The sequence below is a fragment of the Schistocerca nitens genome, chromosome 5 (assembly GCF_023898315.1).
Source record: "Schistocerca nitens isolate TAMUIC-IGC-003100 chromosome 5, iqSchNite1.1, whole genome shotgun sequence".
Classification (NCBI taxonomy): domain Eukaryota; kingdom Metazoa; phylum Arthropoda; class Insecta; order Orthoptera; family Acrididae; genus Schistocerca; species Schistocerca nitens.
The window spans coordinates 322,561,123-323,632,215 of record NC_064618.1 but is presented as its reverse complement, the minus strand read 5'-3'; the positions used below and the strand labels follow the sequence as shown (position 1 = coordinate 323,632,215).

Below are 1,071,093 nucleotides of genomic sequence, written 5' to 3'. Positions count from 1 at the left end.
TGTTTTGTCTCATGTCCCATGTTTTGAGAGAATTAGACCACATCTAAGTTTTCTAATAGTAGTAGTAAACACATTCAGATTCTTTATTGGTCATTCAGCATTATTACATGCAATAGACTTTGTCAGTCCACTTAACCTATTAATTTTACAAAATAAATTTTTACATATTTAAGTTGATATTGGGCATTTCTAAAAATTCTTCTAATTAATAGAATGGATTAGTTAACAAGAAGTTATGTACATTTTCTTTAAATAATTTGTCAGTATGACTATTGTTAGTTTTAGCTAATCTATTTTATGGAACAGCAGAGAAGTACAGGTTCTTGTATAGTAGTCATGCCTTCAGCAAGTATGTAGTTAACACTGTCAAGAATATATAAATTAATAACTGTTAAAATTCTACATTCAATGAACAATGGTTTATAATGTTTCCTGTTATCTACTTTAGCCATTACTCTGATTGCTTTCTTCTGGATCACCATAATTTCATTTATTTTTCTGCTGTTTCCCCCAGAGTATTAACCCATACCTTAAAACAGATTGAAAAAAGGCAAAGTACGCTGTCCTTATGTACTCAAATGTCACACAACACATCAGTCTCTTCAACAAATATATAACTATTGACAACCTAACCACTATGTGATCAACATGAGAGTTCCATGTTAGACTGTTGTCAAGTATGATACCTGAAAACTTTGCCTTTTGTTTTTCTATTTTTGTAGTCTTTGATAGACTGAACCACATATTCTGAGTCTTTTCCTTATTGATTGACCATTTGCATTAAACCATGATGTTGCATTTTCTTTTGCCAATTTCATACCACTTACAAGGTTATCAAATACATGGATTACCGATAGAAGAGTTGTATCATCTGCATACATATATGTCTTTACATCTATATTTCCTGGTAAGTCATTTATGTGTACAAGCAAGAGAAGTGGTCCCAATTTAGACCTCGAGTGTGTTTGACAGATTACTTCCTGAACTCACCACCTGTTTCCTTTTATTGAGGTATGATTTGATGAGTTTTAAACTTTTATCACATATTCCAAACTACTTGAGTTTAGAGAGCAAAAGTGAGTGGTCAACACAGTCAAAGGCTTTGCTCAGATCACATAAGGTTACCTGTGTGTGTGCATGGTCCTCAAATGCTGCTAAAATGTCTCTGACTAAGAGCTCTATGGCATGTATATCTGACCTTTATTTTCTGTAGCCAAACTGTGATGCACTTAACATATCATTTAGTTCTAGGTACTCATACATCTGCTGACATATTATGCCTTGAAAGACTTTTCCTAGTACTGGAAATAGTGAAATTGATCTGTAGTTTGCTGGATCTGATTTGATACCCTTCTTAAAGACTGGAGCCACCTTGGATAGTTTGAGAGGATCAGGAAAAACCCCTTCTATGAGACACAGGTTTATAGAATATACTAATGGTGCTGCAATATAATGTACGAATTCTTTCAATAGATTGTTTGACATATTAAAAATATCTGTACTGTATGATTTTTTTTTTTTTTTTTTTTTTTTAAAAACTTCATGTTGGCGTACCTCTTTAAAGTGTTTCAATGATGGTCTGATCCTATTATGATTTAGGTTTGTGCTCTTAAGATAATCTATATATGTTACACTGGGTTTACTGATCAACTTTTTGATATCATCAGCACAGCTTACAAAATATTTGATGAATGTATCTGCTGGTATTGGGACTGTCTTGTCAAAGTTTCTGACTTCAGCTTTAACAGTATTAATTACTGACCAGGCTGTTTTGCATTGGGTTTTACTATTTTTTATGAGATGTGTGTTGTATCTTTGTTTCGCCAATTGTAACTCTTTCTTATACAGTTTCTTAGTGTTTTTTTTGTGAGATCCTTAATTTCATTCGAATTATTTACTTTGCCAAGGCGCTTCAACAGCGGTAGCTTATTTGTTAGATTCTCCAGTTCTATGGTGTACCACAATTTACCCTTTCTTGTTTTATGATATTTCTTTTGAACAACATGGGCTTTTAAAGTACTTAACTGTGGAATGTTTCATAAACTGTTTGGGCACTGGAATCACAGTTTTGAAATAGTTTGTCCCAGTTAGTTATGTTCAGATGGTGTGTTAGTTTTCTGAGATTGTGTTTTGTTAATATTAAAGTATTATATTTTGTTAACTTTCGTGCAGCCTTGCCCTCATACTCTTTTATAAAATGTCTTAACTCTACTGTTAACATGGAGTTGTCTGAGAAAACAAATTCCTTTACCTTGGTGGAGTACATATCATGAGCACAGTTGACAAAAGCATTACTCAAGCACACTTTTAGTCTTGTTGGTTCTGAATTTACATGATGGAAGTTGTGCTGCCTTAGCATATTCAGTAACTTATTTACACTGGGTTTGTTACATGTTACATCAAAGCTTGAATTAAAGTCTCCCCCAATTGCAGTTACATATTGTTTCCTCTTTGTTATGTAGCAGAGTACACTGTCTAAATTATCTAAAAAAGTTTTATCATCTGAGTCAGGGGAATGGTAGATATATACTATGATAAGTTTCATTATATCACATATGATCCTGGTAATTTCAAAGTGTTTCTCTACACATGCCCAACTAAGATCTAGTGCTCTACACTCTATTTCATTTGAAACATAGATAACAGTACCACCATTACAGTACTGAGATCTGCAAAAACTGTTTCCATGTTTATAACCTTCTGGTACATAGTATTGTATTTGTTCTGGTTTAAGCCAATGTTCAGATAGACATAAGAAAGAATATTTATTCTGTGGCAATGACTCCGCCGGAATTTCAACTTTACTTTCAAGATTTCAATGTTTAAAAATAAGATGTTGTTGTGACTTATCTATGAGTTAGCAGGCTTGTTTTTCACATTTTTATTTTCTTCTTGGCTTGAAACCATAAAAAATTATCACTGAATGACACAAATGTATTTTTCCTTTGGCTCCTCCTTAAGCATTGCTGTGGTGCTGCTCCAGTTGTTGTTGGTTCTGCTACTGCTGCTGCTGTTCTTGTTGCTGTTGTTGCTGCTGCTGTTTCTGCTTCTGATGATAATGATGGTGGTACTGCTGTGTCACTTATTTCTGGTGTTTGTTGTTCCACAACTGCTGTGCCTTTATGTGAATTGTTAACATTTGGGGTGTTCACTTGCATTAATAAAATTTCACATTTGTCTTGGAGAGGTGTAGCTTCACTGACAGCAGATTTCACATTTGGGTCTCCAGGTAACACACACTTCCTATCCATTAGAGATATGACTTTTCTATCATCACACTGCACATTTGAGATTTTATTTACTAGTTCTAAAATTTTTGTTACTATTACGTTTTTTCCAAGTACATTTAGATGAGAACTGTATGTTGTGTGAAATCTTTTTCCTAAATTGCTGATCTAAACAAATATTACATTTTCAAACTGCTTGCAAATATTTTGCATCTCTTTGTTTGCAATTTCAATTTCTTTATTTACACAGGACCATTCTATCAAGTCGTAACAGTGTGGCACTGAAAAAACAATAACATTTGTTCCTATCAGCTCATACAGTTTTTTTTAGCGAGATTAAGACATCGTTTTTTCGTTCCTAGTGACATCATTTGATCCCACCAGGAAGATGGAAAAGTCCTTTTTGCTCAATGAGGAATTTTTTTCTTAACTCATAGATGTAGCACAACTGAATTTTGCTGCTGGTTTTGTTGTACAACTAAAATTAAAATTCAGACTGCTTGTACGCCGAAATTCAGTGGCTATATTTCATCCTTGGCCGTCGGCATACAGTTCAATTTTACCGGTACTTGCTGTTCTGAGATTATCTGTTTTCTGCCTACCTTTGCAGTAAGTGAAGTCTTGTTTGGCACTATTTATTATGTCTTTTTTTTGTTAACAAACGTCAATATTGTCTCCGTAGAACAGATTAACGGTGAAAGATTTTTTGTGAGCACTTTCGCATATGCTCGTTTGCTTAACTGCTGCTGAAATATTCCATGTTTTACCTCATTCACAAAGTCGTTTGATTTTCCCCATGGTACACTCGAACTGTTAACAACACTGTCACAATCCATAGTTGAAAGAGCTTGGAAGTAATTTTCGTTCACTACATTTATATTTCTTTCACCGTTTTCTGTATCTTGTATTATCTGTTTGCATCTTTTGTACTTCACTTCTGTCCAAATCTCCTGTCCAAATCTCCGACATATTCGTACTTTCATGGCGCGATTTTGTCATGTTCCATTCACTTTTTTCTTCTTTAAGTTTCTTGATACCCATCTTCAAGGAACTGATAATAAATTGTAAACTAGACACACGTTCACTGAGCTTTGTAATTTCATCCTTACAACTGTCACAACTTTTCTGTTTCACAGCATGTCATACGTACATGCCAACCCAAAAATGTTTAAGAGTAGTTAGAGGTCGACACGGGGACTGGTTTTTTCCAAAGGGGGGAATAATGTAGCAGTGCCACCGTTTAAGATAGGAAAAAGTTAGGTTTGGTGCAATATTTCTGAACGCACAAGTTACAGCCAGGCACGGGCCTGTTGACAGTAAGTTACGCATACCAGTGGTTTCGAAGTAGAATGGGGGCCACAGGACCATCGAACTGCTCAAAAGAGTAAATGCAGCGGTTTGCATGGTGCAAGTTACAGGCAGAAGAGGGCCCACTGGCGCAACCTAGGTGTTATGAGTACGTGACTCGGAGTGGCGCATTATCAAACCAGAGGTGCACAGCTGCATATAAATATGTACCGGTTTTCTAACAAGGTGTATTCAAGTGTGGCAGCTCTCCTGGATGGCAGGGTGTGTCACATCACTGGCTACACACAGCAGCAGATGGGGCGCCAGTGTTCTAGTCCATGGCAGGTCGTTGGTTCGACCCTCCGAGGCCAACACGGTGTCTGCAGCCAGCCAGCCAGCGGCGGGCCACTTGACGGCTCACTACCGCGGTCAGTCTTGTTGGCTCTCAACACATGCCAGAGACATCCCGAGGTGAGGGCCACAGATTTGGCTATCAGATCGCAGGCACTTGTTGTCACCCGTGAGCTTAACCACGACGGCAAAGAAGCACACAGCAGGCCGCCCTGCGGCCCCTAGCGAGCGGCGCTGAGGCAACGGGAACAAAGGCCACTGAGTCGGCTGCTGGAGCATCCTGACATCATCAAAAACTGTGGCTGTACATGGCTGGCACGCCACAGTATATTGCACAGTTCACTGGGTTAGCCCTTCCACGCAAAGCTATTTCACAGACAGTGAAGTGGCATCCTCGGCATCGTGGGGCCCTTTGACACAGACAGAGAGGAACATGGCACTGTATCTGGGAATAATAAAACTCTTGAAGATCATGGCTGAGTTTTAATACAGCGCAGCCTGACAGTTTCCATCCATGTTCAACATTCCTCTACTGCACACCAACATCTACATTTGGCAGTGACAGCTACAAAGCTAAAAATTTTAAGCTTATGCATCTTATTCAAGAATTCTAATAGTTTCAAAGTAATGTATTCAGAGTTTGACATATGAGTTGTTTCCAAATATTTAATTTTTTCTTATAAACCTGTTGTGACATCATAATATCACTCATTGATAAATAAGTTGCATGCCTTAGTGATGTGATTGTCAGTCATCTTTAAGTACGTCTAAACTCTTCACTGTTTCAAATTGGGTTTTCAAGTTAGACACTAGATTGTCAATAATGATATAAAATCCATTTAACTTGAATAAATTTTCTGAATTTACATCTGTAACTTCATACTTGGCTTCAACATAAAATTATTCTCTCTTCTTAGTGTCCACCTCAGGAAATGCAGGATCGATTTTAATTGCACTGGCAACTACTTTAAATCAGGGAGAATGGTGTCTCAATTTTTGCAGAGATATTTGAAGTCATTTAATAAGCTTTCAATGTGTCTTACCTCAACATCAATGGTAGTATTTCGAGCTTGTAGTCAATTGGTACCAACAACATTATAAATTGATGCCATGATTAAACACTTAAATTATATCACATAATCCAAAACATCCTGTACAACAGAATATATTTCAGTTAACAAATTAAACATACTGAGAGTTTAAACAGCAATGGCAATCTTATCCAAGTGAAAGGCAATTGGTATCGCATTGTTAATCTGAGCAGTCCAACAGGTATCAGACATGGAATATAAGGAACATCCAGCACTGTTTCAGAATTTCCTGTCATTGTGGGCTGTTACTGAACAGGTCATAAAGAGGTTGAATACTCTGAAAAAAGTATTTGCTTCATAACAACTCTCGGCTGCATATCTAATATTACTTCTGTTATCATAAACTTGATGGGGCATTCAGTGATAGGAATTTAGTGTTGATTGAACTAAATGTGCACTAACAACTCATGTTTTCTTATTACACTCTGTGGATTCCAAAAACTGTTAATTTATTTCATATTTATCAATTTCTTTCTTGGAATAAATATAATGCAGGATGATGTTATTTGTTCAGTATGATTTGAATCAGGAGTTGCATCAATAATAATTGAATAATACTTCTCATTCTCCCTTGCTTTCAAGATGGCACCCCTGACATGATGGGCACAACCAGATATAAATAAATTCTGAGTATCATGTGACAGATAAAGCACTTGTATTCAGACTCTTGTTAGTCTCTAACCTTGCATAGTGTCTCAAGAGGTTTAATATTCCAAGGAAATTTTCATTATTTGGATCTCAAGTTTTCTGAGATGAATGTCTGAAGGCAAAGCCACTTTGAGCAAGAAATAATGCTACATCAGTCACTTGAAATTACCAATGTAAGTTGGCTACTCTACAGACAAACAAAAATAGAAGATTATCTCTTTACTTCTGAGCATTAGCATGGCCAATGTAGATCTTTCATATCATTTCATTTCTTCACTTTTATGACTTTTCCAGGACCACTACATACAAATACAAATTTTTATGTTGTGATTACACCTGCATGCAAAATAATTTTTGCATGCTCGTTTTTCATGTAAAATCATCTTGTGATGGAATCAGAATTGCCTTATCTTTGAATGTTATTGCTAGATCTACCAAATTATAATGATGTTTACCAGCTCTTGCTGTGTAAATTTGTTGGAGATATGTATTGGTAGGATTTCCAACAACATTTAAAGAAAGCACAAGGTGGTTTTAGTGCATTCAAGGTTAAACACAAAATGGATTTTTATGTAGTTGTCCTGTAAGTCTCCTAACCCTGAAGATGGAAGGAAGAAATAGGACTGATTATGTTGGTGCTAGGTAATGATCTTTTATTTATAATATGATACAAAAATTATTTTATAATAGCAGTCTGATTTTTGACTTAGCACCCTGGGGGATCCAATCCCTTGAGAGGCTTGGATCCTCCATGAGGCTTGGATCCCAGGGATTCTGCCCTCCCCTTCACCCTGTGCTCCCCCCCCCCCCCCCATCAGGCCTGCCAGTAAATGATCATCAAACCTGTCAGTTTCAGCATCAGAATCAGTTATATTATTCTTAATATTTTGGTTATGTATACCAAACTCATCAAAATTATTGTTATTTGACACTTCTTTTGAAACTTCATTTCCTGACTGACTATATACATTACATATATTATTAGGCTTTCTGTTATCAGATAAATTAACATTCATAGCTTTTCAAAATTACCTCTCAAAATATAATCCATGTATCTGAAGTGCTGACCTGTCGTTTTGCTATCAAGATCTTGAATTTCATCTCTGCTGAGACCTATTCCAGCAATTATTAGCCTGATTTTTGTCCATACTTCTCATCCCAAACTGACAGATTCCCAATGGGACAAACATCAGTTTCCCTAAACATTTACCGCATTGTGTGGTCTTCTGATATCTTGTTGTGAGTTATTTCTCTATTGTGGCCTATCTCTGTTTTCAAATTCTGTATTTCTCTCATTTCAATTAAAATCTCTTATTTCCAGCTTCTCGATATTCTTTCCTGCAATTTTATACCTCTCATCTTCCATGATTTCTCCCATCAAAATTTTGATTCCAGTCCACATGATGACAAACATTAATTTCTCCTTGACTGAAACTATGTCTCTCCTTTTTTTATAAAATTCTGTCCAACATGTCAACATATTTTAAACATTGCTCCATAGGGTCATCTGGTCATAAACTAAGCCACACTGCATTCTCCCTGCTAATCTCTGCTTCAGGGCATCAATTGAAGGACTGTTCAAATGGATTAATCTCCTAAGTTTTTTTTTTCTCACCAGACTCCTCCATACTCCAGTTTCAAAAATTCCATTTTTATTCTACCCTTGTGTTGAAATGTATATAGAAAAAAATTCAAATTTACTGCAAGGCATATCTGAACTGTTTAGAAAAGAGTCATAGGTTGCACAATGTTCTTTATTAACTTAAGAACAACTCATTTCTCCTGGATAGGGCATCACCAGGTATTGTTAAAAACCAAACTTTTGACAAAAATCCTTGGTCAAACAAGATATGATATTGGATAAAATGTACTAAGAGGAAACCTCTTGGAGGCAACAGTAGATATGGCAGTGCAGAACAGGAGGACCTCATGCACAAATTGTAAACACAGTCATACAGTAGAATGGGTCACAGAGTGCATATGTATGCACTACATGAAAACGGACAGGCCTCTGAGGGCCGTTCTAATATATAGCTCTGTTTGCAGTTTGCGTGCGACGCCCTATTCTGCACTGCTATGCTTATTGTCATCTTCATGAGATTGCCTTTTAGTACATTTTATGTGGCATCATACCATCTTTGACGGATACTTTTTGGCGAAAAATTTGGTTTTTTTACATGACTGGATGATGCGACATCTGGGCAAAACGCGTCGTCCTTAAGTTAATAAAGAACATTGTGCAACCTGTGACATTTTTTTTAATATTAGCAATGGGAGGTTGCTGTACCACCATGCCAAGATGGAATGGAATCATTTTTATATCTGAACTAGTACTCTTGTTTGTCCATGAAAGTGCTTCAACATCCAAAAGCTTCTTTACCAGTTTAATGTTAAACATATCAGTCTTTTAAGAAACAAAATTGTCATGACAGTGTTGTACAAAATCAACTCAGCCCAGTGAGCCCTCTCCAGGAAAGCTTTTTATTGCTGCATTAACCAAAATGCCACCACAGTTGGTGACAAAACTTCTTGCAGGAATATTTTCTTGCAGTTCAATCATCATATTGTCTGTCATATTACCTTTGCATGCATCTACATTACCAGCAACTACCCTCTCTGTTCCTACAATATTAATTTTGATGACATAAGTCTGTTTAATTGTTGTGCACTCTCAAATTTTTCCTTCCAGATCTTGTTCAGTTTGATTTACTTGTGATTTCCCTGCTTCACATCAGTATGATGTATTTCAAAATTCTTTGCAATTTTTGCAATTACATTTGCAAATTCTGTTTCTACATTTACAATTTTAGATTCAATTACATCCACTCAAACATTAAACCGTTTTTTCAATGATTCTACAATGAACTTTGATCTGTTAAGTTTCTCTTTTAGTTCTGTGACCTGCACACAGTTATTGAGCTTCTCAGATTTTAACTCATTCATCACTTGTTAAAGGCTGCCCCCCCCCCCCCCTTCCCCCGAATCTTTGATTTTATTAGTTAACTTACATTTCAGTTCACTGTTTGAGTTTTCAGTTTTTTTATCTGTCTTTTTTAAGTCACCCAGATTTCTATCTCTTACTTTGAGACTTCAGTTTTATTACTCAGTTCTTATCTGAATTGTCTATTTTATAGCTCAGTTCACTATCTGTTCGTAAAGTGTTCAATTATCGCATTTCCCCCTGAGAATTAATTTTCGTAAATTTGTTCAGACCCTGAATCATTCCCTTCCTCACTGTCTGAAACTGACTCTTCTTTCATCATCTTGGTTTGATTTTTTTCCATTGAATAATAACAAAAAAATTTCATACATGAAGCCCTACTGCAGTCACTGCACAGAATCATAATAAAAGAATAAAACAGTACTTATCTCATGTCCCAACCATTGTTGTAGTCGCAGTCCAGTCCAGTCCAGTAATTATATTCTTATGTCAGCAGCTGACAGTCAGGTGCAGATAAACATCTGTTGCTGGGATCATTGTTTTGATTTTCATAAACAGCTTACTTTCAAATAGTTTTTCTCATACACCTACTGGCTCAAATTAAAATAACTTAGCACCTCCTCTCGTCCAGCAGATGGAGCTGGACCCGACCACACCACAGCACCTGACACCTTCTATATCTGGTTATGGGCTCAGAATGTCGACGTGTGTCGTTCTGGTCATTTTCCAAGGGAAAGATGGCCGGGTATGACTCGAGGTTGCCTTCCCCTGCAGGCACAGCTTCCAGTCCATCGCAGCATCCATGCTTCTGCCTCCCCCACTATTGTCATGCTCCCACGATGGTCCTTCACTTTGGGGGTGGGGGGAGGAATGTTACAGTGTAAAGTCAAGTGCCGGCATGCCAGTTGGGAACCAGAGAGCAGAGAGGGCTGTGAAGAAGACGTCAACCAATTGAACACTGCCCGACCCCTCTCCAGGATGACAACGCTACAGCAGCGGCCTCTATTCTAAGAGAACATAAGAGCCACACCCGAATGGCTGTGGCTCAGTTCAAGAATAGCTTCAAGACTAGCCATATCACTTGTACCATGTAGCATTTTTTATACTGAAGAAACTTGCTTATTTTGGATGTCACCCTTCCCTTTCAATACATCTATGTAATTCTCAAAGATAAGCATTGTCAATTATTTTTCGTAATAATACTCATTAATATGATTTGTTCGAATTGTTGTCTAGCGATCCTAGAAAGTGAGTTTTCTAGACACCCCATATTCAACGACTAGACAGGATTCAACACAAAGATTCCAAATAAAAAATGAATGGTTGGTGGATAATGAGAGCAAATGAAGCAGTCAATACAATGATGCATATGATGCTGTAAAGGATTAGAAATGATAAAATTACATTTAGACCAATTAACTGAAAGAAAATAATGATCAAAATTATTTCTCTAAAGATTTAAAAATTAGAAAAAAAAAAAAAAAAAATTCGAAGCTCCTAATGAGTTTCGAACCCACAAGCTTTTGTATTTCAGGCAAACATCTGAAACACTAAGCTATGTAGCCAATTGGAACAATGCTGCGTACATCAGGCAAACATCTTAAACACTATGCCACACAGCCAACTGGATCAATACTGCAGATATCATAGCTCTGGAAAAGCAAACGAAATTCTGAAATCTTTTTTCGTCAATTACTCAGAAATGAAGGTCCACTAGGATGAATGGCTGCAGAGTGTGATGTCTGGAATCCTATCCAACACAATGGGATGGATAGTTTGAAAACGTCTATCCCAACTCTGTGTACCTCTCCTTGTGAGTGGAGATGCAAGTTTAATAAAGAACTGCAAGAAAACTATGCCTATTTTAGATTTAATAATGATGAATTTGATGTGATTGTGGGGCCTAGAATATTGAAACTGAAGACTGAACTAAGTGAACTAATGGAATGGTTCCGATTTTCCAATCCAATACAGTTCTTAGTTCATAGTTCTCTGTTCACTGCCTAGGGGTTTGGATGCATGGGTTCCGGGTCAAGGAATGGGAGGATAGTTCATTTTTTATCTGAAAGTACCAATAAATAAGAGCACTTTTATTGCCGACAAAATTGATTTTTATTTATTCATTTATTTATTTATTTGTTACTGAACAACTGCATTAAAATTATCCCTGTTTTAGCCATCAAGGGATGAATTGGAATGCGAGAGTGAGACCTAGAGTAATTGGAATGGGAGACTGAACTGAACTACATAAACTAACGGAATGGTTCTGCTCTTCCAATCTGACACAGTTTGCAGTTCAGAAGCTTAGTTCGTGGGAGTGGACTAGTCAAGTGCGCTGAATACCAAAGGAGGCGAGATTCACACATGCGCATTCTAATTACCAGTAGGTATGGGTATGGAGGGGTAAAGAACTAAAGAACAATAGTTCATTAAAACAAAGACCGATCTGAATGGTTCCTTTCCTGGATCAGTTCATTTGAACTAGTTCATTCATGAACTACACATCCCTAGTTAGTAGACCAGCCTTTAGTTTACCTCAGTGCCTTTTTCAAAGGAGCTTCTGTCAAGGAGTGAACATTAGCTGGGTTTTGTCTGAATGACTAGTGTTTATTTACATTTAGAGCTTGCATATTTATTTCTTGCAGTGCGTTTTTTGAATGCCTAGTTTGTAGTGACAAGTTCTGTTTTAAGAGCTTGATGATCTTGCGATATCAGGCTATGGGGAGAACTATACAAAACAGATTTTAATGGTTGTTTATTAATCCCATTTATATCTTGCATGCATCCCAACTTCAGCATCACCACAGTTGGGTAATTTTCTCTTCTGAGGGGATCAGAGATGAATTTGCGGGGATTAGAGATGAATTTCAGAGATAAATCACCACAATGATAATACCATTAGGAACTCCGCTAACAAATCTATGACAGGATGCGGTATAATAAACAACCAAACTGGAAGAAAGAGAACCACAGAGGATAAATTTAAATTGACATAGAAGGACAAAACACAGAAAATATACATAATATTGCCAATGGTTTTAGCAAATATTTTTCAGAGATTTAAAAAATGTATTGCCTGATTGTTGAAACACTATACACTCTCAGCTTAACAACAATATTCCCTTGAACTAAATTTTCCTCTCTCATGCAACACCTTGTGAAATAGGGGATATTATAAGGAAAAGAATCAAAAATATATTCTCTGCTAGCTATGATAAGGCACCTTGCTTTTTACTTAAAAAGTGTTCCGGTTTCATCTGTAGGCCTCTCTGTCTAATATCATTACCACCTCTTTTGAGAATAGAACATTTCCTGGCCAGTTAAAAATTTCTAGAATTATACCACTGTAGAAGAAAGGAGAGAACACTGCCATGGAGCATTATAGACTCATTGCAGTATTATCTGCATTTTCAAAAAATTTTTAATACTGTGTTTCCGCAAGATTAGAATGGTTTTTAAACTCCAACAATGTTGAAACATCTTCTCAATATGGTTTTCGCAAAACTAGATTAACATAAATGCACTGTATGAGTTTTTAAAGAAGTTTTCAAGTCTAATTGATCATAAATAGCCTGTTGTTGGCATATACCTTGACCAATACAAAGCCTTTGATGTGGTCAACCGTAAGTTGCTCCTTGCAAAACTTGAGAAATTTGGAATAAAGGGTATTGTCCACAACTGGTTTAGTAGCTATCCAAGTGAAAGGAGACAATATGTAGAACTCAGAAACCCCAAGGATTCTACCTATTGCAGGTCAGATACCCTAAATATAACTTGTGATTTCCCACAGAGGTCTGTTCTTGGCCTCAGTGACCTCCCAGAAAACAACCCTAATGCTAGTTCTTTTTTGTATGCTGATGATACCAATATTTTAATTTCCAACAGAGATGTGCTTCAATAAACAGTCAATGAAACTACCTGTCACATAAAATCTTGGTTTGATGCAAACAGACTGCTAATAAACACTCAGAAAACTGTAAACATGAACTTTCACAAAAGGCAGAATATTACCCCCTTCAATGCAGATATACATATAGGCAAAGATGAAATTGTCAGTGTGCAGGACACCAAACTGCTTGGACTAACCGTCAGTAGTAAACTGTACTGGAAACTGCATCTAGAGACAGTTGCAAAAACGTTCAGCAAAATATGCTGCATACTCAGATCAATAAAAGATTCAGCCAATGTCGACACCTTGAAGCTCACATAGCCATGCTCTGCTTCAATCCATCATGAGCTATAGCCTAATTTTCTGGGGAAATAGTTCTGAATCGTGTGCAATTTTCAAATTACAAAAACAAATGGCCAGAATAATGACATAAAAAACAGAACTGAACACTGTAAACCTCTGTTTAAAGCATTAAAAATCCTGCCAGTGTCATACCTTTACATAATGGAACTGGTTTCTTTGTAGCTCAGTATTTAGGAACCCTACACAGAAATCTAGGTTGCCACACACACGACACTAGAAACAAACTGCAGTTAAAAACTATGGCACAGAGCACCAAATTATATGCTGATGGTGTTAAATATATGGGCATAAAAGTTTACAACTATCTCCCATCAGAGATCAAGACAATTAATAATCTGAAGGAAATGAGAACAAAACTAAAATAAATTTTATTAAATTATTGTTTTTGCTGTATTACTGCATTTCCTGACACAAAACTCTAATTACTCCTTAGAGCTCATCTTCTTTATACAATGTAAATCTGTTTAAACTGTTATTTTTACTGTCCATGTGCTATGCATTCTTCTTATATACAGTGTGAGTCTGTTCAAATTGTTACTTTTTCTGTCCACGCATTTGTACGAAAACCTAAACTTTGTAATACAGAAATGAGTTTTCCTATTAGTAAAGTATTTTTAATGTATACTTTTGAATTTCCTTGTTATTTGTTCTGTGCATGTTCTGTATTTTGTATGTAAATTGAACACCTCAATACAGAAGTGTGTCACATTTAATGTTTTTCTTTACTAATGGATTTTTAAATGTATATGGCACTTTTGAATTTCTGTGTTATTTGATTATATGTTTCTTTCCCTTAATAATGTGAACTTAGTAAGAAATATTGTGCAATTCTGATTTTTTTCACAAGATATCCACCTACGCACTTTTCTGTTTCTTTGCATTACATATGTATTATATGAACATTTGTATCATTATAAGATTATATGATCATCATCATTTTAACCATTTTTTACTTGTCCAGTATCATCATGCGCTTCTCTGCACACAATGTATGGTCTACAGGATAAATGAAATGACAGTTACATTTACAATTACATTACTCTCAGAGAATGCTTGTCCTGCATATCAAAGATAGAAAAGGTTTATATGATATTAAAACCGCAGGAGCATCCATGGTAAGGTCCCAGAATAAGTAGTTGTAATGCCCAAATACTATTGGGAACAGAAAGTTTGTTAAAACTGGAAGTGAACAGCAACGAAATCATAAATTCAAACTAGAATATTTATCGTAAGGACAGGTTGGTCATCAATGGTGCCGTCATATTTATTGAAGCAAAGATTGCAATAATATCTAGTGAAGTTACCATAGATTTCGAATAGAATTAATCTGGTTGAAGTTAAGCATCAGAGATGGGTCAAAAATGGTAATCGAGTGCTTTTGTAGACTGCCTAGGTCAGGATTTGTAGTAGTAGAGCACTACAGAGAGAAAAGGCAGAATATCCTTAGAAACTTTTCTGGCCATGCCATTGTAATTGGGTGTGACTTCAACCTGCCATCTATAGATCAAGAGAGTCATGCTAGCAAAACTGGTGCCACAGACAGGGATTCGTCTGACATTATTCTGAACACTTGTCTGAAAATTACTTCGAACACATAGATAGAGTACCAACTCATGAAGGTATTGTCCTAGACCTCTTAGCAAAAAACAGACCTGAACTTATCGAATCTGTTACCATAAGTGAGAGTATCAGTGATCATAAGGCTGTGATAGCATCTATGATTAAGGTTACAAGGAATGTTCAGAAAAGTAGGAAAATATTTTAGCTTAGCAAGAGTCTCAGGATATAAATTGCAGAGTATCTGTCTTAGCCAACATCAAACAATCAATGCTGGGACGAAGCTGTGGAACACTAATGGAAAAAATTCAAAAGCATCGTTCCATACACCTTAAACAAGTATGTATCAAGCAAAATCTTAAGGTAAGCTGGAAAACTCACTGTGGATTAAGAGTTATGTTAGGAAACTGCTACGTAAACAATAAGAGCTCTTCATCACAGATTCAAGAGAAGTCAAGACCTAGCTGCCAAACAAAAGTGAACGTAGCCGAAATGAGTGTAAGGAGTACAATCAGAGAAGCTTTCAATTACTTTGGAGGTAAAATTTTGTCAACTGATCAGGCTAATAGCCGTAGGAGATTTGGGCCATACGTAAAATCAGTAAGCGGTCTGAAATCAACTGTCCAGTCACTCATTGACATTAATGCCACCAAAATGAAAAATGACAGAGAGTAGGCCGAAATACTGAATTCGGTCTTCCGAAATTGTTTTACGGCGGAGGATCATAATGTAGTCCTTTCTTTCAATCATCCTATGAACTTCGAAATGACAGATATTGAAATAACTAATGGCGGAACAGAAATACAACCGCAATTGCCCTGTAGTGGAAAGACATGAGGACGATCAGATGCCTGCAAGATTATGTAGAGACTATGCGAAAGAACTTGCTCCCTTTCTAGCATCAGTTTATTGTAGTCGCTGGAGCAGCATAGGGTACCTAGCAACTGGAGAAAGCACTCTAGACCTTGTAGGGAAGCAGCATACGCACGCCTTATAAAATTCACATCAGTCTTTCCATTGTGTGCCAGCCTAGTTCTGACGTCATAAATATTGCGCAATACTTTAAAATGAAGTAAATAACCTGAAACGTTTCTAGCATGTCAGGAGTAATACAAAATCAATATGTGTTGGATATCAGTTCAATAACTTTAACCATTTTCGAAATTTGGATGTTTTTCTGTAAAAATCATGGCGCAACAGAAAAGAGCTAGAAACTTAAAAAATTTATATTTAGATTCCTTTTGCATAATAATTTAGTAGAAACAGTATTCTGGATCTCACAAATTAAAATTTTAGTTGAAATGCATGATTTTCTGGTTTTTGTCTTAGAAATTAAGGAAGCAAGATAGATTAAGTAGGCGAATAAATAAAGCTGGGATGTTTAAATTTAAGTAGAAGGGAGATCCGCTATAATCATAAAGATGTGAGAAGTTTCAACTGAATAACTATAAAACAATAGCGATAGCGTATCTCCAAAGGGCAAGTTCAGAGCTCATCTACTGCGTGTAGTGTAATTAAATTAATTCTCTCGCCCAAAATATTTGACTTAGCCACGTCAGACTTTTATTATGATTACTTGCTTGTGTGCTGATTGCACAATTAAATTGAAAGCTTCATCGGCCATCAGCGAAGGAAGCAATGATTTATTGGATAACTTAAAGTGGTGCATTACTAGCCCAGCGGCTAGTCGGGAGAGCAGATTTGATCAGGCGTTCCCTTAGCCGTCCGCACCGCGGCTTTATATGTAAGAACGCTGCGCGAGAAAAGAGGAAGGCCCCAGTTCTCTCCAGACGCTGATTAGCGCACCACCTGTGCCTGGAGTCGCGTCGCGTCGGTATCGTTGATATAAACAGCCTCGGATGCCGTAATAAGTTACTCGGGATACGCGTAACCATGAAATCGTTTTCGAGTGAAGTGTTAATTCTGGGATGACTTTAATGATCTATCTTCAGTTTGCGTATGTCGTATTTTCACGTGCCGCCGCAGGTCAGACATTCTACCATTATTTAGCGTGGCATTTGATGAACATTATCATCAAATTATGGCGAGCATTCACTTAAACATTTAATTTGAACAGTTATAGTGGCATCAGCGCATTAGACTCTGAACTGCTCTGGTAGTTGTATTGTGTGGATTCTTTTTGGTCTGTGACTTTCAGAATATAGTGAACATTTTAGAGAGAATGGTTTTTGATTATGAATCCCAGACAATCTCCTAATTCCTCAGAGCTATAAGCTGTAGCTATAAATGTATTTCTCAGATGAAGTGGGCACTAGGAATTCTAATTACAGGCTTCACGTTTTGCTAATCACTGGTTGCCAATATTGTAGTTAGAGAGCCAGTGTTGAGAACGGCAAACAGCACAAATACAAAACATTTATTCTATTATTCCACGCCGGCGACGGTGGCCGTGCGGTTCTAGGCGCTTCAGTCCGGAACCGCGAGACTGCTACGGTCGCAGGATCGAATCCTGCCTCGGGCATGGATGTGTGTGATGTCCTTAGGTTAGTTAGGTTTAAGTAGTTCTAAGTTCTAGGGGACTGATGACCTCAGCAGTTAAGTCCCATAGTGCTCAGAGCCATTTTTTTATTATTCCACCCGCCGCCCCACAACCTCCCCGTTTTCAAGAACGGTCAATGGACAAATGGACATAATGCCTATACCGTTGATGTCAATCAGTTGTTGAATTACGGAACATGTTTTATGTGCAAGAATTACGACGTTTTTGGAGAAAGAAAATCTTCCCTATAAAAAATCAACATGGATTCCGCAAGCGAATACCTAGTGAAACTCAGCTTGCTCTATTCCTCCATAAGATGTACAGCGCTGTAGACATCGGCACTCAGGTTGATGCTGTGTTCCTCGAGTTCAGAAAGGCATTTGGCACTGTTCTGCACTGCCGGTAAGTGAAAAGAAATATGCAAGCTTACCGAGTATCGGACCACATTTGCGATTGAATTTAAGACTTCCTTGCATACAGAACTCGCTCTTAACGGAACAAAAACGACAGATGTAAGGGTAATTTCTGGGATGCTCCAAAGAAGTATGATAGGGCAGATACTGTTTACAGTGCTTGCAGTGTATATAATGACCTAACAGAATGTGACGGGAAGCTCTTAACGGCTGTTCACAGTTGATGCAGTTGTCTATAAGAAGGACCTACAGAGGGCTCACAAACGGTGCACGAACTGGCAACTGACACTGAATGTAAATAAATGTAACTTATTGCGTATACATTGGAAAAGAAATCCACTACACGATCGAGGTTAAATTGCTGGAAACGGTACCTACCATAAGATATCTAGGTGTATCACCTCAGACTGACCTTAAGTGGAATGACACACATGAAACAAATAGTTGGACAGATTCATAGGAAAAATCTAAGGGAAATGTAATTCCACCATTAAAAAAGTGACTCACAAGGCCCTTGTTTGACAGATTATTGACTGTTATCATTAGTCTGGGACCCTTACCAAGTGGGACTGATAGAAGATCCAATGAAGAGCGGCGCGTTTCGTCACGGGACTGTTTAGTCTATGTGCGATCGTTATTGAGATGTGGAACAAACTCCAGGCAGATGCAACAAGAGAGGCGTTGCGTATCGCGGAATGTTTACTATTGAAATTTCGAGAGAGTACTTTCCGGGAAGAGTAGGACAACATATTACTGCCTGTCACATACGTCTCGCGAAATGACCACGAGAAAACTCGAAAAATTAGAGCTAATACAATCACCGCCCAATTTGCCAATGGAACAGAGAAGGGGGCAAGGACCCCCATACTACAATTTGTATGGGGGAGGGGGCAAATTGGGGGGTGGGTATGAAATACTTTTAACATTTTGAAGGACGAATGGCGACTTGTAAGTAGCCATAAAAAGTTCCAGTACCAGCCCTACTAAAATCCTGCGTAATACCGACTTTTAAATCATTTTTCAAAGAAAAACATCCAACTATACTATACTTGTTCCTTTCTGTGAGAGCTAGAAGTGGGGGGGGGGGGGGGAGGAGGAGGCTATGGCCCTCCCTTCTTGAAGGAATGGAGCTCCTTGGATCCTTGGAGGGGGTGGATCAGTTCGTGGCACCAGAAGTACCACCTGTGGATTACAGATGTAGATATACACTGAGGGGACAGAAGTCATGGGATACCTCCTAATATCGTGTCTGATCTCCTTTTGCCCTGTGTAGCGCAGTAACCCGATGTGGCATGAACTGAACAAATCGTTGGAGGTCACCTGCACAAATATTAAGCTATGCTGCCTCCATAGCCGACCATAATTGCGAAAATGTTGCTGATGCAGGATTTTGTGCACCAACTGACCTCTCGATTATGTTCCATAAGTATTCGACGGAATTCATGTTGGGTGATCTGGTAGGCCAAATCATTCGCTCGAATTGTCCAGAACATTCTTCAAACCAGTCGTGAACAACTGTGGTCCGGTGGCAAGGCGAATTCTCATCCGAAGAATTCCATTGTTGTTTGGGAATATGAAGTCCATGAATGGCTGCAAATTGTATCCAAGTAGCGGAACATAACTATTTCAAGTTCAGTTCGACCAGACGATCCAGTCCATTCCATGTAAACACAGCCTACAACATTACGGAGCCGCCACCAGTTTGCACAGTATCTTGTTGACAACTTTGGCACATGGTTTCGTGGGGTATGCGGCACGCTCAAAACCTATCGTAAGCTCTTACCAGCTGAAATCGGGACTCATGTGACCAGGCCACGGTTTTGTAGTCGTGTGGGTTTCAAACGATATGATCACAAGCCCAGGAGAGACGCTGCTGCCATAACCCACTAACACCAAATTTCGCCACACTGTCCTAACGTTCGTCGTACGTCCTACGTTGATTTCTGCGATTATTTCACTCAGTGCTGCTTGTCTGGTAACACTGACAATTCTATGCAAACGCTGGTGATCTCGGGCGTTAAGTGAGGGCCTTCTTAGACTTGTTGTCTGTGGTGACAGGTGGTATTCTCCGTACACTCTTTACACTGTGGATCTCGGAATATTAAATTCCCTAACAATTTCCGAAATGGGGTGTCCGATACCTCTAGCTCCAGTTACCATTCCGCGTTCAAAGACTGCTAATTCCCGTCGAGTGACCACAATCACGATTGACACCTTTTCACATGAATCAGCTGAATACAAATAACAGCTCCTCCAATGCACTGCCCTTGTATGCCTTGTGTACGCGATACTATTGCCATTTATAAATTTGCGTATTGTTATCCCATGAATTTTGTCACCTCATTGCAGAACAGACAAGCAAAGTCTTGACACAAAGTCTGACGTAGTGCCGTAAGTCAGAAAATAAAGAATGCCTGACAAAACCAATTAGTATTAGACAACAAACTAATATGAGATAAAATACGGTGAAATCTGTGAATCTCAAAACCAACGACATTTATATGTTTCACTCTAATATACGGTACAACATGCTGTCGTACCCACCAACAGCTGATTAGCCAAACGACCAATTTACTTGTAAACACAGTGGTAAATGTGCTATGGATTACATAATAAGTGGAAACGCAGCCATATATTACAGCTTCATGGGAACATTTCGAACGATTTAATTCTGTTAATCTAATGGCGAAAGAGATACTACCGAATCAAGCCGGAAAAGTACTTCCCCACTCAGCTAATGCCAGCAGAATATGAGAAAAATGAATCCAAAGTAGTTTCGTTGTCATCGGAAGCTGACTAGATAAGTATCACAACATATACATGTCCAAACTCTTACAAAATCTTGCTCTCAACCGAGTTTTACAGCCTGAACTGAAGAGCGTCTGAAAGTAGTAAATGAAGCAGCTATTATGGATGATGATCTTACTGGTGCTTATACCTCAGAAAAATTGGAAGAAGTTGCTGAAAAGTACGATACTGGATCAGAAATATGTCTTTCTGCACTAAACAAATGTGCAAATGTGGTTCGTGCAATTCGAGTGACTGATTCCATGCAGTTCATAAGAGGTTAGAACTTATGTTTACAATCCTCTCGTTACCGGACACTAGATAATATATCATAGGCTATTTGCGCTCCATTTTAAGCGAAAGCTAGTTTTCATTCATCTCAGTGTTCATGACGTCAAATCTCCTGAACACTGGGCAGTCCAGTGATACAATTTTGTAAGTTCATTCACTGGTAAACGTAGATACTGTCTGAAAAGCGTGCTGCTACAGAGCTAGTAGTAAAGAAGTAACAAATTAAAACGTTGTGCCTGATACTGGACGAACAGCGAAAATGTAGTACGCGATAAACTTGTTTCCTTTCTTTTGTGTGTGTGTGTGTGTGTGTGTGTGTGTGTGTGTGTGTGTGTGTGAGGCGGGGGGGGGGGGGGGGGCATGTCAGCGAGAAGAAGTTTAGAAAAGACTTCAAATTATGTGTAAAACTGGTTGGAAGTCAATAAGTACTCTCATTCTCAAATAATGGATGAACGAAGTCCGGGGCATTTGCGTGCCTTCAGTTACCAGTACGCTGCATCAAGACAAACACGCCGTTCCTAACTGTAATAATTATTATAATTATTAACGTAAGATTATACCTGTTAATTAGTATATTACGTCAGCACTTTAAATTTTGAAATTAAGCAAAAAATCACATTTTTGTCGAACAGGCAACCTGCAATTGGTATTGTACTCGTATTCCGGGATATACAATGCAAGGTGAAGAACTGATATAAAAAGTCGTCTAGTAATAGGGCATTTTCACAAAATCGAACAAAAATATCTTATCACATTTAAAAAAAAAACATTAAATTTACCAGAGCACAAGCTTTTTAAAGATATCGCAAAACGTTGGAATGGCACGTACTTAATACTATGACGTTTATAGGTGTGTGTAAACACTCGTTTGAACTCTATACCGTATTGAAAAAGTAACAATACAGGGTATCATCAACGGAGAATGAATTTCCGTCACAGATATAGACATTTTACAGTGTTTTTGCCAAGCCACACTGGACATCTCTTTGGACAAACCCTGCGTGTCAATGGTGATACCGTTGGTGGCAATGTGAAATTAATAATTAAACGCAACCCAAAATTTTCGGAGATCTACAATAATTAATGACGATAAAAATGGCGATCATCAAAATCATGCTGCCGAGGCAATGAAAAGCAAACTACTTGCCGCACTAAATCAGTGCTTCTCTTTCGTAAAACAGAGCTTGCCTTTGACTACAGGAATACTCATTCACCTAAGGTTTAAAACCAAATATCCGGTTAAAAATTAAATTAAGAGTGGACAAAAATATTGAATCACCTCGATAAATGCATGCCTGAACATAAATGCAGATGAAGAACCGGCGGCTTGCGCCGTTGGGTTTGGCCACGAAGAGCACCTGTGCAGTGTCCTAATACGTCTCAAATGTCAGTCGTGGTCAGAACAGCGTTGTGTGTAGTTGTGTATGCATGATGTCGGAGCTAACTAAATTCGAAAGTTAGCAAACTGTTGGTGCTCGTATTGTGAGTGCTTCCGTAACCGAGTGAACCGGAGTATTTGGTGTTTCAAGAGAGAAAGTATTGAAATTGATGTTGCATACTGGGAAGCGGAAAAACATTACCTGCTAAGTCAACGCGGACGAAGGCGTGCGTTGAGTGATCGTGATGGATGGTCATTGAAGATGACTGTGATGAAACATAAGAGGTCGACAGCAGCAAGAGTCACAGCACAACTGAATGTCGCATTCGGGAGCCTGTCAGTACCAAAGCAACACGAAGGGGGCCCCATAAGGAAGGAAGTGATGGGCGAGCTTGAATTCCAAAACCACACATCATTGATGCAATTGTCGTAAAAGGAAAATGTGGTGCCGTAGTCATAAAACATGACTGTGAAGAAATGTCCGCCCCCGGTAGCTGAGTGGTCGGCCGGCACGGTAGCTCAGCGTGTTCGGTCAGAGGGTTACGTGCCCTCTGTAATAAAAAAAAACTGAGTTAATCGATCAACAACGAACTTCAATGGATGTCTTACGACGTCCACCCTGAGCAGATGCAACGAACAAAAGCGAACAAAATGAGATTTAAAAAAAAAAGAAAAAAAAAAGTGGTCAGCGGGACAGGCTGTCAATCCTATGGGCCCGGGTTCGATTTCTGGTTGGGTCGGATATTTTCTCCGCTCAGGGACTGGTTGTTGTGTTGTCCTAATCATCATCATTTCATCCCCATCGACGCGCAAGTCGCCGAAGTGGCGTCAACTTGAAAGACTTGCACCAGGCGAGCGGTCTACCTGACGGGAGGCGACATTATTATTATTATTACTGTGGAGAAATGGAAGACTGTTATTTGGCGAGATGAGTCTTGCTTCATACTGTTTCCAACTTCTGGCAGAGTTTACGTCCCAAGAGTGAAATATGGCAAGGGCTCAGTGATAATTTGGCACCACATGATACATGTCCTGCGAACCATAGATAAAGGGCAACAAGCAGATTCCATTTTCCTAGATTTCCGGAAAGCATTTGACATGTTGCCCCACTGGAAACTGTTAACAAATGTACGAGCATATAGAATAGGTTCCCAAATAAGTGAGTGGCTGGAAGACTTCTTTAGTAATAGAGCCCACTACGTTCTCCTCGACACGAATGTTCATCAGAGACAAGGATATCGTCAGGTATGCAGCAGGGAAGTGTGATAGGACAGCTCGTATTCTCTGTATACGTAAATGATGTGACGGACCGGATGTGCAGCGACTGCTTGCTCATGTTCTTGTAGTGTACGGGAAGTTGTCGAAGTTGAGTGACTGTAGGAGAAGGCGAGATGACAGACAAAATTTCTAGCTAGTGTGATGAATAGCAGCTTGTTCTATATGGAGACAAATGTAAGTTAATGCAGATGCGTAGGAAAAACAGTCGTGTAACGTTCGAAAATAGCATTAGAAGTTTAAGGCCTAGGGTCTGTTACAGTCACTTCGATATTACCTATCTGGGCATAATATTGCAGAGGGATATGAAATGGGAGTAGTACGTAACGGCGGTAGTAGGGAAGGTGAATAGTCGACTTAGGTTTATTGGGACACTCTTAGGAAAGAGTGGTTATTCTGTAAAGGAGACCGAATATAGAACACTAATGCATCTCATTTTTGAGTACTGCTCTAGTGTTTGGGATCTCCGCCAGGTCGGATTTAAGGGAAACATTGAAGCAATTCAGAGGCGGGCTGCTAGATTTGTTACCGGTAGTTTCGATCAACACACGAGTATTAGAGAGATGCTTCATGACCTCAAGTGGGGATTCCTGGAGGGAAGACGACGTTCTTTTCGTGGAACACTGCTGACAATACAGTAGAGCGTCGATTATCCGAACGTCGGTCAACAGAACGACCGCTTAACTTAACCGAACTGTGTACTCGCTCGCACCTGTTACTCTCCCACCCTACCGTCCATCATCCCCCTCACTCCCAAACCAAGTTTCCCACAGTAGTCGCCGCACTGGGCCACCGCTGGCGGAACATTGCTTCTAATGGGGCCTTCACAAGGCGCTGCTGACCGGCCAAGCCGCCAGTCGCCTTGTTTCAACAATCAGCATACTTCTGTCGGCTTGGCACTGCAGAAGTAGCGGCAGTATCAAAGCTGTTCACAGCAACAGCTGCGCCAGCTTAGAGCTGAGACGTGCAGCTCCGCGCAGTTTCAAGGATTGCGCGCCCCCAAGAAGAGCTTCTCACAGTGCAGTCACCTTCTGTTCTCTGTTACGACCACTTGTGTGCTGCTGCGTGAAGAAGTGAACTTGACGATACAAAATGCTTAAACGTAAACGTGTTGTCCTTTCTATGAGGGACAAGTACGACATTATTAAAAGGTTAGAAGAAGGTGAATCTGCAACCACTTTATCCAATGAGTACAAGGTGGGGATGTCGACAATTACGGATATAACAAAACAAAAGACGAGCATAGCAAATTTTATAGCTATGCTTGATTCTACTGATGGATCAACAAGCCGTAAAACTATGAAGCTCGCCACTAACACAGACCTAGATGATGCTGTTAACAAGTGGTTTACACAAAAGAGATCGGAAGGAGAACCTATCTCAGGTCCCATTCTGTGTGAGAAGGCAATGCAGTTCAACGAAAAACTTGGAGGGCCTTCGAACTTTAAAGCGAGCACGGGCTGGTTAAAACGCTTCAAGTCAAGACACGGTTCCAAAATAAAGGATTTTTTTAAACGTTAATTTTGTTTACTGTGTGTATTGTTATACTGATGTTGCCTTTGTATGTTACTTTGTAATACTAAAAGAGATGCCTGTTCTTATGAATAAATTTACTGTACAGTACTTCTTTTTGGCAAATAAACATGTACTGTTCGATTATCCGAACAAACCAATTTTCCGAACACCCATGTCCTCAAATTACTTCCGATAATCGACGCTCTACTGTACAGGGTTATTACAAATGATTGAAGCGATTTCACAGCTCTACAATAACTTTATTATTTGAGATATTTTCACAATGCTTTGCACACACATACAAAAACTCAAAAAGTTTTTTTAGGTATTCAAAAATGTTCGATATGTGCCCCTTTAGTGATTCGGCAGACATCAAGCCGATAATCGAGTTCCTCCCACACTCGGCGCAGCATGTCCCCATCAATGAGTTCGAAACGGTAAGGCTTCTGCTTTAGCCTTTTCCGTAAGATTTTCCAAACCGTCGGCTGTGGTACGTTTAGCTCCCTGCTTGCTTTATTCGTCGAATTCCGCGGGCTACGCGTGAAACTTGCCCGCACGCGTTCAACCGTTTCTTCGCTCACTGAAGGCCGACCCGTTGATTTCCCCTTACAGAGGCATCCAGAAGCTTTAAACTGCGCATACCATCACCGAATGGAGTTAGCAGTTGGTGGATCTTTGTTGAACTTCGTCCTGAAGTGTCGTTGCACTGTTACGACTGATTATGTGAGTGCATTTCAAGCACGACATACGCTTTCTCGTCTCCTGTCGCCATTTTGTCTCACTGCGCTCTCGAGTGCTCTGGCGGCAGAAACCTGAAGTGCGGCTTCAGCCGAACAAAACTTTATGAGTTTTTCTACGTATCTGTAGTGTGTCGTGACCATATGTCAATGAATGGAGCTACAGTGAATTTATGAAATCGCTTCAATCATTTGTAATAGCCCTGTATTTAGAGAACCGGCATTTGAAGCTGATTGCAGAACAATTCTGCTGCCGCCAACATACATTTCGCGTAAGGACCACGAAGATAAGAGATGAGGTTCATACGGAGACATGTAGGCGTTGTTTTACCCGCGCACTATTTACAAGTGGAACAGAAAAGGAAGTGACTAGTAGTGGTACAAGATACCCTCCGCCACACACAATACGATGGCTTGTGGAGTATGTATGTAGCTATAGATATAGTGGTATTCCATGGATCCCATGGTTACTCCCATCGTCGCATTACTGCTAAGGATTGTGTGACTATTTTGGCTGATCAGGTACAATATTTGTTCCCCAATGGTGATGCTGTGGTCCAAGACGACAGGACCGTTGCTCACACAGCTCCCACAGCCCAAGCCTGGTTTTTGAGCAAAGGGGTGAACTGTCGCATCTCTTCTGGCCATCAGCGTCACCAAATCTCAATATTATTGATCCTTTATAAACTACTTTGCGGAGAAGGGTGTGTGGTCGCTAGCCGCCTCTATCATAATTACCTGAACTTGCCACTACTTTGCAGGAAGAATGGTATAAGATTCCCTTGAAACCTTACAGGATCTGTATTTATCCAGTTAGAGAGCTGTCTTGAATGCCCGTATTAGGCATGGTAATATGAAGGCTTGTGGTGTTTCAATATATTATTGTCTACCACCTGAGATGAATCAGGCCCGAGGGTAGTTCACGAGTCGACTGACAGTGAGGATGACCCAGTGAACAAGGAATTAATTGCAAACGAGATGGTGAATTAATACTTAAAAGCTTTCTTAGAGAGCCAAGGTTTCAAAGACATGGTAGTATTTTGAATAGTGGCATTCATCTCCGTACAGATGTGCTAAAACAGAAGATAATTTTTTGTCACCATCTGCAACAAGCATCTTCAATAAACAATTGAAAGGGACATAACGCTAAAAAATCACTGTTCTTATAGCACACACGTCAAAAAAAAGTTTTGCATCACCCCGGTTCCCAGAACTCCTGAAGATAGACGTTGACTGTGGATATTGTATCACAGACACAGTCCCTTTGACTGTTCAGAGATGTCACTAAACCCGCCCAATGATGTAAACAACCATTCACGAACAGCGCCTATTAGATGGAGGGGTCCCACAGCCGATAAGTGCAGTCATTCCACCAGGAAGGAGGTACACAGCTCGTCTTGTCTGTAGTTCAACCATGCCTAGACGGTCTACACCGCTGTTCGACCGCGTCCGCATTGTTACTTTGTGCCGGGAAGGGCTCTCAACAAGGAAAGTGTCCAGGCGTCTCGGAGTGAAACAAAGCGATGTTGTTCGGACGTGGAGGAAATACAGAGAGACAGGAACTGTTAGATTAGATTAGATTAGGTTAGTACTTGTTCCATAGATCATGAATACGACACTTCGTAATGATGTGGAACGTGTCAGGTTAATAAAAGGTGTCTATACAAGATATTACATTACAGAAAATGTTACATGACACTCAATATTTTTAATTTTTTTTGTGCGGTTTGGGAAATTACCCACTTTCTATATCCAAAAATTCATCTAATGAGTAGAAAGAGTTGCCATTAAGAAATTCTTTTAATTTCCTTTTAAATGCTATATGGCTATCTGTCAGACTTTTGATGCTATTAGGTAAGTGACCAAAAACTTTTGTGGCGGAATAACTTACCCCCTTCTGAACTTAAGTTAGATTTAACCTTGAGTAGTGAAGATCATTCTTTCTCCTAGTGTTGTAGCCATGTACACTGCTATTACTTTTGAATTCGTTCGCATTGTTTACCACAAATTTCATAAGTGAATATATATATTGTGAGGCTACAGTGAAGATTTCTAGCTCTTTAAATAAGTGTCTGCAGGATGATCTTGGATGAGCTCCAGCAATTATTCTGATTACACACTTTTGTGCAATGAACACTCTTTTACTCAGTGATGAATTACCCCAGAATATGATGCCATACGAAAGCAGAGAATGAAAATAGGCGTGGTAAGCTAATTTACTCAGATGTATATCGCCAAAATTTGCGATGACCCTAATAGCATAAGTAGCTGAACTCAAACGTTTCAGCAGATCCTCAGCGTGTTTTTTCCAGCTCAACCCCTCATCAATGCATACATCTAGAAATTTTGACTATTCTACCTTAACTACCTTTTTCTGATCGAAGTCCATATTTATTAATGGTGTCATTCCATTTACTGTCTCAATCATGCCGCCCAAAGGCTACTACTGCAGTGGATGATCGCTATATTCGGATTATGGCTCGGAGAAACCCTGACAGCAACGCCACCATGTTGAATAATGCTTTTCGTGCACCCACAGGACATCGTGTTACGACTCAAACTGTGCGCAATAGGCTGCATGATGCGCAACTTCACTCCCGACGACCATGAAGAGGTCCATCTTTGCAACCACGACACCATGCAGCGCAGTACAGATGAGCCCAACGACATGCCTAATGGACCGCTCAGGATTGGCATCATGTTCTTTTAACCGATGAGTGTCGAATATGCCTTCAACCAGACAATCGTCGGAGACGTGTTTGGAGGCAACTCAGTCAGGCTGAAAGCCTTAGACATATTGTCCAGCGAGTGCAGCAAGGTGGAGGTTCCCTGCTGTTTTAGGGTGGCGTTATGTGGGCCGACGTACGCCGCTGGTGGTCATGGAAGGCGCCGTTATGGCTGTACGATATGTGAATGCCATCCTCCGACCGATAGTGCAACCATATCGGCAGCATATTGTCAAGGCATTCGTCTTTATGGACGACAATTCGCGCCCCATCGTGCACATCTTGTGAATGATTTCCTTCAGGATAACGACATCGCTGGACTAGAGAGTTCTCCAGACGTGAACCGTATCGAACATGCCTGGGATGGATTGAAAATGGCTGTTAATGGACGACGTGACCCACCAGCCACTCTGAGGGATCTACGCCGAATCGCCGTTGAGGAGTGGGACAATCTGGACCAACAGTGTCTTGATGAACATGTGGAATGTATGCCACGACGAATACAGGCTTGCATCAATGCAAGGGGATGTGCTACTGGGTATTAGAGGTACCGGTGTGTACAGCAATCTGGATCGCCACTTCCGAAGATCTGGTTGTGTGGTAGTACAAAATGCAATGTGTGGTTTTCAAGAGCAATGAAAAGGCGGAAATGATATTACAATTTTCTGTACAGGTTCCGGAACTCTCGGACCGAGGTGATGCAAAACTTTTTTTGATGTGTGTATAATACCACGTACTTTTTTGCCTTAAATATATGCTAAATGAGTATCATGGAGACAACTGCAGCGTATGAAGCACGTCAACAGCAAATTTGCGCAACCTATCTGAGATGTGGATGACGAATAAAGTTACGTGTAAAACTAATTAAAAAAAATATCTAAATATCTATCAGAAATATCTGACAATAAATCAGAAGAGAGAAAATCTTGTGGAAGGAAAGAATAATTTTTTAATATCATGGTTTCGCTGGAATAATTATGTGACGTGCAGTTTCCATGGACTTACCATGGCACGTAAAACAATGATATGAATTCTTTGGCGATGTAGCGGTTGTTTCAATAGTTACATCAGTGCAGCCGGCGTCGCCAGCAACAACATTTTGGCCGTTCATCTAAATTAAAAGTTTTAATCTAACATCTTTTTGGCTTTAAGGAAATCTGTAAGAGTATCGTACACCATCATGCCTGGGTAAGTAGTTTCATAATATATTTTATAATGAAGCGAAAATCCTATGAAGATGACATACGATTTTTCTACGCTCAAAGTACCACCAATGCACGGCAGGAAGAATATGTCGAAAGGAAAATTTACGTAGTAAAATCTTCTATGGAGTCTTACACTTTCATTCTCTCACGACTATTGCACTGAAGAACAAGAAATTGAAACTCAGTCTACGTAAAAGTTTATACATAAGGATAACGTTTTCTTTTGTCCAGTTAAAATAAATCCAGCAGTCTTCTTCCGTCCCTTACATGTCAGAGTGTAGCCAGAATCTGAAAACTGTCTTTCTTTATCTTTTGAGTCGTTGGGACGCTTCATCTGTGCTATCGTGTTTTGCAACCATTTTTCGTTAGCAGACGTAACCTGTTCGTGTTCCTGTGGTGGAAGAGACGTTCACGCCCGGAATTCGACCAACAAAATTGCCGGATAGGAACCACAATATTATCAGCCCCATAAGAGACGCACTCGTCTAATCATCTTCACGAACAGACTGACGTAAAGATGCCTCTTTTCTCGGGCGCAAGCGCAGACGCGTGAGAGCAAAACTCAGTGCACAAAATCAGTGGAAAGTAAGATATTGTAAGCCTATGCGCTCTCGTGTCCACGCGTTGCCTCATTTTTCAAACAGTCTGATATGCATATCTTTCTCCATCGGCAATTTGCGCTGCGTTTATTGTGACGAAATGCGACAGAAAACACGAAGGCGACTATGGCTAAAAACAGCACCTAAATAACAGAGGCAGGGGAGTGTTTCACTTTTTTGGTAATCTCCAAGGAGTCTTGCTGTCGAAGTCGCATCCGCACTGCGAGCGATATATATATATCGAACAGTTAACTATCGAGGCGGGAAGTCTGGGTATTGTTTCGTGCCTTGGGAAGAGAATGTGGTATAACATTGTGAATTGTCATGTTCTTGAATTGAACCATGGGAGAAAGTAGGTGAAGCAATGTTTTTTAATTAAATCACGGAAGAAGATGGGTGGATTAATGTATTAAACGAGCGACTCTTATTTATGTTGATCCACCTTCCAACTCTCATGTTATAATTAAGAAATGCTGATCCGTTATCTTAGTGTGGCTCGAAGGTTGGGCGTTCGATATGTACCAACCGCAGTGAGAGCGCGATTTTGATACCCAAGGCTTCTTGGAAATTAGCGTATCATTAATACACTTGATTACCTTTCTTGTGAGTTATCGTAATATTTTGAAACCCGTAATAGGCCTATGACACAGCAGCTGAAAAACCCATAGCAAGGATGTAGGTCTATATCTATTTTGTGAATTGGAAAGGAAAATGTAGGTGCTTTATACATAAAAATTCTTTTCTTCAGAAATTAAAAACTCTGATATATTTTTTATTGTAATAGGTTGGATATATTTTCTACAATGTTTAGTCACTTACTGTTTTAAGTAGTTACAATTTGTTAAGCCTAAAAATGATGTAATATTACTTATTAGTAATCGGATACAAATTGTACATTTCATCCAGCTATTTACCTTTGCTAAATTTATCAGATGAATGAACTGATCCTAGCAGTTCCTTGTCAGAAAGAAGTTACTCGTAAAAGTGTGTGCAAAACAGGCTGAAACGACTTTTCTCAGTAATAATGGCTGTCATTGTATCAAAACTAGCACAGCCCTTTTCATCAGGCCACTACAACTAAAAATCCTTTGTACTGCAGCATTTGTACCTGGCAGATGTAGCGCAAAGTTAACAATTTTCTCTACCTTTTTCAAAGGAACGTTACAAATTTCATATCTTTTTAAAATATTGAGGGGCGTTTTCCTCTTCACCCAATCTTTGATATGCAGTTCCATTGTGTTCAAACTCATCGAATAATGAATTCTCTTTGAAAGCAGACAGAGATAATAACGTAAGTGAATCCTGAACATGAGGCCAATGAGGAAGTGTGTCACAATGAATCCAAGATAGATCCTCAATGTCGAACTGAGTGCAGACCAAAAAGATATCCACTTCTGTAAGTAGTCATCAAAAATGTTTCGAATGAGTTGTATAAAACTGCTTCTTTAATGAGTTCTTCTTTCACAAGAGTTTTCAACATTTCGTTAACTGCTGTTATGACGAGTGAGATATTTCGAGTCTCAATTCGTTTAATGGTAGCAACAAAAACTTCTAACTGATCTGCTAAAAATCTCAAATATAATGGGGAAGAGCTATTAGAGTAGAAATTTAGCAGAATCTGAGGGCAGTTGTCAAGGGACAAAAAGTACAACTTAAGTCCTCAGAAAATATCCAGTACTCTCTGCAAGGCAACAAGAAGACAACCAACGTGTTTTTCTGTGACTTAACAGACTTGTGCTTCTGCAGGAAATGTATTCGCAGCTGCGAATATGAACCACCTTGGGCTGTGTATTGGAATGGCGACAATGAAAAATTGTGCCGGAATGGAACTCGAATCCGTATTTCCCGCTTATCACGAGCAGTCGCCTTAATGCTAGAACATCCGGAACATATTGTATTCCTAGAAACGCCGATGCTGTCATCTTGACCACTGTATTGCATTTATTACACTACTGGCCATTAAAATTGCTACACCAAGAAAAAATGCAGATGATAAGCGGGTATTCATTGGACAAATATATTATACTAGAACTGACATATGATTACATTTTCACGCAATTTGGGTGCATAGATCCTGAGAAATCAGTACCCAGAACAACCACCTCTGGCCGTAATAACGGCCTTGATATGACTGGGCATTGAGTCAAACACAGCTTGAATGGCGTGTACAGGTACAGCTGCCCATGCAGCTTCAACACGATACCACAGTTCATCAAGAGTAGTGACTGGCGTCTTGTGACGAGCCAGTTGCTCGGCCACTATTGACCAGACGTTTTCAGTTGGTGAGAGATATGGAATGTGCTGTCCAGGGCAGCAGTCGAACATTTTCTACATCCAGAAAGGCCCGTACAGGACTTGCAACATGCGGTCGTGCATTATCCTGCTGAAATGTAGGGTTTCGCAGGGATCAGAATGAAGGGCAGAGCCCCGGGTCGTAACACATCTGAAATGTAACGTCCACTGTTCAAAGTGCGGTCAATGCGAACAAGAGGTGACCGAGACGTGTAACCAATAGCACCCCATACCATCACGCCGGGTGATACGCCAGTATGGCGATGACGAATACACGCTTCCAATGTGCGTTCACCGCGATGTCGCCAAACACGGATGCGACCATCATGATGCTGTAAACAGAACCTGGATTCATCCGAAAAAATGACGGTTTGCCATTCGTGCACCCAGGTTCGTCGTTGAGCACACCATCGCAGGCGCTCCTGTCTGTGATGCAGCGTCGAGGGTAACCGCAGCCAGGAACTCCGAGCGGATAGTCCATGCTGTTGGAAACGTCGTCGAACTGTTCGTGCAGATGGTTATTGTCTTGCAAACGTCCCCATCTGTTGATTCAGGGATCGAGACGTGGCTCCACGATCCGTTACAGCCATGCGAATAAGATGCCTGTCATCTCGACTGCTAGTGATACGAGGCCGTTGGGATCCAGCACGGCGTTCCGTATTACCCTCCTGAACCCACGATTCCATATTCTGCTAACAGTCATTGGATCTCGACCAACGCGAGCAGCAATGTTGCGATACGATAAACCGCAATCGCGATAGGCTACAATCCGACCTTTATCAAAGTCGGAAACGTGATGGTACGCATTTCTCCTCCTTACACGAGGCATCACAACAACGTTTCACCAGGCAGCGCCGGTCAACTGCTGTTTGTGTATGAGAAATCGGTTGGAAACTTTCCTTATGTCAGCACGTTGTAGGTGTAGCCACCAGCGTCAACCTTGTGTGAATGCTCTGAAAAGTTATTCATTTACATATCACAGCATCTTCTTCCTGTCGGTTACATTTCGCGACTGTAGCGCGTGATTTTCGTGGTGTAGCAATTTTAATGGCCAGTAGTGTATTTTCGTCTTATTATCATCGTTTCATATATGTATTACTAATTTTAGAAAACATTAACTATGGAATCTAATACTAAAATGAGGCAAATTACTTAATTTTATCGCAAATTTAATATTTTCCCATTTGTTACAAAAACGAATTTGTTTTTTAGAAACGATTTTATGCGAAAAACACGGTTGTTATTTCAAATTCTTTTAGTACGTAGCCTATAGAAGGTGACAGAAATTTTTGGTACTTATTATCATATTTTAGATTGTTGTAATATTTTATTTCGTGCAATTAAAGTCAAGAACCATGTTTGCCAAATGCGCCAAGTTGACACTTGGTACGCTGGCTGCAGGGAATGTCTGTAAATGGGAAATGCCTTTGTACTCGCTCCCATCAGCCACTGCGTCGAGTGTCAACTTCGTTTGCGCGTGCAAATACTGTAACATATCTGTAAAATACATTGTTCTTGATCTTACTTTTTCTTCAGTGTATTTGCACACGGTGTTGTGAATCATTTATCTTTAATAACAGGAACTACCTGTACCACCTCCTTAGTTATGTTCTTTTAGCAAGAACCACACACTCACACCGTTTGCACTTTTTGCAGATATAGCTTGCCTTATTCCTGCACTGCTTCATCTGACATTGCCCCCTCATTTTATTTCCTCCCACAGGCTTTCCAAGTTCTGGTTCGGTTTCCACCAACATAGGTTTCGAGCCCAAGTACCCCAAACGAAGCTCCTCAGAAATTTCAGCGAGCGATAAATCAAGAATATTAAGAAATACATGAACAGGCCTTTCACATATACCGGCTCGAGCAGTATATTTTATTCACATTTGATCTACCATGTCAAAACCATATGTTGTATTGTTGTAGAAGTCAATTGTTTCCAGAATTCTTTTGGGACTAGCTCTAGCCTGGAGCTCAACTTCTAAGTGCAAAATGCTATACACAAGGACATTCTTGTTTCGTTTACCTTGTCACTCCTTGATCGTGTAATTGTTCCAATAACGCTGGTACCATTACTTTTCAACTTCTTGCCCACTGTCACTACAGTAAAAATGTTGTCTGTATTCACTTTTCACCCCTTCTTTTGAAACGACTCCATCAGCTTCATTACTGCGCTTTCGGGAAGAGTCTCGTCATGTAGTTGGAGGTCTTCTTTTCGTAGAACAGGAAAGGGAATCCATTGTAGAGAAACTGAGTCAACATCCACAAGAAGCCAAAGGTTCATACCAAAATTATTTGGTTTGTTGGGCATGTACTGTACTCAGGTCTTTTTTTTTTTTGTTTTTAAAGCTGCTTATGAGCAGTCAAATTTTCCCCTGGAATATATGTCAACTGACAGTTTTCAATGAATTTGTTCAAAACTTTTGACGGTACGCAAATTTACCTGCCTTCAAGCTATCTGATCGTTGCTTTTCTAACGTTAATGTTAAAGCGCAAAAATCTTAGAGTTTCCTGAGAGCAATTCCACTCCATTGTATCACTGAAGAATGGTAGCCTCCACTTTTCAGACCGCAGGTCGCCAAGTTCAGTGCTTCAGTTCAAAGAACAACACGAGTGTACAATAAGGCAATGAAGGCCTTCAGTTCTTTCAAACGTACAAGCCACAGTCCGTTTCTTAGAACACGTTTTGCTTCCGTTTCCGTACAGTGTTTTAGTATTGATGTATCAAGAAAAAGACGCCATGCCCTTATTACACTGTCGTCAGAAAAATGCCCCTCTGAATATGGAGTAGTTCCGGAATTTTCTTTCAAGATGCTATGACACGCCAATCTCCCAGATGTGGTCTTCCAAACTCTGCTATAGTCCACTGCGCGCCTTTTAAGGCATGGTTTCTAACAGCATATGTTCCAAAATATTTCTAAATTTTGAACAGAATCACCTCAACATCATTAGGCAGATCACCTACTGCTGACAGAACACTTTTGTGCAAAACATGAGCACCATAGCCAACACCAACAAATTATTTATTTAATTCTGCCTGGAGTTTCTCGTAATCATCTGTGTTCCCTTACAGTTGGATACCCGAAAACTGGTCTTTGCATTGTCTGTAGAAAAATCCAATTACGTTGTCAAAATTTTCTCAATAAACTGAATTCGTGTATCAGCTGTATCGTTTGAAACATCGCTAAAATCCAAAACTTTGACTTCATGCCAGAATCACTAAAGGAACCATTTTCATTGCTTTGTGATTTGATGCATCAGTTATTATAGACACATATTTTGCTTATGTATAGTTCATTCGCTACTGCTGTAAGAGCATGTAAGGCAAACACATTAACAACAATAACTCCAATTTTAGTTTTAGCACAACAATATTTAGGTCTGTCGAAAATCCAGAATCAAAGAAGTAGTACAGTCATTTGATCGAAATATATAATTGTCATAGACGGTATGATACGTAAACGTACCATTTTCAGCAGTCACTTTTAATTCGGGAATTCCCGGAGCGTTTGTCTTAAACAAATTCATCTTCTTGCTACTTGAAAATCCCGATGACGCTTCCTGTGCCGCTTCTTTTGGGGGTGATCGCTTATGTCACTTCTCACACTGTGATGAAATGAAAAAACCGATCTGCACACGGTGCTCTCATCATTATCAGTCATTTCCCATTCTTCAAGAAAAGGAATTTCTTTAAAGTTTCATTAACTGAACGTTTCCACAAGGACATTTTGACCAGATACCACACTTTCTGACTTTAATATTCACATTCACTGACTACTAACTATAGTAGGTGACTAATAACTTTGTCCATACAGTTGATCATCCGCCGACTTTAATTTCTGAGGCAGAAGTGTTGTTAAGTTGTTGCAGTAATCGGTGGACTTGAAATTTTGTCAGTCAGTGAGTGAAATCTGCCAACAATGCGCCCCCTCTCATTCTATTAGACTGTTAGGACAAGCGTGCCAAGCAATATTCAATAAGCTAACACACGCTACACTGCTCACGTTCTTCACAAAATTAATTGCCATATGGTTGCAGTCCCGTTAGGAAAAATAGTTTAAGTAATGGTCCTTTACACCTCCTTTGACACTGGTTTTACTTGTCTTGAGGGCCATAAAGAGTTGGTAAGATAGGGGTGGGGAAAGGTAATATTTGCTTTTCTTTTCAACGTAATCTCTACTTTCTTCAGGCATAAGACGAGTTAAGCCAAATGCGGTATATATTGTGAAAATACATATTTCTATTACTTTCTACTTCTATAAATGTTTTTTTCACAAATATTTAACTCAATGAGAAATATTATTGCACGCATTTTGTTTCTCGATTGAAATCAGGGACAAATATGTGTCCCTAATGATTTTCTCGGGACACCAGGCAGTTTATGCGAAAACCGGGACTGTCCCGGCAAAACCGGGACGTTTGGTCAGGCTAGCAAATATCACGTGTTCTTTGGTATAACACCTTCTTCCGTTTCAAGGTACAAGACGGTCCACGACTGAAGATGTATGGCTTAACCAACCCCATGTTATTTAACTAGTTTTAAAAATATACAGAATTTTACTCAACATAAAAAACTGCTTATGCAGGACTCTAACCGGCGTTCCTTCATGTGCTTCTTAAATTGATCACTAGATTGAAACACCGACCACATCATGTGCTCATTGGTACTCCCCAAGCCAACGTATGGTGCGTGGTGGTGGGTACCTTGTACCACACTGGTCATTTCCTTTCCTGTTCCACAGCAAATAGATCGAGGGAACGGCGACTATCTGTAGTGTGTGCCCCCATCCGAGTCCTAATTTCTCTTCATCTTAGTAGCACGCCGAATGTACACTGGGGCCAGTAGAATCGTTCTGCAGTCAGCTTCAAAATGGTTACCTACATTTTGTCAATAGTGTCTCGTGGAAAAACGTCGCCTTCCATCCAGGTATTCCCATTTACGTTTGCGAAGTATCTCCATAATACTTCCGTGTTCTTCGAACTCACCGGTAACAAATCTAGCAGCCCAGCTATCCTCCAGACTGTATAAAATTCTCCCCTACTAGGCTTATATGCGACAAATAGGTATTAAATGACGGCGACGATCTGTTTGCAGATTTCAGGAGATTGTTACAGCGTCTAGATTTTGTTATCTTCACGCAAGACACTGTCATGCTTAACGCAATTCCTGCACCAATTTTTGCAGTACTTAAGAGATACTTCTTCGAACAATGGAAACTCCAGGTAGAAATATCAACAACGTAGGGAAAGATAGACCATAAAGATAACACGCTAAGCTGCGGACAGGCACAGTCCCTTAACGTGTGGTTTTTTACTCCGGCGGGAGGACCCCCCAATCTGCAGTGCTTGTAGCGTCCAGATTACTGTCCACCACATTTTACTTGACTGTCCTTTATTCTCTGACCAGAGGGCGGTGGTTTCCATGCCACCGGATTTGCCCTCTATTTTGCAAGATGACGCAACGACTGTGGTTAAGGTTTTACGGTTTTGAGTCCTGTCCAATTTGTTGCCTCGGATTTTAGAGAGAGGATTTTAATGTGCTGCTGGGTGACTGGCTCACCCAGGTTTTAGGTAAGAGGTCCGCCAGTCACGATTACCTACTTGTTTCACTTCGATTTCTCTTTTCTTTTCCTTGTGTTTCCTTTCCTTTTTTAGTGCGTTTCTTTTCCTCTTGTTTTGCCTCTGTATGTGAGGATTTGGAACTACATCAGGTCTGTGTCTTTTAGCCGTTCTCCTTGTTCGCTGTCCGTCTTCGTCCCTTCACCGCATGTGTTCCTGTTTCTATGCGTTTGGGCGCTGATGACCACACTGTTTAGCGCCCGAAAACCTCAAACCACACACACACACACACACACACACAAACAAACAAAAGAGACTTAACACTCAAGCTTTCGGGCAAGAGAAACACACACCATTCATTTACACAGTAAGCACACCTCATGCACACTTGTTCGCCAGCTCTGGCAGCTCATACCAGAAGGTAACTATCCCGTGGGATGGTAGCAGCAATGTGGAGGACACAGGGAAGGGAAAGAGGAAGGGATAGCAATGTTCGGGCGGGTGAAGAGAGGGGTGCTGTCTGGCGAAGTGTACAGGGACTAGAATGCCAACAGGCTCAGTGTCAGGAGGTTGTGGTGCAGGGAGGTGGGGAAAACAGAGTAGGAGAAGATGGGCAGGTACGTTGGCAGGGGGTGGCAAACAAAGAGTGTGGGAGACGGTAATGGGGAGGAGGTGATAGAACATTGGAGGTGGAAACTTTTGGGTGGAAGATATGGGCGCAATATGTTACCGCATGTTGAGAATATGATAATTATGGAAGTGGAAAATGTGTTGAAAGGCTAACTCCCATCTGAGCAGTTCAGAAAAGCTGGTTGTGGAGGGGAGGATCCAGATGGGTCGCGTAGTGAAGCAGCTATTGAAATCAAGGATGTTAAGTACACCTGCATGTTGTGCCATTGGATGGCCTATTTTGCTCTTGACCACAGTTTGGTGGCGGCTGTTCATCCTGGTGGACAGCTGGTTGGTAGTCATACCAATTTAAAAAGCTGTGCAATGATTGCAACAGAGCTGGTAAATGACACTGCTGCTTCTGCAGGTGGCACGGCCGCTTATGGGGTAGGATAAACCTGTGACAAGAGTGGAATAGGTAGTGCTGAGTAGGTGGATTGGGCAGGTCCTGCACCTGGGTCTTCCATAAGGATATGATCCTTGTGGCAAAGAGTTGGGATTTTGAGTGGCATAGGAATGGACTAGGGTGTTGTGGAGGTTGGGTGGGCGACGGAGCCTTTTGTGCCTGCCTGCAACTTAGCGTATTATCTTTCTACCTCTACGTCTATGCTCTTCATACCATCCTGAGATGCATGGTAAGGGGTACATCCCATGGTAACAGTTATCGGGGTTTCTTCCTGTTCCATTCAAATGTGGAACACAGGAAGAATGCTTGTTTGAATGCCTCTGTGCATTTAGTAATCATTCTAATCTTATCATCATGATATCTATGTGAGGGATTTGCAGGAGGTTGTAGTATACTCCTAGAGTTGTCATTCACAGTTGGTTCTTGAAACTCTGTTAACAGAATTTCACAGAATAGTTTACATCTATCTTCAAGAGTCTTCTAGTTTAGTTCTTTCAGTATTTCTGTAACACTCTCCCTTGAATTAAACAAACCTGTGACCTTTTGTGCTGCCCTTCTCTGTACACATTTAATATCCCCTGTTAGTCCTATTTGGTAGGGGTCTCATACACTTGAACAATATGCTAGAATGGGTCACACAATTGATTTGTACACCATCTCCTATGGAGATTGATTGCACTTCCCCAGTATTCCATTGAATAAACTGAAATCTGTCGCCTGCTTTACCCACGACTGAGCCTGTGTGATCATTCCATTTCTTATCCCTTCAAAGTGCAGGGTGTATCAAAAAGAATAATCCGAGTTAAAAAAATCATAACTATTATGTTGTTTGAGTTAGTGCACGAGGAGTGTACTGTTGGAAAGAGCAAACTCTAGAGCTTTACATGGTTCCCACTTGGCAGTGTGCTCAGTTCTTGTAAAAGTGGTGTCTGGACAACAGAAAGATTTTTGTGCACAGTGTGGGTCAGTAATAACTGTTCAGCATGACTTTTGTACTAGGTATGGTGTGGATCCTCCTACAGGACAGAGCATTAGATGATGGCATAAACAGTTGTGAGAAACAGATTGTTTGTGTAAAGGGAAAACGCCAGGCCATTCTTGAGAGTCTGACACAGATGTCGAACACATCTGCCATAGTTTCACAAGGAGTCCACAGAAATCTGTTCACCGTGCAGCTTGACAGCACAACATGCCCTCGATTTCCATTTTCATCCATTTATTGATCCATTTCATCTACAGCTGCACTATGTGCAAGAGATATTTGGATTTTTTGTTAATATTAACAGTTTTACATATAACTTTGTACATAATAACACACATTAATATATCAATGAATGTTGAATACTTAAATAAATGTTGTTACGCTATATACAGAGAGATAAAATACAAATGTTCTTCTGAATAAGACTACATTGGGTAAACACACAAAAATTTAGTTTTTTTGGTATTCATTTACTGTGTAAAAGCAGTGATCAACCAAGTACGACTCCAGTTTAGATTTGAAGTGACCAATGTTTTGTATGTGTTTAATAGTATCTGGTGAGGCATTGTATAGTTTGATACTAGGATGGATAAGGCTGTTTTGAAATAACTTTGTGTTGGTGCTTTGAACATGTACATCCAATTTTTGTTTCATATCATAGCTGTGTATTGTGTGATTTTGAGTGATGAGTGGTCTTTTTGTATGTAAGTTTTGCTTTAAATACATTATATTTTCAAGTATATATATGCAAGGAAGTGGCAGGATCATCCTTTTTTGAAACAATGGTCTACATGATTTGTGATTATCTACCCCTTCCATTATTCTTATAATTTTTTTTTTTGAATTTTGAATGTTTTGATGGCATCTCCAGAATTTCCCCAGAACATAATCCCGTACCGGAGGTGAGAGTGTACAACTGCATAATATACACACTGAAGGGTGTTGTAGCTGGTACAATTTTTTAATGTACGCAGCACAAAACAAGAAGTACTTAATTTTTTGTTCATTTGCTCAATATGTGCTTTCCATTTCAAGTTGTCCTGTAGATGAAGTCCAAGAAATAGCTCTAGATTGGGTGATATCAGATTTTTTGTTTGTGCTGTGTGTATATCCATAGCTACAGTTTTTCAGTGTTTATTATTAAGTCATTGTCATCAAAGTAACATGTTAGCCTGTCAGTGGTTTCTTTTATGTTTTTTACAAGAGTTTCTTCTGAGTTTCCTGTAATTAGAACACTCGTATCATCAGCAAATTGAAATATTTTACTGCTGTCATTGCTTATCTTTAGGTCATTTACATAGAGTAAGAACAGAACAGGACCCATTACTGATCCTTGTGGCACTCCATATTTAACAGTCAGTAGCTTGGAATTATATTTCCTAATGACATTATCCCTTTCTTGATCTATTTCCACATATTGTTCCCTGTTTTTAAGATAAGAGCTGAGCCAGTTGTTAGCTGTTCCCCTAATGCCAAGATTTTCTAGCTTGTGTAGCAAATTTGTCATGATTTATGGTGTCAAATGCCTTTGACAAATCTAAAAATATACCCATGGTAAGTTTTTTGTTGTCTAAAGCTATCAGTGCCTCTAATAGAAAGGAGTGAACTGCAGATTCGGTTGAGTGGTTTGCTCTAAATCCATGTTGAGATTCTGACAGAATGCTATTTACCTCTAAGAAGTCTGTTAGCCTCTTATTGAAAAGTCTAATATTTTTGAGAAAACAGAAAGAAGTGCCAGGGGTCTGTAGTTGGAAACATCATCTTTGTTTCCTTTCTTGTATAATGGCTTTACTTTTGCTACTTTCAAACATGAAGGAAAAGTTCCTGTAGCAAAAGATAGGTTACATAGGTGGGTTAAGGGCTCAGTAATCAAGTCCCCACACTTCTTTATAATGAAATCAGGTATATCATCTATACCTGCAGAGTGTTTCATTTTGAGACTTTTTATTGTAACCTGAACTACTTCTACATTTGTTGGGTACAGAAACATTGATCTGCTTGAGACTTTTTTCCCTGTTTCTGTATGCTGTTTTCTATTAGAAGTCTGTTGTAATAGTTTATCTGTTACATTTATAAAATAGTTATTAAACATATTAGCTGCTTCCTGTGGGTTATTAATGTTTTCCAAGCCAGCCTTTAATACTATACTTTAATACTCTACTTTTGCAAGATTTGGTTTCTTTTTTTACAACTTCCCAGATTGCTTTGGTTCTGTTTGAAGCATCTTCTATGTATTTGTCATTGTCTCGTTTCTTTGCCTCCTTTATTATTTTATTTAAGATAGATTTATATTTTTTAAAGTAACTGTCAAACTCCTGAGTTGTGTTGTAGTTTCTTGCAATATTGTGAAGGTACCGTTTTCTAGCACAAGGTTTCCTTATACCACTAGTAATCCACTTGTTGCTTTTAGTGGTTTGCATTGTTTTGGCTTTCAATGGAAAAGCAAGATCAAAATAATATTTAAAAATATTCACGAATTTCTGAAACTTATCAGAAATATTTTCTGTACTATACACTCACTAGCTCCCATGATTCTTGTTGGAGATAATTCTGGAATGTTTGTACTACAGTATTACTGAAAGTTCTTCCCATGTGTGTAGTCTTCCTCATATAATTATAGGATGGATTAGTGTTTACACAAAACCTTATAGCCTGTGCATGATGGTCTGCCAGTCCAGCTTTTATTACAACTGATTTATATTTTGTTTTGGAGCTTATTATTATTTGGTCTATGGTAGTGCTATAGTGATTTGTTTCACGTGTAGGGGAGTGGATTGTAATCTCCAAATTTTTGGCTGTTAAAATGTTCATCAGCTCAGATTTTGAATTGCTTCGCTTATTAAAGTCTACATTTAGGTCTCCACATATAAGAACTGTTTTTCTATTTTTTACTACTTTATTTAGTAAAGTATCAAGCTGAGTGTTGAATTTTGGAGATCTATATAAACATATTACAATTAACTTGAATGCCGGAATTTCTATGCCTGATATTTCAAAATCTTTCTCAGTGTTTAAGGATTCGACATTGTCTAAGTTATTGAATTCAATATCTTTCTTTATGTATATGCAGTTCCCTCCACGTGTAAACTTATTTCTACAAGTTTGTGCTGCTAACACATAATCCATTATTTTCACTGTCTTTAACTCATTTTCTTTCAGCCAGTGTTCAGCTAAGCACAGTATATTAACGTATCGGAGTTCACTTGATAGCAAGATTTCAAGCTCTCTTACTTTATTCCTAAGTGACTGTATGTTCTGATGAAGGAGAGTGACCTGGTGAGATTTTAGGTTTGTTCTGATTGTACTTGGTTGACCACTTACCCTTATTCCTGAATTTAAATTGTGTGAGAAATCTTCGTTCTCATCTAGAAGCGTGAGTTAGTTTTTTCCATTGGTCATAAGAAAATGTCCTGATGGTGAATAGGGGCAGTTCTCCATCTCTTTGGTCATTTTACTTGTGTGGTCGAAGTTGAGGTGGTTTCTGTTTTTGCTGCAAGGACTACTACTGGAGGTGGTGCTGATAGGTGCACTAGTTATCCTAATTTTTTCTTGAGGCTTTTTGGGAATAAAACATCTTGTAGATGACATGGTCGCCTTACACTTCTTCTCAGTGGAATTGCTGAACTTCCTTCTGTTGCCGGGGTGGTAGTAGTAGATTGTTGGTGTTCACTGATACATGTAAAATTAGATGCCCTTGGTGATACTTTTGAGACTGGATCTGTTGATGTTCTTAGTGGGTCTCCTATAGGTACTGCTTCTGGTTTCCAGTGCCCAGTTCTTCTTGTTGTATCTTGAATATCTTCGGGTGTGGAACTTGGTTCTGCTGCTTTTTTTGCTTTTGCCGGTATCACAACCTGGTTTAGTCAATGGTAGTTTTGTTCCGCTGTGTCTTATTTGAGTGATGAAGGTGTAGTACAGTTCTTTTTTGCACCTGATTGTTTATCTTTCATAACTATCGAGTTGGATAAGTCCGTTTCTGCTGCTGATTTTTCTTGTGTTTTCACTGTCATATTTGCAGAAAGGTCTTCACATTGTATTTGGGTTAGAGCTGGTATTTGCAGATTGGCACCTACTGCTAGCTGTAAATGTCTACATAGTTTGTCTTTGCCTTCCATCCACAAGTAAAGTCCGTGCTTTGTATAATCGCTTCTACTGAGGAATGTATTGACGTACACTACCATTACATGCTCATAATTTTTTGCTGTCCTCATTGAGAATTCGTTTGCAGCATAGATTCTGTTGTTCGGTTTTGGTACATCGTATCTGTACGGAATTGTGCACAAGATAACTTTTGTGTGGATTGTCTTATGAAGAGAGAGTGTTAAGGCACATTTGAAATCCTGAAATTTCTTTAAGATGTCGTTTGTCCCAACTAGAATGATGACACTGTCATTTTTCTATTCTTTCGTCTTCCCGTCTATGTTACAAACCACCTGGTGTGGTTGCATCAATGTTTACACATGAAACAATTCAAAATTCAGCTACTGCAAGCACTTTTGAAGGTGACAACGTGTGGGGTTCTGTAATTTTCAACTTGGCAAGATGGATGATGACAGTTTTCTTCTATACTTAGTGTTTAGTGACAAAGCATAATTCCATTTAAATGGAAAGGTGAACCATCATAACGTGAGAATATGGGTGCAGAACAAGCTAATGAAGTTGTACAACATGAGGAGGACTCTCCAAAATTTAATTTGTTTTATGCCGTTTCACAGGAAAAGGTGTAAGGTCAATTTTTCTTTGCCAAGAGCACTGTTACAGGAAGCACATACCTCAATATGCTTGAGAACTTTCTTTTCCCACAGTTGGAGGCTGATTCGAACAACTTCATTTACCAACAGGATGGGGCACCGCCACACTGGCATCTGGAATTTCAGGAATTTTAAAATCAAAGGGTTACTGAATGATGGCTCAGTCGCACTGGACCAAATGATTCATTCTTACATTACTGGCCTCCAAGGTCACCGGATCTGACTGTATGTGATTATTTCATGTGGGGGATTGTAAAAGACTCTGTTTATGTGCCTCCATTACCAACAACAATGAATGAACTGAGACATTGCATAACAGCAGCTGTGGAGGCTGTAACTCAAGATATGCTCACTGCAGTGTGGGAACAATTTGAATACCGCATTGACATATGCCATGCATATCTAGGGGGTCATATTGAACACCTATGAAAAGGTGTGGAAAAAAAACTTATAGACATTCCCATTCAACAAAACTCAAAATTCATTGTATATGTTTATTAGTTTCAGAGATATAGATGCGCTAAATCAGATGATTCTTTTTGATACACCCTGTATTACGCTCGAGTATTTGTATGAGTTGACCGATTCCAACAGTGACTCATTGATATTATAGGCATAGGATACTAGTTTTTTGTTTCATGAAATGGAAATTTTACATTTTGACCATTTAAAACAAATTGCCAATCTCTGCAGCACTTTGAAATCTTATCAAGATCTGACTGAATATTTATGCAGCTTCTTTCAGATAGTACTTCTTTATAGATAATGGCGTCATCTACAAAAAGCCTGATGTTAATATTAATATTGTCTGCAAGGCCATTAATATACAACATGAACAGCAAGGTTCCAATGCACTTCCTCTGGTACACCTGTAGTTACTTCTGTATCTGACAATGACTCTTCATCCAAAATAACATGCTGCATCCTCTCCCCCAGAAAGTTCTCAGTCCAGTCACAAATTTCACTTGATACCCCATATGATCGTCTTTTTTACAATACACACAGGCGCAGTGCTGAGTCAACCATTTTTCAGAAACCAAGAAATACTGCATCTACCCCACTGCCTTGAACCAAAGCTTTCAGTATGCCATGTGAGAAAAGTGTGAGTTGAGTTTCACATGATGAGGTTATTCTGTTCAAGATACGTCATTATGTTTGAGTTCAGAATACATTCTAAGATTATACAACAAATTGATGTCAAGGATATTAGACACTAGTTTTATATATCACTTCTACTACCCTTCTTGTAGACAGGTATGATCTGTGCTTTTTTCCAAGAACTAGGCATGTTTTTTGTTGAAGGGATCTATGATAGATTATAGTTAGAAGAGGGGCTAACTCAGCCACAAATTCACTATAGAATCTGACAGGGATTCCAATTGGGGCCTGGAGCTTTCTTCAATTTTAATGATTTTAGCTGCTTCTCAACACCATTGACACTAATACTTAGGTCATTCATCTTTTCAGTGGTACAAGGATTAAATTTGGACAATTCTCCTGGGTTTTCCTTTGTAAAGGAACATTTGAAAATTTTGTTAAGCATTTCATCTTTTGCTTTGCTACCCTCAGTTTCAGTTCCTTTCTCATTCACTAGGGACTGGACACTTAACTTTGGTGCTACTAACAGTCTTTGGGTTCTGTGAAAGATCATTTAACAATATTCTGCTACGATAGTCATTGGAGGGATAATGCATTGCCCTCTTGACAGCCAAACATGTTTCATTCAGTATCTCTCCATTTATAGCCCTATGCTTTGTTTTATGTCTATTATACAGTACTGCCTGTTTCTTTCAAAATTTCTTTACAGTGACTGTACACCATGGAGGTTCCTCCCATTATGGACTGTTATACTGTGTACATATCTACCCAGAAATGTAGTCAACTATTCTTTTAACCTTGAGCCATAGTTTCTCCATACACTCCTGCCCTGTGCTGAAAGTTTCAAGTTCTTCATTAATATATGACATTATTGATTTTTTTTATTAAGTTTACTCAACATATATATCTTTCTGCTTGTTTTGGTTACCCTTTATAATTTGGTAATCATTGTAGACACAACCATGTCATGGTCACTGATACCAGTTTTGATGTGGATGGTAAGTAGCAATCTACCTTTCCCTACAATGTTAAGAGATATTTTTAGTAGTTTTCTGAAGGTTTGTTGGTTTTCATTCCATAATTTGTATATTATTTAAAAATGTAAACAAAAGTTCACTCAGATTCTAGTAGTTTTTGAGGAGTTGCAACTGAGCTGTCTTTTTCAATTGTTCAGATTTATTTATTTTTATTTATTTATTTTCGAGTTCCGTGGATCCTTGACGCGAATGTATCACTAGGATGTAGAATGTGTCAGGTTATTACAGTAATAGCCACAAGTAGATGATCATGAGGCAACCAGTTTAACATATATATGCAGATACATGAAAAAGGACATCCACATGTCAAATAATTACTCACAAAAGTTCAGATAACAACACAGATAATAGTACAGTAATGACATAGATGATTGCATAAATAATAGTGCAGTAATGACATAGATGATTACATAAACAAATTTAAAGTAATTCATCTAAAAAATATTCTGCCAACAAGTGATTTGCTAATCTACATAATCAGTTCCATTAGAAAAGCATGAAATTAAACACAAATTCAAGAAGTATTACACATTATCAAAGAATTCCTGTAAAGAATAGAAAGAATTATCCAAAAGATTAAGTTTTAGCTCTGTTTTGAATTTAGTAAGATCCCCAATGACTGATTTGATATGGACAGGAAGTTTACTGAACACTTTTATACTTGAATAATGAGCTCCTTTCTGTACCATGCTGTGATTTTTTAAATCTTTGTGAAGATCATGTTTCTTCTTGTATTGTTATCATGGTATGCACTATTCATTTTGTAAATTGCATAATTTTTGTTCACGAAGGACATTAGTGACAAGATGTATTGACAAGGCAAGGTGATGATCCCCAGCTGTTTGAATAAATTTCTGCAAGAAGATCTAGTATGCATTCTACTCGTAATCCTGATAACTCTCTTCTGTGCAACAAAGACTTTATTTACTTGTGGTTGATTTCCCCAGAATATGATGCTATATGTCATAACTGAATGGAAATAACCAACATATGCAGTTTTGATTGTTTCCATGTCACAAACAGATGCAACTGAGCAAATGGCAAATGCTGCTGAATTCAGTCTTTTACATAGGTCAGTGATGCGGACAGACCAGTTTAGTTTGTTATCAATATGTAAACCCAGAAATTTGGAAGATACAACTTTCACCATTTCTTTGTCTCCACATTTTATTTCAAAATTTTCCAACTTTTTTGTTTACTGTTTGGAACTGAATGAAATGAGTCTTATTAACATTGAGGGACAGACCATTTGCAGTGAACCAATCTAGAACTTCTTGGAATATAGTGGTTGCAGTGTTCTCTAGACTGCAGTTGGGTACCTTGTCAATCATAATGGTTGCGTCATCTGCAAGTAGGGTGAAGTGTGCTTCTTGGGTCACACATCATGGGAGGTCATTCACAAAGATTAAGAAAAGTAAGGGACCAAACACCGAGCCCTGTGGCACTCCACATTTTAATGTACCCCAATCAGAGCTGGCAGGTGCCTTTGCACAATTGTTTAATACTACCTTCTGTTTTCTGTCATCTAGATACGATTCAAGCCACTTCCTACTTTATCTTTTAAGCCATACAGCCTTTCTTAGTAGAATCTTGTGATCTATGCAATCAAATGCTTTTGACAGATCACAAAAGATTCCAACTGGTGACGTTTCCTTGTTTATTGATTCAAGGAGTTGGTTGACAAATGAGAAAATGGGTTGTTCAGTTGAAACACCCTTTTGGAATCCAAACTGATTTTTATTAAGGATGTTATATTTATTAAGGTGAGCCATGATTCTATTGTACATAAGTTTCTCAAGGATTTTTGAAAGACTTGTTAACAAAGAAATTGGGCGGTAGTTAGAAAATTTGGCAGTCCTCAACTGTAGTGCTCTTAAGTCACCAAAGCATGAGTATTTGTCCATAGTTTTCAAATGCACTTCTCATAAATCTGTTGGTTGCTAACTCTCTCGTTTTTTACTTTTGAGACTATTCTTTCAGTGAATGAATTAAGCCTGCTCAGTATAATTCTTAATCTTATTTCCTAGCATATGTATAGTAGAGGTATCCCTCTATAATTCTGTGTTAACATTTTGTCTATCTTCTTGTATATGGGACATACAGCATGTTTTCCATTCCTCTTGCATTACTTTTTTGCTCCACACCTTTTTAACCAATTCGGCTAACCATTCATACGTATTGTCTACCCCTTCTTTGACGAGCTCTGCTAATGTCATGTCTATGCCTGGGACCTTCCCATATTTCAGTCTTTTTATTGCCTGCTTCACCTCTCTCAGATTTGGTTCTTCGACTAATGGTTTTATATTCTGGTTGTTTTCTGCCCTGTTTTTGTTGTTGTAGGTGTCTGCTAGGTTGTTCAGCAGCTCTTTGAAGAATATCTGCCATTTCTCTACATGCCCTTCATTTGTAGTGATCAGTTTTCCATTCTCATCCTTCATTATTACAGGCTTAGCTCTGTACTCCTTTCTATAGCTTCTCATTGCCTATAAAGATGTTCAGTATTGTTCTGGCTATAGTCCTCCTCTGCCTTCTCTATTTTTTTTTTTATGAATGACCTTTTCTCTTGCCTGATTGTTTTCTTCATTTCTCTCATGGCTGTCCTGTATTTTATTTGGTTTTCATATTTGTTATCGCTCATTGTTGCCTGTCTGGCTGTCTTCCTGGCCTGAACTGCTTTTCTACCTGTTTCATTGAACCTTGGTTTGCACTTGATACTGCTATTATTGTTATCTCCTAATAGTTTCTGTGCTGTCTTCTTTATAACTGTTGTTATCTTGTTCCATTTTGTACTGATATCTTTATTTTCTTTCCTATTGTTTCATTCTCTAATTCTGTGGATCTATTTCTAAGCTTAATCTTTAACCATTAATCCACCTTTTCTTTTAGCCTACTCACATCCGATCATTGGGTTCTTATGCCACTGTTGCTCTTACTTGGTTGTTTTGGTAATGATTGCCTCATCTTTATTAGCACTGAAAAATGGTCTGATCCTATCTCAGCCCCTCTAATTGTCCCAGCATCCGTTACTGCCTTCTTACGTTTTTTGTCTATCAACACAGCGTCTATTTGGTTCCTAGTTAGCCCATCCATTGAGGTCCATGTTGCTTTATGTAGGTCTCAACGGGGAAATGATGTACTGACTATTTTCATGTGTCTAGCTGAGGCAAGCTTGATGAATCTTATACTATTTTCATTTGATTCAGTGTGCAAGATGAACATGTATATATATTGTTGCCATTGGTGTTCTTCTCCTACTTTGGCATTTAAGTCTTGCAGCACAATTTTGATGTCATACTATGGTAATCTGGAGCACATCTGGTCTAAGGTGTCATAGAATTAATCTTTTATGTCTTTCTCCTTGTCCTCAGTTGGGGCATGAACACTTACTAATGAGATGTTTCTATATTTACCTTTGATTCTGATTTAGCATATCCTTTCATTGACATGTTCTAGTGTCTTCACATTGATCATTATTTTATTATGCACCACAAATACTGTCTCAAATATATGGTGACCACGTTCGTTTCAGTTGTATATGATAGTATAGTTTTCCTCCCTGTGCATGCCTTGTCCAGGCCATCTTATCTTCTTCAGGGCTGTAATATCTGTCTTGTACTCTGTTAGTTCTTCATCAAGTATCTTTGCCTGTCCTGCAGCATACAGTGTTCTTACATTCCATGTTCTTATTTGCAATCCTTCATTCATGAGCTTGGGTCATTTTCTGTAATGTCTGTTCCAATCTGAGGCTGGGTGTGAGTGCATAGGAAGCCTCCAGTCTTTTACAATATTGAATGGTTAGTCCAACGATTAACCCTCCCACTTTATTTGGGCTTGGGATCGCCATCTTCCTCCCAGGTGTGGTTTATAGACTTTAACAAAGCATGTGACAGTATAGTAACAGAGGAGGTGTGGAGGCTAATGGCAGAGTGTGGGATACTGGACAATCTGATAAAACTAACTAAAATGTGTGTGATGGAATCAAGTACAGGGGGAGTTCTCAGAAACATTTGAGGTAAAAACAGAAGTGAGACAGGAAGATATATCAACAACCCTGTCAAATTTGGCACTCAACGACACCCTGAGGAGAGTAACCCAAGAATCTGCAGGAGTCACCATAGTGAAAAAGATAGATGTTCTGGCTTTTGCGGAAGATATAGTGCTGAGAGGAAAGAGGATGGAAGACTAGGAGAAAATGGAAACTATGAAAGTAGGTCCAAGTATAAATGAAAACAAAACAAAGTTCATGATAATAGGAAGAAGACCTCAGTTAGGACCAAACCACCTAACAATCAGGAACCCAACAATATAGAAGACAGACACATTTACTTACCTCAGTGTCAGCATCAAACAACAAAACCTTACTGAAAAGGAGATTATAATGAGAATCCAAGCTCGGGGAAGATTTTTAGGAGCTATACATAACATCATAAGATCTAAGTTAATATTCCTTGGCCTCACTCTTTCCAGGTTGCCATCCGTTCCTGCCAACTGTATATTCATCTCCCACACCCAGTATCTGCATGTCTCCCATGGTATTATCCTTCCATCTCGTTCTCGGCCATCCTAGTCTTCTCCATCCATCACTGCCTTTATTACCGTGTTCTCCCCTCGCCTCCTGATATGTCCCTACCACCTGAGTCTTTTAGTTTTCACACTCATTATGATATCAGGTAGCATATATAATTGTTGAGTTCTCTATTTTTCCTTATTCTGCACTGTTCATTTTCTTTCACTGATCCATATATTTTTCTTAGTACTTTATTTTCAAAAGTGATGAGTTCTCTCTCTCTCTCTCTCTCCCTCTCCCTCTCTCTCTCTCTCAAGATTACAAAAGAGACCTGTACAATGCATTACATTACAAAAGTATCACCTAGAGAATCCTGCAGAAATAAATTCAGGGAGTGGAGAATCTTAACAGTAGCACCATTATATATCTATAAAACAATTATCATGTTACAAACTAACTGCAATGCAATGGAGAATATCATGAACATAATACAAGAAGAAAAATGTTTATTGTATAGAAGGAAGTAGGCTAAAATTAACAAAAAACCTGTAAATGCTGTACAACAGTTTACTGCAGTGTATAAAAATGATAGACTGTATGTGTCATTTTAAAAGAAAATTAAAAAGATATCTGATCAATAATTGCCGTTACTGTGTTAAAGAATATCTTAAAATAAAAAATTAAATAGTGTATCATTACACATTGCAAAAGGAAACTGCAAAAAATGTAAAACTGTGTACAGAATCACTTCTAATATGTAAGATGTATGAAATAACATTTTGTGTCAAAACAACGATGCTGCTGCTCTCTTACTTTTTCTCTGTTTTTCTTAGCAGTGCTGAGTGAAGACCAAGGAATATATATAACTGGCAAATATATGTAACAGTCAGATTATAAATGCAATCATACATTAATTGATATATATCACTGTATTTTTGGTATGCCTATGTAAGCTTTATGTAAACATGATGTGTCCATTGTCATTGTAAGAAATGATCCACAAACAAAGAACAAGAAGAAAAACAAAAACACCTAAATGAGCATAGATATAATGCTTGCTCAGAACATTTCTGGAGACGTTATAGAACAAGGGACAAACAAAATACAGTGTCAGTACATAACAGATAAATCAGAAAACATGCATTTGGAAGAAGATGTTTATACCAAGGTGCTTATAATTATACAATTAAGGTGTGATTAAAACTCTTGAATGTTAAAGAGTTGTCAACAAGATAATCATGGACAAACATCACATATAATTCTTAAAGCATAATAAACTTTTGCATATATTTGTAATTATAATGTTTACATCTAAGTTAAGCTTCTGCCTACATTAAAGTTAGTGGAGATCATAGTTATGTTTGAAACTACTTTCTTCTCTTAAGATGCTCTTTTGGAAACACTACTATTTCCTATACATACAAGCAAGGCAGAGGCAATATTTTCACATTTTTAAATTTTTATCTGCAGGACTCTCTCCATTTAGCTTCCTTTATCACTTTGATAATCTTTATTTGTATTTAAAAATTTTTTTCTTTTATTCAAATTGTGATATTCTTCCCAAAAATAATTCATACATCATGATGACTGTATGTGTGCTGCCATGGCACATTGCCTCCACAGCTTGTATTTTGTGTCAGAATTCTAACAGCGTATGTAAGTGTATCCAGCTTTTTATTTATATCGCTAAGGTGCATCTTCAATCCTGAATGTGTAAGCCTAAAATCTATGTATCACGCACGTTTGCAACTTTTCCCCCCCTCAATAATAAAAACTGATTTTGCAGGAAGCAGGTTTTGTGTGGTAGGGTAGTTAATTGCCACAGTTTTTTTTCAGAATTTATGAAGCCTGTTAGTTCTGAACCATTATGCTAAATCTTTCATTACCACTGTTGCAGCTTTCGGCAGAATTTCCTCTTTGTTTGATCTAATTAGAATATTTGTGTCATCTGCAGATGGTACTGTGGTTCCAACAGTTATTTTTTTCTGCCAAGTCATTTACACTGAGCAGATCAATAAGACTGTTTCCAGAATTGACTCATACCTGATTCTTTGCACAATGCTGTAAAACTTAAAATTCTGAGTGTTTCTCTGTTTTTGTGCTTTATTTCTGTAATCTGTTGATTATTGAGGTGTGATTAGATCTTTTTTTAGATTTGCCTCTAATTCTTAACTACTTAAATCGTGCAAGAAAACTTCATGATCAATAATCTTCCAAGCAACTAAATTTTGCTTAAGCTTATCAGCAGTGATAGTAGACTACAATTACCAATTCCACATTTGATTCTGCCTACCTCCTAAGTTCTGGCTATGCATCGTATTTATTAGTGGTGTTGCCAATATTTTTTTTTAAAAAAGGGCTTCAGGTGTAGATGATTTACAGAAAAATATTTCTTTTAAAACCTTTAATTACATTTTTACTATGACCATACATACAACTCACTAAAATAGTTGTTTCATCAGTGTGAAGGACTAGCTCTAAATTATGTGATAATTAAAGCTGATTCACACACATCAGAAACTGTGGTGGAAGTAAGATCAGAGGATTTGTTACTTCCTTCCATTAATTATCCTTCCCTCACCCCACCCCCCTCTGCACCATAACTATTTCACTGAGATAACACTTCCCAGTCCATCCATTAGTTGATTTATACAAAGCAATGTAAGTGCCCACATAATTTTTGTTACTCTAGAGAAACTAGTTACTTGCTGTACCACTCATTCATGAAGGCATTTGTTTTCCAGCAAAATTTGATTTACACAAACTACAACTGGTTTATTGTTTAGTCAGTCCTTGCAGTATTTGATGAGTGAATGTACAACTGAAACTCAGTACATCCAGGCTAAAAGCACCCACACTCTGTTAGCAATAAACTGTTTACTGGTTCCTTCTCACCTGATCTTCTGATCATATGATAGGTTTGGCAAATTGTCACAGCTTCAGTAGTTGCAATTTTTATAATTTTAAATAATTTAATGTTTTTCAGTGATGAATGTGCCTTTTTCTGATGTGGGCTGTTGTTACGTTGGACATACTGTACTTGATTTATTGCAGAATAATATTACACCATATACTATTATATCTGAAGTTATTAAGATTGTTTAATTTTACATAAATGCTGTAATTCTTATATGGTTACATCCTTCACAAATTTATTGTGAAGTACATTTCCAGCAGCCTCTGGTTCCCATGGACCTTCAAAGCTTGTTCTGTTTTTGTACATTGGTCATACTTTTTGTGAAACAAAAGCAATTCTGGTTTGATTTTTAAAATATCTATAATGGATTAGAAATCAAGCCTGTAGCTGATCAGAATTAAACTATAAATCAAACACACAATTTAAAAACATTGGTGCTGTTTGTTTTATTCTCTGTGCATTTTGACAATTGTAATTGTAATTTTCATTGTTTATTTCTTGCAGATACTGTGTACCTCGTTGCAATCCTGCCCGTTGCACGGTAAGAGATCGCTTGTCATAAATTATTAACACACACACATGGCAGTTGTTCAAGAATGACTGAGATAGGCTTTTTTCTCATAAATGTTTATCATTCTCTTTTATATTTACGTGTTCATTCTTAATTAGTCTTCTTCTCAAATACACTTCCTGAAGTATTTCAGCTTCTTGTTGATCACACATTCAGGCCATTCTTTGTTAAGTCCTTCAGAGACGCTTCAAATTTCTTGGACACTGCATCAGATTTGTCAAACTGAATAGCCCAAAACAGAAAAAAAATTCACAGGGACAGTGACTGGAGCTATAATGTGATGTGGTATACAGATTATTATGAATTTTGTTAAACATTCCAAAACATAACTATTATTATTATTTTTATTATTATATCTTAAGCATGCTACAGTTTAAGAGAGAGCTCCACTAGAAATGTTTTATTTTTAATGACAGTACATCATCTGTGGTGACTGGCATTTATCACTCCTTTTTACATATTGTGAAAAAACATGTTTTTTCCTCGTTGCTAACACAGATTGTAAGGGAGTGGGGGATTTGATTTCACTTTCACTGTTCACTTCTTTTTTATCTTAGGAGCTCGCCTTCCCTTTATATGCATTTAGTTTTTTGCCCTTACTTTTGCAAGGCTTTTTACACAAGTAGTCTTCATATAAACTCTACCACAGCTTCATTAGTTTTGTACTTCTTATCACTTGCTGGTGGATAAGTGTCGCAGTTCATCAAGAAGCAGGAAACTGTAAAGCCAAGGAATACTCAGCTTGTTGTTGATCACACATTCAGGTCATTTAGTTAAGTTTACCAGAATGCTTAAAGGCTAAGCAGGTGCATCAATGCTCCAGAACTGGCAGCACTCAACAATGCAGCTTCACAATAACTACAAGGAACAGTGATGCTTATAAAGACCAAAGACTTCTTATGAGATATTTCTGGTTCCCTGTCCACTGAAAGTTTGTGTTCATTTCATCAGCATCTCAATCAAAAAATCCGAAACTCTAAGACTTTAGTATGAAACTGTCACCACAGTGCACCAAACCATTTTAGACCAGCTGTCTCATCACACAGTCAATATGAAAGAAGTTCAGCTGGCTACAGAGGTTATCAGTTAATTGTCACACTCACTGTTTATTGGTTAAACCACTTTTGACACTTCAAGGCATTTTCAAGAGCCCAGCTGATGGCTACACCAGAACAGAATAGGAGTGAGCACTTCCTCAAGGCTCCTGCAAGAGTCCTCTTGCACTGGAGTAAATGCTCACTACTACTACTACTACTACTACTACTACTACTACTACTACTTCACTATTAGTGTGATGTGATAACCTCTGTTGTCACATTTAGTGTGCTCACTGACACTACACCATCAACATGGCAAATGTTGAGCAGCTGAAATACACTCTCCCTTGAATTACTGGTATCATTGCAAGTTCCGTTGAAACAATTGTGTTTGAGAAAATGAAAAGATGAGACTGGTTTGTAAAAAGCAACAAGTAAACTTTTAGATCTCATCAGTGATAAAAGGGAAGCTTGCTTATGCCTTGTTCAGGGACCAACTGCCATTGCAAAGGACTATGTTCAAGAACTGAAATGAAAGTATGGGGAACTTAGTAAAATGTTATGCGAAAGTAAAGAAACTCTATAGAGACTAGAGAGCACTTTATCTCACAGCCAAAGAGTAACTATTCCAATATAGAAAGCTTTCTTAGATATATACCATCCACCCAGAAAGATCTGAGACTGTTATTATATCTGGAACATAAGCAATGTCAGTGCAGTAACTATGATGGCATTTCGACCTAACAACTGTAATCAGAAAATGTGCATTCAAACTAGTCAGTTGTGAACAGGTGGTGTTAAGTAGTAGACGTGTGGCCATAGTGTGTCAGCATAGTTGTGTCACAAATCACAACTCAAATCAAGTGATCAAGACATTCTCCAGAATGTTTTGAAGAAGAGATGAGTGTGTCCAAAGTTTGTCCCACACACATTGACTGCCGAATGACACATGGGCACCTGCTGTGACTTCACTGTGCGACTTGACTGAAACGCAAAAAATGGGCAATTTTCTTTTGGAAAAAAATCATCATGGATGATGACACTTGGTGTTATCAATAGCAACATACCACAAAATAACAAAGTGCAGAAATTCACGTGAAGAGTCAACGCTTCGACAATATAACCAATGTGATTTGCAAATGGAACAAAATTTAGTCAACAAAATATAGATAAAAATTTCAGGTAATATACTGAGCTTATGAAAAATGTTACTAAAGACAACTAAAAGAAAGATGCATTTTTAATTATTTTAATAATCATTTTTACGTAACAAAGATTTCCTATGTCACACAGCCAAGAAAAGAATGCCACATGTGTGACTAAGCACACAAATGAACAATAACTCAATACATTATCCATAGCAAATACTACTTAATCAGATAATTAACTTTTCCATGGAAGTCTCCCAATACCTGAATAAACATTGTGACTGTCTTGTAACTGGTGCCATTCCTCAGAAATTGTGGTCTCAGTTGTTATAATAAATGAACAAACATCACCGGGATCACAATTTCTTTTGTTAGTGAATACCAATTTCAATCTCCTCTACAAATCATCTTCAGACCTTGAACTGCAAGGTTCAGTTTGTCACAGGTGGTTTGAATAACAATAATAATAATTTTGTGACTGAACTTTTAACAAGTCTGATAGAGTTGAGTAGTAGGAGCCACCCAATATCCAGACATATTTCTCTCTCAAGCACCATGTGCTTGGCGTGTAGCCAGTTTTGTAGGTGCAGTTTTGGGGATAAAAGAAAGTAACTCAGTGCCAGATAAGGCGAACATGGAGGGTGGTTGAGAACTGGCACTTGTTTTTCACTAAAAATTGCACTACAACTGACTCTGCAGGAGCAGTCACATTGTCATGCAGCAAGAAGCAATCCTTGCACTTCCATTGTTGCAGATGTTACCTCTGCATCATCTTGCACAACTGATCCATGACACCCAAATAATATGGGGAATTTGCAGTGCTGCTAGTGGTAACAAAGTCCCTGTGGATAACACAATGAACATAAAAAAGGTGATGAGCATTGTCTTCACTTGCAGTTTTGTGAAGTGGATGACCTCTCATTGTTCTCACCTAACACCTGTCCTCCTTTAAAACATTTAAACAACTTGAACACTCATGCATGACCTAAAAAATTGTCATTATTAGCCTTTTTCATGGACTCAATGTTTCCATAGCTGAGTCACTGAGTAAAATGTGAAATATTATCAATGCTTGTAACTCCATTGAGATTTGTGACACAACATTGTTGACATATTATAGCTGCATGTCCTCTACTTAACGCATTGTTGTCACAGCTGACTGGTTGACTGTGTATCAATTCATTACAGTTGTCAGTTCATGCTGCTGCTGTAGTTACTGCACTGATGCCGCTTTTATACCAGGGGTAGAATCGGTCTCAAATTTTTTGTTGGATGATGTATATGTCATTTATAGTGATATATCTCTAATTTCTATGACAAAAACCCTTCAATAATATTCTGCAGAACATGTTTCAGACTTGTCTAGAAAAAATTATTTCCTGTGTCTCATTGAGGGTTTTGCTTCTCCAGAGACGCCATTGACATATTTTATTCTGTAAATCTACAATACAAATGGAGAAAACAACAGATATTGCTTTTCCTAGTGTTCTGTGACCTAGTAAAAGCCTTTTTCATTGTGTATGAATTACAATGAATTCAGAACACTTTTGTTGCTCTGCGTATCAGTAGTACTGATCAAAGAATTATGGTATGGTAAATCAACTTCTTCATGAAGTTATACCTCAGAGCAGTTTTCAGTCAAAATTAGGCTTAAACAAGTCTATGTACTCAACTCTAAACTTTTTGCATCCTACGTGGTCATTATGCTTCATGACATATTGCCTATCAAAATAAAGTTGTTTCGAAATAGTACGCCAGAATGATGGAGGAGTTTTCAATAAAGCCACACTTACATCAAAAAGACTTACTTAGTGCACCAAGGTAAGAGTTGCAATATTCTCTAGGTCTGGCACAAGGAAAAATGCATCAATTAAATAATTCATTCATTCATCATTGTTTATAAATCCCATGACAACCATCATTGAGGTAGAATAAGTGAAGGTATACATTAACAAAAGACAAAGAACCATCTGTCAGTTGCTTCAAGAGAGCTAATAAGTTATTTGGCTTGACTGGGAACTTATCAAGGCCATGAGGGTTCAAATCCCCACCTTGGTACAATTTTACATTTTTTTCTTCAGTATGCATATATACATCATACTATGTAACAAATTTTAGAGTTCCTATGAGGGCAGTGATGAACAATGTAAAACTCATCATCATTAGTCACAGACGCAGATGGCTTGCTGTGCCCATTGTCAAGATGCCAAAATTTTTCCTGCACAGAACCTCTATGGTGATCTCAGTATAAGCAGAAGAGCTTTTGGCACTCATCTAAAGTGGTGCAGTGATCAGCTCATAAAAACCTTCAAGATGTCAAAATATCAGGAGTGGTATGCCTTTCAACCCTCAATTTGATTAATAGTCCTGACCCAGAAAATTAAAAAAAATTAAAAAAAACTTTTTTGTAAAAAGTGCTCCACATGATTTTCCAGAGTGGAGTATATTTATAAAATATATGCAGTGTGCTTCACAAGTATGTAGGACAGTTACGAGAGACAAAATGTGTAATTTTCTTGTGTTGATATAATTACATACTTTATTATTAATTTATGTATAAACTAGGAGATAAATTTAAATAATTAATTTACCATATTAACAATCATTAGCAATAATGTAAGAAACTAAGAGAATATTACTTCTGTGCGTGAAACTGCCTGAAACAGTTTTTGTGCTGCAAAACACATAAAATACATTGTGCTCTTCACAGTGAATTTTAGCTCTGCTGTTAAAGGATATTAATCTACACAGTCCTGGAGAAATTAGTTCATCAACAAACATGAAATGCTCACAGGGAAGGAAGCACTACAGTGTTTGGATATTTTACATGTATCAGGCTCAGTTCAGTCCTCAGGTTCAACCATTTTATGTCCTTTATTTGTGGGAGTTACAGTGAAGGTTCATTAATTTCCAATATAAATTTAATTAAGTCCTTTATATCTTTCAGTAACATTTTATTTTGTTCTGCAACTCTTCTGTATTCTATCCAGCAGTTCACTAGTAGGTAAGCTGAAGTGTGAAATGTGCTTCAAAGTCCATCCCTTTGTCTAAAACCAAATACTACAACACTAATTATTGTTCACAGATGTCCAATCCATCCACTGACTGTTTATATCTGTATGCAACAAAGAGATATGGTACCTCAGTAAGAAGGTACATACCATCACTCCACCCTTTGTCATGTATTAATTCCTATCTTACCACTTCAAACAGTCTGTACTGATTCTCCTCTTTTTAATTTAGAAGTATGATGGAATTTTGCTCCCTCTGTCGTGTTCACCATTGTTCCTGTTCCATGGTAACCTATGTCAGCTAATTTACTTCTAAGAGTGGAAGTGTAATGAAATTGCTGTCAAAACACTATCAAGTTTCCAGAAAGAATGGTCTGTGGCAACAGATGAACAATAGAAGGACCAAGTCCCAGTTCTCCACCACCCAGATTTGTTGAGGATCCTTTGTACACTTCATAGTACATTACAAGACCAGAAGTTGATGTAGTCACAACACTGTTAAAACCAACATGTGTAGGATTATTTTAAAGTGACACTCTCCTGAAAATTGACTCATCTGCTCATTGATGGAATAGGATTTATAATTTCTAGGAATGTTTATACAAAAGTTTATAACAGGACTGATTATTAGCTGAACTTTCTTTTCACTTCTTTATTCACTTTGTTACTATCTACAAAATGAAAATGATTTCTGAAGGAAAGAATTCTGCCATGAGACATAATGCTGGATATTATTAGGACACAATCTTTTGTGCGAATACATTAAAATTCTAGTATATTAAATCACACCCACTATTTCATTTATGCCAAAGAAATGGTAATGCTAAAAATAATTTTTAATTAATGGTTTACTACTATTGCTGATGAACATAAATTTGTGAATTTTGATACATAAGGAAATCTACAGAGAAGGGCTGAAACCACTACTGCAAAGGGCTTTTCAGTATCCCTTGATCCTGACAGAAAAATATAATATTTCCATTATGTGATGTACACTAAAATATTAAAAAATACATAGAACAAACTAACATGTACTTTACATTCACATTGGAAGCATTGTCATAAAGAAAACTGTTCACAGTAAAATCAGTCTGTCTCCACAAGCGTTTCCACTGTGTTATCCTCAATTTAGGTAACTGACGATTAACTTCCTGAGACTCGTCTCATATCACGCATTGTCATGAGTATGCACAGAATGGTTCACTCATGGTGATGACTGTGGCACAGCAAAAAATGTTTCAGATTCATTACTGCTTTTGAGATAATCTTCTTACCACTCATTTACAAATAATGACAATATTATGCAAATGATAGATGACTACTCACCATATAGTGAAAATGCTGAGTCACAGTCAGACACAATAAAAAGACTGCCAAACAAACAAGCTTTTGGGCAAACAACGTTCTTCTGACACACACACACACACACACACACACACACACACACACACACACACACACACACACACACACACACACACACACACGTACGTTTGTGTATGTTGTCTAATTCAGAAGAAGGCCTTCTGTCTGAAAGCTTGTTTGTCTGGCAGTCTTTTTGTTGTGCCTGTTGCCGACTTAACATCTCCACTATGTGGTGAATAGCAGTCTACCCTTTTCATAATACTGTCATTCACAGTTGAAATGTACAATCCACATTAGCACTGATGTCTTCAGACAAATTATTGATGTTTGTATTTTGTTCAACATACCAAGTATTTCAGCTTCATACAAAATAATTTAACAGTTGGCATATCAGAAGCAAAAGCAATAATATCCCACATGGAATAAATTCTTTGTAATGTGAAGAGAATTTTAATTATAGGGAGTTAGAACAGAACTTTTGTTTCTCACGTTTTCAGATTTTTATCTCATTAAAAAATTTAGAAATAAAATGATATATAAACTCCAGTGAGAAGTATATATTTTTAAATATAATCTACATCGGTTGAAGATGTTAAAATTTTTATGTGCATTACTTCAAGATCTAAAAAAATCTTGAATTTTTTATATAGAAGGCTGTAGATTGTTGTGTTATAAAGGTTAAATTACGTGTTTTATTTGGTAGCACTGTCAAATACTGTATCGTTTCATAGTATAAACACGTGTTGTATGTCAAAGTGCTAACATTTTTCCGAGGAAAAGTGATGAATAGATTGGTAAATCTCTCAAAAAGTAAAGTACGATGCCAAAACAAAGTTTTTTTGTTTTTTTAAAGAAACATGGGTTTCATGGTAACAGATTTTTGAATAAAGGGAAACATTGTGTTAAACATGTGGCATGTGAAGTTACAGAAAATTAAATACAGGCAAAATCGTCAGTATCTAGAGAAACACCCATTAGTGCTTCGAAGATTAAAATAAAATGTTGTATACACAATTTTCTCAAAATGAATGTGATGTAACTGGTAGGTAAGGTTATACTCTGATAGATTTACACATCCTAACAAGTGTGTTAGGTGAATGTGTGTGTTGTAAAATATATGGAGGGCTAATTACTTTACATGAAGACAGTGAGGTATCAAATGGACTAGTAAGGAAATTTATTATTAATTGTGCCAGCTGTAAATATACTCTTTAATTTTGGAATACTAATAAGTCTAAAGATAATTATTTTGAAGTAAATGTTAGGTGGTTTTATGGATTGAGAGCTATTGGCAAAGGACACACTGTAGCAGAAACAATGTGTGCTGTGATGAATATGCCATGCCCACCTTGTAAAATCGACAAGTATTAAGGATTTTTTTGGAGCTGCTGTGGAATCTGTTGCATGTGAGTCAATTAAGTGTGCTGCAATCAAAGCTGTCCAAATAAATAATGGTATGACTGACATACCAGTAGCTTTTGATGACACTTGGCAGAAGTGCAGCTACAGTTCTAAGAATTCTGTTGCTACATTGTCAAGTGTGGATACTGGAAAGGTAATAAACTTCCAGATTTTAACCAAACATTGTTATAAGTGTAAATTAGGGAATGAAGAAGGGCACATCTGAAACAAAAATTATGAAGGAACAAGTGGTGGTATGGAGGCCACTGAAATTTTTATTTGATCTGTGAACAAAAGGGGAATGTGTTACACTAAGTTCTTAGGTGATGGAGACTCAAAAGCATATAACAGTGTAGTAGCCACTTAGCCTTATGGTGTTGGTCATGTCCAGAAGAGGATGGGCACAAGGTTGAGGAAGTTGAAACAAAGTTTGAGAGACAAGAAACTTTCTTATGGAAAAACCATAAGAGACAGGCTGACAGACAAAATGATTGATGAACTACAGCAGTATTATAGGATGGCCATTAGAAATAATACTGAGGATTTGTTGAAAATGAAGCAGGCAGTATAAGTTACCTTCTTCCACAGACTGTTAACTGATGAAAAACCAGTACAACACCTTTGTCCTCCTGGATCTGATTCACAGTGCAATTACCGCAATGCCCACTACTCACAGTTCATACAGCCATAAAAATTCCATCCTAGTAGCAGTCATGGATATCATAAAACCCATTTACAGAGATCTGGCAAATACTGAATTACTGAAGAAGTGTCTGCATGCTCCAACTCAATCCCAATGAGTCATTCAATAATTTTATACGGACTCGCTCACCAAAAAATGTTTTTGTTGGAATGAAGACACTAAAGTGGAGGAAGAGGGGGGGGGGGAGGGGAGGGAGGGAGCGGGAGAGGCAGTGATGCTGTTATGCTTTTAATGATGGCAAAATTGGTAGGTGAAAGTGATATCGTGAAAGGGAATTAATCCTGGAGAAAACTGCATCAGAGAACTTGAACGGATGGACAAGGTTTGCATTGATAAAGTAGAGTATGCAGCACAGTTGGCCATATATATATATATATATATATATATATATATATATATATATATATATATATAATAGAGGGAAACATTCCACGTAGGAAAAATATATCTAAAAACAAAGATGATGTGACTTACCAAATGAAAGTGCTGGCAGGTATTTTATCCCGCCTATATATACTCAATAATACGTAACCCACTTCCAAACCATAACCAAAAAAATTATTATTTTCCGCTTTAAACACTACCGCTGCTATAAAATCCACCGTTTCTAGTGCAATAACAGCTGCTTTCACGTATTAAACAACCATTTCGACTAGTTCAGATAACTTTCACTTTATTTCCACTTCCGTTTTTCGCACATCACTGATCATTTTTTGCCGCTCCCCACAGATTTTAACGTCATTATTACAAATGTTAGCCCCATTTTCGTAATCTTTCACCACAACACCACTCCTTTAATACATTTACACGTTTTTTCGAAATTTTCCCGAATTTCTCCGTCCTTTAACGTGTTTTAGCGGCAACACAACCACCTAACCTTCATGCACATCGCTGTCTACCAACCCAAGTTTACCACAGGATCAACTTAACCAACACTTTTTCGCCTTTTTTCATACCAGATCTCCAGTTACTTTCTAGTTCACCCTTATCTCTCCCCATATACTTTTATCTTTCATTTTCATTTCAACCTCATGTTATACTTTCCACCTTCTAATACCATGTCACCCTCACAACACCCCCACAACGACCCCATTAAGTTTTATTTACATTCCCTCCGCAAACATGCCTTCACCCTAGCCAGATTATGCTCGCATATTTTATTTTCTCAGGCTTGTCTGACATTTGGCATAGCCCCCAAAGGCCTCACACTTAAAGTTCCCATCTCTTCTTTCCATCAGTCCCTATACCAGTTCCAAACTGAACAATCCATTGCCCTCACCCACCTAATCCTTCACCTACACATCAACTCAGCCAATGAACAAACCCGTCAACTCCTATCCTTAATAAAAGTCCTCAATCTTTCCTCTCCCACATCCACACCACCTATTCAGAGCATCCTCCTACAGGCCAACCGCAAATTAGAACAGCATGCCACCCTTCACCTCAAAAAACTATCCAATCTCCTGGTTTCCCACCTCCGGAAAGGCAACTCACTCACCCTTCACAACCTTTCCAGCAAACCTCAACCACCTCTCATTGCACACAAACCCAGTCTCTCCCATCTACTCAGTCTCCCACTTCCAGCTCCACTCCCTCCAAAACCTCAAAATTCCAATCAACACAATCTGGCACCACAACACCCTAATTCAGTAGTTAACCTTTCCTCCAAACCTCTCTCCCAATCTGAAACCTCTGTCCTATCCAAAGGCCTCACCTTCAGCCCCACTCCCAGATTCAACCAAACAGCCCTCGTCAAAGATTTACTGTCCTACACTCTTACTCTCTGCTGGAAGTATCACTTTGCCACGAAGAAAAATGATCCTAATCCCACCCCTAATGATCCAACTCCCCAAGACACTATCCAAATTGAACCTTGCCTGGAACAGTTCCGTCCTCCGTCACAGCGGGACCCACCTCCTCTTCCTCAAAATCACCCTCTCCAAACCTTCCAGGAATTTCTGACTTCCAGCCTTGCCTCTCAATCCTTCTTAAAAAACCTTAATCCTACTCCCAACATCACCACTCCTGAAGCCCAGGCTATCCGTGACCTGAAGGCTGACCGGTCCATCGTCATTCTTCCGGCGGACAAGGATTCCACGACCGTGGTACTTGATCGTCGGGAGTATGTGGCTGAGGGACTGCATCAGCTTTCAGACATCACCACATACAAAGTTTGCCAAGGTAATCCCATTCCTGATGTCCAGGCGGAGCTTCAAGGAATCCTCAGAACCTTAGGCCCCCTACAAAAACTTTCACCTGACTCCATCAACCTCCTGACCCCACCAACACCCCGCACCCCTACCTTCTACCTTCTTCCTAAAATTCACAAACCCCATCATCCCAGCCGCCCCATTGTAGCTGGTTACCAAGCCCCCACAGAACGTATCTCTGCCTACGTAGATCAACACCTTCAACCCATTACGTGCAGTCTCCCATCCTTCATCAAAGACACCAACCACTTTCTCGAACGCCTGGAATCCTTACCCAATCCGTTACCCCCAGAAACCATCCTTGTAACCATTGATGCCACTTCCTTATACACAAATATCCCGCACGTCCAGGGCCTCGCTGCGATGGAGCACTTCCTTTCATGCTGATCACCTGCCACCCTACCTAAAACCTCTTTCCTCATTACCTTAGCCAGCTTCATCCTGACCCACAACTTCTTCACTTTTGAAGGCCAGACATACCAACAATTAAAGGGAACAGCCATGGGTACCAGGATGGCCCCTTCGTACGCCAACCTATTCATGGGTCGCTTAGAGGAAGCCTTCTTGGTTACCCAGGCCTGCCAACCCAAAGTTTGGTACAGATTTATTGATGACATCTTCATGATCTGGACTCACAGTGAAGAAGAACTCCAGAATTTCCTCTCCAACCTCAACTCCTTTGGTTCCATCAGATTCACCTGGTCCTACTCCAAATCCCATGCCACTTTCCTTGATGTTGACCTCCACCTGTCCAATGGCCAGCTTCACACGTCCGTCCACATCAAACCCACCAACAAGCAACAGTACCTCCATTACGACAGCTGCCACCCATTCCACATCAAACGGTCCCTTCCCTACAGCCTAGGTCTTCGTGGCAAACGAATCTGCTCCAGTCCGGAATCCCTGAAGCATTACACCAACAACCTGACAACAGCTTTCGCATCCTGCAACTACCCTCCCAACCTGGTAGAGAAACAAATAACCAGAGCCACTTCCTCATCCTCTCAAACCCAGAACCTCCCACAGAAGAACCACAAAAGTGCCCCACTTGTGACAGGATACTTTCCGGGACTGGATCAGATTCTGAATGTGGCTCTCCAGCAGGGATACGACTTCCTCAAATCCTGCCCTGAAATGAGATCCATCCGTCATGAAATCCTCCCCACTCCACCAAGAGTGTCTTTCCACCGTCCACCTAACCTTCGTAACCTCTTAGTTCATCCCTATGAAATCCCCAAACCACCTTCCCTACCCTCTGGCTCCTACCCTTGTAACCGCCCCCAGTGTAAAACCTGTCCCATGCACCCTCCCACCACCACCTACTCCAGTCCTGTAACCCGGAGGGTGTACACAATCAAAGGCAGCGCCACGTGTGAAAGCACCCACGTGATCTACCAACTGACCTGCCTACACTGTGACGCATTCTATGTGGGAATGACCAGCAACAAACTGTCCATTCACATGAATGGACACAGGCAGACAGTGTTTGTTGGTAATGAGGATCACCCTGTGGCTAAACATGCCTTGGTGCACGGCCAGCACATCTTGGCACAGTGTTACACCGTCCGGGTTATCTGGATACTTCCCACTAACACCAACCTATCCGAACTCCGGAGATGGGAACTTACTCTTCAATATATCCTCTCTTCCCGTTATCCACCAGGCCTCAATCTCCGCTAATTTCAAGTTGCCGCCACTCACACCTCACCTGTCATTCAACAACATCTTTGCCTCTGCACTTCTGCCTCGACTGACATCTCTGCCCAAACTCTTTGTCTTTAAATATGTCTGCTTGTGTCTGTATATGTGTGGATGGATATGTGTGTGTGTGCGCAAGTGTGTGCCCGTCCTTTTTTCCCCCTAGGGTGGGTCTTTCCGCTCCTGGGATTGGGGTGGCTCCTTGCCCTCTCCCTTGAAACCCACATCCTTTCGTCTTTCCCTCTCCTTCCCTCTTTCCTGGTGGGGCGGCAGTTTGTTGCGAGGGCTTGAATTTTGTGTGTGTGTTTGTGTGTCTGTCGGCCTGCCAGCGCTTTCGTTTGGTGGGTCACATCAACTTTGTTTATATATATATATATATATATATATATATATATATATATATATATATATGTGTGTGTACAGGGATGATGTGACTTACCAGGTGGGAGTGCTGGCGGGTCGACGGACACACAGGCAGGCACAGACATGCACACGGGGTTCAAGCTTTCGCGGCGGACTGTTGCTTCGTCTGGGGGGGGTGGGAGGGGGGGGGTGTGGGTGTTGGGGGAGAGGGTGGGGAGTCGTTCCAGTCCCGGGAGCGGAGGGACTTGCCTTGGGGGGGTGGGGGGTGGGGAAGGACGGGTGTGCACGCGCGCACGCACGCACACACACACACACACACACACACACACACACACACACACACACACACACACACACACACACACACACACACACACATGTGTGTGTGTGTGTGCGCGCGCGAGTGTATACCCGTCCTTTTTTTCCCCCTAAGGTAAGTCTTTCCGCTCCCGGGATTGGAATGACTCCTTACCCTCTCCCTTAAAACCCACATCCTTTCGTCTTTCCCTCTCCTTCCCTCTTTCCTGATGAGGCAACTGTTTGTTGCGAAAGCTTGAATTTTGTGTGTATGTTTGTGTTTGTTTGTGTGTCTGTCGACCTGCCAGCACTTTCATTTGGTACGTCACATCATCTGGAAACATTCCAGGAAAAATATATCTAAAAACAAAGATGATGTGACTTACCAAACGAAAGCGCTGGCAGGTCGATAGACACACAAACAAACACAAACATACACACAAAATTCTAGCTTTCGCAACCAATGGTTGCTTCATCAGGAAAGAGGGAAGGAGAGGGAAAGATGAAAGGATGTTGGTTTTAAGGGAGAGGGTAAGGAGTCATTCCAATCCCGGGAGCGGAAAGACTTACCTTAGGGGGAAAAAAGGACGGGTACACACTCGCACACACGCGCATATCCATCCACACATATACAGACAGAATGATTGGTAGAGGCCAACCTGTGGGAAGATCAATCTGGGTGCTGGAGGAATGAAGGAACATATGTGGCAGTTTTGATCCTATGACTTATCTTAGAAGACAGATTGAATACAAACTTAGACTTAAAGCATTTTTAGATCTAAAAAAAGATGCTTCTAATGATGCTGACTGGAGTACATTCTTTGAAATTCTGAAGATAGTAAGGATCAAATGAAGGAAGTAAAAGATTACCTACAACTTCAGCAAAGACCAGAATCAATCTAAAAAGGAGGAAGGCAATAATTGAGAAGGCAGTCAAACAGGGTTGTAACCCATCATTCATGTTATTAAGACAGTATAGAGCAAACCACAAAGAAAAAGGTAGAGAAATATGGAAAAGGGCACTCATGTTGTTAAGTGTGTAAGAGCAAACAGCAAAGAAAAAGGGAGAGAAATATGGAACAGGAAGTTCAATGACGAGAAACAAAAACTTTGAGGTTCACTGATGACATTGCAATCTTGTCAGAGGTGGCAAAGATCTTTCAAGATCAGTTTAACAGAATGTATAGTGTCTTGAAAAGTGATTGTAAAATGGACACAAACAAGATTAAAACAAGGGTAATGAGGAATAAATGAATTAAGTCAGGCAGTTCAGAGCAAGATTAAGAAATAGGACACAAAGCAGTGGAAAAGTTTGTAAAAAAAAACAAAAAACAACTTAAAATGGCAGAAGTAAAGAGGATACAAAATGCAGACAGACAGTAACAAGGAAATCTGCTGAAAAAGAGAAGTGTTGATATCTAATATAAACCGAAGAGTTAAGAAAGCTTCTTTAAAAATATTTGTCTGCAGTGTAGCCTTAAATGGATATGAAACATAGAAAATAAACAATAGCCCACAGGCAATAAGAGAATAAACACTTTTAAAATGTGCTAGAGATGAATGCTGAAGATTGGATGAGTAGACTGAGTAAGTAAGAAAGAGATACTGAATCAAATTAGGGAGAGAAGAACTTTGTGGCACAACTTGACAAAAATAACTGGTAGATTGATAGAACACATCCTGTAGCATCAAGGTATCAATAATTTTATAATGGAGGGAAGCATTGGGGTAAAAATTGTACAGATAGATCAAGGCTTGACTACAGAAAGCAGGTTAAAATTGATGTAGATTGCAACACGTCAGCAGGGATGGAAGAGAATTGCACAGTATATACTACAGTGAAGAGCTGTATCAGACCAGTCTTTAGGCTAAACAACAAATCTACTATTATTAATCACAAGGAATTGTAGGAGAGAAAAAGCGTGATGGTCACTACACTGATGATATGCTTTAAAAAAAGACATGTTTCTTTCTCTCTATTTTGGCCCTTTCTGGTTGTTTCCCTGTGTAAGAGTGTGCAAAATATAAGAATATTGCACATTATAGAACTGTTATAACCTTTAATCACCAATAATTGCGTGGATATTCAAACACACTCACTTAGAAACAATAGCTGGTTAAATGATAACCCAGTATCTCTTATTCGACTGCCGTGCCGTGACGTGCGGCCAGCGTCGTTCATAGCTAGGTGGCGCTCCCGCGCTCAGCCGAGTTGCGGAGCGCCTATATCGCCATTTGCGCGTGCTGTCATGGCGGCACTGTAAATGTCGTGGCACTGTCACAACACTTTTCCCCCCTTGAAAAAAAAAAAAACTCACTTCCTTGGAGACATTGACAGTGCGGAGACATCCATGGCCTCTTGTGAGGCCCCTAGAAGATCCCGCGGAGAGACACGGGAGTATGGTCGAAAATGTCCAGGACGGAAGCTCGTGCGTGGAATGTGCCTCCTGGACGAGATGATTGGTGAAAACTCCGGAGCAGCATCCATAGGTGTCGTGGACCTAGGGGTGTGCTCCAGCGAGATGGGTCCCGGAGAAGGCGGCGTCGCGACTGGGGCCGGTTCCGGCGTACGCGGAAGCGGTAGCGACGTCGGCTGCAGCAACGCGGACGGTACATCGGCATCAGCGACAGGACTGGCGTCTCGGGCTGGTGGAGGCGAATGAAGGGGCGGTGGCACCGGCGTGGCCACCACTCGTGGGCGCATCTGGTCGAAATGGCGAACAACCGTGCCGTCGTCCGTACGTATTTCACAAAGCCGGCGGCCGCGAAGAGCCGTGACCACCCCTGGAATCCATTTAGGGCGAGATCCATACCCTCGTGCCCACACGTCGGCGCCCACCGAGTATTTTCCCGCACTAGGGGACACAGCACAAGGCCTGACAGGGTGAAGCAGGTGCAGTAGAGTGCGCGGTTGGCGGCCATGCAAGAGTTCAGCAGGGCTGCGATCACCCAGAGGCGTGAAGCGATAAGAACTCAGAAATTGCAGCAGAGCGTCATCTGTGGAAAAATCACTAAGGAATTTTTTTTATCTGGCTTTTGAAAGTGCGGACAAGTCGCTCGACCTCCCCATTTGATTGCGGATGGAAGGGCGGTGCTGTAACACGATGAATCCCTTGTCCAGTACAAAAATCACGGAAGGCCTGCGAAGAGAACTGAGGGCAATTGTCCGTGACGATCGTGGATGGAAGACCTTCTAGCGCAAAGATTTTGGACAAAGGCAGCGTCGTCGCCGCAGTGGTGGGCGACGGACATCGAACAACAAACGGAAACTTCGAGAAGGCGTCAATCAACAGTAGCCAATAAGTACCGAGGAAGGGGCCGGCAAAGTCAGCGTGCACCCGTTCCCATGGTTGCGCCGGATCAGGCCACAGAGAGGGCATTGTACGAGGTGCAGCCAGTTGTGAAGCACACTGACCACACGCAGCAACCATGTGGGCGATGTCCGAATCAATACCGGGCCAATAAACGTGCCTGCGGGCCAGGGACTTACTCCGAGAAATCCCCCAATGGCCTTCATGCAACAGTTTGAGAAAATCTTTGCGAAGAGAGGCTGGCACCACGACCCGTGGAAATGCGCCATCCGTGGCCAGAAGAACAACACCATCACGAACAGACAGACGAAGGCGCAAGGCATGGTAGTTGCGAAGGGGATCCGATGCCCGGCCCTTGGTCCTGTCCGGCCAACCCCATTGAACAAAACCGATCACCTGACGCAGGACCGGGTCCCGCGCAGTAGCCGACGCGACCTGCGAACCTGTAAGTGGAAAACCCTCGACCGCACGACGTTCTTCCTCATCAATGTGGAAACAGTAGTTCATCACGATTGAAAACCGGGTCGGGGCCCATCGGCAATCGCGACAATGCGTCAGCGTTGGCGTGCTGGGCCGTGGGGCGATAGTGAATCTCATAGTGAAAACGAGAAGTATAAGGCCCAACGTTGCAGGCGGTGAGCTGCCTTATCCGGAAGCGACGCCGATGGGCTGAACAGAGAGACCAGCAGCTTGTGGTCGGTGATGAGGTGAAACTTAGAACCATACAAAAAACGCTGAACTTTTTTAGAGCATAAATGATAGCGAGCACCTCCTTTTCGATTCGAGAGTAACGCCGTTGCGCATCGTTGAGGGTCTTGGAAGCATAGGCGATGGGTCGTACCGACCCATCCTCATACCGATGGGCGAGAACAGCCCCTAGGCCATACTGTGACGCGTCAGTCGCCAGAACCAAGTGCTGACCCGGACGGAATGTGGCAAGACAAGGCGCCGACTGCAAATGAGCCTTCAGGCGGACAAAAGCCTGCTCACACTTGTCGGACCAACAGAAAGGGACGTTTTTGCGTAACAGCTGATGCAGAGGATGAGCTACCGCCGCCGCGGATGGAATGAATTTGTGATAATAAGCAATCTTGCCTAGAAATGCCTGAAGTTCTTTGACCGTAGACGGCCGGAGTAGAGCGTTAATGGCCGCAACGTGCTGACGTAGAGGACGTATACCCTCACGGGACAAGTGGAAACCAAGATACACAATGGCGGGTTGGAAGAACTGTGACTTGTCCAGATTGCACCTCAACCCAGCCGAATGCAAAACTCGAAACAGGGAACGCAAATTGCAAAAACCGCTGAAAAATGGCCGGCGCGCTAGCGACGCCAAATGGTAACCGCTGGTACTGATACAACCCACAAGGAGTGTTGATGACGAGAAATTCCTTGGAAGAAGCATCCAACGGCAACTGATGGTACGCCTCCGATAAGTCAAGTTTGGAAAAGAACTGGCCCCCAACGAGCTTGGTAAATAACTCCTCAGGACGGGGAAGAGGATAAGTGTCAATGAGGCTCTGAGCGTTGACAGTGGCTTTAAAATCACCACACAATCGCAGACTCCCGTTTGGTTTAGAAACCACCACGATGGGCGATGCCCATTCGCTGGAGGTAACAGGAAGGAGAATCCCTGAAGCTGTTAACCTGTCTATCTCAGCCTTGACAGGCGCACGCAACGCCACCGGAATAGAGCGTGCCCGGAAAAACTTGGGGCGAGCTGTAGGTTTAAGAGTAATGTGGGCTTCAAAATCCTTGGCACGACCCAGACCAGCAGAGAACACGGACGAAAATTCAGAACACAATCCATCCAGCTGTTGATACGGAATATCCTCAGACATGAGGTGCACATCATCATCAATGGTAACCCGAACAACTGGAAAGCATCATAACCGAACAGGTTTTCAGTGCCCGCATGATGGTTTTCAGTGCCCGCATGATCCACCACATAAAACGTGAGGGGCCTAACAACAGACTTGTAGGCAGTGGAAGCATCAAACTGGCCAATGATAGGAATTTTTTGTTTATTATAAGTTCTCAGATTTCGCGTAACTGGAGTCAAGGAAGGGGAGCCCAACTCCAAATACGTGCGAGAATTAATGAGAGTTACTGCAGAGCCAGTGTCCACTTGCATGCGAATGTCTTTATCCAGAGCACGAACAGTAACAAACAACTTATTTGTTTGAGAAAGCACACAGTTAACATCCATGTCCGATGCCTCGTCCTCGTCGACAGGAACTTTAGGGGACTGACACACAGAAGCAATGTGGCCTTTTTTCCTACAGGAATTACAGGTGGCCCAACGTTTTGGACACGCGGCCCTGTCATGCTGTACGAAACAACGTGGGCAAGAAGCAAGTGCGGAACGAACCTGCTTCTGTGGTCGCTGTTTTCGCTGCGAGCGTTGCGGCCCAACGCGACGTTGTTTACGCGAGTGAACCGCCGCCACATCTTCGTTCTCCTGTGAAACAGGCAAATTGTCCGAAAGTTGACTGTACAGCGCCTACATCACACCACGCGTCTATTTGCGCGCCAGCAGCGTGAGACACCAAAGGATTGAGCGATGCTTAGAACTTCCGACAACGACGGGTTTGGCAGCTGTAGGGCACGTTGCCGAACTTCTTTATCAGGAGCAAGCCGTAGAATAGCATCCCTAACCATTGAATCAGCATAAGACTCATGATGAGTGTCCGTGACAAACTCACATTACCTACTCAGACCGTGTAGTTCCTCCGCCCAAGCCCGGTAAGATTGATGGGGCTGTTTACGACACCGGTAGAACGCCACGCGGGCGGCAACGACGTGGATGTTTTTTCGGTAATAGTTAGACAATAAGTCACACATTTCTTGGAAGGACAGAGAGGCAGGTTCCCGCAGAGGTGCTAACTGAGATAGCAGCTGATAGATCCGTGGGGAAATCCAAGATAGAAATAACGACTTACACATAGGAGCGTCGACAACGCCGAAAGCCAAGAAGTGTTGCCGCAAACGCTTCTCATAAACCTCCCAGTCTTCAGCGGCCTCGTCGTAAGGAGGGAATGGAGGCGGAGAAGAGGAAGACAGACGATGAGTAAGCGACGTCGACAACGCCTGAATTGCAGCCGTCAGCTGTGTTTGTTGTTCAATGAGCGCTTGCATAAGCTGTTCCATGTCTGCCCCGTCACGAACACACAAATCCATAACGCAGTGAAAATATCCGACCTCGTCGCCAAAAAGTGTTATAACCTTTAATCACCAATAATTGCGTGGATATTCAAACACACTCACTTAGAAACAATAGCTGGTTACATGATAACTCAGTATCTCTTATTCGACTGCCGTGCCGTGACGTGCGGCCAGCGTCGTTCATAGCTAGGTGGCGCTCCCGCGCTCAGCCGAGTTGCGGAGCGCCTCTATTGCCGTTTGCGCGTGCTGTCGTGGCGGCACTGTAAATGTGGCACTGTCACAACAAGAGCAGTGCTGCCAAATGAATCATAAGAGAATGTTGCCACTAGTATTCTCAGATCCTGTCAGCATAAAATGCGGATTAAGGACTGGAAGTTAGAAAATCAATGAGATATTGACATAAAGGTTGGGTCATTAAAAAAACAGGCCATAAACCTTTTGTCATTAGATGATTATTTCCATATGATGTATAATGAACAGAGTAGGTGCACTGGTACAACTGCAGTCAAAAGTACTGTTATGTCATCAAAAGTCCAACTTTAGGCTGGTAATAAAAAATTTCTGACATGCTTCAGCACAAGTAAAAAAAGTGCTAACTGGTGTGACAAGGGAAGATGCAGCTAGACAATGGGCAAGTGGGAGGATAAGATGAAACACTGTTCAGAAACTAGTGGCATGGTGATAATAATTTAGCAGTGGAAGCCATGCTATTGAGTGTTTGTGAAATGTACATTTTGAGCATGTACTGAGGAGCCTGTTTAGTTTGTCAGCTGATGACGACCTGGCACACCACATTCTAACTTACTGACATGAATGCCTTCAGAAAGTCGGTTTGGAAACACTTCTCAAAAGTTGTTATATGTGGTGTTTCACATAAAGTTTACACAGCATGAGTCATGACACCCATAAAAATTGGGACATCCCACAAAAATCAGGACATCTGGATACAGAAGCTGCCACATAAATGTGAAACCCCAGTTATTTTCAAACATGTAGGCTGGAGACTTGCACACTGGTTTTCTTAAACCAAGGTAAAAATATTTGTAATGCATTCCAAAATGCCTTTATTCCTGAACTGTGACAGATGACCCTTTGCAAAAGCAGCATCAGATAACTGTGTTATATTTCATGTTTAAAACTGCAAAAGATTTGCCAACAAGAAATTAGTTACCACTTATTCTTTGTTTTAAGAAGGCATTTCAGTAAGTACCAGTAGTTAATATTAAGTAATGCTCAATTACCTGGAACATTTAGGAAATTTTAATATTGTTACTTATGCAACAGATTTGTTGCATTCTGGCTGAAACAGTCAATTGACTGGCTGTTATAGTGCAGATCATGTGCAACCCACAACACAGCCATTGCAAGAAATATTCATAATGCTACATAGTGACACCCTAAATCAGTTGTTATAATGTGTGGTGTAAGAAACATAAAACATGTAATATTTCAAATGGACATGCCTGTTGTTGGGACTCCAAGGTCATAATTGGATATTCCAGTGGCTGGCAGAGAAGCTTGAGACCAGCCTTGCTCGCAGAGTTTTAATAAAGATCACAATCTGCCATAATGATCCCTGGAATGATAGTGACTCCATGATTCTGAGTTTAGTGGAAAGCTTGAACTAGAACTTTTAAAGCTATTCTGTGACTTCCTAGATTTGCCCCATAGGGCTGAGAATGGTAGAATCTTCCTAGATGGTTCAGGTATGCACTAAACATCAGAGGTTGCAACCCAAGCAACTAACTGTGTGCAGGGTGCACACAACAGTTATTTAGATTAGGCAACTCTCGGTCCAGTCCAGCTAATAACAGCAGTAGGGGAGCTGTATCAAGAGTCAGGTCCAAAGCAGTGCCTACTTCAGGTGAAAGTATTGATATCCTAGTGATTTAACTGCCAAAGCATTTGCCACAATGAGCCAGAATTTGCAGTGGAATTCATTGTAAAACTAGGGAAGAAAGCTGGTTAAAACCCAGAATTGATAGAAGTGTACTAAAGAATAGGCTGACAGGAAGTGAAGATTGTGTTTTTGTCACAGTAGACAGTTTTGTAAGTCGTGGGCATGGGAAAACATCCTCTGGAACATTACTAAATGTTTGCTCTAGAAAATACCTAGAACAGGTAGGTCTGAAGTTCACTCACAATGGAAATAAATCAGTTCTAATGGCAACATACAAACCTGATCACTTTGAGCATGTCCAGATTGAAATTGCTATCAGCAACCAAGATACAGTTTCAGATTATTACCACAGTACAACAGATAACTAAAACATGTGGAAAGATTGATATGTTTAGCAGATCAGATAAGAGGAATATGAAACATTTACCACTGAACAGGATCATGTAGAAGTGCAGTTCAAGTTTAAAAGAACAGTTGATGATGCACTTGATAGAATGGTTGATGATGGAAGAGCCCTCCAGGGTAGACCATCACTGTAAAGAAATTTCTAAAGTAACAGATTACTGCATAATAGGTGTAAAACAAAGCCTTGGTCTACAGATAGAAAGATGTTCAATTAAATGTGTTTGGCTGTCAAGAGGGCAATGCATGAAGACTTTACAGCTACTGTCACAGAATATTGTTGAAAAATCTCTCACAACACCCAAAGAAAATCTGGTCAAATGTAGAAGCTGTTAGTGGTACGTACCAAAGTTAGTGTGCACATACTAATGGACAAGATAGGAACAGGAATTGAGGGTAGCAAAACAAAAGCAAAAATGTCAAACTCTGTTTTAAAATGTTCCCTTACAAAGAAAAATCCAGTAGTATTACCTCAGTTTAATTCTTGAGGCATACAAAGAGGAGTGAAATAGATATTGTGTCAGCCATGTTGAGAGACAACAGGAAGAATGTAAAATTAGAGTTTAACATACCATCGACAGTGCAGTCATTAGAGACTGAGCACAAGCTCAGATCATGAAAGAATGGGCAGGGAAATCAGCTGTGCCTTTTTCAAAGAAACCATCCTGCGATTTGCCTGGAGCAGTTTAGAGAAATCACAGAAAACGTAACTGTGGATGGCCATTTGGGGATTTGAACTGTTGTCCTCACAAATGTGAACCCAATATGCTAACCATATCTCATCCAGTCATTGAGAAACAACTGAAATTATTAAAAATGAACAAAGGTCCAGGGCCCGATAGAATCCTTGTCAGATTCTTTACCAAATGTGAAGCTGTGTTAGCACCTTGCCCAGTGGTTGAAAGAAAGCAATGCCATACCTCTCTCCAAGAAGGGTATCAGAAGTGATCCACAAAGTTATCACCCAATACACTACTGTCCAATATCCTTGATATCCATTCACTGTAGAGTTTTAGAATGTGTTCTGAGCTAAAAATGTAGTCAGGTGTCTTGAACAGAAGGACCTCCTCCATTGCCACAAGCTTGGGTTCCTAATGCATCAATCTTGCATGTGAGACCCAACACTTGTTTTTCTCACAAGATATACTGAAAGCTATGGGTCAAAACAACTAAGTATATGCAGTATTTCCTGCCTTCCAACAAGCATTTGGCTCAGTACCAAACTTATGCTTATTATTGAAAGCACCATTGTAAGTGGTATCCAGCAAAATTTGTGACTGGACTGAGGATTTCTTCATAGGGAGGATGCCACCTTCAGGTGCTGCACCAGGGAAGTGTGTTGAGATTCTTGCTGTTCAGACTGTAAATTAATAACAATGCTGACAATGATAATAGTATCCTCGGACTTTTCGCAAATAATGTGGTTATCTACGAGGGTAAGTCCATTATTATCCACAAAGAAGTTATAAAATTTTATTGTAATCAAATAGGAAACTTACAAGAACATAATTTTTTGACATAGTCTCCTTGCGTTTCAAAGCACTTGGTCCATCATTGTACAAGCTTCCTGATGCCACTTAAAAGAAGGTTCTCTTTTCAGCTGCGAACCAGGAATGCACCGCTTCTTTCACTTCTTCGTCCGAGGCAAATCGATGGCCCCTTAATGACTGAGTGGACCAAACAAGTGATAGAAGGGGCAAGCTCGGGACTATATGGAGGATGATACAAAACTACAAATTTCAGTTTCTGGAGCGTTTCAGCAGTGTGGGCAGCAGTATACAGATTGACATTGTCATGCAACAACACACCACCTTTTGACAGCAATCCAAGGTGTTTGCTTCGAATTACAGGCTTTAGCCTGGCAGTAAGCATCTCACTGTAACGTACCCTATTTGTCGTTGTGCCCCTTTCCCCATAATGTTCCAGTACTGGACCTTGTGCATCCCAAAAAACCATAAGCGTCAGTTTTTCTGTGGACGGTTGGGTCTTGAACCTTTTCTTGCATGGTGAATTTGGATGTTTCCATTCCATACTCTGCCATTTACTCTCTGGCTTGTTATGATGGATCCATGTCTCATCACCAGTAATGATCCTGTCCAAGAAGTTGTCCCCTTCGTTACTATAGTGATCCAAATGTTTTTTGCAGATGTCCAAGTGCATTTGTTTATGCAACTGTGTGAGTTGTTTTGGGACCCATCTTGCACAAAATTTATGAAACCCAAGTCTGTTGCTGATGATTTCATAGGCAGAACTGTGACCACTTTGTCAGTAGTTACTCATATGTTTAAGAGAATCATTTCACGTGGACATTCAGTGGTTTCTTCACTTGTGGCGGTAAACGGTCGTCCACCTCCTCCATCATGCGTAACACTTGTGAGACCATTTCGGAATTTGCAAGCCGTTCGTAGACACTCCATTGTAGGAAAACACTGTTTCCGTATTGTACCGAAAGTTTTCGATGAATTTCAGTCCCTGATACGTCTTCTGACCACAAAAAATAGATCACTGAACGTTGCTCATCTTTGTTGCAAGTAGACAGCCAAGCAGCCATGATCAACATCACAGCAGTGATAAGTCCGCATCTCGTGGTCGTGCGGTAGCGTTCTCGCTTCCCACGCCCGGGTTCCCGGGTTCGATTCCCGGCGGGGTCAGGGATTTTCTCTGCCTCGTGATGACTGGGTGTTGTGTGTTGTCCTTAGGTTAGTTAGGTTTAAGTAGTTCTAAGTTCTAGGGGACTGATGACCATAGATGTTAAGTCCCATAGTGCTCAGAGCCATTTGAACAGCAGTGATAATGAAACTAAGATAGCAGCTTGATAATTGCAAAGATATAACAACATATAAACACAACATGCATCATCAACGTAAGACTACAGTACTACCAAAATAAACATAATATAACTAAATTGCAGATAATAATTGACTTACCCTCGTATAATGAAATACTTTCAGAAAAAAGCAGCCAGAATGTTCAGTCAGATGTTGATAAGGTTTGTGAGTGGTGAAAAGTATGAAAGCTTGTTTTAAATGTTCAGAAATCTAAATTTGTGCACTTCAGAAAAAGAAAAAAAACGTAGTATCCTTAGACTAAAATATCAATGAGCCACAAATGGAATTAATCAACTCATACAAATATCTGGTTGTAACAATTTTTAGACATATGAAATTGAATGATTACATTCGCTCAGTCATAGGTAAAGCATGTGGCAAACTTCGGTTCAGTGGTAGTAGGGAAATGTAATCACTCTACTTGCTTACAAAACACTCATTTTCTAGTAGCCAGAATCAGACATGACTTGGAGACACTGGCCGACTGGCCAAGGGCATTGATGGTGAGCCGCCAAAACAACAGAAAGACAACTATGGACAATAACAAAGCTGACAACAACACCAGCTATGGATGGATATGACAGTAAGGCAAGTCCGAAGAGTGAACCAAATTGAGAGCCTAGACATAGGAAGATTAGGAACTTAACAACGATAAGTATGACACATGATAACAGGGTGCAGTCACAACATGACTGACTTCTGAGCCCCTGTGCTGCTCACTTGATAGGCCACTGTTAGTGCCAATAGGTTGGCGTAGCAGGCGTGGCCCTTGCACAACACTACAGCGGTGACAGCAGTGGTTGCCGGTTATAGGGGGCTGTCTAGCAGCAGTCATCTACGTCCATGCCTTCTGGTGGGCTGTCCAAACTGTTGGAGTGGGACACCAGATCCCTCCTGTCTGAAATGGGCACATAGAGCCTGAAGCATTCTGGCCGATATTTTGAGAGGTGAACAGGTGGTGCCCCATCAATGGAGGCTGCCATCTGGGAGAAGGAATATGGACATTGGGCATTGTGCTGGGGGACTGCAGGGTGCGGAATGACCGTGGAGCTGGTGGAGGCTGTGGTAATGTTTTGACCTCCATACCTGTGCCTACAGGAGCTGCTTACAGGGTCCTGGAGTCCAAATGGTACGTGTGAAGTGGAGGGATGTGTGAGGGCAGCGACTCCAACTGAGAGCAGTCCTCCGCTGGAGAGGTAGGCTGAAGGTGGGGACAGAGTTGGTTCAAATGCTGATGCTCCAAACCTTTTGGGGTGTCAACCGTCATAAGACACAACTCATGAGTGGCTACCACCGTAGCTGGCAGCCATGAGGGTTCTGCCCTGTAGGAACATGTCCAAACAGAGGAACCAGGAGGGTACCATCTGGTATGTTGGGTCTGGGGTTCCTTGGGTTGGGGTGCCAGGAGACGGAAAAGGGTACATGGCTGTCGACCATAGAGGAGTTCTGCTGGTCTAAGGTCATGTACTGGTGTTCAGGACCATGATGAGTGCCAGTGCCATGTTAAACACACCCATGGCCTACAACATTTGTTGCTTAAATGTGCACACCATCCACTCTAGTTCACCATTGGAGGAAGGTAGAAACAGAGGGCTACGTAGGTGTTCGATGCCATTAGCAACACAGAACTGTTTGAAGGCCATAGTTGTGAACTGGGGTGCATTGTCAGTTACGATAGTGTGAGGAAGCCTTTCAATGGCAAAAATCTGCATAAGGGCATTGAGCATGGCAGCTGTGGTGGTGGACGCCATGTCGACAACAGAGGGGCTGTTTGAATAAGCGTCCACGACAATAAGCTACATTGAGCTGAGGAAGGGGCCCACAAAATCTACGTGAATGCAATTCCAAAGGTGACGGGGTGTAGTCCAGGGGGCAAAAGATTTGAGGCGGAGCAGCCCAATGGCGAGCACAGGTGGAACAGGGTCAAATAATAGCCTCCATGTCTTTTTTCAGGCCTGGCCAGTAGACATGTCGCCAGGCAAGGGCTTTCATTTGTGACATACCCCAGTGCCCACGATGGAGGAGTCCCAAAATGTGAGCGTGTAAGGTAGTTGGGATTACAACACAGTGGGTACTCACCTCCACATCGAGACAATGGACAAATGATGAGAGAGGTGGGCCCAGGCCCAGAGCTCGGGAGCAGCTGACTTCAAAAAACAAGTGGGTCATCCAAGGAGCACATAATGTTCGACACACTGCAAGATAGGATCAAGGTGTGTGTCTGCCACAACTTAGGTTGCAGTAACGGGACACACATCCATGGCAATGTGAAAACACGAGAGCTCCAGATCGTCGAATGCTGGGTCTGGGCCTGAGGGCAAACGTGATGGGGCATCCACGTTTGCATGCTGTGCGGTAGGCTCTTATTTGATGGTGTAATTGTGGGAGCAAAGGAAAAGATCCCAACATTGGATCCTTTGGGTGGACCACTCTGGAAGCTGAGAGTGTGGCCCAAGAGTGCTACTGGCAGTTTACGGTCTGTAATGAGAGTAAACTGGGATCCAAAAGGTACACCTGCAATTTCTTCACAGAAAATATGATCCCTTTCTCGATCTGGGAGTAACTGAGTTGGGTAGATGTCAGAGTTTTTGAGACATACACGATGGGTTGCTCTGTACCATCATCATTACAGTGTGCCAGCACTGCACCAATGCCATAGGGAGAAACATCTGCCGCCAAAACAAGGGGTGTGATGGGGAAAAGGGTGTAAGGCAGTATACAGACCGTAGCATGCGCTTCAGCTGTGTGAAGGCTTGTTCACAGGTCTCTGACCACTGAAACGGAACACCTTTCTTCCGCAAGTGGTTGAGGGGATGCATAATGTGTGCTGCCTGTGTAAGGAACTTAGAATAATAATTCACTTTTTTCCAAAAAAAGCCTGCACCTCCTGTAGGTTTTGGGGACCTGGGAGAGAGTCAATAGCAGTAACATTATGGTCAATGGCTAAATTATGTATTTGGTGAACAAGTGGCTGAAGAAGACCACTTGTTCCTGGAAAAACTGGCATTTGTGCAATTGGTACTTAAGCTCTGCATCACACAACGTAGAAAAAAGCGAACATTGCTTAAGCAGGCGGTTTAGCCACATAGTACCTATAACAATTAAGTCATTAAGGTAATTGCTACACGCAGGGATGGACTTGGTTAACTGTTCCAGGTATCTCTGGAAGATCACTGGAGCAGAAGAGATCCCAAAAGCAAACACTTGTATTTGTATAAGCCAAATGGCTTACTGATGACGACAATGCACTGTGATTCCTCATCTAGTGGAATCTGTAAGCAAGCATCAGCAAGGTATATTTTAGAAAAACATTCGCCTACAACAAGCTTGGAGAGGACCTTCCACCAGAGCTTGGGCATTGATTGTCGACTTAAAATCGCCACAAGGCCAGAGGGAGCCATTTGGTTTCTTGACCACGACCAGGGGTGTGGCCCAAGCACTAGTTTTGACCGATTCCATTACCCCAGGATCATGAAGAAGATCGGGTTCGAGCTTAACTTCCGTCCATAAGGAGACAGGAAGAGGACGTGCTCGACAGAAACAGGGCACTGCATCCGGACGTAAAGAAATATGTGCCTCAAAATTCGTGGCACACCCCAGGCTAGGCTCAAACAAGGATGCGAAAGAGGCACAAAGGTCACCAACTTCCTGGAAGGGACTGTGTCTAAGACGACCTGAACTTCATCTGTGATGGAGAACCCAATCAGTGAGGAAGTATCCAGGCCGAAAATGTTGCCAGTGGAATGACTGATGACAACATACAGTGTTAGTCACCATATAACCATCTTGTATGTTGCCATAGTGGTGAATTGACCTCTGAGGGGAACAGAGCTGCCACCATTATACAACCAAATTGCGAGAGGGCAGGGCCAACGCTGGGTAACCCAGATGAGTGCATGTTGGGATATTGACCTGGGAAACCATTGCTCCCATCTCGACTTGGAAACGAACATTCTGATGAACGATTGTGAAATCAATAAACAACTTGGGGGCGCCAGGATTGCCCTGGGGAATGGCCTGAAGTTCATGCACCGCCCCATGATTCAAGTCAGAAGTGGGGTTAACCTGACTTGACGGCAGATGGCAGAGAGTTCGGAGATGTCCATCCTTGCCACAAAGAGTGCAGTGACCCAACAACCAGGACAGTCTGCCCATTGGTGTATCACAAAACAGTCATGAAAAGATGACAGACCCCACTTTTTGTGCCGACACAGCTGGATTGGCTGCTCAGACGTCATTGATACGCCCAAAAGTACATTGATACGCCCAAAAGTGACGAATCACTAAGCTACTGTCGGGAAGAAGGCTTGTGAGAATTCCATCCCCATGGCGGTGGTTGAACCACAGCGATCTGGGGGCAGACCATAAGACGTTCATTCGCTGCTTGCGCAGTCTTGAAAGAGTGTGTTATTTTCAGTTTGTTGTCCAAGGAAGGATTGTCAAGCTTCAGGGCTGCAGTGCGAACTTCTGAAATGGGAGCCAATTTGGACAATGATGTTACGGATCAGGGAATTGGCATTTGAGGTTTTGCATGATGGGTTGGCAGAGATAAAATCACAACAATGATTCAGACCTTGCAAATCTGTCACCCACATGTGGTAAGACTGGCCCACTTGCTTGTGGTACTGGTGGAAATCGAGGCGTGATGCAGCCATATGGAACCGTTGTTAGTGATAGGTCGACAGCAACAAACACATTTCCTCAAAAGTAAGTGCCATGGTGTTTGAGAGGGGAGTGCTCTTCCTAAGTAAGAAAACTGTCTCCAGTGAAGCCCAAGAGAGGGAGAGCGACCATTATAGAGCGTCATCAGAAACCTGAAAAGCTGCAAAGTGCTGTTTCAGACACTGCAAATCCTCCTTTTGCTCTGCAGGGGCAGCTGTTATTGTTGCTTTTCCACGAGCTGTACAAGTCCCGTGTCCATAATGCACCAGGAATCTTTTATCTCCTCACCAATTCCAGTAACCAGAATCTGACATGCCTCGGAGACGCCTGCTGACCAGTCGAGGGTGTCGACAGAAAGACAACAGCTATGGACAACAATGAAGACTACAACGGCAACAACAGCTATGGACCAACACAACAATATGGCAAGCCAAAGAGTGGACCAAATCGAGAGCCTAGATGTAGCAAGATAAGGAACCAAACAATTATGAGTACAACATATGATACCAGGGCGCAATCAGAACATGACTGAGCCCCTGCGCTGCCAGCTTTATAGGGCCGCCTTTCGTGCCAGTAGGCTTGCACGGCCCACTCACAGCACTATGGCAGAGACAGGAGGGCTCGCCTGTTATAGTGGTGTCAGCTAGCAGCTGTTGTCTATGCCCATGCCTTCTGGCAGGCTGTTCGAACTCTCGGACTCTCGGATCAGGATATCAGAGTAGTGACCCAGCCTAGAATACTGCTCAAGTATGTGAACATTTACCAAATATGACTAACTGGAGGTGCTGAATGGTAGTGAAGAAGGGCAGAACAAATTATCACAGATTTGTTGACCCTTGGGTGAGGGTCACAGAGATGCTGATGACACTGCACTGGTAGATATTTGAAAATAAAGTGAACTATCCCATGAAAGCTCCATGGAAGTTGAGCAAGGGCATCATTTTGCAGCAAGACAATGCCCGTCCGCATGTGGCGAATCAGACCAAAGGTCTCATCACATCTTTTCGATGGGAAACTCTAGATCATCCTCTGTACAGCCCCGATCTTTCGCCCAGTGACTACCATCTGTTCCTGCACTTGAAGAAACACCTGGGTGGTCAGCGTCTTCAAGGCGATGATGAAGTCAAAACAGTGGTGATGCAGTGGTTAACAAGTCAGGTGGCAGACGTCTATGAGGAGGGTATTCAAAAACTGGTACAACGTTGTGACAAGTGCCTCAATATTGACGTAAATTATGCAAAAAAGTAGATTAAGGTACAGGCTTTCATGTAAAAATAAAATTATTGAGATGTCTTAGCACGTCTATTTTTAATTTCAAAGCAGTACTTACTTAAAAAAAACACGCCTCACACAATATGGTATAGTATGCATTTGATCAAGGTTCAGTGAAATGTACTGCAGAAGAGCTGATGATGGTAATGTACACACATCAAAACAAGTCTTGCATCACCACAGTTCCCAGAAATCCTGAAGACAGATGTTGACTGTGGATATTGTATCACAAGCACAGTCCCTTTCACTGTTCAGAGACGTCACTAAACCTGCCCAAAGATGTAAACAACCATGCATTAGGAGTGCCTATTAGATGGAGGGGGTCAACAGCCGATAAGTACCAGTCATTCCACCAGGACTCCGGCCCCGGTAGCTGAGTGGTCAGCGTGACGGAATGTCAATCCTAAGGTCCCGGGTTCGATTCCCGGCTGGGTCGGAGATTTTCTCCGCTCAGGGACTGGGTGTTGTGTTGTCCTAATCATCATCATTTCATCCCCATCGACGCACAGGTCGCCGAAGTGGCGTCAACTTGAAAGACCTGCACCAGGCGAACGGTCTACCCGACGGGAGGCCCTAGCCACACGACATTTCATTCCACCAGGAAGGAGGAACATGGCTCATGTTGTGTGTAATTCAGCCATGCCTAGATGGTCAATACCACAGTTTGATCACGTCCGCATTGTTACTTTGTGCCAGGAAGGGCTCTCAACAAGGGAAGTGCTCAGGCGTCTCGGAATGAACCAAAGCGATGTTGTTCAGACACGGAGAAGATACAGAGAGACAAAACCTGTCGATGACATGCCTCGCTCAGATAGCCCTAGGGCTACTACTGCAGTGGATGACTGCTACCTATGGATTATGGCTTGGAGGAACCCTGACAGCAACAGCACCATGTTGAATAATGCTTTTCGTGCATCCAAAGGACGTCGTGTTACGACTCAAACTGTGTGCAATAGGCTGCATGATGCACAACTTCACTCTCAACGTTCATGGCGAGGTCCATCTTTGCAAACATGACACCATGCAGCGCGGTACAGATGGACCCAACAACATGCTGAATGGACCGCTCAGGATTGGCATCACATTCTCTTCACCGATGAGTGTCATATATGCCTTCAACCAGACAATTGTCGGATACGTGTTTGGACACAACCTGGTCAGGCTAAACGCCTTAGACACACTGTCCAGTGGATGCAGCAGGGTGGAGGTTCCATGCTGTTTTGTGATGGCCTTATGTTGGGCCAATGTAAGCCGCTTGTGGTCATGGAAGGCATCGTAATGGCTCTACGATACATGAATGCCATCCTCTGACCGATAGTGTGACCATATCAGCAGCATATTGGTGAGACTCAGTTTCATGGATGACAATTCGCGCCCCCATCATGTACATCTTGTGAATGATTTCCTTCAGGATAACGACATCGCTCGACTAGAGTGGCCAGAAAAGGGCTGTTTATGGATGATGTGACCCACCAACCACTCTGAGAGATCTACGCCGAATTGTTGTTGAGGAGTGGGACATCTGGACCAACAGTGCCGTGATGAACTCATGGATAGTATGCCTCAACAAATACAGCCATGCATCTATGCAAGGGGTACCGCTGTGTACATCAATCTGGACCACCACCTTTGAAGCTCTTGCAGTATGGAGATACAACATGCAATGTGTGGTTTTCATGAGTAATAAAAATGGCGGAAGTGATGTTTATGTTGATCTCTATTCCAATTTTCTATACAGGTTCCGGAACTCTCAGAACTTAGGTGATGCAATTTTTATTTTTTTACGTGTGTGTTGTGCTAAAACTGGTCGCCAAAATAAATGCTGTACAGTAACGATCTTGGCTTTCTGAAGTTGTACTTTAGTTTTACTGAGTGAAAGAGTAATGTTTTGCAAACTATAGTCACAGAATATCTGCACTATGAATCCTTTTCATTATCTGTGTCATGTTTATCACTTAGTGAGAAAATTTAAGTGTCTATTTCCTTTTATTTGTAACTTCTCTTCGTGACAGTTCCCTTATTATTACAAAGAGACAGTAACACATCTGGCACATAAATCTCTCTTGTGGAATGGAGATAAGCAAATGTTCATGATGTAGCAAGAAATTGTAGTTTCCCCAAAGAAGAGTAGATCTCTCAGAAAATGTCAGAAATATCACTCTCAGGGCATGAACTTCGACTGTCATGTAACTATTGCCAAATACTATCTATTTCTGAAGAATGATTTGAGATAACTACAAAGGTACTACAGATACACTTCACATGGTATTAATTATAAACTGCCATCACATATTCACTAAGTTCATAAGTACTCCTACATGTGTGTGTAAAAGATACAAGAACAACAAATAGTAAATTGGAGCTGATAGGAGATTTTAAATTGTGAGACAATGGAAAGAATAAAATCAATTGTGAGATAAATACACACAAATTTCAGTATTAAGTAATGTATTAACACTGCTGCTTGAAAAAAGAAGCCGTTAAGATATTGTACTTATGAGATCACATAGTGATTCAAAAGATCATGACCGCTCAAGGAAAAAAGACATATTGCAATTACTGAGGAGAAAAGAGAAAGCTGATAGAACACCAGAGAAGTATAATACAAAACTGCAAAAACTCTGTATCATATCAAGATGGAAAAAAAGCCATACCAACCAGACAGACAAAATGAGACAACGAATCCACAGCTTTTGGAAATGTTTGTGAACTCTTAAGCATGCAAGTTTCACTTCCTTGGCATATGTCTTAATAGGTTCGGAGTCAACTTAACTTCTTTTGTCACTACATTTGCTTCTACAAATCTCTACTGCTCATTTGACTATTTCTTAAATTGTGTGTCGGGGTGTGACAGTTAACTTAAGAGAGACATTTCCCAAGGCAGGTGATAATGTAGTATTATGTTTACAGATGTGAAGTTATGCTCTCTGAGAAATAGATGTAATTTTATTACAAACAAAATGAAAAATTTCATCCCCTATAGGAATCATTCTGTGCAAAATCAGTGATCAGTCATTTTGATTAAAAGAGAGAAATACTCTGCAAAAAATTTGTGATATTGTTTGTTGTACAGTAAGATTCACTGAGAAACTGTATGACTTTACAACACTAGTGAATCTTTCCTCTAAATAATGGACAGAGCTAGTAAATAACCCCTTATTACAGCGATTCTGCCGTTGTGTGGGTCCCCCCGACCTAATAGGTGTACCACTCATCACCAATACTATGGTACATGAAATTCGACCTACTAGTGAACTTCGTTTCATCAGGGATACCAATCGTCCCGATGTAGAATACTGTCAGCGGCGATATTAGGTAAATTATTTTTGATATAATACTGACTAGTCATCTCTCTTAAAGCTTATACACACATAATTTTACTAGCTCGTTGCAAAGATTCAATACAGGGTTATTCTGTAATATTAAGCAGGAACTGGTTATTCTCTGCTGAATATTGTGAATGTTAGTGTTGTAATGTATGAATGAAATTAAAGCAATTGAAATAATATGAACAGCCCACAAGGTCAGCAGGAATTTTATTTCTGTATATCCACCTGGCTTCGTAGGCCCTGTGTTTCTTATGAAAATATATACTGCAAGACATTTACAGTTTTTTCATTGTTTTTAACAAACTTTTACAGAATCACCATGTATATGGCAATATTAAAATGATATTCAAAAATTGGTGACTGCAATATGAGAGGCATAATTTCTCTTAATTGGTGTTTAATTTTGTAGTTTTGAAGTGTTTATTAAGTGCACTTAGTAAATCATATGTAAATTATACTGCAATCACATTTTTTCATGTCAGAATACTTCGTAAGCTGCTGCTTGATTTTTCAGGCATGTTATAACAAAACACCTTGGCGACGTTACAATCCAAATGCTGGGAAAGAAGCATATGAGAGAGTATTAAAAACCTACTTGCCACGCTGTCCAACAGTCTGTCCAGAACATAGAGCTGAGGTAGACTGCAAGATATGTCATCCTCCAATAGTGCATTGCAAGCCGTGCTACCCACCACGATGTTAATATTTTATGTACCCAGGATTCCTGCCCCCTAACTGTGGCTAGACTCACCATGAGTACGGCAATATTAAAATAATACTCAAACTGACGACTGCAAAATAAGGTGCATATTTTCACTTAACTGGTGCCTAATTTTGTAAGTTCATAAGTGTTTATTGAGTGCACTTAGTAAATCATATGTAAACTATATTGCAGTCATATTTTTTCACATACTAATACTTCATAAGTTGCTGCTTGATTTTCCAGCAATGTTATAACATGACATGTTGCCGGCGATACAATCCGAATGCCGGCAAAGAAGCATATGAAAGAGTCTTGAAGAACTACTTACCACGCTGTCCAACAGTCTGTCCAGAACATAGAGCTGAGGTAGACTGCAAGGTGTGTCATCCTCCAATAGGATATTGCAAGCCAGGCTATCCACCACGATGTTACGATCTTATGTACCCAGGAGTTCTACCACCTAGCAGCGGCCGGAGGAACACAAAACGGTTCGGTGCAAGGCCAACAATAGAACACAGGTGTTGTCCACATGTTCCACTCAGGCTTAACTCTTTGGATTATATTCAACAGTGGTAAAGAAGCACCAAGCTGACAACACCTGTGATGTTTGGATTCTAATTTTCTGTCAGTTGTATGTTCAAAATGAACGTTAACCGTTATCATTTATGTCATCTTTTTATGTATCTTTACTGAGTTATTAAATACAAATTAATCCCTTAATTTCTTTCATTTTACTATAATTTTCCGATGACTGTGTATTAAGAACATAATACCACTACCTATACTACAAATAATCAAGTGTGAAAAAGTAATGTTCTTCAGTAACTTTCAAAATTCTTAACATTCAACAATTATCCTATATAAAGAACATTTGTTATGTTATTTGTAGAATGGAAAAACAGTTGTTAACACAATTTGTTTTTATCCTACAGCTGAAGGCAATGTATGTTACTGGAGGGTTACAAGGGCTTACGTTACCTGTGTTGATACATTAGAACATTCTCATAATAATAAAACTGTCAGTCAGGTCTTGGTATATGACTTAAGGTAGGGAATGTTCCAATTATCATTTTTTGATGAATATTTTATATGTTTCCACTTTCCCCATTTGGTGAAGGAAACACTCATTATTTTCTTCTTCACACAAATGGATTTAAGAGTGTAACAGATTCACTAGTACTTCCCAAATCTGACACATTTTGCAACTTGGTTGGAATATTGCTCAAGCAAATCCAGATTTCATCAACGTTAATGGTGTTATTGACAGAGCATTTTTTTAAACATTCTGTGCACCATGAGTCACAATGTGATGTCTGCTTCCTTGTCAAGCTACTTGATAGCCACTAATTACAAAATTTAATGTAATCCTGCTCTTATGAACCTCACAGTGCAGACGTAGGCAATGTAAATAATGAAGTTTTTAAATATGTTCAATATAACTTAATAAATTATATGGAGCATAGTCCCACAGTACATAAGAGCAATGGGAGTTGGTGGCTCCCTCCACTGATACTTTCTAATGTGTTTGATAACGGATTTGATAGAAGCAGAAAGCATAATTAAAACTCTGGCTACATTCTGAAACACAATGAGTCATCTGAATACGGTAGATTTATGTGGACATTTTTCTCCAAGCACTGTACGAATTTCCTTGAAGCAATCATCCGTTCTTATTCCTCAAGAAAAATCATACCATATAAATGTTTTTAACTTTACCTTTACGTTTTGATGTATTTGATACTAAACTAATCAACACCCATAATAAGCCTGATAGGAAGAAATCAAATGTTTGACTATTTTGATAAATGGATGGGTCTAAACATGGATTAAATTAGATTGTGACTTGTCCATCTAGAACAGTGGTCATCATACTATTTCGCTCAAGAGCCAATTCTGACACAGTGTAGTGGCTCTGTGGTTGCAATGAACCGACCGTATTCTTAAAAGGTAGTACACATGAATTAATATGTTATGAAATGCCAATTGACAGACTATAATACGGGCCTGATAAGTTGGCCTCCGACCCACGCCCTTAATATTGATCGTTAAAAGTCGCCACCATTCGGGACACTTCGTACTGGCTGTTCTCTTAGATTCGATTTGTTTGTTTGTCAGTTTCAGCAAATAGCCTAGTTTTATAGGCTATTGGGTTTCAGACTGTTTCCACCCACAGTGATCCGAAAGATGTGACACTATAATTGCCTGATGAACTGTTGTGTTACGATTAATTCATTAATAACAGTATTGGTACTGATATTTAAATACATTATGCAATTTGAGAAGCGGTCAAAAATGTTTACTATATGTTTTGAATGTCATTTTTCTTCTATTCACTGCGTTGTATTACAACGGGCTTAATTTAATTTCACATTCCTTGCTGCAGATATGTACAACATATGAAGGTGATCGTCTTTATTATGCACATTCACGAATCCGTGTTGCTTCCATGTTAAAATTTATATATACCACAGCAGCTGATCGATATGTCACGCACGCTCGTGGGTTATCAGTTCTGGAGGACAGACAATAAAACATTTCCCGCCGCATACCGTCTAACCCCGTAGATGCCACGGTATCTACTCTTCTGCCCCTGAGGTAAGGGCTAATTTTACTCCTCACGGCCGAATTAAAATTTAGTACATCGTAAAATATTGCTGTCTCTGTACGGCAAGAATTTTTGTTTTTTCCTGGGCAGAAAAACTATACTGTTAAGGCGGTCTTAAGTTAGTTGACCTTTTAGGGTCCGGCTGCTAGTTGCTAGTGCATATTACCTGCAAAATACGACTGATAACCACAGGCCGCATGAATACTTGATTCGGGCCGCATGCCGCAGTTTGACGAGCATTGCAGAAAATTTTCTAGCATCTTTTGTAGAGCTTGATAATGCTGTGTGATATTGTTTACGTTTATTTTTTTGGCTAGTCTGCTAAGAACATTGCAATAATCTATGCTAACAGTAAATCTGTAAAACCGTCGTGTCTGTATTTGAACGTGCTGATCTCCAAAACTACTAGACGATTTTTATCGCTATTCACTTGAGCAGCTTGGGGCACCGTAAAGGCTTCGATTCATCGAAATCAGATTACGGGAAAAAAATATCGTTATTTAAAGTTTCATTAAAACTTTCTTGTCTCTGTCTCTCCGTCTGAACACACTTATCTCCAAACTACTAGAAGGATTGTTATGGGATTTTTCCTGGTAACTTCAGCGTAGCTATGGGGCACGGTATGGACTGTATTTCATCAAAATCGGCTCATGGAAAAAAGATATTGATACATGTTATAAAAATGAGTGTATGTTCCACATCTCCTCCGAAACAACTGGACGGATTTGAACCAGACTTGGTACATATATCACTTTACTGATTGGGAAGAATCGCTGTGCGGGTTTAGGATATATGATATCATTACCACTGAGATGCGCATCATGCATGACGTTTAAATTTTGTTACTAATACACTCAACTGATTTCAGTGAAATTTGGTAAGAAGATAGCTTGAACCCTGACGAAGAACATGAACTACTTTAGAAAGTGTGATGGCCAAGATATTGATTCGCAGAATGTTACGCGAATTAAGGGAAAATATTTGTTACGTATTTGGCTTTTGAACGTTATCATATTTGTAAAAATGGTTTTCTTGATTGATGTGAGAGGCGTGGCACGATTCAAAGTAATGAATACAATGGTTATACAATCTTCAATGTGCTCAATCCATAGTTCCACACTATTTGTTGCATAATGTACAAGTTGTATAATGTGTTGCTGCTATGTACAATATCCGATATTTGACAACGAGAGCACTTAGTGATTTGCAATGGTGACCACTGTAGGGATTCGCAACGGACTTCACACAAAATTTCAAACCCTTATGAAAATTTCTCACGCTCACAACCCCACAAAACGATGAAGTGAAATAGTTTATCGCTTACTAAATTTTCGCTGTTCATGCAGTAAAACTGCCGCATCAGGCACGACGTTTCAATTTATTACTTCTGACTGTATGACACATCCTGCAGACAGTGTCCACACATAGCGCTGAATATAGCGCAAAATTATATCACTGTAAGGCACACAGTTCAGGAGATACGATGTCATAAAGACTGAGATGCGTGCAAAACTGCCACAGTGTGAGTGACGTTTGGATTATTCCTTCTTTCACACCAGTTCAATTTGGAACACGTTCAGCTGACAGTATGCGCATATGCTGCTGAATGTAGCTACAAATTTATATGATGATTAATTGAAAACCTCAGTCGCGGACAGGTGTTGCTGATACGCCTCGGTGGGGACAGCTGAAAATTTGTGCCCAGATCGGGACTCGAACCCGTGATCTCCTGCTTACAGGGCAGACGCTCTATCGATCTTATTTATTTATTATTTATTTATTTATTTGCATTTTATTCGTTGTTGAGCGTTGTGTTTGGTCGTTGCGGACGTCACATGACATCCGTTCACGTTCGTTGTTGATCCTTTCACTCAGCTGTTTTTATTACAGATGCCAACCAGCTCTCTGACCGAACACGCTGAGCTATCGTGCCGGCTTTTTCATTTTGTTCGTTTTCGTTCGTTGCAACTGCTCGGGGCGGACGTCGCAAGACACTCGTTTCAGTTCGTCGTTGATCTATTAACTCAGTTTCTTTATTACAGAAGGCAGCTAACCCTCTGAGCGAACACGCTGAGCTACTGTGCCGGCATCTGAGCCACCGAGGACACAGGGGAATAGCGCGACTGCAGGGAATTATCCCTTGCACGCTTCCCATGAGACACACATTCCCAACTGTCCACAGTTTACATACGTAATGTACCTAATAGATATTTGCCCATCCACTCATTACTCGCACACACTAAGGTGACAATTCCCGTAAGAGTTCGGGCAACCTGTGCGCCTTTGCACAGACGCCGGTCAATGGCTGGGGAGCCTTTAACTCGAAAGAACAGATACCATTGATGACCGTGCAGGTTCTCTAAACTAAATGATAATTAATTGAAACCCTCAGCTACGGACAGGTGTTGCTGATGTACCTCGGTGGGGACAGCTGAAAATGTGTGCGAATGCGCACGGTCATCAATGGTATCTGTTCTTTCGAGAACAGTTACTACCTTCATATACAAAATTATATCGTTATACAGCACAGAGAGAGAGTGAGAGGAAGTGATGGACAGAGAAAGGGAAGAGGAGGAAATGGACGGGAAGAGGATGGAAGAAGAGATGGACATAGAAAGGGAGATAGACAGAGAGAGAGGGGAGTAGCAGATGGAGAGAGAAAGGGAAAGGAGGAGAAGGCCAGAGAATTGGGGAGAGGGGTGGAGGGGGGGGGTTAGACAGAGAGAGGGGGGAGTAGCAGATGGACAGAGAAAGGGAAAGGAAGAGATGGGCAGAGAATTGGGGGGAGGGGAGTGACTAGAGGAGATGGACAGGGAGAGAGGGGGCAAAGGAGGAGATTGACTTATTGAACTGAAATAAATACATAACTAGGCAACACTGGGTACTTAGCCAGTATTAAAATAAACCCAAAATCAACTTCCTGGATGAGGGATATACAGGGTAACAATTATTGAACTATATGAAAAATAACGTAAGTTAGTTACAAACTACGGCGTGCGCACACTTTATTCAACATGAAAAGCGTCACTACAGATATTCGATTTAGGTTATGACATCTTCGATGTACCTGCCATAATTGACGATGATGTGGCACAGACGAATAGTGAAATTCTGCATGACCCGCTGAAGTGTCGGAACATCGACGCTGTCGATGACCTTCTGAATGGCTGTTTTCAGCTCGGCAATGGTTTTGGGGTTATTGCTGTACACCTTCTCTTTAATATAGCACCACAAAAAGGAGTCGCCTGTGTTCAGGTCTGGGGAATATGGATACTAATCGAGGCCCATGCCAGTGGTCTGTGGGTACCCCAGAGCCATGGTCTATGGATAACCCAGAGCCAGAATTGGGTCCCCAAAGTGCCCCTCCAGGACATCAAACACTCTCCTGCTTCGATGGGGCCGAGCCCCGTCTTGCTTGAACCACATCTTGTCGAAATCAGGGTCACTTTGAATAATGGGGATGAAATCGTTTTCCAATATCTTCTCGATCGCGAAATGCGAATTCTCAGTCTCACGAATGCGCCAATTTTGTTTAGTGACAATCTACCAAAATGAAAGTGGGCTTCGTCGCTAAAGCAAACCATACATGGGCATACTAATTCCCAATATGCCCCGTGGCCAGTCGTGCAGTTTGAACGTCCTAACACAAACCGTTCAAAAGCTATGACGATTTTATTTCGTATAGTTCAATAACTGTTACCCTGTACCTTGAGCTGCCATAGTAGACACATATCACAAGTTTCTATGTGTGTTTTTTTAAACTTTTTAGTGATAATAGCAACGTCAAGGGTCCCCATCACAACCATAATTATTGAAAGAGGATATTCATAGGTATTTATTTATTTATTTGTCCATATAAATCTCTTTTTCAGTACACATATCGTACACAAGACATTGGACAGGAAACCTTTCTAGCTGTTGGTTTTACGTCTGCAATCATTTGCCATTTAAATTCTTGTAACAAAGTGGATCCACACAGTGAATAATTACAAATTTGACTAAAATACTTTACATTTTTAACTTATTTTTACGATTAAAATCATGAATTACGTTTTTTCATGAATAAGATACTCTGAAACTCAATAATAGTAGCGTTGCAGTGGGTAGGCTATCACAAACATTTTAATGTTTTGTATTTCAGAAAGAGATTTTATGTCTTGGTAATATGTTGTACAGGTTTGTTCATGCATGATATACATCGTTTTAGTGTTGCAAACGCTAATATATATACCACTGTCTGTCCTGATAATGTAACCATGGACAATTTTGTTTTGAGGAAAAAGGTTTTCTTTTCTCAGTATATTTTTTTTGACATGCAGAACTATTTCGAATATATAAATGCAGGGAAAGGGTAATATTTTTACATTTTTAAAGAAAGATTTGAATGGTTTTCTGCTGCTCGCTTGTTTCATTATTTTTATGCTTTCCTTTTGTTTCCTGAAAACTGTTTTGGTTTGATGTGCATTTCCCCAGAAAGTGATACCATATTTCAGTACTGAATGTACATGAGCAAAGTACGCAGCCCTAACCATTTCTGCCCTAGTAATCTTACAAAGAATTGTTACTACATACCTCATTTTTGGTAGTTTTGAATTTAGGAATGTGATATGAGAGCTCCACTTAAGATTTTCCTCGATAAGAGTCCCATGAAATTTAGTTTCAGTAACAGCATTAATGTTTTGGTCATGTATACATATTTTTATTTTGATCTGAGTGAAAATTCATGAGTACAGAGTTCTGGGTATTAACTATTAGCCTGTTTCTGTCAAACCAGTCAGATACTTCTTTCATAATGTCTTTTGCAAAAGCAGTAAGATCTTCTTTATTTCCTTCAATCAATAGATTGGTGACATTTACAAACAATACTGATTCTGAATATCTAACATGTAATGGGAAATCATTAAAGTACACCAAAGAAAGAAATTGTTCTAGAATTGTGAGTTGTGGAACACCAAGACTTATCCTGTGTAAAGTGAACGTGGAATCCATTCCCTTCCATGTATTTTATTTTTGTTAGATGAGAGCGATGTTCCAAATATGATTGAATCCACTTGTCTCTTACACAATGTTGTTCAAGCTTTCTCAGGAGCACAGATTGATCAGTAGCATCAAAAGCTTTTGTTAGTTCTCAGACCAAATGTGATGTTTTTTCTGTGATTGTCCCGCGCATTTACGAAATGATTTATTAGGTTGAAAGTAGCTGTTTCGGTTGACCACTGTGACCTTAAGCCATGTTGACATCCAGAAATGATAATATTCTTGTTGAAGCAAGTAGTTAACTGTAAAAGGAACACTTTTTTAGTAATTTTTGGAAACCACGACAGTAGTGACATAGGCCTGTTGATTCCTCCAATACTGATCACTTTTTTATATAAGGGTATTACTTCTGTTGTTTTTAGTTGCTTTGGGAAGACACCACTTGACAAAGATGAAGTGCACAAATCTAATAAAGGAGTATGTGTCTTCCTGATATTTTTATTGTGTAACTCAGAATATCATCAATACCATTTGTGATGGTGTTTAGGAGTTCAGTTGGGAGTACTGGACTGAAAAATATGAGTATAGCTCTTTCATCGTTGTGTTGTGTGGATTTCCAAATTTTTCCTTCACTAATTTATCGGCAATAGTTGGATAATATGAACTGAAATGTTTGCAAGTGCCCAAGGATCAGTAACATTTTTTCCATCCTGTGATTAACACAATATTTTTGTGTGTTTTCTCCCCCATAAGATTCGGCACAGCTTCCCACAGGGGTTTAGTTTTATTGGATGACCTCATAATATATCTGGCATATTCCTTTTTCATTGCCTCTTTAATGACAGGTTTCGAAACTAATTTTATTTTTTGAAATAACTAAGAAATTCCGGACTGCTGTTGGTGTTTGAGACAGAGAAAGTTCCTGCTTCCTTTTACATTGTACTCTAAAACCTGATGTAATCCAGCATTTGGTTCTGTCTGTGCTTCTCGAAATCAATTTTCTTTTTGTAAAAGCTATATCAAAGTTATGCTTGAAAATGTTCAAAAAATTTTCCATCTTTTCAGTGGTAAGAGATATCATATACTTTTCTCCAAGATTATTCAGTGATTAGATACTGGAAGTGTTTAATATTTTTTCGAGTAATCTCCTTTTATGGGTAGTATTTTCCACACTGGTCGAAATGTGATTTACAAGTATGGCTAGTAATTGCGAATGGTGGTCACTATAACCAGTATAAAAGTTTTGATATACACTTGTTCATTTTTACACGTATCTCATCGGGGAGTTTGACACTAGTTTCTGTTACATGTGTTGGAGAGTTAACGGTCATACACAGATTGTAGGTTTTTATAATGTTTAAGTACTTTTCTCTGTGAGGTCTGTGACTCAGAAAGTCAATATTAAAATCTCCAGACAGTATCTCCGCTTTCCCAGTTATTTTGAGTTAGGTTGAAACAAGTTCCGGTTGTTTAAAAAGAAACATATTGCTAACAGGAGATGATAGACACATAAAATAATGGTTTTCCAGGACACCAACTCAACAGCTGAGATTTCAAAGTCTCTTTCACAATCTACACGTGGTCTCACACACAGGAAAATTTCGAAGTTGGCTTTTACATATAAATAAACGTGCGAATTGCATGGAATTGTTACTTCGCTGCTTCTGTGACAGCTTCTATAGTGAGTGGCATTTGGATGACGGTCACCGCAGTATCCGTAATTTCAGTTAAAATTGCGAAAATGCGCAACATCAACAAAGCACACCTCCGGCCTGGTGGAGTTAACAATGCACTATCTTGCACTAGGCACACGTTTCTCATTTGATTTTGATCTTTTGATTATTTCGTTTGGGTTTTTTACTTTCATTTCGCAGAAATAACATTTGCCATGTCGAACCACAAAACTTCTTTTTTTGCACTGAGTGCATAAAGAATCATTATTTTTACGTTTGTCACGGAACTCCATTGTTGCGTAACTTTTTTCATCACCATTTTCTACAGTTATGCAGGCTGTCACTGTTTCTTTTGAACAGGTACCATTAAATACGAGATGCATTGAGGCAACACTTTGGTGCAAAGCTCAGCACACAATCCTCCCCACTTATTCATTTCAAGCACCTATGGTTCTTTTCTGTACGTATGTGCTGATTAGACAACACTTCTGTGAAGATGACTGACTGTGAAGATGACTGACTGTTCTCTTAAAAATTAAATAAAAATCTCAGTCAGTTCTCGAAAACAATTCACAGTGGTGCAAAGACTAGCAACTTGCATTAAAGCGCGCTGAGCGGCCACCCTTTGGGTCAGGAGCTTAGTGGGCTTGGAGGCTGATGTGGTGGCGCTACAGGTGCAGGAGGTCGTGCTCAGGAGCTGGTGTGGGTGGCTGTCACATGCCCAAGGCAAGAGTGAAACAACGTTGTCTATAAACATATTTATTACTTGTGGTTTTACAGTGTTGATTGTCTTCTCCAGTGCGGCGGAATGCGTGCTAATTCGCACGCTCGAGTGCAACAAGGAGTGCGGATACAGCGCTTAATCGGCTGCGGTCAGGGCACAGCGGTGATGTCATGCAGGTAGCTGAAACAGGAGTCTGTAGGCGTAAGCCTACCGTGGCTCGCCAGTAACGTGTGTGGGGCGCTCTCCAAGACGGGGAAGCGCTGAAGCGGGTACCGATAGCATATCACGAGGAGGGTGTCAATGTGGAATCCTAAGACCCAAATCAGCAACATGGCATAAAGGCCGGGAGACGAATTACGAACAGCCACGTTAGCGGTACTCAAGTGCCTCGCCCAACAAGTTGTAGGCAATAAGGTTCGCCCTTCACTAGGGGAAGATCCAGGTTCGTCCAAATATTCTAAAAGTCATAGAGATACCAAACCACAATGGCAGCTTTCAGCGGCTAGGTTCCACAGTTGGCTGGCTGTAGGCTCGGAGGCAAAATCTTCTCTCGGCAGCAGGCTGCATATCGCGGTTCACCAACGAAGTTATCCTGTAACTAGGGAGACTGTCATTCCGTCAGTCAGAGAAGCAAACAGGATGGACAGACACTGAGGCTGAGGCTTCTGAAACGATTGTATTTAAGCTGGACAAACGTCATCGTTGCTGGCGATGCGGTCTTTTGCCCTCATTACAGTCAGGGTGTAATTTTTTACCAGTCTGGGTATCTTTGTACCACCTACAAGTTTTGTTTCAAATGGTAGGTGTCTCTAATACATGCATTATTTTGTTCTGTAATGCCAGTAAGTGGAACACCAGCCATTTGGCCGGCCGGTGTGGCCGTGCGGTTAAAGGCGCTTCAGTCTGGAACCGCGTGACTGCTACGGTCGCAGGTTCGAATCCTGCCTCGGGCATGGATGTGTGTGATGTCCTTAGGTTAGTTAGGTTTAAGTAGTTCTAAGTTCTAGGGGACTTATGACCACAGATGTTGAGTCCCATAGTGCTCAGAGCCATTTGAACCAGCCATTTGAAACAGAAATTGTAAGTGGTACAAATATACCTTGACTGATAAAACGTTACCCTGATGACTGCATCTGGAGGTGTAAGCAGATTTGTCCCCACCGTGGTGTCTTGAGTTATTGTTCGTTCCCTTTGCCTTCACACTTCCCGTCAGTGCTGGGATGGCGTGGAGCGGCTGAACGCGGGGGTTACATTTTATGGTACCGTATTGCATCACTCACAGAACGACGCATTGGGAGCTGTCACCCTGCGCCGTTTGTGCTCTTTGATTACGGTTCGGCTCGGTGTGGGAACGTATTACAAGCGGCTCCCTGCCTCGTGCAACATTGACAATCTTTGTGTGACCCAGATGGTGACACACAGTACGAGTCGGACATGACGCTCTGTCGTCTGCACAAAGTAATAACTAGAAAATTATATACACACCTGGAGAGTTGAATATGTGGTGCAACAGTACTACCCTATGACAAATTATTCACAGCTAGAATTAGTTGACTTATACAAATAGCTTAGTGTAACAATTTGTAGGGATAGGTAAGGCAAGTGGCAGACTATGGTTCATTGGCAAGACGGTAATTACCAAGAATTATTACCTATCGAAGTCAGCGATACATATCGAACGTTCGATCCTAAATCGATCGTACGACTCTGGTGGCGGGCTATATGAGTATGTTTACGGTGGTCACTACAGTAATGACAAAAGAAGAGCATTTCACAAATACTTGTAATTACAAGGAGACGACTTACCTTACTCGTCTTCGGTGCTGCCGTCATGTGAAAGTCCACATATTGTGTACGCTAAGGGAACAATTAACTTTTTGCCATAATCTGGGTGAACTCTACCAATATCACGCAATAATATGGGTACATGCACTAAGTGACCTTGTCTCTGGACAGTACTGTGACAACGAAACACTTCCGGGACTCTCGTTCTATTCCACTGAATACCCAAATATGGTCGATTTCACTCTTTGAAGGTCATCCTCTCTTTTTCTTCCTTCTTGCAATGTGAGATTCGTCCACTTACTCAGTCCACCAATCGGTACACTGTCGTTCGTCACTACCACATAACACACTTCTTGGCAAAACCCGAAATTGTCGCACACAGTATTAGCAGATAAGTCAGTTTTCGATGCTTGCAAAGTGTAGTCTCGAATCCATCAAGATAGAAGAATTACGCTGGTCTGGATAGATAATTTGGAAGAGTCGAACAATTTATTCTTCCTGATACTCGTTCGTTTTCCGCACTGTCCGCAATGAAATTGCAACGGTATTTCAGCATCGAAACTCTTAAAAAAAATGGTTCAAATGGCTCTGAGCACTATGGGACTCAACTGCTGTGGTTATAAGTCCCCTAGAACTTAGAACTACTTAAACCTAACTAACCTAAGGACAACACACACATCCATGCCCGAGGCAGGATTCGAACCTGCGACCGTAGCGGTCGCGCGGTTCCAGACTGTAGCGCCAGAACCGCTCGGCCACCAGCGGCCGGCTCGAAACTCTTCTTACGAAGTTTTACCCACTTCGCATTACCACAGTCTACATAGTCCCTCCTTTCCTCGTCCGGTAGTACTCCATACTTGGTGACAAAAAGTCAAACAATTTCCTACGCTGGATAAGCATAGAATTAGATTTTTCCGTGTGAGAGAATCCGCCAAAGAAACGTCATGAACACCAGACATTCCACTCACTACCGACATAATTCGTCTGCGTTTGCCTACCAACTCACAAATAATTCGCGGAGGTACGTAGTTTAGAGCAATTAAGGGAACGACGGAAAACAGATAAAAATGACGATCACAAATAATTGACCATAACGCCCGCCACCAGAGTCGAGTGATCGATTTAGGATCGCACGATCGGTATGTATCGCTTGGACCCCGCGACTTCGATAGGCAATCATTCTTGGAAATTACCGGCAGGACTTTGGGAAAATGCAGTTAGTCTACAAAGGAGACTGCTTTCAATATGCTCGTGGAACCCATTAGACAAGATTAGAACAGTTACAGCACACACACACACACACACACACACACACACACAGTCATTTGAGCATTCTTCTCCTGCTCGACACACAGGTAGAAACGTAACTTGTGGTACTGTGCTAAGAGTCCTCTGCCACGCGCTTTACGGTTGTTTGCACAGTATGTATGTAGATGTTCCGATGTAGAAACAGCTTATCACTTTGTAGCATATACAGTTCCCCTGTGGTTACATTTAAGCAAGCTGTTCCACTTTTTCTCAGTCTTATATGATGCTGGTAATTTACTGTTGCTATACAAAGTAATTATTTCATTGGATATTTTTCTGGCCAATTTCCAATGGAAGTGTAACAATAAATGCTTGAGAAGAGCTTTACATTTCTGAAGAAAGCAGCAGCCTTCTTTACTGGATATTTGCTTGAACAATTTCCTATGGAAATACAACAATAAAACGATGAGAAGAACTTTACATTATTGAACAAAACCGATCTTTTTTGCTTGTGGTACAGGCGCCCATATCCTGTTAAACCAGGAACCTTATATTTGATCACTTGGGATCTTGTTTTATTTCCATTGAGATGGAACATATCAACATAGAGAGAGAGAGAGAGATTTGCAAAGTAACATACCTCATCTGGTGCAATTATTAGCTGATTCATAATAAGTTCTTACCGTTTTTGTTTTGCATATTGATATTCCTGTTGCTGTGGGTTTATTTACCGATTGTCATTTTTTACTTGTAGTTCATAGCAGGTTTACGTATTCTTATTTTGTTATTTGGAGGCAGTGAGTGGAGTGTGGACGCTAGAAAATCAGCATTTCCGACATTTTTCTATTTGAGTTCAATAGAGGGGTGACAGCGTGACGTCAGCAGTATTGTGTGTGTAAATGTGAACGAATGATCTGTGTGTAGCATAACTGTAAAATATGAAATTGTCTTCTACGTAGATAATGATTAATTATTTTTATCACAGATCTTAAAATCTTTTAAACTGTAAGAATGTTAACACAGACTTATTATAGCAAACACTTCGGTATGCTAAATAGCTGATTATAATTATTTCCTTTTACTGAAGTTACGTTATCGTGCAGATACGTTATTGCACACCAAAGCAACAAGAACATATGAACATGATCTCTTTTTGGTCTCAGAGTTTGAAGCCTAGGATTCGTACGTATTTTTTAGTAGCGCACTGGTTTGTTACAAAAGTGCATGAAGAGTATTTAGTTATAGCTTTCTCTATAATGGCGCCTACGTGAAAAATAACGTACTCGGTATTTGTGGCCTAGTACAACAAAGCTTGCACCATAAAATGAAAATAATGATGGAGACACTTTAATATTTTCATAAATGCCTAGTCTCAATTAGTTATTTTAATAACATCTGGGATAGAAGAGCCGTAATTACCAAAAATAGTTGTGCCGACCGTAATGGCGAGGAACAATAGGGTAAGGCAGAAACTAATTAAATTTTTAGCTACTGCAGGAAAGGACACAATTCTCCATAAATAAAAGATGGTTTCAATAGTAGCAAATAACATTTTGTATTATGAAAACGATTTAGATAAATTAACAATTATTGTACTTATTACAGACATCTTAATATGGAACGTACGAAGAGTACATCTTGCTAGGTGAGCGGTACTACTCCAAAAAGTACAATGTCTTCCTTTTTATCAGACAAATGAAAACTAACAAAGTATACATTGTCTTCTTCAACCATTGTTTACACAGATGCTTATTGTGTTTGTCCTTTTCACTTGAGGCACTTCGCCCCTCCCGCCGGAGGTTCGAGTCCTCCCTCGGGTATGGGTGTATGTGTTGTTCTTAGCATAGTTTAAGTACTGTGTAAGTCTAGGGACCGATGACCTGAGCAGTCTGGTCCCTTAGGAATTCACATACATTGAACATTTTTGATGCGATGCACTTCACAAATAAAACGTCAATGTTTTTTACACATTACAGAAAAAATATCAAGTAATTTTTTCAAGTATATGCACAGGAAAGTGTTCGGGGATAGTGCCACTGGACAGAACACGCCAAGAAAATGGTTTTCCTCGTTTCAAGTGTGGTGTCACTGCCAGACACCACACTTGCTAGGTGGTAGCTTAAATCGGCCGCGGTCCATTAGTACATGTCGGACCCGCGTGTCGCCGCTGTGAGATCGCAGACCGAGCGCCACCACACGGCAGGTTTAGAGAGACGTACGAGAACTCGTCCCAGTTGTACGACGACGTTGCTAGCGACTATACGGACGAAGCCTTTGCTCTCATTTGCCGAGAGACAGAATAGCCTTCAGCTAAGTTCATGTCTACGACCTAGCAAGGCGCCATTAGCCTTAGATAGCTTGTATTTAAAGAGCCTCACTTGTATCGCCACAATCTCCAGATGTCTCATCAAGAACGATGTATGCAAAGGAAGGATTAAAAGTTAAGTAGTCCAGAAGTTACGTATTTTCTTTATAGCATTCATTAAGTCTCCTGTTTCAGACCTCACTCCATCATTCGTGAGTTAGCGCGTGCATCTTGGCCGCCTTTTTCAATTAGTGTACGTAGTGTTGGCGAGTCTGCCGACACAACATCAAGGAAGACCATTTTGACATTAGAGACTTTCCACGTTCAGGAAAATCTTCATGGCTTGATGACGATCTTTTAAATACTACATTCTCATTAACTGGTAACCCTACACGTAAGTGCATGATAAGATGCCCGCCAGCCGTAAGATCGTTAAAATTCAGCGCTGTACGGAACACTTCGTGTCGACAGTTCTGTTTCACGTTGCTACCAACCTCAGCACTCTCAAAGTTGTGACAATGTAATCGCTTGACGGAGTATCTGTATGACCGGATGATAAACTGACTAAGAATAGTAATTCCACTTATATTTAAATGCATTACACAATACGTGACACGATCACAAAGGCTTACTAAATGTTTCCAACGTCATTTCTCTTCTACTTATTGGGTTGGACTACAACAGCCTTAATTTATTTTTATGTTCCGTGCTAGGTATAAACATGCGCCGCATTTGAAGATGACTCTGTAACGTACATTTACAAATCCTTGTTACTTCCGTTTAAAATTTAGGACGTAGCAGCTGATCGATACAAGTGGCGCACTCCCTTGGATTTTCAATACTGGAAGACAGACAATAAAACATTCCCCTCTCACAGTCTCTGACCCCACGATCGAACTCACCAACGTTAATTAAAATTAAGCACATCTTAAAATATTAGTGTCTCTGTAACTATTTTTGTTTGTTACCGAGCAGGAAAACTACACGCTTAAGAAGGTTTTAACATGGACACTGACGTTGCTAGATGCATATTACAATAAAATACGCCGGGAATCGTGGGCCGCACGAATACTTGATAACGGACCACATGCAGCGCACGGGCCATAGTTCGACGACCACAGATTTAAGCCAAAATCACAAAAATCAGTGCATTACTGTTTGCTCCTCATCCATTGGCTCGTGAACAACACCGACAATTCCTATTCTGTATCGTTATTGGTGACGAGAAATGGCGTCTTTATGTTAAGATCAGGAAAGGAGACGAACAAAGCAGCATCTTCAGAAAATGGTTCATATGGCTCTGAGCACTACGGGACTTAACATCTGAGGTCATCAGTCCCCTAGAACTTAAAACTATTGAAAGCTAACTAACCGAAGGACATCACACACATCCATGTCCGTGGCAGGATTCGAACCTGCGACCGTAGCGGTCGCGCGGTTCCAGACTGAAGCACCTAGAACCGCTAGGCCACAGCGGCCGGCAAAGCAGCAACTCCTCGTAGAGAGAGCCGCAAGTATCAACGAAAGATAATGTTATGCATCTAGTGGAACAGTAACGGTTGTAGTGTACTACGAATCGCTTCCCCGAGGTGACCATCCTGCAACGTCATTTAGGGTAGTGATCAGACATGGAGAAAATAAGAATTCGCAGACACGGCGGGCGCCGGCTCCATGGGGCGCTGTGGCGCGCTGTCGGAGGCCTGGCGAGGCTGCTGGTGACTCTATCACTGCAACATTTATTGCTTACAACTGAGACGTATTGTAAACGCAGTCCAAGAACAGCGATGAGGAAGACTGAGTGCAGTCGTGCTACTCCGATAACACCCGCCCACATTCTACCAGACTGACAAAAAACCTACCAGACTGACAAAAAACACAGTACAGGAGTTGGATTGGGAAGTCACTCTGCGCCCACCTTAATCACGTGATCTTCCGCTCTCAGATTTTCACTTTTTCAGCTCTCTGTCAAACAACCTTCAAAGAGCTTCCTATCCAGATGAAAATGCGCTCCGAAGACGGCTCAACGAGTTCTTCGTCTCAAAATAACGTGATTTCTACAGTTGCGGAATCGAAATGTAATTCCCAGCGTTTGCAGACTGTTGGAAACAGTGAAGGAGAATATATTATCGATGCCTGAAGTCTCTGTTATGTGTATCTGTTGTGTTTATTAAACTTATAGAAAAATTCTACGATCTTAAATGCACCAACCTAATAATTCAGGTCACTTGGCAGCTAGTCTTCAGCGGCATCCAAAGCGTAGAAATACTATTTATCTTACACTGTATATACTTAACCTCTGGCTGTAGCTGTTTGTCTACTGAAACGTTCTGTGATCTGAAATGTGTGTGTGTGTGTTTGAACAAAATTTATATCGCTGTTACTTTTAAATAATGCATTGCATGTTCGTGATTAGCAGTGCACGTTATCCTTGTCTTTCCTTCGTACGTGGATTTTGCCTCATCTGCACTTTTTTTTTTTGCGCTGACATTTCTAAAGCTTTCTTATCAAACGTCAGCTTTCTACCTGCTAGAAAGTACTTTCTTAGAAATCAGATTATATCTACCTTCCCTTCGAAAGACTGTAATATTTCACAAATACATTAAACATGAACTACGACATTACATGCGTCCTGCTTGACATGAATGACAGTTCTCTTAGCTTGTACTCACAGGTATCTTGTTTCTCTTTGACGTCATCCGCATTGTTATGATACTTCTGTTCCACGGTGCTTCGTGCATCTTAAGGACTCCGTAGCACACAGCAAATCGCCACGTAACGGGAAGCTCAGTCAAGCTGCCTTGCAGACATGCTTCGTCCTTGCAAACGCTCGTACATGTAAAATACAAAAACTTTTTAACAATAGTCAATTTAAAATTACTTAACTAATTAAATAAATACTTTAAAGCTTCGCAACCACTATTCATTGGTCAGACAGACGCGCAGCACATCGCTTTCCCCATAGTGGTAGGTCACATGAATGACATATTTCTCGTAAGTAATTAATTTATTAAAGGTTAACACTAAATCATTTCTCGGAGAGGTCCTCGGCGGTGGGATCAACCTGTTTGAAACCAAGTATGCAGTTATGAAGGTTAAGGTCCCAGCTATCACACACACTGCAGACATACACCCTGGTGGGCCCTTATTTCCGAGTAATTGATGAACAAAAATAATTTCGGAATTTTGCGTGACGCTCTGTAACGTTAAAAAAGTCTCCTTACATAGTCTGCTTGCATGGTGTAATGGATAGGGTAGGGGTTTCACTTGCAGAAGGGTTGGGTTCGAATCGTTAGGTGCATTAAATTTTCAAATACTTATCGAAATGATTGATCATTTTCATTCAGTTAACTAATTTCAATGTAGTTTTTTATTTCCATAGCTAGTTTTAATCATAATATTAACTTCATTTGCTCTCATTTTTCTGCCTATCATTCTTCTCCCACTTGAAATCTTTGTTCATGTGTTTTAATTAATTTTATGTATCAATTTCGATTTAATTTCTTTTGTTTTATCATCCTGTTTTTTCATCCAAGTTATTGCATTCGTTATATCTATTCATCATTTTGCTTGAAATTTGTTTTATTTGTAAACCCTACTGTGTTACTTCGTCCATAGTCCTACAGGAATTTAGGGTGTGTGTTAAATATTTGATGTTTTCCTTGCAAAGTAACTTAAGCATCTTGTAACGTAAAACGCATTTCAAGTATTTGCACAGTCAATATAAAGAAGTTATTACGTCTTTTGTTTTTAAGTGATAGATAGAAATTTTTCAAAATAACTGAATATTGTAAAAGATAATTATAATTAAATTCACATTCAAGAAATTCCGAGTGAAAAAGGATGATATAAAGAAAAAATGAAACAAATGAAAAAGTTCATATGGTGATTGCAATTCTGTGACAAAGAAATGAAAATAAAAAGTACATTTAAGTCAATTTAATAAGAGTAATGACCAAAGTCATTTCGATAAAGAAATGCAAAAATCTAATGCGGCTGACAAGATTCGAACCCACAACCTCACAGAACCATTACGTCAAAGAATTTTAACGTTACTGAGCGTCACGCAAAAATCCGGAACGCTTGTCAGTTACTCGCAAACGAGGGCCCACCAGTATGAATGGCTGTAGGGTGTGATACCTGGGATCTTAACCCGCATCACAGTTTATCTGATTTCAAAAAGTTGATCCCACCACTGGAGACCTGTCCTTGTTAGTCTTATATACGCTGATCAGCGATAACATTAGGACCACCTACCTAATAGCCGGTATGTCCACCTTTGGCACGGATAACAGCGGCGCCGCGTCGTGACACGTACGCAATGAGGAGAGAGTTGGCACCACATCTGTACACGCAAATCACCAAATCCCTGTAAATTCCGGGAAGGAGGGCGATGAGCTCTGACGCCACGTTCAGTCACATCCCAGATGTGTTCATTTAGGTAAAGATCTTGTGAGTTGGGGGGTGGGTCGGGGGGGGGGGGAGGGAGGGGCACCACATCAATTGGAACGCCCCACTGTGTTCCTCGAACCAATCCATTTCACTCCTGGCCTTGTGACATGGCGCACTATCTTGTTAAAAAATGACACTGCCATCGGGAAACATGATCGTCATGAAGGGTTTACGTGGTCTGCAGCCAGTGTACGATTCTCCTTGGCCATCATGGTGCCTTTCACGAGCTCCACTGGACCCTTGAACGCCCGCGTGAATGTTCCCCAGTGCATAATGGGTCCGCCGCCAGCTTTTCTCCGTCCCATATTACGGGTGCCAAGGAGCTGTTACCGTGGAAGACGACTGATTCGCGCCCTCCTATCGGCATGTTGGAGAAGGTATCGGGATTCATCAGACCATGCAACGCCCTGCCACTGCGCTAACGTTCAGTGCCGATGGTCACGTGCCCAATTCAGTCATAGTTGTCGATGTCGTGGTGTTAACATTGGCACATGCATGTGTCGTCGGCTGCGGACGCACATCGTTACGAGTGTTCGGTACACTGTGTTTTCAGACACACTTGTATTCTGCCCAGAATTAATGTCTGATGTTAGTTCCGCCACAGTTCGCCGTGTGTCCGAAATCTGTAATGAGGGGTGGCCACCTAACCTCACAACGTTTGTACGAGATTTCACTTGATTTCCGTCAGGTCTTGAAGACACCACTCCACTCCTCAAACACACGACAAGTCGTCCAGTTTCCGATATGCTCGTGCTGAGCCTCTGAGCCCTCGGTCAAACTCAGATATATCGTGCCACTGCCACTTCCCCATTGTAATCACGGACAGCACGCTCACTCAGAGTGCGTGTACCGATCGTGTCTGACTAGCAGTCGTGCCTCGCAAGGTGGCGCTGCTATCGCCTGGATGTGTTTATATCGATAGTTCGGTGGTCATAATGTTCTGGCTGAACAGTGTATAATCGTAGTAAACAGAAAAAAATATCATAAACCATAAGACAAAAATCCAAATAATGACGTCGAAATTTTCGCCAAAAAATTGTAAATGTTATCTCAAAATAACTGTAATCATGCATAAAAAAATCAGATAATCTTCCCAAAACAGATTAATTGACTATAATTTCTTGCTAAGGAGGTGAGTGTTCGGGTAAATCGGCGCTACACGCCTGAAAAGTTGATTAAGTGGAACACGAAACGTGTACCTGACGAAAACCGGTATCTTGGTTTGGAACATCCAGACTGACACTCCCCTCTGAGGTTTGTTTTCATTCAACTCATCAAATCCCGTAATTAACGAATTTACCATAAAATTTAATCGTAGAGATACGCCAAAATGTAACTCTCTTGTTATTGTTACTATAGTAGATTTTGATTCCGATATTTTGTTAATTTTTAAGTGTTCTCTTCGAGACTCGGTAATTTGTTTCCCGAATCCTGGACCAACCTACCTATTTTATCTTTGTAATCAGAGCTTTCGATTTCGAATCTATTGTATAATTCATTAACTATTCGTTCCTTTGTCTCAACCAACGTATTTTCGGTATTCATACTTTGAGCTTTGATACTTGCGTTTATAGCGTCTAATTTAGCGTTCAGTTCTGCCTTATTTAAGTTCATTTTAGCGCTCTGTTCACTCGAACTCTGGAACAAATTTAGAAAGTCCGCCTCCATACCTCTAGTCACTACTGGCATGCAATGAAAACAAATTTGTAACTACTGTTCTCCTACAGCAGTACGAAAGATTATGACACACACACACTCGGACATTAATGCTTTTTGTATACGTACACTTTTAAAATACTCCACAACAGATACAGCCAGTGTGGATTAAACACAGATCACCAGATTTTCTTGCATAGCTTGCCACGTTCCTAAGTCGACGGGAAGCTGAATCATTGTGCCTGCAACGTAACCAAATGCAACAGTCTTTAAATAAGGGGACTGGAACCCGAAAACGCAAGAGATTGCAGTAGATATCGGATAGCCTATTCTCCATGCTATTAATCCACTATTATACATTAATAAATATAGTATATATGAAAAATCGATCTAAATCAGGAAATTACTACTACAGTTGTTTCACAATGTACCTACGTACCCTTTCAAATTCTGAAGGTGGCGAGCGAGGTGGCGCAGTGGCTAGCACACTGGACTCGCATTCGGGAGGACGACGGTTCAATCCCGTCTCCGGCCATCCTGATTTAGGTTTTCCGTGATTTCCCTAAATCGTTTCAGGCAAATGCCGGGATGGTTCCTTAGAAAGGGCACGGCCCATTTCCTTCCCAATCCTTCCCTAACCCGAGCTTGCGCTCCGTCTCTAATGACCTCGTTGTCGACGGGACGTTAAACACTAACCACCACCACCATCTGAAGGTGGCAGGGGTCAAATATAGGGAGTGAAAGGCCATTTACAATTTGAAGATAAATCAGATGGCAGTTATAAGAGTCGAGGGGCATGAAAGAGAAGCAGTGGTTGGGAAGGGAGTGAGACAGGGTTGTAGCCTATCCCCGATGGTATTCAATCGGTATATTGAGCAAGCATTAAAGGAAATAAAAGAAAAATTTGGAGTAGGAATTAAAATTAATGTAGAAGAAATAAAAATTTTGAGGTTCGCCGATGACACTGTAATTCTATCGGAGACAGCAAAGGACCTGGAAGAGCAGTTGAACGGAATGGACAGTGTCTTGAAAGGAGGATATAAGATGAACAGCAACAAAAGCAAAACAAGGATAATGGAATGTAGTCAAATTAAATCAGGTGATGCTGAGGGAATTAGATTAGGAACTGAGACACTGAAAGGAGCAAATGAGTTGCTATTTGGGAATAAAATAGCTGATAATGTTCGAAGTACAGAAGATATAGAATATAGACTGGCAATGACAAAGAATACGATTCTGAAGAAGATAAGTTTGTTAACATTAAGTATAGATTTAAGCGTCAGGAAGTCCTTTCTGAAAGTATTTGTATGGTGTGTAGCTATGTACGGATGTGAAACAAGGACGATAAATAGTTTGGACAAGGAGAGAATAGAAACTTCCGAAACGTAGTGTTACAGAAGAATGCTGAAGATTAGATGGGTAGATCACATAACTAAGGAGGAGGTACTGAACAGAATTGGGGAGAAGAGGAATTTGTAGCACAATGTGACTAGAAGTAGGGTCCGTTCGTGGGCCATGTTCTGAGGTATCAAGGGATCACCAATTCAGTATTGGAGGGCAGCATGGAGGGTAAAAATCGTAGAGGAAGACCAAGGGATGAGTACACTAAGCAGATTCAGAAGGATGTAGGTTGCAGTAGTTACTTGGAGATGAAGAAGCTTGTGCAGGATAGAGTAGCATGGAAAGCTGCATCGAACCAGCCTCTGGACTGAAGACCACAACTATATATATATATATATATATATATATATATATATATATATATATATATATATATATATATATATATATATATATAATATTCACAGAAGTCGTAAAACGAAACTGCGCGCAAAAGCTATGGATGATTTTCATTACTGTGCTTTATGAGACATTTCAGTTATAATCTACCGGAATTATTTTGACACCCACAATTCACTTAGTCATGTAATTAAGCAGAAGTATTAACTGCTAAGTCAGTAACAATGCTTATTACACAGTATATGAAAACAGATAAAAATTTCCCGCCATTTATATTCACCGTGAATTTTTTCCACGAAATATTGAAAAGTGTGTTTATTGTTCCTCACTGTAGGCGTACCTAGCACTGTTATGTCTCTTTATCATTGAATTTTTAGTTTCAAAGGAAAAACACACTGAATCTTCTTACGAATCTGTGTGTGTGCGCGCAATAACCCGCATAATGTTTTGGAAGATACCTTATTTCTGCTTTTTGTCTTCATTAGCTTAACAGCAGAAAATACTTTTTCTGGTGCAGCACGAGAGCGGGGAACACTGCAAGCACAAAACAAAATTGCTGAGTACAGGATACACGGGCTTTGAGTCAGCGTCCACTTTAGTCTTCACATATTTCCAAAATTCCTGTACCCCGATATTAGAGTTGTGTGCAGCTTCGGAGTTCCCGAGCAGACTGCATTCAGTATCCAATTGCTGAAGTTCGTCACTAGCCACAATACTTGGGAAATATGCCGCAACTGGGTGTAATGATTGGAAGCTATGAATTTATCAGATCCAGTACTTCCAATGAATTAATTTCTGGATCTGGAAAAGAGCAATGGGATAAAATTTGCTGGACTGCCTCAATATAAAAATTGAAGCAATGTAGCTCGACTGCCTTAATATACTGACTCGAAATTTTTCCCAAGGTTATCTGCATCTTTGCAACGAAATACATGTCTTCAAGAGAAATAAACGTATGAGGCTCTTTGTGCTCCGGCGTAACCACAAGCGCCGGCACGAAGATGAAGAAGGCAAGAGCAGAGAAGGCTGTGAGAAGGCGTCGGTCAATGGTACGCTGATTAGGACCTCACCACGACAGTAAAGGGGCAGTAGAAGACCGACACTAGTGGAGCAGCTATTAGTGATCCATATCCATTGCTTACATGGACTTCGTATATAGTGAAGGGCACTGACTTATTTGCCTGTCGCCCATCGCTTGCGACAACTCGTTGTAAATCCAAGTTAAGTATTGTCAATCTTCTTTATTGTAATAAAAACTATTAACGTGATTTGCTTGATTTGTTGTATAGCTATCGGAGAAGGCAGCATCCCTTAGGCACCCTGTAAGAGACGAGTGGCCAGAACTCCACACTTTGTATTGTATTTTCTCCAAATTGAGGACTGCAGGTGTTAAGGTTTGACATTGCAGCCAAGTAAGGTGAGCAGTGAAGAAGAAGTACTGTATCTTAATGTAGGTATTCGTGGCTCTTCGCTTTGTATTTGCTTATTCAGTTGATTGAAAATATGTGGAACGAATTGTAAGAAACCTAAATATAGCTTATAATAAGGGCATTTCTGTTTCTGAAAAATGGTGCAAGCTGTATCTTCTGAGCCAGCTTGGGCGAAGAAAAGAACAAGAGCATAATTTTGCTCTAACATTCGAGAAACTTTCGCTTGAAGGGATAACGACCTCGCTTGGTTTGGATGTAGCAATGTCTTCGGTTTGACCTCAAAATCTTGAGGCTGCTGTAATACAGCTATGCGCTTAGTGTTAGTACGAAAGTAATTGAATATATCGCCAACCAGATCTTCATGAGCCATTTGGCAGCTTTTTACAAGCATAAGAGGAGAACAGATTAGAAGAACGGCGTACTCATTTCATTGTAAACATATGAGGGTTATCTCTTTTCAGAAGGGTAAATAACGAGTTGTGCTTGCCCATCATGAAATTAGTTCCATAGTCAGTAAAACGTAATAGGTTTCCCTCGTACGGTATATTGTTGAAGCTAAAGCATTCAATCAGGCTGTTGTAAACATTAACGCTGTAAGCCTCAATTATTGGAATGAGATCTAAAAATGCATCCCCTACCTTTCCATGTCCCATGTCCACTCTCGTAATAACGCATAAATTTTGGTACTGCCGTAAAACATTGCACCAGCCACTGCGAATGTGTTATCCAGCACGGGATGAATTAGTTGACTACTGTCAAACGATTGGCAACTGCTGCGTATCGGTGAATTTGGAAGTGATCCCTTGAGTCATGTACCAGTACCTGTGGTACCAAATGTACCGCCGGCCGTTGTGGCCGAGCGGTTCTAGGCGCTACAGTCTGGTACCGCGCGACCGCTACGGTCGCAGGTTCGAATCCTGCCTCGGTCATGGATGTGTGTGATGTCCTTAGTTAGGTTTAAGTAGTTCTAAGTTCTAGGGAACTGATGACCACAGAAGTTAAGTCCCATAGTTGGCTCAAATGGCTCTGAGCACTATGGGACTCAACTGCTGTGGTCATCAGTCCCCTAGAACTTAGAACTACTTAAACCTAACTAACCTAAGGACATCACACACATCCATGCCCGAGGCAGGATTCGAACCTGCGACCGTAGCAGTCGCACGGTTCCGGACTGCGCGCCTAGAACCGCGAGACCACCGCGGCCGGCTAAGTCCCATAGTGCTCAGAGCCATTTGAACCAAATTTAACTAAAGTACTATCCTCTCCTGCGTATCCTGCCTCCTCTACAAGAAGTACGGGATTTGTCATTACTCGTCCACTTGACTGCAAGTGACGTGGCAGCCGTAGATCTAGGCGTCGTGTGCAGGGCAGACAAGGACGAGGGAGGACTCAGGAGGTTATATCGTTCCCCCTAACTAACACGTTCGAGGCGCTATCTTTCACTGAAACTGAGCCAGTGGGACTCACTTCACCTGTTTTGTGGAAACCTGTTTTGTCCTGTGCCAAGAGGAGGCAAACGCAAAGGAATAGGGTTCTATTAATCGTCAGCTATTCCTGCTTTATTGCTCTTAGATCATCTTCAAGACCTTGAACTCTACAAAGAGAACAGTAGACCAGTTTAGAGGTAACAACGTCATCATAATAGTAAACCGAAATTGTTATAAAATATAACTACTGCGAATAATACACCCATGATGGTGACAGGAGCTCGGCTGGCTAACCAACCTGCTCTAGATAGAGCTGACTGGTTCAGCCGCTTGTGGTTAAGTAGCCCCCCCCCTCCCCCCACCCCTGCCACCAGCATGGTGTCGTTACTGGCCAATGGCTACGAATCGTCAGTGTAAGTAATAAATGCTACTCCTAAAATACATTGATTTTGTCTATTAAAGTACAAAGAACGAGAATATATCCATTTTAAACTAAAACTGCATATGTAACAGTTAAAACGTGGATAAAACTTCGTTAACAATGACACTGGTTGTGTAAGCGTCGGTTTCCCTGTGCAGGTGACAGGCAGATGGCAGGACTCAAGCTTGGTAAATATGGAAACGACATTTTACATCGATTCCTCTAGAGACCAGAGATGTTGTGAAGGCTGGCTGGTGCAAAGGACGCCACCTGTAACCATGGAGACGATGTAAGAATCGATCGTTATCGATCATTTGTGAAACTGAAAGATACCGTTGTAATATGCAGCCAAAATGGGTTTACACATATGAAATTTTGTACTGGCTCTGTCATATTATGCGTAATTACATCGTTAAAATTAAAATACAGAGTACATTGCCGGTAAAAAGAGTAGGAGGGTCTTCTTAAGGAACAACTGAATTTTAGAGAAAAATTTTTCTTCGCTTTATTCGATGATCTACTCTGAAATATCCTTAACTCTTCCCGTTCTCAGTGGTCATCTTCCAATTTCCCTTATGCAGAGGGATTATTATTTTACTTAACCCTATACATGTTTACATTAAAATGCAATTAATACTGCTTCCGTCTGTACTTATTAATATCTTAGAAGTTATAGGTTATTTTGCAACTTCTTTTGTCCAAGTGCAGCAGGCTTTTAGTTATGTACCTGTGTGCAGTGGTAATGCTTGTGTTTTTTACTCACGCCTGTACTGGCAAGGTAGTCATTGCAATTCTAGACATTTTACATCAGTTTTTCTTAACGACATCTACAGCAACTATGGAAGCTAAGCAGGTAGCATCATTTAAATAAGTCTTGGGATTATGTATTTTCTCATGCTGCACAAGTTTATTTAAAATGCACTTGGCAAATTGTTTCTCATTGTTTTTACAGTCTACACTAGAATACATTGTAGGCAGCTATTTTGATATTTTTCGTCGTCATCAAGCAACCCTTTATATAATAACTGACGATAGTGTATGTTGTTTGTACATGACGCTCTTTTACTGGTAATGTATTTCGTATTTTAATTTTATTTTATTTCAACGATATAATTGCGCTGATTTTATCCACATTTTAACTGTTACATACGCGGCTGTTTTGCTATCTTATTCGTCGTCACGTAGCGACCTTTTATGTAATAACTGATGTTAGTGTTTGTACACATATCTCATTTACTGGCAGTGTACCCTGTATTTTAATTTAATTTCAGCGATGTAATTACGCACATTTTATGACGGAACCAGCACATTTTATGACGGAACCAGCATATAATTTAAAGCGTATAAACGCATTTTGACTGCATATTACAGCGGTATCTTTCAGTTTCACGAATGATCGATGTACAATCGATTCTTAAATCGTCTCCATGGTTACTGGTGGCGACCTTTGCACCAGCCAGCCTTCACAACATCTTTGGTCTACAGAAGAATCGATGTAAAATGTCATTTCCATAGTAACCAAGCTGGCGTCCTACCATCTGTCTGTCACCTGCAGAGGGCATCCAACGCTTACACGACCAGTGTGGTTAACGAAGTTTTTAATCCACATTTTGACTGTTATATACGCAGTTTTAGTTTAAAATGAGTAACTGTTCTCGTTTTTGTACTGTAATCGACAAAATCAGTATATTTTAGGACCAGATTTTATTATTTATACTGGCGATTCATAGCCATTGGCCAGTAATGACGTCACGATGGAGGTAGGGGGAGGGCCTATCACTATTTAACCACCCGACACAATCGCCGAAGCCGTTGGTACAGCACGTGCCGTACGCTGAACGGGAAGCTGTGGAATAGCGAGTTACTCCGATTGAGTAAACTGTCCTGATGAAGCGCGTTATGCCAGACAATAAGAGGTCTGGGAAACGTCGACGCAAGCGGCAGGCCGACACGTCTACAGACCAGGCGGAGGTGTCTTACACGGCCACAACTCGCATGATCGTCTCCAGAGATGAGGTTGCCACTACCCGCGAAACCGCCTCGAAAGGCTCTACCGACTCCAGTAACGCCACACCTCCTGTCCTATATGTGAAATACACAGGGGATAGGACGTGGACTGACTTGGAAGCCTCCATCGCCGAGGTGACATGCGGAGATTACAGCGCTAGGACGTGGGGCGACGGCGGAGTACTGTCGTTGTCCTTTGCCTCCCAAGAAGCATATGACGCGGCCAAGGAGCTTCTGGCTGAATACCTGGTCACCGAAAATGTACTCAGGGGCCTCAGATGGCGCGAGACTGTGAGGGCGACCGTACGTGGACTTCCCTGGCTCGTGTCAACACGGGAGGTTACTCGGGCGCTGAGCGAACTCGGATTCTGCGGTGAGGCTGACCTCTGCCAGGCAACAAGCATGAATCGGCCGCCGGTATACCTGTTCGTAGGCCCCGCCTCGCACAAAAAGAACGAAGACATCTTCCGTGTCCGGAGGCTGATGCGGTTCGAAGTCGAAATCACGCCAACACCCCCGGACGTGGAAAAGACTGAGCATTGCTTCCGCTGCCACCAACTGGGCCACGTAGCGGAATACTGCCGTAACGCCGAGACATGCTCGAAGTGTGCACGTGCGCATGATAAGCGCGCTTGCTCACAGCCTCGCGCCGCCCCGCCGACATGCATCAACTGCGGCGGCGGACACGTGGCCAGCTTTCGCTGCTGCCCGTACGTAACAGGTTTGCGCCCCGAAAAGAAGCCCCGACGCAAGCGTAGAAAGAAGGCCCACACGACCACTCTTCCCGCTCCTGCTCTACCTTCTACACCACGAGCTCCCGCCCCACAAGATGGCGACGGCAACACGACAACGGAGCATTCGGCGATCCGCGATAGGGTGGCGGGAACAATTGGACGGCTGTCGGAGCAGTTCGTGGCTGCCTCGATGACAGCCGTAGATGAAATCCTCCAGCTGGTGAATGCCGCCACCGCCGGGACCGGACCGCACGCTGCTCCTACGGCGAGGGACCAAAGAACAACGCAGCCAGCGTCGCCGGCTGTCGCATATCTGCAGTGTGCCGGCATAGATGCCGCAGAGTTACCGACGAACGCGTCAGCATCTGTCTGCCACAATAGGCCAACAGAGCAGCCGCTACCCGATGCCGAGCAACAGCTCGCCCCACCCGCAGCGAGATCCGAGAGGGCGGTCTTCCCTCAGGAGAGGTCGGAGACCGCCACACAAGAGACGCCTGCCACGCCAATCACACCACATTTGGCGATTGGGGTAAACGGCAGTGTCGAGAAGAGAATTCGGGGCGAGATGGACATCATCTGCAGGCGGATTCTGCAGTTGCTCCAAGATGCTGCCCGTTCACATAACGAGACACCAAAAGAAAAACACGACTAAGCCTTATCAGGCACAGAATCCCAATAAAACTAAGCCTTCACAGACACAGTGGCTGCTGCTTGACGAACTTATGTTCGAATAAATTACGGCCATGTCCCACAAAGTGAAAAGTGAAATAAATTGTATCCTAACAGCACGACCTAAACCCAACTCATACCCTAATGCACGGAAAACCGACGAAGCCGATGGGCCTGTTCACCAGCACATAAACAAAAAAACAAAACGCAGTCAGTGGTAGATTACATTTCTTTAGAGCAGCTTGCTCAGGCAGCCCAACTCCTGTCACAATCAGGGTTATATTCATCTACATTCATACTCCGCAAGCCACCCAACGGTGTGTGGCGGAGGCACTTTACGTGCCACTGTCATTACCTCTGTTGTGTACATAGTTCCGCGTAGTCAGCGCGTACACAACTTTCCCACTAGAGCGCGCCCCGCTAAACACAACAGCGCAGGCGCAGCGCTCGTCTGTCTCCACACTACGAGATGGCGCTGCCATAGAGACGGACCAAATTCTGCTTCCGCCGATCCGCGTATTAATATGTAACGCAGCCAATGAGATTGCTGCTAACGTAGAACCTTTTCTCCTCGCGGATCGCACTCGCGCAGTGATACATGAACGCGCGAGGTATTATAACGAGTGTACAGACCTCCGATTAATCAGTCTGCATTTGTCTGTACCAGTCTGTACCGGTCTGCATTAGTCTGTACCAGTCTGTACGAGTTCTACATTTGTCTGTACCAGTCTATAGTCAAGTTTCAGTCTCCGCCTAATAAGATTACCATATTCCTGTACACAGCCATGAAGATAAATGTATAGACACTTTTGTCAAGTATCAGAGGTATATGTGAGAATAAGATTAAAGTACCAATACCAAAGGAACTTCAGATTGTCAATTGTAAATAGCACCCAGAACCAAGTTAAGTAATTACTATGCTTGTTATTATTTTAATAAATGTGTGTGAAAATTAATCAAGTTCTGTTTAAAGTTGGTCACCGTCAATCTGATACTCTAAGCGAGCAAGTGGCATTTCTATCGTCTGACCTAACGGCGGAAGATAAACACGCCACGATAAGACCACGAGACATATTGCTGACACTCGCCTACTTCGTTGGAGCGACAAGTCAAATAATCTGATGGTGTGTGTACTGAAGGTCTTACAGTACGCACACCACAACCTCCCTTTCCTGTTCCAGTCGCGTATGGTTCGCGGGAAGAACGATTGCCGGAAAGCCTCCGCGCGCGCTCGAATATCTCTAATTTTACACTCGTGATCTCCTCGGGAGGTATAAGTAGGGGGAAGCAATATATTCGATACCTCATCCAGCACCGCACCCTCTCGAAACCTGGACAGCAAGCTACACCGCGATGCACAGCGCCTATCTTGCAGAGTCTGCCACTTGAGTTTGCTAAACATCTCCGTAACGCTATCACGGTTACCAAATAACCCTGTGACGAAACGCGCCGCTCTTCTTTGGATCTATTCTATCTCCTCTGTCAACCCGACCTGGTACGGATCCCACACTGATGAGCAATAATCAAGTATAGGTCGAACGAGTGTTTTATAAGCCACCTCCTTTGGTGATGGACTACATTTTATAAGGACTGTCCCAATGAAAACCTGGCACCCGCCTTACCAACAATTAATTTTATAAGATCATTTCACTTCAAATGGTTCCGTACGCATACTCCCAGATATTTTACAGAAGAAAATGCTACTAGTGTTTTTTCCACTATCATATAATCATACAATAAAGGATCCTTCTTTCTATGTATTCGCAATACATTACATTTGTCTATGTTAAGGGTCAGTTGCCACTCCCTGCACCAAGTGCCTATCCGCTGCAGATCTTCCTGTATTTCGCTGCAATTTTCTAATGCTGCAACTTCTCTGTATACTACAGCATCATCCGCGAAAAGCCGCATGGAACTTCTGACACTATCTACTAGGTCATTTATATATATTGTGAAAGGCAATGGTCCCATAACACTGCCCTGTGGCACGCCAGAGGTTACTTTAACGTCTGTAGACGTCTCTCCATTGAGAACAACATGCTGTGTTCTGTTTGCTAAAAACTCTTCAATCCAGCGCCGGCCGCGGTGGCCGTGCGGTTCTGGCGCTGCAGTCCGGAACCGCGGGACTGCTACGGTCGCAGGTTCGAATCCTGCCTCGGGCATGGGTGTGTGTGATGTCCTTAGGTTAGTTAGATTTAAGTAGTTCTAAGTTCTAGGGGACTTATGACCTAAGATGTTGAGTCCCATAGTGCTCAGAGCCATTTGAACCATTTTTTTTCTTCAATCCAGCCACACAGCTGGTCTGATATTCCGTAGGCTCTTACTTTGTTTATCAGGCGACAGTGCAGAATTGTATAGAACGCCTTCCGGAAGTCAAAGAAAGTGGCATTACTCATAGCAGTTACATTGTATAACTGTTTCGCTTTATTATCATGTTTACCTCTAAGCTGGTTTACTATTTTCTTTGCAGAGTACAAGATCTTAAAATGATCTAAGTGCAACAAATCGAATCCGGTCACCACTTTACACAAAATATTGATGCGATCAGCACTCTTTTTTAGCGAGATTTTATTGGTAATTGCATCCTTCTATTGCCCACCAGGTTCACCTCCTGATGTAACCGAAAACTTTAGAGAAAAATCTCAGTTCGCTTGTTCCTCTAAGGTCGGTGGAGACTTTAATCATTTAGCAGTTATTTGGGAAAATTAGTTTTTTTTAATGATGGGAGAGATAAGACATCCTGTGAAAGATTACTAAGTGTCTTCTTTGAAAATGACCTAGAACATATAGGTCGTAACCCCACTCATAATGGAAATATATTAAATCTAATGGCAACAAACAGATCTGACCTCTTTGAGCATGTACACATCGACGTTGGCATCAGTCACCACTATGCGGTTGTAAGGACAGGGATTAACATAATACAAAGGACAACTGAAACTAGTAGAAAGACATATGTTCAGCCAATTAAATAAAAAAACAATACTCATATCTCAATGAGGAACTTGAAACTTTCTGCACAGGACAGAGCATGAAGAGTGGTGGCTTCCAACCTTTCTGAGGTCCTTACGCCAGAGTGCAATCAGATACTAACTAGTACCCCCCCCCCTTCCCCAACACCCCCCACCTCCTCGCCATGTAATAAACATTAACACTTTAGCTAAGCTTAAGAATGAAAAAGAATTTTCTTTGAACACTTATGTTTTTAGTTTGACTAAAGGTAGCTGATATTTAGTTAGTGAAAATTTTATTAAATCTCGAACTAATGAGTCAATGAGACAACTGATACGACTTAGTTACGAAAACTTTTTTTACATAATGATGAAACAGTTCTCAGTGCATCACGAGTGCTGCTTACAACTCCTTTTCAGAAAAGAGCAAGCAGCCCACATAGCCTGATATGGCAGATATTGAAAGAACTCAGGCTGCCAATGTTCACTGTGTAGGCCCTATAGCATTGTAGTAATCACTGCAAATTTACTGTTGTGTTGTACTGTCAATTAGTTCGTATAATTGTTGTGATGTGAATAATGAAGCAATTCATAGTCCTTTGCTGAGACTGCTTACAACTTGGGGAATACGTTTTCATGAGATATTTAGACATGTGACGTATGTCTGTTTTGCTATCATATATGCACGGTACAAAGTGCAAAGTTTACTTGTAGTGGGTGGACTGTGTGAAGAACACGCTGCTCATACATCCTTTTCACAAGCTGTAACTTCCACCACATGGTCACGTCTTAATGCTAGTATTTGGAAAATACTATTATTGATAACTCACGAAAGCAGTATTAGAGTCTTCAGAAAAGTTATCTTTTAAAAATACTGCAATTTTCTTTCGTGGTAGACAGGTAATGCGGCCTTTTGTTTTTACACTTCAGAAAGTATTACCCCTCAGGGGATATTTACCGTAGCTTGGTAATGATGATGATGATGTTTGGTTTGCAGGGCGCTCAACTGCGCGGTCATCAGTGCCCGTACAAATTCCCACTCTTTACACAGTCCAATGAAGCCACTTCCACGAATGATGATGAAAACAACACAAACACCCAGTCCCCGGGCGGAGAAAATCCCCAATGCAGCCGGGAATCGAACTTGGGACCCCGTGATCCAAAGGCAGCAACGCTAGCCACTAGACCACGAGCTGCGGGGCCCGTAAGTTTGAAACCACTGATGCACAGCAACTATATCCCAAAATTAAGAGAATAGTTCAGCTTGCACTGGATAGGCATGCACCCAGTAGAACAGTTCATAATCGGAGGGACGCTTCGTGGTAGAAAGAAACTTCTAAAGAAACAAAGACTACAGCATCAATGTGAAAATATATGTAACTAACGTCCGGAAAATGTAGTTTCGAGAAAATGAGAAAAGGTTGTTCTCAGCGTTTTTGACCCACCGTATGCCTCTTTCAGAACATTCCAGTAGTATTATTCTTGCTGGCCAGCTGCTTCTTCATCTTCTGTAGACTCTTTCAGGAATCTTTTCATTACTCTGGAACGTTAGTGCTGACTTTCGCAATCCTGTCAGCTTCAACTATTTGCTGACAATCTTTGGCATACAACATAGCTATCATATTATTTCCCGGTTTGATGCCTAACTTGTCCATTAGTTTTGTCTTGCTATTTACACCATCCCTGAAACAGATGGCAGCATCCATTATATCTGGATACTGTCAATCGAACAAACACTGTTTTTGGTGCTCTTTGCCACACGCAGCTGTTGAAACTCTCATTAGGATTTGGTGTATGGTGTAGAATCTGCTAAGTAATTTTGTATCTGCAAGGTCCCTGTATATTGGCTTAATTGTTTCCGTGACTGTGGCAGGCAAGAAATGTTTATGGTGATATTCCTTTGCCTGTCGCATGATCATGGCTGGTTCGCGGAGATTTGTTCAAATAGCGTTTTAAACCACATCAACAATTGAAAAGTAGATAAAAAGTACATTTTTTGAAACGGGAGAAATTTGTCTTTCAGATGGTGACAAAAATATGTTTTCGAAAATTTCAGTGATTTTACGTGCAGGTCTCCTTAAACGTCTGTCTGCCCAACTTAGGCTTTATTACATTCGTAGCATTCGTTTTTTTAATTGCCAGAATAGTTACATCGTCATGTTTTGACTACTTTATAAATGATCTTGGTGCTGAGTGCGTTTCTGTCAAAACTGCGAAAATGCCTGCAATAAATAAGCCAGCGTAATCCATTGAGAACAAATTCTCCACTGTATATAAAATATCGTTGTCACTTGGATCGCATCATGTAGGGTAATGAAGGTTTCACAATTAAATATATATATTGCACATACCTTAACATAACACGGTACAGTAAGGTATACAATTGTGACATCTTCGAACGCAGATCTGAGATACATTCAACTGTGGTGACATAAATAGAACTGTCCACACCAAACACATCCTAAATACAAAATACGTAAGTAGTTACCTTATAACTATATTATTTATGATATCTTTAAGATCTGTAATCGACGCATCCACTCGTAACAGATTTTCTGTGTAAGAAGTGGCTTGTGAAAATGGTTGAAGTCCGAAACTAGTCAACTAACACTAAATAATTCATTAGCAACTTTGTTGTAAATGTTTGATAATGTCTTCTCTTCTACATTTTTGAGCTACCAGACGCAACGCACTGAAAAATTTTATATCTTTAAAGTTCATTTCTCATCCATGTGCTTCTTGGTACAAGGCATTTGCAGTGCTTTGGTGAAAGCGGTCAAAGAATTTATTTAAGTAATAGACCAGAGTTATAGGGCGTGCAAAATAATGTATACAACCATCGCAGTAAAATAATAACAGTTGGCAAACTGATGCTCATTTAAGACGCGTGATGAAGCTTAAAAAACGTTCAGGCACCTTAATAACCGAAGTAGAATACAATTTCTGTTCAGTACTGCAGATCTAAAATGATAGCAGTAAAAACGTCCTTTTTCAGAATTCGCTCTTTGTATACATTACTCTTTATTTCTGTCGCTCTAGTTGTAGAAGTATATATCACGTTCATGGATTTCTCGTTGGTTATCTCGTTTGCCCAATTTTACATACCTGTTTTTATTCTTAGAGGAGTGGTTCGTGTAATTCATTAGACGTACCTAATCTCCAAGAACGAAATAATGCTGTTTCACGTGACTTTACACTGCAACGCTGTCGGCTGAGGAAGAAGAATCGAGGCTGAGAGTGAAAGGCAAACACATACGGACAAGAACTGAGACGGATATGGCCTGGGTATTGACGCGTTGCAGCAGTGTTGCTGGCAACACTATTGCAGCCACACATTTCCGTAAAATGAGGCCTTCGGCTCTCCTACCTGCCGAGTGGCGATACTACCTGCGCGAGCGAAGATCGGACAGAGAGATTAGAGGACCTTTCATCGACCTTTTCTGGGTGCGAATTTCAGGAAAAGGAAATGCCTAGCTGTGTAATTGGGCACCCTCCGCCACGCACTGTATGGTGGCTTGCGGTGTATGTATGTAGATGTAAATGAACAATCGAAATGGAGTTAAGTATTTCATCTTTTACGTTGGTACCCCCAACTTCAGCTCCCGTCTCATTCGCGAGTGAGTGGACTTGGTGCCACGAACAACCTTTACATACAACCACAATTTTTTTGGGTTTTGTGAAAGATTATTTGACAGTATTCTGTTACGGCAGTCAGTGAAGGCTTCACGCATTGCTCTCTTGACAGGTAAACGCGTTTCATTCAAGATCTCTAGCTATAGCCCTTTGCTTTACGTGTAGTGGGTGGACTGTGTGAAGAACACGCTGCTCATTCCTTCAAAGTGAACCGTCTATTATACAGAATGTCGTATTTCTTAAACTATAACACATAATTAAATAGCTTTCTTTGCGCAGCTTTAGTTAATGTCAATCAGTGTTGGTACAAAACTGCTACTTCCTTCGCATTGTAGATCAAGATTAACACGCAGTGAAAGCGAGGCGTAGATATACAGCCCGGTTAACTCCAGGTCCCCTTAAAACGAGATATACAGGATACTTAAACAGAAGCGAAAATAACCTTTCAATTTTCAGCACGCACCTCAGAGAATAATACACACTCCAATGAAAACATCGAGAGATATGTCATGGGTAGGAAAAGTAGGTCTTTTTTAGGATAAATCCTGACAACAGGTTACCCTGCCTAAAGAGTATCTCCAGCAGTTTAAAAAATACTGAAACAATCACTCACAAGACAGATTTTAACACTTCAAATGTCACACATACCAGATTTCACAAAGAAGAACAAACCACTGGAAAGAGTAACATGGCGCATTTCGTAGACTTAACAATCCTCCATCAAAACATGCAATCAATAAAAAATAAAATACAACTATTAGAAGTTGAGCTCCAATATTTGAACTGCACAGTAGTTTGTGTTACTGAGCACGGGCGTAGATACACAGAAATCCAACATGTAGTATTATCATTGTTTGAAAGGGCAAACTCTTACAGCAGAACTGCTTCAAGGGGTGGAGGATCACGCATTTATATCAGAAAAGGAACACAGTTCAAATCAAGACGTGACTTCAGTACCATAAGTGAAGACAATCACTTTGAAATATCAGCTATTGAATTAACAGAGCTTGGTATCACAAAGAAATAAATCATTTAGTGTGTGTGTAGGTCTCCCAGTGGGAGTGTGGACACTTTTTTCAATAAATTAACAGAAGTTCTACGTAAAGTCTCAACTAAAAAGGTCAACATAATTCTGTGTGGACACATTAGCATCAACACAAATATCGTAAATGAATCCAGCAGCACATTCATAAATATCTTTCAAAGTTTTTGCATGTCCCTATTAGTCAACAGTGCAATAAGGGTTACTACAATGACTGCATCTGTAATTGACCATGCAGCCACAAATATGGACAGGGAAAAATGTGATGTAGCTGTAAAAGATCTCGGACTATCAGATCATCTCTGTCAAATAACAACAGTAAAATCAGGCATCGAATCCTTCCCTAAACTACAGACCTACAAACGACATCTGTTAGAAATCAGAATAAAATATTTTTCAAAAGAACTAGCAAAACAAAGCTGGGATGAAGTGTATAAGGAAACCAATGTGAATATGAAATTCTCCAAATTCTCCACATTGTTCAAATTGAACTTTGAAAAGGCATTTCCAAAAGTATGCATGTATGTATTAACATCTCACAAAAACAGATAGATAACAGCAGGTATTAAGAAGTCCTCCCAAACACCTCAATTCCATGAAAAAGATTCACAATGGTCTAGAATTCTTCAATTTCTATCATAGACACAAAAAGATATACAGGAAGGTGCTGATCGCTGCAAAAAAGTCATTTAATGACAAAATAATATATAATGCAGAGAATAAAAGCAGTCTGGGATGTTGTAAAAAAGGAAACAGGGAGAGGCAAACAGACGCAGAATAACGTACTGCCAAGGAAGGGGGATAAGGTAATAAATGATCCACAGCACATAGCAAACTATGTAAACGAGCATTTTTCAAGTATTGCAGAGAAGTTACAGCAATAATTTCCCAAAACAAATACAACACCTGTAAATAATGCTGTACTAAATACAATGATGTTACTTCCAACCACGGAGAATTAAGTCAATAAAACTGTTCAAAAATTAAAGAATAAAAAGTCAGTAAGCTTAGATGAAGTACCAATGTGTGTACTGAAACAATGCATAGGGATTGTACAAGGCCCCTCAACAAATATAATAAATGAATTAAATGAATCCTTCACATCAGGGACATTTCCAGAGCAGTTTAAACAGGCAAGAGTTGTTCCTTTGCTTAAGAAAGGTAATGCAGAAGACATAGAAATTTACCAGCCCATTTTCCTGCTGTCACCATTCTCAAAAATAATAGAAGCAATTATGAAAGACAGATTAATGAATTATGTGAATAGATACAATCTTTTGAGCGAATCACAGTTTGGTTTCCAAAGTGGCAAAAATAGGGAGTCAGCCATAGTAGAATTCACTTAAGTTGTACCTGATGCTCTTGATAAAGATGAGTGCGTCACAGGCATAGTTTTGGATGTTTCTAAGGCGTCTGATACAGTCGACCACAAGATTTTATTAAGCAAATTAGAAGCATTAGGAATAAGAGGGGTTGCTAATGACTGGTTTCGATCATACCTAGCAGATAGGGTACAAAGAGTAGAGATAACCCATACTTCAAATAGATCTAAACATGTAGTAAAATGGTTATCAGAACCAAAAAACATTGATATAGGGGTTCCGCAAGGTAGCATATTAGCACCAATACTATTCCTGATAAACATCAATGACTTTCCCAGTAGTGTTACTCATGGTGTAAAAATTCACTTCGCTGATTACAGCAATATTATAGTCACTGAGAAAACAAGAGAAATCCTTGCAGAGAAAGGAAATGAAACTCTCAAGGAAGTTTATGATTGGCCAATAAGTATTAAAATGACTCTGAACATAAAGAAAATTAATGCCATGAATTTCAGTTTGAAAACAATAAAAATGATAATGTTAAATTAAATGTAGATGGCACCTTTATACACTGTGTAACAAATGCAAAATTTCTGGGAATGAATATTGATTCTCAGTTGAAGTGGCGTGAACACACAAAGGTGCTTGCAAACAGAATGTCATCAGCTCGTTATGCCCTTAGAATCGTATTATCAGTGTGTAACATGCAGTGTCTTTTAGTTACATATTATTCGTACGTAGACTCAATTCTTATAAAAGATAAATAACAATAATGATTATAAAACATCCAACTTCCCACATAACACCTTCACATTACGTTTTCTTCTTTCTTTTTTGCTTTCTAGGTATACTTACCCCCAAGCTATTCATACCACAATATTAACACCTCTTCCTCTTTCTGAGATCAACATCTTACCCTTTATAGAGGGATGCTGACTCAGTTTTTCAGGATAGCAAATGGGAAGTTGCGCTATAGAAAATGGCCGAGAGGTCAGCAGTTTGTGTGTGTGTTTGTGTGTGTGTGTAGTGAGTGAAGTGTTATGAAACAATGTGTGTATAGTATGTGCAGTGACTGACAGTGAGATATGAGTCAACAGCGTGGCATTACATTATTTAATTAGTTACCTGTAAGAATAGTATTGTATACCAGGAGTAAATCTAATGATTGTCTCTAACTAGAAGTCTGTAAATTTATGTGTGTACGAATTAGCTTATTTTAAATTGGTCTAAACTTGTAAATACTTTGACATGTCCTATACCCTTCTAAAAAGAGATCTACAGATGAATAAAGCTACAACAACTACTACTATTACTACTTTACAGATGTCTTTAAAGGGCAATTGATGGACATGCTAGAAGAAATACCTGTACAAATCTACATTCACACGACTAAGCTTCCAGAAGAAATGTTAAATCAACAAACAGAATCTTACAGCAGAAAAATCACAGAAAATTTCCATAGCACCTTAATCAGCTCATGAAAGACATTCCATCACGCATTAATCAGCAAATACGGGACTACGAACGATTCATAGAAACCTTCAAGAGGTCCTTAATCAGCATACGAATCGCAATCTATACAGTGACGATTATAACAGCAGAATACTATTGTACCGTACGTAGTTTTCATTGAAATACAAATTAAACGAAATGTTTGCTTTCAAATGGTGCTGAAAGGAAACGAAATATTTATTGTACAACTGTGATGTGATGGAACACTGTCTTACAATTGGACGTAGTCATTGATCTTAATACAATCGCGAAGTAAACTGAATACATCAAAGTTTATATAAGACATAATAAAATTCGTTGCATCAACATCTGTCAAAATTGTGACAATATTTACGATAAATAAGCCAGCATGACGCACAGTGTAGTTCATTGAGGAACTTCTCCCTTATAGGGTAAAAGGAGATATTTTCGTGGTATAAGTAATCTCGTGATAATTTTTTGCTTGTGTGCAGCGGACATCCTTATGCAAGGAGAAAGTTGGCCCGTTTTGTGGTACTTCCGTGCTTCCTGCCAGATGGCACCATATGGCTGTTTCTGTTCCACCATTCTTAAACTCAACAATACGAAACTTTTTCTCATTCTTCGTGCCGTTTCGTGAAATGCAGTGGTGGTTATGGTAATGTCTGTGATTTTTGATACTGCGTGGAAACTATTGAAGGAAAGCGATTTATTTTATGATATGTTATAGTCGATGATACAGTGAACGTAAAAATCCATTTCAATTACTCGTCCGGCGTAAGTTACGAGTGATAATGCTTGAAGGGAACAGTGAATTTCTCAGCAAATTCCACTCAACAGAATGGTGTCTTTGCATGCTCTCTTATTTTGCGCAATTGTATGAATTGTAAGTGGGGTGTCAGCTGAGTGTACTACAGCAGAGGTACTGCTAATAGTGTGTTCTACACGTCTGTACTTCTAAATCTATGTTTTGACATATCACGAAATTACCTACCTACATTTAGTGCACGTCACATACAAGATGCCAACGCAGCGTTAAAAATACCGCAGGTATACTATTCAGCAACTTGCTAGCCGCTGCTGAACTAGATAAAGTTAATATTGTGTCTATATACCAAACCTCAAAGAAATGGATGTTCCGTGAAGCACATTAAAAGACTATCTCAACAGAAATGTGAAAGACAGTCCTAAATTAGAAAGCCCATTTGCTCTAACGCCAGATCTCGAGACAGAACTATACAACTACATTATAAAGATGCAAGAAATGGGTTTGGGGCTGACAGTTATGATGGTGAGAAAAGTGGCATCGAATTGGCAAAACGAGCTGGCCGTGGAAATTTAACTCCGAGAAAGGAAGTGCCAGCAAATGGTGGTATTCATAAAAGGTTAATTTCATAAACATCAAATGTAATTAACAAAATAACAAATTTATCATGAATATATCTCCATTTACCCTACATAAAATATCGTTGTCAAGTGAGGCACGTCATGCTTGGTAATGAAGGCACAACAATTAAGGAAAATCTGTATTATGCAGATATGTTAACATAATACAGTAAGGTGTAACTACAATTGTGACATGTTTTAACGCAGATCTGAGTACATGTGTTATGACACAAATAGAACCGTCCACACCAGACACATCGTAAATACAAAATACTAAGTAGTTACCATATGAACCATACTATTACTGGTAGGCTACATTTATTATTCACATTCGACTCATTACAAATTTTATTCTCTGTAACAGGTGGCATCTGGAAATAGGCAAAGCCCGAAACTTATCAGCCAACACTAAATCCCTAGCAGCTCTGGAGTAAACTTTCAAAGATGTATTTTTTCAGCTCTTGTAAGAAGAATATCGGACCACTGTACCAACCCCCACTAGCCGAAAACAGCGGTTGCAACTCGTATATAGTAGATAATAATGGTATTGGTTTTACCAATTCTGGGACGAATTACATTTAAACGAAGTATTCGAAATCGGATTTCAGCATTCTGAAAAAGGTATGTTCCCAGTATCAGTCAACAAGCTAAAGTTTCGGAAGCAGTTCACCTGCATCCATGATGCCCTATTTCTTTTTTTCTGTTAAGTTTTTTCCTTGTAGAATGCAAATGTAGGAGAGCTCCACTCACATCCACTATCTTGCTTTTGTTGATTATGCGGCCATAGCGTGGCTCATGTAAACACATTTGACCGGGAAATGTTTTGCCACAAACATTGCCGGGCAACAGTGGCCGACAGTATTGCCGTACATTTGGCTGTAATTCGTGTGGCCGTGATATTGCCAGACAACACTGCCGGTCTATATTCTGAGCAACAGCCTATTTTTACAGTCCGCGTAAACGTACTTTTACGTGGTTTACAGGTGAAGGGGACTAGTGATGATCGAATAAGATCCGTTATGCCACATTATTCATTATGAGAAGTGATCATTTTTTCAGTTACATGATTTTTACTTAGTACTGTATCTTCATAGACTACAATCGAAAAGAGAAAAACCAATTTACAAACACACTTCTACTTCACAAAGAACACTTTAAAATAAACATAAAGTAAAATATGGTTCACAGCCGTAGATCAGCATGTGGTACGCGTGATGTCTCTAAGACGCGTTGCCATACTAACTAAAACTCCAGGGTTAGGCACGAACATAGATGAAGTTAGCTGTACACGGCTTCTCATTACATATACGTGATATACCATCCGTAGTAGTTATGAGCCATACTTCGTGTTTGTTTTAAAGTATATTTTTGACAAGTAGAACATATACGATTTTTAAATTATGTGTTTGTAATTTTATATATAAGTTATACATTGTTTCTGGAAATTGACGACGTTGGCCGATACATATGTGAAAATTTTGTGATTGCGTCAGGGAGAAAATGAAAGAAAACATCAAACAGTCAGTCATGGTACTCCATGCATGAAACGTCGTTTCTTATAGATAGTGATAATGTTGTGTCTATGGATTTTTCGTAATAAACAGACTCCTATCACACTTTATCCAGGCTTTGGACTAGCTAAATGGCAAGAGCAAACTGTCATTTTGCGTGTTTAAAATCAGTTATGTTTGTATTTTTTATATTTAATTTTTAAAATTTTATCTTTTATTTTTAAATTTGTAAGTTACTATGAGTATTTACATTTTGTATATTCTTTTCATATATATCGTCCAACACTAACATATAGCTTCATTCAAATTTTTGGACATAGGAGATTGCTTTCAGGCAAGCCCAGATGTCACCATCCTCTTCATAGTTTTCTACTGTTTTTTTCCAGCCTTTCATCAAGTTTCGTATAAGCTGCTTTCCTTCGTTTGCCTTCCACACTTAATTCTGACCTCATCAGTGCACACGTCCGGAGCTCGTGGTCTAGTGACTACCGTTGCTTACTCTGGATCACGCGGTCCCGGGCCCCATTCCCGGCTGGGTTAGGAATTTTCTGTGTTGTCATCATCATTTCATCATCATCATCATTCGTGATGGTGGCTAGATTGGATTGTGCAAAACGTGAACTGTGTAGAAATTGGGACTTCATACGGGCGCTGATGACTGCGTAGTTGAGCGCCCCACAAACCAAACATCATCATTAATGCACATGCCGAGTTCTCTACTTCTGTCTTCATACACTCAACCGAGTCTTTAATTTTAGAATTCGGTTTTCCGAGAAGATTATTAATTTTGCTGTGCCAACCTCCTACAGCGTTGGTTGAACGATGGCGCCGTGTGTAGCAGTTCCAAAGACTGATCGGGTTTTTGTCATTTTCCAACCATCTAGCTACAAAATAGTCAAAAAACTGAGAAAGCTTGGCGATACCCGGTGCTTGTGAATGTATCACGAGCCAGCCATCGCAGACATCTTCAGGTCGAAGAAATCCGAGAGCAGCACAGATGTGAGTTTGCAGCCTTACTTCTTCGTTTTCTCTGAATTCGCAGGTAAATCCCAAGTCTTGAACTTTCCCCCAGGGAGATTTCTTCATATGGAAATGGCAGCCATGCACTTGAACCGACGGGATCACAACTTTTAGCGCAGAAATCGCAGCTGATTTGAAATCAACTGTGACATTATTAGGTTTCCGTTCTGGTACATTATCCACAACATTGCGGAAAAGACGGATACATGTTTCTTTTCTTTTGTTTGGTAAGAATGAAAAAGCCACCGGATAGTTGTTTGTTTCGTACTTTGAACTTCCGTAGTCTGCATGGATAGTATAAATTTGTGAAAACTGCTTGATGCAGGATTTGAAGGTGTCATCCATAAAAAGTCTTCTTTAGTCTTTAGAGCCTCTCTTTCTGCTTTTCCGCTAAAAACTATGATCCTATCTCCAAAGCTGTCATCATTTAAGGAAAAAACTGTTGCCGTCATTCATGGTTAGTAATTATCCTTGGAAATCAACTTCTTGTCGTGTTTCTGGCTCTTTCTGATTGCCGTGTGATTTCGCCCGGTGCATGTATTCTTCATTGCTTCATTGCTTGCTGTTCTGGCATTTCGGTAACAATATCATACATTCGATTGTGCAGTTCGCCTAATTCTTCGATATATATTTTAGAAATCGAAGTCTCTTTCTCTAGTGATATTTTCTTCTCCTGATTCAACGTATTTTTTACTTATAAGCGAGCAACATCCGGTGCCCCACATTGATGCTCGTTTGAACTAAGCACGATACATTCTTTGTTCTTATGTATTCCTCAGCAATGTGTTGTTCTCTGTTTCGAACAGCGCCATATCACAATCCCATCTGCTTTGGTTCTCTTTACGATGCATGAGTAACCATCATAGTCGGTGTGGTGTCACCGCTAGACACCACACTTGCTAGGTGGTAACTTAAATCGGCCGCGGTCCTGTAGTACATGTCGGACCCGCGTGTCGCCACTGTGTAATCGCAAACCTAGCGCCACCACATGGCAGGTCACAAGACACGGACATGACCTCGCCCCAGTTGTACGGACGACATAGCTTGCGACTAGACCTACCAAGTATTCCTCTCATTTGCCGAGAGACAGATTAAATAGCCTTCAGCTAGTCCATCGCTACTACCTAGCAAGGCGCCATGTGTATCATTGCTAATTGCTTACTACTATGCAAGAGATGTATTTCAACAAGAACAAGACTACATTAAAGTTAAGTATATTAAAATCTCTCTTCTTTTCTTTATAGTTTTCATCCAGTCTCCTGTTTCAGAATTTACGCCCGTCTGCGTTAGTTTCGCGTGCACCTAGCCACTCATTGTGTCGAGACCTTAGGGAATCGACACAACAGTCGGCACATGGTTTACCGTGGAAAGTTGTTGATAGTTCCATATCGAACGTGACCGGGCCAAATATCTCACGAAATAAGCGTCAAACGAAAAAACTACAAAGAATGAAACTTGTCTAGCTTGAAGGAGGAAACCAGATGTCGCTATGGTTGGCCCGCTAGATGGCGCTGCCATAGGTCAAACGGATATCAACTGCGTTTTTTAAAATAGAAACCCTCATTTTTTTGTTACATATTCGTGTAGTACGTAAAGAAATACGAATGTTTTAGTTGGACTACATTTTTCGCTTTGTGATAGATGGCGCTGTAATAGTCACAAACATATGGCTCACAATTTTAGACGAACAGTTGGTAACAGGTAGGTTTTTTAAATTTAAATACAGAACGTAGGTACGTTTGAACATTTTTTTTCGGTTGTTCCAGTGTGATACAGGTACCTTTGTGAACTTATCGTTTCTGAGAACGCATGTTGTTACAACGTGATTACCTGTAAATACCACATTATGCAATAAATCCTCAAAATGATGTCCGTCAACCTCAATGCATTTGGCAATACGTGTAACGACATTCCTCTCAACAGCGAGTAGTTCGCTTTCCGTAATGTTCGCACATGCATTGACAAGGCGATGGCGCATGTTGTCAGGCGTTGTCGGTGGATCACGATAGCAAATATCCTTCAACTTTCCCCACAGAAAGAAATCCGGGGACGTCAGATCCGGTGAACGTGCGGGCCATGGTATGGTGCTTCGACGACCAATTCACCTGTCATGAAATATACTATTCAATACCGTTTCAACCGCACGCGAGCTATGTGCCGGACATCATCATGTTGGAAGTACATCGCCATTCTGTCATGCAGTGAAACATCTTGTAGTAACATCGGTAGAACATTACGTAGGAAATCAGTATACGTTGCACCATTTAGATTACCATCGATAAAATGGGGGCCAATTATTATCCTTCCTCCCATAATAGCGCACTATACATTAACCCGCCAAGGTCGCTGATGTTCCACTTGTCGCAGGCATCGTGGATTTTCCATTACCCAATAGTGCATATTATGCCGGTTTACGTTACCGCTGTTGGTGAATGACGCTTCGTCGCTAAATAGAACGCGTGCAAAAAATCTGTCATCGTCCCGTAATTTCTCTTGTGCTGAGTGGCAGAACTGTACACGATGTTCAAAGTCGTCGGCATGCAATTCCTGGTGCATAGAAATATGGTACGGGTGCAATCGATGTTGATGTAGCAATCTCAACACCGACTTTTTTGAGATTCCCGACTCTCGCGCAATTTGTCAGCTACTGATGTGCGGATTAGCCGCGACAGCAGCTAAAACACCTACTTGGGCATCATCATTTGTTGCAGGTCGTGGTTGACGTTTCACATGTGGCTGAACACTTCCTGTTTCCTTAAATAACGTAACTATCCGGCGAACGGTCAGCACACTTGGATGATGTCGTCCAGGATACCGACCAGCATACATAGCACACGCCCATTGGGCATTTTGATCACAATAGCCATACATGAACACGATATCGACCGTTTCCGCAATTGGTAAACGGTCCATTTTAACACGGGAACACGGGTAATGTGTCACGAAGCAAATACCGTCCGCACTGGCGGAATGTTACCTGATACCACGTACTTATACGTTTGTGACTATTACAGCACCATCTATCACAAAGCGAAAAAAGTGGTCCAACTAAGGCATTCATATTTCTTTACGTATTACACGAATATATAATAAAAAATGAGGGTTCCTATCCGTTTGACCTATGGCAGCGCCATCTAGCGGGCCAACCATAGCGCCATCTGGTTTCCCCCTTCAAGCTAGACGAGTTTCGTTCTTTGCAGTTTTTTCGTTTGATGTTTATTTCGTGAGATATTTGGCCACTCTGTATATTGTGAGGCTACAGTGAAGATCTCTAGCTCCTTAAATAATTGGCTGCAGGATGATATTGGATGAGCTCCAGCAATAATTCTGATTACACACTTTTGTGCAATGAACACTCTTTCACTCAATGATGAGTTACCCCAGAATGTGATGCCATGCGAAAGCAGAGATTGAAAACAGGCGTGGTAAGCTAATTTACTGAGATGTATATCGCTAAAATTTGCAATGACCCTAATAGCATAAGTAGCTGAACTCAAAAGTTTCAGCAGATCTTCAGTGTGTTTTTCCAGTTTAACCCCTCATCAATGCATACATCTAGAAATTTTGAATATTCTACCTTAGCTACCGATTTCTGATCGAAGTCTATATTTATTAATGGTGTCATTCCATTTACCATGTGGAACTGTATATACTGTGTTTTATCAATGTTTAATGAGAGCCCATTTGCAGAGAACCACTTAACGATAATCTGAAAAACATCGTTTACAATTTCATCAGTTAATTCTTGTCTGTTGGTTGTGATAGCTATACTTGTATCATCGGCAAAAAGTACCAACTTTGTATCTTCGTGAATATAGAATGGCAAGTCATTAATATATATTAAGAACATCAGAGGACCCAAGATCGAACCTTGCGGCACCCCATTCTTGATTGTTCCCCAGTTTGAGAAATCACCAGTTTTTTGCATATTATGTGAACTGCTTATTTCAACTTTCTGCACTCTTCCAACTAGGTATGATTTAAACCATTTGAGCGCTGTCCCATTCCCACCACAGTAAATTCGTGGATGTAGCAGGTGGATAGACTTCGGTTTATTGGTACTAGTAGAATACTGAGGAAGTGCAGTCGTCTACAAAAGACATTGCTCACAAGTCACTCGTGGGATCCGTACCAAATAAGTCCAGCAGGGGATACGGAACGTATACAGAGAAGGGCAGCATGAATAGTCACATGTTTATTTGACCCGTGGGAGAGTGTCACAGAGAGGCTGTCCAAACTGTACTGCTAGACTCATGAAGATAGACGTAAACTATCCCAAGACGGCCTACTTATAAAGTTTCAAAAAGCAGCTTTAAATTTCTGAATCGAAACGTACTGACTTCAGAAATGCAAAAATATTCCATAATGTTGAAAGATCTGTTTTATTCAGCTATAAATGCACGAAGCCTTATTTCCGCCTGAACTTTGTTGTTCAGATCTGAGTCTTGGAATGAAAGTGAAGTTAGTTTTCTGTTACCAGTCTTGCAGCACATCGCATATACTTTTGAGTTGCTCTGTCAAGAGTAATTTCCCTCTTCAAGAAATATTTATTTCACTTTCACACACCTTACAATGCGCAAAATTATCGCCCTTTTTACTACGTTGTAGATAACTCTTAAATTTAGCTTCACTTTCCCACTCACTTTTGTAATTTTGAGTGTATTTTACTTTTTCACGAGCTCCGGTTGCGCTCATTTCCGCTACTAACTTTCACGAAAACAGTTTCAAACGTTTGTGGACTAACTGTACGGCTACAAATACACCATTCACAACAAACAGCGAACTGAGGCATCTTAACTTCAACAATGGAATGCAGTACGCCAGTAATTGTTAGCAGTATGCACCGCGATAACCGAATGCATTTTTACATTTTCAGACCGTTCACTCCTACCGTTCCACTAACACAAGACAGTTGACAGCAAGTGACACATCTTAACCATCACCGTTACTCTGTATTGCTTCGACACCATAGCATTGCAAGCACGACTGTCGTTGTTACTAACGTCTTTAGCATAATTTTAGCTACGAAAATATCGATATCAACGAACAACTTTACTTTCTTGCAACGAATAACGAAGGGGCTAATGCCGACTTATTTTGACAGCCTTATAAGGAGATAAATGACACGTGTATTTTCAGCTTACAAGGGGACCGCACCTACGAGACCTCACTGATTTCGTCCAAATTTATCGTATAAGCCAGGCATGAAAGTGATAGAAAAGTAGGAGCTCCAGAGATCAGGCGTTTAGGAAAAAGAAGTTGGTTGGGTGTAAGGACGTAGTCAAAGAGGGGGTCCAGGTTCTGGAACCGCCCTCCCCCCCCCCCCCCCTCTCAACCAAATGAAATTACGCGCGACCTAGTTGGGGTGTAGTAAAATTGAAAATATTTTGATTTTCAGTCACACGACGAAAAAGGGATGCGCATTACCGACAGTAAACAACGCCACCGATAGATTTAAACTCTATATATCGATAGCACTATTGTCTGTCGCCCATCCCTACTGTAGCCAAGACCATTTGTTCATTCTTGGCCTTCATTGAGCTCAGCTGTTTTATTAATCAGTTCAGTTCGTACACGCAGAATGTAAGTGCTGCTGTTTACTGTTTTTGTGCTGAGTGCTGTTGTAGTAATTTCTAGGTACGGATAAATTTGTAACAATAAAGAAGAAGAAAACCGATTCTGATTCGTCCTCTAGCGTTATGTTAAGTTACAAATATGCACACATTCCTATAATAGCCTCATAGTTTAATTTTAGCACTGGTGTCGTTATTTGAAGGCTGCTAGAGCTTTCGCGTTGGAATATTTTAGTATTTCAGAAGGCAGCAGAGCGGTAAACATGATAAGAGGTGACATTAAGTTAAATTCAGGGCATAAAAATACATGGATTTGCCTGCGCCGCCCAAAAACCGCGCTGATCAACAAACACATCGCCCAAATGGGCGATGGTTCAGTTCTTTGAAACAGTTGCTCAAGATTATATCGCTAGTAGCCCAAATGGCAAAATATCTCCCAGTCAGATCAGCAGGATGGTACACAGTTATGAAAACCAGTTCGGATACAGAACGATGGGGAGCGGTTTATGGAGAGCGGAATGGGTATGTGACAACAGCACATTCTATAGTTCGTTAGTTTCTAAAAGATTTTTGCAGCGGCCTGATTCAGTTCGTCCAAGCCTTCTGCTCGCCCCCCCCCCCCCCCCTCTTGCCCTTGGCCGGCACAGAATCTATTTGCGCTCTTGTAATATTATAATAACTAAATTCAGGAATTCCATCCACATTTAAATCTTAAAATATGCATGTGTTCATGGACTACCAAATGACAATCGAGCACAATTAAAGGAAAATCGTACTATATCAGAATTCTATCTTTTATTGTGAAGCATTTTATTTTATTTTGAATCGAAGTACAACACTCAGTTTTCTCCAAATTCTCCATCGACAGTTATTGCTGCGTGTTAGCTTTCCCTGGATTTGTAGGAGAATCAATCCGCCGGCAGTCTTGAAAATGATTTTCTATGGTTTCTCATTTTCAGTTTAGGCAAATGCCGGGGTTGGTCTCGTACTAGAGGTCACAGCCAAATCCTTCCGAATTCCTTTCTTCCATTTTAAAGATTCCAATTCGCTTAAAGATGCTTAAATGAAATGAGCTGCATCGAAAACGAGCCGAACATCTCTTTCAAGAACGTACTGATGTATCATGTCTCCGAGTTTTACTACAACACCTATGTTCTGCTGTGAGATGTCTTATTTGTGATACTTTTCGAACAGTAAGTCCAACCGCCACAACCCTAATGTATTCGTAAATAAACATTATATAAACGCCGTACGTTGATTATCGTAGAGGTCTTGATTAGCATCAATGCCGTATAACCATGGATAAATACAACCTGATTTATGAAGTCGCATACATTGTAAGACCAATTGAAATCAATGCGTGAATAATCAACGTTAAGATCCCGAAACTGTAGCTCATAGTAAGTGTGTATTCATCATTGCTTAATACATAAATTTGATTGCTGCAGTTTCAGATTGACTGTTGAAATAATATTTTTTAAAGGTAGTGCTTGACAACATAAGGAAATCGAAGAATTATTGGAATGGAAGTCACTTTAATAAAATTTCAAATTGAACCGAGGAACCTGGGATGCTTCGATGGCTGAAGAAATTCAGAATTGGTTTCAGGTAAGACATAACTGTGAATACAAGATTGTTGCAGGAGAAATATAGCTATTGTCAAAAGAGATTTGAACTTGGTTAACCTTATAAGTTATTCAAGCCAACGTTAAAATACCTCTGCTGTGCGATAGTGAATCTTTTATTAGAGGACCGAGTTGCGTTTCTTTAGCAAAGAGGCAATACTTTATATTAGAATTTTAATGCATTTGGCAGCAGATCAAAGTTACCATCAAGGGATATTTAATTGTGCATTTGGGTATTCCCCAACTATATCTACTGTTATACTTTTTTAAGCAAAAGTTTTCTTACTTAAATTTATAGACCAAATAATGTTTGCATAAAGGCCACCCGAAAGCAAATTATGTACATAAAACTAAAGAAGATAAGTAAACGTGTTTTCAGAATAAATGAAAAACATGAGCCTTTTTAAGATCCTCTTTAATAAATTGGACCCCCCCTCCCGCCCCCATCTGCCAAAATCCTGGGTTCGTTCTTGTCATGTGTGAGTAGGGTTCGCGCACTGAGTGTTCCGTACAAACTTAATTAAGACTTTATAGAATGTTTTAATTTCAAGTTTGAAGTCGGATAACAAATGACAAAAGAAATTTTTTCGTGTGGTATTATTACAAATTAACAGGTTCAGTTTTTTGCCTTTACTTGTACTGTGAAACCTTGCTTCTTGTCAAATTTCATGATCCCAGGTCAACGGGACTTACCCTAAAGGTTTTGATACGTGAGTTTTAGAGTACCAAAATATGACATAAATAGCCGTATCTTTTGTTTAAACAGACTTAGAAGCTTAAAATATTTACATCACGTAGGGACCATGGACTTCAACATGTGGCATAACTTTGAACTTGATACGTCTACTCGTTCCTGAGAAGGATTCTTACCAGTCGGTCCAGGCACGAGCCATTTACTGCACGTTAGAACAGTTCCCAAGCAGCGAATGGGATAGCAGAAGGAGTACCTACAGTACGTAAATCCAGGGTCGTGGAATCAAAGTTGTAACATCGCAGTTGCTATGTGCTCGTCCTACAGAAATAATGTTAACTCACCTTGCTGTGATTTCTTCTGCTGCAGTCCAATCAAAACGCCTTCCCTGTTAAAAACGAATGTTGTTCCTTTACTGTAGTAGAGGCACCAGCATCATACGGATACAACGGTTGCAACAGATGTTTTTCAATAGGAGTTTAACTGAACAATTCATTAACACGTGGTTTGTAAGTGAAAACGTCGATGTATTAGCACTTGTTTGGTACAAAAACACCGCCAAGGCCGTGCTAATATTAAGTTCAACATTCACACAAAATCATTCGCTCGTAATAGCTTGTAGTAATTAACCAACTCGTAACTAAAAGGATTACCAAACGGATTATCTGTGACAGAATGCTCGCTTTCATATTACACAGTTTGACTACTATGAATGTTCAGTTAGTGGTCACTGTTTGTATAACATGCCACGCCGATTTTTGGTTATTCAGAAGTCACAGATTACATATTAAAATCGGAATTTTACGTGTTCATTTTTCTCACATGTTCGCTTCCACTTTGCAGCACTCCATGGGCAAGTTTAATTATTATTCTGCAAAATTATCGCACGTATTCAGAGCGATCCGCATCGGAACATGATGACGGTTGAGCTCAGAACTGACTGTTTAGCCCTCTCAAAGCAGTTCTTCAACCCACAAAATACGCGCGAACCCACTGTACTGTGACTGTCCGATACACGTCATAGCCAATTCGATATTAATATTAAACCGCGCAATCCCGCGTTTTTAGCATTTGACCAATCACAACTTACTACGATTTATGAACAATTTACTAAATGAACAAATTTAGAAACTCCTCGAATATCAAAAAACTCCATCTTTAAATAACAGAATTATCGTAAAATATTTATTGTTTTCCCAGTTCCACAAACTGACTAGTTGTACATTACAAAATTCCCGTGTGAGTATACTTCAGTTTCTCTGTACAATCACAGTTCTCGCACCAACGTGTACTCAGTTAATAGACATTAATTTAATATCTTATTTTCCATTCACACCATCATTCACGTTAATGAACCAATTAGCAGTAATTATTGACAGTCGTAATAATGACAATAGCTACAGTTTTGTTTCCAAAATACACTCCTGGAAATGGAAAAAAGAACACATTGACACCGGTGTGTCAGACCCACCATACTTGCTCCTGACACTGCGAGAGGGCTGTACAAGCAATGATCACACGCACGGCACAGCGGACACACCAGGAACCGCGGTGTTGGCCGTCGAATGGCGCTAGCTGCGCAGCATTTGTGCACCGCCGCCGTCAGTGTCAGCCAGTTTGCCGTGGCATACGGAGCTCCATCGCAGTCTTTAACACTGGTAGCATGCCGCGACAGCGTGGACGTGAACCGTATGTGCAGTTGACGGACTTTGAGCGAGGGCGTATAGTGGGCATGCGGGAGGCCGGGTGGACGTACCGCCGAATTGCTCAACACGTGGGGCGTGAGGTCTCCACAGTACATCGATGTTGTCGCCAGTGGTCGGCGGAAGGTGCACGTGCCCGTCGACCTGGGACCGGACCGCAGCGACGCACGGATGCACGCCAAGACCGTAGGATCCTACGCAGTGCCGTAGGGGACCGCACCGCCACTTCCCAGCAAATTAGGGACACTGTTGCTCCTGGGGTATCGGCGAGGACCATTCGCAACCGTCTCCATGAAGCTGGGCTACGGTCCCGCACACCGTTAGGCCGTCTTCCGCTCACGCCCCAACATCGTGCAGCCCGCCTCCAGTGGTGTCGCGACAGGCGTGAATGGAGGGACGAATGGAGACGTGTCGTCTTCAGCGATGAGAGTCGCTTCTGCCTTGGTGCCAATGATGGTCGTATGCGTGTTTGGCGCCGTGCAGGTGAGCGCCACAATCAGGACTGCATACGACCGAGGCACACAGGGCCAACACCCGGCATCATGGTGTGGGGAGCGATCTCCTACACTGGCCGTACACCACTGGTGATCGTCGAGGGGACACTGAATAGTGCACGGTACATCCAAACCGTCATCGAACCCATCGTTCTACCATTCCTAGACCGGCAAGGGAACTTGCTGTTCCAACAGGACAATGCACGTCCGCATGTATCCCGTGCCACCCAACGTGCTCTAGAAGGTGTAAGTCAACTACCCTGGCCAGCAAGATCTCCGGATCTGTCCCCCATTGAGCATGTTTGGGACTGGATGAAGCGTCGTCTCATGCGGTCTGCACGTCCCGCACGAACGCTGGTCCAACTGAGGCGCCAGGTGGAAATGGCATGGCAAGCCGTTCCACAGGACTACATCCAGCATCTCTACGATCGTCTCCATGGGAGAATAGCAGCCTGCATTGCTGCGAAAGGTGGATATACACTGTACTAGTGCCGACATTGTGCATGCTCTGTTGCCTGTGTCTATGTGCCTGTGGTTCTGTCAGTGTGATCATGTGATGTATCTGACCCCAGGAATGTGTCAATAAAGTTTCCCCTTCCTGGGACAATGAATTCACGGTGTTCTTATTTCAATTTCCAGGAGTGTATTTTTTAACTACTTGATAATTCCATAGTCCATAAGAAGCTGATACCTTTCGGCCATAGTCATAACTATGTGCAGCTAGCTACTGGATAAGAGTGCATCTGTCATCTGATAACCATGATTCAATGTCCGAAGCTGTCTGCCCGCTACCGTCACTTAACCAAGGCGTGACATGAAGCGCAACGCCACAGAGTTCGCACGGGGAAACTTTATTATTTTCAATTCTTACGTTATGCACACAGAAAATAATCCGAGGTAATGCTTAGTATAGCCGGCCGCTGGTGGCCGAGCGTTTCTAGGCGCTACAGTCTGGAACCGCGCGACCGCTACGGTCGCAGGTTCGAATCCTGCCTCGGGCATGGATGTGTGTGTTGTCCTTAGGTTAGTTAGGTTTAAGTAGTTCTAAGTTCTAGGGGACTGATGACCTCAGAAGTTAAGTCCCATAGTGCTCAGAGCCATTTGAACCATTTTTGCTTAGTATATGGTACTTGATTGGACAAAACCTTATGTGCAGCAGAACAAATTTCTTCTGTTAACTGATTAGTAGGGAGGACAAACAAATCCACACTTACACGACAAGATTTTTCAAGATGAAGAACGATTCCCGTTGTGCAAATATTAAAATGATTCCCCCATAATTCACACATCTAGGGCAACCCTGCCATGTCTATTTTTATTGTCAGCTAAAGAATTTTATGAAAATGCTTCGCAAATCAAATCACATCCTGAGAAGACTGTGTCAAATACATTCCACTGTGCGTACATCACGAGGTATCCTTACCAACATTAGACGAAATGATGCGTTAGGCGTCGTTTACTGCCAAACAGTGCGATGAAAGGCAGCCATTTATGAATGTAAACTAAGCTCGTTTTTTGTATAGAAACTTTAAAACAACAATATAATTGTAAAAATGCTTCGTTTACAACGTGCGAAGATGCCGAGAAAATTACTCCTTCCCCTGTTTTTACGATGAATATTACCCCAGCAGGTGTAAATCATAAAATACAGAATAATAAAAGTATCTAATTTTTTATAGGAATTTCTCGTGTACCCCTTGCAAATCCTTCCTCGAAAGTTATGTGCAATCCCGATTTTTCCTTTTCCTTTTCTTTTCATGCCTTTTATGAAAATATTAATAAATACAATATATTGAGCATTATTATAGTTTATTTGCAGCGCCAATAACGTAAAAATTGAAATTAAAACATTTCCACATATGGAACACAGTAGCCTCGATTACCGTTCTGTGCTCTTTCCACTGCGCCATCTTTCCAGTCACCCAAATGCTATTTTCTTCTAAACTTTTGGTCACGTCGAGCTCCCTCTTCTGTCGCTTTCATTTCTGGCCAAACCCTGTATGCCACTCATTTGGATGAAATCGATGTTGACGGCTAGGCGCGGTTCCCTTGGTAGTCTGTCATGAGTCGTTACACTATACCATAAGAATCTGTTTAGCTTCTCGAAGTCAGACGTAGGTTGGATTTTCGTTCCCCAGGCACATATTACACTGCGGTGACTAGCCATGGTAGACGATATGCACATAAACAGATGGCGGCAGTAACGCGTACACAAGGTATAAAAAGGCTCCGCATTTGCGGAGCTTTTATGTCTTCTCAGGTGTTGTTGTTGTGGTCTTCAGTCCTGAGACTGGTTTGATGCAGCTCTCCATGCTACTCTATCCTGTGCAAGCTTCTTCATCTCCCAGTACCTACTGCAACCTACATCCTTCTGAATATGCTTAGTGTATTCATCTCTTGGTCTCCCTCTACGATTTTTACCCTCCACGCTGCCCTCCAATACTAAATTGCTGATCCCTTGATGCCTCAGAACATGTCCTACCAACCGATCCCTTCTTGTAGTCAAATTGTGCCACAAACTTCTCTTCTCCCCAATTCTATTCAATACTTCCTCATTAGTTATGTGATCTACCCATATAATCTTCAGCATTCTTCTTTAGCACCACATTTCGAAAGCTTCTATTCTCTTCTTGTCCAAACTATTTATCGTCCATCTTTCACTTCCATACATGGCTACACTCCATACAAATACTTTCAGAAACGACTTCCTGACACTTAAATCTATACTCGATGTTAACAAATTTCTTTTCTTCAGAAACGCTTTCCTTGCCATTGACAGTCTACATTTTATATCCTCTCTACTTTGACCATCGTCAGTTATTTTGCTTTCTAAATAGCAAAACTCCTTTACTACTTTAAGTGTCTCATTTCCTAATCTAATTCCCTCAGCATCACCCGACTTAATTCGACTACATTCCATTATCCTCGTTTTGCTTTTGTTGATGTTCATCTTATATCCTTCTTTCAAGACACTATCCATTCCTTTCAACTGCTCTTTCAAGTTCATTTGCTGTCTCTGACAGAATTGCAATGTCATCGGCAAACTTCAAAGTTTTTATTTCTTCTCCATGGATTTTAATACCTACTCCGAATTTTTCTTTTGTTTCCTTCACTGCTTGCTCAATATACAGATTGAATAACATTTGGGAGAGGCTACAACCCTGTCTCACTCCTTTCCCAACCACTGCTTCCCTTTCGTGTTCCTTGACTCTTATAACTGCCCTCTGGTTTCTGTACAAATTGTAAATAGCCTTTCGCTCCCTGTATTTTACCCCTGCCACCTTCAGAATTTGAAAGAGAGTATTCCAGTCAACATTGTCAAAAGCTTTCTCTAAGTCTACAAATGCTAGAAACGTAGGTTTGCCTTTCCTAAATCTAGCTTCTAAGATAAGTCTCAGGTGATTAACATTAAAAGATGTCCGACGGGATTACAGCCGCACGATGCCTTTGAACGCGGAATATAGAAGCTTGACGCAAGACACATTCGATTTCGGAAATCATTAGGGAATTTAGTTCCGAGATCCACAGTGCCAAGAGTGTGCCGAGAATACCAAATTTCAGGCATTACCTCTCACAATGGGCAACACTGAACGACCGAGAGCAGCGGCGTTTGCTTAGAGTTGTCATTGCTAACAGACAAGCAACATTGCATGAAATGACCACAGAAATCAATGTGGGACGTACGAGGAACGTATTCGTTAGGACAATGCGATGAAATTTGGCGTTAATGGGCTATGACAGTAGACGAGCGACGCGAGTGCCTTTGCTAATAGCACGACGTCGCCTGCAACTCCTCGCCTGGACTTGTGATCATATCGGTTGGACTCTAGACGACTGGAAAACCGTGGCCTGGTCAGATGAGTCCTGATTCCTGTTGGTAAGAACTGATGGTAGGGTTCGAGTGTGGCGCAGACCCCCACGAAGCCATGGACCCAAGTTGTCAACAAAGCACTGTGCAAGCTGGTGGTTGCTCCTAATGGTGTGGGCTGTGTTTACATGGAATGGACTGGGTCCTCTGGTCAGACTGAACCAAACATTGACCAGAAGTGGTTATTTTCGGCTACCTGGAGACCATTTGCAGCCATTCATGACTTCATGTTCCCAAATAACGATTGCATGTCATCGGGCCACAATTGTTCGCGATTGGTTTGAAGAACATTCTGGACACTTCGTGCGAATGATTGGCCACCCAGATCGCCCGACATGAAAGCCATCGAACAATTATGGGGACATAATCGAGAGGGCAGTTCGCCACAAAATCCTGCATCAGCAACACTTCCGCATTAGTGGACGGCTATAGAGGCAGCGTGGTGCAGTATTTCTGCAGAGGACTTCCATTGACTTGTTGAAGCCATGCCATGCCGAGTCGCTGCACTATGCCAGGCAAAAGGAGGTCCGACTCGATATTAGGAGGTACCCCATGATTTTTGTAACCTCAGTGTAGATCAGTGAGGTGGTAGTCGTCTGCCAAATATTCACCCTAGTGGGGTTTTGGGTGCCTGTGTGTAATATGACACGATGTTTATATGCTGTTATACTGTCACTCTTGCCTTAGGCGGATGAGTAGCAGACGTGACACTTCCGTCGGTTGCTGGGCAATCTCTGTGGAATTGATGATAGTATTGCAGCCCTGAAGTTGTAGTCGCCGATCTTCCGACCCGTGGACTTAATAAATTTTTTTTCGACGTAATTGTAGTTGATAGATTTAATGACAGCTCATCGATTAGGTAATTTTTCTTCATTTTTCCACAACAGAACTGGTAATGACTTTTTCACCAGGGCGTAATCTCGGCTGTTGCTAAGGAAAACAGCTCCATACGTCAATCAGATCTCTGCGTCGACAATTATTAATTTCTTCTTGCTTTGCATTTAATATATTGCTCACGCTCTTAATCAAATTTCGTGAACTTCCCAACACAAAAGTGTTCTTGGACCTGTGACTGAAGTGTTCCGTGGTGTAAAATGCATGTGTGTGTGTGTGTATTTGAATAAAATTTACGATCGCCGTTAGTTGTAACTAATGCACTGCATCTTCTTGATTAGCCATGCAGGTAATTCATATCTTTCCTTCATAGGTGGTCTTAGACTCGTTTGCAACTATTTCTATGCTGGTAGCTGTAAAGCTTTATTAATTAACTTCCACTTCCTACCAGCAATAGAAAATACTTCCTCAGAAACCAGGTTATATTGATCTTCCGCTTACAAAGTGGGTTTTTGCGAACAGTCCAATAACAAATACCCAAAAAACGGTTACTATTATTCTACGTACAGTACAGAATAAGTAACCGTTAGCCCCGCCTGCAGAGTTGTTCATCAGAAACTTGGCAAATATATTAGGTCTACAACTTTGCTTCCGCCGTTTTGCAATGGACTGCAGTAGCGGCAAGTGGGGTTCGGGTGATTGGTCATAGGTGTAATACAATGAGTTTATGCATCTGTAAACATAATGCCATAAAAATATTAGTCGATTTGTCATTGCATCATAAGGTTATTCTCGATTAAGTACGTCAACATACGTACCCAATTCTCGCCATTTGCGGGAAGTTTTAATTTTCTGTTTTAACATGAAGAAATCTACGGCTGTGGCGCTTCAAATGATGGGTAAGACCAATGGTGAGGGAACTATTAGTGGAAGGACGTGCGGAGAATGTTTTCAACGCCTTAAGAACGGTGATTTTGATGTCGAAGACCGGCATGGCGGTGGAAGACAGAACGTTTCCGTAGCTACTGAAACAGATGAAGATAGTCACAGGGTTGTCATTATCGAAAGCTATTGATGCGTTCGAGCCCAGCACTGAAACACAAACGGCCACAATACAGCGATAGACGCGTAAAGTTAATTTTGCGGCAGGTCAGTGCTCCGCCCCATGTCGCAAAACCCGTCAAAATATACATGGAAACGTTGAAATGAGAAGTCCTGACCCTCCCGCTGTATTCCCCACAAGTTCCTCTCTCTGAATACCACGTTTTTCGATCTGTGGCATACAGTCTGGCTGGCCAGCACTTCCGATCGGATGAACAAGTGCAGAATTGAATCAATTCATGGATCCCCACAAAAGACGCCCAGTTCTTCCGCCACGGGATTCGTATGCTATCCGTAAGATGGGAGAATGTAGTGGCTAGCGATGGGCAATACTATGAATCATAATTTCTTTTGTAAGTTTTTCACAATGAAGCCCCGAACTTCGAGAAAAAACGGTGGAAGCAAAGTTGCAGACCTAGTAAATACTATAAAGTTTCTTGCAGTATGAATCAAGGAGGATCTGAGCTGGGTTCAGTATACACGAAACGTAATCAATACACTGAACACCATCTGTTACTGCATAAGAATTCTTTCAAGTTGCATATCAAAGGAAACAATAAAAGTTGTGTGCTTTGTCAAAGCAGACTCTCTGCTGAAGAATAGGGTAATCTTCTGGGGAAATATGAGCGCTAGCGAAAATTGTTCCACAGACCAAAAGAGAGTTCTACAAACTATGGAAAGGGCATCTCACAGAAGCTCGGGGAAGTCTTTATTCAAAAAACTTCAAGTCTTTCAGTTGCCTTGTTTACATACTTTGCAAGTGATACTTTTAATTAGGAGAATCTTATATGATAATAACCAGCTTGTAGTTAGAAACCAGCGTATTCCTTCTCATAGCACAAGAAGAAATCGGAATATACTCGTACATGTTAATTATTCGAATACAACAGTGAGACAAAATGAACCACTCCAAGCAGGAAACAAGCTGTACAACGAACTACCTTGTTACAGCATATTGATCAAAGATATTTCAGCATTTAAAACAGCTGTTATTAAGATGCAGCTGAGAGTCTATCAGGTTAAAACCAAAATGTGCACTTTATAGTTGTAATAAATGTTGATAGAAGTGTGTGTAGATTTTGTTAAGTATGGAACACAAAAAACAGACTGCAAAATTCAAGGATCTGTGCACAACTACATCCTCAGTAAATGTACTTACAGTATAAATACAATATAAATAAATATTTGTTTGTATAAAGAAGTAGAATATCATAGAACACATTTTCATCATGTCATAGAAATTGTAAATATTTTTTTTATTTTCAAATTTGTGTGTTTCATACAAAAAGCTGCAATTGTAAACTATGATGACAATTATACTGGAAAAGCTGTGAAATTTTTTTAAATAGATTAATTGTAAATTCATCGTCAGAGTATGATGACTATGTGTACGGTTGTCTCTCGTGCAAAAAAGATGTTGTAAACTATGATCACACTGTTCACAGCTTTTTTGTATGTAAACTCATATGTCTGTAATAGATATATAGTTTAGAACTATAACATTAATTCATGTTGTCTCATCTCATCTTCTCACGAAGGTGTCTTGTCTCATATTAGTTTGGACCTATGTACAAAAATGGTGAAGACATTACGGCGCATAATGAACCGCAAACCAGCAGGTACCGTGGTGCGCAGTCGAACTGCCTCGCAGAAAACTGCGAACACCGAATAAGGTTCAGGGTGGGTTTTATAGCAACTGTAATCACGGTAACAGAAGGTGACAAAACCAGTGAAGCACACTGATGTTAAATGTTACGGTCGGCTCTGTCAGCGGAGACAGCACTATCGCTACGTTCGTTTGGTTGGTAAGTGGGTACTTAATCACCGCTCACTTCCATTTGATACCTGACATGCAAATGTTTACATTTCAGTAAACGGAGCCAAAGATGATGTTTAGCGGTATGCTGAAATAATATATTATGACTGTACTTTAGAGAAATTAGATCAGATAACAGTTGTATGCACGCAGTGGTACAGTTAATAACCAAAATAAATCCGCACATCTAATATGGGTAAAGGGGCACTCAGGTATTCGGCATGATGGAATATTAGATAGTGTTGCAAAAGAAACCATCAAAGAAGGGGACCCATGTTTACACAGCTTCAAAATGGTTCAAATGGCTCTGAGCACTATGGGACTCAACTGCTGAGGTCATTAGTCCCCTAGAACTTAGAACTAGTTAAACCGAACTAACCTAAGGACATCACAAACATCCATGCCCGAGGCAGGATTCGAACCTGCGACCGTAGTGGTCTCGCGGTTCCAGACTGCAGCGCCTTTAACCGCACGGCCACTTCGGCCAGCACACAGCTTCCACATTCTGATTTTCTTCATGTATTTAAAAAGGAGGAACAGCAGTAGCAAACATCACAGCAGAAAAAAGGGCTTTTCGTACAACAGTCCTGTGCAATATACAAAAAAATCCGTTGCACAGTCAGAAAAATCTCTCAGTGAGTTATGTAACATCAATTACTAGAATAAGATTGAGACATGCATGTTTCCCAGCACTCCTCTAAAGGATTGTAGTGACAGACTCCCTTATGTAGTACAATATCCAGAAGACAACGGAGATCTTGACCATAGCATTTTTGGATATTCCAAATATGCTTCACATCGAAATAAACTGTGGACAAACCTTGAAAAAAGATTCCTTTAACAACAAACCTTAAAACACTGAGTGCGAACGATCTCAAAATCAATAGTTTAATATTATGTTACTTACAAGACTGAGGTAGACCTATTATACATGATGTACCGAATTTGTAATTGTAATTTATATATGAATAAAATGGATTTGTGCTTCAAATTTAACTGAAGTTACTAACCTAAGCAATTGTAATGGCTGTAGTTACTACAGAACGCCAATAAAATTAATTTAAAAATATTATGATCATGTACATTATATAAGTTGTAAAGACGGAATGGTTATCTTTTCTCCCTTTTAAATTCTCACTTTATCATCCCAAACTAATAAAAAGAATTACATGTTATCAACAAGAAAAGCTGCTACGTCAAGAAACTGTACACTCGAAACTGAAAATTATAATTGAAGATATTAAATTACTTTCAATGAAATTCAGTCAGTTATACACTATTGGCTACGTTAAGATGTCATAGGATAGAAATGTAAAGGTAGAGGCAGATGTTGGGCTGGGGAAAATGTAATTCAGTCTCCATGTGAATATCTGAACACCCTCAGATATTAGATTTCTTCTTATATTTGTTTCATGATTACGACTGGTTCTTTGCAGCTTGCATGTTGTCATCTCTGTTTTTTTTATTTGTTTGTTATTTTATTTGTATTGTCTTGTTCTGGTTTTGTATGGGACAGTTGAATCGGTCGATTTTACAATAATATTTTTGATATTTTGTGTTTTCTTGTTGTTCTTCTGTGGTGGCAGTTCATGGGAAGGTGGTAGTTCCGGTGTTGCCCATTCAATCAGGTGGTCTGAAGTTTGTTCTCGCTCTGTTAATGGCAGCATTGTGAGGAGTTATTCTGGGAGTATTTTGCTTGTATTTTGTGTAGGTGTTCTGGCTGCTTGATGTATTTTTGTTTTGGTTTCGTGGTTGTTGGTGGTTTTATTGTTGGTGTTATGGTTTCCATGTTTGGACGGTCTTGTACTATATACATCTTCTGTATCTTGCTCTAAAGTTTGCAAGTCAGGTTTTGAGAAGTATTGTTTTTGTTGTCATATGTGTTTCTTCGTTGCTGGTCCAAGTTTTGCGAAACTTCACATTACTGGTATTTCTGTAGTATATAGTTTCTTTGCGCCATTTCTGTTTATAACTGCCGGTGCTGGTGCTCCATATTCTAACATAGGTCTTACGTATGTTTTGTACTTGTGGACAGCAGCATTTATGCTACAGCTGTGAAACTTTCCTTGCATTTGCCTCGCAAGCCCTCGTCTTCTCCAAGTATTGTAGGTGGGATTTTCAATTTAGATTTTGGCCCAGGAGTAGTCCTACGTATGGGGTAGTGTTGTTTAGCCTTAGGGGAATATCTCATGGCGTTAATGTATAGCCATTTCGTTGTATTCTTTGTTCCTCCGAAGGTGTCTGTGGCGGAACAATATTGTTTGAGTCTTTGTTGGAGTCGGCTTAATTTGCCAATTTTCCTTCCATTTTTCTACCTTTTTTAAGTATGCTTTTGATTTGTTTGTGGCGGATGTTATTCGGTTTACGGTTATCCAATAGCCGGTGTCATCTACATATAGAGGCACGCTTTCTTCTGTTGTTGGCAAAGGCTATGTCTCACGTGTAAAGTGCTTATGCATTGAAGAGCCTAAGAAACTGGTACACCAACCTAATATAGTGTAGCGCACCCGCGAGCACAAGTGCCGCAACACGACGTATCATGGACTCGACTAATGTCTGAAGTAGTACTGGAGGAAATTGACACCATGAATCCTGCAGGGCTATTCATAAATCCGTAAGAGTAAGAGGGAGTGGAGATCTCATCTGAGCAGCACGTTGCAAGGCATCCCAGGTATTGTCAATAATGTTCGTGTCTGTGGAGTTTGGTTGCCAGTGGTAGTGTTCAAAATCGGAAGAGTGTTCCTCGAGCCACTCTGTAGCAGTTCTGGATATGTGGGACTCCGTCAGCTTGAACAGTACCGTGCTGATATGCAGGCTCCGGCCGCACGGTTTGGGGCGTCTTGTCATGGTCCGAGCGGCTGCCCCCGTCGGAGGTTCGAGTCCTCCCTCAGGCATGGGTGTGTGTGTGTCGTCCTTAGCGTAAGTTAGTTTAAGCTAGATTAAATAATGTGTAAGCTTAGGAAGCGATGACCTTGGCAGTTTGTTTCCATAACACCTTACCACAAATTTCCCAAAATATTCAGAGTCCATGGAATCGTGAGGTTGTCTCCATATCCGTAGATGTCCATCCGCTCAATATAATTTGAAACGAGACTCGTCCGTCCAGGCAACATTTTACCAGTCATCAATAATCCAATGTCGGTGTTGACGGGCCCATGCGAGACGTAAAGCTTTGTGTCGTGCAGTCATCAAGGGTACACCAGTGGGCTTCGGCTCCGAAAGCCCATATCGATGATGTTTCGTTGAATGGTTCGCACGCTGACATTTGTTGATGGCCCAGCACTGAAGTCTGCAGCAATTTGCGGAAGGGTTTCACTTCTGTCACATTGAACGATTCTCTTCTGTCGTCGTTTGTGCCGTTCTTGCAAGATCCTTTTTTCCGGCCGCAGGGATGTCGGAGATTTGGTGTTTTAGTGGATTCCTGATATTCACGGTACACTCGTGAAATGGTCGTACAGGAAATCCCCACTTCATCGCTACCTCGGAGATGCTGTGTCCCATCGCTGGTACACTGACTATAACACCACTTTCAACCTCACTTAAATATTGATAACGTGTAGTTGTAGCAGTGGTAAGCGACTTAACAACTGCGCCAGACACTAGTTGTCTTATTAGGCGTTGCCGACCGCAGCGCCGTATTCTGCCTTTTTACGTATCTCTGTATTTGAATACGCATGCCTATACCAGTTTCTCTGGCGCTTCAGTGTAGAGGTAGTGATACCACTACCTGTAGTGTGAATGCGTTTGACTTTTGGTCTCCAAATATGATTTTTCACTCTCTGCCTTTGATCTGGTTTATTGCTAATGTTATCATTTTGGTGAGGATGTGAAGATCTGCCAGTTTGTATAGTTGCCCTTTGTGCCATCCTGCTGTTACTCTGGCTGTGGCACAACATAGTCGAATGTCGACACCAGGTCTGCAGACGTCTTGTAGACAGTGACTGCTGCTGCTGTGGTTCAAGCAGAAAATGTCGCCGTCCTCATCTGTAACAATAACCGAAGTATAAACGTTATTAATTTATGCCTGAGCTCCTGTAAAACGCAGATGCAAGGAAGCAGTATAAAGTTGGAGAGTTGTTACGCGGACATGCAAAATAACAATATTAGTACACCAAAAAACGGACACTGGCAGATACTTACTGATAGGCTTCTTCTTCCTCGCGGACCATACTGCTGCCGACGGCGGATGTACAGACGGTAAATGACTGCACCCGCGCAACTGCACCATAAAAATTAAAATGGCCCAGTGAAGGGGGACAAGCTTGCACGCCATTGGCCACTCCTCGTTTTTGAAACGTTGATACACAGAGGAAAACTTATTTCTAACGACGACCAACTACAGTCTGAATTGCGGCACTTGTGACACGCGTTCAGAGAGAATGGTCGTAGCAAGAGAGACATTGGAAGCTCTTTCAAGTAACACGGAATAAGGACGCCCTGTGAATAGGCGGAAGAGGCCAAGCCGGCAGCTTTCCTGAAGCAACGAGCAGCAAGTTAGGACGTGGGCTGCAGAGACATGGACGAGACCAGTTCTCTGGCCACCCCCCCCCCCCCCCCAAAGATTCGAGATATGCTGAGCCTTGTTCAAGACGGAATAGGTCATCAGTGCCCGGTGTGTATGGTGTACCTAGAGAATGCGGCAGCATCTCTATAGGTCAGACAATTCGCACAGTTGAAGAGCGTTATACAGGGTGTTACAAAAAGGTACGCCCAAACTTTCAGGAAACATTCCTCACAGACAAAGAAAGAAAATATGTTATGTGGACATGTGTTCGGAAACGCTTACTTTCCATGTTAGAGCTCATTTTATTACTTCTCTTCAAATCACATTAATCATGGAATGGAAACACACAGCAACAGAACGTACCAGCGTGACTTCAAACACTTTGTTACAGGAAATGTTCAAAATGTCCTTCGTTAGCGAGGATACATGCATCCACCCTCCGTCGCATGGAATCCCTGATGCGCTGATGCAGCCCTGGAGAATGGCGTATTGTTTCACAGCCGTCCACAATACGAGCACGAAGAGCCTCTACATTTGGTACCGGGGTTACGTATACAAGAGCTTTCAAATGCCCCCATAAATGAAAGTCAAGAGGGTTGGGGTCAGGAGAGCGTGGAGGCCATGGAATTGGTCCGCCTCTACCAATCCATCGGTCACCGAATCTGTTGTTGAGAAGCGTACGAACACTTCGACTGAAATGTGCAGGAGCTCCATCGTGCATGAACCACATGTTGTGTCGTACTTGTAAAGGCACATGTGCTAGCAGCACAGGTAGAGTATCCCGTATGAAATCTTGATAACGTGCTCCACTGAGCGTAGGTGGACGAAACTAAAATGAGCTCTAACATGCAAATTAAGCTTTTCGGGACACATGTTCACATAACATCTTTTCTTTATTTGTGTGTGAGGAATGTTTCCTGAAAGTTTGGCCGTACCTTTTTGTAACACCCTGTATAGAGCACAATTGACATACTAAACAAAGGGAGGGAGGACCATAGCTGAGCATTTCTTGGGAAACGGACACAAAATACAATTTGAAAACACGAGAGTCTTGCTTCATGCGTCGACCTACTGGGATTCTGTTACAAAAGAGGCGACGGAGATAAGAATGAAGCAAGTTTTAACAGAGACCAGGGGTACACACTAAGTAGGGCGTTGTTGTTGTGTTGTGTGTGTTGTGGTCTTCAGTCCTGAGACTGGTTTGATGCAGCTCTCCATGCTACTCTATCCTGTGCAAGGTTCTTCATCTCCCAGTACCTACTGCAACCTACATCCTTCTGAATCTGCTTAGTGTATGCATCTCTTGATCTCCCCCTACGATATTTACCCTCCACGCTGCCCCCCAATACTAAATTGGTGATCCCTTGATGCCTCAGAACATGTCCTACCAACCGATCCCTTCTTCTGGTCAAGTTGTGCCACAAACTCCTCTTCTCCCCAATCCTGTTCAGTACCTCCTCATTAGTTATGTGATCTACCCATCTAATCTTCAGCATTCTTCTGTAGCACCACATTTCGAAAGCTTCTATTCTCTTCTTGTCCAAACTATTTATCGTCCATGTTTCACTTCCATACATGGCTACACTCCATACAAATACTTTCAGAAAAGACTTCCTGACACTTAAGTCTATACTCGATGTTAACAAATTTCTCTTCTTCAGAAACGCTTTCCTTGCCATTGCCAGTCTACATTTTATATCCTCTCTACTTCGACCATCATCAGTTATTTTGCTCCCCAAATAGCAAAACTCCTTTACTACTTTAAGTGTCTCATTTCCTAATCTAATACCCTCAACATCACCCGACTTAATTCGACTACATTCCATTATCCTCGTTTTGCTTTTGTTGATGTTCATCTGATATCCTCCCTTCAAGACACCATCCATTCCATTCAACTGCTCTTCCAAGTCCTTTGCTGTCTCTGACAGAATTACAATGTCATCGGCGAACCTCAAAGTTTTAATTTCTTCTCCATGGATTTTAATACCTACTCCGAATTTTTCTTTTGTTTCCTTTACTGCTTGCTCAATATACAGATTGAATAACATCGGGGAGAGGCTACAACCCTGTCTTACTCCCTTCCCAACCACTGCTTCCCTTTCATGTCCCTCGACTCTTATAACTGCCATCTGGTTTCTGTACAAATTGTAAATAGCCTTTCGCTCCCTGTATTTTACCCCCGCCACCTTTAGAATTTGAAAGAGAGTATTCCAGTCAACATTGTCAAAAGCTTTCTCTAAGTCTACAAATGCTAGAAACGTAGGTTTGCCTTTCCTTAATCTTTCTTCTAAGATAAGTCGTAAGGTCAGTATTGCCTCACGTGTCCCAGTATTTCTACGGAATCCAAACTGATCTTCCCCGAGGTCGGCTTCTACTAGTTTTTCCATTCGTCTGTAAAGAATTCTTGTTAGTATTTTGCAGCTGTGGCTTATTAAACTGATTGTTCGGTAATTCTCACATCTGTCAACACCTGCTTTCTTTGGGATTGGAATTATTATATTCTTCTTGAAGTCTGAGGGTATTTCGCCTGTTTCATACATCTTGCTCACCAGATGGTAGAGTTTTGTCAGGACCGGCTCTCCCAAGGCCGTCAGTAGTTCCGATGGAATGTTGTCTACTCCGGGGGCCTTGTTTCGACTCAGGTCTTTCAGTGCTCTGTCAAACTCTTCACGCAGTATCGTATCTCCCATTTCATCTTCATCTACATCCTCTTCCATTTCCATAATATTGTCCTCAAGTACATCGCCCTTGTATAGACCCTCTATATACTCCTTCCACCTTTCTGCTTTCTCTTCTTTGCTTAGAACTGGGTTTCCATCTGAGCTCTTGATGTTCATACAAGTGGTTCTCTTATCTCCAAAGGTCTCTTTAATTTTCCTGTAGGCAGTATCTATCTTACCCCTAGTAAGATAAGCCTCTACATCCTTACATTTGTCCTCTAGCCATCCCTGCTTAGCCATTTTGCACTTCCTGTCGATCTCATTTTTGAGACGTTTGTATTCCTTTTTGCCTGCTTCATTTACTGCATTTTTATATTTTCTCCTTTCATCAATTAAATTCAATATTTCTTCTGTTACCCAAGGATTTCTACTAGCCCTCGTCTTTTTACCTACTTGATCCTCTGCTGCCTTCACTACTTCATCCCTCAAAGCTACCCATTCTTCTTCTACTGTATTTCTTTCCCCCATTCCTGTCAATTGTTCCCTTATGCTCTCCCTGAAACTCTGTACAACCTCTGGTTCTTTCAGTTTATCCAGGTCCCATCTCCTTAAATTCCCACCTTTTTGCAGTTTCTTCAGTTTTAATCTACAGGTCATAACCAATAGAATGTGGTCAGAGTCCACATCTGCCCCTGGAAATGTCTTACAATTTAAAACCTGGTTCCTAAATCTCTGTCTTACCATTATATAATCAATCTGATACCTTTTAGTATCTCCAGGGTTCTTCCATGTATACAACCTTCTATCATGATTCTTAACCCAAGTGTTAGCTATGATTAAATTGTGCTCTGTGCAAAATTCTACCAGGCGGCTTCCTCTTTCATTTCTTAGCCCCAATCCATATTCACCTACTACGTTTCCTTCTCTCCCTTTTCCTACACTCGAATTCCAGTCACCCATAACTATTAAATTTTCGTCTCCCTTCACAATCTGAATAATTTCTTTTATTTCATCATACATTTCTTCAATTTCTTCGTCATCTGCAGAGCTAGTTGGCATATAAACTTGTACTACTGTAGTAGGTGTGGGCTTCGTATCTATCTTGGCCACAATAATGCGTTCACTAAGCTGTTTGTAGTAGCTTACCCGCGTTCCTATTTTCCTATTCATTATTAAACCTACTCCTGCATTACCCCTATTTGACTTTGTGTTTATAACCCTGTAGTCACCTGACCAGAAGTCTTGTTCCTCCTGCCACCGAACTTCACTAATTCCCACTATATCTAACTTTAACCTATCCATTTCCCTTTTCAAATTTTCTAACCTACCTGCCCGATTAAGGGACCTGACATTCCACGCTCCGATCCGTAGAACGCCAGTTTTCTTTCTCCTGATAACGACATCCTCTTGAGTAGTCCCCGCCCGGAGATCCGAATGGGGGACTATTTTACCTCCGGAATATTTTACCCAAGAGGACGCCATCATCATTTAATCATACAGTAAAGCTGCATGCCCTCGGGAAAAATTACGGCCGTAGTTTCCCCTTGCTTTCAGCCGTTCGCAGTACCAGCACAGCAAGGCCGTTTTGGTTATTGTTACAAGGCCAGATCAGTCAATCATCCAGACTGTTGCCCTTGCAACTACTGAAAAGGCTGCTGCCCCTCTTCAGGAACCACACGTTTGTCTGGCCTCTCAACAGATACCCCTCCGTTGTGGTTGTACCTACGGTACGGCTATCTGTATCGATGAGGCACGCAAGCCTCCCCACCAACGGCAAGGTCCATGGTTCATGGGGGGAAGAAGTAGGGCGTGGGATGTCGAAAAAAGTAACGACGAATGCTTGAAGCTTGTTGGCGGGGAGGGTGGGGGAGCGACAGTTTCAAACGCGATGCCGGCCTCTCGCGCCACCTGACGTCACTCGGCTCAGCGGCGGGTCGGAGCTGCTATGAGCTGCCCAATCAGCTTCCGTGTATCCGTCATTTCCGCCTTCTCTGATTGGTGCCAGAGGCCGCAGTCGTGCCTATATAACAGGGAAAATGTGGTAACTCTATCAGTCAGTGTTATTACTCCCGAAGACGATAACGGAGATGGCCCTCGAAAGCACGAGAATTTTATTCGAATTGACGCGGCTTGAAAACTGAGAAGATTATACCCATGTTTTCAGTCTCTTTATTAGTGTTAAACTAATTGAAATAACATAAAAACAGCCAAATTAATCAGTGACACCACTCTTTAAGTAACTGAGACACTACAACATGTTCTTTTTGCGTGAACTGTCAGAGAATTTATTTATCTCACAGTCACAGTTTCTGCATGTGTGTCATTTTCACGTGATAACTCAGTATATCAGTAAATGGAATCACTTCAGAATGGTAACGCGGTGAAATTGCGATTCTGAAATAAATAAATTCAGTGACAAACCAGATGGAACATCTTATCCTTTCTGAAATACAATAAGGCTTTGGACTCCAATAACCTGGACACAATGTTTAAGCAACATGTAACGCAAAAGAATCAACTCGAAGACTTCAAGAGCAGGTGAAAATCGTCAATCAACCCTTATTTCATATAATTTTCTGGTTTTATGATTTTGTGGTTTCCACCTTTCATACAGTTTTGTGGCTTTAAAATTATATGCTTTGATCAAGTAGGTAGAAGGTCTTATCTCTGCCTGCATTTTCCAATATTTTTACATGCCTAGGACGAAGATTATGCTGACAATGACTGAGTGTGTTTTGTTCTCATGTTTACTACATCTTTACTACGTACCTCTAACCACCTGTTCTAAACACGGATGATCGCTGGACTCCATGAATGTACACGTAATTACAATGCACGCGACTGGGTGAATCCAGCAGAAATACTTGAGTCCTGATTTAAGCTTACAGTAGCAGTGTGGGAAAGGCGGTTGAAAGCAATCTACGAAGCCGGGGCGTGGCGCCAGGCAGTCGCAACAGCTGTCTGACAAGCGTTTTAAATGTGCAGCTACAGGACTGGTTCCTCTTGACCCACGTGCTTACGACGCCATGTTCGAATTTTGGACGTTAAACCGAGTGGAAAATTCTGAGGCGAAAGAACCAGGCTTTGTCTTTCCTGTCTTCTGAGTGTAGGCAACGCCTACTACTACTACTGGCAACTTCAGCTTGGTGATTGGTCAGTGCGCCCACACCCAGTTTGTTTGCTTAGGTTACGCATAGCCGACCAGTGATTCGAATAGCCGAATGAAAACAATGAATTCAATCGGTTGGTGGATAACAATCGACTCATTCGGTTGTACTTTGCTGTATGGTTGAATTATTCATTCATTCTTTTGAGTGGAGCCAGGCTGTAGGAGCATCCGAATGAAAACAGTCGACGCTGTCTGAGGCATTCAGTTCTGAGCGGAAACATTCGATCTTATTGCTATTGTTAAATCATTATTGTTGACGTCTCTCTGTTCTTGACTGTCGACGCTGTTAATGACGTTCCGATATCTGTCTTTTATTGAATGCCAGTAAGTAGCTTTTAGTTCAATTTTTCGTCTGTTTTTATGAACAGGCGTTTGTTCAATAGTCAACTTCGTGTCTGCATCAATATGCCGAATCGCTCAGTGGCGAGGGAATCGAAAAAAATCATATGACTGGGAAAAGACTAATCCTCAAGATAAGTTCAGTACGGTATACCTTTTATGCAAAGATGATTCATATTCTGTAACTGTATTAAAGAAATTCAGAGAAAATAAACGAATGATGAGAAACATTTCTCGCAAAAAAATCTTCTGACAAGTGAAGGTATATGCTTAAAAAGCAAGTGATTAAGTCTCCAAAGAATTAAAAAGAAATGTATCTTATATGGAGTCTGTTCACATCAGTTTAGCATTTATGGAAATGGAACTATCGGTGTTGGGTGCAAACTAGCGGGAAGAGAGAGACAGGGATTCAATAAATTTAAACAAGTGACTAACTGGTCATTTATTTCAGTATAAATCTTTTAACCTAGCACCAGTAATTAACCTTTTAACACCAACACCGATAAGTACGAAAAAAGCTCGTAGTTAACTAAATAAATACATAAATTTTGAAACTGCTTCATTTTTAGAGATGTACTTTCTTTCACTTCGCCTTAAAATGTGATTTGTCTCTGAAAGAGTTGGCAACCCTAGTCACGATTCATGAAACCTAGGGAGTGACGAAAAATTCTTATAGCAGAGACTAATTTCATTCGATTGTTTCATTCGACCGAAAAAACCGAGTGAACAAAAAAAATATCGACTGGCTATTAGTTTGTTAAAACCCATTTCAGGAAGAAGTAATCAGGGCGCGGAGGAGACGAGTCGCAGCAGTGATTCGCTCTTCTGTAAGTATGACACACCGCTTCTGTGTGCGCCTGAACTGCGATTTGGATGGGAGTTACTTCAGTTTTGAGTTAGGAATCTCCACAACAATTAACCCCTATCGTTAGTAGCAGTGAGGGATTCTCGCTACCGTTTTACTTAAGATTCAGATGGAACCGAACTCATTCTTCAGTCATCCATGAGTCACTTCATGCAGCGTGCGCCCAATTTACTTTAGTGGTTCTTTTTTAGGTGTGTCACAAGGCGGATCTGATAATGAAAAACACTGAATTTTTCTTTCAACTTCTCTGTGAATTTGAATATTTCTATGCGAGCAATTGCATATACAGGTTGCGTTCCTTAGTCTTGCTGAATTATGATGATCCCTGAGTTAACGACACTATTAGGATGTGTTCTATGTTAAACGCAGTTGAGGAGTACGCTCCACCGCTGCGGATAAACGTTTTCCATGCAGCGATTTAGTTCGTTAAATGTCGCCAAAACGTGTACATCAGCAGGCCTTCCATATTCTTGCGATCTGTAGTATCACGTACCCAGTAAGAGAGAATTACCAGGAAATATTTACTGAGGTGCAATCACTGATAGACGTGAAATTCAGTAGTTAAGAGTTTCGTTGCGTATTTTTCCTTGGCTTAGCAACTAGAGCAAAAATTTCACTTAATATTTATGGGAATTCAGATTTTTTGGCACTCAGGGACAGGCATACAATGTTAAACACTGTAAATGTTCAACAGGAAGCTTTCGGCTGTGAAAAGTCCATGTTATAAAGCGAAAGTGCGACCCACGAAAGATTTACAAAAATTGGGCCCGCTTTTTACAGGGTTATGATTGACTAGCTGCTATTATGGTTAAATACTTACGAAAGATCACGACTGCTTAAGAAAATCGAAGACATGGATTTAGTGATTTTTTTTCCAGTATCACACTAACTGATGGAAGCAATGCAGGCAAGAAAGCAGGGACTTTTCTCTAGTCTACCACAAGGTAGGGTTATAAATAGGGTTATAAATACACCCATGAACCATGGACCTTGCCGTTGGTGGGGAGGCTTGCGTGCCTCAGCGATACAGATGGCCGTACCGTAGGTGCAACCACAACGGAGGGGTATCTGTTGTGAGGCCAGACAAACATGTGGTTCCTGAAGAGGGGCAGCAGCCTTTTCAGTAGTTGCAGGGGCAACAGTCTGGATGATTGACTGATCTGGCCTTGTAACATTAACCAAAACGACCTTGCTGTGCTGGTACTGCGAACGGCTGAAAGCAAGGGGAAACTACAGCCGTAAATTTTCCCGAGGACATGCAGCTTTACTGTATGATTAAATGATGATGGCGTCCTCTTGAGTAAAATATTCCGGAGGTAAAATAGTCCCCCATTCGGATCTCCGGGCGGGGACTACTCAGGAGGACGTCGTTATCAGGAGAAAGAAAACTGGCGTTTTACGGATCGGAGCGTGGAATGTCAGATCCCTTAATCGGGCAGGTAGGTTAGAAAATTTAAAAAGGGAAATGGATAGGTTAAAGTTAAATATAGTGGGAATTAGTGAAGTTCGGTGGCAGGAGGAACAAGACTTTTGGTCAGGTGATTACAGGGTTATAAATACAAAATCAAATAGGGGTAATGAAGGAGTAGGTTTAATAATGAATAAAAAATAGGAGTGCGGGTTAGCTACTACAAACAGCATAGTGAACGCATTATTGTGGCCAAGATAGACACTACTACAGTAGTACAAGTTAATATGCCAACTAGCTCTGCAGATGATGAAGAAATTTATGAAATGTATGACGAGATAAAAGAAATTATTCAGGTAGTGAAGGGAGATGAAAATTTAATAGTCATGGGTGACTGGAATTCGTCAGTAGGAAAAGGGAGAGAAGGGAACATAGTAGGTGAATACGGATTGGGGGGAAGAAATGAAAGAGGAAGCCGCCTTGTAGAATTTTGCACAGAGCATAACTTAATCATAGCTAACACTTGGTTCAAGAATCATAAAAGAAGGTTGTATACCTGGAAGAATCCTGGAGATACTAAAAGGTATCAGATAGATTATATAATGGTAAGACAGAGATTTAGGAACCAGGTTTTAAATTGTAAGACACTTCCAGGGGCAGATGTGGATTCTGACCACAATCTATTGGTTATGAACTGCAGATTGAAACTGAAGAAACTGCAAAAAGGTGGGAATTTAAGGAGATGGGACCTGGATAAACTGAAAAAACCAGAGGTTGTAGAGAGTTTCAGGAAGAGCATAAGGGAACAATTGACAGGAATGGGGGAAAGAAATACAGCAGAAGAAGAATGGGTAGCTCTGAGGGATGAAGTAGTGAAGGCAGCAGAGGATCAAGTAGGTAAAAAGACAAGGGCTAATAGAAATCCTTGGGTAACAGAAGAAATATTGAATTTAATTGATGAAAGGAGAAAATATAAAAATGCAGTAAATGAAGCAGGCAAAAAGGAATACAAACGTCTCAAAAATGAGATCGACAGGAAGTGCAAAATGGCTAAGCAGGGATGGCTAGAGGACAAATGTAAGGATGTAGAGGCTTATCTTACTAGGGGTAAGATAGATACTGCCTACAGGAAAATTAAAGAGACCTTTGGAGATAAGAGAACCACTTGTATGAACATCAAGAGCTCAGATGGAAACCCAGTTCTAAGCAAAGAAGAGAAAGCAGAAAGGTGGAAGGAGTATATAGAGGGTCTATACAAGGGCGATGTACTTGAGGACAATATTATGGAAATGGAAGAGGATGTAGATGAAGATGAAATGGGAGATACGATACTGCGTGAAGAGTTTGACAGAGCACTGAAAGACCTGAGTCGAAACAAGGCCCCCGGAGTAGACAACATTCCATCGGAACTACTGACGGCCTTGGGAGAGCCGGTCCTGACAAAACTCTACCATCTGGTGAGCAAGATGTATGAAACAGGCGAAATACCCTCAGACTTCAAGAAGAATATAATAATTCCAATCCCAAAGAAAGCAGGTGTTGACAGATGTGAGAATTACCGAACAATCAGTTTAATAAGCCACAGCTGCAAAATACTAACAAGAATTCTTTACAGACGAATGGAAAAACTAGTAGAAGCCGACCTCGGGGAAGATCAGTTTGGATTCCGTAGAAATACTGGGACACGTGAGGCAATACTGACCTTACGACTTATCTTAGAAGAAAGATTAAGGAAAGGCAAACCTACGTTTCTAGCATTTGTAGACTTAGAGAAAGCTTTTGACAATGTTGACTGGAATACTCTCTTTCAAATTCTAAAGGTGGCGGGGGTAAAATACAGGGAGCGAAAGGCTATTTACAATTTGTACAGAAACCAGATGGCAGTTATAAGAGTCGAGGGACATGAAAGGGAAGCAGTGGTTGGGAAGGGAGTAAGACAGGGTTGTAGCCTCTCCCCGATGTTATTCAATCTGTATATTGAGCAAGCAGTAAAGGAAACAAAAGAAAAATTCGGAGTAGGTATTAAAATCCATGGAGAAGAAATTAAAACTTTGAGGTTCGCCGATGACATTGTAATTCTGTCAGAGACAGCAAAGGACTTGGAAGAGCAGTTGAATGGAATGGATGGTGTCTTGAAGGGAGGATATCAGATGAACATCAACAAAAGCAAAACGAGGATAATGGAATGTAGTCGAATTAAGTCGGGTGATGTTGAGGGTATTAGATTAGGAAATGAGACACTTAAAGTAGTAAAGGAGTTTTGCTATTTGGGGAGCAAAATAACTGATGATGGTCGAAGTAGAGAGGATATAAAATGTAGACTGGCAATGGCAAGGAAATCGTTTCTGAAGAAGATAAATTTGTTAACATCGAGGATAGATTTAAGTGTCAGGAAGTCGTTTCTGAAAGTATTTGTATGGAGTGTAGCCATGTATGGAAGTGAAAGATGGACGATAAATAGTTTGGACAAGAAGAGAATAGAAGCTTTCGAAATGTGGTGCTACAGAAGAATGCTGAAGATAAGGTGGGTAGATCACGTAACTAATGAGGAGGTATTGAATAGGATTGGGGAGAAGTTTGTGGCACAACTTGACTAGAAGAAGGGATCGGTTGGTAGGACATGTTTTGAGGCATCAAGGGAGCACAGATTTAGCATTGGAGGGCAGCGTGGAGGGTAAAAATCGTAGAGGGAGACCAAGAGATGAATACACTAAGCAGATTGAGAAGGATGTAGGTTGCAGTAGGTACTGGGAGATGAAGAAGCTTGCACAGGATAGAGTAGCATGGAGAGCTGCATCAAACCAGTCTCAGGACTGAAGACCACAACAACAACAACCACAAGGTGTGCAGCAGGAATGACTGCCATCCAATCCACCCCTCCTGCAAAGAGAGAGTATCATAACAAAATACATTTTGACTTTCTGACTATATGCTAATTTACGAATCATTTGATATATCGCGAATGTCGATCCGATTAATATTTTAGAAATACGATGAATTAATCGACAAACCATATCAAGCTAATTTTTGCCTGGCAGTCAGATATCACTGTAGGTTTGCCTAACCAGAGGACTGTTGTCTAGTGTGGGCGTAGTAATGTTTCCAGCCTTGATTTAAATACTGCTAATAATTTTCAATTTAGCGAACAGTCACATAGGCTGTTCGAGACGTTATTTTGAATTCCAGACCACAGCTTCTTCGTGGCGGAGGGACACCAGTCTGTCCTTCCCCTTTCGACGAGTTTCCACAACTTTTAGGAACCGATCTTCGGAAACGTGAGACCAGGCCTTCCTGACCGGAACAAAACTGAACCGTCACTGTGGTTAGCGCTTGCAAAGAGAGCTTCACTCCAAGTTTAAACGCAGCCAAAACCTCTCAGACAAACAGAACCTAAACGATGTCAAAGTTAGCGTAAGGAGGGCTATGCGTGAAGCTTTCAGTGAATTCGAAAGTAAAATTCTATGTACCGACTTAACAGAAAATCCTAGGAAGTTCTTGTCTTACGTTAAATCAGTAAGTGGCTCGAAACAGCATATCCAGACACTCCGGGATGATGATGGCATTGAAACAGTGGATGACACGCGTAAAGCTGAAATACTAAACACCTTTTTCCAAAGCTGTTTCACAGAGGAAGACCGCACTGCAGTTCCTTCTCTAAATCCTCGCACAAACGAAAAAATGGCTGACATCGAAATAAGTGTCCAAGGAATAGAAAAGCAACTGGAATCACTCAACAGAGGAAAGTCCACTGGACCTGACGGGATACCAATTCGATTCTACACAGAGTACGCGAAAGAACTTGCCCCCCTTCTGACAGCCGTGTACCGCAAGTCTCTAGAGGAACGGAAGGTTCCAAATGATTGGAAAAGAGCACAGGTAGTTCCAGTCTTCAAGAAGGGTCGTCGAGCAGATGCGCAAAACTATAGACCTATATCTCTGACGTCGATCTGTTGTAGAATTTTAGAACATGTTTTTTGCTCGAGTATCGTGTCATTTTTGGAAACCCAGAATCTACTTTGTAGGAATCAGCATGGATTCCGGAAACAGCGATCGTGTGAGACCCAACTCGCTTTATTTGTTCATGAGACCCAGAAAATATTAGATACAGGCTCCCAGGTAGATGCTATTTTCCTTGACTTCCGGAAGGCGTTTGATACAGTTCCGCACTGTCGCCTGATAAACAAAGTAAGAGCCTACGGAATATCAGACCAGCTGTGTGGCTGGATTGAAGAGTTTTTAGCAAACGGAACACAGCATGTTGTTATCAATGGAGAGACGTCTACAGACGTTAAAGTAACCTCTGGCGTGCCGCAGGGTAGTGTTATGGGACCATTACTTTTCACAATATATATAAATGACCTAGTAGATAGTGTCGGAAGTTCCATGCGGCTTTTCGCGGATGATGCTGTAGTATACAGAGAAGTTGCAGCATTAGAAAATTGTAGTGAAATGCAGGAAGATCTGCAGCGGATAGGCACTTGGTGCAGGGAGTGGCAACTGACCCTTAACATAGACAAATGTAATGTATTGCGAATACATAGAAAGAAGGATCCTTTATTGTATGATTATATGATAGCGGAACAAACACTGGTAGCAGTTACTTCTGTAAAATATCTTGGAGTATGCGTGCGGAACGATTTGAAGTGGGATGATCATATAAAATTAATTGTTGGTACGGCGGGTACCAGGTTGAGATTCATTGGGAGAGTCCTTAGAAAATGTAGTCCATCAACAAAGGAGGTTGCTTACAAAACACTCGTTCGACCTATACTTGAGTATTGCTCAACAGTGTGGGATCCGTACCAGATCGGATTGACGGAGGAGATAGAGAAGATCCAAAGAAGAGCGCCGCGTTTCGTCACAGGGTTATTTGGTAACCGTGATAGCGTTACGGAGATGTTTAGCAAACTCAAGTGGCAGACTCTGCAAGAGAGGCGCTCTGCATCACGGTGTAGCTTGCTCGCCAGGTTTCGAGAGGGTGCGTTTCTGGATGAGGTATCGAATTATTTCTTCCCCCTACTTATACCTCCCGAGGAGGTCACGAATGTAAAATTAGAGAGATTCGAGCGCGCACGGAGGCTTTCAGACAGTCGTTCTTCCCGCGAACCATACGCGACTGAAACAGAAAAGGGAGGTAATGACAGTGGCACGTAAAGTGCCCTCCGCCACACACCGTTGGGTAGCTTGCAGAGTATAAATGTAGATGTAGATGTAGATGTAGGTTGGCTCCTCTTTCTGCCGGTACACGCTTACAAGGCTGCGATACTCTCAGTAAAAAAACTGACGGGAGAGGCTGTCTCGTCCTCAGTTGCTTGCAGTGGTAATTGGAGCAGGTCCGTGGATTTCAGTAGCACAGATGTAGCTGCCATTTGTATGTCTTTGTGCTTGCTCGATAGTAGTACTTAGACTATTTACTGCCCCTGCCTGGGCTTCAGTTTATTCTTTCTCGTGAACAATAATAATTATCACTATCTCCCAGTGTACATCCACTCTCTCTGATCAAGGGCCGGACGAGTTAACAGGACAATCGTTTGTGTGTAAATTGTTCCCTTTGTTTTGTCCTGCAGCAAGACATTTACCTGTCAGCTTTGCGCTATTCCTGTGAGTGTAGTATCCGATATTTTAATTGTAACAGACTACCTCGCATTTCCATCTGTGTTTATGGAAACACACTGAAGAGCCAAATAAACTGGCACACCTGCCTTATATCGTGTAGAACCCCCGCGAGCACGCAGAGGTGCCGCATCAAGACATGGCATGGACTCAAACAGCGCTGGAGAGAACTGACACCATGAATCGTGCATGGCTGTCCATAAATCCGTAAGAGTACGAGGGGCTGGAGACAAGAGATCCCAAATATGCTCAATAATGTTCATGTCTGGAGAATTTGGTGGTCAGAGGAAGAGTTTAAACTCAGAAGAGTGTTCACGGAACCACTCTGTAGCAATTCTGGATTTGTGGGGTGTCGCATAGCTCTGCGGGAATTGCTCAGGTCCGTCGGAATTCACAATGGACATGAATGGATGCGGGTGATCAGACAGGACACTTACGTACGTGTCACCAATCACATTGGTATCTAGACGTATCGGGGGTCCCATATCACTCCAACTGCACACAGCCCACACCGTTACATAGCCTCCACTAGCTTGGACAGTCCCCTGCTGACATGCCGGGTCCATGGATTTATGAGGTTGTCTCCATACCCGTACACGTCCATCCGATCGTTACAATTTGAAACGAGACTCGTCCGACCAGGCAACATGTTTCCAGTCATCAAGAGTCCAATGTCGGTGTTGACGGACCCATGCGAGGCGTAAAGCTTTGTGTCGTGCAGTCATCAAGGGTAAACGAGTGGGCTTCGGCTCCGAAAGCCCATATCGACGAAGTTTTGTTGAATGGTTCGCACGCTGACATTTATTGATGGCCCAGCATTGAAATCTGCAGCAATTTGCTGAAGGGTTGCACTTCTGTCACACTGAACGATTGTCTTGTGCCCTCGTTGGTCCCATTCCTGCAAAATCTTTTTTTCCGGCCGCAGCGATGTCGGAGATTTGGTGTTTTAGTGGATTCCTGATATTCACGGTACACTCGTGAAATGGTCGTACAGGAAAATCCCCACTGCATCGCAACCTCGGAGATACTGTGTCCCATCGCTCGTGCGCCGTCTCTAACGCCACGTTCAAACTCACTGAAATCTTTATAACCTGCCATTGTAGCAGCAGTAACCGATCTAATATCTGCGTCAGGCACTTGTAGTCTTAGACAGGCGTTGCCGAACGCAGCGCATTGCGTTTCAGTGTATACAGTATTAACAGTTCTGTCCTATTTCTGGTCTGCAGAATTCCCCTGTTGCCTTCTACAACCCTTTAATAAATAATCAGAAACCCCTTCTAGAAGAGATGAGGGCCGATGCTGGCTACAGTCAAGATATGAGAAGATTAGCAGGTAAGCCGAAATGTACCTGTTAATTGGGGATCGGATGTCAGACAGACATTTAAATTTCTACCACCCGTATCGCCACGTTTGTTCGGTTAAAAGAGTATAAAAGCAGCAACATCTACATGATTTTGCTCAGATTTAACACAACAGGTGGAGGAGTAATAATGTTTCTTCCTGTTTTTCGAATGTATTTTACTCACTGCGTCACATCGTTTCCACTGAGCAACCGCTTATGTTCTAACATGACTGCAACAGTGTAGTCATATAGACTTTGAAATCTGTTGTTTGGTGTATCATATGCTAATACTGATGAGGCTCCCTGCATACTTGAAGTGTAAACTAGTTCATGTTGCAAAGTAAACAGTTATTAGAGTTTCAAGACGCAGAGATTGTTTTCGGTCTTGCGAAGTATTCATGCCCTAGGTTGCCAATAATTTCCAATATAGCGAACAGCCACAAGGCTGTTCGAGATGTTATTTTCAATTCCAGACCACTGTTCCTTCATGGCTTCATTCGAGATTTGATATACAATGAAAAAGAAAAAGCTTCTCTCATAGTAAGGTGGAAGAAATTGTTGAGGTATTTGAACGTCTTAAGCGCTATGGCACACACACACACACACACACACACACACACACACACACACACACACACGGAGTCGGAAGCGTTGTCCACTTATTGCTTGCTACAATAAACAATGAGAAAGAAGGTGTTAGTGGACGCACTTCAAAATTTACTTTATTCTCCACAAGAAACATACGCTTCTACTTACGTTAATACACAAATACAATTGCCAAATATTATTCACACGATATCTTCTCGTTCGCAAATGACGACAGTCTTCTGGAACAGACTCACTGCACCCAGTCGTGAATCCTAGGGGCTCGACAGCAGCAATAGCTGAGTTTAAGCGGCTGCAACAGAAAGGCATTTGTTTGGCAACGAATCTCAAACACGTCGTATTGCACAAGCTACATTTGACATCGGTATCTAATCTATACCAACAATAAATCTGAAAAACTCTCATGTCTGTCTGTTTGAACATTCTTATCCAAAACTGCTAGACGAATTTTCATGGGGTTTTCACAGGTAATTTGAGTAAAGTTTGGGGGACCGTATAGGCTTTATTTATTTGAAATCGGATATCGTGATTTCCAGTTTTATCTAAAACCAACGTATTTGTCTGTTTGCCTCTTTTTAACACGCTATTTTCTTTCATGTTGTTTTCACAGGTGACTTGGCTGTAGCCTGGGACACCTTGTAGGCTTTATTTCATTAAAATCGGATCACAGAAAAAATGTCGTTATTCGAAGTTATATCAATGCTAATATTATTAACGGAAATGTAACTCTGTCTGTTATATCTTCGCCGGGCGGATTGGCCGAGCGGTTCTAGGCGCTTCAGTCTGGAACCGCGCGACCGCTACGGTCGCAGGTTCGAATCCTGCCCCGGGCATGGATGCGTGTGATGTCTTTAGGTTTAAGTAGTTCTAAGTTCTAGGGGACTGATGACCTCAGATGTTAAGTCCCATAGTGCTCAGAGCCATTTTTGCTTCATCCATGAGGAAGAACTCAGGCTAGTTTGAAAAAAAAAAAAAAAAGGTTGACTCCTAAGAAGATGAAGTAGGGGATGGAAAATCTTTTTTACATCACTCAACACAAACCATGTTAAAAATTATTAAATTTGTTGTATATTGTATACAAAATGGAAATGATCGTATGGAGCCACTGGCCGGAAGTTCCCGGCGGGAATCGAATCCGGCTCCCTGTGCGTGGCATTCCAACGCGCTGACCGTTCAGCTATTGGGGCGTACTACTGTACACAATGTATAATGTATAGCTGCTTCAATAGCACAATGCAGAGATGCTCACTTCTGCCTATGCTCTTCCGTATGCGCTGCTTGGCAGCGAAACTGCCGAAGTCGCGTGTGCAGACGCATCGTGCGTTGGAGCAGCGTGGGAGGGGATAGGGTGGGGCGCACATCACAACCTTTGCTTACACTAACAGACAAACTCGTGATGGCAGCTGACGCTATTGCATGTACAGTAGCTTACTTACTCATCAATCATTCATCACAGCAAAACTAATGATATGCCAACACAGCCGCAGATTAAGTAGTGCTCCAAAAGCAATGACGGAAAGAAAGGAGAGGTTTAAGAAAGACATTAAAACTCAGGGTGAAAGGACATCGACAATAAGATTCACTGATGACATGGCCTCATTCAATGAAAGCGAAGAAGAATTACAGGACCTTTTGAATGGTATAACAGTCCAGTGAGTACAGAATATGGATTGAGGGTAAACCGAAGAAAGTAAATAGGAGTAGGAGATATAAGGTTAGTGATAAACTTAACATCAAAATAGGAGACCAAGAAGTAGACGAAGTTGAAGTAGACAGAGAAAGAAGGCATTCCTGGCCAAAAGGAATCTGCTGGTGTCAAACGACAGCTTAATTTGAAGAAACATTTTCTGTCGAAATTTGTTTGGAGCACAGTATTTCATTGAAGTGAATCATGGACTGTGGAAAAACCTGAAAGACAGAGAACTGAAGTATTTGAGATGTTGTGCTACAGAAATATGTTGAAAATTAGGTGGACAGAAAAGAAATGGGGAGGTTCCCCGCAGAGTCAGCGACGAGGGGAGCATATAGAAAACGTTGACAAGGTGAAACGACAGGTTAATAGGATAACAGGACATGTAGGTGTACATTCACGGATTCTTCTTGTATAAGTGCTGTTTATAAGTATATTACTGCATTTTTCCACAAATTCGCATTGGTTTAGAAAGCATCTGCGAACTATGGGTGAAGGACAGCAGGCAAATTCCATATCCGTAGATTTCCGGAAAGCTCTTGACTGCTCCATGCAGACTGCTATCGATGGTCCGAGTGTACGAAATATGTTGTCAGATAGATGAACAGCTCGAAGGCTTCTTAAGTTCCATTACGTTGTCCTGGACAGCGAGTGTCCATAAAAGACAAAGGTACCGTCCGGAAGGCCTTAGTGAACTGTGATAGGACGGCTCTTTTTCACATAAATAAGTGATCTGACGCTGGAGTGAGCAGCAATCTGCGGTTATTAGCTGATGACACAATAGTGTATGGGAAGATGTCGTCATTGAGAGACTGCAGGTGGATACAGACTTAGACAGCATTTCTAATTTCTGTGATGAATGTCAGCCTTCTCTAAATGTAGTAAAATGTTAAGTTACTGCAGATAAGTAGGAAAAATATCCCGTAATGTTCGAGTACAGCGATAGTAATGTGCTGCTTGACACAGTCATGTCGATTGAATATCTATGTTGCAGAACGATGAAATGGAATAAGCACGTCAGTTTGGCAGTGTGGAAGATGAGTGCTCGACTTCGTTCTATTGTGAGAATTTTAGGAAAGTGTAGCTGATCTATGAAGGAGAGGTCATCAGTCCCATGACCCATTCTAGAGTAATGCTGTTTGGGTGCCCCAACTAGTCACATTAAAGGTAGATATCGAAATAGTTCAGGGGCGAACCGCTAGATTTGCTACCGGTAAGTTGGATCAACATGAGACTATTACGGAGGTGCTTTCTGAAGTCAAACGGGAATCCCTGGAGGGATGACGACGTTCTTTTCGCGAAACGCTATTGAGAAAATTTAGAGAGCGGGTATCTGAAGCTCACTGGAGAACGATTCTACTGCCGCTAATGCACGTTTCCCGTAAGGATCACGAAAATAAATAAGGTAAGAGAAATTAGGCGTCGTACGGAAGGCTATAGAGAGCTGTTTTTTTCCCCCTCGCTCTGCTTGCTATTGGAACAGGAAAGAAAATGACTAATAGTCTCACAAGGTACCTTCCACCATGCGTCATACAGCAGTTTGCGGAGACTATATGTGGATTTAGATTTAGATATATAGAAGATCTACACAAGGGAAACAGAAAAAGTATATAGGAAGGGAAAAGGAAGTTGATGAAAATGAGATGGGGGGTATGATACCAAGAAAAGAATTTGACAGAGGACTGAAAGACCTGTGTCGAATTGGAATTATTGAGATCCTTGGGAGAAACAGCTGTGGTGGAACTATTCCACCTGATATGAAATATATATGAGACTGGCAGCCTTCAGAAGACTACTATAATTCAGATTTTAAGAAAGAGCAGGTGTGTACAAGTCTGAATATCAGCGAGCCATCAGTTTGATACGTTATGGTTACAAAATATTGACAGAATTATTAACGGAAGAAGGGAAAAATTGGTGGAAGCCGACCTCGGTGAAAATTTGTTTGGGTTCCGAAGTAATTTGGAAACACGTGAAGCAATATTGACCCTAACACTTATATTAGAAGATTTACAGACAGTTGTTGATAATGTTGACTGGAATACACTCTTTGAAATTCTGAGGGTGGCTGGGATAAAACACAGAATGCGTAAGATTGTACAGGAACCAAACGGCACGTGTGAGTCGAGGGGCATGGAAGGGAAGCACAGGTTGAAACGCGAGTGAGACAGACTTGTAGTCTCTCCCCAATGTTATTCAAATGGCTCTAACCACTATGGGACTTAACATCTGAGGTCATCAGTCCCCTAGACTTAGAACTACTTAAACCTAACTAACCTAAGGATATCACACACATCCATGCCCGAGGCAGGATTCGAACCTGCGATCGTAGCAGCCGCGTGGTTCCGGACTGAAGCGCCTAGAACCGCTCGGCCACCGCGGCCGGCAATGTTATTCAATCTGTACGTTGAGCAAGTGGTGAAGGGCTCCAAAGAGAAATTTGGAGTAGTAATTACAGCTCAGGGAAAAGAAATAAAATCTTTGAGGTTTGCTGAAGACATCGTAACTCAGTTCAGAGGCAAAAAAGGACTTGGAAGAGCACTTGAATGGAATGTACAGTGTCTTGAAAGGAGGATATGAGATGAACATCAACAAAAGCAAAACAAGCATAAAGGCTTGTAGTCGAATTCAAGAAGGTGATGAGTAGATCGGATAACTTTTGAGGAGTACTGCATCGAACTGAGGAAAAAGTAAACTTACGCCACAAAACTGACCAAATGAAGGGGTCAGTTGATAGGAGACATCCTGAAACATAAAGGATTCGTCAGCTTGGGAGTGATGGGATATGTAGAGGGAGAACAAAGCCTGACTACAGCACTGAGAATCGAGGAAGGGGACTGCAGTAGTTATGCTGAGATGGGGAGGCTTAAACAGGGTAGACTAGCAGGGAGAGCTCCATCAAACCAGTCTCCAGACTGAATATTACAACAACAAATACCATTCCTCGGACATAAAAACCCAGTGAAAACAGGTGCTTCAGAGACAAGAATCTTTGGATTTCATTAATTCATTCTGGTTACAATGTGTATGACAGTATGTAATAGATTTTAAATTATGAAATATTTGCTTGTGGGTGACGATTCATTTTTAATACTTTTCCACTGTAACGACTGAGACTTCACTTCTAGCTCAAAATCTCGTATCCAGGTTTCATCAAGTTCTCCCTTTGTTCAGCAACGTTGAAGCAATTCTTCTGCGATTCTTTTGCGACCTGCTTTCTGTTCTTCACTCACATGATGCGAAAACAGTACGAGCAACTTTTCTCATCTTAAACTTATCAGTTACGATTCTGCAGACTGATGTGACAGCCATTCCGGCCTCAAATGCAATTTCTTCATACGTTTTTCGGCGACCGGCTCTCAAAATCTCATTAACAATGACCTGAGAGATGTAGTCTGTTGCAGTTGACGGCCTTCCACTTCTTGGGTTGTCCACAGTTCTTACCCCACCTTCACGGAAACGAGCAGACACCATGATACTCTGTTTCGAATCAGTACACTATTCCCACACACCTCTCTCAAAGCGTTGTAAATTTTCGTTGGATTCTTTCCACGTAGGGATTCGATTTTGAAGTAGGAACGTTGGTCACTAAGTGTTATCCCACCTGACTCAGTTTGATCTTCCATTTTAAAACTGAATTACTCACGATGTAGCCACACAAATCGTCAAACACATGTAGAACTGTCATGCCTAAAGTCCCGCTCACAACTGACATGAATTTCAACGTGATCACTCCACGGTAACAGTCGTACATGCACAGTGTGCAGGACTTTTGAATTGACCATCGTATAATACACGAAACACAAGTGTTCGTCGTCGTACGGTTAATTACAATGTTTCCAAAACGATTATACATTGCTGTGTAATACTTGGTTTCTGGGTATCGACAGATTGGCTCAGGGTTGGTTCAAATGGCTCTGAGCACTATGGGACTTAACTTCTGAGGTCATCAGTCCCCTAGAACTTAGAACTACTTAAACCTATCTAACCTAAGGACATCACACACATCCCTGCCCGAGGCAGGATTCGAACCTGCGACCGTAGCGGTCGCACGTGGCTCAGGGAAGTTGGTAGTTCAGAATTCTAGCTAACGAGTTTATTTATGAAATACAGACTTTCGTGGGCAAGATTTTTACATACAGACAAGGCGTGATTTAATCCGTTTCTTCGCCGCAGCAGAAATTTGGCGTAATCGGGAGAAGTGCTTCGTACAGCACTTGTGATTAAATGGTGGAAGTAGGAAAACCATATGACAAGTGTAAATAATACTGTTTTGCTGGGTTTAGACGAACTATTAGCAAAAATGTATGCTTATGCGTTTTACAGTTATTTTTATCTCTCTGCGTAAAATAAACTTTGTTCGAATTGCTTAACAACTCTTTCAGCTTCATACTTGAACACATCACTCCCATTATGGCAAGGCCCAATCGTCTGCTGTGTTGTGTTACATAACTAGTTTTAATATTACAGCTCACTTCAGTCTTCGCGAAGGAAGCGATCACAACTTCTCACAAAAAATATTGAACATTGTTTTTATTAACCACGAAACGTACTCTTTATAATACACTGCTAGAAAAAAAGCAACAAAATGTAACTTCGTACACGTACAAACCATCGGCTGTTATGTAAATGATTTAGAGTTGTAATTCTCTGTGGCAGGTAGGACGGTCGCCAGAGTGCATTAGTGTTGTTCGTGTTTAGTGTTGTTATCTGGCCCGAAAGGGTCTATAAGTTTGATCGATCGTGGTGAAGCACAACAGAGATCCGCGTGTTCGTGTGAGACAGCTGATCAGCACCTGACAAAGATGGAAAGAGGCCCCATTGTGGGTCACCATTTGGCCGGCTGGTCGAATCGTGCAATATCCAGCTTTGTGGGGCATTGGGATGTGACAGTGGCTCGATGTTAGCCTGGACGAGAACGTGAGGGCTGGCACACTCATCGTCAAGGTTCTGGTCGACCAAGTCCGACCACCGCAGAGGAGAATCGCAGTACTGTGCACCAGACACATCGTAACCACATCTGCTTCTGCCATCCAAGCCGCGCGGGGTTAGCCGCGCGTTCTGAGTCGCCTTGCCACGTTAGCGCGGCTCCCCGCGTCGGAGGTTCGAGTTCTCCCGCGGGCATGGGTGTGTGTGTTGTCCTAAGCGTAAGTTAGTTTAAATTAGGTTAAGTAGTGTGTAAGCCTAGGGACCGATGATGGTTCAAATGGCTCTGAACACTATGTGACGTAACATCAGAGGTCATCAGTCCCATGACTTAGAACTACTTAAACCTAACTAACACACAACCATGCCCGAGGCAGGATTCGAACCTGCGACCGTAGCAGCAGTGCGGTTCCGGACTGAAGCGCCTAGAACCGCTCGGCCACCGCGGCCGGCCTAGGGACCGATGACCTCAGGAGTTTGGTCCCATAGGAACTTACCACAAAATTCCAAATTTTCTGCCATTCAAGAACAAGTAATGAACCCCCAGCAACATTCTGTGTCACCTCGCACCGGTCGGAAAACTAGCAGCAGCCGGACTAAGGGTATATCCTCCCCTGGATGGGCTGCCGTTAACATCACAACACAAATGGCTGCCTTTTGAGTGGTTCCGTGACCGGAAGGTATGACTGCTCATGAATGACGTCGTATGTGTTCAGCGATGACCGTGGTTCTGCACTACCCCAGATCACCATTATTGGCGGGTAAGGCGGTGATCTGGGGGAGAGGGGTATCCCATTCTTCCAGTGTTTTGGATGGGCACACTGGTATTACTCGTGACGTCATGGTATGGGAAGCCATGGGGAATGACTTCAGATCACGGCTGGTGGTTATTGATGGAACTGTGATACCACAATGGTACGTCACAGGCATCCTGCATGTCATATAAAATTATCGTGGTGCCATTTTTCAACAGGACAATGCACGTCCACACACGGCACGTGTCTCTATGAACTGTCTGCCTGATCTTGAAATACTTCTCTGGCCAGCGCGTTCCCCACGTCTGTCCCCGATAGAACATATAGGACCAGTTCGGACGTAGCTCCGTCCCAGTACCAGTAAGTACCAATTACAACAGCTGTGGTCCATCTTGCCTCAGGAGAGCGTACAACTGAATCAGTGCGTGCATCATGGCCAAAGCATGTGCATCGTCATACTGGTAAGTTCACTCATACTGCCAAGTTCTTTGCAAATTTGACTCGACTTTGCAATCACGGACATAACGTCACATCATATATCCCGTCAAGCAGTGAAGTTTCATTCCGTTTCCTTTTTTATCGAGCGGTGTTGTACCTGCTACGTACAATGTCATTAACGGAGAGAATAGTTTGTGTAAGATTTGTGCATTTTATTTTGTTGTCAGACAGATAACATTCATTTAAAAGGGAATACTTCTTATATGCGCATTTCAGTAGCTTTTTAGTTTGGTTGCCATCGTGAGCGAAAAAATTGCGAATTAAAGCTACAATACTACTGGAAGCTTTTAGATCTTCGAATCATCTAGCATTTTCATTTGCAAAGAGAATAGCGGCGAACGGCGATATACTTTCGAGACTGTGCGGTAAAATTGCGCATCGTATATTTGCTGCAGGTCGATACTCATTACAAGTTCTGACTTTCTTCAACCTAATACTGAATTACTACGTCTGTTTGTATGACAGTGCAGGATGTCAGTTCGGTTTGCTAAGTTAATCATTTTACCCTAGTAGGGAAAACCTCCACTGACGCTTGTTTGGTATGCCTTAGGACTTCCCTGTATTTTTGCTGCAGCATTCAGTAGGAATTTGAATTCTTTTTCAGATGAATACCTCTTTTGCCATTCTTTTTGTGGAATAATCGCGCTTAATTGCAACGATGTTCGTGAACTGTTAAAGTAAATCTGTCGATATTAGAAAAACATGCTTTCTTCTTGTCTGACGAGTTGCGGGTAAGCTGTGCTTTGTAGCAGAGAAAATTCATCAGGATAGTAACAGAGATCCTACTCCGTCATCGTCGACTGCTTTTCATCCGAGAACCGCGGCAGAGACGCAGAGCGCTTATTCTTGAGATGGCACTTCACGGTCGCTACGCTACTAATCTCCTGAGTCAACCGCAGTCTGTTTGTTCCTTCCGGCTCAGTTGCTTTCTCTCGATGCCAGTGACTCTCTTTCTGTTGCAGCCCTAGCAAGGGAAGCGTCTTGTTACATTCTGCCATCCTCTTTCGTGGTACAAACACATCCTGAGCGATGTACCATGGCCACTTTATAAATTCCATTAATTTATTGAAGACTCTTTACGGTTAATCTTCTTTTCTGGTCGACAGGGAACCGTCATCTGGAAAACTAGTTTTTTTGAAGAATTTCCCACTAACGGTTATCCTAGTGCTGTTGGTTTCTGAGGATTGCTTCTTTGCATATTATATGTACAAACTGAATAGCGTTGAAGATTAACCATCTCTTGGCTGCTTGCTTTTGACACCTGCAAATGCTGTCCGTCCTCGCCATGGCGGCGTTTTGGTTCTTGTAGAGTTGTAGAGTTAGTCTTACGTCCCAATTGTCTATCAGTGTATTCTTCATCAGTTTGAACAGTTTATTCCAATTAAGTAACGAACGAATTATCATGGTCTGTGGAAACGCTCAAGAATAGTTTTATTTTATTTTATTTATTAATTTTTTGAGCCTCTAACACTCCTCGGCCGGCCAGGGTGGCCGAGCGGTTCTAGGCGCTACAGTCTGGAACCGCGCGACCGCTACGGTCGCAGGTTCGAATCCTGCCTCGGGCATGGATGTATGTGACGTCCTTAGGTTAGTTAGGTTTAAGTAGTTCTAAGTTCTAGGGGACTGATGACCTCAGAAGTTAAGTCCCATAGTGCTCAGAGCCATTTGAACCATTCGAACAACCCTCTATTGTAATCAGAACGGATTTCCTTTCAAAATCCAGATCGATCTGTCTGTAGACTTTCTCTAGTTTTCTTTTCCACTTGATGGTAGATAATCTTGGTCAGTGTTTTTGAGGCATAAGACACATAGTTCAATACCGTATAATTTTCGAACTTTTTTGCGTTACTTATATTGGGAATGTGAAACATAGCTCGGCTTCAAATAACAAAGCGTACTCGAAGACGGAATTGCGGGACCTATGAGTAGAGATCATACCTCCGAAAATGTACCAATGACTTGTGGGATCGATGCGACGCCGAATCGCTGCTCGTATACTCATTTTTGATCCCAGTAGTCGTGTTTTACGTAATCTTCAGATAACCATTCTAGCATTTAAAATAAATTTACTTCAAAATATATTAATATAAAATTATCGTGTCGGATCTCCTTTTGCTCGACGTAGTGCAGCAGCTCTATGTGGTATAGAATCAATAAGCCGTTGCAAGTCTTCTGCAGAAATACTGACCGATGCTGCCTGTATAACCATCCATAAATGGTGATGCAGGATTTTGTGCACGAGCTGACTTCTCAATTATGTCCCATAAATGTTCGATGGGATTCATGTCGGGCGATCTGGGTGGCCAAACATTTGATCGAAATGTCCAGAATATACTTCTAACCAATCGCGAACAATTGTGGCTCGGTGACGTGGTGCATGGTCATCTTCAAATTTCCACCGTTGTTTGGGAACATGAAGTCCATGAATAACGTAAATGGTCTCCAAGTAGCCCAATATTCAGAGGACCCAGTCCATTCCGTGTTAACAAAGCCCACACCAGCTGGCACAGTGTCTTTTAAACGACTTGGTCCCTGGTTTCGCGGGGTCTCAAACCGCAGACATCCAGTCCATATGGTCACGAGTCTAGCAGAGGCGCTGCAGGCTATGTTGTGTTGTTAGCAAAGGCACTCAGGTCTGACATCTGCTGCCATCGCCCATTAACGCTAGATTTCGCCGCACTGTCCTGAAGGCTACGTTCGTCGTACTCCCACATTGATTTCTGCGGTTATTTCACGCAGTGTTGCTTGTCTGGTAGTACTGACAATTCTAGGGAAAAGCTGCTGCTCTCGGTCGTGAAGTGAAGGCCGTCGCCACTGCCTTGTCCGTGGTGAGAGGTAGTACCTGAAACTTGGTGTTCTCGGCACACTCTTGACACCGTGGATCTTAGAATACTGAATTCTGCATCAATTTCCGAAATGGAATGCGCCATGCTTGTAGCTCCAATTATCATTCCGCGTTCAAAGTCTGTTAATTCCCGTCGTATAGCCATAACCACGTCGGAAACCTTTTCACAAGAATCACCAGAATACGAATGACAGGTCCGCCAATGCACGGCCCATTTATACCTTCTGTACGCGACGCTACCGTCATTTATATTTATATATGTGCATGTCGCTATCCACGGCTTTTGTCACCTCAGTGTATTTTGCTATCTGAACTTTTTGCGCTGATAGGGATGAACAAATTTCACATAAGTTATTGTGTTCTTTTACTTGTGAGTGATTTTAAAAATTTATTTGTGAAATCCAAGTATCTTTGTGTTGCTCTTCATGAAATACGCGCGAGCTGTTGCAACGCTGCGTCCGCTCTCGGTAACACTGATTGGTCACCGTAGATGGCTGCCATGTGGAGGATGCGAGTCTATGTCCTGTATTCCAGGGATTTTCCGTTGGTGGGAGGACTAGCCTTGTGATACCAACTGAGGAGCTACTTGAATGGGAGGTAACGGCTCTGGGAAGTAGGGAGAGCGGTGTGCGATCACACGCCACTCCATATCGCATTCGCATGCCGCCGAATGACAGAAGATGAGACAGTGGCCGGGTCGAAGTGGCAGCTAATCGTTGACGATAGCTTGTGTTTACGTCCGAAAAGGTGTCATACTGAAGCTTCTCAAAACCGTGCAAGAAATTACTTGCTCTTTCAGTTATTTCTGGATATTTTAACGGTTCACATGGATTTAAGTCGCGAAAGTATTTATGTTGTTTACGTAATTTTTTTTCTTTGCCGGCCGGTGTGGCCGAGCGGTTCTAGGCGCTTCACTCTGCAACCGCGCGACCGCTACGGTCGCAGGTTCGAATCCTACCTCGGGTATGGATGTCCTTAGGTCAGTTAGGTTTAAGTAGTTCTAAGTTCTAGGGAACTGATGACCTCAGATGTTAAGTCCCATAGTGCTCAGAGCCATTTGAACCATTTTTCTTTCTTTCTTTTCGCGTTACTTAATAATGAACGTGGCGCTGTATGATAACTGTGCTCTCGAATGATTCATGTTCCTTTTTTTACGAATCGGGCCTACAAAATGAACAATAATTTGACGCTCGTTGTTACAAACACGATCGAAATTTAATGAATTCATTTTATACAGCCGTTCAGCACCTGGATTTTATAGAGAGCACAGAAAACTACGATTCCCCACTTCAGTACATACTCCTTAGTGGTATTCTACAGGTTCGTAAGACTTTGTACCTCGATTTCTCGGAAACGCTTTAGAAGCGCATCATAGCAGAGCAGCTTTCGTTACATCTACCTACGTAATACATTTGTGTGAAAGATGAACGAAGTTGGTGATCTGATGGATGTGTGCTTCATTTGTGAGGAGATTAGTGGACGGATAAGGGGGACAGGCCGTATCCACACTTAACGCACATCCACAGGAGGGACCACAAAATCATGCTTCAATGTGACCAAATACTAAAGATTCAATCCTTTATGACCCTTCCAAATAAATTATTTTTAAAAATGTGGTTACAGACATTTCACAGTGAAGCTCTGTTACTTAACGGCAATCTCTCTAAAATTCGGAGCATTTTTATGTACGTTTCATACGTAATCGCTGAGTTGCATTGGGTAGACATAAAATCTTAAATCACCACGAAAAAATAAAGTTACATAATTAATTTTCCGTCGTTTGCACGTACACGCCTTCAGTGTTGGCAAACACTGTAGTCCCCACGGCGCTAGATGAGCTAAATCAAAACGGTGCAGCCCACTGATAAAGTGAAGCACCGAGATGGGTAGTTCGTTTTCTGAATTTGAAGGAGAACAATGCTGCAAAAATCTGTGCTGATTTGGTGGAAGTGTATGGCAACAATGCAGACGTTTCCAACCTGAACGACGAGTAACGAAGATGCAGACCATCTCTCTATGAACAAACTGGGAATCGCATGAGGGAACCCCGGTGTTCGAAGACTGGTGTATCACAATCGAGACGATGGTGGAAAAAGTGAAATTCACTCACAGATCCGTTTTCAGTATCTTGCACGACATTTTGAACATGGCAAAGGCTCGTCGCCCGCTGGTTCCGCGATTGCTCACACCCATTCGAAACGGTCGTCGAGCCTGGAAGAAGCGCAAATGTTGCAGCTGTCAGGCCAGTTCACATTAACTCTTCAGCCTCCAAATCACTGTGGACAAGCGCTGAGTGTATCACTTACGGCTCCGAAATAAAGGACAAAGCAAGCAGCGGGAGGATGTATATTTACTACCGTCCAAAAAGGACGAAGACATAACCATGACTAGGCAAGTGACGCTGTGTTTCTTGGGACTTTTATGGTGTGATAATTCTCGTAAGGTGTAAACCGAAACAGAAGCGTCGCTGACCAGTTTATTACGACGAAGGGGCACCGAAAGCTGTCTGAGGGACTCTACGGCAATGCCCCAAATAATTCAGCACAGGACACACGTACATATGCTGTTTCTTCGAGCACTCAGTTCTTAGCTCGCCCCCGTATCACACTGACAAGGTTCCCAGTGTATTCTTTCTCTTTCCTCGAATGAAGAAACATTTATGTGATATGCGTTTTCAGGATTACGAAGCAGTGATTTAAATGTGTCCGTTCCTTGGACATCCGAAATGACGATTTCTACACCCAAGGTCTCCACTTACAGCCAAGGTCTGCACCAAGTCATTCATCGTTGGCAGGAATGTGTCATACTGTAAAGAAGGACTAACACCAGCAAAATGTTTCATGGTCGTAGCTTGATTTTCTCGAGACGATAATTAAAACTTTTATAAATCCAACTCCAAAGAAGTCAGGTGCTGACAGCTGTGAATATACCCGAACTGTCAGTTTAATAAACCATGTTTGCAAAATACTGACACCAGTTATTTACAGAAAATGGAAAAAGTGGTAGGAGCCTACATCGGGGAAGGCCAGATTGGGTTCCAGAGAAATGAAGGAACATGCGAGGCATTACTGACCATACGACTTAGAAGAGGGATTAACGAAAGACGAATACGTTTACAATATATTTAGGTTTAGGGAAAATATTTGACAGTGTTGACTGAAAGACACTCTTTGAAGTCCTTAAAGTAGCGGGAATAAAACACAGGGAGCGAAAGGCTGTTTACAACTTGTACAGGAACCAGACTGCGATTACAGGATTCGAAGGACGTGAAACGCCTTGTGACTGAGAAGAGAGGAGACAGGGTTGTAGCGTATCGCCGATAGTACTCAATTTGTGCTTTAGCACGCAATAAGGGAAAACCCAGGAAAAATTTGGAGAAGAAATTAAAGTTCAGGATCAAGAAATAAAAACTACGAGATTTACCGATGACATTGTAATTTTGTTAGAGCAGTTGAATGGAATCAGTACTGTCTTGAAAAGAAGTTATAAGATGAACATTAACAACAGTAAAAGGAGAATGACGGTCTGTCGTAGAATGACACCAGGTGATTTTTTTTCTTTTTCTTTTTTTTAGGAATTAGACTTTAGAAGTGAGATACTAAAAGTAATAGATGAGTTTTGCTATTTGGGCAGCAAAATAAGTGATGATTGCCGAAGTAGTCAGGACATAAAATTCAGACTGATTATAGCACAAAAAGCATTTCTGAAAAAGAGAAACTTGTTAACGTCTATTGAAACGTGGTTGGTAAGCCGTTCGGTCAAGAAGAGAATATTTAAAAAAAATTTATAGCCAAGATCACGTTCAAAACTGTTTTTTATTGACCAGTTTCGGCAGGTAAGACTGTCATTTTCAGATCTTTAAAAGTTTTTTTGGTAGTACGTCAGGTTCCATTGTGCCTTCATTTCACTTGCCATGTTAACATTTTTGCGGAAAGTATACTGCACATTTCACACAGGTTTCTCGAAAAGAAAGTTACAAAGGGGTTTTTTCACAAGTAATAATATATACAGCTGAAATGCACCGCGTGGAACTTGGCAAGGATACAGCATGCAATAAACCTCTGTTAGTGTTGTTGCTGTAAACTGTATTCGCAGTTCTGGGTGAGTGCAGCGCATACGTATTACTCCTAAAGGGACCAGTTTGTGTTGTGATAAGTTGTTTTCATAGCGTAGTTTTATCTTTGCGTTTTCACAAACTTACCAAAACACGAACTACTTCCATCTGAACTAATGCATGAGCTGCAGTTACCCAGAACTGTGAATGCAGTTTACAGTAACAACACTAACAGATGTGTACTGCAGTCTTTATCCATAGACAATAACAGAGGAATGCGTTCTCCATTGTTTGCTGGATTCTGTAGGTCTTTTAATAGCAAGGAACCTGCAGTAGAAGAGATGTTTTACAGTAGCGAAGATGAAAAAGACTGTAATTTTTAAGGTATACATTTTGGAGTCCATGTTTAGTTAGCATTTCTGTCTTGTTTTGTCTACACTATGATCTCTCAAAATAGGAAATACGTTTTTTAACACCGGGTATATGACCCCCTCTTCCGATTTATTCTCCACCATGGCCATACTTCGGCACAGCCTGTTCCATTAGCAATACTGCTCATTTGTACCACAATATAGTAGTTTATTGCAGCGACATTGCAGCAATATTGACAGTAACATAACTGCGACAACTCATTACCGTAAAATATGGCCCGTGTAACCGCTACTTTTGGCACTTGATGATGGGAGCACGCTGCCGAAACGCATCGAGCCATTAAGTACTTGGGAAAAACCACTGAACAGAAAAACGTGTAATTTTATGTTTTGAAGCTTACCTGCTGGCAAAAGTCCAGCCCGGGAGCTGTGTTGAAGTAGACGAACTTGAGGGCGGAGCTGGGCCGGACTTCGTGCACGGCGACGTTGACGATGCGGGGCCGCTGGTCGACGCACGGCACCCTGGGAGCGCGCGGCGCGTAGACGGGCATGCAGAGCGGCGTGCACGAGGGCCGCGGGCAGGGGGGCGGCTTGACGCACACCTGGTTGCTGGGGCAGGTGGGCGCCGTGCACGGCAGGCAGCCCTTGGGCGGGCAGCAGCGCGGCTTGGGCCGGCACGGCGGGCACAGCACGGGCGGGCACGGGTACGGCGGGCAGCACGGCGGCGGGCAGCAGCGCGGCTTGCACGTCAGCACCGCGCTCGGCTGGCACGGCGGGCAGTTGGGCGGGTTCGGGAACGGGAAGCACGGCAGTGCTCGCACGCAGCACCCTCTGCAACACAACGATGCCCCGGTTACATCCAGACCTTTTTTTGTCTCCTGACTTCTTTGCTACCTCACCGGTACAGCGCCGTACGGGTGTGCACACCAAAAGCGGTTACCACGTAGCGGAGGCCAGCGCGAAGCGGCTTGACCCAGCGCGGGAAACATCCCCTGTTATCTAAGAGGCAGCAGCGTGGGGCCGCCGACTGGTTCGGCACCGCGCCTGATGGCGAGGCAAAATGTACATGACATTCTTTGCTCACTTTCGGCGCCGCCAGTTAGCGATGTACTGCGCTGAGAGAATCGAGGTGCGTGACCTTAATTCAGATAACACATCGAATTTTTCTTTAGACTTGGAAGGAAGTCTCTCTTTATCTCCAATCTCGAGAAAATGGATTTTATGTGGCACACTTAGTTCTGACAGCGAACACCAGTGATAAAGGTAGAATGAAGTATTCACAACACATCTCCCATCTCATAAACCATATGAGATATCGACATAAGATTTTGGCAAATGATAACACTCAAAGAGTAGCGTATTTTGCTATATGGTTAATATGTGAAATTTCATTATCTACTGCATTATTCAAGTAATTATAGATCTTTTTAGAGAACAATGTGATTTCTGAGGGCCTTCGATAGCTGGTGAAACGAGAATTGTTATGATTTTACAACAACATAAGTGAAGAAATTACACGAAATTATTCGAAATATCACGAATAACTGTGACTATTAACAAAATGGTGGGCACTTGACCATGAAACTGACATACACTATGTTATCAAAAGTATCCGGACACCTGGCTGAAAATGACTAACAAGTTCGTGGCGCCCTCCATCGGTAATTCTGGAATTCAATGTGTGTTGGCCCACCCTTAGCCTTGATGACAGCTCCCACTCTCGCAGGCACACGTTCAGTCAGGGACTGGAAGGTTTCTTGGGGAATGGCAGCCCATTGTTCACGGATTGCTGCACTGAGGAGAGGTATCGATGTCGGTCGGTGAGTCCTGGCACGAAGTCGGCGTTCCAAAACATCCCAAAGGTGTTCTATAGGATTCAGGTCAGCACTCTGTGCAGGCCAGTCCATTACAGAGATGTTATTGTCGTGTAAGCACTCCGCCACAGGCACTACACACGTTGGCAGATGACGTTCACCGGGCATTCGCCATACCCACACCCTGTTATCATATCGCCAAGTGCTGCACCGTGATTCGTCACTCCACCCAACGTTTTTCCATTGTTCAATCGTCCAATTTTTACGCTCCTTACAACAAGCGAGGCGTCGTTTGGCATTTACCAGCGTGATGTGTGGCTTATGAGCACCCGCTCGACCATGAAATCCAAGTTTTCTCAGTTCCCGCCTAACCACAGGCACCGACTCCATGGGCTTGAGGGGGTCCGAGCCCCTTCAAAAATTCGTTTGGGGGCCGGGGGTCGAGACCCCCAATAATTTAAAAAATTATTAGTTATATTATGCTTTGTAAGATCACAAAATTATGTTGAAATTTTTTATTTTCCTTGTTTGACGATTATTACCTTTGAAAATAAATTCATTAATGAGTTAAAACAAATAATTATTGCAGGAATAAGCAGGTTAACTGTGAGTGGTGTGAATCATGATAGTGTTACGATGCTGCGGGCACACTTAGAATTTGTGACGGTAAAGTATGGCGCCGGCGGGCCAGCGCTGTGACCGCGGCGACATCAAAAGGACTGTAGCAGAAGCGCCTGGAGTCCACTGCCTCGCGTCGCCTTGACGCTTCGAGACATTACGACGCCCACCCTGCTGTCCCAGTTATTCGGTGTGGGTAGTTTGGTTCAGTACATGCTGCAGACGCGTTTAGTGTTCCGTCTTTAGTGTCTCGTGTACTATTTTGTATGACTATATTTTATTCGTTTACTTTAGTTACTTGGTGTATTGTGAATTAAGTTCGCAATGGATAAATTTGTTGCCAAAAAGGCGCGCTTGTAAGTTGGTGATACTGCAAGTCAACCTCCAACAATTATTGTGACGTCAATTGCTTCATCGTCTTCAGGCGAGAACCCTCCACAGTCGACACCTGGACAATCCGGTAAGGGAAGATCATTTCAGAAGTCTTGGTTGATCAAATATACATAGCTAGAATATGAAGCATCTACCGAAAATTTTTTTTGCAAAACCTACAAAGAGGCAGACGCTAAAAATCGATTACAATTTCCTTCGAAAAAAGAAAATGCATTTACTTCCGTAGGGTTTTCTAACTGGAAAAAGGCTTTGAAAAAATTCCGTCTTCATAAAACTAAATTTACGCTTAAAGAAGGTGTTCTGAAACGAAATTCTATCACTAACCGAAGTGTGGTATCCCATCTGAATGACGTTAGATAGTGATATTAAGAAAGGTCGTTTAGCTCTTGAGACAATTTTTACTACCGTGCAATTTCTATGCCGACAAGGACTAGCAATTAGAGGGAAAGAAGGTGTAAACTCAAATTTTTTTCAATTGTTGGAGCTCCAAAAGAATGGCATACCTGAGTTTAAAGATTGGTTAGGGCACTCGGGGTATAAGTGGACGTCCCACGATATTAAAAACGAGATAATTGATCTACTAGGAAATTCTGTGTTGAGAAAAGTATTGGCTTCAGTCAATAAGACTGAAAAAAAAATGGTTCAAATGGCTCTGAGCACTATGAGGCTTAACTTCTAAGGTCATCAGTCCCATAGAACTTAGAACTACTTAAACCTAACTAACCTAAGGACGTCACACACATATATGCCCGAGGCAGGATCGAACCTGCGACCGTATCGGTCGCGCGGTTCCAGACTGTAGCGCCTAGAACCTTTCGGCCACCCCGGCCGGCTAAGAAGACTGAACATTTTTCTATTATGGTTGATGAAACAAGTGATCCTGCAATTCAAGAACATGTGTCATTTCGTATTTGCATTGTCGATGATTTCTTAATCATTAACAAAGACTTAATTGCCTTATACGAGACCCCCAACACTGAATCACAAACTATGTTTCGTATTTTAAAAGACGTTTTTGCTCGTCTGGATTTGTCAATAGATAACTTAAGACTACAGTGCTATGATAGTGCCACAAATATGAGAGATAAGTTTAGAGGACTAAAAAAGTTAGTTTTGGATATATAACCAAAAGCACGTTATGTGCACTGCACTTTTCACAGTTTAGACATGGCAGTTGTAGATAGTCTCCGCCATCTTACGTCTGTGAGAGATGATATGGCTTTAGCCAAGGACTTAATAAACACTTAAGGGTATCCCACATAAGGATGGGACTTTTCAGAAGCATACGCTGTGAGACCGCCAACGACCAAGCTGGTCTACGACCCCTTTGCCAGACTCTGTGAACTATGCGAGCTTCTAGTATCTTGAGAATATTGGAAAACTTTCAAGATCTTCTAGAGTTTTTTGAAACATTTTCTGCAGATTACAAAGCAGAGCAGGTTACCAATGTGCAGGTTACCTACAGTCAAAGTTACAATTCAAGACTTATCACTTTTTCCTTTTTTGCATGGTAAATGCAATGAACCCAGTAGAGGATGTCAATGAAAAAATTAAATGCCCTCATCTAAGTGTTGCTGATCTGGAAAATATATATGAGGGTTTGATTTGTACACTACTGGCCATTAAAACTCATACACCAAGAAGAAATGCAGGTGACAAACGGGTATTCATTGGACAAATATATTATACTAGAACTGACATGTGATTACATTTTCACGAAGTTTGGGTGCATAGATCCTGAGAAATCAGTACCAAGAACAACCACCTCTGGCCATAATAAAGGCCTTGATACGCGTGGGCATTGAGTCAAACAGAGCTTGGTTGGCGTGTACAGGTACAGCTGCCCATGCAGCTTCAACACGATACCACAGTTCATCAAGAGTAGTGACTGGCGTATTGTGACGAACCAGTTGCTCGGCCACCATTGACCATACGTTTTCAATTGGTGAGAGATATGGAATGTGCTGTCCAGGGCAGCAGTCGAACATTTTCTGTATCCAGAAAGGCCCGTACAGGACCTACAACATGCGGTCGTGCATTATCCTGCTGAAATGTAGGGTTTCGCAGGGATCAGAATGAAGGGTAGAGCCCCGGGTCGTAACACATCTGAAATGTGACGTCCACTGTTCAAAGTGCCGTCAATGCGAACAAGAGGTGACCGAGACGTGTAACCAATGCCACCCCATACCATCACGCCGGGTGATACGCCAGTATGGCGATGACGAATACACGTTTCCAATGTGCGTTCACCGCGATGTCGCCAAACACGGATGCGACCATCATGATGCTGTAAACAGAACCTGGATGCATCCGAAAAAATGACGTTTTGCCATTCGTGCACCCAGGTTCGTCGTTGAGTACACCATCGCAGGCGCTCCTGTCTGTGATGCAGCGTCAAGGGTAACCGCAGGCATGGTCTCGAGCTGATAGTCCATGTTGCTGCAAACGTCGTCGAACTGTTCGTGCAGATGGTTGTTGTCTTTCAAACGCCCCCATCTGTTGACTCAGGGATCGAGACGTGGCTGCACGATCCGTTACAGCCATGCGGATAAGATGCCTGTCATCTCGACTGCTAGTGATACGGGGCCGTTGGGATCCAGCACGGTGTTCCGTATTACCGTCCTGAACCCTCTGATTCCATATTCTGCTAACAATCATTGGATCTCGACCAACGCGAGCAGCAATGTCGCGATACGATAAACCGCAATCGCGATAGGCTACAATCCGACCTTTATCAATGTCGGAAACGTGATGGTACGCATTTCTCCTCCTTACACGAGGCATCACAACAACGTTTCACCAGGCAACGCCGGTCAACTGCTGTTTGAATGTGAGAAATCGGTGGAAACTCTCCTCATGTCAGCACGTTGTAGGTGTCGCCACCGGCGTCAACCTTGTATGAATGCTCTGAAAAGCTAATCATTTGCATATCACAGCGTCTTCTTCCTGTCGGTTAAATTTCGCGTCTGTAGCACGTCGTCTTCGTGGTGTAGCAATTTTAATGGCCAGTAGTGTATATTGAATGGAAGGAGTGATAGTTTTGAACATTTTTGGTAATTGTGTTTAAAAGAAAAACCTTCACAAGCTGATGATCCTTCGCTTCCTCGGAATTGAAGTATACCAAAGAAGTATGAAAACAATGTCAGCAACATTAGGGCACCTGCTGGCCAAATACCTGGCCGAATTACTAAGTCCTTATGTGCGTCAAAGCCGTCATCACGTTCGTAATTCTGTGGATTTCGTAAAACGTCTTAACTTCAAGCTGAAAGACTCAAACATCCTCTTGAGTTTTGACGTTGTTTTATTATTCACCAGGGTGCCTCTTCCAGAATCAGTTGAGCTTATTGCACAGAAATTTGACGAGAAGACGACCGACCTTTTCTAGCACTTTCTGACCTCCGCGTTTTTTGTCTTTAATGGAGGATATTATGAACAAACAGAAGGAGTCGCAATGGGGAGCCCACTCTCGCCTGTGGTTGCGAATTTCTATATGGAGTACCTCGAGGAGGAAGCATTGGCGTCATCCAAAACGAAACCTACTTGTTTTCTACGTCATGTTCAAAAATGGTTCAAATGGCTCCAAGCACTATGGAACTTAACATCTGAGGTCATCAGTCCCATAGACTTAGAACTACTTAAACATAACTAACCCAAGGACACACGTCCAAGCCCGAGACAGGATTCGAACCTACTACCATAGCAGCAGCGCGGTTCCTGACTGAAGTGCCTAGAATCGCTCGTCCACAGCGGCCGGCCCTACGTTATGTGGATGATACGTTCGTGATCTGGCCCCATGCAAGGGGCAAGCTCCTAGACTTCCTTAAACAACTGAACTCCATACATCCGAACATCAAACTCACTGTGGAGACCGAAGCAGAAAGAAGATTACCATTCCTGGTCGTCATGGTCAAAAGAAGAGCGGATGGCACCCTGGGCCGCGGGGTGTACAGGAAGAAAATGCACACCGACCTGTATTTGCATGCGGATAGCTGCCATCACCGTGCGCAGAGGAATGGGGTGCTAAACACACTGGTGCACGTGGCGCGCACCATCTCTGATGCAGAGTGTCTGCTCCAAGAGCTGGAATACCTCAAAACTGTATTCCGGAAAAACGGGTACTCGGAATGGGAGATCAGACGCGCTCTCCGCCCCACCTCTACAGTACAGCGTGTGGAGACGGAAGAAGTCACGGAGAACGAGATAGCCACTACCTATATATCGTATACTGGCGCACTATCGGGTAACATAGGACGAATAATGAGAAAACACCAAGTATGAACTGTCTTTTGCCCACCAAATAAAACACGAGCATTATTGGGGAGTGTCTAAGACGATCTCGGTTTGCGGAAGGCCGGCATATACCAGATTCTGTGTCATTGTGGGAAGACTTAAATTGGACAGACAGTTCGCACCATCGAAGATAGTTGCCGAGAACATCAGAGGCACACTCGATTTGGGTACCCCAACAAGTTGGCGGTCGCAGAGCACTGTTTGTCTGAAATGGACTACCAACATACCCGGGTTATGGCACAGACATTTAAATACTGGGACTGCGTCGTTAGGCTATCGAAATTCGTACCAGGGACGGACTCATCATCCGAGATTGCGGCTACAACCTCAGCAGGGCATGGGAACCAGCACTGAGTCTAATCAAAAAGACGCTCAGCAAAGGATACGAACGGGCGACTAGGGCGGACGAGGCAATTACACCGACGCCACCACAGACGCCGACGCCAGCGTCTCAGCCACCGTCGGCGCGCGGGCGCGGACCGCGGGGAGAACGCCTCGCGAGGGAAGGGGATTTAATACGGCCGCCCACCCTCATAAGCTCAGTTCGTCAGCGCACCTGACGATGGCGACATGTCTGATCGCCGAAATATTGTGCCCGTTGGACACTATGGACCGGCAGTACACTTGTGGACTGTTCGAGCATATTCTGAACTTGGTTATTAATTATTAAATTTCAATATCGCCCTATGTCCATCGTAAAGCTGAACAATAATTTACGTTTTGTTATTAACAGTAAGATCAGTATTATCGCAAAATACGAAATGTTTTAGCTTAAATGGATACAGATAACTACTGGGACGTCATGAAACTGTAAATGTAATAACGACTGGATCGGTTAATGAAGAATGACTGAGAAAACTGAATTCCGATTTGGATGATCCAGATTTATCGTTTGTAAGTGGTGGGGTTTACACATCAAGAAAAATACGAAAATAACTGGAAACGAAACACAAATAAAGAGTTCCGGAGAAGAAATTGTAAAACCTTTACTTTCCGTGACAACTTAGTACGATTTGTTGCAACACTTTGAAACGCAGCGAGGATTACCGGCCATTACAACTGAGCGATAAGGAAGGATCACAAACAACGAAATTTCACTTATTGGTGTATGCAGTATAATGGGAAGGATGCATGATTAAATATTTATGTGATGTGGGGTTATACACGGTGCGAAATGTAGTACATTGGGCTGCAGTCTCTAGAAGCAACAGTGGTTCTAACACGGTTAGGCACCGAATCGAACTGGGGTTGGATAACAGATACAGGAAGGAAAGAGCGGGGCAAAATGACCAGACTAAGGAATTTATGTTTTTAAGCTGAATAGCAATGGACGGAAATGCGCAGAAAAGAGCGATTGTAATCTACAACAACTGAAGGATAATATGGAGTAGTTTAATTACCTTAGGGTCATAATAAGTACTTTAAACTATTCAACTTTCACAAAGTGGCGAAATGGTAACTTTGTCCTACCCGAGCGGAAATCGGCCTCTTAGTTTTAAATTCAAAAATAAGGGATAAAATGTGTTTTGACAAAGAACTAAATACACACATCAAAAAAAGTTTTGTATCACCCTGGTTCCCATAACTCCTGAAGACAGACGTTGGCTGTGGATATTGTATCACAGACACAGTCCCTTTAACTCTTGAGAGATGTCACTAAACCCGCCCAAAGCTGTAAACAACCATGCACGAGCAGCGCCTATTAGACGGAGAGGGGCTGACAGCCGATCAGTTCCAGTCATTCCACCAGGAAGGAGGTACACGGCTCATGTTGTCTGTAGTTCAACCATGCCCAGACGGTCAATACCGCGGTTCGATCGCGTCGGCATTGTTACTTTGTGCCAGGAAGGGCTCTCAACAAGGTAAGTGTCCAGGCGTGAACCAAAGCGATGTTGTTCGAACATGGAGGAGATACAGAGAGACAGGAACTGTCGATGACATGCCTCGTTCAGGCCGCCCAAGGGCTACTACTGCAGTGCATGACCGCTACCTACGGATTATGACTCGGAGGAACCCTGACAGCAACGCCACCATGTTGAGTGACACTTTTCGTGCAGCCACAGGACGTCGTGTTACGACTCAAACTGTACGCAGTATGCTGCATGATGCGCAGCTTCACTCCCGAACTTCCATGGCGAGATCCATCTTTGCAACCACGACTCCATGCAGCGCGGTACAGATGGGCCCAACGACATGCCGAATGGACTGCTCAGGATTGGCATCACCTTGTCTTCACCGATGAGTGTAGTATATGCCTTCAACCAGACAATCATCGGGACGTGTTTGGAGGCAACCCGATGAGGCTCAACGCCTTAGACACACTGTCCGGCGAATGCAGCAAGGTGGAGGTTCCCTGCTGTTTTGGGGTGGCATTATGTGGGGCCGACGTACGCCGGTGGTGGTCATGGAAGGCGCCGAAACGGGTGTACGATATGTGAATGCCATCCTCCGACCGATAGTGCAACCATATCGGCAGCATATTGGCGAAGCATTCGTCTTCATGGACGACAATTCGCGCCCCCATCGTGCACATATTATGAATAAATTCCTTCAGGATAACGACATCGCTCGACTAGAGTGGCCAGCATGCTCTCCAGACATTAACCCTATCGAACATTCCTGGGATAGATTAAAAAGGGCTGTTTATGACCCACCAACCACACTGAGGGATCTACGCCGAATCGCCGTTGAGGAGTGGGACAATCTGGACCAACAGTGCCTTGATAAACTTGTGGATAGTATGCCACGACGAATACAGGCATGCATCAATGCAAGAGGACATGCTACTGGGTATTAGAGGTAACGGTGTGTATATTAATCTGGACCACCACCTCTGAAGGCCTCGCTGTCTGGTGATACAACATGCAATGTGTGGTTTTCATGTGCAATAAAAAGGGCGGAAATGATGTTTATGTTGATCTCTATTGCAATTTTCTGTACATCTTCCGGAGCTCTCGGAACAGAGATGATGCAAAACATTTATTGATGTAATAAAATTATAAACAGCCGACCAGTTGCAATGGATAAAGAAATTCTTTACCTACGTTTCGACAAATATAAATTTGTCTTATTCAGAAGGTAACAATTTTACATTAGTAAGGACTAATGTACCATCGCCGTTTTTACAATTGTCGGCATAGATCCATGTGTCAAAAATAAAATATAGCCCTAGAATTAGGGTTTGTCACGTTAATATAAAATAGCTCGTGGATCTTGCAGAGCTAATGAATCTTGCAGTGTTCACAGCCGACAAGGTCGGTTGTGAGCTCTGCAAGATCCATGAGCTATTTTATATTAACGTGACAAATCCTAATTCTAGGGCTATATTTTATTTTTGACACATGGATCTATGCCGACAATTGTAAAAACGGCGATGGTACTTTAGTCCTTACTAATGTAAAATTATTACCTCTGAAGAAGACAAATTTATATTTGTCGAAACCTAGGAAAAGAATTTCTTTATCCATTGCAATTGCTCGGTTGTTTATAGTTTTATTACGTGAAACCGTTGCTGTTGTGCAGCTATGTTTAAAAGATTTATTGATGTGTGTAGATTTTATTCTGAAACATGATTCGAATTAAATTATTTGCACTTTTCACAAATAAAAGTCAACCTTTGTTCATCACCTTCTATGCAGAGTTCGTGTGCTCAGATGGAGCACAATTATTAGTAATTCCAATGCTCTTCTGGGCTAGAATTAAAACATTTTCTTCTCAATACATGCGTTCTCTGCCTTCATCGTTGTCGCCAACAAGAGCTTTTCTAGGGCTGGGTTTCCTGTTCTTCGCGCTCTTCTTTGTACTGCGTTCTCTTCTTTTCCATTTTTACTTATTTTATTTTCTTTATCTGCTCTTTCTTTATTTACCTCTTTTAGGCCACTGTTATAAGGCCTTACTATAAGTACCGCCGTGTAGCCCTTCTTTCGGCCACTGCTTTTTGTTTTCCGTCTACACAAAGTGGGCAGAACCCCCTCCGAGGGGGCCTCTTGAGCCGCATTGACGTCATTGCATAAAAGCTGTATTCATTCTAATAGCATGACCGAAGTGCCAATAACTAAAGAAGGATTATGGAGTTCAGGTGTGACACTTAATATATATTTTCCTTCAAAAGACGAAAGTCTCATCCCCTCTTCACGATAAATACAGAAGCTGACCACTTACCTTGCATCAAGATAACAAAAAGCAAAAAAAAATATTATAACTGTGAGGAGAGCCACAGCAAACAGATTAGACTTCGTTCGGTAACTGGGCCCTCCATGGAGAATACACTGAAGCATTTCCCGCGCCATGCTGGCACCTTATATTTCCCAGGACGCCAATGGCCACTTTGCCCGCCATGGCCACTTTGCCCGGCTCTCCCCTGCATCATTTCATGCTGCTTCAACTCTATAATAGAGTTCATCAGTCGAAGTGCCTGGTGAGCAGTGGTGTGCCCGATTCTTGGTAACACATGACCAGATGTTTTCAGTGGATAAAAGATCTGGAGAACGCGCTGGCCAAGGTAGCCGCAGAACAATTTTTATATCAAGCTGGGTAAAGAGAGCATGGTAAACATGTGATCTAGTGTCCCATCTTGTTGGGAAATAACATCATGGAGATATCGAAGACAGATCAGCCACCAGGCTAACGACATAAGAAATATATCGCCTACTGTTTAAATTACCTGCTATCAAACCCGAGGTGACCTTATTGTGTGCCGTTGGGAACCCAAAGCACCACACAAGACATGTATGATGATGTCAAATGGAATCTGTCAAGGTTCGTTCATCTTGGAGCTTAGACCCACTTATACGCACATCGTGAAGCTCTACACAGAACTGGAACTCGTCCGAAAAAGCGACGTGGTGCCACTTCTGTGCCCAGGGTTGTCGTTGGGTGCACCACTGTTGGCGTCCCTCTCTTTACTGCCGCAATAAGGGGAGCTGCTACAGCAAACAAAGTCATTTCCCAACTCAGGCTAATTGACTTGGCTGTTGTAACGGGACATCCTCCTCTAGCATTAGTTTTCCTCAGCAGTAGTTGTCAATACCAGTGTTACTTTTCGAATTCTGGACAGGTCAGTATTATCTCAACTGATTTTCTGAAAACTTTCGTATAATTTTTAACACAGTATGTTATATTTCAAGCTAAAATTTATGAAAAGGAATTACATTATTTTGGATGTTGTAATAGATAAGTACTAGCACTGAATGTACAGTTAAAATTATTTTCTTAGAAACATTTGAAATTACGAATTATTTGGCATACTTAAAATTTCTGTTATTAATTACGCAGTCTAGTTCTGTTTACTATGTTTATTTCTGGATTTATTTATGAAATAATAATCGAAACTAACAAAAATTCATTTGTCAAGAAAAATTGTAAACCCATTGGAATATTGTTATTCCTGCTGAGTGAGACAGTGGTAAGCATGCCTCAGATGTGATCGGACGTATTGTATTTTGTGCGAAAAATGTAATTTCGGCTTTTAATGTGAAAAATCAAAAGACTGTATGATATAGTAAAATGTGACAAAATATATTAACGTTACAACAAAATTCTGCAAGAACAATCTTCAAATGTATTTAGATTAACTCAGCCATAAGGACCTAAAATGTGAGTATTAGAGCTTCAAGAATCAGACCCCTAGACAAAAAGAACTGGAGCCAACTCTACATGAGAAGATAAGTAAACTAGAAAGTTTATTGTAATTTTCTCTCCTCTCAAATCTAATATGGACAATAGCTGCAACTAGGAAGGTGGGGGTAGATTACACTGTACGAACCGGAGCAGTCGACATGTAATAATATATTTGGCGCCTAGGTCTCCAGTCGCGTGGGGTGACTGAATTCCTGCATGGCGTTGGGTATGGCCCTTCTGAAACCATAGATTCCATGTTTACATGACGGTCCTGAGACCCCGTCCAATGGGGTCAGCAATATTGCGGGACGATAAACTGCAGTCTCCGTAGCCGTGATTGCACCACTGTCGAATTCCAGAATGCGTTGGTGGACGTCTCTCCTTTTTAGAGGAGGCATAACACGATCTTCTCGCAAACATACAACAGTCAAATCTGACTTTCGAATGAAAAACTCACTGTGTAATCGTTCCTTACATGCAGAATGGAGACCATGTTACGTTGTTTGTAAGGTTTGCAGTGAGATGTTTATCATTTGCATATCCAAGCATATGGTTCAAATGGCTCTGAACACTATGGGACTTCACATCTGAGGTCATCAGTCCCCTAGAACTTGGAACTACTTAAACCTAAGTAACCTAAGGACATCACACACATCCATACCCAAGACAGGATTCGAACCTGCGACCGTAGCGGTCGCGCGGTTCCATACTGAAGCGCCTAGAACCGCTCGGCCACACCGGCCGGCATATCCAAGCATAAAGTACCCTTTATTCCAGTTTGACGTTTGTTGAATAGTGTTGCAATTGTAATGGCAATTTTATAGAAAATTCCGGAAGACGCACCAGGAGTGTTACCTAATAGTTTCTCAAACTGTGAAATACGAGTATCCTACCCATTGAGTCCGTCGCGCTGCTACTTATGCTTGTACATTAACTGCTACAGTGTTTTCAGCCATTTTTTATTAAAGAAGCGCGCTCAACGGCCTCACACAATCCTAAGATAGTCCACAAGCTTCATAATGAAAGTGTATGATTTTTAGCAAAAAATTATATAAGCATAATGTGACGATAAAATATAATTTCTTACTAAGTCAGACTTAAGTACTAGCCATACTAGCATTTATTAACAGCAACAGAGGTTTAGTAGCTAGTTTTACGAGTGAATAGAGAGATTGTCTTTTTTCACTGCTGACAAAAACTTTTACAGGTTGGGGTCTGTGCCAATATTACTACAAATACGCCTATGTATATACTCATCGTGATGTTTTTCTTGTATTACGTACATACAAAGGAATGTGTTCCAGTATTAATAGTGTACTTTATACTTAACTTTAGAAAGCAGTAATTTTTTTGTTTACAACGATGACAGTGTCATATTATGAGCCCGTTTCGTGCTGCCATTGCGAACCACCAGTATAAAAGGGCACAAACTATGATCACTACAGAACTTCTGTTTAATTAAGTGCTGCAGACACCTCGAAAAGACTTAAAGCCCAGGAGAAAACAAAAAAGAAAGTCTCCGGATAAATAAGCCACGATAAGAGCTTTAGAGGTGCTATCAAAGAAGATAATGGGCTTAAAAAAAGGCAAAAATATCGTTATCTGTTCCTAAAGCAGCACTGCAGGACTATTCTGTCTTGGCTTGCCTTTTGAAAAAGCAGTTAGTATAAAACTCAGGAGGCAGCCGATTTTGTCTACTGACTGGGAAGAGGAACTTGTAATATTTTATTATAATGGAATCTTAATTTTGTATCCTCACGAGAGACGATGTGCGGCCTTTGTCTTACTTGTTATATGAGAAAAATGGAATCCCGACCCATTCACTTGTGAAGTTGTAGAAACGGTCTGGTTCGGCCATTTCATGAACTGCCACAAAGCAGTTTTGTCTGTCCTAAAAACGTGGGCAATTTCAATTTCTCGTGCTAATGTGTTCAATAAGGAGGCTATAAACGAATTTTTTTGATATTCGGGAGGCTGAGCTTGATAAACATGCCTATCCACCGAATCGCATGTTTAGTGTGGTTGAAACCGGCATATCCATCGTGCAAAGCAGGTCCGTCGGGGTGATTGGTCTTAGAGGGAAACGCCATGATGGAGCGCTGCTGAGAGGGGGAATCTCATTACAGGTCTGTGTTGCGCGAGTGCCGGAGGAACTCGTGTAAGGCGAAATTCTAAATGTCATCTTTATGGGTGGATTCAAGGAAATCTGGTCCAGTCACTTTATTAAGAAGACCAAGCCCACAGGAGAAGAGCCTGTCCTTCCATTCTTGATGAGTATAGCACGCACACAAAATATATTGAGGTTGTTGGTATAGCCCGAAATATTACTCTCATAATCCTTCCTACTCATACAAATTGCAAGATGCAACCCTTTGACAACACATTTATGGGCCTGTTAAAACAATAATACAGTGAGAATATACCACAATGGTTGCGTCTAATGACAGGCCACCTGGACAATATGATTTTGTAAACTACACTATGCGATCAAAAGTATCCGGACACCCTCAAAAACATACGTTTTTCATATTAGGTGCATTGTGCTGCCACCTGCTGTCAGGTACTCCATATTAGCAACCTCAGTAGTCATTACACATCGTGAGAGAGCAGAATGGGGCGCTCCGCGGAACTCACGGACTTCGAACCCGGTCAGGAGATTGGGTGTCATTTGTGTCATACGTCTATACGAGATTTCCACACTCCTAAACAACCCTAGGTCCACTATTTCCGATATGATAGTGAAGTGGAAACGTGAAGCGACACGTACAGCACAATAGTGTAAGGCCGACCTCGTCTGTTGACTGACAAAGACCGTCGACAGTTGAAGAGGGTCGTAATGTGTAATAGGCAGACATCTGTCCAGACCATCACACAGGAATTCCAAACTGCATCAGGATCCACTGCAAGTACTATGACAGTTAGGCGGGAGGTGAGAAAACTTGGATTTCATGGTCGAGCGGCTGCTCACAAGCCACACATCACGCCTGTAAATGCCAAACGATGCCTCGCTTGGTGTAAGGAGCATAAACATTGGACGATAAAACATTGTGTGGAGTGACGAATCACGGTACACAATGTGACGATCCGATGGCAGGGTGTGGGTATGGCGAATGCCCGGTGAGCGTCATCTGCCAGCGTGCATAGTGCCGTCAGTAAAATTCGGAGGCGGTGGTGTTATGGTGTGGTCGTGTTTTTTCATGGAGAGGGCTTGCACCCCTTGTTGTTTTGCGCGGCACTATCACAGCACAGGCCTACACTGATGTTTTAATCATCTTCTTGCTTCGTACTGTTGAAGAACAGTTCGGGGATGGCGATTTCATCCTTCAACACGATCGAGCACCTATTCATATTGCACGGCCTCTGATGGAGTGGTGGCACGACAACTTCTTAATGGACTGGCCTGCACAATGTCCTGACCTGTATCCTACAGAACACCTTTGGGATGTTTTGAAACGCCGACTTCGTGCCAGGCCTCATCGACCGACATCGATATCTCACCTCAGTGCACCAATCCGTGAACAATGGGCTGCCATTCCCCAAGAAACCTTCCAGCCCCTGGTTGAACGTATGCCTGCGAGAGTGGAAGTTGTCATCAAGGCTAATGGTGGGCCAACACCATATTGAATTCCAGCATTACCGATCGAGGGCGGAACGAACTTGTAAGTCATTTTCAGCCAGGTGTCCGGATATTTTTGATGACATAATGTACTTGGCAATACTTAGCTAATGTGTCAAACTGAAATTATCGCCGCCGGTGGTTTCAGTGAAGCATCTACCCCTGCAAGTGACAAGTTTTTACTGGGACTGATTTTTATCCTCTTGGGACAACATGGCAGGGTTATATATGCAAAGTCTCCAACAAAACGACGTTAACGCGTCCTCAGATGAGAGGTGAACTCCCCATGTTTTTCTGTCGAGACACTGAATAATTCGAAATAGAATATTTTCCCGCGTGCTAAGGATTTAGAAGAAACTGGTCCCTCCTTCTGACATCAAAGAAACCTGAATTAGCTGTTCTACCAACAATCAATAGGCCCATTCTAAAACCCAAGCCAAGAGGACAAACGAAGGCCCTAAGTATGCAAAAACTGCCTTAATAATATCCTCTCTTTATAAACTGAAGTTAGCAGATGCAGAACAGAAGGGAGCAGGGAAAGAATGTAGAAATAAATTCCAAGAGGAAAGACAGAAAAGGAGACAACATGATGTGAAAGACTCTCGGAAGAAAGCGCGTAAGAGATGGGATGCAACCCGTAATAAGTGAAGAAAAACGAAGAAAGAAATAAAAAGACTCCCAAGAAGGCTTGCAAGAGAAAATTGCTTCTCTCTCCCAAAGATTGTGATGATCATTCAAATTCAAACATAGACTGGGATGAGTCCATTCCTGACACTGCATTTGGTGTTAGCATGCCAGTCAATGATGGGCACTGCTTGCCTTTCTTTTGTGAAGAGATGTATGCAGAGGTCTGTAGTGACAAACGAGGGTGAAGTGTCTGCTGGGTGACGTATGTGGTGGCTGCGAGACTGACATGTGTTTGACTTTTACAAATAGATAAACTGTTTTTCTTAATGCAAAGACTACATAAATGTTGATTTTTAAATGAATTTAAATATTTCTACATTTTTTAAATTTATTCCATGGGGCTCATATTACAAACACAACATTTTTTTCGCAGATTGTGTGAAGCTCTCTAAAACAAATAGGATTTTTTGCATCATACATAATACCTCAAAAACTGTTTGCTAAATATGTGAAAGACATGGCATATTATGTGCTCAGCAAGTTTCAGGCAGACAGTAAATAAATTGTGGCAGTAAGGATAAAAAAAGAAAGCGGAGATCTCATTATATCACCTCTTTCTAAATAACTCATTTGTGTTTCTAACCATCGTTAAGAGATAACTAACTTGCAGCAGCTGGCATCCTCAAGACACATTAATATTCGCGTCTCTGGGCGCCATCATGGAAATTTGTTTCCATATGTTGGGCTATTAGGGAGATGTATTACACAAAGACAGAAAAAAATAAAATAGTTTTATGTGATTTCCAATAATCATTGTATGTAGCATGGAACTGTAGTTTTCGCACACCATAGATGGATGGAAAGTTATTTATAATCAGGTATGTGTGATTATATGCAGTGCTGTTGCATTTGTGTCACAAGAGACTACTGAGGAAACAAGAATATAATTAAAAGTTGTTTTTGAGAGAGCTGAAGGAATCACTAGCTATACCAGTCAATCAAGAAAGAAAATAAAGGAGGGGGAAAACATAGCTATAAGCACTTCCCAAGGATTCACTACTTCAGAAAGATAAGAAGGAGAAGAAATTTTCATTGTTAGGCAGTATTGCCTAACAGTGTGCAAGGGGACTGATCCTTGTTCTTTATTTTATTCTTTATTTTACACAGTCAATATCGCAGTAAGGGACGTTGTCTTCTATGCTGCATTTTACCCCTTTTTTGTTTTATAAGATTTAACTCTGGCAGTGCGTGGTCAGACTTGTTTTGATTGATACTTTGTTTATGTGACTATCTGTTTCGTGGTACTCTAGTGAGAAACTATGAACGTTTGTATTTGCCGAAATATTGGCTGTATTGACATAGCCTGCTAATACAACCTTTTGCAGACCCAATAGCATTGTCGACTAATAAGCGAGAAACGTTCATGCGGAGTATCTTCAGGAATATGTGCCTGGCTCGAGAAACATTTGACTAACAGAACACAGTACAGTACACTGGATGCCGATTGTTCCACAGAAACGAAAATAACATGGAGTGTTTCCTATGGAAGCATAATAGGACCTCTAATAATTCCTATATACCTAAATGACATACCACACAAAATCAGAAGCGCTATAAGACTGTTTCTATCTATGTTGTTGTGTACGGGAAGGTGCCGTTGCTGGACAAACATAAGGAACTGCAGAATGATTCTGATAATATTTCCACTTTGTGTAATGAATAGCAGCTCTCTTGAACTGTGGATAAATGTAAGATACAGCCTGTAACAAAGACAAAGAATCCGATAATGTCTGATAAAAAGATTAGCGGTGAGCACTTTGAACACATCACATCGTATGTAGTATTTAGGGATGACAGTAAGCATTGATATGAAATGGGACAATCACGTTAAATCAGTATTGGGGAAGGTGGATGGAAGCCTTAGAGTTATTGGAAGGGTTCTGAGAAAATGCAGTGCATCTCCAAAGGGCATCTCAAAGAAGACGCAAGTGCAACGAATTCTAGAGTATTGTTCCAGTGTTTGGAGTCCTTATCAAATAGACATGACAGACATCTAACGAATTCAGAGATACTATATTATGATCTTAACACATCGGTAAAGATCATACGAAAGTGTGACAGAAATTCTCGGGCAACTAATATGGGAACACTAGCTCTCATGAAACCATATTGCGTAAATTTAAGCAATCTGTATTGAAAGGAGGCTGTTTGACTATTATGCTACCACCATTGTATATCTCACGTAGTGATCATGAGAATAAGGGAGACTCGTACATGTACAGGGGCAAATACGGCAGTCAGTCATTTTTCCCAGACTCAGTACGATGCTGGATTAGTAAACAAGATCGATGACTTTGGCACGACGCGACTTCTGCCATTCACTGTACTGTTGCTTACAGAATATAAATACAGGTGGAGATGGTTATGGAGAAGCTGGCTACGCAGCTTGGACGTGAGAGGGTGGCTAGCAATCTCCCCCCCCCCCCACCCCCACCACCCCGCCCGGCACCTCCTCACGGCCCCGCTGGTATGGAAGTCTGTCAGTCAAGATATACGAGTTTATACAGGGTTATTCGTAAATGCCTACTGGGTTTCAGAAGACTACTGTGTGAATACTACAACACATACGGAAAATAGATACGTATCAGTAAATAAAACATTTCTTCAAGTTTTTTATTCACTTTATAGGTGCTCAATGTGAGCACCAGATTAATGGAAAATTTTTATGGAACTTGGAAACTACGCCACAGAATCCCATTCTTTGTTGAAACAAGTGTACGGTTATGAATGGCTTTCGCGTATTCGAGTTTTTGAATGGTTTGAGCGGTTCGAAGAGGGACGAGAAGAGATTGAAGATGAATCACGTTCAGGCCGACCCTCAACGTGGACAAATACATAGAAAAAATCCGAAAAGCCCGTCCACTATATTCTCGTGCGGTTGATATTGTAAAAGTAGACAAAGAAACAGTTTGGTAGATTTTACATGATTGTTTTCACACGAGGATTGTTTTTTTTCAAAAATGGTGCCCAAGATCCTGATGCCTGAACAAGAAGATTCTTCAATGATTGTTGGTGCTGACACTGAAAACCATCAAAAAGTACCCGAAATGTCTTGCAGAAATAATAATACATGATGAATAGCGGTTTTTCACTTACGATCTGGAAACTAAGCGGGAATTAATGCTCTGAAGAAAACTCTAATGACAATTCAAAGCAATGATAACTGTGTTGTCCAACATCTCTGGGACTGTGTACGTGAACTGGCTGCCGGAAGGTCAAACTGTACATGAGGAACGTTAGATCGGAGTCCTGTCGATGCTCATGGAACGAGTAAGAAGAAAATGACCAGAGTTGTTGAAAAATATATCATGGTTTTTACACCAGAACAATTCCCCGTCCCATACTAAGTTGTCAAGTAGTTTTTAGTTAAGGATGTGATCTCTGTATCGGAACATCCACACTACTTGTCACTGTGGAAGAAAAAGCGACGGAGGGCATGACCATCATTTCAAAAGATAATTAAAACACTGTTTTTAGCAGTGGGAAACTAACATAGAGTAGAAGTGGGTAACTTCCAAGAATGTTTGCCTATCGAAGCCGCGGGCTCTAGACGATAGATATCGAACGAGCGATTCTAAATCGATCACGCGACTGTGGTGGCGTGCGTTATGATAAATTATTTGTGAGTTGCTAGGGAAATCGACATGATTTATGTCGGTAGTGAGCTGGGATGTAGTAGACGTTTCTTCGGTCCATTGCCTCACGTGGAAGAATCTAATTCCATGCACATGTAATTTAGAAAATCGTTTGTAATTTTTTCGGAAATATGGACTAATATCGGATGACGAGTGAAGGTAATGTGTAGACTGAGGTGGGGCGAAGTCTATAAAAGTTCGTTAGAAGAGTGCTGATAGTGAAATACTTTTACAGTTTCATTATGGAATCTGTGGTAAACGAACAACTATCAGGAAGAATACGTGGTTTGACTATTCAAAATCATCGATCCAGAGCGACATAATTCTTGTATTTTGCTGGAAACTGACTTACCTACCTGTAAACTGAGTTACCTATCAATACCGTGTGCGACTATTTTGGATTTTGCAGAGAAGTGTGTTATGTAACAGTGACGAACGACAGTGTGCCGATCGGTGGACCACATAAAGTTGTTGAAAGAGACCAACTCTAATTGTTTCAGTGTCTGTATTTCTACAATTTGCGTTTCCAAGGGAAAGCTGACGCATGTGACACCCTACACAAATTTTTGCGTTACATACGCATAGTCTAACCAAGGTCAAGGCAAAAAGGAAATGAATGCTTCCCGTAGCATACACATCAAATCGACTTTCTCATGAAGACAGCATCGACGGCAAGTGAGGTAAGTCATTTCCTTCGTAATTACAGGTATTTTAGTCAACACTCTTCTTATGTCGTTGCTATAGTGACCACTGTAAACACTGCTCTTAACGCCCACCACCACTGTCACGGCATCGATCTAGAATCGCAAGTTAGATACCTATCGTTTGGAGCTGGCATCTTCAATAGGCAAGCAATCTTGGAAATTACCGAAGTGATCCAGCAGACAACCGTCCGATATTATTGACATTCATCATTTGTAGAATATTACAACATAGTAAGGCATGTTGATGTAATGTCGTACTCCTTGCCAACCAGCAGGGAATCCGAAAATATCGATCATGTGAAACTCGCGATTTTCCCACACGACTTTCTGAAAGCCAAGGAAAAGGCAGTCGGATAGATGCAGCTTTTCATGACTACCTTAAATCACACCAACACCTATAACGAAAATACCGTCATATGGTGCATTAAACGAAATTTGTGAGTGGACTGAGGAAATAATCGAAGACAGAGCGCAGCGTATTATAGTGGATAGAGTGTCACTGAACGATGTGAAATGACTTCAACGAAGTGTCTTGGAATCCATGAAGTTGGTTGTTGTATTTTAATGAATAATGCAGGGATTGGCTGCGGACCCTGAACGTAAATAAATGTAATATATTGCGCTTACATAAGAGAGAAATCCACCACTGTACAACTACCTATCGATGACAAATTACTGGAAACAGTATCTACCGTAAAATATCTAGGAGTAACCATAAGGAGCGATCTTAAAGTGGAGTGTCCGCACAAAACAAGCAGTAGGAGAAGGAGATGCTAGACTGAGATTCATAGCAAGAATGAATCCACGAAAGAAGTGATTTACAAAACACTTTTTCGGTCGATTCTTGAGTGTTGCTCATAACTATGCGAGCCAGATCAGTTAGGGTTAATGGAAGAGATAGAGAAGAACCAGAACCTACAAAGAGCAGTGCGTTTCGTTACAAGGTCGTTTAGCCTGTGCGTGAGAGTTGCGCAGACGCTCAACAAACTCCAGTGGCAGGCACTACAAGAGAGGCGTTGTGCAGCATGAAGTGGTTTACTATTGAAATTTCAAGATAGTACGTTCCGAGAAGAACCGGACAATATATTACTTCCTCCCACACAGGTCTCGCGAAATGAACACAACGAGGAAATTCGAGAAATTAGACCTAATACAGTGGTTCAAATGGCTCTGAGCACTATGGGACTTAACATCTGAGGTCATCAGCCCCCTAGAACTTAGTACTACTTAAACCTAACTAACCTAAGGACATCACACACATCATTGCCCGAGGCAGGATTCGAACCTGCGACCGTAGCAGCAGCGTGGTTCCAGAGTGAAGCGCCTAGAACCGCTCGGCCACACCGGCCGGCCCCTAATACAGTGGTTTACTGGCAATCATTCTTCTCCAGCACAATTTGCGAGTGGAATAGAGAAGGGGGGAGGGGGGAGAGGGGCCGGCCGAAGTGGCCGTGCGGTTAAAGGCGCTGCAGTCTGGAACCGCAAGACCGCTACGGTCGCAGGTTCGAATCCTGCCTCGGGCATGGATGTTTGTGATGTCCTTAGGTTAGTTAGGTTTAACTAGTTCTAAGTTCTAGGGGACTAATGACCTCAGCAGTTGAGTCCCATAGTGCTCAGAGCCATTTGAACCATTTTTTGGGGGAGAGGGGTTCAGATAACGACAGTACCCCCGCCACGTACCATCAGATGGCTTTCGGAGTATTTATACGGATGTAGACGATCTGGTATACTAGAGAGTGTCCGAAAAGTCTTTTCCTGATTACATAAATTGATAACTCAGGCTAGAAGTAAGATACAAATATGAAACTTGTGTCGAATTGTTTACAACTATCAAAGTTTTTTTTCTGTTTTAGGTTCGCAGTACGTAAGTAGTGGATGAGGTGCAGTGCCCAAGAAGCCATGTTAACCAATCAGGAGAAGGCACAGTGTGTCCTGTGGTACCATGAGACACGATCACCAACCACGTGCAGAGACACTTCCAGACAACATTTGGAAGGAATCCACCTGATGTCAAGAGCATTAAAGCCTGGTATGACAAGTTTAAGAACACAGGATCGGTTGCTGACCTTCCGAGGTCTGGTCGACCAAGAACCTCAGCAGACAAGGTGGAAACTGTAAGGCAGTCTTTTCTGCGAAGTTTGAAGAAATCGGTACGCAGGGCCTCACGTGAATTACAGATGCCAAAAAGCACACTCCACGACATTTTACACAAACGTTTATTGTTTCGTGCATACAAAGTGCAAATCGTTCAGGCCTTGTTGCCCAATGACAGTACACGTCGATATGACTTTGCGGTCGAAGTGCTGTCACGTTCTGAGGACGATGATGGTTATCTCAGACGAATTGCCTTTTCCGACGAAGCGACCTTTTTTGTCAGTGGAGTAGTGAATCGCCTTAATGTGCGCATTTGGGGTTCACAACCCCCTGACGAGGTCATGGAGTGCACCAGAGGCAGTCCAAAGGTGAATGTTTGGTGCGCGCTATTGCACGATCGAATTATCGGGCCATTCTTCTTCGCTGAAGCTACCATCATATCTGCAGTGTATCTGGACATGTTGCAACTGTATGCTGTTCCTCAGCTGCTTCAGGATCACCCCGATGTCTTGCTTCAGCAAGACGGTGCACCGCCGCATTCGGGTTTGGACGTCCGTGCCTATCTCGATATGACCTTTCCTGAGCGATAGATTGGTCGTGATGTGCCAACGGTCTGGCCTCCACGCTCTCCCGACGTCACCCCATTAGACTTTTTATGGGGTTATGTCAAGGACGAGGTTTACCGAACACGTGTACCAGATCTTGAAACCCTGCGGCAACGGATAACCACAGTCGTTGAATCGATCCCTCCAGTGATGTTGGCTAATGTGTGGACGGAAATTGAATATCGCCTAGATGTGCTACGTGCTACCAAGGGTGCTCATGTGGAAGTTTACTGATGTGTGAAAAAAACTTTGATAGTTTGTAAACAATTAGACACCAGTTTAATATCTGTATCTTACTTCTAGCCTGAGTTATCAATTTATGTAATTAGGGAAAGACTTTTCGGACACCCTGTATGTTAATAGCAACCTTTGAATTTTATTAATTGATGAACGTCTCTATAAAGAAGAAACGTCTGAAAAAAAGGTAAAGTTCGAAGTTGTACAAAGATTGGTAAGTCGCTTAAGATGTTCAGAAATGTTGAACTTTGCATTTAACAAAATACAGAAATGTACTAGGCCTACCCCACGACTAAAATATCAGAGTCACAATTGGAATCAGTCAACAAATACAAACACCCGGGTATAACAGTTTGTTCAGGAGTGAAGTGGAATCTTCACCTAACATAAACTGTAGGGAGAGTCGGTGGTACTGTTTGGTTCTGTCCATTGGAGACAATTAGTCTGCAAACGTGTCCGCCATCACGTCTGGCACTTCATTTATAAATGCTAGTCTTGATCACATGGGTTAAACAATTCACATTACCAGTTTCAGCATACCCATCATCAGATATGCTCCAATATAAAACAGAAAAAACATCAATGTGACAATAAGGCTAAATATACAGAACACGTAGGAATACTTGAAAGGTAACATCGTTAGAAGCCATATAGTCCAAGTTTCACAGAGTGTTATGTTATTTTCACTGTCATGCCAGTAGGTTTCTATTAATATTCTTTTACCTTCTGCATGTTTTATTTAACTTCAAACTATAAATTTTATTTCTGTGTTTTGTATTTCATTGTAAGACACGCAGTTTGTCGTATTTAATCATTTCCATTAATTACCTTGCATATACTATTTTAAATGTCTGAATATATGATAATGAACACCCACGTGGCGCAGCACTAGTGCCATCTACTGGCTTAGTTATATATTTATGACGCCCCCAAACCATTACCAGCATTTTTTGTGCACCCATGTGTACAGATTGTTCAACGGCGAAATTTATATAGCCGCGCGGTCTGAGGCGCCTAACCACGCTTCGCGCGGCTTCTCCCGTCGGAGGTTCGAGTCCTCACTCGGGCATGGGTGTGTGTGTATGTTGTCCTTAGCGTAAGTTAGATTAAGTAGTGTGTAAGCCTCGGGACCGATGACTTCAGCAGTTTGGTCCCATGGGAACTTACCACGAATTTCCAAAAAAATTGTATCCGAATACTTTTAATGGTACGTATGACTGGTTTGTCAGACTGCTAACCATGCTATCTTTCATGTATTCCTAGTTTTCACTATGTTTAGCCTTTCTGGCACGTTAGTGATTTCCTGTTTTCATATTTACTATTTGGGACAAATCTTATGATGGCAGTAACTCGAAATCGATAATGTGAGTTGTATAACACATGTGATCAGGGTGGACATTTATAAATAAACTGTTCGGTTCATTGGTGGGATACTGGGAAAATGCAATAAGTCTTATAAGACACTCCTGCAACCCATCCTAAAGTACTGATGAAATGTGTGGAACCGATACTACATAGGACTAATAGCGGATATTTAATGTATACAAAGAAGGGCAGTACTAACGGTCACAGACTTTTTTGCCCCTCGGGAGAACGTCATGGAAGTGCTGAAAACTCTAAATGGGCAGACTTTTGAAGGTAGACGCCAATTTTCCCAAGGAAACCTGCAGTGTTTCAAGTAAGGCAGGAATACACTGCAACCGCCTACGTATAACTCCCGTACGGACCGGGAGACAATGTTAGATGAAGTACAGAGGGCACAGAGACGTTTAAACAATCCGGATTGTATAGGTTAATTACCGCCTTTAGTAACTGCAATAAACATTTCCTACACATACAAGAAAACTTTCAAATTCAAAAAGGCAATAATAGAGAAGAAACATATTAAATGACCAGACAACCTTCAGCAACCAGACCCTATTCAAATTAATAAAACATATTGTTGAAAAAGAAAGCAACCCCATAGACACCACAAAATAACATCACAAACTAGGCAATATCCTCACCCTAGATCACCCACCACTGTACCGTAGAAAACCAATAACTTACACATACCGTAGCTAGGATATGTTAGCTCCCTTCACACACACACACACACACATACACATACAAACAAAGATAAACCCCCAAACTTCAATAAAAAATAGTAAACGAAAAAAGTATTTAATAAATAAAATAATTTAAAACATTTAAAAGATGTAATCTCTCTCTCTCTCCCTCTTTCTCTCCCCTCCCTATTCATTGTCGGAAAATATAAATACTAACAGTTTGATAGCAGCGCCTGGAGCACTATCAAAACAAACAAAACACGAACGCATTTCAAAGTTACAAAACAAAACACACAAAATAACAAGAGGATAGTGCACAGGAGCGTGAATATGTTAAGTGCAGTGAAAGTGCTATGTGCTATGTGCAAATGCAAATACTGAACACACACACGTGGAAGACGAAGAAGAATGGAATGTACAGCAAAAAACCGGGTGTAACGAAAAGAATAAAAACTGTTTACGGTAATAAGTAAAGCTGGCGAATTGTTAATGATCAGAACAAACGAAGTTGTAACAGAAAAAATGATATTGTTGCAGTGACCACTGAAGGTGGTTTATTATAAAGTGAAACGCGTCTGTCTCGTCTGAATAAGACTTTTCAAATGGCTCTGAGCACTATGGGACTCAACTGCTGTGGTTATCAGTCCCCCAGAACTTAGAACTACTTAAACCTAACTAACCTAAGGACATCACACACATCCATGCCCGAGGCAGGATTCGAACCTGCGACCGTAGCAGTCGCACGGCTCCGGACTGCGCGCCTAGAACCGCGAGACCACCGCGGCCGGCCCAATAAGACTTTTACTAAAGTTACTAAAGACAGCAATTACTCTATACAACTTGCAATTGTGCAGATGCGGAAAAAGAGGCATTAAAAAGAAAAAAATAAAGAAGAGAACACGTTTAAACAATCGTTCTTCCTCCGGTCCACACACGAGTGGAAGCACAAGAATCCTTAATCCATAGTACAATGGGAAATACCTCTGCCGTGGGCTTCACAGTAGTTTGCACAGTGTACATGCAGATGTAGATTCGTACTGTGTATCTCGAAGTAACCTACTGCACTATTTACAGATCTCTGCAAGATAAATGTTACAAAAGATGGCCAGTAACAGTCTGAAAAGTTTTTATGGATGTTGAAGGGTATATTCTGTTGATAAATAACTGTTAAGAAAAAAAATTCTATACGCTGCACCGTTTCCGAGTCAATGAACACTAAAAGCCCGCATCTCGTGGTCGTGCGGTAGCGTTCTCGCTTCCCACGCCCGGGTTCCCGGGTTCGATTCCCGGCGGGGTCAGGGATTTTCTCTGCCTCGTGATGGCTGGGTGTTGTGTGCTGTCCTTTGGTTAGTTAGGTTTAAGTAGTTCTAAGTTGTAGGGGACTGATGACCATAGATGTTAAGTCCCATAGTGCTCAGAGCCATTTGAACCATCAATGAACACTAAAGTTAGCCAACCAGGCCGTTGCGCACGATATTTCAAGCGGCCCGCCACAGATGGTGTCGCCAAATGTGTTCTTTATTTGGGTTACTATAACCGAACAAGAGAGAGGTATAAAAATTTAACATGGGATGTTAATAAGGGCCGGCTGGGGTGGCCGAGCGGTTCTAGGCGCTACAGTCTGGAACCGTGCGACCGCTACGGTGAAGTCCCATAGCGCTCAGAACCATTTGAACCATTTTTTGTTAGTAAGGATCAAACGAGAGCCAAAGGCTCAGCGGTCTCATGCTCTATCATCTACGCTATGAGAATAACAAACATTAATTGTATGTAACAAACCGCGTGAATTTGCGAACGCAATGGCCTCATGGGCTAACATCAATGCTAATTAACTCAGAAACGGCGCAACTGTATCGAAATTCTTCCGTCACAATCATTTCTAGCACATCCTACCCTCCAATCACAAAAGCAGATGTTGGTTTGAACATTACAATGCTTTATTAGACGTGATGCTATACGCCTTTAGGAGATTTTTTTCCTGAGAAGCAGGACATCCTGATATGAAAAACACACAAAAATAAACATACTCGGAGTACTCCCGGAAGTACAGCCCATCTTAAGTGACAGACGAAAATGTCGTGGAGCCAATGGAGTAAACCTAATAGCCTTCAGATTACTTACTTAACCTACAACGATCATATTATACGACAGAGACCGGACTTCGAGATTTTATTTCTTAGTAACTACGGATATAAAACGTAGTAAGATAATTGGGTAATATCCAAGAATGATTGCCTATCGAAGTCGCCGCGTCCAAACGGTACATATCGAACGGGCGATTGTAAATCGATCATGCGACTCTGGTGGCGGGCGTTATGATCAATTGTTTGTGATCGTCATTTTTATCTGTTTTCCGTCGTTCCCTTTGTTGCTCTAAGTTACATACCTCCGCGAATTAATGGCAAAAAGGGACTTATTCCCGTAGCGTATACATCACATGGCCTTTCACATGAGGACAACACCGACGACGAATAAGGTAAGTAATCTCCTTTGTAATTACAAGTATTTTTGTAACGGTCTTCTTTTGTCATTGCTGCAGTGACCACTGTAAACATACTCATAACGCCCGCCGCCAGTCACGTGATCGATTTAGTATCGCACGTTCAATATGTATCACTTGGACCGAGCGATTTCGATAGGCAATCATTCTTGGAAAATACCGATAATTGGTGATACAGACCCCGAGAAACTAAGCCGCCAGTAACATGTGAACTACGCAGCACAAAATTATAAAAGGCAGTGCTACTTAGTTCACTTAAGCACTTAGACTCTCAAGAAAATGAACTTGGATTTCTTGTAACTAAGAATAAGAAGGATACAGCAAATAAGAGTATATGTTATACTCTGTTGATGTTATACTCTGTTGATGGGGCAACAGTTTTGTTGACTGATGGTGTATTTTCGGATTCTGGGCCAAGGGAATGATTCCATCTTTATGAACGATGTTGTAACGATTGACTTGCCGTTTTTTTCAGGCGCTGAGAGTTATGATCTGATGATCGCTCGCTTCATGGACTGCAACCACTGGTCGTGCTGTGCGAAAAACTGTCAACAACAACTCGGTTGGAAGTCTTAAAGCATGTAATAACCAAAAGTAGAGACCTGGCTCACTATAAACATTTCTTTAAACAGAAGGGGACTCTTAACTGCACCATGTGTATGTGTGTGTGTCTACTAACATGTTATAAACATTATGTGTAACATCAGAAACTGTCATATAATTACGAAATCAGTGCCATTCTTAAATTACATTTACAGAGAAAAGCACTTTCAAGGAGATTATAGAGAAAATAAAATCTACGAACTTAAAACGTCCGTTGTATCATGCTTCCTAAATAAGTCGCATAACACAGTCAAGGAATATTTACAAAATACAGAGGAGGGGTTCGTAAGAAAATGGCATAAGTTAGTAATAAACACATCTGTCATACTACTGTATGCAGTCAAAATATACTGAGTAAAACTATAAAGTCTTATTCACAAGATCTGTGAGGAAGACTATACAAACCTCGTCTCATTTTTCTGGGATCAACCTATCCTTCGAAAGACAGGTCGAAAAACAAGAAATATTTTGTGCAAAGGCAGAGAGATCGTCATGCTACTGATATCAGTTAAAGTGGACATGCAGTGTGTACATTTTAATTGATCAATGCAAGTAATGTCTGCTCTGTGTGTGTATGTGTGTGTGTGTGTGTGTGTGTGTGTGTGTGTGCAGAAGGATGTACCCAATGTATAAATGCTTTGACAGCTAAAACTGTCAATAATAATACGGATGTAGTTATTTCCTTCTGTTAAGATAACATGACAAATGTATATAAAGTAAACGCACTTAACATGTTTCTCAGAATATGTACAGGGTTGGTTGTAATTAATCTTTCGCTACTTGACAAGGCCCCCATGAAAAACAAATGATCGTAGGTCGATGAAACTTTGTGGAAACATCTGTAAGGACACGCGGAACAGAAATCACGAATAAACGATTGAAAGACACACACATTTGAATTTTCACATGAGAGGGCAAGGAAATACAGAAGCGTCCGATCTTACCCGTCGGCTTTGACCCATGACGTCACAAATACCGCGGAAACGACCATAAACAACAATTCCAATATGGCGGATATAAAAACATCGAATACGTATTGTAAAGACTGAAATACACAAGTTTCACAAAAAGCCTAATGACTGTAACGGGACAAGCGTGGGAAATTGGGGGTTTTTGGGTGGGGAGAAACTAAATATGTCGTTATGCGGTGGGGGGAGTCTGCAGTGCCCCCCCATCCCCCCACAGGCTTCATTAATGTCAAATCAATATTTTCGAATCATAGGCGGCCGCTGCCGCGGCCGCATTCCAAAAAAAAAACTCCCAACCTAACCTCAAGTGGGCTACGCTACAGATCAATATGTTCATCAAATTGCTTCATATTACGTATACATGTTCTTTAAACAAGAGTACATCAAACCATGTATTAGGTTTTCCGCGCCGTAATGACGTCACACACCACAACACGCTTACGTCACGGGTCAAAGCCGACGAGTAAGATCGGACCTTTCTGTTGACCCGAGGGCAACATCTGTTAACTGCGTACCAAGTTTACGTTCAAGGTTACAAACGCTGCTCAATGTGAGGTAAAATTTTACTTACGCCAGCGGCGGTGTAGTTTGCAGATGTTGACAACGACCGGCCACGAAGTAAATAATTAATCCTTTTCCTGCTCTATAGGTGACAGGTTCTTGTATGCAATCTTGTCCGCTCAGTAAATTAATTATCCTCGTAATGCTCACATTTCACAACAAAACTTTGCGTTAATATGAACGTCACATAATTCCGAGCATTCAACGGTCGTTGTCAACATCAGCACACTACGCCGCCACTGCTGTAGGTAAAATTTAATCCAATGTGACGAACTTCTTCATGCATAACAGCCTGAACCACACTAGAGATTTCTCTATTGTTGCTCGTAGGATCTCAGGTCGTATGTTGGCTACCTCCCTCGCTATGTACCTTTTCAACCTACAACGTGTGTTAGTATCTTGCCACTAATACTACTAATAGTATCACTACTAATAACGCAAATCCTGCAGCATACAGTCTGAACGTCATTCCTATAACGTTGGGTACCCATACGGTAAATGATTTTCCGTCTACAATGATTCACGCACCGGAAGTTTAATTATAACCACCCAGTTTTACATTGAAGAAAGTAAACTGGCAGTCGACCCTGATCAAGCAACTGATGATCACAGATACGGTGCTACCATCTAACCTGTTTAATAAGTCAAATGACATTCTGTAACAAGTTAGACATTAATGGAGACGTACGCAAATGAACAGTTGCTTTGTTTTGATAGCAATATGAAGAACAAGTTTCTTACTCTTCGCTAAATTATTACGCAGCTCTACACATGCGAGCTCCAAACAGCAACCAAACCATTTTCACAGTCAGACTGTGTTCGTACATAGTGAAAATGTGCTAAACGCTTAACGAAATTAATTCTTGTGTAAGTCGAAGATACACCTTGACGAATCTTATGAACTAAAGCAGAACGTACTTGATAGTGAATAAGACATTACATCGTATCGTACCTGTCTATTTGCTTGATCATATTCGCGAACGCATCAATCAGTTGCCGTCGTCTGACGTACACCTCCAAGGAGGGATCGGCAAAAAACCCAAATCGTGTCATTTTGAATTTTTGTGTGGAGAATTACAAATAAAAAAAACTAAAATTTGGAAATACAGGTGGCCGAAAAGCTGTTGAAGTGGTCCGGTGGTAAGGTGGTAACTAAAACATTGATGTTTATTCTTAGGACTTTTGTTTCTTTTTCCCCACGAGGCGACCTGATGCAAAAAAGCAAAGAGTTTACATAAATCTTCCTATCTGCTACATCTGAACAATTTATTTCCGCGTTCTTTATTCATCTTCTTCAATAGAAAAGACCACGTGGCCGTGGAACCTAAAAGACATAGTTCAGTACCGTTTCATACTCCGATGACCAATAATTGTCCGCAGTATGTTTCGCAAATTGTCCGATATTTCTTTACAGAACAGATTTAGTCAGTCTCGCAACAGACATTTTTATTACTTCTTTGTACGTTCATTATGCTCTGTCAAGAGTGAGGTGAGAATTTAATTCCGGTGTTGGTTGAATACCCAATAAAATTTGTTCTACTGCTTTCGTCAAACATATAATAATCAGTATTGACATACCGCGAGCTAAGTTTCGAGATATGAATCCAGAGATTGTAGCTAACGGTTGTAGAAAACCAAAGAGGCTACGTCCAATCGACTTCTAGCTACCCTGCAAGCCTAGTCCTGGACTCTGGTGCATGGAGAGTAGAAATGTCAGTGGGATGAGCATAACATACTGCACATGTCACCAACATCAAACCGAAATAGTCTCGTGACATTGGTATAACGCTGTTTTTTAAATTTTGCCCTGACACATACATTTCAATATTACCCTTATTTGCCCTATTTTCACGCTTTTGATTATAAATAACATCAACGGCGCAGAATTGTGGCTGCTAAGGATGCAAATCGACATTCATCAAAGAAAGAAAAGTTATGTTTCGTAAATAAGTACCCCATAGGTTTAATCATAATTATCATTTTAGTAAGAGGCGAGTTATTCATTGAAAAATATCGAGAGACAGTGTAATGAAGGCAGCCGAGCGGTCTAAGGCGCTGCTGTCCTGGACTGTGCGGCTGGTCCCGGCGGAGGTTCGAGTCCTCCCTCGGGCATGAGTGTGTGTGTTTGTCCTTAGGATAATTTCGGTTAAGTAGTGTGTAAGCTTAGGGACTGATGACCGTGGCAGTTAAGTCCCATAAGATTTCACACACATTTGAACACTTTTTTTTGTAATGAAGGCATAACATAGCAGAGTTATTTTACATGACTGTGTGGCTTCATATTTACGAGACTATTGCTGGATAAATTCTGTAGTGTAGCAGTCTGCTTCCAGTCATTCTGTTGAAATTCGAGCAGTTAAAATTTATATATGACAGTCATTACCTACGGATTATTCAGATCCCAACAATTGGGCTTATTCTAAAGTAGTCGCAACAGGAATATATATATATAGAGTGTCACGGAGATGATATAGGATTTAGGGTAGGATACCATTAAAACAAAGGCGTTTTCGTTGCTGCGGTATCTTCTCACGAAGCTTCAGTCACCAACTTTCTCCTCCAAATGCGAAAATATTTTGTTGATGCCGCCCTATACAGAGGAAGAATCGATCATCATAATAAAATAATGGAAATCAGAGCTCACACGGAAAGATACAGGTGTTCGTTTTTTCCGCGCGTTGTTAGAGAGTGGAATAATAGAGAATTATTGCGAAGATGGTTCAATGAACCCTCTGCCAGGCACTTCAGTGTGATTTGCAGAAAATGTATGTAGATGTAGATGTATGTTTGCTCCTGTCTGGAATCACTTCTGATTGCCACTCGACAAAATACTATCTTGGCAATTTTCCCGAAGCGGACAACACAACAATCAGTGCAGTTCGGGACTCATTATCAATGTTGTCAGCAGACGGCACAAAATTAAAATTAGTTTCGCCGACTGTGTCATATTCGGCCAGAAGTAATTACCGAGTGGTTACAATTAAAGTGCAGTTTCTCAGGGAGGTCCAGGATGGGTTGTAATTATCGTATGGCAGCGAAATTTGGTAGATCAGCTAATGCGTTAACGTGGAACCGATTAACGCTGGAAAAAATTAGTTCCAGCTGTGGCCACCAGGTGCAAATCTGGCGCTGCACACTGTCCGTGTATGACGGTATGACAACCAAGATGTAATTTGACAAGCCATAACCTGAGTGAACAGTATGGCAATCGAGAAGAGAGACAGTGCGCTGTTAGTGACACTGTTTTGTGTGAACAGAAGTAATTGCTGTACTGTATTGAGAGAGAATCGCTGACTGAAAGTTCTGGGGAGACGCCCGATGTCATTAAATGGTTTTAAAAAAATGATAAGAAAATTCCAAAACACGAGTGAGCTTGGTGTGGCACCTGGAAGAAGAAAGTGTCCTATCCGGGTGGAAGTTATTGACGAGATTGCTGTTACTGTCACTAACCACGCAGCACGTGTCCGGGGTAGTGCTGCTGTTCGTGTAGTATCACGAGAATTTTCCGTCCCATAGTCTACAGTACCGGAAGTTTTGCGCTCTGTTTCACACTAGTAGCTATACAACATCCTGACGGGGCAGCAATGTCCTGAATTTGCTCTACATTTTCTGGCACGGATCGAAGTTAATGACATGTGGCATATTTTATGTAGTGACGAGGCACCTTTTACACAACAGGGTGCAGTGAATACACAAAACTGTCGAATTTGGAGTACTGTTAACCCACGTATTGTGTACGAAGAGTCATTGAACTCGCCTTATGTGACTGTGTGGAGTGGATTCACAAGCGCCTTTATTTTCGTTCCGTTCTTCTTCGAAGAGAATGCACCCAGAGGTTCTGTCAGGTGTACCGTGACGTCTGTACGTTGTTGAGATTTTGTCGAGCTTCTTGTACAGCATATGATTCCTGCTTTAGAAGACGCAGCTGTATGGAAATCACGGTTTTCATACAAGACATGGCAACAACTCATGTCACTTTCCCATTGAAATATCTGCTTAATCAACGTGTTATATCCAGAAGTTTCCCAGATGCATGGCGTACAAGATCACCTGACCTGAATCCAGGCGACTTTTGGCTCTGGGGATATCAAAAAGAACGGGTTTACCAGGGATACCTGAGAATGTCGTTGTTGTGGTCTTCAGTCCAGAGACTGGTTTGATGCAGCTTTCCTTGCTACTCTATCCTGTGCAAGGTTCTCCCAGTACCTACTGCAACCTACATCCTTCTGAATCTGTTTAGTGTATTCATCTCTTGGTCTCCCTCTACAATTTTTACCCTCCACACTGCCCTCCAATACTAAATTGGTGATCCCTTGGTGCCTCAGAATATGCCCTACCAAGCGATCCCTTCTTCTGGTCAAGTTGTACCACAAATTTCTCTTCTCTCGAATTCTATTCAATATCTCCTCATTAGTTACGTCATCTACCCATCTAATCTTCGTATTCTTCTGAAGCACCACATCTCGAAAGCTTCTATTCTCTTCTTGTCCAAACTATTTATCGTCCACGTTTCACTTCCATACATGGCTACATTCCATACAAATACTTTCAGAAACGACTTCCTGACACTTAAATCTACACTCGATGTTAACAAATTCCTCTTCTTCAGAAACGCTTTCCTTGCCATTGCCAGTCTACATTTTATATCCTCTCTACCTCGACCATCATCAGTTATTTTGCTCCCCAAATAACATAACTCCTTTACTACTTTAAGTGTCTCATTTCCTAATCTAATTCCCTCAGCATCACCAGAGTTAATTCGACTACATTCCATTATCCTCGTTTTGCTTTTGTTGATGTTCATCTTATATCCTCCTTTCAAGACACTGTCCATTCCATTCAGCTGCTCTTCCAGGTCCTTTGCTGTCTCTGACAGAATTACACTGTCATCGGCGAACCTCAAAGTTTTTATTTCTTCTCCATGGATTTTAATTCCTACTCCGAATTTTTCTTTTGTTTCCTTTACTGCTTGCTCAATATACAGATTGAATAACATTCGGGGAGAGGCTGCAGCCCTGTCTCACTCCATTCCCCACCACTGCTTCCCTTTCATGCCCCTCGACTCTTATAACTGTCATCTGGTTTCTGTACAAATTGTAAATAGCCTTTCGCTCCCTGTATTTTATCCCTGCCACCGTTAGAATTTGAAAGAGAGTATTCCAGTGAACATTTTCCAAAGCTTTCTCTAAGTCTACAAATGCTAGAAACGTAGGTTTGCGTGTCGTTAACCTATTTTCTAAGATAATTCGTATGGTCAGCCGACCTGGCTGGTGCGGCTACCGGAGTCGGTGTCCCGGTGTCGGCTGGCTGCGGCCGTTCCCCGGTGGGCCAGGTCACGCCTCGGTGTTTTGTGAGTCACAGCCGCAGTAAAAGTCAGCGGGTGCCTTGTCCGGGCTGGCCGGCGGTCCGTGAAGCTGGAGACACAGCCACCGGTCGCCCGCCCCTTTAACAGGTCCATAAATGTCGGCTGCTGTGCCCAGGCATCCGGGACACTGCCGTTACACTACTATCGCTTTTCCCGAGCGTGTCCGCTGCTGCACCAATATCTGCCGCTACACCTGTTTCTCAGCCCTCCTTTTTTGAGTCACCGTCTTCTGTCTGGTTCGATGCGGCCCGACACGAATTCGTCTGCTCTACAGACCTCTTGATCTCAGAGTATAACTTGCAACCTACGTTCAAAATTATTTGCTGGATTTATTCCAATATCTGTCTTTCTCTACAGTTTTTTCCCTCTACAGTTCCCTCTAGTACCACGGAAGTCATCCCATCAGGTCTTAACAGATGTCCTATCATCCTGTCCCTTCTCCTTATCAGTATTTTCCACATATTCCTTTCCTCTCCGATTCTGTGCCGAACCTCCTCATTTCTTATCAGTCTATCTAATTTTCAAAATTCATCTCTGGCACCACATCTCAAATGCTTCGATTCTCTTCTGTACCACTTTTCCCACAGTCCAAGATTCACTGTCATACAATGCTATTCTCTAGGCGTACGTTCTCAGAAATTTCTTCCTCAAATTAAGGCCTATGATGCTGGCAGACTTCTCTTGGCCAGGAAAGCCCTCTTTGCCAGTGACATTCTGCTTTTTACGAGGGTCACTCCAAAAGAAATGCGCACTATTTTTTTTTAAATACCTCTTTTATTCTACATGTTTGAAAGTTTTTCAGTGTGTAGATACATCCTTTGGGAACAATATTTTCATTTCTACACATACTTTCCATCCCTCTCAACTGCCTTACGCCATCTTGGAACCAGCGCCTGTATACCCGCACTGTAAAATTCTGGACCAACCTGTTGGAGCCACTGTTTGGCAGCATGCACATCATCTTCAAACCTTGTTCCACGAAGAGAGTCTTTCAGTTTCCCAAAAAAACGATACTCACATGGAGCCAGGTCAGGACTGTAATGCGGGTGTTTCAGTGTTCTCCATCCGAGTTTTGTGATCGCTTCCATGGTTTTCTGACTGACATGTGGCTGTGCATTGTCGTGGAACAGCAAAACATCCTGCTTATGCCGATGTGGTCGAACACTATTCAGTCGAGCTTGAAGTTTCTTCAGTGTCATCACGTATGCATCAGAATTTATGGTGGTTCCACTTGGCATGATGTCCACAAGCAAGAGTCCTTCGGAATCGAAAAACACCATAGCCATAACTTTTCCAGCAGAATGTGTGATTTTGATTTTTTTTTCTTGGGTGAATTTGCATGGTGCCACTCCATTGATTGCCTCTTGCGATCAACGGCAGCATCTCCATACACCTTTTTCAACCTCTTGTGGATGTTTCCCACTGTCTCTTTTTCACAGCACAGTAATTCTATGACAGCACGTTGCCCGTGACGAACGTCAAGTGTACCAGCTATCTTGAAGACATGCTGTGACGGCGCCATTCACGGGAACAGGTTGAACTAAGTTTGAAAACAAGCGGGAACGATGCATCTACACACTGTAAAACTTTCACACATGCTGAATGAAAACTGTAGTTTTACAAAAATAGTGTGAATTTCATTTGTAGTGACCCTCGTATGTACTCCTTGCTCCATCCGTCATGGGTTGTTTTGCTGCCTAGGTAGGAGAATTCCTTATCTTCATCTACTTCGTGACCATCAATCCCGATATTAAGTTTCTCGCTATTCTCATTTCTGCATCTTGTCATTGTTTCGAGCTTTCTTCGATTTACTCGCAATCCATATTCTATATTCACTAGACTGTTTATTCCATTCAGCAGATCCTGTAATTCTTCTTCACTTTCAGAGAACACAGCAATGTCATCAGCGAATCTTATCGTTGATATCCTTTCACCTTGAATTTTAATTCCGCTCTGGAACGTCTCTTTGAGTTTCGTCATCGCTTCTTCGATGTATATATTGAACAATAGCGGCGGAAGACTATACAACTGTCTTACACCATTTTTAACCCGAGTATTTAGTTCTTGATCTTCCATTCATTGCTGCCTTTTGGCATTTGTACATATTGTATATTACTCGTCTTTCCCTTTAGCTTACCCGTATTTTTCTCAGGATTTTGTACATCTGGCACCATCTGACATTGTGGAACGCTTTTTTTCAGATCTCATACTGGCATTCAAATCTCCGACTGTCCAGATTTCACCTGTTTTTGTTAAACTACTTAGGCCGGCATGACTACTTAAATGGGTCAAGATCACTCCCCTCCTGAACACACTCCAACAGTGCAACGTTCTGGCCGGCCGGGGTGCCCGAGCGGTTCTAGGCGCTACAGTCTGGAACCGCGTGACCGCTACGGTCGCAGGTTCGAATCCTGCCTCGGGCATGGATGTGTGTGATGTCCTTAGGTTAGTTAGGTTTAAGTAGTTCTAAGTTCTAGGGGACTGATGACCTCAGAAGTAAAGTCCCGTAGTGCTCAGGGCCATTTCAGCCATTTTGCAACGTTCTGTCTCTTAAGTGCCTCGACAAATATGAGAAATTAAACTTGTAATTGGCCTGATCTGCTACACATTTCCTATATCTGAACAGTTAATTTTTTTTGTCTAGTGGTAGTGTCTTTGACTAGCCATCGAAACGTCTTCAGTCTCAAAATCAAACATAACCATTGCTTAAATTTTGGATCATCAGCAATGACGGTCGAAGACATCTGGTATAAGGAGTAGCCCTTATTCTGCCAATGGCCCTGTCGGAGAGGGCGGAGAAGCAGACAGAGGATGGTGGTGCCCTCTTGCCCTTGAGGTGGGAAATTGCCGCTAGAAGGCGGAAGAATCAGCAATGATCAACGGCTCGAGGATGCGGAAGGAAATGATAACTATTACATTAAAGAAACATACTGCTTACCCGTAACTGAAAAAGTATCATGATGATCTCTCCTTTCGCAAAAGATTGTGGATCAGTCCCCCATTCGGATCTCTAGGAGGGAACTGCCAGAGGGGAGGTAACCGTAGGAAAAAAACTGAATAACCAAGAAAAGAGTAATATTCTATAAATCGGAGTGTGGAAAGTCGGTAGTTTGAATGTGGTAGGGAAACTAGAAAAGCTGAAAAGGGCAATGCAGAGAGTCAATCTAGATATAGTCGGGGTGAGAGTCAGTGAAGTGAAATGAAAAGAAGATAAGGATTCCTTGTCGCACAAATGTAGGGTAACATCGACAGCTGCAGAATATGGTATAACGGGAGTAGGATTCGTTATGAACAGGAAGGAAGAGCAGGGAGTGACTTACTGTGATCATTACAGTGATAAGATTGATCTCATCAGAATTAACAGTTAACTAACGTGGACAACAATAGTTCAGATAGCTGCTGGTAAATTTTCCGGGTTGCATGGTCGCAGTCCACGAAACTTTTCCATTCCCAACTTTTCGTCCAGAGCTGCACTGGACGTCTTCAGAGGTGCTCCTGTTTCTGTTGAGTCTCGACAGCTGACGGGTCAGACATTGGGACGTCGGAGAGGTACATAATTACTATAAAAAGGGGCGTCGTAGTTTACATTTGAGTGGCAGAAATAATCCTTGTCAAAGATAAAACGTAACTATCGATGGTCGTCTCTCAGAAATAAAACGACTATCAATGGTCTTATCTCAAATATGAAACAACTATCAATGGGCGTCTCTCAGATATAAAATTATTTATCGATTCTTTAGAGCTTCTTTCCATACGTCGTTAAGTTTCATGGCTTCTTATTTTCCGTTATAATTATGTCCACGTTTACATATTTCCGGTGACTTCTTTGAACAGCTATGAATAATAGTTCGTCATTGTCGATAAAATTTTGGTTTCAGAAAATTTCATGATTTCCTGACTGAAGAGCATGCTCTGCTACAACTGATTTTTCGCCCGCATCTCGTGGTCGTGCGGTAGCGTTCTCGCTTCCCACGCCCGGGTTCCCGGGTTCGATTCCCGGCGGGGTCAGGGATTTTCTCTGCCTCGTGATGGCTGGGTGTTGTGTGCTGTCCGTAGGTTAGTTAGGTTTAAGTAGTTCTAAGTTCTAGGGGACTTATGACCACAGCAGTTGAGTCCCATAGTGCTCAGAGCCATTTTGAACTGATTTTTCTAGTTCCGCTAATCGTCACAGACAAGTTTTCCGAAAGCAGTTACGAAATATTAAAAGTTACGAAATATTAACTACTGCAATATAGAGAAACCGTAGAAATACATAAACATGAGGATAATTCTAACGAAAAAGAAGCCATGAAACTTGATGATTGACGGACAGTAGTTCTATAAAATCGATAGATGGTTTTATCTTTGACAGATGACCATGGACAGTTAAGCTTGATCTCTGGAAAGGATTACATCTGCTGATCACGTCTTAACTACCACACCTCTTCTTCACAGCATTTATGTTGCTCTCTGATGTTCGACCCGACATTCTATAAGACTCAGCGGAAGCAGGAATACCTCCGCAAATGTTCACCGCACTTCTGGACGAAACATTAGGAACGGAGAAGTTTCGTGGACCACTACCATACAACAGTGAAGGTTTACCAGCAGCTAACACATACGCCGGTAAATGCCTTCATTGTACGAATAGTTGAGGTGTACATGCTGACTTCATAGGCAAAATACGACGAGATGGAGAAATATATAAGGATATTGAGTGGGTAATTCACTATGTAGAGGAAGATGATGATTTGATAATCACGAGAGACAGGAACCCGGTAATATGGGAAGTAACAGGAGTATGAGCTGCTGTAAAATATGAGCTTGGTAGTAGGTATGGGAAAGAATAAAGACTAATTTAGTTGTGCAATAAATTTCAGCTGGTTTTAGCGAATACACTGTTCAAAAATCACAAGCTAAAGAGGAATACTTGGAGACGGACCAGAGATACAGGAAGATTCCAACTGGATTACATCATAGGCAGACAGAGCTTCCGAAATCAGACATTGAACTGTAAGGTGTACGCAGCAGCATTTATAGATTCGGATCATAATTTCATAATGATAAGAGTAGACTGAAGTTCAAGAGAGTCGTCCGGAAGAATCAGTGTGGAAAGAAGTGGGATACTGAAGTATGGGGTGGTTATAAGTAAACTTTCGCTACTTGAACCAGTGTGGACGCAAAACTATTTCCCGTAGGGTTACCCAACTTCTTACGTATAATGTTCAGACTGCTCGCTGAAGAATTTGTGTTATGAGTAGCGTTAGTGTCGTGACTTGCCGTTAGGTGCTGGTAATGGTGGGGCGACTTAGGACTGAAAGACAGGCATCGATGTGCATTACGGTTGCCGAGGCATTAAATAAATACGGAGAGGTCCTCTTTCCGCACCGGGATTGTAGAAGATTCGGAAGTTCGAATTAACTGGCGATATGGGAATTGCTCCTGGGAGAGGCCAACGACCTATTGCCCCACAGATTGTTGAAGAAATAATGACGCCATGCCAGAGAACGCTGGGCGCAGTGTGTGATCTTCAAGCAGTACACGAGCTGTGTTGCGACAGCTGAACATCCCATGGTCCACCGTTCTTCTTTCATGGATGCAGATTGTCATCACACTGAGCAACGCTTCTAACCTTGAATGTAAACATGGTACACTATTAACAAATGTTACCCTCTCGTGTGGACATTAAAATGTGTTCCGTTCAAGGGGATGTTCGTTATTTCTCTTCCGCATGTCCTTTCAAATATTTCTGTAAGGTTTCATCGTTCTACGATCACTCGTTTGTCATGGGGCCCCCTAAAGTGGCAACAGTTTAATTATAACCGCCTCGTGGTGAGGAAATATTAGATGTGTTTCAAGTTCTCGAACGTTGTAGATAGGGCGACAGTGAATGCCAAAGAAGCCAGTTTAGTTGAAGAGGAGTGGGCATTTCTAAAAGAGGTAATCACAGGCAAATATAGGTACATGGAGTGTAACTGTGAAGAAACCCTGGGTAACGCAAGAAACACATCAAACGAGCCGCGCGGGATTAGCCGAGCGGTCAGGGGCGCTGCAGTCATGGACTGTGCGGCTGGTCCCAGCGGAGGTTCGAGTCCTCCATCGGGCATGGGTGTGTGTATTTGCCCTTACAGTAATTTCGGTTAAGTAGTTTGTAAGCTTAGGGACTGATGACCTTAGCAGTTAAGTCCCATAAGATTTCAAACACAACATCAAACGATCTTTGAAGGAATGAGGTACAAAAATGTTCAGGAAAACATAGGAATAAAATAAAACAAGTGACGTAGGAATGAAATAAATAGGAAGTTAAATCAAGCGAAGGCTAAATGGCTCCAGAAAAAAATGTGAAGATATGGAACAAGAAATTGTCGGAACGACTTACGAGGTGCTATCCAAAATTTTCCGGACTGGTGCTGCCATCTGTTGAAAACTTTACCTTTGGACTAATGGTCACCATCACACTCGAAGTAGTTCCCACCCGCACGTACACACCGGTCCCAGCGCTTCTGCCACTGTTCAAACGTTTTCTGGAAGTCCTGTCCTTTGAGTGTGTTTATCACCACCAGCGATGCTTCTTGAATCCTCTCTAGAGTGTCGAACCGACGGCCTTTAAACTTGAGTTTCAGTTTTGGGAATAGCGCGAAGTCGCAAGGTGCTAAATCTGGCGAGTACGGTGGGTGGGGTACAACCGTCATGTTGTTTTTTGCCAAAAAGGTCCTGGTAAGCAAGGACGTGTGACAGGGCGCGTTGCCGCCATGCAGCAGCCAGTTCCCTTGACGCCAAATTTCTGGCCCTCGTTGCCGCACGTTTTGACGGAGCTGTCGCAAAACGTCACAGTAGTACGCGTAATTCACTGTTTGGTTGGGTGGGGCGAATTCTTTGTACACAATTCCCTTAGTATCAAAGAAAAGGATGATCACGCTCTTCACTTTGCTCTTAATCTGTCTCGTTTTATTGGGTCTTGGAGAGCCCGGGCTCTTCCACTGGGACGATTGTTGCTTTGTCTCTGGGTCATAGCCGTAAATCCAGCTCTCGTCGACGGTGATAAACCGTGACAGTTTTCCCGAGATTCGCACAGAATTTGATACACAAACGCTGTTCTGCTCGCGGATCCATCGTAAAATCGCCACACACCAAACGCAGAGTATTACGGAAATCACTGTGGACACGCAAGACGTCCTCCCAGCTGAATTCCACTCCGCACACCGACTCATCAGATATGCAGCTCTCGCCACCTAGCGGTGCAAACATTTACTACTCCTACTTTCCAGATGGCAGCGCCAGTCGCGAAAATTTTGGATTTCACCTCGTATTTAGCATATAGAAAAATGAAAATAACCATCGCTGAAATTGAAAGCAAGTGCGTCAACATTAAACGGAGAGCAGAGAGCGAATAGGTGACACGAGTGCACCTTAGGGCTCAACGACGTTGAGGACTTGTAAATCACGATACGTTCACAGAATCTGTCAACCTAGAACAACGTTCGACAATGTAAAATGACGCAAGATCTTCGAAATTTTGAGAAAAATAGGAATAAGCTATAGGGAAAGACGAGTAATGTGCAATTTGTACAGGAAGCGATGGGGAATTATAAGAACGGAAGGATAAGAATGAAGTGCTAGGATTAAAAGGAATTTAAGACAGCGATGCAGTCTTTCACCCTGCCGGTCCATCTATACACCGAAGAAGCAATGGCAGGTGTAAAAGAAAGGTTAAAAAGTGGGAGTTTCTATATCCAAAAGAACACTCCCATTTTATGTGCATGCACATATATCGTCGGACAATTTTTGCAAATATAGTTGTGACATAAGATTTTATTTAGCTTTTTCAGGTATTCATCGTGCTCTTCACGAGACCCACGACAAACGTACACGATAATCAAAGTGGTTCCATACTTTTGCCGGTATGTATGTAGTTCCTGCACTCCATGCTGTAGCTAGGAGCGCAGTTCACCCATAGTTGGAAAAGGAGCAAAGTAGACAGACTCTTTCACAAACCACCGCAAAAAATCATATAACGTGAGATGAGGCGGCTTTGTATATCAAAAATCCGTACGTCCACCATAGAGGCAGATCATTGTTGAGAAATATTACATTCTTACATTTTCCAATCATTTGAGATTTCGCCTAAGAAACGACCCCTCAATGAAACAAAATCCAGTATCTGAAACATACTTCGTGTATAGTAACGAAAGTAATCCTTTGGAGTATATTTGTTGCGCTTGTTGAGTTAGGAACTCTGCGGTACGTGGGTAGTGATCACACATCTTTGGCACACTGTTTCACTGCCCACGCGATGGCAGAGCGATTGCCGCAGGCAACGCATCCTTTGACTGCCCTTCCCACGTTCCCTCAGCAGTTGACTGGTGGAAACTCTGACAACCACGAATTCATATATCTCCTCAGCGTACGAGGGTCGGGTCACGTTTTAAGTTTCTCTCAGAATTTCCAAGAAATTCTGGCACCTGCGGGCTTTCAAACAATATGAAAATGATGAAATGATATGGCCCTCAACCACGTACCCTCTGATTCAGAGTTGAAATATTAAAAGTTTTGGCTGATTTCGTTGTGTAGGGGCTGGGATAAGTAGTTGCCGCATTACAAGCCAAATACTGCTGATTCTACAGTATACGATAAGAATACACACATTAATCGAATGGTCGTAGGTTCCTATCACTCGGCAACTGCGAATTACGAATGTAACATATAAATTTATAAATGAAAAATTGCAATTAAATAAAATCTGCAGGTACTACTTAACGACTTTAAACGATGAGTACGATAGCAGAAGCACTTTTGAGAATGCATTGTATTTCTGCAGAACACTTTGTAAGTAGGCTGTTTAGGTTTTTATGTTGGTAACGCCACGTAGCGCTGTGTATGAAAATCACTGACTGTGCTGTGTGCAGTCTGTGGCTGGTTTGCATTGTTGGAATTTGGTATTGTACGAGTAGTGTTGGGCAGCCGGCTGTGAACAGCGCGTAGCGTTGCGCAGTTGGAGGTGAGCCGCCAGCAGTGGTGGATGTGGGGAGAGGGATGGCGCAGTTTTGAGAGCGCATGATCTGGACGTGTGTCCATCAGAGACAGTAAATTTGTTCGACTGGATGTCATGAACTGATATATATATTATGACTTTTGAACACTATTAAGGTAAATACATTGTTTGTTCTTTATTAAAATCTTTCATTTGCTAACTATGCTTATCTGTAGTTAGTGACTTCAGTAGTTAGAATCTTTTCTTTAGCTGGTAGTATTGGCGCTCGCTGTATTGCAGTAGCTTGAGTAACGAAGATTTTTGTGAGGTAAGTGATTAATGAAAGGTATAGGTTATTGTTAGTCAGGGCCATTCTTTTGTAGGGATTATTAGAAGTCAGATTGCGTTGCGCTAAAAATATTGTGTGTCAGTTTAGTGTTGACCAGAATAAGTAAAGAGAGTAATGTCTGAATACGTTCAGTTTTGCTCAGCTGTTTGAAAAGCAAATAATGTAAGAGGTTTATCAGCACAGTAATTCACTAATTGTTCTAAGGGGACGTTTCAACTTATTGGTGTCGATAGTGCAGCAATTAAATAAAATATAAGTTTAATAACAGGGAAACAATAGATTCCTACTTCACATAATTAGTTATGAACAACAACATAGCTCGCGAGATATTCACTTGTAAACGCAGACTACGACTTCACTGCAGAAGCCACGTAAATCACACACGAGCACAAGTCGGCACTCCGAAATATTTGTATCTCTCGCGACCACGCGCGAACTGCTACACTCACCAAGTAGTTCCTGCGACCATCCCTCATGCCGCACTGTTCAGAACTGCCTCGTGTCCTCTCCGGAAACGATGCTCCTCCCCAACCTCCATACGTCTCTCCACAGGTCCTTTCTGGAAACGATCGCTGTGATTGGCTAGAGCGCTCCCGCGCTGTCTCCAAGCCAACGCACACTCACCAACACAATGAAACACATTCGAAATACTGGATTTACATTTAAATAACTTGAAATTAAATAAATATTCCTATGGCTGGACCATAAACACGCTCTAACACACATTATTAAATACGTTAACACATCAAATAAACATATATCAAAGGAATAGAACAAAAGGTAGGCCAGTAGTCTAATGTCTCTGTGCTTTCTAAAACACACTAAATATTTAACCAATTTCTTCATGAATAGTATATATCTGATATAAACAAAGACATAGACGAATAAATATATTTATAAACATGCTGCTACAGTTTTTTCGCGTCACTGTGGAGTACTTATGGCCTGACGCGATTAGTAGTAATCGGCCACTTTGACCTCCAATAACTCTTGTACTATTCAAGTTACATGCCAGTAATTCATACCAATTTAGGTTTACACTAATAGATTTCTAAAGACACGTAGATCGACGAAATCGGATGATCCCTTTAGATTTTGGAAATTTGTTGCTGGGTGTTACTTGTATAATTTACAGTCAGATACTAAACTTTACACTAATAAAGATATTGAAAATCTGATTACACCATCAGAATCGTCGTGCAAATAATAGTAATGTACGTGTTTCTTTTTGAGGTATCGTGATTCATCTGGCTACTATAAATTTCTATACGAACTGTGAAGTGTCTGCCATTAAGGTTACACAAAATCCGCTATCTTTGGCCCTCCCGGCGCACAGCGACACCAAGGAATTCCCAGCCATGTGCACAATGGAACACACCCTGGGGCTACCCCTCTCGTCCGGCTAAAGTTCGGCACCACGTGTTTGCTGCCGGACCCCGGCTGGCCGAGGGGCCCGTGCGACCACTGTTTCCTCCGAACTTAGAATATTTTCAGGGCGCGACGACTCGCGTTACCTCACACACCAAAACGCCTTCAAGAAAGACAATGATAATTAATATTCATTTCCATGCATAAATTATTATGATCTTCTTTATGTAACAACTATAGCACTCTGTTTGTTTACTCGTAACTGTTGTGCTTTGCATTATATATGTTGCAATGGCCCCACGAAGAAAAGCCCTGTCACGTATCACAGTAATTGTTTCACTCTTTAATTATGCAGTAAATATTTCACTCTATTGACTCATCATTTGTGTAACTTTTTGAACCTGAACACAGGTGCTACTTGTAGTGTTGATTTACATCCGTTATTTATGCTTGTAAATATTTACTCTGTAATTTCCAGTCAAAGTTATCGATGTAGTAAAGTGTGATATCTAGTGTACTTACATTCTTTGTACTTACGCTCAATGTTTACTTACTGTGAATGAGTGTGGGTACCAAGTACAGCTGAATAGTGTGTATGTGTTTGTATAGTCTGCAAATTATTAGAGTGAATTTATCATAGATACCACGATTCAAAGCAATGTAAGTACCCTAAAACATAACAAGCTTTTCGGTTCATAAAGTTTTCGTTACTGGTAGCTAAATTTTCATTATTTCTGCCAGCATGACGACTACAGCGTCTAGTTGCATATGCTTCATATAATGTTGCTGTAACACCTCAGTCTGGCGATGCGCCCGAGTGGATTGAAAACAAGTCAATGGTACAGAAAATAAATCATACAATTTTTTTTTTAAAAAAGCGACAGGTTACATACACTCCTGGAAATTGAAATAAGAACACCGTGAATTCATTGTCCCAGGAAGGGGAAACTTTATTGACACATTCCTGGGGTCAGATACATCACATGATCACACTGACAGAACCACAGGCACATAGACACAGGCAACAGAGCATGCACAATGTCGGCACTAGTACAGTGTATATCCACCTTTCGCAGCAATGCAGGCTGCTATTCTCCCATGGAGACGCTCGTAGAGATGCTGGATGTAGTCCTGTGGAACGGCTTGCCATGCCATTTCCACCTGGCGCCTCAGTAGGACCAGCGTTCGTGCTGGACGTGCAGACCGCGTGAGACGACGCTTCATCCAGTCCCAAACATGCTCAATGGGGGACAGATCCGGAGATCTTGCTGGCCAGGGTAGTTGACTTACACCTTCTAGAGCACGTTGGGTGGCACGGGATACATGCGGACGTGCATTGTCCTGTTGGAACAGCAAGTTCCCTTGCCGGTCTAGGAATGGTAGAACGATGGGTTCGATGACGGTGTGGATGTACCGTGCACTATTCAGTGTCCCCTCGACGATCACCAGTGGTGTACGGCCAGTGTAGGAGATCGCTCCCCACACCATGATGCCGGGTGTTGGCCCTGTGTGCCTCGGTCGTATGCAGTCCTGATTGTGGCGCTCACCTGCACGGCGCCAAACACGCATACGACCATCATTGGCACCAAGGCAGAAGCGACTCTCATCGCTGAAGACGACACGTCTCCATTCGTCCCTCCATTCACGCCTGTCGCGACACCACTGGAGGCGGGCTGCACGATGTTGGGGCGTGAGCGGAAGACGGCCTAACGGTGTGCGGGACCGTAGCCCAGCTTCATGGAGACGGTTGCGAATGGTCCTCGCCGATACCCCAGGAGCAACAGTGCCCCTAATTTGCTGGGACGTGGCGGTGCGGTCCCCTACGGCACTGCGTAGGATCCTACGGTCTTGGCGTGCATCCGTGCGTCGCTGCGGTCCGGTCCCAGGTCGAAGGGCACGTGCACCTTCCGCCGACCACTGGCGACAACATCGATGTACTGTGGAGACCTCACGCCCCACGTGTTGAGCAATTCGGCGGTACGTCCACCCGGCCTCCCGCATGCCCACTATACGCCCTCGCTCAAAGTCCGTCAACTGCACATACGGTTCACGTCCACGCTGTCGCGGCATGCTACCAGTGTTAAAGACTGCGATGGAGCTCCGTATGCCACGGCAAACTGGCTGACACTGACGGCGGCGGTGCACAAATGCTGCGCAGCTAGCGCCATTCGACGGCCAACACCGCGGTTCCTGGTGTGTCCGCTGTGCCGTGCGTGTGATCATTGCTTGTACAGCCCTCTCGCAGTGTCCGGAGCAAGTATGGCGGGTTTGACACACCGGTGTCAATGTGTTCTTTTTTCCATTTCCAGGAGTGTATTATACCTAAGTGAAGTGAGAAGTCGGCCAATTTATTTTTCTTGGTTACACACTGTCACCTTTCGAAGAACATGATGCAGGAAAAAGACTGAAAAATTTAACAGTATGTGTAATAAGAATGATAAGACACAAAGTATAGGAAGGAAACAATCTGAAATTCTCCAAAATTATGGCAGTACCGGCAGGATTACACGGGACTGAAGTGTCGGTGCTCACTAGCAAAGCAAAAGCAGAAGCAGAGCTTTCGAAATCGATTTCTTTGATCACTTGTAGGGGTGACGAAGAGGGAAGAAAAGAGAAATAAAGACAAACAACGACACTAAATATTTATAGTTTATTGCCTTATTGGCTGAACACATACAAGATGGGACAAATTCATTTAAGAGACTTCCTATGCGTCATCGTCCGTCCTCTACGAGGATATTGCTGTGCCGCATGGGATCCTTAGCAGATGGGATTGACGGACGACATCGAAAAAGCCCATAGACGGGTAGCTCGTTTCGTATTACTGCGAAACAGAGGACAGTATGTCGTGGATAAGAGTTAGTGTGGCAATCATTGAAACAAAGGAATTTTTAGTTGAGGCGTGATCTTTTCCACGAAATTTCAACCACCAACTTCTCTTCCGAGTGCGAGAATACTCTGTTGGCGCCCACCTACATAGGTAGAAATGACGACCGTAATAAAATACGAGAAATCAGAGCTCGCACGTAAAGAATAAAGTGTTCGTTTTTCCGCCCACTGTTCGCTAGAGAAACAGTCTGAAGCGTGTTCGGTGAGTCCACTGCCATTCACTTAAGCGTGAATTGCAGAGTGGATATGTAGATGTCGATGTACAGGCTCGGAAGGTTCCTATCAGCACTGTGGGCAGACCAAAGAGAAGACGGAAAAATCATGCTCGAAATTTACAACACTACGAAGGGCCTACTGCATGACGGTAATGGTGAGAAATTTCCTCTGATTGGATCCGACTGTTCGCTCACTTACTCACTACCCACCATTCGTAGTCATAGACAAATGTTGGTTTATTGGTAGATGAAGACTATATACAGCTAACTTTATTCCTTTCGATATTACCTCTATAATCTTAAATAATTCCCTCACTTACTAATAGTTTACATGACAGTAAAAGAATCGTCTATAGCTTTAACGACAGCAGAATTGTGCACTGAGATCTACACGTTCTCGTGCTAGTTGCAAGAATCTTCTAGTACATAAAGTGAACCAAAATACGCCACACCCCGATTCCTTATACGTACATCAACAGTACAAAAATGTCTGTAACAGAATGTCGTCCTCTGTATATTTTCGGTAGAAAATTGACTTCAAGGAAAGGCAATGTGTCAACACTGTAGTTAAGTGTACAATTACCTGCTCCCCACTTAGTGCAGTGGTTAGAATTATGCGTTAGAATACTCGAGGTTTCGATTCCAGTTATAATCGTAATTTTTCTCTAATTTTAGACTGCGTGATTTCTGGCTTTTTTGTTCTTATGCAGCAATTACTAAAGGTTTTATACGAAACACCTGCAATTATTAAATACTAACACATAAATGAGAGTAGAATAGTTTTCATTATCCCAGTTTTAAAGGCATATTTTGCCTTTAAGCGTTTACTATGTTCTCTTCCATGTACTACGCCCCTTCACGCTTTCCGGTCCAATGCTAGCATTACTTCCTTTTTCTTTAGTTATACTTCTTCTCCCAAAGCAAAAAGGACAATCGATTCCATACATCCCATGTTGGTGTATAGTATTCTAACGCAAGACTAACAACTGCAGTAAGCGGACAGCACACCTTCACACTCTTGACCGAAGATAGCTGTCGTACATGTGAAAACAGTGTCGCCAGACTGTCTTTGTTTGACGTCCATTTGCAACCACAATACGCACGGGACGAAATTCTGTTATAGAGGTTTTTATACTGTTCTTGTAGAAGGTATCGTGCGTTGGTGTCCGAATGCGCGAATTTTGCTTCACCCTGTACTTGACTGCGTCGGTATTTCGTCGACTATTCGCACGGGCTGATATCCTTACTGGTGAACAGTTGCTCAGTGGGGAAAAAATCGTTGTCATAATCTTTCGTATAAGAGTTACAGAATGACATACGACATTTCGAAGAAAGGACATTAATAGCTCCTGACACAGAGGGTAGTTGCTTCTCTTGACATAAATAGTGGCTGTTCCCCGCGACATCACTTAATCAGCACACCTATGCATTTGACTGTTAAACTGTAAATACTGTATCTTAAAGAAAAAACTCTGAGTTTCCTCCGGGAGTTAATTTTCGCATACTTGGCACATCTTTTTCTCCCGTACGTTCTGTGGAACCCATTTTACTAGTAATGATTTGAATGATTTTCTGCATGATCATTAATCTGGGTCGACAATATGGGCTTTTTTAATCTTCATTAAGCCACGTACTGTGTTTCTAAAACACTTTGCCATAGGAACTAGTTTCCACAACACGATATGGGATCAATGTGACGGAAAATAGGATCAGTGGATACGTGCTTCGAAGAGGCCGAAGGCTCCTACAGTCCATATTTTTGGGTAGTTAAGCCTCGATGTCACTGTGCTAAAGAGTTCCCGTGTTGGCCCTCGTTATTCGGTCGAAGAAGGGACTAAAGCCGGCCTTTGTAGATTCAAGCCACTGGGTCTGTGTCGGAACACGGTTCGTGCTAGAACGTGGGTTATAAAAGTTCGGTTACTCTGTCTCTCATACAGAGCGACCTGCTTACCGTGATCACTCTGAAATATACTCCATTGTGCCGGTTCTGATATGCTGTATTCGCTAAATTATAGCATATAAGGGAGCGAATACTTCTCCACTCAGTACCTATTCGTAACAAGTGTACGTACGAGGAAATTAAAACCAACACATTGTAATGTATATTTTCCAGTGCAGTAACGGAGCTCAAAATATTTCTGTGAACATTTAGATAGCTACACCGCTTTAATTATTGACTCTGGATTAGTGCGAAACTCAACCACAGTTCGCCCGCCCGGCTAGCCGCGCAGTCTAACGCGCTGCTTCTCGAGCGGGAAGGCCTGCCAGTCCCTGGCACGAATCCACCCGGCGGATTTCTGTCGAGGTCCAGTGTGCCGGTCAGCCTGTGGATGGTTTTTAAAGCGGTTTTCCGTCTATCTCGGCGAATGCGGACTGGTTCCCCTTATTCCGCCTCAGTTACACTGAGGCTGCGCAAACACCATTTCCACATACGCACACACCAAAATTACTGTACCACACAAACATTTAAGGTTACACTCGTCTGGTAGTCTTGTATGAGACATTCAGGGGTGGGGGGGGGGGGGGGGACCACTCGGGGCTGAACCGCACAATAACCCTGGGCTCGGTGTGGGGCGGTGGTGGGGTGGGTAAGAGGAATGTTCTGTTGCTAGGTAGCAGTAATGGAAGAGGTGTGGGCCAGATTTTACAGGAAAAATTAGGTGACAGGTACCAGGTCACAACAGGTGGTAGAGGATATAGGTTCCTTGTGCAAGGGTTTCTCAAAGCAGGATCAGGTGATGGTAGTGGGTGGAGTGGGAAATAGTATTGATAGGGATCAGGGCTACAGTATTGAGTGTGACTTGGTGAAAATAGCCTCTGCAACGAACCATACCAACGTTGGGCTGGTGCCTGCTTTCGTGCGGCATGATCAGACCCAGTTGAACCGCTCTGTCAGGAGTGTAAATATGGAGTTGGATCAGTTGTGTAGGGCTGCCACTGTCAGACATTAGATTGGTTCCTGTCGAGGCTATTGATAGGGGGGATTTCACAAGGCATGGCCTACACCTCAATAGGAAAGGGAAGGGGAAACTGGCAGGGTTGTTAGCGAAATCCATAAGGGGTAAGTACTCATAGATGTACCTCTTTTTTAGACTAATATCAGTTTCCAATGAGAAGTTCAGGCAGGCAGGTGCTAAAGAGGTCCAAAACTCACAAGATTCTCACAACTGTAAAGTAAATAATAATGTTACTATATTTAACCAAAATATTGGTGGATTAAAGAAAAAAGTAGATTCTCACAAAAGTAAAGTAAAAAATAATGTTACAATTTTTCACCAAAGTATTTCGGGATTGAAGAATAAAGTAGATGAGTTCCTGGTTTGTTTGGATGACACTGAATCTGATAATGTAATAGGTATAGTATGCCTGTCTGAGCATCACATTATGTCTGATATGGAAAAGGTAAATATCAGTGGTTATAAACTAGCTGTACATATGAGAAGAGAGAATAAGGTGAGAGGAGGAGTTGGCATATATCTCAAAAGTTATCACTGTGTAAAAATCTTAGATACAAAAAAGTTTTGCTAGAGCAACATATACGAGCATGTACCTGTCAAATTAAACTGAAGGAGGGCTCTTTTATGATTGTAACAATATATAGGTCCCCTTCAGGAAACTTTCATTTATTCCTGGAAAACTTGGATACCTTGTTGTGCTCTCTGTCAGATAGGGGAAAGCAAATTATTATTTGTGGGGACTTCATTGTTGATTCACTGAAAGAGTGTAATAGGAAGAATGACCTGGAAGTCTTGCTCGGTTCTGTCAATGATTTTCCTACTCGGGTAGTAATGGACAGCAGCACATTCATAGATAACACTTTTATAGACCAAGATAAGTTTAAAAACATAAATTCTTGTCCTGTTGAGAATGGCCTTTCTGATCATGGTGCTCAGCTAGTTACAATATATGACATGGCTCCATTCAATAATTCAAAACTACCCTCCAAAGTTGTGAGTTCAATTAATGACTCAACAATTAGAAATTTCAGGGAAAATCTTCAGCAGGTAGACTGGGATGAAGTGTACAAGGAACCCAATGCTAATTTAAAATGTAACTTACTTCATGTTACACTTGTAAGAGAATTTGAAAACTGTTTCCACAAGAAAGTAGTTAAATCTAATTATAAGAAACCATGCAAAAAACCTTGGTTTACTAAAGGAATAAAAATATCTTGTAACCACAAAAGGGAACTGTATCTAACAACAAGAAAGAGTAATGACCCAGAAACAGCCAAATATTATAAAAACTACTGTACTACATTAAGAAAGGTTATTAAAAAGTCCAGAAGCTTGTGCATCATGTCTGAGATTAACCTCTGATAACAAAATCAAAACAATTTGGAATATTATTAAAATGGAGACAGGGCAGCCAAGAGTACAGGATGACGGCATTACCATCAAAGCTAATGGAAACTTGACAAACAACAAGCCGGAAGTCGAAAACATTTTGAATAATCATTTTTTAAATGTTGTAGAGAAAATAGGATCTAAATGTTCGTTAGAAGAAGAAAGGCAGTTAATGGAAGAGGCATTACCCACACAATTTGATACAACTGAAATTCCACCCACCTCTCCTTCTGAAATTAGGAAGATAATAAACTCTATCAAGAATAAAAGCTCACACGGAATTGATGCCATTTGCGGCAGGATAATAAAAGCTTGTTCCCAAGAGATAAGTGGGATTCTTAGCCACATATGTAATAGCTCTCTGAAGCAGTGTATTTTCCCTGATAGACTGAAGTATGCCATTGTTAAACCACTGCATAAAAAAAGGGGATACGTCTGATGTCAACAAGTACTACCCAATCTCTCTTCTGACTGCCTTATCCAAAATTCTTGAAAAAGTAATATATTGTAAAGTAGCTTCACACCTTTGTAAAAATAATGTCTTAACAAAATGTCAGTTTGGTATCCAGAATTTTTCAACGGAAAATGCTACACTCCTGGAAATTGAAATAAGAACACCGTGAATTCATTGTCCCAGGAAGGGGAAACTTTATTGACACATTCCTGGGGTCAGATACATCACATGATCACACTGACAGAACCACAGGCACATAGACACAGGCAACAGAGCATGCACAATGTCGGCACTAGTACAGTGTATATCCACCTTTCGCAGCAATGCAGGCTGCTATTCTCCCATGGAGACGATCGTAGAGATGCTGGATGTAGTCCTGTGGAACGGCTTGCCATGCCATTTCCACCTGGCGCCTCAGTTGGACCAGCGTTCGTGCTGGACGTGCAGACCGCGTGAGACGACGCTTCATCCAGTCCCAAACATGCTCAAAGGGGGACAGATCCGGAGATCTTGCTGGCCAGGGTAGTTGACTTACACCTTCTAGAGCACGTTGGGTGGCACGGGATACATGCGGACGTGCATTGTCCTGTTGGAACAGCAAGTTCCCTTGCCGGTCTAGGAATGGTAGAACGATGGGTTCGATGACGGTTTGGATGTACCGTGCACTATTCAGTGTCCGCTCGACGATCACCAGTGGTGTATGGCCAGTGTAGGAGATCGCTCCCCACACCATGATGCCGGGTGTTGGCCCTGTGTGCCTCGGTCGTATGCAGTCCTGATTGTGGCGCTCACCTGCACGGCGCCAAACACGCATACGACCATCATTGGCACCAAGGCAGAAGCGACTCTCATCGCTGAAGACGACACGTCTCCATTCGTCCCTCCATTCACGCCTGTCGCGACACCACTGGAGGCGGGCTGCACGATGTTGGGGCGTGAGCGGAAGACGGCCTAACGGTGTGCGGGACCGTAGCCCAGCTTCATGGAGACGGTTGCGAATGGTCCTCGCCGATACCCCAGGAGCAACAGTGTCCCTAATTTGCTGGGAAGTGGCGGTGCGGTCCCCTACGGCACTGCGTAGGATCCTACGGTCTTGGCGTGCATCCGTGCGTCGCTGCGGTCCGGTCCCAGGTCGACGGGCACGTGCACCTTCCGCCGACCACTGGCGACAACATCGATGTACTGTGGAGACCTCACGCCCCACGTGTTGAGCAATTCGGCGGTACGTCCACCCGGCCTCCCGCATGCCCACTATACGCCCTCGCTCAAAGTCCGTCAACTGCACATACGGTTCACGTCCACGCTGTCGCGGCATGCTACCAGTGTTAAAGACTGCGATGGAGCTCCGTATGCCACGGCAAACTGGCTGACACTGACGGCGGCGGTGCACAAATGCTGCGCAGCTAGCGCCATTCGACGGCCAACACCGCGGTTCCTGGTGTGTCCGCTGTGCCGTGCGTGTGATCATTGCTTGTACAGCCCTCTCGCAGTGTCCGGAGCAAGTATGGTGGGTCTGACACACCGGTGTCAATGTGTTCTTTTTTCCATTTCCAGGAGTGTATATATACTTTCACTAATGAAATATTAAATGCTCTGAGTAACCAGAAGGCACCCGTTGGGATTCTTTGTGATCTCTCAAAGGCTTTTGATTGTGTAAATCATGAAATACTTCTAGATAAGTTCAAGTACTGTGGTATGAATGAGACAGCGCTCAAATGGTTTAAATCATACCTAACTCGAAGAGTGCAAAAAGTTGAAATAAGCAGTTCACATAATATGGGAAAAAACTGGTGATCTCTCAAACTGGGGAACAATCAAGAATGTGGTGCCGCAAGGTTCAGTCTTGGGTCCGCTGCTGTTCTTAATACATATTAATGACTTGCTATTCTATATTCACGAATATGCAAAGCTGGTGCTTTTTGCTGATGATACAAGTATAGCTATCACACCCAACAGACAAGAATTGACTGATGAAATTGTAAACGATGTTTTTCAGAAAATCATTAAGTGGTTCCGTGCAAATGGGCTCTCATTAACCATTGAAAAAAAAAACACAGTATATATGGTTCGACACAGTAAATGGAATGACACCATTAATAAATATAGACTTCGATCGGAAATCGGTAGCTAAGGTAGAATATTCAAAATTTCTAGGTGCATGCACTGATGAGGGGTTGAACTGGAAAAAACACACTGAAGATCTGCTGAAACGTTTGAGTTCAGCTACTTATGCTATTAGGGTCATTGCAAATTTTGGCGATATACATCTCAGTAAATTAGCTTACCACGCCTATTTTCATTCTCTGCTTTCGTATGGCATCATATTCTGGGGTAACTCATCATTGAGTAAAAGAGTGTTCATTGCACAAAAGTGTGTAATCAGAATAATTGCTGGATTTCATCCAAGATCATCCTGCAGACACTTATTTAAAGAGCTAGGGATCTTCACTGTAACCTCACAATATACAGAGTGGTCCATTGATAGTGACTGGGCCAAATATCTCACGAAATAAGCATCAAACGAAAAAACCACAAAGAACGAAACTCGTCTAGCTTGAAGGGGGAAACCAGATTGCGCTATGGTTGGCCCGCGAGATGGCGCTGCCATCAACTGCGTTTTTTCAAATAGGAACCTCCATTTTTTTAATTACATATTCGTGTAGTTGTATATTCGTGTAGTTGGACCACTTTTTTCGCTTTGTGATACATGGCGTTGTAATAGTCACAAACGTATAAGTACGTGCTATCATGTAACATTCCGCCAGTTCGGACGGTATTTGCTTCTTGATACATTATCTGTGTTAAAATGGACCGTTTACCAATTGCGAAAAAGGTCGATATCGTGTTGATGTATGGCTATTGTGATCAAAATGCCCAACGGGCGTGTGCTACGTATGCTGCTCGGTATCCTGGACGACATCATCCAAGTGTCCGGACCGTTCGCCGGATAGTTACGTTATTTAAGGAAACAGGAAGTGTTCAGCCACACGTGAAACGACAACCACGACCTGCAACAAATGATGATGCCCAAGTAGGTGTTTTAGCTGCTGTCGTGGATAATCTGCACATCAGTAGCAGACAAATTGCGCGAGAATCAGAAATCTCAAAAACGTCGGTGTTGAGAATGCTACATCAACATCGATTGCACCCGTACCATATTTCTATGCACCAGGAATTGCATGGCGACGAGTTTGAACGTCGTGTACAGTTCTGCCAAGGGCACAAGAGAAATTACGGTTTTCTCTGCCTCGTGATGACTGGGTGTTGTGTGATGTCCTTAGGTTAGTTAGGTTTAAGTAGTTCTAAGTTCTAGGGGACTGATGACTATAGATGTTAAGTCCCATAGTGCTCAGAGCCATTTGAACCATTTGAACCAGAAATTACGGGGCGATGATAGATTTTTTTGCACGCGTTCTATTTAGCGACGAAGCGTCATTCACCAACAGCGGTAACGTAAACCGCCATAATATGCACTATTGGGCAACGGAAAAGCCACTATGGCTGCGACAAGTGGAACATCAGCGACCTTGGCGGGTTAATGTATGGTGCGGCATTATGGGAGGATGGATAATTGGCCCCCATTTTATCGATGGCAATCTAAATGGTGCAATGTATGCTGCTTTCCTACGTAATGTTCTACCGACGTTACTACAAGATGTTTCACTGCATGACAGAATGGCTATGTACTTCCAACATGATGGATGTCCGGCACATAGTTCGCGTGCGGTTGAAGCTATATTGAATAGCATATTTCATGACAGGTGGATTGGTCGTCGAAGCACATTCACCGGACCTGATGTCCCCGGATTTCTTTCTGTGGGGAAAGTTGAAGGATGTTTGCTGTCGTGATCCACCGACAACGCCTGACAACATGCGTCAGCGCATTGTCAATGCATGTGCGAGCATTACAGAAGGCGAACTACTTGCTGTTGAGAGGAATGTCACACGTATTGCCAAGTGCATTGAGGTTGACGGATATAATTTTGAGTATTTATTGCATTAATATGGTATTTACAGGTAATCTCGCTGTAACAGCATGCGTTCTCAGAAATGATAAATTCACAAAGGTACATGTATCACATTGGAACAACCGAAATAAAATGTTCAAGCGTACGTACGTCCTGTATTTTAATTTAAAAAACTTACCTTTTACCAACTGTTCTTCTAAATTTGTGATCCATATGTTTGTGACTATTACAGTGCCATCTATCACAAAGCGAAAAAAGTGGTCCAACTAAAACATCCATATTTCTTTACGTACTACACGAATATGTAATAAAAAATGGGGGTTCCTATTTAAAAAAACGCAGTTGATATCCGTTTGACCTATGGCACCGTTTGACCTATGGCAGCGCCATCTAGCGGGCCAACCATAGCTCCATCTGGTTTCCCCTTTCAAGCTAGACAAGTTTATTTCTTTGCAGATTTTTCGTTTGACGCTTATTTCGTGAGATATTTGGCCCGGTCACGATCAATGGACCACCCTGTATATATTCACTTATGAAATTTGTTAACAATGCGAACGAATTCAAAAGTAATAGCATTGTACATGGCTACAACACTAGGAGAAAGGATGATCTTCACTACTCAAGGTTAAATCTAACTTTGGTTCAGAAGGGGGTAAATTATGCTGCCACAAAAGTCTTTGGTCAGTTACCTAATAGAATCAAAAGTCTGACAGATAGCCTTATAGCATTTAAAAGGAAATTATAAGAATTTCTGAATGGCAACTCCTTTTACTTATTAGATGAATTTTTGGATATGTTGTTGTTGTTGTGGTCTTCAGTCCTGAGACTGGTTTGATGCAGCTCTCCATGCTACTCTATCCTGTGCAAGCTTCTTCATCTCCCAGTACCTACTGCAACCTACATCCTTCTGAATCTGCTTAGTGTATTCATCTCTTGGTCTCCCTCTACGATTTTTACCCTCCACGCTGCCCTCCAATGCTAAATTTGTGATCCCTTGATGCCTCAAAACATGTCCTACCAACCGATCCCTTCTTCTAGTCAAGTTGTGCCACAAACTTCTCTTCTCCCCAATCCTACTCAATACCTCCTCATCAGTTACGTGATCTACCCACCTTATCTTCAGCATTCTTCTGTAGCACCACATTTCGAAAGCTTCTATTCTCTTCTTGTCCAAACTAGTTATCGTCCATGTTTCACTTCCATACATGGCTACACTCCATACAAATACTTTCAGAAACGACTTCCTGACACTTAAATCTATACTCGATGTTAACAAATTTCTCTTCTTCAGAAACGCTTTCCTTGCCATTGCCAGTCTACATTTTATATCCTCTCTACTACGACCATCATCAGTTATTTTACTCCCTAAATAGCAAAACTCCTTTACTACTTTAAGTGTCTCATTTCCTAATCTAATTCCCTCAGCATCACCCGACTTAATTTGACTACATTCTATTATCCTCGTTTTGCTTTTGTTGATGTTCATCTTATATCCTCCTTTCAAGACACTGTCCATTCCGTTCAACTGCTTTTCCAAGTCCTTTGCTGTCTCTGACAGAATTACAATATCATCGGCAAACCTCAAAGTTTTTACTTCTTCTCCATGAATTTTAATACCTACTCCGAATTTTTCTTTTGCTTCCTTTACTGGTTGCTCAATACACAGATTGAATAATATCGGGGAGAGGCTACAACCCTGTCTCACTCCTTTCCCAACCACTGCTTCCCTTTCATGCCCCTCGATTCTTATAATTGCCACCTGGTTTCTGTACAAATTGTAAATAGCCTTTCGCTCCCTGTATTTTACTCCTGCCACCTTCAGAATTTGAAAGAGAGTATTCCAGTCAACATTGTCAAAAGCTTTCTCTAAGCCTACAAATGCTAGAAACGTAGGTTTGCCTTTTCTTATTCTTTGTTCCAAGATAAGTCGTAAAGTCAGTATTGCCTCACGTGTTCCAACATTTCTAAGGAATCCAAACTGATCTTCCCCGAGGTCGGCTTCTACCAATTTTTCCATTCGTCTGTAAAGAATTTGCGTTAGTATTTTGCAGCTGTGACTTATTAAACTGATAGTTCGGTAATTTTCACATCTGTCAACACCTGCTTTCTTTGGGATTGGAATTATTATATTCGTCTTGAAGTCTGAGGGTATTTCGCCTGTCTCATACATCGTGCTCACCAGATGGTAGAGTTTTGTCATGACTGGGTCTCCCGAGGCCATCAGTAGTTCTAATGGAATGTTGTCTACTCCCGGGGCCTTGTTTCGACTCAGGTCTTTCAGTACTCTGTCAAACTCTTCACGCAGTATCTTATCTCCCATTTCTTCTTCATCTACATCCTCTTCCATTTCCATAATATTGTCCTCAAGTACATCGCCCTTGTATAAACCCTCTATATACTCCTTCCACCTTTCTGCCTTCCCTTCTTTGCTTAGAACTGGGTTGCCATCTGAGCTCTTGATATTCATACAAGTGGTTCTCTTCTCTCCAAAGGTCTCTTTAATTTTCCTCTAGGCAGTATCTATCTTACCCCTAGTGAGACAAGCCTCTACATCCTTACATTTGTCCTCTAACCATACCTGCTTAGCCATTTTGCACTTCCTGTCGATCTCATTTTTGTGACGTTTGTATTCCTTTTTGCCTGCTTCATTTACTGCATTTTTATATTTTCTCCTTTCATCAATTAAATTCAATATTTCTTCTGTTACCCAAGGATTTCTATTAGCCCTCGTCTTTTTACCTACTTGATCGTCTGCTGCCTTCACCACTTCATCCCTCAGAGCTACCCATTCTTCTTCTACTGTATTTCTTTCCCCCATTCCTGTCAATTGTTCCCTTATGCTCTCCCTGAAACTCTGTACAACCTCTGGTTCTTTCAGTTTATCCAGGTCCCATCTCCTTAAATTCCCACCTTTTTGCAGTTTCTTCAGTTTCAATCTGCAGTTCATAACCAATAGATTGTGGTCAGAATCCACATCTGCCCCAGGAAATGTCTTACAATTTAAAACCTGGTTCCTAAATCTCTGTCTTATCATTATATAATCTATCTGATACCTTTTAGTATCTCTAGGATTCTTCCATGTATACAACCTTCTTTCATGATTCTTGAACCAAGTGTTAGCTATGATTAAGTCATGCTCTGTGCAAAATTCTACAAGGCGGCTTCCTCTTTCATTCCTTCCCCCCAATCCATATTCACCTACTATGTTTCCTTCTCTCCCTTTTCCTACTGACGAATTCCAGTCACCCATGACTATTAAATTTTCGTCTCCCTTCACTACCTGAATAATTTCTTTTATCTCGTCATACATTTCATCTATTTCTTCGTTATCTGCAGAGCTAGTTGGCATATAAACTTGTACTACTGTAGTAGGCATGGGCTTTGTGTCTATCTTGGCCACAATAATGCGTTCACTATGCTGTTTGTAGTAGCTAACCCGCATCCTATTTTTTTTATTCATTATTAAACCTACTCCTGCATTACCCCTATTTGATTTTGTATTTATAACCCTGTAATCACCTGACCAAAAGTCTTGTTCCTCCTGCCACCGAACTTCACTAATTCCCACTATATCTAACTTTAACCTATCCATTTCCCTTTTTAAATTTTCTAACCTACCTGCCCGATTAAGGGATCTGACATTCCACGCTCCGATCCGTAAAACGCCAGTTTTCTTTCTCCTGATAACGACGTCCTCCTGAGTAGTCCCCGCCCGGAGATCCGAATGGGGGACTATTTTACCTCCGGAATATTTTACCCAAGAGGACGCCATCATCATTTAATCATACAGTAAAGCTGCATGTCCTCGGGAAAAATTACGGCTGTAGTTTCCCCTTGCTTTCAGCCGTTCGCAGTACCAGCACAGCAAGATCGTTTTGGTTAACGTTACAAGGCCAGATCAGTCAATCATCCAGACTGTTGCCCCTGCAACTACTGAAAAGGCTGCTGCCCCTCTTCAGGAACCACATGTTTGTCTGGCCTCTCAACAGATACCCCTCCGTTGTGGTTGCACCTACGGTACGGCCATCTGTATCGCTGAGGCACGCAAGCCTCCCTACCAACGGCAAGGTCCATGGTTCATGGGGGGGATTTTTGGATATAGTAGGTGGGTAATTTCCCCACCCAAAAAAATATTAAGTGTCTTGTAATATTTTTTTACCTTTTATTAGCCTGAAACGTTCCACATCATTACGAAGTGGCGTATTCATGAACTATGGAACAAGTACTAATCTAATCTAATCTAATCCAACCTGCTGTGACCTGTTGTGGGGTTGTGAAACACTGAGTGCTACGGCGGGACGAAGCCTCTCCGTCGTTTCTAGGTCCCCGGTTTAATACGATACAATACAATACAACCACTTCAGGGTTACATTTAGGCTGACGGTCTTTATTTAGACTGGTTTTAATAGCGAAGCATCGTATAGAATTAACCCGGCTCTGCCACTAAACGTTTTAGAATAAATCTAAGGAGTGGTATTTCATGCAATTCGTCTTGCGCGTCGCACGGCCCTGACCGTAGCAGCCAGCCAGGATTCGCACGACGCCACGGAAATTACGATGGGGAACGAAAGGTCCAATTCAGTGTCTGTAAAGCTGAAAACTTACATGTATTTTAATGGGACTTGAAACAAGGTGCGAGACATAATCATTCACCGGATATGTTTAATTCTGGTGGGAAACAACACGGGACAGCGGTCGCCTTATCCCCTTCCTATCAGCACTGTGCTCGGCTAGCTGCTGCTGAGTTAGCTCCTGTCAGCCACAAAGTTACCGCCCATTATTCTTCACACCCATTTGTTCTAGAATGTTAGAACATACTCTCAGCTAACACACATTGGGGTACCTAGAACAGAAGGACCTCCTCCATGCCATCCATCATGGACTCCGAAAACATGGATCATGTGAAATACAACTCTAGATTTTCTCACATGACGTCTTGGATTAAAACAATCAGGCAGATGGAGTATTTCTTGACTTCCGAAAACGTTTGGCCCAATATTATAGAGGTAGAAAGGAAATTTATGATCGGAATGAAAATTTCTTTGCAGGAAGGACGTAGCACGTTGTCTTGGATTGAGAGTCATTGACAGATGTAGAAGTAACGTCAGCTGCACTTCTCATGGAGTGCTTTTGGGACCCTTATTGTTAATGTTGTATATTATACAATTCGCATATAATATTAACAGTAACCTCAGACTTTTAGTTGATGACACAGTTATGTATGATGAAGTGCTGTTTACAAATACTGCACAAATATTCAGTCAGATCTTCATAATATTTAAAAGTCGTGCAAATATAGCCAACTTGTTTTAAACCTACAGAAATCTAAAACTGTGCAGTTTATAAAACGCGGAACAATAGTATACTGTCTACGAGTACACCATCAGAGAGTTACAACTGGAGTTGTTAAACTGGGTGCAACTATTTGTAGGAATATGGACCTGAACGATCACAATCATAGCTGAAGCATTCAAAGGCCTTCAATGACATTAGCCACTTTTGGGCATCAAAATGAATCGATGTAACAGATGAAAATTTGTGCCAAACCGGGTCTCGGACACGGATCTCCCGCTTAACGCCAGCGGTCTCCTTAAACGCCTCGGCCATCCGTGCACGCTTACCATCCGACACGAATTCTCAGCCCGTTGCACACGCTCACAGTCGCTCTCATAGGGATCGTGCAGACAAGATTAAACTAACTGCAGCACACATAGCGATGTATAAGCAATCATTCTTTCCGCTCTCCGTGCGGAAATGGAATGGGCAGATATTGTAATAAGCGTATCACATTACTGTCACGTATCTTGCCACGCTCTCTGCCACGAAAACAACACAAAATAAAAAAAAGAAACACGAGCGAGCGCGGCGAAAGTAGGTTAATTTATGATATCAGCAAACGACGATATCGTCAAACTTTCTTCCCGAGAAATCTTGACGTCCCGTGACGTGACATGACGTGACATGACGATCAGTTGACGACCTGTCTGAATGCCGCCGTTTAAGATGCATTGTGGAATGTTTTGGCATGACGTGTTGTCGTCAACATTTAGCTGGAATTGTCATGTGATGTCAGGACGACGCTCTTTGATAAAGGACAATTCACATTGGCCATCGCGTCCGTCAAAACATTCCACAATGCATCTCAAAAAGCGGCATTCACACCGGTCGTCAACGGACCGACACGTCACGTCACGGGAAGTCAAGATTTCTCTGGAAGAAAGTCTTTATGGTATTGTCGTCTGGCTCATATCGTAAGTTAACCTATTTTCGCCTCTCTCGCTCGTTGTTTTGCTGTTTTCATAGTAAATTGCAAATGTTCCAGGGTGACTTGGATATTTTTTCCATCGAATGTTCTTACACAAGCGAGGTCAGACTTTTGAAAGCGAAATATTATTTAGGTTTTAGAATAAGAGAACAGAGTTAATACCCACAGTGTACCCACATACCAACGTAAGTGGACTAAGCAGTTTTCATTACGTAACACTGTAAGTGAAAAGGTGAGCTTTAATAAAGGAGAGAAACACAGTTGTTTATGATATTATTAGTTACGTAAAACAAACAAGCTGTTGACTGATGTGTTTATATGTATATATTTTCCCTAGCAAATGAATATCGATGTTTTGGTATATCATTTCACTTCTCAGCACTTCGCCAAACAAAAATGATCAAGAGCAGACGTTATGAAGGTTGCTTTGGTCATTAATAAACTTTGTTGTTGTTAGTTCCTCAATTCCGATACTATACTCTGACTTTTTTGTGACTCATAACCTCACTTTTGCCGTTTGACACTGGTCTAGGTGAAATGACTTCACGTAACGGTGTTGTAACTTGACGGCCGTTTATTATGCTCTTCAAAGCTTTAGAGCCCAGTTTATTCCAGATATCAAATGCAAATTGTTATGGCGCCTACAAAATGCCTATACCAAATCCACCGCACCTACGAAGGGAATCTGTCTGTACTAGAAATGAAATGACATTCAAAATTTATTAGACGCATTACGGCAAACCTACATCGTCCCGTGATCACGTGAGCGCGTCGGCAATGTATATTGTCAACTCAAAATCAGTTCCGCGTATCTAAATGCTCACTCCAGAGATATTTCTACTCTATAATGACGCCATACGTTTCTATTGCTTCATTTGATCGTTTGACTCTGGGTCACACTGATACACGAATCACACGTCCACTCTGATTAGAGACGAGCGAGGTGGCGCAGTGGATAGCACACTGGACTCGCTTTCTGAAGGACGACGGTCCAAACTCTTGTCCGGCCATTCAGATTTAGGTTTTCCTTGATTTCCCTAAATCGCTCCATGCAAATATCGGGAGGTCACCCTTTGAAAGGGCACGGCCGATTTCCTTCCCCATCCTTGACACAATCCGAGTCATTAGGACCTCTATGTCGACGGGTCGAAAACCCCATCTTCTTTCCCTCCTTTCTGGTTACTAGTCTAAAAAAGCATATGAATTGAAATGTCAGAACTGAAAAATGTTGCTGGTGTCTCGCTTCAGCAGCTGTTTGAATGGGTGTGATATGTCACGAATCCCAGCGGAAACTAGTCTTCGGACTGAAGAGTGCGACAAGGAGCAGTCGTAGAATTAAGCGGGCGGCGACCTTTACCATGTTCAAAATACTGCACAGGAAATTGAATACTGATCCATCACTTTTTCCACTTTCACTTAGACTGTGATAGGCCGTCCTTTGAGTACTAAGGCCTCCAATTACACTCCGATTCCCGTTCAATCATACTTTACAGAGACTGCGGTCTAATACGCGCTGTACCATGCAGCCACAGTTGTGCATGTTTTCCTCCTAGAGGGTGGTACTGTTCCCCAAAAGTCATGTTCTAGCGCCCTATCCTGCCATAGTAATTGGTAATGTTGTGTCCGATTCACTTCTCTTACTGACTCACACCTTGTAGTGCATGTGATACGGCGTTATACACAATGGTTCCGTGTTTGAATCGAGAGCTTGCCAACATGATGTTTATTACGGGAAGGCAGATGGCAACGGGCGGCGGGCAGGAAGTTGTATCAGGAGACCCATCCCCACCGACAACAACCACAACATTCAACGTTAGCAACAGTGTTTCACTTGTTTTCTGATACAGGGTAGTTTCAGGAAGCAGGAAATCATGAAGGAGGTGCCCGAAACGTTCGGACACCAGACTTGGAGGAAAATGTGATTAATACAGTGGAAGGCGATCGCCTTGGCAGTACCAGGCAGTTGGCCCGCCAATACAGGGTAAGTCGGATGACCGTGTGGAACATTCTTCATGACACTTGCAGCATGTGCAGGGCTTACTGGCGACAGACTTTCCACATCGGGAGCTGTTTTGTCGCTGGTTTCTTTACCAGGCAACCACGACCTCAGGTTTGTGTCGTAAATCCTATTCACAGATGGAGTCATCAAGGTATCTTCAACTTTCATAACAGTCATTTGTGGGATAGTATGCAGAACCCCCATGTATGATGATAGCGAGTCGTCAGCATCGGCCGGCCGGGGTGGTCGAGCGGTTCTAGGCTCTTCAGGTTCGAATCCTGCCTCAGGCATGGATATGTGTGATGTCCTTAGGTTAGTTAGGTTTAAGTAGTTCTAAGTTCTAGAACACTGATGACCTCAGAAGTTAAGTCCCATAATGCTCAGAGCCATTTGGACCATTTGAACCATCAGCATCTGTGCTGCCGAAATGTGTGGGTCGGGATAGCTGGCTTCTGTATTTGGGACCAGTCTTCCTTCCACGTCACCTAACAGACCGGAACTATCGGTGTTTTTTATGGATGACTGCTGGAAGAAATGCTATTGATGATTCGAAGGGCTATGTGGCTGTTACATGATGATGCTCCGGTCCACTTCGTCGTTAACTTCCAGACGCAGATAATCGTGTCTTCCCTGGTCGATGGATCTGACGACGGATCCAGATGAATGGTCCGCTCGTTCATTGGATCTCAACCCGTGCAATTTCTAGTTACGGAGTCATCTCAAAAGTATCGTGTATGCAGAGCTCATTCCTTATGCGGAGACACTGGAGCGGCGTATTCACACTGCCTTTGACACTGTTGAGGTTCAACCTCGCCGATGTGAACGTGTGATGCAGAAATTGCTACAGCGCGTACACGCATGCGTTGAGGCACATGGAAACCATTTACGGCACAGACTGTAACTGCGGCTGCATGGTAAAGCGCGTATTGTGGTTGGGTTGTTTGGAGGAAGAGACCAAACAGCGAGGTCATCGATCTCATCGGATTAGGGAAGGACGGGAAAGGAAATCGGCCGTACCCTTTTAAGGAAACCATCCAGGCATTTGCCTGGAGCGATTTAGGGAAATAAGGGAACACCTAAATCAGGATGGCCGGACACGGGATGGAACTGCCGTCCTCCCGAATGCGAGTCCAGTGTGCTAGCCACTGCGTCACCTCGCTCGGTAGCGCGTATTGGACTGCAGTCTCTGTAACAATGTATGACTGAATAAATGGTGTCTAGCATGGAAACCACACTTTTTTGGACATAAATTCATTAGAACTTTTTTGTTCTTTATCCTCTCATCGATCAGTCCTAAGAGTTTGTACACGGTGGAAAAAATCACCCTGTTTGTGGGAGTATGTAATATGTTGTTTGACTCTTCCCAGAAAGTGATCTCTCGAAACTTCAATAGTAAATCTCTCCGTGACGCACGACGCCTCTCTTGCAGCATCTGTCACTAGACGTCGTTAAGCATCTCGTTAACGCTCTCGTGCCTACTAAACGCTCCCGTTAATTAACGCGCCACTCGTCGTTAACAATACCCGAGAATCGGTCGCACAACCACCTTATAATCCACTTCTTTCGCGAATGAGTTAAATTTCCTTAAGATTCTTCCTATGAATCTCGGTCTGGCATCTGCTGTTCCTACTATCTGTTTCCTGCGGTCATTCCACTTTAGGTGGCTCTGGATAGTTACTCCTAGATATTTTACGGTAGGTACTGTTTCCAGTAGTTTCTCATCAATAGCGTTGTTGTACAACAGCGGATTTCTTTTTCTTTGTATGTGCAACATGTTACATTTATTTGCGTTCCAGGTCAATTGCCAGAGCCTGCACCATTCATCAATACTCTGAGCGACATTTTCATTTGGCAAACATATGCTATCCTCTTGTATAGCTACTTTCTTTTAGACAACAGCGTCATCTGCAAAAAGTCTGAAAGAGCTTCCGACACTTTTTACTGGATCATTTACATATATTGCAAACAGTAACAGTCCTGCCACACTTCCTTGGGTCACTCAAGAAATTACCTTTACGTCTGTCGATATTGTTCCGTCGAGAGCGACTTGTTCGGTTTCTATCTGCAAGGAAGTCTTGAATCCAGTCACCTGATACTCGGATAGCTCGTTAGCTCGTGCTTTTTTTTTTTTTTTTGCTAACAGCAGTGCGGGATGGTGTCAAGTGCCTTCCTGAAATCAAGGAATACGGCAATAACCTGAGCGCCTTTATCTACAGCGCTGTGAATCCCATGGAGCAACAGAGCGAGCTGTTTCGCAAAATCTCTGCTTGTGGAATCCATGTTGATTTTTATGGAAGAGATTTTCATTCTCCAGAAACGTCATAAATGTTGAGCATAAAACATATTCCATAACTCCCCAAACAAGAACTACGCAAAAGAGGTGTGTGTGTGTGTGTGTGTGTGTGTGTGTGTGTGTGTGTGGGAGGCGGGGGTCTGGACCCGTCCCCTCCTCCCCTCCCCCCCCTCCTCCCCTTCCACCCTATCGCCTAAATGAAATCACACAGGACCTAGATGCCGTGAAATGAAATTGAAAGGTATGTGGGGCGATCTAAAAAGTCTCCGTTTGAGGGCGTTGCTGCACCGTGTATACAACGTAGCACGACTTCGATGCGGGTATATAAGCACAGGCACATATGCAAGGAACAGGTCTGACATACGTGTCTTCCCGACGTGCGTACGGTCAATACGGAAATGTGAGCTATGGCGACATTAAGGAGAAGAACATCCAAACATGACCAACGTGCTTTTATTCTTTTCTCGGCTGCTGAAGGACAAATACTGGTAGACAACCATCGTAGAATAAAGAAAGTGTGTAGGGCACCAAGTCTGAAGCCGGTGGAAAAGCAACTTTGTGGAATCGTGCGATAATGGGTGCTGCTGCTTCACGACAACGCACGCCCCCATATCGCAGACGAAGACGGTCGGTCAATATGATTTAAGCAACGTGCAGTTACTGAATTCTTGACAGCAGAAGGTGTCACCACAAAGGAGATTAATCAGAGAATGAAAGCAGTTTATGGTGATTGCGTTGATGTGACTACTGTGCGTTGTTGGGCGAGTAAGTTTAAAGATGTTGAGGCGGGAACATCTGACCTGCGTGACAAACAAAGAGTTGGACGGCCTGTGACAGCAACCACCGAGTTTCACAAGCAAATGTTGACAGATTGATTCAGGACGATCGTCGTATCACTCACAGAGAAATCGCAAACACAATCGGCATTTCACACGAACGTCTGAGTCACATTTTTGCTTTGCTTGGCTATCGGAATATCTGTGCACAATGGGTACCCCGGATGCTGACTCCTGAAATGAAAGCACAGCAGACTTGAAATTTGCCAGGACCTCCTCTTGCGTTACGAGAAACGTGGGTACACCATTACGACCTGGAGATGAAACGTCAGTCTATCGAATATCGACGCAAAGACTCGCCCCAGAAAAAGAAATTCAAGGCGCTTCCTTCAGCTGGAAAAATCACGGCCGCAGTGTTCTGGGACGTAGATGGTGCTATCCATGTTGATTTGCTTGATCGTGGATCAACAATAAATTCAGAGTGTTGCATCACAACACTGCGAACTCAGAAACGACGCCTAACAAAGGTCCGAAAGGAAAAGGGAAATGTTTTGCTGCAGCATGATAATGCCAAACCACACACTTCACGTGCCACCACAGCAGAACTTCAGAGACTGAATCTCACTACCGAATGGCATCCTCCATACAATCCAGATCTAGCACCGTCTGTCTTCCATCTGTTCCCGATAATGAAAGACGACCTGCGGGGACATCATTATGTTTCTGGTGAAGACGTTGAGAGAACTGTGAGACTGTGGTTGCGGAAACAAGAGTGTCGACGGCTTCAGAAAACTGGTTCATCGTTGGCAGAAATGTATCCAATTGGCTGGTGATTATGTGGAAAAGTGAATATTGGTAATTAAAGATCACATTCTAAGGATTATTTCTGCGTTTGATTTATCAAAATATTCCCATCCAAACCCAATTAACGAAGGTGGAGGTATTACTTTTCATTCAACCCTGGAATAACGAAGAAGTTACGCCAACTCAAATGGGAGATACTTGAGCACCCACCCTGTAGTCCTGATCTCTCCGTAAGCGATATCACGCCTTCGATCCCTTACACAAAGGCCTTGAAAAATAATAAACGGCACAGCAATTCTTGTCGGGAGAGGGTGTGCAGGAAGCAGTTACGGACTTCTTCAGGCAGCGGGACACGGTGTTCCACCAAACAGATATCAACCTGGTGCGTCAGTGGGATGATTGCCTCAATGCCCATGGCGATTTTGCCTGAGGTGCATAACGATTTTGTACTGTGCAGCCACCGTACGAAAACTTTTTGTTCGCCCCTTATATTGTGATTTTCAATCATACGTTGAAGAAAGGATACGTACTATCGACAGGCAACAAGGCCATCGATAGATTTAAACTAACAATATATCGTACTTTAGCCAAAAACAACTATTTTACATTGTTGGCCTTACTCGAATTCAGATTTTGTTTTGTTAATCAGTTTAGTTCTTACTTGCAGTTTAATGTAATGTAAGTGCCGCCGTTTATTATTTTTGTGCTGTGTGCTGTTCTCGTGGTTTCTAATTACGGATAAGTTTTTAACAAGAAAGAAGAAAACATATTTTGATTCGACCGCTAGCGTCATGATAAGTTAAAAACACAGGGTGTTCCAAAATTCCCTTTACAGACTTCTACGGCTTGTAGAGGGGAATGAGTATATAATATTCTGAATAGTACCCATGTCCGTAAACGTACCGCTTCCGTCCTAAGATGGTTTCAATTCAGGTGTGTAACGTGTCCAAGTCTGCAACACTAGACACTGAAGTGACACCAGGTGGAATGGAGAGTGAGTATCAGAATATCCTTCGTTGAAACAATGTCTGTAACAGCATTGGTGGTCGCCACATTGTCCGCAGCTCGTGGTCGTGCGGTAGCGTTCTCGCTTCCCACGCCCGGGTTCCCGGGTTCGATTCCCGGCGGGGTCAGGGATTTTCTCTGCCTCGTGATGACTGGGTGTTGTGTGATGTCCTTAGGTTAGTTAGGTTTAAGTAGTTCTAAGTTCTAGGGCACTGATGACCATAGATGTTGAGTCCCATAGTGCTCAGAGCCATTTGGTCGCCACATCGAGCCGCTGTGGTAATGAGTCAGTACTGTTCTGTACATACAATATGCGCGTTTTTTTTGTTTTGAATAAGTAAATACGTAATGTTCAAGTGTTCATAGAAGCAGACGTGTTTAAGTGACAAATGAATGTCTCGTTACGTTTCCTTTCGAATTGTCACCTAACAGTTGCACTGTGTCACATCTAATTCAATTCCTCAAGCAGAAGTGGATGAGTTAAACATCTGGACTGAAACCTCCGTAGAACGGAAACGGTACGTTTTCTGACATGGGTTCCTGTTCAAAATAGTATATACTCACTCCCCTCCACGATTCCTAGAAGTTTGTAACGGAAATTCCCGAACACACTGTATGCACGCTCTACTATAATAGCTTAATTACCCGTCTTTAGCAGTTTAATGTTAACACTAGAATCATTATTTGGAGACTGGTAGAACTTCGTTTTTGAAAAATTTCAGCATTTCGCAAGAAAGTAGAGCGGCACACATCATGCAAATAACATTAAATTAAAATCAGTGCATAAAAGTACTCTTGGATTTGACTGCGTCGTCCACAAATCTCGCTGGTCAACAAAAATATCATCCAAACGGCGATGGTTGCATTTCTTTAAAAAATTGCACAAAACTCTACCATTATTAGCCCAAATCTGGTCATACTGGCGGTACTAAATTATGAAAACCGGTTCCTATATGGAACGTTGGGGAGAGGTTTTTGGAGAGAAGAAGGAATACATGATGACAACACATTCTATAGTCCGTTTCTAAAATATTTTTTCAGCGGGCTGCTTGAATTCGTCCATTCGTTCGAGGCGAGTGCGTTTGCATCCCCCCCCCCCTCCTCCAGCCTTTTGTCCAAAATCTATTTTCTCTCTTGTAATACTACAATAACTAAAGACACAAATTTCATGCACATTTAAATTAAAATGAATGCATTCATGTACTATCAAATGACAAAACATGCACATTTAAAGGAAGAACATGCAATATCAGAATTCCATCTTATTTGCGATGCTTTTTTTATTTGAAAACAATGAATAACAACCAGGTTTTTCACGTGCTCCACTGGCCGTGGGTAGTTCTGCACCGAGGTGAAGAGGTAGCAATCCTTGGATTCAGGAGGCGGGGTCGTTTGAATCCATCCGTCGGCAACTGTGGATACGGTTTTCTGTGGTTTCGCATTTTCATCCTAAGCAAATGCCGAGATAGTTCCCTTACTATAGGCCACAGCCAATACCCTCCGAACCGCTTTCTTTGCTGGCACATCCCAATTTTCATAAAGATGCAGCCTCTCTGCTTAAATGAGAAAGAGCTGCATCGAAGACGAGCTGACACCTCTTCGGAGATTCCCAGCACTAAAAGCTATACTTACGTTAGAAGGCAGCTAGCGATTTCATTTTGTACTATGTTTCTTTGCATAAATATGGCTCACTTGTGAAATGGCGATATATCATGGCTTAAAGTTTTTCTCCAAGAAAATATTCTATTGTGAAACGTCACATTCGTAATATCCTTGGGACAGTGAGTCCAACTGTCACAACTAAATAAAAATCATATGAAAGACAATGTATGTTGTACATCGTAAAGGAGTTTATTAGCATCAAAGACTATGTAACCACATTATCGTGGATGAATACAAACACATTCGTGAGCTCGCATGCATTAAAAGTCGAACTGAAATTAATGCGTGAATCAATGTTAAGATTCCAAAACTGTAGCTTATAGTATCTGTGTATTCCCTTTTGTTTTATAAATAAATTTGGTTGTTATAGTTTCAAGTTGACTGTAGAAATAAAAATTTAAAAAAAATTCTTGATCACTTAAGAAAACTGAAGAACTTTTTTAATAAAATGAAAGATACTTTAATAAAATTTGAGACTATTTGATGAATGTGGGATGCTTTGATACGCCGAACAAATTCTGTCTTGATTCAGGTAAGTCTTAAATTTAAATACAAGACTGCAGGAGAAAGGAAGCTATTGTCAAAAAAGATATGAACCCTTTTAATTTTATAAGTTATTCAACCAACATTAAGATTATTCTGCTCTGCGATAGTGAGCCTTACATTAGTTGACTCAGCTGTGTTTATTAGCAATGAAGCAATACATTATATTTGAATTTTAATTCGTTTGGCAATAGAGTGAAGTTATTATATTGCCAAATAAATATTTTACTTTATTTTATCCATAGTTATCAGAGTGTGTTCCGTGACCGTGTTACTTTCGTAAAATTAAGAACAACCATATTCAGTCAGAATCGTGATTTTATTTTCATGCACGATGCATTTCGAACCCTGGGGGCCCATCTTCAGGTGATTTAACAGTCAGCATCAGCTTTGTTTTTTTTTTCTCAGATTTAGGTTAATTTTGGTCCTGGTAAGATTACAATGGTATATTAAAAAGTGGCACAATGTGAATATAAGTTTACAAAACTAAGACAAATCGAAAAACATCTTACTCTTTCCTGTAGTGGACACGTGGTTTTGAAATACAGTCTGAGTAAAACACGTTTATGTGTACGTACGCAAGTATATAAGTGTATAAGTATATAAATGCACATAAACATGTGTGCTCTCACTGTGCTACAAAGCCATGTATCCAATACTGGAAACAGTAAATTATCTCTCGATTTATCTTAGTTTTGTAAACTTATATTCACAATGTGTCACTTTGTAATACGCTATTTCAGTGCTACCAGGACGTGAATTAAGCTAATATGAGAACAGAAAAAAACTGATGCAGACTGTTAGAGCACCTGAAGATAGGTTCGCAGTGTTCGAAATGCATGGAGCTTTGAAATATAATCACGACTGTGACTGAAGCTGGTTGTACTTTATTTTACGAAAGGAACGTAATTGCGCAGTTCGGTATTTCTTATTATATTTCATACTTATTTAAGTAAAATATTTCCTGCTTAAATTTGCAGACCAAATAATATTTGTACGAAGGTTTTCCAAAAGCAAATAATGTATATTAAATAAATAAATGTGTTTTCAAAATAGAACAAAAAACATGAGCCTTTTTAAGGTAATCTTTAACAAATCGGACGCCCCACCTCCTTTTGACAAAATCCTGGACACGTTGTCGCCACGACTGATTGACGTTAACGATGTAGGTCTATAATTGTGTGCATCCGTCCTACGGCCCTTCTTAAAAACGGGAATGACCTGCGCTTTCTTCCAGTCTCTGCTCCAGCGATCTACCATAAAATGCTGCTAAAAGGGGAGCAAGTTCTTTCGCATAATATTTGTAGAATCTTTTAGGTATCTCATCTGATCCTGATGCTTTTCCATTACTAACCGATTGTAGTTGACTTTCTATTGCGCGATCGGTTGACTCAATATCATTTCATTCGACGTTCGTGCGGCCATTGAAAAAAGGGAGTGTGTTACGATATTTCACAATGAAACAGATTTTCGGGAGACGCATTTCAGTATTTCGACCTTCTCTCTGTTATCTTCTGCACGATACTCAATTAATGTATATACGACACTTCGCCACGGAAATTTCAATGTGTAGCAGTAATGGAGTTACGTTCCCGCAAACAAATAAAATTTGCATTATATGTTTGAGCGTCAGATCAGCTTGACGAGTATTTGTTAATGTACTTTGTCATCAATGGCACGAACATGACGCTAAAACTCAATCACCATACTCAGCTAGACTGATCCGACATACACTGAGGTGACAGGTCATGGGATACCTCCTAATATCGTGGCTGACCTCCTTTCTCGACGTAGTGCAGCAATTTGACGAGGCATGGACTCGATAAATCGTTGGAAGTCCGCTACAGAAATAATGAGCCGCGGTGTCTCTATAGCCGTCCCTAATTGCGAAATTGTTGCCGGTGCACAATTTTGCGCATGAAATGACCTCCCGATTATGTCTCATAAATGTTCGGTGGAATTCATGTTGGGAACTCTGGGTCGCCAAATAATTCGCTCGAACTGTCCAGAATTTTCTTCAATTGTGGGCCTGACACTTGGCGCATTGTTATGCATAAGAATTCCATCGTTGGTTGGTGTAACGTAAAATCCACGAATGGCTGCAAATAATCTCTGTCGCTTCAGTTGGACCAAATGACCCAGTCTACTCCATGCAAACACAGTCCACAGCATTGTGGAGCCATCACCAGCTTGCACAGTGTTTTGTTGAGAGCATGGATGCATTGCTTCGTAGGGTTTGCGCCAACCTCGAACGCACCATCAGCTCTTACCAACTGAAATCGAAACTCATCTGACCAGTTCACCGTTTTCCAGTCGTCTAGGGGCCAACCGATAGGGTCACAAACCCAGTATAGGTGCTGCAGGCAATGTCGCGCTGCTAGCAAAGGCGCTGCTGTCATAGCTCATTAACGCCATATTTCGTCGCAGTGTCCTAACGGAGACGTTCATTGTACGTCCCACTTTGATTTTTGCGGTTATTTCACGTAGTGTTGCTTGTCTGAAAGTACTAGCAAATCTAAGCACTACGTTCAAAGTCTGTTAATTCCCGTCCAGCGGCCATAATCACATGGGACACCTTCTCACATGAATCGCCCGAGTACAATGACAGCTCCGTCAATAAATTGCCCTTTTATACTTCGTGTACGCGATACTACCACCGTCTATACGTGTGCGTATCGCTACCCCATGACTTTTTTCACCTGTTGTTTACGGTTACGACACAGAACTCAGATCTCGAGAAGGATATTTGCCATTGTTTGTGAAAATCTTTCAAATTAGGCGGCTGAGCGTATCCATTGGGGTCTCCCAATGTCGTTCGACCTTTTTTTTTCCACACTGATGGCACAACCGCTACCACATCAAACACTAGCACGCCAACCCACAATCACTCACACAAGTTAGGCAAAAGCCTATGATATCAGTATGCACGTTATTATTCTGCTGTTTTAGAAAATCGTGTTCTAAGTAAACAAATGAAATACGTAGAATAATTGTTGAACGTCGTCGGTTGCGTCACCTCTCGTGATGCTGACTGCTCGCTTTGCAGCCTTATATCTCCCACGGAAGACCGCGAAGTTTACACTGACTTAGGAGCTGGTCCAAAAGCGTCTTCCTCCTAATGCCTGCTTCTTAATCTTACCAGTTAGCGTGTCGCTCATCCGTCTTGCCTTGAGAAATTACCGGCAGCTACGCGTGTCAGTACTGTTTCGCTGCAGCTTAGACCCCGCGCCGAGTAACGGAACAGTCATCTTTCAAACTTTCTCTTAAAACAAAAGTGGAAAGTGAGTCCAGCAGATGACGGTAAAGACGAAAGATGACATCAGACTAGGCACACAAAAAGTAACGGCTGCACGGGAGAAAGTGACTACTGGGAAAAAAGAAGAAAGCAAACAAGCAACAAAACAGTTCGTCAACGCTGTAAATGACGGACGTATGAGGCAGGTGCCGGAACGCCTGCCGGAGACACATCAGAAGAGGCACTTCCAACAAACAAAACTCCTCTAATCGATGCAATAATACGCACAGCACTATAAATGCTAAATGTGTCCGAGAGTTAACCACGATACACGTTTTTATCTTCAGAATGAGATTTCCACTCTGCAGCGGAGTGTGCGCTGATATCAAACTTCCTGGCACATTAAAACTGTGTGCCAGGACCGCGCCTCGAACTCAGGACCCTTGCCTTTCGCGGTGCGTGAGTCGTGCTTGGGTAGCTCAGTTGGTAGAGCACTTGCCCGCGAGCCGCGCGGGATTAGCCGAGCGGTCTCAGGCGCTGCAGTCATGGACTGTGCGGCTGCTCCCGGCGGAGGTTCGAGCACTCCCTCGGGCATGGGTGTGTGTGTTTGCCCTTAGGATAATTTAGGTTAAGTAGTGTGTAAACGTAGGGACTGATGACCTTAGCTGTTAAGTCCCATAAGATTTCACACACACTTGCCTGCGAAAGGCAAAGGTACCGAGTTCGAGTCTCGGTCCTGCACACAGTTTTAATCTTGTTGGTTCCACAATGATGCACATCAAAATCCCACAGGTCAACTAGGATGGTAAGTCGGTGCTGTGACAACTAGTTGGAAGAAGACACACGTCACACCTACCTAGAAAAAGGGTAGCAGACGTCATCTACAAAATACTGTCCGGTATCCTTGACAGCCATTTGTTCGATAGTCTTACAACTTATTCAAAAAAATGGTTCAAATGGCTCTGAGCACTATGGGACTCAACTGCTGTGGTCATAAGTCCCCTAGAACTTAGAACTACTTAAACGTAACTAACCTAAGGACATCACACACATTCATGCCCGAGGCAGGATTCGAACCTGCGACCGTAGCAGTCGTGCGGTTCCAGACTGTAGCGCCTTTAACCGCTCGGCCACTCTGGCCGGCTACAACTTATTCTGAGTAATGAAGTATCTCGAACAGAGTGAGCTCCTCCATGGCAGCCATCATGGCTTCCGAAAACCCACGGGGCTATAAACACCAACCAGCTTTCTGCTGCTTTCAACTCACCTCAGCCTGCTGCTTCCGCCTATTTAGGCCTGCCTCAACCTTCTGGTGTCTCCAGCCCACATCAGCCTGCTGCTAAATCGGGTATGTCAACTCCAGCTGTTCCCTCCGACATTCTCCAGGCTGATGCTGCATATGAAATACTTGAAGTTGCTGCTCCAATTGAAAATATTCAGCCTGTTTCAAGTCAAATTAATGTTACTACAACTGGTGGAGAGGCTGTAACCATTCCAAAATGTCCAACACCAGAAGACATTGTACCGGTCCCCTCTTTCAGTGGCCTCCATTCAAAAAAGAAGAACCGAAAGCATGATAAACCAGCAGTTTTGGCTGAATCACCCCACAAAAATGATTTACAAGCAGAAATACATTTAAAAAGAGAAAAAGAAATTAAGCAAATGGGACAAGCTAGGAAAAACTTAACAAAGAGATTTGCTCAAACTAAGAAAAATACAACCATCACTAACCAAGTACTGCTAAAGAAGTCGTGTAGTAAGAAGAAAATACAAAAGCAAGGCAAAGAAATTAACAAAAGCGACTTAAAACGTAAGCAGATAAGTTCCTCTTCATCAGAATCTGCTGACGCTGAGTGTCTTTAGTGTGGATACTTGTACTCACAGTCTACTGAAGGGTGGATTCAGTGTTTTATATGCAAAAGATGGACTCCTTGTTCCTGTGCAGGAGAAGAAGATGTAGACGATGAAGCAGTTCATGTTTGTGCACTGTGCTAAGACTGACCCCATCATGCCCCACTAGTAACCCCATCTTGCCCCACTAGATGGGGCAAGATGGAAACTTGTCATTGTATTACAAAGACAGTTTTATATTGTAATTGAAAAGTCAAAACAAATTTGTTCATACTTCATTCTCAGCTATAATAATGTACAATTACACCATAATTTTTTCAAAAACTTCTGACTGCGATTGATGATTTTATGGCCCCAAATATATTAACTATCCCGTCTTACCCCACTCTCCCCTATATAAACAAATAGCTGGGTGCGACAATTTGTAGGAATACGAAATGGAAGAATCACATAGTCTCGATCGTAAGTAAAGCAGGCATCAGACCTTGGTTCAATAGTGGGATGCTGGGGAAGTGCAGTCAGTTCGCAAAGAAGGGTGTATACAAAACATTTATGCGCCCTTCCCAGAACATTGCTCAGTTGTGCAGGGCCCATACCAAATAAGGGCTGTTGGATATCTACAAAGAAGAGCATTGCGAATAGTCATATGTTAGACTGACTCACTGAAGGGCGTCATGGAAATGACCGAAAGACTGGAATGCCAGACACTTGAAGATAGACGCCAGTTAATCCGTGAAAGCCTACAAAGTTTTCTGGACCACTATTAAAAGAAAAATCTAGAGATCTTCATCTGCCCCCGCGTGTCGCTCCCTGGGTCATGCAATTCATTCAGCATCTAGTTAGTACTTCTTTTAAGCTACAGTCGAGTACAATACTTATATGCAACATACAGTAATTAAGCTCAACATCTCATCGTTTATTTCGGATGGGGAAGGTAGCTGGAAATACAAGTAGGAGCTAATCATTCAGATACCACTGTTTTTCTTTTATACAGCATATTAAATACGTAATGGGTGATCGACACATCCTAGCAACAGTTAAAATTTTATTTAGGATTTACGTACTAAACCTGACCACTCATTATTTAGTTATTCGTCTTCTGAATACAACATGCAGTTAGTTTTGTTAAAAACATTTAATTCAAAGAAAAAATTATAACATTATAATGCATCTAATGTTGTACTGCACACGGCCGGGTGCAGTGGCCGTGCGGTTCTAGGCGCTTCAGTCCGGAGCCACACTGCTGCTACGGTCGCAGGTTCGAATCCTGCCTCGGGCATGGATCTGTGTGATGTCCTTAGGTTAGTTAGGTTTAAGTAGTTCTAAGTCCAGGGAACTGATGACGTCAGATGTTAAGTCCAATAGTGGTTGGAGCCATCTCAACGCTTCTTTTTTTTAAAAAAAAAAATCGCCTGTCTGTTTGAGCACGCTAATCTCCAAAACTACTAGAGGAATTTTCATGGAGTTTTCATAGGTAACTTGAGTGTAGCTTGGGACAATGTTTAGGCTTTATTTCATCGGGTCACGAAAAAAAAAGATATATTCAGTTAAAGTTTTAGGAGCCAGCTAGGCTTAGTAGTTAAGATATTCCCCTCTCTGACACGATAATCACGGCGTAATTCACCAAAGAACAAACAGACAGCGCCGCTAGTTTGTAGTATACCAAAGTTAGACGGTGCTGTTTTTCTTTTTACCTCAGTGACAGAAGCGTTTTTGGAGGTTTACATCAGTAAGAGAATTAAATGCTACAATCTTATCTTTATGAATACAATCTAACGTTGAATTTACGTGGCTAGAGTATATTGATTTAATGATTTCGCTTCGTATATTAAAATCTTAATGAAATTGCTTTGCTCCTTTCGATAAGTTTAATTTATATTTGACTTCTTGGCTAGGAAAAACGAATTTATTGAGTCTACTTTGTGATTTGGTTACCTACTTATTACGTTTTGATTTCGTTTTGTTTACGAATAAAAATGCCTAGATAACGCTCGAGTATTCCTCAGTACACAAGAACAGCTAATAGACTGAGCACTATGCACTCTCAAGAATCCAACGAAGATCGTGAGGGAGACTTGTTGCGGCTTGTGGACATCAGGCTTTTACTCAGTCTTTGGAAACTCTTTCCGACAGTGAGGTGCGAAATAACTCTAATCGAGTTAATTATCTTACATCTCACTGCTTATTATAAACAAATCGTCCGGTCGTTGATGCTTAGTGCTAGCCAGTGAGTCCAAAGCAGGTCGCTCGTGAAAGTATAATTTGTTTTGTACAAAAATATTTTGTTTAAATAGTACATTAATTTGAAAAATTGAAGTAGATTTAAATAACCAATGTTATGTTGTAGTGACTCTAATTTCTCAGTTTCTAGGAATACATAATTTCGTCAAAATTAATGTTCTAACTAGAAAATTATTGTAATTAAAAAGTTTATAAATACAGGTGACGCGTGCCAACTGCAGGATCCGTGTGTGTTTTGTTTTTGGCCTGTAAACATGTTGTGTCTCATCTCAGTTTATACTTTATTTTTATTCTATAAAAATGCTGTGACAGTTCTTATAAAAAGCTTTTTAGACGTAAATAAATTAAGAAAAAGCGAGAGAAAGTGTTTCGATCATAACATAACAAACCTGATCTCGGACAACGAGCTGGAAATGTAAATCGAAACGAATAAAAAAATTAAGTTTGTAATTATTCCCTCCATATCCTAATCAAGAGGTGCAAGAATGGTGAATCCAGAAACCAAAACTGCACGTTACATTGTTTGGTGTTTAATTTCGTGGCGTACTAGTTGGGAAGGAATTTTATTACAGTTGTATTGCTCTTCTGGAATGGAATATTACAAGTGCAGCAAAATATAGAAACCAAAACCGCATGAGACAGCTGTGCGCGTTTGACATATCATTTCAATTTATTTATCGATGTAATTAATTACTGGATCACTGTGTGGTGACGGTGTAATCGCATTCTCCAGGCCCACTCGCTTCCGTAGTGTTAAATACACAGGGTGGTAAAGCCATTTCCTGAAACGTTTACAACATCGTACTGTTTTCAGCCATCTCAGCTATGACGACGTTTAGTCTTTTTCATAGTTGTATTAATTACAGATATATTGGTAGCAAATTATCTTTTTCAATAAAACGAATTCTACTGCGTTTATCTCTTCAGAGTTCGGTTAGTAGTTTCGGAGGAATGGCAATACTTAGAACTTAGGATTTATCTGTCTCGAACATGAAACCGGTTACTGTATTTTGCGGAAGGTAATCGGTTGATAGCCATATAAGGAAATATGTCACTTCTGATAAAGGGGTTCAAAAATGGTTCAAATGGCTCTAAGCGCTATGGGACTTAACATCTGAGGTCATCAGTCTCCTAGACTTAGAAATAAGTAAACCTAACTAACCTAAGGACATCACACACATCCATGTCCGAGGCACGATTCGAGCCTGCGACCGTAGCAGCCCCGCGGTTCCGGACTGAAGCACCTAGAACCGCTTGGCCACAGCGGCCGCCTAATAAAGGGGAAACAGTATTTTGCACCGCCGTGATACCGATTTAAAAGGGGCACAGATGAAATGTAGCTTACGTTCTGTCTGCGTCGTTCAATCGTGTCCAGCGCTGGTTAGTTTGAAAAAAAAATTGTAATTCAAAACAAGACAAACTACACGTGCTTTTTCTTTACAGAGAATGAGGTAGGAAGACGGAGAGAGCAGTTGAGTTGTACGCACAAAGGTACCTGACAGACGGTGTCCAAAGAGAATGACAACTCAGCGACTGTGCAAAAGATTGTTATTAGAACAGCATTGGAATATTACGCAGGGGGTATGGAAGAAGCCTGCGACGAGTGGAGCCATTGAAATGTTCTGGCAATGGTTGCTCGTAATACATGCGTTACCTCCAGAAAAACTGCGGTTGCCTCTGGAATAAATTAGTTCGGCGTTGTTCGTATTTTGCTCACAAACATCGTCTGTCCGTATCATGTGTCACTCCGCCAGCAGATTAACCAGCTGGATTGCACGAGACGCATAGAATTCTGTGGCTTGGTTATGACGCGACGTCAGAACAATAAGTTCTCTCTTTAAATAAACCTCTTTATCGATGTAGTTACTCTTGCATTATTCAGTGACTGAGAATCCGCACTGGCTTTTAGAAGCAATGGAGTGCGAACGTCTGGTGCGGAATTATTGGTAACTACGCCAATGATTGTTACTTCATTCGAGAAACCTTAACGAGTGAAAGATATGCACAGTACCGAAGTGCTACCGGTTGTACCAGAAGAAGTATCTATTGAAGTAAGTAAGTATATATGGTACCATCTCGATGGGTGTCCGACTCGCTACTCGCTTGGGGCTAGGAAAGTGCTCACCCAGCTGTTTCCTGATCACCGGATAAGACGTGAAAGTGTTATCAGCTGGCCTGCGCGTTCGCCAGATTTGAAGACACTGGGCTTTTTTTTTTCTGGGAGAAACTCGAAGATGCAATCTGTGCACAAGTAACGACGACCCAAGAGGATTTAACACATCGCATTGTCGCAGCGTATGTAATAATATCGAAGGAATCTCTTCAATGTGCCCAGCAGTCATTGCACCAGCGGCTATAAACTTTTACTGAAGTAGACGTTGGGCATTTCGCAATTTAATGTCGTAAATGTAATTTTAAGGAAGTGTTTACGACCACATTCTTTTGAATTAGATTGGTGCATAAGTTAGTAGCATTTTTCTGTTAGTTTAATAAACACAAGAGACACATATAACATTGACTTTAGTCATCAATAACATACCTTCCTTCACTGTTTACAACAGTCTGCCAGTGCTGGGGCAACTTTTCGATTCCGCGAGTAGAAATCACATGGTTTTGAGGCGAAGAACTCATCGAGCCATGTTCGAAGCTCATCCCGAAAGGAAATTCCTTGAAGGCTGTTCGGTACAGAGCGGAAAAGGTGAATATCTGAGGGCACAAGATCAGATGAATAAGGTGTGTGTGGAATGACTTCCCAACCCAGTTCCCGTGTTGTGTTTGTTGTCAGTCTAGCAGCGGGCGTTATCGTGGACTAGCATCACTGCCTTCCTAGTCGTTGTTCTGGGACTGCCCCTGCAAGACTTCTCAGTTGTTGACAATAAATGGTTACACTTCGGCGAATCAGCTCTTAATACACCACACCGTCGCTGTTCAACCTGATACGTCTGCTTTGTGTGGGCTCAACCATTCCATTCTTTTCCTTGTTTAGCATAAAGACGCCATTTCTTATCACGAGTAACGTTACGCGACAGGAGTGCTCGATGTTGTTGACAAATGATCACGAGCAAGCAGAGATGCACATATGGCCACCCGATGATTTGTGTGATTTTGGCTTATTTCACGCGCTATCCATGCACCCGATTTTTGAACCTTCCCCATTGCATGCAAATGTTGCACGATGGTGGAATGATCACAGTTCATCAGATCCGCCCGTTCTCGATGAAACCTTCCCGTCTCCTCTATATCTCTTTTGTTACGCAACCTTTCCTTTGTGGTGTATTTCTTTTTTAAGAAAGATATTTACATTTTGATCAAATTATTATTCACTTGTGAAGATTCAGAAATCTATTGCGAGTTTTGCACCACTCCTTGGCAGGAAGAGCAAAGACTTTTCAAAAAACGTAAGTACTGCATGTCATATTTTATATGTCACCTGAAATCGTTTGCAGAAAGCGTAGCGTTCTCAAGATCAACAACAGAGTTCGCATTGCCACTTAATTTATTTGTGTCGTGATCATGTTCAATCACGACTAGATATGATACGAGGGCTATCCACAAAGTACATTACGTTTTGGAATTAAAAATAAATAAAGTATTGGAAATTTTTTTATTATATACAGATGAAAGCAACACTTAAATACTACTTTTCTACATAGTTGACATTTAAATTAAGGCACTTATCGTAGCGATGGACGAGCTTGGAAATTCCTTCGTCGTAAAATTCGGCCGCCTACGCCTTCAACCACGTGGTTACCTCTTTTGGGACTGAAAAGGTGTGATTTTTGTGGATTTCCTGGAAAGAGGCACTACAATAAACTCTCAAAGGTATTGCCAAACTCTGCACAACCTCAGAAGAGCAATACAAAACAAGCGCAGGGGAAAGTTGGGCTCAAAGATCTTGCTGATTCACGACAACGCCCGGGCCCACACGACAAATGCCACTCGTGAAGTTCTCGAATCTTTTAAGTGGGAGTTGTTTCCTCATGCGCCGTACAGTCCCGACCTGGCACCGAGCGATTCCCACTTATTCCCAGTAATGAAGAAGTGGTTGGCTATGCAGCGTTTTGATGACGACGCACAGCTTCAAGAAGAGGTAACCACGTAGTTGAAGGTGCAGGCGGCCTAATTTTACGACGAAGGAATTTCCAAGCTCGTCCATCGCTACGATAAGTGCCTTAATTTAAATGGCAACTATGTAGAAAAGTAGTATTTAAGTGTGGCTATCATCTGTATATAATTTAAAAAATCCAATACTTTATTTATTTTCAATTCCAAAACGTAATGTACTTTGTGGATAGCCCTCGTACATAGTAACTACGAACAGAGAAACCTAAGGGACCAGACAGAGCTGGAAATTTTCTTTGCTATACTACACCACACATTAAAAGAAGTTGGATTTCAATCACAAACAAGGTAAATAACAATGCGCCTTCTGCCTTAACTACGTTTGCCGACATGCAGTCGGTCCCTGGTAGCTGTATGAAAACTATAAAAACACCGTTATTTCTGTTGCTATTAGCAGGAGATGGATAGCATAGAAATACTTTAAGTAATAAGCAGGCACCTCTGCATTTGAGAGCATAAGAACTTATTTAATTACCTTAGTATTGCTAACAATAGGCTCTGTACAATTTCAATTTTCTATCTTTCTGGCTGTTTCTTTAAATAAAGTTCTTTAATACTTCGATATTTCATCTAATATGCACACATAAATCCTTACATAGCACTGAACAATAGTAATATTTTATAATAACTAATTATTGATTGCGGACCACGCCATATACGCGTCCGCCACCTTTAAAAAATATCACGCCTGTGGTAACAGAAGAGGATTACAATTCTTCAGCTGTCAAAAAATAAGATACACAAACTATTGCTATCGATACAATTTATGAACAATTCCTATTCTGCGCCGTGGCGCGTAAGATATTCTTTGAAATATCAGGTGGTCGCTGCTCAGCGACGATTTAAGAAATTTTTATACAAACTGTATGTCTTTTATGAGCCTGCATGGTTAGATTATCTAATGTAAGTTTATTTAAGCTGTCGAAACAGATACTAATATTACACCTTCTACCATAACCTATGAAACGTTCCCTTAGGATTTCTATCTCTTGCTTAATAATAAAAAATGAAATCTTCCCTTTGAAATTAATTCTCAATAATAATAATAAGATCAATCTTCGCGTACAAATTTAAATGCTGCTTATTAAAAGTGATTTGCTGATTATTTCGACGAAACATAGAATGTGTCGTCGTCGTGGCCCTAAGTCGTTACCTGCAATAACTCAAAATTGTTCCTTACCTTTTTCATTGTTACTGGATCGCCATCTGACTGCTACATCGAACTGCGACATGAATATAATTACTCTGTTTTGCTATACTCTATGAGCTGCTGGTGGGCTGTCATAATAAGTGGCTGTATTTATTACCAAAGCTGACGTTATTCTTTAATAGCAAAGCTGACGTTATTCTTTAATTATTTTGAATGAAGTTACGTAATTCATAGTTAAACTTTTTCTTGACAACAATAAAATTTTGGAAAGTTTTATGTTGATGGTTTTTGGGATGGATTATAATCAGTAATGCAATACTGCTGGCAAAAATTAATTATATTCTGATAACGATTCATCAAATATTTACTGTTGGTAATGAAATGATTTTACAAACGTTCAAATGGGATTTATTTTTTACAATAATCTTACAACTAGCATTGCGCAGACATACCTTCAGTAGAGTTGAGTTTCTCAACGACAACAAAAAAAAAAAAAAAAAAAATTGAATAATATTAGTTCCTCCTATGATAATAGTTAGCTGATGTCTCTGTACATCCGTTTATAATCTCTCGTAAATCACAGCTGGTGGCTGGCAGGCACACCGCTCCTCTCAATCTCTCGCTTCAGACCTGCTACCGACTCGCTTCACATCTCGCTTACCACTGACCTACGAACGCTAAAGTGCTGTCTCTCCCGCCAACAATGCTTTCTAGTGCAAACAATCCCTGCTACCATTACAAAATGTATCAATGCACGGTCTTTTCCGCTCTTTTCTTAAAATGTATCCATACGCGGTCTCTCCCGCCCTTTTTAAAATTATATCAATGTGTGGTCTCTCCCGCCGACAATAGTTTGGTGCAGACATTCCCTGCTACCGCAATTATTTCCAAAATGACAGATATTAATTATTCCTACTTAATCCTATTAATAAAATACAAACATCTTTCATAAATTGTGGTTTGACAATAGCGAATAGAAATATACACTTCTTACATCGAGTACACTGACGTGGATCATTGTGGACTAAGCGTTTAAACGATCTTCATCAAACCCCGGAGATGTTCCTTAACGTCGAAATTTATTAGTGTCAAAATGATCTTCCTTAAACCGAGGAAACCATTTTTTTGCTGCGCTCTGTTCAGTGGCATAAACGACGCACATGTTTCTGGCTGCCTCCGCTGCTGTCAACCCTCTTTTGAACTCAAACAGAAGAATACGTTCCGATTTCTCCACTTGGCTCTCTATTTTCTACCTTTGACAGCTCCACTACTATCTCCGACAAAACGACAATATGTAAACTCAATATCAGTGAACTACAAATAAGATATGACAATCGATAAATAAGCTCTTAGCAACAGGAATACCAACATGCAAAACAAAAACGCTACGAACTTATGCACCAACCTAATAAATTCCTATTTGTTGCTGCTGGTGGTGTAATTTTGTAATGTAAGTGTGCATGTTGACATTAAACTCATGACACGAACTTGTTATTTAGTAAACTTTGTACCTCAATTCCTTGTTTTAGATATCCAGTCAATTTTTAATGTGCTCCTACCCTTCAAGGCTCTGGCAGAATCAAAAGCAGAAATGTTACCGTAGTCGGCTGAATGAATCATCCATAAATGGCAGGTGTTTAGCCTTCCAGTTGGTGCGGAAGTGAAACTATATGTAACCAAGAGCGATCAGTATCAATTTTTAATTAAAGTTTTCTCCACTGTTACGCTTTTGTAAGCAGGTTCTCTTATCTGCGTTTCATTACCCTGACGCAACAGTTCCCTATAACAACACGAAATGCCGCGTAAGCCAATAATCTGTTTCATGTTCAAAACACATAAATCTTAAATTATAAAAGTCTTTTTTCCACAAAAACTACTAATCGGATTTTGAAGCGTGAAACGCCGTTGAATTCTGCTCTTTTAGGAATACGATACTGGTAACAGAAATTACCACAGCTCCACTAGAAAAAGCGAAGTTTATACAGATATCTCTATAATTAACATAGCTGTGAACAGAGAATACATGTCGTTTCTGAGGACTATGCCACAATTCATTTGTGTGAAAGCAGAATTACGCTACCTTAAACGATTCATAAAAAAACTGAAGTGAACAGCTTAGCTAAATCCCCCTTTATATTTGAGGTACATTGTAGTCACCAACATAGACTGAGGTGACAAAAGTCATGCGACAGCGATAGGCACGTATATAGATGGCGGTAGTGTCGCATGCACGAGGTATAAAAGGGAAGTGCATTGTCATTTGTACTCACTGTCAGATGATTCATGTAAAGAGGATTCCGACATGTTATGGCCTCATGACGGGAATTACCAACTTTGAATGTGGAATGGTAGTTGGAGCTAGACGCATGGCACATTCCATTATGAGAATCGTTAGGGAATTCAATATTCCGAGATCTTCAGGTCAAGAGTGCGCCGAGAGTACCACATTTCAGGGTGTTACATCATACCACCGACAACCGCAACGAGCGAAAGTAGCGTCGTTTCCGCACAGTTGTCAGTGCTAGCAGACAAACACCACTGCGTGAAATAATCGCAGAAATCAGTGTGGGACGTACAATGAAAGTATCCTTTAGGACAGTGCAACTCGTGGTCTTGCGGTAGCGTTCTCGCTTACCGCGCACGGGGTCCCGGGTTCGATTCCCGCCCGGGTCAGGGATTTTTCCTGCCTCGAGATGAATGGGTGTTGTTAGTCTTCATCATCATCATTCATCCCCATTACGGTTGGAGAAAGGCAATGGCAAACCACCTCCACTAGGACCTTGCCTAGGTCTCCCGCATCGTTCCCTACGTTCCTCGGAGTATGGGACACCATCATCATCAGTAAAGTTTGGCATTAACGGGCTACGACAGCAGACTATCGATGCGAGTGCCTTTTTTCAACAGCACGACATCGTTGGACTCTAGAGCATTGGAAAACTATGACCTGAGTCCCGATTTCAACTGGTAAGGTTTGGGTGTGGAGGACACCCCACGAAGCCATGTACTCAAGTTCGAAACAAGGCATTGTACTAACTAGTGGTAGCCCCAAATAGTGTGGGCTGTGTTTACATGAAAATGGATTTGGTCAGTTCGTGCGCAGGATCCTTCACCGGCAACACTGTCTCAATTAACGACGGCTTTATAGACAGCATGCTCATTATTTCTGCAGGAGTCTTCCAACGACTTGTTGATCGGCAATACTTTCGCAAGCCAAAGGCTGCGCAGTCCTGTGCCCTATCATGTATGCCATAAGGACAACTGACACTAATTGTATCTGGCCGGCGGCTGGAATTTCCACCCGCAACGGCCTGACTGACTAACTTCAATCCTAATTAACTCGGAATAGGCGCAATGTATCGCTCTTTTTTTCTTTACTGTTATTTATCATGACAACCTCCCTGTAACACCCTTAGAACGTTTTCGGGCTGTTTCTGACCATTCTGTACAATAGCAGCTTTTCATAGTGTAAAAATGTCGTTGAACATATTGAAACATTGGTGGAACTCGAAGAGCTACTTAGTTACATGTTTCATGAGTAAGTTGAACTGTGTAAGACAGTAATGTGAAACCATTCAATTTAGGCGAGGGTTACCTATAATTTATCGGCTCTTAATTTGCACCACAAGATTCGTACCTCTTATACTATCCGACATCTGGTGAGATCAATGTGAGCTACATGCTTCTTTGAACCGTGTTGTTAGCTATGTGTCCTGTCTGTAGAGAACAATTCGCGCGAAGACAGCGTCGATATTGTAATTTTCATTTAGCTTATTGTGTGCGTGACGAAGAGAATTACTATTATCAAGAAGATGGCAACGTAATGTTTTATTTATGGGTGAATATACATGAAATTACCTTAATTTTCAGACAGTCGTGAATCTGTATTCGTCGTGATTCGTTTGCGGGAAACTGACAAAGAGAAAATGGCGACGTTGCCTATAGACCCCACCGCCTTATCCTCAGCGCCTTCTTCCTCTCCCTCATCGTCACCTGCGCCACCATCTATGTCCACTCCATTGCTCCTATTCCCTATGGCTTCTTCTCCCATGTTGACTGCACCTTCTCCACCTATATGACTGCCGCTGACATCAACATCCATAGCCGCTCCCCTGACATCAACATCCATAGCCGCTCCCCTCCTCACGATCCAAGGTCACCTTGTTCCCCTTCCCAAGCACACCCATCCCGAAAGCAACACCACTCCCTATGTTGTCATTGCCTCTGTCAACCTCCTTGCGTGTATCGCCGTCGACATCCTTGACTCCACAGGTAGCGTCCATCTCCCCGTCCTTCTCACCATAACGTCTACACTCCCCCCTCCGGCTCCTCGCTCTGCACCCTCTCCCAAGGTGGTCCATGACTACCGTCGCGCCAACTGGGATACCTACTGGGAATCCATCGCCACCCAAATCGAAAGCACCCTCTTACCTATCACCAAACTGACGACATCGTCCATGCTCGTCCTTCCTTCAGGCCATTACTGACGCCGTGGAGCCCATGTTCCTACTAAAACCAGCCACCCCCACCATCCCACTCTCCCTCCGATAGTGGTTTACATGTTCCGCTTTTAACCCGCCCATGCTTGCCGGGTGGCCAGGCGGGCAGGCCGCCACGCGTTGTCAACAGAACGGGCAGGCTGCCTCACTCCCAGCCAAGCCAAGCAGAACCCAACCCGGGCAGGCTGCGGGAAACTTGCCTGCCTGCCCATATTACTGCTGAGCTGCGCTACGCAGCCGTTTAGTCTGTGCGGGTCATTGTCGTATTATGAACGTCAATTAAAAGTTTTTATTTTACCTGAGCACCCAAAGACAAGCCCCAATATTATATACACATATTAATTTCAGGTCAAAAAATATTGGGTTTTATTTGTACATTCGGATTTACGCGTATATTTCGGGCCTATTATCTATATAAATAAAAATGATTTGCCAAATGTGTTGATAAGCATAAAACTCGAGAACCGCTGGACCAATTCGGCAATTTTTTTTGTTGTGTTTGTAATTCTCTGGACAAGGTTTTTATGAAATAAAATTTTTGGAAAATCGACCGAAAAATTCGAAAATTTGAGAGAAACTGAAAGTGCGTTTTCACTGTGTCCGTGTGTTTGTATTGCATTCAATCTTGATAAAATTTTGCACACTATACCTTGAAACCAAAAGGAAGGTCACAGTCTACATAAAATTTCGTAGGGTGCATGGTAGAGGTTACTTTACCTAACGGAATTCGACAAGTTGTACGTTTTTATTCCGATCTTGATGAAATTTGGCACACTTGATATTCAAAGCAGGATGAAGGGCGCTGTCTGCTTAAAATTCTGAATGGTGCATGACGGAGGGTACTTTACTTACACACTTATACGCCAACCTACAGTTTTATTCCGATCTTGAAGAAATTTTGCACACTTGACCATCAAGAGGAACATCACTGTCTACATCATATGTCGGACAGTGCATGGAGAAGGTTTTTGAATATTTCCATGTGCTGTGTGTGTGTGTGTGTGTGTGTGGTGTGTGTGTGTGTATATGTGTGTGTGTGGGAGTGTGTGTGCGTGTGTATATATATATGTATATATACATACATTTTTTTTCGTTTTTTTAAACTAATGTCTATGTTCTTTTTGAAATTTGAGAGATGTCTGACACATTCACAGTCATCGTGTTTGACAATTCGCGCACAGCAAATGTCGTTTAACAGTTGCAAACCAGTTTTGGTTGAGCGAACACGTTATATTGGCTTCAAAAAACCTTGATGTTAACGAAATGAATTTTCAGATTCAAAATATGATACCTGGTGAATTGATGACATACAAGTCGGTTTATTCCGTTACTAACCAAGATGATGTAGTCAACTATCCTACGGAATTTTTAAATTCGCTGGATTTGCCCGAATTACTGCCTCCCAATCTGCAATTAAGTCGGATCGGCAATCATTGTGTTGCGAAAGGTAAACTAGCCACGTCTTTGTAATGGCACCCGGTTTGCGGTGAAGAAATTAAAGAACAACGTAATCGAAGCCACAATTTTAAAAGGAAAGTACAAAGGTGAAGACAGTTTGATTCCACGTATCACTATGATTCCGACCGACATGCCACTCGACTTTGAACGGTTATAATTTCCAGTGCAGCATGCATTTGCCATGTCGATAGATAAATCGCAAGGGCAGTCGTTATATGTTTGTGGCATCAATCATGAGAATCATGTTTTTCACATGGCCAGTTGTATATCGCATATTCCCCTGGCGGGACACCTTCAGCATCATTTGTTTAAGCACCAGAAAACAGAACTATCAATGCTGCGTGTCAAAAAGTATTACAATAAATACTACCTAGCAATAAACTTTGACACTGCTTCACTGATCACCACAAAAGTTGACAGATATATATGAGTTTTCATAGATAGGTGAAGAGGAGAAGGGGGCTGATGACCATAGATATTAAGTCCGATAGTGCTCAGAGCCATTTTGAAGAGGAGATGAACTGAGGTGGCGGAGTCCAACAGAGAGAGGACGAGGAGAACGATAGAGGGTGGGGGGAGATGGGCCAAGGGATGGGGAGGGGGGGGAGGTGAACAGAGAGATAGTGGGAGAGGAATAAATGGACAGAGAGAAAATAGGGCAGGGAAGATGGACTACGAGAGTATGGAATAGATAAATGCCCAGGCAACGCCGGGTTTTCAGCTAGTTGTCAAATATAAAAGGATTTCTTCAAGACTTCACAATCTCACAATACTGGATGTTCTCAATTCGAACCACCATCAGATCACACCTCAAACAGGTTTGTGTAGCAAGCAGAACAATCACTGAAAATGAAGCTCCTTTGTACACTAAAAGCTACAGATAACCACCAGGGGCGTAGATAACGGGGAGGGGGGGGGGAGCAGGGTCCCCCCCCCCTCCGAGCCCATGAAGGTTCTGAGCACTATGGAATTTAACATCTGTGGTCATCAGTCCCCTAGAACTTAGAACTACTTAAGCCTAACTAACCTAAGGACATCACACACATCCATGCCCGAGGCAGGATTCGAACCTGAGACCGTAGCAGGCGCGCGGTTCCGGACTGCGCGCCTAGAACCGCTAGACCACCGCGGCCGGCGAGCCCATGAACATAGTGTTTTTTGCTTTAGTGGAACGCAATGCAGACTGTGTTGCAGGTTTCAACACTGAATCGGATGTATATTGTACTAAAGAAGTGAACCTCCACCCCCCAAAAAGAAGATTGGTCCCCTCCCCAGAAGAACAAATTATCCACGGCCTTGATAACCACTGTCCTGCAATGAGAACCAAACTAAGATTTTGTAAGTCTAGATTCTTTAACTCTAGTATGTTTCAGCCAAGTATGACACCATTTATACAAATATTTAACTACTTTTCCAGGATGTATTTTACTGGTTCTGTGAATTCATTCAAATTAGTCAAAATCATTCTAAATTGCCAAAATGCATTTTAACAAAATCGAAGCACTTGTTTTGTACCCAGTTCGTCTAAAAGCTATAGTACTGGGAATAAAATGGCGACTCTGAGCCATTTTTCGCGGCGTCTACATTTGCGTCATGAGAGTCCACACTTGTAGTCTAGGTCTGTGTCATAGGGACCATAGTTCGGACCTCATGATGCAGACTTAGAAGACGAGTGTTTACTTGCATGATGCAAACCTTAACGACGACTGTAGACCCTCATAACACAGATCTTAACGACGAGTCTGAACCCTCATGACGCAGACGTAAACGCTGTGGAGAGTGGCTCAGAGTTTCCATTATATTCCTACTACAATACATTCGTGGAAAAAGACGCTCTTCATTTTAAAAGCATTTGTAGTGTCTAGGTCTTCAGCATCTTGACCCTGCTTGTGGGATTCCCCTTAATATAGAAATACAGGAATAAAATTACATTTCGCAATGTGTGTGGAACTCAACAAAATAAATTGTAATTTAAACTCATAATGTGTATTGCCTTAATCCACAAATGAATATTTTATTTTGCAGAACACTTTTCAACATAAAATATTTACAAATTTTCCTTCAGTTCCCCTGTAAGTATTATTTAGGCCAAACCAGGTACTCCTAAAAATATTTGGCTACTTTTTCAAACACAAGTAACAGAAAATGGTTTACAAACAATAATAAATGTCACTTGGGAAGATTGAAATCAAGAAGTTTAGTCTAAAATAAAAATGAACTGTATACATTACAAAATTTCTGTCTCAGAAATTGACGCCCAGAAAGCACAAGAAAGAAAACTGCACTCTTAATTAGTAAATTTGCACTCAAACTCATAGTTTCCTGTTTAATGTTCTACTGTATTCTTAATGTGTCTGCTGATTAGTGTTTGAATTAATTACGACGAGATCGTTAAGTCTGTCTGCATTAAGACGTGATCGTTTTTCGCTAATTAGGTTTCCAGCGCAACTAAAAATTCTCTCACTAGAGGCACTAGTGGCTGGTATATTTAATATTTTTCTTGCAACACACGCAAGTCGAGGAAGTCATTGGGAGTTATTTTTCCACCACTGTAGAATATCTCCCTCGTTCACACAGTGTTCTTGCAAGTATCTGCTGACTTCATCATGTAGGAGAGGAGGCTCTTCTGCCCAGTCCTCAAATTTCGCCATTTTGTACGGTCCTGGATTTGTTTCTTTGGTGCTGTGATTGGGCACTTGTACTGAAACTATACAGGTACCAATTAATATTTGCAGAATAATGTGAAGATCGTACTACACATAGTTGAAATTATAATAGTTTTTAGATGATGTTATCATTTATCGTCCAGTAAAGTCACCAGAAGATCAAAATTAACTGCAGGACGATTTAAATAATATATATATATATATATATATATATATATATATATATATATATATATATATATATATATATATTTGGTGTGAAAATTAGCAGTTGGCAATAAATAATGAAAAGAGCGAGGTTATCCGTGTGTGTACTAAATTAAGTCCGTTAAACTTCCTTTACAAGATCAACCAGTCAAATCTAAAGGCTGTTGATTCTACTTAATACCTCTGATTACAATTACGACCTACTTAAATAGGAATGGACACACAGAAAATGCTGTAGGCGTTTTAATGACAAAACACTCTTTTGGAGCATTGCTACGCAGTTTGAGAGCCTTTTGTGGTACGATTGATGGAGGAGGTTGAAAGAGTCTAAAGAAGGGCAGCTCGTTTGGTGTTACCGTGAAACAGGGGAAAGAGTGCCGCGGAAATTATACAGGAGTTGGGGTGGGAATCATTACAACAATGGAGTTTTTTGACGTGGCGCGATCTATATATGAAATTTCGATCACCAACTTACACCTCCGAATTCGAAGATATATTGTTGAGTCCCATCTACATTGGAAGGAATGATCATCAGAATAAAACAAAAAAAAAAAAACAGCGCTCAGACGGAGAAATTCGAGAATAGGAGACAAATAAGTTGAAAGTGGTTCGATGAACCCTCAACCAAGCACTTGCGTGTGACTTGCAGAGTACCCATGTACATGTAGATGAAGAATATACGCATTATCTTAGGAGCTTACCTTCAGCACACATCTGTCGTGCTGCTTGGTAAACATCAATTTTTTCATCCTCGGTTAACTTTCTTAATGTGCGGTAGTTAGGCACCATAAACGTTGTAATTTTATGCACCATACTAACGCACATTTTCTGTTCTAGGAAGGCACCGATGGCTTTTTTCAAAGGTTTCATGTCCTGAAAATACATTTTATCAACATACATATTTCAAAAGTGGTTCTATAATATTCAGATGGAATAAAATTACAAACCTCTTCATCGTTATCCCGTACAGTACAGTGAGCTTATAAGGCATAAAACCACGGTAGAACTAAATGTAGGGTTGGCTCCTTGTCACCCTCTAGATCAACTGTGGCTTCTTTAAACGGCTTAAGAAATGCTATAACCTGGCCAGTTATATGGTGGTCATAACCCAGCATCTTATCAGAGGCACCTTCGTTATGTAAGACAGCCTTCACTGAATCAATCTGAGAATTGACTGATACAAGCATGTCAAAATAACTATTCCAACGAGTTGAAACCCACTGTTTTAAAGATGAGTTCAGTCTCTCACAGAGACCTCTTCTCTTGAAGTGGGAAACCGTAGCCCGTACTGTATTAAAAATGGCTAATATATTTGGAACATTTTCTTTCAAAAACTGTTCGCTCAGAACATGTTTCAAGACTGTGTTTATACTATGAGCCATGCATGGAAGACGCTGATATATTTCGAGAGCTTTGACAATGTTACTGCCCTGGTCTGTGACAAACGTAATTTTGGCAATGTCTTCACGGGAAACACCCATAGTTTCTAAGCGATCTTCCAACTCGTTTCGAATATTCGAGCCAGTTTTTGGGCAGTCAGGAAACGCAGAGCACATCAGAACATATTTATTCAAACGCCAGTCTGAATATATGTAATGCATTGTCAAGGACATGTAATGCACCCCTTTGTAATTGTCTGTCCATAGATCAATTGTACTGGCACATATACCAGAACGAATCACATGCACTATATCTGGGAGCATTTTGCTGCGCACTTTATCAGCTAAGGTTTGAACTTTCCTAACTACTGTCACTCGGGATGGCATAATATTTTTAATATCAACTGAGCCATATTTTTTACCTATGTCGATCAGTGTCTGCCCTAAATTAAGAAATCCTTCTCCCTCTATACTGCTAAATGGTCTCAGGTCCTTCGCACACATTTCGACGCACTTTTCGGCCACTAAATCTTTGTCCTCTTTCAAGATATTTATGGAGTGAGAGAACTGCTCGTCAAATTTGCACACATGTCTTAACATACTCGAGGTTCCCGAATAAGTACTTAAGAGATTTTTACATAGTTTGCATTGAGACACACCTACCGATTTATTTGAAGCGGCCTCATAAACACACGAAAACGTTTTCCATGCGGCACTTGTGCTCTGTTTCGTTACCAGCATGTATTCGCCAGTTGTCAATTTTTTTTTCAATCTCACTAAAGTTGTGCTACCCCCCACCGTTGCGATAAATGAACTGCGGGCTAACTACCTGGCTACTCTAGTCACGGTAGCTTGACAGCGCAACCTGTTATCAGGCGCAGCAAGCTGAGCGGGTCCCGTGAAGTTTGGCAGGCCTGCGGGAACCCAGGTAGCCCGGGCTTGCGGGAGCCCAAGTCGGCCGCATTACCCACTATGCCTCAGTACACGCGCACTCTTGTGTTTACGTCGCGGCAGGCTGACCTGCATGAATGGTTGCAGAATAGCTAGGGGCAAGCAGGCTGCAAGGGGAATTTGTACACCTCTACCCTCCGAGGGGGGGTCCTCCTCCTCCGCGAATCCCACTGTCTCTATCTCTCCTTCCTGTGCACTCGACACAGGGATACACTCCAATGCCACTGGCAAATGAATCGACATGTTCAGAACTCCATTACAGCAAAGAAACGCGGGGACTGGCGCCAGACCTGTCCATGACTCAACGCCACCCTCCCTATAAACTGCTCAAAGTACTGGTCAGCCTTCTATCACCTTACTGGTTCCCATTCCTCATCCCATTACCCCCTTCTCCACAACGACTGCCCCCTTCCCGACAACCTCAGTAAGGCCAACCACTTCGCTTCGCACCTTTCCAAGGTCTTCTCTGTACCTGATGATCACCGCTTTGATTATTCCCTTTTCCCCACCATCATGGAACGCACCAATACCTCAGTCGCTCCGCTTGCTCCCAGTCTCCAGTACTTGGGTCAGTTGTCTCCTGCAACATAAACACTCCAATCACAGCACAAGACATTAAACTTATCCTCTGGTCAAAAAGCAACATGGCCTGTGGTCACCACTGTGTCACCTACCGCTACCACAGAGAATGCCTCTTCTCCTTCGTGACTGTCCTTGCCAATTTATACAATGTCATTCTCTCTACCGGCTTTTACCCCGACTGGTGGAAGACTGCCCACATCCTCTTATTCCTCAAACTCAACAACCCCCTTCCGTCGCCTCTTCCTATCATCCCATCTGCTTCACCTCTGTCTTCAGTAAGGTCTTTGAATCCATCCTCTCCTGTCGTATCCATCACCACCTTACTCAGCACCACCTCCTCCCCCTTACCTAGCGTGGCTTCCGACCCTCCTCCGCCATGGAAGACCAACTCCGTAACCTTGTCCACCTTCTCTCCCTCCAACTTAACTCCTGTCACTCCGCCATTTTTATTTCTCTCAACCTCCAAAATGCCTATGACCACATATGGCATCCTGGTCTCTTCTTTAAACTCCAAACCTACGCCCTGCCTACGGCTTCCTCTCATGCCTTCCTTCCTATGTCACCCTGATACCAACTCCTATATTTTTTATCCCACAGCTGGTGCCCCCCAGGGCTCCATCCTCTCCCCTCTCCTCTATCTCTTGTACACTGCAGATATGCCCAAGCCACCCCCACCTGTCCACCTCCTCCAATACATTGATGACACTACCTTCTTAGCTCCCTATCCTACCCTTCGACGGTCCCAATGCACCATCCAAACCCACCTTCACCAGTTCACTACTTGTTGCAACCAGTGGTTTCTTTGTATCAATCCCTCCAAAACCCAGGCAATCATCATAGACTGCACCACCCACTCCCTCCATGATTTCTACCTAACCATTTATAGTTGTCCCATCCAGCTCACCCCCACCCTGGGATACCTTGGCCTCACCCTTGACCATCACCTCACCTGGACTCCTCATCTCCTGACCATCCAGCAGAAAGCCCACTCCTGCCTCTGCCTCCTGAAACTCCTGTTTGGCCGTACATAGGGATTGCATCCTTCCACCATTCTCCACACCGACAATTCCCTCATCTGTTCTAACCTCTGTATGCCAGCATTGCCTGAATCTCCACTCCCCCCCCCCTCCCCCACTTTTATATGGCCCTCCAAATCCTTGAAAGCCACACACTCCACCTTGCCTTCCGTATCTGCCTTCCATCCCCCACATGACTCCTGTATAACCCCATCCCCTTCCCCCACCTCCTCCTTTTCCTCCTACATAACTGCATCCTTCACACTGTCTGCAGGAGGTAGGGCAGGACCTCCTGGTGTCCTCCTTCCCCTCCAGCCCCCATACATTGCGGCACCTCTATCGCTGTACCCCTCCTTCTGTCCACCTCCACACCCTCGATCTCCTTCATCAGGGCAATTTCCAGCACCTCCCCCTCCCAGATGTTGAAGTTCACCATGACATCTACCCTTCCTACCAACTGTAGCCTGGGCTTGTTCCCTCCCCCCTCCCCAGAGCCCCCCTTCTCCTCTCTCCTGCTTCTCCCACAGCAGGTTTCCTCCTCCCCCCCCCCCGAGTCTCTACACCCCTCCTAGGCTGTTTCACTCCCCCATCCTTCCCTCCCCGGCCCCCTTCGGCGCGCCCCCCGCCTGTCTCCCCCTCTCTCTTCCCCACTTTCACACCGCCCTTTCCCCCTTTCTTCCCTTCTCCCTTGTCTCCCCTGGCAGATCCTCTCAGTTTGTTCATCATGGGCAGTGTGTTACATCAGTGTTGTATTTGGTGCTGTACTCCTGTGACGTCAAGAGCTGCAATTTTAAATGTGTGCTGGACTTGTACATAGTATTGCTGTCAGTGATTGTTATGTGCTACGCTGAGCATCGCAACTTTTATGCTCCTGCTGTACTTCGCCTAGTGTTTGTTTTAAATGCAACAGAGTGTGGTTTTTTGTGTACAGATTTTAGATTTTTATCATCATTTTTACAGTCACCACCTTTTTACGCCATCTTCCATTATGTTCCCCCTTTTATAAGTCTGTTTCGCCATATTTTCCTCCTTTATGTTGTTTTAAATGTTTCCCTGTTATGTACTGTCTCTTGGCTGAAAAGGGGCGCCTATGCTGCTGCCAGCCCGCCCGATGTGGGGCGTTGAAATACAATAAAGAAAAGTTTCCTATAATGTACATCTAAAAGTTTCCAATAATATGCAGGTACAATTTAAGAAACTTGCTCGTTTAGTGATCTATAAAAATTCATCAAGCATTATTAATGCAACACTATATTTATAAATTTATTGTGAATTTTTTAAATGTGTTCTTTATCATAAATTATAATTAAATAATTGTTTTGTACTACAGTACTACTCCGGTCGAAGTGGCCCTGCGGTTCTAGGCGCTGCAGACTGGAACCGCAAGACCGCTACGGTCACAGGTTCGAATCCTGCCTCGGGCATGGATGTATGTGATGTCCTTAGGTTAGTTAGGTTTAACTAGTTCTAGGTTCTAGGGGACTAATGACCTCAGAAGTTGAGTCCCATAGTGCTCAGAGCCATTTTTTTACAGTACTACAACAGAAACTCGTCATGGAAAGTAGAGCACAGATGAATTGTATGCAGGTGTAAAAGAACATTTAAATGGGGATCATGGATTAAATTAATGTATAAACATATAAGAAGTGCCTAAGTAAACAAGTAAGAGGCACACTAACGATAAAAACAAAAATGGCCACTGGGATACAGTAAGTTTAGGCCTCAGTAAAGGATTTTTCCAACGAAATTAAAAATGAACTGAAAGAGCTTGTTCTTACGGTTGAATAATAATACATTTATTGCAGCCAAATAGCCATTTATGATCGAGGTACAATTGTAATAGTGCACGAAATTAGAAATTTTTACATATTGTGGTTTGCATACTCATTTATTGACTGTGTCCTTTTGGCACAGAGTTCTATATGGTAATGTTCGCATATTCGATGACACAGTTTAAACTCACACATTGCGCTTGTTTCGTGATATTGTGTGTTGTTGCAAATGGATTATCGTTCTGGTGATTAGGTGTCTGACCTCGAAGTTTACTTTTTCCATGTTCATTCGGTAATAGCACCTGTACAGACAATTCTTGAGGTATGTCTTCCCTTTGTTGTTCAATGTTTTTAGTAGACTTTCCGAAGCGCTGGTGGTGTATAGCATCAGGTCTGCCCGTGGGCTTTATGAGAAACGATTCCCTCGTCAGCAGGTATACGAGTCTGGATCGTGTTGTTTTGGACACCCCGATCGCTTTCTTTATGTAAGTTGCCTGTCTACTTCTAATGTCGTTAGGTTTTTTACTGTGATCCAATGATTTCCTTGAAGTATGTCATAATTGGGAAGATTTGCTGACTCTTGGCTGAGGGTTCTAATTTGTTCTATTTGATGATAGCCATTACTGCTTGTATTGCTTTCTCTGTTACGTCTTTCGTAAAAGATTTTGAGCTTATTTGGCATTTAAAGTCTGGTACGATTCTCAGTTTCCTCTCCCATATGAAGATCTCAGTCGATACAGGTGCTCTTCCTCCATTTCTGAACACCATCATTGTTGTTACTGGAGACTGAAGAGATGATGTTCAGTTTGAGTAGGTCGGACGTAATAAATCTTGTCTTTACAGAATGAAAGAGGTTGCACCCTAAATTTCTGTCGAGAAGAAGCCATGGCAGGCAAAACATGAGCTCCAGGTATCAATTCAAGAAATATTGCCGAATTCGAGGGAAAGAAGCCTGTGAGTTGACGAGCAATCTATGCAGAAAAATAACCGAAACAAAGGAGAAGAAATCTAGAACTATGACTCCATCTGTAAACAGGAAGTGTTTTGGGAACTCTGTGGAGAAGCTGCCACTGAAACTTATTCGTGGAACAGAGCAATATTATGGCGAATTATTCGAGGAGTATCGAATAGAGCAAATGATCAGAGGCATGAAATACAAAATGTGAATTCATGCAAAGTGTGCAGAGTTGGGGAAACGAGTGCAAAAGTTACATTGCAGAGCCTGCAAACTTTGATATAAGTACTAAAATGTGGAACGTTTCCTTAAACTTAAATAGTACATATTTTTAATTTCAGGGACATAGTTTATAAGGGTAGTGAAATTTGTGAAATCACTGGTACACATTAGGAAACCGGATTCCTGATTTGTACCACTTGCGGACCGTTTAGAAAATTAAGCTTATTTTGTTTATTTTTCTGAGAATTTCCATATTTTAAAATCAGATACCGATAACAGTATCCTACAGTTCAGGACGGCATTGTTTAACTGTTTTACAACCCAGTGTTGAGACTACGTTGAATAAAATCTCGAAAATGGAACAATTCAGGCTGCATGTTTTAATTTGTATTTGAATATGGCTAAATGTTACCGTTTTCAGATGAATTTACACAAGAGAAAATAACATGTAGTTTAATAACAGAAGTGTACAATTCTGTAAGGTTATCCCTGTATTTTAATTTTCGTTTTATCTGTTCATGCATTACCGAATCTTTACACATTGACAGGTTTGCTCTTACTATTTAGGCGCGTTGTGTCCTATGGTTATCAACTCGTCTTTCAACAGTTCAGTTAATAATCCTGATAATTTATTTACAACCTTGGTCAATGTGAACCCTCAGTAAACATTTAGAATTTGACTAATATGGCAAAACATAGCAACAGCACTAGGTTTTTCACAGACTGAAACATTCCGAAACAACCTTGTAATACGAATATAACAGTGTATTGATGTTTCACATTACACATGGCTTCTTGTTTCGATCCACAACGTTTGCAGTCAAATTCACAAAAATAATATTAATTTAAACTTCACTGAAAGCTTTCACATCCACATTGATTCTAACACAACCGCTGTGAGCATTTTTTACAACAAAATGTCACATTCTTCGTTTTTTACTAATCCACGAGCTGCTCACCTCGACTCCGTCCGTTCCGCATTCACATGAGCGTCCGTGTGTCTAACATGGCCGCCCTTCCTGCTCAACCGCCCTCCTATTCAAACCGATTGGTACAATGGTTTGAAGAGCGTAATAGTGATTTGTTGGAAATCAAATTCGCCTGAACTGAACCCGATGTGACATATGTAGGATGCTATCGGCCGCCAGTTTCGTGTTCACAGATAACCGGCCTGTAATTTACGAGAGTTTCGTGATCTGTGCGTAAAAATCTGGTGCCTCGTATCTACAGAAACTAACCAAGGACTCTTCTGACCCATGCCAACACAAGCAGGTGATCATAACGTTTTGCTAAACAGAAGACCTGTGTAATTCACATAAATTACGGTGAAGATAACTGTAACTCCATCATAGAGTAGCTTCATGATAGATGTATTACTATTATTTTAGAAACCTTTGACGTAATACTGAAGAAACAAAATCTGCTTCCCGTGTTTTGTGCTGTCTCTTCTCAGACACACTATAAAGATGATTTTATCAATTTTCCTATGTATATTTTAAGTTACGTTTGTCGTACTTCACTGAAATTATCTTCTTTACTCCAATAAGATCCTTGAGTGCTTTGCATATGTCACAGTATGCATCAGAAACTATCTGAGAAATAGCCACTATAAAAATGTGATACTGTTTCTAATATAACTATAACAGCTACGATCAGAGTGTGAACGTTAGCCTTCTCTTAGCTTGTCGTTAATTAAAGCTCTGCTTTTGAATTTGCCCCTCAGCTGCAATGAGAAGCCAGCGTAAAGGGTCAACCGATAAGCTTGCAGTGTTTTGATATGACGTAAGAAAGACCAGAGCTGCAGTTTAATCATAATTATTTCATTACGTTAAAAACATCCACTAATATATTTTTCTTTTCCTACACAAGTTTGCTTGGTTCGTCAAAAATAGCGTACTCAGCATGCAAAACAATCCTATCTGAATATCACAGTTTTGGTTATAACTAGAACCGTATCTAGTGAAAACTAAGTGCCGATTATTAGGGACAAAAGAACAGTAGCGTAGAGAATGGTACTGAAATGGCAGAGGAGCTAGTCGCAATCCTGAAATCTCTTATTTCTTGTATTCAATATACTATCGAAACAAATAACATCGTTGTATAATACTTTATAACAGTACTTGCCTTGGTAAAGACAACAAAGCCAGAAAAATGAGCACTCCATAGCAGACAGACTAGCAGCTGCGTTTAAAGAAATTCAAACCAATGAACGGTAATTCAGAATAAGTTGGATCATAGGTCACCGTGTATTGAAAGGAAATTAACTGCAGAGAGTCTGGCCAAACAGATTATGACGGAGAAGAAAAACACCGTAAAATAAAGGCAAACGAGTTTCTACAAAAATATAGGCGACTAACAAGAAATTAATGGAAAAATGGGCAGAATCTTCGGAAACAAAAGACGGACCAACCGGAACTCAGCACGCGAAAAGCTGTTATGGCAGGAAGTTTGTATCCCCTGTAGCCCTGTTGAATTTGAATCACGCGTGCCTCAGTCGGCATCTACATCGCATTCATGCTCTTTGGGCATCGCTTTATGAATGTGGAACCACGAAGAATGTGAACCAATTGTTTTCTATATGTGGGAACCGAAGTCAGCAATTCTCAACTCTGATTCACTTCCAGCATCACTGCTGACTCTCCTGGCGACAAGAGATTACATATTATACAAGGAACTGTTTCTCTTCCTGTGTGTGTGCAGGAAAGTTAAAAATATGATACAGAAATAAAGAATCAGAGAGAACCTATGAAGAGTGTCTGTTAAAATGTGGTAGAAAATGTGGCGTCGTGCATAGAACCACGTGTTATGCAACGAATCGGACATGTCGGCCTAGACATGCCCCGCGGGTGTTTCCTTACGCCGCCCCTGCCGTAAAGTTATTTATGTCCGACGCAGTGCCGCCCAGCCTAGCCTCTACGTAACCAGCGACCACTCGTAATCATCGCCAACGACGCCAATGTCGTCACAGCACAGATCTCACAGATCTGGCTGCGTGAAAATAAAAAAAACAGAATTAACTTTGTATATCACGTTAATGACTATCGTACTCTGACGTGAAACACTGTACATTATGAAGTGTTAAATTTTATGCGTAAGCGACGGCATCAAATACAAGACATCTGTGTGGGAAATATTTGTTTCCAAAGTTAAGTATTTACCTAGAAACGAAGGAGAGGCTCCGTCCCCGCCGCAGCCGCAGTGGTCCGCAACCCCACGACGACTGCTGCAGTCCATTTCACCCATTTCACCCTTCCGCCGAACCCAGGGTTATTGTGCGGGTCTGCCCCCCGGTGGACCCCCCCCTCCAGGGAACGTCTCACACCAGACGAGTGTAACCCCTATGTTTGCGTGGTAGAGCAATGGTGGTGTACGCGTACGTGGAGAACTTCTTTGCGCAGCAATCGCCTACATAGTGTAGCTGAGGCGGAGTAAGGGGAACCAGCCCGCATTCTCCGAGGCAGATGGAAAACCGCCTAAAAACCATCCACAGACTGGCCGGCTCACCGGACCTCGACATAAGTCCGCCGGGTGGATTCGTGCCGGGGACCAGGCGCTCGTTCCCGCTCCGGAAAGCCGTGAGTTAGACCGCGCAGCTAACCGGGCGGGCAAGTATTTACCATACTCAAGATTTAATAAATTACTAATAATTTGTGGGTGTTTTGTAGTATCTGCTCAATCTCTTCCTAAAGTACTCTTTAGTTTCTACAATAACCCCAGAAGATAAACAAGGAGCATGAATGAATTTGCCTCAGTTTGCAATTAAATAGTCACTTAATGACAGGGTGAGACAAATTCATTCCTACTCTCAATTTTTCATACGACAGCATCAACAATGAAAGTTTAAATATTAGGTTGATACATAAGTTCGTAGCGATTAATAATAACAAGAGAAACACATGTCAGAGACATTAGTCATCGATAATATATTCTCCTTCACTGTTTACAGCGGTCTTGTAACGCTGGGGTAACTTTTCCATTCTACCACTGTAGAAATCACGTGGTTTTGAGGCGAAGAGCTCGTCGAGCCATGTTCGGAGCGCATTTTCATCAGAGAGGGAAGTTCCTTGAAGGGACAGAGAGCGGAAAAGGTGAAAATCCCAAGGCGCAACATCAGATGAATATGGTGGGTGCGGAATGACTCCCGTATACTGTTTCTTGCCAGTCTATCAGAATGCGTGCGGGCATTATTGTGGAGTAGCATCACTTCACGCAATCTTCCTGGTCGTTCAGTTTGGACTGGGTCTGCAAGTCGTCTCAGTTACTGACACTAAATGGCAGAAGTTATTGTTACACCTCAGGGAAGCAATCTGTAGTACGACACATCATTGCAGTTCCAGAAAATGGATAACATTATATTTTGTGGATGCGCGCAAGTCGTTGTACGGGGAGTTGCTGCTTTGTTTGGGTTTATCTATTCCTTTCTTTTCCTTATGCCAGCATGAAGATAACGTTTCTCGTTACCAGTACCAATACAGGATAGGAATGCTGGCTGTTGTTCACAAACCAGTTGATGAATAGCAAGCACAGATGCATATATATAATGACTTTTCTGGAGACTAGAAATCTACTCTAAAGGAATCAGCATGGATTTCGAAAAAGACGTTCGTGTGAAACCCAGCTCGTCCACGAGACTCAGAGGGCCATAGACACAGGTTCCCAAGTAGATGCTGTGTTTCTTGACTTCCGCAATTCGTTTGATTCAGTTCCCCACAGTCGTTTAGCGAACAAAGTAAGAGCATGTGGACTATCAGACTAATTGAAGAGTTCCTAGATAACAGAACGCAGCATGTCATTCTCAGGTGTGCGGCATGGGAGTGTCGTAGGACCGTTGCTATTCACAATATATATAAATGATCTTGTGGATGACATCGGAAGTTCACTGAGGCTTTTTGCGGATGATGCTGTGGTATATCGAGAGGTTGTAACAATGGAAAATTTTACTAGAATGCTGGAGGATCTGCAACGAATTGACGCATGGTGCATGGAATGGAAATTGAATCTCAATGTAGACAAGTGTAATGTGCTGCGAATACATAGAAAAAAAGATCCTTTATCATTTAGCTACAGTATAGCAGGTCAGGAACTGGAAGCAGTTAATTCCATAAATTATCTGGGAGTAGGCATTAGGAGTGATTTAAAATGGAATGATCATATAACGTTGATCGTCGATAAAGCAGATGCCAGACTGAGATTCATTGGAAGAATCCTAAGGAAACGCAATCCGAAAACAAAGGAAGTAGATTACAGTACGCTTGTTCGCCCACTGCTTGAATACTGCTCAGCAGTGTGGGATCCGTACCAGATAGGGTTGATAGAAGAGATAGAGAAGATCCAACGGAGAGCAGCGCACTTCGTTACAGGATCATTTAGCAATCGCGAAAGCGTTACGGAGATGATAGATAAACTCCAGTGGAAGACTCTGCAAGAGAGACGCTCAGTAGCTCGGTACGGGCTTTTGTTGAAGTTTCGAGAACATACGTGCCCCCTCCTACGTGTATCTCGCGAAGAGACCTTGAGGATAAAATCAGAGAGATTGGAGCCCACACAGAGGCATACCGACAATCTTTCTTTCCACAAACAATACGAGACTGGAATAGAAGGGAGGACCGATAGAGGTACTCAAGGTACCCTCCGCCACACACCGTCAAGTGGCTTGCGGAGTATGGATGTAGATGTAGATGTAAATATATCGTCATCCACTATTTTAGCTTAGAGCATGCAGTACCCACACACCGGATTTATGAACCTTCCCTACTGCATTCAAACGTCGCACGATGGCGGAAAGATCATAGTTCATCTTATTTACCAGTTCTCGAGAACATGACGTGGATCATTGTGGATAAACGCGTTCAAACGATCTTCATCAAACCCCGAAGGTCTTCCTGAACGTGGAGAGTCACCAATGACGAAATGTTCATCCTTTAAAAGAGAAAACCATTTTCTTGCCGTGCTCTGTTCAGTAGAATTATCCCCATACACGGCGCAAATGTTTCTGGCTGCCTCCACCGCTCTCACGCTTCTACTGAACTCAAACGGAAGAACACGTCGTAAATGTTCCGATTTCAGCACCTGGCACTCCATTTTCTAGCGTGCACAACTCTACTCACTATCTCCAAATGACAATATGTAAATTCAAATAGCAACAATGAACTGATTGCAAAAAAAGTCAGTCGATAAATAAACCGATACCAACCGGAGTACCGACATGCTACGAACTTATTCAACAACCTAGTAGACAAAGATTCTTACAAATTTGAATCTGTTAATTTACACGAGTTTATACCATAACTATAACTACCTTCTCGTGTAGCGTAACTAGCGGAGTTGTACCTTGCGAGACACGAAGGTGAGCCAAACCCGGATCGAATTCGTGTGGCGAATTGACGGCCGCGACTGGTGCACCCGCCATCCTACGAGTACTTTTTAGGCGGTTTCCCAAGCTCGTTCATGCAAATACTGCGCTGGTCCCCAATTTCCGCCTCAGAATATATCCATATTCTGACTGGTTTGATGAGACGTTCCATTAATTCCTCTCCTGTGTCAATCTCTTCATCTCGGAGTAGCACTTGCAACCCACGTCCTCAGTTACTTGCTGGATGTATTCCAATCTATATTTTGCTCTACAATTTTCAGCCTCTACAGCTCCCTCTAGTACCATGTAAGTCATTCCCTGATGTCCTATCATTCTGTTCCTTCTCCTTGTCAGTGTTTTCCAAATATTCCTTTCCTCGCCAATTCTGCGGAGAACCTCCTCTTTCCTTACCTTATCAGTCCACCTAATTTTCAACATTCTTCTGTAGCACCACATCTCAGATTCTTCGAGTCTCTTCTTTTCCTGTTTTCCGATAGTCCATGTTTCACTACCTTACAACTCTGTGCTCCAAATGCTCTCAGAAATTTCTTCCTCAAATCAAGGCCTATATTTGATAGTAGCACACTTCTCTTGACCAGAAATGCCTTTTTTGCTAGTTGTAGTTTTCCTTTTATGTTCTCCTTGCTCTGTGCGTCAAGGATTATTTTGCTACCTATGTAGCAGAATTCCTCAACTTCATCTACTTCGTGAGCACCAATCCTGATGTTAAGTTTCTCACTGTTCTCATTTCTGCTACTTCTCATTACTTTCTTCTTTCTTCGATTCATTCTCAATCCATAATTTGAACTCATTAAACTGTTCATTCTATGTAACAGATTTTGTAATTGTTCTTCACTTTTACTGAGGATAGCAATGTTATCAGCGAATCTTATCTTGGACATCCTTTCACCCTGAATCTTAATCCCACTCTTCAACCATTCTTTTATTTCCGCCATTTCTTCTTTTGTGTGTGGATTGAACATCAAGGGCGAAGGACTACATCCCTGTCTTACACCATTTTTAATCCGAGCATTTCGTACTTGGTCCTACACTCTTCTTGTTCCCTCTTGGTTCTTGTATATATTGTAAGTTACCCGTCTTTCCCTATAACTTACCCCTGTTTTTCTCAGAATTTCGAACATCTTGTACCTTTTGACACTGTCGAACGCTTTTTCCAGATCAACAAATCCTGTCAACGTCTCTTATTTTTCCTGTAGTCTTGCTTCCATTATCAACCGCAACCTCATAATGGCATCCCTGGTGCCTTTACCTTTCCCAAAGTCAAACTGATCCTTCCCTAACACATCATCAGTTTTACTTCCCTTCTTCTGCATATTATTCTTGTCAGCAATTTGGAAGCATAAGTTGTTAAGCTGATTGTGCTATAACTCTTGCACTTGTTGGGTCTTACAATCTTCAGAATTGTATGGAAGATAGTTTTCCGAAAGTCAGATGGTATATCGCCAGACTCATACAGTCTACACATCAAAGTGAATAATCGCTTTGTTGCCGCTTGCCCCAATGATTTTAGAAATTCTGATGGAATATTATATATTCCTTCTGCCTTATTTGATCTTAAGTCCTTCGAAGCTCTTTTAAATTCTGATTCGAATTCAAGATCCCCTATATCATCTACATCGACTCCTGTTTCTTCTTCTATCACGTCATCAAACAAATCTTCCCCCTCACAGAGTCTTAACATGTACTCTTTCCAACTACCCGCTCTCTCCTCTGCATTTAAGAGTCGTTTTCCCATTGCACCCTTAATGCTACCACCGTTGCTTTTTATTTCACGGAAGGTTGTTTCGACTTTTCTATCTGCTGTGTCAGTCCATCTGACAATAATTTCTTTTTCGATTTATTCACATTTTTCATGCGGCCATTTCTCCTTATCTTCCGTGCGCTTCATACTTATTTCATTCCCAAGTGACTTATATTTCTATTTATCTAAATTTTCTTGAACATTCTTGCACTTCCTTCTTTCATCGATCAACTGAAGTACTTCAGTTACCCACGGTTTTTTCGCAGTTACCTTCTTTGAACCGACGGTTTTTCTTTCGATTTCTGTGATTGCCCTTTTTTTCAGATGCCCATCCTTCTTCAACTGAACTGCCTACTGAGCAATTCCTTATCGCAGTGTCTATAGCCTCAGAGAACTTCAAGCGTACCCTTCATTTCTTAGTACTTCCGTATCCCATTTGTTTTCGAATTGACTCTTCCTGACTAGCCTCTTAAACTTCAGACTACTCTTCATCACTACTAAATTGTGATCTGAAGTGTGGCCGAACGGTTCTAGGCGCTTCAGTCTAGAACCGCGCGACCGCTACGGTCGCAGGTTCGAATCCTGCCTCGGGCATGGATGTGTGTGATGTCTTTATGTTAGTTAGGTTTAAGTAGTTCTAGGGGACTGAACCATCTCCCGGCATTTTCCAACTAAAGGGTGTGGTGCGGGAACTTCCTTATTTAAAAAATCATAAATCAGAAAGCCTTAGAGACATCAATTTAATTATTTTTTCTTTACGAAGAGTAACACCTAAAGTTTTGTTCCATTAAGTTTTGAAAATGATATCTTGAAGGTGGCCTCTGTTCTGCTCAGTGCATTTGGAGAGTCGAAATCGGAAGTTTCGGCCCACTTATTGTCGCTGTTGGCAATAGCGACACGAATATTGAGATAGCCCCATAAGAAAAAGTCGCATTGCGCTAAATCTGTCGAGCGTACTGGCCATTGGAGATCGCTCCTAAAGAGATGAGACGGTCGGAGAAGTGTTGGTGCAACATGGTCGTCGATGTTCGTGCCGTGTGAGCTGTGGCGCCATCTCGTTGGAACCAGACATCACCCACATCCATTTTTTGAAGTTCTGGAAGAAAAAAACTGTTTAATCATCTGAACATGACGCTCATAAGTGAGCGTCACTGCCTTATCGTTCTCATCAAAAAACCATGGGCCAATAATGCCAACTTTAGATAGTGCACACCAAACAGTCACACGATCTATATACAGGGGCGCTAATGACGTTCTCGGGGGTTCGTGCCACTACAATACCGCATATTTTGTTTATTCACGCAGCCAGATAAATGAAAATGTGCCTCGTCATAGACAGCTTATCGATCAAGGCTTCACACGCATTTTTTCGTGAAACAAAATGACGTGGATGAAGTGTGCACCACTGACTGTTTATAAGGATGAAATTTCAACTTCAAAAAATGGTTCAAATGGCTCTGAGCACTATGGGACTTAACATCTGAGGTCATCAGTCCCCTAGAACTTAGAACTACTTAAACCTAACTAACCTAAGGTCATCACACACATCCATACCCGAGGCAGGATTCGAACCTGCGACCGTAGCGGTCGCACTGTTACAGACTGAAGCGCCTAGAACCGCTCGGCCACAACGGCCGGCAAATTTCAACTCTCCATGAAAAATTCGTCTCACTGTGCGTTCAGAAATTGCAAGGGCAGCTGCATGTTTGCGTGCAGATCGCGTGGGGGAATTGAATATCGACATCCTAACCCTCTAGATGTTTTCAGGCGTTCTGGTGGTTCTTGAAGGTCTTTGTTTCTTTTTCTGCATACTTCCAGTATCCATAAAGGTGTCTACCCACATAACAATTGATTTCCCATCAGGAACACAACCTGCAGGCCTGATGTTGAACTGTTTCCTGAATGCACGCTGAATTCTGATGACCGAACGTCCACTCGAAAAGTAGGCCGCAACGACGAACGCGTACTCCTCTCTTGCCCACTGTATGATCGCTACTGAACTAACCTTAAAAAAAGAACGGTAAGTCTCGCACTTTTGATTGCGCCGAAACCCACGCAACACTGAGTAACAGCCGCTGTTCAAAAATGGTTCAAATGGCTCTGAGCACTATGGGACTTAACATCTGAGGTCATCAGTCCCCTAGAACTTAGAACTACTTAAACCTAACTAACCTAAGGACACCACACACATCCATACCCGAGGCAGGATTCGAACCTGCAACAGTAGCGGTCGCGCGGTTCCAGACTGAAGAGCCTAGAACCGCTCGGTCACACTGACCGGCTAACAGCCGCTGTGTGCCGCGCGTTTCAAAATATAAGTTCCCGCGTTGCACCCTCCTCCTCTTGTGATTCTTGAACGCAATATTCGCTATTACTAGCTGAAATTTATTGGTGCCCTCAATTAGTCTCTCTCCTCTTTCTTTCCTAGTACCAACCCCATATTCTCCCGTAACCTTTCTTCTACTCCTGTTCGTACAAGCGCATTCCAGTCTCCCATGACTGCTAGTGTTCATCTCTCTTTACGTACTGAATTACCCGTTCAACATTCTCCTATGCTTTCTCTGTCTCTTCATCTTCGGCTTGCGACGTCGGCTTGTATACCTGAACTATCGTTGTAGGTGTTGGTTTGCTGGCGGTTCTGATGAGACCCACCCTATCACTGAACTGTTCACAGTAGTTCACTCTCTGCCCTACCTACCTATTCATAACGAATCCTACTCTCGTTATACTATTTTCTTCCGCAGTTGATTTTACCTGAACAAAAATCTTTTCTTTCCATTTCACTTCTATGACTCCCACTTCTATGAAACCTCAGCATTTCCCTTTTCAGATTTTCTAGCTTCCCTACCACGTTCAAATTTCTGACTTCATCTGCATCACCTACAACATACTCCGCAAGCCACCTAATGGTGTGTAGCGGGGGGTACTTTCGATGGGAAGAATGATTGTCGGTAGGCCTCTGTATTGGCTTTAATTTCTCGAATTTTCTCCTCGTGGCTAATACGCGAGAGGTATGTGTGGGGAAGTAATATGTTGACCGACTCGTCCTGAAATGTGCTGTCCCGCAAATTCAATATTAAATCTCTCCGTGATGCACAATGCCTCTCTTGTAACGTCTGGCAGTGGAGTTTGTTTAGCATCTCCGTAACGCTCTCTCGTCAGCTGAACGACCTCGAGACGAAACGCGCCGCTCTTCGTTGGATCTTCTCTCTCTCTCTTCTATCAGTCCTACCGATAGGGATCCCAGATAGATGAACAATACTCAAGAATCGGGCGAACAAGCTTCTTATAAGCCACTTCTTTCGTGGATGAGTTACATTTCCTTAAGATTCTTCCTATGAATCTGAGTCTGGTGTCTGCTTTTTCCACTATCTGTTCTATGTGGTCATTCCACTTAAGGTCGCTGTGGATAGTTACGCCTAGATATTTTACGGCAGACGCTGTCTCCAGCTGTTTGTCATCAATAGTGTAGCTGTACAGTAGCGGATTTCTTTTCCTATGTATGCGCAATATGTTACATTTATTTACGTTCAGGGTCAACTTCCAGACCCTGCAACAATCATCAATTCTCTGCAGGTCGTTCTGCAAATTCTTACTATCTTCTGGCGTTGCTACTTTGGCATAGACAACTGCATCATTTGCGAATAGCCTTAAAGAGCATCTGACGCTTTCTACTAGATCATTTATATATATTGTAAACAGCAACGGTGCTGAAACTTCCTGGCAGATTAAAACTGTGTGCTGGACCGAGACTCGAACTCGGGACCTCTACCACATGGTAGACCACTTGCCCGCGAAAGGCAAAGGTTCGAGCCTCGGACCGGCACACAGTTTTAATCTTCCAGGAAGTTTCATATCAGCGCACACTCCGCTGCAGAGCGAAAATCTCATTCTAGCAACGGTCCCGTCACACTTCCCTGTGGTACTCTCGATAGTACTTTTACATCTGTCGACTTAGTTCCGTTAAGAGCAACTCGTAGAACGTTATACTTTCGTTAGTTATTCAGTCTTTTTCTGATGGTCACTCCCTCTTTGACAGTTCACTCCCGGAGATCCGAATGGCGGACTAGTCCGGGATCTTTTGCCACTGGAGAGATCATCACGACACTTTTCAATTACAGGTGAGATGTCCTGTGGAAACACAGTATGTGTCTTTAATCCAGTAGTTTCCATTGCCTTCTGCATCCCCAAGCCGTTGATCGTTGCTGATTCTTCTGACTTTAGGGTCAGTTTCCCACCCGAAGGGCAAGAGAGTGCCCTGAACCTCTGTCCGCTCCTCCGCCCTCTTTGACAAGGTTGTTGGCTGAGTGAAGAGTGACACGCCAGAAGTCTTCGGCCGCCGTTGCTGATGACTCATGGGATATGGCCGTGACAGAGCGTGATGGCTTCGGACGACGTCGGAGTTTTATTATACTGCTCTGAGAGAATTCATGACCCAGCCGCCATCGCGTGAACGGCAGACAGCGGTTAACCGTCTCAAAGCTCGCTTACTCCCTCTCACCGCAGAACAGGTTGATGGAGCCCGAGTCTGGGCAAGGGTGCAGGATACCATCCCCACAGAAATGACATCTGTATATCACGTTATCAGAGAGAGACGCCACCGCAAGTGCCCCCTTCTAACATCAGTAGAGGCAGTAGAGTGTGGACGCGTCGACTCGCAGTGTGCCATCGCTGCGGCATTCGTCCAGCATTAAGGTCATCTTACGCCGAGGACCCATAGACTGTTCGCGAGTACGAAGACATCCTGTGCGGTCTGCCTGACCCCGGAGTAGTGGTCCAGGACGACGCCCTGCTGGCTCACATAACTGCTGAAGACTTAACAGCGGCCTTGGCACGCAACGCCCCCAACAAGTCACCGGGCCCAGACAGCTTACCGAACGAATTCTACCACGTCTTCTATACCCTGATGGGCGCTCAGTGGATTCAGATGTTTCAAGACCTGATGGTTTTACCGCCCCCACAGATTTCCTCGAAGGCATAATGATAACAGTTCCCAAACCGAGCGGTTCTCAGCGATGTCACGACTATCGTCCTCTTACGCTACTGAATGCGGATTATAAACTTTTCTCTCGTATCCTCCGCAATCGTCTTCAGACCACCATCGGACACATGATCCATCCTGACCAGACATGTTTAGGCGGAGACAACAACATCCACAGGGCACTTGGCGCCTACCGCGACGTCACGGAGACGGCATCGGCCTGCCGCCTCCGAGGCGCTCTTGTCGCCGACGATTTTGATAACGCCTTTGATCGTTTCGACCACAGTTTCGTTCGCGCCGTGCTCGAACGCATGGGCTCTCGCAGGCGTCAGCAAGGGTGATCTTAAGCTTAATGCACGGGGCGCGCTCCCGGATTATGATCAACGGACACCAGACTGAACACATCACTCTCGGATGGTCGGTGCGACAGGGATGTCCTTATTCGCGGCGGCGCTCCAACCTGCACTGCACGGCCTTCGCCAACGACTGGAAGGCATCAGCATTCGAGACGTGACCTTCCGATGTGCTGACTTCGCAGATGGCGTGGTGATCTTGGTGCGGTCGAGCGACGAAATCCAAGCGACGCTTCAGTGATTGTGCCGCTACGGTGCGCAATCGGGCAGCCTCGTCAACACGCGCAGGACGACGTACATGGATGTCGGGAGAGGCCTTCTACGCCCTACAGCGATCCCCTTCCGAAAGGTTCCCTCACTGAAAGCACTGGGGGTGCAGTTCTCCAGTACAGTTCGCCGAACTGCGACAGCCACATATCGCCGGCTACTACAAAGGACAAGGGCGCTGCTCTGTGATAGCAGATTCCGCAATATGGATATGATTCTCCGAACGCGTTACGTCAACACTTACCTAGCGTCCAAACTTAATTATTTTACCGCTAACAGCCACCATGGCTCACACTTCCCAGGCGGCGTACGGACAACTTGTGAGTGCAGGTCACATATTCAGAGTTCACTACACTACTTTAACGAGGCCTCCACTGGCAGGGGGCCTCGGGGTGACTCACGTCCACAACCGCGCGCGGGCATGGTACCTACGGACCGCGACCAACTACAGTTTGGCGAGGGACGCTGCTACAGATCGTCGCGCCGCGAGATCTTCGTCCACCGGTCGCCGTGGACCACATAGCTCCGTCTCTTACCCACATCCACGATTTTCTGGTCGAACTGAGTTACATGACCGAGGATCTACCGGCGACGAGGACTACGAGCACGAGAGATTACTACCGCATCTATCAGGCACGACAACCCTGTAACAGCGTCGAAGAACAACACTCAACCGTCCGCTGCACCAGGGTGTGGCGAGCCGTCCACACCCCATAACTGCCCACGTACGCTCGTTCCCTATGGTATGTGATGGTGAACGGCGAATTAGCCACACGCCAGCGCCTCCATTCCATCAATCTCACTGACGACCGTTTGTGTCCACACTGTGCCGTCGTCGATTCGGATGCGCACCGCCTGACATGTGCTGTGACAGGCAGATGCCGGGATCTTCTGCAACGTATGCTGGCGCTCCTGCTGCGACGACAACCAGAGTCTGTCACGCCGGACGAACTCCTACAGCCAGTTACCACTTACTTTCCCACTACAACAACGAACGCCGTCAACTGGCTGAAGGGCATGGTGCTGTATTACGTTTTGCAAGCCGCTCCCGAGAACGCTCTGAACTTGCGGGTCCACCTGACAACGACTCTTGAGGCATTCCGCCACCATGCATTGTACAGCACACGACTATCGAATTATTTAGGCGCATTATTCGAGGATCCTCCTGCCCATTGGGGCGTTCAGAGTACTAGAAGCCACACTTGAAAATGATTCACGGCATACGATTGATCCTCTGAGAAAACGGTTTAGAAGGTGTCACCCCTACGTTTATTACGCGAAAACGACTCGGAAGCTTCTGGCGGCGGTTGTAGGATCCAGTTAAAAATAACAAAAACAAGGAAAAAACAAAAAATATAAAAATAAATAAATACACGGAATGTATTCAGGGTGGTCCGTTGATAGTGACCGGGCCAAATATCTCACGAAATAAGCGTCAAACGAAAAAACTACAAAGAACGAAACTTGTCTAGCTTGAAGGGGGAAACCAGATGGCGCTATGGTTGGCCCGCTAGATGGCGCTGCCATAGTCAAACGGATATCAACTGCGTTTTTTTGAAAATAGGAACCCCCATTTTTATTACATATTAGTGTAGTACGTAAAGAAATATGATTGTTTTAGTTGGACCACTTTTTTCGCTTTGTGATAGAGGGCGCTGTAATAGTCACAAACGTGTAAATACGTGGTATCACGTAACATTCAACCAGTGCGGAGCGTATTTGCTTCGTGATACATTACCCGTGTTAAAATGGACCGTTTACCAATTGCGGAAAAGGTAGATATCGTGTTGGTGTATGGCTATTGTGATCAAAATGCCCAACGGGCGTGTGCTATGTATGTTGCTCGGTATCCTGGACGACATCATCCAAGTGTCCGGACCGTTCGCCGGATATTTAAGTTATTTAAGGAAACAGGAAGTGTTCAGCCACATGTGTAACGTCAACCACGACCTGCAACAAATGATGATGCCCAAGTAGGTGTTTTAGCTGCTGTCGCGGCTAATCCGCACATCAGTAGCAGACAAATTTCGCGAGAATCGGGAATCTCAAAACCTACGGTGTTGAGAATGCTACATCAACATCGATTGCACCCTTACCATATTTCTATGCACCAGGAATTGCATGCCGACTACTTTGAACGTCGTGTACAGTTCTGCCGCTGGGCACAAGAGAGATTACGGGACGATGATAGATTTTTTGCACGCGTTCTATTTAGCGACGAAGCGTCATTCACCAACAGCGGTAACGTAAACCGGCATAATATGCACTATTGAGCAACGGAAAATCCACGATGGCTGCGACAAGTGGAACATCAGCGACCTTGGCGGGTTAATGTATGGTGCGGCATTATGGGAGGAAGGATAATTGGCCCCCGTTATATCGATAGCAATCTAAATGGTGCAGTGTTTGCTGATTTCCTACGTAATGTTCTACCGATGTTACTACAAGATGTTTCACTGCATGACAGAATGGCGATGCACTTCCAACATGATGAATGTCCGGCACATAGCTCGCGTGCGGTTGAAGCGGTACTGAATAGCATATTTGATGACAGGTGGTTTGGTCGTCGAAGCACCATACCATGGCCCGAACGTTCAACGGATCTGACGTCACCGTATTTCTTTCTGTGGGGAAAGTTGAAGGATATTTGGTATCGTGATCCACCGACAACGCTTGACAACATGCGTCAGCACATTGTTGTTGTTGTTTTTTTTGGGGAAGGAGACCAGACAGCGAGGTCATCGGTCTCATCGGATTAGGGGAGGACGGGGAAGGAAGTCGGCCGTGCCCTTTGAAAGGAACCATCCTGGCATTTGCCTGGAGAGATTTAGGGAAATCACGGAAAACCTAAATCAGGATGGCCGGACGCGGGATTGAACCGTCGTCCTCCCGAATGCGAGTCCAGTGTCTAACCATTGCGCCACCTCGCTCGGTCAGCGCATTGTCAATGCATGTGTGAACATTACGGAAAGCGAACTACTCGCTGTTGAGAGGAATGTCGTTACACGTATTGCCAAATGCATTGAGTTGACGGACATCATTTTGAGAATTTATTGCATTAATGAGGTATTTACAGGTAATCATGCTGTAACAACATGGGTTCTCAGAAATGATAAGTTCACAAAGGTAGATGTATCACATTGGAACAACCGAAATAAAATGTTCAAACGCACCTACGTTCTGTATTTTAATTTAAAAAAACCTACCTGTTACCAACTGTTCGTCTAAAATTGTGAGTCATATGTTTGTGACTATTACAGCGCCATCTATCACAAAGCGAAAAAAGTGGTCCAACTAAAACATTCATATTTCTTTACGTACTACACGAATATGTAATAAAAAATGGGGGTTCCTATTTAAAGAAACGCAGTTGATATCCGTTTGACCTACGGCAGCGCCATCTAGCGGGCCAACCATAGCGCCATCTGGTTTCCCCCTTCAAGCTAGACAAACTTCGTTCTTTGTAGTTTTTTCGTTTGACGCTTATTTCGTGAGATATTTGGCTCGGTCGCGATCAATGGACCACCCTGTATATACTCATAAAGAAATGAATTTTATCCAATAAAGTTCTCTTGATCCTCTCGAAACCCTTTCCTTCCTTGGCTCTGGGAGGGTGCGAATGGGACATTGAGGCCAGGCTTAGGAAGACGGCGCCCTCTTTACCCCCCGACCCTTCTGTCCGGTCATTCTTAAATAAAAAATAAAAAAAAGCTACTCATTTCTGCAAAACGTACTACTATACATGTCCTGTGAATATGAACCTATCCCTAGTCGTTGAACGAGTTCTGTTTTTTGGGAGCATGAGTATAATTAGGCCATTGGCACCAACTGCGCGTGCCGCTTGTCCATGATCGCGACAGTGTTTGCTAACGCTCCACGTGGTTTTGAGAAGGGAAGAGTCTTCAGGGCATTCGACGGAGGTCCGCCATAGAGTACAGTCTTGGGTTTTCGGCGCGCACCATCCTTTATTCTTCACTCGGCTTGGTGCAAGGCTGCGGTCTTCGCACCTGCGCACCTTCTAGCACCCTTCACATCACTCGTTGAGCAATACATTGGTAAACCTATCTGCAGCCTGTGTATGTTAGGGACCTCTCTTTGAGTTACTTAGTCTTTACTGAAGCAAGGCCATCTGAACTGCAGCACCTGTATTTCGGCATGTGTATGTCGTTTTGAATGTTGAGATAGAGAGGTTCATAATCTCTGTCAGTTCAACGTAATGTTTCTTGCGATTATTTTGTGAGAGGTGACTACCCCATACTGTTTTGATAACTTTGCCAACCAATAATAGCATCCAAGACCATGAATTTTGTTTTGTGTTTGTTTTCCATTTTTGACCAGTGACCTGTTTCTGCGTATTCACGTATGCAGGGCTATTCAAAATGAAAGAACAGATTTCAAACATTCATTGCTTCCAAACTACAAAAGATAGAAACACAATTCCGACGTTCCTGGAAACAGAAAAGTTCAAATTTTTAAGCAAAGTTAGCACCATGTGTTACACGATAAATATCAAAACGGTGGTTCATTTCCTGCGACACACGAAGCAGCTGGTCTCTCGTGATCGGATTCACAGCTTCAACAATGCGATGTCGCAAAGTTTCAATAGTGTCAGATATAGGGGGGATAGAAACGCGGTCCTCACGAACCCCACGGATAAAAGTCACAAGGTGTGATGTCTGGGACGTTGGATTGTAAGAGGAGGAGCAGAAGATGAACTTCATCGTTGGTGGCCTCCCAGGTCTCCACACCTCACACATTGCGACTTTTATCTGTGGGTTACGTAAAAGATCGCGTTTTTATTTTTTGAAAGTCTGCGACATCGGATTGTTGAAGCCGTGAATTCGATAACGAGCGACCAGTTGCTTCATGTATGGTAGGAAATGAGCCACCGTTTTGATATTTGTCGCGTAACACAAGATGCTAACATTGAATGCCTAAAAATTTGAACTTTTCTGTTTCCAAAAACGTTGGAATATTGTTTCTATCTTTTGTAGTTCGGAAGCAATAAGTGTTTGAAATCTGTTCCCTGTTTTTAAATAGCTCTGTATTATTATATACAAAGTCTCAGGAAAACAATATTTTATTTCAGTAGCTTTCTCGTGTTTGAGGATATGTTAGGAGGGCAGTATTCTTATACTGAAATATTTAAGGGCACTACTTGGGGGGGGGGGGGGAGGGCAGTTTGAAATTTTGCATTGTTTAGTACATTGCGCGAACATTATCAGCGGTGAGCCTCAAGGGTGATTCTGATGTGGGCAGGAGATTCCGGGTCCGGTATCCAAGTAATGTAAATTTTATCTTACTTCTTACGAAATGCAAACCACCGCAGGTATTTTGTAACTATAATGGGGAGAGATTGGGACTGTGTGGATGATATGTAAAGGTTTCCTAGTGAAACTTCTGCAGTATAGTCGAAACAGCCTTGGCAACGGGCATTATCTTGCAACGGAATGATGCCGTCCGACAACCCGCTGCTCATTGCCTTCCTTCAACGCGGCGCCACAGTTGACACACAGCGGTACGTGGACACTTTGCAAAAATTGAAGGGCACCATCATGTCCAATTGCCTAGGTACGTTGACGGACAGCATCATTCTGTTGCAGGATAATGCCCGCCCACATGTTGTCATAACTGTTTCGCCTACGCTGCAGAAGTCGCTGAGAAGCCTCGACACAATTCCAAACTCTCCCCGTGTGATTTCCATATTTTTGGAACCCTGAAGAAAGATGTTCGTTGCCGTCGATTTTCTCCAAAGAGGTGTACGGCTTGATACAATCATGGTTCCGTAGGTAATCGCAAACATTTTTTTATAAAGATGTTGACCGTCTTGCCTCACAGTGGGGCAAATACATTAACAGTTATGGTTATTTCTTTTGAATTAAACAGTTTACTTACTTTTTCACATTTGTTTCGTTTTCATTTCACTGTCCTTTCTTGTCACGTCTCCCCATGTAGTTAGGCAGAAAAATTGGATGGGACCAGTGAAAAACATGTTAAGAATTTTAAGAACTGAGTACTAAGAATACGAAATTTTATATATAGATGGCTGTGTGCGTAGAGACCTACATAATAAATACATACATATTCTAAAAGCTAACGTCTTGTCTAAATGACCACACTCTTTTGTCTTTGCCTGTTTGTTTCAGTTGTAATTGCCACATCCTATACTCTTCTCGATGTTTTCTCAAAAATGTGGGCGCTGGTGACCTCGCTGTTTATCGGCTTAAAACAGTAATCATCATCACCACCACCGCCACCACTATCATCATCACCACCATCCTCTTCTATATCATTCTTCTCAGGTTATCCTTGTCTCTCCCAACACTTCCCCTTCAAGGCTGTTAATGAAGAAAATGCTGTGTCTGATGGCATGTCCAACAAATTTAATTTATTTTCCTTTTCCATTTCTTTTAATAATCTATTCTCTTCGTTGACTTCCCTTAAGACTTCGAGGTTTGCACTTCTTTCCGTCCAGTTCCTTCTTGCCATTTTTCACCATATCCACATTTAAGTAGCTTCAAGTTGAGTCCTTTTCGCTTTACCCAGAGTCCAACTTTCATTTTCTTAGAGCAGTGTAATCCACACAAATGACGATGCAAAGGATTTTCTCACATCCATGTCCATATGTTTGCTGGTTGACAAGTTTTTCTTAATCACAACTGCCTGGTTTGGTATGCAATCCTTCTCTTCATTGCCGTTAATCATCTGTTGTCCCCTGTGATTGTACTACCGCTATAACAAAATTGTTTCACCTGATCAATGCTGGTGACATCAGTTGTTATGTTGGTACTAATTCCTTCCATATACAGGGTGTTACAAAAAGGTACGGCCAAACTTTCAGGAAACATTCCTCACACACAAAGAAATAAAATATGTTATGTGGAAATGTGTCCGGAAAACGCTTACTTTCCATGTTAGAGCTCATTTTATTACTTCTCTTCAAATCACATTAATCATGGAATGGAAACACACAGCAACAGAACGTACCAGCGTGACTTCAAACACTTTGTTACAGGAAATGTTCAAAATGTCCTCCGTTAGCGAGGATACATGCATCCACCCTCCGTCGCATGGAATCCCTGATGCGCTGATGCAGCCCTGGAGAATGGCGTATTGTATCACAGCCGTCCACAATACGAGCACGAAGAGTCTCTACATTTGGTACCGGGGTTGCGTAGACAAGAGCTTTCAAATGCCCCCATAAATGAAAGTCAAGAGGGTTGAGGTCAGGAGAGCGTGGAGGCCACGGAATTGGTCCGCCTCTACCAATCCATCGGTCACCGAATCTGTTGTTGAGAAGCGTACGGACACTTCGACTGAAATGTGCAGGAGCTCCATGGTGCATGAACCACATGTTGTGTCGTACTTGTAAAGGCACATGTTCTAGCAGCACAGGTAGAAGGTAGAGTATCCCGTATGAAATCATGATAACGTGCTCCATTGAGCGTAGGTGGAAGAACATGGGGCCCAATCAAGACACCAACAATGCCTGCGCAAACGTTCACAGAAAATATGTGTTGATGACGTGTTTGCACAATTGCGTGCGGATTCTCGTCAGCCCACACATGTTGACTGTGAAAATTTACAATTTGATCACGTTGGAATGAAGCCTCATCCGTAAAAAGAACATTTGCACTGAAATGAGGATTGACACATTGTTGGATGAACCATTCGCAGAAGTGTACCCGTGGAGGCCAATCAGCTGCTGATAGTGCCTGCACACGCTGTACATGGTACGGAAACAACTGTTTCTCCCGTAGCATTCTCCATATAGTGACGTGGTCAACGTTACCTTGTAAAGCAGCAACTTCTCTGACGCTGACATTAGGGTTATCGTCAACTGCAGGAAGAATTGCCTCGTCCATTGCAGGTGTCCTCGTCGTTCTAGGTCTTCCCCAGTCGCGAGTCATAGGCTGGAATGTTCCGTGCTCCCTAAGACGCCGATCAATTGCTTCGAACGTCTTCCTGTCGGGACACCTTCGTTCTGGAAATCTATCTCGATACAAACGTACCGCGCCACGGCTATTGCCCCGTGCTAAACCATAGCCGGCCGAAGTGGCCGTGCGGTTAAAGGCGCTGCAGTCTGGAACCGCAAGACCGCTACGGTCGCAGGTTCGAATCCTGCCTCGGGCATGGATGTTTGTGATGTCCTTAGGTTAGTTAGGTTTAACTAGTTCTAAGTTCTAGGGGACTAATGACCTCAGCAGTTGAGTCCCATAGTGCTCAGAGCCATTTTTTGCTAAACCATACATCAAGTGGGCATCTGCCAACTCCGCATTTGTAAACATTGCACTGACTGCAAAACCACGTTCGTGATGAACACTAACCTGTTGATGCTACGTACTGATGTGCTTGATGCTAGTACTGTAGAGCAATGAGTCGCATGTCAACACAAGCACCGAAGTCAACATAACCTTCCTTCAATTGGGCCAACTGGCGGTGAATCGAGGAACTACAGTACATACTGACGAAACTAAAATGAGTTCTAACATGGAAATTAAGCGTTTCCGGACATATGTCCACATAATATCTTTTCTTTATTTGTGTGTGAGGAATGTTTCCTGAAAGTTTGGCGGTACCTTTTTGTAACACCCTGTATTTCCATGCTATCATGATTCTTGTTGCGCTTTGTTCACTTTTAATTTCCGTAGTTTAAGAGTCTCTGATAGTGTAACTGTAACATTCTATTCATTTGTTTTTCTAAGTCTCCAGCCGTACGATGTCGTTAGTAAATCTGGTACAATATATCATTTCACCTTGACATTTATTCCCTATGTTCTCTTCTTCGTGATCAGAAGAGCTTCCTCAACAAAGAAATTAAAAAGAAATGGTAATGAACATTGCCGAACTGTATGAGAATTCGCTCTGGTACAAACGAGGCCTGACAGGTAAATACTACAGCTTATATCGCTTTATGAAATTCGATTTTCGTCTTCCGCGAGATGTGTCGCACGGAAACTCGTTGCCTGAAGCGCTTACGTTGAAGGTCGGGGTGCGTCTGTGAGCTCTGACTACTAGAGATGTAAAACTACCGTAGGCTCCTGAAGACTACTATAAGTAAGCGGAGACCCGGTAGTTTTCCTAGTAGCTTTGGACAAGTGGGGTCGTACCCGCGTTACCCGTACGTTGGGTGTGTAGCATACCTATCAGGAGCTACATCATAGCGATCGCTTACTCTACGTACCTGATCAGTGTCTTACATTTTTTTTAGTCATTCAGTCTTTTGATTTGTTTGATACGGCCTGCCGCGAGTTCCACTCCTGTACCAACCTCTTCATCTCAGAGTAACACTAGCACGATGTCCTCAGTTATTTTCTGGATGCATTCCATTCTGTTTTCCTCTACAGTTTCGACCCTCTACAGCTCCCTGTGGTACCATGGAAGTTATTCCGCGATGTCTTAAAAGAGGACCTACCATCCTGTCTCTTCTTCTTATCAGCGTTTTGCTTGTATTTCTTTCCTTTTCGATTCTGAGGAGAACCTCCTCACTCCTTATCTTATTAGTCCACCTAATTTTCAACATTAATCTGTACACCACATCTCAAATGCTTCGACTCTCTTGTTTTCCGATTTTCCCACGGTCCATGTTTCATTAACATACAGTGCTGTGCTCCAGATGTACCTTCTCAGAAATTTATTCCTCAAATTAAGGCCTATGTTTGATACTAGTAGACTTCTCTTCTCCAGGAAGGCCTTTTTGCTATTGCTAGTCTGCTTTTGATGTCCCTCTTGGTCCGCCCTTCATGAGTTATTTCACTGCCTAGGAAGCAGAATTCCTTCATCTATGTCGTGATCACCAATCTTGATGCTAAGTTGTCGCTGTTCTCACTTCTGCCACTATTTATTACTTTCGTCTTTCTTCGATTTACTCTCAGTCCATATTATGCACTCATTAGAATGTTCATTCCGTTCAGTAAATCCTGTAATTCTTCTTCACTTTCGCGCAGGATAGCAATGCCATCAGCGAATTTTATCACTGATATCCTTTCTCCTCGAATTTTAATTCCACTCTTGAAATTTCTTTTTATTTCCGTCATTACTTCTTCGATGTATAGCGTAGATTGAGCAGTAGGGGGGAAAGACTGCATCCTTGTTTTACAATCTTTTTAATTTAGGCACTTAGTTCTTGGTCTTTCACTGTTTATTCATGGCTCTTGCACAAGTTTGTGTTACTAGAGTCCCCTAAAAACGGGAAGCGGTGAACCGACTACAAACTGAGTGAGGATATATAAATCGCCGGATAACCCACGGAACATATTTGTTGTGCGTAGTTATCCTGAAATTGTGAATATTTAATTGAGGTTTTATTCCGAAATCGTTGATTTGTGACTTGAAACAGAGGGATGTTGTAGGGAAAAAAAAGAAAACAAGAGGGGTTTATCATGTAGCACTAGAAAACGCTGTTTCCTTAACAAAAATGAACAATACAAAAATACGCAAAACAAAAATATAACAAACATCGTTTGGATATGAAACTTCCTGGCAGATTAAAACTGTGTGCCCGACCGAGACTCGAACTCGGGACCTTTGCCAGTGCTAGTTCTGCAAGGTTCGCAGGAGAGCTTCTGTAAAGTTTGGAAGGTAGGAGACGAGATACTGGCAGAAGTAAAGCTGTGAGTACCGGGCGTGAGTCGTGCTTCGGTAGCTCAGATGGTAGAGCACTTGCCCGCGAAAGGCAAAGGTCCCGAGTTCGAGTCTCGGTCGGGCACACAGTTTTAATCTGCCAGGAAGTTTCATATGAGCGCACACTCCGCTGCAGAGTGAAAATCTCATTCTGATTCGTTTAGATACTTCGTCGAACTTACATAAAACATGCTTCAGTTATTCATAAACAACAATCGCATTTATCAATAATATCAGGAAACTCTTGACTTTGATCACGACGAAGGACGTTCTGTAGAGTACAAAATAACACTAATAATTAAGCATATTTTTTACGTTTGTGCATGTAGTCTGTAGTTGCATCAAAAGCAGTTGCCTTGGTTCTGTAAAATCGTGAGAGGTACGCTCTCAACTAATTTTTATTGCTTATAAAATGCGGTAAGCAATATAATAAAAAAACCATGAGAAGTCGTCGGCTCCCAGTTTCTCTCTTAACATTCTTTTATGTTTCTTTCCCTATCAGTTCTGCCAGTACTACCAGTCATCGTACCATTTACTACGTCATTTATGTAGTGCACCAAAACTGCCGAACCGCAGTTTTGGTAGAGAGCAACTCCAGCAGTGACGGCAGAAGTAATGCGACGCTACAGCCTCCGGCGCTCAGCTGTTATTGAAATCAGCTGAGAAACGTCAACAGAACGGCGGCGCACCAGACGCGAGTGTCACGTGACCCGCGGAGGCGGGGCCGGGCGGCTGCGGGCGCTCTGGCGGCCAGTTGCTCCGTGGCTGCCAGGCGAGACGGTAGCACGCGCAAGCCAGCGGCGCTCGTAACGGGACCGCGGCACGCGGCCAGCAACCAGCGCACACCTGTGACACCGGCGGCTGCACCGCATCGTAAGTCCGGCCGGCGCCGCGCTGCCCTCGCGTACTCAATGCGATCCCTGCTAACCTAGTGACACTGCGTTCCTGCACGCGTCCACCCACTGGAAGGCTACCTGCGAAGAAAATGTTGTGGAATGTGTTGTTTTAAAAGAATCGTGTTCCCTATGCTGTTAACGCCAGCACGAGAGACTTCAGCGTTGTTTGACTAGCTGCACCTGACAACTGTCTGGCGCCTCGATAACGCGTATCTTAATCGGAACATAAATTTTATCTAATCTTTCCAACGTTAAAGTGCTGTTACTGTTACTATCGACTTCAGGTTGTATGCACTGCACAGGTCCGCAGTAGAGGACTGATGTGTTTTTATCCTTCCAAATATTCGCGTCTCTTTTTTTATTGGGTTTGAGGTTTAAAACTTCCACAGTTTTATTTGGTGTTCGGAGAACAGAGTTGGAAAATGATAAATGTCATTCTTATCTACGAGAATTCCAATTTCTCTTTTTAACGTTCTGTTGAATTTGCTGCTATAAAGTTATTTTCTGTTGTCACTCTGACGTTCGGTGTGTTCGTGGTTAGTTCCAGTGTCTGTTGGTGAGACAGAACAGCGTTCAAGAAAAACAATACCCTGGGACGGGCTGCTATTTGAATGTGGGATGACTTGTACAATAAGATTCCTCCCGAGCAGTAACAGGGTAACTGACAACTTTTTTTTTCCTTCACTATCAGCAATGTTTGTTCTTTAACTATTTTCTGCAAAATAAGAGGTTTCGTATTTGCTGGTCTTAACGATAGTTTAGTCGTTCAGCCACTTAATTCAATCTTATTTCTTGCGTCTTTTCTTCTTAACTGCACCGTATGTTCTGTTCTTTTCCTCTCGAATTGTATTTCTCGTTTGTGTGCTGTAACTCAATAAAATATTTGTATTCGTTGTATACCAAGCCTTTAAGTTTAAAAGGAAGCTTAGATTATAATCTAACTTCAGTTAGTGTCTTTAGAGGCGAAAATCTGGTTCAGATGTGTCCAGTCATAATTTCATTCTAGCGACGTTCTCCCTATGTCGAGATGCTTTCGTGATACAGCACATTGTTAATATTTTGTTTACAAAACTCAAGTGATTTTCCTTCACAAAATATCCGTTCTCTCGGAAAATGAAAGAAAGAGAACTTTGTGTCAACACTAGGGATCGGTATATTCCTTAAAGTGTGAAGTCATATCTTACGTAGGTGGTGATTCACATATTTCGTTTGTAGATGTTGGTGTGTTTTTTGTGTGTAATACGCCGTGTACTTCTTGTGGAGATCTATTGAGGGGAAATTTGATTGCTGTGAACTAGTCCTGTAAAAGTTATTTTTATGAGTTTGATGTCTGAACAGCAGCGTAGCGTGAGATTTAGGTTACGTCTGAAGGCGATAATTCGGTTGACTGTTGGCGAAGCCCGCGAATCTATCATGACTATCTTTTATGTACACAATATGCCCAAAGTTATATGTATGGCCCTGATAGAAGCCACTACCCCACTGTGGTCTGATATTTTCAGTTTTTCAATACATATTGAAGCATAAATAACAGCATCCCGGCTCAGGACCCTCCATTTCCCTTTAGTTCGCGGTAGTTTCCTATCATTTTCGTGTTTTATTAAAGTCATCCTCTGGTCTTACCTGCACCGTGCTAATGACTTTATCTGTCAGTGTCACGGTTTACGGTGTTAACTAATCCCAGTAAGGAATGAAATTAAATCCAAAGTCGTATACAAAGGCTAATTCTATTCGCAATTTCCGGGCTATACACACAACAGAAGCTGTCAGTTCCTGGTTTATATTCGTTCTTTTCAAATATGTCTCCAGTCAGACAGCAACAAATGAATAAGGGTCTAAACAGTCTTAAGGCGTGCAGAAGCTCGGAAGTGATTCCTGTAATTCAGCTAGAGGTAAAAAGCGGCGCCTACAGAAAGAGGGCCGTGTTTGCGTCTGTGTGTGGAGGAGGTCGACCACTACTGTGTGTTGACTCGTTTTTCTTGCTCCGTTTCATACACACCAGTCGTACACAGCTGTTGCTGGGACGTGGCTAGTACGAGTGATTACTCAGAAAGTATAGGTGAGAGTACTTTTCCGATTCTTTTGGCCTTAAGCTACCCTGACAGATTTCGTAGACCCGTCGTTGTATACTTTTCTGTGACCGGGAGCTAGAGATTATTACGGTTATGCCTCCAGCAGCACAATTCCGTATATTCCTCACAACATTCACTCTCCTTATAGAAGAATGGCATCTAACGTTGATTTGGATAGATATGACAATTAGGAAGAGAAGGCACACTATAGTATGTGATGCCGATGTTTGGGGTGAGCACTTTGTGCACGTCGAAAGTTCACTGCAGTGCAAAACTTACGGATGAAAATAACTTCCTCGTGAAACGTCGCTGTCAAGGATCACAGTCCGATGAAACTTGGACCTTAACGTAGGAAGAACCGCCACAGTACAATACAGTACAGTACAGAAGGTAACTGAAAGAGATACGCCGTATGACGAACAGAAATAACACTTTTATTCAGAGACAATTATAATGTAGTCAACGCTGTTCCTGGTGATCCAATGGTCCTTAATAGTGTGTGTGATCATCACGGCCAGAAATGGATGCTCTGCGACGTGCTCTAACGCTGGCCACAAGGTTAATAAGGAGTTCTTGTGGTAGGGCTTTCCATTCCTCCACAAGAGCGATTGACAACCTTGTGGGTGGTCGTTGGCGCAAGTAGACGTGCGGCAATACGTGTCCCCACCATATTCCACACGTCTTCAGTGGAATTTAACTCGAAGCAGTAGGCAGGTCTGTCCATTCGTCCAACAGTCTCTTGTTCACCTTCACCTGCACTGTGCGATGCTGTCGTGCATTGCCGTCCATAAAAACGAAGTCAGGGTCGAAAACAGCCCTGAGCAGATGCACGTGGGGAAGTAGTACAGCGTCTCAATAACACTGACCAGTGGGTGTTGTAATCCACCCCCTCCTTCCTACTTCGAATTGTTGTCCATAATGCAGTCTTTCGTGAAGATCTGAGAGGAGCGAAGGTTACAATAAACTTTCTAGTTTTTTAATTTCTTTATTCTTAAATACATGATACATAAGCAACCCACCACCTAATAATTAATGGGTCGTACTTGATACTAACACAATTATTACTACTGCAGCTGTTTATTGTAAGAATGTTAGTTATATTACTCTTCCACTATGGGCACTATTGCTATGTCCTAAGGTTACCCGTATTTAACTAGGTCTACTACTTATGCTAGTCTACTCTACCTGCAGCAAACTTTCTAGTTTACTTAGCTTGTCATGTTGAATTGCCTCCAGTTCTTATCTATGGGTCAGAGTCTTTCAGCTGAAATTGTCACATCAGGTCCTCACGGTTGGTTTGAACTAAATAAATCTGAAGACTATTTACACAAAAAAATGGTGCAACAACATATTTTCTGTCATTTATTGTATCATACAGTATTTTGGTTTTTCTCGTTAACAAAGCCGAAATCACATTTTTCGCACAAAAATACAGAACTACGTCCGATCATATCAGAGGCATGCTTACGACTCTCTCACTCTGCGGAAATAACAATATTACAAAGGGTTTACAATTTTTCTTAGGAAATGAATTTCTGTTAATTTCGATTATTATTTCATAAATGAATCCAGGAATAAGTATCGTGAACAATACAAGACTGCATAATTAAGAATAGAAATTTTAAGTTTAAAAGGTTCAAATGGCTCTATGCACTATGGGACTTAACATCTGAGGTTATCAGTCCCCTAGACTTAGAACTACTTAAACCTAACTAATCTAAGGAGATCACACACAGCTACGTCCGAGGCATGATTCGAACCTGGGACCGTAGCAGTCCAGACTGAAGCGCCTAGAACCGCCGGACCACAGCGGCCGGCAAATTTTAAGTGTGCCCATAATTCGTAATTCCAAGTGTTTCCGTACTTTAAGACCTAGTATTTATCGGTTATAACATTCAGACTAAAATATTTTATAAAGTAATTCCGTTTCATAAATTTTAGTTTGAAATATAACATACTGTGTATAAAATTATATGAAAGTTTCCAGAAAAGCAACTGCGATGAATATTGACCCGTCCAAAATTCGAAAAATAATACTGGTATCGACAACTTCTGTTGGGGAAAAGTGCTAGAGGAGGATGCCCCGTTACAGAGCGCCGTGTCCAAAGGTTTGGCGATGAGTACGCCTATGCAACAGTATGCCTCTCCATACCGTAACAGCTGGGCCACCAAAACTATGATGTTCGCCAGTGCTCGACATTCCTTCATAGGCGAGGGGCGGAAACACTCAGTACAGCTAGGAACATTCTCCAACATGATCGTTTCGATGGTCCAGATGTTATGGTGTGGCATAATGTTACGTGGGCATGCTGACATCCAAATCTTTGACCACGGTACTCTCACTGGTTAACGTTATTGAGGCGCTGTACTCTTCCCCATGCTCGTCGTCTCACGGGTGCTTTCGTCTCTGACTTCATTTTTATTGATGACAGTGCGTGACCGCATGGAACAGCGAATGTGTGGAGGACGCCCTGGAACTTGATGATATTCGGCGAATGGGCTGTCCTGGCCGTTCCTCCAACTTAAATCATCGAGCACGCGTAGGATGCGTTAGGGAAACGTACTGCAGAACGTCCACACGCACCAGTGACTATCCAGCAGATGGAGGAATGGAACGCCCTACAAAAAGAATTCCTTACCAACATTGCGGCCAGCATGGGAGTGAATAGTACAGCATGTTTTGTCGTCTGTGGTGATCACACATCCTAGTAAGAACCGTGTCCCGTACATGTACAGGGGACCATTATTAATTGCGGTGACTTTAGTGTAATTTTTTTCAGTTAACTTGTATACGATACTCACAGTCCTTTGTATGTATGGTCCATGTTTCACAGAGCTACGTTGCTTGGCAGTGACAATTCATGTGGAAGCTACTTTCGTCCTTAGGTTTTGCACAGCAGTGTATTTCGGGGTAATGGTAAGAAACTACATACACACAACAAAAAAAGTTGTGCATCACGTCGGTTCCCAGAACTCCTAAAGATAGACGTTGACTGCGAATATTGTATCACAGACACAGTCCCTTTGACTGTTCAGAGAGGTCACTAAACCCGCACAAAGATGTAAACAACCACGCATGAACAGCACCTATTAGACGGAGGGGTCCGACAGCTGATCAGTTCGTCATTCCACCAGGAAGGAGGTACTTGGCTAGTGTTGTCTGTAGTTCAACCATGCCTAGACGGTCAATATCGCGGTTCGAGCGCGTCCGCATTGTTCCTTCGTGCCAGGAAGGGCTCTCAACAAGGTAAGTGTCCAGGCGTCTCGGAGTGAACCAGAGCGATGTTGTTCGGACATGGAGGAGATACAGAGAGACAGGAACTGTCGATGACATGCCTCGCTCAGGCTGACCAACAGTGGATGACCGCTGCCTACGGATTATGTCACGGAGGAATGCTGACAGCAACGCCAACATGTTGAATAATGCTTTTCGTTCAGCCACAGGACGTCGTGTTAAGACTCAAACTGTGCGCAATACGCTGCATGATGCGCAACTTCACCCTCGACGTACACGGCGAGCTTCACCTTTGCTACCACGACACCATGCAGCGCGGTACAGATGGGCCCAACAACATGCCGAATGGACCGCTCAGGATTGGCATCACGTTCTCTTCACCGATGTGTGTTGCATATGCCTTCAACCAGACAATCATCGGAGACGTGCTTGGAGGTAACCCGGTCAGGCTGAACGCCTTAGACACACTATCTAGCGTGGAGGTTCCTTGCTGTTTTGGGGTGGCATTATGTGGGGCCGACGTACGCCGCTGGTTGTCATGGAAGGCGCCGTAACGGCTGTACGATACGTGAATGCCTTCCTCCCACAGATAGTGCAACCATATCGGCAGCATATTGGCGAGGCATTCTTCTTTATGGACAATTCGCGCACGTGTCGTGCACATGTTGTGAATTACTTCCTTCAGGATGACATCGGTCTACTAGAGTGGCCAGCTTGTTCTCCAGACATGAACCGTATCGAACATGCCTGGGATAGGCTGAAAAGGGCTGTTTAGGGACGACGTGACCCACCAACCACTCTGAGGGGACTACGCCGAATCGCCGTTGAGGAGTAGGACAATCGGTACCAACAGTGCCTTGATCTTGGGAATGGTGTACCATGACGAATACAGGCACGCATCAATGCAAGAGAACATGCTACTGGGTATTAGAGGTACCGATGTGTACAGTAATGTGGACCACCACCTCTAAACCTCTCGCTGTATGGTGGTACAACATGCAATGTGTGGTTTTCATGAGCAATAAAAAGGCCGGAAATGATGTTCATGTTGATCTCTATCCAATTTTCTGTACAGGTTCCGGAACCGAGGTGAAGCAAAACGTTTTTGATGTGTGTATAAGGAGCGATCAAGAAATTTTCGTTTGGAGGCGTTGCTCCCACGTATATGCAAGTGTAGTGCTACTACGATGCGGATGTATAAGCACCGCCATGTAGGCAGGGGATTAATGTAGCACTCGTTGCTCTCAGACTGCGTGCGGTAAATACGGAAACGTGAAATAAGGCGACGTTATTACCTAAAGCGTCCAAACAGGAGCAAAGTTCTGTCATTCTGTACTTGGCTGCTGAAGGACAAACACTGGTAGACATCCATCGGAGAATAAAGGATGTGTACGGCACAGCATGTTTGTCGAAAACCACCGTTGTGGAACGGTGCACGACAAGGGGTGCTGCTGCTCTTTGTTAATGCACGTCCCCGTATCGCAAAAATGTCGTAACGCAGAAATTACGCCAACTCAAGCGGGAGACACTCTAGCACCCGTCCTACAGTCCTGATTTTTCCCCATGCTACTGCCACGCCTTCACTTCCTTAAAAAAGGGTCAAAGATTCATGTCGGGCGAGGATGTGCAGCAAGCATTCACGGACTTCTTCACGCAGCAGGACACCGTGTTTTAGCAGTCGTTTATCTTCAACCTGGTGCTGCGTCTAAAGGATGATTTCCTCACTGCTGATGGCCGTTTTGTCTGATTGGCATACCGATTCTGGACTGTACGTCCTCCGGACGCGAACTTTTTGATCGCCTCTTATAAAACGGAATAATCACGTAACTTCAGCATTAGGGAAGGTGAATGGAGGACTTAAATATGTTGGAAGAGTTGGGTGACAGGGAATCGCTTGCAAAACATTGGTGAGACAAATTCCAGAACATTTTTCTAGTGTTTTAAGGTCTTATGAAGTAGTCATGTCGAGACATCGAACCACGCCAGAAGGCACTGTTAGGAACGTAACAGGTCGGTATAGCGCATACGAAATTGTAACGGACATACTAAGTGAACTTAAATGGGTATCTTTCGAAGGAAGCGCGAACACCTGTTGGGTAAATTTAGAGATGCTGTTTACGGAGTACTGTGGTCCTTTTCCTGCAACAAAAAATGACTCTGAGCACTGTGGGACTTAACTTCTGAGGTCATCAGTCCAGTAGAACTAACCTAAGTACATCAAACACATCCATGCCCGAGGCAGGATTCGAACCTCCGACCGTAGCGGTCCCGCGATTACAGACTGTAGCGCCTAGAACCGCTCGGGCACTCCGGCGGGCTTTCTGCTACAGTCTTAAATCCCTCGTAGGGATTATGAGAAAAATGTGATAGATTAGAGAGCGTACAGAGGCTTATAGAGTCATCTTTCTGTCGTTCAGTACGTAAATGGAATAGGAAAAATTCTGACACTGGTGTGGTGTGCTCTGCCATGCAGTGTACAGTGATTTAAACAGTATATATTTAAATTCAGAACACAAAGCGAGACGGCGCAGTGGTTGAAGGACTGAACTCGCATTTCGGAGCGACGTTCATATACCAATTCGGCCATATACTCTGGTGATTACAGGGTTATAAATACAAAATCAAATAGGGGTAATGCAGGAGTAGGTTTAATAATGAATAAAAAAATAGGAGTGCGGATTAGCTACAACAAACAGCATAGTGAACGCATTATTGTGGCCAAGATAGACACGAAGCCCATGCCTACTACAGTAGTAAAAGTTTATATGCCAACTAGCTCTGCAGATGATGAAGAAATAGATGAAATGTATGACGAGATAAAAGAAATTATTCAGGTAGTGAAGGGAGACGAAAATTTAATAGTCATGGGTGACTGGAATTCGTCAGTAGGAAAAGGGAGAGAAGGAAACATAGTAGGTGAATATGGATTGGGGGGAAGAAATGAAAGAGGAAGCCGCCTTGTAGAATTTTGCACAGAGCATAACTTAATCATAGCTAACACTTCGTTCAAGAATCATAAAAGAAGGTTGTATACCTGGAAGAATCCTGGAGATACTAAAAGGTATCAGATTATATAATGGTAAGACAGATTTAGGAACCAGGTTTTAAATTGTAAGACATTTCCAGGGGCAGATGTGGATTCTGACCACACACTATTGGTTATGAACTGCAGATTGAAACTGAACAAACTGCAAAAAGGTGGGAATTTAAGGAGATGGGACCTGGATAAACTGAAAGAACCAGAGGTTGTAGAGTTTCAGGGAGAGCATAAGGGAACAATTGACAGGAATGGGGGAAAGAAATACAGTAGAAGAAGAATGGGTAGCTCTGAGGGATGAAGTAGTGAAGGCAGCAGACGATCAAGTAGGTAAAAAGACGAGGGCTAATAGAAAACCGTGGGTAACAGAAGAAATATTGAATTTAATTGATGAAAGGAGAAAATATAAAAATGAAGCAGGCAAAAAGGAATACAAACGTCTCAAAAATGAGATCGACAGGAAGTGCAAAATGGCTAAGCAGGGATGGATAGAGGACAAATGTAAGGATGTAGAGGCTTGTCTCACTAGGGGTAAGATAGATACTGCCCACAGGAAAATTAAAGAGACCTTTGGAGATAAGAGAACCACTTGTATGAATATCAAGAGCTCAGATGGAAACCCAGTTCTACGCAAAGAAGGGAAAGCAGAAAGGTGGAAGGAGTATATAGAGGGTCTATACAAGGGCAATGTACTTGAGGACAATATTATGGAAATGGAAGAGAATGTAGATGAAGATGAAATGGGAGATAAGATACTGTGTGAAGAGTTTGACAGAGCACTGAAAAACCTGAGTCGAAACAAGGCCCCGGGAGTAGACAACATTCCATTAGAACTACTGATGGGCTTGGGAGAGCCAGTCATGACAAAACTCTACCATCTGGTGAGCAAGATGTATGAGACAGGCGAAATACCCTCAGACTTCAAGAAGAATATAATAATTCCAATCCCAAAGGAAGCAGGTGTTCACAGATGTGAAAATTACCGAACTATCAGTTTAATAAGTCACAGCTGCAAAATACTAACGCGAATTCTTTACAGACGAATGGAAAAACTGGTAGAAGCGGACCTCGGGGAAGATCAGTTTGGATTCCGTAGAAATGTTGGAAATGTGAGGCAATACTAACCTTACGACTTATCTTAGAAGAAAGATTAAGAAAAGGCAAATCTACGTTTCTAGCATTTGTAGACTTATAGAAAGCTTTTGACAATGTTGACTGGAATACTCCCTTTCAAATTCTGAAGGTGGCAGGGGTAAAATACAGGGAGCGAAATGCTATTTACAATTTGTACAGAAACCAGATGGCAGTTATAAGAGTCGAGGGGCATGAAAGGGAAGCAGTGGTTGGGAAAGGAGACAGGGTTGCAGCCTCTCCCCGATGTTATTCAATCAGTATATTGAGCAAGCAGTAAAGGAAACAAAAGAAAAATTCGGAGTAGGTATTAAAATTCATGGAGAAGAAGTAAAAACTTAGAGGTTCGCCGATGGCATTGTAATTCTGTCAAAGACAGCAAAGGACTTGGAAGAGCAGTGGAACGGAATGGACAGTGTCTTGAAAGGAGGATATAAGATGAACATCAACAAAAGCAAAACGAGGATAATGGAATGTAGTCAAATTAAATCGGGTGATGCTGAGGGAATTAGGTTAGGAAATGAGACACTTAAAGTAGTAAAGGAGTTTTGCTATTTAGGGAGTAAAATAACTGATGATGGTCGAAGTAGAGAGGATATAAAATGTAGACTGGTAATGGCAAGGAAATCGTTTCTGAAGAAGAGAAATTTGTTAACATCGAGTATAGATTTAAGTGTCAGGAAGTCGTTTCTGAAAGTATTTGTATGGAGTGTAGCCATATATGGAAGTGAAACATGGACAATAACTAGTTTGGACAAGAATAGAATAGAAGCTTTCGAAATGTGGTGCTACAGAAGAATGCTGAAGATTAAATGGGTAGATCACGTAACTAATGAGGAGGTATTGAATAGAACTGGGGAGAAGAGGAGTTTGTGGCACAACTTGTCTAGAAGAAGGGACCGGTTGGTAGGACATGTTCTGAGGCATCAAGGGATCACCAATTTAGTACCGGAGGGCAGCGTGGAGGGTAAAAATCGTAGAGGGAGACCAAGAGATGAATACACTAAGCAGATTCAGAAGGATGTAGGTTGCAGTAAGTACTGGGAGATGAAGAAGCTTGCACAGGATAGAGTAGCATGGAGAGCTGCATCAAACCAGTCTCAGGACTGAAGACCACAACAACAACAACTCGTAGATGTTTCCCGCGGCTTCCTAAATCGCTTAACAAACAGTCTGGGATGGTTCTCTGCAGAGAAGAACCTCAACCTTGTCTTATCCGAGCTTCTAATGCCTCTGTGATGACTTTATCAAGGTATGTTAAATCGCAATCTTTGTTCTATGTAGAGTCACTGAGAGCATTTCATCGATGTTGTCCTCATATTCCCATCAAACCCTCCCCCCTCTAACAAAAGGATCATTAACTAACATTGACAAAGTAGAATATAAACGTGGAGCTGGAAACCCTGTTTTTGCTTAAATAAAAAACTATAATGCAGTTGTAACTCTATGAGGCTGTATGCAGATGACTGGACCTCGTTCAGGGAGGTGACATCTCTAGAAACGTGTTACCGAAATTCGCAAGACCACATGCAGATGAGGGCGTCGTGCAAAGATTGGTAACTAACACGAAACATAAATTAATGTAATTCACACTATAGGATCCGTTCTCATTTTACTGTGCGATCGGCGAACTGTTATTAAAACCAGTCACCAACTGAGAGTTTGTCCGCAGTTATTGAAGGCTGTATGACAGCATAAATCCAACCATGGGGAAGCAAGATTCCGGTTCCGACTTATCTGAAGAAACCGAAGGAAGTAATGTTCACACAAGAAAGATTTTGCAAAACTTTTCTTTTTGACGAATTATTAAGTGTTGTTCGTCAGTCTGGAGTCCCTGCCAATTTGAATCGACGGAAGAGAAAGTGAAGACGCACAGAAGAGCTTTTGGATTTGTCTACGGAGAGGTTTGGAATTTAATGTAGGACACTGAATTTTCGGCCACCAGTATTCGAAACGGCTTAGCTCCGAGTCGAGCGCCACGACACAGGCGCGTTACCTACCTCGACTACGGAGGTGGGTATATCCTGCATACATTCCGCGTACTCATCGACAGTTTGTTGTTTACTGGTGCAGAAACACATTGAAAATCATGGTATGGGAGTATCCGGAAGTGCAGTTGCCACATATTTGCGTAAAGGATGTTCTTCGTTGATAATTGCCACGCAAGCCCGAGTCTGTTTCGTTAGCTTTATGACTGAGCAACACACGTGTGGTACAGTCAGCGAAACACGCAAACAAATTTCACAAATGGAGGGAAATTCAAAGAAAGAAGAAGTAACATTCTGAGACCTGTTAACTGCTACCGAAAAAACCAATATGTTTCAACAGTGAGTAACAGCGTGCGCGGGCGGAGAGTGAGTCACGGCTGAGGCATGGAACGCTGCGCGATACCGAACCTTCCAAGGTAAAGGAAAGTTTACGGGCGCGCGAAAAGCACTCTGTCCCCACGGAGCTAGCGGTTCCTAATACGCTGGGAAATAGTTCAAAGCCTGGCTATTGCAGTAACCAGACACGAGTGCTGTTAATTTGTTTTAAATTAATGTAATTTTAAAAAGAAGAAGAAAGCGTTGTAATGAAAATTTTCTCATTGGCTGTAGGTGAATCCTATCCTGTCAGAGTTAATCGGTCCCAGCGTAGATTCTATTACTTGTTAATAGATAAATTTCAGTGTGACAGTGTTATTCCAATAATTAATTCGAACTGATTTCCCTAACGACTTATAGGGAGACTTAAAATATGCAACTTCGGGATTGTTCAACACCAGAATCGGTTTTTAATTTTCGCAGTTTTTAAGGAAGCATGCTGGTGACGGTTAATTCTGAATGTCCTTAACATTTTGCTATGACCGTGTTACAAATTTCACAAAGCAAACGCATTTTTAGCTTTTAACACGTAGCTCTGTGCAGTCTCAAGAGCACGGGTGTAACATATTATTGCTGAACCCCACCCTCCGGCTAGTGCTGGTTACTACTGCAAACACCACTACCGGGTTTCTGATTTGCGGGGGGCTAGGACTGTTCTTCTGTCTGGTGATAATGGGATGGTCTTTCCTTAATCCGGCTAAATGGGTGGTGGTCTGAGCTGACCATGTTGTTCTCAGAGGCACAGGAGGAGGAAGTATTTTAAACCTGTCCGACGTGTTAAATCGAGGATGGCGACCAACATTCACGTTGATGGTATATGTGTAGCGGTGCACAGAAATAATTCGGATCTCCCAGCACGCGTTTCCGAGGAAGTCCAAGGAGAAATACGTCGCGTGATTCGGCTCGACCATCGCACGGTGCTAACAGAGCGTGGATTCTGGCCACGGCCGGACCCTGGCCACTGCAGACGAAAGGAGCGTTGCGCGGGGTCAGGCGGTGATCCTTCAGGAGAGGGGCTACACTGGGCAGCCAGAACGTTATGAATGTTTATCTGTCGCGGAAATGGACACGCTGCAGTACCGGCAAGGACCTAGATACGGAAAGGAAGATGTGAAACATGTGCCAGGGATATGCAGGATTCATTCAGTTTGAAAGTTGACTTACTGTGTGTAGAACAAGGAAGTAGCTGCTTTTAGCGACCTTGGTAAAGAAAAGATAGTGATAGCTAGGAAATGTTATCAGTGACAACGAGGTTCGTCAGTTGTTCACTTGCTGCTGCCATTAGTAGCTGCTTGTCAGTTTTACAAAGCGTAATAGACAACACACATCGCGGGTGATACCGGAGTAGAATCTGGCTAGGTAAAAGTGTTCCGGAGCCAAACGTTCCTCGCACATTATCGGCAAAAGGCTTTTGCAGGTAATGAATCATACGTGTGTTGTTGTAGAGGCAGTAGTGTTGCGAATCACAGCAGGCAGGGAAATATTATCAGTGGACTATTGAATACGGAAACAAACGTTGCTACATAATAAGTTGATCTGCCAATGAAGTAACCTGGTGTGTCGAAACTCGTAGCTACTCCAGTCATATTTTCTACTAACACCGCCAACCTGTGTACGCATTTGGTAAAAATTTGGAAGCAAAATAGGTTTAAATTTTACCGAGAGTTTACTGAAGATACTAAAAGATTTTAGAGGCTTTATTGTTGTATTGTCGACTTTTGACTCAAAAGGAGGAAAGAAAAGAAAAACGCCGCTGGTTTCAACTGGGTATGAATTCGTGAAATCGGTTATGACAGGCCGACGAACTAATCACTTACCCGCCAGTACCGACAGTAAAAACAGTGATTGTACAATTACTGCGTAAAGACACTGTCGACTAACTGCAGATGCTGAGCAAACTTTTGAGACCTACGTTGAAATAAATATTTAGGAATGAGAAATAATAAAAAATAATTTATATATATATATATATATATATCAATTTTGTTCTTTTTGCAAACATTTTTTTACATTTACAAGTTAGATTTCTCACGACTGGTGCTTTCATGCTCGCAAGAGTAACGCTTTTGTAGTATTCTGATCGAGAGACATTACAAATAATAATTTAAACTAACAGAAAATGATTGTAGTTTATCTCTACCCGAAGTCTGGCGTCTCTCCCTTCCCTACAACAAATATCAACTTTGTCAGCTGCTGGGTTCACCTAACAAGGGCAATCAAATGAAAACCGAACACCTGCCGCAACCAGACCATAGAATGGTTTCACGCAGAAGTAATCATCACACGCATTAAGACATCTATCCCCCTGGAAGACGAGGCGATCAATTCCTGTTTCGCAGAACGCGGTCTGCGGCTGATGGGTCCACAACCGTACGCACTCTTGCACTTCCTCGTCCGACTGAAAGCGACGTTCACACATCTCTCCTGCAGGTCGCCGTAGATGTGAAAACCACAGGGTGAGAGATTTGAGCTGTACGGAGGAGTTGCAGCGTTTCCCAATCAAATCCCTGAATCGTAGCCTTCGTCCAGTTGGCAGTCTGGGTGCAGGCGTTATCGTGCGATAGGATGATTCCGTCCGATAGCAAAATGGTTCAAATGGCTCTGAGCACTATGCGACTTAACTTCTGAGGTCATCAGTCGCCTAAAACTTAGAACTAATTAAACCTAACTAACCTAAGGACGTCACACACATCCATGCCCGAGGCAGGATTCGAACCTGCGACCGTAGCAGCAGCGCGGTTCCGGACTGCAGCGCCTAGAACCGCACGGCCACTCCGACCGGCCGTCCGATAGCATTCCGGGGTGTTTTGACTTTATGGCGCGTCGCAATTTCTGAAATTGTCTTCAGAGCGCTGCGCATTGACAGGGAGTCCAAGATGGAGGAACTTGAGCAGAGCGCCCCTGCAGTCGGAGGAGGATGTCGTCATTAACTTACCGGAACTTGTGTGAACAGCTATGGATACCTTTGGCGCGGGAAATGTAGCATGTTCCTACCGTTGGCTTTGCCGTTTGCCCTCGGGCTGTCGGAATGCGGTGCGGGGAAATCATCCTGTTGCACCATATCGCTCGTCGCCACACTGCCAATCGGTCGAAGTCTACGCTTCAGCGATTTGGTTGGGAAACATGCAACATCCTCTATACAACCCGGATCACCGAGCGAGGTGGGGCAGCGATTAGCACACTGGACTCGCTTTCGGGAGGACAACGATTCAAACCCGCTTCCAGCCATCCTGATTTAGGTTTTCCGTGATTTCACTAAATTGCTTCAGGCAAATGCTGGGATGGTTCCTTTGAAAGTGCACGGACGACTTCCTTCCCCATACTTCCTTAACCCGATGGGACCGATGACCTCTGTTTGGTCCCGTCCCCCAAATCAACCAAACCAAACAGCCCAGATCTTTGAGTCTGATTTTCACTTCTTTGGTGATCTGAAGAAACATACGTGTTGACGTCGGTTTCAGTCGAACGGGGAAGTGCGAAAGTGGGTGCTCTTGTGGCTCTGTCAACAGACGACTGCGTTTTACAGAACAGGAACTGATGTCTTAACGCGTGTAGTGATTACTTTTGAATGAATGGAACCATTACATGGTCCCATTGTGGCGGATGTTCGGTTTTCATTTGATTGCCCCCTCATAGACCATGCAGTCTACCATATCGACCTGTCACCCTTAGCGGTCTAACAATACTGTTTTTTGAGCTGCAGTAACAGTTACATTGAGAAAGCTATATCGTGCTGTCAGTTAGCATCGGATTATGTACTGAGGCAATTCTTATCATGCAAGTGCTACCTAAAACTCATTGGAGAAAGGAATATGGAGCACTTATTGAAGCATTTCACATCCACTTTAGCAAGGCGCTTTTTACGAACACAAGACATGTGCGTAGTGTCAGCTTCCGTAGCGTCCCACGAACCTACTACCGATAAGAGGGCAGACAGCATACGCCGCGTTACGACGAGCTGCGGGTGGAAGTAGCTTGAGGATTAGTATCGCTTAGTTTCAACGGTGATGGCAGAGTACAATGACGACGACGACAATGAAGCCAGGTGACAAAGAGGATGGTTGTATTCAGACGTACGAAACATCATCCAGCGAAGTGAGGACTTTCAGAAGTTTATCGCCATGTACTTCCCTCAGAGTTTAATGAAAGTGTCATCTTTGTGTACAGTCAGGACAATTCAGAATTGTAGCTGAGAGACAGTCAGAGAGACACCTACAGTATGCTAAAATTTCTTCTCTAGGTGGTAAAAATGATGCAGGGCGTATGTTGTGTTGGTACTTTACCTGTTTTATAATGAACATTCCAGGAGCGAAATGTACCATGAATGTCGAGAACAAATATTTCTTATGTTGAAAGACGTGTTGGAAGGATAAATATTATTTCCATCCGGAGTGTAATTTTATGTGCTTTCTTTGCTTTTCTTGCTTTGAGAAGGCAGTTCTGGTGTTGTGCTAGTTAATGGACGGAACACTTAGATTGTCATCTTCGTAGAACCTGTCAACGTCGAAAACCATTCGACACTGTAAAACAGTAAAACTTGCTCAGAATTCTCGGAAGAATAAGTGTAAGCTATAGGGAAGGAGAGGTAACATACAATATGTACAACGACCAAGAGGAAAATAAAGGACTACGGCCTAAACAGAGTGCTGCGACTAAAAAGCGAGTAAGACAGGTGTTCAGTCTATACATAGAAGTAATGGTGGAAATAACAAAAAGGTTCAGGAGCGGGATTGAAATTAAAGGCGGAGGCTTATCAGTGATAAGATTCGCTGATGACTTTATCCTCAGTGAAAGTGAAGTTTTACAGGATCCATTGAATGAAATGCACAGTCTCATGAGCATAGAACAGCGATTGAGAGTAAACCGAAGAAAGGCAGAGGTAATGAAGAGCAGCAGAAATGAGAATAGCGAGAACTGATGTTCACGAAGTAGATGAAATTAAGGACTTCCGCTACGGAAGCAAAAAACCAATGACAGACGAAACGAGGACGACATAAATAGCAGAGTAGCACAGGGAAAAGTGCATTTCTTGCTTAAAAATGTCTATTAGTATCAAATGTAAACCTTAATTACGTTTGAGGTGCAGAATTGAATGATAGTGAAACATGGACCGTGGGAAAACCGGAAAAGAAGAGAATCTAAGCATTTGAGGTGTGATGCTACAGATGAATGTTGAAAATTAGGCGGACAGATAGGTAGGGAATGAGGCGGCTCTCCGCTGAATTGGCGAGGAGAGAGACACGTGAAGTACATTGACAAGACGGATAGGATGATAGCTGCGTTAAGACATCAAGGAATAACTTCCATGGTACAGTATGGTAAAAACTGTTAAGGCAATATCCTATAAACAACTGAACACGTTGTGCGCAAATGCTACTCTGGACAAAGAGGTTGTACAACAGGAATTCTTGGCGAACCTCAAATAAATAAAAATGTGTGGCAGGCGGCTGTAGACACTGAGACGCCTGTGATCATCAGAATTTTCTGGAGTATTTCTGACCTGTTCAGCAACTTAGTAACTTCCTTTATCGACAATATGAGGGGGATAAGGAACGGTTTCCAAATCCGGACATTGTGTGGCACTTTGGAAAGCTTTCAGCTCAGGGAGTATTCAGTGTGTTACCAGCAGCTTCACAGAAACTTTGCTAATCGTTATTAAAAGGTACGAAAGCGGAGAACTGGGTGAAATGGATAGACCAAGGAAAATTTATGCCAAAGAAACCAATTACTTCTTTTTACATTAAGGTGACAAATGTCATGGCATAGCGATATGCACATATACAAATGGCGATAGCATCGCTTACTCCAGGTATGAAAGTCAACTGCTTTGACGGTGCTGTCATTTCAGTCAGATGATTCATGGGAAAAGGTTTCAGACGTCAATATGGCCGCACGACAAGAATTAAGACTTCGAACGCGGAATGGTAGTCGGAAATCTTACGGGAATTCAATGTTCCGAGATCCACGGTGTTGAAGTCTGTGCCGACGATACCAAATTTCGGGTATTACCTCTCACCAAGTGGCCGACGACCTTTACCTGACGACCGAAGATAGCGGCGTTTGCGTAGAGTTGTCAGTTCTAACAGAAAAGCAGCACTGCGTGAAATAAGTGCAGAAATGAATGTGGGACGTACCACGAACCATCCATTAAAACATAGCGTCGAAATCTGGCGTTAATGGGCTATGGTAGCAGATGACGGATGCGAGTGCTTTTGTAACAGCACCACATCGCCTGCAGCGCCTTTCCTGGGCTCGTGAACATATTGGTTGGACTCCTAGACGACTGGAAAACCGTGTCCGGGTCAGATGAATCCAAATTTCAGAGCTGACGGCAGGATTAGAGAGTGGCGCAGACCCCGCGAAGCCATGGAACCAAACTGTCAACAGGGCACTGTGGAAGCTACTGGTGGCTCCATAATGGTGTGTGTTTACATGGAATGGATTGGGTCCTTCGGTCCAGATGAACGGACTATTTACTGGGAATGGTCATGTTCGGCTACTTGGAGTCCATTTGCAGCCATTCATCGACTCAGTGTTCCCATATAACAATGTCTTGTCACTTCGCAACAGATGGTCGCGATTGGTTTGGAGAACGATCTGAACAGTTCGAGGGAGTTATTTGGCCATCGAAATTGCCCGACATGAATCCCATCAAACATTTATGGGACAGAGTCGAGAGGTTAGTCCGTGTACAAAATTCTGCACCAGAAACACTTCCGCAATTATGGATGACCATAGAGGCAGCTTGCCTGAACGTTTCTACAGGGGGCTTCGAAAGACTAGAGTCCATGCCACGTCGAGTTGGTATACTTCGTCGGGCAAAAGGAGGTTCGACGCCATACCTCATTACTTCTGGCTCCTCAGTGTATGTCACAGCAACCAATTTCAGAATTTTAAGGCCATGAGGCTTAAAAATCAATCAATGAGTCGCATGTCAAACTAACATCAGAATTAATACAATGTGAGATGAAGCAGGCGACTTAGTCAGGCGTCAGCCTCCGTCAGTAAGACTGGACGCAAGTTCTGCTTCGCTTGCTTGAGAATACGGCGCAGCAGACTGACTGTACCACATCATTCAAAAATAGTTTCATTAAAACATAGCTACAAACAAGGTTACACGATAAAAAGGCCTTAAACTTCATAGACATTATTGCCTGTAATATTTCAGAGCTGTGAATACAGGAGTTAAAAGGGGATAATATTAAATACAAGAGCTATTAAACTTAAAAAACGTCAGCACATGCCACAGCAAAAGCCCAGATCTTTAGCACAATACAAAACAAGTCCAGCGGAAGTTGTTTAAAATTTTATGAAGAATTTTGGACACGCTGCCTTAATGCTTCAGAAGCTGACGAAGTCGCAACAAAATTAGTTTTATACTAAACACAAAGTACTGGCCGTGGAATACCAAACGCTGTCGGCGAATGTTGTGAGATCCTTATCGCCAAACTGCCCTAGGTGATCCGCTGGCGGAACGTGGGATCAAGGCACCGACAGTCACTTCCGTAGAGCCCCTTGGACTCTGGCTCTTCCCAGAGCCTTCAGACTGCGACACGTCTCTTCAAAGTGCCGTCCCGCGACTTTGTCGCCTCCCGGGCTGGTGTAAACAGAGGACGAACCTCCGTGGTTCTCCAGCCGCGCGCTTCACTCGGCAGCCGCAACTCCAAACAGGCTGAGAGCGAGTCTCTCAAAGTCGGCAGGAAGAACAGATGGCGCACTCTGGAGTAACGCCGTAGCACTGGTTGCAAGCCGAAGCAGTCAGAAATACGAAAAAGGAAAACATTTATCGATAAGAGTGGACATTAGGGTCAGTTAATTGTTAAATATAGGTTAACCGTTCCTCTTAGGAGGTAGCACCTAATAGAGGGTTGTATTTAGCTGTGGAAGGGGCTGAACCAATGGAAGACCCAGTGAGCGACCAAGTCAAGCTTTGTGCAGCCTGTATTGGCTAGAAAGCCTAAATGATTACACAATTTCGGATGCTGTTCTGAACTCACGAAATAGAAGAAAGAAGAGGGCAGATTTTGGTGGAGGGAAGGAGGGAGGGCGGAGGTTGCGGAATAAGCGGCAGTTGAGAATCTTTTTGTCTTTTTAGCGCTAATATTGCATCAACACCCCTGCTATAGTAATAAGTGATCGGCAGTGGTGTCTTTCGACGCAGATCTCGGGGATTTGACCCAAACTGGAGTCCGACAGCAGATTCGTAAGGCATTACTGAGCTCCCAGATAAAGGGGAATCAGTAGTTGAAACAAAAGAACTGGGTAGATAAATGGAAGTGAGAAGAGTATATTCCTATGGTAGCTGCAATATTTGGTAATTGGTGTTCTGACCTCCACTTCATTTAACTGTCCTGAGACTTATCTTTTCTGAGATTAGATAATTGGCGTTGGATGTTTCCAGTCCAGTCGCCGGATCTTGAAATTTATCTGAGGGTAGTTGGATCACCACAGCGATCAGTTGTCAGAGCTGTTACTCTAAAATTTTGTTGATGCATATTGTATATGACAACGCAAAGTAGTACCTTCCACTTTAAGATGTGATGGTCTGAACGTCACACCAAAATAACACACTGCAGTTTCCTCGAGAACAATAAGATTCATTCCTGTTTCAATAGACTGGCCAAGACCGTTTCGTCGACTATCACATCACGCTGCAAAATGTTAGGATCTCGACGTAGCACAAAACTGCCACTGAGTAAAATCTCCAGCTTACATAAAAAATGCGTACATTCCACTTTGAGACTCGCAACTCTCGGTCAACTATTTTAACACTAAATCTGCCGCAGTTAAATCAGGCTCGCTTCACTAAAATGACTGTCAACGAAACCGGCTGTAAGCCGTCCGTATCGCTTAGAACGTGCGTTCTTTCCAGGGTGTTTCATCGAAACATTTGTCAGAAATTTCCAAGCAGAAATTCCAAATTCCCGAGATCTAATTTTTGTTCTATGTGAAAATCAGTTATAATCTTCTAGTTTGTTTTATGGTTGCCAGTAATTTTTTTTTCAGTTGGCACGCGAAAGGCGATTCTGAGCATACAAGCCGAAATTTAATGTGTTTGCTTTTCAATAAGTCTCTTCTTTCTCGATATTCAAAACACAACCAGCGTATTTTAATTTTTCTCTTATTTGACTTCTCAGATTACTGCAACTTAGCTTTTCAACATCCAAATCCACATGAACATAGATTAAGTGGAATTTAATTCTGTTATTTATTTATTAATTAAAATAATTCTTCAGTCTCTGAATATTAATGAACTTTTATTACATGTGAGGTCAAACATGTGTTTCGAGCAGTAGTAAGCGTGTACTAAACTAAAAGTTTTTACAAGAGACCTATTCATTCATCTGTCCATTTACTTATTCACTCATTCATTTTTTCTTCAACAGTATTATTTTGCCTGTTCGTTGAAATACATCGTGATGCAGTACTCGGACGTCCCGCATGGCACAGCGTACGGCGTTGGTACCTCCATGGAGTACCTATTACGACGTAGGGATATCTGCTGACAAACTCCATCAGTAACACGCCGCCCAAGGAGACCCTGAAAAAAATAATAAAATACAAAACAAATACTGTATTTACATCATCCAGACAAGCCTTTTTCTCATTTAATCTGTATTGAAATTATAATAAAATTAGTTTTACACACGCTTGATCATTTATAGACGACGAGGGTACAGAAAATTTCGCACCTCTAAATGTTTGTGAGAAAACTCCTGAATTTAATTCAGAGGAATCCTGTACCCCACAAACATCACTTATTAGAGATTATTCCTAGTTCAGCTACGATTTTATCATCGTTTCTGTAAGCTGTAAGTTCTTTCCGCCTCTGGAAATTCCTTCGTTATCGCCGTCCGTCACCATTCCGCGCTTTGCTTCGTCATCGTGCGATAACTTCAAGCATGTGTGAAAAGGTCTCACGTACATGCTTCGAACCGTTGGGAATGGAGTATAATGTGAATAGACTTTGATAATGACACATGCTTCAAACAGTGCCCTTTCACACTATGATCATTTTTACTTTAAGCTTGACGCTGCCTGAGAATTCGACAAGCACTGCTGTGCTATGAAGTAGTAAAAAAACCTGGATAGTCGCGCCTGGCCTGCGACACATGTGCGTTTAAATACGAGTCTGTATTTTTTATAACATTAAAAAACGTAATTACATTTTTAATGAATTAAAAAGCACACAAAATATATTATGCGCAGATTACTGTCTCTCAGTCCTGCAATGGAAGGTCGGCGGGAAAGCCACAGGAAGCCACGGTCGAGCAAGCAAACATTGCAGTTCGGTAGTGTTGCTTAAATCGTCGACGAGTACGGAACGTTTTACTTGTTAGTCTAATACATCAGTTATAGATGGTGTTGAAAGTATTCCATATTATGAGAGGTAGTAGCGTGGACCAAAATAAGAAAAAAAAGTCCTATAAATATGTGCTCTAAACGGTCTAAGGCGCTGCAGTCATGGACTGTGAGGCTGGTCCCGGCGAAGGTTAGAGTCCTCCCTCGGGCATGGGTATGTGTGTTTGTCCTTAGGATAATTTAGGTTAAGTAGTGTGTAAGCTTAGGGACTGATAACCTTAGCAGTTAAGTCCCATAAGATCTCACATACATTTGAACATTTTTTTGTGCTATAAAGTGCACATCTTATGAGCTATGAGCACTTGTTCATTTTCGCAACTATGACATGCATCCCTTCAACTACAAGCTCTGTTATTACGAATGACCTATACAATGCCAGTAAACAAATAACACATTTATCTGTTGTTGTCCAAGCATACAGCATGCGATAAGGATCTGGAAGTGTTGTTACTGTGAACCGAATTCACAGTTCTGGACAAGTGCGACTAATATATTTGGTTATGGAACCAATTCGTGTTGATAAGTTTTTTCTTGTTTTGATCCATACTATCACCTCTCAAAATATACTTTCCTTTACAGCCTGTGTATTTAAATGACTGGTGTTCGGTCTATACACCTACACAGGTGGTCTGTGTAAAATGTAACGTTACGAGTAAGTGCTCCAAAATGGCTCATGGCCAAAACCAGCTGATCGTGTGCAGTAAATGTATGATAGTAGTACGTCCAAGGTAGAAAATGAAATGTCTTTCATTAAATTTGTGGCTGTGGCGTCTGATATAGGAAAGTAATGAAAGATTTTCATCTTTTTGTACGTGATTCCAAAACAGATTCTTTCTGAATCAGAATCTCTGGGGTTTGGAAGCAATGACCCACAACATTTGTTTCCGTCAAGTATACCTCATTTATTTCCGTTAAGTCTCCTTAGATTCTATCACAATACAGTATTCCAGAATACCCTGAGGTTTAGCTGACACTTCCAGTAAATTAAGTTTGCCTTAGAGTTCTCGGTTTCCCAGCTTTCCAGACAAGTGGGATTTGGCTTGATTTCCCTCCACAAGAGTCAGAGACCTACCCCCAAATTTAGCAAGTTCAGTGTATTTCCTGAAATTAGTCAGACATTTACGCTTCTTAACCAGTCAACGCTGTAGCCAATACCTGGGCTTTCTTCTCGCCCACGGGTATTTTCTTTGGGGCTTCTACAGCTCCTCACCCTCTTCAGCTAACACTATGTGACATCACAACTAATATGCATAAAACTGATTTCTGAATCAAAGTAAGTCAGATGTCTACGGCAACCCACCATCGGAAGATACGCTACCTTGTAAAGGGCTTTTTTTTCTTTTTAACTAATGAAACTGAAATACTTAATCCGAAATTAGTTCACGATGCATCAAATAGCAGTTAAGTTGGTATTTGTTTTCGGAAAATGATGTTGTATGCCATCGACGCACAGACGAGGAAACTGCAGTTGTTGTTGACCTGTCATCACACACATCCATGCCCGAGGCAGGATTCGAACCTGCGACCGTAGCAGCAGCGCGGTTCCGGAGTGAAGCGCCTAGAACCGCTCGGCCACAACGGCCGGCGGATCTTAGTCCCTTCTTTAATACGTAACACAGTTACAGATACGGACCAGGCGTGAGATTGTTATGGAAAGAGCGCCTCCTGCCGCTTGCTCAGTTGCGCCCACCCACCTGCCGACCTGATTACTTCTGTCAAGTCATTTTACAATCCGCCATTCCCCCGACTCTTTAAAGAATGTAACTCCAATCTGTGAAACAGCTTCATACGTCAGATTACTTTACAAATGAGTTAATTTGTTAAATATCTTACGCTAAGCATCTAAGCGACAAGAAGTTTAGAAAGGGTTTGAAATAATGCTTAAAGTTTGTTGGAAGTCAGTAAGTACTCTCATAAAAGGTTGAATAAATTTAGTCTGTTATGCAAAAGCAATGTTTTCACGCTTCTCAATGTTTGACGTAATATCTGCTGAACTACGCGTAGTGAAATGATATAATTATGCAGGGACATTCAGTGGTGTGCGAAGTGCGACTACAAAGTAATGAAACTGGCTAGAAAAAACACCGTTGCTTACAATGTTAACTAACTATACTGGTATTAGCTTCCAGTAATTCCGTTGTTCCTTCACACATTTATTCCATTGGTGTTTTCCATTACTGATAACATCTCTAGAACTAGTCTTCTAGTATACGAGCAAAGATCCTTCTTACAGCTATTTGAATGTCCTGCACTGTTGCAAAACGGTGTTCTTTTACAACTGACTCCACTTTTGGGAATTAAAAAAAAGTCGCATGGGGTCACGTCAGGTGAATAAGGAGGTTGTGATAGCATTGCAGTGGCCTCTGACGTCAAAAATTGCCCTTCAGGCAATGCAAATGCAATGGTGCGTTATAGTGATGCAGAATCCAGTTGTTAGCAATCTCTGGACGAACACGGCGGACTCGTTTTCGAAGACTTTCGAGAATTTCTTGGTAGAAGTATTGGTTTCTATGGCCTGAAGGTAACGACTGATTGTACACAATACCCGTGGAGTCCAAGAAACACCCAAGCATGAATTTCACGTTTCACTTAGACCCGCACGTTTTTGTTGGTGACTCCTTCGAAAACCACTGCGAACTTCCCCGTTTCGTCTCGGAATAATATTGGAAAAACCAATTTTCATCACCAGTTCGGTTCAGTAATTCTGGATTGGATTGGTTGGGGGAAGAGACCAAACAGCGAGGTCATCGGTCTCATCGGATTAGGGAAGGAAGTCTGCCGTGCCCTTTTCAAAGGAACCATCCCGGCATTTGCTTGTAGCGATTTAGGGAAATCGCGGAAAACCTAAATCAGGATGGCCGGACGCGGGATTGAACCGTCGTCCTTCCGAATGCGAGTCCAGTGTGCTAACCACTGCGCCACCTCGCTCGGTAGTAATTGTGGTTTAATTCAACTTTTTCCAACAGATCATCAGCCACATTCCTCAGTTGATTTTTTCTTTTTTTTTCTTTTGCTGTGAGGTTTTTGGAACCATTTTGATACACTTTCCTCATTCCCCGATTTTTAGTCCGTATCAGGCGAACAGTTACCCTATCAAAGTTGTGTTCGTTTGCAATAATTTTCACGGCTAATGATCTCTCGGCTCCTCCAAGTTCACTCATTATACATATTTTGTCATCTACACATACAGTTGAGGTCGTCCACTACGGTGTTCGTCTTCAATATCGATTCCACCTCCGAAAACATTCTGTGCCAACGAAACACTTGTGCCCTTGACAAAACTTCCTTTCCAAAAGCCCGCTGAAGGTTCCCGTTTGTTAGTGCAGTATTCTCACAGAGTTTCACACACAGAGAGGGCATACCTCTGTACAACATTTCGAGATTCCATTGACGCGTAGAGAAGCAACAGCAGGAAATCACTCTTCAAGTTGGTATTCCTGATTGAAACAGTGAAGGTGCACGTCATTTGCGTTTGTGGGGAAAGACCAAAGTCACAAATTGCTACGGTAGCAAACTGCAGTCCATGCAAGAAAGGTAAAAAGTAAGTCTCATTAGACTAATGACCACAGCAATTGAGTCCCATAGTGCTCAGAGCCATTTGAACCATTTGAACCATAAGTCTCATTACTTGATTGTCGCGCCTCGTATGTGGATACTGTGTGCAAACTGTGTTGCGAATAGTAGGTAGTAAAGAGTTATCAAGTTCAAGCGTCATGTTTAGTGCTGAAGTTCTACTGCGTGAACAGCCAAAATGCAGTAAGCGATAAACTCCTTTTCATCATTTTGTCGGGAGCGTCAGCGAGAAAATTTCGTTATAAGATTTGAAATTGTGTTAAGTTTGCTGGTGGTCGTTAAGCCGGCCAATATGACCGAGCGACTCTAGGTGCTTCAGTCTGGAACTGCGCTGCTGCTACGGTCGCTGGTTCGAATCCTGCCACGGGCATGGATGTGTGTGGTGTCCTTAGGTTAGTTAGGTTCAAGTAGTTCTAAGTTACAGGGGACTGATGACCCCAGATGTTAAGTCCCATAGTGCTCAGAACCATTTCAACCATTCTCGGTCGTTAAGTGCTCTCATTGTAAAATACTGGATGAATAAAGTCCGGGTATTTGCGCGCATTCAGTTACGCTGCGTCAAAACACAGGCAATTTCTAACTGTAATATTTGTGTTATTGTGTTAAACCGTTAATGTAAGACTTGTTTACGGCTCGCTGCTTCACACGCGCAGACTGTATGGTCTGCACACATTTGTTCTTTTTCTTTAATTGAATTATTATGTTGTTTACAAACTAACTTCTAAACTTTTGACGCTACGGGCCATAGAAGCTGGGTCTTTCCCGAATGTACTTCTGACCAAAAAGCTATTTTGGTAGCCGGAGTCAGAGATCTTCGTTATGCCTGCTTTTTGAGCTCTTGTGGTGATATTTCCTAGAAAATTTCACCCTGTAACACATACTTCATTAGATGTAACTATTTATTATTTACTTACAGAATGTTTTAAGATAACATTTTCAAAAAAAATTCATCCGCTTACAGGTTGTGTAAAAAAAAGAGAAACACTGCAACATTTTTTTATTTTTGACAGAGGAGTCAAATACCAAATTCCACAGATGTAGCTTTAAAAATGCTTTAGTAGTTCATTAATAATTTATTTTCGAAGAAACTTCCACCCCCGTAGGGGTGAAATGTATTTCTTTATTTCTGACCAAGAAACCACATACCAGTTTTCGTTGTTATAGCTTAAAAATTACTTTAATAGACATATTTTCAAAAAAGAATTTCATGTCCTATTTCACACGTTAGGAGTGGAATGTCGAAAAATCCGTTCCTAGACGATTCCTACAGTATGAGATCAACACACTGTCCAAATTTGATCCCGAACGAGGTGTGGCAGAGGTCACCACACTGAACTCGCGTTTGGGAGGACGACGGTTCAAACCAAAGTCCGGTCATCCTGATTTAGGTTTTCCGCGATTCCCTAAATCGCTTCAGGCAAATGCCAGGATGGTTCCTTTGAAAGAGCACGGACGATTTCCTTCCCCACCCTTCCCTAATCCGACTTGTGCTCAGTCTCTGATGACCTCGATATCGACGAGACGTTAAACACTACTCTCCTTCTCATCAAAATCTCATGTTCCTGTCAGCGGATTGGGCTGGGCGATGAGGAGTCAGTCAGTACATTTCTTTTTATCTAGAGAGATTATATTTCTTAGTGTAGATTATGGCATTTTAAATTTTTAAATCCAGTCAGTAACTACGTGAAACATTGAAAATCAAATTTTTGTTGCCCCTGGAAGCAATAATACAATCTAAAACTGCTACTGGATTCCGGCTTCTGGGATTGTCACTTAGTAGTACAGGTTGGCGGTCCTACTGATGTTCTTTACTTTTTCAGTCTTTCAATATTCACTGTTATTGATTGCTTCTCCACCTACCTCGAAGCATTCAGTTATTCTGATAATTTCCTACTGCATCGTGTCTGTAGCGGGTCAGTCGTGAGGCAGGCGTCTCTCGCCGTAGATGAGCCATTGGGGAGGGCGGAAGATTCGCGTGTTCTGTGGCCTGCAGACATACTCGACCAATGTCCTTTGTCTCTCATGCAATTATTTGTCATCTCTGGCTTTAATATCGCTTTCAGTGCCTCAGTTTCACCTCTCCATCACAACTAATTTCTGGTTGATGTCACTAACTGAAGATGGACTGTTTTGGACGAGGCATTGATGACTTCTGTGTTCAGTCTTTGAAACCCCTCTCCAACCATCCAAACGTAAAAAGGCGTATGTGCGCATGTGCGTTTCTGTGAAAGTGATTTGTGCAAATTTAGTAAAATGGGCGCCTGTGTAAAGGTCGTAATGATTCTTCACAAAACCTCCTTTCCCTTACTGTGACAAAGGTTGAGAGGGCGGTCTGCTGACAACACGTCCCTCCACACCGCATCCAAATGACGGTGTAAGGCAGAGAACTTCGTGTGATTCCGTGCTGTAAGGCGTTATGAAGAGTTATAGACTATAGGTAGACATCGTAGGAGGCTATATTTTAGCTTAGTTCTTGAGATTTTCTTTTACTTACAATGAAACTGACATTTCCTTTACTTAAAAACAGTCTGTTTACACCAGTAGTGCTTAGCGCATGGCCCCTGGAGAATGACACTGTATCTGTAAGCAGAAACAGAACAGACGCCATTGTGCATCCTGCAAGGCCTTGGTCACGTGTTTCGTGCTGGAAGCGGGCCGTCTCCCAGACGTGCGTGGGACCGCTGGAATTGCAGCCTTCTCCTGCCGCCTCCTGCAAGAGAGAGATGACTCTGCAGACCTGCGCCACACTGCAGCAGCCTGGATGGGCTGCTTCCAGCTAATAACTATGAGATTCCTCAGTACTCGGAGCCCCTCAGCTGCGAATATGATTGTCTACTCTTAGTTGGCGCTGTAAGTGCAAATTCTCAATGCCTGCGTTTGCGCAGTAAAGCTGGCAAAGAGGATGCTGTGAATTTCTTTCCTCGGCTGTAAAACTTCTAGCATGTTACTCTCCGTATCAGATACGTGTTAAAGCTAACCGTGGAATGTACCTCCAAGAAAATTTCTCACTTTCTTGCATCAACTCATTCAGAAATTAGTTTCTGGTTAATTCTAAAAACGGTGGACGGTTGCAATATTACCATGTAACTTTCCTTAGCCATAATGTTACAGCAAAGAGAAATGAGATGCTATCATTTTTATTCCCGAAGTTTACTTGTAACACCTGTGTTTAAATCAAAATTTTTTCCCGTCATCCGTGTGTATTCTTTATCAAGAAGACGCAGTCGCATTGTGGAGGAGCGACGTTCTATTCCTGTTCGGGCAATCAAGATGCAAATTTTTTGTGTCTTCCTAAAAGGTTTCAAGCAAATGGGGGGATCGTTCTTTTTTCAAAGAACACCACCGTTTTCCTGTTTGCTTCTCCAACCCTCCCACACCTGTATTTGTGCTCAGTTTTTAATAACCTCATCATAGACGGAACATCATACTGTGGTCTCCTTCCTTTTCGAGTGCGCGTTCGGTATCTGCTGTGCTCGATATTACCCTTAATATCTACAGGAAGAAAATTAAGCTGAGCAATATGACACCGTGAATGCATGGGAGCCCAGACAGCTGCTACAGGTTTTTAAGTCCCTAAAAGTGCGAAGGAAACTGCCCTGAGACCGGTTTGTGGCATAAAACAATAGACTAGCATTGACCAGGATACATTCAGGATCTTGGTTTATCTTGAAAATATTAAATCTTTATCCATCTGCTGCTCCATTTCAGCCATACGACGGTAGAACAAACTACCCTGGAACTTGCATCTTACCCAAAACCGCTCTGCTTCCAACAGGAGATTAACGGTTGATCGCTAATAATGTAGCTTCCCTCATGGCATATCCCAGTACTTTTCTTTCTGGCAAACAGGGAACCAATATGTCACACTGTAAACTGTCCGTATTATTACTATCATTATTATACATTGCTCATGTACTATACAACATGTAGTGTCGACTCAGTAACGATGTGTGGTTAGGTGTAAGAGGGTCCCTGAAAACCTTCATCGTTCCAAGTGAAATAAATGCAAATTAATAAATACCGGTAGTTCTTATTTTATCTAGTGCAGAAACAGACGTAATTCTGCATATGTATCATACATAAAGAATAAACCGAAGACCTAAAAACTCATGTGAGATTGTAAACGAAAATTGGACCATATGGTACGAGAATGCAATGCATAGTCAGTAGTGACAGATGACTGCAATTTCTTCCACAATAAGTCTCTGCAATAATGAAAGGGGGCTCTATATGGAACAAACCTGAGGAAATAAGTGTTTCCTCAAAGGAATTAGAAATATACGAGAAGAAAGGAGAGTCGGACGAACTACAGCCGAAATTCAGCCAGTATAGGAGCTGGTCACAGCCACACACAAGAATATGGGAAGATGAAGCAGAAGATGAAACAGCAACGGAGCTGACTTAATAATAGGGGAATACGAACTCGAAGAGGACGCTGCCTGAAGACTTCAGAGGACGTGGCCCACCTGACTGGCTGCAGCGAGGGCCTCTCGTGGAACGTCGTGGAGCCGTGGCTCCAGAAACCCTGACCTGTCTCGCCAGGTGCGGTCGAGTGGCGTGTCCTGCAGCGCTACGTACAGAACCCGAAGAAAACAAAGGAGGGACATTAATCCAGCTGCGCATGGCTGTCTCCTGGATTCCTCATTCCGTGAGCCAGACTACACACACTACAGGAGTACCGGAACTTCAAGCGCTGATAGAAAGCACCGAAGCTGAAATCGTTATAGGTACAGAGAGCTGGCTTAAGCCAGAGATAAATTCTGCCGAAATTTTTACAGAGGTACAGACGGTGTTTAGGAAGGATAGATTGCATGCAACCGGTGGTGGAGTGTTTGTCGCTGTTAGTAGTAGTTTATCCTGTAGTGTAGTAGAAGTGGATAGTTCCTGTGAATTATTATGGGTGGAGGTTACACTCAACAACCGAGCTGGGTTAATAATTGGCTCCTTTTACCGACCTCCCGACTCAGCAGCGTTAGTGGCAGAACAACTGAGAGAAAATTTGGAATACATTTCGCATAAATTTCCTCAGCATGTTATAGTCTTAGGTGGAGATTTCAATTTACCAGATATAGACTGGGACACTCAGATGTTTAGGACGGGTGGTAGGGACAGAGCATCGAGTGACATTATACTGAGTGCACTATCCGAAAATTACCTCGAGCAATTAAACAGAGAACCGACTCGTGGAGATAACATCTTGGACCTACTGATAACAAACAGACCCGAACTTTTCGACTCTGTAAGTGCAGAACAGGGAATCAGTGATCATAAGGCCGTTGTAGCATCCCTGAATATGGAAGTTAATAGGAATATAAAAAAAGGGAGGAAGGTTTATCTGTTTAGCAAGAGTAATAGAAGGCAGATTTCAGACCACCTAACAGATCAAAACGAAAATTTCTGTTCCGACAATGTTGAGTGTTTATGGAAAAAGTTCAAGGCAATCGTAAAATGCGTTTTAGACAGGTACGTGCCGAGTAAAACTGTGAGGGACGGGAAAAACCCACCGTGGTACAATAACAAAGTTAGGAAACTACTGCGAAAGCAAAGAGAGCTTCACTCCAAGTTTAAACGCAGCCAAAACCTCTCAGACAAACAGAAGCTAAGCGATGTCAAAGTTAGCGTAAGGAGGGCTATGCGAGAAGCGTTCAGTGAATTCGAAAGTAAAATTCTATGTACAGACTTGACAGAAAATCCTAGGAAGTTCTGGTCTTACGTTAAATCAGTAAGTGGCTCGAAACAGCATATCCAGACACTCCGGGATGATGATGGCATTGAAACAGAGGATGACACGCGTAAAGCTGAAATACTAAACACCTTTTTCCAAAGCTGTTTCACAGAGGAAGACCGCACTGCAGTTCCTTCTCTAAATCCTCGCACAAACGAAAAAATGGCTGACATCGAACTAAGTGTCCAAGGAATAGAAAAACAACTGGAATCACTCAACAGAGGAAAGTCCACTGGACCTGACGGGATACCAATTCGATTCTACACAGAGTACGCGAAAGAACTTGCCCCCCTTCTAACAGCCGTGTACCGCAAGTCTCTAGAGGAACGGAGGGTTCCAAATGATTGGAAAAGAGCACAGGTAGTCCCAGTCTTCAAGAAGGGTCGTCGAGCAGATGCGCAAAACTATAGACCTATATCTCTGACGTCGATCTGTTGTAGAATTGTAGAACATGTTTTTTGCTCGAGTATCATGTCGTTTTTGGAAACCCAGAATCTACTATGTAGGAATCAACATGGATTCCGGAAACAGCGATCGTGTGAGACCCAACTCGCGTTATTTGTTCATGAGACCCAGAAAATATTAGATACAGGCTCCCGGGTAGATGCTATTTTTCTTGACTTCCGGAAGGCGTTCGATACAGTTCCGCACTGTCGCCTGATAAACAAAGTAAGAGCCTACGGAATATCAGACCAGCTGTGTGGCTGGATTGAAGATTTTTTAGCAAACAGAACACAGCATGTTGTTATCAATGGAGAGACATCTACAGACGTTAAGGTAACCTCTGGCGTGCCACAGGGGAGTGTTATGGGACCATTGCTTTTCACAATATATATAAATGACCTAGTAGATAGTGTCGGAAGTTCCATGCGGCTTTTCGCGGATGATGCTGTAGTATACAGAGAAGTTGCAGCATTAGAAAATTGTAGCGAAATGCAGGAAGATCTGCAGCGGATAGGCACTTGGTGCAGGGAGTGGCAACTGTCCCTTAACATAGACAAATGTAATGTATTGCGAATACATAGAAAGAAGGATCCTTTATTGTATGATTATATGATAGCGGAACAAACACTGGTAGCAGTTACTTCTGTAAAATATCTGGGAGTATGCGTGCGGAACGATTTGAAGTGGTATGATCATATAAAATTAATTGTTGGTAAGGCGGGTACCAGGTTGAGATTCATTGGGAGAGTGCTTAGAAAATGTAGTCCAGCAACAAAGGAGGTGGCTTACAAAACACTCGTTCGACCTATACTTGAGTATTGCTCATCAGTGTGGGCTCCGTACCAGATCGGGTTGACGGAGGAGATAGATCCAAAGAAGAGCGGCTCGTTTCGTCACAGGGTTATTTGGTAAGCGTGATAGCGTTACGGAGATGTTTAATGAACTCAAGTGGCAGACTCTGCAAGAGAGGCGCTCTGCATCGCGGTGTAGCTTGCTCGTCAGGTTTCGAGAGAGTGCGTTTCTGGATGAGGTATCGAGTATATTGCTTCCCCCTACTTATACCTCCCGAGGAGATCACGAATGTAAAATTACAGAGATTAGAGCGCGCACGGAGGCTTTCAGACAGTCGTTCTTCCCGCGAACCATACGCGACTGGAACAGGAAAGGGAGGTAATGACAGTGGCACGTAAAGTGCCCTCCGCCACACACCGTTGGGTGGCTTGCGGAGTATGAATGTAGATGTAGGTTGCATTATGGAAAAAATCCCTGTTTTTTTAATAATGAAACATAGGAGTAGAGGTGGTCGTTTTATAGTGAAAGCGTTATTACTTTTTCTTTTTATTTTGTGCCATTTACTTACATAATTTTTAAAAAAATAGTCTTAGGTGTGTTGCTGCTGCTGCTGCTGCTTTTTCAGTGCGAAGATGTTTGATGCAAATCCTCACACTACTTCATCCTGTGGTGGACTCTTAATAACAACTGCAACTCGCATCCATTTGAAACCGCTTTCGCACTCATCCCTTGGTCTCCTACTACAATTTTTTTTTACCTCTTCCACTTCTCCCCACATCATATTGACGATTCCGTCAAATCTCAGAATGTGCCTCATCAACTGATACCTTCTTTAACCGCGTTTTTTTTTTCGCATGTTCGATTCAGTAACTCCTCAGTTACTCGATCCACCCAGCTAACCGTCAGCGTTCTTCTGTTGCGCCACATACTAAATGCTTCTATTCTCTTCTCGTCTGAAATGCTTATCGTTCACATTTCATTTCACTAGAAGTGTGATCTCGTGACAGGTACCTTCGAAAAAGAATAAAAACACAACTAATTCCCAAACTTTATCAGCTCTAAATTTTATATCCTGTCTACTTCGACCATCTTAAGTTTTCTTGCTGCAAAAATACCAAAAGTCATCTAATACGAAAGCGTGCTGAGAAGTAATGCCTCAGAACTTTTTGTATGAAAAATCTTTGCCTTTAAATAAATCAAACTTTAACAATCTCTCTCTCTATTCTTCATGTCTACACACTGGCAGCCCTCTGTCGCTGAAATTTTAGCATGTAACTGGGCGGTGTTATAACACTAACTTGCCGTGAAACAAGCTAATGTTATCCTCCGGGAGGATTTTAAAGACTGACCGCGCGTGTGTGTGATGGACAGAGGTGGCTGTTGTTGTTGTTGTTGTTGTTGTTGTTGTTGTTGTCGTCTTCAGTCCTGAGACTGGTTTGATGCAGCTCTCCATGCTACTCTATCCTGTGCAAGCTTCTTCATCTCCCAGTACTTACTGCAACCTACATCCTTCTGAATCTGCTTAGTGTATTCATCTCTTGGTCTCCCTCTACGATTTTTACCCTCCACGCTGCCCTCCGGTACTAAATTGGTGATCCCTTGATGCCTCAGAACATGTCCTACCAACCAGTCCCTTCTTCTTGTCAAGTTGTGCCACAAACTCTTCTTCTCCACAATTCTATTCAATACCTCCTCATTAGTTATGTGATCTACCCATTTAATCTTCAGCATTCTTCTGTAGCACCACGTTTCGAAAACTTCTATTCTCTTCTTGCCCAAACTATTTATCGTCCACGTTTCACTTCCATACATGGCTACACTCCATACAAATACTTTCAGAAATGACTTCCTGACACTTTAATCTATACTCGATGTTAACAAATTTCTCTTCTTCAGAAACGCTTTCCTTGCCATTGTCAGTCTACATTTTATACCCTCTCTACTTCGATCATCAGCTATTTTGCTTCCCAAATAGCAAAACTCCTTTACTACTTTAAGTGTCTCATTTCCTAATCTAATTCCCTCAGCATCACCCGACGTAATTCGACTACATTCCATTATCCTCGTTTTGCTTTTGTTGATGTTCATCTTATATCCTCCTCTCAAGACACTGTCCATTCCCTTCAACTGCTCTTCCAAGTCCTTTGCTGTCTGTGACAGAATTACAATGTCATCGGCGAACCTCAAAGTTTTTATTTCTTCTCCATGGATTTTAATACCTACTCAGAATTTTTATTTTGTTTCCTTTACTGCTTGCTCAATATACAGATTGAATAACATCGGGGACAGGCTACAACCCTGTCTCACTCCCTTCCCAACCACTGCTTCCCTTTCATGCCCCTGGATTCTTATAACTGCCATCTGGTTTCTGTACAAATTGTAAATAGCCTTTCGCTTCCTGTATTTTACCCCAGCCACATTTAGAATTTGAAAGAGAGTATTTCAGTCAACACTGTCAAAAGCTTTATTTAAGTCTACAAATGCTAGGAATGTAGGTTTGCCTTTCCTTAATCTAGCTTCTAAGATAAGTCGTACGGTCAGTATTGCCTCACGTGTTCCAACATGTCTGCGGAATCCAAACTGATCTTCGCCGAGGTCGGCTTCTACCAGTTTTTCCATTCGCCTGTAAAGAATTCGCGTTAGTATTTTGCAGCTGTGACTTATTAAACTGATAGTTCGGTAATTTTCACATCTGTCAACACCTGCTTTCTTTGGGATTGGAATTATTATATTATTCTTGAAGTTTGAGGGTATTTCGCCTGTCTCATACATCTTGCTCACCAGATGGTAGAGTTTTGTCAGGACTGGCTCTCCCAAGGCCGTCAGTAGTTCCAATGGAATGTTGTCTACTCCCGGGGCCTTGTTCCGACTCAGGCCTTTCAGTGCTCTGTCAAACTCTTCACGCAGTATCTTATCTCCCATTTCATCTTCATCTACATCCTCTTCCATTTCCGTAATATTGTCCTCAAGTACATCGCCCTTGTATAGACCCTCTATATACTCCTTCCACCTTTCTGCCTTCCCTTCTTTGCTTAGAACTGGGTTGCCATCTGAGCTCTTGATATTCATACAAGTGGTTCTCTTCTCTCCAAAGGTCTCTTTAATTTTCCTGTGGGCAGTATCTATCTTACCCCTAGTGAGACAAGCCTCTACATCCTTAAATTTGTCCTCTAGCCATCCCTGCTTAGCCATTTTGCACTTTCTGTCGATCTCATTTTTGAGACGTTTGTATTCCCTTTTACCTGCTTCATTTACTGCATTTTTATATTTTTTCCTTTCATCAATTAAATTCAATATTTCATCTGATACCCAAGGATTTCTATTAGCCCTCGTCTTTTTACCTACTTGATCCTCTGCTGCCTTTACTACTTCATCCCTCAGAGCTACCCATTCTTCTTCTACTGTATTTCTTTCCCCCATTCCTGTCAATTGTTCCCTTATGCTCTCCCTGAAACACTCTACAACCTCTGGTTTAGTCAATTTATCCAGGTCCCATCTCCTAAAATTCCCACCTTTTTGCAGTTTCTTCAGTTTTAATCTACAATTCATAACGAATAGATTGTGGTCAGAGTCCACATCTGCACCTGGAAGTGTCTTACAATTTAAAACCTGGTTCCTAAATCTCTGTCTTACCATTATATAATCTATCTGATACCTTCTAGTATCTCCAGGATTCTTCCATGTATACAACCTTCTTTTATGATTCTTGAACCAAGTCTTAGCTATGATTAAGTTATGCTCTGTGCAAAATTCTACCAGGCCGCTTCCTCTTTCATTTCTCTCCCCCAATCCATATTCACCCACTATGTTTCCTTCTCTCCCTTTTGCTACTCTCGAATTCGTCACCCATGACTATTAAATTTTCGTCTCCCTTCACTACCTGAATAATTTCTTTTATCTCATCATACATTTCATCAATTTCTTCATCTGCATAGCTAGTTGGCATATAAACTTGTACTACTGTAGTAGGCATGGGCTTCGTGTCTATCTTGGCCACAATAATGCGTTCACTATGCTGTTTGCAGTAGCTTACCCGCACTCCTATTTTTTTATTCATTATTAAACCTACTCCTGCATTACCCCTATTTGATTTTGTATGTATAACCCTGTATTCACCTGACCAAAAGTCTTGTTCCTCCTGCCACCGAACTTCACTAATTCCCGCTATATCTAACTTCAACCTATCCATTTCCCTTTTTAAATTTTCTAACCTACCCGCTCGATTAAGGAAATCTGACATTCCACGCTCCGATCCGTAGAACGCCAGTTTTCTTTCTCCTGATAACAACGTCCTCTTGAGTAGTCCCCGCCTAGAGATCCGAATGGGGGACTATTTTACCTCCGGAATATTTTACCCAAGAGGACGCCATCATCATTTAACCATACAGTAAAGCTGCATGCTCTCGGGAAAAATTACGGCCGTAGTTTTTCCTTGCTTTCGCCCGTTCGCAGTACCACAACAGCAAGGCCGTTTTGGTTAGTGTCACAAGGCCAGATCAGTCAATCATCCAGACAACTACCGAAAAGGCTGCTGCTCCTCTTCAGGAACCACACGTTTGTCTGGCCTCTCAACAGATACCCCTCCGTTGTGGTTGCACCTACGGTACGGCTATGTGTATCGCTGAGGCACGCAAGCCTCCCCACCAACGGCAAGGTCCATGGTTCATAGGGGTAGGTGGACAAAGGTATCGGACTATAATTTTGAATTTTGTGAAAATAACAGAAAAACACCAAACGGACTTTAACCTTGGGAGTTAATGAAAGTGATAAAATCATAAGTGAATGAAAAATAAATGAACGTTCGCCAGCCCAATTAGGCATATTAATTTGGAAATAGACGATTAAGAAAAATGAATATTGGTTACTGAAGGTACTTTCGTTGAGATTTCACTTTGAATAGCGAACAGGATGCAATCTGACACAGTGCACTCTGAACTGTGTCTAGCAGCAGTTGCCAATAACGCGCACATCAGTAAATTATAAGAAGTCTTTTCGCACCAAACTCATACCAAAGACTGCTACAGTCAAGAGGATTACTTAATCAAATACTGAAATGTTACTGCATGAAGTGCAAAACCAAATTTGGACATGAGGGGGCTTTTATCTTAACTGACATTAAAAAAATCAATAAAGATGAATACTCACGTACATACACCGTTTAAGCTCTTCTACATACATAAATTTTCGTTACCAACAGTAATAGTTCAATTTTTTTCTAATACGTGGAGAATATGATGGGGACTCATAAACTAGTATAGTTTCTCTAGTGAACTCTCTCTGATTACTACAGTAAAAAAGATTAAGTCAAAAAGATCATCATTCACTTCACTTGGAGTACTTCATAATTTGATTTGTAAGACAATAAAACACAACACTGCGCTTAATTAACTTAAAAAAAGGGACCATTCATGATAGAAATCAGAAACACACTATTTTTGAAAACCGGCTTAATTTACTTGCTTTTTTATCACCTGTGAAGCAGGTATTTTAGACAATAATATTTACACAAGCTTGCACTGTAGTTCTACAAAATTATACTTTGTAATAAACTAAGGATACTTCCGAAAATCCTATCCAATTTCACTTCTGTGGATTTAACTTTTACTACTCCTTCCAAATTAGGCAAAAATCACTTTGACACTTTAATGCAAGAATCGTTCATTTAAATCAGGATACTCGGTTTTAGCAGCACTTAGGTGAGGACCCTGCATAGGTTCGTGATCAGAAGAGGAAATATGATTCTGGACACACATTTGTTTTTGTGATTATCATTCAAACCACACACAAACTAACATAAGCAGTGGCGAAAATTGGTGGCAAGCGACATGGCGGCTAAGTGTACTCACGGCTCTTGATGTTCGAATGCAAATAATAGCCAGATCCAAATCCGAGGCAAATCCATTGTAGCTTCCAAAATCATCTCTTAGCACCGTCGAAGTGTACAGAGCCAAGGCTAGCCACATACTGCGTACCGTTCACACCAAGGAGCCTCTCAGTTCGACTGCCAAAACCACCTTTTACATCGCGCCATGCCACTTCCGTTGCGGAGGGACTTCCCTACATCTTTTACATATTAAAAATACGAGTACCCTAAGAATAAACCAGCTTTCAATAAAAATTTTCTTTTTATGCGCATAAACACATTATAATAATTTGTCATTTTAACAAATCATTTTGCTTTCTTCGTGTGTATTAAAAACTAATTTTCCTGTCACAAATCAAGGACTTTAAATAACAAAGAATACACAGTCCATAATTGCAGATATACAGTTACATAATATAAAGCTACTTCTAATCGCTGTAAGTGTTACAGTGTGTAACGTAACTATATCGGCATGTTAGAAACTGTGTTGTAATAGAATTTCGAATTCTAAGAGATCGTCCACACATGGAACACCCCCCTCCTTCAACCTGACAGTGCAAGAGCGCACACGAGCGCTGCGACATTTGCAACAATCGGATGCCTGCATACAGTCTCGACTTTGCCCCTTCCATTTCCAACACTTAAAGAACACCTTCGAGGACTTCCACTTTGATAGGTTCAGGGAGAGGTGAGGTTGTGGCCCCGCCAACAAACATTCTACAGTGACTGTATCGACAAACTGCTGCATTAGGATCTACAAGCCATTCTCCGCTATAAACAGTAATATTGTTTTGTAAAGTATGTTCCAATAATAAAATAAATGTAGATAAACTTATGTTCATCTTTAACAAAATGACCATAATGTCTGCATCAAAAAGTGCACATAGCATCACTAACTGTAAGTTAAACCGAATGATTTTTAGTCCAGCAAGACCGGAAACATCCCAGCTAACAGGCTAAAGCAAAGGGAGAAAATTGTCTGTACTTGAAGACTTAAACAACGGATAATGTTGTTGACATGAAAGGCGACAAGGTATCCCTGTAGATCGATTTAAAGTAGTTTGCATTTGACAGCTAACGGGTTGGGATGCTTCCGCCACCCGTACACGATTGCCTGGCGTTGTCGGCTATCGCTGCGTCACCGCTTTAACTACGAAAAGCGTTGCGCCTTGGGATCTCAGGTGGAAAATTTTTCGAAACAGACCGTTTTGCCTCCTTCAGGAAAAAGCATAACTCCGGCCCTAATTGAAGTTAATAGATTTCTGCCTTGCTTAGACACACTGCAGAAATGTATACCGTATGTGATTTTACGACTTTTTTCATGAGTTCTCTAGCAGACTGACTTTAAAGCGATCTTCTATCCCCGGGAAGAACGAAACACTGTGAAGGCTCCCTGCAGGCAGCACTTGTCGCGATATCGGAACTTTGAAACCGAAACGGTAGATGCTACCTAATTTAAATCGGACTACAATTCTAGATCGTATGCGGTGGAGGGCTCACACACATTTCGATGTCGGGAAAATGGCAGGAAACAGTTACAGTAGCTGGACCCAGAAAAAAGATGACAATGGACTCGTCAGTCAGGACTGCATTGAATAAAATGTTTTTTTGATATTTAGTAGCTCAAATCGCCAACATAGTCGAACAGCTACACATCCTCACGTATGCGGTAATTACACAACAAAATTTCATTGTCGCATTAAGTGATGTGTACCATGACGATCCGACCTTTCGAAAGATAACTGTTTGAGACCATGGAATCATGCAATGATAAAGCTATTGAAATTACGTCGGAGTGATGGATTGCAGCAAAGGTAAAGCATATGATTAACGCTATAGATAACCGGCCTCAAGTTTTCCAGTAAAAAAGAATCTAAATTGAAATTAAGTTACAAATTGAAAGAAATCATTTGGTAATTTATGCATAACAATGAGGGGATTGACAGGATAATGGAATGTAAATCACTAATTCTAGTTTGTGAAGCCTACATCGTTAATTTATCACAACATACGCGTGTAACTCGCTGGCTCAGTAGATTAGTGCCTAGTGCCAGGCTACAAATTCAAAATTTCGGGATATATCCCTCGCTAGGTCCTAAATTTTTCCTTCACTTCCACCAATGATATGAATATGTGATTAACGCCAAGTTACACTGTGGTCCGGAGTGCTCGTGAATCTGTAACTGTTTCTGTAAGTTCAGAATTTTGAATGGTTAAGACAAAGCATCTGAAAACTTCGGGTTAAGAACAGCTTTACCGTACGCGATACTTCTAGGTATTATTGCAGCGCATGGAACAGCTTTCATGACACATTTCCTCGTGCTGCGTCTTCTACTTGGCATAGCCCACGTGCTTAATTTATAGCTGATCACCTGAGTGGAATATTCATACTTGACTATGCGTACCAGCTTGTCCGGATGCAGCGGCTTAACATGCAGCGGCCTCCCTACTGTCACCATTGTCCACTGCGCTTCCACTGACGACGGACATGGACAGACGCCAACCGAAGGCCCTGCAGCAGGCGCCCCTGAAAGTGACTTGCCATTGGTCTTGACTTGCAGATGGAATGAATATGACGTATACCCCTCCTCTTGCTTTCACAACATTTTTTATTTTAATGTAGAATGTTCGAATTTTTCCACAAAAGAAAATACAGGTAACTCATTAAGATGCTGCAGTTGTGAAAAATACATGAATTATGAAGTGAGACAGATAATTAATAATGCTGATTATCTGTTTTCCTTTTTGTATTATTTATGTCTCAAAAAATATAATACAAACATGAAAACAGCAAGTTATTATGTGACGCTATGTTCAGAATTGTCAGGGCCGCCTGTCTTCTCCAGTTTTGTCCATCTGCGCTAATTACTCTGTCCCCAAGGATCTGTATGTTTTCGGGCCTTTACTTCCAACTTTTCAGTCAGTGGTCATCCGTACGAATGCATGGTTTCGTGGCGATATGTACTGACAAAATTCTCTCGAGCTTCCATTCGGGTCAAATGGATTTCAAACCTCTTGGTGTCGGCCGCTGTGGCCGAGCGGTTCTAGGCGCTTCTGTCCGGAACCGCGCTGCTGCTACGGTCGCAGGTTCGAATCCTGCCTCGGGCATGGATGTGTGTAATGTCCTTAGGTTAGTTAGGTTTAAGTAGTTCTAAGTCTAGGCGACTGATGACCTCAGATGTTAAGTTCCATAGTGCTTAGAGCCGTTTGAACCATTTTGAAACCTCTTGGTGGAGCTGGAAACAAGCGAGAATTTTATCAGTATGAATATGCCTATATTGTGATGTGCTTTACTCCTAATTTACGTTTTGATCTCGAGTAAATGCCTCATAAACGGCTACGAAAACATCTTTTTTGAAAGATATAAACGTCGGTTGACAGCGAAAAAATGACACTGAGGATAGTTGTCCTTCAATCAGCGAGAACCAATAACTTTCTTTCGAATATTCTACAAATATAATCGCATCCTTCAGCACTTTCGAATCGACTGTATAACCGCGCGGGATTAGCCGAGCGGTCTAGGGCGCTGCAGTCATGGACTGTGCGGTTGGTCCCGGCGGAGGTTCGAGTCCTCCCTCGGGCATGGGTGTGTGTGTGTGTGTTTGTCCTTAGGAGTTTGCCGCAATACTTTCTTGCATATTTCAAGAATTTCAAATGTAGACTCTTGTTTCTATAAGCTCTTCCACAGTTATTATTATACTTCCAGGTTTTGCAAATCATACTTAGAAAATGTTTTACGTAGAATCATATGCTCGGCAACAAAAGAAAAAAGCTAATCTTTTTAATGTTGCTCTAATTTTAATGTTCCTTTCTCCTGCTTCAAACACTACCCATGTTGAGTCTTATAGGTCATACGATCACATGAAGTCCCATGATATTCTTTGTTCACTAGCTATCTCTCACCATTCGGTCTCCAACGTAGCATTCTTGAATCCATCCAATTGTAGATAGTTTGTGAGATTACTACATAGACCACAGAAGGTGATTAAATGCTGTGGTTAGCCTGAATACCACAGACGTGTTGTTAATTAGCGGTGAAACAGAACATAATGGTTATTATTGGCGTATATTTGAAAAAAAAAAACCTTGAGAATGGGAAGGAAAATTATTGTGAAAGTTTCTGGCGCCTTCTGTTGAAATGGTTCTACACTGTATATAGGCTAGTAAAAAAATGGTAGGTTTATGTGCTTCTGTGATAACCTAATAGTTTTTGAGGAGGCCGGCCGGTGTGGCCGAGCGGTTCTAGGCGCTTCAGTCTGGAACCGCGCGACCGCTACGGTCGCAGGTTCGATTCCTGCCTCGAGCATGGATGTGTGGGATGTCCTTAGGTTGGTTAGGTTTAAGTAGTTCTAAGTATAGGGGACTGATGACCTCAGCTGTTATGTCTCATAGTGCTCACAGCCATTTGAACCATTTTTTGAGGAAGTCACATGTTAAAAATAGGATTTTTAGCGAAATACTACTTCCGCTTCAGGATTCCGTACTGAAACTTTATATTAATACTTCTTCCATGAATACGATATTTCGTGATGTGGAACGTGTCAGTTTAAAATCAGTTTCCTTTGCACAATATAATAATTATTTTTTTATGGTTACTACTTCATACCTAAAAATTCATCTATTAAGTACAGTTATTCCAAGACTACATGATCAAACAATTCAGTGACGTAGTATCAAAATATCATCGTTGGGGATTTTATGTATCTTACCAAGGCGTTATAATGTCAGATAAAACATCTTGTTACAGTAATGCGTTCGTGTAGAATTAGTGGTTCGGCATATGACGGAGTTAGGTCTTACTGAAGGAAAATGACGCACAGAGTTAAACTATGTAGATTCCGCAGTTGATACAGATTGACATATCGTGCGTATTGGGACAAGTAACAAAGGGAATTCAGCAAGGTAGCGCTTCTTTATACGTAAATGATACACAATTTTAATCAAAACAAAATTTATTCTCTTGATACGATGATAGAATTTTTAAAGTCGCGGAAGGTAATCAGAGCATGTAGTACAGTACTTAAATTTCAGTTAAAGTTAATAATTGGTTTGACACAGATTTACTTCAAAATTATTGAAAAGACACAGCTCATTCATATTCACATTGTAAACAGCTAACGTCAGTGATAAATCTACATAGAATAGAATATTGAGAGTGTCAAGAAGTACGTATTGACAAAAACTTCGTGGGAAAATCTTATGATAGATCTACTTAAATGGTTGCGTTGAACAACTTTTGTATGAAAAACATTGGCACCTGAAGGATATAAACACAGAAAGTACCATAATACGTAATGTTTCTTTACTATGTTACTCGATAACGGTTCATCGTAGTTCCTTGCACAGACAAGTATTCAGCGTACAAAAAGAAACGTATGAGTTTCTCATATGTACCTTGTGTATTCGTGTATTCAAACACTTCGGAATTTTTTTTGTCTCAGTGTACTTTTTCTGATAAAATTTATGAACAGGTTATTCATGTGAGTGATATTCAGAAGTCTGTAGCAGACTGGAAACTGAGCCACACTGCTTCACAGAACCGAAACAGAGCTCAGAAATAATTAAAGTTCTGATCTAATTTTACGTCGTAATTTTGAGTGTGCCATATAAACTATAGTACTGTATAATCGTTTCAACGCTCTCTGATACCTACGACGATATGAAAGATTTTACAACACATTTTGTTCTCACGCGGATGCAGCTAGAGAACTACTACCCAACTGTCAGAAAGAATAACTAAGTCTGTGACATCATCTCTGAGTCACAGGTAACGCGTGTCGTATCATGCTGGTTAGCGGATTCATTCAAATGTGGTGAGACACCTCTGGTGACGAGACACGTGCGAAGACATTACATTTGCGATAGAAGTACTTGTCTGGTTTAGCATTATTGGAATTGGGGTATTCATGACTCTAAAAGGTGTGAAATTGAGTAAATTATTTTGATGGACAAACTGCTCTACTGCAGTTGTTGTATACAAACGCAGGTTTTCGCAGCTAGCATTTACATCGTAGACGATCTCAGCTATATGGGCACCCGGACGAGTCTCTTCATGCTTGCGTGCGTAAAATTTCGTCCATAATGGTGGAGACAACTTCAGAGGCTGCAAAACTTAGTTACCTGATTTTCGAATGCAAACGAGCTCAGCAAAAGGAACGGTTTGTACGCAACACCGTAACAGCCAGGGCTCAAAAATTGTTCAAATGGCTCTGAGAACTATGGGCCTTTACATCTGAGGTCATCAGTCCCCTAGAACTAAGAACTACTTAAAACTAACTAACCTAAGGACATCACACACATCCATGCCCGAGGCAGGTTTCGAACCTGCGACCGGTAGCGGTCGCGCGGTTCCAGACTGAAGCCCCTAGAACGCTCGGCCACATCGGCCGGCAACAGCCAGGGTGAGTCGTAAATTCTGACCGCCATTATACATCGCGGGTCACGGAGGTGTATTAAAACTTGTCTAATTTCAATCTTTCTTCTTTTCTGTTGAAGTTGTAGTGTGTTTGAATTTCTATGGCCACTCCATATATCGTAGTATAATGACAGGACCTAGATAAAAACTACGTTAGCCTGGTCCGAGTGAAAGATTTGCTACTGTTGATTTATCCGTAGTGTAAAGACAATAAATTATTATGTTTTCTTCAATCCGGATTTTGAGGATTCTTCCAGTGGTTCCTTTACATTCTTGATCATATGTATGCCGCGCTGAGTGGCCGTGCTGTTTGAGGCGCCATGTCACGAATTCCGCGGCCCCTCCCGCCGGAGGTTCGAGTCCTCCCTCGGGCATGGGTGTGTGTGTCGTTCTTAGGATAAGTTAGTTTAAGTAGTGTGTAAGTCTAGGGACCGATGACGTCAGCAGTTTGGTCCCTTAGGAATTCACACACATTTGATCATATGTACAACGAATTTTGTTTACTTCTGTCATGACAAGCGGCTAGACGTAGATTTTTCACAGTACTGAAACATTCATGAAGTTTTATAGCCTCTGAGAATGTCTCCAACATCGGAAGGCCAATAATGTTTGGCACAGAAACTTGCCTTAGAACACAGTCTGCTGCCCATTTAACTAAAATTACCAATTAGCGCTGTCTTTGTGATGTAGATAACCTGGAAACGTGCTGAGCATTGGATCGATATACTTGGTAACATTACTTAAAGATGAAAGTAACTTTCAATAACTAAAACGCATAATGTGTTCATGAAACGAAAGCGACCTGTATAGCATGTCGTCATTAATGGGAAAAATTTACATGGATGAATGTCAAATTATAAGGGTAGCTAAAACGCTTCAGTAAACACTGGCTCTCCATAAATCGGTGAGAGTATGAGAGGGTGGAGATCTCTTCTGAACAGCACTTTGCAAGGCATCGGCATCCCAGCGGAACTGTTTAAACTCACAAGAATGTTGCTGGCGCCACTCCGCAGCAATTTTGAACCTATGGGGTGTCGCATTGTCCTGCTGGAATTGGCCAAATCCGTCGGAATGCACAATGGATGTGAATGGATGCAGGTGATCAGACATGATGCTTACGTACGTGTCACCTTTCAGAGTCGTATCTAGACGTACCAGGGATCCCACAAGACTCCAACTGCAGACGCCTACACCATTACAGAGCCTCCACCAACTTGAACAGTCCCCTGCTGACATGCAGGGTCCATGGATTCATGAGGTTGTCTCCATATCCGTAAAAGTCCATCCGCTCGATACAATTTGAAACGACTCTCGTCCGACCAGCAAATTGTTTCCAGTCATAAACAGTCCAGTGTCGGTGTTGACGGCCCCAGGTGAGGCGTAAAGCTTTGTGTTGTGCAGTCAGCAAGGGCACACGAGTGGGCCTTCGGCTCCGAAAGCCCATAACGATGTTGTTTCGTTGAATGGTTCGCATGCTGACACTTCTTGATGACCCAGCATTGATATCTGCAGCAATTTGCGGAAGCGCTGCACTTCTGTCACGTTGAACGATTCTCTTCAGTTGTCGTTGGTCCCTTTCTTGCAGTACCTTTGTCCGGCCACAGCAATGTCGGAGATTTGATGTTTTACCGGATTCCTGATATTCACGGTACACTCGTGAAATGGTCGTAGGGGAAAATCCCCACCTCATAGCTCCCTCGGAGGTGCTGTGTGACATCGCTCGCGCTGTTCATTCTCACTTAAATCTTGATAAGTTGCCACGATGGCGGCAGTAACCGATCTAACAAGTGCGCCAGACACTTGTTGACTTGTATAGGCGTTGCAGACCGCAACGCCCTATCTGCCTGTTTACATATCTCTGTATTTTGGATATGCATGCCTATACCAGTTTCTTTCGCGCTTCAGTGTATAATGATCTTCAAGACCAAGGCCCTTTGACCCTTTCCGCCTCAGAATTGTTCACGGCATCTTTTTAAGGGAAGTCAAACATTCCTCTTTCCCATTCCTTTTTATAATATTGCAACTTTAGTTATCCTCCTACATTCGTTCGACATCGTTTTTCCAGTTCAGGCTGTATTTTGAGTTATGACGTTAGTTCTCGTTTAATGTGGTGTTTCTTTTAAGGTCTGGTAACAAATATGCCTCTACAAAGCGGAGGAAGTTAGTCTGATGACGCAGTTTGTCGAAATTGGTCTGATTTTAGGGTTTAATATTTGCTATTACACACAGCAAAGGCAACGCTCTAACGTTTAATTAAAGTTTCTTACCATACATACATTGTATGATCCTCAGAAATGTTTGAATTTAGTCAGTTTTAGCTACACATCATATGACTTGCGCAATTTAAAATTGCACCCTAGATATCTAAACTCTTGCTTGTTCAATTATTTGTCCATCTGTAACAGTTTTGGCTCTTATCGGTTCCAATCCCTGAATTGCCTTTATGCGTGCCTATAGCCGAATGGTTGAAATAGCTACATAATTGTGGACGTGATACTAATTCCGTCTTGTGCTTTGTATTGTACTAAGTGTAAAATTTAACAAAGTTTACCGAAGAATAATCGAAAATGTTACTTAGTGCTTCCATAACAACGTTTTTATATAGAAATAGAAACCATCCAGTTATACCTTCAATAGGACCAAACTGTTTTCACAGTTGTATTTGTTTCCGAGGTTTCCACGAAAAATTTCATTGTGCAATGAGTTTCTTTTCCAGCTGAGCAATTTTGAGTCATCCAAGTGTTTCGCAAAGTAATGTCGCCTTTCAGTGGTTGGCCAGAAATGCTCAAGATCAGCATTTTTCTTCGAAACCATTCGTGCCGTACAGTAACAACTTGTACCCAACATTGAGTGTGTTGTAGTTCATTGGATTAGAGGAGCACAACCGATTTACAATCTGTGTACTATACTCTGGGACGAAGTGGCGTTAAGAGAATTCTCGAGAAGACTGAGGTAACAACTGACCAGAAAAAGGAAGGGAATCGTTTCTGAGTGGTGTTGGAGTTTGCTCATTTAACTGGGAGGAAGACAAGATTATCTGTCAGATACAAGAAAGAAGTGTTCAGTATGTTCATGCCCTGACAAAAAATTGCTGCTGATGTTCTTGTTGATGTTCCAATGAAGAAGCACCGTCTGACTGGCTACCATTCATTGATTATGGTGGAAACAGGAGGACAAAATGAAGGGGCTGTACACTTACAAAGTATATTGTAAATACAATGATGTTACTGTACAGGTCTTACTGCAAGGCCAGTTTGTACAAACCATCGTGAAGTGTGGAACAATAAGGCCTTGAAGGTAATTGATTCCGATCCTACATCTAATAGTGATACGGTGTATTGGGAAATGCAATGGCTTAGAATGTTTTCTAAGGCATTACTTCTTTAATCAGAGATATGAGTATGATCTGCACAGAGAAAAATATTGTTATAGTGAATAAGGGTTCAGAACATCCCGGCATTCCAGAATAGCACAAAATCATCGCATGAAAGACTATTGTTCTCGTATGGTCATAAAGCCATTCAGTGTTTCTAAGGACGTAGAATCGAATATGTGTTGACTTAATTTTGACAACCCAGGTGCATCTACTCCATCTGCCACGACTGGTTTACCAGATTTCCTGTCCACATTACAGGCTGCTGCCAGGAATTAGCTTGAAGGCCCATAGTTTTAAAGACTGTTGTCCTAGTTGAAACTAATAATTTGCAAGGAACGGAAGAAACTGTGGGCAGAAAATTTATTTTTTCGGAAAGTGAATACTGCCCAGTTGTTTCTTTAAATTTTCATTAAGGAGCTTGTGTACAGTTCACTACGTTAATGAAGAGAGAACGTGTTGTATTGTTGAAAGTAGATTGTTACACACAACATGAAGTCAACAACGCCACATGGCCACCTGGTGCGATCCGTCGATTCCCGAAGATGACTCTCAGATGACTGCTTACGGCAATGCTGAAATGGGCTAGCGCCCAATCTTGCTGGAATTACGTCCTTCGTCTAACATTCAGAGGTACATCCTACAGCAGTTCTGACAACACATGTTCTACGGACGTGCTACATTTCCATCCGTTGAGGCGGAGTGGAAGAGTGTACGCCCAAGTCAACCATTCGTCGGGAACGCAGGCCTCGAATCGCTGTTAATGAGCACGAGGACCAGTACCTTTTGGATTCAGAAGTGCGCAAACATGCGGATTGTGGATACTGCAACTGCAGCTGCTTCGGTGTACAGGACCTCGACCGGAAATGAGGGGTGCAGGACAACTTGCTGTAAAAACATTGCGTGAACTGCACGCGTTGGGGAAAATGTTCAGCAGAAGGACGTGTACAATAAGTCGTTTACTTGCGAATGAAGTATCGTCAACATTTCACACAATCTCGTCTTTTATTTCGGGATTCTGCAGTATTCGATTCGGAAGTGTGTCAAGCCTATGATGCTTGTGAATGAATGAATCGCTGTGTTTTCGAGCAGACCTCAGAGCCAAACATAATGGATGTCAGTACACGCTTCGAGTCGGCGACAGCAATACATCTTACGTCAGCTAACAAAACGTTTCTCCACATTACAAGTTGACTTTCAGAGACGATACTCTCATCAGCCAGAACATCATGACCACCAATCTATTGTCGATATAAACCCGTCCAGACGATAGCAGCGTCACTTGGCCAGGAATGACTGCTGGTCAGACACACGCACAGTGGATGTAGTATCAGTGAGCGTGCTGTCCGTGTCTAGAATGGGGAAACGCGTGATCTATCTGAGTTCGACGGAGGGCAGATTGCGATAGCCCGGAGGCTCAGCAGGAGCATTTCGGAAACTGCACGACTTGTCGGGTGTTGGAGGAATGCTGTGGTGAGTGTCTTCGAAACGTGTCGAAACCAAGGTGAAACGACATCAAGACATCGAGGTGTTGCGCGGCCACGTCTCTCATTCAGCAAGGTACGAGCAGGCACACGGGGGGAGGGGTTTATTAGTTATTGGGAGCTCCAACGTTAGGCGGGTGATGGAGCCCCTTAGGGAAATAGCGGAAAGGTCGGGGAAGAAGGCCAGTGTTCACTCTGTCTGCTTGCCGGGGGGGGGGGGGGTCTCATCCGAGATGAGGAGGCGGCCCTGCCGGCGGCGATAGAGAGCACTGGGTGCACACGACTGCAAATTGTTGCTCATGTCGGCACCAATAACTCCTGCCGTCTGGGTTCAGAAGTCATCCTCAGTTCGTACAGGCGGTTGGCGGAATTGGTGAAGGTGGAAAGCCTCGCTCGCGGGGTGGAATCTGAGCTAACTATTTGTAGCATCGTTCCCAGAACCGATTGCGGTCCTCTGGTTTGGAGCCGAGTAGATGGCTTAAACCAGAGGCTCAGACGATTCTGCGGAGATCTGGGGGTGCAAATTTCTCGACCTCCGCTATAGGGTGGAGAAATGTAGGGTCCTCCTGAATAGGTCAGGCGTGCACTACACGCCGGAAGCGGCTACAAGGGTAGCGGAGTACGTGTGGAGTGCACATATGGGTTTCTTAGGTTAGAGAATTCCCTCCCTAGGCCCGACAAGACGCCTCCTGAGACGCGGAAAGGTAGGAGTAGGCAAAATGCAACAGGTAATAACAATATTAATGTGCTAATAGTAAACTGCAGGAGCGCCTATAGAAAGGTCCCAGAACTGCTCTCATTAATAAACGGTCACAGTGCCCATATAGTACTAGGGGCAGAAAGTTGGCTGAAACCAGACGTAAACAGTAATGAAATCCTAAACTCAGATTGGAATGTATACCGCAGAGACAGGCTGGACAGTGAAGGGGGAGGCGTGTTTATAGCGTAAGAAGTGGAATAGTATCGAAGGAAATTGACGGAGATCCGAAATGTGAAATAATTTGGGTGAAGGTCACGGTTAAAGCAGGCTCAGACATGGTAATTGGATGTCTCTATAGGTCCCCTGGCTCAGCAGCTGTTGTGGCTGAGCACCTGAAGGATAATTTGGAAAATATTTCGAGTAGATTTCCCCACCATGCTATAGTTCTGGGTGGAGATTTTAATTTGCCGGATATAGACTGGGAGACTCAAACGTTCATAACGGGTGGCAGGGACAAAGAATCCAGAGAAATTTTTTTAAAGTGCTTTATCTGAAAACTACCTTGAGCAGTTAAACAGAGAACCGACTCGTGGCGATAACACATTAGACCTTCTGGTGACAAACAGACCCGAACTATTTGAAACAGTTAACGGAGAACAGGGAATCTGCGATCATAAAGCGGTTACTGCATCGATGATTTCAGCCGTAAATAGAAATATTAAAAAAGGTAGGAAGATTTTTGTGTTTAGCAAAAGTGACAAAAAGCATATTTCAGAGAACTTGACGGCTCAACACAAGTTTTGTCTCATGTACAGATAGTGTTGAGGATCAGTGGACAAAGTTCAAAACCACCGTACAATGTGCGTTAGATGAGTATGTGCCAAGCAAGATAGTAAGAGATGGAAAAGAGCCACCGTGATACAACAACCGAGTTAGAAAACTGCTGCGGAAGCAAAGGGAACTTCACAGCAAACATAAACATAGCCAAAGCCTTGCAGACAAACAAAAATCGCGCGAAGCGAAATGTAGTGTGAGGAGGGCTATGCGAGAGGCGTTCAATGAATTCGAAAGTAAAGTTCCACGTACTGACTTCGCAGAAAATCCTAAGAAATTTTGGTCTTATGTCAAAGCGGTAGGTGGATCAAAACAAAATGTCCAGACACTCTGTGACCAACATGGTACTGAAACAGAGGATGACAGACTAAAGGCCGAAATACTAAATGTCTTTTTCCAAAGCTTCTTCACAGAGGAAGACTGCACTGTAGTTCCTTCTCTAGATTGTCTGACAGATGACAAAATGGGTACATATCGAAATAGACGACAGAGGGATAGAGAAACAATTAAAATCGCTCAAAAGAGGAAAGGCTGCTGGACCTGATGGGATACCAGTTAGATTTTACACAGAGTACGCGAAGGAACTTGCCCCTCTTCTTGCAGCGGTGTACCGTAGGTCTCTAGAAGAGCGTAGCGTTCCAAAGGATTGGAAAAGGGCACAGGTCATCCCCGTTTTCAAGAAGGGACGTCGAACAGATGTGCAGAACTACAGACCTATATCTCTGACGTCGGTCAGTTGTAGAATTTTGGAACACGTATTATGTTAGAGTATAATGACTTTTCTGGAGACTAGAAATCTACTCTGTAGGAACCAGCATGAGTTTCGAAAAAGACGGTCGCGTGAAACCCAGCTCGCGCTATTCGTCCACGAGACTCAGAGGGCCATAGACACGTGTTTCTTGACTTCCGCAAGGTGTTTGATACAGTTCCCCACAGTCGTTTAATGAACAAAGTAAGAGCATATGGACTGTCAGACCAATTGTGTGATTGGATAAGAGTTCATAGATAACAGAACGCAGCAGGTCATTCTCATTGGAGAGAAGTCTTCCGAAGTAAGAGTGATTTCAGGTGTGCCGCAGGGGAGTGACATAGGACCGTTGCTGTTCACAATATACACTCCTGGAAATTGAAATAAGAACACCGTGAATTCATTGTCCCAGGAAGGGGAAACTTTGACACATTCCTGGGGTCAGATACATCACATGATCACACTGACAGAACCACAGGCATATAGACACAGGCAACAGAGCATGCACAATGTCGGCACTAGTACAGTGTATATCCACCTTTCGCAGCAATGCAGGCTGCTATTCTCCCATGGAGACGATCGTAGAGATGCTGGATGTAGTCCTGTGGAACGGCTTGCCATGCCATTTCCACCTGGCGCCTCAGTTGGACCAGCGTTCGTGCCGGACGTGCAGACCGCGTGAGACGACGCTTCATCCAGTCCCAAACATGCTCAATGGGGGACAGATCCGGAGATCTTGCTGGCCAGGGTAGTTGACTTACACCTTCTAGAGCACGTTGGGTGGCACGGGATACATGCGGACGTGCAGTGTCCTGTTGGAACAGCAAGTTCCCTTGCCGGTCTAGGAATGGTAGAACGATGGGTTCGATGACGGTTTGGATGTACCGTGCACTATTCAGTGTCCCCTCGACGATCACCAGTGATGTACGGCCAGTGTAGGAGATCGCTCCCGACACCATGATGCCGGGTGTTGGCCCTGTGTGCCTCGGTCGTATGCAGTCCTGATTGTGGCGCTCACCTGCACGGCGCCAAACACGCATACGACCATCATTGGCACCAAGGCAGAAGCGACTCTCATCGCTGAAGACGACACGTCTCCATTCGTCCCTCCATTCCCGCCTGTCGCGACACCACTGGAGGCGGGCTGCACGATGTTGGGGCGTGAGCGGAAGACGGCCTAACGGTGTGCGGGACCGTAGCCCAGCTTCATGGAGACGGTTGCGAATGGTCCTCGCCGATACCCCAGGAGCAACAGTGTCCCTAATTTGCTGGGAAGTGGCGGTGCGGTCCCCTACGGCACTGCGTAGGATCCTACGGTCTTGGCGTGCATCCGTGCGTCGCTGCGGTCCGGTCCCAGGTCGACGGGCACGTGCACCTTCCGCCGACCACTGGCGACAACATCGATGTACTGTGGAGACCTCACGCCCCACGTGTTGAGCAATTCGGCGGTACGTCCACCCGGCCTCCCGCATGCCCACTATACGCCCTCGCTCAAAGTCCGTCAACTGCACATACGGTTCACGTCCACGCTGTCGCGGCATGCTACCAGTGTTAAAGACAGCGATGGAGCTCCGTATGCCACGGCAAACTGGCTGACACTGACGGCGGCGGTGCACAAATGCTGCGCAGCTAGCGCCATTCGACGGCCAACACCGCGGTTACTGGTGTGTCCGCTGTGCCGTGCGTGTGATCATTGCTTGTACAGCCCTCTCGCAGTGTCCGGAGCAAGTATGGTGGGTCTGACACACCGGTGTCAATGTGTTCTTTTTTCCATTTCCAGGAGTGTACATAAATGACCTTGTGGATGACATCGGAAGTTCACTGAGGCTTTTTGCAGATGATGCTGTGGTGTATAGAGAGGTTGTAAGAATGGAAAATTGTACTGAAATGCAGGAGGATCTGCAGCGAATTGACGCATGGTACAGGGAATGGCAATTGAATCTCAAGGTAGACAAGTGTAATGTGCTGCGAATACATAGAAAGATGGATCCCTTATCATTTAGCTACAAAATAGGTCAGCAACTGGAAGCATTCCATAAACTATCTGGGAGTACGCATTAGGAGTGATTTAAAATGGAATGATCATATAAAGTTGATCGTCGGTAAAGCAGATGCCAGACTGAGATTCACTGGAAGAGTCCTAAGGAAATGCAATCCGAAAACAAAGGAAGTAGGTTACAGTAAGCTTGTTCGCCTACTGCTTGAATACTGCTCAGCAGTGTGGGATCCGTACCAGGTAGGGTTGATAGAAGAGATAGAGAAGATCCAACGGAGAGCAGCGCGTTTCGTTACAGGATCATTTAGTAATCGCGAAAGCGTTACGGAGATGGTAGGTCAGGTGGCTTGCGGAGTATGGATGTAGATGTAGATTACAAATGTCGGAAGTGGCGGGCTGCAGAGACTGGTAAAACAAGATAGGCGGCGAACTGTGATGAAACGAACATCAGAGTTCAATGATGGGCAGAGTAAAAGTGTGTCTGAACACCGAAAACTCGTAACGATGGGCCTCCGCAGTCGATGACCCATGCATGTGCCAATGTTAACACCACGACATGAGCAACTGAGACTGAAATGGGCACGTGACCATCGGCACTCGACGTTGACGCAGTGGCAGAGCGTTGAATGGTCTGACGAATCGCTATATCTTCATCTTGCCGATTGGAGGGCGCGAATCCTTCGTTTTCCGGGGGTACAGCTCCTTGACACCTGTACTGTGCGTCAGAGACAGACTGTCGGCGGCTCCATTATGCTCTGGGGAACATTCACGTGGGCATCCCTGGGTCCAGTGGAGATCGTGCAAGGTACCATGACGGCCATGGAGTATCGTACAGTGGTTGCAGCCACGTACACCCCTTAAAGGCGATCTTGTTTCCCGACGGCAATCGGTTTTTTTTTCATAAAGAAGATAATGCGCCATGTCACAAGGGCAAGAGTGTGATGGAGTGGTCGAGGAACCAGCGTCGAGTTCCAATTGATGTGCTGGCTACAGACAGATCTGATCAAATTGTTCAAATGTGTGCGAAATCTTATGGGACTTAACTGGTAAGGTCATCAGTCCCTAAGCTTACACACTACTTAACCTAAATTATCCTAAGGACAAACACACCCATGCCCGAGGGAGGACTCGAACCTCCGCCGGGACCAGCCGCACAGTCCATGACTGCCGCGCCTTAGACCGCGGCAGATCTGAACCCAAACGAAGACATCGGGGATGTGATTGGACTTTGTGTCAGAGCTTATCGCCCCCCCCCCCACCCCCTCCCCGGAACTTACAGAAATTGGTGACGTGTGTGTGTGTGTGTGTGTGTGTGTGTGTGTGTGTGTGTGTGTGTGTGTGTGTGTGTGTGTAGGTGTGTAGATGTGATGCCAGCTCCGTCCAGTGACATACTAAGGCCTCATTTATTCCATACCACTACGCATCGCCGCTGTTCTCCGTGCCAAAGGCGGATACACCGGCTATAAAGTAGGTTCAAAATGTCTCTGAGCACTATGGGACTTAACTTCTAAGGTCATCAATTCCCTAGAACTTAGAACTACTCAAACCTAACTAGCCTAAGGACATCACATAATCCATGCCCGAGACAGGATTCCAACCTGCGACCATAGCGGTTGCGGGGTTCCAGACTCTAGCGCCTAGAACCGCTCGGCCACCCCGTCCGGCTATAAAGTAGGTTTTCATAATGTTCTGGCTGATCAGTGCATGTTCCTTATCTAAATATTTTGATGTTCTCTACTTCCTGTGTCAATTCGAATGACTTGTTTCGGAACACCCTGTATAATCACTCAAGGCGTACCTTAACAAGAAATTCACTTCAGCACTATACTCGTTTGTAAGTAGGCTGTTTATGTTTTCTTATTGGCAACGTTAACGTAGCGCTCTGTATGAAAATAACTGGCTGTGCTGTGTGCAGTCTGTGGCTAGTTTGCATTGTTGTCTGCCATTGTAGTGTTGGGCGGCTGGATGCGAACAGCGCGTAGCGTTGCGCAGTTGGAGGTGAGCCGCCAGCAGTGGTGGATGTGGGGAGAGAAATGGCGGAGTTTTGATATTTGTAAGAATGGATGTTATGAACTCTTACATATATTATGACTTATGATGACTGTTAAGGTAAACACATTGTTTGTTCTCTATCAAAATCTTTCATTTGCTAACTATGCCTATCAGTAGTTAGTGCCTTCAGTAGTTTGAATCTTTTATTTAGCTGGCAGTAGTGGCGCTCGCTGTATTGCAGTAGTTCGAGTAACGAAGATTTTTGGTGAGGTAAGTGATTTGTGAAAGGTATAGGTTAATGTTAGTCAGGGCCATTCTTTTGTAGGAATTTTTGAAAGTTAGATTTCGTTGCGCTAAAAATATTGTGTGTCAGTTTAAGCACAGTCATGTATAATTGTTCAAAGGGGACGTTTCACGTTATAATTTACTGTGCACTTGTGAATGTTAAACGAGAAAAATGTAGCCCTATTTGACAGGGTAATTAGAGACGGAGGACAAGAATTGTAGAAGACTGTAATTCAACTAGGCCTTGGTATTTTCAGAGCATTCATCCTAGCTTTCGACAAAAGTGAGTTACGGGAAGCGTGAAAAACGTAAATGTTAGTGGAATGACGGAATTCGATCACCGCTCTGTTGGCTGCGTAACTTCCGCCTGTTGTGTCCTAGAGCAGGGACGAAAATCACTGTGGTAATATAACCTTGTGGCAGCTTTACCGCTACGGCGCGGCATTAGCGGGCGTTAAGATGCGGCTGGGACTTGTCGCGCCGCCATTGGGGCGAGACGGCGAGCAGCAGGAAGCAGCGGGGAAGCGTGGCCGGCGCGGCGCGCCAGCCGAGGCGTCGAGTCGCTCCACGCTTTCGCGCCGATATCGGCTGTGCACGCTTCACCTCGCGCAGCCCCTGTGCGTTCCGCTCCACTCCCCTCCTCACCACAACGCTTTGCTTTGCATCGCTCTGCAAGCTGACTGCTAGTGCGCGCTGCTTGGCTTCGCGCGGCGACTTGGTCCCCCACTGGCGGCTCGGTTTACGCACCGACAACCCAGAGATGGTGCGAGATGGGATTGCAGCTTACACCGAACTGACAAGTCACGGGACAATTTCCGGCACCGTGTCTGATCTCTTTGGCCCGGCTTACTGCAGCAACTCGACGTGACATGGACTAAACAAGTCGCACGGAATATTGAGCCATGATGCCTCTATAGCGTTCCATAATTGCGGAAGTTTTATAGCTGCAGGGACTTGTACACGAACTAAAACTCTCGATTATGTTCCATAAACGTTCAATGAGATTCATGTCGGGCGATCTGGGTGGCCAAATAATTTTCTCGAATTGTCAAGAATGTTTAAGTCAATCACGAAAAGTTGTGGCCCAGTTACATGGCGCATTGTCATTCATAAAAACACCATCGTTCTTTGGGAACATCAAATTATGATTGGCTGCAAATGCTCTCAAAGTAGCCGAACATCCAGAGGACCCCGTCCATTCCACGTTAAACACAGCCTGTACCATAGTGGAGCCACCACCAGCTTGCACAGTGCCTCGTTGAAAATCCTGGGCCCATGACTTCGTGGTATCCGTGCCACACTCGAAGCCTACCATCAGCTCTTACCAACTGAAAGTGGAACTATCTGATCAGGCCGTGATTTTCCAGTCGTCTGTGGTCCAACCGATATGGTAATGCTCCTCGCAAAGGCACTCGCGTCGGTCGTCTGCTGCCACAGCCCATTAACGCCGAATTTCGTCGCACTGTCCTAGCGGATACGTTCGTCGTACGTCCCACATTGATTTTTGCAGTTATTTCAAGCTGTGTTGCTTGTGTCTTGGCCCTGATAACTGAATGCAAACGCCGCTTTTATCGGTCGTTATGTGAAGACCCGTTGGCCACTGCGTTGTCTGTGATGGGAGGTTGTTGTTGTTGTTGTTGTTGTTGGTGGTGGTGGTGGTGGTGGTGGTGGTGGTGGTGGTCTTCAGGCCAAAGACTGATTTGATGCAGCTCTCCAAGCTACTGTCCTGTGCAAGCCTCTTCATCTCTAACTACTACATCCTTTTGAATCTCTTGGTCTCCCTCTACGATATTTGCCCTTCACCCTTCCCTCTAGTGCTAAATTGGTGATCCGTTGATGCCCCATAACGTGTCCTACCTACCTGCTGCCCCTCTTCAGTAACCACACGTTTGTCTTCTGGCCTCTCAACGGATATCCTCCGCTGTCGTTGCACCTACGGTACGGCTATCTGTATCGCTGAGGCACGCAAGCCTCCCACCAACGGCGAGGTCCATGATTCATGGCGGGAAGTGGTGAGACGTAATGCCTGAAATTTGGTATTCTCGGCACACTCTTGACACTGTGGGTATCGGAATACTGAATTCCCCAACGATTTCCGAAACAGAATGACCCATGCACATAGCTCTAAGTACCATTCCGCGTTAAGCCTTAATTCCCGTAGTGTGGCCACGACCGTGTTGGAAACCGTTTCACGTGAACCACCTGAGTGCAAATGACAGTTCGGCCAGTGCATTGCCAGTTAAACCTTGAGCACGCGATACTACCGCCATCTGTATATGTGTATATCGTTGTCCCCCTGCTTTGTCATCTCCGTGTGTAGTTTAATTATTGGAACAGAGCTGGTTTGGTCTTCAGGCTGAAGACTGGTTTGTTGCGGCTCTGCACGCTAGTCTATCCTGGTGCAAGCTGTTCTAGGCTGCGTCTTTTAATCAAGTTACTTCATAAACGTCTTTCCTCCCCAGTTCGACTCCGTACCTCGTCATTAGTTACTCTCTCTTCCCATCTAATTTTCAGCGTTCTTCTATAGCAACACATTTCAAAAGCTTATATTCCCGTTTTGTATGAACTGTTCCTCGTCCATTTTTCACCTGCTGCCAACGCTACACTCAGCAGCAACATTTTCAGAAAAAAACTTGCTAACGTTTAAATTCCTATTCAGTGTTGACAAATTTCTCTTTTTAACAAATGTTTTTCTTCGTACTGTCAGTCTGCATTTTATATCGTCTCTCCTTTGGTCATCATTAGTTATTTTACTGCCTCAACAGCAACATTTTTCTAATATTGTCCATCTAAAGGACCAGAGGTAGCCATTGTTAGGCAATCGTTATTAATATTTTAGCGTACAACCGCTAATATGAGGAACATAACCAACAGCAACGTGTTTCGGGAGTCGGGCTCCCATCATCTGGCTGTCTGTCATCCTACACAAAATGCACTTCAGAATCACTCAAGGCTAAAGTATAAAAACAAATAAAATTACTTGAACACGAAGTCTTTGTCTTAATTAAAAAATGGCAGCACCAGATTCTCTACTCTGCTTATCCATGTTATCGCACACCCAACAAAGCGTTAAGGCGGTAAACACACGTGTCACATCTGCTGCCTATCCTTGCAACGCTCATTAAATTTGGTAACACACTTAACATACAGTACAAACTGGCGAAAAAGGTAAGACTTTCTTCAACGGTTTTTAAATCTTTTTTAAGGTCGGCGTTAGTGCAATAAATGTGAACGATTTTGCACAGATACTTGGTCAGTATTACGTCTCCACATGCCATTTCTAACATCTTTGGAACGATATGGAACGGCGGCTCAGTGTAGTCTGTCATAGCCGTACACTTCTTTACGGACTAGTGGTGCACGGGGAGGCAGCTGATGCGACCGGTATTTGCAGCACTACGGAAGGAACGCTTCGGTGGATGGGCGGTAACGTGGATGAATGGAGCAGGGAATCTGTTGTTGCTATTTTCTAAGCAAGATGAAGACTTAGAGTCCAAATAATTTTGATTTTATATTTTGACCTTGACTGCTTCTGAAATGCGTTTTATGTAGGATTCACTTATGCAGGTGATAGGAGGTTGACTCCAGAAACCCGCTGCTGTGGATTACGTTCCTAATATTAGTGGTTGTATGCTAAAATATTTATAACAAAGTTGATCTTCCAGTTTTCGGTATTCCGTTTCCTAATCAAAGTCTCATAGGATCACATTACGGAAGTCGACTACATTCCATTAGTCTTTTTCTACTCTTTTTCTACTCTTTTTCTACTCTTTTTCTACTCTTTTTCTACTCTTTTTCTACTCTTTTTCTACTCTTTTTCTACTCTTTTTCTACTCTTTTTCTACTCTTTTTCTACTCTTTTTCTACTCTTTTTCTACTCTTTTTCTACTCTTTTTCTACTCTTTTTCTACTCTTTTTCTACTCTTTTTCTACTCTTTTTCTACTCTTTTTCTACTCTTTTTCTACTCTTTTTCTACTCTTGTTTGTGTTCACATTAAAACCTGTTTCTCAAGGCGCTATTCATTTCGCTCAACTGCTCTTCCAAATCTTTTCATGTTTTACTAACATAATTGTTGGAGTCAGAAGACCTTACATTTGTAACTTTTTCATGACCGTTACTTTCCTTCCCAAACATCTCCTTGGTTTCCTTCACAGCTGAAGAAGATCGGGGATACGCTACATTCATGTCTCACTCCCTACACGTTCCCTTTCATGTCTTTCGGCTCGCTTAACTGTAATCTTTTATTTCGTCGCTGCTACTTCCACGAATTCCTGTGCCAACTTTTCGTCTCAGAGTAGCACTTACAACCTACTTCCTTAATTTGCTAGACATCGCAATCTCTGTCTCTAAAGTTCCTTCTCATGTCATGTAAGTCATTCCCCGATATCTTAACAGATGTCCTATCATCCTGTCCCTTCTTCTTTTCAGTGTTTTCCATATATTCCTTTCCTCGCAGATTCTGCGGAGAACCTCTTCATTCCTTACCTCATCAGTCCACCTAATTTTGAACATTCTTCCGTAGCAGCATCTCAAATGCTTCGATTTTGCTCTTTTCCCATTTTCGTACACTACATATTCCAACACCATACAGTTCTCTTCTCCCATCGCACATTCTCAGAAATTTCTTCCTTAAATTATGACCTGTGTTTGATTCAAGTAGACTTCTCTTGGCCTGTGTTAGTACGCTTTTTATTTCCTCCTTGCTCCATCCGTCATATTTTATTTTGCTGCCCAGGTAGCACAATCCCTTAACTTCATCCATTTCGTGATCACCAGTCCTGACGTTAAGTCCATAGCTGTTCTCATTTCTGCTACTTCTCATTACTTCAGTCTTTCTTCGATTTACTATCAGTCCACGTTCTGTACTCATTACACGATACAGCAGATCCTGTAATTCCTCTTCAGTTTCACTGAGGAGTCATCAGCGAATCTTATCATTCAAGTCCTTTCACTTGAATTCTAATTCCATTCTTCAACTTTTCTTTTATTTCCGTCATTGCTTCTTCGATGAATAGATTGAACAGTAGGAGCGAAAGACTACATTCCTGTCTTACACCCTTTTAAATCCGAGCACATCGTTCTTGGTATTCCATTCTTATTGTCCCCTCTTGGTTCTTGTACGTATTGAATATTCCCCGTCTTTTCCTATAGCTTTCTCGAAATTTCGAGCATCTTGCTGCATTTGATATTGTCGAACGCTTTTCCAGGTCTACAAATACTATGAGGGTATTTTGATTCTTCTTTAGTCTTGCTTCCATTATCAGCCGCAAGTCAGAATTTCCTCTCTGGTGCCTTTACGTCTTAATTTACAAATGCTATAAATGCGGGCTTCTCTCTTCCATCTTCTAAAATAATCCTCGTAAACGCTGCTAGATCCATTGACACATTGAATTCCTTAGTATCATCAAAGGTTCCAAATGTAACGTCTTTGTAAAATAGGATCGGCTCTTATTTATATTTCGTGTGGCAAAAGAAGAGACCTGAGATCTAGTAGCGCTATTGCCGCCTCCCAGCTGCGAAACACGAAAGACTGGTGGCTGTGGTGCTAACACAGCAGCGTTGCTTAAAACAATAGTCGTCTATAAAGCTGCGGCAAGACAGGCGTTGCCACAGTGACGTATGACTAAGAGAAAGCTAGAAGCCGCCGCCGATAGGAAAATTAGGGTCCTTTGGAAAACAGACAAGACGCTGTATGCAAATAAAGAGCTCAGATGGCAAGCCAGCACTAAGCAAAGAAAGGAAAACTGAAAGGAGTAAGAAATACATGGAATGAAACAAACCTGAAGACAGTATTACGGAAAAGCTAGGCATTACTGTTCTGGGTAGGTTCACACTTTGCGTGTTAGCGTGAAGTATCGACCTTGCTTTACTTGGTGGTAATAATCTTGGCGCACTTTCGCAATTCGTTCCGGACATTCGGTCGTGTAAAACAAATACGTAGTACAGATAAACAACGAAAACAAATCAACTTGTTACGTTACCTGTCGTAAGCGTCGTCTGCAGTTAACTGGGACCTGGCAGCTGAGGCAGCAAGGCGATGTCACAACGGGGAACAGAAGGCGTGACCGAACTCATTCTCTGGTTGTCTGTTGCAATGGTAGTGTCCTATAAACAACTGATCAGTATCACTTTGTCATTCTAATCCAGACATAATGACAGAAGCCCAGATCAGTCATCTAGACTATTGCCCCTGCAAGCACTGAAAATGTTGCTGTTCACTTCATGAAAACAGGTCAGTGTGGAACTCGACAGGTACCCCGAAATTGCTGTTGCACTTACGATACGGATATCTACCTCGCTGATGCACGCAAGCCATCTCACGTCAGCGAGATTCATGATTCATGGTGTGAATGTGTTGTAACAATCTGAAAAATGCAGGTAATGGATCGAAAGAAGAGATCTGACAAGGAGTTTGGTGTGGTTGCCTTCAGCGTCTATACTACGCCATGTAGCGCGATTTACGCGAAAGCATGTATAACCCAACTTCGGAGATCATGAGTTTGTTTACCGGAGAAATGAAGCAACACGCGAGGCAAAACTGACCATTAACTTCACCTGTAAGACACCTTGAAGAAAGGGAAACATAAGTTTTATACCATATGTAAATTTAGAGAAAGCTTTCGACGCTGTTGATTGGAATACGATCCTTAAAGTTCTAAGTGTAGTGTAGGTAAAATCATTAGAGCGGAAGATTATTCACAGCTTGTACAGAAACCACTCTACAGTTGCAAAAGTCGAAGAGCATGTAAGGAAATCAGTGGTCGAGAAGGGAGTGAGACAGGTATGCAGCCTGTTGCTAATGTTTTTCAGTCTGTACATAGAGCTAGCAGTAAAGGAAACCAAGGAGAAATTGGGAGAAATAATAAAAGGTCAGGAGGAGAAATAAAAACTTAGAGGTTGGCCGATGACATCGTAATTCTGACAACCTGCTGAGGACTTGAAAGAGTAGGTGATAGGAATAGACGGTATCTTGAAAAAAAGTTAATGGATAAACATCAACAAGAGCGAAACAATGGTAACGGAATGTAGTCGAATTAAATCAAGTGGTGCTGAGTGAATAAGATTAGAATATGAGACACTAATAGTCGAAGAATTTGCTTTTTGGCCAGTAAATTAACTGATGATCAAGGCAGAGAAGATATAAAGTGCGGACTGGCAACAGCAAGAAAATAATTTCTGAAAAAGAGGAATGTGTCAAAATCTAATGTAAATTTGTGTTGGAAAGTCTTTCCTGACGGTATTTGTCCACAGTGTAACCTTGTACGGAACTTAAATGTGGATGGTAAACAGTTCAGACATCAGGAGACAGGAAGCTTTTGAAATGTGGCGCTACAGAAAAATGCCGAACAGTAGGTAGACAGATCTAATAACTAACGGGGAAAAATGAAATTTGATACAAATTTTCCCAAAAAAGCGATCGGTTGATAGTACATATGCTGTGATACCTTAGTAGCGTTGTAATGAAGGGAAGTGTGTGTGTGTGTGTGTGTGTGTGTGTGTGTGTGTAAAGCGGGTACAAATTGTGGAGGCCTGAATACAGTAAACAGGTTCAGATGTATGTAGCTCGCAGTATAATTAGAGATAAAGTAGGTTGCACATGATTTACTTTGGTGGAGAGCTGCATCAGGCCAGTCTTCTAATAATAAAATAATAATAATAATAATAATAATAATAATAATAATAATAATAATTCATCAACAACAAAAGTAGCAGCAGCTCCTGCTGCTGATGATTGGTTCAGATCTTTATCATAAACATAGTACCTTCGGTAGTGTATACGAAACTGAGTGCTTTGAGATGAGAGACTGATAGCAAGACATGAATATCTTGTTTTCTTGATACCTTATGACATTCACATAAGCTCGTGGCAGCTGTTAAATGACAACTAGCTTACTGCTTGCCTTTCGAAGCTACATACAAAATTGCATCACTCTCGCAAACAACCCTGGCTGTTCAAGGAGTACAGGCAGCTAGGAACCCACGTATCCGTTCCTATTCGTTTTCAAGCGAGGCTGCGTATATTAGAAACTTAATACAGGGTGCTCGACATGAAAACAGTACGCCTCACATACCAGTTGATGATATCCTGTCGAAATGCTTATGGACTGGACTGGCTGGCCGTGGCCACCACTTCCAACATCTCTTGTAAACAGGTAACTACGTATTTTTTTAGTGTCACTGTTACCTATTATTTCTTAGTTCATTCTTTCCTGAATCTTTGGTGTGAGGCGTACCGATTTTATGTGTACGTCCTATAAAATCCATATATGAAACTCACCCTAGACACCCCACAAACGATTATGGATTATGTTTCATCGTAGCGCCACCGAAGTTGGTGCAGAAACATTAGCTGTTAACAAACACGTATATCAAGGGAAATACTCATTCAGGACTATGCACTCTCTGAAATATTGGTTTCCGACCATTAGTTCCGTGTCCTCTCCCGTCAGTATGGTTCTTGGCTCTGAAGGATTTTGAGTATCCTACCGCAATGCCATGAACGTTCGAGCTAACAGTGACCGTGTAAAGGGAATTATGCTTTGAACGATCGGATAGCAGTGTGCGTTGACACAGCGTAGAATACCAAGAGTCTTTGAGTGAAACAAATATCACCTACACTAAAGGCTCGTGAAATAACCTCATTTAACGGTATGCTCAGTTCATTAAGCAGAGAACGCCAAGATGAAGAGGGAAGGAAAATCGTATCTGCGAAGTATTTAAGAATCTTATATCACGAAAGTGGCTTAGGAGGGAGAGCTGTTCTGTCTACATAACGCATGGGCTTGTCACATCCATCGGTTTTTTAATACTTATATTTATTGATGCCCACTAAAATAAAATTTACATAAACAACTATGAAAGGAAATGAAATGAACTAGCTACTTGCTTAACACTCTCCTGATTATTCTTTGTTACACGGCGAACGTAGCTGCTCATGCTTTTTGTATCATCTGTGAAGATGACTAAAGATTTCTTTTTGTTTTTCCAGGACAGTTCTAATCGAGCCTTTACTGACGAAGTGACAGAACGCCTCTTCGTAGACTTGCTTGCACCGTGTTTACATCTCATTTTCGGTAAGTTTCGACCAGAATTCCGTAGATTCAATGCAGTAAATGTTTACATCCGATAGTGATTTTTTGACCTCACTGTATGCGACGAATTTTACATCTCTCCCTGCCATAAAGAGCAATAAACAGAATGCGGAATATTTCCCTTTGCTTTTTTACCTCCACGACCAATCTTCGTGATCGGCTTTCCTTGTTGATAACATAAGGTACCTCGTAATGTAGATAGTGACGGCGTACTGGAATCTGTGTTCTGTTTTCCAATGTTATGTTTCTTCCTCTTAATTTTTTAGAAGCACCGTTACCCACATGCCAACAAAGCGGAACAGATCTGGTCCTCTCATTGACAGTTCCTTTGCATTGAGAACGATGGAGTATTCTAGAAAGATACTAGAATCGCTCATACGCAAGGAGAGTCCATATACGTTTCTATGGTACTTCTGGAGAAACTGGCCACCTTGTTCCCTCGACACCAGTCCCATCAAAGAGGGAGGGGGGGGGGGGGTGTTTCAACGTCCACCACGTACAAATATAAGAAAAAACTGAGCCGGTAACTGAAATGAGATGCGTCAACTCTTCTCCAGAAATCGTTTCCTGGGTATTTCGTTATGTTCAGTCACTGAATTTCGTTGAATTAAAATGGGTTGTGCAGGGAATAAATTGCGTAAGGTAAAAGGATGCCGTGAGTATCAATGTTGGTTTGAACATTGCAAAACGCCGTAATAGAAGATAATGTGAGAATCGATCACGGAATAGAAAAGCTAAAATCGCTCACTAGCGGAAAGGCGCCAGGACCAGATTATGCGAAAGAACTCGCTCTTATTCGAGCAGCAGTCTCCCGTAGTTCACTGGAGCAATGAAGGCTACCTAACGATGGGAAAAAAAGCGCAAGTCAGTCCCGTTTCAAGAAGGGTTGTAGGACAGATGTACCTAATTATAGGCCTATGTCATTGACGTCAATCTGTTGTACAATTATGGAGCGTGTTTTATTCTAAAGACTGTTATTTTTGGAGAACAAAATCTGTAAAAATAAACATGGATTCCGAAAACGGATCTTGCGAAACTTAGCTCGCTGTGTACCTGCGTAAAATCCAGAGCGTAGACAACGGCGCTCAGGCTGATGCCGTGTTGCTTCACTTTAGGAAGACATTTGACACCGTCCGGTACTGTCGTTTAGTGAAAAAAAAAATCACGAGCTTACAGAGTATCGTACCAGATTTGCTACTGGATTCAAGACTTCCTTGCAGACAAAACTTAAGACGTCGCTCTTAACGGAATTATCAACAGATATAATGTCCGGAGTACCTCAAAGAAGTGTGATAGCAGTGTTATTGTTTATAATCTACATAAAGTATTTAGTGGAAAGCGTCGGAATCTCTTCACGACTGATTGCAGATGATGCACTTGTCTACAAGAAAGCAGAAACGCCAGAAGATGGTGTCGACTGGCAAAATGAAAACGACATACACAGGATTGACGAATGGTGCAGACTTTGACAGCTGATGCTGAAAGTAAATAAGTTAACACGTTGCGCATTCGTTGGAAAAGAATTCCGCTGCTGTAGAACTACACTACTGATGACAAATTGATGAAAACCGTGTCTGTCATAAAATATCTGGGAGTAACAATCAAGAGCGACCTTAAGCGAAACGACCACATACGAGTAAAAAAGTAATAGAAAAAGTAGATACCAGACTGAGATTCATAGTGAGAAACTTAAGGAAATATAAACCATCCACAAAGGAAGTGGCTTACAAGGTACGTGTTCGACTGATTCTTGCGTACTGTTCATCAGTCTGGCACCATTACCAGGTAGGACTGATAGAAGAGACAGAATAGATGGAACGAAGAGCGGCGCGTTTCGTCGGGGATCGTTTAGCCGCGCCCGAGCGTTAGTGATGCTCAACAAACTACAGTGGTGGGCGCTAAAAGAGAGCTATTGTGCATCACGGAGAGGTTTACTATTGAAACTTGAGACAGTACTAAATGGTTCAAACGGCTCTGACCACTATGGTATTCAACATCTGAGGTCATCAGTCCCCTACACGTAGAACTACTTAAACCTAACTAACCTAAGGACGTCACACACAGGATTCGAACCTGCGACCGTAGCGGCAGCGCGGTTCCGAACTGAAGTAGAACCGCTCGGCCACAGCGGCCGGCGAGAGAGTACTATCCGGGAAGATTTGCACAACATAATACTTCCTCCACATGTTGTTGTTGTTATCTTCAGTGTAGCTCTCCATGCTACTCTATCCTGTGCAAGCTTCTTCATCTCCCAGTACCTATTACAAACCTACATCTTCTGAATCTGCTTAGTGTATTCATCTCTTGGTCTTCCTCCACATACACCTCGCGAAAAGACAACGGTGATAAAATTCTAGAAATTACAGCTAATACAGAGGCTTAACGACAATCATTCTTCCAACGAGCCAGTGGAACAGCTAAGGGGATTCAGGTAGTGGTACCGGAAGTACGTTTCGCCGCACACCGTCAGGTGGTTTGCGGAGTAGTGATTCAGATGTAGCTTTCCTCCGACATTTGAACAGGCTTACCCAGCTATTTGTAGGTGGGCTATTATATAGAGTACACTCAGAATCAAGGAGTAATTCGGCACATTCATATACAAAAATTTCTTGTTACTGTCAAACCGACTAAAAAATCGATAGGCAGCCATTCCTCCCTAATTCACACTTGGCGGTGAAAAACTGCAGCTGGATTTTTCACCGGCTCCACGCCGCACCTCCACTCTCTCTGCTCCATTTCTCTTTCTTCCGTAAAATGTTACTGAACATCCGACATCATGCCAGTCTTTATTTCAAGATATTTCACTCCTAAAGATTTTCTGCTCGGAATTTACTAATGCTGAGGGGAAGTTCGTCATTAGTCAACAATACGAAACACATGTTATCAAGCTGGAAGGAGAGAAAATTACTTAATTTGAATTAAGTTTCAACTCGTGGATCAAAAACCCTTGATGAGTACAATCGTAGAGACTCAGGTCAGGAATATAAATTTTCAGGCTGAACACATGAGACAAAAGTCACATAGACGAGAACACCGAAGAATGAAACGACTCATACCAAAGATATGGACATTGTGATCACTGTTGCTTCTCATAAAGTAACGGTACGCCGATAATGAAGATTAGTGGGTCCATATGTTGTCCTTTGGAAGTGTGGATACTGTTCCTTTCCACTGTGTTAATCATTCAAATTCACACTCCTATATTGAATTATGGAAGAACATACAACATACAACAACATTGCAACATATTTGTTTACTGTTTTGCTAAATAACACCTCATATATGACTCGTTAATCAGCTGATCACACTGCATGCCAAGCTATGTTTCTTCATCGACTATTGCTTTTTTAGTCTTTACGTCCATTATATGCGGAGCTGACAAGTCATGGGATACCTCTTAATATCGTGTCGGAGCTCCTTTTGCCCGGCGTAGTGGAGCAACTCGACGTGGCATGGCCTCAACATGTCTTTGGAAGTCCCTTAGTAAAATATTGAGCCGTACTGACCCTATTGCCGTCCATAATTGCGAAAGTGTTGGTGGTGCAGGATTTTGTGTACGAACTGACCTCTCGACTATGCCCCGTAAATGTTCGATGGCATTTGTCAGGTGATGTCGATGGCCAAATCATTCGCTTCAGTTGTCCAGAACGATCTGCAAAACAACCGCGAACAAATGTGGTGCGGTGATATGGTGCATTGTCATTGATAAAAAATCCATCGTTGATTGGGAACATGAAGTCCATGAATGACTGCAAATGGTCTTCTTGAATCAGAATACATCCATTTCCGGTCAGTGATAGGTTGAGCAGAACCAGAGGACCCAGGCCTTTCCGTGTAAACACAGCCCACAACGTTGTGGAGCCCTCACTAGCCTGGACAGTGCCTTGTTGACAACTTGGGTCGATGGCTGGGTGGGGTCAGTACCACACTCCAACCTTACCATCAGCTCTTAGCAACTGAAATCGGGACTCGTCTGATGAAGCCACGGTTTTCCAGTCGTCCAGAGTCCGACCGATATGATCACGAGATCAGGAGAAGCGCTGCAGGCGATTTCGTGGTGTTAGCAAAGGCACTCACGTCGGTCGTCTGTGGAATAGCGCACTAACGCCAGATTTCAGCGCATTGTCCGAACGGATACCTTCGTCGTGCGTCCCACATTGATTTCTGCGTTTATTTCACGCAATATTGCTTGTCTGTTAGCACTGCCAACTCTATGCGAACACCGCTGCTCTCGGTCGTTAAGTGAAAGCCATCGTCCACTGCGTTGTCCGCGGTGAGAGGTAATGCCCGATTGACATTCTGATATTCTCTGCCAGCTGTAGACACTGTGTATCACTGAATATTGAATTCCCTGGCGATTTCCGAAATGGAATGTACCATGTATCTAACTCCACTTACCATTCCGCATTCAGAGTCTGTTAATTCTTGTCGTACTGACATAATGACACCGCAAAACCTTTTCACATGGATCACCTGAGTACAAATGACACCTACGCCAAAGCACTGCCCTTTTATGCCTTGTGCACGCGATTCTTCTGCCATCTGTAAATGTTCGTATCTCTATCCTATGAGTTGTCGCCTCATTGTATTTCAAACATAGATGGCGCATAAATGCAAAATTTTGCAGAACTGACATCTCATTTTAAAATCATTTTTGTTCGATGTACGCTCTTCGATCTGCTGGTTTTAAATCATCTTGTGAATGTTGCAGTTCTTCTTACTTCTGCGCTCTCCTCTCCAAGGTGTTTTATCATTAAATTCGAGACAGATATGATTCTGATTCGGTTTTTTGTAGTTACGATTCGGTCCACTTTAAGTTATGGTAGATTGGTTTTGCAAATAATGGAGAAATAAATGAGAGACGTTACGGATAAAGCAATAGTGTCGGCTGGACGCAGCGTGCGGCGGATGTTCTTCACGGTGTGCTGGCCGTGTGTGACTGACTACAGGCGCGGATCTCTACCGAGGCAGTCGCTCATGTGAGAATTTGGCGCGCGTTTGCGTAACTGCAAGAATGGAGCAACTGTGAGCTCTGACCGTTGACCACAGGTGAGTTGAAAGCAGTCTACAACTTTTGTTGCAACAGGTGGATTGCATTATTCGCGTCTGCGCATTCGCAGCGATGTAGACCCTGCACTTAAGACTTGAAAATTGTTTATGTAACCTGCAAAGATTCTTTACATACAGCCGACACACAAATAACAAAATTTCTCAGTTTCTTACGTCTAAAACTTCGCTTCCGCCGTTTTGCAGTAGATAGCGGTAGTGGCAAGTGATGGTGCAAGTGGTAGGTCGTGGTATTCAACAAAATTAGGCATTAGTGAACATAAAAACATCAAAATATTAGTAGATCTGTGAGTGCATCGATTAAAGATGTCGATAGAAGACACCAATTCTCGTCATTTGCGGAGAAGGTTTTATTTTCTGCTTTAACGTGAGGAAACCTGCAGTTGAGGCTCATAAGCAGCTGAGTAAGACCTATGATGAGGCACGCATTAGTGAAAGAACGTCCAGAGAACGTTTTAAACACTTCATGAACGATGATTTTGAAGTCGAAGGCCCGCAGGGCGATGGAAGAGAGATGATTTTCGAAGCTACTGAAACCGACGCAAACAATTTCAGGAGATAATTATCGATATCAGTTGATGCATTTCAACCGAGCACTCACACAAGCGACCACTATACATGAAAAGGTTATTTTGCTGCATGATAAAGTTCTACACCATTTCGCAAAACCCGTCAGAACATTAAAATGGAAAGTTCTACCCCATCCGCCGTATTCTTAACATTTCTCCCTCTGACGACCGCCTTTTCCGATCAGTGTCATACGGCCCAGCTGACCAGCACTTACGATCATCTGAAAATGTGTTACAATGGATCGATTCATGTGTCACGAGCTTTGGGCTAAGTACCTCTCGGCCATTGTCAAGTGGTGACTGTATTTGGTAGCTAATGCCGCCCTCGTATAGCCGTGTTGCCTTCTGTGACGTCACTGGTGCTAGCTCCATCGTCATGTAGGAAGTCTACGCTGCGCGCGCTCCGCACCCGTTTCAGCCTTCCGATGACCAGGTCCCAGGTCGTGCTTAGATGCAGGCCACCGTCTTTACTCAGGATACTGTCACATTTTTTATCTCAATCGCTTCTTTTATTATATCCCAGAAACTATCAGTCCGTATAATAAAAGATGTGCCGTCGAATGCAATAGGATGTCCATTTTCTAGAGCATGCTCTGCTACCGTTGATTTTTGGGAGTATAGAAGGTGTAAGCATCTAGTCTTCTATAGAGCGCTTTTCAATTGTAAGCACGGTCTGTCAGACATAAATCTGTCCCCACCCACAAAGTACTTCTCGCGTACTGAGGCCTGCATCGTCTTTCACAGGCCTGACGCTTGCCAAATTTTTGCTGGAGCCCTGTAACCACGTCTTTATGGTTCTTTGGGAGCCGGCTAATCTTCGTGTCACAGAGCCACAGAATAGCTAAAACGCAAGCTTCTTAGAATCCTTCCCGTGGTCCTTCTGGTTCCGTGTTTCTGGAAAGATGGCTTGCGAAATCTAGCGGTGGTAGTAGCCGTTTTCTTTGAATGCTTTCCATACTTGGCTCAGTTCCTTCGGCAATTTTTCAGCGTGTGAGATGGTTTCTGCTCGATGCACCAAGGTTCTCAGAATAGAACGTTCCCGTGACTGATGGTAATAGTTGTTAGAGTGCAGGTATCGACCCGTGTCGGTCGATTTCCCACAAATGCTGCTGACGAGACACCCATTTTTATTTACAGGGAACGAGGACACCAAGGCACCATGTCTAAATTTTTACGTCCAGGGGGAAACAAAGCCATCACATTTGAAGTTGTTCGATACTGTTTGTCTAAAGTGTAGCCTTGGACAGAAGTGAAACGTTGGCGATAAACTGTTCAAACAGAAGCTTTTGAAAGGTAGTACTACAGAAAAAAGCCGAATATTAGACACACGGATCGAAAGACTAATAAGGAGTTACCGAACCTATTTGGGTAGAAAAGAAATCTGTGGTACAAGTTGACTAAAAGAAAGAATCAGTGGAAGGGACACACCTTGAGGCATCATGGTACAATTAATTTGGCAATGGACGAAGTGTGTTAGTGTGTGTGTGTGGGGGGGGGGGGGCGGCCTGGATGTAGGCTGTAGTTACGCAGAGGTGAAGAGGCTTGCACACGATAAACTAGCGTGGATATCATAATCGGGTCAGAACACCATTCAGATTCCCAGCTTATGTCACTTCATGGGCTTGCGAAGAAATTATGTAGTTCTTGAACTGTTTACTGAAGATAGACCAAGTATTAACAATATAATTATTCAATACTGCTTAAGGAGCGCTAAAATTAAGTCCTCCCCCCTCTTATATCTCTTACATATATGACATGTCCGAATCCATATGAAATACTTCCCGGCTGATACTTGCTCTCTAGCACGATCAATCTTTCACTACGCATCTGGTTGCTGTAAGTCGGTCATCGTCTTTGCGGTCTTCTAAAGGAGAGCATTTGCATTCCTGTATCTAAACGGCAACGCCTTAGTGATGTAGTGATTGCATCCGATGTGGAGGTTGACTGAGGCGGCAGTTGACATGTGACTGGAAGGTTGCATTCGTTAGTGCCGTATGCGCTGATGCGATCTAAATAAACGGCCTCCGGCGTGTGGCCCCACCACACGCTTGGCGTGTTGCGTATCGAAGAGTGAAGGAGTGGCGTAGAGCGTAGAGAGGCGGGGGGGGGGGGGGGGGAGGAGGAGGAGGAGGAGGAGGAGAGTGGAGTAGGGAGTGGCAGGGTAGTGCGTGGGCGTTTTTGGCACGTGCTGGTGCGATAAGCGGGCCTGATGGCCACATCACAGCACAGCCGACACAGCACAACACGTCGGCGATCTGACTGCTTCTTTTGATGGCCCAGTTCCCTTTTCTTTGTTATCTCCGTTTATGAGAGTTCGGCATTTTAATGACACGATTTTGTGTTATTTCACTATAAGTAGCGTAACCTGTGAACCATCAGCGAGTAAACAGTAAATACTGTGCCGACACGAGTGTTAGACGCATCCTTAATTTTGATTATGGAAGGAGAAGAGGAACTCAGTCGGTGAAAAAATTACTTAACTTTACCCATTAAAAGAACTCTTAATGCAGTCACTCTTACTCACACTTTTATGTTGTAATATAGATATATTTCACAGAAGTACCAGCCTTTTAATTAGTCGTCACTGCCGGTGTTTGTTTCATTATTGTCAGTCTTTTTGTCACACTCCTGCCAAAGTACGTTATTCCTTGCTTCTGTTCAGCGCGTTGGACACGTAGCACTTTTTGAATCATACTTTTTAAAAGGTTCTAAGGTCGTCGTCGGGTTAATCAGAAGAAAATGCGTTTGGCAACAAACTAAAACATATACATACATCATATGTGAAACAAACAAAAATGAAATTACAATTAATAATATGTCGCCCGAAGCGCCGATTATTGGCTGGCATCTCAGAGGCACGCCTGAAACCAAGTTACCCGCATAATTAGGTCGAAGAGACCTCCAATTGCGTAGAATTTGCGTTTAAAGCTGTTTCAAAGCGAATTTTACTTGTTCCTGACACAATGTTATGAACGGGTTTTCCGAAAAAAGGTAAGTAATCATTTTTTCCACTTTTGGAGTAACTTTACCGATTGAGCCACGTTCTTCAAAGTCATTCACGTTTTCAACCAATTTACGGCGTGTTACCTACTTTTGTACAGACGACTCTGATCTCCCCATATATTTAGACGCCGATGCATGACTCATTTTCGGACCTTTCGTGTAGCTGCATAGAAACACAGCCTCCAAAAGCAATACATAAGCTGCCCTTGCGTCTCTTCTGGTGTTTCTCACTCATGAATTCAAAATAAACTAATGTTTTATGAACATTGCATGAAGAGAAAGGTTCTCTCTATTGGGCTGTGAAAGAACTAAGGCGATATCTCTTATCATCTGTGTGTAATGCCGACCACGGTGTTAACAGACTGCACTCTTCGCATAACCAGTAACTTTGAAAACTGGATCATCACTCCGCCGAATTCCGAAGTTTGCTTGAAGATTTTTTTTCCGACGTGTCAACTCGTAGGTGAATACTAAATTTTACTCTTTAGAGAAAAACAGTGTCTGTACAGTTGTGTAAAATAGCGAAACTGTACGATAAGATAAATGAGGTATCAACAGTCGAAGACTGCTGCAGTTCTACCTTATCTATATTGCTAAACGGCTACTCCGCTTCATGGTGCACGGTCCAAGTTGCTGGTTGCCTGACTACCGCTTCCAGGGGCAACAAATTTTTCAGTATTTCACATAAGTACTGACTAAATTTAAACGCTGTCATAATCTACTCGTTAAGAGATACAGTATTATGTTAAGGGTTTAACGGAGTAGTTCGAGGGAAGATCGGAAAGTAACGCACAATAATTTTATTACTAAAAAGTTTAATAAACAACAAAACAGTCAGAAATGAATTTACATCATTTACCTACTTTTCTACCTCGTCACCAACGTCCTCAGCACATTTTTCCCACCATAGTAAAAGCTTCAACATTTTCTTAGAAGTCTGTGCGCGAGTATTGCCATCTGCGGACTGCTGATTTCGCTTCCACATCTGTCGCAAAGCGATGGCCGGCCAGCAGTTTCTTCAGGGGACCAAACAGATGCAAGTTCTATGATGCAAGGTCTTGACCGTGTGGTGGATGCTGGAGCGCCTCCAACCAAAATTTGGCGGCATTCTAACGTACGGCTGGGCGTAAGTTGTCACGAAGAAGTTTGACACCGTCAGCATTAATGCTGTGACGTTTATCACGAAGAGCATGACATAAATTGACCCAAATTTTAATGCAAGTTGCAGCATTCAGTGGTTCCGTGTTCAGCAAAGTCCACCAGTACCACACAACATACATCGGCGGACACTGTCAGAAGCACTTTCGTGGCAGACTGAGTCACTTTGAATGTCATTCGTGTTGGGGAACCAGCATGTTTCACCTCCATAGGGACCTGCTTGACTTCGGACGTATTGTGGTACGCCCATGACTCCTTACCAGCGACGATTTTTTTCAGAAGTCGTGCCTTTCTGCGGCGTAACGCGTGATCCAACCTTATCATTCATCGGCCCTTGTGGTTGTCTGTCAGCTTCTCAGTTAGCCAGCAGGCACTAATTTTACGAAATTTCATCGTACCATGCCCAATATCGTACACCGCACCATACGAAATGTTGACCTTCTGTAATAACATTCGCAGCTGCACACGCCGGTCGTTCAAAATCGCTGTCTGGCTCCAAAATTCTGCGGAGTTGAAACTGTTACTGGCAGCCCAGAGCCTGGCGACTCACTGAGGTTCACACGGCTCACCAGGAAGAATGCACACCACCTGGAGACATTGCTACGGTCCATGCAGTTCTCCCCATACATGCCACGTATGTCCCTGGAAATGTCATCCGGTTTATGCCCTCTGAACCTCAAATATCGAACTATACTTAGCTCCTCTTCACAAGTTCTCTCACTGGAGCTGCATATGAAAACATAATTCCCTCTGTAGCGCCAACTTCGAACTACACTGAAGAGCCAATTAAACTGGTACACCTGCCTAATATCGTGTAGGGTCCCCGCGAGCACGCAGAAATACCGCAACACGACGTGGTATGGACTCGATAAATTTCTGTAGTGCTGGAGGGAACTGAAAACATGAATCCTGCAGGATGTCCATAAATCTGTAAGAGTACGAGATGGTGGAAATGTCTCCTGAACAGCACGTTGCAAGGCGTACCAGATATGTTCAATAATGTTCATGTCTGGGGAGTTTGGTGTCCAGTGGAAGTGTTAACTCAGAAGAGTGTTCTTGGAGTCACTCTGTAGCTATTCTGGACGTGTGGGGTGTCGCATTGTCCCGCTGGAATTGCCGAAGTCCGTCGGAATGCACAAATAATATGAATGGAAGCGGGTGATCAGACAGGATGCTTAGGTACGTGTCGCCTGTCAGAGCCGTATCTAAACGTATTAGGGATCCCATACTCCAACTGCAGGCGCCCCACATCATTACAGAGCCTCCACCGGCTTGAACAGTCCCCTGCTGACATGCAGGGTCCACGGATTCATGAGCATGTCTCTATACTCGTACACGTTCATCCGCTCAATACAATGTGAAACGAGACTCGTCCGAGTAGGCAACATGTTTCCAGTCAACAACAGTCGCATGTCGGTGTTGACGTGCCCAGGCGAGGCGTAAATCTTCGTTTCGTGCAGTCATCAAGGGTACACGAGTGGGCCTCCGGCTTCGAAAGCCAATATCGATGTTGTTTCGTTGAATGGTTCGCACGCTGACACTTGTTGGTGGTCCAGCATTGAGATGTGCAGCAATTTGAGGAAGATTTGAGCTTCTGTCACGTAGAACGATTCTCTTCAGTTGTCGTCGGTCCACTTCCTGCAGGATCTCTTCCCAGCCGTAGCGGTGTCCGAGATTAGATGTTTTACCGGAGTCCTGGTATTCACGGTGCACTCGTGAAATGGTCTTACGGGAAGCCCCCACTTCATCGCTACCTCGTAGATTGTGTCCCCCATCGCTCGTGCACGGACTATAACACCATGTCCAAATCCACTTCAGTCTTGATAACCTACCATTGTAGTTGCAGTAACCGATCTAACAATAGCGCTAGACACTTGCCTTAACTGACGTTGCCGCCCGGAGCGCCTTATTCTGCCTGTTTACATATCTCTGTATTTGAATACGCATGCCTATGCCATTATCTTTGGCGCTTCAGTGTATATCATCGTGAAATTTCAACATTCCAACTGCAACACCACGGGAGAAAAAGAAATTGTGTAAGTAGGCTGTTTTATGTTTTCTTATTGGCAACGTTACGTAGCGCTCTGTATGAAAATCACTGGCTGTGCTGTGTGCAGTCTGTGGCTAGTTTGCATTGTTGTCTGCCATTGTAGTGTTGGGCAGCGGCAGCTGGATGTTAACAGCGCGTAGCGTTGCGCAGTTGGAGGTGAGCCGCCTGCAGTGGTGGATGTGGGGAGAGAGATGGCGGAGTTTTGAAATTTGTAATACTGGATATCATGAACTGCTATGTATATATATTATGATTTTTCAACACTATTAAGGTAAATACATTGTTTGATCTCTCTCAAAATCTTTCTTTTGCTAACTATGCCTATCAGTAGTTAGTGCCTTCAGTAGTTTGAATCTTTCATTTAGCTGGCAGTAGTGGCGCTCGCTGTATTGCAGTAGTTCGAGTAACCAAGATTTTTGTGAGGTAAGTGATTTCTGAAAGGTATAGGTTAATGTTAGTCAGGGCCATTTTTTTGTAGGGATTTTTGAAAGTCAGATTGCGTTGCGCTAAAAATATTGTGTGTCAGTTTAAGATAATTTTTCAAAAGGGGACGTTTCAATTACGTGTTACTGTGCGATTCTCCTCCGTATTACAGTTGGATCTGCGTGTATGTCACGATTTGGCATAACTAACCCTGCGCATATTACCCAGACTATTCAGTCAATATTTGAGTATGAGAGCACTTAGGCTCTTCCAACAAACTTTACGCATAATTTCAAACCTTCACGAAACTTTTCCTCTCTGAGACCACCCATATAAAATGATGAAAGGAAAGAAGTTTATCGACTGCCACATTCTCGATGTTCGTGCAATAAAATTCCAGCATCAAGTATAGTGGTTTAATTTATTACTTCTGTATTGCCTAAGCTGTTCGCAACACAAATAACTGTCGCACACAAAGCGGATATTCTTTACTCTAGTAATCGCTCTCGTCCTGACTAAATGACAATATGTCGGACATTCATCACAAAATAACATTCTTGAGAGAGACACGACGTTTGGAAGCTGTATCATCAAAGCACAATAGGGTTCAACTTGTTGTTCCATGTTTTCCGGCAATTCTCATACAAACCTCGGTCTAAATCCTTTCATTTTTTAATGTTTTTAGTGTCGTCATACGTCATTGACCACAGTACATGATCAGCTACTCTTTTGCAAATATTTCCGGTTGTACATAATCAATGGGAGGGGGGTGGGGGGAGGGGGTTCGGTGACTCCTCAGTCACTCCGTAGAGCTACTAGGAATACAAAGACCGAACGAATTTAAAATAAAAGTAGAAAGCGAGAAATTAGTTTTTACAGTTGTGAGAACAGAACTTACCACGTGAGTCATCAATTCCAGTCAGCGAAACTTTTTTTTTTGAAAAATAAGATTCAGTAACTTAGGAACAGCTGCAGCACAAAGAATAGGCGAAGAATCTAATGATAACAATCAGTTGTTTCACTGTTATGAAAATCTCCTGTCTTTCGGTACAGCCATATCAGAGCCATATCGCGATACTGGCAGTGCTTTCCGAATTGTTAATGTATTTTACGTTACTCCTGGATCTTTCTTTGTTAAGATCTCGAGATATTGTAGTGTGTCGGTGGAGTCGTTCTGACAAGTCACCAGTCGTACATCGGCACCATAACCAAACGTATATCAGTTCTTGTTCCTAGCATCATGACTAATAGTCAATAACGTCGTAAACATGGTTTACGCGGACAAGCAGCTCACAGTATCGACAGATATTCAGCACTGTCTCAAATGATATATGGAGTGGCTACGAAGGGCCGTTGAAAAGATGTCTGGTATAATGATTAATTACGGTGCAGTGTGCGGCTTTCCGATGTGTGCTGAATAATTTTAAACACGTGTTGTGTGGCTAGGTACCCACATCCCTGTGGGACTATGGATTCTTTCCGATCTCGCATAGCTCTGTGTACCTGAAAACTGCCATGTCGCATAGTAACTCGGATCTCACATTAAATAACAATGGACAAGGCAAGTCATTATACAGTGGAGGGGTTGGGGTCAACTCATACTACCTCCAACATCCCAGTTGCGCTTTGTAAAGCACAAGTACCTATGCCTTCGGACTGATGAGTAGAATTCAGCGTAGCATTTCGTACCTAACTTGGAACTATCAGGCGAAAAAAATGACACTTTTTCGTAGAGAAGGGTTGAGGCTTCGCTTCTGCCTAGGAGTATAACAGTGCGTTGAAAGGGAAGCTCAGCCTTTTATTTACTGTACATCTTCGAAGGACCGCTCGGAAAAGATAATTTGTGTGAGCTCGTTGGGAAAGGCTTCAAGAACAAACTCGTAGTGTCCAAAGTAATGATGGAACATGCAACTCTCCCCTTCACTTCTACCCTTCCTCCTCCGCCGCCGCCGCCGCCACCACCACCACCACCACCACCACCACCACCACCACCACCACCACCACCACCACCAGCTCCACCTCAGGCACATGAACATATCCATTCGCTCCTCATCTGTCTCTTATTACACCTTAGTATGTCCTTCCTTGGTCCGTTTAGCATCCATTCTTCTGGCTATATGTCCCTGCCACTTCAATTTATTTTTCATTCCAGTGACCAACGCCTCAGTCTGTTGCCTGATCAGTTCTTGACATTCCTCCCCCCCCCCTCCCCCCCCCCCCACGTAATTGCCGAAATTTTCGTCTCCATTGCTCTCTGAACGCTATGACTCGCCGTCTCTGTGCCATAAATCAAAAATGGTTGTAAATCTTGCGTTTCATACCTGTTGGAAATCTGATTTTGAAAACTGTTGCGCTCCAGGTCGTTTTTTTCTTGTCCATCCATTACTTATCTTTGCCTTCCCTCAATACATCAACTCATTAACTGGTTCTATTGCCTTGGATATTTCTAAAAGTTCCTTTTTGGTGTACCGATTATACATTACATAGAATTCCCCTTACGTTATATAGAGTTCCCCTTACAAGCTTCTAAGAACTGTAGAGGGGACTGAGTAGGTAATATTTTGAACTGGAGCGCACGTCTGGAAAAGCACCGTCTCCGTGTTACAGCCATTTGAAAAAAATGTTGGTAACGCGACCACTTTGACAAGTAATTTATTAGGCCTGACCCAATGTATCTCTTGTTCTACAATTCCACTCATTAATAACAAAAACAAAAAAGCAAAAAGGCAACTAATCAGTTTTCACACTGTTGTTTATGCTTAAACCGTATCCTTTGGAATTGATATGGATGTAGTTGTTGGTCATGCAGAACATACCAGACGGTGCTGTTTTTTTGACAAAGGGGAGAGCAGGTTTCCAAAGAGTTTAAACAAAAAGCCGGCCGAGGAGGCCGAGCGGTCCTAGGCGCTACAGTCTGGAACCGCGCGACCGCCACGGTCGCAGGTTCGAATCCTGCCTCGGGCATGGATGTGTGTGATGTCCTTAAGTTAGGTTTAAGTAGTTCTAAGTTCTAGGGGACTGATGACCTCAGATGTTAAGTCCCATAGTGCTCAGCCATTTTTTTTTAAACAAAAACCTCCATCCCTGTTTACAAGGTTGCTCGCTAATTTAATCTCAACCGCCTCCTTAATGACACTGTCCCAATAGCTGGACGTGCATGCCAATATCTCGGAGTTGTTATATAGCATGGGGTGACCAGTATCCAAGCAATGTTCGGCAATAGCAGATCTACTTGGCTGTTGTAATCGTGTGTGCCGTTTATGCTTTAAAGGGACCTGCAGTTTACCGTGGCTCAATACCACAGTTCACCTCGGCATTTTCGCTTCAGCAAATCATTGCCACAAAGAAGCGATAATTGACAGAAAACTTTATAGGATCGACCGGGAATTGAACCCTGGATTTAGTATGTTGTTAACACACTAAACTATCGTATCGATATACAGTGAACATCCCGTTGTTGGGTTACTCGTCCATTGCTGTCTTGTATTTATTACGCAATGATATTATTCCCAAGATAGGAGTACTTCCGCGCTTGTGTGTTCGGCGTAAAGGAAGAAATATGGATTAAACTGAAAATTTGTGTCGATCGTGGAGGTGCGTATGGAAAGCCTGATGGTAAAGTGACAGCTCGCGAAAAACAACAAATCTCGGTTCCGTACTGGTCGTGGCCGTTATGTATACACACACACACACACACACACACACACACACACACACACACACACACACACACACACACACACACTTAATAACGTGCGTCCCACGCTGAATTATTAGATTGGAATCGAACATTTCTTGTATCACGATAACAGTGCTTCTTTCCACAAAGCAAAAACTATTACTTAGTGTAGTTTACACACAAATTAAGTGGTTTTGTTGAGTTGAACTGTTCAAAGATTCTACATGATCCTAGTCGTATGACTTGCGGCATCAGCGAGGACGTCGGGAACGCCTGCGAATATTTACCTCCAAAATTCTTGTAAGAGTTGTTAAAGTGTGCTTTCAGTGTATAACTTACTGCGAAGGTAAACGGTGTGCCAGTAGCAAATTGAGGTCGTCTATATTATTACACGATTCACGTCTGTGAATGAACAATAGCGATAACTGGAGATTTTTGCTACATTTGTCTAAGTTCGTTTCTTCTTACTTTTTCCATTGGATTTTAGCAGTTGAACTTATTTCACTTCACATCGTTTAACGACCTTCATTTCTCTTCATTTCTTGTCTCGTTGAACTGCGTAATTGAGTCTATTGAAGGCGGTGGTTCATTCTCCCTAAGCAGCAGGCTTCTAAGACATTAAATATATGCTAGCCCCGCTCAAATTTTATCTAAATTCGATAGAAACGTACAGGATAACAGACTTTCCTGGAGGTAATTCTTATGGAACGTGTACAGTGTTCGTGAATATGTCTGAAATTGTGAAACCCACCTAATTATGTCAGTCTCATCGAACCTGATGATGGTCCATTCCAAAAGTGAAATTGGTATTTAAGAATTTCTCGACAGGGAGCTGAATTCTTAACAGCTGGTGATTATCGCCTATCAAAGTATGTAATCTCCCCACAAAATATTTTTAAATAATGAGTACGATTCTAATTTAGTGTAACCTCAAAACAAAATTCATTTACATTTATAACCTCCCTACAAAATTCTTTTCACATTAACCTCCACACAAAATTCTTTCTGATTTAATCGAAGCTCAAAATTCATTCACATTTAGCGTAACCTCAAAACAGAAATTCCTAAACCTCTCAACAGTAAAATATTATAATTATGTCGTTCACATTCAGTGTAACGTCCCAATAAAAATAAATTCAGCAATCTGGTAATAATACAATGTAACTAACTTCTCAATTAAATTGTCGCTTACTTATGACTGGTAAATTTTGGACGACAGCAGTGCTGCGTCATGGCCCTGAAAGATCATTCTGAATAAAAAAAAAGGAAAAATTCTTACCTCAATGAAGTCGCCGGATATATCTGTTCTTACAGTAAATATTTCCGGCACAGCTCTGTGCAATGCTGGCCGACCTATGTCATTTATGAAAGGAAGCAACTGATTTTTCTATTGCAATAATCGGGATGATCATGGATGGGAGAAATTAGTAAATTCTTTAGATTGAAATGAATGGTTGTTGAAAGTTACTTTTTATGAGGAAGATTATTATTACGAGAGTTTTAAAACATTTACATGGGACTTGAGATAACATTACTACATATGCGCGAGGCTGCTTTTTACCTTATACAATAATACTCAGGCTCCGACATCGCTGCACCGCGACCGGGCCAGCCAACACGATACACCATACCAGACCAGAGCAGACTCCAGACTAGCAACAACTGCTACAGCTACACAGTTCCTACTGCGGTCAACACTGCTCTCTGGTCAGAGACCTTGCATATCGCAGGCAGCGGATGAGCAATACATCGAAATTACATCTGCTCGGACCTCTTACAAGTATTACAGTTTATTTTCGTGTGATAGTTTTGGTTTGCTTGTTAATTTAGTTTTTTAAGTGCCTTCTCATCATTTCATATACATTCGCTAAATGCTACTGCTAAAGTGTAAATACTTTAGTTGCTAATGAATGTATGATTGCGCCAATGAAACTTTTTTGTTGCTAATGTTTCGTCCACAGCTTCGTGTGACTCCTACAGAGTTGCTTCTGGTTCCATTGACTCTGACCGGTTAACTATTTTCAATTGTTACCTTACTCTGTATTAACATTCACAGTAATATGTTCCTTAGGAATCGTGCGTTGTACAAGGTAAGGTTTACGTATTCATCTTGGACAAATTAAAATCATATTGTCCACGTACATAGTATAAATACCCTCTTATGCACAATCTGCATTGTCTGTGCGAAAAGACAACGTCGCACACATTATGCATGTAGGCCGCATTCTTACGGGGAGATCTGAGAGGAAACAGAAATTGCGCCCAATAGAGAACTAAACTTTCGCATAGATGGTTGGGGGTAGTAAGAGAATTCCTTAAAGGGCGAAATTCGTTTGAATAGTATTTCACCCTGCAGAGAAGTGTGACGCTATTTTGAACCTCACTGACGGATAAAATCTATGTTATGGGAACTATCCAGGTTATCCGTGTCTTGGTATCGCAGTATATAGACAAAAGCAATACCCTCAAAATGAATGCTTAAAGTACACCGTTTATATGTCAAGAGTTCCGAAATTTTTTAACTTAAAAAAAAGTTTCCTGCTCTCTGCGGAAGGCAATTTGTTATGACTGAAAACAGCAAGACCATACAACAGACGCGTTTAATCTCCACGGACTTGCTGCAAAGCGTCATAAGTGAGGAGAGGAAGGAAATGGCGTGTGTTATCGGGCGGTTGCGCATGATTCACGGCTGTTCTGTAGATACGCACAGGAAACAGATAACAAGCGGCGCCGGATAACACTCTGGAATTCCGTGGGGGTGGGCTACGTCGTATACCTGAGGCTTGCCTTCACTCACGTCGGAATGCTTCGACAACTCGAACGACTTTGAGACTATTCTTAGCCCTAAACTTTCCGTCAACAGTCTCATTAGAGATGGCGTCCTTAAGATAAGACTTGAAGATGGCATCTGCCGCGCCCTTGACGAGAAACGCTGTGAAGTATTTACTTGAAGTTGCAAGTTCCAGGCCAGCTGCGGGTAGTGTTATCGGATTATAAACTGCCAGCGCAGCTGTAAAGCAGTGCCGTCGCACTGGAAAGGAACGGAGTTCGTATCCCACACCCAGCACTGGATGATACATGGCCTCCTCTACCAATTGTGTGGTTTGCGACATCCTGAGGAAATCACCACAACGAATAGAAAGTGATTTGACGTGTAAATCAGTGTACCAGCACTAAATGATTTATGTCTGTGAAGACACACGGACACACAGAATTGAGTTTTTTTTAATTGCATAACAAAGGGCAAAATCTGTAACAGGGAGGACGAATAGATGACTGAGAATCTTTTATGGGAGTTGTAGGAAATTGCAGTTGTTCTGCAAAGTAAACCTCGTAAAAGACAATAGTGCAGCCAGTTCTAAAATACAGTTTCTGCCTTTACAGTGCTTATGAAGTAGGCATGAAAGAAATCAGAGACTCGCTGTTGGGATCCTGCCAGGTTGGTGTGGGCCATACGACTGTGTGTGTTTGTGACGTAGCTGCTATTGACATACTGTTACAACTGTTTTGATATCCTGGTTTCCTCTGCGACTTCTTGTAGCCATTTTACAAAATCGTACCAGATGTTTCTGTACTAATCTCACAAGTCCTCTTGCTTTCAATCGCATTATTGTTTCATTTTGTTGCTTATCTGCTTGCAGCAATACTTTCGTTCAATGTTAAATTACCGTTCGTTCCAGAGTGGTATCCAATCTTTCAGAACTCGTATGTACAGTAAAATGCTGGGGGGAAGGCTATAAGTATGTTCCGTAAGACTAACCACGAGAATATCAAATTTGCAAGCAACATAACTAACGGAACTGAACACTTTGTGCACATGTTTAGTAACATTTTTCTCCGGATCTGCAACAGAACACAAGCTGGTTTCTTGACTCCGCACCCTGGCGTACCCGGCGCTAATCCTAGAGGTGGGAGACATTTGCAGCACTAGTGTTTGTTCGGCAAGGGAACGAGAAAGTGATGTGACCACCAGACAGTGCATCAAGTTTCTGCGTTTAAATTCGAAACCTAAAACAGTTTCTCGTGGGTGAATGATATCTCACCCAAGCAAAGATTGGTATTATTAAAATAAAAACGTAAAACACCATTCGCCGATTATGCCTCAAGCCTCGTGCCACTGGCCGACGGCTTCGTTGGGATGGGAAAAACCTACCCGTTAAAATCGATACTGGTATTTTAGTTCTGATTAACCCTTATTTTTTCGTATTTGTTTCATCTCAGCCATAACAAGTGTTTTTATTTTTTACTAATAACCCGATAAGAAAACCGAAGTATCTATTAGTCATAGCACAGTGCTAAAATTTTTCGTTTCTGGAAAAGCTTTTTTAAAGAACGAGTAAGTTTTATTTGTAAAACTTGCATTGCTTTGAAATATTGCGTTATTACAGAAAACGGGGAAAAGCGATTAGCGTTATTTTGCTAACAATGCCGACAGAAACGAGCAACAAACACGTGGCATGAGAACTGGTATAGCACTGCTGAGACAGTACTGTTCCTGTTACGATGTGGCGTGGCCTATTATGTGGTACTCGGGCACATGCTGAGTAAAAGATTTGTCCCATCTGATGTACAGTATATGGTAGTTTCTCACTGTCGTTGCGGGACATCAGTTGTATTACAGAATAGCGTCATTCATACTCAGAATGTATTTTGGAAAATACTGTATCAATAAAGAACAATGCTCCATTTGCTTTAAAAGATGAAAATGTGAGGAGCGTCAACAAACTTACAATGAAAACAGAAAGCAGCTCTTATGCTGCCTGTTTCTGCGCAACATGCCGTTATCTGCTTGTAGCCTTTGAAAACAGACAATGTAAGACGAAAAATGGTTCAACCTCAGTTTTCACCCTTTAGAACTGACTTCGTAATGTCCAAATGGTGGTATGATCAGATTACAATAAGATTTTTGAGCAGAATTTCAAAAAATTAGAATCAATAGAATAATACTGGTGATTTTTTTTTTCTAGTCCACTACTTACCGCTTAGTGAGAAAGCAGTGAATGGCGGAACGACTGTTCTCTTTTATTTGCCTGTTCAATATTTTGTTTCAGCGTATCTTGTAACTGAAGGAGTCAAAACCTTTAGATTTCTGTGTTTATTGCAAGAAATAATAGGAATAAAAAACCTAAATCGATTATTCCTGGAACTGGTTATTTTTGAGCGGTTTTGACAGTCCGACTAAACTGGCGCTGAAAAGATATAACCGAAAAAAAGTTGTTTCAGCGATAACCTCCATTTTCACTGGTGCTTGCAAAGAAGTACGAGGAACGATCGTGGGACATGTGATGAGCATGTCGCTAGTCACTCCACCCATTACTGCCAGAAGATCAAACCTGATAATGCCACTGCTCCTTTATTCAAGTAGCTCCTCATAAGGCCCTACCTAAAAACCTTGTGGTACCGGGAATCGAAACCGGTTCCTTCCGCGCCGAAGACAGCATCGCTGTACATTTCTTTCCTTTCTTTTTTAATCTTGTTTTTGTTCGGTATTGTTCGTTGCGTTTGTTAGGGGTGGATGTCCCGTGACACCGGTTCAAGTTCATCGTTGATCCATTTACTCAGGTTTTTTTATTACAGAGTGCAGCTAATCCTTTGACCGAACACGCTGAGCTACCGTGCCGGAAGTCATTCGGCTACGGAGGCGTCACTTAAAACAAAAATAAGTGAGATTATATGCGTACGGTGCTACACAACTGCTGAGTCATTTATTAATATACCCATTCTTGTCCGCCTCTAAATGGTAATTGTTCCACTACCACCTACGATCACTAGATCATATCTAGTGGCTGGCTTCAGTTGTAGCGTTGCATGACGTTGAAGGCACATACTACATGGCATGTTCCATTAAGAAAAAGCTCTGCCATGACATCATCAGTGCTATGTAACAATTTGACGTGTACTTGTAGAATTACGACGTATTCTTGTCACCTGAGCAACATTAATTATGTGATCATAGCAACTATTGGAATGAAACAATCAGCAGCTATGATGAACAAGAATGAAATTTTTTATGAAATGGAGAACTATAGAAACTGGAAAATAGTCACTTCACTCATGTGTTTTCCGAAGCTTTTTCTCTGACAACGGCGTCAGATCGATAGCTGACAGGTATTTACGCCGACACGATTGAAATTGTTGAAACTTCCTAGGAGGTAAAATATGTGTACCGGTGAGAGACTGCAAGGTCCTTGTTTCATGAAAGTATACGTCCCAGTGCAGAGTGAAGATTTCACACTGGAATAAATTTGTGGGTGCTACAGGCCATTAAATTCCCAACACCACATATCTATTTAAGCTACGAAAGGAATGTGTTCAATTTTTCAAAAGCCATCTGCAGAAAATTACCATATTCGATAACTGTTACTAATGGCTTAAAGTCCTCCTTCGGCGCAACTCAGACAACGATTGACGCCTTCGACAATAACTTGTCAAAGTGCGTCATCTGCTCCCTAAGTGATGTGGCAATATATGCAGTAATATTTCGAATGCGCTTACTCCGGAAGTTAGTCATCTCGTTAGCCCAGGCCAGGAAAGCTGTGGTTAACTGGAATGTAAAATACCGAACTCTGGTTGTGGTGGAGAAACTCCGGTAGACTTTCATACTGAGAACTTTCCCAGTAAAGGTTACGTTCTAGCGTGCATCACACGCGCATTCGTCTCATTTCGAACAGTGCTAAAACATTTTGCTGGGAAGTAGCTCTCCCGCTACCTTTCGCAATCTCCTTAGTAATGTGTGCGTCGGCGGAGCATTAAACGGATGTGCTGCTGATTGCAGATTCCGTACGTCGCAGCCATTGTGACACTGTCGTGCTGAGGTAAACATCTGCGGTAATAGCACTTATTGTCTCCGTTCTGAACGGAACACTTTCATTACTCTCGTCGAAAGTTCATTAACACGACGTACTAGAATCTGTAAAATAGAAAAGACGCATCAGAGTGAAATCTAAGGTAGGTTTAAACATCGCAGTGCTTCCACATCTACATTATTACTCTGCAATTCACACTGAAGTGTTGGCAAAGGGTTCGTCGAATCACCTTCGGACTATGCCTCTGCTGTTCCACTCTCGAACAGTGCCGAACACTTTAATCTCTCCGTCCGACCTCTTATTTCATTACGGTGATCATTTCTGCCCATCTGGTATACCATCATCAGGATACTTTCGCATTCGGAGGAGAATGTTGGTGGTTGAAATTTAGTGAAAAGGTCTCGCCGCAACGAAAAACGCCTTCGTTTTAATGCTTGTCACCCCAAATCGCGTGTCAAGTTCGTGGCACACAGTCCCCTGTTTTGCAGTAATGTAGAATGACCTGTTCTTCTTTGAACTTTTCTGATGTCCCCAGTCAATCCTATCTGGTAAGAATCCCATGCCGCACAGCAGTGGTCCAGCAGAGAACGGACAAGCGTAACGTAGGCAGTATCTTTAGTGCATTTGTTGCATATTCTAAGTGCTCTGCCCGTAAAATCCTTTCCGCACAACGTTGTCTACGTGGTCGTTCCAGTTTTCGTTAAACTGTTCGTAATTCCTGGTTGGTATTCAGTTGAACTGACAGCCTTTTAGATTTGTGTGATTTACCGTGTAACCCACATTTCTGTTGGCGTAACACTTCAATTCGTGGAATGTGACATTTCTTCTAAACATCGTTGTAACTGATCGCTTAAGAACAACAGATCCCTTTGTTCAAAAATTATATAAACTTTTCGAGCGTAGCCCATCCTCAGATCATCGAACAAAACTGGCTTCATGTATAGTGTTGCATCATAGGAGTACGTTCCAACATCGGTGACGCTATGCTACTTATAAAGGCATTTTGTTTGATGACCTAATGATGTGATACGCTCGAAACGCGTCAAATATAATTGTTTAACAAGGAATCTATAGTTTTTAGCGACCCGATACAGCAGTGTATAACAAATGCTTGCAATTCACATCATTATCGCAGAGCCGTTGCGCGAATTTACTCTAAGGTGACATAAGTCATCGGCTACCTTCTAATATCCGTCCAATCTCATTTGCCCGGAGTAGCACAGCAACTCGACATGGCATGGACACAACAAATTGCTGGAAGTCCCCTGCAGAAATACAGAGCCATGCTGCCTCTATAGCCGTCCTTAACTGCGGAAGTTCGCCGGTGCAGGATTTTGTACACGAACTGAAGCTCTCGATTATGTCCCATAAATGTTCGGTGGGATGTATGTCGGGCGATCTGGGTGGCCAAATCAATCACTCGAGCTGGCCAGAATGTTCTTTAAACCAGTCACGGACAATTGGCACATTGTCACCCATAAAAATTCTATCGTTGAATGGCTGCAAATGGTCTCCAGGTAGCCGAACATAACCATTCCAGTAAGTGTTCGCCTCAGTTAGACCAGAAGACCCAGGCCATTCGAAGTAAACACAGCCCACACCATTATGGAGCTACCACCAGCTTTCACAGTGTCTTGTTGACATACTGGATCCATAGCTTTGTGAAGTCTGCGCCACACCCGAACCCTACCATCAGCTCTTACCAACTCAAATCGGGACTCATCCGAGCAGGTTACGGTTTTCCAGTCGCGTAGGGTCTAATTGATACGGTCACGAGTTCAGGAGAGGCGCTGTAGGCGAAGCCATGCTGTAAGTAAATGTACTCCCGTCGATCTTCAGCTGCCATAACCTATTAACGCCAAATATAGCCGCTGTGTCCTGACATACTTCGGTCGTACGTCCCACATTGATTTCTACGGCTGTCTTATGCAGAGCTGCTTGTCTCTCGGTACTGATAAATGTAGACAAACGCCGCTGTTCTCGGTCAAATGAAGGCCGTCGGCCACTACGTTGTTAGTGGTGAAAGGTAATGTCTGAAATTTGGTGTTCTCGGCGCACCCGTGACATTGTGTACCTTGGAATATTGAGTTACCTAACAATTTCCGAAATAGTGTCCCATGCGTGTAGCTCAAACTACAGTTCAAAGTCGGTTAATTCCGGTCGTGCGGCTATGATTACATCGGCAACGTTTCCACGTGAATCACCGGAGTACAAACGGTAGCTCCGCTCTTATATCTCGTGCATGCGATCATACCGCCATCTGTATACGCCCATTTTACTGTCCCATGACTTTGTCACCCCACTGTATGTCGCAACGCAACTACCTGTAGGCTGCGGTATTCGTTTGCCTTTCTTGGACATTAGAACCAAGCAAGTCTATCCGTTCTAGGCCAAATCATTATGTAACTGGACCTATTTCACATGTACCAAACTGAGCCACATTAGCACCACAACGCATCTTGAGAGAATTCGAGAAGAGCTTCGGACTTGGAAGCTAAGTCTTTTCCCTGGGTCTCCCAAGTCGCACATTCGCTGTCAGCAAATTTCAGCGTCTTTTAGAATCGAGTTTAGGATCACGTGTCTTGACAATGATCACTTCTGTGTTTCTTACATTAGAATAGCAGCTGGACAGGATGTATTACTGCTCGTACAGATGAAGGAATAAACGAAGAAAATTACGGTTTAACATGCTGCCGACGATGTAATTACGAGGTGCTATCCATCTGTTGAGAACCTTACCTTTGGACTAATGGTCACGATCACCCTCGAAGTAGTTCCCATCCGCACGTACACACCGGTCCCAGAGCTTCTGCCACTGGTCAAACGTTTTCTGGAAGTCGTGTTCTTTGAAGGAACTTATCACAGCCAGCGATGCTTCTTGAATTCTCTCTAGAGTGTCGAACCGACGGCCTTTGAACTTGTTTTAGTTTTGGGAATAGCGCGAAGTCCCGAGGTGCCAAATCTGGCGAGTACCGTGGGTGGGGTACAACCACCATGTTGTTTTTTGCCAAAGAGGACCTAGTGAGCAAGGACGTGTGACAGGGCTCGTTGTCGTGATGCAGCAGCCAGTTCCCTTGACGCCAAAGTTCGGGCCGTCGTCGCCGCCGCATGTTTTTACGGAGCCGTCGCAAAACGTCACAGTAGTACGCGGAATTCACTGTTTGGTTGGGTGGGACTAATTCGTTGTACACAATCCCCTTGGTATCAAAGAAAATGATCATCATGCTCTTTCACTGGTACGATTGTTGCTTTATCTCTGGGTCATAACCGTAAATCCAGCTCTCGTCACCAGTGATAACCCGTGACCAGAAGGTTGGATCATCGGATGCGGTTTGACGAAGGTCCGTGCACACTTCTGTTCGCGGATACAGAGTGAAATCGCCACAGACTAAACACAGAGTATTACGGAAATCACTGTGGACACGCAACACGTCCTCCCAGCTGAATGCCACTCCGCACACTGACTCATCAGATATGCAGCTCTCGCCACGTAGCGGTGCAAAGATCTACTACTGTTACTTTCCAGATGGCAGCACCAGACCCGAAAGTTTTGGAATCCACGTCGTAGAATACGAACACAAGCTCAGATTAGGGAAGGAAATCAGCAGCATCCTTTCCAAAGAAATCATCCTTTCACAAGGGAAGCACGAGAAACCCAATTCTGTATTTGTGGACGTCCATTTGACCGGCTGTCTTCCAGAAGAAGAATAAAGTATCTTATCACTATACCAGGTCGCCATGCAGGCCGAAAACAGCTGTACTCACTTGTTTCACTGTGCGGTGGTCTGTTGCTACCTTAGGTTTGAGAAGCTCAACTAAATCCAGAGCGCAATCGTTGCACATTGAATGGTCCTTCGTGAAAGTGATTCAGACACTTTTCAAACTCGTCTTGGTCAGCTATTTGGCTGGTTCCGCCGCTCCCACTTTATTCACGACTGAAAATTTCACAACTGTAGCTTGCGTGCTTAACTGACAGTTTAACGTCTGGAGCCTAAAGATAAGATCTTAGATTTGAGATAAATTAACTCGCCGTTAGTAATCTATCTGTTACAGAAAGTTGAAGCGAAGCGAAACGGACCGTCGGTAATGAACTTGTCATGTTTTCACCTTTCGTCTCTCTTTTAGAAATTAAAGAAATAAGTTTAATGGTTTTGCTGAGCAGCCTAAATAGAAAGGTTTTCTTTTCTCGCAGGTTTTCTTTCTTCGCTACGAATAAATGCAGTCTCCTAAATTGGCACGTTGAGTAGTTGATTATGACGAGTGTGTTGTTGATGACAATGGGAGAAAGAAGGGAGTGGGTGAAACCTGGCGTCTTCACATAGTGTACCACTCCGTAACAGTAATGATAGCCCCAATAATACAAGGGAGGCGATAGGAAAAATATGACGATGGACAAGAGAGAAATTCTGGGCGTGTCAGTGAACAATTTGGGCCTCGAATAACCACGTATCACTGCCTACTTTTTTCTGTAAAAGACTTGACCAAGGCGTTGTTACAAATTACCCCATCTGTGGCTGCCACGAATTCTTCACTGAACTACATTTATTGTTGGATGTAGGAATGGAAGTCACTGGGTGTCAAGTATGGTATTCGTCAAAAATCCCTCAGCTTTGTTGTTGTCAAGAATACATCTTTCGTTCTTGGGAAAGATTTATTTTTCTTGTGCAGTACAGGCAACTTCCATCGAGATTCTCTTGTTTTTCTCTTTCTGTTGGTCAAACACAAGCAGTATCTGCCAGTTCAAGCACTTTATTTCATGGTTTACCTAAATCATGAAATAAAATCGTTATTTTAAAAGACAACCGCCTACGCATGAAAATTGCTTCCCTCCAAAAATTCCAGATACTTCAAATAGCAATCATCCAATAACATATTGTACCTTTTTACAATATTTTTGTCTCTCGTAGTTTTGAGTCGTCCTTCAGACCAATCATCTTCGAGGGAATTACGGCCGTATTAGAATTCAGCTATTTACTTTTTAATCGTTGTAAAGTAAGAGACTTCTTATAAAAGTTCAAGAACTCCGCATTAATTTCCACTGGCAACGAACCATTCATCCCAAAAATTTTAGGTTGGTAAAAGTATTCCAATTCATCCACTTGAACGAAACAGAAGCTACAAAACTGAAAATTTGAGTTACTGGTCCAGAAGAATTTATCAGTAAACATCATTTTGCTGGCCACGTGTTGACCGTGATGCAAGTTATTCGTGCTGCATTTTGCCTTGGGTGCTGCGACATGTTGTCTTCAGTGGTGTGGGTAGCAAACCTGCGCGCAGTACGACAGGACGCTCCGAGGATTGGTTGTTGAGCAGTGTGTGTGTGTGTGTGTGTGTGTGTGTGTGTGTGTGTAGGGTTTAACCTCCATTTTTCAAAATTTTCCCGAAGAGCGAGCCAAGGGCACCTTACATGGTGCATACTGTCCATCATGCATTGAGACCTCTCTCATCCTTCGTCGACGTTGATCTGCACTTCCGCTCATTCTCCAGCTGTTGGGTGAAGTCACCCTCCTGGCTGCGTTTTCCTCCATCCTCTGTGCGGTATCACTTTCTCCACTGTCGACGATAATGGACTACTTAGCTCGATTGCACCTGATATCCAGCGCGGTAGCCAGTTCATTGTGGTGGGGCTGCCATGTACCTTGTTGGTTGTAGCCCGCTGACAACACAAGGATCGCTGTGATGATGATGCCTGTGCCGTTAACTCCTCACGTATGCAAAGGAGTAGATGCCCGTCACCCTGGGGCATCAGGACTCTCGGCAATTGCTGTGTCTGGGTGGCGCCTGTGGGGAGGGCTCCTGGTCGGAGTGGGTGGCATCAGGGCAGATGACATGCCAGGAAGTGTGGTACGTTATCTGTTCCTGGAGGTCAAACACTAGCAGTCTCTAAGCGATCAAGGTCTAACTTCAGTGCTAAGAAATACGCCCCCAAATTGTTCCCTCTCCCCCCCCCCCCCCCGGGCTATGGGGGAAACGCCAGGCTAAGGATGGCAGTGAATCTTATTCACCCCGGCACCTTGTATGTAAGAGTGTTCGTGGGAAATCTTTCTTGTTAATGAAACCTTAGTTTTTTGTGGAGCATTTTTGAGGACAAGTTTGTGGAGGGGGACGGATTGTCCAAAATGCAATCAGGGTCGGTCTTGATCAAAACAGCATCCTCTGCCCAGTCACGGACGTTACTCGCTTGTGACAAGCTGGGGGATGTTTCTGTAACCATCACGCCCAATAAGAGCTTAAATATGGTCCAGGGTATCATATTTCACAGGGACCTTCTTTGGCAGTCTGACAATGATCTGCACGCCAGTTTAGAGCAGCGAGGTGTCCATTTCGTCCGGCGTATCCAGTGGGGTCCGAGGGATAATCGGGATCCCACTGGTGCCTTTATCATGGCCTTCGAGGGTGACACATTACCTGAGAAGGTCAAGGTGATGGTCTACTGCTGTGACGTAAAGCCATATATCCCTCCCCCGATGTGGTGCCTTAAGTGCTGGAAGTTCAGCCATATCTCTTCCCACTGTACTTCCAGTGTCACCTGTCGGGATTGTGGACGTCCTTAACATCACAATACTCCCTGTACCCTGCCTCCCATCTTTGTCAACTGCAGAGAGCACTGGACCGACTGAGCTTCACTGAGGGTAAGAGAAAATGAGAGACTACATCCTGTGCATACGACATCAACCTATGCCGGCACTACAACGGTTCTACCATCTTCCGTTCTGCTGCATACAGTTGGCTCCCAGAGCCATCAGACTCCACCAGCCCCTTCGATGGTGGGGGGCACTTCCCTCCCTGTTTCTCCTGCACAACCTACTTCAGGAGCAAAACCCCCCCAACCATCAGGGACGTCAGTTTCCACTTCTCAGCTGGTGAAGAATAAGTCGTCTTTGGCTCCTCTCGCCAGGAAGGGATCCCCTGGGTCACTCCCTTCCCAGGTTCCTACCAGTGGCAAAGCTGACATCCGCCAGTGGCTGAAGCAGCCACAGGTAGCTGGTCATAGGGCTTCACGATCCTCCTCAGTCACTAAGACTGAATCAGTGATCCCCCTGCAGGTACGGGGGTTAGAATAGGCCCGAGATATCCCTGCCTGTCGTAAGAGGCAACTAAAAGGAGTCTCTCACTTTTCGACCCTGTAGGTTAAGGTTCTATTTTATGGTTTGACCTGACACTTTCCAAATTCTACAGAAATGCGGGCCATTTGGGGAAGGACGCCTTACATGGTGCAAGAGTTATCCATAGTGCCCTTAGATTTGATCTCCTGAACCTCTTGTCATGGCTTTGAATCCCCACCAGCAATTCAACTATTTGGAGGGAGACTTTTTCGGGGTGTGTCATCTTCTTCAGTTGTCTCCTGTCCTCTTGTGCGTGAAATCTTATGGGACTTAACTGCGAAGGTCATCAGTCCCTAAGCTTACACACTGCTTTACCTAAATTATCCTAAGGACACACACACACACACACACACACACACACACACACACACACACACACACACACGTCCGAGGGAGGACTCGAACCTCCACTGGGACCAGCCGCACAGTCCATGACTGCAGCGCCTTAGACAGCTCGGCTAATCCCGCGCGGCTCCTGTCCTCTTTCGCCCCATGACAGTATTGCATTTCTCTGCGCCCATTATCCAGTATGGTAGCCAGTCCATTGTGGTGGGGCCATCATGTATCCATTTGGTGGTAGCCCCCCGACAACACAGGGATCGCACTGCTGATGCCTAAGCTGTAAACTCCCCAAGTATGCCAAGGAGTAGATGCCTGTTTCCCTGGGGCATCAGGACTTCAGGCAATGGCTGTCATGCCAGGTGGCCTTTGCTGTGGCTGGGTGGCACCCATGAGGAAGCCCGTAATCAGAGTGGGTGGTTTCAGGGCAGATGACATGTAATGAAATGGACTAAGTCATCTTTTGCTGGTGACAATATGGTGCCAGCAATCTCTAAGAAGGGCAAGCTAGAGTACAATGCTGACAGATGTGACACTAACTCGTTTCTCACTCTCGCTACACCAAGGGAGGAACGTATGTCTTCAGAAAGGAGACAGTCATATTCGCTTTGGTATTTAGTCCGTAGCAGAATGGACGGCGGTCCTTTCTACCTATGAAGCCTCAATTTTTTGTTGAACATCTTGAGGATAAGTTTGGGGAAGTGACAGCACTGTCCAAGTGCAGAAGCAGTGCAGTCTTGATTCAGACAACATACCCAGCCAAATCCTGGGCGTTATTTGCTTGTGACCAGCTGGTGATATTCCTGTTTCCGTCACTCCCCATAAAAGGCTGAGCATGGTCCAGGAGCCCCCCAGGGGGTCCACAACTCTTTTGTGGATATGTGCGTAGCGAGCACGGGACCCCGAGCTAATGTGGGCCTCCTTCCTTTCTGGGCTGCATACCTTCCTTTTCCGCATCCTTCCCCATCCCCCATCTTCGCCCCCCCCCTAACCTCCGCCTCTTCTCATCCCTTTCTCCTCCTCTGGGAGTATGTTTTGTGTCTACGTCCGGAGACGGACGCTCGAAAATGTAACACATTCTTTGCTTTCTCTGCTTGCAAGTCTTCGTCCGCCCTTCCTCCTTCGTCCTTCGTCCTTCCTCCTTCGTCCTTCGTCCTTCCTTCCTTCGTCCTTCCTTCCTTCGTCCTTCCTTCGTCCTTCCTTCCTTCGTCCTTCCTTCCTTCGTCCTTCCTTCCTTCGTCCTTCCTTCCTTCGTCCTTCCTTCCTTCCTTCGTCCTTCCTTCCTTCCTTCGTCCTTCCTTCCTTCCTTCGTCCTTCCTTCCTTCCTTCGTCCTTCCTTCCTTCCTTCGTCCTTCCTTCCTTCCTTCGTCCTTCCTTCCTTCCTTCCTTCCTTCCTTCCTTCCTTCGTCCTTCCTTCCTTCCTTCCTTTGTCCTTCCTTCCTTCCTTCCTTTGTCCTTCCTTCCTTCCTTCCTTTGTCCTTCCTTCCTTCCTTCCTTTGTCCTTCCTTCCTTCCTTCCTTTGTCCTTCCTTCCTTCCTTCCTTTGTCCTTCCTTCCTTCCTTCCTTTGTCCTTCCTTCCTTCCTTCCTTTGTCCTTCCTTCCTTCCTTCCTTTGTCCTTCCTTCCTTCCTTCCTTTGTCCTTCCTTCCTTCCTTCCTTTGTCCTTCCTTCCTTCCTTCCTTTGTCCTTCCTTCCTTCCTTTGTCCTTCCTTTGTCCTTCCTTCCTTTGTCCTTCCTTCCTTCCTTCCTTCCTTTGTCCTTCCTTCCTTCCTTCCTTCCTTTGTCCTTCCTTCCTTCCTTCCTTCCTTTGTCCTTCCTTCCTTCCTTCCTTCCTTTGTCCTTCCTTCCTTCCTTCCTTCCTTTGTCCTTCCTTCCTTCCTTCCTTCCTTTGTCCTTCCTTCCTTCCTTCCTTCCTTTGTCCTTCCTTCCTTCCTTCCTTCCTTTGTCCTTCCTTCCTTCCTTCCTTCCTTTGTCCTTCCTTCCTTCCTTCCTTCGTTTGTCCTTCCTTCCTTCCTTTGTCCTTCCTTCCTTCCTTTGTCCTTCCTTCCTTCCTTCCTTTGTCCTTCCTTCCTTCCTTCCTTTGTCCTTCCTTCCTTCCTTCCTTTGTCCTTCCTTCCTTCCTTCCTTTGTCCTTCCTTCCTTCCTTCCTTTGTCCTTCCTTCCTTTGTCCTTCCTTCCTTTGTCCTTCCTTCCTTCCTTCCTTTGTCCTTTTCTCCGCTGCGGCGTTTGAGACCTCTCTTCTTTCATTCCCCTTTCTTTGTTTTTCCCTTTCTCTTTTTTCCTCCCTGTGCGTGTCTGAAGGCAGACCCACACATTTCCATGCATAGCCGGTGACGGGGTAACGCGTAATTCCCCGCCCCGGGTAGACAGGTAGGACACGTACGTACTCCCTGGTAAAACTGCCAGGCCCAGGGAGGGGTGATTAGCCGAGCTGATACCTTCCGAAAGTGCCGATTGGTCCCTCCGTCCGTTTCTCGGGAGGTGTGACCTGCGGTGTGAACAATCACCTAAGAGAGGGCCCCCACAAGGGAGGAGCGCGCCATCGGAGACGCGGGAAATCATGGGGGATACTTCCGCAATCGTTTCTTCATCTTCTACTATGTCTGCTCACAAGCGTAAGTTCTATGAGTCTCAGCCACAGACGGTTCTTCCATCGTTGCCACAGTTCCTTGTTGTTTCTCGGTCATGACTTCCCCACGGTCAACCCTTTCATTATTCAGAAAGGTGTCGACGCAATTGCAGGTCCTGTAAATTCTTGTTCCAGATTACGAAATGGTACCTTGTTGTTAGAAACAGTCATTGCCCTCCAGGCACAAAAATTGCTGCATACTTCACTGCTACACACCTTCCCTGTCTGGGTGGAAGCGCACCGCAGTTTAAATTCCTCACGTGGGGTCGTTTGTACACGCTCCCTCGACGGATTGTCTGACGAGAAAATTCAGCACTACCTTTCTGACCAGGGCGTAATGGCTGTTCATTTTTTTTTTTTTTTTGGGGTCATCATTCTACTGACTGGTTTGATGCAGCCCGCCACGAATTCCTTTCCTGTGCTAACCTCTTCATCTCAGAGTAGCAATTGCAACCTACGTCCTCAATTATTTGCTTGACGTATTCCAATCTCTGTCTTCCTCTACAGTTTTTGCCCTCTACAGCTCCCTCTAGTACCATGGAAGTCATTCCCTCATGTCTTAGCAGATGTCCTATCATCCTGTCCCTTCTCCTTATCAGTGTTTTCAACATATTCCTTTCCTCTCCGATTCTGCGTAGAACCTCCTCATTCCTTACCTTATCAGTCCACCTAATTTTCAACATTCGTCTATAGCACCACATCTCAAATGCTTCGATACTCTTCTGTTCCGGTTTTCCCACAGTCCATGTTTCAATACCATAAAATGCTGTACTCCAGACGTACATCCTCAGAAATTTCTTCCTCAAATTAAGGCTGGTATTTGATATTAGTAGACTTCTCTTGGCCAGAACTGCCTTTTTTGCCATAGCGAGGCTGCTTTTGATGTCCTCCTTGCTCCGTCCGTCATTGGTTATTTTACTGCCTAGGTAGCAGAATTCCTTAACTTCATTGACTTCGTGACCATCAATCCTGATAAGTTTCTCGCTGTTCTCATTTCTACTACTTCTCATTACCTTCGTCTTTCTCCGATTTACTCCCAAACCATACTGTGTACTCATTAGACTGTTCATTCCGTTCAGAAGATCATTTAATTCTTCTTCACTTTCACTCAGGATAGCAATTTCATCAGCGATTCGTATCATTGATATCCTTTCACCTTGTATATTAATTCCACTCCTGAACCTTTTTTTATTTCCATCATTGCTTCCTCGATGTACAGATTGAAGAGTAGGGGCGAAAGGCTACAGCCTTGGCTTACACCCTTCTTAATACGAGCACTTCGTTCTTGATCGTCCACTCTTATTATTCCCTCTTGGTTGTTGTACATATTGTATATGACCCGTCTCTCCCTATAGCTTACCCTTACTTTTTTCAGAATCTTGCACCATTTTATATTGTCGAACGCTTTTTCCAGGTCGACAAATCCTATGAAAGTGTCTTGATTTTTCTTTAGCCTTGCTTCCATTATTAGCCGTAACGTCAGAATTGCCTCTCTCGTCCCTTTACTTTTCCTAAAGCCAAACTGATCGTCACCTAGCGCATTCTCAATTTTCTGTTCCATTCTTCTGTATATTATTCTTGTAAGCAGCTTCGATGCATGAGCTGTTAAGCTGATTGTGCGATAATTCGCGCACTTGTCATCTCTTGCCGTCTTCGGAATTGTGTGGATGATGTTTTTCCGAAAGTCAGATGGTATGTCGCCAGACTCATATATTCTACACACCAACGTGAATAGTCGTTTCGTTGCCACTTCCTCCAATGATTTTAGAAATTCTGATGGAATGTTATCTATCCCTTCTGCCTTATTTGACCGTAAGTCCTCCAAAGCTCTTTCAAATTCCGATTCTAATACTGGATCCCCTATTTCTTCTAAATCGACTCTTGTTTCTTCTTCTATCACATCAGACAAATCTTCACCCTCATAGAGGCTTTCAGTGTATTCTTTCCACCTATCTGCTCTCTCCTCTGCATTTAACAGTGGAATTCCCGTTGCACTCTTAATGTTACCACCGTTGCTTTTAATGTCACCAAAGGTTGTTTTGACTCTCCTGTATGCTGAGTCTGTCCTTCAGACAATCATATCTTTTTCGATGTCTTCACATTTTGCCTGCAGCCATTTCGTCTTAGCTTCCCTGCACTTCCTATTTATTTCATTCCTCAGCGATTTGTATTTCTGTATTCCTGATTTTCCTGGAACATGTTTGTACTTCCTCCTTCCATCAATCAACTGAAGTATTTCTTCTGTTACCCATGATTTCTTCGCAGCTACCTTCTTTGTGCCGATGTTTTCCTTCCCAACTTCTGTGATGGCCCTTTTTAGAGATGTCCATTCCTCTTCAACTGTACTGCCTACTACGCTATTCCTTATTGCTGTATCTACAGCGTTAGAGAACTTCAAACGTATCTCGTTATTCCTTAGTACTTCCGTATCCCACTTCTTTGCATGTTGATTCTTCCTGACTAATGTCTTGAACTTCAGCCTACTCTTCATTACTACTATATTTTGATCTGAGTCTATATCTGCTCCTGGGTACGCCTTACAATCCAGTATCTGATTTCGGAATCTCTGTCTGACCATGATGTAATCTAATTGAAATCTTCCCGTATCTCCCGGCCTTTTCCAAGTATACCTCCTCCTCTTGTGATTCTTGAACAAGGTATTCGCTATTACTAGCTGAAACTTGATACAGAACTCAATTAGTGTTTCTCCTCTTTCATTCCTCGTCCCAAGCCCATATTGTCCTGTAACCTTTTCTTCTACTCCTTCCCCTACAACTGCATTCCAGTCGCCCATGACTATTAGATTTTCGTCCCCCTTTACATACTGAATTACCCTTTCAATATCCTCATACACTTTCTCTATCTGTTAATCTTCAGCTTGCGACGTCGGCATGTATACCTGAACAATCGTTGTCGGTGTTGGTCTGCTGTCGATTCTGATTAGAACAACCCGGTCACTGAACTGTTCACAGTAACACACCCTCTGCCCTACCTTCCTATTCATAACGAATCCTACACCTGTTACACCATTTTCTGCTGCTGTTGATATTACCCGATACTCATCTGACCAGAAATTCTTGTCTTCCTTCCACTTCACTTCACTGACACCTACTATATGTAGATTGAGCCTCTGCATTTCCATTTTCAGATTTTCTAGTTTCCCTACCACGTTCAAGCTTCTGACATTCCACGCCCCGACTCGTAGAACGTTATCCTTTCGTTGATTATTCAATCTTTTTCTCATGGTAACCTCCCCCTTGGCAGTCCCCTCCCGGACATCTGAATGGGGGACTATTCCGGAATCTTTCGCCAATGGAGAGATCATGACACTTCTTCAATTACAGGCCACATGTCCTGTGGATACACGTTACGTGTCTTTAATGCAGTGGTTTCCATAGCCTTCTGCATCCTCATGTCGTTGATCATTGCTGATTCTTCCGCATTTAGGGGCAATTTCCCACCCCTAGGACGAGAGTGCCCTGAACCTCTATCCGCTCCTCCACCCTCTTTGACAAGGCCGTTGGCAGAATGAGGCCGACTTCTTATGCCGGAAGTCTTCGGCCGCCAATGCTGATTATTTATCAAACTTTAGGCAGTGGCGGTGATCGAACCCGGGACCAACTACGTTTTGATTATGAATCAAAGACGCTACCTCTAGACCACGGGCTACACTACGTTCATAGTCATGGAAAGGGTTGACACGAACATCGTTCCAACCCTTACTGTTTTCTTGACATTCGACAGAGTTCATCTCCCATCGAACATAAAAGCGGGCTATGAGATAATTCAAAATTAAGGCTTTCGTGGCCACTTGTTGACAAACTGCCTATTGGCTTCTGTCTCGGGTTCTTCGGCTGACGTTCATCTAATGATTTTTCTGACGTTTCGCCAGCACGAGTGGCTGGCATTGTCAAAGCTTCACCCTCCATTGCCGGTGGTGAACTGGAGGCGAGCTCGCGGCCGCAGACTATATGTACCTGGCGCGCCAACGTCCGAGGGTTTCTCCGCGGTCATTTCCGGTGCGGTTCTCCTCTTGCTACCTGCGACGGTCGTTCGCTGCAGTACGGGCAGCCAGGATCCGTTTACCTTAAGGCTTTCCTCTTTCTTGTTGAAACTGTTCGCGTGTTTTTGTATTTCTACAGCTTCTCTGAACAAGCGCGTGTGATAGTGCTTCTCTACAGCTAGAACTTCCGCGTCGGCGAATTTTATTACGTGGTCGGTCCCATGCAGTGCGTGCTCTGCCACGGCCGATTTCTCCACCTGCCCCAACCTGCAATGTCGCTTGTGCTCTTTGGTCCTGGTGTTAATTGATCGTCCAGTCATTCCGACATAAACTTTTCCGCATGTGCATGGTATACGGTATATTCCCGACATTGAAAGTGGGTCTTTTCTCCTTCGCCGATCTAAGACACTCTTTTGATCTTCCTTGTCGGTTTGAAAATCGTCTTTACGCCATGTTTGCGCAATGTGCGGCCGGTTCTGTCCGTCACTCTGGGAATGTATGGCAGAAAGGCCGTACCCAACATTTCTTTTTCTGGTTCCTTACTTCGCCGAGTGTTGGGCTCTGTTACACTTCTGATGTAATTTGTGGAGTACCCATTGCTCCTCAGAACAGTTTCTAGGTGTTGCATTTCTCGTTTGAGGTGTTGCGGCTCACATATTCGTCCTGCTCTCGTTACGAGCGTACTAATCATGCCTCTTTCCTGGCTCGGGTGGTGGTTTGACAGTTTGTGCAGGTATCGGTCCGTGTGTGTCGGTTTTCGATACACGCTGTGTCCCAGGTTTTCGCCTTCCCTTGTGACCAGCACATCTAGAAATGGCAGTTTCTTGTCCTTTTCTACTTCCATGGTAAATGTTATGTTGGCATGGAGGCTGTTCAAGTGTCTTAGGAAGTCACCATGGTGAAGAACAGCTCGGTGACTTCCTAAGACACTTGAACAGCCTCCATGCCAACATAACATTTACCATGGAAGTAGAAAAGGACAAGAAACTGCCATTTCTAGATGTGCTGGTCACAAGGGAAGGCAAAAACCTGGGACACAGCGTGTATCGAAAACCGACACACACGGACCGATACCTGCACAAACTGTCAAACCACCACCCGAGCCAGAAAAGAGGCATGATTAGTACGCTCGTAACGAGAGCAGGACGAATATGTGAGCCGCAACACCTCAAACGAGAAATGCAACACCTTGAAACTGTTCTGAGGAGCAATGGGTACTCCACAAATTACAGTAGAAGTGCAACAGAGCTAAACACTCGGCGAAGTAAGGAACCAGAAAAAGAAATGTCGGGTACGGCCTTTCTGCCATACATTCCCAGAGTGACGGACAGAACCGGCCGCACATTGCGCAAACATGGCGTAAAGACGATTTTCAAACCGACAAGGAAGATCAAAAGAGTGTCTTAGATCGGCGAAGGAGAAAAGACCCACTTTCAATGTCGGGAATATACCGTATACCATGCACATGCGGAAAAGTTTATGTCGGAATGACTGGACGATCAATTAACACCAGGACCAAAGAGCACAAGCGACATTGCAGGTTGGGGCAGGTGGAGAAATCGGCCGTGGCAGAGCACGCACTGCATGGGACCGACCACGAAATAAAATTCGCCGACGCGGAAGTTCTAGCTGTAGAGAAGCACTATCACACGCGCTTGTTCAGAGAAGCTGTAGAAATACAAAAACACGCGAACAGTTTCAACAAGAAAGAGGAAAGCCTTAAGGTAAACGGATCCTGGCTGCCCGTACTGCAGCGAACGACCGTCGCAGGTAGCAAGAGGAGAACCGCACCGGAAATGACCGCGGAGAAGCCCTCGGACGTTGGCGCGCCAGGTACATATAGTCTGCGGCCGCGAGCTCGCCTCCAGTTCACCACCGGCAATGGAGGGTGAAGCTTTAACAATGCCAGCCACTCGTGCTGGCGAAACGTCAGAAAAATCATTAGATGAACGTCGGCCGAAGAACCAGAGACAGAAGCCAATAGGCAGTTTATGAGAACTGCTATCCGTGTCAGCGGTTCAGTCATACCAGCCAGTTGTGTTCCAATCCGACCAAATGTGTTACGTGTGGCAAGGATGCCCATGAGGGTGCTTGTCCACCTCCATCCCCTCGTTGCATCAACTGTATGGGTGACCACGCTGCTTCCTCTCGAGATTGTCTCATTTTTAAAGACGAAAAGCTCATTCAGGAAATCAGAGTGAAGGAAAAGGTGTCGACCTTTCCTGCTCGAAAATTATTCGCCAGTCGAAAGCCCATTGTGCCTCAGAAAGGTAAATACAGCACTGTCCTTGTCTCTCCTCAGCCAACAAAGGAGGCAGCCACGCAGACTTGTGATCTCACCTTTAGTGCCATGGTCGTCAGATCGGCCAGCGCAGAGATCGCCCGTTCAACCTCCCACCTCTCGCCTGCTTACTCCGTGTCACCCTTCATCGGTTTCTGCTAAATCTCGAGCCCAAAAGTCAGACACCCGGACTTCCAAAAAAGAGCCTACTCGTGAAGGTTTTTTACGTACCCCAAGTTCACAACCATCGGTTCCTCCTTCATCTAAACATCCTGTTTCCAAGAAGGCTAATAAGAAACCCAGTTCCTCTCCTTCTCCGCCACGGCGTGTCCCATCAGCAGCACCACCTGGCGGTAGCCGCCCTCGGCCGTCTTCTGTGTCGCCGAGGCGCACTGCTGGCGGCCGATCAACCAGCCGATCGCTGGTGGCAGGAGCTGCTCCTGAACAACCTATGGATCAGGATCTCCTGCCTTCGGCTGAATGCCGTTCCACGCTGTCGGTCGCAAGCTCTGAGCAATCGTTGAGTTGAGGGCAACCTTGGTCACATTCTTCCATTTTCTGTCCACCCTATGTCCATTATCCATTGGAATATCCGCGGCATTCGAGCCAATCGGGATGTACAATCCTACTCGCCGGTCATCTTTTGTCTTCAGGAAACAAAGCTGCGTCCCCACGACCGCTTTGTTTTCCCCCATTTTCAGTCAGTCCGATTTGATCTCCCCTGTGTTGAAGGCACTCCAACACATGGAGGACTCGTGATTCTTCTCCTTGATACTCCCCATTATCACCCAATTCCCTTAACCCTTTGTTGCCTGATGGTACTTAAAAGTACCAGTAAGTTTTGACTCTCATTATTTTCTCGTGGTGCAGTTTCGTTATCGGAGAGCCTGTCGGTACGTAACAGTAACTCTGCTCTACTGTTTCATAGATGTTGTTATGCAATACATAGACCTCTCTGGCTGTCAGGGCTTGAAATCTGTTTTCACAGCAGCGCGCGAAAAACGAAGATTATATGTGCTTGTTTCCATGGGGTTGCCTGAATTTGTGCGCAATTTATTGAAACTTCCGCTGAGTTTTCCGTTGTAAGTACTTACCTTCTTTGTTTTTTTATAATAGTTTGAAGCATTACGTTACAAGTGAATGAGATAAAGTGGAAAATATAAAGCTGACTTATTAGTACCGTCAGGTTGTGCGAACACTTTATTGTAGCAACAGTGCGTTACCTCTCACTAGTTGTTCTGTCCACTTTTTCACACACAGATGGACGAAAATCGTAAAACTGGTGGCTACTTTCGACCTTTGAGTGATGCAGAGATTGAAGCAATTTTGTATGAGGACATTCCATCTGATATTACAGAGGATGCTGACATCGAAGATGATGACGAAAATGTTAATAATTTTGACAAAGCTTTTTCGTCAGATTTGCAAGAGGCATATTGTGAAACAAACTCCACTTGTTCGGATAATGATGTTTCAGAGTGTTCTTTGCCGTTTACACCATCACCTCAATGTGAGTACCGGACACACAGAATGTGGAGAGACAAACACATAGTAAGGCAAATTTATGCGTATTTAAAAAAAAATTCAGAAATATCATATTTTTGTTAATTAATTTTCTAATGTAAAAATATTTAATATTTATGTGGAATAAAGTACCAGTTATAAAAACTGGAGCATTTTTCTGGGCATGTTGTGATTCTGTCCATGGAGTCTGACGGTACTTCTGAGTACCAGGAGTGAAAAAAGTTGTAAAAAATAAAATAAAATTTTACAAAAAATCCTACCGTCATTTGAGGCCACAATAGCATAAATTCTGCAAAGAAAATGTTAAAAAGATAAATTTTTTCTTATATCAAGAAACAAAGGGTTAAACAGTTCCTTCCAAGCTGTCGCTGTCCGTCTTTCGCTTTCTGGATACACCTTCTGTCTTTGTACTGTATACATTCCTTCGTCCACACCAATGGCACGAGCTGATCTCCTTCATCTTCTTGGTCAGCTTCCGCCCCCCCCCCCCCCCCCCCTATTTGCCGGTTGGGGACTTCAATGCCCACCACCCGCTTTGGGGATCTCCACATCCTTGTCCGCGTGGCTCACTATTGACAGACGTTTTCATCAAGCGGATCTTGTTTGCCTCAACACTGGGGACCCTACAATTTTGTCTGCCTTCACGACAAAGTTCTCTCATTTGGACTTTTCGGTCGGTACGGTTACGCTAGCTCGGCGCTTCCAATGGTTCGCCTTGCTGATACATACTCGAGTGACGACTTTCCATGTGTCCTTCGATTGCAGCAACAACTGCCATATATGTGCCCGCGACACTGGAAGTTTGCCCAAGCCGATTGGACACTTTTTTCGTCTCTAGCGACATTCGTTGACAGTCACTTTCCTAGCGTCGACGATGAGGTCACTCATATTACAGACGTTATTCTTACAGCTGCGGAACGTTCAATACCTCGCACCTCCGAATTGCCCCGGCGCCCCCCCCCCCCACCCCCCAGTTCCTTGGTGGAACGAGGCATGCCGTGACGCGATGTGCTCTTCGCGTTTTCCGCCACCATCCTACTTTGGCCAACTGTATCCGCTATAAGCAGTTCCGTGCGCGATGCCGTCGCTTCATCCGCGATAGCAAGAAGGCAAGCTGGGACTCCTTTACTAGCTCATTTAACACCTTCACTCCCTCCTCGGAAGTTTGGAGTCGGATTCGACGGTTATCTGGCGTGCCTAGTTTCTCCCCGGTCTCTGGGGTCACTGTTGCGCATGATACATTAGTGGACCCCGTCGCAATTTCTAACTCATTGGGTCAACACTTTGCTGAGATTTCGAGCTCTTTAAATTACCCGCCAGCGTTTCTCCCGAAGAAACGTGCAGCGGAAGTGCAACCTCTTGCCTTCTCCTCTCAAAATCGCGAAAGCTCCAATACTGTTTTCTCCATGCGGGAACTCCAACATGCACTCTCTTCTTCTCGCTCCTCCGCCCCAGGACCGGATGGTATCCACATCCAAATGTTGCCGCCTTAATCATACCATAGTCTGCGTTACCTCCTTCGCCTTTATAATCGAATTTGGACCGACAGTACTTTTCCCAGACGATGGCGGGAAGCTATCGTCGTTCCTGTTCCGAAACCAGGAAAGGACAAACATCTCCCCTCTAGCTATCGCCCCATTTCTCTCACGAGTAGTGTATGTAAGGTTTTGGAGCGTATGGTGAATTGCCGTTTTTTTCGACGCCTCCTTGGATGTAGGGTATGCAGGCCGCCCTTCCTCCTTACTACCACCGGGAGTCCGCTTCCGTCAACTGCTCCATTCTCTTTCCTTACGCTTTCCTTAAACCTTCTTGACAACTTGGGCTACAGCACCGCCTTGGCTCCGTCCCCGGATCTGCCTGCTCCGTGACCTTTGTAAATTTCCCAAGGATGGTACCCCTTCACTTGTTTATCGTCGGGCATTTGCTGCTCTATGTGCGCAAATGAAGGATGCCACATTTATGTACACTGATGGCTCGAAAACATCGTTAGGTTTAGGGAGTGCCTATATTGTTAGCGACACCCCAAATCGATTTCGGCTTCCCGACCAGTGTTCGGTGTATACTGCGGAGCTTTACGCTGTTCTCCAGGCTGTCCAATACATCCGCCGCCATCAGCGGATACAGTATGTTATCTGTTCAGATTCTCTCAGCTCTCTCCTCAGTCTCCAAGCTCTCTCCTCAGTCTCCAAGCTCTCTACCCTGCCCACCCTCTGGTCCACCGGATTCAGGACTGTCTGCGCTTGCTCCACCTGAGGGGCGTCTCGGTGGCGTTCCTCTGGCTCCCGGAACACGTTGGTATCTGAGGAAATGAGGCGGCCGATATAGCGGCCAAGGCTGCAGTCTTTCTTCTTCGGCCAGCTATTCGATCGATTCCCTTCGCCGATCTACGGAGGGTTTTATGTCGTGTTGTTCTTTTATGGTACGCAAATTGGTCGACACTTCCCCATAATAAATTGCGGGACGTGAAAGATCTTCCCTGTGCTTGGACCTCTTCCTCCCGAACGCGTCGTCGGGAGGAGGTAATTTTAACTAGACTCCGGATAGGGCACTGTCTTTTTAGCCATCGACATCTTTTAAGCGGCGATCCTCCCCCATTCTGTCCCCATTGCTCTCAGCTGTGGACGGTAAGACACCTTTTAATTGAGTGCCCCTACTTTACGCGCCCGTCTACAGCTGTAGCCTGATATATCGTCAATTTTAGCAGATGACACGCGCTCGGCCGATCGCGTTCTCGAGTTTATTAGTGCCAGTGAGATGACGTCAGTCATTTGAAGCTTTTTTTGGGGACAACCAACCCCTTTCTGTAGTGGATTTTTAAGCTTTCCTTCTGCTTTTAGTTTCTCCAATTTTTTGAGTTTCGTTCCCATTGCTGCTGGTTTCCATTTTCGTTTTTTACTGTTTCCTAAGTCACGGACCGGGCGCTAATGACCATAGCAGTTTTGCGCCCTAAAACAAAAACAAAAAAAAAAACAACCGCTCGACTGCGTGCTACTCCTACTACTGCTGCCAACACTGCTCCCTGGTCTGCGATTCTATTGTAGCTTACATATCGCAGGCAGCGCGTGAGCAGTCCATCGAAGTTACATCTGCTCGGGTGCGCTAGCAGTAAATTTCTTTGTCATGGACCTCTTACAACGTGTGTGTCTGAACACACAATGAACTCCTAACGATGGGCCTCCGCAGCCGACAACCCATGCATGTTTCAATGTTAACACCACGACATCGGCAGCTACGACTGAAATGGACATGTGAGCATCGCCACTGGACGTTAGCACAGTGGCAGAGCGTTGCATAGTCTGATGAATCGAGATACCTTCATCATACCGATGGAAGGGCGCGAATCCGTCTTCTAGGGGAACAGCTTATTGATATCTGGTCGGGCTGCGGCTGCTCCATTATGCTCTAGGGAACATTCACTTGGGGTTCCATGGGTACAGTGGAGCACGTGGCCCGTGCAAGGCGGCATGACGGCCAAGGAATACTGTAAGTTTGCTTCTTTGATTTTGCTATGATGAAATCGGTGCTAATGGACAATGAAAGCGGGTTAAAAGCTGTGAGCTGTCTGGGGAAGTTAATCTTGCATTACTAAGCAACTGTTTCATCAGGTATCTAGTCCAGGTTTACCAAATTCCCAAACAGACTAACATTAATGATAATCTTTTAATAGTCATACAACAACCGGAAATATATATATATATATATATATATATATATATATATATATATATATATAAGGGAGAATTTAAATAAAAAGAAAGAAATCAGTTTGTATTTGGAAATTTATTTTTAAGATTGGTCATGAAATTTCAGCATATTAAATTTTATTCGTAACAAGCTGGTGCCTTATTTAGGATGGTGAAAATCTTACGGAACACATCAAATATGGAGCCAAGATTGGGAGTCTGCATACAACACTGCATTCATAAAACAACACACAAAGAACGTTGAAATGCCTGCAAGAGAAAGTTAACCACTACAAACAGATTCATATTTTTACCCAAAGAAATTACGTTCGTAGCACAATCCTGTCCGTCATGTAATTACCACACACTGGTATACTAAATTCATATTAACTCTTTGTGAAATCTTCGCGAAAAGAATAGCTGAGGGCTACTTAGATGATTACACCACATGCTTCACGTGGTCAACTTGGTTTACACAAAGAGTGTAACTCCACAATAATTCTGATAATTAAAATAAATTAGATCGAAAAGCAATTTACAAAAGAAAAACCTCGAACTGGTTACTAACGTCTTACTGTTAACCTGACGGGTCAAACAGTTATATAAGCACGTGGTACTGGTCTCGCAAAGTACACCACACTTGGGTTGAACATAAAGAAAAGTTGCTATATTGCAAAATATTGTCAAGACGAGACGTTATAATCACACAAGCATTTGCATTTAAGATTGATCTTAGTTAGTTACTGATCAACACGTGGTTCCACTTTACTCACAAAGTAGTAACAAAGCAACTCCCGGAAAATAAGATGAACTTCACACGAGAATTACACTACGCTGCAATTTAAGATAACCTTAGATATCTTAAGGCTAACCCGAAATAAAGGTGAATAAATTCTCAGTTAGGCTGAACTTAACAAATCCATTGTCCTACGGACTTAGCAGACACACGCTTAGCCGGAGATCTTACCATTTCAGACGCTCGCCACCGCCAGACTGCAACTCCCTACTGCCGAGCGTGCTTCCTGAGGGTGGCTCACAAAGACAAACGGAAGGGGCCAGAGGGGCAGCTTCCTATACCAACATGACAACGGACGGCCAGGACCATACTAAGAATAGAAACCTCTCTGCTTTAAGAAAGCGTAGCTACCTGTTCCGACGTTGGTCCTACTGTTCTCTAGCAGACAGCCTTGTCTGCTACCCTCAAGCATGCAACTACAAACACATTTGATCATTCATACTCTCACACAGAAGGGAAGGGGGATGACAGTATCTTATCATATACAGTATATAAAAGAAAGCGGATGTATGTTCCGTATGAGACTGTGTGACATGAATTACATATAAACTGTGTTTTAAAGTGTAGTAGTGTGACAGATCGTTCTTGTTTACGTGTAAAAGTAACACGTTCCACTACTCAGTCTCCTCCCAGATAGTCAGAAACGGCACAGTAAATTTAGAAGAGGAATTTATTCCATAAATGACAACAGATTTAAGAAATCAAACATCAAAGGAATCCAACAGAGACCTTTCAATACTGTACACTGCAGAACACGTACACGCCTTCATGACATCATGTTTCCTGACGGTAGTGGTATTTTTCAACAAGATAATGCGCCATGTCAAAAGGCCGGGACTGTGATGGGGTGGTTCGAGGAACACAAAAATGGCTCTGACAAGGGAACCTCCCCATCGCACCCCCCTCAGAATTAGTTATAAGTTGGTACAGTGGATAGGCCTTGAAAAACTGAACACAGATCAATCGAGAAAACAGGAAGAAGTTGTGTGGAACTATGAAAAAATAAGCAAAATATACAAACTGAGTAGTCCATGTGTAATATAGGCAACATCCAGGTGGCTGTAAACGCATGACCGCCGTGGTCCCGTGGTTAGCGCGTGCAGCTGCGGAACGATAGGTCCTTGGATCAAGTCTTCCCTCGAGAGAAAATTTTAATTTTTTATTTTCAGACTATTATCAAAGTTCAGGCACTCACATATAATCAAGTTCGCTCTCCAAAATTCCAGGACATCTTCAGATTTGCTTGGACATATGCAGGATTTGACGGTCTACACACGGAAAAATTTGAAAACGTTAAAAACATATGTTTTGACAGAGCACAGACAAAACTGTGCGACTGTGAAACTGTTGCATTCATTTGTTGCAGTTTATGTGACAAACTCTTATGTTTTCACACGTTTTTGGGACTGATTATCACATTCACAAGAAAACCTAAATTGGGCAAGGTAGAACAATCTTTTTACCCATTCACCAAGTGTACAAGTTAGGTGGGTCGACAACATATTCCTGTCATGTGACGCACATGCAGTCACCAGTGTCGTATAGAATATATCAGACGTGTTTTCCTGTGGAGGACTCGGATGATCTATGACCTTGCAATCAAATGTTTTCGGTTTCCATTGGACAGGCACGTCCTTTCGGCTACTAATCGCATGGTTTTGCGGTGCGGTCGCAAAACACAGACACTAAACTTATTACAGTGAACAGAGACGTCAATGAACGAACGGACATATCATAACTTTGCAAAAATAAAGAAATTAAACTTTTCACTCTCGGGAAGATTTGAACCAAGAACCTCTCGTTCCGCAGTTGCTCACGCTAACCACGGGACCACGGCGCTCCTGAACTCGAACTCTCCTAGATGTTGCCTATCTTGCACATGGACTGCTGTTTGTATATTTTGCTTAGTTTTTTCATAGTTCCACACAACTTCTTCCTGTTTTCTCGATTGATCTGTGTTCAATTTTTCAAGGCCTATCCACTGTGCCAACTTATAACTAAATCTGAGGGGGGTGCGATGGGGAGGTTCCCTTGTGAGCACTATGGGACTTAACATGTGAGGTCATCAGTCCCCTAGACTTAGAACTACTTAAACCCGACTAACCTAAGGACATCACACACATCCATGCCCGAGGCAGGATTCGAACCTGCGACCGGATCGGTCGCGCGGTTCCAGACTGAAGCGCCTAGAACCGCTCGGCCACAGAGGCCAGCTCGAGGAACACAGTGCCGAGTTCCAATTGATATGCTGGCCTCCCAGCTCGCCAGATATGTACCCGATCAAACGCACCTGGAATGTGCGTGTAAGTTGTATCGGGCTTCGTCGCCTCCCTCCAGCAATCTACCGAGGCCTCATTTCTTCCATGTCACAACACTTCGCTGCTGTTATCCGTGCCAAATGTGGGTATACCGGCAGTTAGGTAGGTGGTGATAATGTTCTGGCTGATCAGTGTAAAGTATCTAAGTGAACGGAACGGATTTTCCCTTTACAGATACTAATAGCGAGGAGTTGTGCTCAAATTTATCTCGGGCACAACATTCTCTCCAGGAGGCATTTTGATATCTTCAGCGATATCCTAATTCTTGTGCCAGTGTGCATATCGCGCAATTAACGCAATTCAAAAAATTAAAGAAATGAGATCACATTCGCGGCTGCTTGGTCTGCAAGCTCTTGAATCAAATGAGAAAGAGAGCGAAACGGTAGTGGTAACAAGTAATTTAAGCAAACATGTGCTGACTTTCGGAGTCTAAAAACAGATGTAAATGGCAAGTTATTCCATGCGTTTCTGACTTCCGAGTAACTGATGCAACTCTCGTCTCGACATGAGCTGAGCATGCTGAAGATAAAATCTGGATAAGGGAATTACCATACGTGGCGATGCAAGTACCTGAATAGAGATAATTAAATTAAATTAAGGGAGATTCATTTCCTTAGCGGAACCGTTACGGTTTCGGGGATCTAAATGGCGACCTGAGAGCCACTTCCAAGTGCAAACCAGACCTAACATTTACTGCGTCTCCATTAACACCGCCAAGTCATGTTTCTGCACCTGCTTCATAAAATCTGCAGCAGTTTCATTACCACCCAGGTGAAATTGTAGCCGAAAGGGGACACGTAACCAGACGAGATTATAGACAAAGATATCCATCGAAGCAGAGTTGCATAAATTTCTTTAATAGTCGAGCAAGATAATCGTTGTGGTACAGATAACTTGCTTCACTTTGGATTGACTTGAGTCTTCAGTTGGTACAATAAATTCTGCGTTGATTATTTAGTTGTGGCTCCAAAGTCAAGGTGAAATTCCCAGGGACTATCATCTCGGAGACCGCGGCTGCGGTTACCGTTGACGCTGCATCACAGACAGGAGCGCCTGCGATGGTGTACTCAACGACGAACCTGGGTGCACGAATGGCAAAACGTCATTTTTTCGGATGAATCCACGTTCTGTTTACAGCATCATGATGGTCTCATTCGTGTTTGGCGTATCACCTGGCGTGATGGTATGGGGTGCCATTCGTTACACGTCTCAGTTACATCTTGTTTGCATTGACGGCACTTTGAACAGTGGACGTTACATTTCAGATGTGTTACGACCCGTGGCTCTACCCTTCATTCGATCCCTGCGAAATCCTACAATTCAGCAGGATAATGCACGACCGCATGTTGCAGGTCCTGTATGGGCCTATCTGGATGCAGAAAACGTTCGACTGCTGCCCTGGCCAGCACATTCTCCAGATCCCTCACCAATTGAAAACGTCTGGTCGACGGTGGCCGAGCAACTGGCACGTCTCAATACGCCAGTCACTACTCTTGATGAACTGCGGTATCGTGTTGAAGCTGCGTGGGCAGCTGTACCTGTACACTCCATCGAAGCTCTGTTTGACTCAATGCCCAGGCGTATAAAGGCCGTTATTATGGCCAGAGGTGGTTGTTCTGGGTACTGATTTCTCAGGATCAATGCACCCAAATTGCGTGAAAATGTAATCACATGTCTGTTCTAGTATAATATATTTGACCAATGAATACCCGTTTATCATCTGCATTGCTTGGTGTAGCAATTTTAATGGCCAGTAATGCATTTGTTGAGCTCACTACATTAGGCTAATTTGTCAGCAACGACTCAGTAGATTCCATTAAACGTAATACAACATAATTACAAAACCAGCTAGGTCTGTACACTGAATCTTACAGTAACTAGTATAGTATACGAGAAATAACGAAAAAATTCCTCCAACAGAAAAAAGAGGCGAAACAAAACAGAAGTAAGCTAATCGCCCTTTGCAGAGCTGCAACTGAATACCAGTTAGACTGATTATGCTTGAAATTATCCTACCAATAATGGTGGTGGTGGTGGTGGTGGTGGTGGTGGTGGTGGTATAAAACCATATAATATTGGCACTTATTGTCAGTACAGAAGTGAGCGGAATGACGGAAAATGGGCGTACAGCAGTCACCATTTAACGAGCAAAGTCTATAAAAGTTAATAAGACACAAGCAGAACCAAGAAACCGGTCACCATTACAGCCCGTTACCACACAGTGAAGTCGTTCCAGTATCGGTTTTCTTGAGAAGCTCTGCCCGGCAACATATTACAGGACAGAGACGACTGGGCAGGTCGTGCGGCTGACAATGCACGCAGCCCTTCCGTCACGGCCGCAGCCCCACTGCCGACATCAACAAGCGGCGGACAGCCAAGGTCCCCACACCGCACTCGAACTTCCTCGTCTAGGCAACTCTCCACTGTGCTGCTAATGTTACTCCCTATATACTCGTCCCTCAACGGGCACCGCCGCCTAGCAACCCGGAAATACACTCCTGGAAATGGAAAAAAGAACACATTGACACCGGTGTGTCAGACCCACCATACTTGCTCCGGACACTGCGAGAGGGCTGTACAAGCAATGATCACACGCACGGCACGGCGGACACACCAGGAACCGCGGTGTTGGCCGTCGAATGGCGCTAGCTGCGCAGCATTTGTGCACCGCCGCCGTCAGTGTCAGCCAGTTTGCCGTGGCATACGGAGCTCCATCGCAGTCTTTAACACTGGTAGCATGCCGCGACAGCGTGGACGTGAACCGTATGTGCAGTTGACGGACTTTGAGCGAGGGCGTATAGTGGGCATGCGGGAGGCCGGGTGGACGTACCGCCGAATTGCTCAACACGTGGGGCGTGAGGTCTCCACAGTACATCGATGTTGTCGCCAGTGGTCGGCGGAAGGTGCACGTGCCCGTCGACCTGGGACCGGACCGCAGCGACGCACGGATGCACGCCAAGACCGTAGGATCCTACGCAGTGCCGTAGGGGACCGCACCGCCACTTCCCAGCAAATTAGGGACACTGTTGCTCCTGGGGTATCGGCGAGGACCATTCGCAACCGTCTCCATGAAGCTGGGCTACGGTCCCGCACACCGTTAGGCCGTCTTCCGCTCACGCCCCAACATCGTGCAGCCCGCCTCCAGTGGTGTCGCGACAGGCGTGAGTGGAGGGACGAATGGAGACGTGTCGTCTTCAGCGATGAGAGTCGCTTCTGCCTTGGTGCCAATGATGGTCGTATGCGTGTTTGGCGCCGTGCAGGTGAGCGCCACAATCAGGACTGCATACGAAAGAGGCACACAGGGCCAACACCCGGCATCATGGTGTGGGGAGCGATCTCCAACACTGGCCGTACACCACTGGTGATCGTCGAGGGGACACTGAATAGTGCACGGTACATCCAAACCGTCATCGAACCCATCGTTCTACCATTCCTAGACCGGCAAGGGAACTTGCTGTTCCAACAGGACAATGCACGTCCGCATGTATCCCGTGCCACCCAACGTGCTCTAGAAGGTGTAAGTCAACTACCCTGGCCAGCAAGATCTCCGGATCTGTCCCCCATTGAGCATGTTTGGGACTGGATGAAGCGTCGTCTCACGCGGTCTGCACGTCCAGCACGAACGCTGGTCCAACTGAGGCGCCAGGTGGAAATGGCATGGCAAGCCGTTCCACAGGACTACATCCAGCATCTCTACGATCGTCTCCATGGGAGAATAGCAGCCTGCATTGCTGCGAAAGGTGGATATACACTGTACTAGTGCCGACATTGTGCATGCTCTGTTGCCTGTGTCTATGTGCCTGTGGCTCTGTCAGTGTGATCATGTGATGTATCTGACCCCAGGAATGTGTCAATAAAGTTTCCCCTTCCTGGGACAATGAATTCACGGTGTTCTTATTTCAATTTCCAGGAGTGTACGATAAACTCGTTCCTACGGAAGTGCCCAAAGAACACAAGGTAAGGACGATCGATACTAAGAGGCAAGTCGCTAGGCTTGCTGGCCCAGGGCACAGCTGGTTGTCTGTGATGTACTTGATTAACTTAGTCCGACGGAAGGGTACTAAAGGGGTGCCAGTTACCACAGCTGTGTAGTGTGGCGCTGTCCTGCAGCGTAGTGACTCTTGCAGCAATGTGCACAATGCAGGAAAAGGCGGAAATGGTTCTCATCCATGCGGACAGTCAACGAGAAGCAGCAGTGGAATACCACAGGCGGCATCCAAACCAACGTAAACCTAATCACAGAATGAGCGGCAGCTTAATTCAACGATTCAAGTCTACATGCAGCGCGCAAGACAAAAGACGTTCCCGATGACAAGACACAGCAACGATGGATACAGTGAATAGCCGCACTAGCTAAGGTAGTAGTGAGTCCAACTCGGTTAACATGGAAGATGGCACAGGAATGCGACACCAGCCAAGCCTATCCGGGATGCTGTCCTTTAATTCATTTCTATCGCTATCCTGTCAAATCCACTTTGTGGAAGAGCACCACGGTGATGATATTGCCAGGCTGGTGCAGTTCTATGTATGGTATGAAGAAATCGCACACACCAGCGGAACTTCGAAGCTGACATTTTCTTCAACGATGAAGTTAGTTTCCATGTGAACGGGAGGTTGAATAAACATCAAGCTATTGGGCCAACAATAATCCTCATCTCGCTTTCGAGACGTATTCAAATACTGGTTTAAATGTGTGGTCTGGCATACATGGGGATGTCCTCGTTGGACCCGGCACGCTCAATGCTGCACGCTACAGGCAATATCCAGGAAACATTATTACCCTATTTGGATGATCTGCCTCTCGAACTGAGATGTAAGTTTTCCTTCCAGCAGCATGGACGAAACGTTCACCGACTCCTGGACGAAGTTCGTGCCAGGTGTTGAATTGGTAGACAGCATCCGATGGAATGACCACCTAGGTTGATTAGTTCTCACCTCCTGAAATCTGCAGTAAAAATATTACGTCTGAACAATATAGAGTTACTTGACTGGAAACTTTTGCGCGAGGGAATTCGCTTCCCCAGTATTGTTTACACAACTATCTTCCACACTTCCAGATAGAAATTTTGTTACTATGCTGAATCCTCAAGTCTATAAACCAAAATAATTAGAAGTTAAGAGTTCGTAATTATACTCTGACTCTTACAAGGGGAGGCCGCCAATTGTGAAGTTCAGATTCGATTCATACTGCGCATAATAAAAGCTTATGGCCACAGGTGTAACGTGGCAAAGCACCAAGATGCACTTCTCAGCCGTTGTCGAGAAAATCGACAATTAAAAGAAACCGTTGTGGTGAAATACTCTCTACGATTTACATTTTCCAACAGCGTCGTGGCGCAGCGGTAAGCGCTCGGGTTCGTAATCCGAAGGTCGCCGGATCGAATTTCGCACCATACAAATTTTTTTTAGTATTTGTTTTTGTAATTCAAATATATATATATATAATGTGTGTGTGTGTGTGTGTCTATAAAATTCCCGGCAATCAGTTGCAACAATTATGCTTATAATAAGTTGTTAAAAGTCGTTTGTCGTGGAAAAACTGGCGACTTCGAACATGATTGTTTTCCGCAAACAAAGTTGTATTTCACAAATGTTATTAATTGTCTTCATAATGTTTACACGTGTAGTTAACGGAAGACGTAGAAACGATATTCCGAAACGAATACGTATAGTGTAAGTCAAACGTTCGAATTAGAGTAGACCCCACTATATATATATATATTACAAAAACAAATATAAAAAAAAGGTTGCATGGCGCGAGATTCGATCCGGCGACCTTCGGATTACGAACCCGAGCGCTTATCGCTGCGCCACGACGATGTAGGAAACTATAAACCGTAGAGAGTATTTCACCCCAACGGTTTCTTTTAACTGTCGATTTTCTCGACAACGGCTGAGAAGTGCACCTTGGTGCTTTGCCACATTACACCTGTGGCCATGAGCTTTTATTATGCGCAGTATGAATCGAATCTGAATTTCACAATTGGCGGCTTCCCCTTGTTAGTCAAAGTTATCACCTGGAATTAAATCTCTGTGGCCCTGCAGAATTCTTATAATAATCAGAGGCACAATCGTACGCCTTGGGGAAGACGTTTTGGGTGCTATGACGTAATCACTCTACAACATGGGAATCAGTGCCCAAGTTGTGTATCAATTTAGATAAAGTCGAGAATTTAATCTCTTAAAATACAGCATAAACGACCGTGGTGCAAGCTCTACTGATAAAGTTTTCTAAGAGTTATGGCACACCAAATAATGTTCCGAGCCACGAACAAGGGAGAAGTTGAAGTAACCGAAGAATTGAACGTACCCTTTCCACTCATGAAATTATATTTTTCCCTAAATGATTTTCCTAGCTACATTCCAGTATGCATCATCCTCATGTGTGAGGTGAAATGTTATCGCAGATAATCAAACTTCATTCCATAGTCAAGATGGCAGCTTACAACAGTGCCGCTAAACACAGTTCCACTACAATCCTACTCTCCGCAATTCTAAATCAGAAGTCCATTGTACACGTAATACTCCAGAGTCTACCCACGGAATTTTTATACCACGAGTCACAGATAATGTCTCTCGCAATCGTAAGTTGTCTTTGAGCCGTAGAAATTACATACTCAATTACGCCAAAAGATTTGTTACATGATATGAAGTTAGCATAGCGCGGTTTATACCAATACGCAAAGAACGAGTCGCTTGCAAGATGGTAGTGAGTTTGGACACCCGCTGCAATAGAGGTATACAAACAGCCGAGTGAGGGTGGTGGCTGATTGTACGTAAAGTTTCAGGTAGTCATTGACCAGTAATGTAACAGTTTGTTTGTACGATTAAAGCAGATCTGTAGCATGTGTTCGTCTCTTCGTGTTTTCGCTATCTCCGCTAAGTAAGACTTTGTTCTTTGGGCCAGGACTACTGAATCACCATTGTAAACTTTGCCCAATAGCACAGGACTTTTCAATCACCGTGCATTGCATCTAACGAGGGAAACTCATCATCGCCCGCTCCCCCCTTTCAGATTTAGTGGTAAGATAGCCCAATGGGTAGTCTCTCAAGAGCTAAACACAGATCAAGCACGAAAACAAGGTGTACTGAATTGTGAAAAAAGAAGCAAAATAGAGTGAATGAAGCAAGATCATGTTAAACTTCGAGCGAATCTGAATAGGCACAGCGTCGTGGTTGTGTGGTCATGGTGTTAGACTGTGAAGAGGAAGATCTGTGTTCAAATCTCTCTCGTGCTCCATGTTTTTTTTTTTCTTAAAATTATGAACTGTGTGTCCGCTGTATTCAAATTTGTTTCTGTGTCTTTGGTGTGACGTCCGTTTGCAACTGCGAGGTGTAAGAAACGCACCTCCAGATGTACGTGCCTCCTATTTGTTCTATTTAAGTGTGTTACGACTTTTGCGTTCCGTTTTCGAAGTTTTGACTCTTTAGTTCCTCTGTTGTAACATAGTTCACACTCGTTTCATTTGTTTTCAATTTCTGTGAGAGGTCTATGCGGTATCTCGCCTGCTCTGACTATTCATCACATTTACTTGCGAAGGTAATATATTCTGACCACGTGATTCATATTCTGTAACCAATGTATAGTACAATTGCCAAGACGACGTAATGAAAACAAACACGCCAGTGAAGAAAAATGGGGCACAAAGGAGATTTAAACACGGGTGTCTTGCTTTGCAGTCCAACACTGTGACCACACAACCAAGACGCCGTGGTTCTGGTAGTCGTTCGATGTTGCACGTCTAGAGCTCGGACCGTTCATTGTTTCGATTTTACTTTTTTCACAGTTCAGTACACCTTCTTCCTACTATCATGCTTGATCTGTGTTCAGTTTTCGACAGCTGTCCACTGGGCCAACTTACCACTAAATCTGAGGGAGGTTCCCCTTGTAAGAAGGCATCTGTACATTTAACATTGCAATGTGTATTTTGTTGTTGTCTTCAGTATGAAGGATATTCTGCTACAGTTCTCCACGCTAGTCTATACTATAAACGCCACTTCAACTCTGCATAGCTACTGCAGCCTGTATGCACTTGAACCTGCTTACCACAGTCAACCCATGTGTCTCACACCCCCCCCCCCCCCCCCTCAGAACTTGCCCCCATTGACTACTCCTTGACCAGGATGTCCCGTTAATCTATCCGTTCTTTTAGTCAAGTTGTGCCATATGTTTATTTTCCATTCAGTTCGATTCAGTAGGCCTACCCATCCGTTAGTTATTAGGTCGTCCTATCTAATCTTCAGAAGTGTAGCACCACATCTTTAACATTTTTATGCTTTCTTGCTTAAGCAGTTTATCGTCCATATTTCACTTCCGTATAAAAACTACACTCCAGCATCAAATGTAACTTTAAATGTTAGGAAGGTTCCTAACATTTAAAGTTACATTTGATGTTGACAAACGTTTCTTTCTCAGAAACGCTTTCGATGCTATTGCCAGTCTCCATATGACATTGTGAATAACTTTTCTTTTCCTGTTAATAACCTTTCACTTTCTGTTTTTATCCCTGTTATGGTCAGACTTTCAAAGAGTATTCCAGTCAATATTTTTAAAGGCTTCCTCTAAATCTACAATTACTATAAAACTCTTGCTCCTTTTAATTACATTTTAGCTTATCCTATCGTATTTCATGTAGAATATTGAAGATCGTATCTCTGGCTTTGTAACGTGCCATTGTAAATACTGCTTATGGTCAGCGACACGTAGCGGGGAAACACCCTCAGTTGTTTGCACTGCAGCTGTGAACACATTGTGCTAAAGACGGCCCCACGTTACGGGCCATGAGTGTTTACTAAGTTTCTGTTATGTTTTTGTACCGTGTGACGACGTCAATCATGGCTGTAAATTTTATTTGCCTCTTTTGTTAACCTTCAAGAGACAGGTATGATCTTTGTTAGTTACTGAACCACCGCTAGTACTTACATATAATATTGCCGTGGCTTAATGGTCTTGTTCATACACACGTACGTTCTTTTTTAGATCACTCCGGAGATGATCGCTACGATCGAAACCAAATACTTGCGATCAAAGATTGTTTTGGTTTTTACATATTTAGTTAAAGCCAGGTTATGAGATGAATATCAACAAAAATAAAACCAGAATTATGAACTTAAGTGAAATTAAATCGGGTGATGCTGACAGATTAGGAAAAGTCACTAAAAGGAGTAGCTGAAATTTATTTGAGCGTTGAAGTAACTGACGTTGGCCGAAGTAGAGAGAATATAAAATGCAGACTGTCAATAGCAAGAAAAGTATTTCTGCAAAAGCGTGATTTGTTATTATCAAACACGAACTTAAACGTTAGGAAGTATTTCCTAAAGATATTTCTATGGAGTCTAGTCTTGTATAGGTGTGAAACGTGGAAGATACAGTTCAGAGAAGAAGAAAATAGAAATTTTTGAAATTTCGATTCTATAGAAACATGTTGATGGGTAAATGAGAAGACTGGATAACTAATGAAGAGGTGCCGAATAGAAATGGTGGAAAAAGAAAATTATGGCACAATCTAACTAAAAGGAGAGAGTGTTTGGTATGACAACCTAAGGCATCAAGGAATCGTCAAATTGGTAATGGAAGTGGGGGGGGGGGAGGGGAGGGGAGGGGAGGTAAAAATTTTTGAGCGATTCCAAAGCTCGACTACGTTCAACGTTAAGTAGATTGTACTGGCTATAGGTTGCAGTATTTATTCAGGGATGTTATGAATGACACAGAAAAGCCTAGCGTGAAGGGCTGCATCAAACCAGTCATCTGACAGGAGACCACAAGAACAACAGTCTGCTGCTAAATTGATAATGCGCGCAATCTGTAATGTATTATCGAATCCAAAAGTGACCAAGCGAGTCACACACACCCATGTGGATGAAACTAAGCTTAAAGCTGAAATCGTCAGGACATGTCGGTGATATGCTGTTGCAGTTGACAGCTACGAATTAAATACCGCGTAAGTGTATTGTGTGTGATTCTATTTGCTTTAGTAATGTTGGTGCTGATGATTCAAAAGTTAATTTAACATACCACAGAAAACAGTACGGTGTGTAGCATTGTGCATGGAAACGCGGATGAAGACTATTCCATAGGGCGTGGTGCGCAGGGGACATCTAGAAGGACAATCTACGTACTGTTTATAAGAGCACCGTCTCAAAATCTTGAATATACGTAGCATATTAAGGGAACGAACCACACACGCCTAGATTAATTCTATAACGGACCTACACTTTCGGATATTTGAATAACTGATGACACGTGTTCACGTGTTCCCGGTGTCCCTCTTGTCCGGGAAAAAGAATCTGTCCCGAAGAACAAATAAAATAAAAAAAAATCAGTTACAACCGAATCGTTATTGCGCGACTGCTTCTACGCAATAACGATCAATATAATTTCGACAACTCGGATGGAAACCCAATTCTAAGAAAAGAAGGGAAAGCAGAAAGGTGGAAGGAGTACATAGAGGGTCTATACGAGGGCGATGTACTTGAGGACAATAGTGTGGAAATGGAAGAGCATGCAGATGAAGGTGAAATGGGAGATGTGATACTGCGTGAAGAGTTTGACAGAGCGCTGAAGGACCTGAGTCGAAACAAGGCCCCGGGAGTAAACATCATTCCATTAGAGCTACTGATAGCCTTGGAAGAGCCAGCACTGACAAAACTCTACCATCTGGTGAGCAAGATGTATGAGACAGGCGAAATACCCTCAGACTTCAAGAAGAATATAATAATTCCAATCCCAAAGGAAGCAGGTGTTGACAGATGTGAAAATTACCGAACTGTCAGTTTAACAAGCCACGGCTGCAAAATACTAACACGAATTGTTTACAGTCGAATGGAAAAACTGGTAGAAGCCGACCTCGGGGAAGATCAGTTCGGATTCCGTGAAATATTGGAACACGTCATGCAATACTGATCCCACGACTTATCTTAGAAGATACATTTAGGAAAGGCAAACCTACGTTTCTAGCGTTTGTAGACTTACAGAAAGCTTTTGACAATGTTGACTGGAATACTCTCTTTCAAATTCTGAAGGTGGCAGGGATAAAGTACAGAGAGCGAAAGGCTATTTACAATTTGTACAGAAACCAGACGGCGGTTATTAGACTCCAGGGGGCATGAAAGGGAAGCAGCGGTTGGGAAGGGAGTCAGACAGGGTTGTAGCCTGTCCCCGATGTTATTCAATCTGTATATTGAGCAAGCAGTAAAGGAAACAAAAGAGCAATTCAGAGTAGGAATTAAAATCCATGCAGAAGAAATGAAAACTTCGAGGTTCGCCGACGACATTGTAATTCTGTCAGAGCAGCAAAGGACCTGGAACAGCAGTTAACGGAATGGACAGTGCCTTGACAGGAGGATGTAAGATGGTCATCAACAAAAGCAAAACAAGGATAATGGAATGTAGTCGAATTAAATAGGGTGATGCTGAGGGGAATTAGATTAGGAAATGAGACACTTAAAACTAGTAATAAGTTATGCTATTTGGGGAGCAAAATAACTGACGATGGCGGAAGTAGAGAAGATGTAAAATGTAGACTGGCAATGGCAAGGAAAGTGTTTCTGAAGAAGAGAAATTTGTTAACATCGAGTAGAGATTTAAATATCAGGAAGTAGTTTCTGAAAGTATTTGCGTGGAGCAGAGCCTTGTATGGAAGTGAAACATGGACGATAAATAGTTTAGACAAGAAGAGAGTAGAAGCTTTCGAAATGTGGTGCTACAGAAGAATGCTGAAGATTAGATGGGTAGACCACAAAACTAATGAAGAGGTATTGAATAAATTTGGGGAGAAGAGAAATTTGTGGCACAACTTGACTAGAAGAAGGGATCGGTTGGTAGGACATGTTCTGAGGCATCAAGGGATCACAAATTTAGCATTGGAGGGCAGCGTGGAAGGTAAAAATTGTAGAGGTAGACCAAGAGATGAATACACTAAGCAGATTCAGAAGGATGTAGGTTGCAGTAGGGCCTGGGAGACGAAGCAGCTTGCACAGGGTAGAGTAGCATGGAGAGCTGCATCAAACAAGTCTCTGGAGTGAAGACCACAACAACAACAACAACAACAACAACAACAACAACAACAATTTCGACAATTGACAAAACTACAAAGGATCAGATAATGAAGTTCATTTAGATTGCAATGGTTATAGAAAACGGCCCCCGCTCACGGTGTAGTTGTTAATCAATTTTGGAAGCTATTTACGTAATAATTAATGCAAGACAATCAGGCAGGAACGGGCACAATAACAGTGATTCGAGCTCAGATTCAAAATCACAGTTAGCAACATGAAATAAATCTGATCGTGAAATCAGTAAAACAAATCGCGCTAAGCATATGCACTTGGCTGCTAATTGTTTGACGCCGGCCGCGGTGGCCGAGCGGTTCTAGGCGCTTCAGTCCGGAGCCGCGCGACTGCTACAGTCGCAGGTTCGAATCCTGCCTGGGGCATGGATGTGTGTGATGTCCTTAGGTTAGTTAGGTTTAAGTAGTTCTAAGTTATAGGGGACTGATGACATCAGAAGCTAAGTCCCATATTGCTCAGAGCCAAATGGCTCTGAGCACTATGGGACTTAACATCTATGGTCATCAGTCCCCTAGAACTTAGAACTACTTAAACCTAACTAACCTAAGGACAGCACACAACACCCAGTCATCACGAGGCAGAGAAAATCCCTGACCCCGCCGGGAATCGAACCCGGGAACCCGGGCGTGGGAAGCGAGAACGCTACCGCACGACCACGAGATGCGGACTTGCTCAGAGCCATTTGAACCAATTGTTTGGCACTCAGTTCACGTAATAAATGGCTTCGCGCAGTCCACCATAATGCCTACTGTTAGTGTTTCTACTTTTGTAATTGTTCCTAAATAAATATTTCGTGTTAAGCAAAATGTCTTACAAGCACGTAACTTTGATGAAATAACTACTGATCAACTTTTGCAGAACACTTCACGCATTTTAGAAATGAGATCAGAAATGACATAATCTGGTGTACAACAATCTTTAAAAACTCTGTGAAATTATTTTTTCATAAGCACTGAATATTAATACCAGTTTTATAAGATTTCGCTGAGCAACAAGTACATTATCTGTAACTAAATTATTTCTTACGTTCTGATAACTTTCACTTTTTTAAACATTATCAAATTTAAATTAGCTCACCTATTTTGATCTTTTTATCAACTGTGACACTCGGGTTTCATTAGTAATCACGGGATAGGCTCCTACAGCGTTAATGTCAAGTTGATAATGTCTATATATACAAGACTATGTTCTGATTGACTGGCCTATCATCGCCCAGCCACAACTGCAGAGGATAGAAACTTGAAATTTGGAGGTGGTGGTGATCTTGTGATGTAGGCGTCTTTTAAGAAGGGATTTTTCAAAATGCCAACACTACGGGGTTGAAATAGGGGACGCAGGGTTTTTTGAAAAATGTAGCTATTAAGGCAGTTTCGAAACGAGACTTCGAAAATTGGTTTCTGATTTCTCGGTCAAAAAAAAAAGAAATACGTATTTCAGCATTTTTGGAAATTTAACCTTATGGGGGTGAAAGAATTATCAAAGTATTTGAACACGGTATTAGACTTCTCGGTTACAAACAAAAAAAGTGTTTCAGCGTTTTTGGAAATGCAACCCCTAAGGGAGTGAAAGAGGCGTAAAACGTTTTATAAAAATATTCCTCTGCGGAAGCATTTTTAAATCTAAATCTTTGGAAATTTGGGTTTGGCTTCTTGTTTGGAGAATAAAAAAAAACATGTTTCACTGTTTTTGGAAATTCAACCCCTAAGGGGGTGAAATAGGGTCAAACTGATTCGCTGACTCATCACCATCCAGCCCAAACCGCTTAGGATAGAAACTTGAAGTTTGGATTGGGTGTAGATCTTATTCTGTAGGCGTTGTTTAAGAAGGGACTGTCCGAAATTCCACTTTTAAGTGGGTGAAATAAGGGATGAAAGGCGTTTTGAAAATATGTCGATATTAAGAGAATTTTGAAGATAGAACTACGAAATCCGGTATTTGGATTCTCTGTCAGAAAATAAGAAATAAATGATTCAGAATGTTTTGGAAATTTAAGTACTAAGGGGATAAAGTAGTGGGTGTAAGCTCTTTTGAAAGAAAGATGAGTAAATAACTACTAAAGGATTTTTAAGACTAAATGTATGACAATTGGTATCTGACTTCTCGGTCAGAAATAAAAAAAAGTACGTGTTTCAGTGTCTCTGGAAGTTAAACCGCTAGTGTGTGTAAGGAGTGCAATAGGGGATGAAAATTAAGATAATATTTTGTCACATTAAAAAAAAATTAAGTTAAATTTATGAAAATTAGTATTTTACTTCTCGGTTACATATAAAGAAATATTTGTTTGGGGATGAAAGTTGCTATGGAAATGTCTCCACAAGAACACAAAAGACATGATTAACAAAAACTTTGGACTCCAGTTACCAGAATCGCTTTTTCATCAGAAGTGAATTCAAAAAACCATGCTTGAATAGCCTTAATTAGCGTGAAAGGCTTAAAAGCTATTGCAATTCGTGAACATAAAAATTCGATTAAATAAAACAAAAACGTCTGTGCTGGCCATCCAGTCTTCGCGAGCGAAGCAGCGGGCACTAAGCTGCTTACTCACAAAATGAAACTACTACGCTGGCTTCTAAATACTAAAGTTGGTCTGGTCGTACTTCCCTAAGAGACCGTTGCTACTGCGTAGTGTGGTAATTGCTGACAATGCATGGCAACAGGCTCTTGAAGCATCGCTTTGCAACAATTACTTTTGGACCCACAGTCCTCCTCTTTGACATTAATGCCTGTTGCTTTCCACACTGCGATCCCGCGCCAGACTCAACTGTGATGTGCGTGTTCGCGCCCAGCGATAATGTTCTCTACTTCCAATACTTTAAAATATCAAATCGCCCTGACAAGACCAGAGTGTTTACTGCATTTTATTACATAATTCGTGTTTTAGATATTACAGTTAAATTACGTAATCATATTCATTCATAAGAAAATATGAACAAAACTACTCCATTACTCAGAATCGCAACATTAATACTGCGGCAATTTCTTATGTTAAGACACTATTGTTGAGTTGCAATGCCTCCCCTCATTGTAGCTGTGTAAGGTTACTTATTCCGCTTAAAACCATGATTCGTGTGACGAAAAGCTAACTCGTGAACGTAAAGACCGAAGAGGCCTGTATTACATGAAAAATGAATCGGACTTACTGCCGAAAGTCGACAATAATGGTACCAGTCATTTAAAGGATTTCAGCATTGCAATTATATCCCAGATCTCGTATAACTACTCCAGGACTGAAATGAAGGAGATATTGAACCCATGTTTCATATCGTTGACAGATTATGAAACTAGAATTTACTAAGAACCCTGGCCTTACCTAATAGGCATCTACACAAACACCGCACAAGTTACTGTAAGTTCTATGTCAGAGGACGCTTCTTCACAAAATTAGAATTTTCTTATTGTACGCCATTGGCGCACTAAACGAAGAAAAATGGTTATCGACATACATTTGTATGCGCCTGTTAGTGGGGGAGCAGCACGTGGAGACTGTCTCCTCATTCTTGTACCTGGGAAATGTGGTGGCGGAAAACGGTGAAGCTGCGGCAAATGTAAACCGCATAAAAATGGTAAATTCTGTCTTTATGCAACTGCATGCACGTACACAGTAAACAATCGTATTTTAACACAGATTTGAAGGCTGTCTTTCTAAATGCCGGTGAAACTTTGGAAGTACGCAGGAACGTAACATAACTGTTGCAGAGCTTCATTAAAAGTTGTGTCCGGCGCATGACGAATATATGGTGGCCAGAAAAAAAACGTAATGAACAGCTCTAGAGGAAAACAAGCCAGGTATGTACAGAACACCAGATACGTGAGAGAAAGTGGAGATGTATGGGACACACACTTTGAAAGCCAGATGCAGCAGTCGTAAAGAAGGCATTGGAATGCTGTTCCCAGGGAAAAAGGAGAGGCATGTCCAGAGGCAATATCTGGTCAGAACTGAGTCAAATGGCCAAAGATGGATATGAATGCAGAGGTTTCTTGAATGCCCTATGCCCGCAAAGGTGTCTGAGGAATTTGTCATTTATATGCAGCCTAATATTTCATCTTTCCTTCATTATCCATGTGCGACATACACGACGACAAGCAGTGTTGTTGCACATTTTTAAATACCGGCTCCCTAAACTTACACACGGTTTCACGAAGACCAACTTCGCCTTCCTTCAACAGATTCTAGTTTAAGTTCCTGTAACATCTATTGTCTTCCAGTGGGCTATACAGACATGTTACGGTGACTAGCAGCACATGAAGGATTCTAGAAGTTCAGGAACCGGGTACCATCGGTTTCTCTCTCCTTTCTATGGTCATTAACTTCAGTTGCCCACATCGAAAGAACTGCCATTCATTGTGCAAGGTAAAGTCGTTCTGCATTTTCTTGCGGCCGTCCAGCGATACTTCCATGTGGGCGGTAGCATCGTCAGAGAACAGTCTGATTCTACTGATATTAGATATCAGTACTTCACTGAAGCATACTGGGTGCTATTTTCGATTACGCTGAACGTTCTTCGTCCAGTATAACGTACTGGTCCTATTAGTAAAGATATTATTGGATACAAACTCAAATCTGTAAAGATACACCGTTTGATCGAATCTTAGTTATTAACAAATAGCGTGAGTATCGAAAGCTTATTGGAAATTGAGGAAGGTGGAATCTGCGAGAGCTGCCCAGAAAGTAATGCACCGCATTTTTTCTTCAATTATTTATTGAACGTAATGAGAATTACACACACCTAAGAACGGTGTTTCATCTACACACCTATTTTTCTACGTAATCTCCATCCCGTTCTATGGCTTTTCCCCCAGAGCGAAAACAAGGGCTTGTATTGCCCCATTGGTACCAACCCATGCACTGGAGAAGGAACCAGTGCTTCACTGTGTGAATCACCAACTCATCGTCCTCAAAATGTCTTCCATGAATGGCATTCTTTAACGCCCCAAACACGTAGAAGTCCGAGGGGGCTAAGTCAGGGCTGTCAGGTGTGAAAGCCCTGGATCTCCCCGACCGCTGCAAATCGTGGAGCTCCGCCGAGCCACCTTCTGATGACCTCACCCTCCGTGCCCAGCGACTAACTTCCTCTGTTGACAGCAGATGCTCCATAGAATTTGCACAAGCGATTGTGAATATTTCCCACAGTTTATTTCTCTGCAGTGAGAAATGCAGTGACGGCACGTTACTGTAAAGAACATCACCTACAGAAGCCATTTTGAAGCTGTCCTGCAGCTACACTATCTGTCGGAAATGACGGAAACTTGGGGCGCTCGTTCAAGAGACATCAAATAATACATCCGTAACGTTTCGCATTCGTAGAATTGTTTTAGGTTGAGAAAAAGAAATCGGTGCGTTACTTGCTGGGCAATCCTCGTAATCACTTACATCGCCAATTCGCTAGACGTATAGAATAAAGCGAGCTGTTTTTGAAAAGAATGGATTTTATTGGACCAGTGCTGACACACTGAGAGAAATTTCTTTTTCTCTGGGAACCTCATAATGTTGGAGCTTAAAATGTGCACCAGAATCCTGCAACAAAACGATGTCAGATGTTGGACAGTATTTCTGTGCGTGCTTTATCTTACCCGTCTCTTAAACAGAAGTGACCTGCACTGGTCTTAGTCACGTGGCACTATTTATTGTTCGAAGACCATGAACTAAGAAGCGGGACTAATTCCTCAGCGTGTTTAACGTAAAATCTAATAGAATGTCCACGAGAATCCTGGTACCTTGTCTGGTTTGAATCATCTTAATATTTAGGGTTCCGTGCCTCAGTTGGTAGAAACGGAACGCTTACAGTATCGCTTGTTTGTTTGTCTGTTTGCCTGTCTGTTAAAAACCGTTTTTCTCAGGAAAGGAAAGACGTATCAAGTTGGAATTTCACACCAAAATCTACGGTCCTTTGGTGGCATAATAAACGTTATTTTCTATGTCAATGCAGTCAAGAGGTATGGCCATTCATGTCATATTTTGATACACGCAAACTCACTCATCAAAACCTATAGGGTACTTTTCTTTGAGCTACAATGATGAAACTTGGCAAGAAGTAAGGTTTCACAGTAGATGTAAAGGAACAAATCCGAAAATTAATTTGTAGTTACGTCACACGAAAAAATATTTTTGCCATTTGTTATCCGATGTCAAACTTGAAGTCAGTCAGTAATTATGCATTCTGGCTGACTGGGTCGCAATGGTAAAAGTCAAACTGCGAGGGTTGTTCAATAAGTAATGCTCCACATTAAAAAAAAGCCGTTAATATACATAGACAAACGTCCTTGTTGGTGCTTCACATTTGGTGTTTGTTCTGTGCGCTGGTGAAGTTTCGAACCGTTCTGGCTGATGGCAGAGTCGTAGTTCAGCGTCATACGACTCACGTTACGAACAGCGTGCTGTTATTGAATTCTTGTGTGCAGAAAAAGAAACTGCGGTGAACGTCCATAAACGTTTGTGTGCAGTCTATGGCGATGCTGCAGTTGATAGTACAGTTGGGCGATGGGTAAAGAAAGTTACAGAGCTCCATGATCAGCCACGCTCTGGACGTCCTGTCACAACCACTGCTCCTGGCAATCTGAATTATGCGGAGGCCGACCGGCACAGCACAACTCGACAATTGCCTCTACAGTTGTCGGTCAGCATTGGAAGTGCGCCTGCGATGATCGAGACTCTCGGATATTCAAAAAGGTGCCCACGATGGGTTCCACGAATGCTCACAGCAGACCAAAAAATTCAAAGAAGGGCCATCTCATCTGAATTGAAGCGCGTTTTGAGACAGACGGAGAGGCCTTTATCTCACGGATCGTTACAGGGGACGAAAACTGGGCGCAACACTTTGCGCCGGAAACAGCAAGGCAGTCCATGGAGTGGCATCATCCTCATTCACCACAAAATGAGAAATTCAAGACAACTCCCTCTGCCAGAAAAGTCTTCTGGGATTTTGGTGGCGTCATTCTCGTGATTGTGATGCCAGAAGGGCCAACCGTCAACTCAGTGGCATACGTGAAGACTGAATAAATTCAAGAACCGTTTCCGACGTGTTCGATTGGACAAGACTCCAGCAGAAATCTTGCTCTAATGCGATAATGCACGCCCACACGCAAGTGTGAGAACTCGGGAACACATCGCCAAATTTGGTTGGACATCATTGCCTCATCCACCCTTCAGTCCAGACCTGGCACCCTCGGACTTCCATCTCTCTGGGCCGCTTAAAGATTCTATAACGGAAACGGACTTTGAAGATGACGAGAGTGTCAGTCATGCAGTGAAAAAATGGCTATGCCTACAGGACTAGAGCTTTTACCAGCAGGGAGTACCTGCTCTTAGACAACGTTGGTGTACAGCGACAGAACGTGATGGAGAATAGGACATGAAAAGACATGTTGATGTATATTGTCACCAAATCCTGAACGTTAACAATAAATATGTTCTGAGAAAAAAGAATGTGGGGCATTATTTACTGAACGACCCTCAGATACCCAAGAGCACTACACGTAGATAACTTCAAACGCCTTATCTAAGTGCAGAAATCGCTCCTGGATATCTGACTGATAAATTCAGAAACGCCTCATATGAGCAATAAAGTCGTTCCATGCCTGATGTTTCACTTATACCATTGCGACCCAGTAAGCCTGAATGAATGCAGAAGTACTGACTACTATAATAATGGTCGCCTGACTCCTGTATGACTTTCATATTTATGTTATTGAAATGAAACATTCTCGAAAATCTTGGAATCCCTGGTGCGCCGTGCTCTCTCCCGACTATGCGTTTTCGTGAACTTCCCAGTCTATCTGTGTTTGGTTTCCCGCCCTTGTCGCGGTTACGTCGTAGTTCTTCTTCCTTCTACGTGTGGCAGCAGTGATGTGTATCTATATTTGCGCCGTGTAACATCTTTGGTTTGGTGCATATAGTTTCCGGCAAGGGGGTCTGGAGTGGGTCGGTCGGAAGTTACCTCCGCGCGGTACAGCCCCTGCGCAGTGTCTGAGCGTTTGTGGAACTGTCCGATCGCTACGAGCTTCGTAGTTCGCCGACCCAGGACGTCAAGGTTGAGTAGTGGTTTCAACTACCCAAGCCATGTCTATTCATATTGTGGTGGTTCGCTTCGGTGGTTTGCTGTTGGGGAGGCTTTCCGGTGAGCAACACAGAGTGGTTCTACTGCTGAGATTTAGCCGCCATGCGGTGGAATTAACTATTTTGGTCGAGTGCGATCTGAGTGCACCAGTGGAACTTTGTCTTGTGGCAGTTAGTGTTCTGGTTACCTGCCCTGGGCACTGACGTAAATTCAGGCAGTCTTCTTTTGAGCGAAGTTAACTATTACCGTGCTACAAATTCAAGTGTACCAGCGGAATTTTCTGCCCAGTGGCCGTTAGTGTTCCGGTTACCTGCCCTGGCCACTAACGTAATTTCAGGCAGCGTCCTTTCCTCACCTATTGTCGCTGTCCAACATGGTGTATAATTTTGACAGCTAATACATATTCCATTGTGGATTTTCACATTTGTAACATAGCCGGTTTGAGTTCTCGTGTACTGATTGACGGGAAGCAGGTCGTTGGTCGGTCGGTCCGTGGCTGTCCCCTGGTTGGGTTCCGACGGATAAAGTGTAGTTGGGCTCACCACCTGTCTCACCTAAGTGAACGAGGGCAGACCGACCTCCCTGGAGGCTTTCTCGGTGCCACCGGTGTTTAATTATCTGTTGTCAGCTATTTTAAATTTTAGACTTATGGTTATTTGTTTTGTTTTATAAAAATTTTGCAAAATTAATTTTTAAATTTATCATTCAAGATTAAACAATGCGGCCTTCTGCCTTTAAAGATTATGGTAATATATTTTAAAAATTTTGAAGTTTAATTGTGGCCTTCAGCCATTCGGATTGCACCTTGCATATGTTGCTTTTTAAATTATTTTGTTACTATCTTAATTGAATTTTGATTTTTAAGATTTCTTGTTGGCCTTCTGCCTTTAAAGGCCTATGGTAATATATTCTAAAATTTTGGAATTTCATTGTAGCCCTCAGCCATTTGTATTGCACCTTGCGTGTGCTGTTTCTTGAATTATTTTATTGTTATCTTAATTGGATTTTTGTCTTAAGATTTCTTGTTGGAGGCGTTCAGATGTGAAAGAGTTGCATTCGACAAAGATTCGGCTATGTGCCGCTTTGGTTGTAAAGGTTATTAAATTACAATAAATGACAATTAGAAGCACAGACTGACCTTAGCCCTTGGCCCTTTCCACAATCCCATTACCTCTTCTCCCCAGCGGGTTTAGGGGACGTCTCACCTGGGACCGATATCTTGCCAGTGTCAATGTCGACAACAGGCAGAAATGGTCGAGATTCTAGATTTCCGGAATGGATGAAATGTCTGTATACATAAGGTTTGTACGGAACCCCCCTCAGTGCGCGAGTTCTACTCACACCTGGCCAACTTTTCCGCTAGCGGAGCTGTTTATTTCAATACGATTTGTGAGAATATCGTAGAAACAGCACAGTCATTTGTTAGTAGGTATTAGACTATTGTTCTTTTCTTTATACAAAGGAGAAATTGGGTGAGCCATGACTAAATGAGAACACCATTCGCATCTAGAGGAATGGAGGCCGACAATAAGCTATACTGAAGATTTCTCCATGACGGTGCTCTATTACATACGAGTACTCCTTATGGATATGAGCCGGTGCAGGTTGCACCTGCCCCTCGCTTCAGAGAGCCGAATACGCTCTGCTAAACATGCCTGATGCGTGGAGAGCACACACATCTCGGGCGGAAAGCATTTCTCTGGCCCCTGGATCGGTGTACGGTCGAAAGAATGTCTGCCACGTGGGAGTCGTAACTGGCCGCCGGTAGCCCGCAGCGACCGGTCGCTGGCGTCGTTTGTAGGCCGGGACACTCGCTGCCTGGCCGCTGCACTTCCCACCTCGTCACCAGAGAGAGAGAGCGGGCGTCAACGGTACAGCCGAGTACTGCCCCGGACGGCACAGTTGCTCAACCAGGGCCAGTCATCATTACAGCAGTCGTAATTCCAATGGCTTTTATTACTACTTTTGTAACATAACTCACCTCGTTAACAAATTCATACAAGGAAACTTCCTGGTAGATTAAAACTGTGTGCTGGACCGAGACTCCAACTCGGGACCTTTGCCTTTCGTGGGTAAGTGCTCTACCATCTGAGCTACCCAAGCACGACTCGCGCCCCGTCCTCACAGCTTTGGAAGATAGGAGACGAGGTACTGGCAGAAGTAAAGCTGTGAGGGCGGGGCATGAGTCGTGCTTGGGTGGTTCAGATGGTAGAGCACTTGCCCGGGGTAGGCAAAGGTCCCAAGTTCGAGTCTCGGTCCGGCACACAATTTTTATCTGCCAGGAAGTTTCAAATTCATACAACATTGACTACTCATATTCGGAGACGCTAATATATATAATGTAGTAGCATTTGTACACTTAGAGAAAGCTGTTGACAATGTTGACTGGAATACTCTTTCAAATTCTGAAGGTGGCAGGGGTAAAATACAGGGAGCGAAAGGCTATTTACAATTTGTACAGAAAGCAGATGACAGTTATAAGGGTGGAGGGGCATGAAAGGGAAGCAGTGGTTGGGAAGGGAGTGAGACAGGGTTGTAGCCTATCCCCGATGTTATTTAATCTGTATATTGAGCAAGCAGTGAAGGAAACAAAAGAAAAGTTCGGAGTAGGTATTAAAATTCATGGAGAAGAAGTAAAAACTTTGAGGTTCGCCGATGACATTGTAATTCTGTCAGAGACAGCAAAGGACTTGAAAGAGCAGTTGAACGGAATGGACAGTGTCTTGAAAGGAGGATATAAGATGAACATCAACAAAAGCAAAACGAGGATAATGGAATGTAGTCAAATTAAATCGGGTGATGCTGAGGGGATTAGATTAGGAAATGAGACACTTAAAGTAGTAAAGGAGTTTTGCTATTTAGGGAGTAAAATAACTGATGATGGTCGAAGTAGAGAGGATATAAAATGTAGACTGGCAATGGCAAGGAAATCGTTTCTGAAGAAGAGAAATTTGTTAACATCGAGTATAGATTTAAGTGTCAGGAAGTCGTTTCTGAAAGTATTTATATGGAGTGTAGCCATGTATGGAAGTGAAACATGGACGATAACCAGTTTGGACAAGAAGAGAATAGAAGCTTTCGAAATGTGGTGCTACAGAAGAATGCTAAAGATAAGGTGGGTAGATCACGTAACTAATGAGGAGGTATTGAATAGGATTGGGGAGAAGAGAAGTTTGTGGCACAACTTGAGTAGAAGAAGGGATCGGTTGGTAGGACATGTTTTGAGGCATCAAGGGATCACAAATTTAGCATTGGAGGGCAGCGTGGAGGGGAAAAATCGTAGAGGGAGACCAAGAGATCAATACACTAAGCAGATTCAGAAGGATGTAGGTTGCAGCAGGTACTGGGAGATGAAGAAGCTTGCATAGCTAGGAGAACTGCATCAAACCAGTCTCAGGACTGAAGACCACAACAACTAATATATATATATATATATATATATATATATATATATATCGTCGGTTACGTTTTCGGGTCACCTCTGGTAGTGATTGAAAGAACTCTGACGGCTCAGCAATACATCACAGACATACTGCGACAAGGAAACGTATTGACTTCTGATGAGACAGTATATCATCTTTCAACAGGACATCGCTCGCCCTCAAGCGGTACCTTTCTAAGATCTGGTGGCATGATGTTGAGGTACCCCCCTTGGACAGCAAGATCCCCTGTTTTTTTTTTCCCAGAACTTCGCGTGGGGCCAGCTCGGATGTCAATTCCGACCATTACCAATATCCGAGAGATTGAGGTACAGTTTACACATCTGTTGCCAATTACCTCTTAAGAGATTACAACGGGTGTACGACACTGTTCCAAAACGAATACACTTCAGTATGGAACCGCGATGCTGCTGCGGTCGCAGGTTCGAATCCTACCTCGGGCATGGCTGTGTGTGATGTCCTTAGATTAGTTAGGTTTACGTAGTTCTAAGTCTAGGGGACTGATAACCTCAGATATTAAGTCCCATATTGCTCAGAGCCATTTGAACCGACCAGCCTACTGAAAAGGGACTGCTAATGTACTCGTACTGCCTGTTTCGTTGTTCGTTACTTGATTTTGTAATCACTGAAATAAAGCTACACAAGTCTACAACGCATAAAGTTAAGTTTTTCTCCATCTAGTGTATTTTACCCACTACCGCACGTGACCGACTATCTAAGAGCAAATCTTGGCTACAGATAGGTGTTAATTAGCCGGACAGGTATTTGTAAATGGCCTGTAGATAGCCATATCTGAATCGGAATTTGTGTACCAGTTGAGCACTCCACACGACTGATCTTATCACGATGTGTTCGTGGGTTATGCAGAAGCGCTTCCCGAGTGCTTTTGACTGTGTTTCCCCATTGTTCGCATAGCTGCACGAAAACTCTTCCTCCAATGAAATGTTGCGACAGCTCAAGGGCGCTCTGTTAAATCTTTGAGTACTGAGGGCTTCCCGAGGATAATCCCACGCAGCCTCTGCTTTCTCGCTTAGAAAATCAAAGAAAAGAGGAAGGAACGGGTGGCAGGAATAGCAGCGGTTACTTCAGCATTGGAGTTTCCCTTCAAAGCTTGAAACATGGCTAAACGTGTGTGTTTTGGTTTCTATTGTCTCTGGTCACAGCAGTTTGGTCGCCGTATGTTATCAGGGTGAAAGTTTCTTTAATTTCCCGCTGAAAATCATTATTTAGCTACTGATACTGTTTATTTAGCGTACAGCATTGCGACACTTCTTCTTAAATAAAATTACAAAAAATTTAAAAAACCTTCTATAAAACGTTTTAAAACTTTGATATTTTTATATATATTGCCTCAATCGCATTTAAGATTAAAAAAATATTTACGGTGTGAGGACCAGTTTCTGTAGGTTAACTACCATCTTCTGATCACATGTAGTATTATAAAAGCACTCGCAGTGTACGATGCCGTTTTATCGTGCATAACATTCTTATTTTAAATCTCCAGGTAAAATGCGCTATGTACAGCCAAGTTATCTATCACGTTACCTATCTTGGTTTCAACTGCTGTCATAGATAACTACACTCCTGGAAATTGAAATAAGAACACCGTGAATTCATTGTCCCAGGAAAGGGAAACTTTATTGACACATTCCTGGGGTCAGATACATCACATGATCACACTGACAGAACCACAGGCACATAGACACAGGCAACAGAGCATGCACAATGTCGGCACTAGTACAGTGTATATCCACCTTTCGCAGCAATGCAGGCTGCTATTCTCCCATGGAGACGATCGTAGAGATGCTGGATGTAGTCCTGTGGAACGGCTTGCCATGCCATTTCCACCTGGCGCCTCAGTTGGACCAGCGTTCGTGCTGGACGTGCAGACCGCGTGAGACGACGCTTCATCCAGTCCCAAACATGCTCAATGGGGGACAGATCCGGAGATCTTGCTGGCCAGGGTAGTTGACTTACACCTTCTAGAGCACGTTGGGTGGCACGGGATACATGCGGACGTGCATTGTCCTGTTGGAACAGCAAGTTCCCTTGCCGGTCTAGGAATGGTAGAACGATGGGTTCGATGACGGTTTGGATGTACCGTGCACTATTCAGTGTCCCCTCGACGATCACCAGTGGTGTACGGCCAGTGTAGGAGATCGCTCCCCACACCATGATGCCGGGTGTTGGCCCTGTGTGCCTCGGTCGTATGCAGTCCTGATTGTGGCGCTCACCTGCACGGCGCCAAACACGCATACGACCATCATTGGCACCAAGGCAGAAGCGACTCTCATCGCTGAAGACGACACATCTCCATTCGTCCCTCCATTCACGCCTGTCGCGACGCCACTGGAGGCGGGCTGCACGATGTTGGGGCGTGAGCGGAAGACGGCCTAACGGTGTCCGGGACCGTAGCCCAGCTTCATGGAGACGGTTGCGAATGGTCCTCGCCGATACCCCAGGAGCAACAGTGTCCCTAATTTGCTGGGAAGTGGCGGTGCGGTCCCCTACGGCACTGCGTAGGATCCTACGGTCTTGGCGTGCATCCGTGCGTCGCTGCGGTCCGGTCCCAGGTCGACGGGCACGTGCACCTTCCGCCGACCACTGGCGACAACATCGATGCACTGTGGAGACCTCACGCTCCACGTGTTGAGCAATTCGGCGGTACGTCCACCCGGCCTCCCGCATGCCCACTATACGCCCTCGCTCAAAGTCCGTCAACTGCACATACGGTTCACGTCCACGCTGTCGCGGCATGCTACCAGTGTTAAAGACTGCGATGGAGCTCCGTATGCCACGGCAAACTGGCTGACACTGACGGCGGCGGTGCACAAATGCTGCGCAGCTAGCGCCATTCGACGGCCAACACCGCCGTTCCTGGTGTGTCCGCTGTGCCGTGCGTGTGATCATTGCTTGTACAGCCCTCTCGCAGTGTCCGGAGCAAGTATGGTGGGTCTGACACACCGGTGTCAATGTGTTCTTTTTTTCATTTCCAGGAGTGTATTATAGAGTAAGGTTTACAATGTTTAAAAGAATTTAGTAAAATCAAACCGTTATCGGTTTCATATTATTATAAACCCATCTTCACATGGTTCTTACACATTTCCTTACTTTTCTGCTGACGCCTCGTTTTGTACTCCTTATTGGTTTGCTGCACTAAGATAAAAAGTTTTTCGTTAACAATTCGATAAACATAACAGAGGCTTAGAAACAGTAATTTCAAAGACGTTAGAGTGGTAAGGACGTTGAGACCCAAATACTATATAGATTACATGGGCACATTAATATGTGTTGGCTAGAATGATGAATTTAATTTAAAAATGGAAAAGAGAAGTGTAATTCTTATGACAGTCCACTGGGGATGGCGAATATTACATAAACAAATATCATGTTGAAAGAACGAAAGATTTATAGGAGTGAACTGCCTAATAATCGACAGGTAAAGTATTCATATATTGAATAGAACCAATAATGAACATGGGCATTGGATGACAAACATTGTGTAAGGTAAAAGAGCTTGTTGTTACAGTGATAAAACTGAATTTAAACATTGAATATTTCGTTCCATAGTATAAATACTATTTAGATTTTTTTACTGACTGTTCAGATGCTATTACCACTCTTTTTCTTTGAAACATTTTTCTTACTCAGGTGAAGCTTGGCCACGTTTTGTAAACGTTGAGCTTGTGTGCTGCCATGAAATGAAATGTAGAATGGTTCGTGCCGAAGCAGTTTCCACAGAATTCAACGGCATTCATATAATGCCCGAGCAAAAATGTGTTAACCTTATAAAATTCAAACACAAATTCAGGATGAATTCGTCGCTCATAAATACGTCATGTAAGTTTTCGCCACATTTCGTGTTTTATTAACATTAAAACCTTCTCATGAATTGTACTGTTAAGGTCAAACAGGATAAATTTCTCTTATGTTAACTGGATTGTCAACGAAAAACATTTTACCTCAGCGCAGCAAACCAGTAAAGAGTACAAAACTGGGTACCGTCAGGAAAGCAAGGAAACGTGCAGGAGCCATCTAAAACTGGATTTTCAATCGATACAAAACCGGTGACGGTTTGATTTAAATTAATTTTTTAAAAGAAATACTTGTGGTTGGATGGTGTTTATACTACAGACCTTACAACAAAATGATCAGTTTTACCTCTAGGCATTCATTACGAAAAACAGTACAACCCCCCCCTCCCCCCGCCCCGCCTACCCAACACCACAGTGGTGCCAAGATCGTAAAAGGAACACCTGGAATGAAACCTGGAGTAAAGGCGTTGGGTCCGTTTCGCCGACTAACGCAGGTTTGCAGCTTTTGTATGTTAAATGATAATCGTCGCAGAAGAGTGTACAGACGCCCAGATACCAATATATATACTCGGACACTAAGGTCTACATACACCCCCATTTATTTTGAAGCTTGTTGCTTGCAGCCTGGATGCACAGAGGTAGACGTACATCTCTGTGCCTGCGTCCACATCAACATCAACCAAGGCCTTCAGACCGGTACCGTGTACTTCAGTACAGAAGTTTGTTTATTGTGGTACAGAAGTCGACATACCCTTACAGTCTGACGTTAGCTGCAAGAGAGACGATGCAGTGAACACAGTAAAAGTGGTGTCGTTTGTTGACATAATAGATGTGTGTTGCAATACATAATTCCGAAGACTGCTGCACGATCATGGATGTAAAAGAACAACAAGGAAGAAACCGTTCATAAACAGGGTAAATGAACAGAAGCGCCTAGAATTTACACGTATGCACCGAAATAAAGATTCCACATTTTGGGATACAATACTTTTCACGTATGAGAGTAAATTTAACATCTTCCAGTGTGATGGACAGAAAAGGTGTGGCGAAAAAGGAATGAAAGTTGGAAGAAGAGAAATCTTATCCCATCAGTGAAGTATGGTGGTGGAAATATTCTTGTGTGGGGTTGCATGTCTGGAGCTGGAGTTGGGAATTTAGTATTTATTGAAGTTATTGTGAATAAATGGAAGTATCTGACCATCGTAAAGGAGAATCTGAAGCAATCTGCGGAGGAACTGGGACTAAGGACAGATTGGTTGTTTCAGCAAGGCAATGACCCCCTAAAAGAATGGCTACTTTGCAATGTACCAAAATAGTTTCATTCGCCTCCCCAATCGCCAGACATTAACCCAATTGAACATGTTTGGGGAGAACTAAAGCGTAGGATAAAGAAATAGAACATAAGAAGTAAAGATTATTTAAAAGCAGCCTTAGTGAATGCGTGGAATAACTTCACAGCTCCGTACACAACAAAATTGGTGTAGCCTATGCCTCAACGTTTGGAAGTTGCGATCGAAGCAGAAGGTGGCAATAAAAAATATTAAATTGTGCCTCAAGGTGGAGAACATCACAGTGTATGTTTACTTTTGTACCTGACCGCTAATTCATTTGTATTATCGAGATCTCAGTATACGGATTTATCATCAATTATGCAGTGTATGTGTTTCCAGAATGAGATTTTCACTCTGCAGCGGAGTGTGCGCTGATATGAAACTTCCTGGCAGATTAAAACTGTGCGCCCGACCGAGACTCTAACTCGGGACCTTTGCCTTTCTCATTCTGGAAACATCCCCCAGGCTGTGGCTGAGCCATGTCTCCGCAATATCCTTTCTTTCAGGAGTGCTAGTCCTGCAAGGTTCGCAGGATAGCTTCTGTAAAGTTTGGAAGGTAGGAGACGAGGTACTGGCAGAAGTAAAGCTGTGAGTACCGGGCGTGAGTCGTGCTTGGGTAGCTCAGTTGGTAGAGCACTTGCCCGCGAAAGGCAAAGGTCCCGAGTTTGAGTCTCGGTCGGGCACACAGTTTTAATCTGCCAGGAAGTTTCAGTGTATATGTTGTTTTTCAGTTCCTAACATGTCTGTCACAGAAAGTGAATACATAATATTTTCTTGATTGATTTTGACTTCTAGTGTTATTTTTAGAGTGTATGTGGACTTCAGTGTCAGACTGCACGTCTCAGGCATCCGGTCCTCGGGGAGGTGGGACAGTCATATTTTGGGCCGGTATCATGCCCCGATGTCGGTCTCTCACCGCTTTCGAAGATAACTTAAGACCTGTACACTATAGGGAAATGAACACGCCAACCTTTTGTTCAGCCCTGCAGTAAATTTTGGTGAAGCGTTAATTTTTCATGATGATAATGCACGAACAACCAGCGCCCAACTCGTAAACACCTTTTTACAGGAGACAAAGCAGCAGAATGTAATGGCGTCCGACGTGTGTTGACGTGATCCCAATTGAGTGTGTTTGCGACCAGACGATACTTGCACTGCGTTATCACAGAAGCCCTCTTTCACACTGAATGATCTCAGGAGAGCGTTCATCAAAGAGTGGGACGTACTCGAGCAGTGACGTCGCGAGCTCTTCGGGGCAGGATAATGAATGTCTAGCCATGGGGTGGAGCAACGCGGTACTCAGTGTTAACCAGCAACCGATTACGATTCCACAGACGTGGACTTTAACACTAGCTTTATTTCTATTGCTGTTTTTTCATTTCACATTAGTCTTTTTTTTAGGACCATACCTCAGTCCGTAGAAACGAACCCTTACATTCTGAAGCACAGAAAAAAGAAAAAAACAAACAAACTGGTATGGCATGCGTGTTCAAATACAGAGATACGTAAACAGGCAGAAAACGCCGCTGCGGTCGGTAACGACTATATAATACAAGTGTCTGGCGCAGTTGTTAAATCGTACTGCTGCTACAATGGCATGTTATCAAGATGTGTGACCGAACGTGCCGTTATAGCCGCCGCACGAGCGATGGGATACAGCGTCTCTGAGGTAGAGTATCTTCCCGTGTCACCATTACGTGAATATACCGTGAATATCAGGAATGCGGTAAAACATCAAATCTTCGACATCACTGCGGCTGGAAAAAGATCCTGCAAGAACGGGACCAACGACTACTGAAGAGAATCATTCACTGTGATAGAAGTGCAACCCTATCGCAAGTTGCTGCAGGTTTCAGCGCTGGGCCATCAAGTGTCTGCATACGAACCATTCAACGAAACATCATCGATATGGACTTTCGGAGCCGAAGGCCCACTCGTGTACTCATAAAAATTGCACAACAAAAAGCTTTACGCCTTGCCTGGGCTCAACAACACCGACCTTGGACTGTTGATGAGTGGAAAACTGTTGCCTGGTCGTACAATTCTCGTTTCAAATGGTATCAAGCGGATGGAGTATGGGTATGGAGACAACCTCATAAATCCATGGAACTTGCATGTCAGCGGGGGACTGTTCAAGCTGGTGGAGGCTGTGCAGTGGTGTGGGGTGTGTACAGTTAGTTATAGGGGACCCCCGATACGTCTAGATATGACTCTAACAGGTGACAAGTACGGAAGCATCGTGTCTGATCACTAGCATCCATTCAGGGCCATTGTGTTTTCCGACGGACTTTGGCGATTCCAGCAGGACAATGCGACACTCCACACGTCCACAGAGTGGCTACAGGAACTCTCTTGTAAGTTTGAACACTTCCGCTGGCCACCAAACTCCCCAGACGTGAACATTATTCAGCATATGTGGGATATGCCTTGCAACGTGCTGTTGAGAATGTATCTCCACCCCCTCATACTCTTACGGTTTTATGGACAGCCCTGCAGGATTCATGGTGTCAGTTCCCTCCAGCACTACTTCAGACATTAGTCGAGTCCGTGCTACGTCGTGTTGCGGCACTCTGCGTGCTCACGGGGACCTTCACGATATTAAGCAGGTGTTCAGTTTCTTTGGCTTTTCAGTGTAGGATCATTCTGTTGTCCGTGTGTTTGCGTCTGTGTGTCCGACCAACTGTTAAAAACGCTTTTTCTCAGCGACAGGTGGACGTATCGAGTTGCAATTTGTCCCACACTAATATACAAGGTCCGTTGTCGATGTCAAAAATGAAAAGCTACTAAGTTAATGCAGAAAATGATACGGCCATTTTATGTCACATATGCTGATTTTCGGAAACGAATAACGTACTTCCTGTTGATACAGAATCACGAAATTTGATAAGAAGCAAGGTTCCACAGTGCAAGTAAAGGAAAGAATCTGAAAATTGTTAATTCGTTAATTATATCATTCGAAAAACTATTTCTTTAGTCATTTTTTAACCGACATCAAACTTGAAATTGATGCAGTTAGGATTCTGAATTCAAGCTGACAGGGTCGCAGCAATGGTAAAAAGTCGGACATCAGGCATTTCTTTAATAAGTTGTTTTTGTTTTTTTTTTTTTTTTCTCTCAGGGCGAGTAGTCCTCCGACGGAACACGCTGAGCTAGCGTGCCGGCAGTCATCTGAGCTACCCAAGCAGTCTGCCAGGAAGTTTCATATCAGCGCACACTCCGCTGCAGAGTGAAAATCTCATTCTGGGAACATCCGCCAGGATGTGGCTGAGCCATGTCTCCGAAATATCCTTTCTTTCAGGAGTGCCAGTTCTGCAAGGTTCACAGGAGAGCGTCTGTGAAGTTTGGAAGGTAGGAGACGAGATATTGGCTGAACTGAAGCTGTGAGGACGGGTTGTGAGTCGTACTTGGGTAGATCAGATGGTAGAGTACTTGCCCGCGAAAGGCAAAGGTCGCGAGTTCGAGTCTCGGTCGGGCACACAGTTTTAATCTGCCAGGAAGTTTAATGACTTCACTGCTCACGTGAAGCGTTTCGGAATTAACCCATCATCAGATATCCAGCAGCAATTCGAAACAAACAGACTACTCTTATAATGTTTGTTTCACATACAACTTGAAATGCTATATTTACGTGCAGAAATCGCTCCTAGATATCTGATAATAGATAAATTCCTTGTCACATGTTCTAACTTTCGACATTGAGACCCAGACAGCCTGAATGCAGGCCTATACACACAATTCTGTACGGAAGTCTCTGTGCGCGAGTGTCATCGCACCTGCTAGTTTTTTAGTTTCGGAAGACTTACTCTTACAATTTTTCTGATCCTCGTGGATCTATGCGTATACACGCTCACAAATGCGCACGTGGTGCAAAACCTTTATAAGCAGTTTATACGCTGGTAATCCGTTGTCATACAACAGTTCTCAATATATCAGCTATCGACAAGACAGAGTTAGTTGGGTACGGTATGGCTGGACACAGTCCTCCCAGTTGCAATCAGAAAGGCTGCATGCAGTTCTGTTAAATTAACCTCAGGGAGCAGGGTACCTACGAGCCATAATTTGTAAAATAGTGGTCATCAGTTGGCGACCGGTAAGTGATTCATGACCCACGATACAGTCTCGATGTTGCATTGACGTCGCTGTGATGTACGCCAGTTCGGCGGGGAAATTCTCTTCTGGCTACACGCCTTGCCGTCAAGTGACAATGGGCAGCGCTCTGACATTGAAACGTCCATTAGACGCATGTTAACAGAATGAATAGTGCACAAGCCGTATTGTCTCCTTCACGGTAGATGTAGCGCGCCCTACTGAGCTGCAGTGAGAATGCAGGTTTCATACCCATTACGGAGGTGGCTGAACGTAGTTACTTCCCGAGGTCAAAAGAATGTTGAGAAAAAGTTTCCGATAAAAAATACTAAAACTATGTAAAACGTGAGGTTAGTGCAAAAATTGTTAGTTTTTCTGAGTAAAGATTAAATAACAAAAACTTTCGAATTTGTGACGATTCTGCCAATGACTTGGAAGGGAGGATCTTGGTGGAATCAAAAGAACTGTGATTTTGGAAAGTGGTATGTCGTCATAATGTTCGCTAATTCTTGGCAGCAGGCGAATTAAAAATACGAGATATCCCTCTTAAAGCACCGTCAGGGCAACGAGACAGCAGTCACGAAGTCGAAGTGAACGTTTTTCAATATTTGTAGAGTACGTTAAAGGTCAACAGAATTTTGTAAAATGAAAGTTCCTGTAAATTTGATCTTGGGGGGCGAAAATAAAAATAATTTTTTTTTAATGTCGAAAAAGTGAATATTTTGGTGGGCCACTTGGAAACAGAATCAGGGATTGGTTACACTATTATAACAACATACGTTGAGCATTAAATACCTGAACAAGAGCAGCATATTGATATATTTGAGATCGTTCGGAAGAAACATTATCATTTCTGTGCATTTTTATAGTCGCGATGTAGTCATACCCGGATCAACACTAAGGGACCAGAAGATTTATAGACTTTAAAAGAAATTCAACACTACACAATTAAAAGAGAGTTGGTTCAGAAATAATAGGAAAACGATAATGTTCCTTGTGCCTCATGCTGCGTTCGGCCCATCAGCGTGATCGTAATTTCTGGTGATGAAGTAACATAAAACAATTATCATTCAGGTAAATGAGATGGAAATCATCAAGGTTAATTTACTAAAATAAGCACACTTATCTTTAACACAGGCTTTTTTTTAATGCTACGTACCTTTTCATATTAAATTACAATAGATAACCATTGTGGTTAAATACTTTATACATAACAGTCAACATTTCCTCTTGATGCTGTCTGTTCGTAATCAGTTACAAGAAACTAAATGTTTTCTGATTGGAAAAAATAACAATTAGCATATTCACTCAATATTTTCACATAAAATATAAAATACAGTTGCGGAACGCAGCAAGTCAGAGTCCGCCTTTCATAGACTACAAACAGTAAAAAGTGAGGCGCCAAATGCCTCATTTGTTTTGAAACAACAGAATTCTTTTTTATACCATTAATCGATACATGTACATAGAGATTTACAGACACCGCGCAAGAACGGCAAAGATAAAGGATTATACTCTCTGTCGCTGCTATGCGATGGTTCATTTCTTTTACTTTACAATTGTTCGATAACTTCGGGCCATCAGGCGTTTACTATTGAGCGTATATAAATGTTTGTGAGGCGAAAATTACAAATATTACATTCCGCAGTGCGACCATTGTGAAGAGAGCGTGAGCCGAGTGAATATTTCTTGGTGGTCGCTGTCGCGTCCACAGTAGAACGTGAGGCAGTCATTCAGCACTTGCTTTGCGGACTGCAGAAAGGCTGAAGGCGTTGCTGAGAAACTAATATACTCCGCGCTATTGCCTTACCTGTACTGTTTGACGGGACGTTAAAAGCAACGAAGTACCTTTACGCTCGAGTGTAGATGAAGTCGCTCTTGATGGCAGCTCATTACGAGCGGTTAACTGGAAACTGCCCAGCCGGCAGAAACTGTGACTGAAACATTACTGCCTCGGAAGTAATTTCCAGTACTGGTGAGATATTTATGCAGCTAGTAAACTAAGTCGGTCAGTCACCTCGTCGTGGAAGGCTTCATGCTGTTGATGGTAGCACACCTGTACCTGTCGCAATCATTTCTGTTATTTGAAGAGTCATATATGTTATAACTGCTTTTCGTCCACGAAAACTAGAAAGATATTGGTCGTCTAACGCGTGTTGAAGCGCCTAAGAATGTTCTATAGTGTTACCAGTTCACAAATTTCCTACCATATGACGAAATGTACACGTGGAGAAAACTCTGCAATTGGGCTGATGCATTAGACACGGATTCGAGGCGTATTGGGAGGGATTATGCCCCTCCCAAAGACCATTACACCAAAACGTCCACACGTATCAGCTTTTCAGATCTCTCAACTGACTTTAAGTAGCATCAATCAACAATAAAAGGAAACATTCTAGTACGATACACACAGTGATCTCGTCAACCCATTGGTGTATGAAGCATACAGTGTCAAGAGGTTTTTATACAACCACTGCAAGAGTGAAAATCAATCTCCGTCATTTGTAAAAACATTTGTATTGCTTGGAACTGATAAACTTCTCTTAGTACTTCAGGGGGATTAGGAGGGGAAGAAGAAGAGAACCACTCACATCAGGATGTGACGAAAAGACAGACAGGACAGCTGGGCATTAAATCATCTGATTGCTATGGGGTACAAAAGCCCTTACTGTAGTTACCACTCTCTTGGGAACAATAGACGTCAGACTCTATACGCTCACATACACAGCTCTCAAGGGATTAGGAGTGTCCATATGGTCAGACACGTCAAAATGCAGATACTGCGAGTACGGCAAAGAGGGGCCCGCCCGGTTGGCCGTGCGGGAAGGAGCGCCTGGTCCCCGGCACGAATCCGCCCGGCGGATTTGTGTCGAGGTCCGGTGAACCGGCCAGTCTGTGGATGGTTTTTAGGTGGTTTTCCATCTGCCTCGGCGAATGCGGGCTGGTTCCCCTTATTCCGCCTCAGTTACACTACGTCGGCGATTGCTGCGCAAACAAGTTCTCCACGTACGCGTACACCACCATTACTCTACCACGCAAACATAGGGGTTACACTCGTCTGGTGTGAGACGTTACCTCGGGGGTCCACGTCAGAACACAAATAGGACACACAAAGAAGTGTATTTGTACACATTTACTTAGTTAAAAATAATTCACCTTTTGTTGTAAAGGATTTAAATTTCGAACAGAGATAAGCGTGGTGTATACTTGCCAGTTTTACACAAATTACTCATCTTTTGCTACAAATCGATATATATTTGTACATAGAAAATAGTAAAAACTGACAATTGTCACTGATATGTACAAACTGTTCGGCAGTATGTTCATCAAATCAAAAGCCAGCATCAAAGAAGTAGCATGAAAACTCTCGAGAAATTACGAGCTGTATCAAACACAGAATAGTTCGCATTTCCTTGCCCGAAGGATTACCCGTGCGGATGTGTTTACAGCCTGGCATGGGCTCTGCAGAAAAATGCTCAGCATGGTAGACTGACCCTGCCTGCTGCCGACAGCAAATCGGACAGTATTAGAGACTCTGCAGGTAGAACCGGGCGAACCAGAGCAGCTAACATCGCATTCTACCATGAAGCGGCAAGGTGTGCCATGTGTCTGTCTTGTTCGTGTCACTCGTACTCGAAGACATATCTGGCATGTCACTGTAATGCCTCGACTTTTTACGGATGTTGTATAGTTCTCATGTGACAGTGGTGTGGCATTGTATGACGTAACTATCCTTGCCCAGTTTGATGGATCTGACGATGGCTATGCATATTGCCGAAACTAGTAATCCTGTACTTGCGTCAACATAGCGGTCTTGGCAAATAAATTGCTTTTCGAAGGAAGACTACAGTAAAACACCACAGAAACCTGAACAAAGTGGGGATGAAAGTAAAACCCTCCTCGAAGAAAAGAACAACAGGAAGACGGAATTTCCCGAAGGTAACGGGGAACGACTGAAATAACACACACACACACACACACACACACACACACACTTTTCCTCTCGCTTTCCCATTGTCTGCAGACCTGTGTTCAGAGACGCAGTGCTCAGTAAAATACCGATATTTAATGCATACTTCGACTTTGTACATCGTGTATATTATGATGGCATCAAAATTGAAAGACTTTGTGGCTATCGCAACACCGCCACCTATGACCCCTCCAAATTTTCAGACGTATGCCTTCAAAACTGATGTATTTTTCTGAATTGCAATGCTAAAACTATGCACTAGGCACTAATGTAAAACAGTTATTATTATGTGAGACCTGAGTTTCTCACGGCCTATACATTGATCAATAACTTACGGGAATGCACGCAGGTGACGTCATCGACAACCGTCGACATTTTGACAGGACAACACCTTCCCCTCCCCTCCATTTTCAAGGCAAAACTGCAGAAAGTAAGAGCGGCGCAAGGGAATTCAAAATGTCAGTTGTCAGATATCTCCTGAAAGATCTCTCTGTCTGTCTGTCTGTCTGTGTGTGTGTGTGTGTGTGTGTGTGTGTGTGTGTGTGTGTAAACGCTACGCTATCACAAACCAAAGATGACCGACGTCAGAAGTTACCGATAGTGAAATTAGGAATCCACGGGCAAGTAGTGAAAATTGTCACTGTTGCCGGTATGGCCGTGCGGTTCTAAGCGCTTTAGTTTGGAACCGCGTGACCGCTACGGTCGCAGGTTTGAATCCTGCCTCGGGCATGGATGTGTGTGATGTCCTTAGGTTAGTTAGATTTAAGTAGTTTTAAGTTCTAGGGGACTGATGACCTCAGTAGTTAAGTCCCATAGTGCTCAGAGCCATTTGAACTATTTTTTTGTCTCTCTGTTTGTGACGAGCGAGAGAGCTGTATTCCATGCGGAACTTAAGCAAAAACCACCATCTATTTATAAGGTTACTTGCTAGTTTCATTTAAACAGATTCATTAATAACACCATCCCAACAGATGGAAGTGCTTGTCAGAATCTCCCTGTAGTTATTTTCCCTATGATGACCGATGCCAAAATAGGGTTTGCAATGACTGATTTGCTCGGCTGTTGTAAGCGTATGTATCATTTATGCTTAGTTCACCGGTCCTCCACTGTCCTGATAGTCTGACCAATTTATGACATACCACAACTGCGAGGAATGCGGTAGACACACACCTCACGGAAACCGAGACCATCTTTTACAGAACCTAAAGGGACCATGATGTTACATGGTGGCCGAAAAACATATTTCACATCATTTCCACAACATACGACCAATCCCATTCGTATTGCTACATGGTAAGACGAAAAGGTCGTAGACTCTGGTGCTACCTTTATCACCACCACTCACCCACCCAGCGCACAGTTGGTCTGACCTTTCACTGTAACCATGTTTAACTCAGTCACTAAGAACGCTGTCCAGATATGGCAAGATACTGCCTTCGAGACCCAGTCCGTCACACAGATTTAATCTGCCAGGAGGTTTGAGTAGCGCATATTTCGCTGCAGAGTGAGAGATTCGTTCTAGTTTTCTATTATTGTATAAGTACATAACCATCGGTGACCTCTAGACGACTTTCTATTTTTATCGTTAAATGTGAGCTTTTTAAGCGCGAGAGAAAACAACGTATGATTACACCTGCACTAGGGTTTTGCTGATTGTAACGCTGATGGGTTGCACAGGTTGTGAAAGTGAGAAAGAGTTCTTCACACACATTGTTAATGGGTGATGGTGCTGGTGCGCTGGTCATTATTTCTCCATTGTTTATGGAACCAGTGTATTGAAGAAATCACACTTGTAGTGCGTGAATAAGTTGAGAGTTTAGGTCTGACAGGAAGCGTTCTAGAGTGGTCCGTGCAGCTGCAATGACGACTGTGTCCGGATGGCTCAGTGGTATAGCTGGCACGGGAGCTCTGCGTATTCGGTCAGAGGGTTAGCTGCCCTCTGTAATAAAAAGCTGAGTGAACGGGTCAACGATGAACTTGCTCGGGTGTCGTGGGACGTCCACCCCGAGCAAATCCAGCGGACAATAACGAACCAACTGAGATAAAAAAAAGTGGTCAGAGGATCTGCCTAGTAGGCAAGAGACCCGGGTTCGAATCCCGGTCCAGACAAATTTTCAACTTTCCCATTGATTTCAATGTGCCCACTCGCACCCAAGGTTTGTAATTATTTTGTGTACTGAAGAAATAATCGCTCACTTGCTGCTTCGTCGTATCCTTTATTATTCTTTTCGTCGAGTTAGAGCGGGTACTCTGCGAATCATCTACGCAGCCCGCTATTTTTGTCATTTTCATGGGAAAGCAGTTACGCAGCAGCAGCAGCAGCAGAAGAAAAGAAGGCAACCTTTTCCGGATACGGTTCCCTGGCGTTTTAGCGCCACCGCAAGACAGCCGTCAGCGCGTGGTCCAAACTGTGGTCACGGTGGCGACGAGATGTGGGGCAGCCTGTGCGCCTGAGTGGCCATGCAAAGTACGCGCCGTGCGGCCGACCTGTGTGAAAGCCGCGCGTGCCGTGGGAAGCGCCAGCACGCTGCCGGTGCTGCTTCTGCGCATGCGCGCGCGGCTGCGTGTTGCGGACGTCGCGCTCCAGTTGCGCGCTCCGTCACCGCTTCGGGGAATCCGTGCGGAGCAGCGCGGAGACAACGGGGGTGGACGTGACAGCCCGCGGGACACGCGAATGGAGGCCGTCTGGGGAATCCGTGCCCACTGCCCCGACGATCTGTCCGTTTACCGTGGCACTCCGTCTTAAAACTACAGTGCGTTCATGTCAACAAGCACCCTAGCCCTTTCTAAATGTATTACAAACAGAAAATAAACCAGAAAGAGTGTATAATTGACTTAATACGAGGGTCACTTCAAAAGAAATGCACACTATTTTTTTAAAAATCCATCTTTTATTCTACATGTTTGAAAGTTTTACAGTGTGTAGATACATCCTTCAGGAACAATATTTTCATTTCTCCACATAATTTACGCTATTTTGGAACCAGCGCCTCTATACCCGCACGGTAAAATTCTGGGCAAACATGTTGGAGCCACTGTTTGGCAGGGTGCACAAGGGAGTCGTCATCTTCAAACCTTGTTCCACGAAGGAAGTCTTTCAGTTCCCCAAAGAGATGATAGTCCCATGGAGCCAGGTCAGGACTGTAAGGCGGGTGTTTCAGTGTTGTCCATGCGAGTTTTCTGATCGCTTCCATGGTTTTTTGACTGACATGTGGCCGTGCATTGTCGTGCAACAGCAAAAGTCCTGCTTTTGCCGATGTGGTCGAACACGACTCAGTCGAGCTCGAAATTTCTACAGTGTCGTCACATATGCATCAGAATTTATGGTGGTTCCACTTGGCATGATGTCCACAAGCAAGAGTCCTTCGGAATCGAAAAACACCGTAGCTATAACTTTTCCAGCAGAAGGTGTGGTTTTGAATTTTTTTTTTTGTTGGGTGAATTTGCACGATGCCACTGCATTGATTGCCTCTTCGTCTCTGGTGAAAAATGATGGAGCCATGTTTCATCATCTGTCACAATTCTTCCAAGAAATTCATCTCCACCATTCTCGTACTGCTCCAAAAGTTCGCTGCATACCGTTTTTGTTGTTTCTTTGTGAGCCACTGTCAACATCCTGGGAACCCACCTGGCACAAACCTTTTTTAACGCCAACACTTTCAGTATTCTGCAAACACTTTCTTCCCCTACCCCAATGTAGCGTGACAATTCGTTCACTGTGATGCGGCTGTCAGTAGTCACCAATTCATTAACACTCTGCACATTGTCTGGAGTGTGTGCAGTACGAGGCCTACCGCTGCGAGGACAATCCTCAATATTGCCGTGCCCGCTTCCATCACGTAACCTGCTTGCCCACCGACTAACTGTACTGCGATCGACAGCAGCATCTCCATACACCTTTTTCAACCTCTTGTGGATGTTTCCCACTGTCTCGTTTTCACAGCACAGGAATTCTATGACAGCACGTTGCTACTGACGAACGTCAAGTGTAGCAGCCATCTTGAAGAGATGTGACGGCGCCACCCACGGGAACAGGTTGAACTAAGTTTGAAAACAAGCGGGAATGATGTATCTACACACTGTAAAACTTTCACAGATGCAGAATGAAAACTGTATTTTTACAAAAATAGTATGCATTTCCTTTGGAGTGACCCCTCTTAGCTTACGATATTAGAGAGAGACAGTATCCTGATCAGAAAAGTGTAAGGTTATCCACTGATGTGATGGTCCCCTATCTGCAGAATAGAAAACACACAGATGACTCATACAAGGAGGGGAGTAGCATCTCCTGATGAACAAAATCTAAAATGTTGTCCCATAAGACTCTATTTTAGGCACTACACTTCCTGCTTTTTATAAATGATTTACACCCTCCAGTTACTTCCGCAAAAGTACTAATCTGATGACGGCAGTGTGTTAAAACCAAGGTGCTCTGCTGAAGATTTCCGGAGGGAAATTATGATGTGTACTTCACACAGTGAAAAGGGATATTCTACAATAATCTTAAAATAGCCGCGCGGGGTAGTCGTGTGCAGTCCAAGGCGCCTTGCCACGGTTCGCGCGGCTACCACCGTTGGAGATTCGAGTCCTCCCTCTGGCATGGGTGTTTGTGTTGTCCTTAGCCTAAGTTAGTTTCGGTAGTGTGTAACCCTAGAGACCGATAACCTAGGCAGTTTGGTCGCATAGGAACTTACCACCACAAATCTTACAATAAATATACCAGACACATTCGTAATGAAATAAAACGCAATTATTCTGAACATCCCTCTAGCACCAATTGTAGAGCTGTTACGCAAAATCCGTGGACGTGCAAGTCAATGTACTCCTTGGATTATGGATCCAGGATAGGCTAAGATGGAAAAAGGATGCGCAACTCTTGAGTTGCAAATTAAATTCCACCAAAATTCTTTGCAGATGCGTGTCAGAGCAGGCGGTTAAAATCTGTACTTTGCGCAAGCAGAGTCATTGCTGCATGTGATGTTATCTTCTGGAGAGTTTCATTTACCAGCAAAATTACAGCACGAAAGAGAACCATAGACTTTGTAACGTAAAAAAATTGGCAAATCAAAATGCTTCTGTAGCGTAAAAAAACTCCCTGAAGCATAAAGATAACAGCTTGACTAGAAACAGAACACTGTTAAACAAAATAAAAACAAAATTAGTTTAAATGTATGTCATCATACTGTAAAAATCTAACCACAAACACATCACCACATTACTCCATACCACTTATGTTATCTATCATCTCTCACAATCTGTACTGTCACTGCTGACCTATTATTAATTTATAAATCAATAAAATGCAATTCCAATGAACGGTGACCTTGAAAATATTTTAATACTTTCGCGATTTCGTATGTCTGGTCCTTCATTGCTTGTTAATTACCCGTAATTTTTGAATAGTCAGTTGTGCAACTGTGCGATTCAAATCTGTTAATTTATAGTTGGTGACGAGTTTCAGTTAAATAACACCTTCATACCAAAACACCTATAAGCGGAAATTTACGCGTCCATTCTATATAGTGGTCAGAGCGGTCCCAAATTAGTACAAAATTGTTTTTATAGATACTTATTAACAATGGCAGTAAGACACGCTATCCATTCGTTCCTGCCCCTCTTAATACAAGTGGTCAATGGGCAGCGTCTTTGATCGGCAATCAAAACATACTCGGACCCGGGTTCGAACCCACCACAGCTTAAATTTGAATAAAAATTATCAGCATTGGTGGCTGAAGACTTCCGGCAAAAGTCACCCAACGCAGCCAAAGGTCTTGTCGAAGAGGACGGAGGAGCAGACAGAGGTTCAGGGCACTCTCTTGCCCTAGGGGTGGGAAACAGCCCCTAAAGGTGGAAGAATAACCAATTATCAAACGCACGAGGTTGCAGAAAATAGAATCCACTGCTTTAAAGACACACACTGTATATCCACATGCCATGTAGCCTGTAACTGAAGTAAATGTCATGATCTCTTCGTTGGCAAAAGATTCCGGACTAGCCCCCCATTCTGATCTCCGGGGGTAACGGCTTAGGGGGAGGTGACTATGAGAAAAAGACTGAATAACCAACGAAAGGATAATGCTCTACGAGACGGGGCGTGGAATCTCAGAGGTTTGAACTTGGTGGGCCACCTAGAAAATGCGAAAAGAAAAGTTAAGGTTCAATCTAGATACAGTGGGAGTCTGTGAAGAGAAATGGAACAAAGCTAAGGATTTCTGGTCAGATGATTATAGGGTAATATCAACTGCAGCAGAAAATGGATCACAGGAGTAGGATTCGTTATGAATAGGAAGGTAGAGCAGAGAGAGAGTTGTTGTGAACAATTCAGTGACACCGTTATTAGACAGCAAACCGACCACCTCAACGATAGTTCAGGTATACTTGCCATCGTCGCAAGCCGAAGATGATGAGATAGAGAAATTATATGATGATATTGAAGGGGAATTAAGTACGTAAAGGGACACGAAAATTCAGTTGTCATGGGGCTTTGGAATGCGGTTTTAGGGGAGAGAGTAGAACAAATGGTTGCTGGAGAATGAGGTTCTTACTAGGAATGAGAGAACAAAGACTGAGTTCTGCAATGTATATGTACACGTCGTGTGAATAGGGCCTCCCGTCGGGTAGAAAGTTCGCCGGCTGCAAGTCTTTCGATTTGACGCCACTTCAGCGACTTGGGTGTCGATGGGGACGAAATAGTGATAATTAGGACAACACAACACCCAGTCCCTGACCGGAGAAAATCTCCGACCCAACCGGGAATCGAACCTGGGCCCTTACGATTGACATTCTGTCGCACTGATCACTCAGCTACCGGGGGCGGACAGTTTTGCGATGGATTACAGTTACTAACAGTGAATACTCTGTTAAAGAATCACAAAAGGAAGAGGTACACTAAGTGATCAAAGGTATCCGGACACCTGGCTGAAAATGACTTAAAAGTTCATGGCTACCCTCCATCGGTAATGCTGGAATTCAGTATGGTGTTGACCCGCCCTTAGCCTTGATTACAGCTTCCACACTCGCAGGCATACGTTCAGTCAGGTTCTGGAAGGTTTCTTGGGGAAAGGCAGCCCATTCTTCACGGAGTGCTGCACTGAGGAGAGGTATCGATGTCGGTCGATGAGGCCTGGCACGAAGTCGGCGTTCCGAAGTATCGCAAAGGTGTTCTATAGGAGTCAGGTCGGGACTCTGTGCTGGCCAGTCCATTACAGGGATGTTTTTGTCTTGTAACCACTCCGCCACAGGCCGCGCATTATGAACAGGTGCTCGATCGTGCTGAAAGATGCAATCGCCATTCCCGAATTGCTCTTCAACAGTGGGAAGCAAGAAGGTGCTTAAAACATCAATGTAGGCCTGTGCTGTGATAGTGCCACGCAAACAACAAGGGGTGCAAGCCACCTCGATGAAAAACACTACCACACCATAACACAACCGCCTCCGAATTTAGTGTTGGCACTACACACGCTGGCAGATGACGTTCAACGGGCATTCGCCATACCCACACCCTGCCATCGGATCGCCACATTGTGTACTGGGATTCTCCACCCAACGTTTCTCCACTGATCAATCTCCAATGTTTACGCTCCTCACAACAAGGGAGGCGTCGTTTAGCATTTACCTGCGTAATGTGTGGTTTATGAGCAGCCACTCGACCATGAAATCTAAGTTTTCTCACCTCCCGCCTAACTGTCATAGTACTTGCAGTGGATCCTGATGATGCAGTTTGGAATTTGTGTGATGGTCTGGATAGATGTCTGCCTTATTACGCATTACGATCTTCAACTGTCGGCGGTCTCTGTCAGTCAACAGACGAGGTCGGCCTGAACGCTTTTGTGCTGTATGTGTCCCTTCACGTTTTCACTTCACTATCGCATTGGAAACAGTGGAGCTAGGGATGTTCAGGATAGTGTATACTTGAAAAAGCCGACAGACACGGGAAGATTTCAATTAGATTATATCATGGTCAGGCACACGTTCCGAAATCAGATAATTGATTATAATGCGTACTCTGGGGCAGATATGAGCACAGTTAAGTAGTGATAAAGAGTAGGTTGAATTTTAAGAAACTAATTCGGAAGAATCAATGCGCAAACAAATGGGATACGGAAGTACTAAGATGTGACTAGATACGCTCGAAGTTCTGAGGCTGAAGATACTGCAATAAGGATAGCTCAGTAGGCAGTTCGGTTTAAGAGGAATAGACATCTCTAAAAAAGGGCAATCACAGAAGTCGGAAAGAAAAACGTAGATACAAACGAGGTAACTGCGAAGAAATCATGGGTAACAGAAGAAATACTGCAATAGTTCGATGTAGGAAGTAAGTACAAAAATGTTCAGGGAGCTTCAGGAATACGTAACTAAAGGTCGAGAGGAATGAAATAAATAAGAAATGTAGGGAAGCTAAAGAGAAATGGCCGAATAAAAAATGTGAAGGAATCGAAAAATAAATTATTGTCGTTAGGACTAACTCAGCATACATGTCAATACAAACTTCGGCGGCACTCTGTGTAAAAGTGTTTACCGGAAGCCGTACTCACTGTTCATTACTATACGGCACTGTCACTTCGTCGACCGGCCTGTCTTTATTGACTTGTAGATGTTTTAAGGGCTAGTGCTGTCCCGCGAGCTCTCCGTTGCTTGCGAGGCAGCGCGCAGTCAAAACCGTAGCACTCACGGGGCGACTGAATGTCGCGGCATGGCAAGATGTCTGCGGCGGAGAAATGCTAGTATAGCTGAATATCTGGCTGGAAAATAAACAATTCGGCTGATTCCACGGTAGTCACTAGGCAGAAAAAATAGAACACCTTGAACGAGTAGAGATAGGACGTTCCTATTCACAGGACATGTACATTAATATGTTCTGCAGAAATGAATAGCATTTGAACCATATCGCCAAGGGGTCAAAGTCAACATCGATATCGCGGCGGCGCAAAACCGGTAAAACGTGCCTGCGGCTCTCGTTGTCGCTATAAACAGAAGGTAATCGTTCAGTGTGACTTGAACAGACGTGCAGGATGCCTCGCAGACGTGTGCGCGAACCGTACCATCAAACCAGTGAGTTTGGAAGGCGTGCAATTGGAATGAGAGAATGCGTTGCATCCAGCCGGGAAATTGTTGCTCGTTAGGTTCAAATGTTTCGGCAATGCAACGGGTGGAATGGTTCACGAAAGGCCATAGAACTGGAGGAGATCAATCACGTCGCACCACATAGACCAGCCCCCGAGAAGATCGACCGCTACGGTCTATGTGCTCGTCTTCCACTTCTCCGCCTACCTTTGACGAATGTGCACAACCATGCTAGACAGCAATGGTGTATGGAACGACGTCACTGTGAACACAAATGGTAGCAGATAGTGTTTCGGACGAATCCAGGTTCTGTTTGTTTGAAGATGATGGTCACATTTAAGTTCGCCGCAGAGAGGGGGAAGCGGCATCACAGTGACTGCATTCGCAGAAGACTTATAGCGCCAACTCAGGGCTTGTGGGGTGCTATTGAGTAAAACCACAAATCACAGTTGGTGCGTATCCAGGACACTCTGACTATTGTGAACTACGGGAATGACATCCTGCGACCTGTAGCCAGCCGGCCGCGGTGGCCGTGCGGTTCTAGGCGCTTGCCGGCCGCGGTGGTCTAGCGGTTCTAGGTGCTCAGTCCGGAACCGCGCGACTGCTACGGTCGCAGGTTCGAATCCTGCCTTGGGCATGGATGTGTGTGATGTCCTTAGGTTAGTTAGGTTCAAGTAGTTCTAAGTTCTAGCGGACTGATGACCTCAGATGTTAAGTCCCATAGTGCTTAGAGCCGTTTGAACCCGTAGCCATACCCTTTGTGCACGACACCCCAGACGCCATTTTTCAGCAAGACAATGCACCACCACACGTTGCTGTACCGACACGAACCTACATGAGTGGCATATGGTGAAACAACGTGTGCAGCGCTATGACTCAATGCCGACCACCACAGATGATGTTGGGAACCAGCTACATGCAGCATGAATGGATGGATATACCACAGGACGCCATTCGCGGCTTATACGCATCGATCCCATCCCGCATGGAACAAGTTACCAGGGCCCATAGCGGATCCTTTGCGTACTAGGCAACAGGACACATGCTGAACCGAAGTGTCTGAAATGCTTATCATTCCTTCAGAAGATACTGATGTACATGTCCTGTGAATATGAATGTCCTATCTCGAGTCGTTCAAGGTGTTCTTTATTTTGAACGTGAGTGTACATCTGCGCAATCCTAGACGCACATTCCAAGCGTCCACTGCTCCGAAATTGTCACTCGGTGAACGTTTTGGCACACTGACATTCTAACATAAGTGGCGGGCTGCCTTGAAAGCAACAAACTGTAATCGGAACGGTAGCCTTTGAGACATGTCCAGTGAATACAGATTGTACGATGACACAGCCAGTGAGTATGGCTTCCGTTTAACAAGTTTCAATACTAGTTGGCCGCAGTCACAATTACCAGTTTTGTGTGTTTATGCTGCGCGTCATTCTTAATGAGTTCCAAAAGTGGAAGATATACATAGATGTGTCGAAACATTCGATGTACAGTGACGGTACATTGAATTGAAGTATTGTTAACTCTCAGATAAATTCGATTTATCGATGGGCGACCGTATTTTTTTGTTTGTTGTCTTTTCTGTTTTAAGTAATTTTCGTTACTTGGGAGGCAGCAACTGCGTTACGTGGACTTTCGCTTCAAAAGAATGCTATTTAAAGATTTAACAAGTCGAGCGAACGCCTTAGCAAATCTTAAGGGCTTCATGAAGACCGATTTGTGTTAGAATTACGATACTGAATCAGACTCTTACTAGTCTGATAAAAATGAAGAGGTATTTTCCTTTCGGAGTGGCACGTAACTGGAATAGTAAGAAATCTGAAGATAGTTTTTTTTATGACCTTCCAATTTTTCTCATGTAGAAGACTAGGCGGAAATCCGTTGAAAAATTGAAAAATAAAATTCCAGAGGTGTATAAAATCGTGTTTAAATATGTGGCGATTGTGGGAACACGTTTCATCTGACATACCATTGTTGGTTTTGAACCAACAATGAAACTGACTGAAGAACAAAATATTGAGTATAATTTTGTTCTTGCAAAGCAGTGAGGAGATATATTGGAAATTTTGAAACCGTGTATTTTTATTATAACTGACATCTTAATTTCTAATGAAAGGTTTTGGACTTTATGAAAGTATGTTATCTTCCAGTTTGTTATATGTTAAATATACCCGTTTTCTGTCGTAAAAGAACAGTCGACGTATTGGAAACATCGATGTATTTTTTCAAATTATCGCCGTAACATTCAGGCTATGATACGATATATTGCATCGAAATAACATTATTCTACGGCCATCCTTACGACTACCAAGGCGACTTTATTATTTCCAATGTTTTTTCCCCATTTCATTGGAGTACCTTTCAGTAAGTGAAATGATTGTAAGCTTAATGAAGGCTTCGTAAACGATAGTTTCGAGTGTGCTGTTGTCTACGTCCCCACTTAAAGTATTTGGCTATCTACAGGTAGTGGTCGATGCCAAGCAACATCGTACCTTTCAACCAATTCAATTAATTGTGTAGATCGTTTATTAAGGTTTCCTTGGTACATGTCTGTTAAAGTATCTTGTATTCTTCTTTCTTAAACTGAGATCCACAGACAGACCATAAAGGGCACGTTCTCCTGTCGGTGGAGCTTAGTTTTGGTTGATATGCTCCATTGTCAATTTTGCTCTCGTAAGTGACGTAAAAAATGTTCTCGCATAACTTTATTGATTTTACCTGAGTTTTAAAGTGGTATGCCAGGGAATCTTCTATTTGTGGCAGGATATCCACGCATGGACGTATTTCATTTAATCGATATATGTGATGGATTTCCCACACACATTTAATGATTGAATGCACATTTCTAAATCGATCATGTACGTTATATGAATAATGAACAACGTCCAAGTGCGGATGGAAGAAGTCCGTCATCTTGCACGTAACAATATCTCTGTTTTCTCGTTTCCTTTCTTTTTCTGTAGAGATCGTCATATTACTTCAAGTACGTAGATGTCGGATGTTGTTATGAAAAACATTTGTGACCTTGTCTATGTTACCAAAACGGGTTATGTTATCTCACATATGTGTATAGACTCTTTCTATATTCCTGTACTTTTCACACAGATGGTCCAAAGCACTTTTTTTAAAGTTTAAAAAACGAAACGTACGTAAGAGGATAATTTGTCCAACTTGGAGTGGTACCTCAACGTCAAAATATAAGGACGTCTGGTCAATATTTAGCTGTTGATGTTTTGCAGAGATACGCTCATGTTGGATGAGCGCAACAGAGTGGTACATTCTAGTCTGATACAGTATTCGCAGCGCCATGAAGTTATGGATAAGTTTTATGTAGGACATCATGTTTTTATGTAGTGTTGTTAGTTGATGCCGCGCGGGATTAGCCGAGCGGTCTCAGGCGCTGCAGTCATAGACTGTGCGGCTGGTCCCGGCGGAGGTTCGAGTCCTCCCTCGGGCATGGGTGTGTGTGTTTGTCCTTAGCATAATTTAGGCTAAGTAGTGTGTAAGCTTAGGGACTGATGACCTTAGCAGTTAAGTCCCATAAGATTTCGCACACATTTGAACATTTCTTGTTTTGTTAGTTGATGTCCCTACACTTGTACAGTACATATGTGGGCGCGCATTGAATTTGATGTCAATAATAAGAAACTGTTCGGGACGTGCTGTATCATTTATTAATTTCCACTCGTTTGCATCTTCTTTTCAGCAGACTAAATCTTCGGCTCTTACGACACAGTGTGTACTAAAGCAATTTATAGTGATAATTGTCATGGAAAATCTGTACTTTTTCTAAAAGTTGCTATTGATAAAATCTGAGATGAAATGTACAAAACACAAGTGTTTTTATTTTCGCAGAACATGTCTACTAGTAAATAAACTGTGAAGCATTAACATTATACTGATAACATTTACTCCTTGAATGTTTCAGATACGCCAATTGGCGACTCATCCTGGGCGATAGAGTTGCTGCTTGAACCATCCCACTCGACGGTAAGTACACACAAAAAAAGTGAAGTCTGCAACGCTCGCCAATCAGTAACAACGATTTCTTATATTCAAATAGCTCTTGCATCTACTTGCAAATCAGTTGCTGTAGAGTAAATAGTCTCTTCTACCCCAGTACGGACAGGATTTCTGGTACAACAATTACGACCTTAAGGATAAAATTAACTTTAAAAACATTCGCTTGGCTCCCTGTCTTGTGCAGTCGTATTCCACAACTCGTCCCCCCGGTCAGCAGCAAGTTGTTTATCAGGAGTCTACATGTTAAGTGTAACTGTTGGTGCAGGCGTCTGTGACGGAAGCTTATAAGGTGCAACGTTTTGTTCGGTTGTTGCTAACGACGAGAGAGAAGTGAGATCATGAAGTCTCTGTGCCAGCACAGTGCTACTTCCGTCAAATAGCACCAAAGGACTACATAGCTTAACGTACCTACGTGACTGACGGATGACCATCGACAGTGACACGTCCATGAGATATTGTGGGAAGGTTTGGGATTTAACCGAGGGTGTAAGCGCACAGTCTGACGACCAGAAAATGTATACCACCGTCACGCCTCCGCCGTCTTTGCAGGTCAAATATTACTGTACACCGTTCTGTGAGACACGATCTCAGACAGCTGTCAGCAAAGCACAACAGGCTGCGTCAACGTTGACTAAAAGCTCCTCTTGCTTAGAACTGCAGCAACGCAACGGTGTTGACATAGAAACGGTTTCGTGGGTTGGTAGTGGCAGGCGTTTGAAACCCGTCAACGGACTCAAGGGAATCAAGTTGTCTGTCGAGTGCCACTGCGTTGACGGACTTAACGACCTCTGTTGCGGAGCCAGATATAGTACACAAATGTGGATATTCTACGATCTTACGAAGGCACCCTCAGCAAAGAAGTTTGTACGGTAAATATTGCAATATGATTCCCCAAATTCAAAACCTATCTTACCACCGCCAGTTGAAAGCCTGTCGCTACTTTTATACTTCAATCTGTGAACTCAGAAAAGACTATCACCAGTTTTCAGTGCCATGAGACATTTCCCTGACCCATAAGTAAACAAATGTAATCAGACTACCCTAGCTTTAAATTTCGTTCTGACAAAGAATTTTTTCATAGTTTAAAGGAATACTTAAAGAGGGATTTAATCTAAACCAAGCCAAGACAAATTTGAGATCATAATCCCTCTATCAGATCTGATGTAGCTACTCGCTCTCTGTGAATTACGCCTCATAGGTGTGGTTAGTGTAAAGCAGTATCCCACAAAACTCAATAAATCAAAAAGATTTGAGCTAATGTGACAGCAATAAACCGAAATCATCGCTGCAACCATGTGCCTTGAAATTTCACTGCAACGCCACTCAGCTGCATAGATGAAAAATTCATTTAAAAATAATAGCGTCATCAATGCCGAAGCCAGTGCATTCTCTCTCCACTCGAAATATAATGTAAGCGAAACGTAGCTTATTTGAGAATGTAATTCTTAAATGAATGCGTGTAAAGATTTGAATAAGGCTTAGAGCAGTGAAAAAAAGAGTTCATAAGTATCTCACATTACATGAGTACTGAATATATAGTACTCAAAAATGAATAAAAACATCCTCACGTTTCACATACATGTCTGTCGCTCCCTTGAATCTGAGTATTTGGAGAGTTCAAATCTCAATAGAGCGAGCTGCACAGAGTGAGGCAGTACAGTGTCAAGGCTCTGGGCTTGCATTGCGGAAGACAGTGGTTTGTATTCCAATCTACTAAATCGATTAATGCGAATTCCGCGACGGCTCCTTTTGAAAGAACGTGGGCCATTTACTATCCCATCCTCTCCCAGTCATAACTTGTCTTCAGTCTCTCATGACCTAGTCGTCTATGGGGGGTTAAACCGTAATCTTCCACCGCCTCTTTTTTATCCCTACATGTCAATAGAGCCTCAATACATCCAGTGAAGTGAGATGAATGACAGTGTTGTTGTAGCAACGTAAACCTACTCTGTTGAATATAACGCCTATTATATCAGGAGTCTTAAACGGGTTGCGTGATAACTAAGTATACGGTAAGAGCAACTTGCAGTTATTTTTCAGTTACATTTAAAGATGTGTAGCGCAACCAGCAAAAATCATTCAAAAATGTGCGCCAATCTAATTTCTCTTGTGATATAATAAATAACTAGTGCAAAACATGAAAGCACAGAGGTGGTCAGCGGTCATTCGGTTCAGCACAACAATAATTACGGCAAGGTACTGATAAAACTATAAGAGTTTCAGTGTGTTCGACATGCTTCTTCAGTTTCTGAGTTCAGTTGTTGCTGCTGGCGAGTTTTGTATGGTAGCGCCATCTGGACGTAGCACCACAGTAATCCAATTAATACTTCTGTTCCACACACGCTGGACCTTCTGATTATACGCTATTACAATGCCTGTGTTGTTCATTAGTACAATACAATATTCTTTGGGACAGGCACTGCGCCAATTACAACCGTTGTGAAATACATGAAATGTATTTGCAGTTGCGAATGTGGACAACCATCATCTGTATTCAGAAGTGACCGCAGTGAAAACCTGTGCCGGGCCGGGACTCTGATCTGGATTTCCCGCTTACCGTGAGCGATCGCCTTACCTTTAGACTATCCGAACACTAATCACGGCCAGACACAAACTTTCATATGTCGTCAACCATGTGTCTACAACCTGCACTTGTATATCCATTATGTATATTCCTGTAATTGTAATTGAAAGTCGCTTCCCCGCCGTCAGCGGGTAAATACGATATTGCAGTGGCTGTGTTGTTCGGATGTGCGATGCACATTCTTTTGGACATTCATGCATGTACGGCCGGAGGTTGTACGCACATGAGTGAGGACATGGAAGTTTGGGTCTGGCCGTCAGTCGCGCTCGGATAGTCTAAGGGTAAGGCCACCAATCGCGATAAGCGGGAAATCCGGGTTCGTGTCCCGGTCCGCCACAAATTTTCGTAGCGGTCACTTCTGAATACACATGATAGTTGTCCACATTCGCAACTGCGAACACATTTCATGTATTACAATTATATGTGGTATTCTTTGAGGGACTGTCTCACACAAGATGGATTTCTTAATGCCTTACTTTCATAAAGTCGATATCAAAATCGTTGTTTATTTGTTTAAGCTCTTAGGAGTCTTCCGTTCTCCCTTGTGTTATTTCAATGTCTGGCAAATTCCGATGGCGAGTCCATTAAAATCGATATGATGTCAAACTGATTGTGGAATCAAAACTTTTTCGAAGTGCTAGTGTGAATATCTTGCGGTATATTTTGATCCTTATAAATCATGACATGGGGAACCATTTATGTAAGTCACTCATTGTATTTTGCACCTCAAACAAAAAGAGAAACCTGGACGGGGGACTGACACCTACGCCACCAAAAAGTTTAATTAAATAAAAACTCGACAAAGAGAACTGTTACGCCAATTTCGGGTTAGACAAATTATACATGAAACTAACAACTCTTCCGCATATTTCACCTCTCTGATTACAGTGTAGTCACAAGCAAAGCAAATCATATCAAACTGGATAACTGTTGTGGGACTTGTGAACTCGAGAATAACAGTTACAGTCATCAGCATTCATTTTTTGGATGGTGCGGAGTGAGTTCTGTGACAAATAACATTTGACTTGTAATGACATTTATTGTACGGGGACCTACCATCCCATAACTCTCTAATGGATACAAGAGCCAGAAGAGATAAATTCCAACCATAAAATACTAACGTAAAGAGTCGCACCTTTACATTTCTTAGCTAATAAAGACACTCATACCACTAGTAATAAGAAAAACACGCTTCAGATGAACAATTTCAGTTCGACAAATAGCTTGTTGCAGTATTGCAGGGGTAAGAAAGCGCAGAAAAGAAGGTATTGACAAAAGAAGATACTGCACACGCAATAGCTGCACTGATGCAATATAAGCAGAGACACCTCACGGCGAATTGCAATACAACGTGTAAGTAAGCTGCTCAGGTTCTTATGTTGGTAACACCACATAGCACTCTATATGAAAATCACAGACTGTGTTGTGTGCAGTCTGTGGCTGGTTTGCATTGTTGGAATATTTGCTATTGTAGTGTTGGTCAGTTGGATGTGAACAGCGCGTAGCTTTGCGCAGTTGGAGGTGAGCCGCCAGCAGTGGTGGATGTGGGGAGATAGATGGCGTAGTTTCCAGAGTGGATGATCTGGACATGTGTCCATCAGAAAAAGGAAATTTGTAAGACTGAATGTCTTGAACTAATATATAAAGTTCAAGACATTCAGTCTTACAAATTTCCTTTTTCTGATGGACACATGTCCAGATCATCCACATGTCCATATATATATAATGACTTTTGAACACTATTAAGGTAAATGCATTGATTGTTCTCCATAAAATCGTTCATTTGCTAACTATGTCCATCGGTAGTCAGTGCCTTCAGTAGTTTGAATTTTTTATTTAGCTGGCAGTAGTGGCGCTCGCTGTATTGCAGTAGTTCGAGTAACGAAGATTTTTGTGAGGTAAGTGATTCATGAAACGTATAGGTTATTGTTAGTCAGGGCCATTCTTCTGTAGGGATCATTGAAAGCCAGATTGCGTTGCGCTAAAAATATTGTGTGTCAGAAAACATTGTGATAATCAGAAAAAGGAAAGAGAGAAATGTCTGGGTACGTTCAGTTTTGCTCAGCTGTTTGAAAATCAAATAACGTAGAGCTTTTCCAGCACTGTCATTTATAAATTTTTCTAAGGGGATGTTATAAACGTAGTAGACTATGGTATCATCACTACATTTTCACGTGGTACGATCCACATGAATTTTCAGACAAAACAAGCACTCCAAAATTGGTCAATTAATCCCCCCAATTTATATTAAATTCTATGCGAAATCCATCTGCGTCGTTCACAAGGGAGATAGACACTATGAAAGCACGTATTCGACCTATAGCACGTCTGGTTCACAACCCATACTGTTCACCTCACAAAAAAGTATCCTGAAATTGAACCATTAATCAACAATCTGTGTAAGAATAGGAAGCAACACATTTTGTGTCGTATGAAGGGAAAATAAAATGTCATTAAAGCATTCAGACAATGCCCGGATATACTCACAGAAGACGTTGTCAGCTTCTACTGGGTTCAACTGCATCCCAGATGATGTGGTCTGGCTTTCATTTATACCGTGCCCGCGTGAGTGCGTGCTCCTTTTGCCATCCAGTACCTGACTAACCACGTAGGTTAGTCCTCTACCTGTCCCGTAGGGGCTAGAGATGTCCCAGCGTTGGATAAATATTCTCACGGATCTTCTCTGCCTTGTTATTGTGTATGCAGACACAGAACCACACACACACACACACACACACACACACACACACACACACACACACACACACACACACACACACACACACACACACACATATTGCTCAGTTACTTTGAGAACACAGGCGGAACGGTTAAGAATAAACATTTTCTCATCTACGATTACTATGATAATACAGGAAAAAGAAGGGATTCCTCCAGTTGTATTGACCTCTTCCGTCTTTATCGAACGTGAGAGCTTATTTCTGTATTGAGTTATGAACCATGTCAGCACATTAATAGGCGATGTGTTTCACTAACAGTAACTGTTTATTAACATGTATTAATGTCTACAACTTTAAGTACCAATTCTCCTGTACAACCTCATGTATACATTGTGATACTCTCTGTTGTAAAGAGCCCGTCACTATGAAAAGAAGTAACTGACACAGCTTCAGAACAATAACCACATGAGATTATTTTTTTAAATATCGTTAGTTCGTTATTTACTTTTTTTCTACTGTAAGATGTTAATCGCTCGCAGTTTTCATCCTCCCCATTAGATAAGCTGCTTTTAAACATATTCATTCCTAAACCAAATGGTCACGCAAAGGTCAATACGTTCTGGGATTATCTGGTAATTATATAAAAAATTATGTAAAACATTTGTTTTTGATACAGCCTACACCGTCCGTCGAAGAAGTTCCGAAACTAATTTTGTTCCTGGCGTACAAGCGACGTCAGTGCAGTGTCTATGTTGGCAGCTTGAACCAGCAACTGTGAACAATAGATCTGTAATCAATCAGTGAGATGTGAGCAGACAGTTGTAAGTAGTGGACGTGTGTCTACTTTGTTGTCACAGACTGCAATGGAGCAACATCTCTACATAAAATATTTGGGGCATTCCCCAGAATACTTTGAAGAGGAGGGAAAAAAATGTTGAAAGTTTGTCCAACGCACCTTCACTTCCTAACAAACACAACGGCGGCTTAATTGAAATGAAAAACACGGATAATTCTGTTATGGAAACAAGTCAACACTGGCGACGAGACTGGGTGTCACCAGTGGGACCCTACTATTAAATGGTAAGGTACATATCGAGGTTGCCTGGTGAACAGGAAAGGTATCGCCAAAACTGCAGCTGCACCGGGAAGATCTTCTTTTTAATGACTTTCATTGAAGCAGGATTCGAAAACAAACAAGACTTCATCTGTGTTTGTAGATCTAGCAACGGCTTATGTGACTGTGTGGAAGCAAGGGGGTTCATTCAAACTTTGAAAAGTAATACCATGTTTTAAAACTGGGAGCCTCATCAAAGCTATGTTAAGCAACAGAAGCTTCCAAGTTCTAATGGGCAATAACATGAGCCCTCTAATGAAGCTTAATAATGGCCTTCCACAAGGATCAGTGCTAGCTCGTCTTCTGTTTTCCTGTATAAAGCAGACATGCATGAGACAACACCGAGGGACAACACCGAGGAAGTTTGGAGATACTGACCGTTGGGCTCTGGCTACGACACTCAAAGACCTGTGCGTTACATCGAGTCTGTCTTGACCAGACCTACACATTTTTGGCAAATACCTCCGTAACTGGAGGTTACAGCCAAGTGCTGCCAAAACAGAAGTCACCAGCTTCCACTTTCACAAGTTCGCAAACAAGGGAATAAAGGTATATTTTGAAGAGAAACAGATGTGCCTTAAGGAAGTCTACGTTATTTAGTGGCAATTGTTCACAGCACGGTCACTTCCAAAGAGCAGTTGCTGAAAACCGTCACTGAGTAAAGAAACAACTTGTTGCAGAAACTTTGTGACAGTACATGCAGATCATCAGCTCCAACACTAAGGACATCTGCTCTTGAACTGGTGTATCCTCTGGCAGAATATTGCGCTGCAATCTGGATCGAAAGCCAATATACAGACCCGTCGACACGCAGCTCAACCAGACTACAGGCATCGTCACAGCGACAATCAGAAACACTCCAGATTCATGGCTGCCTATTCTCAGTCATGTAGTTTGTAGCACAATTCAGTCACCTAATTTATAAAAAAATATTTGCCTTAAAGTTTGTCGTAATGTAACCATGATTTGCAAAAACTATATGGAAAGTATTATATATGTGATAGTGCTTTGCTAATGTATGTTTGTAACGTATGGAAAGAAGTATGTGAAATGTATGATTTACTAAATAATATTTTGTCATGGATTAATGAAATGAAAATGTTCTTCCGTGTAATTTTAAATATTTCTGCAAGTTGTCATTTGTATAAAGTGGTACACATTTAGGGACAATGTGTAGGATATGTGTTGTGTAAAAGATGGCGTGCTTTTGTACTACAGGAAGTTACTGTCTGGAGTGAAAAGGTAGCTTGGGGTTTTGGCGCACTAGCTATAGAGCGAGCAGGAAAGAGAGGACGCAGCAGTGAAAGAGGCGGCACTCGGACGGAGCAGGCGATGCCTTGCCTGGAAATTGTTGCACACTAGCCTCGGATGACGCCTGCTGAATTGTTACGATTTTGGAACAAGTTGTTGGTCTATGTTATGGACGTTAAAACAACGCCAAGAATTATTAAGTAGTCCATACTTCAGGCATCGCCTGTTCCATGCTTCAAGAAACTTGAACGCCATACCATGGGTAGCGTACCCGCCATTACTATCCGCCGCACCCAACGACTACAGCCAACAGGTCACAAAATGAGTAATTACAATTATACAAGCGTCGACCATTAAAGAATTAATTTTTTTTGAATAATTATTGTGTTAAACATAAAATTTGGTTCACCGTGTTATTTTATTCATAATCATTCACCTATGTAGAGTCCTTTCCTGTTGTTTGATTATTCCGAATAAACTTGTCATAAAAACATCTGAAGTTTTTTATTCAGTATCCACAAGCACTAATTTTCATCTTTGAATAAATTTCAGAAAATAAGTGTTGTGGACTAACTTCAAAAGTGCAAGTAAAAGTACTCTACGGTTTACATAGTAGAAGCCGCACGGAGTGGCCGCGCGGTTTGAGGCGCCATGTCACTGATTGCGCGGCCCTTCCTGCCGGAGGTTCGAGTCTTCCCTCGGATGTGGGTGTGTGTTGTTCTTAGCATAAGTTAAAGTAGTGTGTTAGTCTAGGGGCCTATGACTCCAGCAGTTTGGTCTCTTACGAATTCACACACACTTGAACATTTATGTAGTAGAAGTGCTGATGTGACATTTTTGCTTAAGTATTGAAGTAAATGTTTCCAGACGAATTTAAATATTCTAATATTCTTACTCCCTTTGTGGTGATAAATAAGGTGAAAGTGAGCAAATAAGTTTTGATAAAAAGACAAACTTGTCATGCATAAATACTGAGGTTTTGCAACGTTACGTTTTGAGTAAAGTAAAGATAAAATTCTTTCAGTTATAAATGAATTTCAGTGAAGTACAAAGAGTTATAAAAAATTGCTTACGTGGCTCATTAACCCTGAAGTAGAGTCGCTAAAAATTCTGAGTGACGTTATTGAGTGACCACGCCCTGCCTTTGATAGATCACTTGTTACGAGAAAGGTATAAACAAAGTATCTTAATAAATTTAAATGTGTGTATTATGCTATTTGAATATTTAAGTATTTAATTTGTTGGTTATACAAAACGCAAACAGTGTCCCCCCCCGCGGCTAAATTTTTTTAGCACATGATTAAAAATTCGTGGCTTTTCTAGGTCAAAACTATGTCTGCGGGTGTAATAGGTAAAGAAATCCTGTATCTTGCTCAGAACCATATCCTCAAAAGTTACATTTATTTGTGAAGTTGTTTAGGGCCAGCAGGAAAGTAGGCAGAATACAGTTATTCCGCTTCTCTGAAACTTAACCATTTCTTTGCCTAGATAGACTGGAGACCGTAAATCCATCAGACAAACCAGTTAATGAACTTGGTACGGAAAGGTCCTAGATTCAGTATTATTCCATTTTACTGCGATTCTTAGGAAAAGAACTGCTAGTCTGACTTCCATATTCATTAGTCATACATAACGGCCAAATCCTGTAAAAAGGGGTAACATTTTACGACAGTTGCGGAAAGTAGGCATGTTTATGACGTGATACTACATGCACAATTTCTTGTATAATACCGTTACACGTGGATTTTCCAGTGACAGGCCTATTTGTTCAGTCGCGATATAGTATTATAAATTGCCCCGTGAAGCGGCTCTCAAGCGGGAACTTAGAAAAACAGCAGGTGATCCTTACCTCTATACACGAGGGCATTTCAGTACTCAGTAAAGATAGACTTCACTCCGGTGCCCACCTCTACATGATACATTAATCTCTGGTGGACAACAGAGCAACAGCAGCAACATGGACAGAAACATAGTACAACAATGTTATCCCGTAACAGCTGAAGTGCCGTGCATCTCGGTCGGGCCACCAGGGTTTGAAGAGCACCACAACATCTGGTCTGCATTCAATACAATGACATTTGGTGGAAGACGTGTTGACTCAATGTACAAATGGGGATTAACAACATCGCCCAGTTGTGGCTGTGGTGCAGAACGACAAACTGTCCAGCATATCATACGTACGTGTCTAAATCGATGCTTTCCTGGCGATTCAGAGGAGTTCCTCTCAGCAACTAGGAGATCGGTTGTGTAGTTTCGGCAGTTGGACATAAACCTGTCACCTTCTGAGCTTGGTAGACATCGTAAATTTAATCAACTTACAACCATGACTTACTTTTATTTGTATAAATATCTGTATGTGTACTATTAAAGAAAAATATTTCCTTTTATGAAGTGATTCCAGCCATACGCCAAATAAGTCACATGAAGGGTCAAAGCTTTGATGATATAACCATCTTCCAAAACGTTGTTACGCACGAGTTGAATAGCAGCTGAAAGATCCTTTCTGACAGTTGCACAGGATTGTATGAACATGGTTTGCATTGAAATCTAGTGGGGGGAGCCAACGCAGAACATCTGAAGCACTAAAATCACCATGCTTACATTTCTGTTTTTTATTAATCCAGTCTGTAAACATTTTGCACTGGCCACACGCACGCAACACCTATCGTTGAGGCTGTGGAACACCATGGCAAAAGCTTCGAGTGGCATGGCGTTCCAAATCGCCGTCAAATTCCGTTTAATCTATTCAGCATCCTTAAAGTGGGGACCGATCAGGGTATACGGTGGGAGGGTGGGTCTGAGGACTATTCTCCATCTTTTCACCAAAAGCTGACACTACACTGGGCCGGGAAACTAAGAATAAACACTCACCATCGCGTATCCTGTGTTTTGTTCCCACCCACTACAAGAAAGCACTTCCAGGAGAGGAAACTTCACTCTGTAAGTTACATATTGCACTACTGGCCGTTAAAATTGCTACACCACGAAGATGACGTGCCACAGACGCGAAATTTAACCAACGGGAAGAAGATGCTGTGATATGCAAATGATTAGCTTCTCAGAGCATTCACACAAGGTTGGCGCCGGTGGCGACACCTACAACGTGCTGACATGAGGAAAGTTTCCAGCCAATTTCTCATACACAAACAACAGTTGACCGGCGTTGCCTGGTGAAACGTTGTTGTGATGCCTCGTGTAAGGAGGAGAAATGCGTACCATCACGTTTCCGACTTTGATAAAGGTCGGATTGTAGCCTATCGCGATGGCGGTTTATCGTATCGCGACATTGCTGCTCGCTTTGGTCGAGATCCAATGACTGTTAGCAGAATATGGAATCGGTGGGTTCAGGAGGGTAATACGGAACGCCGTGCTGGATCCCAACGGCCTCTTATCACTAGCAGTCGAGATGACAGGCATCTTATCCGCATGACTGTAACGGATCTTGCAGCCACGTCTCGATCCCTGAGTCAACAGATGGGGACGTTTGCAAGACAACAACCATCTTGACACACATTTGCAGCAGCATGGACTATCAGCTCAGAGACCATGGCTGCGGTTACCCTTGACATTGCATCACAGACAGGAGCGCCTGCGATAGTGTACTCAACGACGAACCTGGGTGCATGAATGGCAAAATGTAATTTCTTCGGATGAATCCAGGTTCTGTTTACACCATCATTATGGTCGCATCCGTTTTTGGCGACATCGCGGTGAACGCACATTGGAAACGTGTATTCGTCATCGCCATAGTGGCGTATCACCCGGCGTGATGGTATGGGGTGCCATTGGTTACACGTCTGTCACCTCTTGTTCGCATTGACGAAACTTCGAACAGTGCATGTTACATTTCAGATGTGTTACGACCCGTGGCTCTACCTTTCATTCGATCCCTGCGAAATCCTACAATTCAGCAGGATAATGCACGACCGCATGTTGCAGGTCCTGTATGGGCCTTTCTGGATACAGATAATGTTCGACTGCTGTCCTGGCCACCACATTCTCCAGATCTCTCACCAATTGAAAACGTATGATCAATGGTGGCCGAGCAACTGGCTTTCACAAGACGCCAGTCACTACTCTTGATGAACTGTGGTATCGTGTTGAAGCTGCATGGGCAGCTGTACCTGTACACGCCATCCAAGCTCTGACTCAATGCCCAGGCGTATCAAGGCCGTTGTTACGGCCAGAGGTGTTTATCCTGGGTACTGATTTCTCAGGATCCATGCACCCAAATTGTGTGAATATGTAATCAGTTCTAGTATAATATATTTGTCCAATGAATACCCGTTTATCATCTGCATTTGTTCTTGGTGTAGCAATTTTAGTGGCCAGTAGTGTATTTGATTAATAGTGCTTCATGTTTCTCTCGCATAAGTTCAGTCTCTGAACCAAATGAAATGATTTCGTATATATTGAACGGAAATACAGCCATGACAACATAAAATAGCACGACTGAACCGGTGGATGATTAGCTTCCTTCAGCTGCCTGTATTACGGAACAGACACGTGTTTCCCAAGAGCCCCGCTGACAGCCGTGGAGTGAGCAAACCGTGAACCGTTACGGCTCTACACGGTCCTCGTAGCAATTACAGCTCTTCTCGACAGTCGCGGGCGCGCGTGATGGGCATGGAGAAGCGGCAGGTGCAGTGGCGAGCGTCTTGTCAGCACAGTCGGGGCCTCGACGCGTACACACACACACACACACACACACACACACACACACACACACACACACACACACACACACACACAGAGAGAGTGAGAGAGAGAGAGAGAGAGAGAGAGAGACAATTTACTACGTTTCTTTATTTGCAAAACAGGCTCCGTTAATTCAGTCAGGACACAGCAAAAATGGCTCTGAGCACTATGGGACTTTACATCTGTTTTCATCAGTCCCCTAGACTTAGAACGACTTAAACCTAACTAACTTAAGCACATCACACACATCCATGCCCGAGGCAGGATTCGAACCTGGTGCAGGAATTCTTCCTTAGAGCCGGAACTAGAGAAGGTAGTGATGGTTTGTCGATGGGTTCGGGAGCGATGGCTGCATTCTATCCCATCCCAAGTGGGACGTGAAATTTACAATCCTCAAACCAGTCACACAGGCTTGTAGTTCACAAAGATTTATTACCCAAATCCCCAAAAACAGTTTTACAAAATCTTTTACCAAACCGGCCTTCCAATAGCCGCCAATACTAAATATACCTAATAAGTTTATACAGTCTTTACAAAAGTATATGGAATGAAACAAGTAAAGATCCTTCCTTTTAACTACATAACAAATAGCCCCAGATAAATATAGATGACAACCATAATTGACCACAAATTTAACAGAAATTTAGCGAGACTAATGCCCATTGGTAAAATAAGCAACAGTACAGAATATAAAATAACGAATTTTAAGTAAAAGAGCAAATTCCCCAACGCGAACATTAGACCAATAAACAGATCATAGAACAACTGAATTCCACCAGTTATTCTATCACTTACGACTTATCCCGCGGTTGCGCAGGGTCGACCATGGTTAATCGGATTTGGCATATTAATTTTAAGGGATGGCCAGATGCCCTTCCTGCCTCCACCCCATACCCCCAGGACGGAATTAGTGTACCCCTACTGTCTGTGTCTTATGTAATCCATGGAACAGTGCGAATGTGTTCAGATGCCTGCGAGCCGTGTAACTGAGGCGGAACGTGGGGACCAGCCCAGTATTCACTTAGCAGGAAGTGGAAAACCGCCTAAAAACCACATCCAGGCTGGCCGGCACACAGGCCTTTGTCATTAATCAACCGGGCGGATTCGATCGGGGGCCGGTGCGCCTACTCGAATCCAGGAAGCAGCGCGTTAGCGCTCTCGGCTACCCTGGCGGGTTGAATTCCACCAGTTATATAGTTACTTATTCCACTGAACTCGTGAAATCCCTTTCAAGTATAACAACATCATTTAGGCAGAAAAGACAGTTATTTTAATAGTCAGTTTCAGTTCCACGCAGCAGTGGGCATACGCCAACGGATGACCCGCCCTGATACAAGAGTGACCAAACAAAAAGGACAGGGGACGCACCTTGGCGCAGCCCAAACACATTAACGAGAGGGATCTCCAAATAATTACAAGAGAGAATACTCAACTTCCGTCAACTACTGGGGCGAGCAGCGTCTCTGACTGGATACAGCCAAGTAGGGCCGAGCGTCGCCAAACCGAAGCTGGCCGAGCTAACGACGTTCGAATATATTTCAATCAAGGCGCCGCCTCCCCTGTATTGGTCAGTCCGGAACTGACTGTGCCCACCGCTCGTAGTACACGGTTACATAAAAAAAGACAACCAAACCAAAGGACACAACACAAATCCTCTTATTTCAGAGTTACGCTCCCCCTCCCCCTTTAAATTTAATACGCTCAACACATGGACGACGTCAAACAAATAGCACAGAAAATTATTTACTTCTTACAACTCATAATTATTTGCTCTTACAGGCAGACCCCAATAACAAGCATAGTGTCTGGAGAAGTTAACGGCCTGCCGAACCAAGAGCAAAGAAACCCATAACACAAGACACTAAAATCACGGCCTCTTCAAACGGAGGCCACACAAATCATAAGATGCTCAAGTAATATTACAAGCACACTTTCTTAACACTAAATATGGCCTGCGCACTACCCCCAGAATGATTCATGCAACCTTCACAGTATTCACATAGACACTGAGAAATGTTTTACGCTCTTAACACCACTACTCAACATACACCGGAATCAAGAGTGAATTCCTTATTCCCGCCATAGCGGGAATAATCACATACAAATCACTGCTTCCGACTGTGAACACACACGATCAGATTGATCACAAAAGCAACTTCAAAGAAATAGCAGATTCCCACCGTTAGTAGTAGGAAACGACGAGAATCCACATAGCATACACAGGTATCCAGCATCAAGTAGTACTATATGCACACCTGCTGGTGCATTGGAGGCCATCACCACCTGTCTGCCGCCTACACAATCCTCAAATCACATCACAACACAGCGCCGCGAGTAACCAACGCTCCTCCGTAACGGTCACTCCAAGACTCTCCAACACAACATATGCCCAAGCAAGGGGCAGGCACGACCACTAGGGCCCTGGAGCGGAAAACCAAGAGAGCCATAGGCGGAAGCGCCACGCTTAAATAGCGGCCAGAAGAGGAAAACCAAAGAGAAAACGCGCATGCCAGAACGAGAGAGATTACTGCTGCTGCTAGATAAGAGAATCACTGGCGTCAGCAACTCCCTCACCAAAGATGTTCCATTGGGTTCAGGCCGGGACTGTGGGCAGGCTAGTCCATTTCAGGAATGTTACTGTCCACAAAACATTATCTCACAGAAGCTGCTGGATGGCAGCACGCATCTTTCCCTAAAGGTTCCTCTACTGTACACAGTACAGAATACTGTAAAATGCCTTCAGACCCTTCCGCGGAATTTTTTTAAGGAAAAAAAGGAACCACACCCTAGTCAGCTTTCAGTAATATCGCAGCTTCTCGCAGCCCTTTTACACGGCCTCGTCAAACTCGCGCGGTCGGGTTATTCGGTTCATCGTGGGCAACCAGACTGACAGAGATCGTGGTACGCTAAGACATCACGAAACTACGACGGCTAAAGTGACTGCAGAGCTCAATAACCATCTTAGAGACCTCGTATCTATCGACATTGCCCGCCGAGAACTCCATAAAGCGAATATTCCTGGACGAGCTGCTATACCGAAACCATTAGTGACGACAACCAATGCAAAGAAGTGTAAAACATGGTGTCAGAAGCATAAATCCTGTATGGCTGATCAGTGGAAACGCGTCAAAATGGTCCTACATCGGGCCGGGTTTACGCCTGGAGAACGCCAAACGAAGCCTACAATCCTGACTGCTTGATTCGAATGGTTAAGCTTGGTGGTGGTCAGTCATTACTCTCAAAGGCCTGTTACAGCCAACGATTATCTGAACGTTTTAGGTGATCAGGTGCACCCCATGATTCAAATGTTGTTCTCCAAGAAGGATCCCATATTTCAGGACGAGGATGCACCCATTCACACAGCCAGGACAGTACAATCGTCATATCAGGAGCGTGCTACTGAACTGCAGTATCTTTCCACAATCGCTTGTGGGTGGTATTGGAACGCAGACTCCGGAGCAGATTTCTGCCTCTCTCGTCACTATAGGAGTTAGAGAAGTTTCCGATCGTAGAGTGGCATAATACTCCACTGGAGACTATAAATCATAGTATGCAGCATTCCAAGAAGAAGCACAGCTGTATTATGGGCAAATGGGGATCCAGCCCTTTATTAATAAACCATTCCCAAGTGAGTACAGGTGTTCACATTATTTTGGTTATCCCCTGAATATTCTTACACTCCGCCACAACGGACGGAGACCTACACTTACATAACCATTAGCTGTAATAAGTATTAGGTTACTATTTATGTTGTCTGAATGGTCTTTAACAGAACGTCAACTGCAATGTTACCAATGCACTTCCATGGGGCACGCCTGAAGTTGATCGCTTTGCATACAACAAAACACTATGCGTCCCCCTTAGCAAGAATTACGCAATACTGTCACAGATTTCGTTTGGTACCCCAAATCATAGTGCTATTCTTCGACATCGATGACAATAAAACGAAGTTTTTACTATTTGTATAGTGAGTGCTAAGTTGGTGCGTGCTGCACGATAAATTCCCTATTTCTAAAATACTACTGCTTGTTTATCTTTTTAGACTGTTGTATGTGTAAATCGTTCAAATGGATCAATTGGAAAACAATGCCGCTGTGAAAGTAATATATGGACGACCTATCGCCGACATAAACCCACCAAAAATTGTTACATGTTTGCAAGGAATGTGCTCTAAACAGATAGTAAGTGGCAAGACTAAAAGGTGGTCGTACATCTTTTGAACAGTAGTATGACGCCATGTAAAGAACATTCCACTACCTTGGCCACAAATAAAAACATCGAGAAGGCTGATAATACAGGTATGATACTGGACAATCAGGAATTCGAGGCGAATTTCGTGGCTGACGCGATAAGCCTCTGAGAAGGTAAGTACGGCACAACGTATATGATGAATTTATGAGAGAGCTTATGTGTTACATGTGCCACATACGTCAGTGTTGTCGAAAAGCAAGTATTTAACCGTGGCGCAGGGAACGGTGCGTGTGGTGAGTGGCTGAGGGTTGTGGAGACATCAATACGAGGGCGTGCGCAAAAGTAAGGCCTCCGAATTTTATATGCCAAAAATCTTAAAACTTGTTAAACAAAACAAATGTTATTAACATTGTACATCTTTATTCTTCATGCTTACAAAGTTATTTCTCGACATAGTCATTTCTCCAAAACGAGGGACAGGCTGTTTGATACCGTCAATATTTAACTTCATTGACGGAGCCATAACCTCACCTCTGCTTGCACCGCTTCATCACTATCGAAGTCCTCGAAAGTGGTCTTTAAGTTTTGGAAACGGATGAAAATCGGATGGGATCAAGTCGGAGGGTATCGATGACAGTCGTACTGTTGCAGCGCTCGCGTGTCGTCTGGCATTGTGGTGCTGAAGGACAAGGTGTCCCATGTGTGGACGAACACTTCGAATTCAAAATTCGATTACAGCATTCTGTTTCTCATACTCCGCCGTAATTACTTACACATCGCCAAATTTACACCCTACATATAAGAGCCCTTTAGTGGCAGAGGGCTGCAAATTTGTAGAATTTTGACAGCGTTTGTTTTATTTAAAAAGCTTTAAGAGTTTTTACATAAAAAATCAGCAGGCATTACATTTCAGCACGGCCTCGTAATTACTAGGCTTAAACATATTGCCGGCCGGAGTGGACGAGCGGTTCTAGGTGCTACAGTCTGGAACCGCGCGACCGCTGCGGTCGCAGGTTCGAATCCTGCCTCGGGCATGGATGTGTGTGATGTCATTAGGTTAGTTAGGTTTAAGTAGTTCTAAGTTCTAGGGGACTGATGACCTCAGCAGTTAAGTCCCATAGTACTCGGAGCCATTTGAATCATTTTTTAAAAATATTTTATTAATAACACAATCCTCCAAATCAGAGGGCATGATCATAATAGATGCATAAGGAAATACTAATTGCACACAAATCCAAGAAATACAAAGGTAACTTCACAAGAACAGTAGACCACTACGTAAATCAATATAGCTACAACTAATTAATTATAGAAGCTGCAAGGTAGATATAAATTCTGGATACAATTCACAAATAAACTGCAAACGATAATCCATTAAACACACAAATCTAATATTAATTTTGTCAATTAACTGTCCGTGGCTCGTGGTCTTGCGGTAGCGTCCTCGCTTCCCGCGCACGGGGTCCCGGGTTCGATTCCCGGTGGGGTCAGGGATTTTCTCTGCCTCGTGATGACTGGGCGTTGTGAGTCTTTCATCATCATTTCATCCTCATTCACTTGCAAGTCGCCGTAGTGGCGTTAAAAAACTTGTGGAGCGGCAGCCGAACCGCCCCGCGAGGGGTCTCCCAGCCACCAATGCCATACGCTCATTCATTCATTCATTCATTCATTCATTCATTCATTCATTGTGTAACGTTGTTGTTTTAATTTGTTCTGAAAGCGGTGCTAATTGACAATAAAAGCGGGTTAAAAGTTGTGAGCTGTCTGGGGAAGTTAACCTTGTATTACTGAGCAACTGTTTCACCAGGTATCCAGTCTAGCTTACCAAATTCCCAACCAGACTAACATTAATTATAATCTTTTAATAGTCATACGACAACCGGTGATATATATATATAAAAGAGAATTTAAATAAAAAGAAATAAGTCGGTTTATATTTGGAAATTTATTTTAACATTGATCATTGAAATTTCAGCATATTAAACTTAATTCATAACTAAACTGATGCCTTATTTAGGATTGTGAAAATGTCAGATTGTAATCTTACGGAACACATCAAATGTGGAGCGAAGATTGGGAGACTGCATACAACACTGCATTCATAAAATAACACACGAAGAACGTTGAAACATATGCAAGAGGAAATTAACCACAACCAACCGATTCAATTTTCACCCAAAGAAGTTACGTTCGTAGCACAAGCCTGTCCGTCATGTAATTACCACACACTGGTATACTAAATTCATACTAACTCTCTGTGAAATCTTCCCTAAAAGAATAGCTGAGGGCTACTTTCATGATTACACCACATGCTTCACGTGGTCAACTTGGTTTACACAAAGAGTGTAACTCCACAATAATTTTGATAATTAAAATAAATTAGATCGAAAAGCAATTTACAAAAGAAAAACCTCGAACTGGTTACTATCGTCTTACTATTAACCTGATGGGTCAAACAATTGTATAAGCACGTGGTACTGGTCTCACAAAGTACACCCCACGTTCGTTGAACATAAAGAAAAGTTGCTATATTGAAAAATATTGTCAACACGAGACGTTATCTCACGCACATTCGCATTTAAGATTGATGATCTTAGTTAGTTACTGATCAACACGTGATTCCACTTTACTCACAAAGTAGTGACAAAGCAACTACTGGAATATTCTGAACTGTACACTCGAATCACACTGCGTTGCAATTTAAGATAACATTAGATATTTTATAGCTAAACCTGAAATAAAGGTGATTAAATTTTCAGTTAGGCTGAACTTAAGAAATCCATTGTCCTACAGACTTAGCAGACACGCGTTTAGCCGGAGATCTTACCACTTCAGACGCTCGCCGCGGACAGACTGACGTGGTCCCTTCCTGAGGGTGGCTCACAAATACAAACGGAAGTGGCCAGAGAGGCAGCTTCCTATACCAACATGACAAGGGACGGACAGGACCATACTAAGGATAGAAACCTCTCTGCTTTTAGAAAGTGTAGCTACCTGTTCCGACGTTGGTCCTACTGTTCTCCAGCAGACAGGCTTGTCTGCTACCATCCAGCATGCAACTAGAAATACATTTGCTCATTCATTCTTTCACACAGAAGGGAAGGGGATGACAGTATCTTATCATATACAGTATATAAGAGAAAGCGGATGTAGGTTCCGTATGAGACTGTGTGACATGAATTACATATAAACTGTGTTTTAAAGTGTAGTAGTGTGACAGATCGTTCTTGTTTATGTGTAAAAGCAACACGTTTCACTGCTCAGTCTCCTCCCAGATAGTCAGAAACGCCACAGTAAATTTTAGACGAGGAATTTATGCCGTAAATGACAACAGATTTAAGAAATTAACATGAAAGGAATCCATCAGAGACCTTTCAATTGTCAATCAACTAAATGATGAACAGAGTATACAACTTAAACAACATGGAAGAAGGCTTACAATATGCTAGAAATATAGGCAAGTCCAGCAAAATCAAACAGTAGACTGGATACAAGAACATCACCCATCTAAATCCATATACATTCTAAAAATATATGTATGTATATATGTAATGTATGTATGTATGTATGTACGTATGTACGTACGTACGTATCCTCATAAACAACTCGACCAATTTCAAGTAAATTTGCTACAGATATATCTTACTGTCAGACAACAGTCGTTGTGGCGTAAGAACCAACTACCTATGAAAGGGGTGTGGTGGGGATGAACAAGAAGCGTAGCCAGCGACGCGTTAATTTGCAGACTTCACTCACCCAGTATTTGAGAATGGCAGCACTTAGCGACTCGCAACAAGCTTTACACATAATTTCAAACTTTTACGAAATTTTTTCTCGCTGACAACCACTGCACGAGGATGAAAGCAGAATGTTTATCGCTTATTACTTTTCTGCTGTTCGTGCAGTAAAAGTACCGCATGAGGCATGGCGTTAAAATTTATTACTTCTTTATTACCAGCTTTATTTGTGATATATTTTACAGACAGTATGCATATATATCGCCGAATGTGAGTGCAATATGACAGCATTGTACGACACACAGTTCAGGGGATATGACGTCGTAAATAGTCAGATGCATGAAATACTGCCGCATCGTGTATGACGCCTAAATTTATTACTTCGTTGTTGCCAATTCTGTTCGCAACACACTTTTCAGACTCGATGTATGCCACTAATTGTACCTGCAAAATCACCATCATCATCATCATCGTACTCAGCATCATCATCGTACTCAGCATCATCATCGTACTCAGCATCATCATCGTACTCAGCATCATCATCGTACTCAGCATCATCATCGTACTCAGCATCATCATCGTACTCAGCATCATCATCGTACTCAGCATCATCATCGTACTCAGCATCATCATCGTACTCAGCATCATCATCGTACTCAGCATCATCATCGTACTCAGCATCATCATCGTACTCAGCATCATCATCGTACTCAGCATCATCATCGTACTCAGCATCATCATCGTACTCAGCATCATCATCGTACTCAGCATCATCATCGTACTCAGCATCATCATCGTACTCAGCATCATCATCGTACTCAGCATCATCATCGTACTCAGCATCATCATCGTACTCAGCATCATCATCGTACTCAGCATCATCATCGTACTCAGCATCATCATCGTACTCAGCATCATCATCGTACTCAGCATCATCATCGTACTCAGCATCATCATCGTACTCAGCATCATCATCGTACTCAGCATCATCATCGTACTCAGCATCATCATCGTACTCAGCATCATCATCGTACTCAGCATCATCATCGTACTCAGCATCATCATCGTACTCAGCATCATCATCGTACTCAGCATCATCATCGTACTCAGCATCATCATCGTACTCAGCATCATCATCGTACTCAGCATCATCATCGTACTCAGCATCATCATCGTACTCAGCATCATCATCGTACTCAGCATCATCATCGTACTCAGCATCATCATCGTACTCAGCATCATCATCGTACTCAGCATCATCATCGTACTCAGCATCATCATCGTACTCAGCATCATCATCGTACTCAGCATCATCATCGTACTCAGCATCATCAGCATCATCATCGTACTCAGCATCATCAGCATCATCATCGTACTCAGCATCATCATCGTACTCAGCATCATCAGCATCATCATCGTACTCAGCATCATCATCGTACTCAGCATCATCATCGTACTCAGCATCATCATCGTACTCAGCATCATCATCGTACTCAGCATCATCATCGTACTCAGCATCATCATCGTACTCAGCATCATCATCGTACTCAGCATCATCATCGTACTCAGCATCATCATCGTACTCAGCATCATCAGCATCATCATCGTACTCAGCATCATCAGCATCATCATCGTACTCAGCATCATCAGCATCATCATCGTACTCAGCATCATCAGCATCATCATCGTACTCAGCATCATCATCGTACTCAGCATCATCAGCATCATCATCGTACTCAGCATCATCATCGTACTCAGCATCATCATCGTACTCAGCATCATCATCGTACTCAGCATCATCATCGTACTCAGCATCATCATCATCATCATCGTACTCAGCATCATCATCATCATCATCGTACTCAGCATCATCATCATCATCATCGTACTCAGCATCATCATCATCATCATCGTACTCAGCATCATCATCATCATCATCGTACTCAGCATCATCATCATCATCATCGTACTCAGCATCATCATCATCATCATCGTACTCAGCATCATCATCATCATCATCGTACTCAGCATCATCATCATCATCATCGTACTCAGCATCATCATCATCATCATCGTACTCAGCATCATCATCATCATCATCGTACTCAGTGTGGTGTCACCACCAGACACCACACTTGCTAGGTGGTAACTTAAATCGGCCGCGGTCCTGTAGTACATGTCGGACCCGCGTGTCGCCACTGTGTAATCGCAAACCTAGCGCCACCACATGGCAGGTCACAAGACACGGACATGACCTCGCCCCAGTTGTACGGACGACATAGCTTGCGACCAGACGTACGAAGCTTTCCTCTCATTTGCCGAGAGACAGATAGAATAGCCTTCAGCTTAGTCCATAGCTACGACCTAGCAAGGCGCCATTTGTATCAGTGCTTATAGCTTACTAAAATTCAAGAGAGATGTATTCCAACAAGAGAATAAAAGTTAAGTAACATCTACGTACTTTTCTTCTTATTCATTGATAAGTCTCATGTTCCAGAACTTCAAGCCCGTCTGCGTTAGTTTAGCGTGCACCTAGCTACCTCATTGTGTCTATGCTGTAGGAACTAGACACAACACTCAGCATCATCATCATCATCATCATCATCATCATACTCAGCATCATCATCATCATCATCATCATCATCATCATCATCATCATCATCATCATCATCATACTCAGCATCATCATCATCATCATCATCATACTCAGCATCATCATCATCATCATCATCATACTCAGCATCATCATCATCATACTCAGCATCATCATCATCATCATCATACTCAGCATCATCATCATCATCATCATCATACTCAGCATCATGATCATCATCATCATCATCATACTCAGCATCATGATCATCATCATCATCATCATAGCATCATCATCAGTAGCAGCAATGTTGGCCGGAGATTTCCGGCTTAAGAAGTCACCTTCATTCAACCAACGGCCTTGTAAAAGAGGGCGGAGGAGCGGACAGAGGTTCAGGCCACACACTTGCCCTTGAGTTGGGAAACTGTATGCTGTAACGGTACCTCGTGCAAAGATATGGAGAGGTGTTCGGACATTGTCCATAATGTCTGTCCACACCATAACGCCTGGGCCATCCCGATATCGTTCACAAACATTCTGTGGTGTGTGCCGTGTTGTCCTTTTTCTCTCCACAATAACTAGCGTCCAGAATCTTTTGCCACAGTGAAGCAGGATTCGTCGGAGAACATCACTCTGGACCACTGAGCATTGCTGACCCCCAACCAACATGTTCCCTACACCAATAAGGAGCAGCTTACGGGCGCTCAACGGAAACGTTATCACCGCCTACACCAACTACTCTCTCTCGACGACGGCGTGATTGGAGTGGGATACATTCAACAGACTTTTGAGCATACAAACCAGTCTGATTTAATGGCCTCAAAATGGTTCTGGCAAAGAGACTTGTAGCGGTAGCGGTTTCAATGTCTGCAGGGACCTAGCGAGGTGAGACTTGTCTGTGCCTTTTCGCCACTAGCGATGCGTCTCTATCCTCTTGCGATATAGTGGCCCGTCTAAGACCACTGACATGTTTTTTCACAGCGTTCCTCTTTAATCACGAGATGACACATTCGGTCACACCCATTACTGTGACCACAGAAGTGACACTTTGACCGGCTTCGAACTGTCCAACCGCTCGTCCACGGTCATAAGCTCCCAAAAGATGTCTTGCATTAATAAATTTTCCCTTGATCGGTTACGCAACAACCTTAGTGAAATATGTAATGCATGAACTGTCTAATGCATACATATTGTTCGTGCAAAGGATTCGCCGCAGTAACACATTCCGTCCTCAACATTTCCTTTTACCTTCATTGGTCGGACGTTCCTTAGCAAGTGTCAGTTGTTCCTTAGCAAGTGTCAGTTGTTCCTTAGCAAGTGTCAGTTGTTCCTTAGCAAGTGTCAGTTGTTCCTTAGCAAGTGTCAAGGAGTGTACACAAATCTTCAATAACTGAAACGTATTCAGCCAAACATACTTAGGCTTTGCAGCGACCCTGTCGTTATGACAATAGTAAACAGGAAAGCACTGAACCCACGAACTGCTACCCCAGCTTGAGGCCGAATCACAACCAGAATGCAAGTGAGTACACAACATATGTTTTCGTGAAGTACCACTGGCACTGCACCTTTTGTGCACCGCCGCTGAAGAGTATATACAGGCTAGTATCGTGAGCACAGCTTCCCCTGGAGCCAAGGCGCCAGTTACGTTCGCCAACCCAGAGCACCCCTACGTTGATAAGTTCCGTTGGTGCTGACTTAGGCGCGGACTGCTGGCCACGCGAACTTGCAGCTCTGTCCACACTGTTCGCACCAGCCCTTTTTCTACTCCCTGTTTGTCCTTCCTCGCAGCTCTCCACAGTCTGACTCACGTCTTCGGTGCAGGATCTCGCAGTTCGAGCGTGTCGGCGCTGTCGTCATACCGCCGCGCTTCGGGAGACGTCTTGGCGACAAGCGACATGCAGCTGGATGTGGCGATTGTAACGGGCGGGAATCCAAGGCACAAGACAAACTTCTCGTCAATGATTGGACCAATTTGAAAAGCAATCCAACTGCGTCTATACACCTATTTGCTTCTGTGGATGGGAACTGGATCTACCACTTCACACCAAAAACGGTCTGTCATACCTGCCAATGATTTGAGTGTGTAAAAATGCCAAATTGCACCGTCGTTCGGAGTCCACAAGGATACAACAATCGATAGTACATCTTTCACTAGGCAGGGGAGCGTGAGCTAATTTGAAACTTCTAGGAGAGTTAAAATTGTGTGCCAGACCGAGACACTGGTCCAGAGCATTATCTTTCGCTGGTATCTCTTTCCGGCTGAGCTATTCAGGCACTACTCACTATCCCACTCACAGCTTTAATTCTGTCTGTGCTTTCTGGATAAGGGGCAACCAAAACGTTTCTGTTTGAGGGCTTCGGTGCAGCGTACATAAAACGTAGCTCTTCGCCGATGCGGGTGTATAAGTGCCGACATGTAGACATGCGATTAGTATGGCATAGGTATATTTCTGACGTGCGTGCGGTAAATGCAGGACCGATGTGCTGTGTTATTCTTTTCTTGGCTGCCGAAGGACAAACAACGGTAGACATCCATCTGATGCAGCATGTATGTCGAAACCCACCGTTGTGGGATGGTCCGCCAGTGATAACGTTACATAAGTTACGCTAACTTAAGTAGCACACACTTCTCGAGTACCCATCCTATAGTCCTGATATCTCCCCATGTGATTATTACACATTCATTCCCGTAAAAAAGACCTTGAACGGTGGACGGGGATGTGCAGCAGGCAGTTACGGATTACTTCACGCAGTAGGACACAGTGTTTTAGTAAACGGGTGTCTTCAACCTGATGCCTCGGTGGGATAATTGCCTCAATGCTCACCCTGATTTTGCCCGATAGTCATGCCGATTGTGGACTGTACGGCCTTCGAATGGAAGCTTTTTGATGGCCTCTTATGTTTTCCAAATTTCGCAAAAGTTCCGTTGTATATCTTTCTGGAGAGGCACTGCTACAGTGAAGGATATTCACTGGCTGAAAGAAAATGTTAAACAACCTTCGCGAAAGCGGGGCATTTCACGGCACTGCGAGCAAGAGGAAGAGGAATGTGGGAACGGGTGTCCCCAATCTACATGTACAAAAACAAACGGCCGAGGTACGGGGCAGTGGTAGAGGAGGAAGGTGGGGAGGAAAGAAATCTAATCTGGTGCAGAATTGTGAGCGGAATAGAGTTTCAACGAACGGCTTTCTGTTACCTTACAGAATTGCTAGCTACATTCCCCGGAAACCTCTATTTCATTTTTAATAAGACTTTCATTCCAGTCTGCTTCCTGGTTAAGTTGTTTGTTTTCCTGCTTCTCCTAGGAATTACCAACATGCATTGCTCTCTGGGTTGTTCTTTCCAAATACATTGGAAACTTAGTTTTTAATGCCCTATTTAGTTTACCAAAACCACTTCAAATAATTTTTACTCTTTGGTGATAACGTAGGTTCTGTACTTTTCCACAACTTTCTCCAATTGCTAGAGATCGTAGCATCGTTTCTGAATTCCTGGGCAATATGCCTCCGTCGTATAGGATATATAGACGGGAAGACTCGTTTGTATACATATATAACTTTTTGGAATAATTTTTGAAAGGATTTAACTCTTTTAAACCACTACATAAACGGAATACTATAACGCAAATGATTACTTTAGATGCGAAATTTAAAGTAAGTCTTTTCTATACTGCCATTAGATTATAAGGCAGCAGCGCAACAATTCGTTGTAGTAAGGCACCACTGTGAATTTATGCGCGTACGCGCAGAGCTTTAACACTACAGCTGATTATTAATATACAGGGAGTTCCGAAACTATTCGTTCAAATTAACGCAGGAGGTAGAGAACATCAAAGCATGCAAGCTGTATCTTGTTATGGTACATGTAGTCCCTAGGGACGATTTACACAGAAGGTAGTTCAGCGTGCCAATGACTGCAGTGGCATTTACAGGAACTGCTCCAGTACAGGAGCATTGGCCTGAATGCACGAAGTACATCGTCGGACCATTGACTGTCGTGTCCGCTCGAACATTCCTGGCATGTTCGCAATGGTACCAGCAGCGACAGTAATTCTAGCGACGAGGTCGTCTTCTGTTTCCGCAACGGTTTCATGGAACAGCTGCTTCATATGCCCCAAAGGAAGAAATAGACACACGTGAGGCCACTGGGCCACATCGGCTGTCCATCGATTCCCGAAGTCGCTCCTCCACAAAGATGCCATGTCTCCGTCCTTTCTGGTGGAATGGAAGGATATTCAGGGGATAGGCAAAATAACTTACTTTGAAATGGTTTATTAATAAGGGGTTGGATCCCCATTTGCCCGTAATACAGCTGTGATTCTTCTAGGAATACTGCATACAATGATTTATAGTCTCCAGTCGAGTATTATGCCACTCTTCGATCGGAAACTTGATTTAAACTTATCAACTTGATTTAAATGTCCGGAAATGTGAATCTGTGCACTTCACAAGAAGCCAAATACACTGACCAAAAAAAGTGACACAAAGGAGTTGTGCGACGTAAACGAATGGTGGTAGACGTTTTTCTACGTCTGAAAGAGTGTCTATTCAAATTTCGCGCAAGAGCAGCACTATTAGCGCCACTATGAGGATGCATATCAGCTTTGCTTTAAATGCACGATGTAACGGTATTGAGCGTTACTTACCTTTGAGATTAGTGAAGAATGCCTTTAAGGTGACAAAGGCCCCATTATCAGTACCTCACTGGGTCTGAACCACGTCGTGTAGTAGGATACTGGAGAAAGACTTCGCAGGATTGTAGCCCCTGTATATGATTGCTGGCAGCAGTAGTCACGGGCTGCGGTTGGTCACGTGGCACTACCCAGAGTGGAGACCTTAGTGTTCAGCGTATGGCTCTGACGCATCCTACTGCATCTGCAGCAGCAGTTGGCGCCACAGTCACACAACGAACTGTTACAAATCGGTTACTCCGAGGACAGCTCTGAACCAGACGCTCTGTGGCGAGCTTTCCACGCACCCCGAACGACCAGCATTTGCTACTTCAATGATGTCAAGCAGGAGGCCATTGGAGGGAACGATGGAGGTCTTTTGTGTTTTCTGATGAAAGCTGGTTGTGCATCGGTGCCAGTGATAGGTGTGTGTTGGTTAGGAGGCCAGTTGACATGCAACCAATCTGTCTGTGTGCTAGACACACTGGACCTACACATATAGTTATGGTCTGGGGTTCAATTTGGTATGACAGCAGGAACACTCTCGTTGCTATCCCACGCACCCAGACTGCGAAATTTGTACTGGTGATCCGATCTGTTGTGCTGCCATTCATGAACGGCATTCCAGGGGGTCTTCTCCAGCAGGATAACACTCGCCCACATACCGCTGTTTGAATTGCTGTAATAATAATTATAAAAGGTGACAATTTTATTTACGCACTGTCTTTTAAATAGATATGATGGTATCTGATACCCAAGTACTAATGCAAAGAAACGTAATGATGCTAAAATGCTTTAAATTCTTGCTATGATTTAATCTTTAAAATTTAATAATTCTCTTCCTGTCAATATTTAATTACGTCGTTCAGATTTCGTAACGCTGACGGCGTTAAAATTTAAAGTTGGTCAGTCCATATTTTATTTCCTTTCAATTGTTGCGAGCCAGCGATGGTGCAATGCTGTTCGCTTTCAAGTCTACACATTTATAAAAATCGGGTCCAGGAAACACTTTTGTGATCACGGTTGCGATTTAGACGGTATTCGCGTAATTTTACTGATTAAGAGTTATCGTTTCCGAAAGATGCAGGTTCGATTAAAGCTGTGTGCATTTTTGCTCATATAATGAAAATATTACTAACACGTCGCGTAACAAAAAGTAACATGCGAATCACAAACGTGGTCTAACGAAGAAAATATATGATGACATAAATGTTCTTTGCTGTTATTCATGCCAGGTTTAGGTTAAACACCGCAATTTTCAGTCTTTAGAAATCACAAGACGATACACTTTAGAGATATTTGTTTTGAATAACTTGTATTTACCTTTTCTTATACATTATAGTGATTGTCCGCAAGGATTCTCTCTCTCTCCCCTTTTTGTAGCCTTTATACATACATCGATTAAGAAACTTTTCTTTCTATACCGACCAGTACGAGAACAAAATCCGCCCAGACAAAATGTCTTACCTAGAATCAGTTAACAATTATATATAGTTTCGTAGTGCAAACAATGCTAGTTTATTCCATTGCACTAGAAAGTCTTTGATTCACTGAGCACAAAAATTAAAATTATAATTACATTTTTAATATCGTCAATTCTTCTTTATATCATGAAAATAAGGTTTGACATCGTCGTAATATTATTTTTCATCGTTGTAGCACTAAATGTTGTAACTCAATATGCTCTACAGAGTGTCGCCATATTGCCTTGGCCTTCTCGGTAAAAATTTTTGGAAATTTGTGGTGAGGTACTATGGGACCAAACTGCTGAGGTCATCGGTCCCTAGGCTTACACACTACTTAATTAACTTACGCTAAGGACAACTCACACACATCCATGCCCGAGGCAGGACTCGAACCTCCAGCGGGAGGAGCCATGCGCACCGTGACAGGACGCTCGAGAGCGCGCGGCTACCCTGCGCGGCACCTGCTCGGTCACCAGGCCTGTATTCAGTAGATCATATAAGGGACATCATCGGACAACTCCAGCGTCATCCAGAACCAGCCTCCCTGTACTGACCGATCAAGTGCAACAGACATGGAACTCTATCCCACCAGCTATGGCTCACCTGTACAACAGGATGTATGTACGTTTGCTTGCTTGCATTTAACAGTCTCGCGGTTACTAAGTTTATTAATGTACCACCATTTCACATTTACAATGGCTTACCTCGCGCTTACATTAACTTATTGTTTTGCAGTGTCAATAACTTTCATATCGTCGATGAAGAAACTATACCGCGTAACTGACAAATTGCCGATTTTTCGTTTTTCTGTCAGATGATGTCGTTGACCGCACGCGCATCTGCTCTTAACGCCATAATACCGAATTTTTAATTGTTTACCATGAAAAAATTATCTAAAACAATACCGCGTATGTGACACAGCAAGTAAATAGATGGCAATACCGCGGAACTGCAGAGAATTAAATACCGCGTAAATACAATCTATGGATAATGTAAACAATACCGTGTAAATACACTCCTGGAAATGGAAAAAAGAACACATTGACACCGGTGTGTCAGACCCACCATACTTGCTCCGGACACTGCGAGAGGGCTGTACAAGCAATGATCACACGCACGGCACAGCGGACACACCAGGAACCGCGGTGTTGGCCGTCGAATAGCGCTAGCTGCGCAGCATTTGTGCACCGCCGCCGTCAGTGTCAGCCAGTTTGCCGTGGCATACGGAGCTCCATCGCAGTCTTTAACACTGGTAGCATGCCGCGACAGCGTGGACGTGAACCGTATGTGCAGTTGACGGACTTTGAGCGAGGGCGTATAGTGGGCATGCGGGAGGCCGGGTGGACGTAACGCCGAATTTCTCAACACGTGGGGCGTGAGGTCTCCACAGTACATCGATGTTGTCGCCAGTGGTCGGCGGAAGGTGCACGTGCCCGTCGACCTGGGACCGGACCGCAGCGACGCACGGATGCACGCCAAGACCGTAGGATCCTACGCAGTGCCGTAGGGGACCGCACCGCCACTTCCCAGCAAATTAGGGACACTGTTGCTCCTGGGGTATCGGCGAGGACCATTCGCAACCGTCTCCATGAAGCTGGGCTACGGTCCCGCACACCGTTAGGCCGTCTTCCGCTCACGCCCCAACATCGTGCAGCCCGCCTCCAGTGGTGTCGCGACAGGCGTGAATGGAGGGACGAATGGAGACGTGTCGTCTTCAGCGATGAGAGTCGCTTCTGCCTTGGTGCCAATGATGGTCGTATGCGTGTTTGGCGCCGTGCAGGTGAGCGCCACAATCAGGACTGCATACGACCGAGGCACACAGGGCCAACACCCGGCATCATGGTGTGGGGAGCGATCTCCTACACTGGCCGTACACCACTGGTGATCGTCGAGGGGACACTGAATAGTGCACGGTACATCCAAAACGTCATCGAACCCATCGTTCTACCATTCCTAGACCGGCAAGGGAACTTGCTGTTCCAACAGGACAATGCACGTCCGCATGTATCCCGTGCCACCCAACGTGCTCTAGAAGGTGTAAGTCAACTACCCTGGCCAGCAAGATCTCCGGATCTGTCCCCCATTGAGCATGTTTGGGACTGGATGAAGCGTCGTCTCACGCGGTCTGCACGTCCAGCACGAACGCTGGTCCAACTGAGGCGCCAGGTGGAGATGGCATGGAAAGCCGTTCCACAGGACTACATCCAGCATCTCTACGATCGTCTCCATGGGAGAATAGCAGCCTGCATTGCTGCGAAAGGTGGATACACACTGTACTAGTGCCGACATTGTGCATGCTCTGTTGCCTGTGTCTATGTGCCTGTGGTTCTGTCAGTGTGATCATGTGATGTATCTGACCCCAGGAATGTGTCAATAAAGTTTCCCCTTCCTGGGACAATGAATTCACGGTGTTCTTATTTCAATTTCCAGGAGTGTACAAAAGCGCGCGCAGCTACAGCACATTGTTACTGTCTTATGTATGTAACAGTGCTCGAAAGTGGTTTCATACTTGTCGCTTTATTCATGATAATGGACAGTGATATAGATGACTATCTTTTCACTGAAGAAGAAATGTTTTTCAGCTGAAATCAGCTAATGAAAGCGGAGAATCGTTCCTGAGAGTGACTTGACAGCGGTAAGAAAAGTTTATTCACCTTTGAATGTTAAATAGTAGCACCGCAAGTGTATTATTGTGATATAAATCAGAACGCCCCCACTGCACTCGTTCTGTGCTTTATTCATTTCTGCCAAAGATTTCTAGACTGTCCTCTTTCTTGTAGGATCTCCCGTAAATGCAAAGCAAACAACTGGCGAGAAAAGTCGTAACACTTAAGTTACGTTTACCGAAGAAGAATGAATTTCGTGTATCGGTTACTCGGTTACTTTTCCTGCAACACATCGTTACTTAGACAAACGTATTGCCGAAATTTCATTACTCAACAGTAATTATTTTATGGTGCTGCGAATTTTCCGTCAGTATAAATGCGCTTACTCAATCTACCGAATCGATTGCATCTCTCCTGACCGCAGCCATTGTGCCCACCACAACATCAGTGGATGTATTTGCGAGGGCATTTCTAAGATGAATGGACGAAACCGGATTGCTCATACGAGTTCAGTGGCGTGCTACAACAGTCGGTGTGGACAGGTGCCGGAAAGTAATTCCTTCTGCTAGCACGCCAGACGCTCTGCTGGCTTAATCGACATCCGATGTCGAACTGGTGAATATGCTTTGTCATGCGAGTTGATTAACATGTCGCCCTGGACACAGCCACGCGTCCAGAGAAAGGCTCCGCTGCGCACTGATTGGCCCTCCCGGCAAGCAGCTCTTTCTTTTCGTGAGTTTCTTTCGTGTTCGTTGGCACGGGTGCACGGGTATCGCCAGCTATGGTTTGAAGTATGAATGTAGATCGTGAGTTGGTTCCGAATTTATAGAAAGAAATACGGTCAGTGCTATAAGTAGATTCGGAGGAAGAAACGTGACCACCCACAAAATCAACAGGTGAAGGAGCGGTTCAAGTCCAGCGCGTTCCTCCCGTATGCTAGGAGTATTTCGTCTAAATTTGACAGAATCTGAGAGAAATATCACGTCAAAGTAATCTTGGTCCAACGTACAAATACTTGTGCTCTTCTCGGTTCCGCAAACGACGATCTATGATTGCGGAGGGCTGCAATCTACAGAATACTTTGCCAGTGTGACGAAGCTACATTGGTCTGACAACGCGCACGTTGCATGAAAGGTGCGTTGAACATGACCGCCACTCTCGCCATCCCCAGGCCAGTAAGTCAGCCATAGCCGAGCACTGGATATCCTCAGGACATTCCGTGGATTATTCTGCCACGGAAATCTTGGCCTCGACGAGATCCTTCTAGACTTCAGTGATTAAGGAGTTGGTGGAAATATCTTCGGTGGAAGATCTTATTAATCATGATAGCGGCTTTCATCTAGATAAGGTGTGGGACCCAGTAATTTCTTTAATATCTTCAGAAAGAAAACATCTTATGACTGATGACACGACAGTTGATTTTATTAATTCGACATCTGAATTTTAGCCCCGTGAGCCCGCATTCCGACAGAGAGGATTATGGTCACGACCGTCCAACCAGCTCGCGATTTTGACGATCTAACAAGTCAATTGTTTAGAATTGGCCACAGTATCCCTCAGGACAGCCTCAGTCAATGCTGCTTGCATAAGGGCCAAAGGTGGAACAACGAGCTATTGACTTGCCCTATTTGTGAAGCTCATTCTCTTCAATAAATTATCCAATTTTTCTGAAGCTGTATTCATTTGTTTGTCTGTGCATGAACATCACCTTGTAATGTCTCTTTCTGCTATAAGTTATATGAAGATTCTATTAAGTTCGTGAAGTTAAATTTTGTAAAGCTATCTCTCACCGAGCGAGGTGGCGCAGTGGTTAGACACTGGACTCGCATTCGGGAGGACGACAGTTCAATCCCGCGTCCGGCCATCCTGATTTAGGTTTTCCATGATTTCCCTAAATCACTCCAGGCAAATGCCGGGATGGTTCCTCTGAAAGGGCACGGCCGACTTCCTTCCCCATCCTTCCCTAATCCGATGAGACCGATGACCTCGCTGTCTGGTCTCCTTCCCCAAAAACAACAGCTATCTCTCATAAGCCCTCGTAAGAAAAAATTACAAATAAGCAATACTATATTTGCAGGTTGCCAAATTAAACTTTAAATTCTGATTGAAAACAAGCGACAGGCTTCCTACAAATAATATCAGATGCCTTAGCATAATGTAATTTATGCAAAGAGGCACCTGACCTATAATAATTTGTATCACTGAAAATAGTCACTTTCTGATAAAATAAATCTTGATTTGATGCTAATTAAGTTTGATAGTATTTTTAAATAAGTAGTTCTGCTCCGGCTTCGCCGTATTTCCTGTGGAAATAAAACGTTTAAATGTGCCGCGTAATGGCAGCCAACTTTCTCAGTCAACGATGATCGCAGCTAGCTCCGCAGCAGCTGCAAAAAAATGCTAAACAAACTCTTGGGTTATAACAAATGTGGCGTGGGTTCCTGAAATGATTACTCTGCACTCCAGATTAGCTTATTATATTTTCGTAACTCTTTTACGGATCAATTATGTTCTAGTAATTAAACGAAAGCAAGACAAAAGCTATCGCAATACAATCGTACCTTCTGCACTCAAACAATAGTTAAGACACAAGAAAACATCAGAAGACGACTAAGTTCATTGTCTTCCAGTCCTTTTATAACAAAGATTATAGTGTTCAGTTCTTTAGTTTACACATCTCTTATATCACGGAGAATAATGTCTTTTTTTCTATTATCAGAATCGATAAATTGTCTTTACAGTTATTTCGTCACGTTGTCCGTATCACAATTAGGCATTGAAATTCACACATTATTACGCATGTGTAGTTCTTTCGTCGTTATTTACACTCCTGGAAATTGAAATAAGAACACCGTGAATTCATTGTCCCAGGAAGGGGAAACTTTATTGACACATTCCTGGGGTCAGATACATCACATGATCACACTGACAGAACCACAGGCACATAGACACAGGCAACAGAGCATGCACAATGTCGGCACTAGTACAGTGTATATCCACCTTTCGCAGCAATGCAGGCTGCTATTCTCCCATGGAGACGATCGTAGAGATGCTGGATGTAGTCCTGTGGAACGGCTTGCCATGCCATTTCCACCTGGCGCCTCAGTTGGACCAGCGTTCGTGCTGGACGTGCAGACCGCGTGAGACGACGCTTCATCCAGTCCCAAACATGCTCAATGGGGGACAGATCCGGAGATCTTGCTGGCCAGGGTAGTTGACTTACACCTTCTAGAGCACGTTGGGTGGCACGGGATACATGCGGACGTGCATTGTCCTGTTGGAACAGCAAGTTCCCTTGCCGGTCTAGGAATGGTAGAACGATGGGTTCGATGACGGTTTGGATGTACCGTGCACTATTCAGTGTCCCCTCGACGATCACCAGTGGTGTACGGCCAGTGTAGGAGATCGCTCCCCACACCATGATGCCGGGTGTTGGCCCTGTGTGCCTCGGTCGTATGCAGTCCTGATTGTGGCGCTCACCTGCACGGCACCAAACACGCATACGACCATCATTGGCACCAAGGCAGAAGCGACTCTCATCGCTGAAGACGACACGTCTCCATTCGTCCCTCCATTCACGCCTGTCGCGACACCACTGGAGGCGGGCTGCACGATGTTGGGGCGTGAGCGGAAGACGGCCTAACGGTGTGCGGGACCGTAACCCAGCTTCATGGAGACGGTTGCGAATGGTCCTCGCCGATACCCCAGGAGCAAAAGTGTCCCTAATTTGCTGGGAAGTGGCGGTGCGGTCCCCTACGGCACTGCTTAGGATCCTACGGTCTTGGCGTGCATCCGTGCGTCGCTGCGGTCCGGTCCCAGGTCGACGGGCACGTGCACCTTCCGCCGACCACTGGCGACAACATCGATGTACTGTGGAGACCTCACGCCCCACGTGTTGAGCAATTCGGCGGTACGTCCACCCGGCCTCCCGCATGCCCACTATACGCCCTCGCTCAAAGTCCGTCAACTGCACATACGGTTCACGTCCACGCTGTCGCGGCATGCTACCAGTGTTAAAGACTGCGATGGAGCTCCGTATGCCACGACAAACTGGCTGACACTGACGGCGGCGATGCACAAATGCTGCGCAGCTAGCGCCATTCGACGGCCAACACCGCGGTTCCTGGTGTGTCCGCTGTGCCGTGCGTGTGATCATTGCTTGTACAGCCCTCTCGCAGTGTCCGGAGCAAGTATGGTGGGTCTGACACACCGGTGTCAATGTGTTCTTTTTTCCATTTCCAGGAGTGTATATTGTTCATGTCAAATATATGGAAAGGGACACTATAACCTCTGCATGTTTCCGTCCCATTCGGATAATTCCTTCGTGGTGCGTCATTTCCTTTCTTTATTTCTTTCAATTTTTTTCTGTTTTCTTTTTTCTTCTGAGAGTGTATATTGGCGACGCGCTTTTTTATAGCAGATACGTATTACCACATTATAGGAATGGGCGAGGAACACACTTCATAATACTCAGAAAAACAATTCATCAGTATTTCTGCAGCTTCCGGACTCTCAATGGTTTTTCGTAATTTCTTCAAGATTGTTCTCGCTCACGAGAATGAAACTGACGCTGACGGCGGCAGGTAGTAAACTGTGCCGGCTTCTTACAAGGGAACCTCCCCACCGCACCCCCCTCAGATTTAGTTATAAGTTGGCACAGTGGATAGGCCTTGATAAACTGAACACAGATCAACTGAGAAAACAGGAAGAAGTTGTGTGGAACTGTGAAGAAATAAGCAAACTATACAAACTGAGTAGTTCAAGGGAAGATAGGGAACATTAATGACAATGGGAACGCAGGAGCGCCGTGGTCTAGTGGTAATGTGAGCAGCTGCGGAACGAAAGGTCCTTGGTTCAAATCTTCCATCCAGTGAAAACTTTAATTTTTTATTTTCAGTTTATGTGACAAACTCTTATGTTTTCATCACTTTTTTGAGAGTGATTATCACATCCACAAGAAAACCTAAATCGGGCAAGGTAGAAGAATCTTTTTACCCATTCGCCAAGTGTACAAGTTAGGTGGGTCGACAACATATTCCTGGCATGTGACGCACATGCCGTCACCAGTGTCGTATAGAATATATCAGACGTGTTTTCCTCTGGAGGAATCGGTTGACCTATGACCTTGCCATCAAATGTTTTCGGTTCCCATTGGAGAGGCACGTCCTTACGTCTACTAATCGCACGGTTTTGTGATGCGGTCGCAAAACACAGACACACAACTTATTACAGTGAACAGAGATGTCAATGAACGAACGGACAGGTAATAACTATGCAAAAATTTTCAGTCAAGGGAAGACTTGAACCAAGGACCTCTCATTCAGCAGCTGCTCACGCTACCACGGGACCACGGCGCTCCTACGCTCACTTTGTCCAGTATGTTGCTTATGTGACCCATGGACTACTCAGATTGTATATTTTGCTTATTTTTTCACAGTTCCACACAACTTCTTCCTGTTTTCTCAGTTGATCTGTGTTCAGTTTATCAAGGCCTATCCACTGTGCCAACTTATAACTAAATCTGAGGGGGGTGCGATGGGGAGGTTCCCTTGTTAGCTGCGCGCTTCATTTCCAACACTAGGTCTGAGTACACGAAAACGCAGAGCAATGCGTAGGTAGGAGTTAGGTTGGGTGCGAGGAAGCGTAGAGTTACGGAATAGCTTAAGTGCTCGGAATAGCCCCGTTTATCCTCTTTCCGCAGTAAATTGGGCAACGACTGTGCGGTCTGACACAAGAGGCGTTGTTATCTGGGCGCGGTGTAAAGCTCGGTAATTGCCCACTCGGTTACATCAGGGCGGCTATTAGCTGCTCTTCGCACTGCCGGCTCAACTGCTAACGGCGCCCCAGCTACGCCCGGGTGGTCCAGCAGAGATGTCTCAAATGGAGGCTTACCTTCCTATGACGTCAGAGTGTGAAAGATAAACAAATACTGATGTCAACACGTTTGACATACAATGAATGTCTTCCTTTCGCTGTTCAGGAGACTCATGAAGACTGACGGATAATGGTATTCGGTCACCTACATCTGATAATGGGGTGTAGTCACAGTTCGGGCCACTCTTCTTATCTTGGGCAACACTTTATTTGCTAATATCAACATTACATTGGGACGTTGCAGCTAATAAGAATAATTCACTTTCTAGAGCAGCAACGTAGACTGCCATAGCACGATGTGAGGAGGTGGTCTCACGTTCGGAACACAGACAGTGAGGTTGTCCGCATCATACGGCAGGGAAGTACGCCAGATGTGTGGGAAACTTTGAGAATGGAGCCTGCTCGGCGATTCCATTCGTATCAGGAGACAAAAAAGATTATTAATCTACCAGCAGCATAAACATAGCTTTGAAGTTGTAAAAAGTATGCTCAATATTTCTGTTCCGCACCAAGACAGTCAGTCGGCGTTACGATGCAATCCAGATCTGAGCCAGGGTCTCTGTTACATAGTTTTGAAGTTACTTGTGTTGAACTGCGAAATTGTTAGCTGTGTTACAGTGTTCGTCGATAAATGCACCGTAATGGTGTCCCGAAATTAATTTAGAGTTGCTGTCATCTTCGGGTCTTCAAAAATATATGTTATAAAACGTGTTGATTTTGAGTTGGACCTCACGCCAATTTATCATGTAGATAAAATGTATCACATAATATAAAGGTTCGTCATAAATAAAACATTTAAAATCAAGAAGCATCTTGCGGATATGACCACGTCCATACATGTAGCGCTCACAGATGATTTTTAGTGACCGCTACGTATTTGGACACGGGCACGTCCACAAAGTGTTCCTTGATTTTAAACCAAAAAGAACGCATTTTATAACGTAAGTTATTGAAGACCTGAAGATGACGGCAATGTCTGTCGAAAGCTGTTGTTTGTCAATAAAGAAATATTTATGCGCTCTTGGTTTTGGAAAGTTTTTGCCGGGTAAAAAGATCGCTCCTCATAATTTCTCAGCATGAGAAAATACAATCAATTTAAGGTAGATTAGTTACCCGCATTTCCACTTATACCGAAGCACGTAGATCGTTTGCGTCTCGAAACTAATACAGTAGCACTACAAGAACTGCTTCAACGGACTACTTCACCGAGCGAGGTGGCGCAGTGGTTAGCACACTGGACTCGCATTCGGGAGGACGACGGTTCAATACCGTCTCCGGCCATCCTGATTTAGGTTTTCCGTGATTTCCCTAAATCCTTTCAGGCAAATGCCGGGATGGTTCCTTTCAAAGGGCACGGCCGATTTCCTTCCCCATCCTTCTCTAACCCGAGCTTGCGCTCCGTCTCTAATGACCTCGTTGTCGACGGGACGTTAAACACTAATCTCCTCCTCCTCCTCAACGGACTACTTCAAGGAGAGAACGGCACAGGACAGGTAAGGAGAGGTAAGTGTCAATCCACTAACTTTTGCATTCTCGTGTGGGAAGAATCGACCAGTTATACTTGGTCACCTATACCACGTTTTACAGCCTCGTCGACAGAGTGAGGAACATTCCTAGAGATTTAGTACGATCGATTTATCTTGAAAGTTCTTGACCACCGTTTTATATTTCGTACATTCCAGTTTCAACCCTGGTGGTGAAAATAACTTAAACTATAGATCTACAAGATGCGGGGGGGGGGGGGGGGGGGCTGGTATAACAGTGAAGACGCAATCCGTGATTGCCAGACTATGCCCCAAAATCCTTTCACATTCGACATATCTATGCTTTCGCTCCAGAGAATAGGGCATACATCACTGCCACAGGATGAAAACTTAAGCTCGATAGCACCCCTCATGCATCTTGCGAGAAGCTGTGTGTCTATTTGAATCATGGTTTCACTATCTATCTTCTTGGACAACATCATAAACTAGTACGTTTTTACAACAACATAGCAAAAGTACGTTCTGTGCTATCTAATCTGTCTTTTACAGTGAACTCGTCCACTGAATACTGAACACCCACATTTCCTGAAGGATAAGTTTGAAGAATCTATGAGACTTGAGACGTACCATCGGATTTCGGAAGAATATTATCCACTCAACCCCGAAGATAGCAAGGGCAGATAAATGCGAGATCGCACAGCTAATGCTATCAAGTTTCTGACCGGAATAATACACAGTAGGTGGGAAAGAATATTGAGGATTTGTTAGATGACAAACAGTTCGGCTTTACGAAAGGTATAGCTACTAGAGGGCCAATTCTAACGCTGCACTTGATAATGGGAATAAGGCTTGGGAAAACTTACGGCATTTTCGTAGGATTTGTGAATCTACTAGATACATTTCAACAATGTAAAGCGCTGCAAAACGTATTAAATCTTAAAACATAAGTTGTAGGGAAAGTAGGGTAATGTCCAAAGCGTAAATTAACCAAGGGAGTGCAATAAACATTGAAGGCCGAGAGAGAAGTGTTCGGGTTGCAAAAAAGGTAAGGCAGGCATACAGTCATCTTCCATGGTGTCCTAACTGCATATTGAAGGAATAGCAAAGGAAATAAGGAAAGATGCAGAAGGCTTACCAACAATCTTTCTTCCCACCCACCATTTGGAATGGAACGGGGAAGTGGGAATCAGTTAGTGGTACCAAAAGTACCCTCCGCCACATGCCGTAAGGTGGCTAGTGGAGTACAGATGTAGATATAGACGTAGAAGTAGAAGTGGAATTGGAGATGAAAGGATATCAACGATAAGATTCACTGCTGACTTGGTGTCTCCATAATGTGGGGAGGAGTTACTTGACCTGTTGAATGGGATTAACAGTACATTAAGGACAAAATGTTGACTGAGAGTAAGACAGAGTATTAAAGAACAGCAGAAAAGAGATGAGGAACAACCTCAGCATGAAAATTGAGGACTCCGTAGAAGACGAAGTGAAGGAATTACGCAATGTTGAAAGATAGTAATGCGTGACGGACGAAGCAAGACATGATACAGTGATGTGACGAAAGTGATGGGATACCTCACAATATCGTGTAGGACCTCCATTTTCCCCGGCGTCGTGCAGCAACTCGACGTGGCATGGACTCAACAAGTCGGCTGAAATCCCCTTCAGAAGTACTGAGCCTTGTTGCCACTGTAGCCGACCATAATGGCGAAAGTGTTGCCATTGCAGCATGTTCTGCGTGAACTGACCTCTCAATTAAGTCCCATAAATGTTCGATGGGATTTATGTCGTGAGATCTGGGTGGCCAAATCAATCGTTCGAACTGCCCAAATATTTTTCAAACCAATCGCGAACAACTGCGGCCCACTGACATGACATAGTTGTTTGTGAACATGTTCATGAATAGCTGAAAATGGTCTCCACGTAGCCGAATACGACCATTTCCTGTCAATTGTCGTTTAAGTTGGGCCAGACGACCCAGTCTATTCCATGTAAACACAGGCCACACCATTATGGAGCCGCCACCAGCTTGCAGAGAGCCTGGTTGACAACTTGGGTCCGTGGGTGCGTGGGGACTGCACCACACTCCAACCCTACCATCGGCTCTTACCAACTGAAATCGGGACTCGTCTGACCAGGCCACGGTTTTCCAGTTGTCTACGGTCTAACCGATACAGTCACGAGCCCAGCAGAGGTCTAGGCGCTTCAGTCCGAAACTGCACGACTGCTACGGCCGCAGGTTCGATTCCTGCCTCGAGCATCGATGTGCGTCATGTCCTTAGGTTAGTTAGGTTTAAGTAGTTCTAAGGGGACTGATGACCTCAGATGTTAAGGGGCTCCGGAAAGGCTCAAAATCATGAAAAGTTCAATTTTTACTTTTTTGCGTTTTCTGAATCTGCAGACTATTACCTTTTAATAGATATATAATTTATTCAATTCCGAAGACTACAACTATTTTTAAATTTTTTTTTGAAATGTGTTCTACATGGGCGTGACCCACTGTGGCGCTGTTAAACTGCTGTCAAATGGTGTTATTATTAACGTCCGCGTTCATCAGGTACATTTTAGTGATGTGAGATAAAGTATAAAACCTATTTTCAGAGACTTAGCAGCACCTGAACTGTTGAAAAAGTGTATTCACGGAAAAACTCAAAACCCCAATGAAAGTGTAAATAGTGTTATAGGGTCGAGAATCCCCAAGACTGTATTTGTTGGAATAGAAACACTTCATTTTGGTGTGTATGATGCTGTTGCGACTTTCAATGATGGCAACATTGTAAGGTGCAAGGTATTTAGAAATATGGGAATGAAGGTAGGTTCTAACATGGTACGAGCGATGCTTGCTTTAGACAAGGAACGCCTTCGGGCTGCAGACAGGGCTGTAAAAAGTCTAGAAATACAAGCAAGAGTAAACAGGAGGAGGAACAAGAGGAAGCTGGAGGAGGAGTTTGCAGAGGATGAAGATAATCCATCCTATGGACCTGGAATGCACTAAAAAGTTAATCCAATCTTTGTCGCTCGATTCCCAAAACTTTTATTTTCTCATACTAATTACATGTTTTCTAAGGATCTTCCAAACATATTTGTTTCAAACTTTCAGTAAATGTTACACAGTACCTTCTGCATAATTTAACACAGCCTTTTTCCAAAAAAATTGTATTTTTGAATATATAAATAAAAAATTGCAAAAAAATGTTGTGAATTTTCATCACAATTGGAAAAAAAATCATCTTTAATAACTGAACTAAAATTTTGTAAAATCCCTGTGTTAAGTTGTAGCCCATATTCCAATAAATAATCTGTAAAAAGTTCAACTTCCTACCTCAAATACTTTGTGAGGAAAGATGTAATTTATAAGCGTTATTTTAACATTGCGAGTATAGGGCGTTCCGGAGCCCCTTAAGTCCCATAGTGCTCAGAGCCTTTTTTGAACCCAGCAGAGGCGCTGCAGGCAATGTCGTGCGGTTAGCAAAGTCACTCGCGTTGATCGTCGGCTGCCGCAGCCCATTAACGCCAAATCTCGCCTCGCTGTCCTAATGGCTACGTTCGTCGTACGCACCACATTGATTTCTCCGGTTATTTCACGCACTGTTGCTTGTCTGTTAGCACTGACAACTCTACGCAAACGCCACTGATGTCGGCCGTTCAGTGAAGGCCGTCGGCCATTGCGTTGTACTTTGTGAGAGCTAATGCCTTAAAATTCGGTATTCTCGGCACAGTCTTGACACTGTGGATAACGGAATACTGAATTCCCTAACGATTTCCGAAATGGACTGACCCACATGTCTACCTTCAACTGCCACTCCGCGTTCAAAGTGTCAATTCCCATCGTGCAGCCGTAATCACATGAATCACGTAAGTGTAAACGACAGTTCCGCCAATGCTCTGCCCTTTTTTACCTTATGTACACGATAGTATCACAATCTCTACATTTGCAAATGGTTATCCCATGACTTTTGTTACCTAATTGTATGCAAACTAGCACAGGCAGACATAGTCTATGTCCTTGTATCGACCACAGACCGTGAACTGAGAGGAAGGAAATTCCGGAAATGTATGTCTGAGACAGAGATGGAAATGAAACATATGGTTGTTTCATATAAAATGGATTTTCTCCATCAGATGTTTATTTATCCCATTAATCATCTACCGGTTTCGCTTTTTCATCATCATCCAGGACGTAGGACACAACACATTAGTTAAAAGCACCCCATATTCCTTTGAAGCTGAACAATATCCAAATTATCCAGTGAAATTTTACAAAGACCTACATCCTGGATGATAGTTAATAACCGAAATCGCTAGATGCCTAATCGGACAAACATACAGCTGATGGTTAAAATGCATTTTGTAAAATACTTTACGGGTGTTGAACCTCGCTTTAGGGAAACATTAAGAATCATATCTAGGGGGCAAAGACGGAAAGGAGGACAATAGAAACGTTGAAATGTTTTGCTGCAGAAGGATGATGAAAGTTAAGTGGACTGGTAACATAAGAATTGCGGTGCTTCTCCTCAAGTCGACGAGGAAAGAGCATGTTGAAAGCACTGACTAGATGATTGGACTTCATTGATACTTCAGGGGGATGTAGAGGAAAAAACAGCAGGGCAGCACAGAGATTCGAATATATTCAATAAGTCATTCACGACGTAGAATTCAAGTGCTATTCTGAGATGAAGAGACTGACACAGTAGAGGAATTTACGACGAGCCGCATCAAACCAGCAAGAAGATTGACGACAAAAAAATCTACCAATTTGAAAGAGAATTTATTTCCGAGGAAAATAAGGTCGAAAAAAACAATTGCTCTGAGTATGCTAGTCAAGTCGCACGCACAGTTTTACAGCTCTCGAACTTTCTGCTATGGCAACCCTTGACTTTCCACTCTGAACAGATTTGCGCTGTAGTCGTGTGACTTTTGTCCAGTGTCAACTTTCTCGATAAACATACCACAAGGTATTTATCAGATCATAAGAAAACTTTTTTCACCAACTCTTGTCAATAGAAAATACGAGGTCCCGCTTACGTGCGCAGATGATGGTAAGGTATTTGAAGTCAGTAATTAACAATTTATTTAATGTTTTATTAACATTTGGTGAACGTGCTCTGCAACCAGCACCTTATGTGAAAGTGATACATTTGTTCACTGAGATAATTGTATAAGATTATACAGAGATCGTGGTAGAAAAGTTCTTCGTGGAAGTACACTAAATTTTACGCTAATGACACACAACACTGGTTAACAGCGTGTTGGTCCACCTACGGAGCGCAATACAGCAGCGATTCTGCGTGACCTGGGTTCAAATTCTTGGTAGATTTCCAGAGGTATGAGTCGCCAGATGTTACGTACAGGTCACACAATTCCTGTTACCCCCGACAGCGTCCGCAATGCTTTCCATCGGTTTCAGATCAGCCAAGATATCAAACATGGTTCACAACATGGTTAAACAGCTGTAACACGTTTCTCATCTTGTGACACGGTCAGCTGTTCTGCTGGAAGACAACAACGCCGTCGGAAAAGACATGAATAGATTCAGGTGGTCCGCAATAATGTTCACGTAGTTCATATATGTCTTGGTGCATGGTGAATGCAGGTGAGTGTCCCCCATATCATAATCTGCCCTACCAGTTTGGATCGGTGGCGTGATGTCCGGTTCGGGCAGCCATTCACCTGGATGATGGCGTATCCCAGTACGAACATCGACCTGGAATGAGAAGAAACGTGAGTCATCTGATATAGCGACACATTTACATTGATCACAGATCTTGCAGAGCAGAGGTTCGTCCGTTATTTGAAGCAAGATAGTTGGCGATATGTTGCTTACCTGTCGACAGAGTACAACGCTGACACACGCACAACTGTTCTTGAACACATTGCTAAACGCACGATGCGAATGGGGCTCTGCAGAACCCCCCCCCCCCCCCCTACAAGATTCCAAGTTGACCGAATTTCATTAATTACGGTTGCACTGAGACAGAATTAGCGAGAATGGATCGTGCATCAATGGAAACGTGTCACTCGGCCGGATGAGTGGCATTTCTCGTTACAGCAGGTCCGGCTGCTCGAAACGTTTTCCGCGCCACGGACGCAGGCCAGCAGTATTATGCTATGGGGGACGGTCTGCTGACTACTGTGGACTACCTGAATGTTGTTTCCGACCACCTGCGTTATGTATCTGTTGGTCGACCATATACAGCGTACTCGTTAAATAATTGACAGTATCAGTGAAATTCTCCAGCAGCAGTGTAACTTTATTTTGACTGCAACCAATGTCGGCATTCCGCTATGCCATATTCAGGCCCGATATGCATCTCCCAAAATAAAAGATAAAAAAATAATATCCTTGGATTCGTGAATTCAAACTTCAAATGAAGTCCTTGAAAAACGGTTTGAATTCACGCAATCCATTGATATACGCCACTGTATGGCATTATCGTTTACTTTTGAGAGATACGTATGGGACCTAGAGATGGCACAGTGGAATGCCGAAATTGGTAGTCGTCAACATAAAATAACATCTTAGTTAGACGGATGTTGAAGAATTTCATTGATTTTTGACAATTATATGCGTTATTCCTGATGTCGTCCCTGATGTCGATGGCATCTTCCAGCTGGATTGCTGTCAGTTTTGCACACATGTGTATTTCCGAAATACACTCTTTCCCCTCCCATCCCATCCAAACCATTAGGGATGAAATGTAGCTGTAAGTATTATTAGGCAATTGCCTAAAGTACCGAAAATTATCGATTCGACAGGGTGCTTCAAAATGAATATAATGGTTGTAAGGTTTTGTAGCACATATTATATTCACCTTACAATTATATATAATACACCAAGTGAAAGAGAACCACAAACAGTTTTTCTTATAATTATTCAGTGTGAACACCGATCACATATAGTCCATAGGTGAGTTGTTCCGCTACCTTGATCAAGATGTCAGGAGTAACTTTCAATAGCTCTGTTGCAATAGCTCTGTTGCAATAGCTCTGTTGCAATAGCTCTGTTGCAATAGCTCTGTTGCAATAGCTCTGTTGCAATAGCTCTGTTGCAATAGCTCTGTTGCAATAGCTCTGTTTCTAATGTCGGATAGATCAGCTGGCATTGGAGACACATGGACATGATGGCGTCAGATCGTGTGTGAACGTGGAGGTCACGCATAAAATGCTGTGTCAACCGGCCCCTTGAGCCCAATACACTGGTCGGATACAACGTCGTTTAACCAGTCACGTACTGAGTTATGCCAGTTAGGCGGCGCACCATCTTGCGCCCAAAGAAAGATGCGTTGTTCAGCTTCTTTCTATTGAGGCAAGTGCCATAGCTGTAGCGCATCAAGATAAGAAGCGTCAATTACAGTTGATTCACAGACAAAGAAAGGCCCATAAACTTTCCGCGGGGATATTTCTTGGGGCTAAGCATGAAAGACTCGCGCTCGTTCAACATGTTTTTCAGCTCTACATCTACATTTATACTCCGCAAGCCACCCAACGGTGTGTGGCGGAGGGCACTTTACGTGCCACTGTCATTACCTCCCTTTTCTGTTCCAGTCGCGTATGGTTCGCAGGAAGAAAGACTGTCTGAAAGCCTCCGTGCGCGCTCGAATCTCTCTAATTTTACATTCGTGATCTCCTCGGGAGGTATAAGTAGGGGGAAGCAATATATCAGATACCTCATCCAGAAACGCACCCTCTCGAAACATGGCGAGCAAGCTCCACCGCGATGCAGAGCGCCTCTCTTGCAGAGTCTGCCACTTGAGTTTGCTAAACATCTCCGTAACGCTATCACGGTTACCAAATAACCCTGTGACAAAACGCGCCGCTCTTCTTTGGATCTTCCCTATCTCCTCCGTCAACCCGATCTGGTACGCATCCCACACTGTTGAGCAATACTCAAGTATAGGTCGAACGAGTGTTTTGTAAGCCACCTCCTTTGTTGATGGACTACATTTTCTAAGCACTCTCCCAATGAATCTCAGCCTGGTACCCGCCTTACCAACAATTAATTTTATATGATCATTCCACTTCAAATCGTTCCGCACGCATACTTCCAGATATTTTACAGAAGTAACTGCTACCAGTGTTTGTTCCGCTATCATATAATCATACAATAAAGGATCCTTCTTTCTATGTATTCGCAACACATTACATTTGTCTATGTTAAGGGCCAGTTGCCACTCCCTGCACCAAGTGCCTATCCGCTGCAGATCTTCCTGCATTTCGCTGCAATTTTCTAATGCTGTAACTTCTCTGTATACTACAGCATCATCCGCGAAAAGCCGCATGGAACTTCCGACGCTATCTATTAGGCCATTTATATATATTGTGAAAAGCAATGGTCCCATAACACTCCCCTGTGGCACGCCAGAGGTTACTTTAACGTCTGTAGACGTCTCTACATTGATAACAACATGCTGTGTTCTGTTTGCTAAAAACTCTCCAATCCAGCCACACAGCTGGTCTGATATTCCGTAGGCTCTTACTTTATCAGGCGACAGTGCGGAACTGTATCGAACGCCTTCCGCAAGCCAAGAAAAATAGCATCTACCTGGGAGCCTGTATCTAATATTTTCTGGGTCTCATGAACAAATAAAGCGAGTTGGGTCTCACACGATCGCTGTTTCCGGAATCCATGTTGATTCCTACATAGTAGATTCTGGGTTTCCAAAAACGACATGATACTCGAGCAAAAAACATGTTCTAAAATTGTACAACAGATCGATGTCAGAGATATAGGTCTATAGTTTTGCGCATCTGCTCGACGACCCTTCTTGAAGACTGGGACTACCTGTGCTCTTTTCCAATCATTTGGAACCTTCCGTTTAGAGACTTGCGGTACACGGCTGTTAGAAGGGGGGCAAGTTCTTTCGCGTACTCTGTGTAGAATCGAATTGGTATCCCGTCAGGTCCAGTGGACTTTCCTCTGTTGAGTGATTCCAATTGCTTTTCTATTCCTTGGACACTTATTTCGATGTCAGCCATTTTTTCGTTTGTGCGAGGATTTAGAGAAGGAACTGCAGTGCGGTCTTCCTCTGTGAAAGTTTTGGAAAAAGGTGTTTAGTATTTCAGCTTTACGCGTGTCATCCTCTGTTTCAATGCCATCATCATCCCGGAGTGTCTGGATATGCTGATTCGAGCCACTTACTGATTTAACGTAAGACCAGAACTTCCTAGGATTTTCTGTCAAGTCGGTACATAGAATTTTACTTTCGAATTCGCTGAACGCTTCACGCATAGCCCTCCTTACGCTAACTTTGACATCGTTTAGGTTCTGTTTGTCTGAGAGGTTTTGGCTGCGTTTAAACTTGGAGTGAAGCTCTCTTTGCTTTCACAGTAGCTTCCTAACTTTGTTGTTGTACCACGGTGGGTTTTTCCCCGTCCCTCACAGTTTTACTCGGCACGTACCTGTCTAAAACGCATTTTACGATTGCCTTGAACTTTTTCCATAAACACTCAACATTGTCAGTGTCGGAACAGAAATTTTCATTTTGATCTGTTAGGTAGTCTGAAATCTGCCTTCTATTACTCTTGCTAAACAGATAAACCTTCCTCCCTTTTTTTATATTCCTATTAACTTCCATATTCAGGGATGCTGCAACGGCCTTATGATCACTGATTCCCTGTTCTGCACTTACAGAGTCGAAAAGTTCGGATCTGTTTGTTATCAGTAGGTCCAAGATGTTATCTCCACGAGTCGGTTCTCTGTTTAATTGCTCGAGGTAATTTTCGGATAGTGCACTCAGTATAAAGTCACTCGATGCTCTGTTCCTATCACCCGTCCTAAACATCTGAGTGTCCCAGTCTATATCTGGTAAATTGAAATCTCCACCTAAGACTATAACATGCTGAGAAAATTTATGTGAAATGTATTCCAAATTTTCTCTCAGTTGTTCTGCCACTAATGCTGCTGAGTCGGGAGGTCGGTAAAAGGAGCCAATTATTAACCTAGCTCGGTTGTTGAGTGTAACCTCCACCCATAATATTTCACAAGAACTATCCACTTCTACTACACTACAGGATAAAGTACTACTAACAGCGACAAACACGCCACCACCGATTGCATGCAATCTATCCTTTCTAAACTCCGTCTGTGCCTTTGTAAAAATTTCGGCTGAATTTATCTCTGGCTTCAGCCAGCTTTCCGTACCTATAACAATTTCAGCTTCGGTGCTTTCTATCAGCGCTCGAAGTTCCGGTACTTTACCAATGCAGCTTCGACAGTTTACAATTACAATACCGATTGCTGCTTGGTCCCCGCATATCCTGACTTTGCCCCGCACCCTTTGAGGCTGTTACCCTTTCTGTACTTGCCCGAGGCCATCTAACCTAAAAAACCGCCCAGTCCACGCCACACAACCCCTGCTACCCGTGTAGCCGCTTGCTGCGTGTAGTGGACTCCTGACCTATCCAGCGGAACCCGAAACCCGACCACCCTATGGCGCAAGTCGAGGAATCTGCAGCCCACACGGTCACAGAACCATCTCAGCCTCTGATTCAGGCCCTCCACTCGGCTCTGTACCAAAGGTCCGCAGTCAGTCCTGTCGACAATGCTGCAGATGGTGAGCTCTGCTTTCATCCTGCTAGCGAGACTGGCAGTGTTCACCAAATCAGATAGCCGCCGGAAGCCAGAGAGGATTTCCTCCGATCCATAGCGACACACATCATTGGTGCCGACATGAGCGACCACCTGCAGATGGGTGCACCCTGTACCCTTCATGGCATCCGGAAGGACCCTTTCCACATCTGGAATGACTCCCCCCGGTATGCACACGGAGTGCCCGTTGGTTTTCTTCCCCTCTCTTGCTGCCATATCCCTAGTTATTCTTTGTCATTCCATAATCTTCCTTTGTGCATAGGTATACAAACAAAACCATTTGAGTTGGTCTTTCATTTGGTGTATTATTTACAATTGTAAGTTGAACGTAATAAATGCTACCACAGCTTAAAACTGGTATGTTCATTTTGAAACACCCAGTATAAATGGTTTTCTAACATACCATTTTCCTACCCCTAACACCAGTCCTATCCACAAGAGTGCTAGTGGTATCAGTGTCTCACAGTAATTTTTTTCCAAATAGTAAATCCTATTCATACCGAACTGGGCTGGAATCGCACCAAACACTCAAAGTTCTGCATTACCACCGCCACACGCAGGGTCTAAATACTGGATCACTTGGTAGATGGAACGGTGCACTGTGGTCTTCGGCGATGAAAGCAGATTCTGCTTTCACGCAAGTGATGGTCGTGTGAAAGGACGACGTAGTTTTGATGAACACTGTCTCCTAGAGTGCTTTTATCCAAGACATACCAGCCCCAACCCAGACCTTAAGGTCTGGGGGTGCGATAAGCTTCAATTCTCGTACACCATTGTTGTTTCTAGAGGGAACGGCAACTAGCTCTCGGTACGTGCGGAAAGTTGTTAGTCCCGTTCTTTTGCCGTTATTGCAACAGGTATTCAAATGTGTGTGAAATCTTATGGGACTTAACTGCCAAGGTCATCAGTCCCTAAGCTTACACACTACTTAACCCAAATTATCTTAAGGACACACACACACACACACACACACACACACACACACACACACACACACACACACACACACACACACACACACACACACACACACACACGCGCGCGCGCGCGCGCGCGCGCGCGCGCGCGCGCGCGCGCGCGCGCGCGCGATTTGTTTCCAATCGAGCACGTGTGGGATGTGATAGGACGAGAAGCGACGCGTGCAACTCGTCAGTCAGTAATGCCGTCAGAACCACGTCAGCAGGTCGAGCAGGCGTGGGACAATGACAGAATTCACCAACTGAACGATCGGCTGATACCAGAGTCAGCGCTAGCATTGTCGCCCGTGGAAGCTTCACAAAGTGTTTTAGCATGGATCGATATCTCATACCTCAGAATCGATTGTGTTATTTATCTGTAGATGTAATCGTTTCGTGTACCCATGCACTGTTGCAACAATAAATTACGAGTGAATTCGAAATCCCTAAAAGAGTATACTTTTTTGCAGTGTACAATGCCTCAAGGATTTTTCATGCGCTTCAGAAATGAACATCGCTTTGTTCCAGGAAGAGTATACTGATAAAATAGACGCTAACGATGGACGGAATGCAGTTCTCAATGTTACAAACTAGAAAGGGACAGCATTTCTTTCGAAAGATGGAACGAAGGCTCGTCTTACACGAGCTCTCGGGAGGGGAGAGGTAGCAGGTGTGATGTACACGTAGATGGTATACTAATAATAAACGTATAGCCGCCGTCAGGCTCAAACGCTGAAAGCGCTAAATGCAGCTTTTTTAGCGACGAAATCGTGCGATGCTAATTTCGACGATTTTGTGTATTAAATGCTAGTGATCAAAAACCTGACAATAATTATAACTGAGCACACAAGTAAGTAGACCAAACACCCAGGGCGCCTCGAATGTACATACGTCAGTAAGCAGGTTAATTAGAATATCCGTTAAAAGGCGTTTACAGAAGTAAATAGCTTCGAAATTCGACGAGATATTTCTTTCTGACTGTGCAGCGTCTGTGACAGTAGTTAACTTACTGAAACAGAAACTGCCGAATTTGTCTCCGTCCAGTGGTACCATCAATCTTCATTTAATCAAACAGCGTCGAAACGAGGTAAAGTCCCGACAACCGAAAAAAGAAAACACCAAAGCCTCTCTGGTCGTTTCTTGTTCCGTTTTCTGCAGCCTCATCGCTGCCTGATTATCTAGCGTGAATGTAACTGGATTTCGTTCTGCTATTTCTTTCGCGTTTACCTAAGTGATATCTACTTAAAAAAGGAACGCAGAAATAGTTTCACGGTTGACGAAGTTAGGATCCATGTCGGATTAAATTCTCTGCCATATCTGCTATTATCGTGGCTAGATTCACTTCTCTGCCTTTCAGTTTTTGCTGTTTTTCGTGACATTCCAGGACGCGTCAGAGCATTCACCCTTCTTTGCAGCTAGAGTGGACCATAATTAATTTTTCTCTTATTACCATACTACTACAGAATCGTCCAACATCGCAAAATTTTAGGGCGGAGAGAGAAAGGAGGGTAAAAACGAGAAGGCTGCGTCAGAGAGAACTTGTTTCCGTGAGGCCCTGATTCAGAGTAATTAAATTAACAGCCTAATGAGATTTATGCAAACTGCATGCAAATCTAATTAGCGAAGTTAAGGTCAGTCCGCAGTCGGTGGCTCCAGCGTATTTTAAGGTAACCAAACCGGTCATGCAAAATAAGGTAAATGCTGCCCATAATTCGAGCTGATAATTAACGAAGCTTTTGTAGAGATTCACTGTTAATAAAGAAGAGCACAGGTAACACTCCATGTAACTGCCGCTTCTAAACTCTAGAAATATCTTACGGCGTATACTCTTGGCAATCTGAATTAATTAAAAGAAGTTGAAAAGTTAATAATCTTTGGAGATTATAATTTTATATTAAGAGAGAAAGGGAAAGAAGAATCATGGCATCTGCCTAAGAAATACAAAAATTACTTGTCGAATACTGTAAAAGGTTTGTCAGCTACAGATTTTTCTCTTTAAAAAATTGCACGAGAAAGCAAGTATACGTTTGCTAAAAATCAAGCGTTTAAAAGAGATTCCCTCAGAATCACTGAGATCATTCCGGAACATGTTATGACAACTGTTCCACCTAATGTGCAAGATAAAAGGTCAGTTACGCTCAAAATGTAATTCATCCAATTCCAAAATAGGCAGGCGCTGACAGATGCCAACCACTAAGTTTAATAAGTCGTGGTTGCAAATTACTGACGCTGATTATTTGCAGAATGATGAAAGACTGGAAGGAGAACAATGTGGGTTCATCGGAATCGTAGGAACACGCGAGGGAATACCGACCTTACATATATGAAGATGGTATCTGTTCTTTCGGACATGTCCGGAAGAACAGATAACATCTTCATATAGTTAAGGCTAACCGGCCAATGACCTCCTACTTCTGTGCTGGATGCACACGCATTGCCCGAACTCTTACGGGACTCGGTAACATTGTTTGCCGCGAGTAATGAGTGTAATGGGCAGGGGCACTACGAATGTAGTGTGTGGACATTAACTTGGGCATGTGGGTCTGACGGGGAGCGTGCGAGGGATAAAACCCTGCAGTCGTATCATCCTCTGTGCCCTCGGTGGCTCAGATGGATAGTGTGTTTGCCATGTAAGCAGGAGATCCCGGGTTCGAGTCCCGGTGGGGGCACACATTTTCAACTGTCACCGTTGATGTATATCAACGCCTATCGACAACTTAGGGTCTTGCATCTAAATAACTACTCCAACCTTTATCCATATGGACGTGCTTACTGTAGTGAAGCATTGGTATCATCCTTTAATTTTTACTACTCACGCTTCCCTCCATTACCAAACTAACGTTTCCTTGATGCCTTGACACATGTTTTGTGAGTCTATCCCTTATTTAAGTCAACTTGTGCCATAAATCCTTTTCTCGCCAATCCGATTTAGTACCTCTTCATTATTTACCCGATCTCCCGATCTGATCTTCAGTATTCTTCTACTTCAAAACCTTTCAAAAGCTTCTGTTCTCTTCTTGTCTGAATTGCTTATTTCCCACGTTTCACTTTCGTACAAGACTATACTCGAGACAAATACTTCAGGGAAGACCCCCCCCCCCCCCCACACACACACATTGAAATTTATATTCAATGTTAATAAGTCTATTTTTCAGAAATTATTTCTTACTGTTGTCAGCCTGCGTTCCTCTATAATTCGGTTAATGTCAGTTATTTTGCTGCCCAAGTCTCCAAAACTCATCTTCAATTTTCGGTGCCTAATTTTCTAATTTCATTATAATTTCCTGATTTAATTCGGCTACATTCCATTACTCTTGTTTTAAGCTTGTTAATATTCTCCTCCAGATATACAAAAATGAATGTATGAATGTTTCCGGATGTCTCTCAAACAGTTGGACCAATATCCATATTTGGAGTGTGTTTGGGTGTTTGTGTTTTGTTTACTGCTTGTTCGCTATACAGATTGAATAAATTGTGGGTTGGCTGCGGCCCTGTTTCACTCCATTCTCAACTTCTGTTGCTCATTCACGTCCTTCGACTCTTCAAACTACAGCCTAGTTTCTGTACATGTTGTAAATAACGTGCCATTCCTTTCATCTTATCCTTGCTTCAGAATTTCAAAGAATGCACTTCGTTCGAACTGTCAAACTTTTTCCAAATACACAAATGCTATTAATATAGACTAGCCTTTCCTCAACTTACCTTCTAAGCTGAGGCGTAAGGTCGGTGTGTAGTGTTGTATGCAGTCTGTGGCTGGTTTTCATTCTTGGAATATTCTCTATTGTAGTGTTGGGCAGTTGGATGTGAAGAGCGCGTAGCGTTGCGCAGTTGGAGGAGAGCCGCCAGTAGTGGTGGATGTGGGGAGAGAGATAGTTTTGAGAGAGGACGATCTGGACGTGTGTCCGTCAGAAAAAGGAAATTTGTAAGACTGGATGTCATGAACTGATGTATATATTATGACTTTTGAACACTATTAAGGTAAATACATTGTTTGTTCTCTATTAAAATCTTTCATTTGCTAACTATGCCTGTCAGTAGTTAGTGTCTTCAGTAGTTAGAATCTTTTATTTAGTTGGCAGTATTGGCGCTCGCTGTATTGCAGTAGTTACAGTAACGAAGATTTTTGTGAGGTAAGTGATTCGTGAAACGTATAGGTTATTGTTAGTCAGGGCCATTCTTTTGTAAGGATTATTGAAAGTCAGATTGCGTTGCGCTAAAGAAAGTGTCTCAGTTTAGTGTTGATCAGAATAAGTAAAGAGAGAAATGTCTGAGTACGTTCAGTTTTGCTCAGCTGTTTGAAAATCAAATAACGTAGAGGTTTTACAGCACTGTCATTTATAAAATGGCTCTGAGCACTATGGGACTTAACATCGTAGGTCATCAGTCCCCTAGAACTTAGAACTACTTAAACCTAACTAACCTAAGGACATCACACACATCCATGCCCGAGGCAGGATTCGAACCTGCGACCGTAGCAGTCCCGCGGTTCCGGACTGCAGCGCCTAGAACCGCAAGGCCACCGCGGCCGGCTCACTGTCATTTATACATTTTTCTAAGGGGATGTTTCAGCAGGACATGCGCCCTTGAAAAATACGAAGGAAGTCTGATAGGAGCGTAACTGTTTACAATATACATAAATGGTCTAGTAGAAAGCGTCGGATGCTCTCTAAAGCTGTTCGCAGATGATGCAGTTTTTTATAACAAAGGAGCAACGCCAGAAGATAGTAACGATTTGCAGAATTACCTCCAGAGAATTTATGAATGGTGCAAGGTCTGGCAGTTGACACTGAACGCAAATAAAGTAACATATTGCGCATACATAGGTAAAGAAATCCACTGCCGTATAGCTACACAATTGATGAAAAACCTCTGGAAACAATATCTGACGTAAAATATCTAGGAGTAACTATCTGGAGCGACCTTGATTGGAATGACCATATAAAACAAATAGTGGGAAAAGTAGATGCCAGAGTCAGATTCATAGGAAGAATCTTAGGGAAATGTAACTCATCCACGAAGGAAGTGGCTTATAAGGAGCGCGTTCGAACTATTCTTGAGTATTGTTCATCTATCTGGGATCCCTACTAAATAGGAATGATAAAAGAGACAGAGGAGATCCAACGAAAACGGCACGTTTCGTCACGGGATCGTTTAGTTGGCACAAGAGCGTTACGGAGATGCTCAACAAGCTCCATTGACAGACACTACAAGAGAGGCGTTGTGCATCATTGAGAGATTCACTATTGAGAGCACTTTCCGGGAAGAGTCGGACAACATATGACTTCCCCCTACATACTTCTCGCGTAATGATCATGATTAGAAAATCCGAGAAATTAGAACCGATTCAGAGGCTTACCGACAATCATTCTTCCCACGCGCTATTCGTGAGTGGAACAGGGTTGGAGGGCTCAGTTAGTGGTACCAAAATACCCGCCGCCACATACCATTACGTGACTTGCGGAGTAGATGTACATGAATTTGAAGAGGAGTTTACAGAACATGTAGCTGCCAATACAAGAAAAAGCACACAATTTTTCCATACAATGCACGCAGGTCACTTGAGTGTCTTGAGAATTTTGCACGGTGCAGACCTGCATCCATTCCATGATTAACCAGTTCAGACTGAGACAGCCTCATTTTGAACCACGGCAACAATTCCCACTTTTTTTTTTCAGGCGACTGTCAAAAGCATCGATATACTTGTGCAGAAATGCACGGTAAACACTGTGCTGTCTTACAATACATTTATTCACAACCGGTTTCTATCATTGATCATCTTCAAAGTGGAAAAATATTGTGCCAACTTCACGTGTCATGCATGCTATTTAACCAGAAAAGATACCATCGCTGACTTGAGAACATTAGAAAAAGGTATTTCACGATTAAGCCAGTATTAAGGCTTGAATATCTCTTTCTGACGTTGACAAGTCAGCTATGGCATCTTTCCTGGTTGAATAACATGTATGACATATGGAGTTGGCACAATATTTTTTCCACTGTGGAGATGATCAGTGATCGAAACTGGTTGTGAATAAATATACTGCAGGTCAGCACAGTGTTTACCATGCATTTCTCGAAATTCCTACTTTGGCTCTTTCGTTAATTTTCCGCTGTCGCCAGGATTCCAGATCTCATGCTATTCACTGGTGAGTCAGCTTTTACATCGAAGACTATTTTCAACTCCCAGAATAGCCACTAGAGCTGATTAAAATCCACGCACTACCCCTACGGTAAGTTATCAGGTGAGATTCTCAGTAAAATTTTGGGCTGAGATTCTTGAAGGTATCCTTATTAGACCACTCATGTTACCAGACGGTATTCGAACTTCCTAGAGAATGCATTGCACGAACTTCTGAAGTATGGTCCCTAGCAATTGCGAGTTGGTTCGTGATTTCGGTACGGCGGTGGTCCGGCGCACTTCGATCGACGGGCAAAGGCGTATGTCGCGGAGAACTTCAGTCAGAGAGTGACTGCAAGCCGATGCAAAGCGCCTTGGCCTGCGCGCTTTCATGACATCACCCCTTGTGTACTCAACGCCAGCAGGAACAGTACCTGCGTTTACTGACTGCATCTTTACGGCGTTCGATGATACCAATAGAGGGAAGCGAGGAATCTTACAGAGCATCAGGCAAAACTTGGTTCGTCGTTGCACACTCTGTAACGAAACTGGTGGACGTCACATTGAACATTGAACATTTAGTGTAAAGTGTGAAGCCACAGATTCGGTTACAGTGCTTCACGGTACTCTCCTGATTTGTCAATGAAACTTTACCACTCTACAGTAGTCTGATCTCTCTTCATTTATTACAGCCGGCCGCGGTGGCCGAGCGGTTCTAGGCGCTTCAGGCCGGAACCGCGCGACTGCTACGTTCGCGGGTTCGAATCCTGCCTCTGGCATGGATGTATGCGATGTCCTTAGTTAGGTTTAAGTAGTTCTAAATCTAAGGGACTGATGACCTCAGATGTTAAGTCCCATAATGCTCAGAGCCATTTTCTCTTCATTTATACTGAATGCGTAGCAACTTAGTGGTGTACAAACTGTATCACATTTCCGACTACACGTTTATTATTGCAGAATGTTACGAATTTCATCCCTTGCAATCTCCCAGATTTTAAATATTTCAGGCAGTAGAAAGTGTTGTACTTAGTGGATAGTGTACCTAGAAATACACAATTTTTCCTGGTCGGTGTTTGTCTAGTGACTCATTCTAGAACCGCATGAAAGAATGCGCATTAGAAATCGCCATATGAGGTTTCCGCCATTTTCTACCATTTTCGTTGCTATGAGGCATGAGGTTGTGTTTCATGCAGAAAATGTAAATATTAAAAGTTCTGCGTATTTAACTGCTGTATGATGTATTAAAGCAATTTGTAGGATAGTGTTAATTCTTATGTTACAGAATTTTATGGTTAGTAAAATTTCGCGTGTTATAAAAACTAGTGTGGACGGTTAAGCCATGCTTTGTCAAGGGTCCACCATCTTGTCCCCTGAAACAGAAGGTGGTCTTTCCCTGAAAAACGTGATATCTGCAAATTAACGGGGTTTCTTCAATGTCTTAACGATTTTTCCTGCCTTTAAAACAAAAATTTGTTTTATTTGCTAATAAGTTCTGTTTCAAAATGTTAACTTGTAATTGGTTCTTGATAGTAGTACTACTACTTCTAAATTTCTTGATTTCACTTACTGATTACTGGTGTGTAGTAAAGTAATAATGTAACACACATCGTTAAATGCGATAGTGATAAGATTTTATTGATAGCAACACTTCTAAATTTGAATGAAATACATCTCAAAGTTTTATCTAGGCACAGTTTTTTTACATTTGTTAAAACCATACTTTTTTGGAGTATTTTTGTGAATTCAGAAAAAGACTGCAGCAGACATTAAGTGAATCCTGTCATTTCAAAGTGGCGTAATAAGATATGTTATAATTCTATTACAGGGCTGGCTAGAGACGAAAATCTGAAAATTTTTCCAAAATACAACACTCTTCCGTTCGTTTATTACACGTCAATCTGTTTAGTTTTAAAAGAAAGTCTTCAGGTGACGGACAGTCCACAAACAGCTTTTGTATCTGATTCTCAAAAAGTGGCACAAATGAGCCGCTGTCATTACTCAGAACTGCCTGATCACCATTCATAGCGCTAAAAGGCACATTCCGGATCACTATGCACACACTGTATCATTTCGCCTACCGTCTGACACAAACACAGCCTTCAGCACATACGACTACAGAGAACGTAACATACGGCCAATATTATTTCAGTAGAACGCAGCATGACGTTGCGTAACCTGTATTTACTGATGGCTGTGCTTGTCCGGCTGTCGGCGAATAGTTTGTGTGCTCGTCGTGTTCCAGAATGTGCCTGTTAGTGTTACGTATACTTACAATAGTACAATAAAATACTCGACTGTAAAGTTCGGTAAATGGTCTGAGAAAATAAAAGAATCAAAGACTACAAACAAAACACCTTTACTGGCCTTCAAAGTAACCGCCATCAGATATAACACACTTCTAACATCGTTGTAATGCTCTTGGAAACTGCACGCAAACGCTTCTTTTGGAATCGCTCGAAGCATCACGGTGAACTGTTGATGGATATACGTGACGTCTGCGAAACGTAAGCCTTTCAGAGCTTATTTAAGGCGGGGAAACGCAAAAAAAGTCTGTTGGCACCAAATCTGGAGAATAAGGAGGGTGATGAGGAACAGTTACCTCGCGCTGAATGAGAACGTTAATCCTAGATTACTGAACCACCGTAAAATTTACAATTGCAGTTGGGTGTAAAACAGGGCATTCTAACTTAATTTGATATGTAACTTACCACTGTAGTTTTAATGATAGTAATTACTAATGCATAACCTATGACTGTGACTTACTTTGATTGAAATATGGAATGGTAAACTTCACCATGGTTTAGTAGCAATGTAACTCTTCCCCCCTTTAAGTGGCAGTGTGCGGATGCGCGTTGTCGTGAAGGAAATTCCATTGTTCACAGAGATACAATTCTGGCTGAATCCGCCGGATGCGGTGCAGCAGCCGTTTCAAAATTCGCTTGTAAATTTCTGCGATGGCAGCTTAACCTTTAGGTAGAAATTCATGTGGGAGAAAGTCCTTGCTATCGAAAAACACAATCAACATTTAATTTTTTAATTTTGTCAGCCGACTTTTCCTTGGAAAGTGGGTAGGACGATGAACATCATACCATTGACTGTCGCTTGGACTGTACATCGTATTGGAAGCACGAGATCCCATCTCCTGCAGTGACGGTCTCCAAAAACTTCGGACTCCGGTATGACGTGTCTATGAAATCTCCAGACGTTTCCGTCCGAGTTTGCTCCTGCTCGTCTGTCAACGTCTGCGGTACAAACCGGATGCAAATCGTCGACCTTTTCAGAAGTTCGTGAGCAGTAGTTGTTACACTGTCTCTACTTATCTCCAACTCTTATGCTATCATTCTGAGAGACAGCCGCCGATCACCAGCAAGCATCTATAGCATTCATTCGACGTTGTCTGGGATTGTGCGGGTTGACGGTCGACCCGAGAGCGGCTCATCCTCGACATCTTCCATTCCGTCCCTAAAAGCGTTTAAACCACTCAAACATAAACACCTTTTACTCGCTGCTTCAACGCTGTGCACTTGCACTAATATCCATGAGTCTCTGTCGTCGTTTTCCCTAATTTGAAGCAAAACCTCATTGTAACGCGTTCTTGCATTTTGCAATGACACGAGTTCTCGCAGTGACTCTGTTACCTTGTTCGCTGTGTGCACCACCTCCCTGATTTGGAAGGTGCTTGTTCACATTTGTCTCAATGCGTATGCGCGTTTGCGTCATCGTAACCAGCGCGTTTTTTGGTATACGAGATCATTCACCAAACTTGTCAGACGCACTTTGTACAGTGTGGAGCAAATACGTTGCCCGGACGAGTGGATACGATACGAAGTGAATGTATGCATACAACCACACCCAGTGCCCTACAGTTACTTCCAACAGGATAGAGCAACTGCCCATATAGCCGGCCATACCTTGGAGCACATTTGCACACTCTTAAATCCTGACAGAGTTGTTCGCAGAAGTCGCGGCCCTAGCTGGCAACCCAGGTCACCTGACCTGTCATTGTGCGGTTACTTTGTGTGGGAAGCACTTAAGTCTAAGGTGTATCGGAACAACATCATAGTCTTCAAGAACTGCAGCAGAAAACTTCGGATGAGACTGCAGCAATTCCAGGAGTCCAGCTTCGATGTGACTTCAGCAACTTGCTGACCAGGGCCCAAAAGTGCAAAAGACGAATTGTGGTCACTTTCAACATCTGCTATAGCCAGGTTAGTACTGTATTTCCTTTCTTTCCACCCTGGAACTCTGTTCTCCGGGCCACTATTATGTACCGCACCCTGTGTACAGTAAATATGTAAATCGCGAACTGTAGTAGGTAAACAAATTGTTATTTTGCGCAGGGCAGTTGCACCATCGAAATTGCTGTCTGTTTTTAACGATATCTAACTCAAGATCATATATATTATTTCTCAAGTCAACATCTCTATTTCGCCTGAGATACCAATCGTACAGGGATTAATGAGATATCATTTCAAAGGTGTTTGGACGAGCTCCTGACACTGGATATCGATTTTGCTCTAAAGTTTACTATTTGTGTAAAATTTGAACATAAGAGACTTTTAACCATCGTAGGCAAAAGGGCGTCGTGGATTCCAAGCTTTGCACCTACATATTTCACGATGATAACTTATCAAACCCGAATAAGAGGCTCTCCCGTCGTATTATTAAAAATGTTTTATTTGTTTTAAAGTAGTTATTAAGTGATTCATCTGTATACAGCATAATCATAGATAATAACCCTGACCACTGCGGCAGTCGATTATCTTTGCCCTGCGTTCAATTTTACTTTCCTAAGCGAATAATTATATTTTCCGAAACGACAAATATATTTGTCATTGTCGCCTCGAAATGTGATTTACCTATTGCTACTACCGTCTAATGTACTTAGTGTAACCGAAAACGTTTGTCGAGTTAGTGATTTTTGGATAAAGTCTTTGACACAAGTGTATAGATTTGTAATTGATGCGTCTATAATGCACTTACGTATTGCTACTAAAATAAAGTACGAAGTGCAATTAAAATCTCAAAATACAGTTAGGGGTTATTGTGGTCTCAGCAATGTACCAGGTAAGACGCGAGCACTACGTTTTAGCCTATACATTTCGCAAGACCAAGACTGTATTTACGAAATCCCGTCTTCACTCACTGACACTTGCATCTAGGCTTTTCAAGAGTAAGTAAATCAACTAACATTTTTATATCTCTTAAATAAAATGGAAACAAAGGGTACGTGAAGATTAGATTCTTTCGTCAGATATTGTTTATGCTGAGGTATTGTAATACTCTATTAAGAATTTTGTTCAAAGCTAAGGACGTAGAAAGCTATGTACACGGATGTATAGTAAATATATTATTACCGTTTCACATCGTTCGGTTCATTTTTAAATAGATTTCCACCTAATTCAAATGGTTCAAATGGCTCTGAGCACTATGGGACTCAACATCTGAGGTCATCAGTCCCCTAGAACTTAGAACTTCTTAAACCTAACTAACTTAACTAACATAGAACCGCTCGGCCACACAGGCCGGCTCCTCCTAATTCCCACAGCTTCCGGCCGCGGTGGCCGAGCGGTTCTCGGCGCTTCATACAGGAACCGCGCGACTGCACGGTCGCAGGCTCGAATCCTGCCTCGGGCATGGATGTGTGTGATGTCCATAGGTTAGTTAAGTTTAAGTAGTTCTAAGTTCTAGGGGACTCATGACCTCAGATGTTAAGTCCCATAGTGCTCAGAGCCATTTGAACCAATTCCCACAACTACCCTTATCCCAACGACTGTACTTATTTCAAATAGTGTCATTATTTAAAACTATGAAAGTGCGAAAGTTTCGCACAGGTTCCCTGGTTTAAGTATGTGTTATGCCGACTGAAGATAAGCGAAAATCCGAAACTCGTGTTGGTATAAATAAAAACACACATCTAACAATAATAGAATCCACAGCCACTAAGCTCAGCTACCAGTAAAATGAATATATTAGTGTTTACTTATTAGGGTTTCAAGTCCTGCGATATAAACAGTAACTGGGAAGCAAGTCTCGCGTTAAGATAACCGACGTAATGGATTTTGCTTGTGAAACTGGAGCAGTTGCTGGAGGCAAGGTGGGACGGATGTCCCCAGAGCGGCGTTCTGCCTTTCAGCCTAGGCCCCGGCAGGCTGCGCGCCCGAGGACTTAAGAGCTGCCGACAGCCGCGGGAGAAAGCCGTGAGAAGAGCACGACGTGGAAGCCGCCGCGCTCAGACGCCTCCGTCTCGCCGTAACAGACTTCCGGCTGCGCGAGCCCACCCTGCCCGACAACTTACTTCCTCGTCCGGATACATTGAGAACGCTGGGCGTAACTTTTATTGTAGCCACAATACCACTGCGCTGGCTATGAAACCTGGTGTCAGTCATTCAGGCGGTATATTCCATTACTGTAATGAATACGAGGAGATGTCAAAGTTATTTGATTCGCATATACATGTCCGCAGTTATGGTACACACTGAAATCCAGGAGCCGCAGCACCCTAGCAAGCAGCTGAAGTATCCAAAATATAATGGCACAGTCCAATGAGAATGTGGAGTATCGTGTAATGATTAGTTTACTGCTTTTTTTGGTAGGGGGGGGGGGGCACTGTAAGAATCCATGCTGAGCTGGTGGAAGAGAACGGCAACAATGTACCATCAAGGGAAATAGAGGCTAGCTGGTGCTGGCGCTTCGTCAGCGACTCCAGATGGGTGGCTCTCTCGCAGTCTTGGGAAAAATGTTTTTTAGGGGGAGACTTTTGCGGAAACGGAAAATTTGGGAAAGTTTTTGGAAACATTTCAGTATTGGGGAAACTGGGAAAGTATTTTTATTTGACTAGCCTAACTACTAATAACATAAATCTGATATGTTAGTTTAAACAACATATACTTAGTTTTCTATATATTTACTAGAGTTTCTCTCTCTCTCTCTCTCTCTCTCTCTCTCTCTCTCTCCCCCCCCCCCAAAAAAAATCAATAGATACACCTTTCCTTTTGTGGAAGACGTTAGGCTCACCACAACACCACAGTGATTTGTGTGACGTCACTGGGACGTATACATGCCCGGTTTCGACCGTTTGGAACGTATGTCGAGTGTTGTGGTCGTATCGAGTTCTGAAGAGACGCCTTATTAGATGTCGTTGTTTCAGTTGAGGTTTGTACTTGCGGGGTTTTACATTATAACATACGTCCTATGAATATATGATGTTTCAAATGTTAAGGATCTCTCGAAAACGCGTTGGTATTTGTATGATATGTTATAATTAAATATAAGATGATGACAGCTCGGTGCTTAAGAGCCTTCAGGAGTTGTAAGTAAAAAACACAGGCAACGGTTCTGTGTGTTCATAATAGCGTAGAGTAGTTAGGGGCGTCAAGCTACAAAGTGAGATATAGTTGGTGCGCTAATGCTAAACAATGAAACAATGAAAAAACCCACGAAGAAAACAGATGTGTCGCCCCCAGAGCAGGGTTTTTGCTTTTCTGGTCAGGCCATTGTTTTTATTTACAAATTTAAAATTTTAATTGTGTGCTATACAATTTTGTGACGTGTACGATAATTTCACGGCTCTGAACACAGTTCCATCTCTTCAAGCTTCTAACACGGGTATCACTTAGCAGTCTAGAGGTGTAGGTACATCTAAAATATTTGGGGAAAATTTTCCGAAATTGGCGTTTTTATCAGCTGTGGGGAAATTTCAAAAACTAAGTCTGGCAACGCTGCCTTCAGTGCGGCTAGATAGGTCTGAATTATGAAGAAGGAAGAGGTAGACCATATCTCTTTGAAGAACCAGAAATCGCAAGAGAAGCGGAGAGCCTGGTCCTGGAAGACGGACGCATCACATTCGAAACGCTAGTGTAAAAGTGAAACTCACTTTCAATCAACGGACCAGTATTCAACTGCCGCACGACATTCTGAATATGTCAATGTTTGGCGCCTGCAGGGTTGCGCAACATTAACACACATTGAAAGAGTTCGCCGAACCGAAGTGGCAGCGTAACGTTGCAGTTGCGACAATGCAGTCCAAGTGACTACTTTATCCGCCTATTCATCATGGAAGAGCTCCTCGTTGCATCGCTGTAACCCCGAAGACAAAAACGCAAAGGAAGCAGTGGAAACACGTGGATTCACCACTACCAAAAAAGGTGAACCCATCATTCGGGGTAGGTAATGTTGCGTGTCTTGTGAGATTATCACGGTGTGGTTCTAACATATCGCAGTCGTCAGAGCAAAACGACTACAGCATAGTAACGGAACACCCGACGATGTATGAGAGGCTGGAAGGATGAAGCGTCGCGGCCCGTGGCAAGATGACCTCCACGGCAACGCTCCACGCAGTACACAGTCACACTCGCTGCTTCTCCAGACTATCAAATTTCAGCTCACCTCCATATTCTCCTTACAAGACATCCAGTGTCTTCCACTTTCCTCTGTTGAAGAAACCATTACGTGGCAGGCACTTCCATAATGAGGATGACTTGATTTTCGCGGCGCAAAGTTTGCTGATAAGCAAAATGCAGACTTCTGTAACCAAGGAATTCGTCACGCCTTCCATCGCTGGGAAGGATGTGTCGCATTGAAAGGTGGATATGTAGAGGACCTCGTTTCATGATCGCAGCTCGATTTATTTCTATGCAGTAATTATAACTGTATGAGTAGCCTTCGGTCATCATACCACTTTAAAATTTGTACGACACTGAGACTCGAACTTGGATTTTCTGGTTATCGCGAGTGGTCAGTTTATCCATCTGGCTATCTAACACTACGTCACAATCCATGAATGGCACTTCCATTATCACTGATGTGTCCAACTATGATTTCCGAAAGCTGTTACCATAGGCTACGTTGAAATAGTAACTCTGGGGGAACGCATTCAGTGGAGCATCGTGCCTTACCTTGTCACAAGAGAGATGCGTGAAATGGATTAAAGGGCATGAAATGAAATGAATGAATGAATCTATCTATGATAATGAAATCAGCCAATATCAAATGAAAACCATTCAAAATTGTTGAATCTGCGGTGAAATGTATAAGGGACAGTCCAATGAAATTACACAGCTGGAGAAAAAGTAAGTAAAATGTTTATTATTTCGAAAGTAATCAGAATAATTGGTAATACATTTGCCACACTGTGGGTGGACCGACGAATTGCGGAGGTTGCTTCGACTACGCTGCAGAAGTTTCGGCGTGGAAGTCCTTACACATCCACCACATAGTCTCGATCTCTCCCCCCCCATGCGATTTCATTATTTTTGGAGCCCTGAAGGAAGACGTTCGTGGGCGTCGATTTGCTTCGGACGAAAAGGTTCACTCCTGGGTTCAATCGTGGTACCTTACGCAACGGTAAACCCTTTTTCCTGAAGGCACTCACCGTATTGTCTCACAGTAGGATAAACGTATCAACAGTTAGGTCGCTAACTTTTGAAATAATAAACAGTTTACTTACTTTCTTCCATCTATTCCATTTCCCTCTGACTGCGCATTATACGTGTAGTGGCTCATGAAAACTTTCTACACGACTGGAACCTGAATGGCTTTCAGGTATATCATTTCATGTAACTGCACCGTCACTAATTTTCGTGCTCATCAGTCCATTCATTTCAGTCCATTCATTTCAGTCAGTGAATGAAATTCACCCTTCAGTTGGTCTGCACTTTAGTATGTTTTCGATTAGACACTGCGTGTGTTCCTTTCCGGTGACGAACAGTTACCACTACACCCATCGTTGCTCGTCTCGAGTTACTGAGTAGCGTATTAAAATACGTGTTTGTTGCATATGGAACTAGATTTGAGTTTATTATTTAGTTACTTACTATTTCATTATCCCCTTTCTTCATTTCTCTTTTGTTTTTATTTTTAAAGAGCTCATATGTTGACAAATTTCTTACAAACTTCTTGGAAGATGAACACTGTCTACAGAACTCGAACCCTAAGAAGGAACAGTGCAGTCTCACAGTAATGTGCATCGGAGACTGTACCGTGTTCAAAGATTTGGAGGTGAGTTCGCCCATGCAACATTATGCATGACCATAATACTTGGAACACCAAAACGATCATGTTAGACAATATTCCTGCCTGAACTACGTGTTCCCGCCATTCGCCATATGAAAGTGCGTCCAACATCGTGGAACGTGAATATCTGGTGACCCTGGTGCTATGGTGTGGGGAGGCATAATGATGCTTGCGCGTACTGATATCCAAATCTTTGCCACTCGCAGGTAAACATAATTGTGGCACTGTACTTCTTCCCCTTGTACGTGTTCTCAGGCGTGCATTCTGCTCTGACTTAATGTTTACGGATGACAATGTGCGACCCCACCGAACAGCGCAGGTGGAGGTGTTCTTGGCACAGCATGATATTCGGCGAATGCATGGCAAGCCCATTCTCCTGATCTAAAACGTCTTACTGACCTTGTAGCCAGCATGGGAGCACGTTGCAGAACATGTATGACCGACCATCAGTGGCGATCACATACCCTATAAAGAACCATGCCCCGCAATTCGTAGTGTCCATGTGACCATTATACACTGAAGCACCAAAGAAAGTGGTATAGGCATGCGTATTCAAATACAGAGAGATGTAAACAGGCACAATACAGCGCTGCGGTCGGCAACGCTTATGTAAGGCAACAAGTGTCTGGCGCAGTTGTAAGATCGGTCACGGCCCCAACAGTGGCAGGTTATCGAGATTTAAGTGAGTTTGAAGGTGGTGTTACAGTTGGCGCACGAGCGATGGGACACAGCATCTCCGAGGTAGCGATGAAGTGACGATCTTCACGTTGACCAGTTCACGAGTGTACCGTGAATATCAGGAATCCGGTAAAATATCAAATCTCTGACATCGCTGCGACCGGAAGAAGATCCTGCAAGAAAGTGACCTACGACAACTGAAGAGAATCGTTCAATTTGACAGAACTGCAAAATATCCGCAAATTGCTGCAGATTTCAATGCTAGGCCATCAACAAGTGTCAGCGTACGAACCATTCAACGAAACATCGTCGATATGGGCTTCCGGAGTCGAAGGCCCACTCGTGTACGCTTGATGACTGCAGGACACAAAGCTTTATGCCTCGCCTGGGCCCGTCAACACCGACATTGGACTGTTGACTGGAAACATGTTGCCTGGTCGGACGAGTCTCGTTTCAAATTTTATCGAGCGGATGGATGTGTAAGAGTATGGAGACAGCCTCATAAATCCATGGACCCTGCATGTCAGCAGGGGACCGTTCAAGTCGGTGGAGGCTATGTAATGGTGTGGCGCGTGTGCAGTTGGAGCGATATGGAACCCATGATACGTCTAGATACGACTCTTGACAGGTGACACGCTAGTATCCTGTCTGATCGCTTGCATCCATTCATGTCTATTGTGCATTCCGACGGACTTGCGACACCCCATACGTCCAGAATTGCTACAGAGTGGCTCCAGAAAAACTCTTCTGAGTTTAAACACTTTTTTGGCCACCAAACTCCCCAGTCATAAACATTATTGAACATATATGGGATGCCTTGCAGCGTGCTGTTCAGAAGAGATCTCCACCCCCTCGTATTCTCACGGATTTATGGAGAGCTCTGCAGGATTCATGGTGTCAGTTCCGTCAAGCACTCGACATTAGTCGAGTCCATGTCACGTCAGCCGCCCGGTGTGGCCGTGCGGTTCTAGGCGCTTCAGTCTGGAACCGCGTGACCGCTACGGTCGCAGGTTCGAATCCTGCCACGGGCATGGATGTGTGTGATGTCCTTAGGTTAGTTAGGTTTAAGTAGTTCTAAGTTCTAGGGGACTGATGACCACAGATGTTAAGTCCCATTGTGCTCAGCCATTTGAACCATGCCACGTCGTGTTGCGACACTTCCGCGTGCTCGCGGGGGCCCTACACGATATTAGGCAGGTGTACCAGTTTCTTTGGCTCTTCAGTGTAAATCGCAGTGATTTCACTGTAGCTACTGAGTTGGAATAAAAGTGTCAATTTTGTTCGTCTCATTGCGTATTTCTTTCAGTTCCCTTCTCTACTATACTGTAGCAGATCTTTCTATGTTTGGTCCAAGTTTCATCGAGCTATGTTACTCGGCATCATCATGCGAAAGTTACTTTCGTGCCTAGATTCTGCACACAAGGGTGTTACTGCTAATGGCCGTGTTTCACTTTTGTATTTTACGTATATTCCTACTGATGTTTAGCTACTTAACCTTATAGTCAAAATTAGGTGAAAAAAAAGCAATGGCACCCGTGGTGCGGATATTATAAAAAACCTGACTTGGGAAGGCCTACTAGAAGTAGTTAAACACCTCATTATCTTGAAAGTGAAATTACACTAAATTGTCGAAGCACGGCAGACAAAAGCAGATCAGTGCTAGCATAAAAAGTTCTCTTCAGGAGAATGGCCCTACTGACTTCTCATACTTACAGGGGATCGCGATAAATGTTTTTGAAGCTCCGCACATCACAGCATGCAAAGTGCTCCGTGGGACACAGGAAAGGAGGAAGAGAAGCTGCGTCTGAAATGTGGCTCTACAGGACTTTGTGTATATACGGTTCAAATGGCTCTGAGCACTATGGGACTTAACATCTGTGGTCATCAGTCCCCTAGAACTTAGAACTACTTAAACCTAACTAACCTAAGGACATCACACACATCCATGCCCGAGGCAGGATTCGAACCTGCGACCGTAGCGGTCGCGCGGTTCCAGACTGTAGCGCCTTTAACCGCGTGGCCACACCGGCCGGCGTGTATATACGGTGTGTCCCGAAACTCCCGTTACTCCTAAGACTTGTTGAATACGAAACCACGTCCGAAAACGTACCGTTCCCTTTCTACGACGGTTTAAATTCAGATGTGAACTAGGCGGACGCACTACAATTACTAAGTAACAATTCGAAAGAAAACATAATGAAGCATTCATTTATCAATTAATCACATTTGTTTGTATAGACAAACATTACGTTCTGTACGTACAGTGTGTTGGGTTGCCTTTTGTTTTGGAATAATGTTAATACGCAATGTTTGAGTGTTAATACAAAAAATGTGCTTAAGTGATAAATGGATGTTTCGTTGTCTTCCCTTTCGAATTGTTTCATAATAATTGTACTGCGTCGCGCCTAATTCAATAACTTAAGCAGAAGTGGATTAGTTAAACATCCGATTTGAACCCGTCGCAGAACGCATGGGTTCTATTCAAAATATCATGTACTCACTCCCCTTTACAAGTCCTAGAAGTTTGTAACGGGAATTTCTGAACAGTCTATAGATAAAGATTTTGTAGGTATAATATCAACCAGTCACAACTGGAATTACTCACGTCATGCAAATACCAGGGTGTAACAATTTGTGCAGATACGAAATAATCACTAAGACTCAATTGTAGGTTGCAAACTACTCGTATGACCCATCTTAGAATACTGCTGAATTGTGTGGAAACCATAGAAATAGGACTAACAAGGGACTATCCTTATACAATGAAGGGTAGACGAATGGTCAGAGGCTTGTTGAAATGATCTTATGGTGTTACTTGCTGGAACAGCCAACGGGCTTGCCACATTGGTGACAGTCCTCCCTGCCCGATCACTGAAGTTAAGCAACGTCGGGCCCGGCTAGTACTTTAATGGGTGACCCTCTGGCGGAAACTGAGTGCCGTGGACCGCAAGACATCCGTATTACGTGCAGTTGAAAGACTTGCATAAGGCAGTCGTGCCACACGACATTATTAATTTTTTTGTTTTTATTTATTTATTTGCTGAAAGACGCCATACGGATCGCTCCCATAGGGGCCGTAAAGACAAGATTACTGTAATTACAGCGTGCACAGACTCATTTCAGCTATCATTCCCGCGCTCCATTTTCGAATGTAACGAGATGGAACAATAATACATGGTACAGAGGACTGTACCCTCTGCCCGGCACTTCAGTGGTTTTGCAGAGCATGGATGTAAATGTAGAATGACCAATGGCAGCAATATTAAAAAGAAGAATCGAAAAATTAGTCAAAGATAATAAACGTTGACCATGAGAAGGTTCTAGTTCAAACAACAAAGCGGTCATGCAGGAACAGTTCAGTTGGCCATAGAAGAAACGGCCAGTGGAAAATTGTGATGGTAGTCAGAGCTGAGTAAATGTGGAACTGATAGTCAATGTCTCTGTTATGGTATGTACTGTAGGAACAGATGTGAAATGACATTAACCAATTGAATTATTGGTGACAGAAGTGCCTTGCTGGCCATTTCAGTAAATGCTGTTTGGTCAGGCTCTAATGACTGAAGCTGTAAAACAGTGTTAATGGAATTTTGCTGGAGGGCGCCTGTCTTGTGTAAATGCAAGCGATTACTGCTGCTGTGGTAATTCAGTCGGCTGACGTTCGTTTAAGAGCGCCGAGGTATCAGAGAGCTTTAGTATCTACTGGAAGTCCTAAACGTTAAGAGATGATTTCTAATAGCTATTTCTGGTACCGCTGTCCCTTCGTGTAGTGGACAACCTATACGATAAAGCGCTGTTAGATAGGTAACGATTTGTCCTACATAAAGAAAGACGCAGTACAGCAAACTAGTGACTATTTTGGAATTTGTTTTCTTCTGCTGTTCTTATTTTATGGTGCATCATTTAGGTAAGCTTATTTAGAATTACATTTTGTAAACTAAATGTGCTTTTTTCCACATCTGTGCTCTGCAAGGCACAATATGGGATGTGAAAGAGCGTATTTCGTCTACCACGATAATTTTCTAGCACGTCCTTGACACTGCTTTTCGGCCATTGAGAACAACAGTCCACTTGTAGTCGAAACACTCTTACGTATGCGTTTCGGATGGAGGCCAACGGAATAAATGACAATTGTATTAAGTGATGCCGAGCATAACATCGGTGTTCAGTTGCGCCAATACTACGGTTGACATCACTTGAGTGCCATTTTTAGATTGTTCCATTCCACTTCAACTGAACTACCTGTTACGGCATCCATTACAACCTCAAACAACTTTAATCTCACATATTCATTGCTCAGTACTTCAGTATCCCACTTTTTTGTCCGTCGATTCTTTCTAATGATTGTCTTAAACCTCAATCTTGCAAAACTCCGTGAGTGTAAAAGATGTTTATCTCACCCAGAAAATAGGGCTGGGCACCCCTTTAAGACCCATAATTAGTGTGCGTAGCAGAATGGATAATGCGCGTAATTTGCGGCCCTAGCTATGGATCCTAAAGTGGAGAATTAGGAAGAACTAAATTTTATATGGATGGAAGGTGTTAACAGAAACAAGCTTGGCATTAACACAGTAATTTATTCAATTAATGACATACTGTATGGATCAGATCATGAAAAAATATCAGTTGTTTTCACAGTCTCCACATGTAAATTTTAACCCGTAGACTTACCGGTTTTCAGCATTGCTTCAATCAACAAGAACCATGTCCTCTTGACGCAACTGACGTTCTGAATTCTAACCAATTGTATACAGTGACTGTTGTCCTGATAGTTACTTTGGTCTCGAGAAAGATAAGTGACTTGCGCAAGTGTGGACTAAAAGTCCTGCTATGATGGTGGTCTAATTATACTCACTGTAACTATTCACCAACAGGCATGCAGAACGATGCCATTGTATGTGTGGCTCTCCGATATGAGAGCCCTCACTTCTGTTGGCACGAACCCTGGAGCCTACTCGGCTCCTAAGACGCAAGTCGAGATGCGCACAGCTCTCGGTCTCCAAACAAACACTACTGATGTGCACAACATTCGCACATCTCTGAACAAACTCTGATTTTTCTATCTGAATCTTACAGTCCGCTGTATCTTCCCGCCAAACTGGACACGCCTGCCAATCTCTGAATATGAAGACTGAGCCGGCCAATGGCAGGGTTTCTTTAAGCACAAAAATCTCGCCAAGAAAAGTCATCGCGATAAAACCCCAATGACATTCCCATTTGCCCTTCCATTTTCAATAAGACTTCTGCTTATCACTGTGATGTGTCAACCATTTTTAACATTGACACGTTTACGCACCCAGCAACTAGCCTCGCACCGAGGGAACAAAGTAAAACGCTGCGCCCAAGGGTAGGGCATTATTTTTCTGCAGGCAGTGTTTCTTGCAGAAAGAAGATAATCTCCTGAAAGCATTTCTCGCAACACGAGAATGCGCCGGCCCCCCGCTGACAAGAGTCCCTTCAGCATTATTTGAATCAACAAGAACCATGCCCCTTTTACGCAATTGCAAGCCAGGGCACGACTGTAAAACGCACAATGCCTGGCACCCTCCATGGCTGGCGTGCCATGCCGACTTTGGTAGAGACAACACGAGAGGTCGCTTGCCTGGGCCGATGTCAAGAGGGCTGCGTTTTTCGTTGCATTCACTGCCCTGTCGGTCCCAGATCCAGCATACTCCTCATTGCCATGCACTCACAGAAAGCGTAGAGAAAACGAGGACGACCTGCACCTTGTTGAATGTAACGATCTGGCACTAGTAAGAGCTCAGGATGTACACATACTGTAATCCAATTTATTGTAGTAAGACATAACTCCTTGTAGTGAAACATACGTCCTTCCTCATCCTTTCGTAATCCGATGGGACCGATGACCTCGATGTTTGGTCCTCTCCGCCAAATCAATAAACCAACCATGAATAGCGAAAATGAAGTAAGCGATAAACTTTTTTCATTTAACCTTTTTTTTTGTGGGGAGGGACTTCATTAAGCTTTGAAAATATGTTTAAAATTTGTTGGAAATGTCTCAGTGCTCCCATTGTCAAATACTGGATGAATACTGTGTGAGTAATTTGCACGCCTTCAGTTAAGCTGACTCAGCTGGAATACATAGTTCCTAAATGTCTTGTGACTCACTCTGAGGATGGCCGGACGATACGCGGCCGAAATATCACTGGAGGAAATTTTATTTGCGCGGCTGCATGCCCGAAATTTAATGGATTATTCATTACCCCGCGAGAAGTTGAAAATGCACATCTGTCAACATATGTATGAAATACTGAAAATCAAATGTATGTTGCCTCTGGGAGCCGTTAGACAGCCAACCTGTAACACACACAGTGTCCTCGGTTAGTGGTTCAGTAATGGAGATCCACTTCTATCCTTTCGTTCCCCTCATATGCTCTGTCCCAATAAAAATCAGAATCGTGGGCAATGCAACTTCCTGTGTCCGATACGACAGCGCTTCGTCGCTTGGCCGGACGTGCTGGGTAATCTCCATTAGCGGCAGTCAGTTTATGGACGCGTAACGTGAAAGTCTGCACGCCGTACTGACCCCGCGGCGACGTAACTCTGGTGAAGAGAAATGAGGACCTCCCAGCTATCTCTGACACGTGTTGAGAGGCGAACATTACTCACGCCTCCCGGTAAACGGGGCTACAACAGCCCAGAAGCAGAGGGACAGCTTGGTACAAGCTTGGCGTATTTCACGGCCCGACAGACAGAGAGAGAGAGAGAGAGAGAGAGAGAGAGAGAGAGAGAGAGAGAGAGAGAGGGGGGGGCGGCGGAAATTGCATGTTGAAGAGAAGACGGTCGTCGTTGGCTGGCTGGCTGGGACCGCGGGCGAGGAAAACAAGAGAGTGGCGGCGGCAGCAGACAGCGGAGAGAGCCAGCTGGACAGGTGGCCGGCCATATCGCCGCTCCTATCCGTCCTGCGGCTCGCAGCCGAGTGCCCCATATCCTGCGCTCAGGTGCGCCACTGGTGGAAGACCGAGTAGTAGCTGCTTTTCTATTCATCAGCTGTACGGGAAATTACACTGAAGAGCTAAAGAAATCGGTGCACCTGTCTAATATTGTGTAGGGTCCCCGCGAGCACGCTGATGTGCCACAACACGACCTGGCATGGACTCGACTAATGTCTGAACTAGTGCTGAAGGGACTGACACCATGAATCCTGCAGGGCTGTCAATAAAACCGTAGGAGTACGAGGGGTGGAGATCTCTTCTAAACAGCACGGTGCAAGGCATCCCAGATATGCTGAATAATGTCCATGCATAGGGAGTTTGATGGTCAGCGGAAGTGTTTAAACTCAGAAGAGTGTTCCTGGAACCACTCTGTAGCAATTCTGGGTGTGTGGGGTGTCGCATTGTCCTGCTGGAACTGCGCAAATCCGTCGGAATGTACAGGGTGATCAAAAAGTCAGTATAAATTTGAAAACTTAATAAACCACGGAATAATGTAGATACAGAGGTACAAATTGACACGCATGCTTGGAATGACATGGGGTTTTATTAGAACCATACAAAAACAAAGTTCACAAAATGTCGGACAGATGGCGCGTGAAAGATCTCTTGCGCGTGTCGTTTGGTGGTGATCGTGTGCTCAGCCGCCACTTTCCTCATGCTTGGCCTCCCAGGTCCCCAGACCTCTGTCCGTGCGAATTTTGGGTTTGGGGCTACCTGAAGTCGCAAGTGTATCGTGATCGACCGACATCTCTAGGAATGCTGAAAGACAACATCCGACGCCAATGCCTCACCATAACTCCGGACATGCTTTACAGTGCTGTTCACAGCATTATTCTTCGACTACAGCTATTGTTGAGGAATGATGGTGGACATATTGAGCATTTCCTGTAAAGATCATTATCTTTGCTTTGTCTTACTTTGTTATGCTAATTATTGCTATTCTGATCAGATTAAGCGCCATCTGTCGGACATTTTTTGAACTTTTATATATTTTTTGGTTCTAATAAAACCCCATGTCATTCCAAGCATGTGTGTCAATTTGTACCTCTCTATCTACATTATTCCGTGATTTATTCAGTTTTCAAATTTATACTGACTTTTTGATCACCCGATACAATGGACATGATGGGATGCAGGTGATTAGACAGGATGCTTAGGCATCACTCCAACTGCACACCCCTCCCCCCCCCCCCCCACCACCACCACACTATTATAGAGATTCCCCCAGCTGCAACAGTCCCATGCTGACATGCGGGGTCCATGGATTTATGAGGCTGTCTCAATACCCGTACACATCCATGCGCTCGATACAATTTTAAACGAGACTCATCCAACCATGAAACATGTTTCCAGTCATCAACAGTCCATTGTCGGTGTTGACGCGGCCAGGCTAGGCGTAAAGCTTTGTGTAGTGCAGCCAGCAAGGGTTACACGAGTGCACATTCGCCTCCGAAAGCCATGTTGCGTTGAATGGTTCGCACGCTGACACTTGTTGATGGCTCAGCACTGAAATCTGTAGCAGTTTGCGGAAGGGTTGCACTTCTGTCACGTTGAACGGTTCTATTCAGTCGTCGTTGGTTCTGTTCTTGCACGAAGTTTTTCCGGTCGCAGCGATGTCGGAGATTTGATGTTTTACCGGATTCCTGATATTCACGGTACACAATGGTCGTATGGGAAAACCCCACTTCATCACTACCTCGGAGGTGCTGTGCCCAATCGCTCGTGCGCCGACTATAATACCTCGTTCAAACTCCCTTAAATCTTCGTAACCTGCCATTGTAGCAGCAGTGGCCGATCTATCAACTGCGCCAGGCACTTGTTGCCTTACATAGGTGTTGTCGACAGCACCGCCATATTCTGCCTGTTTACATCTATCTGTATTTGAATACGGATGCCTATACCAGTTTCTTTGGCGTTTCAGCGTGGGTTGAGCACGATATTGCGGTGCCTGCGTTGTTCAGGACATTAAATACATACACGCTTTCCCGGAGGAATACTGCATCGTTCTTAACAACTCGGTCACTGCAGTACCGTACCATATTTATCCGCCGATACCAGGCTGCGACTTTCAATTAGTATGTCTCCCCTGTACAGGAATTACATAATGTGTCTGTCTGATTTCAGGTTGTGACGCAAGAAAGACGCCATACTTCAGTTTGGGTCTGTCCGTGAGTTGTGCAGGGATAGCCGAAGTCGTGAGTCTGGCCGTGTGTCGTGCACGGATATCCGAACGGTTAAGGCGATCATGCGTTTAAAGCAGGAAATCCTGGTTCGAGTCGTGGCGTGGCACTAATTTTCATCGTCGTGATTACCTCACACAGCAGACGGTTGAGATTTAGGAACTACAAAGGCTCTTCACTGCAGAACAAACAGTGTTCATCCAAACTGCTCCATATAGTTCCGCAGGTTCTGTCTTAATTGTTTTGAATACTGTCCAGGTATCTTTTACATGGGCGTTGAAGAGGGTCTTTTTCCAGTGGAAAGTTCTGTAGCCACGATTGTGCTGTTTTTTGGCGATCTGATATCGTTCCCTAGATTAGATTAGAACTTACTCCATCGATCATGAATACGACACTCCGTAATGATGTGGAACGTGTCAGGTTAATAAAAGGTGTCTATACAAGATATTACATTACACAAAATATTACATGACAATATTTTATTTTTTATTTATTTTTTTGGTGGGGGGTTGGGGAAATTATCCACTTACTATATCCAAAAATTCATCTAATGAGTAGGAGGAGTTGCCATTAAGAAATTCTTTTAATTTCCTTTTAAATGCTATATGGCTGTCTGTCAGACTTTTGATGCTATTAGGTAAGTGACAAAAGACTTTTGTGAAAGCATAATTTACCCACTTCTGAGCCAAAGTTAGATTTAACCTTGAGTAGTGAAGATCATCCTTTCTCCTAGTGTTGTAGCCATGTACACTGCTATTACTTTTGAATTCGTTCGTATTGTTAATAACAAATTTCATAAGTGAATATACGTATTGTGAGGCTACAGTGCAGATCCCTAGCTCTTTAAATAAGTGTCTACAGGTGATCTTGGATGTGCTCCATGCTCCTGGTTACATGCAATGAACACTCATTTACTCAATGATGAATTACCCCAGAATATGATGCCATACGAAAGCAGAGAATGAAAATAAGCGTGGTAGGCTAATTGACTGAGATGTATATCGTCAAAATTTGCAATGACCCTAATATCATAAGTAGCTGAACTCAAACGTTCCAGCAGATCTTCAGTGTGTTTTGCAGGCATTGCAGTCTACTGTATCCTGTCATGGTATAAGCTACAGATTTCATTGTTATGTCTCTATCTATGATAACTATTATTGTGGACGCTTACAGATCCAAATTTCTTTTTCCAAAAGAAATCCCCTTACTTTGGTTTTCCTTATGGGAGCCTGAACGTTCAGACTGGTGCAATCAGTGAACTCTATACATCCATTTGCGATTTCCTAGGAAGCAATTAGAGGAAACATGTAAACAAAGTATGCCTCGCCAGTCCAGAAAGTTTCGAGACTGAATTAATAAAAAATTGAGAACATTGAATTTTGTGATTTTAATGCTTCAGATGTTCTCCATGGTCTCGTACCACTCGTTTACAGTGCACAGAATGTTCATACAACCATGTGAAACTGTCAGAAAAGACTTCTTTGGGATTTTGTTCAACTCGCGCATCACATGGGCTTCAGAGTTGGTTATGTCGTCGAAGCGTTGACTTTTTATGGGAATTTCCGCACATTGTCGTTCTGCGGAGGATTCGCATAAATAAGAATCTCATCAACTGTGATGTTTTTTTAGTGAAAATAAATGCTTGCGTTTTGCATTTCAATCAAGTCGTGGCAAGTCGCTGATTTTGTTCGGGAGTCAAGATGTGCGATTTCTAACGTAGCATCAGCATCAACTCAATAGGTTTGCACATCCACTGCTTAATACTAACTGCTCACAACTGACTCGTCGAATGATATCTGTTGTTTCCAGCTCAAGCTTGTACAGTAGCTACTGCGCTGAGTTCGGTGATACGCCAGGTATAAATTCAGTGTGGGAACTTTCTGAACTTGCAGCCGCCTCTGACTAGACAGAGTGCGCTTCTGACCTGTTGTCGAGCGTGTTGAATTTTCACAGCCTTTAAGTAGAGCGCTCCACAGGAATTTCTTGTCCGCTTTTCCTCGTAGAATCAAACGTTCCATCATACTACTAACGAGAGGGCGAGTACCAGGAATGAGGAAGAGCAAAATTATCTCATTGTGGTAATACAGTCATTTCTTTGTTACTTCCCCTCCCCCCGCAATGTTGGAAATGCATTTCCATACCTGCAGGAATTTTAACATATACTCTATTGACTTCAAATGTGTATTGCTTTAAGAAATACTCCGTAACACGTACCTCTCACAGAGGCCTCCGACTAGTCACCATCTATAGATTTTCCGGCTCAGTTACAGAACAGTATGCTTATTGCTTTACTATTAGCCCGTTCAAAAGTGCTTTATCTAGAGCCATGTTATTTTGTATGTTCCATCTACCACCAGTTTCCTAACTGAATCTATAACAAAATTTATGCTGAGTAATGTATAGTGTAATTAAACGGTTTACAGACTCTTTAACATTTGTAGATATTGCCAGACAATCAGCAGACGACTGAGGGGACACATGGACTACCCATCTGGATTAGCATGCATCATGGCAGCATTTCAGTTCCCGATATAAAAAATGCCATCTGAATTAGTCAACCTAGGTAACAGTTCTGCTACAATATACCCTTATCAATTGTATCAGGGTCAGCGTGCTGGGAAGAGAAGCTTTTTCTTTGAAGCTGAAAACAATAGAAAGTACTATTATACACGTTACTTATCGGCTGCGTGCAGACTTCCTTATTTAGGCCATGATCCCAGGAGCAACTTCAGTAATACAAGCGATGAAACCATTTAGGCTTAGGTTGACAGGCTGTGACAGACTGAATTAAAATTGTATTACTGAAAAGTAGTTTCCATTTATCAATCAGTCTTTGGAATGGTTTGATGCTGCCTTCATTTTCTTCTGTGCTGTTCTAACATTTCCTTTCCATCGTAACTAGTATATTAAACATGTATAATATGTTTCGCAGAATGACTGCCCGTACTGTTTTTTCCCTCTACACTCCTTACAGAGCCAGTTCATGCCTGGATGCCCCAAGTGATCTTCCACTAACCTGTCCCATCTAGTGATAAGGCTTCTGTTTTGTTTAGTACTTCTACATTTTTTGATTTACCTGTCCACTCTATTTTCAACACTCTCGATGGCTCAAATCCTTCCAGTTTCTTCGTCTCCAGATTTCCAGTAGCCCACGTTCCTCTTTCACCCAACGCTGTGCTCCAGAAGTGCACTATCAGTAACTCCTTCCTCAGTTTCTTAGCACTATGTGACACAAGTAAAGCGCTATTATTGAAGGAGGAGACTGCCTGTGCTTTTCTACTACTGACACTTCCTTTGCTTCGTCAGCCCTGTGTGATCATTTTTCTTTATTATTCTTATTTTGGCATCTGAGTGGGACTCATAGAGCCATCATCATAGACGTAAGGTATCAGACATTGTAGAGTATCGTGTAACTGGATTTAATACATTGCATACCGTCATAAACGTAAAAATACCGTAGACTCATGTTATCAGCTGACTCGCTGTTCCAACAGAGCGGCATTGAGAAGGCGATATATTCTCAAGTCTTTCAGGCAGGGCCATATGAAGACAAATCTCGGCAAAAAGAAATCAGTGGTGACGAGGCGTTGTAGGAGGAGGCTTGCAGCTTCGTATCTGTTTGTTTAGCCAGAAAAAGATGTGATTGACATACTTTTCTTCACCACAGTCGCACAATGGGGATTTGATCAGACCAATGCGATGTATTTCCTCCGTGAGTCTTCTGGAGCATCCACTTTTCTCCTGTCGGAAGTAATGAATCAGCGCCGAGTACACTTTGGCATAATCTTTACCTTTGTTTTTGTAGGTATCTTACCACTGTGTGTTCCACTTCTCTCTGATTGTTGATATAATCAGACCTGTAATCGGATCCGCAGCTGTTAACCCCGTTTGTCCTCTCGCTCAGTCATAAGCAGCTGTTTTGGCTAGCGTATCTATTGTTTCATTTCCAGGCACACTATAGTGTGTTTTTACCCAAAACATGAGACTTTCCTGATTCCCATTTGTGATCTTTAACGCCAGATTCATGATGTCATGTGCTGCTGGATGGGTGCGTCATCTGCGGTGCAGCAGATGTCTTAATAGTTCCATCGTGATTTAGAAACAGGAAGGATAACTAACTGAGATCCCAAGCGGTTTTCAGTGTGTTAAAGGGTTCTAAGAATAGCCAAAAGCTCGGCTGTAGTAATCCTGGGTTCCTTAGGTAGCTGGAATTCCATTCCACTGTGACAACTGCTATCCCAGTAAGCACAACCACAGCCATGTTCATTTTTCAAATCGTCGATGTGATCTTGCTGTCTACATGGAATTCTTTCACTCTTTCCCTCACCTGTCGTTCCTAATGTGGTTAGTAAACAAAAAGTTTACTGTTTATAAATGAGATTTTATTAGCGATGCGAATTTCAGAAGTATTTCATCGGTTTGTTTCGCTATCATTTTCGTGTCCAATTTATACAACTTTCTTGAAGTGTAGACGTGTAGGAGAGTGAAGTAACAGATCCAGTTGCACAGACCGGTTTGGATGATTAGTTGCGAACGCAAGGTATTACCGAAACCGGTTTACTAAACGGACTGTGCAACTGGCTCTGTTGCTTCTCTCCTAATAGTTTCAATTAATGGGAATCCGATAGTGCCTGTGGACAATGTTAGTGCATAACTGCTTTGTGGCATAAATAAATTAATACCAAAGTTAAAGCTCGATAACAACGTAAGTACAAATAATGCTGGATTACTGCCACTCTTATCTTCCATTGCCTTGCAGATTTCGTTGACATCACACAGTAAAACAGGGAGTGCGCTTTGTTTTTGTTTCGCTTTGTTTTTATTTTCACTAGATCATAGCCTCTGTGTTACAGAGAGATCGCTCCTGTCGAAAACCAGAATGGAATACTGCGGCGTATCAAGTAACTGGGATGTCTCTGACCTACATCTATATACATACTCCCAGAGGCACTCCACAGTGTATGGTGAAGAAGGCTTCATACCAGTTTCGGCCACTGTCTGTACCATTCCATTCGCGTACTGAACAAAGGGAAAATGAGTGTCTATATGCTTCTTATGTGCCGTAATAACACAACTGTCTCGATCCCTAGGCGAAGTACGCGATGATGCCAGTGAAATAGTCGCAAATTCTTCGTATACATGTTCTCTAAATTTCCTCAACAGAGATTCGCGAAAACAATGTCGTCATTCTTCTGAGGATACTCATGTAAGTCCCCTAAACATTTCTCTTGCACTTTCATATGGGTCTAACGACCTATTAGGATCCCTGCAACGTGTCTGTGTACTCGAAGGTGTATTGGAACGTACCTTTCTTCCGTCCTTACTGCTACATTACCAAATTGATATAAATAATGGTCGCCAGACCCGCCTTGACCTTACAGACAGGTTTAAGCTTCGCAACTCAAAAATCAATAATTACAGGCTCTTTAAGCTATCAATTCCCTTCAAGTTTCGGATGAGCAGGCGCTGTTACCTGTCACGTCGCCAGAGACATATTAAAGTACCCAAGAAAGGTGCGCCGGCCGCTGTGACCGAGCGGTCTATGCGCTTCAGTCCGGAACCACGCTGCTGCTACGGTCGCAGGTTCGAACCCTGCCTCGGGCATGGGCGTGTGTGATGGCCTTAGGTTAGTTAGGTTTAAGTAGTTCTAAGTCCAGGGGACTGATGACCTCAGATGTTAAGTCACATAGTGCTTAGCCATTTGGACCATTCCTTCCCCGGTAGCTGAGTGGTCTGCGCGACAGACTGTCAATCCTAAGGGCACGGGTTCGATTCCCGGGTGGGTCGGAGATTTTCTCCGCTCAGGGACTGGGTGTTGTGTTGTCCTAATCATTATCATTTCATCCCCATCGACGCGCAAGTCGCCGAAGTGGCGTCAAACCGAAAGACTTGCACCCGGCGGGAGGCCCTCGTCACACGCCATTATTATTTGGACCATTTGAACCAAGAAAGGTGCGTAGGAGCACCGAGCGTGTAGCCGTCCTGGTGGTGGTGAGGGAGGTCTTAGAGGGAGCCTGTGCTGTTTTATTCACTCACAGATCAGCACCGAAGTACCCTGTGGCACGCCACAGGAAGGCGCGGAAAACGAGGGACGAAAACATAAAGATCCTTTTCTGCTTAAAGTCACGTTCAGATTTCGTAGAAAGGGTTTGAATGGTCCCTTGTGGTTCCATAGCGAATAACAGAGCAGAAACTGCAGGTACAATACGCTCGGGTGAAATGACGTCCAATGTGTGTGCAGCCCCGTGATGTATTTGAAGAAGAGTTAAATCGTCTACAGGATGTCGGCAGTGTCAAACATCGTCCTGTTGCACATCGCATTGCATTGTTTTCGACCACGAAATGAGTGAAAATGATGGAGCCAAGAGAGGGGTGGTTCCATTCACGCCGTTTGACATCTCGGAAGCTCTTTCGTGTCGATTCTGAGCAGCGGTGTGTAAGAAATATTTTCCTCGGCCACCCACACGGAAATTGCGCGATTTTAGCGCTGGAAGCCGCTGTTCTGAATATCGCAGAGGCGTCAAAAGAAATGTGTGAGGTGTGGACGAGAGGGGCTGTGACGATCTTCCCTTCGTGTGACACGTCCACGATAGCGTTGGGGAGAATTTTTGTGAAATTTGATGCCAGTGTGACATAAGCCCAGCTTACAGCTCACATGGATTCCAGAGCTCTGGTGTTTCTTTCGCACATGCCGACAGTTGGCTGTTTGAAGCGGCACCGAGTTGGAGGCTGAGGTAGCAGGGCGCCACGTCTTCACACCATTACAGCAGATTGTCGACACATCTGAAGCAAATTTCGAACTTATCTGTCACAATGGGAGAAAATGACGGAGTTGCAAAAAAAAAAAAAAAAAAAAAAAAAAAAAAAAAAAAAAAAAAAGGGCCATTAATTTTGTTGTAGAGTTTAGAATTCCACACCCGGACACAAGAACGCCCTTCGGATACCGTGCCTTTCGTATTGCACTAAGTCACTTGGTTAGCTATTGCAGACTGTAACATAAAGGTGAGTCACACTGCAGCAGACCACTCACCACTCCAATACTGAATAACAGCGACAGCAACATAGATGGGCAGACACATGATTCACATGCGTCTCCTCGATAAAGAGTACAGAAGCTGTCGCACCGCCGCACGTCGTAGGATTAAGAGATTAACACGGGCGCAAGAAGAATGCTTTCGACGCTCGAGTCACAGGAAAAAGTCACCTTAACTGATTAGTCGCGATGCATAATAGTAGAAACTAACGAAAAGGTGGGAACGTGTCGAAATCCACGAGAGACGTATCCCATTTACCATCAGGCACTGTTGGGATGCTTCCTCGTATGGTGGATGTATACATGCGGTTGAAAGCCGATCCCTGATGCGTCTACCCTCGACAGCCATCGGTGAACGATACACCAACCTTCCATGTGTTTATGTGCATCCGTTTGTCCGACTACAGCAACCCAAACGGTAACTCATAACGTCAGCAAAACAGTTCACCACCCGATCGCTCCCGGACTATGTCTGCATAGTTCAACGAACTCCTGAAGTCCTTGGGGAAGCTTGTGTACCCCCCAGACAGTCTGACATCACTCTTATTGAACACATCTGGTCGTTACCAGGGAGGAGTGAAAGCATTGGACGCAGCACCGACCAGTCTCCTTAGAAGTGGTCAGCAGTTGAATGATTATCAATACAGATGACTCTCGAGGTTTGGGTGTCTCATAGTCATGCCACGACCCATCGACGCGTGTGAGGGGAGCGCACTGCTTCTGGATAGGTGTGCCTAATTGCTCTCTAGTTACACTGACTGCTGCAGCCACAGAGCGCTGATCACTGCCATACATCCGACGTGCTGGTAAGTACTCAGGAGCGCAATAATTTAATAACAATGACTATATGCCCTATGAAGGCGATGAAAAATGGATAGGCAGTGGGAATTGATGAGATTCCTGCGGAACTGTTAAAGTAATTGGAGAAAGAAGGGAAAAGGGAGTTAACTGAATTGTGTAATCAAATATACATGACAGGAAAATGGCCGAAGGACTTCACAGAAAGTATCTTAATACCTATAGAAAAGAAAAAGAACAGCAGAAAGTGTGAGGGACATAGAACAGGGAGCCTGATATCGCATGCAGCCGAAGTGTTGCTGAGGACGCTCAACAGAAGGCTATATGGAAAGCTGAATTGCGTAATAGGAGATGAACAATTTGGTTTCAAGCGAGGAGTGGGAACTAGAGATGCCATTGCGCTACTGAGAGTGATAGGGGAGAAGTAAATGGAGAAGAAAAGGAAGGTGTATGTTGTGTTCATTGATCTTGAAAAGGCTTTTGACTGTGTCATATGGGACAAACTGTTGGAAATCCTAAGGAAACATGGAGTTGACTGGAGGGATGGACGGCTAATTAGAAATTTATATTTGAACCAGAGAACAAGAGTAAGAATAGGAGGTGTGATGAGTGAAGAAATTGAATTGGGAAGAGGTGTAAGACAAGGTTGTTGTTTATCGCCAACACTGTTCAGTATATATCTGGAGGAAATTGTTAATGCAAGTTGTGATGGAAGGAGAGGAGCTTGTATAGGGGGCCGGAGAGTGGAATCTATAAGATTTGCAGACGACATGGTTGTGATGGCAGTGTGTGCAAGAGAGATGGAACAAATGTTAGATCACCTAAACACAAAATTAGAATAATATGTAATGAAGATTAACAAGAAGAAAAGGAAAGGTTTGGTAATCGGATGAAAGGGGAGAAAATGGAAATATTGGAAGAGGAAATAGAGTAAGTGAATAACTTCAATTACTTGGGAAGTGTAATAATGGATGAAATGTATTGCTCAACAGAAATTAGGAAAAGAATTGCAATGGCAAAAGAAGGATTCAAGAGGAAACAGAAATTACTTTGTGAACCACTAAACAAAGATCTGAGGAAAAGACTTGCCAAATGCTACATCTGGAGCGTAGCACTATATGGTACGGGGACCTGGACATTGAGGAAGGAAGATGAAAGAAGATAGGAGGCACTAAAGATGTGGATATGGAGAAGAATGGAAAAAATGAAATGGGAAGACGGAGTAAGGAATGAAGAAGTATTAAGAAGACTTAGAGAAGAAAGAAACATGTTGAAAGTTTTCAGAAAGGGAAAACGGAACTGGATTGGGCATTGTTTGAGGAGGGACTGTTTATTGAAGGAAAGAATAGAAGGAATGGTGGAGGGGAAAAGGGGAAGAGGAAAAAGATAATATCAAATGCTGGACAATATGAAAGGAGACAAATATTCAGAAACGAAAAGACTGGATATGGACAGACAAAAGTGGAAGAGGCTTAACCCATGACGAGACCTGCCGTAATTCAGACTACCATTCTACTACTATATGCTTCACGAAACATTTCTAGAAAAACGTACTGTAATGTGTGTTGATATTGTGTACGCCAGCGGTTAAGACAGATAGTGATTCTGTGCTTTTATATAACTTCAAAAATTGTTTTCATCATATTTGTTCTGGGAATATATTGCCTGATCAGCAGCATACGAAACCGCTATGTAAAGCAGAATAGAGCAATAGGTGTCGCGATAGGCGGACCCGCCAGTATAAAAGAAGGCGGGAAGTATTGTGTTGTCAGTAGGCTAGTAGTAACAAGGGGATTGCTCGGTCAGGAGAGCTCAGTTACTTTGAACGGAGAGTAGTCACTGGATATCATCTGAGTAACAAATCCATCATGTACATTTCAGAAGGTGTCCAAGTCGAGTGTTTGGGAAGTGAGTGTGAAGCGGAAACTCGAAGGAACAACCACAGTAAAATCAAAACAAATCAAAACCAGGCAGACGAAAGGAGGCACAATGGTCGAACAGCCCCTCTTCAGCCAGACATTTCTGTGTTCAGTGCTAAATGACGCTTTTTAGGTGGTGTAAAGAATGACTGCACTGGACAGTGCATGACAGGGAATGAGTGATTTGGAGTGATGAATCACGCTGTAACGTGTAGAATTTCCGATGGTAGGATTTGGGGTTGTAGTTCCAACGTGAAGTAAGGAGGCGATCAAACGGTACAGAAAGGACTTCAGTCTCAAAGGGTGCACGCCAAACTAAGGACAGACCTAGCAACAAACAATATTGTAGTTACAAACTGTCGTAACTGTATTGGGAAAGGACCAGAGTTCCACGCGCTAGTGGAAAGCATTGGAGCTCAAATAGTTATAGGTACTGAAAGCTGGCTAAAGCTGGAGATGGATTCAGATGAATTTTTCACAAAGGGCCTAACTGTGTTCAGAAACGATAGATTAAGTGCAGTTGGTGGCGGCGTGTTTGTTGCTGTTAGTAGTGATGTACATTTTAGTGAAATTGAATTACATCAGGACCCCCTCGAAGTGTAAATGGTTTTGAGAACTTACCTGAGCTCTTTGCTCCAAATAATGCTGAGAAAATAGGGAGCACCATGACGTGTAGAAGGATTAGTGACCACAAGTTCGTTGTAGCAAGATTGACTACTGTAACAACCAGACCACCAAAGCTAAACGAAAATACATCTATTTAAAGAGACAGATAAAATTTCGGTGGATGCCTCCTTAAGAGTGTCTCCACTTCTTCCAAGCTAATTCTGTAAGCGCAGACCAGTTGTTGCTCGAATACAAAGAAATAGTATCGACGGCATTGAGATATTTGTACAAATGAATAAGATATGGAATTGATTCCCTATGGTACACAAAACCGACCAGAAATTCCAAAAAGATTCTGGTTGTATTTAAAGTACACCATAGGCAAGACACAACCAACACATTCACTTCACCAAAGAAGACCAAATAAATATTCCAGAATCCGAATCAAGAACAGTTGCCGACATGACTGACTTAGAAGCAGATGCGCTCGATGTAGCAAAGCGGCGTAAATCACATCCGGTCTAGATTTTATACCAATTGGCTTCCTTCCAGAGTAAATAGCCCCATACTTGGTGATCACATTCAGCTGCTCACTCGGCGAGAGATCAGTGTCCAAAAACTGGAATGTTGCACCTATTGCAACAATGCTCAAGAAAGAGAAAGGGGGTAACCCGCCGAATTGCAGACCTATATCACTGACGTAGATTTACAGTAGGATTTTGGAACATGTACTGTATTTGCACGTAATGTATTACCTCGAAGAAAAAAAAGCTATTGACACACGGCACTGATTCAGAAAATGCCTCTCTTGTGCAACATACCTTGCTCTTTATTCTCATAAATTAATAGTAGGTATCGACAGGGACACTCAAACTGATTCCACATTTCTAAATTTCCAGATGGCTTTCGATACCGTTCCTCACAAGCGGTTTCTAGTCAAGTTTGCCGGCCCGAGCGGTTCTAGGCGCTACAGTCTGGAACCGCGTGACCGCTACGATCGCAGGTTCGAATCCTGCCTCGGGCATGGATGTGTGTGATGTCTTTAGGTTAGCTAGGTTTAAGTAGTTCTAAGTTCTCGGGGACTGATAACCTCAAAAGTTAATTCCCATAGTGCTCGGACCATTTTTTAGTCACGTTGCTGCCTCTGGATAATAGTCAGGATTCGTGATTTCCTGTGTGTAACGTCCAGTTCGTAGTAATTGAAGGGTACTCATCGAGTAAAACGGAAGCGATATTTGCGTCTCTGCTGATCCTAATTTATATAAATGTTTTACGAGTCAGTCTGAGCACGCTTATATTTATTGCAAATGCTGCTGTACTTACCGTTTAATAAACTCATCAGAAGATAAAAAGCAATTGCAAAATGCTTTAGTTAAGATATCTGTATGTTGGGAAAAATGACAATTGAATCTTCGTAAGCAAAAGTCAGACCATCCACTTGAGTACTAAAAGGAATCCATTAAATTTCGATTACACGATAAATCGCAATACTCTAGAACCTGTCAATTCAACTAAATACGTAGTGATTAAAGTTACGAACAACTTGAATTGGACCGATCACATAGATAATGTTATGAGGAAGGCGAGCCAAAGCCTGTGTGTTGTTGGCAGCACTTGAAAGGAAGACCTCAGAAGGCCAATTCGGCTCATATTCGGGAGATCACTTGTGTACAACCAATATGAAAGACAGATATTTTGGATAATTTCCCACTCTCTTCTCCAGTGTTTTTGAGAAAACTGCCCCTAAATTTCACGATGCGCAATCAGCTCAGAATCGACGGGATAGAGGGATGACTGAAAATCGAGTATTTTCTTCATCCTATAACCGGGACGCAAATGCATATTTTCCTAGAAGTCTAGGAAAGAAACTGTTAGGACTGCCGGTTATGGGCTCGTTAAGTTAAACGCTGCTCAACTTAAGCACTGCTGGCGTAGCGACCCAGGCATCTGGCTGAGAAGCGGAGAACCTGTGTTCGGTTTCCAAACACTTTCTGGAGGGTTTTTTGTGCATTTATACCCATATCTGAATTGGTAAATAAATCAATACGGGCTAACAGCAAGGTAGGAGCTGATTGCGCATCATGAAATTTAGGGGTAGTTTTCTCAAAAACAGGGAAGAGGAGAGTGGGAAATTAGCCAAAATATCTATCTTTCTTTCTTCCATATTAGTTGTACACAAGTGACCTCCAGAATATGAGCCGAATCACTCTTCTGAGGTCTTCCTTTCATGTGCTGCCAATTACACACATGCTTTGCCTCGCCTTCCTAAAACATCTATGTGATAGGTCCAATTCAAGTTGTTTGTAACTTTAATCACTACGTATTTAGTTGAATTGTCTAGAGTTTTGTGATTTATCGTGTAATCAAAATTTAACGGATTCGTTTTAGTACTCATGTGGATGGTCTGACTTTTGCTTACTAAGAGGCAATTGTCATTTTTCGCAACATACAGATATATTAACTAAAGCATTTTGCAATTGTTTATACCTTCTGATGACTTTATTAAACGGTAAGTACAGCACCATTTGCAATAAATATAAGCGTGCTGAGATTGACTTTTAATACATTTATATAAATTAGGAACAGCAGAGAGCCAAATATCACTTCAGTTTTACTCGACGAGTGACGTCAAATTACTACGAACTGGACGTTTCACACAGGAAATCACGAATCCCGATGATTATCCAAAGCCAGTAACTCGAGCAGAAACCGCTTGTGAGGAACGGTATCGAAAGCCTTCTGGAAATTTAGAAATATGGAATCACGGGATAGCGATATGCACGTGTACAGATGGCGGTAGTACGCGTACTCCAGGTATAAAAGGACAGTGCACTGGCAGATCTGTCATTTTTGCTCAGGTGGTTCGTATGAATACGTTTCCAAAGTGATTGTCACCGCATGATGGAATTAAACAGACTTTCAAAGCGGAATGGTAGTTGGAGGTAAAAGCGTGGGACAGTCCCATTCGGAAATCACTAGGGTATTCAGTATTCCGAGATCCCTTTTGGAAATCGTCAGGGTATTCAAAATTCCGAGATCCACAGTGTCGATGATGTGCGAAGAATACCAAATTACAGGCGTTTCCTCTCACCGTGGACAGCGCAGTGGCCGACGGCCCTTAATTGACGACCGAGAGCAGCGGTGTATGCGTAGAGTTGTCAGACAAGCAACACTCGGTGAAATAACCACAAAGATGAATGTGGGACGTATGCGGTAGAACAGTGCGCCGAAATTTGGCCTCGTCAGATGAGACCCGATTTCAGTTGGCAAAGCTGATGATAGGACTCGATTTTGGCGCAGACCCCATGAAGCCACGGACCCATGTTGTCAATAAGGCATTGTGCGAGCTGGTGGTGGCTTCCATAATGGTGTGGGCTGTGTTTATGTGGAGTGGACTGTGTTTTCTGGTCCAACTGAACTGGTCATTGACGGGAATGGTTACGTTTGGTTACTTGAAGACCATCTGCAGCCATTCATGGACTTAATGTTCCCAAACAACGATGGAACTTCTATGGAAGACAATGCGTCATGTCACCGGATCATAGCTGTTCGCCATTGGTTTGTTCTGACAATTCGAGCAAATGATACAGATCGCCCGACATGAACCCCATCGAGCATTAATGGGACATAATCGAGAGGTCCGTTCGTGCACAAAATCGTGCACTGGCAACACTTTGGAAGTCCTTGACTGCTATAGAGGCAGCATGGATCAATATCCCTGCAAGGGACTTCCAACGATTGTCGAGTCCAAGCCACGTCGAGATTCTGCACTACACCGAGAAAAAGGAGGTGCGACACGATATTAGGCGGTATCCCACAACTTTTGCCACCTCAGTGTGTACACAATGGAGGTTACACTACCTGCTTTGTGCCAAAATACTGGTATTTTTTGTCTGTCCAAGCGTGTACCACCCTTCGTGCCAGTTTGATATTCGTTGTAGGTAGACTTCATGGTATTGTAATTTTAATGGCCAGCAGAGTAGGTGTGAATAATGTTGGTATTATCTTCCACCATGTTCAGAATGTATCATTTTCACTCACTTGTGACTTTCATTCCGTAATTAAAATTGTATAGTGAATCATCAGAATTCAGTGTTGACAGAATTATCAAAGCAGCGTGATCTTTATCAGATAAAAACAATTACCATGTTTCGTTGCAGATATTTTAAATGCGAATGATAGCTTCTGACAGATGGATAGCTTGGGCGTATGCCGCCATGAGGGGCACTTTCTGTAAGTCCGATACTTATCATGTACTCGTCTCGAAACTTGGCAGTTCGTATTTCTAAGTTAGCGACCGAATTTACCGAGAAGGCTCCTTGAGCTGTACAGTTTCTCAACAGCAGTAACAAATCGCTTACGAAAATGCCGGGATAGCCCTTTACCAGACCGTTCAAAGTCACACTAAAATGCGTAAAATAGACAGCCAGATTTGCATAATGTAGGTCATGTTAAAACTTCAAGAACAGAGAGATTTTGAAATTTAGTCAGTGGAACTGTACGACTGGTACAAATAACCAAGAACAGATCACGAACAATCTACTAATTTAGACAGCCAAGAATCGAGGTTTTGGAAATGTCGAAAACTTGTTTAACAGACTTTCGTCATTATTTTCTTCTGTGTGCACTGTACAAAACAGTGACAAATAAATTAATACCGTTATTGCGAAGAGATTCCATTTATTATCAAATTAAGAAATACTCCAAATATAGGGAACTACAGGAAAAAGGCACCTTGTAATTTAAATAATTGTTTTAAAATTTTTACGGTAGGAAGAGATTGCGTATAGGGTAGTTTTTCCTTAGGAGCATTGCATCGAACTATAGACACTGCCATACTGTGTTTCATATCACAGGACAATCTGACGAGTAAAACAATGTCTCTCCCTGTGTAGCAATCATGCGACTTGTATGTGTGCACTATGGGTCGGTTCTGGACATGTGCTCGAGTGGCCGGCGCGGTTAAGGCGACCGCTCGCGAAAAGTAGGAAATCTGGGTTCGAGCCCCGGTCCGGCACAAAGTTTCGCATGTTATTAGCAAATCGTATAGCCGTTGTACGATTGTATTAGCAATTTGCGAATCGATTTCATAATTAAAAATCTAACAGGCTGTTCACCACTTGATGGGTCTTCTTTTGTACTGAATGATTGAGTTTAATAGAAGGAATTTCAATCAATAGTTCTCCAACGACTTATAAACAACAAAAAAATTAAAATTTCCTTTGTTCGGGTGAATCAGCAGAATTAGGGGCGTGAGAGGAAACCCCTCGACATAATCAATGTTCCACCACAATATCCATGACTGGGGCCCTGAATTTAGTATCTGACTGCGTCTAAATGATTCAGATCATTGCGACAAAAGGCGTTCTACCGCTCCGAGCAACTAACAAAATAAAAGGCACTCCGTCACTAACATAAGAATAAATAGTTAGCACTTCACGTATCAATTACTAATAAAAATTTCACGCTACACTCAAATGTAAATACCATGTCACACGGCCACTCTACTTAAAACGGAGGTCTTATCATTAAACAAAAATATCAGCATATATTCTGTGTTAACAAGACAGTAGCTTGCGCCTTGTTTCATTGTAGCTAACGATCTTTTAAAGAAAATCTCAGTATCAACCTGTCTCGGCGCGAAAATATAATCCGTCAGTCCTGAATGAATACAGAACAAAGAAATATCACCTTTGTAAACATGTCAGCTGATTTCGGTAGGCAGTTGTCTCCGAAACGTCGCTGCTTCTTATGATATTTATTAAAAACAGAAGTGAAATCAGTGGATGATAAGGATGAATTCAACGAATATACAGTGACAGGAATTGATATCAGCCTAGCCGGCCGCTGTGGTCTAGCGGTTCTAGGCGCTCAGTCAGGAACCGCGCGACTGCTACGGTCGCAGGTTCGAATCCTGCCTCGGGCATGGATGTGTGTGATGTCCTTAGGTTAGTTAGGTTTAAGTAGTTACAAGTTCTAGGGGACTTACGACCACAGATGTTGAGTCCCATAGTGCTCAGAGCCATTTGAACCATTTTTTGATATCAGCCTAACCCGAACAGATACGCTGAAGCTGCAAAGTAATGAATACATCGTGACAGCTTAAAAAATTTCTCCTAGATTACGATTCGAACTCAGGTTAACCATTACGCTATCTGAGCAGGCCTCCAGGCAAGACCCAGCCTTCCACTGCCACTCATGTTTCACCTCAATTCCCGGACTTCGAAACCAGTGGTTCTCCCGCCGTGTGTGTTGGAATGTACCACTAGGGCTTACGAAGCATAGATGCAAACATCGATGACTGTAAAAGATTGAATCAGTACTGTAGACGAGTCCAGATAGCCCAGTGGTTAGAGAGACTGCTCGCGATGAACAGGAAATCCGGGTTCGATTCTCGGCGTGCCACAAAATTTCAATTCTCACGACATATTAATTAGTTCTCGTGAACCTGGCCAGTCTAAGGTCAACTGAAGTATCACAATTTCCATAACTCTAGAGACGTAGAGATCGCATTCTTCCTGAATATGGATGGCAGCAATCCCAGCTGACCTAGTTACTGACGGCAGCCTCAAATCTCCTGCGGTTCAGCTCTCGCTTCCGAAAGCTGTGTTTCTCTCTCTGAAACATTTATTCGGTCTGCTTTCTCGCATTTCCAGCGCTGCAAGAAAAATGCGCGGTTGATTCAGTTTTCACGGTCAGAAACCGTATCCTGCGGAGCAGAGCCGAAGAGAAATCAGTCAGTGACAATTAAGAATGCGCCTCGTTCGTTCCTGTGTCCCGGCAAGAAATTGTAGAGGTACGTTCTTTCACTCGTGACGAACTCTAGTTAACCGTGAAGTCGGGATTCTAGTGAAGACGGTCTTAATTACGGCCCTGTTCTGCCAGATCAGTACGGTCGTGAATTAGCTGTTGTCGATTGTAATAGAAGTCACAAATAGAATGGAGCTATTCCTCTATCAACGGGAGTGTTTGCGTCGAAGAAAACAATGTTAATTTGTTTTCCCCAGCTTGTGCTTCTCACCACACTGTCACCTTGGACGTAAATCGAGAAGCGCATTTTTGCTTATTCACTAAGAATCTGTATGGTTACAGCACTTCTGTCTGGAATTTTACTGTGGAACGGTTCAGCATATTATATTGGTAGTGTTTAGCTCCTAAACTTCATCCGATTTGAATGATACATGGAGATACGTTGCTCCATATATCTCCCCCCCCCCCCTTCCCTACTTGTATGTACTGTAATTCTCGAAGCATGAACGGAACTTTGCTCTTCTTTTACTATTGCACAGATTGTAAAATTATCTTCTTCTGCCGGCCGAAGTGGCCGAGCGGTTCTAGGCGCTACAGTCTGGAACCGCGCGACCGCTACGGTCGCAGGTTCGAATCCTGCCGCGGGCATGGATGTGTGTGATGTCCTTAGGTTAGTTAGGTTTAAGAAGTTCTACATTCTACGGGACTGATGACCTCAGAAGTTAAGTCCTATAGTGCTCAGAGCCATTTGAACCATTTTTTATCTTCTGTTTCCCATCCTGTCACTTTAATTTTCTATTATATTGATACTATATTCAACCTACCTCGTTCTACCCTGTCCACGTAAAACTTACAGGTGAATACAATTTATTAAAGTAAATGGGTGTGCTCAATATAATAAAGAAGTAAGCAGTACACCTAAATTTTTACTTACCTGGTTTTCTTAGAAACTGCTACCTCAAGCACCCTGGATCCTTGAAATTTGGCACATTTGCACAAATCGTTTCATCTATTCACAACTTAATATTCCGATGGGCCCATACCAAAACTGCATAACACTTTACTGAACAAAACACATTCATACGCCATAGTTGGCTTGAAAACCATAGATACACATTTCCAACAGAAAAGTAATCGTGCTAATTATTTATCTTGAATATATCTTGCAAAATATAGGGTAAGGTGTGGTAAATCCGACCTAGTAATTTCTCGTGGCTATAAAACGCTTATCCGAGGTCGGATATTAACGTTATATGCGTTAAAGTATAGGTAATATAAAGTAGCAACTGTTTGCAAAATATTTTTGTTATACCATCAATAGTTTTTGAGATCCGTGTTTTAAGAAACGCCCATTTTTGCCATTTGCAGAAATGGTGGGGAAAATCCGACCCCTATTTGTTTGGCTGATTTTGCTCAGAAATAGTCCTAAATGAACGGTTTTTTTCTGAAATAATTATAAGCAATTGTTTTTTTACATAAATGAACAAAATGTGTTCAAAAATAATAATGTTTAGAGTACTAAATGTACTGAAAGTTATCTGATGGTATATTTTAATTGAAAAAATATTTCATTGCACGGCGGTGCAATAGCAATGTCGATCTCTGAATGTTAAAATCACGAGTGACAGCTCGTGAAGACTTTCCCATTTGCACTGCAGCAACTGCTCGCCGAATATAGTTTTGTTTGCGTTTTGTCGTTTTTCGTTTGTAATTTCGTACCATTTTCCTAAAAATAAACATTCACTTTGTTTCAATAAATAAATAAATAATTCCCTACAGGTAAACGATAAAAAATATGCGGTCGGATTTACCCCACCACGCCATTTTTCATTTAACACACATAGGAACAATTTACACGAAATTTCCAACAAAAACGATATATACACTGAATAGGCCACTAAATGCACTACAAAATCACTTACCGTTTGTTTCGCGATCGTTTTATTTGATAAGGTAAATCTAGAGATGCAATTAGTACAAAAATTAAATTGAAACAATCCAAAGCACACTTGTTGTGTTTTGAGTGTCTAAATGTCAAATGCGGAAAAGCTATAAAGGTGACATTTTCGTTATTTCGAATGCTCTATATGGTAGCACTAATGCGAAATCACTCCGATTTGCCGTTTCTCACAAATAGAGGGCGGTCGGGTTTACCCACCTGGTCGGATTTACCCCACTTTACCCTATGTATGAATTGTAACAGAATTACTGCAATTATTTCAATTAGATATTTGGTTTCACAAACTAAAATAATTCTTTAACAAAAAATTTTCAATATGACTGAAATATGTAAATTGCCTCGTCAATTAACTATATATAGTTAATTTTATAAAACGTGTTTACAGACATTGCAGATCATCAAACTGAAACCCTATGTCACAAAAAATTGCAAAATAAACTGATGCCGTGTTACGACCTAACAGTAAAGATCGATACTCAACGGAACTAAAACCTACATACAGGATGTTAGGAAAATCCCGTTACATACTTCTAGGACTTGTAGAGGGGAGTGAGTACATAACATTTTGAACAAGAACCCTTGTGCGGAAATGTACGGTTTCCGTTCTACGACGATTTCAATTCAGATGTTTAAATCATTCACTTCTGCTTGAGTAACTGAATCAGGCGCGACGCAGTGCAGTTATTAGGTAACAATGCGAATGGAAACATAATGAAACAGTCATTTATCACTTCATTTTATACGTACAGAACAGTACTGATGTATTACAACAGCGGCTAGATGTGGCGACCACCAACGTTGTTACAGACAGACATTGGACTTACGAAGCATATTCTGGTACACACACTCCATCCTGTTTGGTGTCTCTTCAATTTTTAGTGCAGGGGCCTGAGTTCTTGCCAGTAGATCTTCCTCTCTCTCTCTACAGGAGTCTCATAACAAGGCAGACGATAAGTGACATCAGGTGACCGGCTGACGTAGTACACGTCATCCTTTCCACCCCATTGCATACCAGGACAAGCAACTCTGAGACTTACCTTTTTCTCTCAGCAGACGTAGACGCATTACATTTCTGAATTGAAACCGTCGTAAAACTGAAGCCGTACGTTTCCGGATATGGGTTCCTATTCAAAATATTGTGTACTCACTCTCCTCCACAAGTCCTAGAGGTGTGTAACGGGAATTTCCGAACATCCTGTATACCAACTCTGCCGAGCAAAATTCTAGTTTTAAACACGCTACATGCTTGGTCTTTATTTTGTCAGTCACCTCTTCCCATTTCTTTCCGTTCAATATTTTGATCACTGCATTTCTTCTTGTCTTCATCATAGAAACTTCTGTCAAAAATATCATGTGTTTATTTCCGAAACCTATTATCGTATATCAGTGCAGACACACCTCAGATGTTAAAGGAGTTGCATACCTTGTTGCAGTTCAGTTCAAGTAAAACACTCGCCAATACGTTTAATGTACCCAGATTCTCTAAAACCAAATGATCGATATGAAATCTAGGAAAAACAGCTTCCAACTTGTGTCCGAACTTCGTTGCCTACAATAATTCCAATTGATTGTTGGCGAGTCTTCCTGTTCCATGACTCTTAAAATCTTGAAGGAAAAGACGAGTGCTCACTGAAAAAGAAATTCGTTATAAAAACCTTTCATTAGTGGTTTTAGTTTCCTACAAATTCACATTCTATTACTCTCGCAAAGCTACACCAGCATTTCAATCATAGAAGTCCTCCGCTTGGGACTGAACCAGTTGACGTCGTCGGTCTTGAATTTCTCACCATCGTCAGACTGATGTTCACCAAGACATTGCTTCAAGTGCAAGGAGAGGTAATAGACGTTAAATGGGAGATCGGAACTGTAGAGGGGATGATCGAAAAGTTCCCAACAGAAGTGTTGAATATTATACATCGTACGGGCAGCGATGGGTGGACGCGTATTGTGAAGATACACTATCACGGACGACAGTTCCCCGTACCGTCGATACTGGAGGTCACATCTCAGTTTGGTAGGCTTATTGCACTAGCCTGCTTCTCAGTTGTAATTGCTAAATCACACATTCCGTGAAATCAACTAAAAAACGCAGTTTTCATTCTTGGAAACGGTAGCCATCGTTTTCCTATTCGAGTAAGAAGACTGCTTCAACTTTTTGGTTTTGACGAAGTTACATTGCGCCACTGTATTGATTGTTGTTTTGATTGTGATATAGTGTAAGGTTTAAGGTTCTCTCTCCCCCCCACCCCCACCCCTCCTGTCGATGTGGTACAACAAAGTATCCCTGTTTGCGCGATAGTGGTCCATCTGCTTAAACTTCTTTGCTCGCTCGATAAGCATTTTCTGTTTCCAGCTTGCACACATTTTGAGATTTTCCAGAATTTACATGACAGTCGCGTAAACAGGGTTGTGCCCCACACGAGGAAGTTCAATAGTGAAAGCTCTAATCTTCAGTCGTCGACAAAACCGCAGTTTATGGTCCATTTGTTCGACGATTTCACTGCTCTGGACACAGAGACTTTGCTCTACACCATTTACATTTCTACGGCAACTTTGTTTCGGCATCGTTGTCTGACCTTTCCTTCATTAGGCACGTTGGCTAGGCAAGACTCCTGATGAATTTGATAAACTGTCTATTATGAGGCGACCAAGAATTTAATTACAGAAGGTACTTGCAACTGGCGGGAGCAACGATTTTCGAAGCCATTGTTCCCTGATTGCAGCCACTGTCATACAACTAGTATGTCAAAACAAAGACTTCTGCGACTTCCTAAACAATCAATAGCAACTTCTAGCTACTAACATTTAAATATAACCAAACGACCCCTCTTTTTCGAATACGGTTACCATTGCGAACGCACTATAGTGCTACTGTGTGATCCCGTTAGTATACAGAGGATATCACAAATACCTTCTCAAATTTTGGAGCGGGCTACTCACACTAGATGTCCTTCGTTTTTTACTTGTTATTGATGTAATAAAGCCATAAACTCTCACCAGTTGTTGAAAACGACCTCAGCTTGTTTCTATTCACTCGTGCATAATAGGCGGATGAAAATTCTCGATTCAGAATAGACATGCCTTGCAGCTGCTGTCTACAAGAATGTTATTCATATACACTTCCTGATTTGCGGCAGGAGGTGGCCCTGCATATAAGCAGCAGCATAATTTTAGGTATAGTGGAGCTTCACCACACTTAGATCACATTTTTCCAGTACACATTTGACTACTGATGACCAGCACTTTCCGATGATATTAATCTTTTGGATTACTATCAGCATCAAAATCTCGCCCAGAGAGCTCATAACTTCTTCGTGAGTACGAACATGATGAGCATGGGGTCCGAAGCCATTGACTACTTCTTCCTTTCCTGTGCTGCAATCTTACTCTCTGTCTGTATCTTTTGTCGTACTTAGCCTCTAGGACAAATTCCCTGCTGCCCACCTAGCTTGCCTATAAGGACGTCCATGATGGCTGTTGCCACATTGTTTCATTACCTTACACCACCTATTTCGGTTAACTTCTTTTCGGCCACTCCACTAATTCAAAATTCTGTATAGGAGTGAGGGCCGTGTCGGGAAGATCGCCCTCGCCCGTCCACGTGGGGATCGTCATGTACCCGTGAAGAGGTTGTCTCGCCCCCTCCCCCCTCCTGAACGCACAGTTGATACGTGTGCTATTATCTTCCTCGCATGCCGAAGAGTAGGTGCTTCTCCTTTTGGGAGCATCAGGACACCGGACAGTGGCCACCAGTCCAGTTGGGAGAGTCGTCGCTTGTAGTAGGTGGTGGCATGACGGATATCTGGTACCGTGAAAAGACCTAGGCTGTCAACCGCCGACCATTAAGCTCCGGCGCTCTCATCAGAGACCCAGGAATTCTTAGGTGCAGATCGTTACGACCCTAAGAACATTGCCTCATGTGCCTCGCCGTGGGGAAACTTCGTTTCCTCCGTTCGATTTCCACCCGCACGGCTGGAGGGTCCTTTGTATTAATCCAACGTTCTTGTGGACAATACTGAAAACTTATTTGGAGAACTCTCCTTCTTTAGTAAAGCATGAGGTGGTTCTATCTTAAACAAACTGCCGAATCCTATACGACCTGAAAAAAGCTTGGCGATGTACCCGTTACTGTAAATCCCAGTCGGAGCCTAAACATGGTATCGTGTTTAATTTCTCACAAGAACTTAATGCTGCAGACGGATGGAGAGCTTCGCAAACGCTTGGAGGAGCGCGGGATCCCTCTTGTACGTCGTGGTCGTTGATGTCTGCCAGACAACAAGGTTAACACCAGAGCATTAATCAGCGCTTTTGAGGTGATTCGCCTTCAGAGAAGATAAAAACCGTGGTTTACTGCTACGATAGAAAGCCATATTTCCCACCTCCTATGCAGTGTTTCAAACGGTAACGCTTCAGACAAATGTCTTCCCAGCTCACTGACGACCCGAATTGTGGAAACTGCGGTCGACCGGTTAAAATAGCGCACCATGTGAGCTGCCACTTATCTGCGTTAATTGCGGAAATGATTCCAGAAGTACGCTACCTAATTAAAGAACGCATAATCCAGTTACCGATTGCGTCTCCTATTTTGAAATTCGTAAAAATACGATTTTTTACATCGGGTCTCCATGATACCGACTTCTGCCACTGCTGTGGAATCTGAGTACCTCGCGTGTTTACTTTCTCAATAGCGACCTCTGGTAGTCGCGAATTAAATTTGACCATGGAAGACATAGGCCCTCCCCTCTTCTGGTTCCTGAGAGACCATCTTCAGTCTAGGGCTTTCGCCACCCAGCTGGAGAAGCAGCATTGTCCTCCAGCGTCTACCAATAACAGGGCTTCGTTTTGGGAATCCGCTCCACAGTAATCTACGACTAGCAATACTACACCAGTCAGTGGCTGAAGGAGCCATGAACAATGGATCAGAGGGCTGAAAGTGCTTCTTCCGTTCCTACGCCAAAAGGGGTAAGCCCTCGCAACAATTCCAATCGCTGTAGGCAGTGGAGAAGAGAAAGAAAGATACTCTGGAGACCTATGAAGCTCCTGATCCCTCCACATCATGCGCTTGGTACCTATGTTCGTTGATGTTGTTCCACAGCATTGATAACACGGTGGTTCTGAGGAGTGAGGTGTAGTCTTGGTCCCTACACGCCTAACCATGATACAATATCTTCAGTGGAACTTTCATGTGCTAGAACTAGAACAGTGTCCTCCTGTTCTGTAGTTTGGGTTGCTCGCCAAGAAACAGTTTGCCGAATGACCCGGCTTTACATCAGATCCCTTTTTGCTCAGTTATGGACCGCTCCTTCGCATCATCAAGGAGACTCCCACCATATGGCGTTCTTCCCTGTGCCCTGCCTCTCCCGGCGGGAATCTACCGTCCTCTTCAGCCTTCATATTGCGCCCTCACCCCCTCCCCACCCCCACCCCCACCCCATTTTCGTAGTTCCAGGACTCCCCTCACGGTGATAATATTTTGGTGAACTGCCCCCACCTTTTGGTCCTTCGCATTAAATATGCCTTACCAACTTCCTTGCTTCGGGTGTTAGGAACGACCCTCGCGTGGTTACGTCTGTCCTCGGTTTCCTTCCTCTCACGTATAAGTCCTTGAACTTTTCTCTGGAATTTAAGTCCCACAGCGTAGGCGTTGGTTATGGAGGCCGCCAAACCGGCAAGGTTCTCCCCACCTTCTCCCACATTTTATTTGGTCTGTTATGCTGTTTTGTTTCCCCCTTTCCTTGTGTCTTCTACCCCTCGTGTATCGTCATAATGGTATGGTGTGGGTGTCGGGACGGGTCGGTGGCTGTGCAGGTGCTCCAACTCCAAAGGCCTAAGGATTCCCATCTCCGCCAGTACTAAAGTGAAACCAATATAGTCTCCGGTTGACAGCATTCTCTTTGGCGTGCTGTGTGCCTCGTAAGTCTGGTAGACAACAGAAATACTATTGGGCTTTGTTTATATGGACTTCATTATTGCTTTAACGTAAATAAACCGCCTTCAAAATCTGTAGAAGTATCTTTGGTAAATCTTGTCTATCAGCAGCTATCTGCAAATATCATACCTCCATATTTTAGTTCAACAGCAGAGATTACAATATCTTGCTTCTTAAAACTACTTTTATTCGTTTTTGTACCAACTGATACTGAAACCTTGAAAGCTATAGAAATGATTCACATCCGAAACGAATCCACTCGCAGACTGACAACTGCTGATCTTGAACGTCAATCATCTTCGATGCAGTTTTTAAACTATATTTCATACCTGATTAGTCCTATCGTCGGATGGTATTCCACGTGCTCTGGGCTACGCGTAGCTCAAAGAAAGACAGTATGAAAGATAGTATGACAAGACACAGTTTAGTTCGTTGTCAGGTAGATGGCGTGCATGAAAATCTCCTGAAGTTAAGGGTGACACAGTGGCACGACAAGCCTAGAAGGAAAATCTTGCTTATCGAGGCCGACTGAATGCTCGTCACATCGGGACGATGAAATAAAAGCAAAATAACTTCGCAAACTACTACGCCTGCCCCTACGAAGTAATTCTGTGCTACCGATATCGAGTTTTCACTCGATTTTACAAGTCATTGAACTCACATACGGGCGTAGTCTGCGAATAATAGTAATAAAGACTTGGCAGGTTGCGAACTCAAGAACATTAGTCGAATTTCTTAAAACATGGAATGGGGGGAAAAAGTGATACTTCGTAATGTTCTACATGTCGTTTGCTGAAATCCAAACTGTAAGTAAATAAAAAACATTGTTTTAGCCCCTCTACATTCATATTCTTTCCCCGTGATTCACGGATATCTATACTTCACTCGCTCTTTATCACGAGTGAAATCGATGTTAAGGCACACAATAAAGTTAAGGTGAAAGAACGGAATAAAAACAGGAGTATTTCTGCTTGAAATGCATATTTCGCCACTGAGGATGAACTGAGAGAGAGAGAGAGAGAGAGAGAGAGAGAGAGAGAGCGCTAGAAACCGGTATTGTGTAATTGGCTTCCAAAACCACCCACCGCCGTTCAGTGGTTTTTGTGTCTGCTGGTACTCTGTTATCCCGCTGTGCACTGTAGTCGCTGTGAGACGCTGAATGTTGCGCCTGTAGTCGGAAGCGGGTGTCATCACATCGTGGCGGTTAATAGAACGTGTTTTTTCTCTTTCCATCAACGTATTTTTCAGAGGATAAAGGCCGATGTTGTTCTATAATGCTCACGAGCTTTTATGAGTAAACTGTAACGTTAACAAATGTTTTCAAAATTTACACAGTATTGTCAAAGCTTCCAGAATACAACTTCCGCATATACCGCAATGACACTCACTCCGGAAAAATCGTCTTAACCAATGAGTTGTGCAACGTGGCAAAGAGGAGTGGCTCATCGGAAGTGTGTACCCGCTTGTGTACAGAAAGCGCATAAGCAACGAATGACTGATTGTGCCAACAATTTTAGTAACAAATCAGTGAATACAGAATATGAAACCATGGAGCGAATAAATGTTTAGATCCACAGGTAAAATGTCCCAAGTCAAAGGCACGAACTTCCCAACAGAATTTCTAAATTCTTTAAAGTTCTCAGTATGCCCTCACATAAAAGTTTCTTCAGAACAACGTAAAAGTGGAAATATTAACTGGAAAAGAAAAAGGCAAGTCATTATTGATACCGGGATTTCCATTTGTTTCCACTAACTTCAAATTATTCAGATTTAAAAGGCTCCAATTTCTGGTAATACTGGCGTTCAGCATCACGGTTAGTAAATCACAAGGGCAAAATTCCATTGTGGCAGCGTGAATGTAGAATAATGGCGTTCGTTGTACTGAAAACTGTGTGTCGCATTCTCGTGTTGCGCAACACAAAACTTATTTGTCACTCGCTGTAACCTGCAGCTGCTCTCGCATAGCAATGGTTTAGCCTGTGAGGCTTGGTAATTCTTGAATTTATTGAGAATATTGAGTAAAAATGTAAACATTTACAAGGTTCCCCAGGGTACTGTGTAACAAGCACGGAAAACTAATTTTCAATTGGATGGCGTAATTCGTCTTATTCAACTGCTTCATAACACAAGTTACAATTAAGTGGCCGGCCGGAGTGGGCGAGCGGTTCTAGGCGCTACAGTCTGGAACCGCGCGACCGCTACGGTCGCAGGTTCGAATCCTGCCTCGGGCATGGATGTGTGTGATGTCCTTAGGTTAGTTAGGTTTAAGTAGTTCTAAGTTCTAGGGGACTGATGACCACAGCAGTTAAGTCCCATAGTGCTCAGAGCCATTTGAACCAATTCAGTGCTAGACAAAATTAATATTTAAAATCTTTGAAAATAATTCCAATTTTTTCACACTAGTCATTCACCATAATTTTATATTGACATAAAAATTATAGCATCGCTGCTGCATTTTGGTTTTCCCCAAGTAAACAAGTTTTGGCAAAACCATTGCTAGCATGTAAACTTTCATGGCTGGAAGTGCCACACTTATTAAAATATTCCAGCCTATTGTGCTGTGGTGAGATGAATTTCTTGTTCAAACCAAATAATTATAAATTCTTGCTACTATGGCATAATAGCCTAGGATATTTTAATAAAAACCACTGCAACACTTTTTTCTGACACGACACATATGTTGTTTGAGTTGTATGTGGATACAGAAAAGCGTTTAGATTTTTAGTCCCACAATGGAGAAATGTCAGTCTTTAGTCTGGATTGTAATCCTTATTCCTGATCACTTTACCCATACAGTGATCTAAGTTCTTGCAGGTAAACCCAACTGAAACATAATCAACTGGAACAGCTGGCCTAAGGATTTCATCTTTATCCTCATTTGACCTTTAATATCTCAATTTCTCTGAGTATCCTCAAAGGATCACACATTTGGTCTTTCATCGTTTGGGGGTATGTCAGATTCTTTGGAAAACTGATTTCTTTTGTTGTTTTAGTTTTCTTTTCCTGTCTTGAATTATTTGCAAACACTTTCTTTCATGGGCTTTAGGGAAACTTCGAAAAATGAGGACGAACCAAATATTGGCGTGGTGCACCTTCTTCAGACGGTATATTATTCCTTAGATGGATTTCCTATGACTCACTTTGAGCCTCATCTTTGTCAGTTGTTCCTAGAACGGAGGCTGCACTGTTCGAATCATTGTAACGGTGTTACACTGCGCCTCGTATGGCATGTTTGTGTAATTCTGTAAGTTGCGAAAAAAGTGCAAAACATTGAAGTTTTCGCATTGCAGTATGATGCACCAGCATACTATTACGGACATAATTCTCAGAATTACAGCGGTTTTTTAATGAGTATAAATAACAAGCAGAATATTATGCTACGATAAAAATATACTTCACCTGCCTCAAAACACACATTTTTCACTACACACCAAACATGAATTGTAATCGATTCCAAAGAACGCCGGCCAAAAGAGGTAACAAATGACGATTGTAAAAATTTTGAACACAAGGCTTACAACACTATAACTTACACACAAACAGAAATGTTACGCTATATCCCACCTTCCACTATACATTGTGTACAATGAGCAACCAGTAGTGTGGAAGTATGTATTAAACCCAATGAAGAGTGTATAAGCATTGTAGGCATTATTTTGAATCGCGTCATCTAGTACACATCAACCAATAAAAGCATCTTCACAAATATGATAAAGATCAAAAGTCAAAGAGTAAGTAGGTTTTGCAAAGAGTAATATTTTTTCCTTGATTTGCGTAATATTCTTCAAATCAGTAACACACTGTTTAAAGTAGCATGTGTTTTCCCTCAAGGTTAAAGCTATATCCATACCAGATGCCATAGAAATCGATTCAGCAGTTTGGTCGTGAAAACGTGACAGACAGAGTTAGTTTCACATTTATAACATTAGTATGGATAAAAATTCCAATTACGACATATTTCTTTCCATGAATCGATTTTGATGCAATAAAGCCTGTACAGTGCCTCAAACTATGCTCAAGCTACCTGTAAATACCCCGTGAAAGAGATCAGCGTATTCAAACAGAGAAACAGGCAGTTACAACTATTTTAGATAGAAATTTAATCGCGATATCTCTCTTCCGTAATCCAATAGAAACGTATTCACACAGACAATGTTTTACAGATTTACTTTTTGTATAGATTGCCTCCGAAATCAAATCACCAAATGCAGTTGATAGGAATAGACTTTGAATAAGTGAGATATTATGCAAACGAGATGATTAATTGTATACCTTTTCCACTTCACAAACAAAGGTGAAAAAGACCAAATGAATCTGGCCCTTCTCAGCTAGTAAATGATTAAACAGTGAATGGCTGCCGTTTCTTTAGTTCATTTTAATTCTGCGATTATAGCATTGTATTCTTTCATTCTGGATTAAATATTCTTGGCAGTATGACTGTTACAGAAAGTTTTACGAAAATGATAGATAAAAATAACACAGCACAACACTCTCTCGAAAGTAGCGACGAACTATTCTCACTTTGCCGTCCATTCCCTATCTTGTGCAAGGGCATAACTTACGGACGTAATGCTGCTGCTGCTGCTGCTGTGTGTCCACAGAAGTCACCGTTTGAAGTTAGTGAAACGATTCGAATGGTAAATGACTGCACCGACGTTGACGTGACGACATATAAATTAACAGCTGTCGATCTCCCGGCCGTGACCACAGCGCAGCAAAAAATGGAAAACAGATTCCCAGTGACGGCTGCGAACGTGGGCACAGTCATGAATTCGAGAAAAATAACAGAAAAAAGTGGTTCATACGTCATACGGCTGTATATGGATGGGTTTTTCGGAGTGGGGCTTAAAAATCAGTACATCCACCGAAAAAAGAAGCGAAATGTCTATGATCCATATACTGAATGGACGGCCGAATGTTTGACAAAAAAGAAACTGGCGCAAAACATGTTCGTTCATTACGAAGAATCGTTTCAACAGAAACAGTACGCAATTAGTGATGCGAAATTTTCTTAATATGAGTTCTGTAAGTGTGATTTGTTTGTTGTATTAGAAAATAAGGTGCCGGCACCGGGTTTCACCCTCTCCGTCTCTCGTCATCTCACGTCACAGATATGACCACACACTATACATGAATCTATTACAACTGCACTCAAAAAAATACACTTAAGAAATAACTCTCATACAACACTGTTTACGGAATAAGAAAACCTTTAAGCTGTAACTTCTCCAACATGGGTCGGTATTGAGCCGATTTACTTAATTTGCCCATCAATCTAATAAGACAAACTCAGTGAAAGAGATTCTGCCCCGTGTATCCTCGCAAAATTCGCACTCTGTTACTTACAGGTTGAACCAAGCAATCAGCTAAAAAAAAATCTATTAATAAGCGTTAGTCATGTGAAAAGGAAGAGCTGTGACCGTAATCCTATACCGGTAACAGCCCAAATCTGACTCTCTAACTGAAATACCCGGTCTGATAAGTAGTGACCAGACACTACTTTGTAATGCGGAATCGACCTCTAGATGACACGTGAGGTGGACCCGCCAATATAAAAAGTAGCTGGGAGTACTGTGTTGTTAGTAGAAAAGCAGCAGAATGGGTCATTCATTAGGGCTCAGTAACTCTGAACTTGGACTAGTCAGGGGATGTCAGCTGAGTAGCAAATCCACCAGGGACATTTCAGCCCTTCCAAAGTCGTCCAAGTCGTCTGTTGGTGATGTGATCGTGAAGTGGCAAAGCGAAGGAACAATCACAGCTAAACAAAGACCAGCCAGATATCATCTACTGATATTAAGGGATCGTTGAGCATTGCAGAGAGAGGTTGTAAAAATTCGCGTGAAGCTAGCGGAAGTTTAAAGCGCTATCAGTAGACCAGTTAGGACAATGTGCATAAGTAGTTAGAAAGATTGGAGTACAGCGGTCGGTCATCTCTTCATAAGCTACACAATTCACCCTGTGGCAATCCGGCGGAAGGATTTAGGTTTGACGTCGTCTGGAGAACATTACCTGTCATCATATGCAGTACCAACAATGACGTAGGGTGGAGATAGTAGGGGAGGGGGAGGGGGGTTGTTTTCTGTGGTTAGTGTGATCCTCTTATTGCGATTAAGAAAACACTAGTTGCAGAGGATATGAACGCATTGTAACGTTCTTTAGAATCAGTGTAAAGTTCTTTATAAATTGTTGAAATACTTAAATGAATGCCTGAAGTGGGAATGCATAGAAAACTGGAGCTACGGTACAGCGTGTTGTAACTGCATGTGGTATGCTTACTGTGTGTTACGGTTAGCAAAACTGATTGAGCAGTGTATCTCCCAATACCAATAAAGAAATACAGTCACTCCAAAATATATTAAGTCTCTTAGGTACTGAATCCTCTGGCCTTGTTCAAAACTGATAACTTTGGTCCCTGTGCACGTAAAAAATAAATAAAATTGTCTTACATCTAAAACAGCAACGGTGGGTCGCGTTATATTCTGCTCTCTCCTGAAGAAGAATAAAATGTACTAGCTACAGGCTCAGCGGTGTACAATGTTGGACGTAATACTTTCAAATATACATGAAATTCTTTCGGATGATAAATGAAAACATTTAAGAAAAATTCATTGTCTCTAAAAAACATAAGAGCTGGACGGGGAGGCGGTAGTGATTTAGGTGAATTACTAATACTGACTTTTTCAATAGTGAAGTTGTATTCGAAGTTCGAAGTTAAGTTTGGCTTTTCAAAACATCTGACAACTGAAATTGTATTGATCGGGAAAACTACATCCTTTTTACTAAGCGAAAACTTTTCTTTGCTGACGTTATCACAAACAATGATATTTGGACAGCAAGTACTATCTAACAACACTAAAATGCATAAAGACAAATCATCAAATTACGTATACCTGTTAAAACATCTTAGAAACATTACAAAGGGAAATATCTAACTAGCCTATACATCAGAGCTGTTTACCTACGTTCTGGAGTTACTCAACGTAGAACTCACTGTTATCAATTATCAGCCAACTCATTTACACTAACGCGCTGGCAAAGCGAAAGTAGTAAAAAATTTACTTCTTTCCCTTAACTGCGAGAAGTCTTCTGCTTCACCATTTATATTTTATACTTTGCGAAGTGACGGATAGAATAATATTGAATGTTATTTTGCTGTCTGTCGGACGACCTATGTGTTTGAGGATAGATATGTACTTGATAACTATTGTTGATCCACCAAACAAATGTTCATTCAATGACTTGTGGGTCCCCACGTGAATAAGCACACGTAGTAAATGTTAAATCAAGAAAAATACTGTTTACAAGGCCTCCGTAATACGCGGTTGGATTTCTTAAGTGTTGGCTACTTACTCTCCAGAGGCCAATCAGAACATTTGTCACACAATACCCCTAAAGAAATTGTCAAAAGTTCAATAAATGCAGGAAGAAATTTGCAGTGAAATAAAGTGCACTTTTCATAGCATTTTAAAGTTTAACAAACTGAGTTGACTTCAGAAAATAAAGTACCACTTACCACAATTATTAATCGTTTATTACTGCAAGCAAGGGCTTAAGTAAAGTGAACAGTATCACACATTCACGTAAAATTCTGAAAATGTCCTTTAGCACAACTCTACAGTTAAAGTTCTGTAATTGCGAACTAACAAAATTCCAAGTGCAGATCACTCAAAATTAGGTGCAGGTTAGTTTTTAAAGTTCCGAATATTTTAGAGTATTTGCTATCGACACGCACGGATATCACAAAGCCCAACGCTACCAATTCAGCTGATGCGATATTTTATAAGTCCCCACAAGACGAAATTATTTCAGTGTGCCCACTATCAACAAACATGAAATATTACAAGTCCAAAACAAAATACATAGAAACGATTCTCATTCAAGCACGACGCAACATACTCCCACGCACTAATCCTGTCTCTTCCAAAGCTCAGCACCGACCACCAGACAAACGCGAAGTAAAATCTCATGTGAAAATGGCCTCTGTTTTTTAAACCCTTGGACTGACATGAGTCAAACGAAGAGACATCCGAAACGTACTTCAAATTGTAAATTCAATTTTATATATATGTACTATACATGAATTAGCATGTACATTTCCTCAGATTTCTGATGATGTTCGTAGTTGTTTCTGCAACTGAAATTGTATGATCACAAACAATGTTTTTGTCCATGTAGATGCTACTTGGTATTATAATGTAATCAAAAAATAAATAGTTAAAGCTAATTATACATCCCCAATTATATTTAATGATTAATGCTGCCAGCACTTTTAATATCTCGTATATTATTTATGAGAAAATTTAGGTTTTCGTCATTTGGATTTGCGGCTCCTTGTGTTGACCGTGTTTGCGGTTAAAATTGTAGGATGTGAGGTACACCAGTTATGCAAAACACCGTTTTTTCTCAATACCTAAACATGTTTCAGCACCACTGTGCCATCATCAGTGGGTTTCCGTTTTATTTATTCTGTAATGTGAACATGTTTATTAAATGATTACAAAATTATGTGGTTGTTTAGTTCAAACAATAGTTAGTTTCTTTTCGTTAATACCTTTACACTTGGTGTGCATGATTTTTCCGGATCACTTGTGTATTATTTACTAAGGTAGCTTGTCTTCTGCAACCAAACGATGTTGATCAGAAATTTTGCTGGGAGTTAACCTATCATCTAGAATGTAATTTAGTTCGTCACGATGTTTCGCGCCTATATGCGTTTTTACTTAAGTTTTCGTGTGGCACGCCCTTTTATTCTCCACATCATGGTAAGGTGTCGTGATGCACACGTAAATATAACTCGTTTTTTCCACAAGTAAGATCGTAAAAACACTTTTTACTTCACCAAAACATAGTGTGATTGTGGTTTGTTGTGTGTCCCAGCCCAGTCAGTGTTCATTTGTTCACCAGAGAGTTGGGCGCCAAATTTGAATTTTTTTTTACATTTTGGCTTTGTGTGTGTGTGTGTGTGGGGGGGGGGGGGGGATGTAGACTATATCTTTTCGTGTTGTCCTCCTTGTAAAGTTCCTTTAATGCGTTAAGTAGTGTGCCCTTGCAGAGTGTAGTGTAATGAATAAACACACACGATAAATACAAATACGCACTAGCACACGAAAAATGGATACACTAGACCTAGCAAAGACTCACCATTTACACACAAAAGGAAGACCATATAAAAGACAACACAAACGGCTAAGAAGCGTACAGAAAACACACACACACACACACACACACACACACACAACATATAGTTACACATCCTATGGGTCTGGGATTCTACTCTCCAAGTAAGACGTACGAAAAATAGAAAACACCACCGCATTTGCCTAAAGCAGTTGAGGAAAACCACACACACCCATGCCCGAGGCAGGATTCGAACCTGTGATCGTAGCGGTCGCGCGGCTCCAGACTGTAGCGCCTAGAACCGCTCGGCCACATGCAATCGTTTCGTTAGAAGTCTCCATGCTGAGCAAAACGTAAGAGGTTTTTTTGTGTTCTTTGGTGGAAGTGGTTGTGCACTAAATCCACGAATGATGTTGTCTGTTTACGTATCTTAAGTAAAATTTTTGTTTACTGCGGTAGCAGCAGGGTTTAACATCAGTTCAGCGGACTTGATAACAGCGCCTCATCTAAAGATGGCGTCCGATTTCATCCTTGAAATACAATGTCCACTTGATTCTAGATTCCGGTGGAGAAATACAGTAAAAATTCCAACTTAGCGTATTATAACATTATATGCTTTACAACAGCTGACAGTTTTCCTATGCTATGAAACCTATGATGGGAAAAGTTTAATTTCACATTGTCAGTAGTATGACTTAAATGAGCAATCAACAGAGACAGTGGAAGTTCTCACATCGAAATGGCCTCCAGTATCAAAATCTGAGGTAGTACTCCACCTGTGTTGCTTTTGGGTGGTCTTTGTAGTGATTACTGAGAGTAGCTTACACTGAGATGACAAAGCCATGGGATACCTCCCAATACCGTGTCCAACCTCCTTTTGCCCGACGTAGTGCAGCTGCGCGACTTGGCATGGACTCAACAAGTCGTTCGAAGTCCCCTCCAGAAATACTGAGCCATGCTGCCTCTACAGCCGTCCATAATTCTGAAATTGTTTCGGGTGCAGAATTTTGTGCACAAACTGACCTCTAGATTATGTTCCATAAGTGTTCGATGGGGATTATGTCGGCGATCTGCGTGGCCAAATTCTTGTCGAGAATGTTCTAGAAACGAATCGAGAGCAATTGATGCCTTGTGAGATGGCAAATGATCTCCAAGTACCGGAATATAACCATCTGCAGTTAATGAGCGGTTCTGTTGGACTAGACCAGCCAGTCCATTCCATGTACGAGAAATACGTAAATACAGCCCACACCATTGTGGAGCCACCACAAGCTCGCACAGTGCCTTGTTGACAACCTGCGTTCATGGTGTCGTGTGGCCAGCGCCATACTCGAACTCCACATCAGCTCTTACCAGCTGAAATCTGGACTCATCTGACCAGGACACGGTTTTCCAGTCGCCTAACGTCCAACCCACATGCCACGTGCGCATTAGAGGCGCGGCAGGCGATGTCCTGCTGTTACAAAAGTCACTCGCGTCGTCTGCTGTCACAGCCCACTGATCCCACATTTCGCCGCACTATCGTAACGCAATCGTTCGTCGTACGTCCCACATTGACTTCTGCGGTTATTTCGCGCAGTATTGCTTGTTGTTAGCGCTGTCAACTCAACGCAAAAGCTGCTGCTCTAGGTCGTTAAGTGAAGGCCGCTGTCCACTGCGTTGTCCGTGGTAAGACGTAATGTCTGAATCTTGATATTCTCGACATATTCTTGACACTGTGAATCCTGGAATGTTGAATTCCCTAAGGATTTCTCGTGCTTCTAGCTTCAACTGCTATTCCGCTAGACACTGGACTCGCATTCGGGAGGACGACGGTTCAACCCCGCGTCCGGCCATCCTGATTTAGGTTTCCGTGATTTCCCTAAATCGCTCCAGGCAAATGCCGGGATGGTTCCTTTCAAAGGGCACGGCGGACTCCCTTCCCCGTCCTTCCCTAATCCGATGAGACCGATGACCTCGCTGTCTGGTCTCCTTCCCCAAAAGAACCAACCAACCTACTATTCAGCGTTCAAAGGCTGTTAACTCCCATCGTGCGGTTATGAACTCGTCGGAAACGAAAATTAAACTTGAAACAAATGAGCAGTCGGTCACAATTATTTTTAGTCTTTTTGATCAGGTGTCAACACTTCAGAGAGCGCCTTCATCAAAATTAAAACAATTAAAGTGGCCTATTACATAGTTACAAATTTATAGGAAAAGAAATTCTTATATAAAAAGTGTAAGTACTGACTAACAATGAAAGACAGAGGCAGTACTTACATGTCACATATAAAATAGAATGCGTAAAGCGAGCCACCATGGGCTGCTCGGACCCGTACAGCCACAGGTTGCAACCTGGTCAATAAGACTAAAAATAATTGTGACCGAGGGCTCATTTGTTTCAATTTTAAGTTTACAAACGGTCACTGAACCAAGCAGCCAGCCAGGTTTAAAGCTTTACGTAGGAAACCTTTTCACGTGTATCACCAGATATACTCTGGGGACAGCTTCGCCAATGCACTGCCCTTTCATACCTTGTGGACGCTATACTACCGCTGCCTTTACATGTGCATTTCGCTATCCTGTGACTCTGGTCATGTCAGGATATGTTGCTTGTCAGAAATTTTTGATGAAATCTAGTGAAGAGATAACTCTTTCCAACTTTAGAGCCCTAGACTATGCCGCCAAAACAACGCCGATAAATCCTATGCTGACGAGACGAGCGAGCGAAAGGCACGCAGTGGCCCCCAGTCTCCAGGCACCTCGCGTGGCGTATGTCATAATGTGGGCGACCTGTTACGTCGTGTCTGCAAGGCCGTCATAACAAGACACGCGACCCAGATTTGAGGAACGTCGATACGCGGCCCTCGCTGTCGGAGCGTTGTGCCGTGGCGTGGCCTGCTCCTCCGTCGACACAGCGGCTGGAAACGCGTGCGTCGCCCGTCGTCACGTCCGGACACGGCGGTGTGATTTCCTCGCGGGCATCCAGCCAATTTGTCGTCGCAGGCCGGGGCCGCAGTGGGCCCGTAATGTTATCTTCCGACAATGTCGGTGGCTACTGCACAGGCCTTCTCGCCTCCACTCGCCGCGAACAACGCCCTGCTCCTCTGGGCGGACCACAATAAACACGGCGTCACCCGGCCGCCAGCGCTGCCGCAAGCAGGAAGTGGAATATGACACGGAAATTTCCTTTTGTTCACGTAAAGCGCTGACAGGTCTGCTTTTTCCAACCCCCCTGTAGACCGATATGGTGCTTGGGATTCGTAGAACATTGGCCTTACTCGTCTCCCCAGTGACAACCGCATGGAGAGCATGAGAGCGACATTCACAGTTCCTGTTTTCTAAATATTTGTTCCAGTTGCAGACCACAGCATCTAATTACAAACAATTTTTCCAATCACGTGGGCCAACATATCGCTATGGTACAGTCAAAGTAATAAACCAAAAAAGCTTCGTCGCGTTTATGTAAAATGTACCACATACTAGAAGACAATATTATGGAAATGGAAGAGGATGTAGACGAAGATGAAATGCGAGATATGATACTGCTTGAAGAGTTTGACAGAGCACTGAAAGACCTGAGTCGAAACAAGGCCCCGGAGTAGACAACATTCCATTAGAATTACTGACAGCATTGGGAGAGCCAGTCCTGACAAAACTCCACCATCTGGTGAGCAAGATGTATGAGACAGGCGAAATACCCTCAGACTTCAAGAAGAATATAATAATTCCAATCCCAAAGAAAGCAGGTGTTGACAGATGTGAAAATCACCGAACTATAAGTTTAATAAGTCACAGCTGCAAAATACTAACGCGAACTCTTTACGGACGAATCAAAAAACTGATAGAATCCGACCTCGGGGAAGATCAGTTTGGATTCCGTAGAAATGTTGGAACACGTGAGGCAATACTGACCCTACGACTTATCTTAGAAGCTAGATTAAGAAAAGGCAAACCTACATTTCGAGCATTTGTAGACTTGGGGAAAGCATTTGACAATGTTGACTAGAATACTCTCTTTCAAATTCTGAAGGTGGCAGGGGTAAAATACAGGGAGCGAAATGCTATTTACAATTTGTACAGAAACTAGATGGCAGTCATACGAGTTGAGGGGTATGGAAGGGAAGCAGTGGTTGGGAAGGGAGTGAGACAGGGTTGTAGCCTCTCCCCGATGTTATTCAATCTGTATATTGAGCAAGCAGTAAAGGAAACAAAAGTTCGGAGTAGGTATTAAAATCCATGGAGAAGAAATAAAAACCTTTGAGGTTCACTGATGACATTGTAATTCTGTCAGAGACAGCAAAGGACTTGGAAGAGCAGCTGAACGGAATGGACAGTGTCTTGAAAGGAGGATGTAAGGTGAACATCAACAAAAGCAAAACGAGGATAATGGAATGTAGTCGAATTAAATAGGATGATGAGGGAATTAGATTAGGAAATGAGAGGCTAAAAGTAGTAAATGAGTTTTGCTATTTGGGGAGCAAAACAACTGATGATGGTCGAAGTAGAGAGGATATAAAATGTAGACTGGCAATGGCAAGGAAAGCGTTTCTCAAGAAGAGAAATTTGTTAACATCGAGTATAGATTTAAATGTCAGGAAGTCGTTTCTGAAAGTATTTGTATGGAGTGTAGCCATGTATGGAAGTGAAACATGGACGATAATTAATGTGGACAAGAAGAGAATAGAAGCTTTCGAAATGTGGTGCTACAGAAGAATGCTGAAGATTAAATGGGTAGATCACGTAACTAATGAGGAGGTATTGAATAGAATTGGAGAGAAGAGAAATTTGTGGCACAACTAGACAAGAAGAAGGGATCGGTTGGTAGGACATGTTCTGACGCATCAAGGGATCACCAATTTAGTATTGGAGGGCAGGGTGGAGGGTAAAAATCGAAGAGGGAGACCAAGAGATGAATACACTAAGCAGATTCAGAAGGATGTAGGCTGCAGTAGGTACTGGGAGGTGAAGAAGCTTGCACAGGATAGAGTAGCATGGAGAGCTGCATCAAACCAGTATCGGGACTGAAGACAACCACAACCACAACCACAACAACAACAACTACTACTACTACTACCACCACCAGTGTTTGTTCCGCTTTCATATAATCACACAATAAAAGAGCCTTCTATCTATGTATTCGCAATACATTACATTTGTCTATGTTATAGGTAAGTTGCCATTCCCTGCACCAAGTGCCTATCCGCTGCACCTCTTCCTGCATTAAACTGCAATTTTCTAATGCTGCAACTTCTCTGTGTACTACAGCATCATCCGCGAAAAGCCGCATGGAACTTCCGACACTATCTACTAGGTCATTTATATATATTGTGAAAAGCAATGGTCCTATAACACTCCCCTGTGGCAAGCCAGAGGTTACTTTAACTTCCGTAGACGTCTATCCATTGAGAACAACATCGTGTGTTCTGTTTGCTAAAAAACTCTTCAATCCAACCACACAGCTGGTCTGATATTCCGTAGGCTCTTACTTATCAGGCGACAGTGCGGAACTGTATCGAACGCGTTCCGGAAGTCAAGGCAGATGGTATCTACCTGGGAGCCTGTATCTGATATTTTCTGGGTCTCATGTGGCAGGTGGCATAAGTCTTGAGATAGCGATATGTACATATACAGATGGTGACAGTATCGCGTACACAACATAGACATTGGCGGAGCTGTCCTTTCTTACTCAGGTGATTCATGGGAAAGGTTTCCGACGTGATTATGGCCGCACGACGGGAATTAACTGATTTTGAACGGCGAATGGCAGTCGTAGCTACGGGCTTGGGACGTTCCATTTCGGAAATCGTTATGGAATTCAGTATTTCGAGATCCGGATGTCGAGAATATTCTTGGATGGAAAAGTGGGCCTATTTCGACAGTAGAATGTAAGCATCGACAAGTGATAGACATTCTTAAACAATGACGAGAACTATTGAAATTGGATGGATGCATATTGCTCGTCTCACGTACTTTACGAACTTATTTCCCCTTCTCTGCCGGTCCTACAACGTTCCTTGCATACCAACTGCGACGTGGAGGTCCAGTTTCTTTTGAGTAGTATCACATACCTTGAGGCCGCCCAATTCACCCAGAAATGGTGTGGCGCCGACGTCTGGCGGGGACGTGGCGCCACCTCCTTGTTAATAAATGAAGCAATTCACACGGAGACGGCGTGGCCAGGACGCGTCGCTCCGTGGTCCGCGCCACGTCCGTTAGTCGCTACCAGTGGCGCACCGAAGAGACGCTTCGCGGAGACCACAAAGTGGCGCTCTGCTCTTTCCATTAATTTGAAGTCATCCGATCTGCATCAAAATATTGTTTTATGTAGATGAATCAAAGCTACATTTGTCTCTCTAAGTACACTACTGGCCATTAAAATTGCTAGACCAAGAAGAAATGCAGACGATAAACGTGTATTCATTGGACAAATATATTATACTAGAACTGACATGTGATTACATTTTCACGCAATTTGGGTGCATAGATCCTGAGAAATCAGTACCCAGATCAACCACCTCTGGCCGTAATAACGGCCTCGATACGCCTGGGCACTGTGTCAAATAGAGCTTGGATGGCGTGTACAGGTACAGCTGCCCATGCAGCTTCAACACGATACCACAGTTCATCAAGAGTAGTGACTGGCCTACTGTGACGATCCAATTGCTCGGCCACCATTGACCAGACGTTTTCAGCGGGATTTTCTCAGCACCTGTCGGCTTCTATGCCAAGCTTTGACAAATACCCATTTGCTGGATATTATGATTTTTTATTCTCTTTAGTATAGTACGGTTGTCAAATGAAATGTGTAGCCAGATATACTCAGTTATTTTCAGTGAACCTCTGTCTAACCCGTGGTCTAGTGCGGTAAGATCTCTGAAATCCTCTGGTTCCATCTTACATAGAAGGAACCCTTTGTCCTTGGCGTTGGCAGTGACTACAATCAAGTTTTCTGGATGAAAGAACACTTTGTACCTCTCTATAAGGGTAAAATCTCTATCACATGGTAGGATACTATACCCTTTAACGAGGAATTTGTGATCTACAGCAGTGAAATATTTGTGGATGATCAGATTTCGGAAAAGTGTCGTAATATTTTGCACATCTCTCACAAAATCATGAGTTTTTAGAGACACGTTCAAATGAAAATCGATATGAAAAATAGGAATTATCAAAACATTTCAGTTCGCTGCTGTTCACTGTATCCTCTGCTTCATTGTGTGTAACGCAGTATACACTGAAGCGCCGAAGAAACTGCCATAGACATGCGTATTCACATACAGAGATATGTAAACAAGCGGTCTGACGCAGTTATTAAATCGCCTGCTGCTGCTGCTACAAGGGCAGGTTAACAAGATTTATGTAAATTTGAAAAGGCTGCTGCAGTCGGCGCACGAGTGATGGGACACAGCCCCTCTGAGGTAGCGATGAAGAGGGGATTTTCCCGTACGACCATTAGGCGAGTGTACCATGAATACCAGGAATCCGGTAAAACATCAAATCTGTTACATCGCAGCGGCCGAAAAAAGACCATGCAAGAACGGGATCAACGACGACTGAAGAGAATCGTTCAACGTGTCAGAAGTGCAACCCTTCCGCAAATTGATGCAGATTTCAATTCTGGGCCATCAACAAGTGTCAGCGTGCGAATCATTCAACAAAATATCATCTATATGGGCTTTCGGAGCCGAAGGCCTACTCGAGTACCATTGATGACTGCGCAACACAAAGCTTTACGCCTCGCCCGGGCCCGTCAACACCGACATTGGACTTTTGATGACTGGAAACATGTTGCCTGGTCGGACGAGTCTCGTATCACATTGTATCGAGCAGATGGACCTGTACCGGTGTGGAGACAATTTCATGAATCCATGGACCCTGCATGTCAGCAGGCGACTGTTCAAGCTGGTAGAGGCTCTGTAATGGTGAGGAGCGTGTGCAGTTGGAGTGATATGGGACCACTGATACGTCTAGATGCGATTCTGACAGATGACACGTACGTAAGCACCTTGTCTGATCACCTGCATCTCCTCATGTCCATTGCGTATTTTGACGGACTTTGGCATTCCAGCAGGACAATGTGACATCCCACACGTCCAGAATTGCTACAAAGTGGCTCCAGGAGAATTTTCGCTATTTTGCTCAGTGGTAACAACGCACATACGGTTTTGTGTCGTGCCGATCAACTACTATACATAGAATAAATGTGGCACAAGCAAGTAATAAGGTTTCGTGCAAGCACTTTTTAACATGTCTTTCTCGTTCACATGTAGTAATTGTTTGTAGTAAATAATATGAAATTAAAGTAACCGGGTTGTGAAGCAAATATTCAATCAGTATGACAGGAATGAGATTTAAAATATTTATTAAAGTTTTACGTCACAAATAATATCAGCCACTTACGCAAGACAGTAATATACTAAACATGGAGCACAGACAAAGTACAAAAAGCAAAAAAAGTATAAAATCAGATCCAGATGGAAAAACTTCAAAATCAGTAATTAGTTAGTTTTCATGTTTAGATTCTGGTGGAAGAACATTTACATGTTACAACTTGGAGCATGTTGCTGTTTATCTTTAACCAGAGATGCAAATTTGGCTCGATTGAGCTCAACTCTCAAGTCTTCAGCACTAAGTCTGTTTCTGTATTTATCGCTAATGTACAACTCAGAAAACCCACTTACACACATTTAAGTCGTAGTAAACGGCACCAGAAATAGGACTGCTTGTCTGAAAAGAGAAAGGTATTCTGTCCCTGTTCCCATCCAAATACAGGGCAGTTTCTTTTTGAAAGCATCTTTTATTGAACTGTCGCTAGTCAAGTCGATGAACGTTCTTTTCTTGATTAGCTCCTTCGGTATTTGTCCTAAAAATGTATTTGTTGTCGAGTAATAGTTTGTGTCGACTTCTGGAAAGCACTTCGGAAAACTTTTTTGAAGAACCTGTAAATGTGTAATAGTGTCTTGAACTAAATCTGCCATTGACGTACTTTATATTGTCTTACGCCTAAATGATGGAAGAGTAGCGCTAATAAAAAAGTTATTTTTCAGTACTTGTGAACTAAAAAGAGTCAACTTGCTTTTGAGAGACAACATTTTGTTATCTGCTAAGAAAGCTGACGTGTCTCGCTCCTGTAGGTCCATATCAAAATACGAAGCCTGTTAAAAACTCAGTTAAAAAGGCCGATCTTGATGACCACTCGTCACCAGTGAAAAAATTCTTCACATCATTGTTTTTGTCATTGAGGAACATAAAACCTGGGACGTCGGTTCAAATATTAGGTTTACAGTTTCTCCGCGAGTGAGCCATCTTACTTCAGTATGAAGAAACAAACATTTAAATTTACTTTCCATATCTTTACACAGCAGAGTGAATAGCCGTGAGTTTATAGACCTAAGTAGATGCGTTGTTTACTTGTGCCCGCACTACCTAAAATGACCTTGCATACCACCAACCGTACGCGTACCACCCTTTGGTGTAGGTGAGTCTTACTGGATTCACAAACAAAATGAAAAATAGGAAAAAGAGAACATTCCATCCGGTAATTCAGTCTTGCTGTCGAAATTCTACGCTCCAAACGTAGCGATCGCCAACACAGGACGTCGCCAGTGAATGAATGACTGATGGTAACAATGCCAGAAAAAAAAAAAAATCCACTGGAACTTTGAATGCTCGTTCAGTGATTTATTGAGAGGGGGCACTTTTTAAGCTTTCTATGAAATTAATTTATATGTAAAACAATGAAGATCCTTTTTCAAAAGCTTTCTCCTCGTGTAAGATGCCATATTCAACTGCGGAGCAATACCTACAGTTGATTGGCCCCGTATTGCGCTTGTTAACAGTGTTGTCACACAAAACTTAAATCTGTCTGAAATGCTGAATTTGAAATAATGAAAATGAATCTGATTAAATTCCAAAAGGAAACTAATTGTGTACACAGTGAAAACTATTTAACTGAACCTCACAACTAAAGTATGATAGAGTTGTTTAACACGAAGTGCAATGTTTACGAAATATCCACAAAATAAAATACTGCTCGACTCGGAAGAAAATAACTGTTTAACATTACCTTCAGTGTTCACTGTAAATTAATCTGCTTACTTAGCACAACACCTGAAAATTCTGATTTTGCCCTGTTTGCTCACAAAAATACGGAGTGAGATATGCCTGAAAAAAAATCAACTTACCTCTTGCTCATCATGCTGTTTTGTGTCTGGTGTGCAGACATTTCCGAAAGTAAATTGAAATCTGTAAATGCAGCAGTTAAAGAAAAATAAATTATTCACTAGTAAATTTTTCTTTGCTTGTCAGAAACAATCTGCGGTTGCGTGTGGCGAAGATGCAATGCACACACGACAAACTGTTCAGAGCTTTACTAAGACTGATAGAGGAGGGTTATCCGTCAACGAAAAGCGTACTTGAAAAAGTAAACTCTGATTATTGTCAGGAAAGACTGTTAAACGTAAGAAGAGTAACAACTACGAAATTCACTCATTGCAAAAATTACAGGCGTTTAAAACAGTTCGTTATTTGTGACGTAATGTAAACCGAGATGAAATTGACGCTAACCATGAAAATTATTATTTAGCTAAGGGACAAAGATTGCCTCAATTAATAATCCTGACAAAAAATTAATTCTTGTGCATACGTTGGTTATCTCGAAATATTTCTCAATTTTTCTCCATACATGCAGTCAAGAAAATTCTTTACAGTTTCATATCCACATAATAAAACATGCCAGATAATTCATAAATATCAGATCGCCTCCTCCAAAACTCAGCTGCTCGTTACTATCCCTGTAATAAGAATGCCCTAACGCTGCACAGCTGACTCACGACCAAACACGCCACATATTACATTTAAAATAGGGTCAGTGATCTTGCCCACAACTCGTGCAGCGGGCTCATGTATCTTTGTCCCAGTACGGTGAAGGGGAAATATTTACAGTGGCAGAAAAGCATGTAAGCCTTACAACTTGTCAGTTAAAGAGCCGACACTGCTCCCGGCGCGCCGACGCCTCTCCCGCCTGCTGGCTGCTGCCTGGTGCTTACAAACTACCTTGGCAGTGACCTTGATCTCTCGCGGGTCGCTACGGTTGACCGGCTTTTTACCAGACCTTCTGCCCCGCCGACAGCCGCCTTTCTCCGGATGTAGTTAAGTTTTAGGTGCCGCTCTGAGGTTCCACCCAACACCGGACTTCCGAGCGATGCTGCTCTCATTCCCGAACGTCGCATCTAGTATTCTGATTACCTACGTAACACCACCAGTCTTTTAACTTCATTAATTTTGTTTTGAAGTATGAGCGCCTATAGCATGAAAGCACCGCAGCTGTTGCAAGACAGAGACATCTAGCGGTACACTCGGGTACCTTTACCAATGTAGTGCATTGTAGCAATTAGTTACACGGTCAAAGCAACAGTTGACGCTGAGATTGCGCTTCGTAACTGCAGGAGATTCTGACATGCGGTTTTTGTTACAGTGGTCATATTGAGATCACTGACAGTGAAATATGTGTTTCTAATGTAATTGTAAAATAAGTCTGTGTTTGTACTACGGCTTTTATGAGCTAAATGAAACCACAGAGACAGTATACATTTTTGATACCTTAGTTATTAAATTTTAGGCACAGTTTTGCTTGTTATTTAGGACTATAATTTGTTTTGGGCATGATGAGTTCATGCAAGTTTCGAGATGTTCGATTACGTCTAGGAAAAATGAGAATTTGATTCCAAATAGATGATATGAAATGAAATGATGGGTGGTTGAAAACTGTATGTCCTAGTGGTTCCAAAGTGAAACCACCTACTTAAAACAATTGATTATTTACATTTTGCCAGCTTGTATTGGTTGCTTACTACGACAATAAAGGTTGATTTTATGAAAAATTTTTAAATTACCTGCTTTTTTAATATTGTTGGGACTCGATGGGCTAAGTATGACTTTCGCAAGTCGGCCGGAGAGAATTCCTCCACACCACATGTTAACAATTTGGTGCAGGCCACAGCTGATCCAAGGCGTGCAGCGTTATAGCATTGGACTCGCGTTGTGGAACCATCCCCTGTCTGTCCCTTCTGACGTCTGACTTCAGTGGTTTCCTAAGTCTGAGTTTATTATGGTTCAAGTGACCTTGCAGTCCACGAACAGTAACATTCCTTCCTTTCGCAAGGTAGACCATGCGCATTGATAATTTTTCGAGATAGTATTCAGAACGTCCGTATTTCCTCATCTGGTATTTAGCATTCATAGGCAACATAATTGCCACGACAGCGCCTATTAGAAACGTGTGTCAAAGTTATTGTTGAACTCCTCAGTATAACTTCGTGCCACGTGGTTCTGACGTCTCAAAGATTAAATAGGGACGCTTTCACACCGATTCCGTTACCGATTCGCTTTCACAATGCCGGAGGAAAAAAAATTATGTCCAAGACACAAGCCCGAAAAATGACGCAATAACGTTGCTCAACTTGTGTTAAAAATATTGAGAGTCCAATTTTGCTGTTACTTTGAGGGTAGTGCGTGGTTATTTACGTACGTACTACATTCTGCCACAATTCTTTGGTAGCCGCAATTACTCAGTCTCTCAGTCGTTCAAATGGTTCAAATGACTTCTGAGGTCTTCAGTCCCGTAGAATTAGAACTACTTAAACCTAACTAACCTAAGGACATCACACACATCCAAGCCCGAGGCATGATTCGAACCAGCGGTCGCGCGGATCCAGACTGCAGCGCCTAGAACCGCTCGGCCACCTCGGCCGGCAGCCTCTCAGTCGTCGTCGTCATCGTCATAGAATTGGTTAACAGTAAACAAGAAAGGCGTTGTTTTCTGTTTTCTTGAGTTCACAGTCCTTCAACATTTTAGACAGGACAAAAATTTCCGCTTGGACTTTTATCAAATGTATATCTTATCACGATTTCCGCCTATTACGCCATTTTGAAGTGATAGCTTACTACGAAGTGCGTTAATGCATCGATCCTTTTAAGAAGTCGCTGTCCTAGTGCCAGTCAAGTTTAAATATGTCGTGTGTGTAATAAGGCAGCAGTCTTCCGTCATATGTGCAAAAAACGTAGCGCTTCATGTTATAACTGCTATCGAATCCATGTCATCTGCGCACATAATTCCCCACCACTTCAAAATGTCATACCCGCTCCCTTCAACACCAATCCTCAACCAGCATAGAAGGCTGATCGCAGATGACATGGATTCGACAGCAGTTATTACATGAAGCGCTACGTTCTTTTACATAAATGACGAAGACTCCTGCCTTATTACACACATGACACATTTAAACATGATTGGCACAGCATAGAATGCCCAGTCTCGATGCTTCACTACGCTACAGCCATTGTATACTTCCGTCTTCCATGTAAACTATATGGTCAGAGGTATCCGGACACCCCCAAGAACGTACGTTTTTCACATTAGGTGCATTGTGCTGCCACTTACTGCCAGGTACTCCATATCAGCGACATCAGTAGTCATTAGACATCGTGAGAGGGTAGAATGGGAACTCACGGACCTCGAGCGTGGTTAGGTAATTGGGTGTCACTTGTCATACGCCTGTACACGAGATTTCCACATTCCTAAACATCCCTAGATCCACTGTCTCCGATGTGATAATGAAGTGGAAACGTGAAGAGACACGTATAGCACAAAAGCGTTCAGGCCGACCTCGTCTGTTGACTGACAAGACCGCCGACAGTTGAAGAGGTACGTAACTTATATTAGGAAGACATCTGTCCAGACCTTCACACAGGAATTCCAAACTGCATCAGGATCCACTGCAAGTACTATGACAGTTAGGCGGGAGGGAAGAAACCGTAGATTTCATGGTTGAGCGGCTGCTCATAAGCCACACATCACAACTGTAAATGCCAAACGATGCCACGCTTGGTGTAAGGAGCGTAGACATTGGACGATTGAACAGTGGAAAAACATGTGGAGTGACGAATCACGGTACGCAGAGTGGCGATCCGATGGCAAGGTGTGGGTATGGCGAACGCCCGCTGAACGTTATCTGCCAGCGTGTGTAGTGGTATCAGTAAAATTGGGAGGCGGTGGTGTTAAGGTATGGTGGTGTGGTCGTGTTTCCATGGAGGGGGCTGGCACCCCTTCTTGTTTTGCGTGACACTGTTAATAGCACAGGCCTAGATTGATGTTTCAAGCACCTTTTTGCTTCCCACTGTCGAAGAGCAATTCGGGGATGTCGATTGCATCTTTCAACACGCTCGAGCTCCTGTTCATAATGCACGGCCTGTGGCTGAGTGGTTACACGATAATAACATCCCTGTAATGGTATGGCCTGCATAGAGTCCTGACCTGAATCCTGTAGAACACCTTTGGGATGTTTTGGAACGCCGACGTCGTGCCAGACCTCACCGACATCGATGCCTCTCCTCAGTGCAGCACTCCGTGAAGAATGGACTGCCATTCCCGAAGAAACCTTCCAGCACCTGCTTGAACGTATGCCTGTGAAAGTGGAAGCTGCCATGAAGGCTAAGGGTGAGCCAACACACTGAATTCCAGCATTACCGATGGAGGGCGCCACTAACTTGTAAGTCATTTTCAGCCAAGTGTCCGGATACTTTTCATCACATAGTGTAACTCTAGCGGAGTATCCACGTCGTCTGTCCGATGCATGAAGGGCCACATTTCTATGAGATTTAACGGTCAGCCTTGATGAACGTTAAGTCATCCTTGAGGGAACCCAAAAGTGATGCAGTCTTCGTTGGAGACCAAAAGATCACTTTATGCTTGGTGAGGGTCCGATCTATTTTTGACGACAGACTTAACATATTTGGCAAGAATATCATGGATTTCAACCTCTCTATGTTCTTCCTCATTCATTAAATATAGCTAGGATTTATCCCCTAACGCCTTGCGTATTTGTTGCTGTGTGTACCAGCTTCTCTCAAAAACTCCTTTTAAGTTTCATCTCAATTTGAAAAACTCCTGCAACTGAACGCATTAGTGGGCTGCCATTAATGCAATACACTATGTTCTCGTTAGAATGACTCAGTACTATTAAATCAGAAATATAGCCGGCCGCGGTGGCCGAGCGGTTCTAGGCGCTTCAGTCCGGAACCACGCTGCTGCTACGGTCGCAGTGCTTTGATGAATGCTGACTTGGAACCGGACACACTAGGAGTTACAACGTAGACTGTATCTCTAGGTTGCGAGGGGCAATAGAGTCTGTGTGTGGGCTTAAGGTTGCGGGGATGTGTGCTATTTTTGCAGAGTCCCAGTAGAACTACAGTGTAAGGTGACTAAAAAGAGGGATCGGTACACAGGAAACGTTCTGAGACATCAAGGGATCACCAGTTTAGTACTGAAGAAAAATGTGAGAGATGAAAATTGTAGAGGGGGATGTAGATTCAAAAGGATGTAGGTTGAAATAGCTATTCGGAGATGATGAGACTTTCACAAGATAGAGTAACATGGAGAGCAGCACCAAACCAATCTTCGGACTGAAAACAACAACAACCACCACCATAGGAAAGATATTTACAAATGGTGATTATTATATAGAATGCTTGGGCAGCAATGGGACAAATACGTCCTGTGCAATAACTGCCAATGCTTGGATATGATGTATAAAGCAAAAGAATTCTTCATAATGTAAGATTTGTTGTATCTAGGATTGATGTCATGATAGTGGTCATGTGACTGAATTTAGAAGCTTGATAAATTTTACACTGAAAAATCAACTATGATACATTGTACGCAAAAGGAAAAAGGAACAAAGATACATTTTATCGTTTTAGTTAATATTTTCTTGAATCAAAGCCCCCCCCCCCCCCCCCCCCCATGTCCAGTAAGTTTGTATCAGCCTTCTGTAGTTCCTTTAGATTACAAGAACCTTGCAGCTGACCTGGGAGCGCAGTCCATTGGAACCTTGTCAATATCAGAATATCTCTAGGTGTAACCTTGGATAGAAGTTCACCTGCAGAAAACGCAATATGAACATTAAACGAAAGCTGCAGCGAGTAACAGTATCATCCGCTGATTGTCAGGAACTACACTGGTGTCCAAAGTTAAAGCAACAAAAGGAAATTTTGCAAGTTTGTACTTATTTTGCCCCGAAACTGTATAAAGAGGTGATGCTTAAGAAAACATAATTTAAACTACAACAACATGCATAATGGTAGACAAGTGTTCTTCGTTTTCTCCAACCTTACAGAATTGCACAAACATTCCGACAACAGGCTAATGTGCTCAGTGTGGGTTGTAACCACTTCTGGAAGCAATGCAGAGCTGAGAATAACGGGGCATGCTGTGAATAATGTCATCAATCTCACGTTGAGGCAATAACGCCCATTCTTCCTGCAGAACGTCTTAAGATGGATGGCGGATGCTGACATGGTGCATCCCTTCTCCCAATTGCATCCTAGACCTGCTCTGTCTCTGCGGGATTCCAATCGGCGGGGAGGGGGGGGGGGGGGGGGGAGAGCAGGTTACGCCATACTTGCGATATCTTCCGTTTCCAAAAAAAATATCAACCATCCATGCTCTACGAGGTCGAACATCATCCATCAATACGAAATCTGAGTCCATAGCACGTCGTAACAACCGCACATGAGGTCCCAAGATCTCGTCACGATTCCTGATCACAATTAAACCTTGCCAATTCATCCGTACAATTTCATGAAGAGATGTTAGAGTGGTCAACATAATCCCTGCTCACACCATTAGGAATCCTCCTCGACAACGGTCTCTTTCCACAATATTTGGGTCCCGAAATCGTGTTCCGCATTCCCTCCAGATGCGAATACGTCGAGAGTCACTCTCCAAACCAAATAGGGACTCATCTGTGAACAGAACATTGACCCGCTGTTCGACGGTCCAGGTGGCGTGTTGACAGCTCTACTCCACATGTTCCTTTCTGTAAAGACTCCTCAGAGCTACACATACATCAGGTCTCCGACAATAAAGGCCAACTGCTGAAGCTTTCAGTACAGCATTTGTCTCGATACAAAATGTCCACTGAGTTCTGCAAGGTCAGATGCCAGTTGCCGTGCTGTACTAAGGTGGTACCGTCGTGTCCTTATAGTCAAATAACGGTCCTCTCTTTCTGATATCAAACGTGATTGGCCCTGCCCTGGTTGTGGGGATACAGTCTCCGTCTCTATAAACTGTCACCACATCCGAGAAACAACAGAACGATTCACATTAAGCCATCGGGACACGCCAGTTTGCAACTATCCTGCTTGCATTCTTCGTAAGAGACTCTGGTAGGCGTCTTCTCTGTGCCATACAGCATTGTCTGTGATCGTGTACACAGCGACCGTGGACATGGGGACATCCGGCAAAAATTATCCTGTGTAGTAGGTGCTGTGACATCATCCTTGGCGCGGTTGTCCGTTGATCGTAATGCCATCTTCCGAGAACAACTCGATCGTACGGACATCTGTTCACAGTTTCCATGATTATGCCGTGAATTACATATAGGACGAGGAAGTAGTGGCTTATTGCTTTAATTTCGGACATCAGTGAACATGAAATGCACACCCCTGGGTAATGAGGACTACAACTCTTGTTTTCTGCTGCTCAGTAGCAGAGTTCGCGTGCCCGATGTGGCAAAAGTTATGTCATGCCAATCAAGTGGACATACCCCGTGATGAATCGCAATGTATCGTAATAGGATGCCTGAGTCAACAACCAAAGACAAGGTAGACTCCCTTGCTGGTACTGCACCATCGTTATCAGATGGTTTGTGATTGTCAGATATTAAGATATTAGCCTCGAGATAAATGTGCTATATGGTCACTGGCCCTACCAGCTCTGTGTGGTATACAGAAAACTTTTTTCTGGTTTTAAGTCATACAGAGTCTCACTAATACATGACAGCGCACAAGACCGCGCCAGTGGCAAGAATGAACAGCGCGCCCCAGTGACTAACTCCTACAGAAGATCCCCCTCTGGGGCATATCTGTGAGTGAACGACGTGGATGTCTCTGAACAGAGCGTCTGCTGGTTCCATAGTGAAATCATTCCAGTAATGTTACAGTTACACTACGCCTTCAAATCTAGTAACATTTCAAAATTGATAGAAAAAAACGTGCGGCGCGATAAAACGTAATGTTCCAGTCGTTTGTGACTAGAGCCTGGCGCAAATAAAAGTCCATTGCATTTGTCAAGTAGATTTACTGAAGTAAGATATTTTTCTGTATTTGTTGACATCATTGTATTAATCGTTTACTTTCAAAATCTAATTAAATCGTTTTTCGCTAGGTGGCAGTAGCAGTAAAAGAGGACGCAGGATTAGTATTCTACGCGGAAGTAGCGAATTCGAATCTGGCTGGTGCAAAGTGATGTGATAGTTGGTATTCGACTAATAACGCGAGAAGGGTGGCAGGATACAGCAGCAGTTGACAACATTTGTAGGCATTAGAGAAATCTAACCACAAGGTTTATCAGTTCACATTATGAAGGGAACAACACATTTTGGAAGCTGACACCATTCTCATGTAAACCTCACACAACAGAGTACGTTACACATAACAATTTACACTTAGATTTAAATTTAAGGTGCTTATTTCTTCCAAGGTTAAGGTTGTTTAAGGTTCTTATTTCTTCTCAATACGTGTCGTTCGTTTCTTCATGCAAATGGCATTAACAGACCTTGCGGTAAAGCTGATTAAAAATAACTTTTCAAAACTCGACATGATCACGGCCTCATACGGCAAAATAAATAAAATAAAATTGCAGCTCATGGAATTACGAGGTACAGTACTAGATAAGGTTTCAACATCAACAGAGTGTAGGCATAACAAGGACGTGTTTGCTGAATAAAGACATCATCTGGCGCTCATATTATTCTTATAGGTAGTAGCCTACGTGGTTCCGGCTGAGAAATAAGGAAACAAAAACTAAAGCCGTTGTTTGGTTCGACTGTTCCGTACACGAGCCATTCCGGAGCAAGTCAGTTTTCTCCTTCCCCTGCTATAAAGCAGTAACCTGAATAGAACTGGCTCTATCTGCACTACAGGTCTAGGTCGGAGAACCTGTTGGTCTCACCAGATTTTTTGTAAGGAAAGCCTTCGCTGGCGCGTGCCTTCTGAGGTAATCCCGCTAAGGCGGCTGGGATTCCTCTGACTGCTTTAGGTCTGATCGCGACCCCTCCCTCTCCATTCCTCCAGCTTTCACAATCTTTTTTCTGTACACTGTCTTAGTGAAGGAGAAGCCCAGTGCCCTTGCTTCAGATGTTTTCCCTATTATGAACGAGTGGTTTTCTGTAATACAAGACGTAATATTCGATACTTTCATCGTACCTTCAGGGCTCTTGTGCTCTTGAAATTTCCGGGCGAATCATACCCGCTGAGCAGGCGAAGTGTGAACATACGCTGCTTCATCTAAATCTATGTCAGCCTACATTTGGCAGTGTATGATGTGCGGCGGAGGACGCTTACAACGAACCCCTCGAGGGCGAAATCGCAGAAGTCCAGTGATGTTTCGCGGGGTTCGACGCCCCCCCCCCCCCCCCCCCCCCACACATTGTCTACAGTTGAATTACAATGTTGTCTGCTAATGCCAACATCGGCCTGGACTGGAGGTATCCAATGGTGAGAATAGTTGAACTGCTTAGTTGGCTAGAGACTCTCAACAGTGCTACGGTGCTGGTGGTGTTGATACAAAGCAGAGCAATGGCAACGATGAACGAAGCAAACATTGCATTATAATCTGCAACAGTTGTCGAAGCTAATATTTCGTCAGAAAGGAATCAACGGAATTTCCCAGAGTGGAAAGAAGTGGCAGATGAAATATTAGCGTTTCTGCAACATGAGTCAGTGGAATGTGTGGTGTCGTATAAGCTCAACTGTGCGGGCAATATACATGAAGAGTACAATGATGACGATACGTGCGTAGCAAATGAAAGCGGTACCGAAAAAGTTGTCGAGCCATGTCAGTTACGATCACTGTCGGACAGAGCTACAGTGAGAAGGACAAGCGTTGTTCAAGCAGTAGGTACTAAACGTAATTACGTACATGGGAGATCAACAGTAGCTCAGTAAAAAAAAAAAATCAACAGATTTCGAATATGACCTTGTGGTGCATAATAAAAACTGCGGATATTACAAAAACTGGTGTTCGCGCGTTTCAAGGATGCTCGATACAATTTACAGGATGTGCATGATAGTGACCTACTACGTCATACACATCAAACTGCGCGCGACATAGACTACAATGATTTCTAGGGAAACAGTGGATGGTTGCATACCTTCCAACAGTGCTGCAGAATCGGAAGACATAAGATAAAGAAATTTCAAACAAAGCGTCAACTTGACGATGCACAGCAAATTGCGGAGTCGACCCCAAAATTTATAGAAAAGTTAAACAAAATTATCCCATCATTCAGTAAGGAATCAGTTTTCAACGCCGAGCAATCGGAATTTGAAGAGAAAATGCATATGAAAGGAACCATAGAAATTAGAGGAACCGAGTGAGTTGGATCAAGATCAACTATCGTCAATACCTTAACGCATTCGTATACAATTACGCCGACTGTTAATCTGGATGGGAAGTGCCTGAAAAGTCATTTATTGTGCTGCGAGAAGTTGGAAATGCTCTGCCCTCTACGATTCTTTCTCGCGTGCGTTACCTTGGCCGTCCGCTGTGGCCCAGCGGTTCTAGGCGCTTCAGCCCGGAACCACGTTGCTGCAACGGTCACAGGTTCGAATCCTGCCTCGGGCATGGATGTGTGTGATGTCCTTAGGTTAGTTAGGCTTAAGTACTTCTAAGTCTAGGGGACTGATGACCTCAGATGTTAAGTCCCATAGTGCTTAGAGCCATTTGAACCATTTTTTGCGTTACCTTGCAATGACAGTAGGGAATAATAACGCCACAGCAACCAAGAGCGGGAAAAGGGGCGTAAGACAGCTACAACTATGGTATGAGCACTGCTTTTGGCGGATAGCTTTCAAAATAACCTGCTTTTGCTAGAGTCGTGGCATGCGTATAAAAATCATACTGTCCCTCCGATAAGTGTGTGACATTGTAATTAATATCGCCCGGAACCACTGGAAAAATTCACCCTCAGGATGCTCGTTTTTTTTTTCCGTACCTGTAAAACATGTTATCGCACTATCTGCAGCTACGCCTTAAAAGATAGCCAGTTCCACGACAAGCTTCACGACAGACTTGCTAAAGATTGAACTTGCGACATCGCACTCAAGAGGTTCCTTAATAGTGAAATAGTAGTATTTCCGACCTTTTACTTCTATTCCCGATTATTACGCAGGGAGAAAGATTGTCAATACTCATCCCCCCTCCCCACCTACGTGTCCCGATTCCTACAATTTCAGCGTCGTGGACAACACCTGAGACGTATTTCTGAGGAAGTGGTGTGTTTCCTGAATACACCATTTTGGATGTGGACCCTCGGCGATGCACATTGCACACTGCCACTGCGTTTTGTTGAGTTTTTCTGTGACACTCAGCCTCTCGCTGCCTCAACAAATTCACGCTGAATCGTAGTGCCCTTCTTTGACTTCTTTTTTTAAGTTTTAACACACTCCTACTTGGTAACAGTCCCAGATCTTCAAACAATAAGCAGGAAGGAGCGACGATGGTTTGTAAGCGACCACTTTCTTGCGTCGAACGTTGTCTTCGTAAGAAAAACTGGTCGCTTTTGCATATTAAATGATGCTGAATAGTATAATTTACTATATTATGACCGTGTACTGTTCCATTATCACCACAACCTCGTCTGACACTTGAAAAATCTGACTGTACTTCGCTAAATTCGTGAATATCTGTAGGCTCGCCCTATTTGAGGAAGACTATAGCAACCATGAACCATGGACCTTGCCGTTGGTGGGGAGGCTTGCGTGCCTCAGCGATACAGATGGCCGTACCGTAGGTGCAACCACAACGGAGGGGTATCTGTTGAGAGGCCAGACAAACGTGTGCTTCCTGAAGAGGTTGCAGCAGCCTTTTCAGTAGTTGCAGGGGCAACAGTCTGGATGATTGACTGATCTGGCCTTGTAACATCAGCCAAATCGGCCTTGCTGTGCTGGTACTGCGAACGGCTGAAAGCAAGGGGAAACTACAGCCGTAATTTTTCCCGAGGGCATGCAGCTTTACTGTATCGTTAAATGATGATGGCGTCCTCTTGGGTAAAATATTCCGGAGGTAAAATAGCGCCCATTCGGATCTCCGGGCGGGGACTACTCGAGGACGTCGTTATCAGGAGAAAGAAAACTGGCGTTCTACGTAAATATTGGAACACGTGAGGCAATACTCACCCTACGACTTATCTTAGAAGCTAGATTAAGGAAAGGTAAACCTACGTTTCTAGAATTTCTAGACTTACAGAAAGCGTTTGACAATGTTGACTGGAATACTCTCTTTCAAATTCTGAAGGTGGCAGAGGTAAAATACAGGGAACGAAAGTCTATTTACAATTTGTACAGAAACCAGATGGCAGTTATAAGAGTAGAGGGACATGAAAGGGAAGCAGTGGTTGGGAAGCGAGTGAGACAGGGCTGTAGCCTATCCCCGCTGTTATTCAATCTTTATATTGAGCAAGCAGTAAAGGAAACAAAAGTTCGGAGTAGGTATTAAAATCCATGGAGAAGTAATAATATTGCCCTTTCTTTCAGGAGTGCTAGTTCTGCAAGGTTCGCAGAAGAGCTTCTGTAAAGTTTGGAAGGTAGGAGACGAGATACTGGCAGAAGTAAAGCTGTGAGTACCGGGCGTGAGTCGTGCTTCGGTAGCTCAGATGGTAGAGCACTTGCCCGCGAAAGGCAAAGGTCCCGAGTTCGAGTCTCGGTCGGGCGCACAGTTTTAATCCGCCAGGAAGTTTCATATCAGCGCACACTCCGCTACAGAGTGAAAATCTCATTCTGGAAGCAATAAAAACTTTGAGGTTCGCCGATGACATTGTGATTCTGTCAGCAAAGGACTTGGAAGAGCAGTTGAACGGAATGGATAGTGTCTTGAAAGGAGGATATAAGATGAACATCAACAAAAGCAAAACGAGGATAATGGAATGTAGTCTAATTAAGTCGGGTGATGCTGAGGGAATTAGATTAGGAAATGAGAGGCTTAAAGTAGTAAAGGAGTTTTGCTATTTGGGGAGCAGAATAACTGATGATGGTCGAAGTAGAGAGGATATAAAATGTAGACTGGCAATGGGAAGGAAAGCGTTTCTGAAGAAGAGAAATTTGTTAACATCGAATATTGATTTAAGTGTCAGGAAGTCATTTCTGAAATTATTTGTATGTAGTGTGGCCATGTATGGAAGTGAAACATGGACGATAAATAGTTTGGACAAGAAGAGAATAGAAGCTTTCGAAATGTGGTGCTACAGAAGAATGCTGAAGATTAGATGGGTAGATCACATAACTAATGAAGTATTGAATAGGATTGCGGAGAAGAGAAGTTTGTGGCACAACTTGACTAGAAGAAGGGATCGGTTGGTAGGACATGCGATCACCAATTTAGTATTGGAGGGCAACGTGGAAGGTAAAAATCGTAGAGGGAGACGAAGAGATGAATACACTAAGTAGATTCAAAAGGATGTAGGCTGCAGTAGGTACTGGGAGATGAAGAAGCTTGCGCAGGATAGAGTAGCATGGAGAGCTGCATCAAACCAGTCTCAGGACTGAGGACCACAACAACAACATAGTAAGGAAAAAAAGTTATTTTTTACATTCACTTTTAGAAATTGTTGTTACATTCAGTTTTTGATTGTCTCCACTGCCCCGACATCCAACGATGGTGTTTAGGCAGTCAGTCAACAAAATCGGTGAATCGTTGGTTTCTGCACTAGCAGTTGTATTTGAAATTAATATTTTACAACATTAATAGACAGTACGATTTCTTCCCATGCAAACTGCATGTGAACTTTCCATCAGCTAACAGTTTTCCTCTCTTTCCTGTCCTTGAAACTCAAGACATTCTTTTTTAAATATTCGTCGCAGTAGTCCAAAGCCAAAGATGCATTTCAGAGTTCTGTCACTTAACATTCAACGACTTTGTCATATGCTTCTAACTGGCTGGTTAAAAATTTCATAGTAGACACAACTGAAATAACCTGCTTCTTGAGCGTATAAAGTATACATCATTCAGTGATCATTTCTTTTCGTGTATACTGTAAATGCGTTTATTTTCACCAACGGTATTCAGTGTTAGGCCACGTAATAAAAATTCTGACTGGTTTCATAAAAATGAACTTGAAAGGGGAGTAGCCAGGGAAAGTCAGAGTACAGTTTTACAGACATAGATTACATTTCATATTCATTCTCTCACTTCATTATCAGGTTAAAATTGCCAAAGATGTGGTATAGCTTCAGGCTTCTTGGTGCGGCGGACGGCTGTATACCGCTTGAGTATTATATCCGGCGACGTGGTAAACTCGTACCGTGGGACGTATAGACTTCAGCGCTCGCGAGATCTTCCCAACATAAATGTTAACAAACAAAAACAAACAATACACATTCTAGTTTGCATTAAACAAAAATGTCGTTATAATAAACTTATTAGATAATTATATATAGTACCGTATATCGTGTATGCGACGTAGCTTTTGTATCGATGCAGAATGTGGAAGGAATTTAAATAGAGGAAATCACAGTTGTGCTTCGCTGTCAATTCTAGCAACAAACTACGGTACGCTGTTTTCTGTTTTTAATTTTCCATTCAAGTCGTATAGCTCTGATAATAGCTACCCAGTAACCTAAGCTGAGGTGCAAAATCGCGCAGAACTAAGGGAGGTGTGAAACATTTAACTGTTGCCGATAGCGTAGTGTCCAGCTTGGTACCGAGCCGGACTCACGTCCGGTCATCCTGATTTAGGTTTTCCGTGATTTCCCTAAATACCTTAAGGCAAATGCCGGGATGGTTCCTTCGAAAGGACACGGCCGATTTCCTTCTCTGTCCTTCCCCAATCTGATCTTGGGTTTCGTCCCTATTGACCTCGCTGTCGACGGGATGTCAAACACTGATCTTTTCCTCCTCCTCCTCCTCCTCCTCCTCCTCCTCCTCGGTATGTTCCTCCTGATCACAGCCACAGCGGTCGACGTCGAAACACGCCATAGCGGGACAAGGCCATTCACCCAGGAGACTTTTACTGAAACTGACAGCAGCCGCCAAATTCCACGCTCATAGACGAAATTTAGTGATATTTGTTGGAGACAGACTACTTTGAAATAATCTCTACATCTGTAAGTCACTTCTAGATGTATGTTACATGTATAATCCGCAATCCATCATTGGGAAATGGCTGAGGGGTACCTTTTACCTCAAGTAGTGATTTCCTTTCCTGTTCCACTCGCAAATGAAGGGAGGATCGGGCATATGATAGGAACGATTATTTGAAGCAAAAAACTACAGGGTGTGGACATATGCCCTATTCCCACTGGTTTCAGAGATACACGCATTTAATGTAGATTGCTAGTTATTTTCTATGTTATTCAGTAGTGTGGAGAAAGTCCAGATGAACTATTTTCTACAGGACACCTGCAGTCTACCCTTTAGGGAAACAGCCTTAAATTGGACTACAAAAACCACCTAAGCTACAGCACATATGCGTCGCACGAGATCTTCAGTATTCTCTCACTTCCTCCGCGCAAACTACGAATACACCTTTTTTGTAGGACATTTAATTTAGTTTAATTTTGGACTGCGACACGTATTCGCTAGAGGCCGCATTTTCAGAGTTATTCAAGATAAACGTACAATGATGACATAAAATGTGTTCTGTCTCGAAAAATATTCGGAATAGAGTATACATCCATATGGACTTTTTGCTTCAAATGAGCGTTCCTGTCATATCCCTGAATAGTGACGATTCCTCCTGAGACATAGTGTTGGTAATACGTGGATTTCTTACAGAGCGGAAGGTAAACTTGGGCCCGATTTCATAGAGACACACATAGTTAGGAGCTTGCAATTTACGCGTCACAATAACCAAATTATGTCATGGAAATCCAACATCATCGTCCAAATAGCAAAAGCCCGATGAACCTCGTAAAACAGATAAAACTGCCTTTATAAGGAACCAACGACACGGCGAAGATATACATCTACAAAGCGCCATTCCACTCTTCCCTCGATTGTAAATCCATAGCGTGGATGTTGTCAGAGAAACAGAATGGAGAAGAAAAAGGAAGGTTAGGTTTTAAGGTCTCGTTAGGGACGAGACCATTATAGACGGTGCACAAGGCCGGATAACGCAAGGGCGGGGGTGGGAATCGACCGCATCTTTTTCTATAGAAACACCCCAACGTTAAACTCAATTTAGGGAACTCACGGAAAACGTAAATTTGGAAGGCTGGAGGGAGTATTTGAAATCCGGTCCTCCTGAACGCCAGTCCAGCTCGCCGACCAGTGTGTAGCCCCCTTTTTCCAGAGTCTTCTATTCTGCGGAAATAAAATAGGCTACAACGTTTCACAAAAGTTACTACAGATCGGTACACCACAAAGGAATTGTCCTAATGGGACGGAAACTGTTAGATGTTATGCACATGTACACAAAAACAAATGATTACCATCTCAGGAAAATTGGATAATTTATTCAAGAAAAAGGGTTTCACAAATTGAGTGAGTCAATGTTGGTCCATCTCTGGCTCTTACACAAGAAGTTATTCGGCTTGGCTCTGACTGACTTAGTTCTTGGGTGTTCTCCTGAGGAATATCGTGTCAATGTCCGTCCAACTGATGCATTAGACCGCCAAAATCTCGAACTGGTTGTAGGGTTCTGGCCATAATGCTCCAGACGTTCTCAGTTCGGGAGACATCAGGCGACCTTGCTGGCCAAGGAAGGGTTTGGCAAGCACGAAGACAAGCAATAGAAACTCTTGCTAGAATGTAAGCCTAGGATGGCTTGTCATGAATGGCAACGAAACGGGGCGTAGAATATCGACGGCATGCCATTGTGCTGTAAGTGTGTCGCAGATGCCAAGCAGAGGTATCCTACTGAAATGAAATGAAATGGCATCCCAGACCATCACTCCTGGCCGTCGGGAGTGTAGCGGGCATCAATCAGGTTGGTACCCCACATCTCTGTAGCGCATCTCTAGACACGTCTTCGCTAGTGACCTGCACTCAGTTCGAAGCGGGACTCATCACTGAAGACAGTTCTACTCCAGTCAATTATATTCCAGGCCAAAGACGTGCCTGGAGACGCCGCGGATAGCGGTGGGATACGAACCTGACTGTCGCCCGCCATACGGCTCCACAACCAGAAGTAATGGTCTGCACTGCCATTTCTTTTCATAGCAGGACCCCTTTGGTTATCATCCGCGGCACTCTTAGAGCACAGAGATACTTCGACAATATTCTTCTTCCCGGTTTGTTGCCCTTCATTACAAGCCGTCATGGGCTTAGGTGTCAAGCGAGATAATGCCCGTCCGCACACGGCGAGAGTTTTCTACTGCTTCTCTTCGTGCTTGCCAAACCCTACCTTGGCCAGCAAAGACACCGGATCTCTCCCCATCTGAGAAGGTCTGGAGCATTATGAACGGGGCCCTCAACTACCTCGGAATTTTGACAACCTAACGTGCCAAAAAAAATGGCTCTGAGCACTATGGGACTCAACATCTTAGGTCATAAGTCCCCTAGAACTTAGAACTACTTAAACCTAACTAACCTAAGGACATCACACACACCCATGCCCGAGGCAGGATTCGAACCTGCGACCGTAGCAGTCCCGCGGTTCCGGACTGCAGCGCCAGAACCGCTAGACCACCGCGGCCCCTAACGTGCCAATTGTACGGAATCTGGCACGATATGGTCATCAAACAGCTGTACCAATCGATGGCAAGCCGAATAACTGTTTGCATAAGTCTGGAGGTGGACCTACGCGTTAGTGACTTATTCAGTTCATGAAGCCCATTCTCTTGAATAACTCATCCAATTTTTCTGAATTGTAATCATTTGTTTGTCTGTATACGTACATCAGATGTACCGATTTCCATCCCATTCGGGTAATTTCTTCGTGGTCCGTCGTTTTTTTTTTGTCTTACAGTCTATTTGATGCACCGTAAGACACGCAACCCAACTTGCTGAGACTGTAACCTGCGTTGCAAATCTTAGAGGGCACATAATACTATACTGGCCAGTTTTATTTTGCCCACTGTGCATTATCGACACATCCTTCATATTAATTACATAACGCAAATAAATATTTTACAAAAGAAAAAAGTACAATGTCATTTACAACTTGTATGTAGAAGAAAGCATTCTTAGCGATTGTAAATTTATTGAAACTACATTCTGCAGAACATTTTTTTTCTTTCCTATGTTATACTCGTATATTCGAAATGGTTTTAGGTTTAAGTTAGAGAAATTAAACAGCAGAATTGCAGCAGCTACTCCAGAACATATTCTCTATACTAGAAATAAATCCATCAATTGAAAGTTTTATCCATAGTAATATAATAAATGCGAAGGTAACTATGTCTATTAAATTTCCACGAATAACCTGCTGAACCGATTTCGATAAAATTGCTTGAACCCTGAGAATGAACACAGGCTACTTTAGAAATTGTGTAGCGCAAGATAGATATTGATCTGAAGAGTATTACGTAAAAGGGAGAAAAATAATTGCCCTTTGAAAAAGCTATTTACCCTTTGCCTATATGTCCCTATCAAATTTGAGAAAATGCTATTATTGGCTGATATGTGCTACAATTAAAAGTAATGAATACAATGCTTATTTAATCTTCAGTGTGTTTAATCCATACTTCCACACCATTTGTTGCATAATGTACACGTGGTATAATGTACAGCTACTTCGACAGCACGATACACAGGAGCGCGCTCCTGCCCATTCCCCTTTGTACGCACTGCTCGTCAGCGACGCTGCACATGACGTCGCGTCGTGCGTTGGGGCAGCTTAGGATGGTTCAAATGGCTCTGATCACTATGGCACTTAACTGCGGAGGTCATCAGTCCCCTAGAACTTAGAACTACTTAAACCTAATTAACCTAAGGACATCACACACATCCATGCCCGAGGGAGGATTCGAACCTGCGACCGTAGCGGTCGCGCGGTTCCAGACTGAAGAGCCTAGAACCGCACGGCCACGGATAGCTTAGCAGAGGGGAGAACGGACACATCACGCGCTATGCTTACCCGGACAGGCATGCACGTGAGGCCAGCTCATGTTATTGCATGTACACTGGCTTGCTTAATCACCATCACCCCTCATAACACAAATGCACCTGCAGGTAGCAGCTAGTAGTAAAATAAATAATTAGCCTATGCTACAAGAAAGTGATCCTGTGATGTTTATATATTATTAGAAGTGATTTGTCCCAATTTTTGACAGTTTTTGACTGCAGGAAATGGAAACTGACAGTGGTTCTAAGTTCGACGACCGGGAAATGAAATGCTTGAGAGAAAAAAGAACCCTCTGTAAAACTGTAAATACGTAAAACCAAAGTTAATCCTCCAACTTTCGATCAAGAACCGTATCACAAAGATTGTACTGCAAGATAGAAACTCACACTATCAGCTGTAGAATTACAAAAAGCAGTTAGCTATGGAAACGGCGGCATACTGGTTAATAACATCATTTGCGAAAGTAAAACAATTTCAAATAAACTAATAAGAACAAAAAAATACTGAAGACAAAATTAGAGAGCTGAATTATGAGATACCAAATAACAAGTCTTTGGTTTTCCTCATAATGTTGAAAAGATTCACCTCTACCCTCATACCGTCCCTAGCCTAAAAAATCAAATTTAGTGTATAAGCTAATTCTTGTGGCCTGATCAAAAGAACTTCTACCAAAAAACACAACAAGACTGAGTAATGATTAACAAACTGGGTTATTTCCCGCTTTCAGTCAGTTAGAATTCGATATTTCGCGATTTCCTTAAATCGGTCAATGCTTGCATAACAAAGGGAAACATCAGATTTCCTTCACAGTCCTCTCCTATCGGTGCCGAAAAGAAGGTAAACCCTAATTTTTTTTCCGGTCCCTATGTTAGCCACTACACTTCACTCAAGAAAATGTCAAACTGTTGTTGCCAGACAAGGCCCATTTCAGACCACAAGAACCTCTGGAAACTAGACGCTTTTTCGTAGATCTGAAGTTCGGATCCGCTTGGGAAGACGTGAAGTATAAGCCTCAGTCGATCTGCGAGTGGTGGTAGATTAGCGCTATTGTAGCTTGAAAGTATTGCTTGATGAAACAAATTAAGGACCCCAGAAAGAACAAAACAGAAACGAGGGTTAAAGTTTACAGCGGAAGGAGAAATGGATGTTTAGTTTCCTGACAGCTACTTCCGTTATTTCTCCTTAATGAGAACGAGAGTCTGATTTTTTTCAGTCCTTCGCTAGCTAGGGTAATCTCAGTGTTCATCGACCTCTGAGGTTCTAGAACGAAATTTTCACTCTCCAGCGGAGTGTGCGCTGATGTGAAACTTCCTAGCGGATTACAACTGTGTGCTCGAGGCTCGATCTCGGGACATTTGACTCTCGTGGGCAAGCGCTCTAGAGACTAAGCTACCCAAGCACGACTCAACACCTTTTCTCACAGATTATTTCCACCTTCCAAATTTCGCGGCAGCTTTCCTGCGAAACTTGCAGGACTCGTTCGAATCTCCGCGAGGCACACAGTTTTAATCTAAGTTTCATATCAGCGCACATTCCGCTGCAGAGTGAAAATTTCGTTCTGGAGCCTCATAGAGATCGGTGAACACGGAATATTACCATAGCTAGAGAAGAGCTGAACAAATCGGAGCAGGCCGCTATGGCCAAGCGGTTCTAGGCGCTTCAGTCGGGAACCTCGCCGCTCCTACGGTCACAGGTTCGAATCCTGCCTCGGGCATGGATGTGTGTGATGTCCTTAGGTTAGTTAGGTTTAAGTAGTTCTAAGCCTAGGGGACTGATGACCTCAGATGTTAAGTCCCATATTGCTCAGAGGCATTTGAACAAATCGGACTCGCATTCTCATAAAGGAAAAAAACGGAAATAGCTGTTCGGAAATTGAAAATCCATTTCTCCTTCCGCCCCTTGTTGTTTTTCCTCGTTTCGCCCACCGTTTCGTTGTGAAGTGAAACAAACAACGAAACAAGGATGGCAGCAGGGCAACATCTTGATAGAGATCAGTGTTCCTTTATGATTTTTGGTCATTCTTACTGCTTAAGACTGGGATCTTCAGCATGCACTTAAGTGCACTTGATAAGCTGACAAGATACAATGCTCTCTCTTCTACACTCATTATGTATGCACTTGCATTTCGTATTCCTAGTTTACTTAAAAAGATGATATTTCAAGGTATTTGTCTCGAAGAATAATTTATATAATGTACAGAAAAAGATGAATATTCTGCTCTTATAAACAAGAACTAAATAGTCGGCCTTTCCCACGTAGAAAGGGCAGTTTGATGTGTGGGAATGTAGCTTATTGTGGTGGTGGTGGTTTTTTTCTACTTTGACATGTCTGAAGCAATTCTTAGAACTTCATCTTTTTCCCATTTTTTTCCCCCTCAGTGTACGAGTGGTTTCTATCGAGGTAGGGTTGCCACATACTGTCTAAGATTATAAATAAAATAAATCCGAATCCAACCTTTCATCTGTCACATGGTTGTAGAGCGTCATTCCTCAACAGATACGGTTGAATCCCTTTACTGCCTTCCCATTCTATTTTTTTTAACTAAAACGCTAAAAATATAACAAAACCGAAAAGCGCCTCTCGTAACAGCGAGTACGCTGTGCCGTTTCACGTTCGTGCCGACGAAACATTTCCATCGATAACAGTGCGAGTGGTTCAAACATACATCTGTTGCTGATTTCACTTTATGACCATGTCGGGCCGTAGTATCTATAACAGAGCGTAATCTGCTCAGGAGTTTGTACTTGTTTTGGTAGTAACAAGCTCATTCCTTGAGCCCAGAAGATTGCTGTAACAATCTTCACACTTTTTACGGCAACCTGTTTTCCCAGCATGGACGTGAAACAGTGCAGGGTGAGGAGGAATGTAGGCTGTGATGCACTCTTTTTTTTCTCTGAGCTGACCAAGCAAAGCAGCTGTCCCGACAGGAGATCGCTAACAACCGTTTAAATCCGTCGCTCTTCATAGGGTCTGAATCCCTCTTTTGGAATTCTGGGTCAAGTAACCTGCGGTACAGTCACGAGGCCAGCTTGTCTGGGAGTTTAGATTCTAGGCCACGTGGACATCACCATCCATTACGCTTTAGAAAAAAACTATCGTGAAGTAGTCAAAAAACGGTACTTCACTAAATGAAAGAGAGAGAGAATAGTGGGAGCAAACTGAATTTGGCTGTTAATCTTCATGTTTAGATAACTGGCTGAAATCGAAAATCAGCAAATCCGTTTACCGTTCACTTTTTTCGTGAGTGATGGTTCGATGGAATGTTGTGCTTGCCACTCTACAAAACGCGCATTTGGTAAGGAGTGTTGTCATTTAATATCTCTGCTCTTTTTCTCTTTGACCAGTACACATGGGTAATTCATGCGGTGGCGTTTCACAAAAAGTGAAATACGCGTCACAGTTTCGGCGGAAAAAGTCCCTTTTCTTGGATCATAAGACAATGAAATAGTTACGTTCAAAATCATAAACAAAATTCTACAGCTGTTTTCTTGTAGGTCAAACTGTGAAATCCATCTTACAGTAATTTTTTTCTTTGTGCAGTATGGTCTGTACCTTCTGCCTGTATGATCACGAAGTGATAATATTATACATTACTTCACAGTCTCATTAGTGTCGTCTTGAAAATGTCGTATTTTGTGCTTAAATTTATTACGTTTTTCTTACGTTAATTATTAATTGTGTATTTCAAATACAGTAACAAAGTATGCAAGACAATGGTTTAAGGCAAAAGAAAGTTGAGGATCTGTTAGATGACTATAAATTTGGCTTTAGGAAAGGTAAAGTAACCAGCGAGGCAGTTCCGACTGACACTGCGTTCGGTAGTGGAAGCAAGACTGAAGAAAAATCAAGATACGTTCATAGAATTTGTCGACCTGGAAACAGCAATTGACCATGTCATATGGTGCCAGATATTCGAAATTCTGAAAAAAAGTACGGTAAGCTATAGAGAAAGGTTGATAATATAAAATACATACAAAAAACCAAGAGGGAAAAATGAGAATGGAAGACCAAGAACGAAGTGCTCGCAGTAAAATATAAAATACATACAAAAAACCAAGAGGGAACAATGAGAATGGAAGACCAAGAACGAAGTGCTCACAGTAAAAAGGGTGTACGGCAGGGATGTAATCTTTCTCCCCTATTGTTCAATATATACATCGAAGAAGCAATGACGGAAATAAGAGAGGTTCAAGAGAGGAATTAAAAATGGTTCAAATGGCTCTGAGCACTATGGGACTCAACTGCTGAGGTCATTAGTCCCCTAGAACTTAGAACTAGTTAAACCTAACTAACCTAAGGACATCACAAACATCCATGCCCGAGGCAGGATTCGAACCTGCGACCGTAGCGGTCTTGCGGTTCCAGACTGCAGCGCCTTTAACCGCACGGCCACTTCGGCCGGCAGGAATTAAAATTCAAGGTAAGAGGATATCAATGATAAGATTGGCTCATGACATTGCTATCCTCAGTGAAAGTGAAGAAGAATTACAGGATCTGTTCAGCGCAACGAAATCTAAATGGGGACAATATGGACTGCGAGTAAATCGAAGAAAGACAAAAGTAATGAGAAGGAGCAGGAATGAGAACAGCGAGAAACTTAACATCGGGATTGATGGACACGAAGTAGGTGAAGTTAAGGAATTATACTACCTATGCAGCAAAATAACCAATGATGGACGGAGCAAGGACACAAAAAGCAGAATATCACTGGCAAAAGGGCATTCCTGGCCAAGAGAAGCCTACTAGTATGAAACATAGGCCCAAATTTGAGGATGAAATTTCTAAGGATGTACGTTTAGAGCACAGCATTGCATGCTAGTGAAACATGGACTGTGGGGAAACCTGAACAGAAGACAATCTAAACATTCGAGATGTGGTGCCACAGAAGACTGTTGAAAATTGGGAAGACTGATCAGGTAAGGAATGAGGTGGTTCTCCGCAGAATAGACAAAGAACAAAGAAAGGAATATATGGAAAATGCTGAAAAGAAGGGGCAGAATAAGAGGATATCTGTTAAGACACAGGGGATAGCTTCCGCGGTACTAGAGGGAGTTGTAGAGGATAAAACTGTAGGCGAAGACAGAGACTGGAATACATCCGGCAAATCAAAGACGACGTAGGTTGCAAGTGCTACTCTGAGATGAAGAGGTTGATACTGTAAAGGAAGTCGTGGCGGGTCGCGTCAAACCAGTCAAAAGACTGATGACTCAAAAAAAAAAAAAAAAACTGTATAGTACCGCACTGTCGCATTACCCATGGCATATTTCATTTTGTTTTGCAAAATATTACTAGCACTTGAAATTTTGTCGGTTTAACGTCTTTTAGATGTTTTCGGATGACTTGATTTCTACTGGAGAATATTTATCAACTCATTCTAATTCCTCTTTTTATTAATAGTTTTGTTTCGAAGATAAAATGGTTTATCACCGGAAACAGCTGTAATGTATACCAATTAAAATGACGGACGAGCTAACAACAGCTTACACTCATATTGCAATCCCATCTTTCCTCCTTGTAATATACTTCGGCACGAAACTAAACGGCAGATAGGAAGCAAAATTGTTAATTTACATCAGAATACTAGTGTATGTATTTTAGTACACGAATTGCTCTTTGCAGAAAATAAATTTGTTTTTCAGAAGAGTTATTGTCACAAAGATGAAAGTTAAAAAAAAAAAATCCGGGGAGAAACTATTAGTGCCCACGAACATTTAATGTTGATCTTCCTGCACCGAATGGCATCCCCGAATCGATTCCCAATGTTTCTTTGAGTAAGTGCAAAGGAAAGAAGAATGGATCAAATCGTGAATTATGTGTAATTGTCAGTGTTAGTCTGTTTTGCAATGAACTTTATCTGTTATTAACTTTTATCAACCAAAACTTTATATATCAAGCAGCAAATTATTACCGAATTTAAGGCCAAAATGTTTGTTTGATTTTCAGATTCGATAGCTTAGCCTCCGCTGCAGTCCAATGCCGTAATGCTGACTTAAGCGTTAACGACGGATGGCAAAAGTTCATTTGTTAGCGGTACATCTGCGTTGGAGCGATAACACAGGTATGTAAATGTAGACCACTAAAAGATATTGTATGTGAACTCGTCACCTTAATTTACTATGGTAGCTATGTTCTTTCTTGATGTTCAGTATTTATTGTCAACGGGAATGTTTTCATCGCGTCTTTTACATTACATTATATTTGGCTGATTTAGTGGTTTCTGCGGAGAGGTGTGTGGCTCAAATGGCTCTGAGCACTATGGTACTCAACAGCTGTGGTCATCAGTCCCCTAGAACTTAGAACTACTTAATCCTAACTAACCTAAGGACACCACACACATCCATGCCCGAGGCAGGATTCGAACCTGCGACCGTAGCAGTCGCGCGGTTCCGGATTGCGCGCCTAGAACCGCGAGACCACCGCGGCCGGCGGAGAGGTGTGTCTGGGACGTGGAAAGAAGTCAATGTAACGTTATCGAATTACAGTGTCAATATATTTTATAATATCACCCATAACATTATTACTGTGAAGGTATTCTTTCAATGGAGTGGCTGTCGCTCCACAAAATAGTTTAATTCAGCCTTAAGCTCCACCGCATTACCTGCAAGAAATGTAATAAACTGTGGCAGGTTGTTGCATGCATCTACATAAATATTCCACAAGCCTTTGTACCGTGCATGGCAGAGGCTACGTCGAACCGAATTATCGATTATCTTTACTATTCTTTTCGCGAACGAAGCGAGTGAAAGATGACTAACTGTATTCCTCTGTATTTCTATTAATCTCTCTCTTCTTACTCTCGGGCAACGGCCTTGCCGCAGTGGCTACACCGGTTCCCGTGAGATCACCGAAGTTAAGCGCTGTCGGGCGTGGCCGGCGCTTGGATGGGTCACCATCCCGCCGCCATGTGCTGTTGCCATTTTTCGGGGTGCACTCAGCCTCGTGATGCCAATTGAGGAGCTACTCGACCGATTAGTAGCGGCTTCGGTCAAAGAATACCGTCCTCACGGTCGGGAGTGCGGTGTGCTGACCACACGCCCCTCCTTATCCGCATCTTCCTCGGAAGATGACACGGCGGCCGGACGGTCCCGGAAGGGCCACTTGTGGCCTAAAGACGGAGCTTTTTTTTTTTTTTTCTTACTCTCGTGCCCCTACACGAGATATACAGTAGTGGCAGAAAAGTAATCTGACAGTCTTATTCGGATACAGTTTCGTTCATGTTACTGAACTGGGTTTCGTGAGGACTATGTCATCTACCTTCCAGTGATTCTCATTGAAGCATCCCTGTTGCACTCTAGTGTGTGCAAGAGTGACCTGCTACAATTGGGCAGTTAGTAGCGAATCAGGGTGTGTCTTGGACACTCAAGAAAGCTACGCTATCCCTTGAAAATGTCGTCCCCAGAGGGGGACGAAATATGGGGTTTTAAGGTGAAATTCATTCGGCCAAGGCATAAGAACCCATAACATTTTATTAATTGTGGCAGTTCCGGCCGTGAAAGTTTACGTTATGCAAAGAGTGACCTATTACTCCGTCCAGTCACATTACTGCGACCACCTGTCAAAAGGGTGAATAAACACTTTTTGTAGCACGAGACATGCAGAAAGTGTGACAGTGATCAGAATGAGATTTTCACTCTGCAGCGGAGTGTGCGCTGATATGAAACTTCCTGGCAGATTAAAACTGTGTGCCGGACCGAGACTCGAACTCGGGACCTTTGCCTTTAGCGGGCAAGTGCTCTACCAACTGAGCTACCCAAGCACGACTCACGCCCCGTCCTCACAGCTTTACTTCCGCCAGTACCTCGTCTCCTACCTTCCAAACTTTACAGAAGCTCGCCTGCGAACCATGCAGAACTAGCACTCCTGAAAGAAACGATATTGCGGAGACATGGCTTAGCCACAGCCTGGGGGATGTTTCCAGAATGAGATTTTCACTCTGCAGCGGAGTGTGCGCTGATATGAAACTTCCTGGCGTGAGTCGTGCTTGGGTAACTCAGTTGGTAGAGGACTTGCCCGCGGAAGGCAAAGGTCCCGAGTTCGAGTCTCGGTCCGGCACACAGTTTTAATCTGCCAGGAAGTTTGTGACAGTGATGATTTTGAAAGTTACCGACGGAGATGTGGAGCCATGCCGACTCGTACCTTGGTCAGAGGCGCTAAGGTTCTCGCATGAGTATCCACGGCGCGAACAACTCGATCGATGTGATTCCACAGATTCTCGACTGGATTTATATCAGGCGAGTTTTGTGGCCGGGGAAATGACGTGAACTCATCCTGGTGCTCTTCGAACGACATACGTACATTGCGAACTGAGTAACGCGTTGCGTTATCCTGCAGGTAGATGACATCGTGCCGAGGAAAACCAAACTGAATGTACAATAACTGCATACTTGCGTTGATCCACTGTGGCTTCATGAGTGGCGAGACCACCCAAGGAACCCCGCGGAAACATTCCCCATACCATAACGCTCCTTCATGGTTGCTAGGTGTTTGCTTTCAGACGTTTCACATCGTATACGCCAACGGAGCAAAAAATGTGATTGAACTGAAAAGGCCGCCTGTCGCCGCTCGGTGGACGTCCAGTTGCCGTACTGGTCTGAAAATTCCATACTTCGTCGCCGATGAACAGCGGTCGGCGTGAGTGCATGTAAGAGGCGCCTGTAGTGGCGGGCTATACAAACCAACGTCCGCTGAACGGTCGGCGAGGAGGCACTGTTGATAGCCCCCTGGTTCATCCGGGTGGTCAGTTGCTCAACAGTTGCCTGTCGTCTCGCCTCCGTGAACAACTCCGCAGCCGTCGCTCTCTCCCATCATCTGTCCCGCGGTGCACCACAGCTGCTTCGGCGCCTGGTTGGGATAGCACCATTTTGGCATACACGGTATACACCAAGGCGGCACGCGAACAGTTTTCATACTTAACCGTTTCGAAAATGCTTCTACCACTGGCGCGAAAGTCAGTGATCATGCCCTTTTGGACGTCAAATGAATAGCTCCGTTTCCTCATTACAAGAAAGACAGCACTTTTTGCCCCCCCCCCCCCCTCCCCGATACGCTTTCTATAGCCTCCACTGATAGTGCTGCCACATGGCGTCTGTGACTGGTTATTGTTCGCCGACGTTGAACATAGCGGTGGTCATATTAATGTGACTGGGCCGTGTGAAGCCCTAGCAGTGAGCCTCTGAATTCTTTCGATGTTTGTCGTTATGCCTACTTGATAGGGATGGCGGTTGTCGCTGAAACAACCCGTTTTCGGGTATATCTAGTTTTTTCCGCGCCAGTTCAACCTGACTGTTAAAACCGCTCAAAATAACCGGTTTGTGAAACAGCCGATTTTCGGTTTTTCATTCTTATTATTTTCTGTAATAAACGTAGAAATCGAACAAAGTGAAAAATTTTGTGTCTCAGTTTGCGGATACACAGAACCAAAATATTAAGTTAAATAGGTAAAAATAAAAAATAAAAAAAAGGAACTTAGTCCCTCCACCGTTCGCTGCTGTTCTTTAGAAACAAGAAGTGGTTGAATACTACAAAGAATCGCCGATATTCTCCTACTGTTTCTAATTTTTTGAAAAACTGCTAAAAATGATCATGTAATCGGGGATCGTATACTCCGAACGCTTGACGGAGGGTCTCTAGTACCGCTTCTACTCATTTCCTTTCCTGTTCCACTCGCGAACAGAACGACGAAAAAGAACGACCATCTATATACATTAGTATGAGCACCAATTTCTCGTAGCTTATCTTCATGGTCAAGGTGCGAAATATATTTTGGCGGCACTACAACCGTTTTCTCTAAATTTTCCCAAAACTTTTCCTCGAAAAGAACGTTGTCTTCCTTCCATTAACTCCCATGTGAATTCCCGAAGCAACTCCGTAATACTTGCGTGTTGCCCGAATATACCGATAACAAATCTAGCAGCCCACCTCTGAACTGCTTCGATACCTTCCTTTAATCCAACATGCTACGGATCCAACACTCGAGTAGTTATGAAGAATGGGTTGCATTCGTGTCATATATGCTGTATCCTTTACAGATGAACCGGACTTTCCTAAATTTCTCCCAATAAACCGAAGTCAACCATCACCTTCAAACTACTTGACTGTGTCAAGCGGGACACTAGTAATACTGTATCCGAACATTAAAGTTTTGATCTTCCTACTCATCCGCATTAACTTTTTTCCACATTTAGGGCCAGTTGCCATTCGTCACACCAACTGGAAATTTTGTCTAAGTTGTCTTGTATCTTCCTGCAGTCCCTCATCTACATCTACATGGATACTCTGCAAATCACATTTAAGTGCCAGTCTCGTACAGCGCGCGGAAAGAATGAACACCTATATCTTTCCGAACGAGCTCTGATTTCCCTTATTTTATCGTGGTGATCGTTTCTCCATATGTAGGTCGGTGTAAAAATATTTTCGCATTCGGAGGAGAAAGTTGGTGATTGGAGTTTCGTGAGAAGATTCCGTCGCAACGAAAAACGCCTTTCTTTTAATGATGTCCATCCCAAGTCCTGTATCATTTCTGTGAAACTCTCTCCCATGTTTTGCGATAATACAAAACGTGCTGCCCTTCTTTGAACTTTTTCGATGTACTCCGTCAGTCCTATCTGGTAAGGATCCCACACCGCGCAGCAGTATTCTAAAAGAGGACGGACAAGCGTAGTGTAGGCAGTCTCCTTAGTAGGTCTGTTACATTTTCTAAGTGTCCTGCCAATAAAACGCAGTCTTTGGTTAGCCTTCCCCACAACATTTTTTATTTGTTCCTTCCAATTTAAGTTGTTCGTAATTGTAATACCTAGGTATTATGGTTTTTAGATTAGACTTATTTATCGTGTAACCGAAGTTTGACACCTTACCGTACATCACGACATCACCAGCAAACAACCGCAGATTGCTGCCCACCTCGTCCGCCAAATCGCTGATGTATATAAAAATCATAACCATCCTGTCACAGGGCAGTCCTGACGATACCGTTGTCTCTGATTTTGATGAACATTCGCCGTCGAGGACAACATAGTGAGTTACAGTACTGAAAAAGACTTCGAGCTACTCACATATCTAGGAAGCTATTCCGTATGCTCGTGCCTTCATAAATCTAGAAATATGGAATTTGCTTGTTGCCCTTCACCCTTAATTGGTGGTTTATCACGTGAGAAAAGGGCAAACTGAATTTCGAACGAGCGCTGCTTCCTAAAACCGTGCTGATTCTTGGACATAATTTTTTCGATCGCTAGGACGTTTATGATATTCTAACTCAGAATATGCTCCAGTATTTTGGTGCAATCTGATAAGGATTCTGGTCTGTAATTTTGCGGGTTCGTTCTTTTACCCCTCTCGTATACAGGAGTAACCTGCGCTTCTTTCCAGTCGCTTGGAACTTTGCGCTGGGCTAGAGAATCGCGATAAATACAAGCAGGCTAAGTAAGTAAGGGGCCAGTGTCGTAGAGTACTATGCGTCAAACCGAACTGGGATTCCGTCCAGACCTGGCGACTTGTCTTCAGTTCTTTCATTTGTTTCTCTACGTCAGAGATGCGTGTTCCTGTGTCGTCCATACCGGAGTGTGTGCTATGGTCAAACGACGGTACCTTCGTACGATTCATCTGCATGAACGATTTCTTAAACGCGGAATTTAAAACTTCGGCTTTCGTTTTGCTTTCTTCAACTGCCACACCAGACTGATCAACGAGTGACTATATAGAAGCTTTCGACCCACTTACCGATTTTACACAGGACCAGAATTTCCTCGCCAGTTGTACGATGGTGGATGCTGTTGAATGCTTCGCGCATAGATCTTTTCACAAACGCACTAATCTCTACTAACCTTTGCCTGTCTTCATTTGTGCGTTCTCTCTTGAATGGAGAGTGCAATAGCCTTAGCTTCGTCAGCACTTCCCGAATTTAGTCGTTAAACTACGGTGGGTCTTTTCCGTCCTTAATCCACTTACTAGGAACAGACCACGATTTACAATCTGTTTAAACTTCGTCCATAAATACTCTACGTCCATCATACTTCAAATGAATGATTTCAGTTCATTGTCATGTTAGTGAGATACTAACAACTGCTTATCTGCTCTGTTTCGCAGAACCAATTCTTGACAGACTTTCGTAACTATCACGTCAAAGGGTAAAAACTTAGGTTGAAGAAATCTGATTTTCGTGTTAATTTGTCCGTTTTCAAGGGCCTCTAGCAATAAAGACTTATTATGTAGACATAAGCACACGATCAGCTACTTCCGACTCTTATTGTGTACAATGAGTGCCTTGTTCCCATGTTTTTAACTTATTACTCTACCGTAATTTCCGTCCTCTTCGTAGAAATGGCAGACAGGTCTTCGATCTTTTAAAGCAAATGAAGCATTGTATTTCATTCCTACATCATTTCGTACAAATATTTCCAGACAAGGGATGGTGTCTGTGGGAGGACTTGCCCACTCGTCGCTAATAGGGTGCCTAAGGGATGCAGCGTTCTCGGAATGCTATACAACAATTCAAACAAATAACATTAGTACTTTTATTTCTAGAAAGCAAATTGACAATAGTTAACTCTGATTACAGCAAATGTCACTAGCGAGAGGCGACATTAAAACAGTAAAGTTCTTGCTGTACACTAAGTCCTAGTAAGCACTTGATAAGGATCACGACAAAATGATAGCGTAGCACAAATGTCCGTTGCAGACTGGGCCGATCTGAGCCCCGAGGCTGGCAGGAGCGGCGCTTGTATTCACTGCTTTCAGACGTCGCTCCTGGTGCGGCGCGGTCAAATTCCGCGCACAATTGGCCGACGTTTCCTCACCGCCTTCTCTGGTCTTCTGTTTGTCTTAGTTGCGGGGCTTGTGGTTACCCCAGAACAGTGTCATTCTGCAATACAGCGGATGTCCGGCGACGACAACGATAAAATTACCATTTGCACCAGATGGAGGCACGTCTTGCAATCTACGTACACCTTCACCTTAAGCCAAGGCACGCGTCAACCGCTTATTATTGTCTCAGTATTGCTGTACCAATTCTTTTGCTGTGTGTTTGCTCCACGACTTCATGGGGAGAAAATGTGGGAATACTGGAAAAACAAGAAACAACAACAAAGGAAGAAGAGGAACTGAAATTGTAACGTGATCCTAGTTGGTAAATACGATTGTAAAAAAAAAGAAAAAGAAAAAAAAAGAAAGCGCTGCTGCTATGACTGACATTTTGGTTTTTAACCCGGTTATTCGAAAAAATAAAAAAATACTTGTCATAACCGAGACCAAGCAAATATCAAAAAATACCGTTTATCCAGAACTAAAGTACCGGCATAGATTTTAACCGGTCGCTTTTCCCCATCCCTACTACTTGACGACCACCCTAAACATTGCATGAATAGTCTATAATTTATCGCACTAGTGTTTGTATGTAGTTTTCCTTACCGAAACATCACGTTTTCCCTAGAACCCTTCCAATACATCTAAGACCTCCATTTATCTTTCTTATTATTCATTTCACTGAATGTCCCATTTTACCTGTATTCGCATGTGTCGGATTCCTTTCTGTACCGATGATAAGCCCAAGAAGTCATCGTAGAGGTTTTGCTTAAAGTATTACATTCTAACCTTTTACGTTTTTTCTTTTTTTCTTTTTAGAAAAGAGAAGTATTATTAATCACAGAGAACACTAGTGAATATACTATATGTATTGTGAGGTAGTTACGAAAATACCAGGTTTATAAATAAAACTTGCATGAGATTCTAAAAGAACGCCAGATGTAATTTGTAATTCGGTTTCTGTGAAAGTGCGCTCAAATTATCAAGTGAAGATGACGATGGTAGAAGTTTCCCTCGTCTTGCCAAAGACGGTCTTCGCAATTTGTTCGGTTCCTTCAGCCGATAGATAAAGAAGCATCCTTGCGTCTCATTACCTGCCACGAGCTGGAGTGGTACGACTTTCATCGGATCGCAGAGCGCCGTGTAGCGAATGCCCCTGGGAAGCCTGTGCGCGGCAAGCCACAGGTTAGCTGGTACGTGACGTCACGCACGCCGGAGCTTCTGCTGTTCGCAGCGAAGCCTTTTCCAAGTTCTAGCGTTTGTTTGTCCTTGGTGTCACTGCCCTGCTGGCTGTAAATGCGGGATGGTCCTTACATTGCCCAGGGAAACTTCAGATTTGCTGGACATGGGAACCCTGACAATCACTGAGAACCCGAGTCAGGTGGCTCGGTAGTTAAATCATTGTATTCGTTAACAGCTAGGTCCAAATCCTCTTCCGGCCGTGGTGATGTAATTTTTCCAAGACTTGCCTGTATCACTTAAGGGAAAGCCGGGTGGTTCTCTAAAAAGGACACTGCCGATTTTCTTCCACTTTCGTGTCCAATTGTGACTTCGGTTCTTTACCTTATGACCGTGTCGAGCGAATGTAACAACTAATATCCCATTTCTTAAATTTTCGGGGTTCTGTAGCTCAATCTGTAAAAAACGGAACATTATGGGATTAATTTGTTGTCAGTCTATCTGTCCATCCGTCTTCTTTCCGGATGTTAAAAACGCTTTTCCTCAAGAGTGGGTCGGCGTATCAAGTTGAAATTTGTCACATACTAAAGTTTACGGTCCCTCGGCGGTGCAACAGATTGAAGCTTCTGAGTCAATGGAATCAAAAGAGTAGCCACTTATGTTACACTTTTTCATACTCGCCAACTCAGTCGTTAGAACCTATAGGGTACTTTCTGTTGATCCATAATCATGAAATTTAGCAGTCAGCAATCTTTCAAAGTAAAGTAAAAAATTCGAAAATGATTAGTTTTGAAATTATATCACACGAAAATATTTCTTTTTTATTTGTTATCAGACAGGATATACCCACGGTCAAGCAGTAGCACCTTTGATTAATAATAGAACGTCCTCAGTCCCGGGTTCGAACCATACCACCGCTTAAATTCTGAATGAAACTCTTTATTAATGGTAGCCTAAGACTTTCAGCATAAGAAGTCACCCTCATTCAACCAACGGCCTTATCAAAGAGGGAGGAGGGGCGGACAGAGGTTCAGGGCACTCTCTTGCCTTGGGCTAGGAAACTGCCCCTAAAGACGGAAAAATAAGTAATGATCAACGACACGAAGATGCAGAAAGCAATGGAGAACACTGCATGAAAGACAGGTAATGGGTATCTACAGGACATGGAGCATGTAATTGAAAAAGTATCATCATGATCTCTCCATTGGTAAAAGATTCCTTTCTAGTCCCCCACTCGGATGTCCAGGAGGGGACTGCCAAAGGGGATATGATCTTGAGAGAAATATTGAATAACAAACGAAAGGACAACGCTCTACGAGTAGGGGCTTGAAATGCCAGAAGTTTGAACGTGGTAGTGAAGCTAGAAAATCTGAAAAAGTTGAGGCTCGGTCTAGATATTGTGGGGATCAGTGAAGTGAAAAGGAAAGAAGGCCAGGGTTTCTGGTCAGATGAGTACAGGGTAATAGTAGCAGCATCAGAAGCAGCAGCAAATGGTATAACGGAGTAAGATTCGTTATGATTAGAAAGGTAGGGAAGAGAGAGAGTTACTGTGAACAGTTCAGTGGTAGGGTTGTTCTCATCAGAATCGAACAGCAAACTAACAATGACAACGTCAGTTCAGGTATAGAGCTGATGGTCGCAAGCCGGAGATGAGAAAATATATTAGGATATTGGACGGGTAATTCAGTACGTAAAGGCAGATGAAAATCTAATGGTCATGGGGAACTGGAATCCGGTTGTATGGGAAGGAGTAGAAGATAGGGTTATGGGAGAATATAGGCTTCGCACTAGGAAGGAGAGAGGAGAAAGACTAATTGAGTTTTGCAATAAATTTCAGCTAGCAGTGGCGAATATTCTGTTCAAGAATCACAAGAGGAAGTAGGGCCTATACTTGGAAAAGGCCGGGAGATATAGAATGTTTTCAGTTATATTACATCATGATGAGGCAGAGATTCCGAAATCGGGAACTGTACTGTAAGGCTTACCCAGGAGCAGGCCTAGACTCAGATCACAATTTACTGGTGATGAAGACTAGGCTAAAGTTTAAGATACTAGTTGGAAGAATCAATACGCAAAGAAGTGGGATAAGGAACTACTAAGGAATGAAGAGATATGACTGAAGTTCTCTGAGGCTGTAAAATGCTGCGATAAGGAATAGTTCAGTAGGCAGTTGAAGAGGAACGCAGATCTCTAAAAAGGGGACTCACAGAAGTTGGAAAGAAAGACATAGGTGCAAAGAGGATAACTGCGAAGAAGTCATGGATAACTGAAAAAATACTTCAGTTGATCGATGAAAGGAGAAAGTACAAAAAGGATCAGGAACATTCAGGAATACAGACATACAAGTCACTTAGGATAGAAAAAAATGAGAAGTGCATGGAAGCTAAGACGAAATGTCTCCATGAAACATATGAAGTCGAAAAAGAAATGATTGTCAGAAGGACTGACTCAACATATAGGAAAGTCAAAACGACTTTCGGTGAAATTAAAAGCGTTGGTAGTAACGTCTGAATACGACTCTTAAACATAGAGACGAGAGTGGATAGTCGGAAACAGTACTAGAAAAGCCTCTTTGAGGAGGAAGACTTGTCCAATAACGTGAAAGAACAAGAAATAGCAGTCAATATACACAAGACAGGAGATCCAGAATTAGATTTTAAAAGAGCTTTGGAGAACTTAAGATCAAATAAGGCAGAAGCGATAAATACATCCCCTCAGAATTTCTAAATTCAGTGATAGAAGTGGCAACAAAACGATTATTCATGATGTTGTGTGGACGATATGAGTCTGACAGTATACCATCTGACTTTCGGAAAAACACCCACACAATTCCAAAGATTGCAAGAGCCGACTAGTGCAAGAATTATCGCACAATATGCTTAATAGCTTATGCATCCAAGTTGCTGGAAAGAATAATATACGAAAGAATGGAAAAAAAATTGAAGATGCGTTGGTGATCAGTTTGGCTTCAGGTAAAGTAAAGGCACCTGAGAGGCAATTTGGGGATGCAAGGCTAAAGAAAAATAAAGATACTTTCATGGGGTCTGTCGACCTACAGAAAGCGTTGGACAATGTCTTATGGCGCCAAATGTTTGAAATTCCGAGGAAAATAGGAGTAAGCTATAGAGAAAGACGGCTAATATACAATGATTATAAGGACCAAGAGAGCATAACAAGTGGACGATTAAGAACGAAGTGCTCGGAAAAAAGGTTGTAAGACAAGGATGTAGTCTTTCGCACTTATTGTTCAATGTATACATCGAAGAAGCAATGACGGAAATAAAGGAAGGATTCAAGAGTGGAATTAAAATTGAGAGTGAAAGGATATATATGATAAGATTCGCTGATGGCATTGCTACTCTCAGTGAAAGTGAAGAATAATTACATGATTTTCTGAATGAAATGAACAGTCTACTGAGTACAGAATATGGCTGGAGACAAAACTGAAGGAAGACGAAAGTAATAAGAAGCGGCACTAATAAGAACAGCGAGGGACTTACCAGGATATGTGATCATGAGGTAAATGAAGTTAAGGAATTCTGCTACCTAGGCAGTAAAATAACCCATAACGGACGGAGCAAGGTGGACATAAAATCAGGATAGTACCGTCAAAAAGGGCATTCCTGAAAAAGAGAAGTCTATTACTATCAAACGTAGGCCTTAATTTGAGGTAGAAATTTCTGGGAATGTGAGCTTGGAGCACAGCATTATGTGGTATTGAAACAGGGACTGTGGAAAACCCAGAAAAGAAGAGAATCGAAGCATTTGGGATGAGTCGTTATAGAAGAATGTTGAAAATTAGGTGGACTAATAAGGTGAGGAATGAGGTGGTCTCCGGAGAATCGGCCATGAAAGGAATTACGGAAAACACCGACCAGAAGAAGGGAATGTATGGTAGGATATCTGTTAAGACATCAGGGAATAACTGCCATAGTATTAGAGGGAGTTGTCGAGGGTAAAAACTGTAGAGGAAAATAGATATTGGAATACATCCAGCAAATAACTGAGGACGTAGGTTGCAAGTGCTATTATGACGTGAAGAGGTTGCCACAGGAGAGGAATTCGTGGCGAGACGCAAGAAACCACTCAGAAGATCGACTTCAGACTTAAAACATTACTGAAAGTCTTCGAATTCTCGACACTGATACCTTCCTAGTGTCAATGTCGATAGTAGGCAAAAATCGTAGAGATTCGCGATTACCAGGATCGTTGATCTGCCTATATACAGAATTAAGTTTTTACGGTACCCTAAGAGTGAGGGTCCTACTTGCACGTGACCATTTTTTTGCTTCAGAAGAAAAAAATTGTAAAACTGTTTTGGATGTTTGACCACGTGAATTAAGCATCTGTTAATAAATTTAACAGTTCTCCATTTTTTTGTCCTCGGTAATGAACCCACCATCAACGAAGTTACACATTCGCATCCTTCAATTTCTACTATGGTAATAACACCGAAAAATATGAAAATGTATGACAGACGTCAGGAATTTAATATTTCAGAACAACAAATAAATTATTTTTGAAGAGCACTGAGCCAGCTGCTGAACTTGACATATCTAAATCAAAATACAAAATTTGTTTTAAATACTTAAATACTGATTAAAATTCCCGAATTGACTTTGTCATCTGCGGAGACATTTTAAACGATTGAGGTAACCTTCCCTAAAAAGCATAGAAATGTTTCACTCTACTGGAGAGTTAAGTTGATGAATTGAAAATCAATTCGCATGAGATATTATACACTACTAGCCATTAAAATTACTACACAAAGAAGAAATACAGATCATAACCGGGTATTCATTGGACAAATATATTACACTAGAACTGACATGTGATTACATTTTCATGCAATTTGGGTCCATAGATCCTGAGAAATCAGTACCCAGAACAACCACCTCTGGCCGTAATAACGGCCTTGATACGCCTGGGCATTGAGTCAGAGCTTGGATGGCGTGTACACGTACAGCTGCCCATGCAGCTTCAACACTATACCACAGTTCAACAAGAGTAGTGAATGGCGTATTGTGACGAGCCAGTTGCTCGGCCACCATTGACCAGACGTTTTCAATTGGTGAGAGATCTGGAGAATGTGCTGGCCAGGGCAGCAGTCGAACATTTTCTGCATCCAGATAGGCCCGTACAGGATCTGCAACATGCTGTCGTGCATTATCCTGCTGAAATGTAGGGTTTCGCAGGGATCGAATGAAGGGTAGAGCCACGGGTCGTAACACATCCGAAATGTAGCGTCCACTGTTCCAAGTGCCGTCAATGCGAACAAGAGGTGACCGAGGCGTGTAACCAATGGCTCCCCATACCATCACGCCGGGTGATACGCCAGTATGGCGATGACGAATACACGCTTCCAATGTGCGTTCACCGCGATGTCGCCAAACACGGATGCGACCATCATGATGCTGTAAACAGAACCTGGATTCATCCAAAAAACTGACGTTTTGCCATTCGTGCACCTAGGTTCGTCTTCGAGTACACCATCGCAGGCGCTCCTGTCTGTGATGCAGCGTCAAGGGTAACCACAGCCATGGTCTCTGAGCTGATAGTTCATGATGCTGCAAACGTCGTCGAACTGTTCGTGCAGATGGTTGTTGTCTTGCAAACGTCCTCATCTGTTGACTCAGGGAACGAGACGTGGCTGCACGATCCGTTACAGCCATGCGGATAAGATGCCTGTCATTTCGACTGCTAGTGATACGAGGCCGTTGGGATCCAGCACGGCGTTCCGTATTACCCTCCTGAACCCACCGATTCCATATTTTGCTAACAGTCATTGGATCTCGACCAACGCGAGCAGCAATGTCGCGATATGATAAACCGCAATCGCGATAGGCTACAATCCGACCTTTATCAAAGTTAGAAACGTGATGGTACGCATTTCTCCTCCTTACACGCGGCATCACAACAACATTTCACCAGGCAACGCCGATCAACTGCTGTTTGTGTATGAGAAATGGGTTGGAAACTTTCCTCATTTCAGCACGTTGTAGATGTCGCCACGGGCGCCAACCTTGTGTGAATGCTCTGAAAAGCTAATCATTTGCATATCACAGCATCTTCTTCCTGTCGGTTAAATTTCGCGTCTGTAGCACGTCATCTTCGTGGTGTAGCAATTTTAATGGCCGGTAGTGTATGTTTCAGGAATAACTGGCTTTGTTTGTTATATTCGCGGCTGTCTCACCTTCGAATACTTTAGACGTACCAGCATCGTACTAGCAACTCGCACTTCATAAATAAAATAGCAAGCAGGTCCTGAATAATTACTATAATTCACAGCGATCGCTGTGAGATAACCGTAATGGCCGTTAAGCTAATGTCGTCCAAGCCCGTAATTACCGTTCACACAGTAAGTCTTACCCTCATTTTCCTACAGAACCTTTTAATAAAGTGTAGAAATGATGTTATTAGCATGAAATAATAAAGTATTGCGCAATGTGAGAAATAAATTTATTGGTTTTTATTGTTCAAACGCAATTACATTAATATACACTCCTGGAAATTGAAATAAGAACACCGTGAATTCATTGTCCCAGGAAGGGGAAACTTTATTGACACATTCCTGGGGTCAGATACATCACATGATCACACTGACAGAACCACAGGCACATAGACACAGGCAACAGAGCATGCACAATGTCGGCACTAGTACAGTGTATATCCACCTTTCGCAGCAATGCAGGCTGCTATTCTCCCATGGAGACGATCGTAGAGATGCTGGATGTAGTCCTGTGGAACGGCTTGCCATGCCATTTCCACCTGGCGCCTCAGTTGGACCAGCGTTCGTGCTGGACGTGCAGACCGCGTGAGACGACGCATCATCCAGTCCCAAACATGCTCAATGGGGGACAGATCCGGAGATCTTGCTGGCCAGGGTAGTTGACTTACACCTTCTAGAGCTCGTTGGGTGGCACGGGATACATGCGGACGTGCATTGTCCTGTTGGAACAGCAAGTTCCCTTGCCGGTCTAGGAATGGTAGAACGATGGGTTCGATGACGGTTTGGATGTACCGTGCACTATTCAGTGTCCCCTCGACGATCGCCAGTGGTGTACGGCCAGTGTAGGAGATCGCTCCCCACACCATGATGCCGGGTGTTGGCCCTGTGTGCCTCGGTCGTATGCAGTCCTGATTGTGGCGCTCACCTGCACGGCGCCAAACACGCATACGACCATCATTGGCACCAAGGCAGAAGCGACTCTCATCGCTGAAGACGACACGTCTCCATTCGTCCCTCCATTCACGCCTGTCGCGACACCACTGGAGGCGGGCTGCACGATGTTGGGGCGTGAGCGGAAGACGGCCTAACGGTGTGCGGGACCGTAGCCCAGCTTCATGGAGACGGTTGCGAATGGTCCTCGCCGATACCCCCAGGAGCAACAGTGTCCCTAATTTGCTGGGAAGTGGCGGTGCGGTCCCCTACGGCACTGCGTAGGATCCTACGGTCTTGGCGTGCATCCGTGCGTCGCTGCGGTCCGGTCCCAGGTCGACGGGCACGTGCACCTTCCGCCGACCACTGGCGACATCGATGTACTGTGGAGACCTCACGCCCCACGTGTTGAGCAATTCGGCGGTACGTCCACCCGGCCTCCCGCATGCCCACTATACGCCCTCGCTCAAAGTCCGTCAACTGCACATACGGTTCACGTCCACGCTGTCGCGGCATGCTACCAGTGTTAAAGACTGCGGTGGAGCTCCGTATGCCACGGCAAACTGGCTGACACTGACGGCGGCGGTGCACAAATGCTGCGCAGCTAGCGCCATTCGACGGCCAACACCGCGGTTCCTGGTGTGTCCGCTGTGCCGTGCGTGTGATCATTGCTTGTACAGCCCTCTCGCAGTGTCCGGAGCAAGTATGGTGGGTCTGACACACCGGTGTCAATGTGTTTTTTTTTTTCATTTCCAGGAGTGTATGTCTTAAGCGTAAAAGGCCAGGAGGAGGAAAGGTGAAGAGGGAAGTGATAGGAGAAGGATGTCAGAGAAAACACGAATGTTGATTTTACAAAGATAGTCCTGTCATTCTATTCCTCCGAAGTTTAACTGATACCATTTTTATGATTTTACGTTATGAACTCGTAAGTTCTTATAATAGACAGCATATTCTACAGTCAGACTATTATATCTGATCTAAAAAGAAATAAATATCATTTAAACAAGAAAGTAAAGAAAAATTACTAGTGTCTGTACATGGTGACAGAACGGCAGAAAGGAGCTGTCGCATTTGGAAGCGCCTCTGACCACATTGTGAAGCTGGCCAATTTGTTGCTGTATCAGTGCGGAGTGTTCACCGTGTCCGCAAGGAATGGTGTACCATTCGCAGCCAAGTAACACAGCATGAGAGCGATGTTAGTGATAAGACATTGACGATGACCAGAGATGGTTCACCATTGGTTTTAAGCACGATAGGAGTTGCTACTGTCATTGACTGCAGCTCTATTCCACCAGTTTCCGAGTGGACATTGTGAAGTGAACTTCGTGCAATGGGCATTGCGTATTTGATACCTCGCAAAAGGCAGTTTCTCACAGTGGAGCATAAGCCTTGCACGTCCTCAGACGGTAGCGGACTGGAAGCTTGTGCAGTGGACCGACGAATTGCTATTTTGATTCTGTTTCAAACGAAAATACGTGCGTCATATTGTGTTCGACTTAAGAGAATTTTCGCGCAGCGGCACCGAACTTGAGCGATTTACAGTGAACAGCTGAAACTCAGAATTTTACTGATTAGATGCTTATTGTATTCGGCTTGTTTTACAATTCCGAAAATTGCAGAATTGTGTAGCAAACAACTGCAGCTTAAATCTGAAAGGTTTTCTCAATCTCGCGCAATCGTGTGCTGGACTAGATAGGCGCCCTCACTGTGCAACAGAGCCGGCCGCTGTGGCCGAGCGGTTCTAGGCGCTTCAGTCTGGAACCGCGCTGCTGCTACGGTCGCAGGTTCGAATCCTGCCTCGGGCATGGACGTGTGTCATGTCCTTAGGTTAGTTAGTTTTAAGTAGTTCTAAGTCTCGGGGACTGATGACCTCAGATGTTAAGTCCCATAGTGCTTAGAGCCATTTTTTCTGTGCAATAGATTACCGATATTAAATGCCGAATTTTTTTATTAAACAGAATATCAAACAAATTCTAGTTTGTCGCGTAGAGTTAGTGATTACCCACTTCGTATATTTTAATGATGACTGGTATTAGAAGCAGAGACTTTTCACTTCAGCGGAACATAGCGTGACCGTGTGAGGTAACTCCCTTGCACAATTAAGAGCCAAAGAATTTAACAGCCTCACGTTGCATTCCCTTTAAATCGCAAGATAGAGCCGCCCATATCAAGCCTGACCCACGAAGCTAACACAAGCACCACTCCTAGTCTCTGAAATTGACGACGACGACGACGACGGCGGCGGCCATCACCGAAACGACGGAAAATTTGCAGTTTTCTGAATTTCGTTAGTAAGATTCCACTAAGTCGTATCCACACCAGGATATTCTTTCTCAGACTGCTCCATTAGACTTCCTCCATCTTCCGTAAAGTAAACATATTCACGGAAACACACTGTAGGTGCATTTGCCAATGATCTTGAGCCGAAACTAAATATTAGTACAGAATATAATCCTCATTCTGACGGAAAAGCCCAAGTGGAAATGTTCATATCTTTCATTAAATTTCCGCTAAACTCAAAAATGATCTCCCCCACAGCTAAGTATTATACATGGTTTGACAAACTTCTGTGAGACAAGGTAGAAAACTTAAATGTTGCTGAGTCTTGCGTACAGTCGTTGAAGGAGATTGCGTTGAGAAATTGTTGTTGTAATGCGAGGGGTGTTCAATAAGAAATGCAACACATTTTTTTCTCAGTCAGTTTCTATTGAAAAAAACGAGGAATTTGTTGTGGGACATCGTGGAATATTCCCGCTTCAGTGGATGGGTGGCGGCGCTATACGTGCCGATCAAAATGGCGTCTGTAACTGAGGGTCCGGCCGGAGTGGCCAAGCGGTTCTAGGCGCTACAGTCTGGAACCGCGTGACCGCTACGGTCGCAGGTTCGAATCCTGCCAGGGGCATGGATGTGTGTGATTTCCTTAGGTTAGTTAGGTTTAAGTAGTTCTAGGAGACTGATGACCTCAGAAGTTAAGTCCCATAGTACTCAGAGCCATTTGAACCTTGGCGTTAAACCAGAGCGTCGCAGATATTCACAGGCCCCTTCAGAATCTCTGCGGAGACCTGGCAGTGAACAAAAGCGTGGTGAGTCGGTGGGCGAGGTGTCTGGCATCATCGCAACAAGGTCGCGCACGCCGGTGCTATCTCCCGCGCGCAGGACCGTCGCACACAGCTATGACTCCTGCTAAGTTGGAACGTGCGCACACCCTCATTCGAGGTGGTGGCAATGAACCACATCTCTGCTCAACTGAAATCACTGCTCAACTGGACGTCTCTGTTCGCAGTGCTAAGACACTCGTCCACCAGTCAGTGATGGTGCTCAGAGGTGTGTGCCCGTTAAGTTCCTCTCCGCCTAACAAAAGACCATAAAGAGCATCGCGGGACCATCTGTGCGGAGTCGCTTCAGCGTTGCGAGGCTGAGCGTGATAGTTTCTTGTCGAACTTCGTACCAGACTATGAAACATGGATTCATCACTTCGAATCGGGAACAAAACGGCAATCCATGGAGTGATGCCACACCACCTCTCCTCCGAAGAAAAAGTTCAAAGCTGCACCATTAGCTGGTAAAGTCATTGCGATACACTTACGGTACTCTGAAGGGGTTATTCTGTTTGATGTTCTCCCTCATGCTGCAACTATCAACTCTGAACTGTACTGTACTTTCCTCGGGAAACAGAAGAAAGTACTTCAGCGTGGTCGTCGCCACAAAAATGGTTCAAATGGCTCTAAGCACTATGGGACTTAACGTCTGAGCTCATCAGTCCCCTAGACTTAGAACTACTTAAACCTAATTAACCTAAGGACATCACGCACATTCATGACCGAAGCAGGATTGGAACCTGCGACCGTAGCAGCAGCGTGGCTATGGACTGAAGTGCCTAGAACCGCTCGGCCACAGAGGCCGGCGCCGCAAAAATACAACCGAATTTCTCCTTCTCCTTCTCCTCCTCCTCCAGGACAACGCAAGGCCTCACACAAGTTTACGCATCCGAGAGGAGCTCACAGAACTTCATTGGACTGTTTTTTCTCATCCATCCCTAAAGCCCGGATCTGGTTTTTTCCGCTTCCCATCCGTTTGGCCCAATGAAGGATGCACTCCACTGGGATCAGGAGCCGCGCGGGATTAGCCGAGCGGTTTACGGCGCTGCAGTCATGGACAGTGCGGCTGGTCCCGGCGGAAGTTCGAGTTCTCCCTCCGGCATGGGTGTGTGTGTTTGTCGTTAGGATAATTTAGCATAAGTAGTGTGTAAGCTTACGGACTGATGACCTTAGCAGTTAAGTCCCATATAATTTCACACACATTTCAACATTTTTTTGGAATCAGGACTTGGATGACAGGGAGATTATTGATGCAGCAAGAAGTTGGCTCCGACTCCAACCAGCAGATTGGTACCAGGCCCTTCCAGTAAAGTTGCGTAAGGCCGTCCCATTGAACGGAGATTATGTTGTAAGACAGTGTCTTGTAGCCAAAAATGTGAGACGTAGCAGGGTGTAGTGGAATCTCGAATAAAACCAACCTGGTTTCGGAAACACAAAGTTCAATTACTTCATGGTTGCTCCTTGTACGTCATTCGAGCCGGCCAGAGTGGCCGAGCGGTTGTAGGCGCTGCAGTCTGGAACCGCGCCACCGCTACGGTCGCAGGTTCGAATCCTGCCTTGGGCATGGATGTGTATGATGTCCTTAGGTTAGTTACGGAAGTGAAACATAATTAATTTGGACAAGAATAGAATAGAAGCTTTCGAAATGTGGTGCTACAGAAGAATGCTGAAGATTAGATGGGTAGATCACATAACGAATGAGGAGGTATTGAATAGAATTGGGGGGAAGAGGAGTTTGTGGCACAACTTGACAAGAAGAAGGGACCGGTTGGTAGGACATGTTCTGAGGCATCAGGGGATCACAAATTTAGCATTGGAGGGCAGTGTGGAGGGTAAAAATCGTAGAGGGAGACCAAGAGATGAATACACTAAGCAGATTCAGAAGGATGTAGGATGCAGTAAGTACTGGGAGATGAAGCTTGCACAGGATAGAGTAGCATGGAGAGCTGCATCAAACCAGTCTCAGGACTGAAGACCACAACAACAACAACAACAACAACAACAGGTTAGTTAGGTTTAAGTAGTTCTAAGTTCTAAGGTACTGATGACTTCAGAAGTTAAGTCCTATAGTGCTCAGGGCCATTCGAAAATCAAGTCGGTTCACCAGAGCGTGAATTAGTGACCGTGGCCACGGATGGGAGCAGCACGATCGGATGCCCTCCTTTTGTCGGCGACCGCGAAGCGAACAGTGCTGAGAACTGAAATAGCGGCGCTTCCGCCGTGCTCCGCGCACGGACGGATGGGCTTGTCCGGGTCCGCGGGCGGAAGCTGTCCTCGGTTAATCCGCCCGCAATTAGTGGGCGTCCCGGCTTCCGGCGCCGGTGACGTCACGCGCGAGGCCGTACGAGCGCGGCAGGCCCGGGGCTTCGCCGCTACTCTACTGCCGGCGACTCGCGGGACACGACACAGTCGGCCGCAAGACGCCAGCAGCGCCGCGCCGCGGGCCGCAGCCGCACCTGGTGCCGGTGAGTGCTGCTGCTAAGTATCTGCGGGGTCCAGTGTCGCTTCCAAGCGGACAGTACGAGGCTGGTGCCGTTTCTGTTTTACGTAGACAGCGTGGATCATTAGTGTGCCACCTTCCTATTCGTCCGACGGTAAAGGCACCAAAAATACGAGGGGAGTTAAAGAAGCAACAAATGTTTTTTTTCATAAAGCACGTTGGTTTTATTCAGGATTCCAGTACACTATTTTAGTTGAAACCACACATCTTTTTGAAAATAATATCCGTTCAGTGCGACGGCCTTATGTCACCTTACTGGGTGGGCCTGTATGCCCGAATGGTTCCACTCTGCTTGTCGACGTCGAAGCCAACGTCTTGCTGCGTCAGTCACCTCCCTGTCATCCACGTACTGCTTCATTGGTCCAAACTGACGGAAGTCAGAAGATGCGAGGGCCGGACGCAGGCATACATGAGGAAGAACAGTCCAATGAAGTTTTGTGAGCTGCTCTCGGATGTGCAGACGTGTGTGAGGCCTTGCGTTCTCATGGAGACGTTCGTTTGCATTTTTATGGCGATAAACGCGCTGAAGTCGCTTTTTCAATTTCCTGAGGGTAGCACAGCCGTGGGCTGTCGGTCAGCCCGCAGGAGGTCGGTCAGGTTTGCACCACCTTACTGCTGTGATGACAGACACCTCGGCCAACGGCTCGCCGTGCTTTTGTTCACAGCCGTGTCTCCGCACACATTCACCAAGCGTCCATTAATATTCACGGTTTCTCTTGTTTTTCGCTAAAAGAAAGGTAACAGCGCTCTGCTTAAAACGCACCTCAGTGACAGACCTAATTTTGAGAGCTGCGCCACCTATCGGAACTCCGTGAAACTATAGAAGCTGAAGCGGGAATACTCCACGATGTCTGACGACAAATTCTCTTTTTGATCAGCCGATGTTGGACGAGAAAAAAAGTGTGCTGCATTACTTATTTAACGCTCCTCGCATATGGTTTCAAACCAGTTCTACGTCATCTTCAGATGGGCTGTGCTGAAGCTAAGGATTTTTTTGGACTACAAAACAGTGCAAGGGATATTGGAGACGTGATCTTCGGATCGACGACTGATTTAATTATCTATCTATGCTAATCCATCCTGTACAGTGACTCACTAGTTTTATAATATTTTTGACGATGACACCACGTCAGTTTCAAGCAATTTTTGCAAGTATGATGACGACGACGATGAGCCCGTCACTGCCCCCGTCCCACACACACACACACACACACACACACACACACACACACACACTTCTCAGGATTCTTTGATGTCGCAGAATATGTTCTATTATCTGATCGTTTTCATGGTCAAGTTGTTCAAAAATGGTTCAAATGGCTCTGAGCACTATGGGACTTAACATCGGAGGTCATCAGTCCCCTAGAACTTAGAACTCCTTAAACCTAAGGACATCACATACATCCATGCCCGAGGCAGGATTCGAACCTGCGACCGTAGGGGTCGCGCGGTTCCAGACTGAAGCGCCTAGAACCGCTCGGCCACTCGGCCGGCTGGTCAAGTTGTCTCATGTATTTCTGTTCTCCCAAAATCCAGTATCTCTTCATTAGTCATCCGATCTACCCATTCGTGATCTGCATTCTTCTGTAGCATAACATTTCAAAAGCTTCTACTCTCTTCTTTCTTCAAATGGTTCAAATGGCTCTGAGCACTATGGGACTTAACTGCTGTGGTCATCAGTCCCCTAGAATTTAGAACTACTTACACCTAACTAACCTAAGGACATCACAAACATCCATGCCCGAGGCAGGATTCGAACCTGCGACCGTAGCGGTCGCGCTGTTCTCTTCTTTCTGAACTCCTAATCGTCCACGTATGACTTCCGTACAAGGCTGCATATCAGATACCTTCAGAAGAGAATTTTAACATTTAAACCTTCGTTCGATATTAATAAAATGTTATTTTTCAGAAATGCTCTGATTGCAATTACCGGTCAACCTTTTATATCCTGTCTACTGTCCAAATAGCAAAACTCACATAGTATTATTATTGTCACATTTAGTACTCCAATTGTCTCAACATTGTCTCATTTAATTCATAGCCCTATTGTTGTTCATCTTGTAACCTCTTTTCATTACACTAACCATTGCTTTCTAAAGTGCTTCCTATTTCTTTGCCGTCTCTGACATTATATTACCATTTCATTAGCAGACCCCAAATTTTTTATTTGACGTGTAATAATCAGATCAATTGTAATCCCTCATTATGAAGCACAAGACAAGGACCCAGAAATGGTTGGGAACAACTCCCCGACGAGGTAACGTAGTGTGACTATGACGCTGAACAAGGAACGTTTTGGGATTCAGATCCATCAACTAGCCATCCCGATTTAGGTTTTCCATTTTATCCCTCAAATCAGTGGGTTTGCTCGAGCAGACCACTATAAAAAAAAAAGGCACGTCCTTTTTCAGCACGGCCTCGTCGTGAACGAAATAATGTAATTTTCTTTTCTTCGAAAGAAGTTACGGAAATGAATATTTCATAAAGTGACTGACTGTGGGTTTTTGTAGCTACAATTGATTTAATATATAGATACTCTTCTATTCTCTGAAGAGGAAGCATATCGAATTAGCGCAAACTGCTACTACCTATCTTTCCACTCGTAGGAGTATTGCAACGCTGTCCACTCATTGAAATGGTTCTGGCTGTTGTAATGTACGTAGAACATGCAAGTGGTTCAAGCGGCCAAGAGCAAAATGTAAATATTGTTCAGCATTATCTTCCAATAGAACCATCAGCGACGCAGTAGAGAAAGTGGAAATAGTAACCAATGCAATTATCTTTTAGTCTTGACCTTTAACTTGTGGTTAAGCTAATAGCAAGTGTGTGTGATGTGTGGCATCATCCTGTCATCTGAGGGCCACCACACTACGTATATCGTCGGCCGAGCTGACGTTTAACAACTACCGTTTCCGACTTACAGTTTAATTTTGAAAATTATGCTAATTTTTGCTGGGCAGTTCATTCCCTCAGTATTAGCACGCTAAACTGGAAACTTGTATGCGAAAGGTACGTAATCATTATGAACTAGATTGATTGCAAAGTGTCGCTTTTTCCGTATTTCATGTAAAATACAATGTGTTTCAAAATAGTTTCATCCGATTCACAAGACTATATGAAGACAGAAACTTAGGGTGTATTTTAATTTACGCTTATACTGTAATAGTATTGTATATTTCTTCTTGGAACACGACTTGCTTCTAAAAATGTTACAGCTCCGATACAAGGCAGGCGAGCCCGCTAACTTGTCGATCACGAAAAAGATATGAAATATTTGTGAATAATACTGCCGAGACGTATTTGTTTTTGTCTGTTTTGTTTCGTCAGTATATGCTTCGTTATCGCCAATATGTATGCTTCGCTTAACGGCAGAGAGAGAAGCCCTAACTTAAGATTTTTATCATTAGTTTCGTCAGAGAAAACCAGACAACAATTTCTGCGGATAAAAATTACACAGACCACTAAACTGCTCTGACCAGTTTTCCAACGATGGCTAAATAAATTATCCTAAAATAATAATCATAACACAAATAACCAATTTATTCCTGTCACTGAGGATGGAAGTGTAAGAGATATTACAAGAGGACTACAGTTTTTATTTTCTAAAGAACCGTCCGATTTTACAAAACTGTATCTTTCAAATGGGTGCACCTATAATCTACGAGTACTTCTGACTGTCACGTTTAGAATCAATTTTCGTTTCCCGTTCACAAATATTCACTGTCGCGTCCACGGAAAGCACGGAAATCACGCAAATGAGCGTCAAACTCGTCCCATAGTTTTGGAGCATTTCTTGACTTCCGTGCTACGGGCTCCGGGTTATAACAGTTGCATACAGCTTTGCCCCGTTTTTCGGGGGAAAATTAGCTGTTATACATTTTGAGGTAACAATAGTAATAGTGTTTACGATTACGTGAGCATAATTGTACACCACTGGAAGTAATGGAACATTGGCGTAAAACGGCAGTTTTGGAGAATACATTCGTCGTATTTCTACTTTATTAATTCACATTTCAGTGTTCAAAATTAGTACAAGTGTTTTATTTGCTCTTTCTGTTCGTCTATACTCTGTTGCTGCTTGTCATAGATTTTCGCCACAATATTGTTAACTGAGTGCTTGTTAAAGAAATGCTTGCTTCAAATCACTTTTTGATATACACTCGCACCAAATGACGCAGCCCGCTACGTGAAACAGACAACCGCAGTTTGTTTAAATCGAGGTTAGTGATGATGACGTAGCTCACTTACTGTTGTGTTTACAGTCGTGTTTAATGTTCCTCTTACTTAAAGTTCATATAGTGTGCTTTTACAGTAGCATTGTCTACCATATTTGAATCTGCTTCTGTAAAGCCTTTATACATGCTTTAAAGACATTATGTAATAAAATCCAGATTTCTGCTGTAGTAGTTTAGTGTTTTCATTCTGATGGATCCATTTAATTCTCTAGACACCCCTCTGATTTCGCAAGTCACCAGCAGGCTTAGGTGGCACCAGTGTGACGACAAACTGAGTTTTATAGGGACCCTTTCACATTTCATTCACCCCCCATGAATGTTGCAGCTCCCCTTCCCCCAACTCAACACGCCACAGGAGGGCGCGAGGCATGAAAAAGCATAAACACCCTTTTCCGCTTCGGATATGTTCAGATTTCCTCGAATGATTTTGAAGGGTCCCTAGTGGTTCCACTCTGCATACCAGCGCAAACATTGCGGTCACACGTCACTCCAAAGGGATGAGATCACGTTCAGTGGGATGTAGCCTCTTGGTGTAGTTAGATAATGGCTGAATCTTCCGAAGCGTTTTCCTTGGTCACCCATAAGAAAGCTATCCATTTCAGAAAATAAGCTCAATGAAACAAGTTACTGCACTGAATTACTTCAATAAGGTGATATACAGAAAGTTGGATTGTGTAAGTTCAACACACAAAGTTGTGGTCATCCCCTTTCAAGAGCACACTGGTCGCTTTCAACTGCTTTAGTGGGTGCAGAGCGGGAACCAAATGCTGATGTGATCGTACACCACTGACTCACGTAGTGGCAGTGAAACGGTCTGTATGTGAGTCACTTTTGTGGAATCAACACAGTTAGCTCAACATTTGTTTGTACGTGCCAATGCAGGCAGTTTGAATGAAGTTGCCCGATTTCTTTGTGTATCAGTGCGGATTGTCCAACTTGTCTGCAATAAATGGTGTACTACTCTCAGCCACAAGGCGTAAGAACTTTCCTGTGGGACCGCAGTCGTGTGTCAGGCTATGTCAATAACAATCGGTTTCAAACCCGAGAGGAATTGCTGTCGTTACTGAATGCTGGTCCATCGCAATCAGTTTCCGAGCAGACGTTGAAAACTGCGTGCAACTGACATTTGGAGTCGGGTACCTCACAAGAGGCCATTGATCACAGTGAGACACAAAGCTGGACTTCAGTGGGCCAAACAACACAGAACCTGCACAGTAGCCGATTGGAGGCGTGTAGTGTGGTCTAACGAGACGTGACTTTGTCTCTTTTCAAAGTATGCAAGGCATCGAATGCACTGATGGCCCAATTCGTAGTTTGTGGAGGATGTTTCTGTGACGTTTCGGAGGTGTTTCTCGTACCTCTTGGGCCCACTCATTCCAGTTACCGTAAAATTGAACCAGGACGTTTATTTCAAAATTCTCGGTGACGGAGCGTTGCTCTTTGTTCTGCATCTTCGCGATGAGTTTGCTGTCGTCACTCGAGTCCTCCAATGCGACAACAGCCGTGCCCTCAGGGCTTGCACGCCTGCGTTGCTAATTTGACTTACAGACAGACATCCTTTCGCATGTCGACTGGACCGCGAAATCACCCGATCCCACAGGAAAGATTGACTTTCTGGAACACCAGCTGAAATTCAGCAACAAACGTCCCCGCAATTTGGTAGTCCTACGGGCCCTAATCATCAAAAGCTGCTTCAGTTAGATATGGCATACCTGAAGGAATGTGTGGTCTCTCATCCTCGCCTAACTGAGTCAGTACATATACTCCGTAAACCACCGGAATGCACCCTGTGCCACTACTAGCCATTTCCCTTCCTGTAGAGCGAGGGAAAAATATTGCCTAGGAGCCTCCGTAAGAGCCCTAATGTCTCGCATTTTATCTTCGTGGTCGTTACGCGGAATGTTCGTTGGCGGCAGTAGAATCGTTGTGCAGTTGGCCTCAAATGCCGATGCTCTAAATTTGCACAATAGTGCCTTGCGGAAAGAGCATCGTATTTACTCCAGGGATTCCCATCTGAGTTCACGAAGCATCTCCACAGTACTCTCACGCTGATCGAGCCTACCGGTGACACATGTAGCAGCACTACTCTGTATTGTTTCCATGTCGTCCTTTAATCCGACCTTGTGGGGATCCAAAACACTCGAACAGTACTCGAGAAAAGATCGCAGTAGCGTTCTATACGCCATCTCCTTTGTGGATGGGCTACACGTTCCCAAAATTCTGCCAATAAAAGAAGTTGAGCGTTCGACTTCCTTACTACTGCCATTGCGTGGTCGTTCCATTTCGTATCGCTGTGTAACGTTACGCCTAGATATTTAAAGGACGTCAGTCCGTCAAGCTGCACCCAACTGTTTTCCCTACGCACCTGCAACAACTACCATTTTTCTACATTAATAGCCAGATGCCAATCATCACACCAACGTTATCTCTTGGGGATGAGTAATTTCTTGCCCAGTGTGATTATAGTAGATTATAGTGCATGATGGAGGCTTTTATCCATTTGTTTTTTGTTGCCTTGTAGTCTATATTCAAACATTGCTTTCGTAGTTTCTGGTTTGGAAGTAGTAGTACCAATGATTGACAGTTTGAACACTTTTACACTTTTGTTGCGTAAAACACCTCTGCTCCCCAGGAGAGACAGCTTGTGACTGTGTCCTGAACGGTATCTGCGCCTTGCAGCAGACCCTGAAACAGCTGTAGCCACGGTGCCTCTGTTGCCCATCCCCGCACGTTGCTACAAAGTAAGATTTGAGCCCTCTGGGTGCTGCAGCTGTATTCTAAGCGCCGTCTCGCACGGAGTGGCGTGCCCTTACCTCGTTCCTCGCGGAGCGGGGCATGCGACCACGCCCACGTGCCGTCAGACTCCAGTCATAAGCCGATTCCCTCATCGATCTACATTATGTAAGCCGCACTTCCCGATTGCGGTTTCCTTCCATTGTGCCCTCACGTGCCTCCGCTAAGAAGCTTTAACGTTTCCTTTCTGCTTAACAAAACTGCCATCCGTTACGACACGTCTTCGTAAGACATCGCCTGTGTATTTTACACGATATAGTCTTACTAACATGACACCGCCTATGTTCGACGTCAGCGTATAATAACTAGTCACAGACGGCAGGTGACAGCATGAGCAATGGAGGGTATACAGGGTGTTACAAAAAGGTACGGCCAAACTTTCAGGAAACATTCCTCACACACCAATAAAGAAAAGATGTTATGTGGACATGGGTCCGGAAACTCTTAATTTCCAGGTTAGAGCTCATTTTAGTTTCGTCAGTATGTACTGTACTTCCTCGATTCACCGCCAGTTGGCCCAATTGAAGGAACGTAATGTTGACTTCGGTGCTTGTGTTGACATGCGACTCATTGTTCTACAGTAGTAGCATCAAGCACATCAGTACGTAGCATCAACAGGTTAGTGTTCATCACGAACGTGGTTTTGCAGTCAGTGCAATGTTTACAAATGCAGAGTTGGCAGATGCCCATTTGATGTATGGATTAGCACGGGGCAATAGCCGTGGCGCGGTACGTTTGTATCGAGACATTTCCAGAACGAAGGTGTCCCGACAGGAAGACGTTCGAAGCATTTCATCGGCGTCTTAGGGAGCACGGAACATTCCAGCCTATGACTTGCGACTGGGGAAGACCTAGAACGACGAGGACACCTACAATGGACGAGGCAATTCTTCGTGCAGTTGACGATAACCCTAATGTCAGCGTCAGAGAAGTTGCTGCTGTACAAGGTAACGTTGACCACGTCACTGTATGGAGAGTGCTACGGGAGAACTAGTTGTTTCCGTACCATGTGCAGGCACTATCAGCAGCTGCTTGGCCTCCAAGGGTACACTTCTGCGAATGGTTCATCCAACAATGTGTCAATCCTCATTTCAGTGCAAATGTTCTCTTTACGGATGAGGCTTCATTCTGACGTGATCAAATTGTAAATTTTCACAATCAACATGTGTGGGCTGACGAGAATCCACACGCAATTGTGCAATCATGTCATCAACAAATTTTCTGTGAACGTTTGGGCAGGCATTGTTGGTGATGTCTTGATTGGGCCCCATGTTCTTCCACCTACGCTCAATGGAGCACGTTATCATGATTTCATACGGGATACTCTACCTGTGCTGCTGGAACATGTGCCTTTACAAGTACGACACAACATGCACGATGGAGCTCCTGCACATTTCAGTCGAAGTGTTCGTACGCTTCTCAACAACAGATTCGGTGACCGATGGATTGGTAGAGGCGGACCAATTCCGTGGCCTCCACGCTCTCCTGACCTCAACCCTCTTGACTTTCATTTATGGGGGCATTTGAAAACTCTTGTCTACGCAACCCCGGTACCAAATGTAGAGACTCTTCGTGCTCGTATTGTGGACGGCTGTGATACAATACTCCATTCTCCAGGGCTGCATCAGCGCATCAAAGATTCCATGCGACGGAGGGTGGATGCACGTATCCTCGCTGACGGAGGACATTTTGAACATTTCCTGTAACAAAGTGTTTGAAGTCACGCTGGTACGTTCTGTTGCTGTGTGTTTTCATTCCACGATTAATGTGTTTTGAAGATAAGTAATAAAATGAGCTCTAACATGGAAATTAAGCGTTAACACCCTGTGTAAAGCGTGTCCGGGGGACTCAGAAAACAATACAGTCGTTGTCGTAAAGTGGAAACGGAGCGATGTATCTGACGTTCAGAAGGGCATGATCATTGACTTTCGGGCTAAGGATGGAAGCATTTCCGAAGCGCTAAGTTTGTAAACTGGTTAAATTATACCGTGCTTGACAAAAAGGCGCTATCCAAAACTGACGTTGAGGCAGCTGTGGTGCACCATAGGCCATAGATGACATGACTGCAGGACGGCGGGCGAGTTTTGTACGGCCGATAACGTGCATCTGTTGAGGAACTGACCGCCCACGTCATCGCGGCGGATTTTTCACCGAAGGAGCCCGGGTGCGATTCCCGGCCGTGTAGGAGATTTTCTCTGCTTGGGGACTGGGTGTTGTCGTTACGTTCGTATCGTCATAATTGATATTCTAAAATTGAAAAGGTTGTATGGGCACCAGAAGGGGCTACCAGTAGTGTCTTCATAACGACCGTTCAGCGGACGTTGCTGCGTCTGGGCCACGCATCAGGCGCCTAGTTCGTGCACTCAAGCTGACTGCCGTTCATCGGCGCAACTGAACGTCCACTGAGTGGCGACAGGTGGCCTTTTCAGATGAATCACATTTTATGCTTCATCGACCTGAAATGTCTGAAAGGAAACACCCCGCAACAATCGTCGGTAGGTCGGCTGCGGGACCGTTATGGTATGGGAAGAATTTCGTATCATTTCCCTAGGTGACCTTGTCACTCTCGAAGGCACAATGGATCTACATAAATACGCTTTTATCCTTGGGGACCGTGTCAACCCCCACATGCCGTTCCTTTCTACTCCGTACGAAGGTATTTACCAGTATGACATTGCAACGCGTCACATAGCTCGCAATGTACGTCCGTGATTCGAAGAGCGCCAGGATGAGTGTACCCTACTCCCCTGTCCATCAAACTCCCCGGAGAATCTGAGAGACCACCTCTATCAGGTTGTCCGCACCATGGATCCTCAACCGCGACACTTTGCGCAGCTGGACACGGCACTGGAATCTGAATTGCTCCACATTCCTGTTGACACCTTCCAGCCGGCCGGTGTGGCCGTGCGGTTCTAGGCGCTTCAGTCTGGAACCGCGCGACCGCTACGGTCGCAGGTTCGAATCCTGCCTCGGGCATGGATGTGTGTGATGTCCTTAGGTTAGTTAGGTTAAAGTAGTTCTAAGTTCTAGGGGACTGATGACCTCAGATGTTAAGTCCCACAGTGCTCAGAGCCATTTGAACATTTTTGACACCTTCCAGAGTAACAATAACACTCTTGCTGCAGGAACTGCGCTGCAAAAGTCGTTTTTCAGGCTTCTGGCAGGTGGTCAAAGTAATGCGACTGGACAGCGTAGATGCGGTAATAGTACCATCGGCGTTTTTCTGATTTCTTTCTTAAAGAAAAGCAAAAAAATTAATGAAGGCTTCAGAATCGGACAGGTTAACTGTCTGAGTCTACCCAGAATATGAAGCTAGTTAACTTCAATTTTAACCGTAATTTGCCGTAGATTCTTTGAACAAAGGTGTATCCAACAGTTGAGAGAAAGCATAGGTTATAGCCGTCTACACGGAGAGTGCAGAAGTGATCCATAAAACCACAGTGCAATATCATCGACACCCATTTTTTGTAATACCTTAGATTGTTCTAAGCTCAAACGTAAAGAGATATCTCCAACAGAATGACATAATCCTCCATACCAACGATTATTCCGAAAACATCGTTCATTTGTAGCTCAATTTGCTTTTCTCGCATGATGTCCTGAAAGCCACGGATTAAGACAGTCACGTAGATGCGGTATTTCGTGACTTCCGAACAGAACCAAAACATCATTTACTAATTAAAGTACGATCAGAAAGTGAATGAAGGAAATTTGTGACTGGATTGGGGTTTATCGGTAGGAAGACTAAGGAGAAGTAACTTCAAGCGTTCCCCGAGGAATTGTTTTGAGACCCTTGTGCTTTGTGTAAAATTAAACCTTTTGTAGAAGATACATTTACGTCTAATGAATTATTGTCTGAAAAATCTGCAGAAATTTGCAATCAGATCTAGATACTTTTCACATTATTGCGAAGATTGGCTTCTTGGTTTTATTTGTCCAGACATGTAAAATTACGCGCTTCACAAAACGAAAAAGTTATCGCATGACTAAAATACCGATGAATCACATTTGGACTTAGTCAACTGATACAAATATCTGGATGATAACACTTAAAGGGGTAGAAAATGAAATGGTCATGTAGGGCCAGTCCTAGGTAAATAAGACAGGTTCATTGATACGTTACTATGAAAACGCAATCAGTCTACAAATGGGATTGCATACAAAATCCTCGTGCGTCCCATCCTAGAACATTGCGCAACTGTGTAGGATCCCTACCGTATAGAACTAACAGAAGGTATTGGGGGTAAACAAATAAGGGCAGTATGAATGGTCAGAGAATGACCAGCAGAATCGACGTCTATTTCACACGAGTTTTGGTTTCATACAACCGCACTGTTCACGTTTTTTGGTGAAAAATATCGAACGCCTATGTAATAGGCTCAAGAGTTATTTTCGTTTGCGTTTTGGTGACAATTCGTGTCCGCCATGTTGTAGTTAGTCGCGGTAGGAAGTAAGAATATCGCTTACCAGCACACTGACAGTTGCTGTTTAATATTCAGTTTAGGTATAGGTCACCGGTCCACGACCACGTACGCAAAGATAACATCAACGTAAGTTTAGTTGGCTTCTACGTTGTGATCGAATACCCGAATGTCTTTGACCTCGCAGAAAAACTATCATCGAACTTGTGTAAAAACATCGGCTGATCGAGCCGCTAGTCTCTTTAAAAGTACTCATCTAAGTTTTACGTATCTGTTGCTGAAGTTTGCTGTTCGTAATGCTACGGCGGAAAAAATCATTAGGTATTAAGAACACAATATTAGGTTTCCTTCGATTTTTTGCTCCAAATAACCATCCTTTCAAGGTTTCCTTGTAACGATAATTTTAGTTACACCGAGAATTTATTTCACATGATGTTACCTTGTGTGTTTCTAGATATATACATATAGATTTACTGTAGCTCACTTTTTTCTTGAAACTAGTCATGACAATCTGTATCAACACATACTCTCTACAAACTAGTTTCAAGTGCATGGCAGAGGATACTTCGCAATATACCAGGTTTTAGGGTTTTTTCCCCATTCCGCTCACGTATGCCTCGTGGGAAAAGTGATTGCGTAATGTGTCCGTTGGCACTGTAATTAAACTACTTTTGTCTTTGCTATCACTACTGTAGCGATATGCAGGGGGCTGTAGTATATTCCCATATTCCTCAGTATGGTTCCTGAACTTCTGCAAGTTGGTTTTCACGGGGAAGTTACCGTCTGTCAACAGGTGTCTGCCAGTTCGGGTTTTCAGCTTTACAGAGTCAAGGGTCGAAATTAACTAACTGGTTACAAAGTAATATAAATAATAATTGATGAAATGGTGTTTTTGTCAAAATAAGAGAATAGCATTAGCTGGAAAAGACGATTTCAAGAAATTTACTGCGGCTGTGACTCCGTACGTAAAATACGTTGATTAATCCATTTCTGTAACTAATGTATTCCCAGACCGTTACAGCACTGGCTCCATCTTGAACCGCCTTGCTCGCAGTTCTTCCGGATGGTTTCCTGACGTGCACAGTAAACACGACGTCGCATATCATTCACGTACTGGTCGTATCTAGTCTGCTGTTCAGAACAAATCTAAAATGGACTTCCCCCGCATGCTGTTATCTTGTAACATTCTGCGCAAACGAACACAGCTCTCTTGCGTACAACTGTAGGTACCGTAAAAGCACAAGTGATGCTCTTGCTGCTGGATCGTTTCTCTGGCCTGGTATTGAGGCGATTTTTAGTTATGAACTATGACGTGCGCCAACCGCACTATATCTTCATGACCAACTTCTGTCGCAACTCTGAGGCGCCATTTCTTGTAGTGTAGGTCGTTTGCTACTGCCTGCGAAGCCATAATACCAAACAATCCGGCGATATGCGTGTATCATTGACTAACCCGTGCACAGGATGGCAGTAAACCCAAAGACAGTTGTCACCTTCTGCCACCTTGTCGGATCAGCCTTGCATCTCATGTAATGCTGTTACTTCCCCGTCCACCCCACCCACACCGTTGCGCACCAAATGAGCGACGCAACACATTGTAACGGGAGACAGTTTTCATTCTCATTTGTGGGTCATGCACCAATACTGTATGTCTTATGTAAAAAAAAGTACAATGTCACAAGTCTGGACGCGGATTTCGTTCAATAATGACAATCACAGTAAGGTCAACGGTGGCAGGGTATGTCTTCATGCTTTATACAATAAAAGGAAAAAAATCGAGACGTGTGTAGACACACAAAATTTTATGCAGTTATGAAAAAATACACTGCACCGAATCTACAGAGGGATTTTATTTTTCAGTGAGTTTAAAAAAGAAAAGAGAAAAAGGAAAAAATTTTGATATTTTGAACTTAATTCGATCGAAAATCGGAAGGTAGTTCTTTTTCAATACATATTGTCTACCCCCTTTTCACCTTTTACTAAAGGAAACTCATGTAATAGGCGGCAGCACCTCTTCAAAGCGCCAAAACAGCTACTTGATCTCATCATCTCTGAAGTTAGTAGTCTACCGGTGATAGCATTAAAAGATTTATTCAGGTATGTAAATTGTAATTCAAAGGGACCTTGTGTTTCAAAAATGACAGTTTAAAAAATATATATATTCTTTCCAGCTTAATATGTCCAATCAAAAATTACAAGGGAGCATTCAATAATGCATAACGATCACCAGAGCGGAATGTCGTCGTCGTCGTCCTGAACAGTTGCTCGATGGAGCTCCACGCTAGGCTATGACGAAATGACATGCAGCCTTTGAGAATAAAAGTAACTGACGTATGTTCTTCTATTTTTATACTTTTTTCTACACAATCACATGAACATTCCACAATGCCATAGTGGTTTCGATCGGCCTGTGATCATCTTCAGACAGTCAATACAGAATAGACTGCAAAGGATCATGGTATAATATATAAAATCTGCCAAGTAATTATCCGTTGTTGTGGACTTCAGTCCGAAAACTGGTTTGATGGAGCTGTCCACGACACACTACCCTGTGCAAGCCTATTTATCTCCGAATAGGTATTACAACCTACATCCTTTTGAACCTGCTTACTGTATTCATCTCTTGACCTCACTCTACCAATTCTACCTACACACTTAACTCAGATACTAAATTGGTGATCCCTTAATGTCTCCGAATGTGTCCTCTTAAAAGATCCCTTCTTTTAGTCAAGTTATGCCACAAATTTCTCTTCTCCCCAATTATACTCAGTACCTCCTCATTAGTTACGCGGCCTACCCAACTAATCTCCAGTGTTATTCTGTTGTATCACATTTCAAAAGCTTCTGTTCTCTTCTTGTTTGAATTGTTCATCGCTAAGAAAAGACTTCCTAGCACTTAAATCTGTATTCGATGTTAACAAATTTCTCTTTTTCAGAAACGCTTTTCTGGTCATTACCAGTCTACATTATGTATCCTCTCTACTTCGGGCATCATCAGTTATTTTGCTGCCCAAATAGCAAAGCTGATCTACTAATTTGTCTCATTTTCCAATCTAGCATCACTTGATTTAATTCGCTACGTTCCATTAACCTTGTTCTCATTTTGTTGATGTTCATCTTATATCATTTGAAGACACTGTCCATTCCGTTCAATTGCCTTCCAAGTCCTTTGTTGTCTCCGACAGAAATACAATGTCATCGGCAAACCTCGAAGTTTTTATTTCTTCCCCCTGAACTCTAGTTCATACTTCAGTTTTTTCTTTGGTTTCCTGTTAGGCTACAACCGAGTCTGCCTACGTTCCCAACCACTGCTTCCCTTTCATACTCCTCGAATCTTACAATTGCCGTCTGCTTTCTGTAAGAGATAAATATACTCTTTCTCACCTTGTATTTTACCCCTCCTACATTTAGAATTTCAGAGAGTGTATTCTAGTCAGCATAGTCAAAAGCTTTCTGTATGTCTACAAATGGTATAAACGTAGCTTTGCCTTTCCTTAACCTATTCTAAGAAGTCGTAGGGTCAGTGTTGCGTCACGTGTTCCTAAATTTCTTCGGAATCCTAACCAATCCTCCCCGAGGTCGGAAATGACCACTCGTTATCAGTTTGTCCATTCTTCTGAAAAGAATTCATGTTAGTATTTTGTAACCATGACCTATTAAACTGATAGTTCGGATATACGCCTGTCAGCGCCTCCTTTCTTTGATAGTGGAATTACTACATTTCTTTACGAAACCTGATTGTATTTCGCTTGTCTCCCGCATCTTGCACACCAGATGCCTGGCTCATCCAAGGATATCAGTAGTTCTTTGGAATGTCGTCTACGCCGGGGGCCTTGTGTGGACTTAGGTCTTTCAGTGTTCTCTCAAATTCTTCTCGCAGTTTCGTATCTCCCATCTCCATTCGTTCCTCACCCCTTTGTATAATACTGCCTTGGTTTCCCTTGTATAGCCCTTTTGTAAGCTCCTTTCAACTTGAGCTATCCCTTCTTTACTTTCTACATAACGATAAAAGAATAAAATCGTACCTAAAGGCAAGTGCCGCAAGCGGTTTCCGTTGGATTGGCAACAAAGCTGAAGACTGAACTGCTGAACGAAAAAAAAAAAAAAAAAAGTCGCCAACGATGTTTAAATAGGCATCGGCGGAGAAATCGTATGACAATTCAGCCTTTAGCATAGTTGACAATGCAACGGGAATCGCTTGTGGCATATGCATTTAGGTACGATTTTACTCTTTTTTTATGATTACATAGATAGTTACTTGGCGGATATCATATACTATACGATGATTCTTTTTACAGTTCTTTTATCCATGGATATTCTGCAAATAGAAGACTCGCTCGTCTACATCGGTAACGACATGGTGAAATGCTCACAGTAAGTCAATCCTTTACACTGTTGTAGAGTCCGCCTCCATGTCTGATAATAAGTGGATAGCTTGGCTGACTGCCATACGGAGGACGCGGGTTTGATTCCGGCTTGTCGGAGATTTTATCTGCCCGGGGGCTGGGTGTCATTTCATCAACATCGACGCGCAAGACGCCGAAGTGGCGTCTCTCGCGACCGTCGTCCGTCGTAATTTAATATATTATTATTGTTATTTTGATTTTTTGATTGTTGCCGACCTACGTGGTGGGCCTTAATTAAAAATGATACTTCATTTACTTTTTATTTACGGTTAAATGCTTTCCTGAAATTCTCCTTTTTAACAATATTAATCTCAAATTATTTGTTACGTTAATGAATATTAGACTCGCTGAATCTTAAAACATGCGCATACAAGTTGAACATTGGAATAAACCTTTCATATTAATTTCCTCGGCTAGTCAGTTCACTTTAAAGCAAAAGATCTTTAGTTATTAATTACAATTGCGGCCAACACACGCGCGAGAGTATTTTTCTTACCTCCTTTAACCATTGTATTGTAGTCGGAGTCCTGGCTCTGGCTGTCGGCTATGGTACTGAAAATAAGAATCTTAAAGCTACGTATTTCTGCAACTTCGTGCGGCTGTGGAGAAAAATTAATATTATGTTAATAGCGGGCGAGTTTTCCGCTTCCGCTACTTTTTCATAAGTTAATATCGCCACGTAATGGCGTCGTTAGCTGCATCGGCCGCTGCGATTGTTGAACTGTAAATTACTTGAATGCAGGTTAATTCAAGGAAGGCGGACATGAAATCGGGATCACCTCTTACAAATTAAAAGTGCACAATAATGTTAAATAAGTACATATATAATCTGCTTAACTCATACAAATATGCTTACATTTGCCAGCACTCGCAAGATGTCCGTCTACACACAATAAGACAAGATAGGAAGTGAAGTCGACTAAAAAAATTAACAAAAGAGCGTATCTTGTCGTCTCTTTAGATCATTTTGTCATAAATTATTTCTTTGCCTTGCATTTATTTGCATTTCTCGACAGAGAAATTGTTTTACGGCTACATGATAAAAATATATTATTCAATTTTTAATGTCTCTTCTTTATAAATACTGTTTTTAAGTCTTTTCGTGATATAGCACTGGGGACGCTATACGTCAAATAAATAGATTTGCCCTAGGCAGCCCAGATGGGGTCTCCCGCCCAAAACCCCCATACGATCATTTCATCACTATAGGCAAGCACTGGTTCCTTGCTTACCTTTCTCAGATATAGTGGAACTCGGCAAAACTGATATGAAACGATGATATGATACGCAGAGACGCAAAGAATACAGTTCCTGCTTCGCCTATCCCCGCCCCTAAAACACCTCTCCGTACGCTATTTTACACCCCGAGTACTGTTATTTCTCGATTTCCCGAGTTCCACGTCATCATCTCTGCGCTGGGAGGCTAGCACTGCCCCAGCGCTACAGGGCTACACACTATTCTCCCGGTGGAGGTCGCTGGAGGCAGTGCGTAACGTCCACACATTACCGCCACCGCTCGTAAACGGGAAATTGGCAGCGGATGCAAAACAAGATTGCGCTAGTCATAACAACCACCTTCCTACGAGGTGCAGTAAGGCTACCAGTGGGGTCGACCAGAGCCGCAGGAAATCCGCCTTTGGTCCTTCACAACCAAAGCTCCGACACATGTCTGTAGTCCCCTCTTCTCTAATATCTCACTAACACCATCACTTTCCTCCCAGACTTTATGTTTCACGTTGATGACGCATTGATGCCAAAGGTCAGTGCGTTAAAAACAGAGAACAGGAATCAAAATTTCGATCCGGCGAAAGAAACTGCGAAAAATAGGCTGGCTCCACCTTCTCGTGCTGCAATTACACGTGGACTCAGTTGACAAGGCTCTGGCTGTACCTGTAAACGGCACAAAGGGAGCACGTGGTGAAACGGAAATAGCTGCTGTCAGCCAACCCCGCACCCTGATTCTTTAACAAATTGAACTTCCACTTATGAAACAGATTCAGACATCTGATTTCAAGTGAGTTAATGTATTAAATATTTGACGTTAAACACGTTAAGCCAGAAAAATTTAGAAATGCTTTGAAGTCATGTTTGAAGTTTGTACACTCCTGGAAATGGAAAAAAGAACACATTGACACCGGTGTGTCAGACCCACCATACTTGCTCCGGACACTGCGAGAGGGCTGTACAAGCAATGATCACACGCACGGCACAGCGGACACACCAGGAACCGCGGTGTTGGCCGTCGAATGGCGCTAGCTGCGCAGCATTTGTGCACCGCCGCCGTCAGTGTCAGCCAGTTTGCCGTGGCATACGGAGCTCCATCGCAGTCTTTAACACTGGTAGCATGCCGCGACAGCGTGGACGTGAACCGTATGTGCAGTTGACGGACTTTGAGCGTGGGCGTATAGTGGGCATGCGGGAGGCCGGGTGGACGTACCGCCGAATTGCTCAACACGTGGGGCGTGAGGTCTCCACAGTACATCGATGTTGTCGCCAGTGGTCGGCGGAAGGTGCACGTGCCCGTCGACCTGGGACCGGACCGCAGCGACGCACGGATGCACGCCAAGACCGTAGGATCCTACGCAGTGCCGTAGGGGACCGCACCGCCACTTCCCAGCAAATTAGGGACACTGTTGCTCCTGGGGTATCGGCGAGGACCATTCGCAACCGTCTCCATGAAGCTGGGCTACAGTCCCGCACACCGTTAGGCCGTCTTCCGCTCACGCCCCAACATCGTGCAGCCCGCCTCCAGTGGTGTCGCGACAGGCGTGAATGGAGGGACGAATGGAGACGTGTCGTCTTCAGCGATGAGAGTCGCTTCTGCCTTGGTGCCAATGATGGTCGTATGCGTGTTTGGCGCCGTGCAGGTGAGCGCCACAATCAGGACTGCATACGACCGAGGCACACAGGGCCAACACCCGGCATCATGGTGTGGGGAGCGATCTCCTACACTGGCCGTACACCACTGGTGATCGTCGAGGGGACACTGAATAGTGCACGGTACATCCAAACCGTCATCGAACCCATCGTTCTACCATTCCTAGACCGGCAAGGGAACTTGCTGTTCCAACAGGACAATGCACGTCCGCATGTATCCCGTGCCACCCAACGTGCTCTAGAAGGTGTAAGTCAACTACCCTGACCAGCAAGATCTCCGGATCTGTCCCCCATTGAGCATGTTTGGGACTGGATGAAGCGTCGTCTCACGCGGTCTGCACGTCCAGCACGAACGCTGGTCCAACTGAGGCGCCAGGTGGAAATGGCATGGCAAGCCGTTCCACTGGACTACATCCAGCATCTCTACGATCGTCTCCATGGGAGAATAGCAGCCTGCATTGCTGCGAAAGGTGGATATACACTGTACTAGTGCCGACATTGTGCATGCTCTGTTGCCTGTGTCTATGTGCCTGTGGTTCTGTCAGTGTGATCATGTGATGTGTCTGACCCCAGGAATGTGTCAATAAAGTTTCCCCTTCCTGGGACAATGAATTCACGGTGTTCTTATTTCAATTTCCAGGAGTGTAGGAAGCCGCTAAGTGCTCTCATTATCAAACAATGGATGACTATAGTCTGAGTAATCTGCGCCCCGCTTTAAGAAAAAGCTAGTTTTTTTTGACTATCTCAATGACTCTCACGTCATATCTATTTAACTGTGTATCATACAATGATATAATTTGAACATGCATTCAGTAGTATATGCGCATACTGTTCGCAAAAATAATGCTGATACAGTTTGCAGTGCCGGCCAGAGTGGCCGTGCGGTTCTAGGCGCTACAGTCTGGAACCGAGCGACCGCTACAATCGCAGGTTCGAATCCTGCCTCGGGCATGAATGTGTGTGATGTCCTTAGAACTAATTAAACCTAACTAACCTAAGTTCTAGGCGACTGATGACCTCAGAAGTTAAGTCGCATAGTGCTCAGAGCCATTTGAACCATTTTGAACAGTTTGCAGTAAAGAAGTAATAAATTAAAATATCATGCCTAATGCGACAGTTTTACTGCATGAAATAGCGAAAATGTAGTAAGCGATAAACTTTTTCCCTTTCATTATAACCTTGCGTGAGTCAGCGGGAAAAAGTTTCCTTAAAGTTTGAAATTATGTGTAAAGTTTGTTGAGTCACTAAGTGCTTTGATTTTCAAATCCTGGGTGAATGAAGTTAGGGCACTTGCGCGCTGCGAGCTACACCGCCGCGAGAGATTTACACAGTTTCTAACTGTAATGTTGTCTTACTGTATTTATCGCCCTTAATGAGTAGATTATGATAGCATTTCTGTTTTCTAAACTAGGTCAACATTTTTCTAAAGTTTCAAAATGAATTTTTTTTCCTCTCTGGGCGCCATTTGAAAGGCAACCTGCAAGTGGGATCGTGCAGCGTGCTCCAGGATAGCCGTTTAACAATGTAGATTGACTTGGCGGCTGGTGCCTGCCACTCGATTTGTCGAAACATCAGCTCACCCTTATTAATAAAAGAATACCGAGAATGGCCGATAGTGATGTCATCTTTGTGTGGGTGAGAGCCCAAGATGCCGTGTTTTCCGAAAACGTCCGATCTTCAGATCGCTTCCATTTATTTTTAAATAACCGGTTTCGGGCCAGCAACTCATCACAGATCTACTGAACAAAATTAAATGAAAATGGATTCAAAACATATGTCTACAAATATTGAAATGTTACGAAATCATTTACAGTTTAAAAACATACGATTTGTACAGCTACAAAGTAACCTGTCGATACAGAACTGCGTGTTCACTTCGTACGTAAAATTACGCTAGCTTGTTAAGACTTTGTATTACAATTTTCAGGAAACCGAATTGGTGGAACGCTTGTAACACTGAAAATGCCATCTCTCTGAAGAAAATCGTTTGACATACAGAAAATAAATAATTCTAAAAAGATTTTTCATGGTGTTTCCTAAACATGGTTTTAAAGTTTTAAAATTAATTACTTAAATTATATGTATGGTCATTATTTATATGTTGTACTGAGGAACGTTTTGTGTATGTCAATTAAGTTTCTGCAGAGAAGCGGCATTTTCAGCGCTACAAGCGTCCCACCAATTCGGTTTGTTGAAAGTGGTATTATAAAGTCTTAAGCTAGTATATTTTTAGTTAGGACAGTGAACTGGCAGTTCTGTATCGACAGGCTACTTCGTAACTGTACCATGTAGTATGTTTCTGAACTGAACAGATTCTTTAAAATTTGACGCTTTGTAGATATAAGTTTTGAATCAGTTGTCATTTAATTTTGTTTGATAGATACGAAGATGGGAAGCTGGTCCGACACCGGTTATTTAAAAATAAGTAATAGCGATCTGAAGACTGAAATTGGACATTTATGTACAAATAAGGATCGCAGACACTACGTAATGACGTTTAATTTTGATCAATGCTTTCTTTTCACTGGTACTGCTTTGACTCCTACTACGTAATGAATATTGCTCTCTTGTAGGGTGTTTTAACGCCCTGGATATGGATACCGCGATTTATTGTTTGTCTATAGAAATGTGGCCGTCTTGGCTCAGGATTACATTTTATGCTGCAAGTCGAGGCTGTAGCGAGAGCTTGCGAATTTGATTTTGGCAGCGGTTTTTTGAAGAATTTTTGCTGAAGTTATTCATGTACTCACTGTAAGTAGTGCAGCTTACTGAAAGAGATCATACAGCAGGCACTTTCCCATCCCTACCCCGCTCCTCATGTAAAGCTGAACACCTATCTAAATTTTTTGACTGAAAATAAATTAACACTCTTAGTTTTGATAATAGACTGAATTACACGTATTTATTATTCAGGCAAAAGAAACTCCGCGTGTTTTTTATTTATTTTTTATTCAGCCAAGGAATACTGAATGTGCCGGTTGATACTTAAGTTCCTTGCTTCTTTTAGGTTTGGTGTGTCTCGTGAGTACCAGGACTCGAATTTTCTCAAATAAAATCATTGAGAAACTTAAGAGTCCTTTAGTGTAGGAGTAGTTGCTACGACAGATTGTACAGAGAGGTGATGGAGCCTGTTAAATAAACCGAGACGGGAAAGGAGGAGGAAATCACCTCAACGGTATTCAGAACTGAAGTGACGTCACTCCTCTGCACCGTAGAACGGGACGGATCACGGGGTGACACATAAGTCCGCTAACATTTTAAAATGCACGAACAAAACCCGATCAACAGATGGCAAAAATGCAGGCTGCTGCTTTTCAAACTGTCAGTGCGACGGGTGCGAGGTACTTTGATATATTAGAGAATGCATCGTCCACAGCCTGGCTGATCACCACCTGTTGCGAGGTACGACTTTCATGCAGGATGGCTCTCCGCCCCATATTGCTACACGTGTGAGAGATCTCTTGCGCTCATCTTTTGGTGAGGCTCGCGTACTGAGCCGTCACTTCCGTCGGGCTTGGCCTCGCAGGTCCCCAGACCCCAGTCCGTGTGATTATTGGTTGTGGGGTTACCTGAAGTCGCAAGTCTGCCGCGATTGTCCGACCGCCGGCCGCGGTGGTCTAGCGGTTCTAGGCGCTCAGTCCGGATCCGCGCGACTGCTACGGTCGCAGGTTCGAATCCTGCCTCGGGCATGGATGTGTGTGATGTCCTTAGGTTAGTTAGGTTTAAGTAATTCTAAGTTCTAGGGGACTGATGACCATAGATGTTTAGTCCCATAGTGCTCAGAGCCATTTGAACCATTCGAACCTGCGACCGTAGCGGTCTCGCGGTCCCAGACTGTAGCGCGTAGAACCGCTCGGCCACCCCGGCCGGCGGCTGGCTTTCAGCTGATTGAATGTTTGTCTGTGTTGTATATCTGAATCTCTGATGCTAACATCCTTCAGCGCTTTCCTAACTTCAGTGGTCGACTTCATGTTCTTAATGTTTATTGTGTATTCCAAGATGTGTTTAGTTCGTCGACTGTCTGATGTTTCATTGCAGCGATGCAAATGTTTGGTGGATGATTTGTGAAAAACTGACGGGACCCGAACGCGGTACGGGGAGACGTCTGGGCTGCCGCTCTGTGTGGTATTCAAGAGGCTCTGAACATCGATTTTTCGAAAACGTTTGAAAAGTGCATCGTACTGAAGTGAAATTCGTTACTTTTGAGTGTTCTGCGATGAGCAAAATCGGTGATCCGTTTGGTGTTTGCTTTCCTTGTTGACACGGGCACGCGCTCCTTGGCTGAAGCGGCCCGTGTGTCGCGAGGCGTCCGGACAGTGACAGCGTAAGAGGGGAATACCAGTCCCCGTGTAACCACCGCCTTCCGTCCGGTCTCTCCGTACGTGGCATTGTCCTCTTTCTCGGCAACAAGTCGCTCCACGCTGCAGCGGACTGCCCGCTCTTTCGCTTGCCACGTCCTCATCATCGTGCTGCAAATGAGTTGTCGCTAAGGATGGGAAAAACCGATACCGGTATTTTAATGCTGAATAACCAGTATTTTTCGGTATTTGTTTAGCCTCGGTTATAACAGGCTTATTTCATTTCTTTTTAATAAACGGTTAAAAAACTGGCATATCAATTTGCCATAAGCGGCAGTTCTAAAATTTTAAATTTTTAAAGACAACTTTCTTTAAATACAAGTAATCTTTATTCGTAAAACGTCCGTTGCTTTGAAACAGCGGATTATTATACAAATTGGGAAAAGTGATAAACAGCATTTTAAAACAACACCTATAGGTAGAAACTAGCAACAAACACAGGACATGAGACTCGTACAGCACAGCACAGACAATAATTTAATTGTTGTCGTGTGGAGTGTTGTATTAGACGCTGACGTGTATGTGCACTGTGCAAGACTTGCCCCAGCTGGTCTATGTATACCTCTGCATATAAACTCCGAAAGCCACCGTATGTTGATTGGCGGAATGTACCGTGCACCACTACAAGTCACTTCCTTCCCTGTTTCACTCGCAAAAAGAGCGATGGGAAAACGACTCCCTGTACGTCTCCATACGACCCCTAATTTCACTTGAGGAGCGCCGGAACAAAACTCTGTATATCCACTTTTGCTGTATTCGCGTGTTTGAGTTGTAGGGGGGGGGGGATACGGGAGTAATAATACATGCTGTCACAAAATAATTTTCAGCAAAACGCGACATCAAGTGTTTTATGGTGTGTTTCTTCTTTTTATAGCTTGTGGAGCCATTTAGAGATCACTATTTGTTACTTTCTATATTAACAGCAAATGCGGATTTATCGGTTTTTGTTCCGGCGTTCCTCACTTATCTTCGTGGTCCTTATGCGAAATGTACGTTGGCGTTGCTATAATCGTTCTCCAGTCCCTTTAAGTGCCAAGTCTCTAAATTTCCTCAATTGTGTTCTGCGAAATGACGATCTTATTCCCTCCAGGAATTCCCATTTGGGTTCACAAAGTATCTCCGTAATATTCACGTTTTGATTGAACTTACCGGTAACAAATATAGAAGCCCGCCTCTGAACTGCTTAGATTTCTTCCTTTAATCCTACCTGGTACGATTCAAAACGCTCCAGCATTACTCAAGAATTTTCTATAAGCGGTCTCATTTATAGATAAAGTACACTTCCCTAAAATTCTCCCAATAAACAGAAGTCGACCATTCGCCTTACATACTGCAATACTCGCCTGCTCGTCCCATTTCATATCACTTTGGCACATTACACCTTGATATTTAACCGTCGTTACTGTGTAACCAGCACACTACTAATGCTTCATTCGAACATTACGGGACTGTTTTTTCCTGCTCATCTGCATTAACTTACATTCTGCTACATTTATAGTAAGCTGCCATTGATCATACCAACTAGAAACTTGTTCTAAGTAATCTTGTATCCCCTTACTTTTACTCCTTCACCTTCCTGTACCCCATACCGTAATCAGCAAACAGATTTCTGCTCCGCTGTGCGTTGGATCATTTATGTATTCTATAAGTGGAATAAAAGCGCTGCTATAACACTTCCCTGGGGCACTCCTCACCATACCTTTGTCTCTGATGAATACTCTCCGTCAAGGGCAACGTACTGGGTTTTCTTACAAAAGAAGTCTTCAAGCCACTCACACATCTGGGGACCAATTCCATACGCTGGTACCTTTCTTAACGGTCCGCGATTGGGCACCGTGTCAAACACTTTCCACAAACCTAGGAATATGTAATCTGCCAGTTGCCATTCGTCCTTGGTTAGCAGGATATCATATGAGGAAAGGGCAAGCTGAGTAATGCTTTCTAAATCCATGTTGGCACTTCTGCGTGCTCGCGGGGGCCCTGCACGATATTAGGCAGGTGTACCAGTTTCTTTGGCTTCTCATTGTAGTTCCATTTGATTAAAGCATATATTCCTGGCTTTCAGGTAGGATCCCCCGTTTCGTTCCATGCTGAGGTGCAATTCAAAGAGAGTTCGAGAGCCTCTGCAATGCTGTTCGAAGGGGGAATATCAAGTGGGCTGAGGTGTAAATGCGAATTTGGGTAGAGGAGGGGGGAGTTAAGATAGTCCATGTAGATGTGCAAAGTTACTATACCAGCGTGGCATCATCCACCTTGTGAGACCAAGGTTCCTATCCCGCGGTTAGCACAAATTTTCATTCATCGCTTCAGTCTGCATGCTCGTGTGATATTCTTAATCGCGACAGAATTTCGTAAAGAAAGAAGAGGTAGTTGTTCCGTGATCCTAGTTTGTCAATAAGAAGATTAAAAAAGAACGAAAAATAGACTGCCCAAAGTTTCCATGTCCAAAACTTACCAGATATAATGTGACAGCTGACAGCATTCATATCTCCTCCAGGTAATATCGACTGTCGTCGACGTGGTGACCAAACAGTATGTACCACAATTTCCTATGCAAGGCAAGCAATCGGCGCTCATGGCTTCCAATTTATTTTCCGCCAAACGTATTATAAAACTTCTCTGGTAACTGTTTACTACATTTTATCCTTTTTACTATATCTTAAACTGGTACACCCATATACTTATATGCAGGGTGTTTCTTTTAACTTGAGACAAGTATCTCGGAAACGATGCACCATGCGAAAAAAGTCTGGTGATAAGTTGATATTAGTGTAGGAGACATCTGTCTGTGTTACAACTGGCCACCTCCTAACCACCCCTCCTACATGTGCGGGGTCAACTTTGTACTCGTATTTGCGAATTAGAACCTCGCTCATTTTTATTGCACATTCTGATTCTAAGCCAAAAAGCACAGTGTTTAGACAAACAATTCTTTCCCATTCGTGACAGATGGCGCTAATATCGACAAATACCGAGCCCTCCTGTTACTACAGTTAAGGACCGACGCATTTGATCAAACGTTTCATTTACGATGTAGATGTACACCTCTGTGTTCTAACGCTTGATATTTACGAGTATGTTCGAAATTTACTTTGATGTTGCAAATTCGATGTTGAGCTTAATATGGTTACCCATTTCAATGTCTGGATTTCTGTGAGTAGTCTTACCTCCCCACCATTAGGGTGCTTGATCTAGGTGAGTCCCCTTCCCCCTCACACCAGTGGTGTGCTTGGTAGTGGTGGTTTCCCTTGCCTCTCACCATAATTGTAACTCACAATAAATTTTCAAACGGACGACCTTCCATTTCGCTACATTTATTAATTCGTGCCTTGGGTACGTGTAAAAATATTTAAAAGCATGTTTGGTGGAATGTTTGCAAAAGCATTTCTGATAAGTTCTATCCTGTTCTGTCGAGTAGTTGTCACTCCTGCATACACTGTGTCCTTCACATAACCCCACAAGAAAGAATCTGGCAACATAAAGTCTTGTGATCTGGCACGCCACGTTACCGGAACACCTCTACCGATCCAGCGACCTTTAAAATAGCGATTCAATGTCTCTTTGGCTCTTGCGGAGTATTGTACCGGACAACCGTCATGTTGCAACCAAATGTTCTATCACATTACGAGGGGGTACACCTTCACGGAATGGGTAGTTCCTCTTGCAAAAACTTGGGATATCTTTCCCCGTTCAATTTGTTTTCCCCAACAAGTGGACCGATTAATTTGTCCTCTAAGATGTCGCAAACGTTAACAGACCAAGGACGTTGACGGGTAACTTCACGTATCAAGTGCGGGTGTTCTGCACTCTACTAATGCTTGCTTTGCCGATTAACTTCGGCGTAGTTGCTAAATGTTGACTCGTCAGAGAATACAGGGTGATTCAAAAAGAATACCACAACTTTAGGAATTTAAAACTCTGCAACGACAAAAGGCAGAGCTAAGCACTATCTGTCGGCGAATTAGGGGAGCTATAAAGTTTCATTTAGTTGTACATTTGTTCGCTTGAGGCGCTGTTGACTAGGCGTCAGCGTCAGTTGATGCTAAGATGGCGACCGCTCAACAGAAAGCTTTTTCTGTTATTGACTACGGCAGAAGTGAATCGACGACAGTTGTTCAGCGTGCATTTCGAACGAAGTATGGTGTTAAACCTCCTGATAGGTGGTGTATTAAACGTTGGTATAAACAGTTTACAGAGAATGGGTGTTTGTGCAACGGAAAAAGTTCTGGACGGCCGAGAACGAGTGATGAAAATGTAGCACGCATCCAGCAAGCATTTGTTCGCAGCCCAGGAGATGTTAGAGAATTGGCTGTTCCCTCAGCTCGAACAAGATGCACAACAATTCATATTTCAGAAGGATGGAGCGCCACCACATTGGCACTTATCTGTCCGTAACTACCTGAACGTCAACTACCCGAGGCGATGGATCGGCCGCCAGGCAGCCCGTGACAGAGCACTTCATCACTGGCCTCCAAGAAGCCCTGATCTTACCCCCTGCGATTTTTTCTTATGGGGGTATGTTAAGGATATGGTGTTTCGGCCACCTCTCCCAGCCACCATTGATGATTTGAAATGAGAAATAACAGCAGCTATCCAAACTGTTACGCCTGATATGCTACAGAGTGTGTGGAACGAGTTGGAGTATCGGGTTGATATTGCTCGAGTGTCTGGAGGGGGCCATATTGAACATCTCTGAACTTGTTTTTAAATGAAAAAATAACCTTTTTAAATACTCTTTGTAATGATGTATAACAGAAGGTTATATTATGTTTCTTTCATTAAATACACATTTTTAAAGTTGTGGTATTCTTTTTGAATCACCCTGTATTATCTGACAAAATAATTGTGGGTCTCTCTGTTCTTGCATGAGTCCTGAACTGCAAAACTTCATCCGGTTCTGAAAATCATTGCCATGAAGTTCTTGGTGCATGGAGATGTGATAGGAGTGGTAACCGTGACTGTGTAGGATCGCCCAAAATGTTTGTGTGAGCAGTTGACAGCCGCTATATGTTTCGGGTATTTAAAATCGATTCAAAAGGCTCTAAGCACTATGGGACTTGATATCTGAGGTCATCAGTCCCCTAGACTTAGAACTACTTAAACCTAACTAACCTAAGAATATCGAACCTGCGACCGTAGCAGCAGCGCGGTTCCGGACTAAAGCGCCTAGAACCCACGGCCACAGCGGCCGGCGCGTATTTAAAAGTGGATTATGAGCCAGCGCAGCTAGGACCGCAATTTATTTATTTATTTTCCTTGTTGCAGTTTCTCTACGAATTCCTTTGTACAACACCATGAGTAATTGCGCAGGATCGCGGCCTATCAGCAAAACTTTCGATATAAAGAGTGTGTTTACACGATATTTCTGTATTCATGGCAGAGTCGCCTGCCACAATCACTTCATGGACATTTCATCTACTACGGTCGTTGCGTATTCCGCCAGTAGCCACGTAGCGGCCAGCGCTAGAGTTAAGACTGTTGGAAATCGAAATCAGTCAACCGCGGCGGGGTTCGAGGGCGACCACCGATATCAAGATGTCGATGGTTTGGGGACACAGCACAATCAACCCCGTAGTGAACAGAAAGATACGTTAGCATACAGGTAGCTTATTTGCCAGAAATGTCAATGCCTAGCCATCTTATTTCTATTGCATAATCACATTTGCACCAATCAAGTAACGTTTGAACATCAGTACCAACCATTAGGACACTGAGGTTTACTTTTTCACCGTAAATGAAATGTAGAATCAAATGCGTCGGTTCTCAATTGCAAAAACAGGCAACCTTGATCTTTGTCGATCACAGAGCCATCTACCACGAATGGAAAACAGTGATGTCAGAAAAACGTATGTATTTTATGCGTTGAATCAGAGTATGCATTAAAAATGGGAGTGAGTTAGCTGTCCCTTTGCTAATGTTAACATCCCCCTAGAACTTTTTTTTTGTACGATACATCGTTTTCGAGATGTTTGGTTGCCTCGAGTTACAACAAAAACCCTGGATACATATGTTTTATTATTACTGCTTAAGCCCTCTTTGTTGTATTACTTCTACTCTATATAAAGTGAAGTTTGTGCAACTATATGATATGTAACCTCCACCATAAGTGCTGGTCAGTCGTCAGATGTTTCTTTCACATGGCTGGCTGTTGCCCAGTATAGACCAATACTACTTCATTGCTGCCCGCGCTACCACCGCGAAAGCAATGTAGGGTATCAACACATTATCTGCTCTATATTCTCTATTTTATACTTTATATTGCACTCCAAAGAATTATATGCTTCTATGATCCATTTTATTCTTCTGCTGCTGGTCTGGACGTGCTATAGATGAAAATAAAATAATAAAGAAAGCGACTTGGACTGAGTTAAGATTGTGATTTGCAGTAGGACGCTGAAATTAAGACAGTGTATCTGCAATTTTCAAGAAAACTCCCAGATTAGCAAAGGCATGTAAAATGTGAGATCGAAAAAAAAAAAGTTCAAATTCGTGTGAAATCTTATGGGACTTAACTGCTAAGGTCATCAGTCCCTAAGCTTACACACTGCATAACCTAAATTATCCTAAGGACAAACACACACACCCATGCCCAAAGGAGGACTCGAACCTCCGCCGGGACCAGCCGCACAGTCCATGACTGCAGTGCCTTAAACTGCTTTTTTTAAATCTCGTTTTTGTTCTATATTGTTCATTGTATTTGATCGTGGCGGACGTCCGATGACACCAGTTTTTTCGTTGATCCGTTCACTCAGTTTTTTTATTACAGAGGGTAGCGAAACCCTGTGACCGAACACGCTGAGCTACCGTGTACAGATGGGTAGTTCGCGAACGAACGGATGTAAAGGAACGGTTCACCAAGATGAACGAAAGGACCCTGGAATGAATTCCAAGGAACGATCGCTTCGTAGTTCACTTCCGTCGCGGCGGTCTACTTATAGTTCCCGGGAACGAGGAACGATCGGTTCATAGTTCACTAGTTCACTTCGGTCACGGCGGTCACTTCGGCAGTTCTCGTTCCAGCCTCGGTCGCGTGCTCGTTTCAGTCTCGGTCTCCCTCGGCCGCACTCGTCGTTCTTCGCATGACCACCTGTCTCAGTTCCACTGCCGACTGCTCCTAGTTAGTTCAGTATCCAGTTGTTCGTTTCGTTCACTGCGCTCGCCCATTTTACACGTGTTCCAAACTGTTCTTGCTCTTGGTTCTAGCTATTCAGCGTCCACAACCGGTAATCAAAAAGTATTTTATAGTTACGTAAATTACATAAAAATTACGTTGTATCTAATAGGTACGTCTTTTCAGGTAACAAAAGGGCATATCAGCTCACTTCATTATATCGATGAACAGCAGAAGACATACTTATAACAAGGCAAGTTTTTTTTGTTATTCATATAGTTCTTGGTTTCATCGACTTGATTTAGCAACTAACTTTCAATAATTTGCTTAATTTTTAGTGTAAGAAATTCATATAAAATTATTTTCGTGTATCTTTCATATACAAAACATTACATTGAGGAAGGCTCTAATTATTTTTAAGTTTGGTTGTTTCCAATTTGCATTTCTTGCTAGTTAGGTTTCTTTGAAAGAAAAAAAAGTGTGTTGTGGGTCATTTTGGCTCACTAGGAAAAGCGGTGCCTCTCCATTTGAAAAGACATAAATTGCCATAAAATCGTATTTACTTATTATCTCAAAAACATTTGTTCAGAAGGAGCTTCCAAACCAAAAACTTTATTACTGCGAACTTTATTATTATTATTGCTGCATTAACTTCAATAATGCAACATAAAAACCTAATTTTTACTAAGTGTGTGACGCAAGTATGATGAGAGAACCACATTTTATTTTATGCTTCCATAAAGTCTCTACTTCGCCTACGAACTCAGAGACAACGTGAAGTATATATAGGGTGTAAACGATTACTGTTTACAACGTAACATAGCTATGTAGTGGAAGTCGAAACGAAGAACTTTATACAAGACACTTGCGGTCTATTAAGTTGGAAACAGCCACCAACAGGTTTACAAGACTACATGCGCGTCGCGTGAGATTTTCATGTTCTCTTCTCCAGCTTTCTACACATCGTCATCGATTGTTTCGCAATTGTTGCTTACATTAGCTTGTTATTTCTTCACTGCCTAATCATTACATGTTTGTCTGTCTGTTGTATCTGCTCGTAATGGGCAACACATCGTCCGTAATTGGCGAGCAGTCTGTACTCGGGGCCGGTTTTCCGTGCGTCACCCTATATTATTTCCCTGCGATCAGCCACACAACGCTACAGTTGGCTAAAGGAGAGGTTCTGCAGAATCACGGAAATTACTTCTCAAAGTGTGTAAGAATTCTGTAATGAATAAAAACTCTATACTCCACGGGGGAGGCAAGTGCCCCCTCTTGGTGCCCTCCATCCTTCAGTCACCTACACTACTAGTTTTCAGTGTTTCATAAGAACCACATATCAAACACAAATGAACGGTGAACGAGAAAAAATGAACGGCTCCCAAAAAAGAACGATCAGCAGTGAACTAGTTCCCAAGGATGAACGAGTTTGCCCATCTCATAACGTGCCGGCAAACCGCTCGGCTTATCCCGCGCGGCTGTGAGATCGACACTTCATTCTACGGCAAGGCATGGACACACAAAAGAAGGAAACATGCAATCCAGAATAGAGTATATGATGATTATTCCAGTTTATGCACAATATTTCGACTGTCGATCTAGCTCCACTTTGCCAGATACTACAAGTTGTGTTCTCATGCGTTCTCGCTGCCTGACTGTGGGTGTTGTTGGCGTATGGCAGAAAGGCCTTTCTGCCATACATTCCCAGAGTGACGGACAGAATCGGCCGTACATTGCGCAAACATGGCGTAAAGACGATTTTCAAACAGACAAGTAAGATCAAAGAGTGTCTTAGATCGGCGAAGGAGAAAAGAGACCCACTTGCAATGTCGGGAATATACCGTATACCATGCACATGCGGAAAAGTTTATGTCGGAATGACTGGACGATCCATCAACACCAGGATCAAAGAGTATAAGCGACATTGCAGGTTGGGGCAGGTGGAGAAATCGGCCGTGGCAGAGCACGCACTGAATGAGACCGACCACGTAATAAAATTCGCAGACACGGAAGTTCTGGCTGTAGAGAAGCATTATCACACGCGCTTGTTCAGAGAAGCTGTAGAAATACAAAAACACGCGAACAGTTTGAACAAGAAAGAGGAAAGCCTTAAGGTCAACGGATCCTGGCTTCCCGCACTGCAGCGAACGACCGTCGTAGGTAGCAAGAGGAGAATCGCGCCGGAAATGACCGCGGAGAAGCCCTCGGACGTTGGCGTGCCAGGTACATATAGTCTGCGGCCGCGAGCTCGGCTCCAGTTCACCACCGGCAATGGAGGGTGAAGCTTTGACAATGCCAGCCACTCGTGCTGGCGAAACGTCAGAAATATCATTAGATGAACGTCGGCCGAAGAACCCGAGACAGAAGCCAATAGGCAGTTTGTCAACAAGTGGCCACGAAAGCCTTAACAATTTTGTGTCCTTAGGTTTAAGTAGTTCTAAGTTCTAGGGGACTGATGACCTCAGATGTTAAGTCCCATAGTGCTCAGAGACATTTGAACCATTTTTTCTCCGTAGTGGGAAGTGATGTGACCTCTCAGATCTATTCGAAGAACAGGTCCCTGCCAGTCAAATCGCAAATGCGGTATACAAGTTTCTTGGAGAAAATCATTAATCTTTTTTCCGAACACGGGCATATAGCTTGGGACATTCCTACTTTGAGAATTGTTGTGACACTGTTGCTCTGGATGTTTAGGGGATCAAATTAATTACTCGTCTTGACTTTCCGCGAATCTCTTAGGATTGCTTCTTTCTTATAGGATGGCAGCCCATTTTACTTACTTAATAATAATCCATATCCCATCCTGGATAGGGCTAGTTGACTAACGGTTCTTCAGTGGTTCTTCAAAATATTTTTTCTTCCTCCCCCTCCCACAAGTTACCCTTTGTCATAAATGACAACGAGGGCTATCGGAAAGCACAGCTATTTCCAACGAAGGCTCACTGTTCATGAAATGAGGATGTTTGGCTGTGTCATGAGGCGAGGTACTGACCTTCATCATCTTAATGATCGCTTCTCTCTCTCTCTCTCTCTCTCTCTCTCTCTCTCTCTCTCTCTCTCTCTCTCTCTCTGTGTGTGTGTGTGTGTGTGTGTGTGTGTGTGTGTGTGTCTGCGGAAAATGTAACTACCACTCTCTCTTCCGCTGATGATAACACTTCAACGGCAGTAAAAGAGAAAATATCGAGAGAAGAGTGGTGCAAATTACCAAGCGAGAGATGTGCATCATAAAATTTAACTATCGGCGTAAGCGAAAGTAGTTGAGTGTGGTACTTAGTGAACAAGACTTATTTGGGAGTCGAAGGAAACGGAGAGAAGGCTTTTGGCTTTCGAATAATATCAACTTGTAATTTAAAATGAGCTAGATATAGGAAAAGTTAAGGCCAACATGACACAAATTCCTTCATCAAAAGCGTTACGCTGATTAGATTCCACTGTGAGATCCAAAATGACTTCACATGCAGCTTCAAACACGCTGTGCAAACTGGTGCCTCATGTGATTTCTTCAAGGTGCCACTAGCCTTTAACAGGGTTAGTAAAAACAGAAAAGCTAGTTTATTAGACATGGTCGTACTAGAGATGATATGCCCTTGCCTTCTTCGCACTTTTGAATTGACTTACCCAACCAGGGTGACCTGCAGTTTAATATGTTTCATGTACCACATGGCATTTTTCACAAATACAAATCATTGTCGCAGATGAAAGAAGCGGTAAGTGACAAATCTGAGGAATGAACTCCCATTCCCTTGGATGTTTAGCTTGCCAATTACCCAATAAGTCCTAGTAAGAGAGGGTCAGTGGTTAACACTGTTTCTTTCCTCTCCAGACCGGGTGGTCGGGAGACCCTCAGTCACACCTGTAGTAAACATCGATGTTCTTCATTTGTATTACAGTTCTATATCCTTATGCAAAGTAAATCACAAACTCCAGACATCTACAGCGAAGATACAAAATTGGTCGCAAAATCATTGCTTTCACTTTTCACAAATTAAATCAATTGATGTATTGTGTGCAATAGTTTCTGCCCTTCCTACACGTAGTTGGAAATCCAACTGCTAGAATCCTCGTTTTCTACTACTTCTATTTACGCATATACAATTCAAAACACTCCACACGAAGAAACTCAGTATATTAAATTATAAATAATGTAGCAACCAGTCGCGGAAATGTAATTTATTTATCTTGTTGCAGATCGATTTCGACTGATATCAATCATCATCGGTGCATTTTTCTAACCGATATATGCCATAAGCAAAAGTACTGTCCTTGTCAGTATATTCCCTTTTCCTTGATAACATTAAGATACGAAAGTTATATGTTGTTTTAGTTCATTGTTAAGCCCGATGAAAGTAAGGTAGAACTGTTTATAATTTCATGCTGTAGGGGACCACAACAACAAGGAACCTTTTTTCGTCACAACGAAAACAAATCTTGGGTTGAGTATGATGAGATTACACACGTGAAAAGACGTCTGACAATGAATCTGTCGATTCTTAACTGGTAACGACACTATTTGTTCCCAAACCATCAACAGCGGCTAGGTTTTTTTTTTTTCCTCTATAAGAATTAACTCCTTCCGTATCATCAGTCTTCTGCCACGAATTCCTCTCCTGTGCCAACCTCTTAACCTCAGAGCTAACGTTCTTAATTATTTGTTTCCAATCTCTGTCGTTCCCTGTAGTGTTTAACGTCTGCAACAACACTTAGTACCATCGAGTTACTGCCTGACGCGTTAAGACATGTCCCATCATCTTGTCCCTCCTTCTTGTCGGTGTTTTTCATATGATCCTTTCAACGCAGATTCTGCAGAGAACCACCTCATTCCTTACCTTATGAGTCCACCTAAATTTCAATGGTCTTCTGTAGCATCACATCTCAAATGCTTTGATTCTCTTCTGTTCCGGTTTTTCCGAAGTCCGTGTTTCAGTACCATGCATTGCTGTGCATTCTGACAAATTTCGTCCTCAAATTAAGGCCGATATTTGGTACTAGTAGACTTTCTCTTGGTAAGGTATGCCCTCTTTGTCTGTGCTAGTCTTCTTTTTGTATCATCCTTGCTTCGTCCGTCATGTGTTGTTTTGGTTCTAACGCATCAGAATTCCTTAACTTCGTGATCCACTATTTTAATGTTACGATTAACAAAAATCTCAATTTTATCGTGAGTCATTAATTTCGTCATCTTCTGTAAACTGACAGTCCATATTCCATACTTAAGAGGCTGTTCATTCCATTTAACACGTCCTGTATTTCTTCCTCACTTTCATTTAGCGTAGCAATGTCGTCATAGAATCGTACCGTTGATGACTTTTCACTTTGAACCTTTATCTTCATTTACTTCCACGTGTCGGGGATTCCAAAGTCTTTACCAGTATTCAAGAATGGGTCCCATAGTCGATCTGCACATAGTCTTCTTTATACGTGTGTCACAATTTTCCAAACTGTAGTCGGCCTGTCCTACAACTGACACTATGGGCTCGTTCCATTTCATGGCATTTCGCAACATCGTGCCGATATTTAATCGATATTACTGAATCAGGCATCGAAACATTAATATACTACTGTGTCCGAGCATCACACGAATGTGAGTCTTACCAATCCGCATTTACGTAGGATTAGCCACATTGAAACAAACTGCCACTCGGCGCGCCAGTAGAATTTTTCCTAAAGTCGCTGCGAAAACCCTCACTGTCTCCCTGTTACGGCGGGTTCCCCTCACACAGCAGTGTCATGAGCAAAGAATATTGTTAGATTTCCACCAATCCTATCCGACCGATCGTTTATGTGCGTGGAAAAATGAGAAACACAACTCCTATCACCATTCTGTGACATCACTTCAATACAGTAATAAGTTCTCGACACGCGACGGGAAAGCAAATGCAGGCAGGCCACACTTGCGACTGGTAATTCATTAAATCAGAATAAGTGGTAGAAAGGTGATGTCCAAATTGTGCACGTCGAGGCCATCCGAGCATTCATACAATTGTAGTATTATTCCAGAAATAACGGACCACTAATTCAGCAAGTCGAATACAGTCCTTACGATATCACCAGTTGCATGTTTAGTAGGTGGCTACATTATTACAACTTCGTATCGTCCGTTCATGGGCTTTACTGGCCTCGACAAATGTCCCAGGAGATATGGGGTTCCTACATCAAATTCTTAATTTTTTTCATTTTCGTCCCGTGCAGCAGCAGCAGGAGAAAGACTGTTGTACACGTGGGTCCGCAGTAGCTACTAATTTCTTAAGGGTAATAATTTCCATTCATAAGCTCTTCTTGTTGTTGGAAAACTTATTTAATTCATAATTAGCTATTCGCTAATTTGGCCCCCATAGGCATTTTCAAGCTACCTCTATCACAGGGAAAAACTGTTGTCACGGAGTGTCTTCCACACATTTTTGTGGAGGAAGTTCCATAATGGTGGCCTCAATAAAGAATTCCTATCATCATTGTCGTGACGGAGATAATTCCCACATATGTAATTCCGCAGGCAAGATGAGAAAAATGCAACACAACAATTGTATCCGTAAACACCATGATGATAAGACTATTTTATTAAGGACGCCATTAGATGGAGTTTCTTCCATAAAAAAGTGTGCAAGATAGGACACACTCTAAGGCAAAAAATAGATAAATAAAACCAGAAAGCCGCACCACAAAGAAATTATCTGAATGGGACAGAAATCGGTAGGTGTGATGAACGTGTATAAACAAACGATTACGTTTTCAGAAAAAGTCGATGATTTATTCAAAATAAAGAGCATTTCAAATTGAAACACTCAACACGTTAGCCCATCTGTGGCCTTTATACAAGCTGTTATTCCGCTCTGCGCTGATGGTCTGAGTTGTTGGATGTGCATTTAAGCGATATCGTGCCAATTCTCTCCAATTGGCGTTTTGGGTCGTCAAATTCCCGAGATGGTTCGAGCGTCCTCCCAATAATGCTCCAAACGTTCCAAACCGGGGAGAGATTCAGCAACCTCGCTGGCATAGGTAAGGTTTGGCAACCACGGACACACAGTAGAAGCTCTCGCGGTGTGCGGTCGGGCATTACCTTGCTGAAATGTAATCCCAGGGTGGCTTGCCATGAAGGGTAACAAAACGTGGCGTAAAATATTTGTCGACATATCGCTGTACTGTTGACCGAGCGAGGTGGCGCAGTGGACTCGCATTCGGGAGGACGACGGGTCAAACCCGAGTACGGCCACTCTGATTCAGGTTTTTCCCGGACTTCCCGCCGGCCGGAGTGGCCGAGCGATTCTAGGCGCTACAGTCTGGAACCGCGCGGCCGCTATGGTCGCAGGTTCGAATCCTGCCTCGGGCAAGGATGTGTGTGCTGTCCTTAGTTAGGTTTAATTAGTTCTAAGTTGTAGGGGGCTGATGACCTTAGAAGTGAAGTTCCATAGTGCTCAGAGCCATTTTTGAACCCTGACTTGCCTAAATCTCTTCAGGCGAATTCCGGGATGGTTCCTTTGAGGGTAATGCCGACTTACTTCCTCATCCTTCCCTAGTCCGATGGGACTGATGACCTCGCTGTTTGCTCCCCTCCCCCAAATATAACAACCGCTGTACTTGAGTGCAGCAGATAACAAAATGGGTCCTGATGTGAAGTGGCACCAGAGACCATCAAGTCCAATTGCCGGGCGTTTGGCAGGCGACTGTCAGGTTGTTTTCCCACTGCTGGCTGGGGCGAGTCCAGACGCGTCTTCGGCCTGAAATCTCTCTCTGGAGAGGGGAATTGTCTTCAGTGATGAATCTCGCATCGAATTGAGCTCCGATGTCCATCGAAGAAGCGTCAGGAGACCCTGACAACCAGGAGCGGTGGTCTTTGGCGCCATTTCTTTTCATAGCACAGCGGTACGTCCATGATATTCTACGCCCCGTTTTGTTGCTCTTCATGGCAAGCCATCTTGGGATTATATTTCAGCAAGATAATGCCTACCCGCACACGACGAGAGTTTCTACTAGGCTAGAAGGTCGCTGGATCTCTCACCAAATGAGAATGTTTGGAACATTACAAAGGGACTCACCAACCAGCTCTTGACAATCTAACGCACCAGGGGGACAGAATTTGGCCTGATATCCCCCAGGGGAACACCCAACAGTTTGATGAATCGATGCCAAGCCCAGTAACTGCTTGTATTAGGGCCAGAGGTGGATCATCATGTTATTGACTTGCTCAGTTTGTGAAGCTCATTCTCTTGAATAACTCATCCTGTTTTTATGAAATTTTAATCATTTGCATGGCTGTAGACGTACGTCACATCTACCGATTTCGGTCCCATCTGGATAATTCCTTTGTGGTGCGTCCTTTTTTACCCTTGAAGTGTATTACGTGACAACTGTTTCCCACTGTGACAGAGGTAACTTGAAAATGCCTAACGGAATGAAATTAGTTAATAGCAAAAGCATGAAATAATGTGATTATTTCCAAAACAAAAATAGCCTGTGCAGGAGAAAATCGTTTAAAGAAGAAGAAAATTGTGGAAGTCACCTATTTTTTCGTTTCTCAAGAGGTATAAATTTCGCGGCGCGTTAGAGGCCACTTTGTCGGATATCCCTCACAGCAGTCTGCGCATTGCTCAAACTGCGCTGCGCCTAAAAAACGGGGTCGTTGGGGCGGAACGTCGACTGTTGGCGGAAACGAGGGAAAGCGAGCCGACGGGTCGAGATGTGGCGAAACTCAAGAGTGGCCTCTGAATGCAGGTGCCGATGCCCCCCCCCCTCCCTCTCTCTCTCTCTCTCTCTCTCTCTCTCTCTCGGGCCCGCATCTCGTGGTCGTGCGGTAGCGTTCTCGCTTCCCACGCCCGGGTTCCCGGGTTCGATTCCCGGCGGGGTCAGGGATTTTCTCTGCCTCGTGATGGCTGGGTGTTGTGTGCTGTCCTTAGGTTAGTTAGGTTTAAGTAGTTCTAAGTTCTAGGGGACTGATGACCATAGATGTTAAGTCCCATAGTGCTCAGAGCCATTTTTTTCTCTCTCTCTCTCTTTTGTGTGCGTGTGATTTTTGTTTTGCTTTTGTGATTTGTTGGGTAGTGGAGTCATGGGTGGCATGTGAACCGTAAAGGTAAGTACACATTTGTATACAAAATCGAGCTACTCTCTAGACATTGTGGAGCGACCGTCTATTGACATGTAGCTAGACAATGTATGCAGACATTCTAATTTGTCTCGTGTACACACTTAAAGGTCTTGTTCCTTGATATTTGCTATATATGGCTGATTTTGATGGTATTGCGGCTTGTGCATTGATGATAATGGATAGTGAAAGAAATCGAAAGAGGAGACGTGAACTGTCTGCGGGGTGACCCCTTCTCGACTGTAATGTACCTACGACTCTGAAAGTAGAAGACACCATCTTTTTTCCGACATCATTGGTTGATACTCAATATTTTTTGGGCGGGCCTTCGATAATAGACTCTTTCTCGTTGCGATTTTTATAGGAATTACTAACTTCCCACAAATATTACACTGCATGAAAAATCTTCATTCAGCTACAACACTTCCTCCGTTCGTCTCCTCTTGACCCGTGGTCTAGGGATGCCGGCACGGTAGCTCAGCCTGTTCGGTCAGAGGGCTGCGTGCTCTCTGTAATAAAAAAAAAAAAAAAAAAACTGAGTCAAGGAATCAACGATCAACTTGAACAGATGTCTTGTGACGTCCACCCAGACCAAACGCAACGAGCTATATATCGAACAAAATGAAAAAGAAATGAAAAAAGAGAGGGTAGCGTGCTTGAGTCGTCATCAAAACATCTTTGGTCCCGGGTTCGAATACCGCCTCTGCTTAAATTTTGATTAATAACCGGCATTGGCGGCCGAGGACTTCCGGCATAAGAAGTGACCCTCATTCTGCCAACGGCCTTGTCAAGGAGGGCAGAGGAGCGCACAAATGTTCAGGGCACTGCCTTGTCCTAGGGGTGAGAAACTGCCCCTAAAGGCGGAAGAATCAGCAATGACCAACGGCAGGAGGATGCAGAAGGTAATGGAAACCACTGCAATAAAGACACGTAACGTGTATCCACAGGACATGTGGCCTGTAATTGAAGAAGTGTCATGATGATCTCTCCATTGGCAAAAGATTCCGGAATAGTCCCCCATTCGGATCTCCGGGAGGCGACTGCCAAGGGGGAGGTTACCATGAGAAAAAGATTGTATAATCAAGGATAACGTTCTGCGAGTCGGGGCGTGGAATGTCAGAAGCTTGGACGTGGTAGGGAAACTAGAAAATCTGAAAAGGGAAATGCAAAGGCTCAATCTAGATATAGTATGGGTCAGTGAAGTGAAGTTGAAGGAAGACACGGATTTCTGGTCAGATGAGTATCGGGTAATACCAACAGCAGCAGAAAATGGAATAACAGGTATAGGATTCGTTATGAATAGCAAGGTAGGGCAGAGTGTGTGTTACTGTGAACAGTTCAGTGACCGGGTTGTTCTAATCAGAATCGACAGCAGACGAACACCGACAACGATAGTTCAGGTATACATGCCGACGTCGCAAGCTGAAGGTGAACAGATAGAGAAAGTGTATGAGGATATTGACAGGGTAATGCAGTATGTTAAGGGGCACGAAAATCTAATAGTCATGGGCGACTGGAATGCAGTTGTAGGGGAAGGAGTAGAAGAAAAGGTTACAGGAGAATATGGGCTTGGGACAAGGAATGAGAGAGGAGAAACACTGAGTTCTGTATCAAGTTTCAGCTAGTAATAGCGAATACCCTGTTCAAGAATCATAAGAGGAGGTGGCATACTTGGAAGGCCGGTCGGTTACATTACCTCATGGTCCCCCCCCCTCCCCCCCCCCCCCCATGAACCATGGACCTTGCCGTTGGTGGGGAGGCCTGCGTGCCTCAACGATACAGATGGCCGTACCGTAGGTGCAACCACAACGGAGGGGTATCTGTTGAGAGGCCAGACAAACGTGTGGTTCCTGAAGAGGGGCAACAGTCTGGATGATTGACTGATCTGGCCTTGTAACACTAACCAAAACGGCCTTGCTGTTGTGGTACTGCGAACGGCTGAAAGCAAGGGGAAACTACAGCCGTAATTTTTCCCGAGGGCATGCAGCTTTACTGTATGGTTAAATGATGATGGTGTCCTCTTGGGTAAAATATTCCGGAGGTAAAATAGTCCCCCATTCGGATCTCCGGGCGGGGACTACACACGAGGACGTCGATATCAGGAGAAAGAAAACTGGCATTCTACGGATCGGAGCGTGGAATGTTAGATCCCTTAATCGGGCAGGTAGGTTAGAAAATTTAAAAAGGGAAATGGATAGGTTAAAGTTAGATATAGTGGGAATTAGTGAAGTTCGGTGGGAGGAGGAACAAGACTTTTGGTCAGGTGAGTACAGGGTTATAAATACAAAATAAAATAAGGGTAATGCAGGAGTAGGTTTAATAATGAATAAAAAAAAATAGGAGTGCGGGTAAGCTACTACAAACAGCATAGTGAACGTATTATAGTGGCCAAGATAGACACGAAGCCCATGCCTACGACAGTAGTACAAGTTTATATGCTAACTAGCTCTGCAGATGACGAAGAAATTGAAGAAATTATTCAGGTTGTGAAGGGAGACGAAAATTTAATAGTCATGGGTGACTGGAATTCGTCAGTAGGAAAAGGGAGAGAAGGAAACATAGTAGGTGAATATGGATTGGGGCTAAGAAATGAAAGAGGAAGCCGTGTGGTAGAATTTTGCACAGAGCATAACTTAATCATAGCTAACACTTGGTTCAAGAATCATGAAAGAAGGTGTATACATGGAAGAACCCTGGAGATACTGACAGGTTTCAAATAGATTATATAATGGTAAGACAGAGATTTAGGAACCAGGTTTTAAATTGTAAGACATTTCAAGGGGCAGATGGGGACTCTGACCACAATCTATTGGTTATGAACTGTAGATTAAAACTGAAGAAATAGCAAAAAGGAGGGAATTTAAGGAGATGGGACCTGGATAAAGTGACTAAACCGGAGGTTGTACAGAGTTTCAGGGAGAGCATAAGGGAACAATTTACAGGAATTGGGGAAAGAAATACAGTAGAAGAAGAATGGGTAGCTCTGAGGGATGAAGCAGTGAAGGCAGCAGAGGGTCAAGTAGGTAAAAAGACGAGGGCTAGTAGAAATCCTTGGGTAACAGAAGAAATATTGAATTTAATTGATGAAAGGAGAAAATATAAAAATGCAGTATATGAAACAGGCAAAAAGGAATACAAACGTCTCAAAAATGAGATCGACAGGAAGTGCAAAATGGCTAAGCAGGCATGGCTAGAGGACAAAACTAAGGATGTAGAGGCTTATCTCACTAGGGGTAAGATAGATACTGCCTACAGGAAAATTAGAGAGACCTTTGGAGAAAAGAGAGCCACTTATGAATATCAAGAGCTCAGATGGAAACCCAGTTCTAGGCAAAGAGGGGAAAGCAGGAAGGTGGAAGGAGTATATAGAGGGTCTATACAAGGGCGATGTACTTGAGGACAATATTATGGAAATGGAAGAGGATGTAGATGAAGATGAAATGGGAGATATGATACTGCGTGAAGAGTTCGACAGAGCACTGAAAGACCTGAAACAAGGCCCCGGGAATAGACAATATTCCATTAGAACTACTGACGGCCTTGGGAGAGCCAGTCCTGACAAAACTCCACCATCTGGTGAGCAAGATGTACGAGACAGGCGAAATACCCTCAGATTTCAAGAAGAATATAATAATTCCAATCCCAAAGACAGCAGGTGCTGAGAGATGTGAAAATTACCGAACTATCAGTTTAATAAGTCACAGCTGCAAAATACTAACGCGAATTATTAACAGACGAATGGAAAAACTGGTAGAAGCCGACCACGGGGAAGATCAGTTTGGATTCCGTGGAAATGTTGGAACACGTGAGGCAATACTGACCTTAAGACTTATCTTAGAAGAAAGATTAAGGAAAGGCAAACCTACGTTTCTAGCATTTGTAGACTTAGAGAAAGCTTTTGACAATGTTGACTGGAATACTCTCTTTCAAATTCTAAAGGTGGCAGGGGTAAAATACAGGGAGCGAAAGGCTATTTACAATTTGTACAGAAACCAGATGGCAGTTATAAGAGTCGAGGGGCATAAAAGGGAAGCAGTGGTTGGGAAGTGAGTGAGATAGGGTTGTAGCCTCTCCCCGACGTTATTCAATCTTTATATTGATCAAGCAGTAAAGGAAACAAAAGAAAAATTTGGAGTAGGTATTAAAATCCAGGGAGAAAAAATAAAAACTTTGAGGTTTGCCGATGACATTGTAATTCTGTCAGAGACAGCAAAGGACTTGGAAGAGCAGTTGAACGGAATGGACAGTGTCTTGAAAGGAGGATATAAGATGAACACCAACAAAAGCAAAACGAGGATAATAGAATGTAGTCAAATTAAGCTGGGTGATGCTGAGGGAATTAGGTTAGGAAATGAGACACCTAAAGTAGTAAAGGAGATTTGCTATTTGGGGAGCAAAATAACTGATGATGGTCGAAGTAGAGAGGATATAAAATGTAGACTGGCAATGGCAAGGAAAGCGTTTCTGAAGAAGAGAAATTTGTTAACATAGAGTATAGATTTAAGTGTCAGGAAGTCGTTTCTGAATGTATTTGTATGGAGTGTAGCCATGTATGGAAGTGAAACATGGACAATAAATAGTTTGGACAACAAGAGAATAGAAGCTTTTGAAATGTGGTGCTTCAGAAGAATGCTGAAGATTAGGTGGGTAGATCATGTAACTAATGAGGAGGTATTGAATAGGATTGGGGAGAAGAGAAGTTTGTGGCACAACTTGACTAGAAGAAGGGATCGGTTGGTAGGACATGTCCTGAGGCATTTAGGGATCACAAATTTAGCATTGGAGGGCAGCGTGGAGGGTAAAAATCGTAGAGGGAGACCAAGAGATGAATACACTAAGCAGATTCAGAAGGATGTAGGTTGCAGTAGGTACTGGGAGATGGAGCTTGCACAAGATAGATTAGCATGGAGAGCTGCATCAAACCAGTCTCAGGACTGAAGACCATCACAAAAACAACAATACCTCATGGTCAGACAGAGGTTCAGAAATCAGATACTGGATTGTAAGGCGTACACAGGAGCAGATATAGACTCAGATCACAATATAGCAGTGATGAAGAATAGGCTGAAGTATAAGACATTAGTCAGGGAGAATTAATACGCAAAGAAGTGGGATACGGAAGTACTGAGGAATGACGAGATGCGGTTGAAGTTCTCTAAGGCTATAGATACAGCAATAAGGAATAGCTCAGTAGGCAGTACAGTTGAAGAGGAATGGACATCTCTAAAAAGGGCCATGACAGAATTTGGGAAGGAAAACATAGGTACAAAGAAGGTAACTGCGAAGACACCATAGGTAACAGAAGAAATACTTTAATTGATCGATGAAAGGAGGAAGTATAAAAATGTTCCGGGAAACTCAGGAATACAGAAATACAAGTCGCAGAGAAATGAAATAAATAGGAAGTGCAGGGAAGCTAAGTCCAAATGCCTGCAGGAAAAATGTGAAGACTTCAAAAAAGAAATGATTATCGCTAGGACAGACTCAGCATACAGAAAAGTCAAAACAACCTTCTGTGACATGAAAAGCAAGGGTGATAACATTAAGAGTGCAACGGGAATTCCACTGTTAAATGCAGAGAACGGAGCGGATAGGTGGAAAGAATACATTGAAAGCCTCTCAGGGGAAGGATTTGTCTGATGTGATAGAAGAAGAAACAGTAGTCGATTTAGAAGAGATAGGGGATCCAGTATTAGAAGCAGAATTTAAAAGAGCTTTGGAGGACTTACGGTCAAATAAGGCAGAAGGGATAGATAACATTCCATGAGAATTTCTAAAATCAGTGGGAGAAGTGGCAACGAAATGACTATTCACGTTGGTGTGCAGAATATATGAGTCTGGCGACATACCATCTGACTTTCGGAAAAGCATCATCCATACAGTTCCGAAGACGGTAAGAGCTGACAAGTGCGAGAATTATCGCACAATCAGTTTAACAGCTCATGCATCCAAGTTGCTTACAAGAATAATATGCAGAAAAATGGAAAAGAAAACAGGATGCGCTAGATGACGATCAGTTTGGCTTAAAAAACAAACTTCGGTGAAATTAAAAGCAATGGTGGTAACATTAAGAGTGCAATGGGAATATGACTCTTAAATGCAGAGGAGGGAACGGATGATGGAAAGAGTAGATGGAAAGCCTCTATGAGGGGAAGACCCGGCAGTCAGTGAACTCCTGACGACGATGGCGGAGATGGCCATCGAAAGCTTAAGAATTTATTCGAACTGACGCGGCTGAAAAACAGAACGTTTTATTCAGGGGGAAGACTCGTTTGGTGACGTGATAGGAGAAGAACCAGGAGTCGATATAGAAGATACAAGGGTTCCATAACTAGAATCAGACTTTGAGCTGTGGAGGACCTAAGATCAAGTAAGGTAGAAGGGATACAGAAAATTCTATCAGAATTTCTAAAATCTTTGGAAGATGTGCCAACAAAACCATTATTCACGTTGATGCGTAGAATGAATGAATCTGGTGATATACCATCTGACTTCTGAAAAAATATCGTCAACACAATTCCGAAAATTGCAAGAGCTGACTACTGCAAGGATTAGCTGAACAGCTTATACGTCCAAGTTCCTGACAAGAATAATATACAGAAGAATGAAAAAAAAAATAAAGATGTGTTAGATGACGACCAGTTTGGCTTTAGGAAAAATAAAGGTATCACAGAGGCAATTATGACTTTTGCGGTTGATGATGGAATCAGGAAGCAAGACTAAAGAAAAATCAAGACACGTTCATAGGATTTGCTGACCTGGAAAAAGCGTTCGACCATGTAAAATGGTGCAAGATGTTCTAAATTCTGAAAGAAGTAGGAGTAAGCTGTACGGAGAGACGGGTTCTTTAGAATGTGTACAACAGCCAAGAGGGAATAATAAGTGTGGGCGACCAGAAACGAAGTGCTCGTATTAAAAAGGGTGTAAGACAAGGATGTAGCCTTTCGCCCCTACTGTTCAGTATGTGCATCGAGGGAGCAATGATGGAAATAAAAGAAAGGTTCAGGAGTGGAATTAAAATTCAAGGAGAAAGGCTATCAACGACACGATTCGCTGATGACATTGCTATCCTGAGTGAAAGTGAAGTGATCTGCTGAACGGAATAAACAGTCTAATGAGTACAGAGTATGGATTGAGAGTAAATCGAAGAAAGACGAAGGTTATAAGAAGTAGCAGAAATGAGAACAGCGAGAAACTTATTAACATCAAGATTGATAGTCACGAACTAGACGAAATTAAGGAATTCCGCCACCTACGCAGTAAAATAACCAATGACGGACGGAGGAAGGACGACCTCAAAAGTACACTAGCAATGGCAAAAAGGGCATTCCTGGCCAAGAGAAGTCTACTACTATCAAACAGAGACCTTAATTTGAGGAAGAAATTTCTGAGAATGTACGTTTGGAGTACAGTATTGTATAGTAGTGAAACATGAACTGTGGGAAAACCGGAATAGAAGAGAATCTAAGCATTTGAGATGTGGTGCTACAGACGAATGTTGAAAGTTACGTGTATCGATAAGGTAAGGAATGAGGAGATTCTGCGCAGAATCGGAGAGGAAAGGAACATGTGGAAAACACTGATAAGGAGGAGGGACAGGGTGATAGGACATCTGTTAAGACATGAGGGCATGACTTCCGTGGTACTAGATAGAGCTGTAGAGGGCAAAAACTGTAGAGGAAGACAGAGATTGGTATAAAATCAGCAAACAATTGAGGACGTAGGTTGCAAGTGCTTCTCTGAGATGATGAGATTGGCACAGGAGAGGAATTCGTGGCGGGCCGTATCAAACCAGTCAGATGACAAAAAAAAAAGAATCATCATCATCTCATTCAAGGATTAGGTATTTTTTGTAGCCTCCTATTCCAGTTTGTATAATTCATCCATTGTTCTGTTACGAGGTCTAAATGATTCTCCCCTTCCAGTCGGTAGATGATTCATTACGTTTTTTGGCAATCTGCTTTCTGTCATTCTATCAACATGATCATTCCATTCCATCCTGTGCTCTCGTGTCATTAGCTAGAAAGATTTTTACAATCTGGATTCTTCCCTTGTCTTATCTGCAGATATAGTTAAGTTGTGATAAACCCCTTTTTGGATCAATCTATATATTGCTCTTTGTAAAGTATCTTCCGTTTCCTGCACAATTATCTAGTGATCAGAATATAACGAAGTATTCAATGGTACGCTAGATCCTAAAAAATCCTCATAAAAACCAAAATAATAAAAAACGACGAAGCGTTTTGTACGCTGTAAAGAGAATAGTTGTATGTAACGTCTACAACGTTCGGCCAGAACATTGTGACCACTGACTTACTATCGATATAAATCCGTCCAGGCGACAGCAGCGTCGCCAGGCGAGGAATGACTGCTAGTCAGATACACGCAAAGTGCACCAGTGAGCCTGCTGTCCGTGTGTACAATGGGGAAGGCGGGCGATCTATCTCAGTTTGAGCGAGGGCAGATTGTGATGGCTCGGAGGGTCAGCACGAGCATTTCGGAAGCTTCACAATTTGGCGGGTGTTCGAGGAGAGCTGTGGTTAGTGTCTTCAACACGTGGGGAAATCACGTCCAGACGTCGTGGGGTTGGGCGACCACCTCTCATTACAGATATCGGACGTCGTAGGCTGGGCAGACTGGTAAAACAGGACAGACGGCTAATTGCGGCGGAACTAACATCAGACTCTGGGCAGAGTACAAGTGTGTCTGAGCACACAGTGCACCGAACATTCCTAACGATGGACCTCCACAGCTGACGACCCATGCATGCGCCAATGTTAACACCACGACATCGGCAACTACGACTGAAATGGGCACATAACCATCGGTACTGGATGTTGGCACAATGGTAGAGCGTTGCATGGTACGATGAATCCCGATACCTTCATCATCACGCCGATGGGAGGGCGTGACTCCATCGTCTTTCAGGGGAACAGCTCCTTGACACCTGTCCTGCGGAATGGAGACGAGCTGACGGCTGTTCCACTATGCTCTGCGGAAGATGCACGTGGGCATCCGTGAGTCCAATGGAGCTCATGCAAGGCACCATGACCGCCATTCACCGGTTGCAGACCACGAAAATCATATTTCCCGACGGAAGTGTCAATTTTCAACAAGATAATGCGCCATGTTACAAGATCAGGAATGTGATGGAGTGGTTCGAGGAACACAGTGGTTAGTTCCATTTGATGTGCTGGCCCTCCAACTCGCCAGATCTGAACCCGATCGCGCACATCTGGGATGTGATTGAACGTGGCGTCAGAGCTCACCGCCTCTCCCCGGAGAGGTTGACTTGTGTGTTCATATGTGATGGAAACTCCTTCCAACGACATACGAAGGCCTCATTGCATCCATGCCACGACACGTCGCCACTGTTATTTGAGCCAAAGGTGGATATACCGGCTATTGGACAGCGATTGCGAAAACATTTTGTTGCCACCCACTTACATAGGGAGAGATTATCATCACGATAAAATAAGAGAAATCAGGGATCGCACAGAAAAATTTAAGTGCTCGTTTTTCCCGTGTGCCGTTCGAGAGTGGAACGGTAGTGTGTCAGCTTGAAGGTGGTTCATTGAACTCTCTGCCAGGCGCTTTATTGTGAATAGCAGAGTAATCACGTAGATGTAGATGTGAGGTCATAATGTTCCGACTGATCAGTCTACCAACAAGTCCACAGCAGGAACTGTTGCTCTACAATGTCTAAGAACTGTCTCATGTCTCACATTGCAAACGGGAGTCAACATTTCTGCGATTTTGTTGCAAAACGTGTCCGTAGATAAGAAATGTCTCTGTTGTCTGTATACAGAATCGCTCGATAGTCTGTAGACGCTGTCTAGATAAAAAAATCGCTCGACTTTGTTCACTAGTGTGTACGAGACCTAAGGTAATATCCTTGCACAACAAGAGCGGCGCATTCACAGAATAGAGAACATGTTGTGCCTTCTCTGCAGACCCAGGGAAAGAAGAACTGGCTAAGACACCGGCAGGCAAATAGCGGTAGGTAAACATCGTAGAGGGAGACCAAGAGACGAATACGCTAAGCAGATTCAGAAGGATGTAGGTTGCAGTAGATGCTGGGAGATGAAAAAGCTTGCACAGGATAGAGTAGCATGGAGAACTCCATCAAACCAGTCTCAGGACTGAAGACAACAACAACAAAACTGGCAACGGTTCAAATACCCATCTAGCCACCGAGATTTGGGTTTCCCTTTGTGTCCCTAATAGGTGCGTTACAGAGTGAGACTGAAATGGCGCGACAACTGGAAACTTACTCCAAAGTTGAGGTACGTGGGTCAGTAATTTGCAGACAGACGCACCGTGTTATTCTTGTGGACCAAATGCAATGTTGCGAACAGCCCTAGTGAAATGGCGCCAAAAATTTGACAAAGGCCGAACAGACGTGGGTGATGCGACCAGGAAGGATGCATCGAACACAGACGACAATGGCCAGGCAATCGAGGAAATGATTCGGACCGATCGCAGAGTTTTCAACGACGAGAACGTTCGCACAGCGGCCCTAGAACGGCTCCCTGACCGAAGAACGTATTTCCGCCGTGAGGAGTTGAACTACTGGTGCAATCGACTGTTGTTTACACTGACTTGGTGACGATATTGAAAAATGGTGTCATGTAATGGGTACTGGAATTAATTCTCGCTGTTTGTTGGGCAGAAAACATGTTTATTTAAATAGAGTGGTGTAAGATAATTCGTTGAAAGTATTGTCCTTCGGCAGTGCAACCTTTTGACACTTTTCTTGTAATAAATGGTTTCCGTGATAAAAGGAATTTGGGTTCTTTTGGGGTGATCCATTCGCGGGGCCAGTTCTCGAGATGGTTAAAATAAGTAAAATGTTGTTCAGACAGGCCGCGCTGCACGGAGGGAAACGAATGGTTACCTCAAGGGCGATGTCTGGTGCATATGGCGGGCGGCGTAAGCTGTCCCGTCCAAGACCCTTCGAGGTTTCCTTCACTCGGTTTGGAACATATGATATGACACTGCCATGAAGCACAATGACCTCGTCATGACTCTCAGCGTATTGCAGGTGTCTGTCTTCAAACACGCGATTCAAATTGAATAAGCGTTCAGTATTCATTGCATGATAAGGCTGCACCAACTCATGATACATAACACCGCCAGGACGCATTTTCAGCATACACCGTTTGAAAGGTTATAGCAGCTCATGATAGTCCGCAGCTCGTGGTCGTGCGGTAGCGTCCTCGCTTCCCGCGCCCGGGTTCCCGGGTTCGATTCCCGGCGGAGTCAGGGATTTTCTCTGCCTCGTGATGACTGGGTGTTGTGTGATGTCCTTAGGTTGCCCTTTCGACTTTCATCTGTTTGGCCCGATGAAGAATGTACTCGGTGGCAAGCAGTACGTCGAAGATGGGGAAGTTATTGTTGCAGCAAGACGTTTGCTCTGACGTCGGCCAGTAGGGCGTGGTACCATCCAAGCCCACAGGTCCGCACAGTAACGTGGAGGGGAATAATGTGGTGCATTGGAATCCTGAATAACACAAAATGATTTCAGAGAAAAAAGTGTTGCATAACATAATGAATGCCCCTCTTATTTCCGTGGCCGGCCGGTGTGGCCGAGCGGTTCTGGGCGCTTCAGACTGGAACCGCGAGACCGCTACTGTCGCAGGTTCGAATCCTGCCTCGGGCATGAATGTGTGTGATGTCCTTAGGTTAGTTAGGTTTAAGTAGTTCTAAGTCCTAGGGGACTGATGACCATAGATGTTAAGTCCCATAGTGCTCAGAGCCATTTGAACCAAGCTCATGATATGTAACACCGATCAGGGAGCATTTTGTCACTCACCTCAAAATCAATATCTTGTAATTGCCGAAAACAATGTCTACACGTTGTTTTTGACAAAGGATTTTCTCCACTAACAAACGATGACTTTCTGGAGCACATTTCTTGAGATGAAGGCAGAAGAATATAACACTTCCCGCAAGTGCTGTTTTGTAGCAGCAAAACCCGACACGCTCAAGGAGCTAAACAAATATATGTCCTTTTCACCCTGCTGGAAAGCCACATACAGATCTCAAAGCGTAATGTTTTTACGGTTAAATAGGCCCTGTGTCGCTGTTCACTGTTCAGCAATAGTACAACTACTGCCCCACTCCTTCAACAACGACAATTAATTCAAGCTCCCAATATCTTGGTCACTTTGAAGAATAGTGCCATATTCAATAAAAATTACGCGGCCTACCATAATGATGTATAACTTACTTTTTGAAGCCCCTTGCACGATGATTAATCTGATCAGTGTGTTAGGAACTACTGTATTATGCGACAAAAGTCGAAGTCACTGGTTGGCCTGGTGACAAAGGACGCTGTGGCGTCTCGTGCACGGCTAGCTCAACGAAGTCTCCGAATACCCAATGAGACAGCAACCCAGTCCCTCCCACTGATGGTACTTTCGTGTTAATTTATGATACTTGGTATATGTACTTCTTTATTCAAACTGTATGTACGGGTGTGGTTTTCATACCCTCATTTGATTTAAACTCGCAAAACACGCTGGGCTAAATAATCCGCTGAAAAGTAAAATGAGGCGGTGTGAATCGCTCTCTTTTTTCCCAGCCGTAACATACTCCCGCTCCATCAGCGCTGACAACTGCCTGACGGAGGAGGGACTTTTTCCACTGTTTTGTTAAGACCTGTGTTCATCCTTACACTATCGGTTTACGATGCGGATAGTTGTCCACCGTTTTTGTAATACGTCTCTATGAGATCGAAGGATAAATTAAGTTTATGGAGAACCTTACTTGTCTTATTACCGGCAACTGTCCCAGTTCGTTATAGTTGTGTTGATACTGCACCAGTAAATGAGACGTTAAAAGAGTAAGTCTGCACCTCGGCTAGTAACTGCACCGTTAGACAAAATTGTCTCGTCTAGAAATGCATTACCTGCACTGTCACTTACGGCCACTCCTGTTATAAACTGCACCTCAGACTGCGGTACGACCGTCTGTTACCAGTTCATGGCTCTGCTGGCGTAGGAACGCTCCGTCTTCTGCATGGAGGAGCTTCGTCAGACGAGCTGGCTAACATACTGGCATTCAGGAGGACATCTGTTCGAATCCCCATCTAGTCATTGAGATTTGTGGTTTCCGTGGTTTCCCTAAATCGCGCAAGGCAAATATCAGGACGGTTTCTTTGGAAAAGGCCACAACCAATTCCCAATCCTTAGATAAAGTTCTATTTCGAATGACATATTCGTCGACGGGAGGTTAAACCACTTTTTCCTTCTTTCCTAGATGAGCTACGTCCTTGCAGTTCATCAAAATTACTTTTTTTACGTTCAGGCACTTTAACTCTAATATGACACATGAGAATAGCAAAACTATCCCAGACCTAAATTTCCTTGTATGTAGTGACTCCTTGAGCGAACGGCAAGCAGTAGACCATGGACACTCATGAGACGCGCTGGTCTCAACATTCACGACCTGCCTACTAGAGATCAGAAACGGAACGAGCTCGAGGCTAATATTCGGGCTGCATACTTCAGAAATCATTGCTCCGCTGTCAGACCATAGCTAATGCACTTTTTTCGTTCCCGCTGTAGTCCTGCGTGTGTGGTAAGTCTGAAGTGTGGCGCTGAAGTCGCTTCATACTTTTCGAATCTTTCTCTCTTTGTGAAAGGTGCAGCAGTGTGCAGCTAGCAGTGAGGCAGGATTCGAACCTGCGACCGTAGCGGTCGCTGGGCTCCAGACTGTAGCGCCTAGAACCGCACGGCCACTCCGGCCGGCGGAAGGTGACTACACGGTCTTGCTGCTGTAAGGTGGCGCTGACAAGGCGAAATGACTGACTGTCGGGATCAGACGGTTTTTAACGAATCTGTGCTTTGTGACACTGTGGAGGGTGTAAGACAATTATTTGATACAAAGTAGACAATTGCAAATGTGCTCTATCAGACGAGGAGTGCTATCTGGAATATGTTTAACGCCATAGTTCACGCTTCGGACGAAAAATATACATATTTCATCCAACGCAAACAAAATGGTTGTTCTCTTGTTTACTACACCTCCACCGTGAGAAAACTTATCTGATGCGTCAAACGAAACTGGGCACAGAGCAATATCACAGTTATATTACTGTAACAAAAAAGCACGCTGATTCATTACTCATTACGTCAAGGCAGTTTGCGTTTGTAGGTTAACACTGAGTTGTGTAGCTTATCATGCATTTCTATAATTTATTTTAATAATTGATTACCATTTAGAGATTGCACGTCATTCTCACGGCATGTTCTATGGTACTATCGTTACAAACTCTGTAAAGCCTCGAAAGTGCGTATATGCCAATGCAATTGTTAGATATTGTTTGAACAGGTATTAAATATTAAAATAAGTTTAGAGCAGTCTTCGAAAAAGTTGTATCTATATAAATTTATGTATAAACACAACAATATTCACTGCTAACCAATCGATAGCTATACAGGATGTTCCACAGGTAATGGTCAATATTTAGGAATATAACAGGGATGATCATTCGAAACAAAAAAGTCAAGTAAACATGGGCTCTATAATGCGTACCAGTGGTTGGTTTCCAACTGTGATATCATACAATAAAGGATTTTTCTGTATATCTATTCGCATTTCGTTACATTTGTTTATGTTGAACGTCAAATGCCACTCACTTGACCTAGCGTCGCAACTTCTCTGTATTCAACAGTATCATCCGCGAAAAGCCTCATGGAACTTCCGTCGTTATCTACTAGGTTATTTGTATACACTGTGAAGATTAATGGTCATATAATACTCCAATGGGGCACACCGGAAGTTACTTTTACGACTTAATACTTGACTCTGTTCAGAATGGCATGTTGTATTCTATTTGCTAGAAATTCTTCAGTCTATCACACAGTTGGTCTGATATTCCATACGCTCGTATTTTGTTCATTAGGCGGCAGTATGGCAATGTACTGAATGCCTTCCGGAAGTCAAAGAACATGGCATCTAACTGGGTGCCGTATTTACTGCTTTCTGGGTCTCACAGACGAACAGAGCGAGCTAGGTTTCACAACTTTGTTTTCGGAACCCAATACAGTTCCTACAGAGTACTTATTTAGCTGGCTGGAAGTAGTCGAACTCTGTATTAATTCAGTCAGTTGCAGACTTACTTCGTTGACTGCGTATCATTAATAACATGGATCAAGGACTTTAGCAGCATTGTATGACGGTGAGAGGTGTTGCGTGTGACAGTGTGATAGGGGATAGGACTGTAGTTGTGATGGCCGGCACATGAGCCGTTAGGTACCGGAATTGTACTCTAAGAGGTTGCATGGATCTCCGCATCCACTTATCGCCGTCGTATGTGCGTGCTACACCCTGACATACTCTGTGACGGAAAAGCCGACTCACTGATAACAGCTCTCTGATAATTGAGATATGAGACTTCCTGTCTCTGATCATCGATTTATCTGGATTATCATGTGTTTTAACTTTCAACGACGATTAGCGTTAATCCACATGATTTATTTCGATTCAGTAACTATACAGACAAAATTTTATCTCCTGGCGTGCTCTCATCCACATTTTCTGTTTAAGAACTCACAAGGTCATTGTCAAAAACTTTCCTCCTGATCTTGAAAGGCTTTAGGTCAATATTGCACTTATTGTTAAACGTAATCCTTTTTAGGTCAATAAACTTTGATTACCTTTGGCCTGTAAGCCTGTTATTCCTACTTACCACCTGTCTCCGTAGCAGACCCCCCTAACGCACCCCTGTGTAGTCGCATTTGGAAGTACCCAGTTCGAACCCCATCCATGAAAGAAATTTTCATTCCTAATATTTGACCGGCAAGGGGAGGAGAAATGGTGGCATGAAGTTCCTGATAGATATCGCGCCAATGTTCTAGATTAAATATCAAACTTCTTCGGAGTGCTCTCAATTACCGTCATGTAGATGATCAAAACCAATTGCAAACAGATTTAGACATGATATCTGTATGGAGCGAAAAGTGACAGTTGACTCTAAATAATGAAAAGTGTGAAGTCATCCGAATGAGTACTAAAAGGAATCCTCTAAGTTTCGGTTACACGATAAATAGCAAAAATCAAAAGGTATTAATTCTACTAAATTCTGAGGGATTACATTTAATAATAACTTAAATGCAATCGATCACGTAGATAACGTTGTGAGGAAAGCAGACCAAAGACTGTTATTTGTTGCCAGAACGCTTAGAAAATGCAACATGTCCACTAAAAAGATTGCTTACACTACACTTGTCCGCCCTCTTCTGCAGTATTGCTGTGCTGTGTGGGATCCGTACTGACGGAAGAAATCGAAAAAGTTCAAAGAAGACAGCTCGTTTGCTATTATCGCGAAGTAGGGGAGAGAGAGAGGCACGGATATGATAAGCGATTCGAAATGACAATCATTTTAAACGCCTGCTGAAATGTAGGGTTTCGCAGGGGTCGAATGAAGTGTAGAGCCACAGGTCGTAACACATCTGAAATGTAACGTCCACTGTTCAAAGTGCCGCCAATGCGAACAAGAGGTGACAGACGTGTAACCAATGGCACCCCATACCATCACGCCGCGTGATATGCCAGTATGGCGATGACGAATAAACGCTTCCAATGTGCGTTCACCGCGATGACGCCAAACACGGATGCGACCATCATGATGCTGTACACAGAACCTGAATTCATCCGAAAAAATGACGTTTTGCCATTCGTGCACCCAGGTTCGTCGTAGAGTACACCATCACAGGCGCTCCTGTCTGTGATGCAGCGTCAAGGGTAACCGCAGCCATGGTCTCAGAGATGATAGTCCATGCTGCTGCAAACGTCGTCGAACTGTTCGTGCAGATGGTTGTTGTCTTGCAAACGTCCCCATCTGTTGACTCAGGAATCGAGACGTGGCTGCACGATCCGTTACAGCCATGCGGATAAGATGCCTGTCATCTCGACTGCTTGTGATACGAGGCGGTTGGGATCCAGCACGGCGTTCCGTATTACCCTCCTGTACCCACCGATTCCATATTCTGCTAACAGTCAGTGGATCTCGACCAACGCGCAGCAATGTCGCGATACGATAAACCGCAATCGCGATAGGCTACAGTCCGACCTTTATCAAAGTCGGAAACGTGATGGTACGCATTTCTCCTCCTTACACGAGGCATCACAACAACGTTTCACCAGGCAACGCCGGTCAACTGCTGTTTGTGTATGAGAAATCGGTTGGAAACTTTCCTCATGTCAGCACGTTGTAGGTGTCGCCACCGGGGCCTACCTTGTGTGAATGCTCTGAAAAGCTAATCATTTGCATATCACAGCATCTTCTTCCCGTCTGTTAAATTTCGCGTCTGTAGCACGTCATCGTCGTGGTATAGCAATTTTAATGGCCAGTAGTGTATTTATAGTGTACGAAGTTCGGTGATAAGGATTAATCCTGCTAACTACTTTCATTGCCATGATGAAATATAATGGAAGTATTTTGGAAGCCAAGCGTGTTACGTATTTTCTCGCCCAGTTGGTCCACAAGTATAGCATTCGTAATTTACGGTTTTCGCCTTTCAAGTCAGTTAGTAAAAACAATACTTTTATGTCCCAACAAGTACTGGTCGGAATATTCTTGGCAGATGAAATAGAGTTAGCTTTCGACTTGCGTCCTCTGCTTCAATTGCTACATCGTTTTGGCGCGAAATTGTAGAGACGCGTCTCATTCAGTCGCAAATGGCCGCACAAGACAGTTTATATTCCTTTTAAAATGACGGAAAGATAACGTACATAACAGACATTTAGTATACGGTTGTTTGTAGCTGTAACGTACAGATTAGATTTGTTTTTTGGTGTCAATTCTTCGCGTTCGGGAACAGTACTCAAGTTTCCTGTTTTTGTCCAACACTTTTCACCGTTACAACTCCATTTTTAAGGACTACTCTCAAGTTTCTTGGGCGAGAAAATATAAAAACACAGCAAACGAAGTACGTAAAATGGAATGCAAACGTCTAAAAATGAGAATGACTGGAATTGCAAAATGGCTTAACAGGAACGGCGAGAGGCCAAAGGTAAGGATTTAGAAGCATGTTTCACTAGAGGGAGGGCAGATACCGCCTACATGAAAATTAAAGAGGCCTTTGGAGAAAAGAGGAGCAGCTGTATGAATGTCAAGATTTCAGATGGAAAACTAGTCCAAAACAAAGAAGGGAAAGCTGAAAAGTGGAAAGAGTATATAGAGGATCTGTAAAAGGGAGATGAACTTGGAGGTAAAATTATGGAACTGTAAGAGGACGTAGATGAAGATCATACAAGAGATATGGTACTGCGAGAAGAATTTGTCAGAGCAGTCGAACAAGACCCTTAGAGCAGACGAAATTCCGTCAGAACTAGTGATATCCTAGGGAGAGCCAGCCATGACAAAACTTTTTCGTCTGGTGTGAAAAACATACGAGACGGTCGAAATACCCTCAGTCTTATAGAAGGATGTAATAATTTCAATTCTAAAGGAAACCGTTGCTGGAAGGTGTGAAAATTACCGAGCTATCAATTTAATAAGTCATGGTTGCAAAATATTAACACGAATTCTTTACAGAAGACTGAAAAACCTGCTAGAAGCCAACATCGGGGAAGATCAGTTTGGATTCGGGAGAAATGTAGGAACACGCAAGGCAATACTGACTATACGACTTACCTTGGAGGATAGGTTAAGGACAGGCAAACCTATGTGTTTAGCATATGTAGGCTTGGAGAAAGATAGTGACAGTGCTGACTGGAATTGTCTATTTGAAATTCTTAAGGTAGCAGGGGGCAAAATGCAGAGGGCGAAAGGCTATTTACAGTTTGTACAGAAACCAGATGGCAGTCATAAGAGTTGAGGGATATGAAAGGGAAGCAGTGGTTGGGAAGGGAGTGAGACAGGGTTGCAGCCTGTCCCCGTTGTTACTCAATTTCAACAGTGAGCATGCAGGAAAGGAAACGAAAGAAAAATTTGGAATAGAAATTAAAGTTCAGGGAGAGACAATACAAATTTCGAGATTTGCCGATGATATTGTAATTCTGTCCGAGACTTGGAAGAGCAGTTGAACGGAATGGACATTGTCTTAAAAGGAGGATATAATAGGAACATCAAGAAAAGCAAAACAAGGATAATGGAATGTAGTCGAATTAAATCAGGTGATACTGAGGGAATTAGATTAGGAAACGATACACTAAAGTAGTAGACTGGTTTTGCTATGTGCGCATCAGAATAACAGACGTTGGTCGAAGTGGGGAGGACATAAAATGTAAACTGCCAATGGCAAGAAACGTTTTCCTGAAGAAGAGAAATTTGTTAACGTTATATATAGATTTAAAGGTTAGGAAGTCTTTTCTGAAAGTATTTGTATGAAGCGTAGCTACGTATGGAAGTGAAACATGGATGATAAACGGCTTAGACGAGAATAGAAACTATTGACATATGGTGCTACAGAAGAAAGCTGAAGACTAGATCGGTAGATCACACAACTAATGAGGAGGTACTGAATAGAACTGATGAGGCAAGAAACTTGTGGCGCAACTTAATGAAAAGAAGGGATAGGTTGACAGGACGCATACTGAGACATCAAAAGTTCGCCAGTTTATTGTTGGAGGAAGTGTGGGAGATGAATATCGTAGGAGACCAAAAGATGAATACAGTAAGCTGATTCAGAAGGATGTAGGTTGCAGTAGTTATTCGGAGATGAAGAGGCTCGTACAGGATAGAGTAGCATGGAGAGCTGCATCAAACCAGTCTTCGGCCTGAAGAAGAAGAAGAAGGAGGAGGAGGAGGAGGACGACGTTGTATTTCACTTAATATACAGTCATGGAGTTCAACGGTATCTAGTTCATCAAAACTGTAACTTTTCTAAGTGACTGGCTGCAATTAGCTGTTGCGGTGTTTCTTAACCAAAACACTCTCGCACTTACTGGACCAAGCCGTCACGAATCGTACAGCTCTTCTTTGAAACTTTTCTATCGTTCCGTTAATTCAACTTAATAAGAATCCCAGGCAGAGGAAGTACTACTTCGTAAGTAACGTCTTTCATAGACTTATGTGCATTAAATTGTCTCGGTATCCTGCTAACAAATCTGAGTCCAGCATCTGCTTATGGCCGGATTTGTGGGTATAAGGTTGTTCCACTTTTAATTAGTGCTAAATGCGTGGATTTTGTGAGTAATTCCAATTATTAATCGCACGTCGCGCGGTCAAACGATATCGGATTTTTCATTTATTTACCCACATTACATTTTTTAAATTTATGGTTATCGTTTCATCATTCTATCAAATACTGATGAGCTCGGCAGCTAATGCGATTTTATTGTTCAATATGATTGACATGTGACTTGTATTAGCAATTTTCCGTGCAATTTTCGGTTTCGGTAGCAACTGAATAAAGTGCTCTAATGCAGCCAAGTTTCCTTAGTTTCCTGAGACAAATGTAAGCGTGCCATCTCCTTGTCCACTAGTGGGTCGTCTGCAAAAGGCCTCATAAGTCTACAAACCATCAGTAGAACGCCGTGATTATATATTAACTGACATATGTTGTAGTTGTTGTTGCAAGCCTCTGCATTTCATTTCAAGTTTTTAAATGTTTTCGTCAGGCATCTGTCAGCAGCGTATGTACGTTTCAGGAAGCTCATGATACTTGGCTGCACTAGAACAATTTATTTATTTGCTACCGGTTACAGTCAATGGCCATCATCTGACACGAAAAGTTGACTAATGTAAGTCACATGTCAATCATAAATGAACATGAAATCGCATTAGCTGTCAAGTACATGAATAATAACACAGAACAGTATTTTTTTTCACCTCAGCAAACTTTTTCATTCACACACAACAGGACTTTGCATGACGGGGGATGTTGGTGTGAACAAAGTATTGTTCTTCTTGTATTTTCGTGCAATTTTCGGTTTCGGTAGCAACTAAATAAATTATTCTAATGCAGCTGTCATTACTTTCCTGAGACAAAATTGTTAAGGCTTTCGTGGCCACTTGTTGACGAACTGCCCGTTGGCTTCTCTCTCGGGTTCTTCGGCCGACGTTTGTTTGATGATTTTCCTGTCTTTTCCGCCAGCACGAGTGGCTGGCATTGTCAAAGCTTCACCCTCCATTGCTAGTGGAGTCCACCACCAGCAATGGAGGGCGAAGCTTTGACGATGCCAGGCACTCGTGCTGGCAGTAAGTCAGAAAAATTATCAGACGAACGTCAGCCGAAGAACCTGAGATAGAGGTCAACGTTCCTGGAAAAAGTTTCAGCGTGCTATCTCCTTGTCCACAACTGAGTCGTCTGCGAAAGGCCTCATAGGTGCCGGCCGCGGTGGTCTAGCGGTTCTAGGCGCTCAGTCCGGAACCGCGCGACTGCTACGGTCGCAGGTTCGAATCCTGCCTCGGGCATGGATGTGTGTGATGCCCTTAGGTTAGTTAGGTTTAAGAAGTTCTAGGGGACTGATGACCTCAGATGTTAAGTCCCATAGTGCTCAGAGCCATTTGAACCTCATAGGTCTTCAGACTTTTTCCGCGAGTTACTTCAATCACATCGTGGATATTTTGATAAACAGAGGTGATATTGTTAAAGAACGGAAGGTCGAAGTCATCTGGTGCTTGTAATCTGGCAACGGTGTAGTCTGATTTGTGACGTAATGTACATTTGATGACGTCGTTTGGACTGCATGTACTGCAGCTTATCTACTTTTATAGCGAGTCAAGGATCGGTAGTTATCAACCTACCTTCAGAATTTAAGCTTTATCAGTGATTTCTGACGCATGTTGCACTGTAGGAGTTTAATCGTAGACTGTTTCCTATCGTTCAAGAGTTCCCATTAAGTGGAGATAAGTGTAATCATAATTTAAACACTCAGGGAAGACGGCGCGATGAAAGCGTTTCCTACATCAGTCTTCAAACAGTCGCTCCAAGATACTGCGAATTTCGGGATGTATTGTAAGTAGGAATCTACCGCTATATTTAGAACATTTCTTGAGCCTGTAGACTGCTTTTATTCTGTGTTCCATCTGTTCCTACCTCGTGCTAATATTACTTACCTCTGTCTAATTTTTGTTCTTCTGCTGCGCCTCCATTGCGAACTTCACTCTATGCCTGGAATCCTAGACGCTCCCACCCTCCACCGCTATAATCTCCCCCCTTATTTTGACAAGGAGTTGCCATAAAACTCGCAGCTTGTATTTGTTTTATAGTGCCTCATTACCTACTTCAATTTAATTTATGTAAAATCTCTCACAAAAGATCGAAAAATTACTGGATCGATTTTCTAATCAGTGACTACGTCAATAAGCCAAGTTAGTGTTCCTGAGAATTATTCTAGACTCTCTTTTATGGTACATCGACGTACAATCACCGCCTCGGGTAAGCCAGGAGGGTGTTCATCGTGATATATTGTAGAAACTGCCTGTAGGGTGTGTGGTCTGATGTAAGGAGCTACATGCAGCTAAAGCAGTTTGCGTTTGGCTTCATACGTAGGTGCGAATTATAATTTTTAACAAATTCTTTATTGTAAAAGCTAATTGAAAGGTTGAAGAACAGGCGGGAAAATCGCTATGAAGCGTATTTGTGTGTTCTTACCCCAGAAAGTCAAGCTTTTGCAATTCGACATTGTGTCAAAATTATTTGTTTTTGTATTTCAGTATATTCCTTCGTAAGATTCATGCGAGTTTTCTGTTTTCAGTGAAACGGTCTCTCTCTTCCTCGATACTGATGTTTGCCACTGAACTCGGACGTTTATTTAGTTCGTAACATACAGTTAAAAAGACATTTTTTCACTGTTGCAGTTGAAAGAGGAGGAGTAGTTTTTACTATTTCTACTATTTACACATGTTTAGTTCCTTGGTACGTTATTCCTAATGTGGCAGCGACTTTAGTCGAAGACAGGCTACAGTTGTGAACATTTTATTCACAACCGATCATGTCGATTAAGTTTATTTGGGCTGTCGTGGTGCCTCGTACCGTACCGTACTTGATCACGTTGGACTTACAGCCTGCAACATTTCTCACTGTTCACATGAAGCAGAGACTGTGGCTAATTTAATTTACTTCGCTGTAACGAATCAGGTTACACAGTCACGTGAGTAGAAAGCTACTTGTTCACAAACACTCCTCAGAAATCTGACAAGAATATTTAAGACTATAAAAACATCACAGTAGTATGCACACTTCATAACACTTTACGTGGAAGGTTGTAAGCTACTGCGAGGGATTCTAGTAGAAAGTAAAATGAGTGTGCCGCAAGAAGTTTCTCAGGTTTGAAAATCCGGGAAGCCTAATTTAAATTTTTCAGGCGTGTTTTGCTACCGGAAGCCTACTGAAAATTGAACCTGTAGAATAATGCATCCTTTCTGTGTAATTATTAAAGAAGTGTTTTCCAGCTGCAAACTGTTTTTTTCCATGCAGCGCTCACTAAGTGATTGTCAGTTCCTTTTTAATCATCCTCAATTATTAACCAGAGGTCCTTTGAGAAACGGCTGAGCCTGAGTTACGAGACACTTTAAAAACAGCGTGCAAGAAGTTTGCGAACAGAAATTGCAGGTATTTCTGACTTCTCTTTTCTAGGCTAAGTGTATTCTTCGTGATTGCACGCAATGGCTCCAACATAGCCCATATCATTTCTCGGTAATCATATTTGTTTACATGTATTATGGTGGTCTCCATTAATTATTGTCAGTCGACGTGATGTGGGCAATCTGCATTCTGTTAGGTAAATACCTTAATCACTATTGCAGCTATTGGTTCAAATGGCTCTGAGCACTATGGGACTCAACTGCTGAGGTCATTAGTCCCCTAGAACTTAGAACTAGTTAAACCTAACTAACCTAAGGACATCACAAACATCCATGCCCGAGGCAGGATTCGAACCTGCGACCGTAGCGGTCTTGCGGTTCCAGACTGCAGCGCCTTTAACCGCACGGCCACTTCGGCCGGCATTGCAGCTATTCCCGTAGACACTGTTACTATGAGTTCAAGAGATATCGGAATGACTTTATTGACGTATACTTTGTAGCAAAATTGTAACAATCGACGTTTTCAGCCGTTAGGGGTTAAAGAGTATTTAACTAGGCGTAAGGGAGCAAGTTGACAGGTTGATTCGTCTGCTTTAATTTGACGGTAGCGTAGTCTGCTAGCAGAGATTTTGCTGGTCTTGTATTGGAAGTAACGTCTAACAACATTTCACAAGAGATTGTCGTCCAGCAAACTTACGAACGCGGTGGAAGTGTATGGGTTGCTTGGAAGGAGGTGAAGGTCGAAGTTGTGAAAAGAGAACAGTAGGTAGCGCCGTATTGTTTGCATGATTCTCACGCCAGTTTCCGGGACGCTGTTACCTGTTGCATCGCGTTTTGAGACTGAAAACTATAAGGAACTTTTGGAAAAACTACTGCAGCTAGTTTGCTGAGAATGATATCGAACAGCTGTGAAATTAAATCGGTTCCATGTAGCGGCTTAGCCCACAGTAAATGTAGGAAATGTTGTAACTGAATGCTGCTGTTGATTCAGTCCAAACAACATCCACAGTTGCAGAAAATGAATTTACTACTACAGTTCTTTAAAGTTGGCAGATTTCACGCTACAACTATCCCCTTATACACTTGCTTGACAGGACGCTTCTAGAACAGAAATATGCAAACACAACAAGAAATAACATATTTATCAAGAGTATATTACAAAATGCTTCTGAAGTTCGGTACTGTTTGATGCGCGGCACTTGACCTCCTAAACCTAGTACAATGGAATCTAAATGGCTCTGAGCACTATGGGACTCAACTGCTGAGGTCATCAGTCCCCTAGAACTTAGAATTACTTAAACCTAACTAACCTAAGGACATCACACACCCCCATACCCGAGGCAGGATTCGAACCTGCGACCGTAGCGGTCACGCGGTTCCAGACTGTAGCGCCTAGAACCGCTCGGCCACCCCGGCCGGCCGGAATCTAATTCAAGTCGCTGTCTCTAGGCAGTTAACGATGTTTTCACTAGGAAAGTAATATTCCAGACACTTTTGACTGTCTTATTACTTCGTAAATAGTGACGGCTAAGTTGGCTTCTAGTCTTGCAGGAACTATAGTGACGATGAGAACGCGGCAAGTGTCATAACACCATTTCCCAGAAACTTCGTTCAGTGGAAAAGGGGTCGAAAAAAGCCAACACACGTCTCAGCTTATCCGTAGATACTAAGCCGTTTTCTGAAATGACGACGGTCAAAGTCTTCGAGGTATTTTCCACGTATTTTATATGCTTTTTACCGCGCGATATACTCAGAAGGAATTGTGGTGGCACTGTGGTTAGCGTCGCGGCTTCTTAATTTTGCGTCCTGTGATTGAAATCTGATTATTACTTTTCTTTTTTTCGTTTATATACCAATGCTGTAGAAGGTTACTACAAAAATGTTTTCCAGTGTATGTTTATTCGTCTACCAATTGTTTGTCAAATGAATGTATTTAAAGGATGAGAAAATTATTTGAAATTATTTTGGTGAAATTTCTGTAGTGTATCTTCATTCATAAGCAAACGCGAACCTCAGTTTTCGGAAAAGTGATCCGTTTTGCCGCAAAATTATTGCCAACGCACGAAATCTTCATAAATATACCGACGTTGCTTTCCCGAGTGAGATGGATACGAAGAATTGTCACTGTGGCAAACCTGCCTTCCCGCGATGCTCGTGGTGTCGTTGTGTTGGGAATATCTGTGTTTCCAAAGTTTCTGCCATCCGTATTATCAAAGGGAATGCACCAAACCTTCCTGAAGAATAAACGTGAGAACAAAATATAAGAATTAATATAAGTGTGAAATCAGAAAATGTCCCTAAACGTACTATACCTACATATATACACATCAAGAAAAGTTTTGCATCGCCCCGGTTCTCAGAACTCCTGAAGATAATTTTGACTGTGGATGTTGTGTCACAGACGCAGTACCTTCGACTGTTCAGAGATGTCACTAAACCCCTCCCAAAGATGCAAACAACCACGCATGGTTCAAAATGGCATCTGAGGTCATTAGTCCCCTAGAACTTAGAACTACTTAAACCTAACTAACCTAAGGACATCACACACATCCATGCCTGAGGCAAGATTCGAACCTGCGACCGTAGCGGTCGCGCGGTTTCAGGCTGAAGCGCCTAGAACCGCTCGGCCACACAGGCCGGCCAACCATGCATGAGCAGCGCCTTTCAAACGGAAGGGGTCCGACAGCCGATCAGTTCCAGTCATTCCACCAGGAAGGAGGTACACGGCTCGTGTTGTCTGTAGTTCAACCATGCCTAGACAGTAAATACCGCGGTTAGATCGCGTCCGCATTGTTACTTTGTAACAGGAAGCGCTTTCAACAGGGGACGTGTCCAGGCGTCTCGGAGTGAACCCAAGCGATGTTGTTCGGACATTGAGGAGATAGAGAGAGACAGGAACTGTCGATGAAATGCCTCGCTCGGGCCGCCCAAGGGCTACTACTGCAGTGGATGACCGCTGCCTACGGATTATGGCTCGGAAGAACCATGACAGCAACGTCACCATGTTGAATAACGCTTTTCGTGCAGCCACAGGACATCGTGTTACGACTCAAACTGTGCGCATTAGGCTGCATGATGAGCAGCTTCACTCCCAACGTCGATGGCGAGGTTCATCTTTGCAACCACGACACCATGCAGCACGATACAGATGTGCCCAACAACATGCCGAATGGACGGCTTTTGGATTGGCATCACGTTCTCTTCACCAATGAGTGTTGCATTTCTGTCAACCAGGTAATAGTGGGAGACCTGTTTTGAGGCAACCCGTTCAGGCTGAACGCCTTACACATACAGTCCAGCGAGTGCAGCAAGGTTGTGGTTCCCTGCTGTTTTGGATGGTATTGTGTGGGGCCGACGTACGCCGCTGGTGGTAATGGAAGGCGCCGTAACGGCTGTACGATACGTGAATGCATTCCTCCGGCGGATAGTGCAACCATATCGGTAGCATATTTGCGAGGCATTCGTCTTCATGGTCGACAATTCGCGCCCCCATAGTGCACATCTTGTGAATGACTTCCTTCAGGATAACGAAATCGCTCGACTAGAGTGGCCAGCATGTTCTCCAGATATGAACCATGTCGAACATGCCAGGGACAGATTGAAAAAGGCTTTTTCGTGGACAACGTGACCCACAGACCACTCTGAGGGATCTATGCCGAATCGCCGTTGAGGAGTGGGACAATCTGGACCAACAGTGTCTTGATGAACTTGTGGATAGTATGCCACGACGAATACAGGCATGCATTAATGCAAGAGGACGTGTTACTGGGTATTAGAGGCACTGGTGCGTACAGCAGTCTGGACCACCACCTCTGAAGGACTCACTGTATGGTGGTACAACATGCAATGAGTGGTTTTCATGAGCAATAAAAAGGGCGAAAATGATGTTTATGTTGATCTCTATTCCAATTTTCGGTACGGGTTGCGGAACTCTGGGAATCGAGGTGATGCAAAACCTTTTTTGATGTGTGTATAATAAAAACGTGACCCTTATCGTGAAAAATTACAATCATATAACGCCCTTGTGTCACCTAACTTAATAAGAAACAAGCGTGTAGTAATATTCTACAGACATGGGTAGATAAATGAAAACAATGAAAATAAAATAGAATAAATAAAAAGAATAGTTGGGTTTCAAATATTAAAAATTAATAAGCGACAACACTAACCATTGAGCCACCATTTCCTCTGTGGATATTGCGCAGTAAAAGGCACATTAAAGTACCTCGGAAATACCTTTAAACTTTTAACGGTCGTTTTTTTTTTTCCAGAAACGGTAAAGTATCTACAGACAAGCCGAAACACGTATTCGCTTATTTTGACTCCTCTTCCACGGCAAATTTCCTGGGAAATCGGGGGAAGGCACTTGCCGTATTCTCCTCGTGATCTGGCTGCAAGCATTGAACTGAACTGTGTAACTGCTGGTTCAGTACTGTATATGCATGTCCATGACACATCGTCTTTTTTTACCTGTCAGCGAGAAGATTTCAAAGTGCCCCAGTACAAAGCGGAAGCAATGTAGCACACGATTTTCAGCACTCCCTTATAGGAAGCTGTCCACACTAATGGCGGACGAGAACGACGCGCTGAAGAATGTGGTGCGGAAGCAGGAAGAGGTCTGGATCTGTGGGCGCCATCTGGAGGCTGCTGGACGGAACTGAGAGGCGCAAGGGACGTCGTAGTGCCTTTGAGGTGGCGGCCTCGCGCGGTATTTTTTGTGTACCATTAAGTTTGCTATACAGCACTGAACGTCATTAAACTCTTTAAGCCGTTAACTCAGAACCTGTGATGTCAGTCGTCCATACCAGTAACAGTGTTCACTGTGATCAGGATACACGTGTACAACGTTTCTCCTCTGTGTGTACCTATTTGTACCCAATATGGGAACTAATAAAGTACAGTGTCCATAATTTATCACTACAACTTAAGACTTGAATACCTTTAAAACTACACTGGATATTAACAAATGATTTTGAACACGTGATAAGATACCTTATAAATACTTGTTTCCTCATTCATACACATCAGCGTGTGCACCCTAAGTCGCACAGATAATGTCTTGCCGGAATTCCATTTCTCTCCAGGTGCTATTCAAGATTTCCATGTTGACGTGTTCAAATGCATTGCGAGTGCGTACCTTCAAGTCCTGTAGGTCTCTAAACTTAAAAAAAACTCCACATGAAAAAGTCTAGCCGTTTGTGGTCGGAATGAGGTCGTCTGTGTGAATCCTGTGGCGTCCGCATTACTTCTGGTTTTAAAGTTCAATTTTTTTTCAAAATTGCGTCGCCTGGAACGTAAAAAATACTTTGTTTTACCTTAACACATGCTGAAAACAATTGTTATATCTAGTAAAGGGCGAAAATTATTCAAGTCTTAAGTTGTAAAAATAATTTATGGGCACTCTGTGTATCTAAATAATGCAGGCTATATACCGTTTTTTGTGACTAATAAAAGGCTTATTTAGACCAAATGCAATTCCCTTTATTTCAAAGCATCTTCAGTGGTTGTTTTTCTTACACAGCGGTTTGCCAAGACCGTAAACATTTCTGTTGTTTTAAATTACTACTGTTCAACAAAATTATTACTCAGTATTTATTATTTCCTATTTTTGAAAAATATACACACACGCTCAGGGTAATATCAGTTGCTTCCAGAACAACGAGAACAAAACAAGAGACTTCCGCATCTCACAACATCAAAATAAAATGCAGGAGGTGTAAGTGGATCCTCACAACATTAAAACGAAACGATATTCAGTGTAATCGAAAGTGCAGGTACTAAAATCGAACACCGAATTGTAAGAATTAAGAATGAAGTAGGAAAGAAAAAATTGTCAGTGATAAGTGTAATTTAATACTGCTTGATAGCAGTAATTTAAAATATGACAATTGTTTACAGTCTTAGCAAATATATTTGTAAGAAAAACCACATTGTTATAGTGATCACTGGAGATTGTATGAAATAAAATGAAATGCGTTTGGCCTGAATAACACTTCATGCAGTGGCAAAAGACTGTGTATAATCTATATTATTAGCCTGCTGCCTCCCTGGTCAGGAACTAGAGAAACAAGAGTTAACGCTACTTGGCCACCCAGTGGTAATTTATATTCACCGTCGATAACTTCTGACGTTGGTCATCTTTGATTGTATGGGACCATTCTGCTGAGAGCATCAGTCTTTGATTGTATGATGACGCTAGTGGTTCACGGTGTTGTTTGCTGTCATCCAGAGGAACTTATACATAACATCGTTTAAATCGATGTATCAAATATGCATCGGAAGATGGGGCTACTATTCTGGAAATCGATAGTGCAGTAAAGAAACTGGAAACCATCCTCCCAGCAAGATATTAGTATATTCATAATTTCAACTCATTCCTCAGCTACACTTCCGGCCTTCATGACAGTGGAAAGTTTAAATATGATAATTAACAACTTGGCATTGTCTAAGATCAAGAGGATTGATAGCTATTAAACTGACATTTTAGGAAGAGTATGTTCTGTAATGGTTCAGAAATACGGTCGGAATAAGGTTGATGAAGTGTTTGTAGAGCCGTACGGTGCAGAAACGTGAAACATGAGAAGGGAAAAGTCAGAAGGCTTTCGAAATGTCAAGATGACAGAGAATAAAAAAATGTATTTTGGACACTTTAACAGACAGAGAGGTGCCGAATTTATTACATTTCTAGATTTCCAGAACGCTTTTGAGGCCGTTCCTACAAGCGGCTGCATGACTACAGAGTATCGCCTCAGTTGCGCCACTGGATTCGTTATTTCCTGTCTGAAAAGTCGTAGTTCGTTGTAATCCACGGGAAGTCATCTAGGGCAACCGAAGGGACGTCTGAGGTTCTCCAAGGAAGCCAAACACTTGCATGTGAATCGAAGAGTAATGATGACCAGAGGGTGGAAGCTGAAAGATGGTTATTGAACGGGCTGGAATGTAGAAAACGACTGATTTCGGCTTAACGCAGGAGAAGCGTGACGGGACTATGAAACCAGTATGTGAAGAACATGCGGAGGGAAAAAAAGGAAACGAAGAAGAGGAGTCAGACCGTAGAACAGCTAAAGTGAGGCGGTGCAGTGGACAGCACTACGGAGGATGCCGCATCAAATCATCCCTCTGTCCATTCATATTTTGGTTTGCCATGGTTTCCCTCTACCACGAAAGGTTAATGCCAGGATGATTTGATTGGCCACGGCGTATCTCTTTGCCTCAATACGAGCATGGGCCCCATTTCTAATGACTTCGCCGTTGAGGGGATGTTAAACCGTAATAGTCGTCCTCCGTTATTCTATGCAGGGTAAACCCGAACTGCTACGAAATTTCGGAGTCATTCAGCGATATTTTCACAGTATTTTGACAGAAGAGACAGGCATCCCCCTATGGCTCGTCACTGAGCAAAACTGTAAATAGGATTTCGTCGGTTTCTTACCCCGCAAGACAGATACTGCATACAGAAAAATTAAAGAGACTTTTGGAGAAAAGAGAACCACCTGTATGAATATCAAGAACTCAGATGGAAAACCAATCCTAAGCAAAGAAGGGAAAGCAGAAAGGTGGAAAGAGTATACAGATGGTCTATACAAGGATGAAGTGCTTGAGGGCAATATTATGGAAATTGGAAAGGACGTACATGAATATGAAATGGGAGATATGATACTGCGCGAAGAATTTCACAGAGCTCTGAAAGCCGAAACAAGGTCCCGGGAGTAGACAACATTCCATAGGACTACTGACAGCGTCGGGACAGCCAGCCATGACAAAACTCTACCATTTGGCGAGCAAGATCTATGAGACAGGTAAAATATCCTCATACTTTAAGAAGAATATAATAATTCCTATTCTAAAGAAAGCAGATGTTGACAGGTGTGAAATTTACCAAAGTATCAGTTTAATAAGTCACGGTTGTAAAATACTGACCCGAATTCTTTACAGACGAAGGGAAAAAACTGGTAGAAGCCGACCTCGGGGAAGAACAGTTTGGATTCCTTGCAAATGTTGGAATACGCGAGACAATATTAAATCTACGACTTTTCTTGGAAGATAGATTAAGGAAAGGCAAAACCTACGTTTATAGCATTTGTAAACTTAGAGAAAGCTTTTGGCAGTGTTGACTGGAATACTCCCAAATTCTGAAGGTGGCAGGGGTAAAATACAGGGAGCGAAAGGCTATTTACAATTTGTACAGAAACCAGATGGCAGTTATAAGAGTCGAGGGACATGAAAGGGGAGCAGTGGTTGGGAAGGGAGTGAGACAGGGTTGTAGCCTATTCCCAATGTTATTCAATCTGTATATTGAACAAGCAGTAAAGGAATATTGTTATTCTATCAGAGACAGCAAAGGACCTGGAAGAGCAGTTTAACGGAGTGGAGAGTGTCTTGAAAGGAGGAAATACGATGAACATCACCAAGAGTAAAACGAGGACAATGGAATGCAGTCGAATTAAATCAGGTGATACTGAGGGAATTAGGTTAGAAAATGAGACAAAGTAGTAAATGAGTTGTGCTATTTGGGAAGCAAAATAACTGATGATGGTTGAAGTAGGGAGGATATAAAATGTCGACTGGCTATGGCAAGGAAAGCGTTTCTGAAGAAGAGAAATTTGTTAACATCGAGTATAGATTTAAGTGTCAGGAAGTCGTTTCTGAAAGTATTTGTATGGAGTGTAGCTATGTATGGAAGTGAAACATGGACGATAACTAGTTTAGACAAGAAGAGAATAGAAGCCTTCGAAATATGGTGCAACAGAAGAAAGCTGAAGTTTAGATGGATAGATCACGTAAACAACGAGGAGGTACTGAATAGAATTGCGGAGAAAAGGAATTTATGGCACAACTTGACTAGAAGAAGGGATCGGTTGGTAGGACGTGTTGTTAGGCATCAAGGGATCACCAATTTAGTAAAAGGAGGGAAGAGTGGAGAGCAAGAGATAAATACGCTAAGCATGCTCATAAGGATGTAGGTTGCAGTAGTTACTCGGAGATGAAGAAGCCTGCGCAGGATGGAGTAGTATGGAGATCTGCACCAAACCAGTCTCTACACTGAACACCATGACGACATCAGCAACAACAACAACAACAATCCCTTTTACCTTTGTTTCTGAATAACTTCACAACAGTGAAAACCCCGTGATATGCAATCACCAAACCGTACAACACGTAACAGAGAGTAATGCAACAACCGTCAGATGTAAAATTACTGAGAATTGGTTCCCTTCGCTGTTCCAAAAGCTCGACATTGCGTCATTTCACCGCTATCCCACTGAATTTAGAGAATCCATCGGCCAACTCTCAACAACAGACATGTACATTCTACTGGATATCACTGTTACTTACACTAACACTGCCCGTAAAACAACCTCGAAACAGAACTGAGCGGTGCTGTGTGCGAGCTCGAGGGCGAAGAGTGAAGAGGGTGTTCCTGTTGTCAACAGCAAGTAGTGAGAGTGAACAGAAAGAGTTCGCTACCAAGCAATACACACAGCGAATAACACTGAAAGTGTCGTTTTTTTCCTTCTTCCTTTTTTTCAGATATTTTCCGTTCTGTATAGATGCAGAGGCAGATGGTAGTAAGAAATCAAACTAAATAAAATTACCCCGCTACGAGCCACAGCATTTCACGTATTTTTATATCAAAATATTCAGAATATTTCCCTGAACAACTTTCGAAATTTTGTCACTGGAGCCCAGGTAGAGGTTGTTGTTGTTGTTGTTGTTGTTGTTTAATAATGGGTATATTATCATAAGAGATGCCGCAGCTATATGAATTTTTAAAATATTGCGACAGTTCGTTGCAAACCGTGATTCTTGATAATTCAAATGGTTCAAATTGCTCTGAGCACTATGGGACTTAACGTCTATGGTCATCAGTCCCCTAGAACTTAGAACTACTTAAACCTAACTAACCTAAGGACATCACACAACACCCAGTCATCACGAGGCAGAGAAAATCCCTGACCCCGCCGGGAATCGAACCCGGGAACCCGGGCGTGGGAAGCGAGAACGCTACCGCACGACCACGAGCTGCGGACTTCTTGATAATTAGTTTCGATAACATTCAATGACCATCTTCATGTCTTTAAATAAAATAAATTATACTAAAACATTAATAAATTACAATTTTTGTAGAAAACATAGATTAAAAGACTCCATAAAATTTAAAATTCTTAAAACTGTACTTGATTAATCACGAGGTGTGAAAACTCAAAATTCTTCAAAAAGAACCTAGTCATAAGCTGTAAAATGAAAGGAACAGCACTATAGTATACTTGTGATAATATTGCACGGCGTCTAGCACTGTACTAAACCTACTATGCATCACACAGACAGATGCGCCTTGAATGACCAGTAGGAAAATAAGGAAGGGGAGAGGAAAATCACTGATACTGAGAGTTACTAAAATGTAACGAAGATATGTCTGTAAGATGTAATACAATTGCTTTAAAACTAAGAAACAGTTTAGTTAATGCACGTAACATTGGTACATGAAACATCTTTTTAAAATTTTTAATTAAAAGAACATTGATAAAAAGCATTAAATTTATGCACTTTCCCCGGAGAGCATCCGAGATGTGTTTTCTGCTTGAATACATTGAGCTGTTTGCCTGCGGCAACACTGCCAGCAAGTGCGGCAGGCTGTTAAGTTCATCTCCTACTGAGTGCAACTGTAGCAAAGCTCCAGAGTTGCCTCTCGGTAGGTCGCCGAAATTCTTGAAGTCACGCTGGAAACTCTTTAATCCCGTTCTTTCAGATGTAGTCTAAATATTCATAGGTGTTCAAGGAAACATGTCATACGCGCCGTTTCTAAAATTTCAAGGCGTGTGCGCGTGTGTAAGTGTGTGTGTTTCTTGGCCCTACCCAATTTTCTGTTTTAGTTAGATGATCTCCAAATGGTACGTTAATATTTCTTTAAATGGAGTCTCAAACGTCCTACCTATCTGACCTCCATACTGTTTCTCAGTTGTTGCACTTAACCTCATACATCGTGATGCACTAAATTTACGAACTGATTTATTTATATCATATTTTAGTTTAAAACCAAGAGATGTGCGAAAGTCTATTCTTAACTTTGTTTTCCATAACTGCTGAGCTTCTGTATCGGACGCCCTTCCCCGGTATTCTATAGCAGTGGTTATTACGTCTGAGGAGTAAAATGAAATTTTCTGAGGGGTAAAAACCAAAAGGGCTGAATAATTTTTAAAAGATCATTACTATTGTCACAATTTCAAGACTCCAATATTGGTAGCATAAGTTTTCAGTAATTACTTTTCTCTCAGTTACTAGAATTAATGCGTGACACTATGCGCTGAAGGTTTCAGGTTCCTCACAGAGTCCACCCACAACACATATACTTTGTACCATACAAGGATGACAGTAAAGACGAGACATGTGCGTAAAAACACTAAATATCTCATGAAAATGTCTTCTCGAAGTTGTAGATAGTTCCTACAATTGACCATGAATTGCTTCATTAGTCACCTTTAAACAGATAAATAAACTGATAAGACAACGGTAACTACTCAAGGGCTTCTACACAATTTTGTTATTGTTAGAGTGGTCAGACAAAAAGCATTAACAACATGAAGTCTTCCAATTTCTGGCAATTCAGGGGTAAGGAGTCCAGCAGTCAGGTGTTTTAAAAACAGGAAGTATAGTCAAACGTTTGAAATTGGTTCATTTGTAGTACGGGGTGCAGGGAGTGTGTGAAATATGTGTCGCTAGGGAGAGGAATGGTGCAGAGAAAGAATGTCTTCTAACAACCGCCTCCCCTCAATGTAGGTAGTCAGCTTTCTTTTCTGATGAGCTGTAGGTAGCACTCACTATGCACTGGTAATTGATTCATTATTCATTCTCTCTCTGTCTCACACACTCACTCACTCACTCTGTTCGGACACAACGGAAGGAAAATAATGTGGCATTCGAGATTTATAGATGGGAAAGTAGAATTTGGGCTGTGATAGAAGTGGAAATGAAAATAAGGAACGGAATGGGTTGGAGCATGATTTAATGTGTGCTATGTCTGAGAACAACTCAAGCAAAAAAAGGGTTGTTAGATATAAGTAGTTTAATAAAACAACCACCAAAATTAAATATCACTGCCGGCCGGTGTGGCCGTGCGGTTCTAGGCGCTAGTCTGGAACCGCGTGACCGCTACGGTCGCAGGTTCGAATCCTACCTCGGGCATGGATGTGTGTGATGTCCTTAGGTTAGTTAGGTTTAAGTAGTTCTAAGTTTTAGGGGACTGATGACCTCAGATGTTAAGTCTCATAGTGCTCAGAGCCATTAGAACCATTTTTTAAATATCACTGATCTTTCACAGTTTTACAAATAGGTGTTCAAAACAAATCTTCTTTCATTCTAAGTGGGTCTAAGACTTCCATCCAGTTCCTTGTTGACCAGTCTGGTGCCGCAGTAGAAGCTAGCAAAATGAAAGCCAAAGATTTAAATTTCGCATTCAAGAAATTGTTCACACTGAAGAATCGTGCAAACGTAGCTTTATTTGACCAGTTGGTTTTAACCAAAAAAATCACCAGGTCCGAATGGAAACCCAATTCTGTTTTACAAAGAGCATTTCACGGCACTGGCTCCTTACCTAGGCCCTGGCCCCAGGCCACTGGCCCTTTTATATCGCGAATCTCTCGCCCAGCATAAAGTCCCAAGTGATTGGAAAAAAACGCAGGTGGCTCCAATATACAGGGTGGTCCATTGGGCCGGCCGCGGTGGTCTCGCGGTTCTAGGCGCGCAGTCCGGAACCGCGTGACTGCTACGGTCGCAGGTTCGAATCCTGCCTCGGGCATGGATGTGTGTGATGTCCTTAGGTTAGTTAGGTTTAACTAGTTCTAAGTTCTAGGGGACTGATGACCACAGCAGTTAAGTCCCATAGTGCTCAGAGCCATTTGTGGTCCATTGATAGTGACCGGGCCAAATATCTCACGAAATAAGTCAAACGAAAAAACTACAAAGAATGAAACTCGTCTAGCCTGAAGGCGGAAACCAATGGCGCTATGGTTGGCCCGCTAGATGGCGCTGCCATAGGTCTAACGGATATCAACTGTGTTTTTTAAAAATAGGAACCCCCATCTTTATTACATATTCGTTTAGTACGTAAGGAAACATGAATGTTTTATTTGGACCACTTTTTTCGCTTTGTGATAGACGGCGCTGTAATAGTCACAAACGTTATGTACGTGGTATCACGTAACATTCCGCCAGTTCGGACGGTATTTGCTTCGTGATACATTACCCGTGTTAAAATGGACCGTTTACCAATTGCGGAAAAGGTCGATATCGTGGCTATTGTGATCAAAATGTTCAACGGGCGTGTACTATGTACGCTGCTCGGTATCCTGGCGACATCATTCAAGTGTCCGGACCGTTCACCGGATAGTTACGTTATTTAAGGAAACAGGAAGTGTTCAGCCACATGTGAAACGTCAACCACGACCTGCAACAAATGATGATGCCCAAGTAGGTGTTTTAGCTGCTGTCGCGGCTAATCCTCACATCAGCAGCAGACAAATTGCGTGAGAATCGGGAATCTCAAAAACGTCGGTGTTGAGAATGCTACATCAACATCGATTGCACCCGTACCATATTTCTATGCACCAGGAATTGCATGGCGACGACTTCAAACGTCGTGTACAGTTCTGCCAATGGGCACAAGAGAAATTACTGGACGATGACAGATTCTTTGCACGCGTTCTATTTAGCGACGAAGCGTCATTCACCAACAGTGGTAACGTAAACCGGCATAAAATGCACTATGGGGCAACGGAAAATCCACGATGGCTGCGACAAGTGGAACATCAGTGACTTTGGCGGATTAATGTATGGTGCGGCATTATGGGGGGAAGGATAATTGGCCCCCATTTTATCGATGGCAATCTAAATGGTGCAATGTATGCTGATTTCCTACGTAATGTTCTACCAATGTTTCACTGCATGACAGAATGGCGATGTACTTCCAACATGATGGATGTCCGGCACATAGCTCACGTGCGGTTGAAGCGGTATTGAATAGCATATTTCATGACAGGCGGATTGGTCGTCGAAACACCACACCATGGCCCGCACGTTCACCGGATCTGACGTCCCCGGATTTCTTTCTTTGGGGAAAGTTGAAGGATATTTGCTATAGTGACCCACCGACAACGCCTGACAACATGCATCAGCGCATTGTCAATGCATGTGCGAACATTACGGAAGCCGAACTACTCGCTGTTGAGAGGAATGTCGTTACACGTATTGCCAAATCTATTGAGGTTGACGGACAGCATGTTGAGCATTTATTGCATTAATGTGGTATTTACAGGTAATCACGCTGTAACAGCATGCGTTCTCAGAAATGATAAGTTCACAACGGTACATGTATCACATTGGAACAACCGAAATAAAATGTTCAAACGTACTTACGTTCTGTATTTCAATTTAAAAAACCTACCTGTTACAAACTGTTCGTCTAAAATTGTGAGCCATACGTTTGTGACTATTACAGCGCCATCTATCACAAAGCGAAAAAAGTGGTCCAACTAAAACATTCATATTTCTTTACGTAATACACGAATATGTAATAAAAAATGCGGGTTCCTATTTAAAAAAAAAACGCAGTTGATATCCGTTTGACCTATGGCAGCGCCATTTAGCGGGCCAATCATATCGCCATCTGGTTTCCCCCTTCAAGCTAGACAAGTTTCGTTCTTTGTAATTTTTTGGTTTGACGCTTATTTCGTGACATATTTGGCCCGGTCACGATCAATGGAACGCCCTGTATAAGAGAGGTAAAAGAACTGACCCACAAAATTACTGACCGATATCCATAACTTCAGTTTGCTGCAGAATGCTTGAACATATTCTCAGTTCGAATTCATTAAACTTTCTTGAGGCTGGGACTCTTACGTCTACGAATCAGCATGGTTTTAGAAAGCATCGCTGGTGCGAAATTCAGCTTGCCCATTTCTCACATGATATACTGCGAACTATGGATGAAGGCAACAGGCAGAATCCATATTTCTAGATTTCCGGAAAACATTTGACACGGTGTTCATCAGAATAAGGGTATCGGGTATCGTCAGGACTGTCCCAGGGAAGTGTGATAGGACCGCTTTTCTCTATATACAAGAATGATCTATCGAACAGGGTTGGCAGCAATCTGTGGTTGGTTGCTGATGATCCTGTGGTGTACGGTAAAATGTCGAAGTTGAGTGAGTGTAGGAAGATACAAGATGACAGAGAGAAAATTTATAGTTGGTGTGATGAGTGGCAGCTAGCTCTAAATGTGGAAAAATGTAAATTAATGGATATGAGTAGGAAGACCAAACCTGTAATGTTCGGACACAGTATTATGCAGTGAAGTCTTTAAAATATGTGGGCGTAACATTGCAAAGCGATATGAGGTGGAACCAGCGTGTGAGAACTCTGGTAGGGAAGGCGAATGGTCGACTTCGGTTTATTGGGAGAATTTTAGGACAGAGTGGTTCACCTGTAAAGGAGGCCGCATGTAGGACGCTGGTGCGATCCATTCTTGAGTACTGCTCGAGTGTTTGGGATCGTTACAAGGTTAGATTGAAGGAAGGCATCGAAGCAATTCAGAGGCACGCTGATAGATTTGTTACCCGTAGGTTCAAACAACACGGAAGTGTTACGGAGGTGCTTCGGGAACTCAAATGGGAATCCCTGGAGGGAAGGCAACATTCTTTTCGAGAAACGCTATTGAGAAATTTGAGAGTACCGGCATTTGGAGATGACTGCCGAATGACTGCCGAAAGTTCTTCTACCGCCAACATACATTGTGCCTGATAACCACGACGATAAGATACGAGAAATTAGGGCTCGTACGGAAGCATATAGATAGTCGTTTTTCCCTCGCTCTATTAAGTGGAACAGAAAAGGAAATTACTAGTGTTGGTACAGGATACGCTCCGCCACGCACCGTACGGTGTAGATGTAGATGTTGGGAACCTCTGTTCTATACGCATGTAAATATTGGGTTGGTGCATAAATTCGTAGCGTTTTCCCTTAAGGTTAATAAACACAACAGGTACACATAACAAGAGACTTGAGTCATCAATAACATATTCTCCTTCACTGTTTACAACAGTCTGCCAACACTGGGGTAACTTTTGATTCAGCGACCGTAGAAATCACGTGATTTTGAGGCGAAGAACTCGTCGAACCATTTTCGTCGCCTGTTTTCATTCGGAAAGGATGTTCCTTGAACGTTTTCCGCCAGAGAGCGAAAAAGGTGAAAAAATCTGAGGGTGCAAGGTCAGTTAATTGAGGTGGGTGCGGAACGACTTCCCTACCCAACTCCTGTATAGTATTTTTTATTGTTTGTGTAGCAGAAGGCAGGCGGGCGTTATCGTGGATTAGCATCATTTCACACAGTCTTCTTGGTTGTTGTTCTTGGATTGCGTCTGCAAGACGTCTCAGTTGCTGACAGTAAATGTCAGCAGTGATGGTTATACGTCGGGGAAGCAGTTGTTAGTACACCGCACCGCCGCTGTTCCACCAGGTGGACAACACCTTCTGTGGAGCGCGCAGGTCGTCGTACGGGGAGTTGCTGCTTTGTTCGGGTTCCACCACTCCTTTCTTTCCCTTACGTTAACATAGAGACACGGTTTCTCGTCACCATTAACGACAACGATACAAGATAGGAATAGTCGGTGTTGTACAAAAGTCAGTTGATGAGCAAGCAGAAGTGCACATGTGGAATCCACTGATTTTAGTGATTTTGGCTTAGAGCATATGGTACTCTGTCTCCATCTTCTTGTTGCCCAAAGTTGGTTTTTTGCAGTCAGTAACTTGGACGGCCGATCACATTTTCACAGCAATTGCCACGCTGAGAAAATGCCATACTGCAGGACTGGAACACCCGAATTTAAATAACCTGTTCTGATAATAACAAAAATATTCAGCTTCTTTTGTTGCTCTTCTTTGTTTTGAATTGCTTTTCCTTCCGTGGTTTATCTTTCCATAATTGTCTAGAGAATGATCGGTTTGATGTTTCAACAATAATAATAATAATAATAATAATAATAATGCTAAATAATACAAATTATGGATATAATATTACTGGAACATACCCACACAAAATCACACATTTGCTATACATGGATGATCTAAAACTACTGGCAGCAACCAATCAACAACTCAACCAATTACTAAAGATAACAGAAGTATTCAGCAATGATATAAATATGGCTTTTGGAACAGACAAATGTAAGAAAAATATCATAGTCAAGGGAAAACACACTAAACAAGATTATTACATATTGGATAACGACAACGACTGCATAGAAGCGATGGAAAAAACAGGTGCCTATAAATATATAGGATACAGACAAAAAACAGAAATAGATAATACAAATATTAAAGAAGAACTAAAAGAAAAATATAGACAAAGACTAACAAAAATACTGAAAACAGAATTGACAGCAAGAAACAAGACAAAAGCTATAAATACTTATGCTATGCCAATATATCACAATTTGGAGTAGTGAAATGGAGTAACACAGACCTAGAAGCACTAAATACACTTACACGTTCACAATGCCACAAATATAGAATACATCACATACATTCAGCAACAGAAAGATTCACATTAAGCAGAAAGGAAGGAGGAAGGGGATTCATCGACATAAAAAACCTACATTATGGACAGGTAGACAATTTAAGAAAATTCTTTCTTGAACGAGCAGAAACTAGCAAAATACACAAAGCAATCACTCATATAAATACATCGGCTACACCACTGCAATTTCATAACCACTTCTACAAACCTTTAGATCACATAACATCAACACATACGAAGAAAGTAAATTGGAAGGGGAAGGCTATACATGGCAAGCACCCGTATCATCTAACACAGCCACACATCGATCAAGACGCATCCAACACATGGCTAAGAAAAGGCAATATATACAGTGAGACGGAAGGATTCATGATTGCAATACAGGATCAAACAATAAACACCAGATATTACAGTAAGCATATTATTAAAGATCCCAATACCACAACAGATAAATGCAGACTTTGCAAACAACAAATAGAAACAGTAGATCACATCACAAGCGGATGTACAATACTAGCAAATACAGAATACTCCAGAAGACATGACAATGTAGCAAAAATAATACATCAACAGCTTGCCTTACAACATAAACTTATAAAACAACATGTTCCCACATACAAGTATGCACCACAAAATGTACTGGAGAACGATGAATAAAAATTATACTGGAACAGAACCATTATAACAGATAAAACAACACCACATAACAAACCTGACATCATACTCACCAATAAAAAGAAGAAATTAACACAACTAATCGAAATATCCATACCCAATACAACAAATATACAAAAGAAAACAGGAGAAAAAATTGAAAAATACATCCAACTGGCTGAGGAAGTCAAGGACATGTGGCATCAGGATAAAGTTGACATTATACCAATTATACTATCAACTACAGGAGTCATACCACACAATATCCACCAGTACATCAATGCAATACAGCTACATCCAAACTTATATATACAACTACAGAAATCTGTAATTATTGATACATGTTCAATTACCCGAAAGTTCCTAAATGCAATGTAACATATACCGTACAGTTAAAAGGAAGTCACGCTTGATCAAGGTCCGCGTCTCTTTCCAATTTTAACCAGACCAAAAGTCTGAGAAAGGAAAGAATAGTAATAATAATAATTCTGGTGGATTTTCTGTAGAATTACACATATATTTTCAGTCATTTCACGTAACAACACAGAAACACGCAACTAGTTGTCCATCCTCGCTCTTCAAACTCGTGCAACCAATTGCACAAAACAACCAAGATTTACCTCTAACGAAATGTAGCAAAAAAATTACTATCATATATATATATATATATATATATATATATATATATATATATATATATATATATATATTTATGCAAAACAATCTTTAGGAGATAGATTTCATAAATAAAATATAATTAACCTTCAATCTTTTTTGAGAAGTCCATAATCATCGTTGTAATTACATTAAGTATTTATAAACATTGATATTTAAGAATTTTCGCAAAGCTGCCTTCGGTGCGGTATCGTTCACTTCACATGATCCAAGATCGGTTAGTACCCATCCTCCCGATTTTTGAATCTTCACCATTGCATGCAAATGCGGCACGATCGTGGAATGACAACAGTTCACCACATTTGCGGAGGACTGAACGTCTCAGTCGCACTGTTGGGTTCTTTCTCAGAAGTTCTTCAGACCGCCTAACACTCATGACGTTTGTTCTTGCGGACTTAGGGCGCAGGCCAACAGAAGCGTTGGTCCGCGGTAGATGTCTGCGTTCAGTTCATCAGTCCATCCTTTCGAGGCCTTTGCCCATGTTCCTCCGCTGCGTGGTGCACGGCTCTTGTGCTTCTAAATAATGCACCAGCCCCCTGGAGTGACGCAGGCGGAGAAAAAGCGTCGTCTCTTTACGGCTTCTCGCAGCTCTTGGGAGGACGCCTGCTGCGGACCCAGCTGTCTCTGGGCGACGCCGCGGGTGCAGCCCCGCGCTCGTTTTTGTTTTTTCGCGGCACGTAGCCGAAATCCGACCGGGCAGCGCCACTAAACCCGTGAGAACCAGGATCCGTCGCCACCGGGATGAATGTCGTTACGCAATGCCGCAGCCTGGGCGCGTGGAACTTCCCACAAGCTGCGTGTACTTCACAGCATCGACAATCTCACTGTCGTCCTTTTCTTCGTTTTGCCCTTTTTTTTACTATTATATTCACGCTTTGTACCGCTAACATACCTCAACGCGGCGAGCAGGTCGGTGTTTCCCTCAGACAGCGAATGCAAACTGTGATAGCAGCAGTAATTTCAGTAGCTGTTTTCTATTACGTGTTCTGTAAACGAACGAAGTGATACAACTTCGTATGAAAATACGCCAGCTCTGAGAGACTGCAGGAAAGGAAAATATTTATCTGCAGCTACATCTGTGCTTGCTAGACAGCGTATGGCGTGCGGCGGAGCGTGCGCGGTGTTCAGAAGTGTCTTCACGGCACGTTAACGTAGAGTCAGGCAGTGCACAGCACTTTTTGCCTCTTGATGAAGTTGTCAACAACAAGAGCTGTTCGCCCCCTCTTCTTGCCATACCACTTCCAGTGTAAGAGAATTAACGATAGCAAAAAGCTTTGTAATCTAACCTCCCTCCTATTTTATTATGTTGAATTACGATTTACATGTTTACTTCGCAAAACTTACAGCTACCGGCTGTGATTTCGTTTGTAGTACATTGCTTCACATCTTGAGATGCAATAAATCAGCATTTCTTCTACTTACTTCCTGTCGATTTTCAATCACTAGCCATTTTCGTTGTTGTCACAGTGGTATGTTCATTGATTCTTACTTGCAAAAGGGATTTCAGGGCTCCGATTAAATGGTAATATCATAGACCTTTATCCTGATTTTTCCACACTATATTCATTCCTTTCACGTTATGACAGTAATGCATTAACGCATCCAAACGACATTTGCATTAAATACAACATTGCAGTGCGTGTATTAGGAAGTGTTGACTCGCCAGGGTATCCGAGAGCGCTAACGCGCTGCTTCATGGACTCGGGTAGGCGCGCCGGCCCCGGATCGAATCCGCCCGGCGGATTAACGACGAGGGGCTGTGTGCCGGCCAGCCTGGATGTGGTTTTTAGGCGGTTTCCCACATCCCACGAGGTGAATACCGGGCTGGTCCCCACGTCCCGCCTCAGTTACACGGCTCGCAGACATCTGAACACATTCACACTATTCCATGGATTACACTAGACACAGACAGCTGGGGTACACTAATTCCATCCCGAGGGGTACGAGGTGGCGGCAGGAAGGGCATCCGGCCACCCCTTAAACTTACCATGCCACATCCGTTCTAACTGCGCCGACCCTGCGATCGTTGCAGGACTAAGGCGTAAGCGAAAGAAAGAAAAAGAAAGTGCCTATGTTAGGAAGTGCGATCCAGTGTCTCCTCGGACATACATGCATGTCCGATAGAACATTGCATCGCACTTCTCAACACCACAGGCACAGCAATATCGTATTTATCCTCGATACGAGGCAGTGATTCTCAATTAAAATGTCCTCCACCTGTACGGAAATTACATCATGTGTACAAGTGCAGGTTGTGACATGTGAACGATTCACGTGCAAGTTTGGGTCTGTAGGTGAGTCGTGTTAGATAGCCAAATCACTTCAGGCAAACACTCGCGTAAAGCGGGAAATCTGGGTTCAAGCCCCGGTCTGGTACAAAATTTCGTTTCATCATTCCATTGTACAGCTGATGGTGGTCCATATTCGCAACTGCGAATACATCTCATGCATTTGCGTTTAAGTTTTCCAATCGTCGTAATATCAATATAACAGGAACAAAAGCAGTTACATATTTTGCATTTATCATTTGCAAATGTTTCAGTAATCAATAATATTATTTGCTAAAGTATTGAAATAAAGAAACGTTCCAAGATTGTGAAATATATGAGGACTATGAGGACGTGCAAACTATAGAAAATATTCTCGAATTAATATTCTGTGTGTGCAGGCACAATTCACTGAGGCATTTCATCTTGGAGTAGGTATAACTAGATTATCTCCAGATCATCCTTTTCACGCTAATCAACTGCCAATATCTTTAGTAATCTGTTGTATTTCCGCAGATAGGCCGATTCTTCAGTGTCTTAGTTCAAATCCCGGTCCGGCCGTCGTGATTTCGCTTTTCCATGATTTCCCTAAATCGCTCCAGGCAAACAACCGGATTATTCCTTTGAAAGGGCACAGCCGATTTCCTTCCCCAACATTAACTAACGATCGGAGCTTGTTCTCCGTCTCTAATGACCTCGTTGTCGACACGACGTTAGACACTAGTCTTCCTTCCTTCCTTCCTTCCTTCCTTCCTTCCTTCCTTCTTCAGTGCCAGCTCAGAATTCAATGTCGACAAATTCAACTTTTCTTCTACGCACAGAAAGTTAACTAAAACCTTGGACAACCAACTCTCTGTTAAAATATCGTTTCTCCTTTTAACGCGTAGAATTCATTAACAAATAAGTTCACTACCCCATTCGAGCATACCAAAAGTTCATCAAACAACTATATGGCGAAATTTAACTAGGCCATATAGTAAGCAATAGAAATAAACAGAAAATTGAAACTGCAACTGAAATCTCTTTCTAATGTTTACTGTAAGTGAAGAGGGCTCATAACAATTTAAAAATGTATACTGTTCGCATCACACAGTAACCAAGTTTTGATTTATTATGAGACGCTCTGTACATCAAGCCGGCTGCGGTGGTCTAGCGGTTCTAGGCGCTCAGTCAGGAACCGCGCGACTGCTACGGTCGCAGGTTCGAATCCTGCCTCGGGCATGGATGTGTGTGATGTCCTTAGGTTAGTTAGGTTTAAGTAGTTCTAACTTCTAGGGGACTTATGACCATAGATGTTGAGTCCCATAGTGCTCAGAGCCATTTGAACCATTTTTTGAAATGTACATCAAAGTCACAAACGAAAACGTTACTGTTGTTTTCTAGTCATCTACTATGAAATGTTAATGAAGGAAAATCCTTTTTAAAAATTCTCCCGGAAAAATGTGAATTTAACTCTGTATAATGGTTTAATAAAGTTGTGTCTAAGAGAAAGCTTTGTTTTCACTGTATCAAAATAAATACGTCTGGCTTGTTACAGCTACTCGGGTTTCCACTGCCACATCTCTATTTAAGAAACATACTTTATTTAGTTTCGATACTTCTGTCGTAAAAAGATATTTCAGAATTTGTAGGAATTTTATAGCACCATTCACCGAATTAACTAACAACAATGGTTTTAAGTTAGGAGACTAGGTGCTGGCGGAATTACAGCTGTGAGGACGGGGAGTGCGTCGTGCTTGGGTAGCTCAGTTGGTAGAGCACTTGCCCGCAAAAGTCAAAGGGACCGAGTTAGAGTCTCGGTCCGGCACACAGTTTTAATCTGCCAGGAAGTTTCAACAATGGTTTTCATAGAACTGACAAATTTCGCTTTTCATAGACTGTGGTTTGTTTTTATTCGTCTTGCGTCGGCCGAAAACTGATAGCCTAGTGTCCCTGCTTTAGCGCCGCATAAGAGCGGATGTGGAACAGATTCTGTCCTGGTGGCACGAGGCATGGATGTTGTCTGCTAACGCCGCCAGCTCCCGACTGAGGAACTGTAGCTACAGGCGGTCAAGTCAGAATGTCCTCGCTCCTGTTACGGTCTGGCTAACAAGACCTCTGCAGTAAACGGAGGAGCCAATCACAGCGCTTGCGTTCCGCCTTTCGAAAACTCAAGCGCGTCCAATGTTAACACAGTGCAACAAGCGGGAAATTGCTCCTGCTCTGTGGTCTGTGTCAGAGTCCTAGATGAGATCAAACAGCAGGCGCGCTTATAACTTTCTCCCTTCATATGCGTCATAAATAATTGGTAGAAAACAGTCATACTGGTCAGACGCTTAAAGCAGCTTGCTGCCCACAAAAAGCCATTTGCTCATGACGTATTATATTTTTGTCGGCTCCTGTGACAGTGAAATGGTGTGAACAATTTGGATTGTAGAGTGTGTATGTACAAAAGTCATTTTCATATCTTCCCGCATTACCTATTTTTTGTTCATGTTGTGTTATTTCACATACAGAAAATCAGGTGAACTTTATCCTTTCATGCTTTCTGTACATTCAGAATTCGTTTTTTGGGCAGCAAATGTAAATAGCATTTATAAAGAGCAAATGACAACGACATACACTCCTGGAAATTGAAATAAGAACACCGTGAATTCATTGTCCCAGGAAGGGGAAACTTTATTGACACATTCCTGGGGTCAGATACATCACATGATCACACTGACAGAACCACAGGCACATACACAGGCAACAGAGCATGCACAATGTCGGCACTAGTACAGTGTATATCCACCTTTCGCAGCAATGCAGGCTGCTATTCTCCCATGGAGACGATCGTAGAGATGCTGGATGTAGTCCTGTGGAACGGCTTGCCATGCCATTTCCACCTGGCGCCTCAGTTGGACCAGCGTTCGTGCTGGACGTGCAGACCGCGTGAGACGACGCTTCATCCAGTCCCAAACATGCTCAATGGGGGACAGATCCGGAGATCTTGCTGGCCAGGGTAGTTGACTTACACCTTCTAGAGCACGTTGGGTGGCACGGGATACATGCGGACGTGCATTGTCCTGTTGGAACAGCAAGTTCCCTTGCCGGTCTAGGAATGGTAGAACGATGGGTTCGATGACGGTTTGGATGTACCGTGCACTATTCAGTGTCCCCTCGACGATCACCAGTGGTGTACGGCCAGTGTAGGAGATCGCTCCCCACACCATGATGCCGGGTGTTGGCCCTGTGTGCCTCGGTCGTATGCAGTCCTGATTGTGGCGCTCACCTGCACGGCGCCAAACACGCATACGACCATCATTGGCACCAAGGCAGAAGCGACTCTCATCGCTGAAGACGACACGTCTCCATTCGTCCCTCCATTCACGCCTGTCGCGACACCACTGGAGGCGGGCTGCACGATGTTGGGGCGTGAGCGGAAGACGGCCTAACGGTGTGCGGGACCGTAGCCCAGCTTCATGGAGACGGTTGCGAATGGTCCTCGCCGATACCCCAGGAGCAACAGTGTCCCTAATTTGCTGGGAAGTGGCGGTGCGGTCCCCTACGGCACTGCGTAGGATCCTACGGTCTTGGCGTGCATCCGTGCGTCGCTGCGGTCCGGTCCCAGGTCGACGGGCACGTGCACCTTCCGCCGACCACTGGCGACAACATCGATGTACTGTGGAGACCTCACGCCCCACGTGTTGAGCAATTCGGCGGTACGTCCACCCGGCCTCCCGCATGCCCACTATACGCCCTCGCTCAAAGTCCGTCAACTGCACATACGGTTCACGTCCACGCTGTCGCGGCATGCTACCAGTGTTAAAGACTGCGATGGAGCTCTGTATGCCACGGCAAACTGGCTGACACTGACGGCGGCGGTGCACAAATGCTGCGCAGCTAGCGCCATTCGACGGCCAATACCGCGGTTCCTGGTGTGTCCGCTGTGCCGTGCGTGTGATCATTGCTTGTACAGCCCTCTCGCAGTGTCCGGAGCAAGTATGGTGGGTCTGACACACCGGTGTCAATGTGTTCTTTTTTCCATTTCCAGGAGTGTATTTTACTCTTACAGACTGGCTGAAAATACATCATCCATCTCGAATTTTGAAACGTTTGTTATGGAGATCTGTTTCGACTGGCTAACGTCTTGTTTTGTCTCCTTGGGCCTCTTCACAGTTCTAAATAACTTGCCTTCAAAGTTTTAATATCTTCAGTACGTGGAAATTTCGTAGCAATGAACACGGTACCACACAGTGGAAGAGTCGTTCCTGAAGTAAAGCGTTTGTTGTGGTTAAGCCAAGGTAGTCAATTCTCTCTCCCCCCCCCCCCACCTCCACCCCCTCCATCCCCTCCATCCCCTTCCTAGGCACGCCTGGTTGTCTCACTTGTCAGCCTCTTGAAGTGTTGTCCCTGGAGGGTAAAGGTCCAGGTTCGAGAGGCTGTTTGGCACAGTTTTAACATCACAAAGCTCCACCGCTGTGTGTTGTTTGCATTCGAGTTTCTTGTGCTCTTACATCAGGAGAGTGAATATAGTCGTTACAGTTTAGAAATTTTAGTGGAGATATATTCTCTTGTCTAGGTATGTCCTCTCGTTTGAATTTTGTTGAAGGTGTTGAAATCGTCGCGTATCTGGTGCTTAAATCAAAATAGGATCCCGACGATGTCAACCGACAAATATACGTGAGTTGCGGGTGGTGCTTGACCCATCGTCAATTGGAACATTTTCATTGTCTCGAGAAGTCGATGCCTTGAGGCGCCCTCTCCTCCTGGGTGAAAGGGGGATACAAGTAGAATAATCTAGTCCAACAGATAATTCGCACAGACATCTCACAACTGGTTGAATGTCATTATTTTATTTAGTAGTGATGATTATCGATAAAATTTGCACTGAAATTTTGTGGATGTTCTCTTAGCGTAGAGCTGGTCTAAATTTGTAATATGCCTCTGCCTTAACTGATACGTATTTATTTTTGCAGGGAATGCCACGTTCATTTACATCTGAATCGCAGACTGACTCTTAGCTGAAGGAGTAGAGTAAGTACATTAATTTCATATATCTTCTTTTGCGCCAATTTATATTTTTGCCCTAGCACGCTTTCGCTACTTAGCATTTTGTAATGTCTACAGTAAGTTCTTTTGTATCCTGATCGCTGATTGTCATTCTTGGCCACTTTTTTTCGGTTCTTCATTGACGATCACGACGAATATATATCCCGGCACCTGAATGTTTAACTATGTTTCATCATTATTATATTTTTGGAAATTACAGATTCTTCAGCAGTAGTGACCAAAGAGCTTTAAATACAATCAGATTAAAATGTTCAGTTCCTAAATCACTGCAGTCTCGCGCGGGTGTGTGTGTGTGTGTGTGTGTGTGTGTGTGTGTGTGTGTGTGTGTGTGTGTGTTTTAGAGACAAAATGTTGGCTGGCGCTTCCCTGATGCGCTAGGCGTCCTTCTATTGAATTCGCCGGCCCTGGGACGTCAAGATTTCATGGAATTAACAGGGTATACCAGCCTTCGCATGCTACCTACGCCAGTAACTAATAGTGAATTTCAACAAGAAAACCTTAAGAACGAGTATCTCTAAGCCGAGAAAGTGTTTTTTTACTTCAGCCCATTCCCTTCCACGCGGGGCATAAGACTGGGTTACAGGCAAGACACATTGCAGAGTGCCTAAGGCAGTGATTCCCAACCTTTCTGAGACCATTACGCCTGAGTGATATCAGTTACCACTTCCACCCTCCCACCCCCCTCCTCCGATCATCATCATCAGCAGCAGCAGCAGCAGCAGCAGCAGCTAACTAAACTGCAGAGTGAAAAATAATTTTCTTTGAAAAGTTTTTAAATGACTAAAGGTAAATGATATTTTTAGGTGGTTTTATTAAATCGCGAACTAATGAGTTAATGAGACAAATGTTACTACTTATTTCTAACAACCTATTAGGTGTAGAATGATGCTGTTCTCCGTGCATGGAGAGTGCGTCTCCAACTGTTTCTCAGAAATGAAAGCTAACGTCCGCAGCTCGTGGTCGTGCGGTAGCGTTCTCGCTTCCAGCGCCCGGGTTCCCGGGTTCGATTCCCGGCGGGGCAGGGATTTTCTCTGCCTCGTGATTACTGGGTGTTGTGTGATGTCCTTAGGTTAGTTAGGTTTAAGTAGTTCTAAGTTCTAGGGGACTGATGACCATAGATGTTAAGTCCCATAGTGCTCAGAGCCATTTGAACCATTTTTTTGAAAGCTAACTGTCCACATTGGCGGTAGACGCTAGTTCCCAAATATGCTTCCTCTGCACAACTCCTGTTCGTAGCGACACTACCGGCCCCCCTCCCCCCTAATTTAAAATCAACCAAGTTAAAATGTGTGCACTAAATCACTTGAATGGTAGATTCTTAACTTCTGGAAATGCGGAAGTTGCAAAACTACAGGCTGCCTATGCTTTTTGTCTGATCATGCACAATAATAATAATAATAATAATAATAAACTTCAAATATAAACTTCAAATATTAACTTCCGTCATTACACAGAAATTGATGACACGTACAACACAGAACAAAATTATAAATGAAGAACAAAAAGTCTGTTGCAAAGGAGCACGAGGATGTAAAGAGCAACTGATAATAGATGCAGAGGTGAGATATCAAGCTAAAACTAAACAAAGGTCACTAGACTACGCATACATTGATTACCAAAAAGCTTTTGATAGTCTACCCCACTCATTGTTAATACAAATATTGGAAATATACAAAGTAGATCCTAAATTGATACAGTTCCTAAACATAGTAATGAAAAATTGGAAAACCACACTTAATATCCAAACAAATTCAAATAATATCACATCACAGCCAATACAGATTAAGCGTGGAATATACCAAGGAGACTCATTAAGTCCTTTCTGTTTCTGCCTTGCTCTGAACCCACTATCCGACATGCTAAATAATACAAATTACGGATACAATATTACTGGAACATACCCACACAAAATAACACATTTGCTATACATGGATGATCTAAAACTACTGGCAGCAACAAATCAACAACTCAACCAATTACTAAAGATAACAGAAGTATTCAGCAATGATATAAATATGGCTTTTGGAACAGACAAATGTAAGAAAAATAGCATAGTCAAGGGAAAACACACTAAACAAGAAGATTACATATTGGATAACGACAACGACTGCACAGAAGCGATGGAAAAAACAGGTGCCTATAAATATATAGGATACACACAAAAAATAGAAATAGATAATCAACACACTTACGCGATCACAATACCACAAATATAGAATACATCACATACATTCAGCAACAGAAAGATTCACATTAAGCAGAAAGGAAGGAGGAAGGGGATTTATCGACATAAAAAACCTACATTATGGACAGGTAGACAATTTAAGAAAATTCTTTATAGAACGAGCAGAAACTAGAAAAAAAACCGAGCGAGGTGGTGCAGTGGTTAGACACTGGACTCACATTCGGGAGGACGACGGTTCAATCCCGCGTCCGGCCATCCTGATTTAGGTTTTCCGTGATTTCCCTAAATCGCTCCAGGCAAATGCCGGGATGGTTCCTTTCAAAGGGCACGGCCGACTACCTTCCCCGTCCTTCCATAATCCGATGAGACCGATGACCTCGCTGTCTGGTCTCCTTCCCCAAACCAACCAACCAACCAACCAACCAGCCAACTAGAAAAATACACAAAGCAATCACTCATATACGAGGTGCATTCAAGTTCTAAGGCCTCCGATTTTTTTTCTAATTAACTACTCACCCGAAATCGATGAAACTGGCGTACTTCTCGACGTAATCGCCCTGCAGACGTACACATTTTTCACAACGCTGACGCCATGATTCCATGGCAGCGGCGAAGGCTTCTTTAGGAGTCTGTTTTGACCACTGGAAAATCGCTGAGGCAATAGCAGCACGGCTGGTGTATGTGCTGCCACGGAGAGTGTCTTTCATTGTTGGAAAAAGCAAAAAGTCACTAGGAGCCAGGTCGGGTGAGTAGGGAGCATGAGGAATCACTTCAAATTTGTTATCACGAAGAAATTGTTGCGTAACATTAGCTCAATGTGCGGGTGCGTTGTCTTGGTGAAACAGCACACGCGCAGCCCTTCCCGGACGTTTTTGTTGCAGTGGAGGAAGGAATTTGTTCTTCAAAACATTTTCGTAGGATGCACCTGTTACCGTGGTGCCCTTTGGAACGCAATGGGTAAGGATTACGCCCTCGCTGTCCCAGAAAATGGACACCATTTTTTCAGCACTGGCGGTTACCCGAAATTTTTTTGGTGGCAGTGAATCTGTGTGCTTCCATTGAGCTGACTGGCGCTTTGTTTCTGGATTGAAAAATGGCATCCACGTCTCATCCATTGTCACAACCGACGAAAAGAAAGTCCCATCCATGCTGTCGTTGCGCGTCAACATTACTTGGCAACATGCCACATGGGCAGCCATGTGATCGTCCGACAGCATTCGTGGAACCCACCTGGATGACACTTTTCGCATTTTCAGGTCGTCATGCAGGATTGTGTGCACAGAACCCACAGAAATGCCAACTCTGGAGGCGATCTGTTCAACAGTCATTCGGCGATCCCCCAAAACAATTCTCTCCACTTTCTCGATCATGTCGTCAGACCGGTTTGTGCGAGCCCGAGGTTGTTTCGGTTTGTTGTCACGATGTTCTGCCTTAATTAAACTGTCGCACACACGAACGCACTTTCGACACATCCATAACTCCATCACCACATGTCTTCAACTGTAGATGAATTTCAATTGGTTTCACACCACACAAATTCAGAAAACGAATGATTGCACGGTGTTCAAGTAAGGAAAACATCGCCATTTTAAGTATTTAAAACAGTTCTAATTCTCGCCGCTGGCGGTAAAATTCCATCTGCCATACGGTGCTGCCATCTCTGGGACGTAATGACAATGAAAGCGGCCTCATTTTAAAACAATGCGCATGTTTCTATCTCTTTCCAGTCCGGAGAAAAAAAATCGGAGGCCTTAGAACTTGAATGCTCCTCGTAAATACATTGGCTACACCACTACAATTTCATAACTACCTCTACAACCCTTTAGATCACATAACATCAACAGATACGAAGAAAGAAAATTGGAAAAAGAAAACACTACATGGAAAGCACCCGTATCATCTAACACAGCCACACATCGATCAAGACGCATCCAACACATGGCTAAGAAAAGGCAATATATACAGTGAGACGGAAGGATTCATGATTGCAATACAGGATCAAACAATAAACACCAGATATTACAGCACGCATATTATTAAAGACCCCAATACCACAACAGATAAAAGCAGACTTTGCAAACAACAAATAGAAACAGTAGATCACATCACAAGCGGATTTACGAGTACAATACTAGCAATTACAGAATACCCTAGAAGACATGACAATGTAGCAAAAATAATACATCAACAACTTGCCATACAACATAAACTTATAAAACAACACGTTCCCACATACAAGTATGTACCACAAAATGTACTGGAGAATAATGAATACAAATTATATTGGAACAGAACCATTATAACAGATAAAACAACACCACATAACAAACCTGACATCATACTCGCCAATGAAAAGAAGAAATTAACACAACTAATCGAAATATCCATACCCAATACAACAAATATACAGAAGAAAACAGGAGAAAAAATTGAAAAATACATCCAACTGGCTGAGGAAGTCAAGGACATGTGGCATCAGGATAAAGTTGACATACCAATTATACTATCAACTACAGGAGTCATACCACACAATATCCACCAGTACATCAACGCAATACAGCTACATCCAAACTTATATATACAACAACAGAAATCTGTAATTACTGATACATGTTCAATTACCCGAAAGTTCCTAAATGCAATATAACATATGAAAATGAAGTCCCATGCTTCTTTACAGAGCGTAGGGGAACGATGCGGGAGACCCGCACCGCCTTACTAGGCAAGGTCCTAATGGAGGTGGTTTGCCGTTGCCTTCCTCCGACCGTAATGGGGATGAATGATGATGATGAAGACGACACAACAACACCCAGTCATCTCGAGGCAGGAAAAATCCGTGACCCCGCCGGGAATGGAACCCGGGACCCCGTGCTCGGGAAGCGAGAACGCTACCGCGAGACCACGAATACCGTACAGTTAAAAGGAAGTCACGCTTGATCAAGGTCCGCGTCACTTTCCATTTTTGACCAGACATAACGTCTGAGAAAAGAAAGAAATAATAATAATAGTAACAATACTATACAGACATTCAGTAGCGTAGTAGCCATTACATTTCACTGTTGTCTTGCGTTGTCATTCAGTTAATTTATTCTTGCGAAGTAAATAATGATTCAGTTTGTAGTCTATTGCGAGCTATCTACAATTCGCAGAACGTATTTGAATAAGGATAGCGGCGGCTCCACGATCTAGAAAGTTCGAAATACGGTCGGGAGAGCAGTGTCCTGACGGCATGCCCATCCATACCGCATGTCGATGACGACGCAAGGTAGAGGATGACACGGCGGCCGGTAGGCACCTTTTGGGAGTACACGGCCTGAGCGAGGACCTCGTGTATTTTATATGACAGTCAAGCATATGTGATATATATGTCTTAATTTGCATGTCATTGATGCATGTGTCTGGAGGTGCCCCAGACAGCGAAGAGATACCAACCCGACCGTCCCCCGTGATACGGCCCGACGACCGGGAGTGATGGTCTGGGATGACATTTCTTTTCACACAGCTGGACCGCTTTGGCTGTCATGCGCTGAGTGCTTACAGCACAGCGGTACGTCGACGACATTCTACGACCCATTTTCTTGCCCTTCATGGTAAGCCACGCTGGGCTGAAATTTCTGGAGTGCCCGTCCACACTCAGGGAGAGTTTCTATTGCTTGTCTTCGTGCTCGCCAGACCCTACCTTGACCAGCAAGATCGCCACATATCTCACCAAGTGAGAACGTCTGGAGCATTATGGGCAAGAGCCGGCCGGAGTGGCCGTTCGGTTCTAGTCTGGAACCGAGCGACCGCTACGGTCGCAGGTTCGAATCCTGCCTCGGGCATGGATGTTTGTGATGTCCTTAGGTTAGTTAGGTTTAATTAGTTCTAAGTTCTAGGCGACTGATTACCTCAGAAGTTAAGTCGCATAGTGCTCAGAGCCATTTGAACCATTATGGGCAGGTCCCTCCAACCGTCTCGGGATTTTGATGATCTAACTGGCGAATTGGACAGAATTAGCTACGATTTCCCAGGAACAGCTGCCAGTGCCAAGCCGAATAACTGCTTGCCTGATGGCCAGAGGTTGACCAGCGCTTTATTGACTCGCTAAGTTTGTGAAGGTCTCTCTCTCGAACAAATCATTCAGTTTTTCTGAAATTGTAATCATTTGTTTGTCTGAATACTTACATCACATCTGCCGATTTCGTACCATTCGGATAATTCCTTCGTGGTGCGCCTTTTTTGTGTGTGTCTTAATGTATAGTGACGTCCAATTGACGTTCAGTCGATTTAAAGACTGTATAGTCTCTTCATAAGGTACATGAATTGAACACAAAAATTAATTATGTAATGCACCTTGTAACAAGAAGGCTTTTCTCAGATGTATAGAGCACATGAAGTCTCAGTAGCCTTCCTGTCCAGTCTCTTTAAAAACTTACGATATGTCCCAGCTCCCCTAAAGGTTCGTAGCAACATTTCTGGGACACCCCCGTATATCTGTTTTACGTAAATTTAGCATGACATAAAACAAGCCGTCGCCTTGCCAGATAGCCTAGAATACTGTGATGTGACTATATCCCACTCATCGTGACAAGACTGCCTCCCATCTGTTTGCTTTTATCAACAATGTAAGCCACTTAATTGCAGTTCTGTATTAGTGCTTTCTAGTTTCCTGCCGTTCTCGTCGCACAGAATAGCGATGTGCACGTTTACAGATGGCGGTAGTATCGTGTACGCAAGGTATAAAAGAGCAGTGCATTGTTGGAGCTGTCATTTGCGTTCATGTGAATAAGTTTCCGACGTTATTATGGCCGCTCGACGGGAATCAACAGACCCTGCATGCGGAATGGCGGTTCGTGCTAGATGCATGGCCTATTCCATTTCGGAAATCGTTACGAAATTCAATATTCCGAAACCACCAGTGTCATGAGTGCCGAGAATATCAGTTTCAGACATTACCTCTCAAGACTGACAACGCAGTAGCCGACCGCCTTCATATGACGACGGAGAGCAGCGGTGTTTGCGTAGAGTTGTTAGTGCTAACAGACAAGCAACACTGCGTGAAATAATGGCAGAAGTCATGTGAGACGTTCGACAAACGGTGGCCGGTAGGCATCCTTTTACGACAAACGTATCCATTAGGACAGTGCGGCGAAATTCGGTGTTAATGGGCGATGGCAGCAGAAGACCGACGCGAGTTCCTTTTCTAAAGCACGCCATTGCCTGCAGCGCCTCTCCTAGACCCTAGACGACCTGAGAACCATGGCCTGGTCAGATGAGGCCCGATTTCAGTTAGAGCTGATGGTAAAGTGTGGGGCGGAAGCCACGAAGCCATGGACCCTAGTTGTCAACAGGGCATTGTGCAAGGTGGTCGTGGCTCAATCATAGTGTGGGCTATGTTTACGTGAAATGAAATGGACTGTGTCCTTGGTCTACGTCTACATCTACATACTCCGCAATCCACCATACAGTGCGTGGCGGAGGGTACCTCGTACCACAACTAGCATCTTCTCTCCCTGTTCCACTCCCAAACAGAACGAGGGAAAAATGAGTGCCTATATGCCTCTGTACGAGCCCTAATCTCTCTTATCTTATCTTTGGAGTCTTTCCGTGAAATATAAGTTGGCGGCAGTAAAATTGTACTGCAGTCAGCCTCAAATGCTGGTTCTCTTAATTTCCTCAGTAGCGATTCACGAAAAGAACGCCTCCTTTCTTCCAGAGACTCCCACCCGAGTTCCTGAAGCATTTCCATAACACTCGCGTGATGATCAAACCTACCAGTAACAAATCTAGCAGCCCGCCTCTGAATTGCTTCTATGTCCTCCCTCAATCCGACCTGATAGGGATCCCAAACGCACGAGCAGTACTCAAGAATAGGTCATATTAGTGTTTTATAAGCGGTCTCCTTTACAGATGAACCACATCTTCCCAAAATTCTACCAACGAACCGAAGACGACTATCCGCCTTCCCCACAACTGCCATTACATGCTTGTCCCACTTCATATCGCTCTGCAGTGTTACGCCCAAATATTTAATCGACGTGACTGTGTCAAGCGCTACACTACTAATGGAGTATTCAAACATTACGAGATTCTTTTTCATATTCATCTGCATTAATTTACATTTATCTATATTTAGAGTTAGCTGCCATTCTTTACACCAATCACAAATCCCGTCCAAGTCACCTTGTATGCTCCTATAGTCACTCAACGACGACACCTTCCCGTACACCACAACATCATCAGCAAACAGCCGCACATTGCTATCCACCCTATCCAAAAGATCATTTATGTAGATAGAAAACAATAGCGGACCTACCACACTTCCCTGGGGCACTCCAGATCATACCCTCACCATCGAGGACAACGTACTGGGTTCAACTGAGCCGATCATTGTCTTGAAATTGTTATGTTCGGCTACTTGGAGACCATTCGGAGCCACTGACGTACTTCACCTTCTCAAACAACGATGCAGTCCTTATGGATGACAATGCGCCATGTCACCGGACCACAGTTATTTGCAATTGGTTCGAAGAACATTCTGGACCATTCGAGCAAATGATTTAGCACACACGTCGCCCTACATGAATCCCATCGAAAATGTGTGGGAGATAATTGATGGGCCAGTAAGTGCACAAAATACTGCATCGGGAACACTTTCGTAATTACGGAGGGCTTCAGAGAATGAATAGCACAATATGTCGGGGGGGGGGGGGGGAGGAGGAGGAGACTTCGAACGACTAGTTCAGTCCATCCATGTCGAGTTGCTGCACTACGCCACGATATTAGGTGGTGTCCCGTGACTTTCTTCACCCCAGTGTATCTGAATCTGTGCAAAAGACATCCCTCCTGCAGGCAATTTAGTCTTACGTTTCCATGATCCAGGGTACAGCAGTTTAGCAGGTGAGGTCGTTGCTCCTTGCTGGTAGGGAAAACTGCGACACGCATAACCTCTCATTTACTTCCTACCAAACTTCTAGACTCTTAGCACACCTAGTCTACTATGTGTTCGGCGAAATTAACGTTGTTACTGGAATGACTCAAGACAGCTGAATGAAACCGACACGGATTTAATTCTAAGTAAATGAATCATGGACCTTGCCGTTAGTGGGGAGGCTTGCGTGCCTCAGCGATACAGATGGCCGTACCGTAGGTACAACCACAACGGAGGGATATCTGTTGAGAGGCCAGACAAGCGTGTGTTTCCTGAAGAGAGGCAGCAGCCTTTTCAGTAGTTTCAGGGGCAACAGTCTGGATGATTGACTTATCTGGCCTTGTAACACTAAACAAAACGGCCTTGTTGTGCTGGTACTGCGAACGGCTGTAAGCAAGGGGAAACTACAGCCGTAATTCTTCCCGAGGGCATACAACTTTACTGTATGGTTAAATGATGAAGGCCTCCTCTTGGGTAAGATATTCCGGAGGTAAAATAAGATGAAATGGGAGATAGGATACTGCGTGAAGAGTTTGACAGAGCACTGAAAGACCTGAGTCAAAACAAGGCCACGGGAGTAGACAACATCCCATTAGAACTACTGACGGCCTTGGGAGAGCCAGTCCTGACAAAACTCTACCATCTGGTGAGCAAGATGTACGAGACAGGCGAAATACCCTCAGACTTCAAGAAGAATATAATAATTCCAATCCCAAAGAAAAGAGGTGTTGACAGATGTGAAAATTACCGAACGATCAGTTTAATAAGTCACACCTGCAAAATACTAACGGGAATTCTTTACAGACTAATGGAAAAACTATTTTTTTCGTGGAATGACTCAGGGAACAACTGATGAAGACGTCAAGTAATGACGTCGAAATATCGTGTTTGGAAGACGCTGATATCCGGCAGAAAACCCGATTTCCACGAGATTTCAAAAACTTTGAGGTTCGCCGATGACATTGTAATTCTGTCTGAGACAGCAATGGACCTGGAAGAGCAGCTGAACGAATGACAGTGTCTTGAAAGGAGGATATAAGATGAACATCAACAGAAGCAAAACGAGGATAATGGAATGTAGTCGAATTAAATCGGGTGATGCTGCGGGAATGAGATTAGGAAATGAGACACTTAAATGGGCAATGGCAAGGAAAGCATTTCTGAAGAAGAGAAATTTGTTAACATCGAGTATAGATTTAAGTGTCAGGAAGTAGTTTCTGAAAGGATTTGCATGGAAGTGAAACATAGACGGTAAAGAAGAGAATAGAAACTTTCGAAATGTGGTGCTACTGAAGAATGCTGAAGATTAGATGGGTAGATCACATAACTAATGAGGAAGTATTGAATAGAACTGGGGAGAAGAGGAGTTTGTGGCGCAGCTTGACAAGAAGAAGCGATCGGTTGGTAGGACATGTTCTGAGGCATCAAGGGATCACAAATTTAGCATTGGAAGGCAGCATGGAAGGTAAAAATCGTAGAGGGAGCCCAAGAGATGAATACACTAAGCAGATGCAGAAGGATGTAGGTTGCAGTATGTACTGGGAGATGAAGCAGCTTGCTCAGGATAGAGTAGCACGGAGAGCTGCATGAAACCAGTCTCAGGACTGAAGACCACAACAACAACAATTGAAATAGTAATAAATCGGTTTCTCTTGGTTTGCGGAGAACATAATGTGAAGTTTGCCAGTGCTAGTAGGGAGCATCAGGAAAGCGTTGAGGCAGCCAAGCAGATGAATGCGGGAGGAAGAGCGGCCACATACGAGAAGGTACCACCGGCGTCAGGTGGCGGCCGGTCGCCAGTAGCTGATGCATATCAGGGGGGCGCTCTTCCCGTGCGCACCGCGCGGAAACCCGCTAAGTGCCTGCAAATGAGCCTCGTTACGTATCAGGGCCACCGGACCTCAGTATTTGTTCTAGTAGCCGTGTTACCACGCCGCGCCACTGCCGGAGTGCGACCCCCAACCCCTCTCTCCTCCCACGACTCGCCGCCACCAGTGAAAGACCACTAGAGTGGTTCTGGAAAGCAGAACTGCTGCAAGACTAGCACAAATTTTGGGAAGAAACTGTTTCACTTCCTTAAATTCCTCTCCTGTTTATTCAAAAACTGAAATGAAGCAGCTGTTACACTCTGATTTGCGGCATAAGGCTCGCGAAAGGGATCCCAGCGCATCATTGTCCTTCCCATCCTCCAGCTGCCGCGCCTCTACGACCATGGAAGTTATTACCTTAACACATTTTCTATCATCTTGTCCCTTCTTCTTGTCAGTGTTTTCCACATACACTGACAGAAAAAAATCAGAACACCAAAAATGTGAAATTCTGGCACATTATTGGTTCAAATGGCTCTGAGCACTATGGGACTTAACATCTGAGGTCATCAGTCCCCTAGAACTTAGAACTACTTAAGGACATCACACACATCCATGCCCGAGGCAGGATTCGAATCTGTGACCGTAGCGGGCGCGCGGTTCCAGACTGAAGCGCCTAGAACCGCTCGGCCATACAAGCAGGCGGTACATTATTACCGATGTAACCGCCAGAATGTGAAATGCAAGCATGCAAACGTGTATACATTTTGTTGTACAGACGTCGGATGTCATTTTGCAGGATGGAGTTCCATACCTGTCGCACTTGGTCGGTCAGCACAGGGACGGTTAATGCGGTTCGTGGATGACGCTGGAGTTGTCATTGTATGATGTCCCATATGTGCACGATTGGAGATAGATATGGCGATCGAGCAGGCCAAGGTAACATTTTGACACTCTGTAGAGCGTATTGGGTTACAACAGCGGTATGGGAGCGAGCATTATCCTGTTGGAAAGCACCCTCTAGAATAATGCTCATGAATGGCAGCACAACAGGTCGGATCACCAGATTGACATAAAATTTACAGTTAGAGTGCAAGGGACAGCCACCAGAGTGCTTCTGCTGTCTTACGAAATCGCATTCCAGTCGGTAACTCCAGTCGGTAACTCCAGGAGTAGTCTGTGTGCCTGGTACGTAGACAGGTCGCTTGCATGTCCTCGGCTGTGTACTGGTTAGGAGGAGATCAGCTATCACTGGCATCGAGTCAGAACCAGCTTTCGTCAGAGAACACAACAGACATTTACCCTGTTTTTTAATCGTTTATCGTTCGACACCAGTGAAGCAAACGGCGGTGGTTTGGGGTCAGTGGAATGCACGCCACAGGACTCCCGGCTCGGAGCTGCCCTTGAAGTAACCAAATTCTAACAGTTCGTTGTGTCACTGCGGTGCCGAGTGCTGCTCAAATTGCTACTGTAGATGCAGTAGGATGCCCCAGAGCCATACACCGATGGTCTTTCCTCTTGGTAGTGCCACGTGGCCGTCCGGAGCCCGGTCTTCTTTTGACTACCGTTGCCAGCAATTGTGTACACTGGCTTCATTCCTGCCAAATCTTTCTGCAGTATCACAGAAGGAACATCCAGCTTCTGGTAGCCCTGTTACATGTTCAAACTCAGCGAGGCGTTGATAATGGCGTCTTTGTCGCCTTAAAGGCATTCCTGACTAACATCAACTCACCACCTCATTACCGTTACAGCGTGTGTTTAAAGCAAAGCTGTCTTGCATGCTGACAGTGGCGGTACTAACGCCACTCTTATACGAAGGGCGCGAAATCTGAATAGACATCATCTTTCAGACCGAGAAACACGCCTACCAACTTTCGTTTATGTCGCACAACTCCTTGTTGGTGTCGCGATGTTTTTGCCGTCACTCTGTTTCTATTCTGCCCGATTCTGTGGAGAATCTCCATATTTCTTATCTTCTCTTACCTGACCACCTAATTTTCAGCGTTGTTCTTTTGTACTACATCTAAACACCTCGATTGTCAGCGCCGCCACCGCATGCCTGTCTACAAACATATTATTAGCCTTGAGAATAAACTTGGAGGAAATGGTACAGCCCAAGCCGTTATATTAAATGGACCCATATTCTTTCGTGGCTGCAGGGTTAATTTTACACTGGACGTCGCTACTGGAAATTCTGGTAGTGGTTGGTTTGCCCTAGCAATCATTCGTTGTGAAAACGCCTCCCTTCCTGAACTTGAATCTTTCGCCTTGGTAGCGTTTTTCCATCACTTTAATGTCTTGGTGAAAACGCTCTCCTTGCTCCTCACTAACATCTCCCATATTGTCCAGGAAGTAATCAAGATGACTGTTCAAAAAGTGAACTTTCAAGCTCATTAAACATACTAACGTTTTAAACTTCTTTAACATTGTAACTATAATAAAAACATATTCTGGGTCTTTTACATGTCCTAAGAACGTTGTAACGACTTGCTTGAATGATACTCATGCTTCTTTCTCATTTAAGGTCATTGTGGATTCAAAGTTAACATCAAACATCAATTTTCTAATGTCAGATCCGTCAAGGACGCCTTCTTTTAGTTAAGCTTCTGAAATTTGTGGAAACTTTCGGCAGAGGTACTTAAAACATGGTCCATATTTAGGCAAAGCCTTTACAAACTTTCATTAGGCCTAACTTTATATCTAGAGGTGCGAGGAGTACGTTTTTTGGACCTACAAAGTTTTTGCGTAGAATGTTCTTCTCACCAAGTTTTAAAGACTCCATCAGAGGCCAGTTCCTTCTGCACCAGTGTTGATCCCTAGCCCTACTGTACCATTCACACAAGAAACATGGAAATTTGGGAAAGCCACCTTGCTGACCAAGGGGCATGCATGCTACTTTTAAATCGCCACATATCATCCAGTCATGAGCAGAATAGCCTATTTTATTTCTAGGTTTTCATAGCTTTCTTTCATATGTACAGAATGTCCAACAGGTTTAGAAATACATACATGTTACCATTGTGTAATAAAACAGCCTTTAAACTAGTTTTGGATGAATCAATAAACAGCCTCCGGTCTTCATAGAAACAGCAAATCTAACGACTTTTTTCTCCTTTTTGGACCATTTTCTCATATTTTCAACATACTCATACCTTATTTGGTACCCAAGATTTATCTTGATAACCAAGGTTAGATCCAGAGTATGATAGATAAACCTTTTTCACAAAGTCTGTAATGTTTCTTTAATGTTTTTTGATCACAGATTCATCACAAATATAACAAAAACTTTCAGCAGAGATTTTACAACCACGATTAGACATTGTACTGAGCACATGTACAGGAAATGGGAAAGTGAGGTTAGGCTGACAGTAAACAAAACACCATCTGTTAACATTAAAATAGAATCGACCTTTTTTTGCCAGCAAATGTTTTTCAGTAGTGCTACCAGCATCTGCATTCATTACACCTCCTTTTTAAATTGCTTTAACTATATAAAAGCTGTTAAATTCTTTAAAAAATCGCTTAATTTAATAAATTCAACTGTAAATTGTGAAGAAATGGTGGTTGATAAAGTTTTTTAGTATCATATTTGGATTTCCCACCCTAAAAAATCATAAGACCAAGGTATTTTCAGCAAAAAAGTTTTCCCATCGTTTGCCTTTATCAGGTCCACCTGATTTTCAACATTATTCTGTAGCACCACATCCCAAAAGCTTCGATTCTCTCCTGTTCCAATTTTCCCACCATCCATATTTCATAACCACATAGTTCTGTGCTCCAAACGTACGTTCTGAGAAATTTCTTCCTCAAATTAAGGCCGATATTTCATATTAGTAGACTTCTCTTGCCCTTTTTGCCAGTGCTAGTCTGCTTTTGATATTGTCCTTGCTCCGTTCATCATGTTATTTTGCCGTCTAGGTAGTAGAATTCCTTAACTTCATCTACTTCGTGACCATCAATCCTGATGTTAAGTTTCTCACTGTTCTCATTTCTGCTACATCTCATGGTTTTCTTCTTCGATGTACTGTCAGGCCATATTCTGTACTCAGTACATTCCATTGAGCAGATCCTTTAATTCTTCACTTTCACTGAGAATAGCAATGTCATTCGCGAATCTTATCACTGATATTCGTTCATCTGAATTTTAATCCCACTCTTGCTTATTTATTTTTTCTCCGTCATTGCTTCTTCGACGTATGGCTTGAACTGTAGGGGGCGAAAGACTACATCCCTGTCTTACACCCTTTTTAGTCCGAGCATTTTGTTCTTTGTCTTCCATTCTTACTGCTTTCTCTTTTTCATATATATATATTGCATAATGTCCGTCTTTCCCTACGGATTACTACCATTTTTCTCAGAATTTCATACATTTAGCAGCATTTGACATTGTCGAATGCTTTTCCCCGGTCGGTAAATCCTATGGAGCTGTTCTGATTTTTCTTCGGTCTTGCTTCCATTATTAACCGCAACGTCACAACTGCTTCTCTGGTACTTTTGCCTTTCCTAAAGCCAAACTGATAGTCATTTCATTATATACCCAACAAATAACTGAGGATGTTGAGTGTAAGTACTAGTTTGAGATGAAAAGGTTTGCCGTAGGGGAAGCCGTGGCGGGCTCCTTCAAACCAGTTAGAACACTGGTGGAAGAAAAGAAAAACAGATACGCTTGCAATGTTACTTACAATCCGTCTTGATTGCAATAATGTTTATTCACTTGACCGGTTTCGGTTCCTTTAGAACCATCTTCAGATCTGAAAGGACAAATCTGATAATTTTATTGTGTATTTTAATTTTGACAAGTACAAAAATCGTTCAAATGGCTCTGAGCACTATGGGACTTAACATCTGAGGTCATCAGTCCACTAGAACTTAGAACTACTTAAACCTAACTAACCTAAGGACATCACACACATCCATGCCCGAGGCAGGCTTCGAATCTGCGACCGTAGCGGTCGCGCGGCTCCAGACTGAAGCGCCTAGAACCGCTCGGCCACCGCGGCTGGCTGACAAGTACAGATTGTAACCTACACAATTACAGATATTAATTATTTTTAGAGATAAAAGTAAATTAGAAAAATCTACTTAATACAGTATGTGCATATGTAATGTAAAAAATGTACCAGACGCCAGCTGTCGGTAATAGTTCTATAATTAATATAAATGACGTGCATTCTGCCAACCAATTTAATGTGAGGCAGCATGTGAAGTCCGCAGTGTGTGGACGGGTTACTCCTGTAACCGAAATTGCAGGTACGTTCTGCTACATATGATGCTGATCGGATAGGATGAAATAAGATTAAGACTTGTGAAATAGTAAATTAGTATCATTGTCGTCACAGGTCTGAAGATGGTTCTAGAGGAACCGAAACCGGTCACGTGAATAAACATTTTTGCAATCAAGACGGATTATAAGTAACATTGTATAACTAGTGATTGCGGTATCCCATCAGACATTGTCTGTTTTTGCAAAGATACGCATGCCACATGAAGCATTGTCGCACACAGGGAAAAAAGGAACATCCTGGTTGGATGCCCCATCAGCGACGCGGTGCTCCACCGGAGACGACATTAACTTTATCACTCGGATCTCCCGGCAGGAGCAGCCCTTCCGGTTCAGATGTGACCCGGGTAGGAAACCTGATCTAGGACAACGGGGCCGCTCGCTACTGCTCTCTCCGTACATATGTGCCGCGAGAGCGATCTTACCGCCGTCTCTGGCTGCCCGCCCACCGGCCTTAATTGGGCTGCCTGGGAACTGCGGCAGGAGAAGCACCTGTCGCCCCGACTGCAGCGGTAACCTGTTACCTTACTCTTTTTACATCAACATCTACATTTATACTCCGCAAGCCACCCAACGGTGTGTTGCGGAGGGCACCTTACGTGCCACTTTCATTACCTCCCTTTTCTGTTCCAGTCGCGTATGGTTCGCGGGAAGAACGACTGCCGGAAAGCCTCCGTGCGCGCTACAATCTCTCTAATTTTACATTCGTGATCTCCTCGGGAGGTATAAGCAGGGGGAAGCAATATATACCATACCTCATCCAGAAACGCACCCTCTCGAAACCTGGACAGCAAGCTACACCGCGATGCAGAGCGCCTCTCTTGCAGAGTCTGCCACTCGAGTTTGCTAAACATCTCCGTAACGCTGTCACGCTTACCAAATAACTCTGTGACGAAACGCGCCGCTCTTCTTTGGATCTTCTCTATCTCCTCCGTCAACCCGACCTGGTACGGATCCCACACTGATGAACAATCCTCAAGTATAGGTCGAAAGAATGTATTGTAAGCCACCGCCTTTGTTGATGGACTACATTTTCTAAGGACTCACCCAATTAATCTCAACCTGGTACCCGCCTTACCAACAATTAATTTTATATGATCATTCCACTTCAAATCGTTCCGCACACAAACTCCCAGATATTTTACAGAAGTTACTGCTACCAGTGTTTGCTCCGCTATCATATAATCATACAATAAAGGATCCTTCTTTCTATGTATTTGCAATACATTACATTTGTCTACGTTAAGGGTCAGTTGCCAATCCCTTCACCAAGTGCATATCCGCTGCAGATCTTCCTGCATTTTGCTGCAATTTTCTAATGTTCCAACTTCCCTGTATACGACAGCATCATCCGCGAAAAGCCGCATGGAACTTCCGACACTATCTACTAGGTCATTTATATATATTGTGAAAAGAAACGGTCCCATAACACTCCCCTGTGGCACGCCAGAGGTTACTTTAACGTCTGTAGACGTCTCTCCATTGAGAACAACATGCTGTGTTCTGTTTGCCAAAAACTCTTCAATCCAGCCACACAGCTGGTCTGATATTCCGTAGGCTCTTACTTTATCAGGCGACAGTGCGGAACTGTATCGAACGCCTTCCGGAAGTCGAGGAAAATGGCATCTACCTGGGAGCCTGTATCTAATATTTTCTGGGTCTCATGAAAAAATAAAGCGAGTTGGGTCTCACACGATCGCTGTTTCCGGAATCCATGTTGATTCCTACAGAGTAGATTTATCGGTTTAGTGGTTCCTTCTGATCCACGGCCACTGCCGGCGGATGTCTCGTGGCAATCTCAGCGACGTCCTGTACTTTAAGCGTCTATTGTCGCTCTGGTCCATAAGGCAGAAGTAGGTACACTTCATGTAAACTACAATTTGTAGGTGCACGAGGTCTACAGAGTAAAAGTTTGAGCCACGGATTGTACGCGTAGAATACGCGGTAGGGATCATGAGGTGTATGCGCGGTAGCAAGCGGCGCCACTGACGTCAGAGTGAAGCCAAACAGCACTCAGCAGTCCGCAGTTGCTGTAACGGATTATGTTGTAACTGGGATTGCAAACGAGAACAAGGTTGAAACTTCCTGGCAGATTAAAACTGTGTGCCGGACCGAGACTCGAACTCGGGACCTTTGCCTTTCGCGGGCAAGTGCTCACCATTTTTTTAAATCTCATTTTGTTCCATCTTGTTCCTTGAATTTGTTCGTGGCGGACGTCCGATGACATGCGTTCAGGTTATTCGTTGATCCGTTCACTCAGTTTTTTTTATTACAGAGGGTAGCTATACCCTCTGCCCGAACACGCTAAGCTACCGTGGCGGCGTCATGTGAGCTAACCAAGCACGACTCACGCCCTGTCCTCACAGCTTTACTTCTGCCAGTTTCTCGTCTCCTACCTTCCAAACTTTACAGAAGCTCTCCTGCGAACCTTGCAGAACTAGCACTCCTGAAAGAAAGGATACTGCGGAGACATGGCCTAGCCACAGCCTAGGGGATGTTTTCAGAATCAGATTTTCACTCTGCAGCGGAGTGTGCTGATATGCAACTTCCTGAGTCGTGCTTGGGTAGCTCAGATGGTAGAGCAATTGTCCGCGAAAGGCAAAGGTCCCGTGTTCGAGTTTCGGTCCAGCACACAGTTTTAATCTGCCAGGAAGTTTCATATCAGCGCACATTACGCTGCAGAGTGAAAATATCATTCTGAAAACAAGATGGTTTATGGCGGTGTGAATTTTTATTAGCGACTAACTTTAAGCACAGAATTACGCAGTAATTATCAATGTATTGAGGGATATTTTAGACTAAGTTTTTAAGCGAAAAATAACTGTTTCCTGTGCGAGCAGCAGTTGTACTAACCACAGCAGTTAGAAATTTTCATATTTTCTAAAAACAATAAAACGAAACGAAAATAGACAAGTGTTTGTAAACGTGCAGATTCGCTTTCAGTTGAAAAAGTACATGTGTGCTCAATACATTTCAGTGATTCGGATTATGAAAGGGTTTCCAAAAGTGAACTGTTTAGGGAACATTCCTTCGAATAGACTGAGAGATTTCACTCTGAAGCTGAATGTGTGCTGATTTTAATCTACCTTGCAGGTTATATAATCGTGCAGGTCCGGGATTCGAATTCGGGACTTTTGCCTTTCGAGAACGAGTACTCGACTGACTCAGCTATCCAAGAATAAATAAGCTCAGTCGATAGACTCATAAATACGCCATCGGTAAGGAAAATCAAAGGAAAAAGGCAACAAGACACTGGACTATGCGTCTAGAACATACGAATAATACAAAAAACACCCATCAACATTACATATCTTGAAGTAGTGGTAAAATACGTGGGATTCTACGAACGGTTTTATGCAGCCATAATGGATATGATACTTTCATTGCTAGTTTCGCTTAGCTTCATTTTTTTATTGTACGGATTGTTAAGATCACTATGGAAACCGATCACTGTATGAGTAAAACCAGTTAACTATCATGTAGTAAAGAACAGAAAAAAAACTGTGTGCAGTGCGTTAACCAAGGTCACGGTAGTTTTCTTCGGCCTACTTTCTGAAAACTGAGCTCGAGATCCATCTATAACGAACTCAGTCTCGGTAGACTACTGGCCCGAATTAACCGAGAAATCGTAGAACGGCCTTAGTATCGATGTTGCACGGGCGACTGAATTGTCACACTAGAGTTAGAGCACGGAGTTCCGCGTCAAAGGCAGCCGCAAGGGTACAACTTGCCCGCGCCGTAATTGCTGCACAGCTGCTCTGTCAAGGACGCTAATCCAGAGTTCGCGACAATTCCCTGGGTCTCGAGTTGCTGCCGCGGTCGCCAAAGGCGCCTACTCGGAGTTACGGAGCCGCAGACGACACAGCGCGGCGTTGGTTTCCAATCGTCGAACACCATCTCCTTTCCGTATTAGACCAACTGTGTCCCGTTACGGTTCATGCATTTTTCTCAGCCTGCTAAGATCTCTCTCTCCGTTTTGGTTTAAAGTTCTTCATTTGGCGTGAGGATCCATTCTTTGTAGATATTCTTTCCATTTTCTTTCTGTTTCATCAAGCTTTTCTCTAAAGTTCCAAATTTCCAACGCCTTTCGAATATCTTCATTTCGCCACTGTAAGAAATCTCGTTTCTGTTACTTGCATTAGTTTTTTCTTGTCTTTTGTTCAATACCCACCATTCACTTCCATGTAACACTGTTGCCAATGCGACTGTTTTATAAAATTCTAGCCTTGGTTCTTTCCGTATTTTAAGCTCAAATTGTCTCAGATACTTCTCAGTCTGTTCACCTTCGTCTTCGTACGATATTTTACGAGTAATGTTCAATAAAGAATGATCACTTTTTTTCCCTCATCCTCATAATTTTGATGCTCCTTCTCAAAGTAGTCTCCCATGAATAAGATGCACTTGTCCCAGCGTTTCTGTCAGTCTTCACATACATGCCGGAAACCAGTTTTTGAGAGGTCCTTCAAAATCGCCTCTGCAGCCTTCACCACTGCTTTTGATGATTGATAATGCCTCCCACGAAGCCGTTTCTTCGTGTCAGGGAATAGAAAAAAGTCACATGGGGCTAAATCCGGACTATAGGGAGGACGTTGATTTTTGCGAGATATTCAGCAACAACATTGGCAATATGCGACCGCACGTTATCGTGGTGCAGCATCCAGCCTTCTTCACGGAAATGTGGTCTTTTGCGCCTAATATGGACTTGCAATGTTTTCATAACATCTCTGTGGTATGTGTTCAGGTACAACATGCTGATAAACCATTCCATGAATATCAAAGAATGAGATGACCATAACTTTCCTAGCAGAAACAACCACTTTTGCCTTTTTGGGCGTTGGTGATGGAGAATTCCACACTGAGCTTTGCTGTTTGCTCTCAGGATCAAAATGATGTAGTCAAGTTTCATCAGCAGTGATTACATTTGAAAGAATCTCCGGGATGACCATAAAAAATTATAAGCTTTCTTTATTGAACAGCACTCGTACATCCAAGATAGTTAAAATATTTTACGTATTCAATTGTTTTTCATTAACAACTATATTGATTCTCACTGAATATTTTCCAGTACATTGACTAAGATTTACTAGAAGATATTTTCATATTGTATTATACACTCATTTTACTTTGTTCACAAAATCCTTTTTATAAATCATCTTCTCTTGAAAAAAATCTGTGTCAAGATCATCAGAAGGAGGAATGATTGTGGCTCCACCAAATTGTTTCGTTGAATCTGCGGCAGTTTTATCTGAGAATTTTATCTGTAAACGGCGGCCGGCCGGTGTGGCCGAGCGGTTCTAGGCGCTTCAGTCTTGATGACCCCAGAGCCTTTTTTTTTTTTTTTTAACTGCGTCGTCAATCCAAAATTTATAATGAACAGCGCGGGACATGAACTACGCCCACTCACACTCTTTTATTTATCTGTATCGGACCAGTATACACTGATGAGCCAAAACATTATTACCACTTAATAGTGTTGGTCCACTTCTGGAACGCAATTCAGTGGTGATTCTGCTTGCCATGGGTGCGACCAGTACTTGATAGGTTCCCAGAGATTTGTGGTACTAGATGCCTACGCACAGGTAACACATTTCCCATAATTTAAGGGCAGTTGGTTTGTGAGGACCAAGATATCGACTTGAGCTCACTGTCCTGCTCAAACCATTGCAGCACGATTCTGGCCTTGAGACAGAGTCGGTTATCCTACTGGAAGCTGACACCGCTGTTGGAGAAGACATCAAGTGTGAGGAGTTATAGGAGGTCCCTAACAATGTTCACTCAGTCTGCAGCTTTCACGTTGTCTTCTATTACTACCGCAGGTCCCATAGAGGCTCCAGTGGATGTCTCTCCTCCCCCATAACATAATACCGCCCCACAGGCGTGCGTCCCTGGCGCACTGCATGTTTACAGCAGCTGTTCGTCTTGATGACGGTGTATCTGGACAGTACCGTCCTTCTGGTTTAACGGTAAACGGGATTCATGTGACCAGGTGATACGATCCCACTGATTTGCTGCCCAATGTCGTTTATTCGCAATTATCTAAATAAGTAAACGCAACAAAGTGCCCAAATTTTTACTGTGCACCCTTTAGACGTTCTTATATAACCAACATTTTCTCGTCTTCAAAAATCTGTACTCATTATCAAGACACACTCTAGTTTCGGCTACAAAAAGTACCATTTATACGGATGGCCACTTCTGTAATTTTTATTCATCGCAAATGGTCAAATGGTCGAAATTTTGCAATGTGTTCGTACGAGAATGTTTCTGGGCAAACTTTAAACTTTCTCGATATCGTTATACGTCACCGAGATCCAGAGTTTAAAAGTTATCATACTTATGCACATGAAACATGCACGTAATATACAGGGTTATTACAAATGATTGAAGCGATTTCACAGCTCTACAATAACTTTATTATTTGAGATATTTTCACAATGCTTTGCACACACATACAAAAACTCAAAGTTTTTTTTAGGCATTCATAAATGTTCGATATGTGCCCCTTTAGTGATTCGGCAGACATCAAGCCGATAATCAAGTTCCTCCCACACTTGGCGCAGCATGTCCCCATCAATGAGTTCGAAAGCATCGTTGATGCGAGCTAGCAGTTCTGGCACGTTTCTTGGTAGAGGTGGTTTAAACACTGAATCTTTCACATAACCCCACAGAAAGAAATTGCATGGGGTTAAGTCGGGAAAGCGCGGAGGCCAGTACATGAATTGCTGATCATGATCTCCACCACGACCGATCCATCGGTTTTCCAATCTCCTGTTTAAGAAATGCCGAACATCATGATGGAAGTGCGGTGGAGCACCATCTTGTTGAAAGATGAAGTCGGCGCTGTCGGTCTCCAGTTGTGGCATGAGCTAGTTTTCCAGCATGTCCAGATACACGTGTCCTGTAACGTTTTTTTCGCAGAAGAAAAAGGGGCCGTAAACTTTAAACCGTGAGATTGCAAAAAAAAAAAAAAAAAAAAAACACGTTAACTTTTGGTGAATTGCGAATTTGCTGCACGAATGCGTGAGGATTCTCTACCGCCCAGATTCGCACATTGTGTCTGTTCACTTCACCATTAAGTAAAAATGTTGCTTCATCACTGAAAACAAGTTTCGCACTGAACGCATCCTCTTCCATGAGCTGTTGCAACCGCGCCGAAAATTCAAAGCGTTTGACTTTGTCATCGGGTGTCAGGGCTTGTAGCAATTGTAAACGGTAAGGCTTCTGCTTTAGCCTTTTCCGTAAGATTTTCCAAACCGTCGGCTGTGGTACGTTTAGCTCCCTGCTTGCTTTATTCGTCGACTTCCGCGGGCTACGCGTGAAACTTGCCCGCACGCGTTCAACCGTTTCTTCGCTCACTGCAAGCCGACCCGTTGATTTCCCCTTACAGAGGCATCCAGAAACTTCAAACTGCGCATACCATCGCCGAATGGAGTTAGCAGTTGGTGGATCTTTGTTGAACTTCGTCCTGAAGTGTCGTTGCACTTTTATGACTGACTGATGTGAGTGCATTTCAAGCACGACATACGCTTTCTCGGCTCCTGTCGCCATTTTGTCTTACTGCGCTCTCGAGCGCTCTGGCGGTAGAAACCTGAAGTGCGGCTTCAGCCGAACAAAACTTTTGAGTTTTTCTACGTATCTGTAGTGTGTCGTGACCATATGTCAATGAATGGAGCTACAGTGAATTTATGAAATCGCTTCAATCATTTGTAATAGCCCTGTACAGTCAGAGGCGTAAATGTATTTTTAACTGATTTAATGAATACATGGTAAGGGTTCTAGTCTCATTGCATGAGATCACCAAACTACGATTTTAGTCAGCATTTTTTCAGTAATAAAACGCACTGTCCCCGTACAATGGGCATTGCACGCGTATACAGTATGACCAAAGTGGTACAGCAGTGCCAAAAAAGAGCAAAAATGGATCTTAACATCCCTGAAAAGAACATAAATTGACTGCTAAAAATTATGTAAAACTGGAAAGACTGCAAACAGTAAAATATTTCTGATAATATTTTTAGTCTTTTAAGATACAAATCAGAACCCGGGCGTTTTCGATAAATTGCGATCGATGAGCAAAGTATCCAGAAAAAAAAGTAAAGCAAACTATTTTGTGTTAATCCTATATTAAACGTACTTTTTTGTTGATCGTACGCGTCAAAGTATATAAATGTGTCGAACTTCAATAAAAGCTACCAAAACTTTACTGAGCTATAGAACTCGTTTCGTATAAGCAGCATACCCTGCAGAAGGGAAGCAGCGGAAAAATGCTGTCTGAGCCAAATAAGGCGAATATATTCCTCTTTAAAAGACTCTGCCAGAAAATTGGGGAACCAGTTGTCTCAATTCTTTCCGCCTTCCTCACGAAGAAGTTTGGTATTCAAGCGTATTCGCGAGAGAGGAGACAGTGGCAGTGGGATATTCTGTAAATCAATGGTAGAAAAAAAGGGACAGTAGGACACACACACACACACACACACACACACACACACACACACACACACACACTGGTAGTGAGGGGTAGATGATGAGTGTGGAGGTTTAAGAACAGAGAGAGACTGGGTAAAAGGATTTAGTACGTACTGTTGTAAAAGAGCGCGATTACGTTCTCATGCCAAAAGTTTTGGTACAGAAGGCGGAATGAGGACTGAGGCAGCTGGATCCCCATTTCTCTGTCAGTTTTCTAAAGAGGAACATACTTGCCTTTTTTCCGCTCCGTCTGGAGCATTTTTCCGCTGATCGTTTTACAGTCAGAACAAATGGGGGCAACAGGTTACTGTACAACTCAATTTTAGCTTGTAAAATGACACAGTGTCAGGATGGCGATTCGTTGAATTTAAATTTAATGATTGGCACCGTTGATCGTTGCCTCCATTACTTCCGAAGTATCGAATGCTATACAGTCACTGTTCTGAAAAAAATTATCAAAGTGAACAGGGGATCCGGATTAATGAGGACTGGATAAACCGCACATTGTTAATACACTGAAAAGCCAAATAAAGACTAGTTCACCTGCCTAATATAGTGTAGGGCCCCCGCGAGCACGAAGTAGTGCTGGAGGGAACTGACACAATGAATCCTGCAGGACTGTCCATAAATCCGTAAGAGTAGCCTACGTGGAGGTGGGATCTCTTCTGAACAGTACGTTGCAAGGCATCCCAGACATGCTCAATAATTTTCATTTCTGGGGAGTTTGGTGGCCAGCGGACGTGTTTAAGCTCAGAAGAGTGTTCCTGCAGCCACTCTCTGGCAATTCTGGGGTGTCGCATTGTCCTCCTGGAATTCCCCAAGTCCGTTGGAATGCACAATGGACATGAATGGATGCAGGTGATCAGACAGGATGTTTACGCACGTGTCACCTGCCAGAGTCATATTTAGACCTATCAGGGGTCCCATATCACTCCAACTGCACACGCCCCGCACCATTATAGACCCTCCACCAGCTTGAACAGTCCCATCCTGACATGCAGGGTCCATGGATTCACGAGATTGTCTCTATACCCGTACCCGTCCATCCACTCGATACAATTTGAAACTAGACTCGTCTGACCTGGCAATATGTTTCCAGTCATCAACAGTCCGATATCAGTGTTTACGGCCCCAGGCGAGGCATAAAGCTTTGTGGCGTGCTGTCATCATGGGTACACGAATCGGCCTTCGGCTCTGAAAGCACATATCGACGTTGTTTCGTTGAATGGCGCGCACACTGACACTTACTGATGAGCTGATGGCCCATCATTGAAATCGGCAGCAAATTGCGGGTTGCACTCCTGTCACGTTGAACGATTCTCTTCAGTCGTCAGTGGTCGCGTTCTTGCAGGATCTTTTTCTGGCCGCAGCGATGTCAGATATGATGTTTTGCTGGATTCCTGTTATTCATGGTACCCACTGGTGACATGGTCGTACGGGAAAATCCCCACTTCACCGCTACCTCGGAGATGCTGTGTGCCATCGCTCGTGCGCCAATTATAACACGATGTTCAGCCTCACCTAAATCTTGATAACCTTCCATTGTAGCAGCAGTAACCGATCTAACAACCGCCCCAGACACTTGTCTTATATAGACGTAGCCGACTACAACCGTATATTTCCAGTTTACATATCTCTGTATTTGAATACGCTTGCCTGTACCAGTTTCTTTGGCGCTTCAGTGTGTTTAGCTGGATAGCCGTACTTTAAAATAAACAACATGCCCCAAACTGATCCTTGAACAGCTGTGACATGTTAGTGGTCCACTCCGTGTCTGTGTGTATATATTTTATTTTTTATACATTTTTAGTGAGACAAAGTGGTTTCTTTCTCATACGTTTCCGACCTTAACATTAACATTGACATGACACTCTAATGTCGCTTTCATTCTGTCCTCCGTATTTGCCTGTCCAGATGTTTACGAACGCCCATTAAAACGTGGACACCCTCAAACCTTAGAGCTTCAACAGCAATGGAGATAAAGTGGAACAAGCGGATGAATTAAAGTTCGTCGGATACTTGCAGCTGCAAGGACTTCGTGATGGACACAGAAGGCTGACTCGTGTGGGTTTCAGACCTGTCGAATCCTAAACCGTCTCGTGTTACAGCTCGACTCCCCGAGGCTCGGCTTTCACTTTCTCGTTCAGTAAACGTGAGAAACGCCACACTCAATGCAAACACACAGCGCAGCACACAATACACAATGGCGGCGCGAAGGTTTTCTTGCGGCAGGCAAGGCTGCGCCGGCCGGATCTGAGCTGTGACCCTTGTGTATCTTGCACTCTCACCAACTGAGCAAAATACGACGGTCGTACTGAAAGTCATGATCACCTCATACGAATATTTCTAGTTTTTTAGACAATTCCCGTACATGTATACATCTTAATTTTATGTAGATCTTGTCAAATCTGAGTTGAAACTCCAGCTTGCGATGATAATCGCCATCTTCTTCGTCACGAGATCACTGACGGCCAGGAGGGAAGTCTGTCTCTTTACAGGGGCTTTCAAGCTTGTCATTGGTTTCTTTTAGAAAAGTAAAGTCACCTGTCAGGCAGCATTCACACGTCGAAAAACAGGAAATTGACAATGAGGTAGTAAGACCCCCGGCCCAACGGACCGCGACTGACGTGCATAAGGGAAACAGACACCACCCACAGCATCCCCTCAATCACAGCCCGGTGGTTGAGAGCCTTCTTTGCCTCATTGATGATTTCCCCGCATATGAATCCCGGCCTCCAATTGACGTCACTCCGCCAATAACTAACACACTACGTCACCCTATCAATGACAAACTTCAACTCCACTATAGAGCACGTAGACTTTGCTCCAGGTAGCCAGTCACCTCCTGACGAAGAAGATGATGATTATTTTCGAAAGCTCGAGTTTTTGTTCAGATCTGACGCGGTCTGTACACGAAGATTGTTTTATACGAGGATCCCGCCACGGAATAAATAATGTATGTCATTTTACATTCCTGTCACTTTTCAGTGTAGTCTCCATTTCTCTCCACACATTTTTTCCGTGGTTCTGTAAATCTGAAAATTCCCTTGCTGTAGAAACCCATTCCGGATGACAATGACACAGTGGTTTCTGGGTGTACAGGGCAGACACTGTTGTTGCATTGGCCTCGCAGCTATTCCTTCACTGAAGCAAATAAATAAATAAAAATGTTGTAGAGTGCCAGTCACTGTGTAGTGAGGGCGTGGAAGAGATTCCTACCCAAATTTTCAATTTTCAACAAATCGATACGAGCAGTGAGAGGCAGCGTGTTGTCTTGTAGCAGGGCGTTTATTGTGCAGTACAACGTCTGGGTGACCTGGACAACACTTAACGATCTACAGGTCACAACAACGGTCACCGTCGACTATCGTGGACTGAAACGTCAGCTGCAGCGCAGCATCAAATCGGTCGATTCCATGCTGGACATCATCAGTGAGAGGACATATCATCTTCCTCCTTGTTGTTGTTGGCTTTAGTCTAAAGACTGATTTGACGCAGCTCACCACGACAGTCACTTGTGTAATCTTGAACCTAAAATCTTCTACGTTGTTACGCCACGTCGTGTTCCTCTTCATATTTCTTAGACGCATTCGATAATCCCGACATAGGCGAAACAGGGAGGACGGTAACGGAACGAATTAACGAGCAGAGACTCCATACGCGGTTAAATCGAAACGTGAAATCTGCGGTGTCGGAAGAGCATAATCGCATCGAAGATGTATGTTTCAATAACGTAAAAGTGCTAGCCAAAGATTGCAACATTTATAGAAGGAAATTCCAAGAAGCAACTGAGATTTCTAAGAGTAAAAGGCGCTTCGAAAGAGATTACGGCAGTAGGCTTTCAGCCGTGTGCCTTTCTGCCATAAAGGAAGTCATTACGCCTCGCCTCGGTGTGCGAGGAATGCAAACAATATCAGGATGCCAACTCTACGTTACAACTACAATATTTTACACTGGACTCGCATTCGGGAGGACGGCGGTTCAATCCCGCGTCCGGCCATCCTGATTTAGGTTTTCCGTGATTTCCCTAAATCACTCTAGGCAAATGCCGGGATGGTTCCTCTGAAAGGGCACGGCCGACTTCCTTCCCCATCCTTCCCTAATCCGATGAGAGCGATGACCACGCTGTCTGGTCTCCTTCCCCCAAAATCAACCAACCAACTAAAATATTTTGGAAACATTACCTCTCTTCCTCTGTCCGTTACTGCTACCTATCCAATGACGGTTGCCAACTAATGACAGGAGAACATACAAGTAATAACTTCTTCTTCAGAACAAGTGCGGGAAAACTCGCTTCTACGAGGGTAAATCAAAAATTTTCCACAGTGTAGCTATATCGTTTATTACAATACAAATAGGATATGTAGGTTTACATAATTTTTCAATATAGTCCCCTTGCTTTTAACGCAGCTGGTCTATCGATGCACAAGTTTCTTAATGCTCTCAGGAAAGAGGGGTTTCGGCTGAGCAGCGAGCCACGCATGCACTGCTTGGCCCGAAGGGAATCGACGGCCGCCTAACAACCCTTTGAGTAGACCAAATAAGTGGTGGTCGGAACGGAGCAAGATCAAGACTATACGGAGGACGAGCCATTACTTCAAACTTGAGTTTCCGAACCTTTTCAGGTTGCATTGTCGTGCAACACCAACTTTCGACAGTAGTCCTATGCGTTTTTCGAACTGCAGACTTTAACCAGTCGGTAAGCTTCTCGCTATAACGTACAATGTCTGTTGCTATGGCGCTCTCCTGATAACGTCCCAGTACTGGGCTTTGTGCGCCCCAAAAAAAACGGTAAGCTTCAGTTTTCCGGCGGGTGGTTGGATTTTGAATTTCATGCTGGGCGATTGTGGATGTTTCCATTCCGCATCCTTCCGTTTACACTCCGGCTCGTAATGGTGGATCCATGTTTCGTCATCAGTGACGTCACGTGCATTCCATCCCGATCCAAATGGTTTTGGCAATGGCCAAGAGCGTTTGTTTATGCAACACTGTGAGTTGTTTCGGGATCCATCTTGCCCAGACTTTAAGAAACCCTAGTCTGTTGTGGGTGATTTCGTGGGCATAAGTACAACTAATTTGCTGACAATGTGCCACCGCATCAATAGTCACGCGTCTGTCTACCAGAACTTTGTAACGTGCACTTATCTTTTGTGGGCGTTAGCCGCTAGGGGTTTTAAAAAATATTTTCATTATGTTTTCATAAAATTATGACGAAGTATTTGGAAGGTTATTATTATTGTATGTTTTAACTTGCTGTAACTCTGCTGCATACATTTTACAAATTAAAGTTATTGTGGAATCGGTAGGCAGTGAGAAAATTTTACTACTAACACAGGTACAAAAATTGACGGTAGTTAAGAAAGTTGACTACTCCTGCTCTATATGCTTCCCTCGCGGTTCTTAGGCGAGGTGAGCATTGGTGGCAGTAAAATCGTTCCGGACTCTGTCGCACATTCTGAGTACTATAAACTTGTTTAAAACTGTTTCACGGGAAGGACGTGGTCTTCCTTCCTGGGATTCCCATTTGAGTTCACAGAGCATTTCTGCAACAATCACGTGTCGATCGAATCTACCATAAACAAATCTAGAAGCACTCCTTTGAAGTGAAGTGCTACGACGCCTCCCTTTAATCTGACCTTGTGGGGATCGCAAACACTCAAGCATTACCCCTGAATAGATCACAAAAATGTTCCGTAAGCGATCTCCTTTACAGATGAACTACACTTTTCTAAAACTCTCCCAACGAACCGAAGTCAACCTTTCGCCTCCCCCAGAACAGATCTTACGTACTTGCTCCGTTCCATATCGCTTTGCACAGTTACGCTTAGGTACTTAAACGACGTGACGGTGTCAAGCATCACACCAGTAATACTGAATTCGAAACCTGCAGGACTGTTTTTCCTACTCATCTGTATTAACTTATATTTTTGCACGTTTACAATAAGCTGCCTTACATCACACCAAATACAGATGCTGTCTAAACCATCCTGTACCCTTCTACAGTCTAACAACAACAACAACAACAACAACAGCGTCATCAGTCGCAAATTGCTGCTCGTCCTATCCGTATCCGTCAGATCGTTTATATGTATAGAGAACAAAAGCAGGCTAATCGTACTTCCCTGGGGGCACCTTATGCCTCTGATGGTATCAGCAGAAGTACCCCAGAATAGTGCAATTTTCCCGCGCTTGTTTATAGACACAACCCTCGGTCTCCCTCTAAATCCCTCGATATGAAGTATAGAAGGCACTGTTCCACCCGAGTACCTCTGTTCACATGACATAGGGGTTATTATGGCCGCGGAACACCGACATTGGTTGTTCACAGAATGGAGAAAGGTACTTGGACACAAGACGGCAGCACACGCTGGTTCACGCCAATAATAGGACACGACAACGATCAAGCCCATACCAACGTCAAAATGTTCGGAGCACAAAAAATCCGAATATCTTCCCATTTATTTAAGAAGACTCTGACTTAAAAGTGGGGTACCAGCTTCCTCATACTCCCTTCCTCAAAACCTTTAAAATTTTTCCCAAAGATGCGAACATTTTCGCGCCTTTTTTACATGCAACTCATCTCAGACTCCGACAAGCTCCCCTAACTGCAGCTCACTCACATTCATTAGTCCATCGCTGTAAATCGCTCGTGCCCCTCCTCTCCCAGTTATCCTTTCTCACTCATTCAACCCAACTCATTGTCACTATCGCTTTGCGTCTTCCTGTCATTGTTTCCTGTGTCAAAGCCACGGTCCCCTTCGTTCTGTTCTATTACACTCATATTTCTCTTACTGCTGATATTCCTTCCTTTCTTTCTACTGCTGCTGTCTCTTTTAACTTTCGTTTTCTGTCTCTTCCTCGTTTTCATTGTTATATGCTCTGTTTCTCATCATCACTGCCTCTGACCCACTTCCACTTTCTCTTTATTCCTCTTCCCCTGGCCCTGTCTCCTTCGCCCTTTTCCTAGAACTGTTCCTTTATTGACAACTATGTTCCACTGCCACTTTCTTTCTCTTTCACATAACATCGCTTTCTTCCCTCTTCCTATAACACAACTGTCTACTACATTCCAGTATTTATTACCTTTTCGTCTCTCTGCCACTGCCACTGTCTTCTTCTCTCTCAGCATAAAAAGTGTGAATAAGTTCGCACGGGCCGACCTCTGTGACCGAGCGGTTCTAGGCGCTTCAGTTCGGAACCGCGCTCCTGCTACGGTCGCAGGTTAGAATCCTGCCTCGGGCATGGATGTGTGTGATGTCCTTGGGTTAGTTAGGTTTAAGTAGTTCTAAGTCTAGGGGATTGATGACCTCAGATGTTAAGTCCCGTAGTGTTTAGAGCCATTTGAACGTTCGTACGCCAAAATTTTAGGGCAAATTTTTAAAGTTGCAGAGGAAGGTAGAACGAGGCATCTGATATCCCACTCTTCAGTCAGAATCTTTTGATAAACACGAATATATTCGCATTTTTTATGTTCCAAAATGAGCATTTTTCCGCTGCTTCCCTTCTAGTAACTTCTGCGACAGGGCATGTAACTCATATGAAAAGTAATGTATTGGTCAGTAAAATTTACTTTTGTGAAATTGAAATAACACAAAACTAATTTTAGTCCTCAGACTGGATTTTACGTGCAAAACCTTTTTGCATGTGCTTGAGCACAACAACATGGAGTTCTCGGTTGATAACTGAGAAACTTTACAGCATATTTCTCCGTGCTACCTCACTTTACAAATTACCTTTTCGCTTCATACCACATTTTACTTGTACAACTAGGATAACTTTGAACCTCTATATCACGGAAACGGCTAAAGATATGAAGAAAATTTTCAACTTTCTTCGAGGTTGGGATGTTAGGAATACATCGCAAAAATTACAGCCATATGCTGTGCAAAGCCGTCTTGAAACCCTCGATTGGGGTTTGGTCCGCTGGCGACAGCAAAAATATAGTAAAAAAACCCTTTTTGTAGGGTTTTCCGAGGAACTGCCGATGAACCGATGGTACATCCATAAATCCCATCAAATCCACCTAGACCGCATAAAATGCAAGAAGAATCAACCGATTTGCTTCAGTTTCCTAAGCAGGAGGAAGTGTGTAATACTTACACCTGTACTGTAGGACAGATGGTCCCTAGCTCAAGGGCTATCCAACACACTTGATCCTACCTTTTTATCATCATTAGAACCCGACGTACGAGCACCGGAAAATTCCGTTTTTATTCGCTGCGTTTTGGCACTTACTAGGTACCCACGCTGTCGCATGCATACCGATTAGCGATGCGTGCCGCATGACGACAAGGCATCTTTCTAACTCTACATACATACACACATACTCAGCAGCTCGTAGTGCAATGCACGCCAGAGGATACTTAGCATTGTTCCACATGTGGACTGCTTCTTGTCCCAGTGGAGTATGGAGGGCGGCAATAATGACAGCTTATACGCCTCTGTGCACGCTGTAACTATTGTGCGATTAAAATAACATGCGCTGGCAACTGCGCTTCCCTGCATTTGCCCCACCCAAAACTGTCTAAACTCGCAAAGTGTTTTAATTGCACAGCAGTTTAATCTTGTCTTCGTGAGCCCTGCTGGTGAGATAGGTAGTGGCCAAAAGCATAATACTAGTTTCTTCACTTAATACTATTTCTTGAAGGTTTTAGTACATTATCGCCAGATAATTGGCATCTCTGTTCAACCATTTGCAATTGAAGTTTTTCGAATTTCCGTGGAGTCAAATTTGTGCCACCAATCTTTGTTTATGTTCGGTAAACCTGTTAGTCTTATCTGGTCTGATTCTCACAAACTTAAGCAATGTTGGTCCGCAATAAGTGATTTATAAAAAGGCTGTTCGGGTGACTGACTGCATTTTCGCAGTATCCTGCTACTGAACGGAAGTCAGTCACCTGTCTTATCCGTGACTGAGCTTATACGATGATTCAATTTCATTTGAGGAACCATCGTCTCCACCCTTCTCGTTCCAGAGTAATAACGTAATTATGATTTATTCGGTTTGTTACCGCAATCACTCTTGTTTCTGTGAAAACGCCTTCGCAACACTGAAGAAGCCTGTAATATGCAGTAACTAAAGCGTACAACGCACAAAACGGAGTAACCGTCAGACGCAGAAGTATTGTCATGCTGCTGCAGTCGGCGCAGCTCTTCCACTGCGTTCAGTGAACCCATACACGAGCTGCATATCGAGCAACTCCTAATCAGTAAACCTGCCCACAGTTCAGCTGTGTATCACTGTCAACACATAACTAACACTGCTGGAAAACCCTCGACGGAACCGGGGAACGCTGAATGCAAACGTGAGAGCTACGAGTTGAGAAGGGCGTGTTGTGCTCTCAACGGCAGCTACCACCGTGAGCGAATGGAAACAAGACACGCAGCGCATGGCGTCGACTTTTGCACTGTGCACTACAGATACAAAGCCGACTGACGCAAGATGACAAACGAAATGTAATAATTCCGTAACGAGCACCCGAAGACCGTGGGCCTCTTACGCCAAAATAACAATCTCTGAAAGTTGGTCGATGGAGTTCCGGTTCATCCTGCATCTTGTCATATGTAAATATGATCTCCCTTGTTTTTGCGGGTTCTTGCCGGAAATATTTATTATTGGCATCCAGATGGATCTGAAATTTGGACGACGACGTAAGATAACCGCATAATTATTTTATTTTTCGTTGCTGTTGCGTCGTCCAGCGATTTAATTTTTACTTATCGCCTGAGATGTTGTCTAGCTTCAGAAATTGGATAATATTTTCACCACTGGTATATCAGTTTTCTTTTTTAATAACATAGGTAATGTTTTAAACTTTGTCAGTATTTTAAACGAAAGATATTTCCTTAATGTTCCGACGACTAGTTCCAACAAGTAGTCCCTGGTGCCATGTATCTCGTAACTCCATACAAATTTCGTTTCTTCACTTTTTTGCGTTTTTCTGCCTCTCACAAACAAGTTGGGAATCTGACACAGTAAATTCTTCTTGCGATGTAACCTTTCCTCACTTCACATGCAAAATATTTATTTCTACATTGCCGCAATAATAAAAATTTGCAATTGCAACCACTTTCTTTCGTTAGTTAACTGAGTCACATAACAACGTACTTTCAGAAACAGATGCAAAAGGCAACTGAACATTATAAAATTTGAAATCTTCCTTCTTTTTACAATTAAAATAATAACGCTGGGAGGGAATAAGAACAAACCGGCGCTATATTCTTCCGGTTGCTGGCCGTCGGTTAAACGTGACACTCTGAACGACGTGCTGGTGTGGGCTCCCAGCGAAGTACAGGTGGCCGTGTTGGTTCAACGTGAAACTATAAACACACATTCTGTAACCGTTTCAGGAAACCATATGTGTAAAAACTCTTGAATTATATTTTAAAAGAAATATCTACCTCACATCGCTCAGGCGGCACTCACAACAGTGTGATTGAAAATTGTCACACTACGGTCTACAAATTCTTACACGAAGATATTCGTGTGAGCTAACTGATTTCAGTTGTGACTCAGGGATGTAGTCATCGATTGCTACTTTTCTGCATTTTGCGAAGAACATGTTTCACATTTCTGAACATATAAAGCAAATTGCTTGTCTTTGCACCACTTCGAAATCTTACCAAGATCTGACGATGTTCGAGCAGCTGTTTTTCAGACAGTACTTCATTATAAATAAATGCATCATTTTCATAATGTCTTAGGTCACTATTAAAGTTATGTCAAGTCATTAATGTACAACAATAGCACGAATCGCAAATATTCTTGTGTGACGGATATTTACATGGAATGAAATAGTGGACATGTCGTGCCCGTATCGTGGGCCCCATTTCCTCCTAACGGACGAAACAGGATGATATATGCACTCCTTGATCCCGTAAGTGTTCAAACTCCATGATTTGTGGGCGGCGCTTGAGCAGTGATGGAGCAGGGTGGATCCCCAACGCTTTCACCGTCAAGTGCAGCCAATGCCGCCATCCGTCGTAACTGTCGTCAGGGCAGAAGGAAGTGCTGCATGCTACTAGATTCTTTTAATTCAGTTCATCATGAGTATACAAGGTATCTCAGTCAACATCTGATGATTACGTCGTAACCTCTAGAGATTTTCATTGGACCTTTTCTGTAGACTGTGATATACAGGTTCATTGTATTTAACAATCGGTATCACGGAACTACTAAAAGCTGCTACAATGTGTGTTTTTTTATCGACAACCAGTTACAACCATTTTCAAGTCACGAATATCATTACAACAGGTTAAAGGAAGGTTCGTTGACGTCAAGTACATCGCGGCTTTGAAAGCTGCGCGTTAAACGGCGCTTTCAGTTTTTACTACGGTTTTGTTTTCTTAACTTGACAACTAGTGTTTGCTAACTTACCGCAAAGACGTTCTGTAATTAGTACCTATATGCAGTGTAGACTGCTTGAGTTCTCTCTCTCTCTGATAAAACCGATGTCATTTTGATTTTTATGCGGTTCTTGGCCTACGGACAGTTACAAACAGATGGTTCCCATCTGATGTGATACGACCTTGCTGTGGTGGATGGGCTTTCCTAAGTAACAGTGCGTGAGTTCCGTACGCTTCCAGCCAATAAGAGAGCACGCGGTAAGCTGAAACATACTTGCCAATGAGTTTGAAACACACTTTGTTCCAGGGAGTCGGACAATGAGTAGCGGCAGCAATTTGAAGGTTTGGTAAGATCGTTTCAGTTACAAGCAGTGGTCGCTAATAAGCAAGGTTTTGAGTCACTTCATTTATCTGATGTACGTGTCGCACGGTTTACTTTGCAGTTATTTCGCATGCTAGATTTGGAATGAATTACGACAGTAAATAATCGATATTTAAGCGCGAGATATTACAGAAGTTCAGCGAGTTTCTGCTTTTCGTAAATTGGAAGCTGCTTACTGAATCGTGTTGTAGTGAATCAATCCGAAATATTGTACATTCAATTTCGTCATTTGCTCCTAGTTTAGATTGTTCTGTGCCTTGGTGGAAATCGCTCATAAAAACTGAAATGCTTTTTTCTTGCTACAATTTCAGCTTACATCCAACGTGTAGTGCGAAACCCACGTGGCTTGTGTCCACTGTTCGTTAAATTTGAAAGCAATGTAGATAATTCATTTACATTCGCTATTACCTATTTATGCTTTCCTAACTCATTTGCTGCATACTTACGTTACTCAAAGTTACTTTATTTTTCGTCTGTGTACATGCGTACCTGTTGTAAGCAATTCCCGCCAACGCCCTCCCCCCACCCCCCATCCTGGTATAATCATTGATTAGAAATATTGCATAAATCAAATAACTGAGTTCGCACACACTTTTTCCAATATTAATAGTGATAAATATCCACTTCTTTGTTGTGTGTCTTTTTTTTTTCCTCCACGAAATAACTTTCTCTGGTACTGATGTTCTGATGCCTCCAGCATTCTGTAATAGTTCATACAGTTGGAGTCGTATCGGTATTCAAGTGATTTGGAGAGGTACTATTAACAGTTATTGATTTTCATTTGAAGTATTGTGTTTACAAATAAGGGCTAGGACGCCGGTGCACTGTGTTCAGCTGTAAGTTAGTCACTTTTACACTCCCTAGTTTTGATAGAAACTTAAGGGTGATTTTCAAAATATTTGATGCTCAGTTATACAAGTTATGCCCTCCAGTTACCAGTTGCGCTATTCATAGTATGTGCTACTGTGATTATTTGTTTTGTTATCTAAATGATATTGCATTACAAAGTCGATTATTGGATCTTGGGTTAATTAATAATAAGGTATAACTTCACGAAATCGGGGTCTAAAGATACTATTTGCTATAATAGTCCAGTTTATAAAACAGTAACCACCTTACCACTTGAAGATCCTTGCATCACGCAAAACGGTTGTCGATAAATAAATATAATTCACAGCAGCTTTTGGTGATTCTTCATCTTCACTGGAGCTCGTGTAACCTTAATATTTCGAAAAATTACTGTGAAATGTGTCATATTGGCAACCAGTTTACAGCAGCAGTTGCCATTTCAAGTATGGGGTCCAAAAATATCGCAAGGGGAGACGATCGAACGAGAGGGTGTGAAATATAGTTCGGGATAGATAGTTCTGGGTGTGGCTTACTTCATGGCAAGATATGGAACAGTGCCTAGGAGACGTGGCACAATGTTTAAAGCACAAGACTCGATTTGTGACTGGTGAGATTCAGAATAGCAGTCGACCCCGCAGATTTAAATTTTCGACTTGCCGGTACAACATCCTTTCCCAATTTTATTGACCTCAGCTTCAACGGCACGTTAAATTTTCAACTTACATCCTTTCCGTGGACCAGTCATAGAAAAATTCTTCGGAGAAGAAAAACTTCTTAGCCAATGTTCGTTGTTTTGCATTTTCAGAGTTCCTTATTGTGCATCTTGGCTGTCGTTGCCGTTTCCAACGACCGCTTTAGGCAGGGAATAAAGTTCCCTGGGGTCGGGCAGCTCTCCGTGGCGTCGCCCGGATGCAGTGGCGACAGTGGTTGCATTGTTCCGGCAGCGCCGCTTTCGCTGCCGCCGTCACGGAAGGTGGTCCCAGCTCGGGACAAGGCGACATCTCGCGCCGGCGAAAGCTGCCGTTTCCCGATATCTCGAATTCCGTCTCCAGTATCACCAGCCGCCCTACCCTGTAGTACCAATCCTCCTTACTAGATTTTGCGAAAGCAGTCTTAGAGCAACGCCGCTAATTCTCGCACAGCCAATTCGAATACTGGCGAGGGCAACAATTGAGAAAGGGGTGATAGCGTAAATTTCCTTGTCACCGAACGATACGTCAGTTTCATTGAAACTTCAAATCTCCCCACAATATTGTACCAATCCATTCTTGGCAACGGTGTGTGGCCGGTTTGGCATCGGTTAAATTTGGGTTTTGTCCAGCCTGGAGCTGCTGGTCTTAATCTAATCCGCTTAAAGAGAGCTGTGATCTCAACCTTCTAGGTTGCTTTAATTACAGGGTCTCCATAATTAAAGTTTCAGTTTGGAAACGCTGTAGACAGAGAACCACCGCTCACAATGTCAGATTTGAGCAAAATGTTGCTGACGTAAGGGGAAAAGGCCAAGGAAAAAATTTTACCAACAAATGGCACTGTAGGCTTCTTAACGGCGTTTGTAACGGAGGTGCATTCCGAGCAGAGGGCTTCCATTGGGTTCTTTTGGTCGGATATTCATAGGCACTTGCAGAATGTCTACGGAGAACTAGTAGTGAACAAAAGCACGATGAGTCGTCAGGCGAGGCGTCTGTTATCATCGCAACATGGTCGCGCAATCCACCCGACCGCATGCAGCTGTGACGGCCGCAATTAAAACGTGCGGCTACTCTAATTCGAGGTGATCGAAAGTCATGACGACAGTCTTCTGGCACTCTGAAGGGGTTATTCGGTTTGAGGTCCTCCCTCATGACGCAACAATGAACTCTGATATGTACTACGCTGCGCTCGGGAAACTGAACAAAATACTTCAGAGTCTTTGTCACGACAAAAATGCAAACTAACTTCTCCTTCACCATGACAACGCAAGGCCTCACACGAGCAAAAGAATTTCATTGGACTGTTCTTCCACATCGCCCCTACAGCCCGGATCTTGCCCTTTCGACTTTCATCTGTTTGGCCCGATGAAGAATGTACTCGTTGGCAAGCAGTACGTCGAAGATGGGGAAGTTATTGTTGCAGCAAGACGTTTGCTCCGACGTCGGCCAGTAGGGCATGGTACCATCCAAGCCCACAGGTCCGTAAAGTAACGTGGAGGGGAATAATGTGGTGCATTGGAATCCTGAATAACACAAAATGATTTCAGAGAAAAAAGTGTTGCAAAACATAATGAATGCCCCTCTTATTTCCGTGGCCGGCCGGTGTGGCCGAGCGGTTCTAGGCGCTTCAGACTGGAACCGCGAGACCGCTACTGTCGCAGGTTCGAATCCTGCCTCGGGCATGAATGTGTGTGATGTCCTTAGGTTAGTTAGGTTTAAGTAGTTCTAAGTTCTAGGGGACTGATGACCATCGCAGTTAAGTCCCATAGTGCTCAGAGCCATTTGAACCATTTTTATTTCCGTGAGAGCTCCGATTTTTCTTATTTTAATGCGACGATTATTTCTCCATATGTAGGTGGGAATCAATAAAATATTTTCACATTCGGAGCTGGAAATATGAAATTTTGTGAAAAGACTTCGCTGCAACGAAAAAGTCTCTGTTCTGGTGATTGTAACCGCAGCTCGCGTATAATTCGTGACACTGTCTCCCCAATTTCGCAATGGTACAAAACAAGCATCCCTTATTTGAGCTTTTTCGATGTCTTCCTTCAGTACTGTTTAGTAAGGATCCCATACCTCACAGCGGTACTCCATCAGACGATATACAAGCGTAGTGTAGGCGGTCTCTTTAGTGGATTTGTTTCATCTTCTAATTATACTACCAATAAAAGGCAGTCATTGATTTGTCTTCCCACAACGTTATCTATGTGATAGTTCCAATTTAAGTTATTCCTAATTATAATCCCTAAGTATTTAGTTGAGTTTATAGCTTTTAGATTTATTGTGTAACTGAAAATCAAAAGATTCTTTCTAGTGAACATGTGGATGTCTTCACACTTTCATGATTTGCCACTTTTACATCTTAAATATGTCTTGTATGAATCATTTTGCAATACGTTTTGATCATCTGATAGCTTTACGTGACTGTAAATGACAGCATCATCTGTGAGCAATCTGAGAGGACTACTCAGATTGTCTCCTAAATCGGTTTTGCAGATCAGGAACAGCAGAGCGCACTCCAGATATCACTTCTGTTTTCCTGGATAATTATCCGTCATTTACTATGAACTGTGACATTTCTGATAGGAAATCAGTAATTGATTCGCACAACTGAGACGATGTTCAGTAGACATACAATCTGATTAGAAGTCGCTTATGAGAAAATGGTAACAAAAGCCTACCGGAAATCTAGGAATATGGAATCAACATGAGATCCCCTGTCGATATCACTCATTATTCATGAGAATAAAGAGCTAGTTACGTTGCACAAGAATGATATATTCTGAATCCGTGCCGTGTGCCAGTCGGTCATTTTCTTAGAGATAGTTCACAATGTTCGAACACAGAATGTGTTCCAAAATTCTGCAGCAAATCGATGTCTATGATACTGATCTGCAATTCAACGGATTACTCCTATTCATTTTCTTGAGTATTGGTGTGACCTGTGCACCTTTCCAGTTTTAGATATGGATCTTCCGCCGCTGTTGCATATGATTTTTTAATATGGAGTTATTACGTCAGCTTACTCTGAAAGGAACCTAATTGGCAGCATAATCTGAAAGGACCCTAATTGGTATGCGGTCTGGACCAGAAGACTTGCCTTTATTAAGTGATTTAAGTTGCTTCACTACGTCGAGGCTGTATGCTTCCAAGTTACTCGTGTTGGCAACTGTTCTTGAATAGAATTCTGGAATATTTACTTTTTTTCTTTGGTGAAGGAATTTCTGAAAGCCGTATTTATTAACTCCGCTTTAATGTCCCTGTCATTAGTAAAATTACCATCACTGTCGCGCAATGAAGATACTGATTTTGTCCTACCGCTGGTTTAATTCACATACGACCAGAATTATCTGCCAGATTTCGAAACAGGGTTTCGTTGTGGAAACTATTAAAACCATCTCGCACTGAAATCCACTCCAAATGTCGAGATTCTGTAAAACTTTGCCAATCTTGAGAAATCTTTTCACGACTATTGTTCTTGCGCCGTGTTACTTGGCTGCGAGTGATACAACCATTCTGAAACGTCCCCTTTGAAAAATTATGAATCGCTGTGCTAGTAAACTTCTAATTATTTGATACAAAGACAGCTGAGAAAAACTGAACGTACTCACAGTTCTCTCTTTACTTACTCTGATCATCACTAAACTGACACACAACATTTTTAGCGTAACGCAATCTGACTTTCAAAAATCCCTACAAAAGAATGGCCCTGACTAACAATAACCTATACCTTTCATGAATCACTTACCTCACAAAAATCTTCGTTACTCGAACTACTGCAATACAGCGAGTGCCAATATTCCCAGCTAAATAAAACAGTCTAACTACTGAAGGCACTAACTTCTGATAGGCATAGTTAGCAAATGAAAGATTTTAATAGAGAACAAACACTGTATGTACCTTAATAATGTTCAAAAGTCATCATATACTGGTACATCAACTAGTAACTTCTCAAAACTCTGGCATCTCTCTCCACATCCACCATTCCTGGCGGCTCACTTCCAACTGCACAACGCTACGCGCTGTTCACATCCAACTGCCCAACACTACACAGGCGAATATTCCAACAATGAGTCCATCCAGCCACAGACTACACACAGCACAGTCAGTGATTTTCATACAGAGCACTACGTGGCGTTACCAACATAAAAACTTAAACAACCTACTTACAATTCGACGTAGATACGATGGTTAGCCGGCGTAGGTACAAATCGGGCATCTTCATTCACACTGTCATGAGCTCGTTCAAACACGATACGTATTTTCTGCCATCATGTCACCTCTTCACGTCTACCCAACTTAATGCGTTGACTCCATACAAAGTATTGTCACATAGAGAACACTTCCCTGGGATGAATTAAGCTAACGGTAGTGGGCCATATAACAACCTGGTACCTTTTCTACACCATGTGCAGCCTTCCAGTGATCAATGTGCTCTTTTGAAAGGATGAGTAATATTTTGTCCTGTGAGCGTATTTACTGTAGTGTATTTTGTGCGGTGTGCCGAGGCTTGTTCCAGCAGCAGATGTGCAACATAAACCCTTCTGGCTGCTCCCAGTGGTGTTGAAGTATCGTTAATTTTAGCACGATCATTACTGCGCATTGTATGTGTTATGAGAACAAGGGAATAAATCACAAACGCCGGCATGAGTGGGCGAACAATTCTAGGCGCTACAGTCTGGAACCGCGCGACCGCTACGGTCGCAGGTTCGTATCCTGCCTCGGGCGTGGATGTGTGTGATGCCCTTAGAACTACTTAAACCTAACTAACCTAAGTTCTAGGGGACTGATGACCTCTGATGTTACGTCCCATAGTGCTCAGAGCCATTTGAATCTTTTTTGAAATCACAAAAACGGTGAAATGGCACCAGAAGCTTCTAACCTCGTCCATGACAACTGTTACCAGTAAAGACTGCGAATAAGGTTATCAGTAAATAGACTGAACCTTACACTGATAAGCCAAAATATATTGACCAGTGCCCACCGCAACATTGGCGGTCCTGGTGGCGTTGTGCGCACTTGCAGTAAGGAAAGTACGTAAGCGGAGCAGACACGGACGGGACATCGCTTGTGAAAAAGTGTCTCGAAAACGGCGAAGGTGGTCGAATGTTCACTTGCCACTGTCTTGAGCGTCTTTGGAAAGAGGTACGAGGACAGAGAAACGACCACTAGGCGCTAAGTGGTTGGACGTCTATGTCGCTTCACGGAACCTGGGGTTCGGACGCTTGTCTGTTCTGTAAAGTAAGGTAGATGACGACCTGTGGCATCTCTGCCGAAAGAGTACAATGTTGACACAGGCACAATTGTTTCGGAGCACACCGTTCATCGCACATTGTTGAACATAGAGCTCCGCAGCAGACAACCTCTCCGTTTACACTTGTTGACCCAACGATACCATCAATTACGATTGAAGTGGGCAGGGTATTATCGGGATTCGACCGTCGATCAGTGGAAACTTTTTGGCTCTTCGGATAAATCACATTTTCGCTACTGTCGACAGTCGTCTCCACAAACGCAGTCATCGAGGTGAGCGACGGTTCGAAATGCGCAGCGCGGCACTGACGCAGGCTGATGGAAGAAGTATTATGCTATAAGAGACATTCTCCTGCTCTTACATGGGACCTCTGGTAGTAATCGAAGACATGCTGACAGCTGCGAACCTGCCGGCCCTTGTGGCCGAGCGGTTGTAGGCGCTTAAGTCGGAAACCGCGCGACTGCTGCGGTAGCAGGTTCGAATCCTACCTCGGGCATGGATGTGTGAGATGTCGTTCGAACTACTTAAACCTAACTAACCTAAGTTCTAGGGGACTGACGACCTCAGATGTTAAGTCCCATAGTGGTCAGAGCCATTTGAACCATTCGAACAGCTGCGAACCACCTGGAATCGTTAATGATGGCGACGTATAATGGTCCGTGTCTTGGAACCAGAACCGTGCTACAGTAATTTGAGGAGCGTTATAATGAACTCACGTTGGCGTCTCGGTGACCAAATTCGTCTGATGTAAATCATATAGAACGCACCAAGGCCGCTATTGGGTACTGTCACGGCGTACGCAAATTAGTGGCCCGTTAATTACGCGAATTACATGACCTGTGCGTAGACCTCTAATGTCATGTACCTCCACAAACATACCAACAAATTGTGGCATCCCTGATACGCAGAATCAGTGATGTATTTCATTCCAAATACGGACAAACGGCTATTAAGCAGGTGATCGTAATGTTCTGGCTCATCAGTGTACGTGAACTAGGAGGGTCTTCCACAGGATGAAACTAGCCTACAAATGGTTCAAATGGCTCTGAGCACTATGGGGTCCGCAGCTCGTGGTCGTGCGGTAGCGTTCTCGCTTCCCGCGCCCAGGTTCCCGGGTTCGATTCCCGGCGGGGTCAGAAATTTTCTCTGCCTCGTGATGACTGGGTGTTGTGTAACGTCCTTAGGTTAGTTAGGTTTAAGTAGTTCTAAGTTCTAGGGGACTGATGACCATAGATGTTAAGTCCCGTAGTGCTCAGAGCCATTTAGCACTATGGGACTTAACATCTGAGGTCATCAGTCCCCTAGACTTAAAACTACTTAGACCTAACTAACCTATGGACATCCCACACATCCATGCCCGAGGCAGGATTCGAACCTGCGACCGTAGCAGCAGCGTGGTTCCGGACTGAAGCGCCTAGAACCGCTCGGCCACTACGGCCGGCTGAAACTAGCCTTCATTAATGGACTAACTACAACACGGGACTGCTGAACAGACCACGCGCCTCCCTCGTGAAGATTCCTGTAAAATACACTGTCTTTTCGCGAGAAAATAATTCCTCATGCGGCAAGAAACTGGTTTGGACTAGGCTGCCGCTTTCCGTCGCTTCCCTTGCTGCCCACCAGGGGGAAGATTGGCTTATCACCAGGCTGCTGCTTCTCGCAACACACAAACTAGATGCGCGAGTGAGATAGCACAGTGGGACTTCCTGCCCGCAGACAAGTAGCGGATGAGGACGATTTGTAGGGCAAAGGCTTAATTTAGGTAACAGAGACTCTGAGGTTTCCACCCCGTGCAAGGTGACGCGGGGGTTAAGGCAATAAACTCGTATTCTGGAGATTCGAGTTTCAATTCCTCGTAAGCAGTCCTGGTTTGGACTTTGTTAGCTTCCTTAATTCAGTTCGCACAAACCCTAGGCTGCTCCGTTCAAAGAAACCTCTCTTTCCAGCGACCTTAACGTCGATGTTATACGAAAGTGTTTCTTTCCTACCGTCTCTGGCTTTCATCTTCGCTCATATTTTTCACTGTATCACGTCGACTCGCTGGCTTTCACTTACAGACACGCAGTTACAAGATACAGTTTACTGTGATGTCCGAAGCACCTGCAAATGCCAGCTCCCATAACGCAATGTTCCGGATACTGAAGAAACAGCTTTAATCGAATTGTCTGTCCTGTGGAATAGTAAATTAGTTACGTTTGCAAAGCGTAACTGTGAGATTTATTTGCATGTTCACAGGCCATATGTAATGTACACATAATCTATTGTGTAAAGTTAGGTTTCGTAGAGACTAAGCTGCTATTCCGTATGCTACCTAAGAATTAAACGTTCCTGCTTATTGAAGTTGCTCCAAATTGTTGAACGGTAATCGGTTAAGTTACGCATGAATAGGATTTTCATATTGCTACTAATAAAAAATGTTCGTTATTCCTAAAGTAAGTTGACAAAAAATTATTTTCGTGTCTGGTAGCTGTGCTGGCACTCGATAGCTTTCCAGATCTATTCCATTTGATTCACATCAGGCGAGTTTGATAGCCAAGAACAGCAACGGGAGAACGCTGTGATGCACCTGAAACCATTGCAGCACAACTCTGACAGCTGGAAGATGCCATCGCATCAGGGAGGTTATCATACATGAAGGGATGGGAGGTTCGAAACGATGTTAGCCAAGTCCACAACTGTCATGATGCCTTCGATTAGTTTAAAAGGTCCCAGGAAAGCAAATTTGAATGTCCAATATAGCATAATACGCCCTCATCGGCCTGCATCCGCGGCGCGGTTCGCAATACGAAGAGCCATTGGTCTGGACGATAGGGTATCAGAAAACAACCATCAACCTTGTATCACAAGAAACGAGTGTCATTTGACCAGGCGATACTTCTCTATTAAACTACGGTCTAATCTCTATGATCCCCTGTTCACTGCAATTGCAGTTGACGATGTGCTTGGGTAACGTTGACACATGCAAGGGTCACTTGCTGCAGACCCTCATGTTGAACAATGTGACCTGAACAATGTGCTCCGAAACGCTTCTTCCTGCACCGGCATTGTACTTTATCGTCAGCTCAGGAACGAATCCCCCCGTTCTGCTGCTTCACAGACGGGGCAAACCACCTACCTGCCTACCTACCTACCTCCACGTTTCATAATGAAGCGTGTGGACGTCCAACTTTCTGTCACACACTGGTCGTTTTCGCAGTGCTTCAATTACTTTCTATACATATTTACGACAGTAGTACGCGAACAGTCGAGCAGGTTTGCCACTTCAGATATGCTGGTTACCAGGTGCCGGTCCCTAACGATCTTCCCTTTGTCAGAGTCGCGTATGTCACAGTATTTCCCCATTTGCGGCCCACATAGTCGCTAGAATGATTCCATTCGTCTCTGCTCCGCTTATATACTTGTCTTACAGGGTCAGTGGTTAGAACACTGGACTCGCATTCGGTAGGACGACGGTTCAATCCCGCGTCCGGCCATCCTGATTTAGGTTTTCCGTGATTTCCCTAAATCGCTCCAGGCAAATGCCGGGATGGTTCCTTTGAAAGGGCACGGCCGACTTCCTTCCCCGTCCTCCCCTAATCCGACGAGACAGATGACCTCGCTGTTTGGTTTCTTCCCCCATACAACCCAACCCTTACAGGTTCACGTGACCGCAGCACCACCAGTATGTTTCGCTTCACGTATATATAACTCGCACGTGTGTGTGTGTGTGTGTGTGTGTGTGTGTGTGTATTGCAATTTCGTTTTTACGATGTGTACCTAGTATCACCTCAAACAAATAGTGCTCATTACGCCTTTCGTGTGACGTCCAGTGTCACTAGAAATTGTCGGACTGTTCACCCCCCCCCCTCCCGCACCCTCCCCCCTGTTACGGACAAAGTAATTTTCAAACTGCCGGCCGAAGTGGCCGTGCGGTTAAAGGCGCTGCAGTCTGGAACCGCAAGACCGTTACGGTCGCAGGTTCGAATCCTGCCTCGGGCATGGATGTTTGTGATGTCCTTAGGTTAGTTAGGTTTAACTAGTTCTAAGTTCTAGGGGACTAATGACCTCAGCAGTTGAGTCCCATAGTGCTCAGAGCCATTTGAACCAATTTTCAAACTGGAATTTTACTTGCTCATTCGACTGAGCGGTTCCAAATTCATGTAGTCCGATATATGTTTTATCTTTGTTTATTAATAGGGACATTAAAATATGAAGAATTTTCGTCAAGAGTATTCCAGCAGCATATGAGCAGCGCTGCTACATGACGGTAGCAGTCAACACGAACCATGGCGGTGCTGTCGCTGCTGGAATGCTGTTTATTCTCCGTGTCTTAATGTCCCTATTAATACATATCTATAAAACAAATATCGCATTAGACTAATTTGGGACCGCTCTATCGAATGGGAACGTAAAATTCCGCTTCAGGAAACATTTTGTTAGCAACGGGAAGCAAATCGACGCTTTCCGTCAACATTGGGCGTCGCATGAAAGACATATTGAGCAATATTTGTTTGGGATGACTCCAATCACACGCCGAAAAACCGAAACTGCAGATACCTGCCAAAACGCCAGAGAAAATGTACCTCACGATTCTTGTGAGGGACACCCCATGAAATCACTCTACATAGCAATACGTCAAACGAAGAAATTGGGCCGGCCGCGGTGGTCTTGCGGTTCTAGGCGCTGCAGTCCGGAACCGTGGGACTGCTACGGTCGCAGGTTCGAATCCTGCCTCGGGCATGGATGTGTGTGATGTCCTTAGGTTAGTTAGGTTTAAGTAGCTCTAAGTTCTAGGGGACTGATGACCTAAGAAGTTAAGTCCCATAGTGCTCAGAGCCATTTGAACCATTTTTTTGAAGAAATTGGCGAAATCCGGCGTGTGAGAATACTAATATGAGTCCGGTCTTCTGCGAATCTCTCTTTTACTGATTACTGTGTTCGTGGATGCTAAACTCTTTTCTTTGGTCATAGAAACCTGGATATTCTGCAGAAAATCTGAATTATTAGATGCAGTTAGCATAACGTTATGATACGAAAACATTGCGAGTGAGTATTTTAGAACGGTATGCGTGCAAGATGGATTTTTGATAGGTTACCCAAAGCTGGTAACTATGCTTCTTTACTAAGATTATGTATTGTGACTAACCATATGCGTACGGTACGCGCTCTAATTCAGAACTAGCCTAATCATGCGAGCGATGGTAAGAAACTTCCCCTATTTCTACGAATTTCGTGGCCATTTTTACCGTGACAGTCAATGAGCTTCGGCCAATACTACCTGGAATTCAGAAACGTTCATCTGACGAAACTATTGTTTAATTCTCCTCCAGCATACACAAGGCTTGGAAATTCTCGCTCGCATATTAGTGCAGCTGTTCACCTGTATCGAACACGCCACAGTCTCGTATGCAACGAATGGTTCGAGCTGACCCAGTCTCGATCGTCCTGTATCATCCCGTCTCCCCTTCCGCCATCCTCCACTGACCCCCTCTTACCCGAATCCTGAGCGTAAAAGGCGTATTACATGCTTCCACCAGTGTCAGAATCTTACATTCACGGGTCTTACACATTGCCTGATTTGTTAGGCAACGATCTCATAGAAATGTTACGGTCCCTTCGAATTTTTCAGTCATTAGTCTGCGATTTTCTTTCCGCATTACTACAGAATGGTCATTCCGTGTTACATTGCTTGGGATGGTTGTGTCTAAACATTTAACTATGGAAACTATCCACGATTATGTAATAACACAACACTTGTCTCGCTTCTTTAAGCACATTTTCACACATTTTGTTGAGAATTATCTCTCTCCAGACAAAGCGTAATGTGGCTAACAGCCTCGTTCAAGTCTACATTTGATACACCTTTGGATGAACAGATTCTATACTGCTCCACGCTGCAACGTAAAAAACCCGAAGCAGTAATCGGAAATCCAGCTGTCACGTTCGCGTTCACGATCAGCGACTGCCTAGCAGAAAATGCTCACTGCAATCTACATCTTAGCGTGAGATACGAACGACGGAAATTCCTGACGTGCTTCAGATACGCGACGCAAACTTCGCGCGTGGGAATGTCATACCCCTGGCGCTTTGAAATACCACCGCCATTCCGAATTAGAATAGGCCTACAGGAAGATTCAGACACTTATTACGGAACTTGAAATTAGACCTCCATTTGCCACGAAACAAATTAGGTCTTAAAGTACGGTTGGAACTAAGTGTCACAATTCACCTTCCGTGTGCCGGCCGGAGTGGCCGCGCGGTTCTAGGCGCTACAGTCTGGAACCGAGCGACCGCTACGGTCGCAGGTTCGAATCCTGCCTGGGGTATGGATCTGTGTGATGTCCTTAGGTTAGTTAGGTTTAATTAGTTCTAAGTTATAGGCGACTGATGACCTCAGAAGTTAAATCGCATAGTGCTCAGAGCCATTTGAGCCATCACCTTCGTGTACCTACCTGCTGGAGCTAAGCTGTTCACAGTTATCGAGGAAGAGGATCTGCTATTGGACAACGAGAGATGGTAGCATACAGGAACCAATTAGTGGGTCAGATAAAGTGTCACACAGTCTGTTAAGTCAAACGGTTTATACACTCTGAAGTTAACCATACGATGATTCACTTTCGAATACATAGTACCTATGGGAATATTACTCCTCTGTAACGCTCTAAACACAGTGTGAGCAAAATAACTGAGCTATAAAATATTCGTTCCAGTGACATTAATGTTATCACCACCTATATTCGACCTCAACGTGCAGTAACCACTGACGTATGGTAGGTGGCAGTACCAGCAGTGGGAAACGAAAATAGTGCAATTGTTGTCGTAATGCGGAAACGGAGCTATTTATCCGACATTCAGAAGGGCATGACCATTGACTTTCCGGCCAAGGATGGAAGAATTTCTGAAACAGCCAAGTTTGCAAACTGTTAGCGCGCCACCACGGTTGCAGTGTACCATGCATATCAAAATGTTGCTATCCATAACCGGCGCCGAGGTAACTGTTGTGCACCACGTGCCATAAATGAGAGGAGTAACCACGGCTGCGGAGAGATGTCCACGGGCGAGCAGGTGTGGAACTGTTGAGCAACTGACCGCCTAGATTAACCAAGGGGCTACCAACTCTGTATCTTCAACGTACATTCAGGGAAAGTCGCTGCATATGGGACTCCGCAGCAGGTACACTATGTGATAAAAAGTATTCGGACACCTGGCTGAGAAGGACTTACAGGTTCGTGGCGCGCTCCATCGGTAATGCTGGAATTCAGTATAGTGTAGGCCAACCATTAGCCTTGATGACAGCTTCCACTCTCGCAGGCATACTTTCAGTCAGGTTCTGGACGGTTTTGTTGGGAATGGCAGCCCATTTTTCACGGAGTGCTGCACTGAGGAGAGGTATCGACGTCGGTCGGTGAGCCCTGGCACGAAGTCGGCGTTCCAAAACATCCCGAAGGTGTTTTACAGGATTCAGGTCAGGACTCTGTGCAGACTAGTCCATTACAGGAATGTTATTGTCGTGTAACCACTCCGCCATAGACCGTGCATTATGAACAGCTGCTCGATCGTGTTGAAAAATGCAATCGCCATCCCCGAATTGCTCTTCAGCAGTGGGAAGCAAGAAGGTGCTTAAAACATCCATGTAGGCCTGTGCTGTGATACTTCCACGTGAAACAACAAGGGTTGCAAGCCCCGTCCATCAAAAACACGACCACACCATAACACCACCACCTCCGAATTTTACTGTTGTCACTACACACGCTGGCAGGTGACATTTCTCCGAGAATTCGCCATACCCACACCCTGCCACATCGGATCGTCTCTTTGTCTACCGTGATTCGTCACTCCACACAACGTTTTTCCACTGTTCAATCGTCCACAGCTTACGCTTCCTACAGCAAGCGAGGCGTTGTTTGGCATTTACCGGCGCGAGATGTGGCTTATGAGCAGCCGCTCGACCATGAAATCCAAGATTTCTCACATCCCGCGTAACTGTCATAGTACTTGTATAGTGGATCCTGATGCAGTTTGGAATTCCTGTGTGATGGTCTGGATATGTGTCTCCCTATTACACATTGCGACTCTTTTCAACTGTCAGCGGTCTTTGTCAGTCAAGAGACGAGGTCGGCCTGGACGCTTTTGTGCTGTACGCGTCCCTTCACATTTCCATTTCACTACCACGTTGGAAACAGTGGACCTAGGGATAGGAGTGTGGAAATCTCGCGTACAGACGTATGGCCCAAGTGACTCCCAATGACCTGACCACGTTCGAAGTCCGTGAGTTCCGCGGAGCGTCCCATTCTGCTCTCTTACGATGTCTAATGACTACCGAGTTCGTTGATATGGAATACCTGACAGGAGGTGGCAACACAATGTACTTAATGTGAAAACGTGTGTTTTGGGGGTGTCCGAATACTTTTGATCACATAGTGGACCTGTTTCATGTAATCATGGTGAATGCTGTTCATCGGCGACGAATGCTGGAATTTGCACGACAATATCACAACTGGACGTCCACTGAGCGGCGACAGGTGACCTTTCCAGGTGAATCACGTTATGCGTTCCAGCGGACTGAAAGCAAACAACCTGCAACAATCGTCAGGTTCAGGCAGGGGGAGGAAGCGTTATGGTCCGAGGAACGTTTTCGTGACACTTCCTGGGCGATTTCGTCATTCAGGAAGATGCAAGGGATCAACCCAAGTATGCATCTATCCTTGTGGGCCATGTCCACCTCTACATGCAGTTTGTTTTTCCTTGGCACGATGGCCTCTAACAGCATGACATTGCAAAGAGTCAAGCAGCTCACAGTGTACTACATCTACATCCATACTGCACAAGCAACCTGACGGTGTGTGACGGAGGGTACCTTGAGTACCTCTATCGGTTCTCCCTTCTATTCCAGTCTCGTATTGTTCGTGGAAAGACGGATTGGCGGTATGCCTCTGTGTGGGCTCTAATCTCTCTGATTTTATCCTCATGGTCTCTTCGCGAGATATACGTAGGAGGGAGCATTATACTGCTTGACTCCTCGGTGAAGGTATGTTCTCGAAACTTCAACAAAAGCCCGTACCGGGCTACTGAGCGTCTCTCCTGCAGAGTCTTCCACTGGAGTTTATCATCTCCGTAACGCTTTCGCGATTACTAAATGATCCCGTAACGAAGCGCGTTGCTCTCCGTTGGATCTTCTCTATCTCTTCTATCAACCCTATCTGGTACGGATTCCACAATGCTGAGCAGTATTCAAGCAGTGGGCGAACAAGCGTACTGTAACCTACTTCCTTTGTTTTCGGATTGCATTTCCTTAGGACTCTTCCAATGAATCTCAGTCTGGCATCTGCTTTACCAACGATCAACTTTATTTGATCATTCCATTTTAAATCACTCCTAATGCGTACTCCCAGATAATTTACGGAATTAACTGCTTCCAGTTGCTGATCTGCTATATTGTAGCTAAATGATAAGGGATCTTTCTTTCTATGTATTCGCAGCACATTACACTTGTCTACATTGAGATTCAATTGCCATTCCCTGCACCATGCGTCAATTCGCTGCAGATCCTTCTGCATTTCAGTACAATTTTCCAATGTTACAACCTCTCGATGTACCACAGCAACATCCGCGTAAAGCCTCAGTGAACTTCCGATGTCATCCAAAAGGTCATTTATGTATATTGTGAATAGCAACGGTCCTACGACACTCCCCTGCGGCACACCTGAAATCACTCTCACTTCGGAAGACTTCTCTCCATTGAGAATGACATGCTGCGATCTGTTATCTAGGAACTCTTCAATCCAATCACATAATTGGTCTGATAGTCCATATGCTCTTACTTTGTTCATTAAATGACTGTGGGGAACTGTATCGAACGCCTTGCGGAAGTCAAGAAACACGATATCTACCTGGGAACCCGTGTCTATGGCCCTCTGAGTCTCGTGGACAAATAGCGCGAGTTGGGTTTCACACGATCGTCTTTTTCGAAACGTGCGTGGTTCGAAGAGCACCGGGTGGAGTTTACAGTACGCGTCTGTCCAGAAAACTGCCCGGATTAAAACCCGATCGAGAATCTGAGAGACCACTTCGATCTGGCTGTTCGCTCCATGGATCCTCAGCCGACAAATCTAGCGCGACTGTCCACGGCACTGGAGTCGGCGTGGCTCCACATCACTCTCCGTACCTTCCAGAACCTCACTGATTCCCTTCCTGCACGTCTCACTGCGATACTCGCTGCAAAACGTGGTTATTCAAGCTTTTAACAGGCGGGCACGTTAATGTGACTGGACACTGTATTTGATGCACTTAACATAAGCAATCCATGTTAAATCACATGCAAGCTGGGCTGGATTATTGAAGTTGAGATGCCTATATTACGGTGCATGAAATTTTTCAAGCAAATTTTATTTTCCTTACCTAGAACGAATATTGTAGGACAGTTGAAGATAATGCCTGGATGAACACGAAAATAAATTAACAGAAGTGTAGAAATGATTTTCAGTGCTTTTGGTAAAGTAAATAGCGTTCTTTATAACATAGCTTCTGATGTGTCGGGAAATGGAGTGACAAGGAAGGATTTAAATGACAAGCATAATCTTCATCCCACGTGATTGATGGTTATACAAACAAACATTGCGTATTGTCAGTTATTATTTATAGCAGTGACATATGGACTTGTTACGCGAAAAAAACAATCTGAGAGTTGGTCAGCAACCGATGGAGTGACACATGTCGGAAATTAGTAGGTGAGAAAGTGAACAACTGGATTAGTGAACAGACAGTAGGTTGTTGTAGTTGTTGTTGTTGTTGTCTTCAGTCCTGAGACTGGTTTGATGCAGCTCTCCATGCTGCTCTATCCTGTGCAAGCTTCTTCATCTCCCAGTACTTACTGCAACCTACATCCTTCTGAATCTGCTTAGTGTATTCATCTCTTGGTCTCCCTCTACGATTTTTACCCTCCACGCTGCCCTCCGGTACTAAATTAGTGATCCCTTGATGCCTCAGAACATGTCCTACCAACCGGTCCCTTCTTCTAGACAAGTTGTGCCACAAACTCCTCTTCTCCCCAGTTCTATTCAATACCTTCTCATTAGTTATGTGATCTACCCATCTAATCTTCAGCATTCTTCTGTAGCACCACATTTCGAAAGCTTCTATTCTGTTCTTGTCCAAACTATTTATCCTCCATGTTTCACTTCCATACATGGCTACACTCCATACAAGTACTTTCAGAAACGACTTCCTGACATTTAAATCTATACTCGATGTTAACAAATTTCTCTTCAGAAACGCTTTCCTTGCCATTGCCAGTCTACATTTATATCCTCTCTACTTCGACCATCATCAGTTGTTTTGCTCCCCAAATAGCAAAACTCATTTCCTAATCTAATTCCCGCAGCATCACCCGATTTAATTCGACTACATTCCATTATCCTCGTTTTGCTTCTGTTGATGTTCATCTTATATCCTCCTTTCAAGACACTGTCCATTCCGTTCAGCTGTTCTTCCAGGTCCTTTGCTGTCTCTGACACAATTACAATGTCATCGGCGGACCTCAAAGTTTTTATTTCTCCTCTGTCGATTTTAATTCCTAATCCGAATTTTTCTTTTGTTTCCTTTACTGCTTGCTCAATATACAGATTGAATAACACTGGGGAGAGGCTACAACCCTGTCTCACTCCCTTCCCAACCACTGCTTCCCTTTCTTATCCCTCGACTCTTATAACTGCCATCTGGTTTCTGTAGAAATTGTAAATAGCCTTTCGCTCCCTGTATTTTACCCCTGCCACCTTCAGAATTTGAAAGAGAGTATTCCAGTCAACATTGTCAAAAACTTTCTCTAAATCTACAAATGCTAGAAACGTAGGTTTGCCTTTTCTTAATCCATTTCCTAACATAAGTCGTAGGGTCAGTATTGCCTCACGTATTTCTACGGAATACAAACTGATCTTCCCCGAGGTCGGCTTCTACCAGTTTTTCCATTCGTCTGTAAAGAATTGGTGTTAGTATTTTGCAGCCGTGGCTTATTAAACTGATAGTTCGGTAATTTTCACATCTGTCAACACCTGCTTTCTTTGGGATTGGGATTATTATATTCTTCTTGTAGTCTGAGGGTATTTCACCTGTCTCATACATCTTGCTCACTAGATAGTAGAGTTTTATTAGGCCTGGCTCTCCCAAGGCTGTCATTAATTCAAATGGGATGTTGTCTACTCCCGGGGCCTTGTTTCGACTTAGGTCTTTCAGTGCTGTGTCAAACTCTTCACGCAGTATCATTTCTCCTATTTCATCTTCATCTACATTCTCTTGCATTTCTATAATAATGTCCTCAAGAACATCGCCCTTGTAGAGACCCTCTATATATAATCCTGCCACCTTTCTGCTTTCCCTTCTTTGCTTATTACTGGATTTCCATCTGAGCTATTGATATTCATGCAAATCGTTCTCTCTTTATATATATATAAACATAGGGCTTCTGATGTGTCTGGAAATGGAGTCACAAGGAAGGATTTAAATGACAAGCATAATCTTCATCGCACGTGGTTAATGGTTATACAAACAAACATTGTGTATCGTCAGTTTTTATTTATAGCAGCGAGATATGGACTTGTAATGCGAAAAAAATTAAGAACCTGAGAGTTGGTCAGCGACCGATTGAATGATACATGTCGGAAATTAGTAGGTGAGACGGGAAAGTGAACCACTGGATTAGTGAGCAGACAGTTGGGGTAGGCGTAATTATGATCGTAATGAAACAGAAATGACGGTGGTCGACTGCACAGTAGATTGACCAAAAATCCCAAAAATAATAAAATATCGAAACGACGAGTTAATGAAAGATAGGTAGATGTCTTCAGAAAACAATGCAGGGTCGACACTGAAACGTATAGCCGAAGAGTGGCACGGAAAAGTCTAGGGCAGGCCTGTATCCAGCAGTGCATGTCTAACGTCTGACAACGGCTACGATTACGACGACCTCTCTATGAAATTTCAGTGCCTGTGTTGTGAAAACATACGATGCAATGTTCCTTCGGACATGCATGTTGCATATTAATGATCTTGCAGGGAATATCAAGAGTAACCTCAAAATTTTCCTGGATGATGCAGTTGTTATAATGAAGTACTATCTGAAAAAAGCTGTAAGAATTTTCAGTAACGTCTTGATAAGATTTCAAAATGATGCAAAGATTGGCAACTTGGTTTAAATGTTCAGAAAAGTAAAGTTATGCGCTTCACAAAACGAAAATGTGTAGTATCCTGTGACTAAAGCATCATTAAGTCACTACTGGAACCGGTCAACTCATAATATTACCTGGATGTAACAATTTGTAGGGATATGAAAGGGAACAATAACATAGGCTTAGTTGTAGGTGAAGCAGGTGACAGACTTTATAGTCCAGTGAAACTGTCAGAAAAAAAGCCTGTACCTCGCAAAAGGTGGGGTAGAAGATTTTATTTTTTTAACTCGTTCATATTGTTGGAAAGGTTAGAAAACGAAGTTTTGCCAACAAAATTTCTCTTGGGGAAACGTTCTGCAGTCAAAAAACTTAGAAAATTTCGGACTTTTTCAGTTTTTTCAAAATATCAGTTTCATTTGCTCCTATCGCTTTGACGTCTATTTTCTTTTTTAAAGAGCACTAAATTCTCTACAAATTTGATTCTTACAATTTTTTTTCTACTCCCAGTATCTAAGGCGCTACAGCGCGTCAAAAAATACCATTTTTTTCAAATTTCGAGCAAAGTGGCAAATTACCTAATTTTTGAACACTGTTATTTCAGTTTCTATTTATGTAGTATAAACATATTAATCATCATGTTATTCATTGGAATTTACCATCTCACTCTGCTGCAGGGCCAGGACAAACAGCATCATATTCAGTAACTACGAACGCATTCACGTCGGATTGCGTGAAGTTTATTTGTGTTACAATATGTAATACGATTGCATGCAGGTGCCGTACATTTTCTACAGTTGATTGACGTTAATGATCAGTTATAAGAAAAAGTATGTAGGAATTGTTCTTTAATGGACAAAAGCGTATTTATTCTTTGGCCTTCGTTCCAGTGGAAGATGTGAAGTGAAGTGGACCGAGTACATTTTTTGCCATGGATGGAGGGTACCTTATCCACAAAGTGACTTGGACTAGAAATGTTTGCTTCAAGTCAATAGCCCAAAGCTATGTTTCTTACCTGCAACGTCATTTTGGATCTCAATTTGCTATTGTATTTGATGGGTATCCATGTGAGGGAGACAAATGTAGCACAAAGAGTGCTGAGGAGATTCGTAGGTCCAAAAACATTCTTCGGTTGACGTTGTGGTTAAATCAGAGATGGTGAACCAAGTCCCTCAGGACAAGTTCTTGTACAACGAACGAAACAAGATGCGTTTGATCACACTTCTTAAAAAGGAATTTCTGGAGTGTAGCATTGAATTGCTCCAGGCACAAGAAGATGCTGACGTTATGATTGTAACATCTGCCGTTTCAAGAACCAAAGATTTTGGAAGTGTTGTGATTGTAGGAGATGATGTTGACCTGCTTGTGCTCATGACCGGTTTGGGGCAAGGCATTGAAAACTTATTTTTCTTAAAGCCAGGAAGAAGAAATGCAGAAGGCAAGTGGTTTTCCACTGCATCGTACAAATTTGACAGTGAATATATTCTGTTCACTCACGCCTTTAGCGGATGTGATACAACATCCGCTTTTTATGGTCAAGGAAAAATTAAGTGCTGCAATATTGTTCAATAAACCATATGCTACCCGTGAAGAAATAATAACAGCAGGAGAACAGGTTACTATCGCATTGTATAGTGGAGGTGTCAGCAGTTCCCACACACTAGACCATTTGCGGTACCAGCTATTCGCCAACTCTGCCACAAAAATCAAACTGAATCTTGCACGGTTGCCACCTACTCAAGATGCTGCACAACATCATTCGTTGTGGACTTACCAACAAGTCCAAAGTTGGATGGGAAACTGGAAACCTCCTGAGAAATGGGGCTGGAATCACAGTGACCACGGTCCAATACCCGTTATAATGAGCCAAGATCCAGCACCTGAAGCACTTCTTCACATTGTTTCATGCTCATGCAAGCTGAAGTGTGGCGGAGCGTGCTCCTGCAGAAAAGCGGGTTTGAAATGTTCTTCAATTTGTAAGAAATGTATTGGGGTCAACTGTGAAAACGTGCCAAAATTTTTGTATGAAGACAGTGAAGAAGATGGTATGGAGGATGTTGAAGAAACCGCTGACGAAATCAACGAACTTGCTGAGGCTGACTCGCTGTTTAAAGAAGAGGTCAATCTGGGATCAACTCTAGGTACAGACCCTGAATCCGTAACTCAAGGTATTTCTGGTGACACTGAGGAACCTGGCCCATCAAAACGTTGGAAGTGATGCTCATATCTGTCTCAAGTGCGCTAAAGTGCGATATTACAAGTATTGCACGCCCAGAACTGTCAACATTTTTTAGTAACTGACAATGCATTTTAATTGTAATAAGGCTACTTATTTTAATGTCAACTGCGTGGCTTTTATACACAAGAATAATTACCTATTTAATTAGGTTGCCTATTGCAGCTAATAATAGTTCCTTGTGTGTGTGTGTGTGTGTGTGTGTGTGTGTGTGTGTGTGTGTGTGTGTGTGTGTGTGTGTCTTAATGATGTATTTTTATATTTATACTTTTACAAATACCAGGGCTGAGTTGGCCCATAGTGAACTTCAGGTAGTGATGTAAGAATCACAATAGTTGGGTGCCCAGCAATCCTCATGTTGCATACAGAGAAATTGAATACCTGAAAGTGAGGTGGTAAATTCCAACATATAACATGATGTATAATGTATTTATACTACACAAACAGAAACAGAAAAAATAGTGTTCAAAAATAAGGTATCTTACCACTATGCTCAAAATTTGAAATATTGGTATTTTTTTAGGCGCTGTAGCGCCTTAGATATTGGAAGTAGAAAAAAATGGCAAGAATCAAATTTGTAGAGAATTTCGTGCTCTTTAAAAAAGAAAATAGACGTTAAAGCGATAGGAGCAAATGAAACTGAGATATTTTGAAAAAACTGAAAAAAGTCCACAATTTTTGAAGTTTTTTGACTGCAGAAAGTTTTCCCAAGCGAAATTTTGTTGGCAAAATTCGGTTTTCTAATCTTTGCAACCATATGAACGAGTTGAAAAAATAAACTCTTCTACCCCACCTTTTGCAAGGTATATCTGCAATTTGACTGGACTATTAGTTCGTTGGTAGAATATTAGAGATATTGAGTCAGTCTATGAAGGAGATTGCTTACAAATGACTCGTGTGACCCATACTAGTACTCGTGCCAAATAGAATTAACAGGGGATACTGAATGTATACAGAGAAGGGCAGCACGAATGGTCACAGGTTTGTTTCATCCGTGGGAGAGTGTCATAGAAATGCCGAAGAAACTGGACAGGCTGACACTTTTAGACAGACACAAACTATCCCGAGAAAGCCTGCTTACAAAGGTTCAAGAACCTGCTTTAAGTGACGAATCTAGTAATACACTGCAACCCCTGCGTATCGCTGCCGCAGCGATCGCGAGGACCAGATTAGATTAATTGCAGCACGCGTGGGGGTATTTAAGCAGTCATTCTTACCGCACTCCATACGTGACTGGAACGGGAAGAAGCCCTAATAACTGGTGCAACGGAAAGTACCCTCTGCCATGCAATTCACAGAGGTTCGCAGAGTATAGATGCAGATGTAACAATTCAAATCAGAACAGATTTTTTTTTTTTTTTCGTCCAGTGGCCGGGAGCTGATTCCTGAGCTCTTGAAGCTGGGGAAAACCCCTTTACAGATAACTTTATACACTACCGACATATTACGGAAAATGTAAAGGATGACTTAATATCTACAGCGTCTAACAGTTAGGTCAGTAATCGTGACACCATAACAAAGCTACATCACCATCGTGTTTGTTTTAGCGGCAAATTCGAGAGTCAAATCAATAAAAACGTATTTTTATAAAAAATATTTTTTGTTCGTAATAATTATACTACTTCGAATCGCTCATAGTTGCAGTATGCTATTTTTAAAACTGAAATACTATGTTTTGAATGACATGCGTTCCAACTATTTGAACTCTATATTTTAAATTAAAAAAATTTGTTGTTCATAGCGTATTGCTTACCTTGATTTTAGTTCTTCTCTGTTAATTTCATCAATTCATTAAATCATATAAAATTTAATACGACGGAATAATAAATCTTAAAGGTAGCCTTACGGGATTTTAGTTGGTAAATTGCTCTGAAATGCTACAATTGCGTGTTAGTTATCACTTGTAGGGCCCCCACCACAACTTCATTCAAGAGGTCTATAGATCCTAAGCACGGTCCTGTTTAAGTAATTACTGTTATCTAACATGGAGTAGATTCTATACTAATGAACAATGAGTGGAAACGATTGAACGAAATAGCATAATTCGTTAGCAAATTTTGCGACTGTTTAAGAATCCAGTCTCAGCTTTGCAGCAGTTGTGGATGGCGCCATCCTAGATGGATGTTTAGTAAGATCCAAGTCTCGGTAGTTGGCTGTCGAAGGTGTTGAAGTCGTATGTATTTTTAGTAATAAGTCAGTTGCATAAATTTTAAGTATTGTTTATTGGTAGATGCATTAGTCATGTACTCGTAAAACATAAAATCTGTGCTTATCATTTAAAACCTTTCTTTTGAATGCACTTCTCGATCCAACTGTGCAGAATTTTGTAAGAGGAGGTTTGGAAGCAGACGACCTAATCGCAGATACGATACGAATTATTCTCTTACACGAACTTGGAAAGCTCAAAGCATCATATTCGCCCTACTGAATCAGCCGAGGTAGGCAGTGTAGGAGAAGTGCAGTCTATGACGTGCGTTGGCCGTTCTCGTTAACTCGAGTACTGCCAGCTGGTTATTTGAACAGATGTAAAGGCTGGAGATGCCAGACGTTTCTGCCTCTAATGACATGCGCAGACACGCACGAGATGTAAGCCGACAGATTCGTCGGCACGTACGAGCGACTTACCCCAGGTGTTCCACTTTCTTGCCGGAACTCGCTATTCCAGGCGATACACCGCAGTCCGCTCGCAGTATACACTTGACGTTTCCTGGAATAATGTCTAAAAAGTAATTTACGCCGTAATTGTAATCGAGGCATGGTCCACATTACAGTTAATTCCTCCTGTGTAATGTAGATTGCAGGGGATTCCAACCAGCATTTAGTTTTTGAGAGAAACTTTTAAATTCATGAGAAAAGAAACGAGGTTGTACCTGAAAATGTTTATACATCATCACAAAACGATGTAAGGAAAATCAGTTTCAGTTGCAATCCTTAATGCTGGCGCCTTGAGGGTTGCGGGTGGGGGCAATCTTTGTTTTGAACTTGGTAGTTCGCAGCTCGTGGTCTAGTGGCTAGCGTTGCTGGCTCTGGACCACGGGGCCTTGGGTACGATTCTCGGCCAGGTCTGGGATTTTCTCCGCCCGGAAACTGGGTATTTGCGTTGTGCCGATCATTTCATCATGATTCGGAAAGTGGCGAGACTAGGCAGTGCGAGGTTGGGAATTTGTAGGGTGCTTATAACCACGCAGTTGAGCTCCCCACAAACCAAATATCATAATCATCATATAACTTACTGAAATACTAACATATTAAATTACATAAAGGAGCATGTCACAAACAAGTGCGAAAGTATCTCCCAACGACCACGAACTTGAGTTCACAATCTATAACGGGATGGCTGCCCGGTGCATAGGTAGATAGTGGGTCCCGTGCCGACAATATACACTCCTGGAAATGGAAAAAAGAACACATTTACACCGGTGTGTCAGACCCACCATACTTGCTCCGGACACTGCAAGAGGGCTGTACAAGCAATGATCACACGCACGGCACAGCGGACACACCAGGAACCGCGGTGTTGGCCGTCGAATGGCGCTAGCTGCGCAGCATTTGTGCACCGCCGCCGTCAGTGTCAGCCAGTTTGCCGTGGCATACGGAGCTCCATCGCAGTCTTTAACACTGGTAGCATGCCGCGACAGCGTGGACGTGAACCGTATGTGCAGTTGACGGACTTTGAGCGAGGGCGTATAGTGGGCATGCGGGAGGCCGGGTGGACGTACCGCCGAATTGCTCAACACGTGGGGCGTGAGGTCTCCACAGTACATCGATGTTGTCGCCAGTGGTCGGCGGAAGGTGCACGTGCCCGTCGACCTGGGACCGGACCGCAGCGACGCACGGATGCACGCCAAGACCGTAGGATCCTACGCAGTGCCGTAGGGGACCGCACCGCCACTTCCCAGCAAATTAGGGACACTGTTGCTCCTGGGGTATCGGCGAGGACCATTCGCAACCGTCTCCATGAAGCTGGGCTACGGTCCCGCACACCGTTAGGCCGTCTTCCGCTCACGCCCCAACATCGTGCAGCCCGCCTCCAGTGGTGGCTCTGAGCACTATGGGACTCAACTGCTGAGGTCATTAGTCCCCTAGAACTTAGAACTAGTTAAACCTAACTAACCTAAGGACATTACAAACATCCATGCCCGAGGCAGGATTCGAACCTGCGACCGTAGCGGTCTTGCGGTTCCAGACTGCAGCGCCTTTAACCGCACGGCCACTTCGGCCGGCGCCTCCAGTGGTGTCGCGACAGGCGTGAATGGAGGGACGAATGGAGACGTGTCGTCTTCAGCGATGAGATTCGCTTCTGCCTTGGTGCCAATGATGGTCGTATGCGTGTTTGGCGCCGTGCAGGTGAGCGCCACAATCAGGACTGCATACGACCGAGGCACACAGGGCCAACACCCGGCATCATGGTGTGGGGAGCGATCTCCTACACTGGCCGTACACCACTGGTGATCGTCGAGGGGACACTGAATAGTGCACGGTACATCCAAACCGTCATCGAACCCATCGTTCTACCATTCCTAGACCGGCAAGGGAACTTGCTGTTCCAACAGGACAATGCACGTCCGCATGTATCCCGTGCCACCCAACGTGCTCTAGAAGGTGTAAGTCAACTACCCTGGCCAGCAAGATCTCCGGATCTGTCCCCCATTGAGCATGTTTGGGACTGGATGAAGCGTCGTCTCACGCGCTCTGCACGTCCAGCACGAACGCTGGTCCAACTGAGGCGCCAGGTGGAAATGGCATGGCAAGCCGTTCCACAGGACTACATCCAGCATCTCTACGATCGTCTCCATGGGAGAATAGCAGCCTGCATTGCTGCGAAAGGTGGATATACACTGTACTAGTGCCGACATTGTGCATGCTCTGTTGCCTGTGTCTATGTGCCTGTGGTTCTGTCAGTGTGATCATGTGATGTATCTGACCCCAGGAATGTGTCAATAAAGTTTCCCCTTCCTGGGACAATGAATTCACGGTGTTCTTATTTCAATTTCCAGGAGTGTATTAATACTGTGTAAGCTGAAGAATATCAGGAACGATGAAGGTGGGGTCCTAGTTTAGGTATTGTCGTTACTCATATGAGTACTGCTAGAAATAAAAAATAAATCACCGTGGTTCACCTAGAAAACAACGGTGTATTCCTGATAATATCTGAACACTTTTCTAAATGCCAAGCTTTAAGTACGTAAAGGAAGAACGTACAGGAAGTTCAAAATACACATGCAGAGAGTAGGAGCCGTGCCCCAGAAAGTCGTAAATCAGGAGCTGGCAAATATGATAAGCCCATTGCAACGTCATGGCATCTGACTGTATAACAGAGCTGCAACATGTGGTAAAGCCGTCGCTATAACTTGTTGCAACTTATTTCTTGCTGAAGCGATTCTGACTGAGGACTGGCGCAATCATTGACGATATGCCTACCATAGGGAATAAATATGTATTTCCAGTTATTTTCCTATATTGTTTCAGCGGATTACCATGATGATTCGTTGACAAATCCTCGTTCGTCTCTGCTATTCCTCCATCACTAATGACGTCAATGACAAGTGGATGTTTAACTTTTTTCTCGTCCGAAGCAATTTTAATACTTTTTACCCTTTCGGTTTACTTAGAAAATAGTTTCACGGCCAGAGGTGCCTCGTCTGGAATACACCAATTTTGACAAAAGTGTTCTAGGTAGCCGCAAATTTTATAACACGGGCATCCGCGGCTGAAGGTATACATTCTTAAAAAATAAACAGCAAAGAGCTGTTGTATGTTCCTTGAATAGTACTACCGGTTTCACAACGTTAGAGTCGCATCTTCTGGTACATTTATTTTCAGATAATTTACAGGCAAAAGTTTGGTGCATTGGACGTCCTGTCATTTCCAGTTGGACTTCGTAATTCATCACTATTTTGACGAATTATTACAGCCTGACTGTCGTTGTGAAACCGGTAGTACCATTAAAGGATCATACAACAGCAGTTTGGGATTTATTTTTTCAAGCCTTTGATCTAGATAATCCTACCGAGATTCAATGAGCATTCTGAAATGATCATAATCAAAAACTACTACTGTCGTCACGTTCAAGGCAACTTTTTCACTGTGTATGAGAGATATCGTGTTTTCATGCCTACTTAAGTTAATCTTTTGCAGTAGATTAGAAACCTGGAGCCGAAAGATAGAGCTGAGTAGTGCGAATAATTGAAACTCGATCACTGGGACAATGGTCTTGGCACTAGTAATATTGTACGAAGAGCAACAAAGAAAACCAATTTCAAAAAATTATTACAGCTAATATTATCCAGCATGAAATACACGGGCGTAATGTTGCAAAGCGATATGAAATAGAATGAACGTGTGAGGGCTGTGGTGAGGACGACGAGTGGTTGACTTCGGCTTTTTGGGAGAATTTTAGGAAAGTGGTGTTCGTCTGTAGTGGAAACGGCATACAGGACTTTAGGGCGAGATGTTTTTGTAAGAGTGTTTGAGATCCGTTCCAGGTCGGAGTAAAGGACATCGAAGTAATTCAGAAGCGGGCTGCCAGATTTGTTACGGGCAGGTTCGAACAACAAGCAGGTGTTACGCTGATGCTTTGGGAACTCAAATGTATTCCCTGGAGGGAAAGCGACGTTCTATTCCAGGAAAACTATCGAAAAATTGTAGAGAACCGGCATTTGAAGTTGACTGCAGCACGATTCTACTGGCACCAACATACATTTCGCGTAACGATCTCGAAGATAAGATACAAGAAATTAGGGCTCACATGGAGACGTGTAGATAGTCGTTTTTCCCTCTTCATATTTGCGAGCGGAAAAGGGAAGTAAATGACAGTAGTGATAACAGGGTACCCTCCGACACGCACCGTAAAGTGGCTTGCAGAGTGAGTTGTTTCAGGAAACAGTGTTAAGTGAGGAGTCAAGAAACACGAGGCACGAGTATATTAGAGCTGGCTACTTATCGCTCTTATAGGGATCGCGAAAAAAAAAAAAAGATTAATTTCAGCACGCACAGAGGAATTTAAGCAATCATTGCGCGTTCCGTATGCAAATGGAACAGTACGAAATCCGAATATGCTGTGAGAAGTACTCTTTGCCATGTACCAAAGTCGTCCATAGCCGGAGGAAGAGGGGTTCGCGGATCCCCCTCTAGCTCTCAGGGAAAGGAAAAAATATATTGTAGTCAGATGTTTTTCTTACAAGAAAATTATTTAAAAGTCGGTATTATGCAGGTTTTTTTTTTTTACAGGGTCGGAACTGGAATTTTTTATGGCTACACCCTAGACGCCACTTGTCTTCCAAAATATAAAAATACTTCATACCCCCAGGTCTACCTCCCCCCCCCCCCCCCCATCCACCCTACAATCTATCGTATGGGCGCCTCTGCCGTGCATTTCAGTGGTTCGTAGGGTTGGATATGTAAGGTGCCCAGGAAACAGAGTAAATGAGGAGCAGCCCTCTAAAAAACGTTGCAGCTAGAGTGACCTTGAAGCAGCCAGCCACCGCTAAAGTTTCAGTAAGACCGGCGACGGTCGCTGCTGGAAACTAATACCACCTTGACATCCTCGACTGGGGCAGATCGATGCGAGCATCGCGGTGAGCAACAGTTCTGTTGGGTAAACGCGCAGGTAAGACCGGGTCTGTTTCGTCATTGCCGGGTCGTGACGCCAATGTGCGTGTGTGCGAAGGGGCTGCAGCATCAAGTGGGCTCAGCTTTATAGTTGGTGCGTGCAGTTTCTTATGTACACAGGTATTCAAACCAGTGAAACTGTCCACAAGGTGTGTTTTTAATTAAAGTCGAGGGTTTGTGAAGAATTCGCAACAGCTCCGATTCTTTCTCAAGACTCCGGTCTCGGAGAAGATCAATTTCGATTTCAGAGAAATGTAGGAACACGCGAGGCAATACTGACGCTACTACTTGTCCGAGAAGATAGGTTGAAGAAAGACAAAAGTACATTTATAGCGTTTGCAGACTTTGACAAAGCTTTTGGCAATGTTGTCTGGAATAGTTTCTTAGAGATCCTGAAGGCAGCAGGTATAAAATACAGAGAGCGATAGGTTATTTACGCAGTTGTACAGAGACCAGGCTGCAATTACTCGAGTCGAAGGATACGAAAGGGAAGTAGTAATTGAGAAGGGAGTGATACAGGGTTGTAGCATATTCCTGAAGGTGTTCGATCTGTACATGAGCGAGTTGTGGAGGAAACCAAAGAGAAGAAATAAAAACTTCGCGGTTTGTCATTAATATTGTGATAATACTAGGGACAGCGAAGGACTTGGAAGAGCAACTGATTGAAATTGACAGTCTTGGAAAGAGATTATGAAATGAACATAAAGAAATAAAACAAGTATAAAGGAATGTAGTCGAATTAAATCACAGTGCTGCAGGAATTAGATTAAGTAATGAGACACTAATAGCAGTAGATGACTTTTGCTTTTCGAGCGGAAAAATAACTGGTGACAGAAATGGAGAGGATATAATACATCTCGTATAAATTTAAGTGCTAGGAAGCCTTTTCCGAAGGTATTTGTCTGGAAAGTAGCCTTTTATGGAAGTGAAACGTTGACAATAACCAGTTCGGACGAGAAGAGAATAGAAGCATTTGAAATGTGGTGCTACAGAAGAATGCTGAAGATTTGATGTATGCATTAACTAACGAAGTAGTAGTGAATCGAATTGGGGAGGAAGGGGGGAGGCGGGCAAGCAATTTATGCCACAACTTGACAAAAAGAAGGAATTGGTTAGTAGGACACATCCTGAGGCATGAAGGAATCGTCAGTCTGGTAATGGAGGGAATTATGGAGAGAAACTGTAGATGTAGATCAAGGGGTGAATACAGCAAGTAGGATAAAATGGATCTAGATTGCAATAGGTTTCGAAGATGAAGAGGCTGGCACAGGATAGACTAGTGTGGAGAGCTGCTGCAAACCAGTCTTCGGACTAAAGACCACAACAACGAGGCATTGAATCTTATTCTTACCCGTCTCTGCTGGACTCACTGAGATGGTAAGTGGCGCGGGATGCCCCGTCGACTAGGATGTGAGGTGATATATATATATATATATATATATATATAATTTTTTTTTTTTTGCGCCAGCAGATAAGGCGTGTAGGCAGTCTGCCGAATCGGCTCACGGAGTGAACGAGTAAGAGTTTGGACGTGCAAAAGATGCGCGGGAAAGAGCTCGAAGTACTTGTTCTTTGATTACTATTACGCAGTATGGAGCACTATAATATTCTCTACAATTATCGAACGGAATCAAAAAGAACAGTGGTTAACTCAATAGAAATTATGAATAGTGTGTCTCTTCGTGTAGTCTAAGTGGACTTCGGGACATTTTCACGAACTTTACACGTAATAAACTCAGTGCTAATCATAAACAGTTTAATTTCAAGACCCCTTTGCATCAGTCTATTCATTCAGTTATACTGAAGAGTGTCATTAGCAGATTGTGAGCACACGTATCGCATACACACACTGAAATGGAAGTTATCTCAGTGGTGTAGGTAGCTTCGGCGTAAGTTGTCCGGTAATGCTGTCTAACAATAGATCAAAATCCTGACTAAACAATTAACACCGTACAGAATCTTCAAACGACTGGGCAGCTTACAGCAGTCAAAGTGCCGCAGTTCAGCGTGTTTTATAACAGATTTTTGTGAAAACTGAAGCTTATGATGCAATACGTACCATTATGCCGATGTATTATTTTATAAAAGTATTTCATATTCGATAATGACCCGTTCTTGTAGCTTAAAGCTCGGTACTCTGACTTACTAGACTGGGAGGTGAACCAGTTCCGAATCGGATCTGTGGCACAGATTAACGATTAACGTCCGTTTGTCTAGTTGCGGAACTCCTTTTGGCTCTGCACACTCGTCAACAGTCGTCGAAAAAAAGAAGGGACACAGGTGCTTATTATATATGGGTCGGTAAGAAAACGTTTGTTTGGACCACCGTCCTCAAAAATAGGTGAGAGACGCTCAGGGTAGCTATTTACTTTTCCTGTTTTAAGCTGGTACTGATTTTGGAGTCAGACTTGTTTCATATGTGCAAAGATAAGGCAAATATTTAAAAAGAAAACCTCGTCCAAATACACACACACACACACACACACACACACACACACACACACACACACACACACACACACACACACACTAGCTAGTTTGGTTACTACTGATTTCTCTCACGGGTGTTGTACAGACTCGTACTACAAGACTCCCAGTGTTACATTCTGACCAGCTAAAGGAATTTGTCGTGGCTTTGTTGAAAACGCTCATCACCTGTACTGGATCTTGGAGCCTGCAGAAAATATGATAGGGGTCCTTCTACAAAGACTTGCGCCCGAATCACTGTCAAGGAATTCAGATTTTTACCTCTGCAATGGCTTTTGCCGTCTGTTGAGGCTGAAAAGCATGGATGCCTATGACGTCTCTGATACTCAGTCTTCTTCGTAAGATAATCTTGTGTCAAATTAAACTAAAAGTTCTTTATTAAACAAAATAAAACATCTATTCTGCTGGGACAGAAAACGAAGAGATATTCAATAGCTTTCGTCATTTCAATTCGACTTGCAAAGAAAGAACAATGGTGCAGCGCAGACTAGCTCTTGCTCGCACTTGCGTACGTCAACACGGGCAGGAGCGATGTAAGAGTGTGGCGGGACGGGCGTGGTTGGCGTCGGCTGGTAGAAAGTCTACGTAACCTCGTTCACTCAGCGCGTAGCATGGTTGTGATATTGTATGTTTGGCTCGTTCGGCCTGCGAAGGAAAACATGGGACACAGAAATGAGAATAGCATTGGTTGGTATGTGTGTACAGGGTGTAGTGTGTAAGTGCAGATATTTGTATTTTTGACTGGGGACGGTGTACTGAACACCTTTACATCACTATTTACGACGTTTGCAGACTGGAGTGATATGGTTTTAAGTTGGTTGGTACCGCCAAGTACATGTGGCAAGAGCAAGCCACCGATGCTAATTTTCCCCTCAGCCCCAGGTCAGATGTGAAGGGTGGATGCATGGACGCCGCAAAACAGTTCGTCTATATTGACAGGCTCAGTCGACTTTGAGGTGCAGTTACGACCGTGCAGAATACAACAGCTAGTGAATTCTGTGACTTGAGGGACGACTGTTCGACGCAGAGGAAAAACAACCAACACAGTGATGTATGTACATGTTGAGGTACGGTACCACATATAAAAAATATCTGCACTTATACCCGTTACACCCTGTGTATACTTAAGAAATATCTCCTTATTCATGCGTGTACTTATTCCTCCAAGCCGGCCGCTGTGGCCGAGCGGTTCTAGGCGCTTCAGTCCGCAACCGCGCTGCTGCTACGGCCGCAGGTTCGAATTCTGCCTCGGGTATGGATGTGTGTGATGTCCTTAGGTTAGGTAGGTTTAAGTAGTTCTAAGTCTAGGGGACTGGTAACCTCAGATGTTGCCCGCATCTCGTGGTCGTGCGGTAGCGTTCTCGCTTCCCACGCCCGGGTTCCCGGGTTTGATTCCCGGCGGGGTCAGGGATTTTCTCTGCCTCGTGATGGCTGGGTGTTGTGTGATGTCCTTAGGTTAGTTAGGTTTAAGTAGTTCTAAGTTCTAGGGGACTGATGACCATAGATGTTAAGTCCCATAGTGCTTAGAGCCATTTGAACTTATTCCTCTCACTTATGTCATTAACTTGGAATGGGCATTAGTTGTGCGTCCTCTATTCATCACTAAAAGGTCTAAAAAGAAGTCAGATCGGACTTGCATACACTTGGACGGACTCGACCATAAAAAACCGGACATGTCCAGCTAAAGCTGGACGCCCGGCAACCCTAGTCTCAGAGCAAATGCCTCAGTTATCTGTAGATGGAGCTGGATAAAAGTTAGGGAGTTGGCCAGGGTTAATTGATGTCAGTAAATTAAGTGTATTTCCGTGTAAATTTGAGTGATGTCTCTATATACGACTTTTTCCCTATTGTCTTTGAATTGTGTACCTGTTATGTTGATGTGGTGATTATCAGTAGCAGTTGCTAGTAGCAAGTTGTAGGCTGTGCACTGAACCGTTAATGGTAAACCTATTTCCGTCCAGTAGTCGGATCACGGAATCTTTCGTGAGAGTTGTTACACGTGTACGGGGCTTTTGATTATTGTCTTTGGAGTAGAGATGTTTAAACCTGTCTCCCAGATCAAAGTGAGGCTGGCGATCGTTATTTGAATTGAGGTATAGCAGCGCAAGGGATTAATCTGGGCCCGTCACTAAACGTTTCCGATTAAATCCGCCGAGTAGTAAGTAGCGTAATTTGTTTAGCGCGTTGCACATAGCCAAGGATACGTGGATTCTGGCCGCGGCCGCGAGACAGAATGGACCTCCGAGGCTCGGAAGGAAGGAACGTTTCATGCGGAACAGAACATTTTGTTCCCGTCAGGCGGCGGTGCTGAAGATGCTTGGGGAAGCGACAGGTGTACTGTCAGTGCTCCTTGCGTGTCGTGGCCCAGTTGCCCACAGGTGGTACGGGGCAGTCTCGCCACATTGGGCGGCACGCGACGGAACCAACAGCTGTGAAAACGAGCTGCTCGGGCATTACAAGAGAGAATGGTGGGCGCGGCTTCCGGAGTCAACGCCACGTTACGTCCCCCTCTGCCTCCTGCGCTGCGGAAAGTCGCTCGTTACTGTTCTGCCAGCCTCACCATGTGCTAGGTGTGGGCGATATGCAAAGCTACGTTTACACGGTTCTTTCAAAATACACGCTGCTGACAATACCGGGTGATCAAAAAGTCAGTACAAATATGAAAACTGAATAAATCATCAATAATGTAGTTAGAGAGGTACAAATTGACACACGTGCTTGGAATGACATGGGGTTTTATTATAACCAACAAAATACTAAAGTTCAAAAAATTTCCGACAGATGGCTTTTCATCTGATCAGAATAGCAATAATTAGTATAACAAAGTAAGACAAAGCAAACATGATGATCTTTACAGAAAATGCTCAATATGTCCACCATCATTCAACAATAGCTGTAGTCGAGGAATAATGTTGTGAACAGCACTGTAAAGCATGTCCGGAGTTACGGTGAGGCATTGGCGTCGGATGTTGTCTTTCAGCATCCCTAGAGATGTCGGTCGATCACGATACACTTGCAACTTCAGGTAACCCCAAAGCCAATAATCGCACGGACTGAGGTCTGGCTGGGGACCTGGGAGGCCAAGCATGACGAAAGTGGCGGCTGAGCACACGATCATCACCAAACGACGCGCGCAAGAGATCTTTCACGCGTCTAGCAATTTTTTTTTTTTGTTCTAATAAAACCCTATGTCATTCCAAGCATGTGTGTCAATTTTTACCTCTCTATCTACATTATTCCGTGGTTTATTAAGTTTTCTATACTGACTTTTTGATCACACGACATGCAGCCACATGTAGGAGAACATCGGCCTCTGTCGCATAATAATGTTTGCGGCAATGCATTTCCGGCAATACAGTATTTACAGCGGCTGCGAAATGGACGGAAGCGAGCTTATGGAAGTGAATGTCGCTCCCTTGTACTTGCATTCCATAAGGGAAAAATTTAGCAAAATATACCAAATTCAGGCTTAGTGTGTGCGGCTGTTTCTCCGCCGTAACTTTAAATCGTTCACTGATACATACCTTTGCCAGAACGTTGAAAGGTGAAACTGAACAGAATACACTGCCGGAAAAAAAATTAGTACATCTCGGACGACGACGTAGATTACGATCCGATGACGGCGTGTGCCACCTGGGGGACAAGAGACGCGCTGATTATGGTTTCAGCGCCATCCGCCGGCCGGTAGCGTAGTGGCATAGCTACCAGACCGTCCTATATGGCCCTACGTCCACTCAGACTACACGAAGAGACACACTAATCACAATTTCTATTGAGTTTTAGATTCCGTTCGATCGTTGTAAAGAGTCTTATAGTGCTCCATACTGCGTAATGCTCACAGCCAGAAGGCTTATTGTGATCAAAACGTGTGAAGTAAGAAGGCAACTACCCCACACGAATACGCACTCGTGCTTTCTACAGCGAAATGGGCAAGTTTTGAAGGGGTCAAATTGTAACCTCCCGAGTCGTAGAAAGGTCCTTTCGGAGAACTGCGACACACGTTGATCTTGCCGCGTCGGCTGTGCAACGATGCTGGTACCAGTAGTTCAAAATGTTCAAATGTGTGTGAAATCTTATGGGACTTAACTGCTAAGGTCATCAGTCCCTAAACTTACACACTACTTAGCCTAAATTATCCTAAGGAGACACACACACACACACACACACACACACACACACACACACACACACACACACACACACACACGCCCGAGGGAGGACTCGAACCTCCGCCGGGATCAGCTGCACAGTCCATGACTGCAGCGTCTTACACCGCTCGGCTAGTCTTGGTGCCAGTGCTCACGTGAACATTCTCACACCCGTAGACGATGTTCTGAACATCCACGCAGCACAGACGCCCGCATTATAAGGGCCCATATTGAAAGGGCAGCAGTTGCAAATCGCAAAGCCACCACATCACAGGTAAGACGGCTTGTGAGCCCAGACCTATCTTCAGCGATGAAAGCAATTTCAGCCTGCACGCCCAAGTGATGGTCATTTGCGCGTACGACGTAGACCTGGTGAGCGCTGTCTCGTAGAGTGCATTCGTCCAAGACAAATTGGCTCCATCCCAGGCCTTATGGTCCAGGATGCGATAAGCTACAACTTTGGTTCACCTTTGGTGTTTCTGGAGATTAGGGGACGCTAACTAGCGCTCGGTACGTGCAGAATGTTGTCAGAGCCGTTCTATTGCCGTTCTTGCAACACGAAGGTGGTATGTTGTTTAGACAGGATAATGCACGCCCACACAATATCCGTGAAACTCATCGTGCTCTACAAGACACGCAGCATCTTATCTGGCCAGCACGATCTCCGGATTTGCTTCCAATTGAGCACAAGTGGGATATGATGGGACGTGAACTAACTTGTGCGATTCGTCAAACAACTACTCTTATAGAACTACGTGAACAGGTCGAGCAGGCGTGGCATAAGGGATCCCAGGACAGTATTCACCATCTGTACGATCGACTGTATGCCAGAGTCAACGCCTGCTTTACCTTCCGTGGAGGCTGCACTACGTATTAATATGAGTAATTCAGCGTGGGTCGATAGCTGGTACCTCAGAAACGCTTTTGCTAATTTTTCCCGGAAATGTATATTGTTTAAAAGCATGTGCCCTGCAAGCCCAAGGGTTGTCGGAGGACCTCCATCTGATCCTCTGCCATTCGGCGTCTTGCGTTATGGAGGGGCATGCGGACAGCACACCGCTCTCCCAGCTGTTTCAGTAACTTTCCACGCCAGGAACCCGCTATTTCTCATTCAAGTAGCTTGTCGGTTACCATTTTTGAAGTTGAGTGTACCCCATACCAGAGCTCCCACCGAGGAAAAATCCTTGGCAGTACGAGGAATCGAACCCGGATTCTCCACACGACAGCTGTCTACCTCGACCACTCAGCTACCGAGTTGGTCTGGTAAGACAGTTACGAGTATCATAGAATGTATACCCGTTGCAACCAGTTTTGACCGTCATCATTCAGTCTTTGGCTATTGGTGTTCCATACAAAAGTTTAATGTACAGTACGTCATCAAAAGTATCCGGACACCCCCAAAACCATATGTTTCACATATTAGGTGCATTGTGCTGCCACCTACTGCCAGATAATCCGTATCAGCGAATTCAGTAGTCATTAGACATCGTGAGAGAGCAGAACGGGGCGCTCCGCGGAACTCACGGACTTCGAACGTGGTCAGGTGATAGGTTGTCACTTAAGTCATACGTCTGTACTCGAGATTTCCACGCTCCTAAACATCCCTAGGTCCACTGTTTGTAATGTGATAGTGAAGTGTAAACGGGAAGGGACACGTACAGCACAAAAGCGTACAGGCCGACCTCGTCTGTTGACTGGCAGAGACCGCCGACAGGTGAAGAGGGTCGTAATGTGTAATAGGCAGACATCTATCCAGACCATCACACAGGAATTCCAAACTGCATCAGGATCCACTATAAGTACTAGGACAGTTAGGCGGGATGTGAGAAAACTTGGATTTCATGGTCGAGCGGCTGCTCATAAGCCACACATCACGCCGGTAAATGCCAAACAACGCCTCGATTGGTGTAAGCAGCGTAAACATTGGACAATTGAACAGTGGAAAAACGTTGCGTGGAGTGACTAATCACGGTACACAATGACACGATCCGATGTGGCAGGGTGGTGGGTATGGCGAATTCTCGGAGAAACATCATCTGCCAGCGTGTGTAGTGCCAACAGTAAAATTCGGAGACGGTGGTGTTGCGGTGTGGTCATGTTCTTCATGGGGTGGGCTTGCACCCCTTGTTGTTTCGCGTGGCACGACACAGCACAGGCCTACATTGATGTTTTAAGCACCTTATTGCTTCCCACTGCTGAAGAGCAATTCGGGGATGGCGATTGCATTTTCAACACGATCGAGAATCTGTTCATAATGCACGGCCTGTGGCGGAGTGGTTACACGACAAAAACATCCCTGTAATGGAGTGGCCTGCACAGAGTCCTGACCTGAATCCTATAGAACACCTTTGGGATGTTTTGGAACTCGGACTTCGTGCGAGGCCTCACCGACCGACATCAATACCTCTCCTCAGTGCAGCACTCCGTGAAGAATGGGCTGCCATTCGCCAAGAAACCTTCCAGCACCTAAATGAACGTATGCCTGCGAGAGTGTAAGCTGTTATGAAGGCTAAGGGTGGGCCAACACCATGCTGAATTCCAGCATTACCGATGGAGGGCGCCACGACTTGTAAGTCATTTACAGCCAGGTGTCCGGATACTTTTGATCACATAGTGTATCTCTCTAAAGTGCACCTACTCATCGATATGCCTCTTCTGGAAGGACTCACGAAATTCATTGAAGTCTGAAATAACAGTCCAATAATTATGACAGTATTTTATTTGGATTCGCCAGTGCAGTGAGAGAACTATGAATTTCATAGATGCTATACAATGCAGACACGTTCAGCAATGTTGACCAGAGTTAAGGGACGTGAAAGGTAATTTATACAAAGACGATAGTAAAAAAAAGGACAGTTGGCAAGTTGCTGCCCGCGAACACGGAAACACATGTGATGAAGCTTCAAAAAAAAGTTTAGAAGTCTTAACAACATATGTAGAATACACTTATGGCCCACTACAGCCAATCTTTTACTACGACGGTAGCAGAGAGGATCTCTGAAACCCCTAGTGGAGTATTTTTAGCTAGTGGAGCAGATATTGAATAATGACACACTTACGGAGCCGCTGCTGTCTCCAAACACGAAGAAACCAAACAAACGTTTGAGATAATGGAACTGCTATTTATCACGAAAAACAGACATTTTTCACCATTAATTGATAGAAATTCCACGTTCATCACATTCCCGGCGGATCCACATCTCAATTACGCTGTCCGCTGAGGAAACAAAAGATTCGTTCCAAGGTAACGCACATAAAATCAGACGAATTCCACTTTGAGTTACAATAAATTGGTAGTTTCGCGGTATCACTTCTAGAAAGGAGGAAGATTTTGCAGTGAAATTTTCGCAATTTTTGACCTGAAATGAGTGAAAATCCGAAAAGAATAAATATGTTTGATACTCCGGGAGGATTGTGAAAATCCTTTCTAAATTTTCCTTAAGTCAGTCTTAATAAATGTGCACATTTCACCATGAAACTCCACCTGGAGCCGGCGGGTGATATGAGAACAAACCACCAAATCCTTAAACGAATTTTGTGAGTCTGAACGGCAGGCAGCCTACCTTGAAGGCGTATCAGACAGCATCTATAATGCTCATGCGCTGCGTATCGGCATTTCAGTACTAATGCCTATTGTGGGCATCTATCGGAAGAATGGAAATGCAGAATAAAAAAAGCTGATACGCTGAAATGGCGACGTCGGTGTGGCGGAGATGAGAACAGCAAGCGAACGGATGTGGCGGAAGTATGTAGCCTCATTTTTCGTGGATCGCCCGGGCTCTGTATTTTAATCCTTTTCGTGACGCAGAACCCCTCTCCTGATGCGTCTGCGACTGGATTTTCCCGAGTATTCCGTGACCCTCTCGGCTAGAACTCTGGAGCTCAGTAAACCAACACTTCCTTCTATACCCACATCAGGGGAGCTACCTTTTTACTGTGAGTGGCAAAGGCTACTTGTCAATTACCCTCACTTTCGTGATCATTTAGTGATAAGTACGTGGAAGTAATATACTGCATGCAGATTCTTTGAACGTATGCTCTTGTAATTATGGGATTAAACTTGTGTGTGACGTACGACGTCTTTCTTGCTGTTCCTGCCATTGGAATTGGATGAATATCACTGAGACGATCTCACACGTGCTAAACTATCCCTTGACGAAACGCGCTGCTCTTATTCATTACTCCTTTTTGAATCCTACATGGTACGGTGCTCAAGAATAGGTCAGAGGTTGATTTTGTAAGCTATCTCCATAGTCAGACGATTATATTTCCTTAGAATTCTTGGAACCGCTCTCAGCTGGCCATGTGACTTACCTAGAACTGCTGTTATTCGAGCATTCCACTTTGTTTCGCTCGAGACATATAGTCCTAGATACAAGCTGGCCACAATTAAACTAGCCCCGAAAAAGTTGTCAGAAATTGTGACGCTGTTGTTTAAATAGCAAATGAATGACTGAGTGGACATTTTCAGCAATATGGAGCAACAGCTGACACACTTGCAACTTTGGCGCTACTTCATGTGGTATTCTGTGAAGATAGCACGAGCAACAGGCAGTAAAATCTCCTGGCCTCTTAAGATTGCCTGATCTACCTCCCAGTGATTCTTACATGTAGGACTAGACGGACTATAGCCAACTATTGGAAGTATCATTGCTGCTGTGCTTCAGGCAGGATTGACACTGCATCAGTACCTTCTTCGGTCATCTCCAGCATCTTCTGTAAAGAGCACAACTCTTGTTAATTAAGTAGGGTGACTTCTATCGTGTCAGACTTATAACCATTTTCCGGGACAGATTTTTTAAACAATGGCATTTCTGTCATGATGAAGACGTCTGTGACTGACAAAATTGTTTTAAAATATACTGACTGAAAAATTCGTAACAACAAGGAGGGGTTGCGCTTCATAAACGAAAGTTGGTAGAGGTGTTTCTACATGTGAAAGATGGTGTCTGTTCAAATTTCGCGCCAGTCGCATAAGAGTGGCGCTACTAGCGCCATTATGAGGATGCAAGTCAGCTTTACTTTAAATACACGCTGTAACGGTCGTAAGGCCGGTACTACACTATCAAATTTCTTTGTCAAATATCTTTCTCAAAAATCTTTCTCAAAGATATTTGATGGTGTAATAGGAACTGTGTCAAATGTCGTCCAATATTTGATCAAATCTAGGGCCTCGCTGTAGATTTGATCAAAGAAGTCGCTTGTCTTCTGTTCACTGCAATGTGACACTTTACCACATGGAGCGCTAGCATCGCTGCAGCGTTCTGTCATCTGTAGTGTTTTTATATACATTGCTGGTAAATATAATTGGTGTGTGCCGACAACTACAAAATTAATAGAGATGTATGAAGCTGATGAGGCGCTTAACAACGTGAGGCACCCTGAATACAAAAATAGATTAAGAAGATGGGAGACCTGACCTAACATAACCTAACCCAACCCTCTCCTGTAGCAAGGAATCTGAGTGTTACAGTGAGCCTGTCTTCTGCAAATGTAGTAGTTCTTAAATGAATATTGTGCTTTGTGATACGAGGACACACTTCACTGAGCACATACAGAAATGTATGCTCATCTGTTCTTAAGTAATTGATGTACGACTTGACGTCCTCCACTATAAGCTCACGTAACAAGTTTTGTTGAATGCTTTTATCGTGTGGTCGTAAAACCCACGGCTTCACCCAGGTATGTTTCCTTTTTTTCCCCCGCTTCTCATCCGCATATGCACACAGTGCAATTGTGGTATATGCAACTGCTGCGGGTAATAACAAGTTGTTGTTGTTGTCAGCCATCTTGAAATTTGACGAAAAATATGATGACAGTGTAATACCCCCTCTAGCACTACGTCAAAGATCTTTGTCAAATATATTTCAAGGAATATTTGATCAAATCTTTGAAAAAGAAATTTGATAGTGTAATACCGGCCTAAGCGTTAGTTACCTTGGCATGGGGAGTTGATGTTAAACAAGAATCCCATTAATGCGACAAAGATACCATTATCAATATCTCATTGAGTTTGAAAGAGGTCGTGTAACAGGGCTACGAGAAGCTGGATCATTCTTCTGCGTTACTGCAAAAAGACTTGGCGGGAATGTAGCCAGTGTACACGGTTGCTGGCACGTTGGTCACGAGAATGCGTGGTCAGAAGACGACAGGGGTCCGGACGGTCACGTGGCGCTACCAAGAGCGAAAACCATCGTGTTCGACGCATGGCTCTGGCGCGTCGTACTGCGTCTGCAGCAGCAATTTGAACAGCAGTTTGCATCACATTGGCACAACGAACTGTTACAAATTGGTTACTTCAAGGACAGCTCCGAGCCAGACGCCCAGCAGCGTGCAATCCACTGAACCCAAACCAGCGCCATTTGCGACTTCAGTGGTGTCAAACGAGAGCTCGTTTGAGGCAGGGCGGAGGTCTGTTGTTTTTTCTGATGGAAGCTGGTTCTGCCTCTGTGCCATGTATGGCCCTGTATTGGTTAGGAGTAGTCCAGATGAGGACCTGCAACCAACCTGCCGTGTGCTACACACATTGGACCTACACCTGGAGTTATCGATTGGAGTGTGATTTCGTATGACAGCAGAAGCGCACTCGTGGTTATCCCACGCACCATGACTGTACATTTGTACATCAATCTGGTGATTCGGCCTGATGTGCTGCCATTCACGAACAGCATTCTAGGCGGTGTTTTCCAGCAGGATAACGCTCGCCCACATACTGCTCTACGAGCGTCGACATGTTGCCTTGGCCTGCTCGAACACCAGATCTGTCTCCAATGGAGCACATATGGGACTTCATCGAACCACGACTCCAGCGTCATCCACAAACAGCATTAACCGACCAAGTGCTTTAGGCATGGAACTCCATCCCACAAACTGACATCCGGCACCTGTGCAACACAATGCATGCGCGGTTGCATGCTTGCATTCAACATTCTGGCGGTTACACCGGATATTATTGTACCAGAATTTCACATTTTTAATGGAATAGCTCGTGCTTGTATTAAACTGTGGTCTTGCAATGTTAATCACGTACATATGTTACCTAGACAAATGTATTCGACCAATTCCATTACTCTACAGTAATTATATTTGGTGGTGTTATTTTTTTCCGTCAGTGTAGTTTATTGCCAGGTACAAACACAAAATTTTAAATGGACATTACTAAATAGTAGCGGCCGTCAGATGGGCGAGTGATAAGGCTGAAGCAGCAACTCTAAGACCACTGAACGAGCCAGTACTTGATCTTGTATGCGCTTGATAGTAAATCATTCAAAAACGTTTTGGCCACACGGTACTGAATGACTAAGGACATCCACAAGAAAGTCCTTGAAACTGGCTCCGCCACTAAAGCCCGCGTTGAAATTAGTATCAGAAGACTTTTACGAGCGCCGTGTCTCTGGAGGACGTGAGAACGAGACAGGCTGGCGGCTGGCGTTGTGTTATTAGGGAGCCGTGGGACTGTATGGGCCGTCGCTCTTGCCGTGGAATCGAGGCCGCTGACGCAACCGGAAGAGCCTGGGTTCGCTTCCGGCGGCGCGTCACGCGCCGCCAAGTCTCGAGTACGGCTTCACCTAATTGGATGTGCCAAATGGGATTTACCGCGCCGTCCCAGCAAGCGCGGAGCGCGCCCGCAAAATGAGATTTCGGCTGTTTGGTCAGGGACTGACTGGAGATTACAGGCCGAAGCCGGGAGCGCTACGTGCACAACGTGACGAGCTTTGCGCACGCTGCCGAATCAGTTGTGCCAGAGATGTCCTGTATACATTTTTTCGTTGGCCTACGGCGCTACTGCTTCATAAGCCACCACACTGTGCAATGAAAATTCAAGTTACAAAAGACGTTGATGATAATCTTCTAGAGAATTCGAAGGAATATGTCCCAGTTACTTTAACCTCCCTTGAAGGGGCACACTGGCAATGTAGATGGGGCTCAGCTGGTACCAGTTGGTCATGTGGCCCTCCACGGTTAAAGTACGTCATGGAAATCAAATGCATGGATGTCCACAGGAATCTCTAAAGAAGAAGGCAACACTCGGACATTGCCAAACTATTCTATGCCCTTTCTTGCACCCCCCTCCTCCCCGCCCCCATCATGCCCCACCCCTTCCCTGGTGGATGCCTATGGTCAAGTGGTGTGTGTGTCTGTCGCTTTTATGAAAACAGTTTCATAAGGTGAGCAATATGGAGCCGAGAGAGAATGGCAGAAATAGTGTTCGGACGTGCTCATGACTGCACGGTGAATGTAAGAACTAGATTTTTGACGTATCAACGTAGACTGTCCAACGTGTCCACAGTGCACTGCTCGCAGGAGTGCAACGTGACGTAAGAACAGTAATCGTGAAAGATCCTAACCGACAGGTACCGAAGACGAGTGTCACTTCTTTGTCAACGGCGATTGGTTTCAGATCCGACAGCAATTACAGCTGTCGGGGATTGCAGGTCCAACTCAACCAGCTTAGGCTAAAGTGGTGAAGGTATGGGAAAAGAATAACTGATGTGATGGCCTGACGATCTACTGCTTGAGTTATAATGCCAAGTTCTTAGACGAATGTCTGGTTCGATTGAGGCGTAATATTATTTGTATTTATTTGACGTCTCTCAGTTTTCTTTCCAGGTCTTCCCAATATTGGTTTGTACGCATTGCAACACATTTAGGGGCATCTCGGATGTAGTAGCCTCCTTTGCTGATCACCCAGTATTTCGTTTCAGCAGCTTCTTGTTCTTGCCTTGATCCATAAGAAAAATTTTTTTCTTCGTGAGGGATTGATGAACTGAGGCTATGTACCCATTACGTACGGTAAGGTGGGGTTAAATGAATCATTGCAACTTTTTTGGCCCCAGGTGGGTAGTAAATATTTTACTGCTCATGTTAAATCGTGATGGTGAATATATCACAGTTATAAGTTTAGTATTATAAAAATACATTGCTTTAAGATTTGTTTGTCTTCACTGTAAATAGCAAAATTTAAAATGTTGAAACAGCGGAAAATTAAAAAATTATGGGGCTGTCTGAATCATAAGAGGCTACGTGAATCATTGTAAACTGTCATGCAGTTGTATGCAATATGGAAGACAAAACTCTTTAACCATGCCAGTAGTTGTTACACACATTTCCCACAGCGGCACTGTTTACCACCAGCAGCCTTCAACATACTTCGAAAAACCACATCTTGCACTTATAACGCACGATCCATTCCCATTTTGTTCACAGATCTGGGGTCGTAATATTTGATGCTGCAGAAACCACAAGGTATATTTTCTTCCTCCAACTCAGCGTCAGGTGATAACGAAAATGAATACTCCTCTGGATTTCAAGGTTTCTCTTGACCATCCAGCGGATTTCTGAAACTCTTGACCTTCTTTCTTTGGGAGTTTCCAAAATGAAATTTTTCTCTTCCCTCTTGAAAGATTGAGATTAACTAGTGAAGTCAGATGGCAAACTGAATTTTTCTCTCTTTGCTCGTGTGATACCGGTGGTTTTCATTATGGCAGGCAAAATAGAAGAAAATGATGTTACTGATCTCTGACTTCCCGAAATTCTTGAAGGATTAAAAGGAATTTCAAGGTACGTATTTATTTCAGATTCTGTTGTATCAGAACGGGGCTTATGATTCAGGAATGTGGACAAAGAAATAAATTTGTATGATGGTATTTTGTTGGGACTGATGGAAAGATGAAAATATATTCCGATTCGGAAAGCTCCACGAAGACTGATTCACGTAGCCCCATTCCCTTACTATTTTTTAAATGCAAGCAGTTGCCCAAATTTGCAATAGATGCCGTTAGTTTTTCTGTTGACCAAGCTGGTGGATTCTATACAACTGGTAACGGAAATATTTATATCTAGTATTCACGTACTTTAACAGCATACCTTATTTTAAACAGACTTAATGCTGCAAGACGGAGTTTTATAAGCAATATAATCTTACCTCTTCTATTTCCTTATGGATTATTGCTGTCTAGGTTAATATATTTGGAGAAAGCTTCTTACCGCTTGTGATGACTTGTCTACCAAAGGTCCTGCAACATAGCTGCATCCGAGCTGCCCGCACTGTCTGATGAGTAGTAGAATATTTTCATACTTCTGTCTACATAGCCCCATGATTCAGGAACCCCCTCCCTACCCTATTTATTGGTATGTTTTGACTAGTTTTGTTGTTCAATCATTGGAATACACGTCTTACATCGGTCAGTACAAAATTCAATTGTCTGTTTGAGTAAGAGCATACTGCATTGCGGTCAATATGGCAATAGTTTTGGTCGTTTAAATGGAAGTTTCTAGAAACAACTTAAGTTTCACGGTGGACCGTTTAAGGACCGTGGGACGCACAGCCCACAGCATTTGCTTGCTGTTCTACTTTCGGAGCCACTAGTTTGTTTCCTGGATGTTTTAGCTTTGCGTTTTCTGTTACTGTTTAGTTGTCGGAGACGAACATACCAAAGGATCCATTTAGCTAACTGCTTCGTTCCCCTTACAGCGAACTCTATTGGTTTGATACCTATAGGATCGAGGAACGCACTGCCTCGTAGTTTGGTCCGTTTTACGCCACCAGTCGATCCGTCCAACACGGCTATTAAATCACGGAGGATCTCTCTCTCACTCATCACAGCCTTGTTCCGACGTGCAAGTAGGGCTATAAGACGTTTTCTGTAATGTTTTTAAATTTATTCAATTTATAGTCCACAGGTTCAACCTGTAATGGTCCGCCTAAGTCGTAGATATTGCTAATTGCTGTTATCGCACTATTTCACTCCAATTTACGGAGCTTGTTAGCACTTGATGTTAGGTTGGCGCCATTACAATGTATTGCATTGTAGTAATCGCTGCTGCTTGCTGGATCGCTGCTGTGTCTCGATGCTGATGCTGGCTCTAAATCTGGTTGTCTAGGGTAAACACATGAGGTCCCGTGTTTTTCATGTGCTTTTGATGATAAAGAACGAGCGAAACCAACACATATGTAAACATCAAACATTTATTACTTTGGTGGCCATATTAATTCCACTGTCTACCAAAGACCATAACACAACACAAAAGTAGTACTTCCTTTACATGTTCTTTGCATTGTTTTTCCATCCCAAACAATAACACAGAAACACACTTCACCAAAGTGACATTCCGACTGCCTCTGACTGCCTCCGACTGTCTTTTTGACCCTTCTCGCTGCTTGTATTTATAACATTGTCAAAGAACTACTAAAAAGAGATATAGTTTATAAGTCACATGTACATCTGTTATCATAATTTGTGCAGAAAAGTTATTAATTTGCATCGAGTGACATAATTTGACATGTTATTAAAATGACAGACAGATTTGTTGACTTGACAGAATAATTCTTTGTTACAAAAAGGCTGTTTTGCATAAATAAGTAAGTAACATGAATTATTAAGAATTACATTGGTTTTCGTCTAAAATATGATTGATTACGTGAATACTGAGTGAAAACGCTCCTAGTGAACAAATAGGTTTCACTGGGTGATTTTTATTTAAGGAGATCCAAAATACCTAAGTTGGCCACTATTTTTCGTACTTCATATTAATTATTTAAGATGAACTTAGTGTTTTTACATGATGACATTTGCTGAATCAGTGATCAAGTAATATTAACTTTTGTGTGGGTCAGTTATTCAGTATAATTTAATGGGTTGACTGTTTATGGAGACATGTTATGCAATCATTGTTAACATACACAATAACTTTTCTATAATCATAAATACTCGTTAAACTGGTTGAATTTGGAAGGGATCGCATACTTCATTAAAGTAAAGCCTTTAATATGTTCCGTTACAAACCACAGGGCTAAATATTTGATACTGACTACTGTATGGACAGCAAGTCGTAGCCTCTTCCACCTGTTTCACTGTTTTGTTTTCTTTTTCTTCGGTTTTATTTTCTTTTTCTTCGGTTTTATTTTTTCTTTCTCATTTCCTCTCTTCGCCTCTATTTTTAATATTAGTAGCTTTCTGTTTATTAGAGCTTCTTTCAGTAATATTAGGTAAAGAGTAGTTATAAGGAATAATTTGGTAACCGTCAAACAAGGAGCCTAGCGTTCCTTCAGAGAAACAACTGTGAATGTAGGTGCACTGCCAGAAAGCCCGTTCCTTGGCCGGAAATGAGGTAAAAACTTCAGGAAATAACAAAAATGCATATAAATTCTGTATTACTTGTTTTTGTAAAAGTGATATAAACACACTTTCCATATTACCGATCTAAGTTAATGGACTATGAATAAAGATGAATTAATGCTAAGGGATAAAAAAATTTTCGTGTACACATCAGAAGAAGCCCTAACTTAAAATGCCTTGTGTACGCTAGCCTATGGTAATCCTGTTGGACACTTCGCTTAAGTGTAAGATTAAATGAAAATTTCTGTTGGATGGAAGGGAAGCACATTAGTGTCCTTAATTCTAGATATGTTCCTTACAATTCTCCTCTTAACAAAACTGGTAAACATTGGCTCTTTTCTTGGCTTCACTCTTTACAAACATAATCTCTGTCGTCTCCAACAGGGCCTTCATAATGGACGTTATTTCCGAACTTATCAGGATTATTCACAAATATAATCTGGTAATTCATGAAATAACAAATAATTTAATGGAAGAAATAAACTCTTTTATTTCTCAACATCGTCTTCAGACGTTTGCGCTTAGTTGAGTCCCATGAAACTTTAAATATCAAAATCATGTCTTCCAGCACCGACGTATTTCAACAAAATTTTCCACTCTCACATAGAAAGTTACCTGTCTTAACAGTATTATTGCAGAACTCTGATTTCCATCTGTCAAGCAATCAGTTTCCATAAGTACTTACAATCACTTCATAACAGTGCTAAAAATTTAACGCACACTTGACAGCCATAATGGTTTTGACATATGTCATTTCCCGCAATGAGTGCCTGTCAGTTCCAAGTGAAGTGTTGACACCTGAGAGCATATCGACGATTCATGTTTAATTAAATTTGTGTCCGTAGGTTACCGTTCTCCACAGATGCAGAAGTCATATCGCGGTAATAACTGCTTGATAATAAATACTACTTCTTGCTCCATTCGTTATAGGTTGCTGGTTGTTGATATCTGAGCTGAGAGAAATAGGAGAGATTGCCGCCCGCTTGGCATGATAGGAGTACGTGCTTGATGAGCGGATTCTTATATTTGTGGTTTACTGTTTTGTCATCTGGAGGCGTTCCACAATCTTGTCGGCGTAAACAGATGGTAAATTTTTCATTTAACTTGAACAGGTTGTCGAGTTCATTGGGCAAAGCTACTGGTGCTAAAGAAATGTGGGATTTTTTAAGAACGAGATCATTCCGCCATTCGTCTAAACTGAATTTCTTAAATTATCGATAACTTAAATCTTGAGGGCAAGTTGGAGACTTGTCGGTGGACAGTATGGGCAACGATCTGTGGCTTTGTGCTGATGATGCTGTGGTGTACGTGAAGATGTCGAAGTAGAGTGACTGTAGAAGGATACAAGATGACTTAGTCAAAATTTGTAGTTGGTGTGATGAATGGCAACTAGCTGTAAATGTAGAAAAGTTTAAGATAATGTGGGTGAGTACGAAAAACAAACACACAATGTTCGGATTCAGTATGCTAGACACATTCACGTCATTTAAGTGTCTGGGCGTAACTTTGCAAAGCAACATGAAATTGAACGAGCAGATGAGGATTGTCATAGGGAAGGTGAGTGGTCGACTTCGGTTTATTGGCAGAATTTTGGGAAAGTGTGGTTCATCTGTAAAGGAGACCGCATATAGGACTGGAGTGTTTGGAATCCACACCAGGTTGGATTAAAGAAATGCATCGAAGCAGTTCAGAGGCGGACTGCTATATTTGTTACCGGTAACTTCGAACAACACCTAAGTGTTACGGAGATGCTTTTGCCCTGAAGGCAAACCGAAGATCTTTTCGAGGAACGCTCTTGAGAAGATTTAGAGAACAGGCATTTGAAGCTGACTGCAAAACGATTCTATTGCTACCAACATATATTTTTCGTAAGGGCCACGAAAAATTACGGCTCACGCGGAGGCATGTAGACAGTACGTGTTTCCCTCGCTCTGTCTGCGAGTGGAACTACATGAGTCGTCGCGTACTGCGGCAGAGGGTTCAAATGGCTCTGAGCACTATGGGACTCAACTGCTGTGGTTATCAGTCCCCTAGAACTTAGAACTACTTAAACCTAACTAACCTAAGGACATCACCCACATCCATGCCCGAGGCAGGATTCTAACCTGCGACCGTAGCAGTCGCACGGCTCCGGACTGCGCGCCTAGAACCGCGAGACCACCGCGGCCGGCGCGGCAGAGGGCAGGGCGCGCAAACAACGATCGCCGAAGCGTAGCAAAAAGCGTCATCATAGTTCGGGTGACACATCCTCCCCTAGCCTAGGGGACACGGAAGTTATTCGAACCGAAGAGACGTCTGACATGGAACACGTGCCTTTAGAGGACGTTGAAAGGAGTCCTTCAGATGATAACCGAATGTCTTGCCTTCCAACGGTTCATCTTCATTGACATCGGCTGACCTGGTACTGCCGACGGAGGAGTCAGTAACAGTGTCCCGTTAGCCACATCGAAATGCAACGAAGGGTGTTCCTCGGATTGATGACCAATATGACTGGGCAGAACAAGTCGAAGGGATAGCGGAACTGCACTCCCACTTGATGACTGCTCACTTACAGGACACACACCACAGAACGAAAACAACGGAGGGAAGCCCGTTCGCGTGCAACCCTCTGAGCACGAATAGTGGTCTAAAGAATTTGGAGTTCAAAATAACATGACACGAGCGTGACGATGACAACGGACCAAGCCTATATGGTGGGAACAATGAACATTACCATCGTACGATCGCTTGCAAAGATGCAACTTTTCGGGAACATGATGTACGCCATGGACGCAGATATTTTGCTGGTGCAGGAAACCTACAGTGCTGCCTTTCCCGACGTGCCTGGTTAAGACACTTGCCTAGCGCCGAATTCAGAAGCAGGTCGTGGCATGGCGATATTAGTCCGGGAAGGGATTCGGTATGTGACCTAGATTACCTCCGTTCGGCGCTGAGTTTGGCGATGACCGTGAACGGCATTCGTATTGTCAACATATATGCACCCTCCGGATCTGACAATCGACGGGCGCGTGTGCAGCTCTACTCGGAGGGGATTGCGCCCCTATTCCATGGCAGATATGATCACATCTCGGTAGTAGAGGATTGTAATTGTATTCTCACACCGAAGGATCAAACCCCGAAGGATCAAACCCCGAATTTTAGCGCCTCCTATGAATCGCACTCGATCTGCCGTGACATGACACTGACACTTCTGAAAAGATCCATGGGCAGCGTGAGAGCTACACTTTTCTACTAGCCACTCGGCGAGCAGACTAGATCGGATTTATGTATCTGACCTGTTACTAGATCATGTGTTGACTGCTGAACGTTGGCCCACAGCTTTTACGGATCACCTTGCATATTTATGCACGTTAACCCTCCCTTGGTAGCGAGTCTGGCGGATCCGTAGTTCGTGGAACCTTAATTCATCCTTATTAGTGGACCCCGAAGCGGATCGAAGTAGCGTGGCAGACATGCGTTCGCAGTCTCCCGATACACCGTACGATTCTTTCATGGTGACTGCAATGTGCAAAATCGGCGATACGAAGAGCTCTCATATATAATTGCAAGGAAAAAGCGAGATGGCTCCGCGATACTCTTGAATATTACTACATGGGGCTCCGTGACCTGTCCTCTAGGGCCCCATCGGCCGAGCGTCAAGCGAAAGTCCATCGCATTCAGGTGAGCACTTTATCGGTGTTACCACTGTGACAAGGCCGTTGGCCATTTGTTACTTTAAACGACAAAAAAATTAAAATCTAGTAAATTACATAAATACATTGAATGAAAGGGGCGGAGCCTCATGCTCCATTAGGAAACTTCAAATATTTGTCTTAAATTTAGTTAGGTTTAACCTTAAAGCTCCTCTGTCAGTGATTCCCAAACCGTTTCTTTTTCCTGAAGACGGAAAAGCTTTCAAAACGTTTCTCGAGCTAGGCTGTAATATAGGATAAGTAAGCTGATATCCCTTTCTAAACTGTACCTTAAGTTTTTATTTTTTTGTTACAGCTTATTCCGATCAGTTCGTCCTTGTAATATGACATCTGTTTCTTCAGTATCACTGTATGTATTGATAAACCATTGTGCTATTTCCATGGTCAAAACGTCCTAAAACACAGTTTGAAAGTTTGTGTTGAGGTCATTTAAATGTTGAACGTAGGTTTAAATATCATCATCTTGCCATTTTGTCTGTGCAAACAGGGAAGCTGGAAAAATTCACGCCGTCCAAAGTTTTGCTTCATCAGTTTAATTCTGATAAGAAGAGATGAAACGATGGACTTCGTTTTAAGCAAATTTAGACTGTCACCTTGTAACTGCAAGTTAGCCTATGAAAATTAGTAAACGAATCTGTTACATAAGCGATTTCTGATTTCTACTTGATTAAATTTTCTTTTAAAATTGGATATTTAGCATACAAAAACTCCAAAATATCCTCAAAAAGTGAGAAAAATCTTGTCAAACAAACGACTTTTGACAGCCGGCGAACTTCAATGTGAAAAAGTAATCGATCGAAGAACTCAAAGTTTGCCGCACGGGATCAGCCTAGCGGTCTGGGCGCTGCAGTCATGGACTGTGCGGCTGGTCCCTGCGGAGGTTCGAGTCCTCCCTCGGGCAAGGGTGTGTGTGTGTTTGTCCTTACGATAATTTAGGTTAAAGTAGTGTGTAAGCTTAGGGACTGATGACCTTAGCAGTTAAGTCCCATAAGATTTCACACACATTAGAACATTTTTGAACTCAAAGTTTTGCTTCGAATTTTGTTTACCACTCAGGTTTTTAGCAAACTAAAAGTTGTTGTGGATGACGCAGTGTATTGCAAACAACTAAAGTGCAGCATAACTCGCTCTTTTGTTGGCTTGTGGGACGAGAGAAGACGCCCTCAGTTGATTCCACTGTGGTTTTACTGGTTTTGAAGTGAGTACCGTGACACTGTAAGAAGCCCACAAACTATCGTCAACTCTTTGTGACGTCGAAGCAAACATACTTTCTACAGCGGGTTTCTCCTGAAATTTATCTTTAAGTATTTGAATTTGAAAGTATTTCAGGTCCATACCTGTTTTATCAGGTTACCACCTTCTCAGAAGATCCTCGAGCTTGGATGGTTTCGAGCTACATTGCTTAACTTTTTTTTGCATACAAGCACGTAGTTAATGATTTTGGTGACAATAGGCACACAAAGTCAAACTTCAAATAATCAAAACCATGCTGCCTGTATTTCTTTTTGGATTCGGCTATGTTTACTATCAGTTAATTGTTGATAAAAATAAAGCTGCTTAGGTAAATATGACAAGACATAAGTCAAAATCAACACGCTTATCCTCAAGTCATGATCTCAATGCAATTGAAGAAGCTACAAAAAGATAATTTGATATGAAAAGTAATATATTTACTTTTTCCGGTACTCCCAAACATGACATTGATTCACTTTATCTTGTATGGTACCCAGCTATAGTCTGTTCACAAAGATGTGGACGAGGGCTCCGTAGTTCTGGCTCGTCAGAAGTCAGTCGACTTCAGCCCGCTGATGTTTTGTGTTCGGCCGCTGCCAACCTCAGCGATGCAGCACAGAATCTTGCGTACGTAGCAGCTGTAAAGTGATTCAAGTGCAGTTTTGTGTTGTGTCGCAAATTAATACACGTCTTGATGAATGATGAAGCGACTCCTGGCGCATCACGGGCAGCGCTGGATACTCTTTACATTCCTCGTAGAAGGACGAGGGACTGTGCTTTTACTGAATGGAACCAGGAAAATAATAAATAATGTCGTTGAGTGTTGCGAGCAGCAGAGCGAAAATAACAGTTGCTCCACCCTCTCTCTTAGCAGGTGAGACAAACAGTGACGTACATAGAAGCAAGCTTCAGCTCTGTGAGAAGAATGCGGAATTTTGACTTAGATCCGCCTAACTGGGACCCACTGTCGTGGACCCCAACTGCACCCCCAATTTTGTTTTTCGCTGACATGGAGCCCTTGTAGGTTGGAGTCGACCGATAGGAGCCGATGTAGACCACTTTAGGAATCGCTGCTCTAAGATGATATTCGGAAAATAATAACCAGATACTTATGTATTCTATCTAGTAATGGCAGCAAGAGTGAAACTAGGCTGGGATGACCGGGAAATTGCTTCTGAGGATAAGTTGCCTCTGGAAAGAAAACAAATAAGGAAGATAATGAATACAGAGCGAAGCAATGAATTAAAATTTTTAACAAGGCCGGGATTCGAACCTGAGTCCCTGCTCCCTAGGCAGATGCACTAACCATTGCGCCAGCCTGACACTGCAGCTAGCACAGCTGCACGGATTACCCTAGTACATCTCCCTCCGAAATACAAACTCCAATTCACGCCGCAGCCCATCTTTATGTTCTCCTTCTTAACTTGTATCAGCATTGCACAGGTTCTCCAACATTGGAATAGCACCTTAGCATTGGACGAAATGGGGAAAAATACTGCATATACTGCATGTATTACTAATCTATGAAATTATGTGTTCCAGACACATATTAAGTCTCAGATTTATCTACGGTAATCAATACAGGCCGGAACAATGACTAATACGTCACCTACACCCGAGGTACAGGCACGATCATCCGCATTTCGTTCTGTGCTAAGGTGCTAATCAATGTTGGAGGGCCTCTGCAATAGTCAAGATGGGCTGAGGTGTGAATTGGAGTTTGTATTAAGGAAAGAGACGTAATAGGGTAATTTGTGCAGCTGTGTTGGCTGCTGTGCCAGGATGGTGCTGTGGTTAGTGTATTTGTCTAGTGAGCAGGAGACTCAGGTTCGAATCCTGGCCTTGGTACAAATTTTAATTCATTGCTTTGGCTTGTATTCATTATCAAAGGTTAACGGCTCTCTGGAACGTATAATTTCATATGGCGGAAAGAGGAACAACTAACGTGGGAAAGAAATGTCGAAAATTTAGTGAAATCGTTCAGTCAAGACGAGTCTTTCACTATATTAAAATAATGAAAGTTTGTTTTGGAAATCATTCTGACATAAATATTTGCGAATCGTTTATTTCTTTTACCGAGATCAAAGAGCAACGTGCATCTAGATATAAATAGCAGTTTACAAATAAATGAGAGAAAAGGATCTAGATGTGAGCAAGTGTTTGTGGCAAGGTTGACGGTGTATCCGCCATGAGTGGTGTATACAATGGTGTGCAAAAAAGAATCAGGTCACAATTAAGATTTAGGCGCTGTAGAGGCTAAGAGGCTAATCATGAAACAGCCCTGTGTATCGAAACAGTTGAGAATATCTACAAATTCCTTTGATCACAGCATGCAACGATAGTAGGGTTTAAAAACTTTTTTCGTGAGCACTTCCAAGGTAACGCTAAAGACAACAAATCCATTGCATTGGGCTGGCAGATACGAAATCATGTATCCAGTAAGATCTGCATTGACTTTTCTAAGGCTATGACAAAAATAAGTCGTGATAATAAAAAATATAAAAAAATGTAGCTGCCGGTCTTGAAAACATTCTCTCGCACTTTCCAGATTCAGTACAATAGACTAGAAAGAATCCGGTATGAAAGTATGGATACAGACTTATTAGGAAGGGCGCTGTCAGAAACGAGAATGGAGGTTTAGGATTTAACATCCCGTCGACGCCGAGGTCATTAGAGAAGCAGCTCGAATACGGGACGAATGGTCAAGGAAATCGGCTGTGTCCTTTTCAAAGGAAACAACCCCGGATTTTGCCTCAACCGATTTGGGGTAATTCACGGAAAACCTCAGTTTGTATGGGCGGACGGGGATCTGAATCGCTGTCCTCCCAAATGCGAGTCCACCGTGCTAACCACTGCAACATATCACTCTATATCTCTCAGAGATACACTACCGGAAAAAAATAACACACCATTTTAGAAGTTTCCAGTTCATTCAAAATTTATTGTTGCAACAGTGCATATGGAGTACATGAAACGATTACGTTTACAGATCAAATGCACAAGCGGTTCTGTGGTACCGGGTATCGAACCATGCTGAAACGCCCATATTAGTAAAAGGTGTATCCTCCACAGGTGGCAATGCAGGCGCTGACTTTGGAATCGAGTCGATCATACAGATGGGGAATACTGTCCTGGGATCCGTTATGCTACGCCTGCTCGGCCTGTCACGTAGTTCCATAAGAGTTGTTGGCTGACCAGTCCCATGAATCACTTCTCGTCCCACAAAATCCCACACATGCTCGATTGGAGACAAGTCTGAAGATCGTTCTGGCCACGGAAGTTCCTGCACGTCTTGCAGAGCACGTAGAGTTTCACAGGCACAGTGTGGGCGAGCATTATCCTGCTGGAACAACACATCACCTTCCGTTTGCAAGAACGGCAAAAAAAAAAAAAAAAAAAAAAAAAAAAAAAAAAAAAAAAAAAAAAAACGGGTCTCACAACATTCTGCAAGTACGAAGCGCTGGTTAGCGTCTCTTCCATAAACACCAAAGGTGAATGGGAGCTGCAGCTTATCGCACTATAGACCATGGTGTGGGGCAGCGTGTCTCGGAAGAATGCACTCGACGAGACAGTGCTCACCGGTCTACGTAGTACGCGCAAATCACTTGCGTGTAGGCAGAATCTTCTTTCATCGCTAAAGACACGGCTGGGCTCACAAGCCGTTCTTACCTGTATTGTGGTAGCTGTGCGAACGGCCACTGCTGGCCTTACAATACGACGATCCTTCGGGCGCTTGTGCTGCGTGGTCGTCTACGGGTGGAAGAATGTTATCACTTCTGTCTCTATTCTGTTCATTTTTGGAACACAACCTACGACCAGCTTAGAGACAGAAGTGATGACACTTTCTGCAGGACCTGACCATTTTGCAGGACAGTGCTCAAGCACGTACAGTGCAAGCTGTTACTGATTTGAGTGATGGGGCTGCTAAGTGCTATACCACCTACTGCACTCCCCTGAGTTACGCCCTCGTAAGTTCAACTAGATTTCTAAACTGAAGGAAACACTTCACAGCATTCGCTTCAGAACTGCTACAAATTCGTCTGGCAATAGACCGCGCCGCTCGAACTGTCAACACAACTGGCACTGCTAAGAGTATCCTAAGACTGCCACATCGCTGGCAACGGGTTATACACAATGCTGGTGAATACTTTGAAGGTCGGTAAAACTCTGAAACACGTATCTATTTTGTACGAACTGTAAATTAATAGTTTCCACTATTAAAGTTCCAACCCTAGTACCAATCTGAGGTCCACATGTCCAACTTCAAAAACCTTTAGCTCATCTACGTTTTCCGAGATTAACATTCGTTATATTTTTACTTTGATTTCTTTAACAATAATTATCCCCAGCAAGGCAGTTAAAGCTCAGTTAAGTCACACCAAACATTAAGCTTGAAGGATATGTACAGTTGTTTCGTGTGGGTTTTCGGAAGCCAAACCCTAAAATTGTGGCGATTCACTTGTCCGAAAATGTGGAACGTTGCTTTATCTATAGATAAGAACTTTTTCAGGCAGTCTTGTTTGCATCTTAATGAGACCAGCATGGAAAACGCAAATGCATAAGGCAGTGGACGACCGTACGGCTGCGGCGCTTTGACTATTTACAATCTGTAGGCAGAAAGGCGTAACCGCTGATGTGACACTTCATGGACGGTTGACCTTACTTCTTGCAGTTCACATGATGCGCGACGAATCGACTTTTGTGGGCTGTGTTAAAACACAATTTACACTCTATAGAAACAGGAGGACCTCTACTTCGAGGAAGGCGTTAGACACTGCCTGTCTCTTCAGATTTTTTGAACCACCTCATTATTCTTATTTTTTGCCAGTGGTGTCCTCCCATACTAGAGATACACGGTATCGTTCACTCACATTTGGATTCTGCTTACTAGACATACACTGCGCCATCATCTGGCCTGTCGCAATTTTGATACATTATATGTAATGGAACTAGCTTGTTTTACAGTACGGCACTTGGAATCCCTCCACAGAAATGCAGACCGCCACACAGGTGACACCAGAAATAACACCCAATTACAAATTATAGCTCACAACACAAAATTACATGCTAATGGGGTTAAGTGCGTGGGCATTAAAGTACACAACCACCTCCCAATAGACATAAAAAGAAGCAAAAACCCAAAAATAATGACTAAATTAAAGGAATTACTACTAATCACTGTTTCTATTCCGCACATGAAATTCTTGAAACAAAATTTTAATTACTTGTAATAAGCTGTTTATTCACTTGTAGATATTTCTACGAAGTAAGATAATTTAATTATTGTATCTTATTTATATTCTGTCTGTATCTCGTAAATGTATTCTGCTATGTGTAGTATGTACCACCATTGACATCTCTCATCACACCTTTTTTTATATTTTGTCTATATATCCTATATCTATTCTGTTTTGTGTTGGTAATGTACCACTACCGTCATCTCTCATCATACACCATCTTAACACAATTTTTAAGTTGACTTGTCCTATATCATGATGTGCTTTGTTGTACAAATTCTACCGGACCAATAATAAATAAATAAATTAAAAGTCAAGTCTGCAACAAAAGTCAAATGTCAAAATGCTTTGAGAGCTGCTAAACATTTTAAACGAACCATGATTCTCTCTCTAATAGTTTCAAAGTTGATTTTTCGAAATTAAGAGGGTCTTAATGGATATCGTATGCCCGTGAAGAAGAGCTGAAAAACGAAGCACTCAAGTTTTTCAGTGACATTGCTTCATGTAAATTCTCTTATGTTTCAAGCAGATCCGATGTTGATAAGAACTCTAAATAAAGTCATCTTGATGTATTTAAAATGCCACACGGCTGTTCCAAAAGCTGAGTATTGTTTTTCCAAACTAAAACAAATTATACTTTTTTAAATACTTAAGTTCTACAATCCGTCAGGAATGGTTATCTGGTTTGGAAATACTATCAACAGGAAAAATGTGGCGCGAATGGCGACAGGCCAGTTTATTGGCGAGTGTAGGAAAAGTGTTGAAAAATAGTAACTGGCAGAACTCGTAGCAAGACGCCGTATGTCTCTCAAGCACGTGTTTGGAAAACACTTAGGCGTATTTTCCAGTGTAGAAACCACGGATTTCTTCACCCTCTATGCGGAGAGAGTGCAGACAAAATTACTAAAGCAATAGCTCACACGGTGGCGCAAAAGCATTCGTTCTTCGCACGCTCCATCCACTAATAGAAAGGAACAGACCTTAATATGTGATTCAGTAAAAAAAGTATCCTGCGTCACGTAATTTATCGTGTTTCACAGAGTAAAGCTAAAGATATCCAGGGTATCTTACAAGGAAATGTTAAGCACTTGTTCTGTACAGGAGATGGTTTACAGTAGCGAAGATGAAGACGTGCTTATAGCTCTTAAAGTATGTGTTTTAGATGAATGATCGTTCATGTCATACCCCTGAATATTGACCATTCCTCTTGAGACACCATGTGGATGCTGAAGTTGTGTAGGAGATGAATGAAAACGAATTACTGATTTTTTTTTTAAATACAGAAGTATGCATTTACGAGAACAAGAAGAAACTCATTTAACTAAGATACGAATTTAGGTCACGAAACAATCGCGTACATTTCTTCAGCAGTTTACATTTTTACATCAATACGGGTAGTCGAACTTGCGTACGTCTTTTAAATATTCATTCATTCTTGTTTTGCGTTCTAATATATTATTAGATATTTCACGTTTTGTAACATTATTCAGTTTTAATTAATTAGGCTTTCTTGTTTTCATTTTGAACGTAAGAATATTGCCTTATTAGTTAAAGATTCTCATGAAATATTTTGGTTACAAAAAATATTATGCTTTTATGTTTAGTTAAAATTTATATTGGGTAGTGTGCAGTATTTACGTGCAGTGATGAAGGGACGAATAGCTATTTGACGTATGGATAAGTCGGGGAAACTTTGTTACGATTATATTTAGTTTCACCAAATTAATTAAAATAAAGTTAACTATTTCTTAAAGTGTGTTTTACTTATTTGGGAGGACAACAGCCGTTTTAATGGCGTAATCTAGTGTTCATGTGCTGAGAGGGTGTGGGGACGGCTGGCTGTGAGATTCGAAGTGTGGACGACGTTTTGTTGTGTTGGGAATGGAGTGTAGTAGAGGCATGTAGAAAGGGGAGGGGCATCTCCTCTTCATGTACGGTACTTGCCCAGGAATCATATGGCAGTAGCCTGTTTACGCCCCTAACTTACTACGTAGTCATAATCGGATGAGCTATCTATAAAAAAAGAAAAAGGAGGATGATAAGCTACTAATAAACTAAATTACAAATCAAACAAACTGCTGTGGAGCGCTACCCGTTCTTGATTAAGTTGCTAGTTTGTAGCGTATAGATCGCCTGTACAGACGCGTGTTACACGTGCCCCTACCCTACTTGGAGACTACCGGTACGTTTGGTTTATCTACACTAATAAAATAATGCTTTACTAGTTTTCACTGTGAGAAGGCTTTCTATCACAGTTTTATATTGTGAATAGTTTTAACCAAAAACAATACAACTTTATACCATTACCTAGTAAACTGCAGTCTTCAGTTCCAACTATCAGAACGCACATATGTTTTCATTGTGAGTGCCTCTTCATTCTCTCCTCAGTTAAGGAGTTAATCTATAACGATTCGAGTGCGGTGCAAGTTTGATTTGTAATTTATATTCCTAGTATTTTACTATCCTTTTTCTTTCTTTTTAAACAGATCATCTGATTATCACTTGGTAATAATACTAAACCCTGAATGATACCACTAATCTTTTCCCTCGATGTCTAACGAACATAACATGTCGTTTGTATTATTGATTGTAATGTAATTGTAATATTTATCAGTAGCGTCCGTTTTCGCCCGAAATACTATGATCCATTGTTGATGAACTGTAAGGCTGTGTAACCTTCGTGGGTTTTGCTCTACACAGTTTTCTTGCTGACCCACAGAAGGTTACCGTGGACCTGAACATGGATAGCGCATGAAAATTTTAAGTTTCAACAAGAGCGTCCTAAAAAAATTATCTTTCTTCAAAAGTTTTTCGAGTCGCAATGTTTTTTTTTTTTTTTCTCTTCTTTCTTTTGCCACAAGATTTGTTACGCAGTATAGAAGAAACGCAGTCAAACATGTATGTGGCAAAAGAACAGGGAATTACTTCAAAGGCATACCGCCGTAAGTGCTCATCCTCGTGAAAAATACGAAGCCAATTGTTTGGAGAAATGGAACAGCTGTAACGTTGGAGGAAGCAAGATCGACGAAAATAGTATCAACGAGGACTGCAAACTCGTTAGCACAGATAAGACTTTTTTAAATGAGAAATGGCCTTGACCGCCAAATTTTCAACATTTGAGAACACCAATTTTATAATGATGGATATTCGTTTATTCTCGTACCGAAAGAGAATTTAATTTAATAAATATTGACCAGTCAATAGTTCACATGTTACGGAAAAGTTGTAGAGGGAAACATTCCACGTAGGAAAAATATATATAAAAACAAAGATGATGTGACTTACCAAATGAAAGTGCTGGCAGGTCGACAGACACACAAACGAACACAAACATACACACAAAATTCAAGCTTTCGCAACAAACTGTTGCCTCATCAGGAAAGAGGGAAGGAGAGGGAAAGACGAAAGGATGTGGGTTTTAAGGGAGAGGGTAAGGAGTCATTCCAATCCCGGGAGCGGAAAGACTTACCCTAGGGGGAAAAAGGACAGGTACACACTCGCACACACACACACACACACACACACACACACACACACACACATATCCATCCACACATATACAGACACAAGCAGACATATTTAAAGTTTGGGCTTGTGTCTGTATATGTGTGGATGGATATGTGTGTGTGTGCGAGTGTGTACCTGTCCTTTTTCCCCCTAGGGTAAGTCTTTCCGCTCCCGGGATTGGAATGACTCCTTACCCTCTCCCTTAAAACCCACATCCTTTCGTCTTTCCCTCTCCTTCCCTCTTTCCTGATGAGGCAACAGTTTGTTGCGAAAGCTTGAATTTTGTGTGTATGTTTGTGTTCGTTTGTGTGTCTGTCGACCTGCCAGCACTTTCATTTGGTAAGTCACATCATCTTTGTTTATATATATATATATATATATATATATATATATCATAGGAATGGGGTTACATTTGTAAATACACTTTTTAAAGTACAGGTATTGTTTTATTGAAAATAATTTTACATTTGAAAAAGATTTTGTCGTGGGGGGGGGGGGGGGGAGAGAGAGAGAGAGAGAGAGAGAGAGAGAGAGAGAGAGAGAGAGAGAGAGAGAGAGAGACAAATTAATTTCTTGTGGTATGACGTCTCGAAATTGGCTGTCTCATTTATATAAAAAATGGCAATTGCCTTGCCCCCAGACCCTGTGGGAAAAATTCTATGGACGCCCATTTGCAAGTTAATGTCCTTTAAATTTGTCCCCACACAACAAATGTTGAGATTACACTTAGATGCAATTCTAACTATAGCACAGAAAATTTTAAGTTAGGCGAGTGAAAAGAGAAATGATGATTTCTGATCTTCCTTTATTTCTAACTAACAATCCATGTGGACTAAATGCCATATTTACAAAATAACTGAAGGTGCCCTGTTATTTGATCATACACCTCTGCACGCAGACAGTTTTTTCCAGAAGTTTAGCTGTTGCTGTCCTGTGTTGCATTATATATTAATGTGATAGTCCGAACCCTGTTGACAGCAGTCCCTTTATTTTATAGGCTCGATCCAGCCAAGATGGCATACCGTGGCCTGTCTCAGCATGTGAACTTCGAGCAGCTGAACGACCCAGGGGATCGTTTCACACTACAGGAGCTCATTGGCGAGGGCACCTACGGCGTTGTCTACAGTGCGAGAGATACCACCACTGGCAAGTACCTGCTCGCTGATATGCCTTGTAGTTGCCTAAACAAGTGTTTGCAGGTGCAATTTCTTGTGAAGTAGCCAATGGAAGATTCATTAGATTAGAAACTTCATGTCGTGAAATCCATAGGGCAGTACCAGTCAACCATGAAAACCGCCTGTAGCATACTCTAGAGAGAACTAATTTTTGGGACCTCACTCATCCAGTTTCTCAGCTACATTGCTAGAGAACCAATAAAGTAGCAACCCAAGCCAATTCAAGATTAAAATCATACTTCAATATCCTCTCTTTCTACAAATCATCTTAATATCTAGGTTCTGGAATGGAAATGGTTCTGTTAGCTACATGACTCATAGTAATGTTTGTTGTATAGTTGCATGCAGCTAGTAATGTACTTTTAATGTTTTTTAAAATAACTTTCAAATGTAAAGGAAAAAACTTAAATGTTTTCATGTTATTATGGCGTAAAAATTGAATTAATGATTTCCTGGTCTTTTACTAATTTATATGTCGACTTGTTCTGCATTGCTGAAGGTTCTCATTCTTAATGAAATCTACAGAAGACAATGAACGAATGCTTATACTTCCATGGGGGCAGAACATCTCAAGAATCTGGCTTCCACATTACACTGTTATGCAATTAAGTAAAAACAAAAACTGCTTGCAGAAAAGAGGAAAAAGAGCCCCATATTTTACATTTGCAACAACTGTAAGCATTCAAGCAATAAAATTGAAGAGTGAAGATGAACTGTTTCTCAGGTTTGGTGCAAAACTAGGGTTCCTTAGATGTAAGTAAGAGTTATTGTTGTTAAGAGTTTTGCACTATAAGTAAGTGTGAAACAATTAAGTTCTCTTCAATATTTATGTGAGGGCTATTCATAAATTAACCTCCAGTTGACAATTGAAAGTAAGCAAGTGCTTGTAGATACCACTGTGGCACTTGTCATTGCAAAAGGAGACTTTGAAAGTCACTTTGCATCAGTCAACTCTCTGTTTCATTCTTAGAGTATAAGCAGCAAGCAATTGAAATGGACTGTGTTATTGTGTCTCTCAGCAATTGTGACATAGATTCTGCCATTTGCTTCCTGTGTGCTGCAGGAGTCAATGCTGCCAAGATAAATGATTGATTATGCTGTGTATATGGTGTTGGAGTTGTGAGTGATGGTGGTGTTAGAGAGTGGCGCAGAAAATTCAAGGCTGGTTACACAGATGTTCATGATGAAAGTGGTCGAGGATGTCCTTAAGAAGCGACTGAAGAACTTGGGTGACATAACTTTAGTAAACAGTGGGTACTAAAATGTGTAACCGGTATTCACAAACTGAAGGAAAGACTGGATCCCCCCTAGACATTTCTTCAGCACTATCATAAAGAGTGGGAGGAATTTCTGAACTGTGAATGAGACTCAGGCGGAGTGCATGAACCCCGAAACTAAGTACCAGTCCAACAGTAGATGCACACTCTTTTCCCTTGTAAGCAAAAAAAAAAAAATTAAGCAGATGCTGTTAGATCATAAAATGATGTTCCAGTTTTCTGGGATTGCTAAGAAAGAGTATGAGTAATGGCAATAGACTTCTCTATGTGGTAATGTATGTGTACGAATTGGAAACAAAGAACTGATTTTTACCTAGTACGTAACAGTTGTGGTCTTCCAGCACTTCACCTGGGTGTTACTCGTGTGCTTATCTGCTGTTGACTCTCACAGGTGTGTGGGCATTAACTGCCAACTGCACTACATGATGTTATGCGATTTATTGCCTGTCATGGACTTTTTACTGGTATGAGTCAAGCAGAGATACTAACATGTTAACAGAGGTATGCAGACTGGAGACTTTGGTTTGTGGTGTATAAATATTGGCTTCTACATCTATACTATGCAAACTACTGTGGTGTGCATGGCAGAGGCTACATCCCATCGTACCAGTTCTTATGGTTTCTTCCTGTTCCATTCATGTGTGGAACACGGGAACAATGATTGTTTGAATGCCTCTGGGCATGAAGTAATTATTCTTACTTTATCCTCACCATCCCTATGTGAGTGTTACTTAGGGGTTGTAGTATGCTCTTAGAGTAGTCATTTAAAGCCAGTTGTTGAAACTTTGTTAACAGACTTTCTCAGAGTAGTTTGTCTATCTTCAAGAGTTTTCCTGTTCAGTTCCTTCAGCATCTCTGTGATACTCTCCCATGTATTAAACAAACCTGTGACCATTCGTGCTACCCTTCTCTGCGTCACGCCCGGGTTCCCGGGTTCGATTCCCGGCGGGGTCAGGGATTTTCTCTGCCTCGTGATGGCTGGGTGTTGTGTGCTGTCCTTAGGTTAGTTACGTTTAAGTAGTTCTAAGTTCTAGGGGACTGATGACCATCGATGTTAAGTCCCATAGTGCTCAGGGCCATTTGAACCATTTTGAACCTTCTCTGCGTACGTTCAATATTCCCTGTTAGCCCTATTTGGTTTGGGTCGCACATACATGAGTGATATTCTAGAACTGGTTGCATGAGTGGTTTGTAAGGAATCTCCTCTGTAGACTGATTGCAGTTCCTTAATATTTTGCCAGTAAACTGAAGTCTGCCTCCTGCTTTACCCACGATTGGATCTATGTGATCATTCCATTTTGTATTCCTACAAAGTGTTACACCCAGGTATTTGTATGAGTTGGTCAATTCCAACAGTGACTCAGTGATATTATAGTCATAAGATAATACATTTTCTTTTTTCATTTTGTGGGGTGCACAATTGTACATTTCTGAACATTTAGAGCTAGTTGGCAATCTCTGCACCACATGGAAGTCTTATCAAGATCCGGCTGAACATTCATGCAGCTTTTTTCCTATCAGAACTGCATCATCTGCAGAAAGCCTGATTTCACTATTAGTATTGTCTGCAAGGTCATTAATATACAACATGAACAGTAAAGATACCAATGCACTTCCCCGTGAGACATCTGAAGTTACTTCTACATCTGATGATCGATGACTCTCCATCCAAGATAGATGTGAGGGAGATGCTGTAGTGCTGCCTGTGGGAGTATGCAGGGACAGAATAGTTGGCTGCTAGATGCATCCTCAGGAGACTGTGTTATGAATTGGTAGTGTGGGGAGGGGGAAGAGAAAGGGAAAAGATCATGCAGGCAAGCTGGCAGTATAGGAAGGCGTATGTGGAGCTGGAGTGGGAGCAGGAAATGGCACAGAGGAAAGTGAAGAACAGGGACTAGCAAAGGCTGAGGCCAAGAGGTGGGGTTATGGGAATGAAGGTTATGCTGCAGGAAGAATTCTCACCTGCATAGTTCAGAAAAGTTGGTGTTGACGAAAAGAATCCAGATGGCTGTGAAGCACTTTGGGAAGCCAGACACTGTGTTGGGTGCCATGTTCAGCAACTGCATGGCCTAGCTGTCTCTTGGCCTCTCTTTGGCAATGGCCTTTCATTCAGACAGACTGCTAAAAGGTGATGCCTGTGTAGAATACAACACAATGATTACAGGTAACTTAATATATCACAAGGCTGCTTTCACAGGCAGCACTCTCTTTTGTTGGCTAGGAAATGCCTGTAACAGGACTGGAATAGGCAGTAGTGAGAGGAGACATGGGATAGGCCCTGCATCTGGGTCTTTCACAAGGATTCGAGCCAGTGGGTAAGAGATTGGAAGCAGGGGTGGAATAGGGATGGACAAGACTGTTGCGTAGGTTGGCGAATGGTAGAACACCACTGCGGGAGGGGTGGGTAAAGCAGATATTTCTCATTTCAGGACTTGAGAGGTAGTCAAAACCATGGCGACAAATGTGATTCAGTTGCACTAGTCCTGCGTAGTTCAGAGTTACGAAGGGGGCACTCCTTTGTGATCAGTCAGTGCATATGTGATGGACATAAACTAACCTGAGAAAGTTTGTTAGCAAAGTTTCAAGAACCAGCTTTAAATGATGAGCATACTACAACCCCCTAAGTATCACTCACATAGGGATCGTGAAGAAAAAATAAGAATAACTACTGCATGCACAGAGGTATTCAAACAATCAAGGCATGAGAGATCTATTTCTGAAACAGATATGGGGGGTAATTTTTGTCTGTGAGCACCACAATGAGGCCCTCGGCATATTTTGAGAGGGACTGTTTGTCACTACAAATGTGACAGTCGTGGATGGCTAGGCTGTACAGAAGGAATTTCTTGATGTGGAATGGGAGACAGCTGTCATAATGGATGTAATGCTATCAGTTGATAGGTTTGATGTGGATTATTTAAGTCTGTCACCATCCTTTATATTTTTTTGGTACAACATCTTAATGCCATGAACATTCTATTTTGCTGGTACGTGAACAGAAGTTTAATGTGTGTATTGAACAGTAGTGTTTCCACATGACCAGAAAAAGCTACTTGCATCTCCCTCAGATGTTTAGTATTTGTGACATCTCCAGTAATCCTTATCTTCCAATAGTGGAAATTCCTCTAGTTATTTCTAAGCACAACCATACTAACATTAAACTTTTGTACACAGCAGTAATATTTGCTGCCTCACACTGTTACTAACTGGCTTTTCTCATACCAGTAGCCTCGTTATACTGCAGTTTCTGGTAAACTGGACTGCTGAGGTCACATTAACTTCTGTTGAGGTGAACACCGGCACTCTGGCACTAGGAGTTTCAGGAGTTCAACAGTACCTCACTTCCCAAAGGGTATAGTTCTTGTATATCCTGGCAGAATGATCATTGTCTCCCTATAGTAATATTAAGCTGCTGTAGAGATATCATTCTGCTAAGTGTTGATAAGTAAATCTTATGCTTTAATAGCTTTATTTGATATGTGTTCACATGAGACAGTAACTGAAATCTTTCCTACAGGCCATCGAGTAGCAGTAAAAATTTTGGAGAATGTGCCAGATAACATTGAGGAGATTGAGGAGGAGTATCTTATTCTGAAAGACCTGAGCTTGCATCCTAATATACCATCCTTTAATGGACTTTTTCTGAAAAGGGGCTCTACCCCAGAAGAAGATCAGCTATGGTTTGTTATGGAGGTAAAAAGATTTTATTGTATGTGCTGTTCAGTATCTATCACTGTAATTGTTATTAAATCATGCCTAGTTTAGATGTAATTAAGCTTGTGGAAATCTGAAATTATTGAGCACAATGGAATATGTAAAATACACACTATAGTTTGCTAGTCAGCACAACTGTTTTTCCTTAAATCTGAAACATAAAACAGTCATATTGTCTGTCTTCTTCCCAGAAGTGACACAAGACTTGGCTATTGAAACTGATAACTAAAACTGCTGGTAAAAACAAGTGATTATAATTAAAATATAAATTCCACCTAACAAATTTCCAAAACGACAAAATTCTCTCTCATTTTATGTGGTTTTGTTTGTTGTTTCTTTTCACACTCAGTCCTAAATATTAATGAGCATTTAGGAAAGTTGTACAAATTTTCTTATATGCAGATGTGAATAACTCACATCATTGCATTTCCAGTTATGCACTGGTGGATCTGTAACAGACTTGGTTCAGGGCTTGAAACATCGGGGTGAGAGACTTTCTGAAGAACAGATTGCTTATATTCTGCATGAGACTGTTCAGGTTCGTTCAACACAGTATTCTCTTAAGCCACAGTTGTAAATAAATCACAGTGAAATAAAGGGTGAATAATTTTATTTATAGGCTTTGATATATCTACACAGCAATCACTGCATGCATCGTGATGTTAAAGGACACAATATATTGTTGACAGAAGAAGCTCATGTGAAGCTAGTAGATTTTGGTGTATCATCACATCTAGCAGCAACTCTTGCTCGACGAAATACGTCTGTCGGAACACCATACTGGATGGCACCAGAAGTAAGTTAAATGAAATAACTTGATTGTAAATAGTTCACACATATTTTGATTTTCATACATAGGATCATTAATTATTATAATTAGATATCTAAAAGGCACTTGGTATATTACATCGAGTTACGTACAGCAAATGAGACATTTCATTTCATTTTCTTAAATTAACCTTTGCATTTGATTTCAGGTGATAGCTTGTGAGCAACAGCTGGACTCCTCATATGATGCACGATGTGATGTCTGGTCTGTTGGAATCACTGCAATTGAACTAGCAGAAGGTGACCCACCACTCTCTGATTTACATCCAATGAGAGCTCTTTTCCAAATTCCTCGCATCCCACCTCCCTCTCTTGCCCGTCCTGATGAGTATAGTCAGCAGTTTTCTGACTTTATTAGTGAATGTTTAGTCAAAGATCTAGAACAACGGCCATTTGCTAGAGAGCTGTTGGAACATCCTCTTATGAAGAAAGGAGCATTGGTTGCTGAAAAAGTGAGTTACCTCATGTCTTTCATACTGGCCATTATTTTGATACAAATGTGTATTAAGCAGTAAATAAAAGTAATGTATTCACAAGCAAAAAAGCTAAATGAATGGAAAGAAATTGCCTGATCATTAAAATGTTTGGTAAGGCATATCTCAATTATCTTGGCTTGCTTCCATATTTGTTAATATTTGTTGGTTCTAAAAGGTTCGCAGGGAATTAAGAGTTGAGATTCAAAGGCAAAGAAAGGAAGGTCGCACACATAGACAACCTGAAGTGACTACAAAGCATGGAAAACTGAAATCTGATCGCAAATCAAAGCCTCAGAAAATGTATATGGATGATCTTGCTGCTCTTGATATTCTCACTGAGGTAATTTCTTGATTTGTATATTTTACTTTGCTTTAATTTGTTAAAAGTTTATGGCTTCAAACATTTATCAGAGGTTAACATCATTTTATCACAGATATGCGCTCATTTTTTTCATTCCACAGTTATGTTCAGCTCTGAATAATGTGCACATTTTTTGTATGAAACTGCTTCAAACATACAGATGCAATTTATTCTATTTAAGACGACACTTTTGAAAAGAGAATAGTCTAAAATTGTGTGTGTTCTCCTGTGATGAAGGAATATTTAATAACTTCAAAATGCTTTTTATTTCAATGTGAAATTTGTCATAAGTTGTTTAGTTTTATTTATGTATTGTTCGGGGGGGGGGGGGGGGGGGCGCAACACAAGTTGTTGTTGATAGGCATGCTCTGGTGTGACACTCATAAACTCATTACTATTGTTGTACCTCATTGATTATGACTTCTTATTTACTTGAGCATTGTCTTCACCTTCCCGCTGATGAAGCTGATTAGGTATTCTACAGCACTTTTGTCTCATCAGATCACTTACTCATAACTGAATTTTAGTGATTCAGTTGTTGAAGATACAGTTATCAGTAATTATATTTTGTCACCCTTCTTCCATATTTTCATGTAAATGATGATAAAGTTAGCCTCCAGCCGAAAATTTAAGGGTTTACATCAGCTGGTTTTTTTCTATTTTTGCAAGCACTCTGCAATCGATCTGAAAAATTCACAGTAGCCATTCATATTTCTGTATGGAGAAATATTTTCTTAATGGATTGAACCACAGTGTTCCTTTGCACAGATTCAGAACTATGAACGAAACAAAAACTTGTCAATATTCTACATATTGGCGACTAGTGTCCGACTTAGGGCACTGTAAAATGATGCAGGATTTAGGCTCTCCTCAATCCAAAAAGTGATGATGTGGGGTCTGTTACACAGATACCTACAATCAAGATGCACTTACTGCCAGGGGTCAGAGTCAGTTTAGGTGAGCAGTCAAAATCGTACATAGATTTTTGCAGCTGAAAATGTTGAATATCAGTGTGTAAAAAAAAAAAAAAAAAAAAAAAAAAAAAAAGAAGAAGAAAGAAAGAATATCTTACAATACACTTCAGCAAAATATGTGTTGAGCGACATTGTGACAGATAGGAGCTATCTGGTGTGGTTCAGTAGCTGTATTTGAAAGTTGATATCTGTGTAGCAGGTTTAACAAAGCTGAATCAGATGAATCCTGAAGGTTCTCCTTCTTGATAGGACCACCAAAACACAGTGAGTGAGTTAATGAATGACCTACACAAAGTCTAAGTGAGTGTAAATAGAGCTATAGGAGACACATTCAATGAATTTGAAAGCAAAATTTTGTCTGCGGGTCTGAAGAAGAAACCTAAAAAGTTTAGATCATGAATAAAGTCAGTGATCATACTGGCACTAGAGTGGAGATGACACAGATATGATAAAAATATTAAATTCCTTCTGATGTTGTTGCACTGATGAGGGTCAGTCTTTTTACCATCATATGAATGTAAAAATGACTGAACAAAAAATAACAAAAATTACTCAATACAGCCAAGGCTAATTGACGTAATGAGATACTTCTTGGATTTTATGTATATTATGAGAAAGAACTTTTATATCCTTGTAGTCGCAGTTATCCATAGGTCACTGGAGCATAAGGTATTCCAAGCAAATGGAGGAAGGTGCAGTCATTCCCATTTTCAAGAAGGATCTTCAGATACATGTACATGACTATATTAAGGAGTATGAGTCATGAGCAGTTCAAAATGGAATCATCACATAAAACTAGCAGTGGGAAAGGCAAATGGAAGACAAAGATAGATTGGAAGAAGCCTAAAGAAGAGTAATTCATACACAATAGAGATATTTTATAAAACCTCCTTTGACCGATACTCAAGTAGTGCTCAAAATTTCGGTCGCATCCCAGAAAATATTAATAGTGGAGATAGAGATGATCCAAATAAAAATGGCATTTTTTGTTGCAGATTTGTTTTAACAACCCCAGAAGTGTCACAGATGCTCATTAAAATTCAGTGGCAGTTGCTGCATGGGAGGCGTTGTGCGTAAGGTGTAGTTTATTCTAAAAATTCGGAGAGCATGGATTTGATGAAGAGTAAAGACTATATTATTTTCTTGTATGTTTACAGTAACTCATAAAATGGCCGTGACAGTAAAATCGGAGAAATTTGATCTTGTATGGAAACTGATACTTGTTCTTTTCATGCACTGTTCAGAACTGGAATAGGAAGTGGAAAATAATAATGTCTTGCAAAGAACCCTCTACAGTATTTCATAAGATTGCGTGTGGAGTATCAATATAAATGTAGTTCTGCAGATTTTTGTGTTAAAGACAGAAAGAATTCATGAGAGGCAAACTGACTGCACTTATGAAATGGGGGAGACTGTATGCCATGACTAAAAATGGCAAAGTAGCTATCATTACCAGATAGGTTAAACTGTTGGAATATCTGATAGCATTAAACATCAAACATTTGGAATGGTGAGGTAATTTGCTGAAATTTCAGAGGAAAGGAATAAAACAAAAAATGTGATGCTGTGAAAAAAGTGACCTGTCGTACAGAACATCAATAAGATGTCCTGCTTTTGATGAGTCTGTCTTGTTCTGGTTTCTGATTGATCCATCCCATCCTCTCTCAGCTTGCTACTTCTTCTAATGTGATTCCTTTTAGTCAGAACCTGAAATGAAAATTTTTGGGTACATGTCCACGTGTAAAAAGTTTTACTGTGCACTACCCTTTCTGATGAGTGCACCACTTTTACCACCTCCTGCAAATTGTTGTAAATATAGAACCTCGTAAGTGTGTGTTTTATTTATAACTGTGAATATATTATGACCAAAAAAATACTAAAGGTTTTATTGTTCTAATGTTCCATAAAAATAATTATGCTGTACAGCCTTTAAATAATAGGTGGACGACAGCTTGCAATAAAGAGAACCACAGGCTGCAATCGTAGTATCATATTTTACCTTATAACAGAGGAAACATCCACAATCTTGGATGTTTTTGTAACTTTGTCTACTAGAGCAATTTGTTGTGGTTATGAGGCAAGATGTAATTCATCGTTATATATATATATATATATATATATATATATATATATATATATATATATATATATATATATATATTTCTTTTTAGAGCTTTACATCTGCTCCCCTTACATTTAATTTTCTTTCATTAATAACAACTCATTGTTGTTTACAATAATATTTTAAGTAAACTTTTGTTGCTATAAAAGTCCTCACTGTTTACAAAGGCAAGTAATTGTTGTGTTTTTCTTTATATCTGTCACAATTTTGATTTGTTCCAGTTTTTCTCTGGAAAGAAAGTGTATTGAATGAGCACTCTCTCCCCCCCCCCCCCCCCCATTTCCTTGGATCCTGCCAATCTCTATCCCTCCATTATCTTATCACACAATATTTCATTGAATGGGAGTTGTTGAAGACAGAATATCCCTTAATTGGGCAGAAAACCACACCTTTGTATGTTGCAGTAGTTTTGTTAACAACTGAGAAATTAATTTTTCAGATTTCAAAACTAACTGGGAATATTTTTCATATGAGATTTTCTTTTTACTTTTCATAGGTCCTCATCTAATGATTAAAGAAATAACTAGCCTGTGTTTGAATGAAAGTAGATACGACACAATGAAAGTATAGTCAAATACTTGTGAAATTCACACCTCCCTTGTAATATATGAAGCTGTGGACCCAATGAATGTGCACAAAAGAAAAGAAGCCTTCATTTGTATAGAGTATGCATGCTTCTCCAGCACGAAGAATTCACTTTTGTTAGGGAATGAGGTAAATGGGAAAAGCTAGTTAATTTCTGTTATAATGGTTAGACAGATACAGCTAGGTAAAGTGTATGTTGTAAGAGCTTGAAAGTAACATTCTAGGTAGGTTTACTCCATTGTCACTTGCTGTGAAGATCATGAAAACTTGCATTCCCCCAACATTAAGTTATAAACAGTGACTGAGAAAACAATTTGCAATTTGGCTTTAATATAAAGTGCTGAATGGCAGTTCCACATTTAAGAAGCAGAGATTACTATTGTCTTATACTTAACTAAACTCATCTGAAGTTAGTGAAGACAGAAACTCATCTCAAGTAATAGCCTTCTTAAAGGCTAGCCAAATCCAAATTTTTTGTATATAGTCTGCTTGTGTCTGTATATGTGTGGATGGATATGTGTGTGTGTGCGAGTGTATACCCGTCCTTTTTTCCCCCTAAGGTAAGTCTTTCCGCTCCCGGGATTGGAATGACTCCTTACCCTCTCCCTTAAAACCCACATCCTTTCGTCTTTCCCTCTCCTTCCCTCTTTCCTGATGAGGCAACAGTTTGTTGCGAAAGCTTGAATTTTGTGTGTATGTTTGTGTTTGTTTGTGTGTCTGTCAACCTGCCAGCACTTTCATTTGGTAAGTCACATCATCTTTGTTTTTAGATATATGTGTGTGTGTGTGTGTGTGTGTGTGTGTGTGTGTGTGTGTGTGTGTGTGTGTGTGTGTGTGTGTGTGCGCGAGAGTGTATACCTGTCCTTTTTTCCCCCTAAGGTAAGTCTTTCTGCTCCCGGGATTGGAATGACTCCTTACCCTCTCCCTTAAAACCCACATCCTTTCGTCTTTCCCTCTCCTTCCCCTCTTTCCTGATGAGGCAACAGTTTGTTGCGAAAGCTTGAATTTCGTTTGTGTTTGTTTGTGTGTCTATCGACCTGCCAGCGCTTTCGTTCGGTAAGTCACATCATCTTTGATATATATATATTGATGATGATCTAATACAGGAACATCTAAACTAATTTTTATGCTGAATCAAACAATGGAAAACCAAGGACAGAATAACAGCATTATTCTGAAATGGGTAGGTTGCTACTTACCATATAAGGATGTTGAGTCGTAGACAGAAATGACAAAAAGCCTGCTATAAGTGTGAGCTTTCAGCCAAATGGCTTTCCTCTCATGAAGTAAGGCCTTTTGGCCAAAAGCTCTCATTTATAGTAGCAGTCTTTTTGCTGTGCCTGTCTGCAACTCAACATCTCCTCTATATCTTTATATGGTGAATAGCAATCTGTCCTTTTCATAATATTTATCCTTGAGCTGATGAAACATTTGTTCACCACGTCATGCCAAGAAGGAAGTGTCAACGAAAGTGGTGAGTGGGAACCAGTGGCCCTGCAGCAAAAAAATATGAAGGTGATGTCAGTTACTGGAAAAGATATGGATTTCTTTGATGCAAAAGGGATTATGCAGAGGGTAAAATAATAACTGATGAATACTTTGCAACACTTCTGAATCAACTGAATGAAAAATACATGAAAAAAGGTTGAAAATTCAAAAGAAATTAGTCATCATCTCTCAGAACTACCTTTCTGCCCATGGAGGTTTTTTGGAATAGGAAATTGCATCGGTAGTGAGTGAAGTAGTACAGTTTCTATAACAGGTTTCTTTTTCAACAGTATTGGGTTTCAGAATCATATCTGGTTGTTGTAACTTAAATTTAGATTACCTGTGGTTTCCCCAAAATGATTGGTTGGATCCTCAAGCAGGCCACAATTATTTCCATCCTCTGTACCATTATTTCATCTCTAACAACTCAGACAGACATTAACCTTCCTCTTCGCTTTTTTGATCACACACAGTATTCATTATTTTATATTGCAAAGAAAATAAATATACATGTCCTAAAAGCTCAAATATTCCTTTGGCTATTCCCCTTTCACTCTGACAGATGTTACTAATTAGTTTCAGCCAGAGGAGAACATGTTGATTTCCCATATTATTGTAGTAGAATAATTAAACAGACAAGAAACTTATTTTGTACATTAATGGAAATTCCTGGGTGGAGTGATACGTAAAATAAGGGAAAGGCAACCACTCGTTATAACAGAATGTTGCATATGCACACATAACAGGATAGTTTGAGGCAGGAGTGGGAAATGCAGATAACTCAGCAGCTGCACAAGAAAAAGAAAGCAGTTCGAGAAAAGGAGCCAGAGCTTGAAAGCTAGTGAGCACCATTTTCTGTTAGTGCTATTGGTGAGTTGTTGCCTTTTCCCTTATTTTGCACATTGTTAGTCCTTCAAGGATGTAAAGTATGCAAAGTAAATACAAAGAAGAGACTGGTAGGTAGTAATTCTGATTTTGTTTGAGATGTTTCTTTGTAATTTGTTGCAAGAAGCATCCAATAGACAGTCTTATTGTTCAATTGCAAATTAGTGTGGTTGTATGTTTGGGTGTACTAATTAGAAACTGTTCAGAATGTTGACTATTGAGGAGGATTAGTAGGGCATTTTGGACATGAGATATCCTGAGTCTGGGAGTGGCTGTATCATTTTATACAGTTGCACAGTTGCTTTTTCTGTAAGAAAGAGTGGTGCCATACACATGACTTAATATCTTCTAACTCCATTTCTGCTTTCAGGCATTTACTGCAGTCACAGTCGCTCTCTCTCTCTCTCTCTCTCTCTCTCTCTCTCTCTCTCTCTGCTGAGTACCATTCTTTTATTTTAATGTTAAGGCATTGTCCCTGATTCTCTGAAATTTAGATTCTCTGAATTGAACTAATGCTATGATACCCATCATGAGCTATGTTATAGTCTCTATTCATCCACCACACAGAAATTTCTTAACTACCGGTCTACATGGTGTCTTCAGATTCTTCATACGCTCATCATTGTTCTTGTGTCTGACCAATTTACTGCATACTTTTATGTGCAATACTGTATACTGTTTTCAGATCAAAAACATTGAAGAAAGCATTCCATATATTTAACTTTCTGTTACTTTCTCAGTTCAAATATGGATTGCCATAACACTTACGGCAATAGTGAAAGGTATCAGTGCAGAGAGATTTCATTCACTATAGAAAAGCAATGACTTGTTGTTTAGTTTAATATTGTGCACACTGAATTTACATTACAGGAGATTTAACAGCAAGATCCCAGAAGGCAAGGAATAAATGAAGAGGGAGGGGGAATGTTGATTTTTAGATTTTTGCTACACACTGTTGGAGGGAACCATGAACTACATGGTGAAATTTATCACTACATTTGAGAGGCTGAGGGAGGTCTTCAATAGATCATGCATGCAAACAACTGTTTAATGTGATTTTGTAATGATCCAATAGAAACAGCTTTACAAATTTAAAAACAAGCAGAATATTTTTTTAAAGCAAGAGATTTCTACTTTTCATGAAACTGCTTGGTATTTCAAGTACTATTAAAATTTAAGAAGGGGGGGGGGGATAATTTTACAACTAAAGATATGGCTCCTTGGAGTATATGTACCCCTTTAATCTAATTCTTTCACAAACAATTCATTATTTAATAATAACATTTAGCAGTTGACAGGCACATAGAGCACAAATCAGTTTCTTTTTTGTATATCAGCTGCTAAACTCTTCCACTACATGAAGAGTGATTATCTTTCATTCGTTCCATTGCTTGTATTCCATCCGGGATTTTCCATTAGTGTATTAATTTCATTCATAAATGAACAATTTTAAAATCTGAACACAGAAATTTTGTTTTCATTTGGTTGCTTGTATATCATAGTACTGATCCTTATGTTGAGGTTTAGAATATCTAAAGGTCTCGGTTTGTTTTTCAGGATGGCATTGTAGAGCAGTTACAGAGAAGATATGAACAATTTCAAATATACACTTACATAGGTGATATTTTAGTTGCTGTTAATCCATTTAAGGACCTAGGACTTTATTCTGACCAGGTATGTTAATTTCTTTAAAGGACTTCAAATGGACATACAAGAATGTAAGGGCAAAAATCAAACAAGCATAAAGGCCTTTTTTAATTGTGATACAGGTGAATAATCTGGTTTGTAAAATAACTGACAACTTTCAAACTGTTCTATGCTCTTAGATATGAGAGAAATATGGTATTCTGAAAGCTGCAGTTCACCAGAAGCTGACTCTTGATTCTGTATCTTTAAATACCAGTCATCTGACGGCATTTTATCAGTGTGATTCTGCATCTAGTAACTTGACTAAACAGAGCTGAATTCTAATTCTTCTGATCTATTAAGACTTCTTTTTATGCAGAGTATAATTTCTGATTGTGTCAGTAATTATGAAGGGCACTTGCGTGAAGGGACATTTATGAGACCCAGTTCTGGAGAAACAAATTTATTTCTAGATGCAAAATTAGGAACGTTATTTGAGTACCTTCACCTGTGCAGCATTATAATGCAAAACCATTAAACGAGTGTACTTCATTGTAAGGTATAATGTCATTACAAGTCCTTCCTGAGGTCTATCATCAAAAGGGTGGCAGATAAAAAATAGTGGTTTATTGTCATGATGCAACAAATAACTCACCTGTTTATTAATCAGATATTTAATCTAAATAGGAGCAGAGAAGATACAAAGGACAAGCTCGGTCAGACAACCCACCACACATTTTTGCTGTTGCTGATGCAGCGTATCAAGCATTGATGCACCAACGCCAGAATCAGGCAATTGTAATAAGTGGCGAAAGTGGTGCAGGGAAAACAGAAAGTGCTAACTTGCTTCTCAAGCAATTAGTGTATTTAGGAAAAGTAAGTAGTTTTTTTAACTTACACTATAACTATTACAAATGTTTAAATGTATAACAGATTAAGAGTATCCAAAATTCAGGCTCCTAATCGGAATTTGGAAGAGCGTATTCTTCAAGTGAATCCCATAATGGAGGCATTTGGAAATGCTCAGACAGGGATCAATGCAAATTCCTCCAGATTTGGGAAGTACCTGGATTTGACAATGACGAAATCTGGCAAGGTTACAGGAGCGAGAATAGCAGTTTATTTACTGGAGCAGTCACGTGTTTGCCAGCATGCACAGTAAGTATTGGGCTACATCAGATGACCTGATAAAAGAACTGAATATAATTTTCTGTTGCACTCCTTGTTAACAATTTTTGTGTTTTTTTTAGGGGAGAACGTAACTTCCATATATTTTACTACATGTATGATGGTCTAGAACATGAAGGTCGACTCTCGGAGTTTCATTTGGATCCAGTTCTAAGGATACATCATAAATACCTTGGAGGTGACCTGCAAGATCCAGAAACTAAGAAGGTATGACTGAAGATGAAGAGAGAATACAGTGTATGAATTTATGATCTACTACTACCTTTAGAAAATATTTTATTGATTTACTTTTTCTGGTCTCAGTATAATTATACTGTAAAGAATGGGCATAAGCACTTCGCCATTCAGAAATTCCAAAGTGTTACATGAGGACCATTACACACTGAAAAACAAAAAAATTTCCAATGTTTCTAGATGCAAATAACAAAAACTGTGTTTTTCTTAATTTTTGTTCCAGTTTTACTAAAAGTCCTAGAAATGGGTTCTATTTTGACATGTATCACTTGTGGGAACCATATTTATTTCAGTCTTTGCTTTCCATTGGTTATGAATTTATTGTGCTGTGATACTACATTATGAAGCAAAAGGCACTGTGAGAAAAAGTATTAAAAATTGAGATATATAAGGTCTATATTTGTTTTGTGCTCAAGGAATTACTGTTGTGAAGGAGAGAGTTTTCCTCTTGCATATTAGTTCATTACAAATGTTTTATTAACATAAATAAAATCTTCTCTGTCTTCCAACTGTGTAAAGTGGTCTTACATCCATAAGATTTTGGCCTGGATGCATGCAATGATCTAGTTGGGAGGAGTGTCATAAAGCCATTGTACCCTCTCCTGAGGCAAACTGGCTTACAACTGTTGTACGAGGCGTGTTTTTTAAGTAAGTACCGTTTTGCCACACCGCGGCCGCAGCACTGTGGCTGGCGTTCTGCAAAAGTGCACTGGGTGCCTACATCTGTTGTCTATGCACTGACACCATTACAGTCTGATTCTTCCTTGTTTACGCTGTGTACTGAGTGTTTAACATGCCTCCGATAATCGTGAGTGCCACTGACTGTGAAGTATGGGCTGTTAAAAGATTTCTTAGTGTTAAGGGCCTAAAAGTGATCGATATTCATCATGAGATCTGTGCAGTTTATGGAGAAAACGTTATGAGTGATGGAATGGTAAGAAAGTGGGGTGAGAGCATTTAAAGATGGCCACACAAATGTGCATGATGAACAACGGAGTGGGCGTCCTTCGGTTGTTAATGAAAGTTTGGTGCCGGAAACGGACAATAAGGTGAGAGAAAAAAGACGCTTTACGATTTCCTCCTTGCGGGATGACTTTCCTAATGTTTCTCGTAGTGTTTTGTATGACACTGTGACCGAGCACTTGAATTACTGAAAATCATGCGCACGTTTGGCACCGAAAATGTCGACCGATGCGCACAAAACCAAACGTTTAGACAGACTTTCCTTGAGCGGTGCCACAATGATGGTGATGATTTCGTAAGCGAAATTGTTATGGGTGATGAAACATGGGTGGTCTATGTCACACCAGAATCAAAGTAACAGTCTATGGAATGGCAGCATTCAGATTCACCCAGAAAAGTGAAGTTTAAGCAAACAATTTCTGCCCAGAAAATCATGTGCACAGTTTTTTGGGACAGAAAAGGAGTAGTACTTGTGGAATTTCTGCCTCGTAATGAGACAATCAATGCAGCAGCTTACTGTAAGACATTGCACAATCTGCGCCATTCAATTCAGAACAAAAGACGTGGCAAGTTGAGCAAGGGCATCATTTTGCTGCAAAACAATGCCCGTCCGCATGTGGTGAATCAGACCAAAGATCTCATCACATCTTTTCAATGGGAAACTCAAGATCATCCTCCATACAGTCCCGATCTTGCGCCCAGTGACTACCATCTGTTCCTGCACTTGAAGAAACACCTGGGGAGTCAGCATCTTCAAGACGATGAAATCAAAACAGTGGTGATGCAGTGGTTAACAAGTCAGGCGGCAGACTTCTATGAGGAGGGTGTTCAAAAACTGGTACAACATTATGAAAAGTTCCTCAATATTGATGGAAATTATGTAGGAAAGTAGATTAAGGTACAGGCTTTCATGTAAAAATAAAATTATTGAGATATCTTAGCACATCTTTTTTAAATTTCAAAACAGTACTTACTTAAAAAAACACTCCTCGTAACTGGTCCTTGACATCCCGGATACTGGCACTCGGACAGAGTCGACATTCAAACTGGTCCTGCATGCTCTCTTGGGGGCAGATCTGGGCATCTTGTTGGCTATGAGAGTATCTCAGTACCACACAGGCAGATGTGTGTAAAAGCATGTTTTGTTAAAAATGACACTATGAGATGCAACACATGAGGATGTAGGGTGTTTGTGACATATCACTGTGCCATCAAGAGTTACCTCAGTCACTACCAGCCATTACCTAAGTCGTAACTGATAGATGCCCACAAAACCCTGCTGGCCTCTGCAAAACAAGGAAAGAATTTCCCCAGGTCACCACCAGCCTTGCTAACAAGTATCAGTATGAATATGCAGCTCTTGGAGATTGAAATTACAGTGAAATCCAGACCTTTGTAGCTCTACAGGTGTTGATAAATATCAAAGGGGACAGTTGAAAATGTGTGCCCCGACCGGGACTTGAACCCAGGATCTCCTGCTTACAAGGCAGAAGCTCTATCTACTCATTTGCTCAAACTCTTGGTAGATAGTTTGTAGATTGCTGCAAGTAATCAGTATAGGAGACAGGAGCACTATAAATGTAGTGTTTGGACAATAAGTTGGAAATGTGGGTCTCACAGGGAGCACGCCAGAGATAAGTCCGTGCCATCACACTATCCTCTGTGTCCTTGATGGCTCAGTCGGATAGAGAATCTGCCATGTAAGCAGGAGATCCCAGGTTCAAGTCCCGGTCGGGGCACACAGTTTCAACTGTCCCCATTGATATTTATCAGTGTCGGTAAGCAGCAACAGAGGTCTGGTTCACTGTAATTTCATTGCTCAAAAGTTGTCATCCAGGGTAGCACAGAACTATGATTCATTGCTCAATGCAGTGCAACACCATTCATCAGCACTCCATGCTTCCTTATCATGGTGCCACTCCAAACACAGCCATCTATGGTGCGATGTTAACGCCAGCCTATACATGTGACAGTAATTCCCTAGTCCATGTACTGCTAGCCTCTGATCAGTGGTGCAGGATAATACAGACTGTTGCTTATACTCCATCCTTGACTGACTAAGTAAATGAAAGGCAGTGAAAAATTTGACCACTTCCTTTCCATTACATTTTGGAATTACTAAAAAAATCTGGATGCATTGTATAGAAGTTAAGAAGAAAGTCAGCTACAAGTAATAACCCACAAAATGAAACTGTATGGTGATAGTATCAAGTATATACTTACAACACTGTAAAATAGTTTTAATAGAGAGATAAATTCAAGGAAAACAGTTGCAAAGTCAAATCTAATGTATACCCATTACTACTGGAACATTGTCATTATCCTACTTGCTTGTGTAAGTATCTAATTCCAGTGAAAATGAACTGACCCTTTTGCTTCTTAACAAATCACTACAGTAAAATCTAAACATGCTTTTTCTGTCCCAGCATTAATTACTATTGTTCAGAAATGTACTTTGTAAAGTTATATCTGTTGGGACTAAAACTGCAATGTCCAACTGTCATGTTGTGCACTACATCATTGTATTAACTTATAATGTATCATTTGTACAAACGTTGTATGAAAGAGACAAAGGAATGAATAAAAATTAAATGAAGCTGACCATAAAATATACATATTTTCAAATACTATAATGTATGTTAAGTGACACATTAATAACTGTTTCAGACTAATGTAAGCAGATTCCATCAAGTGAAGGAAGGATTTAGGCTTCTTGGTTTTCGTGAAGAAGAAGTTGACACTATTTATAGGATTATAGCTGCAGTTCTCCATTTGGGTGATGTGGAATTCGGGGAAGTTATTAGTCAGGACAACACTGACAATAAAAGCAGGGTGATAGACCTGGCACCGCTGCATAGAGGTATACAATGAAATATGTTTATATCTTAAAATTTAATGTAAACATACATATTTCCTTTTATATATGTGTACTTCATTGAACAATAGTCGAAAAATGTTGGTTACAATTTAATTTCATGAAATATTCATTATCATTAAGCTGGTTGTTCAAGTAATGGGCAATGAAGTGATTGCACAGAATAATTAGTTTCAACCACAAATCTGTCTGAGACACCCTTCCTATTGCCATCTTCTCATCCCTGGTGATGCAGATAATTATACTTTTATTTATGTTGCTTGTGATTTTTAAATTGAAACTATAAAAGTTTCTCTATTAAAGGTTACAAGGGATATTCATAAAGTATTCATTAACACTTCAAAAAAGTTACAAATCGATAATTTGTGGATGGTTTATCTAAAGGTACATATCTGTAGTTCTGGTACACACTGAAGTCCCTGCACTATAGTGTTGTACCTTGATACCAGAGGGGAAAAAATGCATCCCATTGAAAATTGAAGACAGGCTGGACCATTTACTTTTTGACTCCTTTAACAGAATCTGACAGTACTGCAACAAATGAATTTCAATATTTACCTGATCTGTAGACAAGTCTGCAAAAAAGTAGTAAATTAATTATATAACTTTATTTTTCATACAAAACCTTAGTGTCCCAGTGTTTCACACAAGTCCTGTCATTCATTCCTCCAGTAAGAAGATGCTTGTTCTAGCCAAGTTTTGACAAAATTAACTCAAAAGCAAACTGTAAATAAATCATTTTGTATTTCAGATGCTAAACTTTTTCTCATATCAGAAGCAACTAAGTGAAGGACTGAAAGAAAGATTAACACTATGGTCTAAAAATGATTACCTATTTAGTTGAGAGGCTTTAAAAATAGGATCTGACTTCTCTCGTTCTGAATATTTAAAGCAGCTTCTCCATCAAGAGAAGAAAGCTGTATAAATGTTTGACAGAAGGAAGTTATTGTAATCAACTCCATACTCTGTTTTTTCTTACTGAAAGTGGCAAGAAAAATAGAAGCACCACTAAGAATACCACTTGACATAGTGAAGAGAGCCTCAGATAGTGCCTGATGTTATACACAGGTCTGAATGTAAAGATCCAAATGAAGCTAGAAAAATATACGGTAGCACTCATAAGGAATAATGTAGGATTAGCATGAACTGAGATTTGATGAACCATGCTCTGTGGTTGCTACATGCTGGTACAAGCACCCTTAATTACCATAATCTAAAAGTATAAAATCACCACCTGTGTATCTGATAGGGTGCAGTGGTGAACTTGTGTATATAAAAATGTCGGAACACTGGTTATGTTGGACACTATGGACGAGCAATACACCCGTGGACGGTTCGGGCACTGGTTATGTTGTCTGGAAAGCATAGACATGGAGAGGTTTGAGCTCCTGACAGACAGCGACAACAGTGTGGAGTCCACAACTAATACTAATGGGCCTTGCGCCAGTAGAGGACTCTGTAAATAACATCGATCAGCCAACCCTCTAGCACACTACATTTACGAAATTGTTACTGCAACAAGCCAGAAGCAGTTTATCTGTTTGTATGAAGCTCTAGCAGCATGTCGCCAACAATTTGGCAATAAAGGACCCTGTTGTTACATTTGGACTTGTGTTGATTACTACTGGACTGTTATTCCCTAGTTTATGATGACTTTGACTCTTTATTCTGGCTGTGAATTAGTTTGCGTTCTTTCATTCATCCATCCAAGCTGTTTTCTTACATTGCTTGTTCATGACCACCAAAGCATGAACCAGAACATCACATAGGTATGTTCTAGTTTCTGCTGCAGAGGCACATGCTACTTGATCACCACATCATTGTGAGACATTGTTAAGGAATCATTGTTGTTCCTATAACAAAATATTTTCTTGTGAATGCATCTCTGTGGAAGTTGTTATGATATTTGTGTTGTTTAAATATTAGCCTAATATTTGAAATTGTTTTGTAAATCATTGTAGCACATAACAACTGTACATCACACTGTAAGCTTATGGTTTTGGTCTTTCTGTTAGTGAAATGTTCAATTATATGAACTTAAAAAAAAAAAAAAGTTATTTCTTACTGTAATAGTGCTTTCTTTCAATACTGTTCATCTCAAATGCAGGCACAGTAGAAGAGGTATGTTGGCTACTGAAAAATATGTTTGAGGAACCACACTGTTAAAACTTAATGAAAAAGGAAGAAGGAGAAGAAGCAGAAGATGGTGGTGGTTATGAAATATCCTAAATAGTCTTCAAGGTTTGGGCCACATACAATTTCCAAGACAGTCTGGAGTGGCACGAGACAGCAACTATTCTTTGCTCCACATTGAGAAATATATTAATAATTAAGAGACTCGTAAAGACCAGGATGACTAATAAATAATGAAATTAATAAGCAAACAGAGTGTATGATTAGCATGTTTTGAGCACAGTACTGGCATAGTAATGCAAGAGTTAGAAGTTGTTGTTACTAGCCAGGTGTAGATAACTTGAAAAGTAATAATACAAAAAGTGAATCAAAGGCAAGAAAATAAAATAAGTAACCATGGGGAACTGGAAGGAGTAAACAGATAACAAAATTCAGTCTCCTATTTGCTAGAGGCTTACAGAATATCTGAACAAACCTATGATAAGTTGATTCTAAAAGATAATTAATAATTTGAATGTAATAGCTACAACAGAAATGATGATGAGGATTAGTGCTAGATTAATTACCTAATTTTGTTGACCTAGATGTTGAATATCCTGGTGTATTCTGTATTTTGTTCCTTGCACATTGTTGCAAGAGTAGCATCTATCTCCTGTCCATGCTATATATGAGCTTAAAGATGTGGTTAAAGTGATAAAGTCGCATTTATGTCTACACTTGCCTGGAAGAGTAATTCTATTTTGCTCTGTTTCTAGTTTCTCGTCTCCTTGGCTTAGAACCAAGTGATCTGCTTGAATCTCTGACATCAAACAGTGTTGTAACACGTGGGGAAACAATAACCCGCAACAACACTGTTAAGGAGGCTTATGCTGCAAGAGATGCAATGGCAAAGGGATTGTATGGCCGCCTGTTTGACTGGATGGTCAATCAAATAAATTGTTTATTGATGTTCAACAGAGCAAACTGGTGAGCTGTAGTTTTTGTTGTTATACAATACTATACCTCGAATTGCAAATTCTACTTAGTCAGATAAAATAATTCAACTTGATGAGTGCCGTTTGGACTAGCATCAGTAACAAAGGCTATAAATAAGTCTAAAATTCTTTTGAGACTACAGTCATTCTTGAGAAGCCAAGGAATGAGGTAGAAAATGGCAGAGTTATTGGCGGGGGGGGGGGGGGGGGGAGGCAGGAATCATTAGTGGGAGCCCCTGATACCCTGTATGTAATAATATTATTAGAAACAAGAAAGTTACTTCTGTTTCTGTTCCCACACTTTCTTGTAGAAGCCCTTGCCAACAAAGGTGAGTAGTTCATTCTTTTATGTTCATTTCTTATCTTTTTTTATACATCATTTTCTCTCTTTGTTTTCTTTAGCTTCTAGCAAAAGCTTTTTTTTTTTATTTATGAAAGATTGTATTTGGTGTTCATTGTTTCTTATGTTGTTATTCCTGCCTCAGTCTTCCTTTTGCTATACAAAAATCTTTCACCTATGCCAGTAATCTAGACAATTTACATAGAGAGCTTCTATGCATATATATATGCTGGATAGGCAGTATAATTTTAAACACCTTAATGTATAAAAGTTGATGACAAAAAAAAACCTCAGAGTATTTAGTTTAACTAAACACAGTCGGGCAACAGTTTTAAACCACACCTTTCATATACCAGTTAAATAATGCTAATCTCCACAAAGCAAGGACCAGTGCATCATGGTCCAACTAACCAGTCTGAAATGCAGAACCTGTCCATCTATAATCCTGACGTGGAGAAAACTGACGTCTTTGTTATGAACTAGAAGATCTAGTCACAAGGTTTTTGTGTCCAAAAATAATAATACAGTAAAACTGGATCTTCATTGTATTAAACTTAGTAGAAAGACTTCCCACAAAGATATCACTATAACAGCAGTAAAAAAGATTTGTGTGTCCAGCACATTTGGAACAAACAGAAATTGGCATCCAGGGACTTTTGCCACATAATGTACTTCCACATATAACTGTCCTCCCCAACCCCATCCATTTTGTTTGACATATTGTAGCTAATGGGACCGAAAGGAACGTACTGGCTGTATTCAAGAAGTAGCATCTTCATATTGGGTATTGATGCAGAGATAAATAGAATGTTTGCATTTTTCTATTTATAGCATATTGAACCTAAACCTGTATGCAGCCAAAGTGGACATACCTACCAGTATATAGGGCAAGGCAACTGAGGCAGGCCACCCAAAATATATCCAGAATGAGTAATTTATACTGGACAAAGTGTTGAATTTTCTAGTGTGAACAAGCAGTGTTTAATGTTTGTAGCTCACAAAATTGTGACACCAACATTCTTCTTCTTCTTCTTTTTCTTCTTCTTCTTCTTCTTCTTCTTCTTCTCCTTCTTCTTCTTCTTCTTCCCCATTTTTTAAATATTCTGTAAGTGCTTGGAAGGACACAGATATATTAAAAACTTAAATACCAGTATCAATGTCCCACAGTAATATTTATTTTACAGTTAATTATGAACAGGTTTTCAGATTTCTAGATCATTTTCAAATAACGTACGGCTAAACAGACAGTCCACACATCAGCAAGAGTTTACAGCTATGGATCACATTCACTATAATAAAAAAGACATTAATTCAGAGCATGTCCAGCAAAGGCAGAATCTTTCCTTTTCAGATATTGAATACATTTAATGCTCTCTTTTTTCATCATTTGTAAGAAAGTGTCCACTTCACATACACAGTTTTCCAGATTTTATTAACAGGCTTAAACTACTGTAGCTGGGAAGTTCACTCTTATTGGTTAGCTTTGTTAAAGTTCATTTGATGGATTGATACTACTCATTAGCAACAGATTTGAAACTACTTCAATGTAATTATTATTAAATGAGTTTTTTAACAATATTGTGATGTCACTGTGGGGAGCTCAGTATACTTTTCCAGTTGACGTCTGAATTTAGTTAGAAGACACTGAACCGAAATAGTGAGACAGCAAATTATAGAGAACCAATAGCTACTCCAAAATTTTGTGAAGTAGCCCTTGGTCTAGCTGAGAGAGGAGTAGCTTTTTTGTGGCATCTGTCCTATTTTTTAATGCATCAGTTTTAATTTCTGTGAGCACAAAGCAGAACGGACTGCCAACTGGGAGGTTACCATGGGAAAAAGTTGAAATAACTGACAAAAGGGTGACATTCTACAAGTCAGGAGGTGGGATGTCAGAAGTCTGAATGTAGTAGGAAAGTTGGAAAAGGGAAGTGCAAAGCTTGCTGATGTTGTAAGCAGAACATGGAGAGAGAGAAAATATGAGGATACTCACATATTTTCAGTACGTAAAAGGAGATGTAAATATAATAATCATTAGGGACTGGAATGAGTAGCAGGAAAAGGAACAGAAGAAGAAGTTACTGGAGAGTATGGGCTTGTTACAGGGAATGAAAGAGGAGAAAATCTAATTGAATCCTGCAATAAATTTCAACTACTAATAGTGAACACTGTTCAGAATCACAAGAGGAGGTATATGTGGATAAGACCCTGAGACACAGTAAGATGCCAGCTGGATTAAATTGTGGTTATACAGAGATTCCAAAATCGGGTACTGGACGATAAGGCATACCCAGGAGCATATATAGACTCAGATCATAAGTTAGTAATGAAGAAGAGTACACTGAAGTTTAAGGGAATCATACGGAAGAATTGCTGTGGAATGAAGTGGTTTACTGAAGTACTGAGGAAGGATAAGGCACATGTGAAGTTCATGGAAGATTTGGATACTGTGATAAGGAATAGGCACACTAGGTAGTTCAATATAATGTGATTGGATAGATAATAAATCTACTCATCAAGCAGTGGCAGGACACACACACATTAGGCAAGCTTTCAGAGTCAGTGACTCCTCCTTCAGGCAGAAGGGTTGAAGGGAAAGGAAGAGAGGTGAACGAAAAGGACAGGAGAGAGCTAGGGAAAGGGGTAGATTTTGGAAAAGTCACCCAGAACTGTGGGTCAGGCGACATTTACCAGATGGGATGAGAAGGAAAGACCAATTGTTGGGAATTACACTGGACAAGATTTGAAAACTTGAACCTTAAGCTGCAAGACAGGGTAATATGCAAGACAGAGATTACTGCTAAAACATCGTGTATGAGTTGAAAGCTAAGTGCATTGTACATAAAAGAAGTGAGAGGGGGATGGTGAAAAATAGACAGGTAAGAAAATGAAAGATGTAGAATACTAAAATGGGGTAAATTAAGGTCAGGTTGGTGGCGAGAACCGAGGACATGTTGTAGCACTAGTTCCCACCTTCCTCTTCAACCCTTCTGCCTAATTACAACCTTCTTTTTTGTGTGTGTTCTGCAGCCCCTTGGTGAATAGATTTTTTATCTATGCAATTACATTATATTGTCAAAAACTGATTGTTCTCGTGTTACACTAAGTAGTTCATGTGAAAAGTAATAAGACATCTCTAAAAGAGCAATCTTAGTTGGAAAGATGAACATAGGTACTAGAAAGGTAACTGTGAAGAAACCTTGGGTAACAGAAGAAATACTTCAGTTGACCAATGAAAGAAGGAAGTACAAAAACGTTTAGGAAAATTCACGAATACATAAATACAAGTCACTTAGGAATTAAATAAATAAGAAGTACAGGGAAGCCAAGGTGAAATGACTACATGAAAAATGTAAAGAAATTGAAACAGAAATGACTGTCGGAAGAAGTGACTTGCATATAGCATAGTCGAAGGAGTTTTTGGTGACATTAAAAGTGAGGGTGGCAACATTACGTGTGCAGTGGAATTCCAATATTAAATATGGAAGAGAGAGCAGATAGGTGGAAAGAGTACACTGAAGGCCTCTATGACGGGGAACTATCATGTGATGACATGGCAGAAGAAAAAAAAATGGAGTTTATGTGGAAGAGATAGGGGATCCAGTATTAGTCAGAATTTAAAAGAACTTTTGAAAGACTTAAGATGAAATGAGGCAGAAGGGGTAGACAATATTTCATCGATTTTTAAAATCATTGGGGGGAAGTGGCAACCAAACTACTATTCAAATTAATTTATGGAATCCATGAGACTGGTGACATACCATCAGACTTTCAAAAAACATCATCCCCATAATTACGTATAGCATACTGAGAAGTGTGAGAATTGTCACACAGTTGACTTAACAGCTCGTGCATCCAAGTTTCTGACAAGAATAATATGCAGAAGAATGAAAAGAAAATTGAGAATCTGGTAGAAGACAATTAGTTTGGCTTTAGGAAAGGTAAAGGCACCAGAGAGGCAGTCCTGATGTTACACTCAACAATGGAAGCAATATAAGGAAAATCAATACAAGTTCGTAAGGTTTGTCAACCTGGAAAAATGTTCAGCAGTGTAAAATGATGCAAGAAGTTTGAAATTCTGAGAAAAAAGCAGTAAGCTTACAAGGAAAAATGGGTATTGTAAAATATGTATAAGAACCAACAGGGAACAATACGATTAGAAGGCTTTGAATGAAGTGCTTGTATTAAGAATGGTATAAGACAGGGATGCAATCTTTTGCCTGTACTGTTGAATCTACACATTGAAGAAGTAATTACAGAAAGGTTCAGGAGTGGGATTAAAATTCAGGGGAAAAGGATGTCATTAATAAGATTTGCTGGCAACATTGCTATCCTCGGTGAAGTGAAGAATTGTGGGATCTGCTGACTGAAATGAACTGTCTAATGAGTACAGAATATGGATTGAGAGTAAACTGAAGAACAACAGAATAATGAGATGTATCTGGAATGAAAATAGTGACAAGCTTAATATCAAAAATGAGAATCATGAAGTAACTAAAGTTGAGGAATTCTGAATCTTGGAAACAAATTAACACACGACAGATAAAGCAAGGGTGACATCTGCGAATTAGGTGGACTTGTAAGAAAAGGAATGAGATGGTTCTCCACAGGATCACCGAAGAAGGGAACTTACGTGAAACACTGACAAGAAGAAGGAACAGGACGATAGGACACGTGTTAAGACATCAGGGAATAGCATTCAGAGTACTGGAGGGAGTTGTATAGGGTAAAAACTGTAGTGGAAGGTGGAGGTCAGTATACATTGAACAAATAATTGAGGACATAGGCTGCAAGTGCTACTCTGATACGATGAGATAGGCACAGGAGGTGGATTCGTGGTCGGCCGCATGAAGCCAGTCGGAGGACTGAGGACAGATAGTATATGCCAGTTTATATATTAATAAGTACAGTGAGCAAAATTTGCTTGACGTCTTTATTCTCTTTGCTAACACACACTTCCAATTGTATCACATTTTTGATGGTTCTTCTTCCTGATGGTATCTATGGGAAATAGTAACCGAATTACACATTGTGAGAGAAAAGTTGAAGAGTTTGATATGCGGTTCTTGACAAGATCGTATTGAACAATTATGGTGAGTGGGCCATATCCTTTTCTACTGTGTTATTTTGGCATTCACCACAGCTGATTTAATCTGGTTGCTAGATGGGCAACTGATCTCACTTCCTTCACAATGCGAGTGTAACCGGCACGATTTGTGGTGTTAGTAGTGTTAGTGTCCGAACTTGCTGTCAGGCACCAGTACTGAGATGGCGATATAGGATTGAAACACAAACATCAGTGTGCATTACAGTTGCCGATAGTCAACATGATCTGGACAAGATGAGCAGGGCTTTCCTCGTAAAGCTGTTTTATCAAAACAGCAGTAATACTGCTACAACTCTTTGTGACTATCCACGCATTAAAGGAATAGGGAGAGGTCCTCTTTCCACACAGGTTGTGAAGAACATGATTTGGAAGTTAGAATTAATGACAATTTGGGAATTGTTCCTGGGAGCAGCTGAACATTCCATAGTTCACCATCTGAAAAGTGCTGCAATCAGTTGTGAAATGGTATCTCAATTGCAGTTCCAGGCTGTTGTGGGTGCAGATGGTCATAGCACTGAACAACGTTTGTAACTTGGAATGTATAGACAATATGCGATTAACAAATGTTATCCCTCTCATATGGGAATTAAGGTGTATTCGTGATTTCTCTTCTGCATGTCCTTACAAATGTTTCCACAAGCACTCATTTTCCGTGGGGGCCCTGTCATGTAGTGAAAGTTTAATTATAACCAGCCTATATTAAGCACTATAAAATCTAGCATTTGGCATGCTGTTGATACTGCTTCCTATGAAGTAGAAATAGCTGTGTACTGCACGAGTCAATCAAGCTGTTAAGTACTGTTTGACACAGAATTTCTTACAATGGCAATAGATTATTGATATCTGTAAATTTTCCCAAAATTTCTGGTATAATGAAGAAAAGAATAGTTATTCTGTGGTAGCTTTTGTGTTGGTTTTTTCATCAACCTTTTTTAAAAGAAAATTGCTTATGTTACCACAAGTGTACTTTAATTTCTCCATAACTTTGGCCATCAAAAGTGAGATATTAACTGACTGAAACAGAATTTTAGGTATCTGTGAGATGTCATTTTCTTTTCAAATTGTACAGAGATTTAAATAACAATAAAATAACCCCACACTGCAAGATATTGGTATATCATAGCTATTTTATATTTTGTAGTCAGAAAATCAAAAAACTGAAATTTTCAGTATAAGTCATTGTATGGAAATATCACTTCATAGTGATACAGAATAACTAAAAATTTGATTAACAAGTGAACTGCATGACAGTTGGGTTTAGTGGAAACATACAATACATTGCCAGTGATGTATACTACTTTCCTCACTTTTATTGTGAAACCTTTTTTATGCCGAAACTCGATTACCAAATAATTCATTTAATGTTAAAATTTCTGCTTACTCAGTCCTACCAAGGTTTGTCATTTGTATGTTGACTATCAGTATCTTGCAGTCTATTCAGTAAAATTTTACATATTCAGCAACCAGTCATTGGTTTATAAAATTATTAGAAAACCTTTTGCAACATTGTATAGGTCATTCAAAGCAGGAGATTTGCTGTATTTAACCACTCTCAAAATATTCATTAATATAGTGGCAACTATTTATTCATAACCAAAACAAAAGACCTGTTACTGTGCTTCAAAGTAGTCACCAGCATTGTATAGAACCTGTTGCCAGCATTGTGGAAGGCGTAGTACACCGTTAGCAGAGCCTGTTCTGTTGATGGTGTGAATGTAGTGATCTACTGCCTGTTGAATCTCTGGAACAGTTCTGAAGCGAATGCCACGAAGTGGTTCCTTCATCTTCGGAATTAAATCAAAGTCACTTAATTCCGGGGCGTATGGTGGATAGTACAGTACTTCCCATTCCCATCGACCGAACAGAGCAACCACAGCTTGCGCTGTATGCGCCCGTGCATTGTCATGCATAATGATGGGTGGATTGCACAGTAAGTGTCACCGCTTCTTTTGCAAAGTTGGTCGCAGGTGATGCTCCAAAAATGAACAGTAATACTGCGCATCGACGGTCTGCCGTGGAGGAACATAATGCATTAGGATAACACCATCACAGTTGTACATGAGAATCACCATAACTTAGACTGCTCCATTTGCACCATCAGCAGAACAGGCTCTGATAATAGTACACTACGTCTTCCACATCACTGGTAATGGGTTCTACACAATGCTGATGACTACTTTGAAGGACAGTAACAGGTGCAAACATGTAACTCTTCTGTATCAGTTGTAAATAAATAGTTGGCACTATTAAAGTTCCAACACTTGTAGCTGTAGTAATAGTAGGTAGATTTATGAACACCACAGGGGCCTAGGAACTGAATCATCATGGAGCAAAACTACATATTTGAAAGCTGCAATAAAGAAAAGGCACAATGAGATGTTGAGCATACAGTGGTTTCTCATTTGAGAGGAAGCACAACAGCAAATGAGTATTTGTGACATGGATTTCAATTAAAAATCTCATGTATTTCTACTGTATCTTGCTCCCTTTTTTATTCCAGGTAAAAATTGTGGCACAATAATGTACTAAGGGCATCTATTGTTAAGTTGAAGCTCTGACCCTTCTTGAGATTAGAGGGACAAATGAGCTTCATTTCAATGTTGTTGTGATGCTGCATTTTAAGTGTATCTTGCATGTCATGTATAGATAATGGGTAACTTTAAACATGCTCCAGCCATTTATAAATTATATGAATAAAGTATACATATAATGTCTTGCGTATCATCACTTACCAATCTCTATTTGTTCAAATACTAATCTTTCATCTTTTTTTTGGGAACTTTTAACTTAAAGAATTTGTTGAAATAATTACTATTGATTGTAAATGCGCCTTCCTTACATTTGATGAATAAGGTTTAGTTATATGATATATTATTTAATTACATGTTAGCATGTTTCTCTTTTTTCACAGTGGTGAACCCTTAGCAGTTGGTCTGTTGGATATATTTGGTTTTGAAAACTTCCCAAAAAATTCTTTTGAGCAACTATGTATAAATATAGCCAATGAGCAGATACAGTATTACTTCAATCAGCATATTTTTACTTGGGAGCAGCAGGTATGCTTCTTTACCATTACCTGTAGTACAGTTATTAGCCCCACAAAAAGAAATTTAATAAGTATATTTTTCCCTCCAGGAATATATGGCAGAAGGGATTCCTGTGGATCTTGTTGAATTTTCAGACAATCGGCCAGTTTTAGACATGTTATTGTCTCGTCCAATGGGCCTGTTGGCTCTGTTAGATGAAGAGAGTAGATTTCCTCGTTCAACAGATAAATCATTAATTGGTAGGTAACCATATTCATTATGTGTTTTCTGAGCAACAACTTTCATGTTTTGAGTGGCACTCACTCACTTGAAAATCCAAAAGGAGTTCTAGATGTGAATGAAGTAATAGCTTTCAGTAACACATCCACTCTTCAAAACTGTGAAACTGTAAAAGGACTGCCTTCTATACCAAATACTACTACTGAGGACAGTTAATTTAAATTATAGGCTATTTGGAAGAAATTTATTCTCATTTGTGTTCTGTACAAGCTGTTATTTATAAGTTTTCTGTTTCAGATAAATTCCATTCGAATATTAAGAGTAAACATTACATTCGGCCTAAATCAAATGCTCTGTGCTTTGCTGTTCAGCACTATGCTGGACGAGTCATATACCAGGCTGAAGGATTTCTTGACAAAAACAGAAATTTCTTACCTCCTGAAGTGATTCAGCTTTTAAGACAATCACATAGAGATATGGTTCGCTTCCTGTTTCAATGTCCAATCACAAAGACAGGTAACCTGTACTCAATCAGCCAAGAATCTCCACGAGAAACTCCAGTACCTGGTTCCAAGGTATGTGTGCACTGTTATGTAAAAAATATCTTAAATTTGATTTTAATCGGGATAAAACAATTAGGAAAATTAATGTAGGTCTTGTAAGGAGACTTCAGTTTTAAAAGAAAGTATTGCGTATGAGATTTATTCATAAGCAAGACTTCAATATGTTTGTGAGAAAATGCTCACTACAGAATGCATGTGTGTCGTTAAATAACAATCTTGTCATTTCACAAATAAGTAGTGCATTAGTAAATTAAAGGTTGGTGCAAAAAAACAAAAAGGTTGTTTTAAACTTTGATGTGGTTATGTGCTCTGTTACCATATGTACAAGCATGAAAATGAAAGTTCATGCAGTCAGCTCAAGAAAACGGTTATAAATATGATGGACCAAATTTAAACTTACTGATACTTTGTAAAGCTACATTGTTCTCTGTCCACTTCCTTGCCCTCTTCTTGTTCCCATGCCTTACTCTATTCCTTTCACCAAATGATGGCTATCCAATGAACACGTGCTTGACAGAGGGCTCATAGAACCATACCACTCTTGAATAGCATACGGGGAAAATGAACACCTAAATATTTCTGTGTGAATTCCAATTTCTCATATTTTATTATGATAGTCACTTCTTGCTATTTAGGTGGGAGTTAACAAAAAGACTTCACATTCAGAAGAAAAAAGTTGGTGATTGAAATTTCATGATATGATCTCACTACAGTGAAAAACACCCTTGTTTTAGTGATTGCCTCTGCAATATATTTATCATATCCATGACACACACTTGCCTACTTCACAACATAATAGGAAACAAGTTTCCCTTCTATGAACTTTTTTGGTGTCCTCCGTTAAGCTCATCTGGCAAAGGTCCCATACTGCGCAGCAGTACTCCAAAAGAAGAAGAAGAAGAAGAAGAAGAAGAAGAAGAGGTTGGACAAGTGAAGCATAGGCAATCTCTTCAGCAGGTTTGTTTCACCTTCTAAGTTTTCTGCTAAAATAAAGTGGAGTCCCCTGTTCACCTTCCCCATCACATTTTCTATGTGACTGTCCAAATTTAAAAGTTGTTCGTAATTGGAAGTCCTACGTTTTTAGTTCAATTGACAGCCTTTAGATATGTGTGGAATGAGTTGCCAATTCCCACACCATACACGTGTCTTATGTAATCATCTTGCAGGTGGTTTTGATCTTCTGGTGACTTTACTACACTCCTGGAAATTGAAATAAGAACACCGTGAATTCATTGTCCCAGGAAGGGGAAACTTTATTGACACATTCCTGGGGTCAGATACATCACATGATCACACTGACAGAACCACAGGCACGTAGACACAGGCAACAGAGCATGCACAATGTCGGCACTAGTACAGTGTATATCCACCTTTCGCAGCAATGCAGGCTGCTATTCTCCCATGGAGACGATCGTAGAGATGCTGGATGTAGTCCTGTGGAACGTCTTGCCATGCCATTTCCACCTGGCGCCTCAGTTGGACCAGCGTTCGTGCTGGACGTGCAGACCGCGTGAGATGACGCTTCATCCAGTCCCAAACATGCTCAATGGGGGACAGATGCGGAGATCTTGCTGGCCAGGGTAGTTGACTTACACCTTCTAGAGCACGTTGGGTGGCACGGGATACATGCGGACGTGCATTGTCCTGTTGGAACAGCAAGTTCCCTTGCCGGTCTAGGAATGGTAGAACGATGGGTTCGATGACGGTTTGGATGTACCGTGCACTATTCAGTGTCCCCTCGACGATCACCAGTGGTGTACGGCCAGTGTAGGAGATCGCTCCCCACACCATGATGCCGGGTGTTGGCCCTGTGTGCCTCGGTCGTATGCAGTCCTGATTGTGGCGCTCACCTGCACGGCGCCAAACACGCATACGACCATCATTGGCACCAAGGCAGAAGCGACTCTCATCGCTGAAGACGACACGTCTCCATTCGTCCCTCCATTCACGCCTGTCGCGACACCACTGGAGGCGGGCTGCACGATGTTGGGGCATGAGCGGAAGACGGCCTAACGGTGTGTGGGACCGTAGCCCAGTTTCATGGAGACGGTTGCGAATGGTCCTCGCCGATACCCCAGGAGCAACAGTGTCCCTAATTTGCTGGGAAGTGGCGGTGCGGTCCCCTACGGCACTGCGTAGGATCCTACGGTCTTGGCGTGCATCCGTGCGTCGCTGCGGTCCGGTCCCAGGTAGACGGGCACGTGCACCTTCCGCCGACCACTGGCGACAACATCGATGTACTGTGGAGACCTCACGCCCCACGTGTTGAGCAATTCGGCGGTACGTCCACCCGGCCTCCCGCATGCCCACTATACGCCCTCGCTCAAAGTCCGTCAACTGCACATACGGTTCACGTCCACGCTGTGGCGGCATGCTACCAGTGTTAAAGACTGCGATGGAGCTCCGTATGCCACGGCAAACTGGCTGACACTGACGGCGGCGGTGCACAAATACTGCGCAGCTAGCGCCATTCGACGGCCAACACCGCGGTTCCTGGTGTGTCCGCTGTGCCGTGCGTGTGATCATTGCTTGTACAGCCCTCTCGCAGTGTCCGGAGCAAGTATGGTGGGTCTGACACACCGGTGTCAATGTGTTCTTTTTTCCATTTCCAGGAGTGTAGATGTTAAATGGCAACATTATCTACGAACACTCTGAGAGAAAGCACAGGGCCTGTGCAACATTTGGAGAACACCAGAGATCACTTCTGTTTCACTCATTGACTTCCTGTCAGTTACAACGAGCTGAGACATTTTTGACAGGAAATCACGAATCCAGTCACTCAACTGAAGCAATACCCCATAGCCACAAAATTTGAAGCCACTTCCCATTAGTCTCTCACACTCTAACCCCTCTTAAAATTAGAGATTATTCCATATTTTTCCATTGCTGATAGTTCTTTTCCTCCCCTTTTCCATATCAATATTTTTGTACCCCTCCTGGCTGCGCAAATCTTCCTTTCTCCCCTTAACTGCTGATCAATTTTCCCTTCCCGACACCCACCCACCCACCTGCCTGTTCATCCATCAGGTGATTGAGACTGAGTGTTTACTTTCATCCTACCAAACAAAGGACAAATGCGTAAAATATGTTACAGCAAGAACAAACATGATGTGTGGAACATAGTAGTTCATAGAGCAACACGTAAGATAGAGGTTGTGCATAGCACGGAACACGTTTACTGGAAAACAGTAATACAGTGTAAAGAATAGGCCAAGCACTCATTTGTGATTACTTGAATAATGCTGTTTCCTTGGCGGCTCACCAGAGCACACCAAGGAGCTGACCCAGGTGACTTCTATAAGCAGGCCTGTGAACTGTATGGACGCACACAATCTGAAATTGTGCACATCATGAGGGGAGGTACATCAAAATATAATGCTGATTTTAGACATTTTAAGTGTGCATACGTGCCACCTTGGATTCAGGAGCAGATGCTTGGTTTTATATTTTCTGTTTTTCTTTATTTTAAGGCATTCTTTTTATTCTGGATCTGTCTTTTGAAAATTTCAATGTTTTCCCTTATCTTTTCACCCATAGGAGAGGACGAAGTATGACAGATTGCAGAAAGCCAATCCTACAAAAAGTTGAGCTTTTCTTAACAACTTTATTTTCATATTCACTCATTTAGTGTTGATTTTTGTTGTTGTTGTTGTTGTGGTCTTCAGTCCCGAGACTGGTTTGATGCAGCTCTCCATGCTACCCTATCCCGTGCAAGTTTCTTCATCTCCCAGTACCTACTGCAACCTACCTCCTTCTGAATCTGCTTAGTGTATTCATCTCTTGGTCTCCCTCTACGATTTTTACCCTCCACGCTGCCCTCCAATGCTAAATTTGTGATCCCTTGATGCCTCAGAACATGTCCTACTAACCGGTCCCTTCTTCTAGTCAAGTTGTACCACAAACTCCTCTTCTCCCAAATTCTATTCCATACCTCCTCATTAGTTATGAGATCTACCCATCTAATCTTCAGCATTCTTCTGTAGCACCACATTTCGAAAGCTTCTATTCTCTCCCTGTCCAAACTATTTATCGTCCATGTTTCACTTCCATACATGGCAACACTCCATACAAATACTTTCAGAAACGACTTCCTGACATTTAAATCTATATTCGATGTTAACAAATTTCTCTTCTTCAGAAACGCTTTCCTTGCCATTGCCAGTCTACATTTGCAATGCCCATGTATACAGTATTTTAGTTAGAAAGAAATTTTTGCAAGAACTGAAATACAGAAAGAGACTGTGGCACTACCCTACGAACATCATACACATTACAAACTATTGATTGCATATAGCATATTTATGTTCCAAAAGGGTAATCCTAAAATTACGTCCACTTTGAATTTTTCTTACATGTGAGAAGTAGTATAACTTAAAATTATCTTAAATCATAAGGAGGCAGAATGGTAGGGAGGTTTTAATATAACTTTGCATTCTGTACTATTCCAGCTTACCGAGCGAGGTGGCGCAGTGGTTAGCACACTGGACTCGCATTCGGGAGGACGACGGTTCAATCCTGTCTCCGGCCATCCTGATTTAGGTTTTCCGTGATTTCCCTAAATCGCTTCAGGCAAATGCCAGGATGGTTCTTTTGAAAGGGCACGGCCGATTTCCTTCCCCATCCTTCCCTCACCCGAGCTTGCGCTCCGTCTCTAATGACCTCGTTGTCGACGGGATGTTAAACACTAATCTCCTCCTCCTCCTCTATTCCAGCATTCATAAGTGGCAACTGGGTTGAGGTACTTGTTCAAATAGAATTCTCATAGCTTCTGAACTGCATCATACACCCTTTGTCAGAAAAGTTCCAGGATAGTTTTTTTTAATTTCTGAGTTTGCAATACCAAAAAGGAACAAATGTTGCTTTTATGTTACCTGTTATATGAGCATCCTTGAAATGACCTTGGCCATGTTTCCGTCCAAACTCACAAGGTGGCAGTACTGTTATTAGCAACACACAGTTTGCATTCTTGATGCATTACCATGACAAAAGGATGCTGATTGTGAGCTAAGAGTGAACATTACGTTCTGCTTTAAGATTGGGAAGACCTCTAGTGAAATATGGACCATGATTAAACAAGCAGAGGCAGGTGAGGCACTTTCAAGAATCTCTTTCAAGAAGTCATGGTTTTGAGTGGCACACAAGATTTCTTAAAGGCAGAGATTCAGTGTAAGGTGATCCCAAATCTTGTCGCCCACCTGCAGCAAATACTGATGCAAACGTGGAGTGCATAAGGCAGTTATTGCAAGAAGACCATCATGTAACTGTGCCTACGATATCAGAGAACATAATTTGAGTTATGATGTGTGTCATAAGATTTTACATGAAGATTTAGGGAAATGGAAACTTCATGCAAAACTCATCCCTCGCGCATTAACAGATGAACAGAAAGAGGAAAGGCAAAGAATTTTGCTCAACTACTCAATAGATCCACATGTGATCCTAGATTTCTGTCAAACGTTATGGCTGGGGGTGAAAGTGGGTGCTACTAGTATGGCCCTCACACAAAGCACCAAAGTGCTGAATGGCAGAGTCCTGGATCACCAGGCTCAAAAAAAGTCAAATGACAATCTTTGAGAACAAAGTCAATGTTGATCGTATTTTTTGATACTAAAGGATTATTTCACTAAGAGCATGTTCCCCCAGGTCAAACAATGAACCAAACTCTTTCCATCGAAGTCTTAAAATGTTTGTGACCAGCACTGATTTGTGGTGTTCTCAGGACTGGTTCTTACTGCGAGACAAAGCAAAGACCCCATACCACTTTATCTGCTACAGAGTATCTGGCCAGACATTCTGTTATTGCCATCCCACATCTGCCATACTCACTCGATCTCTCGCCTTGTGATTTTTCTTGTTTTCACAAGTGAAAAGGCGACTGAAAGGAAAGCTTGAGCAAGGTATCACAGATACCCAACAGGCTGTGACAAATAAGGTTACAAGCATCGCAGCTGAAAGTTTCCCTGCTTGCTTCCAAGACCTCCAGATACGTTAGCAAATATGTATAGGTACCCAAGGGGACTACTTTGACAGTATATAGGATCATTATGTGTTAAGCGCAATTTTCTGTTTTAAAAAAGTGTCCTGGAACTTTTATGACAAACATAGTATTATCAGACTTAATCCATTCAATACCTGGAGCATGCCAGCATGCTCCTCCAGTTCCTAGGCAGTGATGGAGGGCATACTGGTGTGCTTCAATTACCCCTTCTCAATGACTGAGAACGTGTCTGTGCATTCGCCATCCCTGAGGGGGATTTTCACCTGTATTGTTGACTTGCATAGTGGGAATTTATGTTTGACTCTTCTTTGGGAATATGCAATCCATCTGAGACATACAAATTGCTGAATAAAAAATTACCATTGAGTTAGTTTTTTAGAAATTGAAATTAGGATTTTGATCAACAAAAAACCGGTTCATGTTTCAAAACAGAAAATTTAAGTGAATCACAATCAAATCTAAATAAATATATATCTTACATTTTGAGAAATTCGCACATGAAATATTTTTATGATAATGCTGAAAACAGGTTGTAATGTATAACGCTGGCATGTATGTCGAATAACCTCATATAATATGTGATTTTACCTTGATCAGATGCCAAAAAAGAATTACATGTAAGGATTCAACTTAAATAAAATCAAATGCGTAAAAAATATGTGCTTTACTTACCGTGATATTGTAGAATTACTGCTGGTGAACTGCAGTAGATACTGGAAAATGAAGGTGTGTCCATGGTTCTCTAGCATTTCAGAATCGCTGGCATAACACATGAAATTTAGCAGATGACTGACTCGGAGCAAGGTAAATGTAAAAATGAGGGGCCGCAAGCATGCTGGCACACTCTGTCATTGCGAAGGGGTGTGGGGATCTGCACGAGTACACACTCCAACGCTAGCTAGGGATGGGAGGAGAATGTGAGCATACTCCTCGTATTAAGTGGGTTAATTGATATGATGCCAATTAAGTATCAGTATGGAAGGGGACATTCCATTATCCTCGTTTTGCTTTTGTTGATGTTCATCTTATATGCTGAGGGGATTAGATTAGGAAATGAGACACTTAAAGTAGTAAAGGAGTTTTGCTATTTAGGGAGTAAAATAACTGATGATGGTCGAAGTAGAGAGGATATAAAATGTAGACTGGCAATGGCAAGGAAATCGTTTCTGAAGAAGAGAAATTTGTTAACATCGAGTATAGATTTAAGTGTCAGGAAGTCGTTTCTGAAAGTATTTGTATGGAGTGTAGCCACGTATGGAAGTGAAACATGGACGATAACCAGTTTGGACAAGAAGAGAATAGAAGCTTTCGAAATGTGGTGCTACAGAAGAATGCTGAAGATAAAGTGGGTAGATCACATAACTAATGAGGAGGTATTGAATAGGATTCGGGAGAAGAGAAGTTTGTGGCACAACTTGACTAGAAGAAGGGATCGGTTGGTAGGACATGTTTTGAGGCATCAAGGGATCACAAATTTAGCATTGGAGGGCAGCGTGGAGGGTAAAAATCGTAGAGGGAGACCAAGAGATGAATACACTAAGCAGATTCAGAAGGATGTAGGCTGCAGTACGTACTGGGAGATGAAGAAGCTTGCACAGGATAGAGTAGCATGGAGAGCTGCATCAAACCAGTCTCAGGACTGAAGACCACAACAACAACAACATGGAAGGGGACATACAGGAAGTGACTGGGTATTACCTTTTGCCATTATTGCTGAGTTTCCATGACTCAACAAGACAAGTGAGTTTAGTGATGCAATAAACTTGAAGCTAAATATGGAAAACCTTCCAATAACATTCCAGGTGTTTATATACTAGGAGGGCACAATAAATCAATTTATCACACCACAGAGGAAGCTGAACAATAACACAGAGGGCAATGTAATGTAACAGCATGCCCTCATTCATTAAAAGTATGACTAAGTGGATTGACAAAATGTTATGACAAGTAATTATCAAGTAGCTCTATTACAGTGACATCAAGATAAGAGAAAATCTAGATTGTTTGAAGAATGTAATGAGCCAATGACACCTCTTGAGTGGCTATGAGGAAAATTGTAACTGTAGTTCAGTTTATGTGGGAGATTTGGGACAGGCACTAAGGCACACATATGGTTGAGCACAAGCGATGGAAAGTGCAGACTGGAATATCAACAATTATGAAAAGGATAGATTGCTACTCACCAAGCCAAAGTTTGACCTTCGCCGAAACATACACATAGAACAACAAACAAAATTTGTGATTGCTGAGCATGTGAATGAATGTAATGTACACTTGAATTATGACAAAGCCTATGCACCATCAAAATGATCCATAATGGTCAACCAAACAAAATTGTTGAAATCATAAATCATAAGACCATGATAAAGTAAGATGGCTTCCAGTAATAATTGCCAGCCTTGCTCCATTCACCAGCAGCAGAAAACCACACTGTAATAGTAGTAACAAAAGCTTACTCTTGGTTGGATAACCAAAATGACATTCAGTGCTGTCATCTGATTTGCAAAACATGACCCATGAATTGCAAGAAATAACATCTAATCGTCACCTATAAGCCACCTCTTCCACATAACATTTTTTATTGATATAAGCCAGTGGTAAAAAAATGACAATGTAACACAGTTCAAACCCAGAAGAATTTTACTGTCATTGACACTGACCATAAAGTTTACTATCATAAATTGGATGAAAACTTAATTTCTGAATATTTTTTCTACTTTTATTGCAGATGAACGTTGTGAAATACAAGAGTATCATAATTATTCAAAAGATGTACCACTAAAATGATATAAAAACAGCCTGTTTCTCCCCTCAGAACACACACTCTCATTCCTTCACTTTTTACTCCAGCACTGATATTTGCAAGTTTACAAACACACACAGTTGCATTAAATTCAGCATTGTACTTTCTTGCAGGAAAGATACAGCAGCAGAGGACTAGCTTCCCAGTCGAGAGCTCAGCAGACTGTTGCAACATACTTCAGGTACTCCTTAATGGATTTGCTGCAGAAGATGGTTAGCGGATCACCACAATTCGTCCGCTGCATCAAACCAAATGATGCCAGAGTTCCACAGCTTTTTGATTCCACAAAAGTTATAAAGCAGCTGAGATATACTGGTGTGTTGGAAACTATTCGCATTAGGCAGAATGGATTTTCCCACAGAATCCCATTTGCTGAATTTTTGAGAAGGTTTGTTTCATAATGTGTCAAGGTTATTAAAAGAATGTGTGTTCATAAGTGTTCAGTTTATTTAAAGTTACAATTAAATATATTTTTTCTGGACGTAAGCAGAGTTAAGAAAAATGCTCATGATAGTATTGCCTTTTTTATTTGCTTTTATTTTTTTGTCTTATCATTCTCCTTCTCATTCAATCTGCATGTGTTTCCTATAACCTTTAACCAGGACTGCTCATTGGTTGATAACAAGGTAGCTCATGTAGCCAGTGTGAGAATAGTTTCAGGTAATCAGTGAAAGTGAAAAATTCAGTTCGCTTTTAACACTGAACTGATTTTTTTTCCATCTTGAGTTCACTCATAGAGGTTAACTGTAATCGCTGTGAACAAAAGGAGCATAATTGATAGTTCTGCCGCAGATTGTTGACCATTGCTTTCATAGATATGTTGCACAACATGAGGTTGTGGTTAGGTGAGTATTTCAGTTTAAATTCAGGTCTACAAAATGCATTGTCTGCCGCAGTTCAGTCAGTGGTCACTTAAAATCAGCTACCAGTACCGAAAGAGCATCTTGCGTTGTCATCATACCCCATGGTGGCCACTTCCAACATTGCTCCGTGTTACATATTTTTAAGTAACAGCACTTGTGAAGTGATCCACCATGTTTGTGTGGTACCTTCAGCCAAGCAGTAGCCAGTAGTTGATATGGCAACACTGTAGTAGCAAGTAACAGACATAAACTGACAAGTAATTTTAATTAATTATAGTAACAGAGGATCAACTAGTTAACATTGTTAAATATTCACTATTTTTATCTTCTGTTGCAGCTTCCTTCACTCTTAAATGCATTGGTGATTTTTTGGCAATGTTCATTCATTACTAGTCGCTGATCCTTCAGCACCCTCATGTTGAAATTCCATGAATGTTAAATATGTTAATATTTAAAAATATAATGAGAGGAAAGTTGCTTCTCACCATATAGTGGGGACGCTGGGCTGCAGATAAGCACAACAGTCTTTTTGTTGTGCCTATTTGCAACTCAGCATGTCTGCTATATGGTGAGTAGCAACTTCCATTTCATAATATTGTTAATATTAAGATTTGGTTTGCCAGAGCTGTTTGGTCATAATTCCGTGTTCTTTCTTTCAGATATTGTTTCCTTGCATTTGGATTTGATGAACGTGTTGTTGCATCTCGAGAAAATTGTCGTCTCCTGTTGGTTCGTTTGAAAATGGATGGATGGGCTCTTGGAAAAACAAAAGTTTTCCTGAAGTACTATCATGTGGAATACCTTTCAAAGCTTTATGAGGACCAAGTAAGAATTAATGACTTGTTCCTTTTGACCTAATTTTGTTGTACCTTGCCAAGACTGGTTAACACCACACACACACACACACACACACACACACACACACACACACAACAAGACACTGTTAAAATTCTTTTTGCGTCCTGGATCCAGACTCATCACAGTTAATGCCACCTCCCTATAAAATGACAACCCTGATACCCAAGGCCTTGCCGTTATTGAACACTACCTATTTCAACGTCCTTCGAATTCCAAAACCACTACCTCATTCTTCATACACCTTACCAACTGTATCCTGATATACAATTACTACTTCTTCGAGGGGATGTGTACAAACAAATTTGTGGAACAGCTGTGGGCACCCACATGGCACCCCCCTATCCAGCCTTTCTCCACCAGACCCCTTGTCTGGTTCAGCATCATTGATAATATCTTCATGACATGGACTCAGGGCCAAGACACTCTATTCTCTTTCATCTGCAACCTCAACACCTTTTGTCCCATCTGCTTCACCTGGTCCTCCTCTACTCAGTATGTCACCTTCCTGGACACTGACCTCCACCTCTCTGATTGATCCATTCACATCTCTCCTTATTAACCTCTAATCACCAACAGTACCTGCATTTTGACAATTGTCACCTTTTCCACACCAGAGATGAGAATGCCCTTGTCGAGTGTGCTGAAGTTCTCATGAGGGCCTTCACAAACCTCTAGTCCACAAACAGATTTCACCTGCCATATCCTCGCACACCCTTTTCTTCCCACCACCTCCAAGAACCAGCTACAAAGGAGTGTTGCCATCATCCCCCAGTACCACCATAGACTGAAGCAACTAAAACATATCATTCACCGGGGCTTAGATTATGTATCATGATGCCTGGACATGAGAAGCATCCTACCAAAGATCCCCTGAAGTGGTATTCTGTGGTATTCTGTCACCCATCCACCATACGCAGGATCCTGGTGTACATCTTGGAGAAGCCTTTTTAAGAATCTTGGAATTCCTTCTCACTTCCCAATAAATTTACTTCTTAATCATTTTTGTTGCCGATAATAAAATTCAGTTTCAGCTGAACTGAATACAAGCACAATATAATACATAGAAACAGTTTTCAAGTAGACTTTGCTAGTGTCTAGGGTTCATAGTGGAGTTCTGCACTCTGGGACAAAAGTATTCAATAAGTTCCTGTCAGACCTAAAACAAAAAAATTGGATATTTCAATTTATAATTAAAATATAACTCATTAATCACTACTCCTACAAATTTCTTGAGCATTTAGAGCCAAGAATTGAAAAGTTCTGTTAGTCACAAGGCAAGTAGTAGTGTTCATTATAAAGCTGCATGAAAAGTAGTCATTTTGTATACACAGAACTTTGTGTGTACAGATGTAGGTTACTATTTTCTTTGAAAATACCGGTGCAGTTAATTAAATACTGAACAATAATTTGGAGTACGAAGCGTGTGAGAAAAGTAATGAGACTGGCAACACTGAGAGTGATCAGGCAGTGCTGTATTGTTCCACTTGTGTAGATCAGTGTGCTCATCCCCTTCAGATGCTCAATTTGGCTTTTAGCTCTGTAAGATCATGATATGATTTTTTTTATTTTTATTTTTATTTTTTTTTTTCATTTAAGTTGTGTTTTTGTTGTGTGTTACAAAAATGGAACAGCGGAATCTGGAGCATAGCTATGCCATCAACTTTTGTGTTAAACTTGGGAAATACATGTGAGTGACCTTCAGAAAGTTGAACCAGGTCTGTGGGGAATATTCTGTATCAAGAGCACAAGTTTTTCACTGGCACAAATCATTTTTGGAAGACTGAGAACATATTGAAGATGAACCTTGCTCAGGGCAACCTTCAACTCCAAAACCTATGAAAACCTCACACAGGTGCGTGCTCTTGTGCGATTATTCTTCCAGGGCAAACTATCAACCAAGTGTTTCACAAAGATGTCCTTGAAAGTCTCAGGGAAAGGGTGAACTGAGTGAGATAGGACCTTGCAGAGAAGTGGATGCTGCATCATGACAACACCCCATGTCACACAGCTACTTCCATCACAGAATTTTTGACCTCAAAAGGCATTCCTGTTGTTTCACAGCTCCCCTGCTCACCTGATACAAGTCCTGGGGACTTTTTTCTTTTCCTGAAATTGAAGAATTTCTTAAAAGGACATCCTATTGGGACTCTGAAGAACATTCAAAAGAATGTGACTGACATGGCCTTACAGTTGAAGCCATTCAGCACTGTTACCAAGACTGAGAATGACTGCGCCAGTGTTTAACTGCTGTTAATGTGTCAGGACTGGTCGAGAGGGGAAAGCAGTAGGCACCCGTTGAGGTGAAAAATCAAACATATTTTAACTGCATGAATGTTTAATGCTGTAAAAAGAAAAAGCAGGCCTAGAGAAGCTGCTGAAACCGAATGGGCTGCTGCCCAAGAGAGCAGGAGAGGAAACCGTCTGGTCAGGTCGGAAGCTGCCAGCAGAAGAGACCAGATGGCATGTCCATTTCCAGTGGCTGGCCACGGTCCCACCCCCACCTGACCACCTCCAAACCTCCTGATCGGTCAGCCAAATCGTACACAAGCAGTTTGGTAGTGTAACCTCATCAGCAACATGTGCGTTTAGCTGCTGATGGTTCAACAATTGAGTTTCAAAGTGGTTCTGTCTGGTTTTGCAATGTGACTGATCTGCTGCAACTAGGCAGAAGGCACTGACTAACCTCAAGTGAAAAACAAAAATCAAATTTTTATACTAATAAAACCATTCAGTAACTGCCCCCACTGTACACTTCTGAAGGGAACTACTTTGAAGTGGATAATATTGCTGTTAGAAAAAATAAAAAATATGGTAGATAAAAAGCCAGTCCTATTCCTTTTTTTCACATACCTTGTATGCAGCAGCTTTTTAATATAACAGAAAAACAGCAGCTATCTTCCTAATTTATAAAGTTAAATTTAACTGGGATAGCGCAAATAGTGTTAACCAGGATTAAGTTTCTCTGATGCACTTCTCTTTTGTTAATGCATACCTTGGCTTGCTGCATGTCAATGAAAGTAGTCCTCCTTGATGGGGGGGTCTACAGAACAAGATGAAATGAGTTTCCAGTAATTTTATAATACTGTGGATTTCAGGGTACTTCCAAAAAAATGTTACTTAAAAAATTATAGTATGACTTCTTTTAGAACACATTCAGAATGTGAGAGATTTAAGTATATTGGCCACATATGAGGAGAACTGTATTACTTTTTATCACTTACTTTGACTGACAGGATAGTGTCAGCTGAAAAATCTAAATTGTCTATGAATTTATAGAAAATGTCCAAACTTATTTTTTTTCACTGGTCAGTATTCTATTTTCATTGTTTGTTCCACTCTAATAGGTAGCATGCTGATGAGATGACACTAATTATGTTCCTCTCAGTGACACAAATATTCACTGCATATACACGTAGTGTTCTGTATCCAACTGTCAACTCCCAAGAATTGTTGTTAATTCGAGTAGATACAAACTGCTGACCATTAAAATTACAACATCAGGAAGTACAGAAGATAGCTTAATGTGTGTATACAGTGAGTAGGAAGGATGCATGATTAAAGTTCTAGGCAATTTTTGAGTATACATGTGGCAGAAATTAGTAAATAGAGCACTTCTGGCAGCAGTCATGGCTCTAACTTGGCTGGGTATCCAATTGAACTGAGCTTGAATGACAGATACAGGTACATCATTCCGTACTGCTTAAGCTAAGTGCCAGATTTCATCAGTCATAGTGACTGGTGGCATTCCAATTTCTCTGCTACCTGCTGCAACAGTTGAACACACACTGTGTTGCAGTAGGTCAGGACAGTACTGGCAACATTTGGTCTTGCATTATCTTGTTGAAAGATGCAACAGAGACGCTGAAAACAGAGCACAGCCACTAGCCTTAACATGTCCATCATGAAATGCCTGCAGTCCAAATTACCATCTATGTTATCCAGTGATGGTCTTGTTGCATGCACAATAGCACTCCATACCATCATGCTAGGTACTGGGCTTGGAGGATGATGACGGCGACGACGATTTGCAGACTGACATCATTTGTTCTCCTTGTAGCTTCCACCACATGGATATGTCCATTCTGATACTGCACACAAGACTGGCACTCATTCAAAAAGACAGTGTGGTGTCACTCCCATCTCAATGCTGTTGTTGGTGAACATCTCTCTGCTGCCATACCGAGGGAAGCAACAAGAATAGCCATGTGCTGAATGACCTTAGTGCTCCAAATGTTGTCACACTGTTCATGTGGATACCTATCTTGCTGCAAACAAGCCTATTATGTTTTATAGCTATACGATACTGCACAGATGGATGAACAGTATGGGTGTCCTCATTAGTGCTAGTTATGGGACACTATTGGTCTCCTGCATGGTGTCGAGTATGGCCCTTGTATACCTAACTATTCTGTATTCACATGACAATCGTGGGGTTCTTACCAATGTGAGAGCAGCAACATTGCAGAATAATAAACTGCAGTCCCAGTAGGCCACAGAACTGCTGCTCTCGAATTCCAACACAGGGTAGTAGACACTTCTCCCTCATACACAAGCACAAACTGATCGACTCTCAAACAATTAACATTCAAGTGCAGTTTCTGAATGAGAAACCTGCTCCATAATCTTTCCTTGTATAGAGAAATAAATTGCATTACTGGTACCTACTTTGTGTGGTTCACCGAAATGCTAATCATTATAATATCCGTATATGAAGTGTGATTAGGAAGTTGTAAGGATGGGCTTGTAATTGTGCAATGTTGGTACTTACATGCTATTGTGTTGCACCTTCTTCAAAATAGTCCCCTTCTGGCTGAACACATCAGCTCCAAAGGTGTTCCCCCTTTTTGAAATGTAAATTTTTTTCCTGAAGTGTGTTAAGGACGCTCTCCGTATTTGCCTGAATGTCTTCAGTAGAGTCAAATCGCTTCCCTTTCAGTGAAAATTTCAATTTAGAAAACAGGTAGAAGTCCACAGGGGCCAAATCAGGGGAATATGGCAGTTGTGAAAGCGCAGGAATTTTGAATTTGGTCAAATATTCAACAATGGAGAAGGCACGATGAGCCGGAGCATTGTCATGGTGTAGCACCCAACTCCTGTAATTACCCTACTTAACAAATCTGGGTCATTTTTAGTCCGATTAATCAGTTCTTGGCACACTTCAAGTCAGTATTGTCTCTGGTCACTTGACAACACTATTGGAATGAATTTTATGGACACTCGATGCATGTTCAGATCTTCACTCAAAATTGACTTAACTGCATAGAAACTTAAATTAAGTTCATCAGCCATCTGCTTAATTGTAAGTCTATGATCAGAGTGCACTAAGTCGCCAACTTTCACAACATTTTCATTCATTTTTGAGGTGGAAGGACAGCCAGACTGTGGTTCATCTTCAAATGATACGCAGCCATTTTTAAATCAGTTGAACGAGACAAAAACATTTGACTGGCTCATACAGTTATCTCCAAAAGCTGTTTTTAATAGTTCGTAAGTCTCATAAGCTGATTTTCTGGTTTTAAAACAAAATTTCACACAAACTCATTACTCCCGTTTTTACGTCCACTTTCAAGCACACAGAATCTGGCAACAAGCCCTAACAGACCCACACTCAACCAACTGCCACAATAAACTGAATAAAGGAAATGAAGTTTCCTGTCAGAGGGCATTCAAGAACAAGGCAATGACTCACTCCCCACCCTCTGTGTACCTGCCCTCCCTCCCAACCAGTAAGCAGTAGCAGATCCATTCTTAAAACTTTCCAATCACACCTCATATAATGTACTTCATGCTGGTTTGAGGTTTATTACGTGCTATCAACGTGGTCAGAGCTGTGACTTTTGAGATGTTAGCTACTTATCAAATGCCATATACATATATCATGTGGCAGTAATTATGTGGTTAAGTATAGACTTGAACTTACACTGTGAAGTGTGCCATTATAAAGTTCCATTCACCATCTCTATAAATAAACAGTGCAACATTATTTGCACCATATAGGTCTGCTCTCATCCTTTGTTTTTAATATCGTGATTGTATATGCAACATCTGTGCAGTTTCCTGTAATCACAATATTTTCAAAATGCCTCTGACTTTTAAACTTTTCTTTAACACAGGTACGCAAAATTGTACTTGTTCAAGCTTGTGTTCGGAGGTGGCTTGCAAAGGTAAAGTACCAACGAGAGAAATGGCAGTTGGCAGTGAGTGTAGTCACTCTTCAGCGGTTTGTAAGAGGCTGGATTACAAGGCGCAGATTTATAGAGCAACAGAAGCAAGCTGAACAAAGGAGGCAACAAGATGCTGCTGCAGCGGCTGCTCGAGTAAAGAAGGGTAAGCCTTACGCTCTGTTGTTATAGAATATTATAGTATCATAGTGTGGTGATCAGGAGGTTTCCCAATGTGACGAATAGGTACACATGTCACATCTGATAACTTTAATCATTATAATTGTATCAACAGCTTTAGTTGCCTTATAGAAATAGAAGCACAGACTATTTCAGTATAATTAAAGATTATGCATATCAAGATGATATGTTCAGTTGGTTGTCAGTGAGATATGATGGAAAGAGGCAGTTGGAACTTAGATTTCACCAATAATGAGGGTTATTGCCCCCCTTCTCTATTTGGTGTCATTGTTTAAACACTCCACTGCCTGCAATAAGGTTTGGTCAGGCATGTGAAAACAAGTCACAATGCATACCATTCAAATACTTGACCATTTTACACTTGTGGAAGAAACTAATGTAATATAAAAATAATTTTCAAATTTCTCCAATGTTATAAAATATTTCATTCAGTTCATATACATGTTATGGAGCTTTTACTCCACATTGGTCAGTGTCAGTGTCTGCTACCCATAAACTTGCTAAGCATTGCAAGGAAATGTGATGATCACAATGCACTCTGTTTTGTTTCACACTTGCAGATGTTGTAGATATACGCATAACAGTAAACAGTTTTTGACAGTTAATGAATGTCACACATTTATAAGTAAAAACTTTTTTTAGGCTCACCAACTGGAGGGTGGTTCAAGGCTAAACTACTTCGCCGTATGTCATCACAGCAAATGATAGGTGATAAAGGAAATGAAAGTCCCAAAAAGGAACTGGATGAAGAATCGGCTGCTGTAGTAATTCAGAGTCGTAAGTAGTGCATTGTACACCTCAACATTTAAGTTTGTTTTCTGCTGGAGACACAATCATTACATTTTACACTCCTTAGTGCCTTCAAAGACATGGGTACTGTCTCTCTCTCTCTCTCTCTCTCTCTCTCTCTCTCTCTCTCTCTCTCTCTCTCTCTTTTCTCTCACTGTGCTGATTTTCGTAGCTGAAAACTTTTAGGATGCACTTGACTTAGAGGCTTCACCACTGCCTTCTATATGGTGGGTTGTTGATCATTTTGAAGGTTACATAAGGACACACTTTTAAAATACTCATCTTTAAAATGATAGCGGCCCCTTAAATTTTGTTTTGGAAAATAACAAAAGATATGTGCAATATTGGTTCCAAACGGGGAAAAAATTCACAAAACTAATACTGCAGTGAAATGTTGACTGTTCTTATGGATTTTGTTTTAAGTAATTTCTGAAAAGAATCATAAAGATGACATTGTATCTACATTTTTTGAATGTTACCAGCCTTCACTAATACTAAAAGAATGAAACGAAGATTAGGGTTTAATGTCCCAATAACAGTCATATCATCTGAGAGGATTACAACCTTGGAGATGGGAAGGACGATAAAAGAAATTAGCAATGTCCTTATAAAGGAAACCATCTAATTTTTTGCCTTTACGTGATTTAGGGTAATTACTTTTTGTAAACCCTCGTTGCCAGTTTTGTAAAGGCCTCATCGCTACTGCTGTGGAGCAGAGTTGCCACTGTTGTTATGGTAGGTCGAATCTGTGAATTTGTGAAATGGATTCTGGTGCAGTACACTGTTAGGACATTTTCTCCCTGCCACTATCACACAGCTATGCCCCAGGGTCAGGTAACAGGATAGAAGAATGAAGCTTCTACAACACTCCAACAAATTAATAACAAAGTCACACAAATGAGTTGAAAGGTTTACTTATCTTTGTGACTAGTTGAATATTGAAGTCTGCAGCACTGCTTGTAATATAACACAAAAAAGGCCCTCAATAGCTAAATGTAACTATCACAGGTAAACTTCACAATACATAGTGAATGCAATTACGACAACTGTCTGTTCACTTCTGAAAGTGTACTAAATGAGATTCCCAGTCTAAGTCACCCCTGGACGATTATCTATAATCAAGTGGGCAAGAGCTGCTCTTCTCTCTTCCAAATAGGCTTCTGTCTGTTGTCATCCAGTCATTGATGAATTGTACATGGACGGCATTTGGCTGATGAGAAGTCAATATCTTCATCCTCAGTGCCGCCTATGGTGCTGGTAAAACTCACACAAGTGGCAAAAACTACAACACTGGCAGTAGCTCGCATCTTTGCACCTGTGGTGTTTTTTGGCCTGGCTGTGTTTTGTTTGGATGACACAGCACTCCTCCACCCCTAACTGCTGCACCGTCATCATGTATGGCCAAGCACCATACCACTGGTGAGGAGGAGGTGTGGGTGTTGGAGCCAGTGTTGGAGTGGCAACCACTGCTGTAGCTGATGCTGAGTCTTGAGGCTGTGAAGGAACATTGGCTAAAAAATGATGCAGAGGGTGTGTCCCAGCACTCATCAGTAGGGCATCTTCTTGATGGCATGAATCTGCAACGGCATCTCCTTGACTGGAGGCCCCATGGTAGGCCTTGGCATGGGGTTGGCCCAGTGGAGGGGGCATGGCAGGTGCTGCCAAATGTCCACTAGTGGATAGATGTGGCATTGGATTGATGTCCAGAAGTCCGGAAACAGCATCTCGTGACCCCACTCTGAGAGATGGCACTCGGGTTGCGTCGACCAGGAAGGCCAGGAATCTGTGAACATACGAGAAGCAGCAGAACTTTGCAAGTGACAAGGGCAAATTTGATTTAAGTGCCACTTCCGCAATCCATCAGGACCTTGAATCTGAAACATATGCGAACCAATTGAATTAGTAATGATGCCATGCTGCCATGACTTCTTCCTGACATAGATTCTGTAAAATACAGGTTGGCTAATCTGATACGTTGGCTAACTGGAGTCTTTAGGTGCCAACTGCAAGGGGGTATCGAGCAAATGCAAGAGCGTATGGTGGCATCGCCCATGTAGCCATTAGGCAGGTGAAGGGTCGTTTCAGGACTGGGAGTGATAAGTGGACAAGAAGCAAAGCAAGGCTTGTTTGCTTGGATGATGCAAGCGAAGTTTGCCCATTTGCTGTTTGAAAGTGCGAACAAAACATTCAGCCTCACCATTTGATTGTGGGTGAAATGGTGCTGAGGTGAGATGGCATATGCCATTTAGAAATCTTGTTTCGGCAGAGACAAATTGAGCTCTGTTGTCCATGACAAAAAATTCTGTCTGACCTTTGATGCAGAATATGGACTGAAGTGCTTGAAAATTGGCGCAAGATGTTGTCGATGACATGGGAACAACAAAGGGGAATTTGCTATATGTGTCATCATCTACTCGTATTAATCAGCGTGTGTTCCGATAAGGGCCAGAGTCTACGTGCACATGCTGCCAAGATGCTTCTGCCTTGTGCCACTCAAAAAAATGTTTTGGAGGGGCGGCCTGATGTTCCACACATGCTTGACACCATTCAAATATTCTTCCTATTTGCGTGTCCAAGCCAACCATGTGCAATGTCTGTGAGCTAATTGTTTTGTGCGGACAACACCCCAATGACCTTGATGCAATAAGCTGAGTACATGTCTATGAAGCACTTCAGTATCATCAAAAATTTATGTCCTGACTGTGTTTGAAGCAAAAGACACCATAAATAACAGAAACATCGTTTCGATGTGCAAAATATTGATGAACAATGGGGTAACTGTGCTTGACAGAAGATGGCCATGCGGTACGAAAGTCTTCGAGCAAAATTTGCAAATCGGGCTCGGAAGAAGTGGCTTGCACTTTGCGATAATCCAGGGGAAACTGCTTGACAATGTCAGTGTCTTATGTATCAATTTGGGAAATGCTGCTTTGGAAGTGTCAAGGTCATCATCAGGTCCCATAGGTACACGTGAGAGAGTGTCTGCATTCACATGCTTAGAAGTGGGCCGATAGATGATCTCATACTGGTAGTGGGAGAGCAAAAGAGCCCAATGTTGCAGTTTTTGAGCAGCATGAATAGGAATCGGTTTGGCCTGCAGAGACTTGTGGTCTGTGACCAAATAGAATTTTCGACTATATGAATACTGGTGAAATTTAGTCACTCCAAAAATGATTGTGAAAGCTTCCTTTTCTATTTGGGAATAGTTCTGCTGAGATTTGTTCAGAAGCTTGGAAGTGAAGGCCTGTCTGACGAACCAATCTGGTGCATCAAAATAATAGCAATTCCACAGCACGATGTTCTGTGCCCAAAATGACAGGTTTGTTTGGATCAAAATGAACCAAGCATCGATCACTGAGCAATACCACTTTCAGTTCCTGAAAGGCCATGTCATGATCTTGGAAGCAAACAAAAGGAGCAGTTTTGCAGTGAAGGCAATGCAAGGGATGAATCAAATGTAATAATTGAGCCTCCCTAAGACACATTGTAATTCTGACATTCTGAGGTGGTTTGAGATCACTTACTGCTTACAAATGTGCCTGTGTCAGATGACCATATCAAGAATTGATAACATGCCCTAAATATTATTTTTCCATCTGAGAAAAGACACTTTTCTTATTACACTAGAGTCTGGCCTCGGACACAACTTGAAGTAAAGTGTGCAAGTTGGCAAGATGTTGTTCTGCTGTGTGGCCACCAACTACAATATTGTCCAGGTAATTTGTACGTGAAGGTACAGAAATAGTCAGCTGTTCTAGGTAGCATTGGAAAACGGCAGATGCTGATGTGCTACTGAAAGGCAAACAAAGGAAGTTGAAAAGTCCTGACTGTGTATTGCTAACAAACAAATTTTGTGAAGATTCATCAAGAGGAATCTGAAGGTAAGCATCACAAAGGACAATTTTTGAAAAATAGCGACCTGCGCCTAAGTGATCCATGAGTTTGTCAGGGTGAGCAATGTCTGAGGGTTGACAGTGATTTTGAAATTATCACAAATCCTAATTTTTCTTGATGGTTTGTAGACATAAACTACTAGGGAAGATCGCTGACTTTCAGAGAGATGTGCAATTATGCCATTTTCTTGCCAGTGAGCCAGTTCTTTTGCAACCTGTTCATGAAGGACAATAGACACTGCACATGCTTTGAAAAGGCACGGCATAATGTGCACTACAAAGTTACGGCTTTACCTAGTCTGGGATCAAACAATTCTTGAAATTCATCACAGAGCTTGGCAACAGTGTCACTTGAATTGAAATGAGACGTAGGTAGCACATTGGCCACAATGTTTAGTCGAACAAATTGAGACCAAAAATATTAACACCCTGTTTACTTCATTGCACTTAAAAAGGTAACTGCAGAGTCTGATGTGTGGCCACAATGTTAAGTGTTTCTATCATTGGAATGTTATGGCCATTGTTTAATGCATTGACTAATATCTCAAAGTATACGTCTTCAGGCTGTGATTTAGGGAAGAGCTTTGTAAGAGTCTGATACACTGATACACCAACAATGGAAAGGCCTGCATCACAGTACCTGATATTTGGTGGGCTGCTAGGTGGGCCCTGAATTGTGCAATATACTCCGTCTAGTCTTCTGCATTTTCGTCAAAGGTGTGATATGGTGGCAGTACCTGTGGTACGGAAGCTGTAGGTGTGGTTGCCGACGTGCTGCTTACAGTTTAAGCTGCTGCTTGATGTGTGACTAATTGTGTCATGATTTCAGTCAGCTCCTGAAGCAACTGCATCTGAAATCAAAAGAACATATTAAGATCCTGCAGCAATTGTACATCCACACCCTCACGAAGCAACGGTTCGGTAGGAACAGATACAATTGGCTGATTCTGTAGATTTGGGGCCACAGTTAGTGCAGGCATAGGTGATAGTTACGTCATGGGATAATGAATTATAAATTGTGGTTGGGTAGTGGATGGGGTTGACATCATAACTAATTAGACAACACCAGTGACTCGAAAGCAAAAGCTGTGATGTATATGACATACTCCTACAACTAGAACAAAAAATGTCGGAAATGTGCAGTGTTGGCTTAGGAGAAACAAGGCAAATAAGAATGCTTTAAACTCTAAGCAAAAATGATGCCAGCCATTGTCGCCACTGCTCCTGGCTTGGCAAGCCAGTTTTTTAAAGGACTCATCGCTAATGCTGCAGAGGCTGAGTTGCCACTGTTGTTACGGTAGGCCGAGTCTGTGAGTTTGTGAAATGGCTTCTGGTACAGTACGCCACAAAGACAATTTCCCCTTGCCGAAATTACACAACTATGCCCCTGGGTCAGGTAACAGGATAAGAGAATGAAGATTCTCCAACAAATTACTAACAAAGTCACACAAATGAGTCAAAAGGTTTACTTGTCTTTGTGAGTAGTTCAATATTGAAGTCTGCAGCACTGCTTGCAATACAACACAAAAAGGCTCTCAGTGGTTAGGTGCTAGTAATCATAGGTAAACTTCACAGTACACAGCAAATGCAGTTAAGACAACTGTCTGTTCACTTCTAAAAGTGCACTAAATGACATTCCCTGTCTGAGTCAGCCCTGGATGATGATCTGTAACCAAGTGAGTGAGAGCTGCTCTTTTATCTTCCGAGTAGGCTCCTTTCTGTTGTCGTCTGGTCCCTGGCGAATTGTACTTGGTCAGCAACTCACTGAGGCGAAGTCGATATCATCAAACTCAGCGTCCCTGGTGGCACTAGTGGAACTCACACAAATGGCAAGTCTCTATGGCACTGGCACCAGCTCACATCTTTGCACCTGTGGTGTTTCTGCCCTGGCTGTGTCTTGTTCGGTCGACACAGCATTACTGAAAAGCTAAAGCTATATCATCATTCGAAGATTGTATTCCAGCTCATACTGAATGCAAGTTCATTGTATTAATCACTGCACCACTTCAGCTGGTTGCAGTACCCAATTAACAGGGATCACCGTAAGCATCTATGCTGCTCCTGCATATTTTATAATGTGGTCAACCCACCTTCCAATTAGTGTCATCTGGATCTCTTCCTTTCTCTTGGAAGCACAAAGAACTTAGTGGGTCCATATACCATCCATTAGCTGGCCCACATGTCCCACCTACCTTAATTTAATTTTCGTTGCTGTCACAATTGCACCTCCTATTCCAAACTATTCCCTGATTTGTATTTCTGTTTCCCATCTCTCCCAGTAACTTTCAATGAACAGCTCTCCATTGTCACTGAGTAATCCCCAGTTTTGTTTGGTTTTCAAATTAAAAGTTTCTCATTGCCCTAAGTCGTAACTGGTAACAATACCCTCAGATAGTAAACTTACCATTTCAGACACAAAAATCATATTTAATTTACCAAAAGGAATCCAGGCCATTCTCATTCTTCTGTTCCTTTCTTTGCTGCCTGTCTAGTTGTGTCTCGAACCACCCCCGCTCTTTCCAACTAGTTTTATTACTTCAGTGTTAAATTTACTATTTCATTTCCAATCTGTTGATTAGTGCAGTTAAGTCTGTCTATAACTGATTTTCAGTCATATTTTGAAAAATGCTCTATTAAGTTCTTCTGTTCGTTGTTCAAGTTTATCTGCATACAAGCAAATGTTAAAATATAGTTTTAAGATTGTTACATAAACATGTATATGTTTCTTTTTTGCAGTTCAGGGATTAGAATACAATCATCTGGGGACTGATAAGAATAGTTTCAGTGAAATGGGTTATCTTTGCATGGCTCCTGTTCCAGTTGTGAATTTCCCACCTTCTGAAAAATTCCTATGGAAACTTCAACACTGAAATGCATCTTCATTGTACTAACATAGCTTGAATCAATGCCTTATTTCAAAGGGCTTGTTAGTATAAATTAGTTGAAACCGAGTGAAAAGTGTTTTTAGTATTAATGAATCCCAAATAAAGTGGTAATTCATTCTCATTGCTCCATTCCGCAATTTTGTCCATAAGCTGCAAAAGGTACATTTTGTTTCTATTTCTCAAAATAGCCATGGTTGATTAAACACAGTTTTCTAAGTACTTGATGATACTTCTAGCAAATATCTTGTACATTACATAGATAACATTGGTAGGTCAGTAGTTCTTTTATGTTGTTTCCATCTCCTTTCTTGTGAAATTGGAAAAACTATGACATTGTTCCAGTTTTAGAGAATTGTCTCTAAAGATTCTGCAACTAATCTGAACATATGATCAAAACCTACATTGTCACCAGAAGAGTACCGAACAAGTACCGAGAATGTAAATCATAGTCTGAATAACAACTAGGCATGATACAGCTAAGTGCATAAGGCATACAATACTAGACTTGGGCCACTTCCACTAGCTAGATCCAGGCTGCTATTGGAGGAGATGGTGTGACCTTTTGGTGGCACATCTGGTGGCATCTGAATGAGTCTAGCTCGAGTGCCTTCGCTCCACTGCCACTAGCATCCATTGGCAGGGATATTAAATACCCCCCCCCCCCTCTGAATCAGCACATAGGGCTAAAAAGTCACCCAGCCAGTACCGGTCATGGCAAGAGTGGGAGGTAATAGGGACATCACTTGCCACCATCAGATTGAGGACCATCAGCTCGAGGTCAATCCAAACAGGAGGCCAGGGGGAGGGGGCTGCAGCTTGAGACTGTTCTTTTGTCATTGCATGAGGGATGATGGAGGTGGAGGAAGTGGTTCCATTGCCATAGATTCCAAAACTATGATCCTGTCAACCAACCACAGGCAAGCAAGCTGGGGTATAGGTGCAGAGGTAATATTGTGCTGCAGGAGAAATGGGAGCGATTTGAGAAAACTGGCTGGAGGTGATCATGGCATCTGTTCCATGAGATGCAGGGGACAGTAAGGATTGGAGTGTTGATTCCAGTGGCAATCATGGCCAGAGCTGGTTACGGTTGCAGACAAAGCAAACTCTCACGGACTAGATGTCAAACAGCTGATGGCACCTCAGGGCAATGACAACCTCTTAGACGCGCCCTGGATACTGGCTGAATGTGTGAGCCCAGACACAGGTGACCCGTGTTTAGGCAGGTCAGTATTCAACATAGCCATGCTGCACGGGACACAGGATGTCTAATAGGGTGTGATGCCAGCACCTGTTTTGAATTTCAGCAGTACTAACCCCGCTGATTGTAGTGGACCACTTTATTGTAAGGAAGCTGTGCAAAGCATCCTCAGTCAACAATGTCTACAAGGCCTTCCATATCTGAGTGCTGAATTTACAGACCCCCATTCAACCTTTACAATTTAGGTGGAGTGGAAAGAGGCGGTGGTCAGATGGTTGCTGGTGTTCAGAGTCAGAAGACCTCAAACTAAGTCAATGTTAATTAGGGCCCATTGTCTGACACCAAGGTACATGGTGCCCCCATCAATGGCAAAAATCCTCTCAGGGGCATAGATAGTGGAAAAGGAGATAGGGAATGACATGCATGACACATATGGGAAACAGGAAAGGGCAACCACCACCAGCAGCCACATAGCCTCCTGAAAAGACACAGCAAAATCAATGTGAACCCTCTCCCACAAATGGCCAGAGCAAACCGACTTCAAAAAATGACGTCTGCTGACCCAGTGGCTTCATCCCTCAGTGTGATGCATAAAGGAGATGAAATATGTGGAATTGCAGGGGAATGGAATGGCAACTGGTCAGTTGCAGCCGTCTGTGGCCCATGTCAAGACACCTTGGTAATTCAGTGTGAAATAAGTACAGAAAACTGAGTCAGCTTGTCAGGAAACATGCTCTGGCCATCCCCTCTGGACCACCAAAACTTTGTACAGGATTGGTCATGGGATGCCACCATGGCAAGCTTGTGCACTGTCAGTGGGAGTTCGTCAGAGTGGTTTGCAACTGTAGATCCAGTACAAAACAAACAGTTTCAACACAGCTGAACTCCATATAAGGGCCAAGGTGTAGGTGGGCCAGAGCATCTGCATTGGTGTATTGGCCAATGCAGTGAAAATGGATCTCATAATGATACCTGCTTAAAAAAGCAGAAGACCGGCACAACACATGCTACACTATCATATCCAGGAGCTTAGTCCAATGCCTGAACAAAGAAATCGAAGGTTTTTGGTAGTCAGACAACAGGTGAAATTTGCTGTCGTACAAACATAAATGAAATTTTTTGACAAAATAAATAACTGCTTGAACATTTTACTTAATTTGGGGATAGTTGAGGTGCATGGAGTTTAGTATTTTGGAGGCAAAGGCAAATGGACGCTCTGAAACATCCAACAACCTGTGTGAAAAAACATTACAATGGCATACTGGGATGCATACATTGCCAGCGTTAATGCAAGACCTGGTTTATGTAGCATCAGACATGGAGCTGCCTTAAGACCAACCTTAAGGTGCTGTAAAGCCTGTTGACAGGCAGCTGACCACACAAATTTTATGATTTCATTTTGCAGCTGACCCAACTTGGAGAATGAATTTGTCATAGTACATGATTTTATGCAGAAATACCTGCAATGCTTAAGGTTAGCAGGGGCTGGCATGCTTATAATCACATTGACATTAATCACATGTGGGAGTGATACTCACGTGATTAAGACTGTGCACCAGGTATCTGACACTGGGAGCAAAGAAACTACACTTCTCCAATCAACAGCGTAAACCATATTCCTGGAGCTGCTTAAAGGAGGATTAGACTCTGTGGCAATGTTCTGCATGAGTCATCCATGTAACAATAAATATCTTCCAAATGTGAAGGTCATTCAGTAATTACACAGACAAATTTATGTTAAAAAAAAAAAAAAAAAAAAAAAAAAAACGGTATTTTTACAAATGAGACTTTTCTACTTAATCCCCACCAACGTTTATACTCTTCTCCCAACAATGAACTGTTTTTATGTCTGATGCAAAGAAGTCTTGGGCTTGTTGTTTGAGCCAGCTTCCCTTAATGCTTTATTGTTCAGATTTGTCTTTTGGACTCAGTTCAAAATGTGAAGCCAACTTTCGTCACACATTACGATCATATTTAGAAAAGGGTCACCTTCCATTTCACAGTGCTGTTTAAAGTCCGTACACACTTTTGAGTTGTTTACTTACGTTGTTGCACTGACTCTTTTGGGATCCACCTTGCATTTGTTTTGATGTACTTGAGCTTGTTACTGATTACACTATGATTGTGCCAACACTTACTCTGATTACTATGTATTCAACTGTTACCCTTTGGTCTCCATGAATAATAATGTCAGTGCAGGTTTCAAGTGGAGGAGTTGACATTTCACCTGGCTGCCTAGAATGCTGCTCACCGGTCACTGAGGTTCAACCATTTTTGAACAGCTCTGACCACTTTTAAAAATGTCTGTGGTTCACAAAACTATAACCATAATGTAAAATAATCCAAGAAAAGATTTTAACTAGTTTTTCACCTTCACACACGAAAAAACCAGATCACTGAGCATTGTTCAACTAATGTGGAAAAATCAAGGGCACAACCATCATTAAATGCAATATTGAGGTTATAAACAAAACAGTTTTACTTGTCAGCTGTTCTCAACTCATCCTAGTGATGCCAACTTAGTTGTATAAGTACAAAACTACTACTACTAATTGTTTCATCTCTACATCAATTTGTTCCTTTAATTATTGAATGCCCCTCATAATTTACACAGTACAGAATTCCCTGGTTCGGGTCCTCCCAGCAAGGCAGTGGATTTAGATCAGTGTTAACATGGACTTAAAATCACCACCGTTATGCAATGACCTCTTTGTTTTTTGGTGGTCACGGTAGGCATTGCCCATTGACTGGTGGAGACCATAGAGATAATGCTTTGGTGACTGAAGCTGTGCAATTTCTGCCTGAACAGCCTCACAAAACATGAATGAAAGCAGGCGAACTTGTCAAAATATAGGCACCGCAGAAGGTTTCATGGAAACATGGGCTATCAAGTTACAGGCACACCAGTGTTTTTTTCAAAAATCTCCTTATATGCGATGCACACAAAGTCAAGATCAGAAAAAGACACTGTGGTGTCCACTAAATTAACTTGGTCCTCTACTGTGAAACCCAAACTAGTAAAGGCATCTTAAGCTGAAAACAATAGTAGCAGTAGGGGAGTGCATCACTCAGGAGTTTGGTATGCATTCAGTGTTTTTGTACTTTGCCACCAGTGACAATTTGCCGAGGAGAGGAATGGGTCTATGGCAGTAACACAGGTCTCAGCAACAAAGCCAGTGCAGCAAAAGTGAAAAGAGTCAGCAGTATGTTTCCTCATTAATTTAAGACTTAACAGCACCAGTGTCCAACTGGAATCCCATGAACTGGCTGAGCAGCATCAAATCCAATGTGGGCTTGTAGGGTGGCAGATAAACTTCCAGCTCCACAACCAGTTTGTGGCAATATTGTCCCCATGCCACAACTGAGTATGCAGTCAGCAGGCAGCTATATGACCATGATTGGTGCAGGCCACTGCACAAAGTAGTATCTGCTTCTGATATGCCCACTGACGCAACTCAGGACAAGACTGTAGTTTTGTCTATATGTGTGACTCGTGATGTGATGCTAAGGATGGAGGATGTACTAAACTCACTTGGTTAACATTGCTAAAAACATCACCTCTCACTGAGAGGGAACAGAAAGAGATTTGTTAAGTCTCTTCCAAGATGCCAGACATGCATGTATTCCAGTGGGACTTAACTGACAAAGCAGAGCATGATGAGTCAGAATCTTAAGATTACTGCAGCTTATGATGGTGAGAAACAACCAGAGAAACTTGAATGTCATTTGCAAAAGCATGTGGAGTTGCCGTAGCAATCTCGAAAGATTTAGCAATTTTAAGCACTTCATCAAGACTTGGATTGGTCTTGGCCAAATCTTAAGCTCTGACCTCCGTGTTTGGGGCCAGATGCACAATCACGCCATGAATAAATTACACCATATATGAAACTTTACACTTCTGGCACATAAAACCTTCACTTGCATGCGAGGCCCTGCACATTGGCCACCCAAGCTGCATACAGTTGTTCATGTTGTTGCTGCTGCCGCTGCTGCTGCTGCTGCTGAGATAAAAGCTGCAAGAGAACAGACTGATGCTCCTGAGGCACAAAATGCTGCTGATGTAGCTTCTGCTTTGTTTGCAGAACCACAAACTGTTGCTGTTGCTGAAAACATGATGTAGTAAGAACTTGTTGCAAGTAAAGGATCTGAGCCTAATTTGAATGTAGGAGCCATGATCAAAATCAGCATTGTTGTGAGTGGAGTATTGAACACACAGAAAAAGTATACAAAGCAGGGTCAAAGTCTGAACAGCAAGTATGTGTGATACACTTGAGCATGTATGGCATGTATGTGACCTGAGCCATGACGAATTAACTAGATCCATGACCCTGCAGTGGTGCTCTCTAGTGGCACCTGAGTGAGTGTAGCTGAAGTGCCTCTGGTCTGCAATCAGTAATGTCTATTGGCAGGAATATTAAAGTCTCGCTCTGGTCATTCTGTAAATAATTTTGCAAGTTCTGTCTGTATTATTTTTACTTCTGATTACATTGTTTCTATTTAGAAAAAAAGTCAGTTGTCTCCAGGCTGCTTTTGTTTTCTTATTCCTCAAAAGGCTTTTTATACCTTCACATTTTTTCTTGGATTTTGTTAACTTGTATCATTAACTGCCTGTGTTTCTAACTCATCATTTGAACTATGCAAAAAAACTTTATGTAAAAAAATCTTCTATTGCTAGTACAGGTGTCTCTCTGTCATTAGTTACTATGCTCTCTTAACTGATGAAGTGTATTGTCTACTGAACGCAAGTTTCTGTTTTGTTTTCTTCATACTGTTTTAATTTTAGTACTCTTAACAAATTCTCATTTCATTTCTGCTCAAAGATATTTTGAAATAGTTTTGTTTAATTCAGCATATCTGTCAAGTTTTCATTATTGTTTGCTTGAAATGCACACCTGCTCTTTAATTGTTGCCTACTTGGTTTTAGATTTTTTTCTTCTTTGCTGCCTTCATATCAGTGACAGTTTTGTTGTATGATAAGTGCCTTAGTAAGTTATTGCCTCTTTTGTCTGTGTTAATATATTCTTCATTTTCTAAGATATTGAACTTGCTGTTTAATTTAATCTGGTATATTTCCATATTTTTGAACAAATGCTCATAAACATTATCTTATAAATGATGACATTTTCTCCTGCCTTGTTACTGCACATCGCTGATTCCACAATGTCCATTTCACATGCTTGTTTAGTTTTATGTTGTGTTATTGCTTCAGTATTCATATAGTATGTATTACCCAGTTGGCAGCAGAAACTATGGCTTGCCAAAATAATCTGAGCCATCCTGTTCTTAAACAGGTAATGACAGTGGAAATGACGTACTTGGTAGTACATCGTTGTCTACCCACCCCCTGCCCCCTTACAGAAAGTTTGTAATGTTGGGTACTCATTACTCTTCCCTCCCCCCCCCCCCCTTTACAAAAAGTTCGTAATGTCACCTTAGAAATGCCATGTGTATGAGCATTAGCTTTTAAATCCCCCACTCTTTAAAGTTTAGTGTCACCAACATTTTTTCTCCATTTTTGCTTTGTATCATGTAAATATTACTTTCAACATTTATGCAGATGTTAAATTGGAACTAATGCTAACTTTAAAATAAAGTCTGACAGTATGAAGTTTAATTTTATTTGTCTTCACTGAAGATTTCAGAGGCTACACAGTGAGACGACGGTGGGGTGCAGAAATTGAGGCAAGAGTGAGAAAGGTTCTGGAAACACACAATACAGCTCAGTCTGCTCAGGATGCCTTAGAGGTAAGTTTTGATTAATGAAACCATTGTGAAAAAGCTCAGATAAATTAAGCATTGAGAGTGAAAGTACTGTTGTAGTGTGCACACATCCATAAATTAACTGATGGAATTTTATTTGAACTTTTGGAACCTCTGCAAAATCTCCAGATAAAGTGAGATGTATGGTTTCAAGCTGATGACATTTAATATTTTCTATTTGGGTTATGTCTTCAATAGACAACCAGCATTGTGGCATTACAGGTATCATTGTGTATACTGGTTGACAATTTTTTGTCCCTTTGCTACTGAATTTTTTTTTCTCCTCCCTCCCTCAGCAGATATCTATTCACAACTTTATTAATTTTCCAGATACCATGATTTGATTGTATTTGTTTGCTACATACTGTATTCTCTTTGCACATATTTACAGAAGATATCTTCAGCGACTGATCATAACACTTAATTTGGATAACAATGACTTGGTGAAAGCCTTAGTGATACCTTCAGTGTACTGGGCAAGGGATTGTTTATCAATACATGTGTGCTATACACGGGTGGCTAATGTATGGGAAATACCTTTTTAGTCCAATAGGGTTAAACCTATAAATTAGACAAATCGGAAATAATTGCTACAAAAGGTCTTATTGTTTTAATGGCTTCATTTGTGGCCCAATATGACTATCCTGGTTTTTACCCCTTGGCAGAGTTGTGGAAAAGTAGTGGGGGGGGGGGGGGGGCAAAAATGTACCCGAAAAAGGGGTATTTTTCCAGTTTTGTGATTATATCTAGTAAATGACTCACAATATCGAAAATGTAGTGGAATTAAAAATTGTAGGGCATGAAATTCTGCATTGAATGAGACCATCCGCATATTTTTTGGACCACCTGTTTCCATACTAGTGCTCTTCAACCCAATTTTACATATTCATGAAAAATTTTCATTTTAACCTCTGTTTTTTTGTAATATCGCTGAAACTAACCCATCTATCAATAAAGTGGTTCATACAAACAGTGTAGAGGAATAAATTCTGCATTTGATGAGACCAAAAATGAAATGGACCACCTGTTTCTGTATGTCTAAGTTTGTACTTTCATTGCTATGCATGTAAGGTACTTCACATTTACAAATCTAAGTCTCTAGATCAGTTGTATGCAGAGAACTCAAAAATAACATTATCATGAGTAAAGATTGGAAAAAAAAATTAAAATACTGTTCAAAGTCAGGGGTAAATTCCGTGACAAGAAATTTAAGGTCAACTGTGCCAATCCCTTATTAAACGGCAAAGCCTTTTTGCACCTTGTTATTCTGCCTTTGTGTATATGTTCTGCCTGGCAATCCAGTGTAATAATGACAAAAGTGTATCTTTTGTAATTCCTAAGGTAATGGGAGGGATGGGATCTCCATTCTATGGAGATCGAAGTACAATTGATGATCAGTGGCGTCATATGATGGACGTTTTTATTGAGTCATTGGAGTGGTGGAGGTCAATGTCAAGGAAGGTTGCATGCTGAACTGAAGAGGACCAGGAAATGGAAAGGAGAAAAGCTGTTGAGGCTGTGTAGGAATGACAAAGCGTCTTGCCATGGGTCTATATTATGAGGGTGTCATAAATGAATGTGAGCTTAACAAGTCGTTTAGGATCTTAAGGATCTGTAATACATATTCTCCTCAGAGGAGGCATAGTTATAGTTATAGATATAATTAATGATATGAATCTAATAGAGGGAAACATTCCACGTGGGAAAAATATATCTAGAAACAAAGATGATGTGACTTACCAAATGAAAGCGCTGGCAGGTTGATAGACACACAAACAAACACAAACATACACACAAAATTCAAGCTTTCACAACCAACGGTTGCTTCATCAGGAAAGAGGGAAGGAGAGGGAAAGACAAAAGGACGTATGTTTTAAGGGAGAGGGTAAGGAGTCATTCCAATCCCGGGAGCAGAAAGACTTACCTTAGCGGGAAAAAAGGACAGGTATACACTCGCGCACACACACACATATCCATCCGCGCATACACAGACACAAGCAGACATTTGTAAAGGCAGAGAGTTTGGGCAGAGATGCCCGTCGAGGCTGAAGTACAGAGGCAAAGATGTTGTTGAAAGACAGGTGAGGTATGAGCGGCGGCAACTTGAAATTAGCGGAGGTTGAGGCCTGGCAGATAAAGAGAAGAGAGGATATACTGAAGGGCAAGTTCCCATCTCCGGAGTTCTGACAGGTTGGTGTTAGTGGGAAGTATCCAGATAACCCGGACGGTGTAACACTGTGCCAAGATGTGCTGGCCATGCACCAAGGCATGTTTAGCCACAGGGTGATCCTCATTACCAACAAACACTGTCTGCCTGTGTCCATTCATGCGAATGGACTGTTTGTTGCTGGTCATTACCACATAGAAAGCTTCACAGTGTAGGCAGGTCAGTTGGTAAATCACGTGGGTGCTTTCACACGTGGCTCTGCGTTTGATCGTGTACACCTTCCGGGTTACAGGACTGGAGTAGGTGGTGGTAGGAGGGTGCATGGGACAGGTTTTGCACCGGGGGCGGTTACAAGGGTAGGAGCCAGAGGGTAGGGAAGGTGGTTTGGCGATTTCATACAGATGAACTAAGAGGTTACGAAGGTTAGGTGGACGGCGGAAAGACACTCTTGGTGGAGTGGGGAGGATTTCATGAAGGATGGATCTCATTTCAGGGCAGAATTTGAGGAAGTCGTATCCCTGTTGGAGAGCCACATTCAGAGTCTGGTCCAGTCCCGGAAAGTATCCTGTCACAAGTGGGGCACTTTTGGGGTTCTTCTGTGGGATGTTTTGGGTTTGAGGGGATGAGGAAGTGGCTCTGGTTATTTGCTTCTGTACCAGGTCGGGAGGGTAGTTGCGGGATGCGAAAGCTGTTTTCAGGTTGTTGGTGTAATGGTTCAGGGATTCCGGACTGGAGCAGATTCGTTCGCCACAAAGACCTAGGCTGTAGGGAAGGGACCGTTTGATATGGAATGGGTGGCAGCCGTCATAACAGAGGTACTGTTGCTTGTTTGTGGGTTTGATGTGGACGGACATGTGAAGCTGACCATTGGACAGATGGAGGTCAACGTCAAGGAAAGTGGCATGGGATTTGGAGTAGGACCAGGTGAATCTGATGGAACCAAAGGAGTTGAGGTTGGAGAGGAAATTCTGGAGTTCTTCTTCACTGTGAGTCCAGATAATGAAGATGTCATCAATAAATCTGTACCAAACCTTGGGTTGGCAGGCCTGGGTAACCAAGAAGGCTTCCTCTAAGCGACCCATGAATAGTTTGGCGTACGAGGGGGGCCATCCTGGTACCCATGGCTGTTCCCTTTAATTGTTGGTATGTCTGGCCTTCGAAAGTGAAGAAGTTGTGGGTCAGGATGAAGCTGGCTAAGGTAATGAGGAAAGAGGTTTTAGGTAGGGTGGCAGGTGATCGGCATGAAAGGAAGTGCTCTATTGCAGTGAGGCCCTGGACATGCGGAATATTTGTGTATAAGGAAGTGGCATCAATGGTTACAAGGATGGTTTCCGGGGGTAACAGATTAATTGATAAATCTGTGTGCTTTCCTGTAAGACGTGTTGCATTTAGAAATGGAGTTAACTTTTATTTGTTTCTTTCAGTAGAAATATAAAAATCATTCATGATTTCTCAGCTACTGATGTTATGTATTACCATGGTCATATGATATAAAATGTCATTACAATGCATATACCGTATCTAAAATATATGAACTGTATTGCATGCAGAAGGAAGGCTTGACACCTGATGATGCAGCTCTGATAATTCAGAGGTACTATCGCAGTTGGAGGAAAGGAGAGCCTCTACCTGTGCAGAAGGACAGACAAAGACAAAAGCAGCCACAGAAGATTGCCAGACTTCCTGATCGACAAGCTGATCTTATCACATTTTCACAAAATGTAAGTATCAAAGTGCTGTCTTCCCCTTGGTACCTGTGTTTATGTTTTATTCTTTATTATAATGAATATATGGCTTGGTCCATTAGTACATCTGCAGCTAGCAAAATATCAGTCTTTGCTCACAGTACATGATTTGTACCTGTGCCAATATTTATCTCCAAAAATTAAGCAGTAACAGGAAAAGTATGTTTTGTTGAGAATAATGATGTACTTTAATGATAATGATAATGTGGTACTTTAATGATGATGTACTTTGATGATGATGATGATGATGATGATGATGATGATGATGTACTTCACTAAGGCTCTTACTCAAATATTCCCTCAGATACGGCATTTCCAAAAATTATATATAGATGAAGATGAAATGGGAGATATGATACTGCGTGAAGAGTTTGACAGAGCACTGAAAGACCTGAGTCGAAACAAGGCCCCTGGAGTAGACAACATTCCATTAGAACTATTGACACCATTGTGAGAGCAAGTCCTGACAAAACTCTACCATCTGGTGAGCAAGATGTATGAGACAGGTGAAATACCCTCAGACTTCAAGAAGACTATAATAATTCCAATCCCAAAGAAAACAGGTGTTGAAAGATGTGAAAATTACCGAACTATTAGTTTAATAAGCAAAATAATAAGCAAAATATTAACATGAATTCTATACAGACAAATGGAAAAACTGGTAGAAGCCGACCTCGGGGAAGATCAGTTTGGATTCCGTAGAAATGTTGGAACACGTGAGGCAATACTGACCTTAAGACTTATCTTAGAAGGAAGATTAAGGAAAGACAAACCCACGTTTCTAGCATTTGTAGACTTAGAGAAAGCTTTTGACAATGTTGATTGGAATACTCCTTCAAATTCTGAAGGTGGCAGGGGTAAAATACAGGGAGCGAAAGATTATTTACAATTTGTACAGAAAGCAGATGGCAGTCGTACAAGTCGAGGGGTATGAAAGGGAACCAGTGGTTGGGAAGGGAGTGAGACAGGGTTGTAGCATATCCCCGATGTTATTCAATCTATATATTGAGCAAGCAATAAAGGAAACAATAGAAAAGTTCGGAGTAGGTATTAAAATCCATGGAGAAGAAATAAAAACTTTAAGGTTCGCCGATGACATTGTAATTCTGTCAGAGACAGCAAAGGACTTGGAAGAGCAGTTGAACGGAATGGACAGTGTCTTGAAAGAAGGGTATAAGATGAACATCAACAAAAGCAAAACGAGGATAATGGAATGTAGCCGAATTAAGTCGGGTGATGCTGAGGGAATTAGATTAGGAAATGAGACACTTAAAGTAGTAAAGGAGTTTTGCTATTTGGGGAGCAAAATAACTGATGATGGTCGAAGTAGAGAGGATAAAAAATGTAGACTGGCAATGGCAAGGAAAGCGTTTCTGAAGAAGAAAAGTTTGTTAACATCGAGTGTGGATTTAAATGTCAGGAAGTCGTTTCTTAAAGTATTTGTATGGAGTGTAGCCATGTATGAAAGTGAAACGTGGACGATAAATAGTTTAGACAAGAAGAGAATAGAAGCTTTTGAAATGTGGTGCTACAAGAGAATGCTGAAGATTAGATGGGTAGATCACATAACTAACGAGGAGGTATTGAATAGAATTGGGGAGAAGAGGAGCTTGTGGCACAACTTGACTAGGAGAAGGGATCGGTTGGTAGGACATGCTCTGAGACATCGAGGGATCACCAATTTAGTATTGGAGGGCAAGAGGGAGACAAAGAGATGAATACACAGTAGGTACTGGGAGATGAAGAAGCTTGCACAGGATAGAGTAGCATGGAGAGCTGCATCAAACCAGTCTCAGGACTGAAGACCACAACAATAACACCACATATATGCAATTTAAATAAGTTTCTTACATTGGATAACAGGATAAAATAGAAATGTCACATTGATAAGCTGATCAAGAACTGGAATTCAGAATGTTAGATGCAGAAGTATACCATTCACTTGACCTGGAAGTCACATATCATAGAGCTACTCAAACCTTTAGGATTAGCAACTTTTTAACTGTGGTAATATCAGCGGTAGAAAGTCAAAAGTTAGATTACTGTACATATTTTCGCTCATTTATCCCATTTTTTTTGGAACAACAGTTATCTTAGGACGAGAATATTTCTTTGTAAAATGTGACAAGGATGAAGTGTGGTGTCCATACATGATCTCTTTGCAGACAGCTCTTTAGAAAGCAGTACACAGTGACAGTAGATCAGCAATGTATTTATTTCTTATGGATTTGTTCTAACATCCATAACAAAGAGCAGTACCCTTCATGAATGTAATATTACAAAGAAAATGATTGATACTACTCTTTCCTCAGCTTTTGGCTGGAAGAGAGAAGAATAATTATGTAGCTATAAACCCCTTGACCATTTATGTAGCAATATACAAGGTAAAAAAATTATTTTTAAAACAGAAAGCCTGCAGGCACACGCTACTTTGAGAAACCAAAATATTTAAAAGAAAATTAATTTCATTTCTTGCAACCCAGTCTTTTGTAAATTGTTTGTTTTTCTAAATTTATATTATTTCAATGTTCAAATATCTTTCTTTAACAATTATGAAAGTATTCACTGTAGTGCTATGCAAACAACTATTAAGTACAACTGGGTAAGCAGCATCTTCTTTCAGTTTAGATGCTATATGTTAATTAGCCTTGAGTGTCATGTGATGATCCATTAAGAGTCAGGTATGAACAAATTACTCTCTTTCCTGAAATACTATCTGTATTGTCAAATTCTTTGTGATGCTACTTATACCATTTGTGGGGAAAAATCTAATCAGTTCAATTTTTGACAGTATCACCAAATTTCTTTCCCTTTTTTGTCTAACAAGTAAGTGAGAAATCTAACAGTTTGGGACTGATCTCAGTGCCTCTGTACTGAATTCTTTATGATTGAAGCCGTAAATGATCCCACAAAAGAAATTACGTGTAAGTTAATGAAGGAAAAACATCTTGCTGACTTTTCCTGTGACCTTGTAATTTCTTTCATTCCTGGATTATTGCCTCAGTTTAATGTCTCGCATCACTGCAGACATGAGTGATGTAGATATTAGTTTTAGTAGTGTTGAGAAACAGCTGAAATCACTAAAATTGAACAAAGCTTCAATGTCATATGAAATCCCTATCAGATTCTATCAGTTAGCTCCTCTTTTAACCATAATCGACTGCAGATCACTGTGCCCAGTAGCTGGAAGAAAGCTGAGGTCATACACAGAAAGCTCAGGTCGTACCCCCCCAGGGTAGCAGAAGTGATCCCGAAACCTGCTATCCAACATCCTTTGTGTCCATTTGTTGTTGAACCTTGTAACATATTCTGAGCTCAAACATAATGAGGTATCTGAAATGGAATGATCCCCTCCAGCCTCGACTGCATAAACAAGGTTTAAGTGAAACCCAACTTCTGCTTTCTTCACATGAATTCCTGAAAGCCGTGGATCACGGCAGTCAGGTAGATGTAGTATTTCTTGACTTTTGAAAAGCCTTTGAGTCAGTGTCACACATGCACTTATTATCGAAAGTGCAATTATATGGGGTAGCAAGCAAAGTTTGTTACTAGATCGAAGATGCCTGGGTTGGGAGTATGCATCACGTTGTCGTGGATGGAGAGTCATCTACAGAGCAGAAATAACTTTAGGTTTGCCCCATGGAGTTGATGAGAGCCTTGCCATTCATATTGTATATTAATGACCTTGCTGACAACATTAGTAGAAACCCTAGAATTTTCACAGATATTGCAGTTGTTTGTACTGAAGTACTGCCTGAAAAAGTTGCACAGATATTCAACCACTACTGAAGTACTGCCTGAAAAAGTTGCACAGATATTCAACCACATATTGATAAGATTTCAAAGTGGTGCATAGGTTGAGAACTTGCTTTAAATGTACAGAAATGTAAAATTTTGGTATTTGCGCATGCGCACGCGCACACACACACACACACACACACACACACACACACACACACACACACATACATACATACATATTATATAGTATCAGTGAGTCACAGATGGAATTGGTTAGGTGTAACAGTTAGTAGGGATATGAAATGGAATGGTCACATAAGCTGAAATGTATGTACCTCAGGCTTTCAGAACACTCACGTGACCCATCTTAGAATACTGATAAAGTGTGTGAAACATGTACCAAATAGTACTGCAGAGGACACTGGATGTATACAAACAGGGGTGCCTGAATGGTAACCAGGTTTGTTTGACCCGTGGAAGTTTGTCATAAAGATGCAGAAAGAACTGAGCTGGCCAACACTTGTAGACAAACACAAACTATCCTGAGACAGCCTACTTACTAAATTCAAAAACTGACTGTATGTGATGAATTTAGGGATATATTACAACCCTCTGCATATCACTCCCATAGGTATCACAAAGACTAGATTAGATGGTTCAAATGGCTCTGAGCACTATGGGACTCAACTGCTGAGGTCATTAGTCCCCTAGAACTTAGAACTAGTTAAACCTAACTAACCTAAGGACATCACAAACATCCATGCCCGAGGCAGGATTTGAACCTGCGACCGTAGCGGTCTTGCGGTTCCAGACTGTAGCGCCTTTAACCGCACGGCCACTTCGGCCGGCGACTAGATTAGACTAATTACAGTGTACACATGGGTGTTTAATCACTCATTCTTTCATTGCTCCATTAATGAATGGAAGAGGAAAAAGCTTTAATAACTGGTACAATGTGAAGTACCACTTGCCAGTCACTTCACAGTGATTTGCAAAGTATGGCTCTGAAGATAGCTGTAGATCCTACTTTAGAAACTAAAATGTCACAGCATTAATGACTTCCTATTGCATGCATGTATAACAGAAAGTGGGGTGTCATAATGAAAAACAGTTAAACTTGAATGGTAGTACCAGATGGCTATAATTAAGCTTATGATGTTTAGAGCACTGCAGTGGAGGCTGCATACATCACAGGATGCTGAAACATCATGGGTATGTTCGTTAATTGGTGCACTCATGGAATATGCTGAAGAAAATAATAAAGAAGTGACTGTTGGTGTAAAGGGCTAAGAAAGTTGAAGTTTTCTGTATGAAATACAATGGATATTGGGAACAAAGACCAAGCACAGCTGGTAAAGTTGTTTTATCATATGGGAGCAATTGAAATGCTGCATTGTGGGAATAATGCCAACAGAAAAAGCTATGAAAATGGCCCATGTCAGTAAACAGGTTAAAGAATATGACCAAGAAATTTGAAGAAACAGGCAAATTAAGTGGTGCAGCAGGGAGAGGGAGGCAGCCCATTCCCATGGCACTTGTTGAAGTCGTTGTTTTAGCTACAGCTGACCGTGTAGCATGTCTTAAATTCTACAGCTAGTGCTCGAGTGGTGTCATCAGAATTCTCTCTCCGGTCGACAGTTTAAAAGATTTTGCTGCGCATTTTACACTGGTATGCCTACAAGATTCAAAATGTGCACCAAATGAAGCCCCAAGATAGGCCACAACACTGTGACTTTGCCCTTCGTTTTATGGCATGCATGAAAATGGATGACATGTGGTTGGTGACAATTCTTTGAATGGATGAGCCACATTTTACTCTGTGCAGTGCCATAAACGCACAGAACTGTTGCATATGGGATTCTATCTCACTGCATGTTGTTGATGAACATCCACTGCATTCAGCTTACATGACTGTTTAGTGTGGTTTCGCTGCTCCTTCATTCTCGGTCCATTTTTCTTACAGGTGGTGACACCTTGTGAGCCTGTTAAGCATACACTGACATCTGCATGTTGTAAGACCTCCTTATGCAAGATGTAATTCCAGTTTTCCAAGAATGTAGTTGTGTCCACACCACTATTTTCATGCAAAATGGCACAATATTCCATGTTACTTGTCAGACCACATCACCTCTACACAATTTCAAGATGTGTGGCCTTCGAGATCCCCTGGTTATGGAGGTATCTGAAAGATCACACCTGTCAGGGATGCATACAATGACATATCGCTCTGATTTATAGCGGGTATGCAGCGAGCAACTGTTGACCGAGCCGTGTTATGGATGCAGCATATTGCTGGGTTGAGAGAGAATATTGAACATGTATTACAACTTGTGTTGAGGACAGTCATTATCATGTGCTTCATCATCCCTCCCCTTTTCCTGCACCCACACAACTTTCTGACTGCTTACAAAACCATATTTTTTATATGGTGGCAGAAAGTGTAACTACATGCACTCTCATCAGATGTTCCTACAATTCTTTGTTTTCAGGTACATATGATGAATCAGGAAGCCCATAAGTACCTTCGCCGAAATAAACCTGGTGTAAGGCTGTCTGAGGTTCAAGATCCTCCCAAGGATTATGTCAGGCCAAAGGGATTTCATCTCATACCAGGAATTGTCAGCAAAGGAAACAACCAGGTGATAAAACATGTTTTTATTAGCATAATTAAAAAAATATTAGAAGGAGAACTTGTGCAGCATTTTAAGTGTTATAGAAAAGAATGTACATTTGAAGCTACAGATTCGAATTTGATGAAATAATATGTAATATGTAGTATGTAATATTTTTTGATTAATGTTGACATGATAATCGTGTTATCTACACCAGGAAAATATTGTTTCATGGCTTTAAATTTTCCTGCAGCCTTTTATAATATAGCTTATATCACAAGTAATATTTGTGCTAAATAAAGCAATTTTAAATGATTGCAGCGTCCAGATGCTAAACAAGCAATGCCTAATGAGACAAGTTCATATTATGAAGCACTTCAAGAAGAAATGAGCAGGTGAGTAATACATTCTTAAAATCTAATGCAATTTTAAATCCTTAAACTGTGAATTTTTGATGCTGTATGTACTATTTATGTCTATAGGTTGCTGAGACATACAATGCATGTCATGAGACATACAATGCATGTCATGTGTCATATTGTTTTATTTAATAAAAACTCAAAACAAAATGCCTATTGTAATTATTACTGTTGCTGTTTCTAAATTGCTATCAAAATGTTGCACTTGAAATGTTGGATTTCACAAAGAAACTTCAAGCAACAGTAAGCTATGAATTTAATACTGATTAAAATATTCCCCACTATTGCTGTTTCTTTCTCCCACTGGGTTACTATTTCTTACATATTACTCTCATAGATTTTCAGTATTTGGCTAAAAGAACAACACTTCAACAATATTTCTCATAGTATGTTAATTGCAGAATCTTTCATGCAAAAGATTATCCTGATTTGTGGTGAAAAAATCCTCTTGACCACCTGTTGAGTACTGTTTTACATGTTGTTTTCACAATATTGGACTTGCATTGTTGTGAAGCTTTTAGTGAGAATGTTGAGCCTCCACTTATCCTTTTGCTTGACAGTTCCAGATTTTCAAAAATTGAATGAAAGTGTGGAACTATATAACTCATGATGTTGACATTTTCCATCCAGTTCAACGAGAATAGAAACATAATAATGCTCACATGTTTTAATTCATTATAGGGGTAGATAAAAGAATGAGTCTCTTCCCTAGAGATACTTCTGTTGATCTAGATGTTTCTCGTATGTGAAGTAAAAGCAGATGCACTTCACTTATATTAAATTAATTGCATGCTGTTGGTAGATATATGAATGTACAATATATCATTATATTAATGAAATGATCAATTTTTGAAAATATAATGTAATTAGGTAGGTGAAAAAACCTACTCGCCAAGTGGACAATAATCAATCTTTCCTTCTCATCATGTCAGGTAAGCCTCACCTGACCCAGGGTTCTGAGTGAACTGCCTCTTTTCCTTACCCTCACCAGTGCTTTTCCTTCACCCCTCTTCCTACCCCTTCAACCGTTCTGCCAGGAGGACAAGCCACTGGCTCCAAACGCTTGCACATTTTAAATTATATGTGTGTTCTCCTACCACTGCTTGGTGAGTAGACTTTTTTATCTATCCATTTACATGATATTACCATTATATTGGGACTGTTAAGCAGTGTGGTGGGATATGCAACCTAAAATCTGACTTTATATGCAATGATCTGATATGGCTATTCACATGTGTAAGGATAATCAACAAACTTTCACTTATTAAAATGTGTTAGTACATTGTCAGTTGTGTAGGAATACATTGTACTTTCCTTTACATTTCTTTCTGTGTCTGGCTATTGCCTTCTATGTATATATGTGTGTGGTGTGCTGGTCAGTCCTTCTCCAGAGTTTGGAGATGATGAGGCAACCTGGGACCTTCCCATTATTGAAGTGGAGAACAAATTACGCCCAATAAGGTTTGTTTCTGAATGGTTGTTTGTATGCTAAATAGAAATTCCCTTTAGTCTGCCGAGTAAAATGTGTATCACTGCCACCCTGTATTCAGTACACTTTATCCATAGCTTGTGACAGAATTGTCCACTTAGAAAATTTTTGTACAGTATTTGCAACAAAATATTGGTTAAACAACACAGTTGAAAAGTTTTTGTCACCATGTTACAAGCCGCTAATATTAAAACATAGAGTGCCTTCTAGAAGAGTATACAGCTTCTCACTTTATTGAATAGCTGGTGGCTTTTTGAATGGATTGCTATTTGGTTTGTCACCAATCCATGATAGTATGCAGAATTTTACAGAAGCACAGAAAAGTCTGAATCATTTATACATCTGATTAAAGATAATGATATGATGCTTGGTATGGAAATGGAAATGTCGTGTGGCTAGGGCCTCTCGTCGGGTAGACCGTTAGCCTGGAGCAGGTCTTTCGATTTGACGCCACTTCGGCAACCTGCGTGTCGATGGGGATGAAATGATGATGATTAGGACAACACAACACCCAGTCCCTGAGCGGAGAAAATCTCCGACCCAGCCGGGAATCGAACCCGGGCCCTTAGGATTGACAGTCTGTCACGCTGACCACTCAGCTACCGGGGCAGACTGATGCTTGGTGAGAGATGAAGTAGTTTTTCCTGAGAGTTACGTCAAAGAAACTTTAAAATAACCTTTAAAAATCATCTGCCAATGGTGGTCTTGCTCCATACCTATCGAACAGTTACTTTTTTTGTCAAAGCTCCTTTGAATATTGATTGTAATATAACACTCTGATGTTGATTATATCTGAAACCATGCCACTGGCTATTATATGTCAACTGTAAAAAAAGTTTCCTGCAGTTACTGAAAAGGCTTCCTGTGGTAACTGCTTTGAAAAGTACTCTTTAAGCTCTGATGATCCCAATTAGTCTCGAGGACCCATCAGAATGATCACTGGTTTCAGTGCTTCTCCTGTATTTCCAGCTCACAATATCTTTTACACATAACATATATTATCATGAGATGTAGCTATTAATGAGCTTCTGTGTGTGCCAATTTTAAGCTGACATCAATCTCTGAATTGTCATCTTGCTGGATTTAAGGTGAATTGATTTGTGGTGCAAGCTACACTCCATTTAATTCCAAAGACATATAAGGAGTACATGTGAGAAAGTTCATTTGTATTATCGAGTATGCTAAGTTATTTTTGCTGTGCAGCATAATACATGTTAATTTTTCATAGTAGCATATTTTTGCAGAGAAAAGGAAGGAATGGGAGAAATTAAAGATGTTATAATTAGGATTTAAATATTTAATAAAACTGATTGAAAAAATAAAAATGAAGAGAAATATCTTGGATAGCAAAGGAAGTTAATAATTTAATGTACAAGAGGAGAAGGCTGTCTAATATGGAATGCACCCTACAGAGTACTTTCACATTGTGCAGCTTACTTTCAGTGTCAGTCCTATAGCTTTGGCTAAAAGTTGAGACATGTCATTTCTTGTGGCAAAAGAATTAAACTTACCAGTAATAATAAGTAGCATAGGAATGCAAGATGCACTAGAAATATTAGTTTACTATACATATAATTGTACTTTCCGTAAGAAAATAGTTTGAACAAAAATCAGTCAGTTCAGTTCACTATAAGAGGACAGTTCATGAGGTTGCTATGAGAGAAACATAACACAAACTGCCAAACATGACACTTATCATTAAGATTGGAAACTGAAAGAATACAGAACAAAATAACAATTTTAACCATTGCTATATCTGGAATGTCAGATGGCCTTGTTAAACAACCACACATTAGCAACAATTCACAAATCTCACACTCTTTTAACAAGTAGCTCCTTTTTCCTTTGTCAGGATTTAAAGACAAAGTGTAGTAAAGGGAAAACTGTAAAGTGTCTCTAAACGTCAATTGTTATTTGGTCTTAAAAATGTCGGCCAAGTAAGTATTGGTGTATAGAACCTGTTTGTACCATTATTAAAGTATTTAATCTTCACTGAATGCTTCATTTGAGTTTTGATACATTAAACACAGTATTTCTTTTTGTGCTTTCTCAAGTATAGTGAAAATTAGTTGCTGGATTTTGGGGTGAATTGATTTGTGGTGTAAGCTACACTCCATTTAATTCCAAAGACATACAAGGAGTACATGTAGGGCATACCAACCCTATTTTCTTCAGACAATGAGAGCTATGATTAGCAGCATTATCATGATAATACAGAAAAGTTCCAAACATCAAACTGTCATCACAGAATGCTGTTCGAGCTGACACCAGATAGAACAGCTTCAGAGCGTCATAATGGTTCTTTCATATTTCGTGCCCACCACAGCATAAGAGTGTAAATGATGTTCACCAGGCATATCTGAATACCAAATTGTAGACTCATGATTCAACACTCCATAGAAGTTTCTTGTACTGCTCCTCTGTTCAAATGTGTGGAAAACCCAGTCAAGGAGAAAGGACAGGATGATAGGATGCCTATTAAGGCATTGGGAACAACTTCCATGATACTAGAGGGAGCAGTAGAAAGTAAAAACTGTAGATGAAGACAATACTGGAATACAGCCAACAAATAATTGAGGATGAGCAGAGAGCAAATACTAATCTGAGATGAAGGTGGTGGCACAGGAGAGCAATTCGTGGCAGGTGCAGCAAACCAGTCAGAAGACTGATGATTCAGTAAAATATGAAAGCAGATATGTTGGTTGTCTGTTCAAAGAGCTGTATAAGTGGCAGTCCAATGATATTCTCAGGACATAATTGAGGAAATAAGGTTATAAATGATGGGAAGTGACTGATGAATAAATGACTGACACGGTAAAGACTGAAAGGGAGAAAGCCTTCTCATGATCACCAGTTTCGTAAGAAACAAAAATTATAAAAAAAAAGTCACTGTGTTCAGGTCATGTCATGCTGAGTTGAAACCCAGCAGAATTATGTGTGAAGGGCATAATTTTAAGTTTTGAATGAGTTATGATGTTTCTGGGCCATATTTTGGTCTACAGATTTTACCAAAGAATGGAGAAAATAATACTACAAAGGCAGTGACTCCTGTGTCCCTCATATGGTGCAGGTGCCATATCTGGACTTCATGCATCATGGCAAGCATGTACAGCAGTAGTTGTAATACAACGCTAACAAATAATAAAAGTTATTTGTAATTAAAAATTTAAACTGGAATCTCCTTAGGTTGTGCAGTGTTCAGTACTGATGTTTCAATAATGATATTACTACAGTATTAAAAAACAGCATTCAGTGTAGATACTACAGTGCTTCTGTACACAAGGATGTTTGATATTCAAGGTTGCTAGAATCTGGACACTACAAGCCCAAAATTATTGGGTGTCCTACATAAAACCAGTAAGTCTCTCAGCTGAGATTCAAGTAACAGTTAATTAAAAAAGAATAGATAATAGTAACATTAAAAAGTATGTGGCCACGTGTTCATAAGAAATACTGGAAGTGGTGGCCATGGGCATCCAGTTGACTTCACAAGAAATTCACAAAGATCTGATTAACCAGTATGTGACATGTCTCGGCTTTATATGGGACACCCTGTCCAATTATTACCAACACAGAACTAGGAAATGAAAATGCAAGATAAATTGCATATGTGGCATGTATTTTCTGTTTTTATACCAGTGAGCCACTATTTTCAATATAGAAATAGCTCCTCGTGCAGCACCGTGCCTCTGTTCACCCCACTGTCACCAGCAATGAAACACTACATAGTATGAGTCAACTGTATTTGTGGTGAGGCATCACATGATCCAGGCCAAGTTACTGTTCGTAATCAGTGGCGAAATTGCTCACTATAGAAAGCTCAGGATTAATTTAACAGTATTGAGGTAGAGAATGAACTGCACTGTGATACTTTCTTTCTCTGCATGTTACAAAATTTCGGTTGACAACTGTAACTCTGTTGCCACATACACTGATGAAACTAAACAGTGGCTACACTATATCTCTTGAATGCATTGTCAATTTGTGCACCAAACAAATTCACAATTTATTCTGAAAAGTTAAATGAGGTGTTGGTGCTACTTGACAGTATGTTATTTAATTGTGCCATAAATTTTTTGCAAATCTTAGTGTCCTTAAAGCTATCAGGAGAATGTACCTAGCAGAGAAATAAGTTCATAATGTCCTCAACTGTCTTCTTCACCTACACCTACAAAGACAGAAGAATAAAGTTTCTTTCCTATAATAAACATAATAATTCAGGAAAGTGAGTTTGCAGAGACAGCAGTGAAATAAAGAAACTTGAAAGACACTGGTGCGTAGAACCTTTCTGTTAATATGTGTAATCATGAACAAGTCAGAAGAACAGTGACTGGAGCTGTGGAAACTTGGTAAAATAAGTAACCTGATTGTGGAAGTCCTGTTGTCAATCACTAGCACACAAAATAATTTTAACGTGTTTCTGAGTAACACATTTGTTTCTGAGTAACACATTGGTCTTGATCCATGTGTTGTCTTCTTCACTGAGATGATCCGTCAATATTTTAATTGAATGAATGTGTCTATCATGGCTAGAGGGGAGAAACTGATTTAATGTATGATGTGCAAGTATTTTATACGAAGATAAGATACTGACATGTTTTTCCATTTTGTGTAATGTATGACCTCCAGTTTAAGTTTAGTGCACTTGCAGCAAGGCTGACTTGTCCATCTACATTGTACAACTGACCAGCAGCTAAAGCATCCTGATTTATTATTCTGGAGTTTGTTCCACTATCCTAACTGTATTTCAATAGCCTATTTTAAGTAATGCCTATATTTTCAAATTTTGAATTTGCGTGCCGAGATGGGGTGTGCAAGTATTTGCATATGAAAGGGGAAAGAGATAAGGAAAGTTTTTATACTGCGAATGTACAGGTTTTAGACCTTGAAGCACAATTACACAAAGTATTTCAGTAAATGTTCTGATAATCTAGTTGAGGTTTTGTCATCTTGAAATTTTAACACATTTCATTTTGTCTTTCTTGTTGAAATGCATCAAAGTTTAGAATACTCTCGGCATTCACAGTAATTGTTTGTCTAGTTAACATAAATTAAGAATGAATAATACCAGCAGCAGACAACCAGCCAGTCACAGTTTATTTCTTTGTCGGAGTGAGTTCTGAAATGTATTTTGGAGTTACATTAGTAGCACCATAGTTGTTTGGTGAAGCAGGGTTAAGGTTTGTAAAACTTTAGTTTATAGCCATGCCATTGTTTATTATAGCAATGGTACACAAGCTTTCCAAGATAGATAACACATTGATGAGCCAAAATACTATGACCACCTGCATAATAGCTTGTTTGTCCATATTTGAAATGAAATACACCATTGATTCTCTGTATCAAGGATCCAACAGTTTGTGAAGGTATGTGGCATTAGATGTCTATGCATAGGTCATGGAATTTGCATAAATAATGGACCACTGATTTGTGTATGCAGTGATGGCACCTGATAGTGACCTACATGGGTTCCATAGGATTTACATGAGGCAAATTTGTTCAGCGAGACATCAACGCGAGTTCACTGGAATCCTCCTTAAACCATTGTAGCATGGTTCAGGCTCGAAGAAATAGACAATTACACTGATGAAAGATGATATCGCCATCGGTGAAGACATCAAGCATGAAGGGATGCAGGTGGTCTGCAGCTGTTAGTGTGCCTTCAATTATTACCACAGATCCCACGCAAGCACAGGAGAAGGTCTCCCATAGCATAACGCTGCCCCCATCAGCCTGCGTCGGTGACACTGCACATTCTGAGCTGCCGTTCACCTAGGTGATGGCATTTGTGGAGACAAAAATTTTACCTAGTGTAGCAAAATTGCGATTCACCTGAAGAGCCGACACGTTTCCATTGATCAACAGTTGAATCCTGATGGTCCTGTGCCTGCTGCAGTTGTAATTGATGATGTCAGGCCAACACGTGTCTAATGGTAGTTTCACTGTCCTTCTACCTCTTTCTGCAGGTGCTTACGAGAGAAGCACGTGAACATTTGACCAACTTCACTATTTTCAAGTGCTTGTTCACAGGCTCTGCATAATAATAATGTGCCCTTGGTCAGACTTGCTTATCTCCATGGATTTTCCCATTTGCAGCCAATACCTTTGTTAAGATGATCCCACATCCATGTCTGCTCCATTTACATAGTTTAGTTACTGCGTCTTGTGCCTGCAACACCACCAGGTGGCATCCATTGTCGAGGTGGGCAGTGGGCGTAATGTTTTGGCTCACCAGTGCTGTACTGTCAAGTGATGATATTTGATTTTTCTAACTTGTGATTTTTTCCAAATTATTGCAAAATCAAGAAATTTACTATTAAAACAATTCATAAGTCTATGGCTGTCAAACTGCTCTATTATAAGCAATTTGTGATATCTAATGTTTGCCAGTACATGTGCATGCACATGTACATGTACATTTGGTTCGTTGAGTCATATAGTTGGATTAGGGTTTTGTGACCAATAATTTTATTCTTCATTCAGATAATAGGAGTTCTGAGAAAGGAGTCCTTGCTGTACTTATTTTATTTTGATCAAATTTAAAATTGACAAAAAATTAGGCTCAGCTGACTCACATTAACAAAATCTGCAGAATGGCATAGCATACTACTACTATTGAAATAATCTGTATACAAAGGCAGGAATAAACTGCATTTTTCCTAGATCAGTGGCACCATCTGCCAGTATATAAGAACTGTGCATTCTTTGAATCCAACATTTCATGTGAAACAGCCTAATGAAGTACTGAAGAATGTATCAGTACAGAATGACTGAAGGAGATAAGAGAGGCATCAATGAATCAAATTCTAGTTGTCTTTCAAAAACACAGTGTTGAAGTCAAACCTTGACATATATGCTCTTTTCAGAAAAAGAGTTATTTGTAACAAGTAGCATGTCCTAATTAAATAGTATGGGCAACCTTGGAGAGAACTTTGTTTTCATACTGCTGGTTGAGATTAAAAAGTGGTAAATATAATAACAAAATTCTTACTGAAAAGTGAATCACTAACAATAAAAGCAGCTCAATAAAAACTGCTAAAGAAAGATACGTGGAAAATGTAGACATATCAGGAAGTAAGAGACTGAGGGTATGTAAGTAACTCTAGAAACATGAGTTTGTAGAATATGGGAACTAGAGGTGTATGAATTGTATGGCATATTTGTTTTACAAGAGAAGGGAAAAGCATCACTATTCAAAACACACAGAATGGAACTCAGCTAGTCATTCAGATGATGAATGTGGCTGCCATTTGTGATGTTTTCTTGGTATTATTGGGGCAGTAATTCAATGGATGACGTAGTCTCACACTGTTGAGGTACTGCAAACAGTGGTCTAATACATGGTAGCTGTCTGAATTCCAGCCACACTGTCTTCAATCATTGGAGTACATGCAGCAAACACACATAGGACAACTGCTCACAAAGTCTGATGAACACAGCTTTGTAAGTCATTGAGATATTGTGTGATAAAATAAAATCAACAACTTGGCCAGACATCCATAAACATACCATCTATAAATATGGGTGTTGTTGTAACATAGGGTTCATTTTCCACACATAGTGGAGCCATACACAAAGATGACAAAAAGTCATGGGATACCTCCTAATATTGTGTTGAATCACCTTTTGGAGCATAGTGCAGCAACTCGACATGGCATGGACTCTACAAATCAAGGATTTTGTTTACGAACTGACTTCTTGACTATGTCCCATAATGTTCAGTGGGATTTGCTTAACATTGTCTGGGTGGCCAAATCATTCTCATTGTTTGGGAACATGAAGGCTGCAAATGGTCTACAAGTACCCAAACATAATCATTTACAGTCAATGATCGGTTCAGTTGGACCACAGAACCCAATCCATTCCATGTAAACACAGCGCACACCATTATAGTGTGTCCTGTTGACAACTTAGGTCCATGTCTTCATGGAGTTTGCACCACACTCAAACCCTACCATCAGCTCTTACCAAATGAAATTGGGACTCAGCTGATCAGGCCATCTATTGTGCAGCCATAATCACATTGCAAACCTTTTTACATGAATCACCTGCGTACAAATGACAGCTCTGCCAATGCACCATCCTTTTATACGTTGAGTTTGTGATACTACCATCATCTTTATATGTATATATCGCTTTATATGTAAGTATAACTATCCTATGACTTTCATTACCTCAGTGTAATGCTGTCTTAAAATTGAGTATAGTCACAAAATGAAAGCCTATTTCCAAAATAGGTCATCACATGGGTTAAAGAACAAGCTAAAGCTTAACTATAATGCACATGTCATACACTAGCTCCCAAAGATGTAAATAAAATGTTGTGAAACTGAAGATATAAAAAGTAACAAGACCAGATAATCTGTTCCATAATAACAAAGCGTGCTATGTAACAACATGGTGTGATATTTATGGTGTTGTTCAAGAGTTCTGTTGGCAGTTGATCCCATTCCTGAGAAAGACCAATTGAGAGTCCTGGAAGTGTGTTTTGTGGTTGCTAAGAGGTGGCAGGTTATCATCTCATGGCATTATGAATATGCTCTTAGGTCCAGGCACCTCATTGGTAGTTCACGTGTTGAATTTTCCCTTCTGTGAAAAGTTCATTTTCTGTAGCAGTTCAGTGTGAATGGGAATTATAATATACAAAGGTAGTCTGGACCATCCGCTCAATAAGAGTAGAGCAGTTAGGCCTGAGCTGTGTGCACCCAGTGCCACTCGGATGTACTTGGCAGTTGAATCACATCAACATGATTTGCTTTGAGTACTTAGAAGAGAGGTGTGATGAAGAAGAAAATCTTGCACGAATATTTGTATAGTCACTGACTGGATAGAGGTTATTGACCCCATGATTATCAAGTACAGCTTGACATGCATGAGGATGCCTGCTGCTCCTCGCACTGTTAAGATTGGAGGGAAAGTGGTATGATACTTGCTGGTGCCTGTGGGTACACATGACGAGGGACTCCACTAAGAGGTCTGTTGGTGAAGACAATGTGGTTATTAGTGAAGCTTGTCCTTGAGTCAATGAGAAAGTGTGCTGTGGAGGTGCCAAATTGGAAACTCTGCAGTGTGAGGAAGAAAGCTGTTGCCAAGTCACTGATACATGACTTTCCATAGTTTCTTGATGAGCAATCAGTCTGAGAATGATTGGGAGACTCAAGAGTTTGAACACACAACCATCAAATTACGCAGCTGAACCAGTCACAGCAGATTACCACTGTTTGCTGTCATGGTAGATACTGTCATGTATAGTGAACTTCCAAGGGGCTGTAAGGAAATCTACAATGTTGGGCAGCTTCTGAGCTTCCCTGAGACTCACACTAGCTTGACCAGTTGCCACAGTGCTACATTGCCCTGAGAAGTGTGGCCATTATACCAGTCTCTGCTTTACACTCAAAATGACTACTTTGTCAGTATGCTCAATTAGATTGCAAATCCTCCTCAGAATGGTGCCACGCCAAGAACTTAAGGGACAATCATGCAGTAAAGGAAGTGAAAGAAAGGAGGTGGGTGTCCAATGAGATCTGTGACTGAATTGAGAATTTCTTGGTAGGGAGGAGGCAGCATAGAGTCATCAACAGAACTAGAAGTAACTTCAGGTGCACCCCAAGGTAGTATGTTCGGATCATTGATGTTCATTTTGTACATCTACATCTACATCTACATCTACATTTATACTCCGCAAGCCACCCAACGGTGTGTGGCGGAGGGCACTTTACGTGCCACTGTCATTACCTCCCTTTCCTGTTCCAGTCACGTATGGTTCGCGGGAAGAACGACTGTCTGAAAGCCTCCGTGCGCGCTCTAATCTCTCTAATTTTACATTCGTGATCTCCTCGGGAGGTATAAGTAGGGGGAAGCAATATATTCGATACCTCATCCAGAAACGCACCCTCTCAAAACCTGGACAGCAAGCTACACCGCGATGCAGAGCGCCTCTCTTGCAGAGTCTGCCACTTGAGTTTATTAAACATCTCCGTAACGCTATCACGGTTACCAAATAACCCTGTGATGAAACGCGCCGCTCTTCTTTGGATCTTCTCTATCTCCTCCGTCAACCCGATCTGGTACGGATCCCACACTGATGAGCAATACTCAAGTATAGGTCGAACGAGTGTTTTGTAAGCCACCTCCTTTGTTGATGGACTACATTTTCTAAGCACTCTCCCAATGAATCTCAACCTGGTACCCGCCTTACCAACAATTAATTTTATATGATCATTCCACTTCAAATCGTTCCGCATGCATACTCCCAGATATTTTACAGAAGTAACTGCTACCAGTGTTTGTTCTGCTATCATATAATCATACAATAAAGGACCCTTCTTTCTATGTATTCGCAATACATTACATTTGTCTATGTTAAGGGACAGTTGCCACTCCCTGCACCAAGTGCCTATCCGCTGCAGATCTTCCTGCATTTCGCTACAATTTTCTAATGCTGCAACTTCTCTGTATACTACAGCATCATCCGCGAAAAGCCACATGGAACTACAGTGGTTCTAATATGTGTACCACAGAGGTCTATACCTCCCTTGTCTAAAATCAAAGTATCTGTTCGCACATCTTATATGATTAGGCATAAACACATATTCCCTGTAGGCATCTATATTTCCTCCAAGGAACGCCTGAAGAACGTTCAGGCTTCAAACTAAATGGTCCCAACTTGTTACTACATGCTATACGCACTTTCTCCAAAGCACCTTGATCTTCAAATATTTTTTTGTTAGCTCTATCATCTAAAGTTAATCTTTCAACCCTTACATTAACTCTATACACATAGGTTACAATTTTATTAATAATCACGGAGTCATATTTATTGGCAAAGAACTTGAATTCATCGGTTATGTCGTAGTGCTTCAATGTGGTAAAGTTATGTGCATTTTCGTCATATTTGTCGTTTGTGCCCATCTTGCCATATTCAAATTAGTTAACTGGCAGAAAATAGTAGCCTCAGACTTCTCATAATTGATGCCATTATCTTTAATGACAACTTGTTTAAAAAAAATTGCTCAAATATTCATTCAGATCTTGGCAAGATTTTAAAGTGATCCAAAGATTTGCAACCTGTTTTAAATGTTCACAAATTAAAAATTGTGCACTTCACAAAATGCAAGAAACATAGTATTCTGTATGTTCAATACCACTGAGCCACTATTGGTCCCCCCCCCCCCCCCCCCCACACACACACACACACACCTCTGGATGTAATAATTTGTCAAGAAACTAAATGAAGAATAAGTTACAAAGCTTCAGTCATTGTTAAAGCAGGTGGCATACTTCACACTAGTTATCTGTCAATAAACCAATCAGCCTACAAAGGAGATTGCTTTCAAAACACTGGTATGATACATTCTAAAATAATGCTGAAGTGTTTGGGATTCACACCACGTAGGACTAATATGGGATATTGAATCTGCTATGAATGGTCAAAGGTTTGTCTGACCCAAGGGAGAACATTACAGAAATGCTGAAAATGTGTAAGGACATACATTTGAAGATAGACATCGAGTATCCCACAAAAGCGTATTTACAAAGTTCAAGAACCAGTATCAAGTGAGGATCATATTACAGCCCCCTGGATGTCATTTCCACAGGTACCGCAAAGACAAGAGTAGATTTATTACAATGAACACAGAGGTATTCAAACTGTCGTTATTCCCCCATTCCACACGCAAACAGGACAGGAAGAAACCTTGATAGGTGGCATAATGTTGTCATTTGGTTTGAAAAGTATGGATGTATAGGCAGATAGTGGTAATCAGTCCAACACTGACCATGTCAACCATAAATGTGGTTATACTGTGGCATCCTGACTGATCTGTGAGTTGCCCTCTCCACAACCAGCCGATTGTCGCCCATCAGTGGTGATGATAGTTGGACTTTTCCCCAAGTGGAGCAGCAGTTTCTGCCCACAAGACATTAAGGCAACACTACGGAGGCAAAATTCATGTGACATGCCAACAGCCCATCATCTTTGGTCAGCATAAGATGTCATCCATGTGCCAGACAGCAGACATCTCAGGTCCAGGAGAGAGAAAATATGGATCTGATGAATCAATGCAACATTGACACAAGGCATTGCTACCTGAGGCTGGGCTGTATAGTGTTATCACTGGATGGTTAGTTGATGACACTGTTAGTTGAGATGTAGACAGCTTGATCAGCATGGCATAATGAAGATGGCAACACCAGCAGTTCTAGCCAAGGTTTTTGGGAGTTTGCTCTGACTGTGAAGCAAATGTTGGAACTGTCCCCAGAGCCCTCTGGGATAATTCTTAGGTAGAAAAATTAACAAGAGACACTCACTTCCTATTTCCAAACAGTATGAATAAACAGCTATAATAAAATTACCATTAACACAATAGGTGACTTGGATTTTGTTGAACATTCTACCACTCTCCTTCTGAAGGGAGATGAAAAAAGTGTAAATAATAATTATCTGCACCCCTGGAGAACCATACATGAAATTTTGATACATGATCTTGATAAAGATCTGAACAGCCAAATGCTCATCCACACCTTGCCATGCCAGGAACCCATCACCATCAGATTGGTCTCTTTCCAAAATGTCTCTTTGCATCAGTCAGCCTCTCAACAGATGCAGAGTGAGCTACTGCAGGAAACTGGATTTAACATTTGAGGGCAGGAGAAGAGGGTGTCAAAATCCTTGTCTGGCTATTTGGCTTTAGCTGTTTATATTTTCCTTACATGGGTTAAGGCAAATGCTAGGATAGTTCCTTGGGACAGATACAGCAGATTTCCTTCTCCAATCCGAGCTTGTAACAAACCTCAGATGTCTCTGTTAGCAACTGAATGTGTAACCCTAGTTTTCCTTTCTTCTGCACATATGTGCATTGAGAATTATTCTGCAAACTGAAACCAGTATAGTATGTGAAGATCTCATTCATCCATTCATTTGTGGTTTTTTCTTGATGATATTGGTTCCACAGTAAATGGGACATGACTACACAGTTATGAGTGGAACATAGTGTTAGAGATCTGATGTACAAAAACATCCTTGAACTTCCAATGCAAAGTTTTATTGGAAACTACCACTTACCGAGGTGGCTGTAAGATCTATGGACTTGTGCGCCAAATGGGTATCGTTATACATTAATGGCCGGATGTTGCATACTGCAAACATTTATTGTATCTTGGAACAGTCATGAAGTGTTACAGTTTTCAGCACTTTAAATGCTTCTGACTCTGTTGTTTGCATTTGAGAATCTTTAAAGCATCAAGTTGTAACATAAAAAATAAGATCCATATGAAATCTTTGTGGCACTATATTGCGCAAGAGATTACACTTGGTTAACAATGAAAATTCACATACAACTGAGACTTCACAGATATAGTACTACAACTGAGACTTCACAGATATAGTACACTGATTTTCATAATCTTGAATAGTGTGCCTATTACAAGCAAGGAGTAACCTTCCATATGGAGATACAATATTTCAGATTTCTGGTTAAGTTTTGATGGTTATGAATAATAATGGTACAGATTTTCTCACTCCCTTTTCCACTTTCCTTGAATATAAGATTAATTTTGGGACACTAGAGTAGTTTCTGGGGACAAAAACTGTCTTATATTTTTAAAAATATTACCAAAAGCTTTTAACTGCCCATGGTGTGTTGAGACTAAAATCTCCTTGAATAAGGATTCGAAATATACTCCTTCAGCATAAAAATGAATGTAATAACATGAGCCTTCATTGCTTGATATGGGTGATTTGACTTAAAAGACAAGTGATGAAATTAGCAGGATATAATGATGTGTTAGCTTTCTAACAGTGATTTTTCTTTGTCCATAATTACATGTTTGTAGTTTGACAGCTTTTCAGATAATTAAATTGTTTTCCAGTTTGTGTATTGCTTGTTAATAAATGCTACTGCTTAATTTCGTTGTTATTTGTAGAATGCTTTTTCCTCTGACCATGAAAACATGCAGCCATCAATTTCATTGTAGATTATTAAAAATCTGTGATATTAAATCGTGGGTATTTGCTTATGCTTACCTCACTGTGTAATTTAGAAGTCAAGCTGAATATTGATAATTACTAAACATTGTTTGTGAATTCATGTAGCTGAGTAAAACTTAAATGAAGCAAAAACACAAACATGTTTGTGACATGTACTTTAATTTTTTACTACCAAAGATTGTCACAGAAGAATGAGTCTTTCCTGCAGCGGTTTGTTAAATTAAGTTACTTTGTCTCTCACTTCTTAATATTACTTCTTTGATAATAATTGTCACAGGTTATCATGCTTGTAAACATGTTCTCTCACCAGAAATTAGTTACGGTTACACAGTGCAAGTGAAAACTTGCTATGCTAAGTGGGAAAGTTCATTTTTATTTCATGGTACACTTACATATTTCTTTAAGTTGTTAGATACCTCTTTATTACCATATTAAAACCAATGTAATTGTCTTAATGAGTTCAGAGTTCAGAGTTGAAGACGCAGAAAACTGGTAATCATATGCAACATGAAGAACATGGATTGGGAGTTATTGTCAATGTAGTCAAAGTCTGCATGGCAAGTCACATGTACAAAAGTCTAATTCATGAACAATAATAAACAGAAGCTTCCTGGCAGATTAAAACTGTGTGCCGGACAGAGACTTTCCAAACATTTACAGAAGGAGACGAGATACTGGCAGAAGTAAAGCTGTGAGGACGGGGTGAGAGTCGTGCTTGGGTAGCTCAGTTGGTAGAGCACTTGCCCGCGAAAGGCAAAGGTCACGAGTTAGAGTCTCGGTCCGGTGCACAGTTTTAATCTGCCACGAAGTTTCATATCAGCGCACACTCTGCTGCAGAGTGAAAATCTCATTCTGAATGATAAACAGAACTTGAACAATTTTGTGACCATGGGCATATGGATTGTTTTCAGATTTCTTAGTATATCACTTAATAGTAATTAGCATTTAGTGAAACATAAAGTGATATAATTTGTAAATGATTTTTTTTTTCTGTAATCTTAGGCATCGAATGGAAACACTGGACATGGACCAACAGCGTAAAGAGCTGATTGCGTCCCGTGGTCAAGAAAATGTATTTCCGGAGCGTCATGTAGTAGGGGCATGGCATGCAGCCATGCAAGGTCAGAACAAGTTTCCAGATGTGAAAAATAACCATAGAAACAACAACAATAATAATAATGATAACATGAAGATAAGGAACGGTGATCACCGACCTGACAAACGCGTTCATGGATTACAGAATGGGTATTGCATTTTCCACCATCTCGTAAATGTATTGTTAAATAAAATGCATGTACTCTTTATGTGCTGAACTTCACAACAATCCATAACTGAATGAAATTTACAATAGACGCTTAACAGGACATTTTAATTTTTTCCAGTTCTACAGCAAACGAAAATCGCAGTGGCGCTTGGGTCAGCAGACCTAGTTACATAAACAACAACATGAAAAACAACAACTACACACCTGGAAACCCATTTAAACAATCGGATGTTCATCATCTTTTGCGACAGACATCTCAATCTCCAGAATCTCCTACTGGAGTCTCATTAACCGATCCATGTGATAATGAAATAAATGGCCCATATAACTTCAGACAGCTGCTTCGACCAACTGAACATGCTCCAACAGAGTCACTGAGGAAGAGAAAAGGTGTTCTCGGAAATGAGGTGATGAAAGACAATATTATAAACCCTAGAGTTTCCAATCATTTGCAAGACAGCCCCACAAAACGCAGAGCAAAACCAGTGCCTAAAAAGTTGTGAAGCAAGGTAATGACCAAAGGTGTGAGATATGGATACAGAGTTTAAGTTAAAGCCAACGTAGTGTTGCTTGCATTATATTTACCTGTGATAATTGACAAAAAATAAACTGTGTTTCCTTCACACATACTTATAGTAATTATTTGTCAATAGAGTGAGTTACTTTGGAGGAAAATTTCTCAGTTAAGAAAACTCGGCAGGTTTTCTATCCTTCATTAATGTCCTTTGAGAATATGATAGAAAGCAATATAGAAAAAAGCAACTAATTTCCAGACATTTTACATAGTGCCATTTGAAGTATATTCCAGAGTGGCTTTCCACTGCAGAAATAAGAATACTGAGCAAGAAACATCATATTCTGGAAATCATTTGGAAATTTAATAGCCAGGTTTTCTGTGCCACTGTTCATCACCACAAAAGTGTTAAAGCCTCATGGAAGCTCAATCGTAAAGCTGTTGATTTATTTAATAAATACAAAAATGAAGAAAAAAACTTTAACTGATCTGAAATAGATACCTCTGTCTTATATTGTGGTAGCTACCTAGTTCTTTAAAGGTCTGAAAAATGCGCTCTGGGTATATTTTTGCCTTGTTATTTAGTATTTTATTGTTACCAAATATTTTTACAGAAAGTTGTAGACAGATTTATTTGAGTATTTTCAGCCATTATGCGAAGAGCTATAGTTTTGTTGTGCCTTTGTTGATATCCCTGTGCCATGAACTTAAGCACTGTGTCAAAGAAGGGAAGAAGCGGCAAGAGGGGATTGCTTACTACATTCACAACTTTAGAGCAATGATTTTGTAGGTTGCCGAGTGACACCATTTTTAGATGAGATAGTGTACCTGATTGATGGCTATTTTGTTGACAATTACTCTAGAGTACAACAGTTACATACACTTCTATAATTTCAGATACCCACTGGTTATGATCTCATTTCATTGTTCTTTCTATATCATTTCCATTATAGATATTTTTCTATTTATAATTTTTTATTTGTTTCATCTCTACAATGTTAACAGTTTTTTAAGCAACAAATATAAACAGGAGAGAGATATTGTATGGAAGGACTTTTTAATGGCGTAGTACTAGACATCCAGTATTAAAATTTAGTTCCTACATATTCCCGTAGAATTATAAAATGTCATGTTGTAAAAAAATTGTAAAGGAAACAAAAGCATTTTATGTATATATGGTATGTACAAATGTTTTGTTGTCTATAGACTGAGAAAAATATTTTGTGTGCTCATAAAATATATCTAAATTTATAAAATCCATTTATTGTGTATATATTGCTTGATCAAACTTATTACACTAATCACTGACAGCAACATACACAACAACCTACACTCTTGAAAATTCTTAACTTCATTAGTGACACCAATAGGTATTTATTACCCAGCAGGTTTCTGCTCTGAGAAACAAATGCTATTTTAGAAGAAATTGTTTCCTTTGTTGCCCAAGACCTCAAATCTGGGCACTACATTCAAAAGCACACAATATGGAAACAAAAGTTAAGTATGTTACAGCATAATTTAATTTTTGTTTAAAGTACTATTGTTAACACAATGCTAGAAAATTAAAGGTGGAATACAAACAAAGAAATGAATAAAGACAACCAATCATTGTAGACAGGAGCCATTAATTTGTACACTGGCATGTAAAAAAGTTTTGGAACATGACATTTGCATCTTTCTACAGAAAATGCAAAGACAAAAACACAGCTGCATTGTCTTGACATGTCAGTCTGGCAGGGGTGAGGGGTTTTGGTGGCTGTGATAGATGAAATGAACATAGAAAATGTAGAGAAATCAGGGTACTAGTAAGCTGCACATGGAGACTGAGGGCAAGGTTGGAGGGTAAAATACTGCAATAGGTTGAAAATTTTTTGTATAGATTAATGACTCATAGAAAATTGACTCGCACAAATATGAAGGTACAAAAGTGTGTCAGGAAGGCGCTAGAAACTATGGGCCTGGTAAGAAAAAGCAGGGTGGAGGGGAGGGGAGGGGAGTGAAGGGGCAGCATCATGGGTGGGTGTAGGTGTGAATGACTGTAATTGAGATAAGAGGTAGAGAGACAGTTGCCATCTCCACAGTTCAGAGAAGCTCTTAATGATAAGAAGAGCATACATATTTCAATGCTATTAAGCTGCCATTTATAAAAACAATGACGTTACAATTGGCATTCACTGCTGCAGCTGTGTGGTCAACCTTTCCTTGACTATAGTGGTGATCATTTATCTGAGTGGACAACTGGTTAGTGGTCATGTATACATAAAAGGCTGTAAAGCAGAATTGGTAGCTAAAATGTTTGCATTTAGGTGTGGTTCTGCCTCTCATGATATGAGTTATACTTTTGATAGTGTGCTAAATGGGTACCTGTGGCAGGCCATGTACACTGGGTGTTTCACACAAATACAATCTGTCTTGTAAGAGGATGGAACTAGGACTGGCATTTAGATAGACAATCCTGTTTTGTAAATGGATTAAGCCACAGTACATATTTATGCAAACAAGTACAGAAATTTTGATGAAGATATTCTCCCACGAAAGGGAATTTCTGTCATAGTGGATGGAAGTGTTCAGCTGTTTCAGTCTGCTGTGATACTTGGTGATAAGATAGGTTCTCTAATGCATTTTCATTGTAGGGTTAGTGGAAACTGAAAGTGTGAGATGATACAGTACAGATTAACTTTGTGTGAAACATGTGTGACTTACTGGGCAGTAAGTCTCCCCTAACCCAGGATTCTGGGTGCACTTCCTGAACTCTCCTCATATCCTAAACCTTGTCAGTCATTTTTCTTTTCCCTCCTCCTTAAACATCAACCCCTCTGCCAGAAGAAGCAGCCATCGTCTCTGAAGACTTGCATAGTTGCTGAACTTTTGTGTGTTTCTTCCTGCTACCACTTGGTGAGTAGATTTTTTATCTGTCCAATTATATTTTCAAAAATTGATTTATTTTCATGTAACTTTTGCTGTAATGTATCAGACAGAAAGTCTAATACAATTCAATTCACTCATTCAGATATGATTCAACTCACTCATTCAATAATAAATTTGTATGGCCACTAATAAATTCAGAGTTGAATGTCTCGAACTCGAACAAACCAACCAGCCTGCCTCTTGTGACTTAAAGCCCATGGCTAGGTAGACAAGACAAAGCTTTCAAATGCCACTGGTAGATGAAGGGAGCTACTGTCCTCCAAAATATGGTTTCAGGAGAAGACATTGACTGATAATGGTAGGTGACTGAAGTGTAATAAGATTTATGCTGCAATTATTTGGTAGTTAGTGACATTTTATGGAGTGAGTGACATGTCACAAAAAACAGGTGGTGTTATGTTGTCAGGATTTGATGAAGAGAGAACAGGTGTATTGATGATTAAAGGTTGGAGTGATCAAGCACATCCATCTCAGATGAAACATATATGCCATGTTAAAGGATTTAGTCAAACTGATTGACACATGTATGTGAGGCAAATGGCACAACTCTACATCTCCACTTGCACAGCAGTAGATATTGTGCAAAATACATTGGATTACTGGAAGATATTCTCTCACTGGATAGTATGGCAACTCTTAAATGAGAAGAAAGCCAAGTGAATGAGGTTCTCTCCAGCAGTTAATATGATATCAGATGGACTGTGACCCATTATTGCACCATATTATCATGGGCTGAAATATTGATAGAAGATGTGACACCTGAGATGAAGGAAGCTTTAGTGTCATGAACACATGTCATCCCTCCCCACCCATCCCATATTAAGCTCAAAACAGTGGCATCCATGAAGAAAATTAGGGCTACAGTCTTCTGGGACATGTGGAGTGTGTAGCAGGTTGATTTCCTCACCTGAGGGAACACCGCAAATGCTGCTAGTTAATATGTCACACTGGAATGGTTGTAGAAGGTGGTTCCGAGGAAACAACAGGACTGGTTTCAAAAGGTGTCATGTTGTTGCATGACAACACCTAACTATACATGTCCTCAGTTGCACCTGATTTGGTCTGGTATTTCCACTGGGCATTATTGGAATATCCCTTTGTACATCCCGGATATTGCACCAGGAGATTTTCATCTCTTGAGTCCATTAAACAAGTTCCTTACTGGTATCCCATTTGGAACAGATGTCAATATTCAGGAGGCTTTGGTTAAAAGTTTACCAATGAAGAGGGGGGAGGGGGGGATTTAGCAGTGCCTTAGTAACTTTGCATATCTCTTTGATTTCCTAAATATGAAGGCCGTACAAAAAATTCTGGAACATTCGTAATTTAGCGCCAGTGGTGTGTTGGTGTGAAGTGTGTTTGGCGTCCCTGCACAAGCCTGTGTTCAATTTGTAACTACAGGAAGTTTCATTGCTGTAAGTCTGTTAGTTATTGCTTAGTGCTGTAATGAGTAGAGCATTATGTAGCACAGTTTGCAAGTTTTGAGATGGCAGAGGTAGATGAGTAACACATCTGCATTAAATTTCTTTTGAAACTCAAGGAAACCTTTACAGAGACACACCAAATGATGCAGGAAGCCTCCAGTGATGAGTGCTTAAGCAGTGTTATAAATTGTTCAAACGGTTTAAAAATGGCCAGACAGAAATTGAAGGTGACCCTCGTTCAGGACACCCTTCGATGTCTACCAACAATGCTCACGTATGGAACTTCAACGAAACTGTTTTTGCCAATCTGCAGTCTGAGAGACTGCAGAAGAATGTAACATTTCAGTTGGATCATGTCATGGAAATCCTGATGCAGGATTTTGAATGCATTGTGGTGTCACCAAGTTCGTCCCATGGTTCATTAGTCAAGGCCAGAAAGGCCTTTGCCTCACAATCTGTGAAGAGCATCTGGATCTCACAAATGAGAATGAGATGTTCCTTAAGAGAATCATAACTGGTGATGAGATGTGGGTCTACAGTTATGATGTTCAGACCAAGGTTCATTCTTTGCAATGGGTCAGCAAAGGTTCTCCAAGACCAAAAAAGCTCATCAGGTCAGATCAAATGTCAGAGTCATGCTGATAGGATTATTTCATCATGAAATTGTGCCATAGGGTCAAACTGTTAATCTATGGTACTATTGGGATGTGTTGTGAAGCCTGTGAGAAAATGTGAGAAGGAAACAGCCTGCAAAGTGGCAAGGCAATTCAAGGTTCTTGCAACACGATAATGCACCTGCACATTCATTACTGTTGGTGCATGACTATAGCACAAAAAACGAAGTCACTGTGCTGCCTCAACCTCCGTACTCTCCATATCTGGCCCCTGTGGACTTTTTTTATTTATTTGAAAACCCTGTTGAAAGGATGGAGATTTGCAGTGATAGGTGAGATATAAGAAAATTTGCAGATGGCACTTTGTGCGATACAGCAAGAGGTGTACCAAGACTGCTTCCAAAAGTGGAAAAGGCATTGGGAGCATTGTGTCAGTTGTGGAGGAAAATTTTGGGGACAATGTTTCTAACAGAGGACTTATTACTTTAATTCTTGGATCTTCCTCACACTCAGTCTATTCTGTAGTAAATTACAAGCTACAAGTATATTGTCATTTGTAAAAGGCATTTCAATTCATAAAATACGACCTTTCAAGTAAACTAGTACATTATGAAGCCACAGAAAATTCTGTGAAATGAGTCACGTAATATTTCTGTAATGGAAAACAAGAGTATCAGCGAGGCATTCGGCCCATTAGTAAAGTTTAATCCTTCATCCAACAGGGAACGAATTAAATATCGTGTCCCAAGAGGTTGCACCTTAAGGTCCCAGCTTGTTCTTGATACAGTATATTTATGATCTTTCAGTAATAACACAGGGAGGTGGTGAATTCGTTTTGTTTTCAATCATGTGAACACTGTGATAAATAGCGAATAGAGTTTAGTTCTAGAAATAACTGTTAATGTAATCTTTATAAACATCAGTGAGTCACTTCAAGCCAATATGTTGCCGTTAAACTTTAACAAAATCAGTATAGGCATTTCAGAAGCAGCCTGAGGTTTACACCCAGCAAAATACAAGGACATAAAGATAGAAGAGGTGTGTTTTGATTTAGAATGGAATGAGACGGCACAATGGTTAAGGCACAAGTCTCCACCCAGCCATCATGATTTGTATTTTCCCAAGTTCCCCTAAATCACTAGGGGGTAAAAGGCATTGATTTACATGCTGTACTTGATGATCCTTGTGTTTTTATAGTTTGTATTTTGAATTTCACACTTTTTTCACAATAATAAATTTAGCCATGGTAATACAGAAGAATGCTGAAGATTAGATGGGTAGATCACATAGCTAATGAGGAGGTATTGAATAGAATTGGGGAGAAGAGGAGTTTGTGGCACAACTTGACAAGAAGAAGGGACCGGTTGACAGGACATGTTCTGAGGCATCAAGGGATCACAAATTTAGCATTGGAGGGCAGCATGGAGGGTAAAAATCGTAGAGGGAGACCAAGAGATGAATACACTAAGCAGATTCAGAAGGATGTAGGTTGCAGTAAGTACTGGGAGATGAAGAAGCTTGCACAGGATAGAGTAGCATGGAGAGCTGCATCAAACCAGTCTCAGGACTGAAGATGACAACAACAACAACAACAACAACAATAGATGGCTAACTGTTGTTATTATGTGCTGTGGACTTATTGAGAGTATTGGAGGCCTTGAAAGTTTTAATACCTATGACGTCATTACTTATCATACTTTTAATGTTGGTGAAGTATTTAGTAAGGACATTGGTACATCATATTATTACTCTACAACACATTTCGTATTGAGGACATGAGGACATTGTAAGGTGGATCAGGATTAAGCCATTAATGTTTTGTGTAATGGATCTGGTCTATGTGAAAATGTCAAACTTGTTGGTGATTTTACTGCTGGAATGATTCCTCTGAAAAGCATAGAGCACATTTCATTTCCTATACTTCTCACACAAAGCCTGTACTCGACCTCTCAAGAACATATAACTGATGGGACATTAAACCCTAAACTTGCATCATCATCAGTTTTTGGGATTAGGAATTCAGAGATAAGGATATACCAGAGAACTGCTGAAACGCATAAATGAATCTCGGTTTGTAATGGATATGTTGTCAGATGTAGGTAATGTAGAAATAAGAGTGTTGGCATACTTTTCTTATTTTCATTCCATAATGTCATACACCATAATATTCTGAGCCAATTCATCACTATGAGTTACAGTTTTCAAACTTCAAGAGCATGTAATTATTGGTGCCTGCAGAAATTTTTTCAAGAGAGGGCAAAATTCAAAAACTACCATTTTTTAATGTAACTAATTTGATGACTTACTAAACATGTTGTGCCCAAGGTATGGACTTTGCTAAGAAGCACACAAAACTTACTGTACCTCAAATGGTTGATACCTCAGAGTAACACATCGCTTTGGAGAAAATTTTACATCTGTCTATCCAACGATAGTCATGACACTAAGCAAGCATCTTGCTCTTTTAGTAAGCATTTGTTTTTGGACCGCATATTGTGCAGGAAATTTTCCTGTTTCTTTTGCACATGTCATGAGAGCGAAAGTAGGTGCTGTGTATCTCCAAGGCAGGGCAATGGGCACTTGGATTCCTGCACATGGAGGCACCTGCTCCATATTAGAAAGACACAGTAGAGGCCATAGGAGGGGGAGTGTTCATTGCAGTTGACAAAAATATTGTCTCAATTGTGATCGAAGTTGTGTGTTACAGTGAAGTTACCTGGTGGTGTATAGTAGGTGTAGGTGAAACTAAGTTAATTGTGGGATGTTTTTACTGGCCACCCAATTCTGTTGTGACGATTTTAGTCACTCAAAGGAAGTCTATGGTCAATAGTGCATAAATACCCAGATCATGCAATACTAGTTGGAGGTGACTTTAACCTGCTGAGTACAGACTGGGATGTCTATGGATTCATTGCAGGGGATACAGTCAGATGGTCATTTTAAAAACTTTTGAACATGTTTTCGAAAATTGTCTTAAGCAGCTATCTTGGCAGCCCGCATGCCTAGAAATATCTTACACCTTGCGGCTACAAATAGACCACACCTTATCAACAATGTCAGTTCAGAAACTGGGATTAATGATCATGATGTCATTGTAGCAATTAAGATTATGAAAGTTATTATATTGGTCAAGAAGGTTAGGAGACCGTTTCTGATAGATACAGCAGACAAGCAGTTATTAACATCTCACTTGAGAATTGAATTCGCATCACTTAGTTCCAGGAAGATGGATGTAGAGGAATTATGGGCAAAGTTTAAGCAGATTGTAAATCGTTGTCTGAAGAGTTATGTGCCTAGTGAGTGGATACAGGATAGTATAAGATCTACCATGGTTTAATAATGAAATTTGGTGGATGCTGAGGAAGCAGAGGCTGTTGCACTCTAGTTTCAAAAGGAGACGCACAAATGATGACAAACAAAAGGCTAGTAGAGATTTGTGCATCTGTGAAAAGATCTATGCACAAAGCATACAATTACTATCACCAGCACACTAAAGCAAAAGTTCTGGCAGAGGATTCAAGAAATACTGGTCATATTTAAAATCACTAAGCGGGTCTAAGGCTTCCATTCAGTCCTTTGTTGACCAGTCTGATGTGGCAGTTGAAGGCAGCAAAATGAAAGCCGAAGTTTTAAATTTTATGTTCAAGAAATTATTCACACAAGAGAACCATACAAATATGACATCATTTGATCATTAGACATACTACCATATTGATGACAGAAATAAGCATAACTGGTGTAGAGAAGCAACTGAAAGACTTGAAAACAAAGAAATCACCAGTTTGGATGGAGTCCCAGTTCAATTTAACAAAGAAGGTAAGAGCATATGGAATAAGTTCACAGATATGCAAGTGGCTTGAAGACCTTAAAATAATAGAACCCAGTAAGATGTCCTCGAAGGTGAGTGTTCATCTGAGTCAAGGGTATCATCAGGAGTGCCCCCCAGGGAAGTGCGGTAGGACCGCAGTTGTTCTCTACATTCATAAATGATTTGGCAGACAGGGTGGGCAGCAGTCTGCAGTTGTTTGCTGATGATGACACGGTGTACCATAAGGTGTCGAAGTTGAGTAACTGTAGGAAGATACAAGATGACTTAGACAAAATAGCAGCTAGCTCTAATTGCGGAAAAAACGTAAGTTAATGCAGCTGAGTTGGAAGAACAAACTTGTAATGTTCGAATACAGTGTTACTAGTGTCCTGCTCAGCACAGTCAAGCCATTTAAATATCTGGGCGTAAGGTTGCAAAGTGATATGAGGTGGAATGAGCAAGTAAAAACTGTGTTGGGGAAGGCAAATGGTTGACTTCAGTTTATTGGGAGAACTTTAGGAAGGAGTGGTTCATCCATACAGGAGACCGCATATAGGACACTGGTGTGACCTATTGTTGGGTAGTGCTTGAGTGTTTGGGATCTGTACCAGGTTAGACTGAAGGAAGACATCGAAGCAATTCAGAGGCAGGCTGCCAGATTTGTTACCCATAGGTTCAAACAAGACATAAGTGTTATGGAGAAGCTTCAGGAACTCAGATGGGAATCCCTGGAGGGAAGGCAATATTTGTTTCGAGAAATACTATTGAAAAAATTTTGAGAACCCACACTTAAAGCTGACGGCTGAACGATTCTACAGCCGCCAGCAAACATCGCGCAAAGGACCACGAGGATAAGATATGAGAAAATAGGGCTCATATGGAGGCATACAGAGTCATTTTTCCCTTGCTCTATTTGCGAATGGAACAGGAGGGAAATGACAAATAGTGGTTCAGGGTACCCTCCACCATGAACTGTAGGGTGACTTGCGGAGTATCTCTATAGTTATAGATGTACATGCAGATGCTGATAGGGACAGTTATTTCATGAAAATGCCACCCCTACCTTGGAGACACACTTTCGACTGCAGAAACTCCCCATGCAAGACAACAGTCATGGCATCACTTTTCAAGAGAAACTTACAGAAGACATACAGAGTGAAAGGGCAAAGGTTAATATGTGTTGTGAGCTTTGTTAAAGTCACATGCTTTAACATGAAGTGTTTGCACTGGGGTGATGAAAATCATGAGATAGCTATGTGCACATATACGGATGGTGGTAGAATCACTTACACAAGGTGTGAAAGGACAGCGCATTGACGGAGCTGTCATTTGTACTCGGCTAAGTAATGTGTAAAGTTTTCCGACGTGATAATGGCCGCAACAGACTTTGATCACAGAATACTGGTTGGAGTCAGACGCATGGGACATTCCATTTTTGGAATAATTAGAGAATTCATTATTTCAAGATCCACAGTGTCAAGAGTGTGCTGTGAATACCAAATTTCAGGCATTACCTCTCACCACAGACAACGCAGTGGCCAATAGCCTTCTCTTAATCACCAAGCAGTAGCTTTAGAGTTATTGTTGCTAAAAGACAAGCTCCTCTGCATGAAATAATCACAGAAAGTAATGTGGGATGTATGGTGAAAGTATCTGAACGAACAATGTGGTGACATTTGCCATTAATGGGCTATGGTAGCAGACAACAGACAAGAGTGCCTTTGACAACACTAGGCACAAAGTCATTGCATCTACAGCTGATTACAGCTGTGTCAGCAGTGCTGCTCATTCCAGCATCAGCTGCAGGCTGTTAATCGCTGACAACGTGGTGTGCCTGATTTGGTGAGTCAGCTTCTCCCCAACATCTCGAGGCAACAACTGCTGTTCTAAATCTTCGGTGGGATACACTGGAATTTTTTTTGCAGTAGTTGTGACATTTGTGTGCTAGTGGGATCACAATTTAGCTTTGAGTGACCAGAGCTTTCTTTTGTTGGGTATTCAGTGTACTGAGTCTTTGTTGCTGTCAGCTATGGCACAGACAGCACACACTTGAATCTACATTTACATATAAACCTACATCTATGCCCTGCAAACCACCGTGAAGTGTATGGCAGAGGGTACGTTCCTTTGTACCAGTTATTAAGGTTCCTTCCTGTTTCATTCATGTATGGAGTGTGGTAAGAATGATTGTTTGAATGCCTCTGTGCATGCAATAATTATTCCAAAATTACCCTTACAATTTCTATGTGAGTGATACATAGGGGGTTATAGTGCATCCCAAGAGTAATCATTTAAAGCCAGTTCTTGAAACTTTGTTAATAAACTTTCTCAGGCTAGTTTATGTCTGTCTTCAAGAGTCTGCCAGTTCAGTTCCTTCAGTATCTCTGTGACACTCTACCAAGGATTAAACAAACCTGTGACTATTCATCTACTTCTCTGGATATGCTCAAAATTCCCTTCTAGTCCTATCTGGCAAGAGTCCCACACACTTGAGCAATATTTTAGAACTGGTTGCATGTGTGATTTGTAAGTAATCTCTCTTGTACACTGATTGCACTTCTGCAGTATTCTACCAATAAACCGAAAAGTCTGCCACCTGCTTTACCCATGCCTGAACTGAAGACCAAGAACTCTCATGGATATGATGGGGTATCTTCCGGAATACTGAAGTATTGTTCTATGTATGTTAGCCCAGTACTTAGCCATATCTGTAACTTTTCCTTTGGGAGTGGTTGGTTTCCTGACCGATTAAAGTACTCGGTAGTGAAGCCACTTTATAAAAAGGGAGACAGGGATAAAGTTGACAATTTTAAACCAATTTCTATGCCATCAGTGTTCGCTGAAGTTATCGAGAAGGTTGTATATACAAGGTTGCTGGAGAATTTAAATTCACATAATTTGCTGTCAGATGTACAGTTTGGTTTTAGAAATGGTTTAACAACCGAAAATGCTATATTAATCTTTTCTCTCTGAGGTTTTGGATGGATTAAATAAAAGGTTGCAAACGCTAGGTGTTTTCTTTGATTTAACAAAGGCTTTTGACTGTGTTGACCACAAAATATTACTGCAGAAGTTGGACCATTATGGAGTAAGGGGAGTAGTTTACAATTGGTTCGCCTCTTACTTTAAGAACAAACAGAAAGAAGAAGGTAATTCTCCACAATATTGAGAGTGGTAGTGATGTTCAGTCCCAATGGGGTACTGTTAAGTGGGGCATTCCCCAAGGGTCGGTGCTGGGGCCATTGCTGTTTCTTATTTATATAAATGATATGCCTTCTAGTATTACAGGCGATTCAAAAATATTTCTGTTTGCTGATGACACCAGCTTGGTAGTGAAGGATCTTGTGTGTAATATTGAAACAGTATTAAATAATGTAGTTCATGAAATACGTTCGTGGCTTGTGGAAAATAATTTGATCCTAAATCACAGTAAGACTCAGTTTTTACAGTTTCTAACTCACAATTCAACAAGAACCGATGAGACAGAATGGGCATATGATAAGCAAGACAGAACAGTTCAAATTCCTAGGCATCCGGATAGATAGTAAGCTGTTGTGGAAAGCCCATGTTCAGGATCTTGTTCAGAAATTAAATGCTGCTTTATTTACCATTAGAACAGTATCTGAAATAAGTGACAGTTCAACATGAAAAGTAGTCTACTTAGCATATTTGCATACGCTTATGTCGCATGGTATTATTTTTTGGGTAATTCTTCTGATCCAAAAAGGGTATTTTTGGCTCAAAAATGGGCTGTTCAAGCTATATGTGGTGTAAGTTGGAGAACCTCTTCTCGACCCCTATTCAATAGTCTGGGAATTCTGACGTTGCCCTCACAGTATATATTTTCTTTAATGGCGTTTGTTGTTAGCAATATTAGCTTATTCCCAAAAGTTAGCAGCTTTCACTCAGTTAATACTAGGCAGAAATAAAATCTGCATGTGGAATGCACTTCCTTGACTCTTGTGCAGAAAGGAGTGCATATTCTGCTGCATCCATTTTCAAAAAGCTACCACAAGAACTCGAAAATCTTAGCAGTAGCCCAAATACTTTTAAGTCTAAACTGAAGAGTTTCCTCATGGCTCACTCCTTCTATTCTGTCGAGAGGCTCCTGGAAGAGCTGAAAAATTAAGCAAATTCCAGTGTTACATTGTTGATTTTCTTTATTTAAACTTAAGACTTGTCACCTGAATATGTTGCTTATATTTCATTTTATCTGTTTCTACTTGCCGATGATATTGTAATTCTGTCAGAGACAGCAAAGGACTTGGAAGAGCAGTTCAACGGAATGGACAGTGTCTTGAAAAGAGGATATAAGATGAACATCAACAAAAGCAAAACAAGGATAATGGAATGTAGTCAAATTAAATTGGGTGATGCTGAGGGAATTAGATTAGGAAATGAAACACTTAAAGTAGTAAAAGAGTTTTGCTATTTGGGGAGCAAAATAACTGATGATGGTCGAAGTAGAGAGGATATAAAATGTAGACTGGCAATGGCAAGGAAATCGTTTCTGAAGAACAGAAATTTGTTAACATCGGGTATAGATTTAAGTGTCAGGAAGTCGTTTCTGAAAGTATTTGTATGGAGTGTAGCCATGTATGGAAGTGAAACATGGACGATAACTAGTTTGGACAAGAAGAGAATAGAAGCTTTCGAAATGTGGTGCTACAGAAGAATGCTGAAGATAAGGTGGGTAGATCATGTAACTAATGAGGAGGTATTGAATAGGATTGGAGAGAAGAGAAGTTTGTGGCACAACTTGACTAGAAGAAGGGATCGGTTGGTAGGACATGTTTTGAGGCATCAAGGGATTACAAACTTAGCATTGGAGGGCAGTGTGGAGGGTAAAAATCGTAGAGGGAGACCAAGAGATGAATACACAAAGCAGATTCAGAGGGATGTAGGTGCAGTAGGTACTGGGAGATGAAGAAGATTGCACAGGATAGAGTAGCATGGAGAGCTGCATCAAACCAGTCTCAGGACTGAAGACCACAACAACAACTATTGTGTTATAATTTCATGTATTGACTCGTTCCATGACCATGAGACTTCTGCTTAATTTGGTCCCACGGAACAATAAATAAATAAATAAATAAAAAATAAGTAAGCTGGGATAATTTTACTTCCCCTCTTTCTTTTCCATCTGCCTCCTTAAAATTCATTTTTTAATTAATTACCATTAACATGCGTGAGTATAATCTGCGTTTTCATAAAACAGAAAGGTTGGCCCTCATTTTTAAAGAATATAACACCAGATCTAATTTTGTGCTTAGTTTTATGTATGTAATTGATTTTCTAATTTATTTTCGATTATGACTAGTTAGTATCTCTCGTTATAGGGTGAAATCAGGAATATTGTTTCATAACTTAAATTCTATTGTTGACTTATAAACAAATATAAATTCTATAATAATTATAAACGTTCGGAAGATGAAACACTAGCATTCTATAAATATTTATTTGGCTCTATTGTAAAACATGTTAGCAAAGCCAGCACTTAATTAATTCCAAAGTAATAAAGTTTTGTCAAAAGTATTATTTGTGTAACTATATACGTTAATTATATCTAAAAACAAAGATGATGTGACTTACCAAACGAAAGCGCTGGCACGTCGATAGACACACACACACACACAGAGAGAGAGAGAGAGAGAGAGAGAGAGAGAGAGAGACACACACACACACACACACACACACACACACACACACACAGAGAGAGACACACACACACACACACACACACACACACACACACACACACACACACACACACACACACACACACACACAGAGAGACACACACACACACACACACACACACACACACACACACACACACACACACACACACACACAGAGAGAGACAGACACACAGAGAGACAGACACACAGAGAGACAGACACACACAGAGACAGACACACACAGAGACAGACACACACAGAGACAGACACACACAGAGACAGACACACACAGAGACAGACACACACAGAGACAGACACACAAACACACAGACACAGACACACAGACACAGACACACAAACACACAGACACACAAACACACAGACACACAAACACATATATCCATCCACACATATACAGACACAAAGACGCGAAATTTAACTGACAGGAAAAAGATGCTGTGGTATGCAAATGATTAGCTTTTCAGAGCATTCGCACAAGGTTGGTGCCGGTGGCGACACCTACAACGTGCTGACATGAGGAAAGTTTCCAACCGATTTCTCATACAAAAACAGCAGTTGACTGACATTGCCTGGTGAAACGTTGTTGTGATGCCTCGTGTAAAGAGGAGAAATACGTACCATCACGTTTCCGACTTTGATAAAGGTCGGATTGTAGCCTATCGCGATTGCAGTTTATCGTATCGCGACAGTGCTGCTCGCGTTGGTCGAGATCCAATGACTGTTAGCAGAATATGGAATCGGTGGGTTCAGGAGGGTAATACAGAACGCCGTTCTGGATCCTAACGGCCTTGTATCACTAGCAGTCGAGATGACAGGCATCTTATCCGCATGGCTGTAATGGATCATGCAGCCACGTCTTGATCCCTGAGTCAACAGATAGGGACATTTGTATGACAACATCTGCACGAACAGGTCGATGACATTTGTAGCAGCATGGACTATCAGCTCGGAGACTATGGCTGCGGTTACCCTTGATGCTGCATCACAGACAGGAGCGCCCTCGATGGTGTACTCAACGATGAACCTGGGTGCACGAATGGCAAAACATCATTTTTTCGGATGAATCCAGGTTCTGTTTACAGCATCATGATGGTCGCGTCCGTGTATGGCGACAGCGCGGTGAACGCACATTGTAAGCGTGTATTTGTCATCGCCATACTGGTGTGTCACCCGGCGTGATGGTATGGGGTGGACGTTACATTTCAGATGTGTTATAACCTGTGGCTCTACCCTTCATTCGATCCCTGCCAAAACCCTACATTTCAGCAGGATAATGCATGACCGCATGTTGCAGGTCCTGTACGGGCCTTTCTGGATACATAAAATGTTTGCTTCTGCCCTGGCCAGCACATTCTCCAGATCTATCACCAATTGAAAATGTCTGGCCGATGGTGGCCGAGCAAACGGCTCATCACAGTACACAAGTCACTACTCTTGATTAACTGTGGTATAGTGTTCCAGCTGCATGGGCAGCTGTACCTGTACACACCATCCAAGCTCTGTTTGACTCAATGCCCAGGCGTATCTAGGCCGTTATTACGACCAGAGGTGGTTGTTCTGGGTACTGATTTCTCAGGATCTATGCACCCAAATTGCGTGAAAATGTAATCACATGTCAGTTCTAGTATAATATATTTGTCGAATATACCCGTTTATCATCTGAATTTCTTTTAGATGTAGCAATTTTAATGGCCAGTAGTGTGTTATTGTGAGGATGTATAAGGGCTTGATTTTTGGTCCTGAGACAGTCAGTCCATGGCCGAGTATTGGTTAGATCAACAACAATGCATCTGTGAAATAAGTGTGATACGGTTAGGCCATATGTTAAAACAATGACAGTGTCTGTTCTATATGTACCTTTTTATTCTTCAAGAAATGTGAACTATGTGGTTAGGCTTTTACTGCTTATAAATATTCAACAGGAAACTATTGTAGCAGTATGTGGATGTTTGCCTGCAACCTATTAATGAGGCTTATCGAAAGTTGAACAATAGTTCACTGGTCATAGAACTGTGTATTATTGGGGGGTTGTAAATAGTGAAAGTAAAGTACTGTGAAACGCAAATGTGCACCTGTCAGCTACGTCATTTAAGGTAGTCATTGTTGTACTTCCACACCCCATTTTCAGCCACTGTAGCAACACAGTATGTAGACACCAAGGACAATCAACAAAGAAATACAGCATGCGAACCACCACAGATGAGCTTCTTGTTTGTTTAGAAGATTTAGAAACCGAGGGTGAACTATATATACTAAGCCTGTAGGAGCATCATGTAGTCACAGATATGAAAAGGTAAATGTAGGTGGACTTAAGCTTTCAGCTCATGTAAGTAGAGGCACTATGGAGAGAGGACAAGTTGCTATATGTGTTAAAATTTGTCATAGGGTGAAAAATTTAGAAACTAAAAAAAATTGTGTAGAGTAAAATATAGAAGCATGTGCCTGCAAGCTTAAATAAACAATGGCACATTTATAATTGTAGCTGTGTATAGGTCCTCAATGGGAAATTTTCAGTTATTTGTGAAAAACTTGGAATCTTTCTTGTGCTGATTGTCAGACAGAGGGAAACAAAATATTGTTTGTGGGTTTCAGTATGATTTTCAGAAAGAGTGTGATAGAAAGAATGACCACAAAGTGTTATTTGGTTCTTTCAGTTTGACATCAGTAGTACAGGAAAGCAGCACACTGATGGATAATGTTCTTATAGACCAAGATAAATTTAATCAAATAAAAACTTTTCCTGTTAAGAATTGTCTTTCTGATTATAACACACAGCTAGTTACAGTATATGACATAGCTCCACATGATAGTGCAAAACAGTCCTCCAAAATAGCGCACTGAATTAATGATTTAACAACAGCAAATTTTAGGGAAAGCTTGCAACAGTTAAACTGGGATGAGGTGTACAGGGAATCTGAAACTAATTTAAAATTTAACCATTTCATGATACCTTTTTGATTATATTTGAAAGCAGTTTGCCAAGGGGAAAAATGAAACACAAGTGAAAGAAACCATCTAAAAAGTCATGGCTTATTAAAGGGATAAAAATACCTTGCAAAGAGAAAAGGGAAATGTATCTTATAGCTAGGAAGGATAATGATCCAGAAACAGTGAAACATTATAAAAACTACTGCACTGTATTAAGAAAAGTTATTAAAAAGCCAGAAGTATGTCGATTATGCATAAAAATTTCTCATTTCACTTGACACATCAGATTTGGATAAAATTCAAAGTTTTTGATGATATCCATCATCATCTTAGTCATGGACTAAAACTGACTGTAGTGAACTAGCAAAGTTCCCTCTTTTATACCCACAGAAAATGGCTGGATTACGTCATGATGATGCACATGTGGCACAATGTATGTCCACAGATTTTGCTTGCATTATCTATCTAGCGTTGCTTGCAGTGCCATCCATCACATCAGGCAGTGTTTTTGCAGCCATATGTGCATTATTCCTGAGATAATCACCTCTGATAATAAAATTCAAACAATTTGGAATATTGTTAAAGGGGAAAAAGAGTAACCAAGAGTTTTTATCACACTCATTGTGGTGGCAGAACATACACATGAAAGGGGGTTCTAATTAGGCAAGCTTTTGGAGGTGCCAGTAGCTTCTTATTCAGGCAGGAGGATTGAAGGGAAAGGAAGAGGGGCAAAGTAAAAGGTCTGGATAGGTCTACAAAAAGGGATAGATTTCAGGAATGTCACCCAAACTGCAGGTCAGGGGAGACTTATGACACAGGATGAGAAGGAAAGACTGATTGTTGGGGACTGCATCAATCGAGATTTGAAAACGTGAGAGCTTAAAGGGGGAAAACAGCATAATATGCAATACAGAGGTTACTGCTTGAGCATCATGCACGAGTTAATAAGGGTGAAAAGCTAAGAGCATCGTATGTAACAGAGATGGGAGGGGGGAGGAGAAAAATAGATGGGTAAGACAATGAAAGTTGTAGAAAACTAAAAAAGAGTAAAGAAAATAGTAGTAACTTTGAAGAAATGCTGAGACAGAAGAAATCAACGTAAATTAAGGCCAGCTGGGTTTCGAGAACCAAGGACATGTTGTAGTGCTAGTTCACACCTGCAGAGTTCTTAGAAACTTGTGTCTGGGGGAAGAATCCAGATGGCACATGTGGTGAAGCAGATACTGAAGTCATGATTGTCTTGTCGTAGAGGATGCTCTGCAACAGGATGTTGCATGTTACCAGTATACACCCTCTGGCTATGCCAATGTAAAAGGACAAACAGTGCTTACATAAGAGCAGCTGTAAGACATGTCATTTCACAGATGGTTCTCCCTTTGATAGTATATGTTTTGCCAGTTACAGGGCTGGTATGAGTGGTGTTCGGAGGGAGTCCTGCAGTGGGGACAGTGACTGGGATAGAAGCCATAGGGTTGGAGGTAGGTGCAGAACAAGCATAGGGTCTGACAAGGATATTGCGGAGATTGGATGGGCGACAGAAAGTTATTCTAGAAGTGGTGGGCAAGATTTCACACAGAATGTATCTCATTTCAGGGCATGATTTTAAGAAGTCATGGCCCTGTCAAAGTAACTGATCAATACATTCGAGACCAGGATAATGCTGAGTCACCAGTGGTGGGCTCTATTGCAGTTTCTTGGAGGGATCAGCAGTATCAGGATTGGGCATTGCTTCACAACCCTCCATCATGTCCCTCCAACATGACTCCTCTGCAGAACTTTGGGCTCCATGTTCCCAAAAACTGATGACTCCGTCAATAACCTCCCAGCGGATAAAGGATATATCACTGTAGCACTTGACCAAAAGGAGTATGTTAGTGAAGATCTACAGCAGCTGTCTGACACCTCTACATGCAGTATCTGCCATCTAGTTCCCATCCCTGTAATTCAAACTGACCTACAGTCCCTCCTAAAAAAAACTCAGGCCCCTCCCAGAGACTAACACCTCAATCCATGGAACTTCTCACTCCATGTAAACCAAGCACCCCCACCTTTTACCTTCTTCCCGAGATCCACAAATCCAATAATCCTGGCTGTCCTATGGTTGCTGGCTTCAAAGCACCCATTGAACATCAACCATTGATCAGAAAGTGCAACCCAAAGTACAAAGACTCCCCTCCTATATCAAAGATACCAACCATTTCCTAGGTCATCTGAAATCTGTGCCCATCCCACGCCACCACACACCTTGTTTGTCACCACTGATGCCACCCTCCTTCATACCATCAACCCCCACATACATGGTATGTCTGCTGCTGAAAATTTCCTCAATTAGTGCCCACCTGATTCCAAACCTATGGCATCCTTCCTACTCACCTTTATCAACTTTATACTTACCAACAACTACTTCACCTTTGAGGTGAGATCAGGGATACGTCCCTGGGAACCAGAATGGCTCCTTCCTACACCAACCTATCCCTGGGTCGCTTGGAGGGCGCTTTCCTGGGATCCATAAGTCTTCAGCCCCTGGTTTGGTTTAGACACACTGATGATATCTTTACCACATGGACTCATGGTAAAGCTGACCGGTCAAAATTCCTGGAATTTCTGAGTACCTTCTCCCAATTAAATATTACATGATCCTGTTCCAAATACTGTGCCGCTTTCCTTGATGTTGATCTCGTCCTGACAGAATGTCAGCTACACACTTCTGTTCCCATTAAACCTACCAACACAGAACAGTACTTACATTTTGACAGTTGCCATCCTTTCCGTGTCAAACATTCCCACCCATACAGCCTCGACATTTGAGGCCAACGTATTTGTTCAGATGCAGACACTATACTGCAATACACCACCATTCTCACCTCAGCCTTCACTGGACGTAATTACCCCATCAGCCTAGCTCAAAAGCAGATTTTCTGGGCCATCACACCCAATCCTGGTACTGCCGATCCCTCCAAAAAACAGCTTCAGAATGCACCACGGGTGACTCAGTATTATCCTGGTCTGGCATGTATTGATCAGTTACTTTGACAGGGCCATGACTTCCTGAAATCACGCCCTAAAATTAGATACATTCTGCTTGAAATCTTGCCCAACTCTCCTACAATTGCTTTCTGTCACCCTCCCAATATCCGCAATATTCTTGTCAGACCCTATGCTCCTTCTGCACCCATCTCCCTACCCTATGTCTTCTACCCCAGTGACCATCCCCACTGAAAGACTCCCTGCTACCACCACCTATAGCAGCCCTGTAACTGGCAAAACATGTACTATTAAAGTACCCTCCACGCTTCCCTCCAGTACTAAATTGCGATCCCTTGATGCCTCAGAATGTGTCCTACCTACCGATCCCTTCTTTTAGTCAAGCTGTCCCACAAATTGCTCTTCTCCCCAATTTTATTCATTACCTCCTCATAAGTTATGTGAGCTACCCATCTAATCTTCAGCATTATTCTGTAGTATCACATATCGAAAGCTTCTAATCTCTTCTTGTCTGAACTGTTTATTGTCTGTGTTTCCCTTCTGTACAAGGCTACACTCGATATATCCGCAATATTCTCGTCAGACCCTATGCTGCTCCTGCACCCATCTCCCTACCCTATGGCTTCTACCCCAGTGACCATCCCCACTGAAAGACTCCCTGCTATCACCACTTACAGCAGCCCTGTAACTGGCAAAACATGTACTATTAAAGGGAGAGCCACCTGTGAAACAACGCATGTCATAAACCAGCTGTTATGTAAAGAGTGTTTGTCCTTCTACATTGGCATGACTACCACCAAATTGTCGGTTAGGATGAGTGGGGATAGGCAGTGGGTATATACTGGCAACATGCAATATATTTTTGAGGCGCATCCCCTACAACATTACAATCGTGACCTCAATACCTGTTTCACCACATGTGCCATCTGGATTCTTCCCCCAGACACCATTTTCTCAGAACTCCGCAGGTGGTAACTATTGCTACAACATGTCCTTGGTTCTCATCACCCACCTGACCTTAATTTATGTTAATCTCTTCTGTCTCAGCATTTCTTCGCCTTAACTATTCTTTTCTTCACTCCATTTTAGTTTTCTACATATTTCATTGTCTTACCCATCTATTTTTCACCACCCCCTCCCATCTCTGTTACATACAATGCATTTAGCTTTTCACTCTTATTAACTCATGTATGATGCTTAAGCAGTAATCTCTGTCTTGTGTATTACCCTATCTTCCACCTTTAAGCTCTCAGATTTTCAAATCTTGTCCAATGCAGTCCCCAACAACCTGTCTTTCCTTGTCGCGTGTGTTAAGTCTCCCCTGACCTGTGGTGTTTGGTGACTTTCTTGAAATCTACTCCTTTTTATAGACCTCTCCAGTCTTTTTCCTCTGCCCCTCTTCCTTTCCCTTCAACCATTCTGCCTGAAGAAGGAGCCACTGGCTCAGAAAGCTTGCCTAATTACAACACTCTTTTATGTGTGTATTCTGCTGCCGTTTGGTGAGTAGATTCTTTATCCAGTTCCTACTGCAGCCTAAATCCTTCTGAATCTGCTTAGTGTATTCATCTCTTGGTCTCCCTCTACGATTTTTACCCTCCACTCTGCCCTCCAATACTAAATTGGTGATCCCTTGATGCCTCAGAACATATTTTGTCAAAAATTGATTGTTTTTATTGTTATAAACACGATGAAAAGTTTGTTAACAAAAAGTCAGAAGAAGAAAATATTTTTAATGATCGCTTTCTAAGTCTTGTAGAGAAAATAGGATCCCAGCTGTTCATCAGAGAAAGAGGCAAGACCTATGCCATCTGATAAAGTTGGAATTCAATCCACCTCTCCTACCAAAATTAGGAAAATAATAAATTTCCTCAAAAGTAAAAGCTCACACAGAATTAATGGCATTTCCAACAGAGTATTAAAAGCTCGTTCCCAACAGATAAGTAAAACTCCCAGCTACAGATGTAGCAGTTCACTGGAACAGGGAATTTTTCCAGATAGACTGAAATATGCTATTGTTAAACCATTACATAAAAAGGGAGATAGGTCTGATGCTGACACCTACTATCCAATCTCAATTCCGATAGCTTTATCCAAAATTCTTAAAAAAGTAATTTTTTCAATTTACATAATAGTAAAAATGAAGTACTAACAAAATGTCAATTTGGTTTTCAGAAAGGTTGTCAACAGAAAATTTTACATATGCTTTCCACTGATCAAATACTGAATGCTCTGAATAACCAAACGTATCCCATTGGAATTTTCTTGTGATCTCTCAAAGGCTTTTGACTGTGTGAATCATGAAATTCTTCTAGATAAGCTTAAGTATTGTGATGTGAATGGGACAGTGCACAAAAGGTTTAATTTATAATTAACTGGGAGAATGCAGAAGATTGAAACTGTTGAAATTAACAGTACATATAGTCTGCAAAAATCAGCAGAGTCTTCTAACTGGGAGGTATCAAGAATGGTGTCCCAGAGGGCTCAGTTTTAGGTTCCTTATTGTTCTTAATGTATATTATTGACCTGTCGTATTCATGAAGATACAAAGCTAGTACTTTTCTCTGACTGTACAGGTATGGTAATCACATCCCGAAAACAAGATTTAACTGAGGAAATTGTAAATGATGTCTTTCAGAAAATTGGTTTTCTGCAAATGGACTTTGACTAAATTTTCAGAAAACACAGTATATACAGTTCTGTACAGTAAATAGCATAATGCCACTGATAAATAAAGGCTTTGAACAGAGATCTGTTGCTAAGGCGGAATGTTCAAAATTTCTGGGTATGTGCATTGATGAGAAATTGAACTGGAAGAAACACGTTGATGAGCTGCTGAAATGTTTGAGTTCAGCTACTTATACTATTAGTGTTATTGCAAATTCTGGTGATAAATATATCAGTACATTAGCCTACTATGCCTATTTTCAGACACTGCTTTCATATGGCATCATGTTTTGAGGTAATTCATCGTTAACAGAAAAAAATATTCATTGCACAAAAGTGTGTAATTAGAGTAATAGCTGGAGCCCACTCAAGATCACCTTGCAGATAATTATGTAAGGAACTTGGGATATTCACAGTACCTTCACAATACATATATTAACTCACAAAATTCATGAGAAGGAAAGTTGCTACTCACCATAGCAGAGATGCTGAGTCGCAAAAAGGTACAGCAAAAAGACTCGCACAACTACAGCTTTCGGCCATTAAGGCCCTCAACAGCACCACATACACACACACACACACACACACACACACACACACACACACACACACACACACACACACACACACACACGACTGCCATCTCAGGCAACTGAAACCACACTATGAGCAGCAGCACCAGTGCACGATGGGAGTGGCGAGTAGGTGGGGGAAGGAGGAGGCTGGAACGGGGAGGGGTAGTAGAAAAGGAGAGAAATAAAAAGACTGGGTGTAGTGGTGGAATGGGAACAGGGAAGGGGCTGGATGGGTGAGGACAGTGACTAATAAAGTTATTAGAGTTTTTTTTCCTGCTCTGATCAAATATGCAGCACCGGAAGAATAATTGTTTGAATGCCTTTGTTCGAGCACTAATTATTCTAATCTTATCTTCACGATCCCTATTTGAGGGATATGTAGGGGGTTGTAATATATTCCTAGAGTCATCATTTAAAATTATTTCTTGAAACTTTGTTAACAGACTTTCCCAGCTAGTTTACTCATAGATTCAAGTGCCTCCTTGTTTAATTCCTTCAGTATCTCTGTGGCACTCTCCTACAGATCAAACAAACCTGTGACCATTCATACTGCCCTTCTCTGTATATGTTCAATATCCCCGTTAGTTCTATTTGGTACGGGTCCCACGTATTTGAACAATATTCTAGAACCAGTCACACGAGTGATTTGTAAGCAATCTACTTTGTTGACTGTTTGCACTTCCCCTAAGTATTACTAACAAACCGAATTGTACCACCTGCTTTACCCACAACTGAGCCTATGTGTAAACTCCGCCTTGTTTTGTCAAAATACGCGAATATTAACATGGATGCAGTTTTCACCTGCACCTGTTAGCGCTTCACATTTGAAAGTTGGCAATAGCGTTACGATTTGTCAGGGAACGTCAACCACTACACCCAGTCTTTTTATTTCTCTCCTTTTCTACTACCCCTCCCCCCCCCCCCTCCTGCCCTCAGTCTAACCTGCAGCACTTCACTGTCTGCCACCTCCGCCATATTACCCCCAAACCTCCCCGTTCCAGCCTCCTCCTTCCCCCACCTACTTGCCACTCCCATCATGCACTGGTGCTGCTGCTCACAGTGTGGTTTTAGTTGCCTGAGATGGCAGTCGTGTGTGTGTGTCGTTGGGGAACGTCTTACGCTGTCTCTACAAGGGGGAAATAGATTGTCAATATCCTAGACGAATTAAAACACATTTGAGGAGAAAATTTTAATCGTCCATTCATGTTGTTGTTGTTGTTGTTGTGATCTTCAGTCCTGAGACTGGTTTGATGCAGCTCTCCATGCTACTCTATCCTGTGCAAGCTTCTTCATCTCCCAGTACCTACTGCAACCTACATCCTTCTGAATCTGCTTAGTGTATTGATCTCTTGGTCTCCCTCTACGATTTTTACCCTCCACGCTGCCCTCCAATGCTAAATTTGTGATCCCTTGATGCCTCAAAACATGTCCTACCAACTGATCCCTTCTTCTAGTCAAGTTGTGCCACAAACTTCTCTTCTCCCCAATCCTATTCAATACCTCATTAGTTACGTGATCTACCCACCTTATCTTCAGCATTCTTCTGTAGCACCACATTTCGAAAGCTTCTATTCTCTTCTTGTCCAAACTGGTTATCGTCCATGTTTCACTTCCATACATGGCTACACTCCATACAAATACTTTCAGAAACGACCTCCTGACACTTAAATCTATACTCGATGTTAACAAATTTCTGTTCTTCAGAAACGATTTCCTTGCCATTGCCAGTCTACATTTTATATCCTCTCTACTTCGACCATCATCAGTTATTTTACTCCCTAAATAGCAAAACTCCTTTACTACTTTAAGTGTCTCATTTCCTAATCTAATCCCCTCAGCATCACCCGATTTAATTTGACTACATTCCATTATCCTCGTTTTGCTTTTGTTGATGTTCATCTTATATCCTCCTTTCAAGACACTGTCCATTCCGTTCAACTGCTCTTCCAAGTCCTTTCCTGTCTCTGTCCATTCATAGGTTAAAAAAATAGTCAAAAATAGATTGCAAATATCATAGATGAACTAAAACACATCTGAAGTGCAAATTTTAGTACTTCACTCATAGGTTCAAAAAATAGTGTGCTATCTAGTGTGAATTTCTTCATATTGAGATGCAGAAAGAAAATACTTTGGCAAATTTCAGTACCAGCTGTCAATTATTTAAAACTGACTGGGTTACAGAAATCCACTTAATCTGCAATACAAGGAGCAATTTTTTTCGCCAAACTTGATAATATTCTTTACGTTTCAGAGAAGCATCATCGGTGGCAAATTTTGAGTGACACTGACATTTCTCGTGCTGCCATGTGCATGATGGGAGTGGCGAGTAGGTGGGGGTAAGGAGGATGCTGGAACGGGGAGGTTTGGGGGTAATATGGCGGAGGTGGCAGACAGTGAGGCATTGCCAGAGAGACAAAATCGCGTTACGTTATTGATTGAGGTAGCTGCGCGAGGCTGTCGCACCGAGCCCACTGTAACTGACAGGGATCAACCTAACGCCGAATTGACTATAGTAGTCAATTCTGCAGGGCTTCAGAGCCACGAAATATTACGTTTCAACGACTGTTGTTCTGGAGCCATGAAGTAGCATATTTCTATGTTGTTAAAACTAACTTCTTTTCAAACAGTGAAAAATCCAGGATGGAATGTGCCGACCGCTGTGGCAGAGCGGTTCTAGGCGCTTCAGTCCGGAACTGCATTGCTGCTACGGTCGTAGGTTCGAATCCTGCCTTGGGCATGGATGTGTGTGATGTCCTTAGGTTTCTTAGGTTTAAGTAGTTCTAAGACTAGGGGATTGATGACTTCAGATGTTATGTCCCATAGTGCTTAGAGTAGGGTGACCAAACGTCCCGGAAAACCTGGATTTTCCCGGTTTTCATCCCCGTGTTCCGGTGTCCCGAAAATTTGTTTCGGGACGCTCAAAAGCCCCGGAATTCAGTTTTTAAATACATTTCGTGAAACTTTCTCAAGTTTTTGGGATTTCGCTATATTAAAGGAAATACAAGAAATTAATATATTTTAGCTTCTTTGTCTAAAACCTCCATTGTCCCATACTAGTAATCACAGTATCATTATTGATACACTCAGGCAATAATTTACTTTGAGCGGTACTTTGGCAAACAAGTAGTAAGTTGTATTATTGTAACAAAGCTATGAAACCGTCCGATTGTCGCGCCACTTACATACTCATTGTCAGAACAGTGTAGTAGTTGATGTTTTGTCAGACAAACTGCAATAGTTTTTTTTCATATTAGTGGTATTATTGCTGCAGTACTATGAAACGCAATGCCGAAACGTGCCTGCAAGTTCAGTGACTGTTATTCCAAGGAATGGAATTTCATTAAGGAAGGTCGTTTTGATTACAAAGCAGAATGTTCCGTATGTAACTGTTTTATTAGTATAAGTCATGGTGGACGTTCCGACATAGTTGATAACATCAGGTCAAAGAAACACATTAACAGATACAGTGCACCGAGCTGCAGTAAAACTCTACAAAATTATTTTGTGAAACATCAGTCAAGTGAAGAGACGAAATTTCGAGCAGCTGAACTTACACTAGCCTACCACACGGTAAAACAACACCAAACTAATAGATCTAGTGATTGTACTAATAAGCTTAACAGCATTGTTTGATGATTCTTCCATTGCAAAAAAGTTTAGTTCGGCAAGAACTAAAGTGTCAGCCTTTGTGAAAGGAGTTATTGCTCCCCAGAGTGTAAAGGAAAGTCTTGAATACATCAAAAAAGTCTTCTTTCTGCGGGATATCCACTGGTGCCAGCAATTCATAAGGCCACTAAAATATTTCCGTTTGTTGTCCAGTTTTTCGATATTAATCAGGGAATTCAGACCAAACTTTTGAAGGTGAGTTTCCTACCTAATGAAACACCTGACGAAATTTCAAGATTTTGTATGAATACTATCGAAATGTTTGATCTTGAGAAAAATAAATGTGTGGCAAACTTTGGTGGTTTAAAAAGACAAGGCAAATGCAACGTATTTACCAAATTAAAGGCAACATTGCATGACAACATTGAAGACATAGGGTGCCCTGCACATGTTTTACACAATAGCGTGCAGACATCTGCTGACAGTTTAAGCTGTAATGTTGAAACAATCGTCATGAGGGTATACCCACACTTTTACATATATACTGTTGGAACAGGGAGGCTTAAGGAGTTATGTGATTATGTGGGAACTGAATATATGAATGTAATGTGTCACTTGAAAACTCGCTGGTTATCACTGTTTCCAGCAGTTGAAAGAGTAATCCGCCTGTTTGCACCGTTAAAAGATTTTTTTCCTAAATGAAGACAAAGCCCCCAAAATATTGGTTCAGTTTTTCAGTAACCCTTTAAGTGAAGCCTACTTATAGTTCATTCACAGTAAGCTTAGCACTTTGCAGCATGGGATAAAGGAAATTGAGGGAAGCACGAAAAGTGTAATAGAGATAAATGATGTTTTGAAAAATACTCTGGAAACTGTTACTAAGAGGAGAGAACAGCAGTTCATTTCTTTTAATGTTAAATCTGTCTTTAAAAGAACAGAAGCAGCGGAAAGGAGTTTTATGACACTTGTGTAGAATATCTCAGCAAGTGGAGCGCCTCATATTTACCCTCATCGCTGATGTTTGATTGGATGTTACTGAAGAGAGTTCCAAAATGGGAAAGTGTTGAAGAGAGAGTTTCTTATTTGATGAGTAAAGAGATTGAAATCGATGATTCCATTCTCTTTGATCAGTTCGACATACTGACAAATTGTGTTGAAGAAAGTCTTCACAATTGCAATGATGGAAAAAAAAAGCAATTGGAATGTCATGAGAAGTGGGTGAGTTTTTTTAAAAGCTGTGACTGTCTTCAGCATTACTCTGAGTTGGTAATAATTGCAATCTATTTATTTGCAATCCCAGCCCATAATGCCAATGTGGAAAGAATATTTTGGTTCATGAATATCCAGTGGACTGATGAAAGAAACAGAATGGAGGTGGGCTCTCTTGAAGCAATCCTGCAGATCCTGTACAACTACAAAATGGATTGTGCCGAGTTTTATCACTGTGTCTCGTAGAACAAAGACATGATAAAGAAGGCTGGAGGCAGTGAAAAATACCCTTTTCTCCAAGGACAGTCAATTCCATCTACAAGTGCTCAGTAATATTAAAGCTCATGTTAATATTAATTGATTAAAAGTTTAATGGCTGCTGTAAAATGTTGTAAAATCGTAATACATTTCTATATTACTGTATACGTTTATTAAATATCATTAATTATACAGATAATCTAGATTATATCAATCTTTTGTATCCTCTTATTAGTGATAACAATCGGGTTAACAAAATGTATCAACAAAACATTAATATTTAAAATTAAGAAACCTGGGTACATGTGGAATAAGCACCCGGGTGAATGTGTCCCGGTTTTCACCGAAAATAATTTGGTCACCCTAGCTTAGAGCCATTTGAACCAGGATGGAATGCAACAATATTATGAAAAGGAAAGTTGCTACTCACCACATAGCAGAGATGCTGAGTCGCTGATAGGCACAACTATTTGAATAATTGTGCCTGTCTTTCTGTTGTGCCTATCTGCGACTAAGCATCTCCGCTATATGGTGAGTAGCAACTTAATGAATTAATTTATTTTGTGAGCCGCCTGCAGCTACTCATAAAGAAGAAAACAGATTATATCTTTAACGCATTCAAAGATATTTGAGGTGAAACAGGAATTCACTATGAATGGGGATAGGAACAAACAGATTGAGCACTGTGTATTACGAACTGTTTTCTTATACCTCAGATCACAGAGTAGTAAAAACAAAAATCGTGTGGCAAGTTTTATTTCCCACTGCCTATCATTGAAAGTACGTTGGATTACGGGATTTTACCGAAATTACAGCAGAAAGAGTAATTTATTTGTTCCGGGCTTCTTACCATTTTTGCTCTTCGGAGAAGTGGCATCAGTGACGAATTTACCTACATTTCTCTTGTTGACATGTGGAAATTTGCTTATTTTGCCGTAACAAAGCTTAGCTTACATTATGTCACCTTACTAATATGCTACTGCAGTTAAAGTTGTTTATTGAACAAGGAACTCGGGATAAGTCAGGTCAAAAGCTTATGAAAAAGCACACCCTCGTCGAGTATTTTCTTTACTTCTCTTGTTGTAAAGCCGTTCTTGTGTGTTGCGCCTATTTTCTTTATTGCCTTCTTAAAAATTGTCATGAAGGCTCTGAGGTGTATCCCACCTGCTACGGAAACAAATTCCAGTGTTGCCAGGAAAATAGAAGTTATTTCCGCTACAAGCATACCGGTACTCAAATTCCGCTACAACATCAAATATAATGTACAATATAGCTGGCACAAGTTGCAGACGATATAATGGCTAAAAAATCTTAAAATATAGATAAGTATATTCCATACCTTTCTAGTACGCCATCTGATGGTGACACCAAGAACGACTGTAATTAACTTGAAGGTACGTTCTGGTATACTGACGTAAATAAGAAGAACTAAAAGAAAAATATAGACAAAGACTAACAAAAATACTGAAAACATAATTGACAGCAAGAAACAAGACAAAAGCTATTATGCTATACCAATATTGACCTAATCATTTGGAGTAGTGAAATGGAGTAACACAGACCTAGAAGCACTCAATACACTTACACGATCACAATGCCACAAATATAGAATACATCACATACATTTAGCAACAGAAAGATTCACATTAAGCAGAAAGGAAGGAGGAAGGGGATTTATCGACATAAAAAACCTACATTATGGACAGGTAGACAATTTAATAAAATTCTTTCTAGAAAGAGCAGAAACTAGCAAAATAAACAAAGCAATCACTCATATAAATACATCGACTACACCACTGCAATTTCATAACCACTTCTACAACCCTCTAGATCACATATCAACAGATACGAAGAAAGTAAATTGGAAAAAGAAAACACTACATGGCAAGCACCCGTATCATCTAACACAGCCACACATCGATCAAGACGCATCCAACACATGGCTAAGAAAAGGCAACATATACAGTGAGACGGAAGAATTCATGATTGCAATACAGGATCAAACAAACACCAGATATTACAGCAAGCATATTATTAGAGATCCCAATACCACAACAGATAAATGCAGACTTCGCAAACAACAAATAGAAACAGTAGATCACATCACAAGCGGATGTACAATAGTAGCAAATACAGAATACCTCAGAAGACATGACAATGTAGCAAAAATAATACATGAACAGCTTGCCTTACAACATAAACTTATAAAACAACACGTTCCCACATACAAGTATGCACCACAAAATGTACTGGAGAATGATGAATACAAATTATACTGGAACAGAACCATTATAACAGATACAACAACACCACATAACAAACCTGACATCATACTCGCCAATAAAAAGAAGAAATTAACACAACTAATCGAAATATCCATACCCAATACAACAAATATACAAAAGAAAACAGGAGAAAAAATTGAAAAATACATCCAACTGGCTGAGGAAGTCAAGGACATGTGGCATCAGGATAAAGTTGACATTATACCAATTATACTATCAACTACAGGAGTCATACCACACAATATCCACCAGTACATCAACGCAATACAGCTACATCCAAACATATATACAACTACAGAAATCAGTAATTATTGATACATTTTCAATTACCCGAAAGTTCCTAAATGCAATATAACATATACCGTACAGTTAAAAGGAAGTCACTCTTGATCAAGGTCCGCATCACTGTCCATTTTTGAACAGACATAACGTCTGAGAAAAGAAAGAAAGAAAGAATAACAATAATGTCAATTTCCATTGTCTAAGTCTTCTGAATTAAAAAAAAAAAATGTTACGTGAGTATGGGACGTAGCTTTCAAGTATAGTTGACAGGATTCGAACCTGCGACCGTAGCGGTCGCACGGTTCCAGACTGTAGCGCCTAGAACCGCTCGGCCACACAGGCCGGCTCCCTTTCCTTCTTTGGTGTTGAACAGCCGGCTATAACACCCATTATTTAGTCGCCTTACACTTCTCACGTTACTGCATCCAAACCGCGCAACTTGCTCCAATGAACTGATTAACAATATTGTTCGTGATATCCTAAATGTTATTTTTGTGGCGGCGTTCGTAGCGACAAACAATTCGCTGTAGAAACGGCTTACGAAGTCACCGCCACACTTTTAATAGCGGGCCGACCGGTCCGCTGGAACAGTGAACAGAAAGATGAAAACCCAAACACTCTGATTAAATAAAAGTCGGTACTTATCTTTATTAACGAAGATACAGAAACACAGTAGTGAGCTCCGTGTCTACAGAAATCTGTCTAGTTCGAGTCGGAGCGGCTAGGTCAGCGTCGGCTGGCGACAAACAACAAATCTGCTGCGATGAACACACAACTGACTAGCAAGTACACAATTCGGTGGCGAGTATACAACTGAGCGGCGAATACAGAACTGTCCTAGCGCTCGCGACTCCAGCGCTTAAGAAACCAGAAGCCAGCGGTGGCGCGCGCAGACTTGCGGCGATTTCCTGTCTCGCTGGCGCTGCTTATGCGGACGGCGTCTGGACTTTGATGCTGCCAACCTTTTGGCAGCGGGCTCGGGTGGCATTACTGGCTAGGATATAACACTCCTCCCGCTCAAATCGCCGCACCGTCGTTGAGTAATGACATGGCGAGCGTCGACGGCGGGGGAGGGGTCTGGCCGCAGGCGTAGCAGAAGAGACCAGGGCGGAGACTGTTGTCGGTGGCAGTCCCCGGTCCGCACCCCAGCATTGGCTGCGCGGGGCCTCGGGAAACACCGACTGAAAACCGAGGTCAGGGTGCACGCCTGTGACCACGGGCGCAGCTTCTGGTACTGGACGCGACGGGGCGTTGGGACCCACGAAGAGAGGCAGCGTCTCCTGACGCTGCGTCGATGGCTGCTGAGTGGGCGCCGGACAAGGCGCTGCGGTCTCAGACTCCTTGGGGGTGCCCAAGGAAAGCGGCTGCAGGACAGGCTGCACAGCCACCGCTTGGGAAGGCGGCCCGGCTGAGGGGTCGACGTCCATCAGCTCCGAAGGCGGTGGCGACTGAAGAGGGACCGCAGGCGCCGGAGCGACCACCTGGGGCGCTCCCGGATGAAGCTGCGCAGGAGGCATCAACGGGACGGCTGTCGGCGTGGTAGCGGCAACGGCTGCTGCCGCTGCCCTGGGGGCGGCAGCGAAGTCGGAAGGCGCGGCTAGAACCCGCCGCGGACCAAATCTGTGGACAAAGAACGAGCGGCAGAATCCGGGCGGCCAGCGCGGCGCAACTGGTTCTGATGCCTCCTGTGCACCCCAGTAGCACCTTGAACAGTATAAAAACCGCGACCCTGGACACTTATCACGGTACCACGTTCCCAACGACGGCGACCGTGATAAACTCTGAAAAAAAACGGCGTCGTTGCGCTGAAAACGCGTGCGATGCTCAGAAGCGGCGGGTCGATCCGGAGGGTGCAACAACCGTAGTAGGGTGCGATGACGACGGCCGTGGAGAAGCTCCGCAGGGGAAGGGCCGTCGCGTGGCGTGGTCCGGTACGACGACAGGAACGTGATGAGGGCCTGCTGACGAGAGTGCGTAGCACGAAGGCGGTCCATATGATCCTTGAATGTGCGTACAAAACGTTCCGCTGCACCATTCGATTGAGGGTGGAACGGCGGAGTAAGAACATGGCGAATGCCATTGGCAGAACAAAAACTTTCAAATTCAGCAGAGGTAAATTGTGGACCATTGTCAGACACTAAAACTTCTGGAAGACCCTCAATACAAAAAATTGAAGTCAACGCCTGTATAGTTTGTGCAGACGTTGTAGACTGCATGGGCACAACAAACGGAAAATTACTAAATGCATCTATCACGATGAGCCAACGAGAATTCCAATATGGACCAGCGAAATCAATATGTACTCGCTGCCAGGGACCGGCAGGGCGTGCCCACTCAAAATAGCGTTGAGGCGGAGCAGCTTGGTGTTCGGCACACGTCGAACAATCTGTAGACATCTGCGTAATCTGCTTATCAATACCGATCCATGTACAATGACGGCGGGTAGGCTGCTTGGTGCGGACCACTCCCCAATGACCTTGATGCAACAAGTCGAGGACCTTGGATTGGAGCACTTGGGGAACCACTACACGAAGCTGGTCATTCTCGGTGCGTAACAGCAAAACTCCGTGCGAAACAGACAACAGATGACGTTGCGGATAATAGCGACGAACCACAGGGTCCGATATGTCCTTTGCCTTGGACGCCCAACCACGTTGAACAAAACGCAATAGTAAACTCAGATGAGGATCCGTAGCTGTCTCACGTGCCACCTGACTATAATCAATCGGAAAATCCCGGAGGGATTGATGCTCATCGGCGTCAATCTGATGGCAAGAGTCGTCAGAGGAATCGAAGACATCATCCGCAGCAATCGGCAATCTAGAAAGCGCGTCAGCGTTTGCATGCTGAGCTGTAGGGCGATACAGTATCGCATACTGGTATTGTGATAACAAAAGAGCCCAACGTCGTAGTCTCTGAGCTGTCCGCTGAGGAACTGGTTTAGACGGATGAAACAGTGACGTCAGGGGCTTGTGATCTGTTACTAAATAGAATGGTCTACCATAGAGGTAGTGATGGAATTTTGTGACACCGAACACAATAGCCAACGCTTCCTTGTCCAATTGGCTATAATTACACTGAGCTTTGTTTAGCAATTTAGATGCGAACGCAATAGGACGTTCGGTGTTACCGACTCGGTGAGACAACACAGCACCGAGGCCGAAAGAAGAGGCATCACAAGCTAACACCAGAGGCTTGTTAGGGTCGTAATGGACCAGACAACGATCATTCAATAAAGCCTCTTTAAGCTGCTGAAAGGCTGATTGGCAATCAGCTGACCACACAAACGGAACATTCTTATGGCGGAGACGATGCAACGGTGCAGCAATCTGTGATGCATTAGGTATAAACCTAATATAATATGTCAATTTGCCAAGAACTGCTTGCAATTCATGCAGATTGCGAGGGGCGGGCAAATCACGAATAGCTGCTAAATGTGACTGGGAGGGATGAATGCCTTGAGCATTAATAACATGTCCCAGATACTCCATCTCCGTAAGGAAAAATGAACATTTATCGATGTTGCAACGTAGGCCTGCCTGAGACAACACTGTAAACAAACACTCCAAATTACGGAAATGTTCAGCAGGCGTCCGACCGGACACAACAATATCGTCTAAATAGTTGCAACACGATGGCACATTAGCCAGAAGTTGTGACAAAAAACGCTGAAAAACAGCTGGAGCTGACGCACAACCAAAAGGCAAACGCAGAAAACGGAACAACCCCAACGACGTGTTTATGACAAAATACTGTTGTGATTGCTCGTCGAGGGGCAATTGCAAATATGCTTCACGGAGATCAATTTTGGAAAAGAAACGAGCTTCCCCTAACTTATCCATCAGCTCGTCCGGTCTAGGCAAAGGAAAAGAATCAATGACAGTCTGAGGATTAACTGTCGACTTAAAATCAGCACACAAACGTAACTTGCCAGACGGTTTCTTTATAATAACTAAGGGAGAAGCCCACTGGCTCGCTGAAACGGGTTGAATAACACCGTTGTTTTGCCAACGACGAAGTTCATCTGCTACAGGTGCCCGGAGGGCGTGAGGCACTGGACGAGCACGAAAAAATCGAGGCTGAGCATTATCTTTTAACGTAATATGAGCGAAAAGTTCGCAGCACAACCTAGTTCGTCTTTAAATATGTCACTGTATTGTTTACACAAATCGGTTATGCTGTCTTGAGGAACAACAACAGAATTAATTTGCAACACATTGTCTTGGATAGACAGGCCAAACAAGTCGAAACAGTCTAATCCGAAAACGTTTACACTGTCTGTAGCGCGGAGCACTGAATGAAACTGTTTTTGTATTGCCACGGAATGTGGCTGGCACGCTACATACACCTAACACAGGAATTTGTTCTCCACTATAAGTAGCCAAAGAATGTTTTGCCGCTGAAAGTTTAGGGCGGCCGATAGCCGCATACGTAGCACTATTTATGAGAGTCACAGACGCACCAGTGTCTAATTGAAAATTGAAGGTCTTATCCTGGATGCGTAGCTTCACAAATAGTTTATTACACTGTCTCTGGATCGGTGCAGCGGAGGCGGAAGACACAAAATCAGCGCGTTTAGCGCGTGTTCGCTGCTTACGACAACTCGTGGGTTGGGCGGGTGGAACAACAACTCCCGCTTCACTTGCAGTCTGTACATTACTTTTTACAGCGTTTGAATTACGCTTGGGTCGCATAGCAGAGGGCTGGGTGGGTGGCTTATTGCGAACAAGTTTATTACCCACACGAACCGTGGAAGAGTCTTTAAACGCGACCTTCTGGGCGGGCTGGCTTTGAAGAACATGAATATCCATGGGCTGGGCAGCACTAGAATTGTTCTTGCGTTTACGCAAACAAACAGTCTGGATGTGTCCTTTCCTTTGACAAAAGTGACAAACCGCGTTTCTTAACGGGCAACGTTCACGAGGATGAGCAAGAACACACTTAGGGCAAGACTTAATTCTATCATTTTGCACACGCGGCTGACGAATGTGTTTAACGTGACGCGGCCGGCTAGTGTTTGCAGTCTGACTCCGCCGGTGGGGCCGCGGGCGTGACATAACTTGCTTAGCACAGGCAATTTGAGAAATACATGGCTGATCTAACTCACACTCAGCATAGTCAAAAGTATCTTGGGCTTCAATAATGTTCATCACAGTCTCTAATGACGGGTCAGGCAACTTTAAGATAGCAGCACGAATACGAGAATCTGCAATGTTTTGAGTAATAGCGTCTCGTAACATGACATCACTGTAGGAAGCTCCACACACACAATTACATCGGCACTGACGGGTGAGGCCCCGTAAATCTGTTAACCACTGTTTATTAGATTGATGTGGCAGTTTCTTTAATCTGAAGAACTTGAATCTGGCTGCTGCCACATGAACTCGCGACTCGAAATACTCAGCAAGCTTGTTAACAACAACGTCATAGTCTAAAGCTTCTGGCTTGGATTCCGGGAACAACTTACAAAGTAGTCGATAGACTTCCACGCCTGCAGTGGAAATTAAATAAAGCTGCCGCTCAGTACCCGTGATTTTGTAGACTGTCATGTGCGCCTGCAACTGCGCGAAATATTCTCGCCATTCTTCTCTTGATGCATCAAAAGCACGGAAAGGCGGTGCTGCCTGTGCTTGTTCCTTTTGTGTTGGAGGATTAGCCGCTTGTTTGGCGATTGCTTCCACCAGACTTTTTATTTGCTGACTCTGTAACAAGATCAACTGTTGTAATTCGGCAGACATAGTGAACACAAATTAAACCAGCCCCCAAAATTTTATCGCTATAATTAGTATAACCAGAAACAAGTTGAACCAGCCCTGCACACGAGTTCGGAAGCCCTCGTCGCCAGTTTTGTGGCGGCGTTCGTAGCGACAAACAATTCGCTGTAGAAACGGCTTACGAAGTCACCGCCACACTTTTAATAGCGGGCCGACCGGTCCGCTGGAACAGTGAACAGAAAGATGAAAACCCAAACACTCTGATTAAATAAAAGTCGGTACTTATCTTTATTAACGAAGATACAGAAACACAGTAGTGAACTCCGTGTCTACAGAAATCTGTCTAGTTCGAGTCGGAGCGGCTAGGTCAGCGTCGGCTGACGACAAACAACAAATCTGCTGTGATGAACACACAACTGACTAGCAAGTACACAATTCGGTGGCGAGTATACAACTGAGCGGCGAATACAGAACTGTCCTAGCGCTCGCGACTCCAGCGCTTAAGAAACCAGAAGCCAGCGGTGGCGCGCGCAGACTTGCGGCGATTTCCTGTCTCGCTGGCGCTGCTTATGCGGACGGCGTCTAGACTTTGATGCTGCCAACCTTTTGGCAGCGGGCTCGAGTGGCATTACTGGCTAGGATATAACAGTTATCGTCTCAGATATCATCAGATTATTCATATCCAAAAGAATATGAAAACGTGCAGATTCAACTGTACGCAACATACACAGCACATAGTAAATCTGTATTATTCTATAACCTATTAATGTTTTAAAATAAACTCAGTAGTCAATTAAATATTTTTGATAATGTGAAATGTGAATTTATGGAGATTTTATTTTCTTACAAATGAAGCGAAATGACGCTAGATTTTTTAAGATTTTAGATGCCATGCCGCGAAGATCTAAAAACTCCGCTACGCGTCGCGAAATTCGCTACGGTTGCCAGTACTGCAAATTCCTCGTCCCAGTCTTCAACAATAGCTGAACACAGACCTTCCTGGAGCATTGTTTTGTGCCGCAACACGACGTGGCAGGGACTCAACCAAGGACTGAAGTAGTGCTGGAGGGAATTGACCCCATCAGTACTGTCCAGAAATCTGTAAGAGTACGAGAGGGTGGAAATCTCTTCTGAACAGCTCGTTGCAAGGCATCCCAGAGATGCTCAATAATGTTTATGTGTGGAGTTTGGTGGCCAGAAGAAATGTTTAAACTCAGAAGAGTGTTTCTGGAGCCATTCTGTAGCAATTCTGGACGTATGGGGTGTCGCAAGTTCGTCGGAATGCACAATAGACATGAATGGATGCAAGTGATCAGACAGGATGCTTACGTGTCATCTGTCAAGAGTCGTATCTAGACGTGTCAGCGGTCCCATATCACTCCAAATGCCCACGCTCCCCACCATTACAGAGCCTCCATCAGCTTGAACAACCCCTGCTGACATGCAGAGGCCCATGGATTCATGAGGTTGTCTCCATACAGTACACGTCCATCCACTTGATACAATTTCAAACGAGACTCGTCCAACCAAGCAACATGTTTCCAGTCATCAACAGTCCAATGTCGGTGTTGACGGGACCAGGCGAGGCGCAAAGCTTTGTGTCGTGCAGTCATCAAGGTTACAAGAGCGGGCCTTCGGCTCCGGAAGCCCATTCATCGAATGGTTACACGCTGACAGTTGTCGATGGCCCAGCATTGAAATCTGCAGCAGCTTGCGGAAGGGTTGCACTTCTGTGACGTTGAAAAATTCTCTACAGTCGTCATTGGTCCCGTTCTTCCAAGATGTTTTTCCGACTGCAGCGATGTCGGAGACTTGACGTTCTACTGGATTCCTGATATTCACGGTATACTCGTGAAATGGTCGTACGGGAAAGTCCCCACTTCATCGCTATCTCGGAGGTGCTGTTTTCCATCGTTCGTGCGCTGACTATAACATCCTGTTCAAACACACTCAAATCGTGATAAGCTGCCATTGTAGCACCAGTAACCGATCTAACAACTGCGCCAGACACTTGTATTCTATAGGCGCCGTTTTCTGCCCGTTTACATACCTCTGTATTTGAACACGCTTGCCTATACCCGTATCTTTGACGCTTCAATGTATATACCTCTAACATGGGACGAGGGCAGAGCAGTCAGCTTTCCACCCTGGAGAGTTCTCCAGCCACTGCTGACATATACGTCATCTGTTATTCATGATTTGGCTTCGGGTGACGAAGGCTGTATAGGTAGCCACCAATACTGAAAGTTGTGTTTTACGGGTTTCTTCAAATCACAATACTGATTAGGTTCACTCTGCAATTTTGTACATGTATTTGGCACCTGGATGTGCATTGAATGGCTATCAGTATTTCGCTCATCGAAACTACTTACAAGATATTTATTATTCTGTGATATATGTATTTAATAACTTGCAGCTAGGCAAAGCTGTGTGTTTACAGAGTCAAAGCGGTTCAAAAATATTACCATGTTGATAATAACTAATCTGAAGCAACACTGTGGCATGATGTTTTTTCATAGAAAGCACTAATATCTATAAATATATCAATCACTAATATTATTCACAAACATAGAGTTTTTACTTCCTAACAAGGGAACCTCCCAATCGCACCCCCCGCAGATTTACTTGTAAGTTGGCACAGTGGATAGGCCTTGAAAAACTCAACACAGATCAATGAGAAAACAGGAAGAAGTTGTGTGGAACTATGAAAAAAATAAGCAAAATATGCAAACTGAGTAGTCCATGCGCAAGATTGGCAACATCAAGGGTATTGCGACAGCAGTAGCGCCGTGGTCTCGTGGCTAGCGTGAGCAGCTGTGAAACGAGAGGTCCGTGGTTCAGGTCTTCCCACGAGTGATAAGTTTAATTTTTTATTTTCAGACAATTATCAAAGTTCAGGCACACACACATTACCAACTTCGCTCTCCAAAATTCCAGGACATGTTCAGATTTGCTTGGACATATGCGGGATTTGACGGTCTATACACGGAAAAATTTGAAAACGTCAAAAACATGTTTTGACAGAGCACAGGAAAAACTGTGCGACTGTGAAACTGTTGCATTCATTTGCTGCTGTTTATGTGACAAACTCTTATGTTTTCATCACTTTTTTGGGAGTGATTATCACATCCACAAGAAAACGTAAAGCGGGCAAGGTAGAAGAATCTTTTTACCCATTCGCCAAGTGTACAAGTTAGGTGGGTCGACAACATTTTCCTGTCACGTGACGCACATGCCGTCACCAGTGTCGTATAGAATATATTAGACTGTTTTCATGTGGAGGAATCGGTTGACCTATGACCTTGCGATCAAATGTTTTCGGTTCCAATTGGAGAAGCACGTCCTTTCGTCTACTAATCGCACGGTTTTGCGGTGCGGTCGCAAAATATAGACACTAAACTTATTACAGTGAACAGAGACTTCAATGAACGAACGGACAGATCATAACTTTGGGAAAATAAAGAAAGTAAAATTTTCAATCGAGGGCTAACTTGAACCATGGACCTTTCTATCCGCAGTTGCTCACGCTAACCACGGGACCACGGCGCTTCTGAGCACACTGTCTCCTTGATGTTGAGTATCTTGCGCATGGACTACTCAGTTTGTATATTTTGCTTATTTTTTTCATAGTTCCACACAACTTCTTCCCGTTTTCTCGATTGATCTGTGTTCAGTTTTTCAAGGCCTATCCACTGTGCCAACTTACAAGTAAATCTGCGGGGGGTGCGATTGGGAGGTTCCCTTGTAAGAAAAGACTGCATTAATTGGCCTTGCTTTGCCTACCGGTACTACTTACTACACGCACAACTTAACGATGTTTCGATAGCCTAGGAAGAGTAAAAATGTGGTTGTGTTCTACAGCGAACTGAAACAAGTTATGTGAGTTGTACATGCTAAGTGTTCATAGAAGAAAAAGTTACTGAAAAACCTGATTTTACTAAATTATTCACCTTCAAATAAGATTTTTACATTTTGTGTAGTTCCACATCACATGAGATTCTTCACAGTTATTCCTTTCCTCATTAACTCTCGCTAGCAAAACAATTATTTTGTTATTTAGAACTGTAATTTGTAAGCTTTAATTTTTTATGGTTGAAAGTGCATTTTCTAAAGTGAATGGACGTATTTTTTGTTAGTAGAGTTTCAGATAACAATGTGTTAGCATTTCTACAATTTTTCTCCTCATTTTCAGTTTCGAAGATGACTAATCAGAGGTTCTTCACGACTGGTTATTTTTGTTTACAAACAACACTATTCTCATTTCAGACTTTATTTTTCCTACTTCAGAATTTTCGCATTGAGTGCCAGTTTAACGTTTTTCGTACACGAATATAAATATCTTTTCTAAATATTTTATGCTTTATTTTCTAACTTATAGATAGTTTTGTTGAACATGTCAGATTCAGTCATAAAAGCTTGAAGCTTTAAATCATCAAATGTGTCACATCCATAATCATTTTAATAACGCAAAAAAGTTTGCTTTGAAAGTAAGCTTGAGATCATGCTTACCTTTCAAGTATCACTATAATCTACCTAGGACAAGCAGTGAGTGGATAACTATCATTTCTCTGTGATATAATAATAAATGGTAGTTTTAAAGTCTTGTCCCCCTCCTGCTCTCCCATTGCAGATGCCCGTTGCCATATACAACCAGTTTTCTTGAGATTGGAGGTAGATTTTATCTCTTCCCAAGCTTAAAGAAAAATTCAATATACTAGATCAATTTCATACACAGCAATGTATGGTGTATTACACTCATCAGCCAGAACATTACGACCACCTACCTACACTCACACCCATAAATTAAGGATAATGCTGATACATGGTGAAACAACGCTCTGGTGGGCGGTTTGTGGGTTTCAATTACCTCGGGGTATGACCATATAGTGCATTTGACCTGCGGTTGTCGCACGGTGGCTCTGGCAGCAGTCCACATAGGCGCCGGCGTGTTGGTGCGTGTCAGAGTACGGTGCAGCGAGTAAGTGTGCAGACATTTCCAGACGTGCTAATGGTGACTGTGTGTTGAAAATGGCTCAAAGAACACACATTGATGATGTTATGAGGGGCAGAATACTAGGGCGACTGGAAGCTGGTCAAACACAGCAGGTCGTAGCACGGGCCCTCTGTGTGTCACAAAGTGTGATCTCTAGATTATGGCAACGAGTCCAGCAGACAGGAAACGTATCCAGGCGCTACAGTACGGGACGTCCACAGTGTACAACACCACAATAAGGCCGATATCTCACAATCAGTGCCCGCAGACGACCACGGAAAACTGCAGGTAGCCTTGCTCAGGACCTTACTGCAGCCACTGGAACAGTTGTCTCCAGACACACAGTCTACAGGCGACTGAATAGAGATGGTTTATCCATCCAGAGACCTGCAAGGTGCATTCCACTGACCCCTGGTCACAGGAGAGCCCGTAAAGCCTGGTGTCAAGAACACAGTACATGGTCTACATGGTCATTGGAACAGTGGTACCAGGTTACGTTCACGGACGAGTTTAGGTATAGTCTGAACAGTGATTCTCGCAGGATTTTCATCTGGCGTGAACCAGATACCAACCCTTTAATGTCCTTGAAAGGGACCTGTATGGACGTCGTGGTTTGATGGTTTGGGGTGGGATTATGATTGGTGCACATACACCCCTGCTTGTCTTTGTCTTAGGAACTGTAACAGGTCAGGTGAATCAGAACGTCGTTTTGCGCCAGTATGTCTGCCTTTTCAGGTGTGCAGTGGGTCCCACCTTCCTCCTGATGAATGATAACACACGACCCCACCGAGCTGCCATCGTGGAGGAGTACGTTGAAACAGAAGATATCAGGCGAATGGAGTGGCCTGCCTGTTATCCAGACCTAAACGCCATCGAGCATGTCTGGGATGCTCTCGGTCGACGTATGGCTGCACATCTTCAAACCCCTACGACATTTGAGGAGCTCTGACAGGCATTGGTGCAAGAATGGGAGACTATACCCCAGCAGCTGCTCGACCACCTGATCCAGAGTATGCCAACCCATTGTGCGGCCTGTGTACGTTTGCATGGTGAACATATCCCATATTGATGTCGGGGTACATGCGCAGGAAACAGTGGCTTTTTGTAACACATGTGTTTCAGGACGGTTTTCTCTACTTATCACCTATACCGTGGACTTACAGATCCGTGTCGTGTGTATTCCCTATGTGCCTATGCTATTAGCGCCAGTTTTGTGTAGTGCCACGTTGTGTGGCACCACATTCTGCAATTATCCTTAATTTATGATCATGAGTGTAGTTGCCGGTATGGCTACCTTTTGGATGGATAATAGCAGCGATGCGTTGTGGCATGGAAGCAGTGAGGCCATGGTAGGTCACTGGAGTGAGTTGGCTCCACATCTGCACACACAGTTCACCTAACTACCGTAAATTCTGGGGAGGGAGGCAATGAACTCAGACACCACATTAATCACATCCCAGGTCTGTTCGATCATGTTCATATCTTGTGAGTTGTGGGGCCAACACACGCTCGCTACTGTGTCCGTAGAACCACTCCATCACACTCCTGGCCTTGTGATATGATGCATTATCTTGATGAAAAATGCCACTGCCGTTGACAAACATGATCGTCATGAAGAGATGTAAGTGGTCTGCATCCAGTGTACGATACTCCTTGACTGTCAGGGTGCCTTGCACGACGCATGGATCCCCACGTGAATGTTCCCCAGAGCATAATGGGGCCACTGCCAGCTGTCTCCATCTAGCAGTACTGATGTCAAAGAGCTGTTACCTTGGAAGATGATAAATTTGCACTCTGCCATGAGCATTATGAAAAAGACATTGGGATTCAGCAGATCATGTAATGCTCTGCCACTGCATCAGCATCCATTCCAAATGGTCAAGAAAGGAAAGGGAAGGGATAACTGATGTCATTTGCATTGGGACATTACACGGACTCAGTAGCGACGAGTGAAAATGTGTACTAGTTGTACTAGATCGGGATTTGAACCCAGAATCTCCTGATTACTAGGCTTGTGTGTTAATTACTGCGCTGTCCGGGACACAGCGTCCTCGCAATCGCGCAGACTATCTTGGCACGCCCCAAGGCAAATACACATTCTCACCAAGCGCCACCTATCTGCATTCCCCGTCCATTTCCTCCATGCTCGCTACTCTGAGATTCCCGTAGCAGGCCGGATGCACTTGTGCATCTGCACAGAAGAAGGTGGATCTATTGCCCATCTAGGCGAGTAAATTACATGAATACAGTGTTTGGACATATCCAAAAGAGCAGATACCTGCATACATATTTTTGAATGTGTACAGGAACCGAGGAGAAGATGTGCTGAAGCTTGCCTTCACATGAACGATGGTCATGTGGAACACTCGTAATGTGTTTGTCCTCAAGTGCATATCTATAGTTCGGCTCCTCAGGGCTCTGTTATTAGATGCTCATGTATTCAATCGTATGGGAGAAACTTTGGATTTCTGGGATTATGTTTATTAGAATTATTTGCTTGTTTCATTGTGCTACTCGCTCCTGTCGTTTGTAACTATAACAGTTCAACCAGGGCCGGCTCAGAACAGTTTTCTACGGAGGCGACTTATGAGTTGGGCTCTCCCTTTTACCTTGTACATTTTCTCCTAATTTTGATACGCAGTGTATAAAAATCTTGCACTTAATCGCCCCTCTGCTTGACGTCCAAGGTGGTCGTTACTACTTACGATACGCCCTGTATACAGGTTGTCGCAGGAGGAATGGTCACTATTCAGGAACATGAGAGGAACGGTCATTCGAAGTAGAATGTGTAGTAAATGTGGGCTCTAAAATGCATATCTTAAGAGCTATGAGCACTTGCTCATCTTCGTTACTGTGAAACACATCTTCTCTACTTAAGGTATGCATTTTAATGCCCATATTTACTAGATATTTTCTCTTGTTTTGATCGATTCTACCTCATCCGAAAATATGGAAAGCAAAGAGCTTGTAGTAGAAGAGATTTGCTTCACAGTACTGGTATTGAAGATGAAGTACTCATAGCTCTTAAGGTACCCATTTTAGAGCACAATCTTATTACACTTCTTTGCTTAGAATGATTGTTACAGTCATATTCTTGAACACTGACTATTCCTCCAGGGACAAATGGTTCAAATAGCTGTGAGCACTGTGGGCTTAACATCAGAGGTCATCAGTCCCCTAGAACTTAGAACTACTTAAACCTAACTAACCGAAGGACATCACACACATTCTTGCCCGAGGCAGGATTCGAACCTGCGACCGTAGCAGCAGCGCGGTTCCGGGCTGAAGCGCCTAGAACCACTCGATCACAATGGCCGGCCCCTCCAGGAACACCCTGTATAAATGTCAAAGTAGTGACTCCTCTCTCAGCTTGGTGCCCCTAGCAGCGGCTTGTGTTCCTTGGGCATGAAACCAGCCCTTAGCCAGGCACCCAATATACGGTCAATAACTTTAGTAATGGTTTTATAACTTTCATTCTGCAATACCATAATATAAAATAACTGTCTTTCAGCAGTCTGAACTATAAGCCTGTAATAAATTATTTTATTATGTATTCCAGCCTCAGGTCGCACAAATAGCGTCACAATCGGTTTCGACTTACTACCAAGTCCACATCAGATAGCTTCCCTACAAGAATAGGGACACAACTCAAGAATGCAGTAATTGAGGAAAAATCGGCTTAAAAAACCAATAAAACTTATACTGAGATAGCATGTCCTACAAATTTTCAGATTTCAAGTAATTAATTTTGTCAGTAAACTCTATTATAGTCATACAACAGTAAATTGGACATCTAGTTCTGTACTCGTGGAATATGAGGTGTTAACAGGTAATTATTAATTAATTCATTGAGCTGTGTCACTTTTTTTCAGTTTCTTTTTCGTTTCTATTATGACACGTCATGTAAGACGAGGGTGGTTTGAAAATTTCTAGGAATGGAATAGAAAAAAGTACTTACATCACTGAAACTTTTTTATTTTTCAATGAAGTCTGCTTGTAGATTAAAGCACTTGGTCCAGAGATGTTCCAGTGCCTTGATCCCATCCCGAAAATGTTTCCTCCCGGCCTGCAAAATAGTTGTCAACTCCGGCTTTCAATTCTTCGTTTGAAGTGAATCTTTGTCCACCAAGAAAACATTTTTGTTTTGCGAAGAGATGGAAGTCTGACGGAGCCATATCTGGTAAATAAGGCGGGTGTGGCAACAATTCATACCTTAATCGTGTAATTTTGCCATGGCGACGGCACATGTGTGAGGGCGCATGTTAAGAGCCGCGGCACCCATCTTGCAGATAATTTTTTCATATCTAATTCTTCAGTTAAAATGTGATATACCCTTTCACATGACATCTGACAAGCGTGAGAAATTTCACACACTTTCTATCGGCGATCCTCCATGTCCATTTTGTGTACTTTTGCAGTGATTTCTGGATTACTGACACACGTTGGCCGACCACTGCGCAGATCATCATCTAAGCTCTCCCGACCAAATGTAAATTCATTTGTCCACTTGGCAACAGTTGAATATGAAGGAGCATAGTCCCCCCAGTGTATTCTGGAAATCGGCATGAATGTCCTTTACTTTCATACCTTTCTTTACGAAGTGCTTAATCACTGCTCGAATCTAGATTTTTTTTTCCATCTTCGCAAATCACTACGGGAGAACAACAGACCCACATCACCATCACAGCTCTCTTCCAAGAGCACTGACGTGGCACTTGTTTACGGGCAACAGTCCAATCGATATCACGTGAACAACTCGTTGCGTTGGCGCTGACCTCTCGTGGTGACTCCGAGAACGTTTCAAACGACCCTCATACTTTTGCCACTTGTCCACCTCAAATAATGTACAGTTTTTCATTAACGTAATATAATGCGGCATTCGAACCTCCATCAGGAAAAATTAGTGCTGAAGTTGAAAAAAATTAAAACAAGTTGAAATTGTTGTATTAGAAAAATACAAAATGCCAAAAAAATTTACGAAAATTAATACAAGTTAATAAGGAACATTAATTAGGTACAATTTATGGAATTCAATTTACAAAAACATATAATCACAAATGGACTTACATAATACAGGAATACGTTTTGCAGAGAAAAGGGATTCATTATTAACTTCCTCTATAGCAGGAATTCCATTTTTTCCCCTTTGTACGTCGCAAAGCACGAAACGACAGCTGTAATCGTCAAAACAGTGTGTTTTGTAATATAATACACAGACAGTTATAAACACAGACACTGTAATAATCAATGATATTAAAAATTACATTCAGTTTACCTTGTACATGAAAAGTTTCACATTTCAGAATACGACGCTCCTCCTGAATGACCCAAGCATACCTGACAGTAGACAAGTTGGAGATGATTTGTCTTACCACATTGTTATGAGCAACGAGATGTGGATATCGTACACTAATGCGGAATCGAAACAACAGTCAATGCAGTGGCGCTATTCGAGTTCACCCAATCCAAAAAAAAATTTAAGCGGTCCCCGTTCTCGAATCGAAAAATGATGGCTAACGTTTTTTTGGGACAAAAAGGGTGTCCTTTTGATTGATTTCATGGGCCGTAGGTCAACTATTATAACTGACGTATACTGTGAAACTCTAGTGAAACTGAGACGTGCGATCCAAAATCGACGCCAGAGGAAACTATCGTCTGACGTAATCTATGTTCACGACAAAGTACACCCTCTCACCACTGCCAAAGCCACGGAGAAGACTGAAGATTTTCGTTGGGAACGTTTTGAGCACCCTCTGTACAGTCCTTACCTTGCACCAAGCGACTATTTCCTCTTCTTGTATTTGAAAGAGTGGCTGGGTCGACAACGAATTCAAAACGACAATGACGTTACCAACTGGTTCAATTCTCAGGTGGCAAACGTCTATGCAGAGGAGAGGCTTCGTCCCGCCGTAGCCCTCAGTGGTTCACAACCACACAACAGGCCACAACAGTCTACCCACCTCACCGTCGCCCCACATCGTTCTTTGAACATCACTGGATTGCATCGACACTTAAATGTTGATCTACCAATGAAATAAAATTATCGTATGGCATTGTTGGCCGGAAAAGCCCGTCCGAGGAAGTTCGACCGCCGTGTTGGCAGTCTTATTGCATGTGACGCCACATTGGGCGAACTGCGCGTCGATGAGGATCAGATGGTGATGAGGACAATACAACACCCAGTTCACGGGCGGAGAAACTATCCAACCCGGTCTGGAATCGAACTCGGGCCCGCTGCATGGGAGGCAAGCACATTACCACTTTTTTGAGAAAGATGGTCAATTTATTGGTCACAACATTCTGCATTAATACATAATTTTCAACGACATTTGAAAGTAATAAAACAATTACCACTCAGCTAAGCAGGCTCCGGATTTAGAAAGTTTCATACATGAAAATAAAGAACTGGTACAAATGTTTAAGAAACAAATCGTAGCAATGGTCGCAGATAGTTAGAAATTAATAATTCGAGCTGATAAGAGATCAATAGGCGACCATGAAAGACGGTTCAATGCACCTCAATCAACCGAAGTGACCGTAGTTATGGCGGACAATGAAATTAGTTATCGTTATATTGTGATGCAGCAAAGTAGCAATATAGCGCAGCGTATCGCTGAAACAAATCGCGCTTATGTTACCTTGCAATATCCAATAATTTTTTGCCAAGATGAAGAGGGTTACCATTTTAGTATACATCAAGTTGACTCGGAATCAGGTGGTGAAAGAAATGAAAACGTCACTTCGAAAATATATTTTATGCATATCGTACAATGGACAGACAAAACGAATACAGTCAAATACTTAATTGTCGTCAATTGTCTCAACTATTTAATATCGAATTGTATGCAAAATGGAGTTAGAAAGGTTACTCTACCTTCGTCAAAACCAAAAGAAGTTGCGAACGGTTGAATATATCCACTTACGCGGTGCAGTAGCCATGACGCAAATGCTGAAAATGTAGAACGATTAGTAATTCTGCCTTCGACTTTCTTCGTGAAAGAAGATTAAAGATGAGTTACCATTTTTTTTGTCTGAGGGGGGCGCTTGCAGAATTTAGGAAAAAAACTTATTTTACTATTTATAATTTATTCAAAAACAAAGACATGATAACAATGTTTTAATTATGTATAATTTGAAGTAATCAACATTAAATTGCAGTTAGAGGCTTATTTGTTTGTCGTAGGAGGAAATCAATTTCAAAATGTCGGGTCTAGTTTTCAAGTAGGAAAGGAGCTTATCTCGTGATTATTTGTTGATTTTAGTCTTGATAACCAAAATGACTTTCAAAACTGCGACACTTAACTGTGTTTTGTCACATGTCCATATCTTATTAATTAGAGAAAAAACTCTTTCGACAGGTGCGTTACTTCCAGGAAAACATAAAATGTATTGAATAATTATATGAAATTTCGTACAGTTCATATTGTTGTCATGGAAATGTGTGAACAACTTCACCCAACGCTCTCCTGTAATATTTTTAGCGTTCCAGCATGATGTTTTTTCATCCGTGACGTAGTTGCATATGACCGTTTCTTGGTCGCCGCTAATAAAAACCTTGTGTAATCAGCAAATTCGTTACATTCTGTATTTCTTTCCACGTAGGTACTTATGTCAAAGTTGCCCAGTCAAACACCTCAAAGACTGCATTAAACTTAAACCACTGAACCAAGTATTCTTTGCTAGTCTTATAAAATACAACCGCCTCAATTTCTACATCCTGAACAACAGCATCAATTTCTTGTAATTTTGTTATTAGATTATGGACGGCGTGAGGAATAAAAAGCTATCTCTCCTTACATGCCAAGCTATCTCGGAGGCGATAAATTTCCTTTGTAGAATCTACAGCAATACGCACTGTGCTTCAGGTTTTGACGCCGTTTGATGGGAAGTCGCTGCCTGTGCATGCAAAAAGTATAGCCATAAGTAAGAGGTGGGATTTTGGAAAAATGTTTGTGAATATTTGGGCATTTATCTGTGCTCAGAAAATAGCCTTTTCAGGGCTGAAATAGTTCTAAAATTCTTTCAAGCGCTGATATTAACGCGAGCACCTGGTTTTGGTGCAGCCGTTTCTGATACTCTGTGTCACTGGAATCGCAAAACTCCTTGAGAGCGTCCACTCGAACGCTGTAGGTGTAAAAAAAAAAAAAAAAAAAGTGTAAATTTTCACAATGATACATTCGAAGTCCATAGGGAGACAATCTGAAGCTGTTTTGATCGCGTTGTCCAAAGAAGTTGCCTTTCGAGTGATAGGTTCAATTTTGAGTAAACATTATTACTCCGTTTTCTATTATTTCCTCCAAAACTGCGGTTAGTATTGTCTCTACAAAGTGCCGCAATACTCTTATTTAAATAATTGCACGATAATACGTCCTACAAATGACAGACAACAGTATCCAGTGTTTCATCTACGTCTACATCTACATTTATACTCCGGAAGCCACCCAACGGTGTGTGGCGGAGGGCATTTTACGTGCCACTGTCATTACCTCCCTTTCCTGTTCCAGTCGCGTATGGTTCGCGGGAAGAACGACTGTCTGAAAGCCTCCGTGCGCGCTCTAATCTCTCTAATTTTACATTCGTGATCTCCTCGGGTGGTATAAGTAGGGGGAAGCAATATATTCGATACCTCATCCAGAAACGCACCCTCTCGAAACCTGGCGAGCAAGCTACACCGCGATGCAGAGCGCCTCTCTTGCAGAGTCTGCCACTTGAGTGTATTAAACATCTCCGTAACGCTATCACGGTTACCAAATAACCCTGTGACGAAACGCGCCGCTCTTCTTTGGATCTTCTCTATCTCCTCCGTCAACCCGATCTGGTACGGATCCCACACTGATGAGCAATACTCAAGTATAGGTCGAACGAGTGTTTTGTAAGCCACCTCCTTTGTTGGTTTCACCAGGCTGCTTTCGAAACTCTAAAATCTTGACTTTCACACCTTCATAATGTAAAAAATATAGAATCAAAGCAGGGAAGAATTTTACTGAGCAATGATTTGAAACACCTGTAAATAAAGATGTGCTGTGGAGTTCACCAAAGATGCTCTTTCAATTCACCCATCACCATAAGTACAGCGCATTTACAATAGCATGTGATTTTGTATGACACGTCTAAATTTTTTCTCAAAACATGTTTGAATTAAATCAGAGATACAGTCATTTGAGCGAATGTTGTGTTTTTTTTTAACCGTATGATACGCCCTTGCATCTTTCGCTGCAGCTACATCCAAATCCTTCGAAGTCGGTTCTTTTGAAAAAAGCAAGCATTGACGAGCTGGAAGCAGGAGCTTGATCGGAAGGCCTGTGTTTTTCCGATTTTAAATGTTTCTCAAGATCGCTGGCACCACCATGACCCATACTAAAATGGGTGCGACACTTTTCACACTTAGCATCTGATGCACCACTCCTTTGTTTTATAAATGCAAAGTAATGTTAAAGGTACACTTCCGTTAAGGCATTTTTCTAATGTTTCAAATAAAAATGTGAAAACGGTGAATAAGTTGTTTGATTGTGCACGTACGCCCGAACATCCTATACAAACTAAAACTAAACAATGTTGCCGCAAGTTCGCACTCGCGCGCTGTGATTATTGGCAGAGATTGAGCCGCAGCATTCTCGCTCTCGCATGCTGCTCGTTCTCTCTTCTCCAAGCCACCCTCGCTGCCGCCGCACCCGCGCGCTTCGAATTTAATGAATATTGGCAAGTTGAGGGTACGTCTAATCGGTTATCGTTTGGTCTGTTTGCAAAACCATTTTTGCTCTAGCTGGGAACAACGAGACAGACAGCCTGAAAGTGGGACGAATGATCACGTTAAGTATGGACAAACCTGACCGACACGATATAATTGCGCGAGTGTTCAGGCACAAGAAAGTCAAATTCATTGATACAATTGTAAAGAGTTGCATTTTCGTAGATGTCATTTGTTGGGTGTATTCAGTTGAGTAGCAAAAGAGAGGATTGCCGCACTCTCACAGTTTAATTTGGCTTAAAGAGAAAACCCATCTAAATCAAACTGGTAATGTTGTCAGAGCTGAATTCCCAAATCCATCTGAGGATGTTGTAATGTATGAAATAACTGTGAAAAAATATACATTGACCTTGAGGAATGCTTAATCTGCATTCGCCCAGTATGAAAGACAACAAATGCCCCAAACGGTATGCGAGACCATTGTTGACTGAAACACAAACCGGTAAGGATGGATATACAAAGTCCAGACGTCGATCGACAAGTCGAAGAGGATTTAAGAAGAAAATCAAGATAGGAAACATTGGAGGAGTGGAAACTGACAATCAGTGGGTTATGCCAAATAATCCATTATTGTTGAAGGTGTTTGCAGCACACATAAAGGTAAAATATTGCAGTTCAGTTGACTGAATTAAGTATGTATGCAAGTACGTTCATAAATGCAGTGACATGGCTGTCTTTGGTGTGACTAATAAAAATGAAGACGATGAAATTATGAGATATCAAATGGGACAACACATTAATAGTAACAAGTGGATTTGGTGCGTATTAGGTTCTCCAATTCAAGATAAATATCCAGCGGTTTTTCGTTTAACAGTCCTTCTGAACGTCTATATTCTACGAATTAATCAGCAGAAGCAGTTGCGAACCAACGCGTCAATACGACCTTCAATGCATTTTTTGTACTATGTCAAAATGATCCGTTTGGAGAATACTCCTCTATCCCGAAGTTCCTAGCTACTACACACGGGACGCACCACAAAAGAAATTTAATCGGAGCAAAAGATGCATTCCAGTTGAAGGATTTGAGGGTGAATTCAAAGATAGTGCCAACTGTGGAGGTACATCTAAAATACACAAAATATTTTTACTTATGTGTGCTATTACACGAAGTGCATGGACTAGCATCATTTGAACATCTTTGTACAATAGATAGTTACATTTGCAAAACCTGTCGAGAGGCACGTCAGCGCCGCCGTCTGCTACAGAATGATAATCGTTGGAACCAAGCAATGAGTCAAGCCGCGCAAAAAGCGAGTGCAGGCCCAATTCGAGAACTGTTTGCCATAATTTAACATCGTGTAATTCTTGAGATCTTAATAGATTATGGATGAAATATCGGAATAATGTAAGTGATGACATTCTAGTTATGTTGAGGAGAGACATTCCAGATATGGGTCTTACTTTCAATGGATATACGTATAATGAGGCTTTAATAATGTCAAAAGATTTATGTGTGGTCATAGGTAATCAACGTTTAGTTCAACTTGGAGAGTGAGAAGTGAATAATTCGAAGTTAGCTGTGAACTGACGAACAAACACAGTTACAACTAAGAAGATTTGGGCCATCACAATGACGAAAATGAAGCAAAACTGACACAATCACAGTGGACTATTTACGACTGTACTGTGATTTATATTGAACGAAATGAAGGTGGAGTTATTTTCTTAGATACACCAGGTGACACTGGTAAAACTTTTCTTATTAATTTGGTCCTATCTACAATTCGAGTTAAAAAAAGGATCAAATTAGCATTGGCATCATCCGGAATTGTGGTGACATTAATGGAAACTCCGTTGTGAAATTGCCATTAAATGTAGCTGAACTAGAGTTTCCGGTGCTTGATATAACGAGATCTGCGGCGCCTGATAAACTTTTAACAAGATGCAAAATGATTGTACGGGACGAATGTACAATTACCTGTAAACCAAGTCTTGAAGCACTCAATACTACGTTACAGTACCTTCGGAAAAACAACAGATTAATGGGAGGACTTTTATTGCTACTATCAAGAGACTTTCTGCAAACATTATTCCAAAATCAACACCGGTAGATGAAATAAACGCAAGTTTAAGGAGATTAATATTTTTGAAATAGGGTTGAAAAGTTATCTTTGAAAGAAAACATGCGTGCAATAATGACAGGAGTTCCAAAAGTTCACGTATTTGCCGAAAATTTATTGAAAATTGGAAATAGTACATACCGTCTTATTTTAACAAAAGAATTACGCAGTGTGGTAGAAACCGAGGAATAACTAATTGATAAATTGTATTCGTCGATAGAAATGAACTGCCTATTAAAGACTGATTGTTTGAGTGAACACTTTTAACACCAAGGAATGATATAGGGCAACAAATAAATCAGCAAATACAATAGATGATTCCAGGAAAAGAAACAATATATAAATCGATAGATAGAATAATGGATCAAGAAGAATGTGTCAATTTTCCAACCGAATTTTTAAACTCATTAAATCCGTCGGGTATGCCTCTGCATGCATTGAAACTGAAAACTGGATCGCCAGTAATACTATTACCAAATATTAACTCACCCAAATTATGTAATTGCATTTGACTGTGTCTGAAACATCTACTTCATAAGATTATTGAATCAATAATTTTAATTGGTAAACAAAATGCAAAATCGGTGTTCGTACCCACAGATTTCAACTCATATACCATTTTCTTATAAAACATTACAATTTTATGTGAAATTAGCTTATAGTATGACAATTAATAAGGCTCAGGGCCAAACATTTCACTACTGCAGATTTATTTTGAAGGAACCCTGTTTCTCACATGGTCAGCTATGCGCTTCGTTTCCACGTGTCGGACAAGCAGAAAATATATACGTGTGCGCGCGCGCGCGCGCGCGCGCGCCACAGAACCAAACATCAAATAGAGTATATTTAATGTAAAGACTTTATATGTGCCGGCCGTAGTGGCCGAGCGGTTCTAGGCGCTACAGTCTGGAACCGCGCGACCGCTACGGTCGCAGGTTCGAATCCTGCCTCGGGCATGGATGTGCGTGATGTCCTTAGGTTAATAGGTTTAAGTAGTTCTAAGTTCTAGGGGACTGATGACCTTAGATGTTAAGTCCCATAATGCTCAGAGCCAACTTAATATGTAAGATGTTTGTCCGAATAAAAAGAAACGAAAAAGTTTTTAACTGCAGTTCTTTTTGTCAATTAGTGCATTTATAAAACTACTGACAGAAAACTATAACCTCATAAAACATATTATTATCAGTTGTATACATACACACTGAAGCGCCAAAGAAACTGGTGTAGGTATGCGTATTCAAATACAGAGATATGTAAACAGGAACAACACGGCGCTGCGGTCGGCAACGGCTATATAAGACGACAAATGTTTGGAGCCGTTTTTAGATCTGTTACTGCTGCTACAATGGCAGGTTATCAAAATTTTAAGTGAGTTTGAACGTGGTGCTATACTCGGCGCACGTCAGTGGGGATTTTCACGTACGACCATTTCACGAGTGTACCGTGAATATCAGGAATCTGGTAAAACGCCAAATCTCCGACACCTTTGCGGCCGGAAAAAGATCCTCCAAGAACGGGACCGACGACGACTGAAGAGATCGTTCAGCATGACAGAAGTGCAACCCTTCCGCAAATTGCTTCAGATTTCAATGCTGGGCCATCAACAACTGTCAGCGTGCGAACCATTCGACGAAACATCATCACTATGGGCATTCGGAACCGAAGGTCCACTCTTGACCATTGGTGATTGCACGACACAAAGCTTTACTCCTCGCCTGGGCCCGTCAACACCGACATCCGACTGTTGATGAGTGGAAACATGTTGCCTGGTCGGACGAGTCTCGTTTCGAAATGTATCGAGCGGATGGACATGTACGGTATGGAGACAACCTCATGGATCCATGGACCCTGCGTGCTAGCAGGGGTTATTCAAACTGGTGGAGGCTCTGTAATGTTGTGGGGTATGTGCAGTTGGTTGGGGACCCTGATAGTCTAAATACGACTCTGACAGGTGACACGTATGTAAGCATCTTGTCTGATCACCTGCATTTATGAGGCGAAAAATACGTACTTTACTGTTTTTCGATATTCAATCCCTAAGGGGTTGACAAGAGGTAAGACTGATTCAGTGACTCATCATCGCCCAGCCCAAACCATTGAGGATAGAAACTTGAAGTTGGGAGAGGGTGAGGATCTCATACTGTAGGCATCAATTAAGAAACGGTTGTCCGAAATTCCACTCCTAAGGAGTGAAATTGGGGATGAAAGGCTTTTTAAAAGGGCATCGCTATTAAGGGAATTTTGGAGCTAGAACTACGAAAACTGGTATTTTGTTTCTCTGTCAGAAAATAAAAAAATCCGTATTTCAGAATTTTTTTTTTATATTCAGTTACTGCAGGGGTAAAATAGTGGGTGAAAGTTTTCTTGAAAATGAATAATTACTGAAGAGCTACTAAAGGATTTTTAAGGCTAATAGCATGACAACTGGTATTTGACTTCTTGGTTAGAAACAAAGCATATGTGTTTCAGTGTTTCTGGAAATTCAACCCCTAAGGAAGTGCAATAGGAGATGAAAATTTTTAAGAAAATGGTTCATTACATTAAAAAAGTCAAGATAAATGTATTTAACTTCTCTATTAGATATACATAAATATTTGTTAGGGTATGAAAATTGCTACGGAAATATCTCCATGAGAACGCAAAAGGCTTGTTTAACCACGACTTTGGACCCAGCTACCAGAATTGCTTTTTGGTCGAAAGTAAAATCGGAAGAGACTATGCTTATATGGCCTTAACTAACGTGAAAAGCTTAGAAGATTTTGCAGTTTGTGAACAACATAAAAATTAGATTAAGTAAAAACAAAACAAAAAAAATCTCTACGGGCCATATAGTCTGCGCGAGCGAAGCAGCGGGCGCTAAGCTAGTAAATTTATGTATCTGAACGTTGGTGACTTTGGAAAGAATAGCGATCCTGGCATCTTTTCACTGTCGCTTGTAGCAACAAAACTGGAAACAAATATTTTGAATGTACCAGGCCTAAGAGAATTACCATTCACGACAGTTCGACTGCCTCATGTGATTGTTGGAGACAAAGCCTTTCCATTAAAAACGTCTTTGTTGAGACCTCGTCCGTATAGGGCTACACACATTAATAGAGTCCAAAGAGTTTCAGAAAACGCTTTTGAAACACTGTGCAACAACAACAACAAAAAAATTACTGTCGCTAGATCTATCCCAGTCCGGAAGATGTAGAGAACGAGATTCTTGCCACTTGTGTCCTTGTTTGTTTGGCAGTGAAGAGATTGAAGAGATAAAATTACGAGACCTTCCTCGTATAGGAAACACTTTTGAAAATAATGTTATTCAGATACGAGATAGATTCAGAGATTCTTTCGATGCTCTGCAAGGTAGTTTTGTTTGGAAGAACGACACGGTAAACAGGCGATGCCATCGAAGTAAAAATAAATAGTAAAAAAATGTAATAATAAGCAATTAGTCATAAGAAATAAAGACCTTATCGTCCATTTCACAAAATAAAAGGAAACGTAATTCATAAATACTCATACATTGTTTATTGGCATTTCGTTGGCGTTTACTTTCCAAATGTTGCTTTTCTTGGTACTATTCGTACAACGTTCATTTTGATGGTCATGTAATTTTGGATATCCCCTTAGACGTACAATTAACATTTCTTTCAAATGGTTCAATGTGACAACTTCTGAGCTCATCAGTCCCCTAGAACTTAGAACTACTTATACCTAACTAACCTAAGGACATCACACACATCCATGTCTGAGGCAGGATTCGAACCTGCTACCGTAGCGGTCGTGCGGTTCCAGACTGAACATTTCTTTGTCTAACGCTATTTTGGTTAACAAACTTTCTTTTTACACATCAAAAGAGCTACGGTTTGAATGACGTGCAGTGTCGCGACACTTGTCACATCTCACTATAGTGGCCAGCACGAAAATAGGGATCAAAGTCATCTCGCCGTCTTAGAGCATTACCAGTTTTTTTTCTAGTGATAATTTCAATTGTTTGTAAAAAAATTTTTAAAAATTGGGCAACTCTATTTTTAGTCTAGAATATGATGGAGTACTTTCCAAAAGAAAATTCTCACTAGCTGCTAGGAAAAAGCTGAAAACTAACGTTACATGAAATTTTGTAGGAAAATAATTTTTTACTTCAACTTGTGGCATTAACAGAATCACTTATGTAATTGGACTGAAAAAAAATATATGAACATCTTCAAAGTTCGCAGATGCATATGCTGCGTCTTTTATTTTGGAAACATAAAAGTATTCTCAGATAAAAAATAAAATATTATAAGAGGTGGAAAACTGTGCCGACTGCGAAGCGAAATATGTAGTCGCTGATAAATTTTCGTCCTGTAGGACTGCGAAGAAACTTCCTGCGAGAAAGTTGTTAAGAAAACTACAAAATTATTCGTGGTAACATTTCAGAAATCATTATTGTATCGTATCACGTACATAGGCAAATTACTTCCGCGATATTCCGTGAGCAGAAGCGCACGAGTCGTTGTAGGCCGTCGCCAAGAGTTTTTGTTCGGACGGCTCGCTTTAACATGACCAAGAATATTCCCTACTTCCCGAAAATATTTAACTGGCCACTAATACATATCCTTCGTCGTTGCAACCATCACTCAAAACGCCAATGTGCACTACGCAAAAGTAATTGTAGTTATTTTGAAGCCAATATTTTCACTGCAGTCGAGCAAAATATTTGTTCGAAAGGTTTTGTGAAACCTAAGTTTTATCTAAATTTGCTGCAAGCCTATTATTCTCAGCACGCAATACGTGCTTGGTGGACAAAAATCTCGTTCTTCCTACTGCAATGACCCCGTCTTGTGTTACAAATTTCGTCCATCATTACAGTTTCAAATTAAAAACCAAGTGGGCGGAGACGACAGTGCATTGAAGGGACTGGCCAGAATAATCAATTTTATCACGGACATTACCCTGTATTTCTTCAGCCATCGGAAACTATCTTCTGTCATACCACAGTCTAACATATCAGTCGCGACAGTCACTGCTGTAAAAGTTGCCGTTTGACAGATGGAGCGACACTAGCGCTCAGAGCGGCAGGTAAGGTGAACGTCAGACGCGTCGTAAACATAATGTTTGTTTGCATCCATTTCGTACGTAATTTCCGAATTATTCGAGTTAGTTTCTTGCCTTCAAGAGTTTGTGTAGTATCAGAAGGCATAAATGTTTCTAAAAATGATTCTAAAATAAGCGCAAGTATGGACAAAAACCATGAATAGAGTGGCAAACTACAACACATTCGTGAAGAAACACTTGTGACATTGGACAGAATTGCAGCTTACCACGTTGATATCAAAAGAATATAAACATAGAGATTCACATGTAAGAAGCACAGACATGTACCTCTACATGCAAAAGCGATGGACAGCTCGTTTATCGTTCTGTAGGCGTGCTGTGTTTGTCATTGTCACTTGTTGCCACGACCTTCATCTTTATATTATTCTAAGTGGGGCAAGCAACTGACAAACAGTGGGAGAAATATGCTGAAAACATTATAATGAACTGATTACATTACATTTCACGAAAAACCAAATATTTGAATAATTTTCAAACAATCTGTCTGTATTCACTTTCCTTGTCCCATAATAGTTTCGCTCGAAGTCTAGCGATCTGCAATTCTGACACTTAACATGCTTTTAATCTAACCACTTCATCGTCAAAGCAGGTCTTGTGTTAATGATTCTCACGAATCTGGCACTAATACATAGAGAGTTGAACTGGCTACTTCTGTGTCATAGGACTGTTTTACAGCTTTAGATTGACTGTCGTATCTTTGTGGCAGTTTCTTCTTCATCGTCAGTTGAGGTGGCTTATTTGGAATGTCAAACAGTGTGGGTGCTGCATTCCACACGAGTTTGTTATTGTCTGCGTTCATGAACTGGTTTTGTTCGAAATGTAGCGAACAAAACCTAATATTATTATACAGGTAAACCGGGTCTTTGTTCACAAGGTCTTCTCGTCTGCTATTAACTAGCCATTTTTTTGCTCCTAAAACGAAACATTCATGATTTATACACATACATTTGCAAATGAATCCTGACGATACAGTTTAGTAACATGATGGTATATACCTCTCAGGATCCTTAGGAAACCTAAAAAAGACAGCTGTGGTGTTTTCTTCCTATTGCTGCTGCAATATATTGCGCTACAAACGCTCCCGATGGTAAAAACCATTGTATAAATCAAAATAAACAATCACTATTCGCTTTCGCGATCGCGCCGAACTCACAGTTCAACCTACCGGCCGCTTGGAGCGCTGCTGGCGCTGAAGACAACAAAATCGAGGCGAAGTGTCGCGACTGTTATATTAGACTGTGGTCATACTAAAGTAATACAACTCTACGTTCTAGCTTTTTGTAACAGTCGTCAAATATCACAGATTTCTATGCTCTTCTCGGAGAATCAGAACAGGTGCTGGGACTTTTCTGATGTTACTGCACTGTTTATATATACAGTCGATACAGCACCACAACGTTTTGTCATTTTATGATCTGCATTACCCTTACTACGAAACAGCCAGTAAATCCTTATATAAAAAAAAGAGTTAAATTTCGAATGTACAAGTAAACCGAATGCAGTAAGACTATATCCGAATGTAAAGACATTCGATACTGGTTTTAAGGAAAAACTGTTGTTAATTAATGCAGAATTAACAATCTTATTTTAATTGACAGTTACTGTCGAGTAAACTAATCGGCACCACTTGTGATAAATTTATCAGACGTCTACTGTAAGGGAAAAATATTCGCAGTATGTCCTCTGTAACTGAAATGAATAGACAAATATTAAAATCAAGTCAGCTTTTTACATAGACGGCACTTACCTAAACTGAAGGATCTTCTGGCTCCATGTCTTCAGATTCACTGTCGCTTGTTTCAGCCAGGTGTATCATTACAGATTCCACTATGGTCTCTTAAACCGTGGTTCAAGAAATCAGTTTCTTGCAATGCTTCTACGTGTTTTACGCACCTCTCCCAGTCCTGCTGAGTAACATTGCCAAGAGCTTCGTGTGTTAGCTTCTCGACATTAAGAAGTTTGAAAGCAGTATTTCTTCTCGCTTTATTTGGGCCCATATCAATTCAATGGGATTAGACTGGCAGTGTTACAGTGGTAGACGTACTACTTGGTGACCCATTTCGTTTGCCACTTGATCTAATTCGTAAGTCTTTTTGGCACCTACGATTTCTTCCTTAGACAGGAGTTCAGACTTCGTTTTATCGACTGAAAACGAAACATTCTTTCTCTTTAACCACTCCATAATGTCTGCCTTGTGCCAATTTGAACGTGGTAGCTTTTCTATCTAGCTGGCGTTATCTATCACGATACTTGACCATTCTTCCAGCACAGACAACAGTAGAATAAACAAATTCTTAAAATCTTCTCCATTCATTTATGAATGGTAATCGGATTGGCAAGAACTTTTCCCACCACGAAAAACAAGTTTGGCCTCAGATATGAATCCTGTGGTTAATGAACCAGCGTGGGGGATGATTAATCGGCCACCTCTTCCATTAGGCACTTTCAAACCGCCGTTTCCTTTGGAGTCGTGCCATATATTCTTATTGGTGTGGCTCTGTGAAACCCAAGTTTCATCCAAGCACACTACAGGCCAGGTGTCTTCAGCACGTAAGAAGTGCATTTTATGCAAAAACTTCGCTCTTGCTGTTGCAATGTCTCTGCGTTCCATTAAGAATTTCCGTCCATCATTACACTTCTTGAATCAGAAACCAAGGGAGTGGAGAAGACGAAGAACGGAGGTCTCTGTGCCTTAGTAATTAAGTTTTTCATGGAGGTCAGCCCGTATTTTTTTAGCCATTGGATACTCTCCTCTGTCGCAATATCCAAGTACAGTTATACTTACGAGCTCTTTGTTAAAATCGTCAACGTCGGTTGATTTCCGTTCACGTTCGTATCCCTCTCTTGGAGAATCAGAACACTCATTCATGTCTGGAGATTCTGCCAATGACAGATTTGCTAATACGGCCTACAGTTGACACCACACGCTTTAGCAGTAAGTTTATGAATTTGCGCGAAATTTGAGTTACTCCTCGCTTCTTCATTGTCGGTCAGATCAGTAAAAACTTGAGTACTTTCGATATGATAAATTTCAATTGTTTACAAATGTCTTTCTACTCTTTACGCACTCTGGCCGGGGAAGTACTACAAGTAGGCCATTGCTCCTGCATTATTGTTCACCACCGAACACACTGCACTCTGGTGGCAGTAAACCGAACCACAAACATTCTGCTGCAGTTTTCGTGCAGTAAATCAGATGTACTGCATTCGATTTCAATGTGTTTTTACTTTATTTCTGAAAAATTGAAAACGGTTTTCAGCAGGTACGCTTTCGTAGCTTCTGGAACTACAAGAACAGCAACCTATGTTTTTTTTTTCTAAAGACAGTAAGAAACTGTTATCAGACGTGAACACCTGATAAAGCACGGTAACACTGAGCTTTCAGCGGCTCTAACCTACCTCACCGCTAACGGTACCTAGATGGCAACAAAGCCGAGAGGTGGGCGAATTACAGCCTGCAGCCCTTGCCGGCGGCAGGCAGCGGCCATGACTTTGATGACTCTACTTTCGTGCCGGCCACTGTAGCGACAACGGAACTACACGACGCAGCACGGCGCCTCATTGTTGGCCACTTGCTCAACTTTGCCTCGCAGGGCTGTGCCATGCAGTTCGGCTGCTGTGTAATGCATTCTGTTCCACATGATTACAGATAAACAATGTTTAGTTGCATCGTGCTGCGCCGCTCTGCTGTAGAGCAGTTCCACTCAATGCGGTCTTATCTTAAATCCGGGTTCACACATGCAACAAAAGTGTCACCACAGCTAATGGCATGCTGCAGTTGCACGAGTGGACTCCCAGTTTTTAGTGGCTCGACTTAAGAGACACAACTTCTGTCACACCACATGAAGTTTAGTTTGGCTGTACTGTTTGAGCAGTAATTGCAGGTGTACTGCATTCGATTTCAATGAGTTTTTATTTTATTTCTGAAAATTTTGAAACAGTTGTCAGCAGCTCCGCTTTCGTAGCTTCTGGAACAGCAACCTATGTCTGATTTTCTGCAGCAGTAGTTGTATGAGTGTTTTGGAGAAGGGGGGAGACAATATTTGCAAACCAATGAGGTATCCGACACTCTTATAAAATTTTTCGATTAGTAAATAAATAATACATGTAACCAAAAAAGCGAGTCGTGTAAACTTCGCGATTTATGAGACCAGACATTGTGTAAATTGTGGATTATATGCAGGAAATAGCTCCAGAATGTGATTTGGCAGCAGTTAAACTGAATATTAGTTTCCAGAATGAGATTTTCACTCTGCAGCGGAGTGTGCGCTGATATGAAACTTCCTGGCAGATTAAAACTGTGTGCCCGACCGAGACTCGAACTCGGGACCTTTGCCTTTCGCGGGCAAGTGCTCTACCATCTGAGCTACCGAAGCACGACTCACGCCTGGTACTCACAGCTTTACTTCTGCCAGTATCTCGTCTCCTACCTTCCAAACTTTACAGAAGCTCTCCTGCGAACCTTGCAGAACTAGCACTCCTGAAAGAAAGGATATTGCGGAGACATGGCTTAGCCACAGCCTGGGGGATGTTTCCAGAATGAGATTTTCACTCTGCAGTGGAGTGTGCGCTGATATGAAACTTCCTGGCAGATTAAAACTGTGTGCCCGACCGAGACTCGAACTCGGGACCTTTGCCTTTCGCGGGCAAGTGGAAGGGAAAAGGTGAGAAGAATTTGAGAGAGGAGGAAAACTGTATTGGAGTGGGAGTAACAGGTTTGGAAGAAATGGTGTGCCAGTGATGGTGAATAAGAATGTATAAAGCTGTATTGAAAGAGTGAGATATATATCAGACGGGATCATAATCTTAAACCTGGGATTCCAAGAAGAAACACTAAAAGTTATCCAGATTTAAGCACCTCAAGATGGACTTGGAAAATGAGTTAGAGAACCATATAGAGAGTGCTAATATAATGATGGGAGATTTTACTGCAGAGGTAGGCAAAGACGAAAAGGGATTTGAGCAGGTGCTGGGATGTTTTGGGTATGGATGCAGAAATGAAGAAGGGGAAAGATTCCTGGATTTGTGCCAGAGGAATGGAATGAAGATAGAAAAAATCTGGTTTATGAAGAGAGAAAGTCCTGTTATCATCAAATACAGTTGGGATGGAAGAACCAAGAGTGTAATTGATTATATTCTAGTAGATAGGTAATGGGGGAGAGAAAGTAACAAATGTGAAGGTAATTCCAAGTGTGAGTGCAGATGGAGACAATAGATTACTGGTGGGGCAATGGAAAACGAATCAGTGTGTGAAAAATAGGAAACAGAAGAAAGTGATGAGGATATGGGATTGGAAACTGAAGGAGAGTGGAAGTGCTAAGAAGTGTAGAGAATAAATTGCACAAAAATTTCCAAAAGAAGTTTTCTGCAATGTTGAAAAAGAATTGAGATATTCAAAGACACTTTAGTCAAAGCAGCACAGAAAGTATGTGGTACAACATCTGGAAAGGAAAAAGTGAGACAGAAAAGTTGGTGGGATGATACTACAATCCAAGCAGTTAGAAGAAAAAATGGAGCACGGAGAAAGTGGTGGAAAACTAAAAATGACGAGCACCATCAAAGATTTAAATAAGAAAAGAAGAAGTGCGAATAAATAGTGGAAACAGCAAAGAAAAAGACATGGAAAGAGTTTACAAAAAAAACTTGAAGAAGATGTGAAGAGCAATAAGAAAATGTTCTAGAAAATGTTGAAAAATAAGAGGAAGGCTTCTGAAGTACCAGGAAAGATAGAAACAGAGGATGTTACTGTGATTGAAGATCCAAGGAATATAAAAGATCTCTGGAGAGAACATTTTAAGAAACTTTTAAATGCTGAGGAACATGTACATGAAGAAACAACAAATAATGGAGAAATTGAGAGAAGTTGGGAAGCAGAATCAGGACAAATTGCACAGAAAGAAATGGAAATAGCTGCGAAGAAGACGAATGGGGTAAAGCCCCAGGACCTGATGAAGTATCAGTGGACATGATAAGAGCAGCAGGTCCAGTGGGAATGCTGTAGCTGTATAGTGTGGGGAGAAATAGTACAATACCTGACGATTGGAGAAGGGGAGACATTGTTCCCATCTTCAAAAAAGGCAATAAAAGACTTTGTAAAAACTACAGAGGAATAACTCTTATGAGTCATACAGTCAAGATTTTTGAAAGAATTTTACTAAATCGAATAAGTGAAAAGATAGAAAAGGATCTGAGTGAAGAACAGCATGGGTTTAGGAAAGGAAGAAGCACAATCGACATGATATTTTCTATCCGTCAACTGATGGAAAAAAGTTGGGAGTATAAGAAAAGGGTGATCATGGTTTTTATAGACATAGTAACGGCATATGACTCAGTTAACAGGAAAGACTGTGGGAAGAAATGAAGAAGAAAGATATAGAATATGGATACATTAATGTAATAAAGACAATGTACAGAGGACACAATTGTAGAATTAGACACCATTGAGGAACTCTGAATACTTCGAAATAAGACAAGGACTTAAACAAGGAAGTATTCTATCTCCTGCACGTTTTAATGTTGTGATGGAGGGAATGAATAGGGCAGTTAAAGATACAGGTATGGATTAAAAATAAATAAAGATAAGAGTGAAGTAATGGTATTTGGAAGGGACAAAGGGATCAACGGAAATATTACTTTGAATGGAGAACCCCTCAAAGAGTGGTAGACAGTTTCACTTGTTTAGGGAGTGAAATATCTGGTGATGGAAGAATAACCAACAAAGTTAATAGGAGGTTACAGAAGGGAGTTTATTTCTACCAAACAATAAAACACCTAGTTTGGAATAAGGAAGTTTTAGAAAAAGCAAAACTCCTTAGATATAAGAGTTATTACTTCCCTATTGTCACATATGGAGGAGAAACATAGACAATGACAAAAAGGGACTGGAGCAGACTGCAAGCAGGGGAAATGAAATTTCTTAGAGCAGTGAAAGGAAAAACAAGAATGGACAGAGTAAGGAATATAGATATTAGAAAGGATCTTAAACAAGAAAGTATGAGAGAAGAAATTGAAAAAAAAAAAAGAGATTAAGACGGTATGGGCATGTTAAGAGGATGCGTGGGCACAGACTCCCCAAAATTATGGAAGAACTAAAGATGGATGGAAAAAGACCTAGAGGACGCCCAAGAACACGGTGGAATACGTGAGTGAGAATATCTGTGGAGAGGAGAGGTGTGACCGGGCAGCAAGTGGAGGAAGAAAAGTGGTGGGAGGACCGGGCCAAATGGAGAGAACTCGTCAGCACCCAGACCCGGCAATAGCTGGAGCGGGATCCGGATATAGATAGATGATTTCGATTGAAGCCTTATGGAAAGCTGTGAAACTACGTAGAATTTGTGACGTCCTGTGTGAATAGTAGCTCAGCAGCCCATTACAGAAAGCAATAAGCTGTGGCGTGACAGAAGCGAGTGTGAATCTGGCTTAAGTCTACGTAAGGCAATGTGTGCAACGGCAGGCAACTGTTAGTTCTGTCTGCCGGTAATTTGAACATTGGTAGCGACCTGAAACAGCGGTTAACTTGCCCTTGACTATTATAATGAAAGTAAGTGATCTCGAACTGTCAGAACTGCACGAAAATTTGTTTAGAATATAAATCGGCCATTCCAAAAACAGTGATATCAGCCATTCACATGGAAAACTGCGCGGTTTACCACTAGAGACATTTGAAAATATTTACCTGTTCAAGATCTAAGAAAGAAACGAAGAAACAAAACATCGATATAATAGGATCAAAATCAGACACTTTTCAATGTCGTGACTAATTGCCGTATTTCTCTCTGCTTAACGTAATCACTCATCAGAGCAACAAACATTTTCTACTGACTTGATAGTGTTGGACAGCTGTTCAGTCTCCAAGGACTGGTGTGGGGCTTCAATGAAATGGTCAAAGCAAAGTGGAATAGAATAATACGCGTCTCTAAAGCCACTTCTTCACATTTCACCCAACTTCTGCATTCAAACAGTCCAATATGAAACGCCACATTAATTACATTTTCAAACGATGATGATACATTAACGTCACAGCCTGTCTTTCGCCGATCATATTACAATATGCTTGTACTTCGGTGCAGAAAGTAGCTTGTGTAGCTCAGAGTGAAGTCTGATGATGAAATGATGATCTATGCCTTGTGGATTTTGACATTGCGGTCTTACAAAATCATCTTTCCCTCTCATACTAAGTATTGTCTAAAGAAGTACACATCAAGAGGTTGGCAATATTTTGTTGTCTTTGGCGTGGTTTTAGTCTCGCTATATTGATAATATTCGCTTTACCAAATTAACTCCCTTTTTAAAAATGAGGGTGACAAGTTGTATTTGGTGGCAACGGGGGAAGGAGACAGTAACAAACTGAACCTCCGCCCTCCTCCCCGCCACCATGCACTCGAACCGAACCCCCGAGCCATACCTGGAACTCAACGGACGCTTCGTCCCCATTTTGATTGCATACACTACCAAATAGGTAGTGATTCAAAAATTTCATTGCAAATTTGTGATGGAGAGTGACACTTTTTATTCGTAAAAGGCAGACTCAGTAAACTTTCCAGACTTGTGACAGTGAAAATCTCCAAGATAACATGAACATCTCTTCAGCATTTACAAGAACAGCGCAGATATTTGCAAGATGATTACAATGTGACTATTTTTTGGAGTGATGTCCTTCTAAGCTGGTTTTGTCTAAACTAGATGACTAGGCGTTAAATGACTGTTGAAACCTATCTTTCTATTAGTGGTCAGGTACAGACGTGTTTCTTCCTATCCTTCCAGTTAGTGTAAAGTGTAACTGAGGCTGAAACTTTGCCAGCCCACCAGTGATTAGATGATTGCAAGTAATCGCCAGAAAAGACTGACGAGCAGAACTGATTGGAGGAGCCTATGAAACAGAGACAGCCTCAACGACTTGATAATTTGGACCCTTTACTGCGTTTTCACATAAATACTTCAGAAATTCTCTTATTCGGATGGACACAGGCTGACAATCAACTAGTTACTTGAAACTTCGTGGCAGATTAAAACTGTGTGCCGGACCGAGACTCGAACTCGGGACCTTTGCCTTTCGCGGACAAGTGCTCTACCAACTGAGCTACCCAAGCACGACTCACGCCCCGTCCTCACCCCTTTACTTCTGCCACTACCTCGTCTCCTACCTTCCAAACATTACATAAGCTCTCCTGCGAACCCTGCAGAACTAGCACACCTGAAAGAAAGGATATTGCGGAGACATGGCTTAGCCACAGCCGGGGCGATGTTTCCAGAATGAGATTTTCATTCTGCAGCGGAGTGTGCGCTGATATGAAACTTCCTGGCAGATTAAAACTGTGTGCCGGACCGAGACACGAACTTGGGACCTTTGCCTATCGCGGGCAAGTGCTCTACCAACTTTTTTTTTTAATCTCATTTTGTTCGATGGATCTGCTCGGGGCGGACGTCGTAAGACATCCGTTTAAGTTCGTTGTTGACCGATTAGCTCAGTTTTTTATTACAGAGGGCGCTAACCCTCTGACCGAACACGCTGAGCTACCGTGCCGGCGACCCTTCCAAACTTTACAGAAGCTCTCCTGCGAACCCTGCAGAACTAGGACTCCTGAAAGAAAGGTCCCGAGTTCGAGTCTCGGTCCGGCACACAGTTTTAATCTGCCAGGAAGTTTCATATCAGCGCACACTCCGCTGCAGAGTGAAAATCTCATTCTGGGAACTATTTACTTGTATAAACAGTTATTTTTCCTTGCTATGTGATTCGATCTAGTAAATATGATGGGTTACTTGAGTTTTTAACTAATGCATATTGGACTACACTGAGAGGACAGAAATCATGGGATAGCGGTATGCACATATACAGACGCCGATAGTATAGTGTAAGCAAGGTATAAAAGGGCAACGCATTGCAGGAGCTGTCTTTTGTACTCAGATGATTTATGTGAAAAGGTTTCTGACGCGATTGTGGCCGTACAATGAGAATTAACAGACTTTGAATGCGGAATGGTAGTTGAAGCTAGACTCACAGGACATTCCATTTCGGAAATCGTTAGGTAATTAAATATTCTGAGATCCACAGTGTCAAGAGTGTGCTGAGAATAACTGATTGTAGGCATTACCTCTCACTGAGGACAACGCAGTGGCCGACGGCCCTCACTTAACGACCGAGAGCAGCGGCGTTTGCGTCAAGTTGTCAGTGCTAACAGACAAGCAACATTGCCGAAAATAATCGTAGAAATCAGCGTGGGACATACGACGAACGTATCTGTTACGACAGTGCGGCAAAATTTGACGTTAACGGGCTATGGAAGCAGACGACCGACCCGAGCGCCTTTGCGATGTCTCTCATGGGCTCTTGACCGTATCTGTTGGATCCTAGACGACTGGAAAACCGTTGCCTGGTCAGGTAAGTCCCTATTTCAGTTGGTAAGAGCTGATGGAAGGGTAAGAATGTGGTGCAGACCCCAAGTACCCATGGATCCAAGTTGTCAAAAAAGCTGGTGGTGGCTGAACAGTGGTGTGGGACGTGTTTACGTGGAATGGTTTGGGTCCTCTGGTCCAGCTGAGCCGATGATTCGCTGGAAGTGGTTATGTTTGGCTACTTGGAGACTATTTGCAGCCACTCATGGAATTCATGTTCCCAAACAACGATGGAATTTTTATGGACGACAGTGCGCCAGGTCACCAGGCCACAAATGTTCACGATTGGTTTGGAGAACATTCTGGTCAGTTCTAGTGAATGATTTGGCAATCCATATCTCTGGACATGAATCCCATCAAACATTTATGGGACTTCGGGAAGTTAGTTCGTGCACAAAATCCCGCACCGGCACACTTTCGCAATTTGGACAGCTATAGAGACAACATGGCTCAATATTTCTGGAGGGGATTTCCAACGACTTGTTGAATCCATGCCACGTCGTATTGCTGCTCTATGGCGGACAAAAGGAGGCCAGACGCGATATTAGGAGGTATCCCATGACTTTTTGTTACCGCAGTGTTATTTTGGACGTAATACCGGTACCGGTAGTACAGACGTCAGCACCTATTAGAATTTAACTCAAAGAAATAAAAGTTTTAGGCGCTACCTTCATGTGTTGCTGGAAGTAAAATAATGTATTTAGAAAAACATTAGTGCATCTGCGAATTGTTGAATATGGGCCCGACCCGTTCTTAAGCCGTCCCTACATAGCACAGAAGCGCAAGGGATTTCAAAAATTGTGAAACAATTTACTGATTAGATACCTCATAACTAATTTATACAGTAAGCCAGAGACCTCATATTTTACAAACCGGTACGTAATTTCTGAAAGAATGTTGCCGTTTAAGCCACGTGATGAGTTGAATAAATTAGTATTTTTTCTGAGGCAATGATTTTAGCGATAAAATAGTTTTGAATAGCCTCCATGGGCTGTCACATATTTCATCCAAAATGCTTTTTATTGTATCACGTAACACTTTACATTACTGGCCACTTTCAGCTTGTGACAATTTTCAAACCCAGTTGCATCAGTGACACGTGTGCCACATTTAAAAACTATTTAGTATAATTATGACACATATGTCACCAACACAACTGCATCCCAAGATCGACGGAGGCGGAAACTGGCCAATAATATAAAGTGCTAGACGATGCAATTAAGGTCATCTTGCACAAAGTTCTCAACAGCTTACTATGGACATTTAAAATGGTGTTATCATTCAGAAACTACGTCGAAGCTGTGGACCCACCCGCGAAGAAACTAATAATTTTAGTTTTTTTGCTCAAAACTATTAAGCAGGATAAATGTGACATCTGTAACATACTCTTGATGTTTTCGTTCTTATGTGTAAGTAAATTTGATCCCCCTACTCGTGAAAACACGCAAACCCTGTGATTGTACGTTATATATCTTCCATGCCCCATGAAACAACTGAAGGTCGCGACAATGCATTAGGCAGTTTCATTAAAATCATCACAGTGTGAACACCACATTTCGGAAAATTGGCCAAAATTTACTAGTCCCACTACCAATAAATTTTTTGTAGCAGAAATACGAGTAGCACGAATAACCATGAGGTATGTAGCCGACGCATTCGCAAGTACAGGTAGCTGTAGAAAGTGTGTGTCAAGAGATAAGTTCGATACGTGTCGTCGGCTTTGGCCAGTGTCGTAATATTAATGGCTGCTGGCACGGTACTTTTTCGCGCATTTATATACAGTTTTGTTGTTAGTAGGCAAAGCCAAAACATTTGAAGCAAAAAATAAACTGGTTGTGGTGACATATTTATCTGTAGCTTAGCCTTAGCCCGATGTATAGGCTAGGTTGATAGGTAACAGTTTACTTGTGAGAAGACGAAGCCAAAGAAAAAAGACTTCAGCTTTGTTCGTTTAAAAAAAATCACGTAACAGTCGCCATTTCTCTACGGCGTTTGTCGCATCTTTTCACTGTCACTGGTCAAAATTGACGACTCTTATCGAATGTTCCTTTATATGCGAAAGTTTAACTTTTTAGTTACGTTCGTCGACAAATGCGAGTAGCACCCAGAATCATGAGGTAGGCCTACGTGACCGACTCATTCGCAAGAAGCTGGGGAAAATGTGTTTGTTGTCTGCTTATTTACAGCATGCTCCATTAGGCACTATTTTTAATACTACATGTATGTATTTAGTTTGCGTGTGTATGTATGTGTGTGTGTGTGTAGTGTAATGTTACTGTTGTATGTTGATGATGTTGAGAGAAGGGAGAGTGTGAAACCCGCTGCCAGCACATAGCTTGCTCTTCGTGAATAGCACCGAGGGCTAAGCTTCACGTCTACGGTACATCTGACAGACGGATCACCATCAACAGTGTCACATTCCCACACTTCATGAGACACTGCAGAAAGGTTTGGTATTTAAACCATGACGTTGACGCAGATCTGATAATCATGAACTTTACGCCACCGCCTCTCCTCCCCTTGTTGGCCAAGTACTGGCAGTGAAAATTTTTTCCATCCGGTTTTGACTGACTTACTCCATCACAAAAGTGACCTTGGACATGGAGGCGGGTACTGGAGAAAGTGTAACTTTGTAGTTCACATTCATCAACACAAATACAACGTGTAGCATGCATAACCATGAAGCATGTATTAATAGTTGACGCGTTCACAGGTAGCTGTAGAAAGTGTCGAAGTGGAAGGTTGTTAGTGTAGATGTGATGGTATGTCATGCAGTTATTGTCATTGTGTGCTTTTGGTGATAAGTTCCTGTGGGACCAAACTGCTGGGGTCATCAGTCCCTAGGCTTACACAGTACTTAATCTAACAAACTAACTTACGCTAAGGACAACACACACATCCATGCCTGAGCAAGGACTCGAAACTAGGCCGGCTGTGGTTGTCGAGTGGTTCTAGGTGCTTCAGTCGGACCCGCGTGACTGCTACGGTTGCAGGTCCAAATCCTGCCTCGGGCATGGATGTGTGTGAGGTCCTTAGGTTGGTTAGGTTTAAGTAGTTCTAAGTTCTATGGGACTGATGACCTCAGATATTAAGCCCCATAGTGCTCAGAGCCATTTGAACCATTTGACTCTAACCTCCAACGGGGATGTGCTTTTGTATAAACATTGAGACCAAGAGGAATTTGCTATGCTGTAACATCACTTCTTGCTTCATATTCTCTACGTCTACATCTACAAGTACAGTACATCCACTCCACAAACCACCTTAATATTGCATGCAGCAGAGAGTACATAACGTATCAATGCCACTTGCGACCTCCCCCCCCCCCCCTCCATTTTTCTGTTGCAGTCATGAATGGTGAGAGGGAAGGACGATTGTTGGTAGGTATGAAGTGTATTTGCAGCTGCGAATATGGACAACCATCAGTTGTAAAAGAAATGACAAACATGAAAATTTGTGCCAGACAGACTCAAATGCAGAGAAAAATACCACATTGTCTGGAAAGTAGTGATTTGGAAGGAAGGAACGTATAGCTATTGTGCCAAATTATGGTTTTTTCAAGAAATGAAGTATTTCCCTGATAAATAACAGAAATTAAAAAAAATGTTTTGAAACAGTAGCTGTAGGAGACAAGATGTCACAGTGATGGTGTTAAATCATATATTGTCTAAAATATTACAAACACCACACGCCCCCTCCTGATAGGAATGTGGGCTAATTTTTGTGGGCGATAATCCTAAAATTATGTCGACTTGTTAGGAGTTTTTTTTTTTTGAAATATGAAGGTAGTCGCAGGTTTCTATCAGTAGAATCAAAAGATAGGGGAAATATGGACCACAAAGTTCCAGAACTGCATTTCAGTATTCTGAAACTGGTTTGGAGATTAGATATTTGATGGGTAATAGTTTTGATTTACTCTGTACTTACATACATACATACATACAAGGGGCACTCAATAAGGAATGCAACACTTTTTTTCTGAAAGCAGGTTGATTTTATTCAGGATTCTATTAAACCATATGTTCCCTACTCATTTTGCTACAAAACTCTATTTTTCAATATAAACTCCAATCAATCAAACGACCTTTCTCCACCTTACTGGGAGGTACAATTCTACTGGTTGATGTTGGAGCCATTGTCTTACTGCATCAGTAACCTCCCCACCATCCACGTATTGCTTCCTGTGGATTGCAACCTTCATTGGGTCAAACAGATGGAAGTCAGGAGGTGTGAGATCTGAGCTGTAGAGTGGATGAGGAATAGCAGCCCATGAGCACCTCTCAGCTGTGCAGACTTGTTTGAGGCCTTATGTTGTCATGGAGAAGTAGTTCGCTTGCATTTTTGTGGTGACAAATATGCTGAAATCATTTCTTCAGTTTCCTGATGGTAGCACAGTGCACTTCTGAGTTGACTGTTTCACTCCGATGGAGGACTTCAAACAGAATAACCCCTTCAGAGTCTCAGACATTGAAATTTTTCTTCAGAAGAGAGGTGGTGTGGATTGCTGTTTTGTTTGTAGTTCAAAGGGAAATACAGAAGCGTCCGATCTTACCCGTCGGCTTTGACCCATGACGTCACAAATACCGCGGAAACGACCATAAACAACAATTCCAATATGGCGGATATAAAAACATCGAATACGTATTGTAAACACTGAAATACACAAGTTTCACAAAAAGCCTAATGACTGTAACGGGACAAGCGTGGGAAATTGGGGGTTTTTGGGTGGGGAGAAACTAAATATACACAAATGTAGCCACCGACCGCCATACAAAACCACGCAAAACAACGAAATAAATCAACATCACAAAACTGACCAAATACCAAAAAACACATTCCTATCCAGAATCGGACACTTCCCTTGACCTATATAGCTCAACAGAACCTACCGATCACATCCCCCAATAGAAAACTAAGAAACGAAAGCTTCCCTTACACCAACATACATCGGCAGTTATGCAGTGTAGCAGGTAGGGAAAAAATTTTTCATTTTTTTTCAAAATTTGATCATCATGTGTCGTTATGCGGTGGGGGGAGTCTGCAGTGCCCCCCCCCATCCCCCCACAGGCTTCATTAGTGTCAAATCAATATTTTCGAATCATAGGCGGCCGCTGCCGCGGCCGCATTCCAAAATAAAAACTCCCAACCTAACCTCAAGTGGGCTACGCTACAGATCAATATGTTCATCAAATTGCTTCATATTACGTATACATGTTCTTTAAACAAGAGTACATCAAACCATGTATTAGGTTTTCGAAATTTCGATATTTCACAAATGTTAAACAATTTTTTCAAAATTTGATCATCATGTGTCGTTATGCGGTGGGGGGAGTCTGCAGTGCCCCCCCATCCCCCCACAGGCTTCATTAGTGTCAAATCAATATTTTCGAATCATAAGCGGCCGCTGCCGCGGCCGCATTCCAAAAAAAAAAAAAACTCCCAACCTAACCTCAAGTGGGCTACGCTACAGATCAATATGTTCATCAAATTGCTTCATATTACGTATACATGTTCTTTAAACAAGAGTACATCAAACCATGTATTAGGTTTTCGAAATTTCGATATTTCACAAATGTTAAACAATTTTTCCGTAAATTAAAAAAAAAATTTAAAACAATTTTTTTTGCTGTAAATAATTGATTGGGGCGAAAATAAATATCGTATTCGTAATCAGCGTATCAAATTTGACTGTAATCGATCAAATTTAAAAAAAAATGAAAAATTTTTTCCGTACCTGCTAAACTGCATAAGTGCCCATACATCTACAACAGCTCCCGATCACATAAATTACGATCGAACACAAGTGGTACTCGAGGCGAGGCAGGGGGGGGGGGGCTGCGCCCCCCCCCCTGACCCCCCCTCCCCCCGCCAAAAAAAAACTCCCAACCTAACCTCATATTCAGGGCTACGCTACAGATCAATGTGTAGGTCCCTTACGTCACGGGTCAAAGCCGACGCGTGAGATCGGATGTTTCCAACCTATACCCAATACACAAAACATACATAAATAACAAAAAAAAACGGAACTTACCTCAAAAAATTTCCAGCCCCACAAACTAGATTGGCCACCACAATCACACACAAATGCACACACGCACGCACGCACGCACGCACACACACACACACACACACACACACACACACACACACACACACACACCAACGAAAAGATACTGAACTAAAATAAAAAGCCAACCCACCCAAACGTCAACCCCCTCCCCCACAACTCCAAAATAAAAAACCCACAAAAATATACCAAATACAAAAAAAAAAAAAAAAAAAACATCTCAATCACACACTACAACTCAACAGAAATGTCAACAAAATAGATGCTCCACAACGAAAAGAAAACACACACACACTCCCCCTCCCCCCCACCTTAACAAACACTATACAACAAAATAAACCACCCACCCCACCCTGAACCACAGCCACCCACCCACCTACCCAGCCCACCCTAACTAACCACTTTCGGCAACAAAATAAACCACCCACCCCACCCTGAACCACAGCCACCCACCCACCTACCCAGCCCACCCTAACTAACCACTTTCGGCCTATACATTTTACCCACAGCCCTTAAAAAAACCCGAAAAATGCAATAGCCCTCTGGGACACTCTTCCGCCAACTGTACTCATCTAAATGAGACTGAAGGTTGGAAGAGCGTCTCTTCCCCCTCCCAAGAACTGACTTAACCGCCCCCCACATCCCCTCAATTGTGTTAGTGCAAGCCCCAGTATCATAATTCTTAAACTCTAGACTGTGGTTCACTACTAAATGATTAAATCCCCTCTCACCCAACCCCCTATAAGAAGAAAACGCATCTGAAACTACTGTGGACCCCGGCTCTACATACTCCTCAATTAACCCCACTAATTCAGCCTTCGACCGCCCCTCCACAACCCTAAAAACACATTCACTACCCCCACCCCCCTGAACAACAGCCCCCCACACCCAAAGACCAGCCACAGACTTCCCCCTCCCATATTTCCTTTTACCAAACTGCGACTCGTCCACCTCCACAAGCACCCCATGCCCACCCAACTTACCCCTGTACTTAATAAATTCCGAACACACTTCACGACAAAAGGAATACCAGTCTAAAACAGTCCTCTCACTCACACCAGTCTCAAACGCGCAAAAACTCTGTGCGCAACTATAACAAAAATAATATGTAATAAGCACAATCTCACGCATGGCCAATCTAGACTTCTCGAACCAGGTACCACGCCTTACAGAACGCCATATGCCATCTTTCCGGCAACACCACATGTATCCGTCCCTGGTCCGAGAGGCCGGAACTTTAACCAATTTCATCGCCTCACGGCAAAGAGAACACTTCACAACTTCGGCGATTAAACCGAATAGTTGTAGAAACTTTATAAGTTCTAACGGTGTCTCGCCCATCATCGCCCTCAACCGAACACTATTAAGGCGGTCTTTCATATCCATTCCTGAACAAAAAACCACAACCAAATACACTCAATAACAAACTCACCCGACGTACAGCAATGAGCATTAAATTAACCATTAACTCACTAATACAAATTCCGCTTCAAATCCAACACCTGAGCAACAGCAAACTGACCCCACCACACGAAACAAACGAAACAAACGAAAACCATGAACACACCACCAGAGAGCACCACAAACAAAAACAAGACATCTACAAACACGCCACAATCGCAAACCAAACTCCGCGCCGTAATGACGTCACACACCACAACACGCTTACGTCACGGGTCAAAGCCGACGAGTAAGATCGGACCTTTCTGTTGACCCGTTCAAAGTGATAAACCCATGTTTAAATGCCTAGTGATGGTGTTCGACAAAAAATTGTCGTGATCAGCTTCTAATGCACAAGGAATTCTGCACAGATGGTTCTTCGCTGCTCTTTAAGGCCTTCTGTTAGGTGACAAGGAACCCAGTGGACACATAATTTTGAGTTCCCCAACTGATGGATCAGTTTGTCAACACTACCAACTGACTCATGCAGTTGAACAGTGAGGTTTCGAATTATGATCCATTAATCACCTCGAGTGAATGAGTCCGCATGTTCTAACATTGCAGGAATCAGAGTTGTGTGTGGCTGACTGGCACATGGGAGATCGGACAGGTTTGTGTGACTTTGTTGCAATGATGACAGATACCTGGCCCAGTGACTCCCTGTGCTTCTGTTCATTTCCAGGTCTCTGTAGACATTTTGCAAGCTCCTATGAGTATCTGCAATGCTATGGTTTTCCACAAAAAGAAACTCAATGACAACTCTCTGCTTGGAACACACCTCTGCTACTAAAGTCATTCTGAAGGCTATGTATAGTGCCACCACTTATCGGAACTTCGTGAAATTATAGGTACTGAAGTGGGAATATTCGACAATATCCCGCACAACAAATACCACATTTTTTTTTCAACCAAAATTGGCCAAGACAAAAATGTGGTCATTACTTATTGAATGCCACTCACACATACATAAGCTCATCTGATGAAATAATACCTACTTCCTTAAAAGTGCACACTGTTCACTTTGGAGTGATGTATATGGTGTAGAACTGGTACCAGGCAGCCATGTGATGTGCCATCTCTGATGTAAGTCATGGCAATGAAGTGATGTGTATGTACTCATAAGTTGTATGGAATTAGCGTAGCAAGAGGGGTCAGTGTGGCAGTGTGGTAGAATAGCAGAAAGGAGGAATTGTGTTTAGAAGTGTCCATGACCACAGCATGAATGAAGTTGTTGATGCATCAACATGGACTGTCCACTATGTCTGCAATAAATTATGTCCTTCTTGCAGTCATGTAACGTGGCATATGAACAGTGGTCTTAGCAAAATCCCGAAAGACAGGAACTGGATGTGTGTGTCTGTTGGTTTCAAACCGGACAAAGTGCTGCTGTCAGTAATGCAAGTCAGTTCAGTCTCTGAGCAAAAGTTGTGAAGGGAACTGGGTAATTCCCAAGAAGGTTGGCTTAAGAAATGTGTGGGTTCCAACAATATATATTGAAGTGCGATTTGATGTCGACCACATGACTATGCTGGCATGAATTATGGTAAATGTTTAGTGCTTTGCTGGGGGATCATAGTTTACTGTTTTCAGTAGTGAATAGCAATGTGTGAAAGTGTTGCAGTTTCGAGTGCCAATAGTCTCACATGGTGAAATTTAATTCCTCGGTTATGTAGTGTGAAAAGTAGTGTGGCATTGTCTCTCAGGAACTTCACATTGCTTCTGAATGATGATAGCAGACAGTGTGTAGAATTTCATGGTCTCAACTCTGTAAATGATCACAAGAGAGTTGCGGATGCTGATTAGTTTAAACATCGAGAAAAGCATCATTTTAGTTTCTTGTTACATAAGACACTATATGCTTCAAGCAACAGCTTCTGAAACACAATTGCCCATGAACATCATGAGTGACTACTGCGATTTCGGTTGAGAGGTCTGTTATGTCATAGTCATGGATGAGATTGTTCCAATCAGTTGTCAAAATAGATGAATCACATATAGGTACCAGTACCCGGAAATACATACGAGAGAGGATGACTGTTGAAAAATATAGTTGAACATATTTGGGTATTTGGCGGCACAGAAACAGAATCCCAAAAGTGCTTTGTAATTAAAGTTTATTCAAGGGGGAAGAAAACTTTAGTCTCTCTAATAAAGCTCTTTGTACAGAGGGGTCCAAGAAAATGTATCTTCTGTTTAAATGTCCATAACTTGCAAACTATTTGACGGAGATGTCTCAAAATGGTTCAAATGGCTCTGAGCACTATGCGACTTAACTTCTGAGGTCATCAGTCGCCTAGAACTTAGAACTAATTAAACCTAACTAACCTAAGGACATCACACACATCCATGCCCGAGGAAGGATTCGAACCTGCGACCGTAGCGGCCGCTCGGTTCCAGACTGTAGCGCCCAGAACCGCACGGCCACTCCAGCCGGTGGAGATGTCTCATTTCTGGTGGAAGTGTAGCTTAAAGTCCAACTTAAAGATATCACTGTAGGTGTTCGAAATGGTTACCATTAACATCCACACACAAATGATGACGCCGAACTGCAGCACAAACTACTGACTGCAACGTGTTCAGTTGGGTATTTGCACATGAATGTACAATGGATTCTCGAAGTTCATCAAATGTGCATGGCATTTGTTGATAAACGACATCCTTTAGTGTTCCCCACAGGTAAAAGTCCAGAGGAGTTAGGTCTGGGAAACATGATGAATACTCCACAGCACCTCTACGGCCTATCCATCTTCCTGGTAGATATGCGTTGAGATATGCCCTAACATGATTTTGGTAGTGGGCTGGGGCACCATCTTGTAGAAAGTCTACATCTACATCTACATCCATACTCTGCAAGCCACCTGACGGTGTGTAGCGGAGGGTACTTTGAGTACCTCTATCGGTTCTCCCTTCTATTCCAGTCTCGTATTGTTCGTAGAAAGAAAGATTGTCAGTATGCCTCTGTGTGGGCTCTAATCTCTGATTTTATCCTCATGGTCTCTTCACGAGATATAGTTAGGGAGCAATATACTGCTTGACTCCTCGGTGAAGGTATGTTCTCAAAACAAAAGCCTGTACCGAGCTACTAAGCATCTCTCCTGCAGAGTCTTCCAATGGAGTTTGTCTATCATCTCTGTAACACTTTCGCGATTACTAAATGATCCTGTAACGAAGCGCGCTGCTCTCCGTTGGATCTTCTCTATCTCTTCTATCAAACCTATCTGGTACGGATCTCACACTGGTGAGCAATATTCAAGCAGTGGGCGAGCAAGTGTACTGTAACCTACTTCCTTGTTTTTGGATTGCATTTCCTTAGGATTCTTCCAATGAATCTCAGTCTGGATTCTGCTTTACCGACAATCAACTTTATATGATCATTCCATTTGAAATCACTCCTAATACCTACTCCCAGATAATTCACAGAATTAACTGCTTCCAGTTGCTGACCTGCTATATTTTAGCTATATGACAACCAGCCTCCAGTTGTTGCCATGTCTGTATGCGACAACGCCTGTCCTACTGTCAGCGTTTGCACCACCAGCACTGTTCCGACTGGCCCACCACAGTTCAGCAGCCACGTCAGTGCTGGTGCCAGCTGTCGTATCTGTGTGTTCAGCACCGGTGTGACCATGACTGGTCCCCTCACTGCCATCCCAGCCTTTCCTGTGGCCAGCCCAGTCATTCCCACTGGCAATGCCGTGGCCATCCATGTGGCCACACCTGTTGTTCCTGCCAACCTCGATGTCCTAGCTGGCACAGCTGATCTTGTCATGTGTTCTTCTGGGACCTAGATTGTACCTCCTTGTGAGTTTCACCGCTAACTTTCCTGTTGCCATTCCCTTTCTGGGATGTTTTGGGATCATTTTCTTGCATTAATTAGTGGTTCAATTCTGTATTTTGAGACAAATGGCACTGAGCATTTTGTAGTTGTTAGGCAATGTTTATGTACAGTTTCTATTCTTGTGTACCAGATGTCATGGGTCCTACACCTCACACTCAGCAGGATTGTTCATTGTATCTTGTACTCAGAGGTTTATGTCAAGTCAAGGATTCTGGTTTTGTAAATTGTTTTTGGCTTTTTTCAATGCTTTGGACTTTATTACTAGTTGCACGTCATCGCTCTTCATTGGATCTCAGTTCGAAATGGGACTCAGCAATGAAGACAATTCTGCTCTGGTCAATGAGATTGTCAATGGTAGTCAGTGCAAAGGGCGTGCACGCCAGATAGATTATAATGATGAATCCATGGCTCTTAGTGTCTCTCTTGACGATTTTCGGCTACCTGAGGACCATTTTCATCCATCCATGGATCCCACGCTCGCAAAGAACAATGGGATGCTCATGAATGACTGTGTACCATGTCACAAGGCCGAAAGTGTTCGCTTTGTTCCGGAGAACATTGTGAATGACTCGAGCGAATGACCCGACCACCCTGATCACCCAACATGAATCCCATCGAACATTCGTGGGACAGCCGGCCTGGGTGGCCGAGCGGTTCCCGGCGCCACAGTCCGGAACCGCGCGACCGCCACGGCCGCAGGCCCGAACCCCGCCCCGGGCACGGATGCGTGCGATGCCCCCCAGGCCAATCGGCCCTAAGCAGTTCCAAGCTCTAGGGGACTGACGACCTCAGAAGCCACGGCCCACAGTGCTCAGAGCCATTTGAACCAACCAGCCATTTATGGGACATAACTCTTCCATTTCCAAACAAGTCTCGGATGGCAGGTAAATTAATGTCTGAGGCTTCTGAAGGTACACCTCACTGGTAACTGTGTTGTCAAAGAAGGATGGCCCAATCAAGCCCCAGTAAGACAACCCACACCATACATTTACTCCTGGCAAATTCACGGCATTGTCTACATGGACGTACGGATTTTCGGCAGCCCATTAGATGCAATTGTGGCCATTTACTGTATCACTGAGTTTGAACTGTGCCTCATCAGACCACACAATCATCTCTGCAAACTGTTCATCATTGTGCACCATGTTAGTAAACCACTCACAGTACTCCATTCTACGATCTGGGTTGTCCTCATTCATTGTGTGTAGCAATCGTGGGATGTAGCACTTCCATTTTGCTGTCTTCAAAATTCACTGAACACTTGCCCGACTCACTCCAGTTTCACGGGCACACTGTCTCACAGACTTCTGTGGTGAGCGAGTGAACTGTTGTAACACACGATGGGAGTTAGCTGGACTTGTTACTGTTACAGGCCATCCAGATCGCTGTTTGTGTACATCTTTAACACGGCCTTCGGCTTCAAATTTATCTCAAATGTGACAAATCATTAAATGTGTTGGTGGCTCTGTTTGATACTCATTTTGCCATTGCTGTTGAACCTCATTAGTGCTTTCATACTTAAAATACCACTTCAAAACTGACTTCCTTTCATCGAATGTAAGACTTGTACCAGCCATGTTTACTCGAGTAACTATGTGCAACTAAGAACAAAAAACTGACTATTTAGCGACTGTCATCTGATAAAACAAAACAACACAATACAGTGCTTGTGTGGTGATTGCTGGAACTACAAACTATTACACTACCAAAGCTGAGACAACTCTGTCAATTAGTTTGCCAATTATGGACTTTTAAACAGTGGATACATTTTTTTTGACCCCTCTGGATAGTCAAGCATGAAGTATTAACAGCCAGCTTTAAAGGATACAACATCTTAAAGAAAAAAGGATTTCAATACGAATTTATGGATGATTCTGTTGAATGTGTCTCTTTGAATGATCCATCTGTCCACACACAGGACATCAAACATATGTGGAAATCTTCGAAATTGTTGGTAAAAGAGAGGGGTGGCCAGGAGATAGGGCTGAGGTTTACCTCTTGCAGTACCTGTATTACCACAGTTTGATGTTATGTGAAAAAATTGATGCTCCCGATTTTTCTGACTGACATAGCAAGAGTGTACCTCAGTTATGAGAAAAAAGGATTGCTGCTGGCAGCTTACACAACACGAGGAATAGTGCATCAAGAACACATGGCTGATGAGTAAAATAAGTAAAGTAGCTTTCAGATGATAGAGCACAGCAATCAGTTGTCCCTTTTTTTTCCAGGTTTGATTAGGCAGATCTAGATTTCAGCTAGTGCCTAGCAATTATCAGTGCACTATTTCATGGTATCAATGCCTGTTCTCGTATTTCAGTCCCGTTTAGGTTTCTGTCACAGTTCGTTCAAGGCCGTGTCTGTCTTGAATGAACTGTGACAGAAGTCCGAGAGTCATGAGCCCAGGAGAGGCACTGCAAGCAATATCCTGCTGTTAGGGGAGGCACTCGGGTCAGTCGTCTGCTGCCATAATGCATTAACACCAAATTTTGCGGCACTGTCCTAATGGATATGTTCATCATACAGCCTACACTGATTGCTGTGGTTATTTTGTGCAGTATTGATTCTCTGCTAGCACTGACAACTCTAAGCAAATGGCACCTGCTCTCAGTCATTTTGTTAATACCTTCGGCCACTGCATTATCTGTGGTGAGAGGTAATGCCCGAAATTTGGTTCTCGGCACACTCTTGACCACGTGGATCTCGTAATATTGAGTTCCCTAATGATTTAAAAAATGGAATACCCCATTTGCCTAGCTCCAACTACTATACCAGTTTCAAAGTGTGTTCATTCACATCATGCAGCCATAATTGCATCAGAAACCTTTTCACATGAATCATCTGAGTACAAATGACAGCTCTGTCAATGCACGACACCTTTAATACATTGTGCACGTAATACTACCCCCATCTGTATATATGCATATCACAGTTCCATGACTTTTCTCACCTCAGTTTATATTTTAATGGCAGGAGAAATCTTATTAAATCATGTTGAGTAAAAGTTGTAATTTTTAAACACCAATAAAAATACACTTATACACAGATTATTTGACCAACTTATTTTGAGTTACATAAATTCAGCCAAGACCATTTTGAGCAAGAGTTTATTGTTGATCCTAAAGTCCTCTTTGAGCAATAAATTGCATGAGTCCATGGTGGCTATTGGCACTACCACTCTGTACTGCTGCCCACTCTCCAAGCTTGTTTGTGGGCTACTTTGTAGAATTTCACAAGCCTCACAGTGGACTGCTAGCCAACATTCCCGAACCTCAAGTGGCTTGCCTAATGAATCCTATGCTGGAATTTTGTGAACAAAATCACCTGTAACAGTTTAAATCTTTCATCAGTGTTTTGAATGAGCATATCTGGAAAACTGTAATGTGAATCCACAGAGATCTTCAGGAACTGGGCTTTTCAAGAATTTGCTGATAAAGGGTGTAACAAATACTCCTCCACAGTGGGAAGTGGAACAAATGTGAAGTGGAAAAAAAAAAAGTCAAAGATACTACAGCTTTCTGTGTTTCCATAATAGAAATATCATTTTGTGTATTTGCTTCAATTCTTATAGGGAATTAACAACTTTTTATCTCAACAGATTATAAAATAAACAGCAGGCTTAATTTAAAGTTATTTGGTTGGTTGGTTTTGCGGAAGGAGACCAAACAGTGAGGTCATCAGTCTCATCGGATTAGGGAAGGACGGGGAAGGAAGTCGGCCGTGCCCTTTGAAAGGAACCATCCCGGCATTTGCCTGGAGCGATTTAGGGAAATCACGGAAAACCTAAATCAGGATGGCCGGACGCGGGATTGAACTGTTGTCCTCCCGAATGCGAGTCCAGTGTCTAACCACTGTGCCACCTCGCTCGGTTTAAAGTTATTTGTTCACTGCCTTGCACCAGCCAAAATGCAGCTCCATTGTGAATGCTGCTCTTGAACACGGGATGAGTTGGCTGATGTACATAAGCAGCTGGAAATTGCCCTGACTACTGTCAAACGATTGTCAGCTGCTACAAATCAATGTGCCAGAAGAGCTCTCGAGAGTAGTACACCTGTGATACCAGTACCAGAGGTACCTCAGGTACTATCCTCTTCTGTGGGTCCTGTCTCCTCTGCAGGAAGTACAAGATCTGTCATTACATTCCACTTGACTGCGAGCTGCATTGTCAGTGGTAGATCTAAGCATTCCGTACAGGCTGGACAGAGACCAGGGAGGACTCAGGGTGTTGTATTGACCCCCCTAACCAACAAGTTTGAGGAGCAGTCTTTCACTGAATCTGAAATTCGGCTAGTGGGACTCACTTCACCTGTTTTCAGGAAACCTGTTTTGTCCTATCTCAGGAGAAGGCAAGTGCAAACGGGTACAGGTCCGTTAACCATTGGCAGCTCAAACGTAAGGCGAATGATGTTACCCCTTACAGAAATGGCAGCAAGGGGCAGAAAAGAATACCAGGTGCAGTCAGAGTGTATGCCTGGGGGCCTCATTCGACATGTTGAAGAGGCTATTTCAGCAACCATTGAGGGAACATGGTGCAACCAGCTGCAGATTGCAGCATATGTTGGAACAAATGATGCCTGTTGGCTGGGCTCCTTGGTCATACTTGGGTCATTCAGTGCCTCACAGAGAAGGTTGAGAAGACAAGCCGTGCGCATATTCAGTGAAGCTCCCCATGTGCACCATTGTCTCCAGAACTGATCATGGCCCTTTGGTTCTGAGTCGAGCAGAAGAAATGAACCAGAGACTTCGAGGGTTCTGTGATAAGCTAGGCTGTGACTTCCTGGGCTTGTACCATAGGGTTGAGAACTGTAGCCCCCCCCCCCCCCCCCAAATGGGTCACATGTGTACTACATTTCAGAAGTGGCTACTCAGGTAGGTGACTATGTGTGGGATGCACACCAGGGTTTTTTAGATTAGGCGATTCTCCCATGAAAAGCAGTGAAGCTGACACAATACTAAGTACAGAAAGCTGATTGAAACCTGAAATTGATAGCAATGAGATTTTTCCAGAAAATTTTAAGAGTGTATCGAAAGGATAGGCAAATGGGAAATGGAGATGGAGAATTTATTGCAGTAGGCAAGAAACTCAAATCTACCATCACAGAAATTGAAGCTGCATGTGAGATTGTTTGACAAGACTCATTATAAGGGGTGGGTGTAAAATGATAATTGGAGTGTTCTGTCACCCATCAGACTCATCTGATGTAACTAGAAACTTTAAAGGAAACTTTAGTTCACTCGTACCAAAGTTACCCAATCATACTGTAATCATTGGTGGAGACTTCAATCATCCAACAATTAAATGGGAAAATTACAGTTTTGTTAGTGGTGAACATCATGTAATGTCCTGTAAAACATTACTAAATGCCTTCTATGAAAACTACCTGTGACAGATAGTTTGGACCCCACCCATGATGGGAATATATTTGATCTAATGGTGACAAATAGACCTGACCTCTTTGAGAATGTCCCCATTGAAACTGGTATCAGTGACCATGACATAGTAGTGCCAACAATGATTATCAAAGTACAAAGGCCAACTAAAACAAGTAGAAAGATATATTTGTTTATGTTTAACAAACTAGATAAAAAATCAGTAGTGCCATATCTTGGTGAGGAGCTTTTAAGCACATGACAGGAGAATGTGGAGGAACTATGGCTTAACTTTAAAAGAATAATTGACTATGTGCTGGATAGATATGTACCAAGTAGAACAGCTCATAATGGGAGGCACCCTCCATGGTATACAGTCACTCTAAAGAAACAGAGATTACCACATAATAGGTGTAAAACAAAGCATAGGGCTGTATATAGAGAGATGTTCAATGAAACACATTTAGTTGTCAAGAGAGCAATGCGCGATGCCTTCAGTGACAACTGTATTGTGATATTGTCAAATGACCTTTCACAGAGTCCAAAGAAATACTGGTTGCATCTAAAGGACCTGAGTGGCACAAAAGTTAGTGTCTAGTTGCTAATGAATGAGACAGGAACTGAAACTAAGGGTAGCAAAGTAATAGCTGAAATATTTTATCAAATGTTCCTTTTTGCAAAGAAAAACCCAGGAGAATTGTCCCAATTTAATCCTCATACCAATGAAATGATGAGTGAAATAAGTGTTAGTGTCAGTGGTGTTGAGAAATAGCTGAAATCATTAGAATTGAACAAAGCTCCAGGGCCTGATGGACTCCCAATCAGATTCTTTACTGAATCTGTGGCTGAGTTAACTTCTCTTCTAACTGTAATCTGTTGTACAGCCCTTGAACATAAGAACCGTGCCCAGTTCTTGGAAAAATGGACAGGTCACACCTGTCTACAAGAAGGGTAGTGGAAGTGATCTACAAAACTACCTTCCTTATACCTTAATATCAATTTGTTGAAGAATCATAGAACATATTCTGAGCTCAAACATAATGAGATATCTTGAATAGAATGACATCTTCTATGCCAGCCAGCATGGATTCTGAAAAAATTGCTCATGTAAAACCATTATCTCACTTGATATACTGAAAGCTTTGGATCAAAGCAATCAGGTTTATGCAGTGTTTCTAGATTTCCAAAAAGCATTTGACTCATACACTGTTTCTAGATTTCCAAAAAGCTCTTGACTCAGTACAATACCTATCCTTATTGTCAAAAGTATGATCATATGTGGTACTAGTGAAACTTGTGACTGGATTGAGGACTTTTTGGTAGGGGGGATGCAGCGTGTTATCTTGGATGGAAAGTCATCGGCAGATATAGAGGTAACTTCAGCTGTGCGCAAGGGAAGTGTATTGGGTCCATTGCTATTCATGTTGTATATTAATGAACTTGCAGATGATATGGATAATAACATCAGGCTTTTTGCAGATGATACAGTTATCTATAATGAAGTACTATTTCAAAAAAGGTGCATATAAATTCAGCCAGATGTTGATAAGATTTCAAAGTTCTGCAAACATTGACAGCTTGCTCTAAATGTTCAGGAATCTAAAATTGTGCATTTCACAATGTGAAAAACATAGTTTCCTATTACTGTAATATCAGTGAGCCACTGTTGGAATCTGCGAAGTCATAAAATACCTGGGTTTAACACTTTGTAGCGATATGAAATGGAATGACTGCATAGGTTCAGTCGTAGGCAAGGCAGGTGGTAGACTTTGCTTTAATGGTAGAATACTGGGCAAGTGCAATCAGTCTACAAAGGAGATTGCTTAAAATCACTCATATGACTAGTTCTAGAATATTGCTCAAGTTTGTGGGACTCATACCAGGTGGGACTAACAGGGGATATTGAACGTACACAGAGAAAGGGCAGCATGAATGGTCACAGGTTTGTTTAAACCCTGGGAGGGTGTCACAGAGATACTGAAGAAACTGAACTGGAAGACTTTTGAAGACATATTAAACTCTCCCAAGAACATCTCTTTACAAAGTTTCAAGAACTAGCTTTAAATGATGACTCGAGAAATGTACCACAGTCCCCTATGTATCACTCACATAGTGGTTGTGAGGACAAAATTAGAGTTATTACTGCATGCACAGAGGCATTCAAACAATCATTCTTCCCATGCTCCATACATGAATGGAACAGGAAGAAACCCTAACAACTGATACAATGAGACGTACCATCTGCCATGCGCCTTACAGCAGTTTACAGATGTTGATATAGATGTAGATGTTTGAGTCCTGGTCAGGCACACAGTTCTAATCTTCCAGGAAGTTTCATATAAGTGCACACTTTGCTGTAGAGTGAACATTTCATTCTGGAAGCAACCCACAGGCTGTGTCTATGTCATGTGTTCGCAATATCCTTTCTTCCAAGACTGCTAGTTCTGCAAGTTAGGCTGGAGGACTTCCATGACATTTGAAATGTAGGGAGCTGAGGTGCTGCCTGTAGTAAAGCTGTGAGGCCAGGTCATGTGTCGTACTCTGATAGCTCAGTTGGTAGAGAAGTTGCCCAGATTAGATTAGATTAGCACTTGTTCCATAGATCACGAATACGACACTTCGTAATGATGTGGAACGTGTCAGGTTAATAAAAGGTGTCTATACAAGATATTACATTACACAAAATATTACATTGAGACTTTGTTTTTGGGTGGGGGTGGGGAAATTACCCACTTACTATATCCAAAAATTCATCTAAGGAGTTGCCATTCAGAAATTCTCTTAATTTCCTTTTAAATGCTATATGGCTATCTGTCAGACTTTTGATGCTATTAGGTAAAAGACCAAAGACTTTTGTGGCAGCATAATTTACCCCCTTCTGAGCCAAAGTTAGATTTAACCTTGAGTAGTGAAGATCATCCTTTCTCCTAGTCTTGTAGCCATGTACACTGCTATTACTTTTGAATTCGTTCGGATTGTTAATAACAAAATTTCATAAGTGAATATATATATTGAGAGGCTACAGTGAAGATCCCTAGCTCTTTAAATAAGTGTCTGCAGGATGATCATGGATGAGCTCCAGGAATTATTCTGATTACACATTTTTGTGCAATGAACACTCTTTTACTCAGTGATGAGTTATCCCAGAATATGAGTTTGGGTTGTTTCGGGGAAGAGACCAAACAGCGAGGTCATAAGTCTCATCGGATTAGGGAAGGAAGTCGGCCGTGCCCTTTTCAAAGGAACCATCCCGGCATTTGCCTGGAGCGATTTAGGGAAATCATGGAAAACTTAAATCAGGATGGCCGGACGCAGGATTGAACCGTTGTCCTTCCGAATGAGAGTCCAGTGTGCTAACCACTGTGCCACCTCGCTCAGTCCCAGAATATGATGCCATACGAAAGCAGAGAATGAAAATAGGCATGGTAAGCTAATTTACTGAGATGTATATCGCCAAAATTTGCAATGACCCTAATGGCATAAGTAGCTGAACTCAAACGTTTCAGCAGATCTTCAGTGGCTTTTTTTTTTTTTTTTTTTTTTTTTTTTTTTTCCCCTCATCAATGCATACACCTAGAAATTTTGAATATTCTACCTTAGCTACCGATTTCTGATTGAAGTCTATATTTATTAATGGTGTCATTCCATTTACTGAGTGGAACTGTATAAACTGTGTTATGTCAAAGTTTAATGACAGCCCATTTGCAGAGAACCACTTAATAATTTTCTGAAAAACATCGTTTACAATTTCGTCAGTTAATTCTTGTCTGTTGGGTGTGATAGCTATACTTGTATCATCGGCAAAAAGTACCAGCTTTGCATCTTTGTGAATATGGAATGGAAAGTCATTAATATATACTAAGAACAGCATAGGACCCAAGACCGAACCTTGCGGCACCCTGTTCTTGATTGTTCCCCAGTTTGAGAAACACAAGGGTCCAGTTTAGAGTCTAGTTTGACACACAGCTTAATCTGCCAGGAAGTTTAATATACTCACCTTGCTGCAAAGCTGAAACTTGAGAATCTGTTTGATTCTGTACTGACTCTGAAATTTTGGCTGTGAATGATAGCAAGGTGCCAGAAACTTGTTCTACTTAAAACCTTTGTGATTTTCTTGCAACAAATGAGTGATTTTAACTTGTTCCAGCAACCATCTCTACAGAATAAAACCTGTTTTTGTTGGCCTATCCTAGATGATTCCATCTGCCCCTTGCAGACCAAAATTGATTTGATTTCTATCAAGGTGTGGAGACAAAATTGTACAAATCAGTGTTAGAGTTTGGTTTTCTTTTGGATGCTGTGTACTAGACATTGAAATCTGTCATTTGACATTTCCTCCATATCTTTTAAATGCAGATTTAACGTGCGATACCAAAGAAGTTTCATTCAGATTTTAGACAAAAATCTTGGTGATTATGGCACAAATGAGTAAAGATTTTTAAAAATGTGTACATTACAACAGATCCATCAAAGAAATACAAAATGTTCTGCAATTCAGGTATTGTGTGTGTTATGAAGTTGATCTATTATGTCACAAAATCAATACCTGTTGTGCCTTGCCTTAAGCTTTCAACTATAATGCAGATGCCTTTTTTTCCCCACTGTGTTTATTCATAAAAAATGCTGTGAAATTAACAGTAGTGTTACTGTTTTCACAATGACAACCTCACACCATCAGGGTCTCAGGATTCATTATCTGGGTGTGGCCAGGGACTGGTAGGTGTTGCGAGACCTTTTTCACCGTATGCTCTGGGCATGCTTGACTGAACACTGTACGGCACTGTGGTATAATGTTGGCTGCCACTGGGAACAGGACTCTTGGCCTGACTATCCAGATTGTGAGGACAGTAAAAACAGCTATAAAAGGCACATAAATCCCAAGGTTTGCTGTGTGCCAATGAGATGCATGACTGGTGACGTGGAAGAGTCATTAGCAGGCAACCTCTAGGCAAACTGCTGCACCTCAGTTGTGTAAGGCTTACCCTGGCACACGAGGCTTTGTCTGGGTGGACTCTTATATCCCTAGTTGCTTGTGGGACCAAGATTGAACCCTCAAAAGTTTCTCCTTCACCACCCAGCAGAATGGGTGAACTGCTGGTAAGTACCAACACCCAGTCTAAGAAGAGGACTCATGTAGCAAGTTCTCCCGACTTGGAAATTTTTCAGAATTTTGTATTTACAGTAACAGAATGCATGTTGTAAGTAAGAATGTGTTTTTAATAATTAAAAGGGCAGGGAAAGTCTTGCTATTCCATATTCAAAAAGGTGTAGAGGGCACTGTTGACACTTTAAAATCTGTCGGACGATTGCACAATGGGACACTGCTGGTAGAAATCCCTAGTTCCTAACAAGTAAAGAACCTTCAGAAAGCTAAATGCCTCGGGGAATAAGCAATCAGAATGGAGCTACACACCACATTGAACTACAGCAAAGGTGTGATGTCATTTAAAGATCTTGTTGCCATTTTGAAAGAAGAGTTGAATGATAAGTGGTCTCCAGAAATATCGTGGAAATGCAAAATATCCTGAAAAGGATGGATGGGGTTCTGTAAAATCTGACTACTTCATCCTTGCCTTCAGTATCACATAACTCGCAGAGCACATGAAGGCAGGTTTTCTTTGCTTAAGCTCGCAGCCCCATGTCCCCAACCCAGTGAGCTGTTTTGAATGCCAGTGCTTTGGGCAAACTACTCTATGATGTGAGAAAGAAGCCTTTTCTGGCAACTGTGGTAAGGTCACATATGAAGGAGTTGGTTGTTCCTCTCACCCGAAGTGTGTAAATTGTGCTGGAGGTCATCCTGTCGGGAGTAGGGACTGAAATGTCTTCCTTGAGGAAAGGAAGATACAGGAGATTAAAACAACAGAGTGCATCTGATATGATGAGGTCAAAAAGATCCATGCATCCCACAAAATCGCTACCTCCTTTGCTTCAGTTCTTAAATATGGTTGTGGCTCTAAAGCCACTGATGGAGTTGGGTAGTGAGCAGTGATGTTGACATCACTCTCTCTGATGTCTCTCATGATTTATCTGCAGACCCAATTGACCTCAATATTGGCCTAAGGCACTTATCTCACCCCAAGACTGAGCCTCCACCCTCTATGGGCCCCCGCCGCAGCAGAGAAATGGGATGAAAGTGCTACCCCCATGATAAGTGGCTCCCATACTACAGTGGAACATTATTGGGTTTAAGACACATGCAGAGGAAGTGAAACTCCTAGCACTCTAAGCTTATGTTTGCAGGAAATTCATTTTAAAGCGTCTGATGCCCCTGCACTATGGGGCTATAACCTCCATCGTAAGGATGACCTGATTGGGAACAGGGCCAAGAAAGGTGCCCTGCATTTTTCAATAATGCACACCACTGCTCTGCTCTCACCCTGCCTATTGACCTGCAAGCATTTATTATTGAAATTCATGTGTGTTGGAGGATCACTGTTTGCTCACTGTATTTACCTCTGCAAGATTTGATGACTATGTGGCCATCATAGGTCTTATAGAACTACTACCCTGACCATTTCTCGTACTGGGAGACTTGAATACCCATCATGTATTGTGGGGCTCAACCTCTACTTGCCCTCAGGATCAGATTTTGGAGAGCCTCTTGACGTCTCATGAGCAGTTCATTCTTATCACAGGCACTCCCACTCATTTCTGTGCTGCTACTGTGTTATCCTCAGCCATCAACCTTTATTTCTGCTCTCCAGCTGTCATGGACTCTGTCAGTGGCACGTTACTGATGACTTTTATTCCAATTCGTCTAGTGGATGGCGCTCTCTGTAAAAGGGCAGAGCCATGATGGGAGATTGGCAGATCCAACTGGTTGTTGTTCAGCCAGCTCGTTGTGTCCAAATATCATGAAAGTGCCACAAGATCAACCATGCTGCTGACTTCTCCACCCCAAAGTCATCAGGTCATTTTAGGAGGCAACCTGTCCCACGGTGGACCGATGAGTGTCATTCAGTAATCCCTGTAAGGTGTGTTGCTCTGCAACAGTTTAAGTGCCTCGCATTAGTGGAACACCTTGCAGTCTTTCGATTAGTGAGGGCCAAGGCTCGGCACATTATCAAGGAGAGCAAGACACAGTCATGACAAGCATTCCTGGACTCTATCAGCCATTGAACTTGTTCTACAGTTTGGGAAGCCATCAGAAGAATTTCCAATGAAGGCAGTTAGTTACCTACATCAGTGTTGTTGGAGCAGGGGTGTCGTAAAACAACACTTCATGATATCACACAGACAATAAAAAAGCATTTGGCATTGGCCACTGCCATTCACGATCCAGTGTTTCATCATACCGTGCCACAGAGAGGGTTGAGTTAGACTTCTGGTCCACCATTTTGGAGTCCTGCAACTGCTCATTCGCCATGTGGGAGCTGGATTTGGCACTGTTTGATGCTGACGATACTGTGCCCGGTCACAACAAAATCTGGTACATCATCAAAATCTGCTACTTCATGCTGCAGCACTTGCTTAAGGCATCAAAAGAATTTGATATGGCTGACAGGCTAATTTCCTGACTTGTGGCAAAAGTCAGTTTTGATACCTCTCACCACACCAGGAAGGGCTCAGTGCCCCAGTATTTACTGGAACATTGCCTTAAATGAGCTGTGTAAGAAAGAGTCTAGAGCATATTGTCAGCCATTGTCCAGTTCAGATATTTGTGACCAGGCAGCTCCTTAGGTACTCTCAGTGTGGTTTAAGGATATAGTTGATCAACTGTTGACAACCTGGCCCTGCTAGAGGCCAAATCCACCAGGCTTTCTCCTACATTAAAAACATTGTCTAGGGGTATTTTTTGACATCAGTAGGGCATATGACACTACTTGGAGGCACAATATTCTCAGTCACCTAAATGAATGGGGCTTTTGTGGCCACCTTCTCATCTTTATTTGACCTTTCCTCTCAAGACACATTTTTATGTACAGAATCAGTGACATGCTGTCAGATAATTTTATGCAGGATATTGGCATTCCCCAGGGCAGTGTTTTGAATGTCACCCTTTTTTCCATAGTCTTTACCAGGATAACACCCATAGAGAGAATTCCTGTCCATCGCCCCTTATTTGTGGACGATTTTGTGGTTTTCTGTTCTTCCTCCAATACAGCAGCAGATAGGTGTCAGCAACCTTAATTGCATATTTAGGACATCATTCTGCCTTTTAAAGACTCCAAACTGTCCTGGTTACCACACCTAAGGGACCTGAAGACAAGGGCCTTAGAAGGCACTGAGCATCCTGAAGTGTCTTAGTCACAGGCCCTTGGGAGCAGACAGGACATATCTGCTCCAGTTTTATGGGCACTTTGTGTGGGCTTGGCTTGACTATGGGTGCACAATGTATGGGTCAATGAGGCATCCTTACCTGACGATCATTAATCCTATAATCATGAGGGGATCAGGCTGGCCATGGGCACTTAAAGAACCAGTCCCATTCCCAGTTTCTGTCAGCTGCTAGGGAACTGCCACCAGATCACTGTTTTTTTGCTGTATTTACCTCTGCAAGACTTGATGACTCTGAGGCTATTACAGATCTTATAGAACTACTCCCCTGACCATTTCTCCTATTGGGAGATTTCAGTGCCCATCATGTACTGGCGGGCTTGACCTCTACTTGCCCTCATGGTCATGTTTTGGGGAGCCTTGTGACATCTCACAAGCTGTGGATTCTTAACACAAACACTCCACCTCATTTCTGTGCTGCTACTGGTTCATCCTCAGCCATCAAACTGTCTTTCTGGTCTCCAGCTGTTGCAGATTGTTCAGTGGGATGTTACTGATGACCTTTATTCCAATGACCACTTCCAACACCAGATTCATCTAGTGGATGGAGCTGTCCTTGAAAGGATGCAGGCCATTATGGGAGACTGGCAGAGACAACTGGATGCTGTTCAACCAGCTAGCTGTGTCTGAACACCATGACAGTGTCCAAGACTGGGTGGACTACGTCATACCCACGATTAACCATGCCGCTGACTTCTCCATCCCAAAGTCATCAGGTCAGCTTCTCGTGGTATGTGAGATGTGCACATTCCTCACTACTCCGAGTTCCCCAGCATACTGTACCATTGCTCATCCAGCTATGGAATGCCTTTTTACCAATTGTCCATCGGCAGCAAGGCCATTTGGATCTGAGTGTAGTGTGAGCTGGAGTCCATTGGTGTGGGGCATGTACAGATTCAAATCTGTGGTTTTAAGTGACTGCCATCCTGGTTATTGCAGAGACCCAAAGTAATTTTAATTTTATTACAGTACAAGAGAGACTGCAATCGTGTTTATGTTTTTAAATGAGCGCCACAACTATGTAGCTGTATTCACAGATGGGCTAAAGAGGTGGATTCTGTTGGCTGCTCTGTTGTTTTCCCCGAGTGTTTGCTCACAATTCAGTCACCTGCAGACGACACTGGTTTCAATGCCAATTAGTCCATGATCTTGTCAACATGAGCAAATGAGATGTGCCATGCCTGCTCAATTCCTCAACTGTTCCGACTCCCTGAGTGCCCTTCAGTCTTTGCAGTGCTTATGTCTGGCTGATAAAGTAGTCCAGGACATGCAGGACACCTGTCTTTGCTTACAAAGACTGGGGAAGGAGTTGTCTTTCTGCTGGGTGCAGGACACATGGGCATTGCAGGTAATGGAAAGCCAGATGTAGCAGCCAAGGAGGCATGTCGTGATTGTCAGTTCAGTGTGCCAACCCCTTGCATGCTATCACTTTTATGTTGAGGTAGAAAGGCATCATAGATGAGAAGAAGAGTGACTGGTGATGGACAGTAAGCTGCTTCTAGTCAAGCCCACAACATGGCTGTTGCGTACCTCTTTCCAGCCACGCAGGCAGGACGAGGTGGATGAGGTCTTCCGTGTTTATATTCACATTGGCCACAGCTCTATGATGCATGGCTTCTTCCTCTGGTGAGAAGACCTTGCAGTGTGTGGTGCTTTTGGTGTTCAGATAACCGTGCATCACATTTTACTAGTCCATTTTTTCTCTCAGAGCAGAGGGCACTGGCAGGTTTACCAACAGATCTGTCGCATATTTTAAGTGACATTCAAACAAATGTGGTTAGAGCTTTAAGTCTCCTCTTCTCATATCATTCAGTAAGTCTCCCCTGACCCAGGGTTCTATGTGACTTTTCTGAACTCTCACCCTGCCCTAAACCTCACCGGTCCTTTTCCATCATCCCTCTTTGTTCCCCTTAATCCTTTCTGCCAGAAGAAGGAGCTATGGCCCTGAAAGCTTGCTCATTTCCTTAGCCTTTATGTGTTTGTATTTCTTCTGCCACTGCTTGGTGAGTATATATTTTTATTCATTCAATTGTAAGTAGTGGTTGTTAAATTAATGCTTTTTCTTTTACTTTAATTAGTATCAAGTTCTAAACTTTAATTCATCTTTTTCTTTTCATATTCTTGCTAGTGAGACCTGATAGTTGAAATAAGTGACAGTATGTGGTATCTACTAAAAAATTTAAATAAATTAATCAGACACAACATCATCAGTTCTATCATAAAAAACATTCTCAACATATGAAATTAAAAACTGAAAGTGAGAATGCTAAAATCAGGGAGATACTTACATGAATGTGACTTTATGTCAAATGACTAGAACAAGATTACTGATTTAAAATAAAGTTTTTGTTGATATTACTGTGTTCGTAATTGTTATGTGGCTGTTTCAGTGTTGCAGTTTGCCCTGGAGCGTGCCCACCCTGCCCACCATGCAAAGTGGTAAGTGTGTTTCAGTAATTGGCCATTTCATTAAAAAATCAGTGGTAAGTTTTCACACATTGAACTCTAATGTTACTGGGTTTGAGAATAATAATTGATTAATGAAATAAAAGTATGTCTTCTAACTGGCAACATATGAAAGAGTAAGGCATGGTAAATAATAGTACTAGATGCTCAAAATCTTCTTCCACGTGTGGGTTCAGCACCTAGCTGTGATTTTAATTTTTGTGATGTGTGGCAAATGACAGGGAACAGAATGGTCTGTGTAACTTCTCTTAGGAGCTAAGGTTCCTCAGCTGTAATGTTGGTAAGAGGAAATTTTCTCCCAGTTACCACCAATTGTGCTCTTGTAACAACCATAGTAGCAGATAGTATTTATGGGTAGTTTGTCTCTCTGTTTTGACTCAAAGTAAACTTTGCCTGTTACATTAAAAGAAATAGTTGTCATCCTGATTTGTTTCTGTGAAGTAAGGGAAACACTTATGACTACTGATTAATTGACCTTGATCTGTTTTGCACAGGAAATTCTCTCTTGTTAATCTGATAGACAGGTGAGTATTCACCTGAGAAGGCTTCTCTCAATTGAAAACTCACTAATGATTTAAATTCTTATATACTAGGTGAGCTATCCTACAATGAAGATGAAGATGAAAATATGCAGATGTGTTCATTTATTGTTTTATTTACTTAACTAACCATATTCTGCCAATTTTACATTGTTGATTCGAAACTTGATGCATGCCACTATAGCAGCAATATTTAGTTCATACCATTACATCATTTGGCTGAGACCAGATCTTACTTTGCTTGTTTTGCAAAAAACCTACCTCTTCCCGCAAGTCTGAAGCTGGCTGCAGGCACTATAAATCACATTCAGTGAAGAAATATCTGTCTTCAGCCCAGCAGCACTCTGCTGACTATTTACCAGAGCTTTGCTGGTGGTCCCATGTTGATTCAGCTCCACTCTTGACAAAAAATACATCAATACTCCATCTCGATGTCTCAGACCTCCTTCACATCATAGTTCTAGCTTAGTAATCACCTTGTTCATACCTGACCAAGAATTTGGTAATCAAACTTCAGCTTGGATTGGCTAATGTCTCCTTTGTCATTTGACATTAGCTTTTTCAATTTCCATGAACTTTTGAGTATTTGGCACCATTTTGGATGTTCATCTCCTCCCCCCCCCCCTCCCCCTCCCAGTTCTTATGATTCCAGTTTCTTACCTGGCATTGGGTTTGAGTGTCCTGAAACTTCAGGTAATGTGCTTCAGCTGGTACAGACAGTGCTAATCTGGTGAACAAGGTAAAAAAGCATAACTTTGTTTCTAATCAGTGACAGCATTTCTATCAATGTAAGTTGAGTTTTTAGTTAAAGGAATTATACGGGGTGTTTACTGTAGCTAAAGACATAGAAATATCTCTAAAACTGCACATTGGATCAAAAAAGTTATAATTCCAATTTGTTTATCTCGAATGGTGATATCCAACGCCACCACTCTTGACCCGCCATCCCACCTCCTGTGTGTGTGGTGGGCAACTTTGAAATCTTTAATGGAAACCCACATTTTTTTGCAGATTACAATTGTATGGCAAAATCTGTACACATTTTGTCTGAAGCATTTTCTTCATTTCTCCCAGATGGTGGGGAGGAACAGGAATGGGTACACAATCATAATTTACGACATGCTACTCAGTGGCCCCAATGTACTGGGTCATCCTCAGCTATCAACCTCTCTTTCTGCTCTCCAGCCATTGTGGACTCTGTTCAATGGGATATTACTGATGACATTGATTCCAGTAGCCACTTCTCAATCCTGATTCTTCTAGTGGAATAGAAATGGGTAGACAATTGTAATTTACAACATACTACTCAGTGGTCCCACTGTACCCATTTCTATTCCTCCGATTACAGTGCCTTCTCTGGCAAAATGAAGAAGATGCTTCAGACAAAATGTATATAGATTTTTCCATAGAATCAATTATTAGTGGGGGTTCCCTTCAAAGATTTCAAAGTTGCCCCCACCACCCATGCACAGAATGGAGTGAGGGATCAAGTGTGGTATCATTGGATTTCACCCTTTCAGACAAACAAATTTAAATTATATATTTTTTTCACCCAGTGTGGTTTTCAAGATATTTCAATGCCTTCAGTTAAAATGAACACCCTGTACATCATTAGTAAGAAAGGCAAGAGAGAAAGAAAAAGAGATTAAGGAATGAAAATTCTGAGAGAAGCAGTAGCTAATACATTCAGTTCTGTGAATGGTTTCTGCAGGATATTCACATCACACCTCAAGTAATTTGTATACGGTGTTCTTTGGAAAGCTCTACGGAAGTTGGGATTCTAGATTCTTAACTGATACCAGGAGAGGTGAATGTGAAGCAGGAATTTACAATACGTTGTTCAACAATAATATATATGAATTACTGGAAGACATGTTACTTCATGTTGGACATAGCTAGAACAACAAGAATTTGCTAATTCATCATCAGTTTGGAAATCTTAGTATGGTGTCACTACAACAAAGTTAACTCAGTGTAATGCTAAGAATTGTCATCAGCTTATCATGTGCAGAAATCATGTGGCTGAAACAAAACAACACAAATTTTGATGATGGAAGAAATTCTCATGCAAGTATTAGGTGAAAAGCTATTGTACACTGATATTTATCAGATAACTCTAGATTATGAGATTGTCTGCCAATACCTGAGTTAAATCACAAACTTCTTTCCCTTGCTACAGTATGCAATATGGCCAGTTTGTTTATGTGCTGGCATCCAGATTCACCCTTCCACAAATGAATGATTTTTCACCAGTTTAGTCCAAATAATTTAATTAATGGAGATTTCACTTTGGAAACCTAAGGACATGCAACCATGCACTTACAGCTGAATGGGCTGTGGCACATTGATACACATAACAGCACAGAAAAATGCAATATCTTTGAGCTAACACTCGTTTTCAGCTTAAGTACATCAACCTCCCCTCCCCTCCTCCCGCTCTCTTCTCTCTTCTCTCTTCTCTCTCTCTCTCTTCTCTCTCTCTCTCTCTCTCTCTCTGGCCCACACACACACTCACACACACACACACACACACACGCACACACACACACACACACACACACACACACACACACACACACACATGTTCAAGTGACTATTTAAATACCGCTGTGCATGCAGTCATCAGTTTTTTGACTGGTTTTAAGCTCCCCATCATGAGTTCCTCTCCTGTGCCAATCTCTTCATCCGAGAGACGCTCTTGTACCCAACATCCACAATTATCTGTTGGATCCATACCAGTCTTTGCTTCCTCTATACTTTTTACTCCCTACAGCTCCCTCTAGTGCCCTGATGTCTTAACACATGTTCTATTATCCTGTCCTTTCTCCTTGTCAGTGTTTTTTGATATGTTCCTCTTTGTCAATTCTACAGAGAACTTCCTCATTCATTATTTTATCAGTTCACCTAATTTTCAACATTTCTCTGTAGTGATGCATGCTTTGATTCTCTTCTGTTCTGGTTTTGCCAAAGTCCATGATTCACTACCATACAATTCTGTGCTCCAAACATACATTCCCAGATTTTTTTTCTTGTTAAAGCTTATGTTTCGTAGCAGTGGAGTTTTCTTGGCTAGGAAAACTATCTTTATCTGTGCAAGTCTGCTTTTTATGTCCTCCTTGCTTCGAGCATCATGGATTATTTTGCTTCCAAGTTAGCACTTTGTGATCACTAGTTTTGATGTTACACTTCACAGTATTTTCATTTCTGCTACTCTGCATTACTTTCATCTTTTTGTAGTTTACTCTTAATCCATTTTCTATACACATTAGACTGTTCATTCCATTCAACAAATTCTGTAATTCTTCTTCACCTTCTTGAAGTTTTCCCAGTGTACTGAATATTCTTTGACATTTTTTGGATTGTGGCCGGATCATGTTGACTTCTTGTCACAATATTTTGGCTGGCAACTGTTCAGGCATCTTCAGGTGACTACTAGTTCACTGTTTTGGCTGTATAGCAAAAACTTGTGCAGACACAAGCACATTGGCAGCTGTCACAGGAGTGTCCTCTATCAAAACCTGCACTCTCTGTGAATGTTGTTCCATCTGTGGCATGCAGGCACATGGTTAAAGGTGAAACCACATGTCCTCCCTCTGTCAGAATGCAAACTTGTAGTGCTAAAAACAAACGTTAGATATTGTGAGATGTGTCATTATGAATAAAATGTTTTCTCTCAGAAGAAATTAAAGATATCACTGTGTCCCAAGCCTTGTCCAGTTGAGAGCTGCCATCATGATTTTTAAGATCTTGTGCTAGACGTATTTCCACAGATTCTTGTGGCAGAATAATCTATAGAACGCCCTGTGGTAATACAATGCTCTGCTATGACTGACTTATTGGGCTATGAAAGATGAGTGTGGCGTTCATATTCAGTGCACATTTCATGTACTGTGCGTATCATTAAACAATTAAGCTTTGCCCCAATGGCTAGGAATTTTGTAAATCCTGGCTTTACGCAGACCCAGATCGTCCTTTACCAAACTGAGAAGGGCACTAGTCTTTGCTGGTGGCAGGAAGATTACTTTAACTTGATGTTTCCTTACAATCCTGCCTACTTTAGACAAAAGGTTTCCACACCAGGGAATGCCCTGGACTTGAGCAGCTCCTTATCTTTTTGATGTTGTGGGTGGTCACATTTTTCCTCCTTAGATAATGGTTATTCTCCACATCAGGTTGTTACAGTGCAGTGCTAAAGAGGGAGAAATGTGACCAACCACAACACCAAGAAGATAAGGAGCTGTTCAAGTCTAGGCTGTTCCTTCCATATGTCGGCTACCTTTTATCTAAATTAGGCAGGATCCTAAGGAAACACAAAGTTAAAGTAAACTACTAGCCACTGGTGAAGACTAGTGCCCTTCTCAGTTTAAATGACAATCGTCCTACCATTTGTAATATAATGTGGCGAAAAATGATTTTTGTGTGATGAAGTTTGGGATGTGTATCATTGCTTAACACAATAAAACAGAATACCAAGTCATATTATGGATAAATTACCAAATAAATATGTATCTTGTGTAATCTGTGGTGCTGCTTCTTAATGCTGCTGTAGGTCCATCTTGATGTTACTGCATCACCACTCAGGAATCATGCGATGGTAGAAATAAGCTCCAGGAATTCGTATTCACAAAGAGTTTTATTTCACACACTAGATCTTCAGTGGTGAACTACATGTAAAATTGGCTTAACACTGCCTCATGACTGACATCAAACTGAACTCCAACTGAGATAGGGCGGTGTACAAATCACCTCTATTTATATGCTTTTAAACAATTACTCACACTATTAAATATTAGATTTTTAGTTTTAACAATGAAAATTTTTACATAGATCTTCCCAAATTACATAGCAATTTGCATGTAATAAAAGTGAATAATTTCACACAAAGACAGGAAAGAATCTGTTTTTATTAAGAATGTACATTACATGTTTTATCATCACAACAATGTATTTTGTTAATTTGCATATATCGTTTTACTTACTTAAAGGATAATTTTCATATCATTTTCAGGTGAACAGAGGGATTAGTTTTATTGAATGAAGGGCCTAGATTCAAGTAATTAAATTTTGTATGAGTAAAATTTTACATTTTATATGGTCATAATTACAATTCCATTAACTAACACCAAATGAAACATTAGTATGCTTAATTCCGACTGAAAATTTATCATGTCATATTTCTATTACGGATACAATTTGTTTTTTAGTTTGAAAACATAAAAATAGCTGTCTTTCGATGACTAGAAATATCAGAACTTTATTTGTTAATTACTCCATAATTACAATAGCAATTTTATTTCCACCCTGTGTCTGAAGTTTATACTATAATATACAAATTGTGATGGTACATTAGCTTTTAACCCAACATGTTTCCTTCTTTCTGCATATTGGCGTGGCCCAATGTAAACAATGTCAAAACAATAGCTTAAATTGATGCAAATTATTTTCTGCAAAAGAAAATCTTTAGTGCTTTTGAATCCAGATAACCAGAAAAGACAAAGCAAACCGGCATACTGATAATACACATATGCCCTCTTCAGGAGAGTGGGGATGAGACTAGAAAAATGTATAATATAGGATCCCAAAGCATTGTGGTATTACAGCTTACATAGGTCAGATAATATGCACAGTAAGTGAAAGGTGCATTGAACTTGAGCGCCACACACACCTTTCGTAGCCCAGTAAGTCAGCTGTAGATGAGCATTGTATTGCCACAGGAAACTCTATGGATTATTCTGCCACAAAAATCTGGGCCCCGAGATTCTTTTGGGATTCAGTAATTAAAGACTGTGCAGAAAGACAGGGTGAGTCAGGAGGAAAGGAACATGCTTTGACACATGATAGTATTAGTGATTCTGAACAAAAAACTTCATATGGACATATGCCCTATTGCAAATGGTTTCTGAGATAGAACATGTTTACTATCACTTTTGTATGTTTTTCTTTAATATCGCGAAAACCTCACACTCTAATGAAAACGTGTCTCGGTACACAAAGTAAATTAAATTTGTAACAAAAAAAGGTCCTATTTATTTTTTGTCTAGGACTAACAGTTTGCGTGAAGATATTTTGAGAACATTGGAAACCTCGTGTGACATGCGTGCGCTGTAGCTTATGTACTTTTTGTAGGCCAGTTTGAGGTAGTTTTCTGACTTGATAGACCACAGCATCCTGTATCAAAATGTTCGTCTCAACTTCCTCTGTACTACGTTGTAAACAGTGACAATGAATAGTACAGAAAATAAATAGAAACATACATTAAAAGTGTTCTATCTCGGAAACTATTCGGAATAGGACATATGTCCACATCAGGTTTTTTGTTCAAAATCACTAATGCTATCACCTGTCAAAACACGTAACTTTCCTCCTGACTCCTGTCTAGCACAAGATCTTATAAATCGTGACAGCGGCTTTCAACTGGACAAGGCTTTGGACCCAGTGATCTCTTGAATTTCTTCTGAGATAAAATATTTTACTCATAATGCCATGTCTGGCAACATCTGATGCTTGTTTTTAGTGCTGCGAGTGGACATTCCGACAGAGGGTACACATGCAGTTTCACCTTTATGCTTGTGCCTGCGCACTGCACATGGAACAGTATTGGCATATGGTGTGGATTTTAATAGAGGATGCTCCTGGGATATCCGCCAATGTGCATGCATCTTCACGTCAATTTTTGCTATAAAGCTGACACCATGAACTAACAGTCTCCAGTGGTAGACACTCAATTGAAGATGGCTGTGTGGTTGCCAGCTGAAATATTGTGGCAAGAAGTCAGCATGATCTGGCTGCAATCTCGAAACCTCATAGAATTTTCTTCATCTTACTGTCATCAGGGAATCTTGTCATTGATATCCTTTTAATCCCACTCTTGAACTTTCCTTTTATTTCTGTCATTGCCTCTTCTATGTATTGTAAGGACTGAACAGTAGAGGTGAAAGATTGCATCCCTGCTTTATACCCTTTTAGTCCAAGCAGTTTGTTCTTGGTCTCCCAATACTTTTGTCCCTTTTGGCTCTTGTATTATATTCTATATTGCCCATCATTGCTCATAACTTAGTCCAATTTTTCTCAGAATTTCAAACATCTTTCACCATTTTACATTGTCGAATGCTTTTTCCAGGTTGACAGATCCTCTGAACGTGTCTTGATTTTTCTTCATTCTTGCTTTTATTATGAAGTGCAACGGCAGTACTGCCTTTCTGTTGCCTTTACATTTCCTAACATCAAATTGATCTTTATGTAACAGATCCTCAGTTTTCTGTTCCATTCTTCTGTACTTTATTCTTGTCAGCAACTTGGTTACATGAGCTATTAAGTTTACTGTGTGATAGTTCTTGCACTAATCTGCCCTTACTATCTTCAGAATTGTATGGATAATACTTTCTTGAAAATCTGATGGTATGTTACCCATCCCATAGATTCTACACACCAACTTGGTTATTTAATTGCCACTTCCCCCAGCAATTATAGAAATTCTGATGGAATATTACCTATCTCTTCTGCCTTATTTGATCTCAGGTCTTCCACGGCTTTCTTAAATTCTGACTCTTAATACTGGATCCCCTATCTTTTCCATATCAGCTCCAATTTTTCTTCTATCATGCCATCAAACAATTCCTTCCCCTCATAGAAGCCTTCATTGCACTCTTTCCACCTAACTGCTCTGTCCTCTGTGGGATTCCGAGTGCACTATTAATGTTGCCACCTTTGCTTTTCATTCAATTGAAGATTGTTTTGACTCTCATATGTGCAATCACTAATGCTGGTTATCCTTTCATTTTCGATTTCTTCACACTTTTCCTGTTGTTATGTCACCTTGGCTTCCCTGCACTTCATATTTATTTCATTCATAAGTGATTTATATTTCTATATTCCTAACTTTTCCTGAACATTTTTGTACTTCCTTCTTTCATCAATCAGTTGAGTTATTTCTCCTGTTACCCAAGGTTTCTTCACATTTATTGTAATTATACATGTGTTTCTCTGTCCAACATCTGTGATTGCTCTTTTCAGAGATGTCTTCAACTGAATTACCTGCTGCGGTATTCATTATTACAGTGTCTACACATTTAGTGAACTTAAGGTGCATCTCATCATTCCTCAGTACTTTAGTACCCCATCCCCTTCCACTCTGGTTCCTATGGGAAATTATCTTAAATTGCAGTGTGCACTTCATTACTACTAAATTGTGATTTGAGACTATCTATTTCTGCTTATGCCTAACAATCCAATACTTGATTTTGGAATCTTTGTCTGACCATAATGTAATCCAGCTGGAATCTTCAAGTGTCTTCAAACCTTTTCTAAGTATACCTCCTCCTCTTGTGATTTTTAAACATAGTATCCACTATTACCACCTGAAATTTATTTCAGAACTCAATTAGTCTTTCTCCCCTCTCATTCCTACTACCAACCCCACATTCTCCCATTACTGTTTCTTGTACTCCTTCCCCTACAACCGTATTCCAATCCCGCATGACTGTTAGATTCTTGTCTTCCTTTAAATACTGAATTACCCTTTCAATAGTGTCATATACCTTCTCTATCCATTCATATTCTGCTCGCAATGTTGGTATTTATACCTGAACTACTATTGTTGGTGTTGGTTTTCTGTTGAACCATTGAACTGTTCACAGTAACTCATTATCTGCCCTAGCTTCCTATTCCTAATAAATTCTACTCAAGTTATATCTTTTTCTGCTGCTGCTAATATTATCCTGCATTGTTCTGATCAGAAACCCTTATCATGTTTTCAGTTTCACTCGACTAACTACCGAATATATCTACAATGTGTACAACTTTGCTTCTGCCGTTTGCCGATAGGTGGCAACAACGGTAAGTAGCGGTCGAAAGAAACAGATCGCAGATGTCAGGCAGTTAGCTTGGACCTTGGTCAACATAACCTCATTCAAACATTAGTCGATTTGAGTCTGCATCATAAAGTTGTTCTTGATTGAAAATGTCAGTTTACGAGCCTAATTCTCATCATTTGCAGGAGGTGTTTCTGTTTTGTTTCGATATGAAGAAAACAACAGCTGAGTCTCATCAAATGTTCTCAAGTACATATGGTAAGGGTGCTATTAGTGAAAGAATGTGTCGTGAGTGGTTACAATGCTTCAAGAACGGTAATTAGTAGTAACAATTAGTAATACACCCTTTCAATATAGATTTGAAAATTTGCCTTATGTCTGCTGATTACTTCATAACCCCTTTTTGTGTAAGAATACAGAATTAACATTTTCACTGTAGACAGAAACATTATTTATAATTCTTATATAGTGGTTATTACATTACTGTTCACCTGGAAGCTCCTGTTGTTATTTGCCATGAACAGCATTAATGTGTAACTGTTCTGATTTTTTGGCTGGTTGAATGCCAAGTGTTTGATAAGGGTGCTACATGCTGTTCACTTATCAGTTTAATTATTATTATTATTATCGATTATTCCCATTTAAGAGAGCGTTTGAACTTGAATTCCTTTATGATGATTGTTTATGTTTTTTCTGAGCCCAAATTTTCTTCATGTGTTCACTGTGTTGTTTCTTTCGCTCCGCTGTCCATTTGCATCCTGCTCTCTTCTGGGTTGTGGTGTCAAATTTATGTTTTTTGATGATGTTCCTGAATTCAGTTCTATTTTCTGCATTGTTTACTGTTATGTGTGCTTGTCTGAGGTCCTCTTCAACTTCTTTTATCCATTTTATTTTTCCCCTGCCTGAGTTGATGACTTTAAGAATTCGCTTTGAAATTCTGTTTTCATTCATCCTGTGGATATGTCCGTAGAACTGCATTCTTCTTTTCCTTATTGTATCCGTAATCTTGTCTGTGTATTTATATAATTCTGATGTTGGTCTCTTCTTCCAGATTCCTTGCTCTTGTATCGGGCCAAAAATTTTCCTGAGAATTTTCATTTCTTGTTTCTCTATTTCTTTGATTTTAGTTTGCCCACCTATTTGTGTTGTTTCAGATGCATACAGTGCCTCTGGAAGTACGACAGTGTTGTAGTGCCTCAATTTTGCGTTAATGGATATGGACTTTTTGTTATAATAGTTCCACGTGAGTTTATATGCTTTCTGTAGTTTTTTTATTCTTTCCTCATTGGCCTTTAGGTTGATCCCTGATGGCTGGATAATTTCTCCCAGGTACTTAAAATGTGGTACTTGTACGATTTTCCCATGGGTTGTCACAATAGGCAATTTGTCTTGTGGTACTCTTTCTATGTACTGGGTTTTCTCATATGATATTTGCAGGCCAGTTCTTTGTGCAATTTCGTGTAACTTCTCTATGGCGTTAGTGGCTTATTTTCTATTATTTGTGAGGATTGCAAGGTCATCCGCAAAAGCTAAACACTTCACATTGAATCTATTATCTTTTCTAATGCCAATTTGGATTCCTTTGACTTCTTTTTCCCATGTCCGGATAATTTTTTCAAGAATGATATTAAAGAGTAATGGTGAAAGTCTGTCACCCTGTCACACTCCAGTTTGGATTTCAAATGGTTCCGAGATATCTCCCATAAATTTAACCTTGGAGACTGTGTCAGTTAATGTTTCCCGAATGATTGCTCTTGTCTTTCTGTCAATGCTGAATTCTTCCAGCGTCTTGCAGAGCGCTACTCTGTCTGTTGAGTCGTAGGCCTTTTTAAAATCTACAAAAGTAACCACTGTGTTTCGGGTGTTTCTCATCTGGAGAATCATTTTCAGATTCCAGATCTGCTCTATGCATGATCGTCCCTTGCGAAAACCAGCCTGGTATTCTCCTATTTGTGGGTCAGCTTTTTCTTCTAATCTATTCATGAGAACTTTTGATAGGATTTTATATGTGACCAGTACGAGTGAGATACCCCTGTAATTATTTGGTTCAGTTTTGTCCCCTTTTTTGTGGAGTGGATGGATGAGTGCGCATTTCCATTCAGAAGGGATCTGTTCTGTTTCCCAAATGTTTAATATGATTTTGTGAATTTTTCCTGTTAATCTTTCATCATTTAATTTCCATAGTTCTGCAATAATTCCATCTTCTCCTGAGGCTCTATTGTTTTTCAGTGTCTTGATAATTTCTACTATTTCGTTGATGGTTGGCAGTTTAGCATCAGGATTTGGTGTAGACGTCTCGTAGTGAATATCCTCTGTAGGTCTTCCGCTGTTGAGAAGTTTGTTGAAATAGTCTGCGAGGATTTGGCAGTTATTCTTCGTGTTAGTTTCTAGTGAACCATCCGGTTTCTTGAAACAAAGATTGGGTGGCTGGTATCCTGCAATATGTTCTTTAAACGTCTTATAAAAATTCCTGGTGTTGTTCTTCTTAAAATCTTGTTCTATCTCATCTAGTCACCGTTTGTCATAATTTCTTTTTTCCCTCCGAATAGTTTTCGATGTTTGTTTTTGGATTACTAGAAATTGTTGCCATTTTTCTGATGTTTTGTGACTATTGAAGTTTTTCCAGGCATTGATCCTTTCTTCTATTGCTTGGTCACATATTATATTCCACCACCTGTGTTTTCTCCTTCTCGGGGGATGACCCAATTTCATTGTGGATTTGAGGACATCCACCAGTTCTGTCCAGTTTGTGGTATTTGTCTGACTAATTTCCTCTAAGATGTTTTCCTTGTTGAGTTTTATGTATTCGGGATCTGGTCTCAGCACTTTGTTTAGTTTTGGCTTTTTTCTATTGGGTTGTAATCTGGTCTTTATCTGTAGAAGATGGTGGTCTGAGTCAAAAAATCCTCTTCTCGTTTTCACATTCAGAATTTCTGCTGTGTTACTCTTGGAGATGGCCACACGATCTATCTGGAATTCACCCAACATTGTGTTGGGCGACTTCCAAGTATACAGTTTCTTGTTGGGTTTTTTGAATTGTGTTGACATAATTACGAGGCCGAAATTTTCGCAAAAGCTTATCAATCTTTCCCCATTCTTGTTAGTTCTCTTGTGAGCTGTATGGATTCCAGTGATTTTCCTGTATTTTTTCTCTTTACCTAATTGTGCGTTAAAGTTGCCTAACAAGATTATTACATGGTGTTTGGCAATTTTGTTTGTCGTCTCTTCAAGGTCATTCCAGAAGTCATCCACTTTCTGGCAGTTCTTCTCGTTATAGGTATTTGTGGGTGCGTGTGCATTGATCAAGGTATATGCTTTGTTGGCCGATTTGACGGAGAGCATTGATATACGTTCTGAGGCAGACTGGAAGTCAATGACAGAGTCGCTGATAGATTTGTGGACTGCAAATGCTGTGCCAAACTGTTTGTGTCCTTTCTCATTAGTTTTAACTGCTGGTTTTCCTTTGTAGATCCTGTAGTTGCCTGTATCAAAATGGTTTTCATCCGTAAATCGTGTTTCCTGCATTGCAAGGATTTTGATCTGGAATATTTGCAGCACGTCTGTAAGTTGTTTGATCTTGCCCAGTTTGAAAAGAGTATTAGTATTAAGTGTACCGATGAAGTGTCTTTGTTTTGTGTGTAATAATTTGGACGTCGTCTGGTTCTCAACCTTAGGCGTAACATGATGCTCCTGGTCCCCCGGAATCCGATGATCAGGTAAAGCCAGCCTTGCGACTGGTGCCCGGGGTAGTGGATTCATTCCTTGTGTTATCATCTTGTTTGGTTTTCAAGTTGAAAACTAACTTGGTGGTGGTCCTTCCGAGGAAAGATCACGAGGAATACGACTTGATTGTTGAGATCGAGAAGGTTGCTGCAGCCGCACCATCTAGGCGAACAGACGCTGACACCTAACCGCTGGATACCAGGCAGACATTAGTGGATTTTGGTTGATAGTTTTGGTCCACCCCGGGTATTTTATTTCCCTGGTACCCTCCATATCTGGAGAGCATTCCCCTATCTGCCACCTGGGGAGGCGCCCGATGGGAGACTATCAACTCCACACGGGACTTATCAGTTTAATATTATATTCTTTCCAAATTTTTGTAGAATAGATGCTTAATTCATTTAGTTGTGGTAGTAAAGAAAGCAGACTAGCACAAACAAAGAGATCATCTGTGGCCATATTCAGTCTTCTAGTATCAAACATGGTCTTAATTTGAGAAAGAAATTATGAGAATGTTGTCTGGAGCACAGCATTGTATGAAAAATATGAAAATGAATCACGTACCACAAGTGACACCAGGAAAGAAGAGAATTGAAGTGTCTGACCTGTAGTATTACAAGAGGATACTGATTAACTGGACTCATAAGAGAAACGGTGAAGTTCTTCACATTTTTTTTATGGAAGCAAACAAATGGAAAACTCTTTAACTGAAAGAAGGACCAGGATAAGAGGGCATGTGTTAAGATACAAGGTAATATCTTCCATGGTACTAGAAAAATCTAGGAATATATTTTAACCCTGCCACAGGGACTGCAAAGATGTTGTAGATGTAAATGTAGACAAGATTATACTAATTACAGTGCACACAGTGATATTTAAGCTATCATCCTACTCACACTACATATCCAAATGGAATGGGAAGAAACCCTATTAGCAGATACCATAGAATAACCTCTGCCATGCACCGCAGTGGTTTACAGAGAATGAATGTAGAGGGAACTGTAGAAGAATATGGAGCTTGGAATATGTGTACCAAATAAGTGAGGACTAGGTGTAAGTACTGCTCTGAGATGGTATTTGAAACAGGAGATGAAGTCATGGCAGACACTATCAAAACCAATAAGAAGAAAGATTTTCCTTGGAAGGCAGAGGGGAAAGGGGGCGTTCAGAAAAATGTCTTAAAATACAATGGAAAGTGAAAATATATTAAATGTAAAAGCTTTTTTTATCTATAGAATATTACAATGATATAAAGGTACTTATAATTATAGAACAAGTCATACTGAACTAGTCTATTAATTTATGTGTGATTTCGTTTTAATCTTTGTTCATCTTGTCACTATAAAATATTACACACCAAATTTGAATGAACTTTCTTTTTCCTTAAGGCATTTAGAATTCCAGTGTATGAAATTTTACAGTTGTATTTTATTTCTGTTAGCTGCTCATATAGTATAAGGTGCGTACACTTGTTGTGAGACTAGAAGGTGATTCACACTAGGATTAAATTTACAGAGCATATCTGTGGCTGGTGCACGAGCCAGTCTACATGTGGTTCTTAGACAGTGTGCCATGCTTGTCTAGGCAGATGCTGGACTGGGCCCCACTTTATGCCATAGAAAATGTGATAATGAACAGTTAAAATATGACCACACACAAAACAAAGTGTACACAGCTCACAAAAAGGTGGCACAAATCACTTACCTCTTTTAGTTAACTGACAACTGTGGCAACAGGAGCGGTATCTTGCTGTGAATTTAAGTAAAATAAATCTGCCAAAACCTGAGTACAGTGAAACCCACACTACATGGCATAATGCTAACAAAAAGAAGAAGATATTTTATTTCTGTTGACTGAATGTATGCAGCAGAAATGATTTATACTTACCTAGGTCAGCAAGGAAAGGCTCACACAGTTACAAAAAATGCTTGGCCCTCAGAACCAGAAAGTCCCTTTGCCCCACAAAATCAGGGAAAGGCTCACACAGCTACAAAAAATGCTTGGCTCTCAGAACCAGGCAGTCCCTTTGCCCCACTAAAAAGAGCAACATTTAATTCTTGATTGAGTTTCTGTTTAGCTTCATTTGTTAAAACTCTTTTTCTCTCTCTTACTCAGATGAGAAAACCTCCAAATCTGAAAGTTCGTATATTTTTTGTAGCTGACTAAGTGTGTCCGTCACTGCCATTTGATAATTAGTAACATATGATTGTAATACCAGTTTTGGGAACAGTGAAGGTTAAATTGTTTGCAGTTTACAATTTATGCCTAGGCTGTGCTTCAAGTGGTTGAATTGGAGCACTTCATTACATGTTCAGTGAGAAAAACTACAGTTGAAAGAAAACTTTTAATGTCTTTTGAACATTCTGAATGACTGCTGATGTCAGTGGTGCAGTAAATGTCAAACCATATTTGCCTAAATATTAACTATTGTGCCATTTAAAGGAGTGGGGATTTATCTGTAAATATCTTAGCACTCAGTTTCTCTAAAAATATGTAATTCACACCATCATGTCTTCCTAACATCACAGAAAATGTACACAATGATTTTTATTGAGACAGTTCTGTCTAAACTTTGTAAGTGAGATAGTGTTTTAATGATGATGATAATAACAGAATTTATTTATCTGTAATAACTTATAAGGGTATGGAAATTATTCTTTCTTTGAGTTTGAGCATTCACATTTTAAAAACACAAAAATATATTTGGATTTAATACTGTCATTGAGGTCCTCAGTCTGAAGACTAGTTTCATGCAACTCTCCAACCTAGTTGGATAGTCTCTTCATCTATGCATAACTATTGTATTACTGCAGCCTACTTCAACTGGAACCTGCTTACTGTGATAAAATGGTTCAAATGGCTCTGAGCACTATGGGGCTTAACAGCTATGGTCATCAGTCCCCTAGAACTTAGAACTACTTAAACCTAACTAACCTAAGGACATCACACAACACCCAGTCATCACGAGGCAGAGAAAATCCCTGACCCCGCCGGGAATCGAACCCGGGAACCCGGGCGCGGGAAGCGAGAACGCTACCGCACGACCACGAGCTGCGGACTTTCTGTGATAATGCCTTAGGTTCCCTCTACAATATTCCTCCTCTTCCCCCCCCCCCCCCCTCTCACCACTACCGAACTAACTGTTCCTTGATGCCTCAGTATGTGTCGATCGACCATTCTTTCTTCTTATGAAGTTCTGGTATAAATTACTTTTACAGGTAGTATATCTCCATAAAATACTCAGTCTACTCATTTAATCTGCAGCATTATGTGTAACACCATAGTTCTAAAGCCTTTATTCCGTTCTTGTCTGTATCATCTTATTATCTGAGTCCTATTTCCTTGTAACACAACACTCCAGAAAAATATTTTCAGAAAAGACTTCCTCACACTTAAATTTTTATTTGATGTGGACATATTTCTCTTCTTTAGAAAAGCTGTTCTTGCTATTGCTATTGCCATTTTATACCCTCTCTATTTCGGCCATTGTCAATTGTTTCACTGCCCAAATAGCAAAACTCATCTTCTGCATTTAGTGTCTCAGTTCCTTATATAACTCCTCCTGAGTCACCTCGTTTAATTTGAAGACATTCCATTACCTATGTTTCCTCTGTATTTGTGGTTACCTTAAAATTTTTTAAGGTGCTACCCGTTGCATTCCTGAAGATGCCTCTGCACAGCTGTAATATCTAACTTCACAGTGTCTTTTTTTACAACAAATAATTTATCAAGCCTAAATGGGTTTATCCAGAAGACCATCACTTCTGATCTAAGGCCAGAAGTATTCAAAACATGCCAGCATATTTGTCTGGAAATCATGCCAATTTAGAGACACTTAAAGTGCAAAGTAGACAGACGTGATGGTCTGATCACTGTGTAAAAGTAGTTATGACCTGGATTTTAATGAACCTCATTCCATTCATTCCTGATGTTGCATCTTGTAAGTGATCAGCAGTAGATCAATGCCATAATTCTTGTAAGGGGAAAAGCTATTTCTTATAGCCAGATAGAGTATTAGGAGACCAGGGACTACAACATTTAACTAACTGACACATTCAAAATAAAACAATGGGAAGTCCAGATTGGAATACTAACAATTATGGAAAGGATAGATTGCAACTCACCACATCATCTTTACAGTAAGTAGCAATCTATCCTTGCCACAATTACAACTAAAGTGTTTGTTATATTAATGATTTTATAGTTCTGTCTTTGTGTTACAATAAACTTAGGGGAAATGTGGGAGAAAACATAAAGTGACACATATGTAACCTTAAAAATAAGTAGTATAATATTGCTGGCAAGTGAGGATTGAAGATATCAAAGATAAATGAAGACTTATTGAACATAGTAGTCATTACTAGAGCTCTGTATGCATCTCTCAGTTGTTTCATTAACATATATATCAGAGAGCCTTTGTAGAACAATACTAGATAGGAAGTAAAATGTCAGTTTATTGAGAATTGAGCCGTGTTTGGGTAAATCAATGGTAGAATATTAACTGTGTGAAGCAAGAAAGGGTGGTGAATATCTATTTGAGAACACTTTTTTATTTGACCATGAACTACATACATCAAAAAAAGTTTTGCATCACCTCGGTTCTGAGAGTTCTGGAACCTGTACAGAAAATTGGAATAGAGATCAACATAAACATCATTTCCGCTCTTTTTATTGCTCATGAAAACCACACATTGCATGTTGTACCACCATGCAGCGAGACCTTCAGAGGTGGTGGTCCAGATTGCGGTACACACCGGTACCTCTAATACCCAGTGGCATGTCCTTGTGCATTGATGCGTGCCTGTATTCGTCGTGGCATACTATCCACAAGTTTATTAAGGTACTGTTGGTCTAGAGTGTCCCACTCCTCAACGGCGATTCAGCGTAGATCCCTCAGTGTGGTTGGTGGTCACCTCGTCCATAAACAACCCTTTTCAATCCATCCCAGGCATGGTCGATAGGGTTCATGTCTGAAGAACATGCTGGCCACTCTAGTCGAGCAATGTTGTTATCCTGAAGGAACTCATTCACAACATGTGCACAGTGGACGCAAATGTTGTCGATGAACACGGATGCTTCACAAATATGCTGCCGATATGATTGCACTATCGGTCGGAGGTTGGCATTCACTTATCACTGCACCTAACATGACCACCAACGGCGTACGTCGGCCCCACATGATGCCACCCCAAAACATTAGGGAACCTCCACCTCGCTGCACTTGTTGGACCAGTGTGTCTAACACATTCAGCCTGACTGAGTTGCCTCCAAACACGTCTCCGACGATTGTCTGGTTGAAGGCATATGCAATACTCATCGGTGAAGAGAACATGATGGCAATCCTGAGCAGTCTATTTGGCATGTTGTTGGGCCCATCTGTACCACACTGCATGGTGTTGTGGTTGCAAAGATGGACCTTTCCATGGACATTGGGAGTGAAGTTGCGCATCATGCATCCTATTGCACACAATTTGAGTCATAACACGACATCCTGTGGCTATTTGAAAATCATTATTCAACATGAAAAGCATTATTCAACATGGTGGCATTGCTTTCAGGGTTCCTCTAAGCCATAATCCGTAGGTAATGTCATCCACTGCAGTAGTAGCCCTTGGGTGGCCTGAGCGAGGCATGTCATTGACAGTTCCTGTCTCATTGTATCTCATCCATGTCTGAACAACATCGCTTCTGGTTCACTCTGAGATGCTCAGACACTTCCCTTGTTGAGAGCCCTTCCTAGCACAAAGTAACAATTTGGACACGATCAAACAGTTGAACTACAAACAACATGAGGTGTGTACCTCCTACCTGGTGGAATGACTGGAACTGATCAGCTGTTGGACTCCCTCCGTCTAATAGGTGATACTGATGCATGGTTCCAGAATGAGATTTTCACTCTGCAGCGGAGGGTGCACTGATATGAAACTTCCTGGTAGATTAAAACTGTGTTCCCGACCGAGACTCGAACTTGGGACCTTTGCCTTTCGCGGGCAAGTGCTCTACCATCTGAGCTACCGAAGCATGACTCACGCCCGGTCCTCATGGTTGTTTACATCTTTGGGCGGGTTTAGTGACATCTCTGAACAGTCAAAGGGACTGTGTCTGTAATACAGTGTCCACAGTCAATGTCTATCTTCAGGAGTTCTGGGAACCAGGGTGATGCAAAACTTTTTTGATGTGTGTATTTGCTCTCTCAGCCATAGAGTTATGGATTTGAATCAGTAGCTATAATGAACCATCAGCTGATTTATTTCCAGTATATCCATTCTATCAGAATATCTGTGAAGTATAAAAAAAGCAGTAGAATGTGGAAGTGGGCAACCAAGAATCAGACCACTGAAATGTTCCTATAGATGTTTTGTCAAAAGCCACCTTTTAAAGTGGGGTTTCATTTGCTTTATAGCACACAATCCATATGTTGAAGGAAAAATGTTTTATTTTCTGTCCACACACCATTACCATACATTTTTGCTTTGACATACTGTCTGTAGATTCGAAAATTATTCACCTTCCTCCTCCTAATGATACCATGCACTGATCTCTGTTGAATGTGTTTAGTCACAAATTGTTTGTCCTAATCTTTTTCTGTATTCTGCCTGTACATAAATCGTGAAGTCAAGCCTTGCGTCATATTTCCTTAATGATCTTTCAGTGTTTCTTTACTTTTTTGACTGCTAAAATTTAAAGATTTTGGTTCTGTGTTGAACCATTTCACAGTAAACAGATTACCAGTTACAACCCCCCCCTCCTCCCCCCTATAACCCCCCCCCCTCTCTCTCACTCTCTATCTCTCTCTCTCTCTCTTTCTCTCTCTCTCTGAGATACTCATTCTCTTTCTCTCTACCCAGTAGCCTGCAAGTTCGATTTATTGATGTAATTAAGTTTTAATATGCCTTAGTTGTCAAGAAAGGGATCAGAAATCCAGAAAGTGAAAATAAATACTAGAATTAGAAGCCTCAGCTAGATTAGAAACGTCAATTATATTTTGTTGTAACCTCCTAAAAACCATTTACACTGCCTACATATCTGCAGACTTGTTTGGGCTTGGGTTCAAGGGGAACAGGGAAGGAAATAACGTACCTTATGAAACTGTAAAAAAACTACTCTGAAATAAAAATAAAACAGTTAACTACCGTAAAAGGTGTCTCCTGAAAGTGCACACTGTTATGAAAGCAAAATATAATGCTGGATAACACTAATAGCATGTTGCTCCACCCCATGTATTGTAGCATGAGTGGATGTTTTCAACAAGATCATAATGATGTTGCTATTCAAGTCAGTCCAACTGTTTGATGGCAGTCCTACTGAAGTCATCTTGCATGTGAGGATGGTTCCTGTAAAGATGCGCTGCAGCCTTCAACTGGTCCTAAGCATGCTCAATATCAGCAGATATCATACGCCATTCCAACTGAATGATTCCTGCCTCCTGGAAGATTATCTTCATGAGTTGGGCATGGTGGGCCCATGCATTCTCATCTTGAAAGATGAATAATCCACTGAAATGTTGGCTGTGGGGTTGGATAACAGGTTAGGGGATCCCAACCTGACAGTGCACAGCTTTCAACTTTCCCTCAATAGCTGTGAGTGGTATCTGGTATCTGCATGTATCAACCCAAAAGATGATTGGCCCACCTCCCTGAGCCAATGGGACAACATGTATGAGATGAGTATTGGTAATGTTCCACAGTCTTTTAAGATGATCATCAGGCATCAGAGAGATCCTGCACTCATTGGTGAAGGGGAACCAACATGATTGATCCAGGTTACAGTCAAGGTATTCCCTTGCAGTACATCACAGTGCTCAAGAGTTGTACTGTGCTTATAGTGGATACCTAAAGGGCAAACTGATCATGTGAAGATGATTTTATACTGTGTGAATCAACACAGCACTTCTAGTTTTCTTTAAAAAGGCATTGCACAACTCTTCTACTACTTTCTCGTTGGGGTGCCTGTGAATTGTAATTTGAGGGTGGTGGTCATCAGCTGGTGTTATTGATTGTGCATGACCCTTTCCAGGTAGATCATTAATGTTTTTTGTCTCAGGATAGCAGTTGATTCTTCAAATGATGTTGATGTGGTGTACACCAATTTGGCAGACAATTTTCCATGTTGACAATCCTTATTGCCATAATGTGACAATGTGAAAATGATGTAAGCTTGAAATGAGTCTTTGAGACATTTATAAACCGAACAATGTAATATTAACAAGAAACCACCACAGCTATACTGAGAACCATTCATTGTCGCTGCCAGTTTTGTTCAACGAATGTTCAGTGTTGAACAAAACTGGCTGTGACAATAAATTTGTCTCAGTATAGCTGTGGTTGTTACTTATTAACATTACACTGTTGTTTGTTGAACAAAACTGGTCCTGACGCAATGAGTTTATATCAATACACCTGTGGTAGTTTCTCACTATCAACAAGAATCAACGGTGGAATTCTGATTGATCCGGATTAATTTCCCAAGAATGTACACAAACTGCAGAGTCCTGTTCACAAAATGGCAGCACAGCATGCTCTAGGAATGCAAATTTACTTTTTGTCACATACCTGCGATATCTCCATTCACGCAGAAAGAAAGGTGGGTATTTAATGTTTTTTATAAATATTAATATATGTGCACATCTATGTTTTGTTGATCAACATAAATTTAATGTTTTTTTGTAACTATTTATTTATTTTTATTAATTTCAATACAAACTTTCACATAGTGTTATGCATCAAATAAAAAAAAAGCAATATCACAATGAGCATTTATTTTGAAACATGATTAATTGTTGTTACTGAGGACTATCAATATTTCATTACAATGACAGAAATTTGAAGCATGTTTTTGTATGGATTCATCATAAGTACCATTGCACAGAATGGGGATACAACACATAACAGATTGGTTATAATTTATTAATTAATGTTTCTGTCACTATTGCAAATAATAGTTTTATTGGTGACTAGTTTCAAACATTTTTAAACAATTATCTATAATATTAAAAAAAAGCATGATACATAAATAATTTCCAAACAATTTGTCTGCACATATTCAGTAATGCAACACATGTTGTGACATACCTGCTTTTGTATGCTTGACTGTACAGGATTTCAGTGGAGCACGTAATAGATTTTGTTCTTACATCAGATCAGAATAACAAATGTGATTTGACTCTATTGTAGTTTCATTGGAAGGGGAGATTGTTGTATCTTTGAGTGCTTATCAGTCTTTCTCTCTAGAAGTTCATTATATTTTCTTATTCCATTTTTAAATTATGGCATGCACCTTTTATGTGCTGCAGTTTTTCTGAAATTACAAAAATTACTCTGGGAAAGTAAAGTTTTTTCAAATGTGGAAGGGGACAAGGTACAACATGGTCATCTACGTAGGAACAAATATTCAATTGAAATTTAAAAGCCTTGCAATGAAGAAAATCTTGTCAATACTGAATAGAATAGAAGCTTATTGCCTTGTAACATACAATTTCAAATTGTTGACGTAGTGTATGCGAGACTTCTCAAACACAACAATTTTTTACAGATTTCTTTAAAATATCATTAATATACTATACTGTACTGCATACATAATTGACACACAGCACAAGCCGTTTTTTCTTTAAAAAAATAATGAACTTTAACAACCTAAGTACATTCCTCTCCTGCTTATTGTCCATGAATTTTTCAATTGAATGGTAAAATTCTACACCAGTTTGTCATAAGAGTTTTTCAATGTTTCTATATTAATAATGAGCAATTCCTTTCCTTTCACTTTGTTGTGAATTTTCATGCCCATCTACTGTGGACGTTGTGCATAAAGTTGTAAAAGGTGAGTGGGGAGCATAAAATTATTTCAATTTTTGGTGTTGTTATCATATTAAAATTGATTTGCTACAAATAAATCATGATTACTGTGTACAAAGATAACTAGTTCATAGATGTACAGCTAGGGAACACTCAGTATACTTGGATTTTTTAGGAGTGGGCAGCATGATTTTCTTTACTTTAAATTATTCATATTTATTGTGACAGGTTTTTGAAGTTTTAATTTTCAAGACAAAGCAACCCCAAAATTTAATAGTCTGTTACATTATTACTCCACTGCACATCAATAATAAATGAGTGAAATCAAATTAAGCAGATGTTATATTGCTAGTTTTCAAAATATATACAATTTTACTTACCATAAAATTCTGTGAATGAAGAATTAACAACATATTCCAAATAGCTTTGTTGTAATTAGGTATAAGCACAACACAACCAGTAGACTAACACAACTTTATTTCATGGAAGCATTAACAGCTTGAGCATAGTATTTAAGTAACATTCAGTGGGAACCAATTATGCACACAAAGAACACAGACACAAGTCTGAGGTGCTGTCTGCGGATGACATAGTACTGCTGCATGCGCATCCTTTTGAAAGTATGCAGATGCGTCACTGCATTCCTCCTTTCTTAAGGAAATCATGGATTCTGGAGATGTCCCTGCTGTCCTTGTCCACTGGGCTCTGCCAAGGTGGTGCTGCAACAGGAGTGTTTCAGGCAAGGACACATTCTGTTCCCACTTTCCCATTTCAAACCATACGGCGACACTGATGTTGCCAGGGTGGTTTCCATGTTGACCTCAGGCATCGGCTCTGGTGACAGTGCTCACAGTGCTGATTATACTGGTATCAGCGGTTGCCCAGGAGTGGGTGATGGAATCCTTGACGATGATGTCAGAAACAATAGAGGAACTGCTGCTGGTTACACCACCATGATGGATAACCACACCCATGTAGCAGTGAAGAACTGGCAGCAGCAGGTGATGTGATGCCTGATGTGTACAAGTTCATAGGTGATGGTGTGACATCAGGGGAGGCACAGCCATCCATGTGAAGGCAAAGCTTGATCATGGGGCCTTGAGCAGAGGTTGCCCCAGGCATTTGGCAATGACAGTTGGAATCTATTTAGGACAATGTCCGAAACCGCATGCCAAAACAGCTACACCTGGCCGGAAAGGCATGGTGGATGCACAGGTTGATGTCCAGCTGGAGGATGCAAGAGTTGTAACAGTGTTCTCGGCTGGTGCCCTTGGGGTAGCTCTGCAGGGCACTTCTTGCTGAATGGCATGAAACGGCATGAGGAGGGAAACTGATATAAGGCAACATTGGATGAACAGTTGGCAAAACACTTCTTATTCTGAGTTTTGAATGTTTGCGCAAGGTGTTCTGCATTCTTCCTCCTCGTTAGATTCTGGATGGAACGATGGGGCAAGGATGTGATGGATACCGCAGGAACTGCAAAATGCCGCAAACTCTTGCGATGAAAATCGTGGACCATTATTGGTCACTATTGTCATGGGCATGCCTTCAAGTGAAAACAGTTATGGATGTGGAAACATAGTGAACAAGATACAGAAAATGAGGATATGCTTCAGTGGCCAACAGCCAATAAGTGTTCAGAAACGGAGCAGTGAAATCCACATGTATACAGTCCCATGTATGCGGCGGTGTCGGCTAAGGAGACAGCGACACCCAGGGAGCTTCTTGGTGCATTATACACTGTGAACGGGAGGCAACCAGGCGGCTGATGTCACCATCAAAGCAAGGCCAAAACATATGTCAACAGATGAATGCTTTTGTGCATGATACACCCAAATGATCTGCACGTAATAAAAAGAGAACTTCCAAAAGAAGCACTTAGGTAATGACTACTCGAGGGGCTGTGTGATCCGTGTCTAAAAGCAGATCACCATCCACAACAGAGAATCGATGTCAGTAGATGTAGATGTAAATTACAGTGGGGATGAGATGCATGAGAAGGTGGTGAATCTGGCCAACCATGTTTTGCGAATGTAATGACCTTCTGCAAAATGGGATCTGGAGCTACAGCCTTCGTGATCTGTGTGCTAGTTACAGAAAAACCATCAACCATCTGCTCTGTGGAAACATCAATGTCAAAATGAAGCAATTTGTCCTGGTCAAATCCTGGGTCTGGACCGGCTGGCAGATGGGACAAAGCATCGCCATTTGCATGTTGATTTGTAGGGTGGAAATGAATCTCATAATTGTAACATGAAAAGAAAAGAGCCCAACATTGAATGTGATATACCGCTTTATCTGGTAATGACACAGAAGGTTTAAATAAGGAAACCAATACTTTTTGATCAGTGACCAGGTGGAATTTAGTACAATAGAGAAAAAATTTAGAATTTCTTCACAGCCAGTGGCAGCTGCTGTGTAAGAGCACAAGAGCACATGAACACCTTAACTTTTGATACCTTGCAAATTTGTTGATTATTTTTCTTTGACTGCTGTTAAACATAACATAAGGGTGTTACAAAAAGGTACGGCCAAACTTTCAGGAAACATTCCTCACACACAAATAAAGAAAAGATGTTATGTGGACATGTGTCCGGAAACGCTTAATTTCCATGTTAGAGCTCATTTTAGTTTCGTTAGTATTTACTGTACTTCCTCGATTCACCGCCAGTTGGCCCAATTGAAGGAAGGTAATGTTGACTTCAGTGCTTGTGTTGACATGTGACTCATTGCTCTACAGTACTAGCATCAAGCACATAAGTACGTAGCATCAACAGGTTAGTGCTCATCACGAACATGGTTTTGCAGTCAGTGCACTGTTTAAAAATGCGGAGTTGGCAGATGCCCATTTGATGTATGGATTAGCACGGGGCAATAGCAGTGGCATGGTACGTTTGTATTGAGACAGATTTCCAGAACGAAGGTGTCCCGACAGGAAGACATTCGAAGCAATTGATTGGCATCTTAGGGAGCACAGAACATTCCAGCCTATGACTCGCGACTGGGGAAGACCTAGAACGACGAGGACACCTGCAATGGACGAGGCAATTCTTCGTGCAGTTGACAATAACCCTAATGTCAGCATCAGAGAAGTTGCTGCTGTAGAAGGTAACGTTGACCACGTCACTGTATGGAGAGTGCTACGGGAGAACCAGTTGTTTCCGTACCATGTACAGCGTGTGCAGGCACTATCAGCAGCTGATTGGCCTCCACGGGTACACTTCTGCGAATGGTTCATCCAACAATGTATCAATCCTCATTTCAGTACAAATGTTCTCTTTACGGATGAGGCTTCATTCCAATGTGATCAAATTGTAAATTTTCACAATCAACATGTGTGGGCTGACGAGAATCCGCACGCAATTGTGCAATCACGTCATCAACACAGATTTTCTGTGAATGTTTGGGTAGGTATTGTTGGTGATGTCTTGATTGGGCCCCATGTTCTTCCACCTACGCTCAATGGAGCACGTTATCATGATTTCATACGGGATACTCTACCTGTGCTGCTAGAACATGTGCCTTTACAAGTACCATGTGCATTTGAAAGCTCTTGTCTACGCAACCCCGGTACCAAATGTAGAGACTCTTCATGCTCGTATTGTGGACGGCTGTGATACAATACGCCATTCTCCAGGGCTGCATCAGCGCATCAGGGATTCCATGCGACGGAGGGTGGATCAGTGTGCGATTTTCGGGGGGGGGGGGGGGGGGGGGATGGGGGGCATTTCCCCCCTCTGCATAAGACCATCCCCTCCTCTGGTTTTAGTTTATGCATCCCAACCTGAGATGTTTATTTCCCACGCACTGGAGTAAAAATTTACATATAATGTAAATTTGTGGAGCCGAACAATGAAAGTTTTTAATAAGTCTTACTATTAATGCTATTAATATGTTTCAGTTTTCTACCATCAGAATAAGTACAAATTTTCACAAATGTGCCTCTACATTTTCAATTCCCCTCGTACATCTGTACCCATATGTAGATGATTTTGTAAATAAGGTTTACCTATAATGTACTTTTGAAGATATAACAAGAGATGGCTTTTCTGATAGTGCATACGCGTCAATAGTGAGTTTCGGCATTAACATCTATTTATAAATAGCTGTTTAACCATGCGTAACGCCACGGTCCAAGCTAGTAACATATATAATTCTACTAACCTCCTAAGACATCCCCCCCACTGGTAGAAATACAAATCGCACCCTGGGGTGGATGCATGTATCCTTGCTAATGGAGGACATTTTGAACATTTCCTGTAACAAAGTGTTTGAAGTTATGCTAGTACTTTCTGATGCTGTGTGTTTCCATTCCATGATTAATGTGATTTGAAGGGAAGTAAGCGTTTCTGGACACATGTCCACATAACATATTTTCTTTCTTTGTGTGTGAGGAATGTTACCTGAAAGTTTGGCCATACCTTTTTGTAACACCCTGTAGATGCTGCAGTCAGAAAGATATGGCACTTAACATCTACCGTGCTACTGCTCCTCTAGACTCCATGAAACTTGGCAACAGGGTCGCGAGCACATCTTCAGTTGTGTACATTTTAAGAAGCTTTTGCGCATGTACAACTTGCATGATGCAATTGCCTTAAGGGCCAAATACATAAGGATTTGATAAGCTATATGCATAGCTCACAATGTAAACAGCTAACTCTTGCCACTCAACTAGCAGTTTACATCAGCGGCACCAGGTGGTAGCACACTGTGGCAGACATTTATCCTGAATGAGTTACAGACACTAAGTTCTGAATTTTATTATAAGTAAACCATTTGAGGTAATGAGAATTGGAAGGGCCTAAGACACATCACCGTCAATTGTGAGACTGTAGAAATTATTCATGCTTGTGAAATCTATTGATCTTATGGTGAGTGTGAGTCAGGTTTATCTGTGCTGTAGGCCCACATTGTATATATGAAAATTCACAAAAAGCTAGATCATTGGTTTCTCTGATATTCACTTAAACGTGGGATCAATGGAGGTGTGCTTTAATCTCTTATGGATCTCAGCACGTCATTTCTATTCTAGTCAAATGACCATGTTGGTATACATTACTACCTGAGTTTAATGATTTCCACAAATGGCACTTTGTGTTTGGGGTTGGTTGTTTACTGTGTGGGAATCGGCTTTCGTGGGCAGTGTAGACATAAAGTGTGTTGAATCTATTTTATATGCTAGCAGAAAAGTAAAGTTGTGAGAAGGGGCCTTGAGTCATGCTTGGGTAGTTCAGTTGGTAGATCACTTGCTCACGAAAGGCAAACATCCCGAGTTCAAATCTTGGTCCAGCACACAGCTTTAATGTGCAGGGAAGTTTCATGTCAGTGCAGACTCTGCTGCAAAGTGAAAATCTCATTCTGGAAACAGAAAAAGTAAATTACCAGGAAAAGTTAGCTGCAAAGGAACTAGGGCCTCTGAGAACAGATCCTTTGATTGAGAGAGTGATGAAATAAAATAAACAAGACTACAAGTGAACATTTAACAAGGAAGTGTTCAGTTAGCACAAATTGTTGTGCGGGTGCAATGTAAGAATATCTGATTCTCATCCTGGAAGTGAATTTGTGAACTAATACATCTGTTAGGGATCTTTTACATTTGTCGAAAAAACTGGAGAAGCACAAAAACTCTCACTTTCACAAAAATGCAAAATGGAGAGCTGCAGAAGCTTACACATTATTTTGTTATTGCCTTAACTGTATTTAATTATAAACAAAACAACAAAATTCCACAATAACAATTCTTTCTTTTGTCAGATAAGTTATGCATCTTATCATTATTAATTCTTTCCTTACTCAGACGTTATGACTGGTTAAAAATGGAAAGTGACGTGGACCTTGATCAAGCGTAACTTCCTTTTAACTGTACGGTATATGTTACAGTGCATTTAGGAACTTTCGGGTAATTGAACATGTATCAATAATTACAGATTTATGTAGTTGTATATATACATTTGGATGCAGCTGTATTGCGTTGATGTACTGGTGGATATTATGTGGTATGACTCCTGTAGTTGATAGTATAATTGGTATAATGTCATCTTTATCCTGATGCCACATGTCCTTGACTTCCTCAGCCAGTTGGATGTATTTTTCAATTTTTTCTCCTGTTTTCTTCTGTATATTTGTTGTATTGGATATGGATATTTCGATTAATTGTGTTATTTTCTTCTTTTTATTGGTAAGTATGATGTCAGGTTTGTTATGTGGTGTTGTTTTATCTGTTATAATGGTTCTGTTCCAGTATAATTTGTATTCATCATTATCCAGTACATTTTGTGGTGCATACTTGTATGTGCCCCCCCATGAACCATGGACCTTGCCGTTGGTGGGGAGGCTTGCGTGCCTCAGCGATACAGATAGCCGTACCGTAGGTACAACCACAACGGAGGGGTATCTGTTGAGAGGCCAGACAAACGTGTGGTTCCTGAAGAGGGGCAGCAGCCTTTTCAGTAGTTGCAAGGGCAACAGTCTGGATGATTGACTGGTCTGGCGTTGTAACAATAACCAAAACGGCCTTGCTGTGCTGGTACTGCGAACGGCTGAAAGCGAGGGGAAACTACGGCCGTAATTTTTCCCGAGGGCATGCAGCTTTACTGTATGGTTAAATGATGATGGCGTCCTCTTGGGTAAAATATTCCGGAGGTAAAATAGTCCCCCATTCGGGTCTCTGGGCGGGGACTAATAAAGAGGACGTCGTTATCAGGAGAAAGAAAACTGGCGTTCTATGGATCGGAGCATGGAATGTCAGGTCCCTTAATCGGGCAGGTAGGTTAGAAAATTTAAAAAGGGAAATGGATAGGTTAAAGTTAGATATAGTGGGAATTAGTGAAGTTTGGTGGCAGGAGGAACAAGACTTCTGGTCAGGTGACTACAGTGTTATAAACACAAAGTCAAATAGGGGTAATGCAGGAGTAGGTTTAATAATGAATAGGAAAATAGGAACGCGGGTAAGCTACTACAAACAGCTTAGTGAACACATTATTGTGGCCAAGATAGATACGAAGCCCACACCTACTACAGTAGTACAAGTTTATATGCCAACTTGCTCTGCAGATGATGAAGAAATTGAAGAAATGTATGATGAAATAAAAGAAATTATTCAGATAGTGAAGGGAGACGAAAATTTAATAGTCATGGGTGACTGGAATTCGAGTGTAGGAATAGGGAGAGAAGGAAACGTAGTAGGTGAATATGGATTGGGGCTAAGAAATGAAAGAGGAAGCCGTCTGGTAGAATTTTGCACAGAGCACATCTTAATCATAGCTAACACTTGGTTTAAGAATCATAATAGAAGGTTGTATACATGGAAGAACCCTGGAGATACTAAAAGGTATCAGATAGATTATATAATGGTAAGACAGAGATTTTGGAACCAGGTTTTAAATTGTAAGACATTTCCAGGGGCAGATGTGGACTCTGACCACAATCTATTGGTTATGACCTGTAGATTAAAACTGAAGAAACTGCAAAAAGGTGGGAATTTAAGGAGATGGGACCTGGATAAACTGAAAGAACCAGAGGTTGTACAGAGTTTCAGGGAGAGCATAAGGGAACAATTGACAGGAATGGGGGAAAGAAATACAGTAGAAGAAGAATGGGTAGCTTTGAGGGATGAAGCAGTGAAGGCAGCAGAGGATCAAGTAGGTAAAAAGACGAGGGCTAATAGAAATCCTTAGGTAACAGAAGAAATATTGAATTTAATTGATGAAAGGAGAAAATATAAAAATGCAGTAAATGAAGAAGGCAAAAAGGAATACAAACGTCTCAAAAATGAGATCGACAGGAAGTGCAAAATGGCTATGCAGGGATGGCTAGAGGACAAATGTAAGGATGTAGAGGCTTATCTCACTAGGGGTAAGATAGATACTGCCTACAGGAGAATCAAAGAGACCTTTGGAGATAAGAGAACCACTTGTATGAACATCAAGAGCTCAGATGGAAACCCAGTTCTAAGCAAAGAAGGGAAAGCAGAAAGGTGGAAGGAGTATATAGAGGGTCTATACAAGGGCAATGTACTTGAGGACAATATTATGGAAATGGAAGGGGATGTAGATGAAGATGAAATGGGAGATACGATACTGCGTGAAGAGTTTGACAGAGCACTGAAAGACCTGAGTCGAAACAAGGCCCCAGGAGTAGACAACATTCCATTAGAACTACTGACGGCCATGGGAGAGACAGTCCTGACAAAACTCTACCATCTGGTGAGCAAGATGTATGAAACAGGCGAAATACCCTCAGACTTCAAGAAGAATATAATAATTCCAATCCCAAAGAAAGCAGGTGTTGACAGATGTGAGAATTACCGAACAATCAGTTTAATAAGCCACAGCTGCAAAATACTAACACGAATTCTTTACAGACGAATGGAGAAACTAGTAGAAGCCGACCTCGGGGAAGATCAGTTTGGATTCCGTAGAAATACTGGAACACGTGAGGCAATACTGGCCTTACGACTTATCTTAGAAGAAAGATTAAGGAAAGGCAAACCTACATTTCTAGCATTTGTAGACTTAGAGAAAGCTTTTGACAATGTTGACTGGAATACTCTCTTTCAAATTCTAAAGGTGGCAGGGGTAAAATACAGGGAGCGAAAGGCTATTTACAATTTGTACAGAAACCAGATTGCAGTTATAAGAGTCGAGGGATATGAAAGGGAAGCAGTGGTTGGGAAGGGAGTAAGACAGGGTTGTGGCCTCTCCCCGATGTTATTCAATCTGTATATTGAGCAAGCAGTAAAGGAAACAAAAGAAAAATTCAGAGTAGGTATTAAAATCCATGGAGAAGAAATAAAAACTTTGAGGTTCTCCGATGACATTGTAATTCTGTCAGAGACAGCAAAGGACTTGGAAGAGCAGTTGAACGGAATGGATGGTGTCTTGAAGGGAGGATATAAGATGAACATCAACAAAAGCAAAACGAGGATAATGGAATGTAGTCGAATTAAGTCGGGTGATGTTGAGGGTATTAGATTAGGAAATGAGACACTTAAAGTAATAAAGGAGTTTTGCTATTTGGGGAGCAAAATAACTGATGATGGTCGAAGTAGAGAGGATATAAAATGTAGACTGACAATGGCAAGGAAAGCGTTTCTGAAGAAGAGAAATTTGTTAACATCGAGTATTGATTTTAATGTCAATAAGTTGTTTCTTAAAGTATTTGTATGGAGTGTAGCCATGTATGGAAGTGAAACATGGATGGTAAATAGTTTGGACAAGAAGAGAATAGAAGCTTTCGAAATGTGGTGCTACAGAAGAATGCTGAAGATTAGATGGGCATATCACATAACTAATGAGGAGGTACTGAATAGGATTGGGGAGAAGAGGAGTTTGTGGCACAACTTGACCAGAAGAAGGGATCGGTTGGTAGGACATGTTCTGAGGCATCAAGGGATCACCAATTTAGTATTGGAGGGCAGCGTGGAGGGTAAAAATCGTAGGGGGAGACCAAGAGATGAATACACTAAGCAGATTCAGAAGGATGTAGTTTGCAGTAGGTACTACTGGGAGATGAAGAAGCTTTCACAGGATAGAGTAGCACGGAGAGCTGCATCAAACCAGTCTCAGGACTGAAGATCACAACAACAACAACAACTTGTATGTGGGAACGTGTTGTTTTATTAGTTTATGTTGTATGGCAAGTTGTTGATGTATAATTTTTGCTACATTGTCATGTCTTCTGGGGTATTCTGTATTTGCTAGTATTGTACATCCGCTTGTGATGTGATCTACTGTTTCTGTTTGTTGTTTGCAAAGTCTGCATTTATCTGTTATGGTATTGGGATCTTTAATAATATGCTTGCTGTAATATCTGGTGTTTATTGTTTGATCCTGTATTGCAATCATGAATCCTTCTGTCTCACTGTATATATTGCCTTTTCTTAGCCATGTGTTGGATGCGTCTTGATTGATGTGTGGCTGTGTTAGATGATACGGGTGCTTGCCATGTAGTGTTTTCTTTTTCCAATTTACTTTCTTCATATCTGTTGATGTTATGTGATCTAAAGGACTGTAGAAGTGGTTATGAAATTGCAATGGTGTAGTCGATGTATTTATATGAGCGATTGCTTTGTGTATTTTGCTAGTTTCTGCTCGTTCTATAACGAATTTTCTTAAATTGTCTACCTGTCCATAATGTAGGTTTTTTATGTCGATAAATCCCCTTCCTCCTTCCTTTCTGCTTAATGTGAATCTTTCTGTTGCTGAATGTATGTGATGTATTCTATATTTGTGGCATTGTGATCGTGTAAGTGTATTGAGTGCTTCTAGGTCTGTGTTACTCCATTTCACTACTCCAAATGAGTAGGTCAGTATTGGTATAGCATAAGTATTTATAGCTTTTGTCTTGTTTCTTGCTGTCAATTCTGTTTTCAGTATTTTTGTTAGTCTTTGTCTATATTTTTCTTTTAGTTCTTCTTTAATATTTGTATTATCTATTCCTATTTTTTGTCTGTATCCTAGATATTTATAGGCATCTGTTTTTTCCATTGCTTCTATGCAGTTGCTGTGGTTATCCAATATGTAAACTTCTTGTTTAGTGTGTTTTCCCTTGACTATGCTATTTTTCTTACATTTGTCTGTTCCAAAAGCCATATTTATATCATTGCTGAATACTTCTGTTATCTTTAGTAATTGGTTGAGTTGTTGATTTGTTGCTGCCAGAAGTTTTAAATCATCCATGTATAGCAAATGTGTGATTTTGTGTTGGTATGTTCCAGTAATATTGTATCCATAATTTGTATTATTTAGCATGTTGGATAGTGGGTTCAGAGCAAGGCAGAGCCAGAAAGGACTTAATGAGTCACCTTGGTATATTCCACGCTCAATCTGTATTGGCTGTGATGTGATATTATTTGAATTTGTTTGGATATTAAGTGTGGTTTTCCAATTTTTCATTACTATGTTTAGGAACTGTATCAATTTAGGATCTACTTTGTATATTTCCAATATCTGTAGTAACCATGAGTGGGATACACTATCAAAAGCTTTTCGGTAATCAATGTATGCGTAGTGTAGCGACCTTTGTTTAGTTTTAGCTTGATATGTCACCTCTGCATCTATTATCAGTTGCTCTTTACATCCTCGTGCTCCTTTGCAACAGTCTTTTTGTTCTTCATTTATAATTTTGTTCTGTGTTGTATGTGTCAGTGTCATTAATTTCTGTGTAATGACTGAAGTTAAGATTTTGTATATTGTTGGTAGGCATGTTATGGGGCAATATTTTGCTGGGTTTGCTGTGTCTACTTGATCTTTAGGTTTCAGATACATTATTCCATGTGTAAGTGTATCAGGGAATGTGTATGGGTCTGCAATGTAACTGTTAAATAATTTATATCTAAAAACAAAGATGATGTGACTTACCAAACGAAAGTGCTGGCGGGTTGATAGACACACAAACAAACACAAACATACACACAAAATTCTAGTTTTCGCAACCAACGGTTGCTTCGTCAGGAAAGAGGGGAGGAGAGGGAAAGACGAAAGGATGTGGGTTTTAAGGGAGAGGGTAAGGAGTCATTCCAATCCCGGGAGCGGAAAGACTTACCTTAGGGGGAAAAGAGGATGGGTATGCACTCGCACAGACACACACACACACACACACATATCCATCCACACATATACAGACACAAGCAGACATATTCAAAGACGAAGAGTTTGGGCAGAGATGTCAGTCGAGGCGGAAGTGCAGAGGCAAAGATGTTGTTGAATGACAGGTGAGGTATGAGTGGCGGCAACTTGAAATTAGCGGAGATTGAGGCCTGGTGGGTAACGGGAAGAGAGGATATATTGAAGAGCAAGTTCCCATCTCCGGAGTTCGGATAGGTTGGTGTTAGTGGGCAGTATCCAGATAACCCGTACGGTGTAACACTGTGCCAAGATGTGCTGGCCGTGCACCAAGGCATGTTTAGCCACAGGGTGATCCTCATTACCAACAAACACTGTCTGCCTGTGTCCATTCATGCGAATGGACAGTTTGTTGCTGGTCATTCCCACATAGAATGCATCACAGTGTAGGCAGGTCAGTTGGTAAATCACGTGGGTGCTTTCACACGTGGCTCTGCCTTTGATTGTGTACACCTTCCGGGTTACAGGACTGGAGTAGGTGGTGGTGGGAGGGTGCATGGGACAGGTTTTACACTGGGGGTGGTTACAAGGGTAGGAGCTAGAGGGTAGGGAAGGTAGTTTGGGGATTTCATAGGGATGAACTAACAGGTTACGAAGGTTAGGTGGACGGCGGAAAGACAATCTTGGTGGAGTGGGGAGGATTTCATGAAGGATGGATATCATTTCAGGGCAGGATTTGAGGAAGTCATATCCCTGCTGGAGAGCCACATTCAGAGTCTGGTCCAGTCCCGGAAAGTATCCTGTCGCAAGTGGGGCACTTTTGTGGTTCTTCTGTGGGAGGTTCTGGGTTTGAGGGGATGAGGAAGTGGCTCTGGTTATTTGCTTCTGTACCAGGTCGGGAGGGTAGTTGTGGGATGCGAAAGCTGTTGTCAGGTTGTTGGTGTAATGGTTCAGGGATTCTGGACTGGAGCAGATTCATTTGCCACGAAGACCTAGGCTGTAGGGAAGGGACCGTTTGATGTGGAATGGGTGGCAGCTGTCATAATGGAGGTACTGTTGCTTGTTGGTGGGTTTCATGTGGACGGACGTGTGAAGCTGGCCATTGGACAGATGGAGGTCAACGTCAAGGAAAGTGGCATGGGATTTGGAGTAGGACCAGGTGAATCTGATGGAACCAAAGGAGTTGAGGTTGGAGAGGAAATTCTGGAGTTCTTCTTCACTGTGAGTCCAGGTCATGAAGATGTCATCAATAAATCTGTACCAAACTTTGGGTTGGCAGGCCAGGTAACCAAGAAGGCTTCCTCTAAGTGAACCATGAATAGGTTGGCGTACGAGGGAGCCATCCTGGTACCCATGGCTGTTCCCTTTAATTGTTGGTATGTCTGGCCTTCAAAAGTGAAGAAGTTATGGGTCAGGATGAAACTGGCTAAGGTAATGAGGAAAGAGGTTTTAGGTAGGGTGGCAGGTGATCGGCGTGAAAGGAAGTGCTCCATCGCAGCGAGGCCCTAGACGTGCGGAATATTTGTGTATAAGGAAGTGGCATCAATGGTTACAAGGATGGTTTCCGGGGGTAACAGATTGGGTAAGGATTCCAGGCGTTCGAGAAAGTGGTTGGTGTCTTTGATGAAGGATGGGAGACTGCATGTAATTGGTTGAAGGTGTTGATCTACGTAGGCAGAGATACGTTCTGTACGTGTGTGTGTGCGAGTGTATACCCGTCCTTTTTTCCCCCTAAGGTAAGTCTTTCCGCTCCCGGGATTGGAATGACTCCTTACCCTCTCCCTTAAAACCCACATCCTTTCGTCTTTCCCTCTCCTCCCCTCTTTCCTGACGAAGCAACCGTTGGTTGCGAAAGCTAGAATTTTGTGTGTATGTTTGTGTTCGTTTGTGTGTCTATCGACCTGCCAGTGCTTTCGTTTGGTAAGTCACATCATCTTTGTTTTTAGATATATTTTTCCCACATGGAATGTTTCCCTCTGTTATATTGTTAAATAATTTAGTTAGACATGAATGTATTGAGGTGAACTTCATTAGCCAGAAATTTGCTAATTTATCTTTTCCAGGGGCTTTCCAATTGTGCATAGAATTAATTTCTCAGGTGACTTCATGTTGCAAAATTATCACTTCAGGCATTTGTGGTATCACCTTTTATGTGTCTGTTACTGCTTGTATCCACCGTGCATGTCTGTTATGTTGTACCAGGTTTGACCATATGTTGCTCCAGAAGTGTTCCATGTCTGTTATGTTTGGTGGATTGTCTATTTTAATGTGTGTGTTATCTATTGTCTGGGAAAATTTCTTTTGGTTTGTGTTGAATGTTTGGTTTTGTTTCCTTCTATTTTCCCTTTTTTTGTATCTTCTAAGTCGTTTGGCCAATGCTTGTAATTTCTGCATTTCTGCATTATTATTATTATTATTATTGGCAGTGGCAGTAGTTGTATAAGCTTGCTGTTAAGCATAACTGTAATACAGCAGATGCTATTAATTTAACACTCTCTTATTTATCTGAGTCTAAAAATTTGTGAACACCCAGAATGTTTACTCACAAGCCATCACTGTTCACAGCATACTCAATGGCCAAAGCTTTCTTTTCTATATCAGAGCACGTAGTTCGAGCAGAATCAGCATTTTAGAGGCATAAGCAATAGGTCACTCAGAGCCATTCTGGACATCTATGAACCAGTACCACCTCCAACCCGTACTAAATTTATGGTATGCAAATACCTAGAAAATCCTGAAGTTCTGTGACTGACATCAGGTGTGGAAGCAAAACAATAGCAGACACATGTTGATGCAAGGGTTTGAGATCCTCATGAGAAACTTCAAACCCAAGATAAACAATAGAGGGTTGAAAAAAAAATCTCTCTCTCTCTCTCTTTCTCTGTCTCTCTCTCTCTCATGCGCACACACACACCCACACCCATGCCCACACCCTCTGCGGACTACATAGCATTGCTGCACGTACGGCATTTTGGAATTATGTGCATGCATCACTGCAGTGTTTAATATAATATACAACACTCAAATGTGTAGAACTCAAAATATTTACAAATGCTGCACAAGACACAACTTCAGTTCTAGCAACAACAAAAATTGTAGAAAATGGTGGAAATTGTTTGTGGCAGTCTCTAGCACCATTCCTTGGTGCAATTCTAAATCAGTTACCGGACTGAAGCATTAACCAAAAACTGTGATCCTAGATACACTGGACTCTAGCTGCAACACTCTTCCCTGCTTTCAAAATTTGATAAGAATCTTTATTTTAGTTCCTCCACCCCCCCCCCCCCTCCCCCCAAGAACCATGGACCTTGCCATTGGTGGGGAGGCTTGCGTGCCTCAGCAATACAGATAGCCATGCCGTAGGTGCAACCACAACGGAGGGGTATCTGTTGAGAGGCCAGACAAACGTGTGGTCCCAGAAGAGGGGCAACAGCCTTTTCAGTAGTTGCAGGGGCAACATTCTGGATGATTGACTGATCTGGCGTTGTAACACTAACCAAAATGGCCTTGTTGTGCTGGTACTGCGAATGGCTGAAAGCAAGGGGAAACTACAGCCGTAATTTTTCCCGAGGGCATGCAGCTTTACTGTATGGTTAAATGATGATGGCGTCTTCTTGGGTAAAATATTCCGGAGGTAAAATTGTCCACCATTCGGATCTCCGGGCGGGGACTACTCAGGAGGACGTCATCAGGAGAAAGAAAACTGCCGTTCTACAGATTGGAGCGTGGAATGTCAGATCCCTTAATCGAGCAGGTGGGTTAGAAAATTTAAAAAGGGAAATGGATAGACAAATCTTAGATATAGTAGGAATTAGTGAAGTTCGGTGGCAGGAGGCACAAGACTTTTGGTCAGGCGAATACAGTGTTATAAATACAAAATCAAATAGGGGTAATGCAGGAGTAGGTTTAATAATAAATACAAAAATAGGAGTGCAGGTAAGCTACTACAAACAGCATAGTGAACGCATTATTGTGGCCAAGATAGACATGAAGCCCAGGCCCACCGCATTAGTACAAGTTTATATGCCAACTAGCTGTGCAGATGAAGAAATTGAAGAAATGTATGATGAAATAAAAGAAATTATTCAGATAGTGAAGGGAGATGAAAATTTAATAGTCATGGGTGACTGGAATTCAGTAGTAGGAAAAGGGAGAGAAGGAAACATAGTAGGTGAATATGGATTGGGGCTAAGAAATGAAAGAGGAAGCCGCCTGGTAGAATTTTGCACAGAGCACAACTTAACCATAGCTAACACTTGGTTCAAGAATCATAAAAGAAGGTTGTATACATGGAAGAAGCCTGGAGATACTGACAGGTTTCAGATAGATTATATAATGGTAAGACAGAGATTTAGGAACCAGGTTTTAAATTGTAAGACATTTCCAGGGGCAGATTTGGACTCTGACCACAATCTATTGGTTATGAACTGTAGATTAAAACTGAAGAAACTGCAAAAAGGTGGGAATTTAAGGAGATGGGACCTGGATAAACTGACTAAACCAGAGGTTGTACAGAGTTTCAGGGAGAGTGTAAGGGAACAGATGGCTGGAATGGGGGAAAGAAATACAGTAGAAGAAGAATGGGTAGCTTTGAGGGATGTAGTAGTGAAGGCAGCAGAGGATCAAGTAGGTAAAAAGAGGAGGTATAGCGGAAATCCTTGGGTAACAGAAGAAATATTGAAATTAATTGATGAAAGGAGAAAATATAAAAATGCAGTAAATGAAGCAGGCAAAAAGGAATACAAACGTCTCAAAAATGAGATCGACAGGAAGTGCAAAATGGCTAAGCAGGGATGGCTAGAGGACAAATGTAAGGATGTAGAGGCTTGTCTCACCAGGGGTAAGATAAATACTGCCTACAGGAAAATTAGAGAGACCTTTGGAGAAAAGAGAACCACTTCTATGAATATCAAGAGCTCAGATGGAAACCCAGTTCTAAGCAAAGAAGGGAAAGCAGAAAGGTGGAAGGAGAATATAGAGGGTCTATACAAGGGCAATGTACTTGAGGACAATATTATGGAAATGGAAGAGGATGTAGATGAAGATGAAATGGGAGATACGATACTGTGTGAAGAGTTTGACAGAGCACTGAAAGACCTGAGTCGAAACAAGGCCCCGGGAGTAGACAACATTCCATTAGAACTACTGACGGCCTTGGGAGAGACAGTCCTGACAAAACTCTATCATCTGGTGAGCAAGATGTATGAGAGAGGCGAAATACCATCAGACTTCAAGAAGAATATAATAATTCCAATCCCAAAGAAAGCAGGTGCTGACAGATGTGAAAATTACTGAACAATCAGTTTATAGGTCACGGATGCAAAATACTAACGCGAATTCTATACAGACGAATGGAAGAACTGGTAGAAGCGGACCTCAGGGAAGATCAGTTTGGATTCCATAGAAATGTTGGAACACGTGAGGCAATACTAACCTTACGACTTATCTTAGAAGAAAGATTAAGGAAAGGCAAACCTACGTTTCTAGCATTTGTAGACTTAGAGAAAGCTTTTGACAATCTTAACTGGAATACTCTCTTTCAAATTCTGAAGGTGGCAGGGGTAAAATACAGGGAGCGAAAGGCTATTTACAATTTGTACATAAACCAGATGGCAGTTATAAGAGTCAAGGGATATGAAAGGGAAGCAGTGGTTGGGAAAGGAGTGAGACAGGGTTGTAGCCTCTCCCCCATGTTATTCAATCTGTATATTGAGCAAGCAGTAAAGGAAACAAAAGAAAAATTCGGAGTCAGTATTAAAATCCATGGAGAAGAAATAAAAACTTTAAGGTACTCCGATGACATTGTAATTCTGTCAGAGACAACAAAGGACTTAGAAGTGCAGTTGAACGGAAGAATAGTGTCTTGAAAGGAGGATATAAGATGAACATCAACAAAAGCAAAACGAGGATGATGGAATGTAGTCGAATTAAGTCGGGTGATGCTGAGGGAATTAGATTAGGAAATGAGACACTTAAAGTAGTAAAGGAGTTTTGCTATTTGGGGAGCAAAATAACTGATGATGGTCGAAGTTGAGAGGATATAAAATGTAGACTGGCAATGGCAAGGAAAGCCTTTCTGTAGAAGAGAAATTTGTTAACATCGAGTATAGATTTAAGTGTCAGGAAGGCGTTTCTGAAAGTATTTGTATGGAGCGTAGCTATGTATGGAAGTGAAACATGGACAGTAACTAGTTTGGACAAGAAGAGAATAGAAGCTTTCGAAATGTGGTGCTACAGAAGAATGCTGAAGATTAGATGGGTAGATCATATAATTAATGAGGAGGTATTGAATAGGATTGGAGAGAAGAGGAGTTTGTGGCACAACTTGACTAGAAGGAGGGATCGGTTGGCAGGACATGTTCTGAGGCATCAAGGGATCACCAATTTAGTACTGGAGGGCAGCGTGGAGGGTAAAAATCATAGAGGGAGACCAAGAGATGAATACACTAAACAGATTCAGAAGGATGTAGGCTGCAGTAGGTACTGGGAAATGAAGAGGCTTGCACAGGATAGAGTAGCATGGAGAGCTGCATCAAACCAGTCTCAGGACTGAAGACCACAACAACAACACATTAAAATTTGACTGATGGTCCCTGCAAAGAAGATAACATTTAAGCTAAATACACCATTATTATTTTGATAAATGTCTTGGACATTGTCACATTGTTTTAGAAATTACTGCCTTGCATGGTCATCAACTGACTGCTTTATTCAATCATAAATCATTTTTTATGTATTGCATGTTATTCAGCTATGTCCAGTTTCATTCTGCTAGCTGCTATGTCAAGTTTTCATAGTATTTTCAATGATACCATCATTTGTGCTTCACAAATGATGGTCAAAAGTTGCCTTGTTGTTGTTTTTGTTGTTGCTGTTGAACTTAGTTGCAAAATTCCAACCATTATGTCCCACATAAAAGTATTATACATTTCACACTGTAATCTATACATGCCATATGCATTTTTACAACCTTGTGCCTTACTGTAAACCTCAGTTGACCTGCTGTCTTGTATGTTATTTTGTACTCCCTATGGAAAGCCTGTGCTAACTTTTCTGTATTGGAGCCATAATCTTTCACTAATAACTTTTTTCTTTGTATTTTTTCAGTGTTTCTGTATTTTGAGAATCTATGTAACTAATGCTTTTCTTTTTTTATTATTATAAAGCCACTGACTACTGCTACTTGTTTGAAGATGCATAACCCTTATTGTATTTCCATTTTCATATGGCGGAAGCTTACATCTAGGTGAGCCACTATGGCAAAGGAATACATCTTTTTGTGTTGTAGTGAGTCACCCCTTATTAGTGCATCTGAGTATATGGGTTTACAGTGAATAGAAAATTTCACTTTGTTTTCTGTTACGTCTAAGAAATTAATCTTCCTTTCAGATTCTTTCTCTAGGGCATGCAGACCCTCCTCCCCTTCTTTTACTGTAATAAGTGTATTGTCTACATTTGTACACATCTATATTCTGTGTCAAATGTGGAACACTCTAAAACACCACTGTCTTTATATTACTGATAAATATGGCTGATGAAAACCCAGAGAGGCAACTGCCTATTGCCAAACCAGGCTTCTGTTGGTACATCATCTCATCAAATTCAAAGAAATTAAAACTTGGGTAAATTTTAGTAGTTCAAGAAATTAAATCAGTTTGCCTTTTTGTGTACCAAATTTTTATTGTTATTTTTAATGTTTCATCTACTGGGCATTAACATATAGGTGTTCTATGTCATATGATGCTAGTAGCATGATGTCAGTGATCAGCAGATCCTTAGTTTTGTATTAATATTGTAGATCACAATTTGAAAATGAACAAAAATGTTCAAAACTAATCATGGATAAGAATATTATATGTAACTGTGAGAGAAACATTAATTCATAAATTACAACTAAACTGAATTGCTGATCTTGACACCAACAAAATGTTGGAATTGCATAACAATTTATGTTAGGAGGGGAATTAAAACATAACTTACAGGGTTTTTGATGGAACTGTAAATAATATATTATTTGATTTTTATTGTTTTTATGTGTAGCTAATTGTTATAGTCACAAAATTGTCAATCAGTAGACTTACAAAATGTAACTCCTTCACAATTTTTTGCTCTCTATGTGTAATGTCTATAATTTCATTGGTCAGAATGAAACCATCATACAGCAGACTTTGAAAGTAATATTTTGAGAAACATTTCTTGAACAATGCCTTTTGCAATTGTTGCTGGATATTTTCAATAGCAGTCTCAAAATGTTACTTTCTGTCTGCGAACAGTTTTGACACTGCAGAAGCATTATGTACTTGTATATTGTTTATTTCTTTAATACACATAGCTAGGAGAGCATTAAAGAATTACAATGGTGTTGTCATTTCATCTAATGTCTTATAAAAGAATGAGTTCCTGTAACATAGGTCCCTGTTCTAGTTATGAAGATATATGCTCTGAAATGTAAAACGATACATTGTATAATTAGTTTGAGGTTTCTCAGTGGAGTATATTCATAATCAAACATTTAAATTTCCTTTAATAACTTTGGTACAAAGTTATATAATGAAATATTATTTATTGGAAAAGTAAAAGAAGGCTTTTAGTTTCCCATATTTTTATCTTGTTTTCAATACTAACTAAACATGGAATATTTACAAACAAATTATTTAGCATTTCAAAACAAAGATCCATTCTTTCTGACATTATGCCCAACACACCTGTAATAGCTTTTCATCGCCCTCCCAATCTCTGCAACATTCTTGTCAGACCCTATGCTCCTGCAACCATTTCCCTCCCGTATGACTCCTGATCATTCTCCCCCTGTAAAACTTGCTGTATGTGTCCTCCTACCACAACCTACACCAGCCTTCTAACTGGCAAAACATATACTATCAAAGGGAGAACTATCTGTGAAATGACACGTGTCATATACCAGCTGTTATGTAAATGATTTTCGGTCCTTTAGATCAGTGTGACTACCATGGGCACTGGCAGAGAGTGTATAATGTTAACAAACAATATCATGTTTCAGAACATGCCCTACAACATGACAGTCATGGCCTCAGGGCCTGTTTCATCACACATGCCATCTGGGTTCTTCCCCTAAACACCAGTTCTCAGAACTCTACAGGTGAAAACTGGCATTACAACATGTCCTTGGTTCTTGCTACCTACCTGCCTTAATTTATGTTAATTTCTTCAGCCTTAGCATTTTTTCACAGTAACTATTTTTTCTTCATTCCCTTTTAGTTTTCTGTATATTTCATTTTCTAACCTGCCTATTATCTCCCCCCCCCCCCCCCTCTCCTCTCACCTCTGTCACATACTGTGGACTTAGCTTTCCATGCTTACTGACTCATGCATGATATTTTGGTAGTAATCTCTGTCTTACTTATTATCCTATTTCCACCTTTAAGCTCTCAGGTCTTTAAATTTCATCTGGTGTAGTCCCCAACAATCAGGCTTTCCTTCTCACCCCAGTTCTGCGAGAACAAGGGGCCACTGGCTCTGAAAACTTACAAATTTAAATACTTTTATGTGGGTGTTTTCCTGCCGCTGCTTGGTGAGTAAATTTTTTATCCATCCATTTCAATTATACTTTCAAAAACTGATTATTTTCATTGAAACAGAACATACATATCTTCCTAAAATATTGTGCTGAAATAAAATCCTCACACTGCTTCATAATTTTACCCACTGTAATTTATGAGGTATGTCCACAAAGTAAGTTCTGTTTGGTTATATAAAACAAACGTGTACAGATACAGAAAAAAAAAAAAAAAATATTGTACAAAAATCTACAACTGTTACATTATTTTTATACATAGCTTTCGAAATTTTGTGGGCACTTGCGATAGCATGGCACAAGTTTTTGTAGGCCTTCTTCATAGAAGGTCTGTGTATTCAACTGTGTGGTAACATGTTCTTTCAGCTCGTCATCATCGATGAAGTGTTGACCACCAAGGACACATTTTATGTGTAAGAAGAGATGAAAGTCACTAGGAGCTGATATGCTTTAGTTTTACTTTTTTAGACCTACACGTTTCCTTTTTTAACTTTAACAATTGTCGACAGCACTAGTCTCTACGAATTTTAATAAGGATATTCAATCCTACGATGTTTATCACCTTAAATGTTATCATCACCACCTCTAATACAACTAAACATTATCAATTCTTGATACAAACTAATCTAGTGCAACCATGTTTATAGGTGACTCAAGTGGCAGTAGCAGAGGATTACAGAATTAGTTCTGTCAGAGTCGCATTACAACTCAAAAAGTAATTTATTTCAGTTTATAATATTTCTTAGCAACTCTTTGAGACATAACAGCACAAGCCATTGTGCACTACGGAGATTTCTTATGTACACAGCTGTCGTAAGCACAGAAATTGCCTTCCTCTAGGGATGTAATTCACATAAGTATTTTATCGGCATAAAAATGACAATTTTTGCTGTTGCACCTGTTACCTACTTGATTTACTTGAAGGAAACAGGTGGCAAATTTTAAAGTGATGATTACCATCATTAATGAGATAATTGATAGGTCCCATTTGGTTGTCAGAAAAGAGTTTCTGCGATATCGGAGATATTTTACAAAATAGGTACAGTAATCATTAGAGAGGACGAGGTCCGGGTTTTACGAAGGATGATCAAACGTGCCCCAGTGAAATTCCCGTAAGAGTTGTTTGCTCACATTCGCCATGTGAGGTCAGTCATTATTGTGGAAAAAAAACAACACCTTTTCACAATAATCCTCGGTGCTTGGTCTGTATTGCGCGGCATAGTTTCTTAATGGTCTTGCCGTAGCCATGTGCAGTGATTGTTTGGCCTCTTGTTAAGAAATCAATCAGCAAAATGCCTTTTCTGTCCCAAACAATGGTGCACATGACTTTTTGAGGTGTCAAGATTTGCTTAGGCTTAACCTTTGTTGGGGATGAAGTGTGCCTCGTTCCATTGATTGCCATTTTGTTCCAGGGGTGTTGTACGATACCCAAGTTTCATCCCTCATGACTATCTGAGAAAGAAAACCATCGCCTTCTTCATTGTAGCTTGTCAAAAACTGAAGTGCACTGCCCATTTGTTTTTTGTGTTGTCCAGTAAGAATTTTGGGTACCCAATGTGAGCAAAGTTTTCGAAATTTCAGTTTTTCAGTAACAATTTCATGAATTAGTGATCATTAGATTTGCAGAACTTCCATAGCAAGGGCACTAAGTGTAAACTTATGGTTGTGCTTAATCTTCTCGTCATTTGAGTGAACCAGTTCATCAGTAACCACAGACAAGCGTCCACTACATTCTTCATCATGCACTTGATCACGTCCTTCATTGAATAGTCTGACCCATCTTCTAACCATTGAATCACTCATAGCATTTTGTCTGTAAACATTGTAGATTTGCCAATGAATTTCCTTTGGTTTAACTTTCTTTTCATTTAGAAAACGAATCTGATTTCACATGCGGCAGCATTTTCAATTATGGCTGACATTATAAAGAAGCACTACAAAGCACACCTCGGCAGCAGCAATCTGAAAATGGCGTACGTGTCTTCTCCTTGAGTCAGAGTTACTGCTGGCTCATGCTTGGAACTGCGATCATAGTGCTGCTGCGGATAGAAATAGAAACGGAACTTACTTTGTGGATGACCCTTGTATTTTGACTACATATTTGAGGATAGTTCTAGCAGAAAGACTTTCAGACCTTGCATCAGTGTTTGGAAGAGAGTGCAGTTAGCAGGTGCCATACTGAGACACTTACTGAGAAATGATTTTGCTATTACCTAAAATCAGGTTTTTTCAAGGGGGGGGGGGATATACTTTTGCAGTGGTGAGACTTTATAAATATGCTGAAAAAACTCCTCAACAAATGAGTGTAAGTCCACAATATGAATGCAAGTTTAAGATAACCATGGTAATTTATGTAGAACTTGTATTTAAAATCATCTTAAATCAGCGAACAAGGTGGAGCATTGGGTAATAAGCAAGTTTTGTATCTGGGAAGAGCAGAGTAAAAACAGCCATTTGACCATTCAGACTTAGGTTTACTTTGGTGTCCCCTAATTATTTAACCACAAAGCCAGGATGGCTCTTTTGGAAATGTCATAGCCAATTTCCTTCACCATCCTTGTCTGTCGTGAACTTCTGTTCCATCTCTAGTGACCTTATCACCAGTAAGACATAAAACACTACTCTTCCTTTTTTTCATTCCTTCATCTTATCTCAGAATGATTTGATAAAGGCCTTGATGATTGTGGCAATAGCATTGGTTGTAATGATAATTATGAGGTTTCAAAAAATCTGTCAATTTGATGTAAATTTCATGTTATTTATTTATTATTATTTCTATTATTATTACTATTATTATTATTATTATTCCTGGTTACTTTATGATTTTAATTTTCAAATCTTGTATACAGTATCGCAGGGATTGTTTCCCATGTCTTCACCTACCACCAGTACCTAGGTGTAAACAGTTGGTACCTCCTGAACATCATGATGCAGAACAGATTCGATATGCAAAGGCCATGGCAGTTGCCAGGCCTGAGAGACCTGCACCGACCTGCCATCGAGCTGGAATTCCGTGTCGAATGTGTCGCTGTGTGAGTTTTTATTTAGGATTCCTACAAAGTATAACACAAATTATAACAATAATGATGGTGATGATGACATGGTGATGAAGTTGCCTGCTTGATATGTTCATTGTATACATATTACATGGTAATGAATCATACACAGTGGTTTTACTATAGAATTTCAGATATTTGATCACAGCATAGACCAACTGTTATAGGGATACTCAGTATCTTACTTATCTGATATGTTAGTTATAAGTAAGTAACAATGTGGGAAACACCTCAAGGAACAAGTTAAAATTCAATTAAAATTTAGCTCTGCATTTACAACCTCATTTATCTTCTTTTATGTCATGAGGCTCAGAGGACTACGTAGCTTCATGACAGAGACTTTCCATCCTACTTTGTTTTCTGCAATGATCCTCCAATGATCCCAGAGTCCAAGATTTTGCAGGTCATCTTTTATTCTTTCTGTCCATCTCTTCTCTGGTATTTCCCTGGTTTTGGCCAACTGATACCATGTCTGTGGCAGTCTTTGGCCATCATTCATTATTCAGCTTAAACACATGTCCAAAGCATTCTAAAATCTTACTGTTAGCCAGCTCTACAATATGGAGCTTAGTACAGATAATCTATCAATGAATTCTGAAGAATTCTCCACTTCCCAGAGCCATTGCCTCTAATACACCTGTAGATTTTCGTAAGGACCTTTCTCTAAAACATAAGGAGCTGTTTTAATTCTCATTTTCTTGTGCTCCAGGCCTTACATCCATAAAAGACAGGAAGTATTAGAGTCTTGTAGAGTCTTAAGTTGAACTCTGTGTGTTCATGTGTGTGTGTGTGTGTGTGTGTGTGTGTGTGTGTGTGTGTGTGTGTGTGTGTTTTGTGTGAAAGAGAGAGACAGAGAGAGAGAGAGAGAGAGAGAGAGAGAGAGAGAGAGAGAGAGAGAGAGAGATCATACATAATGTGAGTATAAATCATCATTTGCAAAAAATTAAAAAAGTGTGCCATAATTACAAACTGACTTTCTGAATTTCATAGTGAGGGATTTCAGTTATGATCCATGATACATGAAAATAATGAAATCACTCTCTTGTTATTCTCCAAGAACTCAATAATTAGTGGAAGCATCTTTTACCTGCTTTGATTCTGACTTTAAATTCTGTTTTACTAAATAAAGTATCTCTGATTATGGTGCTCAAATATTTGAATTCCTTGACTCACCCACATTCAGTGTGTGTGGGGGTGTGTGTGTGGGCATGTGCGTGGGCGTGTGCGTGTGTGGGTGGGAGGCTGCGCGTTTTACGGTCTTCAGTAATTTATTTTTTCTTTCTTCCAAGATTTTTGAATTTAGCCAGAACTGACTTTCTGTATCAGGCTTCAACGATATAAAACTGTGTTTATGTTCTTTGGTCATTGCTTCACAAAAATACCCTAATATGTGTTAAAAATGTAGTCTGTCCCACACTTATTGTGAAGTAAATTACTGTCATATTGGCTGTGAACTACTTCAAAAGGTATCTGTTACCTGTATTAGTGTATAATATTTTCTGTGTATTATGTTTGTTGTATTTTTAAAAAGTTCCTGAAAATTTACAGTGTGACGTGTAACATCAGAACATGCAAGTCATAATTCCCAGATTATTGGCATAGTATAAGATAATTCTGCATTAATTTTATATTTTATGTTTTCTTTCTAGGATTGGTGTGGATTTTGCTGTTAACAAAATACTAAGAAAGAGATGTGACTTGAAAAAGAAGAGGCTCTTGTTTCAGTATAAGACAATAAATAATTAAGTGTGTATACTTCAAATAAAGATGTGCATATTTTTACTTTCAGTTATTTATGTGATGTGATTTTATGATAATGACAGGAGTTATTAGTGTTTTTAGTTCTGTGGTATTCAAAAACAAAAAACCTCCACTAGTGTATTAAAAGAAAAAGATAAAATAAAGATATCTTCTTGCAATTTTCTGAGTTCCTGTTGGAACATGGATATTATTCTTATTTGACATTATGCGTATAGTAATGAAAGTTCTGGCAAAATATAAACAATTTGGAGCAAAGGAAACTACTGACCACCAATAGCAGAAGTGTTGAATTAGTGCCAGGCATACACAAGTAAGAATGAAAACTTTGCTAGCTTTCAGAAGAAATCCTACACAGACATCACCGTGCACCTACATTGTGCCAGCTGGACACACAATATGGGGATTGCCATTTAGCAGGTGGACTGTAGTGAGGGCATGTGTTGGGAGGGATGGTTAGAGCAAGAAAGAGGTAGACAGCAGGAGGAATGGTTGAGGATGGGTGGCTAGCAGCTTGGAGGGAGGCAGCAGGTGTGCAGGATAGTATAGTGGGAGGTAGGGGTGGCAGGTGGATGGTGTATGGGCTAGACAAGTGACACATGGGTACTGGATCTGGTAAGGAGCAGTGCCCAATGAAGACGATATGGAGGCATCGGTTGCAAGGGAGTGACAGGACAGGGGAAGGCGAATTTTAGGTAGAGGATGTGGGGACATAGGGTCAGCAGAGACTGAGGTCAGG

At 42.2% G+C, this 1,071,093-nt stretch overlaps 3 protein-coding genes across 5 annotated transcripts; 2 read left to right on the top strand and 1 right to left on the bottom strand.

Annotated features, from left to right (window-relative positions):
• Nucleotides 1-120,456: 120,456 nt before the first annotated feature.
• Nucleotides 120,457-219,873, bottom strand: LOC126260428 (late cornified envelope-like proline-rich protein 1). Its single transcript, XM_049957757.1, has 3 exons — nucleotides 219,854-219,873; nucleotides 188,311-188,740; nucleotides 120,457-120,486 (listed from the first exon to the last, which is right to left on the bottom strand). The coding sequence occupies exons 1-3, from the start codon at nucleotides 219,871-219,873 to the stop codon at nucleotides 120,457-120,459; spliced, it is 480 nt and encodes a 159-aa protein (XP_049813714.1).
• A 95,726-nt stretch (nucleotides 219,874-315,599) lies between these two features.
• On the top strand, nucleotides 315,600-926,108 carry LOC126259349 (myosin-IIIb-like). Of its 3 annotated transcripts, XM_049956066.1 has the most exons (31): nucleotides 315,600-315,666; nucleotides 381,104-381,188; nucleotides 478,399-478,460; nucleotides 624,029-624,143; nucleotides 733,681-733,738; nucleotides 833,348-833,496; nucleotides 838,320-838,495; nucleotides 838,950-839,054; nucleotides 839,136-839,312; nucleotides 839,494-839,796; nucleotides 839,996-840,160; nucleotides 847,793-847,909; nucleotides 848,549-848,737; nucleotides 848,817-849,019; nucleotides 849,112-849,256; nucleotides 852,914-853,106; nucleotides 856,010-856,220; nucleotides 864,584-864,728; nucleotides 864,808-864,958; nucleotides 865,236-865,513; nucleotides 874,416-874,690; nucleotides 875,825-875,990; nucleotides 882,137-882,350; nucleotides 883,028-883,162; nucleotides 896,786-896,895; nucleotides 900,628-900,798; nucleotides 907,053-907,202; nucleotides 907,497-907,570; nucleotides 908,975-909,055; nucleotides 924,073-924,315; nucleotides 924,453-926,108. In XM_049956066.1, the coding sequence occupies exons 6-31, from the start codon at nucleotides 833,364-833,366 to the stop codon at nucleotides 924,835-924,837; spliced, it is 4,695 nt and encodes a 1,564-aa protein (XP_049812023.1). In that variant the 5' UTR covers nucleotides 315,600-315,666; nucleotides 381,104-381,188; nucleotides 478,399-478,460; nucleotides 624,029-624,143; nucleotides 733,681-733,738; nucleotides 833,348-833,363; the 3' UTR covers nucleotides 924,838-926,108. The 3 variants fall into 3 exon arrangements, with proteins under 3 accessions (XP_049812023.1, XP_049812022.1, XP_049812024.1); XM_049956065.1 differs by lacking the exons at nucleotides 315,600-315,666; nucleotides 381,104-381,188; nucleotides 478,399-478,460; nucleotides 624,029-624,143 and adding an exon at nucleotides 644,730-644,781; XM_049956067.1 differs by lacking the exons at nucleotides 315,600-315,666; nucleotides 381,104-381,188; nucleotides 478,399-478,460; nucleotides 624,029-624,143; nucleotides 908,975-909,055 and adding an exon at nucleotides 644,730-644,781.
• LOC126260427 (uncharacterized protein DDB_G0271670-like) lies at nucleotides 475,781-647,803 on the top strand. The gene is made up of 4 exons (XM_049957756.1): nucleotides 475,781-475,817; nucleotides 499,230-500,857; nucleotides 644,614-644,781; nucleotides 647,777-647,803. The coding sequence occupies exons 1-4, from the start codon at nucleotides 475,781-475,783 to the stop codon at nucleotides 647,801-647,803; spliced, it is 1,860 nt and encodes a 619-aa protein (XP_049813713.1).
• Nucleotides 926,109-1,071,093: the final 144,985 nt, after the last annotated feature.

What these genes read in the sequence shown, in the direction of transcription:
- LOC126260428 (XM_049957757.1), bottom strand. Translation starts at nt 219,873, where the DNA reads ATGATCAAGCAAATAGACAG. An exon ending in ATGATCAAGCAAATAGACAG is followed by an intron (nt 188,741 to 219,853) that starts GTACGATACGAT and finishes GTTGTGTTGCAG; the next exon opens with AGGGTGCTGCGTGCGAGCAC. An exon ending in GGCTGGACTTTTGCCAGCAG is followed by an intron (nt 120,487 to 188,310) that starts GTAAGCTTCAAA and finishes TGATTGTGACAG; the next exon opens with GAGTTGGGCTGCCTGAGCAA.
- LOC126260427 (XM_049957756.1), top strand. Translation starts at nt 475,781, where the DNA reads ATGTCCAGTGAATACAGATTGTACGATGACACAGCCA. An exon ending in ATTGTACGATGACACAGCCA is followed by an intron (nt 475,818 to 499,229) that starts GTGAGTATGGCT and finishes CATCGTACTCAG; the next exon opens with CATCATCATCGTACTCAGCA. An exon ending in CGCAGCCGCACCTGGTGCCG is followed by an intron (nt 644,782 to 647,776) that starts GTGAGTGCTGCT and finishes TTTGCTGGGCAG; the next exon opens with TTCATTCCCTCAGTATTAGC.
- LOC126259349 (XM_049956066.1), top strand. Translation starts at nt 833,364, where the DNA reads ATGGCATACCGTGGCCTGTCTCAGCATGTGAACTTCGAGCAGCTGAAC. An exon ending in CCTGGCACCGCTGCATAGAG is followed by an intron (nt 853,107 to 856,009) that starts GTATACAATGAA and finishes CTCTGTTTCTAG; the next exon opens with TTTCTCGTCTCCTTGGCTTA. An exon ending in CTCCAGTACCTGGTTCCAAG is followed by an intron (nt 865,514 to 874,415) that starts GTATGTGTGCAC and finishes ACTTTCTTGCAG; the next exon opens with GAAAGATACAGCAGCAGAGG.